The following is a 1,143,129-nucleotide window of genomic DNA, read 5'->3' as shown; positions in this document are numbered from 1 at the left end:
TCTCCTAGTATTGGGGAATACAGAGCAGGAAATGTTCATCTATAACCAGGCAACTCTCCTAACAGTGAAACAAATATCAGCCCATGACAAAACCTTTGAGCTTCAATATGTCCTGCCTATAAAATGTACTCAGGTGTCAGTGGCACAGAACTTAAGGGGATGGCAAAACCATGCTTGTGCAATGTTAAGGCCCATGGCACTAGAGAACGCTGATGCCAGGCACTGTCTGGATGACCAGGGACCAGAATCAGGAAAGTCTAAGGGACCCAAGATAGAACTAAACACAACTGGCAAAAAAATCATTGAAATGATTCCTGATGATATTTTTATATATGCCTAAATCATTGTATAGCCCAACTGTTATGTGATGGGGATCATCTAGCAACAGATGGGAGCATATGCAAAGACATACAACAAAATACTAGGCACAAACAGGGGAACTCTGAAGAACAGGGAGAAGGAGAATTATAGCAGCCAGAAGCACAATGATACAGGAGAACACAGCCCACTGACCATGACCCATAAGAACTCACAGAGACTGAATCAACAAACATGGGTGCTATATGGTCCAAGTTAGGTCCTGTTATGGCTTTATAGATTCATGTTCATATGAAGCTCCCAGATGTAGGAGTCAGGAAGTAAGAGATTCTTTTTCCTGCACTTGAGATACTTTTCATCCAACTGGATTACCTCAGCTGGAATTGATTTGAGGGTTTGTGTCCATTCTGCTTGTAGTTTTTAGGCCATGTTTAGTGGCTAGTCCTAGGATACCTGCCAGAATTTTTCCTTTGTAGGGAAACAGATAATAAGTGGATCTGTGTGGGAGATGGGAGGTAGAAGAATAGATGGCGAGCAGTGGAGAGAAGGAAAACTGTGGTCAAGATGTAACATATTGGAGAAAAAAAAGAATACAGAATCCTAGAAAAAACTGTAATTAAAATCTCAAACTATTTTCAGGTAGCATAACTTTTTAAGATGTCAAGAATGTGTAATTTATATATAAATATACAGTGTAAGATCAAGTAAAACTCACAAGGTCTGGTCCAAAATCTAAAGCTATAAGACATGAAAGGAAACGTAAAAGTTATTCTCATGGTTAAAAAAAATTCATGAATCAATTTAAGACCAGATCTCATAGTGGTGACAAAATTTACAGATTAGAGCTTTAGCAAGCTTATTAATGCTATTCTATATGATCAAGAATCTATGCTGTTATCACTAAATATAGATCTGGAAGATGCAAAAACCACATTTCAGACACTAGAAGTAAAATCTGCATTGTCTGAGATTTTGAAATGCTCTCCTTCCCTATTCTTTCCTTGACTCAATCTTCCTGATCCCTCATGTTCTCCCCCCCTTCCCAGTCCCCTGTCTCCCTCCCCCTCCCCCATTCTCCCAATTTGCTCAGGAGATGTTGTCCCTTTCCTCTTCTCTGGGGACAATGTATGTCTCTCTTAGAGTCCTCCTTGCTTCCTAGCTTCTCTGATATTGTGGATTGTAGGCTGGTTATCCTTTGTTCTATGTCTAGTATCCACTTATGAGTTAGTATATAACATGTTTGTCTTTCCTCACTAAGGATGGTTTCTTCTGTTGCCACCCACTTGCCTGTAAATTTCAAGATTTCATTGTCTATCTCCCCACACTCTTAGTATTCCACTGTATAAATGTGCCATATTTTCTTTACAAATTCCTTAGTTGAGGGGCATCTATGTTGCTCCCATGTCCTGGCTATTACAAATAATGCTGCTGTGAACAGAGTTGAACAGATGTCCTTGTGGTATGAATGTGCATCCTTTGGGTATATGCCTAGGAATAGAATTGCTGGATCTTGAGGTAGACTGATTCCCATTTTCCTGATGAACTGCCATAATAATTTCCAAAGTGGCTCTACAAGTTTGTATTTCCACCCGCAGTGGACAAATGTTCCCCTTTCTCCATATCCTCTCTGTATAAAGTGGTGGTTTTGATTTTAGCCATTATGACAGGTGTATGATGGTATCTCAGATATGTTTTGATTTGCATTTTCCTGATGGCTAAGGATGTTGAGCATTTACTTAAGTGTCTTTCAGCCATTTTAGACTCTTCTATTGAGAATTCCCTATTTAGACCTGTACCTTATTTTTTTTAACTGTGTTATTCAGTGTTTTGGTGTCTAGCTTCTTGAGTTCTTTCTATATTTCAGAAATCAGGCCTCTATCATGTATAGGGTTGGTGAGTATCTTTTCCCATTCTGTGGGATGCTGTTTTGTCTTATTGACTGTGTCCTTTGCCTTAAAGAAGCTTCTCAGTTTAAGGAGGTCCCATTTATTAATTGTCTATGACAATGTCTGCGCTACTGGTGCTATGTTCAGGAAGTGGTCTCCTGTACCAATTCATTCAAGGGTACTTCCCATTTTCTCTTCTAAGAGGTTCAGTGTGACTAGATTTATGTTGAGGTCTTTTACCCATTTGGACTTAATTTTTGTGCGTGGTGATTGATATGGATCTATCTGCAATCTTCTAATGTCAGAATCCAGTTATTCCAGCACCATTTTTGAAGATGCTTGCTTTTATCGACTGTGTAATTTTAGCTTCTTTGTCAAAAATCAGTTGTTTGCAGGTATGTGACTTAATATAGGGAAGCAACAGTAGATTACACTTTGATAGGAAAAATTATCAACTTAAAGAATGTTCAAAATAAAGGAATACGGTGTATATTCATAATGGAATACTATTTACTCAAAAAGAAACATCGACCTTGGTGGTAAGCATATGATTCTGGATATTACGCTAAGTAAAATAAGTCAGCACACAGAAGACTATATCAGTAATGCCTGTGGAGTCCAAAAACACTGATTTCATGAAAGCAAAGAGTTGGGAATGTTGAGAGGTTGATGTGCTGGAAAAATTTTTAAAAGAACATAAAACTGGGGTTGTGAGAAACAAATTCATGTTTTGCTGCCTGAGGGATCATTCTTTAAAAGTGCAGTGTTCAAAGGGAATCCATGGATTTGGGGAGTACTAGGTTTTCTATCTGAGAGGATCAGGAAAAAGGCATACATTCTCTTGATGGTTTGTTTCTTTATTCTTCTTGTGTAGTCTTCATTGTGTGTTCTATATTCTTTTTTCTTATCTCTATCCTGAAATATCCCTTATCCTTCTTTCTTGATATTTTCTTTCTCTTTATTTTTATTCTTTCTTATTTTCTCATTCTTGATGTTTTCCTTTTAATAGACTTTAACTGTCTTTATTCTTTCCTTTACAGTTTACATACCCCAGTAAAAATCTTTTAGGTAATATAAAAATGACAATGTTCTTACATTCTGTTTCTCAAGTGAATGAATACAATGAATATAAGAAAAAACCAGCATGTTCTCCATAAACCTTACATAATTAAGCATGTTGCATATTACAGATGAGAAACAAATTATCCCTAGCACCCATGTACATCTATACCTAAAAAACATTTTATAGATTAACACTGTGTAAGCAAGCATGATATTCTTTTACTGGCAAGCTGCATTTTACAATTACAAAGAAAAGACTAATCTCTTTATTACTTATCTCAAAAGTTAACCCTACAAGGAATCTTAAAGGAATTATAAACTTAAACATTTATACATGAAAAACAACCAGTAAATTCTACTTTAATGTTTTAGGGTGCATACCTACTCATTGATAGTTCTTTTTGAGATTAAGAGAAAAAATGGTTATAAGGAATTAATCATCACCTTCAGTCATCAACCTATCCTGGCAAGTAAAGCACTTCAGCCAGTAACAATTGGACTTATTTGCATTTTTGAACTCATGTATGTGTCCTTGGGAGCTTTGGATTGTTTTCTGTTTTCATCTCAAAGCTATCATCAAGCATGTCATTTAACTTGAATTCATTTTAAGGCTTTGTTTCAAGCTAAGAATGCAAACCAAAACCTGTGACTGCATCGTTCAGCATTAAGATTAAATGAATTCAAGCGAGCCTGTCTCCTGGGACACAATTGTTTCTCTTAATGATTAACTTGAGCTATAATCTATGCAGCTCCTTAGGTGAAACACATAGGCACTGGCTGTGGAATGTTTCCTTGTATTTATTTTTATTCACCAAAACTCTGCAAAGCTAGCATTATTATTATCACTTAGACATTACAGCTTTGGAAAGAATCCTCTTCATAATCATCCACAGGTAAAATTACTCAGTAGAATATGATGTTTTCATGTGCTAAACATACTATATTACAGGCAGTAGGGATCTCCCCACACCCATTCACACCCTGCAAGATACCAGAGAAAGATAGCAGCTGCAAGCATCTAAAGGCACAGAAGAAGCAAAAGACATTCCATGGTCTGTGATCTCAGGCCCTACACCATCAGAGATGCAATCATCAGGGATTGGCTGATACCTTGAAATTCTGTTGCCACCCACTGCTCCTCTGACATAGCTACCAGCATTCAAAAACTCTATTATTCACTGTGGTGATTATAGCTAAAAATTATATACTCTAGTACTGATAAAATCGGTGTCTGAAGATCATGATTTAATCACAAAAAATGGTGAGTTAACGCATATGTTAAATAAATTAAATCTTTCTATTATACGTGCATATTTCAAAGTATCATTTTTGTATCATAAGCAAACCTGGCTTTACTTGCTAGTGAATAAAAAAATGAAGGATGTGTGAATTTCATGATGTTAAGTAAATGTAAGAAATAAAAATGTATATTTTATGGTGATGGTAAATATATAAAAAGTCAGGTAGTGATAATAACAGAATTTCAAATAAATCATATTGCTTCAGATAACCCTGTTTATAATTATAAATAACAGATTGTAAAATACTGAGCATGAGACAATAATCATTCCTTAAATTTGAAAGACAAACAGTATTGTCCCAGGCTTCTGTATTGACAAACTTTCCAGGCTGAACTGAGGAAGAGGAAGACAAAAATGGAGTGTAACCAATCACAAAAGATTGAGTTTGTAGGGGAAACTGTTTTATTGTTTGGATCATAAGCACCCCTATTGAATATATGATAAATGATTGTGAGTATGGACCTTTCACAACTGAGGCCTTTGGTTCATTGAAAGGCTCACTCTGAACCATGGACCTAGAGTTCCTTATGGTTCTGTCTTTAACTCTTCCACATAATCCCACCTTGCTGTAGGCTTAAAAGAAGAAAAGTTAGATATGTTTAGAGTTTTCCCTTTTGTTGATTTTCAGAGATGTTTGTCACAGAAATAGAAAGTTGATCAACAAAGTCCCAGATACAAGTGTTTCATGCAGACAAAACCAGAAACATTTCAATACTGTCTTAGTCAAAGTTTCAATTGTTGTGTAGGGACGCCAAGACCATAGCAGCCTTTATAAAAATGTAATTAGGGTGACTTACTCTTTCAGAGATTTAGTCCACTATCATCATAGCATGAAATGGCAGGAGGCAGAGAGACATGATGCTAGAGAGGGAGTTGAGAGTTAATACATTACTCTATGGAGTTAACAGGAAGTGAAATGAACTAGGCATAGCTTGAGCATAGGAGACCTCAAAGTGTTCCCCCACAGGAATACACTTCCTCCAACATAGCCAAACCTTCTTCAACTATGTCCCATCTCCTAATAATGCCAATACCTATGAGTTTATGAGGTTCAATTGAATTCAAGCTACCACAGACCCCCTCTGCATGAGTTTGCAGCAGAATAGTGATTAATATAGACTCATCCACAAAGTAGCTCCAGTTGTGGGAATGACCACATACAGATTGTTACCAAGAGCAGGACCCAGAGATCACTACAGGACTAAGATTATACTTTGAAACTGGACTAGGAAGCTTCACTAATCAGAGAGAAGGTGCCTGGGCTCGGTAAGAACTTACACTCAGTACAGAAAGGTAATTAATTGAACATAAATAATATTCTTAACCCTTCCATAAAACATTAAAATGTAAGGCCTACAAGGAGCAAATTGTTGCCAAGCAGCTTAAATATATTCCAAAGGGCAAAAAGCACTTACATAAATACAAAGATATCCAGTGCCTGGCATGGTAAAATACACAATATATGGCACCAATAAAATATTATTAGATATAAGTTAAACATGGAAAATATAACACAAGGAAGGGTAAAAAGGGGAATATTCAGATTTTGACATTAATATGAAATGATATTAGATTTATGAAATAAATAGTTTATCTTCAAACATTTTTTGGTGAAAAGTTAAAGATACAGGAAAATAAACGTTTCGACCTCTATAAATGAAAAAAATCACAATATCTAGAATAAGATATTTCATGTAACTAATGCACTGGCAGATGAGTACATAGACTGGCAGTGAAAAACATAGACTGATGGAGTTAAAGAACACACAGAAGAAATTATTCAAAATGGTGCCAAGAAAACTGGGGTAAACAAAATGAAGAAGGAAATAAAAGTATATTGAAAAAATGAGGCTATGGAATAATTGATATACAATCACTAATTGTATTTCTAAACACTAGTAATGAATAGTCAAGACTGAAATTGGAAAGCAATATAGTATCAAGGAAAGTGAATCAGCATAATGAGAAGCACTTTGACCTACATGCAGAAAATTATATCACATTGTTGATTAAAACTAACTCCCTAAATTAATGCAGCAACATAATGTGTTCATGATTCAGACCATTCCAAAGTTTGAAGGTGTTACTAATCCATAGATTGACTATAAATTAAGTGAAATCAAAATTAAAATCCAAGAGGTATGTATCTATGTGAATTGACAAATTTTTTTCTAAAATTAAGATTGATATATGAAGGGCTTTGGATCAAAAAATGTCTGATAAAGAAAAGATAAGTTAAAAGTTAACCATTTGGAGTTAGTTTTTGTGCAAGATGATAGTGTGGGTCTAATTTTATTCTTCTGCAGGTGTACATATATTTCTCCCATTTGTTGAAGATGCTTTCTTCCCTCCAGGGTATGTTTCTGATGTCTATCAAATCTAAAGTGACTGAAGTTATGCATGTTAATATTTGTGTCTTTGATTTTGTTCCATTGAATACATATATGTATGTTTTATTAATCAACCAACAATGTTGGGGAAGTCCTGTTATTTGCCTGTTATTTGTCAATAAACACTGTTGAGCCAATAGGAATCTAGATAGGTGGGACTAGGAGTCCAGGAGGACTCTGGGAAGGAGAAACACAAGAGTTTGAGATTTGACGCCATGGGGTAGGAAGCCTGGAAACTTCTCCGGTAAGAGACATACTTAGAATAACAATTATGGGGTAATTACTTAAGTCAGAGCTAGCGAGTAAGAAACAAACAAGGACAACAGCTTCATAATTAATATAGCCTCCTGTGTGTTTATTTGGGACTGATGCGGATCAAGAACCAGGCTGACAGAATGGCTCCTCTCAAGGAAAAAGCTTCCCTTAACAGAACAAGAAAGGCATTGCCCATCACAAAGCAAGGGCAATTTCTTTCCCAGTGGCTGTCTTTGCCACATTGAAAGAAAACTCCATATGGGGTTTCTTTGATGCCCATCATCTTCTAAGAAGTAGAAAGGTGCTGCCAGGAGTATATGTGTCTCACTCTCATGAAAAGTCTTATATTTTTAAAACATTTTAAATGCCATATTTTGTAGACTTCTATCTAAAATACATATTTTGTAGACTATATATCTAAAATACATGAGGCTAATTAAGCAAATTTCAGGCTACATCTAATCCCTTACTGCAAGTTTGATTGTTGTCATAATTATTCTAAACAGTTTATAATAGTAGCACCAGATAAAAGGTGCATAAAATATATTCAACAAAAAATAAGGACATGCCGATTAAAGTGCAAGAAACTTACAGAACACTAAAGAGACTGGAACAAAAAAAGGCCCCTTGCCACGTAATAATCAAAACATCAAACATTCAGAATAAAGAAAGAATATTAAGAGCAGCGAAGGAAGAAGGACAAGTAACACAAGAAGGCAAACCTATCAGAATTACACCTAACTTCTACATGAAAACTGTGAAAGCCAGAAGGTCCTGGATAGATGTTCTACAAACACTAAGAGATCACATACTCCAGCCCAGACTACTACAGCCAGCAGAGCTCTCAATCATTATAGATGGAGAAAACAAGATATTCCATAATAAAACATGATTTATATGATACATATCCACAAATTTAGTCTTACAGAAAGATCTGGAAGGAAAACTTCCAACCAAGGAAAGTAACTACACTTACAAAAACATAGGCAATAGATAATCTCACTTCACCAAAAACCAGAAATAGGTGAAAAACTCACACACAGTACAATCATCAATAATGAATCCAAAACAGGTATCAACAATCAATGGTCATTAATATCGCTCAATATCAATGCTCTTAACTCACCTATAAAAAGACACAGGCTAATAGAATGGATACGAAGACAAAATCCATACTTCTGCTGCAGACAAGAAACACATCTCACCTTCAAAGTCAGATGTTACCTCAGAGTTAAGGGCTGGGAAAAGATTTTCCAGTCAAATAGACCTAAGACGAAGGTGTAGCTATCCTAATATCTATCAAATTAGACTTCAACCTAAAATTAATCAAAAGAGATAATAAGGGCATTTCCTATTTTTCATAGGATAAATCCATCAGAATAAAGTCTCAAATCTAATCATCTATGCCCCAAATACAGACACCCACATTCGTAAAAGAATCATTACTAAAACTCAAATCACACATTAAACCCCACACACTTATAGTGGGAGACTTCAACACCCCACACTCACCACGGCACAGGACCACCAGACAGAAACTTAGGAAGGAAACAAAGGAAGTAACAGAAGTTGTGACCCAATTGGGTTTAACAGAACATCCCATCCAAACACAAAAAGATATACCAGCATCACATGGAATCTTCTCTAAAATTAACCACCTACATGGCAATAAAACAAACCACAACTGATACAAAAAGAAATTGGAATAGCCCTCTGTATCATATTGGATCACCATGGCTTAAAATTAGGTTTCAACAACAACATGAATTGCAGAAACCCCACAAACTCTAATTGTTTACATAAATGATCAAAAACTCTACACAGGAACTCCTACAGCTGAAAAACACCTTCAGAAAAGAGGCAGGATACAAGATCAACTCAACAAAATCAGAGCCCATTTCTCAGTAGCTGAGAAAGAAATCAGAGAAACATCACCCTTTACAATAGCCACAAACAACATAAAACATCTTGGGGTAACTCTAACCAAACAGGTGAAAGATCTGTATGACAAATCTTTGAGGCTTTAAAGAAAAAAATTAAAGAAGATACCAGAAAAATGGAAAGACCTTCCATGCTCTTGGATAAGCAGGAACAACATAGTAAAAATGGTAATCTTTTATTTTTTAATTTTATTATTTCAATTTTAAATAGCTTGCTTCACATGTCAATCCCACTTCCCTCTCCCTCCCTTCCTCCTGCACCTCCTACCATCCCCCCCCCAGCCTACCACCCTATAGCCACTTCATTCCACATAGGGGATATCTAGATTCTGTCATTTCACTCAGAGCAGGGTCCAGGCACTCCCTAAGTGTCCAGGCTGAGGGAGCATCCCTCTTTGTGTTATGGACACACGAAGTCCGTTTGTATGCCAGGGATAAACACAGATCTACTGCCCAGGGCCCCATAGGTTGCCCAGGGTTTCTCACTGATTCTCACACTCAGGGGGTCTGGATCAGTCCCATGCTGGCCTCCCAGCTGTCGGTCTGGGGTCTAAGAGCTCTGCCCTGTTCAGATCAGCTGTCTCTGCTGGTTTTGCCAGCCAATTCGCTCATTGCTTCTCTCTCTCTGTCACTGGGTTCCATGGGTTCAGTTCAGGTGTTTTACTGTGGGTGTTTGCCTCTGCTTCCAACAGTCTCTGGTTGAAGGTTCTATGATGATTATATACATCAAGTTCGTTATCAGGAATGGACATTCGAGGTGGTCTCTCCACTATTTCTTAGCTTGCCAGTTAGTGTCAACCCTTTAGATCAGTAGAGTTCTAACTGGTGCCAGATCTGTCTTCTAATATATAATTCCTTCTACCCCTAATCTACCCTCGACTCAACCTTCCTGTTCCCCCATGACCTACACTCTCTTCCTCTTCTCCCCCCTCTCTTCTTCCCAGCTCCTACCCCCCACCCCTCGCCATGTTCCTAATCTGTTCAGAAGATCTTGCCTCATTATTCTTCTCTGGGGTACCACGCATATCTATCTTAGGTTCTTTCCTGATACCCAGAATCTCTGTCAGTGGAAGTGCAGACTGACACTATCCTGACCCATGTCTAAAATCCATATATGAGTGAGTATATACCAAGATTGTATTTTTGTGACTGGGTTACCTCACTCAGTATGGTTTATTCTAGTGCCATCCGTTTACCTGCGAATTTCAAGATTCCATTGTCTTTTTTTCTGCTGAGTAGTACTCCATTGTGTAGATGTACCACATTTTCTCTATCCACTCTTCAGCTGAGGGACATCTAGGTTGCTTCTAGGTTCTGGTTATTACAACTAATGCTGCTACGAACATAGTGGAGCAGATGTCCTTGTTGTAAGAATTTGTATCTTTTGGATATATGCCTAAGAGTGGAATTGCTGGGTCTTGTGGCAGATTGATTCCCATTTTCCTGAGGAATCTCCATACTGATTTCCAAAGTGAGTGTATAAGCTGGCACTCCCACCAGCACTGGAGGAGTGTTCCCCTCTCTTCACAGCCTCTCCAGCATAAATTGTCTTCAGTGTTTTTGATTTTAGCCATTCTGACAGGAGTACAATGGTATATCAAAGTTGTTTTGATTTGCATTTCCCTGATGGATAAGGATGTGGAGCACTTTCTTAAGTGTCTCTTGGCCATTTTAGGCTCCTCTATTGAGAATTCTCTGTTTAGTTCTATACCACACCTTTTAATTAGATCCTTTGGTGTTTTGGAGACTTGCTTCTTGAGTTTTTTGTAAATTATGGAGATCAGCCCTCTGTCAGATGTGGGGTTAATGAATAACATTTCCCATTCTGTGGACTGCCTTTTTGCCTTGTCGACTGTGTTCTTTGCCTTGCAGAAGATGCTTAGTTTCAGGAGGTCCCATTTGAAGAGTATCTCCCACTTTCTCTTCTAAGAGTTTCAGTGTGTTTGGATTTATGTTGAGATCTTTGATCCATTTGGACTTAAGTTTTGTGCAATGCGATAGACATGGACCTATCTTCAGTCTTCTGCATACCAATATTCAGTTATGCCAGGACCATTTGTTGAAGATGCTTTCTTTTTTCCATTATATAGTTTTAGCTTCTCTGTCAAAAATCAAGTGTTCATAGGTGTGTGGATTAAAATCAGGGATTTCAATTTGGTTCCATTGATCTACTTGTCTATTTTTGTGCCAATACCAAGCTGTTTTCAGGACTATAGCTCTATAATAGAACCTGAAGTTCCTTTATTGTATAGGGCTGTTTTGGCTATTCTGGGCCTTTTGTTTTTCCATGTAAAATTAATTGATTATTGTTCTTTCAATGTCTGTGAAGAATTGTGCCAGAATTTTGATAGGGATTGCATGGAATCTGTAGACAACTTTTGGCAAGATTGCCATTTTTATTATATTGATTCTACCAATCCAAAACATGGGAGATATTTCCATTTTCTGCTATGCTCTTTGATTTCTTTCTTTAAAGACTCAAAGTTCTTGATTTACTGGTCTTTCACTTCTTTGGTTAACATTATCCTCAGATATTTGATGTTGTTTATGGCTATTGTAAAGGGTGATGTTTCTCTGATTTCTTTCTCAGTCACTTCATCATCTGTATATAATAGGGCCACTGAATTTTTTGAGTTAACCTTGTATCCTGCCACTTTGCTGAAGTTTTTATCAGCCTAGGAGTTCCTTTGAGGAGTTTTTCGGGTCACTTATGTAAACTATCATATTATCTGCAAATATTGAAAGTTTGACTTCTTCTTTTTCTATTTGTATCCCCTTTATCTCCTTTTGTTGTCTTATTGCTCTACCTAGAACTTCAAGTACAATATTGAAGAGAGTGGACAGCCTTGTCTTGATCCTGATTTTAGAGGAATTGCGTTGAGTTTCTCTCCATTTAGTTTGATATTAGCTGTTGGTTTATTGTATATTGCTTTTATTATGTTCAGGTATGTTCCTGTTATCCCTGATATCTCTAGGACCTTTATCATGAATAGGTGCTGGATTTTGTCAAAGGCTTTTTCAGCATCTAGTGAGATGATCATGTGGTTTTTCTTTCACGGTTTGTTTATATGGTTGATTACATTGATAGATTTTCTAATGATGAACCATCCCTGCATTCCTGGGATGGCGCCTCATTGATCATGGTGGATGATTTTTCTGATGTTTTCTTGAATCCAGTTTGCTATTATTTTATTGAGTATTTTTGTATCAATGTTCATGAGGGAAATTGGTCTATAGTTCTCTTTCTTAGTTGTGTTTTTGTGTGGCTTTGGCATCAAGGTAATTGTAGCCTCATAAAAAGAGTTTGGCAGTGAGTCTCCTGCTTCTCTTGTGTGGAATACTTTGAGGAGTATTGGAATTATCTCTTCTTTGAATTTCTGGTAGAATTCTGCACTGAAGCCATCTGGGCCTGGACTTTTATGGTTGGGAGACTTTTGATGACTGCTTCTATTTCTTTATTTAGTTTTGGCAAGTTATATCTATCCAGGAAATTGTCCATTTCCTTTACAGATTTTCAAATTATGCCGTGATGATTCTCTGGATTTCCTCAGTGTCTGTTGTTATGTCCCTGTTTTCATTTCTGATTTTGTTAATTAGCATGCTCTCTCTCTTTTTTTGGTTATTTTGGACAGAGGTTTGTCTATTTTGTTGATTTTCTCAAAGAACCAGCTCTTTGTTTCATTGATTCTTCTCAATGTTTTCCTGGTTTCTACTTGACTGATTTCAGCCCTCATTTTGATTATCTCCTGGCATCTGCTCCTTCAGGGTTAGTTTGCTTCTTTTTGTTCTAGGGTATTCAGCTGTGCTATTAATTCTCTAGTGTGACCATTCTCCAGTTTCTTCATGGGGGCACTTAGTGCTATGAACTTTCCTCTCAGCAATGATTTCAGAGTGTCCCATAATTTTGTGTATGTTGGTTTTCATTCTCATTGAATTCCAGGAAGTCTTTAATTTCTTTTTTTATTTCTTCCTTTACCCAGGGATAGTGCAATTGTGCATTGTTCAATTTTCATGAATTTGTAGGTTTTCTGTGATTTTTGTTACTGTTGAATTCAAATTTTAATGCATGCTGGTTTGAAAAGATAAAAGGGGTTATTCGAATTTTTTTGTATCTGTGGAGGGTTGCTATATTTCCTATTATGTGGTCAATTTTAGAGAAGGTTCCATGTGACGTCGAGAAGAAGGTATATCCCTTGTGTTTGGGTGAAAAGTTCTATAGATGTCTGTTAAACCCATTTGGGTCATAACTTCTATTATTTCTTCTGTTTCCTTGTTAAGTTTCTCTCTGGAGGACCTGTCTAGTGGTGACAGTGGAGTGTTGAAGTCTCCTACTACTAGTGTGTGAGATTTTATATGTGATTTGCGCTTTAGTAATGTTTCTTTCACTTATGTGGGTGCCTTTGTATTTGGAGCATAGATGTTCAAAATTGAGACTTCATCTTGATGGATTTTTCCTTTGATGAATATGAAATATCCTTCTTCATCTCTTTTGATTGATTTTAATTTGAAGTCGAGTTTGTTAGATATTAGGTTTGCTATACCCACTTGTTTCTTGGGTCCATTTGATTGGAAAATCTTTTCCCAACCCTTTACTCTGAGGTAACATCTGTCTTTGATATTGAGATGTGTTTGGTGTATGCAGCAGAAGGTTGGGTTCTGTCTTCATATCCATTCTGCTAGTCTGTGTCTTTTTATAGGCAAGTAAAGACCATTGACATTGGGGGATATTAATGACCATTGATTGATGATTCTTGTTTGTGCTTGATTTATTCGTAGTATAGTTATTGTGTGTAGGTTCTCCTCCCTTTTAGTATTTGGTAAAGTTGGATTATCTAATACCTGTGTCTTTGTCAGTGTAGTTATCTTCGTTGGGTCTAGGTTTTCCTTCCAGCACTTTCTGTAGAGCTGGATTTATGGATACATATTGTTTAAATCTGGCTTTGTCATGGAATATTTTGTTTTCTCCATCTATGGTAATTGAAAGTTTAGCTGGATATAGTAGTCTGGGCTGGCATCCTTGTTCCATTAGTGTTTGTAGGACATCTGTCCAGGATCTTCTGGTTTTCATAGTTTCCATTGAGAAGCCAGGTGTAATTTGGATAGGTCTGCCTTTATATGTTACTTGGCCTTTTTCTTTAGCTGCTCTTAATATTTTCTCTTTATTCTGTAGGATTGATGTTTTGATTATTATATGGCGAGGTGACTTCTTTTTCTGGTCCAACCTATTTGGTGTTCTGTAAGTTTCTTGTATTTTCATAGGCATATCTTTCTTTAGGTTAGGGAAGTTTTCTTCTATGATTTTGTTGAATATGTTTTCTGTTCCTTTGAGTTGTATTTCTTTGCCTTCTTCTATACCTATTAATCTCAGGTTTGGCTACTTCACGTTGTCCCATATTTCCTGGATATTTTGTGTTAGGGATTTTTTGGTTTTGAGATTTTCTTTTGTTGATGGCTGTATATCCTCTAATGAGTCTTCAACACCTAAGATTCTCTCTTCTATCTCTTGTATTCTATTGGTTATACTTACTTATATTGGTAGTCCTGATCATTTACCCAGCTTTTCTATTAACAGCATCTTTGTTGTTTCAATCAGCTTTCAATAATTCAAGTGATTGAGTTTTTCCTTCATTTGTTTGGTTGTTTTTTCTTGGTACTCTTTAGATTCTTTGAGAGATTTGTTTATTTCTTGAATTTTTTGGTTCACCTTTTCCCCCATTTCATGTAATTTTTGTCTGTTTTTCCTTCTATTTCTTTAACGGATTTCCTCGTTTCCTCTTTGAGGGTCTCTATCATCTTCATAAAATAATTTTTAAAGTCTGTCTCCTCTGCTTCATCTATATTGCTTTTCAGTTCTAGCCGGCCTTGGTTCCCTAGATTCTGGTGGAGTCCCGTTGGTCTTTCTATTGCTGAATGAGCTCTTATTCTGTCTTCTTCCCATCTCTTCTTCCAGTGGTTGCAGGTTGGATCTTTCTGTCTCCACTCATCTCCTTCTTTCCTGAAGCTGAAGCTGGGGAAGCTGAAACTGAAGTTGAGGTTGCCAGAGGTTTGGGTCTGAAAGGACTGATGTCATTCCAATGTGTGCGCGTCCTCTAGATGCCAGGAGCTGCAGCTGGTGTCGCTGGAGTTTGGGGTCTGGGAGGGCTGATGACTTTCCTGAAGCTGGGGTCACCGGAGGTTGTGGCCTGCAAGGGGTGATGTCTTTCTTGTGTGTGCGGGTCTTCTGGATGACAGGAGTGGGCCCCGGGAAGATTGAGGGGATGGGTGTTTGGCGGGGGATGGGGAGTGGCCCCACGGAGACCCAAGCTCACCTGAAGCTGGGGTCACTGGAGGTTGTGGCTTGGAACTAAAAATGGTAATCTTATCAAAAACAATCTACAGATTCAATGCAATCCTTATCAAAATCCCAGCACAATTCTCCGCAGACCTTAGAAGCACAATTCTCAACATTATATGCAAAAGTAAAAGACCAGGATACTGGAAACAACCCTCTACAATAAAGGAACTTCAGGAGGCATCACAACCCGAGACTTCAAGCTCTATGATAGAGCTATAGTAGTGAAAACAGCTTATTATTTGCACAAAAACAGACAGGCAGACATATGGAAACAAATTGAAGACCATGATATTAACCCACACACCTGTGAACACCTGATTTTTGACAAAGAAGCTAAACCTATTCAATGGAAAAAAGAAAGCATCTTCAACAAGTGTTGCTGACATAACTGGATGCTGGCATGTAGAAGATTACAGATAGAACAATATCTATCACCATGCACAAAACTTAAGTCCAAAAAGATCAAAGACCTCAACATCAATCCAGCCACACTAAGCCTCTAGAAGTGAAAGTGAGAAGTACCCTTGAACGAATTGGTACAGGAGGTCACATCATGAACAACACCAGTGACAAAGACACTGAGATCCACAATTAATAGACACGATCTCCTGAAACTGAAAAGCTTCTGTAAGGCAAAGGGTAAAAGGCAGCCCACAAAGCAGGAAAAGATACTCACCAACCCCACATCTGAAAGAGGGGAGGCTGAGGGAACTAGGATTGACATGTTAAGCAAGCTTGTTTCTAATTTTAAAAAAAACCTAACATACATGGTTGACATGATTTATAGGTGTGAACTATCTATCTTTTTTAGTTCTTTTATAAGAATCATTGGGAATCTATTGTGTAGTTCACTCCAATGGACATGGGTTATATCACGCAACTGGGTGGCTTCCTGTAGGGTTAATGTCTCTGGGGCTGACACCAGACTGTCAGTCCATTCATTGCCCTTAGTCAGGAACCCTGAGAGGTCAGAGTGTCCCTGAAGATGCTGCAGGTAAATTGGTGCATCTCAACTATCTAAAAAGGCCTTAAGAGCCACCATGAGTGGAGATATGGGGTTATTATTTAACAGGATATGTGCTTGAGGGATGTGGGGATGTAAGTTAATCACATAGAGACTGTCTAAAAAATTTCAGGGTTCAGAGATTGACTGTAATGCCAGTGACAGAGTCAGCATTTCATTATATTGGGCAAAACCCTGGCAGGGCTGAAATATTTGATGGCTTGTTGCCAATTGGTATCCCCTAAAAGCAATGTAGGCAGAGCCTGCTCAGACCATATCAGTGAAGATGCAAATGACTTTAGGGATAACCTTGGATGGAAACAAGGACGATATCTTGAGGGGGATGTCTCTGTAACAGAGGAGCCCATTTGACAATCAACACTCCCCATAAATTCTTCTATGGTGAGAGCAAGGCGCACGTTAGCCCAAGCAAGCCTGTTAACATCTGCCACCTGGAAGGGGAAGAAAATTCTGTAGGCATCTAACCCATGGTGTTTCTAGGCTTGGGACCTGCCCTTTATGATGGTGTCAGTGAGCTAATTTGCCTGAAAATAGACCAAGATGTTTCTCCCAAAAATGTATGGATCCATTCTGATGCCTCCCCCTCATATGTTAGAAACACTATAATCTAGGAGACTCCAGAAAACAGCCAGAGGGACAAGGGCCTAGTCACTGAATACCTCCTTAGAAAGCATTTGTCAAAGGCCTTCTGAAAGACAAGGAGCATCTCACAGTGCTCCTTTTTCATGGTTATATTATTATTAGGCATCTTGTCCTTTAGCAGGGCTTACAGGGGTACCAGGTTGTCTGTGTCTCACCCAATTAATCTCCCCCAGTAAGCACTGGAGCTGTATCAGGATCATAGATTCAGGCACCTCCAGAACAGGCTTAAGCAGGTTAGCCTGTGTCAGCGTGGGGTGTGACCAAGTACTTTGAAGCAGGGCAACTTTTGGACCTTTTCTGGGGTCACAGTAATGCTCCCTTTCTCTTTTTTTGTAATGTTTTTATTTAAAATAGAAACATGAATGCTTCATATGTCAATCCCAGCTCCCTCTCCCACCCATCCTCCCTTGTCCCTCCACCAGTTCCCTAGCCCCTCACCCAATCCCCACATCATTCCCCAGGGAGGGTGAGGCCATCCTTGGAGAATGCCCCCTTTCTTAATCAATTGGAACATCTGTGCCACAAATTCCTCCAGATATGCTGTATCCTTATGTCCCAAAATTAATTCACCCATATAAGCATATATTATTGAATCCTTTGACTTTAGCATAGGCCTTAAGAAAATACCAAGATACTGTTGACAGAAGGCCAGGATCTTAGCCATTCCTTGTGGTAGCACTACCCATTCAAAACACTGATAAAGTTTGGAATAATTAAGTGAAGGAACAGAGAAGACAAATTTATCATAATCCTCTGGATGTAGCGGTATAGAAAAGAAAGAATCCTTAATATCAATTACTATAAATGTAAATTCTGTGGGAATAACAGGAGTCCAGAACATGTCCCTTAAGGGGGTGCCCACTAGTTCCATCCTCTCATTTATCTTGTGCAAAATGGATGACATTTGAATTACAAACATGGGCTCATAGAAGTGCAGATATGTCCAAACCTTGATTGTTTGTCCACTAGCTGGTGGAGTGCTAGCAACTTAGGTTAGTCAATGGCTACTGGATTTTCCCAGTGCCTATCTGATAGGTGACCCTCAGGGGGCAGTGGCCCTTATGATTGGGATTATGCCTTTGATAGGCCTCTCAGGTTCCCCCCTATAGTTGTGGAGGTTAAAAAATCCTTCTTTGTGACCTCTTTTAGGTCCTTTCCTACCCTCTGTGCCTCTTCCTTTTCCAGGATATCCTCATAAAATGCCCAATGATCTGTGGTCACAACAGTGTCCATTTGGCCCAGCTTGTCCTGTTCCAGCAAAATGACGGTAAGACCTTTGACCCCTAAGGTGCGTATCTTTCCTTGGTCCTTGTCTATGCTGGTATAGCACATTAAGGTCATTGTTTCTCTTGATTGGGAGTTACCTCCACCCCCAAAACCAGGGGCCCAGGTGCAAGCTCCCAGTTGCGAGGTATTTCTTCCTCCCAGAGTACTGTCCTGTCTGTCCCTGTGTCTATCAAGCAGTGAAACTTGTTACTGTATATAGAAATGGACATTTATTGGGGTACAGTCCTTCAATCAAGGGGATAGTCCAATGGGCTTGTGTTGTCAGTATATGAGACCTTCAAATCCTACCTTTAGAGGGGCTTTTTCTTTTTAATGGGGGTGGAGGCTGCCTTCTTCTAGTTTAAGTGCTTCTCCTTCCTTGTCAAATTTTGATCTGCAGTCCTTCTTCCAATGGTATCCCTGCACCGAGAGCATGATGGCTTAGCCCCTCCTGGCCTGTTAGCAGGGGGTGCAGGGGTGCTGAGGACAGTCTCTTTTCAAATGTTACTCCTGTTCACATCTAAATTATGTCCTTTTTCCCAGAGGCCTAGAGGACCCTTGACCCTGGGTTACCAGAGCCTGGGTGATGCCCTCTGTCATAGCAGTCATCTGTGCCTGTAAGGCCAGGTCCAGAGACTGGGACTGGTGTTTCTGGGTACCTACATCTTGGGAGGCTACAACCCTTCTGCTCATGGAATTGTCTTTTAATCCTGCACAGGATATTCTATGATCCTCATTCACCCTTTCCATGCCAGCTGTTTGATAAATCGTTCTCTGAGTTCCCTGGGTGGCACTTGCACTGAAGATACTTTTGGACCCAGTCTATAAACTCTGGCAAGGACTTGTGGGACTTCTGCCTCACTCCAGCTATGGGGGGGACTCAGTAGGTCCATCATCCAGTTTAGCCCAGACATTCAACTCAGCCTGACTTACCTGACCCAGATACAGCCCAGGGACTCCTGCTTGCTGAACCCCAGCGGAGTAACCATCTCCTGATTCTGACAGCATATCATTGGTAATAGGGAAGACAGGGTTATTTTGCCTATTTACCTCAGCAAATACCCTAGATTCCACCTTATAAAAAGGCACACCATTTGAAAAACTGAGAAGTAGGGAGAACTGCCTTAGCCACATCCAGCCAGTCCTTAGGGACACACAGATGGTAGGCAATGTCCTGTAACAGGGTCTGTGCCCAAAGGTAATAAGGGCCATCTTCTGCCATGGCTGTGTGGAGCTTGTTAAGATCCTTGGCCTCCCAATGGATACCAGTCTAGAGACCTTCTGGGTCTGGAGACAAGTTTAGTGGGTAGGCTTAGGGGGCCCTAGTTGTATCCTCCTGTCCCTCCTTGATTGGGTAGGCCTCCACATAAACTGGGCCCCCAGGTCTTGACCTGCTCTTGCCCAGTCGATGTAAACATCTAGGACTCATCCCCCTGACTTCCACTCAGCACCATCTTTAACTGGCTAGTGTGTCCGTAAGTCTTGGCTTACCAGAGAATTCCTACGTGTCCAATTTTCCCAGTAGGTGTCTCTCTGTTGACTCACTTTACATTCCTCTTCTAGTCTGGTAGCCCCACCTATCTTCCTGCCTAGCTACACCCTGCCTGTCCATTGTATGAAACAGCATTATTCATCAACCATATATACAGTTATCAAGCAAGAAATACAGTTAATAATATTTAGTTCATTAACATTTTGCAAAATGTAAAGAAAACATTTTGTTATCTTTTCTATGTTTGTGAGTCTAAAGTTTTATATGTAACTTATCTTTTATCATAACTAAAGAAAACAGTAATCATAAGTATCTATACTCAACTCCATCAAAGAACCCAGAAGAATAATATATAAACCCTAGAAGTGACAGAGACATCTTGCTGCCTGGACAGTCACCCAAAGTTTCTCTGTAATTTTGGGGCATCTGTCTTCAGGCAATAGGTATGGGGTCTGGCAGACTTTGTGATGAAGCAGGAACCTTTAAGTACCATGCTGTCCCTTGGCAAGTTTAGCAGTCACTTTTCTTGGTAATGTTTGTCCAGTTTGTACAGAGTGCTTACTGTCAGAATTTGAGGCTAGGTCATTTCTTTGCCCCAAAGCCAGTTTTGTCACATTGAAGGCAAACTCTATAATGAGATTCTACAATTCCCATCTTCTTTTGTGAGGTAACTGGTAATGTCAGGAACAGTTGTGTCTCACTGTCATGAAAAACAGAATAAAACATTTTAAATGCAATATTCTGTAGGGAGGTCTTTGAAAGGTTTTGAAGAATACCTATCCACTGCATATCTAGAAAATCTATCTAACATGACTATAAGCTTTGAATATTATAGGTAACTAGCTATAATCTGTATTTATTCATACATTACATTTTAAAAGAACTGTATTGACAAAATAGATAAACAAGTATAGAAATATACATATAACAAATTAGACCATAGTTTGTACCAATAAACCAAAACTAAACCAATGCAAACTGTTCATTTCTATATCATACTCCCTTTTTTCTTTAGAAAGACATTGACCATGATCATTAATCATTTATAGCCAATCCCATATAAATGAAAACAAACATTTATAAACAGGATTCGGTAATTTGGACATAGTTCTTTCCACACTGCTTCCTGCTCTTTAGGGTGGGTGCTGTCAATCCAAGGAAATCCAGAGAAAACCTCTGCCCAAATCCTGGCTCCAGTGTCTGTGAGTTTGCAAGGTCTCAGGTGTTGTGGGTATTGGCTTACTGGGGCGATTGCTTCACGGAGCCTTGCTTGATCAAAACATATTAGTCTGGAAGGAATCAACAGCTTTACATCTGTGGAAACAAAAGCAGAACCTCTTTTTCAAAGTAACATTGCTTAAACTTAAATTTTAACAACAAGGCATTTTCAAAATATATAGGTTGGATCAATCCAGCAGCATTTATAATCAAATGTCTTTTAGTAGCTGTTGCTCCTTCCTCAGAAATGAAACACTTCAAAGAAAACACAATAACATACAGTATCTAGACTGTGTATTTTTCATCTTTGCATGGCTTTTTTATTACTCTATCTTTCTACTGTGTGTGTGTGTGTGTGTGTGTGTGTGTGTGTGTGTGTGTGTGTGTTTTGAACCAGGGCTTCTCTGTACATCTTTGACTGTCCTTAAACTCTCTCAGTAGATCAGTGTGGCCTTAGAATCATAGATACCTGCCTGCTTCTTCCTCCTGAGTGCTGGAATTAAAGCCACAACTTATTACCACAACTCTGTCTAGTTTCTCTGTCCTTGTCACCACCAAGAGACATGCTACCAGCTGCTCTTAAAAACCATTTAATTTTTTGGTAGCAGGGACGATTAAAGGAACCCCGTGGTTTTTGCTGCTAATGCTGAGTAAGAAAACCTCTCTTAAAGGATTCTGGAGCCTCTGTTTGCCTCTAGAAAACAGAGCCCACTCCCCAAAAATGCTGCTACCAAGAAGCCATGTTTGTCTGTTCTTTTGTGTTTTCAATAACTTTTTAAGATTTTTCAAGATTTCATGTGGAAGTTAATGTACATATTGGGTGCCATCTCTAGAAGGAAATTTCTGTTCTGCCTGGTCCCACAGCTGTTTAATCCCAAATAAACACACCAAGGTTTATATTAATTATTAACTGTTTGGCCATTGACTCTGGCTCCTTACTGATTTACTCCCTCTTCACTATTAACTCATTCCTAGTAATCCACTTTCTCCACATTGTCTTAGCTTACCAAAAAAGTCCCATTCACCCTATGTGCCTGGTAACTATATGGCATCTCTCTGTTGACTTACTTCCCATTCCTCTTCCCTATAGTCTCCTAGTCTGGTAGTCCTGTCTATCTTCCTGCCTGGCTACATCCTGCTTGCTCATTGGTCAAAAGCAACTTTATTCATCAACCAATAAGAGAAAAATAAATTCACAGCATATAGAAGTACATTTCCACATCACATATACTCCTGTATTATCACAATTATGGAATGTGTGGTTGCACAGAGTAGCTAAAGTTGACTTTTGTTCATGTTTGAGTAGGTAAAAGGCACCTGCCAACTTTATAAATCCATTTGAACTGCATGACCAAGCCATAATATAAATCTCCAGCCATAATGAAAAGATGCATGTCATAATAATTCATGAGTCTCTGTTGCCAGCAACATTTATCATGTCTTTTCAGTCTCAGAGCTGTTCCCATAAAGAGGGACCAGCATATACATCACATGTCTTGTAGTTTTCTTGATTTCTTCCTATATGTCTATAGCCAAGATGTTCAGAGCTCTCCCACCCAAATCTGATCACAAAATATGGCATATCAAGTTTGCAGTAAGACTAAGCACCTCCCCTTGTAATAAGGCTGAGCAAGGTGACCCAGTATGATAAGTTGGTTATCAAAAGCAGTAAAAGTTTCAGAAATAGCCTCTGTTTCTGCTTTTAAGAGTCTCATAATAGGACTAGGCTACACAACTCTAAAGCTGCTATGAATATAGTTGAGCAAGTTTCATTGTGTTATAATCATGCATCCTTTGGGTTTATGCCCAAAAGTGGCATTGTTGGGTCTTCTGGTAGTTTGATTCCTAGTTTTCTGAGAAAGGGTCACACTGACTTTTAAAATTGGTGTACAAGATTTCACTGTCACCAGCAATGTAAGAATGTTCACTTGTGCTCCTTGTCCTCTCCAGCATGAGCTGTTGCTTCTGGTTTTGATTTTAGTCATTATGATAGGTGTAAGAAAAATTTTCAGAGTCATTTTGATTTGCATTTCTCAGATAGCTGAGAATGCTGTATATGTCCATAAGTGTTTCTTGGACATTTGAGATTCTTCTATTGAGAATTTTCTGTTTAGATCTGCACTCAGTTTTAATTTGGATTATTTGGTTTGTTGGTATCTAATTTCTTGATTTATTTGTATATTTTGGAAATCCGCCCTGTGTTAGATGTCAGGTTGGTAAAGATCTTTTCCCATTATGTGCTGTCATTTTTTCCTATTTATGCTGTTCTTTGTCTTACAGAAACTTCTCAATTTCCTGAGGTCCCATTTATTAATTGTCAATCTTAGTAGTTGTGATTTAGGTACTATGCTCAGGAAGTTATCTGGAAGTTATCTATTGGTTTCCATGTATCTGGATTTATGTTGAGCTCTTTGATCCACTAAGACTTGATTTTTGTGCAGGGCAATAAATATAGATAAGTTTTCTTTCTTCTGCTTGCTGACATCCATTTAGACAAGCACCATGTGTTGAATATGCTCTCTTTTCTCCATTTCATAATTTTTGCATATTTTTAAAAAAAACAGGTGTTCATGTGTGTTTGGGTTTACAGTTGAGTCATTGAATCTGTTCCATTGATTCTGTTCCATGCTGTATCTTTTATACCAGTACCATGTGCTTTTCATTACTATAGCTCTGTAGTAGAACTTAAAATTAGGGATGGCAACATCTCTGGAAGTTCTTTTATTGTACAGAATTGTTTTATTTATCCTGGATTTTTGTTTTTCCCTAAGAAGGTGTATGTTATTCTTTCAAGATTTGTAAAGAATTGAGATGCCTTTTTATTGCAGATTGCATTGTATCTGTAGATTGTTTTTGGTAAGATGGCTATTTTTATTAGGTTAATCCTATTAATCTATGATCATGGGAGGTATTTTTATCTTCTGGTGTCATCTCCAATTTCTTTCTCAAAGACTTGAAGTCCTTGCCATAAAGGTCTTTCATTTACTTGTTTAGAGTTACACCAAAATATTTTATATCATATGAGGCTATTGTGAAAGAGTGTTGATTCTGATTTCTTTCTTAGCCCCTTTATCTTCCACTGTTAGGAGGGCTACTAGTCTTTTTTTTAAGTTAAGCTTGTATCCAGCCTTTTTGTGAATGGTACTTAGCAAATTCAGGAGTTCCCTGACAGCATTTTATGGTCATTTATATGAAGTACTCTATCATCTGTGAATAATGATACTTTGACCTTTTCCTTTCCGCTTTCTATTCCCTTTATTTCCTTAGTTATCTTACTGCTCGAGCCAGAGATTCAAGTAATACATTAACTAGGCATGGAGAGAATGGACAACCTTGTCTTGTTTCAGATTTTAGTGGGTTTGATTTGAATTTATTTCCATTTAATTTGGTGTGGGCAATTGTCATCCTGTACATTGCTTATATTATGTTTAGGTATGTTCTTTGTATCCCTGATTTCTCCAAGACTTTTATTCTGAAGGCATATTGATTTTTTCAAAGTTTTTTCAGCATCTAAGGAGATGATGATCATGATTGTTTTTATTCAGTTTGTTCATATGGTGGATTGCATTCAATGAATTTCATATATTGAACCATCCCTGCATCTCTGGGATGAAGCCTACTTGATCAAGGTAGATGATCTTTTTGATGTGTTCTTTTATTATGTTTGCTACTTTTTAGAGTATTTTTGCATCAATTATCATGAGTGAAATTATTCTGTAATTAATTCTCTTTCTGTGTTGGGTTTTTGTGTGGCTTGGGTATCAGAGTAACTGTAGCCTCATATAAAGAATTTAGCATTATTATGTCTGTTTCTATTTTGTGGAGTAATTTGAAGAGTATTGGTAGAATTCTGCAATAAAAACCTTCTCACCATGGACATTTTTTGCTTAGGGGACTTTCGATGACTGCCTCTCTTTCCTTGGGGTTATCGGTCATCTTAAAATATTTTCTGGGGGTTGGAGAGATGGCTCAGAGGTTAAGAGCACTGACTGGTCTTCCAGAGGTCCTGAGTTCAATTCCCAGCAACCACATGGTGGCTCAAAACCCTCTACAATTCAATCTGGTGCCCTCCTCTGGAGTGTAAAGAGAACACTGTATATGTAATAAATAAAACTTCAAAAAATATTTTCTGATCTTGATTTGACTTAGATGAGCTGTATCTATCAATAAATTTGTCCATTTTCTTAGATTTTCCAATGTTTTGTGGGATACAGGTTTTTGAAGTATGTCCTAATTATTTCCTTGGAATCTATTTTCATGTCCCCCTTTGTATTTCTGATTTTGTTGTTTTACATATCATCTTTCTGTCTTTTAGTTAGTCTGGATAAGGGTTTATCTATGTGGTTGGTTTTCTCAAAGAACCAACTCGTTGTTCAAGTCATTCACTGTATTTTTCTCTTTGTCTCTCATTAATAGATTTCAGCCTTTATATTGATTATTTTCTGTCTGCTATGCATGTCTGTTTCTTTTTGTTCTAGAGCTTTTAGGTGGTTTGGGATCACTCCAATTTTTTTCAAGAAAGCAGTTATTAGCACTTCTTTCTTCTGCTTTCCTTGTGTTCCTTATGTTTGGGTATGGTGTACATACATATTTTCATTAAATTCTAGGAAGTCATTAACTCCTTTCTTTCTTTCTTCCTTGACTCATTGGAAACTCATAGAGTGTTTTTCAGTTTCCATTAGTTTTTAGGTTTCATTTTGTTTCCGTTTTTGAAATCAAGCTTTAATCCACGACACTGGGGATTACTTTAATTTTTTTGTATATGGTTGAGATTTGCTTTGTGGTTGAATATATGATCAATTTTGGTAAAGGTCCCATGTGGTGCTGAGCAGAAGGCCTATTCCTTTGATTTTGGGCAAAAAGTTCCATAAACAGCTGTTAGTTCCATTTTATTCATAAAATGCTAGTTAGTTTATTTATTTCTTACCATTCTGTATGGTTGATCTTACCTTTGTTGAGAGTGGGGTGTTAAAGTCTCACACTAGTATTGTGTGGCATAATATATGTGATTTAAGCTTTAGTAATGTTTCTTTTACAAATGTGGGTACCCTTATATTTGGGGCATAGATGTTTAGAAGTGAGAAATCATCTTGGTGCGCTTTTTCCTTTAACAAATATTAAATGTCATTTTCCAGCACTTTTGGTTAACTTTGGCTGGAAGTTTATTTTGTTAGATATTATGATCCATTTGATTACAAAATCTTTTTCCAACTCTTTACTTTGTGGTAATGCATATCTTTAATGTTGATATATATTTCTTGTTTGCAGTAGAAGGTTGGAAACTATTTCATATCCATTTTGTTAAGATGTGTATTTTTATTGGTGAATTGAGTCCATTGACTTTAATATAGAAGGGTTGGGAGGGAGGAGAAAGAAGGGAAAAATGTAGTAGCTATATTTTAATCACAAAAATCTAGTCCTATCTGATTTAAATATATATATGTATATATATAAAGCAGCAGTTGTAGAGATGACATGACCTTGTAACAAAGGTAGATACCAGATAACAAAGACTCAATCGAGAAAGATACATTTTCAAAACTCAGCTCTGTGTGATAAATTCCTAAATGAAAAGAAAATGATTCCACATATTATACTACATTCAACTCAAATTTTATCATATATTTATATTTCAGACATAATCTATGAATACAAAATAGTGAGTATGTTTTAGAGAGAAATTTTAAACTGAACACAAAGTCATATACAAATAACTGACTATATAATTAGATAATATAAAAATTAGAGAATTTTCTATTCAAAAGTAGTCATTAAATAGAAAACTAAACTATTCTAAAAACCTATCTGATAAACATCTGACAAAGGCCTTGTGAGATCCATATACATATAAATCACCCAATTTAATAAAATAATAAAACATTAAATTAAAATTTTGTGTAGAGGCTGGAGTGCTAACTCAGAGTGTAAGATCATTGGCTCCTGTGCTGGAGGACCAGAGTTACATTAAGAGTACCCTCATGGTGTCTAGTAACTATCTATGGCTCCAACTTTCTGAGTCCTGTGAATGTAGTCCAAACATCTCATCCAAATAAAATGGAATTTCAAAAAGTTGAGCAAGATCAAGGAATTGGACAGTCACATAACAAAGAAGATTTATACATGGTAAATGAATCCATCAAGAAACATTTATTGGAAAACAATGCAAATTAAAACCATAGCATACTACATACTTCTTGAACCAGTTACAGTGGAGAGAGTTGGGAAATACCAAGTGATAGAGAAGATACAAAACAAAACCAACAAAAAACAAACAAATAAAAAGCAGCAAAAAGTATGTCTTCATGTCATACTGATTTGAATGACAAGTGGGGCAGTTTCATAATGACTTTATGTCTATGAGGTTGCTGCTCAGTCATCCCTTAATTGCAGGGTTAGTCCACTTTGTTCCAAAAGCCCTAGTCATTGAGAAAGTGAAATGTCTGGATCATCATTCCATGGCAATGTTTTCATAAGACTTCACACAGTTGTTCTGACCCACTTTATTTTCAGTAGAACAAAACAGGACACAATACAAATGTTTATCTACAGGTCAACAAACTAACAACTGTAGTAGACACTACACAGAGAAATTAATTGTAATCAACAATGAAAAGAATTGAGCTACTGAAATATGCCACTACAATGATGAATCTCCAAAGTCTCTTCTATGAAAAATTTCTATCACTCTTGTCCAATGTATCTATTTTATTTAAGTAAAATTGTAGAAAATAACATGAATTAATAGTGACAAAAATCTGATCAGTAGTTAAACAGGAGATTAGAAGAGAACTGAGATGGGTTTGGAAGGAAGGATTATAAATTTTAAAGAAATCTTGATTGTGATAATCATCTCATGTCTTCATATATGCATCAACACTACTAAATTACGAAGTTTTTAAGTAACTTAAGTTTATTTTATATTAGTTTCTCATGATAATTCCATTTTAAATATCAGTCCTTCTGGAACTTATTACTTTTCTGAATCTCTTGTGTAGAGATACAGAAAAAGGAGCAAGAACAGCTTTGCCTGCTGTCAGAGAGATGAAAAGTCACAGTGCTCATATTCCTTAGATCTATACTTAATCTGAGCTCTATAGGTAGACTGCAGTGACCTTGACCTGGGAATCAGTGGGGCCTGGGGTTGGAAACTTTCACAGGTTTGGCTCTGTCATAATTTTGAATAAGACTCTTAATAATCCTTTATAGTTAAATTAAAAGCAGAAAATTCAAGTTCACTCACAGGTCCCTGATTTATGATTAACTGTGCATGTCATTTAACATTTTCAGTTGTACAGATTTAAAACTCTTCTGTTCTAATTTTCAAGTGAAAACAAACAAAAAAGCAAACAAAACTGCCATACATTTATTGTCATCTGGAATGAAAATCAGCTAGTTGTGTGAGTTTAGCTTTCTACTTGGTAATGAATTGACATACCTGTGGCATTAAGAAGCAGCTGCTCAACAGACTGCACATGCACAGAGAGGAGCAATCAGTGAGTGACCACCCTCCCCCCCAGCTGGAGAGCACATTCTCCAGGCCATATACCCTGAGGCAAAAACTTGGGCCCTCCCCCACCTGCTTCAACCACATTAGCAGGACCAGCAGGACAATGGGCAGACCACCTTCAGGTAGCAGACTCTGGCATCCCTCCATTGGAACTTGTAATCTACAAGTTCCCTTCTGCCCCCAAACCCAACTATCTATTTAGATTTATGTGGCTCCCTGGGACACAGATTGCAACTGCACAAGGAGGAGCATGGGGTGGTGACCAGTCTTCCAGATAGACAACCCAGGCTTTAGGCCCTAGACCCTGGGGCAAAGCCCTGGGTCTTCCCCAAACTGCCTCAGTCACACTAGCAAGACAGCGGGCAAACCAACTCCAGGCAGCATGCTCCAACACTTGTTATCTACAAGTCCCACTCTACTCCCTAACACAGTCATCACCAGAGACCTCTGTGGCTCCCTGAGGCACGGACCTCAAGTACAAGATTGTCCCAAGACAGGATGCCTGAGACACAGGCATTGGCTGCAAGTATTGGAACAAGATCCTGAATCAATTGGAGGGAGAGATTGGTAAGTGCCAATGCAAGAATTCATTTAACAACCTATAGAGCGAGTGCCTGCAGATCCCCTGGGAACTGCACAGAGCTCACAATCCCGGCGGGAGCCAAGCACCCAGACCCCAGGTCTTCTCTCCCACCAACGAGACCAGGAAAGGAGAGGAGGCTGGGAGTCCAGGGAAGCGGCAGTTCTTCCAGCAGCATCAGGTAAACAGGCCGGCTTTCCGGCCTGTGCTCCAGTGCCTGCAGATCGCCTGGGACCTGCACAGAGCTCCCAATCCCGGCAGGAGCCAAGCACCCCAGACTCTGGATCTTCGCTCACACCAACGAGACCAGGAAAGGAGAGGAGGCTGGGAGTCCAGGGAAGCAGCGGTTCTTCCAGCAGCATCAGGTAAACAGGCCGGCTTCCCGGCCTGTGCTCCAGTGCCGGCAGATCCCCTGGGACCTGCACAGAGCTCCCAATCCCAGCGGGAGCCAAGCACCCAGACCCCAGGTCTTCTCTCCCACCAACGAGACCAGGAAACCAGGGGACCCAGGGAGACCAGGGAAGTAGCTGTTCTGGATCAAGTACAACAGGACCCAGCATAGGGTCCAGGGGACCAGGTAAGAGGATAAGCGCCCCAGATTCCTGTTCTTCTTCTCCACCCACGGGACCAGCATTCGGACAAGGAATAGAAGAACCACCAGATTATTGGACTTGCTAGCACCCACCAAAAGGGAACGCTGGTCCCCAGACCAGTAAGGGGCTCTTTCCGTACCCACTAGAAGAAGAGATGGGAAAGAGACAATACAAAAACACAGTCAGCAACAGAAAAACAAATATGACACCGCCAGATTCTAGAGACTCCACACCAGCAAGACCCCAACATTCCAATGCGGACAAAGCAGAAGAAAACGACCTTAAAAGCACTTTCATGAAAATGATAGAGGCCCTAAAAGAGGATATTGGAAAATCCCTCAAAGAAATGGAAGAAAAAACAAACCAAAAAATGCAAGAATTGGAAGAAAAAACAAACCAAAAAAGGCAGAAAATGGAAGAAGAAATGAAGCAAAAAATGCAAGAAATGGAAGAAGAATCATACCAAAAAAGACAGGAAATGGAAGAAGAAACAAAGCAAAAAATGCAAGAAATGGTAGAAAAAAACAAAGCAAAAAATGAAAAAAATGGAAGAAGAAACAAACCAAAAAAGGCAGGAAATGGAAGAAGAAACAAAGCACAAAATGCGAGAAATGGAAGAAAAAACAAACCAAAAAATGCAAGAATTGGAAGAAAAAACAAACCAAAAAAGGCAGAAAATGGAAGAAGAAATGAAGCAAAAAATGCAAGAATTGGAAGAAGAATCATACCAAAAAAGACAGGAAATGGAAGAAGAAACAAAGCAAAAAATGCAAGAAATGGTAGAAAAAACAAAGCAAAAAATGAAAAAAATGGAAGAAGAAACAAACCAAAAAAGGCAGGAAATGGAAGAAGAAACAAAGCACAAAATGCGAGAAATGGAACAAAAAACAAACCAAAAAATGCAAGAAATGGAAGAAAGAACAAACCAAAAAATTCATAAAAGGCAACAAACGGACGAACAGATAAACAGAAAATTGCAAGAAGCAATGCAAACACTGCAAGGGTTGAAAACTGAAATAGAGTCATTAAAAAAAACACAATCTGAAGAAAGGCATAAAATAGAAAAGCTGGACAAACAGACAGGCACTACCAATACAAGCATTACCAACAGAATAGAAGAGATGGAAGAGAGAATCTCAAGTGTTGAAGATACGCTAGGAGAAATGGATTTATCAACCAAAGAAAACCTTAAATCCAACAAATCCTTAACACAAAACATCCAGGAAATATGGGACACCATGAAAAGACCAAACCTAAGAATAATAGGTATAGAAGAAGGAGAAGAAATCCAGCTCAAAGGGGCAGAAGGCATATTCAACAAAATCATAGAAGAAAACATTCCCAACCTTAAGAAAGACATGCCAATGAAGGTACAAGAAGCCTACAGAACACCAAATAGAGTGGACCACAAAAAAAATCCCCTCGCCACATAATAATCAAGACCCCAAACATACAGAATAAAGAAAGAATATTAAGAGCAGCTAAGGAAAAAGGTCAAGTAACATATAAAGGCAGACCTATCAGAATTACACCTGATTTCTCCATGGAAACGCTGAAAGCCAGAAGGTCCTGGATAGATATTCTACCTACACTAAGAGACCACGGATGCCAGCCCAGACTACTATACCCGTCAAAGCTCTCAATCACTATACACGGAGAAAACAAGATATTCCATGACAAAACTAGATTCAACGAATATGTGTCCACTAACCCAGCCCTACAGAAAATTTTGGAAGGAAAACTCCAACCCAAGGAAGCTAACTACAACCAGAAAAACATAAGCATTAGAGAATCTCTCTCTACCAACAGCCAAAAGAACAAAGGGGTGAAATTCCACACATAATTCCACCAACAACAACCATCGCAAATCGAAGAAGGATGAGCAATCATTGGTCATTAATATCCCTCAATATTAATGGCCTTAACTCACCCATAAAAAGACACAGACTAGCAGATTGGATTCGAAGACAGAACCCTTACTTCTGCTGCATACAGGAAACACACCTCACCCTTAAAGACAGACATTACCTGAGAATTAAAGGTTGGGAAAAATTTTTTCAATCGAATGGACCCAAGAAACAAGCCGGGGTAGCAATCCTAATATCTAACAAACTAGACTTTAAAATAAAATCAATCAAAAGAGATGAAGGAGGTCATTACATACTCATCACAGGTGAAACCCACCAAGAGGAAGTGTCTATTCTGAACATCTATGCCCCAAATACAAAGGCATCCACATTCGTTAAACAAAACATTATTAGAACTTAAATCTCATCTAAAGCCCCACACAGTTATAGTGGGAGATTTCAACACACCACTCTCACCACTAGACAGGAATACCAAACAGAAACTCAACAAAGAAGCAAAAGGGCTAATAGAAGTAATGACCCAACTGGGATTAACAGATATCTATAGAACATTTCATCCACATAAAAAAGAATATACCTTCTTCTCACCACCACATGGAACCTTCTCAAAAATCGACCACATACTTGGCAACATATTAAACCTCAGCAGCTACAAAAAAATTGGAATAACTCCATGCATCTTATCAGACCACCATGCTTTAAAATTAGAATTCAACAACAACACAAATTGCAGAAAACCTACAAACTCATGGAAATTGAATAATGCTCAACTGCACCATCCCTGGGTCAAAGAGGAAATAAAAAAGAAATTAAAGACTTCCTCGAATTCAATGAGAATGAAGACACAACATACCCAAACCTATGGGACACTTTGAAAGCAGTGCTACGGGGAAGTTCATAGCGCTAAATGCTCACATGAAGAAACAGGAGAACAGTTATACCAGAGAATTAACATCACAGCTGAAAGCTCTAGAACACAAAGAAGCACACTCCCCCAGGAGGAGTAGACGCCAGGAAATAATCAAATTGACGGCTGAAATCAATAAAGTAGAAACCAGGAAAACAATACAAAGAATCAACACAACGAAGAGTTGGTTCTTTGAGAAAATCAACAAGATAGACAAACCTTTGTCCAAACTTACCAAACAGCAGAGAGTGAACACGCAAATTAACAAAATTAGAAATGAAAAGGGGGACATAACAACAGACTCTGAGGAAATCCAGAGAATCATTAGGTCATACTTTGAAAACCTGTACTCCACAAAATTAGAAAATTTAAAGGAAATGGATGACTTCCTGGACAGCTATCATTTGCCAAAACTAAATCAAGAACAGATAAGCAATTTAAATAGACCTATAACCCCTATGGAAATAGAAGCTGTCATCAAAAGTCTCCCAACCAAAAAAAGCCCAGGTCCAGATGGCCTCAGTGCAGAATTCTACCAGAAATTCAAAGAACAGCTTATACCAATTCTTCTCAAAGTGTTCCACACAATAGAAGCAGAAGGGTCTTTGCCAAACTCTTTCTATGAGGCTTCAATAACCTTGATCCCCAAGCCACACAAAGATACAACTAAGAAAGAGAACTTCAGACCAATATCCCTCATGAACATTGATGCAAAATTACTCAATAAAATACTGGCAAATCGGATCCAAGAACACATCAAAACAATCATTCACCACGATCAAGTAGGTTTCATCCCAGGAATGCAGGGATGGTTCAACATACGAAAATCCATCAACGTAATCCACCATATAAACAAGCTGAAAAACAAAAATCACATGATCATCTCACTAGATGCTGAAAAAGCCTTTGACAAAATCCAACACCCCTTCATGATAAAGGTCTTGGAGAGATCTGGGATAACAGGGACATACTTAAACATAATAAAAGCTATATACAGTAAACCAACAGCCAACATCAAACTAAATGGACAGAAACTCAATCCAATTCCTCTAAAATCAGGAACAAAACAAGGCTGTCCACTGTCTCCATACCTTTTCAACATGGTACTTGAAGTCCTAGCTATTGCCATACGACAACAAAGGGGGATCAAGGGGATACAAATTGGGAAGGAAGAGGTCAAACTTTCACTGTTTGCAGACTATAAGATAGTTTACATCAATGACCCAAAGAACTCTGCCAGGGAACTCTTACAGCTGATTAACACCTTCAGCAAAGTGGCAGGCTACAAGATCAACTCAAGAAAATCAGTAGCCCTACTATATACAGATGATAAAAGGGCTGAAAGAGAAATCAGAGAAACATCACCCTTTACAATTGCCACAAACAACATAAAATACCTTGGGGTAACGCTAACCAAACAAGTGAAAGACCTGTATCGTAAGAACTTTGAATCTTTAAAGAAAGAAATTAAAGAAGCCCTCAGAAAATGGAAAGATCTCCCATGCTCTTGGATAGGTAGGATCAATGTAGTAAAAATGGCAATCCTGCCAAAAGCAATCTACAGATTCAATGCAATCCCCATTAAAATCCCAGCACAGTTCTTCACAGACCTTGAAAGAACAATAATCAATTTTGTATGGAAAAACAAAAGACCCAGGATAGCCAAAACAACCCTGTTCAACAAGGCAACGTCTGGAGGCATCACCATCCCTGACCTCAAGCTCTATTATAGAGCTATAGTCCTGAAAACAGCTTGGTATTGGCACAAAAATAGACAGGTAGACCAATGGAATCGAATTGAAAACCCGGGTATTAACCCACACACGTACGAACATCTGATCTTTGACAAAGAAGCTAAAAATATACAATGGAATAAAGAAAGCATCTTCAACAAATGGTGCTGGCATAATTGGAGACTGGCATGTAGAAGAATGCAGATCGATCCATGTCTATCGCCATGCACAAAACTTAAGTCCAAATGGATCAAAGACCTCAACATAAATCCAGCCACACTGAACCTCTTAGAAGAGAAAGTGGGTGGTACCCTTGAACGAATTGGTACAGGAGACAGCTTCCTGAACATAACACCAGTAGCACAGGCAGTAAGATCAACAATTAATAAATGGGACCTACTGAAACTGAGAAGCTTCTGTAAGGCAAAGGACACAGTCAGCAAGACAAAAAGGCAGCCCACAGAATGGGAAAAAATATTCACTAATCCCACATCTGACAGAGGGTTGATCTCCAAAATTTACAAAGAACTCAAGAAGCAAGTCTCCAAAACACCAAAGGACCCTATTAAAAAGTGGGCTGCACAACTAAATAGAGAGTTTTCAATAGAGGAGTCTAAAATGGCTGAGAGGCACTTGAGAAAGTGCTCAACATCCTTAGCCATCCGGGAAATGCAAATCAAAACAACTCTCAGATACCATCTCACCCCTGTCAGAATGGCTAAAATCAAAAACACCAATGACAATTTATGCTGGAGAGGATGTGGTGAAAGGGGGACACTCCTCCACTGCTGGTGGGAGTGCCAACTGGTTCAGCCACTTTGGAAATCAGTGTGGAGATTCCTCAGAAAAATGGGAATAAACCTACCACAAGACCCAGCAACTCCACTCTTAGGCATATATCCAAAAGATGCCCATTCATACAACAAAGAGGTCTGTTCCACTATGTTCATAGCAGCTTTATTTGTAATTGCCAGAACGTGGAAGCAACCTAGATGTCCCTCACCTGAAGAGTGGATAGAGAAAATGTGGTACATCTACACAATGGAGTACTATTCAGCAGAAAAAAATAATGGAATCATGAGATTCGCAGGCAAATGGATGACACTAGAAGAAACCATCCTGAGTGAGGTAACCCAGTCACAAAAAGAGAAACATGGCATGTACTCTCTCATATATGGATTTTAGACATAGATCTGGGGAGTGCCAGCCTACAATCCTATGGCCAGAGAGTCTGGGAAACAGAAACTTTATTTAGTGGCTGATCAAAGAAGAGGCAGACTCCCTTGGTTAAGTACTGAGCTGAACTCAAGAAAGCCAGTAAGAGAGAGGGAGGACTGATGATCAAAGGGATTAAGACTGGGCTGGTTTAACCCCCAGAAACAGCTGACTAGACAAAGGTTAACTCTTGAATCCCAGGCATTAGCCTGGGAAGTCAGCATGGGACTGATCAAGACCCCCTGAATCTGGGTGTCAGTGAAGAGGCCTAGGGAATCTATTGAGCCTTGGGCAGCAGATCAGTACCCATCCCAAGTATACACACGGACTTTGGACTCCAATAGAACAATGTGAGGTGCACTCTAACCCAGAACTCTTGGGAAAGGGTCTAGGCCCTGCCCTATATGAAATGACACACTATGGACACCCCCATGGAGGGCCTCACCCTCCCTGGAGAAATGAGAGGATAACGGGGGGGGAGGGGAGGGCACGGGAGGAAGGGAGGGAATGGGAGAGGGACCTGGAACTGACTTGTGAAGCAACCTTGATTCTTATCTAAATTTAAACTGGAAAATAAAATTAAAAAGAATAAAAAAAACAACCTATAGAGCAATATGGCAACACCAGAACATAGCATCTCTACAACAGGTATACCTGAACATCCTAAGCCTAAAGAAGCAGAAGAAAATGACCATGAATTGAAGTTTATGAAGATTATAGAGACCATTAAAGAGAAAGTGAAAATTTCCTTGAAGTAATGGAGGTAAAGGCAAATAAAAACTTGGGGAAAAATCAATAAATTTGTTAAAGAAATCTAAGAAAAAACAAGCAAACAGGTGAAGCAAACAGTTTAAACAGTTCAAAAGTAAAAGGAACTATGGATGTAAGCATAACCAGCAGAATACAAGAGATAGAAGAGGGAAACTCAATAGTTGAAGATACGATAGAGGAAATAGATTCATTGGTCAAAGAAAATGTTAAATCCAACAAACTCTTAAAAATATCATACAGGAAACCTGGGACAACATGAAAAGACCAAACCTAAGAATAATAGGGACAGAAGAAGGAGAAGAAGTCTAGCTCAACAGCACAGACAATATATTCAACAAAATAAGATAAGAAAACTTTCCCAACCTAAAGATGGATATGCCTCTGAAGGTATAAAAAACTTACAGAACACCAAATAGATTGCAGAAAAAACACCCCTTGCCATATAATAAATAAAACATTATTCTTATAGAATAAAGAAAGAATATGTAGGAGCTGCAAAGGAAAAAAAAGCCAAGTAATATATTAAGCTTAAACTATTTGAAATACGCACAGATCCTGAAAGTAAGAAGGACCCAGACAAGTGTGCTGCAGACACTAATAGACCACTGATGCCAACCCAGACAACTAAACCCAGAAAAACTTTCAATCACAATAGACAGAGAAAACAAGATAGTCCATGACAAAACCAGATTTGAAAATACCTATCCACAAATCCAGACTTAAAGAAAGTACTAGAAGGAAAACTTCTATCCAAGGAAGTGAGCTGTATCTGTGAAAACACAGGCAACAAATAACCTGACACCAGCAAACCCCAAAGAAAGAAAACACCCAAACACTACTGCCAAAAATAGCAGGAATTAACCACCACTAGTCATTAATATCTCCTAATATTAATGAACTCAACTCCCTATAAAAAGACACAGGCTAACAGAATAAATATGAAAACAGGATCCATCCTTCAGCTGCATACAAGTAACACACCTCAACTTCAAAGAAAGACAGTACCACAGAATAAAGAGTTGGAAAAGATTTTTCTAATTAAATTGACCTAAGATACAATCTAGTGTAGCTATCTTAGTAGCTAGCAAGATAGACTTCAAACTAAAATCATTCAAAAGAGATGGAGAAGGTAACTTTATACTCATCACAGAAAAAAATCCATCAAGATGAAGTCTCAGTTCTGATCATCTATGTCCCAAATACAAGAGCAGCTACATATGTAAAAGAAACATTATTAAGCTTAAGTCACACATCAAATCCCACACACTGATAGTAGGAAACTTCAGCACCCCACACTCACCAGTGTTTGCCAGACAGAACCATAGCAGAGAAATAGGAGAACTAATAGATGTCACAACTCAAATGAACTTAACAGGTATGTACAGAACATTAAACCCACAAATAAAAGAATATACCTTCTTCTTAATACCTCATAAGAACACATCAAAAAAACCATCTGCCATGGTCAAGTAGGTTTCATCCCAGAGATGCAGGGATGGTTGGACATATGAAAATCTGTCAGTGTAATCCACAGTATAGGTTAAGTGAAAGAAAAAAAACCCACATTATCATTTTGCTAGATGCTGAAAAAGCCTTAGTTGAAATTCAACACCTGTTAATGATAAATGGAGATACTATGGATATAAGGAACAAATCTAAACACAATAAAATCAATATGCAGCAAGCTGACAGTTAATATCAAATTAAATGGAGAAAAACACAAAGTGATGCCACTAAAATGAGGAACAAGGCAAGACTGTCCACTCTCTCCATATCTATTTAATATAGCACTTGAAGTTCTAGCTAGAGCAATAAGAGAACCAAAGAACATAAAGGGGATACAAATTAGAAAGGAAGAAGTAAAACTTTCTCTATTTTCAGGTGATATGCTAGTATATATAAAAGTGACCCTAAAAATTCTATCAAAAAATTCCTACAGCTGAGAAACACTTTCAGTCATGTTGCAGGATACAAGATCAACAAATCAATGACTAGCCCTCCTATATACAGATGATAAAAGGGCTGAGAAAGAAATCAGAGAAACATCACCCTGTATAGTAGCCACAAATAGCAAAGAATTTTGGTGTAATTCTAAACAAAGAAGTGAAAGACCTGCACTATCAGAACTTCAAGACTTTGAAGAAAGAAACTGAAGAAGATATCAGAAAATAGAAAGGTCTACCATGTTCTGGGATAAGTAGGATCAACATAATACAAATGGCAATCTTATCAAAAGCATCCTATTGGTTCATTGCAATTTCCATCAAAATCACAACACAATTCTTCTAAGTCCTCAAAGGAAAAATACTCAACTTCGGAGAGGACAAAACAAAATAACCCCAGGATACCCAAAGTTATCATGTACAATAAAGGAACATCCAGAGGATATAACCATCTGTGATACCAAGCACTATTATTGAGTTACAGTAATGAAAACAAGTTGGTATTTGTATAAAAACAGACAGGTGAACAAATGTAATAAAATTGAAGAAACTGATATTATCCCACACATCTATAAACAATTAATTTTTGACAAAGAAGCTAAAATTGCACAATAGAACAAAGCCTCTTCAACAAATGGTGCTGGCATAACTGCATGTCCTCAAGTAGAAGAATGCAAATAGTTACATATCTAGCTCCATGCACAAAATTTAAGTCTAAATGGATCAAAGGCCTCAATATATATCCAGCCACACTGAATCTCATAGCAGAGAAAGTGGAAAGTAGCCTTGAATGCATTGGCACAGTAGACTACTACCTAAAAATAACATTTGTATCACAGATTCTGTGAGCAGCAATCAATAAATGCTACCTTCTGAAACTGTGTAGCTTCTATAAGACTAAGGACACTGTCAATAAGATAAATGGCAGTGTACAAAATGAGAAAATATCTTCACCAACCCTACATTGGACATAGGCCTGATGTCCAAAACAACTCAAGTAACTAGACATCAAAATACTAAATAATCCAATTTAAAAATGGAGTACAGATCTAAACAGAGAATTCCCATCAGAAGAATTTCAAAGGGATGAAATACAATTAAGAAATTACTCAACATCCTTAGCTATCTAGAAAATGGACAAAAAATTACTCTGAGATACAATCTTATACCAATCAGAATGGATAAACTAAAAAACACCAATAGGCCTGACTGTGCTTGGGGTCTGCCACTGTAGTTTCCATCCTGGATTAGGAGCCAATGTACTCCACCATCCTAGTCTCCTGAACCACACACTTTACTAAATCTCTCAGAGCCTGTCTCAGGTGCCTGAGGTTTACCACTGGGGCTTCCAGCCATCCCAGCAGGATCCATAGCACCCCACCATCTTAGTCCATTTTTCCACACCGAAACCAGGAAGAGAAGAGCTACTAGAGCATTGGACTTGCCTACACCCACTGGAAGGTAACGCTGGTCCCTTACCCACCAGGAGAACAGGCACCTTCTGCACCCACTAGAAGAATGGATGAGAAGGAGAAAAATATAAAAATACATTGGACAACAGGAAAACCACATGACACCGCAAGAGTCCAGAGACCCTACAAAAGCAAGACCTGAACACCCCGACACAAAGGAAGAAGAAGAGAATGACATTAAAAACAATTTCATGAAAATAGTAGAGGCCCTCAAAGAGAATATGAGAAAATCCCTAAAAGAGATGGAATAAAAAATTCCAAAAAATGCAAGAAATGGAGGAAAAGACAAAGCAAAAATTGCAAGAAACAATTGAAACAATGCAAGGGATGAAATCTGAAATAGAAATGATAAAAAAAAGTCTGAAGGAATGCTTGAAATAGAAAAGCAGGGCAAACAGTCAGGTACTAAAGATGCAAACATAATCAACAGAATACAAGAGATGGAAGAGAGAATCTCAGGTGTTGGAGAAATAGATTCATTGATAAAAGAAAATTGTAAGTCCAACAAATTCCTAACACAAAATATCCAGGAAATATGGGGACACTGTGAAAAGACCAAACTTAAGAATAATAGGTATAGAAGAAGGTGAAGGAACCCAAGTCAAAGGAGCAGAAAACATACTCAACAAAATCATAGAAGAAAACTTCCCCAACCTAAATAAAGACATGCCAATGAAGGTTCAAGAAATGTACAGAAAACCAAATAGAGGGAACCAAATGAAAAGTCCCCTTACCACATAATAATCAAGACCTCAAACATACAGAATAAAGAAAATATTTCAAAAGCATGTAGGAAAAAAGGCCAAGTAACATATAAAGGCAAACCGATCAGAATTACACCTAAATTCTCCATGAAAATCTGAAAGTCAGAAGGTCCTGGATATAGATATTCTACCAACACTAAGAGACCACGGATGCCAGCCCAGACTGCTATACCCAGTGAAACTTTCAATCACTATAGATGAGAAAAACAATATATTTCATGGCAAAACCAGGTTTAAACAATATATATCCACTAACCCAGCCCTACAGAAAATTCTGGAAGGAAAACTCCAACCCAAGGAAGTTAACTACAACCAAGAAAACATAGACAATGCACAATCCCACTTTACCAACAGGCAAAAGAAAAAAGGCATGGAAACCCACATACAATTCCACCACCACCAACCAATGCAAAACAAAGAAAAATGAGCAATCAATGGTCATTAATATCCCTTAATATTAATGGTTTAGTTAGCCCATAAAAAGAAACAGGTTGATTTGCATTTCCCTAATGTTCTAAGATATTGAGCACTTTCTCTGGTGTCTCTTGACAATTTTGGACTCCTCTGTTGAGAATTCTCTATTTAGTTCTATACCCCACTTTTTAATTGGATCCTTTGGTACTCTGGAGACTTGCTTCTTGAGTTCTTTGTAAATTTTGGAGATCAGCCCTCTGTCAGATGTGGGGTTTGTGAATATCTTTTCCCATTCAGTGGGCTGTTGTTTTGTCTTGTTGACTGTGTCCTTTGCCCTGAAGAAGCTTCTCAATTTCAGGAGGTCCCATTTATTAACTGTCAATCTCAGTGTCTGTGCTACTGGTGTTATGTTCAAGAAGTGGTCTCTTGTACCAATTTGTTCAAGGGTACTTTCCATTTTCTCCTCTAATAGTTCCCGTGTGGCTGGATTGATGTTGAGGTCTTTGATCCATTGGGCTTAAGTTTTGTGGATGGTGATAGATATGCATCTATTTGTTGTCTTTTACATGCCAACTTTTAGTTACTCCAGCAACATTTGTTCAAGGTGCTTTCTGTTTTCTATTGTATAGTTTTAGCTTCTTTGTGAAAGATTAGGTGTTCAAAGGTGTGTGGGTTGATATCAGGGTCTTCAATTTGATTCCATTGGTCTACCTGTCTGTTTTTGTGCCAATACCACTGTTTTCAAGACTATAGTTCTACAATAGAGCTTGAAATCAGGTATGGTGATGCCTCCAGAAGTTCCTTTATTGTCCTTTCAAGGTCGGTGAATATTTGTGCTGGTATTTTCATAGGGATTGCAATGAATCTGTAGATTGCTTTTGGTAAGATTGCCATTTTTACTATATTGATCCTACCTATCCAAGAGTATGGGGGATCTTTCCATTTTTTTGCATCTTCTTTAATTTCTTTCTTTAAAGACTCAAAGTTCTTTCTATGCAGGACTTTCACCTGTTTGGTTAGAGTTACCCCAAGATATTTTATGGTGTTAGTGGCTATTGTAAAGTGTGATGTTTCTCTGATTTCTTTCTCATCCCCTTCATTATCTATATAGAGTACTGCTACTGATTTTTTTAGTTAATTTATTCCTGGCATACAGATGGATTCTGGGAACTCATACCATGTGGAGGGATACTCTCTCAGCTTGGACACATGGGGAAGAACCTTGACCCTTCCTGTGATGATGTGACAGATTCTGAGAATCCCTCATTGAAGCCCTTGCCCTCCCTGGGGAGCAGAGGGTAGGATGGAGTGGGTGCGAGAGGTTGGGGAATTTGGGAGTGGTAGAGTAGGGGAGGAAGAGGGAACTGAGAGTGACATGTGTAAAAAGTTAAATAAAAAATATGTAAAAAAGACACAGGTTAACGGAATGAATTCGAAGACAGAATGCATCCTTCTGCTGCATACAAGAAACACACCTCAACTTCAAAGACAAACATTACATTAGAGATAAGGGTTGTGAAAATTTTTTTCAGTCAAATGGACCCAAGAAACAAGTGGGGATAGCAATCCTAATATCTAACAAATTAGACTTTAAATTAAAATCAATCAAAAGAGATGAAGAAGGTCACTTCATACTCTTGACTGCAGAAATCCACTAAGATGAAGTCTCAGTTCTAAACATCTATGCTCCAAATACAAAGGTATTCACATTCGTAAAAGAAACATTACTAACATGCAATTCACATATGAAACCTCACACACTTTTAGTGGGAGACTTCAACAACCCACTCTCACCACTAGACAGGCCTACCAGACAGAAACTTAACAAGGAAACAAAGGAACCAACAGAAATTATGAGCCAATTGGGTTTAACAGACATCTATAGACCATTCCATCTAAACACAAAGGAGTACACCTTCTTCTCAGCACCACATTGAGCCTTCCCAAAAACTGGCCATGTACTTGGCAACATAGCAACCCTCAACAGGTACAAAAAGTTGGAATAACTCCATCTCTATTATCAGATCACCATGCTCCAAAGTTAGAAATTCAACAACAACACAGTGCAGAAACCCTGAAAACTCATAAAAATTGAATAATGTGTAATTGCACCACTCCTGAGTCAAAGAAGAAATAAAAAAAGAAATTAAAGTCTTCCAAAAATTCAATGAGAATGAATACACAACATACCCAAACTTATAGGATACTTTGAAAGCAGTGCTAACAGGAAAGTTCTTAGTACTAAGTGCCCACAGGAAGAAACTAGAGAATTAACAGCACAATTGAAAGCTCTAGAACAAAAGGAAGTAAACTCACCACAGAGGAGCAGACACCAGGAAATAATTAAATTTAGGGCTGAAATCAATAAAGTAGAAACTAGGAAAACAATACAAAGAATCAATATAACAAAGAGTTGTTTCTTTAAGAAATCAACAACAAGGGGCAGGTGTTGGTGGTGCATGCCTTTAATCCCAGCACTAGGGAGGCAGAGGCAGGCAGATCTCATGAGTTCAAGGCCAGCCTGGTCTACTGAGCTAGTTCAGGACAGCTTCCAAAACAATACAGAGAAACCATGTCTCAAAAAAAAAGAAAGAAACAAGGTAGACAAATCTTTATCCAAACTTACTGAATGGCAGACAGTGAACATGCAAATTAATAAAATCAGAAATGAAAAGGGAGACATAAAAATGGACAGTGAGGAAATCCAGACAATTATCACATCATATTTTGAAAAACTATACTCCACAATATTTGAAAATTTAAAAAGAATGTGGGAAGTTTGAGTTGAGGTAAGGATAGAGGGAGGAGGATGAGAAGTACCATAATAGAGGGAGTCATCATAGGTTTGAGGAGAAAACTGACACTAGTGAAATTTCCAGAGATCTACAAGGATAACACCAACTGGAAAACTATGCAATAGCAGAGAGACTACCTTAATAGCCCCTCCCTGATGATGAGACTGAGGACTACTTCTAGAACTTTCATCCAGTGAATGATCTAAGCAGAGACAGATGCCCACACCTAAACACTGAACTGAACTCCTGGAACCCAGTGACATAGATCAAGGTATGATGAGCAAAGGGGTCAAGACCATGCTGGTAAAACCCTCAAAGACAGCTTACTGGACAAGGGGGAGCTCTTGGACCCCAGACTGATGGCTGAGAGGCCATCATGGGACTGATTGAGACACCCTGAATGTACTGCCAGGGAGGAGGTCTTAGAAATCTCTGTGGCCCTGGGTAGTAGATCAGTGTTTACCATGGTGTATGAATGAACTTTGGGAGCCCATTCAACTTAGATGGATGCTTTCTCAGCCTGGACACATGGGGGATGTCCTAGGTCCTGCCCTGAATGAAATGACAGACTCTGGAGATCCCCCATGGAAACCTCACCCTCTCTGGGGAATGGTATGGGGAATGGAAGGAGGGCTGGGGGGACTTATGGAGGGGTAAGGGAGGAGGGGTGGGAGAGGGAACTGGGATTGACATGTGAAGCAAGCATGTTTCTAATTTAAATTAAAAATATATTGGAAAAAAGAATATTGCCAGAATTATAGGAAAAACAACAACAACAACAAAACACCAATAATAGCTTATGTTGGAAATGATGTGGAGTAAGGGGAACACTCCTCCATTGCTGGTGGGAAAGCAAACTTTACAACCACTTTGAAAATCAGTATGGCAGTATGGCATTTCTCAGAAAATTAGGTACCAATCCACTTGAAGATCTACCAATACAACTCTTGCCCTTTATACCCAAAGGATGCACACTCACATCACAAGGACATTTGGTCAACTCTGTTCATAGAAACATTATTCATAATAGCCAGAACCTGGAAATAACCTAGATGTCCATCAACCAAGCAATGGGTAAAGAAAATGTGGTACATTTATTCAATGGGGTATTACTCAGCTGTTAAAAAACGACATGAAATTTGCAGGCAAATTGATGGAACTAGAAAAAAACAACCTGAGTGAGGTAATTCAGATCCAGCAAAACAAACAAGGTATGCACTTGCTGATCAGTGGATATTATACGTAAAGCAAAGGATAACCATCCTATACCCCACAGGTAATCAGCAGAGTCCTAAGAGAGACATACATGGATTTCCCCCTGAGAAGGGGAAATAGACATGATCATCTAAGATAATTGGGAGAAGGTGTGGGGGGGGTGCTGGAATGGGATGAAGAGGGGAAAATTGGAGTGGGAGGAGAACATGAAGGAACAGGATGATGAGGGAAGGACAGAGGGGCAAGGACAAGGAAAGAGATATCTTCATTAAGGGAGTCATTATGGATCTAGTGAGAAACCAGGAACTAGGGAAATTCCCAGGAATCCACAATGATGACTCTGGTTAAGACCCTAAGCTTTAGTGGAGAGGGTGCCTAAACTGGTTTTTCCTGTAATCATATTGATGTCTACCTTATCATCATAGAACCTTCATCTAGCAACTGATGGAAGGAGATGCAGAGATTCACAGCTAAGTACTGGGCTGAGCTCCCCAAGTCCAGTCAAAGAGAGGGAGGAGCAAAGACATCAACACCATTTAGGGACTACAGTAACACTTGAGCTAATGAAAGCTCACTGACTCTGGCATGACAGTGGGGGAACCTGCGTAGGACCAAAGTAGGCCCTCTGAGTGTGATGTTGGCAGTCTGCGTGGCCACTGGCAGTGGGGACCAGGATTTATCCCTAGCGTTTGAACTGGCTTTTTAGAATCTGTTCTCTTTAAAGGGATACCTTGTTCAGTCTAGATATAGTGGTGGTGGGAGGCTTGGTACTGCCTCAAACAGATGTTCCAGAATTAGTTGACTCCCCATGGGAAGGCTTACACTCCAGGAGTGAATGAGAGGTGGGGTAGAGGGACTGTGGGGGAGAACAGGAGGAGGGTAGAGAGAGGGAAATGGGATTGGTATGATAGATGAGAATAGGCTTTTTAAATAAAAAGTTAGATTAAATGTTTTAAAAAGAAGCAGCTGCTAGCCGGGCGGTGGTGGCGCATGCCTTTAATCCCAGCACTCGGGAGGCAGAGGCAGGCGGATCTCTGTGAGTTCGAGGCTGGGCTGGACCGATAGCCTCCAAAACAATACAGAGAAACCCTGTCTCGAAAAACCAAAAAAAAAAAAAAAAAAAAAAAAAAAAAAGAAGCAGCTGCTCACAGGCATATCCTGTAGTGAACTAGCACTACGGGGAACTCAGTCATGACAACAGCACTTCTATATCTATGTAGTTTGGAAACCTGTAACACTAATGAAATTCTGTGTGCTGTATGCTCTAAAGCCTAGCTAGCAATTTCTGTTTACATAAAACATGTCTTTGCAACTCAAAATTAACATTTTTTCCTTTACAGTCATTTGTGTAAAAGTACAAAACTGCAAAAAAAAAGAGAGAGAGAGAGAAACCCAGTACAAACAAAAGCAAAAATCAAAACAAAACAAAAACACACAAAAAACAAGCAGCAATATGAACAACAACAAAAAATTGAGTCTCCTTTCCACTACACACATTCCTGGTAGGACAGAATAACACTGACTTCTCCTTTTCATAATGTACACAATTTCCCTTTCTAGTGAGTGCCAAGTTTTCCACATTTCTCAGTGGTTTCACTTTTAAAACTGGTTTCCTTTTTAATGCAATATGCCATCTAGTGTTTTAAAGCACAAGTTGGCTGGCACTTGCCTTAGAGGAAAAACAATGGGTGTGGTCTAAATTTCCTTTGGGCATAAGCTACAGAGGTGCTTGCCATTAATAAATCAACCACAGACAGACATAGACAGACATAGGCAAAAGAAAGAAACCAAACTTCTGATCTGCATCTGAAGCCACTCACCAAGCAACTTTTTAAAAAATATACTAGATGGTGAGTTTCTCTCCCAGTTTCTGTAGGGGGCATATGAGGTGGGAGTGGGGTAGTACTCTCATACCTTCAGGGCTGGCTCACCCATATTCCCTACAGCAGTGGCAGCTCTAATGTGCTGCCCAGATAGGAAGCAGAGGATGTTCTCTCATGCATTGCAATCAGTGCACATCAGGGCTGTCTCCTACTCTTGTGACACCAGGGCCAGGTCTCTCACTTGTTGCAGGTGGTAATGTGGGAGAATGGGAGGGTGTCTTTCCCTCAACCATACCACATCATGTCAGATTGGAGGCACAGGGACAACTCTCCTGCTGTCATGCCCTCTGGGGTGTTTACCTGGGTCCCTGACCTCAGGGCCAGCTCTGTTGTGCTTCCCAGGTGAGGTGCATGCTATACAGCCAGGTGCAGTACTAACCATCCAAGTGCCCAGTGAAGGGATGGTCTGGCTCGGCACAGCATGATTCCAATGATCCCTATGCTAATACTGGCCTTGGAAATCATGACGTATTCCAACTTCTGCAGGACAATGAACCCAGACAAGTCCCTCAGTGGTAGCTCAGGTACAGAAATCAACATAGTCCTGCTGGCAATAGGGGACCTTCAAGTTAGTATGGCTCTTGAAGCAGCATGGTCCCTAGGCATCAACATTGTCCCAGGTGCTTGACTAGACCCTGGGAATCCACAGAGTCCTCACTGTCCACTGGAGCCATGTACACTACCCAGACTCTAACATTCACAGGGCCACAGACCCAGACATGGCTCTAGACATCAGTCTGTGACCCGAAGTCTCCATGGTTCCAGGTAGCAGCATCAGTCATCCAGATCAGCATGGCCCCTAGTGTGGTATGTTTCTCTGGACACTGACATTTTCCAATGTGGCTGAGCAGACTCTGGTACTCCCCATGACCCTCAGTGGCGATAGGAGACTTAAACATCAGCTTGAACCCTGGCTGATGTAGGGCTATGAACCCAGACACGAACCTCTGCATCAGTCCTAGCCAGGATGACACTGAGAATGCACAGGTGACATCACAGACCACTCATGTCAGGATGTGCCTGGTGGCTGCATGGACATTGAAAACCCTCATAACCACAGGCTTCTACCCAGACCTCTGGCATCTATGTGGTCTTTGGTGGTAACATGGGCCATGGACATCAATAAAGACCATGTCTGTGGTAGAACCATGGACTCAGTCATGGTTTTAGGCATCAGATTGGGCCTGGATGTTACCATGGTTCCAGGTGGCAGTGCAGGCCATCCAGACTGGCATGCCCCTGCAGCAGCATGGCCTTTGGATACCAACATGGCCCCAAGTGGGTGTCAGCATTGTCTTTGATGGTCTCAATGGCCACAGACATTGACATAGACCTTGAATGAGGCAGGGTCAAGGACCCAGACATGGGTCTCATCTACAGTCTCAGTACAAATGATACTATGACCCTAGTTCATAGAACTGGCTACCCAAATCAGTCTGGCACTGACCTGGCCATAACCCTCAGACATCAATATGATAATAGGTTACAGCCCAAACCCTGGGCATCCATGTGGGGTCTGGCAGCAATATAGGCCAGGCACATCAATATAGACCCTGGCTGTGGCAGAAACACAAACCCAGACATGGCCCTTGGCAGCAGCCCAGGCTATCCCCATCTCATCTCCAGGGCTAAGCAGGCCACCCAGATTGGTGTGTCCCTCACCACCAGAAGCACTGCCTGTGGACACCAAAGTGGCACAGTGATGAAAGGAGCCATAGGCATCAGCACATGCCCACATGGCTGCCTGAGGGCTCCGGATCATGACCTAGGCTTTGGCCAGGCATCTCTTGAACTTGGGTGGCCCACTGTCCTTTCCTGTCACCTCATTTCTCACCACTCTCACCTCTCTGGATCCACCTCTCTCCCCAGTCCCGAGACCATTCTCCTTCCCTGCCTTCCACCTCCCCACCTTGTACTCTCACCACAATGGTGTCCAACTGCCCATCACCAGTGCTCTTGGTTGGGTCACAGTTGGCGCTTGGTTGAATACTGCCTGCCCCAGTCAGAAGGGGAGGCAAGGAGTTGTTGCCTTTCCTCTATTCCACGCCCAGACTTAGAGACCTCATCCAGTACTTGGTATGACAGTATCTGATTGGTGCCAGGCAGTCTCCTGATTGATCATAGCCACCAGAAACCCAAAAGTCTAGGCAGAGGGTGCCATGGTGTTCATCGCCAACTGAAGCCTGGGTTGGGCCAGTGGCTTCTGATTGATTGTAGTCGGCACAGATCCCAAAGTCTGGGGCAGGAAACATCTGGAGCCTGTACTTTTTCAATGAAAGGCAGAAAGGGAGTGGATCTGGATGGGAAGGGAGGTGGGGGAGAAACTGGGAGGAGCAGAGGGAGACAAAATTCTAATAAGGATATTTTGTGCAAAAGAAAATTTATTTTCAATAAAAAGGGGGGATATCTGTGAAGTGCTATGTCAGGGATGTTCACATGAAAAAACAGATTTTCAGCACTGATTTGAGTTACGAGTTTAGTAGGGGTGTGGTGCAGGAGGCTACAGAATGCATGGTACTTTAATGCGTGGAAATGCTGTGGCCAGATAATGACAGGAACTTAATCTTAAATTTCCTATAAGGGTTCAGGGTACTGTAGAATATAGTTGTTGGAAACAGTGAGAACAAACCAAACATATTTATCAGGTTATTTATCTCCACAAACTTTGCTGTGTCTTTCTGATAAGTAATCCTCTTAATATCTGCTAGACATTTATTTATATGAAGAATGTAATCAATTTTTTAAAATTACTGTTTGTGTTTCTAACAACGATAAAAGTAAATAGTTCTTTATGCAGAGATAACTAAAATATCTGGACTTAAAATAGATACATTTTAAAACCTTTGTTCTATCTGAACTACAATAATTTCCTGTTAAAAATTTGAGACGGTCTAGGGAGGGTATTTATCTTCTTGAATATGCCATTACTTTAGTGATTACTAAACTTTTAGTTTATAGAATAGAAGAATTAACATTATTTCTGGCCCTAGCAGCTTCTTGTGTTGTACATATTTGAAAGGGTCAGAATGTAACAGAACTTGTCACATGGTCACTTCATTGATGTATTAATTACAGCACTTTTGTTTGAGACATAGGAGCAAATTAGATAAGGGACTGTCAGGGTAAGTTGTTAGGGTCTTTTGCTTCCTGTTCTTCTAATTGAAGGTTCCTATGGTCTTGGCTCTTATGTCCAAGATTTAAGCAACATGTTTTATATAAAGAAACAGCCTTCACTGAGCAGGTATATGAGATCACATAGTATATTAAGATGCTAAGAAATTCCATTTCAGTTTTTTAAGCATAGTATTAACCATCTGCTAAGATATAGCTGTAGAAGTAGCCATATGTTAGGTTGTTTTACTCATTCAACACATACACTTTATTATAACCTTTAGGTTCTAATGTACAAATAACCTTTGGAGTACTTCTGAAGATCATTTTTACTAATGCAAAACATTTATTTTGTGTGACTGTATCATATTGAAGAAAAACAACATGTCCTCGTATCACATTAAACAACTTAAATCAACAGTTTTATGTATGTTTAGTTTTTAATTATCCAATAAATTCAGTAGCATTTAAAGAGTTTACATGTATAATGTATGTAAAATTGAAGCGCATTAGTTTTAATTTTCCAAAAGATCCTGCTAATTATATATTTGGCAAGTACATGGTATTTTATGCTGAACTTGGTAAAAACTGTTAAATTCACTCTTTTTACTTTATGTAGAAACTTTTGTTATTCTATTGCCAAGATCATAATGTTTAAATGATTGGTTTATAGTTTTTTCACTTCCAATAGTGTTGTCATTCATTATTCCTAAGAAAAAGGATCTTGAAATTTCTTGAGCATATCTGTATTCATAATAGGATGAATCACAATGCCAAAAAGTAGAAACAACTTGAATGTCCAGGGAGGTTTAAGTGTATAACTGGTACCATATGCATGAACAAAAGATTATCATTTATCTGTAAACATGTACTTTGGCATAGGTTACCACATGGATGATACTTAATGAAATACATCATATAAACAAACAAAGAAAAAAAACATATGATCAACTCATTAGATGCTAAGAAAGCCTTTGACAAAAATCCAACAAATTTTCATGATAAAATTCTTAGAGAGACAGTGATACAAGGGACATATTTAAATGTAATAAGGACAATTTACAGTAATCTTATATCCAACATAAGATTACTGTAAATTACATAAATGGAGAGAAACTCAAAGCACTTTCACTATAATCAGGAACAAGGCAACAGTTTACACTCTCTCCCTATATACTCAATACAGTACTTTAAGTAAGTTCTGGCTCGAACAATAAGACAACAAAAGAATATCAAGGGAAAATGGAAAGGATGAAGTCAAAGCATTACCATTTGCATATGATAAGATACCATGCATAATTGATGCCCAAAATTCTAACAGGGAACTCTTACAGCTGACAAATTCCTTCAGTGACGTGTCAGGAGAGAAGGTTAACTTAAAAACAAATCAATACCCCTCCTACATACAAACAGTAAATGGGCTAAGAAGGAAATCAGAGAAACAACACCCTTCACAATAGCCACAAATAATATAAAATATCTTGGTGTAAAGCTAATCAAGCAAGAGAAAGACATGTATGGAAAGAAATTGATGTCTTTAAAGAAAGAAATTGAAGAAGGTAACAGAAGATAGAAGGATCTCCCATATTCATCATGGATCAGTAGGATTAATATACAAAAAAGTGGCCATGTTACCAAAAACATTCTACAGATTCACTGCAATCCTCATCAAACATTCTAGCACAATTCTTCACAGATATCAAATAAACAATATTCAACTTAATATGAAAAAAACAAAGCAACAACAAGAAAAACAACAAAACCCAGGATAGCTAAAACAATCCTGTACAATATAATCACTGTAGGAGGTATTGCCATTCTTGATTTCAGGGTCTAATACAGAAATTCGGTAATAAAAATAGCATGGTATTATCACAAAAAGAGAAACATGTATCAGTAGAATTGAAGACCCATGAACAAATCTACACACCTGATTTTATGAATAAACAAGAAAAAAGAAAATATCTTCAAAAAATGGTGATGGTCAAACTGGATGGTTGCATGTAGAAGAATGTAAATAGAACCATGCATATTTAATGGGTCACAAAACTCAAATAATGGGTAAAATACCTCAATATAAAACTAGAAAAACTGAATCTGATAGAAGAGAATGTGGGGAATAGTGTTGAACTCATTCACACAAGAAAGACTTTCTGAATAGAAAGCCATTACTATAGGCACCAAGATCAATAATTATTAAATTCGTCCTCACAAAACTGAAAAGTGTCTGTAAGACAATGGATACTCATTTGAAGAAAGAGAACACCTCAAAAAGGACAAAGAACATTTTGCCAAGTACACACTGATAGAGGATTAAGATCCAAAATATATAAAGTACTCAAGAACCTAAATATCAAGAAAACAAATAATATATTTGCAAAATAGGGTACATATCTAAATAGTATTCTCAATAGAGGAAACCCTAATACCTGAGAAATACTTAAAGAAATGTTCAACATCCTTATCTCTCAGGGACACATACTTCAAAACTTCTTGAGATTTTATCTGCTACCCATCAGAACAACCAACATAAATAAAAGTGAAAGTTCATGCTGGCGAGGTTGTGGAGTAAGGAGAACTCATTTATTGCTAGTAGCATGAAAACATGTATAGCCACTGTGAAAATCAATGAGATACTTCTTCAGAAAGACATGAATCAGCTACCTCAAGATGCAGGTATACCTCTCTTGGGCATATATCAAAAGGACACTTCATTCTATCACATAGGCCTTTGATCAACTATGTTAAGTACTCTCCTATTCATAATAGTCAGAACATTTAAACAGTCTTTATTATGTTCAACAGAAGAATAGATAAAGAAAATGTGTACATGTATTCAATGGAACTACCCAAAAAATTGGGAAAAAATGAAATACTAATATTCGCAGGTAAATGGATAGAAATAGAAAATAATCATGCTGATTAAGGACTTCCAGACCCAGAAAGAAAAATATGATATGTATTTGCTTATATGTGGATATTAGTTACTTAATCAGTGATAAGAAAGCTACATTGTCTAGAAGCACAGAGGTTACATATAGAATAAGGGACTAAATGGAACAGATAAATCCAGTTAGGGAACATAAATGGAATATAGAGTAAAGACGGATCAGAGGAGCCTAGACCAGGAGTATAAGGTAGATAGGCAACTGGAGAAGGTGATAAGGGAGGGAATACAAGGAGAGATGGCTAAAATTAGGGATCATTTGCAAGGTAATATGGAAACCTACTTCAGTAGAAGCATCCTCAAATACATACATATATAAAGCCAATCTAAATCAAATCACCTTGTAACTGCCGAAGGAGTAACATGCAAGAGCATTCTCTGGTTTGATAAAACCATGTAGAAATACATAGATAAGTAGTTATGGGTTAATAATTAAGAACAAGTGAGCCAAATAAGAAGCCTGAGCTATCACCCAAACAGTCCATACTTAATACAAATCTCTGTGTGTTTATTTGGGGCTAAAGGGCAGTGAGACCAGGCAGGAAAGAAACTCCTACAGGATTTCATCTTATTGAGTTGTTGGCCAAAAGGGTCCCATAAGAAATACCAAATAATCTTGGCTGTTGCAAAAGCTATAGGTTACTCTCCATAAACTAAAATAAAGGCTCCATTGTGGAAAACAACAAATACACAATTCATTGAACACAGAGAAGTCAAGCTGTGTCTACCCAGAACATTCACCCCTAGGCTCTACCATCTTTGGTACAGCAAGGAACTCTATAGGCTACCAAAAAGAAACATAACCGCCATGCCACCCACAAAACCTTTGATTTACATTATGATACATTAGGTTGATGGTGGCACAAATTTTGTAGAAGTAATCAATCAATATCATATTTGACTCAAGGCCTACTGCCATAAGAAGGAATTTATACCTGACACTGCTTGGGTGAACAAGAACCTGTATAGCAAAGGGCCCTAGGGTAAAACTAAATATACTATCCCTGTAGCATTTTAAAAAAACAGTTATTAATAAGATGACTCCTAATGACATTGTGCTATATCTATAGAACAGTACATTGCACAGCCATCATGAGAGTAACTTCCTCCTACAGCATATGAGATCCTACAGCAATCCACAACCACACACTATACAGTGAGTGATATATTCTTGAACACTCAGCCCTAAATGGGATATTTTCATGAGATCCAGTCTGGGAACCCTGTGGAACAGGAGCTGGAAAGAGTGTAAGTGTCAGAGGAGATGGAGGGCACCAAGACAACAAGGCCCTCTAAATAAACATTAGCAAGGCTTATATTAACTCTCAATGACCAAGCAGCAGGCACCTAACTTGCATGACTCTCCAACAGGTCCTCTGCACACGTATTATGGCTTCTAATTAAGTGTTTTTATGGAATTCCTGAGTGTGTAACAAAGTGATCTGAGAATTTTGAGACTTCTCTTGGGCTCTTTTCCTTATTTTTGTTTGTGTTGTTCAATTACAATGTTACAATGTGCTAGTTCCTGTTTTATCTTATTACATTTTATTTTATTATCTCATAAAAGCCTGCTCTTTTCTAATAACAGACAGAAATATTCTAGCTCTAAATGGTGTGGGATTTGGGAGCAACTGGGAAGAGTGTAAGGAGAGGAATCCTCAATCTGAGTGTATTGTGTGCCAAAAAACTATTTCAAGTAAGAGAAAAAAAACAAACAAATAAAATTACCAAGCAAAACCACACTAAATGGATAAGGCATATTTAGATAAAGGGATATGAAAATTGATTTCTGCTAACAAAAAACAAAATTTGGAATTCAAGCAATACATTTATTTGTATTTAAATAATTATACTTAGCTGTAGTAAAGTATAGAATAGAGGGTGGAAAATTAATTCCGACAGGGGTGTTATATGATGAAAATTGTACCCACAAAAAAGAGCTTTATGGGATAGAAAGCAGTATGTACTAGACATCCATCATTTCTCTTTATTGAGATTTAATATACCATGTTGACTCTTTGCTCTTGTGAGGATCACTATTGGGCACTTGGCTTACACACTTGGATGAAGGTATATAAAGTATCATTGCTGTTGTTTGTGAAGACATTGCAATTGAATGGAAAATTTCTCAGAGTTGGATCACAAAGTGACACTTTCATGAGTTGATAACGGTAATGGTCTGTGAACCACTGAAGAAAGACCCCAGACTCAAAAAGTAAAGTATGCAAAAGCAAAGAACACTTATTCTGCAGAAACAACCACCATTCAGGGTCCACCATTTGTACAACATGGAGATAACAGAGGATTATGCAGACTCCTTTCAAGCACAACTAGGGAAATTTCAGGAACAATTAGTTCATTTTAAAAGTGAGCAGAGAGCAGTTACATTAGTGCATTTTTGATAGGCTGAAGTTCTGGTGTTTTCATCTTTGGACATGTTTGGGAAAGTCTGGGCATGTTTCAATGCAATTACAAGAACAGTCTTTTTTAGGTCATGTAGAGATACTGTAGGACAATGTACCTTTTAATCAATTTTCAATAAATATGCACCAATTGAAACAATACCATATTCAAGATTTAATATTCCAGAAATCTCCCATTTAATTTATTCTTTTCACTCCTTTTGCAGAGAAAATAACTTCTCTCATTTCACCCCTGGCTTATTCTGCCCTTAATATAAATTGGAACACATGGCGTGCACTTCTGTATCAACTTATTTAATCCAATGATGTGTTCAAAAGATTCAATTATTAATAATGCATTCTTTTGGTACAGTATTCTTTTCAGTAATTACACTCCACATAGCTTATCCCCTTTCCTGACAATAAATATTTAGGTTGACTACCATTTTGGGTTACTTTAAATAAATCCATTTTAACATTTTCAACAATATTTTCTATGAACATATGTTTTTGTTTCTCAAGATTAAATTACCTGAAGATACTGGGTCCTGGTATAGGTACATATTAACTTTATAATAAATTGTAGTATTTTATAATTCCAATTATATGTGAAAACTCCAGTTGCTTCAGATCCTCACCACTATATTATTCTGGCAATATTTTCTATTTTATTGATTTAAACAGATGTTAGATAGCATTTCATTGTTGTATTCCATTCATTTCATGGAACTTAACTTTTGCATAAATTAATGAATTCTTAAGCCAAAGCTTTACATCTGGAAAATTAGAAGTTCATTGTTTGTATTTTATACAAATGTGATAGGAAGGCATTAACTTTTTTGGGGGTGACAGAATATCCAGTTAAATCATCATAGTATCATTTGGAGTAAGTTGCTATTCAAAGATGAAAGAAGAAAGTAGTTCATGTGCACTGCTGTAAGTGCAGGGATTTCTTGTGAAAAGAAAATAAATATAATTTTATGTTTGGAATTTTTTACTGGTGATTAAGATTAAGAGTGCAGAAAGTATGAATTGTAAATGAGTAAATAATGAAATACTACTATGAGAAGGGGTTGGGAAGTTGTCAGAATAGACCCATGGGGTCTAACTTCAAAGGGTCTCTGAAATCCTTGAAATTTCTTGAGCATTCAGATGTGCATATATGTGTGTATGTTTGTGTGTGTGTCTGTGACTGTGCATGTGTGTGTATGTATCATACATATAAAGGGGTGTGATTTTCACTTGACACTAAATCATCTAAGTGTTTTTTATAAATGAATAATTAAGTAGATAGATTAACAATGTTTTGACATATGACTTTCAATTTTCCCTATATTTATTTTGAAAACTGAATGTGCAATGTATTGATTCATATTTGGAAGAATTCAATTAAATATAGTTTATCTTCATTACATATTTTCATGTCTTCCTCTTTTACTACTCCAACTTTCTGATGAGCTAAATAAAACATGAACTTTGTTTGATATAAAGTAATTTGCTCCAAAGCTTAAAGTTCACTCGGCTGCTATAAAGTGTCAGAACACAGAGCCTTGCTTTAAGGGAGGCTTCATTGAAGTCTAAAAACCTTACTGTCATGTTTCTCCAACCAATAGATTGAAAGGACTTAGAAATTTTATTATTTGTGAGGAAACAAAAGATGGAAAGAGACCTGTCTACTGGCTTTCTACTTTGTTTATAAGGATTACCTTTTCAGTGGTCTTATATGTAATTTTCAGTTTGACTTCATAAGTTTTAAATTACTCAACTTGGATCATGTGTCTTAGATGGTCATTTTCAGAGAAAGAAATAATTGAGCTTATACTCATCACATATTAAAATCATTATATAAATTAATCTAAGAATTACTGGGTAGATAGACATTGATAAATGTTGTATTTTTTGGTTGTGAGTCTAGCCTTTGATGGCTAAGCTATCCCTCGAGCAAAAACATTGATAAATCTAAGCACTGGCTTACATTATCTCTGTCAAGTATATGTTACCAATGCTCTGTTCATTCCCATCTCAAAAATAGTGAGAATTTTCTCTGGGTAAGAGAAATCCACATGCATTTACAGTGAAATAAAAGCTTCCTGGCTTTGTGAAATTGAACTTGAGAGTCTCCTTTCAGGACTATAATTGGTGTCAGAGTCTGTAACTTCAAGCAGCACTAAGGCAGGTGTGATGATGATCTTGGTTGTGCTAGAAGGAGGCTAGTCTTGGTGCCTGCACTGATGATACATCTTGTATGTCATTACTGAAGCTTTGATCTTTTTGTTTTCTTTTTGAGGATGATTTAATAGGGGAAACAGTAATTGCAGAGACGTTTTAATACTTACATGATTTTTTAAAATAATTCAAATATATTTTATTTTTTTAATTTATTTTTCAGTTTAAATTTAGATAAGAAACAAGGTTGCTTCACAAGTCAGTTCCCAGTCCCTCTCCCTTTCCCTCCCCTCCTCCCGTGCCCTCCCCCCAACCCCCCATTATCCCCTCATTTCCCCAGGGAGGGTAAGGCCCTACATGGGGGTGTCCATAGTCTGTCATTTCATATAGGGCAGGGCCTAGACCCTTCCCCAAGAGTTCAGGATGAGAGTGCACCTCACATTGTTGGATGGGAGTCCAAAGTCCGTGTGTATACTCAGGATGGGTACTGATCTGCTGCCCAAGGCTCAATAGAATACCTAGGCCTCCTCACTGACACTCACATTCAGGGGGTCTTGATCAGTCCCATGCTGAATTCCCAGGCTGATGCCTGGGATTCAAGAGTTAACCTTTGTCAGGGCAGCTGTTTCTGGGGGTTAAACCAGCCCAGTCTTAATCCCTTTGGTCATCAGTCCTCCCTCTCTGTTACTGGCTTTCTTGAGTTCAGCTCAGTACTTAACTGAGGGAGTCTGCCTCTTCTTCGATCAGCCACTAAATGAAGTTTCTGTTTCCCAGACTCTCTGGCCATAGGATTGTAGGCTGGCACTCCTTTTCTGAGTAATCTCCATACTGATTTCCAAAGTGGCTGAACCAGTTGGCACTCCCCAGATCTATGTATAAAATCCACATATGAGAGAGTACATGCCATGTTTCTCTTTTTGTGACTGGGTTACCTCACTCAGGATGGTTTCTTCTAGTGTTATCCATTTGCCTGCGAATCTCAGGATTCCATTTTTTTTTCTGCTGAATAGCACTCCATTGTGTAAATGTACCACATTTTCTCTATCCACTCTTCGGTTGAGGGACATCTAGGTTGCTTCCAAGTTCTGGCTGTTACAAATAATGCTGCTATGAACATAGTGGAACAGACATCCTTGTTGTATGAATGGGCATCTTTTGGATATATGCCTGAGAGTGGAGTTGATGGGTCTGGTGGTAGGTTTATTCCCATTTTTCTGAGGACTCTCCATACTGATTTCCAAAGTGGCTTAACCAGTTGGTACTCCCACCAGCAATGGAGGAGTGTCCCCCTTTCGCCACATCCTCTCCAGCATAAATTGTCATTGGTGTTTTTGATTTTAGCCATTCTGACAGGAGTGAGATGGTATCTCAGAGTTGTTTTGATTTCAATTTCACGGATGGCCAAGGATGTTGAGCACTTTCTCAAGTGCCTCTCAGCCATTTTAGACTCCTCTATCGAAAATTCTCTATTTAGTTCTGTAGCCCATTTTTTAATTGGGTCCTTTGATGTTTTGGAGACTTGCTTCTTGAGTTCATTGTAAATTTTGGAGATCAACCCTCTGTCAGATGTGGGATTAGTGAATATTTTTTCCCATTCTATGGGCTACCTTATTTTCTTGCTGACTGTGTCCTTTGTCTTACAGAAGCTTCTCAGTTTCAGGAGGTCCCATTTATTAATTGTTGATGTCACTGTCTGTGCTAGTGGTGTTATGTTCAGGAAGCTGTCTCCTGTACCAATTTGTTCAAGGGTACCACCCACTTTCTCTTCTAAGATGTTCATTGTGGCTGGATTTATGTTAAGGTCTTTGATCCATTTGGACTTAAGTTTTGTGCATGTCAATAAACATGGATCGATCCGCATTCTTCTACATGCCAGCCTCCAGTTATGCCAGCACCATTTGTTGAAGATGCTTTCTTTATTCCATTGTATATTTTTTGCTTCTTTGTCAAAGATCAGATGTTCCTACATGTGTGGGTTAATATCCGGGTTTGCAATTCAATTCCATTGGTCTACCTGTCTATTTTTGTGCCAATACCAAGCTGTTTTCAGGACTATAGCTCTATAATAGAGCTTGAGGTCAGGGATGGTGATGCCTCCGGACGTTGCCTTGTTGAACAGGGTTGTTTTGGCTATCCTGGGTCTTTTGTTTTTCCATACAAAATTGATTATTGTTCTTTCAAGATCTGTGAAGAATTGTGCTGGGATTTTAATGGGGATTGCATTGAATCTGTAGATTACTTTTGGCAGTATTGCCATTTTTACTACATTGATCCTACCTATCCAAGAGCGTGGAAGGTCTTTCCATTTTCTGAGGGCTTCTTTAATTTCTTTCTTTAAAGATTCAAAGTTCTTGTGATACAGGTCTTTCACTTGTTTGGTTAGCATTACCCCAAGGTATTTTATGTTGTTTGTGGCAATTGTAAAGGGTGATGTTTCCCTGATTTCTTTTTCAGCCCTTTTATCATCTGTATATTGTAGGGCTACTGATTTTCTTGAGGTGTCCTTGTAGCCTGCCACTTTGCTGAAGGTGTTAATCAGCTGTAAGAGTTCCCTGGTAGAGTTCTTTGGGTCATTGATGTAAACTATCATATCGTCTGCAAACAGTGAAAGTTTGACCTCTTCCTTCCCAATTTGTATCCACTTGATACCCCTTTGTTGTTGTATGGCAATGGCTCGAACTTCAAGTACCATGTTGAAAAGGTATGGAGAGAGTGGACAGCCTTGTTTTGTTCCTGATTTTAGAGGAATTGCGTTGAGTTTCTGTCCATTTAGTTTGATGTTGGCTGTTGGTTTACTGTATATAGCTTTTATTATGTTTATGTATGTCCCTGTTATCCCAGATCACTACAACACCTTTGTCATGAAGGGGTGTTAGAGTTTGTCAAAGGGTTTTTCAGCCTCTAATGAGATGATCATGTGATTTTTGTTTTTCAGCTTGTTTATATGGTGGATTACGTTGATGGATTTTCATATGTTGAGCCATCCCTCCATCCCTGGGATGAAATCTACTTGATCGTGGTGCATGATTGTTTTGATGTGATATTGGATCCGATTTGCCAGTATTTTATTGAGTATTTTTGCATCAATGTTCATGAGGGATATTGGTCTGAAGTTCTCTTTCTTAGTTGTGTCTTTGTGTGGCTTGGGGATCAAGGTTATTGAAGCCTCATAGAAAGAGTTTGGCAAAGACCCTTCTGCTTCTATTGTGTGGAACACTTTGAGAAGAATTGGTATAAGCTGTTCTTTGAATTTCTGGTAGAATTCTGCACTGAGGCCATCTGGACCTGGACTTTTTTTGGTTGGGAGACTTTTGATGATTGATTCTATTTCCATAGGGGTTATAGGTCTATTTAAATTGCTTATCTGTTCTTGATTTAGTTTTGGGAAGTGATAGCTATCCAGGAAGTCGTCCATTTCCTTTAAATTTTTGAATTTTGTGAAGTACAGGTTTTTAAAGTATGACCTGATGATTCTCTGGATTTCCTCAAAGTCCGTTGTTATGTCACCTTTTTCATTTCTGATTTTGTTAATTTGTATGTTCACTCTCTGCTGTTTGGTAAGTTTGGACAAAGGTTTGTCTATCTTGTTGATTTTCTCAAAGAACCAACTCTTCGTTGCATTGATTCTTTGTATTGTTTTCCTAGTTTCTACTTTACTGATTTTTGCCCTCAACTTGATTATTTCCTGGCATCTACTCCTCCTGGGGGGGGTTTGCTTCTTTGTGTTCTAGAGCGTTCAGCTGTGCTGTTAATTCTCTAGTATAAATGTTCTCCAGTTTCTTCATGTGGGCGCTTAGTGCTATGAATTTCCCCCCATAGCACTGCTTTCAATGTGTCACATAGGTTTGGGTATGTTGGGTCTTCATTCTCATTGAATTCGAGGAAATCTTTAATTTCTTTTTTTATGTCTTCTTTGACCCAGGGATGGTGCAGTTGAGCATTATTCAATTTCCATGAGTTTGTAGGTTTTCTGCAATTTGTGTTGTTGTTGAATTCTAATTTTAAAGCATGGTGGTCTGACAATATGCATGAAGTTATTCCAATTTTTTTGTAGCTGCTGAGGTTTGATATGTTGCCAAGTATGTGGTCGATTTTTGAGAAGGTTCCATGTGGTGGTGAGAAGAAGGTATATTCTTTTTTATGTGGATGAAATGTTCTATAGATATCTGTTAATCCCAGTTGGGTCATTACTTCTATTAGACCCTTTGCTTCTTTGTTGAGTTTCTGTCTGGTATTCCTGTCTAGTGGTGAGAGTGGTGTGTTGAAATCTCCCACTATAACTGTGTGGGGCTTTAGATGTGATTTAAGTTCTAATAATGTTTCTTTTATGAATGTGGATGCCTTTGTATTTGGGGCATAGATGTTCAGGATAGACACTTCATCTTGGTGGGTTTCACCTGTGATGAGTATGTAATGACCTCCTTCATCTCTTTTGATTGATTTCATTTTAAAATCTAGTTTGTTAGATATTAGGATTGCTACCCCTGCTTGTTTCTTGGGTCCATTTGATTGAAAAAATATTTCCCAACCTTTAACTCTCAGGTAATGACTGTCTTTGAGGGTGAGGTGTGTTTCTTGTATGCAGCAGAAGGAAGGGTTCTGTCTTCTAATCAATTCTGCTAGCCTGTGTCTTTTTATGGGTGAGTTAAGGCCATTCATGTTGAGGGATACTAATGACCATTGATTGCTCATCCTTCTTCGATTTGCAATGGTTGTTGTTGGTGGAATTATGTGTGTAATTTCACCCCTTTGTTCTTTTGGCTGTTGGTAGAGAGGGATTCTCTAATGCCTATGTTTTTCTGGTTGGAGTTAGCTTCCTTGGGTTGGAGTTTTCATTCCAAAATTTTCTGTAGGGCTGGATTAGTGAAGATGTATTGCTTGAATCTAGTTTTGTCATGGAATATCTTCTTTTCTCCGTCTATAGTGATTGAGAGCTTTACCAGGTATAGTAGTCTGGTCTGGCATCCATGGTCTCTTAGTGTTGGTAGAATATCTATCCAGGACCTTCTGGCTTTCAGAGTTTCCATGGAGAAGTCAGGTGTAATTCTGATAGGTCTGCCTTTATATGTTACTTGACCTTTTTCCTTAGCTGCTCTTAATATTCTTTCTTTATTCTGTATATTTGGGGCCTTGATTATTATGTGGCAAGGGGATTTTCTTTTGTGGTCCACTCTATTTGGTGTTCTGTAAGCTTCTTGTACCTTCATTGGCATGTCTTTCTTAAGGTTGGGAAAGTTTTCTTCTATGATTTTGTTGAATATGTCTTCTGCCCCTTTGAGGTGGTTTTCTTCTCCTTCTTCTATACCTATTATTCTTAGGTTTGGTCTTTTCATGGTGTCCCATATTTCCTGGATGTTTTGTGTTAAGGATTTGTTGGACTTAAGGTTTTCTTTGGTTGATGAATCCATTTCTCCTAGTGTATCTTCAACACTTGAGATTCTCTCTTCCATCTCTTCTATTCTGTTGGTAATGCTTGTATCGGTAGTACCTTACTGTTTGCCCAGCTTTTCTATTTTCTGCCTTTCTTCAGATTGTGTTTTTTTATTGTCTCTATTTCAGTTTTCAACCCTTGCAGTGTTTGCATTGCTTCTTGAAATTTTCGGTTTATCTTTTCATCCATTTGTTTCCTTTTATGAATTTTTTGGTTTGTTCTTCCATTTGTTGCATTTTTTTGTTTGTTTTTTGTTCCATCTCTTGCATTTTTTGCTTTGTTTCTTCTTCCATTTCCTTGCTTTTTTGGTATGTTTCTTCTTCCAATTCTTGCATTTTTGGTTTGTTTTTTCTTCCATTTCTTGCATTTTTTGGTTTGTTTTCTCTTCCATTCCTTTGAGGGATTTTCCTATATCTTCTTTTAGGGCCTCTATCATTTTCATGAAAATGGTTTTAAGGTCATTTTCTTCTGCTTCATTTGCATTGGAATGTTGGAGTCTTGCTGGTGTGAAGTCTCTAGAATCTGGTGGTGTCATATTTGTTTTTCTGTTGCTGAGTGTGTTTTTGTATTGTCTCTTTCCCATTTCTTCTTCTAGTGGGTGCAGAAAGAGCTCCTTACTGGTCTGGTGGTTAGGGGACCAGAGTTCCCTTTTGGTGGGTGCTAGCAAGTCCAATAATCTGGTAGTTCTTCTATTCCTTGTCCTCATTCTGGTCCCATGGAATGGAGAAGAAGAACAGGAATCTGGGGCGCTTAGCCTCCTACCTGGTGCCCTGGACCCCATGCTGGATACTGTTGTACCTGATGTCCAGGACAGCTGCTCCCCTGGTCTCCCTGGCTCCTCTAGTTTCCTGGTCTCATTGGTGGGAGAGAAGACCTGGAGTGTGGGGTGCTTGGCTCCCTTTGGAATTGGAAGCTCTGTGCAGTTCCCAGGTGATCTGCAGGCACTGGAACGCAGGCCAGGAAGCTGGCCTGTTTACCTGATGCTGCCACTGGAACAGCTGCTCCCCTGGTGTCCCTGGCTCCTCTGGTTTCCTGGTCTTGTTGGTAGGAGAGAAGACCTGCAGTCTGGGGTGCTTGGCTCCCACCGGGATTGGAAGCTCTGTGCAGTTCCCGGGTGATCCACAGGCACTGGAACACAGGCCAGGAAGCTGGCCTGTTTACCTGATGCTGCCACCGGAACAGCTGTTCCCCTGGTCTCCAATACTTACATGATTAAGATTGGTTTCTGAGTCTTCCTCCTCCTTCTGCCTTGTTATTTCCTAATTTTCTTCCTACTCCTCCTTCTTTCTTTCCTACTCCTTCCTTCTTCTTCTTGTCAGACATTTTGGCTACTGTTTTATAAAATCTGTTTACAGTGACTTCTGTGTTCCCATGCCAGAATGCTTTTAAATTTTTTAAAAATAATATGCATAAATGTTTTGTCTGATTGTGAATGTATGTATGCATGAACTATGTATGTATGTATGTATGTATGTATGTATGTATGTATGTGTGTATGTATATACATCATCTGATGGGGGATGTCTTTCTGTATATATGTTTCTCTTACTGGTTAATGAATAAAACACTGATTTGGCAGGAAGTATAGGCAGGGCTATCAGATGAGGAGAATGCTGGGCAGATGGAGGCAGAGAGAAGCCACCAGGAAGAGATGCCATGTAACTACTGGAAAGCTAGGATGCAGGAAGTTCTATGGTAGAAAAAAATCATGTAGAAATATATAGATTGGTAGTTATAGGTTAGTAATTAAGAGAGAGAGAGAGATAACCTGTAAGAAGGCTGAACCACCAGCTAACAGACTAATAATTAATATGTCTTAGTGTACTTATTTGGGACTGATGGGTGGCAGGGCCTGGCAGAACAGAAACCTCCATCTTCAATCATGTGCATGTCTGATGCCCAGAAGATCCAGAAGAGGGAGCCGGGGGGTGGTGGCCCATGCCTTTAATCCCAGCACTCGGGAGGCATAGGCATGCTGATCTCTGTGAGTTTGAGGCCAGGCTGGACCAACAGCCTCCAAAACAATACAGAGAAAACATGTCTCATAAAAAACAAAAAAAAATCCAGAAGAGGGCACAAGATCACCTGAACCTACAAGTACAAATGGTTGTGAGTCACTGTATGGGGGCATGTAACTGAACTCTGGTCCTGTGCAAAAGCAACCAGCACTTTTATACCCCCAGCTTTCTCTTAAGCACCCAGAATGGATTTTTTGCAGATCTGAAAGCAAAAATGTTTTCATATCTATATGTGTCAGCTTTCCTATATCATCCCTTCCTAGAACATTAAAATAATTACTTAATTACCAGTTTCTATTGATTTCACCTTGATCTCAGTATTCTATTTTCTCTTCCATTGAAAGTATGTCATGATTACCAATTCTAAGAATATGATACCATGACTCATCCTTTTGTACTTCATCAAGTTTTTGTATATTTTTCTTCCTAGAAGTCACACTTAAGGATCCAGCACAAAGTCCTCTCCTAACTCTTATTATTTATTTAGGATTTATAGTTTGATGTTGTCCAAATGTCTGTGCCTCTCTGAACATTTTAATTTAAATATTTTTGATGCTTCTTTCCCCATCTAGCCTCTGCTCTCTGCTTGAAGTCAGTGTGGGCTCTTCTCTTGCTCCAACTCATGCCCTGAACCCCTCCTTAGATCTTCCTGGGCCTGCTCCTCAAGTAGAGTGAAACTTCCACAGGAGGAAGGACCATCCTGGGTCTGACCACTCAGTCTTGGCCCACCCTCTGCCCTCTACCCTCTGTTGAATGAGGAGAATACTGGGAGTGGCCAGATCATCTAGAATTGCAGACACTGAATTCTTGGCCCACATAGGAATCCAGGAGACTAGAGGAGATGGAGAGACCCCCACCTACACCATCTCAAAGAAGGGATAGGAATACAACAGTATAATTACACACTCAACAACAGAAAGACCCATACATCAGAATCTAGGGACTCCATATAAGCAAAAACTGAGAAGCCCAATGCAGATGAAGCAGAACAGACAGACTTTAAAATCTATTTTATGAAGATGATAGAGAAGCTTAAAGAAGAAAGAAGAAAATCCCTTATAGAAATAGAAGAAAAAAACCAAAAAGTATATGATATGGAGGAAAAGACAACCCAAAAATTTCAAGAAATAAACAAATCTCTTAACGAATCTAAAGAAAGTTAAGAAAAAATAAACCAAACAAGTGAAGGAAACAACTGAAACAGTTTAAGGCACGAAAGCTGAAATAGAAACAATAAGAAAACAAAGAATGAGGGGATGCTAGAAATAGAAAAGCTGGGTAAATGATGTAAGTATAAGCCATAGAATACAAGAGATAGAAGAGAGAATCTCACGTGTTGAAGATTCACTAGAGGATATACAGTCATCAACCAAAGGAAATCTCAAGTCCACCAAAATCCTAACACAAATAATCCAGGAAATATGGGACACTATGAAAAGGCCAAACCTAAGAATAATAGGTATAGAAGAAGGTGAAGAAGTAAAGCTCAAAGGTACAAGAATAATATTCAACAAAATCATAGAAGAAAACTTCCCCAACCTAAAAAAGGATTTGCCTATGTAAGTACAAGAAGCTTACAGAACAGCAAAGAGACTGGACCACAAAATGAAGTCCCCTCATCACATAATAATCAAAACATCAAATGTACAGAATAAGAAAATATATTAAGAGCAGCAAAAGAAAAAGATCAAGTAACATATAATGGTAAACCTATGTGAATCACACTCTACTTCTCAATGGAAACTATGAAAGCCAGACGGTCCTGGGTATATGTTCTACAAATACAAAGGGAACATGGATGGCAACCCAGACAAGCTTTCCATCACTGTAGATGAAGAAAACAAGATATTCCATGCCAAACCATATTTTAAAAATACATATCCACAAATCCAGCCCTACAGAAAGCACTGGAAGGAAAACCCCAAACCAAGAAAGATAACTACACTCACAAAACCACAGGTAATACATAATCCCATTTTGCCAAACACCAAAAGAAAAAAGGGGTGGAAATCCACAAATAGCACCACCAACAACAAATCCAAAACAGACAAGAATCAACAATCAATGGTCATTAATGTCCTTCAAAGTCAATAGTTTAACTTGACTATACAATGATACAGACTAAATGAATGTATACAAAGACAAAAATCCATCATTCTGCTGCATAAAAGAAACACATCTAAATTTCAAAGACTGAGATATCCTCACAGTAAAAGATTTGGAAAATAATTTCCAATCAAAAGGACCCAAAAACAAGGTGGTGCAGCTATCCTAATATCTAACAAATTAGACTTCAAACTAAAATCAATCAAAAGAGATGAAGAAAGGCATTTCATATTCATCACAGGAAAAATCCATCAAGATGAAGTCTGAATTCTGAACATTTATGCCCCAAATATGAAGGCACCCAAATTTCTAAAAGTAACATTACTGAAGCTCAAATCACACATAAAACCTCACATATTCATACTAGGAGACTTCAACACTCCACTCTCTCCACTAGACAGGAACACAAGACAGAAACTTAACAAAGAAACAAAGGAAGTAACAGACATTATGACCCAATATGGATTAACAAACATCTCTACAACATTCCATCCAAAGAAATTATAACTGCTTCTCAGCACCACAAGGAAACACTACCCTAAAATCAACCACATACATGGCAACATAGTAAACCACCAGAGATACAAAAAAAATGGAATAACCTCCTGTATCTTATCAGACCACCATGTCTTAAAGTTCGAATTCAACAACAACACAAATTGAAGAAAGCCTACAAACTCATGGTTTGCACCATTCCTGGGTTAATGAAGAAATAAAAAAAGAAATTAAAGACTTCTTAGAATTTAATGAGAATGAAGACACAACATACACAAAATTGTGGGACACTTTGAAAGCAGTGCTAAGAGCAAAATTCATAGCACTGTTTACCCACATGGAGAAACTGGAGAATTGTCACACTAGAGAATTAACAGTAAAACTGAGTAAAAAAAAGCAAACTCACCATGGAGGAGTATACACCAGAAAATAATCAAATTGCCAGCTGAAATCACTAGAGTAGAAACTAGGAAAACATAACAAAGAATCAATGAGACAAACACTTGGTTCTTTGAGAAAATCAACAATATAGAAAAACCTTTATCCAAACTAACCCAAAGGCAGATAGAAAGCATGCTAATTAACAAAACCAGAAAGAATACAGGGAGAAAACAATGAACCCTGAGGAAATCCAGAGAATCATCAGGCTACACTTTGAAAACCTATACTCCACAAAATTTGAAAATCCAAAGGAAACGGACAATTTTCTGGGTAGATATCACTTACCAAAATTAAACCCAGAAGAGATAAGCAATTCAAATAGACCTATAATCCCTAATAAAAGGAGTCAGCAAAATATCCTAACCAAAAGAAGGTCAGGATCAGATAGTTTCCGTGCAGAATTCTACCAGAAATGCAAAGAAGAGCCAATTCCAATACTCTTAAAAGTTTTCCAGACAATAGAAGCAGAAGGTTTGTTGCAAACTATTTTTATGAGGCAAAAATTACCTTGGGAGATTGTACCTTGTACAACTACAATCATTGAAGTGACACAAAAACACAATTCTGAAAGAGAACTACAGACCAATATCCCTCATGAACATTGATGCAAAGATAATCAACAAAATTCTGGCAAATCATATCCAAGTACACATCAGAAAAATCATATAACATGATCAATTAGGCTTCATCCCAGGGGTACAGGCATGGTTCAGCATAGGAAAGTCCATCAATGTAATCCATCATATAAACAAACTGAAAAAGAAAAACCACATAACCATCTCAGCGGATGCTGAAAAACCCTTTAATGAAATCCAATGCCCCTTCATGGCAAAGTGCTTGGAAAGTTCTGGAATAAAAACAGGAACATACTTTAACATGATAAGAGTACTATACAACTATACAACAAGCCAACAGCAAACATCAAACTAAATGGAAAGAAACTGAGCACAATTCCTCTACAATCAGGAAAAAGACAAGGCTGTCCACTCTTTTCGTATCTCTTCAATATTATATTTGAAGTTTTAACTGGAGCAATAAGACAAAAGCAATCTGCAAATTCAATGCATTCCTCATCAAAATCCCATCATAATTCTTCACTGATCTTGAAAGAACAATACTGAATTTTATATGGTTAAACAAAAAACCTAGGAACCAAAAGAACCCTGTGCAATAAAGGAACTTCCAGAGGCATCACCATACCTGACTTCAAGCTGTATAATAGAGCCATAGTCCTGAAAACAGCTTGGGATTGGCAAAAAAGTAGACAGGTAGACAAATGTAATCAAATTGAAAACACTGATATTGCCCCACACACCTGATTTTTGACAAAGAATTTAAAGTAATCCAATGGAAAAATAAGCATATTCAACAAATAGTGCTACCACAACTGGATGCTGGCATGTAGAAGATTGTAAATAGAACCATGTCGATTATGATGCACAAAACTTAAGTCCAAATGGACAAAAGGTCTAAATATAAATTCATCCACACTGAACCTCTTAGAAGAGAAAGTGGGGGTATCCTTGAATGAAATGTTTCAGAAGACCACTTCCTGAATATAACACCTGAAGCACAGACAATAAGATTGACAATTAATAAAGGAGAACTCCTGAAACTGACAAGCTTCAGTAAGACAAAATGGCAGCCCACAAAATAGGAAAAGATCTTCACCAACTCCACATCTGTCAGAGGACTTATTTCCAAAATTAATTCAAGATGCTAGCCACCAAAACACCAAACAGTCCATTTAAAAAGTGGTGTGCAGAACTCAATAGACAAGTATCAATAGAGGAATCTCAAAAGGCTGAAAGATATTTAAGAAAGTGCTCAACATCCTTAGCCATCAGGGAAATACAACTCAAAACAACCATGAGATACTATCTTACACAGACCAGAAATGGCTAAAATCAAAAACACAATGATAGTCTATGCTGGACAGGATATCAGAAAGAACACTTATGCATTGCTGGTAGGAGTACAAACTTGTAAGACTGCCCTGGAAGTCAATATGGCAGTTTCTCAGGAAAATGTGAAGCAGTCTACCTCAAGATGTAGAAATTCCTCACCTGGGCATATACCCAAAGAAGGCACATTTATACAACAAGGACATATGTTCAACTATGTTCATAGCAGCATTGTTTGTAATAGCCAGAATCTGGAGGCAACCTAGATGCCCCTCAACTGAAGAATAGATAGAAAAATGTGGTACATTTACCTAATGGAGTACTACTCTGCAGAAAAAAATGGAATCTTGAAAATCACAGGCAAATGGATGGAATAGAAGAAACCATCCTGAGAGAGGTATCCCAGTCACAAAAAGACAAACATGGTATGTACATACTCATATATGGATTTTAAACATAGAGCAAGGATTATCAGCCTTTAATCCATACTGCCAGAGGAACTTAGAAATGAGGGGGACCCCAAGAACACATGGTCCCCTGAAGAAAAGAAGGGGAACAAGAACCTCTGGGCTAACTGGGAGCACATGGTTGGGGAAGAGGAAAGAGGAGGGAAGAGGAGAGGGCAGAGGGGGGAGGAGAACAGGAGGACTGAGACGGGAGGAATAGAGGAGGGCAAGAAAGGAGATGCCTTGATAGAGGGAGCCAGTACAGGTTTGGGAGAGGTCTGGCACAGGTAAATATTAGGGAAACCACAGGGATGACCACAACTAAGAATCTAGGCAGTTTTGGAGATGCTACCTTTGATGCCCTTCCAGTATAAAGAGATTGAAGACTACCTTGGCTACCATTCCTAGAACCTTCACCCAGTAGCTGATGGAAGCAGAACCAGGCACCGACAGCTAAACATTGATCCAAACTCCTGGAATCCAGTTGGGGAGATGTGGGAACAACAGACCTTGGCTGGAGGCTCTCTTCCCCATCAGCCTGGGAGCAGGCAGCTATAAGACAATGTTTACTAAAAACATGTTTACTAAAAACAATATGGTGCCCAGCACAGTAAATTCCTGATAAGGGCTTGCCCACAGGAATGCCCTGACCTTGACCTTTTCCAATCCAGAGCAATAAGTTCCTGATAAGGGCTCATCCACAGGAACACCCTAGAGAGCCACTTGGCAAAGCTGCTGCCAATCACTACGTGTCAAGTTAAGAGAAGCAAAAGATTCCATTAAGGAAAGTGTAAAGGGAGCCTGCATTCCATAATTTAGAGTCGTCTCTTTAAGTTGTTTTATGTCTTTGAAACTTAAAGGGTCATGATGCTGAATGACCTGCCTGGGATTGTTCGGGTCTGGAACTTCCATTACTGGGGCCACCACCAAGCAGCATTGGACCCCTCTTCTGGGTCTTCCCTCAAGGTCCAAGAAGGATAGGGTCATATCATAGGAGGAGTCCCTTTTTAGAGAGTGTGGAAGAGGGTTTCTCTCCCTGTCTTGTCTTTTCTTAATTCGAGTCTTTTTTAGTGCTTTTTTAAGGGCCATGATCTCAGCAAGTAACTGTTCCTTCTCAGACTCAGAGTCTGAGCTACTTTCATTTTCTAGGTCTGACAGAGAAGGACATAACCGATTCTGACCGGAGTCCTTCTTTTTGGGTTGCTCTACCCATTTTCTTGTTGTTGCTAAGAGACTTCTCCTCATTCTCACTAACAATGGAGCCTCTAGTTTCAGGCAGGGTCTCTTCAGATGATTCATCCTCACCCTCTGCCTCTGAACTCAGGGAGGCTTGAGTCTCAGTCTCTTGTAACTCTGAAAAAGCCTCTTTTGTGGCCTGTACTACCTGGTGGTGGTGAATCTTATCATCAAAAGTGCACTCTTCACTAATCTCCATAAGGAGAATGTGGATGGGGGCAAGGACTCAGGCCCCTCTTTTTGTAAAAGTTGATGAAGATCACAGTGAACCTCCTCCCAATCTTGGCTATTTAAGCTTCCCCCAGTAATGAACCATGGACTCGCTTGCTTGTTCAATTGATTTTAGAAAGCCTTCTAGGGTTTTAACCTTGACTGTAGTCCTGTCCTTCAAGTAACTTTTTTGCTTGATACTGTAATTCAAGCTTCCCAGAACTATTCCCCATCTTTTCTTTTCTTATTTTCCCCAATCCATCCCTGGCCAGCAAAAGGGATGACCCCGCCCACTTACCTCACTTTCACAATCTCGGTGGGACCTCCAATTTTCATGCCTGCTGTGCAGCCTGTGTCCAAGAATGTGTGGAGGGTGTCGGGATTGCTGACACAGGGACCCATCAGTGGTGCAAAGAAACCTTCAAGAAGGCTTCCAGAAGGCTCCTCAAGAAGGCTCTACTTTATTCCTACCCTTGTTGATTATATATACCCTAACAACAGAGGTGGTGGTAGGCGGGTCAGGAAGAGGCGGTTAGTCTTTGGAAAAGTCAAGATTAGGGCATTCCAATGGGCAAGCCCTTATCAGGAACTTATTACTCCAGGTACTATATTGTTTTTGGTAAACATTGTCTTGTAGCTGCCTGCTCCCAGGCTGATGGGGAAGTGGGCATCTGGCCAAGGTCTGTTGTTCCCACAGGGAGAAGGAGGAGGGACGAGAAAAGATGGTGCCAGAGAAACCTGCAGAAACAGTTGATCTGACCTAATTAATGAGAGTAACAATACCCTAGTCATAATTCTGGGAAACCAGCATCTGATCAAACCAAGCCCTCTGAACGTCGATGCCTGTTAGGAGGTCAATGCAGTCTATGGGACTTCTAACAATGGAGCCAGTGTTTACCCCTAAATTACAAATGGATATTGGGAGACCATTCCTTAATGAAGCATACTATTGCAGTCAGATATTGGAAGGAGGGCCTGGGACCTCCCCTAAATGTAACAGACTTTGATGATCTCCCATGGAGGGCCTGACTGGGGGAGTGATTGGGAGATGGTATAGGGGTTAGTTGGAAGCATGGGCAGATAGGAGGGCAAGGGAATGGGGATTCCCTAACATTTACCCTCTGCCAAACCTCTTTCCAAATCTTCACTGGCTCCCTCTATCAATGCATCTCCTATGCTCTATGTCTAAAATCCATATATGAGTGAGTACATACCCTTCTTGTCTTTCTGTGATTGGGTTACCTCACTCAAGATGTTTTCTTCCAGTTTTATCCATTTGCCTGTGAATTTCAAGATTCCACTGTTTTTTTCCCACTGAGTAATACTTCATGGTGCAAATGCATCACATTTCCTCCATCCATTCTTTGGTTGAGGTGCATTTAGGTTGCTTTCAGGTTCTGGCTTTTACAAAAAAAAACAAACAAACAAAACAAAAATCAAACCAAAACAAAACGCTGCTATGAGCATTGAACTTGCTGTATTAATGTGAATACAGGAAAACTGCTTGGCTCATCTGGGTTGCTTGTTTGGTATCTTGTGAGTAATTTCTACAATAAATACTTAGTTTTACTTTCAGTAATTGTGTGTTGCTTATCGTTACAGCGTCCTTTGGAGCCAAGCAGTCCCCCCCCCTCCGCTGCCAAACCGGAAGCCGAACTCCGGGAAAAGAGAGCAAGACTTCCTGTGTGCTGTCTTTTACACCTTCCCCCTGTAACGCCCCCTAGCCATGCCCAAAAGTGGGCCTGGCTAGTGACGTAGTTCCGCCTACGTACGTATACGTCTTTACGTCCAGCCGTATATGTCTTTAGTCCTGCCTAAAGTGGGTGTGGTTAGCGGTGTGGTAAACCGCCCTTTTATTACCTCATCTGTATGCCCCTCTAATAAGTCACATGTTTAATGGCGGCATACAGACTTCCTCCTACAGCTATCCTATGTTTTTTGATTTTCCATATAAAGTTGAGTATTATTCTTGCAAGGTGAAGAATTGTGATGGATTTTGATGAGCATTGCATTGAATCTGTAGATTGCTTTTGGCAAGATTGTAATTTTTACTATGTTAATCCTACCTATCCAAGAGCATGGGAGACCTTTCCCTTTTCTGGTATATTTTATAATATCTTTCATTAAATACTCAAAGTTCTTACTATGCAAATCTTTCAATTGTTTGGTTAGAAATATTCTAAGATATTTTATGTTGTTTGTGGGTATTGCAAAGGGTGAGATTTCCCTGATTTCTTTTTCATCCCATTCATTATCTCTATATAGTTGGGTTACTGATTTTTTTTAATTAATCTTGTATCCTGCCACTTTGCTGAAGGTGTTTATCAGCTTTAGGAGTTCTGTGGTAGAGATTATTGGGTTATTTATGTAAACTGTCCTATCATCTGCAGATAGTGAAAGTTTGACTTCTTCCCTTCCAATTTATATCACCTTTTGTTGTCTTATGGCTCTAGCAAAATCTTCAAGCACAATATTGAAGAGATATGGAGAGAGTGGACAACTTTGTCTTGGTCCTGATGTCTTGCATTGAGTTTCTCATCATTTAGTTTCGTGTTGGCTGTTGGCTTGCTTCATATTGCTTTTTTTATGTTTCATTATATTCTTATTAATTCTGATCTCGCCAAAAACTTTATGATGATGTGCTTTTGAATTTTGTCAAAGACTTTTTCAGTATATAGTATGATGATCATGTGGTTTTTCTTTTTCAGTTCATAAATATGATGAATTACTTTGATGGATTTTCATGTGCTGAACAATGCTTGCATCCCTGGGATGAAACCTACTTGATCATGGTGGATGAGTTTTCTGATGTGTTCTTGGAATGGATTTGCCAGTATTTTATTGAGTAATTTTCATCAATGTTCATGAGGTATATTGGTTTGTAGTTCTCTTTATTAGTTGTGTCATTCTGTGGCTTGGGTACCAAGTTAATTATAGCCTTGTAAAAAGAGTGTGGCAATGTCCCTTCTGCTTCTCTTGTGTGGAACAATTTGGGTAATGTAAAGAGAAGCCTTCCCCCCAGCCTGGTTCCAGAACCACATCAGTCCCAAATTATCACACAGAAGGTTATATTAATTATGAAACTGTTGGCCTTGCTTGTTTCTTACTGTCTAGCTCTGACTTAATTATTTATCCCATAATTGTTAATCTAAGTATTTCTCTTACCGGAGAACTTTCCGGGCTTCTTATCCCTATGGCAGTTACATCTTGACTTCCTGTGTTTCTCCTACCCAGAGTCCTCCTTGACTCCTAGTCCCACCTATCCTGCTTACGTATTGGCCAACAGTGCTTTATTGACATATACACAGGACTTCTCCCATCATCTCCTCTTTTCTGTCTAAACAAAAAGAAAGGTCTTAACTTTAACATAGTCAAATTATATATAACAGAACAGTTATCAAGTAAGAACACAGTTACAATATTTTGCTTATCAACATTTAGCAAGATTTAAAGAAAATATCATCTATCCCATCCTTGTGAGTCCAAAGTCCTATGTAGCTTATCTTTAATCATAACTAAGGAAAACTATAATTATAATTATCTGTCTTCAACTCCATCAAAGACCACAGAAGGATAATATATAAACACTAGGATTGACAGAGATATCTTGCTGCCTGGACAGTCACACAAAGTTTCTCTGTAATGTTGGGGCATCTATCCTCAGCCCATAGGCCACCATGTGTCCAGAATTTCTCAGCAAAGCAGGAAATTTCAAACTGTCCATCTGCATTGGCAGTCTGTCAGTCATTTTTCTGTGTCTTCAGGAAGTCTCGTAATCTCTTCCATGAATCAGGAACCCTGAAGGACTGTTTGATTTGAGTAGTCAGTTTCCTGTGGGTCCTCCATGTCCAGTTTATACAGCAACAGTCAAGCAGTCCAGGGCAGGGGAATACTACTATTATCTCTTCTTCGAATTTCTGGTAGAAATCTGCACTGAAGTCATCTATTCCCTGGCTTTTTTTTTGTTGGAAGACTTTTGATGAGTGTTTCTATTTCATTAGTAGATATAAGTCTACTTTGCTCATCTGTTCTTGATTTAATTTTGGTAAGTGATATCTATCCAGAAAATTGTTCATTTCCTTTATTTTTTCAAATTTTTGGAGTAAAAGTTTTCAAAATATGACCTGATCATTATCTGGATTTCCTCAGTGTCTGTTGTTATGTCCCCCTTTTTATTTCTGATTTCATTAATTAGCATCCTCTCTCTCTCTCTCTCTCTCTCTCTCTCTCTCTCTCTCTCTCTCTCTCTCTCTCTCTGTTCCTTTTAGTTAGTTTGGATAAAGGTTTTTCTATCTTGTTGATTTTATCAAAGAACCAACTCTTTCTTCCATTGATTTTGGTTTTGTTTTCTTTGTTTCTCCTTTATTGATTTCAACCATCAATTTTATTGTTTCCTGGTGCTTACTCCCTCAGGATAAGTTTGCTTCTTTCAGTTCTAGAGCTTTCAGTTGTGCAGTTAATTCTCTAGTGTGACTATTCTCCAGTTTCTTCATTTGGGCACTTAGTGCTATGATTTTCCCTCTCAGTACTGCTTTCAAAGTGTTCCATAAGTTTGGGTATGTTGTGTCTATATTCTGGTTGAATTCTAGGAAGTCTTTAATATCTTTTTTTTCACTTCTTCCTTGAGCCAGGAATAGTGCACATTTTTCAATTTCCATGAGTTTGTAGGATTTCTGCAATTTGTGTTGTTGTTGAATTCTGACTTTAAACCACAGTGACCTAATAGGATACGGGGGGTATTTCAATTTTTTTTGTATCTGTTGAGTTTTGCTATATTGCTGATTATGTGGTCAGTTTTAGAGAAGGTTATATGTGGAGCTGAGTAGAAGGTATATTCTTTTGTGTTTGGAAGGAATGTTCTCACAGAGGTCTGTTAATCCCAATTGGGTTAGTATTTCTATTAGTTCCTTAGTTTCATTTTTAAGTTTCTGTCTGGTGGTCCTGTCTACAGGTGAGAGTGTAGTGTTCATTTCTCCCACTATAAATGTGTGAGATTTTATGTGTGATTTGAGCTTCAGTAATATTTCTTGATGAATATGGCTGCTTTCGTATTTGGAGAATAGATGTTCAGAATTCAGACTACATATTGATGGACTTTTCCTGTAGTGAATATGAAATGCCTTTCTTCATCTCTTTTGATAGATTTTAGTTTGAAGTCAAATTTGTTAGATATTAGGATAGCGAAAACAGCTTGTTCTTGTGTCCATTTGATTGGAAAAAAATTTTCAAACTATTTACTCTGAGTTGATGTCAATCTTTGATGTTGAGTTGTGCTTCTTGTGTGCAGAAAAATGATGGATTCTGTCTTCATATCCATTCAGTTAGCCTTTCCCTTTCTAAAGGCAAGTTAAGACCATTTACATTGAGAGATAATAGTGATCATTGAATGTTTATTCCTGTTTGTTTTAGATTTGTTGTCATTGGTGTTATTGTTTGTGGAATTCCTCCCTGTTTGCTTTTGGTGTTTGGGAAAGTGGGATTAGCTATTGCCTATAGTTTTGTGAGTGCAGTTATCTTTGTTGGGTTGAAATTTTCCTTCGAGTATTTTCTATATGGCTGGATTTGTAGATATATATTGTATAAATATACCTTGTTTTCTCCATCTAGAATTGTTGGAAGCTTTGCTTAGTATAGTAGTCTGAGCTTGCATCCATATTCCCTTAGCCTTTGTAGAAAATCTATCCAGGATCTTCTGGCTTTCAAAGTTTCCTTTGGGAAGTTGGGGATAATTTGGATAGGTCTGCCTTTATATGTTACTTTAACATTTTCTTTTGCTGCTCTTAATATATTTTCTTTATTCTGTACATTTGATGTTTTAATTATTATATGATGAGGGGACTTCATTTTGTAGTCCAGTCTATTTGCTGTCCTGTAAGCTTCTTGTACTTACATAGGCATATCCTTCTTTAGGTTGGGGAAGTTTTCTTCTATGGTTTTATTGAATATTTTTCTTGTACCTTTGAACTGTACTTCTTCACCTTCTTCTATACCTATTATTCTTAAGTTTGACCTTTTCATGGTGCCCCATATTTCCTGGATTATTTGTGTCAGGATTTTGGTAGATTTGAGATTTTCTTTGGTTGATGACTATATATCCTCTAGTGAGTCTTCAACTCCTGAGTTTCACTCTTCCACCTCTTATATTCTATTGGTTATACTTGCATCTGTAGTTCCTGATCATTTACCCAGCTTTTCCCTCATTCTGTGTTTTATTTATTGTTTTTATTTCAGCTTTCATGTCTTGAACTGTTTGAATTGTTTCCTTCACTTGTTTAGTTTACTTTTTTCTTGACTTTCTTTAGAGTTCTTTAAGAGATTTGTTTATTACTTGAATTTTTTTAGTTTGTGTTTTCTTTCATTATTTTTTGTTTGTTTTTTTTTCTTCTATTTCTTTAAGGGATTTCCTCATTTTCTCTTTAAGGGTCTCTATCATCTTCATAAAATAGTATTAAGGTCCTTCTCTTCTGCTTCATCTGCATTGGGCTTTTCATGTCTTGCTGGTGTGAAATCCCTAGATTCTTCTGGTGTTATATTGTTCTTCCTGTTGTTGAGTATGTTCTTATACTTCTGTCTTCCCACCCTTCTTCAAGTGGGTAATGATGAAGTTTCTCACTCTCCTTTAGTCTCCCAGTGGCATAGGTGAGCCAAGAGTTCAGTGTCTGCAAATCTGCATGACTCGGCCTTCCCTTCTGTTCTCCTCACTCAAGCAAAGGGTGGAGGGCAGAGGGCAGAGGGCAGATAGCAAATGACAGAGGGCAGAGTGGGCCAAGACTCTTTTGTGAACAGACTCAGGGTGGTCTGTACTCCCAATGCTGGTCAACTCTATGTGTGTAGCACACCCAGGAAGATCCAAGGAGGGGGGGGATGGCAGGATTTGGACCCTGATCAGAGTCCACACTCACCTCAAGCTGCTTTTATGATTCTTCATTATTCCAAGATATTGTTTTTTAATGACTAATACCAGTTGTCTGTAATTCATATTTGTATTCAGGCAAATCTGTACTTGGAGAAAGTATGAGGCTCTAAAGCATATATGTGTGAGAGGTGAACACTAAATCTAGCATCATCCTTTTAAAGACAGGAACTCAATTCCAACAGTGCTCCAAATAGATGGGATACAGACATGTTGAATCATGTTAACAGATTACACAAAAAAAACAACATATGAATGAAGAAAGTAGTTAATAATTTGAAAAGAGGAATACAACCATTGGAAGAATTAGATATTTCTCATTACTTGGCCTGCTTGTTTATCTACTACATGTAATGTTTGTATTGGAAATTATGGTAATTAGAACGAAATTTCCCAGTTAAATAAAAATGATATGTGATAGCATCTATGTTGCAGAGCTTGTTAGATGTAATTCCAGAGTAGAAATACAATGTCCCAATTAGTACTATGTACATACCCAAGCAAAAAGTTCCTTTTTCTGCATCAGTGGTCTTTGTTCCCCACTGAAGATGCTGCTTTCTGTAGCAACCTTTTTCTTGTTGTTATGCTATATATTTCTTTTGGGTGACATGCTTTTTGCACAGTGATAACATTAATACGTATTGTTATCATCATGTCTATTTTTATTGTGTCATACAATGCATCCAGTTTCCTCTTCCTATACTATACCCAGGCACCACTTCCACCTTTCCCCTTTCCCCCAGATGCATTCCTCCTCCTTTTCCATTCAGAAAACTGTAGGCATCCCAGTTATATCAACTGAACATGGCACTGCAAGTTACAATACAACTAGGCAAGGCAAATCATCAGGAGGGAAGAGTCTCAAGAGTCAAAGACATTCCTCTCCCAGTGTTAGAAATCTCACAAAAGCTCCAAGCTAAGTACCATGACATATTTGCAGAGGGCCTATTGTAGACTCATGCAAGCTCCATGATGGCCTCTTCAGTCTCTGTGAGCCTCTAGAAGCCCTGCTTAGTTGATGTTTCTGGGCCATGTTATTATGGTATCCTTGAACATTCTGTGTCCCATAATTATTCCTTCGCTTCCTTGGTATTCCCAGAGCTTCTAGGGAAGGGAGCCAGTAGAGACCTCCAGTTTTGCCTCTCTCTCTCTCTCTCTCTCTCTGACTAATATTTTGCTGTGGGATTCTGCATTGGCCCCCTTCAACTACAGAAGAAATGTTTTCTGAGGATTATATGGTTAGGAACATATCTAGGAGTATAACAGAATATGTGATTGGTTCTTGCTAGACAGAGTGTATTTATATTTATCAGGTTTAAGTTTCAAATATTGGAAGAAAGACAAACTGTATTATTTTCTTAATGTGCTTTGAGCAAACATTAATAATCCTAAATTTTATCCCATTACTTTTAAATACACACCGTGTTATATTAAACATTTAAAGTTGCATATTTAACTCTAAAAATAAGGACAAACTAATAATGTATACTTGCAATTCCTTTCCTATATCTATCTACCTGAAAAAATATTCATACTTACCCTATTTTGCATTTTAATCTGGTTATAAAATGGAGAAAGCAGTCATTGTATATAAAACATAGTTTATGTTGAACTAAAAATCTGAGATTGCAGCATTTGTAGTAATTCGTGAAATGTGTTTTCAGAGATGAGAAACAGCAGAAAGTTAATTGTGTCATCATTTTTCCCCGATTCCTGGGAGACAAAGGGTTAAAGTAGACCTGTACTGTTTTAACAGAGAGACTACTTTAGAGATGTAAGAGTGAGACTCACAGCTACTTGTTGAGTCAGTCTAGGAGAACACAGAACTCTGCAGGAGGGCACATCACACTCCAAGGAAGAACAGCACTCTCCAGGAAGCACAACAATTTCTGGGGGATCATAGCAGTCTCTGTAGGAGCACAGTGCTCTCCAGGGAGGACAACAGTATCTAGAAGAGTACAACACTCTCCAAAAGAACACAGAACTGTTCAGGGGAGCACAACACTCTCGAGGGGAATGTAGCACTCTCTATATTTGAGAGCACTGGCCTTGTTGAAAGTAGGATGCCAACTTGCATTGATTAGCTATGTGTCATTCTGAAGGTTCTTATTCTGATTGCAAATCTTGGTTTCTTGTTGCCAGACAATGGAAGTGATGAAGTATTTTACATAAAAGAGTACTGTGACTTCCCATATGTTTGGTTTAGAGAACTGACATGTGGATACTGAAAAATGTGATTTGAAGTAGAATCATCCCAGCAGCAATGAGTTCAGCAATGCTGTTATTGGGGTGGGCTTAGATTAGCAAACAATGATGAAGTGAATTATAGTAGTACTGTGAAAAACACACCAGATTCAAGGCATATTTCTAAAGAAAATATTTATGAAACTTGATATAAATAAAATTTGGAAGAAGCAATGGTGAATGTATAGAGGTACTATGCTGAGTTGTCTCAAGAAGACTAAAAAACAGATAAGGCAGACAAGATGAGAGATATCTAGACAATGTTGACAATTCAGGAAAATACCATCTACTATGTCCATACATGCATACCAGGAGACAATTGCAAGTATAAGAAAGAGACAAAGGCTAGAGTCAGAAAGATTACAGATAACTGAATATTAATTACAACCAGACAAACCTGAATGCTGTGAAGAGTAATTAAGGATTCCAAAGCATATACAAATGCTTGTATTCATGCAATGCAAGGATTATTGTTACAAAATGAAATGAGAACTCTAAAATCATCTTAAGGGCCTGAAGCTGTACCTCAGTGGCAAACTATTGGTCTAGCATGCAAAATTCAGTGTGTTTGATTCACAAAACTTGAAAAAAAGAATCTCATCAGTATAAAGGAATATTTATGGAGGCATCAGTTCCAGAAACCATTGAAGATGCCTGACTACATATTTGAGAGTAATCAGGAAATGGACCACCAGCCTTTTTCTTCTACTCATTTGTAGACCACAGGCTAGTATGTGGATGCCAAAAAAGGTTTCTTACCCAACAACTTCATTTCTTCAAACTCCTCTGCTTTTCCCTTCTGAAATCAGGTTGAAAATATTCCTCAACCTTTCTAGTTCTCACATACCCATCTGTTGCTCTTTGCAACAGATTCTTTTTCTATCCACTGAGTACTCTTTCAATGTTCAATGTATCATTATATATCCATTGTCCTTTCCTCTCACTCCGTCCAGACAGCCATCCCTCTGTTTGCTTGCTTCACCTACTACATCCTTGATGAGTTCTTCTCTCAATATTCCCTTCTCTTAGAAAAATTTGCTATTCTTTGCCAGCCACTTATTTAAAAAAGAAAGACATTCATTAAATTTGTACAGGAATATATGCACTCTAATAATCCTCACTACCAAATTTTCTCTTTCACTACTCTTTCCCTGTTAATATTCCTCTACAAATTTCTTTTATACACTCATGTTTTTAATCTTGTTCATGACACATAGAATTTGGTCTTGGCTATCCGTGTGACCATTAGTTTGGAGTTAGTCATTAGAACCTTGTGGATTAATTGATGGGTACACGTCAGAAAACAATGACTTCCCTTTCCCAAGTTTCCATCAGTATCTAGTAGTTGAATAGGAAGGGGTTTTAGTTACTGTTCTATGCTATCAAGATAGGTTACAAAATAAAATATTTAACTGCAGGCTTGTTTGTTTACAATTTTAGAATGCTATTCTATGATCTTCATGGCTCACAGCTTTCTTCCAAATCTGAGACAAGAGGCAGAGAGAAAGAGTGATAGTGGGCCTAGCATGGACTTTTGAAAACTCAAAGCCCACCTTACGTGACACATATCCTCCTACAAAGCCACACTTTTTAATCCTTCCCAAAAGATCTATCTACCAGAGACAAATAATTCAAACTTATGATCCTACTTGGGTCATTCTCATTCAAACCAATGTAGGAGTGGGTCTGGTGGGCATCTCTCTCATCCATGTTTAAACAGCTTTTAAGTTAAAATCTACATTAAAAGAAGTTGTTCCTTACCTTAAATGGCAAGATTTTAATGCACAAATAATAAAATATTAACAGATATGCTTGAAACTAATATTTCTGGAATTCTATAAGTTATAATGCTCTACTATAAATGTATGCATGAGTGTTTAATGATCAAGACCTTATCTTCGAATTATGAGACAGAGAAACATAATTAGATTTCATGCACATTTGAAATGATTTGTGTAAACTGATATCATTGTGTTACTTCCTACTCTGCTAAGTATAAATATTACATTTTATAACTTAGTGACCACATTTGAAAAGAACCAATAGTTAAAGACTGCCTTTCTTTAACAATAGATGACTTGCAAATACTTCTGAAAGTAGCTCTACCAAAATTTGTTCTTCAGGGGAAAAATACTTCTTTTCAATAACAAAAAATTAGAAACAAGAAAGTGGAAATTTCTGGCAGTGCAGAAGCAAAGTGTGTAATTTTCTAGCCATTCATCTGCCACCTGCCTTGCCACCAGAGATTCAGTCTAATTATCCTCACTGATCATGTAGTCACAGAGAGACAAGACATGTGTTAGAGGGGAGGTTCTTTGAAAGAGTTAAATCAATCTTTCTTTATACATTGGTTCTGTTTTTGCCTTGATGTTTACTTTAACTGCTTCCTCCTGCTGATGGTGTAAACTCAGCTCCCATAGATGTAGGTGACAGAGAGGAAGATGACAATACTAACATTAATCATGAGGAAGTCTAATTTTTCTAGCCTTCACTTGCACTAAGCGACAGGGTGATTTTCACTTTTCTCTTCCAGAATTTTAATGTGCTAGATAATATTTAGGCTTACTTAACAACTCCTGGTGTCATACTGACAAATGACCATTTCTTCCACATGATACCACATGAGGGTAACTGTTTTCTTTTATTTTTTTCTAGGATAAGTGAATTCTGATCTAAGTAGTAAGGGTGTTTTCTGTTGGCACTATGCAATTGAGCACAGGTTCTCCATATTTTGAGCAAGTGTCAAAGTCTCTCACGTCATCAACTTATTGAATATCAATATTGAGAGCACAACTGATTTACACAGATTGCATCTGGTTACATAATATAACACTTTGAAGGTGATGCTGCTAACACTTAGATTGGATGGATACCTGCCAGGTAATTTTACTTTGGGGCTGTTGCTGAAGTTCAGTTGAAGTGCTCTTTTATTAACTATTAAGAAAAGTTGATTCATCAACATGCCTTTGAGATTTGGGCCTGTTGCAGGCTAATCCTTCCTTGTAGTGTAAATATGTATTCCTCTCATTGGTTAATATTATAGCTGATTTGGGCCATAGCAAAGCAGAATAAGGCTAGGCAGGAAAGCCAAACTGGAAATACAGAAAGGAAGAAGGAGAGAGTCAGGGAGGTTTGAGCCAGCTGTCAGGGAAGCGAGACATCATAGAGAACAGGTAAAGATGTGAAGTCACATGTAAAAATATAGATAAATAAAAATGGGTTCATTTAAGTTGTAAGAGCTAATTAGTAATAGGTCAAGCATTTTGTAATTAACATAAGCTTTTGTGTGATTATTTGAAACTGGTCATTCAAACAACACCCTAGACTGTTGCTACTTTCAATTGTATTTTAACAATAAAATTAAGAAATATGGTAAACTAAGTGTTAGATTATATCTTGAATCTGTGATCATTGTTATGTTGTTGTTTTTTGTTTATTTTTTGTTTTATTTCAATACAGAGTTTCTCTGTGTAGCTCTGGCTGTCCTGGAACTCACTCTGCAGAAGAGGCTTGCCTCTGTCGAGATCTGCCTGACTCTGTCTCCCAGTGCTCAGATTAAAGCATGTGATGCTACCACCTGTTGATCTTCAATACTGAAACAAATAATACAAACTCCATGGCTTTTGATAAGCACTAGTTTATTAGTTTTTTAAAAAATTTCATTGACCAGCTGACAAATCTGAAGTCAAGGCAACAATGGAAAGCAATTCCATTCTGGAAATTTCAAGTAAGTGTCCCTTTTAAACTCATTGTGATCAAAATTCAATTGATGTTGTAGGTCTGAGGTCCCTGTTTCTTGTGTTCACTATCAGGGGATGCTCACTCAAAACTCCTAAAATGGCACTCCTGCTAAGCAAACAAATAGAGTGACTGCAGAATTTTGCCTGGCTTTATGATCCTCTACATATAATCTCCAGTCTCATCTCCAAACAGTCTCTCTTATCTCTCAGACCCCTTTAGCTACTGATCACAAAGATCTGCTTTTCAACAGAACACCTGCTACAGCCTACCCCCACCACAGCACCTGCAGATACCGCAGACCTTTCTCTCCACACATTGCCCTCCCACCCATTGTTTTGTCTCAGTTCCCAACTCCACCAAGCACTGGCTGATAACTCACAAGCTACTCCTGCCAGGGAAGCAGGTAGGCTGACTGGATCGTCCACTCTTTCTGTCTCTCTAATCTAATATGCCAGTCTTATCCACAGCTTTCTAAAAGAGTTTCTGGGATTAATTCTCTTTACTCTCAGCCCATATTCAAAATAAGAAGATCCTGGATGAACACTCGGGTCTCTCCCCTCCTGTGAATTCCTTCAAATACATAGTCTATTCCTTTTCCAGAAACAAATTCTAGCTTCAACCCCAAGTGGGCACAATTATCATGCCCACAGAAATTTTCCTATTGGGCAACACACAGCCACCACACTTTCCTAACATCCAGATAGAAACAGAAAATGGGGAAGAAAACCCCCACCCCCCCAAAAAAGATGCCTAAAAGCCAACATAAAAACAAAATAAGTTAACTGCCAGGACAATATATATCCAGTAGAGCTCAGCAATCCTACCACAACAGAAACTGAATATTTCAACACAGTTAAGCAGAAGGAAAGACCTTAAAATAACCTTTATGAATATGATAAAGGTCTTTAAAGAAGAAATGAATAAATCCCTCAAAGAAATCCAGAAAAACACAAACAGTAAAAGTAATGAATATGGCTGCAATGTTTAAGACTTTAATATGAAAATAAAATCATTAAAGAAAACTCAAACTGAAGAAATTCTAGAAATGAAAAACTTAGGAATTGAACAAGAACTGCAGAGGCAAGCTTCACCACCAGGATGCAAGAGATAAATGTGAGAATCTCAGGCACTGCAGACACAAAAGAAGAAATTGATACATTTGTCAAAGAAAATGTTAAATTAAAAACTCCTGACAGATAACATCCAGGAATTCTGCGACAATATGTAAAGACCAAAACTTTCAGTCACCTTAGATGGAGAAAATAAGGCATTATACAATAAATCTCAATTTAGTAGTATTTACTCATCTGCAAACCCAGCCCTGTAGAATGTGCTAAAGGAAGTAGCTAAATTAAGGAGGTTAATCACAACCATAAAAGAATAAGGAATAAATCAATCACAGTGTGAAAAATCAAAACACACACACACACACACAACTATCAACAACAACAAAATAACAGGGATCAACATATCAAGGAACTCAATTCCCCAGTGAAAAGACACAGACTAACAGAAAGGATGAAAAAAAAAAGACTGATCTTCTGATGCATACATGAAACACACACCTCAAAAACAAGTATAGATGCTACTTCATGGTAAGTAGTTTAGAAAAAGGTATTCCAAACAAATTGTACTAAAAAGAAAGCTGATATAGCCATTTTGATATCTAACAAAATAAAAAACAATTAGAAAAGATAGATAAGAACATTACATAATCATCCAAGGAAAATCCACCACAAATACATCTCAATTCTTAACATGTATGCATCAAATACAAGGCCAGTTTTGTTTGGAAAAAATAAACACACTATACCTTAAATCACATATTTAGCTTAACACACTCATAGTGGGAAACTTCAAAACCTCACTCTCACCAAAAGGCAGGTCACCCTGACAAACCTAAATAGAGAAATACTGTGGCTAACAGACATAATAGATCAAATGGACCTAACAGATATTTACAGAACATTTCCCTCAAATGAACACTCAAGTCAAATACTTTAAAATCATATCTTCTCTGCACCACATGGAAGTTTCTCTAAAATTGACAACATACATGGACACAAAACCTCAACAGTTACAGAAAATTAAAGTCCCTCCCTGTGTTCTGTGAGACATGTCAGAATTAAAACTGGATATCAACAACATGAGAAACAACAGAAGGCTTAAAAGCTCATGGTGACTGAACAATTCTCTACTTAATGAGCACTGAATCAGTTCAGAAAAAAAAAGAAATTAAGTACCACAAAATTCAGTGAAAAATCAATACCCAAAATGTCCAAATGTATGGGATACAATGAAAAGACTCAGGAAAGTTCATGCTTCTAAATGCCTATATTAAAAAAGAAATACTGAGCCGGGTGGTGGTGGTGCACGCCTTTAATCCCATCACTCGGGAGGCAGAGGCAGGCGGATCTCTGTGAGTTCGAGGCCAGGCTGGACTGACAGCCTCCAAAACAATACAGAGAAACCCTGTCTCATAAATACCAAAAAAAAAAAGAAATACTGAAGTAGTCTCATACTAGAAACTTAACAGCAGACTTGAATGCTCTAGGACAAAAAAGAAGAAAATCACATCAAATATGAACAGAGGTAATAGTCAATTGTGGCTGGAATCAATGAGTAGGAACAAAGAAAACAATAAAAAGAACCAATGAAACAAAGAATTACTTCTTTGGAACAATCAGTAAAATTGAGAAACTTATCCAAATTAAGTAAAAAGCAGAGAGAGAATATTCTGATTAACAAAATCAGAAAGGAAAAATGGATTGCCATAACAGAAACTTAGGAAATCCAGAGAATCATTAGGAAATATTTCAAACTTCTGTACTAACCCAAATTGAAAGATCTAATAGATATGGAAAGCTTTTTATATAGGGACTACTTACTAAAGTTAAATCAAGTTCAGATAAGTAATTTAAAGAGGCATAAGACTTATTGAAACAGAAGCAGTCTATTATGAACCAATTTCCCTTATGAAAATAGATGCAAAAATACCCAATAAAATGCTTGCATACTGAATCCAAGAACACATCAAAAATATCATCCATCTTTATCAGGTCACCTTCATGTCAGAGATGCAGATATGGCTTGTGATAATTTGAAAGAAAACGACTCCCATTGGGATTGACACTCTTAGGTGGTGTGGCCTTGTTGGATTATGTGTGACATTGTTGGGAGAAATGTCACTGTGGGGGCTGGCTTTGAGGTATCATATATGCTCAAGCCAAATCTAGTGGGACAGCTTATTTCTTGTTGCCTGAGGATCAACATGTAGACCTCTCAGCTCCTTCTCTAGCATGATGTCTGCCTGCATTCTATCATGTCTTATGATGATAATTGACTAAACCTCTGAAACTCTAAGTCACCCCAATTAAATCTTTCAATTATGAGAATTTTCATGGTCATGGTGTCTCTTCACAAAAGTAGAAGCCCTAGTAAATACAGAGAGAATGCAAGGAGAGACATCTAGAATTGTGGGGCATTTGATGGGTGGCATGGAAACCTAGTATTGTAGAATATTCCAATAATATATGAAGTCTATTTTCATTTTTAAAGAAATGGGCCCACAGGCTCAGAGGAAGTAACACTATTAGAAAATGTGACCTTGTTCAATTAGGTGTGGCATTTTGAAGGAAATGTGTCACTGGGGGAGGGCATTAAGATCTTAGAAGCTAAAACCAGGCCTAGTGCCTCAGTCTCTTTTTGCTGCCTGTAGATCCAGATGTAGAACTCTTAGCTCTTTATCTGGCACCATATTTGCCTACATGCTGCAGTTCTTTCTGTCATGATGATCATGGACTAAACTTATGAACTGTAAGCCAGCTCCATTTAAATGTTTTCCTTTAAAAGAGTTGTCATGAACATGTTGTCTCTTCACAGCAATAGAAACCCTAACTAAGACGTGATAATTAGATCTCCAAATAATGAGGGAGACAACTTGTCACCAAATGAAGCTTCAAGTACTGAGACTGTATTACATCCAATTGAGTTGTAGGCCAAAGGGGTCTGTTGAGGTTATTGACAAGAAAATGGGTTTCTCTCCACAAACTGACAGCAAGAACCCATGGCTAAAGATAATATCCAAACAGCTTACTGACAAATGGGAGGGTGTTCTTGTATCTACACACAATATTTGCCTTCATGTTCTACTGTCTTTGGTATGGAATAGCACTCTTCAAGCTACCAGAAGAGAGACATATACATCAACCTAGCTATAAACGTTTGGTTTAAAATGCTATCCTGCCTCTAAAACTTGCTAGGGCAATGGTGGTACAATGCTTCTGGGAGTAACCAATAAATGTCTGATTTTGAACAAGGCCCACTCCATAAAATAGAACTGGAACTCACCCTGCTTGGTTACCAAGAACCAGACATGAGACAACCCAGAGAACTAGGGTGAAACCAAATATTACTGGTATATTTAAAAAATGAGGTGATAAAAGTGACTCCTAATGACCATCTGCTACAATTATCAGCTAGTGCCTTATTCAGCTATCACCACAGAGACTTTCTCTTGTGGCAGATGGGCACAAATATAGAGATCCATAGCCAGACATTATGCAGAAAAAGAGAGACCCTGGTAGAAACAGCTCCTAATAGGTTCCTCTATCAAATCTCTGCCCTCACAGCTCAAGGAACCACACAGAAGATGAGGTAGAATGAGTGTAAGAGCTAGACTGCATGGAGGACACAAGAAGAACATGACCCTCTAAATCAACGAAGCAAGGTTTACAGGAAGTCACAGAGACTGAAGGAGCCAAATGGGTTGATCTTTATTAGGTCCTCTGCATATATGAACTCAGCTTCCAGTTTAGTATTTTCAGGGAACTCCTTAGTGTGTAAAGGAACGCTCTGATTATTTTCCCATCTCTTGGGACTTCTTTCCTTCTGTTGATTTGGCCCATTCAACTCTATGTGATTTTCTTTTTTAATCTTATTCTATTTTTGCTTTGTTGTTATCTCTTTGATTTGAAACTTGTTCTTTTCTAATGAGAGACATAGAGTGGACTTAGGTGAGAGGGGAGGTGGAGAGGACCTTGGAAGAATAGATGGAGGAGAAATTGTAATATGGATATATTATATAAGGAAATAATCTATTTCAATAAGAAGAAAAATTTAAAAACTCTTAAAGACAACGAATTTCCTTACCATGTTGCTTCCATCTTCTGGTCAGCCAAAGTGATTTGAATTTTCTTTGCTTACTCTGTCAATAACCACTAGAGCTATAGTTAAAGGATATCGTGACTAGATTAGATGATGTAACATAAGTCTTCCCATTTTAAAATTAATGGGTTTGAGTTCTCAATTACATCTGTAAAAATCTGCTTCAGAGAAGTTCTTATCAGGGTTATGTTGTTTGTTTTTTTTAACTAATCCTCTATAGCTTAAAGAAATTTTATAAAACAACTTCTTACTTCAGTCTGTTATCTTACATTAGCCCATTAGATCTCTATTCACATTGGAGTATTTCGAGAATGGAATCTACTTCCGTAGGCTCCAGTTCCCTGCCTCTTGGGTTGCGCTACTAATTGTGTGCCTAAAGGTGAAAGACCCATCAGATAATGACATTACAAGTGGATCCCAGCCTACTGATACTGTGTCACCCATGAGATACAGCCCTAGAAAACACATACCTATTAACTCCAGCCAGTGCAGTCAGTTCTGATCTCTGCCAAATATAAGATAAACATCGAAGAATTTCATAGACATTTTTCGCCTCCATTATATCCTTGCCGTTCAACACTGAAGGCAGAAGAACCTAAACAAACTTCTTTCTTATTCTTAGAAATACACATGATTTTGATTCCATTTATACCAAAAGGAGGGAGCAAATTTGGAGTAAAAGATAAGCCAGGTTTCCATCAAATACAGTACAGATGCTCCTGTTTTCTATTATCATCTGGTTCCCATAAACCTCTTTAGAAAGTGCTATAATCTCCAGTTACTCAATGCAGTCTTATGTGGGGTGAATGAAGGGAAAACTCTACAGAGAAAAGACAAACCATCTCTCTTCCATGCATAATTTAAGTTGTTAAAAGCTGTATTTCCTCCTTCTGGGGATCTGCGTGCAGCTAGCCTAGGCCAGAGTACTGAGAACTGTAGCTCCCATCCCTGCAGGAGCCAGACTGCCCAGAGACTGCCAGCGTCTAAGCCGCATTCTCCACCGACGGGATAGGTAAGCCTAAATCCCGGTGCCCTGAGCTGAACCACTGGAAACCTGAGGACTGCACACTGTGGATCCCATCCCAACAGGGTCTAGCCTACTCAGAGATTAACAAGGCCCTGGTACCAGGATTGCCCCATCTGCGCAAGAGGAAAGCCACAGGAGTATTGGACATGATCACACCCACCAGAAAGGAACCATAGTCGCATACCCACCAGGAGAGGAAGAGACTCCTTGTGAATCCACTGGAAGAAATGATGGATAGGAGAAAATATAAAAACACACCCAGCAACAGAAAAAACAATATGACACTGCCAGAGTCGAGAGATTCTATACCCGCAAGACCTGAACAGCCCAATGCAGATGCAGCAGATAAAACAGACCTTAAAAAACTTCATGTAAAAGATAGAGACCTTCAAAAAGGATATAAGAAAATCCCTTAAAGAAATGGAAAAATAAGCAAACCAAAAAATCCAACAAATGCATGAAAGAGAAGAAAAGACAAAGCAAAAATTGCAGGAAACAATTCAAATAGTGCAAGGGTTGAAAGCTGAAATGGAGACAATAATAAAAAACACAGTCTGAATGAATGCTGGAAATAGAAAAGCAAGGCAAACAGTCAGGTACTACAGATGCAACTATAACCAAAAGAATACAAGAGATGAAAGAGAGAATCTCAGGTGTTGAAGATACAATATAGGAAATAGATTCATCGACCAAAGAAAATCTTAAGTCCAACAAATCCCTAACACAAAATATACAGGAAATATGGGAAACCACGAAGAGACCAAACCTAAGAATAATAGGTATAGTAGAAGGTGAAGAAAACCAACTTAAAAGGACAGAAAACATATTCAGCAAAATCATAGAAGAAAGCTTTCCCAACCTAAAGAAAGACATGGCAATGAAGTTAAAAGAAGCTTAGAGAACACCAAAAAGAGTTGACCACAAAAAAAATCCCTAGACACATAATAATCAAGACCCCAAACATACAGAATAAAGAAAGAATATTAAGAGAAGCTAAGGAAAAGGTCAAATAACGTGCAAAGGCAAACCTATCAGAATTACAACTGACTTCCCCATGGAAGTTCTGAAAGCCAGAAGGTCCTGGGTAGATATTCTGCCAACACTAAGCGACCATGGATGCCAGCCCAGACTGCTATACACAGCAAAGCTTTCAATCACTATAGATGGAGAAAACAAGATATTCCACGACAAAACAAGATTTAATCACTCTATATCCACTTACCCAGACCTACAGAAAGTTCTAAGAGGAAAACTGCAACCCAAGGAAGTTGAGCCAGGAAAACATAGGCAATCAATAATTCCACTTTACCAATAACCAAAGGAAAATTGGGGGAAACATCCATGAACAATTCCACCACTACCACCAACTCCAAAAAAAAGGCAATCAATGGTAACTAATATTCCTTAATATTAAAGGTCTTAACTTGCAAATAAAAAGACAGCCTAACAGAATGGATTCAAAGACAGAATCCATTCTGCTGCATACAGCAAACACACCTCACCTTCCCCGAAAGACATTACCTCAGAGTTAAGGGTTGGGAAAAGGTTTTTGAAACAAATGGATGCAAGAAACAAGCAAGGGTAGCAATCTGATGTCTAACAAGTTAAACTTTAAACTAAAATCAATCAAAAGAGATGAAGGAGGTCATTTCAAACTCATCACAGGAGAAATCAACCAAGATGAAGTCTCAATTCTAAACATCTATGCCCCAAATACAAGGGCATCCATATTTGTAAAAGAAACATTACTAAAACTCAAATCATACATAAAAGCTTACACACTTATAGAGGGAGACTTCAACACTCCAATCTCACCACTAGACAGGACCACCAGACAGAAACTTAACAAAGAAGCAAGGGAACTAATAGAAGTTAATACAGGAGTGCCTGGGGATTGCCTGGGCACTGCAACAGAGCTTCCCATCCTGGCAAGAGCCACGCACCCCATATTCCAGGTCTACTCTTCCACCAATGAGACCAGGGGACCATCAGGTAAACAAGGCCCTGCATCCAGGCCTGACTTCCCATGCCTGGGAACTGCCTACTGACTGCTACAGAGCCTCCCATACTGGTGGGAGCCAAGCACCCCATATTCCAGGTCTTCTCCTCCACCAACAGAACCAGGGGACCAGATGGGAGATGACACACATCAGATTCCTGGGCTTCTTCTCCACCCACAGGACCAGGAATAGGACCAAGAATAGAAGAACTATCAGAGCATTGGACTTGTTTGCAAGCACTGAAAGAAAACACTGGTCCCCTAACCACCAGACCAGTAAGGGGCCCTTTCTGCACCCACTAGAAGAAGAGATGGGAAAGAGACAAAACAAAAACACACTCAGCAACAGAAAAACAAGTATGACACAGCCAGATTCTAGATACTCCACACCAGCAAGACTCCAACATTCCAATGAAAATGAAGCAGAAGAAAATGACCTTAAAAAGAACTTCATGAAAATGATAGAGGCCCTAAAAGAAGACATAGGAAAATCCCTCAAAGAAATGAAAGAGAAAACAAACCAAAAAATGCAAGAAATGGAAGAGAAAACAAACCAAAAAATTCATCAAATGCAACAAATGGATGAAAAGACAAAACAAAAATTGCAAGAAGCAATTCAAACAGTGCAAGGGTTGAAAATTGAAATAGAGACAATAATAATAAACACAAACTGAAGGAAGGCTGGAAATAGAAAAGCTGGGCAAATGATCAGGTACTACAGATACAAGCATAACCAACAGAATACAAGAGATGGAAGAGAGACTCTCAGGTGTTGAAGAACTACTAGGAGAAATTGTATCATCAACCAAAGAAAATCTTACATCCAACAAATCCCTAACACAAAACATCCAGGAAATATGGGACACCATGAAAAGACCAAACCTAAGAATAATAGATATAGAAGAAGGTGAAGAAAACTACATCAAAGGGGCAGGAAACATATTCAGCAAAATCATAGAAGAAAACTTTCCCAACCTAAAGAAAGACATGTCAATGAAGGTACAAGAAGCTTACAGAACACAAAATAGAGTGGACCACAAAAAAGTCCTCTTGCCACTTAATAATCAAGACACCAAATATACAGAATAAAGAAAGAATATTAAGAGCAGCTAAGGAAAAACACCAAGTAACTTTAACGCAGTCCCCATTAAAATCCCAGCACAATTCTTCACAGACCTTGAAAGAACGATTCTAAACTTCATATGGAAAAACAAAAGACCCAGGATAGCCAAACAATCCTGTTCAACAATGCAACCTCTGGATGCATCACTATCCCTGACTTCGAGCTGTACTACAGAGCTATAGTCCTGAAAACAGTGTGGTATTGGCACAAAAATAGAGATATAGACCAATGGAATTGAACTGAACACCCTGACATTAAACCATACATGTATGAACACCTGAACTATGACAAAGAAGCTAAAATTATAAAAGGGAAAAAAGAAAGCATCTTCAACAAATAGTGATTACATAACTGGAGGCTGACATGTACAAAACTGCAGATAGATCCATGTCTACCACTATACACAAAACTTAATTCCAAATGGATCAAAGACCTCAACATAAGCCCAACCACACTGAACTCCTTAGAAGAGAAAGTGGGATGTTCCCTTGAATGGGTTGGTACATGAGATCGCTTCCTAAACATAACTCCAGTAGCACAGACACTAAGATTAAGAATTAATAAACAGGACCTCCTGAAACTGAGAAACTTCTGTAAGGCAAAGGACACAGTCAGCAAGACAAAAGGCAACTCACAAATTGGGAAAAGATCCTCACTAAACCTACATCTGACAGAGGGGTGATCTCCAAAATTTACAAAGAACCCAAGAAGCAAGTCTTCAAAACACCAAAGGATCCAATTAAAAAGTGGGGTACAGAACTAAATAGAGAATTCTCAGTAAAGGAGTCTAAAATGGTGGAGAGACACTTAAGAAAGTTCTCAACATCCTTAGCCTTCTGGGAAATGCATATCAAAACATCTCTGAGATACCATGTTACTCCTGTCAAAATTGCTATAATCAAAAACACCAATGACAGTTTATCCCAAAGAGGATGTGGAGAAGGGGGAACACTTCTTCACTGCTGGTGGGAGTGCTGACTCATACAGCCACTTGGGAAATCAGTATGGAGATTCCTCAGGAAAATGGAAATCAGTCCACCATAAGACACAGCCATTCCACTCTTAGACATATACCCCAAAATGCACATTCTTACAACAAGGATGTCTGTACCATTATGTTCATAGCAGCATTATTTGTAATATCCAGAACCTGGAAGCATCCTAGATGACCCTCAACTGAAGTGTGGATAGAGAAAATGTGTTACATTTACACAGTAGATTACTATTCAGTGGTAAAAACAATGGAATCTTAAAATTTGCAGGCAAGTGGATAGCACTAGAAAAAACCATCCTGAGTGAGGTAACCTATTCAAAAAAATAGAAACATGGTATGTACTCACTCATATATGAATTTTAGACATGAATCAGGGAGTACTAGCCTACAATCCCACTGCCAGAGAGTCTCAGAAACAGAACCTTCCTCCAGAGACTGATGTAATCAGAGGCAGACAGCCATAGCTAAACACTGAACTGAATTCCTAGAATCCAGTGACAGAAAGGGAGAACTGATGAGTAAAGGGGTTAAAACTGGCCTGGTTTAACCCCCAGAAACAGCTGACTTGAACAAGGGCGAGCTCTTGGACCCCATATTGATGGCTGGGTGAACAGCATTGGACTTATCCAGACTCCCTGAATGTGGGTGTCAGTGAAGTGGCCTAGGTAATCTATTGGGCCTTGGGTGGTATTTATCACTGGTATAAAAATGGACTTTGACTGCCCATCCCACAATGAGAGATGCTCTCTCAATCTAGACGCTTGGGGAAGGGCCTAGGTCCTGCCCCGGATGAAATGACAGACTATGGAGATCCTACATGGATGGCCTTACCCTACCTGGGAATAGGAGTGGAGATTTGGTAGGGGACTGGATGGCCTGGTGGGGAGGGAGTGTGACAATGTAAGGGAGAGTGTACTGGAATTGACATGTGAAGCAAGCTTGTTTCTAACTTAAATAAAAAGAAAGGAAGAAAAATATTTAAAATCAATTCAATGGAAAATTAATATGAATACATCTGAATTTAAAAATGAAGACACCTGTATTTTCTGAAATATTGCTTGTTACTCTCCTAAGACCTGTATTTTCAACAATAACACAAATCGCAGAAACCCTACAAACTCATGGAATTTGAAAAATGCACAATTGCACCATCCCTGGGTAAAGAACAAAATAGAAAAAGAAAATAAAACTTCCTGGAATTCAATGAGAATGAAGACAAAACTTACCCAAAATTATGGGACACTCTAAAAGCAATGCTGAGAGGAAAGTTCATAGCACTAAGTGCTCACATGAAGGAACAGGAGAACAGTCACTCTAGAGAATTCATAGCACAGCTGAATGCTCTAGAGCAAAAAGAAGTAAACTCACCTAGTGAGAGATCCCAATTCAACATTTTTAGACCCCTAGTGATTAGCCCATTACAGAATGACTTGCCATTCTGCCCTCTCCCGAGAAACCGGAGACCTCAAGATAAACTTAAAAGATAACCCTCCCTGATCCAGGAACTAGCTCACCACATTCCTGCTCAATGTTTAACTGTACAATGCCCGAAGAATGTTTGCTTGAGATAACCTTCCTGTTAAGACATAAGCTATCATTTAACTTCTCATCATTTATGATGTTTGCCTAACTCCCCGATTCAGTTTTTCCCTTTTAAAACCCCCCAACTGCTGCTACTAGGGTTCGATCTCCTCTGCCCCTGTGAGGATCATGAGCTCGGCCCCAGTGCACTGGTTCCCCGAATAAACCTCGTGTGCTTGCAGCAAGAATGGTCTCTCTTGAATTATTGTGGATTTGGCTTATCCCAAGACTTGAGTGAGGGTCTCCCCACTCTGGGGGTCTTTCAGTTGGGGGCTCCTTTGGGATTTGCAACCACCCAAATTCTTGGAGACCCCTCTTGGAGGTAAGATTCTGTCTTTGTCTGTGTCTTTGTCTGCCGGCTGTCTGAATCTGGTACTTTCAGTTTGCAGTCTTCAATGCTCAGAGAGCAATGATCTCCCTTATCTGGGATGGAGGGGAGAGTTATCAACAGATGTGTCAGGAGATAACCGACTGTTGCCCTGGGAGACATCCCAGGAGGTCTGAGGGAAGTCTGGGGATACACGGAGATTTCCCGTCTGGGTGCCAAGGAGAGACTTTGCGTCCCCTCGGCCATCTGATTCTGTTGAAAGTCCTGCAAGAGGCAGGCTCTGGTTTCGGCTTTCTCTGTCTTTTTGAGTGCTCTGTTTGTCTTCTTTTTTGTGACTTGGATGAGGGGACAGACTGTCAGTACTCCTCTTGGTCAAACTCTTGACCACTGGACAGAAATTAGAACTAGGGCATGCAACCTGTCTGCAGAAGTTAAGAAGAGACCTTGGCGAACTATTTGTTCTTCAGAATGGCCAACGTACAATGTTGGCTGGCCTCCGGAGGGTACACTTGACCTTACTGTGATTTCTGCCATTAAGAATATGGTTTTTCAGAAGAGACCAGTGCCTCACCCTTACCAAGGACCTTATATTTGTGTCTGGGAAGATCTGGCACAAGATCCTCCATCCTGGTTAAAACCTTGGACCCAGAAAAGTAAGCCAGGCTCCCGAGTCCTGGCACTCCACAACACGGAGAAAAAAAACGAAAGCAGAAATAGTGGAGTCTAAACCACCAAATAAGACTCAATCCTTGGTTCCTCATAAGATATATCCCAAAATTAAGGAGCCTCCAGAATGGCCTAGTATCCCATTCCCTTATCCCCTCCCGATAACCCCTCAGAATCCTCAATAGGGTGCCGTTGGAGGAGCAGAAAGGACCAACTGCTGGGGACCAGGAGCAGATGCGCCCAGAGTCCTGAGGGTCCAGATTCAACTACAGAATTGCCTTTGCATGTATACGGACCCCCAATGGTGAACCCTGACCAGCTGCAATTACTCCAGTATTGGCCCTTCTCTTCGGCTGACCTCTACAATTGGAAATCTAACCATGCCTCTTTTTCAGAAAATCTTTCAAGCCTTACAGGTCTGATGGAGTCCCTCATGTTCTCTCACCAGCCTACTTGGGATGATTGTTCAACAGCTTTTGCAGGTTCTTTTCACCACTGAGGAAAGAGAGAGAATACTTTTGGAGGTGTAGAAGAATGTGCCTGGAATCAATGGTCAACCAACTCAACTTCAGAATGAAATAGATGCAGGCTTCCCCTTAAATAGTCCTAAATGGGACTGCAATACAGGTGAAGGTAGGGAGCAGCTGACAGTCTATTGCCAGGCTCTGGTGGCAGGTCTCAAGGGAGCCGGCAGGCTTCCCACTAATTTGGCCAAGGTAAGGGAAGTTCTACAAGGGGAGAAGGAACCCCCATCTGTGTTTTCAGAATGTCTCTTAGAGGCTTACAGGCATTATACTCCGTTTGATCCTACTTCTGAGAGTCAGCAAGCAGCAGTTGCTATGGCTTTTATTGGACAGTCTGCTTCTGATATTAGGAGAAGGTTACAGTGCCTGGAAGGTCTGAAAACATTATCTTTGCAAGACCTAGTTAAGGAAGCAGAGAAAGTGTACCATAAGAGAAAGACTGAGGAAGAAAGAAGAGAAAGAGAGAAGAAGGAAGCTGAGGAGAGACAGAATAGATGAGATAGAAGGCAAGAAAGAAATTTAACTAGGATTTTGGCCACAGTAGTAGGCAACAGGAAAGCTCATAGGAAGGAAGAAGGAACTAGGCAGACAGGGTACCTTGGCAATGAAGGGCCAAGGAGACCTCGGAACTCTGAAGGATCCCCTCAGCAGCCTTTAGATAAGGATCAATGTGCTTATTGTAAGGAAAAGGGACATTGGGAAAGGGACTGCCCCAAAAAGAAACACAAGACACCCTAGGTCCTCACCTTAGAGGAAGATGATTAGGGGAGACAGGGCTCGGGCCCCCTCCCCGAGCCTAGGGTAACCCTAACTGTGGAGGGGACACTTACGGACTTACTTGTTGACACCAGAGCAGAATTATCAGTTTTAAAGAAACCATTGGGAAAATTAAAAGATAAAAAAACATAGTAATTGGGGCCACTGGCCAGAAACCATATTGTTGGCTTATCCCCAGACTTGAGTGAGGGTCTCCCCACTCTGGGGTTCTTTCACTAGGAGGAGCACATGCCAGGATATAAGCAAAATGAGGGCTGAAATCAATCAAGTAGAAACTAGGAAATCATTACAAATCTCTGTCCAAACTAACTAAAAGACAGAGAGAGCATGTTAATTAACAAAATCAGAAATGAAAAGGAGGACATAGCAATGGACACTGAGGAAATCCAGAGAATTATCAGGGCATACTTTGAATGTACTCCATAAAATTTGAAAAATTAAAGGAAATGGACAATTTCCTGGATAGATATCACTTGTCAAAACTAAATCAAGAACAGATAAACAATGTAAACAGACCTATAAACCCTATGGAAATAGAAACAGTCATCAAAAGTCTCCAAACCAAAAAAAGCCCAGGTCCAGATGGCTTCAGTGCAGAATTCTACCAGAAATTCAAAGAAGAGCTAATTCCAATACTCATGAAAGTATTCCACACAATAGAAGTGGGAGGCTCACTGTCAAACTCTTTTTATGAGGCTACAATTACCTTGGTACCCAAGCCACACAAAGACACAACTAAGAAAGAGAACTGTAGACCAATTTCCCTCATGAACATCGATGCAAAAATACTCAATAAAATAGTAGCAAATCGGATTCAAGAACACATCAGAAAAATCATCCACCATGATCAACTAGGCTTTATCCCAGGAATGCAGGGATGGTTTATCATTAGAAAATCTATCAATGTAATTCACCATTTAAACAAACTGTGAAAGGAAAACCACATGATCATCTCACTAGATGCTGAAAAAGCCTTTGACAAAATCCAGCACACCTCCTGATAAAGGTCCCAGAGAGATCAGAGATAACAGGAACACACCTGAACATAATAAAAGCAACAAACAGTAAACCAACAGCTAACATCATACTAAATGGAGAGAAACTCAAAGCAATTCCTCTAAAATCAGAAACAAGACAAGGCTTTCCACTTGAAGTTCTAGGTAGAGCAATAAGACAACAAAAGGAGATCAAGGGGATACAAATAGGAAAAGAAGAAGTCAAGCTTTCACTATTTGCAGATGATATGATAGTTTACATAAGTGACCCAAAAACACTCTGAAAGGGAACTCCTAGAGCTGATAAACAACTTCAGCAAAGTGGCAGGATACAAGGTTAACTCCAAAAAATCAGTGGCCCTATTATATACAAATGCTAATGTGGCTGAAAAAGAAATCAGAGAAACATCACCCTTTCCAATAGCCATAAACTGCGTCAAATATCTGGGGATAATGTTAACTATGGAAGTGAAAGAACTTTGAGTCTTTAAAGAAAGAAATCAAAGAGGCTACCAGAAAAGGGAAAGATCTTCCATGCTCTTGGATTGGTAGGATCAACATTATAAAAATGGCAATCTTGCCAAAAGCAGTCTACAGATTCAATGCAATCCCTATCAAAATTCTGGCACAATTCTTCACAGACCTTGAAGGAACAATAATCAACTTTATATGGAAAAACAAACTGCCCAGGATAGAGAAAACCACCTTATACATTAGAGGAACTTCAGGAGGCATCACCATACCTGACTTCAAGTTCTATTATAGAGCTATAGTCCTGAAACCAGCTTGGTATTGGCACAAAAATAGACAGGTAGACCAATGGAACCAAATTGAAAACCCTGATTTTAACCCACACACCTATGAACACTTGATTTTTGACAAAGAAGCTAAAACTATACAATGGAAAAAAGAAGCATCTTCAACAAATGGTGCTGGCATAACTGGGTATTGGCATGCAGAAGACTGCAGATAGATTCATGTCTATTGCATTGCACAAAACTTATATCCAAATGGATCAAATACCTTGACATAAATCCATCCACACTGAAATTCTTAGAAGAGAAAGTGGGAGATAGTCTTCAAAGAATTGGTACAGGAGACCGCTTCCTAAACATAACACCAGTAACACAGACACTGATTTCAACAATTAACAAATGGGGCCTCCAGAAACTAAGAAATTTATCTAAGGCAAAGGACACAGTCAACAAGACAAAAAGGCAGTCCATAAAATGGGAAAAGATATCCACTAACCCCACATCTGACAGAGGACTCATCTTCAAAATTTACAAAGAACTCAAGAAGCAAGTCTCCAAAACACCAAAGGATCCAATTAAAAAGTGGGCTACAGAACTAAATAGTGAATTCTCAATAGAGGAGGCTAAAATGGCCAAGAGACACTTAAGAAAGTGTTCAACATCCTTAGACATCAGGGAAATGCAAATCAAAACAACTTTGAGATACCATCTCCCTCCTGTCAAAATGACTAAAATCAAAAACACCAAAGGCAATTTGTGCTGGACAGGATGTGGAGAGAGGGGAACATTCCTCCACTGCTGGCGGGAGTGCCAACTTGTACACACACTTTGGAAATCAGTATGGAGATTCCTCAGGAAAATTGGAATCAACCTACCACAAGACCCAGCAATTCCACTCTTAGGCATATTTCCAAAAGATGCAAACTCATAAAACAAGGACATCTGCTCCACTATTTTTATAGCAGCATTATTTGTAATAGTCAGTATCTGGAAGCAACCTAGATGCCCCTCAACTGAAGAGTGAATAGAGAAAATGTATGTTTACACAATGGAGTACTACTCAGCAGAAAAAAAAACAATGGAATCTTGAAATTCGCAGCTAAATGAATGGCACTAGAAGAAACCATCTTGAGTGAGGTAACCCAGTCACAAAAAGAGAAACAAGGTATGTACTCACTCATATATGGATTTTAGACATGGATCAGGATAGTGCCAGTCTATACTTCCACTGACAGAGAGTCTGGGAAACAGGAAAGTACCTAAAAGATATACATGGTACCCAAGAGAAGAGGAATGAGGCAAGATCCTCTGAACAGATGGGGAACATGGCAAGGGGTGAGGGGGAGTGGGAGCTGGGAAGAAGAGAGGGGAGAAGAGGAAGAGAGAGTAGGTATTGGGGGAACTGGAAGGTTGAGTGGGGGTTAGAATAGAGGGAAGAGGAAATCATAGGTTAGAAGACAGATCTGGCACCAGTGAGACCTCTATTGATCTAAAAGGATGACACCAACTGGCAAGCTAAGCAATAGTGGAGAGACCACCTTGAATGCCCATTCCTGATAATGAACTTGATATCTATAGTCATCCTAGAACATTCATCCAGTGACCGATTGAAGCAGAGGCAAACACCCACAGTTAAACACTGAACTGAACCCATGGAACCTAGTGATCTAGAGAGAGGAGCAATGAGCAAATTGGCAAATAATGGGCTGGCAAAACCAGCAGAGACAGTTGATCTGAACAAGGGGGAGCTCTTGGGCCCCAGACCAACAGCTGGGAGGCCAGCATAGGACTGATCCAGACCCCCTGAGTGTGAGCGTCAGTGAGGAGGCCTGGGTAACCTATGGGGTCCTGGGCAGTGGATCAGTGTTTATCCCTTGCATACAAATGATCTTCGTGTATCCATAACACAAAGAGGGATACTCTCTCAGCATGAATCTTAGGGGAGTGCCTGGACCCTACCTGGAGTGAAATGAGAGACTCTAGATATCCCCTATGTGGAAGGAATTGGCAATAGGGTGGGAGGCTGGGGGGGAAGGGGAGTGCCGGAGGAGGGGAGGGAGAGGGAACTGGGATTGACATGTAAAACAAGCTATTTAAAATTAAAGTATTTTCTTTTACAACTTTGGAATTCTGTTGATTTTCTTGCTACATGTTCTATTCATGCACATTAGTAATTAATGGCGGAGGCTAATTTTGTTGTTGTATAAAAGTAAATTTATCCCTTGGTATTTCTCAGCTATGGAAAGTCCTTTATTTCTACTACATCATAAATTATCTACTCAGGGAACCTAAAATTCTCTTTCCAAGCTTTAGTTGAAGTTCATGGAGTTTGATATGCTGATTTAGTATAGGATTAATTCCAGAGCCATGACCTTAGATCTTTTAATGAATGGGCATTCCCTGCATGACATTTCCTATTAAGATCAAATCTGATTAGAATGTAGATATTTATTTCTCAAGAGATGTTGGTTTTAGCAGCTGTTTTTAAGAACATGTCTCACTTGCCACTACATTCACTCCCTGTAAAACCCTATTGGCAAGGGCTGTTTTTTGCTTTGATTCTGTGATTACTATTTACCTAACTTTGATTTTTGTGCCATTTTATATTTAACCAGTCATATGTAAAAATATAAATGAAATGAACCACATGAAATATGTAAAAATGCCTCACATTTATAGCTGTGAATGAAGAGAAGAAAAATATAGGTTGCAGTTAGTATTTATTTAAGCTTTTATCAGGATAACTGCCCAGTTTTCAAATAACTTCCAAGCATTGAACTGAATATTTTGATATTTACAGGGGAATAGCAATAGTTTCTTATTTTTAAATGTAAAATGCTTATAAAGATGGTTGCATTTGTAGTAAAATCTTAAAAAGTAATTCTTGTGGTCACAAGAGTGGGAGAGCTATTCCTGATCCCCACCATTGGGAAAGCAGGCTTAGCACCTGTCTAGGACAGCAGAACAGTTCTAACCCTGGTGACAGAGGTATGGGTGAGCAGCCCTGGAAATAATGAGGATGGGACAGCTGTCCCCAATTCCCAACTGGCACACCAAGCCTACAGCTGCCCAGGACCAGATTCAGGGTTGTGACTTGGCCTGCCCCAATATCCACCCCATCTATGATCTATCTGCTGGAACACATGAACAGACTTGACCCACAGACCCAAACCTGCAGGATTTCCACAATACAGGTTGCCAGTGGATATTCAGGAAGAGTCCTAGTGGGGGCCCAGGATCAAAAGTGTACTGAAGACCAGGGATCTCAAAAAAGACCAATGAATGCTTGCAATGAACTCTTGCAAGTAGAGATTTTTGGATTAAGAAGTATAAGGCATGACTTGTTGGGTCACACTGAAGTTTCCATGATGAGATGTTTTTACAGCCCGGAAACTTTTGTAAATGTTTTTCTCATTTTAATTTTTCACTTTTTTTCTCTTGAACTTTCTTTTATTTGGGGAGATAAAGGGGCAGAGGGTGGATGTGATGAGACAGGGAATAATGGGATAAAAATACATGATGTGAAAAAACACAAAGAATAAATAATTTTATTAATAATAACAAAAAAATCATATCTGATTGTCTCTTCTCTCAAGGCTAGATCTCACAGTTCTTAGGAATACAGTATTAAAAGTCACATAACAAAAAAATCCCAAAAAGCACAAAATCATATTTTTTCCAGTATTTTCTCAAACACTGCAACTATGGACTCTAAGGCTAATTTCCATTTCAGTTAGATCATGTGTTTTTGCTAATTCTTTGTTCATACCTATACTTTTCTGTAATGCAAGAATAAAGGAATCGGTCTAGGTTGAGATCTATAACTGCAAATACACTTGTGTCACATAGACTCTAAGGATATGAATGTCTGCATATATCCTAAACTTATGGAACAGAGTGGGAAATTAAAATTTTGGAGGTTACTTTAGAAATGTATTTTCCTGTTTGAAATCATCTTAATAAAAATAGATAGGAGGAAACAAAACATATTAGTCATGATATACTTATATGACTAACTCTGACAAGCATATTAATGTATTTAAAGTACAATATCAGTACACATTGGTTACCACATAAGCATGTCCAATCTGAGTGTGGATAACCTAATTTTAGGTACTGAAATTACTATAAATTTAGCTAGATATACATGAGGTCAGGTATTCAGGAATGACCATGGAAAGACAAAAGATGAGGAGTAGGTATCAAAAGTAAGATTACCAAAAAACAAAAACAAAATATAGATAGTAAAGGAAATTATGTTACAAGGGCTTAGGGACCATTGTGTTTCATTCAATGTCCTTTAGGTTATAATTAGCCAAGGTGAGAAGACTTGTTGACAAAAGTCTTATTTAAGATTTCAAGTCCTCTGTGGCTTAAGGGAACTGAGGACACAAAAAGGAAATCTGTGAGGGAATCACATGAACACATGTTGGTATAACTTTAAAAAGCTTTAATGACTTCAAGGTCTGTAGTACCTTGTGTCATATTAATTCTATTACTTATAACATGTCAGTAACAATGTTATCCTGTCTCACAGAGTTATTTGAAGATTAGAAGGATGATTCCTATAATAAGCATGATCACCTGGCCATTCAAATACTATATAATGTTCATATTTATCACCAATTTTTCATCAATTATATGTTACATTATGTTTATAATTATGTTCATTTGACACACGTGAAATTTGGGATCATTTCTATATCAGTATTTTGTATTTGTCTATAATTAGATATATAGAGCAGTCTCAAGTTTAACATCTATGTCACTAGTCATTCTGTTTGTTTTATGTTTATTTGTTTCATTATGAACATATTCATTCAAGAAGCATGGATTGCATGTTTTCCCTTAAGAAACTTCTATTCTAAGTAGTATCTTAGCGAAAAGATAACTTCAGATTGATAAGCACTTTAAAGGAAAAAGCAAATGGACAAACAGGGGTGGCTGAAGCAGATACTAACTGTTAATTATTTTACGGAGTAAAAAAATCTGTCTCAGCAGATGGATTTTTTAAAAAAATAATTTTAATTGAAATTAAAAACAATGCTATTTTATATACAAATCCCAGTTCCCTTTCCCTCATATCCTCCCATGCCCCCTACCAACTCCTGATCCAACCTCCCACAGCCATGCACTCCTCAAAGAGGGTGAGGCCTCCCATGAGGAATCATCAAAGTCTGACACATCATCTGAAGCAGGACCTAGGTTCTCTCCCATGTATCTAGGCAGAGAGAGTATCCCTCTCTAGGGAAGGGGCTCCCAAAGCCCAGTTGCACACTAAGGATAAATACTGGTTCCACTGTAGGAGGCCCCATTATAGCAAGCCTTTTGGTAATGGGACTACAACATTCTCAAAGACCTGAGTGAAGGGCTAAGGATATAAATGAAGACAAAGACAGTGGCTCATTCTTACAAGGAGAATGGTGTTTAACAAGAGTGGTGCCTTAAATACTGGTTAGGCACGGTGGAAAACCACAAAGGTCCGAAGCCTGAGTTCCCAGGGCCCTCTGGCAAAGGATGGGCCAATAACAGGAATTAACATTTAGACAATAAGGATGGACAGAACACAGGAACTTGCATGCAGGCCTTATTGGGAGGAGGGAACAAGAGGTATTTTGCTAGAAGCTCATAGTCACAAGCTGGTCAGTAGTACCCCATAGGGAAGGGTGCAACACCCCATAGATTAACCAGACCATCTGACACCCATGTTCAGGAGGTCTGGATCAGTCTGGTTTTCCAGCTATCAAACTGAGGTCCATGCACTCCCCCTTTTTCAGGTCGGCTGTTTTTGTGGGTTTCTCTAGACTGGTCTTGACCCCTTTGCTCATCACTCCTCCCTATCTGCAAGTGGATTCCAGGAGGTCAGCTCAGTGTTTTCCTGTGGATGTCTGCTTCTGCTTCCATCAGCTACTGGATAAAAGCTCTAGGATGGCATATACGGTAGTCATCAGTCTCATTATCAGGGGAGGGTATTTAAGGTAACCTCTCCACTATTGCTTAGATTGTTAGTTGGGATCATCCTTGTAAATCTCTGAATATTTCCCTAGTGCCAGATTTCTCTTTAAACCTATAATGGCTCCCTCTATTATGTACGCCATTTTTAATTGGCTTTTTTTTTTGGTGTTTTGGTGATTAGCTTCTTGAGTTCTTTTTATATTTTGGAGATTAGCACTCTGTCAGTTGTGGGGTTGTTGAAGATCTTTTCCCATTCTGTCAGCTGCCATTTGGTTTTGTACTCACTCATAAGTGAATAATAGACAGAGAAATGAATAACCACCCTACAGTTCACAACCACAGAGAAGCTAGGTAACAAGGAGGACCATAGGAGAGACATACATGAAGCCCTCTGAAAAGGGGAAAGGGACAAGTTCTCCTAAGCAAATTGGGAGCTTGCAGTGAGAGGTGGGGGAAGGAAAAAGAGGAGGAGAAAAGGGAAGGAAGGAAGAGAACATGAGGGATCAGGAAGGACAGCAAGGAAAGAGATATGTGCTTAACAGGAAACCTGGCACTAGGGAAATTTCCAGGAATCGACAAGAATGACCCCAATTAAGTATCTAAGCTAACTTAAATGTCCTCCCGTATAATAAGATTTATGACTACCTTAAATAACAATCATGGTAGCTGATGGAAGCAGAAGCATAGATTGACAACTAACCACTGAGATGAGCTCCTGGAATCCAGTTGTAGCTCAGAAAGAGTGATGTGCAAAGGGATTAAGACCATGTGGGGGAAACCCACAGAAACAGCTGACCTGAACAAATGGGAGCTCACAAACTCCAGACTGACAGCTGGGGAACCTGCATTTACACAACAGAGAACTACTCAGTGATAAAAAAATTACATTTTGAAACCCACAGGAAAATTGATGGAACTAGAAGAAACCATACTGAATGAGGTAACCCAGATACAGCAGATTGCTTTTGAGGAAGATTCTTAGTAAGAAGAAACTTCCGTGAGATCTTTGAAGAAAAGCAGAGGTAGGAGCTTGTTTTACATAAGTTTAACAGGTTCAGAGTCAGGATTGGTGTGCCTGAACCCACACTGACCCACATGTTTCTTACACGAGAAAGGCAACAAGGCTAGAGGAGTAGATCATGAAATTGGAAGACTTGGTAATGAGTGTGGGTGGGTTTATTCAGCTGACTAGTTAACATTGCTACTTGATCACCTATTAAGTAGTTCAAATGGAAAATTTTCCCAAAACAACCCTTGCAGGATATTTTGAGTGAGGAAAATACATCAATTCCATTGCCTTAGTATTTGACATAAAATATTTTGTGCTTTCAATAACATGTTTGAGTAGATTGCAGTAAATTTGGAGTCTAGTCTTAGATCATTTCCAGAATCCCTCATCAGAAACCTGATTTCTTTTCAGGGGCCTATGCCTTAACACACATTCTTGAAACTTTGAAATCTGACCTAGACATGGTATCTGCCCTTTTAAAACCCCTATCCATGTTCATAGAAATTGCCTGACAACAACTTTTGTTGTCCACTGGGACCAAGAAAGTCCATCTGGGGTTTTTGCTTGCTGAAAACATAGACTTGAAATAACTCTGAAAGACAGGAAAATTCTTGTTATAACCAATATTAACCAAGATGGATACATTCAGTTCAGACTTGACTGTGACCTCCACAACAAATTTAACACACACACACACACACACACACACACACACACACACACACACACACACACAGAAAGAGAGAGGGGGGAGGGAGAGAGAGACACAGAGAGAGAGAGAAAAAAAGAGAGAGATCTCATTGATCCACATCCAATAAATAACCCTAAAAGAGAACCTACCTGCTAATGTTCACAAGAGTAGGCTTTACTTTCAGGCCAAGATAACTTAAGGATGTATCTAAAACAGACTTAGTTTCTCTATTCATTTTGTAACTAGCGGCCTCATATTCCATGGTTTAAGGGCCTTATTAACTGAAATTTGGGATGTAAGTCACAGGCCCTTCATGATCCAGTAATATTCTGTCATCAAAATTTCTGAATCTGACATCACATTATTTTCATTGGTTCTCCATGATTAGGCTCCACACTTAGTCATGAGAAGCTTGTCACTAAGCCAAGGACACTATTTCTTTTCATTAAATGTTAATGCTCATTTACTTGGTGAGTACCATGCATCAAATTTTTCCATATAAAGCGATTAATAATATAGCTACAGACCTTGTCATCCTGTTAATGAAGTGAGCAGCAATTTTCAAGTAGCAGGTAACTTCAAAGTACTGGGAGCAGAGTACCATGCCTAGTGTAGACAGTATTGCCTATCCTGGGTTGTATAGGGGAGAAGATAAATAGGGGAATGCAACATTGTTCTGGGGAGGATGTGAAGTGGAGGAATGCTTGCTTATTAATGACTACACAACTTCCTTATGTATTATTTGGCAATATTGAATTATAGGTATTACTGTCCTTGGTCATCACTCCTCATATTTATTACTTTTTTAGTGTCATGTGATATTCCTTCACTTCCTTCGAAAGACACAATGACTCCCCATCTTCATTGTGCCCTTTATTGTGATCTGTTTTAACCATCAGAAAAGCTTTCCCATACAGACCTGAAGTTGACTTGAATCCCAGGCACAAGGAGACAGTATGCATGAGAATGAAAGAGACCTAAAGCAGAGTAGTTCCACAATCTCCAAATGAACTTAGGTGTCTGGGCTGCCTTTTATAATGATTTAAAGATTTAATTAATTCTGTGAGAATTTTGTAGTATGTATTATAATCATTACCATTGTCTCTCCCTCGGCTTCATTCAGATCTACTCACTTTCTTAAGTGCTGGATTTTCTAATAGTATTCATACTTTTTAAGCTACAGATTTCAATTTGTGCTGCCCGTTTTATCTGGGATATGTGGTCATCTATTTTAGGCTAGTGAATTAGGACCATTTGCAATATGTCATCATGTGATAAAAGTTAGGTAATATAGACAAAATTTTTTAAATGTTGGAATAACAACTGACCTATGGTTTATTATTATTTTATCTGTAGCTACATTTTCTTATTATGTGCTTTACCTTCTCAAGCATTATGGCAAAACTTGTTTTAACTCCAGAGACAATAGCTTCTTTAGTAACTGCTTTGATTCTGCTTTTTACCCTTGTCTGCATAACAATAGGACTGACTAGCTCAGCCATGGACCGTAAAGTTCTCTTGGACATTATACTATGAAAAAAGACCTATATCCAACTTTCATTTCTGCCTAGTTATTTCTAGGAAAGGTCTTGAAATATTTCTTTCATGTTTCATATTTGAGATTCTACTGCAAAGCATAAATACACAATGAGCAAAACAACCTTGAATAATGTATCCATGATATACTTATCTCTTCATTTGTGGCTAAAAGTCACACATTTGTATCCTAAAAACAACGTGACTGTCTTTGCAGATAGTCTTTTAAAGACATAACCAAATTATAAATGTAATTTCAGAACTTTTCCCCTAATTCACTATGACCAGCATACTTGTAAGAAGAGGAACTTGGAACACAGAAAACTACTCAGGGGAGAGTTGCTTTTTTTAAATTTTTAAATTTTAATTTTAAATAGCTTGTTTTATATATCAATCCCAGTTCTCTCTCCCTCTCCTTCTCCTGCACTCCTCCATCCCCCCCAGCCTCCCACCCTATTGCCAATTCCTTCCACATAGGAAATATCTAGAGTCCGTCATTTCACTCAGGGTAGGGTCCAGGAACTCCCCTAAGAGTCCAGGCTGAGAGAGCATCCCTCTTTGTGCTATGGGCACACGATGACTGTTTGTATTCCACGGATAGACACTGATCCACTGCTCAGGGCCCCATAGGTTGCCCAGGCCTTCTCACTGACACTCACATTCGGGGGGGCATCCACATTTTCTCTATCCACTCTTCAGTTGAGGGGCATCTAGGTTGCTTCCAGGTTCTGGCTATTACAAATAATGCTGCTATAAACATAGTGGAGCAGATGCCCTTGTATGAATTAGCCTCATTTGGATATACGCCTAAGCGTGGAATTGCTGGGTCTTGTGGTAGATTAATTCCCATTTTCCTGAGGAATCTCCATACTGATTTCCAAAGTGGCTGTACGAGTTGGCACTCCCACCAGCAGTGGAGGAGTGTTCCCCTCTCTCCACATCCTCTCCAGCATAAATTGTCTTCGGTGTTTTTGATTTTAGCCATTCTGACAGGAGTAAGATGGTATCTCAGAGTTGTTTTGATTTGCATTTCCCTGATGGCTAAGGATGTTGATCACTTCCTTAAGTGTCTCTTGGCCATTTTAGCCTCCTCTATTGATAATTCTCTATTTAGTTCTGAACCTCACCTTTTAATTGGATCCTTTGGTGTTTTGGAGACTTGCTTCTTGAGTTCTTTGTAAGTTTTGGAGGTTAGCCCTCTGTCAGATGTGGGGTTAGTGGACTGCCTTTATGTCTTGTTGACTGTGTCCTTTGCCTTACAGAAGCTTTTTAGTTTCAGGAGGTCCCATTTGTTAATTGTCGATCTCAGTGTTTGTGCCACTGGTGTTATGTTTAGGAAGTGGTCTCCTGTACCAACTCATTAAAGAGTATCTCCCACTTTCTCTTCTAAAAGTTTCAGTGTGGCTGGATTTATGTTGAGATCTTTGATCCATTTGGACTTAAGTTTTGCTTTTTAAACATTTGAGATTACAATATAATCAAATCATTTCCTCCCTCAAACCTCTCCAGGGTACTCAGAGCATCATGAAGAAAAGGAGCAGTAGGATAATTTTCAGGAACCTGCAAAAAGCAGAAAGAATAGATGAAGACTCTGTTAAATGAGCAGTGTATAGAATTTTAATGATGCCATTGTGTGGCAACACAGGAACACATACACTAGTGTATACTGGTTTGCTTGAGGTACAAGGGAGAAGAAGGGTAGATGATGAGTAGATACTATGAAGTTAGATGACTCTTAGATCAGGAAAAACTATTTATTTAAAGATGAACATAAGGAGTTCATTATATAGGTTAGTCATCTCAGAGAGTTAGTATTGGGGAAGACCTGTGTATATGTCAATAAAGCACTGTTGGCCAATAGGGAAGAAAGAGAGATGGGACTAGGAGTCAAGGAGGACTATGGGTAGGAGAAACACAGGAAGTCAAGATGTAACTGCCATAGGGATAAGAATCCCAGAAAGTTCTCTGGTAAGAGAAATACTTAGATGAACAATTATGGGATAAATACTAAAGTCAGAGCTAGCCAGTAAGAAACAAGCAAGGCCAACAGCTTCAAAATTAATATAGCCTCCTGTGTGTTTGTTTGGGACTGATGCAGCTCTGGAACCGGGCTGGGGGAAGGCTTCTCTTTGCAAGTTAGAAATACCAGAATTGTCAGTAGTTCCTTTAGAGACTGCACATGATAATCTTTGCTCATTATCCCGAAGCTTGAAAATCATTTTTGCAATGGGTAATAATGGAAAATTGCCAAATATTATGATGCATGTGAATAAAGGGAAAAAGGACAATTACTAAATAGAACATTGCTGCAAGGTTATATGTTAAAGTGTACCATGATGTGAAAAGCAGAACCAAGCAGATACAAGTTAACATTGTAATCAGAAGTGGCGAACAGATGAGAAACAGGTCTAAATGCAAGAAAAATTAATAGGCTATCGCAAGTTCTCAGTGAAATGCTGCACAGTATTGATCTCAAGCTGCAGAAATGGTAGTGAGAGGAGAGAGAAAACTAAGAAACAGGACTGAAAAAGACCAAGTGATGAAAGAAATATGAAGATAAGCATGGTCACAGACCTTTATTCTGACCTTAGTGTAGCAGTGATTCTGATATTGTTACTGGGAATTAATACAGCAGGTGAAAGAGAGAGATTTGTTTCATTTTCATCATACTAAAAGTGAGGCACAGAAGATGGCTTCATAAGGGCACAGCCACATATAAACAGCCTTATGTCAGTCAGCAACAGTGAGAAGTCACCACGTTAATCTCTAATTTTTATCACTATGAGAGAAATTAAGATGAGAATTTAAAAAATACTCTGCCCCTTAAAGTTCTCATATATATTTTTCTTGCATTAAAAAGAAATCGTGTGCCCACAGCACAAAGAGGGATGCTCTCTCAGCCTGGACTCTTAGGCGAGTGCCTGGACCCTACCCTGAGGGAAATGACAGACTCTAGATATCCCCTATGTGGAAGGAATTGGCAATAGGGTGGGAGGCTGGGGGGGATGGGGAGTGTGGGAGGAGGAGAGGGAGAGGGAACTGGGATTGACATGTAAAACAAGCTATTTAAAATTAAAATAAAAAGTGATAATAATAAAAAAAGAAATTCTAGCCTCCTAAGGTTCAGTTTTTTCAATAAAATGAAAGTAGATTAAATTATTTGTTCTAACATATTATCCTTTCTTCTAGTTTTTCTAATGTCACCTCTGAGGCCAAGGAGGAAGAAATTAAAGCCATTATGTAAGAAACTGAGGTCTGGACTTCTCATGCTCATTTCTTTTCTTTTTATACAATTTTCGTATTTGTTATTTTTAATATATTTTACAATTAAATTTAAATTAGAAACAAGTTTGCTTCACATGTCAATCCTAGCTCCCTCTCCCTCCCCTCTTCTCCCACCCCCCTTAAACCGTCTCTCATGCTCATTTCTTAATAGTAATATATGAGGCTGCTTCACTTGTCACTAGTTTGTATATAATCAATTTTCACTAAGTTTAAGATTAAGATTATTATGTTCATGAAATTTATATTTGATTTTGTATCAGTAAGGATGGTTTCATTGTAAAAACCTCCCAACTCTGAGAACTTAACAGGAAGTGTCTCATTCAGTCAACATGTGCAAAGTAAATTGGAAACAAAGCTCCAAGCATTGAGAATATCCTGAGACCCAGGTAAAAGTGGCACTTTCCAGGCCTGAGCCTCCAGCGTCACTTTTTTAGTGGGAAGGAAATATGGAAAAACCACATGTTGGCAAATTAAATTTGTACCACATGCTTTAAGTTAAAGCAAGCTCCACAGCTTAATTATCAGTCACACATATATTAAACTAGGGAGAATATTAATAATTATGGAATGGGAAAAATAGCTACCTAAGACATATGATGTCTGTATGTATTAGTTCATTCCTTAAAGCATGAAAGTCTAGTACATGAAACAGTTTTAAACAAAAGTGGTTTCTATTCTAATTAGACTGCTGGTGTCAAATTGGGTAAGATTTAAAATATCTTGACAGCTTGATTCTAATATCTAACTCCAAAAGCTTTTGGAGGGAAATCGATATTCCTTAATTCCTATTAGTTATTCTTACACTACATAATCAGTGCACCAAATGTTCTTTCATTTTATAGACTGTTTAAGTGATTTCCAAAGATAAAGCTTTAAGCCAGTTACATGGGTTTTAAAATCATATATATATATATATATATATTTCTTTTTTATAAGGACTAAGATTCCATAATTGTTTTTAAGTTGTACAGATAAGGTTGAGAAGAGTGGGCAAAACATTGAGCCTGTGGGAGAAAAGAGACAAGTGGATTTTGTTATTGGGATTCTCTCCAGAAAGAGACATCTGGTGAGTTGGCAAATGTAAAATTGAACAGCTATGTGCCAGATGTGCACTGCTGTTGTTGGGCCATCTGCAGTTTGCTTCTTGCCATATGCCACTTTTACATTTGCTTGGCTGGGCTATTAGAGGCAAAATTCATTGTACAATTGTTTTGTATTATTCTCAGAAATTTGATCAGAAAAAATGAACAAAACCATCTTTTCTAATGTGTAAGGAGAGCATAGTTTCTTCAAAGGATACATACTGCCAGCATTGTGTAGATCTTAACTGAAGAGCTAGAAATAATGTTTTAATTTACTTTGGAACTAGTTACAAAGCAGTGACTTTTAGTTATCCTTGTTATGTCTGTCAGCTGTCTCTGAAATAATCATTTATTTCACTTTGTGTTTCCTCCAATCAATGAGCTGCAATGTTACTACTGCAAATAAAAATGTAGCCAATCACTTTCTCTTTGTTAGAAGTGGGTATCAATTGTGGTTTAACATTTCTGAGTTCTCAAACATAATATTGCAAAATATAAGGGGGTATAGGACACACACATACACACACACAGTGACAGAGACAGAGAAAGTTTCTTTGCCATTGTATTCTTTAAGTAATATAATCATACCAATTCCTAGTTATGAACATAAAAAAGGATTATTATTGGAGAATAGTATATTTACATTTCATATCCATGATATAATTTCTTGGTTTCATACTAGGTGCTCCCAAATCCTTCAGTCACTAATAATCAGATATCAAAATACTTTCTTTTATCCAGGTTGGAATGTAGTTGAGACTGAACTTCAGTTGCTTTTCTGTATCACAGTTTTGAATTTTAATTAAGTTAGCAAATGGCTACAGCTCAGTTGTCTCCTCCTGTTCATGTTAATATTTTGGATGTGGTTCCAGCACATACACTCAGACACATGCAAGCACACATATATATGATGTGTATTTCATGCATTCACAAAGATGTGTATACATGCACACATGTATATACTTGCATCTAGAGACACACATATACACAGGTGCACACATACACAACATGCACACACTTGGATACAAAAGCAATCATATAGAAATATACACACAGACACATACATATACACACTCATGTACACGTGTGTACACATAAAAGTACATGTGCATGTACATTTTGTATGTACTCTATATTGCTTACACAGAATAAGTACGTATAAAGAGCTCTAAAGATATGTTAATAGTAGATTTAAAGGAAAAGAATCTGGATAGTGTAGCATAAATTAATATTTTCATTACTAATATAATGTTTTAGCTCTAAATTAGGGATTCTTTTTCTAAAATTTTAAATAAGTGTTCTCACCTTATAAAATTGATACAGTTTTTGGTGCTTGGTATATTCATGCCATTCTAAATTTCCATTTATGCAAAAATACAAATTTTAAAGTAATAGCAAAATTCCTCTTACATATTTCCCTTTAAAATTTGAGTTCAGAGCTATTTTGTAACATCTCAAAGAATTATTTCTATAAGAAATATATATGTCTGTAGACTACACATGACTTTAACCTGGGATGATGAAGACATTCTTTATCAGCAGCTCAATTAAATCCTCATCTGAACCCCTATTTGATTACACCTAACATTTGCAACACTCCAGTTTTATATTCTATGGCTGTCTTCAGTTGTCCTAAAATGTAGACAAAAGGCAGCATCTTTCAGGAAAGACTGAGGGCATACGACTATATAGGATGTGTGCTAGATGGTGTGTGCAGTCTCTCTTCTAATCAACAAAGTACACACCTGATTAGATGATGCATGTAAAATTGCAGCTCAAAACCATGTGGTCTTCTGAAACTTCACATGAATCTTTTCAAATATTTTCTCCCTATTTTATAGGCTGAAACACTGAGTTCTAGAGAAGTAAGTGAATTTTGTAGGTTCAAATATTAAGTATCCATTCTGGTATTTAATTATAGTTCACATCTCAAAATACTACTCAAAGCAAAAACTCCCTACAACTAGATAAAATGGTTTATTTGTAGCTGACTCTATTTACATACAGACAACACAAGACTAGAGGCCTTTCAAATTGATTTTAGTGGGCTAATTTTGTTCCTATCACATGGCTATTCTTGCTAGATGGACAAATTCTTTATGTGCTGATTCTTTTTTTTTTTCTTGGTTTTTCGAGACAGGGTTTCTTTGTGGCTTTGGAGGCTGTCCTGGAACTAGCTCTTGTAGATCAGGCTGGCCTCGAACTCACAGAGATCCACCTGCCTCTGCCTCCCAAGTACTGGGATTAAAGGTGTGCGCCACCAACGCCCGGCTTATGTGCTGATTCTTGACAAATCTATAAAAATACTCCTGTTTCATATGTGATTAATTATCTCTAGTCCTATTGTGTTTTCCAGAATAAAGTCAAGTAATCCATCAAGAACATTTACGACAAAATTCAGCTGAGATTTAAACTCAACTATTAGTGTATGTCCCTACACCTAACTTTTGAGACTTTCATACATGCAAATGGAATTTCATAACTATATTTATATCATTTCAATCTTTACCTCTCTCTGCTCTAATTTCTCCCACATTGTCACTCTTCCTCAAATTCATACTACTACTACTACTACTACTACTACTACTACTACTACTACTACTCACACACACACACACACACACACACACCAGCTGAATCCATTTCATGTAGCTCAAGTATATGGGTGTTTAGGACTGACTACTTGGGGTTATATAATCTAGTGTGGTCTTGCCCCTAGAGAAGGCTAATTTTCCTTCTCTTAGCACTCATACATTTCCTGTATTTCTTTGTCTTGTGAGGGGACCTTGTGAAATTTCCTTTAACAAAATTTCTCCCTACTTCTAGAACCTATACTTTCTGCACTAAGATTTATCCAGTGTACATTTTATTGTATATAGGGTGGAACTATTTGAATAAAATGATTTATTTTTAACCTAACCTTCCTTCCTTTTCCCAGACATGATTTGGAGTAGTTGTTCTTCAGAATTTCTTAGGAATACATGACCAAAGTTGGAAAAATATTGACATGAGAACAGATAGGTCCAGTCATATGTGAAGATGCAAAAGTTCTGTTTTTCACTTCATGTAACTAAACAGACAGAGAGAACTACTAATGGGTTTACATCTTTCCTTCTAAAGAAATTCTGCTCACTTCAAGAAGGTGTGACTAATGGGACTTTGAACTGATAACCATGCATCAGGCACCCATATCCTGTTAGAAAGTACTTGTGATATAATTCAGATTGGTATTTAGTTAGTTAGTTAGTTAAATGTTCGACTCTTTGTTTATTTCTCTGAATCCCATTTTCTTTTTGAAAAATAACCACCATCTGCAGTACTGGGAACTAGAAAAGTTATTATGACAGTTATGTTTCAGATTTGGTTAAGATTACTGGTAAATTGCATGCATTAGCTTTTATAACTTTGGGGCAGATTCTAAACACCTATATTCTAGCTTTAAAAATAAAATGTGTCTCTCATAAATGTTGGAAAATTCTCAAAAAAGAAAAGAACATAAAATCTGCTCAGTATGTTTCTTTGAGACTATTTTTCAGAACATATAATCTTAACTTTATTTAATTAACTTTGGTTGAGACAAAACTAGTCTCTTTTATCTCTCTTTTTTACCTTTTCTTGTTTATCATCCTGAGTTTTGAGTTCATTCTTGACCTTGGTGATCCTACTAAGACTGTGGTTTTACTCTATATTTCTTATTTCCTTCTTTTATTTGGTTTTTCAAGACAGGATTTTTCTGTGGCTTTGGAGACTGTGCTGGAACTAGGTCTTGTAGACCAGGCTGGTCTCAGACTCACAGAGATCTGCTTGCCTCTTGCTCCCAAGTGCTGGGATTAAAGGTGTGTGTCACCACTGCCCGGATTTTACTCTATATTTCTATATGTGAGGGTTTTTTCCCCTTTACCAAAAACTATAGGGTTGTGTCTACAGTCCTATTGTCTTCTTGCTTTACCCTTGTAAAGGACTCAGCACATATATTCCTGTAATTTAAACAAGTACCTCAAACAGATGATTTTTAAGTATCATTGTCAAATGACAACCATGCTTTCCAGCTGTGGCTCACATTACCTGCTCTTTGATTGACAATATCCAGCAGTTCCCTTGGCACTAGAATTACATTAGAATTACGTTTTTTTAAATATTTCCATTCTTTTGAAACTGAAATAAAGAAAGAAAATAAAATAATCTGCTCAGACTTTAACACCTCTGAAATCGGCACATCTTATAATCCTCAGTGCACTTAGATTGTGTCACATATTAACACCACTTCATGTTCTTTGGTGACAGTAAACAAATAAGGACACTTCTTGCAGTCGATAATGGCCAAGATATAAGGATTCAGAATAAGTGAATTAATCATCACACACTTGAAAATTGATTGGTTTGTCAAGCTCTAGTTGCTTCATTCATTGTTATCAGAATATTCCTCTTAAAACAATACTCTGATCAATTACTTTCTTAGTCAAGAAGTTTTCTACTCACTAGTGGCTGTATGAATTCCAAATTCTGCATATTGACATTAAAAGTCTTTTTAAACTGATACAAATATAACTTGATATTATATTTGTCAGCAATTACATACTTCCCACCTCACATTAAACCCAGAGTCACTGGAAAGTATATAGTAAACTTTCTTTCTCTTGTTTATTGACAGAGCTAGCCTTCAAATGCTGCAATTTTCATTCTTTCTCTTGAACATTAAGTTGTGAAACAAGCAGTAGTTTACTTTACTGTGAAGGCTGAGAGGTATGCCCAGCACCAATACTTCCTCTCCTTCATAAAAAGCAATATTATTTCCATCATTATTTTATTACCTACTTCAAAAGGGAAGACTGTAGAGTGTTAAAGAATTGTTTTCCAAGACAGAATTTGGCATGATCAGGTTAAATCTGAGTCTATCTTACTTGAGCTAAGGTACTCTCTCTAGTTACTGATGAAGTCTAAGTAAAGAGCTAAGGAGAACAAAGAAAACCGTCCCAAATTCTACTTTCTTTGGTGTAATTAAACCTTGTATACCTAGTTTTCAACTGTATGCTTTATCATTAATATAAAGAGAACATAAAACTCTTTAACTTCTTATTTATCTCTGTACACAGTACCGTAGTTATTAGTGTAGCCTAGAAAGATGAATACAATAATTATGTCAGCTACTGGTTTGTTTTCAAATTAAATTACATTGGCACACTTTTGGTATTGTCAGTATGCAATTCTAGTTTAGGCAATCTCATTTCTGAGATTTTATACATGCAGATTCTCTGTTATATCTAGAAGACACTATCTACTAGCAGATTCTCTGGTCCTCTGATTGCTAAAGTCTCTCGGCCCATTTTCCACATTGTTCCCTGAGCCTTTGGTATAGATGTTGTATTAAAGAAATAATAGTAGGATTTGGTACTTCATGTTCAATTGTTCCTTGCATTTTGAACACAATTATATATTTCTGTTATAGTCTTCATATGCTCCAAAAAATGCTTCTTTGATGACGGATGTTAGGTACACTTACCTGTGGGTATAAGGATACCTGTTTAGAATACAGTTAGAAATAACACTGGTTTAGAAAAATCATGGGGATGGGTTCTTCTATGTGATTTATGAGCTCTCTAACCACAGAATGTTTGTATAGGTTTACAAGTAATAGACATGAATTACCTCTTATTGAGAGGGCCTTAACTTCAGTTAGAAAGCTATTGATTATCCTCAAGATAAAAATGCCAGACTGGTTATTGTTGTAGTTCAGAGTCATTGTACCTAGATAGGATTATTAATTGCTCTTTTCCCTTGGCAGCTCGCACTGCACCTTCAGATACTGTGAAAGTTAATTTTCAGGAAAGGGGCTTCAAGTCAGTTCCAGCCCCAACCCTCCAAGTCTTGGGTTCAAAGTATGTAGTTCAGTCAACCATAGATCTTGTTTTCAAATTATTGGATGTATCCAAGTGCAGTGCCAATAACTTCTATTGTTTGGAAATTTCTTGGACTACCCACAAAAATAAGAGGAGATTTTCCATGGCTCTCACTGAATTTTTATTAGGTAGTCTACAGCTCTTGACGGGAACATAATCACCCCATATTAATATATACATATATATATATTATGGATTTTTAAAACATTCTTAGTGGTAGTTATCTCAACTTCTTCACTCTCCTTCTCCTGGGTTGAGGCTCAGCAGTACTTTTCCATTGCCCTTTTCACAATACCTGTGTCCTACTATCAATATTTACAAAGTTCCTTTGCTCCACAACCCCATGGTACTTTCCTCTTTTTTTGTAGTTACTACAGGTTATACATTTGTATCTAGAGATTCAGATCTAATATTCACAAATAAAAGATAACATGTGGTGCTTGTCTATCTGGGTCTGAGTAACCTTGCTCAGTATAATATTTACTTGTTCCATTCGTTGACCTGCAATTGATTTTCAATTTTTATGATTTCATTTTTCTTAGTTGTTAAATAGTATTCCATAGTGTACATGTACCACGTTTTCATTATCACTCATCTGTTGAAGGACATTTATGCTGTTTCCATTTCCTATTTATTGTGTATTTTTGCTGTTGTATAGGCATCTGAAATTTAAATAATCATAGGCCTAAGTGCTGGTATGTATTTTTTCTTTGTTGATTTTTTTTGTTCCTTGGTTTCTGTTTCTTCTCTGCATTTTAGGAAAGTGTAATGACTGCTTGTTTCCTGGTAGCAAATTTTTTATGGGCTTGTTTCCTTGTTTTTCACATCTGGTATGCTCACAGGCAATGCCTATCCATGTTAGAGGCTGGAGTAATGGGGTAAGTTGGGAGGAGGAGGTTTGGAAGACAAATTTATTTGTGATACATTGGGAATGGAGTTAGAGGAGTAAGGGAGAGTACAGCAGGTGTTATGGTACAGATCACAAGATGCGACTAAGGGTTGTATCTAATGGAGTAGTAGAAGAAAAAATCTTGTCAGCCTACCTGGTCCCTTGAGAGGAGTGATCTTTAGGTTAGCAAGGGGTGAGTGCTAGGTTGGGGGAATGGCAAAAAGCAGTAAGTGGATGAAGATTGGTTAGAGGAGAAGATATGTATTATGTGGAATCCACGGGAATTGGGAGTAAGGATAGGGAAGACTGGCATAGACGCTATTGTACAGAGCTAGGGATGAGATCAGGGGATCAAATGTAACAGATATCCACTATCAGCATAACTGGTTCAATGCTTAATGATTTTAATACAGATAATATGGTGAGATTCAGTGCTGGATTTTGGATTTACGATATTGAGTTGAAACCACATAGCTGTAGCTAAAGAATTTCTCCCCCTGCATCTAAGTACAACATAATTTAAAGAAATACAGAAAACATAACAGTGTAAGAAAACGAATAAAGTGGCACTAGGTCTGAAAACAGAAGTATAATCAATAACGAAAATTTAGGAATTTGAATAGGAACTACAAAGGCAATCTCCAACAGTATAAAAGAGATGGAAGAGAGACTTTCAGGTGTTGAAGATGCAGTAGAAGAAATGGATAATACATCAGTGAAATAAAATGTTAAGTCAACAAATCATAGAAGAAAAAATTACCAAAGTAAAGGAAGAAATGTTTATAATTGTATAAGAACCACATAGAACATCAAATAGATGTGTTAGAATAAAATAAAGCCCCTTTAGCAAAAAATGTACAGAACAAAGAAAGATTATTAAAAGATTATTAAAAACTGCAAGGGAACCTTTGATGTTTTGGAGACTTGCTTCTTTATTCTTTGTAATTTTGGAGATCAGCCCTCTGTCAGATGTGAGGTTAGTGAATATGTTTTCCCATTCTGTGGACTGCCTTTTTGTCTTGCTGACTGTGTCCTTTGCCTTACAGAAGCTTATCAGTTTCAGGAGGTCCCATTTATTAATTGTCGATCTCAGTGTTTGTGATACTGGTGTTATGTTCAGGAAGCAGTCTCCTGTACCAATTTGTTCAAGGGTACCTCACACTTTCTTTTCTAACAGGTTCAGTGTGGCTGGATTTATGTTGAGGTCTTTGATCCATTTAATCTTAAGTATTGTGTATGGCGATAGACATGGATCTATCTGCAGTCTTCTACATGCCAATATCCAACTTTGCCAGCACCATTTGTTGAAGATGCTTTATTTTTTCCATTGTATACTTTTAGCTTCTTTGTTGAAAATCAGGTGCTAATATGTTTGTGGATTATTCTCAGGGTTTTCAATTTGATTCCATTGGTCTACTTGTGCCAATACCAAGCTGTTTTCAGGACTGCAACTCTATAATAGAGCTTGAAGTCGGGATGGTGATGCCCCCTGACATTGTTTTGTTGAGCAGGGTTGTCTTGGCTTTCCTGGGTATTTTGTTTTCCATATAAAGTTGAGAATTGTTCTTTAAAGATCTGTGAAGAATTGTGCTGAGATTTTTATGGGGATTGAATTGAGTCTGTAGATTGCTTTTGGCAGGATTGCCATTTTTAATACATTGATCCTACCTATCCAAGAGCATGGGAGATCTTTCTATTTCCTGGTGTCTTGTTTAATTTCTTTACTTAAAGACTCAAAGTTCTTTCAATACAGGTCTTTCACTTGTTTGGTTAGCATTACCCCCAGGTATTTTATGTTGTTTGTGGCAATTGTAAAAGGTGATGTTTCACTGATTTCTTTCTCGGCCCTTTTATGATATTTATGTAGTAGGAAGACCATAAAACATATAGAGACAGACATAGTAGAATTACACCTGATTCTTAATGGAGTTTCTAAAAGCCATTAGATCTTGGACAGATGTGCTACAGTATCCAAGAGACCACAGACATTGTAATATGAAAAATAAAAGACCTAGAGACTAATATTGGGGTTCAAGCTTCAAACTAAAAATCAGAGAAGCAAAGCAGTCAAGCCTATAGATCTTACCTCTACCCAGCAGCTATTGCAATCCTGTCACCAATGAATTCTCAAAGGTAAAGGCTCTCATTCTGTTTCCTCCTTCTTTATTCTTTCTCTGCTTAGTCATATCACCCCTGACTACACCTTTTTAGTGCTGGGATTAAGGGCATGTAATCCAAGTGCTGAGATCACTTTTGTGTGAGCTGTTTCTTTTAGGACTGGATAAATTTTGTACAGTCCGTTTGGCCTGGAACTAAGAGATCCATCTTCCTCTTAATACTGAGTCCTGGGATTAAAGAGGTGTGCCACCACTGCCTGACTTCTATAGCTTATGGCTAACTTTGCTTTCTGAATCCTCAGACAAGTTTTAACAAATCATAAATAATATATCTCCATGGATGCCAGCACATTCTACTATACCCAGCAAGACATTCAATTACCCTAGACATAAAAATAAGATATTCCATGATAAAGCCAAATTTAAGCAATATTTTTCTATAAAGCCAGCTCTGCAGAACTGTCTCTTACTGTTTCTCTCTCTCTCCCTCTCCCTCTCTCTCTCTCTCTCTCTCTCTCTCTCTCTTTCTCTCTCTCTCTCTCTCTCACCTCTCACACACATACACACACACACACACACACACTCAGACATACTCACACACTTCACCTCCAACTCCAACAACAAAAACAGGGTAACAGGACTCAACTATCATTGGTTTGTCATTGATATCTCTTAATATCAGTTGTCTCAATTCTCCAATAAAAAGACAGAGGCTAACAAAATGAATGCAAAAACAGAATCCATACTTCTGCTGCATCCAAGAATCAAACATCAGTATCCAGGATAGACTTTACCTCAGGGTAAATGGTTGAAAAAATGATATTCCAGAAAGGATAGAGAAGATGCTACATACTCATTTAAAGGAGAATCTATCCAGAAGACATTTCAATTCTTAATATCTCTGTCCCAAACATAAGGTCACCCACATGTGTAAAATAAATATTACTAGATCTTAAATCACATATTCACCCTCACAAATAAAGACTGGGAAATTTCAATGCCCTATTCACAACAATAGACAAATCATCGAGACAAAAGCTAAACAGGGAAATCCTGGAGATAAATGATGTTATAAATCAAATGGAAGTAACAAATATTTGTAGAACATTTCACCTAAACAAAAAAGAGTATATGTTCTTCTTTGCAACTCATGAATCTTTCTAAAAAACTGACCACATATGCAGACACAACACAAATATTAATACATATAAGAAAATTGAAATAACTCTCTGAATATTATGAGACCACCATGAATTAAAGATAGATATCAAAAATGGAAATGTTAGAAAGCTTACAAACATATAGAAACTGAACAACCTTCTATTAAAAAAATGGGTCAAGGCAGAAATAAAGAATGAAATTAAAGACTTTCTAGAATTGAATAAATATCCATATACAACATACCAAAACTATGAGATATAATGAGAACAGTTCTTGGAGGCAAGTTCACAACACTAGTGTCTACATAAAACAAACAAACAAACAAAAATGCAACAAAATAAAACAAAAACTGGAGAGATCTCATAATAATAAGTAACTCAAAGAAACACATGACAAAAAACAGTCAAACATAGGGCTGGAATCAGTTTTTGTTCTTTGAAAACAATCAGTAAGATCAACCAACTCTTATACAATTTAACTTAAAGGAGGAGAAAGGATATGCAATTTATCACAATTAGGAATGAAAAAAGGCAACATAACATCAAACGCCAAGGAAATCCAGAAACTCATAAGGACATACTTTAAAATCTTGTTTTATATCAAATAGAAAAATCTAAGAGAAATGAATACTTTTCTCACTACAAACAACTTAATTACATGAAGCCAATATCAGATAAACAATTTAAGCATATCTATAAGCCATAGTGAAATAGAAACAGACATTAAAATTCTAACAACCCTGAAAAGCCTTGGACCAGATGATTTTAGCACAGAATTCTACCAGGTTTTCAAAAACACAGCTAATCAAAATACTTCTCAAATCATACCACAAAATAGAAACAGAACAAAAATTCACAAATTCATTTTATGTGTCCATGGCTATCCTGATATCCAAACTCAACAAAGACTCAACAAATGAAGAGAATTATAGATCAGCTTGCCTGATGAAAACAGATACAAAAATACTCAATAAAATACTTGCAAATTGAATCCAAGAACACATAAAAGATCATCCACTGTAATCAAGTATGTTTCATCTCAGAGATCCCAACACAAATGTCAATAAAGGTAATACACCATATAAACAAGCTAACAGGAAAAAAATGACATGATCACTCATTAGATTCCAAAAGGCCTTTGACAAAATTCAGCAGCCCTTTATGATAATAATTCTGGAGAGATTATGGACACAGTGGGATTAGATAAAAATAATAAAGGCAATTTACAACAAACCCATAGCCAACATCAACTAAAATGGAGAGAAACTCAAATCAATTCCACTAAAATCTAGAGCAAGGAAAAGCTGTCCACTATCCATACCTACTTAATAAAGTATTTGAAATTATAGCAAGAGTAAGAAGATAACTGAAGGAGATCAGGGGGATACAAATTAGAAAGAGGAAGTCAAAGTATCTTTATTTGAAGATATGATAATATACATAAATGACCCTAATAATACCATCAGGTAATTCCTGCAACTGATAAACATTTTCAGCAAAGTAGCTGATTAAAAATATTAATGCACTAAAATCAGTAGTCCTCTCATATACAAATGACAAATGGCCTAAAAAAAGAAATCAGCATCTTTCACAATGGCATGAGATTAAAAAAATATTGTGGGGTAAGTCTTTCCAAGCAGGTGAAAGCTTTGTATTATGAGAACAAAGCCTTTGAAGAAGAAAATTGAAGAAGATATTAGAAAATGGAAAGATCTCCCACACTCACAGATTAGTAGGAAAAATTAGTAAAAATGACCATCCTCTCAAAAGAAATCTGCAGATTTAGTGCAATCCTCATCAGTAGTTCAATACAGCTATTCACAGATCTTGAAAGGACAATTCTCAGCTCACATAAAAAAGCAAAAAAACAAAAAACAAAAAAACAGGACGGCTAAAGCAATCCTGAAATCCTGCATAATTAAAGAATTTCTGAAGGTCACAATTATAGTAATAAAAACCACATAGTTTTGGCACAAAATCATACACATTTACCAATGGAATGGAACTGAAGACATGGACATAAATTTTCACACATGTAATAACCTTATTTTTTATTTAAAACACAAAAATACATGCTTATAAAAAACAACATATTTAATGGATAAATTTGGCCATACTGGGTGGCTACATATAGAAGATGCAAATATATACATATTTACCATCTTGCATAAAATTCTGCAGCAACTGGATCAAGTTCCTCAACATAAAACAAAATGCACTGGGCCAGATTGAAATGCAAGTAGAAAATAGGATTGAACTCACTCACACAGGAGATTTTCTGAACACCAGTATCACAGGCATTGATTAGCAGCTAATAAAGAGGACCTTGTAAAGCAGACATGCTCCTGTAAGGCAAAGGACACTATCATTTGAAATAAAAAGCAGTGTACAGAATGGAAAACCGTTCTTTTACAACTCAATTTCTTATAGAGAACCAATATCCAAAATATAATAGTAATTCAAGAGACTAGATATTAAGAAAACAAATTACATAATTAAAAAACACTGAGTACAGATGTAAACAGAGATTTCTTCACAGAGGAAACTCAAATGTTGGCAAAACATTGAAAGAAATGTTTAAAAACCTTAGCTATCAGGAAAATGTGAATCAAAACTACTTTGAAATTCCATCTTACATTTGTCAGAATAGCTATGATTGATAACACAGGTGACAGCTCATGCTGTTGAAGCTTTGGGATAAGGGGAAACACACATCTATTGCTGATGGGAATAAAAACTTGTATAGCCACTATGGAAATCAATATGGTGGTTCCTCTGATTACTCCAACTCAAGATTACTCTTTGGCACAAACAAAAAGGACAGTTCACCATAGCAGAGACACTTGTTCAACCATGTTCCTTGCTCCTCTATTCACAGTAGTCAGAAGTTGAAATCAACCTATATGTTCCGCAACAGAAGAATGGAAAAAGGAAACAAGGTCCACTTTGCACAATGGAATATTATTTGACTGTTGATAAAATCATGAAATTTGAAGGTAAATGTATGGAACTAGAAAAAAAGCCATCATGAGTGAGGTGACTCAGAAAGATAAATATGGTGTGTTTTCATTTCATGTGAATGTTAATTGTGAAATAAATGATAACCATGCTACAATCCATAGACCAGAAAGGCTAGGTACAGAGGACTAGTACAGGCACATAGTTATCCTTTGGAGTCGGAGAAGAAATAGAATGGAATTCATGGGTAGATGAGGTTAGGGGAGACAAGAACTAGAAGATCAGGTGAGAAGGGAGAGACAGAGGTAATGTTGGGAGAGACAGAACTCAGGGCATTTGAAGGGTGGTATAGTTGAAACTTCCTTAAATATATGAAGGTGATCATAATGAATTCTCCAAAAAATGGGGGAGACAGCATCCTACCCAACTGGCTATGTGGGTTCATTAAATGACACTTTCAGTACTGAGACAGGATTGCATCTACCTAAGTTGTTGGCCAACACATGGGAATCCCCAAACAACCCCAACTGTTGCCAAGACAATCAGTTTCTCTTCACAAACTGACATGAAGATCCACTAATGAAGACAACACCCCCACAACTCATTGAATATGGTGAGGTCAAGCTTGTGCCTACATATAACCTTCACTCTCATGTTCTAGAGTCTTTGGTAATGGAAGATAATCAGCAGGCTACCAAAAGAGAAATTTATATCACAACCGGGCCACTAAACCTCTGACCAACAATGTTGTCAGCCTGAAAAATGTGCTACGGCAATGGTATCATAATGCTTGTGGAAGTAACCATCCAATGACTAATTTAACTAAAGGCCCACTCTATGAGATGGAATTCATACCCAACAGTTCTTGGTGACCAAGATATCCAGAGACCTAGGGTAAAATTGATTCTCCTATATGTGGAGATCAATTCCTTATTCAGCCATCATCAGAAAGGCTTCCTCCTATAGCAAATGGGAAGAAGTATACAATGCACAGCTAGATAATTATGCTGAGAGAGAGAGAGAGAGACAGACAGACAGACAGACAGAGATAGAGACAGAGACAGAGAGTCCTTGGAATACATACTCTAAATGTCATATCCACATCAAATCCTTACCTTCAGAGAACCCCACAGAAGAGGAAGTGGAAGGGAGTATAAGATCAAGAGCAGATTGTAGGTATCTGGTCTAAGGATGTGAAATGGGAGGCTTCGGGTAGATGGAACAACAAAAATGCCATAGTAATATCCTCTCTTATATTAGATAGACAAGATTTAGACTTTCCAGATCATGACTGCTATTGGAGTAATCTCTGTCATGCCTTAACCCTGATACTGGACATGTAGTATATATCTATTGCTCAGTGTTGTTCTTCCTGATAGTAGGTTTTAATTAGTGTATGTTTACATTTCCTTTTCCTGGAGTAATACTGACGTTTGTCATCATTGTATATAGTTTTTGTGTCAGGCTTAAAACATTCTTCTTTAGACTAAAAGGGAAATTGTAGGCATCTGTTCTATGGACCTGCAATGGCGGCCACACTCCTTTAGGTGTGGCTTCAGGCAGACACCTGAGGAAAGAGAGGAGCTTGAGGAATAGCTTTCCTTTGTATGCTTTTTCTGTTGGGTCAGTGGATCCAGTGGGAAGATCAGGGAAACACTCCAATGGTTCTTTGTATTTTTCTGTGTAATTGTTCCCTAATAAACACCAATTTATCATTAATTTCGATTCTAGTGATATAATTACATCCTCGCCTTCAGGGGATGATGGTACCAAGAAATCAAGGCTTTCAAGTTGATTTCAGATGAACTCTCAGAAACTGAATCGACAAGAACAGGGCCTACACAGGTCTGTACCAGGATTGCTGTCTATATATTATAGTTTTATTGCTTTCAGTTTAGTACATTTATGGGACTCCGAGTATATGAACGAGTGGGTCCCTAATTCTTCTGCCTGCTTTTGGGTGTCTTTTCTTTCTGTTCATGCCTTGTCCAGCTTTTATGTGACAGTTTTTGCTTTATTTTATTATATTCCATTCCCTCATGTTTTGTTGTTATCTCTTAAAAGCTGTTCTTTTCTAATGAGAAACAGAGGGTGGCACTTGCCTGCCACCACTTCCCTAGCAGGCTTGGCACCTTCTCAGTCTCAGCACCCACGGCATGCAGCAGAAGCCTGGGTGGAGGCTGCAGGCCCTTGAAACCAGGGTCATGCTCCTGGGTAAAGTTAAAATAAAAGAAATGGAGAAATAGGAAAGGCCTGGATCTAGAGGGGAGGGGAGTTGGGAAGGAAGTTAGAGGGAGTAGGAACTTTAATTAGGATAGATCTTTGAGAAAAGATTCTATTTGTCATAAAAGAGGGAAAACACTTCTTTCTCTTAACTGCCTATAAATGTAGCAATTTACTGGTTATTTCTAAGTTAAGGCATTATAACATTCATGTATTCATTTTAATAATCTTCTGATTTAACAAAAATATCACTAGCATACCTAAAATTGAGTTTGGTTTCTTTATTTGGTTGAATATATTTTCTTCATGTGTGTGTTATATTTATATATATGTCTGCACATCTGTGTATGGACTTGTACATGGAGGCCTTGCATGGTGTGTGTATGTGTGTCTGTTTACACATATGTATTTACATGTGTGTTTGTGTGGTATATGCTTATATATGTATATGTGTGTGCATGTGTGTGTGTGTATGTATCTGCACATGTGTATATACATGTCTATACATGGAGGCCCAATGTCAATAGTGGGTATCTTCCTCAATCACTTTCCACCTTATTTTTCAAGATAGGGCCTCTCAATTAAACCAGAGTTCACCAAATGTTCAGTCTGCCTGGCCAATGAACTTTAAGGATTTTTCTGTTTCTGCTCCCCTTTCCCACCCAATGAGCTATGACTTCACAAGCATACCTCTGTGCCTGGGTTTTACTTGGTTATAAGGATCAGAACTCAGATCCTTAGGTCCTAGTGTAAGCACTTCATTGACTGAATCATGTTTGGATATATTTTTTAATGTATCTTAAAACTATCATACATTTCTGCATAGAGAATGAGGCTTAAACAAACTGAGGATGGTTGTATTTTCTATTGTTTGTTTTCTATTTTTCAAGACAGGGCTTCTAGGCTGGCCTTAAACTCACAGAGGTATGCCTGCATCTACCTCCTCTCAAGTGCTGAGATTTAAAGTACATACCACCACCACTAGGCCCTTTATTGCCTTTTGTATCCAAGGAATAACTGTTGGTATAACCTGGACCAGAAGCACTTCAGGAAAATGCTGTGATTTAGTTCAATATTGGTTTTTATTGTATATGGAATAATAATGTACAATCAGGGGAAAATACTACTAATAATGTAATAAGTATTACTTATATCTCTGAAGGAATGGAGAAGATTATGTGGCTTTAAGTATAGAAATATATTTTAGGATATTTAAAAATATACTCATTTGTTTCACAAAGAAAAAAGTCACTGGGCATTAAAAATACTCTATCTACTATTTGTGACTGGTTTGTTTGTCTGCTTGCCATACTCCTTCACTGTTGATGATACCAATGCTTGGTTTCCTTCCCTCACTTTCATTTCCATTATATGTATTTATAACAATTTGCCTTTCCATTCACCTATTGAAATGCATTTGGTTTATTCCAACATTTTGGCCATCAAGAATAAATCAATATGAATATTTTCTATCAGTGCTGAATATTGAGTACAGGACTTGCACATGCCAGAAAAGTGTTCTAGCACTAAGTTGCAGACCATGAAAGAATAATCTTGAGCAAGCTTGCATGGACACATTTTCATTTCTCTTGGTGTTTCAGTTTCTTTATATTCTGCTGTAAAAAATTATTCTGAAAAGATATGGTAGAGAGAAAGTGTTGTTTTAGCTTACGTTTCAAAGTAGAGTCAGTTATGATAGGGAAGTCTCAGCATCAGGAACTTGAAACAATGAGTCACAGTCTATCCACAATCAAAGAAAAATGGTTGATAATTGTTTCTCGGTTCTCCTTCTCCATTTACAGTTCATATCTCACACAAATAATGATCTATGAACAACGGGTAAAACTCTCTTCAATTAACATAAGTTAAACACATTATTGAAACCAATTTGTATTTGCTATGGTTCCATGAATACTTAAAATAATGTGTGTTTACATCTATGATATAGAATATTCAGAAGACATCTTTTAATTCCAGTGTATTTGTTGTGTAATTTAATTCTACATACTTACTTTTTTTTAATTTTCTAGGCCTACCTAAAGGTGAGAGTAGTAGTATTATAATAGGCTTTTGTCAGCTTGACAAGAACTTATACATATTTGGGGTAAATGGAATCTCAGTTAAAGAATGCTTATATTCCTGTTACTGAAACATAATATTTTTGGTCATATTCATTGCATAGTAGTCAATTATTAAAACATACTCTTATTCATTTATTTTATAGATTCTCTCTTATAGATGGAATTCCATTTTGAAGTCAACTTCTCAGTTCTTGGCTCCAGTTAAAACACAGACAAAGCAAAATGAAACCAAATGCAAGCCTAGTTTATTGAAATCTTTCATAAGACTAACCATGATATAGTTCAATTTCACAATCTAATAACTCATGCTATGTGTCTAACCCTGTTTTGTGCAACTGATTTTATTAAAAGTTTCAGATATATTGTTGTAGTAGGAATGCTTGTACTTCTGTCTCCTGTTGTATGATACTGCTCGACGAACCTGTAGTAGGTGAACTGACAATTAATGTACAAGCGACTAACTAACAATCATGTCTGATGTCTCCATTAGGTGTCAACATATGTATAGTACCTGACAAGATACTGGAAGACCCAGGAAGTTCCTAATGTTACATAAACCCAATTGTTAGTAGATTCCACGCAATGAAAAAATCAGGTACATTTCTTTGGCTCTATGACATAGAATTACTATTAAAAAGCCTTTTGGTAATTATTAAAGAATATGAAGATTAAAAAAAATAATTATCCCTATAATATTGACCTATAGACACAAATGTAAGAAATATTTTTGACTGATGATCAATGTGGAATGGCCCAGACCACTGTATGTGGTACCATTCATGTGTAAGTGTGCCTGGCATGTATAATAAATGAAGCTGAGTAAACCAAGGCAAACTAGCCAGTAAGCAAAATTTCTCATGAACTCTGATTCAGCTACTGCAAACTAATATAAAACTTGTATGAGAGAGTGAGATTTTTGCTAAGATAACTTGCCTAAATATATAAATACAATTGGTTCAACATATTTAGTGTGACTAGTATGAATATGCAGGAAAAATAGTCTTCCTCAGGGATGACCCCACTTATTGATCATCCAAACCCAAATGTTCATACCTGTGTGTGTGTGTGTGTGTGTGTGTGTGTGTGTCTGAAGGGGTTCCATAGTACAACACAACATCTACATAAGATTGAATGGTGAATACCTAAATGAGAGTTTACTTATTATGACAAAACCTAGAAAGTATCTAACAGTCATGAATAACTATGTAACAATTACTATCAATTCAAAATCTAGAATTTTTACTATAGTACAGATAAAGTTGCCCACAGTAAGTAAAGGGTGCAGAAAGACACCATGTTTGTTACTTTTCTCATCAGTGTAACCAAATACACAACAAGAAGTAATTTCAGGAAAGAAGGGTGTATTTGGGCCTGTATTTAAGAAGAAATGTGATTCATCGTGTCGTAGAAGGCATGGTGGCAAGAGCAGAGGGCTTGCTTTCTACCTGCAGTCAGAAAGAATAAAGACAATGATTGCAATGGCAATGGCCATTACTATGTTCTGTGTACCTGTGGCAGGGTTTTTCTTGATACAATGACTGTGCAAAGCACATTTTATAGATTAAAGATAAAAATAAAGGAGGCTCAGAGAGGCTAATAAACCTATTTACTACCTGCAAATAGTATCTGTCTTAGCTTCCAAGTGAGTTTGCTTAAGATAATCCGAACATCGTTATTCTGAAATTCAGAGTGGAAAAATCAAACATTCTAACTGATGAAAGAAAATTTACAACCCAAGTTGTCTTATGATACACTGACAGAAAATTCCATATTTTTGAGCTTCCCAGGGGCCTAATAGCAACTGAAGATTCCTAGTGTTCAGTCTGCACTGATTGTTACCCATTTATCTACTTCATAGAGCCAGGTAGCATAACTTTCTGCTCCTTGGTGCCAGGTTAGACATAAATTACTAACCTTAGTACTATACTTTTTGATTTTATGTACACAAAACCTTGTTCTCCTGAAAGATTCAATTAAGATTGCATAAAGGTTTACAACAGTCCTCTTGTGTAAATGGTTCAACATTCCAACAACAAAGCAGATAAACATTTTGCCAATCACTAATTAAAAAGCTGGCTCTTGCTACAATAACCTGGAGTCAGTTTGCATTCACATTTCTATTAAAAGCTAATGAATACACAGCTAAACTAATTTAGTCAAATTGTTCCTTCATTGTTTTCAAAGTTAAAACTAACAATTCAGCATTAGCCCTCCATCTTTTAAATTATTTTCCTCCCCTATTGAGTAAAAGTCTAATTAAAAGCTTTTAGTCTTTCACATTGTGCAGGCTGCTAAATGATATTGTTTAGTCTGCAGGGATTCAATTATTACTTGGCTTTAAAATATACAGTTTTACAAAGATTTTTTTCATCTACTTTGCCTGAATGATTTTGTGTTCTATAATTTTTAATCTGATAGCACATTTATTAAATTGTGAGGCAAAAAAATGACTATTGGTTATGAGATTTTAATTCAGCCCTAAAATGTAGAGATGTCAAGCATAACCGTTGAGATGGTGTATGGCATCACACACAGTGTCCCTGGCAATGAGGAGGTATGGGCATTGGAATTTCAAATTTGCAGCCTCGTTGGGAAACAACAAAATTCTGCCTCAAAAATGAATGAATGAATGAATTAATTAATTAATTAATTAATAGAAGACCAATGTGGTGTGACAAAGAAACAGGCAGATTGTTGTGAGTTCTCAGGCCAGCCAGGGCTAAATACTAGGACTCTGCTGATTAAAAGGAAAAAAAGGAAGAAAGTAAATATTTTTAAATTCTCCCACAAAAGGTACATATACAAAGAAATTGAAACCAGCATGGCTAAAAAAACATGTGCACTCCTTTATTCATTACAAAACGACCCATGATAACCAGAAAGAGAAACAAGTGAGGAAGCCACCAATTGATGATAAAGAAAACATGATATACACATTCAATGGGGCACTGCTCAGGCAAAAAAAGAATGAAATTCCGCTATTTGAGACACCCTGGGAGATCATTATTTTCTGTAAATTGCCCCAACACAAGGAGACAAGTAGTACATTACCTCACTCCCTGTAATTAAACTCAGAACAGAGGAATGAACAGCCTTTAAAATACTATTGCAAAAAATACTTTTACAGGGCCCAAAGCCTTGGTAGCAACCTGAATCATACCTACATTTAGCAATATTTTCTCCCAGTTATTTCTTCATTCTTCAGATGTATTTTTATAACATACATTTTAATAAATATACAGTAAAAATGTTTGCTCTTTTCCTTTCCTTCCACAGTCCTTTTATTTTCCTTCCCTTAACACCTTCCCATTGCCCCTAATCTCAATTTGATGTCCTCTTTTTTTTATAAAAATTGCCACACATACATATGTATGCACATTTCCAGAACTTAGCTGTATTGATTAATTAATTAATTCTCTCCAGAGGCTTAAGCATGTTCTCAATAATCAATATGGTTAATAGAATGCTTTCAACAGAGTCACTGTGAAGATGAAATTATATATATGATACACAAGCATGTTTTCAGATACTTCAAAACTAGATTAGAATCACTGTTGATTTCTATACTAACATTCTAATGGGACTTTAAGTAGTATAAAGTCTGCATGTAAAATATTGCCAATTTATTTTCTACTATATGTACAATCTCTGAGGAGACACAGTTGGCTCCAGGGTAAAGTTCCATGATGTGAAGAATGATAGACTGTTTGTGCAGTTAGAAGAGTAACAGAATAATAGGGGAGCACTGATAGGTGGGAGGTGCTCATTTACACCTAAACAGGCTTTCTTTTGCCTTCAAAGGAAAAAATGTCTCAAAACCTAATTTAGAATACTTTCAAAAAAATTCAGTACAGACTTGGCCCATGTGTTCCTTAGAACTTTGCAATGAATTTCGAGATTTTTTTACCAGTTTGATCATGTTATTATAAGACTCAGTATTTGAAAGATTTTACATATGTGTCGTAGCTCTTTTAATCCTCATTTACATAATTAAAATATAAATGAAAGTTGTACCTTGGCCATAAAAATGAGAGAAATCAGAATTGTTCATATCCTATATAATAACTGCAGTTCCTTCTTTCTAGCCAATTCACCTATTTAGTTTCCTGTATCTAACCTCCATTTTTCTTAATCTCTCCTTCAATTTTTGTCAAAAATCACATGAAAAAAAACACTTAGGTAGTTATTTTTTAAATTGTTTTACTCTTTTGTCTTTACCTTTGAGGGGCATGGTCATTCAGCTCCCAAATTAATACATGGAGACTTTTCTTTCATATAAATGCCTGGCTTCCGCTTGGTTTGTTTCTAGCCATCTTTACTAAATTAGATTACATTGTCTTTCTTTTGACTCTGAGCTTTTATCTTTCTGTAAACCTTTATTTACTTCTTACTCTGTAGTTTTTGTACAGCTGGGTGGCTGATTCCTGATGTCCTCCTCTCCTTCCTTCTCACTCCTCAAACTCTCTCTCTCCCCACATTTCTCCTCTTATTTGTTTTCTCTGTTTGGCAGTCCTGTCTATCATTTCTTCTATCTAACTATTGGCCTTTCAGCTTTTTATTATACTAATCAAGTGTTTTAGACAGGCAAAGTAACACAGCTTCACAAAGTTAAATGCAACATAAATGAATACAACACACATTTGCATCATTAAGCAAATATTCCACAGGATAATGAAATGAAACATAACTTCAACAAATATTCCACAGCACACATACATTCTTACAATTATTCAGCATGGTTTACATTAGCATATAGATTTTGTGATGACTTTGGCACACACTAAACTGGATGATTTTGGAAACTCACTCCCTGCCTAAGCACCTCTCAGGGGTTCAAAGACTCAGATAACAGCTTATAAAATCTTGTTTTTAATATGAAGTCTTACTCATGTTTCTCACTTAAAGCTTGTAATGACAGCAATTAGGTAGAAATGACTTTCCCCATCATTGTCAATGCTACCTTAACCACATTACCTCAGAAATGTGGAAAAACAGAATCTTACAAGTTATTCTTAGGAGAATTCTTATACAATCATAGTTCCAGCTTCAATAAGAGGCAACATCAAATGGAAAACTTTTGGGAATAGTTAATGTCCAAAATGAATCTCACTTATTACCTCTACTGAATTTTAAACTTGGAAGTATAATAGAACTATCTCAATACCAATTAAATTAAGAGTGTAATTGAATGAGATGTCAGTAAAAGGTAAGAAAGAGGGTACATTTTCTGTTTAAATTCAATTTTCAATACTCAGTCAATTTCTTAGTCAGAGACCTCTGTGGGCAAAAGGGTCATATCCGTAATTGTCTAGTTGATGGTATTTGTTTCTCAGTACATTCCTTAAGGGATGTGTAAACTTAAGTGACTTTCTACTTTCATAGAAACTGAGTTCTGCATTTTCTACAATTGCCTTCCCATAATACACCCTTTTCTCACAAAAGTTAAGAAGTTTTTGAGTCCAAGGTAATGGCATCAAACAGTACAATACTGTAAATACAAACCCATTTTCCAAGATATTTCATTTAATAATGTGTTTTAATTCATATGTGAAATCTGCAAATTATCAATGGATACAAGATCATATTTCAGTTTGTATGCATGTATGTATTATAATATTTATATATTTATCCCATAAAACATTATAATTTCTGTTGAAGACTTTAAAAATGTTTTCTTTCTTTACAAAATGCCAGGTGTGTTACTGTTACCAGTAGTTATGTTATTAAGTAACACCAAAGAGGAATTTCTTGCTCTAATGCAGAAATATTAAGCTACAGAAAATAGGGATGTCCTATGACATTTTATTGAGGAAGAAATCACTTATGTGAGAAGCCAAGAAATCCAAGAACCTAAGGTTCTCATGCTGATCTACAGGATGCAACTCGAACCCAAAGACAGAACATCTCCTTCCACCCACATCCATTTGTCAAATTTCATTTCTGCAAATACCTTTGGGATTACTGCCTGCTGATAATTGAGTTTGATTATAGAATGAAGAGGTGGGGCAGTTTCTTGGTATTTCCTTGGCTTGCTGCCAAGGGATAGAAAAATCCTTCTTTAAGCCTTTGCTATTAACATGGTATTTTCTATGGAATTCTGAAGCTTCTAGCACATTTCCTATTAATAAACTATCAATCTCAGCATTACCATGTGAAACAGGACATAAATAAATGAATAAGTGTATAAATAAATAATAAATGCCTTCATTCATTCAATCAACAAGATTCAAAAGGCCAACTGGTCAAATCCATGTTATCAAAAAAACAAAACAAAAACAAAAACACACAGAGACAACTGGTTGACTTCCATATAAAAAAAAGAAAACTTGTCGACTTGCTTATATATTATTAGCATCCACAGAGACAACTGACCGACCTGCTTATAAACCGATAAGTAAGTAAATAAATAAATGGATTCGTGCATTCAATCAATAAAGTTCAACAGGACAACTGGTTGACCTCCACATAAATAAAAAAGGACAATTTTTTGACCTGCATATATATATATGTATGTATATTTAAACAATCACCTTATAATTCATTTTAACTGGTAATTTGGGTCTGTGATCCTGTGTAGAAATTTGGGGCCTTCCTGGTGTCTGAAAGTTGTAGGTACTTCTTATTGCTAGTACTTAGGATTCTGATGTATCAGTTTTGGAGATCATCTAAGATCTGCAGCCATTGATTCTCTGATGGCTGTATTTTCTGGGACAAAATTGTTTCTAAGGACTTCATAGAGTTTGCCAGTTTCTTGAATTCATCATGTATACCCAATTCCAAGTATTTACTATTCTCATCCTTAGATACTCTTTGATTGGTATGTAAGTTGCCCTCAAAGAACAATATTCTATCTGATAGCCAGTCATTATCCTCAGACATGAAATGAATGTTTCAGCAAGTTCACCAATCTTATATTTCAGGCTTTGAATTCTATTAATCCAGTCATCAGACATGGAATGAGTTGTTTTTGCCAGCATGATAAGGTCCTCCTAAATGGATTCTATTTTGGCCACAAGGGCAGTATATTTAAGTTCTAAGTTATCTACTTTGTTAGACATTACCCCGTTGACCTCAAGATTTTGAATTTTTGTCTCTTATTTCTCAACAGTTTGCATGGTTTCCCTGCTTTTAGCCCTAATATTAAGGCCTCTCTTCCAGGATGTTATATGGATTATGAAACTAATTGTTAGCATTAGACATAAATATATTTGGGGAATGGTATAATCCTCTCCCAAGATGTTGCTCATGTAGTAAGCAATGAGATCCCTAACATTCTACATTGTATAATGATCTGCCATGGTACAAAGTAGGTAATCTTATCACCAGCTTAAACTACTGGAATGCAAATTTTACCTTCAATTATCTCAGACTGAGGAAAGAAATTTTGCTTGCAATAACTATGCTTCGCCAGCAGGTGGTGGAGGTGTACCACCAAACACAACCCCACCATGGGTACTCTATATTCCCAGTGGAATCTGAAAAATTCTAAGTAGTTTTTACAAAAATTTATCCATCAAGATTTGGTAAAAGGAAGGGAAAAGAGCCGTGCACAGATAGTGGGAACCTGCAGGTATGAAGTGCTGTGGAACATTACAGGTGGGAAGAAAGCAAATACCATACAGCGGGGCTTCCAGGAATCTCCTTTTGGCAACCTCCAAGAGAGGTGTGGCTTGCAGTCAGGGGAAGCCAACAGTGTTTAGTGAATGTTCAGGGGTGCCCGTTCTGCAAGCTCTCTGGAACAGAGGCTTGTTGAGCTTGTTTAGCTTGCAGGAGGGATGGATGCAGAGATGCATGGTATCTGCGAATGCTGGTGGTCCAGGAATTGGTGTGGTTGGAGAACAAAGGAATTGGAACCCCATTTGGCAGAAGAGAACCTCACTGAGTGGGAGAAAAGGACTAAGTTGGGAAACCCTGGTTAATTAGGAGGGACTACTCTGGGGGCACCGAGACACCTAGGGCTGTATGCCAAGCATGTATGCTGGCAACTGTCACCCAGCATAGGACTGGAGGCATAGGGTGGGGAGGCTAGGTAAACTTTGCTAAAACCAGATAAAGTATAAATATTAAGCTGCACATACTAGGTGTGTCCTATGATGTATTAATGAGGGAGAAATCACTTATGTGAGAAGCCAACCAGAACCAAAGATCCATATGCTGCTCTCCAGGATGCAACTGGAATGCAACCAGAACCCAAAGAGAGGGTGTCTCCTTCCCCCCAGCTCTTTCATCCACCATATGTTCTACGTACCTCTGACTACACCCAAATGGGCGTGGTCAGTGCTACAAGTATGTAGGTCTCTCCCTACATATCTCACTCCAACTTAAAACCAACCAATCAGTATCACCTTACTCCCTGGCTCACTATATCCTAGTAATGATTTTCTTTAATGGCTGGAGGGGCCTAGAAAATTTTTATCAGATCAAAAACGGATGGTAAATTTAATTGACTGATACAGAGTTTCAAACAGAAGCAGAGTTGAAACATATTTTTAACTCTACTAATTTTTTATTATTTCTGATTCAATTAATTTTTGGATTCATTTTTTCTATAATATTTATATATACATGTGTTTATTACATACTCCATTGGAATAGATTATTTTTAAAATTTGCAAATTACCTGAACAAACATGCTCTTAAGGAAGATATGCAATGATCAACATCAACAACTATATGAAAAGAAATGCTGTGCCAAATCAAATTCACAGTGGTAAAAGCACCACATCCATTACTGTGCATATTGTCAGCAATAAACCCTGGAAGCTAGAAGAAGAGAGAACATAGATTGTTGGTAGAAATGTAAATTAGTATATTTATTATTTTTAAATAGTGAAGATGTTCTTCAACAAATAAAAACAAAAATATTAATATAATCCACACATTCCAAAATATGGAAGAAAGGAAATAGGCTTGAAGAAGAGATACCTGGATACCTAACATTTATATCACTAACCGTAGTGACAAATATCAGAAATCAACATAAGTAACCATGAACAGGTGACCTGGTGAAGAAAATGTCATGCAATTTTTCTATTTGACCCATTGAACTTATAGATTAAGTAATCTTGAAATATTACATCAGGTATACCTAAACTTAAAGTAAGTCTTTAATTGGCTGTGTTAAGTAACTTATATGTTTTTGGTTTGCCAGTCTATCATTGATAATTTATACAGTGGTTTAGAAAAGATTTTTTCCATATTCTTTTTACTTAACTTTTTACGCATGTCACTTTCAGTTCCCTTTCCCTCCCCTCCTCCCCCACCCACCAGCCCCTCAACCCTACTGCATACCCCCTCCACTCTCCAGGAAGGGGAAGGACTTCCATAAGGGATTTTCAGATCTGTCACATCATCACGGGAAGGGCCTAGGTTCTTCCCCATGTGTTCAGGCTGAGAGAGCATCCCTCCACGTGGTATGGGTTCCCAGAGTCCCTCTGTATGCCAGGAATAAATACTGCTCTACTCTCTAAGGTCCCACAGATTGCCAATGCCTCCTCTCTGTCACCCAGGTTCTGTGGGAGGGTGTCTGGATCAGTCCCATGCTGGCCCCTCAGTCACCAGTCTGGGGTCCATATGTTTCCCCTTGTTTAGGTCAGCTGCCTCTGTGGGTTTGCCAACCAGATCTTGATTCCTTTGGTCATCACTCTTCTTTGCAACTGGGTTCCAGGAGTTCAATTCAGTTCACAGCTGTGGGTGTCTGCCTCTGCCTCCATCAGCCATTTGATGAGAATTCTAGGATGGCATATAAGGTAGTCATCATTCTCATTAGCATGGGAGGGCATTTAAGGTAACCGTAATGCCAGTTGGTATAATTCTTGTAGATCTGTGAAGATCTCACTACTGTTAGATCTCTCCTCCAGCTGATACTGGCTCCCTCTTTTATGTTATCTCCCATCCTTTTCTCCTCTATTCTTACCCTGGCTCAACTTCCCTGCTCTCCCATGTCCTCCTCTCCCCTCCTCTTTTCTCCCTCTCTTTTTCCCATCTCCTTCTGCCCTCCTCTTCTCCTCCCCAATCCAATTAGGAAATTGCATCCCCTAACACTTCTCTGGGTTACCATGCATATATCTCTTAGGGTCCTCCCTGCACCCCAGATTTTCTGGCGGTGGTATTGTGGGCTGGCAATGCCCTGCTCCATGTCTAAAATCCATATATGAGTGAGTACATAGGTTTTTTTGGGGGGAGTGCTTATGTTTGTTGCCTTAATGATTTTTATCATGTGGCTTAGCTACCAAGGTCGCTGTAGCCTTGAAAAAAAAAAGAGTTTGGCAATGTCCGTTCTGCTTCTATTGTGTGGAACAGTTTGAGAAGAATCAGTATTGGTTCTTTTTTGAATTTCTTGTAGAATTCTGTATTGATGCCATCTGGACCTGGGCAGTTTTTTGTTGTTGTTATTGTTGTTTATTTTGTGTTGTTGGTTGGGAAACTTTCAATGAATTCTTCTATTTCATTAGGGGCTAAATGTCTATTTAAACTGCTTAACTGTTCGTGGTTTAAATTTGGTAAGTGATATCTATCCAGAAAATTGTCAATTTCCAAAGTTTGTTGAGTATAGGTTTTCAAAATATGGCCTGATGATTCTCCAGTTTTCTTCAGTGTCTGTTGTTATATTCCCCTTTTCATTTCTGATTTTGTTAAATACCATGCTCTCTCTCTGCCTTTTGGTTAGTTTGGATATAGGTTTATCTATCTTGCTGATTTTCTCAAAGAACCAACTCTTTGTTTCATTGATTCTTTGTATCATTTTCTTTGTTTCAGCCCTCAATTTGATTATTTCTGGGGTGAGTTTGCTTCTTTTTGCTCTAGAGCTTTCAGTTGTGCTGTGAATTTGCCAGTATAACTATTCTCCAGTTTCTTCATGTGGGCACTAAGTGCTATAAACTTTTCTCTTACCACTGCTTTCATAAGATTGGGTATGTTGTGTTTATAATTTCATTGAATTCTAGGAACTCTTTTATTTCTCTCTTTATTTTTTCCTTGACCCAGGAATCATGCAATTTCAAGTTGTTCAATTTCCATCAGTTTGTAGTCTTCTGCAATTTGTGTTAATCTTGAAAAGGTAAGCATTAGATTTGCTAAATTTGCATCATGAAACACTAAATAAATTCACATACATTATGGCCTTAACACTATTGATGACACCAAATTTGTATTCATCTCCATAAAATCTCTGTATCCATTAAGAGTATCACTCAACTCCATATCTTGTATTTTACTTTCTGTGTCTATTCATCTGCCTTATCTGGGTCTTGAGTATTTTCTTCACTCTTTTAGAGGTTTGTTCTTTGTGTTTGGATCATTTAACTAAAACACCTTTCAAGGACCTGTTGTAGTCTACCATATTTCATATTTTATGTTTTACATTCTGATATCTCCAATGAATGCTTATGCTACTATTTATCCATGCATCTGTCTGTTAATTGATAAATGTTTTTTTCTGTACTTCAAATTCTATAAATATTGCCACTATAAATACTGATATGAAAAATATTTGTTGAAGAATCTGCCTCTAATTCTCCAGTGTATGAAAGTCTCCAAAAAAGAATAGAAAATTATGTTATATAGTGTCTTTATTTTTAAAGAATCTTTCTAACATTTTTCCTACTTGTTTAACCAATATTTGCCATAGATATAAAAAGTTTCTGCATTTCCCCATCCTCTCCAACAATTTTGACTCTATCACAGCTACTCTAATAAGCATGAGGTGAGAAGTTTTATCTCATTTAGATTTACATTTTCCTGATGCTTGTTGCTATTAATATTGTATTTTGTATACTTGCTAGCCATTTGTATGTCTCCTTTTGAGAAAGCTCTATTAAAATTCTTTTCCATTTTTATTTTAAAAATTAATTTTCAGTTTACATGCCATTCCCCCTCTCCCCTTCCTTCAACCCCTACCTCCCCTCTTCCCATCCCCTGTCCATACCTCATAGTAGCTAAAGGCTTCCTTGGTGAGTCAACAAAGCCTGGCATAACAAGTTGAGTCAAGAACAACCCCTCCCAGTCTATATGAAAGCAACGCATGATATCCAACTATAGGGAGTGGACTGGTCTCCTGTGCCAATGAAAAAAAGGCTGATACCCACTTTCTATTCTATCAGGTTCCTTGCATCTGAATTCATCAAAATCATGGAAGAAAAGTTTTTGAACCTAAGGATATACAAAAAGCTTACAGAACACCAAATAAAGTGGACCAAAATTTTTCTTTTAACATATAATAATCAAAACACTAAGCATAAAAATAAATAACACTAAGAAATACAAAGGAAAAAGAACAAGTAATATATAAAGACAGACCTATCAAAATTATACATGATTTCTCAATGGAAACTCTGAAAGCCAGAAGTTTCTGGACAGACATTCTGCAGACACTAAGAGACCACAGATACCAGTCCAGACTACTATACCCAGCAAAGATTTTAATGACCACAGACAGAGAAAACAAGATAATCCTTTTCCATCTTTAAAGCTGTTGTTTTCTTGATTTTGAGTTATTTGAGTTCTTTATAGTTTTGAATATTAATTCTTTATGAGATACTTAGGTAGAAACTTATGAGTACCTTCTATATCCAAGCTGAAATTTTGACTGACTTGTTTTTGTGCTAATCTTATGCAGGTAACCACACCTCTTGTGAGATCATGAGTGTAACTGTTCTACTAGGTCCAGAATATTCCTACAGATCTCAGCATACATTCCTCAATGCTCTCTGAGTTCTGTGGCAGGAGGCAATAATTTGTCCCATTTAATGATGAGAAGTCACGGTAAGTTATTATTAGCCTTGTGAATAGTTATGAATTTCTGCATTAACAACTGCTTAATACGGACAGACATTTCTTGGACAGAACTTGAGTCAAACACTGAGTATAAAAACAATGCTTCAAGGGCATATTAAAAACACAACCATTTAGCAAAATATGGATATTAGACCCTACAACCTTGAAAGCCAAGGACTTTTGAATTCCTTTTGTGAAGCTGGTTTCAAATTCAAACAAAAGGCAGTTAACTAGCCCATTGCAATTAAGCAGTTATTGGACCATTGCATACAACTTGTCTGGCAGATCAGCTTTTAGGTGGCAAATTCTATGATAGCTAAAACCATTAGCACCTTTTTTTCTTCAGAGACCTGCATAGCAACCTCTAGTACTTTGAAAGCTGGTCAGAAGAGAGGCAGCTTTGTACCTATTTTCAGACTGATTTTAAGAAGGGAACCTCATCTGGGAAGACAGCCTAAAGTGATGGACTGTCTAGATCTGGTTGGTTCATCTATGGGCATGTATTTGGGAGATTGCGTTGACTATCAATTGATCTAGGAAGACCCAAACAATGAGAGCAGCATCATTTTCTAAGGAGTGCTTCCTGATCTTTATAGAGCAAAGGAATGATAGATAGCTAGAGAGATTGTAAACTTTTAGAGTATTTCTTATCCATTTGTATTATTTATTTTCAAAACTGTGTGTTTAGTTTAATTTTATAACTGGGTTGTTTGTTTGGTTGGTTATTGTGAAATATGTCACCTAAGCCTAGAAACCTTACTAACAGCAGCAAGGAAATGAAGAAAGAACAGACACATAGCCACAAGTACAGAAAAGTTAGGGTCAGGTGGAATGTGTGAAACCTGATGGAATGATGCTAATGACCTCAGCAGCCTATAACCTCAGACTTTATATTAGGTGCATTAGGTGCAATACAGGGGAAGAGACTTAGCTTGTCTAGGTATGCAATGTCTGCAGGTAATCAATCTCAGAATGTAAACATTTGTTAAGATGAAGTTACAGTTGTTCGTTTTTAATACACACTGGTGAATTGTTCATAAATATTTGTATTTGGAACTGAGAAAGGTTTTGCCCTTCCATGTCAGACTCATATTGGGAAAGCTTTTTCAATGTCCCATAGATCTGAGGTCTTTGTCCATGACATGGCTATGCTTATGCCAAGAGTACATGTTCACTTTGTACTTCATCTGCTCTTTACACAGCTCTTATGGCAGCCTACAGTTGTTTTTATACTTTCTTCGTTCATTGTATACTCTGTTTTCTAATCTGTCAATATATAGCAGTCAATAATTTTTATCCTATTCTATGTGCTACATCTTCAATCAACTGATAATTTTGTGTCCCACTGATATAGCTGTGAATGACCATGCCTTCCCACGATGTGCCATGAGCCAAAAGAAATTCTTTCTCCCTTCAGTCACTTCCTGTCATGTATCTGCTCAGAATAATAAGAATATTAACTAAAACAACATTAGTGCTCTCTCTCTCTCTCTCTCTCTCTCTCTCTCTCTCTCTGTCTGCAACTTTCTTCTCTCAAGTAACTTTCCTCTTTTGTTCTCATTTGGTTCTCATTTTTCCTTTAAGAACTGTGTTTAGGACCCACCCACACAGGAAAGACATCAGCCCTTCCAAGACCCCAACCTCAGCGAGTACAGCTTCAGGAGACCCGAACAAACAGCAAAGACATCAACCATTCCAAGACCCCAAGCCCAGCGAGTCCAGCTTCAGGAAAGACATCAGCCCTTCCAGGCCCCAAACTCCTTGTCAGCATCCCCAGCTTCAGCTTCAGGAAGGAAGGATACCAGTGGAGCCGGAAAGACCTCACCAGCACCCACTGGAAGAAGAGATGGGAAGAAGACAGAATGAGAGCTCACTCAGCAATAGAAACACCAACATGACCCCACCCGAATCTAGGGATCCAACAGCAGCAAGACCTGAAAAGCACTACAAAGATGAAGAAGAGGAGACAGACCTTAAAAATTATTTCATGAAGATGATGGAGAACCTCAAAGAAGAAACGAGGAAATCCCTTAAAGAAATAGAAGAAAAAACAAACAAAAAATCCATGAAATGGCTGAAAAAATTCAAGAAATAAACAAATCTCTCAAAGAATCTAAAGAGCACCAAGAAAAACAACAAAAAAAATTAAGGAAACAACTCAAACAGTTGAAGGATTGAGAGCTGAAATAGAAACGATAAAAGAAAACACAGAATGAAGGGATGCTGGAAATAGAAAAGCTGGGTAAACGATCAGGAACTACAGATGCAAGTATCACCAATAGAATACAAGAGATAGAAGAGAGAATCTCAGGTATTGAAGACTCATTAGAGTATATAGAGTCATCAAGCAAAGAAAATCTTAAAACCAACAAATTCTTAACACAAAATATCCAGGAAATATGGGATACCATGAAGAAGCCCAACCTGAGAATAATAGGTATAGAAGGAGGCAAAGAAATACAACTCAAAGGTACAGAAAACATATTCAAAAAAATCGTAGAAGAAAACTTCCCTAACCTAAAGAAAGATATGCCTATGAGAATACAAGAATCTTACAGAACACCAAATAGGCTTGACGAGAAAAAGAAGTCACCTCGCCATATAATAATCAAAACATCAAACCTACAGAGAAAAGAGAAAATATTAAGAGCAGCTAAAGAAAAAGGCCAAGTAACATACAAAGGCAGACCTATCCAAATTACACTTCTCAGTGGAAACGATGAAAGCCAGAAGATCCTGAACAGATGTCTTACAAACACTAAGGGAACAAGAATGCCAGCCCAGACTACTATATCCAGCAAAGCTCTCTATTACCATAGATGGAGAAAACAAAATATTCCATGACAAAGCCAGAATTAAACAATACGTATCCATGAATCCAGCTCTACAGAAAATGCTAGAAGGAAAATCTAGCTCCAAGGAAGATAACTACACTCACAAAGACACAGGCAATATATAATCCCACTTTACAAAACACCAAAAGAAAAAAGGAGGAGAAACTACACAAAATAACTTCACTAACAATAAATCAAGCACAAACATGAATCCATCAATCAATGGTCATTGATATCCCTCAATGTCAATGGCCTCAACTTGCCTATAAAAAGACACAGACTAGCAGAATGGATAGTAAGACAGAACCCTTCCTTCTGCTGCATACAAGAAACACATCTCAACATCAAAGACAGATGTTATCTCAGAGTAAAGGGTTGGGAAAAGATGTTCCAATCAAAGGGTCCCAAGAAACAAGCTGGTGTAGCAATCCTAATATCTAACAAATTAGACTTCAAATTAAAATCAATCAAAAGAGATAAAGAAGGACACTTCATACTAATCAAGGAAAAGTACATCAAGACAAAGTCTCAATTTTAAACATCTACACCCCAAATAAAAAGGCACCTACATTCGTGAAAGAAACATTACTAAAGCTCAAAATGCACATAAAATCTTACACACTAATAGTAGGAGACTTCAACACTCCGCTCTCACTGCTAGACAGGACCTCCAGACAGAAACTTAACAAAGAAACAAAAGAACTAATAGAAGTTATGACTCAACTGGGTTTAACAGACATCTATAGAACATTCCACCCAAATACAAAGGGATATACCTTCTTCTCGGCACCACATGGAACCTTCTCTAAAATTGACCATATAATAGGAAACATAGCAAATCTCCACAGATACAAAAAAATTGGAATAACACCCTGCATCTTATCAGACCACCATGCATTAAATTTAGAATTCAACAATAACACAAATCACAGAAACCCTACAAACTCATGGAGATTGAACAATGCACAATTGCACCATCCCTGGGTAAAGGAACAAATAAAAAAAGAAATTAAAGACTTCCTCGATTTCAATGAGAATGAAGATACAACATACACAAACTTATGGGACACTTTAAAAGCAGTGCTGAGAGGAAAGTTTATAGCACTAAGTGCCCACATGAAAAAAACTGGAGAACAGTCATAGAATTAATAGCACAGCTGAATGTTCTAGAACAAAAAGAAGTAAACTCCCCCATGAGGAGCACACGCCAGGAAATAATCAAATTGAGGAATGAAATCAATCAAGTAGAACCCAGGAAAACACTGAGAAGAATCAATGAAACAAAGAGTTGGTTCTTTGAGAAAATCAACAAAATAGACAAACCTCTGTCCAAATTAACCAAAAGACAAAGAGAGAGCGTGCTAATTAACAAAATCAGGGAGGAAAATGGAGACATAACAACGGACTCTGAGGAAATCCATAGAATCAACAGGACATACTTTGAAAATCTGTACTACACAAAATTTGAAGATTTAAAGGAAATGGACAATTTCCTGGATAGATATACCTTGCCAAAACTAAATCAAGAACAGATAAACAATCTAAACAGACCTATAACCCCTAAAGAAATAGAAGCAGTCATCAAAAGTCTCCCAAACAAAAAAAGCCCAGGCCCAGATGGCTTCAGTGCAGAATTCTACAAGAAATTCAAAGTAGACCTAATTCCAATACTCATGAAAGTATTCCACACAATAGAAGCAGGAGGCTCACTGCCAAACTCTTTCTATGAGCCTACAATTACAATGATACCCAAGCCACACAAAGACACAACTAATAAAGAGAACTATAGACCAATTTCCCTCATGAACATTGATGCAAAAATACTCAATAAAATACTCGCAAACCGGATTCGAGAACACATCAGAAAAATCATCCTCCATGATCAAGTAGGCTTCATGCCAGGAATGTAGGGATGGTTCAACATTAGAAAATCTATCAATGTAATCCACCATATTAACAATCTGCAAAAGAAAACCACATGATCATCTCACTAGATGCTGAAAAAGCCTTTGACAAAATCCAGCAACCCTTCATGATAAAGGTCCTAGAGAGATCAGGGATAACAGGAACGTACCTGAATATAATAAAAGCAATGTACAGTAAACCAACAGCTAACATCAAACTAAATGGAGAGAAACTCAAAGCAATTCCTCTAAAATCAGGAACAAGACAAGGTTGTCCACTCTCTCCATATCTCTTCAATATTGTACTTGAAGTTCTAGCTACAGCAATAAGACAACAAAAGCAGATAAAGGGGATAAAAACAAGAAAAGAAGAAGTCAAACTTTCACTATTTGCAGATGATATGATAGTTTACATAAGTGACCCTAAAAACTCTGCTAGGTTACTCCTAGAGCTGATAAACACTTTCAGCAATGTGGCAGGATACAAGGTAAACTCAAAAAAATCAGTGGCCCTACTATATACAGATGATGAAGAGACTGAGAAAGAAATCAGAGAAACATCACCCTTTACAATAGCCAAAAACAGCATCAAATATCTGGGGATAATGTTAACCAAGGAAGTGAAAGACCTGTATATCCAGAACTTTGTGTCTATAAAGAAAGAAATCAAAGAAGATACCAGAAAATGGAAAGGTCTCCCATGCTCTTGGATTGGTAGGATCAACATAATAAAAATGGCAATCTTGCCAAAAGCAGTCTACAGATTCAATGCAATCCCGATAAAAATTCCATCAAAATTCTTCAAGGACCTGGAAAGAACATTAATCAACTTTATATGGAAAAACAAAAGGCCCAGGATAGCTAAAACATCCCTATACAATAAAGGAACTTCAGGAGGCATCACCATACCTGACTTCAAGCTCTATTATACAGCTATAGTCCTGAAAACAGCTTGGTATTGGCACAAAAATAGGCAGGGAGACCAATGGAACCGAATCGAAAGCCCTAACTTTAACCCACACACCTATGAGCACTTGATTTTTGACAAAGAAGCTAAAACTGTACAGTGGAAAAAAGAAAGCATCTTCAACAAATGGTGCTGGCATAACTGGGTACTGGTATGCAGAAGACTGCAGATAGATCCATGTTTATCACCTTGTACAAAACTTAAGTCCAAATGGATCAAAGATCTCAACATAAATCCAGCCACACTGAAACTTTCAGAATAGAAAGTGGGAGATACTCTTCAACGAGTTGGTACAGGAGACCACTTCCTAAACATAACACCAGTGGCACAGGCACTGAGATCGACAATTAAAAAATGGGACCTTCTGAAACTGAAAAGCTTCTGTAAGGCAAAGGACACAGTCAAAAAGACAAAAAGGCAGGCCACAGAATGGGAAAAGATATTCACTAACCCTACATCTGACAGAGGGCTAATCTCCAAATTTTACAAAGAACTCAAGAAACAAGTCTCTAAAACACCAAAGTATCCACTTGAAAGGTGGGGTACAGAGCTAAATAGAGAATTCTCAGTAGAAGAGGCTAAAATGGCCAAGAGACACTTAAGAAAGTGCTCAACATCCTTAGCCATCAGGGAAATGCAAATCAAAACAACTCTGAGATACCATCTTACTCCTGTCAGAATGGCTAGAATCAAAAACACCAAAGACAATTTATGCTGGAGAGGATGTGGAGAGAGAGGAACATGCTCCACTGCTGGTGGGAGTGCAGAGTCATACAGCCACTTTGGAAAGCAGTATGGAGATTCCTCAGGAAAATGGGAATCAATCTACTACAAGACCCAGTAATTCCACTCTTAGACATATATCAAAAGGAGGCAAATTCATACTATAAGGGTATCTGCTCCACTATGTTCATAGCAGCATTATTTGTAATAGCCAGAACCTGGAAGCAACCTAGATGCCCCTCAACTGAAGAGTGGATAGAGAAAATGTGGCACATTTACACAATGGAGTATTACTCATCAGAAAAAAACAATGGAATCTTGAAATTCACAGGGAAATGGATAGCACTGGAAGAAATATCCTGAGTGAGGTAACCCAGTCGCAAAAAGACAAACATGGTATGTACTCACTCATATATGGTGCAAGACATGAATCAGGATAGTGGTAGTCTGCACTTTCACTGATAGAGAGTCTGGGAAACAAGAAAGAACCTAAAAGATATGCATATATGCATAGTACCCAAGAGATGAGGATTGAGACAAGATCCTCTGATTGGATGGGGAACACGGCGAGGGGTGGGGGGAGTGGGACCTGGGAAGAAGAGAGTGGGTGAAGAGGAAGAGAGTTGGGAATGGGGGAACAGGAAGTTGAGTTGGTGGGGGCAGAATAGGGGGAAGAGGGAATCATAGGATAGAAGACAGATCAGGCACCAGAGTGACCTCGAGTGATCTAATGGGATAACACCAATTGGCAAGCTAAGCAATAGTGGAGAGACCACGTCGAATGCCCATTCCTGATAATGAACTTGATGTCTATAACCATCCGGGAGCCTTCATCCTGTGACTGATGGAAGCAGAGGCAAACACACAATTAATCACTGAACTGAACCCAAGGAACCTAGTGACAGAGAGAGAGAGGAGTGATGAGCAAATTGGCAAAGAATGGGCTGGCAAAACCAGCAGAGACTGCTGATCTGAACAGGGGAGAGCTCTTGCACCCCAACCGACAGTGGGGAGGCCAGCATGGGACTGATCTGGACCCCCCAAATGTGAGTGTCAGTGAGAAGGCCTGGGCAACCTATGGGGCCCTGAGCTGTGGATCAGTGTCTATCCCTGGTATACAAACTGTCTTCGTGTGCCTATAGCACAAAAAGAGATGCTCTCTCAGCCTGGACTCTTAGGGGGGTGCCTTGACCCTACCAAGAGTAAAATGACAGACTCTAGATATCCCCTATGTGGAAGGATTTGGCAATAGGGTGGGAGGGAGGGGGGAAGGGGAGTGAGGGAGGAGGGGAGGGAGAGGGAACTGGGATTGACATGTAAAACAAGCTATTTAAAATTAAAATAAAAATGATAAAAACAACCGTTTCAAAACCCCCAAAAAAGAAAGAAAATATCCTTAGATTCCTAATTTTCAGAGAATATCATCATGATTTTGTCAAATGCATTTTCTTTAATTCTTTTTCCTTTATTTATTGTGATGAATTACACTTATTTCAACTTATTAAACTATCCTAGCATTTCAGAGTAAATATTAATTGGGTTCAGCAAATAACCATGTGATAAGCTATTGGATTCAAGTTATTAATATCTTATTGTATTTTCGCATCAATACTCAGTCATCTGATATTAATATGCAATCTTTTATTTTTAATGGTAACCAAAGTAGTCATCCATTTCATTATAGGGGAAGGATATAAAAGGGAGCCTCTCCACCACAGCCTAGATTCTTAATTGGGGTCATCCCTGTGGATCCCCTACATTTCCTCTGTGCCAGACCTCTCTCCAAACCTGTACTGGCTTCTTTATCAAGGCATCTCCTTCCTTGACCACTTCTATTCCTAGTCTGTCTCAATCCTCCCATTCTCTTCCCCCCTTCTCTCCATTGCCACTTATCATCTCCCTCCACTCTCCTCCAGTGGTTCTCGTGCCCCTCCCCTTCTTCGGAAGATCATGCGTTTTTCTCTTGGGTCCTCCTTGTATGCTTCTTCCTCTGGCAGTGTGGATTGTAGGCTGGTAATCCTTTGCTCTATGAATAAAAATCATTTATGAGTGAGTACTTATGAAGTTTGTCTTTTTGTGACTGGGTTACCTTGCTCAGGATTTTCTTCTAGTTCAAACTTTTGCCTGCGAGTGTCAAGATTCAAGTAGTACTCCACTGTGTAAATGTACCATATTTTCCCTATCCATTTTTTAGTTGAAGGGGATCTATATTGCTTCCAGGTTCTGGCTGTTACAACGAATGTTGCTATGAACATAGATGAACATATGTCCTTCTTGCATGAATGGGCATTCTTTGGGTATATGCCCAGGAGAGGAATAGCTGCATCTTGAGGTAGACTCATTCTCATTTTTCTGAGAAACCACAGATTTCCAGAGTGGTCGTACATGTTTGCAATTCCATCAGCAATTGGAGGAGTGTTCCTCTTTTTCCACATCCTCTCCAGCATAGACTGTCATTGGGGTTTTTGATTTAAGCCATTCAGGCTGGTATCTCAGAGTTGGTTTGGTTTGCATCTCCTTGATGGCTAAGGATGTTGAACACTTTCTTAAGTGTCTTTCAGCCATTTTAGATTCCTCTATTGAGAATTTTCTATTTAGTTCTGCACCCCAAGTTTTAATTGGATTGTTTGGTGTTTTGGTGGTTAGCTTCCTGAGTTTATTGTATGTTTTGGAAATCAGCCCTCTGTCAGATGTGGGATTGATGAAGATCTTTTCCCATTCTGTATACTGCCGTTTTGTCTGCTGATTGTATGCTTTGCCTTACAGACACTTCTCAGTTTTGGGAGATTCCATTTATTAATTGTCAATCTCAATGTCTGCGTTATAGGTGTTATGTCCAGGAAGTATTCTCCTGTACCAATTTGCTACAGGGTACCTCCCAGTTTCTCTTCTAAGAGGTTCAGTGTGGCTGGATTCATGTTGAAGTCTTTGATCCATTTGGATTTAAGTTTTGTGCATTGTGATAGATATGGAACTATCTGTAGTCTTCTACATGGCCAAATCCAATTCTGCCAGCAACATTTGATGAAGATGCTTTATTTTTTCCATTGTATAACTTTAGCTTCCTTGACAAAAATCAAGTGTTCATAGGTATGTGTGTGTGTGTGTGTGTGTGTGTGTTTGTGTGTTAATATCAGGGTTTTCATTTGATTCCTTTGATCTACCTGTCTATTTTTGTGCAATACCAAACTATTTTCAGGACTATGGCTCTATAGCAGAGCTTGAAGTTAGGGAGAGTGATGTCTGTAGAAGTTCCATTATTGTACAGGGTTGTTGTGGGTATTCTGGGTTTTTGTTTTTCCATGTAATGTTGAGTATTGTTCTTTCAAGTCTGTGAAGAATTGTGATGGGATTTTGATGGGGATAGCATTGAATGTGTAGATTTATTGATTTTTGCAATACTGCCATTTTTATATATTGATCTAACTTATCCAAGAGCAAGGGAGATGTTTCCATTTTCTAGTATCTTCTTTAATTTGTTTTTTTAAAGACCCACAGTTCTTACTGCACAGGTCTCTTACTTGTTTGGTTAGCATTACTCCAAGATGACTGCTGCTCTTTAATTAGGGGTTATAGGTCTATTTAAATTGCTTATCTGTTCTTGATTTAAGTTTGGTAAGTTGTATCTATCTAAAACTGTCCAATTTCTTTAGATTTTTTAATTTTGTGGAGTACAGGTTTTCAAAGTGTGACCTGATGATTTTCTGGATTTCCTCATTGTCCATTGTTATGCCCCCCTTTTCATTTCTGATTTTGTTAATCAGCATGCTTTCTCTCTGCCTTTTGGTTAGTTTGGATAAAGGTTTGTCTATCTTGTTGATTTTCTCAAAGAAAGACGTCTTGGTTCAAATGATTATTTGTAATATTTTCCTGGGTTCTACTTTATTGACTTCAGCCCTCAATTGGATATTTTCCTGGTGTCTCCTCTCCAGGATGAGTTTGCTTCTTTTTGTTCTAGAGGTTTCAGTTATTCTGCTAATTCTATAGTGTGACGATTCTCCAGTTTCTTCATGTGGTTACTTAGTGCTATGAACTTTCCTCTTAGCACTGTTTGCAAAGTGTCCTATAAGTTTGGGCATATAGTGTCTTCATTCTCATTAAATTCCAGAAAGCTTTTAATTTCTTTTGCTATTTCTTCCATGACCCAGGAATGGTGCAATTGCACATTCTTCAATTTTCATTAGTTTGTAGGATTTCCGTGATTTGTGTTGTTGTAGGATTCTAACTTTAATACATGGCCATCTGAAAAGATCCTGGGAGGTATTCCTTTTGTTGTATCTGTGGAAGTTTGCTATGTTGCTGAGTATATGGTTGATTTTAGAGAAGGTTCCATGTGGAGCTGTGAAGAAGTTTTATTATTTTGTGTTTGAATGGAATGTTCTATAGATGTTTGTTAATTCCAATTGGGTCAGAACTTCTGTTAATTCTTTTGTTTCTTTAAGTTTTTGTCTTGATCTTGTCTAGTGGTGAGAGAGAAGTGTTGAAGTTTCCTATTTTAAGTGTATGTGGATTTTTTTTTTTTTTTGTGGGAAGACTTTATTCAGCCTACGATGCATGACAACTTGGGCTCTCATGTGCTTCCCACTTTTGGTTAAAATATATTTTTTTATTAATATTTTTTATTTTCCATTTTAAATTTAGATAAGAAACAAGGTTGCTTCACAAGTCAGTATGAGGTTCCTCTCCCTTTCCCTCCCCTCCTCCCGTGCCCTCCCCGCATCCCCCCCCCCGTTATCCCCTCATTCCCCCAGGGAGGGTGAGGCCCTCCATGGGGGTGTCCATAGTCTGTCATTTCATATAGGGCAGGGCCTAGACCCTTTCCCAAGAGTTCAGGGTGAGAGTGCACCTCACATTGTTCTATGGGAGTCCAAAGTCCGTGTGTATACTTGGTATGGGTACTGATCTGCTGCCCAAGGCTCAATAGATTACCTAGGCCCCCTCACTGACACCCAGATTCAGGGGGTCTTGATCAGTCCCATGCTGGATTCCCAGGCTGATGCCTGGGATTCTAGAGTTAACCTTTGTCTGGTCAGCTGTTTCTGGGGGTTAAACCAGCCCAGTCTTAATCCCTTTGATCATCAGTCCTCCCTCTCTGATACTGGCTTTCTTGAGTTCAGCTCAGTACTTAACCAGCCACTAAATGTAGTTTCTGTTTCCCAGACTCTCTGGCCATAGGATTGTAGGCTGGCACTCCCCAGATCTATGTCTAAAATCCATATATGAGAGAGTACATGCCATGTTTCTCTTTTTGTGACTGGGTTACCTCACTCAGGATGGTTTCTTCTAGTGTCATCCATTTGCCTGCGAATCTCATGATTCCATTATTTTTTTCTGCTGAATAGTACTCCATTGTGTAGATGTACCACATTTTCTCTATCCACTCTTCGGGTGAGGGACATCTAGGTTGCTTCCAAGTTCTGGCTATTACAAATAAAGCTGCTATGAACATAGTGGAACAGACATCTTTGTTATATGAATGGGCATCTTTTGGATATATGCCTAAGAGTGCAGTTGCTGGGTCTTGTGGTAGGTTTATTCCCATTTTTCTGAGGAATCTCCATACTGCTTTCCAAAGTGGCTGAACCAGTTGGCACTCCCACCAGCAATGGAGGAGTGTCCCCCTTTCGCCACACCCTCTCCAGCATAAATTGTCATTGGTGTTTTTGATTTTAGCCATTCTGACAGGAGTGAGATGGTATCTCAGAGTTGCTTTGATTTGCATTTCCCGGATGGCTAAGGATGTTGAGCACTTTCTCAAGTGCCTCTCAGCCATTTTAGACTCCTCTATTGAAAACTCTCTATTTAGTTCTGCAGCCCACTTTTTAATAGGGTCCTTTGCTGTTTTGGAGACTTGCTTCTTGAGTTCTTTGTAAATTTTGGAGATCAACCCTCTGTCCGATGTGGGATTAGTGAATATTTTTTCCCATTCTGTGGGCTGCCTTTTTGTCTTGCTGACTGTGTCCTTTGCCTTACAGAAGCTTCTCAGTTTCAGTAGGTCCCATTTATTAATTGTTGATCTTACTGCCTGTGCTACTGGTGTTATGTTCAGGAAGCTGTCTCCTGTACCAATTCGTTCAAGGGTACCACCCACTTTCTCTTCTAAGAGGTTCAGTGTGGCTGGATTTATGTTGAGGTCTTTGATCCATTTGGACTTAAGTTTTGTGCATGGCGATAGACATGGATCGATCTGCATTCTTCTACATGCCAGTCTCCAGTTATGCCAGCACCATTTGTTGAAGATGCTTTCTTTATTCCATTGTATATTTTTAGCTTCTTTGTCAAAGATCAGATGTTCGTACGTGTGTGGGTTAATATCGGGGTTTTCAATTCGATTCCATTGGTCTACCTGTCTATTTTTGTGCCAATACCAAGCTGTTTTCAGGACTATAGCTCTATAATAGAGCTTGAGGTCAGGGATGGTGATGCCTCCGGACGTTGCCTTGTTGAACAGGGTTGTTTTGGCTATCCTGGGTCTTTTGTTTTTCCATACAAAATTGATTATTGTTCTTTCAAGGTCTGTGAAGAACTGTGCTGGGATTTTAATGGGGATTGCATTGAATCTGTAGATTGCTTTTGGCAGGATTGCCATTTTTACTACGTTGATCCTACCTATCCAAGAGCATGGGAGATCTTTCCATTTTCTGAGGGCTTCTTTAATTTCTTTCTTTAAAGATTCAAAGTTCTTACGATACAGGTCTTTCACTTGTTTGGTTAGCGTTACCCCAAGGTATTTTATGTTGTTTGTGGCAATTGTAAAGGGTGATGTTTCTCTGATTTCTCTTTCAGCCCTTTTATCATCTGTATATAGTAGGGCTACTGATTTTCTTGAGTTGATCTTGTAGCCTGCCACTTTGCTGAAGGTGTTAATCAGTTGTAAGAGTTCCCTGGTAGAGTTCTTTGGGTCACTGATGTAAACTATCATATCGTCTGCAAACAGTGAAAGTTTGACCTCTTCCTTCCCAATTTGTATCCCCTTGATCCCCCTTTGTTGTCGTATGGCAATAGCTAGAACTTCAAGTACCATGTTGAAAAGGTATGGAGAGAGTGGAGAGCCTTGTTTTGTTCCTGATTTTAGAGGAATTGCGTTGAGTTTCTGTCCATTTAGTTTGATGTTGGCTGTTGGTTTACTGTATATAGCTTTTATTATGTTTAAGTATGTCCCTGTTATCCCAGATCTCTCCAAGACCTTTATCATGAAGGGGTGTTGGATTTTGTCAAAGGCTTTTTCAGCATCTAGTGAGATGATCATGTGATTTTTGTTTTTCAGCTTGTTTATATGGTGGATTACGTTGATGGATTTTCGTATGTTGAACCATCCCTGCATTCCTGGGATGAAACCTACATGTGATTTGAGCTTTAGTAATGTTTCTTTTACAAATGCGGGTGCCTTCTTATTTGGGGCATAGATGTTCAAAATTGAAACTTCATCTTGATTGAATTTTCCTGTGATGAATATGAAATTCCCTTCATCATCTCTTTTGATTAATTTAGTTTGACATCTAATTTGTTCGATATTGTTTCTTGCTTTCATTTGATTGGAAAAAATTTTCCCATCCCTTTACTCTGAGGTAACATCTGTCTTTGACATTGAAATGTGTTTCTTGTATGCAACAGTAGGATGGATTCTGTCTTCCTATCCATTCTGTTAGCTTGTGTCTTTTTATAGGGGAATTGAGACCATTGACATTGAGGGATATTAATGAGCATTGATTGGTAATTCTTTATTTTGTATTTATTGGTTCTGGTTTTATTGTGTGTGGGTTCCCTCCCTTTTTTCTTTTTTCTTTTTTTTCTTTTTTTGTCGAAGAAGCCACACAGTTTTTAATATAGGAAAACAAATGCTAAAGGACAAATTAAATGGGAAAAGACTTATTAAAAATTTATCTTAGGAGCTCTTAGGTTTCACCAGTGACCAAATTCCTGGGGCAGCTGACTTCTGATGTTGTTTTCAGCTCTAGGAAGAGTCCCAGGACATGATTCCCCAAGGAAGTTGTGGTAGCAGTTCCCCAGCAACAGCACTTTGATTTGGTCAATCAACAAAATCTGAAATATCTTCTCCACTAAATGACATTCAAAAACCAACTTAGAGTAGAGGCCAGTGTCTCCATTCAGCAGTCCACACATATTTGCGGCTATGTACATAATTTCTGTACTTTGAAGCTCTCAGTATAAATTTCCACCAGTCAGGTCTACTCAATTGATACTATGAGAAGAAAGAATATTAGTTGATGAATTTGTAAATTAACACATAGGCTAATCTGAGTGGATGTCTGTTCATTTCAAGTAATACTCTATGGAAAGCACATATTATTAAGGAAGGAGATATTTATAATGAGCAAAAATTTGTATGCATCACTACACCCATTGCTCATAGTTGCATGTAGTTTTTCATGGCTGCGTATACCTAACTATGTATAGCTGAATATAAAATGGCTTGCCTTCTTCAGGTTTAATTTAAGATTGTTACTCAAAATAGATTAATTAGATAAGATTATGAAATGCAATTTAAGAGTACTAATAAAGCTTTTGTAGTTGTATACTAACATCGACAAGACACTCCCAATGATGTTCCAATGGGCTGTCCTGCATAGGTGAAGGAGGTCAGATGGTGCCTGCCTTAAGCATGAATGCACATTTAAACCCACTGTTTATTGTCCATATCAGTAATTTTTGATTGCCGACAAATTGCAAAGGCAGATTTAAAACTTGTTTCTCTTTCGGTTGCTTCCTGTTGTGTTTTAGACATTTTTTTTGTTTTTTTAATCATTTTTTATTTTAATTTTAAATAGCTTGTTTTACAAGTCAATTCCAGTTCCCTCTCCCTCCCCTCTTCCCGCACTCCCCTTTCCCCCCCTCCTTCCCACCCTATTGCCAAATCCTTCCACATAGGGGATATCTAGAGTCTGTCATTTTACTCTTGGTAGGGTCAAGGCACTCCCCTAAGAGTCCAGGCTGAGAGAGCATCTCTCTTTGTGCTATAGGCACATGAAGACAGTTTGTATACCAGGGATAGACACTGATCCACAGCTCAGGGCCCCATAGGTTGCCCAGGCCTTCTCACTGACACTCACATTTGGGGGGGACCAGATCAGTCCATGCTGGCCTCCCCACTGTCAGTCTGGGGTCCAAGAGCTCTCCCCTGTTCAGATCAGCTGTCTCTGCTGGTTTTGCCAGCCCATTCTTTGCCAATTTGCTCATCACTCCTCTCTCTCTCTGTCACTGGGTTCCTTGGGTTCAGTTCACTGATTAGTTGTGTGTTTGCCTCTGCTTCCATCAGTCACAGGATGAAGGCTCCCGGATGGTTATAGACATCAAGTTCATTATCAGGAATGGGCATTCGAGGTGGTCCCTCCACTATTGCTTAGCTTGCCAATTGATGTTATACCTTTAGATCACTCGAGGTCACTCTGGTGCCTGATCTGTCTTCGATCCTATGATTCCCTCTTCCCCCTATTCTATCCCCACCAACTCAACTTCCTGTTCCCCCATGACCAACTCCCTTACTCTTTACCCCCTCTATTCTTCCCAGGTCCCACTCCCCACCACCCTTCACCGTGTTCCCCATCCATTCAGAGGATCTTGTCTCCATCCTCTTCTCTTGGGTACTATGCATATATGCATATCTTTTAGGTTCTTTCCTGTTTCTCAGACTCTCTATCTGTGGAAGTGCAGACTGGCACTATCCTGATCCATATCTAAAATCCATATATGAGTGACTACATACCATGTTTGTCTTTTTGTAACTGGGTTACCTCACTCAGGATGGTTTCTTCCAGTGCTATCCATTTCACTGCGAAATTCAAGATTCCATTTTTTTTCTGCTGAGTAATACTCCATTGTGTAAATGTACCACATTTTCTCTATCTACTCTTCAGTTGAGGGGCATCTAGGTTGCTTCCAGGTTCTGGCTATTACAAACAATGCTGCTATGAACATAGTGGAGCAGATGCACTTATTGTATGAACCTGCCTCGTTTGGATAAATGCCTAAGAGTGGAATTGCTGGGTCTAATGGTAAATTAATTCCCATTTTCCTGAGGAATCTCCATACTGATTTCCAAAGAGGCTGTATGAGTCGGCACTCCCACCAGCAGTGGAGGAGTGTTCCTCTCTCTCGACATCCTCTCTAGCATAAATTGTCTTCGGTGTTTTTTATTCTAGCCATTCTGACAGGAGTAAGATGGTATCTCAGAGTTGTTTTGATTTGCATTTCCCTGATGGCTAAGGATGTTGAGCACTTTCTTAAGTGTCTCTTGGCCATTTTAGCCTCCTCTACTGAGAATTCTCTATTTAGCTCTGTACCCCACCTTTCAAGTGGATCCTTTGGTGTTTTGGAGACTTGTTTCTTGAGTTCTTTGTAAATTTTGGAGATTAGCCCTCTGTCAGATGTAGGGTTAGTGAATATCTTTTCCCATTCTGTGGCCTGCCTTTTTGTCTTTTTGACTGTGTCCTTTGCCTTACAGAAGCTTTTCAGTTTCAGAAGGTCCCATTTTTTAATTGTCGATCTCAGTGCCTGTGCCACTGGTGTTATGTTTAGGAAGTGGTCTCCTGTACCAACTCGTTGAAGAGTATCTCCCACTTTCTCTTCTAAAAGTTTCAGTGTGGCTGGATGTATGTTGAGATCTTTGATGCATTTGGACTTAAGTTTTGTACAAGGTGATAGACCTGGATCTATCTGTAGTCTTCTGCATACCAGTACCCAGTTATGCCAGCACCATTTGTTGAAGATGCTTTCTTTTTTCCACTGTACAGTTTTGGCTTCTTTGTCAAAAATCAGGTGTTCATAGGTGTGTGGGTTAAAATTAGGGCTTTCGATTCGGTTCCATTGGTCTACCTGCCTATTTTTGTGCCAATACCAAGCTGTTTTCAGGACTATAGCTCTATAATAAGAGCTTGAAGTCAGGGATGGTGATGCCTCCTGAAGTTCCTTTATTGTATAGGGATGTTTTGGCTATCCTGGGCCTTTTGTTTTTCCATATAAAGCTGATTAATGTTCTTTCCAGGTCCTTGAAGAATTGTGATGGAATTTTGATAGGGATTGCATTGAATCTATAGACTGCTTTTGGCAAGATTGCCATTTTTATTATGTTGATCCTACCAATCCAAGAGCATGGGAGATCTTTCCATTTTCTGGTATCTTCTTTGATTTCTTTCTTCAAAGACACAATGTTCTTGATATACAGATCTTTCACTTCCTTGGTTAACATTATCCCCAGATATTTGATGCTGTTTTTGGCTATTGAAAAAGGTGATGTTTCTCTGATTTCTTTCTCAGTCTCTTCATCATCTGTATATAATAGGGCCACTGATTTTTTTGAGTTTATCTTGTATCCTGCCACATTGCTGAAGGTGTTTATCAGCTCTAGGGGTAACCTAGCAGAGTTTTTTGGGCCACTTATGTAAACTATCATATCATCTGCAAATGGTGAAAGTTTGACTTCTTCTTTTCCTATTTGTATCCCCTTTATCTCCTTTTGTTGTCTTATTGCTGTAGCTAGAACTTCAAGTACAATATTGAAGAGATATGGAGAGAATGGACAGCCTTGTCTTGTTCCTGATTTTAGAGGAATTGCTTTGAGTTTCTCTCCATTTAGTTTGTTGTTAGCTGTTGGTTTACTGTATATTGCTTTTATTATATTCAGGTACGTTCCTGTTATCCCTGATCTCTCTAGGACCTTTTTCATGAAGGGGTGCTGGATATTGTCAAAGGATTTTTCAGCATCTAGTGAGATGATCATGTGGGTTTTCTTTCGCAGATTGTTAATATGGTGGATTACATTGATAGATTTTCTAATGTTGAACCATCCCTTCATTCCTGGCATGAAGCCTACTTGATCATGGTGGATGATTTTTCTGATGTGTTCTTGAATCCGGTTTGCAATTATTTTATTGAGTATTTTTGCATCAATGTTCATGAGGGAAATTGGTCTATAGTTCTCTTTCTTAGTTGTGTCTTTGTGTGGCTTGGGTATCAAAGTAATTGTAGCCTTGTAGAAAGAGTTTGGCAGTGAGCCTCCTGCTTCTATTGTGTGGAATACTTTGACGAGTATTGGAATGAGCTCTTCTTTGAATTTCTGGTAGAATTCTGCACTGAAGCCATCTGGGCCTGGGCTTTTTTTGTTTGGGAGACTTTTGATGACTGCTTCTATTTCATTAGGGGTTATAGTTCTGTTTAGATTGTTTATCTGTTCTTGATTTAGTTTTGGCAAGGTATATCTATCCAGGAAATTGTCCATTTCCTTTAAATTTTCAAATTTTGTGGAGTACATATTTTCAAAGTATGCCCTGATGATTCTCTTGATTTCCTCAGAGTCCTTTGTTATGTCCCCTTTTTCATCCCTGATTTTGTTAATTAGCATGTTCTCTCTCTGTCTTTTGGTTAGTTTGGACAGAGGTTTGTCTATTTTGTTGATTTTCTCAAAGAACCAACTCTTTGTTTCATTGATTCTTCTCAGTGTTTTCCTGGGCTCTACTTGATTGATTTCAGCCCTCAATTTGATTATTTCCTGGCATCTGCTCCTCCTGGGGGAGTTTGCTTCTTTTTGTTCTAGAACATCCAGCTGTGCTATTAATTCTCTAGTATGACTGTTCTCCAGTTTTTTCATGTGGGCACTTAGTGCTATAAACTTTCCTCTCAGCACTGCTTTCAAAGTGTCCCATAAGTTTGTGTATGTTGTGTCTTCATTCTCATTGAAATCGAGGAAGTCTTTAATTTCTTTTTTTATTTGTTCCTTTACCCAGGGATGGTGCAATTGTGCATTGTTCAATCTCCATGAGTTTGTAGGGTTTCTGTGATTTGTGTTATTGTTGAACTCTAATGTTAATGCATGGTGGTCTGATAAGATGTAGGGGGTTATTCCAATTTTTTTGTATCTGTGGAGATTTGCTATGTTTCCTATTATGTGGTCAATTTTAGAGAAGGTTCCATGTGGTGCCGAGAAGAAGGTATATCCCTTTGTATTTGGGTGGAGTGTTCTATAGATGTCTGTTAAACCCAGTTGGGTCATAAGTTCTATTAATTCTTTTGTTTCTTTGTTAAGTTTCTGTCTGGAGGTCCTGTCTAGCAGTGAGAGCGGAGTGTTGAAGTCTCCTACTATTAGTGTGTGAGATTTTATGTGCATTTTGAGCTTTAGTAATGTTTCTTTCAAGAATGTAGGTGCCTTTGTATTTGGGGCGTATATGTTTAAAATCGACACTTCATCTTGATGTATTTTTCCTTTGATGAATATGAAGTGCCCTTCTTCATCTCTTTTGATTGATTTTAATTTGAAGTCTAATTTGTTAGATATTAGGATTGCTAGGCCCGTTTGTTTCTTGGGGCCGTTTGATTGGAAGATCTTTTCCCAGCCCTTTACTCTGAGATAACGTCTGTCTTTGGTGTTGAGATGTGTTTCTTGTATGCAGCAGAAGGAAGGGTTCTGTCTTCGTATCCATTCTGTTAGTCTGTGTCTTTTTATAGGCAAGTTGAGGCCGTTGACATTGAGGGATATTAATGACCATTGATTGGTGATCCTTGTTTGTGCTTGATTTATTGTTAGTGAAGTTATTTTGTGTAGTTTCTCCTCCCTTTTTCTTTTGGTGTTTTGTAAAATATGATTATATATTGCCTGTGCCTTTGTGAATGTAGTTATCTTCCTTGGCTCTAGGTTTTCCTTCTAGCATTTTCTGTAGAGCTGGATTCATGGATACGTATTGTTTAAATCTGGCTTTGTCATGGAATATTTTGTTTTCTCCATCTATGGTAATTGAGAACTTTGCTGGATATAGTAGTCTGGGCTGGCATCCTTGTTCCCTTAGCGTTTGTAGGACATCTGACCAGGATCTTCTTGCTTTCATCGTTTCCATTGAGAAGTCAGGTGTAATTCAGATAGGTCTGACTTTGTATGTTACTTGGCCTTTTTCTTTAGCTGCTCTTAATATTTTCTCTTTACTCTGTAGGTTTGATGTTTTGATTATTATATGGCGAGGTGACTTCTTTTTCTCGTCAAGCCTATTTGGTGTTCTGTAAAATTCTTGTACTTTCATAGGCATATCTTTCTTTAGGTTAGGGAAGTTTTCTTCTATGATTTTGTTGAATATGTTTTCTGTACCTTTAAGTTGAAGTTCTTCACCTTCTTCTATACCTATTATTCTCAGGTTGGGCTTCTTCATGGTGTCCCATATTTCCTGGATATTTTGTGTTAAGGATTTGTTGGTTTTGAGATTTTCTTTGCTTGACGACTCTATATCCTCTAATGAGTCTTCAACACCTGAGATTCTTCTATCTCTTGTATTCTATTGGTGATACTTGCATCTGTAGTTCCAGACCGTTTACCGAGCTTTTCTATTTCCGGCATCCCTTCATTCTGTGTTTTCTTTATCGTTTCTATTTCAGCTTTCAATCCTTCAACTGTTTGAGCTGTTTCCTTAATTTTCTTGGTTGTTTCTTCTTGGTGCTCTTTAGATTCTTTGAGAGATTTGTTTATTTCTTGAAAATTTTCCCCCATTTCATGGATTTTTTGTTTGTTTTTTCTTCTATTTCTTTAAGGGATTTCCTCGTTTCTTCTTTGAGGGTCTACATCATCTTCATGAAATAATTTTTAAGGTCTGTCTCCTCTTCTTCATCTATGTAGTGTTTTACTGGTCTTGCTGCTGTTGGATCCCTGGATTCTGGTGGGGTCATGTTGGTGTTTCTATTGCTGAGTGATCTCTTATTCTGTCTTCTTCCCATCTCTTTTTCAGTGGGTGCTGGTGGGGTCTTTCCATCTCCACTGGTCTCCTTCCTTACTGCAGCTGAAGCTGGGGATGCTGAAGCTGGACTCGCTGGGGTTGGGGTCTTGGAGGGGCTGATCTCTTTCCTGAAGCTGGACTCCCTGGGGTTGGGTTCTTGGAGCGGCTGATCTCTTTCCTGTGTGGGAGGCTCTTCTGGAAGCCTGGAGTGGCCCCGAAGGTGGAGGGGGATGCGTGATGGGTGGGCGGTCCCTGCTGGAGACCCAATCTCACCTGAAGCTGGGCTCCCTGGGGTTGGGATCTTGGAGGGGCTGATCTCTTTCCTGTGTGGGCGGCTCTTCTGGAAGCCAGGAGAGGCCCTGAAGATGGAGGGGGATGGGTGATGGGCGGGCGGTCCCTGCTGGAGACCCAATCTCACCTGAAGCTGGGCTCCCTGGGGTTGGGGTCTTGGAGGGGCTGATCTCTTTCCTGTGTGTGCGGGTCTTCTGGATGCCTGGAGCAGCCCAGAAGATCGCGGGGGGGGGGGATGGGTGATGGGCGGGCGGTCCCTGCTGGAGACCCAATCTCACCTGAAGCTGGACTCGCTGGGGTTGGGGTCTTGGAGGGGCTGATCTCTTTCCTGTGTGGATGGCTCTTCTGGAAGCTGGGAGCGGCCCCGAAGATGGAGGGGGATGGGTGATGTGCGGACGGTCCTCGCTGGAGACCCAATCTCACCTACAGCTGGGCTCGCTGGGTTGGGGTCTTGGAGGGGCTCCCTTCCCTTTTTTCTTTGGTGCTTGATAAATTGGGATTATCTATTGCCTATGTTTTTGTGAGTGCATTTATCTTCATTGGTTTGGAGTTTTCCTTCTGTAGGGCTGTATTTGTCATGGAATATCTTGTTTTTTTCATCTATAGTAATTGAAAGCTTTGCTGGACATAGTAGTCTTGGCTGGCATCCATGTTCCCTTAGCATTTGTAGAACATCTATCCAGGATCTTCTGGCTTTCATCGTTTACATTGAGAAGTCAGGTGTAATTCGGATAGGTCTGCCTTTATATGTTACTTGGCATTATTCTTTTGCTGCTCTTAATATTTTCTCTTTATTCTGTAGGTTTGGTGCCTTGATTATTATATGGTGGGGGGACTTCTTTTTGTGGTCCAGTCTATTTGGTGTTCTGTAGGCTTCTTGTACATTTATAGGCATATATATCTTTAGATTGGTAAAGTTTTCTTTTATGCTTTTGTTGAATAGTTTTCTGTACCTTTGAGCTGTGTTTCTTTACCTTTTATATACCTATTATTCTTAGGTTTGTGCTCTACAAGGTGTCCCATATTCCTTGGATATGTTGTGTTAGGGATTTGTTGGACTTGATATTTTCTTTGGTTGATGACTATATATCCTCTAGTGAGTCTTCAATGTCTGAGATTCTCTCTTGTGTCTTGTATTCTATTGGTTATACTTACTTATATCTGTAGTCCTGATCATTTGCCAAGCTTTTCTATTTCCAGCATCCTCTTATTCTGTGTTTTCTTTGTTGTTTTATTTTAGCTTTTAAGCCTTGTACTGTTTGAATTATTTCCTTTGCTTGTTTGATTGTATTTTTCTTGGCTTTCTTTAGATTCTTTAAGAGATTTGTTTGTTTCTTGAATTTTTTGGTTTGTCTTTTCCTCCATTTCATGTTTTTTTCTTCTATTTCTTTAAGGGATTTTCTTGTTTCCTCTTTGAGAGTCTCTATCATCTTCATAAAATAATTTTTAAGGTCTGTGTCTTCTGCTTCATCTGCATTGGGCTTTTCAGTTCTTGCTGATGTAGAGTCGCTAGATTCTGGTGGTGTCATATTGGTCTTTCTATTGCTGAGTGTGTTCTTATACTGTTGTCTTCCCATCCCTTCTTTGAGTGTTTGCAGATGCGGTCTCTCCATCTCCACTGGTCTACTTGTACCATATGTGTGCCAAGACTTCAGTGTCTATAACTCTAGATGGTCTGGCTTCTGCTGGTATTCTGCACACTCAAGCAGAGCTCTGTGGGAAGAGGGGGAGCCAAGAGTGGGGTGTGGCAGGACTCTCCTCCTTCATGCCTGGACATGTCTCAAGCAAAGTTCAGTGGGTAAGGAGGGGCAAGTGTGAGGTGTGACAGGACTCATGTCCTACCTGTCTGGGCAGGTCTACTTGGTGGAGGAGCAGTCCCAGGAAGGTCGATTGTGGGTGTAATGGGCAGGAGTTGGGGCTGCAGCAGAGCCCACTCTCTCCTGAAGCAGAGCAGGGCAAGGCAGGGGTGGGGTTGAGCCAAGATTGGAGTATGGCAGGAATCACATCCTACTTGTCTGGAGGTCCACTGGAATCAAGAATCAGCTCCAGGAAGATCGAAGGAGGGGGTGATGGGTGGGAGTTGGGGCCAAAGAAAAGCCCACACTCCCTTTTTACATTTATTTAAACCTAAATTTTCTTCGTAGTAGAAATGAAAGTGTAGGTGTGTCATCTGTCAAAGACTCAGTTTTTAGTGCCTAAGAAAATTCTGAAGATACATTTGCTTTAACCTGTTACACAAAGTATATTAGATTTAAAATAGAATTAAAATTCAAGGCTTATCCTGATAACTTTTGGCCCTGGACAAGAAGTGTGTCTCAGACATGAGCAAAAGTCAGGGTTACAATTTTCTCTTTTCTATATATGGTACAGAACTAGCAAAATTATAGCTGTGGATTCCAATACAAGGAGGTACACAAAGAATATTGCACCAAAGCTTTGGGTTCAGGAGTTAGTTTTAACTGTGGGTGTTAGTATAATATAATGTTTTTGAAATTAAGACTTCCCGAATTGTTGTGGTTGTTTGAACCAAAATGGTCCCAAGGATAGTGGCTCTATTAGGATTTGTGTTGTGGTGGAATGGCCCTGTTGGTGGAAATATGTTACTGTGGAGGTAGGTTTTTGAGTTCTCATATAAGCTCAAGCTACACCCAGTGTCTCAGTTTACTTCCTGTTGCCTTTGGGTCAACATGTAAGGTCTCTCAGCATCACCATGTCTGCCTGCTTGCTACTTTGCTTCTCTCCATGAAGATAATGGACTAAACCTCTGAATTGTGAACCACCCCCATTAAATGTTTTACGTTGCTAGAGTTGATGTAGTCATGATATGTCTTCACAGCAATGTAATTTCTAGCTAAGAAAAGAGTTAGTCCAGAGACTAAGGTGTCACTGTGATATGCCTGACCATGCTTTTGTTTGAAGGAATGTGAACCTTAGGACCCTGGATTAGAAAAGCAGTTAAATGTTTTAAGTGCTGCTTAATGGGAAATTCAAGTAGGAACATGGAAGACAGTGGTACTGAGTATGATTTTAATTGTATGTACCTGCATCACGAGTTTTCAGAGAATAAGAATAGTAGTAAGTGGCATAGAGAGCATTTTTTTTACATTTTGGTAAAGAATGTGGCTGTTTTTTACCCCTTTGTTTAAAGAATCTACCTGAGCCCAAAGTGAAGAGTTTTGCATTAATTTCTTTGGAATAGGAAATTTCAAAGCAGCCTAGTATAGACTCACTCATGGATATTAGTGGCAATTCTAATGAAGATTTGTAGTAAAAAAAAAGAACATGTTGAGCAAGAACAAAAACAAGATGCAGAACAATTTGCGAAAAAAGGATCATCAAGAGGTTAAATGGTGTAAAGTATCTTGTTCGTGGAGACAAACAGATTAAGAAATGGAATTAAAGGGGAGTTTTGACTTTGGGGCAAGATCTCACCTAGCTAAATCTTCAACTTGTGCGAAGAGGAAGAGAGTTGGTCATGGGGGAACAGGAAGTTGAGGGGGTGGGGATAGAATAGGGGGAAGAGGGAATCATAGGATTGAAGACAGATCAGGCACCAGAGTGACCTCGAGTGATCTAAGGGGATAACACCAATTGGCAAGCTAAGCAATAGTGGAGGGACCACCTCGAATGCCCATCCCTGATAATGAACTTGATGTCTATAACCATCCGGGAGCCTTCATCCTGTGACTGATGGAAGCAGAGGCAAACACACAATTAATCACTGAACTGAACCCAAGGAACCCAGTGACAGAGAGAGAGGAGTGATGAGCAAATTGGCAAAGAATGGGCTGGCAAAACCAGCAGAGACAGCTGATCTGAACAGGGGAGAGCTCTTGGACCCCAGACTGACAGTGGGGAGGCCAGCATGGGACTGATCTGGACCCCCCCAAATGTGAGTGTCAGTGAGAAGGCCTGGGCAACCTATGGGGCCCTGAGCTGTGGATCAGTGTCTATCCCTGGTATACAAACTGTCTTCGTGTGCCTATAGCACAAAGAGAGATGCTCTCTCAGCCTGGACTCTTAGGGGAGTGCCTGGACCCTACCAAGAGTAAAATGACAGACTCTAGATATCCCCTATGTGGAAGGATTTGGCAATAGGGTGGGAGAGAGGGGGGGAAGGGGAGTGCGGGAGGAGGGGAGGGAGAGGGAACTGGGATTGACATGTAAAACAAGCTATTTAAAATTAAAATAAAAAATAATAAAAAAATCTTTAACTTGTGGAAAGGAATCAAAGAAAAACAAAGTCAGATGTGGTGATGTCTGCCTTTAATCCCAGCACTGAGAAGGCAAAGGCTGACCTGGTAGACAAATTCCATAACAACTAAGCTCAGGCAGTGTTGGAAACTATGAAAACCAGAAATCAGATGAAGATGCAAGTGATTAAACAGAGCATGATATGGCTCCAGCAAGCAGTAGAACTAGCAGCTTTGATTACATGGTTCTGGCTTCAGAATCAAGGATAGAAGAAAGGTGTTATGAAATCTCCCTCCACAACTTAGGAAAGCCTGCCTGTGTCAGTGATGGACACCTACCCAGGCCAATGCTTGAAGCTGCTTAATTGAATCTTTGATTACCTTGGAGAACCCAAGATGTTGGAGATGCCATAACTGTGGGATACCCACCAAGGAAAACTGCTAAGAGCATGTACAACCACCACAACAGAGAGTATTTTATAGTCAACAATGTTGAAAGGATTTGGATATTTTAACAGCATTTTGACAATAGGCATGAATATGCAGAGTTTACAGTTTGCTTTGATCCAATATTTCCTCACTATGATTGCTTCCCTACATTTTGGATACATATAATGTGTATCCTATGCTATTATATGTTGGAAGTATGTGACTTGCTTTTTTATTTTAATTTTACAGGGGATTACAGTTAAGAGAGTAGAAGAATCTCAAAAGAGACTTTGAACTTTGGGCTTTTAAATATTGTTTAGACTGTTATAGCCTATGAGGTGTTTTGAAGTTGCACTGAAGGCATTCTGAGTTATGGTATTATTACAAGATTTTGGGGATCAGGGAGTGGAATGTGGTGGTTTGAAAGAAAATGTACCCCAAAGTAAATGACACTTTAGGAGGTAAGGCTTTTTTGGAGTCCATGTGGCCTTGTTGGAGGAGGTGTGTCACTGTGCAGTCAGGCTTTGAGGTCTCATAAATGCTTAAGTCACACTTAGTGTCTCAGTTTACTTACTTTTGCTTTGGATCAAAATGTGAGGACTCTCAGCTCCAGTGCCATATCTGCATTCTTGCTGCCTTGTTTCACAACATGACAATGATAAACTAAACTTATGAAATGTAAGTGAGTCACACCAATTAATTTTTTATTTATAAGAGTTTCCATGGTCATGGAGCCTCTTCACAGGGATGGAAATCTTAACCAAGAGCTTAGTACATTTTGAGCATTTCAGTATAGTTTATTTTGAGTTACTTTTTGTATTTCATTATATTATTTTTGCATCTACAGTATTTATTTCCACTATTCAATGGTAACAATATCTTTGTCCAAAATCAATAGACTGTACTGGACAGTGTCATCTATGCCATTAATTCCTGTGTCATTTGTCTTTTATTCAACCAGTTCCAAACTCCTTGATTACTGTTGCCTTATTGGAGACATTTCTTGGGACATATGAATTTTTTCACCAATTCTTTACTAATATGGACATTTGTGGTCCCTTATATTTTCTGTGAGTTTTAGGATCAGCTTACCTGGTTTTATAAAAAAATGCAGTGAGAATCTTGGTAAAGTTTTCTTGAATGTGTAGACAATTTGATTAGTTATGTGGGATAAGTTAATTTTGGAAATGGTGCTGCATTATATTTCAAAGTCATGAACCTGTTAACTGTTTATTTAGATATTTTAAATTAACTTTTCATTGATGAAATTTTAATAATATATTCAGTTTTTGTATATATTGCTTTGTATTTCATCAATTAAATTCATTTCAACATATATTAATCTTTTTGGATGTTTTTGAAAATGGATTTCTTTAGTTCCATTTTCAAAATGTTTGTAACTTGTGTATGGAAATACAATTTGTTAGTCCAGAAAATCAGATAACCATTATGAGATGGTTATGAGATCATGTATTCTATAAACAAAAATAACTTCATTTACAACTTTATAATAATATTGAGAGCTTCAAATTCCTTTTTATGAAACAGCTCTGGCTAAAACATTTAGTACAAAGTTTTTTAAAATTAATTAATTAAATTTAGAAACAATTTCATTTTACATATCAATCCCAGTTCCTACTCCCTCCCATCCTCACAAGTCACCAAATGACCCCACCATCCCATTTTCAATCTGCTCCCCAGGGAGGGTGAGGCATTTCATGGGAGATCATCAAGGTCTGTCACATCATTTGGGGGAGGGTCTAGGCCCTCCTCCATGAATCTGTGCTGAAAGAGTATCCCTCCATGGGAAATAGGCTCCCAAAGTCCACTTGTGCACTAGGGATGAATACTGGTTCCACTATCAGACTGCCCAGTGGGCTTGGTTCAGTCCAATGCTGGTTCCCCAGCTTTACAACTGTGGTCACTGTGCTCTCATTTGGTCATGTCAGCTCTTCTTGTGAGTTTCTCAAGCATGGTCTTCACCCCTTTGCTCATCACTCCTCCATCTCTAAAACTTGATTCTAGGAGTTTGACACAGTGCTTAGCTGTGGATGTCTGCTTCTACTTCCATCAGCTACTGAATGAAAGCTCTAGGATGGCATTTGACATAGTCATCAATTTCATTTTAGGGGAAGGGTATTTAATGTAGCCTCTCTACTGTTGGTTAGATTCTTAGCTGGGATCCTCCTTGTGAATCTCTGGACATATCGCTAGTGTCAGATTTCTCTTTTAAACCACAGTGACTCCCTCCATTAAGGTATCTCTTTTCTTGCACTCCTCTATTCTTCACTAGACTCAGTCTTCCTGATCCCTCATGTTCTCCTCCCCCTTCCACTTCTCCACTTCTCTTTTTCCTACCTCCCTCCCTCTCCTGTGTGCTCTCAATTTGTTCAGGAATTCTTGTCCATTTCCCCTTCTGTACAGGAACTTGTATTTCGCCATGTTTCCTGTCTTCTCTGGAGGTATTAATTGTAGGCTGGTAGTCCTTTGTTCAAAGTCTACTATCCATATATGAGTGAATACATACCATGTTTGTCTTTCTGTGAATGGGTTATCTCACTCAGTATGGTTTCTTCCTGTTCCATCAATTTACCTGCAAATTTCAAATTTTCATCCCTTTTCCACTAAGTAATACTCCATTGTGTAAATGTATCATATTTTCTGCATCCATTCTTTAGTTGAATGGCATCTATATTGCTTCCAGGTTCTGAGTATTGCAAACAATGCTACTGTGAATATAGTAGAACAGATTTCCTTGTTGTATGAATATGCATTATTTCAGTGTATTCTGAAGAGTTGAATAGCTATATCCCATTTTTCTGGGAAACTGCCACACAGATTTCCAAAGTGGTTGTACAAGTTTGCACTTCCATCAGTAATGGAGGAGTGATCTTCTATCTCCAAATCCTCTCCAACATAGACTGTCATTGGTGGTTTTTATTTTAGCCATTATGGCTGGTGTAAGATGGTTTCTCAAAGTTGGTTTCATTTGCATTTCCCTGATGGCTAAGGATGCTGAGCACTTTCTTAGTATCTTTCAATCATTTTAGATTCCTATATTTAGAATTCTCTATATAGTTATGCACCCCACTTTTTTCTTTTTTTAATTTAGAAGTACTCTTATTTGCATATCAATCCCCCATCCCCTTGCCCTCACATCCTTTCATGCCTCCCAACAACTCCCCCAAACCATCCCCCACTCATTGCCCAAGTATAAGGAGGCTGTCCACGGGGATCATCAAAGTCCATCACATAATTTGGAGGAGGACCTAGGACCTCTTTCTTGTATCTGGTCTGCAATAGCATCCCTCCATAGGGAATGGGCTCCCAAAGTCCATTTGTGATCTAAGGGTAAACACTGGCCCCACTGTTAGAGGTGCCATAGACTGCTCTTGGCTCCAAGCTCTGACCCACAATCAGAGGGTTTGGTTCAGTCCAATGCTGTGCTCTCACTAGGTCAGAGCAGCTATTTCTACAGGTTTTTCTAGCATATTCTTGGCTCCTTTGCTCATCCCTCCTTCCTCTTTGGAATTGGATTCCAGGAGTATGGCTCATTGTTTAGCTGTGGGTACCTGCTTCTGCTTTGATTAACTACTGCATGAAACTCTAGGAATGGCAATCAAGGTAATCATCAATCTCATTACAGGGGAAGGGTATCAAAGGCAGTCTCTCGACCACTACCTAGCTTTTTAATTGGGGCTACCTGTGGATGCCTGTGGATTCCCTAACTGTCCCCCTCTCTCCAACTCTATACTCACTCTGTCTATCAATGAATTTCTTTTCTTGCCCTCCTCTAGTCCTCCTCTGCCTCAGTCCTCCTGTACTCTCCTGTTTCCCTCGCCACTCCCCTTCTCATCCTCTACCCTTCCCACCTCCCTGCTCTCTTCACACTTTGCTCCAAATTTGCTAAGACGTACTTGGCCCCCTCCCCTTCTTTGGATGACCATGTGTTCTTCTCTTTGGGTTCTCCTTGCATCCTAGTTTCTCTGGTGGTGTAGATTGTAGGCTGGTAGTATTTTGCTCCATCTATCATATTCATATATTAGCAAATACATACCCCACTGTCTTTCTGTGATTGGTTTATCTCACTCAGGATGTTTTATTCCAGTTCCAAACATTTGTTTGCGTATTTCATTGATTTTTTCCACTGAGTAGTACTTGATTGTATAAATATACTACATTTTCTTTATTCACACACATCTAGATTGCTTCCATATTCTGGATATTATAAATACTGCTCTTATGAACATAACTGAACATATGTCCTTGTTGTATGAATGTGCGCTCTTTGGGTATATCTCCAGGAGAGGAAGAGCTGCATCTTGAGGTAGACTGATTCCCATTTCCCTGAGTAAACACCATACTGATTTTCAAAGTGGCCATAAAAGTTTGCACTCCCACCAGCAATGGAGGAGTGTTCCTCTTTCTCCACATCCTCTCCAGCATAGGTGTTTTTGATTTTAGCCATTCTGACAGGAGTAAGATGGTATCTCAGGGTTGCTTTGATTTGCATTTCCCTGATGGCTAAGGATGTTGAGCACTTTGTTAAGTGTCTTTCAGCCATTTTAGATTCCCATATTGAGAATTCTCTATTTAGTTCTGCACCCCATTTTTTAAATTGGGTTGCTTGGTGTTTCAGTGACTATCTTTTTTAGTTCTTTGTATGTTTTGGAAATCAGTCCTCTATCAGATGTGGGTTTGATGAAGATCTCTTCCCATTCTGTGCGCTGCCATTTGGACAGAGCCCCTTGCCTTACAGAACCTTCTCAGTTTCAGAAGGTCCCATTTATTAATTGTCAATCTCAATGTCTGTGCTACTGGTGTTACATTCAGGAAGCAGTCTCCTGTATCAATTCATTCAAGGGTACCTCCCAGTTTCTCTTCTAAGAGTTTCCATATGGCTAGATTTATGATAAGATCTTTTGATTGATATGGACTTAAGTTTTGTGCATGGTTATAGATAAGAATCCATTGGTAACCTTCTATATGTCAGCATCCATGTACACCACAACTGTTTGTTGATGATGCTTTCTTTTTCCATTGTGTAATTTTTGTACTTTGTCAAAAATCAGTTGTTCATAAATGTGTGTGCCCTTCTCAGTGTTTTCAATTCAATTCCATTGGTCTACCCGTCTACTTTTGTGCCAATACCACAATTTTTCAGGACTATAGGTCTATAATAGAGCTTGAATTCAGGGATGGTGATGCCTCTAGACATTCCTTTATTGTACAGGGTAGTTTTGGCTATCCTGGGGCTTTTGTTTTTGCATATAAAGTTCAGAACTATTCTTTCAATGATTGTGAAGAATTGTGCTGGGATTTTGATGAGGATTGCATTGAATCTGTAGATTGCTTTTGGAAAAAAATTGGCAGTTGTACTATATTGATCATACCTATCCAAGAGCATGGGGGATCTTTCCATTTTCCAGTATCTTCTCTGATTCCTTTCTTTAAAGGCACAAAATTCTTGTCATACAGTTCTTTCAAATGTTTAGCTAGAGTTATCCTAATATATTTTATGTTGTTTGTGGCTATTGTAAAGGGTGATGTTTATCTGAATTCTTTCGCTATGTTTTCTATATACAGTAGGGCTACTGATTTTTTTTAGTTATTCTTGTATCCAGTCACTTTGTTGAAGGTGTTCATCAGCTGTAAGAGTTCCCTGGTAGAATTATTTGGATAACTTATGAAGACTATCATATCATCTGCAAATAGTGAATGTTTGACTTCTTCCTTTCTAATTTATATCCACTTTGTCTGCATTTTTTATCTTATTGTTCTAACTAGAAGTTCAAGTACAATATTGAAGAGATATAGAGATAGTGGAAGAGCTTGTCTTGTTCCTGATTTTAGAGGAATCACATTGAGGTTTTTCTCCATTTGGTTTGATGTTGGCTGTTGGCTGTTGGCTGTTGGATTAATGTATATTTCCTTTATCATATTAAGTATGTTTCTGTTATCCCTGATGTATCTGAGACCTTTATCATGAAGGTGTGTTGGATTTTCTAGAAGGCTTTTAAAGCATCTACTGAGATGGTTATGTTGTTTTTACTTTTCAGTGTTTATATGGTTGATTACATTGATGGATTTTTATATGTTGAACTACCCCTGCATCCCTAGAATCAATTCTAGTTGATCATGGTGGATGGTTTTTATGATGTGTTCTTTGATTAGATTTCCAATATTTTATTGAGTATATTTACATCTATGTCAATGAGGGAAATTTGTCTATAGTTCTATTTCTTAGTTGTGTCTTTGTGTATTTTGGCAATGACCTTTCTGTTCTATTGTGTGGAAGAGCTTGAGCTGTATTGGTATTATTTGTTCTTTGAATTCCTGTTAGAATTCTGCACTGGAACCATCTGGACCTGGGAGTCATTTTGTTGGGAGATTTTTTTATGACTGCTTCTATTGCATTGGGGTTATACAGCTACTCAAATTGCTTATCTGTTCTTCATTTAGTTTTGTTAAGTTATAGTTATTCAGAAAATTGTCCATTTCCTGTAATTTTTTTAAATTTGTGGAGTACAGGTTTTCAAAACTTCATGATTATCTGAATTCCCTCAGTGTCTATTGTTAGGTCACCCATTTCCTTTCTGATTTTGTTACTTAGCATGTTTTCTCTCCCTGCCTTTTGGTTAGTTTTGATAAAGGTTTGTCTATCTTGTTGATTTTCTTGAAGTACCTGGTTTGTTTCATTGATTATTTGAATTGTTTTCTTTGCTTATACTTTATTGATTTCAGTCCTTAATTTGATTATTTCCTGGTGTCTACTCCTCCTGAGTGAGTTTGCTTCTTTTTGTCCTAGAGCTTTCAGGTGTGCTGTAATTCTGTAGTGTGACTATTCTCCAATTTCTTCATGTGGGTACTAAATGCTATGAAGATTCCTCTTAGCACTGCTTTCAAATAGTCCCATAAGTTTTCATATGTTGTGCCTTCATTTTCATTGAATTCTAAGAAGTCTTTAATTTATTTATTTCTTCTTTGAAATTTCTTCAATTTTCATGAGTATGTAGATTTTCTGGATTTCTGTTTTTATTGAATTGTACCTTTAAGCCAAGGTCATATGAGAAAGTATGGGGGTTTATTCCATTTTTTTAATTTTATATTTGCTGAGGTTTGCTTTGTTTCTGAATATATAATTAATTTTATTATTATAAATGTTCCTTCTGGTACTGAGAAGATATATTCTTTTGTATTTGGATGGAATGTTCTATAGACACCTCCTAAAACAAGGGTCATAACTTCTTTGAGTTCCTTTGCTGCTTTGTGAAGTTTCTTTCTACCAGTACTATCCACTGGGGAGAGTGGAGTGTTGAAGTCTGCTCTTCTTTATCTTTTGATTAATTTTACTTTGAAGTCTTATTTGTTAGATATTAGTAAAGCTACTCAAGCTTGTTTAATATGTCCATTTAATTGGAAAATCTTTTCTAACCATTTGCTGTGGGGTAACATCTTTCTTTGAAGTTGCAGTGTGTTTCTTATATGCAGCAGAAGAATGGTTACTGTCTTTGTATCCATTCTGTTAGCCTGTGTCTTTTTATAGTAATATTAAAACCATTGATACTGAGGAATATTAATGACCATTGGTTGGTAATTCTTGTTTGTTTTGGATTTAGTGGTGGTGGTAGTATTGTGTGTGGATTTCTTCCCCTCTTTATCTTTTTATTCGTAAAGTGGGATTATCCAATTCCTATGCTTTTGTGAGTATAGTTAACTTTCTTGTATTGAAGTTTTCCTTCCAGAACTTTCTGTAGAGCTGGATTTGTGAATGTGTATTGTTTAAATCTGGTTTGTCATTGAATATCTTTTTTTCTCCATTTATAGTTATTGAAAACTTTGCTGAGTATAGCAGTCTGGCCTGGCATCTATGGTTCCTTAGCATTTGTTGAACGTCTATCCAGGACCTTCTGACTTTCAGAGTTTCCATTGGGAAATCAGGTGTAATTCTGATAGGTTTGCCTTTATATGTCACTTGGAGGTTTTCTTTCGATGCTCTTAATGTTGTTTCTTTATTCTGTAAGTTTGATGTTTTGATTATTATGTGGCAAGGGTACTTCTCTTTGTGGTCCAGTCTCTTTGGTGTTCTGTAAGCTTCTTGTACTTTCATAGGCCTATATTTCTTTTGGTTGGTAAAGTTTTCTTCTATGATTTTGTTGAATATGTTTTTTGTACCCTTGAACTGGGTTTCTTCACCTTCTTCTATTCCTATTATTCTTATGTGTAGCATTTCCATGGTATCCCATATTTCCTGGATAATAGGTTTTAGGGATTTGTTGGACTTAAGATTTTCTGTTTCCATCTCTTGTATTATGCTTTCATCTGTAGTTCCTAATCATTTACCAAGCTTTTCTAATTCCAGCAGTCCCTCATTCTGTGTTTTCTTTATTATTTCTATTTTAGGTTTCAAGCCTTGAACTGTTTGAATTGTTTCCTTCACTTGTTTGGTTGGTTATTCTTGGCTCTCTTTAGATTCTTTAAGAGATTATGCTATTTCTTGGTTTGTTGTCTCTTCCTTTGCTTATATTTTTGTTGTTTTTTCTTTCATTTATTTAATGGATTTCTTCATTTCCTCTTTGAGCACCTCTATCATCTTCATAAAATTGTTTTTAAGGTCATTCTCTTCTGCTTCATCTGCATTTGGATGTTCAGGTCTTGCTGGTATCAAGTCCCTAGACTTTGGTGTCATCCTATTTGTCTTTCTGTTGTTGGATATGTTCTTATACTGTTGTCTTCCTATCCCTTTTTCTAGTAGGTGCAGGAACGGTCTCTTCCTCTTCTCTCCTGAGCACTATGTTTGCAGGCTCTGGATGTTTTAGCCGATGGGGACGTCTATTACATCCTGACCAGGAAACTCCAAGGAGAGGATGGGGATTATGGGCCTGAGCAGCGTCTACACTCACATCCCATGGTAGATGAAGGTGGGTCAGGATTATGCTGTTGGCAGACTCTTGATGATTTCCTCTGATTGGGCTCTTTTATGCAATGTTATGAAGCAATGATGAGTTTGAAGAAGACATGATCTTATATGTATTGAAATCTAAACATGCTCAGTATGTGTGTAGAAAGTAATATCCAATCTTGATTGCATATCTTTGTTTTTCAATTATTTAAATTTCTTTTTAAATTTTAGAATATTTTTATTATGTTATTTTCCTCTCGCAAGCCCTTCCTGATCCTCTCCCTCATTAACTTTAAATTCTTTCTCAAAAAACAAACAAAACAAAAGCTCAATACAATAACAACAACAACCAAGAAAAAAACCCAAACCAACAAGACGTACTAGTACCACCCAAAAAAAAATCCCAAACTTTAAGCAATTAAAAGCTTACACAGACACCCACACACAAAAAAATTGCAGTTCATTTTATGACGTTCAACTATTCCTGAGCATGAAGCCTGTCCTGGATGGGTTAATATACCCAGTGTTACTCTATTGAATGAAACTGATTTCCTATTCAAGCAGGTATAAGAAAGTGTTCAGTTGTTAGTCTTTGCCCTGGTGTCTAGATTTCATTCATTCATCTGTTTTTTAATATAACAAATATAAGAGAAACCAAAAACTATAACAACATTGAGGTTTGACAAGACAAACCAATAGAAGGAGAAATGAGTACAAGGCACAAGAATCAGAGAAACATTTATTTGCATATCAAGTAATCCCAAAAAAACATGAGACTGGAAGTCATAATATGAATGCAGAGGACCTGTGGCAGACCTGTGTAGGCCTTGTTCCTGGTACTTCAGTCTCTGTCAGTTAATATAAGTTATGTTTATATTGATTTAGAGGGCCTTGTTATCTTGGTGTCCTCCATGACTTCGGGCTGTTACATTCTTTCTCTTTCCCCATCCATGGCATTACCTGAGCTCTTGGGGGAGGAATTTGATGCAGATATCTCATTTATGGCTGAACATTCTGAGGGCTGTCTCTCTCATATGTCTCTCTCTCTGTGTCTCCATATCTCTGTCTCTGTCTCTCTCTCTCTCCCTTTCTCCATCCCCCTCCCCCTCTCTCTCTCTTTGCATGATGTCTGCCTGTTGGCCTCTATATTTGTTCCACTCTGCTATAGTAGGAAACTTTTCTGAAGATGACTGAGCAAGGCTGAATAATGACACTTTATTTTTTTGTATGTTTTAGTATCAGTTAGGCAGGCTAAAGAGCATAAATTTTAGTATTTTTCTCAGCAGCTAGCTTGATATTTTACTGATTTTCTGTCTTCATCCAGCTTTCTATTTCATTTCTTCCTAGGCCCTTCCCTCAACTTTACATTAATTTTTTCTTTTAAATAGCTTGTTTTACATGTCAATCCCAGTTCCCTCTCCCTCCCCTCCTCCCGCACCACTCCCACAATCCCCCCCATCCTCCCACCCTATTGCCAATTCCTTCTGCATAGGGGATATCCAGAGTCTGTCATTTCATTCAGGGTAGGGTCCAGGCACTTCCCTAAGAGTCCAAGCAGAGAGAGCAACCCTCTTTGTGTTATAGACACATGATGTCTGTTAGTATTCGAGGGAGAAACACTGATCCACTGCTCAGGACTCCATAGGTATCCCAGGCCTCCTCATTGACGCTCACATTCAGGGGGTCTGGATGGGTCCCATGCTGGCCTCCCAGCTGTCTGTCTGGTGTCCAAGAGCTCTCCCCTGTTCGGATCAGCTGTCTCTGCTGATTTTGCCAGCCCATTCTTTGCCAATTTGCTCTTAGCTCCTCTCTCTCTGTCGCTGGGTTCCTTGGGTTCTGTTCAGTATTTAACTGTGGGTGTTTGCCTCTGCTTCCATCAGTCACTGGATGAAGGCTCCAGGATGGTTATAGACATCAAGTTCACTATCAGGAATAGGCATTCCAGGTGGTCTCTACACTATTGCTTAGCTTGCCAGTTGGTGTCATCCATTTAGATCACTAGAGGTCACAATGGTGCCTGATCTGTCTTCTAACCTATGATTCCCTCTTCCCCCTATCCTACCCCACCAGTCAACCTTCCTGTTCTTCCACGTCCTACTCTCTCTTCCACTTCTCCCCCTCTCTATTTCCCAGGTTCCCCTCCCCCCACCACTCGCCATGTTCTCCATCTGTTCAGAGGATCTTGCCTCATTTCTCATCTCTTGGGTACCATGTATATCTTTTAGGTTCTTTCCTGTTTCCCAGACTCTCTGTCAGTGGAAGTGCAGACTGGCACTATCCGGATCCATGTTTGAAATCCATATATAAGTGAGTACATACCATGTTTGTCTTTTTGTGACTGGGTTACCTCATTCAGGATGGTTTCTTCCAGTGCTATCCATTTACCTGCAAATTTCAAGATTCCATTGTTGTTTTCTGCTGAGTAATACTCCATTGTGTAAATGTACCACATTTTCTCTATCCACTCTTCAGTTGAGGGGCATCTAGGTTGCTTCCAGGTTCTGGCTATTACAAATAATGCTGCTATGAACATAGTGGAACAGACATCCTTGTTGTATGAATTTGCCTCCTTTTGATATATGTCTAAGAGTGGAATTGCTGGGTCTTGTGGTAGATTGATTCCCATTTTCCTGAGGAATCTCCATACTGCTTTCCAAAGTGGCTGTATGAGTTGGCATTCCCACCAGCAGTGGAGGATTGTTCCTCTCTCTCCACATCCTCTCCAGCATAAATTGTCTTCGGTGTTTTTGATTTTAGCCATTCTGACAGGAGTAAGATGGTATCTCAGAGTTCTTTTGATTTGCATTTTCCTGATGGTTAAGGATGTTGAGCACTTTCTTTAGTGTCTCTTGGCCATTTTATACTCCTCTATTGAGAATTCTCTGTTTAGTTCTATACCCCACCTTTTGATCGGATCCTTTGGTGTTTTGGAGACTTGCTTCTTGAGTTCTTTGTAAATTTTGGAGATTAGCTCTCTGTCAGATGTGGGGTCAGTGAGTGCCAATATCCAGTTATGACAGCACCATTTGTTGAAGATGCTTTCTTTTTTCCCATTGTATAATTTTAGCTTCTTTGTCAAAAATCTTCTGTTATAGATGTCTCAACTTCCACTGTGGTCAAAAGGGAAACATTGTAGAATTAGCTGATTTTAAAACTATCAAGATTTGTTTTCTTTTCCAGAATGTCCATCTTACTATATATTATGTGTACATCTGAACGTCACCAATTTAGCCAATGAGGGACATGTTCTATATATTTTAACTAGATGTTATTGATTGATATTGCTTTTCTAGACTTTTACATACCCATTGATTTTCATGCAATTTTGTAGAAGTACTATTGATTAATAAACAGAATTAGGGATGTTTCCTTGTTTGTATTATGTGAGTTCTTGTTTTCTGTAGGTCAAATCGCTGTCATTGGATTCATAAACATTTACAATAATAATTTCTGATTGAGGAGTTTAAAAAGGCCTTCTATCCTAGGTAATTTTGTTGGTATCAAAATCTGATATATTATTCAAATTGCTGTTGACTAATGAGTACACAGTATATTTCTTTATTCTTGTACTATTAAGTTTCTTGCATATATATATTTATATATTTCTTATAGAAAAGCATAAATCTGTGTCTTATAATTTTAAATTTGAGAACGTCTAAGTTTAAATTGGCTTGTTTAGACAAGTGAGAAGGATATTTGAGCTGATGAAGTAGATCAATGGGTTGAACTCCTGCTTTTTTCCCCAAGACTAGTGACCTGGATGTAATTCTGAGAACTCACATATCTAGAGAAAATTGATACCTGCAACAGAGGTGTGATCCTCTTTCTCTACATCCTCTCTAGCATAAACTGTCATTGCTGTTTTTTATTTTAACCATTCTGAGAGTTGCTGGTGGGAGTGCAAACTTGTACAGCCACTTTGGAAATCATTATGCTGGTTTCTCAGGAAAATGGGAATTAGTCTCCCTCAAGATTCAGCAATTCCACTCTTAGGCATATACCCAAATGATGCATATGCATACCATAAAGACATCTGTTCAGTTCCATTCACAGAAGCATTAATTGTATCAGCCAGAACCTAAAAGCAACCTAGATGCCCCTCAACTGAAGAGTCGATAGAGAAAATGTGATATATTTACACAATGGAGCATAACTTATTGGATAAAAATCCAATGGAATCTTGACATTTGCAGGCAAATTGATGGAATGAGAAGAAACCATTATGAGTGAGATAACCTAGTCACAGAAAGACAAACATGGTATCTATTCACTCATATATGGATATTAGATATAGAGCAAAGCGTTTCCAGTCTAAAATTCACACTGCCAGAGAAGTGAGGAAACAAGGAGAACCCTCAGAGAAATATACATGGTCCCCCAGGAGAAGAGGAAAGGAACAAGAGTTCCTGAAGACATTGGGAGCATGGGGGACAGAGGAGGGAGGTAGGAGAAAGAGGAGGGAGAAGAGGAGAGTAGAGAAGAGCAAGAGAGATCAAGAAAATTTAGTCTGGTGAAAAATAGGGCAGAGCAAAAAGAGAGATACATTAACAGTGGGAGCCATTATAGGTTTAAAGAGAAATCTGGCACTAGGGAAATGTCCAAAGCTCCACAAGGATGATCCCAACTAAGAATCTAAGCAATATGGGAGAGGTTACCTTAAATGTCCTTCTTCTCTAGTGAGATTAATGACTACCTTAAATGCCAGCCTAGAGTCTTACCCAGTAGCTGATGGAAGCAGAATCACGGATCCACAGCTGAGTACTTAGCCAAACTCCTGGAATCAAGTTGTAGAGATGGAGGAATGATAAGCAAAGGGGTCAATACCATGCTGGGGAAACACACAGAAACAGCTGACTTTAGCAAGTGGGAGCTCATGGAACCTAACCAGACAGCTGGGGAACCAGCATAGGATTGAACCTGGTCCCTGAACATAGGTAACAGTTATTAGGCCTGGGAGATCTATGGGTCCTCTCACAGTGGAACCAGAACTTAATCCTTTGAATGGACTTTGGGTGCCCATTTCTCAATATAGGGATACTCTCTCAGCCTAGATACAGGAAGGAGGTCCTAGGCCCTGCCCCAAATGATGTGAGAGACTTGAAGATCCCCCATGGAAGATCACACTCTCCCTCGAAAGTGGATAGGGAGTGGATGGAGGCGTTGGTGGTGGGCATAGAGGGATGAGAGGGAGAGGAAACTGGGATTGATACATAAAATAAGATTGTTTCTATTTTAAGTAAAAATATAATAAAGAAAATTGATGCCTACAAGGCCCTAGAGATTTCAAAGGCCTCCTTGCTGACACCCACGTTCAGTCTGATGCTGGCCTCTCAGGCATCAGTCTGGGGTCCATGAGCTCCCCCTTGTTAAGTTCACCTGTTTCTGTGGATTTCACCCACCTGTTCATGACCCCATTACTCATCACACCTACCTCTCTGCAACTGGGTTCCAGGAGTTCAGTTCAGTGCTTAGCTGTGGGTTTCTGCCTCTGCTTCCATTAGGCACTAGATGAAGTCCTCTGGTGTGGCATACAAGGTAGTCATCAATCTTGTTATCGGGGAAGGGCATGTAATGTTTCCTCTCCACTATTTCCAGTTGGTGTCATCCTTGTAGATCTCATGAAATCTCATTAGTGGCTTATCTCTCCTCATACCTATAATGGCTTCCTCTATTATGGTGTCTCTCATCCTGCTCTCCTCTACTCTTCCCTTGACTCAACCTTCTTCAACCTTCCTCTCCGCATGTCCTCATCTCCCCTTCTCTTTGCCCCCTCACCTTTCCCCAGTTCCTTCCCCCTCCCCCCCAGGTTCCCAGTCTACTCAGGAGATCCTATCTCATCCCCCTTCTCTGGGGTATCATGACTATTTCTCTTAGGGTCCTCCATATTTCCCACAAACTCTGGCAGTGTTATTGTAGTCTGGCATTCCCCTTCTTCATGCCTAAAATCCATATATGAGTGAGTACATACCATGCTTGTCTTTTTGTGACTTGGTTACCTCACTGGTGATGGTTTCTTCTAGTGCCATCCATGTGTCTATGAATTTCAATAATTCATTTTTTTCTGCAGAGTGGTACTTCATTGTTTAAATATACCATGATTTCTCTATTCACTCTTCAGTTGAAGGTCATCTAGGTTGTTTATAGACTCTTGCTATTACACATAAGGCTGCTATGAACATAGTTGAACAGATACCCATATTGTATGTATGTGCATCTTTTGGGTATATGCCTAAGAGTAGAATTACTGGATCTGGATGTAGACTGATTCTCATATTCCTGAGGAATCTCCATACTGATTTTCAAAGTGGCTGTACAAGTTGACACTCCCACTAATAGTGGTGGAGTGTTCCCATTTTTCCACATCTTCTCAAGCATAAACTCATTGGTGTTTTTTATTTTATACATTCTGACAGGAGTAAGATGGAATCTCAGACTTGTTTTGATTTGCATTTCCCAGATGACTAAGGATGTTGAACATGTTCTTAAGTGCCTATCAACTATTGCAGACTCCACTATTGAGAATTCTACATTTTTTAATTGTATTATTTGGTTTTGGAGACCAGTCTCTTGAGTTCTTTATAAGTTTTGGAGATCAGTGTACTATCTGATGTGGTGTTGATGAATATCTTTTCCCATTCAGTAGGATGCCTTTTATTCTTGTTGACAGTGTCCTTTGCCTTACATTAACTTCTCAGTTTCAGATGGTCCCATTAATTAATTGTCAGTCTCAGAGTCTGTGCTAATGGTGTTACCTTCAGACACTGGTGTCCTGTACCAATTCATTCAAGAGTACATCCCAGTTTCTCTTCTAAGAGCTTCAGTGTAGCTGGATTTATGTTGAGGTCTATGATAATTTGGACTGACATTTTGTGCATGATGATAGATATGGAAATATCTGTAGTCTTCTATGTAACAGCATCCAGTTATGCCAGCACCATTTGTTGAAGATGCTTTCTTTGTTCCTTTGTGTATTTTTAGCTTCCTTGCCAAATGTCAGGTGTTCATAGTTGTGTGGGTCAATATCAGGGTCTTCAATTCTATTCATTTTCCTACCTGTCTAGTTTTGTGCCAATACAAAGCTGTTTTCACCACTATAGCTCTACAGTAGAGCTTGAAGTCAGGGATGGTGATGCCACTGGAAGTTCCTTTATTAATCAGGGTTGTTTTGGCTATCCTGGGTTTTGTTTTTCCATATAAAGTTAAGAAATATCCTGTCAATATCTGTGATGAATTGTGCTGGGATTTTGATAGGGATTTAACTAAATCTGTAGTTTGCTTTTAAAAAAATGCGATTTTTTTCTAGGTTGATCCTACCCATCTAAGAGTATCAGATATCTTTCCACTTTCTTGTATCTTCTTTCATTTCTCTTGTCAGTTACTCAAAGATTTTGTAATACAGGTTTTTCACATGTTTGGTTAGAGTTACCCAAAGATATTTTATGTTGTTTGTGGCTACTGTAAAGGGTGATGTTTATCTGATTTCTTTCTCAGCCCATTTATTTTCTGTATATAGTAGGGCTACTAATTTTTTAATTAGTCTTGTATCCTGCCACTTTGATGAAGGTGTTTATCAGCTGTAGGAGTTCCCTGGTACTCCTACAAATAGTGAAAGTTTTACTTCTTTATTCCAATTTGTACCCCTTGATCTCTTTTTGTTGTCTTATTGCTCTACCAAGAGCTTGAAATACAATATTGAAAATATATGGCGAGAGTGAACAACATTGTCTTGTTCCTGATTTTAGAGGAATCGCCTTGAGTTTCTCTCCATTTGGATTTATGTTGGCTGTTTGTTTGCTGTATATTGCCTTTATTATGTTTAGGTATGCTCCTGTTAACCCTGATCTCTCCAAAATCTTTATCATGAAGGTGTGTTGAATTTTGTCAAAGACTTTTTCAGAATCTAGAGAGATGATCATGGGGTTTTACTTTTTCAGTTTGTTTATATGATGGATTACATTGACGGATTTTCATACTTGACCATGATTTTTGTGATGTGTCCTTGATCTCAATTTGCCAGTATTTTATTGAATATTTTTGCATCAATATTCATAAAGATAGAGGTCTGTAGATCTCTATCTTTGTGTCTTTGTGTGGTGTGGGTACCAAGGTAATTGTAGCCTTGTAAAAAGAGTTTGGCAATGATCCTTCTGCTTCTATTGTGTGGAATAAATAAAAAGTATTGATATTAGCTCTTCTTTGAATTTCTGGTAGGATTATGCACTGACACTATCTGGCCCTGGACCTTTTTTGGTTGGAAGACTTTTGAAGACTGCTTCTATTTTGTTAGGGCTGATTGGTCTATTTAAATTTATTTATATGTTCTTGATTTAAATTTCTTCAATGATGTCTATCAATAAGACTGTCCATTTCCTTTGAATTTTCTACTTTTGTGTAGTACAGGTTTTCAAAGTATGACTTGGTGATTCTCTGGATTTTCCCTGTATCTATTGTTATGACCCCCTTTTCATTTTTGTTTTTGTTAATTTGCATGTTCTCTCTCTGACTTTTTTTTTTAGGTTGGATAAAAGTTTGCCTATCTTTGGCCTCCTCCCTGGCACTACATTCATGGAGTCTGGAGCAGTCCCCTGTTGGCCTCTTATCCATCAATCTGGGATTCAAGAGCTCCCTCTTATCCAGTCAGCTGTCTTTGTGGGTTTCATCATCATGGTCTTGACCCCTTTGCTCATCACTCCCCTATCTTTGTCACTAGGCTCCAGAAGTTCAGTAAATCACTGGGGCCTGGTAGTAGATCAGTGTTTACCATGGCTTATGATTGAGTTTTCATAGCCTATTCCAAATAGAGGGATGCTCTCTCAGCCTGGACACATAGGGAAGGGCCTAGGTCCTGCCCTGGATAAAATGACAGACTTTAGAGATCCCCCAAGGAGGGCTTCACCCTCCCTGGGGAATAATGTGGGAATTGGGTGGGGGGTGGGGGACTGGTAAAGGGACAATGGAGGAGGTGTGGGAGAGGGAGCTGGGACTGACATGTGAAGCATTCACATTTCTAATTTAAATAAAAACATATATTGAGAAAAAATAGTTTGTCTATCTTGTTGATTTTCTCAAAGAACCAACTCTTTTTTTTTCATTGATTCTTTGTATTGCTTTCTTTGTTTCTACTTCATTGATTTTAGCTCTCAATTTGATTATTTCCTGGCATTTTCTCCTCCTGGGTGTGTTTGCTTCTTTTTATTCTAGAGCGCTCAAGAGTTCTGTTAATTCTCCAGTTTCATCTTGTGTGCACTTAGTGCTATGAACTTTCCTCTTAGAACTTTTTTAGAATGTTCCATAGGATTGGTTATGTTGTGCCTTCATTTTCATAGAATTCTAGGAAGTCTTTGATTTCTTTGTTTATTTTCCTTTACCCAGGAGTGCTGCAATTGTTCAATATTCAATTTCCATGAGTTTGTGGGGTTTCTGTAATTTGTGTTGCTGTTGAATTCTATGTTTAAGCCAGGGTGGTTTGATAAGATAAAGGGGTTATTCCAATTTTTTTGTATCTATTGAGGTTTGTTTTATTTCCAAGTATTCTGTTGATTTTAGAGAAGGTTCCATGTGGTGCTGAGAAGAAGTTATATTCTTTTGTGTTTGGATGGATTGTTGTATAGATGTCTGTTAAACCAAATTGGGTTGTAACTTCTGTTAGTTCCTTTGTTTCTTTGTTAAGTTTCTCTCTGGTAGTCTGTTCATTGGTGAGAGTGGGGTGTTGAAGTCTCCCACTATAAGTGTGTGGTGGATAATGTGTGATTTGAGTTTTAGTAATGTTTCTTTTATGAATGTTGATTCCAATGGATTTGGCACATACATTTTCAGAATTGAGACCCAGACTGAGGGACTTTTCCTATAGTGAACATGAAATTACCTTCTTTGTCTAATTATGATTAAATTTAGTTTGAAATCTAATTTGTTAGATATTAGGATACCTGCACCAGCTTGCTTCTTAAGTCCACTTGATTGGAAAATCTTTTCCCAAACCTTAACTCTGATGTAATGTCTGTCTTTGAAGGTGAGGTATGTTTCTTGTATGCAACAGAATGATGGATTCTGTCTTAATTTCCATTATGTTAGCATGTGAATTTTAATGGGTATGTTACAATCATTGATATTAAAGGATATTAATGACTATTGATTGTTGATTCTTGTTTGTTTTGTATTCGTTTTTGATGGTGGTATTGTGTGTGTGTGTTTTCCCTATTTCTGGCTTTTTGTAAAGTGAGATTATGTATTGCCTATGTTTTTGTGAATGCCGTTAATTTCCTTGAGCTATAGTTTTCCTTCCAGATGTTTCTGTAGGGCTTGATTAGTGGATATGAATTGTGTAAATCTGGTTTTATAATGAAATATTTCGTGTTCTCCATCTATGGTGAGTGGGAATTTTGCTAGGTCTTGTAGTCTGGGCTGGAATCTGTGGTCTGTTAGTGTTTGTAGAACATCTATCCAGGACCTTTTAGCTTTCAGAGGTTCAATGGAAAGGTCAGGAGTAATTCTGTTAGGTTTGCCTTATATAATATACTTTTTCCTTCATTGCTATTAATATTCTTTCTTTATTCTATATGCTTGGGGTTTTGATTATTATGTGGCAAAGGAACTGTTTTTGGTGTTCAGTAAGCTTCTTTTACTTTCATAGGCATGTCATTCTTCAGGTTGCAAAAGTTTTCTTCTATGATTTTCTTGAATATGTTTTCTGTACCTTTGAGCTGGGCTTCTTTGCCTTCTTCTATACCTATTATTCTTAGGTTTGATCATTTCACAGTGTCCCATATTTCTTGGGTATTTTGTGTTAAGGATTTGTTGGATTTAAGATTTTCTTTGGTCGATGAATCCATTTTCTCTAGTTTATCTTCAGAGCCTGAGATAAAGTCTTACATCTTTTGTATTCTGTTGGTTATGCTTGCATCTGTAGTTCCTGATAATTTATGCAGCTTTTCTATTTCCAGAATTTCCTCAGTTTGTGTTTTCCTTATTGTCTGTATTTCCATTTTCAGGTCTTGACCTGTTTGAATTGTTTCCTTCATCTGTTTTTTCTTTGCTTTCCTTGGTTTCTTTAATAAATTTGCTGACTTCTTGCACTTTTTGGGTTTTTTCTATTGTTTTTGTTTTGATTCATTTCTTTTTTATATATATTTTATTTTTTAACTTAACTTTTTATACATGTTACTCTCAGTTCCCTCTCCTTTCCTTCTTCCCTCAACCCCCCCAATCCTCCAAATCCCCTATGCCACTCCATTACCCCTCTGTTCCCCAGGGAGGGGAAGGACTTCTATGGGGAATTTACAGAGTCTGTCATATCATACCGGGCAGGGCCTAGGACCTCCACCATGTGTCCTGGATGAGAGTGCATCCCTTCATGTGGAATGGGCTCCCAGAATCTAATAAATCCTGATCTACTCTCCAAGATCCCATAGATTGCCAAGACCTCTTTTCTAACTCCCAGGTTCTGGGGGGGTGTCTGGATCAGTCCTGTGCTGGCCTCACAGGCATCAATCTGGTGTCCATTCATTCCCCATTATTTAGGTCAGCTCCTTCTGTGGATTTTGCCAGCCTGGTCTTGATTCCAATGCTCATCACTCCTCTTTGCAACTGGATTCCAGGAGTTCAGTTTGGTTTTCAGCTGTGATTGTCTTCCTCTTCTTCCTTCAGCCACTAGAGGAAACCAGCCTAACCAAAAGACAGAGAGAGAACATGTTAATTAACAAAATCAGGAATGAAAAAGGGGAACATAACAACAGACACTGGGGAAATCCAGAGAATCATCAGGTCATACTTTGAAAACCTATACTCCACTAAATTGGAAAATTTAAAGGAAATGAATGATTATCTGGCTAGATGTCACTTGCTAAAATTAAATCAAGAACAGATAAACTAATGCATAACCCCTAAAGTAATACAGGCAGTTTTTTTTCTATTTTTTTAAGAGATTTGTCATATCTTCTTTGAGGACCTCTATTGTTTTCATGAGGTTGATTTGAAGTCATTCTCTTTTGTTTTATCTGTGTTGGGATGCTAAGGTCTTGCTGTTGTAGAGTCCCTAGACTCTGTTATTCTGTTTTTGAATATGTTTTTTGTATTTTTGTCTTCTCATCACTTATTCCAATGGGAGCTCATGGGGTCTCTTCCTATTCTGATGGGTGTGGGTCTAAATTTATCTTCTGGTGGGTTCAAGCAGGTCTAATACTCCCATGGGTCTCTTGATCAGTGCTAAGGGGTGTGAGACATACTAGGCAACTGGGCAGAACCAGGAAAATCCATGGAGGGAGATGTAGGGAGTTGGGACCCCATGAAGAGCCCACACTCAGCTCAAACAGAGGGCAGTGGGCATAGGGAACCTTTATACATTTCTAAAAGAGAATTTTTATTTTGAATGTCATTTTCCATTCCCAACCCTACACAACTTAAAACAAACCATTAGCAGGTGACAATTACTCTATTTCTAGGGGAAAACCAAAACAACATCTAAGCCAACTGTAGGGTAAGATGGCATTGTTTTCTTAGAATTAGTTCCAGTTGTCATGGGGGAGAAGGTGATTCTCTGGGATCCTGTATAAAAATAAAACAAACAAACACACAAAAAACAAAAACTAAAGCAATGGTTAAATCTCAAGAAGACTAGCTGTAACATTTGTAGCTGATCTTTGAGTAGCAGGTGATGCTTGTCTGAAGTTCTTATGTGAATCTCTAGTCAAAGTGTTAAAAGAAGGTAAACCATCTCAGTTAGCTAATCTAGAATTGTCTAGAGCAATTTTTGTACAAACTAATCCTTGAAAGGTGTTTACTAGTTTAAAGACATCATGTGGAATCAATGTTGTGGGGCCACATCTTCTTTCTGGAGACTTCAGAGGTTGTTATTAGGAAATTTTATTGCTTACAGTGTAAGACTTAAACATTAACATCAACATGGAAATTTTAAATTTAAGTTAAAATTTTTAGGTTTGTATAATGATGAAAACAAGTATGGGGAAATTTAGGATTATTTGAGAGATAACAGAATTTTGGTTCCTAGATTTTTCTTTCTTCAGTCCCATAAGAGTTGGCTCTTCTGATGTGAGAAAAAAACTGACATTTTTTAATAACGTGTTTGGATTTAGAGAAGGAGAGCAACAGTTTAACTCCAAAATCATCTTTAATTTTTATGTGAATTGGGACTACTACAGTACTGGAAAGTAAGAAGATATAGGCCCTTAGGTAGTGAGATTTTATCCTGTATAGTATTGGTAGCATAGGTCAGAGTTTTCTTTGGCGATTCTTTTTGGATAGCTATCCTTTCTTTTCTAGGCATCTATATGTTCAATATCTTTTGGCTTCTCAAAGAAGTGCATTTTCTGTTTTCCCACAAAGACAAGAACATAACTCTTCCCTGACCTTTGTGAGGTTTCTTAGAACTCATGTGATTTACCTTGGTAGATAGCTTATCATTTCTCCTCACCAAGAGGTTTCTCCTGTTTAAATTTCATCTTGATTAGCTTTGATGGTATTCATAGATTTTCTTCTCATGTAGCTATGCAGAGCAAAACCTCTTCCCCAGTGTAGTACATATCCTGGTTTCCATTCTGAGGCCTACACATCCTTGAAGTACTGACTGATTTAGCTCAAAAGTTTTTTCTATTGTCCAATGTCTTTCTGTGGCTGTTGTTCTATTCTCATTAGTATTAAGAAAATTCTAGCTTATTAAAGCATTATATAATCTGTCTTGTCTCCACTTGCCTGTTTATACAGCATTTCCTATAAGGTGCAATTAGATATTTCAACAACTACCTTTCCTGTAGGATCGTGTGGCATAGCTGTAATATGCTTTATGTTATAATATTTTAAAAAATGGCTTCAATTTACTGGAGACATATACTAGAGCATTGTCAATATACCCATGATAGCCATTACTTCTAATAGATGTAGAATAACAGAAACATCCATTTCAGAGCTCAAAGCAGTTGCCCATTAAAATCCCCAAAATGTGTCTATTGTATGGTGTACATATTTTAATTTTCCAATTTCTGTAATGAAGCCACTACACAAGAAGACACCCCCCAACACATTCAAATCAAGAAATGCTATAATTTCAAGTGCTTGCTGCCAAGACTTGATATACTTTGTATAGAAGCTAATAGATGAAATAATTAGGTTACTAGCTCACGTAAGCTAAAAGGAGGCACAGAAGTTCTAGATTAGAGGGAAAGAGATTTGTTACTCATTAGGCAAAAAGAAAATTGAGCCTTTTCTTTTGTGTCAATTCTCTTGATCCTCCGAGGCTCATATAAGCAAGAAAGGGACCAGGAAAAGGCATGCATGGGAAAAGGCTTGTGCTCTAAGGGAAGAATATTGAATTTGAGATGGCATTCCTATGTTTCTTTTCTTAAGGCTTTTATGAGTTGGGGGTCTAATTATAAAGTCCTTGATGACTTGGAATTCACTATGTAGCTCATGCTGGTCTTAAGCCCACAAAAGTTTACCTGTATCCACTTTCCAGGTTCTTGGTTTCCAAATGTGAGTTACAATGCCTGGCTGGAACCTATGCTTGCTTCACAACAACAATATATGTGGTTGTCATTCTTGCAAAGGAAGACATCAATTCAGCTTTCAATATCGTTTGCTACAAATATGTTTAATAAACAATTTTATTTATTATTTTTAGTACCTTGTGTTCATGGTAAAACCCAAAGAATCTGTAGTAATATGATAGAATTAAGGAAGGGTATGCCATTTGATGATGTACAATATAATAACCCAGCAGCATTACATGTATAGTTTTCTTGAAGGCACTAGAAACAGGTACCTACTCATTGATATACTCAAGAATTCCACAAAAAAGCTAAACTGGAAGCCATAATATATATTCAAAGATTGTCAGTTAAACCAGAGCAGGCAAGCCCTGTGAATGGCTCCTCAGTCATATGAGCTTTGCTCATGTTGATTTAGAGGCACATGTTTCTTTGGTGTCCTCTATCTCCTCTTGCTCTTACTATCTTTCTGTGTCTTCTTATACATGGTTCTCTGAGTTATGAGGGGAGGAAAATGATGGAGACATCACATCTAGGGATGATTGTCCAAGGTCTCTTACACTGCATATTGTCTGTCTGTGTGTCTCTGCATTTGCTCCCATCTATAGAAGGAGGAAGCTTCTCTGACAATGATTGAGAAAGGCAGAATCTTTGTCATTGATGAATATCCCAAATCCTGCTTTGGGACTAGGATATGGGCTTTGACTTTTAGTAAGTTGGGTTACCCAAATGTTTTGATTATTATTCCTTCCTTGTTTCATGATATTTTACTTGATATATTCTTGAAACAATTGTCTGAGTGTAAGAAGTAGTGGATCATGGCAGCAGTAGCACGGAAAGACTCACATTGGACCCATCAGTTGGCTCTAAAATTTTCTTACAGTGCCTACATCCAGCTGTTCAGCTGTGGTGACACAAGAACTTCTGGGAGTTGTTTGGAGATCACTACTGTGCAGTGAGATGCTTCTGAGATTCCTTTATTTGGCTATTCTTCGCTATATATTAATAAAATGGAAACACATTCTCAAGCATTTTGTGGATCTGGGAACAGTTTTCGTAAGTCTCTTCTGATTTTCACTCTTACAGTTAGTGGAATATTGCCAGCAGCTGTCTGGCAACTCCAAGCACTAGCTGGCCCTTACATTATACTTAAACTCTCTGCCTGCACACTTGAGGAAATCAGAAAAACCCTGCCCAAACTGTTCAGTAACTTAAGTAGTCAAAGCCTTGCAAAAAGTATTTTAAATAATTAAATGGACACTGGCTGATTATTATCCTTAATTAACATTTTTGTTGTAATTCCTCAACAAAAATGCTAGGTTGGCCCTGAAATAACTTGGACTTTGTTTTTCAAAGTAATAGATTTCTATAGAGTATAGAAGAGATTTTCTTATGTTTCAGTGTAAAAAGTAATAACATAGAGAGACTATGAAATATTAAATGCATATTTACTTCTGATTTTCAAGACCTACATCTTAGGATACAAAACAGAGAATGAAGTGTTGGCAGAAATCTTTGCCAAAAGCAAGGGTGCATGGCAAAACTTTTAGACCACAAGAGAAAAAGATAGAGTGGGACTAGTAGAATATAAGTGACAATAAATAAGATGTGGCAGTATGTTAGGAATTGCAAGATTTAAGACATTGGTAGGGGTTTTGGGGACAGCAGACAGTAAGGTGTGGTAAGTCAAAATTAAGGAAACAATAAGGGTTCTTATGGAAATCCACATGTATTTAAGCTAATTTAAAACACATTCTATCAATCTTTGTATCTATCTGACTCTCTGCCTTTTGTCTGTCTGTCTATATATCTGTCAATCATTTATCTCACTATTTATCAAATATCTACCATCTTTCTGTCTGTCTATCTATCTATCTATCTATATTAAGAGGTAGTTTAAGCAAAAATACTCTGCATTGATAGACAACACTGCTCCCAAAAGACATGGGTTATTTGAAAATCTCAGTTCCAGGCACTGAAATTTTAGTCAGAGTGTCTCTTGAATTATATATACTCAACATTTGACCAGTCATGAATATCTGAACAAACCACTGCCAAATGCAAAAAAAATGCTTTTCTAACCAAGGTTGTGAGCAGCTCATATCTTTGATTATGTGCACAAATATGTAGAACATAGTTTAACTACATGATCATTTAACAAGACAGTAAAGTCAGTAGGTCTCCCACCCCAGGGCCTACAATATAATATGTCACAGGCTTTTATCCAGGTTATATTATCAGGCAAAAAATTACTTCTGTAGAGAAAGACTCACATCCAGTCAGCAAGTGGTTGGTTACCCCTACAACTCTCATGCTGTTATTGTATCAGTGGCACAATTTGCCTGCAGGTTGATATTGTAGCATGTTGATTCCGGTCCTGGGCAAGACCATTGATTGCTTTTCTTTCCCAGAAGTGAAAATAGCACATTCCTGCAGTGTGTAAGCTAGCCAGTTGGGAGAAGATTTGCAGGAAGGGATTGATTTCTGTGTATTCTGTATGCAAATTGAGTGGTGTTTTCTACAAGAAGGTCTTGCCAACTAGTGTGGGTCACCAAAAGCAATAGCAACAATCTATGTCATTTTGGGTGCCTCTAGAGCAGTGATTCCTAATGCTGTATACCCTTTTCCCCAACCATAAAATTATCTCACTGCTACTGTAATTTTGAAATATTATGCATCATAATATAAATATCTGATATGCAACCCTCAAAGGGATCTTGAACTACAGGTTGAGAACTGCAGCTAGAGTACCCAAAGCTCAAGGAATTCCATGGAAGATATGATAGAAAGATAGATAGATGGGGACAAATGCTTCCCTTGAGTTCTCTCAGTATTTGTCATACCTGTTATACACATAAACTCAAAGCACCTGTGTTTGCCTACAGAAGACCTCTACAAGACTGAGCAATTAATATCCCAGCACATAGAAGGAAGGAGCTGTCAAGACCTCACCCCTATTGAATGGATATTGGAATTTGATGGGTACTGATAGAGGGAAAGTCATTGAATCCTGTGAACATGGCTGCTAGTAGGTTGCTCATGACCCAGTGAAAGACATACATCCACGTTATATTGGCTACACTAATTGAACATAGGATTATCAGTAATAATATATTAAATAAATAGAGAACATGAAATTGGAAATAAGAGAGCATGGGGTCACTTGGAATACTTGGAGAGAAGTAAAAGGTGGATATGACCAATATATATTGCATGAGTATTTTAAAAAGGAAAAGAAAAGCAAAATATAATTTAAATTTTCTCAACCAAGACAGGGAATTACAGACCCATCTCCTTCATGAGCATTGATGCAAAAATACTCAATAAAATACTGGCAAATTGAATCCAAGAACACATCAGAAAAATCATATACCATGATCAAGTAGGCTTCATTCCAGGGATGCAGGAATGGTTCAACATACGAAAATCCATCAATGTAAACCACCATATAAACATTCTGAAATAAAAAAAAACACATGATCATCTCACTAGATTTTGAAAAACTCTTTGACAAATCCAACACCCCTTCATGATAAAGGTCTTGGAGAGAACAGGGATAACAGGAATATACCTAAATATAATAAAATCTATATACAGCAAACCAACAGCCAGCATCAAATTAAATGGAGATAAACTAAAGGTAATTCCTCTAAAATCAGGAACAAGACAAGGATGCCCACTCTCTCCAAATCTCTTCAGTATTGTACTTGAAGACCTAGCTAGAGCAATAAGATAACAAAAGAAGATCAAGGAGATACAAATTGGAAACGAAGAAATTAAACTTTCACTATTTGCAAATGATATGATAGGCTTCATAAGTTACCCAAAGAATTCTACCAGTAAACTACCTCAGCTGATAAACGCCTTCAGCAAAGTGGCTGGATACAAAATTAACTAAAAAAATCAGTAGTCCTACTATATATAGACAATAAAGGGGATGAGAAAGAAATCAGAGAAACATCACCATTTACAATAGCCACAAAGACCATAAGATATCCTGGGGTAACTCTAACCAAACAGGTGAACGACCTGTATTTTTATAAGAGGTCATTCCTCTTTTCTATTCTAGCATTTTTTCCATAGGATGTTTATTGATCATTTTCTGTATGACAGAATTCAAGGGAGTGAATATCTCATTTATTAAATACACATATAGACAACTACAATGGAACACCATCATCCAGTACTATAGTAGAATGAAGTGACTTTGAGCTTCATTTGTTAGGAGGAATTGTCTGGCTGAATGAAGTAAGAATGGGTCCCACTGGGACCCCAGGCGTGGATGCTTCTAAAGGGAAGAAGTTTTCTCTTTAGTACTTTATTCTCCAGAAATAATATTCTGGGCAGAAAGAGTCAGAGATATGAGACTCTACCCTATATGCAGAAAGCAATAAGGCATAGTGTCTGAAATCAGTGACAGAAGTTTCTAGGGAAAGGTGATAATTTCTAATGCTCACAACTTTAAGATAGACAAGGATTCAGCTTATGACCTATCAGGAAGACAGCTACAGTTCAGTGATAAGGGACAAGCCCAGGCTGCAAGGTTAAGTCCAAAATGAACTGAAATTTACTGTACATATATGGTAGGAAATAGCATGAGTAAATGTAGTAGATTTAGAAGAAAAAATGGATTCATAATTGTGTCTGAAGTTTGTTTTCAGATCTATTACATAATATATTATTTTCAGATATATAGTACACAGAAATCAGACTTCTAATTAGATAGGTTATTTGGGAACATTTTATAAAGGAAGCATGACAGCATCTGAGTTAAAGCATATACAAGAGAACTATGTTATGAATTATGCTGTTCATTTCACTTATCATTGACACCCAATATTGGATTGAAATACTTTCATTAAAAATTCTGTAAAAATGAAGTTCTGGTGTTTATACAACCAAAGGAAGCATTTTAAGGCAAAGTTCTCTCCCTGTCTCTGTCTCTCTCTCTTACCCTGTATGGGTGGGTCTATCTGTCTGTCTCTCCATGTTTTACTTAACCTTTTGCAAAGACAAAATGGGAGTTAAAGAGAAAAAGAAATCTTTGAGTTTCTAATAGAAGATTTAGGATATATAATAGGAATGTATAGAAGACAGGAGGTCCAGCAAAAGTGCTGCTGCTTAAATTGCATGTTGTGGAGGAGTGCTTGGGGAGCTTTGAGATGACCAGAAATAGAACTGTTCCTCAAACTTTCTAGGCAGAGCAGGTGCCACCCAATATAGGGACTAGGTTTTCTGTGTGCACAGCTGGCTGTGGGTGGAACAGCTATATCCACCCAAGCTGCAAATTGAAAACCAATTTCTTTGAAATTGTCTCAATGTATTCTCTTCTCTCTGCACCCGCTAGTTACCATCAATGATGATTTGGTTTTGTTTTTTGTTTTTTTAGTTTTAGTTTTGTTTTTGTTGTTGTTGTTGTTGATAATATGTTGTGTTGATTTAGAAATTTTGATTGAATATTCAGTTTCACACTTAGAAGGTTTTGTACTTCATGGAATACATTTATTTAACTCACATTGTGCATGTAAATTCTTAAAGAAAAGGACAGAAATGATAAGAAATAAAGATTCACTGCTGATGGAGTAGCTCATCCAATGGTGCAGATTTCATTCATATTTTGTCTGAATTTGTAAAAATGGAGATGATTAAGGCTGTCATAATTCTTTACCTCCACATCCATCTCAGGAGAACAGATCATGTTATTGTCATCAACTTTAGAAAACCACCTGGTCTGAGTAGATGGTAAGATTGTTTGACCCACAGGGACTTCCAAATTCCTATAAGGTATATTCTGCTTTTACTTTTCTCATTGACTTGGCCTGGTGGATGCGGGAGGTTATATACTCCTTACACTGAAAACCCTGGATGTGGAATGGTTTGGTTATGGGTTCAAATGGTCTCACTGGTCCCTGACAGTTTCTCTTTGAAATGATTGTGTATAATAATGTCCATTCAGAATGACCATGCTCCCTTTGTTGTATCAGGTCATTTATCAGTACATAATCAGAGCAAAGAAAATAAAAACAGAGCATGTCTTCACAATGTTTTCATATAGAAAGGTAAGCTTCACCAGTAACAAATGAATAACTCTGGCTCCAAACTCACAGGAATCTCAGATGGTAAAGATTGACCTTGAAGCAGCCTGGAGGGAGAAGGGAAATTTCTAGATGTGGAATAATTGGGAGTACTGCTTTTACTCAGATGATTTTGAAATCTCTTGGCAAAAGCAGTTTGCATGCCATTTATTGTCATGAGGTAATTGTTTCTATAAATACCATCTAAAATATTTTCATTTTAAAATATCTTATGTTGAATGATGCAATATCTTAGTAGATGTTTGTCATTTAACCTGTGGCAAGGTATTTTGGAGTTGTTGTTGAGTTTAAAAGGAACACATTTTTATGTTTTTATAATCAGGTATAGCACACAAAAAACCTAGAGACAAATATGGGAGTTAAAGCAGAAGATCAGAGAAGCAAAGTGGCCAGCCCCTACAGAGTTCTTACCTCTAGCAATGCTCAAACCAAAGGGGTGACCCCATCCTCAGATTTAATCTCTAGAATACACTGTTCCTCAAACAGCACTGCCCTTCACTAAATCTCAGACTCAATGAGTTCCTGTCTCTTCCATCCTTGTATTATTCTTTGTATTATTCTTTCTGCCCAGCCATATATTCCTATCTCCTTTTCCCTAGTCCTGGGATTAAAAGTGTGTTATTCCAAATACTGGGATCAAAGGTGTCAGCTCTGTTTCTGTTTTAGACTGATTCGATCTCATGTAGCTCAGAGTGTCCTTGAACTCACAGAGATCCATCTACTTTTGTCTGATTAAAGGTGTGTACCACCACTTCTTGGCCTCTATGACTGTGGCTAGTTTGGCACTTTCTGATCTTAATGCAGGCTTTATTTGTTATATCATAATCAAAATAGCACATTTCCCCTTTTTGTCTAAAAGAAAAATGTTATAACTAATATAAGAAAAATATACAATAAGTATAATAACTATATACAATATATACAAGGGATAAGTACCTCAACAATGTCTAATCCATTTGAATTTGATAAATTCAGAGGAAATACACCATATCTATCTTATTTTGGTGAGTTCAAATTCACTTTCTATTTTAACTTGCATTACCAACTCAACATTATCTTTTTCTGTCTCTCAACCTTATATACTTTACATTTTTTTTGGTTTTATGAGACAGGATTTCTCTGTATTGTTTTGGAGGCTGTGGGTCCAGCCTGGCCTTGAACTCACAGAGATCCGCCTGCCTTTGCCTCCCGAGTGCTGGGATTAAAGGCGTGCACCACCACCGACCGGCTTACTTTACATTTCTTTGGTGGACTTCTTTTCTGAGTCTGGTAAACAAGGAAAACTATGACCATCTACTCTTCAACTCCCTCATAGACCCAAGAAGGAAATTATTTTAACTAAGTAGACAGGAAGTGTGATTAATCAATTTCCAAAAAAAATGTGAGAAATGACAAAAACAGCTGACCTCCTGGGCAGTCACCCAAGTTTCTATGATGTTGGGGTATCTATCTTCAGCCTATATGCCTAGCATATATGACAAACTTTTCTGTGATGCAGAATATTCTGAAGGGATGTCCTACCTTTTCCGGCAAAATTTGACTGTCCTTTCCTTAAATGACATGCTGTCAGCAGTGGAGATAGGGCACTTTCTTGCCCAGTGGCTTACATTTACTACAAAGAAAGTAAACTCCATGTGAAGTTTCTTCAATACCCATTATCTTCTCTGAGTTAGATTGGTACAGCCAGTATCAGACTTGTTTCATTGTCATAAAAAACCTATATTATAAAAACATCTTAATTGCTATATTCTGTAGATCTCTGAAGTGTTTGAAGATGATCTATTTATCTAAAATATATCTCTGTCTGATCTTGAAAACATACCAAATGTGACTACAAGTTTAGTTAGTGGTGTTATGGTAGTTCTGGTGGAATCATTGTTTTGGTGTCCCATCATCTTTTTGGAGTCTTCAGAGATAAAGAATAGTGGAAAGGCTACCTTACATGCCTTTCCCCTATTATGAGATTGATAACTACCTTATATGCCATCCTAGAGCCTTCACCCAGTGACAGACGGAAGCAGAGGCAGATACCCACAGCTAAACACTAAACTGAACTCCTGGAACCCACTTGCAGAAAAGGAGGGGTGATGAGCAAAGGGGTCAAGACCAGGCTGGAGAAGTCCATAGAAACAGCTTAAATGAACAAGGGGGAGCCCATGGACCCAAGACTGATAGCTGGGAAAACAGCATAGGACTATTTCAGACCCTCCTGAATGAGGATGTCAGTTTGGAGGTCTGATAAATCTATGGAAACTCTGATAGTGTATCCATATCTATCCCTAGTACACTAAGGAACTTTGGAAACTCACTCCACATAAAGGGATACTCTCTCAGCTTAGACATATGGGAGAGGGCCTAGGCCCTCCTCCAAATGATATGACAGAATTTGAAGATGCTTCCTGGAAGGCCTCACCCTCCCTGTGGAACAAAGGGGGAATGGGATGGAGGATTTGTTGGGGGCAGGGGAGTAGGAGAGGAAGAGGGAACTTGGATTGATATGTGAGGCAGGCTCATTTCTAATTTTACTAAAAATAAATTTTAAAATATCTCAATCCTCTCAATACTGAACTCCATGTACCTACAAAATGAAAAAAAATGAAGTATCTTCAATTATATGAAATCTGCAAATTATATTCATTCAGTGAATCTTGAACCCATTTGTTAAGAAAAGTATTCTCTCATTTGTTGTAAGAACAATATATATGTATATATATATATTTATATATAACATTTATTATATGAATTTCAACAAAACTGTTTAATTAATAGATGGACCTAAAGATGAGCTTTGTTATGCTTTAGCACACATAAACACTAAGGTACCTTTTATTTGAAATTTATGCTTTGTGTGAGTTTCTCAAATATGGTATCAAATAAAGCTAAGAATTGAAATAAAATAGACGTGAAACCAGATTCAAATAGCACAATAACAAAGTTTAAACTAAACTAAGAAAAATGATATGAAGTCAGGACTGGAGATATTGCTCAAGGATTAAAAGTATTTCTTACTCTTGTAGAGGACCCATGTTTGTTTCCCAAAAGATCACTTTGTTAAAAATTATTCAAACTCACCTGGCACTCTTACTGTAAATAGGACTGCATAGGGGTGAAAGTTTAACTCCTTAATTTAAAAACAATGTGTTAATTATTTTTTATTGGCTCTTGTAACATCTTTCTAAATTTGTCCCATAACGTTTTAAATAAGCAATATATTAAGACATAATAGTCTACATACATCCAGGGTGCATATTGAAAACTTTTTGCTATTGGCCATCCTTATCAAGAAAACTTTGTTCTCTTATAAAGAACTGTGAGCAGGCAACTGAATCATTTCCGACTAGGATTGTCACAGTGTTTTGTCTTATTTATGCCAGTCATGGATCTCCTCTAAGTCTCCCTCATTGTGTTGCACCTAAACAGATATGCTTCAACTATTAGGCATACTTTGTTTGTTAGAACCTCCACACTTGTCATACTGTTTTAATCTTGATGATGCAACTTCCTCCAATTCCCAAGTTGTTATTGATCTTTACTACCTGTTCTTTAGTAATTCTCTTGAATATACCTCAAATTAGTTGAAACTTGCATCTTGTAGAATAAAGAGACAATGTTTCCTTGTATCTAAACAGAGTGTCATTAGTGTAACTTTTACACACTTTAAAGACAACATTTTTTGAAAAAAAAATAAAAGGAACAAACAAAAAGAAAGACATATGGATTGGAAGAATTTTTCAGTTTGGGGAGACCATTGAGAAATTACAGGCTGTGTCTATAGCTCAAAAATCTTAGAAAAAAGGCCATAAAAGTCCTTTTCATTTGAATAGATTCAACACCAGAAAATTCAATTAAACTGAATAAGCCTGCCATAGATTTGCTCTGTGTCTACAAAAACCCTATGTTATGAACAAATAGAACAGTGGACAAACCTTCCTAAATTTGGTAGAAATCTCAATTAAGTAACAAATGAATGCTTAGATGGTGATCTTAGCCTATTCTCTTAACAGTATGAGATTCATTCATAATTTGTATCTTGAGGCTAGGAGCTCAATAGAGCTTCATGACACACAGTAAACTGCATGTTATAGTCACCATTGGAAATGAAACAATAAATAGTGGGACACAACTGTTACGATGGGGTGTTTGAGAAAATGGTTTGTGTGTTCAGGGAGGGGATTATGACAACACAGAGGGAAAGAAGCAATAAAAGTAATACTAAGGGATGTTTGAAAAAGCCACAGAGAATCACATTGTTTTATGTTTACTCAAAATTACATACTGTTTATGTATTCAGCACACACATATAGGTATACATCTATTTGTGTAAACACACACACACACACACACACACACACACACACACTGCAGGGTTATCTAACAAAAGTCCTAAAGCCACACTTTGGAAACCTCCATTTGAGTTGTTGGTCAGAGGAGTCAAAGAGGCCCCCAAAACAATATAGGCTAATGTCATTGCTCTTGATTGCTATCTATAAGAAGAAAGTAAAACCCTATTGCTGAAGTTGTTATACATTTAAGACCCAGACATGGAGTAATCAGTCTGGATCTGACCTGGAAACCTCCTCCCTGAGGACTACCGCTTATAGTAGCTGCCGATAGATAAAAGCAATCTATAGTCTTATATAGCTGTAACACCTGTAAACCACAACAGTAACCAGCTTAACAAAAAATTCCTAAACTGTAATTGTACCAGTTATAGCCTGGAGGTGACTAACTGCCACCTAATTAGACTTATGGCTCACTCAATAGGAGGGATCATGCCTATTTAGCTAATATGGAAATTAGAAGAAAACCTACTACCAACACTTTCCTCACACAGTATAATATCAAGCACATACTAAATATATATTCTTTGATCCACAGATTGTCCTTCATCAAAGAAGCTTCTTTATCCATGACTGGTCAAAATACACAGGACAATTGGCCACGGGACATCCAACTCCAATGAATACACTTACAACACAATCTAGACACTAAGGTTTAGAGAATATTACAGAAGAGGGGTAAAGATACTGTAAGAGCTAGGTGATCAAAATATTTGGTGAGATGTATCTATATCTAGAAAGATAGATAGATAGATAGATAGATAGATAGATAGATGATAGATAGATTGATGATGGAGGATCTGGATCTTGGAGAAGTTTAGGATAAATATGACCAAAATACTTTTGTATTATGGTTCTTATAAATTAATAAAATATATTACTTTTAAAATTCATAATCCAATATCTCTAATATTGAATCCCAAATAATGGAAGTATCTGATACTTCTGTATCAAACATTCTTTGAAAGTAAATATTATTATGTGAAAACACAAATCCCAGAGAATTGGAAAAGAAAGTACATAATTTATTACTCCAGTGCTTTGAACATTTTTTACAATTAGATATTATTTATTTGTTTGTGTGTGTGAGTGTGTATGCATGCACACAGCATATTGTAGAAATCATAGACTCTGGTGAATTAGTTCTCATTCTACTCTATGGGATCCAGGGACTATTAGGTTGGCAGCACATATCCTTACCTATTAAACTATCTGTCTGTTTCTCTTGTGCTTTTGAAAGAGGCTAACATTCTTTTTCTCAGTGTTGAGGACAGATAGCTAAATCTAATATGCTTTAAGCAAATCTAACCAAATTCTTCTCAGTTTACCTATTTTTCCGGAATGAAAAGCACTTAGGTTGTCTGTCTTCAGAACCTCATTGCCTCTGTCCACATTTCATCAGAGTTAAGCTTCCCTGGGGGACTACTGAAAGATAGAGTACTTTTCCTACATTCTTCATTTTGATCAAATAAAACAAGTAAACATTCAGTCACAAAGTCTACTGCAGTTATTAAACACAGAGTTTAAAGCCTACTAGATGAAATTGCAACTGTAGAGCTTAAGAAGTCATATCTGAAATATAGACTAGTCCATGTATGTCTCCTTTCTTCCCTGAAGCTACTTTCTGTCTCTGTAGGAAGGCACGAGGGTAGGTAGGAATTTAAACAAGTCTTGAGTTCCCTACACTAGGATGACTCTCCCATAATACCTCTCAACACTCTTTCCTTCTTATTTTACCCACAAAAGGAAAGAAGAGCAATCTCCCCCTTATCAGTTATTACCTGTCTTCCAAGAGCACCAATCTAAAGAGAAGGATAAGTGTAGTGAATGCCTTCATGCTAATAATTGAGCCATTTTCCTACATTCCATCAATAGACAAATACTTAGGTTTCCTGTCAAAGATTATGGTTTCATATACTAGTGTACATCAATGATTTTCACTTTCTACAAGTGATTTGGATTTCATTAACAGGCAGGCAAGAATTGAAGTATTTTTTTGTTAACAATCTAAACATGTCAGTGTAAATGAGCTTTGGAGAACCAGGGCATTTATTATACGTTCCTGGGAAAAACAATGATGCTGATAGGATTTCAGGAGATCACAGGAAGGAGGCCTATTCAGACTTGCAAATGCAGGCTGAGCACTATGAGTAAATGACAACAAAATGCACTGGAAAGATAGCAGAACAGTTTTCATTAAAATCACCAGAAGGAAAGCATACTAACATAATCAGTAAATCTCATAAAACTTGGGAGATTAGAATAAGCTGGTGGTGCAAACTGCACACCTAGAAATCAATAATGGGACACATCCACGAGTTTCACAATACATCAAATCTAAAATGTTGTTTCCCAACATTGACTGTGTCTGTCCCATTATCCATTTCCTATGTGTGAAGCATCATGTTTTCAATAATTCCTTTGTAAAAACTGATATCATGGGCCTTTTCCAGAGATTATTAGTATATCTAAGATGAACATGAATTCAAAATTCATAACAATTACTTTACAAACTAGTAGTCAGAAGGGACCAGGGACAATTTCTGCAGAAAGCAACATCCTTGGAAATTTGAAGAAACTTTTTTTGGCTTAACCAAAAAGTCATTAGATAATTATGGTTTATCCACATACTGGAAATTATTACTTCAGCTTGTCTTCTTTGGATGTTTGTGAGCTCTCACATGTGCTCTCACTCTCCATTGCAAGGCAATGCTTTGCTATCTTCTTGTGTGTTTAGATGGTTTGTTTCTTGATAATCAAGGTAGGGCTTTGCCATATGAGTGGGCTCATTTGAGTCTTTTATTCTAATTAGTGATGGGAACTTCCAAATATGCTTTTTACCACTGTTGGGTGCTGGAGATCATATTTGTTTATCGATTTTGTTCAATGTGCACACAGTTATAGGAGCAACATTATGAAGCTTTTCTATTTTATAATTGCATATGTTGAATGAAGTAAGAATCATAAGACCTTCCTCAGAGGGATCTCAAAACTGTTATCCTTTTACCAGTTTCCCCTTTTCTTTTACTTGTAGACTCACAACTGGGTCTCCTCAGGAAAAGATAACACATAATAATTGCACTAAATGTGCATTAAATTACTTTGCAAAGTGATACTGGCATCCATTGTAAGTCCTGTGTTTAAGGAGTTTAATCAGCTATTTAAATTTTCATGAGGAGGCAAGTCAACATGTGAGTTCCAATCCAAAGGAATTCTATCTACCACATAGATATGTGATGATTAGGGTAATCACAGGCCCTCACACTTTCCTTGAGTTTCATAAGTACGTGGAAATTTCTCAGGAGCAATAAATACAAACACAAAATTAAAAAACATATCAATGGAATTTTGATATACAGTTTAGTTGGTAACTATGTTACTTATGAATAGTATGATGCCTCACAGTGATTTAATATTAATATTCCTCAGGAAATCAAGTTTAAGTCAGTGGCATTAGAAAATCCAAAATGCTAATAAATTGTATTACATAAAAGCAAAGACAATAAACGCAAAGAAAATCACTTGCTGAATGATTCTCAAGGTTCTATTTTAGTTTCTTCTGCATTAAGTCTTCTGTATACAAGATCACTTAAACCAAAATGATCCTAAAAGGATTATGTGAAGTTACAATCTTTTATTTATATATTTTTAGTGCATAATGAGCCTGCATTACATACAGGTATAGGTCTATAGTAATTAGCTTTAAGAAAGATATGGTATATTTATTGTCAGCTGGGCTCAAATGGGGACATTGTGAGGAATATGACTTCTAGTCTCTGTCATAACAGGTGCTCTGCTTGAAGAGCCCAGGGATCACAGCAAGTGCCCATGGGGAAAGTAGGAGGGAGGGAATGACACAACAGAGGCCACTTCAGGCATTGCTGGGGATGATTGTCTTTTTAGATAAGTGGATGAATATCCTAAAACCTTTCCCTGGAATATCATGTCACTCTAAAGTAAAGGACAGGAATGGTCAAATAGAGATCTGTGGAAACAATGAATTGGCCTGCACATAGAAGGGAGGGAAAACCTGTGTGTGGATAGTGCAGCTTCTGTCTTGGAAAGGGAGCTTGTAACAAAGAACTTTAGATTTTCATTCATTATTACTCTTTTGACACCCAGCAATTACTACAACTGATATAAACTTACAAAGACTTTTAAAAAAGAATTTAGTTAAGTTCAACACTCTCTTTGTGAAAGACAGCTTAAACCACAAATGTCTATTCCCAGGAAGTCATGTACTATGTGGTTCCTTGTATTTCACCTGAAAAGGACTTTCAGTTCTTTTTAACATGGAACCTGCTCTTATATATAGAATGACATTTAGAACACAGAGACGGGCATCAAATAATTATTGAATGAGAGGTTGAAGGAATGAAGTCACAAGACAGAGAAAGAGTAGAAGCACGAACTGATGAAAGAATGACAGCTCAATTGGAAGAGCATGAGCCCAGAATGTGGAAAAAAATTTAGTTCCAAAGTTTGAAAAGTTGCTGTTAAACATTGCTATTCAAGCATAAGTCTCCAGACAAGTAGCTTTACCTGTTTGCTTGCCACTACTACCCATTGAAATGTAAAGAAAATATAGGCTGCTTAGGGGGAGCACAAGGATTTCTTCCTGCTCACTAAAGTAAGTATCCGTGAGCTAAGATCTACGTTACTGCCTATAGGGTCGCATAGAATACACCAGGTAGTTTTAACTGCCCACCCACCCCTGCCCTCTCTCTCTCTCTCTCTCTCTCTCTCTCTCTCTCTCTCTCTCTCTCTCTCTCTCTCTCTCTCTCTCTCTCTTGCTTTTTCTTGTCACAATTCATCTGACAAAGTAAGTTACTATCCCTGCTGTTGGGTAGAGTAGTCTCACCAGTGCATAATACCCTGGGTGCAAATACTTCAATGGCCAGCTTGTGAAGGACTTTAGATGAGTCTTTTCCTGTTGCATGTTAACAGGACCCAGGAGTGTGTCATACTGGTAGCTGAGTTTGGAAGGTGAGGTATCTCTAAGTTCATATCTCAATATGGGGAACACAGATGACTCCTTTTACTGCTCTGTTGTGCATAGTGCTTTGTGCATGGGTGTACGTGTATCAGCCTTCACCACACAAAGGAAAAGAATATAGGAGATAGAATCCTCAGGCAGAAAATCACTGATCCTTTCATAAACATAAACTATCTTTTAAGCAGCTTTTCTAGTACCACAATAGTGCCAATTAGTTTACAAAGCATCTCTCTGGTTGTATGGGAAAAGATTAACTTAGAAATCTAGTTTGTTCAGTTGGGCAATGAGAAGTTTTGTGTATTCACAGAATCTTCAATCTTTCTGCCTCTCTGTACTTTAGGATAATGGATGTGCTGCCAAAATCTTTCATGATTTTGAGACTCATTTCCTTTTTCTTACTTCCATTCATTTGGGTTTAATCATACACTTTTAAAGCCCCTTAAAAATTTTCTCCTTTCAATGTATTTAATCACTTTTTCTATAAGTATCTGAAAGATGGTTTTTGAACATTCTGCTCATCTAAATACTTTTAAATTATTCATACTGCTTATGTACTCCCAGCCCTCTCCCCCACATTTCATAATATTGTGGAATGGGACATACCCTTGGCAAGAATTTAAACTGCATGTAGTTGATCTGAACAGATGTTTACTTGATATTTGAAAGCTCTCTGCAGCAATATCTGACTTCCAAGGTAAATAAGTTTGCCCCTTTCTTTCAGAATGGGTGACTATTTTGTATTTTCAAAGTCTATATCCTTCCATTCCCCTAGTCTGTCTTAGAAATGCTCCATTTTCTATATATCTGTACTAATAACTCTTGGAAATTAATGCCAAAGGGATTTAAAATTCTTCTCTCAAACTTCAGGGGGAAGGTTAATCATGAACATAAAGATATATTTTGAGTCATACTCTGAGAGAACATGCTCAATGACAAGTAAGTGAAGGAAATGTTATTCACGATAGGAGTTCAAAGAAGAAGCTGAAGCTGTTGAGGAGAGTCACAAATCAGAAGGTGGTGGTATCAACTCTGTATTTAGAGACCTATCTGCTCGTGAAAGCAGCCAGTGAACCAACAGATAACCTTCAGATGACTTCACAAACTTCACTAATTGGAAATTACATGGGGATTTTTATTTCTTTATCCTTATTTCTCTTGAACACTAAGATTTTCAGTCATGTTTATCATTGAGCCATCTAATTTCCAGGCTAGAAAGACTGCTTGCTGGAGGCCTTTAGCCAATCTAGTTTGCTTGCTTTATTCCTAAGTATCCCCCACTAGTCTGAACCCATGTTTATGAGGACAAGAGTTAATTCTTGACCTATGCCTCAAACCCTACTAAGTAAACTTCTGTTGGTATTGCATGGATAAGTTCTCAGCTATATTACCTTACTTATCCCTCAATTCTCAGACAATAAAATTTCTACCCCTGAACCAACTTCTCAAAGTTAACTTCTCTAAGACCTATTGCCATATTTCTGAAGATAGCAGTTTCTCTTTATGATATAGCTAAACAGCTACCTTGGCAGAATGGTTGAAGCTAATTTTTGATTAGATATAGAATTCTTGATGGTTGTCTATACCCCCTTTCTTTTATCTTGTTCACTCATCTCCAAATTGGTACCTACATCTGTCCTCTGGATTAATTTTGCAGTCTATTCCATTGGTTTCAACCTTCTAGGCAAAAACCCTTGTTTTGGAATTAGATTTGATTGTTTAGAGTCTTGTGTTATCTTTTGTCTCTTTAACTTAAGATATTATTTTTAATCGTGTGTGTATGAGTGTGTGCATCTCATTGTGACCATGTAGATGTCATTGAAAACTCACAATTTTTGCCCTTACCTTTGCTAAGATAGGGTATCTCTTGGTTCTGTCACTGTACAATGTAACCCAGGTGAGTTTCCAGGCAACCTGCAGGCCACTTCTCCTGTTTGTCCCTCCCATTTTGCTGTAGGAGTATAGGATTCACAGATACACACCACCATCTGCCTTTCTAAGTGGGTTCTGGCGATTGAACTCAAGTCATAAAGCTAAAATAACAAACACTTGAACACAATGAGTCATCTTCCTACCCCATTAAGTTTTTTAAAGTCACATGACATAATACAGACAAAGGCAGATGGTTGCTGGCTATTAGAAAATACTGGCACATATCAAAAAGGCACAGAAAGGGGCATGGAAGATTGCTCAGTAGATACAGTACTTGCTATGCAAGACGAAATACTAGAGTTGAGATTCTCAAGACTTACAATGCTGGGTGACCATGGAGACTTGACTGTAAGTCTAGTCCTGAAGAGAAGAGTCTAGAGAGACTAGTTGTATAGGTCCAACTCTGGGTTTCATGAAGAGACCTTGCCTCAAAGAACAAGATGGAAGAGAACCAGGAAAGATTTGTTTGTATCAAACTTGTACTCTCACACACACATGCATAACACACCCCTCCCCCCCCACACATGCACGCATGCACACACAAATGCACTTACATACACATGCACATACACTCAAATAAAAAAAAAAACAGAGGACATAATTTAAACAATTTAGATGGTAGGTATCAATCATGTAGCCTGTTTAGGAAATAAAAAATACCCAAAATGATAAACTCCTGATTTGCAGCTTGTTTTAGATTGGAATAAAACTATATTTAAAATTCTACCCTTTACATATCAAAATGTTGCAGTCTTTAACGACATCAACAATATTGATCTCCAAAATAATTTTTAAACTTTTGAAGTTATTCTCCTGTCGATGATTCAAGTTTGCGTGTAGGTATCATGCAAGTCCAGTATTTAAGGTGTTGACATTGATGGGCTAATGTGCTATTTCTGCCATCAGATGTATAATAATATTTGGGGCTATTACAATGTGCCACAATGCTAGGAATCCAAACTAAACCTTCTTTCACAAAATAGCATGAATTACTAATAACCTGTAATTGTTATCACAGTACATTTCTACAATGCTGTAAAGTAACATAAAGATTTACCTCATTTAGCAGTTTTAATATATCTTGATTTTTGTTATATAAAATATGAATTATTGAACCAGGTGTTTTCATTTTATAAGAATATGATTAACTGTACCAGTATGGCTTTTAATTTAAGGTGGCTTTAGCTTGTAATTTTAAAAGCACTTTCATGACTAGAAGCCATTTTCAGTTATAATTAAAATTATATTAAGTGCATCTTGCAAAATGTAACACCACAAACTGTTATAGTAGTGCTAATCTGATAAATCTCAAAAGCAATGAATGTCATTAACACTTTAGACAAATGGAAGATGAAAATAAGGGAAGGCAGAGAAATAAACATGATTGTAATTCTTAATGTCTGAAAGGTTCATCAGGAATGTATTGTGGTGGTTTGAATAAGAACGGCCCACTTACGCTCACATATGTGAATGTTTATTCATTGGGAAGTGGCGCGACTTAAAAGGATAATAAGGATTAGCAGGTCTGACCTTGTTGAAAAAGTGTGTCACTGGTCTTAAGGTTCCAAGAGCCTATGAGAAATTTCTCTCTCAGTCTTTGGATCAAGATACAGCCTCGGCAACTGTTCCCGTTCCAAGTGTACTACCAGGCTCCCATCTTAATAATGATGAACTAAACCTATGAAACTGTGAGCAAGACCCAAACTATTTTTTTTAATTACCTTGGTCATGGTGTCTCTTCATTGCACTAAAACACTGAGGTTTAAGCTTTAGTGGCTCTTGTCCAGAGGTTAGGTTTCCAAGTGCTCGCTACCCTATGTTTTCAGTGCAGACATACATAATGCCAAAGTTGTTTCCCAAAGTAATTACCTTTGGGCAAGGGGGAGAGAAACTACAAATGAACAGTTATCTGAAAATAGCAAAGGAAAGAAAACATGTGGGAGACATACAGTAGATCTTCAATAAATGTTAAGTCACAGCCTCTAAGTTATTACTCGTGTCTTCACAAAAGCTTCATAGGTATCATCAACATGGATACTACTTGGATATTACAGTCTAAGAGACGATTGACACATGATCACATCAGTGGTATCATTACCGGCTACTTGGATGAGAAGAAGACACCAGATAATGCTAATTTATGAACCAATGAACCAAGGAGACGAAAAGATATCTCAGTGTTTAAAAGCACTGTTACTCTTGTAGACGACATGGTCTGGCTTTCCAACATCCATGTGGAGGCCAGCATGCAAGTGGTAGACATATAGGCTGGAAAAATACCATCCAAAAAATAGAAGCAAGTAAATAATTATTTGAAAACTAAATTAGAGATCCTACAACATTAGAGGTCTCCTTACGGTCAGTAGTGAGGTCCAGGACAAGAGGAATTCACATCACTAAAGTGTTGACATTTACCAAATTGTGTCCACAAGTGCATCTGGCATGCAGACCTCAGAATATTCTATAGTAAATAATGTATTTTCTTTTCAAAAGGTGAATTGAGTCCATTGATATTAAGGGATATTAATGACCAATGATTGTTAAAATCAGGATTTTTTGTTTTGTCATTGGTGGTGGTAGTGTACGTGTTTCCCTTCTTTTGGACTTTCTGGTGTGGGGTTATCTATTGAATGTGTTTCCATGGATGCAAGTAACCTCCTTTGGTTAGTTTCCCTCCTAGTGCTTTCTGTAGGATATGTGTTTGTGGATATGTATTGTTTAAATTTTTTTCATGGAATATCTTGTTTTTTTTCCCCATATGGTGATTGGAAGTTTTGCTGGGTATAGTATTCTGGGCTGATGTCTGTGGTCTCAGTGTCTGTATAAAATCTGTCAAGGACCTTCTAGTTTTCCTTGTCTCCATTGAGAAGTCAGGTGCTATTCTTATGGGTCTGTATTTACATGTTACTTGGTCTTTTTCTTTTGCAGCTCTTAATATTTTTTATTTTATATATTTAGTGTTTTGATTGTTATGTGACAAGGGAAGATTTTTCTTTTTAGTCCAGATATAATAAGCTATAATATAAGCTTATTACGTCTTCATAGGCATGTCAATCTTTAGGTTGGGAAAATTTTTTTCTATGATTTTGTTGAATATATTTTCTGTGCTTTTTAGCTGGTATTCTTCCACTTGAATCCCAATTATTCTCAGGTTTGGTCTTTTCATGGTGTCCCAGATTTCCTGGATATTTTGTGTTATGGCTTTGTTGGCTTTAATGTTTTCTTTGATGAATCTGTCTCCTCTTTGGTATCTTCAACTCCAGAGATTCTCTCTTCCATCCATTTCATTCTGTTGCTTATGTTTGCATCTTTGTTTCCTGTTCATTTACCCAGATTTTCCATTTCCAGAGTTCCCTCGGGTTGTGTTTCCTTTATTGCCTCTGTTTCAGTTTTCAAGTCTTGTACTGTTTCTTTCACCTGTTTGATTTTTTCTTGGCTTTCTTCCTTCCTTTAAGGAGTTTATTCATTGCTTCCAAATTTTTTGCTTGTCTTTCCCTCTAATTCTTTAATTTTGCATTTCCCCTTTAAGTGCCTCTATCATATTATCTTGGTAACATTATTTTTAACATTGTTTTCTTTTGCTTCTTCAGCACTTGGATATTCAGGTCTTGCTGTTGTAGAACCACTATGTTCTGGTGGTTACTTGTTGCTATTTATGTTGTTGCATGGATTCTTGAGCTTGTGCCTGCCCTTCTCTTCCTCCAAGTGGCACAAGTGGTGCCTGTGGCTTCCAGCACCCAAGAACCTCTTCCTCCAAATGGTGTAGGTGGTTGCCTGTGCCTGGAGGCTGCTGATGTCCCTGTGGATGGTTTGGGTTGTGAAATGGAGTGGGACCTATAGATTACAGGGTCCAGTGCGGGAGCACAAAGTCACCTGCATGCAGAAGTATCATCTGCTGACCAGCTAGTGGGGCTACAATGTGCAGAGGAGCGGCAAAGGATGTACCTATGGCCTAGGGACAGTGCTGTCCAGCTGGAAGATCAGTCATTCACCACTTCATCCAATTGATGCAGATGGTGTCACTGATGCCACGATGGGTAAATTACATGGTCCAATGGCAATGGGATGAAGCACCTGTCTGACTTACCTGCTGACTGGATAGAGGGGCTGCTACAGGTGGAGACCAGAGTTCAAGTGTTTAAAAGTGTTTTTGATTTATTTTTGATATTTCATTTTAATTACAATTTTCTCTCTTCCATTTCCTCCTTCTAAATCCTATCTTATACCATTCCTCACTCTCCACCAATTTTTTTTTTTTGGTTTTTACGAGACAGGGTTTCTCTTTATTGTTTTGGAGGCTGTCGGTCCAGCCTCAAACTCACAGAGATCCGCCTGCCTCTGCCTCCCAAGGGCTGGGATTAAAGGCCTGCGCCACCACCACCCGGCTCCATCAAATTTATAGCATCTTTTTACATCAATGTTATTACATGCATATATGTATTTGTATATGTATGAATATTTCCAAGTATAGTCTGTTAAGTTCATATAATGTCACTTGTACCTATGTATTCAGGGATGACTGTTGGGCACTAAATGACCAACTGGTGTGCTCTTTGCCCTTCTCTACAATTGTCTGTCATTTTTTATTGTTGTTGTATGTGTGTAAGGTTTAGTCCTCCTGGGCTCTTTCCCATGCAGTTTGGCCTTTTGACACATAGATAAATGCGGACTTCATCCCTCTTTGCAACAGAGAGAGATCACTACAGAAAGGGATTTTTGAAACAGTCAATTCCAAAGCAGGTCAACCTCTGAGGAAGCTGATGTTGGTGCATTGTTTGCATTGTAGTTCACACACTGGAGATAGTTCACCCAAGACTGCAGGAATTAGCTCTGTGGGGTAGAGGGCTTGAAAGAACAAGGTCCATTTCACCTCTTCTTTTGATAATAAAGCCTTACAATCAATTTGTCTAATAACATTCAAGATGTTATTTTTTTAGAATAAATGCTTGTCAAAGTGAATGATCTTAGTTAAACTGTTGAGGAAAACTTGAAGGCCTGACCCATTCCTTCTGATTATTTTTCTCTTCTGTAGCCACTGACTACTGGTATGGGTTCCCTGTGGACACAGCTGCCTTTCTCACCTATTTGGGTACCATTGGAAGTAGCCCACCTAGCTTTCCAACAGTAGTTCTGGAGTGAGACCTGACTGTGGTACAGAGAATTGGAATTAGTATCATGAGCCTCGGTATCTGGGCTCCTATAGTGAGTTGCAGGTCTTACTAGTGTTTCCGTGAAATGAGGACACTGTCAAGTATGTTACCTTTTTCCCACATTACTTCTATTACAAACAAGAGAGGGAATGTCTATAGAAGGAGGAGGGAGTAGGAGAATCAAAGTAATTCTCAGGGTCAGAGGGTAGATGAACGAAAGAGTTATATGAAGTTTTGTGATTTTATCTGTTTTTTTTTTCAGATATTTTTCTGAGACTGGCCCTGTTGTATCTCAGGGCAGCCCAAGCCCTTAGCTCTTGGGGCAAAATTGACTATTAACAAGCCTACAATGGAACTGCAACCATGCTAAAACTTGATAGCTTTAGATGAATGTTCCTTGTGTATAATTTTGTTCTCTTTCCATTTAACCAAAATTATATCTTATAATTTCATATTAAAACATGCCACTAGGATTTTTTCCAGGGTTGTGGTGAAATTTTCTTCACAATGGCTTCAGTTAAGAGACCTGGGAGTCATGAAGGATGAAACACAGTGGAAGGGTACAGATGATTACATTAATGAAACACAGCATATTATTGGACTCTTAAGGGATTTTGTGCTGCCAAATCATGGTTTGCTATTCAGCATCTGAGCACCACAATCCCTAGAGTCCTATGGCATGTTTGAATACAAGATAAATGTCCTATTTTGTCTTACAAAACCATATTTTTCGTTTCTAAAGACCTTACTAGCAATCATTATGATTTCAGAGGCTCATGGTTACAAACATAAATTCCTTTAAAACACTTCTTTAAATTGTGTTTGTTTAGGCAGGTTGTGACATCTAATAAATAGGTCAGTAATTGTTGCTAGAAAAATAAGAACTGAAAGATATAGAATGAAATACTTGTGGTTACAATATAAACTGTGACATCCATAGCACAAACCTTTTGGTACTTTGAAGACGGACTCAACACATTCTGACAACCAATATCTTTACTTATCACACTGGTGGGCGGGTTATCTTGAACAGTCTGGTAGAGAAAGGCAGGCATACCCTATTACCTTTGTTGATCCTCCCTCACAATTAATTTCTCACTGCCTTTTCTCCCCAGACTTTGCTCATGATCTGGTGTCTTTTGGTAGTGATCATCTACACCTGTAGCTATCTTCATCCTGTCTGATGAGAGAAGGGTTTGTGTTCCATTGATGCTCAGCTCAGAAGTGATTACAATTGTGATATCCGTGAGTTAAAATGAAATAGTAACTTTAGATTAACTCTACAAGTAAATGAGTCTGCTATCAGTTAAGATAAATTGTTAGAGACTATTTGCAATAGATATCAAACAAGAAATTCAGACCTAAAACGGCAAGGCAATTTAATGAGTAAATTAAAGAGAAACATTTAAAAGATTTTTAATTGGTATGTATCTTTAGCTAATGACAAAGAAACTAGCAAGATGAAAGAAACCAGTAGCACTAGCAAGGTGACTCTGTGGCAGAAGGAACTTGCTTCATAAACCTTGTGACCTGAATTTGATACTCATGGGCCACATAAATGTAGGAAGGAAGCAAGTTCATAAAGCTGTTTGACTTCCTTATATGCTCTGGGATACTCCTGATATATAATAGAAGAATTGTTGAGAAGATGAGAAGGGACTGGCCACAGAATTGGTGTTCCAGGCATTGCCTGGGCCTCACTTCCTAGTCCTCTCCCACTAGCTTGCTTCTCTGCAGTGAGCACTTACTCCTGACTACTCATTACAACCTTCAAATTAGCTGCTTTGTCTTCCTAAAGTCTTTACCTCCGTAAATGACTATTTTATACAAGATCAATGTAGCATTTCAAATAATGGAGAAAAAATTATTTTTATCATAGATAATAAAACAATTGTTTAGTCTATTAAAGGAACCGTAACTTTTTCCATAGAAATTTAACTGCTAAAACGTTTGAAATTCTCCTATATCTGGAAGTTTTATTTCTAGAGAAATGCAGATATATCCCCCCACCACCACCACCAACACACACACACACACACACACACACACACACACACTCAAACACACAACTTTAAGAATGAACATTTGGAAAAGAGAAAAGAGAATAATATACATATTTTACAATCCAAATTGTCTCATGGTGTATCTTTTTTTAAATGTCTAGTTTTTCTAGACAGAATTTCTTTGTGTAAGAGTCCTGGCTGTTTTGGAACTCACTTTGTAGGCCAAAGTGGCCTCAGATGCACTGAGATCCACCTGCCTCTTCCTCCCAGGTGCTGAGATTAAAGGCATGCATGACCACTGCCAATCTCATGGTATAGTTTTAAAGGGCTGTGCTTCTAGTTTACAACAGAAATGTCTTATTAACACTAATTGATATTGTTTGTTTTCATGGCATTATTTGGTGCAAATAATAAGCATATGTATATCCTTTAGCATAAATGTATTATGATTCTGTAAATATATGTCCACATAGTCTAAATGCACAGCACATTTATTTTTTATATACACAGAGTAAAAAATAAGAAGTATATTTGTTGCCACTAATATGAATCAATATCAATTACTTTTTTGGAGCAATGTTTTTTTGGGGGGGATCATTTTATAGTATAGGTTCTTACTATTCAGCTGTGGTAGTTCTGGAATTCACCATGTAGACCACACTAGCCTAGAACTCACAGAGATCTGCTAGTCTCTGCCTCCTCAATACTAAGATTAAAGGTGTATGCATATATGTTTGTGGTTTTAGACTTTCAGAGGGAATGGAAGGTGTTAATAAATATGAAAACATCTAAGAAGCTTGTAAGTCTTTGTCTCACTTAAGATATTCGGGGTCACAACTCAACTAAAAGATGGATATGGTATCTTTAAAAATTGATTCAGTGAGATTAAAATGGTAATTACCTCTGGATAATAAATTGCAGGATACACAATCTGCCTTTCTATGAGATCTGAAATGCACTGCGTGAAGGAGACTATATTCCTATTATTTTTATGTAAATTTCTTACATTATTAGAAATTTTGTTATTTGAGATTTGCCTACCCGTATACAAGGAAATACGATCTTGTATATCTCTTTGTTCCTCTCTTTCATTGTCCCTATATTTACTCAACATAATGTTCCTCCCTCTTAAATTCACTTCTTTCTCTCATCCCTTCTTCTCCTTTTCCTCCTATTTGCTTCTTCTTTCTTCTTTTCCATTTTTGGTAATGCTAATTCCCATTCCTACTACTCATACATGAATGAGTTTGAGGCCATCCACTGGAGCATGTGTTCTTATTTAGTTTTGTTTTGGGGGAAGGATCTCACTTTGCAGTTCTGGCTGACCTCAAATACATGGTGATCCTTCTTCCTCAGCCTCATGAGAGCAGGTATGACATTTGTGATTCACCACACCCCACCTACTGCTTTGCTTATTAATACCTATTAATGGTCAAATAAAAGCTTCTTTTTCTTATCTTTCTGATTGAGTTCATTTGTTCTTTGGAGTGTTGGAAAAGGAATTAGCAATATGACATTTTTTGAAATGCTAATCCCTTACACCATTTTAAACATCAGAGTGCACATCAGTCACCTAGCTACACTGAATAAACTGGAACATTTGCACTCAAGTAGTTCAATTCCTTGAGAAAGAAGATTAGCAAGGAGTTTTTAACAGCCATATATAGGTGATTCAATACATTCTTGGAGATTCTGCAATTAATAGGAATAAAAGCAACATTGTATAATGAAACCTTGACAATAGCAGCACACTTAAGCAAGAAAACGTTAAACAAAGACAATATGAATTATATGGAAAAGTCAAACTGTACAGCCTGGGCTCATGCACACCTTGGTACATAGGGAGTGAGGAACATTGGAATGTCTTATGGAAAAGTAAGGGATCTAATCTGCTCCTTTAGCATTTAGCTGATTTGTAGAAATCATCAGATGCCCAAAGCCGGTATTGGAGGTACAGCTGTGAGCAAAGCAAATAGAAGTAATTTTACTACTTACAGTCTAAATAATAAAACTATATCAAGATTGATTTCCATATTATGAATTCATTTTGACTTAGACAAGTGAATGGTGAGTAGATTTGTCATGTTTGTTGGAAATATTTTCTATTAAATAATTTTTATAAACTTATAGCTGAGTAATATTTAAACCACTTTGTATTTAAAGTTTTGAGGATGTTTGTTTTAAAACTGGATATTCATGAAATGTCTAGTTTGGGTCAATATTCTCCAAATACACTGAGTTGATTAAATTTTCCTAGATTTCTATGCAGAGATGATAATGTTTTAATTATTTTGTTCAGTCCTACCAATAGGCATTAAAAGACTGGTAAACAGATAGTTTATGAATAAAGTCTAATACTTTGAACATAGGATCAAAATGACTTACCCAGAAGTCACAGGTCTCTTTCAAATTTCGAGTCTTTCTAACTGGTCACATCTTCAGGAATTTAAGGAACTCAGATTTTCTTTTCATTTCTCCCACTCCACTGCCAGGGGTGGGGGGCTAGTGGGAGCTTGGGTGGTTGTGTATAAGTTCAAAGTACTTAGCTTATATAGTCATTGAAGCATTAAATATTTTAGCTTCACTTCTGGGACTTGAAATCTTACACTAAGCATGTTATGAATTCCCTAATATGTAAAGAGAAGAAGCTTGCTAAAAAACCAAATGTGTTTTCAAAAATTATTTAACTCTTTGTCATTAACTTTCAGGATTTGGCTTTCACTTTTGGAGAAAACTGTAAAATTGAAAATCTAAAGATTATTTTATTATTTACAATTTAAAAAGGCAGAAAAACTGCAGTTCATGCCACCATTACAGAATATTTCTGGCTCTATCCTCCTTGGAACAGGGTTTATAAATGTTTTGTTGTTGTTGCAGTTGCTTGCTTTGTTTTCAGGATTTTTACTTAGTAACATCTACAGCCATCTTACAGGTTACAGCCATATTCATCAATCTGCCTTGACTCTTTTCTAGTGGTTTTTGAGTTTGTCGTCATTTAAAGAAGGAAGGAAGGGGACATGTTCAAAGCTTTGTCTTGTGCCTCCATCTTGGTTTATGTATGTGCAAACTGACTGCATCAGTACCCATCACAGGGCAGTAAACAGCAACAAACCACAGGAAGATACTTGCATATCTAGTAAAGAACAGGATGAGATTTTTCTCAATTCTCCTAATATTTATTTTGTTACTTAGTATAAGTTAATCATTTGTAAAATATACAATATAGTTCATGTATGTTAAGTAGTTTGTCTGCAATTAGGCTATGAGGGTTCAGAATCATCTGTGAGGAAACACAAGACAAATACTAAAACCTAAGAAGTATTTTAATCTTAAATATATTTCAAGTTATATGTATGCTAATTTTTAATCGTATATAACAATATACTTCTGTCATTAAGTCATAGTAATAAAACTTCTAACTAGAGAGCTCTTGTATAACTTTTGATTAATTTTGTTTACTTTATGATCCTTGTGCACACAGGTAAGCACCAGGAAAAGTAGGAAACACGCATACATACTTAGCTCCTTGAAGGAAGGAGATGCTTACCTATCTCCCACCCAGAATTCCGTGAATGGATGCAGTTTACAAACTGGGTGATCTCCTGTTCTGTGTAGGGCCAGAATTTATACAAATCCCCCAGACTATTATGTTTTTTTGTCACGGATGTTCTTCCATGTTTTTTTTAGCTTTGCTTCTCAGTCCAGAAGAACACATCTTATGAGAGATAATGTTTATAATTTATATCAACCTAAGTAACTTCTATGATATCTTAGGGCCAAATCAGTTCTTACTCCAACAGAGTATTAGATTTACCTCAGTCATTATCTTTATAGCAGTGGTTTTCAACTTGAGGGTCATGAATAATTTGACAAATCTCTACCTTAAAAAAATACATACATTATAATTCATAATAGTGGCAAATTACAGTTATGAAATAGCAATGAAAATAAATTTGGTTTTGGGGATCACCAAAGAATGAAAAACTGTATAAAAGGGTCACAGCGTGAGAAAAGTTGATAACAACTGTGCTAGATTCTTAACTTGAGACTGTTTCTAAGTCAAAAGAATCCATCTTTATGGAGAGGTCACATGTAGTATGTTGAGAGTTTCAATGTATACATGTCTTAAGCTTTGTTGCACAAACAGGAATGAGTTAATTGTCATCAGGAAACTATTTTTCCAAAACTATGCTGTACTTAAATATGACTGAAATAAACTTCCTGGGGTCAGACAGTAGAAGTTAGAACCAACACCAGCTAACAAAGTTGCACTGAACAGGATATTGTTCTTGCCTCTTGTAAATTGTTTCTATGCCAGCCTTAAGTGTTCTCAGAGACCCCTACAATGGGTGTTTCATGAATTAATATTTGCATGATAGGGTATATTCTTTATGAGTTACTATAAGCACTGATTCCACTTTGAGTGATTTTTAGGTCTTTTTGGTCTGCTAAGTAATTTCTTTTTTTCTAAATATTCTCACTGGGTGTTAATTTCAGAATTAATATATTTTCACAGTTTTACTATGCAATCAATATCTTAATATAAATGACATATTAATCTAATAAACACTACAGTTTGAATTTTATTGTGTTGATTTTCTCCAATTGTAAAAGTTAATTCTCTGAGATGTTCATGCTTTATATTTTGATTGTATTCACTCCTCCCTGAACCCTTCCCAGACCCTCATTTCCATTGCTGACCTACCCACCTTTTGTCATTTGGTTGGTAAATCTACTGAGTTCTTTTAGTGCTGTGTACATACTCTTAGGCATGTGGACATCCACTGTGGCATTGTGTGTGTCTCTGAGGATCCACATCTATAAAGACAACAAATTCCCCATGTTCTGGTAGCAATTAATTTCTGATATCTCCTCAGCTAGAGGTGTGAGTTCTTGACTCTTCCCTCTAGGCTGGGATTTTTATCTGGCTTGAATTTACACAGATTCTGTTACAGATGCTATGATTTAATATTGCAAATTGCCCTGTGTATCTGAACATAATTTTCACTGCCTCAAACTTGCTATATAGCCAAGAATGAACCTGAATTTCTAATCCTACTACCTCCACCTATCAAGTGTGGAATTAGAGGCATGTGACAATCTGCAAAGTTTTATATGGTGCTAGGGATGAAACCTAAGACTTCCTGCATTCTAAGCAAACATCACCAGCCTCTCTCTTGTATTTCGTGAAATAGAATGATGTATTCCTCAGTGAACTTAGAGAGGTTCACTTTCATCTTGACACTATAATATTTGTTTATGACCTTAGATACATTATTGGACCTCTCTTGAACTCAATTGCTAATCAAAGATTTGGACTCTCATTTCTAGAATTTTTGTATATGAGATCTATTTTTTCCTAACAGGCCAAATCTGGCAACGATTTGTACTTTATTTCCAGGTTCCTATCTATTGTAATGTCACACTCATTTTTATTGTTGCATGTCTAACATTCATGGGTGTTGAATTGTAGCTTTTATGCCAGGAATAAGCCATGGTAGAACTCATGCTTCTGAGCATTGTTTTATATATGGATTCTGAAGCGAGATGGAACTTCAGGGCTACAGAGACTTCTCTACTCCTCAACATTCCACTGTTCCACATTCCAGTTATTCTCATCAGTTATTTTCTATTTGCCACATCCAGAGTCAAAGTGATCCAGAACATTCTTTAAATGAAAGCTTAAAGAAGTGGGAATGCTACCCACACTGATATGATTGTTAGTTACTCTATATGTGTATTAAACATCACATGGAAGCAAAAAATCTGTACAATTATTATCATAAATAAATCCTCCTTGACATCATTTCAGAAGCCCCACTGAAAATTTCTTTCTTTCATTTTATTGTTCAGTAAGTGATATGTATTTAGAAAATGTTATATTAGAACATCAGTGTATTTACTAATTTTTAATCAGTCTTGATGAAGACTCAAAACTCAAAATGGATATGCACATTTACAAATATTCACTGTGAACACTGGAGAAACTGCTGAAAATAACCACTGATAGAAAAAAATGAAAACATTATGGAAAATGTCATGTAAGTATTTACTTCATCGAGGTAAATGAGGAAATTGTGGCCACTGAATGTTAAATGGGAGAAAATAAAGATGGTTCAGACAAGGAAGATTTGGACAGCAGAAAATGCTGTTGTTTGAAATGGCATTGGGAATTCCAAAGTGGTGATGGTACACCATGACAATCATGGGAAAATTTACAACGAATGATCTAAAAATTTAAAAAATCCTGTTATTATACAACAGTCTTCTGGGAATCTGAGTGAATGAACAGTCTGATTTTTTCACAACTCAGTAACCCTCAGGCATCCTTAACAGAGAGGCTTTGGGGAAAAGAAATGTGCTATAAAAATAGTAACCTATGGCTACAAACTTCATTTGTCAATAATTCAGAAGTCTTTTTAGATTTATCAAGAAAAATTTGGCAACAAAATGATACTTTTTACAGTCTGAGTCTTGGATTCTTATAGTTTTAACACACAACATCCAGTGATATCTCTACAGAAGTCACTAAAGTTTTCCATGCTTTGGAAGGTGAAAATATCATTTCCCCACAACTTGCAGAGTGATAGAGAAGATTAAAATATGTATATTACTTGAGTAACAAAAACGTATAAAATATACTTGTAATAGCATATTACTATGACTAAACTTCCTAAACTTGGAGTATAATAATTAAAATGCCCTGAAAATTTCCCTTTTTATGATACCACATTTCTAATGCTTGGCATCTAGAATGGTACTGCAGAGAATGTCCACAGATGTTGACTCCAAAAAGTAGAATGCTTGTAGAAAAGGACCCAAGCAAAGAAGTAAATGGTGGGATAGCTTTACTTACATTTGGATGATGGACTTTGACTTTCATTGTAATTAGAAGATTTGATGAGGCTCCTTTTTAAAAAAATATCACAATGTAGCTTCTAAATGAGTGCAGTTACTCGGCCTCTTAAGTGCATACAGAAATTTAATTGATGCACAGTGATATTAACTTTAAGCATGCTTTTATAAAAGGTTAAATTTGCATTTAATGGAAACTTAACACTGACAGTTGTCAGAGACATGAAGGAGTGAACACTTTCATGCAATCTCCAAGAAGAAGGAATGCTCTGCAAGGGGGAGCCTTGGTGCATCTCAGATGCATTCTGTCAGCATTTGGTTTCTTTAGGTTACTGTGACTGTTTTACAGTCCTGTGTTTCCTGTAGCAGTTATGCATAGAGTACTCAACAGTTCATCTTTATATACACCTTCTTTTTTACCTAGCCAGAATAGTTTAATAAATATAGTGCACTTATTATCAGTTTTGCAGTTACTAAGCAATGGCTTGTAGTACTGTAATAAATCTCTTTGAATAAAGTGGCTATTGTAGATGAACAGTATGATACATGAGGAAATACTGATTATTCACATTTTCTACTGGATGAGATTTGTATCAACGTAAAGAACTTACACAACCAAAGTCATATTCTGCTAAAAAGAAAAAAGAGCATTATGCTTTTGTGATTAAGGTAGAATAGGGTGAATTTGTGTCATATCTTGCAGGTTTTCAAATCTGGTGATTATTTATTGGAAGGGCATGGCAGAAGATCCACAAATTCATTTGGAAAAGGGTGGGAACAATGAAAAGTTATTTCCTTCCAGATTTTCATTATGGAATTTATTGCAAAGCAAAATAGAAAAATAAATGTAGGATGAGAAATGTCTGTATGTAGACACCTTCCCCTTTATGTTGAAAGATGTTTTCATTATTCCGTTGAGGGAAATGAAACTTGTTTTGATGGCAAATGACAGCAGGTGTAGAGCATTAGGCTGTATGATTGTGTGAATTCTATTGCCAGCTGCATTGGTTGGTAGAACGGAAATGGAGCAGGCCAGCACAATGAACACACACTTCTATACTTCCACTCTGTACATAGCCCTTCCACTCCTCCAACCATGGGGATTCATTTGAATCATTCAGTCCTAATATTTGAGGAGGAAGTTTCATCTCATCTTTTGTTCCGGGGGTTTGTAATCTACTCTAGAATCTGTTTCAACAGCTGAACACATTTGTGGGAGCATGGTAGAGAGGAGAGCAAGAAATAGTAGTAAAAGGAGATTGTACCCCATAGACTCCAAAATATTGTCTCCTTTATATAAACTATATCTAATTCATTTAATAAGATTATGCTTACCGTTGAGCTCTAGAAACCTAGTGTATAATTAAAACTATGATGATTAAATTTTCCTACTTTGAATAAAATATTCTTGGTAGGTAGTGATAACCCCAGCCTGACTAAGAGTCTCATCAGATGGGAATTGTTCTTAGATGAGGCAGAAAACAGTGTGGTTTGCATGCTCAGGAAACCAGTTTCTCAGGCTCATTTAGGCCAGAAAGAGAGGCCATCTACAACCCTAGCAGAGGTATAGTTGGCAGGAATGAAGATGGGAAGTCTTTCAATTCCAGGAGAGGATTACCACAACATGGAACAAACAAGAGGGATGAATTTGCAGGTATGTATTCCTGGCCATCACTTTGCAAATGTGTGGGTTTACACCAATAAGAACAGAAATGTTTCTAGATTTAATTTTTTATAGTCTATTCTATATCTTCTAAGAAATTTTATTTATAAACATAAGCATGAGTACTATAGAAGAGGTTGCAAGGAAGAAACATTCTACTTTCCAGTTCAAGGACATCTATAGAATAAGTGATCTTTAATTACTAAATGAAAGATGGTGTGCAGCACTTATGATGCTCTCATTAGTGATGTTACAAGAAGATGCTGAAACATATATTTTAGTGAGTGTTACTATTGGAGAGATGTACTCTCTTCATACAGAGGTCTTATGAGTCAGGAGAATACCTTATGAGACAGTGCAAACTAATGTCAAGTTGGGGAGATGTGACAGTCAAACTCGAGGTTAACTTTAGTGTCAGAGTAGGTTATCAAGGGGTTATTGTAATTCCTCACTTCTGGACCTGCACTGAAACACTCCTTCTTCATTTTCCATCCTTACTTGATGTCTTAGATTTCTTCTTTTTAATGCCTGTGACAATTGCAGTTTTCCTTTAATTAATATTAAGTTCATTTTAGTGCCTATTAGGTTTAACTATATTCTCCTATACATGTAGACATTTGACATTGCAGAGGCAGAATCTGAGCAAGCTGTATCACAGTCTTAGAGAAGCCACCCCCAAGATTATAACCCAATTCTATTCATTCCCTGAGGGGACCACAAGCAACAACAAAACAAAATAAACCCCACAAGAACAACTATTAAGGCATCCTAGAAATGAGAGCTAGATTAAGTAGAGAATTATTATAATCAGAAAATTACTCTGCAAAAGTAGAAAAAGAAATACTGGAGGGCAAGCCTTCCTTGACGTGGTTTTAATAATTACAAAATAAAGAATCATATATAGCCATATCTTCTACATTTCCCTTTGAACTTTCATCTACCACACTATGGCCCAGTGTGATTTGTAGCTATATTCACTCCCTCAATTATGTTTATATTTTTAAAGTTTTCTGTATCTTACATATTAGAGAATAAGTGTCTGAACAGTGAAGGCGAGGATGTAATTATATCACTAGACCCAAGAAAAATGATAAATGGGTGTTTATTGGGAAGAAATTTCACACAAAATACAAAGAACCAAGGAAGCATTTCCCTGCCCTTTCTACAGGATAGACTAACTCACCAGAAAGACCATGCAAAGGAAAGCCACTCCTCAAGCTCTTTTCTTTTTGCTTCCCTCTTCCTGAGGCCACACCCAAGGAGGTGTGGCCACCATTACAAGTTGACTGACAAGATGCCTACATTTCCCCTTTTAGTCTAAAGAAGTTTTTAAGCCTGATGCAAAAACTATCTACAATGATAACAACTGTCAAGTGTACTCCAGGAAGAGGAAAGGTAAAGACACACTAATTAAAACCTATTATCTAACAGTTTACATTATCGAAAGCTAATACTTGCTAAAATTAGTTCACAAGAAAATATGTTAGTCTACCTATATCCCATCCTAACCATACCCTTCCCATCCATACCCCTAAAAAATCTAAAAGAGACACTGAGTCTATCACCTTCCATATTCAGGTGCTCTCAGATAAGATAAGACCCTGTAGAAATATTTTGATTTATAGAAACGTGTTAATAATTTAGATAGAGCTAGCTAGCCAATAAGAAGCCCTAGTCATCTGTTAACAGTATTATAATTAATATAAGTGTCTGGGTGTTCATTTGGGGTTGATGCAGCTGTTGGACCAGGGTGGCAGGAAGAATCATCTGCAACAGTTCAGTGTAGTATAACACCCATTTTCAAAGCAATTTGTATTTTAGATATGTAAAACTTGTTCAAGCCACAGACATCTACTGCACACAGAGGACTGAGAGAGAGGACTAAGAGGACCAGATCTAGAGGCAAAGACACTGCCTGAACTGAGTGGAGTGAGGGATAGGCAGGTGCCAATGCAATAATACATCCAATAACCTAAAGAACAATAAGCAACACCAGAACCTAGTGTGCCTACAGCTGGAAGACCTGAACACACTAATGCAGAAGAAGCAGAAGAAAACCACCTTAAAATTTACTTTATGAAGATAACAGAGGCTCTTAAAGAAGAAATGAAAATTTCCCTTAAAGTAATGGAGCAAAAGACAAACAAAAAATTGGAAGAAATCAATAAATCCCTTACAAGAAGGCCAAAAAGCCTAGAAAAAATCAAACAAGTCGAAGACTTGAAAACTGAAATAGACACAATAAAGCAAACACAATTTGAAGGAATTCTGGAAATGGAAACTCTGGGTAAATAAACAGGAAATAGAGATACAAGCATAACCAACAGAATGCAAGAGATGGAATACAGAATCTCAGGTATTGAAGATACAATAGAGGAGATAAATAACTTTAAAACCAACAAACTCATACCACAAAAAACTTCCAGGAAATCTGGGTCACCATGAAAAGATCAAGCCTAAGAAAAGAGGGATAGAAAAAGAAAAAGAAATCCAGCTCAGTTGCACAAAAATATGCTTAAAATCATGGAAGAAAACTTTCCCAACCTTAACAAGGAAATCCCTATGAAGACACAAGAAACCTGAGAAACACAAAATAGACTAAACCAAAAAAATTTCTCTTGCCACATACTAATGAAAACACAAAATATACAGAATAAAGAAAGACTATTAAGAGGTGAAAAGGAAAAATGCCAAATAACATATACAGGCAGACCCATCAGAATGACACCCAACTTCTCAACAGAGACTCTCAAAGTCAGAAGGTCCTGGATAGATAGTATGCAGACTCTAAGAGACTACAGATGCCAGCCCAGACTATTATACACAGCAACATCTTTAATCACCATAGAGGGAGAAAACAGTATATTCCATGACAAAACCAGATATAAGCAATACCTATCCATAAATCCAGTCCTACAGATAGCACTAGAAGGAAAACTCCACCACAAGTAGGGTAGAGGTAGCAAGAATGTACACACAATAGATAACCTCACATCAGCAAATCCTTAAAGAGGGAAACATCCACAACACCACCACCAAAAATAAATAACAGGAACAAAGATTCACTGGTCATTGATACCCCTTAATATCCATGGACTCAACTCACCTATAAAAAGACACAGGTTAACAGAATGGATATGAAAACAGGATCCAATCTTCTGCTAAATATAAGAAACTCACCTCAACTTCAGAGACATATTTTATCTCAGAGTAAAGGGCTGGGAAAAGATTTTCCAATTAAATGGCCCTAAGAAGCCTAGTGGTGTAGCTATCCTAATACCTAATAAAATAGACTTAAAACTGAAGGTAATTAAAAGAGATGATGAAAGAAAAGTAAAAATCCATCAAGAGTAAGTCTCAATATATATGCCCCAAATGCAAGGGCAGCCACATTTGTAAAAGAAACATTATTAAACCTTAAATCACATATCAAATTACACACACTAATATTGGGAGACTTCAACACCCCAACTCCCCAATGGACTGGTTTGCCAGGCAGAAAATTAACAGAGGAATAAGACATTTCATAGATGTTATGACTAAAGTAGGCTTAACAGGCATCTATAGAACATTCTACTTAACAAAAAAGAATGTACTTTTCTCTCAGTACCACATGGAACTTTCTCTAAAGTTGACCAATCTCTCAGCCTGGACTCTTGTGGGAGGGCCTAGGCCCTGCCATGGATGAAATGACAGACTATGGATAACCCCTGGGGAAAGGAGCAGGGATTAGGGGAGGAGGGAATGGAAGGGTTAGTGGAAGGGCATGGGAGGAAGGGAGGGAGAGGTAGAGGGACCTGAGATTGACATGTGAAGTAACCTTTTTTCTAATTTATATTTAAAAATAATAAGGTATAAAAATGGAATAACTCCCTATATCTTTTATGATAACCATGACTTAAAGGTAGAATTGCACAAAACAAATTCTAGAAATCCTACAAACTCATGGAAACTGAATAGTGCCCAGCTGAATCATCCCTGGGTCAAGGAAGAAATAAAGAAATTAAAGATTTCCTAGAATTCAATGAAAATGACTATAAAATATACTCAAACTTATGGGACACTATGTATGCAATGCTTAGAGCAAACTTCATAGCACCTAATACCTAAATAAAGAAGTTAGAGAAATCTCACATCAGCAATTTAACAGAACACCTAGAACAAAAAGAAACAAACTCACACAGGAGGAGTAAATAACACAAAATAATCAAATTGATGGCTGGAATAAATAAAATAGAAACAAAGAGAACATTATAAAGAATCAATCAAACAAAGAGTTGGTTCTCTGTGAAAATCAATAAGATAGATAAACCCTTAATTAAAAGAACCAAAAAGCAAAGAGAAAAATATTCAAATTAGCATAATTAGAAACAAAATGAGGGACATAACAACAGATGCTGAGAAAATACAGAGAATCATCAGATCATACTGCAGAAAACCTGTATCCACAAAATTGCAAAATTTAAAAGAAATGGACATTTTTCTGGACAGAGTCCACATGCCAAAATTAAATCAAGACCAGACAAACAATTTAAATAGACCTATAACCCCTTATTTCCAGGTTATAAGGAGTTATAGGTCGATTTAAATTGTTTAAGTCATGAAAAGTCACCCAACCAAGTAAAAGCCCAGGAACACATGTCTTCAGTTTATAATTCTCCCAGAATTTGAAAGAAGAGCTAACTCCAATGCTCTTTAAATTGTTCCACACAATAGAAACAGAACTAGTATTGCCAAACCCCTTTTATGAGGTTACAGTAATCCTGATTTAAAAAAACTGCACAAACATAAAACAAAGAGAACTACAGACCAACCTCCCTCATGAACATTGGTGCAAAAATACTCAAGAAAATACTGTCAAACCAAATCCAACAACACATCAAAAACTGTCCAACATGACCGAGCAGGCTTCATACCAGAGATGCAAGTTTGGTTCTATATATAGAAACCTGTCAATATAATCCAACATACAACCAAACTGAAAGAAAAAAAAAAACACTTGATCATTTCATTAGATGCTGACAACACATTTGACAAAACCCAACACCTCTTTATGATAAAGCCCTTGGAGAGATTAGGGAGGCAAAGAACACATGTAAACATAATAAAAGCAATATACATCAAGCTGACAGTCAACAGCAAATAAAAAAAAGAGAAACTTCAATCAGTTCCACTAAAATCAGGAACAATACAAAGCTTTCCACTCTCTCCATATCTATCCAATAAAGTACTTGAAGTTCTAGCTAGAGCAATAAGAAAACAAGAAGAGATCAAAGGGATACAAACTAGAAGGGAAGAAATCAAACTATCACTCTTTGCAGATGATATAATAGTATATATGAGTGTCCCCAAAATGTTTACCCAGGAACTCCTACACCTGAAAATCACCTTCATTAATGTGGTGAGATACAAGATTAAAAGAAATCAGTATCCCTCCCATATACAAACAATAAATAGGGTGAGAAAGAAATCAGAGAACATCACCATTTACAAAATTCACAAATAAAAAAATACCTTGGGGAAACTCTAGTCAAATAAGTGAAAGAACTATATGATAAGAACTTTAAGTCCCTAAAGAAAGAAATTGAAGAAGGTATCAGAAAGGGGAAAACTATTCAATGTTCTTGGATAAGTAGGATCAGCATAATGAAAATGTCAATCCTACACAAAACAATTTGTCAAAGAACTTGAAAGAATAATACTCAACTTCATATGGAAAAACAAAAACCCAAAATAGCTAAAACTAACCTGTATAATAGAGGAACTTGCAAAGGCATCACCATCCTTGACTTCAAGCTCTACTATAGAGCTATAGTAATAAAAACAGCTTGAAAATGGCATGAAAACATATAGGTAGACCAATGGAAGACAATTGAGGAATGTGATATTAATTCTCACACTTATGAATACCAGATTTTTGACACATATGCCAAAATGGTACAATGGAAATATAAATACATCTTTAACAAATGGTGTTGGCATAACTAGATGCCAACATAGATGATTGCAAATAGACCCATAATTATCATGATGCACAAAACTCAAATCCAAGTGGATGAAGAACCTGAACATGAGTCCAGCTACATTGAACCTAATAGAAGAGAAAGTGGGAAGTGACCTTGAATACATTGGCACAGAAGACCACTTTCTAAATATAACACCAGTAAAACAGACATTGAAAGCAACAGTCAATAAATGGGACATCCTAAAATTGAAAAGCTTCTGTAAGACAAAGGACACCATCAATAAGAGAAAATGGCAGTGTACAGAATGGCAAAAGATCTTCACCAATCCTACATCTGACAGAGGGCTGAGCTCCAAAATATATAAAGAACTCAAGAAACTACACATCAAAATACAAAATAACCCAATTGAAATTGGGTACAGAACTAAACAGAGAATTTCAATCAGAAGAATCTCAAATAGGCAAAAGATATTTAAGGCAGTGATCAACATCCTTAATTATCACGAAATGCAAAACAAAGTGACTCTGAGATACCATCTTATACCTCTCAGAATGGCGAAGACAAAAAATTCTGAGGACAGCTTATGTTGCAGACGTGTGGATTCTGAGGAACTATCCTCCACTGCTAGTGGGAGTGCAAACTAGTACACCACTTTGGAAATCAGTATGGAAGTTTAAAAAAAAACTGGGTATCAGCACTGGAGAGATGGCTCAGAGGTTAAGAGCACTGGCTGCTCTTCCACAAGTCCTGAGTTCAATACCCAGCAACTGCATGCTAGCTCACAACCACCTGTAGTGAGATCTGGTTCCCTCTTCTGGACTTCAGGGATATATGCAAGCATAACCCTGTATTTATAGTAAAATAAATAAAAATAAAAAATTGGAATTAATCCACATCAAGACCCAGAAAAACCACTCTTGGACATATACCCAAAGGACATCCAATCATACCACAAGGACATATGCTCAGCAATGTTCATTACAATATTATTTGTTATAGCCAGAAACTGGAAACAACCTAGATGCCCCTTAACCAAAGAATGGTAAAGGAAAATGTGGCACATTTACACAATGAAGTATTACTCAGTGGTAAAATCGATGACATCATGAAATTTGAAGGCAAATGGATGGAACTTGAAAAAACAACCCTGAGTGACATAACCCAAACTCAGAAAGACAGATATGGTGCGTATAAGTGAATATTAGATGTAAAGCAAAGGATAACAAGAATACAACCCACAGCTCCAGAGAAGCTAGGTTGCAAGGAGGACCCTAAGAGAGACACACGTATCGCCCTGTGCAGGGAAATTAGATGAGATCTCCTGAATAAATATGGGATGAGGAGGTGGTAAGAGAGAGGGGTGGGGGGATGAGAATGTGAGGGAATGTGATGGTCGAGATGTGGAGGGATGCAGTGGAGGAGCAATGACAGATATATTAATAGAAATACCCGCTATGGGGCTAGGAAGAAACCTGAAGCTATGGCAATTCTCCAGCTAAGACTCCTAAAAACTGTGGAGAGGGTGACCAAACTGTACTACCCCTGTAATCAGATTGATGAATACCTTTAACTATTATTATACGGCCTTCATCCCGTAATCCGTAAACCATGGAATCACATTCAGAGGTGTACAATCAAACACCAAGGCTAAGCTCTGGGATCCAGTTTGTGAAAGGGACGAGGGATATTTTTGATAGTGGGATGCCATGCTCGGCCTTAATGAATGGGAGATGGGTTTGACCTTGCCCCCAACTTATTGTGTCAGATGTCATTGACTCCTCAAGGGATCCCTCACCTGTGAGGAGGAGTCGACTGGAGGTAACCTGGCAGGGAGGCAAAGGAGGGTTGTAAGAGGGGTGGATGGAGAACTGTGGTTGGACTGCAAAATGAAATTTTAAAATATAAACAAATAAAAAGTAAATTAGCATTTATCCCTGCCATCCAGATGGACTTTCCATGTGGCGGGATGCTGTCTCCACCTGGACACATGAGGGAGGGCCTAGGTACTGCCTCGGATGATATGACACCCTTTCGAGAACCCCCATGAAGGGCCTCACCCTTCTTGGAGAGTGGAGTAGGGATTGCTTGAGGGGTTGGAGGAGCATTGAAGCAGAGCGAGAGAGGAGGGGAGGGAGAGGAAGCTGGGATTGACATGTGAAGCAAGCTTGTTTCTAATTTAAATTTTAAAAAATACTGGTGAAATAAAAAAAACGTTCACATGTGAAACCTCACAAAATTTAATAAACATATGGGGAACAAAAAAAAACAATTTTAAAAAAGTTGTGTTCAAGCCTTCTACAATTTCTGCTACAGTGAGTGGAAGATTTAAATTTTCATTTCTGCTAATAAAAGATAGAAAGACCTAGAAAGTTCCAAAGACAGAATACTACAGTAAATGTCTATCAAACTGATAATTTCCATTGAGTATTTGGGGTCTTGCTTCATGGCAAGTGGAACCTGGTAGATATTTTATGTTTTATTTGTTCAAGTTGCCATAAAAAATATTCTAGACTAGGTATATTGACCAAAAGACATGCTTATTTCTTTCTTTTATTTTTGGGAGCTAGATGTCAGACAAGCTGGAAGTTGGGTATGAGTTTCATTCCTGGCCTGCATAAAACCCCACTCCCCCTTGGCCAAGACAAGAAACAAGTGTACTCTATGGTATATTACAGGGTGCTGTTCTCATCTTGAGGATCTGTCTCTATGACTTTACCTGATCCTGATTATCATCCAGAGGACACATTTCCAAACACCATAATAATGGACAGGGCTTCTTTGCACCTTCCTTGTTTGTTTTCAAGGTTGGTCTTGGCTTTGGAGAGCAAGCCAATCTTAGAATGATGATGCTAACATGTTGCTGGCTCTGTTCTGACCTGGATGACACTGTTGTATTTAAACAGTCCTCATTTGTCAAAAGCAATTTTAGGTTCCCAAAATTGAACATAGTGTACAAAAAGGTCCTTTGTAGCCCTTCACCCACACAGCAGTACTCAGACTGTTCCTGTATTAGTATCTTACATATAGTGGCACATTTACTAATTAATCTGTGCTAAAATATCATTATTTCTTAAAGAGAGTAGTTTATGTTAGGATTTAGTATTGATGTGCATTTTGTGAGTATTGACAAATATATAATATCATGTATCCATTACTCAGTACCCTAAAATTATCTTTGTTCTGTTTAATTACTCCTCTCCCATAAATCCTTGGCAAATACTAATCTTTTTACTATCCATATTGTTTTGCTTTTTCCATAATATCATGTAGTTAATTTCATAGTAGGTAAATTTTAAGATTGTATTTTGTCACTTAGTCTCCCCCCCTTTTTGTTTTTTGTTTGTTTGGTTTTATTTTTATTTTCTTCTTTGAGACAAGGTTTCTCTGTGTAGCTTTGAAACCTGTCCTGGAACTTGCTCTTGTAGACCAGGCTGGTCTCTAAGTCACAGAGATCCACCAGCCTATGACTCACAAGTACTGAGATTAAAGACATGTGCCAACACTGTCTAAGTATCACTTACTCTTAGACAAAAGTTTTGTCACAGCTTTAGTAGCTCATTGCTTCTGTGAGTTGAATACAATGCAATAGCTTGAGCTTTCTGGAGTCTTGTATTGACCAATGATTCTTGTTACTTTGTTTTGATTCCAAGTATGTCCTAACATATTTGAATCTCTGCCTCTGCAGTTCAGATCTTGCCTAATTCTTAGCATCTGGAATCCATATACTCTGTGCTTTCTTTTTGGACTTTTTTTTCAGAATTGGGAGGGCACCTGGTGAATACCAGGATCAGCCTTAAGTTTATTACTCAAAATTCTTTTGTTTTACACTTTTTATTGTATATTTAAATTAGAAACTAGCTTGCTTCCCATGTCACTCCCAGCTCCCTCTCCCTCCTCTCCATGCCTACTCCTTCATCCGAGCAACCCCAGCACCCCCAGCCCTCTACCCAATCCCCACTCCATAACCAAGGGAGGGTAAAGCCCTCCATGGGAGATCTCTAGAGTCTGTCATTTCGTTCCAGGGAGGGCCCAGGCCATCCCCCAAATTGTCCAGATTGAGAAAGCATCCCTCTCTGTGGGTTGGGTCCCCAAAGTCCATTTGTTCCAGTGATAAATACTGATCTACTACCCAAAACCCCCATAGATTGCCTTAGTCTCTTCACTGACACCCAGATTCAGGGGGTTTGGATCAGTTCCATGCTGGCCTCTCAGCCATCAATCTGTGGTTCAAGATCTCCCCCTTGTTTAAGAGCTGTTTCTCTGGGATTCACCATCCCAGTCTTGACCACTTTGCTCATCACTCCTCCCTCTCTGTCACTGGGTTCCAGGAGGTCAGTTCAGTGTTTATCTGCAGGTGTCTGCCTCTGATTCTGTCTGTCACTGGATGGAGGTTCTAGGATGCTATGTAAGATAGTCATCAAAATCATTATTAGGGAGATTCAAAGTAGAACCTGATGATTCTCTGGATTTCCTCAGTGTCTGTTGTTATGTGCCCCTTTTCAGTTCTGATTTTGTTAATTTCCATGTTCCTATTATGCCGTTTTGTGACTTTGGATAAACGTTTGTCTATCTTGTTGATTTTCTCAAAAAACCAGCTCTTCGTTACATTGATTCTTTGTATCATTTTCCTAGTTACTACTTTATTGAGTTCAACCCTCAATTTGATTATTTCCTGGCGTCTACTCCTCCAGGTGAGTTTGCTTCTTTTTGTTATAGAGCTTACAGTTGTGCTGTTAATTCTCTAGTGTGACTATTCGCCAGTTTCTTTATGTGGGTACTTAATGTTATGAACTTTCCTCTTAGCATTGCTTTCAAAGTGTCCCATAAATTTGGGCATGGTGTGTCTTCATTCTCATTGAATTCTAGCAAGTCATTCATTTCTTTTTTTTATTTCTTCTGTGACCATGGAGTGAGTGGTGCAATTGCACATCGTTCAATTTTCATGAGTTTGTAGCATTTCTGCAATTTGTGTTGTTGAATTCTAATTTTAACGCATGGTGGTCTGATAAGGAGCATGGAGTTACTCCAGTTTTTTTGTACCTGTTGATCTTTGATATGTTGCCAAGTATGTGGTCTTTTTTTGAGAAGGTTTCATGTGGCACTGAGAAGAAGGTATATTCTTTTGTGTTTGGATGGAATGTTCTATAGATGTCAGTCAACCCAATTGGGTCATAACTTCTATTAGTTCCTTTATCTCTTTCTTAAGTTTCTGTCTGGTAGTCCTATATAGTGGTGAGAGTGGGGTGTTGAAGTCTCCCACTATAAGTGTGTAAGGTTTTATGTGTTGTTTGAGTTTTAGTAATGTCTCTTTTACAAATGTGGATGCCTTTGTATTTGGTGCATAGATGTTCAAAGTTGAGACTTCATCTTTTGGATTTCTCCTGTGATGAATATAAAATGACCTTCTTCATTTCTTTTGATTGGTTTCAGTTTAAAATCTAGTTTGTTAGATATTAGGATTGCTAATCCTGCTTGTTTCTTAGTTCCATTTGATTGGAAAATCTTTCCCCAACCCTTAACTCTGATGTAACATCTGTCTTTGAAGATGAGGTGTATTTCTTGTATGCAGCAGAAGGATGGATTCTGTCTTCGAATCCATTCTGATAGCCTGTGCCTTTTTATGGGTGAGTTAAGACCATTAATATTGAGGGATATTAATGACCTGTAAAGAGAAGCTTTTTCCCTTGAGAGGAGCCTTCCCGCCAGCCTGGTTCCAGAGCCGCATCAGTCCCAAATAAACACACAGGAGGCTATATTAATTATGAAGCTGTTGGCCTTTGCTTGTTTCTTACTGGCTAGCTCTGACTTAAGTAATTACCCCATAATTGTTAATCTAAGTATTTCTGTTACCGGAGAATAGTTCCCGGCTTCCTACCCAATGGCGGTTACATCTCGAATCTCCTTGTGTTTCTCTTACCCAGAGTCCTTCTGGACTTCTAGTCCCTCCTGTCTAGATTCCCTATTGGCCAGACAGTGCTTTATTGACAAATGCACAGGACTTCCCCAACATCTCCTCATTTCTGTTTAAACAAAAAGAAAGGTCTTAACTTTAGCATAGTAAATTATATATAACAGAACAGTTATCAAGTAAGAACACAGTTACAACATTTTGTCTATTAACATTTAGCAAGATTTAAAGAAAATATCATCCATCCCATCCTTGTGAGTCCAAAGTCCTATATGTAACTTATCTTTTATCATAACTAAGGAAAACTATAATTATAACTATCTGTCTTCAACTCCATCAAAGACCACAGAAGGATAATATATAAACACTAGGATTGATAGAGACATCTTACTGCCTGGAGAGTCACCCGAAGTTCCATTGTAACGTTGGGGCATCCGTCTTCAGCCCATAGGCCACAATGTATCCAGAAGATTTCTCAGCCAAGCAGGAAATTTCAAAACTGTCCATCTGCATCAGCAGTCTGTCAGTCATTTTTCTGTGTCCTGCAGAAAGTCCCATAGACTCTTCCATGAAGCAGGAACCCTGTAAGACTGAGTTCAGCAGTCACTTTCCTGTGGGTCCTGCATGTCCAGATTATACAACAGTCAAACAGTCTAGGCAAGAGCAGTTTTTTGCCCAAATGGCTAATCTTGCCATGTTGAAAGCAAACTTCATAACGAGTTTCTTCGATGCCCATCTCAGACGTAAATGGTGCTGCCAGGAGCAGACATTATTCATTGTCAAGAAAAACCCTAAACCATTTTAAATGCCATTTTCTGAAGGTAAGGTTTGAAGACTATCTCAAATATATTTCTGTATATCTAGAAAACCTAACTCACCTAACTATAAATTCTGACTATTATAAGTAACTATCTATAATCTGTATTCAATTATGCATTACGTTGTAAAAGATCAGTATAAGCACAATACTTAATCAAGAGGAGAAATATACACATCACAAAATTGACCTTGAATTTGTATCAATAAATGAAAAACAATACCCATACCATAATTCCCCTTTTTACCATTAAAAGGAGATCGGTTGTGATCATTAACCAATTATAAACAACCCCATTTAAATGAAAACCAAGATTTATAAACAAGATGGGAATTAGGACTTCGCTCATTCCAAACTGCTTCATGCGGGAAGGGGGCGCTGTTTATACCATGGGGATCATGACAAAACTCATATACCTGTATAAGTCCATATTTTCGGGGTCTGTAAAGCTGCATCATCTTAGCTGTCTCAATTGTTGGAACACCTGGTCCACTGCTTCCGGGGATCTTTTTTCATTTTCTGTAGAAACATAAATAAAAACTCCTTTTCCAAGTAACATATCCTTATACTTAAATTTTGAAGTCAAGGTATTTTCAAAAGATATAAGTTGAATTAATTTAGCAGCATTTATAAGCACGTGTACTTTATCAGTTGTTCCTTCCTTAACAATGAAAAAACTGAAAAACACAATAGCATACTGTATCCAGACTCTCTGTGTATTTTCTATCTTTATATGGCTTATTTATTTATCTATTATTATTATTACTCTATTTCTTTGACTTTTATTTATTTTTCTCTGAGACAGGGTTTCTCTTTGGAAATCTGCCTGCCTCTGCCGCTGGAACAATTCCTATCGGCGTGTGCCACCACAGCCGGCTTCTTTATTTTCTCTCTCAATCTTACGTATATTTTTAAACACACTGTAAACCTTTAGAGGTTTTTCTTCATCCAAGTCTGACTTTACTTTAAATCTTTATGTTTTACTGGCCACGTGTCTTATCTGTAAAACCGTGGCTGTTTTAAACTGCCGTTTCCAAGATGGCGGGCATAAGTGTAATTCCAGCTTACTGCCTCAGTCCATGCTGACATCCAGCAAAGCTGCCACTTCCAGCTGTACGTACACACCTTTAAATCGTTAGCAGAGTCTCTTAAAACAACCTTGCTGTTTTTTTTTTCTTTTTATGCCGAGTCAGGAAGACTTCAGTAAGCGAGCCATGTGAATCTCGGCATGTTGCTAGCAAAACACCTGAGAAAAATGCTGCTATCAAAAATCTGTGCTTCTCTCCATTTTTCTGTTTCTAAAATTCCTTTAAAGCTTTTGTCATTCTATGTGGAAATTCAATCCCGCTCTGACACCATTCTGTAAAGAGAAGCTTTTTCCCTTGAGAGGAGCCTTCCCGCCAGCCTGATTCCAGAGCCGCATCAGTCCCAAATAAACACATAGGAGGCTATATTAATTATGAAGCTGTTGGCCTTTGCTTGTTTCTTACTGGCTAGCTCTGACTTAAGTAATTACCCCATAATTGTTAATCTAAGTATTTCTCTTACTGGAGAATAGTTCCGGGCTTCCTACCCCATGGCGGTTACATCTCGAACCTTGTGTTTCTCTTACCCAGAGTCCTTCTGGACTCCTAGTCCCTCCTATCTAGATTCCCTATTGGCCAGACAGTGCTTTATTGACAAATGCACAGGACTTCCCCAACAATGACCTTTGATTGCTTATTCTTGTTTTTTTTGGAATGGTTGGTGGTGGTGGATTTGTGTGTAGATTTCCACCCCTTTTCTCTTTTGGCTGTTGGTAAAGTGGGATTATCTATTACCTATGTTTGTCTGGTTTTAGCTAATTTCCTGGGATTGGAGTTTTCCTTCTAGAACTTTCTGTAGGACTGGGTTAGTGGATATGCATTGTTTAAATCTTGTTTTGTCATGGAATATCTTGTTTTCTCCATCTATATTTACTGAAAGCTTTTCTGGGGATAGTAGTCTGGCCTGGCATCCATGGTCTCTTAGTGTTTGTGGAATATCTATCCAAGACCTTCTTGCTTTCAGAGTTTCCATGGAGAAGTCAGATGTAATTCTGGCAGGTTTGCCTTTATATGTTATTTGACCTTTTTTCCTTAGCTGCTCTAAGTACTCTTTCCTTATTCTGTATGCTTGGGTTATTGATCATTGTGTGGTGAGGGGACTTTTTTTGTGGTCCACTCTATTTGGTGTTCTGAAAGCTTCTTGTACCTTCATTGGTATGTCTTTCTTTAGGTTGGGAAAGTTTTCTTCTATGGTTTTGTTGAATATGTTTTCTCCCCCTTTGTGTTGGGTTTCTTCACCTTCTTCTATACCTATTATTCTTAGGTTTGGTCTTTTCACAGTGTCCCATATTTCCTGGACGTTTTATGTTAGGGATTTGTTGGACTTAGGATTTTCTTTGGTTGATGAATCTATTCCCCTGCTGTGTCTTCAACACCTGAGATTCTCTCTTCCATCTCTTGTATTTTGTTGGTTATGCATGCATCTGTAGTACCTGACCGTTTCCCCAGATTTTCTATTTCCAGTATTCCTTCAGACTGTGTTTTTTTTCTTGTCTCCATGTCATCTCTCAACCCTTGCACTGTTTGAATTGTTTCTTGTAATTTTTGATTCATGTTTTCCTCCCTTTCTTGCATTTGTTGGATTTTTTGTTTGGTTTTTCTTCCATTTTTAAGGGATTTTCTCATATCCTTTTTGAGGGCCTCTATCATTTCCATGAGGGTGTTTTTAAGGTCATTCCCTTCTGCTACATCTGCAGTGGGGTGTTCAGGTCTTGCTGGTGTAGAATCTCTAGACTCTGATGGTGTCGTATTTGTTTTTCAGTTGCTGGGTGTATTATTATATTGCCTCTTTCCCATCAATTTTTCTATTTGGTATAGTAAGAGCCTTTTCCTCTCCTGGTGGGTAGGAAACCAGGGTTCCCTTTCGTTGGGTGCAAGCAAATCCAATACTCTCTGTCCCCTGCTCTCTGTCTCTGTCATGAGTGTGGGCAGGAATGGACCAGCTCTCTTGGCAGGCTCCTGGTCACTTTGTCATCAGTTTGGGGCAAGTCAACCTGGCTGCAGTCCAGAGGCCAGGGGATCCGAGAGAGGGCAATCGGGAAGAATTCGGGTCTAAGATGGGGCCCCAGAGCTTGCCTCTGTCTGCCCTGCATGTGGGTGGAAGTGGACCAGGTATCTCTGCAGGCTCCTGGTTGTTTGGTCCCCTTTTGGACTTTTCTTATGTCCATGATAATCTATTCTATATAAATGGACATCTCATTAACAACTATGCTTTTTTGTAAATTTCCAGTTTCTGTTCAAGCCCACACACTCATTTAGCCTTCCTTAGTGTGATATTTCATTCTTGCCTGGGCTGGTATAGGAGTTGTAAAGCAGATGACAGCTATAGTCATAGAGTAATCCTCTGATCTTTGTTAAACTGAAGTCCACTGCAAATCTTCAAACCAGAATCTTAGCCTTGACAAGATAATTCTGTAGTAGGCAGTATAAATGCCATTAAAATATTGGGAGCTGCTGGACGGTGGTGACATATGCCTTTAATCACAGCACTTATAATCCAAAGCCAGGGGAATCTTTATGAGTTTGAGGCCAGCCAGGTCTACAGAGCTAGTTCCAGGCCAGCCAGGGCTGTTACACAGAGAAACCATCTAAGAAAACTTGTGTGTGTGTGTGTGTGTGTGTGTGTGTGTGTGTGTGTGTGTCTGCGTGTACATATATCTGGAAAGACGGCTCAGCAGTTAAAAACACTTGCTGCCTAGTGCTTACAGGACCAGATTTCAGTTCCCAGCATTCAAACTGTGCAGCTCCCTACACCTTTAGGGGATCTGACATCCTCTTTTAACCCCCACACACATTCCATATACTCACACAGACAAACAGACATACACATAAAATGAAAAAAACAATCTTTTTAAAGTTACACATTCAGACACATGTCAAAACAAACATGTAAAAATGCAAAAATGGTAACATAGTCTAATTTTCTCATCTTAGTTTTTAGAGTAGTTAAATTTTAATTATTAATATCTGTTCTTTTTTGAACAAATAATTCACATTCAGAATGTATCACTCTCTCTTATGCCCTTTGTTGTTTTCTCCAAACTGAGGTTAAATAAGTGAAGAAACCTGCTAGTAGCTTCCTGGGTTAGCAAGTTAGAGAGGACCAGAAACCCAAGGCTCCCAACATTATGAATACCATACTTATATTGCTGTTTCAGCTCTTTTCTCTTCTCTATGACTGAGGTTTTTCCCCCAGGAAAAAAATTATTATGACAAAAAAAGAGTCTAATAAAAGCATTGGGGTCTTTCTTGTTTCTCTTTAGTGATGTAAATGACATACCTGCATTTTGTGCTTGGGTCCATGTGTGGTCTCTGTAGAGATATGGGAATTCATCTGTGAAGTGTCTAGGCCCTATGAAAACATGAGAAGATCTCTTTATTTGTAAAAAGTTACAACAGTGCCAATTCCTGTTGTTTTACTGCAGCAGGTGAGAATGAAAGGAAAGGGAGCAGGCTTGACTAAGAAAGATGTGTCAGGAAAATGAGACAGTTGTAACCTTTGGCAGTCACAGGACTCTCATTGAATGCTCTTTGATGAACAACAGCAGGATTATGAATGTATGTCAGAATTAAGTTCAACGGCATTAACAATGACCTGTTGTAAATCCATCTCTGAGAACAGTTTGGTGATTGTTTCCATTAGGATGGAGATGTTGAATCTCTTTTGTTTCACTGTAAGGAAATGGCTAAGTTCAGTGTTATAAAACCACTGATGATTTAAACTTAACTTGAAATAAATAAAAATGGATTTAATCCCACCTTGATTTTTGTCAACATTATAATAGTAATCTCTTTTTGCTTCTAATACTGGACAAGATCTAAGAGAGAAAGCCTTAACACACAGGGCTGGAGAAGCATCATGCTGTCTGTCCCTGGGGAGAAAAGAAATCTGTCCTGGTTTTGAAATAGCTCTTGGCTTGAGCTCAGAAACACTCAATGGGCAGCTTTAGAAATTGTAGCACTTTTGCTGACAAAAAGAAACAAATCATTGTATGTACTGTTAAAAGATACAGGGGAGCTTAAGGATTAGATACAGAAAGTATTATATTCTTGTAACAGGCAGAATGCTTTTCAATAGTCTTATTTTTTTTATTAGAAGAAACATATTTTTTCTTTGAAAATAATTTTAAAACTTGGAGAAGTATTCAATTTCAATTACTTTGTCCTATATGCAGATCATATATTTGAATTCAGCATTAAAGTATATGAAAAAAATCTGTTAATTAACAGATTAAAAAGCATCTGAATCACAGTTGCATTTTTTCATCAGTATCTTCAGTCCTCAAAAATATCTTTACTTCAAGTAGGTTAAGCAGATGTGAGTTCAAAAACACAACTTCTAAATCTATCGTTTGTATCTTTCTTTCACTTTAGGGTGTAATCTTAGATTTTCTTCACCTTTGTATTACTGGCAATAGAAACTGAAGCTGAAAAACTTAAATCAGAAGAGCTTACACAGGGTCAGTAGAGTTGGAAGATAAGATTCTTTTCTGTTTAAATCCACACCTCCAGAGAAGCTAGGAAACAAGGAGGACCATAAGAGGACCATAAAGAAGAGCCCCTGAACAAATAGGGAGTATGATGAGAGCAGGAAGGGAGGGAGGAGAAAAAGGAGGGGAGAAGAAGATGTGTGAGGAGAACATGAGGGATCAGGAAGATTGAGTAGGGAGAGTAATAGAGGAGAGCAAGAAAAGAGACACATCAATAGAGGGAGCCACTATAGGTTTAAAGAGAAATCTGGCACTAGGGAATTGCACAGAGATCCAAAAGTCTGACCCCAACTAGGACCCTAAGCAATAGTGGAGAGGCTACTTTATTTTTTTTTAGTTACCCTAAAACATTTTTTATTTATTTATTTTTCAGTTTAAATTTAGATAAGAAACAAGGTTGCTTCACAAGTCAGTTCCAGGTCCCTCTCCCTTTCCCTCCCCTCCTCCAGTGCCCTCCCCCCAACCCCCCATTATCCCCTCATTTCCCCAGGGAGGGTGAAGCCCTCCATGGGGGTGTCCATAGTCTGTCATTTCATATAGGGCAGGGCCTAGACCCTTCCCCAAGAGTTCAGGGTGAGAGTGCACCTCACATAGTTGGATGGGAGTCCAAAGTCCATGTGTATACTCGGGATGGGTACTGATCTGCTGCCCAAGGCTCAATAGAATACCTAGGCCTCCTCACTGACACTCACATTCAGGGGGTCTTGATCAGTCCCATGCTGGATTCCCAGGCTGATGCCTGGGATTCAAGAGTTAAGCTTTGTCAGGTCAGCTGTTTCTGGGGGTTAAACCAGCCCAGTCTTAATCCCTTTGGTCATCAGTCCTCCCTCTCTGTTACTGGCTTTCTTGAGTTCAGCTCAGTACTTAACCGCGGGAGTCTGCCTCTTCTTTGATCAGCCACTAAATGAAGTTTCTGTTTCCCCGACTCTCTGGCCATGGGATTGTAGGGTGGCACTCCCCAGATCTATGTCTAAAATCCATATATGAGACAGTACATGCCATGTTTCTCTTTTTGTGACTGGGTTACCTCACTCAGGATGGTTTCTTCTAGTGTCATCCATTTGCCTGCGAATAAACCTACCACAAGACCCAGCAACTCCACTCTTAGGCATATATCCAAAAGACGCCCATTCATACAACAAAGATGTCTGTTCCACTATGTTCATAGCAGCATTATTTGTAATAGCCAGAACTTGGAAGCAACCTAGATGTCCCTCAACCGAAGAGTGGATAGAGCAAATGTGGTACATTTACACAATGGAGTGCTATTCAGCAGAGAGGCTACTTTAAATGCCCATCTCCTATAATGAAAATGATGACTACCTTAAATGCCATCATAGAGCCTTTATCCAGTAGCTGATGGAAGCAGAACCAGAGATCAACAGACAAGCAGTGAGTCAAACTCCTGGAATTCTGTTTCAGAGAGGGAGAAGTGACAAACAAAGGGATCAAGACCATGCTGGGAAAACCCACAGAAAGAGCTGACCTGAGCAAGTGCAAACTCATGTACCCCAGTTCTACAGCTAGGGAACAATATAGCACCATACCAGGGCACTGGGCAGTCTATGTGACCTCTGGATGCATCCCTAGTGCATGAAAGGACTTGGGGAGCCAATTTCCAAAGGAGGTATACTCCCTTACCCTAGATACACAGGGGAGGACCAAGGACCTGCCCCAAATGACTTGACAGACTTTGATAATTTCCCCATGGAAGGCTTCACCTTACCTGGGAAGTGGAGGGGGAATGGGATGGGGGGGTCGTTTGGGGTATGCGAGGATGGGAGGAAAAAGGAACTGGAATTGATATGTAAAATAAGATTGTTTCTAATTTAAATAAAATTTATACAGAAAAATTATTTCAACCAGGGAGTAAAATAAGCCAAAATTTTTGTTTCCTTTCAGGAGCTAAGAAAATCGGCATAGAAACATATTTCAACAATATACCTAAATAAAATCCTGGAAATTAGTTTATTCTAACACTGTTTTGGAGTTCTGAAATAAAACTAGTTTTAAAGAAAATAGGGAAATACTAATTTGAAGATTCTGATAATATTCATTATCAAAATGAATATCCAGTCAGGAACTTCCTATCTATCTTACATTTCATTTTTAAAATGGCATTCCTTTAATATCAGAGCTGTTCTCAACAAACTCTGTGAAAGAATATAAGTTTGGAGCTGGGTGGTGGTGTGTAGACCTTTAAACCTAGCAATTGGGAGGCAGAGGCAAGAGAATCTCTGAGTTTGAGGCCAACCTTGTCTACAGAGTGAGTTTCAGGACAACCATGGCTACTTACAGAAACTCTGTTTCAATTAAAAAGTAAGTTTTGAAAGGACGATTATAAACATTGGAAATAAACAGATCCATACTCAACAATCAGTGGACACACTGAGTTCCGTAAGCCCTGGAGAGACACTGTTAATGTCTTGTTTGAGAGAGTGTAAAGAGGATTGTTTGAGACTAAATGTGCAAATAGAGCTAGCAGTTTTTTTTCATACAACAGTTACTCATTAAAATCGCATCCCTCTCCCACCTTCAAAAGTAAATGAGAATAAAGATGTAAGAATTCACTTAAAATATCTTATTTAACATAATTTATTTAAAATAAATTGCTTTTCTCCTTTATTAACATATCAGAATTAATAGGAGACAGTTAAATGCGGATCATTTTCAAGAGACTTGAACAGTTATAACTTAATAATTTCAAGGAAAAAATAAATAATAAATGTAGTAACGATATTGATTTGGTACCAGTAAAGGAATCAAAGAAATATTAGTGAGAAAAAAAGAAATATTAGTGAGTAATTAGTCAGCAATTCTGGCCCTTCGGGTCACAAACAAATGGGATCTTAATCCTTAAAATTGTTATCCAACAACCAGAAAAACAGGCCTGTGTGTAAAAGTTGGACATGTGCCTGGTCACTTCATTCTTTTTATCTAATTAAAGTGTATATGTGAAATAAAAGTAACAAAGCCGATTTGGATTTTGAGGTTAGAAAAATAATTTTATGCTAAACTGATCTTAAATACAATTATATCTTAACTGAAAACTGTAAATGTACACAAAACATGATACATGCAATGTATTACATTATAAAGAACATCTTTGTGATCAACTTGAATTTAGGTTATACAGCACTTGCAGACTTGTCTCCCCCAGTGGATATTTGTTTCCACGTATTCTTTTTAACCATGTTAGGGCTCATTACATGCCATGGTGTCCATGTGAAAGTCAGAGTACAACTTATAGGAATCTATTCTTTCCTTTTACAATACGACTTCCAAGGATCAAACCTTGGTCTTTTCTCAGGCTGGGTTGCAAACACCGTTATTCTTAAATGTCTTTCATCCAGTTGAGATTCTTGTTGAGAATTCTCTATTTAGCTCTGTACTCCTTATTTAATTGGATTGTTTGCTATTTTCATATATAGTTTCTTGGGTTCATTAAATATTTTGGAGATTAGAACTCTGTCAAATGTAGGGTTGGTGTAAAAGGCTCAGACCCTCAAAAAGTGCTCTGCTTTGGCAGCCATAACAGGTTTCAGAAAAGACTCAGAAAGACATAGGCCCCTGACTCAGTAACATGTTCTGAGCTCCCAACCTTACCTGACCTTGTCCTAATTACTAGGTAACCAGATACCCTCCATGTGGCAAGGAACAAATCAGAAGTTAACTGGCAAGCTCTGGATGCTTTACTGACAATAATGGAATGCAGAGCTTAGCAACTGCCCTGGGAGGGCCTCTAGGCATAGCAACCTTTCTGCAGTTGCAGCTGACCAATCAGCATAGGACAAGTTGCCCAAGTCTGGAAGTGCACCAATCCTGAGACTGTTGCTATGCAACTAGAGGGCCCCAGACACTCCCTTTACTGTATCCCAATATATTCCCTGCCCCACTGCTGCTTGAGGCCCCTCCTGCTTTACCCGCTGTGTTGGAAGTATGGGGGAACCCAAGATAACTCATAAAATTAAAGACTCTTTGCTTTGGGGGCTTCAGAGTTTGAGCCCAACATGTGAAGTTCTTTTCCCATTCATCTTATTGACCATGCCCTTTGTCTTATAGAAACTTTCTGTTTTAAGAGGTCCCATTTAATGATTATTTATCTCAATCTCTGTGCTACTGGTGTTGTGTTTAGAATTTGGTCTCCTATGCCAGTGATTTCAAGGGCACATCCCACTTTCTCTTCTATTAGGTTCAATGTGGCAGGATTTATGGTAAGGTCTTTCATCCACTTTGACATGAGTTTTGTGCATGGCAATAGATATGGATCTAGTTGCAGTTTTCTACATGTTGATATTCAGTTATGTCAGAACCACTTGCTGAAAATGCTTTCCTTTTTCCATTGTACCATTTTGGCTTCTTTGTAAATAATCAGGTATTCATAGGGGTTTGGATTAAGGTCAGTTCCATTGATCCACATGTCTGTTTTTTTGCCAGTATCAAGCTACCTTTATTACCAAAGTTCTATAGTAGATTTTGAAGTCAGGGATGGTAATTTTGCAAGATTGTTTTAGCTATTCTGGGTCTTTTTGTTTTTTCTATGTGAATTTGAGTATTGTCCTTTCAAGGTCAAAGAAATGTAAATCAAAATGACTCTGAGATACAATCTTACACCTCTCAGAATGACTAAGATAAAAATTTACTATGGACAGTTTATGTTGGAGAGGATGTGGAGTCAAGGGAACGTTCCTCCATTACTGGTGGAAGTGCAAACTTGTACAGCCACTTTGGAATTCAGTATGGTGGCTTCTCAGAAAATTGGGGCTCAACAATACCACTCTTGGGCACATACCCAAAGGATGCTCAATCTTACCACAAGGACACATGTTTAACAATATTCACAGCAGCATTTTTCACAATAGCAAGAACTTGGAAATAACTTAGATTCCCTCAAACAAAGAATGGATAAGGAAAACGTGGTAGATTTACACAATAGAGTATTTATCAGTGGGAAAAAAACAACAACATCTTGAAATTTGCAGGTAAATGGATTTAACTACAAAAAAATCCATCCTGAGTGTGGTAACCCAGACTCAGAAAGACAAACATAGTATGTACTCCCTCATAAATAGATACTAGATGTAAAGCAAAGGAAAAATCAGACTACAGTCGATAGCCCCAGAGAAGCTAGGTAACAAGGAAGACTTGAAGAGGGACACTGTAGTGATATATCATTTATTGTTTATTAAAGCTTGACTGAGTATTCAGAAAAGTAAAGTCAGGATCAAGCTATAGAGATCAGGCAGTGGTGATATACATCTTTTAATCCTAGTATCCAGAGCAAGGAGGTGGTGGTATTACCTTTAATCCTAGGACTCATAATTAAGAGGTAGATGGATCTCTGTGAGTTCAAGGTCACTCAAATCTACACAAGAGTGAATCAATCTAAAAGAGAATTATAGCTCACACCTTTAATCCTAACATTAGGGAAGTATATAAGACTTAAGCATGATCTCAGTAGAGGCATTTGTTCTCCAATCACCCTGAGGAGAGGCAGCAGTTTGAGACTTGATGAAGAGCTCATACATGAATCATTTCTTTCAGCCTAAGCTAGAGGAGAAAGCTAGTGGCTGGCTGCTTTTCTTCCCTGATGTTCAACTTGAACCCCAACATCAGTCTCTGGGTCCTTTTACCTTTCATGTTATATGACTCATTGATTGTTCTGTGAAGGTGTCTAGATGCAAACTCCTGGGTAAACTGGGAAAAGTGGGGGTGGAAAATAAAGGGGAGGAAATGGGGGGAGAAAATATGAGGGAACAGGATGGTCGAGTTAGGGGAAAGAAGGAGTGGGAGAGCAATGAAAAAGGTATCTGGAGAGAGAGAGAACCATTATCAGGTTAGAGAGAAACCTGGTGCTATGGAAATTCCCAGCAATCCACAAGGAAGATCTGAGCTAAGAATCTTAGCAATAGTGGAGTGGGTAACTTAACTTGCCTTCCCCTGTAATCAGATTGTTGAATATTCCAGCTACAATCATAGAGCCTTCATCCTGTAGTTGATGGAACCAGATGCAGAGATGCATAGCCAAGCACCAGGCTGAGCTCCCAGAATCCAATCAAAGGGAGGAAGGAATATATGGAAGTCAAGATCATGAAGGGGAAATACACAGGGACAACTGAACCAAGCTCATGAGAACTCATGAACTTTATACCAACAGTTGTGGAGTGCCATTGGAACCTAGCTAGGTCCTCTGCATGTGTGAGGAAGTTGTGTAGCTTGGTCTATCTTAGGGCCCCCAGAGTAGGATCTGTTCCTGGCGTATGAGTTAGCTTGTGGGAGGTCATTCCTTATGGTGGAATGCAATGTTCAGCCTTAATGCAGGGGAGGAGGGGTTAGCTCCTGCTTCAACTTAATAGACCAGACTTTGTTGACTCCCTACAAGAGTCCTTCCCCTTTAGAAGGAGTGGATGGGAGTGAGCTGGGAGAGATGGTGGGAAGAAGGAGGGGTAGGAGAGAGAACTGTAATAGGAATGTTAAATGAAATTAAAATAAATAATTAAACGACACCTTTATCAACTATACCATCTTGTTAGGTTAATATTTACCAGCTTCATGACAGTCTTTTAGGATTGAAAAATTTTAAATGAAGGGGTTTATATTCCAGTATTGTAAGTGCTCAAAAGAAAATAATATGATAGAGTTATATAACTGGAGTGCATGGCTGGGAAATCACTCTTCAACTAGATAACAACTAAAATATTTGAAGTGAAATTAGTTCAACTCCATGAAGATCTGGAGGAAGAAAACTCCAGGCAGAAGAAACGAAATTTGACACAGAGAAGAGTAAGCATAAAGTCCATGAGGCTAATAGGATCATAGTATATTCTGGAAAAGGAGTGAAATCCATTTTTTGCTGGACCATTGGTAGAAAATTAAGTTTAAAGATGACTAGGCTTTGCAGAGCTACTTAAAGAGGTCGAGAATTATATAAATCCATTAAATGGAAGCACGTACAGAGGTTTTTAATCAGGAAGATGTAATAATGTGAGCTCACTTTAATGCTATGTGGAGAATGGATCAAAGGGTTAAGAGAGGAGAAAGGATAAAATTTAATACATTGTGGTAGGATCATATGAGATAAGTGACTGCATACATTCTTGATAATTTTGTTAGTTGCTTTTGCATCATTGTGATGAGATACCTAACACTGAAAATTTAAGGAAGTAATCACTGATTTTATTCACGAATTCAGAAATTTAAGTTCAAATCAATGCATGAGTATGGAAGATCTTTCCATCTTTTGATATTGTTTTCATTACTTTTTAAGTGTCTTAAAGTTTTTGTTTTCCAATTCTTTCACTTATGAAGTTAGATTTATTTGTAGGGAAGTAGGTGGAACAAGAAAAAAATCATTGTGAGTCAATTAAATAGATTCAGAAAGAAAAGCATTGCATGTTTTCTCTCATATGTAGAAGTTAGCTTTTAATCTTTATATATCTGTACTTCACTTGGAATACTCAGAAAAATCAGCAAGTTAGCTAGGTGTCATGAGGAGGCTCTCAAGGAAGGGGAGATAGAACAACATGGTGGTATGGGTATTTAAATTAGAATGGTAGAAAAGAAAGAAATGGGGTGTGAGATGGGAGATTAAGATAGAGGAATGAATATAATGATAGATAACTAACACTAAAGACTTTTTGAAAAATTCCTATGGAAACTTACTACTGCAAAAACTACCTAAAATATATACATACATGTATATAAAAATAGCTTTAATGGTTTACTTTTAGCAATAGTACTAACTAGACAGTACAGAAAGATAAATAAAACTCACAGTTCTAGGAATAGGTGGCTTCTTTTGGAGTTGTTTCCCAGTGAGCTGCTACAGACCCTTGAACACTACAAGTTATTCCCAGTGCTCTTAGTTACCTTCTAAAATGTGACTGTCAGGTCCTATTGCTTAAGACACCGCATACCAAATCACAAAATGTGGAGAAATCAAGCTGATACTGAACTGGAACTTTTACCCTTACTGGCTAGTTTTTGTAGTACTTGAAGGGACCCATAAGCATTACTAGAGGATAAATGTATTCCTCAAACTCATCTAGTCACTTAACTCTGTGGGTTACAATGAGAACTAGTCTGCCAAGATATGCTCACTAGTGCAATGGTGGCACAAATGTGATGACAGTAACCAAATGCTTTCTGATTGGATTAAAGGCCTCTCCATAAGACTGAATTTATATCTGGCCAAAATCCTATTGTTAAATAGTTCATACACTCTAAGGGAAAACCTCCTATGATTGTCTGCTAAATGATGTATATTAAATGGACTCTTAGTAACTTTTTTCCACCTTAGACCTCATCAGAGAAGCTTCTTCTTACATAGTAATTAACACAGAGACCCACAACCAGTCAAAAATAAAAGGATAAGAGACCATAGAGTACTCCTGCAAAGATGGAAGATCTATATCATATATCCTCCTCCCAAGTCTCAGAGTTCATTGAAGAAGGCGGTGCACAGATTGTAAGAGCCAGAAACGAAGGATGCCTACAAGGAAACAGCATTTCTCCTGATACAACAGATCAGTGGTACACATGAACTCCCAGAGACTATGACAGTTTACACAATACCTGTACAATCTCAAACTAGAGCAAATCCTAGCATAAAGAAGGTGGTCAGCAAAACATCTCATGAATAGATGAAGTGCTATTGACAACTGATAAGCTTTGGAAGAGGAAGAAGAATGAGTTTTCTTTTAGAAGAAAACCCCTGGTAGGCAGATCAATCATACTCCGTTGGATGAACCTTCACTCAAGTGTATTTGGGCATCATATATTAATTACATTTGATGGTTTAAAAAAATAATAGAAGAGGACATGGGGATGGAAAGATGGTTCAGCTGTTCAGAGTATTGACTGCTCTTTCAGTGGACCAGAATTCATTTCCAAGTACCAACATGGTAGCTATCAATTGACTATAACTCCACTTGTAAGGAATCTGATGGCGTTCTTTGGCTTCCACAAGTACTATATGCATGTGTTATACAGACACACATGCAGGTCAAACACCCATATACATAAAAGTAATTAATGAATAAATATTAAAAAGAGGAAATGAGATTTGGTGGGTAGGAAGTGGGATTAGTTATGTGAATTGAGGGAGAAAATGACCAAAATGCACTTCATTAAATAATAAGAGAGCTAATAAAGCAACAGCCATGGAGATCTGGTCAGAATTTAAATACATTTTGGAGGTAGAGAATGCAGGATTTAGTGATGAATATTCTGGGGATGGAACTCTGAAATGGGAAAATTATGAGTAACTGAGAGTTTTCATTTGAATAATAGAATAATGCTACAAATTTACTGCTACTTATGTATATGAAGAAGAGTATTTGAAAGGCTTTCGGGGTAGATTTAGGGCTCTGTTAGTGACTTGCTCCTACTAGCTATTCTAAATATTTCTGTAGCTGAGTTAATCTCATTTTCCACTCACAGTTGAGTTACCTTCCCAAGATGGCCTCCCTGATTGCAAAGGAGAATGTATTAGCACTTTTGAGTTAAGTACCAATCTGTGGAATACAGACAAAAGCAATGACACTAGACTGGTTCCTTAGCAGTAAAATGGAAAATCTGAAATTAGGTAATTTCAACATGTATTTGCCAACAAGACAAGGAAGGACTCACAAAGAAAACTGAAAAAGTAGTAAAACATGGTTTTGCAAATATTATTAATAAAATCTTTACTAGACAGTCAAGTTGTTTGGCATATCAGGATCTTGAGGACTAATATGGCTGGTCACATAAATTGTTCCTGTCAAATCCGATGATTTAAGTTCAGCACCCTAGTGACTTTTTCCAAGAAGGTGAGGTAAGAAATTAGAAATAACACCATATTCCACTAAAGGAGTTTTCCTTGAAGAATATGAAATAAATGTGTTCTATAATGTTAACATAGAGTAGTGTGTCTAAACTAGCATTAGTGTCTTACCATCAGATTATGGAGGGTAACCAAGAGTCTTTGAAGTAACTTGTAATGTTTGGAGGGAACCCTTAGGTCAATAACATAAAAAGATGGAGCCCATTCTTGATACTTGGGCTATATTTGATAGCATGTCTAATTGGGATAATACAACCTAGTGTTATAATGACATAATGGAAAAATTAGAACAGGAAGATGAAATAAGATTAGAAGTGAGAGGGAAAGACAGAGGAGGGAATGTTGGAAAGGATACCTAATGCTAAACAACTTTTGGAAATCCACATGGAAGACTACTACTGTAGATGCTTTATAACACATAAAAGGATTTTAAATGGAGTTACCATGTAACAAGGGAGAATTTCTTCCTTCCTCCCTTCCTTCCTTTCTTCCTCACTTCCTTATTTCCTTTCTTTTTTCTTTCTTCTCCTTTCTTTTTTCCTCCCTTTATTTCATTTTTACCCCTCTCATTAAGGGTTGAGACTCAGGAGAATGTTGAATTCAGGGCACCAGTAATATGGTGACTCCATGTGAATGTTCGTGTGTGTGTGTGTGTGTGTGTGTGTGTGTGTGTGTGTGTGTGTGTGTGTGTGTGTCTGTGCTGGGCATACATATGTTTACAGGAAAGCTAGAGCAAAACACACTGTGCACTGTTCTATTATTCGACACCTTACATCCAGTTACTGATGGAAGCAGATCCACAGATCCACAACCTAGCATTGGACTGAGCTCCTAGATTTCAGTTGAAGAGGAAGGAGGCATCAAATGAGCAAGGAGGGTCAAGATCATGATTTGGAAAAGCACAGACAGCTGACTTTAGCTAGTAGGAGCTCAAAGACCCTGGACTAATAGCTGGAAAACCTGCATGCCACAAAACTAGGACCTCTAAATGTGGCTTGATCTGTTGTGGGAGGGACTTTTCCTGGATGTATGAATTGGCTATTTGGAAGACATTCCTTATGGTAGGATACTTTGCTCAGCCTTGATGGGAGTGTAGATGGTATGCCAGTCTTTGTTGACTCCCTAAGGGATGCCTTACCCCCTCTGAGGAGTAGATGGGGGCAGGAAGGGGGAAGGTGGGTGATGGAAGTAGGGGGAAGGGGGAACTGGGTTTGGTTTGCAAATTTTTAAAAAATTTAAATAGAAAAAGAATCTCTCACTAAACCTGGAGCTAGGGTGGCAGCCAGCAAACAATTGCAAGCTTCCTATCTCCATTCCTTGCAGCACTAGTGTTATAGGAGATCTGGCTTCCACCCAGCTTCACATGTGGATTATGGGAATTTAATCTCGGCATCACAAATTTAGAGGTTGGCAATCTAGTCTCTACTCCACAAGCTTGTGCAGCAATCACTACTCACCATTATATCTATCCCTGCAGGGTGACTTTAGTAGAGAAGTCATTTGGAAGGTTAAATATGCAGTATGAGATGCAAAGGTGGTACAAGGGATTATGCTTGCTCATGGAAGATGAAAGAATTCCTTTAGATAGCTACTTTAGTCTCAAGTAGAACTCATGCATATTATAAATGAGGGTTTGTGGGAAAAGAAAAGAGAGGTGAATTTCATGTCTAAATATCAAAATCAAAGAAAGTCAGAGTAGAGATTATAATTGGAATATACATTTATTAATGTTAACTTTCATTGTGTCTATGTATTTACTCGTAGGGTTGCCAAAATAGAGTACTACTATGCGAGTGGGTAGCTTTGTACAGAACAGAATACATTTATTTTTTTGCAGTTCTAGTTGTCAGAAGTCAGAATTTAAACTGTTACTTAACTAGTATCTTTAGAGGACAGTGCACAAACACAGAGAGCTACCTACACCTTTCCTGGCTTCTGGTATTTGTGGGCAAATTTATTTTAAATGGAAGAGGAGGGGGGCACAGTGTTGAGACAGATTTTCTCTGTGTAGCCGCGTGTTATTATAAGGCATTGAAAACTTTAAAAGCCATTTTCACAAATTCCTGTATGGCAGTTTGGGGGATCCCCTCCTCAATCTTTTTACAGTGCTTTCTAATATCTGGCACTGATTGGAAAATGAAATGGGTGGCCAGTACTGTGGCTCCCTCTGGGGAGTCTAGGTCAAGTATATGCCAATGTTTAGAGGTGGACAAGGAGGTAATATGGAAGTGTGGGGAGGGGTGGTAAAGAGAAGGGGAGAAGACAGAAAGGTGAATAAGGAGGAGCAATTGTTAATCAACCTTTGTCCAGGAGGGGAAGGAAGGGAGAAGAGGTAGGTACGGGGAGGAATGAGAGGAATGTGGGCCACTAAATGGAACATGTGGCCCCATAGGAGGGGGTTCTGCAAGCAGGATTGGGGGTGGGGAGGCAGTATCTAGGCTAGCAAGGTCACAGTGGAATTTTCAGTGTCTGAGTTCCCAGAAAGGCATGGATCTATAGGCTCCATGACCGTAGCCAACAAAACTGGTGCTGTGAGACACTGTCTACTGAGGGAAGGACAGGAGCACATTATCCAGAAACTGTGAACATATGGGGGTTATGTTCACTTGTCCCCATGCCAGCAAAGAAATTTCAAGATACTGCAGGGTGGAGATTTCAAAAATTCTCTCCAGTGGACATCATGTTCCACTGTTAGGGGCATATTGAGGCCAAGCCTTAGTACACTGAGAAATCTTGCATTCAGAACATATGGTGTCAGATATTACCAATTTAAAAAGATTTTGTAAAAGGCAGCTCAAAGGCATTTGGGGATCTGGCTTTAAATGGTAGGTGCCCATTTCACAAGTCTATGCTGGAAACCAAAACCTAACACAATGTGTCCACTGTGGTAGGCGTTGGGTCAAAAACAGAGGGGGTGTGTAATATTCCCTTGAACAGAACATCTTCTGAAGAAGGGTTCCCACTGGACAAGGCAGATCCTTTTCCCACTAACAGGTGGGGGGCCTGACACGGCCTTGTCTTTTGTAGGACACCCCGAAAATCTCATGAGGCCCTGGGCCTCCAAGGCAATGAATTGGAAAGGAACATTTACCCAGTCAAAATCCAATCTAGCCTGTCTCTCTGGTGTGGCAGAAAAGCGTGTTTTCCTATCAGATAGCCCTTGGGCCAGTGGGTGAAAAAAGCCCCCTCAGTGGGGCCACAGACTAAATGTTATACACTCCAATAAGCCTCTCTGCCCATGCAGCAATCCAAATCAGACCAAATCAAATTAAATTAGAAAAAGCCCATCTTTAATGGATACAATGCACAGGGGTGGCCTTCCAGCCCCCCAGAGTAGAGACAGGAAAGAGAGACTGGAAAAACCATGAGTCTGTTTTTCTTGGTGGGGAGGCAGCTTAAATACTCTGTGGGAGAGGTTTTGAGCATTTCTGTGGGAGAGGGTCATCATTTGGCTTTCTGAGACACGTCAGACTTGGGAGGAAGATCAGGGAGAGGGGCTTGGGTGGAGCTTCCACCATAACATTCCAGACTCTTGGGGCATATAGATACCAGGTGCTAGGTAGGTTGAAGCTTCCCCCATAACACACATGCTTTCCTAGAACTTTGTCTGTAGACCACACTGGCCAGGAACTCACGCTCCACCACAACCAGCATTGGCACTTTATTGTTATTAATGTTTAATGTTATTCCCTGTATATGACTGTGTCTAAATTTCCTATTACAGAGGCATGTTATTTTTTGTAAGCTGTAGGATTCCTCATAACATAGTATGAGCTGTTCTTATTTAATAATACCAAAATGATCATCTTTCCAAACAATGTCTCATTCATATTCACAGGCGTCAGATAGACATGAGATTTGATTCAAACCGCTAAACTCCAGTTGTTTCATTTTCTCTGAAATGCTCAGTTGTTTGGTTACAAATACTAGTAAGAGGATGGTTGAGCTTAATCAGTGTAATATGTGTAAACAGCATTATGATTTTGTTTCCTGTTTATATTAGTTTTAGTTATAGAATGAGCAAATTAACAATTTAGTGACTTCCTAAACAGACACAACATATTGCTTTTGTGAAAAAGTCTCCTTAAGTAAATAAATGTGAATATTTGCCTATTTCTGATTGTTTTGAATGAAACCTCAAAACAAAACCTGTATGTCTTATACATCTTGGCTCATTGTGCATGGCATGGGACCTAAGGCTTTCCTGAATAGGAGGCAAGTCCTCTATGGAGTTACAGCCTCAATCACTGTGACTTAGCTCTGGTTTTCATCTTTAAGACAATGGTGAAAGCAAAGGGTCTGAAGATTTACTCTGTCTACTAGAGAGCACAATATGACACTAGTTCTGAAAGTAAACCACCACCATTTTTTATCTCGAATCTCACAGATTTGGAAACAAATTCTATTCCTGACTATAGAATTGATAAAAATAGAAGCATAAAAGAGTCTGACTGATTTACAAAAGCAACACATTTGAATAAAGGTCCGATTGGCAGTACCCTCAGTGCTGTTCTTGCTCTACTATGAAATTAATGTTAGACTTTCCCTCTGATTTACAAAATGAGGATAATATGCCTCCTGAAATTCTTTAGGGATTGTTACATACAACCAGAAGTAAGTGTGATTTATAACTGCTAGAGTCTACTCACTTGCAGTTGAGACCAATGTTTATAAGCTGCCTTTTACATCTGTACCCTCATTCCTAATTTCGTTGTTGTGTCAACAACAAAATTAATGCATATAAGTATTAAACATAATACTTTGATTCAAATTAATAGATATATAAAGAAAGTAATCAACAAATTACGTATTTAACAACAAAAGTAGCAATGCCTATTAATTAGACATTATTAGTTTCAATATTGCAGATCATTTTCTTATGTTTTAATATATATGTACACATTTTTTGAGAAAAATGGCAAGGTGTAACTTTGTCAGCTTAGAAGAACACAGGGATAATGTGTTTAAACATTTCTACTTTGCCAACAAGCAGTGGTTGTGTATCTCTCTGCATGAAGCAAAAATGCAGTCAACAAAACCTTAGTCCCTACAGTCCACACAAAAGGGTAAATCTGCTTTTGAGTTTTACATGATCAACTACATAAAATATTGATGCAGTTAAGTGATGCGTTACCATTGCTCAGATTTAGTATGTGTTTACAGACGGATGCTGACCGCCAGTGGGTAGAAAATGACTAGATATTAAAAGTTTGTTGGGACAACAGATTGCAAAATAAAAGTTTATTTTCACACTCATATTTCCCATTATCATACAGAATATGAGCCTGAATTTTTATTCATCCTCTTCTCTGTTTGCTTCCCTTTCATTTTAAACCCATTCCATCATCCATTAATTTGCAGAATTAAGAACCGTAACTGAATTCTATTACCTCTGTTGTGTACTTTCCAAGAGTACATGGCTGTGCCAGGCCATGACTGCCCAGATTCAACATCCCATGTGATTCTACAGCAGGAAGATTTTTTAGAATGTAGATGGTCACTCTGGTGACCATCTTTTAATGGAAATCATCCCTTAAAGTGGAGCTTACGTAAGAAATTTGAAACTGTCCAATTGGAGTCACTTTTTTAAATCACAGGATGAAGGTCAACACTCTTGTCAGTTAACTACTAAATCATACCACAGAAGCTTCCTAAAGCATGGGTGACCTCTTTAGAAAAGGGCCTATTAATAGGACATTCTCAATTCTTTACTGAAACAACTTGCATTATGGTAAACTCAATAAATCTTTAAGAGAGTAGATGTTAAATGGCCCCATGATTACAAAGAAAAGCTAAGTGTACAAGGGTAATTGTGGTTGGCTTTCATTCCACCCTGGGCTTGTATTCAACCTTTGTACATCAGAGGGGTCTGATGGAGGAAAGTGGTATCTTTCCCAGATCTATCTCTCTTTTACTAAATCATGTCAGATGTTTCTTGGATGTGTGGGATAAATTTTTTCAAAATAACTACAATTATTAAGACCAGGAGAGTATGGGCGTGTATATCAAAGTAGCATGTATTGTGTTTTAAATTTGTTCAATGAAAATATATAAAAGTTGTGTTCAATATTCTAAACTAGTTTATTTTGCTTGAATCCTGTGACATAGGCAAGTTATATAACCTTTCTGGTTTTTTTACTTCCTTATCTTTGAGATATTTTTGCACGACAGCAGTTTAGAGGATTACATGAGGCATTTTGTGTGGAAATATGCATAGAATAAAGAAGATTTTAAATAAATAATACTTCTCCAAGAATTTCTCATCCAGAAAAATGGAAGAGAGCCAGGGCAAGTGAGGAAAAGATCTCAGGGATTTGTATCTAGAGGACTCTGAAAATAAAGCCCTTAGCTTTTGGGAAATATATACTTCTAACATATGCATGCAGCTACCTATCCCGCATCTAGTGAGATGTTCTTTCCTCTATCCCATATTCCTTACAGTTTTAATAGCACCTTTCCTTTATTGTTGGATATAGAATGGAGAATCCAGGGCAAAATGTTTTCCAGTATAGGACATTTCTCTAACAGATGCTAGTTCTCTATGCTCTGCCATGGCATTGTTTTTTCTTGGTGCCTTCTTAAGAATGAAGACCAGGAAGCGTCAACATTTAGCAACAAAATTTACTATGTGTATTTAGAAATATCTTCCAAAGTATATTGCTCACATTTTCTACATTTTCTTCATTTCTCTGGAATACTGTAAGTATTAAGTAAAAATATGATGAGAATAAACACATGCAGAAGGAATTGAAATAGGACATAGTAGTTTTTGAGTCAGTGAGAGTAGAAGCAATAATAATGAGATAGATGAGGAGAGACAGTACAAAGAATTAAAATTTCAGAATCTAGCTATTACACTTACAGAAAGGATGAGTGAGTTGTTGGAACATTCAAATGCTTGCAAGTCATAAAAATAGAGTGCCCCTGAGTGCTGGCCAAGAATCTAACTAGATTTCATTATCCTTTCAGACTTCCATGCTTCTAGATTAAAATGCCACACTTTGCTCTCCTAAAAAGATCAGCTACCTTATTTCCTTAAGACTTTTAGTTTCCTTCTTTTTTTTTCTTCAAGATGAAAACACAAAGATCATCAAAAAGACCTCATATCCCCCAGTTCTTATTTCTTCACCTTCCCTTCCTGCAAAGTTCAGTTCTGAAATGATTATGTGAGACCAAGGAAGCAGCATCTGTGTAAGAACGGAGATGATAGAATGTAGGTGAAGGTGGCCTTGGAGCAAGGTAGTCCATCAAGGAGTTTTAGCCCTAACACAGAGAGCATGACCTGTCACATCACATACATTCATGGTCATATGCACCTATCTTCTAATTTTTCAACTAAATTGACTTCTTCTTTACTTAGACAAGTGTTCCCTCTTAGCACTCAAAGACAACCACATGTTGCTATTCCTCTTAGGATACTAGCATGTTGTGCCATCTATCTTTTCCTCAGATGTAAAACTCCTTTGATCCTAAATTGTCACTTAGATGCATTCTCTTTTATCCTTTCTTCTTAAGAGCAAAATGCCTTGGAAGTTAGAGGTTTATCCTCCTTCAATTCTTCTCTTATCTTTCTTAAACTTATTTCAAACATGCTTTAATCCATTCTTGCCATACTTCAAGTTTGCTCTTAGGAAGGTCCCCAGTACACCATACCAGGATATTACAAGGTCAGTTCTTGGTATTAAGTCTCAGCAATATTTAGCTCATCTGAGTTAAATATTTAGCACATTGGCTATTCTACTATAGTGGCTGCTGTTTCATACATTCTTATTATTTCATCTTGTTTCTTATACCTATGCTTCAAAATAATTTATTGTCACTCCTGGAAATCCTTGAGTTTCATTTCTACAGATATCTCCTCTATTATTCCATCTCTTCAGTAGGATAGCTAGTGAAATATATACTTTATCTCTAAACACTAAACCCCTGGTATAGATCTCTCTTTTTAGTATATCTTTGTCCAAAGTCAGTCAAGAGTATATCCAAAGTTTCACTCATTTTTCAACAGTTTCCTGACAGACATATCATAGCATTTTCTTTATCTCAAAAAAGTAGTAGCAATGATTAGATTAAACATTGGAGTTATTCTTTATTTGGTCCATCTGCAAAATATGCTCCATCTTTACTTAAAATATTCTTGACATTAGTTAGTTGGTTCATTTCCATATAACTACCTTGGTTTCATCCACAGTGGAGTTTCAGCTGGTTATTAGAATAGTGCCTTCCTGGATTGGTTGCTTTGCTTTGACTCTGAACTTTATTATGACTATACGTCTTAGTAAAACAGGAAAGGTGCCTCATTTCACTTGTCATATTGTAACTCTCCTCTTGTTAGCAGCCATCCATGTTGCCACCAGGGAAAAACCACAGACTATCTAGGACATGACCCTCTGCTCCTCTCTGGAATTCCTACCAGTTTTCTGCCTCACCTTTGAGAACTGAATTTCTTGCTCATCATTAAAGGCTTTATACATGACTTGACTTTCAGCTCTTTATAATTTCTAATTTTTTCTACCTAGAATGCTTTATCTCCAGCTACACTACACTAATTTATCACTTTTCCGTCACTACTGTAATGTCAATTAACTAGGAAGACAGTGCCTATGTTTCACAAAATAACATATTCATCACTTGCCTTCCCATCACATCCCATTTTGATTACTATTTAGTATTTTCCTCTGAAATACTTCTTATAATCTGACATCTTATTTATTTTCTTGTCTATTTTTCTTTTTAGTTCAAACTCCTATTGAGGACTGTCATGAAGTAACTCTGATTCTAAATACATATTTTTGTCCTAATTTTCTCATTTGTCAAGTGATATTATTTGCTTAGACAAGCAATTCTTAGACTGGGGCTACTGATAACACACCAGTATACGGGCTCCAGAGGATACGTTCATGTCATTTATTGTATGCAAAAGTTCGAGGAAATTTTGAAATGTATTTATTTATTTTATGCTGAAATGCAGAAAAGGTTTGTGAAATGGAAAATGTTTTAGAAGGAGTTTTTGTCATGAGGTCTAGTGCAAGAGATCAAACCCATGGCCTTGTGCAAGCTGGGTATTCACTTGCCCACTGAGTTTTGCCCTGCTTTGAAATTTCTTCATGTTTGTCTAAATTTTAAACACCAATTCTACTGTACACTGCTAGAAAGCAGTCTCATTTCTGCCACATTCTGAACAAGCCAATCTTTTCCCTGTCACTTTGGATTTCATTATTTGTAAAAATGATATCACTGAATAAAATGATTCAAAATACTACCTTCTATTTCTGCACCAATGTCAACTGAGCCAGGTTGAAACAAAGCAAAGCAGAAAACAACAAAATAAATCCTGACATTCAGCTCTTTGAGTAATCAAAAAGGGATATATGGGTGGGGTTTCTGTAGCCAAGTAAGGGACTGACTGACCTCTTCAAATGTGGAAGATGCCCTTAGGGTGACTGACAGTGTAGATTTTATGGTTTCCATAATGGAAGTAGACTTTAAATGCTTAGATGTTTATCTCATTTATTGTGGCATATTAGTTAAATATGTGTTACTTTCTTTCATGCTGCGGAATATTTGTTTAATGATACAAAGTTCTGTTGCATGATTTATGTTGCCTGTATTTAACTCTGGGAAGCTGTGTTATTTTGCCTGCCTAAAACACCTAATTGGTATACAGCAGAAAGTTCAATAGCCAGGCAATAGAGAGAAATGGACAGGGCTGATAGACAGAGAGAATAAATAGAAGAGAAAAGAGAGGGGAGTGAGAAGAGGGGAAGGAGAGGAGGATGCTGGGGACTAACCACACAGTCACAGAGCTAGACATGGAGTAAGAAGGAAAGAAAATGAATATGGAAAAAGAAAAAGAAAAGTTCCAGATGTGAAATAATAAGCCAAACATGGCTGACCATTCATAAGAAAAAATTTTTGTGTTTTTATTGAGAGCTGGGTGGGCTACCAAAGAACAAATAATAACAATAATAACAATAATGATAATAATAATAAACCCAACCAGTTACAGTCATAGATTTTTAGATAAATTATAAGGAACATCTCTGTAGCATTAGAGGGTTTACAGTGCATGTGTACACTATAATGCTCTTTTGTCGGTCTCCACTTTTCTCTAGAATATAGACAATATTCTGCTTTTGAAGAAATAAATTTGCTACATGCATAATTTTTATTTATTCCTCTCATCACTCTTTCCCCCTTCTCCCTTGTCCATGGTGGAGCCTGTTGTACAGTTCTTTATAAGTGTGAGCTGTATGTTCTGGAAAAGAGTCCATAAACAGATTCTAAGCTCACACCCCCACATGGTCCAGAGGACATCAGTGGAGAAGGTTGATTCTAGCAACTTCATGCCAGCCTGTCTGTCAAACACTTAAAGGAAAATAAGACACAGTCCCTGCTCCAGGGTCTCAGAAACATCACCAAGCAACTGGAGGCTTTTCACCTAGGGATTTTCATTGCATCTACTAGCAGGTGATTAGCTTCCCTCTCCAAAATGGGGTGTATGGATATTAAGATGACATAGAGAGTATCTTTGGCTAGTAGACAACTTGTCTTCATTACTCTCATCAGGCAATAAGACTGAATGGAGCTTTTTCCCCCTTGAGCCTGGCCCGAACTGTGCTGTGCTTGGAAGGCCTATTAGCCTGCAGGTCACAGCAGCTGGAGCCCAGGCGCCTGGAGCTGGTCACGCGTCTGTGCTGTGCAGTCCAGGATGCATAATAGAGTCATTGACTATTTATTTTCTTCGTACAACAAGGCTGCTGTTGCTTTAATTACAGGAACCTTCTAGCCATCCCTGGGATCTTTAAACCACAAATAGACTCTCCATGCCACTAACTCATCTCTCCTTAACTTAAGCCCTAGTCTTCCAGAGGCAGCTAAAAACAGTAGGTATGTGATGCTCCTGTGGGTGTGGGTGTATGCAGGGGGGTTTGTAGAGAACCCGGGATGGTGAAAAAAGTAGGCAGTAAAGACTGAGGTTTGGGTAGGACTGAGTCAATTGCTGGCCCAGGGTGTGAGGATTGTCAACATGGAGACAGGTCAGGATTTTTAGGAATTGCAATGGCTGCAGAAAAAAAAAAGCGAAAGGATAAATGTTCCTCTGCTGTCAGTTAGACTGCTCTAGGGTGAACCTGAGCTGCTCTGCTTCCAGACCTTCAGACTTAGACTGGAGTGCCACAGGGACTACAGCTGCCTCTGGGCTCTTCAGAGCCTCAGAATTCCACCTGGTCTCCTTCCTAACACAATCCCTTTGAAATTTGTCTCCTGGGCCTGTGTGCAGAGTCTGTTCGAGCTTGGCCTCTCTTAAACCTCCTAGAGAATCCTAGCTCACCAATGTACTCTGGAGGCAACTGCCAAGTCTCCACTCTAGTTAATATTGTAGGGCTGAGGGTAAAGTAGCTATGGTATTGAATAGATGTTGACTTTTCTGACCCAGAGGAGAGCAAATCCGGGATTGTTTGCAGAAGCTAATCGCTTCCCCAGAGAAGTATAAGAGACAGGTGTGCTCCTTGCCTCCTGCCCCCACCCCTGACTCCTGGAAGAATGCTGCTAGTATTCAGGCATCCCCTCACCCTGCCCTTTACAAACCTCTCTCAATATCTTCTATGCAAATATTGTATATGCACATTTCACCAGTCTTGGAGACCTCAGGTTGTGTGTCTGCCAAGTGTCAAATTCCCTCAGCATTCAGGGACCTATTGGGTAGAGCAGCAGCAGGTATTCAGGGTTAGACCTGTGCAGAGATGGCCTGCCAGCTTCTTTATACTGAGAGTCCTTTCCCATGCTAACAGCGACCAGGAGCCAGTGAAACTCATTTACACTGCAAACCTGGACAGAAGTAGTAGCATAGATCAAGATGATCCCCACAAACCTCAAAGGGAATTGAAGTAGTTGAACCAAAAGGGTCACTTTGGAGACAATCAGCTGTTCTCCGGATGTTCGCAACAGAGACGACTCGTTGCCATGGTTTCGGAGCAGCATAAAAACCGCCACCTAGAAGCAGACAGGTTAAGATGCGGTAATAGCCAATGTAGCTTCTCAGAACCAGGCAATTTCCTTGGCCCTTTTGCCTTACCCACTATCTTTCAGAGCATCTGGGCCCCAGTTCCCCTATCCCTAGATGTGGATGTTCTGGAAGTGGACGAAATCAAGCCGGAGTGTTCGGGAAGCACTAGATGGTAGGCGCTCGGAATTCTCTCACAGGAGATCTTGAAATAAGGAGTGTGCATTGCTCCTTGGTGAGCCTGGGAGTCCTGGAGCTAGCACCAGCTGCGAGAAAGAAGAGCGGCTCCTTTAAAGCAGGAGGCGAGGAACCCCCGCCAGGAGGCGTGTCTGTCTCCAGCGCCACCGCTGCGGCTCCGCGGTCGCGGTCTCCTCCGCCACTGTCACTCGCGCTCGCGCTGGCGGCTGCGTGGCTGAGGCTCGGAGCCGGGGCTTCCCGCTGGACCTCCTCCCGCCGCGGCTGCTCCAAGGGGACTGCCCCAGTCCCTCCCCTCCTCTTCACCCCAGCTCCAGGTAAGCACTCCCTGGCTGTGGACCCTCCCCGGAGCATAACTCATTTACAAGGGGTTAGCTCTCAGTCCCGAGGAGAAGCGGAGGACCGATCTCGGAGAAGCGCTGGCAGCCTGGAGGAAAGCAAGAAGACGTAGGACATAGTTGGTGCGCTCCAGGCACCTGCTGGATGCAGTCGCTTGGAGGGCCTTTTGTCCCACTCACTGCAGCCAGTTTCCCGCAAGATGCGCGTGGCTCATTTGACTGCAGGCGCTCTGGTGTTCTCCATATAAAATATTTTAATAAGTGTATGTGTCAGGAAGTGGCCTCAACTACTGGGATTCATGCGCAAGGGGAAGAGAAGCACAAGCAAGAAGCTATGTATCTGTGTGTCATAGCAACTCCGCATGCTCCCTTGTCCACCAATCCTTGGATCGCCCTTATCCATAGCTCTGGGCTGAGAAAGTAGAGATTATTTTAACTGCGGACTGTATTAAAAGCTTCTGAAAAGAAAGAAAGAAATAAAACTCTCAGGGCATCCCGTAGGAGTTAAGACTGGCTGCATCACCGAGGTGGATCATAAATGTTCAGAACTTTTAACCAACCACATTCCCTCATATTTATATCTTCAGGAGGATAGAAAGGAATGTGTGCCTGAGGGGGGGGGAGAGAGAGAGAGAGAGAGAGAGAGAGAGAGAGAGAGAGAGAGAGAGAGAGAGAGAGAGAGAGAGAGAGAGAGAGAGAGAGAGAGAGAGAGAGAGAGAGGAGAGAGAGAATATCAAATGGGACTGGGGCTACTAAGGTAATGATCTGAATTTAGAGGTTGGAGAGTACTAGAAACTACCTTCTGGTACCGAAAGACACAGATTACCTTTCAATCATTTCTTCATCTTCATACTGTAAGTATTCTGTCATCAAAATTACTTATGGATTGATTCTTTTCATCTCAGAAGGCATGATTTATTTATTTGAATAAGTCTGCAGTTCTGTTGCTAGAAGAACAATTTTCTTTCAATTTATAGTTGTTTTAGTTCCTTACTATGTAACTTTGGAGAACACATTCCTTCAGCAATCAAGTCAGCTAATCAAATCCCAGTAACCTTAAAAACTTGCGTGTTAAAGAAATTGAAATATGCCAGGGAATGTAAGACAGAAAAAGAGCTAAAGGCTAGAACAGCTATGTCTTTTCTGTTAGATTTATATCCACTGAAGATTGTGTGTGCTGGATCTTATAAAGGACCTCCACAGACATAAATTGACTTAATTTATTTTCTCAATTATGATACATTTTCAGCATTAAAATAGTAGTTAAAAGTATAAATATGACTAGCCACTAACATAGCACAATGATAGTAAAACAATTGATAATGTGTTTAGAATCCTAAGGAATGGTAAAGTAATCATACTTAGGGTGGATACAAGTATTCAACAGTGTGGTTTCAACTGATCTCTGTCTCATACTTTCTTCCCCTTTACTGTCATGATTGAGCAAGCTGTTTAATTAAACCTCAATACAATTGGCCACTTGCAGAGAATAATACCTTAGTGTTACTATAAGATGAGGTTTTTCAAATGTCCCGTAACAACAGGACAGCAGTGTGAGGTGTGAAGTGGAAGCCTCTCACATGTGTGAAAACATTTCAAAGCTACACATACAATATGGAAGAAATTTGAGTCAGCTTTAGAATTCAGATTGTTCTAGAATATACATTTGTTTTTTTCTGGCCAAAGGTACAGGAACTGCCTTTTAAAGCTTCTGCTATAAGGATTATTACACATTTGCTCATGCCCCAGCAGGTGGCAGCTAACTAGAATATGATTCATTTTCACCAGGAGACTAGGAAACTAAAATTGCTTCTCAAGTAATAGTGCCCCAAAGTAAGAGGTCATTAGTGTCAGGTAATACAAAATGCAGTGAAAGATGAAGCTAATGCCTTTTGTTGTTCCCATTGTCGTTGCTGATGTTGTAGGAACAAGCTTTGCATAAACATGATATACATTTTCTTCCTTTATTATTCACCATAGGCTTGGTAGTTTTTATAACAGACTTCTTTGACATTTTAAGCCTTTCTTCTAGACATACATAGCTTATCTCTGTGTGAGCATATATGTGTGTGCTTGCAGTTTTTCGTCTCTGCTTTGACCTTGGAACCCTCGCAGCTTTAGCTCCTAGCAATAAAGATTGCCATGTGGTTGAAATAAGTGCAAAGTAGATGAATCTATAGGATAAAGCACACAGTTTTCACTTTTTAAATATAAATGATCGCTGGAAACCTAAAGTTTTTTAAATTTTCTATTAAAAAATAAGCAAATACAAAACCAGCACAATTTTAAGGAATTAAATGTGGTCAGTAAAAACTTATTAATAAGCATTAATCCTCAGAACTGTGATTATACTGTCAGTATTGAGGAGATTCTTACAATAACTTCAAAATATCCATCTAGCAAACAAGGCATCTCCTACATCACCACAATAATTTTGTTGTGCTTGAAAGGTAAATTACCAAGTTGTTGTTGTTGATGTGAAGAGTGAAGCTCAATAAGAAAGAATGGAATTAAACTGTTTTTCCCCTAACAGATGGAAATCTGGAGGTGGGCAATTAAACTTGATAACTGATTGTACATTTCAGAAATGTCTTAAGCCACTGAATAGTGACAGCATGTTGCAGCATCCAAAATTCTTCCATGCTAATTTTTTGTATGGGGAAGCAAATTCTTTAGTCCTCATGAAGGGCCTCACAATGACTGCTAGAGGCTTTTGTAGTAGTATGTACTGGAAAGAAATCACTGTGTATTTTAGGAATGTTAAACGACCCACTACTCACAGTGAAAAACACACTTAACACAGTTAACAAAATTGATTTCTGAACTATGTGTTCTTTAATGATTCAAACTACTTATATGCATACTGTCACTTCAAATGGCAAATTATCAATTCATTTTACCATTTTCAGTGTCAGACTAAATTCATGCCTAACGCGCTGTCCGAGGTCCTGAAGAAATATTTGTCCCTGCTATTGAAGAGTCCAGTTGGACAGGTGGAATGACTGTTATGTTAGAGATTTTCAAATGAGTTGTTGGATATAAATTAAATAAATGAAGGATATGTGCAAAATTGGTTCTTTGGAGGTGACAACTCAGTAGTAAAGAAAATGTGTGTGGCCTAACACAAATTTACAGTTTATTTTGTGTGAATTTCATGAACCCAAAGCTTTTCTTTTACTTTCTCACTAGACATTCAACAATGATGCCACATAAGTAGCTGAGAATGCTAGTCATAAATAAAAAATGACAAATGCTATGACAAATACTGTTATGTTAAAAGAATCCATGCACAATAAGTTGTGGTATAGCATGTTTACTCTGGTTCCACGAAATGCCAACAACATTGTAAAAATTGCAGAAATTTGATTAGTCACAATAGAAGATGCTATTTTCAGGTAGTCAATATTAATTATATTGGAAAATGAAAACAACCAAGTATATGGTTTTTCCCTGGCTGCCATGATAGTCTCTGCTACAGTGAAGAAAAAAAGTGAACAAATACAATGGAATAAATGAGACAACAAATAAAAGACAGGACATGTTGGTCTTTAACATATTTTATATGTGATGTTTCAAACATGGACTGAAGGAGTCGCTAGACTCCTTGGTTTTAGCACTAGGCATTCCTTTTAATGTGCTCAAATAGTGGAATTGTTTGATAGGATTGCCTGCTAGACTGCCGAACTAGCAGTACATGATACTCATTTTTGACACTGCAGTTATGCCTCCATCTTTTAAAAAATCAATGTCTCTTAGGGCATTTGAAAATGTATTTTAATCAGCATTTTATAATATCTTAAGACAATATAAATAGTAAAAAGTCACTATGATGAAATGAATATATTGTTATTCTTGTTATGTAGAAACAATATAGCCATAGTAATATAAGAACATAAATAGTACTCTGCCCCTTCTTTAAAATTAGTCTTCAATATGCTACATCGTATAACTTCTACAAGGTCTAACTCATGCCCTATTTGTTGATAATGAACAGAGATTAATAGTAAAACACAAGTTCAACAATTTGCCCTTTGTGGTTCTTAATAAGGTTAAAATGTCATCAATTGCTTTCCTCATTACCTCTTCTTATAAATACAAATAGTAGTTCTGGATCTGGGATAACAGTAATATTTATGAAGTATATTGCCTATTTCAACAAAATTTTCATATAAAAAGAGGTCTGCATTTCTATACTTTTAATTTGAAGTAATTGCTTGTCAATGTCCAGAGAAAAGATGAATTTTTAAAAATATTTCTATAAGAAACTAGCCGGTGACAAGATATTTTAGATAAAACTATGATGACATATTCCATTTTAGAGAGAAATAAAAATTTAAAAAGATAAAATGTGGGTGCAAAGTCTCTGGAATCTGATGCTGCAGCTCAAACATCATTGTCTTTCTATAAGATTATTTCAGATCTGATAAATAAGTGTGAAAATGATTTCCTCATTTCCCCCTAAAAGTCCACCTGAAGAAATATCTCTTTATTAATCAAACAATGTGTCACTGAAGTTTTTAGAGAACACATTCAGTTCTCCAATTGCGTCCCACTGTGTATTTATTATTTTCTACTTAAATTTAAAAAGTATGACTTCTTTACCTTAACAGCAAGTTAGAGGGACAGCACAGTTTCAGAGCATTTTCTTTTTACAAGACAACTCCTAGACAAAGTGATTTTTGACTTAGCTAGTCAATTATTAAAATTCATCAGCTGATTGTAAGAAGTGTGTTTGCATACATACACCAGGCACTTTCTGCAGGGTCTTACTGAAAATCAAAGCAATTTTCTTCGCATCACGTAAATGAATCTTCCATTTTTGCTACTCACGGCGAGCTATCAGAACGGTTGCATAATATATATTGGGAAGCTCAGTGGCAGGAAGCAGCTATCTCAATTTTTCTCACTTTATCTTGGCTTAACGTCAGACGCTGTGCAGCAGTGCAGTGGAATAAGGGCCTGGCGAAACCCTTGCCAGCAAAGCGCCCTTTGTGTTGGGACTGTGACTAGCTTTCGATAACTAGTGGTTGCAGGGCTGGACTTCCTATTGATTTTCCTTTTCTTGTGCTCACCCAGGCTCGCGTGGCCGGACATTGTGCTTGCTGGATTTCTCCCGGATGCTCCCAGACTAACATGGATGTCCCACCATCCCTTGCAGTAGAAGCTTGCTTCTTGGCGCAGTGAATGAAGAACATGCAACGACTGCTAATGGGCTTGGGAAGCGGAGACTCCTTCTTCTTTCTGTGACCATGCCGTGATTGTGTCTGCGGCCACTACTCCAGGCATCCTCCTTCTCGTACAAACCCGGAGCCTAACGCTAGATCGGGGAAGTGGGTGCTGCGCGCGCGCAGGCTCGGAAACATCATGAAGATTATCTCCCGATTTCTAAGTAATCTAGTCTTCAGTCGCTTCATTAAAGTCCTGCTCTGCTTACTGGGGATCGGATATTCTCAAGGAACCACACATGTTTTAAGATTCGGTAAGATTCCCTGCATCTCACCAGCGCCTGTGTGGGATCCGAGGCGCCGGATGTAAACAGGCAGTCGCTCTGCTTGGCGTGGGCTTTCGGCTTCCACACCGGCTCCTTCCCGGATTTTAAAAACCGCCCCCTGCTTTCATTTATCCTCGTTCTGTATTTATCTTCTTATTTTATTTTGTTTTTTAATTTTGTGCCCCGAGAAGTTGAAGGAGGTGCTAGTTCCTGTTACTACTGGCCAATACATTACCTTACCGCTGCCCGTCACGGGGACAGTGGTGATGAGGGCACAACCAGCCTAGGATGCTTTGGTCTCCCCGGGAACCTTCCACCTGCCTTCCTGGTGTGGTCTGAGCCAAAGTGAGCACTAGGGCTGGGAAACCTGCAGCTTGTGCTACTGATGAGTTAATGTCTGATAACTCTTTCATGAGTTGCATCTGTCCGCTCTGCCCAGACCTGCCTAGGTCCTCTCTTGTAACTCTAAGGCACCAGTCCTTCTGATTTCTTCTGTAAGAGAAGAAAATTGGTCAATTTAATGTTTTTCTTTCCTTTGCGGTCTTTCTCATATGCCGAGTTTTGAGAAATAATGCTATGCCATTTAAGGCTTTATTTAATAGTGGGAAGATGCCACTCAGTGCAGCAAAATAGGAATCATGACAGGCTTGTTGTTTGTCTTGTCGTTGTTTTTTGTAACTTGCTGAGTTCTTTCACAGCTCACACCCCACCCCACCCCCATAGCACAGAATCCCAACCTAACAAATGAGGAATGGTAGTAACTGGAGGTGAGGGCAGAGAGAGGAGGGGAATTGAGTGTGGGTTTCTGAGTGCATCTTTGTTTCACTTTGATGTGGATAAAAGATCCTAGATTTGAGAAGTTTATAGCTTTCCCAAGAATCTAGGCTTCTTTCTCTCTTGAAGAAAAAATTTTAATGTGGCCTTCCAGTCCATCCTCTGGTCCAAAGGTCTGCTTGAAGGAGTTGAAGTGTGGGGCATCACAGTGGCTATCCATGACCATCTGGGATGTTTTTAGGGAGCTCAGAACTCAGCAAGGAAAGTTTCCTGAAGATAGGCATTGCAAAGGAGGAGAAAGTCAAGGGGCTTGAGCTCCCAATCAAAGAGTCTTCTCTCTGTCAGCTCAAAGGGGATCGAAGCCAGAGAGGGTAGGGAACCTAAATACAGAGTGTGTGTCTTTGAATAAAAGTAGACACATAAAGCTATTCTCTCTGATATGTAGCAGAGGTTGCCTGTCTTGTCTGAAATACTAGCAGCATCTCCTATTTTTCCCAAGTGATCTTTCTCTAGTGCTAAAATTCACCGCCTTCCCCAAGCTTTGTAGAAATAAAATAGAAATGCTTTTATATAAATTTGAAAAGGTAGTCTCCTCCCCATATGTCCTCTACAGTCAAGAAGACTGGTAGTAACATGAGACAGCAGAGTACAGCTAGATTATGTCTTGAGTATTTTGCTTCTTTCTTCAGTCTTTAGATGGTACTTAAGCATGTTGCTCTTAGCAACAAGCATCCACAGGAATGTTTGCTTCTTTAGATAGAATTAAATAAGTCCCTATTTTCCTGGGGATTGTGTGAAGATATGTATGACATGTGTGCCACACCAACTTGGCCCCAAGCATGGGAATCCCCCCAAATATTTAATTCAAAGTACTAAAGAGATCTTGCATATCTTCTCATGTGTGTTTGTGAATGAGTGTGCACTGGTAAGAATGTACATGATTTGGGAAAGGATGAATTGGGCCTGAAGACTGCCACTAATACTCTCAAGATTTAATTATTGCTGCTCTGGTCTTGCAGCATAATATTTGCTGAATCATTAGATTGTTACATTTGCTGATCATTTCATATCTTCATATTAAAAATCTTGGTGTCTGTGGCAATGTAGCAGCTTTCCAAAAGAACAGACACACAAGAGCCTAGCTTCTCCAGAAATCTATAATCTGTCTAAAATGTAACACACACACACACACACACACACGCACACACACACACAGACACACACACACACACATGCGCACGGGAATGCATGGGAGCGTGCTTTTCTTGGCAAACTCCAAAAGTATCCTTAAGAAACAGGACACTAGGTGAAGATCGCCAGACCTGTCCATTCACACCCTAGACCAACATCCTACTTTGTAGATGGCCCATTCTTCTACATCATCATCAAATGTCTTCCCCCTGGAGATCCATTTTCTCTAAATCTGACCTGACTTACCAGAAAGGATTCTGTATAGTCGTAATCATTGGAACATTTCCCTGTTGAGACTCTTTTGATGAAGCAGTGGGAATTTTTTGTTCTTCCGGGGTAAAAAAAGTACTGAGTGGATTGAATGGTTAGTTAAGAGCCTATAAGTACTTTTTGAAAATATTTATTTTAAACTTTGGCTCTAAAACTCAATCATTGCTGGCCTCATACCCTGGGAAGAAAACGTTGGAATCATTGTTGGGCAGTTATCCTTGGGCAGTGGCAGACAGCTAGATGTGGCTGAAAGCCACCTCCCTGCCTCAGGTCTGTCACAGGAGGCAGTTTAGGGTGAGGCTACAGTCTGACCCAGAGAAAGGCTTGGGGCTGCCAGGCTTCTGGGGCTTCTGTTTAGCGCTATGGCAACCGTGAAGCTGGCTTGAAGTCATGCTGACTCCTCTTTCCCAGTTGAGGATGAAAATTCACCCTCATATGTTCTGAGCTGTTCTTCTCCCTGCCCACAACAGACTTGACCCTTCCTCTTCTTATCACCTCTTGGAAAGCCAGGCCTCCCCACAGCTCAGGGTCTCTTGACCTGAAGTACCTTCATTTTTCTTTCTATTCTGCCTTCTCTAGGTTATCCTCTCCTTCAGGCTTTTCTCTCCCAGCCCTAAACCATAGAGCTGCAGTAGAGTGGGAGGGGTTCAGGGTGTGTGTGGGTGCACTGTCACTATCTCTGCCGCAGCGACTTTCTAGTACTGAAGAAAACTTTGCAGCTGCACCCAGGAACACCCCTTTCCTGTCACCAGGCAGGAAACTGTGCATAGTGTTAGCTGTTAGGCAAATCGCTCTGCTCTGCTGACCCCAGGCACTTTCCCAAAACTGAAAGGCCACATGAGGTAGTGAGGAAGGGCACCCAAGTGTTGGCTAGGTTTTACCTATTGGTCACTGGGCTGAGGAACCTGGGCATAAGGATCTCATTACTTCGGAACCTGAGACACAAAGTGGCTTCTTCAGAGAGTGCCCCCACCCCGGGCAGGGGGTAGAGAGGGCATGTTTTCCAGGGGTAAGCTGTGCTGCAGAAACTTGGGCCCCAAGCCCAGGTCAGGTGAGATATCTGCAGCCTGCTGCATGGGGCACAAAGCCCACCACTGCCTGCCCCCCAGGACCTCACACCAGTGCCCAGCCATATGGAAATGAGGTACCTTTGTTCTTGTGCAGCTGTATCTGAGAGTGGGCCAACAGGATACTCTAGTCAGTGTGGTCCTGAGAGTTAGGCTCTGGAGTCACATTTCTGCCTAGGCTCTGGAGTCACATTTCTGCCTAAAAGGTAGCTTCTGTCACTTAGGAGGGTCCTTCTCTTCAGGCTGCTTCTTATTTGTTCTTCCCCCAGTCCCCGAAGAGGCAGCTGCATACAGGCTTTCTTTCTGTCCTGGTTTACCTCTCTGGGCTTTGGCTTGTTTGTGCTTCCTCTTTATTGTCACCACACCCCAAACTGCTACTCTGATCTAGAGGTCTGATTATTCAGACTCTTAACTAGAATTGCCATTTAGGACGCTGAGAGCACAGACATCAACCAAACCTTTCAAACTGAGCTCTTTCTCCAAAACAGCCCTTTCCAGTAAGCTGAACAAATGTTCGGTCATTTCTTACCACTTGATGTTTTTGCCTAACTTTATTTTTTTCTTAAGCCAGTCCGTGGAGTGTTTTTGTTCAAAACTTTCCGAGTTTAGGTCTTCCTTCCCAGATGTCCTGTGATTTTTCTTAGCACTATAGACCAGCCAGTTGCCACCCACTGCCATAGTTTTACATACCTGGTGTACAACCCCTAGATGAAGGCACAGTCAGGAGCAGTCCACTTGATGAAACCCACACCTTGGAGGGAATGAAATCGGTTCTTGTGGAAAATTTCCTGTACTCCCATAGACAAGGCTTCCTGGCAAATGTACTGCACCATCCAGGAACTGAGCACAGTGACTGAGAGCTGGGAAGTTGCCACTTGCCACAAGTTCTTTGAAAGAGATTTTTCTTCCTTTGGGTGGTAAAGTGGGAGGGAAGGAGGAGTGGCCTATGTCTAGGAGCTTGAAAACTGACTCTTGAGAAAAGGGGATGGGAGTGATAGCAGTCAGTATCTCTGAAAAGAATAAAAAGTTGCTCACCTGAGCTCTGGATAGCAGGACAGAAAAATCTGCTAGAATCTCCAACGACGGTGCATTTTATAAAGATCCTTTTATACATACATACATACATATACATATATATTCTAGCTTAGTTTTAAAGCATCAAAGAATAACTTAATGTGATCCATCAAGGGAAGCACAATGATTTCAGAAAATGACTTTGAAAATTTATCTTTCTGTCCTCGAAACAGCTTTCCACCCAGTCCCATTGAACTCAATGGTGTTTTCTGGGATTGTAGCACTATCTCTTATAAGTGAACAAGGGTTTATAGGTCAATGGACATTTCTTCAGAGAAGTTAGGCTTTTGTTTCAATTTAAGTGATCAGTAAATGTGTTCATTCAGAGATTTTATAATGTCACTGATTCAACATTTACTCTGCGAGGAAAGTTAATGTAAATTGGTTTCACACAGTGCTTCTGCCCTTTAATATAGTTCCTCATGTTGTGATGATCCCAAGTATAAAATTATTTTTATAACTGTAATTTTGCTACTGTTATGGAATAATATTTTTGGAGATAGAGGTTTGCCAAAGGGGTCATGACCCACAGGTTGGGAATCACGACTATAGATGAATGCCAATGCAGTGTTGACTATCAGAACTTTTCAAATCTATTCCCCAGATTATAAAGTGTTGTCTGTGATAAGATGACATAATCTTTTATGGTATTTAGTTATTATAATTTCCAAAAAAGAAAATGCTTTCCTCATTTGTCATACAAGTTTAACATTTATGCATACACATGACTGTGTTATGACTTTACTCTGTTATTGTAGCCTCAATTCTATATATTTCTTGAAATTTTTTCTTTTTTTAATTTAAAATAGAAAGATCCCATTTCCCTCTCCCCTTCCTCCTCCCCTGCCCTTCACTAGCCCCCTATCCTGTCCCATTTCAGCTCCCTAGGGAGGGTGAGGCCTTCCATGGGGAATCTTCAAAGTCTGTCGTATCATGTGAGTCTAGGCTGAGAGAGTATCCCTCTAAGTTGAGTGGGCTCCCAAAGTCTATTTGTATACTAGGCCCATTTTTACACATAGAGTCAAATAAAGTCTACTTTCTTTCAAACTTAATAGATGTAAATTATTATCTGCTGCATGCATAGTACTCAAGGTGTACAGATATTTTTACTGTCATGATACCATGTGTTGTGATGCACATGTTGCTTTTATTTTTTTTTTTTTGAGTAGTGAAGATTTATCTTCTAGGGCTTTCATTCTCTAGTCCACTTATCAAAAGCATTAAAAGTGCTCTGAATGAATCTTAAATTCTACACCTTAATATGAAAGGAAAGGTGAAAACCCCCTTGAAGGAAGGAAGTAGGTGCACATAATCATTATTGATGAGTCTAGATTAAACACCGGAGAGGTAGACTTCCATCTGATAACGTCATATGGTTTCTTGTTTTTCTTTGCTGCTTCTTCTGACAATTGTGTAAGGTAATTAAATTGGCTGATTGAAGTCACAGTGGTCATGGGGCGATAAAGACCATTTGGATTTAATGGAATTTAAAACAACAGAGCACTGAACACAACTCTTACCGAACAAGAATTTTAATGGCCCATTCATGGTGCTGACTAAATAGAAAGCCCTTAACAAGTTTAATTGAAAGGGCAAGGCAGATTAGCACTATATAGTCTTTATGGTTGAAGATTGGGGAATTAAAATTATCCCTTTAAAAGACTCATTAATGTATTATCAAGATTTAATGTAGGTTAAGTAAGTCTTCCTTAGAGCTTCATCATGTACTGTGAACCTAGGTTTAGGACCAAGTTTCAATAAAGAAATATTTTGAAGACTTGACTTAATAAATGGATTTACAGGTCTCGCTCATCTCAAAAGCTAAGAACATTTTAATTTTTTGAGTATAAAAAGCATGTAAAGGGTAAGTTGCCAGGATAAATCTGCCCTTTGTTGTAAGCATAAAACAATAATGCAAGAAAGCAAGCTTGACTTCTCTTTGCGTGTTTTGTTGTTGTCATTTTTCCCCTTAGAAACAAAGCTTGCTTGTCATAGGGAAGCGGATGACAGCAATTGAAGCTTTTTTCTTTTCTGCAATTTCATGACAGTAACAAATATTAGACCCTTTTGTTTTGTCTTTGAAATACTGATCTTTGTCTTAGGGAAGCATTTGCAATCTGTTTAACATTCTAGCCACTAAAGTTGAGTGCCTTTATGTTCTTTCCCTTGCCCCAGTTCCAAAGGAATAATTTCTTTTTTGCCTTGGGAAGTTTCAGGTATGGTCAGTGCCAAGATGAAAAAAATCACCATTCTGCCTTTTGGCCTATTGTGGACATATTCATTTCCCTTGTCTCATCTAGAATTGCCTACTCCAAGTTGCCAATTCCTTTCATATTTCCATAGAAATATAAAAATATCAATTTCCAAGTGTAAAGATTCAAACATTTAATTGTATACAGTTTTGGAAATTGTTTTGAAAATCTGAATTTTACAAACCCAAATCGTAGTAGACAGGATAGATCCCCAAAGTCACCTGCTTTCTTTCCCCAGCCTATTTTATATTGTTCGGGGTCTCGAAGGATCACCTGATTTTCATTGATATATATAAGTAGGGAAACGTATCTCCCTTTTGGTTCACATCTGTAATACCAAAGAATTAGCTACTCTGATAAAGATCAAAATTCAGTCATGTGAGTAAGTGGTTAGAGAAGATCCATAAAACCTTCTGTAGAGATTTTATTTTTCAAGTATATTTTAGTTTGTATCTGAGCATTGGAGATTTTGTTCAATGGTAGTGGTGCTCATTTGCTCTTAGTCTTATTTTTATTGATCAATTTAAACCATTTATTCTCCAATTAAAAATGAACAGCCTCTCCCATATTTTATAGCTAGCCAGGTTACTCCAGGCAGCAGGCCGTGTGTGAAAATCTGAAAAATTTGTCTTTCAGACATTTTCTCTCCTGGTGCATGTAATTTTATCAGTCATTCTTTTTGACTGCTTGCTGTCTTCCATGGCCTTGTTTTTACAGACATATATGCTGAGAGAGAAGGTAGATAGTCCCAAGAGCTTAGTAGATCAGCTGATCCAGTGTGTGACAGAGATTCTCAGAAAAAAGAATCCTGGGTGCCTAGTGGAGTACACACTGATGAGCCCTGATAGGAATTGGAGACTTAGAAAGGACAGCTGCAAAATGGCATGCTTTCTGGAATCACTACCACACACCTCAGAATTTTGCAAATTATCTTTTTAACAGTTTTTGTTCTAATCTTTGAGCATATGTGATTATTTTAAATAAGATATCAATGCCATTATATAGACATATTTTCTCCAAATCACAAAAAAAAACCCACCATAAATGTTATCCACCTTTTAAGAAGTAAGCCAGTTAAGTTTCCATCAGTAAATTAAGCAAGCATCTGGAAGGTATTGCCTCTAGTTTTCATTTCTACTTTTAGTTCACCATTCTTCTATGCTCTGGGGACATAGCTTATTTTAAGTGGTAAAATAAGCAAAGAAGATGTTAAAGAAAGCTTCCACTTTTAAAGTTCTAGCATATTCACAGATATTTTGTATCTGGGATATTGGCTTTCTTGATCTTTCTTTTTAGTTATTAAAATATCTGCATCTGTATGAATGATATAGCAGATCCTCATATGTTCAAGCCCTTCCTTCTCTATAATGGAGAAATCAAATGGGTACTCTTAAGATAAATGAAAGCTATAGGACCCTAACTTACCTGAAGTAAGTGGACTTCAGAGACCAAGTCTAGTCTTCTAAGTTTAGAGATGTATCCACAGGGACAGTTAAGAAACCTGCTCATGGGCTGTACAGCTTTTGATCAGGCTAATGACACTTTCCATGAATGATGCCATTTTCTCCGTGTAATCTTTGCCTCCCCTGCTTTGTATCAGTTTGAAGGGAAATTAGTAGATTGTATTAGCTTCCTAGACATTTTAAAACTTTTCTCCCCATCTTTCCTTCACAGAATGTTCTCATAGGTTATTAGCCTTTGTTGGTCTATTTCTACCTGGTTTTGCCCTTCTTTCCCAGTGCTTAAAACTTTTGTCACATCTATTCATTCAACAAATACTGTCAGGAAATTAAGAAATAGGATTTGAACATGGAGGTTCTAACTTTAAGCATCTGCTACTATACATTTAAAGAGAAAAGGTATATGCATATTATATACCATCAACACAATAAATATATTAGAATCTTCTTAAAAGTAAGTTGTTATACACTTGAATTTTATAGTAATTGAGATTTTTGTTATAAGAAAATGGGGAAAATGAGGCAGAATTCCCTGAGAGAAAGAATTTAGAATGAATTAAAAGGAAAGCTTTATGAGACATAATGAACAGGCTCTTTAGTGACATAAATATGATCCTGATTGTGTAGAGCTTTAGTATCTAGGTTATAGGGTTTGAACACCTGTGTAGGTTCTGGAATACATTCTAATAATTTCTTTTGTTTTTTAGATGTTCCTAGCCAAGATAAAGAACTAGTGGGTCTCCTTTGATTATATGACTGAAATAGACACAAGGACTGACTCCTCTCCTTTATCATTGGAATCTGTTGTTTGTTTGTTTCAAGATAGGGTTTCTCTGTAACTTTGGAGTCTGCCATGGAACTCACTCTGTAGACCACACTGGCTTGGAAGTCAGAGATCTACCTGCCTCTGCCTCTCAAATGCTGAGATTAAAGGCGTGGGTCAACAACACTGGCAATCATTGGTATCTATAAGACACTATGTGATTGGGATATGCCTCAGTGGTAGAGTGTAAGGAAATTAAACTCCAGTACTGAGGGGAAAAAGCTTTTGATCTGAAACTGCAGGATGCATTAGCCATGGTCTCCAGAGAAACAGGAGCCTTAGGGAGGGCAATCTGCTTTCCCTATTATTCAAATGTGAACTTCACCAAGAGGCATCTTTCCAGTCACACCCAGAATGCTTGATCAAATACCTGGTAAACAGTAGCGCAATCAAATTGGGGCATACAATAACCCATCACGAAAGGAAATAAGGGTTGTTTCATTAGCAGGTGGCCAGAGCAGGTGGTATACCCAGGAAGTTTGTCAGTTAATCTGAAGGAAAGTGCATTGGAGGACAATTTTAAAGTATTACTTCCTTCTTTGAAGGGTATAATAAATTGTCTGCAGGGAATCTCAGTATTCTATGCCATGTTCTAAGACAGCCTTAGGACCTGATATTTTCAACTTATATCTGTGTATGTAATTAAAATTATACACACCATTATGTGCATAATTTGTGTTAACTCATAAGTATTTTAGCATCGAATTTAAGATAAAAATTAAAATATTTTAGTGGAATAGCTCTATACTATATAGAAACTCAAGAACCTGGGTTATGAGTTTAGCAGTCTAAGTTTTACTCTTATGATAGTCATAAATTAGGAAGGATAATTAAATCTCCTTACTGGAGAATGCTTATTGCTTTCCATCTGTTTAGTTTCAAGGGTGTGGGAATTAATAGGAGAATGCATAGAGCTTCACATTTCTTGTTTGTAAAGGTTTTATTTTAATTGAAATTACATTGGTGATTTAATATGTACATGTGAAATAAAGTACTGTTTGTTATTACTCATGAACTCTTTGCTCAATTTCTTAAAACTGTGATTAAATCTTTAAGGTAATATATTTTTCTAAAGTAATCTTGATAATTCTTTTTGAAATGCACCGAAATCTATTACAAAAAAACAGAAAAGCTTCCTTGAGTAACAACAAATTTATTATTTGTTGATTAGAGATGGGAAGTTCCATAGATTCTCTTAGGTTTTTCCATATCATCACTTTAACTGCTCTTCTCAAATACCCAGAAAGTAAGTGTGAAGCAAAGTAAACTAATAATCAAAGAGGTTATGCTGAGTCAGGTAGCTAAAGGCTTTCTGTTTCTTTGCGGGTACATACACACAGGAACCATTTCTAAAAGGCCATGCTTGCTTGAAACTATGCTTTATTTTTCACTTTAGAATATAATAAAGCAATTTTACTCAGAGCTCAAAAGTGTGCTGGTGACAGTGCTTTGGCCATTTATGATGATTCAGTAAAGACTCAAACATTCTAATATGCTACAGTTGTTTGAGATGAACAAGAAGACTCATTCAGTGGTTATACTCACTACTTCACCAAGGACTTGTCCTAGGCAATAATTCAGAGCTCCCCTTTCTTGTGAGCAGAATGTGATGTTGCCCTGCACAACTTGCCTCATCGTTGTTTCCTAGGACTACTCAAAGGTACTGTTAGTTATCTTTTTAATGTTCTAACCCAGTGTTGAGGAATGAGCATAGAAGTGGGTAGGGAGAAATGAATGATGAACAACCCCAGTTCTCTCAACAAATGTTATCCCAACAAGAATGATTAGACCATTTGGATAATAAAATCAATTACATATGATATTATATATAGAAAAATTCATTTAAAGTGTTTATAACATGATTTTGATTAGAAAAATTTTCTGGCTGTTGAGGATATCCAGATTTTATTTATTAGTTTATTTTTGTTTTATGTCTGTTTATGGGTTTCTCTCTCTCTCTCTCTCTCTCTCTCTCTCTCTCTCTCTCTTTCTTCTCTTTCTTTCTGTCTTGGCATTGTCTCACTAAGTAACACTGCCTGACCTGGATCAGGCTGGCTGGCCTCTAGCTCTTGGAGATTCATCAGCATCTGACTCCCGAGTGATAGGATTAAAGGCATATGCCACCATAACATAGCAAACAAGCAAACACTAAGTTTTTTTTGTTTTGTTTTGTTTTGTTTTGTGTTTTTTTGGTTTTACGAGACAGGGTTTCTCTGTATTGTTTTGGAGGCTGTTGGTCCAGCCCAACCTCGAACTCACAGAGATCCGCCTGGCTAAACACTGAGTTTTTAAATGATTACTTTGCAAAAATATCAGAGGAAATCTTGAGTACTTAAAGTGGAAGTAGACTGAAGCTTAGTATTATAAAATATGTTTAGTTTTAAGCATAAGTTTTGGGTTTCTCTTTAAGTTGCTTCATTAATGTTTGAATTGTCTAGATTTATTTGTCTTCCTTTAATTCCACATATCAATTACATTTTAAGATTTGAGCTGAGTTTTATTTAGTTCAAAATGTATATTTTTAAATAGGTGTTCACCCTCATAAATTCAAGCATTAATTAGACAATTTCTTTGGCTGAATAGTTGTCAACTTTGTTTTTCACATTAGAAATTAAGAGGCTTTAAATAAATTCCCAACTCCCCAAGGTGAAGTTTCTGTGGTTGAAGATCACTCAGTTTTTCATGGATTTGGGATTTTTTTCTATTTTTCTTTAGTTTCTTTCATATAGTATTTTATAGTTTGCAGTATTAAAATTCTTTGTGTTTTTGGTTCAATTTATCTCTCAGTATTTTGAGAGAATTTCATAGTTTTATGGTGTCAGCCCTTCCTTGCTTCCTCTAAGTAACTGTGCTTAACAGAAAAACAACAACAAAAAATAAAACTCCTCCATGTAAGTTGAGAATAATTTTTTGAATTAGATGATCGTGGGTTTTATAATATTTAACTTACTTCCTCTGTATTTATAATGGAAAGGATTTGGATTTACAGTTGATACCTATGTCTAAATTATGCAAAATAATGAATAAAGTTGGTAGATAATGGCTGGAGTTTGGTTATTATATCACTCATAGAAGACATTGTTGTGCTGTCAGCAGGCCTCTGAAGGAATGACTCATTCTTTAAACCTGAGCACTTGTAATATTCATACAAACTAACACCATAGCCCAATGGGATCTTAAACAGGTGTTGTTTTATAAATACTGTCTAAGATGATGTATGGTTGTGGGACCTTATTTCTTTTCAAATTTCCACTAAAGAAGCCTGTAATGATTACTCGCTAACTTATACCTTAGAAAACTTACTTTTGGTTTAGTGTAACTTAACAATACATATTTATATTTGGAAACATTTATTCTTGAATATGTGGAAATTATACCATTAGATGCATAGACGTATGAGTTTGTTAAAGCATTGTATATTCCACCTTAATTTTTATTTTTTCATATTTTCAATTATTTATTCAAAAACACTTGACTCATTGTTCAGTGCTAGACACTACCTTGGGGCAGTTCCATACTTGTAGCTTTACCACTTGGCCTCTCTTTGAAGAAGTTTGTTATCTCTAGCATCTCTAACTTCTAGGGGTTTCCACTGAATATTTACCTTTATTCCAGTAGCTTAATCCATTATCCTCATCAAAGGTGTATATTTTGGACCCCCAGTACTTTTCCTTGCAGTTTGAATGGAAGCTTTCATGACCCCTTAAGTTTTACATTCTATATGTTTCCAAAGTCAGCATCACATAGATAGCTCATGAGATGACTGCTGCATTTGCACAAGTGACTACAATAACCAGCTGAGCATGGTGAAATAATCTTGTAGCAGCAACTCACAGGAGGCCCTTTGTGGGTAGGGGGTTACTACAGTGAACTCTTCTAAGAGTCTCTCAGATGTGACTACATTTTTACACCCTTGGTGTTGTGAAGGGTTGATCATTGATTCCTGGGGTGTTCTCAAACCATCTTTACTGTTTTTCTACAGCAAAGTATTCCAGTGCTTGGCCTCCTGCAATTGCTCTATTTCTGGATCCTTTGTCACAACTTTACACTGGACAGTTTAATCACACTGCAAGGTTTTGTCTTTCTTTATATATACATATATATATATATATATATATGCATATATATTTTTTTGTTTTCAAATTTAAATTTAAATTAGAAACAAGGTTGCTTCACATGTCAACTCCAGGTCCCGCCCTGTTTCCCTCCCCTCCTCCCATGCCCTCCCACCAAGCCCTCAATATCCCCTCATTTCCCCAGGGAGGGTGAGGCCCTCCATGGGGGTGTCCATAGTTTGTCATTTCATCCAGGGCAGGGCCTAGACCCTCCTCCAAGAGTTCAGAGTGAGAGTGCATCTCACATTGTTGGATGGGAGTCCAAAGTCCATTTGTATAACTGGGATAAATACTGATCTACTACCCAAGGCTCAATAGATTACCTAGGCCTCCTCACTGACACCCACATTCAGGGGGTCTTGATCAGTCCCATGCAGGATTCACAGGCATCAGTCTGGGATTCCAGAGCTAACCCTTGTCAGGTCAGCTCTTTCTGAGGGTTAAACCAGCCCAGTCTTAATCCCTTTGGTCATCCATCATCCCTCTCTGTCACTGGATTACTTGAGTTCAGCTCAGTGCTTAGCCATGGGAGTCTGCCTCCTCTTCCATCAGCCACTGAATGAAGTTTCTGTTTCCCAGACTCTCTGGCCATGGGATTGTAGGCTGGGACTCCCGAGACCTATGTCTAAAATCCATATATGAGAGAGTACATGCCATGTTTCTCTTTTTGTGACTGGGTTACCTTGCTCAGGATAGTTTCTTCTAGTGCAATCCATTTGCCTGCAAATTTCAGTATTCCATTATTTTTTTCTGCTGAATAGTACTCCATTGTGTAAATGTACCAAATTTTCTCTATCCACTCTACTGTTGAGGGGCATCTAGGTTGCTTCCAAGTTCTGGCTATTACAAATAATGCTGCTATGAACATAGTGGAACAGACATCCTTGTTGTATGAATGGGCATCTTTTGGATATATGCCTAAGAGTGGAGTTGCTGGATCTTGTGGTAGGTTTATTCCCATTTTTCTGAGGAATCTCCATACTGATTTCCAAAGTGGCTGTACAAGTTGGCACTCCCACCAGCAGTGGAGGAGTGTTCCCCTTTCACCACATCCTCTCCAGCATAAACTGTCTTCGGTGTTTTTGATTTTAGCCATTCTGACAGGAGTGAGATGGTGTCTTAGAGTTGTTTTGATTTGCATTTCCTGGATTGCTAAGGATGTTGAGCACTTTCTCATGTGCCTCTCAGCCATTTTAGACTCCACTATTGAAAATTCTTTATTTAGTTCTGTAGCCCACTTTTTAATTGGATCCTTTGGTGTTTTGGAGACTTGCTTCTTGAGTTCTTTGTAAATTTTGGAAACCAGCCCTCTGTCAGATGTGGGGTTAGTGAATCTTTTTTCCTATTCTGTGGGCTGCCTTTTTGTCTTGCTGACTGTGTCCTTTGTCTTACAGAAGCTTCCCAGTTTCAGGAAGTCCCATTTATTAATTGTTGTTCTCACTGCCCGTGCTACTGGTCTTATATTCAGGAAGCTGTCTCCTGTACCAATTCTTTCAAGGGTACCACCCACTTTCTCTTCTAAGAGGTTCAGTGTGGCTGGATTTATGTTGAGGTCTTTGATCCATTTGTACTTAAGTTTTGTGCATGGCAGTATACATGGTTCGATCTGCATTCTTCGACATGCCAGCATCCAGTGGCTTGGGGATCAAGGTTAATGAAGCCTCGTAGATAGAGTTTTGTCTTTCTGATATTATATTTTCTTGTTATTCTCACTGGTAACCTGACATAAGCATCATCTAATAACTGTGTAACCACCTGAATGATGGACTTCCATGAGATTTTCTTTGCCAAATTAATTAATCTATTATCTTCTAGTTTATTCACACATTAAGCCTTAGGAGATGGAAAAATGTAGATAGCTTATTTGATAGGTAACATACATAGTATCTAGTACATTGCCCTATACTGTCCTTACTCCTCTATGAAACTTCATGAGCAAAGTGCTCACCATCTGTAATAGGTAGCATAACTGTCAACTTGACAAGATTCAGAATCACTTAGGAGATGAACGTGTGAGTATGCCTGTGGGGTATTGTCTTGATTACATTGATTTAAGTGGAAGGGCCACCATGATCCAGCTGATGTCATAGACTATATAAGTGGCAAGGGAGAGCTGTACTGTGTTCACATATTCATTACTCTGTGTTCATCATGTTGAATTCGATGTTATTATGTCACTCAACCTCCTGTCACTCTGAGTTTCCCACTATGATGAAAGTTAACAGGGAACTGTTGTCAAGAAACCCTTGCTTTCTTAAGTAACTACTATCAGGTTATCTTTTTGTCAAAGCAACAGGAAACACAGCTGAGAAACTATCCATATTCCTATCAGGATTCTGGGTTCTCCTTCTCACTTCTCCAAACTTTCCCAAATCTACCTCAGGAACCCTTTCTAAATGTTTTGGAATCACATTGACAGGAACAGTAACTTCATGGCCACACTTGTGATATACTTACTCTGTGTTAGTCTATTCTGTATTTCTGTGAGAAATACCTGAGGGGAACAATGTAAAGGAATTTTAAGATATTATTTAGGCTTGTGGTTGCAGAAGTTTTAGTTCTAGTCATTTGGTCAGATTTCTTTGTGCCTATATGGAGGAAAGACATCATGACGTATTAGGCCTAGTAGAACAAATGCTAACCTCTGGTTTCATAGAAAGTTGTAGGAGGAGAGGGAGAGGAGAGAGAGAGAGAGAGAGAGAGAGAGACAGAGACAGAGACAGAGACAGAGACAGAGACAGAGAGACAGACAGAGAGACAGACAGAGAGAGAGACAGACAGAAAGAGACAGAGATAGAGATCACAGAGCCACATGTTCACCTAAACCTCACATCCTTATTTTCACAAATTCTCAGTGAGCCACAATGTCATAAAACTACCAAGACATTAATCTATTGATTACACTAGAGCTTTCAGGATACAGCCACTTTCCAAAAGTCCGTGTGGTGGCAATATAATCCTAAATTAATGAACCATGGAATCATCTCAGATATCAAGGTACAGAGCTTTATTTATATGAGGACATAAAGAGTGACATATAGAAACCTGAGTCTCTATACCACTCTGGGAGAGATAAGATCATCTTTGAAGCACAAAGGGCAATGTCTGTAATTACTAAGTATATACCAGGCTGGCCCTTTGGAGTGCAGTCTCTTTGCCCAAGCTTGCTCCGTGTTGGTCGTCACATGATGGGACAAGGAGTCATATAGTGTTGTGAACAGGATTCTTCCCCTTCTGATTTGCTAAGCAAATTCCACATCGCACTTGCTGATCACACTATTATCCTTGATGCTTAATTATTTTCTGTAGGGAAATAGAGTTGTTTGAGTCTTTCAGGAAATTAAATTGAACTTCAAAAGCCACCTCCACATAACAATTAACATTTTGAAATGGGTAATTCCTCAGGGTTTCTGGCTAGGTGAGTTTACTCAGTTCTTTCCCCCCTCACTCCTTTAGGAATTCTTTTAAATAGTGAATTTATTTGTTCAATTAACTTGAGATTATATTTTTGAAAGTTGGGAGTATTAAAGCTTCACAGGTCACTAGTACAATGCTATAAAATGTTCAACTAGAACTTCTGATGCAGACCACACTTGTTCACTGTGTATAGAAAAGTGAAGTTGATTGCCTCATGTCCCATATTTGGGAGGGCACTATAACCAAGCTCTCAAGTTTACTCAGGAAAGTGGGTTCAGTGTTAATCCAGTAGAGCTGGCCTAGGGTGGCCTGCTCATGTGTGAGAAGGTGACTTTCCATGTGGCTTCAGTAGAATCAACCTCAGCATTTCAATAAGCTGGGAGTTGTAGAGAGACTTTTGCTGCCACACACTCTGTGCCCTTGTAAATGGTCCTTCTTTTTAAAAATTTTCAGGAATTATTCTTAATCCTCTCAGTTTTCTCACAAGGTTAATATTTCCTGATCTTCTGGCACACAGATATAGCCACTTTAAACTGTGTCCTCCTTTAAATCATAGGACTACAAAATTCTCTTTTGAAGATTGCCATGCATTAGCTGTTGAGATATATTTTTAAATTATGAAAACCATAACTGTTAATAATCTACTTTTGCCTGCAGCTATTAGACTATTCCAGAAGAGCCATGGAAATGTGTATAGAAAAACAATTTGACTCCAGGACCACTTTTGAAACGTTACTCAAACCTTGACCTTCAGTTCTTTCTTGAGAAATAAGCTTAATCACTTCTGGCTTATGTGTTTGTTCTAGGATTATATGAAATAAATTCTGCTTTTTGGAAAAATCCAGTCCACCTCACTTTTTGCCTTCTCAGATATTTGGGATTGGAGAAGCTTTTGAACAGTATGTAGCTCTGTATTCTGCAAGAGTCTGCCTGTCAGGTTCTGTTCTTTGTGTTTATTGACTACTAGCTTCAGCTTCTGTGAAGCTGAGATACAAATTCAGCCTTGGGCTTTTATCCACAGATCTGAAAGGATGAAGGCATGCAGGCACCTGTAATTATAGTGGCAATGATGAACTGCAGCTGAATTGCATAGTGTGTTAGGAATTTTCTGTGCTACTTGGCTTGGGTATTGCTGTAGTGATTCTGGAAGTAATGGGCAATATTTTACAACGTGTTTGTATTTCTATTATCATCCTAACATAAGCCTAGAATCTCCACAGATATGCAGGGCTGCTTTTGTGGTAGATAAAATGATCCGTTTATATAAACTGATATACGCAGAGTGTAACAGCCCCTTCATGGATTCTGCTAGATTGTACATAGAGGGATGGAGTGATGATTGCATTTTCTATCGACATTTGGAAAATATTGGATTCAAGTTTTCATAATTAAAGACATTACTTTGTAGAATCCCAAGACTCTTTGCTTTGCAAATGATTGTCTCCTTTCTTTAGTCTCTGTCTTCATGTTTGATCATGATGATGTCTGCGCACATGATCTATCCAAGAGGTTCTTTGGGGGAATTTCTTTGAGGTTGAAAATAGTACAGCTGAAGGAAGCTAGGTTTCTTCCCAATGAGAGAATCTTTTCATCAATTAACCTATAAGTTCCTGCTTCCTTAAAGTTCCGTAAGAGAAGTCTGTTCTCAACATCAGTTCAGTGGGAAAACCCTTTTCTTCACAGCCTCTGCAAAATTGTATTCATGAAATTGTAAGAAACCGATCCATTCAGCTCATGCTCTTTTCCATTTTCCTTCCTTTGGTTGAGAACCCCAGTAACAGGACCAAAATGATGTGTTAAGGAGACTTAAAATTCTTTCTAGAACTTATTTATAATGCTGTTTGTTTGTTTGTTTTAACATCATGACTGACCATATGATTTCCCTAGAATTTAGGAACAGAGGTGAATATTAGTTAGCCATATCCAGGACAGGAAAGATGAGATCACTGTGCATTTTCAGCTTCTCTTTGACTTTATGATTCATTCTGGCAGACACATGTTGCTTTGTCTTTTTCTTCTTTCTCATATCTTCCTAGCATCCCTTCACCTTTGTATAACCTGCTTCTCACCTACTTATGCTCATCATTATCCTGTCGCAGTGTTGCTCTTCCCATCTTTGCATAGTCACTATCTTAAGTCACCAATGGCATACAAGCTAGTGCAGATTCCTGTGAGTATACTTGGGCACTCCCTATGTATGTGCAAGTATGACTGAAGTAGCTAAGTGATCACATTTTAGGCACTAAGTCAACACAAAGATATGACTAGTTAGGTGAAATAGTGAGACAATAATATAGTGTGATTGCCTCATATGCTGCCTTAGTTCATAATTAAATAATATTAAGTAATATTCATTTAATAAATATATTGTTTATTTTCTCTGTCATAAGTAACCATGCAAAACAGTTTCTTTTACCTTCTTTTTACATACAAGGAGGCAGTAGTTGAGAAAGGATAAGTAAGTTTCTCCAAATGTCCCTAATATTGATGACTTGGAAGTTTGTTTAGAATTTTAATTATGTCCTATGTTCTTGTCTATTCAACAGATTTTAGTTGAACTTTGTTGCCCTTCACTACTGTTTGGTTGTAAGAATATATAGATTCTGTGCTTCACTAGAGTAGATGTTGTCTACAGTAGCAAGGATATCTGCCTTAGTAGGAAGAGCTAAGTTACTTTTAAAATACCTTTCAAGCAGTCTCCTTTTCAATTATGGTTTATTTTTTATATGCAGAGAATACATAGAAGAACAAACATCATAGCTTGTCTCTAGAGAGCAGCTCAGTATCAACATGATAATTGTAATGATAAATTTAATGACAGTGACAGTTGTGCTCTCTCAAGTATTTCATACGAAAGGTGCTGTGAAGGAATTTTAAAACATGATTTCATCTAACAGTCTGAATGATTGCTTCGTTGCAATTGAAAGAGTGAGGAAACCAAGGCTCCAGGAAGATAAGTGAGAGACTTCAGTCTTCAACTCCTGCTAGTGTCAGACTCAGAAGTTCCATAGTTTTCTCTAGACTTCTCTGTACATTTACTCTGGTTTTGAAGTGCTATGGGTTAGTGTCATCAATACAGACTTTTTGGTTTTCCTTCCTTTCTGGTCCCTCATTCTATTGCCATTGGGTATTCTGCTCAGATTGAGGACATGCTGGAATAGTAAAGAGGAAATAAGTCCTTATGTAAGAACACAAGAATAGTTTTACTGAATTAAGGCTTGGTCAGCTCCTCTCACCTAACTGAACCAGCTACTCAGCTGCTGCTACTTTCTGCACAAATGAACTCCATTTGTTTGGCAAATCACAAGGATTCAGAAGAAATTTTATTCTAGGACTTTCTTCATTTGGCAATTTGTTCAGAATGAATTGGATGCTGATATTGCTTTTTTGCAGCCTAGAAGTTAAAACAGATTTAGTGCCCTTGATGGAAGAGGCAGCAACAGGGGTCTATGGGTATGAAGGGCAGTGTGCAGTCTTCTCATGGCTGAGGTATGGTGCCCTTTAACATATGTTTCATCATTACTTGTCACTCCCAAAGGGAGAAAATGAGAAATTCCTAGTCCTCTTCCATTCACCAAAATAACAATTCTTGAAGATTTTAAAGTCATAAATATTTGGGTTCATATTTTAAATTCTTACTGGACAGCCTTTCTCAAAACTTCATTAGACCACAAGTTATGTAGCGTGAACACAGCCTAGCTTTTCTGAAATTATCAGTGAATTATGACCACCAAAAGGAAAACTTATGTTGAATGGCATCTTGAAAATAAAATTTAAAAAATATGTAAATGAATACTGAATCTGGTTTCGATATCCTGCCTTCTACTCCTACCAAGTTAGAAATCTTTCAGAATATTTATGACACCATTAAACTTAGAACATGCAGAAAGAGGAAGGGAACTTTGTAACAGCTTATCTTTTAAGTACAGAAGACACTTTCTCATGACATTAAAAAGATTGCTCATATTATTAATACTTAATTTGAATTATATTCCCATGTGTAATTCTGGCCTTGCTGCAGAAGAAATGACTCTCGTATACAAAAAGAAGTAGTTGTAGACTTCATAAAAGGTAAATCAAACACCATCGGGAATTAGGAGTGGATGCCCCACTTCTGAGACTAGAGTAGAGTGTTCAGATAATCAGCATAGGCTCATATTCCAGTGATTGAATTAGATTCCTCCATTTTAATATGGAGGAGGGTTCCTAAAGGTTATGAAATCAATGCAGGCTGCTCTTGGATGTTATTATTCGCTTGAATTCAGGATTCAGATTCTTCTCATTGCCAGAAAGACAAATCATATTTTTTCTCCTAGAGCCCTTCAGAAATTCCCAGAGTATGCTCAAGCATTACATGAATAATTCATTTTACTCAGTACACATTACAGCACTTAACAAAGGCTGTGGCCAGGATCCCCTCCTTAGGGAAGCTAATTTGAGTATCATTACAGCTGTGATTCTACAATGTCGAGCAGTTTTATGACCCACCTGATGAAGTCCTCCCTTCTTGTTCAGACCTTTTACTGAAATAGTTGGAGTAAAAAATTTCAATGAGTACATTCTTGGAAAGAAAAGCTTGTGGACTTTCCTGTTTGCCCTAATCCCACACTTGAGCAAAAGAAGTCATTTTTAAATGCAAATTTAATCGCCTCCTCATTAATATTTTCTTACCATTAAAATCAAATGGTGTGATTTTGGTGCCTTACTAATATTTTCCAAAAGTTACTGAATATTTCAAATCATATTCAATCAAGAACAGCAATTATGAGAAAATATGTGTAGATACACTTAGAATTCTCTATGGAGTCTTTTGCCCATTTTTTAAGTGGAAATTTTATGTGAGTTTCTTACAGTAATTGATATGGACTTTTACATGGCCCTAACACTTCAGTGTTCTCTCATTTACAATTTGTTGCCATGTGAGATTGTGGAGTGTGTCTTACCACAGAGGATATTGGCCTCTGCACTCTAGCATGATAATGCATGAACATTTTCCAGTGATTCTGACTTCCACCAATGAATCCCAACCTGAGTATTATTCCTACTTTGTCAGTTCAGAGGATATCAAAGCAATCAATTCAGTAGATTGTGTTCTCTTGCATGTGTTTTTGGAATAGTTTTGCATTCCCTAGTTTTCATTTTTGTTTTTTCAATTACTAGTACACAGCTGAATTTTTTTAACTACTTGGATTTGAATGACCAAATGGAACCCCTTTATACTCAGATGGGTAAGGTGTGTATAAATGTTATTTTTATAGTTTTTTAAAGATTTTTATGGCCTATCCATACTGTTTCCCTTCATAGACATGCCATTTTACAAGGCAGCAATAATATAAAATCATCCCAATTTCTCAATATCATTACTATGATTTAAAAACATTTTAAAATAATAATCTGCCATGTGTAAGGTAGTATCTCATTGTAGTTTTAATTTGCATTCCCTTATTGATAGATAATGTTGATTATTTTTTCGTGTGTTTATTGGAAATTTGTATGTATTCTTTGGAGAACTGTCTGGTCACTCACTGTTCATGTTACAATGTTAATATATGATTATTATTATCCCTGTTGTTCTGTAGAAGTTCCTTGTATATGTTGAATCTTAACCTCTTTAAAAACCAATCTTTTCTCTGACTATTCATTCAAAACAATTGAAATCTTAAGGGATATTTACAATGTTCATTGCAGCATTTTTAAAATTATTATTACCTCTTCTTCCCCTTTGAGGAGAGAGTTGTATTTTATTTCTTTTTTATTATTATTTTAATTTTAAATAGCTTGTTTTACATGCCATTCCCAGTTCCCTCTCCATCTCCTCCTCCCGCACCTCCCCACCATCCCCACATCCTCCCACCCTATTGCCAATTCCTTCCACATAGGGTATATCTAGAATTTGTCATTTCACTCAGGGTAGGGTCTAGGCACTCCCCTAAGAGTCCAGGCTAAGAGAGCATCCCTCTTTGTGTTATGGACACATGATATCTGTTAGTGTTCCAGGGATAAACACTGATCCACTGCTCAGGACCCCATTGGTTGCCCAGACCGACAGCTGGGAGGCCAGCATGGGACTGATCCAGAACCCCTGAATGTGAGAGTCAGGGAGGAGAGAGTTGTTTTTACAACAGCAAAGAGATTATAACATTGAAGCCAAAGACTAAGGCAACAAATTCCACTCGAAGTTTGACATGAGTGTCTGGGTTTTTACATAGTGAGTTAAGAAAGGGAAGCCTCTGAGCTATTCCAGGTCTTGAAGATTAGAGAATTTTAAGCTTGGATAGGTACAGGGGAGTCCTTGGAGAAACTAGTTTCCCTGGAAAAACTATATATATGCTATGCATATTACATATATGCATGTATGAGAAATATATGTAATTATAAGCATGAGTGAATATGTGCAGAGAGAAAATATAAATGCAAATATGCTACCACACTTTAATGGCCAATATTTTCTTATTTATGCCAATTGGTTTTTTTCTATATTGGCCAGGGTCCGAATAGGAGGAAGAGGAATGCTTAGGCACAGGGAATTGGGAGAAAATGAGAGTGGGTCAGTGGATGTGGGGTAATGAGTTTGTGCAGTCCAAAGAGACTATGCTGTCTGATACCTTTTCTTTTGCTGACATTCAGCTGAGATTTGTCCTAGTAGGAGCAGAGGTGAGCTAGGGTCAACCTGAATTGAACAAATTCTGACTTATACAGCTCATTATCCACATTTCTGTAGAGTAGATCACAAGCCTATGGGTACAATGTGTCCTGGTGTACATGGAGAATTAGGATCTTTCTTACAAACTAGGGCAGCTTTTTCATTTTTAATGAAGTATTCATTAAAACATTGACAGTTTGGACAGTGTAGATCCCTTCCTATGCAAAGTTTTCCCAAATTTGGAGGGCAGGGACCTGAGGGAAGCAAAATGTGTAAAGTCAGATAAAGGAGCAAAAAGGGAGCTTGTTTTCTCCTGTGAAAACTATGTGTAGCATGTATGGCTATAATTTTTGAAAAGAAGGGGGAAGTTAATCTTCTTTGGCATTCATTTCTATAAAGAAAACACTGGAGATCTTACTCTGTCCAATCTTTTCTGACAAAAATAAAAATTAGTAGAAATGTTCAGTGCAATTAATACTGTAGAATAGTTATATTACTATTGTGCAGTTTTGTGGTGTGCCAACTCAAATATTTTTATTAGGTTTTTGAGAATTTCATGTGATATGTTTTGATAATATATACCTCACATTCATTAACTCTTTCCAAATCCATACCCACTTCACGCATGTCTATCTCTGTGTTTCTGTGTGTGCATGTGTTTCCCCATTACAATTCCAACACAATTTTTAGCATATTTTGAAAGAAAAAAATTAGCTTCACATGGGAACACATAAAAACAAATATAACTGAAACTAATATAACTGAATAATCAAAGAGCTGCTCAAGGTGTCATTATCCCTGATTTCAAGTAATTCTAAAAATACATAGTAATAAAAGCTGTATGGTATTGGAATAAAGCAGACACATTGATTATTGGAATGGAATTGAACACCCAGACATAAATCCACACACTTATGCACACACACACACACACACACACACACCCCTATCAATTCAGTTTGTGCTGCCCATATACTCATAGATGGATGTGTCCTTCTACTGGCATCTGGTTGACATACCAGGCTCTTTACTCCTAAATAAAACTTACTCTTCCTCTCACAAAAGGTATTAATTGGCGTTAGCTCCTTGAATAGATAGTGGGACTTCATATCCACCTCTCCTCTATGTTGGAGACTCCTCTGACTTGAGCTTGCACAGATCTGGTGCAAGATGTCGTAACTGTTGTTGAATTCATGCATGCAGTGCCCTGATGTTTCCAGAAGACACTGGTTTCTTGTAGTCACCCTGAGATTCTGCTTCTTTTACTCTTTCTGCTTGATGTCTTCACAGTTTTGTTGTTGAATTTACTCTTTGGCCATTCTGATAATCAATAAATACACAGAGGCTTATTTTTACTTATGAACACCTAGCCTTAGCTTGGCTTATTTTTAGCTAACTTTTCATAACTTATATTTACTTCATCATTCTTTTGCCTCTGGACTTTTACCTTTCTCTATTTCTGCATACTTTTCTTTACTTCTTACTCTATTTCTTGCTGTGTAGCTGGAGTCTGGCCCCTGATGTCCTCCACCTCCTCTCCTGTTCTTGCTTGTCAACGTCTCTCTCCCCAGATTTCTCCACATATTTTTTCTCTCTGCCGGATAGCCCCACATATCGTTTCTCCTGCCTAGCTATTGGCCGTTCTGATCTTTATTATACCAAAAGGGGCTTTTAGCATAGGAAAATAACACAGCTTCAGAGTTAAACAAAGGATCATAAAAGAATGCAACACATCTTTGTATCATTAAACAAACATCCCATAGTATAAACAAGTATAACACATCTTAAATTAATACTCTACAACAAACTTTCACTTGCTTTCTTCTGTTCTCTTGTAAAACTTTAGGTAAATGATTCCAGTGTTGTTAACCATACTTTCTTCATGGCTAACACTCCGCTACTACACAGTAACATCCTTCTGATTATTATTGAAGATGTCATGTATGTCTTCTGATTACTTGTACCTTCTCCAGGATCTGAGGAACAAATTAATGGCCAGTTTCTTTGACTCTGAGGTCATCAGCATTCCTTTTCCTGTGAACTTCAGTGTTTGTTTTTACTCTTGCTTTCCCCCTTCTTCCAGATTTGAAAGCTGGGAAGATTTGATTTTTCAATGTTCTTCTGTCTCTGTGTCCATTTATGGAAGCACACTGTGAACTCTAAACCTTTTTCTCCAGTGTTACAATCCATAAGTCTAGTTTTCCATATTTTCTTCTTTATTCACTAAGTTAATGGTGCTCACTCCATGTAGAAGACAATAGCTCATGATATCAAATACATAGTAGGCAATCAAAAATGTGACTCTCATATTTGATTCCTGGCTTTCTTTCTGTAATCCATCCTGTGTCTGACAAACTGGTTTTGTTAATGGAATTTTTCTGGTAGCATAGCTTCCATGTATTTTCTTTCTTCTCAGCCTCCAACTGCTAAATGAAATACAGACTCCTCAGGTTGGCATGTCAGGTACCATATAATCAGGTATAATCAGGTTTCTGGACCTGTTTCCAGAGTTGCCTGTTGTGAAGACAACGGCATGCTGCTTTTCTTAAAACACCCAGTTTAAAGGTAAAATATGATTCACATATTATCTTGACACATGCAAGACCTGGATAAGAGACTTAGGAAAGTAGGCACCAAAATTTTAGTTGGTTGATTGTGGCAGGTACCATCAAAGAGACTTATGAGGCTGAGACAGAGAATCATCCTGTGGAACATTTGGGCAGAAGCTAGTTACCTACCACCTCATAGAGCTGGAAGTATCTCAGTGTGCTTTAACATCTTACATCGATGAACTGAGGCACACTGGAAAAACCAGCCCAGAGAAGATACCCATCTCATGACACTCCTGTTTATAGAACATTGTACATATGCCATCTGTGTACTTGCATCCTGAAATCCTTCCAGTGGTCAGTGAGGCAATATTTGCTGAGCGAATCACTGAAGCAACACAGTTCTACACTTCATATGTGTTTGTTGTTGTTGAATGTTCTTGGAGTTTCTGGTATTTTTGAACATGGAGTAACAATTACCAGATTTGAACTGTGATGAGATTTTGTGTCTGAACATTCTCAATGGATATTGAAATCTGAATAAATGACTCATTTAGGTGAATAGATCATTCACCCCACCCCATCACTGTGTCATTCTATCCTTGGTTCGGCTGTTGTTCACTTTGTATCTCATTCATCCATTCACTCCTTCCTCCAATGAGTACGAATGATTCACAGGTTATTGTTTCTATGCGGTTATGAAGTCCCTGGATTGATGTGGTTGGCTCAGAGACAACTTTACTAAGACAAAGTTGTAATTGCTTTTCTTAATTTTAGCTTACAAGGCAGTTTTTGAGACATGTCTTGCTCACCATACTCTATAATTAGTAATTACTATCTGTGGTGAGGCAACAAAAATGTCAGTGATTTCTTTCATATGAGCCAGACTAACAATGTTGTCAGAATTCTTCAACATAAGTTAATTTGTGAAACATAGCTTTTATTTTCACTACTATCCACATCAGAACTAGAGAAATGCATTTCTGCTAATGGTAGCTATTTTTGTAGCATTAAGTAAAAAGAACAAAAATGAGCATGCATTTAGGTGCACATAGAAGAAACAGCTGAAAGTTGTTAGCATTGAAAAAATATAACCTTTGTGATATAAGTTTAAAAATTCTCTGTAGAGTATTTCTCATTTGAGGGATAGAAAGATGGCTCAGCCATTAAAGTCTAGGCTCACAACTAAAATATAAGAATATTTCTCATTTGATATTGAAAAGACTCATGGACATTGATAAACCACGAGGAAAACTATACTGAGACCATGAAAGGAATTATGAAATGGGGTTACTTAATAAACAACTAATCATGAATGAAAATATGTGCTAGTTATAAACAACCCCCTCCCATCAATACAAATACCTAGTTGGGAAATCTGAAGACTGGCATCAGGGATTAAGAATTTGAAAGGAATTTAAAAGACTAACAGTGCACTACAGTTTCAGTGAAGAAGCACAGGCCAAGGAGATAGAAGATCACAGAGCTGGGAACTGAAGAAACATTGGACCATGCATTGAGAGACAATTTACAGTTCATTAATCCCTTCCCTTATTGTCCAGCTGCCCTGTGTCCCTTTTCTCTCCTTCTAGTCTTCCTTTTCTTTCTTTCCCCCTTTCCTGTATTGGCTCCTATTTCGTCCACTTCTCTGTGCTAAGAATTGAATTTGCCAAATTCCATATACTAGGCACTAGATTTCTTCAAAAACTTGAAAAAATAATTTGTTTTCCTTTTAAATTTGGGTATGTGTCTGTCTGTCTGGTCTCTGTGTAGATCTCTGAACATGAGTGCGGGTGCCTGTGGAGGACAGGGGTTTCTGATCCCACAGAACTGGACTTCCTGTGGATTGTGATATGTGTGCTAGTAGTGAAACTTGGGTCCTTTGAAAGAGAAGTAAGTTGTTTTAACTATGGAGTGCCCCTTCTTTTAGGTTTATTTCTTAAAAACTGCTAAATTGCATTCTAAGATAATGCCTTACTGAAAAAAAGTTAATGGCTTCTCATTTCATTTCTATTAATATGGCTTTGCTCATTAATCAATATTTTTCCTTAAACACCCTTTTTAAACACTGCTGATTAAATTTCAACCCTAGTGTTAAGTACAGGACTGGTGGCATGTGATTTTAATCCCAGAACTCAGGGAGCTAAGGCAGGAAGATGCCTATACACAGTTCCAAGCCATCTTAGTACATGTAGCATGACCTCATCTCAAAACATCAAAACAAAAACAAAAATATAAAACCCAGCAAATGAATACAGGCCATTAAATTGTTTCCATGTTACCATTTTGTTACAAGTTCCCTTGAGAATGTCAAAGGTCCATGGCTTAGTAGCCTCCAGCATCTGCTGGGAATGGCACATATGAATGGGACTAGATCATCAGGCAAAATACTCCATGAGTAGCAATTTTTCTTACATTTCTAATTGAAGCACCACAAGAACTGTGACTTTTCAGTGCTTTCAGAGGATAATCTCAGTCCTTAATATAGGCGACAATGGTGAGACTGGGACAATATATGAGACCAATGGCAGTGGGTCCAATATAACACAGTGATGCACCAACTGACTTAGTGGATCCCGTTCTATATAGAGAGATACTTTGTCAAACCTAGACACAGGGGTTTGGGGGTGAAGAGGTGCCTTGGTCCTGCCTCAACTAGATGAAGGGACAGACTTAGTAGACTTCCTAGGGGAGGCCTTACCCTCTCCGTGGAGCAGATGGGAGGAGGTGGGGGCAGTGGAGGGAGCAGGAGGAGAGGAGGGAGGGGAAACTGGGATTGAAATGTAAAAAATAAATAAACAAAAGAAATGAATTAAAAAAGAGGAGAATCACTAGCAGATGATCGAAAACTTACAAAGGAGCAGAGAAACTCTTGTCATTTCTGTTTCATTAGCTCTTAGTAGGGAGATGGTGTATACTTACTATTTTTGCAGTGTCCTTTTGTATTTTGAGCAGAATAATTTACAGCTGTGAGTCAGAATGATAGCATAAGGGCTTCAGGGCTTTGGATAACAGACCAAGAAATAAGCTGGCAAAGAAAGGAAGAGCAGTTAGTACTGAGAGTCTGAAAACAAATCTCTAACTAGATAATTAACATGTCACTCAGTGACAACCTGGAAAAGGTTCTTGGTCTGGAGCCATGCAGAAGTCTCAAGCGTATCAACGGAGAGAAACAACAACATAAACAAAAACTCTACAAGAGAGAGGTTTTAGGTTTTAACGTAACTATGAGTGTGTTCTGTGAGTGTGTATAAATGGAAGCAAGAATGAGATCAAAGCAGAGCTAGCTGTACTCACGTCAAATGACAACTTATGTCTGCCATCAGTTTGACCATTTGAAAACAGGGAATTACTAGAATGGGTGTGGTGACACAGGCCTGTTATTGCAGCTGCATGAATACCTTATAACTGTTGAATGAGATTCTTTGTAGATAGAAGCATTTTAAACACTGGATAATTAGCTTAAAGGAAAAAACATCCTGAACAGTACACCAGTGTTTAGTGTAGTCGTGAGTATATTCTTCTGGTATGGATGAATGATGAGGAGAATCACGCAATATTCAGTGAGTTATGTTCCACAAGAAAATCCCCCATTGGAAAGTTGTAAGTTCATTTTATTCTGCCTTCCACAGAGCAGGTTTGAGGAAATTACAACCCATACATATAATTAGGAATCCTGGGGCTGTCTAATTGCTGTTCTCTTCTCATTAGACCTGTCTCCCTCTTCCACTCATAGCAAGTTTCTGTCAACTTGTCATAAATTTAGATGAATTTGTTGTCTTCATTAGGTTACTATTACTGTGATGAGTACATTACTATCAAAAGTAATTTGAAGACAAAAGAGTGCATTTGACATCAAGACCAGGCTGGCAAAATCCACAGATACAGCTGACCTAAACAAGGGGGAATGCATGGACCACGGACTGATTACTGAGAGACCAGCATGGGACTGATCCAGACACACACTCCCCCAACCTGGTACCTTGGAGAGTAGTAGATCAGTATTTATTCCTGGCATACAAATGGACTCTGGGAGCCCATTCCATATGGAGAGATGCCCTCTCAGCCTGGACACATGGGGGAGGACCTAGGCCCTGCCTGGCATTATATGACAGACTCTGAAAATCCCTCATGAATGGCCTTACCTTCCCTGGGGAGCAGAAGAGAAATGGAGTGGGATGGGGGCTTGGGAGGATGGGGTGACTGGGGAGGACAGGAGGAAGAGGGAACGGAGAGTAACATGTGTAAAAAGTTAAATTAAAAAATTATTGTATACAAAAAAATAAAAAAGCATGTATTTGACTTACACATCCTGTTCATTGAGGAAAGCAAAAGCAAAACTTAAACCTGGAAGGAAACTGGAGGCAGGAGCTGGTGCAGAGGCCTTGGAGTAGTGTTGATTACTGGCTTTTTTCTCCCTGGTTTCCTAACTGGCTTGTTTCAGTTCAAGCACAGGACTTGGGAACATCAAACCCTAAAGGATCTTCTGCATTCCAGGCATGATCTTTCTTTAGAACACAGGACTACCAGCCTAAGCTGGTACTACTAACAAGGGGCTAGACCCTCTCATACCAGTCCCTAATTAAGAAAATGTTCTTCAATCTTGCTGAGAGCCTGATTTTATGGAGACTTTTTCTCAATTGAAGTTTCCTTCTCTCTGATGACTTTAGCTTTGTCAAGTGGATAGAAAACTGGATAGCACACATGGGAAGAGGGAATCTTAATTGAGAAATTGCACTTATTAGAAATTCTGTGGTTATGTCAAAGGGGAATTTTCTTGATTGCTAACTGATGCAGGAGGCCCTGGCCACTGTGGGCAGCACCATCCTTAGGCTGGTAGACCTTGACTGTATAAGAAACTTGGAGCAAGCACGTAATCACTGTTCCTCCATGGTCTCTGTTTCATGCCCTGTCTTCTGGTTCCTGCTTGAGTTCCTACCCTGATTCTCATCAGTGATGGACTGTGGCTTGAAGCATAAGTAATATAAAAACTTCCCTTCCTAAATTGCCTTTGGTCAGTGTTTTACTACAAAAATAGAAAGTAATTTGGGAAGATTTATGTTCTTATACCATCCTTACTTCCTTGGATCTTTACCTGGGCCTGTTTACCCATAATGGAATTAGGTCTCTTTCCATATTTTATTGCACATTAGATTTTTTCTTTCTGCATCTTCTGTGAAGAGTCCTTTATCAAGTTATTCATTTAACTCATGTTTAATAGAGTCTGTGATGCGCCTGACCCTGCCTTGTGCACTTACTAGTAAGACATATTTTTACTCATCTAAATTTTATATTCTGGTGGCCTAATCTTTTGAACTGAATAGTTGTTGTAATAGTTGAATTTGTCTGTGGTTTGTCTATGGTTTCAATCTCTGAAATTGCTTTTAGTGTGACATGCATTTTAGTGTGAGCAGGTAGGAAAAGTCTACACAGTAAACATTTCTTGAGCATCTGATATCAGATATTTGTGAAGCATCCTGTTTCCAGCAGGTTGAGGTGACCTGTGGCAGGCAGAAGCTTCAGGTCTGTCAATTTTTCCATGTAAGTTTTCCTGTAGATTGGAGGAAGCAAAACCACACTTGTGGCTTTCATGACAACCCTACACTATACAGGGTATAACGTGTCTAATAAAGTGAATATAGGAAGGCTTGTGAAGTTCAGGTGAACTCCATGTTTTCTGGTTGATGTTTGGGGTGACTGAGTGAATTCTTCAAGCTTGAAAAAGACTGTCTGACTTGCTGTTTTATAGCTATGTGACCTTGAGCAAATTGTTTAACCCCTTTAATTCTTAATGCCTTCATCTATAAAGTGAAGACAGTATTTGTACATACTTTGTATGATGCTTGGGAGTGGTGAGTGCTGAGGGCATAACACAAGTAGTGGGCTTAGTCTAGTGCCTTATTCATGGAAGAAATTCTACAAATTACTATTATTTTATTTGAGAAAAAGTTTTGTATTTTCCTTGTTTCTCTGTTATTTTGTTTGTTCGAAAATTGCCTATGATTTTTTCATTAAAAGACACCCACATTAGATAACAAACTTTCTCCTATTTCTCTAATATTATCTTCTGTATTTTGAAAAGCAAGATATATTTTAAAATTTCACAGTAGAGTAAATAACTAAGGAAGGCAAGAATGCCTTACTGTGTCTAGAGGCCAGCAGTTTGAATAAAAATGTCTACATTTATTTATTCACCATTTACTTGTATTTGCAGTCACACAAGTTAATAGTCACCAGTTGCCTATGCAAATTACTCCCAGGAGTGTTTTAACAAACACTTTATGAGTCGTACAGACCTGGAATTGATCTTAAAATAGGCACTAATGCTCTGAAGTCTTTCCTTACAATCTTAGAATAAACAGTGCATGACCAGCCACCGCAACTCAGTAGCCCTGAATTTCTCTGTAGCCCACTGACATAGAATAGTATAGAGGAGTAGAAGGTCACTATTGAATATATAAAACCATCTGGCCATGACTTAGTTTACATGCTGGAAATAAACAGTGTGGAGAGTGGCTTCCATGCTTATTTTTACTCCTTTAGGTGCAATGGAATCCTTTGTGTAGCAGAATACTGAACCAGAATACTGACTTTGAGAAAGGAAGAGATGAGCAATGGAATACAAGTCATAGCACCATCTATGAATAAAGACTGCTTCAATAAAATATCAGGGGGAACCTAGTTCACACCTCCAGGGACAGTTGTCATAAATGCCTCTTTATTTTGGGGTAAACTTCGCAGAATCTTGGCAGGATTTTGAATAATTTACTTATACGTTGTTTTGAAGGTTTCTAACTCAGTGAAAAGAACCTGTGGAATGAGGACATTTCTTATTAATTTAAAATTTACCTTTTCATTAGAGAACATAAGAAAAAGATCAGTCATTTGTATCTTTTTCATATGAGAAGTATATGACAACTATTTACATTTATTGCATTTAATGGTTTCTCATTCTACCACTTTCTGGAAGAAGAAAAAAACCTTTAAAAAGAGAGGGTATTGTATTCAACTTTTTTGTATTGTCTGCCCTGGCACACCTCATTCCATGTGGTTATCTGCCTTTCATCTCAAGGTCAGAAATGTCAGCAGAGGCACACTATAAATAGGACATTTCTTTCCCCAGTGGGCGACTGGTATTCCTGGATAAGAAACAAGCTCCATAAGAAACATATAGTTTTTTGCTTATTTCTCTCCCTGGGGGAGTATTTTGGGTACTTGGAACATCTGGTTTTGTTCTTGAAGAGAAATCTGAGGAGAAAATAAAATTTTGTCCTGTGTATTTTAGGCTGTTCAAAATGAGCCAATAATAAAGAAAGTAATAGACCACATAGTCGCAGTTCTTAGAGTTAAAAATGTTTTTCTTTTTTATCTATTGATTCCACTTCTGATGTCCAGCTATATATGTTTCTAGACAATTTTTTGAGTGCTTTCCTTCAGAACTAGAAGACATGCTTCTGATTTCTGCTTTGTTGGCATCAGGTGGTACAACTATAATAACTGTGTCCTCTGTATTAGGAACCAATGGATAGCTTTTACTGCCCATGTTGTTGTCTTCTGCCATTCAGAGCAGAGCTCAACCTTCTATGAATTTAAGGTTGAAGGTTCCTGCTTTATCCAAGCCCCAAATTAGCCCTTTCTTCAAGTTAACTACATTATCAAGACGAAGAGTTTATTTGCAGCAACAAACATATCACCAATCTATCCAGTCTTTCTTTGTGGTCCCCAAGCCTTTCACTCCAATCCCACATGTTTCAGGTGAAATCTCTAGACCTCTGTCTTCACCATTGCTTCCATATCAATAGATCATGTAATTTCTTTGTATATATGGTTTCTAAGGCTCTAAGTTTTTATATCACTATGCAAAGTTCCTTTGGTTTCTCAGGTTCATTCAATATGCTCAAAGAGTACCCATTTTATCTTCCCAGACTCCACTATTCTAAGCATTGCCAATGACATTTATTTAAACTAGAATCTTGGATTTTTTTTCACTTCCTTCTCTTTTTCTTGTACATTGTTTTTTCGCATGCAAGTATTTTACACTCCCAAGGTTCCTGGACATAGGATGCCTTCAGACAGAAAGGAGACATGCATAACTTTAGAGGTTGATGATTATAGTTGCCTTCAATTTGTCTCTTTATCTTCATTTTTACTTTAAATTATCTTTTATTAAAATGTTAAAAATGTACACATATATACTTTCTGGTGATCTGCTTATTAATTAGAAAATTAATTCTATGCCTCTCTACATATAGTCATCCCCACTGAATTAAAAAATGTAAATAAACTTCTTACCTAGCCAAAGTAAAATTTCAGAAGTAACGCTTTATGAAGTATTAATATAGTGTCATTTTATGAATATTTGTCATAAGTGCCAATGATTTTAAGCTGTTGTCAAGTCTGAGTACATTGTATTCCTAGAGAATCTCATCTGAATATCCCAAAACAGTACAAAACCGAAAGCTTGACTTAATATATGGATGATTTGTTTTTCTAACTGAACTGTTCAGTTACAATGCTACATACTAAGTCACTTAGTTAGCATTTGCCTCATAAGAAAAAAATGTTTTGTGGTCAAGATTGAATATAGTGGGGGTGTGATAGATGATTTTTCCATATTCAGATCCTTTAATTTATATTACCCGTGTTTTTACTGTAGAGAGATTTTTTTTGTGGGAGCAAGTACTATTTTGGATGAAAATGAAGTAATTTGGGGGAATTAGTATCTTCTACAGAATTTTAGATTCCTTTCAGCTGATTTCTTCTATTATTTCCTAGAATAAAATAACCAGATTTTAGATCTTAGAGCTGTACTTTATATTTAGAGGTGGTTCATGTCTTTAAAAATTTATAATTACTTGAAGAAATGCTTGGGTATTTAAAATTTACAGGAAATACCTCATAAATTTAGATTAGAGATGACTTTCATCAGTGTTTTAAATGGATTTTGAGAAGGTCATAATTCTTTAGTATATTATGTACATTGTTAGACAAATTTAGATTTAAACGAACATATGAGCATACATATTGTATTTTGTGAGTTAACATAAAAAGCAAGGATACCTGTGTCCTTATTGTGATAAATAATGAAAAACACCCCAAATTTACCAAGACCTAAGGGAGAGAAAATACTTTCTGTTACTAGGTGATGACAAGCAACCAAACAGGTCACATTTCTGGCTTATTTTTGTATTTAAAAAATATCTTTAGCTTTCTGTTTTCACAAATGAAAAGATATGAGCAAAGGTGTCCTTTGCATTCCCTTTATGCCAACTATTTATTTAATGGAAATGTTAGTGTGTTCTTTTTTATTTTAGTCATAATGGTCTGGCTACATCCTAGACGCTAATGTTGTGTCTGTTGTAACTTACACCTGTCATTCCTAGTCATTTCAAAGAACTCTCTAATATTTTCAGTTGCCACAGAGTAAATATTATTTTTAACCCCTCTTTCCATATTTCTCTATTACTGTTTTGGAAAATTATGTAACTTCATAGGATTTATTAAACAGTTTTACAAATAAATGTAGGCATGTAAACATTAGGAAGTGGGAAAGAGAATAGCATATTGATTTTCCTATAGTCCATACCCTATAATACTATTTCTTCTTACAAAGTGGTCAAACTCTCTGATTTGTCACCTAAGTGGCCTTGAGCACTGAACATGATCTCCTAGTCTCTGCTTCTCACTGTAAAATAGGGATATAGAGGGTTAATATTTTAAGTGTAAGAAATGGAGCATATAAAATATCACTAGCAGAGTACATTATACGTTCCCTGGTAGACATTTACCAGATCACCTCTAATATTCCATCTTTCTCTTAATCAACCAGTGTAATCATTGTGAGAAACAAACATATTCACAAAAGAAGGGAATAGAAATAAAGTAATAAATAAGTGTGTAATAGAAAAACTGGAAAGAAGCCCACACCTTCACAAAAGTTTCTAATAGGTCGGATTTTATTGTGAACAGCTAAAAGATCTTTGTTTGATCACAAGGTCATTCTGTGTCACCATTGTATTCATCAGTTGAAGGATTAACTGGGTATTCATTGATTAAGTACCAAATGTGTTATATAGAGAGGAATGTTTCTTACTATTCTCAGGAATCTGTGATCCTTGTGGATTGAAATAAGTGATTATGGAAGACATGGAAGATGTGGGTGCATGAAAGAGATTTGACAAGATGATTAGGATTTTTCTTGCGCAAATGGGGTAACTTTAAAAAAAAAGATTGATCTGAGTCAAGCAAATGCTTTATTTTTTTACAAAATGGCATGATTGACCAGAACAATTTGTTACGAAGTGATACTGACCATTTATTTAATTATTTTAATTCTTTAGATGAATTTTAAATTTAAATTACAGTGGACAATGCATCTTGTGAATAGCTTCAATATGCCTTTTATCAGCAAGTGCTCATGTGGAATTCCTGAGTGGAGCATAGATCATTCAAATACTAGGTCCTCTGGAAACAGGTGCCACATGATATCCTAATAAACACATGTCATCTTTATCTTCTCCTTCCCCTTCTTCTTCACTTCCTCCTCCTTCTTTCTTCTTATTCCTTGATCTTTTTAACCTTTTATTTAAAAAAGATTATTTTCTAACATAATATATCCTGGCTATGGTTTTCCCCTCCTGCTAGTTCTCCCACATCCTCCCTTCCTCCCCTCTCCTTCAGATCCACTTCCTTCTGTCTCTCATTAGGAAATAACATTTTTCTAAGAGATAATTTTAAAATATCAAATAAAATATAACAAAATGAAACAAAACCACTACATCAAAGTTGGACAAGACAAACAAGGAAGAGACACAAGGGAATGGATCCCATAAACACATTAAAATGGAATCCGTAGTCTCTACTCAAAAGACCTGTTGTTGGTGCTTCAGTCATTGAGTTCACTGGAAATTTGCTCATGGTGATTAAGAAGACCTTATTTTCCTGTTGTCTTCCAGCCCCTGTGGCTCTTACACTGTTTCTGCCCCCTCTTCCCTGGGGTTTCGTAAGTTCTGAGGAGAGGGATATGATTGACATCTCGTATTTAGGGCTGAATGTTCCAAGGGTCTCACATTTGGAATAGTGTCTGGCTCTTGGTCTCTATTTGTTCATATTAGCTGCACGAGGAAGCTTCTCTGATGAGATGATAGCAAACAAGGCACTGATCTGAGTGTAGTGGAATATCATTAATAGTAGCATCATTGCTGCCTTTTTTATTTTATTCTAGAATAGTAATATTCACTTTTTCCTTCAGTATGTTTTAATTTAATTTAGAAACATGAATGCTTCCCATGTCATTCCCAGCTCCCTCTCCCACCCCTCCTCCCTTGTCCCACCTTCCCACCCCCCACCCAATCCCCACATCATTCCCCAGGGAGGGTGAGGCCCTCCTTGGGGGGATCTCCAAAGCCTGTCATTTCATCCAGGGCAGGACCTAGGCCCTTCCCCATGTGTCCAGGGGAAGCATTCCTCTATTTGGAATGGGCTCCCAAAGATCATTCATACACCATGGTAAACACTGATCTACTACCCAAGGCCCCAGTGATTTCTGTGGTCTCCTCACTGACATTATATTCATGGAATCTGGATCAGTCCACTGTTGGCCTCTCAGCCATCAGTCTGGGATTCAAGAGCTCCCCCTTATCCGGTCATCTGTCTTTGTGGGTTTCACCATCATAGTCTTGACCCCTTTGCTCATCACTCCTTCATCTCTGTCACTGGGTTCCAGGAGTTCAGTTCAGTGTTTAGCTGTGGGTATCTGTCTTGCTTCCATCACTTTTACCCTAGGTCCCTGAGCTATCTAGCCTCAAGAACATGTAAAAGTGACATGTCCAATGTGGTTAGTATTATCTGACTAAACTAATAAGGAATAATTTGCATTAAAGGAAAGTTACAAACAAGGGAATTTGATAATCATCAGCATACAAATAGCAATTTTATTGCTGGAGCAGATCAACTTGACTAGGGAGAACAGATGTATATTGACAAGGCAACATATGCTTCCTTAAGTTGTGGTGATTAAAACAAAAATTGTAACCTTTTTTTAATTTTATGCCTACATGTATGTCTGTGCATCACTGGTGTTTGGTTAAACAAGAAGAGGATATTGTATTCTCTGGGAATGGAGTTTCAGATGGTTGTGAGCTACACATTGGGTTCTAGGAATCTAATATGTCTCTGCTGAAAGAACAACCTTCCATGCATTGTAATAACTTTTATAAAAATAAAATAAAGGTATAGAAAAAATGAGTTCTATATGTTTATTTCATCTTGGTTTCAGAGACCTGAATCCCCAATTCTTTTGTAGGTTTTCTAAGCCTGAGGAGTTAAACAGGTACACAGATAATTAGTTAATGGCTCATTTGATTTCAGCTGAGAACTGTTACTTGCTGACTACCTGTCCGTTGCACTCAGAATTCTTAATCCTAAAATATGTTTCATTGTACATATGCATTTCTATCATATGGATTGTTGTTCATTCTCCATGGAATCCATTTCAGAGGTAAGTTTATATACCTGTGTCTGTTAGTTGGGCATCAATCCCTTGTCTATTTAACATTGTCCTAGAAAGTAAGAATTTGTAGGAGGGTGCCTCAAACTTTTGGCAGAAAGCATGTTGGCACCTTAGCTATTGACATAGTTTTGGTAACTCTGTAGTGCCTCATGGGCTCCAATATTTCAATGTCATATGTAAGCAATTTACAAAAATTCATAAAATTAGGCATTGGAACTAGCATTTTCAGACACTATATGAAATGTTATACACAGTTCAGTAAGCAATCTTTTCAACCTCCTTTATTACAATAGCTTTTATACTGGAATATTATAATGAGCATTAATTTTTAAATATGTATGCAATATGTTATTGAAATATAACCAAGAGAACACCTTTGAATTATGCATCTAATACAGGTAGTTAGTTTACCTATTAGTTGATAATGTTTAGAAGAATTATGATTTTGTCTCTGGCTCACAGAGATGGACTTAGCAAAAGAAGACATTGGAATATTCATCTTAGTGAAGGTCTAGGCCCTGCCCTATATGAAATGACAGACTATGGACACCCCTATGGAGGGCCTCACCCTCCCTGGGGGAATGAGGGGATAACAGGGGGGGGGATTGGGGGGAGGGCATGGGAGGAGGGGAGGGAAAGGGAGAGGGACCTGGAACTGACTTGTGAAGCAACCTTGTTTATTATCTAAATTTAAACTGGAAAATAAAAAAAAGTCTGAGTTTAAATATTGTCACTATGGCAACTATGTTTTTATTGGCACTTGATCACCTTAATCTTATGAAAATACTTACAAGTAATTGTTAAAAGTGCTAATAGTAGATACAATTTAATTTCCAAGAAGCATACTTAAGATCATGCATATGCAGTTGTAGATAATGACAATTAAAAATCATTTTCATGCAAAGTACTTGAAAGGGAATCTATAAAATAACGTAATACCAAGGAATCTAATCTCCAGTTAAGTAGACAAACTTTCAGGAAGATTAGTTTTGAGACACAGTAGGAGTCAACCTTATGTGACAAGAGTCAATTGTTGTCAATAAAAACTGGAGGGAAACACGGGATTGATAAAGAAATGAACAAAGTTGTAATTTAGCTCAGTTTCTTAACTTAATCAGTAATTACTATAATCCTGCTGAGCCACTTGAATCTCTATTTCTTTACCCAATGGATTGGAACCACAAAAACCTTAGGACAAATGCATGCACAGTCAATCTGGTTAATCAGTCAATTCTAAGACCAGTCAACTTTGAAAGAAAATCATTTGAGAAACAGTATTAAGCACAGCTGGAAGTAACTAGACTAAGGAACCAGAAGTTACAAACTACTGGAACCTTTACCCATGAGGACAGGCCAAGAACATACTAAGTTTCCCTAGTTTTTCCTGTTAAATAATTGAAGCTGATGCTCAGATTCTAACTGAGGCCCACATCTCAGAGTAAGTTTACTTAGATATGTCTGTTAGTTTCTTTTACTTAGAGTTTAGGACCTACAATGGATCAAAGCCTTTTGTACAATATACAACATGGTCCTTCGCCATGCTTGTCACATTGACCTCCACAAATTTATTATCCTTTTTGCCATATTCTATGAAAAAGAAATTGTTTATAAAGACAAAATGCAACGATGGAGAATATTTCAGGATGATGATCCTCTGGTAGTATGACTTCCATGTCCTCCTTGTGCTCAGCCTTCTAAATAGCCTCAATGACTACATATTCTGTTCCATTCTTAATAGTGTGCTGTTGGTCTCATAGTATCCTCGCTTTTGAAGGGCTGAACCTTGGCAGACTAGATATTTGGGGATGCTATTGAATAAGATTCTTTTTTGATACCACAGTGATAAAAAGAAAGTCATAGTTTCCTCTTTTCCTAGAATATCTGTAAATAGTTTTTCATGACTCTAGTGAGGAAACAGGCTTTTTTGTGTTTGTTTTGTTCAGTTTTACCACTGAGTATGTTTGTATGACCCAGAACATGGTGAAGGCTGTTTTAGGAGATGATTATCTATTTGAGAGAATGAAAATAAACAATTGTGCCATGATTGGAAATGAGTAATCCTAGGTAGTGGTATTATTTTGGCTTTACTGTGTTATTGGAACAAAGAAACTACCCGTAATAAAGTTTAACTACCTGTCTTTTGACAGGCGTGAGAAGAGAGAATTTTAAAACTATTGGGGTAGAGAATTTAGATATAAGGCTGATTGGAAGATAGTTTTAAGAAGGAAGAAAGGTCAGCTGAAATTCTAAGGTCTCCTAACAAATGGTCAGTGCACAATTTGATCTTGTCTTCAGAGGAGTCCTGAGATCTGTTTTTTCTGTTTCTGCCAAATCTCAGGAATGGCATGTCAGAAATGTGTTTTGTGTATGCTGACAATATATCTTCATTTATAAAATTAGATTACAGGCAAATTTGATCTCACAGTAGTGCTTTTTCCTTCTCATTATACTATCCAGATATATGAATCAACATGTTTCTGTGGCTCCTTTTACCAATACAGGTTTTTAGCAATACATGGACAAGATAATTACTGTGCTTCATGACCACCGAAAATGGAGAAGACATTCCGTATTTACTTAAAATATTACCAATATAATCAAACATGAATAGTTTTGATTTTATTCCTCTTTTTTGGCTTTCTAAGATTCTATTATCATCATAACTCTCAAGGTAATAGAAGACATTCCAAAATGATCACTTTGGGAGTGACTCATTCCTGTTTGTAAATACCCAAAGTTTAAAATGGGTCTGCAAAAAAAAGCACTGAAACTAAGATTAACATACATTTTATGGACAAGGGACACTAAAAGCATTCTATGTGCTGGTAAAAAAAAGTGAACAGCAGCATACTGCTTTGCTTTCCAAGAACAAAATAAGCCCCCTGTGAGGGAATACAGGAGAAAATGTCTCCCAAGTATGTATCATAAAGTAAATCATTTAATTAAAATATAATTCTGAGATATTATTATGTATAAAAGCACTGTAATATAACTGACAGTAAAACCAGAATACATTAAACATCAAAAATGTATATCATGATACTATGATTATTCATCAGGGCAAAGAAATGGATATGTGCTTTTGAATTTTGATAATGGAATTCAGTTTTGTTCAGCCATGTGTTCTGAGGGAACAGGAAAGCTGATATAGGGAAGTTTTAGATTCAATGAAACATTGTTAAAAAGTGTTTTAAATGTGCTTGTAATTATTACACATAAATAGTAACTATTACTTTGAATTCATATTGTATTATTACTTATAATAATATAAATATATTATATCTAAAGTATTATATATAGGTATAGTAGGTTAAATATGTTGGATATGAACATATATGTAAACAATTTCAAACTAAATTCAAGTAATAGTTTTCTCTTCTTGATTACTCATTCCTGAAATATGATTCCATATAAAACATTTGTACTACTATACACATAATTAGCTATATTTCATCTTAAATTTTATTCACTCTTAAATTTCTTTCTGTCATCTTAAGGAAGAGTATATCCATTTGCTGAGGTAAAGTCTTGAAGCTATATTTGAATTTATTCATGTAATTGTTACTTTAACAATTTTAGAAATATTTTATATTAATATAACGAGCTTGTTTAAATGTTTTACCTCTAAGACTTTGCTGTATAAGGTTGTGATTTTTCAATGATATGATTTGGAAATAAAAAAACGATTTTTGATCAACACAGGAAATATCCTTTTTTATTCTAACATCCTTTGGTGACGGTTGGAGTATAATTTTCTTTTAAATGTCATAATGAATCAGATTCACAAAATCCCTTTAATTTAAATGAAAAGGTCATCTTGATTACATTTTTTCATTGGACCATAAGATTTATCTATTAGGTAATAATTTCCAATATGGTGTAGTGGGATTTTTTGCACGTATTCAGTATTTGTAATTTGTTAGGATAAATGACCAGGTGCTTACCAGCCCTGCAGGGTGGATGTACTAAAAGCTTCTCCATTAAGCTCTTTCGATCCACTCAGTTCTCTGGTTCTCTATTGAACCATGGGCATTACTCTGTACATTAATGGAAACCTTTTCTTTTTTCCTACCATATCATCTTATTTTCTCATATATTGTCATCTCTTGGCTGCAGGCCCACAGAGTCACTCTGCCCCATGTGCCCCACTTTACTTCATGAATGTCTCATTCTTTTGGGAGCAAGATCACCATATAGTTGAATTTTTTTTCTTGTATGTGTTTCTCTTTTCTTTTAAAATTTCATTTATCTGTTTATAGGTGGGTGGGTACATAGGTATGGCCTACATATCTCATCAGACGACAAGTTGCATGAGCTGTACCTCTCCTTCTACCAAGTGGGTCTTGGGATGAATGTGAATGTCAAACTATTAGGCTTGATGGTAAGTATTTTTATCGACTGCACTAATCAATGGCGTGTTTTCAGCCTTCTTATGTTACCCAAAATGTGACTGCATCCCTGAAATTTCTGACCATGCCAGGGTGTTTGTTTATCAGTTTTATGATAGTCTTGCTACTGTGAATGTCACGACTAACTTACTCCTCTTTAGTAACTCTGTTGTTCAGTGTCGTCGTCTGCCATTGCATTTGGAGATCTAGCATCATAATTTTTCTTCTCACTGGTTTCCCCCCAAAACAAATTTGACTCATTCATTCTCAGTCCAATTGAGCTCCCCATCATTATGTTGCATTCTTATGAGCTACAAATATTCTGTGGCTCGGATTTCTGACTCTTCTCAGTTTCTATGAATACTACATCTTACTCTTATGAAGAACTTCTAATCTATATCCTCCCCTGAGTCCTCTGTCCTTCTCATATGGCCCATAAATTTTAATGCCTTCTGGTTCATCTGCTTAAATGCTCAGCTTGTACCCTTGAGACAGTCATTTCAAAAGTATGTATGCATCCACTTTAGAATCTATTTATCTCTTTCATCTTCTACCAATTTCTTTCATCTTGCCATGGTCCATTGTATTCTCCTCTGATATTTTCTTCTTTGCAATGGACCAACAAATTTTATTGTCATGGATTATAGCCCCACATTGGTGCTGCATGAAGAATTCTAGTGTAAATTCTTGTAACTTAAACAGGAATTGGATTATAGTCAGATTTCCCGTATTCCATGAATTTAGTCACTGTTGTTCCCCAAACAGTCCATCCAATTTTCGAATCTGGTAAGATATTTCATCTTACCAACATACTTAGAAAATATTTTTGTATAACTTTGTTGACTTAGGTCAACATATTGGCTTTATTTATATTATTTGGTATTTTGAGGACCTAGTAGGATGACCTGTGAAAATATAGTATTAGTGTAACATTGTGTATACAGTGTAATTGTCATTCTATAGGCTCATCTTACTACTGGTCACTTTTGTGATTCATTCATTCAGTGTGTGCCCATGATAGCTTTGCCCAAACATCAAGAGAGAGCATAAGTACTATTTTCTTCTTTCTTCCTTCTTAAAACTCACCTCCAAAGCATTGCTATTGGCTTTGAAGGTTAACTACCTTTGATAATGCTGCTGTAAAAGTCTTCACTCATAGGATATTATTGGTACATAGTTCAGTGTTCTGTTGAAACTGGATGAATGGACTTTTGCTGAACTAGACTAAATTGGTTCATGTCTTTTGTGAATTTAACAACATGCTAGCAAAGGTGTATCTGAGTGTGGATTATAGGATGTTGTGAATTCTTCATCCTCTTTATTTTTGCAGTGCGTGGTTATACTCATTTACAAAGAACAAATTTAACAAGTAAGATGGAATCATACAGTGTTTAGCTATAACAAATTTTCTAAATTCTATTTGCCAGCGGTAATATCTCCTTCTTTTATATAATATTAATCTTACGGTCTTAATAGCATAACATAGTCACCTTGTGAGAGAGCTTGGTCATGTCAGGTCCTCAGGCTCATATACATAAGTCATACTTCTGAAGAAGCTCAAAGGAAGAAAAGGAGATTGATAGATTACTTTTATCTTTTTCTTCTTAGGAAGGGTATCTTCATTCAATTGAACCATATATTTTCAAAATTGCCCTTAAAAATTCTGAACCTTGAAGGAGAACTGGATTAAATGTCAAAACAATTTTACAAACAGTCTATACATATGGTTTTATTAATATAGTTGTGAGAGAATTTATGGAAACACCCATATTGCTTCACTCGAGTCATTTCTGTCATCATTTATCTTTGCTTTTGACTATGACACACTGGCTGTGGAAAGGAATTTATGATTGTATTGTGATACACAAAGTGGCTCTTCGCTGTTTGCTTTGTCAATGCACCCTGCAAGAAAAGCAGCTCCAAGAGGCATTGCTTTGCCATTACAGCATATTGATCTTGGGGGGTTCAGAAGCTAGGTGACCTAGAGGGAACTCTTTGTGAAAGACATCTAAAGTTTTTAAACATGTTGTCATAAAGGTGTCCCGTTTATACAAGTTTTCAGTGGGGATTTTGCATTATAAGTTTGTGTTTTCCCAGATACTTGAACTAAAATGACCTCATTTCCTACAGAATATATGTTTTATCTTTTAATAATATATTTAAAAAACAAGTTTATTAAATAACTCAACATTTTCTTTCTTGATATTTTTGAAATAACTTGTCTCTCAGGCTTGTGGTTATAAATAATTAAAGTGAATAATTGGGAAGATGTAGTCACATGTCTGCTCATTTAGTCCAGTGATTAGTTATACAACATACAAGATCTTGAAGCACATATGGAAAACAGGAGTTGCATAGATTTCTGTGCTTCTTCAGGAAAATGTCATGTGGTTCAGCTTTGCTATCTTTATAAAGCTTCTTCACAATAGACTTTATTTCTAACAGTATCTTGGACATCTCTGTTGATAACATTGCTTATTTTGCAGCCTGCTCCTTTGGGAGGATATTATAGTGTTGAAAAATCCCTGAATTGATATTTTGCCTAAGTAGTACCCAAACCAATTATATTTGAACAGTTTTACCTGGGATTTTTAAATTAAAATCATTAATAGCATCATTTCCATAGTGTTTTGGCTATACTATTTTGTTTTCAAATATTTTATTATTGTTCTAAGTAAAGAAATATGCTTTAGATGTGAATTCAATAAGGGCACAGCCATGATGTGCTACGTTGTGTTGTAGTTTAGGGTTGAATTACTCTAAAGTAGCCAGGGCAAGAGTTTAAAGGTTAAAGGCTTATTTAATTTTGGTCAAATCAAAGCATGGATCCTCCCAATACATGCTGTTTAAGAGTCTGTTTAGTCCTAAGGATGTCACTCAAAATAGAATGCTTGCCTTAGTACATGAGAGACCTTGGGTTCTATCGTAAGAAAAAGTATATTGAATATAGTGTATGCACGTATTGTTAGTCTGTGTTGCTACTGAATATTTTTTCATAGGTTTAATAATAATTAACATGAATTTATATACCACTATTTTATTTTCAAATAATATAATGTATATTTCATATTGAAATAAATTTAATTGAGCTATCAATTTACACATATATGAGCATAAATAGAAAACCACATTTTGTATCCATTGTATAACCTGAGATCTGAAGTCCTTAGTGAGAAGGGAGTTGAGTGTCATATTCTTGCAGTTAATCAATATGTAAGAACTAATCGGTTTCCCAAACATGTGCTAAAAATTAATAATCATAAAGTGTGGAAAATCAGTTCATTTCTCTGGGTCTCAGATTCTTTATTTATTTATCAGATTGAACACAAAACATATACATTAAATAAGCACTTCCAATAAGTCTTCACTTTTACATCTGAATGATAGTCTAATAAACTTGATCTTCCATGTATGTTCCATTTTAAATTTTGAGTTCTACACAAGATTGATAAAGCCACCAGAACATCCTGAAAAAGGGGAGCAGATGCAATGTTGCTCATGTCTCAAACACATTATAAAAGAGAAACAGAGCCTGGACTGTGACTAGGAACGTAAACTGTAGCTTAATAGGCTTCTTAGACATTTTGCAGATCCTGAAGATATCCATGGATTGAAGTACTGGCTTGAGTTCTGCAGAAAAACATATGCTGTAAATGGAGGCCACTAGGTTAAAATGCAGAGGAGAACTACACTTGTGAAAACTTCCTGTTAATGATTAAATTGTATCTATTACTGGGAAGTTTTATTAAGTCTTAATTTTATGTAGCTTTTAATCCTGATTACTTTCTCTTCTCTTCTCTTTTCTTCTCTTCTCTTCTCCTCTCTCTCTCTCTCTCTCTCTCTCTCTCTCTCTCTCTCTCACTCTCTCTGTCTCTCTGTCTGTCTCCCCTCTTTCCCTCCCTCTTTCCTTACATACACTATTGCACCATGCACAAATAAATCCACAAAGCAAACAATCAGCTTGAATATGGTTTTGTTTGATTTTATCTGTAATTAATTTCCCAAATAACAGGGGAAAAGTACCATTTACTTTTAATGATGTCAATTATATATTTAATTATATTTTTACATATATGAAGACAAACCATTATATAAAGTTTAAGTACTGACAATATATCGAATAAATACTGAGCACCCATTATGTGCTTTCTCTGTTGTAATTGTTGAGACAATAACAGAAAACATGTCAAATATGTAACCAAATCTCCTCTCAATAATTTATTTTTATTGGTAAAGTATACATGTAAAATAATTGAAATATTATGTCAATTGTGATAACTGCCTCTCAAGCAAACTTAAGCAGCAAACGTTAAGAAGAGAACTGATGTGGTGACTGTATTGATAGGCAATAAGTCTTTTTCACAAAGTTATGGTTGTCAAAACTGGACTCTCTTAAATGGCAACATTGGAGAAGAAACTTGAGAGAGAGTTGCAACAAGAGCGTTACACACATAGCAAACAGGAATGCAGAGTAAACCCTAAGGAATTAGAGATGTTTCATGAAATTTTAGGAAAACAGCATGACTACAAGTTTTTTTTTTAATTTTATTTTCCAGTTTAAATTTAGATAAGAATCAAGGTTGCTTCACAAGTCTGTTCCAGGTCCCTCTCCCATTCCCTCCCTTCCTCCCGTGCCCTCCCTTCCCCCCCCCCGTTATCCTCTCATTTCTCCAGGGAGGGTGAGGCCCTCCATGGGGGTGTCCATAGTGTGTCATTTCATATAGGGCAGGGCCTAGACCCTTTCCCAAGAGTTCTGGGTGAGAGTGCACCTCACATTGTTCTATTGGAGTCCAAAGTCCGTGTGTATACTTGGGATGGGTACTGATCTGCTGCCCAAGGCTCAATAGACTCCCTAGGCCTCTTCACTGACACCCAGATTCAGGGCGTCTTGATCAGTCCCATGCTGGCTTCCCAGGCTAATGCCTGGGATTCAAGAGTTAACCTTTGTCTGGTCAGCTGTTTCTGGGGGTTAAACCAGCCCAGTCTTAATCCCTTTGATCATCAGTCCTCCCTCTCTGTTACTGGCTTTCTTGAGTGCAGCTCAGTTATATAAGGATATTAACAGAAAATAATGAAAGAATGACGCTATAAAATTACTTAAGAGATTTTGGTGCTGTTTAAAGTTATGTTACATTTGACAAAGGATTGTGATCTCTGTTGTGCTACTTTGCCAAAGTAGGGAAAAATATTGTAGTCACTCCAGACAATGCACTAATAGACCAATGCAACAGCACACACAGACAAAGACAGACACAGACACAGTCATACACACACACACAAACACACATACACACACACACACACACAGAGAGAGAGCAGAGAGAGAGAGAGAGAGAGAGAGAGAGAGAGAGAGAGAGAGAGAGAGAGAGAGATCCACCTGAATGAACCTAAAGTTAATATGTGCATTATGCTTTCAATGTATTTTTTTGCTGACAGAGACAAAATTTCTTAATATACACAATCCTGGTTTTGCTAACAATAATTTCAAATCATTGTTTCAACAGAATATTACATAAAGAATAATAAGTAAAATTATCAAATTAAGATGTAACATTAAATGAAATTTTGCTCTTTGTGGACCCCAAAGGTGCTCATGGAAGCACAATATGTCTGATGGAAGATAGGTTCTTAGCTCACTTTTGGAGCTGCTATCCCACCTCAGTGTCGGGAAATCCTACAAATAGGAGAAGATTATTAGACATCATTTTCTTTTGCTTTTTGAGACAGGGTTTTGTAATGTAGTGTCCTGGCTAACCTGGAAGAAGTTATTTAACCAAACAAGATGTGACCATGTGGGGATCACCCACCTTTCTTTCTCTGCCACCACTCCTGCCCTGTTGGATTCTAAAGCATACATTTTGTGCAAGAGAATGGTGTAAGAGGGAAAAGAATAAAAGCATAGTTTGGTTCATGAATAGGAGGATGTGAATACCAAGCCTGGTTTTATTATTAACTTTTTGTATTATCAATTGTGTTTCTGAAGTTGTGAAAAGCTAATTTTAGCAGTGACTAATTAAAAAATTAATGGTCTTGGAAAACAAATACCCATGGCAATAAATGAAAGCAATAAATATATTGATATCCTTATATATTAAAAGGATGTTGTATGCAATGTAGTCATTTGAATAAGATAAAAGTCTCTTTATAATTATATTTAAATGAAAGTAAACATTGAAAAGTTGTACCTACCAATGTCAAAAAGGAAAATAAACATTTGGCTTAATGCTAAGTCAATATAACTGAATGAAATGTCAAGAGTCATTGTTTTTTACTAAACTATGTAAGACATATTGCATAATTCATTTAATAAGGAGGAGAAGAGTACTTTATTAAATAATTTTAATACTGTTAAAAGATTAAAAATCAAGGAGCAAAAATGTTTAAAAGAAGCATATCATGTAGTATTAAACCATGCAGTATTCTTTTTAGTTCACAAGAGAAGTGTTTAACTGTTATTAGATAAACTGAAAAGCAACATGAGAATAAATATTTAACATACAAAGAAATACAATTATCATGTTAGGAAGTAAAATGTCACTGGCACATCTTCAATTTTTTAATTGTCAAATGTAATCATATAAATTTCAAGAATAAAGTAATATTCTAACGAAATATAAATGATTTCATTTCTTGTTTGGAATGCTTTAAGGTGAGTTCTATGTTTATTTTATACTACTCTATATTTACATTACTTTAAACAAATGCATTACTTTGTAATTGAAATCAGCATAGAAGAAAACTTAGGTTTCCAAATGCCTGATACCTATGAAACCCTTAGTAATATATAAATAAGCAGAAAGGATAAATTTTCCTATGAAGCAATAGCTTCCTAGAGGTACCTGTAACAAAAAAATATGTTTCATGTTTTGAACATGAAAAATATCCTAAAGGTCCATGTATTGTCTTGTTTTTGGAGGTAGTACAAACTTTCAGTGGTAGAGACTCTTGGCAGTGTGCTTTTCATAGAGGAACCCCAGTCTTTTCCTCCTTGTTGTTCTTGGATATTGTGAGATGTGTAGCTTCTTCTATGTGTTCCTGTCACAATATTAGGAAGCCCATAATCAGTGTACCCAGAGACTGCAACCTCTGGTAACAGGAGCCCAAGTAAATAACATGAACCAAAGTTTACTTCAGGTTTTGTCAGAATAATCAAAATCTGACTAACTAAATAAATTGGTGTTAGAAAATTGGACTGCTGCTGTCCATGAACATGATAATATAGTCCTTAAGCCATTGGAACTGTTTAATGGGAGGAATTGGAAACATTTTGAAAAAAAGGCCTGGGAAAATCTTAAATGTCATAAGCACAGGTCAGTGGGAGTTTCTGGTAGGATCTCAAGGTGAAGATGAAATTGGATGGAATATTAGATTGCTTGTGGAATTTTAGGTGGTAATGATAAATCTGTTGGTAATCTTACAACAAGATGTTACTGATATGCCAACAAGGAATTTATTACATATTGTCCATTTCCTGATGATTTGAAGGAAGCTGAGTTAAATGGCAATTAATCTGGTGGAGAAAAATTCAAAGAAAGCTAGGCTCTATCCTGTGGCTTGGTTGTAGTTAGTTGGTTTTAGGAAGATTTGTAGTGAAAACTGGATACAAAAAATAGAATAGACTTGAAAAAAATCTCATAGTCAAGTCAGAGAAGCCTGTGTAAAGTTGGATAAAGGAAAGACTCAGATGCTGAAGTGGTTAGGACATTTAAAATTATGCCAAGTATTTTTCATTGCAGCAGTTAGGAGGCATAATTTCAGAGAATGCCAGAAATTGATCAAAACACCAGGAGTACGAAAGACTAGGATCGCTTAAAAGGCTTTCCTTTAAGAATAGAGTGTGCATCTGTGGAACCGTGATAACATAGGTCTGCCTGGAAATTGTTTCTGTGGATCCCTTTTGCCATTCTCAGCTACCTATCTACGTAGAGGCCAAAAAGCTTGTGGTCTCAAGGGTGTCAGCTAGGAATTGAGGTGCTAGCAAAGCCTGGCATAATTCAGGTGATGCTGGCTTTAAAGACATGTATAAAACAGAGTCATAGGTCACTGGTGCTTCAATGATATGTAAAAACAAAAGCTTGAAAGGCCAGGAAATATTCGAGAATGTGAGAGTTCTTGTAGGCGGCTACAAGAAAGTGATGCATGAAACTATTAGGGTGAATACCCAGCCACAGGGGAAATCTGAGGGAGTTAAGGGTGTAAGGAATAAGGACCATCTGGTATAGGAAGCCATAATAATTCAATGCTTCACGGGTGTGTAGTGTCCAGTCAGTAAGGCTTGATGAATGGAACTGCTGACCTTTGGCGCTCATGTCTTAACAGCATTTCTCCCAAATGCTGGGGATGGAGGTACATGATTTAGTGCCTGCCCTGTTAGATTTTGATCTTGCTTGGCTCATACCCATTTTCTAATCTTTTGTTTCCCTTTTGCATGTGACATGATAGCCTAAAAGAAAGGCATTTTCATTTTGATTTTACAGACCCTCATTCTAACTACTTTGTTTGCCTAGTATTTCAGAGGAGATTTTTTCTTGAAACTTTGAACAATATTGGAATATTTAAGAATTTGTGGATTCTTAGAAATTAACTAAGTGAGTTTTGCATTGTGAGATGGATATAAGCCTTTGGATCCTGGGGTGAAATATTATGATTTGAATCCAAAATGTCCCCTGCAGGCTCTTATTTTGAAGGTTCGATTCCTATTTGGTGGTATTCTTTAGGAAACGGGTGCAACTTTAAGAGGGTATGGTCTTGCTGGAAAGTTGCCCCTTGCCCTGGTTCTTCCACTGTCTCCCAGCAGTGTGACTGTTGTAAAGTCATCTGTTCTGCCCCCACATGCCCATTACACTAGGGAAACCTCTTATACCAAGAACAATATGACTTCCATCCTTTAAGTCATGTAAACAGGTATTTGTTGACTAACAAGAAAACAAGAGAAAACCATAAAGATTTATTTAATGGCAGTTTTATCTGATATAGGAGCTTTTAAAAAAGAAGAATCATAAGTGAAAATTTCTGTTTTTATGCTGAGCTTTAATAAACAAAAACGTAGGTAGTCATAGAAAAAGCATATGAGCTAAGGATAACGGGAAAGGGGAATTTAGCAAGACTTATTTACTTGCATTCTTAACGGTGTCACATCTTCAGAAATGCTGCGGACATTCCTTTTCTCCAGGCTCAGAGTGGTGTCTTCTCTTTGGACATGCTCGTGGGAAAGGGCAGGCAATTCCTCTTCAGTTTTATGGTCTGCTTGGAGGAAGAAAGTGCTCAGAGGCATCTTCCTGCTTCAGTAGTTTTCTAAAAGTAAATGCCATGTTTTGTGCCTGCATAATATTAACAACATAAATGAGGATTCATTCTCATATGAGTATAATGACCTTGTATAAGAACAGCACCAACAGTTAAAAACATGGTCTTAGAAGTGTCTTTATTGGGACAACTTTGATTATTTTTAGATATTTCACTTTAATAATTTAAGGAGTTTTTTATGTTGTTTTTTCTTGTTTTGTTTTATGAGACAGGGTTTCTCTGTATGTTTTGGAGGCTGTTGGTCCAGCCCGGCCTTGAACTCACAGAGATCTGCCTGCCTCTGCCTCCCAAGTGCTGGGATTAAAGGAGTTAATAGGAGCATGTAATTAAGTTAGGCTTTTGTACCTGACACAATTATGCTAATTATCAATGAAAATGTGGCTGGCCTGTCTCTTTGATATACAGATGGTAGGATCTTCATCTATGACAAAGCCTGACTAACAATTAGCTTAAGAGAAAATCTGGTGAGTGCCTTGCATACAGATGTTCTGATACTGTGAGACTAATTTGTTTGAGTAGGAAGCAGAGATTTTAATTGTTATGATTATGAAAATGTTGAAATATTTAGTCTATTCTACAAGATGGATTTGTATTCAGTCATGCAGTGTATTTTCTAACAAAGTAAAAAGCTTGTGTATATAGTAGATTTTATTTATACATATACAGTACTCATACTTTGTTAATATTTATTACTAGGTTAATTCCATAAAAGGTTTACTACACTTCTAAATATTTTATCATGATTTTTCATAGTTAAATATTTTGGTCTTCTTGTTTATCTGAATGATGTTTACTTGGCCAACTTTCAATTCCAAAATTATGACATTTAATAATTGTTATTGCTTAGTATTGATTGTAATATTTTTATTTAGATTACATGATTTAATTAATATTTCATAACTCAACTGTTTATTCTCTGCAGAATACAACTAACCTATGAAATAACAGCTTTTAATTTAAACATGTTTTAAATTTTATTCTTTGAGAATTTCATATCAATAAACAATGTAGTTTGATCATATTCATGACTTCTCCCACTGGCCCTAGCAACTCATCTAAGACTTTCATCACTATATGCCCTGGCCATCAGGGCAAAACAAAGGTGTAGCCCACAGGAACCTGGAATGATCGGACAAGAGACACGAGAAAAGGGACCAAGACCTTAATCCTCAAATATCCTTATACTCTTCTAATGAAAATAAATGAATTGGTAAATAATGAAAATGTTAATCAAGAAGATAACCTTAATATTTAAGTTGATTTTCTTTCCCAAAGAGTCTTATGTTCTACTTTAATAAATGTTTTGTCAATTTTATTACAGCAAATGACATATGACCAAATGATTTACTTATGTAGTCATTTTATATTATGTATTTCATTGATTTCTTTTTAGTTATTCATGCAGCATAGTATACATGAAATAAATGCTATTTGGCTTTACTATACAGTTTTCCCATATGTTGAATTAAATTTACTCGTTATGATTAAGAAAAATCAGATACTCCTAATGGTTTTGAGTATGTTTTTATGGTTCTTTGGTTTTGTTTCCTTGATAAGACCTAAGCCTTTTTCTCACATCATCTTTCCGCATGTCCCATGCTTTATCCTGGTTAGACGACTTGTACCAGTTTCAACCATTCTCCCTCCTTTCTGACTAATTAATACACAGTGTTATACAGCTTACAGCCTGTCAAAATTCTGCTTACTTTCATAGCTGAATTAAGTTTCCTTCATCACCAGAGCCTACCTGATTCCTAAAATTAAGAATCACATCTTTTCTGTGTTTTTAGTAATCATCATTGAATTCTTTTTATATTTTTCGCATTTAATGCTATTTTTAATTATTCAACAAATTGTACAACACTGTCTTTGAAGGAAGTTACTGTTTGGTTATCATTTTTTTATTTAATGAAAAAGTCTTATGATTCAGTAAACCAGAAAGGTGTGATTAAGTACACATATTTAATAGGATATATCTGCATGGTTTTCATTTGTAATACTTATTTTAAAAGTTGTCTTCTTTCATATCTAAGACATTGACTCTAATAGGCAGTCATTCAATGGACTGAACAGAGCAGGGTTGACTGTGGAATCTCATTAAGATATTTGTCTCTACTGTTATATAATTCTGAACTATGCAAAGGCTCTCAAAGGAGACATTGTGATAAGGTGGAAAAAGTAAAGCAAAATCTGGATTCTCACTCCTTTAAAATATTATTATATTATTGTTAGAAACTGAAAATTACAGTCTTTATTTTTCAGCTATAATAAGGGTACTAGGTTCTCAATTTTTTAAATATTTATGATTCTTTTTTATATATAAGTTAGAAACAAGCTTGTTTCACATGTCAATCCCAGATCCCTCTCCCTCCCATCCTCCCCTGCTCTCCCCACCAGGTCCCCAAGTCCCCACCCAATCTCCACTCTGATCCCCAGGGAGTGTGTGACCCTCCATGTTGGATCTTCAGTGACCGTCATGTTATTCTTCCAGGGCAGGACATAGGCCCTCTACCAAGAGTCCCGGATGAGAGAGCATCCCATATTGTGGCATGGTCACTCAAAATCTATTCATACGCCAGGGATAATACTACCCAAGGCCCCATAGATTATCTAGTCCTCCTCATTGACACCCACCTTCAGGGGTTCTGGGTCAGTGCCATTCTTTCCACACAGCCATCAACCTGGGGTCTAAGAGCTCCCCCTGGTTCTCAGTTTTTATTTAAGAAAGCAAAATGATACATTTAGTGCAATGGACTATAAGGAATGAACTTCAAAAGTCAATTTTCTTTCTATTACTCTTCTAGTGAGAGTTAGACTCTTTCATCTATGACGTTATTTATGTCTATTTCCTCCTTACTCTGGGGAGTCTCTTGATGTTTGATGTTGAGGTCATCACACCTATTAGTGTATAAATACAGCATTTACTAGTATCAATACTAATATTCTTTATTTTGTTCCATGAAATTTGGACTTATAATATATTAGCTTAGTTTTAAATTATTGCATCAGTGTATTAATCAACAGCCAAAAAGAAGGATGGTATGCTTCTTATGAATATAATAGAATACCAAAGTGATACTTTGAATCACATACATAGACACAGAACTAACAGATATTAAAAAGAAGCTTATTTACCTTCTGGTATTATGTACTTTTTGTATGAAACATCACTATAGAGTCATTCATTTAACAACAGTGAAAGCCCTAATAGTATTTATGAAACCAATACTTTGAAAACCATGTTTCTTAAGGTGGGCTACTCACCAGAATTACTGGGGAACTTTAAACTTTAGTAAAGCCAGAAGTTTCACTTAAAACACATTGATCTCGGCCTCAGCTCAGGAAGGACTTCCCTTCTCAGTGTGCCATAATGTAGCCAGGATAAAGAACTACTATCTATTTATGTTCCTCTAAAAAGACTTGAGACTGTATTTTCCCCTAAAATGGTTGTAATGATAGTATGAAAGATATTTGCTTAACACTTAAGGCATTTTTAGGTATCAAAAATTGAGGTGCCTTCAAGCTAAACCTAAATAATCCAAACTCTGTCTTTATTGGAGAGCAAGTTAAGATTCGATTTCAGTTTGCTGTTTCATTCCTTTTCCATCTTAAGGAATAAAAAGCACTGGTTAAATGTGAACCTAATTGCATTGAGAATGGTTGGTGAAATGCTGGCAGGGCTATGTAAATGCTATTCACAGGTATATCAGTGTCTTTTAGTCCCCACACCACAGTGATCAATATTCTAGGCTTGTAATTAACAATGATCAAAATAGCAGTTTTGTTTTGGTTATAAGTTTGTCTTTCCAAGTTTCTATAAAAATGTAGTACCTGTAATGTGATTGTGCTTAGGATGTTGCTTGGGACTGGTGTCCATTCTACACACTCACATTTCAAAATGGATATCACTTCCTACACTGCAGTGACCTCCAAAAGGTAATGTTAATACTTTTCAGTAATCTGCTATTAAGAGTAGAATAAGAAAAAGCAGCTTTAGATTTCTCACTCACCCTCCATATTATTTTATTCTAGACCAAGTAATTTCCTTAAAAAAATCATCTTCATGTTTATCCATCCTTGACAATTCCTAGCTAGAAGAAACAAATTAAGAAAAAAATTAATTGACTTTATTTGCTTTAATGCTGCCAGCCCATATTATCTGCTTTCTTAAATGAGTTTGGAATTGCATGCTTTGAGGGTATTACACTACATTCTGGGTTGCTGCCAGCATATCCTGAGCAAATATATTTAAATCAAAGCAAAGCTGCTTAAATATTCATGTTAAACTCTTATTATGGCTTAGAGAAATGTGGAAACATTTAAGATTGCAGGGCCAAAAATGTATTTGAACTGTCAGAGGTACATTTTAAATTGATAGTTAACTTAGATTTTATGGAAAAATTCCTGTCTGATTAGTTGTGATGGATTCCAATATATCATTTGTTTATCCTTTGCCAGTCACTAGGGCAATACAACTATATTCTTTATGTTAAAAATTATTCCAAGTATGGTTTGAGTGTTGTAGACAGTTTGATTCCAAATGTCATTGGTCTCCTCTTTGACTGAGTAAAGTCCCTTTGTCTCATACACATTATATTTTATTATGATATTAATTTTATCTCCTTGTTGAATGACTTGCTTCTTCAAAAACATATGTATTTGGCCCAAGAACATGAATGTGGGTGATCTGGCCTGGCCCTTCATTTGCCATATGGCAGGATGGGCAAGGGATGTAAATCCTACCTCCCACCCTTCTATACCTGATGCATTTCAGAGAACTGGCCCTGAGGTCATAGAACAGAGATCTGCCCCTGACCCTCACCACCTGCAGCACTCAGAAGAGTGGCCCCTATACTTCACCAGTAGTGATGGCTCTGATGTCCTTGTGGGAGAGCAGGCCCTGAGGACATGAAAACAGGAGAACTGGCCCTGCCTCGTGCCTATCGCTACAAATGGTAAACTAGCCAGGGCAATGCTAGAGAGCTTACCCGGATGGTGAGAACTGGGGAGAGCTGGCAGGTTGACTAACCCAGTAACTACCCAGACCCAGGACCAGGTTATGAGTTGGCCTACCCAAACATCCACCCCACTCATGATCTGCTGGAGTCTGTGCAGGAACAGATCATGATGATCCAAAGCTACAGGCTCTGCAAAAACAGGGCAACAAGATGATATCCAAGAATAGTCCTAGTGAGAGCCTAGTGTATCAAAAACCAGAGGCCTCAAACCAGACCCATGAATGACTCTTTGCAATGACTGCTTACATATAAAGATACATAGATAATGGGTTTTACCATGTAACTCACTATGTCACACTACAGTTTTCCTGATGAGATTTTTCTTTTCATTTTCTCTCCCTTTTTTTCTCTTAAATTTTGTTATATTTTATTTTGACCAGGGAAGGGAAGAGATTGGTGGGTGTTTGAAATGGCAGAGGGTGCTTTCAAAGGTACTGGAAATGATTGGAATCAAGATGCATGGAGTGAAAGACACAAAGAATAATAAAAAAGAAAGTTTAAAAATATATAGGTATTGTTTGAAGCCATGGCTTAGGAGGTATAAGCATGCTACTCAAGCATGACTTCCTGAATTCAAATTGTCAAAATCCATGTAAAAAGCTTGGTATGATAATGCATGGGCTGACAACTCCACTGCTGTTAGAGGGAGAGTCTTCCTGGTTGCCAGCCTTGCTCCAGGTTCACTGAGAGATCCTATGAAAGTCTCATCTCCTTTGTTTTTTTCTGCCTATGCATGGATATACAAACCTGCATATAAACATGCGTGTATAGTGTATAACTAACCCCCTGACACATAGTTTAGCTTTTAAATTTCATATAAAACATTTACTTGCATTTCAACAGAATGCTTTGAGGATTTTCATTCATTTAGACAAAACATGAAATATAAGAAGAGCCAGTCAACAAATGCTAAAATATGAAAAAAATTATGTAGAGTAAGCAAAGGCGAGGGCAGATTCTTGTCTCTTGTATGTGGGAGAAGATTTCATTCAATTGTTGCATACATAAAGCATCTGATTTGGTATAAAACAGGCTCATTCCTTTCACTTTTTTCCAGACAAAGAAAGCATTTACAATTTATAATTTCCAGAATGCCATATTATGGGTTTACAATTATAGCTTCTAATAATAGAAGAATGAACAATGATTTATGAGTTGGAGCATTTTTAAAGCATTCTAAGAAATTCAATATAAATTCATGAGACATCAGTGAAAACCCCCGTTGTCCCTCCTCTAGTTGTCACACAAATGGAGTTAAATATGCTAGACCTTCACAACAGGGACAGTACCAGGACTGTTTTATGCCTTCTAGTTAAATGTTCTGATTTCAACCTAAGAGATTAACTAGTTACAGCAGTATGATGTGACACTGGCTGACCTCTTTTTAAAATTCTTAAAACAAAACATTTTAATGATCTAATTCAACCAGTAGTATACACTGATTTCTGCTTTCTTTGCCATCCTGATAAAGACAAATTTGAATAAGTTTCTTTGTATAGAAAGTACAATTTATGGTGTGTGTGTGTGTGTGTGTGTGTGTGTGTGTGTGTGTGTGTGTGTGTAGGAAATTTATGGTACTTTATATGAACTTGATATTTCCTGAGAAATCAAGAAATAATATTAATAATATCAATTCTAACTGACAGTGTTGCTAGAGTTACTTGTCCCACCATTTCCTGCCACGTAAGCTCCAAATGAACACACAGAGATGCTTTATTACTTATTAAACTGTTGGCCAATTGGTGGGGCTTCTAATTAGCTAGCTCTGTATTAATTATTAACCCATTTCTATACATCTATGTATTTTCACATTGCTTACTGGAGAATGCCTGAATCTGTTACTCCTTTGCATGTTACATGGCATCCTCTTCTGGGACCTCTCTCCCAGCCTTCTTCTCATATCTTAGTCTCCCCTATCTTCCTGCTTCTACTGGCTATTGACCAACCAGTGTTTTATTCATCAATCAATAAGAGAAACATATACATAGAAGGATATCTGCTATCATTTCCTCTTGTGATTCTAAATAAAAAGAAAACTTTTAACTTTAACATAGTAAAATTATAAACAACAAAACAGTTACCAAGTAAGAACTATAGATAACAATATTTAGTCTGTTAACATTTGGCAAATTAAAAAAAATATTACATCATCTATCATATCCTTGTGAGCCTAAAGTCTTATATGTGCCTTATAGTTTAGCATAACTAATGAAAACCAAAACCATACTATCTGTCTTCAACTCCATCAAAGACCACAGAAGGATAACACATAAGCTCTAGTATTGATAGACATGTTCACTGCCTGGAAAGTCACCGAAGTTCTTCTGTAATGTTGGAACATCCATATTCAGCCTACAGGCCAAGTGTGTCTGGCAGACATCACACTGAGGTAGAAAATTTTAAACTGTTCACTGTATAGGCAGGTTTTTAGTCATTTTACTCTGTGTCTTGCAGAATATCTGGCAGACTCTTCTATGAAGCACAACCCTGTAGGACTGTCCCATCTTGTCTTTTCAGGTTCAACAGTCAATTTCCTGTGGGTCCTGCATGTCCAGTTCCCACAGCATACCATCAAACAGTCCAGGCAAGAGCAGTTTCTTGCCCAAATTGCTATTTCTGTCATGTGGAAGGCAAACTCTATATCAAACTTCTTCAGTGACCATCCTCCTTTCTGATGTAGTTGGTGCCACAAGGAGAAGTTGTGTCTCTTTGCTGTGAAAAACTCTAAACCATTTTAAATGCCATATTCTGTAGGTCTTTGAAATGTTTGAAGAGATCTATCCATCTCAAATATATCTCTGTATGTCTAGAAACCCTAATTAACATAAAATTTGAATATTATAAGAGAGTAAAATCTGCATTTAATTATACATTACATTTTAAAAGAGCTGTGTAAACAAAATACCTAAACAAGAGAAATACACATATAACAAAATTCATCTTAAATTTGTATCAATAAATCAAAATCTGTACCAATGAAAATTATTACTTTCCATATCATATTCCCCTTTTTTCTTGAAAAAGTGATTGGCTGTGATCATTAACCATTTATAAGCAACCCCATTTAAATAAAAAATGTATAAACAATAATTGGGAAATTGGACATCTTTGTCTCCAAACTGCTTCCTGATGTTTGGGGGAGCTGTCAGTACCATGGGGATCCTCAGAAAACTGGTGAAATCCTATCTGTCGTAGTCTGTGAGGCTGTATTGAGTTAGCTGTTTTGGATGTTGGATCACCTGGGCCACTGCTTCAGGATGTCTTGCTTGGTCAAACCATATTAGTCTGTAAGTAGCCCACGGCTTTTCAGTTTCTGTGGAAACAAAAAGAAAATCTCTTTTCCAAAGTAAAATGTCCTTAGACTTAAATTTAGAACTCAAAGCATTTTTAAAGTATATAGGTTGGATTAATCCAGTAGCATTTGTAATCAAATGTCTGTTAGCAGCTGTTGTTCTTTCCTCAGCAATCTTCAAAGACAACATAATAACATAGTGGCTTTTTTATTACTCGATTTCTGTTACATTTTTATTTTAAGTTTTCAAGACAGGATTTCTTTGCCTGTCCTGGAATTAATTCTGTAGACTAGGCTGGCCTTGAAATCACAGGGATCTGCTTGCCTCTGCCTCCCAGTTGCTGGAATTAAAGGCTTACACCACCACCACCCAGCTACTCTATTTCTTTTTTCTTTTAACCATGCTATATATTTTTCTCTCCCAAGTCTATGCATATTTTAAGCACATTATAAAACATTTAGAGGTTTTTCCTCATCTGAATCTGTCTTTACTGTTTATGTGTATCTTTTTCTGGCCTTGACTCTTTTGTCTACTACATAGCATGGCTAAAATTAAAGCGGATGTTTTAGCTTCTGGCTTTTCAACACAGGAAGGCATTTACTATTAGCAATAGGAGCTGTGTTCACTGCCTCATCTCTTAAACCTTTTTTGTCTGTATGAGTAAAAGCTAAATTTGTTATGCAGCATGCTGTTCGGTTTGGAAATCTAGTCATTGCTGCTGCTAGCTGCTTGTATACACCATTTTGTAGCTTGAGTTTTCTTGTGCAGATGACTAGTCTTGCCATATGGAGAACAACTCCATATTGAAACAAAATGGTGGCATCAACATGGGTTACACGAATTTCCATATAAAGCCTGATAAGAAGCCTAAAAACAGATTTTAGAAAAGAAAAGAACAAAGTAAAGCACAGCTTCTTGGTAGCAGCTTTTTCTCTGGTGAGTTCTGCTTGTAGAGGCTCCAGGATTCTTTAAGGGAGGCTTCCTGACTCAGCATAAGTGCAAAAACTGCAAGGCTCTTTTAGCAATGCTGTTTAGATAAAAGAGTTGTGGCTAGAAGAAAAAAGATTGAGATAAACAGTAAGGCAGGAAAGAAACTCCTGCAATGTGAGAATTCATCCTTTTCATATGTAACAAGTATGCTTCTTTAATAATACTATTTTTTACTGCAATTTTTCATGAATTTCAAAATTTTACCTGGTGTTTGAAATATGTCTTAAGATATTGTAATTCAGAATAGTTTTCATAGTTTGCCTAATGGGTTCTGTGATAACAGAACAAAAATGATTATTTTGTATAGTCTGTGCATGTTGGCCAACTAAACACTTTGGATGCAGTCTGACAGAGTAGGCTTCAGAAGAGAGCAGAGGTTGTTGATGACAAAGTGAGATTACTGGTTTGTTTTTTCCATCTTGTTTTATGTACGTTAATCCTTCTTTCCAAGAAAAATAACACAATTCAATAAAATATGTTACATATCCAGAACACGAGAAAGAAAATATCTTCTTTTTTTTTTTCTTTCTTGGTTTCTTTTTTTTTATCATTTTTTATTTTAATTTTAAATAGCTTGTTTTACATGTCAATCCCAGTTCCCTCTCCCTCCCCTCCTCCCGCACTCCCCTTCCCCCCCTCCCTCCCATCCTACTGCCAAATCCTTCCACATAGGGGATATCTAGAGTCTGTCATTTTACTCTTGGTAGGGTCAAGGCACTCCCCTAAGAGTCCAGGCTGAGAGAGCATCTCTCTTTGTGCTATAGGCACATGAAGACAGTTTGTATACCAGGGATAGACACTGATCCACAGCTCAGGGCCCCATAGGTTGCCCAGGCCTTCTCACTGACACTCACATTTGGGGGGTCCATATCAGTCCCATGCTGGCCTCCCCACTGTCGGTCTGGGGTCCAAGAGCACTCCCCTGTTCAGATCAGCTGTCTCTGCTGGTTTTGCCAGCCCATTCTTTGCCAATTTGCTCATCACTCCTCTCTCTCTGTCACTGGGTTCCTTGGGTTCAGTTCAGTGCTTAGTTGTGTGTTTGCCTCTGCTTCCATCAGTCACAGGATGAAGGCTCCCGGATGGTTATAGACATCAAGTTCATTATCAGGAATGGGCATTCCAGGTGGTCCCTCCACTATTGCTTAGCTTGCCAATTGATGTTATACCTTTAGATCACTCGAGGTCACTCTGGTGCCTGATCTGTCTTCGATCCTATGATTCCCTCTTCCCCCTATCCTACCCCCACCCCCTCAACTTCCTGTTCCCCCATGACCAACTCCCTTCCTCTTTACCCCCTCTATTCTTCCCAGGTCCTACTCCCCCCCCACCCCTCGCCGTGTTCCCCATCCATTCAGAGGATCTTGTCTCCATCCTCTTCTCTTGGGTACTATGCATATATGCATATCTTTTAGGTTCTTTCCTGTTTCCCAGACTCTCTATCTGTGGAAGTGCAGACTGGCACTATCCTGATCCATATCTAGAATCCATATATGAGTGAGTACATACCATGTTTGTCTTTTTGCGACTGGGTTACCTCACTCAGGATGGTTTCTTCCAGTGCTATCCATTTCCCTGCGAATTTCAAGATTCCATTGTTTTTTTCTGCTGAGTAATACTCCATTGTGTAAATGTACCACATTTTCTCTATCCACTCTTCAGTTGAGGGGCATCTAGGTTGCTTCCCGGTTCTGGCTATCACAAACAATGCTGCTATGAACATAGTGGAGCAGATGCCCTTGTTGTATGAATTTGCCTCATTTGGATAAATGCCTAAGAGTGGAATTGCTGGGTCTAGTGGTAGACTAATTCCCATTTTCCTGAGGAATCTCCATACTGATTTCCAAAGAGGCTGTATGAGTCGGCATTCCCACCAGCAGTGGAGGAGTGTTCCTCTCTCTCCACATCCTCTCCAGCATAAATTGTCTTCGGTGTTTTTGATTCTAGCCATTCTGACAGGAGGAAGATGGTATCTCAGAGTTGTTTTGATTTGCATTTCCCTGATGGCTAAGGATGTTGTGCACTTTCTTAAGTGTCTCTTGGCCATTTTAGCCTCCTCTACTGAGAATTCTCTATTTAGCTCTGTACCCCACCTTTCAAGTGGATCCTTTGGTGTTTTGGAGACTTGTTTCTTGAGTTCTTTGTAAATTTTGGAGATGAGCCCTCTGTCAGATGTAGGGTTAGTGAATATCTTTTCCCATTCTGTGGCCTGCCTTTTTGTCTTTTTGACTGTGTCCTTTGCCTTACAGAAGCTTTTTAGTTTCAGAAGGTCCCATTTGTTAATTGTCGATCTCAGTGCCTGTGCCACTGGTGTTATGTTTAGGAAGTGGTCTCCTGTACCAACTCGTTGAAGAGTATCTCACACTTTCTCTTCTAAAAGTTTCAGTGTGGCTGGATGTATGTTGAGATCTTTGATCCATTTGGACTTAAGTTTTGTACAAGGTGATAAACATGGATCTATCTGCAGTCTTCTGCATACCAGTACCCAGTTATGCCAGCACCATTTGTTGAAGATGCTTTCTTTTTTCCACTGTACAGTTTTAGCTTCTTTGTCAAAAATCAGGTGTTCATAGGTGTGTGGGTTAAAATTAGGGCTTTCGATTCGGTTCCATTGGTCTACCTGCATATTTTTGTGCCAATACCAAGCTGTTTTCAGGACTATAGCTCTATAATAGAGCTTGAAGTCAGGTATGGTGATGCCTCCTGAAGTTCCTTTATTGTATAGGGATGTTTTGGCTATCCTGGGCCTTTTGTTTTTCCATATAAAGTTGATTAATGTTCTTTCCAGGTCCTTGAAGAATTGTGATGGAATTTTGATAGAGATTGCATTGAATCTATAGACTGCTTTTGGCAAGATTGCCATTTTTATTATGTTGATCCTACCAATCCAAGAGCATGGGAGATCTTTCCATTTTCTGGTATCTTCTTTGATTTCTTTCTTCAAAGACACAAAGTTCTTGATATACAGGTCTTTCACTTCATTGGTTAACATTATCCCCAGATATTTGATGCTGTTTTTGGCTATTGTAAAAGGTGATGTTTCTCTGATTTCTTTCTCAGTCACTTCATCATCTGTATATACTAGGGCCACTGATTTTTTTTGAGTTTACCTTGTATCCTGCCACATTGCTGAAGGTGTTTATCAGCTCTAGGAGTGACCTTGCGGAGTTTTTTGGATCACTTATGTAAATGATCATATCATCTGCAAATAATGAATGTTTGACTTCTTCTTTACCTATTTGTATCCCCTTTATCTCCTTTTGTTGTCTTATTGCTGTAGCTAGAACTTCAAGTACAATATTGAAGAGATATGGAGAGAGTGGACAGCCTTGTCTTGTTCCTGAGTTTAGAGGAATTGCTTTGAGTTTCTCTCCATTTAGTTTGATGTTAGCTGTTGGTTTACTGTATATTGCTTTTATTATATTCAGGTACGTTCCTGTTATCCCTGATCTCTCTTAATTTGGCACTGGTATTTTGAAGCCATATTTTGTCAAAACTTGTTTTTGAATTGCTTCCATGTTCTCTCAAATTGTTCCCATATTACTCTTTTCAGATTACCAGGGGCCAAGGAAAATGAATGTAACACTGTTTTTGTAGTGTGCTTTATAATAATTATACATCTGGTGTATTTATGCTTAAATTAATCTTAATTTAATGTGGATTTTTCATAAGTATATAAAGTATAAAATTTATTTAAATTAAAATTACAGAATTTTTCAGACTTTTGTTCACTGCTTCATTACTTTGATCAAAGAGATAATTTAATTATGAAATTATCAAAGAATATAATCACATTGATCATAGACTCCTACTTAAATATTCTGAGTATTACTCATAGGGGAAAGGAGAAAAAAGAATGCTGTTTGTTCCTTTATGGGGCACCTTGTTTTCTGCACCTGTGTCATCTGATGTACTCTTGAACTTCTGATGGTAGCTGCCATTAGAAACTATATCTTTACCACCAAGTCTGTTCAACATGTAACCAAGTGGACAGCTCATGCCTTTTTCTGAATTAAGAGATAAAATGTCTGAAGGTGAGTATGAAATTAAACCAGAGCCTAAGTTTCTTTTTGAGAAATAAGGTATAAAGTTTGAAGGAGATTAAGAAACAGTATGGTCTAAATTGCAAATATGTAAATGAAGGAATTTGGCTTAAAAGTTTTGAAAGAAACTGAAGATATGAAATAGCCTTTAAATACAAGCTTTTCCTAGGGCCTGAAATTTCAGATTTTGCAATAATCCTGCAGTATAGGGCACTGCCTCTGTATAGTTTCCATTAACATGTAATATATCACTGTGAAAAGTAATGCATTATCCCAGCAGGACATGGTAACATATTACCTCAGCTTATCAGATAAACCTCCCATGTTCATTAGAGACTATATCCCATAGGGAAAGCTCATGCTAGGACTGATCCAGACCAGGCTCTGTAAACACTCAAGTTGTTTCCAACGGACAATAAATTACACATTTGATTAAGAAACTTGATTTGGAATGTGAGGTGGTTTTAATGGAGAGCCAATATTAGAAGCCTTGGACACTCTAAGTTGTTGGAAATTTGCAAGAATTAGTATACTTTTATATAGAAAAGGATAGGTGAACATGAGCATATAGAAAACTAAACTTTGCAAAATTAAAACATTTTATTATACAAAAATTTTGTAAATAGAATATAGAAATAGCTACTGATACATTTTAAATTCAAGTCTGAATGTTTACTTCATGAGAATTTATATTTTAAATTATAGTTGCATTTTCATTTAAATGTATGGATACACATGTAGCAAGCACATACTTAAAAACAATTAAAATATTGTTTCCATTAAATAAAACTAATGAGCCATTTACTCTGTTCTATAAATCATTCTAGAGCTGCAATAAACATGAGGAATATTTATTTGATAAATTACTTGATATTTAACAAAACTTGGTACTTTATTTTTCAGAATTTTATTTGGAGGACTATAGCTACTATGACTTTCTGCTTCTGCACTATCTGCTACATACCTCTAAGTAGCTTCCTTGACAAACAATATTTAGATAGTTACAGAATATGAACTATTTTCTGTAGTTGTTGATTAAATGAAAACAGGGCTCTTGAATTACTATGTGGAATTTTTTCACTTATAATCATCTGTGGCTTTATATATGTTTATTTATATACGTTGCATTTTTTCATTTTATGTGTATGAGTGTTTTGCCTGTGTGTACGTATGTGTATCATATGTGTACCTGGTGCCTGAGGTCAAAAGAGGTATCCGAATCCCTGGAACTGGAGTTACAGATAGTTGTAAGCCTTCTCTCTAGCCTTTTTTTTTAATCAAGAAAGAAAATAAACAAACTACTTTCTTAGTTTAAAATATATGTAGATAAATAATGATAGAGAATAAATTCAGAGGATAGTTGATTTCCAAATTCCTTAAACGTTCCCCAAACAGAAAAACTAGTTTCCTGATAGAAGTAAACTCTGACAAAATGTGGGATTCAGTATATTTGAATTGTTGACCTGATTATAAAACAATCTAAAGATCCTAAAGGAAGAAATGTAGCACTTTGCAGATTTTTTTTTGTTTTTTGTTTTGGTCTTTTTTTGTTGTTGTTTTTTTTTTTGTTTTTCGAGACAGGATTTGTCTGTGGCTTTTGAGACTTTCCTGGGACTAGCTCTCATAGACCAAGCTGGTCTCGAACTCACAGAGATCCTCCTGCCTCTGTCTCCCAAGTGCTGGGATTAAAGGCACCTCCTGACGCAGATTTTCTTATACTTAGGCAATACTTATAGTATCAATAGTAGTGGTATTCTAATTAATCTGTAGATATGTAACAGTCAGTAATCAGGATATTACATAGGATCTTTTGAACTAATTCCGTGCCTACTTTCCTTGCATACATCTTAAATATAAGGCATAATTGTCATGACTAGGTAATTGTAGAGTATTTTATGCTTGATGATATATAAGCACATGGTAATTGATTACTACTGCTTGAGGTCACTTACTGATTACAAACAAAGCTTGTTACTTTTGATGTGTATTTTTAATAGAGTAAATGCTCCTGAGGATCCTTGTTACAGGTATGTGTGAATGTTCAGCCTCATCTTGTTTTATTTTATTAGGAATTATAACTCCATTAACATTTGTGGCTCTGATACATCCAAATATTACTTATTTAAATATTTTTATGCATTTCATATTTGACCATATTTGATCTGTAATTATAGTTTACAAATAGCACCATGTTCCATTAAACAGCTCTTTAGATGGCATGGAATCCTGTGGCTTCCATACTGAAAACAAAGGTGAGGAACCATAAATAGGTTAGAAAAAAAGCATTTCACAGTAATTCAAAACTGCTAATATTCCTATAATACTTTTATTTAAAATGATGAAATACATTTTTAGACTTGACAGCAAATTACCTTGAAAAGCAAAATTACTCAGTCATTACTTTCTAAAGATTCTTCTGTGGAAAATTAAATGCACTCATGAAAAGTATTTTACTTTCTTAGAATATGTTTAGATACAGAATTCTGCCATTTATATTGTCATTTTTCTATGCTTACACATTGCATAATTTCATTTTTACATCACACACATAAATAATACATAAGGTATATGCTGAAATACAAAATACACAGTTAATGTGTAATATATATGTGTGTGTATATATGTATATATGTATGTAGTGTGTTTGTGTTTATATATATATATGCATGTTGGTGTATGTGTGTGTTTAATCTCTTCACAGAGGGTACCTAATATTCTCATAGAAAATTTCCGGAAGTCTTGACATTAAGGAAAGAACTTTTACCACTGATGATCATGTCGTTAGCATGTCTGTAGGAAACTGTGACATGTCTTTCTCGCTAGTTTGTTAGACACTTTGCTGAAAATCACACTCAGTTTCTTGATTTAGTACTTTAAGTATCCTTGATACCTCAGCATATAGATTCTTATGGGCTCGATGGAAGAATGCTATCAGAAAAAAACTACTGGCCTAGGTCTTTGGCTGCTAGATTTATGTAGTGGATCCCCAGCCTTGTACCTGTTGAGAGTCACCAATGTAGCTGAAGTGATTGCTATTGTCTCAGCCTCTTTAAATAACTAGTGGTACAAAACTCCATCAGAGACAGTCACCATCCTCTGTATCAGTGGTGATACATGAAATCCCATCTACATCCTAATGATGGAATATCCACTAGGGCATGGATCAGTGCCTCCCCTAAATGTTATAGTCCCTTTCCCAGCAACCATAAATGGCACTCTACTCCAATGTGGGAATTTTAACTGTTTTCCTGTTGTTCAGGTGTCATATAGGTGACTACAGCTGCTGTGAGTCCATGTGTACAACACCTGTGTTGTGTTCACAAGACAACATTCCACACCACTAGTCCACATCTTCTGGTTCTTTCATTCTTGCCAACTCCTCCATCAGCAATGTTTCCTGAAATTTGGAATATTTGGGTTAGTATATGTGGTTCTTCTGTGGCTGCTCACTCATTCATTGTTGCTTATTCTCTGCACTATTGATAATAATAAGACCCTGTAATAACCACTATCTAATGCTATGAAAAACTTCTCTGACAAATATTAAGGATAGTACAAATGTATGTCTATGAACATACATACTTGAAATGTAGATAAAAACATGAGTATTAAGTAACACAACATCAATAGGTTCTCTGCCTGTCTATGAAATTTTGACCACATTTATATTATCATTCTTTCCAATGGAGCAGGTTTAAAATCCAGTCGAGAGTTATTTGTCAATTCATGAAAAAACCTGCCACCATTGCAGCAGTGAGTACATCTTGCCTGGAAAGTTGTTATTGTAGCATTCAGATTCTAGCTTTGGGTAAGATCATAGATTCCATTTATTCTCAAGTGGCTTTCATAGCACGTTCTAGTCTACAAAAGCTAACCAGAAGGTAGTCTCTTGGTTAGTTAGAGACCACCTTTTCAATGTGCTGTTACCAGCATAGAGTCTTCGACAACCGGGACTTACCATCTTATTATGGTGGGCAACCAAGAGTAATAACAATAGCCTGTATTGCTTTGTAGGCCTCTGAGACCCTGATGGCTAGTGGGAAGGTAGCATGTGCATAGCACTGCCTAGGCATCTGAAAGTAGCATTGTTCACCCATGTGGGTATCTCTGTTCAAAATTTCTTTAAAATTATTTTAATATAATTTAGCTTACAAATCAATTGTGTTTTATATGTATCCATCCTTAGTTTTAGATACTTCCTACTTCCTTTCTCCTATCCTTTCTGCCATCTTCTTACTCCTTTACCTCCCAGTATTGACCCCCATTAGTTTTTTGACACAGTGTTTCTCTGTGCAGTCTTGAATGTCCTGGAACTCTGTAGATCAGGCTGAACAGGAACTCACAGAGATACACCTGCCTCTGCCTCCCAAGTGCTAGGATTAAAGGCATGGTCCACCACTCTTCAGCATCTCTATTCTTTCTTGTCATGTGTGTTCTACTATTCCCACTAAGTATATTTTTGCAGGGGTTTGTGAGAATACAGGTTTTCATGTAGCTTTTTTATGCTTCCTTCCTTTTGATTAGCTTTCCATTCTCTTATTTCATTTTTTTTTGGTTTTTATGAGGCAGGGTTTCTCTGTATTGTTTTGGAGGCTATCAGTCCAGCCCAGCCTCGAACTCACAGAGATCTGCCTGCATCTGCCTCCTGAGTGCTGGGATTAAAGGCGCGCGCCACCACTGCCTGGCTCTTATTTCATTTGTAAAAGAAAGAATATACATCTTCCTTGGACACAGTAGTGATGATTCTAGGTATTCCGTTGAAAGTGGCCAATGATCTGTATCCAAGTGTGATAAATCTTGATGAAAGCCTTGTACAACCTTCTAATCTAATATGTGCACTTTGATGTGGGTTATAGGGACTCTATCATTGTTCTTAACCATACTCCTTCTTCAAAATTCTTTCTCTACTTGTTTTTGCACTCTCTCATCTTATGTCTTCAATTTTCCAGATGTATCACAATAACCACAGAGTCACAGTTGACAGCGATGTCTTCTGTAAAGTATATTTTGGCATCTGTCCAGCTTTGTGTCCTTCAAGTCCCTCAAACTTTATTACACTGTATTTTCTCTGAGGTCATTTAGGCACATACACGCTTATACAAATATTGAAAACAATAAAATCATCTCCCTAGGGCAGTGGTTCTCAACCTTCCTATTGGTTTGAACCTTTAATAGAGTTCCTCATTTTGTGGTGACCACCATCATAAAATTATTTTCATTGCTACATCATAACTGCAATTTTGCTACTGTAATGAATCATAATGCAAATATGCAATACACAGTATAGTTAGTCTTAGGTTATCTCAGTGAAGGTGTCATTTGACTCACAGTTTGGGAACTGCTGATCTAGAATATCAACTTTATTTCAGCAGGCAGAAAAGCCTGTGAAATGATAGGGGTGTGATTTCTGGACTGGCAGTTTGTTTCTTCTCAAGTAGAAGGGTAGTTCTCAAAATAAACTTATTGCATTAATATATAGATTTATAATCTAATTTGTAGCAATATGCAGTATTAGCAATGATAGAAGCTGTTGTAAATAAACTAGAGTAGTCTTTGGACTTTGGATTACTTTCCATTATATAATAGGAATGATGCAATAAATTATCATATTGTGGAGATAGAGGGCATATTTACAACTTCATCCTGGAAATATTTGCATTAATTTTTTGAACAGCATGGGTTATCTTCATGTAGAGAATCTTCAATTTTCGCTATGCAGTTTCTTAATTTTCTCTAGAAGGATACCTGAGCAACTAGACACAGACTTGCTAACATAAAATTTTGTCCTTAGATGCTTGAGGGATAGCAGAAGGGCACTCAAGACAAGCCATTTTTTTACTTTGATGAGAAGTCATCTGTCTTTTTTATTTTGGCTTAACAACAAATTGACTCCTTGTAGTGAAATTTATGTAGGTACTCATTCTTTCATAAGTGTTAGGGGTGACATATAAAACTATTTTAAACAACAGAACTGCTTATAGCAATGTGTGTGCCCAATATACATGACATAATTCTATACATCATGAGAGAGAAAAAGATAATAAGATGATGTTCTGTGGAGATAACATGATAGCTATTTTCTATTCTTTGATAAACAGAAGAATGAGCTAGCTTCCCAGTTCCTAGATACTAAGATAGAGCCACATAGACATTTATATATGAATCCTAGTTGCTTAGATTTTTTATTGCTGATGTGACAAATTACTACCAACATAGTGGCTTTAAACAACACAGATTTGTAATCTCACTGTTCTATATGTGCAAGTCAGCTATGGTTCTTATGGGGATAAGATCTAGGAGAGACAATGTTTCCTGTTTATACTATTTTCTACCATAATACTGTTCCCTGTGATTGTAGTACTGAAATTCTGTTTTAGTTACTACCTACACTCTATCACTTGTCCTGGACATTTCCTATCTCAAGGATCTTCAAATATCATAGATGAAATTGGAGAGCACCATGTTAAGTGAAATAAGCTAGACATAGACACATACCACATGATCTAACTCATATATGAAATCTAAAATTGTTATTTATTTAAATAGACCATAGAGTGGTAAAAACCAGAGACATGAGTGGTTGGAGGGAAGGAGGGCAATTAATGTGATGTTGAGCAAAATCTTCAAGAAAGTGTACAACGTAAGCAAATAAATACAGTAAGAAAACAGATAAGGGTCTGCTGTGACATAGAGTGCTGTGTGTGAGAATAGGGTATGGCAGAGTGAAATTGGGAGTGACTACTGATGGATTTTTTGGAAGATGGTAAACATATTCTGAAATTGATTGATGATTGCCTTTCTGAACAAATTAAGAAACAGAGTTATATAACTTTAAGTGGAGGAATTTTATGAGAATTTCATGTTAGTAAAACTTTAAAACATGTCCAAAACAGTCAGAGCAAATCAAATTCTCATATAGTAATTCTGGCCCACTCACAGACAGTTTTCCATTTTTAATGATTCATAAGATAAGACTTCTGAATATTGACTGCTTCGAGGATGTCTGATGCTGATCTCAGTATTGAGTTACATGGTTTTAAACTTCAGAATAACCTTTGCAGTTCACTTAGTTCATCTGTGCTTAATTTTGCTCAGGAAAAGCAGAGGTACAACTGAGATCTTTTTTAGGATGATAACTATTAATATGTTAATTTATGTTCAGTTAGAGTAGCCAGGTCGGTCACACCACTGTATAACAGTTATACATGGTTATTATAGAGCCAAACACAGGTATTGCTTAACACCAATGCCCCCCCAGTTGACGTTTTTCTGATGTAGTAGTGTGTGCCATATGATATTGGAGTCAAATATTTATAAAAGTGTTGACAGACTGGAGAAGGGATGGCATAAGAAGCTACTGTCTCAAAGCTGGACAAATAGCTGATGTTTCCTGGAAAAGGTTGAATTTACCTTCAAGTTCTCTTTGGTTTGCAAAAAAATGTCACTACACATTTTTTCTTTTTGAAAAAAATAAAATCAGGATATAGTTATAAATTAGGGATTTTTCAAGACTTTGATGATTTTTTCCTCTACTTTAAAATCTGTTTAAAAATATACTCATCTTGAAAAATGGCTATTAAGTGGAACAGCTGCAAACCTTGTCTGTAGTCATGGGTCATTGCATTGTACTTCATTGAAATTTTTACCACATCTTATAAAAAATGCTGCAGTGAAGTCTTCAAGGTAGAATAACACAGGCTTTTGAAAGGATTTACACCAAGCAGAGATGGAATCTATCAGGGAATTAGATCAATAGATTTTATAAGCCAGTAGACAACAGAACTCCTAAATTCTTTCTCCACTCTTTCAATGTACTCCTTTTGGTAGTCTAGAAATGCAGTGTGACCAAGTAGGTCATTGATTTTAGAACAAGTCAATTTTGACTTTCCTTGGAGAACTCATTATAAAAGTATATTGTAGACCCCAGATTTAGAGAAGCTGACTTTGTAGATCTACAATGGGATTCAGGGATCTCTGTTTTTGATGAGTTTCCCAGTTGGGGTCTATCGTAAGAGACCTAGGGACCCCTGTGTTGAAACTGCCCTGAAAACTTATGGCTGCAAAAAGTATCTCTCTTTGTAGGGAACATCCAGTAGGATACTCATGTTATTTAATTAAGAAAATTCACATATGTTAAAATTCCAGTCATGTGAAGTATTTAACAACCTTTTCAGAAAGAAAATTACCTCTAATTTGGAGAATAAGATTAACCTAGTACAAGTCATGTAGGGCTTGAGTGCTGTTTTAACTAGAATGTGGCTGTGTAAAAAGTATGAGGTAATATGATCTTCCAAAATGAGCTAAATAAACAAGAACATCAGTAAATCAAAAACACATTTATTTAAATTCTGGCCTCCAGTCAATGCTGTCATAGATCATTCACCCTCTATGCTGTTATGATCCTCATGTACTCAGGTTTTTCTAAAATATTTCATGTTTTCATTACCAGTGTTATTAATTTGTCAAAGTGCATCTTTCTAGGCAATGGTGCCATCACCTTGAAACTTAAAATTTATTCACCACTGAAGCTAAGCTGTTGTGTTTTTAATTCTGTTTACCTCAAAGAAGTAGTTGTACTTTATGAATGTGTTGTTTTTTAATATAATTTTCATTAACTGATTCTATTTTTTACTTGACTTCTAAATTACAGATGCTAATGTGAGATTTGTGGTGTTATCACTTAGTTTGTATAAAATACTTGTATCAGAAGTGTTTCAAAGCATTGACCTGCCTGAAAGCAGAGCATCAATGAGTAGGTTACCTGAATGCTACAGTTTGTGGTGTTCATCTACTTAGGGCCAGAAATTCAGGCTCTTCATGACTTTGAGATGCTAGCTGTGAAGTCTGGCACTCTTTGAAAAGCTGATTCTGTCCCCTAGCTTGTGACATGGCTTTTGTTTTCATTCACTCATGCTTTTTTCTAGTGCATAAGTAACATTCTCGCAATGTCAGACTTTGCTCAGTGGAGAGAACACAGGCACCAGTAATTTCTGCTTTAAAGCTCTATTGTAATTACAAAAACTAATGCCTGATTTTAGGAATTTTATCAGGAAATTCTTGTAGGGGATGAAGGTAGAAATGCAGCAGTGTTTGTTGCTGTCTGTAAAATAGTGAATTAGAAAAAAATTAGTGGATTTTCAAACAATGGGTGTAGACAGAGTTTCTGTTCTGCCTGGTCCATCATACTTCAGCCCCAAATAAACACGCAGAGACCTTCATTATTTATTAATTGTTTAGTAGATGGCTTAGGCTTTTACTGGCTAGCTCTCTCTTAATTATTAACCCATAACTATTAATCTATGTATTTCTACACTGTTTTATCTCACCAGAGAAGGCTCCAATATGTTACGCCTTCAGCAACTACATAGCATCTCTGGGCCACCTTCTCTGACTTCTCTCCTCAACACTCTCCTTGTCTGGTAATCAATGCTATATTCCCTGCCTGACTGCTGGCCATTAAGTGTTTTATTCATCAATGAATAAGAGAAACATACATATGGAAGGACATTCTCCCATCATTGTGCTTACCGTTTTATATATATATATATGTATATATATATGTATATATATGCATATATATATATATACAGATAGATATAGATATAGTACTTATTATACATAGTTTTTCTTATATTAGTTATAATACTTTTTTAAATTTTAGAGAAAAAGGGAGATAGGTGATGATACCTTGCTTGTACCAATAAAGCATATATGGGAGTCAGATAATGGAGCTTGTCACTAGCTAGCCATAGAAGTCTGGGGGTCTATACATACAGACAGGAAATAAGGTAGCTGGGCAGAAACAGGATTTAAACAGGGAGAAGCAAGAAATCACTTTCTTGTCTGCTGAGATGCTAAGGGGTAAGGTATGCGTTGACTTGCTCCTTCTCTCTGATCTCTTAGCATTTCCCTTTATATCTAAACCTGTTTTTTGATTATCTTGACCAACTAAGAACTGCATTTATAAATGGATGAGTTTTGAATGTGTTTATTTATTGCCTTCAAATAACATGAGAAATTGTTTCTTTCTTTTGATATTTGACCTACATACCTGCAGTTAAAGAGTAGCACAAGGTACAGGAAAATGAAACATCTATTTTTTCATTGCTGGTTTAGAAAATTGTATATCACATAACACACTTTAAAGTTTATTTTTCACAATTTCAAATATGAGTGCTTCTGTTATATAGTTTTCTCCATTTTCCCTACAATTCCTCCCAAGCCACCCCCTCAAGTCTTTATTAAACCCATGACCTCTTATTCTTTAATGATTATTAGAAGAATCAGGCTGGAACTGACTAGTAAGACTTTTGTCTGAATATTAGCACACACACACACACACACTTGTAAGAACAACCAACAACTTAAGTTAATTTAGTGTGTGTGTGTGTGTGTGTGTGTGTGTGTGTGTATGTGTGTGTGTTTAGGGCTGACCTCTTGGTTGTAAATGATCTCTCAGGGGAGCTTGTTCCTGCAGAAGACTGATTCACCCTCTTTAATTAGTTGCCTATAGATTTTCATTTAGTAATGGGGCATTGTGAAATTTCTCCATTTCACAATGGCAGGTAAATTTGTGTTACCATTTTTCAGATATTGTCTATGCCATCATGTTTTTTAGATATTATGGCTCCGGCTTTTCTGTGTTATATACAGGGCAGGGAACACAACAAATGTCCTGATATCTGGATCTTATAATCTGCCTGCCCCTCTCCATGATGTTCTCTGAGCCTTAGGTGTGGGGGTTGTGTTGCATCAATGGGCCCTGGGCACCCCATACTCAATTGTTGTTTGTATTTTGATGAAGTAGGACTTTCTGTAATTTTCTCTAAAAAAGAAATGTCATTAATGAGATGCGAGCGGTACATTTATCTATGGTTGTGAGGGTATATATAATGCAGTTAGAAATTATTTTGGTTTAGTAAAGCGAGGTCTCTTCTAGGGTTTGCGTATTCACCAGCATTAGGTATTTAGCCTAGTCCTTGATATGAATTCCCTCTTATTGAGCATGGCTCACATAAAATGAGACAGCTATTGATTAGTACCAGGATATTGCCACTTCTGCACTTTTGGCCACATTCCCATTCTGGTCATTCTTGAGATCTGAACATTACAGCTGGGTAGACTACTGTTTGCTCTGCTCCCTTGTCTACTTGCACAGCCTATTCCAGTTCTAGGAGAACTAGTCTTCACAAAGGAGCCTTCCTGCTCAATTCTAGTTTGAATCCTCAAAGTTCATTGTCTGAAGTGTTTCGTAACAAGACACATTTTTATAGCCTTTTCTAGCTCTAGAAATATAATTTTATACTATAGTTTAAAACCATTTTCTTTGTAAAAATCTTTAAAAATTGGATATATTAAAACTGCATTGTTTCTTACAGAAAAACCATATGAATGGGAAATACATATAAATAATTGAAATGTGACTAACAGAAGAAGCCAAGAATTCATTTACAGTTTTAAATAAAGCCAAATTTCATTTAATTATGCAGTAGTGGGCTTTAAACATGTATTTTTAGCCAAGTGTATAAAACTGCAAGGTGCTAAAGTAACACTGATAGGTCAATTATGAACTATGTTTCACAGTCAGATTTTATAAAAGATAAAAAGCTTTTAAGACTTGGCTCTTAGACAAGGATTTCTATTTAGTTTGGGGAAAATATACAAAGATTTAAATGTAAAATAGGGTAAGTTAAGAATTTTTCAGATAATAAATGTAGGGCCCTAATTGCCATTATTCAGTGCTGTTCTTACTTGCTAGAGTGAGGAGCAAAAGGAGGTAAGACTCTAGGAAGATTGACATACCTTATGATATGTTAAAACCCTGACCTTTGTCAGCCAAAAATTCCTAAATATTTTATTGTCACCTTCTTAATCCAGTTACCTTGCACATCTCTTTATTGTGGGCTTTCACTTTTGTGTGTATTCAAAGTTTTAGCTACTAGCCAATGTAATTACATTGGAAATTCGAAGAAAATGTTGGGAAATTTTTCATTTTGATTTAGAAAAAAAATGCTGTTTCAGGAAAGACTTGAAAAGTACAGATGGTAAATACTTGTAGTTTTGGTTTGAAGTAAGTTAAAAAAGCCTCCCATGGGAACTGAGTAAGAAACATATATGTGCTTTTCTTGCTATAGCTTGCCTTTCTGGAACTTTGTATAACTGAGCTGTATGTTGGCAAGGTAGTCATATTTTTAAGGTAGACTCATAAAACCATTATTGACACCATGGTGAACATAAAACCACTGAATTAGTTACTATACTTTTCTAAATTTGACTGAGATGTAGGAGAAAGCTCTACCACACTCCTTCTTACAAGACCCTTCCTCCTGCCTTTCTGTTCCAACACAAATCACTTGCACTTAATTCATTTGGGGCAGTGAATACAGATTCATGGGCTGGTGAGAAAATAATCTGAAGCTGGGAGGTGGGGGCTCCCATTTCAACAGGACAGTGGTCACCAGTGCTTGAGTATCCTTCCTTCAGAAACCTTAAGGAAAGACTCTTACTGTGTATTCTGTGACGATCCCCCAACTAGATGATACGCCAACAACAACTCCATAATTGAGAATATAAGGTTGTTTGTTTAAGGTTCATGGAATTTTACATTGTCAGATTAACTAATCTGAAAAAATGATCTGAACTATTGTACCCTATAGATTATGATTTATTGTTTTATTCCTGTTGAAAAATCTTGCAAATAAAAAGAAGGGAGAAAAATTACTGACATGCAAGATATGAAGCTATGTTTCTCATTGTATTTAGTTCAAGACTCAGACTACTACATAGAGAAACCCTGTTTAGAAAAAAATAAAAAATAAACAAAAGAAATCAAACAAACAACAAAATTATCAAGATCCAGAGTAATCAAAACAGAAATTTAAAGTATTTTCTGCTTTTCTTTCTTCTAGGGAATGCTACTCCACAGGGCCTACTAGAGTAACAGAATCTCCAAATATGACTTTAATTATTGCTTGTGAAAAACTATATTGTGCTCAGTGAGTAAAGACACTGTTACCAGGCCTAACCACTTGAAATCAAGGAAACCCACAATGTTTATGGGTCCTGTGACGTCCATATACATGTCATGAAAAAAAACACACTCACATACACTTGCACATGCACACACACAAATATAAAATTTAAATATGAATGTTATTTTAGATATTTATAGGCTGTTAAATGTTTAACATTAACAACGACCTACACATTTGAAAAGGAAATGTTTTTTTTTTTGTTGTTGTTGTTTGTTTGTTTTTTGTTTTATGTTTTTAACTCTGATTTCAGTCAGTAGTGGTATCCAAAATGCGTAGTGGGCTTTTTGTTGAACAACGAATATGTTAGTCTGGTGTTGGTGGCCCAGGCCTCTAATCCCAACATTCAGGAAGCAGAATCAGGCAGATATCTATGATTTCAAGGTCAACCTGTTCTACAGGACAGCTAAAGCAGTTACACAGAGAAACCATGTCTGGAAAGAACAATGAATATATTAACCATACTGTCTTGAGTATTTCTTTGCCATTCATTAACACTAATTTGAAAATAATTCATTATTTTTAGTTTTGAACTTTAAAGAGGTGGATCGGTTTTGTAATTCACTTTCATATAATTCTGTGCAGATCAAAGTGAGGAATGTCTTCTTGGATTGACCCTTGTACTCTGCATGGAATCTACACCTGGAGAGTCCTCTTCCCCAATGACCCTACCCTCAACCCCCATTACCCTCACTGCCCCGAAAAGGCTGTCCTAGGACACAGACCACTGCCAGAGGGAGAAGCATTCTTCTGTCCCCTGACTATTGCTATCATTCCTTTCACCAAGAAACAGAGGTATCATATATATCATAAGCCTCTGTATGGCCAGCATGGGGGTACATTCACGTTCATCAGGGCCTCTGAGGCTTTTATCCCATCATATCTCTGTCTCAAACAATTTTTCAGTTCCTGTGATTGACAAGTCTTTACTGGTCTCTCCTGGGTGGAGGCCCAGCAGGAAGACTTAAAGAAGATCCCTTCTCTTGGCCAATGGGATGACTTTTGTACCTGCTCTGACACTGGGTGGGGATGAAAGCTGTTTTATTGTATCATTCTTCTTAATCATTTACTAGGGACAACAATTTAAAGGGATAATCAAGGAACTTGTCATTGAAGTAAATCTTTAAAACAAGAGAAAAATGACTATTTCCCCTTGTTGGTGAAACCTCCAATATATAGCAGTTATTCTTTTTCAAAGCATCTGACACACATAGGATGCACTGCAGGGTTGGGCATTTATAGCCTGAACATGGAGGAAGGGTAGGTGATGTTGTCTTTGAACACAGACTTGAATGCTTACTGGGGGATAATTTTCTTCAGATTTTGTGAGCATTTGCCCCCAGTCTGTAAGCTTACTCACCAGCTTCTGAGAAGCAGGAAATAGTCTGTCACTGTCCTCCCACACATGAATAGTTAGTTGTATAAGGGAACTATGAAAAAAAAACTGACAAAAGATTCTTAGTTAATATTTTACAGTGGAGTAGCAAGTGTTCCTTGTCTTTGTCATTATGTTTTATTCGTATGAAAGCATGTAGTGGATGGAAATACAGAATTACAAATAGCAGTACGTATTTTGGAACAAGTTTTAAAGTGAATTCAGTGATTCAAAATGAAGTTTACCTTACTGTCCTATTCATGTCATTAAAGACAATAATAGTTGTGGTTTCATCAGTTCTATATTTTCACGCTGTCATCTTAGTTTGTAACCACTATTTTCAATGTTCATATGCATTGGGGCAACTCCTGAATTTAATGTCTTTCAAGTAAGTTCAGTTCTAGATTCTTTTGATCATGTTGCTAGGTGATTTTGAAAAGTTCTCATGCCTTCCATGTTTTTCCTCTACAGCTTCATGTTAGCACTTCAGAAATTTGTTTTGTTCAATCTCTTGGCTCATTCTGAAAATTAATGCCCATTTTAAGAAAATGATATTGAATTAATAAATTAATGTGTTTGGTCAATATGTGTTATCAGATGTTTCTCAGTTCCCCACAGCCTGATTGTTATTTATAAATTTAGAACAACCCTTTCAAAGTAGACCATCATATGTCTTTGAGTTAAGTTAATGATTTTTATTACTGTCATCTTCCAATTTAGAAATAAAGTTATGGGCATATCTTATAGGTAAATAGTAGAAGTAAAAATGACTTTGGAAATATTAACAGAAGGTAACATGAAACTGAGTTGATACAACTAGAATATTTGAATAGTTTTGCAAGTTTTAGTCTTGCAGTAGTTATTACTTAGAAAGTCTATATATGGGATATATTTCATTAAAAGATTTAAATTCCAGGTTCTTTAAGTGGATGGCATAAACTTCTGAAACCGTTGTGTTGCATCTATGCAAAGGATCAGTATCCTATTAATTATCAAAGATCTAAAGAATCCTTTCTGAGGCAAGGATATAATTATATCACTAGATCCAAGATAAATGATAAATGGGTGCTTATTGGGGACAATTACACAGAAAAATACAAAGAACTGCTGGAGCATTTTCCTGCTCTTCCTACTGGATCTACTGACCCTACAGAAAAAGTGCACAAAGGAAAGCCACACCTCAAGCTCCTCTCTTCTGTCTACCTGAAGCCACACACAAAGGGGCGTCACCACCATTTCAGGTCCACAGACCAGATGCCTACATAATTCCCTTTATCATGCTCCTGCCATTAATAGCTATGGCTCTGTTCACCTTTGAATGAAAGGCAGAGAGGTCAGCTTGTGCTCAATATGGATGCCATTATGTCAAGGGTGTTTTCTTTAATAAGAAATGCTCTCTACCTACTAAGCCACATTTATTACACTGTTTTACTAACAAAGATGACATTGTTGGATTTGTTCTGCTAGACATTTTGTTCCTATTTAGCCTAGGTTATTTAGTCACAGAATTTGTTTGTCATAAACTAATCATCTTTTCTAAAGAAAATTAATCCTTCTGGATGATTGTCATTGTTTTTCCTTCTGATGCTGTTTTGTTTATAGGTATTTGGATTTCTTCAAAGCTTCTCTTTTGGGAAACCTTCTTTATGGAAATTTCAATACCAAAAGATTACTTTGGAAATATATTCTTTATTTTACACCTTAGGTTTGTATGAATTTATTTTCCCTTAGAGATATAATACTATTTAGAATTGATGTTGGCTCTGGAATTTTCCAAAATACAGAGGGTTATTTATTTTGACTATAGCATTCTATGGGAAATGCAAGGAGATACATTATGAATTCCTCACACTGTATATATTCATTTAAAACAAATAATCTAAAACATATTTATAGAAACAGGAGTGTACCACCATTTTCTTTTAAAAATCAGTAGTTTTTATGTCTTGAGAGTGGTAATAAGCAGCCCAAGGACTACTCAAAATTCATGAAGTTTGTACAAACTGAAATTTATTTTTAAGTGTTTGAATAAGAAACGATTTCCATTTCAGGTTCTTTTTGAGCCTGCACAATGCATAATTACAATTAGCTGATTGGCAATGCTTCCTTCTAGTGATTTAAAATCATTATGCAGTTTGTTTCACTGTCCTCTTTCAAAGTTCTTTGATTGCTAATTTTAAAGGCTTATACTCATTTCAAAATGAGAAATGTTATATATTCAGAATTTGGAGAGAAAAAGTTGTATTCATTTTCAATTTTTGTCTTTAATAGAAACTTTAGTATAGATGAGAGGAGAGAAGGAAAAGAAGTTCGATAAGTAAAACTGAGACTGTGTCTAATAGAGCCTATCTATTTTAGTTGAGTCAGCTCATTTCAAAGAAATTTATTTCCTAGTTTTTGTTTTTTTAAGTCGGTATAAGGAAATACGCACAACCTTAAGAATATGGATGCCAGCTTTCCTGAAGTTCTGTGTGCTTCATTCAGACTCTGGCCTTCTCCTTCAGAAATGTAAATGATTCAATTTATTTAAGTTGTCAGGCTCCATTCACTCATTTTCCTTTTAAGAACTTTAGGGTTATACCATCTCATTATTTAATTGTATTTGCTTACATATATATATATATATATATTTGTAATACAGTGAAGTGCTATTGTATGTTTGAACCACATAAATAATAATGATACAAAATTGTCTTGCACTTTGTACTTTATTGTTCTGACACCTTCTACTTAGAAAGTAATGTAATGGAGAACCAAAGATTTCTAGTGACTAATTTTGATGGACTATAACTACTTGCATTGTTTTTGTTCTGGAACTAAATAACAATAAATTAGTTCCATTACTAGTTATTTATGTGCCCACTTTTGCTGACATTTTCAACATACTAAATGCCCTGGGGTTTATAACACATTTTATGTACCTGCTATGTCACAAAGAAAGCATGGCATTGAGGAAGAGATCTGGAGACAGATTACATAAGGGAAAGAACACACACACACACAGACACACACACACACACACACACACACACAGAGAGAGAGAGAGAGAGAGAGAGAGAGAGAGAGAGAGAGAGAGAGAGAGGAGCAAATGCTACCTTTCCTTATCTTGCTTTGTTTTATACAACACATATTGGAAATAATTTATATTTATACAGAATATATATGTAAACATATATAAATACAATTATATAGAATAAAAAACAAAATTATATTTAAATGTTGGTCAGAACATGTTCTTCCTGTTCTATGGCTAAAGAGTTCTAGTAACTAATTATCTTATTAACCATCTGGCTAATTATCAAGTCCATGGCTTCCCTCTCTGACATGGAATGCCTCTCTGACACACACTCTGTGTCTATTTTGGTAAAGTAATGCTTAAAGTACACATATTACAGACCATTAAATGTGTTGAAGTCTTATGTGGTAGAACTTCATTTCTTAAGCCACAGACAAGATTAAAGAATGTGCTTGTTTGAAGTTGGCAGAAATGGTCAGAATCTGAGGGAAAGTTCTAATGCCTACTTCTTTCTTAAAGTGGTATTACTTAGTTTTAATGTCATAAATTTCTTAAAACCATTGAATGGAGTTAAAATATTTTATCTATTATAAAACCTTGTCTTGATTTTTATATTTTATACGTTTATTTTAGAGCATTCTAGTAATCTATAATAATTGAATTACACCCACAAAAAGCTATTTTTTATTATCATCATATTCTTAGCCTCTTACATTTTACATAATAGTCACACAGAGCTATTACATGGGTCACTTTCACATTTAAGTCAGTGAAATAAATGCAGATTCTCCAAGTGAAGAGCAGAATGATAATCTTTCTTTATTCTGTCTTTTCACTGACCAGACCATACTGTGTAAATTTAATGTCACATGATTTCTGCAAATAAAGTAAAAACTTGACTATATCTTTGTTATTAAAAAACAAGGCAAAAAAGAACATCCCCCAACCACAAGTCTCTCACCTGTATAGTCTAACTTGGTGAAAATCTGGTGTGTATATGTTTACATCAGCAGTTCCCTTCTCACTTACACAGATGAAAGGTTTTTCTTCTTTCAGCTGTCCCATGAAAGCAAACACTTGACTGCTTCATTACATGGATCATTTGTGCTTCCTAGATAACCAGAAGGTGTGATGCTCATGTTGATCAATTATTGGAGGCTGCCCCTGGGGCCTTAGAAAATGAATTCTTGAGCTAGTTTCCTATCTATATCCCCTAACCCTAACCTTGTCTCTCTATGATGACTGATAATATATCTAGAGGCTAATATGTGTTAGGAGCAGACACAGGTTTGGAAGAGCTTAGTGTACCCTGCAGAGCTGATGCTTTCCTTCACTGACTAGAATTCTAACACCCTTTAGTATCTAGTGAATTTAGAAAAGTCAGCCTGGAAAGCAAACACATCATAAAGTTTATATTTTTCATATATCAAATTACATACTTGTCAAAGTTCATCAGAATGATGGCAAAAAACATACATTATCATAGTGTATGAATGTTTTACAAAGAATGTAGTTAAGTAACATTAGCCTAAGAAAAATCATATGGTAAACTCAAAAATCAATTTTAAAGTTGTATTTAATTTTAAAAAGTATATAATTTTTATAACTTTAGAATTTTTCTAATTGAAATGTTTTTTGCAGGTTTTGGTTTTGTTAGGTTTTGTGCTGTACTTTTGGAAGGGTGCAGTATTTATTGAACTCCTTTTGACCTATCATAAGCAAGACTTCCTCCACTTCACTGGGGTCAATAGCACTTTTTGATAACTTATTAAATATATTGATGATGTACAGTTGTGAAATTTAAATACAAAAAGACAGTGGATATGAAATTCAGTATAGTATGAGATATTGAACAAAAATTGGCATCTGTTCAGTGAAGGTTTGAAATGTGGGTGAGTGGTTCAGGTCTTGCCTAGCTTATGCAAGGCCTTGGCTCTGATCCCCAACACTACACCCAAACCACCTAGTCAAATGAACTAGACTCCTACAATGTGCACACATTAAATACAGATGAATAGTCGTACATTAAAATTGCATATGAATATGAAAGTATACAAACTTTTAGATGTATAATGAATATACATAGCACAGTAGTTGATTAGCTTAAAGGAGGCATATATATATATGTATATATATATGTGTGTGTGTGTGTATGTGTGTGTGTGTGTGTGTGTGTGATTTACTTTACTTTGTTTCAATTTTTGTTTTTAGTGAAATATTACAAATGCAAAAAACGAATTGACATTGTTATGCTATCTTTTCTGTTTTCCAGTTGTAAAACCAAACCAAAGAACATCACTTGATTAACTTAGACTGTAACTGCTAATGGGTTTAATCAACTGCATGTTCACTCATGAAGAAAATTGAACTATTGGAGAAATTGTAGCTTGTGTTATGGTTTTGTCTTAGTCCATACTCCGTAAAAATATTGATTTCAAAAGTTTCTGATCCTTTCCTCACAAATCTGTTATTTTTAGTTTTATTATTGTTCATTTTGGGTAAATATGAAGTAGAAAATAAAAGAGAAGGGTCCAGTTGTTAGAGAGTTAACTGCAAGGATTCTTTTTTTGACAAATGCATGAGAACAAGTTGGTAGACAGTATATTCTGTAAATTAAAGGGAAAGATTCCATGACCCAGAAGACTGACTGCATGCTATGTCCCCTTAACTTTTAGTTTATGAAGTAGAGATTTTTTGATTGTTGGGAAAGCACACACATAAAGAGCTTGAAAAATGGGAGAATATTTTACTGAATGATGTTGTCTTTCCGGTAATTATATAGAATTTGGGGTAAAAAGGATGGAGATTATAGAATGTTTGCTTTTAAACTTCCCTCATGGCAATGTTTGCTAATTAAAGAATCTCATTTTGATAACCTAGAAAATGTTGTGCATCCTCATCTGTCGAAAGATCTGGTATTTTTTTTGTTCACATTGTAGTCATACCATGTTCAAACTAAGCACAATTAGCAAACTTTATGAATGATTTTCAGTATTCTAGGAAGCTACCTACAGTCCTAACTTCTTTTTTTTTAGTTTTTTTTTTCATTTTTTATTTTAATTTTAAATAGCTTGTTTTACATGTCAATCCCAGTTCCCTCTCCTCCCCTCCTCCCGCACTCCCCTTAACCCCCACCCTCCCACCCTATTGCCAAATCCTTCCACATAGGGGATATCTAGAGTCTGTCACTTCACTCTGGGTAGGGTCCAGGCACTCCCCTAAGAGTCCAGGCTGAGAGAGCATCCCTCTTTGTGCTATAGGCACACGATGACTGTTTGTATTCCAGGGATAGACACTGATCCACAGCTCAGGGCCTCATAGATTGCCCAGGCATTTTCGCTGACACTCACATTTGGGGGGGTCCAGATCAGTCCCATGCTGGCCTCCCCACTGTCGGTCTGGGGTCCAAGAGCTCTCCCCTATTCAGATCAGCTGTCTCTGCTGGTTTTGCCAGCCCAATCTTTGCCAATTTGCTCATCACTCCTCTCTCTCTCTGTCACTGGGTTCCTTGGGTTCAGTTCAGTGATTAATTGTGTGTTTGCCTCTGCTTCCATCAGTCACAGGATGAAGGCTCCCGGATGGTTATAGACATCAAGTTCATTATCAGGAATGGGCATTCGACGTGGTCTCTCCACTGTTGCTTAGCTTGCCAATTGGTTTTATCCCTTTAGATCACTCGAGGTCTCTCTGGTGCCTGAACTGTCTTCTATCCTATGATTCCCTCTTCCCCCTAGTCTACCCCCATCCACTCAACTTCCTGATCCCCCATGACCAACTCTCTTCCTCTTCACCCCCTCTCTTCTTCCCAGCTCCCACTCCCCCCCCCACCCCTGGCTGTGTTCCCCATCCATTCAGAGGATCTTGTCTCAATCCTCTTCTCTTGGGTAGTATGCATATATGCATATCTTTTAGGTTCTTTCCTGTTTCCCAGACTCTCTATCAGTGGAAGTGCAGACTGGCACTATCCTGATCCATGTCTAAAATCCATATATTAGTGAGTACATACCATGTTTGTCTTTTTGCGACTGGGTTACCTCACTCAGGATGGTTTCTTCCAGTACTATCCATTTACCTGCGAATTTCAAGATTCCATTGTTTTTTTTTCTGCTGAGTCATATCCATTGTGTAAATGTACCACATTTTCTCTATCCACTCTTCAGTTGAGGGGCATCTAGGTTGCTTCCAGGTTCTGGCTATTACAAATAATGCTGCTATGAACGTAGTGGAGCAGATGCCCTTGTTGTATGAATTTGCCTCATTTGGATATATGCCTAAGAGTGGAATTGCTGGGTCTAGTGATAGATTAATTCCCATTTTCCTGAGGAATCTCCATACTGATTTCCAAAGAGGCTGTATGAGTCGGCACTCCCACCAGCAGTGGAGGAGTGTTCCTCTCTCTCCACATCCTCTCCAGCATAAATTGTCTTTGGTGTTTTTGATTTTAGTCATTCTGACAGGAGTAAGATGGTATCTCAGAGTTGTTTTGATTTGCATTTCCCTGATGGCTAAGGATGTTGAGCACTTTCTTAAGTTTCTCTTGGCCATTTTAGCCTCCTCTATTGAGAATTCTCTATTTAGTTCTGTACCCCACCTTTTAATTGGATCCTTTGGTGTTTTGGAGACTTGTTTCTTGAGTTCTTTGTAAATTTTGGAGATTAGCCCTCTGTCAGATGTAGGGTTAGTGAATATCTTTTCCCATTCTGTGGCCTGCCTTTTTGTCTTTTTGACTGTGTCCTTTGCCTTACAGAAGCTTACTTCTTAGAATATGACACCAGTAATGTGGTCAATGTAAAAGAACATACCATATTAAAGTATCAAGCAATAATTTGCCACAAGAATCTGGACTCATTTAAAGGTCACTGTAGAATTAAAGATATCCATAGCCTAAAACACTGATAAAAATCTATACAATTATTGTTGGATATATTTTTAAAGAAATTACAAATTAATTTAAAACTACAGTTGCACAAATACATATTCTTTAAAGGCAATGCATGTAATATTTAAACTTATACCACATTTCAAGAGTAAGGAACACAAACGGAGGAGCAGTTAAATGGTTTGTCCAGAGGAAAAGAAAGCATGATCCAACTTTGTGTTGTGTTGAGGCAAAACTGGATGATAGGTCGATACTGGGTAGAAAAGTGTTGATTTATCACAAGAATATTGGGAAACTTTGAAAAGTAAATGTTTCGTTATTTTAGAGAATATCCATATTTGTAAATCTTAGCTCACCAGATACTTCATTAAATAATGCTTTTCTTTCATTACAATCACGCTTCCTCTGAAAATGTTATTAGACTTGCTAGCCATGATGAGGCATAGGATTTGAGGCAGCATTTAAGCCCGATAGCTATGTTTCAGGGCATTCTATTGACAATATGTGAACTTTGACTATATGGTAAGTCAGAGTACTCATACTCAATCTAGAGGATTATGCTTATCTGCCTGCTGCAAGAAATTTGCATTGTTCATACTTGTTTAGCCTTAATCAAAATTTTCCTGGATGAGACCGGCCAGTAAGTTCACCATCTGCCATACAGGAATGCCAATATCACATGAGCACCAGAACTGAGATATGTTTTACTCTCCTAGACTTTCAATAAGATCATTAAATGGATTAAGTATAAATCAGTTCCATGCTCATCTGTTTAGACAATGATTTGCATTTTTTATTGACAGCTTCATGATAACAGCTGTGAACTCAAGTGTATAGTCCTTTGCCATTTTTAGAGATAGCACTATGCTAGCTTTTAGACATTCAAATACCTTTAGGATTCAACATGCTGTTTGGGCTAGATACCACTCCAAGCTTCAGCTGAGGACTGAGTAGGCAACTTTAAATTTTGTAGGAAAGTCTTCTTAGACTGTGAATTCTCTTGTCTAAGAAGTTAATTGCTACTCCAGCTTTAATGTAAATGGAATTTTATATTTAATAAATTCACCGACAATTAGTAAAGGCTACTAAATGCATGTATAAATGCCACATTTTTATAAAAACAAGTCCTTTGTAATTAATAACTACTTATAAAATTGGGCTTCACAATTTTACTTGTGAGGTGAAATCTAAAATACTAATAATGTTTTGGATATGTCTCTGAGTTTTGTATACTATGGTGATTTTGATTTGTTTGGTATGTCTGCAAAAATTCCCAATTATCATTCAATGGATACATATGTATATAAAATGATTATGCCTTTATTTATTTATTTATACATGTATGTGTGTATAACTGTGGGAGCCCAAATGACACCGTGTGCAGGAGTCATGGGGATCAAACTTTTGTCCTCCAATTTGTATGTCAAGGACTCTACCACAATGGAGTACCCTGTGAAACTATGTAATGGAGTTTTTGAAAATAGAACAACGCAAAATAATGAGCTTGTTATTAGAGTAAACCTTCTACAACACATATTCCTTTATGCTAAAATTAAAACCTTTACCTAAGATTAATGAATATTTTTGTTTTGGTCTACAACATCCAATATGTTGGGTCATATTTCAAAACTGGCATAGCACTTATATCAGTGCATCCTTAAATTCACAAACTGATGTGTGTCTTCACTGAAATATATTTTTCAGATAAGAAAATGAAGTGAGAAACAAATAGAAGAAATGAAACAGATAGTAGTTAGCATATATTCATTTTATTTTTATTTTAAATCCTAGTCTTATAAAATGATACAAATTAAACATGAAATGTCTAGACAGGTTCAACTCTTTCTTCAATGTGTTGGTTATGATTCTCATTTTTTTGACCTCATTCTTCCCTGTGACCTGTCATCTTCACAGTCTGTATTCTTTATCAAACTTTATTAGCAATGATCATGGGGATGCCTATTTAAAAGATGCTAAGAGGTGCTTCTTTTCTTTTCTACTTTTTTTTGCTTCCTTTTGTTTTTGATGGTTGCATTCATACGTAATCCTTTCTCAATAAGGGAGAATTTTCTTCTTTTTTATGATTTAGGACTAGTATATGTTAATTTGCATATCCTTTTTTCTGGTCTTGCGTAGGCAGCCATATATTGTGGTATTATGGGTGTAACTCACCTGACATTTCTAGGAGACTGTCTCCCAGTAGACTTTCTGCTCCTCTGGCTCATATAGCCTTTCTGCCTCCTCTTCTGTGATGTTCCTTGAGCCTGCCAGAATAGTGTTGTAGATGAATAAATTGGGGCTGATCACCCGTATGATTAATTCTTTGAATTCATGATAGAGTTTGCTATTGAAAGTATCTGGCTCTGGGCTTGTTGAGGTGTGAAGTTTTTGGTTACTGATTTAACCATCTTACTAGTTCCACGTGGACTAACATTCTCTTTATAATACATCCTTGATTTGCATATCTTTTACTTTATTTTTCCTCTCTTTTCTTTTTCCTTTTCTAAAATTTAAATTAGAAACAAGTTTGTTTTACATGTCAATCCCAGTTCCCTCTCCATCCCCTCCTCCCCTGCTCCCCACGGATTCCCTATCCTATCCTCTTTCTGCTCCCCCTGGAGGGTGAGGCCTTCCATGAGGTATCTTCAAAGTCTGTCATATCATTTGGAGCAGGGCTTAGACCCTCCCCCATGTGTCTAGGCTGAGAGAGTTTACCCCTATCTGGAATTAACTCCCAAAGTTCATTTGTATACTAGGGATAAATATTAATCTACTACTAGTGGCCCCATAAATTGCCCAGGCATCCTAACTGATAACCACATTCAGGGGATCTGGGTCAGTCCTATGCTGGTTTCTCAACTCTCAGTGTAGGGCCCATGAGCTCCTCCTTTTTCGGGTCAGCTGTTTCTATGGTTTTCTGTAGCCTGGTCTTGACTCCTTTGCTCATCACTCCTTCCTCATTACAACTGGATTCCCAGGAGTTGAGTTCAGTTTTTAGCTGTGGGTGTCTGCTTCTGCTTCTGTCAGCTACTGGATGAAGGCTCTAGGGTGTCATATAAGGTAGTCATCAATCTCATTAACAGGGAAGGGCATTTATAGTAAGCCCCCCACTATTGCTTAGATTGCTAGTTGGTGTCATCCATGTAGATCCCTGGGTCCACTACCTTTTTGTCTCTCATTAGAAAAGAACAGTATTCTAAAAAATACCAACCAAACATGACAAAATGAAATACAATAAAATGAAACCAAAATTGTCATATCTAATTTGGGCATATCAAGTCAATACAGTAAGAGTCCCAAGAGTAGGCAGAAGAATTAGAGACCCACACATTCTCAGTCACAAATTGCATAAAATACTAAGCTAATAACTATAATATATATGCAAGGAACATGGTGTAGAGCCCTGTAGGCCCTGTGCATGCTGCATCAATCACTTTAAACTCATATGTATCTTCTGAATGAAAATTTATAAAAGTGCTTTAGAGACATTCTGCCAAATAACTTTTCCTGATTCTAGAGAAGTCCCTATAAACTCAGGAATGAAACCAAACCTCTTCATCAATGCCCACAAAACTGATTTATACCAATTGTTGCCAAGAGCAATAAACTGCCAATAATTTTTGAAGAAGAAAACTAAAAGGCTTTATCACATCAACCCTGCTATTTTGTGATCTGTGGAGTTTACTTGACTCAATGCTTCCCAGGTTTTCCTTCTCATGCTTTCTCATGTTTAATGCTTCTTTTTCTCTTTAGGATAAAAACAAATCCAATTTTATTTTGTTCAAAGCTTCATTTTCCTAGTTCCTATAAACCTCACTGATACTGTGACTGGTACTATGGGTTTATAACCTACATGAAAAAGTTCCTTGACACAGAGTCTTAAAGAAGCATTAATATAGAAGTGCATTTATGTTATTACCAACACTTCCTTTGTAAATTGCCTAAGTATTAGGTAATTTAAAACTGTCATAAATATTAAGCTTACTTCCTTTACTTTTTACATTCTCTTTTAGTTTTGAAAATATTATTAATTTATTTAGAAAGGGATAAAATCTACAATCTTACATATTGACAGAAAAACAGAAAGTATTTACATTATAAAACAATGAAGTTTTGTGCAAGAAGTATCCATAAAATGTAATAAAGTTGGCATAGACATAATAGTGTGCTCTCTAATCTCCTAGGTAAATCCAGTAAGAGTTACAGTGAAGAAAAACTATTTAAAGTCATATTTTTCTGTTCTATAGAAGTTCTCCTGTTAACACAGACAATTTTGATTATCATGTACACATGGTTTATTTTATTCTGAATTTCATGTAATTACATAGCATCATTAGTATCATATTGGAATTAATAATCTTTTGTATAACTGAAGAAATATGTGGTTCTGATAACTTTCAAGGGCATTTGAAATACAAGTTTAGAAAACTACACTATTTTGACAGTTTTTTGGATAGATGACATTTATAAACATGCTTTGTTTAATTTAGAATTAATGCAGATTATTTTTCTAATATATGCAATGTAAATACAAAAGGAATAATCATATTTTATTACATGTGAAGTGACAGTTATTAATTAACAATAAATTAATTCTTTGTCCACATATAGGTACCTGAGACACTATTAGGACACAGCAACAGTTACTAACAGGACAGTATTTGTAAAACATGCAAGTTTATATTTTTCAAATAATCTGCTTCTCTCCCCCTCCCCATGTGCTCCCAATTTGCTCATGATCTCTTGTACTTTTTCTCTTCCAAGTAGGACCATGTATGTCTCTCCTAGGTCCTCCTATATCTTAGGTTTTCTGGAAGGGTTGGTTGAAGGCTGGTAATCCTTTGCTCTATATCTAATATCCATATGAGAGTGAGTAATTACCATGATTGTCTTTCTGTGACTAGGTTACCTCACTCAGGATGGGTTTTATTCCAGTTCCATCCATTGGCCTGCGAATTTCAAGATTTCATTATTGTTTTAACCCCCCCCCACACACACACTAGTACTCCATTGTGGAAATGTACCACATTTTCTTCATTCATTCTTCAGTTGAGGTGCATCTAGGTTGCTTCCAGATTCTGGCAATTACAAACAACATTGCTTTTAACATAGTTGAACAGATGTTCTTGTTGTACGAATGTGCATCCTCACATATAAACACTAAGCCAAACTCCTTGAATCCAGTTGTAGTGAGGTAGGAGTGATGAGCAAAGGTGTCAAGACCATGCTGGGGAAACCCACAGAAACAGCTGACCTGAGTAAGTAGAAGCTCATGGACCCCAATCTGACAGCTGGGGAACCAGCATAGGACCAAACCAGGCCCCCTGAACATGGGTCTCATTTAGGAGACCTGGGCAGTCTATGGAGTCTGAGAGTGGAACCAGTACACAAATGGACTTTAGAAGCCCATTCCGTATGGAGAGCTATTCTCACAGCCCAGATACATGGAGGAGGGCCAAGGCTTTGCCCCAAATAATGTGACAGACTTTGATGGCCCCCCATGGAAGGCCTCACCCTCCCTGGGGAATAAATGGTAGTGGGAAAAAGGTGTCTGTGAGGGTCATGGGAGAATGGGAGAGAAAGGGAACTGGGATTGATATGTAAAATAAGATTATTTCTAAACTAAATTTTTTAAAAAAGAAATATGCTGTTTAGTTAATGTTTGTACTACATTTTTATCAATCTATAAGGGAAATCCAGATTAATTTTCAGTATTGTGTTAAATTGAAGTATTTTCAATAAATACACTTTTCTTTCTTTTAATTACAAATATTGAAGTTTTACATAAGAAATACTTATAATACAGTTTGTAATGTGGAAGTTCAGTCATTTTGGGTTCCTCTATGAGAATTCTCTATTTAGCTCTGTATCCTACTTTTTTCCCATCAATATATGTTTTTATTTAAATTAGAAACATGAATGCTTTACATGTCAATCCCAGCTTCCTCTTCCACCCCTCCTCTCTTGTCCCTCCACCAACCTGGGAGTGGGGGGGCTGGTACCCTACTTTTTAATTGTATTGTTTGGTGTTTTAGTGACTAGCTTCTTGAGTTTTTGTATATTTTGGAAATCAGCCCTATGTCAGATGTGGGGTTAGTTCTTTGAGGTTTTTATAAAATATGGCTTGTTCAGGTTTATCCTCTACCCAAACTATTCCAAAATTCACTCACCTTTCCTACCTAGACAAATTTGGGTCCTCTTAAAAACCTTCAAGACTAATTTTGCTGCTCAAATATTCTTGGATGTGTGGTCTTCCTCTGATGAGTGGTCCATTTTTCAGGGCTATGCCCTTAGAGAAAACTGTATCTTCCTCTGGCAGCAGCTAACAATTGCCAGGAGTCACAGAACTAGGCTTGGAATTGAGAACCCAACTCCCTCTTCAGTATGGATTTAGTCTTTCCTGGGCTTGTATAGGTTTTGTTCATGCTCTTCCAACTACTGTGAGTTCATATATGCAGCTGGCCAGCTGTGTTTAGATGTTTCCTTATAGTCATTTACTTCTTCTGGCTCACACATTCTTTTCACCCCGTTTCATTATGGCATACTGTGATTGGTAATAGACAATGATGCTTCTCACTGGGATATTTTCTATTAAAGAGCACTTATTGAGGAAGTACCTATTATTCCATTTGTATGATTTTCTGCATTATTATTGTGCCAAAGAATGCTATTTCTTTTTTTCTTTTTTAAAATTTAAATAAGAAACAAACTTGTTTTATATGTCAATCCCAGTTCCCTCTCCCTCCCCTCCTCCCCTACCACCCTCCATCAACTCTCTATCCCATCCCTTTTCTGCGCCCCCTGGAGGGTGAGACCTTCCATGGGGGAACTTCAAAGTCTGTCATATCATTTGGAGCAGGGTCTAGGCCCTCCTCCATGTATCTAGGCTGAAAGAGTATCCCTCTATGGGAAAGGGCTCCCAAAGTCCATTCATCTACTAGGGATAAACACTGATCCACAACCAGAAGCCTCATAGATTGCCCAGGCTTCCTAACTGACACCCACATTCAGGGGATACGGAACAGTAGTATGCTGGTTTCCAAATTATCAGTCTGGGGCCCATGAGCACCCCTTGTTCAGGCCATCTGTTTCTGTGGGTTTCCTCAGCATGGTTTTGACCCCTTTGCTCATTAATCTTCCCTCTCTACAACTGGATTCCATGAGTACTGCTCAGTGTTAGCTGTGGGTGTCTGCTTCTGCTTCCATCAGTCACTGGATGAAGTCTCTAGAATGGCATATAAGGTAGTCATCAATCTCATAATTGGGGAACGGCATTTGAGGTAGCCTCTCTACTATTGCTTAGATTGCTAGTTGGTGTCATCCTTGTCGATTTCTGGACATTTCCCTTTAAACCTATATTGGCTCCCTCTATTAAGGTATCTCTTTTCTTGTTCTCTGACATTCTTCCCCTGACTAAATCTTCCTGCTCCCTCATGCCCTCCTCTCCCCTCCTCTTCTTTCCTCCTCTTTCTCTTAACTCCCTCTCCCATTCCCCATGCTCCCAATCCACTCAGGAAATCGTGTACCTTTCCGCTTCTCTGGGGGACCATGTATGTCTTTCTTAAGGTGCTCCCTGTTTCCTAGCTTTTCTTGAGGTGTGGATTATAGGCTGATAATCCTTTGCTCTAAGTCTACAATAAATATATATGGGTACATATCATGCTTTTCTTTTTGTGACTGGGTTACCTCACTCAGGATGGCTTCTTCTAGTTCCATCCATTTGCCTGTGAGTTTCAAGATTCCATTGTTTTATTCCGCTGAGTAATACTCCATTGTGTAAATGAACCACATTTTCTCCATTCATTCTTCAATTGAGGGGCATCTGGGTTGCTTCCAGGTTCTGGCTATTACAAATACTATTAAAATGCTACCTCTAAAATTCTTGAATTTATGATTGTGTAGATGCTTTTCCAAACACAACCTTGTTTATCCATATTTGTCTTTTTAAGGTAGAATGTGTCATATCCAGCTATTTTATATGGTTTAAATTGTAAATGCATTGGAACTATTCCTATATTCTTCTGGTTGTTTGTAGCACTTTTGTTGATCTACTTTCCTTTTCTCTTCAAAGGTTAAACTAAAATTAATATGGATAAATTAATTACCAATACATAACTTAGATCGTAAAAAGAGACTGGACACCTGTTGCCATGGTTACAAACATTTATTATGTGTAGAGAACTGTGTCAGCATTGGCTTGTAACCTTAATTTATGTTTTATTTTTATAACTTTTTAGTCATTCCTATTTTTACTTATCCCAAATATTAATTCCACTGATTTCAATAGACACAAAGAACAAAAAGAGAAAATTCTCAGTTGCTCAGCTCCTTTGATAGCACACATGAATTATTCACCATTTATATCTAACAGCAAGTGTTTTATTCCTTAATGCATCTATAACAGTGTCATTCCAGAGGGAAAACTACCATGATGCTTATGAGTTATTTAGTTTCTCAATGAAAGCTGAGAGCTTTGGTTATTTCCTCCAAGAACTGCTACAGCCTGTATGCTAAAATTCACTACATTTCTGCCTTTCTGAAAAGATTTATTTGTAATTTCTGCTGATTTAAAAATATATTAGAGTGTGAAATACTTTTAATTGATTCATATACTGTATTTCTATATTACTTAACATAGTACATATTTATACATATGTATATATGTGGTGGTGCATTCTCAATTGGTATTGATGTTTGTCATAAGGAAAAATATTTTAAAGTGTTAAGGTGAGATTTAAACAACTGTCCCAAAGAATAGGGAAAATTTTATGCTTATTATTATTGTGCTTTATTAAACTCTACCAGACCTTAGAGAAACTCGAAGTAAATATATATGCATTTCTTTAATCTGTAAAATATACTATTGGTTTTCTTCAACAATCCCATTTTGTTTCAATGTGTATGTAGATTATATATATTTAGACAAGTGTAAAATTATAGGTCCAGAACTTATGAGTGCAAAGTGCTCCTTCTACCGCTGACAAATAAGCCAATCACTGGAACCTTTTATTACTTTTATTGGCGTAGTTGACAGACAAGAGACTGCTGCTGTCTTGAAGGAATAAGGCTGCAGAGACCTGTCATAATTCAATCAAAAGACATTTGTCCTATCAGGGAAATGAAATAACTTCAAATACCCTTGACTTTACCTAGTATGACAACAACTACTTTGACTAAACACAGAAGATTTGCTTCAGCAAAGGGATAGGCTTAAATATCAATACAATAAACATTCCATCCCAAAGCAAATTATATAAACTGCTTTCACTGGTGACTTTCCTGCTTTATGTGATGAAACACTCTAAATAGAAACAACATGCTGGTGATAGGCTCACTTTGGCTCCTGGTTTCAAATGGTTCTCATCATAATCTCTTTGCCCCATGTATTAGATTAGAAACATGGTGTAAGGTGGGTTTCTTCATTAATGATTATAAGAGAGGGGAGGTGACTGCAGTCCTGGTATGACCCTCAAGACACCTTATCAGCCATCTACTTCCTCCCATTGGGCCATAACTTTTGAAGTTTTTACAACCTCTCCCAATAGTGCAGTGAGCTGGGGACAAAGCATTTGAAACATACATCTATGGAATGCCTTTAATATTTAAGTCATGATACTAATTTTAGATTTGGAATCACATATTGTAAAAGGACTTGTGCAAAAATTTGATTCAATTTCTTAATTTTATAGATGAGAGCATCTAAGCTCCACAGAGGTTAAATTGGTTTGTAAGATTAAGTGGATGGATAAGGGCTGATATAATACATGACTCATGACTCTAGTCCAATTCAATATTCTCTGTTCATGAGTTAAACTTAATTTTTTTCAGGACTAAGAGCCTAATTTGAATGATTAACACTTGTATCTTTATGGGAAGTTTTTGTTTAAGTGACACAAAAATTTAAAAAGTAGATAGAAATTCACTTGTAACATTTTCAGGGAAACTTGTTCTGTGATATTTATATAAAAGATAGTAAACAACTTGTATGTTCATAATTTGTTTTAGTCATTAACCTAGAAAGTTTTCTTATAGAATTTAGAGAAGGATTTACCCTATAAATATTTGTGGTTTGATTAAAACAGTCAGGGAGGCTTTATAGGTAAAAGGGAAATTATATTGAAATATACTTAGATGATAAAACATGAATATACAATGAAAGTCTTTAATATCAATATTTGTTTAAGAAAGATAACATAATTACAGCTACATTTCTGCATAATAGTCGAAGAGAAGCAATAGTTCTTTTGAGCTATGGTGTGTGATTCAAGAGAGTTTCATATTTTCCATTTATGCAGGCATTTTTCTGGTTGGTAGAAAATGTAATTAGCTGGTACTGTTGTTTAATTCTATTTTTAGCAAAATAGATTTACTTGTCTCTAAGGGGTAGCTGGGAGTATATATATAATATATATAATATATGTATATATTTCATTGTGATATCACACCTATAGATTTCTATGTATTCTGTTTTACAACCATGTATACTTTATTCTGTAATCTTTATAGGAATGAGATTGGTGAAAATTTATGATTTCATCCTCAAATTAGATGTTGTGCTGGGAAATGTATAGCACTTGAGGAAAACTGCCCTATTTTAGTCTCTTTGGGTATACATTTGTTCTTTAATCTTTTTTATTCTGTAGTGGTGATTGAACCTACAGCTTTGCAAATGCAAAACAGATGCAATAACCACTTTCAAAGAGTTGTATCTCCAAATCAATCATATGTGTATATAGATATATGCACACATACATACATACATACATACACACATGCATACATATTGCTTACTATGTACTCTGGCTTCACATTTGTAATCCTTTTTCCTTAGCTTGAATGCTCAGAACATCCTAAATTTTTATCATGTTAAATGTATGGACATTTGTCAGATACATTAGCTGGTAAAACACTTGCTATGCAGTCATAAGGACCTGAGTCCAGATCCCTAGAATGTTAAAACCAGATATATAGTCAAGTGTTTGATCCAAGGGCATGCTATGAAGTGAGGAGATGAAGACAAGGGATTCCTTTTATTTGTTGACAGCTAGTCTAGCCAAATAGTGAGCTGAATTTTTAATGAGAGACATTGCACAAAATAAAAAAATCTATAGAAAAATAACATCTTTTGCTTTTGCCTGTGACCTTAAGTGGGAACACATGAAACATGTCCCCAATGTTTTAGTAAATTAATATAATACTAATAACACTAATGAAAAGTTTAATATTTACACCATTTTGATACAATGGGGCTAAAATCCTCTAAGTCAGTTTCATAAAAAGCAGAGGGGAAACCATAATGTATTATGGGAATATTAAAATGTCATGGCATTGACCATTTTAGGACCAACCTTCTAGCTGTACACAAATACTCCTACCTCATGAAATTCTGTTCTTTATGTAGAACCTGGAGGTCTTAGTTTCAATACTATGATTTACTCATAGGATGGAACACAACGTGACTTTATTTACCTGATGGAAAAAATGACATGGCTTGTAATCAGGAATCATTTCATATGTTTCACATATAGTACCCCACTATTGTTTTACATCAATCACACAACCACTTGATATTTGTTAATACATTATATTAACAAAGTCATATGCTGCTGCTGTAGGTTTTAAAGTTATAGAATTTAAGTAAAAAGGAAGAGTTTGTTATCAGAGGTCCTTTTTTGATAGGATAATATCAGAATAAGAAGTATATTTCTTCCAGAATCTCAAAGATAATGGCAAATTAATCCTAAATGAATCTAAGAATTTTATTTATTTATATTTAGGAAAATGACTACCCATTAAACAAGTCTGCATAATTTATTTTATTTTCCAGTCTCACTAAAATTAAAAACTGTATTCTTTCTGATCTAATGATAAAGCTGCTTTCAAATGAATGTCATCATAACTCTGTGAGTTGTCATTTTTATCTTATATTTAGACTATACTTGGGCATTAAATATTTGGTATCTCTAAATTCAAATAAGATAGTGTGGAAATATTTTATGCATCATCAACACTTTTGAAATTTTATAGGTTCTTCTCTCTTCCTTTAAAAAATCATCCTACTCTGTATTTATCTAAATTATTCTGGATTACTTAATTGTAGTTATAGAATATAGTGTTTCTCAGAAGATTTAAGCATCCTTTCCAATAGCAGAATTATAGATTCAATAGGACATGGCATTCAACATAGGACACAAAAGAAAATTACATGAGGGAACTCAGGGGTTGTGACTCTGTCACTTTCAAACTGTGGTTTATATCATAAGAAAATGTTTCTTCAAACATTACTAAAGCATGAACATTTTTATGAAGTTTTAGAAATTATTTGGGACAATTAACATTTTCACTTTTAAAGCTGTTCCCAGATAATATATCAATGGATAATGAATGAATGGATAGATGCCTGAATGGATGAAGTGATAGATGTATGTGTGTAATGTTATGACATTAATCTGTAGGGAACCTTTGTCTTAGCATATCTGAGGAGCTATTGTTCTTCTTTGTGTTTATCTTTAAAAGTAGGATAACTAGGATAAACAATGTCCAATTATTTCATTATGATTTTAAATTTACAGATACAAACATAAAATTATTTACATACATATACACATACAAATGTATAAATATAATCTGCTGATTTATTTAATGTTAACCATAGTATATATAATTTCAGGAATGACAACTTGGTATTGGATAACTATACTAGTTAAGGTTACTGTTGCTATGATGAAACACCATGAACCAAAGCAAGTTGGGGATGAAAAGGTATATTTGACTTCTATTTCTACATTGTAATCCTTCACTGATAGGAGTCAGGACAGGATCTCAAGAAGGGCTGGAACCTATAGGCAGGAGCTGAAGAAAAGGCCATGGATAGGTGCTGCTTACTGACTTGTCATAATGGCTTGTTCTGCCTGCTTTCTAATAGAACCCAAAAGAATCTAAGACCACCAGCCCAGGGATGGCACCAACCACAATAGGCTTGGTCCTCTGCTATCAATCTCTGATTAGGAAAATGACCTACAGACAGATCTCAGGGAGGTATTTTATCAATTGAGATTCACTCCTTTCAGAAGATTCTAGCTTGTATCAGGTTGACACAAAATTAGCCAACAATATAGATAATTAGTGGTATCACCCATGTGGAAGACTGATTCTATCTATCTCAGCAGTCACTAATTGCCTGTAGCTTTTCATCTAGACAAGGGACTTTGTGGGCTTTCCCACATTCTCAGTGGCAGGTATGGTGACTTGAATACAGATAGCCCCCATATACTCATATGTTTAAATAGTTAGTCATGAGGGATTAGAATGAGTGTGTCACTGCATGGTGGGGATGGGGGTATTGATGTTTCAAAAGAACACACTATGCCCAATCTCTCTCACCCCGGTGCATGTGGATCCAGATGTAGAAGTCTCAGATACTTCTCTTGTGCTATGTCTAACCATGTGCCAACATGCTTTCCGCCAAAGACTAATGGACTAAACCTCTGAAACTGTAAACAAGCACCATTAAATGCTTCATTTAATAAGAGTTGCATTGATCGTGGTATTTCTTCACAGCAATAGCTCAGTGACTATGAGAGCACACAAACTGTTGTCATTATTTGAAACTTGTTTAGGTTATAATACTGTAAATTTCATGGGTGCAGCCTCTCTGTGCTATATGGAAGACAATGCCACAGAAAATATTCTGACCTTCTAACTCCTTGAGGTTTTCAGCCCTTTCTTCCCTGAGCCTTAGTTGTAGGGATTGTGTTATAGATGTATCATTTAGGGCTCGGCACCATGTAGTTATCAGCATTTTGCTCGGTTGTGGCTTTCTGTAACAGTTTCCATCTACTGCAGTGGTTCTCAACCTTTCTAATGCCACAACCCTTTAATACAGTTCCTCAGGTTGTGGTGACCATCAACCACAAAATTATTTTCATTGCTACTTCATAACTGTGACTTTGCTATGTGTTAATGTATGATATGCTGAATGGTTTTATGTAATCCCTGTGAAACGGACATTCAATGCTCAATGAACAAAAGGTGACCCACAACTTAGGAACCACTGATCTGTGAAAATGAAGCTTATATGATGAGAGCTAAGAGCTATCATTTTCTGTGGATATAAATATAAGTATTTAAAATGCAGCTAGGAACTATACTGGCTAAGAATGACATATATTCCTCTCTATGCTCCATACCTTTACCAGCTATGAGTAATTGACAAGGTTTCCAAAACAAGGTATGAATTACCTCCTACAGAGGGGACCTAAGTCCAGTTAGACAGTTGTTGGTTACTGCCAATAGATAAATACCACTAGAATCTTTGGGGATGCCTTGTGCCACTACTGAGTAGGACTATTAATTACCTTTCTCTCTTGAAAGTTTGTATAGTACCCTCATATTCTACTAGACCTTATCCTGAGTGGCAAGGCTTCCAGGTTGATTCCAACTTGCCTCCTCCAAGTCCTGTGTCTAAACTGTGTGGTCTCTTCAGCAATAGGGACTTACCTTCAAATTCTAGCAGGCAGTCATGGACAGTGGCAATATCCTATATTTCTTGGGAGGTCTCTTAGGATTCACATGACCAACAACATGAAAGGAAGTTTCTCATGCCTTGCTCTATTTTTATTTTTTTAATTAAATATAAATTCAGTATAAGTCTTTGGTGAAACATTATTACTTGAAATACCATAAATGTTTAATTTTATGTACACATACAGACAAACATATTCATTTTGTGTATTACATGAAATTTTAGGTGAATATAAATTAAAACAAAGTGATTATGTTTTCAACTACCCTTTCCACTATTTATCCTTCACCTCAACCTCTCTGTATTGTCTCCCTTCCTTCTCCCTAGTTTTTTTTTTTTTTGGTTTTACGAGACAGGGTTTCTCTGTTTTGGAGGCTGTCGGTCCAGCTTGGCCTCGAACTCACAGAGATCCACCTGCCTCTGCCTCCCGAGTGCTGGGATTAAAGGCATGCACCACCAATGCCCGGCTTCCTTCTCCCTAGTTAAAGACACCCCCACCTTGTTTTTAACATTTTCCCTTCACAGCTCTTATATCTAAAGCTCCCTCTTCTCTGTCATCACCTTTTGTCTTCTGTGTTCCTATGCTCACTCCTATTTATACAGTCACATCTAAAGATTCAGAACTACTGTCCACAATAAGATCACACATAGAGCATTTGTCTTTCTAGGTCTATATTACCTCACTTAATGTATTTTCTAATTTCATTAATTTATCTGCAAATTTCACAATATATTTTTCTTTACAGCTGAATCTATTTCAATTATTATATCTATCATATTTTCATTTCAAATTCGTAGTTGAATGTCATTTAGGTTATTTCTATCTCCTAGCTATTGTAATAGATTGACAATGAACACAGAGAAAAAATGATCTTTGGGGTAGGTAGGGTATTGACTTCTTTAAGGATACACCAATGAGGAATATAACGGGAGTACATCGTAGATATAATTTATTTTTTAATAATTCTATGCAGATATTGGTCTCTCCTCCTCAGGTATTGTTTGCCACTGGTATACAAGAGACAGAAGCAGGGAACCAGGTTCAGAAGGCTTGTTGGTACAATGGGAATAGCTTCCTGGGAGACTGTTTCAGTGTTACAGCTCAATTCTGGTTCAGGGTGAGGGGAAATATATAAGATGGAAAAAGCAGCTGGGGCATCACCTAATTTGCATTTGTAAGCACAGTACTACCATACAGCTGGGAGCACAAAACCTAATTATCATAGCAGCAACAGGGGGAGAGCATTTGCTGGGATCTGTATTTAAGGTCATACTTGAGATAGGTCAGACATCCAGGCTTAGGGACAGTTTCCAGGTAAGGTCAGGCCTTCAAACCTAGAGGTAACTATCCAGGTAGTGAGTGAGAGATCCCCTCTAGAAAGGGAGTCCTCCATTTTGTGCTGAGCTCAGAGAGCTGTGTTGACCTGGTGGACAGCAATCTTAAGTACAGGATACTCTAACACACAGATTCCCTACAAACAATGAATGATGATTTCCTTTTCCCACATCCTGAACAGCATTTGCTATCACTTTTCTCTTTATTTTAGCCCTTCTGATTGAAGTAAGATGAAATATCAAGGAAGTTTTAATTTTCATATCCCTAATTGCTAAATATGTTGAACACTATATAAGTTTTGGTAATACTTCTGCTTATTTTTGAAATGCTTTAGGGCTCATTTCTGATAATAAATGATTTTGTCTTATTCATGGAATGAATTTGTGTTTATAGAAAGTTTGCCCACATGGTCATTGATGTTTGCTTTATGATGTGGAGAGGTTGAGAATATTTGACAAAATCAAAGAGAACATGAATAATATTTCCCAGAGATAATTCATTTTTGAAAACAATTTCAGTTTTAATTAAGCAACATTTCTCTTAAATAATTACACAGCAAATCATCTGAATTTTAGTGTAAAACTTGAGGATATTCTTTTGAACATTTTATCAATAGATTTAAAATTTCAAAAACGTAAACCTATTTGTATAATGCCCTTGTATATTTGTTGTTCACATGACAGATCTTAAAATGTCATAGAAACTCAGGGAAAACTTTCCCTATTTGCATAAGGATGTGAAATGTGGTTAGCTTACTTTCAGAATACAAATAAAAGTTATGGATAACAAGGTATTTAAAAACTATGGCATGCTATACAAAAGACTCTTTGGGGCCTGTCTCATTTGAGGATCAATAGAGTCATATGCAGTGGGATTGCTAGCATCAATTTTTATATGATATAGACAACTTAGAAAACCTTACCAAAGCCAAAAGACATGCACACATTAATGAGACTATCCCGCTTTGAACATCTTGGCTACAGTTGAGGCTCTTAACTAACTTCCTTGCAAGTCTGTACTTACAAAGATGCATATTTCAGATAATATTTATTCTGTTTTCATAAGAAGCATAGGTAATAAAAGATAGAGTTATCTTTGATGACATTGGAAATACCTGTTTTAAAGAAAATGAAGGCATATAAAACAAACGATTTGGCAAGAATTGATTGGAGAGAGCATTCCTATATGAATTAATTTTATAAAGGAGATTCTCATTATATTGAATATGACATTCTGATTATTGGATGTTTGGATGTGTTTCTCCTTTTTGATTTGGCTTCTCATATATAACTCTCTCAACAAGGAAAAAAATGACTATAGTACAATATCCTTACAGAAGTAATAATAATGGGAACAGCCAAAAGACAACACAATTTGTATGTTAAGGTCCTTGTAATATACATTGCACAAGTTTTTCTTGAATCTTAATTTTTACTTACAAGATTAATAATGGAAGAAACACACACACACACACACACACAGAAATATGCAAGTATGAATTTGTCCTAAATGTATGTCATCTTAAAAACAAAACTGATATTCTGAGAACTGAGATGTGTCTTCAGAGTTCAGAAACAGAGTGAGAGATGATACTGAAGATGTTTTTACAATGACTCTAAGATTCCAGAAGACATATGTATGAAGATCATGGACAGAACATATTTTTGTTTGTTTGTTGTGGGGGGGCAAGGGACAGTTGGATAGAAAATGTCTTTTATACAGCTGGAACCTCCAACAGGCTGAATTCTTAGTAAAAATGCAAGAAAAAATAGAACAACAGCAGAAAACCCTGTTGGCTTGAATACATATATATACCTGTTTGTCATTCTAAACCTCATTTCCAGATAAAGAGGGAAATAAAATAACTATAGTATTTAAAAAACCATCACACCCATTTAATGCTGACATTTCCCTGAGAGAGGAATGTGCTTAGTTTCTAATACTTCAAGTAAAAAATATGGTCATATGATCTTGAATTGCAATTTAGGTACTTGGAACAAGTGAATACATTTCTGTTTTATATGGAGAATTTTAACTAGTATATCTGAAAAATACAATAAATAACAAAACAATAATACTATGAACCATCATAACACTCTCATTTAGATTCTTAAGACTGTCAGTATTCTGTCCAATTTGTATTGTTTCTCCCTCATCTTCATCCCTATATTTTTATCTCATTATTTACACATGTAAAATTGCAAACCTGTAACATCTTACATAAAAGCATTTCAGAATACATCTCCAGAAAATCGTTAATATATAACACACTTATAAACTATTCACTTTAAACCTTATTGTAAAAACATTGTAAATTAAGAAATCACACACTGAAATTAATCAGACCAAAATCCCATACAATTCAATGAAATTGTATACAGAATAGCACAGCCATTTGAGATGGAATTTTTGGCACTTCACAGTATATTATATGTTTTCACTATTTAATATTTTTCATGCATTTATCCACCACCAAAACTTAAAAATCCGTGACAGAGTTGAAATTAGAAAAACAATTAGTTGCATATACTCTTTCACAACTCATACTCATTGTCTACATTCAGTGCTGTCTCATACCCTAATGTTTACCCTCTCTTGTTCTTGTCCTATAGGCAATACTGCACCCGCATGTATGTTTATTTGCTTATAAACATATAGCATGTACCCAATATAAGTAATATATCTTACATTAGTCATATGTAGGATAGTTCACAACAATATTGTCTATATTTGGATTTCTACAATTTGTGTTACCATCTTTCATAGTAATTGCTTCCCTAACTGGGTTTAATCTAGTTAACCTTATATTCACATTTGTAACAAACATATATGTGTATATTAAATACAGCTATGAAAATTAGCTCTAAATACCAGCATTAATTGTTTCTTTATGAATTTCACTTTGCATCTTTCTATGACACCACTCTCATAGTAATCCTATGGTCAGGCAAGCAGTTAAAGTAGTTACTCACTCCAGATTTCTTTATAAACATCTCATTTTGCTTTTATTACTAAAAACATTTTGTTTCCGGTTGAATAGTTATTATAGAGATTCACTTATCTCTTATATCATTGTAGATGTATCAAATATCTTGAGAGTTGATATATACTGATGTTTAGCAACTATTAACTGATATTTATTCACAGTGATGACTTTTTGTTCATCTCCTGGTAATGAACTGCTCGCTTTCCACTAAGGAAAACTGATGTTTTCCCACGTTTTCAGTATTCAGAGAAAGTTATTAATAAACACAGTCCATTCCCAGGAAATGCAAACACGTGACTCTTTCGTCCTCATCATTGTTGAGCATGATTGTGGAGTCTCTTTTCAGAAACTTATTCTCTGAGTTTTAGTAAGTTACTACTATTAACATCACAATATTAACAATCAGATTTGATATGTCTTTATTTGTTATTAAGAGATTACTTTTGTGTAGCATGAAAAACTTTTCATTCCCTGTTCCAGACTTGAAATGTTTTCCATATCCAGGTAGTCACACTTATGTGTTCCTTGAAGATGCACAGTACTTGTGGATAGTTTTATGAGTAAAATGTGGTCATATTAAAAATTCAAAAAAATACAGTTTTATAATTATCATCAGAGACAACAAAAACAAATTCTCAAATAAGATCTTTAAATTTTTAATATACTACTGCATTCAGAAAGTAAATATCTGTTATGTTCATAGATTTAAAATATTTATGTGTTATTAAAGTAACAAGAGAAAATAATACAAATAACCTTGAAGATTATAACTTCTTAGAAGATAAACAAAGCAAAATAAAATAAAACACAAAATAAAAAAGGCCACAGGAGAAAACCTCCTTGATTTGGCCTTGACAATGATTTCTTCTATAGCATATCAAAAGATCAGGCTACAAAAGCAAAGCTAGTAAATAGTATTGCACTTAAATCAAATACTTGTATACACAGACAAAAACAATCAGCAAACTGAAAGGGCAATTTACAATTTGGAAAAAGCATTTAAAATAAATATGCTCAGATAAGGAGTTAAGGTCTGTGATTCATAAGGAACTCATACAATACAGCAGAAAACAAATTTATAGCCCAATTAAAAATGGTACAGGAGTACAGGAGTTTTATAAACATTTCCTCAAAAATGACATGAAATATGCCATGTGACTAAAAGGAGACTCAATGTCACTAATCATCAAATTATCAAGGCAAAACAAAACTCTCTCTCTCTCTCTCTCTCTCTCTCTCTCTTTCCTATGAAATTCCACATTCCACTTCACAAATATTAACATAACTAATGCAAAAGACAAGATACAGCTGTTGCAAAGTGATAGAGGAAAGACAATAATACTACTATACCCTGTTTGGGGAAATGTAGACTGGAGCATCCATTATTCAAAATAGAATTAAATCAACAAATTAAAAAAACAGAATAAATTATGATATGTAATGTAAAACATATCTCAGTACTTAATTTTGTATAATCTGTAGCAATAAAGAAAAAAGAGGAGTTTTTGACAAAGCTCCTAGAAATACAGCAAGCATGGATTCTAGTGTTCATGAAATGTAACAGAAAAATACACATCAAAAACATTACAATGAAACTGCACAAAAACAAGGAAACAATGACAAGCATCTTGTGGTAGCATGGTCCAAAGTACAGCTTTACCTATACAGAAACAAATTATGACTGATAGCTATCTTCTGGATAAAAACAGAGAGAGTCAGAGGTAAGAGAAATATTATCTTCACATTTCTGAGATACAGTACTTGTCATTGAAGAAGTATATATTCATGATAAAGGAAATGCGCTGCATTTACAGAACAGAATACTACTCTACCATTTAAAAAAATAAAATAAGAAAAATTACAGGTAAATCAATAGAACTTGAAAAAAAATCACTCTGAGTAGCCAGACTCAAACAAACAAATATGGTATATATTTGCTTATATGCAGATATTAGTATTAATTCAATGATAACCAAGCTATAATTTGTAGACCATGGAGGTTAGGTACAGGTATAGGCATAGATATAGGGACTGGATGGATCACCCTAGGAAGGGAATAGAATAGACGGTTATAACTGGACAGGATATTGGTGATGGAATGATAGGATCAATGGGAAAAGGGAAGAAAGGGAGGGAGTACAGGAAGAGACAGGTAACATTAAGGATAATTTCCAGGGTTGCATGGAAACATAAAACAGTAGAGACTTGCAAAATTGTACGCATGTAACATTGCCAAAGAACAGGAAATACAGAGTCCCAACTGGATATCTGTCATCACCAAATGAAGTTTCAATAATCAGAATGGGTTACATGTAACACAGTTGTTGGCCAAAGGAGTCCCAAACAACACAGTTTATTGCCAAGAATATAGCTTGTTCTCTGAAAACTGTTGGCAAGACTCTGTTACTGAAAATAACAACTGTACAACTCATTGAATATGAAGAAGTTAAGCTGGTACCTACCCTAGTGGCTAGTGGTCATGGTGCTGCACACTACCAAAGGAGAAAGGTAAGCACCAACACATCTTCAGACCTTAAATCTAAAATACTGTCCTGTAAGCAAGTTATGCTAGTGCATTGGTGATAAAGAGCTTGTGGGAGTAACCACCTAATATCTGATTTGATTTAAGGTCCATTCCATGACAGGGAACCCACATTTTACTACATGGCTGATCATGAACCTGAGAATAGATTGTCCGATGAAGGAGGAAAACATCAAATACTCCTTGTCTATAAAAGTAACATAGCAATTAAATAGCTCCTATTGATGTTCTGCTATACTAGATCATTACATTGCTCAGCTATCAACAGAGAAGCTTTTTTCTTTATCAGATGGGAACAAATGCAGAGATTCACAGCCAGATAATATTCGGAGTTAGCAACATCAGAACACTCAAAACTAAACGGTGTCTTCCATCAAATCCTTCCCCTCAGACTCAGAGAATTCTACAAAGAGGAGGCAGAAAGAGTGTAAGAGCCAGAAGTGGGTATAGGACACCAAGGAAACAAAGCATTTAAACACAGAAGGGCTGAGCTAAGCTCCTACAAACTCACAAACTGAGGCAGCACTTGCAGATCTTGCGCAGGCGCACTACCTTCCCTCCTAGATCTGAAAGGACAAGTGAACACATGCTTCATCCCTGACCCAGAAGCAAGCTTCAGTTGAGTTGGTAACCACTTGCAAATGAAAGCTTAGTTTTTTCAGTGGAAGGCTCAATGGGGAAGCAAACTGCTCTAATTAAGGGTAGGCTGGATATGCAGCAGTAGACTGCCAAAAGAAAATAAACTCAGTGGCATGTTTCTTTGCTCTTGTTTTATTTTATTTTACCTAATTTTTATTTTTACATTTATTGATTGTCTTTTATCCAATTTTTTGTCATTATTTTTATTACTTATTTTTTTAGAAAAGAGCTTGCTTCACGTGTCAATCCCAGCTCACTCTTCCTCCCCTCTTCACACTCCCACCACCATTCACCCCCCCCAGCCTCCCACCCTATCCCCACTCCCTTCCACATAGGGGATATGCAGAGTCTGTCATTTCGTTCAGGGCAGGGTCCAGGCCCTCCCCCCAAGAGTCAAGACTGAGAGAGCATCTCTCTTTGTGTTATGGACACAAGAAATCCATGAGTATGCTAGGGATAAATACTGATCTACTGCTCAGGGCCCCATAGGTTACCCAGGCCTCTTCACTGACTATCACATTCAGGGGGTCTGGATCAGTCCTATGTTGGCCTCCCATCCATCGGCCCCGGGTCAAAGAGCTCTGCCTTTTTCAGATTAGCTGTTTCTGCTGGCTTTACCAGCCCATTCTTTGCCCATTTGCTCACCACTCCTCTCTCTCTCTGTCACTGGGTTTCAGGGGTTCAGTTCACTTTTTCGCTGTGGGTGTCTGCCTCTGCTTCTGTTAGTCACTGGATGAAGTACTTAGGATGGCATATAAGTTAGTCCACAAGTTCATTATTAGGAATGGGCATTTAAGGTAGTCTCTCCACCATTGCTTAGTTTGCCAGTTGATGTCATCCTTGTAGATCACTAGAGGTCTCACTAGTGCTAGATCTCTCTTCAAACCTATAATCACTCCCTCTATTTTGGTATCTCTCATCCTGTGTTCCCGCTATTCATCCCCAACCCAACCTTCTTGCTCCCCCATGACCTACTCTCTCCTCCTCTTCTCTGCCTCTCTTCTTCCCAGCTTCCACTCCCCCCACACACAACCCTCACCGTGTTCCCAAACTGTTCAGGAGATCTTGCCTCATTCCTCATCTCTGGGCTACCATGCATGTCTATTTTAGGTTCTTTCCTGTTTCCCAGACTCTCTGTCAGTGGAACTGCGGAATGGCACTCCCCTGATCCATGTCTACAATGCATATATGAGTGAGTACATACCATGTTTGTGTTTTTGTGATTAGGTTACCTCACTCAGGATGGTTTCTTCCAGTGCCATCCATTTGCCTGCAAATTTCAACATTTCATTGTTTTTTTTTTTCTCCCACTGAATAGTACTCCATTGTATAAATGTACCACATTTTCTCTCCCCACTCTTCATTTGAGGGGCATCTAGTTTGATTCCAGGTTCTGGCTATTACAAATAATGCTGCTATGAACATAGTGGAACAGACATTCTTGTTGGATGAATTTGCATCTTTTGGGTATATGCCTAGGAGTAGAATTGCTGGGTCTTGTTTATCTAATACTTTTACTGTACATAATATGACTGGTTTGGGATTTTTATGGGACTCTTGAATATGTGAACTAATATGTCTCTGTGTTGCTGTTTCTTTTCCTTTTCTTGGCTCTTTTCTTCTGTTTGGTTTTTTCATATTGTGATGCATATGTTTTTGTTTTATGTTACTTTATTTTATTATTATCCCTTTGAAATATGTGTGTTTACTAACCAGAGACAGGAAGGGCATGAATACCGCTAAGAGGGCACAGAGCGGTGACTGTGAGGAATAAAGAGATGGTAAAGTGTAAGCAGAATATAGTGCATGAAACAAAACCTATTTTCAATAAATATAATATTCCATAACCTACCCTGTGAGCTGCCATGTCTCTTCTCTTCTTATTGGCTGAAACTATAGGTAATGAGTGACTGAATGTCACTTTCCAAGAAAATTATTATGTGTGAAGAAATAAAATCCTTTTATATGAAAAAGTATGTAATACAGCTGTGTAAATTTCTTTTTTAAAATTAAATTTTATTTAAATTAAAAAGCAATCTTATTTTGAATACAAATCCCAGTTCCCTCTCCCTTCTGTCCTACCATTTCCTCCACCATCCCCCATCTCACCACCCCATCCAGTTCACTCCTCAGGGAGGGTGAGGCCTCCCATGGGGGAGTGAATTACTTAAATCTGAATAACAGAAAAAAACATTCTCAGCCTACAAACTTAGGAAATACATGATAGTCTATGAATCATCACTGAGTCAAATTTTAGTGAATCTTTTAAGAAAAAGAAAGAATAGCCTTGAAACCAGGTCAGTAAAACCAAAAGAATTCTGCAAAAATATAAGCTAATATAAATATAAAACTTCTTGAATGTACAAACCAATAATGACATCTTGTCTATAAAGCTGCAATCACTCAGGCCAAATTGTAAAGTTTTACCAAGCCTCTTCCCTTATCGCTCTGGGATCTACTTGGAAGAGGTGGCAGAAAAGAGAGCCAGAGGTGGTGAATGACTCTAAGGAAACAGTGACTGATACACATTGTAGCGAAAACACACACACACACACACACACACACACACACACACACACACACACACACAAGAGCAGCACAAATACAAACCCAACAAAGTCTCAAGGAGAAGGGGAGGTGGACACAAAGTACATACCTTACTGAGAAGCTATTTGCAATTGGTAACTGCTCTGAGAGGGAAAATCAGGTTTTGGCAATGAGTGACACTGGGTATATTAAACTAAACATAAGCAAGCCAAATGGCTAGAAGTAGTTGACCAACATAAAATGAACTACATGTTTTTTTCTTTTTTTGGATTTTCTGTCTTAGTCCTGGTTTTGTTTTTTATTTTCATTTTATGTAATTTGCGAGAAAGAGAGAACACGATGTCATGGGAGGAGGGGGTGCCAAGGACCTGGGAAGAACTGGGGTGGGAAAAGAACATGATAAAATGTATTGTATGAACAGATTAATGAATAAATAAATAAATAAATGCATCATATGGACGCAATAAGAATAAATACTAGCTGAATGTAGCACATGTATTTAGAGGACAGTTACAGGAATTAGAATGGTTATTATCTCTGCATTCTTCATTGCATGAATTGAATTTTGCTAATCTGTATGATGTAACTTCTAAGGCAACAATGACAAAATAATAGAAATAATTATATAGATTCCACAAATAGAAAGGGCGTACTACATACAGAGGAACATGAAGTGGTTCCCCCAAGGAGTGTGGGCAGATTTTAAGTCCTGTATGTAGACATGCAATTTTAAAAGCAATACAGAAAAGAAAGAACCTTTGAAGTTTAAAAGAGAAAATTAATGATTATCCTGGTTATATATCTGTAAAGTCAATAAATATTTATTATAACTTGACCTATATAACAATATAGTTCATAATAAATGCCACACAGGTTCATACATTTAAAAATACACAAAGTAAAGAGAATTATGATGTGTTCACATACAGGTTATTTTTATTTTGATGTATCATATTAACTATTTTTGATATTGTTTATGGTATTTAAATTTTAAATTTATATATATTATTCATAAATTGATTGAGTATATTTTTCACTACATATTGACTTGAGCCCTCATCTCAAAGATTGATTTCCAGTTTTTGGGAGTCCATGGAGTTCCCAGAAATATTTGGCCCACGTACACATCATGTTATTTTCCTATGAGAAGTATAGTGTGAAATGATTGCATAAATGGTACAATGTTTTAAGACTGAAAGCAGTTCAGCTGCTCAAGTATATTGTTATGTACATATGCTATTTTTCTCATGAGATTCTTCTACATGATCATTTACCTAATTTTCCTTTACTCATCATGCTTAAAAGTAGACAGAATGAAGAAAGCAGAAAGTGTGCTGGCATTTTCCTGATGTTGTCTATATCTGGCATTTTTCTAAAAAGAATAAAAACGTAGCACTAGGTTTCCACGCTTAAAAATATCCAATCTGAAAATAAAGCCTTTTAGGGAGCAGTGGCGTGACACAATGCCTGTGATTTACTTTGGAGTTATGCCCATAAATCCCATTAGTAATAATGAAAGCTAATGATATGTCTTATGGGACCTGACAATGTCTTCAATATTTGGAACTGCTTTCTGGAGTAGAAGCTGTTTGATGTTGTCAGTGGGTGTCAGTTTGTAATTACAAATTGTACAAACACTATGCATGGTATGTATTTTGCCAACAAGGATTAACTTGGCATCTAAAAACTGCTTCATTCTCAGCATCTCCAGAAAGCAGACTCGGTCTTTTAAGTAACAAAGTTTATAGAACAGTTAGGCAATCAAGAAATAGGAATGTGTCCATGGATATTTTAAAGTTTAAATTGACATTTACTAAGATCAGCCTCAAATAAGGAGATAGTGTGGATTCAATTAAATTACCTGTAGTTACCTTGGGCTTGAAATGTCACTAACTTTAGATCTTTGTTCAACTCCCTTAATTTAGCAATTAATTCCATAGCTAAAAAATTTAGGAATTAATTAAAGCTGTGAAATGTGATCAATATGGATTGAGAAACAACTTTTTTCTTAGCGGATGCCCTCTTCCTACTTGGTAAAAAGAAGTATATCATCTTCAGAGTAATATTAATGAAAAATACATTTTCAAGAACCTCAACAGAAATTCACCTGGTCTCCCCTCCTCGTCCCAGTTATTCTCCTGCAGCTACTCCCACCAGCACCCACTGGATCTCTTCCCACTTCAGAACCTTCTTAAAGATTTTCTTTTCCATTTTCTAATAATCAACAATCTCTAACAAGCCAGTTTTAGAATGCATATTCTTCTTCTTCATACATAGTCTTAACACCACATAGAATTCTGTATTTGCTTTTTCCCCCATTTTATTGTCCATCCAACGCCCTGTGTATTTCTGTGACATAGCTCATGATTCTGTAGACCTGCTCAAAGTTCAGTATAGTAATCTTCTTCCCACTAGTTAATAAATACTTTGTTGGCTTAATCTTACAAAAAACAATCAAATGGCTAAATTTTAAAAATAGAGTAAAATATTTTTATTCTACCACATTATTTAGGAAAAGGGTACCTCAAATAAGAATATTCCTCCCACCAGATTTGCCAGGGAAGAAGCCTGTTGGGCATATTTTTAATTGATGAGAGATTGATAATACCAGCTCACTGGGGGCAGTGCTACACCTTGATTTGGTGGTCCTGTGTTCTGTAAAAAAGCCATTTGATCCAGCCAGGAGGAATAAGTCAGCAAGAAGCACAACTCCAGGAACTCTACATCAGCTTCTGCTTCCAAGTTTCTGTTTTGAGTTCTTACCCTAACATTCCTGTCTGATGGAGTATTAGCTGTGAAATGAAATAAACTCCTTCTCCCCCAAGTTGCTTTTAGTCATGGTGTATTACCATGGCAGCAGAAACCCTAACTAAGACAGCAAGATTTTGTATACAACTTACTTCTATCTACTTAGAGATGGTGCCACCCACAATGGGCTGGGCACTACTACAACTAACAATCAAGAAACCTTCCTCCAATATGTTATCTATGGGCCAATTTTATCTAGGCAATTTCTCAATCAACTTTTTTCCCTTAGGTGACTCCAAGCTGTATCAAATTAACAATGATAGATATCAGTGTACCATCTATCTCAGGTCTAGATCTAAATACAGATACAGAATACAAATTCACCTTCTTTTCACTATCTATTTTTGATCTAATTTTCTTTTATTGAAAATTTATTTTTTCGTATATTTTGGTTATGGTTTCCTCCCTCAAGTTCTCCAAAGTTTCCTCCCCACATCCCCTGCCATCTGAATTCACACTTTTTGTCCCTCTAGAAAACAAAAAAGAATCTGAAGAATAATAATAAAATAAGATAAAAATACATTGGAATAGAGCAAAAAAAGAAGGAAAAGAGCCAACGGAGGAGCACAAGAAACACATGGACACACTTGAATATACAGTAATTCCATAAACACAAACCCAGAAGACATAATATACATGCAAAGGATCTGTAAGGGAAAAAAAGCCACGATAAAATTTTATGAGATAAAGAAACTTCAAAGTTGCCATCGTGTTTGTTTTGGGTTGACCACCTATTGCTGGGAATGAGACATGACCTTGAGTGTGGTATGTATCTCAAGTGAGACTCCTTTGTGAAAAGTAAATTTTCATTTGAAAGTAAATGGTTGCTTCTGGGTTAGAGATAGGGGCGTGTGTTCACTTGTCCTTTTAGCTTTAGGACACCATCTGATGCCCCTGTGCAGGTCCTGGGAATGCTGTATCAGTCTCTGTGAATTCATATGTACTTCAGTCCATCTATATTTATAGGGCTTTGTTCCTTGGTGTCCTCCATCCCCTCTGGCTCTTATATTCTTTCCACCTCCTCTTTTGCAGGGATCTCTAAACCCTGAGCAGACAAATTTGATGGAGTGACATCATTTAGGACTGAGTGTTCTGAGGTCACTCACTCTCTGCCTATTGTCTGATTGTAGGTCTCTGTATTTGTTACCACGGACAGCAAGAGGAAGATTCTGTGATGACGACTAAGTAAAGCACTGATATCTTAGTTTAGCTTAATGCTATTAGGAGTCACTATTGCTACTTTCTCTTTGTAGAACAGTAGTGTTTGAGAGGATTTTATTTTCCACAGGTCTTTGGAGTAGCTTGTCTGAGGCTCTTGGCCACATAAACAGCATTGGGATGGGTTGCATGGAGTGGGCAGATATTGGGTGGTGACTCATACAAGTTTGTGCCACTCTTTTAAAAGAGAATCTTGTAGGTTGGTCATCATTGTATAAAAAATACATTTTAGTTGGGTTGTTTTTTACCTTTCTCTTTTGCTAGTGTGCAGAATATCTTACATTACCATGAACACACCATACTAAAGGCTTATTACATATGTTGTGTAGGTGGTGTCACCAGAAATAGGACCTCATAATTAGAAAATTACCCTTCTAAATGTGTGGGTATTTTTTAACAATAATTTCCAAACTAAAAGGAGAGCCTGAGGATTTAAGCTTGCTTCACATTTCTAAGATTTATTATTACTTAAAAATACAGAGATCAGTCAATATTTTGCATAAAGTCTTAATTCTGATATCTTTATAATAGGTAATAATTTTTAATTATTTCAAATATTTGTATGCATGTACAGAAACTATAGGTATTTAAAGGTAATTAGCATCTAATTGTTATTTGTGTACTGTATATTGTTTATTCACTAATACAACATAGAGATAATATAATAGAATATAATTCAGTTTTGAGTTAATGGGCAGGGAAAGAATACTTTGTAGGGCACTCCTTTTAAAAGCATTTAGTTATAGGTGGGATTGAGAAGGAGAAAAGAAATGAGTTCTTACCCTTATTTTTGTTGTATCTTACTGATTTTTAAAGATAATTTTAAATCTTTGACATCTATCAAGAGTCATCATTTTGGGGGGGAGATGTTTAAGCTTCAAGTGATTAAACAAAAGAACAAATGAATACTAAGACATTCAGTTTATAATTATATTTCCTTAGATGGTTCTCGAAGAAGTTACATTGCATTGCTCTAATTTCAACTTTCTTTAAAACAATCTATAAAGAGTTTTGGTGGATAAAAGGGTGGTTAGGAACCTCAAATATTTTCTCCATTTTTGTGTCTTAATCAAAATTTCTTATGTTCCTTGACACTCTTCCTTGCTTTGTAGTTAGTGAAAGTTTGGCTTTCCTAATATCTGTTCTTTCAACTAAGCTCTATCCTTCCTTCAGATATACTCAGCAGGTTAAGAAAAGAGCAAGAAAATGTGTAAAGAAAAATAGGCTTATCTAGAAAGAGTTAGTGGAGGAGAATTTGTTCAAAGTATGAAGTACCACAGAGTAAGGAGGTTTAGCCTAGAGACTTACATGTACATTTCACAAAACTAGGTACTTCTAAATAATATTCTCTTAATAATATACATAGTAATGTTATATGCAATGCAATATATGCATATAAATTAAAATTGATAATTTTGTAAATCTCATATTCTTTGTTATACTTAAGTTACTGTACAGAAACAAGCAAAAGGTATTTTGTATCATTTATCTAGACCTATATAAAGCATATTTTAAAGTGTTCATAGGTCTTCTAATAATATTGTACTGTTTATAAATATACGTCATATTGTTAGATCAGTGAACTACATTTCTACATTATTACTTTCTGATTTAACACATGACTATAGAAAATTTTGATATGAGAAATGAAGAAAAATATATCACTTATAATTCAGACATGATTGTCATAATTGTTTTAGTAATTTTCCCTTTAATATTTTTTCCATTTGAAGTACTTAAAATATAACAGCTTACTTGGTAAAATACTTCCAATGCAACCATGAATAATTGAATTTAGAACTCAATTTGTATAAAAATATTGAGCATGATTTCATTCCACTGTGGATTAGGTAGAGACAGAAGGATATCTGTGGCTTTCTGGTCAAATAGTGATGCCAAATCAGTGAATTTCAAGTTGATTGAGAGAATTTTTTCTCAAAAAGAAACATGGAGAAACAATTGAGGAAGACACTTAATGTGGACTTATGACCTCTGCACACATTCATACATGCTTGAGTACATATACATGCACATTAACATTTACACATGCATATAAATGTGTGTTCATATATATAATCCTGCATAAAAATTTAAAAATTACCTAACCTATGTAAGATTATGTAATGACAAGAAATAAACACAAATTATGCTAGCTTACTAATATGTACATTGTATATATCATAAGCTATAACTTAAATGTATCACATGCTATTTGAAATAGATTGCATGCAATATATGTGTATAAAATGTACTGGATTGCCGCGCGGTGGTGGCGCACGCCTTTAATCCCAGCACTCGGGAGGCAGAGGCAGGCGGATCTCTGTGAGTTTGAGGCCGGGCTGGACCGATAGCCTCCAAAACAATACAGAGTAATTATGCCTCGTAAAAACCAAAAAAAAAATGTACTGGGTCAGCACAGTAAAATGAAGATGACAGCTTTTAATAATGGAATATCCGAATATGTTAAAGGAAAGTTATGTTTTATTGTCTATTCCCTACTATGTACTTATTAATCCATAGTGGAGATTGTGAGTTCACACATGAAGAAATAAAGGTAAAATTTTATTTAAGAAAAATTTCCCACAAACTTTATGCTTGAGAGTAGCTCCACATGTGTTGTGTTGTGTTGTGTGCACACACCTTCAGAAGTGTGCCCTGGAACTCACTTCTGGTGGCTTGCAGAGATGAATGAAAAACAATTAGTTTCAGAAATCCAAATGTCGTAGTAACTGTTCATTCGGTATTGTTTAAAATGGCTATACTAAAAATATCATTTTTGTGTTTTTGCTTATGGAACAGTTTTGTTTGATAAAGTAGGTCTAAGGTACTTGGCATTATGCTTTAAAATGTTATTTATTTAGTATTTGGTGAATTTGATGTCTTAGATAATTGAAGTTTGATATTTTGCACTCAGACATCTCAATTAACATGAACTGGAATGTTTTAATATCTCCTCTGTGAGTATTCTATGATTCTAATTTTGTGGCCTCTATGAGTTGGGAGTTCTCTTGTTGACTTTGAAGCATTGTTCATACTGATGCACTTTGCTCTGAATCTTATGATGTGGCCCCACATTGAGGTTAGGTTTGTACTTCCTACAGAAGTATCCTAGCCCTTTTCACCCACTACTCTTTCAGGCTTCAACTTACCAGGGTTTCTCTAATATTCTGCAGTTAAGTGAACATGTGATTAGCTTTTGTAGCATACATTGGAGAATAACATAAGGACGATATCTCAGAAATATATAGTTCACTACAATGTTAGATTAGCTTCACAGAGCACAAAAAGTATTTGTAGTTAATATCTCATAGATTGTGAGAAAAAATAAGGGTGAGAGGTTATTAATCTACTTCTCTATGCAGATAAGATCCCAAGGATAACACAGTGTCCTGCAGACCTAATAACTTCTTGGAAAAGAATCAGAAGACACTCACTTTATCATTTGAAATAAACCTTTAAAAGATGGCAGTCTGAAATTATTTCTTTGAAAAGCAAACTTGTTTCTCTCACAATGAGGGATGCCCTCTCAGCTTTGACTCTTGGGGAAGGGCCTAGGCCCTGCCCTGAATGAAATGACAGACCCTGGATATCCCCATGGAGAGGCTCACCCTCCCTGGGTAATGGAAGGGGATTGGGAGGAGTCTGAGGGGATGGGGTGCAAGGGAAGAGAGGAGGAAAAATTAACTGGGATTGACAGGTGTAGCAAGCCTGTTTCTAACTTAAATGAAAATATATAAAATAAAAATTCAAATAAAAAGAGAAGTACACTTGATAAAACAAAAATATATTCAAATTCAAATTCTAGAACAGATGGAATATATTATCAGACATATGGGAAGACATGGTAAAGTAGTGATCAAAATATAAATCTTAACTTAATGTTTACTCATCTGTACACTCAATTATAGATTGTAGTTATTTCTAGTTACTTTCATTTTATGGAGAAAGAGTTCATGCATCCCATGATTCACTTCTTGTCCACAGTCACACAATTAGGGAGTGGCAGAGATGCAGACCCCAGGAAAATTGTTTCAACACCGGTAGCCTGCACCCTTCACCTAAGTACTATTACTTAGGACAACTACTTGTGGTCATTAGCATTAGATTCAGAGGTAGGCTCTTGTGCTTCCAAAGGCATTATATGTTTTATTTTTTTTCCAAAGGCATCATTGAAAATAAATGATTTTCCTTTGTAATTATAAAAAACTATTTCCCTTTCTTTTTTCAGTGTAATAGTCAACAGTAAATAACAACTGTCCTGTGAATTTAAAATGACATTTATATTTCAAATGATTTTCAATTAAATATATGCATATTTCTAAGTATTTTGTTTTACAAAGTTGAAGTTTTCCATTTACTCATGCTTTGCACTCTGCATGTGACTGTTAAATATGCACACTCTGAATGAGTGTCATGAAATTGTTATTAAAATTGTCACTTGCAAGTGCTTGCTTTCTCTTTTCGCCATGCAGATGGATCAGATCAATAGAGCTTTCCTTCCTAATTTTGGGAAAAGCTGCTGGTAGTGGAAGTCCACTATCCATCTCAAATGACTAGTAGCTTTATACTTCTAAATACTTCAAACCATACCCTTAAATATGCAGGTTTTCTGAAGAATGTGAATGAGATGAAGAATTGAAGTATAATTTGCAGAAATACTGTCTGATATCAAGTATTATTTAAAATTTCATATAATGTAAACCATTAAATAATTGAGATTTATCTAAATCTTTAGAATTTTTCATCAATGGGTAAGTGAGGGTCATTTAAACATGAGTGTAAGACATTTTAACTTTCATGGACTTGTAAACTCTGTAACCGACTGGACTGCTTTAGATATCTTGTGATATACTTACAGAGTCTGGTTCAGGTTACTTTATGTAAAAGCATTATTATTGGCTTAGAAAATCTGTCTTTTCAAGATATAGATGTGAGCTAGCTCCAGTAAAAAGAAACCCAGAAAATTTAACTTGCTCCAAAGAGATAATTTGTGTTTGATAATGTCTATAGGTGAATCTATTTGTTGTTTCTATGCTCAAACACATAACATTATTGTTTTCTTATGTTATATATTTTCAACAACTGGGTTCTATTTTTAAAATATTTGCTTTAGGTTGTATACCAGGGATAGACACTGATCCACAGCTCAGAGCCCCCTAGGTTGTCCAGGCCTTCTCACTGACACTCACATTTGGGGGGTCCAGATCAGTTCCATGCTGGCCTCCCCACTGTCGGTCTGGGGTCCAAGAGCACTCCCCTGTTCAGATGTCTTCATGTGCCTATAGCACAAAGAGAGATGCTCTCTCAGCCTGGACTCATAGGGGAGTGCCTTGACCCTACCAAGAGTAAAATGATAGACTCTAGACATCCCCTATGTGGAAGGATTTGGCAATAGGGTGGGAGGGAGGGTGGAAGGGGAGTGCGGGAGGAGGGGAGGGAGAGGGAACTGGGATTGACATGTAAAACAAGCTATTTAAAATTAAAATAAAATAAAAAAAAATATTTGCTTTAGGATTAAGACCAAATTTCTTCTGAAATGTCCAAGATTGAAAATTTACACAAAAATCTTCTAAACTCTAAAATGCAAAATTATATGATAAACTTATATAATATAATATAGTATTATTTATTGGATAATGGTATGATATCATTGCAGCTTAAAGAAAGACGTATTGAAAAACCAGAAATGGAAAGGAAATGACAAATCATAGAAAAACCACAGGATACCATCTCAATATAACAAAGCTCACATAGATTTAAACACTATACTTGGTTTTGTTCATGAATATTCCAATATGTGATAAACTTATTTCTACAAAGGAGGCAATAAGGCAACACAAACCTCAGGATTATGCCCCTGAGAAGGTAAGCTGTGAAGGATGAGCCGGTGATGGGAATTCTAGGATTTAAGTCAATAGTGAGTTGGTAAGAGTTTTATTATGATACTTCATGGCTTATATCAACATTTATTATTTTTTATCCATTAATTACTGTATAGCACAGGGAGGTAGAAGACAGTAGTAATTTTCTTCTTGTTTGTCATTATATGTGCTTTAGAAGAAGTGAAACATTTAGGTTATTAGGTGTTGTACATTAGCACTTCTGGCCCTTCTAATAATTTTGAAGTACGGAATAACTATGTTTCAAAGCTATTATGTTTTAATTTTCACTTCAGAGGTGAGACCACTTTAGAACCAATTGTATAAGAGAAAATTAAATGTAACAAATACTTATTGATTACACTGGTTGCCTGTCATGTCAGATGTTGGTTGTTGCTGACTCAGTGAGTGAAATAAATTACTGCTCTTTTGGACCTTGCAATTTAGTGAGGAAAAGAGGAAAAAATGTTTCTACTACTCTAAATCCTGCAAACACAAAGTGGTAGGCAAATTTAAATGATGGAAGTTTTTGAGACTATGTTATTTTTAATATACTTTAATAAAACATAAATACACCAAAGCTTCAAATTGGATATTATGTAAACACACAATGTAATGATTAATAATTTGATCAACTGTTTTCTTTGCTTCATTCATAAAATTATATATCACCATACACTTAGGAGTTTTCTTTTCTGAATTAATAAATTAAATATGTGAATACATAAGATAATAACAATATTTGTTCTTTCTAAAAAATATTCAAGATGATGCTAGAATCCTTTTCCATGGTTGGCATTATGAATTATTTGTGTAAATAAATCCTTCTCCTTAGCTGGAGATGAGATTAGTCTATTAAAAAGAGTTCATTCTGTCTTTATGGTTTTAAATACATTGTTCACCACTCCAAACCTCAACTTCTCCTATCCACAAAGTAGAGTTAGCTCATGTTATTTCCTATGCAGATTTGTGACTATCAGATTCTACTAAACATTTAATTATCCTGTCCATAGGATTCTGCTGGAGAGAATTTAAGCCACTAATAAATAATTCTTCCATATATACAAATTGTATGTGTTTTAATTCATTGAACTTGTAAATAAATCATTTATGGGGAGCTGAAGGTCAATGATTTCAGGAGACATTTTTCTAGTTCAATTATTAGAATATGTATAGTATATGTTGGAGAAAATGTCCAGTTATCTCTCTGACCTGGATGAAATGTTCATGAAAAATTGCTGAGATGATACAAGAAATTTTGCTTCTCTGGTCTTCGAGAGGTACATACAGATGGGAAATAATCCAAGGAGATGATGAAGAATCCAGGGACGTTCACATCTATTTCCCAGTATGTATTAATATCAGCTTTGCTAGTCAGCTCAATGTCCTGCCTGTAAGTTCTCAAATATCAATGGAATTTATATTTAAATAGGAGGCAGCACACCAATTCCAAATGTATCTGGATTATTTGCCATTTGTTATTAGCTACTCTGTGCTGTAGTTGTTTTAGTATGAACCGTGGAATTGACTCTTGAAGTGTCACCATTGTGTGCAGAATATAGTGCAAAGTGTATAGTTTACATTTCAATCTCCCCCTTCTCTCTCATCTGTTCAATACTTTCCAAAAAGAAAACCAGAGAACCACTTTCAGTTTATATAGTTTTGTGTGTTGTTATTTGTTTAAGAAATACATGTGGAGTTTTGAAGCACATTGTTTAAATTATCATTTGTTTGCTACATTTTTCTGTCACTACTCAATATTTAGAAACATAGATATAATTCATCTAAAGTAGTGGTTCTCAACTTGTGGGTCTCAGAGTCTTTGCTGAACATCTACTTCAAAAATATTTACATTATAATTCATAACAGTACCAGAATTAAAGTTATAAAGTAGGAATGAAAATAATTTTATTGTTGGAGGTCACCATGAAATGAGAAACTTTTGAAGGATTAGTAAGGTATAGAAGTAGTGATCACAATTTTAAAAGAATTTTAGGAAACTACTTCAATGACATTAAAGTGAATTCCAGTTTATAATATTTTCAATAAAGCCTACATCTCATACTCTAGAAATTAAAACCATGTAAGTGTACTTTGAGTCTATTATTGTAAAGATATAGTACATTTTGCTTTAAAAATCCGTACTGTGCAACTAACCTCATTCCTACTGATTAGCATCTTTGGTAAAATGAAGGCACTCTGCCAATTACAGAAAAGGAAATGTAAATACCAATCCACCCATAAACCTTTGATCTACAAATGTATCCTATTTGCAAGATATGGAGTCAATGGTGGTACAATGTTTGTGGAAATAACCAAACAATATCTGATATGACTTAAGGCCTACTCCATGAGACAAAACCCATACCACAAATTGTTGGGGTGGGCAAGATCCTGAGATTAGATTGCTCAGGGACCGAGGGGAAAATTCAATGTTCTACAAAAGAAGCAGCAACAATATGACTTCTGATAACATTCTGCTATAATCATACATCAGTGCCTTGATCAGCCATCGTCAGAGAAGTTTCCTCCTGCAGCAGATAGAAACAAATATAGATACAGTTAGAGCATATGCAGAGAGTGAGAGGGCTCAGAACACTCAGTCCTAAATGGGAGCACTGCAAGGAAACACGGCCTTCTGTAAATAACATAACAGACTTAGGAAGTAACAGAGTCTGAGGCAGCATGCCCTGTACCTGCACAGGTCTGCATCTGATAGGTCCTAGAAGTAAGAGAAATGAGCATAAGCATTTATCCTCAACCCAGAAGTCACCTCCAATTGATAGCCACTTGCAAATGAAAAATTAGTTCTACTTAAGGAGGTTTCACTGATGAAACAAACTACCCTTAAGGGTAAGCTGTATGCCCAACAATAAGCAGATGGCCAACAGAAAATGTCCTCAAGAGCATCTTGGAGGTTTTTTGTCTTATAATTTCTTGTCAGAGCCTTTTTGTTTGTCTTGTTTTTTTTTCTTTTTCCTTACAGGTTCTTTGCTTCCATATTATGGCTTCCAGTTTAGTATTTTATGGGATTCCTCAGTGTGCCAATGAGTAGTTCTCTGTGTTTATGTCTGTTTCTTACACCTGTCTTAGACTCTTTGCCTTCTGTTTGTTTGAGTTTTCATATTCTAGTTTGTTTGTTTTTCCTATTCTGGTTTTTCCTATTCCTATTTCCTATTCTAAATGTGGTGGGACCTGGAAAAATGTAATGAATCAATGAAGTGGAATAAAGTCTTATGCAATAATCAACTCTCAGAGCTTCAGATAATGTATACTTTAAGAAAAATTACATGAGAAAAGTGTACAATCACAGGAATAAATCACACATGGAAAATGGTGATATTTCCATAGAGGCATATAAGCAAATAACAATAGCAGGTTTCAATGAATAATCCAAGTAAACTCAATCCTACCTGCTATACCTGGCAGGGGCGCAAAAACATTCCAAGCATAATTCCTTGTTTAGAAGAAACTGATGTCACAAGACACTTGTGGTTTTGTTTTTCTGGAATTTTCTAACAAGTATTCAGAATTATTCTCATAGGACTCCATTCTTGGGCCATGTTCTGACATGTCAGTTTTTGTGTTATCTCATTTCATTTTTTATTATCCCTTGGAAATTTCTTTGTTTTCTAATGAGACACAGAAGGCAGTAGATACTGATGGGAAAGGAGGTTGGGAGGAAGTAGGAGGAGTAGAGGGAAAAGAAGCTATAATCACGATATATGATGTGGAAAAAAATAACCATTTTCAATAAATGAAAAAATCACATAAAAATAAAATACATAAGGTAAAATTATAAGGAATAATTAGGTTATATTAAGGAATATACATGTACATATATGCAAGAAGTAACAATGACAAAATGGAAAGACCATGAATTTGAAGAACAGGAAGGAGATGTATGCATGGATTTGGAAGGAGAAAAGGGAAGAAAGATATGTAATTAAATTTTAATTTCAAAAAGAATATAACACAATTTGAATTTACTTTGCTATTGTACCCTTTGTAGATTTTTTAATTGTCTCTAGAAGATTACCTTTATATAGGAAAAAAGATATAGTCTACAGATTTATGCTAGTGTGGAGAGAAATACATCATGAAGATTAGTTTTCAAAATATATATGAGGTAAATGTATGTAATAACAAAATGATGTTTATTAAAAAGCATTTTTTATCAAAGAAGATCTAGGCTTTTTTAATTTAGCTCCCAAATACCATTGTAATAATGAAGTTCCTTGAAGCATAATTAATATAAATATTAAGCAATTATATACATGCAAATTGCATTACTTACATAAAAACTGCTATTCACCTATAAACCATTATATATTGTGCTCTTTTATTCTAATTAAAATTAAAGTCTATTTAGATTAATGTTGAAATAGTATATGCAGAGAATGGATGGTTGGATAAAGATGGTGTGAGCATAAGAACTATTCCATATTTTACCTAATTTTGTGATTTAGGAGAAAGGGTATACTATACTGAAGAAAGAAAAATCTTGCTTTTAAGTGGAGATGTGGAAATGATTGATATAAATGGCATGGATAACTCTTCTGTGATTTCATGTGACTCTTAAGAAAGAAACCTCTTATCAAGAGAAAAGGCAGCATCCATGATTCTCCCTTCGTGGAGATTGGGGAGTAGACACTAGAATACAGTAGGGTGGTGTCAAAATTAGAAACATAAGCTCATTAGATTTTATCATTTGAAAATGATGCTTCCAGTCTTAACCATCTTCTTAAGATATTTTTCAGCCATGTTTTCATATCATCATACTAAGTACCAAGACATCTTCCTGTCCTTCATTACGACCTGAGAGTTGGGGATGAGTTTAACAAAAAATGATTGCTTTCACAAAAAGAAAGTAAAGTGAATGTCAGGCAGGCAACAGATGATATGCATCCAATAAAGTAAGGGTAACGAACATTCTTTCTGACAGCCTGGTCCCAGATCTTTGTCAGTCCCAAATGAACATGCAGGACGTTATATTAACTATGAAGCTGTTGGCCTTTGGCTATGGTTTCTTAATGGCTACCTCTGACTTGTTAACCTGTAACTAATGATATGTGTATTTTTACAAGGACTTATCTTTCCAAGGACACAAGTCTCATGCATCCTTTCTTCCTAGAGATCACATGGCGACTCTCTACCCTTGACTACATTTCTCAGTCTCTTCCTTGACACCTAGTCCCAACTATCTTGCTTCCCTATTGGCCAACAGTGCTTTATTTATCAACCAATAAGACAAGCATATACACAAAATGATTTCCCTCATCATCTCCTCTTTTCTGTCTAAATAAAAAGGAAGATTTTAATTTTAACATAGTCAGACTATATACAACAGAACAGTTATCAAGTAATTAAGATTGTTACAATGTTTAGTCCATTAATATTTAGTAAGATTTAAAGAAAATATTTTACCATATATCCTATCTGTGTGAGTATAACGTCTTATATGTAGCTTATCTTTTATCATAACTAAGGAAAACTATAATTATAACTATCTGTCTTCAACTCCATCAAAGAACACAGAAGGATAATATATAAACACTAGAATTGATAGAGACATCTCACCATTTGGACAGTCACCCAAAGTTTCTCTGTAGAGTTGGGGTATCCATCTTCAGCACATAGACCACAGTATGTTTGCCAGACTTCTCAGCATGGCTAATCTTGCCATGTTAAATGCAAATTCCATATAGAGTTTCTTCAATGCTCATCTCCCTTTCAGATATAATTGGTGTACCAGGAGTAGTTGGGCCTCACTATAATGAAAGCCCATAAACCATTTAAATGCCATATAATCTGTAGGTCTTTCAAAGTTATGAAGAATATCTATTCATCTCGAATAAATCTCTGTATATCCAGAAAACCTAACATAACCATAAATTCTGACTATAGAGGTGACTATATACAATCTGAATTTAATTGTGCATTATATTTTTAAAAGTCAGTATAAACACATACATAAACAAGAGGAGAAATATACATATCCCAAAATAGATCTTAAATTTGTATCACAATGAAAATCCATACCAATACAAAATATTCTATTCCCCTTTTTTCCCTTTAACAAGAGATTGACTGTGATCATTACCATTTATACCCAACCCTGTATCAATGCAAACAAATATTTATAATCATTATTTAAGACTGTAGGTGTCATTCTCTCCAGACTACTTCCTGCTTTTAGGGGGTGCTCTCTTGGGGATCCTAAGGAGACCCAGAAATCCTGGATGGAGTGGTCTGTAAATGCATAGACTCAGCTGTTCTCGGATATTGGATCACCTGGGCCACTGTTTCAGGGGTCTTGCTTCATCAAACCATGTAAGTCTGTGGAAACACAAGAAAAAAACAGTCTTTTCCCAAGTAACCTGTCCTTATATTTAAATTTAGCAGTTAAAAGGTATAAGTTGGATTAATTTAGGCAACATTTATAATCAAGTGTATTTTAGCAGTTGTTGTTCTTTTCTTAGCAATTGAACAACTGAAAGACAACACAATAGCATACAGTATCCAAACTCTCTGTGTGTTTTCTGTCTTTACGTGACTTTTTTATTACTCTATTATCTTTTCATTTTACCTTTTACATTTTTGAATCAGGATTTCTCTGTGTACTTTGATTGCCCTTGAACTCCCTATATTCACCAGGCTCTCATTGAAATCACAGAGATCTGTTTGCCTCTGACTCCTGATTTCTGGGATTAAAGGCATGTGCCACCACACCCATCTACTCTCTTTTTTTCTTTTTACTGCCATCCTGTTTCTTTTTTTTTCTCTACCAAGCCTATGCATGTTTTTATACACATTATAAACCTTTTTAAGGATTTACTTCTTCTGAATCTGACTTTCCTGTAAATCTTTATGTTTTTCTGGCCCCGTGTCTTTTATCTGCTAAATAACATTGCTAAAATTTAAGTGGAGGCTGTTTTAACTGCTGTTTTCCAAGATGGTGGGCATATGTTTACCACCAGTACTGGGAGCTGTGGTCACTTCCATGGTCTATGCTAACAACAAGCAACATGCTGCTGGCTTGGAGATGTGGTCACTGCCACTACCAGCTGCTCATACACACCATTCTTGTTTGGTAGTAGGGCCTCTTAAAAGAGGCCTGCAGTTTTCTGCCACTTACACCATGTCAGGAAGACTCCTTAAGGAAGTCACGTGAGTCTCTGCTTTTCTCTATCAAAACAGAGCCCACCCGAGAAAAAAGCTGCTACTAAGAAGTCATGCTTCTCTTTGTTCTTTTTTTTTCTAAAATCCCTTTTAAGTTTTTGTCAGATTTATGTGGAAATTCTTGCCACACATTGAGGGCACCATATGTAACAAGCACTCTTCCCGCCACGCTGGTTCCAGGGCCACATCAACTCCAAATAAAACAGAGAGACTTTATTCATTGCAGTGCTGTCAATGTCCAGGGGCTCAGGGCTTCTCATTGGCTAGTTCTATCTTAAGTATTAACCAATAACTACTAAATATATATATATATATATATATATATATATTTCTATTAGGTTTTATCTTAGGGAGGACGGCAGCCTCATCTGTTCTCTCTTCCTGGGATCACATGCAACTCCCTACTGTTGACTACATTTCCCAGAAGCCTCTTTGACTCCTAGTCCCATCTATCTTCCTTCCCTATTGGCCACCAGTGCTTTATTTATCAAACAATAAGAGAAACTTATACACAGAAGGATTTATCCCATCAAGTGAGCTTTATTTAGAAAAGAGACACAAAGGAACTTCCTGTAAAGTCACAAGGAGTGTTAATTAAAGCAAGCATTACACTACATAGAAACATTATAGAAAACATTCATAATTCCACAAAAATCCAGTTACCTGTGTGAAGTACTAGATGTTGATTGCATCACTTTTTAAAAACATATTTATTGTTCTAAAATGTCTAATGAAAATTTGTCTTAGAGTTAAATAAAAATCAAAATGAAAACATATATTTTTTTATTTGAGACATGTTAGCAATACAGGTGTGTGAAAACAGTTTTTTGACTACTTCATAAAAGAATGAAAGTTGTAACAGAAATAGGAGTTTGCAGTGGATTGAGAGTGTAATGTTAAATTATTGCCTCCACCAAAGATATGTCCCATTGAATTGTGCAAAACATATTCTTTTTATATATTTCCCCTTAAGAATAGAATGAATCATCTTTTTATATAGATTATAAAAATATTTTGATTCTGAAATTACATGTGTGATTTTTGAAGACATCTTGACATCTTCATTTCTCAAGAATTGTAGACTAGGGAATATTGTGTTAACAGCACAGCAACCATCACAGGTTAAATAACCTGAAAGAAAAGAGCCTATATTTTATACAGTGTTCATTTTCATGTACATAGCATATTAAAATATCGTCTTAGATTCAGTTGGAATTTTGGCTGCCTTCCCAGTAAATGGCAAGTATATAAAAACAGAATTTCTTCCAATGTGAAACAAGTTGGCCTATTTGTCTTTGTGTGTGTGTGTGTGTGTGTGTGTGTGTGTGTGTGTGTAAGAGAGATATAGAGAGAACATCTGCTTTGATTATCATTTCTTGCATTATGTAAGTTTTTGTAAGTTTATATCTGAAACAAATTAGATAAATTCGCAGATCAATATGCAATTAATAGTCCATTGTCTCTTTTCTAGACTACATATCCAGTCTCCTACATCTTTTTATTGGATACACTAAATTAATATTCTAATTTGTATTATTTTTATTTTGTTGAAATATGTATATTTAATAGAATGTGTTTCAGTATTAAATGGGAGAGCTTTGAGAACTTATGAATGTATGGAAGAGAGCCAGGATGCTGTAGAAGGCAGGCAAGCTTGAAATTACACTTTGAGCTTGGAATCAAGCCTGACATTTACTGTTAACTTCGGTTATGTTGCTTGTCTTGTATTGGTCTCAGCATTTACATCTCCGATGGGAAGTTAAATGCAGAGATAATGATATTTAAGTCTATGTAAAGGATCCTCATTAGCAAATGATAAGGAGATTCTATATACCTATTTCTATTACAGAAAGTAGAATTTGAGCCATTTTAGTTATTTTTCTACTTTTAACATTGCTAAAATGTTTTTCACCTCTAAATGAATTTTAAAACCAGAAGTATCATTGGTTTCTGTGAAGCATAAGATTAATTAGTAAAACACAGTTTTGACATTAAGTCTGTGGTTTAGTTGTTGGATATATATTAATTACTAAACAGATATTGGATAATGTTCAATGCTCTCTCAAAAATGTTACATATCACACTTGTGACTTTATTCAATATCTTTTTGTTACTCAAACAATAGTTCAAATTATTTCTACCTGTTACATATTTTATTAACAGGCTAAAGGCACTTTAAAAGTTTTGAATGTGGAGAGAGTAAATATTCTTGTTAGTCTTAGTACACGTGAACTGTCTTTTCTCTTTAAAATAATTTATTTTTAAAATAAAGATACAAATGCATTATTACATTTTCTCTTATTCTTTAAAATTTCAAGTTAAAAAATCTTATTTTACATACAAATCCAAGTTCCTTCACCCTCCCATCTTCCCATTACCCCAACTCTATCCTCATCACATCTCCAATTTACTTCTCAGGGTGAGTGATGCCTCTGATGAGGGATCATCAAAATCTGTCACACTATTTGAAGCAGGACTAGAACCCCTGTGTCTAGGTTGAGAGAGTATCCCTCCATAGGGATTGTGCTCCAAACGGTCAGTTCAAGCACTAGGGATAAATATTGGTCCAACTACCAGAAGCCCCATAGACTGCCCAAGATCCCCAACTGACACTCACATTCATGGAGCCTAGTTTGGTCTTATGCAATGTCCTCTGCTGTCAATCTGGAGTTCGTGAGCTCCTATTTACTCAGACTAGCTGCTTCTGTAGGTTTCCCCAACATGGCCTTGACCCCTTTTCTCAATATTCTTCCCTCTGTACTACAGGACTCTAGGAGTTCAGTTCTATACTTAGCTGTTAATATCACTTCAAGATCCAGAAATTCCACTCTTAGGCATATACTCAATGGATACACACTCAGAACTCAAGGACATCTGTTAAATTATTTTCATGGCAGCATTATTTGTAACATCCTGAACCTGGGAGTAACCTAGATGTCCCTTAACTGAAGAATGGATGAAAAGATTGTGGTAAATTTACACAAAGGAGTACTACTCAGCAAAAAAAGAGCAAAAAACAAACAAACAATGACATCCTGAAACCCGCAGGTAAATGGATGGAACTGGAAGAAACCATCCTCAGTGAGTTAACCTAAACACAGAAAAACAAACATGGTATGTAGCAACTAATAAGTGGATATTAGATATAGAACAAAGGATACCCAGCCTACAATCCACAACCCAGAGAAGCTAGGAAATAAGAATGACCCTAAGAGAGACAGTAGTGGAGAGGTTACCTTAAATGCCATCACAGAACCTTCATCCAGTAGCTAAAGGAAGCAGAAGCAGACATTTACATTATTTTTTCATTCCCTTTTCTGTCTTGAACTCTTCCCATGTTCCCTCTTCTCAACACTAATCCCTCTCAAATTCATAACTGTTTTGTTATTCTTACCTATATAAATGCATAAAAATAAATACCACTTTTGAGTCCACTTAGTGTCTCTTTGGACATGATTTCAGGGCTACCCATTTGGTATTGTACAATCAGTTAAGGGGTTTGTCCCTGGTTGCCTTATCTTAGTTGCTTTCAGTTCTTTATCTAACGGTGGGATTCTCTGAGATTTTTTTCCTTACATGTTAGCATATCTGTTAGTGTTATCCTTGCTCAGGATTGGTAGCTATGTTGCTGAAATGAAAAGTATTTTTAAAATTTATATTTCCTATCCTTAGGAACTAACTCTTCAGATTCTGTTATCCACTACAAAGTTATATGACTATTTTAGGTTACAGCCTTTCCATCTCTCAGTTAATCATTTTTAAATGTGGATAAAATAGTTTAAATTTTTATAAATAGGGCGATTAGGAATTTATCAAGCCCCTTCATGTTTTGTGTTATTAAAGTTGTAAGATAAAGAAGTTATTGGAATGTGCCTTGTTGTTAAGATAAATATGTTGGCCATACAGTTAAAATTTGCTATTGTGTTTGCTTAATTGTAGTGGCAAGAAAACTGTCACAGTTAATGTACAACAGCTTTTAATGGCACTTTTATGTGTGATAAAAGCAAAAAGTACTTTCATTAGCTAGAAAGATGGTTCTAGCTTTGGATCCTGCTTGTATAATAGCATCAGATGTTCACACACTGTTTGAATTTCTTTTTTCTTTCTTTTTTTTTTTTTGGTTTTTATGAGACAGGGTTTCTCTGTATTGTTTTGGAGGCTGTCGGTCCAGCCTGGCCTCGAACTCACAGAGATCCGCCTGCCTCTGCCTCCTGAGTGCTGGGATTAAAGGCATGTGCCACCACCGCCCGGCGCACTGTTTGAATTTCTAACATATATTCTTTCTTTTGTTAAACATGTGATCTGTCGTCTAGCCAGAAAGGACTGTGTAACTTTTCTGCATTATATTGTGCTAGTTGTTCAGAACACAAAGATTTTAAGACAAGCTACATTCCACTCCACCCCACTAAATAGGGAATCTAACGAATGTGTGAATAAGGGATGAATATAGTAGCACAGAGCAACTTTTCCTGAAATATTACATGAAGCACTACTTCCATGAAATGTGCCAGGGGAAGATTGTGTAGCAAAATGACCTTGGAAGATGTGTCTCATTATGTGTTTCTTTGTGAGATTTGCAGCAAATTCTTACAAATTAGAGAGGCTAAAAAGGCCTGCCATAAAGAAGACTATAAAAATTACTTGACTACCAGTGTATTAAGTTGGTTTTCACCATGACCTGAATTTTTTTTTTGGGTTTTAAGAGACAGGGTTTCTCTGTATTTTATAGGTTTGTAGTAGGCCAAGAATCATAATTGCTTCAGTTTGCAAACTGTGGTTTCATGTAATTTCTCTGGGGTCATGCTGCTTACTACTATTGGAGATTGGTTTTGCCCTTTGGAAACCTAGATAACTTTGCTCATTGATGTAAGCATGTCAGTTAGGTTCCAGAATACAAAATTTACTTTATTATTATTATTATTATTATTATTATTATTATTATTATTATCATCCTCAAGGGAAAATCAGCTTTCTTTCCAGCTGTACTAAAATTCACACTCTTTGATTGGGTTACTAATGGGATTTAAAATAAGAGGGACCATGAATCACCATGAACACTTGAATTACAATCCTAACCTGAATAAAAAAAATCAGTCTGTAAATTCTGAACTTCTTGGTATAAATTGGAACCAGATTGATTGCATATCTGGATTTTCATCATTTACCCTTTCAAAGGGATAATTTCCAACATTTATGTGATACATGCAGTTTGGATGATTTTCACAAAATCTTAGATAATCAGTCAAGAATAGAGATAAACTATGTATTTGTTCTTGATAGCAGAATATATGTAATATAAGAGATCAATAGGGGAATAGGTAGTTTCAAAGGAACAAGGAACAAATGAAAATTCCAAAATAGCCTCCCTCTTTCCCCATTTTAGTCTACTGTCATGATTAAACTATAATAGTGGTCACTAGGGATTCTCGTGTGGAAATATCTGTGTCACACAGACATGACTGTGTAGATGTACAGTGTACTGTGTAGAGCGTTACAGAGGGTTCACTCTGTTATTTTCTTGTTGTAAAGTCTCTCCCTCAACTTGAGGCTCATCGTGTGCAGAGATAGCTGGATAGCAAGCTCTGGGGAACCCTTCTTTGCCCATCAGTGCTAGCATTATAATCACATGAAGTATGCTCGGCTAAGTGGATCTTGTGGATTTCAAGTCAGGGCATCAGACCTTCAGAGCAAGCAATCTTGCCTGTTGAGCCATCTTCCCTGTGCATACTCATCCCAATTATATGGGAATTCTTAGTGTTATTAGATTTTTACATTATTGTAAATATAAGGGAAATATTATTTACCCGCCATAAATTTTAAAGTAGTATTAATAATTCTTTGATATTTGCTTGAAATTTCTTAGCGAATTGTTACTGCTTGAAATATATTTCCCCTAATATTTGGAGGTATCTTTACTGTTTGCTTATTCCTGAAAGAAACTACTCTTCAGTGTTCAGTAGGCAACAGACATTTATGTACAGGGAAAAACATGATTATTAGCAAACTGCTGTTATAATGTGACATGAAAGCAGTAGTTAATGAGTAAGTGACTTATATAGCACAAGCAAAACATCAGTAATTTTTGGTTCAAAAATCCTCAGAACTTTTAAAAGTGGCAAATAGACCACCAGGGATATCTTGTTTAACAGGTAGCAAAATGTATTTGCCACTTTTTATAAGTCCTTCTTGAGAAGGAGGCAGAGCAGTATCTGGAGATCTCAAAGAAAAACTCAATTTTATAGATGAATATTTTCACAAAAAACCCCAGAAATTATTATTCACAGATTTCCAGATACTATTGCATATGTGCCTTGGGATCACAAGAACTTTAATTTCTAGTAAAAACACTTTCTAAATTCAAATGGAAATTAATCAAGTAACAGAAGCCAATAAGTCATGTTTGAACTTTCTTTCTTTTCTTACATACTTATTCCTTAACATACATACACAAATTATGAGGAAAACGTGGCTTTCAGCTTAAAAAATATATATCATAACATTTATTATTTAATGTAAATGAATAAATTACAAAAATACAATTCTAAAGGTTAATATTAATTCTAATTGCTAGTAACTAGAGTTTCCATGTCTATTCTTTCTGTAAAACTAAATTACTTTGCAAGTTAATCTCATCCAGCTTTAAAAGAATTTATACTGTTTTACTACTCTATTAAAATATATTAAAATAAGACCAATGAGACAAATCATCAACATATATAATGTATTTTCTATATATTTTATGAGCATTATTTAATAGAATAATATTTCCAGAAATTATCCAAGTAAATGTTCTTTGGTGATTATTCATGATTTATCTGTTATATGGAAAGATAAAGATGATGGAATATACATCATGGTTGAAGTTTCTAAATTTCTGTTAGTTCAGATTTTAAATATTTTGAAAAGAAGGAAAAAAACTTTGTTCTTCCAAATCCGGTGGCACATGCCTATAATACCCCTGGGAAGGCCAGAAGGAAATTTGTGGGAGTCATTTTTCTCCTTCCACCGTGCAGGTTCTGGTAGTGGAATTGAGATGATCAGGGTTGGTGGTAATCTCCCTTACCATCTCGCTGAATCTGATTTTATTTTGAACAAGTCACCCCACCTAAGCATGCCATCACTAATTCAGCATCATATGGACCAGAGATATTCAGACACATGAGTTGATTATTTTATTCTGCACTTCTCTTAAGACATAGACTCATTTGAGAAATAATAAACTTAACAGCAGATCACCTGTAACTGGACTTACAGAGAGTTTTAATCTGTGATGTGGATGCAGTGAACTGAACCTGGGTCCTCCACAAGAGCAGCAATTGCTTTGTGCCATGATCTAGGCATTCTCCCAATTCCCAGAAGGAAATAAATTCATAATCATTTCTTCTGTGTTCCATATCACAGAAGTGCAAGTCTCTGTTAATCGTGGATTTAGAGATAGGGCGAACAGTAACACTGGAAGCTAATGTTTATGATTAGCTCTCAAGACTGAGGTAGCCAAATGAGTTATAGATTGTGATCCTTCAATATTCTGCTCTTATGGTAATGTGAAACTTCTTGGATACAGCAAGTTTCCAAGCATCATGCCACATAATGCTTATTTGACAATGTGTTTTAGAGCAACATTAAGAATATTATGAGAAGTACACTGTCAGTTTCAAATAAAACCATTGTGAACAACTTCATGAAAATACTCTTTGTTGGATAATCACTCTCATGTGAAGGAGGACTATCAAGTTTGCATATTAATCTAGTAGACAGTCTCCAATTTCCTCTTCTAATACTACAACAATTTAAAGGATTATATAGCATGGTGAGGGAATAGAAAGAAAAAAAACCATCAAACAACAACAAAAAAACTGCCTGAATTATAGGAAATGTGATGTGATGAAGAAAGAGAAAAAATGTGCAGCAAGGTACATTAGGACTACAGAGGTTAGTGGGGAGAAACAGAAAGGGTGGAGTGATGCTTGTTATCCATATACTAAATGTGTGTGCTGGGATACTATATGTCTAAGAGCTCCAACAGCTGAGAACATACATTATTTTCTTCATAAGCATGCTTGACAATTGGTCAGTAAAAGGAAAACTTTTACTTCTTCATAATTAGAAAAAGATTTCAAAGCTAATGATTGGATTCAGTTTTTACTCACAGCAAAAACTTATTGATAGGATCATTTAAGAGAGAAAAACATATCTTGGAGAGATTGGCTAGTATTTCTCATGATGAATATAGATCTGAAAAAGATGCAAATTTGCTAATTGTAACAAGAAAAGGAAAAATAATATATTTTATTTCATTTTCTTTTATATTGGATGGATCATTTACAACATGAAAGAAGCTCCTTTGTTACATCTGATTTTAAATATGGAAACTTTGGTAATTAATAGTTAATACATTGACTAATGCCAATTTTCTACTTCCATTTTCCCGTCATTGGGTAACAATATTATGGAAATCTCAAAGCTGTCTTCCTTTTCTTCAAGTACCCAGTCAAAAACAAAGGAAAAGAAAGTGTGTTTCCCAAGTCAAATATAAAAGCAGGGGACTAAGGGAATCTTGTTTTTTGTTTTTTTTTGGGGGGGGTTGCATTTGGTGACTTTCTTGGGGGTAGTCTCTTGTTATTTCTATTTTCTTATTCATATACATCTAAGATGACTGCCATTACACTAAAGTTTATATAATATTAGATAGGTAGTTATTAAATATATTGCACTAGAATTTCCCCTTTGCCAGTGTACTTGAAGGATATAAGCCTTTCATAGTCAGGTAATTTATTACAAATCTTATCCTGCACCCTGTATTTTCACACGAGTTATTGACATGGAAGGTAAATAGAATTGTTCTTTCAAACCATGCTCTTGGGGAAGTCCCAGTTCTTTTATTGGTTTGAAGGAGACAGCATATTTCTTACAAGAATTGGATTATATTTTCTGGTGTTCCTATATCAAACCTGACTCTACCACACAATGATACATGTGTTTCTGAGAACAGAGTTACTGGGGAAAGTTTGGTAGCATAAGAATATTAAGCATGCAACTAGGACTGAATAGATAACACATACGCAAGAAAAAGTTTCTTATGGACATTTTTCTGATTCTTAGAATACATTCTCATAAACTCGTCTTACTTTACTAAAGCAAAGATATTATTTGTAGAAGTTATTCATATATATCATCATAGAAGTGACTTCTTTTCAGCGATGTCCTCATGGCCCGACGCAGAGGGTCACCTACAAATTTCCTCTGCATCATTTTCATGTCCCATGTCTGCGCACTGATTGCCTGTGTGCACACTGGGGCTTTTTAAATATTTATTTCAAGGTTCTAAATAAAATAAATACTAAATAATCTCTTAATTATCTGTGTTGAGAAACCCCAGCTTGTTGTTTTCTAGTCCCTTGATGCTCTGTATTTATTGGTACTTCATACTCATAGTATTCTTCTGGATATAGAATTATTTTATTTTATTATTAGTTTTTAGATTCTGCTTGTATTTTAAGTAGAATCTGTGCTGAGGAAAGGCCATTTGATAAAGTATGAACTTAGTCTGTGAATATAGACTCTTACTGGCAAGATCCATGGCTTACCTTCCATCTGGTTATTGGTCCAGAAGGAGTATTTGGCTCCTTCCAAATACTGAGTGTTTTTCATCAATGTAAACCAGGAGTGCCTAAGAGCCCCAACCTGGATAATATTGTTACAATGTATCTTTCTAATTTCAAAACTCTTGTGGAGTCAACTGATGATGTCAAAACTCTATTCATGACTCTCCTGTTTTTATCTAGCCACTAAACAGCTGAACATAATTGGTAAGCTAACTTCATAGGACTTTGCTTGACGTTTATAGAAGTGATGGCTAAACGAATGTATTCATACTAATAATTCCATTTAGTCTCCAAGGCTCACCACTCATTAATTGCTTTTCTAATTGCTTTATGAGAAATTACTGTTTGACAGCTTTTACTCCTTTTTTCTTGTACTGTCATTGACAGTTACTAATTTACTGACTAGATAATTTAAGATAAGTTGAATAATTTATTTCAGCATTTGCAAATAATTCAAAATGCTGAATTATGAATTGCCCTTGTGATATAATGTTCTCTTTTGATCTATTTTTGAGATTCATTAATTCAACAATTTATTCCACAAACAAGTTTTGAATGTTTATAATGTGCAAAACATTGATCCAACTACTGGAAAATATTTAAAGTGACTTTTCTAAAAGGAGTTTATATTTTATTTTGGAAAAAAAGAATAAAACTATTCAAATAAAGGGTTAAAGTTTTCAAAGTGGTAAATATAGTAACTTGAATAAGGACCTTTTGGGGATACAAATGAAAGCTGGAGATAACCTCTGGCTGAGACTTTTGAAAATGCTTGTGTTGGGAACATTTCTCTAGCAGAACAATGAAAGAAAAGTCCATAGTTAAGTATGCTTCCTGAGCTTCCAGAGGACCTGAGTTCAGTTTCTAGCACCCTCATTAGGTGGCTTCTAAGTGCCTACAGCACTTCTAGGGAGCCACTGCCCTCTTCTGGTGGTGATAAGCATTGCATGTATTGCATGTGGCTACATGTGCACACACACAGAGGCATGCATCACACACATAAATAAGTAATTATATCAAAAATAATTTTGAGAAATATTTTGGTTGGTAGTGATTGATTAGGAAATACAATAAGCCAGAATTTAGCTCTGTTTGTGTATTTATTAAAATATTGTCGTTTACAGAACCAGAAATGGAATGAAAATAAAATGGATGAGTATAATAAAATAGATTTCCTAAATCAGTTGTTGAAACATCCAGGAAAACAATTAGGGGCATAAATTGGACTTTATATGTGCAGATGTGGAGAAGCTATTTGTAATTTTGCAGCAGGGAGAGCACTAGTAATGCCTGGTGTGCAAAACACTATAAGGGTTTAGGGTACTGAGATTGCAATGATAAAGGCTGTTAAAATATGCAGCAATATTCTACAAAGGAGCATCACAGTCATGGTGTTTACTTAGTGGCAAAAGGAATGTAAGCAACGCACATATGTCAAAAGTGTAATGGACAGAATTTATATTCTAGCAAGTAATGAAGAAAATTGCATGGAGAGCCACTGACACAAAAGTTGCAAAAGAGCAACAGATTCGTGGAAGAGGTGGAGAAATTAGATAATTTTAGATCTATGTGAGATCAGTCACACACAAATATAATAAATGTAGATATTGTACTGACTTGTCAAGCTATGTGTAAAGATTCGCTTGGCTCCATAAACACTACGTTTTACATGTCATAGATTATCTTGGGATACTTCATAAATCCACTAGGAACACATGTCAAAAATCTCTAAAGCCCCATTTTCCCTTAGCCAAAGTACATAATAACTCTATGATTCCACATAATTATATCTACTCCCAATACAGCATTTACTGAATTGTATTACATCAAATTTTGGTTTCATATATGTAGTATATACTTACATATAAGAAAGGATACAAGGAAAGTTATACATATATATTTCAATTTTGCATGTATAAATATTATAAATATATTTTATTTTTAAATTTAAATTTAAATTAAAAACAAGGTTGCTTCATATGTCAATCCCAGATCCCTCTCCCTGTCACTCCCCTCCTCCCATGCCCTCCCACCAACCTCCCCCCAATACCTCCTCATTTCCCCCGGGAGGGTGAGGCCTTCCATGGGGGTGTCCTTGTCTGTTTATATGTAATATATATTTGAGCGAATAAAAGAGACTAAGTAGGCAGATGCAAATAGTCTTCTTTTCCATGAAAATTTTAACATAGTCTGTCCTCACCCTTATCTTTTACCAGTGTTCATTTGTAACTATATTGGAAAACTACCTTGATGCCACCTTAAAGAGGACTTTGTGACCCTGAGAATTTTACTGAGGTGAATCATTTTTAAAGAAAGTTCCTCCTCAGAAAAATAAATGTCCTTTTGAAAGGGATGCTTACTTGGATTATGTGTTCCTGGCTATAAAACATGAGAACCTCTCCAAGAAAAATAATAGTGTTCATAATAAAAATATCTACGCAAAAGTAGCAACCGTGTAGGAATTAACCCTTCATTGGGTTCAGAAAGAAGTGTTCAGAAGGCAGCAAATGGAAGTCAGTTACACAGAGGCTGTAATATAAGTGTGGTTCACATTGGAAACAAAGACTACTTCTATTTCTTAGAATGCTATCTGAGCTACCACTCAAGGTATGAAATGATTTTTTATTCCCATAACTGTTCAGAAGGCAAGTCTTCTTGGATTTTATAGATAATTCTCTTAGATAGCCGAGGAGTCATGTGAGGCTATTCCATATTGTATCCCCGTTGTGCTGATAGGCATTCATGTTGACAGGTCACTGTAGAGATGAAGTTGAAGGTGCTCTGGATTTAAGTGTGATTACCTTACTGGAAGAGTTTGGTGATTTTAGTACATGCCAACCACAAGACTTTATTTTCCTTATGAAAAAGTTAAAATGTGCCTGCATAGTAAATTCAGACTCTGAATATCCAATTGTTTGTTCCATTTGGATTTATCATTGCTTTATGATATTTCTGGATTTACATTGAATTTGACCTCTCCAATATTGAAAGACCTCATTTTTATTATAAGTCCTCTTTCCTGCCATAATTTCTTTTGTCATGGACATGAAGAGAAAAGAAAATTCCAGATAAAAGATTCAGTTCTTACAAAAATGCTACATCTTGGCCAAAGTTATTGAAGTGGCTCCCTCATTTTCCAAGAGCATGATGGTGAGCTAATTAAGAAGTAGAAGTTGTTGAAGAAAACTTATTTTTCCCTTTCCACCAGATGCGAATTACAAATAGTTTCATGTTAGGCATAGTGCTGGCTTTGTGACTCCTTCCCCTTCTCAGTGTTGGGATTTTGTCTGGTTTAAACCTTCACAGGTCTTATGCATCCTGACACTCTGTCTGTGAAGTCTGTCACGGTCTTTGACTTCACATGTGCATCAGCCCCATTGGGTCCAGAAGATGCTGTTGTTTGGAGTCATCCACAACCTCTGGTTCTTTCAGTCTTTCCAGATAGATCTTTAAACCTTGTGTTTGGGCTGGGGTTGATAAAGCATCCAATCTAGGGATGAATGCTCCAGGTTCTCACTCTGTTGGTCAATTTTGTTTTGTTTTCAACCATTATATCAACCACACTCTGGGGTAAAACAGGAGTGGTTGGCCAAAAATCAGACATATTTTTTAGGGAGATTTTTGTTTTTATATTCAGTGTTCTAACATATTTGTTTATTTGCTTGACTGTTTTCATTTTTATTGTTTATCTGTTTATTTTTAAAGAGATTTATAGCATGAAGTTGGGGTTGGTTAATGAGATAGGAATGATCTGGGATGGGCTGGGAAAGCAGAAGGAATATGAATGTTTGAAAAATCTTAACCTAAACAATTTGATGCTGTAATGGCCATAAATTTCGAAGATTTTACTACTGCATTTTCACTTCTCATATTGGAAGACATTCTGAATCATAATGTTTTAGGTTTTGCATTTCCTACTATTTATTACTGATAATAGATTTTTCTTATATTGTTTATGTTCAGGATCTTTATTGAATATAATCTGTAGATGCTTCTAAAAGAGAAATTTTCTGACAATTTGCAGGCCCAAATGTCTGACAATGCAAAACACACCATAAAGCAGTCAGTTTCTCTTGTACAGTAGTTTGTTTACATTCCTTAAGATATTAAATTTACATTTTATATGGAGTTAAGATTTTTTGAAGTCAACCTAGGTGATTTTATTAATGTATATAAGAAATGTTATTATTTTATTTAAATTTTTGTTTTCTTACCATCTTCCTTGTAAGTAATAGTACACTCCCTCTGGAATCTTAAATTCCCTTGATGTTGACACAGACAGCAACTTTTGATCAGAAACTTCCATTCATTGGCTTTAGTTGTAAGGGTTTTGTTTTTGAAATAATCCCAAGAAAGCCTGTCTCTATTTATATATAAATCTTTTGAAAAAATTATTGTATGAAACCTATAATATGGTCGTGATCTTTGAGCTACTAAACAATGACTCTAAATGCATTAAGAACAAAACAAATCAGTTCACCCATAATTAACCATCATCAGAAGAATCTCAGTGATTTCCTCTGAGTAAGAACAAAAGATCAGCACCATATTGAGTCTTTCCAAGGCTTTTGATTTTTATTTTCTTTTCATTCTGACTTGAAACCAGCAGATAGATTTATAAGCCATGTACTCGAACAGCAAAATCATTTGCCATTTGGTGAAATTGGCTGACATTTCATTTTTTCTGGGCAGATTGCAGATTACTTTGACATTATTTTGCTGGGCTCTGAGCTGTGTCATTAACATATTGCTTATTACTAAAAGCAAAGTAGTTTCATTTTGTGGCATAACACCCCACATTTTCTACAAGTAGTAAAGACTATGATTTCTCTGAAAATAACTAGGTATTGCTTCAGCCTTGCAGAAAAAGAAGCTCGTAGAAGTCTATTAATGTAACAAAATGCATCACTAAAATGGTGTGTCAGAGGGGAAGGAAAACCTCCATAAAAGCATGATGTGTTTACTGTTGATATCTCTAAATCTTGGCTAGAAATGAGAAACATTCATGAAATATTGGACTTAAGCTAGATTACATCAGTATGGAAGTAATATCATACTTGTCAATAAGCATAATATAACTGTGTGGTTGTACTACATGAAAATAAAAATTCACTTTTTGACCTAATACATAATTCTTATTCTGTCTAGGTTGTGCAATTTTAGTTTTTAATATAAAGAAAATAAGAATCCTGCAATTGTACTGCAAGATTCTCTTGTTTGGTAAGCAAGGAGATAAACAAATGGCTGATAAATTTTTAATTAAAATGCTGATCAACTGGTTAGCAGTACTCATCTTGTAGTCCTTGTTCCATTTTCTCATGTTCTGTCCACCCCACACTAAATTAAGTCCAGTGTATGCATGCCATATTGTACAATCATTGGATTCTCTTCTTGTAACAGGGCAGTTGTCATAGAGCTATAATGAAAAATTCACATAGTGTGTTTCCTTTCCTCTCACTATGTTGACACAGTTTATGAAGAGAGGCTATCTTACTGTGGAGAGCTGCTTTTACTGACAGCAAGCCCATAAATGAAGTATTATGACAATGTTTTGGCCACATGAACATTAGTGTTTAAGAAAAACATACTAATTAGCAAGCCATTCTTGAGAAATAAGCTATATAATCAGTTAGTATATCTTAATGCACCTTTCCCCAATTTTTTTTGCCTTCTCCCTAGCATTTGGCAGCAGATATAACATTACAATCTAATGGTCATATAACATTACAATCTAATGGTCATTTTAAATAACTATTATACTACTGACTTTTGTTAATTCAATTTGCCACTTGTTTCACTAACATTTGAAAGGCAAAAGAGGTTGCTTTTTTTGTGAAGTTGTTTTTTTTTACAGTTTACTTATGTATTATTTTTTATTTATTTATTTTTCAGTTTAAATTTAGATAAGAAACAAGGTGAAGTTGTTTTTAAACCCTCCATTGTTTCTGTCACAATAAAAAGTTCCCAGAATGATAAGCATTTCTTCAGATTACTGTATTCATATCGTGCATCAGAAGTGACATGGTTTCTATAATTCCTTAAAATGAATGCTATTAAACCAGGGGGAAAAAGATATTCCATTTCTAAGTGTGATCTCCAGCATATCAGGCATATTTACTTGTTGTTCTGGCATGCCCATCTCCTCCTAATTCAGGCTACGTCTTAGGTTAAGTCAGAAGTTAACCTGTACATTCAGTTTTCTGTAGATATAAAAATCCAGCACAAACTGGATGAAGAGAGGAATAGCACACAAAGAAATAATGGAAAAGATTTACAAGTCATGTGCTTAAGAACTATAGCCCCTTGATTCTGTCTTCTCACCACTAGGCTTTCTTGATTTGTTTTTGTTTTCACTTAGTGGAAGGACATGACTTAAGTTGTGATAAGATTTCCATGAATCATCACAAGCTTGCTTTTCTTCTAGTGTCTGATTTATGTCTAATAGATTTAAATAGATATTTACCATTTGTTTAAGGTTATAACCAGATTATTAGTATCACAAAAATTTTCCTTGGCTGAATTTGTTCACATGCAATTTAGATTATTCCAATGAGTGTTTATTCATAATTAAAGATAAATTTTTCTAGTTTAGTAAATAACATAAATTTTAATTTTTTACTTTTAAATATGGTTTTAGAAGTACATCATTTTTAAACTGTTTCTTCTTCCACTACCCCCAATTACCCTCCCTGTATATTATTGTGATTTTAATGAACTTCCCAGTATCATAAATTAGCTTTGTCATTTTTATTTTCATATCAGGACAACAAAAAATCTGAATTTCATATGCTATTGGTCTGTTTTGAGAATTGGTTTGAAATACTGTGAGACATGCTAACTCTTTGGGGTCTCTGTGGCTATGCTTTAGTGTATTCTCCTGAACATCCAGTACAACATTCAAGAAGGTCGATGAGTCAAAATGCTTCTGAAGCGATTCATACATTGCTATGTAGCACTTCTGGCTCTCCATAATTGCTCCTGGCTATTTGTAATTCATATTAAATACTAACCTTTGTTTTCAATGAATAAAAACAGAAATGAATCTTAATTGTATATTATTGAAGTATCAACTGGGATGGCTTCATTTTGCTTACTGAAAAATAGATACCAACCATAGTGGATCCATTACTATTTCATAAGGAGCTAATTGATGTGTAAGTAATATTTCAATAAACTGTTTTACATACACAAATATGAAAACAGAGAGAAGAAGACAGAGTGGGAAAAGGGAAGGTAGGAGGGAGGGATAGAGGAAGTATTATCAATGGTTATAGTTCAGGGGCTCAATGAGTTGATGGAAGTGGAAACCAAGAGCTTTGCACTGAAGTCCTTATCTGTGTTCTGGTGTTTGACCAGATGCTCCATGTTCTACAAAGAAAAATTTGCAGTATTGGCAAAGTGTAATGGAATGAGAGAGGCTTGAAGACTTCCTGTGCACAGCCAGGCAGTAGTGGTGCACAACTTTAATCCCAGTACTCAGGAGACAAGGGAGGCAGATCTTTGAGTTCCATGATAGCCTAGTCTACAGAGTGTGTTCCAGGACAGCTATAGCTGCACAGAGAAACCCTATCTGGAATAAAGACCAATAAATAAGTAAATGAATAAATAAATATAAATGACTTCCTATGCCTTCGTAATAATAGTTAATAATATTTTAGCTTGCTACTTGATTAAATAAAGCATAACTGGCACTATTATGTGACCCTCATGGACAGGGATACAGCTGGAAAATACCTAAAATGCTTATTTTCAAGCATAATTCTTTACAAAGTCTATCAAATAAAAATACTCAACAATGCTTGAGGGAATACCTTACTGTAAACAAACATTTCTTAACATGTGCCTGTCACAACAATATTTGCATCGTGTGGTTTGCATAAAGCACTCTGAAATATATAAGAGATGAAATATTCAGGTTTAGATTGCCTGCAATAAAGCTTCAATAAAGGAACTATGCATTGCCATAGAAATAAGGTGAATACACAGTGAAATTTGAAACAAAAGAGCCTTGGTAACAATGCATCATAAGGTAATATCTTTTTACCTGCTGGCTAATTTTAATTCTGGTCTTATGTCATACACTTGTGATTTGTGTTTATAGGACAAACAGTTTTAACATGGACTTAATACTCATGATACAATGTAACAAGAACAAACTGGTTCTGACAAATTCATACAGAATATTTAGTATAAATATTTATGAGTGCCATAAAGACCATTTTATATAATTTTTGGTAGAATGCCTTTATGAATTCTTTATTACACTTACACTTCATGTGGTTGAAAATTTTAGATGACTAAAGCATTGGCAACAGTATTATTATTATTCTCTAGAAACATATTGTCCAAAGAAAAAAGCAGGCAAGCAGGAAAATAACGAGACTTTAGGGTTCACCTAGAAAGTCAATTAAACAATATTGAATCAATCAACAAATAATCATTACTTAAGGGCAAAGAAATAGAACTGTCATTTTATGACATAGGTTCATAGGTTGTATAATGATTAACAGGCTCTTGAAATTAAAAATATTAGAGGAACTGAAGGGCAATTCATTTTTGTTCTACACAGTAAATCAAAATTTCTGGTTCTATTGGCCTGAAAAAAATCACAGCTACCAAATTGTAATAGTCACATAGCAAGAAGACAAATATTTTGTATATGAAAAGGAAAAAAGCCTACATAGGAGGTATAGTAAATTATTATGTAAACCTCAAGTCATAGATCATTATATTCTTGGAAGTAAAAGAAAGGAGATAGACTGAGTATTAAAGTCTTTTAAAAATCTTAAAATTAAAAAAATCTCAAAAGATAAAAATCATAAAACTGAATTCTTAAAATGACCGTGTTGTATCATCTCAGATTAACTGCCTTCAACTTCAAGTTAATTTGGGGGACTTTTAAGTAGTAATGGGCTTAAAGAGGGTCATAATGAGCAACACATGAACTTCACCCACACACCCATGAACACCTGATTTTTGACAAAGAAGCTAAAATTATGCAATGGAAAAAAGAAAGCATCTTCAGCAAATTGTGCTGGCATAACTGGATGCTGACATGAAATATTAACTTTTGTGGCAGGTTGTCGTGACGGTCAGCATTTTTGGTACTATTTTCACTTGTGCTTTTGATATCCACTCAAGCATGGCTATTTTCCTTTGGTCCAAGTTGTTGTCTGTGAAGATGCATATTCTTTTGCCAAACCACTTTGTGGGAGATTGAGATCACTGTGATCACATAGGAAGACTGCTTGTTAATGTAGCTGTGAAATTATATTTAGACATTTGTAGAAAATGCAAAGAATGTGTTTTGTTCATTGAGCAGGTATAAGATAAAGTTGTATGAGGTAGCAAATCTTCAGTAAGTGCCAGATGGTTCTGACAACTAGAAGCATTAAAAACAGGCTTTCTTCCTCTTGAGGAGCAACTCCTAATAAGCCTATTAAAGAGATTTTTAAAAACATTGATATGATTCAAAATAAAGGAGAGCATCCACTATTGCAGGCTATCCTATGACTTGAACTTCTGATGGATGTACTCAGCCATCACACTGACACAGAGAGTGTTGGATTAATCCAACAAGAAATATCCCTCATGGACTCATATTGATTTTTTGCCTGCATTAGTATCTTCCAGGTACTTACAATATTGATCTCCATGTAAGCAGGAAATCTATACTTTTCTGAATTTGTCCCTTTTCTTTTGTTTGCTTTTTTTTAATGGTGTTGAAATGACCAGTTTTAAACATGCATTTAAAAAGTAAAGAAAGAATCAAGTTTTTGTTTTAATTATTCCCTGAGTGGCTTAACGCAGAGAAAATTCTCCATTAATAAAATAATAATTTCAATGATCCTGTGCATTTGCCCCTCTCACTGCAAATTCTTGGGCCAAAAGTGTAACAACCTAAAAATGTCCCCAAGTCCAGTATTCACCAATGGCATCCTACATATGCGACAGGATCATAGTTATTATATAGCATTCTTGACATAAAAGGATTTTTACTTTTTTAACAGACAACAGTTTTTTATAGTTTAGTTAATTTTTTATTTCAGCTGTGAATCATTTACACTGTCAGAGTAACTATGTAATAGCAGAGCTACAAAAATGCCATAAATGCTTAATGGTATTGCCACACAGCTATTTGTAAGTAGAGTTTAAAAGGTGCTGACTTCTGTATATTTTAACTTACATATAGTACTTGAAATAGTGAAACACATTATCTTTTATGTATGTTTGATGAGATAAAAAACATTTTTAAAGGAAAATGCTACCCACTTCTGGATTTGTGTGTCAGCCATATTCTTGCTCTAGTGACCATTTTTTAGATGCATATGTTATTGATATGAAAACATTTACATAGATTATTTGCTGGAAAAATACCAAGAGCCCTGAGGTGCTGATGATCTCTATTTAAATATAGGTCCAATGAATATGACAGGGATGCTGTTTGTTTCTAAGTCTGTCACTAAGAATTCAGCTCAGTGTTCGTGTTGTATGCCTTTATTCCCAGGACTTGGGAGGCAAACACAGGCAGATTTCGATGAGTTTGAGGCCAGTCTGGACTACAGGACTAGCTCCAAGACATTCAGGGCTATTACACATAGAAAGCTTGTCTGGAAAAAAGCAAAATAAATAAGTAAATAAATAAACAAATAAATAGAAAGTATTCAACAATGATTACAGCCTCATTAAAAACAAAAAACCCTTGCAGTGTTATAAACCTGCATTTTTCATTGAAAATATTTATAAGAAAATTCTTTCAAAGTAGAATATAAACTATGATTTCATGTACTTTTGAACTGGATTTCATCAGAGCTTAAAAAGAATCAGCTGAGTGACTTCATTATTACTTTCCTTAAAAATATGGAAAACAGTGCACTCCTAGACAATTTGGCAACAAATCTTAAGGGCTATCTGCAGTGTTATTGTTGGGTTTTTATAGGAATACAAATAGAGTGACTCTCAATAACTACACTTTGCTAATCAAGGAAATAAACTTAATTGTCTTATAGCTCATAAGTAAATAGCAAATATTAGAAGGAAACAATAAGCAGGTCAAGGGAATGATGGAAAAGAGAAGTGTACGAGGAAAAAAGGAAGACCAAAACATGAAGTTTGTTTCCCTTCAGTATACAGTCTATGGTGTATGTTTTAAAAAGCTCTGGAGGCCAAGGGCCAGTAGCTTGATTAAAATAATTCTTCATTTGTATTGAAGCATTTTGGCCAGTTAACTTCCAACCTGTGTTACTTAAAATCGCTTAATGCTTATTCAGTTGAGATTTTCTTCAAATATTTGCTGTACAGACATAATAAGTGCCCAAGACTGCCAGAAATAGTGAAGACTCCACAGTGAGCAAGATGTAATCCTCAACATCAAGAATACTTAGGATACAGAAATAGATTATAAATGTACAAAGAGCTGGGTCAGAGTGTCACACGTCTTTAATCTGAGAAGTTGAAAGGCAGAGGTAGGGGAATCTCTGTGAGTTAGAAACCATTCTGTTCTAGAGAGTGAGTTTCAGGATAGCCAGGGTTACATGGAGAAATTCTATCTAAAAAAATACCAAAACAAAACAAAACCACAAAGAAAACATTAAAAGTACAAATAATGTTATATGACTTGCAACCTTTTCCACATCCATCATATGATTTGGTAAGATCTTCATATTTTCTTTTGTGACATTCCCAATCAATCTCACTTTCAATCCTTGCCTCCTCTGCCAATACTCTTGGTAGTCCTTGATTCTGATAGGGCCAGTACCCAGTTTTTCTTATTTAACTAATTTTTTACTGGCCACACCATTAAGAAGACTTACTTTGACTCATTTGTTTTCCTTGAAATAAGGAAACTGAGTATACACATAAATTTTAAAAGCTTTTAAACTAATCGTTAACTGAGTCTACACATTCTATACTGTGATTCAAAGCTGTCAGTGACTGTATTCTTGTACAAAGTCCAATGTCGTTTTTTTTTTCAATTGTGAAATTATAGATGGCCTCCCAAGTGATCTGTTTTTTTGTTCTTTGGTTGTTTTTGCTTATGCTATTGAAATTAATGTTGAAAGCCTTGCTGATTTATGGTTGTAATCTATCACTGTGAAGCAGCAGACAGTCCATTCATTCGTCCCGAGATACAGATGTTCTGAGGCCAGTTCATCAAGTAAATCTTACTGAATGAATGAGCATCCCAAGCAATACCTATTTATGCTTTATATTAGGTACTCATAGAAATTCGAAATTACCAGGAATTTTATGGCAAGATTACCAACAGGTCTCTTACCCACTGTTACCTATGTCTGTAAATAAAAACCTTCCAATTTTAAAACAACAAAGAAGCAGTAAGCTTGTCCAGTGACACAAGACAAATAAGACATAAGAGAATGAACATTCATTCTATTTCTGTATACTATTTAATCACAGACCCTGTCTGAATGATTACTTAAAGGCACAAAATACTGTTACTATGTTCCAACTCCAGCTGCTCATTAGCTGTGTGGCCTTAGAAAGTTGTCAGTCTAGATTTTCCCAGGGTAACATGGAGATAAGCATCCTCTGCTCTTAGAATAATGAGGGTTAATAGTTGTTTCCAAAGTGTTTGAGCAATGACTGATATGTATAAAAATATAATTCAAACAATAAATTAGCCAGTTACAAAATAATACATAGCCAAAATACTGGTTTTCATTTGCAACAAAAAAATGATGTTCAGTAATCAAGAATAATTGAGCAAGCAGAGTATAATAAGACAAAAAAGTGCTGTGATCTCAGTTGGACACTGGTTGAACATATGTCAAAGATACAGAGTTGTAATTATACAAAGTAAACAGAAACTGGGTTTTCTTGACTGAAAAATATAAAAACAGCACATTCTTTTGTTTTAATTTTTACTCCTTTTACCATGTTTCCTTTTATATCATTCTGCTACACTGTCTTTACTACTTTTACTTAAAAACAGTCTGAGAAAGTGTTTATCCAGGGTAACAGAGCCATGACATTTGTCAATATTTGAATATTCTGAAAGTTTTATTCAAGAAAAATAAGCTTGAGGACATTAACAGAATTTGTATTAGTAAATTCACTATATAAGCCATTTCATGCTCTAGATAGAAATTTCCAGCAATCCTATTCCATGCCATCATTTAACACATAGCAAAGTATGTTTTCTGGGCTCTTCAAATCCACAAGAGAGTTATTTTTATTGCAGTATTTGTATTCCAGAGAATTAAAATCACACTTTGGTGTGTGACAAACTGATTTTCCATGTAAGTTTCTGTCCCCTATAAGCAATGTCATGTTGAGAAAGTCACCAGTAGGATGTTTATCTCTACTCTTTTTCCCCTCCTTTTAATTTATCTGGGCTCCTGTTAGTATAATATACCTCCTTTTATGCTATATGTGAGTTTTGTTTTCAAGATTAATTTCTCTTCTTTGTATGTCTCTTTGGTACCCTTCTGTATTTAAGATTTGACCCTCACCAAAACTCTTAGATAGTAAGCACTCAATTTATCCTATATTTGGGAAAATCGATTTAGAGAAATAATTTAATTTTCCAAAGTCCATTAAATCGCATACTTACATAGCTGAAATTCAAATCCTGTATCATTTGCTATTAGTATCAGAAATTTCTTCTAAGCCTGAGTTGAGTTTGCTCAAGGGATAAATATGGAGACGCTGTCTTCAGCATAGAGTTTTCTGTGAGGACACAGCCTCGCAAGTTGTCTGGTTTCCCATGTGTATTTAAACAGAGAAAATATGGCTCTCTTTCTGGTTTTCTCACTTTTGTTTCAGTTTCCCATCTCTAGATCCATTTAAGACACTGCTCAAATTGCTTCTAATTTTGGATTATGCTTGTATTTTCTTAGTATTTCTGTAGAGGTATTTATGTGAGTCACTGGGGTGAAGTTCACAGTGGGTTAGATGTTTTCCTGCCTGACTTAGAGGATGAGTGCCTTTCTGACCTTCAACTTGACATGGTAAAGGAAACTTTGTGCACTGTCTCCCCAATATTTACTTGAAATGACAAAACCAAGAAGTTTCTGGGTTTTCTCTTCTAAAATCTACTAAAAGTCTAGGACTGGGTATTATTTCTTTATTTTATGTCCATTAGTGTTTTGTCATGGTGTCAGGTCAGACAGGTGTGAGCTGCCGTGTGGGTGCTGGTAATTGAACCTAGGTCCTCTGGAAGAGCAGTCAGTGTTCTTAATCACTGAACCAAATACTCACTCGTAAGTGGATATTAGCTGTAAATTAAAGGATAACCAAGCTACAATCCACAGACACAGAGAAGTTAGTTAGTTAAAAAGGAGGACCCCCAAAAGGGTGCAGGAATTTCCTTGGGAAGGGGAAATGGAAGGGATCTGGGTAAACTGGGGGTATCATGGCGGTAGGAGAGGAGGGAACATGAGGTGTCTGATTGGGCAGGTTGGGGGCTGGACTGATTGGGAGGGTAATGAAAGATATTTTGATTGGGGGCATTTGGGGGTTAGGGAAAAATCTGGTGTGTGGAAGGGGGGAAACTCCCAGGACTTTACAGCTAATACTCATAACAATAGTGGAGAGAGTGCCTGTAACTAGCCTCTTCCTGTAATCAGATTGGTGACTACCTTTATTGTCATCAGAGAGCATTCATCCAGTAACTGATAGAAAAATGCAGCCAAGCACTGGGCCAAGCTCAGAGAGTCCTGTTTAAGAGGTGGAGGAGGAATTGTACCAGTCAGAGGGGGTCAAGGTCATGACAGGGGAACCTACAGAAAGGGCTGAACTAAGCTTGTGGGAGCTCATGGACTCTGGACCAAAAGCTAGGGAACCTGCATGGAGTCTACTTAGGCTCTCTGAAAGTGTGTGACAGTTGTAGTTGTGTAACTTGGTCTGTCTGTAATGCGTTTAGTACTGGGATCAGGACGTGTCTCTGTTGCTTGATCTGACTTTTGGGAGCATATTCTCCATGTTGCATTTTCCAGCCCAGCCTTGTTGGAGGGGGAGGGGCTTGGTTCCACTTGAACTTGGTGTGCCATGCTTTGTTGACTCCCATGGAATGTCAGCCCATTTCTGAGCAGAGAGGGAGGTGGAATGAATACTGGGTGGTGGAAAGGAAGTAGGGTGAGGGAAAGGGAGGAGAGGAGGGGAGCGGAAATTGTGGTTGGTATGTAAAATAACAGAACAAACTTAATAAAAGAAAAAGTTTAGAGTCAACACCACTTGCAACTTTTCTACCTGAACAGTCCCAAAATGGCTTAATCTCAGTGGACTTTTTTTTTCCGTTTCCTCCTCTAACTTACACATTTTCCTCATTGACAGATTTGCTGAAAAATATTCTCTTCATGGTTGTAGAGGTTTTATTCCTGGAAGCTGGATCTACTTCCCTCAGTCTTGGGATGGAAGAATACCATGAAGGAAGCTGCCCACCAGCAGAGATGTAATCAGAGACAGGAAGGAGCTAGAGACTTAGCAATCCCAAGTGCAAATGATCCACATTCTCAAGTTAGGTCACACATCCAATTACCACTTGATAATGCTTTTATAATATGGGTTCATCAATGGATTAATTCTTTTTTAAAATGTTTTTATTTTATTATTTTAATTTTAAATAGCTTGCTTCACATGTCAATCCCAGTTACCTCTCCCTCCCCTCCTCCCGCACCCCCACACCATCCCCCCCCAGCCTCCCACCCTATTGTCACTTCCTTCCACATAGGGGATATCTCGAGTCTGTCATTTCACTCAGGGCAGGGTCCAGCCACTCCCCTAAGAATCCAGGCTGAGAGTGCATCCCTCTTTGTGTTATGGACACACGAAGTCCGTTTGTATGCCAGGGATAAACACTGATCCACTGCCCATGGCCTCATAGGTTACCCAGGCCTCCTCACTGACTCTCACACTCAGGGGGGTTTGGATCAGTCCCATGCTGGCCTCCCAGCTGTTGGTCTGGGATCCAAGAGCTCTCCCTGTTCAGAACAACTGTCTCTGCTGGTTTTGCCAGCCCATTCTTTGCCATATATATATTCTTTCACAGATACAACTTGATTTTAGAGAAAATGAAAAACATACAGTGACCAGAGTAGTAAACAAAAACAATGCAGTTATAGTTGCTAACTTTTCTCATGAACAGGTGTCAATTTAGTGAAGCTTTTCATTTTGAGTTAATGTGACATAATAGATCTGTGAATACATCGTTCAGTCTTTAAACTGTCAACCTGAAAGTCTTTCTCATAGCAATTTCCTAAAACTCTTTGGGTAAACATTCAAATTATTGGATTAATAAGGCTTCCCTTTCATAATTGGTATTGTTCCCTGTCATAAGGTTTCTTCTTTCATTTAATTTTGATTTTCAATCTCCATGAAATCTGCATTTTTTCTTCTTTGCTCTACCGTATAGCTCTCAGTACTTTTCTTGGGAAACTCCTTTTTTCCCTTCTCTCTGTCCCAGTTCTCCTCCCATATCTCCCATTGCAGAGTTTAATAAAATCTTTACTCCACTTCTTTTAACTATGCTATATAACTTTTAATGATTGTGATTACTATCACAAAAGAAAGAGTAATACCGAACTGTGGAAACAAATAAGGAACTTGAGGGAACACTTTTCTAGAGGTAACATTTTTAGTGTTTTAAAAGAGAATATGATTATTTACAATTCTTCTAAAAGTGATTTCAGCTAATGTGATAAAAAGTTTTGGTCCTGGGTCAGAATATTTTCACTTAAGCATTGCACACTGGAATACAAAATGACTAGTCTGATGCTCTGATGATAATTCTGTGAACATACTCCACAATTCTTCCTCTACCTTGTCCAAAGTGTTAAAGTTATTCTGGTGCACATTCTGTCTCACATTTTGCAGGCACTGTAGTGGAGCAAATAAATGGGAAGACTAGATACAAATTCTAAATGAGAAATTCCTCTGTCATTTTTTTCAATTGCTTCCCTTTCCTTTTTAAAAAGCCACATTACAACATTGAGATTTTGAGTAAAAGATGTCTTAGTCTTTTTGTATTCTAGATTCAGAGCAAGATAAGAGATCAACTCATGGAAAATTGTTTGAGTGATGTGTGAATTAAATTAGTAATACATTGGGTTTTAGTATCATGTTATGTAATAACATGATAAATAATGTGTTTTGTCATCACATTTTCACACATTTTAATAGATAGAAATCACCTACACACTGTGATTTTTGCATAAGCATTCATTAACATTTACATTATTATTTCTTGACTTGAACTACTTAATAATTACAAAGTTTGGGGGACCCTTACTTTCTGCTTTTCTATTGTCCTATAATTCTCATCAATTTTAGCTTCTTTATCTCATTTACCATGCTGAAGCGTTTAATCCTGTGTACATTGCTGCATTTGACTCTTTTTCCCACACCATGAAAACCTGTCATGAAAACAGAGACATTTTCTAGTGATCCTTCTCTAAATTACAAACATGGTAGTTGCAGCATGGTGTCATATGTGTTGTTTATTGCTTTTGCCATGGCTGTTGCCAAATTCATCTAATTCATATTCAGGGTTGTCCTTTGATCATGTAGAATACTTATGGAGTACTTAGGACTTGTCAGGAACTCATCTAAGCACTTTACATTTACTAAATCAATTAGTCTTCCTAAAAGTCATGTAAAGTATGTTACATCATTATCCTGTCATAGACATAGAAATACAGGATTGTCAATGTCATCATTCCTCTCAATTCATTGTGACCTTTCCATTATTTCAAAAAAGCCTTGTTCCCATAAACAACTCACCATTTATTACCTAATTTGATCCACATTTGAAAATGGCCAATGACTGGATGATAAACCTAATATTCATCATTTCCTTCAGGACAGCTCTGAGGATGGATTTTGGGGGATATTAAAATGTGCTCAATGCTTGAATCCATGGTTCAGTTTGTAGTTCTGGCAGGCACTGAATGAGAGGCACAAGCACATACAGCATCTATTGTACCATTAAATGGGAGTGACTTTCTGTGTGTGAGTTCACTGAATACCTTCTGGGACAATCAAATATCGGAGACCCAGCTACAATGAATCACAAAGATGATGGCCTGTAGAACAGCTCTATGTGGAACTGGCCAGCTGGATGGTGTGGAGGAGGAGACTTGGCAATTTTCAGAGACAGATGCTAGAATGGATTTTGCAGGTGCTTTTATGTTCCTTCATGGTGGGCTCATTGGCAGATCTTTCCCTTGGCTCTTTCAGTTCAATCCTAGTTAGGGGTGACACTACCTCTCTGCTGGTAATGACCTTGATCACCTTGCCAATACTTTCCCAGAACACTTTAGAGCATACTTTTATTTGATTTTCACTTTATTTCAGTGAAGCAATGTCTTTCCTTTCAAATTTTAGTAAGCCATTTTATGGATGGGACTTCTATCTCTGCTATTGTGATTTCAACCACACAAATGAAAAGGTAACAATATCCATGTAGATCATTGTTCTTGTTTGCATCTATGTGCAACACTCACAAATGTATACTATTTTAAACAAAATAATAAAACTGTCACTTTCTGGATGGTCCCCATGTGTCAGTGTTTCAGACACTTTTTATAGATCCTTACCTTTAATTCTATTAATGGTCCAATGAAGGAGGAAACTAATTATCCCCAGTTTATAAAAAAATTTGAAAAAATAAAAAAGAGAATGCTTAACTTACCCAAAAACAGAAAATATAACCAAGTAGGACGTTCACCAAGGTCTCCAGAACCCATACTCTTAACCATGACACCACCTCTTTTTGTGTAGTTATTTGTCACTCAGTTGCTTTATTGCACAAACTGTTTTCTAGTGTTGCTAGCCAAAAAATACATAAAAGCTCTTTTGACAAGACACAAAATTTTAGCATGCTTTTGTATATATCTAATCTCTCTCTCTCTCTCTCTATATATATATATATGTGTGTGTGTGTGTGTGTGTGTGTGTGTGTGTGGTGTGTTTTCTGCTTTTTTACTGTCTTGATAATAGGAGACCTGAGGTTTTATTTTAATTAGGAACATTGAAATACGTGACATAGAATCCTTGGCAGCAGCTGTGCATTCTCAATTTGACTTGAAAACTACATTCATTGATATCTTTTTAGTCTTTGGAAAGAAATCTATTGTCCATTATAGCTGCTGCTGCTGCTGCTGCTGCTCTGAACCCTTTTGATAATTGTCCATGCAAGAGCCTGTTCTGTTTTCTTTGGGAAATAACAGCATACTGTACTTCACAGGTGCAAAAATGAAATGATTGGCTCTATCATTTTGCTTGCTTAATTTACATCTTTCTGTATTTAATTACGCCTATTGTTCATAGATTGGATATTGAGGATCCAACAAAGATGGTATTTTGAATCAGCTTTGTAATGTCATTGAGTAGGTCTTACACTGCAGGATACTTAAATCTTTTCTTCAATTGTGACAGTTTGGATATCCTCAGGGGTTCCAAGCTGTCTTCAATTATGCCAGCTGTCTGAATGTGGAATCTAAAAGTACTATTATAATGTGAAATTAAATATTATTTGGTTCAATTGTACCATTTTAGTGAACAGTGACTAGCATCTATGTAGTCATATCTACATATCTATATCTATCTATGTATCATCTATCTCTCATATATATAAATGAGAGAGATATTTATATATACATGAGAGAGAGAGAACAAATTACAGACCTGCTGTGGATATAGGGTTCTTTTAAACCATATGCTGTCACTGGTAGGTTAAGTACCATGTATGTGTACCTCTATAATTCTGGTTTTCATTTTCTTAATTATAAAAGTAAAAGTTTGCTATTTATGTTTTGGAAGGTGAACTAAAATACACCTTAAGATATTGAAAATTTTGCTATTATTTCTCCTTACCCCTTGTTCTGATGGGTATTGAAATTTAAAAGGTGAAAGATTTTTAGAATTGGTTTCAACTGTTTTAAGTAGGATACTTATTTGGAATTGCTTTCCATATTTGAAATTTTATAACTTGGGTGACGTCTTTGCTCTAGATGACTGGGGGTGATCACTTTTGGAGCCCATAGGACCTAGTTCATTTTTGAATGCCACTATTTTGAACCTACAGTTCATAGCTGCATGCCAGGTGGGCTATATGTCATTTAATATACAATATGCTTAACCACTATCCACAGATATGTAGTTATGTTTCTTGATTCATTTAACAAATAAGGGCTTGTGCTTTCAGTAAGTGCCAGACATCGTTTTAGGTCATGGAACATAGAGATGAAGAAAACCAACTTGGCCTCTGACTCCATCAGACTTATATTAGGAAAGTTTGATGTTGAGTTGCAAACTTGACTTTCCTATACAAGACCTTTCTGTCTCTTTATACTATATTCCTATTAGTTTGCTCTTTTTTTGCTGGAATATTCTCTTCCCACGAAAGCCAAAGGATACTACTAGGAAATAGAAATATGTTACAATAGCAGACAAAATGTGATTATAATGACTTTCTGATAATATGGCAAGGATTATAAGTTTGGAGGGTTAGTATAAAGCTCTGACTTCAAACACAATTCTGACCTGAGGTAACAAGTTAAGAAATGCAAAGTACTGCATTTTAATTTGTTCTGTGAGAAGATTTAACTTACAGGGAATGCCTGGGACTGAGGCAGGTTTCTGTCTCTGTTCCTATACTCTAGGTAGGATATAGAAGAAAAAGACCATCATTAGCACTGTGGAAAAGAGAACACTATGTAATTATGAGAAAATGCACACATGCATTGCAAAAATAAGCTCATATACTCGTGTCATTTAACAGTTAAAGATGTTTTAGTTGAAAGATCTCAAATGACATGCCAGAATTATACATAAAATTCCTGAGCACTTTATTGGTGCTGGAAGAATGAAATTGTGGGTTTTTCACCTTATAACTTTTAACATATCTATCCTAAGCTTTAATGCAGAGAATCTGCATTCCTTGTTTTCTTTCCTTCTGGCAATATTTTATGGGGCTCATATTATTATTTTATTGCTTATGTTTTTTGGAGGTGTGTGTGTGTAAGAGAGAGAGACACACACACACACACAGAGAGAGAGAGAGACAGACAGAGAGAGACAGAGAGAGAGAGAGAGAGAGAGAGAGAGAGAGAGAGAGAGAGAGAGAGAGAGAGAGAGTTTATTCAACTGTTTCTATACAAACACACAGAGGTCAGTGTCACATGTCCAACTTTAGCTTGTTTTTGGTGGCAGAGTATATCACTTCAACCTGAAGCTCATTGATTCAGTTGATGGGTTGGCCAGCAAGGTCTTAGAATTCCTTTATCTCTGACCCATCAGCACAAGAATTGCAGACATTCTTTTATGGTTATTATTTGTACAAAATCCAATTGTCATGGGGTCAAATTATTCATACTAAACAGAAAAAACAAATCGGATTCTTTTGTCAAATTTTAGGGAATAATAATTTTTTACATGTGCCAATTCAGCCGTTGGAAGTTTTATTTGGTGTTGATTATATCTGCCAACTCTAAGTTTCCCTTATTATTCAGCATTTGAATGTAAAATTATGGACATCAAGATATAGAAATTCAGTCACATTTTCATCTCTGTGAGTTCCCCTGTGTGCAACTTCAATTATTGTCATTTCATTTTATGCTGGTAATTAGTATCAATAATATTTATTATGAAATGGTTATGGAATGAAAAGTGTACTGTTTTAAGTTTTAGTTAGTTCATAACAAAGCTATAAGAAGAGCCCTTCTTCTTGATCGAAGTGGTTCTTATATACAATATTCTGGTATTTCTTTGGGTTAGTGACCATATTCCTCAACATTCCAACCTTACCCCACTTCACAGATGAGGAAATGAAGGCACAGGGATATTTCTGTCCTAACCAGCTACACTGTCAGCCGAGCAAGTAGCAAACAATGGGATCAGGGTATCACTGTGGTTGAGATACTTTAGGTATTAAAATAAGTCAGTGTCAAAAAAAAAAGAATTGCAGACAAACACTAACACACTTGTCATTTTATGAATTCACTAAGGATCAGCCACATATTCTAATCGCTTTCCTAGCAAGCACTTTCCTGACTCATTGCTCTTGGTCTTCTTTTGGTAGTTCTTTAGGATGAATGTTATACATCAACTTCTTACTGCTGCACTGTCTTGTAAAGGCAACATCCATGGTTAGAGAAAATGATCATTAAAGCTTCATGAAGGATGATTTTTACTCAATCAAGTTTACCCTGCCTCTCCATGGTATTATATATGGGAAGTAACTTTTTGTGTGAAGTGAGCATTTCAGATTTGGAGATGTTTTGCTTTAAAGAATGCTCTGCTTAGCACAGATGTCTCTAAACTGATGCTCCGAAATCTGTGGTTTGAAGAGTTGTAGACTGTGATTATATTATTTCTCTAGATACTTCAAATACAGCCAATGAAGATGTGTCTGTTACCTGAGGTTTCCTTTTACCATTTCACTCTTGCTCATGCTTGACCAACAGTGAGTAAACTCAAATACTGTAGCTGAAGTTAAATCATTAGAATCTCATGAATTTGACTAGTTCTGCATGTCAAAGTAAGTTTAAACTTTAAATTATAATACTTTTGAAAGTGAGCACAGGTAAATTACTTTTGTTTCAAAGTTCTCTGACTGACTAATTCACTCTCACCCAAGAGTCAAGACTAATATGGGCTATGCAACATCCCTCAAGACATTTGATCTGGGAAAGAAGTGCAGAAAAGAATCAATTGAAGTACAACATCTTAAACACTCTAAGAAATTTATGAAGTGAGTGTTATAGGTATGACACATAAACGATATTCATATAATTATAGTTTTATCAGGAAGTAGCTAAATGGTTCCAAAATTCTTGCTAGGGTTTAAATATGAAATGACTCCTTTAGTTGATGCATTGATGCTGGTTCCCTGCTGATAGTGCTTCTGTAGGATGTGGGGAGAAACGTTAAGTGATGAATCTAAGTAGAGAGAGTAGATGAGAAGGTGTGTGACCATGAAGACTCTGAGACTCCTCTTTCCTCTCTACTTCCTGTCTCCCATGAGGTGAGCAGCTTCCCCTTCGCTTTACTCCCACTGTGCTGGTGTTCTACTCTATAACAGGTAAAAAGAAAACGACTCACTGCCAAGTACCTGGTGTATTTTTAATATGAAATGTTCAATAAAAGCTGTTTGGAGTTAGTTGTGAGGTGATATCATTTGGAAAGTAATTGGCTTCTGAGAGTTATGACCAAAATCAATAGATACAATTTTTGGTGGATTAGAAATGTGATGGTGTTATTGGGAGGTGTTGAATTGTAGATGATGGGATCTATTGAAGCAAGTGTATCATTGGAGTTTTATCATGCCCTGACCATTTGCTCTACAGCCTTTCTCCGCTTTCTGTGTGCTAAAGACAATCTTCTCTTTAATACACTCCTACTTTTACCCAATTCTGCCTCTGCTAATGACATCAAACAGTCATGGACTGTTTGACCTTGAGTCAAATTAACACTTTCGCCTTAAGATTTCTATTTTCAAATGTCAGAAATTCTGTCCCAAGTGACAAGAAAGCTGATTATGGATTGAACTCTCTAAAGCCATGGGCCAGACTAAACCTTAAATAGTTTATTTTAGATACTTTGGTCAAAATAATGAGAAAAGTAAACAACAAAATTTTCAAAGGTTTGGCTATATCAAATTCACCATAGAAATATTTACTTAAATTCTTTAATGTGAAGGACGTATTTAAGTTTTTGGAATCTCTTCTTTCAAGTACCTCATTTTGCTGCAATTTCTGGTTAATAGAGAATTACTTTATTCTTTGTTATAGTGTCACAATCCACAACAGTTTCCAGAGGACAGTATTTGATGTATTAATATGTAATAACTAATAAATTGTCCTTTATATTAAACAGTACAGTCAGGATTAGGCATGGTAATACATGCTTTTAGTCCTAGCACTCAGGAGGAAGAGGTGAATCTCTGTGAGTTTTTAAGTCAACCTCATTTACATAGTGAGTTCCATCACAGCCAAGTCTTCCAAAACTCTACCATATAAAACATTTTCTTAAGCAAAGCAGACCAAACAAAATGTATACTCATGTGAATTTGAGTGTAGTGATGGGTACACATCTGAAATACCAGAACTCAGGAGGCTGAGGCAGGAGGCTTACAGCAAGTTTAATGTAACTTCTAGGCTACAAAATGGGTTCCAGAACATCTTGGGCCACAATGTGAGACAAAAATCAAAACTAATGAACAAAAACACAGAATTTAATATAGAATTTGATTTTAAAGTTACACAGAAGTAACAAATACAGAATTTAACCATAGCTGTGTTTTTTTAACTGGACACAGGAACTAATATATGTAGTATGTTCACTGTACTAAAAGGACATGGTTAAAGTTTCATTCCTTCAGTGAGCGATTTGAAAATTTTTTATGAATGGAATCAGGGAAATGGTATGTATATGCCCATTGTATTCTCACAAATTACTTGTACATACCTGATGCTTACAGGTAAGACAACTATGCCTATGCATAGTAATAGAGCTCTTATTAGCTACACTGAAATAAAAATTGTGTCAATCAGACTCTGTTGCACATAGATCAAATTTTGTGACTTAAAAGGGGCTTTTTTACTCTAGAAGTTGGCTATAAACAAAGACCAACTCATGGAAGACAAGGGATAACAAGTCTTGTTTGGGAAGCCTGGCATGTCCTGTTAGTTCATGCTTGTCTGCTCAAAGGAGACTGTCCAAAACAATTGTCTTCACTAACAGGCACAGCTTCTTCCAGGACTGTACTGTTGGGGCCACTTCCTTGCCTTCATGTGGACAGATCCTGATGGGTTCATAACCCAAACACAACCAGGCCATTCTTCTATGATTTATCTGTCATTTGAATTTGAGCTATGTCTGGAGGAAAACAGCAAAGTGATAAAATGGGTAGGTTCAATAAGAACGTTTGGAAGGAAGGCTTGAAAGTACAACAATCACAAGAAAAAGAGTAGAATGCTGGGATCAATGGAGATCCATAACAAAGGAGAAGGGTGCCAGAGAAATGGACACAGGTTTGCTGACACTGCTGAAATCTGTCACAGTGCGTAGGTCCTTCAAATTTTCCTTACTTTCCCCCACATTTTTTCACAAAAAGGACTTTTGTTAATACCTTTAGGGGTATTTCGGATAATTTTTTTCTTTCTAACATAAAGGGTCATTTACAATATTTACCAGAAGTAACTTGATGCTCTTGGTATATATTTGGAATCAATTAAGAGTAAGTAGACAGGGGCTCCTACCCCTAACCAAGAAGGTATCTGTAGCCCACTGGTAAAGGAAAATTTACTTTTCTCCAGTGGAATTTCACTAGGTATGTTAACCACACATCAGTGTAGGTTCCACACCCAGGAGCAGTTGGCCAATGTGACATGAACTCAATATAAATATATATGTATATTTTTTAATAGACCTTTGTCTACTTTTGTTTTGTTTGGACATTTTGTTCTCTTTGGTCTTTAGCTTTTTTGGTTCCATTTTTGTGCTTTGTCGAATTTTTGTGTGTGTGTGTGTGTGTGTGTGTGTATGTCTGTTTCTTGTTTTATATCATATGTCTGTTTGTTTCTAAAGAGAAAAGGAGAAAAACGAACCTAAAGGTGAGAGGGTAGGGAGGTAGAGAGGAATTGGGAGGAAGTGTAGGAGGATAAAACATGATCAAAAAATATTGTATTAAAATACATTTTCAATATAAATCTTTAAAGGAACTTTAAAAAGCTTAAATGTCCAAATTCTAGTCATCATTAATAAAAATATAATTATGCAATGAAGAAAAGTTTAATTTTAATAACCAAAAACTTTTTTTTACAAAAGACTCTTGGGTCACAGTAATTTCACAATAATATTAGGAACAAATAAGTTTAAATTGCTTTTCTCATCTCTCTGTTGCACCCATATCATTTTGAGCTTGTGTTCATTGCCCCTGCAGTGCTCTCTCTCAAACTCTCTCACTGTCTTGGGAACCTGCAGGTCTTTGAAATTCTCTTTGTGAGATACTATACTGAATCTCTTCTAGAGGAAGTCTTCTAACGTGCTGCTGTAATTTTTCTTATTCTTCCTATTCTAATATCCAGAATAATGTCCACCCCAAGGCTGGTACTGAGATCATTCCTCATGCATATTTATTGAGGAAGTAATTATACCTGTACATGGAAAGGATAGTCTTTGTCATTAAATGTTCTGTTTTAAATGCTGTTCCCTGCACATCAACTATATTCATACTTAACCATTCAGAAGCAAGCAGATGATATTTAAAGGCTATGGAATAGCTAAATGATAGATTGTAGTTTGGTAGAAAAGATAAGTAAAAGTTTAACAATGTGTTGTGACTAAATTCAGTTTCCATGTGATTTCCTGACCACCTTTTAGTATTTCTAGTTGAAATTGTCAATGGGAGAGATTTCAACCAAACTGCAAGAAAGTTCATTGTTCAGACTCCTTTCTCTAATCCCTCATTACTTTTTCAGTTTCCCTCCACAACAGGTCTTAAGATTCAGGTTTTACTGCTGCCGTGGTCAATAAAATAACCATTTTCTTTTATGCTAACAACTGGAACAACAGTCCTATTAGGCCTCCAAGTAAGGGAGTATTTCTCACAGTGGTTTGGCTTACAACAATCCACTCCTCAACCCAGAATCTGTTATCATTACAGGTGCCTGTAGAAGAGGTGAGGAGAGAGCACTCCCTCTCAGTTAGACAACACACCTGTGATCACTCTTGACTTTCAGAAAATATCTGGCTCAGTGCTCTTGGCTCTATTCAATGTCAAGTTTGACATATTTGCATATGAGACAGTAGATATTTTAGAATAACTCCTACATCCGAAGGGATAGGCATCAAGGTTAGTCAGGACAAAGGACGATCCAGAATAATAACTTTTTCTTTAATATATTACATAATAGTCCTTCTACTGTGTGCATACTTCCTCTTAAAAGGAACAGGGAATGCTTTTGTTTATTTGTTTTGTTGGTGAAGGTAGAAGCCACAACCTTGCAAATTCTAGCTACTGACTTTCTTCCTAAACTACAAACTTCATTCTCAGAAACATCATTGTAAACTCATGGATTAATCTGGAGGCCTTCTTAAAAAAATCATAGCATATGAATTGTTTCAGTAAATATTACTGTTTAAATTGTAATTTCACAATTCAATAATCTGTAAGATAGAAAACAAGTATTATATGCTTGGTCATTTTGTCTTTAGTATTTAGGATATTTTTTTCAGTTTTATTGAGGCAAATCTGAATAAAGACATTATTAATGAAAGGAGAATTTGGCCAAAAATATAAAATCTAACCTTTGAAACACTGAATATGCTATGAGAAAGAAAAGCATAATAATGAGTAATGAAATTGAAGGACAACAAAGTTTATAAATGGAGCCTCACACTGACGTTCGAGAACTGATTGCACTTTTACACATTAGCATTTCCTTAATAAGTGTTTGAATGAAGACATTGTTACATTTAATGAGATGTATACAGCATATATATCTCCAAGTTGCAAATATTAACATATCTTTGTTAACATTGAACATAAATACATGACACATTTGGAAACAATCCAAAGATTCTTTTCTATAAAATAATTTAGTAATAAATATATAATTTCTAAAGACTTAGCAACATATCATAAGTATTCCCAATTGTTTTGTCAAAAATACCATATACATATCTAAAATGTTGATAATATTTTTAAAATATTTCAAAAATTACCAAGTACATCTGCATTGTAATTGATCTTTAAAACTTTTATCAAATTTTTAAAAAAGTATAAACATAAAATTGGGGATGGGGGTGTTGGTGGAAGGGTATGGGAGGAGGGGAGGGACAGGGACCTGGGATTGACATGTGAAGCAACCTTGTTTCTAATTTAAATTTAATAATAAAAAACAATCAATTCCTTAAAAAAGAAATAATCGTGAGGCAAAGATCATCATTGAAATAAATAACAAAATTTCCTAAAATCTTACACTATCCTACATGTGTTGTTGATTTTTTTTTAATTCAGATGGTTGTTTTACACTCACTAAAACTCTTGAGATATTGATGTGCATTTTTTCTCCACTTCATAAAAGAGGTAGCAGGTGTGGACACTGAAATTATATTGCCAAAATCACTTAGATAGTAAGTGGCAGACTGAGTATTCAAACAGACCTGCTTAATGCCAACACTCGGGCTCTAAACCACTTCACTGTATTTTACTAAACTGCTTGATTATGATATTTTGAGAAAAATAAATATGATTAACTTGAGGTATTTTACAGTGAGTTAATTTATGTCACTAGAAATTATAAACTTTATTTGTAGGTTACATGAATTATTTTTGGTTTTATAAAGTGTTTATATTTTGAAACATTTCTGTTATCTGTACTTTAGTACTTTAATCCAGAAAGATAGTTTTAAGTGCTAAAAATTTTTCTTTGCTAATGTACTCTAATGTTTTTAAACAAATTGAGATTCTGATTGTAATGACACCATGTTATGCTTCATACAGTTGTATTTTCAAGATTCTAAAATACTAATTTATGTTCATAGTATAATACAACATCAAATATTGTTTTCTGGTTTCTCACTTGAATCTCTACATTTGTTTCAGACCGTTTAGTGATGTGAAAACTTGATAATCTGAGTCTAAGGCAGATTAAGTTCCTAAAGGTTTACCCATTACAAATTGAAAATTTCTTTAACTTTGCTGGCAACAGCTTAAATTAGTTCTTTGGTAATCACATTAGTTCCTGGATTACGTAATTCCTCATTAATTTTGGAACTTTAATGTTAGTTTTTCTTATGTAAAGTGGGCTTGTTAATGCTTATTAGTTTGCTACTTAGCTTTCAGACTTTTTATATGTTTATATTTTTAGCTTAATTACACGAGGAGTTGGTTTGTTTTCCTAATTTGTAGTCATGCAGTCGTCTTTTATTCTCCATGCCAGTTTCTTATTTTTTTATTACTAACATTGCATGATAATCCAACAAAACAATCAGCACTAAGTTAAGGAAGTCCCTCCATCATTATAGAGGTATCTTAGATTTTCCATCTGTGATTTGTAAGAAAATGGCACCCACAAGGAATGACACTATTAGGAGGTGTGGCCTTGTTGGAGGAAGTGTGTCACCATGTGAGCTGGCTGTGAGGTCTCTTCTGCTCAGGTTTCTTCAGTGGGACAGCTAGCTGACTTGCAGGTGGCTGCAAGATGTAGCACTCTTAGTTCCAGCACCACACCTGCCTGCATGCTGTTGTGTCCCTGCCATTATGATAATGGACTGAAACTCTGAAACTATAAGCAAGCCACTCAATTAAATAATTTCTTTACAAGAGTTGCCATGGTCATGATGTCTTTTCACAGCAATAAAAACCTAAACTAAGACACCATTGAATAAATCTTTCTGTCCTAAAGTCTCTGTCTCTTTGCCTTTCCATCTCTGAAATAATAGTCCTCTGTCTTTTTAGTTTGCAATAATCACTTTCCTTTAATTTTCTGTGTCACACAATTGCATCTAATATTTCATTTCTTAAATATTTTCTCTCACATGACAAGTTTTTTGCAACATTCATTTCACCTCTAATTTGGGCTTTGTTTATGTTTTCTTACAGTCACCGTCTCATCTCTCAGCTTTTCTTCAGTAGCTAACTATGCACACAGTGAACTGGAGCTTTTCTGTCTAGTCACCACCCATGCCTCTCTTAATCCTTTATTTTTTTGGCTTCTGTCTGCAGCACCACAATAAAATTGTTCTTGCAAAGGTCATCACTTCATTCTAAATAGCCAAAGCCAGCTTCATATTCTCTATGTTCATAATACAGCACAAGGAACACGTTATAGAGTAGAGATTAGAGGAGATTGCACAGAAGAAATGGTATTGAGAGAATGTGTGATATTTGCAATAAGTAGAACAGGTTAAGCTGTACCAGAAAACAGAGAATTGGGAAGGGATACATCATGGTTTCAATGGTGAGCTTGGTTTAGTCTTACAGCACTTAGTAAGCTGTGTGCCTGATAGCAGGAAGTTTGAAACAGACTGGATTGCACTATTAAAAATTTTTTATTTTGTAAGTTTATTACCTGTTGTCCTTGCTTGTTTTTCTTGCCATTTCCAGTGCCAATTCCCAGTATTCCTAAATCTGTCTGCAGAATGAAATATTTTTTTATTTTATTATTTTAATTTTAAAAAGCTTGCTTCACCTGTCAATCCCAGTTCCCTCTCCCTCCCCTCCTCCCACATGCCCCCAACATCCTCCCCAGCCTCCCACCCTATCGCCACTTCCTTCCACATAGGGGATACCTAGAGTCTGTCATTTCACTCAGGGCAGGGTCCAGGCACTCCCCGAAGAGTCCAGGCTGAGAGAGCATCCCTCTTTGTATTATGGACACAAGAAGTCCATTTGTATGCCAGGGATAAACACTGATCTACTGCTCAGGGACCCATAGGTTGCTCAGGCCTCCTCACTGACTCTCACACTCAGGGGTTCTGGATCAGTCCCATGCTGGCCTCCCCGCTGTCGGTCTGGAGTTCAAGAGCTGTCCCCTGTTCAGATTAGATGTCTCTGCTCATTTTGCCAGCCCATTCTTTGCCAATTTGCTCACCTCTCTTCTCTCTGTTACTGGGTTCCATGGGTTCAGTTCAGTGTTTAACTGTGGATGTTTGCCTCTGCTTCCATCAGTCACTGGATGAAGGCTCCATGATTGTTATAAACATCAAGTTCATTATCAGGAATGGGCATTCAAGGTGGTCTCCCCATTATTGCTTAGCTTGCCAGTTGGTGTCATCCCTTTAGATCACTAGAGGTCTCACTGGTGCCAGATCTGTCTTCTAACCCATGATTCCCTCTTCCCCCAATTCTACCACTCACTCAACCTTCCTGCTCACAGAATGAAATCTTTTTTCAAATGACATCATTCTCTGGTTTGTCCTGTGTCACATTATTTATGTCATGACTTCAGCACTTGCTCTGTTTATGGTAGCTTGCAGAAATTTGTAACATTTTCTTACTGAGTCTGAATGTCATCTCTTGGTCTATTTAAGTTTATCTGAATTCACAATATATTAAATTTAAAACATTTTTCTGAATTCTTTACCTTATTTAGTCATTGCCATCATCTTCAATTTTTCAAGAACAGGTGAGACACTTAGTCTTAATTGTCAACCTGAGAGATTCTAAAATCACATGGGTGATGGGACTCTGACGTTGTCTGTGACAGATTATGTTTATCTCATTAATTGAAGAGGGAAGATGAGCTCCAGTGTGTCGCACCATTCTTTAGGCAAGGTACTCTGCACTATGTGAGAATGGAAACAGTGACTGAAGAGTAGCATGCATTCATTCACTACTGTCTTCTTCTAACTACATGTATGTTGTGACAAAAGCATCATTTCACAGATGACTTGACTGTTCTGTAAGCAATAATAACATGTTTTCCCCTTTAGCTGTTTTGAAAGGATATTTTATCACAACTACAAATCACCTAAAATAGGGAGTATTGTTTGATTTTCGTTTCCTCTATATTATCTCCTACCTCCAGTCAGATACTCTTGTAATTGGTTGTTTTACTCTTTTTGACTCTTTGTTCTTTGAGGGGCTGTCCACTCAGTTCCCAAATAAATACACAGAGACTTATTCTTACTTATAAATGCCCAGACTTAGCTTGGCTTGTTTTCAGCCAGCTTTTCTTAACTTATTCTATCTACCTATTGACTCTGGGTTTTTTATCTTTCTCTATTTGATATACTTTTCTTTACTTCTTACTCTGTAGCTTGCTGTATAGCTGGGTGGCTGGACCCTGATATACTCCTCTCCTTCTACTTTTCCTCCCTGATCTTCTCCTCCTTTCTTTCTCCTCCTACTTATTCTCTCTATCTGAGAGCCCTCCCTATTCCTTTTACTGCCTTGTTATTGAATGTTCAACTCTTTATTAGACAAATCAGATATTTTAGACAGGCAAAGTAACATGGCTTCACAGATTTAAACAGATGCAACATAAAATAATATAATACCTCTTTACAACATTAAACAAATATCACACAGCATAAACCAATGTAACACATGTTAAAATAATATTCTACAACATAATCTATTAAAATATTCACCATCTGCTAATTGCTCATGCCTAGTTCTATGTCCAATTCAGAGATTACATGAAGAAACAAGATGGAGAACAATTGAGAAAACTCCCATTATTAACCTGTGTGCTCCAAACTACCATACAGATATGCCTGGGTACATCCACACATATTCCTGTGCTCACATTCATGTAAATTTACATACAATCCCACAAATCATATACAAACACTTAAAGTGAAATTCAAAGATAACATATATTGTTTTCAATATTGATGTCGTATTTTCTTGGTGTTGGAAACATCTATGCAAATCCTGCATCTTGAGTATCATTTGGATACACATTATAGATAATTATAAACCAATTATTTTGGAAGGTACATGATGAGAAATAATCCAATAAACTTTTATAAGTAAAACAGATTGCTGGCAAATAACTTAGATAATATTTAACTGTAATATAAGTAATTTAGATATTTCTAAATTCTGTGAGGTAACTTGTTATCTTTTGAAAATATTGCTTTCCTCAAAACAATAGAAAAAATTCATGGGTTATGAATGGAAAATTAATCATGAAATAGCTCTATTAATGGAAATTTATTTTAATCAATATTTTACCAAAGATTTTTAATTTATTCACTTATATTTATCACTTGTCATCATTATAAATTTATTTGGAACCAGAATTATTTTGAGAAGTAAACAGCAAGACAAAAGTCTGTACTCAGTAGATGTTTTAAAAGAAAGCCATGCCTTAAGAAAGTACTATATTTTTTCTTTTCTAAAAATATTAAGCGATGTCTATAAAAATATCCATTATAGTAAATGTCATGATTATAGTCTTTGGGGAGAAAATATTAATGCCCCTGTAGACTTCTATTACATATGTCTTTATTTTCATTCCTGGATGTCTACACTATGTACCAGGCACAGAGCTAACTAATTAAGGAAATTATGTTGAACACAGATTATGAAATCATGTTATTTTTATTCGATTTTAGTAAAGTTTGGGATATTATTTTGCTGACTAATACAAAATCTTTTGGAATGTATTGGGGAGGATATTTGTAGTATCTTTTCCCTGGAAGAAAGTAGTTTGCAAGAAGTATTCATCCTGTTGGTCTTGATATATGAATGGTATTTGTGATGGGATTGAAAATATTTTAATTCAAGAGAAATTAAGAGGAAAGTCTAGGAATTGTGAGTGATTGTCCTTTTAGAGGACCTCAAAGTCGTTAGTATGTCAGGAACAAAGTATGTACAAAAAGGGAAAGGAGAAGAGAATGGAGACATTGGCAAAGAAAAGATGCAGTCTCCATACTTTTTGTTGAATAATTAAACTCTCACTTATAATGCTGTCGAGAGACATTAAACATTGTAAAACCCGATGTCAAGTTAAATTTAAGAAATTTCACTTGAACAAGAGTTGGCAACATAAAAAATGACAGTAATATAATTCAGACAAATTGCTTGTGTAGCCTGTATTTTTGTGTAGACAACTAATGTTTGTGAAAATTATCAGAGTAAAGGTGATGATAATACAAGAGGAGGGCAGGTGCGCTGGTATCACCTCATAGCCCATGTTTCACAGGAGGACCAAGCAAGAGGAATACAAGTTTATGTTCTGCCTGGGTCACAAAGAAAGTTCAAGAAAAGTCAGAGTAACAGTGTGAGCTTGTGTCAAAATAATGAGAGGGCTATGAATACAGAGCACTTCCCTGATATGCGTTTGGACCTGGGGTTAATCTCCAGTTCAGGAAAAATACAAGTAGGAAATAATGTGTATCAAATATATCAGAAGAAAAATATTCTGAACATTGGGATTGTTTGGGTTCCAGCAATGTTTCACAAACTAAGAAATTCTTAGGAATATGTTTTTAGATAAGAGTAAGAGATGAATCTTTGGGGTTCTCTTTACAATTTGTCAGTAGAGCAGCAGATGGAAATTTATATTAGCCTGATTGATAGTAAAATATATTAGGGACTAGAAATCCACTGGGGAAAAGAGATATTTGTGAGTCATAATTGTTTGTGAATAGTGAGGTAGTTTGAGAAAAAATGCCTTCCAATGTGGCAATATTAGGAGTTGCGGCCTGGTTGGAGGAAGTGTGTTACTGTGGGGGTAGACTTTGAGTTCTCCTTTGCTGAAACGTCTTCCAGTGACACAGTCTACTTTCTGATGTCTACATATCAACATGTAGTGGCTACCTTTTCAACACCATGTCTGCCTGCATGCTACCATGCCACACCGTGATGATAATGTACTGCAATTCTGAACTGTAAGCGAGCCGTCACAATCAAATGTTTACTGTTGTAAGTGTTGCTTTGGCCACAGTCATCAATAGAAACCCTAATTAAGACACAATTTGGTACCAGGGACTGGAATAATATTGTGATAGTCTGAACCTTGTTTTTGTTTGGAGGTATATGGACTTTGGTATTTTGGGTTAGGAAAGTGTTAGAATGCTTTAAGCACTGCATTAAGCCATATTAGTAAGAGCATGGAAGACAATGATGTTGAATATGGTTTGAGGAACTCTGAAGAGCTTGTTCATGATATTACAAAGGAGTATATTAATATGTTGCTTAAAGATCATTTTTGTGATAATTTTTTGAAGAAAGTGGCTGCTTCTTCCCCTTGTCTGGAAAGTCTGTCTGAGGCTAATGTGAAGAGTTCTTGGATTTATTCTGCTGGAAGAAGAAATCTCAAAACAGCTTAGGACAGACTCTGGTGTGTGGTTATTAGTGTTAACTCTAATGAAGATTTATAATGAAAAGGAGCAGGCTGAGCAAAAAAAAAGTCCAAAATGTACTGATTGAGTAAAGGGGAGCCAGGAAGTGAAATAGAGCTAAATCCTGTGTTCAAGGAAATAAAAGGATTAAGAAATGGAATAAATGGAGTGGTGATGCTAGGGTAAGATCCCATCCAGCTAAATTTTCAACTTATGTGTGTGGCGATATGTTATTTATGATTTATTAAAGTTTGCCTGAGGGTGCAAAAAGCAAAGCTAATCACAAGCCATAGAACCAGGCAATGGTGATACACACCTTTAATTCCAGCAGCCATAGTAGCTACTCATAGAGCCAGTTGGTGGTGGCACACCTTTAATTCCAGGACTCAAGAGACAGGCAGATGGATCTCTGTTAGTTCAAGGCCACAGTGAGCTACATGAAATTGATCTAGTTCTAAAGAGAAACAGCTTGTACAAAGGTGATCTCAGTACTTGGGATCACATGCCTTTAATCTTAATATTTGAGATGTATAAACGGAAAAAGCAGCCATGTGGGATTGTAGACTGAAGCTTAGTGAAGACAGGATTGCAGTCTGAGGCTTGGTGGAAAGATTTATTCTCCAGACATACTGTGAACAGCACAGCCCTTTCAGCCTGAGGTAGAGGTAAGAGCTGGATGCTTTGCTTTTTTGAGCATCAGCTTGAAACCCAATATCAGTCTCTGGATTTTTATAATCCATGCTACACTTATGAAAAGGAATTTTAAAAAATCTTAGAGCCAGGAACAACACCTTTAATTCCAGCACTGGGAAGGCAGAGGCTGGCAGATCTCTGAATTGAGGCCAGCCTGATCCACAGAGCAATTTCTTGCACAGCCAAGCTCAGGGAGTAAAGGTAACCATCAAAAACAGAAATCTGATGAAGATGTAATTGAATGAGGGGGCCATGTTCCAGCTCCAGCAAGCTGCAAATTTTGGCAGCTTCAGCCACATGGTGCTGATTTTAAAATAAATGGGTTATGGAATTTGTCTCTGCACCTAAGGAAAACTGCTAAGGCCTGACATGTGTCAGTGATGTCCTGAGTGGAGACATAGGCAATTATGTGAATCGATGACATTGAAGCCAGGATTGCCTGGGAACTCCAAGATGTTAGAGATGCCAGATTTGTGGGATATATGCCAAGGAAAGCCGCTAACAGGCAGTGGGAGCAGTACAAGAGAAAGAGGTATGTTGCAATCAACAAAGCTAAAAGGAGTTAGAGATCTGAAGACCACTTTGGCGTCAGACATGGAGATGCAGTTTTGTTTTCAGTCTTGCTATGGTCCAGTACTTCCTTACAGAGCTCCCTTCCCTAGATTTTGAAATGGTAATTTATGTTCTGTACCATTAAATGTTGGAAGTATGTGATCTGCCTTTTAATTTTACAGGGAATTACAGTTAGGAGATCCCATGAATTTCAGAAAAGACTTTGAACTAATAAATGTTTTAAACAAATTTGAGACTAATACAGTATATGGGAATTTTTGAAGTTGGACTCAATGCATTTTTGCATTCTGATACAGTTATAAACCTATGGGATCCAGCTAGTGGAATGTGGTAGTTTGAAAGAAAATGGACTCCAAAAGGAGTGGCAATATTAGGATATGTGGTGTTGGTTGGTGTCGGTGTGGCCCTGTTGGAGGAAGTGTGGGTTTGATTTGAGTTCTCTTATGCTCAAGTTACCCTCAGTGTTGTAGTCAACTTCCTGTTGCCTGCATATTAACATGTGACAGCTACCTATCCAGCACCATGTCTGCCTGCATGACACCATGTCCCACTCACCATGATAATGAACTGATCCTCTTCACTGTAAGAAAACCACCCCAATTAAACATTTTCCTTTATATGTGTTGCTGCCGTTATGGTGTCTCTTCACTGGAATAGAAACCCTAGGAAATTTACCGGTGTAAGTGATATTAAATATGTTAAGAAAATAGTTTTTCCTTAAAATTAGTGAAAACATCAGTAGACAGGAAAATTCAGTCACATTGTTTGATAATCATTGTTATTTTTATTTCAATTCAGTGTGTTTCTATGAAGAGGCAAGGTATTGTATTCCTCGCTATTTGGTTTTCTTGTTGTCATTGTTGTTTCTGTTTTTAGTTAGGAATCAGAAACAATAGAAAAGTAATTTGCATGTGCTATTACTCTAAACATGACTTGGAAATTATTTTGACTTTAATTTGCTTCATAGTAGCTAATGTGTGACAGAAGGTGACTGCCCTGCCATGACAGGGCGAATGTCACTCTGTTCATGTGTCTAGCAGCTGCCCTATTCATTATAAATTTCTTCTCTCTGTGCATTTTTCATCTGTCACATGAATTTTATCATGATACTTAGGACTATTTAGGTAGTGGGTGAAATACTGCATGCAAAGACAGGAAACCAGGGCTGAGGTCTTTACTCAGCAAATAAAGGCACTTGCCATCAAATCTAATAACCTAAGTTGGATCCCTAGGACAAATAAGGTGGAAAACATAAAGTTGCTTCTGTAGGGTTTTCATTTTAAATAAATATATATAATAGGTTTTAGGTATTTATATGAGATGTTTGTTTTTAAAATTAACTCTAAATCTAAAATAGCAAAGATGTTTTATTTCAAACTACAGCATGCAAAGGCAGCCACATATGTATGTTTTTTTCTGTAAAGCTTGAATTAAGTTATTGTATTTCTTAAGAAGGCAAAACAACCAGGCTGGACCGACAGCCTCCAAAACAATACAGAGAAACCCTTTACAATTGCCACAAACAACATAAAATACCTTGGGGTATCGCTAATCAAACAAGTGAAAGACCTGTATCGCAAAACTTTGAATCTTTAAAGAAAGAAATTAAAGAATCCCTCAGAAAATGGAAAGATCTCCCATGCTCTTGGATAGTTAGGATCAATGTAGTAAAAATGGCAATCCTGCCAAAAGCAATCTACAGGTTCAATGCAATCCCCATTAAAATCCCAGCACAATTCTTCACAGACCTTGAAAGAACAATAATCAATTTTGTATGGAACAACAAAAGACCCACGATAGCCAAAACAACCCTGTTCAACAAGGCAACGTCCGGAAGCATCACCATCCCTGACCTCAAGCTCTATTATAGAGCTATAGTCCTGAAAACAGCTTGGTATTGGCACAAAAATAGACAGGTAAACCAATGGAATCAAATTGAAAACCCGGATATTAACCCACACACCTATGAACATCTGATCTTTGACAAAGAAACTAAAAATATACAATGGAATAAAGAAAGCATCTTCAACAAATGGTGCTGGCGTAACTGGAGGTTGGCATGTAGAAAATGTAAAGGAATGGACAATTTCCTGGATAGATATCACTTGCCAAAACTAAATCAAGAGCAGATAAACAATCTAAACAGACCTATAAACCCTAATGAAATAGAAGCAGTCATCTCATCAAAAGTCTCCCAAACAAAAAAAAGCCCAGGCCTAGATGGCTTCAGTGCAGCATTCTACCACAAATTCAAAGAAGAGCTAATTCCAATACTCCTCAAAGTATTCCACACAATAGAAGCAGGAGTCTCACTGCCAAACTCTTTTTACGAGGCTACAATTACCTTGATACCCACGCCACACAAAGACACAACTAAGAAAGAGATCTATAGACCAATTTCCCTCATGAACATCGATGCAAAAATACTCAATAAAACACTAGTAAACCGGGTTCAAGAACACATCAGAAAAATCATCCAACATGATCACATAGGCTTCCTCCCAGGAATGCAGGGATGCTTCAACATTAGGAAATCTATCAAAGTAATCCACCATATAAACAAACTGAAAAAGAAAAACCGTATGATCATCTCACTAGATGCTGAAAAAGCCTTTGGCAAAATCAAACACCCCTTCATGATAAAGGTCCTAGAGAGAACAGGGATATCAGGAACATACATGAACATAATAAAAGCAATATACAGTAAACCAACAGCTAACATCAAACTAGATGGAGAAAAACTCAAAGCAATTCCTCTAAAATCAGGAACAAGACAAGGCTGATTACTCTCTCCATATCTCTTCAATATTTTACTTGAAGTTCTAGCTACAGCAATAAGACAACAAAAGGAGATCAAGAGGATACAAATAGGAAAGGAATAAATCAAGCTTTCACTATTTGCAGATGATATGATAGTTTACAAAAGTGACGCGAAAAACCCCGCAAGGGAACTCCTAGAGCTGATAAACACCTTCAGCAAAGTTGTAGGATACAAGGTTAACTAAAAAAAATCAGTAGCCCTATTATATATAGATGATGAAGTGGCTGAGAAAGAAATCAGAGAAACATCACCCTTTACAATAGCCATAAACAACATCAAATGTCTGGGGATAATGTTAACCAAGGAAGTGAAAGACCTATATATCAAGAACTTTGAGTCTTTAAAGAAAGAAATCCAAGAGGATACCAGAAAATGGAAAGATCTCCCATTCTCTTGGATTGGTAGGGTCAACATAATAAAAGTGGCAATCTTGCCAAAAACAGTCTACAAATTCAATGCAATTCCCATTAAAATCCCAGCACAATTCTTCACAGACCTTGAATGAACAATAATCAATTTTGTATGGAAAACAAAAGACCCAGGATAGCCAAGGCAACCGTGTTCAACAAGGCAACATCTGGAGGCATCACCATCCCTGACCTCAAGCTCTATTATAGAGCTATAGTCCTGAAAACAGCTTGGTATTGGCACAAAAATAGACAAGCAGACCAACGGAATCAAATTGAAAACCCTAATATTTACCCACACATGTATGAACATCTGATCTTTGACAAAGAAGCTAAAAATATACAATGAAATAAAGAAAGCACCTTCAACAAATGGTGCTGGCATAACTGGAGGCTGGCATGTAGAAAATGTAAAGGAATGGACAATTTCCTGGATAGATATCACTTGCCAAAACTAAATCAAGAGCAGATAAAATTTCTACCAAGTTAGTACAACTAGTTCTAGAAGGATCTTTTGTTTCCATTCCCTTTTGGTGCTCACATTTTTGTTATTGCTAATTTGTACTTGGTTTGTCTTGTTTACTTCCAGTGTTTGGTTTGGGTTTTTTTTTTTTTTTGGTTTAGGGAAGATGCTCCCTGGTCATTGTAAAAATTTCAACAGTTCTTCTATGTAGAAACCATCTCCTGAAAAGTGGATTTTACTTAGAATTTAAGAACACCAGGCAAAAGTTGTGACATGTGAAATATTCAATGTCTTTAAAAAAGCATCTAATTTTAACAAAAACAATAAAAAGAAATGAAATGAAAAAAAAACAAAAATAAATAAATAAATTAAAAAAGGCAAAACAAACATGAACTGAAGAGTTCTTTTTAATGATTTGGTTAATAAAATGTAAATGGCAAAAGAGTGCAAATCTGCAAAGTATCCAATTTACAGTTTTGTGTTTGTCTAGGTGTTGCTAATCTTCAGTTCTGTGATTTAGGGTTGCATAGCAACAGAAATTAAAGGTTTTTTTGCCTCAACATTTTCTTCAGCTTCTGTTAATGTGATGAATTTTAGGAGTTTAATTAGGTATATTGATAAGGAAGAAAAAACATCTCAGCTCTGCAGAGTGAGCATACCTTTGTGGAGACCACAGAAAAGACACTGATTCTCAGAGCCACTTGTGATCTTAATTCTTGCTTCTATGTTTATTCAGTTTGAAAAAAATTTGGCAAACTATAAAACAGTTCAGCTACTTCAGAGTAATATTTTAGGATATTTATGTAGCACTAAATGCAGCAATTATGATACCTAAACTTGATATTCCTCTAGGATAATTATATGTTATAATGTAAATAAAATACCAGCTTTATTTCCTTTGTTGTCCAGAGGACATTATTGTTCATTTTGGATAATAATGTACAACCTTTGTGTTTGTGTTTAGGAAACTGGCATGCTCACTGAGATTTTCTTATGAATATTCAAGATAATGCACAGTAAACACATATTTGTCACATTGTGAATAGAAGTGAATTTCCATATTGGTATCCAATTCTATTAATATTTCTAGATTTTGTCTCATGGAATAAAAACATTTAGGAATCTCTTTTAAGAAAAATGACACTGTCATCTATAAATATGTAATAATCTCTTGTACAAATTGAGAGAAATTTGTGAGAATGTAAGGTTCCTGAACACAAACATTTTGTAGTAACGGCTTCTCTGTTGTTAATTGTGTTTTATTTTACTTTGTTTTAGTTTAGTTTAGTTTAATGTTTATAGACAGGGTTTCTTGTGTAGCACAGGCTCTCTTAGCACTCACTCTGTAGATCAAGCTAGCCTGGAACTCACAATGATCTGCCTGTCTCTGCCTCCTGAGTGCTTAGATTAAAAGCATGTGCCATCACCGCTCAGCTGTAACCTTGTTTTTGTATCAGTGTTTTGTTATAGAAACTACTATGGAGCCACAAACACAAGTATTTCATTACAGAAAAATGTCTTTGTGACATATACAACCATATCCTATAAATATATAATAACAATGTTTGCTTTGCTAATCTGGCATGCTAATCACTTTGTCTTCAGAAGTGAATGATGGGAATTTTAACCTTGCTTAAGAAAAACAACTGGGAGGTAGTACACATGCTAATTAGCTACATTTAGTCATTCCATATTATACACACACACACACACAAACACACACACTAAAATACCATGTGTATCATGAACATAAATTTTTAACTGATAATTCAAAAGTGAATATAAATATGCTTCAACATAGGTGCAAAAATGTTGTATATGGTAAATGCATACGATCTTTAAATTAAAAAAATAAGTTAAGAAATTGATGCTTTAACAGCATAACTTGGATATTTTAATGGTGTTGTTAGATATCACATACTACGTTATTGGGCCTGGTTTTCTTTCTTTGAGGATTGGGTTGTTACACATAGGCATTATTTAGTACTATTATTAATAAAAATAATTCAACAAACAATAGTAATTCATGAGTTATAAAATTTATTGTCCTTGGTGTGATAAAGTAGTTAATAAAATAATGAATATCATAACACTGGCTGAGTCTTAGTGAGTCAATAAAATATATAATCTTTTCTTCCTATACTTAGCCTTGAGATGAAGGGATATCAAGAAAGATACCATTAATCTGATGGCTGGACAATGAGGTTCTTTGTTCCTGGGAAAGGAGGGAGTGGCAATGGGAAGAAGTAGGAGAGAGAGGATGCCTGTGCAAAGGTTGATTTCTTGGCTCCAAACCTGGCTTGCTGTATGCATCTGGTGTCCCACCCATACAGTGGGGGTGGATAACATTTTCAATTTATTCTTTACCTTAGGGTCTTGGTACCTTTGGGTCTTAATCTAGGTACAATACTCCAGTAGCCTGGATTGTTTATATTTCCAACAGTGTCTTTTACAGGTGAAGGTGCACAGTTTTACATAGTGGGAACATAATCTCCTTTTCCTATTTCCTTGGCCAATATAAAATTATGCCTAATTTGTAAGAAACATGCTGAAGTATTAAGTAGATGATAAAAATCTCACTAGTTTATTACTGAAGGTCTACCAGGAGCCACTCTACAGCTGTAGGAGAAAGCTGAACTCTACCTACATATATTTCCTGTATTGCTTAATGAAATTGGAAGATCAGAGTCATGTTGGCAATGAACTGACATTTCATTTTGTTTGAGTCTCTTGCTCCACTTTATTACAGAATACCACAGCCAAGAGAACTAATCAGAGTTTAACATATGGGGCATTTGAACAAGGAAATGGATGTTAACTATGTGGTTGCACATTTGAATTGCTTCAGATGCATTCGGGTTTTCCTTGGTAACTGGAGAGGTAGTTTTTGGGCTATGAGTAGCTGTGGGGTATGAGCAGCTGTGGCCACTTTACCTGTAAGTGTCCCAGATTGCACCCTTTGGCATTCTTGTCTTCTCCACCTGAAAATTCCTCATTCCCTCCATGGATGTTTTTCTGAACTGTCCAGGAAATCTGTGATGAAATATTATTTCATGATCTGAGAATGAAAGTCATACTGATGTCTTACAGTCACATCCAGTGAACATCTTGGAATTTCTTGCATGCCTCAGGCAAGATAAGAATTATATTCCTTGAGATGCAAAATAAAACGGTAGTTAAGAGCAGTTGTGAAGCCAGATCTCACATGTCTGCATCTTAGTCCCTGTGATTTTTTAGTGTATAAATGTTGGCATTTAACTTTCTTTTCCTTCCTTTTCCTCATCAGTGAAATGGGGACTGTAATTGAAGTCAGTATATTAATGCTAAGTGAATAAACACACAAGTGTGTAGAACTAGACCAATACAAGAAACATTAAAAACGTGTTATCACACATATGCCAATCCATTAAAAAACATTCCAGTTACATAGGTAGTATTGCCTTTCTTTTATTGGAAAGATATGAGAGATAAAGGGAGAGTGAGAGAGGGAAAGAAAGAGAGAGGAGAGAGAGAGAGAGACAGAAATTACATCAATTGGATGTTTTTGTGATCATGAAGTATGGAAGAAGTCATTAAGATGAAAAACAACTTCTAACATAGAAGAGATTTTTCCTTCTTCTGTTTTTCAGTAATGCATGTCTCAAGATGTCTAGAATATATAAGGTATTCACAAAAAATATTATGGAATTTGATCAGTACATATTTATTGAACACAAAATTAATTGTATTAGCTTATGTCGTGTTTGAGACAGAGGAGAAAGTACTCCATGATTGAAAAAAATTATTAAACTGGAGTGTAGGAAATAAAACACAAATACTTACTAGACAACATAGAGCATAAGTGGCATAAAGCACTAAAATATCTGGTAGAAGATGTAGGCTTATTTGACAGCCTGATGTTTAAAAATGGAACTTGACTGAGATAAATGGTCAGAATTATAGCCAGCTGAAAAAAATGGAACAAATCGCTATAGTTATGAGAATACAGGGTGTATGGAGAAAATATAATATGATATAATATAAAATATTGAAATTTAAGAAGAGTATGTGGGCTGTGGGAGGCTCCATGTACAGAGCAGGGATTTTGGTTCACATGTAATCTTGTACAAAGGGAGACGTCGTATTTGTTAACATGCTTAATCATAGCAACAAAATAAAATTAGGAAGCCTGTCTTTTGACTATAGCCAATATAATTAACTATTTGACTATAGCCAATATATTTAATAGTGGACAAAGACCTATGAAGTACTTTTCAATATGAAGTACTTTTTCAATAAGAAGTAATTACTCAAATCAAGGTCACTTCCTGGAAAGTTAAACTATAAATTAAAGACTAGAGTATGGAGCCTTTACCCAGGCAATGGCAAAGAACATCGGGCAGAAGCCTCAGGAGGCAAAGAAGAACCAGAGGGAGCATTAGGAAGTAGAAGTCATGGGAACACATAGGGACAAAGAACCTGGTGCCTGGTGTTTGTGAATGCCTGAAATGAGGCTAACATGAAATATGATATACACCATGTAGAGCACTCTGACGGTAGAAGGAAAATCATAAGGAAATACACTCTAAGAGGAGCTGGTTATCTTTGAACTCCTAAAACATGGTAATGAAGTATATTGAAGTTTAGGCAATACACCAACTGCAGCTCATTCAACTATTGGTGAAATAGCATGAGTGCAAAAACTGAACTACATAGGTCAGTTTCCAGGAATCTTTCTGTCTTGTTGCCTCTGTCAATATGGCAAATGTCTCATGATTTAAGATTGTCTCAAGTATCAATATTCACAATTTGATGGTATTTTCAAAAGCTTATTCTTGTAACTTAAGATGATCCAGATGAAGTCAACTTAGATGACTTTCAAGATTTCATAGAACGTTTTGTCCTATTGAATGATCACCTGCATATTTTACATCTGGGATGCCATGATCACAAAGTAGCCTATTGTTGTAGTTTTGACAGCTAGGACAATAGAAAAAGAGTTTAATGAAAGCTTACATGAACAGCCTTTTCTGTCCTTTCACTATGTTTTATTCGTTTTGTTTGATGCTGTGTGTCTTACCCTTGGAAGATGCCACCATCCTAGACAAATGGGAGTTTAATTGCTTTCATCAAACAAGCTGCCTAATAATTTGCTTATTCTGACAGACAAAATTGAGAAGTAGCATTAAAATGGGCAATAGCCTTTTAACATGGCATATTTCATGCAATCTGGATGTATATAATGAGGTTTTTTCATATCATGTACCATCTGTCATTGAATGGTGGCATGATGACTGCTGCATTTGTTATCATGTGCTTAACTAAAATGATAAATAGATGTTTTCTGCCATGCGCTTACTGTTTTCTAATTATTCTATTACAGAAAACAATAAAATATAACTGCAACATCATACTATACTTATTTTAATGTAGAAAAATGATTAATTCAGTTAATTTTAAAATAAGTATCAAAATTAATTCAAACATCCCTCCTCATTTAAAATTTCCATCTACTCAAGCATAATTTATTCTATGTTCTACATTAGTAAAATTTGGATTATTTTCTTCTGAAAGAGCATATTTTTCTATAGAGTACCTCATGCTTCTTAATTTTCAAAGAAAAATGGTTATTTAATATAATTTAGAACCTGTTAGTTTGTTTGCACAAATCTAATAAAGCCCAATTTTTCATTCCCCATCAGGAAATAGTTCCTTAACACCCAGAGACAGTGGTAAGTAAAGACTTCTAAAATATGACAAGAAATCCAAATACAGGAAAAAGCACTTCAAAAAATCTGGAGAAGCAGAATCAAGAATAAGTATTTATTTCTATCTGTTAATTTAGTCATTCTCAAAGCTATTTTTGTCTAGAGTCCACAATTTAGCAACTAGTTTTAAGATTTATAGAATTTGCAGTTCTAATTTTAGTTTTTAAATGAAACATTATAGCTTTCAATTTTGTCATATTTAAATTTAAATTAAGATGGGTTGTCTTTTCTTTGTATCCTTACCAGCACATGTTACCTTCATTCTTCTAATTACTTACCACTGTATGTGTTACTAAATGTGTCTAACCTTGGTTGAAGCTTGAGTCTACCTGTCCTTATGATGAAAAAATAATTCACATTTGTGTTTAATCACTCAGTCATCCAACAAACAGAATCTATATTTTACTAGGTACCATTTACCATTCATCTTATCATAAATAACCTACCATACGAATTATATAACCCAATCTCAGTTCATTTAGAAACTAAAAAAAAAAAAAAAAAGGAAAAAAACCGTGTGATCGTTTGGTTCTAAAATTCATCCAGTGGCTCACATGGTGATGGTAGTCTGCATGGCCCCAGTATGTCAAGGTTTGGTCACTAAAAAGATTACAAAATAATAATAAATCAATGTATACACTATGAAGAGATAAATTGTAGTCAATTGGACATCGTAGTTTTAAAGAAAGATTGATGGTAGCAAATAGTGGGACTGGTAGCTTCAAAGTGCTGAGTAGATCAGAAACAATTGTTATAGTAGAGTTGCTAAATTCATGAAGAAAATTGAGGCTTGAACCAGGATGAAGGTTCATCCATGAAAGTGTTTGTTGTATAATTAGATGCCTTAGTTGGATTACTATGTCCTATATTCAGCTAGCTAGCACAATAGTGTTCTGGAGAATTTGAGTAGTTCCCTGGGCCTTTCTGAATTGAGCCTGCATGGACACCCAATCCAGTGGATGAGTCTCAACAAATAAGGTAAATAGCTCCTGAGGAATGATATCTGAGGTTCATCTTTGGTCTCCAAATGTATGAGCACGAACACAGAAGGAAGAAAAAGAAAACATACTGACATGAAGATTTTTTGGGGCAAAGACTGAGAAACTCTATGTACAGATGCAATCTGAACTAGTAAATCATGTTTTTAAGAGGAAGAATTTGAAACTAGGTGCTGAGATATGGCATTATCAGCAATAGACAAAGAATTGGTAAGCAGATAGGAAAATATAAACACTTACCATCTTAAATACAATTTAGGAGCAGATAAAGAGAAGAAAGAAATAAAATATGGGACAGAAAGAAAAGATTAGATTCTAATATTGTCATATCTGTGTTACTAAGAAAATTGGAAATATTAACTTATCTTTGTTTTATTCAGTTGAAATTATTCAATTTTAACAATTTCCCCTATTTTTTGAGATTACTGTATAATTGAATCATTTTCCTTCTCTATTTCCTCCCTCCAAGTCCTCTCATATATACTTCTTTGCTCTCTTCCAAATTCATGGCTTTTTATTTCATTAATTGTTGTTACATACATGTGTACATATGTGTATGGATATACATTCCTAAATATATAAACACAATTTCCTAAGTCTGTATAATCTTAATTATATGCATGTTTTCAGGGCTTGGCATTTGGCAAAGGATAACCAATTCCTGTAATCTTCATTGGGGAAGACTATCTGTCACTATGTGTACTCCTTAATAGTCTGCTGTTCTTTTTGGGGGGGTTATAGCCTCTTAGAATTTCTCCTGTCTGTTCATAATTTAAATAAAATTTAGAATAGTTATCAGTGTGTGAATATATGTAATTCCTGGGCTAACAGAAAACTTGAGGCAAGTAAAAATTGATCAAGCCACTTACAAGAAAAATATGAGTAAAATGAAAACAATCTAATATAAATACAGAAAGACATACATGTAAAAGCTGGAATCTAGGAAGAGTGGTCATAATAAGAATTTTAAGAAGTTCAAAATGGCTGTACAAGGATGAGACTGGATTCTGCAGAGGGAGCAAGATTAAGGTCAACACAAGGAGGCTAGTGATATGATCAAGAGTTGTTAAGTCATTTTTTTAGTATTTATAAGAAATTTTTTCCAGCCTGATCACAGTTTCCTCTCCCTCCCTCCTCTCCTCCCACTACCTTCCGCAAACATCTCTCCACATTGACTCCTTCTTTTCAGAAAATGTTAGGCCTGATGTATATATCAGCCAGCCATGGCATATCAAATTTCAGTAAGACTAGTTGCAGCCAAGCTTAGCAGATTCTTTGGGTTTTCTTGTGGTGTCCTTGTCCCCTCTGACTATCACAATCCTTCATCCCTCTCTTCCACAGGATTCCCTGATCTCTTCCTGCTGCTTGGGTGTGGGTCTCTGCATCTGTTTCCATCAGTTAGTTGCTGCATGAAGCCTCTGTGATGACAATTGGGCTAGGCACCAATCTATGAATAATGCAGAATATCATTAGGAATCATTTCATTGACTTTTTCTTTCAAGTCCTGTTTGGTTCTATTCTACACCTCTGGGCTATGATTCTTTTCAGGTCTATATCCTCCTTGAGGTCTGTATTCTCCTCTCCTCATTCAGGCTTCCTTCCACTTTTTTACCTCTGCCTAACAAACTATATTGTCTCAAGATTCATCTCAAGTTTGGCTTAAAGAAATTTATGATGACTGTAATTACCTATTTAGCCTCTGTAAGTGGGCAATATTTTCTTCTTTTAAGAACATGTGCTTTTACTAGTGAGACTTCCAGAAATCTATGAAGATGACACCAACTGGCAAACAAAACAATAATGGAGAGGCTACCTTAAACACCCTTCCCCAATAATGAGATGGACGTCTACCTTATATGCTATCCTAGAGCCTTTATCCAGTGGCTGACGGAAGCAGAGACAGCCACCCACCACTAAACATTAAACTGAACTCAGTTGCAGAGAGGGAGGAATGATGAGCAAACGGGCCAAGACAGACTAGTGAAACTCACAGAAATAGCTGACCTGAACAAGGGGGAACTCATGAACCCCCTAAATGTAGGTGTCAGTAAGGAGGCCTCGGCAATCTATGGGGCCTCAGGTTTATCCCTGGCATATGAATGGACTTTAGGAGCCCATTCCACATGGAGGGATGCTTTTTCAGCTTGAACACATGGGTGAAGGTTTAGGCCCTGCACTGAACGATATGACAGACTTTGGATATCCCCCATGGAGGGCCGCACCCTCCCTGGGGAGCACAGAAGGTATTGGGTTGGGCATTGGGAGGTTGGTGGGGAGCAGGGTAGGGAGGGAGGGAGAGGGAGCTGGGATTGACACATGAAATATGCTTGTGTCTAATTTAAATAAAAATGATAAAAAGAATATCTGCTTTTTTCATATACTTTAAAAGTGTACTGAAACTGATTTAATAATATCGAAAAAATGCACAGTGAATTAACAGAGGTGTCCATTGTTTAAATTTATTTTTAACTTTGAGATAGACTGTTTTCATGGACTAGTCAGATGACTATAGATAAAGTGAACCTGTGTAGGTCAATGAACAATTTGAAGGAGTTGGATTTTTCCTTTCATAACTTGCTTTCTAGGGACCGAATTTGGGTTGTCATACTTAGAGGAAAACACATTTGCCTTCTAACTCATCATACTGACCTTAACGTAATTAATTTTAACTGACAGGTATAATTAATAGATTCTGGAAGATGATACACTCTGTGCTTATTTCATATTTTTGGTGAAATGGACATTAGTGGCAGTAATTTTGTAGAAGAAGAGGAAATAATAAGTTTTGGCAAATGGACAAAGAAATAACAGAAGAGTCACCTATGAGTTATGTACTAGGGTCATTCTAAGTTGAGGTGGCTTTTAAAGCTGTCACTGTTAGAGTGGTGGAGCTGATACTTCTGATCTGGTATAGATCAGCCATTGGATAAAAACTGTCCTAGAAAGGAGATAACCTTTGTGTGAAGGATGCATCATTGTCAGTCCCTGAGAGCATTTGACAGCCTCCTGAGAAAAATACCTTTCAGTCTTAAATTAGTGGTGTGTGTGAGGTGCAGAATTTTTGCTAAATATTTTTGTTCTTCTTTTTGTTTTTTCATAGATAACTGTGTGTTCTCACAATTAGGGAGGAATGTGCTTGTCAGAATTTTTTGTGTATCCTTTTTTGGGAATAAAATTGAAGTAATGTTACATTGATGAGTCATGGATATGGGTATGCCTAGAATGTTAAAAGTGTGCCCTATTTATAATGACCCTTATTGTCTCATGGGGAGAGTGAAAAATGAAAAGTATGCAAAATATACAAAAGAAAGGAAACTATGAATAACAGTTTGACAAAAGAGCAGAACAGATGCCATGAGGAATTACATACTACTACTCTACATGATTAATTGCCAAATGAGCCACATTAAGTCTTTGCTGGAACAAATAAAAACAAATTACTAAAATAATGATAGAAGTGTTGTTCTAAAGGAGTTTAACTGAAGGTAAAGTTAGAGAAACTGAATAATCGTTGACAAGGCTGAAATACTCCAATGTGAGAAATATAGATTGCATCTCCTAGGACACTTAGCATGGTGGTTATTGTTTCGCAAGATTGTGGCTAATATAGGAAGAACTTGGCATTGTAGGTAGTTGCACAGTAAGTTAGCTAAGGAAATGATTGGATATTCTAGGCAACTGGTAGGTAATTTTTCAATATTTGATATGTGCTGACAGAGGTGATGATAGGTACAGAAATAGCTTCTGTCCTAATGATTTCACTAACTCAGCTCCAACTCTGTTACTCCCACTCTCTTCTCCTCCACGCCTCAGTATTTTTATATACTTAGATCATCTAAAATTTTCTGTTATGAAATGACCATAATAGAAATTAGAATTTTAATATAGATAATTTGTATTTTGCAGGATATTTTCCCTGCTTGCCTGATGTCTCTAGACATTCAGTTAACTAGACACAACTGGACATTTTATCTCCAAGTTTAGATGTGGATACTTAGCCTAGTAGTTTGTTTTTCATTCCCTTGTTGACAATACAAATTAGCAAACTAAGGAGTTTATTTCAACCTAAGAGAGCCTGGAATGGGAAGTTCGTGAGCAAATTTTAGGGGGATGACTTGAAGTTCATAGAATTAGGTGTTATAGGTATTACTCCCCAAAAGATGACTGCTATTTATGTAAAAGGCAACTCTTTTACTTTTGTTTCAAAATAAGCTAGGTGTAGTTTCTTAGCCAAAGATAGCTTTGTGTGTTATTTTGGATAGAATATCATGCAGAGGTTAAGGCGATGATCTTTTCTCATTAGTATCATTTGTAAATTTCCAGAACTTTAGGATATAGTGTACTATATTTATATCCTCAAATAAATATCCCTAATGAAATGTATGGATATATATATATATGTATATATATATATATATATTGTAGTGACCAAAAATCTTGGAAAACATGAATGGGAAACTATGAATTGTTTCCCATGAGGTGTTACATTTGAGCAAACAGAATTCCCATAATCATTCTATAACTAATTGACTAATACATTTTCTTAATTTAGTAAGACATTCGTTTTTCTTCTTGAAAAAATGAAAAATTTTGGAAAATTTTAGTAATACAAGTGAGATAGTTGTCAAAGATAAATCCAAACATTTGAATAGGCTGTGGTGTTCTGGTTTCATTATTTATTAGGTCAAAATGAGAAATATCCCAAATACATTGAAAAACATGACCTCTGGATTTTCTTTAGGATACAATAACATTCACTCAACTATATTTAACATTGGACATGGAGTGCAGGCTGGAGAGAAAACAATTTAAAAAACATTTGTCTATCTTCTTAGGTCTTATTCAGTGATAACATGGTATTTTGATAAGTTTGTTGTTCCAGAATGTGAAGTAGATAGAACTTATGTCATACAAAAACAGCAAAACTTTTCTTAAAAAGTACTGCACACATTTTAAAGAAAATCTAACTTTGTCAGGCAAATGCTCCAAACACTTGAGAATTTAATGATACTGGTAGTCGTCTGAGTTGTTTGCTTTTGTCTTTTATTATTTGCTTGTAAGAAATATTAGTCAAGTTGTTAACAGTTTCTATTTGATATAAACAACATACAGATACAGACATATATTAGTACAATGCTAAACAACATAAAATCTTTTTTAATAATAATAATTTGTTTAACTTTTACACATTTTACACCCAGTTCCCTCTCCCTTACTTCCTCCCACTGGGCCTCCAATCCTCCTCACTCCCCACCCTACTCCATCCCCCCTTCCCTCCTCAGAGAAGGTAAGGCCTTCCATGAAGGATATTCAGAGTCTGTCATATCATCCCAGGCAGGGCTTAGGTCCTCATCCAAGTGTCCAGGCTGAGAGAGCATCCCTCCTCCATGTGGAATGGGCTCGAAGAATCCTTTTGTTTTCCAGGAATAAATACTGATCTACTACTCTCTAAGGTCCATAGGTGGCCGAGGCTTCCTCTCTGACACCCAGGTTCAGGGTGGGGGTTTCAGAATCAGTCCTATGCTGGCCGCTCAGTCATCAGCCTGGGGTCCTTGTTTAGTTCAGTTGCTTCTGTGGGTTTCACCAGCTAGATCTTGAATCATTTACTCATCACTCCTCTTTGCAACTGGGTTCCAGGAGTTCAGTTCGGTTTCTAGGTGTGGGTGTCTGCCTCTGCTTCCATTAGTAACTGAATGAGGGTTCTAGGATGGAATACTAGTGAGTCATCAATCTCATCATCAGAAGAGGGCATTTAAGGTAGTCTTAATGCCAGTTGTTGTCATTCTTACAGATCTCTGAAAATCTCTTTAGTGTCAGATCTCTCCTCCAACCTATAATGGCCCCCTCTATTATGGTATCTCTTATCCTTCTCTCCTCTATTCTTACCCTGACTCAACCTTCCTGATCCCCCAGTCCTCCTCTCCCCTCCTCTTCTCCCCTTCTTTTTCTCCCATCTTCCTCTTCCCTGCTCCCAATCCAATTAGGAGACCTCATCCCATTCCCCTTCTCTGAGTTACCAGAGGGCCTCTTAGGGTCCTCCCTGCTTCCCAGACTCTCTGGCAGTAGGAATGTAGGCTGTAAATCCAAAACTCTATGTTTAAAATCCATATATGAGTGAGTACATATCATATTCGTCTTTTTGTGACTGGGTTACCTCACTCAGGATGATTTCTATAGTGCCATCCATTTGCCTGCAAATTTCTTTTTTTTTTTTTAGATTTCCAAAAATTTTATAAAGAACCACTTCATAATCCCACCACTGGGCATAGATCCAAAGGTGTGGTGGAAAAAAAGACACTTGTATAGTTGGAGAGCTGGAAGAAAAAGGCAAGGTATCACTTGGTTCCACTTCACCTGGGGACATGAACACCAGCAAGCCAGCTGGTGAAGACTGAGCTCCACTGGGCTCTCCCAAACACACACCAGCATGCACTCTTGTGTCTCACATGCACCTTGTCCTTTTATCAGTCTCTGGATTCTCCAGGTTGAGTACCATTGGGCTCCCGAAGAACAAGCACCTTTAGGAACCTGAGGCAACACAATGGGAATGAAATAACCGTGAGAAAATGCACTCCTGCCCCTCCAGGATAAAGGCCCCCAGAAGACGTGGTTTTGTCTGCGGAAAACGTTCAGCTTGATTCAAACCAGTAAAATTGCTTGCAAATTTCAAGATTCCATTTTTTTCCAACTGAGTAGTGCTCCATTATGTAGATGTACCACATTTTCTCTATCCACTCTTCAGTTGAGGGGCACCTAGGTTGCTTCCAGGTTCTGGCTATTACAAATAATGCTGATATGAACATAGTTGACCAGATGTCCTTATTGTATGAGTGTATATATTTTGAGTATATGCATAAGTGAGGAATTGCTGGATCTTGTAGCAGACTGATTTCCATTTTCCTGAGGAATCTCCATACTGATCTCCAATGTGGCTGTACAAGTTGTCATTCCCACCAGCAGTTGAGGAGTGCTCCCCTATCTACACATCCTCTCCAGAATAAACTGTCATTAGTGTTTTTGATTTTAGCCATTCTGAAGGGAGTGAGATGGTGTCTCCGACTTGTTTTGATTTGCATTTCCCTGATGGCTAAGGATGTTGAGCACTTTCTCAAGTGTCTCTCAGCCATTTTAGACTCCTCTATTGAAAATTCTCTGTTTAGTTCTGTATCCCACTTTTTAATTGGATTCTTTGGTGTTTGGGGGATTTGCTTCTTGAGATATTTGTAAATTTTAGAGATCAGCCCTCTGTCAGATGTGGTGTTGGCGAATATCTTTTCCCATTTCGTGGGCTTTGCCTTGCAGAAGCTTCTCAGTTTCTGGAGGTCCCATTTATTAATTGTCAACCTCACTGTCTGTGCTACTGGTGTTATGCTCAGGAAGCTATCTCCTGAACCAATTCATACAAAGGTACCTCCCACTTTCTGTTCTAAGATGTTCATTGTGGGTTATTGATGTTGAGGTCTTTGATCCATTTGGATTTAAGTATTGTTAATGTTGATAGATATGGATCTGTCTGCTGTCTTTTACATGCCAGCATCCAGTTACCCCAGCACCATTTGTTGAAGATGCTTTCTTTTTTCCATTGTATAGTTTTAGACTCTTTGTCAACGATCAGGTGTTCAAAGGTGTGTGGATTAATATAGAGGTCCTCGATTCGATTCCATTGGACTACCTGTCTGTTTTTGTGCCAATACCAAGCTGCTTTCAGGATTATAGCTCTATAGTAGAGCTTGCAGTAAGGGATGGTGATGCCTCCTGAAGTTCCTTTATTGTACAGGGTTGGTTTGGCTATCCTGGGTCTTTTTTTTCCACATAAAGCTGAGGATTATTCTTTCAATGTCTGTTAAAAATTGTTCTGGTGTTTTGATAGGGATTGCGTTGAATCTGTAGATTGCTTTTGGTAAGATTGCCATTTTTACTACGTTGATCCTACCTATCCAAAATCATGGGAGATTTTTTCCATTTTCTTGTATCTTCTTTAATTTCTTTCTTTAAAGACTCAAAGTTCTTGTTATATAAGTCTTTCACTTGTTTGGTTAGAGTTACCCCAAGATATTTTGTGTTGTTTGTGGCTATTCTAAAGGGTGCTATTGTAAAGGGTGGTTTTGCTCTGATTTCTTTCTCATCCCTTTATTGTCTATATATAGTAGAGCTACTTCTTTCTTAGTTAATTTTGTATCCTGTCACTATGCTGAAGGTGTTTATCAGCTGTAGGAGTTCCCTGGTAGAATTCTTTGGGTTGATTACATAGACTATCATATCATCTGCAAATAGTGAAAATTTGACTTCTTCCTTTCCAATTTGTATCCCCTTGATCTCCTTTATTGTCTTATTGCTCTAGCAAGAACTTCAAGTACAATACTGAAGAGATATGGAGAGTGGACATCCTTCTATTGTTCCTGATTTTAGAGGAATCACCTTGAGTTTCTCTACATTTAGTTTGATGTTGGCTGTCTGTTTGCTGTATATTGCTTTTATTTCCTGGCACCTAATCCTCATGATTCCTGACTCTGTCTGCCTAGAAAAAACAGTATAGTTTTATTATTTTCCTGGATTCAAGAATAAAGACAATGTGTTTGTTTACATAAACACATATGTATATTTTAATACTTATTTACATGCATGTCTATAAATTTTCATATTTACTTCAGAAGTCATTTCAACTCTGTAACTTCTGGAATCAGATCAATGTGACACCCTCTGGAATCTGAGGACATTTAATTATTGTTTTGATCATCTCTGTTCTTGTTTTCTTTCTTTGGTGTCCCTGCAACACCATGGGTTGGACCTTATTCCTTCCTTTGTCTAGAGTTAGATTTTTTATCCTTGCTCATCTGCACCTCAACTGCAATTCCCTGAGGGGAGGATTTAGTGTGGAACATTATTTCTGTTTCATTAAGACTCATGTCGGTGTGGCTAATGGTCCTTGAATTATGAATCACATAGCACATAACTTGAATTTTTCAATTGATTTTAGATATTTATTTTCACAAATCTTTCCCATTATTATGCAACCAAATGATTCCAACTGACTCATTACCTATACACAACTGCTCATTAGAAAGTTCTGTTTCTTGTTATTTCCCCTTTCTTGTCATCCTCAGAAAAAAAAGTAAGTGAATTAATGGTGCTACTGAGAAAACACCTGAGTTTTTTCACTGTTCTACCAACAGTTACATTCCAGAAGTCCATCTTTTTACATGAAAAGTTTAATACATCTTTAAAAAATTACTTATGCTAGCATTTCTAGGCGAGGTAACATTTGTCATCTCTGTGATCATATCAACGCTATATTTTATTGTTAAAAAAGGGACAAAGGTTACAGCATTATTATTCAAAATCAGTAGTAGTTCTGTTCAATCAGAATGAAAGTTTATGAGAATGTAAACATCCTGAGTCCAGGGATTTTTGTTTAATTTTCTGAATGCTGAGCTCTCTAGCACAAATTAATTCATGGATAGTAATTTACTGAATTAAATGACGTAAACATCCTTACTTTTAATGAAGTAAGGGACTTAGTTTACACCTCTAGGGGTTACCTGAAGCAATAGCAAAAAGCTGTGTTTTGGGAGTTTCTTGGAAAGACTTGGCCAGTGTCTCAAAGGAGGGCTTTTCATACCTGGAAGCCTAGCTAACTACTCAGTACTAGCACATCATGGTTACTGAAGGAGAACCTACAACAACAACTTAATTAAAACAGCATCATCCCGAACAGCAGTCTAAACATTTGTCCTCATACCCACAGGTAAGTTTACTCTTCACCCCTCACTACAGAAACTTCTCTTTTTTTTTAAATTTTAATTTCCAGTTTAAATTTAGATAAGAAACAAGGTTGCTTCACAAGTCAGTTCCAGGTCCCTCTCCCTTTCCCTCCCCTCTTCCCGTGCCCTCCCCCCAACCCCCCCCTGTTATCCCCCTCATTCCCCCAGGGAGGGTGAGGCCCTCCATGGGGGTGTCCATAGTCTGTCATTTCATATAGGGCAGGGCCTAGACCCTTCCCCAAGAGTTCAGGGTGAGAGTTTAACAGAGCCCATTACAAACAAAAACAACCAATCAAAATGAACAGTTGTGGAGCCCAGTCCTGATGTAAACATCTATATAATACTTCTAACACTTAGGCTCAGAGATCATTGTGGATGAAGGGGCAGGAAGATTGTAATAGGTGGAATGTAAGTAATTTACTGAGACTGTGTTTCCTAGTAACATTAGAATCTAAACTCATAAAGTTTCGCTGAGTACTCAAGAGTCAGAGGCAGGTGGACCTCTGTGAGTTCTAGGTCAGCTTGATCTGTATGGGACATTCCAGGATGGCCAGAGCTACATCATAAGACCCTAACTAAAAAAATCTGAAAATACAAGGAATTTTCTTACTTAAAAATGTTGTTTGAAACATGAGCTAGTAGAACATTATAATGTAAGAATTATTTTATCACCTTCAAAGCTTATATTAAAATATGGATTATATTAATAGGTGCTTTTTTATCATTTTTTATTTTAATTTTACATAGCTTGATTTACATGTCAATCCCAGTTCCCTCTCCCTCCCCTCCTCCCGCCCTCCCCTTCCTCCCCACCCTGCCACCCTATTGCCAAATCCTTCCACATAGGGGATATCTAGAGTCTGTCATTTTACTCTGGGTAGGGTCCAGGCACTCCCCTAAGAGTCCAGGCTGAGAGCGCATCCCTCTTTGTGCTATAGGCACACGAAGACGGTTTGTATATCAGGGATAGACACTGATCCACAGCTCAGGGCCCCGTAGGTTTCCCAGGCCTTCTCGCTGACACTCACATTTTGGGGGTCCAGATAAGTCCCATGCTGGCCTCCCCACTGTCGGTCTGGGGTCCAAGAGCTCTCCCCTGTTCAAATCAGCTGTCTCTGCTGGTTTTGCCAAAGCAGCATATAAAATTACATAAAAGTAAATAGTTTTCTGATATGCCACAAAAATATGGTAACAAAGATTCCAGAACTGGTGTTATTTATAATATATATCAAGAATACCATAGGTAGGAATAAATGTAACCACACATATAATATCTTCTGGGACTTCGAGTCTTTTCACTCTTTCTTCTACAAGGATCACTGAGCCTATGGGAAGAAGTGCAATATCTGTATTCCCTTTAGAGAAGCACTCCACAATATTTTATTCTGTGCATATTGACCAGTTGTGGGGTCTTTGTGACAATTGCCATCCAATGTGAGAGGCTCTTGTAATAAAGACTAAGAGACACTTGTATCAATTTGTATAGAATAAGTCATTAAGAAACATTTTAGTACTGTCTATTTAGAGGAGTAATATCATCTTGTTCTCCCCTAAAGGTCTGCTACATATGTAGCCACAGGTTCTTATCTCACTTAATAATGCCAGGTATGGGTTCTATCTTGTGTAATGGCCCTTATATGAGGCTAGAAGATGATTGGTTAGGTTGCTTCCTTAACATTTTTGCCACTATTGCACCAATGAGCTTATCTTGTCAGGACACTTTTGAAGTTCTCAAAGTTCACAGTTGGGTGAAATAAAGGATTACTTTTCTCCTCTGGTGACATGTATAGCACCTTTTGGCACCACAAAAGCTTACCAGTAGGGGTTAAGCTTCCAGGTTAGTACTTGCTTGATTCCTTCCTGTTCTTTGACTCGAAAGTATTATCTCTTCAGTGATATGGTATTATTATCAAGGATGGTAGCCAATATTATTGGCTATTGCCTCTAATTCTTGGGGCCCTAAAGTACATACATACACACAGTGATATATATTCAGTATGATATATATATGAGAGTATTATATTCACGTTAATAAGTTTAAAGTCTTGGGGAAATGAATTATTCACACATACAAAGCTGTAACTTGGTCTATATCTCATATCCTTTATAAAAAAAAAACCCAAATCCACAAAAGATGAATGTATGTACCATAACCTTGAAAATTCTAGAAGAAAGCATGGTAGAAACACTACTATATATATGCATAATTGGTAATTTTCACAATAAGACATTAAAAATTCAGCAAGTTATAACTGGCTAATTACATGAAATAAATATATAGCAAAGAACTAATTAGATTAAACAGACATCTTACAGAATGGAAGAAAAATATCTGGTAGCTATTCAGCAACAGAGAATCCATATTTAAAATATGTAAAGAACTAAAAAGTTAAACATCAAAGAATAAGTAATCTAAACAATCTATGGGCAAATGAAATGGAAAAAATTTTTCAAGTAAAAAAATGGAAAGAGATGATGAATACATGTAGCAAATGTTACAAATCTTTTGCCATTGGAAAATTTCCCAAGGGAAAGTATTATTTCCCATTAGATTTATCTTCCATCTGAGTGTCTGAGTGACTGACATCACATTTGTTTAAGTCTTAATAATACTCATGTTTCAAATTAATATTGCATATATTTTCCCTATATCTCTATTTCTTCATAGTCAAACAAATGTTCAAACTACTTACTGAGTACATTCTGATGCTGCCACCATTTGCTTAGTGTCCAAATTATTACTTCAACTTACTCTTGGCAAGCATAATTCCAAAAGATGCAATGTATTTAGTGATTGATGTTGTAACATAAGCAAATAAAGTAGGTGTAGAATTAAAAAGCAAGTGATTAAATATATACAGCAGCAATTTCTAATGCATAGAGTAGAATTCACAATGAAGCCAAAACAGGCAAGTTTTACTGGGTCAATCATAGACATCACAGACAGAAGTGACAATTGTGTTAGAAGGAAGAGGTTAGAGGTCTGGCCCATAGGATGCAGGATGCAATGGACTCATGTAGATCATTGCAGGAGAGAAGAGCATCACCAGAGTCTTTTGTAAGCAGTATTTCTGGATGTTATACTGAAATCAGTATTTAATTTCTGAGAAAGTGATCTTTTCTTCTTTTTTATTATTATTTAATTTATTTGACATACCAACCACAGTTTCCCCTTCCTTCTCTTTTCCTGATACCTCTCCCTCCCTCCTGTCTATCCCTGGTCCATTACTCCTCTGTTCATCTGCTCAGAAAACAGCATCATGGGAGTCAACCAAGCATATACTATCATATCATATGTTGAGGCAGGACCAAGACCTCTTCCCACCTTCACCAAGGTTGGGCAAGGCATTCCAGCATTGGGAATAGGTTCCTAAATGCCCCCTCATGCACCAGGGACAGGTCCTGATCTCACTGCTAGAGGTCCCACAAACAAACCAAGGTATACAACTATCATTCATGTGCAGTGGGTCTATGTCAGTCACATGCAGGCTCCCTAGCTGTCTGTTCAGATTCAGTGAACTCCTACTAGCTCAGGTCAGCTGTCTGTGGGTTTCTCATCATGATCTTGACCCCACTTGCTGGTAGAATCCCTCCATCCTGTGGTCAACTGAATTCCTGGTGTTCAGCCCAGTGCTTGGATGCAGATCTCTGCATCTGGTTCCATCGGTTTCTGGATGAAGGCTTTATGTTGATAATTAGGGTAGTCACCAATCAGAGTACAGGAGAATGTCTTAGCTGGGGTCACAGAGTGATACTGGAACTGAAACTGTGAAGAATCCGAAAATCCACACTTGAAAAATCTGAGAATAATTCAATGGCTTAGTGTGTGCTGATTTTACTCTCTTTTAGTAAAGACCCACTTTTGTAAACTGAAAATAACCCCACAGTGAGTTACAAGTAGTACCTTTTCATGTTTGAGAAGCTTCATGAATTTGTAATGAGTTCTAAGCTTTGTATTCTCTGTTTTACTGATGAAGCCCAATTTACAGGTTAAATAATATCAGAGAGCTATTCGTTATATGACATTTTATTAAAGCCAAAGCTATGACCTGAGTTTTAACAACCAGGAATTTCATACATTTGGCCAATAAATTTGTTCATAATCACTTTTATAATCGCAAAGAATAAGGGAAAATTAATTGAATGTACATTTTTGGAAGTTTTACAATTGGAATTTCTATTCATAGTGAATTTTAAGTTTGAGTGGATACTTTTCTGTAAAAAATCTAAATATAAAGTATAACAAATATTTTGAAGTATTTATATATGATAAATATAGAGATATAAAATACAAGATTATTTATACTGTTGGGAAAATATGTAGTAACTAAAATTGAAATTGAAATTTTATTGAATTGAGAATTTCTTTCTCTAAGGAAAGTTACTCATTATTTTAAGAAAACTTTAAAAAGCAGATTTAATTTCTGTTTCTCTTTAAAAAATTAATACCATTTGAAAACACTACTTCATGTATTTCAAAATAAAACTTGCTATAAAAGGCTATTCACTGTTCTAATGGCTGGTAGAAGATTAGAAGATTGGTTAGTTATCCACATAATGATAGTCTAAGATGCCCATAATTTAGTTAAATATGTAATGACCTATTTTATAATGAAAACATTTTCTTTTTTTTTTGCTAAGCAAGATATGATAGTTTCTACAAGGCAATGTGTAATATTTAAAACAATATTAAATAGATTCTTCTTTTAGATACAGTTAAATGTTCCAAATCTGCAAACCAGTGTGAGTGGCCTGAACCTTGAAGTTTAAAATAGATCTAGAAATTTGGAAAATGGCATGAACAATATGAACACAATTTCAAGTGAATTTTGTAGCATTAGGATTAGATAAAATAATTTTATTGATTTCTGCCTCTAAAATTTGACAGATTTATAGAAGAGGCACATTCTTTGAGGGTTTGTGAATAATAATGTTTACATTTTTAATTGAATTGCTAAATTTCACTACACCTCTGTCTATATAGCTAGATGTTTATATTTGAAACATACATACATATGCAAGTATACTCTATCTTGTGTGTTTGTACATATGATGAAATACAGTGGAGTTGTTGAACACTTGCTATTAGAAGATTTGGAATTAAGTTTTCCATTACTTCTGTATTGTGTGCTTTTGAACTATGCCATTTTGCTTGCCATGAAAAACTACAGAATGTCACAGACAGCCTACACACGGAAGCATCTTACTGCTCTTCTTCATGATCCACTTCTTCATTTCCATTTAAGCGTCTTCTATGCCTGTGAATTTTGCTGAATCCTGAAATCAGGCAGAAGAAAAGAAACCAAAGGTGATCCCTTCCCTGTGGTCATCCTGGCTTCTTTGCTCATTGCTAGGAAAACTCAGGCAAAAGACACCTAATTTTCAAGCATAAAATTCAGTTAGTTATTGTCACAAATGGGATTAGAATCTTGGGCTCATGTTGAAGAGATGGCTCAGCTGTCTAAAATTGTGCCAATGGCTCGTGCAGAGTATCCAGACTTAGTTGGCAGCACCAAGGGGGCAGTTCACAAATGCCAATAACAGCAACCCTGGTTCACTGATACACACAAGACACATAGTTTAAAAAAATTAAATACATTTTAAAATAAATCTTAATGCTTTTTAACTTTATCCTTTAAATTCCCATATGATTGAAATGATATTTATATCATCTATTGGTATTAGCACTATATCCATTTTTATAAAGAGATGCTACATAAAACTCAGGATTGAGATGTAGGTAGTATATGTAACAGCACAAACATTGTTACTGCTGTAGATGGAAAATAGTTTTGTTTACATTTTTACCATTTTGCATGTGTCTTCATTCTGTAAATGTGCCTATAAATAACCTTCTCTCAGCTTTCCTCTAATGTGTGCTTTGCGCCACTTTTCTATGGCACAAATAGGTATGTGAGAAGAAAAACAAATGACATTTCTACTCAGATTGGGAGTATGGCTTATTTGTTGTCCTCTGGAAAAAAAGTGACATGCATATTCATGACGTCCTATAAATGTAGTACAAATTTCTAGCATGCTTCTAGGCTGCATTCAACTAGGTCACACTGGGCAGATATGGATGTATGTTGTTTCTTGTGTGTCTATTGGGAGGAATACATATATGAAGGTTGGGTTAGAAATGAGCTTTAGTTCCTGCTTATGTATATTTATAAGTATTGAATTTACTCTTTCTCTCTTAGTTCCCCAGTGTGAAGCCTTGTATCAGTTCATTCTGACAGTATTGGATGAGGCACATGTTTTATCCTCTTTTCTTTTGTAATTATATAAACATATACACTGTGGATGGTGACCAGGGAATGATAATCAGAACATCTGTTATGAAAAATGAAACAGAGAATGGGAGTAGAGTTTTGAATTGTAAAACACTAAATTTCTCTTCTGATCTGTGGTGTTATGCAAATGGGAACACTTGAAAGTGTTGCTTAAACCTGTCACTTTTTAATTCAGCAGCAGAAGAACCCTTGGTTGCTCTTCAGTCTTTTCGCTGGGTGCTGCTTAGTAAGGGAGTCATTTGTCTTTGTTGAAATCAATTAAGTTATCCTTTACAGTAATTTGTGTAGTAGTGTAAGCAACTAGAAAGGATAGGAGAGAATGTCTTAAGGAACCAATAAAGTCCTGTAGACCTTTATTTGGTGAAGTTCTTTAACTTCAGTCTGCATATCCTAATGAATTTTGGTCTAAGCAGCATCAGCTGTCAGGTAAAACTTAAGAAAATAATTAATTGAATAAATCTGAATAAATAATACTGTTATTGTTTCTCTTTAAATAAGTAGTGCTTGAAAACTCTAATTACAAGGACAGTCACCAGTCTCATATTGAAAGAAAATTTCTGCCAGTTTTTTTCTGATTCTTTGCAAGCTTCCCTTCACCACATCTAGATATCCTATCTCAGGAGAATTGTCAGGCAGGAACCTCTTCCTTTAGCAGCTTGCCTGCATAGGAAACAACTTTTGAAATTACCTTAAAATTAATTTTCACACATTTTGCACTGATTTCTTAACATAATTGTTTTCCAATTGAAACTGACTATTTGTTTTTAATTTAAACTCTTTGATCCTGAATCAGTAAGCACATATGAAACCTAGGAGAAATTTTCAATAGACAAGTTATTCCCATTCTTCTTTAGAAGAAAAGTGCTTTGCTGGGTGTTGCAAAAATTATCTTATATTTTCCTGGCTGTAAGTGCCTCTCCAAAAGATTAGCATTCTCTTTAAACTTCAAGAATATTGTCTTATAAAGTCTTATAAAACTAATGTAATTAATTCCTATAATATTTGCATCAATATTTGATATTTATTCTTATTAAAAATTCTTACTTCTTGTCCTGAATAAGTACTTTCCCCCAGAAAGTACTGTGTAGCGCAAACTGGCCTTGAACTCCTCCAGAGCTACCTACTTCCATTTCCTGAGTGCTGGGGTTATAACCACGAGCCATGTCCAGATTTTCTCTCTCCAATTTTAAGAACACATAATTCTCTAATATGATGTCACTGGTTTTTCTACCAGGAAAAATACCTATAATATGATATCAGGCAGATGAAAATTTATTTTATTCCTCAAAGTCAAAAGAATAGTATGAACTGTCAGGTGAACATAATGACTATTATTCAGATTATTTAAGGAACACTTTTATTCACATTTATTCATTCCATTTTTATGTAACATTAAATGTATTAGCATTACTGAAAAAGTATGACTAGAATTCAATGAAATCATGATTTGTTTTTTGAAGATTTTAAATGTTTTATCTTAGTCAATCTTCACAACCTCATGAAGATAGTTCTCAGTGATTTCAATAACAGCATTTTCCCTACAACTAAAACAAAATAGATAAAATTAGGTAATTTTCCAGGACTGGGAATAAATGACTTTGAGCAGAGCAGAATAACTCTAAGGCCTTATTATTCCATACTTTGTCATTCATAATGTTTTATTAATGATATATCCTGAACATTTTCCATAGCAACAAATATTTATCTAAGCATTTTAATTAAGACCTAATGTTCTTTAGTAATGTATAATGTTATGCAGAGCCATAGATTTATGTACATTTAGATTGACATTTATTTCTGTTTTAAAAATAATTCTATTATGATCATATTTGTACACAGGTAATATTTGATATTTGTCGTATTAAAGTTCACATTTGTGCCAGTAGAATTTTGATCAATGTAATTTCTTCCTCAAAGCCTACTTGTTGATTGTATGTCAATGAAATTATGTTAGTGTAAGAAATGTTATTTAAGTATCTACTGTGTGATACTCAGCAAAGAGCTGTGATTTTACGTGAAACAAATGCCTAAGAGTTTAAATTCTGGTAAACATGTCAAATGAGCTTATTAAATGAAATGTTTAGAAAAATTCACTTGAGGGACTAGAGAGAGGCTCAGTGGTTGAGGGCGTTGGTGGTCATTTAGAGTACTGGGTTCCATCCCCAGCATCTACATGGTGGCTCATAAACATCTATATCTCCAATTCCAAAGGATGCCCCCCCTCTTCTGGCCACCAAACATACTAGGTGGTGCATAGGCATACATATTTGCAGACAAAACACCCATATACATGAAATAAGGATTTTTGTTTTTGTTTTTGTTTTTTTGGTTTCTCTATGGCTTTGGAGGTTGTACTGGAACTGGCTCTGGTAGACCAGGCTGGTCTTGAACTCACAGAGATCTGCTTGCCTCTACCTCCTGAATGCTGGGATTAAAGCATGTGCCATCAACGCCAGGAGAAATAAGCATTTTTCAAGTTCATTTTATTACAACTTATAGTTTTATTCACATGGGAAGTTTGGAGGATTGCAGTTTTGATTAAAAATCTGGTTCTTTTGGAGTGTGTGTGTGTTTGTGTGTGTGTGTGTGTGTGTGCATGTACTAATATGCATGGTCTAATTATCCGTGATGAACCCACAAGGCCCCATAGTAATTTCATTTGCTCACAAGATACTCCATTTATGCTGTATCTATGAAAAGGCAAGAGAAATACTACTTTCTTTAACAAATGTGGACTTTTTTTCTTTCTTTGGGTCTAACTTGACTAGATATTTATGTCTGTGGTTTGCTTGGAAATTGTGCTTATTCATTAGTTTTGTGTGCAGATTCACATGTATGTACCTGATTTCTGTGTTCATTCTTAACTCCTTGGCCTCATTATTGGCAGTTAGTGTTCCTATAAAGCAATTTAGATGCAGATGTTTAGAAAAGGTTACCTTTAATAGTCATTTACACTTTTATGTTTCTGTTAAGTTATCTTGTATATTTCTGCTGAAAACTACTTGGAAGTCTTTTGGATTTTATCCATTTACAATGAAATTAAATACCTATTATTGCATGTTGCGAGTAGTTGTGAAAAAATAAGCTTTTCAAAAATGCACTTCTACTAAATTAGTATTAGAAATGTAGCGTTCCAATTTAAAGACTGTCTTCTTTATAAGCATCGAATACTAACTTGGCAATTTGCGAATTGCTTCAGTGAATTGTGTCCTGCATTTTGAATGCCATTATAGGATCCCTTTGAGTCTCCTATTTGCCACTTAATAAATGTATAGACTATTTCTTTTCAGTTACATTATTGATGACTATTAAATATTCTCTATTTTGTTGATAATTTGAACACTGTCACTCCTACCACAGACTTAGGTGTTTAATATTCAAATATTTATTAAATAAACACTGTATGCAGGGCTTCACGTGAAGTCCTACGAGTCTGCAAAGAGTGCTGAAAGGCGCAATAGCTACAGAGGAGATTTTTGATGGCCCTGGAACTATGAGAAAATAGAAAAAGTTAGCTTCATGGTGGTTGGAAGGTATTTTTATTAGTGGTATCATACATACTAATAACTCTTCAAAATTCTCAATATTCTTTAATCTGGTTAATACTGGTTTAAAAAAGAAACATATATTTAAAGAATTGTCTGCTCTGTGTCACAGAAATCTTTATTCTGTATACCACTTCTCAGCTTGCTTCTAAGTAGCTCTGGCCAATAGGAGTCATTATTAAAATTTTACCTATAACTGCATATTCAATAAGTAGGCATTCTACACACTTAGCTTCGGACTGCTTTTTATTCTTGTCTAACATCTGCCAGAGGCCAAAATAAAGAGTTTTATGGAAATTTTATTGACAAAGAAGAATTCAAAACAGCCTGATATTGCCCTTGTAACTTCTTAGTGATCACTCTTACGCAGGTCTGCAGTGGAGAAAAAAAAAGCAATCAAACAAAAACATGCAAGGAAGTCAAAGAGAAATGCAAAATGTACAACAATTTGAGGAGAAAGGGAGTATCAGGAGATGCAAAGTTGGAGCTGAGGTTTGTGTTGAAGGAGATAAGAAGTGGTCTACCAGTAGTGTGATTCTAAGGGTGAGATACTGCCCAGCTAATACTGTACCTTGTAAAAGGAAAAACTTTGGCTAATCTTCTGGTTCTAAAAATCAACAAATCAAAGCTTATGTAAATATGAATCCAACTGTGTGTGTGTGTGTGCGTGCGTGCGTGCCTGCGTGTGTGTGTGTGTGTGTGTGTGTGTGTGTGTGTGTGTGTGTGTGCATGTGTGTGTTATTGAGTTCTATCCCAAATCGTAGCCAAACTTGGCCTGTTGTTTTTGGCTCTAGAGTCATACTTCATGCAGATACAAAAATGGCTTGTTGGGATCTTCCTCTAGTTAAGTAAAGTCACTGAGGTGAGGCACCTGGCAAAGGAGTCCCTGTCTGGAGCCCCTGAGAAAGCCTTCTATGCATACAGGAAAGCAAAATCTGGATTGCTTTGAAGACCCAAGGATGTTGGAAGTGCCAGAGCCATGGGATGTCTGCCAGGGAGAGCTGTATGCATGGAGTGGAATCAGGCAAACAGAGAGGATTGTGTTTCAGAGAAGCTAGAAGGATATAGTCCTGTAAGCCCTTGAACATCTGACATAGAGCTACAGGATTTGGAGTTTGTCTTGCCGGATTTAATTCTTGCTTTGGTTCAGTATTGCTTTACTCTGACCACTTCCCTTCCTTTTGGAATGGTAATATACATGCTGTGTGATAGTATATTGGAAACATATAATTTGATTTTTGATTTTACAGGAGTAACAAGAGATTGCTTTGCATTTCAGAAGTGAGTTTTGATGTTGGATATTTATGTTGGGACCACGGAGAATTTTAAAGGAGGGCTAATTATATTTTGTATTCTAATATGGACAAAAGCCAAAGGGATCTAAGAAGTCGAAAGTGATGGTATGAATTTAAAAAAAAATCCAATATAAGCTCGTTTTTGTGAATCCTTGGTCCACTATAGGTAGAACAATTTGAGGAGTATTAGAAAGTATGGCCTTCTGGGAGGAGGTATGTCACTGGGGGTGGGCCTTGCGATTCCAAAATCCCATGCCATTCTCAGTGACCTCTCTCTGCTTCATGCTTATGGATCAGATGTAATCTTCCAGCTACTGATGTAGCTCATTGCTGTCTTCCTGCAGTCATGTCCCTGCTACGATGAACTCTGAAACTGTTATAATAAATTTCAATAAATTGCCTTGGTTGTGATGTCTTATCACAGAAATTTAAAAGTAGATGAGATATAATTTAAGTATTATAACAATGTCTGATACATAGTCTGATCCAAATAAATGTTGATGGTTAGAAATTTTCATTCACAAATTTATTTTAGAGTGACTTAGCATTCTTAAGCATAAAATAGAAAGAGTATGAATTACAATGTTTAAATTGATCTGAAATTATCACATCTGTGATTCTATGGGGGACATTGTTATTGAAACGTAGGCTAGCAACAATAGATATGCTAAGGTGGATGGAAAAAGCCCAGGAGGCTTCAACCACACATAAAATACTATAGGCAGTTAAGGAACTATGAAAGCAAGAGAAAGAGTTATACCCAGGGAAGAACATGCCAATTGGTTATGCAATACCAAATGATCAGACCTGAAAAAATAATTATGAATAACATTTTACAGACCGAGCCTGCTATTACATTTATAAATATCTATGTATACATATAGATATATGTTACAACTAATGAAAAACAAGCTATGACTTTAAAAAAGCACATAGGTCATATAAGAGAATTTGGGAGAAAAGGAAAGTGGAAATGAAAATATTTAAATGAATATATTGTATAAAATATATTGTACATTTTGTAAAAAATAAATCATATATATGGTTTAACATCATACTATATAAAAATTAAAGGAAGTTAAAAATTTTTATGTTTTGACTATTTTTATAAAATTACAAATGAGTGGGACACCTGTTCAACTGTGCTGAGGTACATGAAAAATAATTTTAATAAAAAAATTCACTCAGAAAAAATATATATTCTAAGAGAACAATGGGTAATTTTCCATGCAGAACATTGACTTTCATATTAAATTAAAGACTACAGTGCAGTGATTTTATCCACCTTAAGATGGGGCCTTATGAAAGTCTCAGGGTTAGTGGATTTTAGGTTGTCACATTCATCTTAGGTTTATGAGTCATACAATCCTTCGTAGCAGTTAACTTTGAACTACAGAAGAAAAGTGTGGTAAGGTTTCAGCAATGGATTAATAAATATTTCATTTCCTTATTGGGAAATGCTGTTTGTGAGTCAGAGACATACAGGAAAAGTTTTGGCATTGTTTGTTGTGTGTAAGCTTTTTACCATTTAGTCTGTGTCTACAAAACAGAGGTGAAACTATGTCATTCCACCCTAAGTCTCTACTCCTTCTGCTAGCAAGCCTGTGATAGAATGCTGAGCCCCATTAACTTTTAACATGAGCCTGGAAAGAACAACTGGAGGAATTTTATTATTTAGAGTAGAGACTATAAAAAATTTGATACCATTTTTTGAATTCACAGAAACAAATCAAAGCAAAATAAAGCTTTGAGAATGATTCTATTTTTGTGCTCAGACTCTGAACCCCCAAACCACCAAGAGACTAGATTCCATGTAAAAGAAAATAGTATTTTTAATTTATGAGTAACTCGGGTCTTGAGTCTGTCCAACACAGCAGGTAGAGTAGGAAGTACCCTGAACAGCAGTGGGTTAGGGCATACATTGGGGGTTGAGCAAGGGCATACATTGGAGGTCTGCTAGATGCATAGTAATCATCTCAGGATTGGGGAATCTCTCTAGGCTGGAGGAACCTGTCCTGAGTTGACTGGTAAGTTGAAACTGCAGAAATGTGGCTAAATTTCTATAAATGTACGTCAGTTATTAAGAAATCTGAACAGGTAAACAATGGGTAAAGATATTAACACAGTAATAGAAAATCAGTCAATTCATGAAATTATAGGACTTGATGTGCAGCCACCATTTAAAGAAAAAATGATGCCAATCATTCTAAAACTTGATAGTAAATATGTAAAATACAGTATGAAATAGAAACCAATATGTCTCAAGCATTCCTAAATCATAACAATTATTTCTTCAATATCATTTTCAAGAACATATATTTTTTAAGTTTGGTGGTACTGTTCATTGAAAAGCATAAAACATGTATGTAAAAGTTTGAGGAAAAACATACATAAATAGAAAGAAAATCTTTACTCATGGGCAAACAATTTACTGGCAAGAAAGGAAATAACCTGTTCTATATTGAAGAAAGTACTTGAATAGACACCTCAAACCCAAGATATCACATTTAATTAAGAAACTTGCATTTTCATGTTTATCTGTCATTTTTTGTAATTATATGTTTTTAATTGGTCTTTTTTATCAATCTTTTAAAAAATTTAGATATTTCATTAATTTTTCCAAACCACCATATTTGTTGTACTCCCTTAATTTGTGGAATATTCCTTCTCCCTTTCTTTATGTTATAGATTTCATTGTTTATTTGTTCTTATTTTCTTGGTTGGTTGTTTTGATTTTCCAGATTTCTTTGGTTGGCTAATCATTTTCCAGCTTTCTAGATAGCAGCTTCAGTTTTAGTTCTCCATCTTTCTTAGTTCAATAACCACCATACTTTCTCCCATTTTAAACATCTGTGCCTGTGACTATCATATGAGTTATTTTTGTTTTTCTTTTAGAAAAAGAAGTTTGTTTTTTCATCATTTTTCATCTTATTCTATGATTATTAACTTAGTCTTAACTCTAAATCATGTACATATATATGCTACATATGTAAAAAATAATATAAGGAAGAAGAAAGATCTATATTTAAACATCGAAGAGAACCAAAGCTTAAAGTCCAAAAGAACAATAAAAAGGATAGAAAATTTAAAAAGGTGTCTCCTATATGGTAAGAAGAACCCAAAAACTGAGTGGTCAAGTGATAATCTTTATTTTTATATTATTTGTTCTTACTATTGAAAAGATCTCATTATGTAGCCATGACAGTAATTAACATGGTCTCCCTGTATAGCCCTGCCTGTCCTGGAGCTCTGTGGAAATATTAGCTTCAAATTCACAGAAAAAAAACAAAATAAAAAATTATCTGTTTCTGCCTCGTGAGTACTGAGATTAGAGTGTGCTCCTAGACAAGGCTTACAACATTATTCTTAAAGGTGCTCTCTAGAAAATACCTCACAAAATACAGGGTATGTTTGCTGTTTGTTTCTATCCTCTCCTTTAGTTGGGTAACAACAGGGAAACAGGTGTTTCTGTTTTCATGGTTACAAATCAGTAATGTGCTTTTATAGTTCAATTGGTATAGTCATGCAGAATCTGAGAAGTGGAAAGCATTGGTGAGCAAGTCTTGTTTCCAGAGGTTGAGAAAGTCATTCAGCACCATTTCTGAGAATTGCTCTAGTTCTTAGATGGTTGTTGGTCTTCATTCTTACCATGACCTGTATCGAATGTATGTCTGTGAGTACATGATCTCTCCTGTGCTATACCTAGCCCTGTTTATATGTGTTAGTAGATCACCCAGAGTAATCACTAAGCTCATCTTCCAGATATCCAACTAAACACAACAAAGTTCCATTAATACTTCAATAGAGAACTCAAGAAGAGCAGATTCTGACAATCTCATTGCAACATCTCTGCCCCTCTGACATAGCTGTAGAGTCCACCTGTTCGTACATCTTCTGAAATGAAAAAATGTATTCATGAACTGATTTAAAAATTGCTTCCTGTCTGAAGAAAAATAAGTAGTTAACATTGAAAAAGCAGATGTAAATGTGGAACCAAGCCTGTTGCTTTATCTGGTGGCTCTTTGCTGAATTTTTCCTTGCCTGTATTCCACCTAACATTGGCTTTGTGATGGTTAAATTAGCTTGCAGGCACATTTATCATTGTACAAACAGCTCATCAAAAGAAAACAAAACAGATGCTAATATTTTAGATTGATATATATATGTATATGCATATATATGTGTATTTTAGACAGTTATCCTTTTGCCTTACATGGAAAAATTAGGAAAAGTGTAACAATCAAATGTGAAAAAGAATTCATCAATTACACAACCAAAATATCATCCCTTTAATATTTATTTGGTAGAAATATTTTAGTGATACATTTCTACACTTTTTCTATTTTCATACAACATTATTGATAAAAAGATATTTGAGTCTTATATGTTGAAATAAGATGAACATTAAAGTGACAATTGCATCTCTTCTTATCATTTTGTGACTATAATGGAATTTCTTTCCATTCTACCATTAAATATAACACAGACCATTTGTGGCTCTACCTTAAGAAAATACCATTATTTCTCTTTATTTTCTGATTTTTCTAAGATTAACAAGCAAATTCCTCAAGTACCTTTATAATTTCTAATATAGTGATTGTTTTTTCAACCATGATGTTAATGTGTCATAAGTTAAATTTCTCATGTTTAAATAAATATAATTTAAGCACTACATGTACATAAGGTCTTAGATTTGTGCTATCAACCAAAGTTCTCTTTGAAGGTGGTTTTGAATAAAACTGGGGAGAGACCTTCCTATAAAAACCTGTCCTGAACATTTCAGAGTGCTCAGTTATTCATATTTTATGTCCAGTTATTAATGTTGGATGCATTGTGAAGAAGGTATTTACGGCTTTTTTGTTAGGTAAAATATTAAAATCTGAGATTAAATAAATAAAAATTAATTATTTGTTTTATTTAAGAATTAGTTATCCCAAGCAAATTAAAAGATTTCTTCACATACTCAAAACAGTGACAAAATATTGTATGTAATGTTTCATCTGAATTACTTATGACAAGGATAATAGGATTTGAAGTCACTGTCATCAAATATTGACCATTATAGTATATCACACAGAAATTCCATTTTTTATCTTATTTAGGAATTTATAACCTACTCCATGTTTCCATTTCCTTAATGAGTTTTTAATTCATAAAACTTCGTAAGTACTGTAAAGATTCAAGCCTTTTTTTTTTATTTCTATGTACAAAATCCTAAATGCCTAATTACATTTTATTGGAGCCATCATATCACACAGTATAGAAAATTCTATGTGTTTTGCCTAAGTGAAGTTTTGAAGAACACTGCTAATTCTTTGTGGAATAGGCAATGGTTTGAAGTGAGATGTAGACAGATTGTAACCTTGGCTCTGGGACATTGTAGCTTGTCGTTTTGGCAATAGGAGCTCAGTCTCATTAAATTTTCTTACATCACATTACTTTGAAGACAGTGGATTTCATGCTCCTTGAATTCCTCTCTTTTTGGTACTTTGTATAAACTAACATTTCATCTTAAAACAACTCTACTTAATGGAATTACATATCATCCTCCCACCTCAAAAAAATAGACAAAAACAAAACAAAACAAATTTAGGCTGAGTTATTAAACAACTGCCTATATTGACAACATGGCAGGTACACAATAAAAACCTAGATCTATTCTGAATTTACAGATCCGATTCATACCACTCTTGCCTTCAAAATATGCAAGACAAGTGGTTTGGTTATGAATAATCATTGGAATTGTAAATTACTTATTTCCCTTCTGCTTAACATAAGCCATGAACAATTTTATATATATTAAAATTCTATTTCTCACATTGATTGCTTTAGAAACTACAGTATCAATTTGGTTATTTTAAGTCAATATGACATCAAATTATAATTTTTCTTATTCTTCTTAAATGTAGATTTTTCTTATCCCTTTGCTATCTGAATTATAATTCCTCATAGATAGAGGTTTTACAATATCATACTTCCTGTTATTTTGAGTAAGTAGTTTGCTATCCATGGTGCAAGGAGACATTAAGGCATCAAAGTAACTTTTGTAGTATGTAAGCTGCCATCTTAGAAACTAATTCATTTAGAGAAGTTTAATTTGGGTATGATTGAAGTACATGGTTTTGATTTTAAAGAAGTGACAGAGAAGTATTCTTCATCTTTGGAGCACTCATTTCTCAGTGATGGAGGAGGTAGTAGAGAGTTCATGTGTAGTTATGTTCCCTTTTGTTGTATTCACCACGCTGACAATAGGGTAAAGATTCTATGAATGTCTGACTTCTCAATTCCATATGAAGCAAGGGTAATGATACCAAAGAGGAAGAAGGCAGGGCCAAGGGTGAAGAAGTGGGTGTGTGACACTCACACTGACTTACTTACAGTTCATTAAGTCAGATAAGAAAAGAGCTTTGTTTTGAAGAAACATGAATGTCATGTCTTCTGAAAAAGACAGTACAGAAAAATTAGCACAGCAATGCTATGTTGTCCAAATTTTATGTTAAGAAAAATTCCAAATTTTGTATATTTTCATGCTTTTATGTGTTTTATTTTATTTAAACATTTAATTTATTATTTTTTACAATTTCATATTGAGTCCAGTTGAAACTGGATAACCTGACTGGGGATCTTAGTCTTGGAGAAATCTGTCTTTCCCTCCCACAGCAGCCTTTGACATCCTATAATTCTTCATCCAGTGGTGGCGTCTTATGAGATCCCCTCCAAATTTGTATGTCAACTGGCATTTTCATTATGTACTTCTTATTCAAGCAACCATGTTGTTGGGATGACATTATGGGTGTAGGATCCCTGTCTAGTTTTGTAGACATTATCTAGTAGTAAGCATCCTGATCCTCTGACTCTTCCAATCTTTCTACACTTTCTTCTGCAATGTTCCCTGAGTTGGGTATGGGGCTGTGTTGTAGATAAACCAACTGGGGTAAGTGAACTATGCAATCATACACTCTCTGCATTTTGACCACTTATGGAGCTCTGTAATAGCCTCTATCTGCTACAAAAAGAATTTTGGTTTTTGAGAAGTTATAGTTATAGTTATTTTTATATAAACATTAAGTATTTATAATACCGTTAAATAATATATTGATTTAGGAAAATAAGGAATAGGAGGTTCTCTTCTAGGGTCTGTGACCACTCCTGTCACAGGAAGTTGGCTAGATTTGTAGCATCTATCATGAATTTTCAAATACTGAGTAGGCCTTAAGTCCAATTTGATATTTGTTGTCTACCCCAAGATGTATATGCTACTATTATACGACTATAGATATTTTGATAAGAGAGTAATTGTAAATATAGAGAGTGTGCTAAAAATTGTGAGGTCTTACTTAATGAAGACAAATTCACTTCAGTATTACCAACAATAAACATTATAGTTTGGCATTATTCAATATTGACAATACTGGGTTAGTATATAATTACTGAGCATATAGCTTTCGTCTTATTTTTTTTTACCTTAAGTAGTTATAACATATGAAGGAAAAGTACCTTTAAACAATGTTAAATTAGGCAAAATTTTAAAACATTTTTATAGTATATAATACCTAAAAGTTCATAGAAAAAGTAACTATGAATTCCATTGTGAAACAGATCATGATACACACACACAAATATATATATATATATGTATATATATATATATATCAAAACATTCAGATAATTTAATACCTCTATAATTGTTGTCTTGCTTTGCTAGGTGGTATTTTTGAATATGTGGAGTCTGGCCCAATGGGAGCTGAAGAACTAGCATTTAGATTTGCTGTGAACACAATCAACAGGAACAGGACTCTGTTGCCCAATACTACTTTAACTTATGATACCCAGAAGATCAACCTCTATGACAGTTTTGAAGCATCTAAGAAAGGTAATTAATAACTATGTACTATGGTTGTTAGAGTGCACATTTCTAGGTGTGATTCAGAGAGCTCTTAATTTCCTTATGTAGTTAATACATTATTAAGAACATTTACGTGGAAGGATTTGCCTTTCATATCTGCGTGTATTTTATTAGAGAAAATGTTGATGTAGTCAGCTTTTTTAAAATAGGCAAAGAGTTGGGCAGTGGTGGTGCATGCCTTTAATACCAGCACTCAGGAGAAAGAGGCATGCATATCTCTGTGAGTTCAAGACCAGCCTGGTCTTTAAGAGCTATCTCCAGGAAAGCCTCCAAAGCCACAGAGAAACTCTGTCTCAAAACAAAACAAAAACAAACAAAGAACATAAAAAACACTTATAAATGAAGTTAACTTTGTGGTAGATGAATTATTCTTCCCTACTGATCTCCTCTCATTGTTATTAAAGTTTATAAAAACTAACTAAAATAAATGATAAAATAATCCTCCCAGGGGACCCAGGTTAAATTCTCAGTACCCAAATTGCAATGAACAATTTATCTGTAACTCTAGTTCTGAGGACATGACTCCTTGTTCTGGCTTCTCATGGTATTGTAAGCAAATGGTATACAGACTTACATGTGGTCAAAAGAAAATACAAATTAAATAAAATCACTAAAGCAATTTTTAAAAAGGAACCACAAGCAAAGATTATATTATGCAAGCAGTAGTATCAGTAGTGAATTTGTTTGATGAGTTCATATTTACATAATGTCACATAGATGATCTTTTCCTATATACATAGATGATATTATAGGAGGGCGGGTCCCATGTTTGGCACAATTATCATTTATGTAACAGATATTGTCATAGTGGACTAACACAGAGTTTGATGTCACCATATACTTTAAAACAATATTTACCTTTCTGTAATGCTAATATTGTTTTACTAGTTACCTTACATTGATGGAAACAAAATTATTTGTAATTCTAATGTGATGAGATGTTCTTCCAAGATTATTAATATTAATGACAGTTGATAAGATACAATGTTCTCAAGATGAAAGTCCCTTTCTTTTCCCTAGATGCTAACTTGTGTTTTTCAAAGTCATATTCGGTTTGCCCTTTGAATTGATATCTTTGTGAATACATATTAGTTTCCACATTTCACATCTATGTCATGGTGATAAAAGGTTTAAGAGACTGGAGGGAAAAGGCTAAAGTTGACTCTAAAATGTTCTGTTTGTCACAACAAATGCAAACTAAGTCATTAATTGCAAGACAAGTGCATTTTATTAGTAGTATAGCCCATGATTATTTACATTATGGAAGAAGAAAATGATGATAATGAAAGCATTCAGATTGAATATTCTGGAGTGAGGAAAATACCATAAAATATCAATAGATTTCTCAATGGTAAATTCAAAGGATCTGTAAAAATGTAGATTCAAATTTTTATGTCAACAATCAGAATACTACTGGGGAATGCTGTAGCAAAATTCTTAGCTAATAAAGTCACCTTGTTTATAAAATGTTATATTTAACAGATTAAACATCCACTCAAAACCCATTTGGAATCTGGCCTATAGTTAGGGAAGCTCAAATAAGTAACTTGCTGTGCTACAGATGAAAGGGGTGAATGCTCTTTTGCATCTCATTTATTGAACTATTATTGTTTAGATTATGAAGATATATGTAAAAATGAGCAATCTAAGTGGATTTTGAATCTTATAAAGTCTCTACAAACGTATACAATTATGACAGTGCCGATTAACTTTAAAAGCCTAATCAATTTAGTCATTTTATTTTTAGTCATTTTTGTCTGAAAGAAATTAGATGACAATTTTGGAACTTTTTTTCTGATGCTTCATTTCTTATATATATTTTAGATTATAACTTTGCTCCATCAATGGATACTTTCATGTTTTATAATTGAATTATTTATTGATGTGTACAATATTTCTAGTCTCTTTTTAGCTATGTTAGTGGAATACTTTTGCTGTCCTTCCTAAATCCTCTGGAGGCCAGTCAGCAGGATGAGGTCGGACTAGGCAGCAGAAGAAAATCTGTTCTCAACACATAAATAGGGCCCAGTGGTGGTGGCACACATCTTTAATCCTACCACTGAAGATCTCCATGAGCTCGAGATTAGCCTGGCCTTCAAGAACCAGTTCCAGGACAGGCTCTAAATCTATAGAGAGAAATCCTGTCTTGAAAAACAAGGGGAAGCTCTTGAATCCCATACTTATGGCTGAGAGACCAACAGGAGACTGATCCAGACTCCATGAATGTAGTGCCAGGGAGGAGGCCACAGAAATCACTGGAGCCTTGGGTAGTTGATCAGTGTTCACCATAGTTTATGAATGAGCTTAGGGAGCCCATTCCAAATAGAGGGATGCTCTCTCAGCCTGGACACATGGGGATGAGCCTAGGTTCTGCCCAGGATGAAATAACAGACTTTAGAGATTCACCCCTAGGAGGGTCTCATCCTCCATGGGGAATGATGTGGGGATTGGGTGGGGGGCTGGGGTGATGGCGGAGGGGCAAGGGAGGAGAGGTGGGAGAGGGAGCTGGGACTGACATGTGAAACATTCACGTTTCTAATTTAAATAAAAACATATATTGAGAAAAAACGAAAAACAAGCAAACAAACAAAACTAAATAGATTAAAATTAATAATGAAAACCTTTGTGTTATTTAAAATCGCGGGATGTTTCCAAGTGTTCTCAGCTTTTCTTGGATTTTAATCTCAAACAAAAAGATTTAAAACACCATTTTGAGTATTCTTTCAGAATTTGTCTCATTGATTTAGAGCCCTGAACATTATTTGGAATATCGTAATCAGTACGTTCAAAATCAGTTCATTTATATTATATCAAATTCTTAAAGGAAACATAATTAAGTGGATTTTACAACTGTATTTTACCTAATTTTAAAAGTGTCTGTGCTTAGGTATTCATATATCGCATATTTTTTGCTGAAATTATTACTTTTATTTTTTTCTTTTGCCAGCATCCCTTGACATTATTTATAAAATTATTTGAAGATTAGTTCAGTAAAATTCAGTAAATAAACTTTCTTTCAATATTCTGAAAATATTCAGTCATAAGTTCATGAGGCCTCAGCCCTTGACAATGACTTAACTATAGCCAACCAAGGAAAGCTGAGAGCAGGAGAAATAGTCCTCCCTGGGGACAGCATGCCAGTTATCTATCCAAGATCACATGACTCGCTTAGAAAACATAAATAAAAGTAACATTATACAGACTGAGCAAGTTTTATTTATGTATTCAGAGATATATAAACACACACACTGATTAAAAAAAGGAGCTCATAAATTTGAAAGACAGGGAGGTTTAGAGAGAGGAAAGGAAAGGGAGGAATGATGTAATTATCATATGTAATATGTATAACATATGGTATATATAGTATATATAATTACAATATAATGATGTATATATACATACATACATATATGTGTAAAATTAATAAAATGCAGATTTATATCAAAGAAGAAAGATCTTTACCAGGAAGAAATTTTGTGGATTTGATAGCAATTTAAACTTTCCTTCCATCTCTTTAATAATGGACTCCTTTCTCCCCTTCAGCTTGTGATCAGCTGTCACTTGGTGTGGCTGCTATCTTTGGGCCTTCACACAGCTCGTCAGCGAATGCAGTTCAGTCAATCTGCAATGCCCTGGGGGTTCCTCACATACAGACCCGTTGGAAGCACCAAGTGTCAGACAACAAGGATTCCTTCTATGTCAGTCTCTACCCAGACTTCTCCTCCCTTAGCCGTGCCATCTTGGATTTGGTTCAGTTTTTCAAGTGGAAAACCGTCACAGTTGTGTACGATGACAGCACTGGTAAGAGCAGTGGCCTCCATGGCTATTTTGAACACTTGGTTTTCCAGGGGACATCACAGGTTCTTTCTGTTCTTCTGTGTTTTCTTTTAATAGATTAATTTTGTTGTTGCCTGTTAATTTATTATTTTGATTGTTGTATTTATATGGAAGGACTAAAAGATATTTGAAGCCAAATATCAACACTTGTTTCAATAAAAGAGCAGCTAAATCACATACATTTTCTTTGTGTATATAAAATAAGCCTGAGGAGTTTGAACAATACATTGAAAACATAATTAATTTGATTATCATGGTAATATATGATTTAAATGATTTCAGTTATGCTGAGTGGATATTTACAAGAAACTTGCATGATACTCAGTCACCATAAAAAATTTACAATATTGATATAGAATTTATGTTTTGTGCAAATGATGTATAAAGTGACTAACAAAATCCACATCTTTAATTACTAGGCCAAAATTTAAACTTTTGTTTTTCTAAATTTTGAACAAATGGTAGTATTGAAAAAATGAATATTTTTAGACTGCTCTTGTGTAGACACAATTAGCAACTTAGAAAATAGAACATAAATATTACAATAAAATACTAGTAATGCCACTACCTGAGAATACATTAATAAACATTCTCTATAGTGCTTTTCTGTACTATATTGTTTTAATGACTATTAATGATGGTTTATTGTTAGCTTGAATTATTAATTTAAAATTTTTCAGAAAATACAAGAAAGTAAACAGTAAAATGAAACGTAGGTTTCTGCTGACAGTTATTTTGCAAAGTAACTTTTCGTTTATCATGATAATTGATTTCATTTCAGGATATTGTTCAGTATTCTAAATATTGCCTCAAATCAGAATGCAAAACATTTTATTTTAGGCATTTTCACTATGCCTTCAAATTTACATTGAGATTAAAATTCATTTAAATTTAAATTCTCCTCAAATATGGCAGGAACATTCGTTGTTCCCACTCATTTAGTATGCTTGCCATGAACAAAACTTTGGGTAGAAATTTATCCATTTTATAATGAAATTATCAATGCAAATGGACAGATTGGATCTCTGCTAGGGGAACAAAGAGTTTCAAGGTTGGAAAAACAATAAAAATAGTTTTAAGCATATTTTCACTGGCCTTATTATGTTAGTAATCTTATTTATATTTCTGAAAAATATAAATATATTTTTCATAAATTTTAGCTTATATATTTATCAATAAACTCTTTAAAATGAAAACTAGTTTTAAAGGATCTTTTATCTTAAATTAGGCTTATTAAGCTTCTTATGTTGTTTTCCCCCAAATAATTTCCTTCATGTGATTGGTTGACCTCTCTTAGAAGTCTATGTATTAAAAGCCTCTCCTCGGTTTGCATGGTGTGGAATGCTTGGGAATCTTCAGATACAAATTAGTCTGCTCATGTTTCTGTCCATAAAAAGTCATATGCACGAGTATAGAAAGTGAATGAGGTTATTTCCTCATGCATTTCTTGATAAATTTTAGTATATGTTGCCTAAAATGAATACATACTTAATTTTATATATGCAAACATATATATGTGACTATGTGTATTTAAATGCTCTAGTTTGTATCAATTATTTTCATTTTTTTTCTAATTAGAAAGGAACTGGCAAAAAAATTTGCAGTGTCAGTATACCTGTTTCTTCACTTATGTGTAAATGTTCATCTTTCGGGCTGAACAAAGAAACAATAGAATTTGTAGTCACTTAATATCCATAATTGGTAAAGATTCACATGAAGTTAGTGTTTTAACCTATAAATAATATTTTAAACATTTCCATCTCCAGTATAAATTTAAGTAAACAAATATATAGTCAATTACATACTTGTAGAGAACATGACCTCAAATTATGTTTATTAAAAAGCAATTTAAATTCCTGTCTAAAGATTTACATCTAGTCATGGTATTATCTATTGACTTTAATGCAATCATATATATCAGTAATAGTGCCATGAGTCTGCCTTTGCAACATAGCAAATTCAAGGCTAGCCTATGAATCCTTGTCTCAAAATCTACCACTCTCCACTAAAAGAAGGTGATTCATCACCTATTTATTATGAAAGTTACATAGATATTTCAGGAGTATTCTGTTTCAATAATAATATGTAGTAATATTAAAGAAATTATAAATTTTTGAAGTTTGCCTTAAAAACTCATAGTAACATATTATGTATTTTTTATTACATGCATCATTTAATTGAACACACATTGGTTAGGCAGCTGTTGCTTAGCAATGGCAGTTACATGCTAGTTATATCCTATGCTAGTTGAGGGGACAAAAATTCCACCCTCATTCTCCTATGCTGCATTTATGGACGTTTGTTTATTCAAATTTAGCTTTACTTTTAGATAATTACATTGTTTACAGAATTTTTCATCTTTTTGAAGTTTAAAATTTTCCTTTGGAGAACTTGGATTTCATTGTTTTATATAATAGAAATGATTTATGGGTAAGCAGTATAATCTTTTTCAAATGCCTCCTTAAGTATATAAAATTTTGTTTTATATAATTTGATGCTGCAAATTACTACTTATAGAAATTTAAAAAATGTGAACTGCCCAAATAGAGTAGATTGAAATTTGAAGTTGTTGAAGAAACGCAATTATGTTCAGACTATGAAATGAAAGTGACCTCTATAGTCGCACTTCTCAGCATAAATAATGTTGACTTTATTGTGGATTGATGTTTCAATAACTTACCGAAGGATATAGATGTGCTGCTTTTATTTACATGTTCCCTTTTCCAGACCTATTTATTGCATATGCTGTCTGGTAAGTTTTGAAACCCTGGTTATTGGATGTCTACCACCAATGAAATAAGCAAAAAAAAATCAAATTAATAAATCCAGTTTTATTGAACAGAGCAAAGTGCTTCTGGGTGACCTTCACAAGGGTAGAAGAGGAATTACACATGTTAGCCAGTTCTTAATTAGCCTATAGGTATGGTCTTGAGCAGCCCTGGGGAGAAGCTAACTCTTGGCAGGTTTCTGAAGGGGCAGAGGCATGGGGAAGGAGAGAGAGAGGTGAGGCTTCCACCTAATCACCCAAGATTCTTTGGGTATATGGGTACCAGGGGTTCAGACTGAGATTCCATCAGAATATCCTAATATAAATGGAGTTTCTTATTCCACAAGATCCTGCAGCCATTAAACCCCAAATAGGCACACAGAGGCTTCTATTAATTATAAACTGTTTGGTGGCTCAGGCTTCTTATTGGCTAGCTCTCTCTTAATTATTAACCCATTTCTATTCATCTAAGCATTTCCACATAGTATTATCTTATTGGAGAATGTTGCTCCTTGAACTCATACATGGAATCTCTCTTGTGACCTCTCTCTGAAGTACCCACCCCCAGAATTCTAATCTCCTAGGCTGGCCTATACTTCCTGACTGGCTACTGGCCAATTGGAGTATTATTCATCAACCAATAAGAGAAACATATAAACATAAGGACATCCCCCATTGTTGCAGGGTCTTTGGGTATAAAGATGCCAGGTGCTGGGGTGGGGCTTTACCAGAACACTATCTCCTATTTATATTCATTTCTACTTTGTTGTATCATCCAGCAGATACCTGATAATATAATCCAGTTCTTGCTTCCACATGCCAAACAGATGGATGATACATGAAATGTATTTCTGGACTAGGAGAGCTTCCTAAAATGATGTTAGCAGGGGCTATTTATTTTTATGATAATTAGCACTTGTTGTTGTCCTGGATGAATGCTTTTAAACACCACGAAAATCTGTTATAGCTCTGAATTGTGTCCAAAAATGATGAAAATGAATTGGCTTCAGAAACAAAGCTGTGTTTCTGTCAGTCATTTTGGAACATATGATTCATTTTAAATATAAACTAAAAATAAATTGGATAGCTGTCAGCTTGTAAGCAATTCCAGGATAAGTTGTGAATATTTGCTTTAAAATTCCTGTGTTTCATCTTTGTTTATAGATCAGCAGTCCATTAACAAAAAACTATGGGCTGGTAGGCAGAAGCCTAGGATTCTATTCAAGGCTTGCTGCTAAGTTACTGGAAAACACTGGGAAAAAATAAGGGGATAGAAATGACTACAGAAGAGCTATCATGATTTAGATATTATGTAAATTCTGTCATAAATTATTTTTCCCAGTCTTCAAAAAACAATTCTCTGAGTGTCAAAGAAAACAGGTTATCATTGCATCTGGCTATCTTCCAAGGTGGGCCTCCTGCCTAGCAACAGCTATACAAAAACATATATCTCCCTCAATTCTTTCCTTTACTTGAGGGCCAATATGAAGTCTCAGTTGCCATTTCTTCATTGCTCTTATCTCTCAAATCTACTGTCTTCCATGTTGTGCTACTTTTAGGTCAAAAGAGACATCATTTTTATGGTGTTTCTTACTAATCTTATGTGATCTAATTGAATTCTCTGTTTCAATCTAATCAAATTTTTGTTGATAATCTAGTCTCAACACAAAGTATTTTTAACAATGAAATTCTGATTGACTCCACTCTTACTAACATCTTGATGATAAGATGCCGCCAAAACTTTTAAAGAAGTTCTGTAGGTAATCTGGGTTCTGAATATCTCTCCTTATTAGAATTTAAATACTCAACTTTTGTAAGTTAAGTTTACAATGGAATCATTAAACTCCTTTCACCTGCTGAACACATTATTCTGTTCAGATGGGAAGCACTAATTCCAGCCAACTCCTGACCATAGAATGTATATTCAGGGGTCCACTTTCTGATGTCTGAAAGATTCTGCAAATATGTCCTAAAAGTGCCATTGTAACTCTCACTGTGTTTTGGTTTTCCCGGATCTATTTTTTTCTGGAAAGAATCTTCATCTAAGTAGAACAGACTCCAAACTGTTTATTTTCTCATGAGCTTCAAAAATAGCTCAAATCACAAAAGTATCTTCTGATAAATTACATATGAAGACACGAAGATGTTCTTGTGTAATTTGCTTAGAAGCTTAGGAAAAAAGTGAACTTGAGCATGTTCACTGACTCCAGACTGAGCACTGGGGAACCTGCATAAGACCAAACTAGGTCCCTGAATTTGGGTGACAGTTTGGGGACTTAGGCAGTTTATGGGGCCACTGACAGTGGAACTAATCTTTAGCTCTAGTGCATGAATGGGCTTTTTGGAGCCCATTCCTTATGGAGGGGTACTCTCAGCCTAGAACAGGTGTTGGGGGCTTAGTCCTGCCCCAAATGATGTGACAAACTGATGATTCCCCATGGGAGGCTTTATCCGTTCTGAGAAGTGGACATGGGGTGAACTTTGGAGATGGTGGGGGATTGTGAAGGTGAGGGGAAGACGGAACTGAGACTTCTAGGTAAAAAAAAGATTTTTTAAAGTGAATTTTAAGGAGTCATGTAATCAGCCCCAAATTAAATATAGTTAGTAACTTTTAAACACATATTGAATATTAATAGATTTGGCAAAAGTTTTGAGGTACACATAATTTCTTCAATGATTTCAAAAGAAAAATAACGTGAATTGCATTTATATACATTACAATTATAATTAAATGTGTTTTTATTTATTCCAACAACCATAGATAGACCCTTTTCTAAAAATCACCTGGTTCAGTGGGCATAGAATTCTGAATACAACATTGCCTGAGAGAGCTAAGGCAAAGGACAAGGAGAAGACTCAATGACCACAGTACATTTTAGTGTAGAATGCTCAGAAAATCTAGAATGTGTGAGGGACTCAGTAGAGGAGCTCATAGCTACTTGGGAAAGAATGAGGAAATTCTCCAGTTCTGATTTGTTCTTCAATAATGGAGTAGGAGAAAGTAGAAGCATCAAAACTGGAGAAAAATATCTCCAAGGTGTCATAGAAATGTACAGATGTTTTAGGAAGCTGGGTTGTTAGGAATGGCAGGCACTTAATTGTGAGAGATTTAGGGGAAAGAAAAATGAGGGGAAATTATTACAAAGGGGTAATGAAGATAGATAAGCAAGAGCTTCTGATGTACTGTTCTGCTTATTCTTACCCCAGTTTCCTCTACTAAACCCTCAGCATCAGTATAGTAGTGTTTGCAATGTTTGTATGATATGAGCCTACATTCCAAACCACGACTGGCTATTTCATGTGCAACCATTTAATTTCTGATAATGCACCAAGAAGCTGAGAAAGGGAGCTAAAACACATAGATCTAGGAACAGAGACTGATGTGGTTGCTATGATCTTTGGATTCATAAAATTCTACATTTAGACAATGGCAAGTTACTTGCCTTCTAAATTTTGAGAAATCTGTAGATTTCTACGTTGAAAATCATGTATACTCCATAGGGTTGTTGACACAATTCATGAAATATGTGCCTCGGTGAACAGACACATATATGCTTATAAATGAGTAGTCTGGATAGAACAGTAGAACATTAGATTAATATTAAATAAACAAACAATAAGAGTCATAAGTGAAGAGGTAGTCAGGACTCTTGAAACTTGTTTGGTTTTGTATGAAATGACTTCCCATATCATAAACAGCCTGCATTGCATTTCTGTGAGCATATAGAACTCCCATTGGCATGTACGCTACTTTTCATATGGATGTCTTTGTAGTCATGAGAAAATAAGAACAATAACTATTCAAAGTGGAGTTGATTCACAGTTTAAGAGAAACAAGACTTCTGCTGTGAGTGTGTAGTCATGGAAATGAATTATATGAGACTGATTAAAGAGAGGAATATATACTTGTGTGGTTAGGGTTTGAAAATCAATACCAATTTTAGGATTTCAAGAACTTAAGCTTTAATTAATTTCTATGATACAATCATCAGGGAGAAAGAAGTCTATGATGTTTGTCTTAAGCAAAAGTCAATGTTTTAGTACTAACTTTTCTGGAATATATTTATCCACTGTGTCTAGATATATCTGAAGGTATTTTAAGGTTAATTTGATAAAATAAAGTCAATAGAGGAGAATGATTTTTGTTTTCTCGAAAACCTACATTTAAATGGGATGCAATACAATAAAGTAAGTTAATTTTAAAATATATATTTCTAGAAGATACTAATTGAATAATATGGCAATTTTTGTATTGTGTAACACAGAACCAAATAATTTTAGGGAGTGAGGTAATTTAGGTCTAAGATGATTATATGTTCAACATTTTAAACACAGGCTATAATTTCTGTATTCTATAATTCCAAATTCAAATGCAATTAGCAGTTACAAGTTAAACCTAATTATTTTGATATAGCTGATTATGTAGTCTGACATAGTAGTGTTTCCAGAGTTGGTTATGTTTAAACTTGGGTTTCTTCTATTACCAATTATAAAGCATGGAATTACTTATAATATTATTCCTAGGTTCTAATTACTTGATATTTTAGATATATTTATAGGACAAATTCTTTAAAATTTCAGTATTTCTAAAAGAAGTCACACTACACGACAAAAATAAGATCTCTTATCTATAATAAATATACTTTGATATAAAGAAATGTAAAAGGGTTCATAGAAGCCTCGGTGATGAGTAACTTTTATTGTAGTAGTAGGAGATATTCTGTTCAGGACAATAATTCCAGCAATAAAAGCAAGACAATGACTATTTCCCTAAGCCTAATATTTCCCCGATTTAAACACACCCAAAAGGATAAACTGTGTTTCCTCCCTCTTGTCTTGGTTTGTTTTCCTATTTGTGCAGTCCAGTGGGAAGAAAAGGGATTTAATGATCTCAATGATGCACCTGAAAGGTTCTTTAGATTCCTGATATAAAAATGAAGCTTTCCAGGTTGGCCAGGGATCTCTCAGTCTGTCCTCCTTTTTGTCGCATTCTCATCCATTCATACTCATTCAGGTTTTTGTCTGTATCTTCTTAAAATCAATTTTAATATTAAAATTTCAATATAAGTCCCACTGGGTACCAATAATCACCCGCTGCATACATACCTTATTTTTTGTGCAACAAATATTTTAGCCATAAGTAGAGGAGGCCAGAGAAGAGTGGCTTGGCTTTACCTTGCTATTTGTATGTAGTGAACATTCATTCCAAATCCCATACTTTGAGACTGGAGTATACAGCACAAGAGAGTCAATAGAATTTAGGATTGCATTATAGGACCTGGATCACACACTTGCATTCTGCTAGTGGTCAGAGGTAAAGGCCATGCTCAACTTTTCCTTAACACAGCCCACAAAACTTGGATCCAAGCAGATTCCAATCCAGAAATTTTAATGGAAAATACTCATCTTGGGGCATGACATCACTAACAAAGTGGGAAGGATCTGTATAGATAATGCTGTGCCATGGCATAGGATGTTTCATATTGGTAGACTTCTACATGATGATGAACTTGTATTAAGAAGTACCCTGTCATACCCAGGATTATGACATCATAATTATTAAAACTACCCAGGAACTATGGCATCACAGTGATTCAAGGTAACCAAATACTGTAGTTTTCACTAAGATCATCTACTCAATAATGACGGTAACCCTTGTGGGTATTGTCTTAGTCTTGAGGACAACATCAGATAGCACAGAATGAGGGCCCTCCTACTTTAATGTGGTGCCTTGATTAGGAAAAACAGCCCATGCTGTTTGAAGGTTTATTTCTAGTCTTCTTTGTTTCTCATTTGCTTCCTTCCTCTTCATAAAATATAGGTACTCCTTCAACATACACATGATACACACTTACAAATGTTTCCTTCATGCCAAAGGTTCAGGCAGCCAGTTCTTTTCAATTTTCAGTAACCCACATATATGTGTAAGCTAACATATATACCCAGTCATTCAATAATGTATAACTGGTATTTTTTTTGAGTTTCCCTTTTTATCAAGTTGTCTTACCCTGATCCTTAGTGATGATAGTTCTTTATCCAGACTTGGGAGTTCTGATTATGCTGTAATTTGCTCACCAATCATATGTTTCTTACTTTGTTTCTTACTCGTGTTTTAGGTCACAGCAATGATGGTGAAAATTCAAAGCCTTTTAAAGTATTTAGACAAAATAATGAAGTTTACTCTTCTGAAGAATTGTGTGGCCCTGGTTCAGTCCTCGATCTTTGAAACACTACATATCCTATTAAATTACTATGATTTGCAGAAAGGTTGAATTTTGCCAATGTTTTTTCTTACTTAAGCCTGTAATAAAATAATTAGAAAGGCTTAATTAAAACACTACTTTTGGGCTTTATTTACGTTTTGTAATTTGGCAAGCAATGGGTATGGTATGTTAACTTTTCCCAAGGTCTTAAGTAATTGAATAACCATAAATTAATAACATTTGCTCTATAAAATCTTGTAAATATAAAAATTTTCACAGTTTTAGGAAATAACTAATATTAATATAACCCTGTCAATACATCACACAATCATATAATTTGTTAAGCTATCTATGAATTTTTGCCAAACTTAAAGTGGGAGATTTGATAATGATTGGTCATTGGAAAATTATCAATCTCTTCTGTAAAATACTTATTTTTTTCTTTCTTTTTTTTTTATTTTTCCCAGTTCCCTCTCCCTCCCCTCCTCCCGCACTCCCCTTCCCCCCCTCCCTCCCACCCTATTGCCAAATCCTTCCACATAGGGGATATCTAGAGTCTGTCATTTTACTCTTGGTAGGGTCAAGGCACTCCCCTAAGAGTCCAGGCTGAGAGAGCATCTCTCTTTGTGCTATAGGCACATGAAGACAGTTTGTATACCAGGGATAGACACTGATCCACAGCTCAGGGCCCCATAGGTTGCCCAGGCCTTCTCACTGACACTCACATTTGGGGGGTCCAGATCAGTCCCATGCTGGCCTCCCCACTGTCGGTCTGGGGTCCAAGAGCACTCCCCTGTTCAGATCAGCTGTCTCTGCTGGTTTTGCCAGCCCATTCTTTGCCAATTTGCTCATCACTCCTCTCTCTCTGTCACTGGGTTCCTTGGGTTCAGTTCAGTGCTTAGTTGTGTGTTTGCCTCTGCTTTCATCAGTCACAGGATGAAGGCTCCCGGATGGTTATAGACATCAAGTTCATTTTAATTGTCCAAACTTCCATACAAAATAGCTTCAATTCTGTTCAATACTCTTCTCTTTGAATTATTTAAAACAGTGTGTATGGGGTTTGAGGTGGCTCAGTAGATAAAGGCACTTTCTGACAAACCTGACACCATGAGCTCAAGACCAAGAAATCATGGAGTAAAAGGAGAGACCTGACTGCCTAAAGTGGTTGTGTGACCTGACCTGTGCCAGTACATCCCCAAATAAATAAATATAAGATAATTTTTAATTAATTTTAAGTGTGAAGATTATTCATCTTGTGTAAAACAGAAACTGTGAAATGTAAATTCAAAATACTTAGAACTCATATATATTGAATTAATTCTTTATAATTATTTTGTCAAACATTATAAGTAAATTTTATTTAATTTCTTGATAATTTTTCCAAAGCGCAAATTGTGAAAGTAGTGTTTCTTAATGATTAATCAAACATTTAAAAATGTCTTCCTTTCCATCTTCACAGTGAACTTTTTATCCAGTTGAGCTAATTGGGTTGGCATTAAAATGAAAATTAAGTCATCACTTGAAATCTTAACAGAGCATATTAATTACTCTATTAATTAAACAGTAATAAATGACAAACTCTAATTCTCTTTCTCATAATATGAACAAAGGTCAGAAAGCTAGCTGACTGGCATACCAAAGAACCAAAAATGACAAATGATGCCAATTTTAAAAAATGCCATGAGATAATAAAATTGACAAAACAAGTAAGGATTACTGATGCATGTAATCTTTAAGCATACTTAGTGAAGTACTTTATTCAACATGCAAAGAACAAGAAACTGTAGAGTGCTCAGCTCTCAATGGAACAACTATGTTATTCTTCCTCTCCCCCAAAACTCAGATGTCATAATGAAAGTGGGTGAGGACAGAATGTAGGAGCCACATGAAGTAGTTGTATAAATCTGTATAACTTTCTGTGCATGATAACACAGTTAATTACACACATGAACTCACTGGTGCACAAAAGTTTTCGAGACAAAGCCAGCTAAAATGTCAGCATGGAATGAGGAAGGGTCTCATGAAGACTCACCCTATTAAAGGAGCTATTAGCAACTGATGGTTGCTGGGGAAATTAGTTTTCTTCAAGGACACAGACAGTGACTCACATACAGATACTAGTGAGTGTTACAGCTATAATAAAGCACATGAAGTCAGTAGAGAATGTGTTGAAAGGAATGGAATGAATTAGAGGGGTGGAGATGCTGGAGTATTTTGATCAATGCATGGTATATGCTCATATGAAAGATAAGTAAAATGTTAAAACAAGTCTAAACTCAAAGAGAACCGATGACACATGATAGATTAATAAATAAGGAGGCAAAGGTATTCTCTTTTTTTCACACAAATACACGCACAAACACACACACACACACACACAAGACAAACAATGGAAGGGGTCTATAACACTGCTCATGTGTTGACAAAGCCCTGAGACTACACACAGCAAAGATCAACCATATACACACATATTGAAGGCTAAACAGAGATCACTGGTCACACTGGATTTCTTTGCTATTAAACAATAATTCCTAATTTTTCTCTGGTCTTTACATTCTCTCCTTATATCTTCCCCATCTTGGCTTTTTCTGATCTATTTACAGATTTAGATAGCATAAATTTTACATTTTAATTATTGTTTTTAATATATCCATGACACATTTTCTTTAGTGATATTCATATTCTAAATGTTTTTTTTTCTTCTGTGGGTAAATATAGTCCTGGTTGTTATTTAAGAGAGGGAAAAACTAGGCAATAGGTAATCCCACCTTACCAACAGCCAAAAGAAAAAAGAGGTGGAAATCCACAAATAATCCCACCACAAACAACCATTCCAAAACAAACAAGAATGAGCAATGAATGGTCATTAACATACCTCAATATTAATGGTCTTAACTCACCCATAAAAAGACACAGGCTAACAGAATGGATTTGAAGACAGAACCCATCCTTCTGCTGCATAAAAGAAACAGACCTCAGCTTCAAAGACAGACATTACCTCAGAGTTAAGGGTTGGGAAAAGATTTTTCAATCAAAGGGACCCAAAAAACAAGCAGGGGTAGCAATCCTAATATCTAACAAATTAGACTTTAAAATAAAATCAATCAAAAGAGAGAAGGAAGTCATTCTATACACTTCACAGGAGAAATCCACCAAAATGATGTTTCAATTCTGAACATCTGTGCCCCAAATACAAAGGTATCCATGTTTGTAAAAGAAACATTACTAAAACTTAAATCACATATAAAGTCCCACACACATATAGTAAGAGACTTCAAAGCCCCACTCTCACCACAGAAATTTAACAAAGAAGCAAAGGTGCTAATAGAAGTTACAACCCAATTGGGATTAACAGACATCTATCTAACATTCAATCTAAATAAAAATTAATATACCTTCTTCTCAGAGACACATTGAACCTTCTCAAAAAATCAACCACATACTTGGCAACATAGCAACCTCAACAGGTGCAAAAAAAGTTGGAATAACTCCGTGCATCTTATCAGACAATCATGCATTAAAATTAGAATTCAACAACAATACACATTGCAAAAGCCCTACAAACTCATGGAACTTAAATAATGCACAACTCCACCATTCTTGGGTCAAAGAAGATATAAAAAAGAAATTATAGACTTCCTAGAATTCAATGACAATGAAGACACAACATATGCAAATTTATTGGACACTTTGAAAGCAGTGCTATGGGGGAAGTACATAGCACTAAGTACAAACATGAAGAAAATGGAGAATACTTAAACAAAAGAATCGACAGCACAACTGAAAACTCTAGAACACAAAGAAGAACCCCCCCCAAGAGGAGTAGACACCAGGAAGTAATCAAACTCAGGGCTGAAATCAATAAAGTAGAAAGTAGGAAAACAATACAAAGAATCAATGAAACAAAGAGTTGGTTCTTTGGGATAATCAACAAGATAGACAAACCTTTATCCAAACTTACCAAAGAGCAGGGTGTGAACATGCAAATTAACAAAATCAGAACTGAAAAGGGGCACATAACAACAGTGAGGAAATCTAGAGAATCATCAGGTGATACTTTGAAAACCGGTACTCCACAAAATTCAGAAATTTAAAGGAAAAGGACAATTTTCCGGATAGCTATCACTTGCTAAAATTAAATAAAGAACAGATAAACAATTTAAACAGACCTATAATCCCTAAGGATATAGAAATAGTCATCAAAAGTCTCCCAATCAAGAAAAAAAACCCAGGTCCAGATGGCCTCAGTGCAGAATTCTACCAGAAATTCAAAGAAGAGCTTATACCAATTCTTCTCAAAGCATTGAATGCAATAGAAGCAGGGTCTTTACCAAACGCTTTTTACGAGTCTTCAATAACCTTGATACCCAAGCCACACAAAGACACAACTAAGAAAGAGAATTTCAGACCAATATCCTTCATGAACATTGATGCAAAAATACTCAATAAAATACTGGCAAATCAGATCCAAGAACATATCAAAACAATCATCCACCAAGATCTAGTAGGTTTCATCCGAGGGATACAGAGATGGTTCAACATACAAAAATTCATCAAGGTAATTCATCTTATGAACAATCTGAGAAACAAAATTCACAATATCATCTCACTAGATGCTGAAAAAGCCTTTGACAAAATCCAACTCCCCTTAATGTTAAAGGTCTTGGAGAGATCAGGGATAACCGAAACATAACTAAACATAATAAAAGCTATGTACAGCAGACCAACATCCAATATCAAATTGAATGGACAGAAACTCAACACAATTTCTCTAAAATCAGGAACAAGAAAATGGTGTGCACTCTCTCCATACCTCTTCATTATTGTATGTGAAGTTCCAGCTAGAACAATATGAAAACAAAAGGAGATCAAGGGTATGCAAATTGGAAAGGAAGAGATCAAATGTGCACTATTTGCAGATGATATGATAGTTTACATAAGTGACCCAAAAAATTCTACAAGGGTACTCCTACAACTGATAAATACCTTCAGCAACATGGCAGGAAAAAATATCATCTCATGAAAACCAGTAGCCCTACTATATACAGAAATCAGAGAAACATTTGCTACAAACACCATAAAATATCTTGGGGTAATGCTAATCAACAAGTGAAAGACCTGTATCTAAAGAACTTTGAGTGTTTAAAGAACGAAATTAAAGAAGACACCAGAAAATGAAAAGATCTCCCATGCTCTTGGATAGGTAAGATCAATGTAGTAAAAATGGAAATCTTGTTTCAAAGCAATCCCCATTAAAATCTCAGCACAATTCTTCACAGACCTTGAAAGAACAATAATCAACTTTATATGGAAAAACAGAAGACCCAGGATAGCCAAAACAACCCTATTCAACTAAACAACATCTAGAGATATCACTATCCCTAATTTCAAGCTCTATTGTAGAGCTATAGTCCTGAAAACAGGTTGGTATTGGCACAAAAATAGACAAGTAGACTAAAGGAATCAAATTGAACACCTGATATTAACCCATACACGTATGAATACCTGATCTTCGACAAAGAAGCTAAAAATATACAATGGAAAAAAAGAAAGCCTCTTCAACAAATGGTGCTGGCATAACTGGATGCTGGCATGTAGAAGAATACAGATAGAAATATGTCTATCATCATGCACAAATCTTAAGTCCTCAACATAAATCCAGCCACACTGAACCTATTAGAAGAAAAAGTGGGAGGTACTCCTGAATGAATTGTTACAGGAAACCACTTCCTGAACATAACATCAGTAGTACAATTGATAAATGGGACCTGCTGAAACTGAGAAGCTTCTGTAAGCAAATGACACAGTCAACAAGAGAAAAAGTCAGCCCACAGAATGGGAAAAGATACTCACTAACCCCACATTTGACAGAGGGCTCATTTCTAAAGTTTACAAAAAACTCAAGAAGCAAGTCTCCAAAACACCAAATTAACCTATTAAAGAGTGGGCTACAGAACTAAATAGATAATTCTCAATAAAAGAATTCAAAACATCTGAAAGAGCCTTAAGAAAGTGCTCAGTATCCCTAGCCATCACGGTAATGAAAATCAAAACAACTCTGACATATCATATTACTCCCGTCAGAATGGCAAAACTCAAAAGCACCAATGAAATTTTATGCTAGAAGGGATGTGGAGAAAAGGGAACACTCATCCACTGCTGGTGAGCATGTCAACTCGTACAACCACTTTGGTAACCAGTATGGAGATTCCTCAGGAAAATGAGAATCAGCCTACCACAAGACCTAGCAATTCCACTCTTAGGCATATACCCATATTCATACAGCAAGGATTTCTGTTCCACTGTGTTCAGCAGCATTATTTGTAATAGCCAGAACTTGGAAGCAACCTAGATGCCCCTCAATTGAAGAGTGGATAGAGAAAATGTGGTACATTTACACAATGGAGTACTATTCAGCAGAAGAAACAATAGAATCTTGAATTTGCAGGCAAATGGACTGCACTAGAAGAAGCTATCATGAGTGAGGTAACCCAGTCACAAAAAGACAAACGTGGTATGCACTCACTCACATATGGATTCAGACATGGATCAGAGATTGCCAGCCTATAATCCCACTGCCAGAAAGTCTGGGAAACAGAACCTTCAACCAATGACTGATGGAAGCAGAGGTAGTCACCCACAGCTAAACACTGATCTGAACTCAAGGAACCCAGTGACAGAGAGGGAGGACTAATGAGCATAGCAGTCAATACTGGGATTGTTTAACCCACAGAAACAGCTTACCTGAACAAGGAGGAGCTCTTGAACCCCAGACTGATGGCTGGCAATCCAGAATGGGACTAATCCAGATCCACTGAATGTGGGTGTCAGTGAGGAGGCCTAGGTAATGTATGGGGACTTGGGTAGTATTCAATATTTATCCCAGCCTGGACTCTTGGGAAATGACAGATTATGAACACCCCCATGGAGGGCCTTACCCTACTTGGGAAAGGAGTGGGGATTGGAGAAGAGGGTGATGGGGGGTTGGTGGGAGGGCATGGGAAGAGGGGAGGGAGAGGGAGCTGGGATTGACATGTTAAGCAACCTTGTTTCCAGTTTAAATGTAAAAGTAAAAAGAGATAAAAATTCTTTGGTATATTGATGAATAGTTTCTATTCTACTTCTTTACCTTTTAACAACAGCAGTTTGAAGGTATATATAAAATATTAAGTAACCATTTCCATCAATTTAATAACTAATATTTATTACATCAGAGTTGTTTATTTGTTGATAATAGCCCAATTTCTATAGGACCCTAGTACATATTCAAGTATAAGTAACACTGGAGGTTTTTCTTAACCTTTATTACCAATATGATATAAACTCAGTTTGATCTCCATCTACTTAGATGCCAATGCTATTTTATTTTGGCCAGTTACTAAAGCAAACAGGGAAATGACTGACAAAATTTTCAAGCCACTAGCAAAGTTGCTGAGCTTCCATGCAGGACCAGGGAAATCAGACTAACTATCATCAAAGAATAAAGAAAGACACGTTAGTGGGCAAGGCTTATAACTAGCCCAGTGATTTATGCCATTGTGTAGTGAAACAAAGGCATGGAAATCAGGTATTTCAAGATATTAGAGTACAGAAAACAAATGGCCAGACAGGTGACCTGAGCATGTGACCATGCATTTGCACTACAGATGAGGCCAGAAGTTCCATTTGGCAGCTCCTGAATCTGCTAAGAGTGTTTCATGAAGTAAAAGTTGATTCACCATTCTTCTGCCTGGTTTTCTGGGAGAGCTAAATGAATTGAAGCTTACTGTGATAAAGGAAACCTGAAAGCAAGTTTGGGTATGTGGTGGTTTGAATGAGAATTGCCTCAATAGGCTCATGTCTTCTAGTAGGAAGGATTAGGAGATGTGACCTTGTTGGAGTAGTTTTAGGGGTGGGTTTGAGGAGTCTAAAGTCCAAGCCAGGGCTAGTATATCTCTGACTACTACCTGAGGAGCAACTGTGAGATCTTAACTACTGCTCTAGTACCATTCCTGCATGGCATGCCTCCCACCATGATGGTCATGACCTAAACATTTGTAACTGCAAGCAAACCACCAGTAAAATTCTTTGTTTTATAAGTAGCCTAGGTCATTGTGTCTTTTCACTCTAATAGAACAGTAACTAGGGCAGGGCCCATATACCCATATACAATCAACTGTGAAAACTACAAGTACTTTCTAGAATCCAAATTTTCTGTCTATAAATGAGACTGGGAAACACGAGGGACCCTAAAAGAGATATGCATAGTAACCCAGAAAAGGTGAAATGAGGCAAGATCTCCTGATTGAGAGCATGGGAGGAGGGTAGAGGTAACCAGGAAAAAGAGAGGGGGAGAAGAGGAGGGGAGAGGAGGATATGGAGGAGCAGGAAGGTTGAGTCGGGGGAAGAATAGAGGACAGCAAGAAGAGAGATAACAAAATAGAGGGAGTAATTTTAGTTTTGGGGAGAGATCTGGCACTAGTGAGATTTCCAGAGATCTACAATGATGACACCAACTGGCAAACTAAGCATTAGTGAAGAAACTACCTTAAATGCCCCTCCCTGATAATGAGTTTGACACTACCTTATATGCTTTCCTAGAACTTCCATCCAGTGACAGATGGAAGCAGGGGCATACACCCACAGCTAAACATTTAATTGAACTCAGTGACAGAGAGGGAAGAGTGATGAGCAAAGGGGTCAGGCCTGGACTGGTGAAACCCAGAGGAACAGCTGACCTGAACAAGGGGGAGCTCTTGGACCCCAGGCTGATGGCTGAGAGGCCAGAATGGGACTGATCCAGACCCCCTAAAAGTGGGTGTCAATGAGGAGGCCTAGGCAACCTAGGGTCTTTGGGTAATAGATCAGTATTTATACCTGGCACACAAATGGACTTCGCATGCCCATCCCAAAATGAAGGATACTCTCTCAGCCTGGACACTTGGGGGAGGGCCTAGGCCCTGCCTTGAACAAAATGACAGATTCTGGAGATCACCCATGGAAAGCCTCACCCTCCCTAGGAAATAGAGTGGGGATTGGGTTGGGGGAGGGAGGGGAGAAAGAGGGTGCTGGGATTAACATGTAAAGCAAGCTTGTTTCTAATTTAGATAAAAAACATAAAAATCAATAGCCATGATAGGAAATAGAAAATACTAATATCCCAGGAGAGGAACTATACTAGGAACTGATCAGTACATTTGTCTGTCTAAATAACCAGACTCTTCTGTTTGGATGGATGATTAAAATCATGTTTCCTGAAGTATTGAAAGGACTAGGGAAGGATTTGGGGACAACTGTGTGATGTATTCATTTCTGATTCACTTTAGCCCAAGTGCCCCATCATAACATTCTTGCTAAAGAAAAAAAAAGTGATCTCATAATCAGCTGTGCCCAGCATCAACTGACAGAAAAGACAAGAAGACAAGATATATTAGCAGAAATTCCAGTCCAAGCAACAGTGACAGTTGGCAAGCCCAGGGCATCTTTGAGAAGACTACTGCCTGTGCTTCTAAGCGCCCGCTTCTCCTCTTTGCTCCATTAGAAATAATCACTACTAAGTGGCCCATCATCGGTGCCAGTGTGGCTTTTTTTCACATTTGCTAAAAGCTTTTCCCTTGTACCACTTCTATTTTTTCTTTTGTTTCTAAGTAACTATTTCATTTTCCTCCCCCTTCTTATTTTGTTTTTTTATGAATAGAAAAAATACACATGTGAAATAGGGCTTACAGATGGTTTTCTTTTATCTTCCTGGATAGTAGCCCCAGACCTGGTATCATACGTTACATATACATTAAACAATAGACCAATTAGATGAACATTGCTTTGTGCTAGATAAACAAGGAAGACAGAACGCTCCTGTTGGAATAAACTCTCTATATGTGTGTTCACCAAATACCTTCCCCTTAAATCACAATACGAAATGTCATTGAAGCCTTAAATTGCTGTCATCTAAAATGTTTTACTCCCATCTTTACTTCCCTAGATTATGATCAATTTTCTCCTGGAATGAATTATTCAAATTGAGCCCAGCATTCTGAATCCTTAGAAAAAAACAATGTCTGAGCACTTTCGGTCTGTTCTACTCAGTTATCATTTGGCAGTCTCTTATGTTGGCAGAAATTCGTTTTTTTCAACATATAATTCATTTTGCAAAGTGGATTGCAGGCTTCTCAAGATTAAAGATCATGCCTTGCCATTCATTCATTTAACAAATGTATTTGAACATCTTTCAAATTTGATTGAACAAATGTCCTGCTCTATATGGAGTTTGCATTCTTGTGGGGGGACATAAAGATTAAAAATTACTGTTACAAATACAGAAATATGAAATGCATTAAAAAGTGGTTAGTAGAGCAGAATAAAGAACAATATATGAGGAATCTGAAGTATAAAATGGGAGATCTTCAATGTTCAGTGCAATGGCTGTGGTGCACGAGAGAGCAAGGTCATAAAAGAAGATCAGTCTCAATAAAACACACAGTTACTTCAAGGTAGGATTCTACAGAGTTGCCATTAACTAATTCATAAGACAGATAGGAACAGGAAGACATCTGGTTTGTAAATATTTTAAGTCTGAAGATCCAAGCAGCATCCCAGTGTGATGGATTAAACCGATGGATATAGGTGTCTAAGATGCAGAAGAGTCTGGACTGGAATACCTGTGTAGAGCAGTACAGAGCCATGTACTGAGCTAGATAACCACTGAAGTAAGTGTAAATGAAGAAACCTGGGATATAAGAAGATAATACAGTCACCAGAATATGTGCCCTCCTGAAGGCAAATGAGTATATCCTATCAAACTAGTGAGTGATAATATTTTTACGACAAGGAAATGAAAGCTGGAACTTATCTACAGAACTTACCAACCTACAATACTGTTGGTAACTTCAATAAGTGCAGTTTCAGTGATATAATGGAGGCATAATGCTCAATTCAATAAGATTAAATGAGAATATGAGGTGTTGTGTGTTGAATGTGTGTCCTCAATGTCATACAGTGAAATGACCATCCAAACGTGAGTAGTTTTAGAAGTGTGGACACTGAAATCCAAAGAACACAATTGATGATACTCAACTATTTATATCACACCTTTCTTCAATAACAGCCTATATTAAGATAGACTGTATTATTTGGGTGTAGGATGCTATTGAAGTAGAGGGTCTATGCTGCTACTTTCAGACTTTTTCTACGTCCATTGTACTGATACTTATATAGCCTATTCAAAGTATCACCATGTCTTATTCCTGAGTCTTAGTTATATGGATGCAGTAGAGTCTCTGTACCAGTTTTCTGACACTAATTTTGCCATTATTTCTGCTTTATGAACCATTTTATACACCCAACCTGTCTTCTATCCACTTCTATTCTAAGATATTTCCCTGTTCTCATTCTTCATCTTCAACTTAGATGTGCCCAAAAAACAATGTTCATGCCTTATCATGAGTCTATGCTTCTGGGCTACATAGGTAGACCAACGGTGAACATTCTGAGAGTAACTAGATGTTCTCTTAGAGGAATCTGAAATTGGGACAAAAAACAGATTTTCTGAGATCTATGACAATGCATTCTTTCGTTGATGAGAAGCGTGAGTTCTCTATGAACAATGAGGCAGAGAAAGCTAAGTCTCCTAAGTATTAGCAGAAGTAAAAGCAATCTTTACCTACCTCTTTCTGTTTCCAAAGAATGACTGAGTTTCCATTTTGGGTTTTATGAAGCATCTTGAATTTTTCTAAGTTCTCCTTTTCCACATATCTGAACCACATTTGTTTGTAAAATAACCAAACTAGTTCCTTCATAAAGTACAATACAAACTAGAGCTCTTAAGGGGTTTTACTTGATACTGACCCACTATTATCAATCTATTCCTAGAGAACAGTATACACTTAGATCAACAACATTATCAACCATATAATTCACAAATTTTTGTGAGCATATTTATCTTCTATCTCTATCTGTCATTTATCTATCTGTCATATCTATTATCTATATATCTGTCATCTATCTAATAATGCTGCTTTTCAAAATTGTTTTTTCTTTCCCCAGTTCACTCTTCCTGATTTACTAACACAATGGTCAACCATTGACACACTGTTTTTTACCACATCATTATATTTTAGTAGTCCCCATTATTGTACATTATTGTACATAATTATTGTAGACAGCATATTGCTACATCTGTTTCATCACTATCCTATAGTCTCATAAGTAATATATCTACTATCCATACTTTTGGGGTTTTTTATATTATACTTTAAATCTTGAAGCTCATGCTACAATGTATGCCTGATACACTCATAATTTCAAACAACCATAATGTAAGCTGCATCTTCATTGAGCATAGTTACTGAAATCTTTGGATTTAAAAGTGTTTCTTTCTGGAACAATAATAAGATAAGATAAAATATGAGTTTCTGAAGAGTCACCTTTTACTTCTCATTTTCACCAGCAAATAGTAGTTCTGATAACTATTGTCAGTCATGTGTGTAACCCCATACAGCTTCTTAAGCTGTTTTGTCAATGTCAACTTTAAATCATATTTGATATAGTAAGTGGAAGGATAAAACCAATAACAGCGGCATCCTGGGACACAGCCAACATTAGAGCCGTGAAGGATCATTTGCTGCTTCATAACTGTGATGACCTGGACACAAGTGGGGATTAGAGGACAGCAGGCTACCTAATCAGCCACTGTCTAGAGAGCTTGCACTGGGTTATCACAAGCTGAGAGGGCAGTGAGAGTGACAAAGGGACAGGTGAATGTCTGAGCCAGTTGGCAGGAGACAAAGGAGTCTGCAATGTAACTATCAAAATTGAGCAATGAGGTATGCCATTCCCATGGGGGGAGTGGGGAGAGACATTTACATAGCAGGTGATAGATTATGTGTAAGGAAATATAAATTGTGCTAAGAAATAAGAGGAGCAGTATACAGAGCCCTTAGTTTATCCAAGATAAATGCAATTATTTGCGTTACACTTAGAAGGTTTCCAGTCAGCTGAAAAACACCAATGTCTTAATAAACAACCATAAAATAAAACTACCAAATGCTAGTCAAAAACTTATACAGTGATCATGTTCAGAGAGCTCATAAAAATTGTTGTTTTGTGGTTTTGGTTTGTATTTGTTTATATTGATTTGACCAGAGTCACTCTGAGGGAGTTATTGGTATAAATCATTCAGGAGAGGGTCATTTTCTTCCTACCACTTTTGGTTCTACAGACATAAGCATTTGACTTCAGTGCTGCCTTGCATGAAAACAACCCAGCCTATGAAATATTTTATCCTGACAGAAACTTCCTAAGATTTCTATTGTTGTGAGATTCTGTTGATTATTCTTTGGGTTCGCCTTCCAGCTCCCAAGTCATGACATGGAGACTTTTTACTAGTTATGAATGCTTGGTCTAGCTTAGGTTTGTTTCTGCCTTGCTCTTTTAAGTTATATTAGCCTGCTTCTCTACCTTGGGAATTTTTAACCTTTTATTTCTGTGCATCCTACTTTTCCTGCTTCTTCCATGTCTTGCTGGTTGGTGGATGGATGGTTGCTGACTCTGGGCATCTCTCTTTCTCCCTCATTTTCTCCTTCTTCTGCTTGTTCTCCTATTTATTCTCTCAGCCTACCATCCTCAACAATCTTCTTCTTCCTAGCTATTGGCCATTCAGCTTTTATTTTAGCCCAAGGAGGTGCCCTGGGCAGACAATGGTAAATAGCAACACATCTTTTCATAACAAATGCAGAATGGGCAAATGTAGCACACACTTACACCATTGAACAAATGTAGCAAAAGCAAATGTAACACACATTTACACAGTTAAAGTAATATTTCACAGCATAAACAAATGTAACATATTTCACATAGTTAAATATCTTATAACAATTGGGAGAACAATTGGAAACATCTTGAATAGAATTATTGATTCTAGCCTGGCATCCATTTTTAGTGTGGGAGACAGTTTGTGTCTTTCAGGGTCTGTGTAGTTTGAATTATATCTGTAGGCATTATTAGCAGAAGGGTCCTGACAAAAAAAATTCTATCTAATTAAACTAATCAATTTTTATCTCCCCTATTTTTATCTTCTTTATTTTATTGCAATAAAAATCTCCTCTATTTTATTGCTCATGTGCAGCAGCTATGTGAATATAACATAGGACCATTAAAATACTGACATACCTACCAAATATAATTAATACAGGGACCCATGTGAACTGTACATTTGAATCAGGCACTTAATTGATAATTAAGCAAATTCTAATAAAATGAAGAATTTAAGATACAACATCAATTTTGTTGGCTTTTCAGAAACTGAAGCATTCTGAATAAAAATTGGCCCTTGTATATCCTGAGGTCAGACCTTGACTCAAGCAACCTGTAGGCATGGTAAAAAAAATAAAAGCACAATACATTTTTAAAATCTTGGTATAATTGCTTGAAAGAAAATGAAAATACCAGGGAAGTATATTCTGGTATTGACTATAGGTTTAGCAGTCAGACATGCACACTGCTTTCCTTGTAATTTTTCTGCTAGAAATCCAAGTATAGTTCTCATGTTACCTTACTTCCATTTTTCTGAACAATCATGTGCTGCTTTCAGGTAATATGCAGATCATCTTTTATCCTGAACAAAGTTTCAGCCAGAAGAGATGAAAGCCCTCTCCACTTGATACCTGGTGATCATGTAGATTTTCCATGAAACCAAGATGGATGTGATAGCTTCAGGGCCTAGTCAGTAGGAATACATCCTATTCTCAGCGGTGTTTTTGAAAAAAATAAACTTACTTTAGATGGACAGTTTTCCTGGAACTTTGCTGACTCCCTTCATTAGGCCTTCAGAGTAAGCACAGTCATGTCATACTGTACTTTGCACCAGGATTCTTTTCATATTAAATCAAATCTACAACATCATATGCTCTTAGAAACTCAGTATGGCTTCATGAATCTCCTGTCATGGTATCTAGTTTTGCACCAGAAACCTGTGTATATGCCTTCCTCATTTGCAACTTCTTGCACCAAAAAACCCTCTGATTCCAATAGGCTGTTGCTATGTGGGCACATATATAAGACTTATTTTAAAAGGTTTTATCATAAATAATCCATGTGAGATGTCAGAATCCCAGTGTCAGTCATTTTCTGGGACTATTTTAAATGACTCTGACAGGATTTGTTAGAAAGCTAGATAAGGCATGTGTCAGAAATAGAGCAATCAGAACAGGCTACATTGTGTTTTACTGGTAGACATAAAGGTTATATTCCTCATTATTCTAGATAGTAGCAAATGAGAGGAAAAAAAACTGCCTTAGGGAGCAGACACTGGAAGTGCCAGTTTAGTTTTATATTTAGCCTATCTATCAATCAGCTATCAGAGTTCAAAGTCCTCTTTCAAATCTCTCATTGACAAGAGATACGAAGTTCAGGGCCCTCTATGATTACTCTAATTTCTCTCACAACTTTTAACTTCAAGTGTGGTGAAGATCATTCTCAAGTTTGGTAGGAATCACAGAATCCAATGAAGGTTGTTTAACTCACTGTTAAAGCTAATGACAACTAAACCACACAGATTGTTAGCCCAATGCACATGCACCTATGGCTAAATCAAACTCCAAACTCCCAGTTTCCTCTCAAAAAATGTTTATGGATAGTGCTCATGTTCCTATGTAAAAGGATTCATGTAGTATTTCCAATCAGGGAAACTCACCTATACCTTTACATAAACATCAAGTAGTTTTCATTGGGCCTTATCTTTGCAGATATGAATGACAACCCTCTGCTTTGACATGGTCTTAACACTCTAGGGATGAGTTTATTAATATAAAATGACACGAAGCATCCCACCTTCAATGCATTATTATACCCTTCCATACTTAAGTAAAATAGACTTTCAAGGCAGGACATTCTGGAATCTTAGACAATACCTCACAGGATCCACTAGCAAAAGTCACAAATTCTGACAATAAAAGTGAAATTAGAGGTCTGTGTTTTTGGAAACAATTTGTCAGGACCTCTGTATTTGGAAATTAAAAACTTATAGAAAGTATATTAATTAGCTATTTTCTATGTTGCTGCTTTGAATATAATACTTATCCCAAGAAGAGAATTTCATATATATATATATATATATATATATATATATATATGTGTGTGTGTGTGTGTGTGTGTGTGTATTTGTACATTTCATGTATATATACATATATATATGATGTGTGTATGTATAACTCTTTTGTAAGTGGATACCTTTCTTATTTGCCTATTTTTATAGCATTAAGATATACTAAATTCTACTTTATGTGTGTATGGTAGCATGAGTCTAATTGGTCTTAATAATAAAAACCAGGGGTCTGACATGAGGGTAAATGATGAAAGATCAGAGAAGCAGAGCAGCCAGCAACAACTAGTTGTTACGTCTACCTATGGAATCTTCAAATGAAATGGGCAATCCTGTCTATAGGAATCCTCAGACTGAATGCTCCTGTGTCCTCCTGCCTTAATATTCCTCTTTCACATAGCCTATACATTCCTGTTTCCACCTCCCTAATTCTGGAATTAAAGGCTTATGACTACCAAGTACTGGGATTAGAGTGTGAGCCATGACCCCTTGGTTCTGTTTCTCTTTTATACTCGATCAATTTTCTGTAGCTCAGGGTGGCCTTGAACTAACATAACTCCATCTGCCTCTGTATCCCAAGTAATGGGATAAAGATATGTGTCACTACTGCCTGGCCTATATGGCTAACTAGTGTGGCTTCTAGAATTAAAGGTGTGTATCACCTTTGCCTGACTTCTATGGCTAACTAGTGTGGCTACCTCCACACTCTGATCTTCAGACAAGCAATATTTGTTATGTCACAATCCAAATATCACCACAGGTGTACATATATTATTTAGTTTGTTTTGAAACACTGATGTATTCTAAAATATTTTAATAAATAGAACACATCAAAATGATATGTTTGGCTCTTTGTGTATTGTTTTATCTCAGTTTAAACAAAGGGGTGATGATGAAACATGAAATCCAGAGTAATTGTAAAATGCATTTGTTGGGAGTCTATCTTACCTTGCATAAAGACCATATTAACCAATCTGATAAGTGGGCCTCGGTATTTATCCAGGTGGCAAATCTCTAGCTCATTTGGCTGCTGAAATGGATACCTGGGTGTAGTTTGAAGCTAGGGACAGCCTTTCTGGGACTAGGGAAGCATGAGCCTACATGAGTTGTGGTGTGATTGATCTCTGTAGAGGAGGGTGCCAACTGGAGTGTGTATAAACGACCTCTCCTTAAGAGCTAAATTGATGGCAATGTCTGAAAAGAGCAGTTCAGACCATTGTCTGTAAATGATAAAGCAAACCTTGATTTCAGCCACTGCTGAAATAAAAGAGTCTCTAATAGGACAAAAAACCAACAACCTGACACATATAGTGATAGATTCAGAGGTAACAGAATGTAGCTCATCTACCAAATAAGGAGGAAATTTCATGGAGTGCTTTTTGTTGTATTATAGAAACTCATCTGCACAGTGTTTTGTTTTTTTATTATCATTGTATAAACTAATTATTTAGGGGAAAGGAGGTATTTAATGAAAAGCCTGTTTTAAAGAGTTACAATTCTATTCTGCCATTAAATAATTGTTTGCCAAATATGCTAAGCAATATTTCTAATATTTTGTTTGCAAAGTGTTTCTAATAAGTATATGTTTAGTAAAATGTAGTGATCCCTTTAAATCTAATAGATATGTCATTCTATTTATCCATTAATATAAAACAAGGTTATATGTAATCTATGTCAACTGCTTTGTGAAATTTTTCTCCTACACAAAGAAAAAATGATGTTATAAATCTTATAGATTTTTTATAAGAAGGCATATTTTTGCACATATTTGGTTTGTGTAAAACATCTTTTCAGAAAAAAATAGAGCATGTTACCATGTTGTAAGGTGTAAAGGGGAAGTACATTTGGATTAGGTAGAGTGTTAGTCCTCTCCCATTTATCCAAGATATTCCAAATATTAGAATTTAGAAAATAATTTCTGGCCAGGCATTGGTGGAGGATGCCTTTAATCCCAACACTCCAGAGGCAGAGGCAGGCGGATCTCTGTGAGTTCGAGTCCAGCTTGGTCTACAGAGCGACTTCCAGGACAGCCTCCAAAGCAATACAGAGAAATCCTGTCTCAAAAAAAAAATGAAAAGAATTTCTGTTAAAAATTAGGAAAAGGGCAAGACAAGGAAAAATAGAAGATAAGGGAAGATGAGAAATTATATCATGTGATAGAGGAATTGAAGACTTACAATCCAGCCACCTGATATAGAAGGTTTCTGAAAGTGAGAATATAAAACAATGATTCCACTTGACTTTCAAACTGCTCTCCAGATTCTTTCTTTCTTATGGAAATACTGGGACATTTTTATTCAAGTCCTTAAGGGTGAAAACTCAATAGAAATTACATTTATATAGTAATGCTTTTGTCACCTCTATCAGTTGCAGTGAAAGACTAGATAAAAATGATTATTCAATGATTATATTTATTTACAAAACAGTGTCTTCCATACAGAAATCATGCACAAAACACATGTCAAAGGAATAATTGAAGACAACATTTCACTCAAATTCTTATGTAAGAGCTGGCAGCTCCTACTAGCAGCAGTGATTTATTTTTTTCACTCTTCAGTATCATTCCCCAGGGAAACTGGCAAGCTGAAATCTGTTCCACTAATGCCAGCAGGGATGTATATGTGTGAAGAGAATAAGTAAACATTTGTCATACCTGATGGCTCAATGAACTATCCACATGAGCTTTTAAAAGACTTAAAAATGCTTGGCAGGCTTTATATTTAGGATCACCTTGGCAAGCACCATTCTTCTGAAAATGTCTAAATCTAGCTGAACTTTTTCAATCCCAATTGTTGAATTAATCTGTAACTTGATAGCTCCTTTTTCCCCTTTGTTAACATGCCAGTCTCCCAAAATGTTCTTTAAAGTTTTGAGATTAGCTTTTTACTCTCCAAATCAGTGAAAAATATATTCCAAGAATGAATTTAAAAATATCTGATATTGTCCGTGTTGACAAATATAACAACAATAGCAAATTGTTGTTTGTTGTAGGCCAAATTGGGCAAGCTTCTTTTTGTGTTTTATATATTAATCCATATACAGTGCTATCCTACTAGAGCTCACAGCCTTATGCAATGCTACACAAATGGCTGATTGTTGAATCCAGAACCAAACCTACCACCCAAGCTAGAGTAGACTTTGGATTCAATTACAACATAATCTTTTAAAATGAATAGACTGAGTAAATTATTTGTATCCAGTCAAGGCTAGTATCTGATTTCTTTGCATTTACGTATTATGGGTTGCATAGATATTTAGATTTGTAAAAATGAGAGATTTTTAGAAGTTTTGTTTTATTATTATCTTTTATATTTTGGTAGTTCTTTGGATTTCCAGCAACATGCATAATAATATTGTTTATGATGGCATTGCCTTTATGATGTAAATAAAAATAGTTTTAAAAATATGATTAGTTAAATTAAAAAATTGTTTTTATTCTCATGATCTGGCAGGTTACTGGAACACAGAGTCGGTTTTAGTTGCAGAGTTTGTTTCCATCCTTGTTACCAAATATAATTATGTAACTTGCACATATACTTAAAGAACAGAGAAACAGGGCACATTAAATACTTACAAATTTTTCTTTTTTCTACAAGGGTAATAATTTTCATCAAACTAATTCTTTATAGAAAGTTGAAAGACAGTGAAAGAAATATATAGGTATTTTTTACAGATGTAAGAATGAAGAGTAGGAGGGGATAGGACATACTTGATACAAATAACAAAGACTAAATGACAAAATAAAACACTGTATAAAAGAAAAAAAGAACAGATAAGAAGAAAGGAATTCCAATTCTAGTACAATGATCTGCATCAAAGCACCTACACGTGACCAAGATAATTCACACTTCAGCTTACATTTCGTTATTCTATGAGCTACTCTTATTTGCTTCTACTGTTTTTTTTCTTTTTAATTAAAGGTCTCATTCGTTTGCAAGAGCTCATCAAAGCTCCATCCAGATACAATCTTCGACTTAAAATCCGTCAGTTGCCAGCTGATACAAGGGATGCAAAGCCTTTGCTGAAAGAAATGAAAAGAGGCAAAGAGTTCCACGTGATCTTTGACTGCAGTCATGAGATGGCAGCTGGCATATTAAAGCAGGTAATCTTTAAGTTACTTAAATTCTCATTTTCCTTGTAAAATGTTCTCTAAACAAAGTTTAAAGGTAATTTTAGTGTTAAATCATTAAAAAAATAATCAGAGAACTCAGTGTGATTTTATGAAAGAAAATCTGACAATTACATTCAGATGTTTTATATTAGAAAAAATGTATTATGAATATTGAAGGTCTTCAAAACATTGAAATTTTGAATCTAGTTTCAATTGTTGATAATTGTGACAGAAGTTAATTTTTCTTTTTTTCTTGGAATGAGGGAAAAATATTCATGAATAAAATACCCAACCAGTAGGATAAAACAGACAAACATGAAACAAAATTAGCCTCTATGTTTTATCTAATCTTCTACATATGTGTTCTTTCTAATCCCCACAACCAAAGAAACTGGGCTATCTCAGTCTAATCTTTGAGAGACTGAGTAACTTGAAAAGCAGGTACTAGCAAGGAAAGTGCAGAAAAATCAGCACCCAGCCAAGTGATGTTCTCTGCATTCATTCCTATAAAGCCTTAGAAAGAAAAAGGAAACTTCAAAACCCCTCAGTTTGTCAGTAAAATAACACTATGTCAACACTATATAATCCTACTTTAATTTATAGTGTGGAATTACTTAGTAGTCTCCCTTATAATTGAGGGGCTGGTACTTGAGACTAAATGCAGAACAACATGCATTCATTGAGGCAAGTGTGAATTTGAACTCAAATTTTTGTTTTTGTCTTTCAATCTTATAAAATATTGAGCCAATGCTTGCAGGATTAAAAAAACCTGTAGTATAGAATTGTGAAGATTCAGATGTCAAATTATGTTCCATTAAATTTAACCACCATTAACAAATGCTTGCTATAACACTGCTAATTTATTAAGCACATGTTTGTTCAATATTCCAGTATGAGTGTTGGTTTTACTGCAGTGAAATATTTCATTGATTTAGATATTGCTCTAGCTTTATATGTGGGTGACAAAGTATATGAGGGATTATGCTTGTCTTTGGTTTTTGATTTGTTTCATTATGAATGTAATGATGGAACAAACACTAAAAGAAAAGTGGGGGTTTTTCACATGCTTTCCAAACAATACCTGATCACATTTAGAAAAGAGGTCTTCTCTTATTTTCAATACAGAAAATGAGCTTGTATCTTTTCTCTGAACTTTCAACAAGCAAGGTGTTTTCATTTAAGATCTAACCGATTTGTGCTTGCTGTCTCAAAGATGAGAAAACCTCCAATAACAGAGTGCATTCTGCCTTCTTTTAGGTATATCCATTATTTTATGTATTTTCTTAATAAACACTGCTCTGTTTGTAAATGAAGACAAACCCCAAATATTATTTAAATATACTCAGTAAAGATGACCTCCAAACCTCGGGGGTTAGCTAGTGGCAAGCTACATTCTCTGACCTACAGACAGGCTTTATTTGTACAAGAAAGATTATAGATAAGGAAATTGTCTCCATTAATTGGCTTCTGTGCCATTTTCTTGATTTCTGATAGATGGGAAAAGGGCCCAAACAACTGTAGGCGGTGCTATTCCTGGGCAAGGGGTTCTGGGTTGTTTAAAAAAGCTAGCTGGGAGTACACCAGAGATCACAGGAAGCATTGATTCTCTATGATCTCTGCTGCAATTCCTGCCTCCAATTCCTGCCCTGACTTCCCTCAGTGATGGAATATAACTCTAGGACTATGATTCTCAACCTTCCTAATGCTGAGACACTTTAATATAGTTCATCATGTTGTGGCAACCTCCAAGCACAGAATTCTTTTCGTTGCTGTTTCATAACTGTAATTTTCCTACTCTTATGGATCATAATATAAAAATCTGCTTTTTCCCCATTGTTCTTCAGTGCTACAACCCATGGGCTGAAAACTGCTGCTACAAATAAAACCCTTTCCTCCACCATATTGTATTTGGTCATGGTGTTTATCAGAACATGGAAATCAAACTAAGAAGAGGATGTAGTGTGTTGGGATGTATGTGTGTTTCTGAGATTATTCAACATCAGCTGATGTAGGACTATCAAAGATACATATTGAGAGCTAAACAGCAAAAGTAGATGAGCTTTCAGAAAGAATGCTCCATATAAGCACCAGAAAACCAGAAAATGATGGCCTAAGTTAATTTAACCTTGTTATTTTTGAAAAAAATAAGCATTTATTCAATTTAATTGCAATTTTTGCCTAAAATCTTTAAAAGGGAGTGAAGCTTAGGCCTGACTAGGTTTCCTGCAAGGCAATTTTCCTGCATTAATTGATGGCCATGCCTTAGTAACAGAAAATTCTACCTCTGTTCAGATTTCTGACAGAGAATTCCCTAGGGCAAAGTCAAGATGCTCTGAAGTAAAGCCTCAGGAGGACATTTTATCCAACAGGAAAACCATAGCAAGGAATTCAAAGTTAAGATCAGAGAATGTGAAATAAATACCTTTATCTTGGACAAAAATGCAAAAGTGAATGCAAATACACCCACAACTGCAACTTATAAGTATACATATTGTATTATGTAAATCTCTATACATTTATCCTAGACAGTTCTCATGAGTGTTTCCCTAGTGTTTGTAGACTCTAGTTACTTTATTCTCACATTTAGTGTCTCCAACTGTCTTTTAATCATTGTTAGACTCCACATGCTAGAGATAGATTCATGTTTACTCTATTGGGAGATTTATTTATCTTTGTTATGCCCTGTTTTCCTTAGTGCATTTAACAGGTGAACCTACATTATGAAGTTTTTATAGTTTAAATATTCAATACTCTTGATTTAACATTTGATATACTTTATTATTATTAATGATATCCTTGTATAATTTATTTTTATCCATTTCTGCATTTTTAGCTAATGTTTTTAGAAACAAACCATTGATTAATTATGAAGATGAAAAGGCTTCTGCCCATTTTGTTGGAAACAAACATTATTTACTGTAACAGATAATGTAAATGCTTAGTGAGAAAAATATCACATTATTTTCCTTAAGTTAACTACCCTGAGGAAAATGACAGACTCTAGATATCCCTTATGTGGAAGGAATTGACAATAGGGTGGGAGGCTGGGGAGGATGGGGAGTGCGGGAGAAAGGAAGGGAGAGGGAACTGGGATTGATATGTAAAACAAGCTATTTAAAATTAAAATAAAAAGTGATAATAAAAAAAACTTGACTAGAAGTTATAAGATTATAGAACTGTTATTAATTCAAGAAATAGAAATCAGTGATTTTTCCCTAAATTATTTTTTCTATTCAATACTTTGATTGCCAAGCATTAATTATTGTATGTGAACTATTTTTTTGAATTGACTATCACTTTTTTAATTGAATGACTTATTAAAATTATAAATTTTATTCTTCTTAGTTGTTGAATGGTTACCTATGTCTATGAAGCTTTCTTGATCACTGCACACAGGTTCTAGGTGTAAAGGCTACTTAGCAAATTACTTTTTCGTAGTTAGTACTGTGGGGGAGACTATTAGATAAGAATGCTTTATTTCAAATAAGAGCTTCTCCTTCAGCTAAAAAAAGTGCATGGGTTTTCAGTTCTCACAGTCAGTTATTATTCATTTCTCTTACATTTTTATGGTGCAAAAGACAGACATAGTACTTATCACTGGAAATTTAAATACAAAAAGAACTTGATCTAAGATCATTGACAGTCAAAAGTTGACAAGAGCTGTAGAAAATGGAAAAAAAGTAATTTTCATGTGATCTTTGGATGAAGATAAATATATTCTGTTAATTATCCATAGTTTACAAATTATGATTTATGTTTTGTTCATCAGTATTATGTCTCTACCTAAGGTGCTGAGAAGCGGTGCCACGTTACATTGTCTGTGCAGTTCTTTCTACTAATTTCTCAAAAAGTCAATCAAATAAAAAGACACCAATCACTAGGAAATTTGTAGTGAATACATTACAAATATAAGGAACAAATGTGCTAATATCAAGTTTTACATCAATTTTAATGCTGTCAAAATGAAAAGCTATCAGCCTGACCATTGCCAACATTCAAGAAATAGCTTTGCTGTCAAAAGAATTAGTTCAAAAATTCCTTTAATAACAACTAAATTTTTTTACTAGTGGGAAAATTCAGTATGATGCAACTTTATGTACCATGAGAAATTGAGGTTATTTATCAAATCGCATGTTCTATCTTTACCTTTCATACTGAAATAATGTGTTTCAAATTATGTACACATTCAATGTTAATTGTTTTGTTTCTTTTATTTCTTTACCTCTTAGGCATTAGCTATGGGAATGATGACAGAATATTATCATTATATATTTACCACACTGGTAAGTACTTTATTACAACATAAAAATAATGCTACTTATTTTATGTCTCTTAAAAGGGTGGAAAATGTGTTTTTGAGTGAGAAGTAATATAATAAATAACATATTTTTACATTGTATTATTTTGATTCAACCTGAAAGGAATCACATGACAGAACTAATAACACTTAAGGGGAAGCTGATGGTTTAGAAATATTATTTCAGTTATCGCTGGAAAATGATTTGTGTCTGTTTATGTGGCTCCAGAGACTTTAAGGGCATTGTTGATTTTAAAATTAGCCTCCCCACAAAAAAATGATTTAGGCCACCATAATGTGTCATGCTCTTACTTCTGTTCTTTGTTTGTTGTCTGACTTTGGGTGCGTTTTTGATATAAGGCTTCCTAATTGCCCTATCAGTTGACTAAATTGCCAATTTTTAGTAATTTTAGGACAATATTATTTAATATGCAATAAGAAAATTGTATGCTACCTTTATAGTTTGTCTTCAAATACCCAAGAAACTTTCTTTATTATGCATGAAAGGATGTATTTACTGTTTTATGAATGGTTCTTATTTGAAATCCCTTTTGTGCCCCTTCCCTACTTCATTATTTTTCTTTTTCCTTTTTGCTGTATTGCTATATAGCCCAGGATGTATTTGAGCTTGCAATCCTACCAGTGTCTTGTGATTGCTAGGATTATATGTGTGCATCTCAAGGCCCTTATTCACTTGTATTTCCTTTTCTCTATAGTTTATAGTTCTGATTTCTCTTGTGATGTAGTTTTCTATCTCTTTCACTAATCCTTTCCTTTGCATTTTCAGTGTCTATACTGATAACTTTTGGCCTTTAATTTGTCATATCTTTCATGATCAATTATCACCTTTGCTTAAATAATGACTAAAATGCACGTGCTCTATTTTCATGGCTGTTACAGTTATATTCTAAATATTGTGATGTTGCTATAAATTCATAACATTAAATATTAATTATTTCACAAACCAATTGCTCTTTGCTTTCACCCAGATCTTTAGTTAATATTTATTCTATATCATCCATAAATTCTTATGTTTTCTTCTTTTCAGTATAGCTTCTATAGTAGAATTTCTTTCTATTCCATTGATAATAACACAGTCTGTGTTCTTCCTATTTATTCTAAAATGTTGAAGTTACTTTTTTTGGCTTTAGCCATTATTAAAATTCTGGAGACAATGTGGCTCTGTGGCGCAATGGATAGCGCATTGGACTTCTAGTGACGAAAATTCTGGAGACAATGATTACTCTGGGCAGAGTTCTTTGCACAGTTTCCTATATGTCACATACAAGCACCAAGACTGGATCTGCTATATTGCTGCATCACCTATTCCTTGATGATTTTCACAGTTTATAAGAAACTTGGAGAAGATGGAATTGTTATCTTTCCTTATCACACAGTTCTGCAAAGTGCTATTACAACTTGATTCAACATAATTATAAAATGTTGAAAAATTATATATCATATTTAAGGAAAGAATAAAACAATCATTTTATGATATTTATAACTAATTAGGCTATAACTAATGGTCTGTACTTCTTTAATTATAACCCAAATTTCCCATTTTCTTTGCTCTGTGTATCTTTTATAAATGCTCTTTTTTTTTTTTTTTTTTTTTTTTTGGTTTTTACGAGACAGGGTTTCTCTGTATTGTTTTCGAGGTTCTCGGTCCAGCCCAGCCTGGAACTCACAGAGATCCGCCTGTCTCTGCCTCCCAAGTGCTGGGATTAAAGGCATGTGCCACCACCGCCCGGCTGAAATGCTCTTTTTCAATCAAAGTTATTTCAGTCAATATTGTCATAGGAATGAATCATGCTTTATATTTTCTTACTCATATTTCTACTAATTTTTGAATCCCCAAGGCTTTATCAATATGCTTGCCATTCTTTAAAGACAAATGTATGTGGAGGAATATGGGACAGATTTCCTTATGTTACAAAGTACATGGTTGAGATCCATCCGAGCAGAAGTGACTGGACAAGAGTATATGTATTCATTGAGTGTATGTTGTAACTGACATGGTGGTAACAAGGAGAATGGGATCTCTGTTAATTATGTTATGGTTTGCTGAAGTGTACATAAGAGTAATATAATAGGATAAAAATATGGTATCATCTAGCAATAGCTAATTAGGTAAATTATATAAAAACCTGTTTATTCAGATTCTCCTATAAATGAAGAACTTTCAAATATTGGGTGGAAATCTGCTGGAAAGAAAGACTTCCTTCCACCTTTTTAAAAATTAATTAAATTTATTCTTTGAAAAATTCACAAATGTTTATAGTGTTTTGTTTATTCTTGCTACTAGCCTCTCTGATTTCCTTCCTACCTCTGTCATGCCCTGCCCTTTTCAATGTAGGTCACTTTTCCATTTTTGTATCTCTTTACCTTGTCTTGTGACCTATGGAATTTAATTAGGAACATTTGAGTGTCAGTGAGGGAAACTCTCCACTGGGGCCTGGTAAGCTCACTGTTTCATACTCAATTAAAAGCAATGATTATTTGTCCCTTAGAATCCATCGTAACCAATAGTTCTACAGGAAGAGTAGGGCCCAGTGTTTCATGTTTATGATTGCCTGCTGACAGTTTGAATGTTATGTAGGCCCAGTGTAGGCAACCACAGTTTCTGAGATCATGATTGCAATGAGTGTGTCATAACTTGAAGCTAACATTTTCACAAACCCTTACTCTATCTTCACATTCTGATATTTCTGATTTCTCTTCCTTTATGTTCTGTGAGACTTAGAGATGTTTAGCACTAAACAGTCAGAAATCACTTATTTTAAGCACCTTGAGTAGCCATGAGTTTCTGCATTCTGAACGGTTCCCTGTCTGGGAGTGTCACTCCAACAGTGAGACAATGTGTGTGGTAGAAATGAAAGAGGCTCTCATATCCTATTTTCATAGGATGTAGACTAAAGGAATTTTTTTCCTTTTATGGCCTCACTCTGGAAAAGTTGAGAGAGGGTTAGAGAATAACTGTATGCTTCTATACATTTCTGTTTCCTTCATCTTAAAATACTCAGTATGCTAAGCCTCCATATTTTGTGTAAAGTGGTTTGAGCCACATTACAACTCAGATCATTATTGCTATGTGAAATGTCATTCACAAAAAAACTCACCAAGTAGCTCATTTATTTGTAACTTCAAATTCCAAATTCGCTCATCATTTTAAGTATTTTCTATCTTGGCATATATTGCCATACATTAATAATTTCCATCTTCAGTAAGGCATATCACATCTCTTTGGATAGATCACATAAATTGAATACTAAAATTGCAAAGATTCCTCTGCAGTAAAGTGTACAACTCAGGACAACCCCAACTGCTTTCCAATGGATTTTATACCTTCCCTCTAGAATGTATAACAGTGTGAATAGGAAGCAAAATGTGCACAGAATCAGTAACATTCATGTGGCTTGGATTTCAGGATGTATAGGATGAGCTAAAAGTTTCCTTATGGAAATTAGAACGTGGATGCAACTATCGTATGATGTGTGTCCATATGATAACATATAGCTTCACTGATAGATTTGCCCTCACATCTGCCAGAAAAACTGATAGGCAGAACATGAATTTTCATGATGTAAGGATTTGAGATTTCAAGAGAAACAATATTTATTATGGTAAGGCCCCAGATGGGTCATATAATAAAGATACTACAAATTGCCTAAAGTAACAAGATTAGTGATATTAACAATTTTTTCTCATCTTTCATGTAATTTCTAATATTTAGAGCACTATTTCATAATTGGCTCCTCCATAGTAAAAGCAAAAAGTAAAGCAAAAGAAACAAACCCAAACAAAACAAATCTAAAATGTGACTTACTTGTTAAGAATTAGGACAAAGAAAAAATACTTCTGTTAAAGAAAATTGCTGTTACATGAAATATAACGCCCAAGTCTACTTAACAAAAGAAAGATTAGAAATATTGAATGTATGTTACAGAAAAAAATTGTGTTATTCTGTTGCTTAAATTATAATGTAATCAGTAGATCTTTGTTCATGTGCAAAGTATACACATTTGCCTTGTCTGAACATGAGGGTTGTTGATTTGTATCTAATTGATTTGTGATGCTTGACATGACTTGAGGTATACTTTGTAAGTTTTCTAAGGAAAATAGAAAGTGATTATTTCAGCACTGTATTCTTGTGAATAATCTACTTTGATAACAGAAGGACATTTTCTGTTTTAGGACCTCTTTGCTCTTGATGTGGAGCCCTACAGATACAGCGGTGTAAATATGACAGGGTTCAGAATACTAAATACAGAGAATACCCAAGTCTCCTCCATCATTGAAAAGTGGTCAATGGAACGGTTGCAGGCACCCCCAAAACCTGACTCAGGTCTGCTGGATGGATTTATGACGGTATGAATACCTATTTAAAAATCAGCTTGTGTGTTCTTAAGTAGTATTAAATAAATCATTAAATCTCCTGGGTACAAACAGGAGTTTGATGTTTTGACAAAAATATAATACCTGAGGTACAATTACAAATAATTCTATTAGCTTTACATTGTTACTGCTCTGGAGGAGGTGGGACCTGGGAGAATGGAGTTTATAACTGAGGTTGACTGAAGTTTCGTGCAATATCCAAATTCATTCAGTTCCTCAGACCATTTATACTCTTGAGTGTTAAGAGCTGTTACATGAGCAATGTTCTCATGAGTTCAAGTCATGTACAATCACAAGAACAAGCCACACATGGCAAAAACTTTTTTCCATAGGGGCATATAAATGATAGTTTGAATATTTAATTGAATAACAACAGCAAGCAATAATGAGTAATCTGAAGTAAAACAAAAGCACATTCCAAGAACAATTCTGTATTTTGAAGAAACTGAGGCCACAAGACTCTTGTTTTCTTCCTTGGAATTATAATGCAAACACTCAAAATTCCCCTAGCTCCATCCTTAAACTGAGTTCTGACATGCTGCCCCCTTTAATTTTTCAATAGTAGAATATCTAGAGTGATTTTGATTTGAGATATTATAGAGAAATCTAATTGTCACTTGATGCATGAGTATCCTATAAGCAAACAAATTGAAAACACAATGAATAATATTAGACTAGCTAAAATAAAACATTATGTGTTATACTCTGAGTATAACAGAGATCCATACGACATCCAGTACTATTAGTTACATTATTATATTGATCAGAAAAATCTAGAGAATAGCTTAAAAGTGACCCATATGATTATTGGTTATGTTTTCTTGAAGAAAGTAAGTACACATTCATCTTTAATGGAAATACACATGTTATAAGGGTCTATGCAAATGTGCAGTGATTCAAATCCCATGAAAAACTAATCCTTTCTCTTCTTCAGATGGATGAGTCAGTCTCTTATGGTCCCAAGGTTCAGTTATAAACAAAGAGTCATTAGTAAAGTAATGTCACCACTTGGTGCATAGCGCCTAAACTTGGTCTCAGACTTGCAGATGTGACTTTTGACATGATTTATATGCCCTTTTTAACTTTAGTGGTAGGTTTGCTATCTTTCTGGTAACCACTATTGTCTCCTTGCCCTCTGCCAATGTCCTTGATGGCCTAGGACTTGTGGAGCTAAAGAGAATTTCATAATGTTTCAGTGGATCCATCTGTAATTACAGATGCTTAAACTACACAGGGATACCTAAGGTAGTTCAATGGTCTGTGGAGCAATGTTCTTGAGTTCTCAAACATATATCACCTTGAGACAAATCTTTTAGTTTTGTAATTTAAATTAGAAACAATCTTGTTTTACATGTCAATCCCAATTGCCTCACCCTCCACTCCTACCCTGCCCCCCACTAAGCCCCCTGTTTCGCCCCCTTTCTCCTCCCCAGGGAGAGTGAGTTCTTTCATGGGTTGAATCTTCAAAGTCTGTCATATCATTTGGAGCAGGGCCTAGACCCACCCCTCTGAATCTAGGCTGAGGGAGCATCTCTCTATGTGGAGAGGGCTCCCAAAGTCCATTCATGTACTAGGGATACACTACCAGAGGCCCCATAGGATAACCAGACCTCCAAACTGGCGTCTACGTTCAGAGGTCTGGAAGATTCCTAAGCTGGTTTCATAAGGATGATCCCAGCTGACACCCTAAGCATTAGTCAAGACAACTTTTTTTTGGTATTTACCAGACAGGGTTTCTTCTCTGTATTGTTTTGGAGGCTGTTGGTCCAGCCTGGCCTCGAACTCACAGAGATCCGCCTGCCTCTGTCTCCCGAGTGATGGGATTAAAGGTGTGTGCCACCACCGCCCGGCTAGTCAAGGCAACTTTTAAAAATGAAGAGTATATAAAATGCAAGAAAATTCCTTGATGCTGACCTTCTAAAATACTTTAAATAATTGTTATTTTAATGTACCTATGTGCTCTTTCAATTATATCCTGTCCTTGAGGATAAGGTATGCTGGTAATATGAGTAATACTATATTCTTTACAAAAGTTATTATTTTTATTGTTATTGTCTGTCCATTGTCTGTTTTATAGAAGTAGGCGCTCTTGTAACAGCAAAAGTTTGTGTAAAAGAAAAGTATGCCGCAGAAGCATTCTCTGGTGATTTAGGTTCACTTCAAGAAAATTCAGAATATCTGGACCATGGATCTCTCCTCTACACTTTAGATGAGCCATCAATAAAATAAATATCTTTGTGTAAAATGAGAGAAGGTTAGGATAATTTTGTAATCCCAAAATGAATTCATATAAAGAATCCCATTGTTTACCTACTGGATAATGATTTCCTAAACTTCCATGGCAATCTGAAAATGAAATTTAAATCCATAGAATCCTGAATTGCTCTGAAAAACTGTTGTTAGTTAAAAGAAGTGTAATACAGACTGGATTTAATCCATATAATTCTGACACACTGTCTTCACCTGCTTCATTAACTGAGCAAGAAGAGTACGCTAAGAAGTTAGTATTTTATGACCCTTGTGGTGTAAATGAATAACACATGCGGCAGACAATTTACTGGGGAAAATAAGTAAGTTTAAAGGAAGTGGAGTATTCACAGTATACACAAATGTCCTGTTAAGTCTGGATTCAAAGAGCTGTAGTTCTTCTTTTACCTCTCATGGTAATATGCAAGGGCTATAGAACACCATCTCTTCTTCTAAAGTTTTAGGTAGATTGGTTAATATATAATTAGGTATTTCTAAAGTGATACATAGCCAATTAAGGATCTCTACTAATTCCTGAAAGTCATTAAGTGTTTTTAAAATTGTCTAATGGACTCTTTTTGGTGTGTCTTAAAGTTGTTCTAGTAACCAGTTGTACCAAATATTGCAGTTTCTGATCTTTGTACTCTTTCGTGTGCAATGATAAGTCCATTTTTATGGTGCATATCCTGAGTCTCTTCATCTATGGAGTATTGCTCTTCCTCTTTGAAGTTAGCTAATAGAGGATATCATTCATATAATGTATAATATAAGCCTGAGGGAAGGCCTGCCACACAGGCTCTAAAACTTTTCCTACATTGTATTGACACATAATAGAGGAGTTTTAATGCCTTGATATGGTGTGGCCCAGTGATATCAAAACTGAGATTATTTATGATTTAGTAAGGGATCAGAAAAGGTAAAATGCACCTTACCATCAAGATGATTATGTATATTACAAAAGCAATCTTTTAGAAAAAAAATTATTGAAGGCTAATCTGTCTGAATAGCTGTGGGCATAGGTAAAGCAGTCTGTAAAGTTCTCATTGGCCACATGGTGGCATTAACATTCTGTAAGTCAGTCATCAATCTCCATTGCAAAAGCAAGAGAGGTTCTTTGTGCCCATTCTCCAATTGTTCTCTGACTAACTGGTAAAGAGCCTACAACTTTTCTTTAGAAAGGGGGCATTGAGATGTCCAGACAGGCTCACTAGATTTCTGTGTAATTTTGTAGGTGCTATTTTTTAATGGCCCCTATGAGAAACCCAATCCAGTTTTATGATTTTGTCATGTGGGAATATAGGTTCAAAAGTCCCTTGAAACACTTCCTGGTCCATTTGGTTTTTCATATGCCATTGTTTCCATAGTCAATACATTCATGAAGACTAGACAGCATTAGAAGTGGGAATACAGTCTCTCTTCCTCTTATCCCCTTCTCTTCTTCCCAGCTCCCACTTTCCCCTGCCCCTCATCGTGTTCCAAATCTGTTCAGAGGATCTTGCCTCATTTCTCTTCTCTTGGGTACTATGCATATCTTTTAGGTTCTTTCCTGTTTCCCAGACTCTCTATCAGTGGAAGTGCAGACTGGTACTCTCCTGATCCATGTCTAAAATCCATATATGCGTGAGTATACACCATGTTTCTCTTTTTGTGACTGGGTTACCTCACTCAGGATGGTTTCTTCCAGTGCTATCCATTAACCTGAGAATTTCAAGATTCCATTGTTTTTTCTGCTGAGTAATACTCCATTGTGTAAATGTACCACATTTTCACTATCCACTCTTCAGTTGATGGGCATCTAGGTTACTTCCAGGTTCTGCTATTACAAATAATGCTGCTATGAACATAGTGGAGCAGATGCCCTTGTTTTATGAATTTGCCTCATTTGGATATTTGCCTAAGAGTGGAATTGCTGGGTCTTGTTGTAGATTGATTCCCATTTTCCTGAGGAATCTCCATACTGCTTTCCAAAGTGGTTGTACAAGTTGGCAACAGGAAGTTTGAGTGGGGGCATGAGGATAAGGGGAAGAGGGAATGATAGGTTAGAAGACAGATCAGGCACCAGTGTGACCTCTAGTGATCTAAAGGGATGACACCAATTGGCAAGCTAAGCAATAGTGTAGAGACCGCCTCGATTGCCCATTCCTGATAATGAACTTGATGTCTATAACCATCCTGGAGCCTTCATCCAGTGACTGATGGAAGCAGAGGCACAGTTAAACACTGAACTGAACAAAAGGAACCCAGTGACAGAGAGAGAGGAGCAATGAGCAAATTGGCAAATAATGGGCTGGCAAAACCAGAAGAGACAGCTGATCTGAACAGGGGAGAACTCTTGGACCTCAGACGGACAGAGGCGAGTCCAGCATGGGACTGATCCGGACCCCCTGTGAGTGTCAGGGAAGAGGCCTGGGCAACCTATGGGGCCCTGAGCAGTGGATCAGTGTTTATCCCTGGAATACAAACAGACATTGTGTGTCCATAGCACAAAGAGGGATGCTCTCTCAGCCTGGACTCTTAGGGGAGTGCCTGGACCCTACCCTGAGTGAAATAACAGACTCTAGAAATCCCCTATGTGGAAGGAATTGGCAATAGGGTGGGAGGCTGGGGGATTTGGGGGATGGGGGAGGAGGGGAGGGAGAGGGAACTGGGATTAACATGTAAAACAAGCTACTTAAAATTAAAATTAAAAAAATTAAAAAAAGAAGTGGGAATACAGATCTCTGCCTTAGTTTGTTGTAGAAAGTTTCTCCCTACCAAGATTTGTTGCAACATTAGTAACTGGCTGTGGGACTGCCATTATGTCTCCTGGACCTTTTTATTGTATTTTCCTTTCATTTACTGCTCATAGGTCCATAGTTAGAGTTGAATTTACCTCATAATAGGCCACTTGGATGACCATTCTTCTATGGGTATAGTAGACACATTAGCTCAAGAATCAATTAATCCTGTAAAAGTTTTTCCTTTCATTTTTAAATCCAATAGGTTTTTCATTTTTTCTTCAGTAAAGTGCTTAAAGCTGTAGTTTTATCTGTACTACAAAATCATCCTTCACAAAGTATAGTTTTTCATGAAGGGACTACATAAGGCAATCATAATAATTGTTCAATATTTTCTTCTGCTTTAAATTGCCAATCAGTGGGCACTATGATCATGACTGCAATTTCTCCTATATAATCTTCTTTAATGACTCCTGTGTTAACTATGATTCCTTTCATGGATAAACCACTGGAACTCAATAAAATTCCAACTGTTTCAGGAAGTATACGTCCTCGTTTCTTTGTGGGAAACTTAAAAAGACATTGAAGGGGAAATGGCAATATCTTTAGGGTAAGGAATATCAATAGCAGCCTTTCCTTAAGTAGCAGCTTGTAACAAAATAATAGATTTACAATCTGAAACTTACATGAATGTCATTGTTCTTGGGTTTAAACACTCTAATTTTACAGGAACTGATGGGGGCCTCTCAATTAATAATCCTATTGTTGACATGTATTGTTATTGTTGCTAAGCAATGTATTGTCCCATCTTATCCTATTTAGACTGGCATTCCTCAGCCCAATGTTTCCTTTCCTTCATTTAGGGCATAAGCCAGGCACTCATTGATCTGAGCATTCCTTTATTGTAAGAACAATTTACACTGTTCTTTAAGTGGCCAGGTGGACTGCAATTGAAGCATTTTGCTGACTTTTTTCTTTGAACAGCATAGGATTGTAAAGCAGATAATTTTACTCTATGTACTTAGGTTTCCATATTTCTATCTATCTTCAGAAAGTCCACAACATTTCCTGTGTCTCTCTTTCTGAGGTCTGATTATGCCTTGGCAAACTTCATTTGTATTATCAAAACCAGCTGTTTTGATATTTACAGGGTCATCTCTTAGTCCCTGTTGTTGTAGCTTTCTGTAGGATTCATCTGCAAACTGTATTAGCACTGAAGAAATTAAGAAGGGTTAATAGGTCCATAGAAAGCAGAAGCCTTTAGTAAAATCTAATTCTTGGTAAAGACCTTGATTTTGTTGAAATTGCACTGGAAATATCAAGTACAGCTCATGATGCCAGAGAGGAACTGGCAAGTGATTTCTTATCACTGCATTGTCTTAACTTGTCTAGGATGTAAACTTAAGCATTTTCATAGGCTCTCCTAAGTCCTCATTGGGAAGTGGAGGGAATTCAAGATTAGATTGGTTGTTATATCCCTCATCCCATTTTTTAGTGTCATCTTCAGGCAATGGAGAATACATATCTAATGGTGGCTGCAGAAAGGGCATTAAAGTAGTCGTCATGGCATGGTTGTTGCTGGCACTGTTTTTACTTTCAATTTTGCCTGACTTAGGAAAGACTTTTTTGCCTCTTTTACCAATTTACAAATTTGGTCATCCAGTTTATATTCATTCAATGAATTAGACATCTCTTCTTAATGATTACTATCCTTCTTATAAGTATCTTGATCTTTCTCCAAATCAATGCCCAAGTGACCCAAAATTGAATGGGGATCTTTTCCTGGTTTATGTTCATTTTCAATATTCTTTGAAATTCTGTCCATAATCCTTCATCTCAAGTTCCTCATCTGAAAATCAGGGATTATAATCATGAATAATTTACAAGCAAGAAAATAATTGTGATTTTAATACCTGTACTCCTTTCTTTAAAAACGATGCACAAGCTCAGCATGAGGCAAAGTCCTATCTGCTTTCTGCACTATCGTTTTTATCTTCTTTCTTCTATGAGGATCTCCACACTCTTATCTTCTAGTTGACTTCAGGTTCCTATTTAGGTGTCACTTGTCACCACTCTAAAGACTATGGGACCTGGGAGAATGTAGCCTGTAAATTAGGTGGACTCATGTAATAGCTTACTTTGTTCAGTGCCTTAGATAATTTATATTGTGATGGTTAATAAGGTCACATGAGTAAAGTTCTCATGTGTTCAGGCTGTATACAGTCACAAGGCCAAGCCTCATGTGACAAAACCATGTTTTTCCATCAATGCATATAAAGGATAGTTTAAAATTTTAATTGAATAATAACAGCAGGTAATAATGTATAATCTGAAATAAAATCACTCCTATCTACTGCACCTGGGGGAGTGCAAAAACACATTCTATGACAATTCTGTGTTTTGAATATCTTGAGGTAACCAGGCTCTTGTTTTCCTTGAGTGTTCTCACAAGCACTTAGAATTCTCATACAACTGCATTTCTGAACCATGTTCCAAAATTAAGTGACACAATTCCAGTCTCATCTAAGCAAAACCAAAGCCATGAATGAGAAGGATCACTATGGGGCTAGTTATGGGAACATCATTACATGCAGTGAGTACCATAAGTAGAACAAATGAGAGACTTATAAAAATATAGTCAGATGGTATGCACTTATTAATACTCCAAATATCATTTTTATCTTGATAGTTTTTAAATCATATGTTATACGAATATCTATATAACAAAACCCTATGTCAAACACACTCATTCTATACTTATGACTAATCAATACTCAAATTCTAATTTTCAAGTTCTGGAAAATGTAATATGCATAAATTTTGAGAGACTAAGTTGCTGTAAAGTTCTTGTTGACGCTGCCGATATAATGTCAATCTAATACAAGGTATATAATAATTTTAAAAATTGTATTTATAGTGTTAAACAATCCACACCACACAAAGACAAGCTATAAAAGGTCAGTATTGGTTGATGTTATTTATTGTATCAGAGATGCTATTCTTTCACTGTGTCAACTGTATAAAATAGACACAAATATTTGTCCTTTTTCTCTGTTTTGTCTTTTGTAAATTGGTGTGTACTTGACACCACACACATTAATTCAGATTAATTAAAATCTTAACCATTTTTTTTGCTCAGCAATGAAATATGGCTCTGGTTTTCTGTAGTCTGTGTAGGGTTTTTGTCTAACATTTACAGGAGTATGAATGCCTGATGTATTCTCATTATATTCATTTCTATAGATCAAAGTATTACTACAATATATAAATAGCTCCATAAATTATAATAACTATATTTCATAGTATTAAACTAAGTGCAAAATTTATAACTTTTCTATCCCTACATCTGTAAAATCACTTTATATTATTATGGTATATTTCAAATTAAAACATGTTTGCAGAGCTGAAACAAAACAAAGAGAAATCAGACTTCACTGACTTAAAATATTTAGTAAACTGAATGCTTGCAGAGTGAATTAAATATAATTATCACTTAAATTACCATCAGTATATTCTATCATTCTAATCATAAAATAACTCGTGAACTTAAAAAAAACCTTTTATTTTTAATTTTAAGGAAATAGTATGTGAGGATTTTTACTCCTTTAAACATAAATAACAGTTGAGTGAGTCTAGTTATTTGATTTTGATATAAATATATTTGAGATTCTTTATCATTAAAAATAATTAAATATTTTAAGATAAAAATATTTCTTTCCAAATGTTGCTGGATGTCAAATGAGTATTAACATTGGAAAAATCATAAATATTCTATTTTACTACCATTTTGAAGATGGTCAATAAAATTTGGAAATTAATATTATATTTTAGTAATTAAAGTGTCATTCACTTTAAGTAGTTATTTTAATCACTTGCGTGTTTTTCTATATATTATGGATATTTATAATTTTTAATTTCAAAATGGATATCAACATTTATGTTAGAAAACTACTATTGAACTTTTCTAGAAAAGGTGCTCAGCAGACTTCACTACAGTGGTAATACTGTTTAACTTCAAAAATTCGGTTCCTACTTCCACATTAGCAAATCCATTTCTACATGAGAATTACAAGCAATATCCAGGTTTATCAGGTAATCTCTGAGCTACAGTGTTTCAACATGTGGTACCTAAACTGAGGAGTTTAGTGTCTTTTAGCAATGTATATGATTGATTGCAAAACAGATAAATAAAAGGGAAAGTATATTCTCACTACAGAGGCATAGTTGCTTGGAAAGATAATCTCCACAATGTGGAAAAGGAGTTTCAGGAACAGCATATAACTGCATTCTCTCTTTATCCTGAGACTTTCCTCCTTCTGTCTGATCTTTTGCATTTGCCAATGATTCTGTGGTAATAAGTACACGGTATAATTGAAATAGACTGCTGAGAAAATACTTTGGTTACCAAAAATTCTAGACATTGTATGTGGAACTTGCATTTTAGAAACAAAATTATTAACCAATATTCCTTTTGTAGAGGCCTGAGATGCCTTTCCAGTGGCACATTAAATTAATATAATAGTAATGTTCTTCCATGTGATACATAACTACTTCTTTATCCATGTGGTCTACTTAAGTTCCTGATAACTGTAAAGATTGGTGAGGCTTGTCATACAATATTTTTGTGGTAAAAACTATAATCTCATAGAATATTTTGGAAATAGACATGAAGTTTAGGATATAATGTTTTTAGCAAGGTGGATACTGTCTATGATTTTGTAATCTTCCTGTTGATAAACTGATATTTTAAAGTGTTTTCATTATAATTATATAAATAAAATAGAAAATTGGGGGATGCTGAGGAACAAGCCTGGTCCCTGGAGTCTAGTAGGCAAGTACTCCTTTAAATTCTCAGCCCCAGATATTTTTATTGTACATTAGTAATTATTCATATAAAATATATTTAATTTTTAACAAAAAACTTTTATTAGACATAGATTACAATAACAGTATATTGATGCATTGTACAAAAACTTTTTGTCTCAAACATGTTTGCAGTCAGTCATTATTCATGTAGGAAAGAGCAGTAGCCAAATTCCTTCAGCATGAGCAGAGCCAGGAAATGATGATACAAGCCAGAAGAGAAAAAGAATTATAGCCTGATAGTATGGCATTGGCAACTCTCCCTCACAAGACCACAGTATTTATATATTTTTTGTTCTTTCCTCACAAGCCCATGGAAATAGAATTATCAGCAAAGTCCTTAGTCCTTGGAGCAAGGCCTGTCATTATCAGTATCATAGTCATTTGCCATCTCATATGATCATAATGTTTAGAGTTCTACATTCTTTATGTCAGAACTATAAAAGGAAACAACAGATTGGATTCATACATTTTTTTCTGGATGAGTTAGCATCTTAATTTTCATCCTAGGATAACTACTAATTATTCAAATGAGTATTAAAAGTAAGTCAACTTCTGCAGTTGTAGTTTCTTCTTGTATGAGTACTGCTCTTTTGAGTGATAGGTATGGCGACATATTACACTCCAGCTGATGTTTTCAGCTTCCTAGACAAGAGCTCTTATTGCAATACTGTGTTTCTATTTCTCATTATCTGTTGAAGGATCACAACCATTCATGCTTGTACAAATGTGGAAATTTCTTTCACTACAAAATTAACATTGCCCTTCACTATAGAATCTGCTGTCATTTTCCTCAGTGCTCTGTACAGATATTTTCTGCAATCAATGAAGACTTACCCTTGACTGAAAACTCAGTTTGGGTAGTTACTATAGGTGTCTTTATCAACAAGGCAACATATTTTAAAAATTCTATCCTTATTTAGTTGTCTTAAATTAAACATATGTATTTCCTCTACCTGACTCATAGCATGAAATTAATTTCAGGAGCTGAGGGACACTATCTCAGACTACTGACCAATTGTTAGGAAAATAAGTAGAAGAGAAAAAGCAAAAACATAAATGAACAAGCAGAACTACCAAAGCAACAACAAAAACAAAATGAAACATTTCTTTTTTAGTAGAACTGCCACCATCCCTTGCTGATGTCTACTCTTTTTAATTAGATGTAGTTGTCTTTTTTCAATGCAATGAGAATTGAGATCATAATTCCCAATTAAACTTAGACTATGTGCAAGATTTTGCTACACAATAGACCAAACTAAGTGACTATTTTGTAATCATTAATGGCATTTTGAAATAGTTGATTAATCTCACATGGGATTGTGTGTGTGTGATGAATTATTTATACTTTTCTTGAAAATTTTTACATTGTGTCAGATGTAACACTCGGGATTGAACAACCAGGCACTTGGCATTAGGTTAGGAAGGTAATATTACCACAAATGTGCACAACTAATGACTTGAAATAATAGAAGATGACATCTCACTTCTGTTGGTACATTTTAACTTTGATTGTTGACCATCTCCCTATTTTGTATTTCTTTAACTGTATTTTCCTTTCTTCCAACAATTTATTTTATAGAAATGTATTGTTTTTCATAATATCAAAAGCAAGGAGCAATAAAGTTTAACAAAAATCACAACAAATTATAGCATGAAATGACTTTTTTATTTGGAATTCATTAGCAAGAGCATCTTCTATTCTGCAAAATAAGATAAAACATCCCGTATGGCAACAGCAAAGCAGATATGTAAAGTGGGAATAGAAAAGGAAAACAAGTCTGATTAGTTACCTTCAGGTGTCTTACTTAAGGTTTCTATTGCTGCAATGAAATACCATGACTAAAAGATAATTTTGGAAAAAGGGCTTATTTGGTGTATACTTACAGGTCACCACCCATCATCAATGGAAGTCAGGTCAGGAACTCCAACAGAGCAGGAACATGGAGGCAGGAGCTGATGCAGAGGCCTTGGAGGGGTACTCCTTACTGGCATGCTCCCTATAGCTTGCTCAGTCTGCTTTCTTGTAGAACCCAGGACAAACAGGACATAAATAGCAATACAAATGTGGATTGAGCCCTCCTATATCATTTACTAAGGAAGAAAATTACGTAAAGCAATATTTCTTGGAGCTATTCGCTCAACTGGGGTTCCTTCTTTTCTTATTCTCAAATCTCATTATATTGGTACTTTAGAAATTTAACTTTCTTGAGACTCTCTTATTAAACAGAAGATATACATTTTGTGTTTGTTCTATAAATAAAAATAATTATTTAACATGTGAAACATTGGAAAATCACTTGGATGTTGAAATTATTTTGTTATTGCTTTTTTAATCCAGCATTTACTTACCACACAAATTCTTACATTTGTGCACCATTGTTCACCAATTTGTTCTTTATTTTCTTCTTATATGCAATAACACTACTGCTTCTCTGTGTGTTCTAATGTATTCTTAATTGACAGAGAATCCCTATCAAAATTTCAAATATGATGTGCATCAAATTTGGATTTAGGACCCTCAAAACTACAATAATTTAAAATTACTATTAGGATAATATAACTTTGTAACAGATGATTAAGTCTAGTTGTGAGAAGGTATGTGACATTTCCTTTTCTCAATTTTAGATCACTTATTATTGGACAGAAGGCTAAAGCTTAGAGTTTTGCTCAGTTTTTCTAAACCTGTTGTATGACTGTTAAATATACTCTACTTTTCTCTCCGAGAAAGAACCCTGTAATCAGAATTTGGTCATATAAATCAACGACTGACATTGCATTCTCTCTAAACTGTTAACTTCGTAACATTGCAAGGCCTTAATCACTTCATCTATTCAATGAAAATTTGATGCCTGGATTATACTGTAAATCTCAAGATTAAGAATGTCCAATCTAGACAGCTCAAAGATGGTGTCTGTCTTGCAGTGATTTCTATATAAATGGTGTCCACTTATGATAAGCTCATAAATGGGCTATTCCTGCTAGAGTGAACGTCATTTTTCTTAGAATCTTGATTCCCTTTTTTGTACTATGTTGCAAATGACTCTGAATGTAAATGCATATATTCTACTTTAAAAAACATTCAGGCATACATAGTTTCATGCTCTAATGCTCCATTAATAAATGTGTAAATAAACATGGATGATAGATGGAGTTAGGACCAAATTGCTTCGCTCCTTTCATGATAATGCTGTCTAAAAAGGATATTTAGATTAGAAGCATACTTTTTAAAGAGTTCAGTCTTTGTGATATAAAGGTGTAAGAAAAGGAGAAGGACCTATTTTGATGCTTTAATTTCCAAACATGCTCAGACCAATAGTCTTTAAATCCACATTAATAAATCAAAAGAATATTTCCAACAAAATGAAATGAGGAGTTTTAGGGTGAATTTGCCTAAGGGATATTAGGAATTCTTTTGCTTTATTATGCAGAGAGGAAATATTATGTTGATCTTTCATTTGCCTTTCTAAAAGAACTCATAAATATTTTATTCATTAATCTTCAGAATATCCTGTGACCAAATTGAACCAGAAGAGAAAAGTAAAGTTTTTAAACAGGGCCAGATATGGAAATGGTACCAAGTCAGATCTTTATAAAAATTTTCTGTGAACTGTTATTCATTCACTCATTCTGTACTTATTGAATACTACATGAAGTGTGTGATAGTAGTTTACATGAAGAATTAAAATGAGAGAACATATAAATGCATATATACATACATATAAACACACATACATACACATATATATTAATACACAAAGAATTAACAGATTAGCAAGAAAAGTGATATATTAGTGACATTCAATTAAAAAATCATATAAAACAGTGTATTTATATGAGTCTACCTATTTTAAGTTCAGATTCTACTTTAGCTTCATATAAAGTCACAGCTTGACTCAATGAAATGCCAAAATAGGAGGAAAATATTTGTTTTCCTTATATTTCTCTTCTGAATCTGTTAAAAGCCCATCTCCCCATGGTGAGATCAAGAAATTCAGAAGCAGATTCCCATTGATCAGGCTCCACTAAGGGGCCAGGGTGCTGAACTCTGAAGCAGTGGTGAAGAATTTCACAGATACTACTGGATTTGCACAAATTCAGAAGACACATATATTGTCCTATATCTCAATTTTTCTAGTGAAAATACGTGAAGATAATACATACATTGTACTGGAATTTTTGTTTAATAAACATGGCTTTTCGAAGGGCATTATCTAACTGTACAGAGTGACAAAAAGTTTAAGATGAGGAAATAGTCTTAAGAAGAAGAAAAATATGTTCCTGAAAAGTGGCGAAGTGTTTTGTAGAAGCACTGGACATTTTCTGGATAAATGGCTCATTTGACATTTAAACAGCAAGTGTAAAGTGAGTTTTGTGGTCACCATCCTGCTACATATAAAAGGGCAGTTGTTGCAGTAATTTCTTGTACTGTCAGGTCCTGCTGTTCTTCCCAGCCCCAAATAAGCACATGGATGCTATATTGGCTATTAAACTTTTGGCCGCTGGCTAGAGCTTCTTATTGGCTACCTCTATCTTAATTATTAACCCATTTCTATAAATCTAAGCATTCCCACATGGTCTTGGCTTACTAGAGAATGCCCAGACATTTTCTGCTTGGCTGCTACATGTCATCTCTTCTGATGATCTCTCTCTCTGTCTATCTTTCCCAGAATTCTCCTCATCTCCTTGTCCTGCCTATCTAACTGTCTTATTGGTAAACAATGATTCATTCATCAACCAGTAAAAGAAATGTATATACAGAATAACATCCTCCATCATTTCCTCTTTTCTGTCTAATTAAAGAGAAGGAGTTTAACTTCAGCATATTAAAATTGTATATAACAAAACAGTTATCAAGTAAGAATTACAGTTAACAATATTTAGTCCATTAACATTTGGAAAAATTTAAGGAAAATATTCTGTCATATATCCTATATTTGTGAGTCTAAAGTCTTATATGTAACATATATTTTCATAATTAAGGAAAACCATAACCATAACTATCTGTCTTCAAGTCCATCAAAGAATGCAGAAGGATAATACATAAACTCTAGAATTTCAGAGACATCTGTCTTCCTAGACAGTCACCCAGAGTTTCTCTATAATGTTGTAGCATCCATCTTCAGCCCATAGGACTAGTGTGTCTGATTGAATTCTCAGTAGAGCCGGAAACTTTATAATGTCCTCCTCTATAGACAGTTTCTCTGCCCTGCAGAATGTCTGATAGACTCTTCCATGAACAGGAACCCTTCAGGACTGTCCTATCTTGTTTTGGCAAATTCAGCAGTCACTTTCTTGTGGTCCTGAATGTTCACTTTATATAGAATACAGTCAAAAAGTCCAGACAAGAGCAATTGCTTGCCCAAATGGCTATTTCTGCCATATGAAAGAAACTCCATATTGATTTTCTTTGATGCCCATTCTCGTCTCTGGCATAATTGGTGTTGCCAGGAGTAGTTGTGTCCCTTTGCCATGAAAAACTGCCATTTTAAATGATATATTCTGTAGGTCTTTAAAAGATTTGAAGAGTATCTATTCATTTAAAATATTTATCTATATATCTAGAAAACCCAACTAATAGGATTATAAGTTTTGTTTATCATAGGTGATTATCTGTAATATGTATTTAATTATACATTACATTGTAAATGAGCTATATATCCCTAATACCTAAACAAGAGGAGAAATATACATAACAAAATTGACCTAAAATTGTATCAATAAACCAAAATCCATATTACTATAAAAGTGTTTATTTCTGTAGGTAGTGAGTCAACATACAGTGACATTTATTTTCTTTAAATGAAGAGATAGATAATGTTAACAAAAGCAGGCTGACTTAGAAACCTACATTGTTGTTACTTAGTAAGCTACTGAAGTAAAGGTATAAATTCAGGAAAGTAACAGTATGGTATCTGATAAAAGAATTAGATGTTCTGCTGATTTTCTTGTCTTGAATCTTTGGTGATCCATTGACAAATTCAATTACTTGACAAAACTGGAATGTTGGGTCTCAATCTAGGCCAGAGGTATTGTTCTTTTAAGCAGGATTTTTCTCTCTATTCTAACACTATTTAATCCAAAATAAAAATAAAGACAATGGCAAATTATATTTAAAGTATGTGAGCCTCCTTATACAGAATGTAGGGAATAATTAAATCATTTGTATATGTATGCTTTTATATGTAATGTCTTAAAATTATATTACCTTACTCTTTTATTTCATTTTCTACAGACACTATATGAAGAAACATGCTTTGAAATTGAAGGGATGCAAATTTCTTCTGAATAACTAGATGTCTAAGCTTGTGTCATCCTCCCAGCTGAATAACTGGGCCTTGCAAAATCTAAGTACTTAAGCTGATGGCTGTAGTAGTAACTGGAATGCAAAGTTCAAACTTAAGCTTCTGACTCTTGCCAAGCCTCTTATCACTTAGCTTCAGGTTTTGGCATGCATTTGGAATGCCACACAGTCATCTGCTCTTTGTCATGGAAGGCAGAGAGTTCTTGCAATTAAATGTTCAATACTTTTCTCATAGGAATTTGACTAAAATGGTGAACTGTGCAATAGCTGTTGTTGAGAAAGAGTGTTCTAGTGGTGTCAGTCTGGGTAATCTTATCTTAGACCCTAGGGAATATATATTGATAGCCAAAAGTCATACAAAACACTTATGTATGTATACTGCCCCTGTGAGATACATTTGCTATTGGGTTGATTTCAATACAATGGTGTTTACTATGCTACAAATAAGAAAAGAGCCCAAGAGGGACCGTAATTAAGAAATATGTCCAGGAAGAATGCATTGAAAATTCCTGCTTCTAGGGCAACAATAGAGCAGCTGTTATTCTTGTGATTTTGCAAATGTAGAATGGGAGAGCCTGGCTTCATGGAGAGCATTTACTATTTGTGGTTCTTTGGACATTGATGTGACCTTCAAGTGGGTCCAAACACTATAACTCAAACTGTGATGGTAAAGATAAAACATGACTCTATATGTGTTAATATTTGGGACACTAGAATTGCTTAATGAAAAGTCTTTCTTCTCCAGCATATCTAACTTATGTGAAGAGCCACAAGACTCTGGGACCTTTACCATATCATACTATTCCATATCATTGAGGAGTGTTTAAAAGTAGACATCGAAATAAAATATCCATATAATAACTAAAGCTGTAAAATATAAAAGGAGATCACTTGCTCATGATGTAGCTTAGACCCATCCAGTTTTCCAGTATGGAGGATAACACATTTTACATCACTCTTGAGGTTCCAGACATCCTTGCCATTCACAGTCTTCTGGCTGTTAGGAAGGGTATGCAATCCCTGGTATATGTTCTCCTAAGGTTGGATACCTCTACCTACCCTTCCCCAGGCCCTATCTCCCTTCTAACCCCCAACCCACTCCTCAGAGAAGGTTAGGCCTTCCGTGAGGAGTGAACAATGTCTGGCATACCAAGTTGAAGCAAGACCAAGCCTTTTGCTGTATCAAGGCTGAGCAAGGTAATTGGCTCCAAATACCTAATTCATGCACCTGAGATAGGTTCTGATGCCTCTACCAGTGCCCCCACCAACCTATCAAGCCACACAACAAGCATTCACATTCAGAAGGTTTAGTTTGTTCCTATGAAGGTTCCCCAGGTGTCAGTGCATACTACATGAGCTCTTAATAGCTGAAGTTGGCTGTCTCTGTGGATTTTTTACCTCAATGTCTTGACCCACTTTATTCATATGATCCTTCCTCCCTCTCTTCAACTGAACTCCAGGAACTCAGCCAATTGCTTGGCTGTGGGTCACTGCATCTGCTTCCATCATATATTAGATGTAGGCTATATGATAACAATTAGGTTAGTCACTAATTAAATTAAAGGGGAAAACCCATACAGACACCTTCTCCACTATTGCAAGAGTATTAGCTGGGGTCATACTTGTGGATTCCTGAGAATGTCTCTAGTATCAGATTTCTCCCTAACCCCATAATAGCTCCCTCTACCAAGATACCTCTTTCATTGCCCTCCCTATCTGTTTCTCCCCCAAAATGTTGTTCTTGATCCCTCATGTTCCCATCCACCAACCCATCCCTTCTACCTTCCCCCGAGTTTAACCAGTAGATCTTAACTATTTTCCCTTCTTGGAGACCTCCTTGTGTGTTTCTTCTATGGTCCCCTTTCTACACAGCTTCTCTGAAGTTGTGGACTGCAGCCTAATATTTTGTGCTTTACACTGAATATCCACTTATGAGTGGATACATACCATTTTTGTCTTTCTGGGTCTTAGTTACCTCACTCGGGTTGGTTTTTTTTTCCTAGTTGCATCCATTTGTCTGCAAATATCAGGATGTCATTGTTTTTTACTTCTGAGTAGCACTCCATTGTGTAAATGTACTACATTTTCTATACCCATTCTTCAGTTGATGGACATCCAAGTTTTATGCAGGTTCTGTGTATCTGGAGTTTCTGTTCTGTCTGATCCCACAGCCACTTCGCCCCAAATAAACACACAAAAACTTATATTATTTATTAACTGTTTAGTCAATGGTTTGGGCTTCTTACTGGCTAACACTCTCTTAACTATTAACCAATTTCTATTAAACTATGTATTGCCAGGAGATTGTGCCTTAACCTATAATCTGGCTTGTTACTCCTTCGGCAGCTCCACGGCTTCTCTTTGGCCACACCTCTTTGAGATTTCTCCCCATAATTCTCCTATCTGTTTGTTCCAACTATACTTTCTGCCTAGCTACTAGTCAATCATTTTTTTCATCAAACAATAAGAGAAACTATATACAGAAGGACATACTCCGTCATTTCTGGCTGTCACAAACAATGCTGCTAAGAACATAAATTTGCAAATGCCCTTATGGTATGAATGTGTATCCTTTGGTTTTATGTCCAAGAGTGGTATTGCTGGATCTTGAGGTAAATTGATTCCCAGTTTTATGAGAAACTGCCATACTGATTTCCAAAGTCGTTGTAGAAATTTGCACTCCCACCAGCAATGGAGGAGTGTTCCCCTTCTGTCATATCCTCTCCAGAATATAGCTGTCATCAGTGTTTTTGAGCTTAGCCATTTTGATAGGTGTAAGATGGTATATGAGAATCATTTGGATTTGCATTTCCCTGATGGTTATAAAGGTTGAACAATTTCTTAAATATATTTCAGTCATTTCAATTTCTGCTGTTGAAAATTCTGGTTTTAGTTTTTTGACTCATTTTTTTATTTTAATTTTAAATAGCTTGCTCCACATGTCAATCCAAGTTCTCTCTCCCTCCTCTCCTCCCACACTCCCCACCATCCTCCCCAGCCTCCTACCCTATCGCCACTTCCTTGACACATTTTTTAAATTGATTATTTGGTATTTGATGTCTAGTTTCTTGAGTGCTTCATATTTTTTTTTGAGAACAGCTCTTTACCAGATGTGAGGTTGGTGAGGATCTTTTCTCATTCGCTAAGCCACCATTTTTATATTATTGACATTATCCTTTGACTTACACAAGCTTCTCAGTTTCAGGAGGTCCCATTTATGATTGTTGCTCTCAGTGTGTGTGCTACTGATGTTATATTTAGACAGTAGTCTTCTGTGCCAATTCATTCAAGGTACTTCTGAATTTCTCTAATATCAGAGTCGGAATAACTGTATTAATGTTGAAGTGTTTGATTCACTTGTACTTGAGTTTTGTGCCTTGGGTTAGATAAGGATCTATTTACATTCTACATGGAAATATGCTGTTGTGCCAGCACCATTTGTTAATGGTGCTTTCTTTTTTCATTGTAAAATTTTGGCTTCTTTGTAAAAAATCAGGTGTTCATAGGTGTGGGATTAGTATCGGGGTCTTCAGTTTGATTCAATTGTTCTATGTGTCTGTTTTTAGGCCAATATCAAACATTTTTATTGCTATAGTTCTATAATAGAGCTGTAAGTCAGGGATGGTGATATCTCCAAAAGTTCCTTTATTGTACAGAATTCTTTTGGCTATCTTGTATTTTTGTATATCCATATGAAGTTGAAAATTTTTCTTTCAATTTCTATGAAGAATTTTGTTGGGAGTTTTATGGGGATTGCATTGAATCTGTAGATTGCTTTTGGCAAGATTGTCAGTTTTACTAAATTGATCATACCTACCAAAATCATATGAGATCTTGCCACTTTCTGATATCTCCCTCAATTTCTTTATTCAATGACTTAAAGTTGTGGTCATACATGTCTTTTACTTGTTTGTTTAGTTATCCCAAGATAATTTATGTTATTTGTGGCTATTGTAAAGTGTGTTATTTCTCTGACTTCTTTCTCAGCCTTTTTATTTATCATTTGTTTATAGCTGGGCTACTGATTTTTTTTTAGTTAATTTCGTATCCTGCCACATTAGGGAAGGTGTTTATCAGCTGTACGTATTCCCTTATAGAGTTTTTGGGTCTTTTATGTATACTATGGTATCATCAGCAAATAGTGAAAGTTTGGTTTCTTCACATTCAATTTGTTTGCCCTTGATCTCCTTTTGTTACTTTGTTGCTCTAATTAGAACTTTGAGTACAATATTGAATAGATATGGAGAGAGTGGACAGCCTTGTCTTGTTCCTGATTTTAGTGGGATAACTTTGAATTTCTCTCCATTTATTCTGATGTTGGCTCTTGGCTTGGTATATATTGCCTTCATTATATGTATCTGTGACCTCTCCAACAACTTAACACCTTTATCATGAATAAGTGTTAGATTTTGTCAATGGCTTTTTCAATAAGATGATCATGTGGGATTTTTTTTCTTTCAGTTTATTTATATGGTAGTTTACATTTACAGATTTTTGTATGTTGAACGACCGCTAGATCTCTCAGATGAAACTTAGTTCATCATGGTGAATGAGTTTTTTAATGTGTTCTTGGATTCAGTTTGTCAGTATTTTTGGTGTCTATATTCATGAGGAAGGTTGCTATGTAATTTTCTTTCTTAGTTTCTTCTTTGTATGGTTTTGGGTATTAGGGCAATTGTAGCCTGATAAAAAGTATTTCACAAAGTTCCTTCTGTTTCTTTTTTGTGGAGCAACTTGAGGATAATATTAGCTCCTCTTTGAAATTCTAGTAGAATTCTTCACTCAAAACCTGTGATCCTAGAATATTTTGGGGGGAGGAGCAGTAGATTTTGATGATTGCTTTTTTTTTTTTGGTTATTCGAGACAGGGTTTCTCTGTATTGTTTTGGAGGCTGTCCTGGAACTCACTCTGTAGACCAGGTTGGCCTCGAACTCACAGAGATCTGCCTGCCTCTGCCTCCTGAGTGCTGGGATTAAAGGCGTGCGCCCACCAACGCCGGCTGATTGCTTCTATTTTCTTAAAGGGTTATAGGTCTATATATATTGTTTGTCTAGTCTCGATTTGATTTAGGTATGTGGTGCCTATCCAGAAAATTGCCCATTTATTTAAATTTTTTCAATTTTGTGGAGTAGAGGTTTTCAAAGTATGACCTTGACGCTCCAAATGACATTATAACGATAAACGGCACACTTACTGAAAGTAAAACTAAGTATTTATTGCAGAAATTACTTACAAGATACCAAACAAGTAACTCAGATGAGCCCAGTAGTTTTCCGCTGCCGAACTGGAAGCCGAAATCCGGGAAAAGAGACCAAGACTGCCGCCGTTCAATCTTTTATGCCTTCCCCCGTAACACCCCCTAGCCATGCCCAAAAGTGGGCCTGGCTAGTGAAGCAGTTCACTGCCTACGTATGTATACGTCTTTATGTCCATCCGTATACGTCTTTAGACATGCCTAAAGTGGGTGTGGTTAGCGGTGTGGTAAACCGCTCTTTTATTACCTCATCTGTATGTGCCTCTAGTAAGTCACATGATTAATGGCGGCATACAGGCTTCCTTCTACAATTCCCCTTTTAGTCTAAAAAGGATATTTAACTTGTGTCAACGAACAAAATGTATCAAACATCTATTCTATCTAAACCTAAACTTATCTGAAAGAAACACTCAAATCTGAACACCTCCTTCCAATCCCAACTCTAAAATAATTGAAAACTAACACTAACAGGTGTAAACTATCCTATAATATCAATAGTAGGGAGGGGAGCCATGGAATTCTCAAAAGTACTTCCTGCTGAGATGGGACAATGATAATCTCATGGGGACCTGTGAGAAGAAAAATGTTATAATGTAACAAAAGCTTCAGTAGATCAGACAGTCTCTGTATGGCAGGAGATGCTTGATTGAAGTTCCTGACTGGGGTTCTAGTGTTGATTGAAGCTCTCATCTGAAGCTCTGGCCAGATTGTAGAAAATGTGCTGTTTCAGTTCCTTGGTCCGGAGTTGTGGAGCGTGATGTAGTTTCAAGCCACTTTCAGGATAGTGCTTGTCAAGTGGAGTCAATGATGTGGGGCAGTTCAGATGCCTCCAGTCGAATCAGGTGAAGTCAAGGAAGTGGATCCTCATTCTCTTTCTGAAGCAGTTGAAGACTGCTGTCAGGAAATCCCTTGTTCTCTGGAAAACTCAAACATTAATGTTAACAAAGAAATATTTTAACTTTTATATGTATGCATACTGGAAGAGGTGACAATAGGGAAGTTGGTAAACATGAAAGAAATTAGACTTTTCAGTAAAAGAAGTCCACAGATAACAGTCCCTAATTTTATTTTCTTCTGTCTCATGTCAATAGCTCTTTGCTATAATACAGAAATTCTGAATTTTATTTAAATGATATTCTTGAATTTAGAGTAGGAGAGCCAATAAAACTCCAAAGCCAACTTCAGTTAAATGAATGGGGACTGAAGTATGTGAAGAAACAAAGATAAAAGGGTACTATGAAAACAATATAGAGAGATTTAGACTTTGATACCACACAATGAGTTATTGTTTGTTTGATGGTCCTCAGGGTAGCTATTCATTCTTCTTCAGGAATCCATATGTCCAGCATTCTTTGCTTAGTTTACTTGTGAAGACAAAAAACAAAACACTTCTCTTTCCTTTTAGGAGGTCACTTTACCCATGGTAGATCTTTCAATTACTGCTTGTCCTGTGGGATTGTAAGGTATACCAGTTACATGTTTTATATTATAATATTTGAAAAATTGTTCCAATTTACTGGAGACATATGTTGGAGCATTGTCAGTTTTTATTGTTTTAGGTATACCCATAACAGCCATCACCTCTAAGAGGTGTGTAATACCAGAATCAGCTTTTTCAGAGCTGAGGGCTGTAGCCCATTGGAAGCCTGAAAACATGTCTATGGTATGGTGTACATATTTCAAACTGCCAAATTCTGGGAAGTGAAATACATCCATTTGCAAAAGTTCATTTCTGTGAATATCTTAGGATTACAACCTGCTGGTAATGGTGTTTGATTGTAGAATGAGCAACTGGGGCAATTTCTTACTATTTCTTTGGCTTGTTGCCAGGTGATAGAAAAATCCTTCTTTAAGCCTTTGCTGTTAACATGATGTTTCTTATGAAATTCTGAAGCTTCCAACACATTATCTACTAATAAACGATCAATTTCATTATTGCCTTGTGCCAGAGGACCTGGCAGACCAGTATGGGATCTGATGTGTGTTATATATGTAGGAGGAATCCTGTTTCTGACGGTTACTGTAATTGTAAAAATAATGAGGTTAATTCTGTACTATCAGGAACAAATTCTGCAGTCTCAATGTGCAAGACAACTCTTTCTGCATACTGAGAATCCGTGACTATATTGAGAGGCTCTGAAAAGTCTTTAAGTCCCATGAGACTGGCATATAACTCTGCCTTTTGTACGGAGTTGTAATGGCTTTGAACTACTTTACTTATATTTCCTGATTTATACCCTGCCTTAACTGATTTGTTTGCATCCATGTAGAAGGTAAGAACTCCAGAAATAGGTGTTTGTTTCACAATACACGGAAGAAACCAAATTGTTTTCTTTATGAATTTCATTCTCTCTGTTTTGGGATAGTTATTACTAATACTTCCCAAAAAGTCACTGCAAGCTATTTGCCAATACTCATTATCCTTCCAATGGAGGAAATTTCCTCGTTTGTTAAAGGTACAATAATTTCAGCTGTGTCTTTCCCAGTTAGTTGACGAAGCCTTAACTTACCTTTTAATATTAAATCGGACATCTTTTCTATATATGTTTTCATTTTTTATTCTGTTTATGTGGCAGAAATACCCATTCTAGTATGATGTCTTCCCTCTGCATTAATATTCCTGAGGGGTATTCTCTAGATGGTAAAATAACCAGGATACAGTCCAGCTTTGGATCCACATGGTCCACATGTGCTGCTAATATTCTCTTTTCTATCCATTCTAATTCTTTTTCAGCCTCGGCTGATAGTACTCGTGGGCTGTTTAGGTCTTTATCTCCTTTTAAAGCCATTTTCAGGTGTTTTAAATCATGCCCTTCTACACCGATAATCGTCTGTAATTGAGAGATTTCTCCTAATAATTTTTGAAGACCATTAAGAGTCCGGTAACGATCTTTTCTGATCTGTACTTTCTGGGGTCTAATTTTCTGAGCATCTATTTTATAACCTTAATAGTTAATAGAATCTCCTCTTTGTATTTTTGGGGCAATTTGTAATCCCCAGTGAGGCAAAGTTTCCTTTACTGCTTCAAACATCTTTTCCAAAGTATCCTTATTTGAATCAGACAGTAATATGTCATCCATATAATGATATATTAACAAATATGGAAATATTTTATGAATTATTTCTAGAGGTTTATTCACAAAATAGTGACACAAAGTTGGGCTGTTTAACATACCTTGAGGTAGTACTTCCACTGGAATCTCTGTACTGGATGAGAATTATTATAGGTGGGTACCGTGAAGGCGAAATTTTCTCTGTCATTTTCTTGTAACAGTATGGTAAATAAGCAATATTTTAAGTTTATTATTTTTTTCTGTGCCTTTGAGCTGGAATTCTTCTCATTCTGCCCCTATTATTCTTAGGTTTGGTCTTTTCATGGTGTCTCAGATTTCCTGGCTGTTTTGTGGGATTCAACATTTTCTTTGACAAATGAATCTATTTCCTCTATTGTATCTTTAGCACCTGAGATTCTCTCTTTCATTTCTTGAATTCTGTTGGTTATGGTTGCATCTGTAGTACCTATCTGTTTATCCAGATTTCCATTGCCAGAATTCCCTAGGTTTGTGTTTTCTTTATTGCTTCTGCTTGAATTTTAAAATCTTGGACTGTTTCTTTCACTCTTTTGGTTTTTTCTTTTTTTAAAGTTTCTTTAAGAGACTTATTTAATTCCAAATTTTGGTTTTCTTTTCCTCCACTTCTTTCAGGGAAGTTTTCATTTCCTCTTTAGGGCCTCTATTATCTCCATAATATGATTTTTAAGGTCACTTTCTTTTGCTTTGTCTGCATTGAGAAGTTCAGGTCTTGCTGTTGTAGAACTACTAGTTTCCGGTGCTGCTATATTGCTCTTTGTGTTGTTAAATGAATTCTTACATGGTTGTCTAACCATCTCCTCCTGCAATACCTGCAGGTGTGGCCTATGGCTCCAGGAATCACTATTCCTCTACATGTAGGTGGGGGCTCTGTTTCCCACATTCACTGACTCAGTGGGGGCATGGTTAGGTACGGATTAGGAGACTGCTGCTGCATGGTCACTGGGGATGTGGTAGATAGGTTGGAGCATGGGATGTGCCCCTTTGTGCTGAGGCTTAGAGAGCTGGAGAGCAGGGAGTTCAGACACTTACTTACTCCAGGTGTAGGTATCACATGTGGCTCCAACTAGTAATCTTGATGTGAACATTGCGGATTTGAATATTGGAAACATTAAGAGGGCAAAGTGGCCTTAATAAACTCCTTAACTAAGCTTCTGTCTATATATGTCCTGATATTTACAGGCAGCTTGATGTGAAACTTCAAGCAATAAAATATATCTTTTTAATTCTGTAGCCCGTTTTATAAGGAAGACAATTTTTGTGAGTTGTGAATAAATGCAATGAATAGAGAATTTATGAAAGATTCTTAAAAATTCCTGTTGAGTTTACTACCCTAACAATTATAGAATCACTGAGTCAAGTTATTTCTGAGAAAAAGATCATAGATACTTTCTATTTTCTTGACCTAGAAAGTGTAAATAAATGTCAGAGAAACTATTGGATGTATTTCAGAAGACTCACAGTTTCCTTAAATGAGCTGTATACATATTCAATATAAATAAAATGTTTCTATAATTTTACATCTCTTTTTTCCATATAAGAAAGTTCCACCTCTGACACTTGACTCAGATATTTAAAACATTTCTTCCCTTCCATTTAGTGTATTTGAGCATTGTTCCTCTTCCTGTTTCTCCACACTTGTCCCACTAATAATTGGAGCCCCTGAACTTCTAAAAATAACAATCATATATTAGCCTCACTTATAGCAATTACAGCCTTAATTAACTTATTCTTCTACACTCACTTAATCTATTCGATCTCACTAACCACATTTCCTACTAACAACAACTCCAAGATATTCACCCACCAAACAAGCACAAAAAATTACTTTACCCTACCACTAACCACAACTGTGGGCACACTCATACTTCCCCTTTCATCCCTAATAATATAGGAGTTTAGGATAAATAGTCCAATGGCCTTCAAAACCCTTAGTAAACCTATAAATTTAACTTCCGCATAAGGATTGCAAGACTATATCTTACATCTAATGAATGAAAATCAGTTGCTTTAATTAAGCTAAATCCTCCCCCAGATTGATAGGATGTAAACCTACGAAATTTTAGTTAACAGCTAAACACCCAGCTACTGGCTTCAATAGACTTCTCCTGCCTATCAGAAGGGGGCAGGAGAAGCCTTAGTAGAATATGTTATCTACATCTTCGAAATTGCAATTCGATGTGATTATCACCTTAAGACCTGGTAAAAAGAGCATTGTAACCTCTGTGTTTAGATTTATAGTCTAATGCCCTACTCAGCCATTTTACCCATGTTCATTAATCGCTGATTATTCTCAACTAACCACTTGATGCTCTGTCTCCTTACTCACACCTGTTCTAATCTTGAGAAGCACGGATCCCCCATGCTCTCTCTTTGAATCATCTTGTAATCTGTTTTATTATCTCACAGCCTGTTTGTGTGTTTATTGACTACAGTTTCTCTTTTCTACTGAAGAACTGGGAAGGCAGGGATCTCAAAAGACTGGCTCACCACAGCAGCCCAGAACTAAATCATTTAATTAGTTAGATAATGGTTTTAGTTCTATTGCATGAAAACTCTAGAGATTTTGTCTATGTCTTTTGTTCTTTTTAATATGTGTGTGAAATACTAGATGTGAGTAAAATATTTGTTATACTCTTCTATATTTCTTAGTAATTATTAGTGGTATAAATGGGAACTTGAATTATGTTCTCAAAATAAAAATCCAGAAGAAAATAGAGCACTCTAATGAAAATGTTGCTCTATTTTCTGGGAGATGTGAAACTATTTGCAAAAGCACATTTTACATATTTGTTTTCTTCAGTTGATTCTTAATATTTTTTTTGGTACAAAATCTCAAATAGTTGGGAATGGCTTTGAATGGGATCTATCTATCAAGTACTGTTTTCTCAGGTGTTATGTCAGCGCATACTAGTTTTACGCTGGTTTACATAAATGTATTTGGTTTGGTAGCCTTGGGTTAGTCATTAAATAGAACTCTTATTTCAGTGTTTCTCTTACTTGACTTTGGTAGCCACTCGAGGGTATTTATTGATTGCCTTGATGTTCCTGGTTAGTGGATAGAACCTTACCAATGTTACCTTTGTGCTTTATTAGATTATAAACAATATACCACCACAATTCCTCTTTTGCCTAATAAAAGAAAGGCTACAACTAACACAAGAAAACATACAACATATACAAGCAATAGCGATATAATAAATGTCTAATCTATTTGCATTTGATGAAATCAAAGAAATTACTCAATTATCTCTTCTATATTGGTGAGTACCTAATTTACTTTCTATTCTTATTTGCATTTTAATGTCTCTCCACCTTTTGCACTTTATACCTCTTTAGTAAATTACTTTTCTGAGTCCGGTAAACAAAGAAAAGCATAACTACAATTATCTGGTCTTCAATTCCCTCAGAGACCCAAGAAGGAAATAATATTAACTGAATAATCAAGAAGTGCAAGCAAGTAACTTCCAAAAATTGTGAGAAATGACAAAAAAGCTGGCTTTCTAGACAGTCACTCAAGGGTCTTCTGCAACATTGGTACATCCAACTTCAGCTTGTCATCCTTGAATAACTGACAGTTTTCTGTGAATCAGGATTTTTGAAGGACTGCCCCACCTTGTCTTGGAAAGTTTTGCAGTCACAGTCTTTTGTGTCCTTCTTGTCCAATTTGGACAGCATATGGTCTTCTTGCCTAGTGACTGCTTTTGCCATAAAGAAAGTAAACTTCAAAGACTGTTATTTCCCTTAATGAGTTTCAATTTCTTGAGAATTCTATCAAGTGGCAGAATCCACATGGTAAAGTCATGGCATGTTATGTTAATTTTTAAAAGCACACCTACAAACACAATTAATATTTACTACTTTGACCATTGACAAAAAATTTTCAAAACATAAATGCTGAGTATTTAGAATAATTTAACAAAACAACCTTCTTCAAAACATATTCAATATAATGATGGAATCCACTCACTATATAGTAAATCCTTGCCAAAGATATAAAAAAACAATTAAAATATTTAAAAAACATCCAAAATTTATGGTATGTCCATCTGTGTCTTTAATTTGTTTCCCTGACTTAAGACAAAAAATTTATAATTTTAATATGAAACCTGAGGAGTAACAATCATGGCCATATGCTTATGTGTGTCCTTCCTTATTTTGGATTCATAGTATATAATAAAGTGCATAGTGCAATAATTCACATTAAAGGAAATGATTGTTTTTAAATAACTTTGTCCTTACCTATATCCTATTTTTCTGGGGAAAAATGATCAATGTTTCTGCAGCAGGGAATAAAACAATGTTTTGTTTATGCTTTAATGATAATTCAATTGTCAGTATGCTATTAACGTAATTGTAAATTCATAAAAAAGGCAAAATATATAAGTATTCCAAATGAGGAAACTTGTTTTGGGATTCAAATCTAATGATTAATAGGGTGGTTTTTTTCATGAAAAAGATACACAATGTTATGTGAGTAATGAAGGGGAGCTGGATCTGGGAAGACTTGGCAGACAGGGTGAATGTGATAGAAATGCATTGTAGGACATCCTTAAAATAATAATTTTTAAACGGTCATTTGTAATGGAAGATAAAGCAGCAGAGAAGTCTCACAGTCTCATCATGAAGAATCATGAGTAAAAACATAATTCAATTTCATCTACTCTGAACTTACTAATTAGCAACTATCAGCCAACCCATTAAAATTAAGACTTTCTTCTTAAAAATGTTAGAATGTAGCCTATAGGAAGATGGTTTAATCACAGTTATTTCTTTAATAATTTCTTTGCAATTAATACTAAAATTATATTTATATTATGTTTCAAATGCACTTCAATTGCTGAATGATAAGCACAAATGACCTTATTTTGGCCAAATGATCTCTGGATGACTAAGCCAACTTGCAGCTTGGTGAAAACTAGAATCTAGAAATTTTATCAAATTGGAATGAAGGCATCCTAGAAAAATTCTAATTATGTTTTCAGCACATGAAAGGCCTTCTGTTTGTCTAGGTGATTACAGTTCATTGATATGCAAAGCCTCCATAGTACGTGTCAGGTTATTTAAGCATATGCATTATCATTGATGCAGAAATACAGAAACTTATGCCCATATCTAGTCTATCTTATAACATGATCAGTGATTGATGGACACATTAAAGTAGAAAAGCCGCTAATTTAAAATATCACTATATGCTTGTTGATATTTTCTGATCTTTAATTACTTACTAAGTATTTTGGTAATTAAAGTAATAACATATAGTAATTATATACCAATGGAGGCTAAAGCAAAACTGATAATTTTCTCATTACATATCAAATATCTACTTGCTTGTCTATGCAATCACATTGAAAAACCCCATATTTTTTTTCAATTGGCTGAGCTTTGTAGTTGCTAGTGAAAGTTGAAACTACATGGTTCATGGAGGTGATATAGTGTCTCATCCCCAGGAAGGTACACAGTATTCTCACATTAACGCAATGTTACTAACAGTCTGATTACTTAAAGTAGGCTTCAGCAGTGTACTGGAGATTTTTTTAAGTTCTCAATGTGATTTTAAGCAAAGGAATGTATATGTTTTTAAATGCACAGTACTTTAATTGTATGCACAAACATATAATTATAATGATCTAAAAATATTGAAATACTTCTGTATAATGTAATTCTTCAAATAAGTACCCCTCTATATTCCAATATTTGTTGGGTTCCTAAGCAAAAAGCACAGCATTAGTATATTTGATAAAATTCATAGGAAAAATTAAAAACAGCCTTCCCATTTTCCTTTTTTATGCTGTAAAATCAGGAAAAGGTTAAAGAATAAGTGAGGTTCTGAAGACAGTCCCTCTTCTAAGGGCAGGAAAGCAGAGCTGTGGACAAAGGCCAAAGCTACTACGTTTCAGGTTGTGAGAGCAGTGCATGTTAAAAAGAAAAATTATACCATTAATCTACTAAGAGACATGATGTCTGTCCTCATTACTGATTTGTATGCATGGGAAACCCTCCTGACCTTTTCTTCTCTAAGTTTTATAACTCCTGTGAATGTAGCTTCCTTAAAGCCTGATTAAATAATGCTTTTGCTTCTTGACAACACTATGTTCTATGTTCTAATTTGCATCTGATTGTGGGTTCATTGAGAACCAAGTCCAAGGGATTTGCTGTTTGCAAATATATATGTATGTAACTGAAAAGCCTATTATTAAACAATATAAGTTCTTTAAAATATTTTGAAGTTTGTCAAAGGACTTAAGAGAAAGGGCTTTCTTGTCTTCCCCCAGTTTTTTGTGAGGTGGTGCAAATCAAACTCTTTTCCATGAGGTTGCTGTGAAAACCCAGTACCTTTCCTCCTCAGCCTAACTCTGTTCAACTTGGATAACTTCTTCACTAGCATAAAAGACAACAGTGCCCTTTTGAAAAGCAGTATTTACATTTTTCCTGTTATGGTCATAGTTAAAAATAAACTTATGACTAAACCAATGATCAATTTAACTTTCTAAACCTTATCTTTCAAAAGTATATCTCTGGTATCAAAATTACAGAAAGAACTACAGCAACTAAGGAATTCTGAGGGCTGGTGAAATACTCTTCAGGCAAGAGGACACCATGCAGTAGCAATTCAATTTTTAAAGGGACCATTAATTGAAAGTGGTAATAGAAGTTAGAAAGAAGGAAATAGGAGGGAGTAATGATGCAATTATAATTTATTTTAAAAAGTAAAAGAAAAAAACCGTTCTCTGTCCTGAAACAAAGCAAAGGATTCATCTGCTTATTGTCTCGTCATCATCTTCACAAGAAAATTCCAGACAAGTGTCCAGTACATAATAACAAAAAACCTGCCTTGACTTAAGCTTGTTTTCTTTCCTTATTTTAAAACAATTTAAATGTAAAAAATAAGAATTGTATCTTTAAATATAAAATTTCTTCTGAGACATCAATCTTTCCTTCTTTATATTATTAAGATACAAAAAATCATCAAGCATATTAGAGTCATTTCTTATTGATGTTTCTAGAACTCTTGGATTGGAAGTTAATTGCAAGAGCCATTCTTAAGGATGGACAAAACACTGTAGCCTTGTCTACACACAGATACTTTTCAATGAGTTACTAAACTCAATGAGTTATGATTTATTAAACTGTCTTAATAGTAGAGAATTTTAAAAATTGTACCTACAAAATTAAAATTTGAATCATATTTCCAAAATTAAAATTAAAATGAATTAACTAGAAGTTTTATAGTGATTGAAAATAATTTCCATGAGGATTTTGTGAATTGTATGTGATTGGTCATTTAAAAAAGGGAATGTATGTGCTGGTTTGTGCTTTGATTCCTGTGGTTCATAAGTCTTTCTCCAACTCCTACATCTCTCTAAATAAGATTGTTCATGTAATATTAGAGAGCTTAAAGTACTTTAAATTGTTTATTCTACACAAATGCCAATTTTGATTATTTTTTATATTTTATCTTTTGAACTGAAAATCACATCATTTCCTCCTTCCTTTTTCTCCCTCAAATTCTTCTCATGCTCTCTCTCTAATAGCCACTTTATATCTCTCCAGTCTGTTTGCTGTTTCTGCACTCATATTTCCTCATTTGTAGCTGTTGGCATATAATTTCCTGACTGACAACTTTGCACTGGATACTCTTTGGAAAAGACTATTCCTCCCACTCCTAGCATGCCTTGGTTGAATGGAGTTCTTGTCTTTTGTTGAGATCCCATGAGATGATCACTTTATGCTTGTTTTCTTCTGAACCATCCTTTGGACTTCCTTCCAGAGTCCCTTTAGAGATTGTCGTATATGGTTGTCCCCTTTTTCCTGAGATAGCATTTGCTCTCAGGCTTATGTTTTATTCAAAAGTCAAATTTCATTTCTAAAATTTATCATTGTAATTCGTTTTATGTTGTGACTTCTTTTAACTTCAATGAGGCTTACTTTTGCATGTAAAACTCTTAGAGATGTTTGTTTCTAATTTCCAATAAGAAAAACTGATTTGAAAATAAACTCACAGAGTGAAAAGTTGTTGGATATATGAGCATTTTCCTGTGATTATAATACTTAGTAGGTAGAGGCAGGAGGATTGTGACAAATTCACGGCTTATTTGATTTAATTTAATGCAATCAAGACCTACTTGAGAATTTATCTAAAGTAAAACCTCTAACAAATTGCTATGATATTAAATATGGTAAAGTCATTTGAAGTGTTTCCCAGGATTAAATAGCAATTAATGTCTAAACAATTACACTAAAATAATATAGGAAGCATATAACTAAAAGTTTATACAAAGATAAAGTTTGAGTGGCTATAAAATTTACTATAATTTTAGTTTTGAAATCTTATTAAATTACTTTATGGGATCAGAAAGTATTCTACATAAAAGAATTTAGACAACAACAGCTAAGAAAACCTGCTTTTATTTGAGTGAAATTCTTAGCTGTTTCATAAACATTGGAAAATTGTTCCTGGATATCTAATTATCTTGGAAAACATGATTCTTTGTTTTATTTTTGCATTTTTGGTAAGCATATAATTTATAAAGATAAAATAATGAAGTTTGTTTCCAGGTGGACTGCCAAATGTTTGTCTAGAAGGAATTATGTAATTGGAAGAAACTTGTAGAAACTGGCTTGATATGGAGAAAGCCAATATAAAAGGCTTGAGTCTCAACTGAGAGCTGGGAGAAGAAGCCCTCATTCTAGGAATGGGTGTTACAGACTTGTGCAAGTCCTAGTGTTGCATGACACATGAAGCTTAGAAAACTACGAGTGGATTAGTTTGCTTTATAAGTATGATGAATTTACCTATCAATTTGGTGCCTTTAGTTAATTCAAGAATATAATGCAATCTGCAATCTGAACAACTGACAGTAAATTATATGGTGCATGGATGTTTTCATGTTAGTGTCTTCATTCCACATTATGAAGGGAAATTCTATCTAATGTGACAAACAGACCGGCAAGCAGAGGGAATAATGGGTAAGAAGACTTACTAAATAATTTACTAAACAATTATGTTACCCTTGATACTCTGTTTCTAATTCCACTTTATAAACCATTAAGAGACATTATCCTTGTCATTAAACTTCTTAAACATTAGCAAGAGCTTTACGTTTGTATGCATGATAACAAAACATTAGTTAAATCAGGGATAAAAATAGATTGTCTTATGGGAATGCTTGAAAGAATTCTTGAAGTTCGATCACTGTTATTCTGCATTTTGTCCCACACCTTCCTGCCTTCCCAGGAGCCTATCCAGAACCACCTCCTCTTCTCTATTGCCTTTACAGCCCTGTGCTTTATCTTTCCTGCCAGCTCCAGTATATAGACAATAAAAGGCAAAATACAACAGTTTGATAGTTAGGTTCCCTTTTATTTCCTGGTATTTTTAAAACTGTACTTTTCCTTCTCAGTTGGTAAAGGACAGAAGAGGAAACAGAGTAGAGGTATTTTTTGCAGGGGGGTGGGAGGGAGCTGTACTAAAGAATACACTTGGAGTAAATTAAATGCTTTTTCTTCAGTACAAGTAACACTGAAGAGGAAAGGTATGTTATAAGACAAGAAAAGAGGAAATAACTAGGGGAGGATCTAGATGTGTGGAATAAACTGACTGATGAGGAAAGATACAAGTACACAATGAAATCTAGTACTAAAGTAGTAATCTAAGTCCTAGAGAAGTGGTTATATTTGCTTCCACAATATGATGACCAAATTGAGATTTCCAATTGCTGATATACCCAAAAACAGCTTTTAACTTCACTTAATAAGGGGAAAAGGGAAAGATGATCTTTTTCTGTGCCTTTATGGCTTCTGGTGTGGCCAAGAAAACACAAATACAAGCTTAAAGGAGCTACTGTGTATCCTGGAATAGGCAGCATATGATAGAAGAGGACCCTTATACCAGCATCTATAGTCTCTGTCTCTGTCTCTGCCTCTGTCTCTCTCTCTCTCTCTCTCTCTCTCTCTCTCTCTCTCTCTCTCTCTCTCTCTCTCTCTCTCTCTCTCACTCACTCACAAACACACACACACACTTGTGCATGCACAGATATATGCACATGTGCACATGAACACACACATATTTTAGAAGTAGTAATTGTAGTCTCTGTTTCTTGGTATTTACTTATTTGATATTTTTAATAGTTTGATCATGTTGAAATTTCTCTTGTATCTTGGGAGTAGATATATTATTTCTCTTTGTAGTGAAATTGTAAGCAGAGGAGGTTAACATGGTTCCTTCTTTCCTTCCTTCCTTCCTTCCTTCCTTCCTTCCTTCCTTCCTTCCTTCCTTCTTTTCTTTCTTTCATTTTAGCATGCTAGCCTCAGTTTCCTCCCTCTCCTTTCCTCCCAGTTTCTAACCCCTCAAATGCTCTCTTCCCCCATCCACTCTTCCTCTTATTGACTTTACTGATCTAAGGCATGTCTTTGTATTGGATCATTAAGAATTTAAGGTCCTGCGAATTGAATTCCATGAAAAGTACCCTCTGCCTATCAAAGATTTGCAGTAAGCACAATTCTTCCCATTTCTCTGGCTACTAAATTGAGATTTCCAAAGGTGAAAGGTACATCCTGAAAAACTCTGGCTTCTTTGCTGTGTCCTTTCGTTTACCTTCCTTGAGCCTCCTCCTGCTCCACAGGAATCACTTTCAGATCCATCAGCTTTGAAAGGCTTGCTGATTGCTCCCTAATTATAAATACTTGGAGGAGAGTGTGTAAATTGATATGCAAATGATCTTTTCCCTTAGCATATTAGCACTTTCCTTCCATCTAATTAAGTACCTTTGTGAAGGAAATGGATTATTTGAAAGAACAAGGAAAGTGTTTGGATTTTTTTCTATGTTCCTTTTTTTTCTGGTTTAAAAAGTCTTGTGAATATGGTATAGAAAAAAAGAGGCAGGAGTAGGACAAGTGAAAGCCAAGCGGGGCTGGTGAGGACAAGAGAGCACAGGTGTAGAAGATCTGGGACCTCCTTGGAAATGAATGTTCTACATTTCAGCTTTTAGCCTTACACATACACACACACACACACTGAATGAAAGAGAAAAATAGAAAAAAAGCTGTATTGCATCTCATAGTAAAGAATTCAGATATTAAATTAATTATAAATGAATATAGTCAAGCTTAAATACAAAATATTGATAAATTTATAGGTTTAAATTTTAATTGGGATAAAATTAATTACACCAATATATGACAGTATTTCTTCTTAACCTCTGATGCAAATTAATAGGCTAAAGTTCCCCTTCCATTAAATGTTAAGTTATAATATATATATATACACATGTATATTGTATAATTATACATATTGAAATATTAGGAGTAAAAGGTACAATAACTTCTTTTCATGATAGAAGTACAGAATTTACCTAATGTCATATCTAATACTTAATATTAAAGAAGTTAGTATTTGTGTATTGAACATGAAAGTGTGGACACACACAATGCCAATTTAAAATTTTTGAAACTGAAATAAATCAATTTCACAATAATATCTTGTATCTACCTTAATTATCTAAAATTATGTTGATGACTTTAATAAGCAAGTGTTTATAATATATAAATAAATACTTTTGTTGTATATTTTTGTGGAAGCTATTCAACCTCATTAAACACAATTTAGTATAAGTCACACAATGCCATATTAAGTTGTATTAGTCATGCACCTCAATTATACAAATACATTTGTTAGTAGGATCTCATTTACTCTTTAGCTCATGCTATTTTACCAGGCATCATTATCGTCTCCTTGCCACAAAATTACATTTTAATTCACATTGTTTATCACTAGGGTTTATTTATCAGACTACAATAAAAATACTATGTACTAACCCAGTTGAGAATTCCAGTAAGGTTTAATGCTGCTACTGGCAAACCCACCTTTCTTCTTCTAGAAAAAATAAAAACACAATTATTTTCACTACATTCTAGGATATTACAGCATACTGCATACATTTCTATCATAAATCTGGCAGAAAACAATGAAATATGAGGTATAAAATTGTGGTAAAATGTAAGAACCATTATTTTACAATCATTTCTATGAAAATATTGACAAGTAACCGATACAAAAGCAAAGGTCAGTCATTAAAAATTTTCTGTTACTGAATACTGATATTCCACAAGCAAGTAAATACAAACAAGTGTGTAAATTGCAGTACTTTTAGCAGAAAGATAAATGATTATCAGGTTTAGATCCCACATTTATCCAGCACTTCCTCTTCTAGACTATAGCCTTTCCAACATGTTATTTGAAGCTTTTGTGAGACAAATTTGTTATTATGTTGATGAGTCTACTCTTTTGCTCAGGGAGGGAATTTAGGAAGATTGCCTGTCTTTGCTATTAGATAAACAGACTAACAGAAAGATTTTTAGAGTACTGTTCCTCTTTTTTCTAGAAATGAAAATTTAATGTGGCATTTGTTTTGTGATCTTCAGTAAAGATGGAGTTTAAACTCTACTGTATTGTTAGTCCATTTCTGTTTTGATAACAAAATACCAAGGGTTTTTATGTAATAAAGTAATGACATTTATATAACTTATCATTGTAGTTGATATAGGGACCGAACTGTTTGGTGCCAGCATATTGGAAATGTCTTCCTAGCTTCACCACACCACATAGGAGTGAAACAATCTGTGAATAGAAGGTACAGTCATCCCATAATAGAGGAAGGCAGCCAGACAGATCCTTTTGTGACAATGTCCTCTTATGAGCACTTACAGGTTGTTGGAAAGCAGAATCTTTTTCAAGGGTAAAATTTGAGGCCTTGACCATTGTCCTCTTAGCCTTTTACTTAAAGGTTAAGCCTAGGGAATACCTTCACTCTGGAGATCAAATTGCTATCACATGAACACCTGGGGAATAACACATGCCATATACAAATATGCCCCATTGTTTTTTTTATTCTTTGAATAAAGTGATTACTCAATTATATTATTATCCAATAAGAAACTTTTAACACCAACTTCGTGAAGTTTCTACAATAATGTAGCATGTGCAGTGTAAGCTTAATCTTATGTTCAGTGTATTCTTCCTCCAATTTTATCCCGTGTTACTCAGTCAACATTTTCTCACTATGTTTTCTAAGCACAATCCTTATGAATTTTTTCACTTTAAATGTCATCTAAAATAGCCATACACATGCATTTTTCTGAACTGTTCAACAAACTACAAGGCCTTTCTTTTCATGACTACACAATTGTCCTAAGAATTTTTAATTTGTTGCATGGCAGATTTCCTGAATCCAGTAGCAGCTGTTCTGGGAAACCATTAATGTCATTCTCTCTTGGTCCACTGCTTACACAGCATCTAAAGTACAGGGCTTTTTTAAAAAAGGGATTTTCACCTCTAGTTAAACAGCATACATAAGCTATTGCTAAAAAAAAATGTGATTTTACAATACCCACTCCTGTCTATATGTTTTATACTAAAGCAATACCACCTGATTAGAAGGAAAGAAAAAGGTACCTGTTGAGGGAAGCTAAGTGACTGTAAGTCATCAAAGGCCTAAATTAAAAAAAAAAAAGAAAGCCTTCAGTAAGCTACAGTAGAAAGCCATTACATAGTTGAAGTTCAGAGAGCATTTAGATGCACTAATGACAGTGCTGGCCTGGAAGAACATGGATTTTAGTGGGAAATTTTATGATGATTTGATAGAAAATTATTATATGAATGGCTGTTATAAATGTGTGGTGGTTTTCTGCCAGCACAGGGAGTAATTAAGGCCCCTTCTACTAGATGAAGACCCTCTGGCTAAGTGCAATGTGGGTAAAGAGAAATCTGAGAACAGATGATTTCCCATTTAATAGTCCATTGACTCTGCTCCTAGAGCTGCCATGGTAAAGCAATCCACTATGTTTTCATTTCACACAGGACGTTTTCAGAAGGGAAGAAAGGGTATGGAAACAACATGAAGTTCAGCAGTAAAAATAAATGGAATTGATTCAATTATCCATTTCAAGAGATACTTTCCTTTTATTCTTGTTGAGGAATGACTTTGTCTTTTCTTTCAATTCTACATTTAATTCCTGCTCTAGGGAGCTACATCAGTTACAGTAATGGACTTTGTATCATTAATAAGTACCTCATATGATTGATTAGACACCAGGTTTGAAATTCAAACTTCAATTAGTATACCATTTGAATTGTTAACAATTATTTTTATGTCCTTTGTGATTTTTTATACTCTAACACTATACATGCCAAATGTACTTAAATATATAAAGTCATCATTTGTTTAGGCAGAACAGTTGCTTTTCTCTTCCTTATATTTTTTGAGATAAAATGTCACATTTCTTAGGATACCCTTAACTTCTCTAGCTAAGGATGATCTTGAACTTCTGTCCTTAACTATCCTTAGTGCTTGGTTTGTAGGCGTGTGCCACATTCCTGGTTTTATGATGTTCTGGGGACCAAGCCCAAGGTGTTGTAGATGCCACACACTAGTCTACCAACTGAATTGCATCCTAAGATCATGTTTTCTCTTAAATAGATATTCTATTGATCAATACAGCTAAACTCACTTAAATAAAAACACAGCTTGATATCATCAATTAAAAATCCCCAGTACGTCTGTCATGATCTTGAAAGCTCTGTCACCATTTTTCCTCTATTTCTTTCATAAAGCTTTGTAATCTAGTTTGCATTTGTTTACTCACAACATTTGGTCCCTTAGCACATCTCATATGTGTATTCTTAAAATAATGCCACACATAATTCAGTCATTTGAGATCTGCTTAGATAGGATGTGTTCATTTTCATGTAGCCTCAATTAAAATACTGAAACAAACAACTAATACACCAGAAAGTAAAGGGGTTTGAGATAATTATATTGTGCACTATTAAAATAAGAGTAAAATCAACCTTCACATCCTCCTTTATTTTCTGGATAGAGAAATTGATATTAAGAATTTGAAAATATAAAACAACATCTTCAATTCTGGAAAATTTACATTTGTATATGTTTTTTATTTTCTTATTATTTAAATTAGAAACAAGCTTGTTTTACATGTCAATCCACATTTCCTCACACTCCCATCCTCCCCTTCCCCCCACCAGTCCACTATCCTATCCCCATTCTGCTCCCCAGGGAGGGTGAGACCTTCAATGGTGGATTTTCAAAGCCTATAATATCTTTGGATCAGGTCATAGACCTCCCCTGTGTGTCTAAGCTGAAAGAGTATCCCTCTATGTGGAATGGGCTACCAAAATCCACTTCTGTGCTAGGAATGAATACCCGAGACCCCATAGATTGCTCCGACCTCCAAACTGACATCCACATTCAGGGGATCTGGAACAGTCCTATGCTGGTTTCCCAACCATCAGTCTGGGGCCCATAAGATTCCCCTTCTTCATTTCAGCTGTTTCTGTGTGTTTCTCCAGCCTGGTCTTGACACTTTTGCTCATCACTACTCCTTCATTGCAACTGGATTCCAGGAGTTCAGCTCAGTGTTTACCTGTGGGTGTCTGCCTCTGCATTTGTCAGCTACTGGATGAAGGCTCTAGAATGGCATATAAGATAGTCATCAAAGTCATCCATCTCATTGTCAGAGAAAGGCATTTATGGTAGCCTTTGGACTATTGCTTAGATTGTTAGTAGGGGTCATCCTTATAGATATCTGGACATCCTTATAGATCTCTGGACATTTCAATAGTGCCAAATTTCTCTTTAAATCCATAATGGCTTCCTCTATAAGGTATCTCTTTTCGTGGTCTCCTCTCTTCTTCCTCTGACTCAATCTTTTTGTTCCCTTGTGTCCTCTGACTTCCTCTTCTCACTTCTCTTTATTCTAACAACTTCTCCCCTCCTCCCATGCTTCCAGTTGGCACAGGAGATCTTGTCTCTTTTTCCTTCTTGGGGGGCCATGCATGCTACACTTAGGGTCATCCTTGTTTTCTAATTTCTCTGGCAGTGTGAATTGTAGGCTGGTAATCCTTTGCTCTCTGTCTAAATCCATATATGAGTGAACACATATATGTTTGCATTTTTGTGACTGAGTTACAACAGTTAGGATGGTTTCTTCTAGTGCCATCCATTTGCTTGCAAATTCCAAGATTCCATTGGTTTTTTTTGCTGTTGTTGTTTTGTTTTCATTTATTTGTCTGCTGAATAGTACTCCATTGTGTAAATGTAACACATTTTCTCCATCCATTGTTCAATTGAGTGGAATCTAAGTTGCTTTTCAGGTTCTGGATGTTATAAATATTGCTGCTATGAACATAGTTGAACAGATGTCCTTGTTGTATGAATGTGCATCTTTTAGATATATGCCTAAGAGTGGAATTGCAGGATCTTGTGGTAGACCGATTCTCATTTTCATGAGGAATCTCCATACTGATTTCCAAAGAGCCTGTATGAATTTGCACTCCCACCAGTAGTGGAGGAGTGTTCCCCTTACTCTACATTCTCTCCAGCATAAACTGTCACTGCTGTTTTTTATTTTGCCATTCTGACAGGAGCAAAATAGTATCTCGGTATTGTTTTGATGTTGAACACTTTATTATGTGTCTTTCTGCCATTTTAGAGTCCTCTGTTGAGAATTCTATGTTTAGGTCTGTAATCTGCATTTATTTGATTATTTGGTGTTTTGGTACGTAACTTCTTGAATCCTTGTATATATTGGAAATCAGCCCTCTGTGATGTTGAGGTGATGAATATGTTTTCCCATTCTGTGGGCTGCTGTTTTGTCTTGTTGACCATGTCCTTTGCCTCACAGAAGCTCTCAGTTTCAGGAGGTCCCATTTATTAATTGTAGATCTCAGTGTCTGTGCTACTCAAGTTATATTCAGGAAGCAGTCTCCTGTACCGATTTGATTAAAGGTACCACCTCTTTCCTCTCCTCAGAAGTTCAGTGTGGCTAGATTTATGTTGAGGACTTTGATCGATTTAGACTTAAGCTTCATGCATGGTGATAGATATGGATCTATCTGCAGTCTTCTACATGCCGGCATCTAGTTATATCAGCACCATTTGTTAAAGATGCTTTCTTTTTCCATTGTATAATTTTAGCTTCTTTGTCTGGGTTTCCAATTCGATTCCATTGGTCTACCTGTCAACTTTTGTGCCAGTACCAGTTGCTTTCAGGATTATAGCTCTATAATAAAGCTTGAAGTAAGGGACTTTGATGCCTCCAGAAGTTTCTTTATTGTACAAAGTTATTTTGGCTATCCGGGATCTTTTTTGTTTTCATATAAATTTGAGTATTGTTCTTTCAAGGTCTGTGAAGAATTGTGCAGGAATTTTGATAGGGTTTGCATTGAATCTGGATATTGCTTTTGTCAAGATTGCCATTTTTACTATGTTCATCCAACCTATGGAAGAAAATGGGAGATCTTTCCATTTTCTGGCATCTTCTTTAATTTCTTTCTTTAAAGACTCAATCAAGACTGGACTAGTTTAACCCACAGAAACAGCTTACCTGAACAAGGGGGAGCTCTTGGACCCCATACTGATGGCTAAGAGGATAACATGGGACTGATCCAGACCCCATGAATGTGGGTGTCATTGAGGAGGCCTAGGCAAACTATGGAGCATTGGGTATTATTTAATCCTGGATAAAAATGGACTTTGTGTCCATCCCACAATGAGAGCTGCTGTCTTAGTCTAAACTCTAGGTGTAGGGCCTAGGCCATGCCCTGGATGAAATGACAGACTCTGGAGATCCCCCATGGAGGGCCTCACCCTCCCCAGGGATAGGAGTGTGGATTGGGTGCAAGGCTAGGAGATCTGGTTGGGGAGTGTGGGGAAGGAGAGGGAGCTGGGACTGACATTTGAAGCAAGCTTGTTTCTAATTTAAATTAAAAAATGGAAAAAAGAGGACTCAAAGTTCTGTTATACAGTTCTTTTACTTGTTTGGTTAACATTACCCCTGAGGTATTTTATGTTGTTTGTGTCACTTGTAAATAGTGATGTTACTCTGTTTTCTTTCTCAGACTATTTATCTTATGTATACAGTAGGACTACAGATATTTTTTAAATTAATCTTGTATCCTTCCAATTTTCTTAAGTTATTTATCAGCTGTAGGTGTTCCCTGGTAGAATTTTTGAGTCACTTATGTAAACTGTCATATCATCTGCAAATAGTGAAAGCTTGACATCTTTTCAATTCGTATCCCCTTGATCTGCTTTTGTTGTTTTATTGCTTTAGCTAGAACTTCAAGTATAGTATTGAAGAGGTATGGAGAGAGTGGAGAGCCTTGTCTTGTACCTGATTTTAGAGGAATTGTGTTGAGTTTCTCTCCAATTAGTTTGGTGTTGGCTGTATATTGCTTTTATTATGTTTAGGTATGTTGCTATTATCCCTGACCTCTCCAAGACCTTTATCATGAAAGGGTATTGGATTTTGTCAAAGGTTTTTTTTAGCATGTAGTGAGATGATAAGTTTGATTATTTTTCTTTTTCAGTTTGTTTATATGGTGGATTACATTGATAGATTTTCGTATGTTGGAACATCCCTATTCCTGGAATGAAGCCTACTTGATCCTGGTGGATGATTTTCCTGATGTGTTCTTGGTTTGGATTTGGCAGTATTTTATTGAGCATTGCTTCATTAATGTTCATGAGGGATATTGACTTGTAGTTCTCTTTCTTAGTTGTGTCTTTGTGTGGCTTGGGTACCAAGGTTATTGAAGTTCATAAAAAGAGTTTGGCAATAACCCTTCTACTTCTATTACGTGGAATACTTTGAGGAGAACTGGTATTATCTGGTCTTTGAATTTCTGATATAATTCTTTACTGAAACCATCTGACACTGGGCTTTATTTTGGTCGGCAGACTTTTAATGACTGCTTCTATTTCTTTAGGTGTTATAGGTTTAAATTGCTTATCTGTTCATGATTTAATTTTGGTAAGTGATATCTATCCAGAAATTGTCGTTTCCTTTAGATTTTTGAATTTTGTGGAGTACAGATTTTCCAAATATGACCTGATGATTCTCTGGATTTTCTCTGTGTCCATTGTTATATCTCCCTTTTCATTTCTGATTTTGTTAACTTGCATGGTCACTATCTTTTGGTAAATTTGGATAAATGTTTGTCTATCTTGTTGAATTTCTCAAAGAACCAACTCTTCCTTACATTGATTCTTTGTATTGTTTTCCTAGTTTCTACTTTATTGATTTCAGTCCTCAATTTCATTATTTACTAGTGTCTTATCTGGAGTGAGTTTGCTTCTTTTTGTTCCAGAGTTTTCTGTTGTGCTTTTAATTCTCTAATGTGACTATTCTCCAGTTTCTTCACGTGGGCACTTAGTGCTATGAACTTTCCTCTTAGCACTACTTTCAAAGTGTCCCATAAGTTTGGTTATGTTGTGTCTTCATTAACTTTTAATTCTATGAAGTATTTCATTTCTTTTTCTTTTATTTTTTCATTGACCCAGGATTGGTGCAATTGCACATTGTTCAATTTCCATATTTTTGTAATGTTTCTACAATTTTTGCTGTTGAATTCTAACTTGAAGTCGTGGTTGTCTGATAAGTTACAGGTGATTATTCCAATTTTTTGTACCTGTTGGGGTTTACTTTGTAGTCAAGTATATGTTAGAATTTAAAGAAGGTCCCATATGGCACTGAGAAGAAGTATATTCTTTTGTGTTTGAATGGAAAGTTATACTGATATCTGTTAAATTGGATTTGGGAATAATTTCGGCTAGTTCCTTTGTTTCTTTTTTAAGTTTCTGTCTGGTGGTCCTATCTAGTGGTGAAAGTAGCGTGTTGAGGTCTTCCACTATCATTTTTTTAAGGTTTTATATGTGATTTGCTTTCACATTTATGAATTTAGTTTATTAGCTAATAAATTCTGAGCTTTTTATATTGTTGTGTATGTTTCCTAAAACACAAATCATATATGCATGTATGATGCTTGATTTAAAGAAATGGCATCTAGGGGTTAGAAAGTGGCTTAACAGTTAAAGCACTGGCTGCTGTTGTCTAAGATCTGACTTACATTTCCTGCACCCACCTGGCAGCACCCAATTGCCTAAACTTCTAGTTTCTGAGGGCCTTCTACCCTTTTATGTATACTGTGAGCTATGCAGGCACATGGTACACATACTTAATGTGCAGACAAAACACTCATATACTTAATTAAAAATAAATGTTTATTGAGCCTTGGACAGCAGATCAGTACCCATCCCAAGTATACACACGGTCTCTGGACTCCCATAGAACAATGTGATGTGCACTCTCACCCTGAACTCTTGGGGAAGGGTCTAGGCCCTGCCCTATATGAAATGACAGACTATGGACACCCCCATGGAGGGCCTCACCCTCCCTGGGGGAATGAGGGGATAACGGGGGGGGATGGGGGGGAGGGCACGGGAGGAGGGGAGGGAAAGGGAGAGGGACCTCGTACTGACTTGTGAAGCAACCTTGTTTCTTATCTAAATTTAAAATGGAAAATAAAAAAAATATTAATAAAAAAAATACAAAAAAAAAATTAGTAACTTCGTAGCCTGGCACAATAGTTTGTGGCAGGGCCTGGCCCCTCTCCCATGCTTTAACACTGAGGATGGCATCCAACCATAGGGAATGGGCTCCAACAAGGTAGTTCATATACATGGATTATATCCTGGTACTACTTATGGGTGCCCTTACACGAGAGGAGGAATGGACTGGAGTGGGCTAGAAGGGAGTTGACAGAAGATGGGAGGAGGAAAGCAGGGTTGGGTAGGAGGGGTGGGAGGGAAAATTGTGGTTAAAATGCAAAATGAAACAAAAAAGTTAAAAAATGGAAAAAAGAAAAAATAGTAACTTCCGTATTCCTATGAAGTCTGTTATCTTAAAGGAACTAATATTTCTATCATATGCTTTCTTAGTGTTATTTTTTCCTAGAAAGACATTAAATCTACATAAAATGTAAAAATATGTTTGTAAATCACCGGCGATTCAGTATCTTCATTAGCAATGGTGGGGTAATGGAACAATGATAGTAAATTATTGAATATTCTTTTATTAAATATTATGTGAATATAGGTTAACTGATGTTATAATAATTATTATTGTTATATGTAATAATTATTATGTAAATAATTCTTATTTACATCTACATCTTAGTTTCTTCTCTTTTGACAGATTTATTTTAGATTCATAGAGTCATGAAGTAGCTGAGTCTGTCCATAATATCAAAGACATCCTTCTGCTTTATCCTCCTCAGTACTGAGATTGTGGGTGTGAGCCACCATACTTGAGTATATAGAGATGTTATGATTTATTCACAGTGGAAATAGATAAGAATCTCTGTCTATTTCTATATAATCTATATCTATAGTCCATCTTCAAATCTACCTGTGATTTGGTCTTGTTTTGATAAATGTTCTTTCTGTTAAATTATTCAGCTTCTTATTTTCTGTATTTGTAAAATTTGGCTATATATGTGACCTAATTTAACTTCTGTTCTTCTGTTAATACATTATAACTTTTTCTCTGCTAAATTTGTGTACATAGATGAACAAATTTAATGATAAATAATACCTATAGAATGTGTAATATGAATGATTACAACAACAATGGTTCAGATTGCATTTCTTGCTCCATTCTGTAGGACTTCACCTCTCAGCCAGGCACTCTACCTGTGATATGTATTATGAGGATAGATTCTAGCCTTGGTGCTAGATTAGAATTGATTGTTATTAGAAAAATTGATGGCTGAAGTAATGAAATTGTATGCAAGGTAAAGGAGAGGAAAAACTCCTATATTCCAATGTGTGGAAATAAATAAGATAGTACCAGAGTCAAAATATTAAGCACCTGATGTCAGAGTTGACTGATGAAAACAAACATGCAAGATGCAAGAGTCAGCAAATTAATATGCTGTTTGTGGAGAACGATTTACAGTGAAGATATCACCTTGGCTGCCAGCACTTTTAAATTGCTTTCATTTAGAGGTATTCATCTTCTTTTGAAGGCATTGTGTTCTGAAACTGCATCTTGACACCAGGAAAGTTGTGTTTCACTACATTTAGAAATAGATAAGGCAGGCAGGGTCTGAAGTCCAGGGTCCCCTTCGAAAAATGAACCCAACATATGCACTATTCCAAGTAGACCACCTAGATCTTCAAATATAAAGGATTGCCACTGCTTGCAGCACCTACTGATGGAGAAGGATATATTAGAAAAATTCTTGTTTCCTCCAAGTTTATAGTTCCAAGGAAACTGATTGCAAAATGATAGTTTTCACACAGAGAAAAGTACAAGAATGTTTATCATTCTATTAAAAATATCATAGAACTCAGTTATGAGTCATGTGGACAAAATGACAAATTTATTCATTGCAACATATAGGACAAAAATACTTCAGAAATATCAAAACATTGATAAATTATGAAATCATCAGCATCATGTTTTCTAATAAACCAGTTGTTAGAAACCTGAAAATGTGTTGATCTCAGAAATACCTTAAAATTGCAATTACAAAGTGCACCATTCCCTTTGGTGCATTTGAAGCAAGCTGCACCTACAGAATTGGAAGTCACCTAGGAGTCACATGGTTTAGTTCTTTCTGATCAAATCTGAGAACACTAGCACCAGCTAGTGAAGTCAGCAAATATTGAATAGAATACAAAAACATTCAGAAAACATAAGAGCTCTTATGTAATAAAGAAGCCTTGCACTATTTGCATTGTTTCTTGCAATTTTTGGTTTATCTTTTCGTCCATTTGTTGCCTTTTATGTGTTTGTTCTTTCTTCCATTTCTTGCATTTTTTGGTTTGCACAAAAAGGGCACACGAATCCAACTTCTAATCTTTATCATACAGTTCCATTCTCTGGTGATTAATAATTCAAATATGTATTAGTTTATGGGGGTGTTCTCATTCCAAACATCATACCAACATTTTGTTTTCACTAGATGTTTTAGACTTTACATATCTGTGAGAAACTGTAAAAGAGAACATTAGTTATGCCAATGAAATGCAATTTGATCCTTTTGGGAGAAAATAAATCTGACCAAGGACAAACTTTGAAAAAGGAATCTCTCAACTGCAGATTGGGATTTTTTTTACTGTCTAATGTATTTTAGGGGTTAGAAAATTCATGCTGTGTCTAAAATTGTAAAAGATGCATTAAGTAAGGCAAAATTCCTATCATGAGATGACTATATTACTACTAAAATTGAATTTAAGTGATAAGGACTGTTTCCTTATAAAGGAGAAGAAAATTATAGCATATGCATTCTGCAGGTACATGTGCAACTTTTATCCTTTTGTCCCTTTACAGTTTTTTCCTCCACTTTTTTTATTTAGTTAGAAACAAGCTTGCTTCACATGTCAATCCCAGCTCCCTCTACCTCCCCTCCTCCCTATCATTCCCCACACGGTCTCCCATTCCCCCAGCCAATCTCCACTCTGATACCCAGGGAGGGTGACACCCTCCATGGTGGATCTTGAGAGTCTGTCATTCCATCCATGCTAGGGTCTAGGGCCTCCTTTACATTTTTTAACACTGCATAAACTTGTATTATGGCTACAGTTTTCCTCAGGAGGAAGGTTGTGTGTTCTGTTTTAGTCTGCATGTTCTTGATTTTTTAATAGTGCAATAGTTAATAAGAACCTCGCCTATTCTGAAAAGTTTATGTCTTGATAATATAGTCAATCTTCCTATTGACATTGTATTTTTCACACTTCAAAATGGTATAATGTAGCTGTGAGAATGTGGTTAAGCATGGGAACATTGATGAGGTCTCATCAAAGTCCATATCCTGTATTTGGGAAAATAGATCCTGACTATGGGGAGGAGACATATTTAAATAGTTAATATGATACCTTGTTTTGCATCATACAGGTAATGAATAAAAGAGCTCAGAAAAGTGAGAGGTTCGTGAACTGAGATGATGAGCTTTGCTCTGTTCCCTTGACTACATCTATAATTTCCTTAACTCATCCCTGTGCCCTAAAAGGCATCAATAAACCTAGACATGCCTTCTCTATCTCACTCTCTTTCTTTCCTTCCTTCCTTTCTCTCTTCCTTATTTCCTTCCTTCATTCATTCATTTTTTCCTTCCTTCATCCCTTCCTCCTTCTTCCTTCTTCCATCCCAAACTTTTTCCTTCCTCGTCTCTTTTTTATTCTATTGTGAGTGTATAGGCATCTTTGTTATATATCACAGTCTCCAACACTATCCTCTAAGGGTATTTTCCTTTTCCACATGAATTTAATTTCAGAAATGCTTTAAAATGATGATCAGGTTTGTGGCTTCCCAGAAGTATCAGTCATTCATAGATCAAAGAACTGTTCCTTTATGTAACACATGGGATTCTTTTTTTTTTTTTTCTTTTCTGGGTGTAGATTATTTTTATTTTAATTTTAAATAGCTTGTTTTACATGTCAACCCCAGTTCCCTCTCTCTCCCCTCCTTCCGCACCCCCCATCCTCCCACCCTATTGCCAATTCCTTCTGCATAGGGGATATCTAGAGTCTATCATTTCACTCAGGGTAGGGTCCAGTCACTTCCCTAAGAGTTCAGGTAGAGAGAGCTACCCTCTTTGTGTTATGGACACACGATGTCTGTTAGTATTCGAGGGATAAACACTGATCCACTGCTCAGGACCCCATAGGTAGCCCAGGCCTCCTCACTGACTCTCACATTCAGGGGGTCTGGATAGGTCACATGCTGGCCTCCCAGCTGTCGGTCTGGGGTCCAAGAGCTCTCCTCATTGGCAAAGAATGGGCTGGCAAAACCAGCAGAGACAGCTGATCCGAACACATGTGATTCTTTCAAGTAAATCCTGACAATGCTCAATTTTTTTTCTTAGCAGTTAGAACTTTTATCAACAGTAGAGTTTCAGAAGTAAACTCAACATAAATAGTAAATCCATTTGAATAGTTGATTTCAACATATTTTGGAGGATATGTGACTTTAGTTTTGTGGTATTATACAATGTTAAACCTGTAGTCATCACAATTGTAATATGTGAAATATTTTATCTAATTATCTCTACTGAACATGTATGACATTGCCTTATAATTTGGGAAACTATTTCTTGGGCAGTAAAAATTTAAGTATTTCTATTTGTCTTGACATTCTGAGAAAACAGGTCTGTGTGTATATTAACTTTTTAATAAGAATACATTTTCTTTTATGTTTATGGATAAATTACTCAGAAATCAAGGAATACTTATTTTGCTTTATAGACAGATATAGCATAAAGTTGACAGTGACCACTTGCGGTTTAAGTACATTGTTACCTTAGCTATAGCTTCATACCTTAAATTGTATAATTTTGTTGTTTTATGTTTATAAACATACAGATGCCTATGCATAATCCAAAGAAATATCATTTCACTGGTCACAGACAGTTCAAAGACTGATTTGATTTTGATCTTTTTACCTTTGAATACAGTGTTCATACTGGAAAAGAAAACTGTGGATTTTTTCAATATATGCATAAAATAAATATTTTATTTGCTTTTCAGAGTGGAAGGGTATGATGATTTTTTTACAATCCATTTTCTGAGAAGTTAACTAAAAATGAAACTTTAAAGTCAAACAGTTAATTTAATAAAACTAATATCACATTTTTTGTGTGGTGTGTGTGTGAGAGGATCTAATAAATTTAACATTAGACTACCCCTTGGATAAGTTTTGTAATTTTATCCCCATAAGAAGATTTGAAAAATAATCATTACATACTGGGTAACCCCTTATGAAAACAGTGTCCAGAGAAAATATGTAATTGGTATTAAAAATTGCTGTACTTGATTAGTCTATATGATTAGTAGAAAAATCAAGCCTTCCTAGTGCAGATAGAATCTGTTGATTCAAAAGATTATAACAGAGATTTTCCACAAGCTAAGGAAATGTCCTATAATGAATCACAGTCAACTTGGGTGGTTTTTCATGGTCACAGAAAACTTGAATGTATAATGTCCTTCTGAATTGGTTAGAGTCCTGTTTGGATAAGAATCTTGAACACAGAGAAATACAAACAAGAATGAATTGTGACAGAAAAATACCCCAACACTTGTGACTTTGAGGGGAGCTAAATTTGAAGTGCCTACAAATTAAGAAAGGAATTTATATAGGTAGAAATCAGGTTATACACAAATTGTAACATACTGTCAAATTAAACAATGATGGCTGTATATCTGTAGAATGCAGAGGAAATGTCAATGAAAGTATGCTATCATTTGTAGGATTTTATGTGCATGATTGTTTTGTCCTTGATCGAATTTCATGTTTTATATACATTAAAAACCAAAATAAATATAAATAATGATGGGGTATGTGTGTGATTTGAAATGAAAATTTGTCCTTTTTAATAATTTCTCCTTTTATTTATCCACAACCTAGGAAACAGATCACAATGGCAGAGAAGTAGCGTTATACTTGGCATTATTATACATGTGACTAGAATTAACATGAACATATATTTAACACTGTCACAGATTTTAATTTTAAATACTACTTTTTATTTGAACTGTATCTCTCTTTTACTACTAGCCCTTTTGTACTTCTTAGATTGTTATCTTGTGGTAAAATTTACACATCATTTTTATCATCTCATTTTCCTACATTCACAGTTACTTTATTGTTAGCTGATTAGGAGAATTAAGCCTAGTTTCTGATTTCAATGCATGCCAGTAAATGTGACACGTACAGCTCAGATTTATATGCTTTTGATTTTGATAATATTCTGATAGGATAACTCTGAGGAAGATGGATAATAAATGGACCTTTGTAATATCAGCCTAGAAGAAGACATTTGATAGGCATATCCTCTCAAAGAACAAAGCCCCAATGCAGTTGTGTCCGATGACACTCATTCATTTCAAACTCTTTATATTTAAATTTTTTTCAGTCTCACTTTTGCTGTTCTTGGTAGTAAAGAAGGGTTTTTAAAGTTGTGGTTTAAGGGGTTTTCCTCTGCTTTGATGAGTACCTGATACTTTCCACAGGTCTATGCCCAGAACACAAAATATACCACTGAAGATAAAGTGAGAATGTGAAATAAGAATCGGGATGGTGATTTGGCTTTGATATGTGAACACATAAACATATAAAGAAAAGTTGGGGATATTAATGATGTGCAATAATTCATTTGGACTTGAAACATGTATGCAAAAAGGAAAGTGTGAAGCAAATCTAATATATCAAGACCTAATAAAGAATGAACCATTTGCATGTAGTTGTGAATAAACTGCCTGTTCACATGAAGAAACATATTTAAAAGCAGATCTTATCCATCTGCATATAGTTACAGTGCTTGGTAGATAGGGATGCATGGTTCCAAGCCAGTCTACAGTACATAGTGAGATTCTGTCTTTGAAAAAAAAAGTGAGTCAATTGTTTCAATGAATTGGTAAGAGATTTCTGAGTTAAAAGCCAACAATGATATTTGAAAATAGCTTTATTAGCTCACCACATATACTACAGACATAAAAAATATGTGATTTATAAACTGTCAACAACTAATTAAAAATAATAGCTCAGACAACGAAATACGTAATGTCACTAGATATACTTGACATCTTCACTTAATTATATAAACAATATAACATTGCACAATTTTGAAAAGGGTGTTTGCAGACGCAAGTTCACTTGCCGAATCACAAAGTAAAACAGCATATTTGTGCTCATACTTCTAATAAAAGTTCTTGTTTTCAAAAAGTATGAAAGAAATTAAATAAATATTAATAAAGAAAGCATGGGATTTAAAGTAAAGTAGACATGACTCAACATTCTGATAACCAATTGGATAGAGCAGCTGTGAGGATTTGCACAAACTATTTCATCTTAAGCTGCATTTCCTCTTTTCTAACATGGGAGTAACAATGTATACAGTAAAGTGTGGGAATTGTGGTCCTGCTGATGATTAAGTCATCCATGAGTGTCACTCTGTTGATTCTCATCTAAATATTCAAAGGGAGGTTTGCATCAAACCAGAAGAGAATAATGGCAATGTATCTGAACCTTTTATTTTGATTCCAAATAGTAGAGGCCTAAATAAAACGAGTCACTTATCACTTCCTTTTATGCTCATATCATGTTGGCATAGGTGCCTTGTGAATATTGACTGGTAATATTGCTAATACAATGTGGATGCATTAACAGCAACTTTTTTGACAACTACTCATTAGCACTGTGCAATTAAATATATCAGCAAGTCTTGTTTAGCACATTCTTCCAACTGAAGATGTATATGTTATAATTACGATTATCCTTTCTCCTCATTGTCCTGCTGAGGAACACACTATAATTCTGGCAGCCAGAATACAAAGTCGGCTTGCTTTCCTTGGATTGCAGATGTCTAATTGCAGGCAACCATTTCATTTAAAATGGCTCATTAAAGTAGAAACTATTTAGCATCAGTAACATGGATCAGTATCCATGATTATGCATTTAATTAGGGAAGTATGTGGTTCCCACCTTTCTATTTTTTCTACCCACCTATATGTCTGTATATATGTATTATCTAATTTATGTAAGAATCTTCACATACATATATAGGTACATTTATTCAGATTTACTAAGAACCTTTCTTAGGTATTCATTTTACTACCTTGGAGTAGTTGAAATTCATTGGCTGCGTGTTCAATGGGATATGTAAAGAAATACTAATTATGAAATTGTAGGATATTTTTGAATTATTATTAGTAGGTTGGATATTTCATATAAGAATAAATTTTTGTTATATAGAACATCTAGATATATATATATAAATGTGTGTTTTTATTAGCAGAATGAAACATTGGTAGTGAATTATCATTCCACTGAACTGTCAAGTCCTGAACTAATGAGTTATAGTACAGGTAAAAAGAGTATAAAAACTTTTCTTTTATAGCATGAGGGTTTAACCAACATTCCTAAACAAAAGGCAGGTTGGCAAAGAGAGAAACATATTTTGTTTAATGAATATTTATGTGACCTGGGAACCATCAGAAAGGAAAACATGAAGACAAAGGGAGACAGCTTTTATGGAAATCTGCGGTCCCACAAAAATGTGCCATCACAAAGGGTGTGTTCTTAAGGATCATGGCAAAATCCAGGAAGGACTGTCTATATGGAATCCTTAGTCCTTGAAATATTTATTCCTCCTGAGAATGCAGAGAGTCTCTTCTCAAACAGTTTTCAAGGGTATGGAGAGAAAGTGACTTGTAATGTTTGGATTTAGGGACTTTTTGAAAAAAGAGTGAACCTAGTTGCTATGAAAAAGTGCATTGTGATTTCTTTAGAACACCTAGGGTGGGAAAAGAGGGTTGTTGTAGATAGCAGGGCAAGAGAAGTCATAGGAGGGTAGCTGATCCTAAAATAGACCATCTCTTGGCCTCAAGTTGAAAGTCTTTGACTTAACTAGGGCCAAGTTGAATGTGGGAATTTTCTGTCTTCAGTAGAGTTTGGCAGTCACTGAAATAGAATGGCAGAGAACAGGAGAGAGGATAGAGGGAGCAAAAGAAGGGGGCATGAAGGAAGAGAAGAAAACGGAGTGGAAAAACAAAGGGAGAAGAAATATTACTATTTCTCATTCTCAGACATAAAATTTAAATCACAGAATAGTATTTTCTGTTTCTCACACTTCTTATCTGAAAATATTTGTTCAGAAATAGAATATTTATACTTTTTTGTAATTTCACTTTTAAATATGATGTTTTAAAAAAAACACAATTGGAGAAGTGGGTGTTTTCTGAGCAATGGTTTGACAGGGTTGCATTTTGTTTCCCAAAGTTTTTTTTTAAATAACAGTAAGATTCAGGTTCAGGGTTAGTTTTTGTAGCCTTGGCTGGCACTTCTGCCTCTGGTGTGATCGAACTTCCGGCCCTTGGAGCAGACATAGGGTTTGGTATGGCTATGTGTAGTTCCTGAGACTTTGCTAAAATGCTGGTATACCTCTCAGCCCTTTCGAGGACCAAACAAGTGCACAGTGCTGTGGCCCTTGAGAGACTGCAGGGCTAGCTTGTAAAAGGCGAGGATCTTGCCCCCAATTTTCTGGATGTGAATTTCGACCTGACTGCTCACCCGCAGTGCCCAAGAGCCAGGACATCTACCTATGACTGCTAGTCAACCTCTGCAGGTTTCTGGCCAGAAGAACCAACTCCACCTTCAATCAGGTTGTGCTAAATAGGTTGTTTATGAGTCGCACTAACCGGCCACCTCTGTCTCTGTCCTGGATAATCCAAAAGATGAAGCTTCCTGGCTGAGAGAACTGGACAGCTGTAGCTGTGAGGACGGTCACAGATGATGTGCAGACTCTCGAAATGCTCAAGCAGTGTGTGCACTGCGGGTGAGCAGCAGGCTTGTATTTTCATGAACTAAAATTACTTGATATATTCACATAAGTATTTGTAAATGGCTTTACATCTTTTACATCTATGAATTCCAATAAATGAAATGTCATTTAAAGACTTTTACAATAATAACTGAGGATAAACTAGGTTATCTTATATTTGCTTGTCTTTTTATGAGACAAACCCACTACTTGATTCTGCAAAATTCAGATATGCTGATGCTCTGTGTCTAAGAAGTGAAGTAGTGGTGAGGAAATCTTTTGAGAACTTTGGGCTCCTAAAGTAAAGAATAGGACTGGGGTTATGGATCACTGTTTGAGCATTTGTTGCACATGTTTGTGGCCTTGTGCTCAATCCACTGTAAGACACAGATAAGCTGAATAACAAATCAACATTTTGCAACATATTAAACAAATGAAAACCCTGTGTTAGAATGGATGTATGCAATTGTGCTTCTATGAGAATGTTTCCCACATTGATGTATGAATTTAGAACATGTGTTTAATCTAGACCAGGTAGCACAAGTCTATAATCTTAGCTACTCAGAACAGAGGTTTCAGAAAAGAAAGCACATTTTGAAAGGCACTTTAGGACACAGACTGAGTTCGAAGCTTGCCGGTTCAGTGTAGTAAGACTGTCTCAAAAAGTGAAAAGGTGTTACTTGACATGTTTGGGAGGGTTTGAAGGGAGTTAAAAGAAGAGAAAAAATTGAAATAACTAAATTATAATCTCATAAATGGTAAAAAGAAGGTTAGGTGAATTATAATGTAGTAGTAGAGGATTTGTCTAGCACCTTTGAGATGACAGCACGAGAGACCACTCTTGAAACAAGAAAAGAAAAAAATAGAAAGTGTAATGGGGTAAAAAAAAACAAAAGAAACAGAAGAAGAAAGAGAACAGATATCTAGTCATATTGGGAAATTAATGAAGATTTGAGAGAATTAAATAGTACATTAGAAATAAAAAGATGGAAAGAAGGGGGTTAGGGAAGAGCCCTCAGTTGGAAGTGACAAAAAATCCAGATATTCGTACATTGCAATTTACTTGAATGTTTTTCAAAGTCTTATCACATCAGTGGTTTGAAATGCAAAATATATGATTGGTTTCCATTCATAGTTCTCCAGCTTCTAAGGACTTCTTTTTCCCTTTTGCAAACAAGTATTAGAAAGTATGTATTCATGGGACAGTGCTACTCACTTTAAGAAGGATAAAAGCTAAACTGTGAATAAATGGTCAGTGGACAATTTTCATCTTAATTTAGTTGATCTAGAAATTATTTTAAGTCATTTATTTCTCATATGTTCCCTCAACTATTGTACTGCTTTTCTACCAAGGGAGCAAAGTCAAAATCTCGTTGTACCAAGAAACTTAGGAAGAAGTAAAAAGCAGGTTTACTGTCAATCCACGCTCTTCTTAATTGAGGAAACAGAACATGCAGGATTGAATAATAAAGGACAAATATTAAAGAGTATGTGATGAAAAACAATATAATTTTTAGAGTAAAAACTGAAGAGAAAAATGACACATATTCCTATTGGATTAATTATTTTGTAGATTTTGGTAGCAAAAAACCTAAATCTGCTTTTCATGTCAGTCACAAAATAGTAAATCTATAATCTCTCAGTTATAAAAAATGAATGCATGTTAAATGTTACCCTCAGGGGAACTGTTCATAAGTTATAGCTAGTATGGTAGAGAATAGAGTTTGGTTGTTTGTTTTTGTTTTTTAATTAAGTCTTTGACAAGAACAGCCTTCATTGTGATATATTGCCAAGTTTTTCATAGTGAGTCCCCAGGATCCTATAAGTAGGAAAATAAACAAATAAAGAATGTACACAATTTGATATAATGGAACCTAGTAATTTGAAGATAGCAGGACAAGCACTGGAAGCAGTGTCATTCTTTGACATACCTGAAAGTATCAATGCTTAAACAATATCTCCAAAATATCCTTATGCAGAAAAAAAAGCATGAGCTAGGTAAAAAAATATATACTAAAATCATGACTTCATTGGATCTCTGGGTTTGGTTTACAGTGAATTAGAATTCGATGTTTTCTTTTATTTATGCTAATTTTTGTATCTGTCAGAAAAATTCATTCTCACAGATTCTACCTCACTTTTGGCTATGCATGTGGATATGGACTGATGCTGGGTTGTGGAAGAATAGGTTGCTCAAAACCCAAGCCATCCTAAAATGTACTAAAAATCAACATATATTCACATCAGTATATTTAGTATGCTAATAGGAAAATAAGCTCTGGGAAAAAGGGAAACATTTACTTAGTGATATGTGTTCTAAGCAGATAGAGTTGTGTATCTTTTCTTCCTTTTCCTGAGAATAGACAGCTATTCTTTTCAAATTACAAATAAATTTTGGTGCTGGAGATATGGCTTATCTTTTAAAGAATAGTGTCATAATCAAAAATATAAGACATTCATAGTTATGACACAGATCTGGAAAATTGTAAAAGCATTATAGTTTAAGCATTGTAAATGATATTTCTCACATTTTAATTATTCTTGCAATTAGTTTTAAGTCATTTAGATATCAAGAGATTAATAATACATTGACAAATTTTACTATCTTTGGGATATGTGCATAGAGACTATGGCAGAATTTTCAACAGTGTACCTTTCCTTGAGAATTGCATTAGTGGTCTTGCTTGAACTATTTTCACAGATAATGAGCATCTTCTTTTTACTTTCTGAAACATGCTCCATCTATCCATTCCTATGTGGTAGAAATCTATCCTGTGGAATAGAGAGTCTCTGTTTTCAGACCTTTCCTTACAGGGTAAGATTACCCAGTCTTGGCAATATTTATATTTGGGGCTGGATAAACCATGTGCTTGATGATGTACATTTCTAGGCATTTTACAATACAAAAAGAAGCTCTGGCTTCTACCTACAATGTACTTATAGTACTCAAGAAATTGTTCCCAGATAATATGAATTGACAAAAAAGTGCCAAATTCTACCCTGTATAAAATTACAGTTCTAGAGTAAGGAAGTAAATGGTAAATAAATATAGCACAACATGATATTGGTGATGACAAATGCTGTTGAGCAGTAGAAGTGGGTTTATGGTAGAAAAGAAAGCAATGCAGAAATTCTAAAACTTTGTCAAGGAAAGTCTTCTGCATGGTGCAAGATGTAATAAGCCCCATTTCCCTTTGCGCAGATGATTATCCTTCACTGCAAGATTCTGTGAATATACCATTTAAAGCAACAGCCTGATGTATTCTTTACATGATTAAATTATTTATGGATCTTGACTATTTACAAAATGCCACAGTCATAGTAAGATGTTTTTGAATATGCTAAGCATCTCAATTGCATAGAGTATTTATAATTTCAAATGGACTATCATGTGCTATTGATTTCACTATCCTGTTTCTGGTACTGGGAATCACAAGAATCAATAAGTCACATAAGCCCTCTGTCAGTGATTGAAGGGTATATTCACTTAAAAGTATCTGTTAATTTCTGTTTATTACATTATTCAATCTATCTTGAAGCTTGTTGGTTGTTCGTATCGATTTTTGAAGTATCTGAACTTTGAATGTGAGATACTACGATATGACAAATATAAAGGCACTAGATATGATATGATAAATGAAAAGGCTGGATGTGGGATCAGGCTGAGTATTGACTGACTTGCAGGACATTTAGCAAATCTTTTCACACATCAGACTACTGTACTTTTTATATAATTTATTTATTCTTTTAAATTTCATTTTACATTCCAATCACAGTTCTTCCTCCCACCACTCTTCTGTCCCCCATATTCCTCCCCCATAAACTCACCCCCAGTCCACCTACAACAGAGAATGGGCTCCAATATCTTATGTAGCTCATGTACTAGGATTGTGTCATGGTCCTACTACCAGGGGCCCCTCAGATAGTTCAGCTTCACATATGGAGGGCCTAGTTTTGTTCACTGGAGTCTGTACCACTGTTAGTCTAGAGTTCATGAGTTTCCACGAGCTTGGTTCAGCTATCTCTGTAAATTTCTCCCTGTGGTAAGTAACTGGCCAAATAGAGATATAAATGCCATTTTAAGAAAAAGCAATTTCTATTTCGGCCTCCATGCGAAAGCCTTTTAAGGTGGATCAAGTATTTTGACACTAATGAGAACAGGCAGTCTGTCTTCACGCAGCAAGTTCACAGGAAAATCCTATGAAGAGGGTTAATGGCAGCCGTTTTTGAGGACATTCTGTTATAGTCAGATAAGCAAAGTTCACATGTGATTTATTTTTCATCTGCAGTGCAAATATTTTCATTTAAAAATAGTCTTCATGTCAAACTGTAATGCCTTTGCATCTCATGACTCTGAAAACCAGAGATAAATGAAATGAACCAAAATGCCTCAAAAAATTATTAGTGTGGCAGTATTTAGTGTTTACTATGTTCTATTTTATTTCTTTAGTCAGTTCAGATAATTTGTACATGGTCAACAATTAAGCAGAACAACAGTTAAACAGAAATGAAAACCAAGATCACACAACTCATATCACTGCTATTACACTATTCTGTTAAAAATATACTGTATGAGTGTATGTGCATAGGCACAAATGAGTGATTGTTCCCATGGACTAGAGGTGTCAGTTTTTCCTGGAACTAGAATTATACCTGTCGTGGACGTAGAGAGAGAACTCATCAAGCAAGATCTGTAGACACTTCTTAACCTCTGTGACATTTGCCTAGGTCCTCAATAATGATCTTAACATGTACTAGTGAGCACTTTTTCCTTTTAGAGACACAGTGATGTATAAGCTAAGCTTTATAAGCTAACACTTAATCTTGTTTGAGTTTTTTTGTTTGTTTTTCTTTGTGTGTGTGTGTGTGTGTGTGTGTGTGTGTGTGTGTGTGTGTGTGTGATGACTATCTGAACATATATAGAACTTCAGGTAAAAATCACATGTGTGACTCTCATTCTTATGGTCTCAACTGGGCCTTAACATTTTATTGTTTTATATGAAAATTTCTCAGTACAATGGAAAGTATTTCTTTGAAAAGGAAGCTTATTAGGAAACTTATTTCAAGGAGCTAATAGAGTCTCTACCTTTTCTATCTAAATGTTTTCTATTTCACATGGGTAAAGCTATCAAGAAGAAAACTGAATCCTATGTATTCCACTTCTGAGTGTGGTATCTCATTCAAATCTGAATTTAATTTATGTTCTTGTGTGGTAGGGCCTATCACTTCTACATTTTTTTTCTTATTGAACATTAAAAGATTTTAACAGGAGGGCTCATTGAGACAAAGGTTAGGAATTCCCTGTATTTGATTAATCTGAATGTTATTTAATTCTGAGCCCCGTTTTAAATCTAAACAGTATTGAATTTTGTGCAATCTTTACACAATTCAGAAAAATATTTTTATGCCCTATGAGACAGATATTAATGTTTAATTATAAAGAAAACATAAAACTATGATTCATTTTTTCTTGGATAAAGTCTTGTTATCTTTCCAGGCTGCTTTTAATTTCTGATTCCCTGCTTCATCTTCCTAAACAGATGGGGCTAAAGGACCATGACAATTTTCGTGGTCTGGTTCTAACTTTACCTTAGGGATTATTTTCATAGATACTAAGGATAAAAGTTGTTGACATCGTGTCAACTTGTTTTGTAAGGAAAGATACCTATGACAGTGAGAGAATATTCTAAATTAAGTTACATTTGTGTAATTTAGGAAGAATCATCAGGGTGAATTGAAATCACCCTGAGAAACTTTCAAGCGTCAGTCATAGAAAGTACACTTTGGATGATACTGTACAAACCAGCAGCTGGTTTTCAAGCTTATCATTCAGCTAGAAACCCATAGACTATGTGGGAAAGCACCTGGAAAAGTTGACAATATCGAAAGGTTTGGTGGTGTTTATTTGAGGAAATCTATAAATATAAAAGAGTTTGTAAAAAATGTTCAATATGGAATCATAAGATACAAATTTAGCTTTGCTTGTATGAATCTTTAAATTTCAGGTCTATTATAAAACCTAAAGTAAAAGAAAGGAAATAATTATAATTTCATAGCCCTATCTTTTTAAATTTTCCCAAAATGTTTTTTAAAAATATGGAAATTCAGTCGGCCGTTATTCAGAAATATTATTCATGTTTCTTTTCTTGTTTGTTTTTGGTATTTTTCATGTTTCTTAATTTACTTCTTTATTGAGAACGTTTATGATTGTAACATTTCAATTTCCAGTTATTAGAAAAAAACTATTCATCACTGGAGTTTAGTATGTGACATTTGACATTATTCCTTGGAAATATCAACAAACGCCCTGGGAAATGTTCTATAATGCTTCTGTCTCATAACTCTATTATTTGTTATTACCACCCTGAAAGTTTGTTTTAAAAGCATCTCAACTAGATCAGTTGTGCCTTATAAGAACAGCACTCTTTCCTGTCACATATGATTCTAGGCTAATGATTTCCATTTGAGAATATAATACCACAATTATTCCATCAATTATATAGCCAGTGCTAAGTAATTTCTTCTTCCTTAATCACATACTGGAGAAGCAGAAGAATTTTTAAATAACATCCCAATTCCATAAAAAACTTTAGCTTTCTATATATGGCATTATGGCTTATAAAAAATGGTTTGCATTTGGTAGTATGGCATCCCTAACATGCTTATGTACCAGCAGCCATATGTATTTATCAGCAAGTGTGGTAAGATTTTGTGTTAGCCTTCAATATTATGGTAACTTTCTCCAGAAATAATACTGTTTGCCATGTCAATTTTATGTACAATTTATTCTTAGACAAGTGATGGGCAATATTCAATTAGATGACCAAAGAGTTTTTAGATATGGAACATTTCCATTGACTCATTAAGTTTTGTTCTGTTCTGATCTTCTGGAATTTCTGTGTTCTACATATAAAGTATTTAATTTAAATATATACACATAAATTTAGTAGGTCAATATGAATATCTTTCTCAGCAACAATATTCTGTAATAACAACAGGGACACTAATATTTGGAGACTAATCATTTATTATTAGTGGGGTGATAGGAAGGCTACCTGGGTAGTAATTAAATTTAAACAGAAATAAAGACAAATTCTGTCCTTGTGCTATGCAATTTTAAAAGATAACTCACAACGGAGAGTAAACTGCAATTCAGAATATATGATTGTGTTGCCATATATTATTAAACAACAATCATATATTTCTTTGTTCTGTGGCTGGCAGACATATGCTATGGAGGACAAGTGCCAGAGTCTCTGTAGGTGGTTTCTAGAAACTGCCAAGTCAAAAAGTACAGTCTAGCCAAGAAACTTGGCATTGTAATTGTTAGAATTTCTCCTAAAATAAAACTAATCAAATGAAGATACTTGTTGGGTTAATAAGCGACTGGATGGTATGAACTTGTGAGGTGACTGAAAAGTACTTATGCAGACAAAATAAGGGGAAACTCTGAAGTTATCAACTTCTAATTTTAAAGGTTGTTAAAATAAGCAAAAGATGAATTCTTTGAGCATGGCTATAAAATACAGTCATAACTTTACTTGCTTATCCTTTGATCATTGGAGTACAAAATGGTAATTAAAGGCAAATTTGACTAACATTGTTCAAGTAAAGTGTAGATTAATGTTAATCTCTGTGGCATCTTAATAATATTAAGATATATATTATAATTAAAATTTAATTATATAAAGTTTCCATTTCATAAGATGAGATGATATCTAAAATTTCATATGGAAAAGCCTTGTTAGTATTTAATGTATTATTCATATCATAAATATTTATGTGAATTTATTCCTACCAGGGTATAAGTTTCAATATAGCAGAGTTGCTGAAACTTTTATCCACAGGCCTTAGAGCAATGCCAGCAGGTATTAAAAATTTTTAATTATAGGAAATATTTGTATGGAAGCCTGAGTCTCTGCCCTTAATTGGTTGCATCTAATGTGTCGATTGACTCTGACTTCTGACTATATATATATATATATATATATATATATATATATATATATATATATAATTTTAGTTTTATTCCTGGAGAACAGAACAAATGTTGCATCTTCTCAATAAGGTCTCCTCTGACTATAAAAAAATAGTATTGAGTATATCAAGTATATTCTTGTATATGATTTCATTTTTTTCTTTGTTCATTTTCAGAGTTTAGGATTAATTGTAAAACTTTCTTATTCTTTTACCACTATCATTCACATTGGATAATCTTGTTCAAAATAGACATTAAACAGAATCATAACGTTTTCCTTGTTTTAAAATTATTTATGTTTTGAGATTATAATACAGCTATATTTTCCTAAGTTCCTTTCCTGTGTCTAAATCGTCCCATAGCCTCTGTGCTCTTTTTCAAATTCCTGCCTGTTTGTTTACTATATGTTGTTATATAGTATATGTTGTTACACATATATAAATATATTTTCCTAAATATTCTTTACCAAATGTTTTTATATATATATATCTTTATATATATATATATATATATATATATTCCTAAAAAATAAAATACAGTTTGTTCAGTCTCTGTGATGTTGCTTGTATGATGCTTTCAGAGACTGATTATTTAATACTAGATAACCAATTGGTGAAGCCTAGTCAAACTTTCAAGTATTTTTTTCAAAGTGAAATATTAAATTGTAATATTATAGCAAATGGTTCTTATTCATATCAAATGCCATCTGCTTTAAAAGTTAAAGAGCTACTTAATATACTGTTATCCTTAATCAAACAAAGTTACTATGCAGAGAAGTGGCAAATGAGTTAAGAAGAAAACCATGTTCTGATATAGATTTTCTTCCATTTAGCTCTGTGTTTGAGTTTTTCCAATAGAAAAACTAGAGACAGAGATACCAAGATGCCATGATCCTTCTGCTCACAGCACTTAAGTCTCAGGAAGGCTTCTGGCATAGTTTTATTCATGAGCAGCTGTGTATAGACGGATTTGAATCCCGGGTAACACATGCAAAGAAATCCTGGAGTGAGGAGGTGAATTCTGAGGCAGGGACTACACTGTGAGGAACAAGAGGATGTTGCAGAGACAAGTGAAAAAAGATTCAGAAGTAAGATGGCATGGCTTCTTTGTGCATGATATAATTATTACTATCAATTGTAGTCACCAGTCTCTATATGAATACTTCTAAAGTTGTCATACCTATCATTGTGTGTTCATTGCCACCCACTCCTTGCAGCTATAATTTCTATTAGATAAGTATTTTTGTACTCCACACACCAGTGAGATCTTCTTTGTCTTGCAGTGTATGACTTTTTGCATACTAAATCACTCAAACTGATCCATAATGACACAGTGAATGTTTCTCTATTTAGAATGCTCCAAGGGAGTAGTCAAAAGTTTTCTCCTTTTGCAGACATGACAGAGGATATAATGCCTATCTGCCCCCAATAAACCACTGCACTGTCTGCCCCAAGTCAGGTAAAATCAGGGGAAAATGATTTCTCATTCTTTGGACTATTGCAATATGAGGTACAGTACCATAAGGACAAGGTGAAGCATGGCAAAACAGTTAACTACTGTGAGGAACATTATTATCTGAGAGTTATGCCTAGCCTATTAGCCAAACTGATTTATGTGATTCATTTCATCCTAGGAAAGCAATTTATGAAGCATTTCTATAATAGTACTTACATTTCTTCAATTAGTTGTTAAACACCAAGTCTTAAATCCTATGAGGAATCTATATAAAGAAAAGTATCTGCTGAGAATTAAGCTGTAGGCATTTAATTTTAAAGGTTTGATACTGAAGGACTTTTCTAGAAAATATAGAACTCCCTCCTCCTGATTTTGTGCTCCATAATAACATCTGAGACCCGTAAGAGGCCATCCCTTGTTAGCACCGCTGTTTCACATTAGAGGAGTGGCCAGGAAAAGAGGTAATTTTCCCTAAGGGAGGAGTCAGAAAATTAATTAAACTGAGGGAGGCACTGGGATAGTTAGAAAACAAATTAGAATCAAGACCAAACATAGACAAGAACAAAAAGGAACAATGTGGGCCCAGGGCAAACTTAGTTAATTACATGATGTTTTCTTCACAATTCTAAAACAATTTTGAGAATTTTTTCTGTTATAACTGTTTACAACAGACTGTATTTGTAAAAAGCATATTTATACAATTTAAAATTTTACTTCAACATTTTAAAGGATGCTGTTACCTTATATGCTTTATGTTTAAACATGTGTCTCATCCTGATAGTTTCCCAGGATTCCAGCAAAAGACTGTGTCAGAAATCCTAGATCTGGAAATAGAGAGGGCCCAATCTGGAAACATTGTCTGTAAAATATAGAAATCACTCTTTAAAATCCTTAATTTCAAGTATGATAGCTTACTAGACAAGCAGTTTAAGTTTTTATTTAAAACTTAGAGTTATCTGCCTAGAAGTAAGTAGTCATGAGTAAGTCTAAGTTTTGAATTACTGAAATACAGATTAATCAATCTTTATTTTTCAAAACAATTATATGGGAAATAGAATAAATTAGTCAGGCTAAGTTTTTTGAGGAACATTTGAAAATATGGAAAGAAAGTAAGTATAAATACATTATTTCAATGTTGAAAATTACATTTAATTTCAATACTGAGGTAAACTTTCTTGTATATACAATATTAGCATCACCAAACTTTATGTGCATTATGTAATTTTAGTTTTCAATGTGGGACTAAATTTTACTTATTTTCATGAAATTATGTTGAAGTAAACACAATAACTATTCTGGGTCATTAGTATGCAGAATTCAGAGAGGATGAGAAACCTTTCCAAGAACACATCATCCTTAATCATCAATGAATCCTGCCTTCCTCATGACTTGACTATGCACTGCCTGTTAAAAACTGGAAAAGCTATTCTATAGAGCATTAGTAGAAATCATATTCTCCTAGGTGTGGTATTAAAAATCTACTATGGCCTCACCCTCCCTGGGGGAATGAGGGGATAACGGGGGGGGGGGGAATGGGGGGGAGGGCACGGGAGGAGGGGAGGGAAAGGGAGAGGGACCTCGTACTGACTTGTGAAGCAACCTTGTTTCTTATCTAAATTTAAAATGGAAAATAAAAAAAATATTAAAAAAAATCTACTATGGATTTCTGAAAACGGAAAACAATAGGACCCTATTATGTAGCCAGCATTATCTCAAATACATTCTTAGCTACCAAAAGAACAAGTGTATAGCCATTTTCCCCTATATCCTTGAAAAGTATCTGTTTATAATTTCCATATGAACTAAAAGTGCAGTTTTATTTCTAATATTAAGAAGTAAATGCACTATCAGACTATGATGTTTCTATGTAACCTGTGTCTGAATATTATGGAGATCCTGTGATGATCTTCATGTATATCTGTGGTGTGGTTCTATATCATTTTTATTCTCAGGGTCATAAATTGTGACATGAAGATTATTATTTATCCATTGCCTTCTCCATAGTGTATGTGGTTGAAGGCTGGCAAAGATTATTAAGAGTCCACTGTGGTAAATAAAGGACATGCTCATACAAATATATTATTCCTTGTTGGAAGATACATTGCTTTTGAAAACCAACCTTTGTTGTCTGTTAAATTAGGTGCTCCAGGATAGGAAGAAAATATGTCTAGGAGATGGAACACTAGGTCTGATAAGAATGCAACACAATTTAACAGTTCATAAAACAGTGAAATTTAATCCTGGGCTAAGAAGTTTATTAAATTTCACTCAACAAAAGTAGAGTATGAGATATAGGAACAAGTGAAAATTAAGTGAAATTATTTCAGGGGTAATAGATTTTTATTACCTAGTAAAGTGGGGGAATTACTTGTTTTTTTAAAAGCTATTTATTCTTCACTCATTCTTTGAAAATAATTATCTCACATACAAAAGGCTCTTGGAAACAAATAATATCTAGAAGTAGAACAAGGCTTTTATTTCTTTAATTTCAAAAGGGTAAACTTATCTGACTAAAATCTTAAGGAAATCATCACTGAAATGTTGAACTAATTTTCTTTTATATTCTGAGAGAATTGAACTCTTTCCCTTCCCAACTGAATAATATATGGTAAGAAGGTATGTTTATATGGTTTCAGCTTTCATTTCATGTCAGGTATTAAATTAAACACAATGTAGACATTTTTACCTTTTATTTTGTTCCCTATTTTTAAGTTTTAAATTTTATAAATAAAAAGTCACATTTGTTTGCATATAGACATATATTATGGGCTACATTATTCAGATAAGAGAGAAAATGTGGTTTTTTTTCTTTCTTGAATTCACATGGCTTCACTTAATGTTATACATTCTAAGTCCATCCTTTTTCCATTTTCTTACAATTTTTTAACCTCAAATTTGGAGCTCTGTCATATGTATCTATGTATGTGCATATCAAAATTTCTTTATCTGTTCACTGCCACACCCTGTATTTTCCTAATATAAATTGATGCAGGAAGTAGGAGAGGAAAATTGCTTCTATTTTGTAGCTGCAGAAAATGTGTATGTGAGGGGTGCTAATTCACCATCAGTATGGAATGTTTTCATCTTTCATTTCTTTCTTTCTTTAAGCAGCAACTATTTGTGTTTCAACTTGTACTCTAGAAGAAAATACAAAAAAAATCCTACTATAAAATGGGTTGAGAAGAAAAAATTTCATGACAGGACACTTGTCTGCTGCTGCTGTTAATGATTCTGTGCCTTCACACCATTCTCCAAAATTACTTTCTAATTATAAAATCTGACAAACTCCATAGCAGTCAATTTATGTATTTTTCAATTATACTTTTAGTATATGTTATATTCACGTATTTTCAAACTCATAGTAAAACACCACTGACCAGGGTATTGCAAAGTTATATTTATAGTAAAACCAAAGTAAAAATAGTCCTATTGTGTGTTATAATATCCTTATTTAGAAAACAGGTATTCCTAATCCACTGAGAAAGCTTGGTAATGGTATTGAGCTCTTAATAGCTACTGACCTGGAACACATTATAATGAGAAGGATTTCCTTGGCTTGGTTTTTTAAAAGATTTTAGTGTAAAATATTTTCATCATATTTATATATATGTATATATATATGTATATCTCAACCAACAGGGCTTGAAATTTTATCAAATTCAAGATATTAAATTATATCTTTCTTTTTTAGTTAACAGTTAATCCAAAAGTATGTTTGCGAGATTGGACATATTTAGATAACTATGAAATTATTCTAGACATGATATAAAGCAACTATCAAACTGTAACTTTATCAACACATTCTATATCATTTTGATCATGTAAATATTTATCTGGACAAATTCTTTTTGCCTGACTCATTAGCTCTAAAGAGCTAGCTGATACTTCATATTTTTTTAGTGTGATGCCTTAGCCTGAACAGCAAGTGGAGATCCCAGGGCTGTCTACTCTAGCTGCAGTGCCAGGACAAATCATGTTGGGCATTCCTTTGGGACATTCATGGACAAATTAGATGATGATTCAAAGAACATGAAAGCCAATCTCCAGAGTTGTAAAAGATGACAAAAGAATAATGTACTGATCTAAAGCCTTGGCGAGAAATCACATGGGCTATCCCTATTGCTTTGATTCAGTGACAATGTGATAAGAACGTTGTCATAAAAGGATTTGTTTTTAACAACTCAGTGATTCCCTTGACACCAAGCTCTGAACTTGTGTAATTGTCCTAATTCACTCAGCCCTGGAAATGTCTTGGTATCTGAAATTTCTAGAAACAGAGTATCAATTTTATTATTTTTCTACTGTTGGTTAGTCTCTGGTAAAATAATTCCAACTAACTGGCATATTGAGTGTGATATAAAAGTGTATACAGCTTAGAAAATAGACATTTCTTCTCCAAACTTTGATGTAAGCCCATTAGCATCCATTTATCATATGAAATTTACTCAACCAATTGAAATTTTTGAAGGAATTAACAGCATCTATTTCTATGAATGTTATGTGACACAAGTTTCATGGGGAGCTGCTACACATCTACTCATGACAGACCAAGAACAGATGCCAACAAAGTCCAATTTGGTGAGCCATGAGATTTATTGAAGTTACTTATAAGTATACAGGCGAGGGTCTACTTACAGGAACAGAAATGAATCAAAGACAGCTGCATCACTAAAGCCCCACTAGCACAGGACAGTGAACCAAAGTTGGCACCTGGAACAAACTACCCAGCCTGTAGGCAGCTCAACAGGTTGTAGAGTATCAGTTCCAAGTGGCTTTCTGAAGCTATTCTGAGTTGTTTATCACCATGCTTACAGAGATTTCCTGTAACATGGAATATTTTAATTTCCATGGAAAGTGTTACACTGAAGCTACATAGAACTTGTGGATTTTATCTTCTTTTACTTTTTGAAATCAAAAAAGTTTTTCGAAATATGGACAAATAGGGAAAGTTTCTATGCAAACTAGAACATTCTTGTCTTAGTGATTCAAGCTTACCTGAAATTTAAAATATTATTCCAAGGCCTAAGTACATGGGCATGTGCTGAACAGTTGTTCAGGAATCTTTTAAACTAGTAATGTTTGACTAGGGATCCATGGCATGGCTTTTTGTTTTTCACCAAGAAACTGTAAATTAAAAAGACACATATACTGTCAGATTTTAAATGGAGTCAGAATTTGCATAGTTGACAAATTTAAACCTAACATAAACTAACAATTTGTTGTCTGATTTGTCAGAGAGAAAAGTATTTGTCTTGGAGTATGTGAAGCGATATTAATAAAAGCACACAAGTTAGAGTTTCTATACTTAGCTTTCCCAAAATCACTTCTTCTGGTTTCCTATCTTCACCACTATGTCTCATGCCCTCCCTCCTTTATCAGCGTTTGTATCAGTGATTTTTATGTGAGAGTTCTTTCCATAAGGCCACATGATTTCCTGAGTACTATTTGCCTCTATGACTCAGTTCTGTATCAGCTTATGATTTCCAAGTTTCTATGTCATTTGTCCTCTGTTTATTAATCCATGACTTCAGGCACCCAGCTACTTGCTGAGCACCCCTACTTAAAAGTTTGAAAAAAACTTAAACGTAACAATGTTCTCCCTGTAACCCACCTGTCTACAAATGTGGATATATAACAGTCACATTTGTACATTCCTAAAGTAGAGAAAACATAGCCACACTGTGTGTATTTGTGATCAGAGAAGAAAAATGTAGAACTGCAGAAATAGAACAGGTGAGGATATACCTCTTATAGCCTAATGACCCTGGGCATCAATCAAACTCATGACTGTTCACCATTACTCCCTGCAATAGCACCCCAGTTAACAACCAATAGTCAGATCTACTTCCAAACTTGTCTAGAATCTACCTGGATTTATTTCTAAGTTATTAAAGTTTCCTCTTCGTTTGGGTTTGCATTTTGGTAATTTTTTATACACATGTACATGTGAAAACATTTGAGCATATCTCATCTGACAATACTTTAGTTGTTTCCTATTCTACAGATAAAATTGGATGAAGCATTTTTTTCTAGTTTTGCTTCAGTTTTCCAGTAATATCCATAATTATAACTATGAACACCCACCCTAAGTGGTGCTATTTCCTCAACTTCTGAGTGCTTATATAGTATTCTCCCTTTCCACCTCTTTTCTCTTTCTGGTTGTCAACATTACTGTTTTGTCTTCAGTGTATCTTTCAACTTTCATTCAGGTTTCTGTATATGCTTGCCATAATACTTTTACCTCTTCACTATTAAGGATTCAGAGTAATTGCTTTTCACTGAATAATGAATTGTTTAACATTTTTTTAAAGCAAGGAGATTCACAAGGGCATTGCTATGTCTGCTCTGCTTTTATCTGTGTCTCATGCATTAGTCCAGTATCTACTATAGAGCAGCTGGTTGCTGAATGCATAAGCACTATTTGTCTTTTGTACATATTTCCTTTTGAAACTAAATGCTATTGTAAATATGGTAATGGAATACTATCTAGATACAAATGCTTATAGGGCACATTGTATAGGGCTTTTATAGCTGACACATTTCTATGAAGAATGTGTAATGATTTAACTATTTCAAGTTGCAGTTTGATTTACATATTACATTTATGTTTCTGTTTGCAAAAGTTAACTGGTTTAATGTATTGTTTTTCATTTAATATTTGTCTGTCCAAGAGACATAAACCAGACATGCTCATGTGACACAGAGTCATTTTTGTCTGATATTAACCCCATATTCTCCCTTATAATTTCTCTTGAAATTGGGATAATCAAGATGCATACTAGAATGTCAACCTTATTTAGAAATTAGAAAAACAAATGGTAATTTTATATTTCCTTATATATTTATTGAAACTTCATTTCTCAAAAAGTGCTGTGGTTAATTTTTATGAAATACTAGTTTTGTGTATTTGAAAAGACTAACTCAATTTAAAAATGTTAGATGAGTTTAATCTCATTAACGTATAAGCATTCCTTTCCAAATGATTCAGCAATTTTACTACCAGGTATGCAGTCAAAAGACATGAAATCAGCATGTAAAAGGGACACCTGTGCTCCCATGTGCTTCTTATAATTGTCAAAATTATACTAGGGTAACATGAATAGTCACCAATATATGAAAAAATAAAGAAATATATGAACACAATGAACAATGTTCATGCCTTTAAAGATCAGGCAGTCTTCCAATATTTAGCAATATGAATAAAACAGTAAGTTATTAAATAATGAAAACCAGGTATGGAAAGAAGGAAACTTAATGAACTGCACATATGTGCAATCTTAAAAAAATAAAATGAAAATTGGTCTTATAGGCAGCATAGTGATTGCTAAGAGCTATGCTTTATGGAACAGAAAAAAGATGGGGAGCTGTTGGGAGAGGAATTGTAATTATTAGGAGGGATAGGCTCATGAGATGTCTCTAATCCGCATAGTGAGTGTATTTAATCATGACATACTATATTTTTGAAAACTGAGGAAAGTAAAGGTTATGTGGCCTAATCATTTATTCAAAGCTATCAGCTAACTAGATTTAACTATTGATAAATTTTCATACACTTAAAATTAATTTTTTATAATATGTAAAACATGCTAATTAAAATATAAAACCCTAAAATTGAAACAATTCTTGATTAAAATATTTTAAAATACCTTTATTTGGAGAATGTATTGATAACATTAAAGATCTAACAAAAATTTTTAAAGAAATTAGATTTTTATTAAAAAGTCATGGGACTTTAAATCTTAACTGTATTTGATTTATTTTCTCTTTATTATTTTAAATTTCTTTATTTTATATACTAACCACAGTTTATCCTCCCTCCTCTTTTCCCAATCCTCCCTCTCAACTCCCATCCCCAGCCCCAATCCACTCCTCTTTTGTTTCTTCCCATAATAGGGCAGGCTTCCCATGAGTATCAACAAAGCATGGCTACTTCCCTTTTAATAAGATTGGGCAAAACAATCCAGGACGAGGAATAGGTTACCAAAGCATTAGGGAAAGCCCCTGCTCCCACAAAGCATTAGGATTCCTACAAATAGATCAAACTACACAACTGTCACATATTTGTAGAGGGCCTAGGTAGTTCCCAGTGTAGGCTCCATGTTTTTCAGTTCATACTCTGTGAGCCCAGGATAGTTGTTTCTGTTAATTTTCTTGTAATTTCCTTGATCCCTCCAGCTCATATACTCCTTCCTCCTTCTCTTCAGCAGGATTCTATGAGCTCAGCCAAATGATTGGCTGCGGGTCTCTGCATATGCTCCCTTTAGATACTGGATGAATGTTCTCTGATGATGCCTGGGGTAGTCATCAAACTATGAGTATAGCAGAATATCATTAGGCAGTATTACATTGGCATCTTTTTCTCCAATCATGTTTGGTTCTATCCTAGGTCTCTGAGTCATCCAGACTCTGGGTCCTTGTGTTGGCAGTATCTCAGGCTATGTATTCACTAATGCTAAGAGTCTTACCTGTGTTCATTGTTGTAGATTCTGGGAGTTTCCCTTGCAACAGATTCCAATAGATATATTTTAGTAGTCTCCCCTTTTATCATTCCCCACCTGACCACTCATATTCCCTTCTCCACCCACCCTGTGCCTACTTGATCATGGCTGAGGATCTTTGTCATGTATTCTTAGATTCAGTCTGTAAGCATTTAATTGCATACTTTTGCATCGATGTTCATGATGGAAATTGGCCTATAATTTCCTTTATTTGTCAGATCTTTGTGTGGTTTGGGTATCAGGGTGACTGTGGCCTCAGGAAAAGAATTGGATAATGGTCCTTCTGTTTCTATTATGTGGTATAATTTGAGGAGTATAGTATTTGCTATTCTTTGAATGTCTGGTAGAATTTTCTGTTGAAAACAGGAAACCATCTGGTCCTGGAACCTTTTTGGTTGTTCAGAGACTTTTTTTATGTTATACACTTGAATTTTATTCTTGATAGTCTTTAATTTATTATTATTTCTTTATGAATCATTTTATTTTATTTTCTATTAAACTTTTAAAATTTAAATTAGAAACAATCTTGCTTCACATGTTAATCCCAACTCCCTCTCCCTACCATCTTCCCCCCCTTTAACCCTCCCCATATTCCCCACCCAATCCCTGCTCTACTTTACAGGGAGGGTGAGGTTCTTCATGGGGTATCTCCAAAGTCTGTCATATCATCTAGGGCAGGACCTAGGCCTAGACCCTCCCCCATGTGACCAGACTGAGACAGCATCCCTTCATGTGGAATGGATGATTGCTTCTATTTCCTTAGGAGTTATCAGTCTATTTAAATTGTTTATCTGGTCATGATTTTATTGTAAATGGTATATATCAAGATATTTGTTCATTTCTTTAAATGTTTTAGGTTTTTTTTTAGTATGTTGGTGTCTTTGTATTTAGTACATAGCTATTCAGAATTAATACATATTCATGGTGAATTTTTCCTTTAATGATTATGAAATTTCCTCCTCCATTTCTTTTTATGAATTTTAGCTTGGAGTCTATTTTGTTAAGTATTAGGCTAGCAATACCACCTTGCTTCTTATGTCTGTTTTATTGGAAAATCTTTTTCCAACCCTTTAGTCTGAGGTAATTTCTGTCTTTGGTGTTGAGGTGTGTTTCTCATATGCAGCAGAAAGACAGATCCTGTTTTTGTACCCTTCAGGTTATCTATGAATTTTTTTAATTTAATTTAATTTTTTTGTTTTTAAATTTAAATTTAAATTAGAAACAAGGATGCTTCACATGTCAATTCCAGGTCCCTTTCTCTTTCCCTCCCCTCTTCCTATGCCCTCCCACCAACCCCTCCAATATCCCCTCATTTCCCCAGGGAGGGCGAGGCCCTCCATCCTGAGTGAGGTAACCCAGTCACAAAAAGAGAAACATGGCATGTACTCTCTCATATTTATGGATTTTAGACAGAGATCTGGGGAGTGCCAGCCTACAATCCCATGGCCAGAGAGTCTGGGAAACAGAACCTTCATTCAGCGGCTGACAGAAGAAGAGGCAGACTCCCACTGCTAACCACTGAGCTGAACTGGAGAAATCCAGTGACAGAAATGGAGGAGTGATGAGCAAAGGGGTTAAGACTGGGCTGGTTTAAGCCCCAGAAACAGCTGACCTGACAAGGGTTAGCTCTGGAATTGCAAACTGATGCCTGGGAATACAGCATGGGACTGATCAAGATGTGAACGTGGGTGTCTGTGAGGAGGCCTAGGTAATCTATCTATGCATTTTTTAATTCGAGAATTGACTCCATTTATATTGATAGATATTAATGACCAGTGATTTTCAATTCCTGTTTTTTATTGTTATTCGTGTGTGTGTGTGTGTGTGTGTGTGTGTGTGTGTGTGTGTGTGTGTGTGTGCATTCCTTTCTTTGGGTTTTGTTGATTTGAGGATATCTATTGCCTCTGGTTTGTGGTGTAGCTAACTTACTTGGTTGGAGTTTTCTTAGGGTCCCCATTCTCCTGCTGGCCTCCTGTAAAGCTGCTGGAGCTATGGGAATATGAAAGGGCAATGAGGTATGCCCTGTGGAGCAGCTCAGCAGTGAGACAGGTAATCTACCTGTTCATGTGACACATGTGGACTATACATGAGCCTATGGAGTCTTTAAGATTTTGGGGAAAGGTCTAGCTGGGAGAAGGATAAGGTAGGAGGCGTTGAGTATTGGAGTGGGCCTTGGTGGAACAAAAAACCAGGGGTCTTGCCAGTCTAGCTTGCAGGTGGATCAATCACCTACTCTCTAGTGGATGAGTAAGGACTCTACCAGAACAGTGGAATTGCACCAGAGTGGGGGTTAGTACTCAGCAGTGGTCATAATGCTGATATTGGAAGGAGAAGGCCAAGGTATATGCCCTGGGAATCTTGGTCTGGGGATTGGGGCAGCTCAGCTCAGAGGCAGGTCATTCACTTGTTCTTCTGGCTCGTATGCTTTATACTCGGACCTATCAATATGATACAATTTAAGAGATTTTATTTATGGATGTCATATTTATTTTGAGAAGATAATGAACATACCAATCTATGGTTATCATAAAAGCCATGTGTGTTAGGCCTTTTATTTTAGAACAATCATAACAAACCAGCCTTAACAAATAGCTTTTAAAAGCATATAGCCATATCACTATTTTATTTTACCAATAATTACTGATTTGGGTAATTTTTTAAGGTAGGCTCTTACTATGCAACACTGACTGATCTGAAATTCACTTATGGAGAAGAGGCTTACCTTTAACTCATAATGATTTGCCTTCTACTGCCTCTTGAGTGCTGGGAAATTTTGTGCCTCCCCTCCATTTTAATGCTTTAGAATCAGCTTATGGTTTAAAATCTAAAACTAACATATCAAAGTTGCATGACCATTTCAGGCCTAAAATTCATGTACTATATTAGTGAACATTTTGAAATTCTGTATTATCCAACTGGGAGTGCATTATCAGTCATGCCAACAACAAATTTTTCTAATGCAAAAGTTGAGTGTAAATAAATTCACAAACAACCACTATTGTTTAGAAAATAGAAAGGTCACATATAGTTGTCAAACCATCTTAGGTAACTAGAGCATATGTTCAAGGTCAAATGTCTAATGAGAGTATCGCTTTCTAAATCTAAGCTGGCTAGAGACAAGTCATCTCCGGAGAGGAGGAAAATATATTTACACTCTTCCAAAGGAGCCCCATTCTCATCAAATGATGCTGTAATTCTATTTAACATCCCATGGATTCATTTGCAGGAAATAGGACATCTTTTTAATTAACTGAACAATGCTTTGGGATAGCTTTAAGATACTGATTAATTACTCATTTTGCAGTTCATATTTAGAAAATAATTAATGTCTCCTGACATGGTAGATGCCACAGATAGCTGTTTGTGTCTGTTCATGGATCTGTCTTAAGACTGATGAGCTTAAGACTGATGAGTTTGTTTCCTAAGTTGTTTTTTCTTTTTGTTTAACAGAACTTCACAATCTTGGCATTAACTCATTTTTAGTTCACGTTACATATGTAATTTAACCAAGTAATTGAAAGTAATTTCGGCAAACCATGAATATTTTCTAGAATTCAGAAGAAACAGCTTACTTTGAAAAGTATTTTTATTTCCATCTGATTCATTAATTCTGTTTTTATAGGGACAGTGCTTTTAAATAAAGAAGAAATGTAAACTTTAAATTTTTATATACCATTTATATTGTGATTATTTTGGGTTTATCATTATCTTTCTCTTCTTGTGTATTTGTAAAGATAGAAGGACAAAGATATATTAATTAGCATGGTGTCTTAAAATACATTTCATTTCAAACATGTGCCTTTTCAGAATATTTTAAAAATCAATTTAGTTATTAAGTATAGTGAGTGCTCTATTAAGAATAGATATATATTTTGATTTAATTTCAAGTTTATAATTTATCTTGATTTTAAGTAGGGAATAAATATGATTACAATAAACTAGTTCCTTTAATCCCAGATCTCAGGAGGCAGAGGCAGGAGGTCTGTGAGTTTGAGGCCAGCCTGGTCTATAGAGCAATTATCAGGATAGGTTCCAAAGCTACATAGAGACAACCTGTCTTGAAAATGACAGTGATTATAGTACATATTATGTATCTTCAAAAATCAATGCTGTTGGGAGTAATTTTAAGAAAAATTAGAAGCTATGAAGACGACTTGTTCTGAAATATTTACTGGTATAATTCATTATAATACAATGTAATAGAAATCTGTTTTATATATGAAAAAAATAGTGAAACATATCCTCAGTCTGTAAGTGTAGCTCTAGATAACAGTTGTAATAATGTTACAGTATTCATTATTAAAGGTAATTTGTTTAATCTTACTCAGGAACAGTTATGATGTTATACTTAGGAAAACTCATAAACCACAATGTAATGCACTCATATACTCACTCTTTTGTTTCCATGAACTGTGTTCCAAGTTACATCACGACACTTCAATTGCTACATGACATATATTTCCAGAATATTTTCTAGCATAGCATTCTCAGCTCTTTTACTAGCTCCTGATCATGGGCACAAGTATGTCATCATTCAGTTATGTCTGGTGAGAACATTATGAGAAAGGTTAATCTCTAAACTAGATGCCTATTTTGTATTTTAGGCACACTGTTTTAGCATGCTTTGTGACCATGCTTTAGCAGTAAAACAAACAGACGAATGAGGTCTTGGAATTCAGTAGGCCTAGGGTTAATGCTGGTTTTCTTGTATTTTCATGGTCCACATTTTATAAATTTACTTATTCATAATATTAAACTGAAAATGCTTAAGTGTACAGGTCATAATAGTTCAAAGAAACTAATAGGAAACAATGTTATAATAAATGAACTTCTCTTTTTGACCTATTTAGGTTTATTTTTCCTGATTTAAAAGTATACTATTTTCTAGGATACATAGTTAAAACCTTCCCTGATGTTAAGCTAATTTCACATTCCCGATGCTTATTATTCTCATGGTAAATTTTATTAAATTTTTGGTCATGGGTAGTCTCTGTGGTTCAACTAATTTCAAAAGTAGAATGAAGAAAATGTAAGCTTTATGCTGTTTTGCATGAAAGATAAGCACAACCTTTTGCTTAAGTAAAAATGGCTTTAATTTTACTCAACATTTAACATAGGATGGCTGTTATATTCTCAGAAGTTTATTTTTCAAAACACAGGAGAATGAATGTGTAGTCAGTGAGTAGGGATAAAAGGTTGGATAAGGAAAGGACATTGGAGAATAGCTGTGGAAAAGTGAAATCAAGATATTTGTGAGTAGGAAACAAGGATGAAGCACTGTTGTCTGAGTCATGGCACTCTGCAAATGGTCCAAAGGCCATTGCATCCATTAAGACACCACCACATCATATTGGAATTGATACCCATATTTATAGGACTATTCTCTAAGATTCTGAAGCTCATTGGCTGGATAAAGTTGTGTACATTCTGAATAACTTGGTTGAAATACTTTAAAATAAATTTGTCACATTTTTTATTTCAATTAACAAGCAAATTTTGTGCAGGAGTTTTTTTTTATTCTGACTCCTTTCAAAAATATATTTCTTTGTTTGTTTTTTGGGGGGTTGATGATGATTCTCATGTCACCGATAGCATTTTGCTACTGCCCTGGTTCAATTCACTGTATACTGCTCTTCTGGTTCTCCTTAGATTTAGCTTGTATATCACTTCTTCTTTTCTTGTTGCTGTACAGTTAAAAACCAAGCAATTGACATGTTTGGCATTATTTATTTTTTCTACCAAGTAAAGTGCTTTGACGCTCTTGCTCCTTGTTTACTTCAAGTTAAATTTTCACAGTGGCATAAAATATTGGATAAAATAGCTGTCGTGAAAGCATTTTCTTATTTGATTTGTAATTATGATTTCCTCAGCAAGTATAAACTTCTAGTGAGTAAATATCAAGAGTTTTTCAGTACACCTGAATAGATCATTGCCTTTTTGATGTATTTTTAAAAATATACTATATAAAAGGACATTGTGGTATATTAATTTTTATTTGGTTTGTAAATATTCTATGAATTCTTTTTTAATGTTCACAGGGATATTTCATGAAAATTTTGCTCATTTACATTAAGATCAGTAAATAATAGACTGCAATATGTTAATGAATGTAATCATTATTAATATTAGAATTATGGTTTGAGCTTTATCTAACTATGTCATTCTTTATTCAGTATTATTAGTTCTTATTGCTTTTATTTTTTGAAGTTACTGATGTTAATAGAAGCCTTTCATATAACTTATATCTGACAGATATAAGTTTATATAAAATTAGATATTTTGTTTTACTTTGCATGTGGAGTCATTAAAAAATTTGTTACATTTATATATTTAAATCAAATTTGGTATTTCTGTTTTATTACATAGTTCCTTGTTGTATTTGTCATCAACAACACATTAATAACATGGCTATTGTTAGACTGACTCAAGCAGTCAAAACAGCTCTTATATATAATGGAGAAATGTCAAAAATTTTAAATTAAATTTAGTAAAGGATTAAAGAAACCTTAAAATAACCAAGCCCAGGACATTTTTCTGTGACATTAAAACAATAGTTAATTAATATATTTTCAAACTATGTACTAATTGAAACTCTCACACATACTAGGCAAGTCCTCAACCATTGAGATACGTCACAGTCAGAATTTTTCCCTGAATAGTACGATATCATTTAAATTGATATTTTTTATTGTTAGTATACTTGATGCTTTCAATCTTTGTAGAAATTTGGAATTCGTATTTTCATTTAGTATTTAATTAGTATTTTAATTAGTATTTCATTAGCACTTTAAAATTATATGCTTATACAACAGGTTTGTTTTGGTTGTTGCATATTAGCAGATCTAAACTTATGAAGAATCACAATCTGTTAACACTAGAAAAATCAATTTTCATTCCTAATATTGAAAACATTAAATATAAACAATATTGATGGATATAGAAAGCTAATTTGAACTGCAAACAAAAGATAACTGAATGTATTGGAGACCAGCAGGTAGTACAGAGAATATTTCCCCTTGATATCGACTCTTCTCTAGATCAATAACAGTTCCAAATGTAGTAAAAATCAGAGAAGATTTAACAGGACCTAAATTATTAAGACTAGTGAATAATTGCTGGGGAGTTCATTAACTACCCCATTGATATAGTATGGTTCGTGAACATTGATAAGAGTTTTATGGAACATTTCAAAAGAGAAAAAGATATCTCAATAGCCTGATTGTAGAGGGAAATTTTTAATTAGATAGAAATAATTACATTAGTTTAATGGAATTTTTAATTGAAAATCTGGTGGTATTTTCTAACCTACTTCACAGCTGTCTCTTAATCATACCTATCTTATAAGGGAAGAGTTTTTCCACATGGTATTTATTTGAAAGTCATCTGAATTGCTTGGAACTGGTATACAAATGTTTAAAGGTTTTTTTGAAATTATGGCAAACCTAAACAACAGGTTTTTCTGATTCAAAATTTTTCATTTAAAAATATGTCCAGAAAAATTACATTGACAATATTCACAGTAATTCTTAGAAAAAATTCAAAAGTGTCACCTGCAAAATGTTAATAATTATAGGTTTAAACGAAATGCACTCCAGAGTCCAGCTGAGAGAGCATCCCTCATTTTGGGATGGGCACCAAAATTCCATTTGTATGCTAGGGATAAATACTTCTCTACTGCCCAAGGCCCCATAGGTTGTTTAGCCACCCACATTGAGGGGTTCTGGATCAGACCCATGCTGGCCTCTCAGCCATAAGTCTACATCAGTCATTGGGAAAAGGTTCTACGATAGCATATAAGGAAGTAGTCAAACTCATTATCAGAGACGGGCTTTTAAGGTAGCCTCTGCACTATTGCTTAGTTTGCCAGTTGCTGTCATCATTGAGGATCTCTGGAAATCTCCCTAGTGACAGATCTCTCCTCAAACCTATAATGACGCCCTCTATTACGGTATCGCTTATCATGTCCTCCTCCATTCTCCCCCCACTCAAACTTCCTGGTCCCCCATGTCCTCCCCTTCTCCTCTCCCTTCCCCCCATGATTCCGATCTGCTCAGGAGATCTTGCCTCATTCTCTGTCTCTGGGGCACCATGCATATCTCTCTTAGGGTCCTACCCGTTTCCCAGACTCTCTGGCAATGGGATTGTAGGCTGGCACTCCCCTGATCCATGCCTAAAATCCATATATGAGTGAGTACATATCATGTTTGTCTTTTTGTGACTGTGTTACCTCATGCCGGATGGTTTCTTCTTGTTTTCTCAATTTGCCTGCAAATTTCAAGATTCCATTGTTTTTTTTTTCCCACTGAATAGTACTCCATTGTGTAAATGTAACACATTTTCTCTATCCACTCTTCAGTTGAGGGACATCTAGGTTGCTTCCAGGTTCTGGCTATTACAAATATTGCTGCTATGTCTACAGGTGGAACAGATGTCCTTGTTGTATGAATATGTATCTTTTGGGTATATGCCTAAGAGTGGAATCGCTGGGTCTTGTGGTAGACTGATCTCCATTTTCCTGAGGAATCTCCATACTGATTTCCAAACTGGCTGTACAATTTGGCACTCCCACCAGCAGTGGAGGAGTGTTCCCCTTTCTCCACATCTTCTCCAGCATAAACTGTCATTGGTGTTTTGATTTTACCATTCTGACAGGAGTAACATGATATCTCAGAATTGTTTTGATTTGCATTTCCCTGAAGGCTATGGATATTGAGCACTTTCTTAAGTGTCTCTCAACCATTTTAGACTCCTCTATTGAGAAATATCTATTTAGTACTGTACCCCACTTTTTAATTGGCCTCTTCGGTATTTTGGAGACTTGCTTCTTGAGTTCTTTGTAAATTTTAGAGATCATCCCTCTGTCAGATGTGGGGTTTTTTAATGTCTTTTCCCAATCTTAGGGCTGCCTTTTTGTCTTGTTGACTGTGCCCTTTGCTTTACAGAAGCTTCTCAGCTTCAGGCGGTCCCATGTATTTATTGTGTACCTCACTGTCTCTGCTACTGATGTTATGTTCAGGAAGTGGTCTCCTGTGCCAATATATTCAAGAGTACCTCCCACTTTCTCTACTAAGAGGTTCAATGTTGCTGGATATTTGTTGAGGTCTTTGATCCATTTGGACTTAAGTTTTGTGCATGGCGATAGACACGGATCTATCCGCAGTCTTCTACGTGCCAGCATCCAGTTCTGCCAGCACCATTTTTAATCTCTCCGAGTATCAATGGTTAGAAGAGTTTTAATGTGGGCAACATGTCTAATTGGGCTGGAAAATAAGAAATTGCAACACACATAGATCATGTTTTGTTGGTGGAGGACAGATTGTCAATAATATGTGTATTGACATGAAAAAAGAAAAATGTACCTTACCTAACCTAATTTCCAAATGTTTATAAAATGTTGATATGAAGGATTATTAAATAGGCACATGATAACAAGTGTGATGTGACCAAAAGTCTCTACACATGTAACTTCCCTGAAAACAAGGATGCAATTGAAGTTTAAAGATAAATAAACCATTTCATACCTTAATTGCTTTTTCTCACACAGTGTTTTATGACAGCAAATGGAAATGAAACTAAGACAGACACCTATAGTCAATGTAACCTATCAGACAACACTATAATAAGTCACACTTGACTAGGGTCACATCACTGGTCTGAAGTTATAAGTAATATATATGCATACCAGGCAGTATAATAGTTTAATTGGTGTCTTTATTCTTAATTTCTAAATTTGTCAGTAAGCCATGAACTTTGAAATATTTTTACCTGTGATTTCAATTGAATTATACAACTAGGGACAAACTTCATTTTATAGGAATACAATTTCAATGATAATACCCTCCTCCTATTCTTTTCTAGACCCTGATGTATTTAGCCTGTGGAATAACACACACCTATACCCAATTTATGCTAATGGCATGTGAAGGAGTGATGAAACATTGTACTTTCTAAACAGGCTTCTGATTTGGGCTAGCATCCACCTTGAAGTAATTACCAGCCTTCTGGTGATCAACAACAGTATCTGATGACACCTGCTGTAAACCATTTGCCAGAAACTATGGAAACTACTTTAATATATTACCTCATGCAGCCTGTGTGGTCCACGCAGCTGCTAGTAAAGAACTCTTTTTAGAGTGTGACAAAGAGCTGGCAGCACAGCACACACAATGGCAGCTGCAGATTTACTGGGAGAATTGTCTCACAATTGGTTCCTGATTGGTTCTGAGTGCAGTTCTTCATCATTCACTCATTTCAGTTAGCAGGCATTGCATACGTGCATTGTGAAGGACAGAACTGGGCACAGTGTGCCAACTGATAACACCGGATTGCCCTTCCTGTGTGCACCCTTCTGTTTTCAGAGAGGTGCATATGTCTCAGTCCTGATTCAAATCCGGCTGGCTATGCACATGAGCACTGAAGACCAATATCCTATTTACCCATCACACTTAATACACTTTCTTCTAATTGAACAATCGACACTTACACATAATTTTCAACTGCAACTGTCTAGTTTTTAAAGGGGTTATTTTGCTTCCAAGAAGCAGTTTTGGAAAATCTTTTTTTTAATTTCTAAGTAAATAACATGGGAAAGGAGGAAAAAGAATTGCTTTAAATTTTGATTATTTGTTTAAACTAAGATGCCAAGTCAATGAAAGAGTCAGAATCTATAGATGTATCTTCTGTTTAGTGCAGGAGGCAGTTTTTTGGGCTGTACATTGTACCTCAGATGGGATTTCAGAAATGAGCAAATCTGAAACGTAGGAGTTCCAGAATGGATCTGCCACCTGCCAGCAACTTCAGATCTCAGAGGGGACCTGCCTGCACTTATTTAATGGAAAGATAAATGTGTTCACAGAACTGTTACTATAAATTCATTTGGAATCAGGACAGAGGCTGCATGCACATTCCTCTCAGGCTGGAGCTGCTGGCAGATTTGGTTCACGGTACCTTTGGGAGGAGATATATTGTAGAGATGGCAGGATGTGGTTGTTATTCAGAGGGCCCCAAGACCTATTTCTTTTACTGTGAAAGCAAACTTTTGGGCAAAACTTTTATATTTATTCTTAAAAATGCTATTATACACTTACTACATGCAAGGCCACATATGGATTATCATGTGTGGCCATACATATTTGGTGTTGTGAGTATCCAGAAGTGCCTGTTTAGAAAGTAAGCTAAGAATACAACATGTAACGTAAATATATCATATAGAACGTTGGGTGAGATTTAGTGTTTCTTTCCAGACCAAGAGTATTAATGCAGACACACACACACACACACACACACACACACACACACACACACACACACACAGAGAGAGAGAGAGGGAGAGAGAGAGAGAGAGACAATCAAGTCGTGTTAAATTATAACTTTGAAATATTATGTAAAAAATACACAACCTAGAAAAAGACTGTCTCAGTTTCATTGCTGTTGTTTTCATGTGTTTTTTTTTTTGAGACAGGTTTTCACAAAGCCTTGGTTACCTTAGGTTACAATGTACAGGCTAGGCTAGAACATAGAGCTCTGCTTTCCTCAGCCTCTTGAATGCAGGCATTAAACTTAAATATCACCAGACCATGCCCCCATTTTACCCTAATAAAATTTAATAGGGGTACTCCAAGGCCATTATTTCTAGGGCACAGATTTTTAAAAATGGTTAACCATCAACAGTGAAATTATAATTGATGAACTTATGCTAAAAGAGACCTTGGAATGTTTTAGAATTTCTTGCAGTGTTCTCTTCTTGAATGTAGGTCTGGATTGTTTGACTCCTTCTCCTTTTAATTAAAAAGAAACATGTTGTTTGTTTTATTGTGGGGGCATAACTGTCTCTGAGTATGTATCTCAGAATTTATAAGAAAAATGTATTGTGATTGATTGCAACCAGAATAAAATAACTTGTCCATCAAACATAGACAAGCTTAGTATTTATAGCTTAATAAAAGGTCTTTCTATATGTAAAATCCAGTTCTACAAATACTTTAAAAGTTCAATAATTCTTTATTATGAGTTCATGTCAGGGTATCTTTTAAATAAAAATTATAGTAAGAATATTTTACTGTAATATAATAAGAACATTTTATACACATTTGGATACTTATTAAAATCAACAGAAATTTACTTAGATGATGTATACTGCTTACAGGAGGTAAATTTGTGCTTTTCTTCAAAAAGCCAACATCCATTGTTTTAGTGGTGTCTATATACAGGATAGTGGAAGCTTTGGAATTTAATTGTTCAATGGAAGTCTAAGGGATACTCCTCACCCCTCTTTTTATCACTTACAGATCAAGAAAATATTAAAACATATTCATTGAAGTGTTCTGATGGGGGGTTTATGGTTGTCCCAAGACGCTCATGTAAAGGTTCTCTTAGGTGTGCTGAAATGAATTGGATCATATTGTACAATTCTTAAAGCGTGGAAAGACACATTTTGGGGTGAGAGATATAGTTTGTATTTTAGAGAGTTTAATTTGGAAAGAATTAAAATGTGCCAAAGCTGAATATATTCTAAGGTTGGCACTTAGGCATTTTCCATTCTAATTGATAGATGCTTGAACTAGCAATGATGCATGGTCCTCTGCTTTGACATTTTGGGATTGAAATTGAACTTTCTATTCTTCACTTTCTTCTTCTTTTGATACCAACCTCTGAGGTAAAAAGTGTTCTCACTGTACTTCCTTTTTCTGTTATGAATTCAAAAGTGAAGAGGTGCTTCAACTTTCAAATAAGTGTGACACATACATACTTCTACAAAAATGTGTGATTGTACCCAAATGTTCAGGGCACACATAACTGAATTATTTCACTTAAATGGTCTGGATTTAATGAGTAAACAGTTTTATAAGAAAGTAACTCATGTGCTCAGTTTTAGTGTAATTTTAAAGATAGTCTTTTATATTTAACTCCAAAAATACTCTTTAGAGTTGATATGACATATAATAAAAAATTAAATTTGGAGCAAAATTGTATTTAATTTAAATTCCATCTCAGAGATTTACTTTATAAAGAACAGTGTCATAATTGTTTAGTCCTCACCAGATTCCTGAAAATATGAATAATGGCTGCATCAAATCATGGCTTGATTTTAACTGCTGTGCAACCTTCTTTCTGCTTTTCAAGGTATTATACAAATTTAAATGTCACCAAAACCTTTGCTTTCTTGTCATCTTTTCCAGCTCCTATTATCTTTTGTCTTTGGACAATAGCAACTCTTACTGCAATGGTTGGCCTATAATTGTCACTCTGGTATCTGTTTCTCAGGTTATTAAAGAAATAGACTTTCATGTACCTGTTGAGGATTCAGCTCACTTTTGACATATGTCTACTTGGCTTTATCACCAATCTTTAAACCATGATGCTAACTTTTCTGCCCAATATTACGTGTTGAAATCCTCATATGTATCCTTATAGATGCATGATTGTGTTTATCTTCTTCCTACCTAAATTATATTGTTGTTGCCTTTGCTGTAAAGAAGTGTTAATTTGTTAGAAGTTTCCTTCGCTGAGCACTTTATTTTCATGCAATTCCAATTCCATATTTTCCTGCTTGTTTCCTGTTCTTTTTATAATGTTATTCTTTCTAATGAAATTTCCAGTGTTGTTTCTTTTAGTAGTATTGATGTATTACTAACTTGTAACCAGTGAAGGGGCTTCCTTTCTTACTTTATGAATGGCTATCCATTTTGGTAGTCCATTTGTTAACATGTTTATCCTTTCTTCATTTTGCCTATAATATCAATTTGTCAAAACTCAGTTGACTGCAAATGCCTGGCTTTCTTCCTCTATTTCTTTTTCATTCGTTGATGTGGCCATTTTCATATAAGCGCCATGCTATATTTATACTGTGTTTTAATTCAGGTAGTTGGCCCAAGATTATTTGTCCATTCTGGATATTAATGTTTCCATACACAATTTATTTTTCAGCATCCCAGTTCTGTGAAGAATGTTATTGCTATTTTAACAGAGATGAACTTGAATTTGTCAATCACTTTAGGTCTTATGGAATTATGGGTTGTTATCATGTACTCACGTCTTTTTTAGATTACTCTAGCGTGTTTATAGCTATATTGTAGAAAAATTACCCTGTTTACTTAAATCTAATTGTATATTATTTCCTTTTTTTGTTGTGACTGATTAAGTAGGATTTCTGTGCTGATTTCGAACTCAGAAAATCTGTCTTGCTATAAAGCATTGCCACTTATCTTAATATTGATTTTATAACCTGTGTTTTGCTCAATTAGTTTATTAAATCTGATAGTGTTTTGATGCTGTTTGATACATATGTATATATTTACATATCTGTGTGTGTGTGTGTGTATGTGTGTGAGACAATTTGACTTTTTTCCTTTCAAACTTGGATGACATTTATCTTATTATATTGCCTAACTGTCTGGGTCGAACTTCTAGTATGATCTTGAATACAAGTGACAAAATATGACATCCTTGTCTTGCTGTATCATAGTGCATCACTGTCAGTGTTCTAGCATTCACTCTTTTGTGATGTGTTTGTTACACTGAACTCTATTACTCCTAAGTTAAATCATTTAGCCTTTTTATATTGAAGGATGTTGAATTTTATCAGATATTCGTTCTGAATCTGTTGAGATGATCTTATGTTTTTTGTCATTCCTTCTGTTGGTATGTTGTACCAAGGCACCATGTTTATTGACCAATGTGCATTCAACCATCCTTTCAAATTCTTGAAATCCTGAGGCAAATTAATCTTGATTATGTTGAATAAATGGATGTGTGTGTGTGTGTGTGTGTGTGTGTGTGTGTTGTGTGTGTGTTTGTATGCATGTTCCTGTGGATATATGTTTGTGCATGCAGAGGCCAAAGGTCATTTTTTCCTTTGAAATATTTATTGTTAATTTTTTACTTTTGTATTTAAATCAGAAGCAAGCTTGTTTTACATGCCAATCCCTGTTCCCTCTCCCTCCTCTGATACTCTGCCCCCACCAACATCTTACACCATCTCATAACTGCTCTCCAGGGCATGTGAGGCATTCCATGCGAGGGTTTCAAAGTCTGTCATATCATTTGAAGCAGTGCCTAGGTCCTCCCTCATGTGTCTAGGCTGAAAGAGTATCCCTCTATGTGGAATACTATCCCATTTCATTCATACACTAAGGATAAATACTGACCCATTGTCAGAACCCCTTAGATTCCCTAGGTCTCCTAACTGACACCCAGGATTAGGTGGTCTGGGTCGATCCTATGCTGGTTTCTCAGCTATCATTCTGATGTCCTTGAGCTCCCTCTTGTTCAGGTAAGCTGTAGAATTTTTGTGGGATTCTCTAGCCAGTTCTTGACCCCTTTGCTCGTCATTACTCCTCCTCTGCAGCTGGATTCCAGTAGTTTAGCTCATTGTTTAGCTGTGTGTCTGCTTCTACCACAGGTCAATTTTGTATAACCTCCTCCATTCTGATTGAACCCCTTCTTGAGTTAATATAATTCTCTGAACTTGAGACTGTCTTTGATAATCCTTATAGGATAGTGTTTACACTAAGAAATCTGTTTACTAGTATTTTGTTGAGGATATCTTTGTCCATGTTCATTAATAATATAGGCTTTCAAGTGTCTTTATGCAATGTTCTTGTCCTGTTTTGGTACCAGGATAAATATGATTCAGAATATGAATCTGGAAGATTTTTCTTCCCTTTTTGAACTTATGGTAAAATTTAACATGGGAACCACTTAGCTCTGAGATTTTCTTTGATGGGATCTTTGTTTTATACAAGCTCATATGATGACAACACAGGCATCTTTTCAGTTCTTTATGATTCAGTATTGTCAAGATACCCAAGCCTAAGTCAACATCACAATCAGGCATGTCGCATGTCGTTATTATGGTTTCAGTAAATCTTTGATTTTACTTAAGCCTTCTTGTTGTCTTATAATTATTCTATGTAAAGATGCATTAGATATATTCCTTTAAACATTTTTATTTTTATTAATTTTTTTGTTTTTTCGAGACAAGGTTTCTCTGTATTGTTTTGGAGGCTGCCCTGGAACTCACTCTGTAGACCAGGCTGGCCTTGAACTCACAGAGATCCACCGTCCTCTGCCTCCTGAGTGCTGGGATTAAAGGCTTGCGCCACTAACGCCCAGCATCATTTTTATTTTTTAAATGTGTTTTATATCAGATTTTTCTCTTATTAGAAAAAGACTGAATAATCAACAAAATGTCAACTTCAGTAGGGTCTGCTCAGCTATCTACTTTAATATTTCCAAAAGATGATTAATACTAAAAAGCAGAGGAAGGGAATTTGATAAAGCACAACCGGAAAAAAGGAATAAAGAGATACAGTGATTCCATGTCTATTTTATGTACTGACAGTAGCCTTAGGTTTAAATAGAGGAAAAATTGGGAAAGGGAGTCATGGGGTATTTTTATATATCCATTGCTGGTAAGGGTGTTGTCAGTATCTGTGAATGATTGATCTTTACTCCAGTTTTGATGCAGTGAGATGGTCTAAAGAAGTTGTAATTGATGCCATTTTTGGTCACTTCTATTCCAGATTACAGCTTTGATATCATAGACAGGTGCCCTATTTAGGGGGCTGTTGGTCCTGTAAGACTTTGTTTTCAGTTCTTGTGACCCAGGGGCAGTGGAACTGAAGAAAATGTCTCTTGTTTTTGTACTTTCTGACCCAAAGGGGCAAAAGGTATGTTTGATAGTCAGATATTCTTCAAGTAATTATCATGTAACATGAAAAGTGATTGAAACAGAAACAAATGAAGGCAGAGGTGCAGGAGGCAGTCTATCATAGCATAAAATACCTTTGGGCCCACGTGATGACACAGTATTTTCTATAAACATCATTTCCAAGTGGTGGTTTTCTTTTCCAGTTCTATATTTTGCTTATTTCCCCTCTGATACGTATTATGTCTTTCTTTTTGTCAGTTTCATATTTGGTTGGTTACTTAGTTTTCCTTTCCATCAGGTATAGCACTAGGTTGCTAATGCAAATATTTATGTTTTTAAAATATAGATATTGATTGCTACAAATGCTCCCATTAGTACTCAATAAGGTTTTTTTGTTTTTATTTGTATTTGTTTCAAGAACTTTTCTTACTCTTTACATCTTTCCTGATGCACTGTTTGTTCAGAAATAAGTTACTTCCCTTGTATTTGTATGGTTTGCAAAGATTCTGTTGTCGTTTACTTCTAATTTTATTGTATTACAGCCTGAAAAGACACTCGATAGAATTCTAACTTTAAAATACCACTAAAATTAATGTTATTTATTGTTCTTAATTGTTATTTTATCCCTTATACCACACTGATATATTATTTTATTTTCCTATTGTTCCAGCAAAGTTCTTGACAAAAAGTACTTAAGGAAGGAAGAGTTTTGCTTCATAGTTACAGGGTACAGTCTTGTGGCTAGAGTGGTAGTGAGGGTGTCAGACAGCTGATTGTGTCTGCAGTCAGAATGAAAGACCTCTCTTGTCTTTTATTTTCATTCAGCCCAGGATGATAGCATGTGGGATGAACCCCCATATTCAGGTTAGTTCTTGGATGCTCTTTTTAGCTTCTCCTGAAATGGTATCCAACCAGAGGTCTGCCTCTGAGGTGACTCTAATGCATTCAAGTTGACCAGACTGACCATCACATCAGGACATGGAATATGAATTTAGGAAGAGAATGGATGCTTTGGGATATTTTTCTGTCATGATGTTGTGAAACTGGCCTGTCAGTAATACTTGAGAAATTTCATATCTTTCTACCTTTCTCAGACAGGTGTACAGTATCAAGTTTCATTATGTTTTGGAAAGAATACATTTTTCAAATATGGCAATTGGATTTAGTGGTGTACATACCACATACATTCTTCAGTTGTTAACTCAGGTCCAAATCAAGTAGTTTAGTTGTAAGGCTCATAATGGATTCCTGTATCAAATTCACTCTTCTAGGTACCACCATGCAGATATTAGGATATATGCAGTTAGTCATTTGTTATTTATAAAATAAAGTTATAAATGACAAAACAACTACTCCTATGTTCTGTTATTGCTGTGTGCTGCTTAGACTTCTTCCACTTCTTGTGGTAAAACTCCTGGTATAGGTTTGAATGGAAAAATAGACTCCTCGTTTTGTATTATAGCACACAGTGTGAACTACAGGGTTCCTATTCATTTTGAAATTCATTTCACAGCCCACTAATTGTGTGAATGAGAAAGGGAAATACATTCTTTTATTGTGAGGCACGCTAAGCAGATGGCTCAAAGTTCACTGGTACCCCCTCTGCCAGTGTGACCCTCTTCTGTAGGTATGAAATCTGGCAAAGATCCCCAAAACATGGTGACAGGGACTTCTTAACACATCATTTGACAGTCATTGAGTCTCTTGTTTGTTATGAGTTATAAACATTATTTTTTATTATTGACTCATAAAGTGGCTGGGTCCTTGAGCAGGTGCAGAACAGAAGAATTCATATTCATTTTACTTGAGAAGCCAAATGAACTTCTATTGATATGGAAATTTGAGTAAAGAAAGCAGCACAAGAGATTAGGCTTAGGTTCATGAAAAGGGATTAGCATGTAGCCTGACATTGATGCATCATGACTCAGAATGGATATTTGAAAATAAAGCTGAAGACAAGGTCTGGACTTATGTCTTTAAGCTTTTTTGAGTAACCCTGTGTAAAGTCTTTGTCTTCCTTCTGCATAGGGGAAATTTTCGCTTACTGTATGGATAATATGTGAACTATATAATCATTCTAAATGTCACAATTTCATCCAATTGTATGTGTGGTGTGACAGAGTAAGATAGATCCAGGGAGGGTGAGAGAAGAAATAGTGTCTTCATATATTCCTAGCTACAAAGGCTATATTATTTCCTTTCTAAAAGAAAGCCCAGGTGTGTGGGTCATCTGTTCTTAATGAGTTGTAGTAATGTGATCACAATAAATTGCATTTTCCTCTAATATAAACACTGGAAATTTGTATTTTCCTTACTCCTTTATTTTCTACATGCTGTCTGCCTTGTTGAACATTTTTGTGAACATGCATGTCTTTTCTCTGGACTTTCAGACAGATGCTGCTCTGATGTACGATGCAGTGCATGTCGTGTCCGTGGCTGTCCAACAGTTCCCACAGATGACAGTCAGTTCCTTGCAGTGTAATCGACATAAACCCTGGCGCTTCGGGACCCGTTTCATGAGCCTAATTAAAGAGGTAAGTAATGAAAGGGCTGTGAATGAGCTCAGTTCAGTGCTCCTCACAGGCAATTAAAACAAAACAAACAAAAAACCTGACACACTTTCCTTTCTCTCTCATAGTTCCTGAAAATATATTCTTTTCTTCTACAGTACATCCCAACCACAGTTCCCTCCCTCCACTCCTACCTGCCCAGTTCTACATCCCTCCTCCCCTTGATCCACACAGCCTCTGTTTCCTCTTCAGAAAACAGCAGGCCTCTACAAAACAACAGCCAAACAGTACAAAACCAGATACAACACTACAAGGCAAAGCCCTTATATCGAGTCTGGACAATTAAAAAGTATTATTTTACAAATAAATCAAAGCAATATCATTCAGAATGTCTATGATCACCTAAATATGACACATTGAAAAGTTTATTGATGCTTTTAGACTTATTTTTGAAAATTTATCTCTCTGACTTTTTATTTATATATATGTAGATGAGTAAAGAATTATATTTTAGGCAATAAAATATGAAGAATATCTTTGACATTAATGTCATTTAGTATACATAAAAATTAAAAATATGTGAGGCATAGATATTTTCATCTATGGAACTACCTGAAACAAAATGTACACTTATTTTATTTATATAAACCATTCATACTAAAAATGAATATTTAGAAACACAATATCAAAAACAATACATGGAATCACAGAGTGTAAAATTTACTTCACAGTGTCTAATGAAGTTATGTTTATGACCATGTATTATTCCCTATGAGATTTTGACCAAACCTTAAATAGGAAAAAATAAAACCCAAGTGAATATTCCTCATTTACGCATATGTACACACTCACCTTCTTATTTTGCATTTTTCTCTTCTTTCTATGAAGGAAAGTCCTGTGTTTGGTTAGTACATTCCTCTTGGATGAGAGTTTAAATGTGCCTTTCTCTTAGCTATAAAAACAATTGCAGGCATTGTTACACTTAAGATTTTTCATCACTTCTTTAAAATTAGCAATAAGTTTGTTTTATAATAAATTTTTCATTGTGGAATAAAAATACAAATGAGATCATGAATAGGAGTCTTTATTGGTAAACACTTTCCATGCATTTTCCTTATCCACTTTTTACAGATCTCAGCTAGGAGTACTGATTTTTCCAGAAGAACATGATCTTTATCAGCTGCTTCATGCTCTTCATTCACTCCTGGTTTAAAAAACTCTGCACTCTCAGAGTTCTATTCATAGATCATAGGTCTAGTGGTGAAAGAATTGATTTTTTTGAACTCAGCATTTGAGCATTATGACTGTGAAACATGTTGGCTGCCACTGAAAGAAGCAGATATATAACACTCCCCACTGTATTTATTGTAGGATGTAATTGAGAGCCTTGTTCCCTAAATCACAGTATAACCTTTAAGAGGACCAACAGAAGAAATTTCTCTCATGTCTCAATACCAGGAAAGCTGTTAATCCCAAGCATCTGGTATGCCTCCAAATATGATTGCTGCATATAACAATTTCATCATCTTTTCTTCTGCTTTGGTTGTAAGAAAGTTTAAAATTAATCATGTTACAGAATTTTATTTATTAGAAACAAGCTTGCTTCACATGTCAATCCCAGCTCCCTCACCTTCCCCTCCTCCCCTGCTCCCCACCAACCCAGCACCAAATTCTGACTCTGTCCCCCAGGGAGGGTGAGGCCCTCCATGGGGGAATTCTAAAGTCTGTAATATCATCCAGGGTAGTGCCTAGGCCCTTACCCATGTGTCCAGTTGAGACAGAATCTCTCCATGTAGAACAGAATCCCAAAGTCAATTTTTATGCCAGGGATAAATACTCTTGTAATACCCCAAGCCCCATACATTGCCGAGGCCTCCTCACTGACACCCAAATTTAGGAGGTCTGAATCAGCCCTATGCTGACCTCTTAGCCATCAGTCTGGGGTCCGTGAGCTCCCCCTTGTTCACATCATCAGTTTCTGTGGGCTACACCAGCCGGGTCTTGATCCCTTTGCTCATCACTCCTCCCTCTCTGCATCCAGGAGTTCAGTTCAGTGTTTAGCTGTGGGTGTCTGCCTTTGCTTTCATCAGCCTCTGGATGAAGGCTCTAGGATGGCATATAAGGTAGTTGTCAATCTCATTATCAGGGAAGGACATTTAAAATAGCCTCTCCACTATTGCTTAGTTTGCCAGTTTGCCAGTTGGTGTCATCATTGTAGATCTCCAGAGATCTCACTAGTGGCAGATATTTCCTCAATCCTATAATAACTCCCTCTATTATAATATCACTCATCATTCTCTCCTCTATTCTTCCCCTGACTCACCCTTCCTGCTCCCCCATGTCCTTCTCTCTCTTCCTCTTCTCATGCCTGGTTTTGCCTGTTGTATTTTTACTGTTCTCTACATAGTTCCATTTTGCTGTTTTATATATGTATGTATATGTATAAATATATCTGGCAGTTTTGTCTATTGTTACATTATTACAAAAATTATAGTCTGAAGTCTGAATAATGTTTCTTTTGAAGAAGTTGGGGAAAATAATTTCTTTCTACTGGAGACTTATTTTATTATAATTGCTAGGTTTTCTGCTTAATTTATAATTTATTATTTGAAACCAATTTTAAATATGTGTACAATAATATCTTAGAAACAAAGAAATGATGTAGTGATGATATTCATTTACATTCACTACTCATAAAATATTAACCTTAATCTTTCAAGAACCTATGTAGTTGTATGCTTACAATGCATCATTCAATATTTTCAGGTAATCTTTTCCAAACTACTTCCAGATCTTATATAATGGAAACATATAATTTTGACCTAATAGCAGAAGAATAAAACTTTTTGTATTTAATATAAAACCCATCCATTTACTCACCTTGGAGCAATCATATTCTGACCTTGTTTTTCATTGGGAACACTTTCTACAAGCGTTTTAACCTGATATAAATTAATTAAGTAGATTTTCCTTTCTCTTCTTGAGGGAAATGTAGAATTGATTATTATAAAGGAATATTGTTAACTGAAGAAGTACAACAGACTATTGTGGACTCAATTTTGTTCAAAGTAACATAATTATTGATGCTTTCATTGATAATAGAAGACAAACATTTATATTTCCTTCAGAAGTGAGGAAGTTATTGAATGCAAAAGAATCTAAGTTTTCTACTGATCACAGGACACCAGCAGTTTGGCTTACTAATGACTACAGGATGGCATCTTCTCTTGTTAATTGTGATTATTTCTTTTTTAGGCTCACTGGGAAGGCCTCACAGGCAGAATAACTTTCAACAAAACTAACGGGTTACGGACAGATTTTGATCTGGATGTGATCAGTCTCAAGGAGGAAGGATTGGAGAAGGTACTTGTGTCCTTCATTTTGAATAGTTAATCATCAAATGAAAAAATGATGATAAAAAAATAGAAACATCTTTGTTGAAATCACAATTCATGTTTCTTTAGATTTACTAAATAATTTCCACATAACTCTCCAATATATCATATTAAGTACAATAATTAACAACTCAGATTTAAGACTACAGGATTTCTCTAATTTTGAAAAAAAGTTTATTTTATATTCATGAGGTTGAATTTTCTCCCCTGCATCATTGTATGTGGACCACAATCAAACCTGGCGCCTCTGAAGGTCAGAATCTGGGTTTACAGATTATTATGATTGCCATTTGCTGCTAGGAATCACTTCTAGTTGTTTCCTACTTCCAATATGGCCTGAAATTGAGTTTCTAAGATAAACATTTTAAAGTGAAACATCTAAATTAATATACAGAAACTAAATGATGTGGGTGCATACATGGAAAGGATAACACTGGCTCAAATTGCTTGATTTCATGTCTAGGGTTCAGAGGCTTATTCTTGTAATACTAAAGTATGTTAGTATTACTGATTTATCAATTTGGAATTTTCTTATAGTTCATTGAAGAGCTGAGATAATCAGATATTCTGCAGAGATTAAGTTCTATTTAATTGAGATAGTTTTGTCTTGAAGACAGTAAAGAAGATTCCATCCAGCAATTACATGTGGAGTTTGTTAGGAGAATGGTTTCCACAGCCTCACATAAACCAAAATATTTGAAAGACAATACTACCCAGGAGAGAAGAAAAATGCACATTTCTTTTAAAATGTCAAGGAAAGAAATGTGCATACATCCTGACCAGTTGATGACCAGGAACACTGAGATTTGTAGATTGTACCATTTGATCACTGAGATTTTCAGATTTTATAAAATCATGTAATGTGAAGAATGCAGTGTAAGAAATTGGAATACAATCCTGAATTATTGATTTCTGAACTTTCTTGCTTCTGGGATGTGAGGATCTATTGAATATAAGTCTGAATTTTGTAATGGACTTTGATTTATCGTCTTCCTAGGATGTGATTACATAATGTTTTGAAACTTGCAAAGTCACTAGATGATCTCTGATGATAATGATGTAGTTAATATTACCAATGATCAAGTCTTGTATTTGAGCAAAATTTTAAATAGTACAGAATGCTCCCCTGTATTCCAATGAACTCATAAATACTCACACATACTCACACACACACACACACACACACATCTTCAAAATCTTCAAAAAAAGGACATATACAATAGATGAATATTTCTGACAATACTGAAGACTCATAGTAGATGATATTCTTAAAATTAGTCTTTAAATAATGACAAAACACTGAGCCAATTTTTTTATTTTTTAAATTTAAATTAGAAACAAGCTTGCTTTACATGTCAATCCTGGCTCCCTCTCCCTCCCCTCATCTCCATCCCCTTCAGCCCTCCCCCAAACCTCCACCCAATCCCTACTCCAGTCTCCAAGGAGGGTGAGGCCCTTCATTGGGGATCTCCAAACTCTTAGTTCAATTTTTACTTATTATGTCCCCTTTTATCTATTTTAGAATGAAAATAATTTTGTATAATTTTATATTACAACTATGCAGCTCATTTGTTATTTTATAGCAGCTCATATTTAAAGTTTGCCTTGAGTTTCAGAAGAAACATTAGAATCTTGAACCATATTGGAACACTTAAAGACTATGGAGACTTCAAGAGATGAGATGAATTAATTTTGCTTTCTTTTTTTTTTTGAGACAGATGTCATTGTGGTAGACTTGCCTCAGTGCCCACTAGGTAGCAGAGAATGATGATGAACTTCTGACCTTCCTTCCTTCCTCTCCTGAGTGATTAAAAGCATGCCCAGTTTATGTGATCTTTGGATCAAACACGACACTTTATACATATTAGTCAAGCATCCTCCCAAATGAGCCATATATCCAAGTGAGAAAGCCTTTATGATATGAGTTAAACAGAAGACCTCCCCAATATGACACATTTTCCCTAACAAAGCCTCACCTCTTTTGGCGACCATTTTCTTCCAAACCATGACAGAGATTCACTCCAGTTTACAAATGTTAATGAAGAACTTTAGTGGGTTTTACTTCTCCTATGGAAAATAGATATTCTCTATAGTAATCTTCACTCCTGATTGCCCACTGGACTGTAGAATCCTGATCTTACTAATGATATAAATAAAAGACATCTGAATAGGATTACACTCTTCAAGGTTTATCTGCACCCAAATCTCCATGTTAGATAAATGAGAGTCATTTTCTTAAGAGAAATCTATATATATGGTACACAGAATATTTTATTTCTCATGCTTGATAGTATTTGGTACATGAATTCATGTCCCTGTTGTAGAATTAACCTTACTTTCTAAGGAACTGATTTCTATTGACTGCCAATAGGAAATCATTGTCAATTGTAACATTGTCCAGTGATTGTAAAGCTACTCAGACTGTGTTTGCGTTCTGGAATACATTTAGCTGAATATGTTAGTTTGTACATAATTACCATTTAATTTTTCTCTTATTTATAATTATTCATATGGCTTAACTCCAAACTATGTAGATATTGCTATGTTGCTTTATTTATAGTTATTACTTTATTTGATAATTTAAATGTTTAGTTTGATAAAGTAATTTTAAAACCTAATCTTGGATGATATTCTTTCTTAAAAGCTGCTAGGATTTCATTTGTGGGCAGACAACTTCTTTCAACCCACAAAGTTTCTTATTTGTCACATCAGATAACAAGTACAATTTGAAGTTTTCTTTCTTGATGAATTTTTAACTAACTTAACTGCATTTTAAATACTAGCTAGGAGATTTCAAATCCAACCAAATCTGAAGTGCATGTAACCTTGGAAAATGACACTCTTTAAGAACACTTAATTCATTAATTCTAATTTCATTAAAAAAGGAAGCCCACCACCAAGCTTTTAAATTTGTAATTAAATATATGGTTACATTTGTCCTACACAAAAATGAAACTCCTAAATGTAAAAACTCAAAGTTTATATTACCAATCTTTTTTGGACAAGCAAATTATACTTTTACTGAACAATTGTTCTCAAAGTGCACTACAGTTCTCAAATGGTGAATTCATAGGATTTTCTTTGTACTGTGATTATATGCCAACTAACATATATGAATGTAGTCTGTTCTCTTTCATGTTTAATACTCATTGGTAGACAGCACAGGACTTATAAGAAATAGTTTCTGTCTGTCCTTGTGAAATCAGGTGCTTGCGACTATTTTCATCTTAACTCATACTAAAGTGAAAATACACAACTAACAAATATTGATATCAATGATCATTTGAAAATTTCCAAGTAACTATTACAATTTTTTTCTTTTTTCTTTTTCTTTTTTATTTTAATTTTAAATAGCTTGTTTTACATGTCAACTGGGATTGACATGTAAAACTATTTCAATTTTTTAATACTTAAGGATTGAGAGAGTTAACAGGAAGCTGAAGAAATTCTCCATATTCTTGACACCAATTATAAGAAAACTACTGTATTAAAAATATTTTCATGTAACATATTAACATGTGAAATCTTGGTTTGCAAAGTTATTCAGAAATAATTTAATTTAAAAGAGTAGTGGCATTTCATCAATTTGTATTCAAGCAAACCATAATAGTCATATTTTAACTGTATGTAAATGCATTACAAAAACTAATCCTTCAGCTTTTTACTTCTCAATTCTCTAAGAGGTTGGATAAAGAAACATTCACTTTCCTAAAAATTAATATACAGAAAATGAACTATACTATGGGTCACATGGATAGACATAGTTTATTAATGGGAATATGTTTTTGTATGCAATTTATTCCACTATAGAGATTTCATATTATGATGAGATGCAGAACCTTTAGAATAATTTCTCATTACATCACCGGCCTTCCTTGGAGAACTTTTGTTATACTTCTTTTCAATACTGACACATTTGTCTCCTTCTAGGTCAATCTGTTCATATAATAAAGATGACAGTTTTATTTGGATATGTATTTGTGTGTGTGCTCATGCATACATGTACATGAATAATGAGGTTTGTGACCAAGGCCAAGGACATGCTTCATGCTGGACAAGTGTCCTTTTATATCCTTCTACTCTAAATCAATAGTTTTACAACAAAAATAACGATGATATTTTAAAATCTGTAAATATCCTGTTGATTTTCTATTAGAAAAGTTCAATATCATGGTATAAAGAAAAATTTGACTGAATTCTATTGTGTCATTGAAAATGGGTAGTTTAATTGAAAATGTTTCTCATGTTTAAATAAGCTGTAAGAATTAATAGTTCCAAGCCTAGCCAGGAATAGTAATTTTATTCCTTTTCAAGAATGTGTCTGGTATCCTTTCCAGACATCTGGTTACTAAAATTCATCAGAAAAGAAAAGACTGGCCAGTAATTTTGCTTAGAACAAAGCAGACATATATCTTTAAATGAACTGATATAGTCCTATTGCTAGTAAGAAGAACAATTAGGGAAATTTGAAGAGCTGGAAATATTCTCTGAAAATAAAGCATTAATGTGAGTTACTAAACAAAGGAACATCACTCTAAGAAATGTGTCAACACATAAAGCTAAATACTCTACTTATTAATAGAAAACACTTTAAAATAATTATGAACATCAAATTATGGACAAAAACAAACCAAGACAGAAACTAAAAACAATACAATTACTGAAAATGATATTAAGAATTTAAATATTTTTGAGATTGTAAAAGTAAACCTAAAATATTTACCCAGAATACTTATACACTCTAAGCCGTCTATCATGTATAACATGTGTGTGTATGTGTGTGTGCATGTGGCAATAACAAAAAATAGAGGTCATGATTTTGAAAGAAAGATTGAGCTGGAATGTATCGGGGACAGTGGCAGAGATAGAAATGATGTGGATGCATCACAAGTGGAGACAATTCTCAAAAATACAAAGTTAAAGAAATAAAACAGAAACTAAAATAGCTTAAGAAAGTATCAAGTATATGATAAAGAAAATGATCAGGTAAATCTTGAACAAAGTAATTAATGGACATAATAAAAACACAAGGAAGCCCTTTGCTTCTGGACTTTCTTATCCTCTGTGTAGCTGATATTGTCTATTATACCACCATGACCAGTTATGAATATATTTAAGTGAAGTACTAAGTGACCAAATTTTAAGCTTCTTCATAATAAATTTATCTTATTCATTTACTTGCATATAAATTATTAATTATCATTACACATGCTGGGGACTATGTCTCCCTCATTATTTGGAGACATCATTAGGATTGCCTTCATATATTTCAAGAAGTTTCCACTGCACTAGTTCTCAAATGTTCCTTTATTTCTAGCTTACTCTCCACTAATTCTCTTCTTCAGTCCCATCTCCATTCCTTCTTCCTACCTGATTCTCCTGTTCCTGTCCCCAATCCTGTGCACAGATCCCCAATAAAATCTGTAGTTTGTTGTTTTTAACTCTTTGTCATTTTTCTATTTAGGTGACCTCCACTCAGCTCCCAAATAAATCACATGGAGGCTTATTCTTTGTTATGAATGCCTGGCCTTAGCATGTTTTGCTTCTAGCCAGCTTTTCTAACTTAAAATATCTGATCTGTCTTTTGCCTTTGGGATTTTATCTTTCTCTATTTCTGCATACCTTTCTTTACGCTTTACTCCTTGGCTGGCTGTGGAGTTGGGTGAATATCCCAGTAGTCTTACTCTTCCCTTTCTCTTGCTCCTCAATCCTATCCTCCAATATTTGTTCTATTTATTCTCTTCCTTCCAGCCCCTATCTATCTTTTATCCTTCTTTGTTATCAGCTCTTTATTAGACCAATCAGGTATTTTAGAAAGACAAAGTAACACAGCTTCACAGAGTTAAACAAATGCTACATAAAAGAATGCGACACATCTTTGCATCACTAAAAAAATATTCCACAGCATAAACAAATGTAACTCTTCTTCAACCAATATTCTACAACAAAAAAATCTATTCTATTTCCCCATTACAGGAAGATTGGTGAGTCCCTCCAATGCCTTCCTATATAACTAAACTCTCTTTGTTTACCAGTTGAAACTTGGTTACCATTTATTTAATGTATAGTCTCCACAGATAAAGTAACAACATATTTTTCTTTCTGGGTCTGGGTTACCCCACTCAGGATAAGTTTTCTCTAATTACATTGGGCTGCAGATTTCCTGATGTCATTTTTTTAAACATCTGAATAATACTCAATTTTATAAATATACCACAGTGAGGCAGATCTAGGTTATTTCAAATTTCTGTCTGATATGAATAGAGCAACTGTGAATATGGTTGAACATAGCTGTGGAAGAGTGAAGTGAGTTTTGGGTATATGACCAAGAGTTGGTATATCTAGTTATTGAGGTAGACTGATTCCCATCCTTCAGAGTAACTACCATACTTACTTCCATAATGTCTGTTCAAGTTTGAACTCCTTCCAGCAATTAGTGTTTTCCTTGTGCCACATCCTTGCCAGAATGAGCTGTCATTTGTGGTATGGATCTTGGTCATTCTCACAGGTTTGAGATGGAAAGTCAAAGTAGTTTTAATGTGTATTTATCTAATGGCTAAGGATGTTGAACATGTCTTTAAGTGTTTTTCAGATATTTGGTTTTCTCTAGTTATTTGTTTAGATCTGGACAACATTCATTCAAGTAGTATTGTTTGGTTTTTTGATATCTACTTTTTTGAGTTCTTTATATATTTTGGATATTGCTTTTCCATGGGATCTATAGATGATAAATAATTTCCCATTCCATAGGCTGCTGTTTTGTCCAAATGACAGTTTCCTTTACCTTTCAGAAGATTTTCAGTTGTATGAGGTCCCATTTCTTAGCTGTTAAACTTAGTGCCTGAACTATCAATGCTCTTTTCAGAAAGCCTTCTCCTGTGCTAATGCATTCAAGACGATTACTCCCTTAGTCTTCTATCAGGTTCAGTGTATCTGGATTTATGTTGAAGTCTTTGATCCATTTAGAGTTGAGTTTGTTCAGTGCGATAATTGCAGATATATTTTCATTTTTCCACATACTGGCATCCAGTTAGACCAGCACCAAGTTTTGAAGATGTTTTCACTTTTCCAGTATGTATTTCTGAATTTCTTTATCAAAAACCAGATGTTCATAGGTATATGGATGAATTTATGTGTCTTCAGCGCAACTCCATTGTTCAATGTGTTTGTTTTTATGCTAATACTATGCAATATTTTTATTACTATAGCTTTGTAGTTCAAACTTAAAACAGAAATGATTACAACCTTGCATTGTCTCTGTTTTTTATTGGAATTTCTCTGAGTTTTCCTCCATATAAGCTGATTTTTGGTATTCTTTTGCTGTAGTGTCTTGATTATATTCACACATGTCATTTAAATATCCTAATCCCTTAAGGAATTTTATCAATTTCATCAGTTTTTTAAAATATTTTTTCTGACTCTAATGAGATTATGTGTCTTTTTTCTTTCAATTAATTTATATTGATTTTTTATATTAACCATCCCTGCATCTCTAGGATGAAGTTTGTTTGATCTTGGTGGATGATAACTTTCATGCACTCTTGGATTCAGTTTGCATGTATTTAATTTAGTGTATTAAATCTTTGTTCTCTCTGTGGTGGATCTGTATATATCTGGACATATAAAGTTAACTGAACAATGTTCATTCCATTTTTATTTTGTGGACTAATTTGAGGATTCATGCTGCTAACTCTTATTTGAATTCTGTACGTATTACCTTATTCACCTGATCTTTTATTTGTTGTGAGACTTATAATTACTACCTATATTTTACTGGGAGTTACAAGTCTCTTTAAATTGCTCATCTGATTATGATTTAATTTTAATAAGTGGTACCTAATAACCACACAATCTATTTCTTTTAGATTTTCCAATTTGGTGAAACAGAAATTTTTAAAGTATAACCTTATTATTCCCTGGATTATCTGTGTGTTGTTATGAATCACTTTTAATTTATGTTTCTATTAATGTGTGTATTATTTCTCTGCCATTTAGTTAATTTGGATGAGAGTTTGTCAATCATATTGATTTTATCAAAGAATCAAGTCTATTTCATTGATTTTTTGTATTCTCTTTGTCTCTAATTTCTTGATTTCATCTCTTGGTTTTGCAATTTCCTGGTATCTACACCTTAGCTAAAGGTGTGATTCCTACGTTTTGCCCTAAAACTTTCACATGTTCTCCTCCCCCTCCTCTTATCCCCTATTCTTTCTCCTCCCTCACTCCCCTCTCCACCCATGTGCCCAAATTTTTCATGGGCTCTTGTACCTTTCCCCTTCACTGGGGGACCATGTATGTCATTCTTTCTGTCCTCTTTGTTTCCTTGCTTCTCTGTAGGTGTGGATTTTAGGCTGGTAATCCTTTGCTCTATGTGTAAAATCCATATATGGGCCAGTACATATCATGTTTGTCTTTCTGTGACTGGGTAACCTCACATAGGGTTGTTATTTCTAGTTCTATCCATTTACCAGCAAATTTCAAGTTGCCATTGGTTTTGTTGTTGTTGTTGGCTTTTTTTCTGCTGAGAGGTACTCCATTGTGTGAATGTACCACAATTTCTGTATCCATTCTTTTGATGAATGGCATGTAGATTTCTTTCAGGTTCTGACTATTACAAATAATTCTGCTATGAACATAGTTGGAGATATGTCCTCCTTGTATGATTATGTATCATTTGGGTATATACTTAAGAGTGGAATTGCTGGATCCTGATGAAGACTGGTTCCCCTTTTCCTGATATAGCTCCATATGGATTTCCAAGTTGATTGAAGAAGTCTTCACTCTGACCAGCAATGGAGAAGCATTCCCCTTTCTCTATATCCTCTCCAGCATAAACTGTCACTGATGTTTTTGATTTTAGCCATACTGACTGGTTTAAGACGGTATCTCAGAGTTGTTTTGATTTACATTTCCCTGATGGCTAAAGATATTGAACAATTTCTTACAAGTCTTTCTCCCATTTTAGATTTTTGTATTGAGAATTCTGTTTAGTTCTGTACCCCACTTTTTAATTGAATTATTTGGTGTTTTTGTAACTATCTTCTTGAGTTATTTGTGTATTTTGGAAATCATCCCTATGTCAGATGTTTGTTTGGTGAAGATCTCTTCCCATCGTGTGGACTGCAATTTTGTTTTACTGACTTTCATTTGCCTTACAGAAACTTCTCAGTTTCAGGAGGTTCCATTTGTTGTCAATTTCAGTGTCTGTGCTACTGGTGTTATGTTTAGGAAGTGGTCTCCTATGCCAATTAATTCAAGGGTACTTCCCACTTTCTCCTCTAAGAGGTTCACTGTGGCTGAATTTATGCTGAGGACTTTGATCCATTTGGACTTAAGTTTTGTGAATGGGGATAGATATGGACTGCAGTCTTCTGCAAGTCAGCATCCAGTTAAGTCAGCACAAATTTTTGAAGATACTTTCTTTTTTCTATTATATAATTTAAGCTTCTTTTTCAAAAATCAGCTGATAATAGTTGTGCAGATTAATATCAGTGTTTTCATTTTGATTCAGTTAATCAACTTGTATGCTTTCATTACTATGGCTCTATAGCAGAGCTTGAAGTCAGGGATGGTGATGCCTCTGGAAGTTCCTTTATTGCACAGAGTTGTTTGGGCTATTCTTAATCTTTTGTTTTTCCATATAAAGTTGAGCATTGTCCTTTCAAGTTCTATGAAGAATTGTGTTAGAATTTTGATGAGAATTGCATTGAACCTATAGATTGCTTTTGGCATGACTGCCATTTTTGCTAGGTTAAAAATTCTGTAAATACCACTGAGGTCCATTTTTATGTATATTTATATAAGTTATCTATCTATTTATGAGAGTGGGATACTGAAGTCTCTCACTAATCATGTGTGAGGGCCAATATGTGATTTAAGATATAATACTGTTTCTTTTACAAACTGGGCTGCCCCTCTCTTTGGGGCACAAATGTTAAAAATTGAAACAGAATCTTGAATGATAGTTCCTTTGATGTGTATGTGCAGTTTTTTCTATATCTTCTTATTAAATTGGTTTGAAGCCGATTTTAGACATTAAAATGTATTCTCCAGCTTGTTTCTCTAGTTCATTTGTTTGTAATATCTTTTCCCAACCCTTTACATTATGTAATGTCTATCCTTGAGGTTTATTTTTAAAGAGAATTTATCACTGTCCTTTGATGAAAATAAGTTAGGTAATTGGTTAGGGGAATGTGGAAGACAATTTCACTACTGATGACCCTTAGGTTTAGGAATGAAGGGATGGAGAATTACTATATCTGTAGTATCCATAGTTCTTGTTATATTCTAACTCACTGATGGTGAGTACTTGTGTGGCAATGCTGTAGTGCAGATACCGTTAAATACCTAGCATGTGCTTTCTGTGAGATCTTGTGTTTGTATGTCCCTTCCATCTAGACTGCTTTTGATATCCCATCCACTGTATTCAGTGGCATAAAATGGCTGTATACAAAGAGTATACAATACAACCTCACTTATAAGAAAACATGGAATGTACTCACTCATATATGGATATAAGACATAGAGCAAAGGATTACCATTATACTTTCCACAGAGAAGCATGGAAGCAAGGAGGAACATAACAGAGACCTGTATGGTCCCCCAGAAAAGGTGAAAGGGACAAAATTGGGAGCATGGTGGAGGGGAGAAGGAATTAATTGAAAGAGAAAGGGAGAAGAGGAGGGGAGAGGATGACATGAGGTAGAAGGAAAGTTGAGTATGGTGGGGGGATACAGGAAAGCAAGAAAAGAGGTACCATAATAGAGAGAGTCATTTTAGGTGTAAAGAGAAATCTGGCACTAGGGAAATGTCCAGAGAGCTATAAAGATAACCTCAGCTAAGAATCTAAGCAACAGTGGAGAGGCTATCTTAAATGCCCTTCCCATATAATGAGATTGATGACTAACTTATATGTATCCTAGAGCCTTCATCCAGTAGTTGATGGAAGCAGAAGCAGACACCCATAGCTAAACACTGAGCTGGACACCTGGAATCAAGTTTCAGAGAGGGAGGACTCTCGAACAAAGGAGAAACCCACAGAAAAAAGCTGTCCTGAACAAGGGGGAGTTCATGGACCCCAGACTGATTGCTGGGAAACCAGCATACAACTGACTCAGATCCCCTGAATGTGGGTGTGAGTTAGGAGGACTGGACAGTCTATGGGGCCTCTGGTAGTGAATCAATATTTATCCCTAGTGTATGAATGAACTTTGGGATACCATTCAACATAGAGGGATACTCTCTCAACCTAGACACAAGCATGAGGTGCCTAGGCTCTGCTCTAAATGATATGACAGAATTTGAAGATCCCACATGGAAAGCCTTCCTTCCCTTCCTAGGGAGCAGAAAGGGGATAACATGGTGGGTCAGTGGGGGCAGGGGATCACTGGTTCAATAAAAGTCTGTTTAAATAGAGGACTTGAGTAAACACTGGAGTCAGTTAACCAGATGAGATTGTGCTAAAATCTCATTTTCAGCACTACAAAAGATTATTTTTTATTATATTTTATTTTCCAGTTTAAATTTAGATAAGAAACGAGGTTGCTTCACAAGTCAGTTCCAGGTCCCTCTCCCTTTCCCTCCCCTCCTCCCATGCCCTCCCCCCGTTATCCCCTCATTCCCCCAGGGAGGGTGAGGCCCTCCATGGGGGTGTCCATAGTCTGTCATTTCATATAGGGCAGGGCCTAGACTCTTCCCCAAGAGTTCAGGGTGAGAGTGCATATCACATTTTTCTATGGGAGTCCGAAGTCCGTGTGTATACTTGGGATGGGTACTGATCTGCTGCCCAAGGCTCAATAGATTCCCTAGGCCTCCTCACTGACACCTAGATTCAGGGGGTCTTGATCAGTCCCATGCTGGATTCCCAGGCTGATGCCTGGTATTCAAGAGTTAACCTTTGTCTGGTCAGCTGTTTCTGGGGGTTAAACCAGCCCAGTCTTAATCCCTTTGATCATCAGTTCTCCCTCTCTGTTACTGGCTTTCTTGAGTTCAGCTCAGTACTAAACCAAGGGAGTCTGCCTCTTCTTTGATCAGCCACTAAATGAAGTTTCTGTTTCCCAGACTCTCTGGCCATAGGATTGTAGGCTGGCACTCCCCAGATCTATGTCTAAAATCCATATATGAGAGTACATGCCATGTTTCTCTTTTTGTGACTGGGTTACCTCACTCAGGATGGTTTCTTCTATTTTAAAAGTTGCAGTGATATATTGGTGTAGATTTACTCTACCTGAGGTTAGGCAGAATAGTAGTCATTCCCTTGCATAAACCTGTCTGTACTTATTAATTTATCCTGGATCTCCAGGTTTTCCTCTATTTTTTAAGCTTTGTCTGTGATACAGACTATTCTCTTTATAATGATATAATGAAATAGAGCCATTGCACTACACAATATACCCTATTCATCAGTTTCTAGTTGCTACCAACTTATCGTCAAATGTGCTTTAGCTTTTAGAATGAAAATTTTAATGGACAATGAAACTCCCACACTGACAGTGGCAGTATGGTGAATGATTTTCTTCTTTAATATCACACTTCACTAGACACACTTCACACAGCAGTGAATCATGCTTAAAACAGTGGCCATACTTTAATGACATCACATGATACTGCAGAGGTGAATAGTTAGTGCTGGGAGTCTTAACTTCCTTTTTAGCATACACTCCCAGGTGCCTGATGGACAATTCACAAAGTATACTTGCTGTTTTATAGATTGGAACGTGGGACCCAGCCAGTGGCCTGAATATGACAGAAAGTCAGAAAGGAAAGCCAGCAAACATCACAGACTCCTTGTCTAATCGATCATTGATTGTTACCACCATTTTGGTAAGTGACTGTTTTTCAATTAATTTAGAAAAATATAGATGTCATGAATGTAGATAGAAAAAGACATTTTAGTGGGAATACTAATGAACAGAATGAAATGTGTCTTATAGTCATTTAGCAATTGCTATAAAGTAGGAAATTCCATTCAGTCCATATTTTTTGTTAATCTTCAGTGATACAAGGTACAAAACATATTAATGTTTGAGGTGTCTGCATTGGTAAACAGCTTTGAGAATTATCGAAAATCTTTACATTTCCACAGAGTTTGATACTATTAATGAATTTTCAATGTCCAGATAATAAAAATGCACAGACATGTAGATGGATATAGTTAAATGAATATCCAAAAATAAACTCTTCTTTTACTGAAGAGTTTCACATTATAGCAATTCCTTTTCAATATTTTTCTTTAATCATGCTTTAACCTTGTTTTTAATTTCATTGTTTCCAGATGTACTAATAGCTCTCATTTTACTAATTTCCTTCATGAAATATTATGGAAAATGCTTTCAAAAACCAGAAACATTTTCACTGCCACCATAATTAAATCATTGCTAATATGTTGGATATTTTATCAATGTTGTAATTACATGTTTTAATTAGCTTGCCAGTAATGGTCACTTATGCCATTTGCAAAGGATAATTTTACTTTTAGTATGAGTATTACTATATTGTTAAGTCATTATTTCCTACTGTCAAGAAAGTTTACTAATGCCCTTTCTATGTCACCCTTGACCAAAAGGAAACAAATTTAGTCTCAGAAAACCCCTGTAAATACTTAGTAGTCAGTACTGTGTACTGTGTGTTGTGTACTTGTTTACAGTGATAAATCAGGCTATGAGGAAATATTATTTTTTGGATCTTGGTAGCAAAAATGGTTGTAAAAACTGGAGGCATGTCAAAAAAATAATAATCTTTTGATAATGAAGCAATTCTGGCAATAATGACATAACAGTTTTGGGGTACTGAGGTTTTTCATTCTTTAAGTGAGTACTTCGGACTCTTCTATGTCATATCTAAAACCTATAATGGCCTCTTCAACTTAAGATTACATCACCCCTGTTTTTCAAAAATGCATATACATACAACAAACCAGAACAAATTTTATTCAAAACATCACTACAGGCAATGACATACCTGACTTCTTGTCCATCAAACCATTTGTCCTTGATGTCACAATTTCCTATTAAGACAGTTTCACTTGTCCCTTCTGATGAAAGCCAGCCTGTTCTCGTATGCTTTTTATTGTAACAATATAATACTGCAATTTTTCTGATTTCCTGCTACACATAATTTTAAATAATCCACAATGATCTATAAAACATAAAAATATCTCACCCTCAACATTAGAATCTTTGTACAGTGTTAAGTCTTCCCACTTTTTATCTTCATTCCCTCATCAGGAAGTCTGTGTCCTGAATGAGCCAGGATTGGATATAACTTTCTATGGTAATTACTTAAGCCTTGCTCTCCTTTCTTGCCAAATTATCCTCTCCAATTGTGACATTCTTGCAGTTTTCACAATTAATATTATAATTTTGTTTTACATTCACATCATCTTCCACAACATTACTGATGAACTGAACTTTACTCTGTCTCTTCTCTACAACAAGTATCCCACAAATCTCACAGAGTAAAGAGCAAGCCTAAAATATCAGTAACCTGTAACCTGGGCCTTTATGTGTCCTCTCAACCATAATTCCAAATGTATCCTCTATTTTATGACAACAAACCTTTACTTAGTTCTTTATTTCCTCTTTATATTTCACATATCAATTCATCATTTTAGCTTCACCTCTGAAGTGTGCATCCCATGTAATCATTCTGCTTTGTAGGTGTGTGCTGGGGTGGAAAACTGTGTGCTTTATAATCACAATATTCTGTCATCACATTTACCATGCATTAAAAAGGATTTTTAATGTGTGCATAGCTATATCTCCCTTTATTGAGAAATTCACAATGCCAACAATCAAACTTTATTTGCTTTTGGTTTCTTACTGTCAGAGTTACATTGCATTTTATATAAATATCAATAAATATTTATCAATGTTCATAAAAAATAAATAATATGTAATTAACATAGATTATAGAAATACTTTCTTTTAAATGATTAGAGTTAAATATGCTTAAATGTTCAGATTACTACATTTGTCTAATAAAACAAAGTATTATCACATAATTTTAATTAATTACTTAAGACTAATTACTTGTTACTTAATATTTTAAAAAAGGAATTTATATATTTTCTCAGTTGTAAACAATTTTACATTCACTAATACACAAGTACCATTTGATTACAGTTCATATTTGTTTGTTTTGTGGTACTAGGGTTTCATTTTTGGTTAGTAGGTTAGTATATATCATAGACATATATGCTAGTTTATTTTAACACAGGGCCTTGCTAAGTGCCAAAGCTAGCCTTGATCTACTGTTTTACCCCAAGCTGTTTTTGAGTTAGTGTTCAGCTCAGCCTCCCCTATAGCTGCGATTATAGGCTTGAATTACCAAGGCAAAGGAATTAAGACTTATATCAGAGCTAGTAATAAGGCATAAGGATATTACCATTACAATGCTCAAGGCAAACCTGAAACATTTGAAGCAATGTTTCTGTGTTTCAGGGTGGGTTATTTTTATGTGTAAGAGTTCATAGATAGTAGTCCTTTGCAGTGATATTGACAACTTCCAGTATGTTCAACATTCATTATAACTAATGTTATTATCGATCAAACATACATGATGTTTAGATTTCAAGTTTGCTATTTATATTATAGAGCATTTCAATATTCCAGCTTTTAAAAATTCTGTTGTGTTCTAAAAGGAAAAAAAGTATATGCCATCTTATCTCCATATGCACAAATTGTTTGTTTTTATTGTTTGATTGATTTTGTTGTTATTGAGGTTCTTTTTCACGTAATACTCTACTCATCAAGAAGATCAGAGGATGGAACTTGCCAGTAGCTAACCATAGAGGTTAGGAGGTCTGTAAGGTAACATGATGTTTCTTGGCTTGGCAGGTCCCGCCACCCTTCTCTGCCACAAAGAAGCACACAGACGCTATTTAGTTTTGAAGCTGTTGGTTGTTAGCTAAGGTTTCTTATTTGACTAGCTGTGTCTTAATTGCTTACCCATAACCACTAATCCATGTATTTTGTCGTTGTCTTACCTTATGAGGAATACAGTTCAGACCTCTTATTTCTCTCATCCTACATGATGACTGACTCAGCATCTCTGCAGAGAAGACAAGCGCAAAATTTCCTGTTTGTTCCTGCTTATATACTGATTCTGCCCAGATCTCTATGGTTAGCTAGTGAAATTTTCTACCCAGCTACATCACTTCCAGGGATCAGCTGACCACTACTCTTTGCAGAATCCTTTTCATATCCTACACCTACTTATCATCTTGCTTGGCCCATCAGTGTTTTATTCATCAACCAATAAGACAACCATTTATATAGATTAACATTCCCTATCATATCCTCTTTACTTTCTAAATATAAGAAGAATTTTAACTTTTTAATGGTATTTCTATTTAATTAGAAACAAGCTAGCTTCACATGTCAATCGCAGCTCCCTCTCCCTCCCCTGTTCCACATCAAGCCCTCGAACTCCCCACCCAATACCCACCAAGCTCCCCAGAGAGTGTGAGTCCCTCCATGAGGTATCTCCAGAGTCTGTGTTTTCATTCAGGGCAGGGCATAGAACCTCCCCCATGTGTCCAGGCTGAGAGAGCATCCCTCAATGTAAGAAGGGCTCTCAAAGTCCATTTAGATGCCAGGGATAAATACTGATCTACTATCCAAGGACCCATAGATTGCCTAGACCTCCTCACTGACACCCATATTCAATGGCATGGATCAATCCAACTTTGCCTCTCAGCCATTAATCTGGTGTCCATGAGTTCCCCTTGTTCAGGTCAGCTGCTTCTGTAGGTTTTACCAGCCCAGCCTTGACCCCTTTGCTTATCACTACTCCCTTTTTGCAACTGGGTTCCAGGAGTTCAGTTTAGTGTTTAGCTGTGGGTGTCTGCCTCTGTTTCCATCAGTCACAGGATGAAGGCTATAGGATGGCATATAAATTAGTCATCAAACTCATTATCAAGGAAGGGCATTTAAGGTAGCCTCTCCACTACTGCCAGTGGGTGTCATCCTTGTAGATCTCTGGAAATCTCACTAGTGACAGATATCCCCTCAAACTTATAAACTCCCTCTATTATGGTATTGCCTATCCTGATCTTCTCCATTCTTCCCCCCAACTCAAACTTACTGTTCCCCCATGTCCTCCCCTCCCCTCCTCTCCTTCCCATTTCTTTTATCCAACTCCTTCTCCCCTCTCCTCATGTTCCCAATCTGCCCAGGTGATCTTATCATATTCCCCTTTTCTGGGGTACCATGTATATATCTCTTGTTTGTCCTTCTTGTTTCCCAGACTCTCTGGCAGTGGGATTGTAGGCTGGCACTCCCTTGATCTATGTCTAAAATCCATATATGAGTGAATACATACCATGTTTGCCTTTTTGTTACTGAGTTGCCTCACTCAGGATTGTTTCTTCTAGGGACATCCATTTGCCTGCAAATTTCAAGATCCCATTGATTTTTTTCCTTTGAGGGGTACTCTGTTTTGTAAATATACCACATTTTCTCTACCCACTCTTCAGTTGTCTGGTATCTAGGTTGATTCTGGCGATTACAAATAATGCTGATATGAACATACTGGAACAGATGTCCTTGTTGTATTAATAGGCATCTTTTGGGTATAGTAGAATTGCTAGATCTTGCGGTAGACTGATTCCCATTTTCCTGAGGAGTCTCCATACTGGTTTCCAAAGTGGTTGTATGAGTTGGCACTCATACCAGCAGTGGAGGAGTGTTCCTATTTTCCACATCTTCTCCAGCATAAACTATCATTGGTGTTTTTTATTTTAGCTATCCTGAATAGTTTAAGATGGTTTCTCAGAGTCGCTTTCATTTGCATTTCCCTAATGGCTAAGGATGTTGAACATTTTCTTAAGTGCGTATCAGGCATTTTGGACTCCTGTATTAAGAATTCTCTATTTAGTTCTGTACCCCACTTTTTAATTGGCTCCTTTGGTGTTTTGGAGAGTTGCTTCTTGAGTTCTTTGTAAATTTAGGAGATCAGACCTCTGTCAGATGAGGGGTTAGTGAATATCTTTTCCCATTTTGTGGGCTGCCTTTTTGTCTTGTTGACTGAGTCCTTTGCTTTACAGAAGCTTCCCAGTTTCAGAAGGTCCCATTTATTAATTGTGGGTCTCAGTGTCTATGCTACTGGTGTTATGTTCAGGAAGCATTCTCCTGTAGCAATTGGTTCAAGGGTACCTCCAACTTTCTCTTCTAAGACGTTCTGTGTGGCTGGATTTTTGTTGAGGTCTTTAATACTTTTGTGCTTAAGTTTTGTGCAAGGAGATAGACATGGTACTATATGCAGTCTTCTACCTGTCAGCATCCAGTTATGCCAGCACCATTTGTTAAAGATGCTTTCTTTTTCCCATTGCATAATTTAAGCTTCTTTGTAAAAATCAGGTGTTCATATGTGTGTGGGTTAATATCAGGGTTAATATTCAATTCCATTGGGTCTACCTGTTTATTTTTGTGACAATACCGAGCTGTTTTCAGCACTATACTTCTATAATGGAGCTTGAAATCAGGAATGGTGATGCCTCTTGACATTGCTTTCTTGAACAGGGTTGTTTTGGCTATCCTGGGTCCTTTGTTTTTCCATATAAAGTTGAGAATCATTCTTTCAAGGTTTGTGAATAATTGTGCTGGGATTTTGTTGGTGATTGCATTGAAGGGTTTTAACTTTAACAAACTAAAGTACATAACATAGCAGTTATCAAGCAAGAATTATAGTTATGATATTAATCCATTTTCACCAAGAAAGAGTCACAGAATATACTCTATCATCTATCCTACCTTATATGTAACTTATATTTTGTCATAACTAATGCAACCATAACCAAAACTATTTGTCTTCAACTCCATCAAAGACCACAGAAGGATATTATATAAACGCTAGAATTGACAGAGACATCTCACTGCCTGAACAGTCACCCAAATTTCCTCCCTAATGTTGGATCACCCATTTTCAGCCCTTAGACCACAGTGTGTCTGACAGACTTTTCAGTGAAGCAGGAAATTTTAAACTGTCCTATTTTATTGGCAGTTTGTCAGTCAATTTTCTCTCTGTCCTACAGAATGTCTGGCAGACTCTTTCATGAAGCAGGGACACAACATCACTGTCATGTTTTGCAAACTCAGTAGTAAATTTCCTGTAGTTCCTGCATGTCTACTTCATGCAGCATACAAACAGTTCAAGCAAGAACAGTTTCTTGCCTGAAACATCTATTTCTGCCATGTCAATGGCAAACTCCATAACGAGTTTCTTCAATTCCCATCTTCCTTTCTGAAGTAATTGGTGTTGTCAGAAGCAGTTGTATGTCATTCAGTGTCCTGTAAAACCCTAAACCATTTTAAATGCCATTTTCTGTAGGTCTTTGATAGGTTTGAAGAATGCCTATCCAACTGAAATATATCCTTATATATCTAGAATACCTAAATAACATAATTGTAGGTTTTGAATATTATAGGCGACTATATACAACCTGCATCTAATTATGCATTACATTTTAAAAGATCTGTATAAACACAATACTTAAACAAGAGGAGAAATATGCATATAACAAAATTGACCTTAAATTTTTATCAATAAATGAAAATCCATTCCAATACAAAGTATTAATTTTTATATCCTATACCCCCCATTTTAAAGAAAGAGATTGGTTTTAATCATTAATCATTTATAACCAATCCCATTTAAATGAAAACAAACATTTATAAACAAAATTTCAGGATTTTGTGTCATTCTCTCCAGACTACCTCCTGCTGTTTTGAGGTGCTGTCATGGGGATCCTAAGAAGATATAGAAAGACTGGCTGTAGTGTTAGACAACCTACCTTGTCCCAGCTGCTTCAGGGGGTCTTGCTTCATAAAAACATATTAATCTGGAAGTAATTCACAGCTTTTCATTTTCTGTGTAAACAAAAGAAGAAATTCTTTTCTAAAATAACCTGTCCTTAGATTTAAATTTTGAAGTCAAAGCATTTTTAAAATACATAAGTTGGCATTTCTTTTAGCAGTTGTTGCTATTTCCTCAGCAGTCACACAATTCAAAGAAAATACAGTGGCATATATTAGCCATACTCTCTATGTATTTTCCATCTTTATGTGGTTTGTTTACTTATTTATTGTTAATGATCAATTTCTTTTACTTTTGTTGTTTAATTTTTGAAACAGGGTTTCTCTGTGTAACTTTGGCTGCCCTTGAACACAGTCTGTACATCAGGCTGGTTTGAAATCAGAGATCTGCTAGCTTCTGCCTCTCGAATGCTAGGATTAAAGGTGTGTTCCACCACTTAGCTATTTCTTTTCTTTCTATTTTTTTTCAAATTGCTTTATCCTTTTGCTTTTCTTTCACAGGCCTACATGTATTTTTTGACTCACTGTATATCTTTAGAGTTTTTTTTAATCTGAATCTGTCTTTACTATAAATCACTTTAAAGCTAAACAACATTGCTAAAATTAAAGTAGTGACTATTTTAGCTGATGGATTTCCAACATAGTGGGGGAACATTTAACACCAGCACTAAGAGCTATGCTCACTGCTTTGGTTATAATGCCATCACTGCTACTGTCAGCTGCTCCTACACACCATTCAATTGCTACCAGGGCCTCTTAAAAAAGACATGCAGTTTTGCTGTGTAATCTGAGTCAGGAACCCTCCCACAAAGAATTCACATGAGTTTCTGTTTGTCTTTAGCAAAACAGACAGATTTTTAAGATCCCCCATGAAAGGTCTCACCCTCCCTGCGGAGCAGAAAGGGGATGGGACAGGGGATGGATCAGAAGCTGGGGAGGAGAGGAAGAAGAGGGACCTGGGATTGACATGTAAAACCAGCTTGTTTCTAATTTAAATTTTCAAAAAAGGGAAAAGAGAGACTACCAGAGAAATTGTTGCTACCAAAAATCTATTGTTGTCCCTGTTCTTTTGTTTCTAAAATCCCTTTTAAGCTTTTGTTAGATTTACATGGAAATTCTTGCAGCACATTGATGGCACCATTTTGTAACATGAGCTTTCTTGGCCCTGCTAACTCAATAGAGTATGAAACCCTTAATCTCAGGGTCTGTAGCGTGAAGCCTTTTCTTTGCAAGCTGCCTTGGTTTTTCCCCACCAGTCACCTGGGCTCTGCCGCATTGTAGTCCCCAAATACCACACAAGACGCTGTTGGCCTTGTTTGTTTCTTACTGGCTAGCTCTGACCTAAGTATTTACCCCATAATTGTTAATCTAAGTATTTCTCTTACCAGAGAAAAGTTCCGATCTTCTTTCCCCTATGGCAACTACATCTTGACTCCCTGTGTTACTCCTACCCAGAGTCCTCCTAGACTCCAAGTCCCACCTATCTTGCTTCCCTATTGGCCAACAGTGCTTTATTGACATATACACAGGACTTCCCCATCATCTCCTCTTTTTTGTCTAAACAAAAAGAAAGGTCTTTAACATTGTCAAAATATATATAACAGAACAGTTATCAAGTAAGAACACAGTTACAATATTTTGTCTATCAACATTTAGCAAGATTTAAAGAAAATATCATCCATCCCATCCTTGTGTCAATGAACAAAATGTATCTTGTAGCACACTTATGGCACCATTTTGTGACATGAGCTTTCTTGGCCCTGCTAACTCAGTATAGTATGAGACTCTTAATCTCAGGGTCATGGGTTCATGCCCCACATTGGGCATCATTTTGTAACATGATGTTTCTTAGCCCGGCTGATCCCACTGCTCTTCTCTGCCCCAAAGAATCACACAGATATCTGATCTCTCAGTATTTTCCTTGATATCAGTCTCTGGGCTTTTGCTATGTAGACCAATAAAGAATTCAACTTACACTGTCCTTTGTCTTTCCTCCTTCTGTACTGACCTTCTTCTCTATTTCAATGTTGGATTTACATTTTTCTGTTTTCATAACACTTGTATTCTGCTAGACTAAACAAGCATTTATTGAATAATGAAGATACAGTAACAATTTCTGGCTTAAATCTATATTTGATGAACAGAATATTTACATATTTGAGTTTATACACCTTTGAAATTACAATGATGCACATAGGAAACTGAATACTTGTACATATATACACAGACATATACTCTCTATATTAAAAAAAGAAAAAATGAATGCTTCATGCTTTAGTTACAGGTTTATTCTGAGGCTATGAGTAGAAAAATGTCGCATTAAGAATCATTTAAAAATTGGCAGTTATGGATTGTTGTTATGCATTATACTGTTTTTAGTAATTTAGAGGTTGTCAATTCTCCTCCAATAACTATTTTGTCATTAGCATAGAGCATTTAGCCAGCATTCCAGTAGAAGGCACTGGTTCCCTCTTGTTCATTTCATATGAACTCCAATTAGAGACCTGTTGGTTACTGCCAAGACACATGTGCCACTCATGTACCTCAGTGTTAAACTTGTCAGATACACCTAAAACATTCCTGCACCTAAGTTTCAAGGAACACTATAGAAAAGGGGGCAGAAAGATTGTAAGAGCCAGATGATCAGAGAGTTTGAAATGAGATTGTGTTTCCTAGTAAAATTAGAAGCTGCACCATTATGTCACAACAACACGTAGTGTTTCCCAGGGAAGAACCATTGATTGGTTTTCCACTGTCAATTGTTTAATACTGAAAACATACATACAAGTAATATTGTACAGACAAAAAAAAGACAGATATATTTCAAATAAGGCAGTTGCCTTAATTGAAAGTTTCATTTCTGTTGATGAACCCCATGACCAAATGTAACTTAGGGAGGAAAGGCTTTAAGTCTTTTTACAATTCCATGTAGCAGTCCATTCCCTGAGGGTAGTTAGGGCAAAAACTCAAGCAGAGCAAACACCGGTTGGAAGTAACTGAAGCAGAAACCATGGAGGATTGCTGTTTATTGTCTTACTCTTTATGGCTTGTTCAGCTTGCTTGTTTTCCCGCATCAAGTCTGGCAACTCCCATAGTAAAGAAGCCTTTTCATACCAATATTTAATCAAGAAAATACCCTATAGACTTACCTGCAGGCCAATCTTAAGGAAACATTTTCTTAATTAAGATTTCCACTTCTCAGATATGTCTAGTTTTGTGCCAAGTTGAAAAATGACACCCAACACAGCAGTTGAAACCCAAAGTTCAAGAAGGACTCAATAAGAGGTGAGAACAGAATGTGCAAAATCACTAATACAACAAAGATTTCAGATATTTTTAAGATGACCATGAGGACTAGGTTATTTCTCAACTTTATATGAATGGATTATGTAGATATGGTCAATTATAATCTACAAAGCAGACATTTATGACATGCTTCCTTGGTTTTAGTCATGAATCAAAGCACTTGTCACACACTGTAGTTTTCACAATAACCTTTTTAAAAATAAGGGCATGTACCACTACAACAGTTATTTTTCAAATATGATCTATTATTTATGTACTCTATGAATAGGAACATTTTGCCTGCATATATGTTCATTATGTGTATACCCCATGCTCCTGAAGAGCAGGAAAGGGAAATCTCATCTCCTGAAATTGGAGTTCCACATGATTTTCAGCTACCATATGGATGATGGTAGCTTATTTTAGGTCTTTGGGAATACCAGTAAATATTCTTAACCACTGAACCCTCTCCCAAGCCCCAAAATTTCATAGTAACCTTTTGAAATAAATATTATAATTCAGTTTTATAAGTGAAAACAATGTATAAAATGCCTACAAATGTACATTTTATACATTTCTCATGGCTACCCATCTGGAAATTGAAGTAGTATAATTTCCTCTAAATTATCAGGCCACCATAAACCACTAATACTACAAAAGGAAATTTGTAGATTTTAGTGGTCTACTGTGGAAACCATAAAATGAAAACTACAACTTTGAGCCAAGTTGTACTTTGACTGAGAACACTTTACCTAAAGCAATACTTGTCATTATAAGCTCCCATATTGTCTAGAGCAATGTTGACTTTATTGTATGATCTTAAAATACCAACTTTTTCTCCTTTATAGAAAACAGTACTTGGGCACTCTTGCTCGAATATTTGGGCTATATTTCCTGTACTTCCCTAATGTAGTGGAATTTTCTTTCAGCCTTTTTGGATAATAATGTCTTATTGCCATAGGCCAGTAAAATAGCACCAGTACTCAATGACAATTTCCTCTTTTAAACTGAGCTTCAAAATCCAGACTGGTTATTCCCCCAACAAAAGGAGCTAGACTCAATAAGCCATAGGTGTAAAATACACGTTTACATTGTGAAGGAAATTCATTTTAGAAAGCATTAGTCACTTTTAAGTGCTTATCTCTTTTAACATTTGAAACAGAAGGGATGCTATTAAAGGGTTAGAGATGTATGGCTCTAAACTTGTCCACTTCAACCTTTGTAGGTCCTCTTACTTTGTACGGTGCTTCCCCAAACTACTTTGGACTTCAAATTGCAAGAGTAATTATGTTCAATTTTATGCTCCTCCTTAAACTTATGATGCTTTAAGTAAGTTCATATGGGGAATGTCTATTTTCCCTCCAGGTTCTTTACTTTCATTAATTTACTTCCTATCTAAATATGTTGAGTGCTTCCCACTGTGTGATTGTGTATAAGTATTGATTTTTGTCAATAAAAGAATTACTTGCTCTTACATGTCACTCACTGCACATTTACTTCCCTCTCCTCCACTCTGTATATTATAGGCACTAGAATGCAAATGGAAGTCTTGGAGCTCTGCAGGCTTCTCAGGAAAACACTTGCTCTTTGGAAAGCTCCTTCCGGTTGTTCAAGGAATTTAACAAGTGTGTGTGCCCATAAAGTTTAGCCTTTTTCCTTTAGTCTTCTGGAAAGTTGTATACTGCAATGCCCAGTTTACTTGCTTAGGCTTCTTAACTTTTTTCATGACTTTAAGCACAGATGTAGCAGGGAATAATACAAATGATAATATAAAGGTTTAATATATAAAAGAGAAAGATGACCAAGATATCACCTAAATGAATATTGCATCTTTTCTTGTAATATCAACTAACTGGGTTTCTAGAACTGCTGTCAATGACTTTCTCCTCTGAGCCTTCCCTTTCTATTATTAGAGCAAGAGAGCCAAGTATGTGATTCACAAACAGTTACATAGAATTCAGGACTGTAAATCCAGACACTGCAGCTTCACCAAGAAAAAGATTTTATCCTAACAGTCTGCACACAATTTCTAAGTAGATTTACACATGTACTGAAGAAATAATATCATAACAATTTAAGGAATGTAGACCATGTATATAAAATGTGTCTGCCTTAATTGTTTAACAGGGACTCATTCAAATTTAATTTCCTTATATGTTTTCATTCACTCAACCTACTTGCTCAAAGGCAGCATAACTTTCCACACTATGTTTTTGGTATATTTCAGAGACTGATAGTTTTACAGTTTCCTCTTCCCATTCTTGCTTTCTTAAGCCTTCATATTAGATTCTAATTATTTCATTTGTCATTTTCACAGTTAATTATGAAGGTATTCTATAGTATAATTAATATACGAGAGAATCAGGGATAAAATCAAGAGAGGTATTGAAAATATTACAAACACAAGAGTACCAGATGCCAGCTGATGGGTAGTGTTCTCTAGACATGACTCAAAAGGGTACATTTAAAGATTCAGCAGTATGGTTGCCTAAATTATTCCTGAGTGATGACACCAGATGACATGCTAATACTGACAGCATGAATTCCACAGTGTTATAACATCAGATGAAGAATAGTTAATCCATGGTTTCTGTGAGAGGGAGAATCTTTTCTTCAGAGATACTATCCCACATATATTTTCCAGTCCAATGTTGTTACCTCTGGACACACATACATATAACAAAGCTAAGTGGTCTTAATAAGCTTATGTTGTTATTTATTTGTGTGTATGTGTGTGTGTGTATGAGAGAGATAGAGAAAGAGAGAGTGATAATTAAAGAGAAAGTTATGAATTGGAAGCAAGTAAGGAATAATTGAGATATTAGGGGTAGAAATGATATAGATGCTGTGCTCATTTATGAAGTGCTCAAAACAGAAATTAAATTAAAATAATGGTAAACCATAACACAATGTTGAAATTTTAGTGAAATTAGGAATGACATTTTTTAATTTCTATTACTTTAATTTTTAAAGCCTTATAAATGACTGATACATAAAAACACATACTCATGTATATTCATGGAATTTTTACTTAAATTTTCTACTAGGCTGAAGATTATTAAATCTTTTAGTTTTGTACTATATTATTATAAAATAATAAGTACTATACTTTGGCATATATTAGAACAGCTACAACTGCACATTTCCTATTTTTATTTGCTTGAAATAGCTTTCTATACCCAAAGTTGTCATCATTCTTTGAAAATGAGGTGTGTTTTATGGAGGCAGAAATGAACAGATCCTGTCTTCTGACTGATTTAACATTTTTCGTTGAAGAATTGAGACAATTGATATTCTGAATTATTGGTGAATGATGTACATTAATATATATCACATCTTGTATCTATTATATTTTCATTTTGTATCTACACTATTTTATTTTAATTTTATACACAATCCAGAGGTCCCCATTCCTCCCTCCTTGCTTCCCCCATTTCTGCTACCTCATCTGTTTTCAGAAAAGCATAAGTCCTCCCATGGGGAGTCAACAAAGCCTGGAACATCAAATCAAATTGAGGCAGGACTAAGCATCCATTACCACCCCCATTACCCCTGCCCTTACTATAAGGCTGAGCAAGATATCTGTCCACAGTGAATGGACTCCAAAAAACTATCTTATGTGCTGGGGATAGATCCTGCTCCCACTGGTAGGGGCCCTGCAGACAGACCAAGTCACACTACTATCACCCAAATGCAGAGGGCCTAGTTTAGGTCCATACAGGCTCCCTATCTGTTGGTCCAGTGTCCATGACATCCCAGAAGTCAGGTCAGTTGTCTCTGCAAATTTCCTCCTCATGATGCTGACCTGCTTTTCTCCTATAATCCCTCCTCCCTCTCTTTAACTCAACACCCAGAGCTCAGGCCACTGCTTGGTTGTAAATCTCTGCATCTGCTTCCATCAGTTACTGGATAGAGCTTCTGTGATTACAATTATGGTAGTCACCAATCTGATTAGAGGAGAAAGCCAGTTCATGAACTCTTTCCACTGTTGCTAGGAGTTTTAGTTGGGGTCATCATGATTAATTCCTGGAAATTTTCCTATCCTCAAGTCTCTCCCTAAATCCATAATAGTTCCCTCTATCAAGATATCTCTTTCATAGCTCTCCTTCTATGTCCCTCCCATGACTCACCCATCATGTCCCCCTCATGTTATCATTCCCCATCTCCTATTCTCTATCCTCTCCCATCCCCAGTTTACCCAGGAGATCTCATCTATTTCCCCTTCCTAGGGTGATCCATGCACTGTCTTAGTATCCTCCTTGGTGCCTAGTTTCTCTGGAACTGAGGATTGTAGCCTGGTTATCCTTTGCTTTACATATGATATGCACTTATGGGTGAGTATATAGTGTGTTTTTCTTTCTGGGATTGGGTTACCTCACTCAAGATTATTTTTTTCTACTTCCATCCATTTGCCTGCAATTTGCATGATTTCTTTGTTTTTTTTTTCCAGTTGAGTAACATTCTATTGCGTAAATGTACCAAATTTTCTTTATTCATTCTTCAGTTAAGAGTAATCTAAGTTGTTTCCAGGTTCTAGATATTATGAGTAATGCTGCTCTGAACATAGTTGGGCAACTTGTACAATCGCTTGAAGTTGTGATATTCTTTCTTTCATGGTTTTGGTGTTTTAACCATAATGATTCTTTGGGACTTTCTTTTTGACTACTGTCTTTTTGTTGTTATATAGTATTTTTGTGGGTGGGAATCTTTCTCCATAATCTTCTATGGTTTTATTAAACATATTTTTAAAACTTTGGTGTATATATTTCTTTGTATACATCCATCGCTCAAAAACTTTGGTCTTCTTATGGTGTCTCAAAACTTTCCCATTTTCCTTCCCATATATATACACTTATCTTTGACATTTTTTGAATGATTGAATTCCTCTAGCTTACCTCTAATCCCTGATACATTCTCTTCATGCTATATGCTTTTGGTTACCTTCTCTGATGAACTTTTTATTTAGCTTATTGAGTTTTATATTTCTAGAATCATTTCAATTTGGCTTTTTTCAGTAATTATATCTAGTTATTGAATGTTATTTATATATCTTTAATTGCACTCCTTATTTCATTCAGCTCCTTTTTTATCTTGTTTTGTTTTCCTTAAATACATTACTATCTGATTTGAGTTTGTTGAACATACCTGTAATCATTCCTTTATAGTTTTTGTTTTGAAGGTTTTGTTCCAAATGGAGGCCACTAACTTTGAAGTTGTAATTTTTTGAGTACACATACCTGTGTTAATTGTACTAGAACTTATACATCCAGAGTTATATATTGGGTTGAGGCAGATTTTTTTTCCTTCCTTCTTACCTCCCTTCCTTTTTTCCATGTTTTTTCTTTTAAATTCACTTCACCATTCTTTCAATAGAAGCATTTACTATGCTCAAGGGTGGTTGTATCAGAGTTGAAGAGTCATTTTCCTCAGGACCTGGAGCCTCTATTCCTTGTCTTTCTGAGAGTCAGCTTCTGTTTTCAGGCCAAGTCACTTTCTTACTGTCAACGACTACCCCTGCCTCCCAGTCCTGTTACCCTCCTCCTCTGACTCTAGTGTGGCTTTCTGCTGAGAAGCCCTAGTTTGTCAGTTTAGCCTGTTCCTTCTTCAATAACCTTTTAGGCCTGTGTGGGATTCTACCTAAGGCACCTTACTTTGGGCCTGCTCCAACCTCCTCTCTGTTTGTGCAGCCACTGCCCAACTGTTATAGGACCTGTGTTTCACCTTATCCTAGTTCATCTCTTTCATTATATCTGAGTCTGAAGCTTCTGCTCCACATTGTGGGACTCCCAATGCTTCTATATCCTGCTCTGTGTTAGCATTTTGTTACTTCTCTGACTCCACAGCTCTGGTAGCTTTGTGGAATTTCCTATATATGATTCTACTCCTACTTCTTCCCTGGTTCTCTAGCTTCTGCTGTAAGTTCTGGATCTCCTGATGTCTACAACTCATCTGTTGGTCCCTACACCTGGATTCCTTACCTCTGTAGCTTCAGCCCCTTTCCTATATTAGTTATCTATTTGAGATTCTAGTGGCCTTCTATTCAACTATGTCAAAGACTTTTGTTGTTTTGTTAATACTTAAGTTATTCTAAAACCTGTATTTACATTTCAGGCAAGTATAATAAAAATGTTTACCTAAAGAAGGCCCTTCAAAACGTGTGTCAATTATTCATTGATGAATAAATTATGCATGTGATTTGTTCATGGGTTTTATTAAATAGAACATTAGTCAGTGAGTCTACTTTGAGAGATAATGTATTACAAATGAGATGAAACCTTTCAAGAATCAGGTAGGGAGTTTCTTGGGGATAGATGAGATAGAGCAAAAATCTATTGCGAAAAATACGTGATGATTTAGGAGTAAAAACATGAGGATAGGATTCTGTCATTCCTGAAGAGCATAGTAATATTTTTGGGTAAGAGATATGAGTTTGTTGATGCATATAAGAATGGAGATGTTGGCAATAATTTTTGCCATAAAATCCTGATAATAAGTTAGGGTCAGTGATGAAATGCAGCTGAGATATTAGCTAATAAGTGTAGTCTCGATTCCCATCAAACCTTTTTACTGGAAACTGTGAAATGGTGTGTGTGATTGATTTGAATTTCAGTCTCCATTCTCCTTCATTCTCTTTCTCTTGTCAATTAAGTTAATGAAGAATTTAATGGTTAAAGAAGAAATATCAGCAGAATGACATTGTCAACTAAGATACCACATTAATATGGATAATCGAGTAAAAGCTAGTGACCTAACAAGTTTATTAAAAACATAATAGTATTTTGTTTTTGCAAGCATGCATTATGATCACCATGTCAATTCCTCCTTTAAACTTTTGTTCTTCTGGCATGGCACTTTAATAGCAAGACCTTTGTCCTTCCTACACAAATTATGTCAAGTGTATCACTTCTCGAGGATGGAGTTTTCAGTTGAATAAATATTCTTTTCTGTAACACAGACATGTCTATCCCTCCTAAGGGTCTGATTGATTTTCTGCAGTTATAAGAGCAAAAACAAAAATATTTCCAGGATGGTAATAATGGCTAAAAGACTTAGGTATATTTACTTTGTGTATCTTACAAACTCTCCAAAATTATTTTTCTGAAAAGGGATAAACACTGACTCTAAAAACTAAAAAAGTGATTATGCCTCCATAGTTTACTGATGTATTTAACTAATGTGCTTGGGAATCTAGACTGTAAAGGAATATGTTTGAGTGTCATAGTGAGTACAAAAATCAAACAAAACCTAAAGTTTTCTAGACTGCCTAGGAATATGTGTATTGACAAATCTAATAAAAATTTCCAATGGTGAATGTATTGAGTTTGTTAATGCTAAATAATTCTAAATCAAGATGCTGTTATTAAAACTTAAACAGAAGATCATAAGAGTTGTTCACTTCTTGAGATACTATATGCAAAGATATACAAAATATCTTGAGATATGGGGTTTTTCAGACAAGAGAAAAGTTTATGAGCCCATGTGGTGACTCTTCACCAGTTTTTTATTCTCACAATTTTATGGTCTTTAGGTCTTTAGTTCTTGATAAGTTTCCTTATGGCAGCTGCAAGGGTTTTCACCTTTCTCCTTTCACCTCCCATTGTGATAACCTGCTGTGCTCCCTGGGTTTCTGATGTAAGTGCTAATTAGCTATGGCAAAATTCAGACTTTCAGAGTCACTGGAAATAAAAGGTAATGGAAAGCCCAAATTCAACAATGGCATGCCATGAATCCTAACTCTAAACAAGTAAAAGCACATTAATTCAGAATGGCAAATATTGAGTAAGTGTACATAAGTAGTAATATGTGGTCAATGAAGCAGTAGCAAATTGTAGCTTTGTCTTATAGATTACTTGTGCTTATTGCTTCTTTCTTGTGACCGGATTTTGGAAATTTACTTTACCCTTGTATCATTTGTTTTCTCATTTCTTTTTATACTGCATTATTAGGGGATTATGAAACATTCAGATGCAATGAAATTACTACCCAGTTAAACTTATTGTTAATTGATTCCCTCAGATCACTCTCTCTTTTTGAGATCAAAGTTTTTCTGTTTCTTTATGAAACTTCCTTAATTTTGTTTAGGGAACAGTTGTGGAAATTCAGTATAGACTGGTAAAACATAATTTAGACCAGTGATGGTAATTATTATGAGAACTAAATTGAAATTACAAGTACAAAACTATCTATATTCACTGAAAATAATACCAGGTAATGAAACAAGTAATTTTCTTTGCTAATATTAGCAATATTGTACTCATTAAAGTTTTTCAGTTTTTAAATTTGATTACTAAGTGACATGAATACAGGACTCAGAAGTAAATTATATATGTATAATGTAACTGGTTTTCTGCTGCAATTCTTTTGAAAGAAGTACAAAAGGTTACTTGACTAACAAACACTTAAATATTATGTTTCCTAATACTGATAAATTTAAATACTTTTAAAAATCATCCACCAATTATGAGACACCATCTAGTCAGGAATAGTAATCAAATATTGCATAAGAATGAAAATTCTGATTTTTCACCATCATGTATCTTAATGAAATATTCTTAAAGAAAAACAATAACAAGTATTTTAAAGCTTCTCGTGAAAAACATTTTTTGAAGAAGCAAGTGTTCATTGTTATTAGATAGGACTTGAGATCCTTGCCTCTACATTCTTTTCAAAGGAGTTTGATCATGACTTAGTGCCTGGCTGACAGATGGCCACTCTCCCATACCAGCTGTCCTGTTTCCTAGGAGGGCTGGGTAGTGAGTGACTTTAGAAAAGCTACTTAGCTACCCAAGTTGAGCCTGAAGGAAAGATGGAACTAAACATATAGAACATTTCCCTTTCTGAAATCCTAGTTCTTTATTAAATGTGTCTATCTTATGCTTTATTTGTGATCACCTTTTCAGGTTTGATATACCTATTTAGAAAGTCTGTTGCTGATTTATAAGTAAAGACACTCAACTGAACTAAGTATTTCCTATGATGGGGATGGTGACTGGTGCCATCACTAATCTTTTAAATATCAGCCTCATCCTTTCCTTCCACAATTATGACCCTGAACCAATAATGCAAATCAATTTTCAGGAACTGTGGTTTTATAAAATTATTTTGTTAGTAATCCAAAATTAACAGTGTCAGTAGAATGTTTATCATATCGTTTCTTGGCACAGATTGTTCTTAGTTTATAATTTTATTCCACAAATATAGTACATTTTAATATTGATTAACTTTTGTAGTTGTTCCTGTGATAAATCTAGAAGAGTTTTGAAAATATGTTTTGTGCAAAGCATAATGGCACATGCCTTTATTCTGAGCACTTGGGAGGTAGAGGCATGCGGATCTTTAGGTCTAAAGTAGCGCCTTTTGCAGGATATTTGATCATACTGTGAAACCCAACATTGTGTTATATATTGGAAATAAAAAGTTTCTAGTTTCTGTGTGGCTCCACCCTAGGACACAACTTTAATCCAAGAACTTTCTCTTCTTTATTTATCAGTTATTTTATTAGTTGTCTTTCTTTCAAAGTTTGTGAGGCCATCGATGGAGCATAGAGAGCCTACACTGTCCACACACTTCAAATATAGTAATTATCCTCTCCAGTATCTACCAACTTCCAGTATATCCTAAGTAAGGCGGTGAAACCTGGAGAGCACCTGGAGTTCTAGCTGTCTTGATCTTGTGCAAGTTTTATCCTGGTTAAAAAGCTTCTGTGAATTCATGAGTGTAGTAGCCATAGCATGTCTGGAAGTACTTCTGAATGTCCCTTGGCTCTTACAGTCTTCCACCCTCATAATCTGAGATGATCTCTGAGCCTGGTCTTGTAGGAAATCTGATAAAGATGTCCCATTTACAAGTGATTATTCATTCTCTGGCTCTTAGCAATTTTTATTTTTTTAGCAATTATGCATCTATCTGTTGGATGCCTTCTCCTTCAGAAAGAATTTATCTGACCAAGTTTGAGATCTTCCAATATCAGTGAATACAAATGCAAATATTTAGAAGGAACTTGACAGCATAACCATTGAGCAAGTTAACAATAAGAGATTCTACCCTAAAACCTATATCCACTACATCTTTGAGCTTTTAATATGTTGCTTATTTATTCAATTATTAAAATAATTTTGTACAATGTCTTTTAATCAACTTTTCCCTCCCCTATCTCCTCTTTGAAACTATTCATTTTCTTCCCATTCAACATATGTTTTCTTTCTTTGTCTCTCTCTTTTAGAAATAAGCCACAAAACACTGAAAAAAGAACAAAAATGAACAAAAAGATAAATTAAAAATTAAACTCAATGAAATAAATACACCCCTCTACTTATTCTAATAAAATTCATGACTTCTTTTGTATTGGGCAGGTACTACTGGGCATGGGCCCTGCACTAGAATGTAGTTCATATAACCAATGACACCCCATGTAAGAAAACTGATTTTTCTCTTTTTCAACAGGTATAAGGGGCAAGTATCTTCTTAAGTAGAAAGAACAAAATTGACATAAGATGAATTAATATTAAATATATATTACTTAGTTTTATTATGGCATATTTATCCATGTGAAATTTATACATGTAGTTCTTGAATTCAGTAGAATGAACCTACTAGAGATAAATATCAGATTCTGTGGCAGTCGGTATTGTTCATCTTAGTGTGATTATTCATGCTAAAAGTTGAGAATTCTCTTGTTGATTCTTCTTAGCTTTAATGTTTGGTTTAGCTTGATATACAAATATAATTCCAATACTGATGAGGGCGAATAAAAAATTTTGAAACAAAAAGTAATAAGTAGGCTGTCCAACATCAAACTAAATGGACAAAAACTCAATGCAATTCCGCTAAAATCAGGAACATGACAAGGCTGTCCACTCTCTCCATACCTCTTCAATATTATACTTCAAGTTCTAGCCAGAGCCATACAACAACAAAAGGAGATCAAGGGGATACAGATTGGAAAGGAAGAGGTCAAACTTTCACTATTTGCAGATGATATGATAGTTTACATAAATGACCCAAAGATCTCTACCAGGGAACTCTTACAGCTGACTAACACCTTCAGCAAAGTGGCAGGCTACAAGATCAACTCAAGAAAATCAGTAGTCAACTATATACAGATGATTAAAAAGGCTGAGAAAGAAATCAGAGAAACATCATCCTTTACAATTGCCACAAACGACATAAAATGCCTTGGGGTAATGCTAACCAAAAATGAGTGAAATACCTCTATTGCAAGAAATTTGAGTCTTTAAAAAAAGAAATTAAAGAATCGCTCAGAAAATGGAAAGATCTCCCATGCTCTTGGATAGGTAGGATCAATGTAGTAAAAATGGCAATCCTGGCAAAAGCAATCTACAGATTCAATGCAATCCCCATTAAAATACCAGCACAATTCTTCACAGACCTTAAAAGAACAATAATCAATTTTGTAAGGAAAAACAAAAGACCCAGGATGGCCAAAACAACCCTGTGCAACAAGGCAACGTCCGGAAGCATCACCATCCCTGACTACAAGCTCTATTACAGAACTATAGTCCTGAAAACAGCTTGTCATTGCCACAAAAATAGACAGGTAGACCAATGGAATCGAATTGAAAACCCTGATCTTTGACAAAGAAGCTAAAAATATACAATGGAAAAAAGAAAGCATCTTCAAGAAATGGTGCTGGCATGTAGAAGAATGCGGATCAATCCATGTTTATCGCCATGCACAAAACTAAAGTTCAAATAGGTCAAAGACCTCAACATAAATACAGCCACTCTGAACCTCTTCGAAGAGAAAGTGGGTGGTACCCTTGAACAAAATGGTACAGGAGATAGCTTCCTGAACATAACACTGGTAGCACAGACAGTAAGATCAACAATTAATAAATGGGACCTACTGAAACTGAGAAGCTTCTGTAAGGCAAAGGACACAGCAAGACAAAACGGCAGCCCATAGAATGGGAAAAAATATTCACTAACCCTACATCTGACAGAGGTCTGATCTCCAAAACTTACAAAGAACTCAAGAAGCAAGTCTCCAAAACACCAAAGGATCCAATTAAAAAGTGGGCTACAGAAGTAAGTAAAGAATTTTCAATAGAGGAGTCTAAAATGGCTGAGAGGCACTTGAGAAAGTGCTCATCATCCTTAGCCATCCAGGAAATGCAAATCAAAATAACTCTAAGATACAATCTCACTCCTCTCAAAATGGCTAAAATCAAAAACACCAAGGACAATTGATGCTGCAGAGGATATGGTGAAAGTGGAACACTCCTCCACTGCTTGAGGGAGTGCCAACTACTACAGCCACTTTGGAAATCAGTATGGAGATTCCTCAGAACAATGGGAATAAACCTACCACAAGACCCTGCAACTCCACTCTTAGGCATATATCCAAAAGATGCCCATTCATACAACAAGGATGTCTGTTCCACTATGTTCATAGCAGCATTATTTGTAATAGCCAGAACTTGGAAGCAACTTAGATGCCCCTCAACAGAAGAGTGGATAGAGAAAATGTGGTACATCCACACAATGGAGTACTATTCAGCAGAAAAAACAATGAAATCCTGAAATTGGCAGGCAAATGGATGGCAATAGAAAAAAAACATCCTGAGTGAGGTAACACAGTTACAAAAAGAGAACCATGGCATGCACTCTCTCATATATGGATTTTAGACATAGACCTGGGGAGTGCCAGCCTACAATCCCATGGCCAGAGTGTATGGGAAACAGAAACTTCATTCAGTGGCTGATGGAAGCAGAGGCAGACTCCCATGGCTAAACAATGACCTGACCTCAAGAAATCCAGTGACAGAGAGAGAGGACTGATGACCAAAGGGATTAAGACTGAGCTGGTTTAATCCCCAGAAACAGCTGACCTGACAAGGGTTAGCTCTTGAAACCCAGACTGATGCCTGGGAATCCAGCATGGGACTAATCAAGACCCCCTGAATGTGAGTGTCAGTGAGGAGGCCTAGGTAATCTCTTGAGCCTTGGGTAGTAGATCAGTATTTATCCCGGGTATACAAATGGACTTTGGACTCCCATCCAACAATGAATGATGCACTCTCTTCCTGAACTCTTTGGGGAGGGTCTGGGCCCTGCCCTGGATGAAATAACAGACTATGGACACCCCCATGGAGGGCCTCACCCCCCTGGGGAAATGAGAGGATATTGGGGGGGTTGGTAGGAGGGCACAGGAGGAGAGGATGACGTGATGTCTCAATAAGTCCATTGTTAGGGTGGCTGGAAAATGTGGCTTGTTAATATTACCCCATGACAATAAAGATTATCATTGCTGTGTCAGGGAGAAAAAAATTAAAAGAACTAAGTTTGAAAGAAATGCTTGCTACATGAGCTTTGCTTTCTCACTGCTTCCTCCCCAAAATGGTAAATTGAATCCTTGTTAAGAGAGCTACTAGCACTGCCAGTAAAGTTTAGAAGTCCCTATATGGAAGACGAAATTTTCTTTTTAACATTACAATCACAAAGCATTTAAAACTATGTCAGGTCCTTGCATCCTAACTTTTCTGTGTGATATTTTTTTGATTCCTTAGCCCTGATCTCTTGCTTTTTAAGTGGAATCCGATTCCTAATTGATTCTTTTTGCACAAATCTTCTGTGGCTGTCTCAATGACAGGCTACTTTATTACTCCAATTTAAAATTTCACAAGGAGCCAAGGTAAGAGGTGCAGACTGCTTCCCCCAACAGATAGCTCCTATGTATTCTCATTGAGATCATGAAATTGAGTGCTTTTTGCTCATAAATCCTGAATAATTATGTTTGTATGTCTTTATCAGTTATTTTACTAGTTGTATTTCTATAGAAGTTTGTGCACAATGTCATTAATTAATGCCTCAAAGGAACAAATATTCTTAATAATTTGAATCTCATAAATCATATTTTCTAATAACTTGGTGTCAACTCCATATGTTGTTAATAAAACAAATGTAACTTCATGATTTCTTTTTACCCCTTTTTAGAATGAACGTGTATTGACCATTTTTAAATTTGTTTGTGTTTTATTGTTTTTGTTTTTCCTGTTCTATCAAATAATGAATAAATTATAGTGACATTTTAAAAATGTTTAGAAAACATTTCACATTACATGAAAATAATTTCTTCATTATAAGACAATAAAATATTTAATTTCCTATATGTCTCAGTTTTGTTATGCGTAATTTTTATTTGCTGTTTTCAACATTTAAGATGTATAATTTTTTAGTCAGTTCCTCTCTGATCATGAACAGAAGATTCTGTGTCTATTGTTTACTTCAGAACTTTTGCCTGTTCTCATAGTTGTGTAGTTAAGCCATATGAGAACCTTTTAGTATGATTTTTACGGATAAATAAGTTTAGACATATAAAGTTAAACAAGTTCACGACTATCTTTCTCACTCTTCTACTGCTGTGAAGACACACCATGACCAAGACACCTCTTAAAAAGGAAGCATTTAACTGAGGACTTGTTTATAGTTTCAAAATTTTTGTCCATTATCGTCAATGCAGGTAGGTGCTAGAAGAATAGCTGAGAGTTATAACCTGAACTGCTGAACTGCAGGTAGAGAGAGAAATACACACACATCACTCTTGAAATTTCAAAGTGCATCACCAGATATACACGTTTTCCAACGAAGCCACACCTACTCCTAATAAGACCACACCTCCTAATCATTTTATTTTACTCAATAGTTCCACTACCTGGCAACTAAGTATTCAGTGTGTAAGTCTGTGGGGGCCATTCTTATTGAAACCGTTACAACTAGATTCCTTTGTCAATGAATCTTGAATAAGTTGGTGCTTATTATGTACACTTCAAAGGATTTCCAAGTATTTTAAAAATTTGCTTTCTTGAAAGCATAGTTTGTAGCATGGTTTACCTGAAGAATTCAGTGAATAAAACTATGATAGCTTACTAATAATTATGTTAAATTAATTTAAATATTCATATTTATGAATAAAAATTTATGTCTTCTATAATTACATCATACATAGTATCTAAGTTGAATATTGATCTCAACAAAGGTCTTTCAGGTAGGTCTTCAAGTTTAAAGGACAATGAGAAAGCTTACATGTGAATCATGAGCTTATCACTGGTAGTATATTTCCTTTAATAAAGTTGCTTCAATTGAAAAATGGGGGATAAAATAATGTGTAAATTGAAAATTTTTGCATAACTTAAAAATGTGGAAAATATAGCACAACATTTTGTATAAAATTATAAGCAATAATACAAATAATACAAATTTTATACAAAATTAATAAGCAATGCTATCATTCACTGCTTTCTCTATGGGGTTTTTGATGTATGTATTAGTATTTTTCTTCTGTGAGACACCATCTGTCAATTTCAACGTGTGCTAATGCAGTTTTTCCTATATTGTTTGTTAGTGGGTGCATGGTTTGAACCCATTTATCTGACAGGCAATCATTGCTCAATCCTCTTTTATAATGTCATTTCCTGTGAGATAATTTATGTAATTACCCTTTTCTGTGAAAGTTGATTTTTCACAACCAGTTATAGAGAGGCTGGAGAAGAGCATCTCTGGCACATAGCAGAATATTCTCTTTGGAGCTCTATAGAAAAGTAATTGAGTCCTGAGTGGACAGTCCAAAAACACAGACACATTCGGGCAACATTAAATGAACTCATCCAGGTTGTATTTGTATATAAGTGTGTGTATGTGTGTGTGTGTGTGTGTAAACAATAACAATTATAGAAGAAGAATCAATGAAGCTTTGAGGGAGTTTGGAGGCATGGGGAAATTAGGAAGGAAAAGACTGGGGTTAGAAATGATATAAACACAGTACTCACATATGAAGTTTTAAAAAATTAGTAAAATATGACACTAATTTGAATGATCACCAAGGACAATGGCTGAGAGTTACTTTATGTAGTGTATAGAAAAGACCTCTCAGTGACTGAATGCCTGGTAATCCTGAAGCTACTGTCTTTCCCTGTAAGATCAGGAAACAGCAGACTTTTCATGACTGACATAAGTTCCTAGAAGAGTGAGGGCAATTAGCATTTGGTTTTTGTCTAGTATTTTTCCTATTACTATATATCATGTTTTACCCATGTAAAGCCAGAAGAAAGGCGATGTTACATCCGTCCTTTCTAAAAGCAGAAAGCCTTCAAACTCAAATTGTTGCACTGGGCAAAAGAACTTAAAAATATTAAATACTTGTTAAAAAGTAAGCTAGTAATTCCATTTTATCCCTGTCTTTTGGAGGCTAAGCAGAGAACAACACATTTGAGGCCAGCTGGTATCTAAAAACAAAACCAAAAAAAAAAATAAGCTCTAGGAACTTGATGATCACATTCTCTTCCAAATGTTTGGCAATGTTTCCTAAACCTTCATTTGCTCTATCTTTAAATCCAAATTAAGATCTAAATTCTAAATAGTAAGAACAATAAGGTTAAGAGGAACATCAAAGAAAGCAGTTTTAATCTTCATTACATTTTTTGCTTCATATTTCCTCACTGGTCAGCTACAGGTATATAGCTCAGAATTTTTATGTTTTGACAACATTGTACTCACTACTGTTGTTCCTTCCTCACTATGAAATAAAGATTAAAATATCCTAAACATAAAAAAACAACTGTTAAAACCACAATTACTTAGAACAGAGTCTCTGAGGGTACATCAAAGTTCTACACTTATAATTTCTGTTATAATTGGGATCAAATCTTTTATATATGATGACAAGTAGAGCCAGATTCATAGGGCATTTCCTTGTGATATCATTGTAATGACACACCAAACCACACACACACACACACACACACACACACACACACACACACACACAAACAGAGACAGAGAGAGAGAGAGAGAGAGAGAGAGAGAGAGAGAGAGAGAGAGAGAGATCCTCTTTGCAGACTCTCCTGCTCCTTTGGCAAAGATGCTGAGAGGGGATTGTGTGTGTGTGTGTGTGTGTGTGTGTGCGTGTGTGTGTGTGTGTGTTTGTAAGGATCAGTGCAAATCATGAAAATTGGAAAAAGGAACATGAGCAGGAAGATGTATCTTAACAAGATTGGACAAAAGAAACAGAGTAAAACGTGTGGAATGAAAATGGAAAGGGAGTACTGTAAAGAGGGAGGTGAGGGCCAGGTCCAAACTTCATGAACATGCGATAATGAAAAGTAATATGAAGCAGGGCTTAAAATAATGATAGGAGAAACAGGCCAGCTTCCCGGCCTGTGTTCCAGTGCCTGCAGATCGCCTGGGAACTGCACAGAGCTCCCAATCCCGGTGGGAGCCAAGCACCCCAGACTTCAGATCTTCTCTCCCACCAACGAGACCAGGAAACCAGAGGAGGCTGGGAGACCAGGGGAGTGGCTGTTCCGGATCAGGTACAACAGGACCCAGCATAGGGTCCAGGGGACCAGGTAGGAGGCTAAGTGCCCCAGATTCCTGTTCTTCTCCACCCACGGGACCAGCTTTTGGACAAGGAATAGAAGAACCACCAGATTATTGGACTTGCTAGCACCCACCAAAAGGGAACTCTGGTCCCCAGACCAGTAAGGGGCCCTTTCTGCACCCACTAGAAGAAGAGATGGGAAAGAGACAATACAAAAACACACTCAGCAACAGAAAAACAAATATGACACCGCCAGATTCTAGAGACTCCACACCAGCAAGACCCCAACATTCTAATGCGAATGAAGCAGAAGAGAACGACCTTAAAAGCAGTTTCATGAAAATGATAGAGGCCCTAAAAGAGGATATAGGAAAATCCCTCAAAGAAATGGAAGAAAAAACAAACCAAAAAAGGCAGGAAATGGAAGAAGAAACAAAGCAAAAAATGAAAAAAATGGAAGAAACAAATCAAAAAAGGCAGGAAATGGAAGAATAAACAAAGCACAAAATGCGAGAAATGGAACAAAAAGCAAACCAAAAAATGCAAGAAATGGAAGAAAGAGCAAACAAAAAAATTCATAAAAGGCAACAAATGGACGAAAAGATAAACAGAAAATTGCAAGAAGCAATGCAAACACTGCAAGGGTTGAAAACTGAAATAGAGACATTAAAAAATACAATCTGAAGAAAGGCAGAAAATAGAAAAGCTAGACAAACAGTCAGGCACTACCGATACAAGCATTACCAACAGAATAGAAGAGATGGAAGAGAGAATCTCAAGTGTTGAAGATACACTAGGAGAAATGGATTTATCAACCAAAGAAAACCTTAAATCCAACAAATCCTTAACACAAAACATCCAGGAACTATGGGACACCATGAAAAGGCCAAACCTAAGAATAATAGGTATAGAAGAAGGAGAAGAAATCCACCTCAAAGGGGCAGAAGGCATATTCAACAAAATCATAGAAGAAAACTTTCCCAACCTTAAGAAAGACATGCCAATGAAGGTACAAGAAGCCTACAGAACACCAAATAGAGTGGACCATAAAAAAAAATCCCCTCGCCACATAATAAACAAGACCCCAAACATACAGAATAAAGAAAGAATATTAAGAGCAGCTAAGGAAAAAGGTCAAGTAACATACAAAGGCAGACCTATCAGCATTACACCTGACTTCTCCATGGAAACTCTGAAAACCAGAAGGTCCTGGATAGATATTCTACCAACACTAAGAGACCATGGATGCCAGCCCAGACTACTATACCCGACAAAGCTCTCAATCACTATAGGCGGAGAAAACAAGATATTCCATGACAAAACTAGATTCAAGCAATATGTGACCACTAACCCAGCACTACAGAAAATTTTGGAAGGAAAACTCCAACCCAAGGAAGCTAACCAGAATAACATAGGCATTAGAGAATCCCTCTCTACCAACAGCCAAAAGAACAAAGGGGTGAAATTCCACACATAATTCCACCACCAACAACCATTGCAAATCGAAGAAGGATGAGCAATAAATGGTCATTAATATCCCTCAATATTAATGGCCTTAACTCACCCATAAAAAGACACAGACTAGCAGAATGGATTCAAAGACAGAACCCTTCCTTCTGCTGCATAAAAGAAACACACCTCACCCTCAAAGACAGACATTACCTGAGAGTTAAAGGTTGGGAAAAAATTTTTCAATCAAATGGACCCAAGAAACAAGCAGGTGTAGCAATCCTAATATCTAACAAACTGGACTTTAAAATAAAATCAATCAAAAGAGATGAAGGAGGTCATTACATACTCATCACAGGTGAAACCCACCAAGATGAAGTGTCTATCCTGAACATCTATGCCCCAAATACAAAGGCATCCACATTCGTTAAAGAAACATTATTAGAACTTAAATCTCATCTAAAGCCCCACACAGTTATAGTGGTAGATTTCAACACACCACTCTCACCACTAGACAGGAATACCAGACAGAAACTCAACAAAGAAGCAAAGGGTCTAATAGAAGTAATTACCCAACTGGGATTAACAGATATCTATAGAACATTTCATCCACATAAAAAAGAATATACCTTCTTCTCACCACCACATGGAACCTTCTCAAAAATCGACCACATACTGGGCAACATATCAAACCTCAGCAGCTACAAAAAATTTGGAATAACTCCATGCATCTTATCAGACCACCATGCTTTAAAATTAGAATTCAACAACAACACAAATTGCAGAAAGCCTACAAACTCATGGAAATTGAATAATGCTCAACTGCACCATCCCTGGGTCAAAGAGGAAATAAAAAAGAAATTAAAGACTTCCTCGAATTCAATGAGAACGAAGGCACAAAATACCCAAACCTATGGGACACTTTGAAAGCAGTGCTACGGGGGGAAGTTCATAGCACTAAGTGCTCACATGAAAAACAGGAGGATAGTTATACCAGAGAATTAACATCACAGCTGAAAGCTCTATAACACAAAGAAGCAAACTCCCCCCAGGAGGAGTAGACGCCAGGAAATAATCAAATTGAGGGCTGAAATCAATAAAGTAGAAACCAGGAAAACAATACAAAGAATCAATGCAACGAAGAATTGGTTCTTTGAGAAAATCAACAAGATAGACAAACCTTTGTCCAAACTTACCAAACAGCAGAGAGTGAACATGCAAATTAACAAAATCAGAAATGAAAAGGGGGACATAACAACAGACTCTGAGGAAATCCAGAGAATCATTAGGTCATACTTTGAAAATCTGTACTCCACAAAATTTGAAAATTTAAAGGAAATGGATGACTTCCTGGATAGCTATCACTTGCCAAAACTAAATCAAGAACAGATAAGCAATTTAAATAGACCTATAACCCCTATGGAAATAGAAGCAGTCACAAAAAGTCTCCCAACAAAAAACAGTCCAGGTCCAGATGGCCTCAGTGCAGAATTCTACCAGAAATTCAAAGAACAGCTTATACCAATTCTTCTCAAAGTGTTCCACATAATAGAAGCAGAAGGGTCTTTGCCAAACTCTTACTATGAGGCTTCAATAACCTTGATCCCCAAGCCAAACAAAGACACAACTAAGAAAGAGAACTTCAGACCAATATCCCTCATGAACATTGATGCAAAAATACTCAATAAAATACTGGCAAATCGGATCCAAGAACACATCAAAACAATCATTCACCACGATCAAGTCGGTTTCATCCCAGGGATGCAGGGATGGTTCAACATATGAAAATCCATCAACGTAATCCACCATATAAACAAGCTGAAAAACAAAAATCACATGATCATCTCACTATATGCTGAAAAAGCCTTTGACAAAATCCAACACCCCTTCATGATAAAGGTCTTGGAGAGATCTGGGATAACAGGGACATACTTAAACATAATAAAAGCTATATACAGTAAACCAACAGCCAACATCAAACTAATGAACAGAAACTCAACGCAATTCCTCTAAAATCAGGAACAAAACAAGGCTGTCCACTCTCTCCATACCTTTTCAACATGGTACTTGAAGTTCTAGCTATTGCCATACGACAACAAAGGGGGATCAAGGGGATACAAATTGGGAAGGAAGAGGTCAAACTTTCACTGTTTGCAGACGATATGATAGTTTACATCAATGACCCAAAGAACTCTACAAGGGACCTCTTACACCTGACTAACACCTTCAGCAAAGTGGCAGGCTACAAGATCAACTCAAGAAAATCAGTAGCCCTACTATATACAGATGATAAAAGGGCTGAAAAAGTAATCAGAGAAACATCACCCTTTAAAATTGCCACAAACAACATAAAATACCTTGGGGTAACGCTAACCAAACAAGTGAAAGACCTGTATCGTAAGACCTTTGAATCTTTAAAGAGAGAAATTAAAGAAGCCCTCAGAAAATGGAAAGACCTCCCATGCTCTTGGATAGGTAGGATCAATGTAGTAAAAATGGCAATCCTGCCAAAAGCAATCTACAGATTCAATGCAATCCCCATTAAAATCACAGCACAATTCTTCACAGACCTTGAAAGAACAATAATCAGTTTTGTATGGAAAAACAAAAGACCCAGGATAGCCAAAACAACCTTATTCAACAAGGGAACTTCCGGAGGCATCACCATCCCTGACCTCAAGCTCTATTACAGAGCTCTAGTCCTGAAAACAGCTTGGTATTGGCACAAAAATAGACAGGTAGACCAATGGAATCGAATTGAAAACCCGGGTATTAACCCACACACATAAGAACAACTGATCTTTGACAAAGAAGCTAAAAATATACAATGGAATAAAGAACGCATCTTCAACAAATGGTGCTGGCATAACTGGAGACTGGCATGTAGAAGAATGTGGATTGCTCCATGTTTATCGCCATGCACAAAACTTAAGTCCTAATGTATCAAAACCTCAATATAAATCCAGCCACACTGAACCTCTTAGAAGAGAAAGTGGGTGGTACCCTTGAACAAATTGGTACAGGAGACAGCTTCCTGAACATAACACCAGTAGCACAGACAGTGAGATCAACAATTAATAAATGGGACCTACTGAAACTGAGAAGTTTCTGTAAGGCAAAGGACACAGTCAGCAAGACAAAAAGGCAGCCCACACAATGGGAAAAATATTCAATAATCCCACATCTGACAGAGGGTTGATCTCCAAAATTTACAAAGAACTCAAGAAGCAAGTCTCCAAAACACCAAAGGACCCAATTAAAAAGTGGGCTGCAGAACTAAATAGAGAGTTTTCAATAGAGGAGTCTAAAATGGCTGAGAGGCACTTGAGAAAGTGCTCAACATCCTTAGCCATCCGGGAAATGCAAATCAAAACAACTCTGAGATACCATCTCACTCCTGTCAGAATGGCTAAAATCAAAAACACCAATGACAATTTATGCTGGAGAGTATATGGTGAAAGGGGGACACTCCTCCATTGCTGGTGGGAGTGCCAACTGGTTCAGCCACTTTGGAAATCAGTATGGAGATTCCTCAGAAAAATGGGAATAAACCTACCACAAGATCCAGCAACTCCACTCTTAGGCATATATCCAAAAGATGCCCATTCATACAACAAAGATGTCTGTTCCACTATGTTCATAGTAGCTTTATTTGTAATAGCCAGAACTTGGAAGCAACCTAGATGTCCCTCAACCGAAGAGTGGATAGAGAAAATGTGGTACATCCACACAATGGAGTACTATTCAGCAGAAAAAAAGTAATGGAATCATGAGATTCGCAGGCAAATGGATGACACTAGAAGAAACCATCCTGAGTGAGGTAACCCAGTCACAAAAAGAGAAACATGGCATGTACTCTCATATATGGATTTTAGATATAGATCTAGGGACTGCCAGCCTACAATCCTATGGCCAGAGAGTCTGGGAAACAGAAACTTCATTTAGTGGCTGATTGAAGAAGAGGCAGACTCCCTTGGTTAAGTACTGAGCTGAACGCAAGAAAGCCAGTAACAGAGAGGGAGGACTGATGATCAAAGGGATTAAGACTGGGCTGGTTTAACCTCCAGAAACAGCTGACCAGACAAAGGTTAGCTCTTGATTCCCAGGCATCAGCCTGGGAATCCAGCATGGGACTGATCAAGACCCCCTGAAACTGGGTGTCAGTGAGGAGGCCTAGGTAATCTATTGAGCGTTGGGCAGCAGATCAGTACCCATCCCAAGTATACACACGGACTTTGGACTCCCATCCATCAATGTGAGGTGCACTTTCACCCTGAACTCTTGGGGAAGGGTCTAGGCCCTGCCCTAAATGAAATGACAGACTATGGACACCCCCATGGAGGGCCTCACCCTCCCTGAGGGAATGAGGGGATAAGGGGGGGCGTTGTGGGGAGGGCACGGGAGGAGGGGAGGGAAAGGGAGAGGGACCTGGAACTGACTTGTGAAGCAACCTTGTTTCTTATCTAAATTTAAACTGGAAAATAAAAAAATACATGATAGGAAAGCTACATAAGACTTGCTTACATATATTGCAAAATAGAAGACAGTTTTAAATACTTAATCACAATGCTTGTGTGTGTGTGGACAGAAACTGGGAAAGGGAACATGAGTAGATGTCTTCTCAGCACCCTATCCTTCTTCATAGAAATGTGATCCTACACTTGGCCTTGTTTTGAGGACCCATGGGGGAAATGCCTGGAATTTGTTCAGTTTAGTTGTTCTGTGTGAAGTTTAACTTCTTCAGTTTTCTCAGCTTACCCATCATCTACTTGACAGTGCCATTGCCCCCTCTCAGGTCTCTGTGCTTTCCATTAATCTGGTGCTTTCTGTTCTTTACACTTTATAAATTCTTGGGTTTTTAGACACTTGAAAATTTAGCTTTCTCTCCTATTATATCTGACAGTATTTTCTGTGTGACAAAAGTTTTATTGAAATGTCACACACCATCAATGAATCATGTAGAATGCTTTGAGGCTTATGCAAATAACTTTTCAGCCACTAACTCACACATATTCTTTGGGTTATAAAATTAATTCAGCACTATACTAGGTTACATTAATATTATTATTTTCCAAAGTACCTGATACGTGGTTGGGTTTACCAGTCCTTTAAATATGCACACAATGCTGTCTCTCAAGAAATGTACTTCATATAAACACTCCAATTCTGATGATTAATGAAACACTGTGAACTTGTAAATAATTCTGATATTACAAAAATGAATTTGGAACAACTCACATAGTTTTCTTTACTAAAGATAAATACATAAAAAGCATATTCATTCAATGCATCTTGAAGTAAATACTTTATTTAGTTTTGTGTTGCAATCTATTATACAAATATCATACCAAAATTAATTTTCATTTTTATTTCCCCTTGTGTTTAACAGCATGGTTTGACAACAATTTCAAAGGGCCAACATTTGGTAAAGAATCTGAATCCCAGATAAGAGCTAAGGAACATACAAGTCATAGATTTTAAATTATTAGAAGTTTTATTATATTTAAATAAAACATTTTATTGCATTTGGCCTTAAAACATATTTCACTCCTTCAAAAAGTCATTTTAGTGTCATTCTGTGCCAACTCCCAGTTTAATGTAGACAGAAAATATGAGCTATTGGTTGTGTCCTTAAAATTGGGCATGACAGTGAAAATGCTGAAAAATTCTTATTACCCACGCTAGCAGAATGAAGTGCTTGTACTTCCAGCAAATGCTGATGTGCAGATTTGAGAGCATATGAGAAATCGGTAAACTTGCCCAGGAGAATTTATCATATTATTCACTGGACTTGGTGTGTGATACAGTAATTGCTTCTGGTACCATTTTTCTTCCTTTAACATGAAGTTATAATTTATACATACATCATGTGAAACAGAGAAAGACATTGTAAAGGAGCATCAGAACTTAATGTAAACTATTGTCTACACAGAGTAGCTGAAGATAGAAACCACAGCTGGAAAATTGTGTCTTACTTATATATGAGTTAAATATGAGAACAGTAACACTTAACATTGGGGAGAATCATAAATACTAACAAGATACATGTAGCGTAATTTTTTCTCTAGTGATACACAGAGGTATTTGAATTTTTTAATCACCTAGGGATAAATAAATTTATTTCACTGTAACATGAGTTTCCTTATTGTCTTGTAGATAGATAAAATTAAATTAGTAGGAAGAGTGGCCAGTTGTACAATTAAATGAACGAGATCAAGTGACTAAAATCTTCTAAAGTTATTTTGCTATTTTAATTTCTTACACATATTTTATATACTCTAAAAACATGTTCATCCTTAACATCATCATATTTTCTAGTATAATTAAAATATTCATTTTCTTTAAAAACATACCATTATCATTTTAGACCAAAATTTTAAAATGTCCCAATTTTAACAAACTTAGCAGTAGAAAATATAGAAATATCATGTATTGCTACCTCAGTCTGATATACCTTATGCTATTTCACAAATTCTTAAAATACTTCAAAGCATTTTAAAGAATTTTTAATACTTTTATATATTTTAAGTATTTAAAATAACATGCTATTGTTCAGGAAAGGGTGTTCATTTATCATGTAGAAAATTAATTTTCTGTAACATGTGTTCATTCCTTACTCTCTTTTGTAATGATGTCTTAATTATACTGTTCAATAAATAGTACCCTTTTGCATGTAGTATAGCTCAATATCTAATCCCAGTTGATTAAATAGTCATAAAGCAATACAACATGTATTGAGTTATATAATGATTTATGCATAATTATGTATTCACATGAAGTTTGGAAATGATTACTAAAGCTAAGTTAATAGGGAGGCTTATGGTGAAATTTCAGGAAAAAGAATAACTGCATATATGCTGGCTGCTATACTGTAGCAGAGATTTAAACAAATTCTTAACATCTTCCTTTCAGTTTTCTTTTTGTAAAATGTAAATGATACCATCACTGATGTCATATAGTCATTATAAGAAGTAATTAAATGAAGGACTTAGAGCAGAGTCAAGCACCATAGTAAGTGCTTAGAAAAATGTCAACTAGAATTATTGCATAGTTAATGGAACTTAACAAGGTGTCTATGCTGTCTCTTTAGAATAAAAAAATGAATATCTATTTACCTGCAAATTATATAATAATTAAAATCAGAGTATGAAGTCTGTAGAATTAATCTACTGTAATTACTTGCTTCTTTTCACTATAATTCTAACTACCCAAAATTCTCAGACTATTCTCTCCTCTGCAAGGGAATGTGATTTTCTCTCCTATATATTTAGCCCCTTAATATTTTATATGGATTCAAGAACTATGGATTTATTAGTACCACACTGTAACCCAGAAGTTATACATCTCAGAAATTTTTAATACTTGTTTTCTTCTGCTTAAGGGGTCATGGCTTCTGTTATTGAATAGAACCTTGATTGCTGCAATCCACTACACTAATTATTTTACCTGCAAACCTCTCTTCTGTCTGGCAGTTCTGATTCTTTTGTTACAAAGTTGACTCTTTTGACATATACATTTGCAATATATAGTGTTTATTAATATTTGTAGGTATAGATTTAACATATGTGCCCTACTTTCCAATATAAAAAATGTTTAAAATAATTAAAGGTAGTTGAGTGGCCAGGAAAAGAAAATTAAATATGTATAGAACAGGAATCTACAGTAGAAAAGATGATATTAACCTATGGCTGTAAACATGAAGTTCACATAAATAGAATAGACTCTTCAGTATTGTGTTTTCTTATATGTGAGACTGGAAGGTCAGGGAAGGAAGGGAGTGTTGATAGAATGATATATATATATCATTATATATATATATATATATATATATATATATATATCTGCCATACATGTAGTGATCTATTTGTCCATCAGGAATAAATTATGAATATGATCATACCATGCATGTAGACATACCCATATTACTGCTGCTGAGAGTAAACACAAATATGTCTAGCTATGGGCATACAAACAGGACAATATTTCATTCCTATCTGTTTTAAATAATGTCACATAAATAGACCATTTATGGTTTCTTTCAAATAATCTTGTGTTGTTCAAAGCAACATAGAAAACTTGGGAAAATATATTTCACAAAATTAAAAAGAAAAGGTTTACATTCTTTGACTATTTTCAGCTGTTGAGACTTAAGAAATTTTAGCTTTGAGACTTAAGATATGTATTTAACCTTACCAGAAAATTAACTGATAACTGATAGAACACTATTGAAGTTTGTAAAAATATGTTCAACATTAAAAGTCATCAGGGAATTTCAAATTGAAATAATAGTGAGATATCACTAGAAGTCATTAATAATTTACAAAAGTACACAATATTGACCATCATCATGTATTGGTGAGGAACAGAACAACACTACTTGGCATGTTTCCACGACTTTGAAATACTGTTGTGAAACATGGCATTCACTTACCAAAGACACAGCATCCATTTTCTTTGGTATTTACCAAAATAAATTGCAAAGTCACATGTTGACACCAGACTTGGTGCATATGGCAGTTTTGTAGGTCTTTCCCAGCACTTTAGTTTCTTTACCAATTAAATGGATAAATAGCATAGGCACATATGCACAATATAATATTATTGAGTCATAAAGAGAAATGGGCTATCAAACCCAAAATGGACATGAAAGAATCTCAATGGCACACTACAAAATGATATAAAAGTAATCTGAAGAGATTATATACTGTATTTTTCCATTTAAATAAAATTCATGTAAAGGTAACACCTTGGACATATTAAAGTCATTAGTTGTTGGTATGACTTAGGAGAGAATAGTAGTGTGGCCTGTGCTAATAGCATAATATAGTAGGGTCTGAATTCTATTTGTACTTACCAAGATTGAGCACATCCAATGTGTCCTACACACACACACACACACACACACACACACACACACACACACACTTTGATTAACATGTTGTTAAAGAGTCACAGATATTGTGCTTGACTCTTTAAGTTTCTCATGCTCAATCTGTTCAACACTCTTCCTCCCTGCATTTGATGTCACTATAAACAAAAGGATAGTCGTTGTTCTTTTCATTAATGTTCCTATGTCGTATTGATCTTCCTGCCTTAACCTAAAATATACTTTCAAATATTTATATATATATTGCCTTCCTTTCCTAATTTAGGATTTATCTTATATTGTACCTCCTTATTCAAAGGTTCAAGAGACCTGAGTCAATTTTGTTTTGTGTTCTCTTGTCTTACCAAGTATTTTACAGGTTTTTTTCTATGCTATTGACCCATTTTGTGTCTTTATAACTAACTTTACTCTGATGTTCTGTGTTATCTATTTATGCTTTTAATGTCTATTACAAGAGCAATGCCTTGGCTAAATGATATCTCTTTCATGTAGAAGAAGTGATGGCTCACAACAGGAACATGAAATGATGTAGAGTGTTACATTGTTGAACATCAGACTGTCTCAGAGTTTTAAGGGAGCCACTGCTTTTTCTTCTAAAATTCATTGTGGCACTTGTAACTTCATGATTATATGACAAATGTAGTAATATGAGTTGTTAGTATTCTCCCAAGTTGTACAAAGTAATATAGAATTCAGATTATTTTTCATTCATAGATCTGATTGAAACAGGATACCAGGTTTTGTATAAGTAGTACAATTTGCATTTGGTTATCTTATTCATAATATATATATAGATAGACAGATAGATATAAGTGCATATGCACAGTATATGCCATATATCACAAACTATATTATTAGTAGTTATGTATTTATGATTATACATGTTCAGGTTTTAGAGTTACATAGTTTTTGTAAGACTTATTCCTTATGTGATATCAATATCTCCTTTCTTAATATTTCAAACAATGTTAAAAAGAATAAGAAGAATTTACTGTTGTCCTAAATAATGAAATTTTTCTATTTTCTAAGAAATACAATTGCTCTGATGCTGTTTCCTGGTTGACTGGTTGACTGATGTGTCACTGTTTCATGTTTCATGTTCCAGGAAGAACCCTATGTTCTGTTTAAGAAGTCTGACAAGCCTCTCTATGGAAATGATCGATTTGAGGGCTATTGTATTGATCTCCTACGAGAGTTATCCACAATCCTTGGCTTCACATATGAAATCAGACTTGTGGAGGATGGAAAATATGGAGCTCAGGACGATGTGAATGGACAGTGGAATGGAATGGTTCGTGAACTAATTGATCATGTGAGTATCTTTTCCTACTTCCTATCACCTTCAGATGTTAGCTATATATTTTGAATCATCTTATTCAAAGCGTATGGTTTTGTCAGTAAAATTAAACAAATTCAAGAATATATTATATCCCTCTAAGAAAGATATCTGCACTAAATTATCTTGAATTAAGAAGGTTGATATTTGCATATGATAACTGCTCTTAGTTTTCCCATCTTAATTCGTTTTTATAGCAGTGAATTCATTTCCACAGTGCTAGCTTCTTAATCATCAGAGAATACATATGCAAACTCCAGGTTTCTTATTCTAGGATAGGATACTTTGAAATAAAATCATTGTATCTATATTAAAAACATAAAATTAAATAATATATAAAAGCAAGAACAAAAGCAACTTGATCATATGAATAGAAATTTTCTTATGACTTAAATCTTAAGTATTTAGCAATTGACTTATTTTCATTGACAAGCCAGAAAAATACTGTTTCAGAATTCCTAGGTGGCAGTTTCTGATGAATGAATTTATTTGAAATAAATTCTTATATGTTAGCACATTATATAGCATTGTATTTAATTTTGTGTATTGTGACTTTGTTTCACTTGAGAAATTCCACGTTAATAAATATAAATACAACTATTATTAAGGTAAGAATTATAGAAAATACTGAAAACCATTCTGTTTAAAAAAAATATTGTGTTGCTAAGTCTGGTAGTACAGGGTTATATTCCCAGCTACATGAGAGGATGGGAGAGCAGGACTACAAATTCAAGACCAGCTTAGGAAGCTTAGTGAAATACTGTTTTAAAATGAAAATGTGTGGAAAGAAGTGCAGTGGAGTAGTATTCCTTGCCTTGCATTTGAAAGCTGTATGTTTAATTACCAATACTGAAAAAATTAATAAAATAAGAAAAAATATTATGAACTGTTATCTCCCTAAAGCTCTTAGCAATGCAAATAAAACTGTGGACATTTTGACTCATAATTATTTCGTATCTAATTTTACTTTATTTTGATTTTATTCTTTGACAATTTTATACATGTATTTAATACATTTTAGCCACAGTCTTTCCCTATTCTCTTCTGACATTCTTCTCCATCTCCTGCTAAAATTCTTCCCTCTCAGCCTCCTCCACTCTTTCCATGTTTTCTTTTTTTAAGTTGCTTGATCCACTGAGTGTAATCAGAGTTGTTTTCACAAGCATGAATTGTAGGGTTTTTATTGGAGCATGGGCAGTTTATTTGAGGCTATGCAATTAAAGAAGATGAAACCTCTTCCCAAAGTATTCAATAACTGATTGTAGACATTCAAGTAGAAGCAAAGCCTCATTAACCCCCCTACTAGCCATGGTAACAAGATGCCACATCACTTACTATTAAAAATTTTCCTTTTCCTGCACTAACCACTGCCCACTAACTTGCATCTTATTTATTAACAGTTCTTTGCTTATGTATCTTAACTATCACAAAAGTGTTCTTTCCTGGAGGCAGGTGGGAGAATGAATTTGGCTTTGAATAGACATTGAATTGCAATACACATAAATTATTAATTAATTACTGATTGTAATTGGTTGCTTTATCAGTGACTTAACTGATACTGTTTGAGCAAGAATGATCATTTATTGTTTTCATCTTTGTAAACTTAGAAATAGCAAATGGACCTGGGGTGATTTTTTCCATGTATCATGAAGTGGTGTCTCATTTGTGTTTGCTTGTTTGTTTCGCTGAATATGCCACCAGCAGGCCTAGATTATTCAGGGGGAAATATAGTAACTTTACTCTGATAGGTGTGTAAAAGACTTCAAATTTTGTTTATTGTTCTGGCCTAGTTCTTAAACTAAATTCAGAGACAGGGATACAGTGAAAGAAATGGTGCCATTATGAGTAGCTGGGGTGTGTATGAAATAGTGCAATCAAGGAAGAACCTATGACACTATCACAGTCCCAGTAAAATCGTACAAAATTTGCATGTAGGAAGTGGCTTTTCAAAGAGAAATCAAGATTGTTATTATTGAATATATGTGCTACAACTCTCCAATTCTTATGATATGCATACTTCATAGAAATGTGTGAGAATTCATTTGGTCAGAACATAGGAATTTTAGCTCACAGACATTCTAGTATATAATTTGTTTCCACATACATATGATCAACAATTTTGTGATTAGGCTTTGTGGAATTGAGTTGTAAGTACATTATTATAATTTCTTACTTTATATATTATCTGTGTATATTTCTTAAATGAAGTTAAAGAGCCAAAAATGGTGACTGAGAAATAGGATGTTAGAAATGTAGCAAATGGCATACTAAAACATAGACCTGAGACCCACAGCTTTAGCTCAGTGGTGTGGTTTCTGACTAGTATGCACAAGGGTCTTCGGGGGGTCACACAACACACAAATACAAAGAGAGAGAGAGAGAGAGAAAGAGAGAGAGAGAGACAGAGACAGAGAGGGAGAAAGAGAGAGAGAGAAAGAGAGAGAGAAGGAGGAGGAAGAAGAATAAAAGAGGACAGCATGATTTTTATTTATTTCTCAAAAAGTTTTTTATATATTGAGACCACTGATACATATTCAAACATTTCATTCATTTTATTCTTGCTGTCATGATTTAATTAGCTCTCTTTTTGTTCATAACAAGACACCAGTCAACTCTCTCTTACATACTCTTTACCACGACTCCTCATGTCTGATTTCTTTAAAGCCTTAGTTCTCAAAATTTAGTGCTCATATTAAACGAAGATGATAGTCAACATAACCTTTCTAAAACCTCATCATCATTTTCATGTTTGTGTATATGTTCATTTCTACATAATTTGTTAATTTACAAAGGCAATCAGACTAGCAAGATGAACTACCTATTGCTTATTTTTCTTGCATGAGCTTTAAACCCTGTTGGTTTCATTATCACTTTACATTGAATTTTCACCGCTATATGTTTTCAGCTGTGAGTTTTACATGTGTCTTACCTCACCTGGTATGTTTCCATCATAAGCACCTCACAAATACTTCAAAGGCAGCATGTCCCAAATATATTAAATCATATTTCTTACCTGAGTCTAGTCTTTCTGAAAGCTTCTCCCTACCTGTGCATGTCATAACAACTAATTTTCTAACCCAAAATTTACTAGTCATTTTAATTATTTCTCAAACTCTCATAGCTTATTCAAAACATTTCTTAAGAATACATACATATCTCAGAAAGCTGCCCAACTTTGTCAATGTTAAAATTTCAGCACAGTGATATTTTCCTTCTTATTCATCGTCTATATAGTGTTCTATGAGTCTTGTTACAGAAAGAAGAATTTATTATGTCTACCCTTGCTTAAAGTTTTCCAGGAATTTGCAATGTTCTAAAGATATATGGTAACAATAATATATTTCAAGTCATGAAAAAAACAATTATATGTTATTTCTAAAACATTTTCTTAAGTCATTTTTAACCTGTACTGAAACTTTCCTATGCCTCTGTGTTAGGGACTATTTTATAGGGACTGAGCCAATAAGGCTCAGATAGGTGCATAGAGTAAGCACAATGAGGACATCGTTTTTATGTTGCTCTTTCCTTCTTGAGATGCTGCCTCAGGATATTGTGCTGATCCATCAATGTTCACAGTTCTAATCCTGATGCCTGATTTATGTAAGGTTCTCTCTTGTTCTCTTTTCTGGACGATTATCTACAGACTTTTGATAGATTCCTACTGGTACTAGCTTTAACTATATCTTCTTATCTTTGTCAGTGGTTCCCAAGCTATCACCTTTCTGATTGGATACCACTTACTAAACAGAAATTCATTTCACTCTCTGCCCTGGAAGTCTCTGAATTTGAAATTCCAGAACCAGACTGGAAAGCTCTTTTGTCTAGTTCATTCATTTACTGACTGAGGTGTTCACTGATGTGCCATAGCCAGCGTTTTGCTCTCTGCTCTCATTGTTCACTGTGTTACTAGTCCCAGAGTAGATAAATCTTCCCAGTTACTTCTATGTGAGTGCCTTTACTATGCCTCTTTAGATCCAACTGACCTGTCATATTTCTATCTCTTCTCATTTTTCCAGCTGAACCCATGTACATTGATGCTTCTTTACTGTCGCAATGTAAGCTAGTTCTTTTTGGACACCACTGTCTTCATTCTTCATTCAATTCATGTCCTCTGAATTACATTCCTCAGCTTTAGACATACACTTTGGAAACATTGTAACTCTCCAGAAAAGTGCATGTGTGACATTTCCACAATTTTTTTTGTTCAAAAACCTGGTATACATTATTATAGTTACTTATTAATATATATTTTAGTTCAAAATATTTTACTTGAAATATATATATGTATATATACATACATATACATATATACATACATAATATGCACATAACATTATGGTGAGCATGAGGCAGGTAATGCTAGGTAATTATGGGGCAGAGCCTGTAGATTTTCAAGCTAGATGACAGTCTAAACACCAAAATGAGAAAAAAAATCTATCTTAAAAGAAACAACAAAGATAAAGGTACTTCCTTAAATGCAAGTGTCTTTTTGTCTTTACTTAATTATCTACAGATATGGTTATTAGTCATTGACTGTGTACATGAGGCAAATTGATCCACAGTTGCCCTAGAAAATGCTTATTAACTGCAGGTGAATATATGACATTTGGGGGTGTCATTTGAAAAAGTTCAGGGAGTTTTGCTGTCCTTGTATTCAGCATGCTCTTAAATATCTAACAAGACAGCCCTTTACAATACAGACCTATATTGAGGAAATGTTCATGCTGAAGTAGACACAGTGCTCTTGATTGATTTTGTCTCAATTTAGATAGACAAAGATCTCCACATCACCCTTTACAATAGCCAACAACAGCATCAAATATCTGGGGATAATGTTAACCAAGGAAGTTAAAGACCTGTATATCAAGAACTTTGTGTCTTTAAAGAAAGAAATCAAAGAAGATACCAGAAAATGGAAAGATCTCCCATGCTCTTGGATTGGTAGGATCAACATAATAAAAATGGCAATCTTGCCAAAAGCAGTCTACAGATTCAATGCAATCACTATCAAAATTCCATCACAATTCTTCAAGGACCTGGAAAGAACATTAATCAACTTTATATGGAAAAACAAAAGGCCCAGGATAGCCAAAACATCCCTATACAATAAAGGAACTTCAGGAGGCATCACCATGCCTGACTTCAAGCTCTATTATAGAGCTATCGTCCTGAAAACAGCTTGGTATTGGCACAAAAATAGGCAGGTAGACCAATGGAACCAAATCGAAAGCCCTAATTTTAACCCACACACCTATGAACACTTGATTTTTGACAAAGAAGCTAAAACTGTACAATGGAAAAAAGAAAGCATCTTCCACAAATGGTGCTGGCATAACTGGGTACTGGTATGCAGAAGACTGCAGATAGATCCATGTTTATCGCCTTGTACAAAACTTAAGTCCAAATGGATCAAAGATCTCAACATAAATCCAGCCACACTGAATCTTTTAGAAGAGAAAGTGGGAGATACTCTTCAACGAGTTGGTAGAGGAGACCACTTCCTAAACATAACACCAGTGGCACAGGCACTGAGATTGACAATTAACAAATGGGACCTTCTGAAACTAAAAAGCTTCTGAAAGGCAAAGGACACAGTGAAAAAGACAAAAAGGCAGGCCACAGAATGGGAAAAGATATTCACTAACCCTACATCTGACAGAGGGCTAATCTCCAAATTTTACAAAGAACTCAAGAAACAAGTCTCCAAAACACCAAAGGATCCAATTAAAAGGTGGGGTACAGAGCTAAATAGAGAATTCTCAGTAGCGGAGGCTAAAATGGCCAAGAGACACTTAAGAAAGTGCTCAACATCCTTAGCCATCAGGGAAATGCAAATCAAAACAACTCTGAGATACCATCTTACTCCTGTCAGAATGGCTAGAATCAAAAACACCGAAGACAATTTATGCTGGAGAGGATGTAGAGAGAGAGGAACACTCCTCCACTGCTGGTGAGAGTGCCGACTCATACAGCCTCTTTGGAAATCAGTATGGAGATTCCTCAGGAAAATGGGAATAAATCTACCACTAGACCCAGCAATCCCACTCTTAGGCATATATCCAAATGAGGAAAGTTCATACAACAAGGGCATCTGCTCCACTATGTTCATAGCAGCATTATTTGTAATAGCCAGAACCTGGAAGCAACCTAGATGCCCCTCAACTGAAGAGTAGATAGAGAAAATGTGGTACATTTACATAATGGAGTATTACTCAGCAGAAAAAAACAATGGAATCTTGAAATTCGCAGTGAAGTGGATAGCACTGGAAGAAACCATCCTGAGTGAGGTAACCCAGTCGCAAAAAAACAAACATGGTATGTACTCACTCATATATGGATTTTAGACATGGATCAGGATAGTGCCAGTCTGCACTTCCACTGATAGAGAGTCTGGGAAACAGGAAAGAACCTAAAAGATATGCATATATGCATAGTACCCAAGAGATGAGGATGGAGACAAGATCCTCTGAATGGATGGGGAACACGGCGAGGGGTGGGGGGGTAGTGGGACCTGGGAAGAAGAGAGGGGGTGAAGAGGAAGAGAGTTGGTCATGGGGTAACAGGAAGTTGAGGGGGTGGGGGTAGAATAGGGGGAAGAGGGAATCATAGGATCAAAGACAGATCAGGCACCAGAGTGACCTCGAGTGATCTAAAGGGATAACACCAATTGGCAAGTTAAGCGATAGTGGAGAGACCAACTCGAATGCCCATTCCTGATAATGAACTTGATGTCTATAACCATCCGGGAGCCTTCATCCTGTGACTGATGGAAGCAGAGGCAAACACACAATTAATCACTGAACTGAACCCAAGGAACCCAGTGACAGAGAGAGAGGAGTGATGAGCAAATTGGCAAAGAATGGGCTGGCAAAACCAGCAGAGACAGCTGATCTGAACAGGGGAGAGCTCTTGGACCCCAGACTGACAGTGGGGAGGCCAGCATGGGACTGATCTGGACCCCCCCAAATGTGAGTGTCAGCGAGAAGGCCTGGGCAACCTATGGGGCCCTGAGCTGTGGATCAGTGTCTATCCCTGGTATACAAACAGTCTTCGTGGGCCTATAGCACAAAGAGGGATGCTCTCTCAGCCTGGACTCTTAGGGGAGTGGCTTGACACTACCCAGAGTAAAATGACAGACTCTAGATATCCCCTATGTGGAAGGATTTGGCAATAGGGTGGGAGAGTGGGGGGGAAGGGGAGTACGGGAGGAGGAGAGGGAGAGGGAACTGGGATTGACATGTAAAACAAGCTATTTAAAATTAAAATAAAAAATGATAAAAAATTACTTAAGAGTCTCTCTCTTGGCAGAGATAATCAAGAAATAATTATAAAATAAATAAATTGTTATAAATTTTCCTTTAATCTCTTTTTCCACACTGAAGGATAGCAGTGAGTGTATTTCTATATCTGTGTTATATTTAAAATAATGTTATATACTATCATAGATTCATTAGTCAAAAATAATATTGTCAAACATTGTTGAACTATTTCACCCCTGCTGACCTCTACCACTATTATATTTCTAACCTTATTTTTCTTTAGCATTAAAAGTCGCATGACAATATTGTTATTTTGTGTAGCCATTATTGATTTAGGTAGAATACTCATTTGCTTTATTTCTCATTTATTATGATTTCATCATTTTATCATAGACTTCCTTGTGTTGAATATGATTTGTTTTCTAGAAACACACAGACACACAAAAACACAGATAGCACAATGTAATATAAATAATAATATCATTTGAGGTACAAATAAGATTTGAGGGCAATATTTAATAAGCAAATTTTTAAAAGGGAAAAATTTTACCTGGAATTTTGTTATGTACATGGATAGAAGGAGGTAACACATTGTCACTTTTGTTGGTAAAATGATTTGCAATATCAAGAATATGATAGGATCCAGTGTCTACATTTTTCTCCCCTCTTTATTAAAATGTTCCTAAATGTCTTTTTACCCACAAATGGAAATGTTAAATTAATTTATTTTGATGAAAATGTGGCAAATACTCATTTCTTATATTTTATATTCTTCTAAAAGATCACAGTTCTTATTAATACAAAAATTCTGAATTATTAATATATGCTTTCCCACAGAACCAAACAAAAAATTTTTAAAAATAGACATAACAAATCTCAGCAGCCTTATTCAGGACCCACATTATTCTGAAAGTGTCAGAGACATGTCACTTTTGTTTAAGCCCTGGCAAAATTCAAAGGGATCTCATCAATGCATAGTGAGAATTAATGTGCAATCCTCATTACCCTGCAGAGTCCCTTTGTTAACGCAGTCAATTCCTTGCTGTTTATAAGTTTGTGCAGTTGTAATCCTTGGATGATTGCCAAGAACAGTCCTAGTAACAAAGTGCCTTATGTCCTCTTGTTTTCAAATTAATCTGTCATTGTGGTGTAAAGTATTCTTGAAGTATGCTAAATCTTCCCATCAGCCATTAACCTTGAATTAGCATATTACCCCGAATGGCCAATATTAACTTCTATATGCATTATTGTCAAAATACTCATTTCCATATATTTCTCAATCCAAATTATTTAGCATTTATTTTACCAAGTGTTCATGTTGAAGAGTTAATTAAATCAAATATATAATATAAATATCCCACATAATTTGAAAATATTGTCCATAATGATACATTTAAAAGCCATCAAACTTGACCTCAATTTTTAAAAGTAAAATTTTATAGCATATTACAAATGACAACTGTGTTCATATTTGTTTACATTTGTACAGAGAAATTCTGTGCAGATATGCACTATATATATATATGAATAAAGGTTTATGCCATATATATCAGTCTATATGTAGGTAAATATTTATAAAAGTATCTGAGAAGGAAATAAGAATTTATAAAGATAAAAATTTTCTATGATTTCAAGTATAATGCCACATTATTTGTAAATGTTAAGATTGAACTTGGATAATTTGGAGAAATCTTAACCTATCTGTATTTGATTTCTCCAATGAAATTCATTTTTACTTCAATATTTGCTAATACATATTTGTTTTCATTTGAATGATAACCAATCTTTTTAAAATATTTTGACTTAGAATAGGTTGACAAATTATAACCTGTATGATACTATTGGATCATCCATACTCCACAATTTTCTTAACTTTTTATTAGAAATATAATCTTGACTCATTTTGTGTAAGTCCTTGAGATTCACTTGTTTTTGCTAAGACAGTATAGATATGAAAACTTGCATGTCACATTAAATGTCATATACAACAAAAACTATCAAGTTTATTGGATAGAGCTAAGTAAATTACAAATATTTAGTGAGGTACACTATCCTTGTAGAAGCATGAACATACAAAGCACTGAAGTCTATGAGAACACAAATATCACACACACACACACACACACACACTCATATAAATGAGAATAACAATTTAAAAATAAGATATTTTGATTTTGTTTCTGAGTATAGTTTTTAATGCTTGAGCCATCTCAAGTCAGAAATACAAGCTGCAAAGAAAACAGCATCTTCAAAAAGTGGAGCACATCAAAATGAATGTGTGCTTGTAGAAGAATGCAAATGGATGCATGTGTATTCCTCTGTACAAACTCAAGTCCAAGTGGTTCAAACAGTTCAACATAAAACTAATTGCAATGAATGTGATAGAAGAGAAAGTTGGGAATAGCATTGGATGCATTGGCACAGACAATGACTTTCTGGATATAACACTGATATCTCAGGCACTAAAATCAACAATTAATAAATGGTATATAATAGAACTGAAAAATTTCTGAAAGGCAAAGGATACTATCAATCAAAAGGGTAGCCTAAAGACCGGGCAAAGATTTTTACCAACTCTTCATCACATAGAGGACTAATAGTCAAGATGTATAAAGAACTGAAGAAACCTGTTATAAAAATACAAATAATTCAACTTAAAAATGGGGTATAAATCCAAGCACAGAAGTCTCAATAGAGAAATATCAATTTACTGAGGTAAGGTTTATTTTTCCCTTTTTTATTACTTTAATTTTAAATAGCTTGCTTCACATGTCAATCCCAGTTCCCTCTCCCTCCCCTCCACCTGTCCCACCCCACCATTCCCCCCAGCCTCCCAACTTATCGCTACTTCCTTCCACATAGGGCATAAAAGTTTATTTTTAAATTAATTTAAATTAGAAACAAGTTTCCCTACATATCAATCTTAGCTTGCTCTTTCTTCACTCCTTTCCCATCCCCCTTCAGCCCTCCCCCAACCCTTTCCTCAATCCCCACTCCACAAACCAAGGAGGGTGAGGCCCTTGTTGGGGAATCTTGAAAGTGTGTCTTATGATCTGGGGCAGTACCTATGCCCTCCCGCATGTGTCCAGGCAGAGGCAGCATCCATGTGGAATGGGCTCCCAGAGTCCATCTAGATGGCAGGGCTAAATGCTGATTTATTGCCTGAGAACCCAAAGGATGGTGAGGCCTCTTCACTGACACCCACGTTCAGGGGTTCTGGATCAGTCCCATGCTGTCCTCTCAGCTATCAGTCTGGGGTCTATGAGCTTCTCCTTGGTCAGGCCAGCTGATTCGGTGGGTTTCATCCACCAAGTCATAACCCCTTTGCTCATCACTTCTCCTTCTCTGCAACTGGGTTCCAGGGTTTCAGTTCAGTGTTTAGCTGTGGGTGTCTGCCTCTGCTTCCTTCAGCCACTGGATGAAGGCTCTAGGATGGCACATAAGGAAGTCATCAATCACATTATAGGGAAGGACATTTAAGGCAGCCTCTCCACTATTGATTAGATTGCCAGTTGGTATCCTCCTTGTAGGCCTCTGGACACCTCACTTTTACCAGATCTCTCTTCAAACCTAACCTTCTATTAGAGTATCTCTGATACTTCTCTCCTCTATTCTTCCCCCTACTCAACTTTCCTGCTCCCCCATGTCTTCTGCTCTCATCCTCTTCATGCCCTCTCTTTCTCCCAGCTTCCTCACTCACCGCCGACCATGCTCCCAATCTCCTCAGAAGATTCTGTCCTTTTAACCACATGACCATCCCACTTGATGCAGAAAAAGCCTTTGATGAAAGTCCTGGAGAGATCAGGGTAACAAGACCATACCTGAACATAATAAATTCAATATACAGTAGACCAGCAGCTAACATCAAACTAATCAGAGAGATCTCAATGCAATTCCTCTAAAATAAGGAACAAGATTTTATCCATATCTCTTCATATCTCTTCAATATTGTACTTATGTTCTAGCAAGAGCAATAAGACAAGAAAAGGAGATCAAAGGGATACAAATTGGAAACGTAGAAGTCAAACTTTCACTATTTTCAGATGATGTCATATTTTATATAAGTGACCAAAAAACTCTACAAGTGATAAATACCTTCAGCAAAGTGGTAGGATACAAGGTTAACTGAAAAAAAATCAGTAGCCCTGTTATATACAGATGATAAATGGGCAGAGAAAGAAATCAGAGAAACATCACCCTTTACAATAGCCCCAAACAACATAAAATATTTGGGGATAAAGCTAACCAAACAAAAGCAAAATTTGAATGAATGTTCAACCTATCCCCAGCCATCAGAGAATTGCAAATCTAAACTACTTGGATAATCCCTCTTACATCTGTCTGAATGACTATAATCAATAACACAAGTGACAGCTTATGTAGCAAGGATGTAAAGTGAACACTCCTCCACTACTGGTGGGAATGCCAAATTGTATAGCCACTATAGACATCAATATGGTGCTTCCTTCCAAAATTGAGAGTCAATCTATCTCAAGATCCAATCATACCACTTTTGGGTATAGATCTAAAGTATGTTCCATCCTACTTTAATGGCACTTGCTTTACCAAGTTCACTGTGGCTTTATTCATAATAGTCAGAAACTGGAACAACCTAGATGTCACACAACAAAAGAATGAACACATGAAATATAGTACACTTAAACAATAAAGTATTACTTGACTAAATAAATGACAATGGGATACTTGTAGGCATATGGATGGAACTAGAAAAAAATCATCCTGAGTAAGGTAATACAGACCCAGTAAGATGAATATGACATTAATAAGTGGATATTAACCATTAAATAAATAACCAAGTTGCAATCTATAGACCTAGAGAACTGTGGTGAAGAGGAGGTGTGTAGGGGGAATTCACAGACGTCTCTGGAAAGAGGAGGTAAAATAGTTTTTATGGGTGTACTGGTAGTTGGTGGAGGCAGGATTGGGAAGGATCAGATGCAGGTGAGGTGGAATAGAATGAGAGAGTTCAGTGAAACACAACCTGAATTATGGGGCATTTGGAGGGTGGTATGGAAACCTAGTGCAGTGAATGCTTCCTGCTATTTATTAAGTTGATCATAATGAGAACTCATAATAGTAGGATATATGGAGCCACAAATGGCCATTTCTTCTAGTAAGGTGAGATCTCTAGTAATGGAATTGGGTTGTATTCAATTGAGATTTTTGCCAGGGGTTCCCTGGAAATTTCCCAACAGTTCAGGTTGATGCTAAGACAAAGTATGCTTTCTGACAGTGGGACCACACTGGTGAGTACAACATTCACACAACTTATTGAGCATTGAGGAGTTGAGCCATTGTCTAAATGGGTCCTTCACCTCTACATTCTAGTCTTCTGATTTTGGAAGATACTCTACAGGTTACCAAAAGAGAAATGTAAACACAAACCCATAAAATCTTTGATCTATAGTTTGTACTGCCTACACAAAAAGTTTGGGCAATGATGGGACAGAGCTTGTAGGTATAGCCAACAAAATGTCCTATTTGACATCAGGCCCACTCCACTAGAAAGAACCCATGCCCAAAACAGCTTTAGTAACCAAGAAACGAAAACTAGATAGTCCAGAGATCTTGGTAAACTCATATATGAGTGGTCAAAAAGAAATCACTAAAATGATTCCTAATGACACTCTGCTATATTCAGATATTGTTGCCTTATTCAGTCATCATCAGAGGGGCTTCCTCCAGAAACAGATGTGACAAAATTTGGGGATGTACAGCCAAACATTATGTGGAATCTCTACAAATTGGAGGTCTCCATTCCCTGAGCTCAGGAAATACCACATAAAAGGATGCAGAAAGTGTAGGAGCCAGAGAGTATAGAAGATGTTTTGTCTTTACATTTCTTGACTCATAATAATCTACAAGAGGCCTTCATGTTTATGTATGTATGCCTATATGTATGCATATGTCATGTTCTACCTCAATCTATCAGGTTATTGTCTGTCTGTCTGTCTAATCTCCCTCCTACCTCTATCTCATGTCTCCCTCAATTTCTCTTTTTACTTTATTTACAGTATATTTTCTATTGAAATTGGAAGGACAGGGTCTAAAGTTATTTCAAGGTTACATACTCAATACAGTTTAAAGACACAGAGTAGCCATTTAACTAGAAATTTCCGTGGAATTCCTAATTGTTTTGAGACTAGATAAGAAATTCTAACATTGGTATACCTATCCATTTTTGTGCCAAGACCAAGCTGTTTTCAGGACTATAGCTCTATAATAGAGCTTGAAGTCAGGCATGGCAATGCCTCCAGACATTGTTTTGTTGAATAGGGTTATTTTGACTATACTGGGTCTATTGTTTTCCCATATAAAGTTTACTATTTTTCTTTCAAGATCTGTGAAGAATTGTGCTGGGATTTTAATGGGGATTGCATTGAAACTGCAGATTGCCTTTGGCAAGACTGCCATTTTTACTACAGTGATCCTACGTATCCAAGAGCATGGGAGATCTCTCCATTTTCTGGTGTCTTCTTAATTTCTTTCTTTAAAGACTCAAAGTTATTGAGATACAGGTCGTTCACTAATTTGGTTATCATTACTCCAAGGTATTTTATGTTGTTTGTGGCAATTGTAAAGGGTGATTTCTCTCTGATTTCTTTCTCAGCCCTTTTATCATCTGTATACAGTAGGGCTACTGATTTTCTTGAGTTGCTCGTGCATCGTGCCACTATACTGAAATAATTGATCAGCTGTAGAAGTACACTGGTAGAGTTTTTCGGGTCACTTATGTAAACTATCATATCATCTGCAAATAGTGAAAGCTTGACCGCTTCCTGTCCAATTTGTATCCACTTTATCTCCTTTTGTTGTTGTATTGCTCTAGCTAGAAATTCAAGGATAATTTTGAAGAGGTATGGAGAGAGTGGTTAACATTGTGTTGTTCCTGATTTTAGAGGAATCCCGTTAACTTTCTGTCCATTTAGTTTTATGTTTGCTGTTGGGTTGCTGTATATGGCTTTTATTATGTTTAGGTATGTTCCTGTTATCCCGGATCTTTCCAAGACCTTTATCATGAAGGGATGTTGGATTTTGTTAAAGGCCTTTTCAGCATCATGTGATTTTCATTTCTTAGCTTGTTTTTATGGTGGATTACATTGATGGATTTTCATATGTTGAACCATCCCTGCATCACTGGGAAGAAACCTACTTGATCATGTTGGATGACTGTTTTGATGTGTTCTCGAATATGATTTTGCCAGAATTTTATTGAGTATTTCTGCATTAATGTTCATGAGGGATATTGGTCTGAAGTTTTCTTTCTTAGTTGTGTCTTTGTGTGGCTTGGGTGTCAAGGTTATTGAAGCCTTGTAGAAAGAGTTTGCCAAAGAGCCTTATTCATCTATTGCATGCAATATTTTGAGAATAATTGATATAAGCTGTTTTTTGAATTTCTGGTAGAATTCTACACTGTTTCTATTTCCATAGTGGTTTAAGGTCTATTTTAAATTGCTTATCTGTTCTTCATTTAATTTTGGCATGTGATAGCTATCCAGAAAATTGTCCATTTCCTTTAAATTTTCAAATTTTTGGAGGTCAGGTTTTCAAAATATGACCTGATGATTCTATGGATTTCCTCAGTGTCTGTTGTTATGTGCCCCTTTTCATTTATGATTTTGTTAATTTGCAAGTTCATACTCTGCTGTTTCATACGTTTGGATAAATGTTTGCTATTTTGTTGATTTTCTCAAAGAACCATCTCTTTGTTACATTGATTCTTTGTATTGTTTTCCTAGTTTCTACTTTATTGATTTCAGACCTCAGTTTGATTATTTCCTGCTGTCTACTCCTCCTGGGAGAGATTGCTTCTTTGTGTGCTAGAGATTTCAGCTGTGCTATTAATTCCCTAGTGTAACTATTCTCCAGTTTATTCATGTGTGCCCTTACTGCTATGAACTTCCCTCTTAGCACTGCTTTCAAAGTGTCCCATAAGTTTGGGTATGTTGTATGTTCATTCTCATTGAATTCCAGGAAGTCTTTAATTTCTGTTTTATTTCTTCTTTGACCAAAGAATGGTACAATTGCACATTATTAAATTTCCATGTGCTTGTAAGGTTTCTGCAATTTGTGTTGTTGTTGAATTCTAATTTTAATGCATGGTGGTCTGAAAAGATGCATGGAGTTATTCCAATTTTTTGTATCTGTTGAGGTTTGATATGTTGCCAAGTATGTGGTCAATTTTTGAGACGGTTTCATGTCATGCTGAGAAGAAGGTATATTCTTTTTTTATTTGGATGGAATGTTCTATAGATATCTGTTAATCCCAATTGGGTCATAACTTCTATTAGTTTCTTTGCTTCTTTGTTAAGTTTCTTTTCTCATAGTTCTGTCTAGTGGTGAGAGTTTGAAATGAGAGGTACACAACATTTTATCTTCTAAATTCTGCCACCTAAATATTGTCCTGTTTCTTTTTTTCTTTTCATCTTTTTTCCTGTTTTATTTAAATTATAAACAAGCTTGTTTTACATGTCAATCCCAGTTCCTTCTCCCTCTCCTCCTCCCTTGTTCTCCACAAACTCCCTATCCCATCCCCTTTCTGATCCCCAGGGAGGGTGAGGCCTCCCATGTGGCATCTTTAAAGTTTGTTCTATCATTTGGAGTAGGGTCTAATCCCTCCCCCATGTGTCTAGGCTAAGAGTGCATCACTCTATGTAGAGTAGGCTCGCAACATCCATTTGCGTGCTAGGTATAAATACTGATCCACCACCAGAGACCCCATAGATTAACCAGACCTGACATCCATGTTCAGGGGATCTGGATCAGTCCTATACTGGTTTCCCAGTTATCAGTCTGCTGTCCATGAGTTCTGCCTTTTTCAGTTGAACTGTTTCTGTAGGTTTCTCCAGCCTGTTGTTGATCCCTTTGCTCATCACTCCTCTGTATCTGCAAGTGAATTCTAGTTCAGGTCAATGTTTAGCTGAGGGTGCCTGATTCTGCATCCTTCAGCTACTGGATGAAGGCTCTAGGATGGCATCTAAGGTAGTCATCAATCTCATTAGAGAAGAGCATTTAAGGTAGCCTCTCTACTATTGATAGGATTGTTAGTTGTGGTCAACCTGTAGATCCCTGGACATTTCCCTGGTGCCATATTTCTCTTTAAACCTATAGTGGTTCCCTCCATTGTGCTTTTTTTTATGGAAGATTATTTCTTTCACACATACTGACAATTAATGTTATATATACTGATCTGTTGCATTTATATATTTAGGAATATATATGAATTTATATATGCTTATGTAACAACAATCAATGAAAAAGAGGACAAATACTTGAAAGAGAGCAAGGTAGGGTTTTTGGAAGACTTTAGGATAGGAAACGGAAGGGACAAATATTGCAACTATATTATTATTTCAATCTCAAAAATCAGCTGATTTGTCTTCTTTCTTGGATGTTTGCTGTGTGGAATTCACATGACTGTGTGATTTCTGGAACAGTTATCAAAATATTTAAGCATATGTAAATATAATCAATATTTCTTTTCTCTTGTAAAAGATGCAATTTGCTAATATTTCACAGTCTTTGTAACCCAGTGTGTTCTCCTTTAGGAAAGATCTGCCTAGATACTTATAAAGCTTTGTTTCACACAGCTCCATTTGGAAGTCAGTTTCAACACGAGAGAGAGGCTTTCTCTCTCCATATTTAACAAAATAAGTTAAATTCCTGTCTTAGTTATGCTGATATAATTTAGTTCAGTTTCTTTTTATTTTTACAATTTTATGTACCTAAAATTACCTTACTTTGCATCTGTTGCTTTACTTTGATGATTCTTTGTCCATATTAGGAAGATATACACATTTTTTTGCAGTTTCATTTGTTGTGGTGGTTTCAATGATAATAGTTCCCACAATCTCATATGTTTGAATGGTTGGCCTCCAGTAGTCTTATACAGGAAGAACTAGGAGGCATGAGGGTTGGCTTTGAGGTTTGAAATCCATTGCCAGGCCCAGTGTCTCTCACTCTTCCTGTCTGAATGTAGAATAACCCAATTCCCAACTGCCTATCCATGCTGGAAATGGAATAACACTCTGAAATTTTTAGCATGCCCAAAATTAAATGCTTCGTTTTATGAGTTTCCTTGACTGTGCTGTCTCTTCAAACATTAGAATAGTAACTAAGACATGAGTTCTTTGAGAATTTTACATAATTTATTTTTATTATATTTACCCATACCCCCAATTCTTTCCAGATTTACTCAACTTGGTGTCTTGCTTTCTTTAAAATAAAAGTAAACAAGTTTAAATATTTATGATCTTACATTCTTGGATATGGTCTTCCTCTGAATCATGGTCAATCTAGCATGGCCCACAGTTTTTAAACTGACTCTTCCTTTCTCAGTAGCTATAATTTGTCAATATCTCCTCACATGGGTGTGGGACTCTTCGACCACCTTCACTTTCCATGCTGACATTTTCATGAGGCCTAAGGTTGCACAGGTCTTATGTGCATTGTTACAACCTCTATGAGTTAATATACTGCCCTGCTGTGTCTGGAAAACATGGTTTCCATGTTGTTATCCATGGGCTATTGCAGTCTTTCTGCACTTGAAATGTTCTGTGAGCTTAAGGAGTATTTTAGAGTCAGGGTCTCATGAACCTGAATATAGCCAGATTGATATCAATCTGACATCAAATTGATTATTACATCTGATTTCTGGTAATCCTGTCTCCACTTTTAAGTGTGCTGCCATGGATGGTTCGTATAGTGCTAGGAATAAAACTCAGGGCTTCCTGCATGCTAGAAAGTATGAATTGTACTACACATTTAAGCCCCATATTATGAACATTTAGAAATACTGCCAGGCGGTAGTGGCGCATGCCTTTAATCCCAGCACGCGGGAGGCAGAGGCAGGCGGATGTCTGTGAGTTCGAGGCCGGGCTGGACTGATAAGCCTCCAAAGCAATACAGAGAATCCCTGTCTCGTAAAAACCAAAAAAAAAAAAAAAAAGAAATACCACTATAATTTGTATTACAAAGCAGCAATTCAAATATACATATTTATCTCGTAATTCACTGAGTTGTTTAGCACTAAAATGTTGACTAAACTAGTCAATTAATGGCTTGAAATAGATGGGGAAATTTCATATTAACTCAGATTTCAAGAATTCTAAATGTTGAACAATAACATATTTAAGCCTTTTCGGTACTTAAGTAAATTATTAATTTTCATGAAATCTCACTGGTCACTATAAAAAGATAAAATACCTGTTGTTAGAATACTAATTGTAAAATAATTGCATGTATGTTTAGTAATTGCCAGTAATTTAAGTATATAGGTGATAATTTGATTACACATTCCTTGTTCTGATAAATGCTATTTTAATATAGCATTTGTCATTAAACAATAATTAGAATAAATTATAATATGTAGTTTTTGTTTATTCTAAGTATAGCTATATAGTACAGATTTGGATACTAGAGTTTACATTTTGTATATAATAGAATCCATGATAGACTTTATTTCAAAATTAATCGTTGATATGCTGCAATAGTGTCCCTCCATAGGGAATGGGCTCCCAAAATTCATTTGGGATCTAGGGATAAACACAGACTCCACAATTAGAGGTCTTAACAGACTGCCTTGGCTGCCTAGCTGGCACCCACATTCTGAGGGCTTGGTTCACTCCAATGCTGGTTCCACAGCCTTATGACTAGGGTCTTCATGGGTCTCAGTAGGTCAGTTCAGTGGTTTCTGAGAGTTTCTCTAGCACCATCTTTGCTTCTTTGTTCATCTCTCTTTCCTCTCCACAACTGGATTCCTAGAATATGGCTCAGTGTTTAGCTGTGGGTGCCTGTTTCTGTTTAAATCAGCTAGTGGCTGATGTGACAGACATTGATATTCCTCCGTGGAGGTTGGGGTTGTGAGTTGGGGGTTGGTACGAACTGGGAGGATGGGAGGGCAAAGGAATGGGGGGATGGATATGTAAACAAGAATGCTTCTAAAAGAAATTAATAGAAAAGAATAGAAAAAAGTGTTTGGTAAGCATCATTTCTAGCAGAGATATGTTTTGTGATGCAAAAGTTACCTGTGTTCAGATATGGAAAGCATGTTAAAACCGCTTTCAAAAGTCTTTAACCAATCCTAACACACCATTTTAGATAAGCAATAAAGGGAACAAGAGTCATAGACTGGTACAGGCTGTATGGTGAGTTCCAGGACAGGCTGGGATATTCTTTTAAAATTTATAAACCAAGTACCACACAAAATATTTTCTAGACATTCACAAAGCTAAATTGTAGTCTTTTTTTAAATAGAGTTAAGAAAAAAGTTACTACTTAGGGAAATTGACGTCTATTTGTGGTGTTACAAATAATGCAGGGGTCATCTGAAAACACCTCCTAGCTTACTAACATAGATTACAAATGTTATTATTAAAGTTTTTAAGAGTTCAGATATTGAAAACATATAATAAAGGACTATGGAAAATACCTGGCACTTTCCCTTTATGTGTACAGTGTACCTTACTTAATGCTACTAAAATGGCTATGCAACTTTAGAAGTTCAAATAATAACATCAGATCTAGTGATATTTTTAGTTATTTCCAATTATGTTTTGTAAATTTGCATATTATTTGTTTAAAACTGAATCTGTTTTTACTCAGTATTTATTTGATAAGTGTATAATTTCCCTTCTTAAGAATACCACATTTTCCTCTATCTCTATTTTACATGTATTCAAACATTACCAATCATCAACAGAGTAACACAGTGCCATTCATTGGCTATTTCTTGAAGCATATATATATTAAAAATATGAGTTAAGACTGAAGAGAGGACTCAGTGAGTAAGAGCATTTGCTGCTCTGGCAGAGGATACTGTTCCTTTTCCAGCACCTACCTAGTTTGTCACAACTCTCTGCAACGCCATATCCCGAGAATCCAGAACTCTCTACTGGCTTCCATAGGCAATGCACAAATGTGCACATGATAAATTAAAAATATTATTATCATTTAGACATGTTGTCATTATGTTGAGGTCACACTATCATCAGTACCCCAAATAAAAAAATATAAAATTTTAGAGACATCAATTTTAGTTCAATATTATACTCACCAAACATTGTATGATCATCTTAGTTTGGTTATTTATATACATTATTTAACATATTTTCAATTCATCTTTAATATTTTGTGTTACCAATGTAAAGTACATCACTTTCTTATGGGATCTAAACAAATTAGCTTTAAGACAGTAGCAGGACCTTAGAGCTAACTGATGAGTTATAAAACTTAGAATGACACAAATATATGAAAATTTCATAATAAAGAACATTTTGTATCCTAACTTAAAAATTATAAAACACCTAATTACATGGACATGTAATAAAAAAAGGTAATACATTTTTTTTCATACAATGCGAGAATGAATGTATAGCAAAGTATATGTTGCTAGAGGAACAAACAGAATAATACAGAATAATGAAAATTTTCCTTACAATATAAAATAATCAAAAACAGCTCTTGTGAAGACTGCCAATTGAGAAATTTTCCATGCATTATTGATGTGAGTTTGGTAGATGGTCCATGGTGTTTGAAATCACCAGCAGGCTTACATAAGCATTAAGGATGCAGTTGCTGAAGTAGCTGCTAAATTTACTCTTGCATTTGTTTCTTTTTAGTTGCTTTCATTCACAAGTGTGAGAGAAATTTCTCTATCCTATAGCTCGCTTGTGCACTTTGAACTCTATATTATGTTCTAATTGCTTGGTTTTGTGAAAATAAAATGAAAGATGCATTTCCCCAAGCTTATTTTATCTTTCCAAAAACTAGTAATTAAATACATTATAGTAGGCATTTATGATTTATAGGAGTTTGATTTTCTCACATTTGAAGCATATTCAACTTTTTAACCCCATAAAAATACTTATATAGTAAATATTAACATAATAATGATATATTTTTTGAATATTGTAATCACTGAACTTATTTCCTCTGGTATTATAACATATTATGACATTTTATCCATTATTAAGGATTTCCCCATATAACAGAAAGACAAAAAAGAGACTATGCCCCTGTGGTCTGTCACTGTTATATGATGCCAGTGTTAGCTATGTGATATGTTTGTTTCATGTGGCCAGAGACCGAGGGTAGTATAAAAACAGTGATTGTTGGTTTAGATGTAGTAAAAGTACAGTGATTTCTTTCCTTATGTGATGATGTCTTTGTAACTACGTTACTGTGAGACAGCAATTAATTAAAATGAAATCTTTGCAAAAAATCAATTAAAAGATAAACTTCAAGAATACAATTTCAAAAATAAGTATAAAATTTACAATCATGGTTTAAATCAGTCACTTGAAAATATTTGATGATTACAATATGCCAGTTACTATAGAAGGCAAAGGTGATATAGTCACAACTGGGGAACACTTTACTCAAAAGAGACATAAATTCCAATGGAAATAACTTGGCAAAAGGTGATGCATATCATAATTAAAATAAAAACATAACATGGAGACATACAATATCAAAACAATACCTGAAAATAGCCTTTGAATAAGTGCCATCACTCAAGTAAGGGATTTACATATTAGGAATCATTTTACATGTTCAATTATTAATATTAATGATAAAGCTGTAACTAATTGATACAATTCATTAAATTGTAACTACTGAAGGTGTCATAAAAATATTAACCTGATATAAAGCTAATACAGGTTGTGGAGAAACTTAGGTTTATCAAGAAGTCGTTAAAAAGCATTGTTTTACAGAGTGGGTATTGGGTGGGGGGCTAAGGGTGTGATGAGGGCAGGTAAAGAGTGGAGGGAGAGGGAGTTGAGATTACCATGTGAAGCTTGTTTCTAATTTAAATAAAAATCCTGCAAAACACATTATTTTAAATACCCATTTTACAGATAAATTTTTCTCTTATAAACGTCATCCACTCAGACATTTTTGCTTTAACTCGTGAACATTATTGCTACATTTATTACTAGCTAAACTAACACTTCTATCAGGGTCCACTATTCTGTGAATGCTTTCTGAGATGATGTGATCATCACCTGAGGAAAAATATTCTCTCTGTCCTAGCAACTGGTAACAGTCTATGAATCCTTGAAAAAGGGTGGCCTTGTAAGCCTCTTCCATAGAAACTCTTTATAAAGCCTTGAGAATGAGCCTGATAGATTCTCTAGTATTGATTAACTGTGCAAATCTAAGGGATTGCATCCCTCTACACCCATTCCTTTCTTCTGGTTCATACATTGTTTCTAGCTACTCATCTATGTTCTCTAAGAGTTGAGTGATATAGGTTCCTACTTAAATCTGAGCATTCACCCATCACTTATTTGTAGAATTTTGACTATTGTGCTTCTGAACTTCACATTGCATAAAGAAGTGTGTTACTATAGAATTGGTAATAGCAAAAATTCATGACTCTAAAACAAAATATTTAAAAGGCAACTTAGCAAACACATCATGTTCACTTAGCCAAATGACATTAGCAGTAACTTCCTCATTAGGGTCTATGACCTCCCCAACCATAGGAATTTGACCAGGTTTATAGTACCGGAAATGTGTTACTACTATGAAATATACCTTAACTCAAGTCACATAATATTTGTGCTACTCCTGAACCAACAAACATATCTTACCTGTTGAGTTGCTTGAATAGCACACAGGTTACACAGCCAAATAGAATATTTGGTGACAGTTCATTGGCAGGGGCATCATTGTGCTTTTCAGTCTTGTGAAAGGTAGAAAGCATGGAATAAGTTTCAAACTCAGTCCCATCTTTATTTCTCAACATCCCACAACTAGTCAGTGCTGTCTTCAGCCACAAAATCATTATCTAATTTTGGTGAGCAACAAGGAGAGTATATTATTAATTTAGGGACATGAAGGACCTCTTTGAATAATAACCCATACAGAGGTAGCTGGCGCTATGTAATGGATAGTTTGATTTATTAATTTAATGCCTCCTGGGTATGTACTTTTGCACCCCCACAGGGATCATTATTTCAAAAAATTTTGCTACTGTTTTAGCAACCTAATTTTCACTTCAACTAACCCAGCCCAAGCTAGGTTAAAATATAGTTGGAAATGTAGTTATCCTCAGCCCCAATCTATACATAGGTATTTGTAACATGTGTCTTTCTAACTATCTTTTCTCATGTGCGTTCCTTATTTCTCTGCTGCTATAATGTCATAAAACAACTTATAGAACAAAGAATTTATTTGTGTTTATGATTCTAGAGGATTAGAGTCTATAATGTTGGAACACATGGCAATAAGCATCAAACATGGCAACTAAAGCAGGAGGGAAATTTGCAAACATGAAGCAGGGAAAGAGCACTAGGAATGGTGTGAGACTCTGAAAACCCCAGTAATATACTTCCTCCAGCAAGGCAGGAATCTCTAGCTCTTTACAAATAGTATAAAATCAGGGACAAAGGGTTAAAATGCCAAATGCCAGAGTTTATGGGGATCATTTTTCAATTTAACTACTGCAGCAGTGGTATACATACATAATAATGAGCAAAGTGAGGCCCTTGATGATAGCACTTCTTGTTGACTACTTGAATGCAAATGCTTACAAGAGTACTGAAACAATGTCCACAAGATCATGTGTATTTGTACTCCTCACTTTTAAGCACAGACCCTGAATAGCCTACTTGCCAATCTTCTGAAAGACATATTGTTTTGTGTATTTACCCCATCATTATCCTTTCATCATGGCCAGAATCAATAATGGGCCTTACCTATTCAGTCACTTTGAAAAATATTAGAGTATTTCATTGGAGTACATTTAACCTGAGCTTTTTTCCAGCCCATTTTTGTTCTCCCCTTTCCAGGAATTTATATGAATCTCTTGAAAAGTTCCCAAGAATAGCTCAAAGGACATGGTCTGTTTTGTTTAAGAGCATTCGATTCTGAATGATAAAGTTTGCTTTGAGGAACATCTCCCACACTTTCTACCGTATTTTGTCCCTCTTTATCATTCAATACTACCATGGAGCCCTGTCTCCAGCACTGACCTACTTTGTCTTCTCTTTTCCTTATATCCCTCAACCTGTAAGAAATGAGAAACTAGCACTTCCTATTACACCATCCATATATACCACTTTTACTGCTAATTTAGTCTGATGTTAAAGAGAGTGTCCAAATGTCTTTTATTTTCATTGTGATTCCTCCTATAACAAGTTAGCTGTTTTTTTCTAGACAGAAAGCTGAAACTAGATAGTATGTCTTACTGCTAAGAGTAGGGTCACAGGACCATTGCCATAATCTCTCTATATACCTGACATGTAGGAGATAGTTTTGGGAATTGTAATATATTCTCTTGTCACAAGCCTTTTGGGGGTATATCCTTATATTCATTTGACAGAACATATTAGTCAAGGAGTATTGTCAGTCTATACCACATAGAGGGTGAATGCCAACCTGTGATTCTTTCTTTGGATGCTCTATCTTCAATAAAAGTGTTTTAGTCACTTTAATAAGAGCAAAGACAATGCAATTGACACTACAGCAGGGATGTATGCACTTCTGTACCACATGAAGATGTGAGAAGTTATTTTGATTATCTCTGTAGATACCATACCCTCAGGTAGTGTTCTTAAAATGCAATTTTGTATGTGTTTTGCTTTTCTATATTTGGAATCAAATAATAAGAAGGTTTTTGTTTGCTTGTTTGTTTGTTTTTTGAGACAGAGTTTCTCTGTGTAGCTTTAGAACCTGTCATAGATCTTGCATCAGACCAGACTGGCCTGAAATAAACAGAAAGCCCCCTGTCTCTGCCTCGCAAGTGCTGGGATTAAAGGCATGTGCTACCACCTCCTTCCTACTAAGTAAATTTAAACATATATAAAGTTGAGTGTTACAATATATGTCTACAGAATAGGTATTATGAATAATATAATAGTTCTTTTTCATGTTAAGATATTCTCAGCATGGATGAAAGATTTCTGGAGGTAATATATAAAATAAGTTAATTGGCTATATATAGTTGCTCAGCCCATATATGTAAGCATTATCTCATACTATCAAAATATATGTAGTTTTATTTACAAATATACTAATATTAAGTACTTTAAAGCATCTTGACTTATAAATTTTATACACTACAAAAGTTTGCTTTTCATTGGCCTAGGATGTGGATTATCAAAATGAATTGATCATAAATAAAGTATACAGTGTTTTCACCTTCCACAATAGAAATAAGTCAGGAGATCCCACGGTCCACTCTTTTTACCCATAACTTCCTATACATAAGTTATCATTTTCTTTCTTTAACAGTATTGCTATGCTGTACCTTCAGATATTATTTCCTTCCTTTCTTTGTGTATCACATAAAAGAACTTCCTTTACCAAATCTCTTATTTTCCATAGACTGTGATCTTCAATGTCTAGAAATTCTTGTGAATGATTCCATGAATGAATGAGTTAGTTAGTGAGTGACAACTAATTCTTCTGCTATTTCCTTTCTGATTTCCTAGATACATGGCCAAGGTTCCTATTTAATCTGTGTGTAGTCTATTCTATGACAGGATTCAACACATATGAATACATATACTTTCTAAGATGTTAACATTCATTTTCCCCTCTCATAAAAAGAAACAATAGTGCATTTGTGTGATGATTAAATGAGAAAATTAATATGAAGCTCCTAATAAAAGAATATAGCAATAATTATTCTAAAGCTGGTATTTCCCTGTTATATGAACATGAAATATGATTGTCACCTTATGAGGGATTCTGAAGCACATTTTCTGTTCTCAGTTTTCGGAGAAGCTATTCTCAAAACAAGTAAATGTTTCCTAGTCCCCATATCTATCAGCATACAAAAACAAAAACTCACAAAATAATAATGTCAACAACAGTATTTTGTAGAAGCTAATTACATTCTTTATATAATTTTTTCTTGTGCTCTCTAAAATGAATATTTTTGTGCCTTAAAGCTCTTCGTATTTATTAAATTAAAATGTGTGCAAGAATATAGACTCAGAATGAATAGATACCGTTGTCACATTAGAATATTATAATGATTCCTGTCAGTCTAAAATGACCTAGAGACACTTATGTAAGTGCTCAACATCCTTAGTCATTAGGAAAATACAAATCAAAACAGCTTTGAGATACCATCTTACTCCTGTCAGAGTGACCAAATTCAAAAACACCAATGACAGTTTATGCTGAGGATGTAGAGAAATAGCTGCTGGTGAGAATGCCAACTTGAACAGCCACTTTGGAAATCAGTATGGAGATTCCTCAGGAAAATGGCAATCAGTCAACCACAAGATCTAGAAATTCCACTCTTAGGCACATACCCAAAATATGCACAATCATACAATGAGGACATCTGTTCCACTATGTTCCTAGCAGCATTATTTGTAACAGCCATAACCTAAAAGCAACCTAGATGCCCCTCAACTGAAGAGTGAATAGAGAAAATGTGGTACATTTACACAATGGAGTACAATTTAGTGAGGGAAAAACAATGGAATCTTCAAATTTGCAGGCAAATGGAAGTAATTAGAAGAAGCTATCCTGAATGAGTTAACCCAGTTACAAAAAACAAACATGGTATGTACTCACTCATATATGAATTTTAGACATTGATTAGGGAAATTCCAGCCTGTAATCCCACTGCCAGAGATTCTGGGAAACAGGGAGAACACTAAAAGAGATATGCATGGTACCCCAGAGAAAGGGAATGGGACAAGATCTCCTGATTGATTGGGAACATGGGGTGAGGTAAGAGGAACATGGGATAAAGAGCGTTTGGGGGTGGGGAGAGAAGGAAAGAGGAGGACATGGGACAGCGGGAAGTTTGAGTCAGGGGAAAAGCAGAGGATAACAGGATGACAGATACCATAATAGAGGAAGTCATTATAGATTTAAAGAGTGATCTGGCACTAGTGTGATTTCCAGAGATCTACAAGGAAGATACCAACTGACAAACTAAGCCATAGTGCAGAGGCTACCTTAGAAGCCCTTCCCCAATAATGAGACTGAGGACTATCTTATATGCCATCCTAGATCTGTCATCCAGTGAGTGATGGAAGCAGCTAAACAGTGAACTGAACTCCTGGCACCCAGTTGCAGAGATGGAGGAGTGATGAGCAAAGGGGTCAAGGCCTGGCTGGTGAAACCCACTAAAACAGCTGACATGAACAAGGGGTTGCTCATGGCCCCCAGACTGATGGCTGAGAGACCAGCATGGGACTGATCCAGACTCCCTGAATGTGGGTGTCAGTGATGAGACCTTAGCAATCTATGGGGCCTTGGGTAGTAGACCAGTATTCATTCCTGGCATAGGAATGAACTTGGGGAGCCCATTCCACATGGAGGCATGATCTCTCATCCTGGACACATGGAGGAGGACCTAGGCCCTGCCATGGATGAAAGGATGAAATAACAGACTCTAGAGATCCCCCATGGGGGGCGTCACCCTCCCTCAGGAATGAAGTGGGGATTAGGTAGGGAGTTGGAGGGGGACAGTAGAGGAGAGGAAGGAGAGATCCTGGGATTGACATGTGAAACAAGCTTGTTTAGCATTTAAATTAAAAAATTAAAAAAGAATATTATAATGACACCTTGCAATGCATTAGAATATAATAATGGCATCCTACAATGTATTAGACTTCCTGCAATTGATTAGCAAATTATAATGATACTTTATAATGTATTTGAATACTATCCTGCAATGCATTAGAATAATATAATGGCCTCCCAAAGTATGTTAGAATATCATAACTTCCTGCAATTTTTAGAGCATCAAACCACCCTGGACAAATGACTATAACATGAATTTAAAACATTAGTGATTTAAGATACCATGGAAATTAGCAACTTTATAAAAGTTTAAAGTCTTATTTTGTCATGTTTGCTAGTATTCTCTTCAAAGCTTAGTAGTTTCTAATGAGAAATGGAAAGGGAATAGATGGGGGGAGGAAACAGGAGAAGTAGAGTGAGGGGTGCTATACTCAGGGTAAAATGTATGAAAAGCAATATTTTCAATAAGGGAAAAAACAAAAATAAAATCTCATTTTCTAATTGAGTTAGGCAAGGCTGTGAAGATTTTCATTAAATTATATAAAACAAATTAGAGGAATAGAAACAATACTTTGGGGTAGTACACAACACACATATTTATATGAGTTAAAGGAAATTATAGAATGTTATAGCTGAACTCTTCAACATTTTTGAAAAAAATATTTATTACATTCTTGTGTGCATGTGTGTGCAAATGTATGATCATGTCTGTGTATAAGCTTTGGTACTATGAATACTGAAGTCAGAAGATGATTTTTGTGTGTCTGTTCTTGGAACTCAACTTGTCAGGGGTGGTATCAAGTGTCCATTCCTGCAGAGATATCCCATTGGATCAGAAAATGAAAGTAGTTTGATTCAGTTATCACTAAATTTGCAATTATATCAATATATTTAAGCAAATATAATAGATAGCACTGATTTTTAGGACTTAAAAGAAATTATGAAAAGTTTCATTATGAATTATTTAAATTACTTTGTAATAATCTTTTGTTTTATCTTTAACCAAAAATTTTATTCCCTTTTTGTAACCAGTTATGGTCAAGGCTGTAGAAAAAATCTGGGAGCACATAGCAATGGGTAATTTACTAAATAGTAAATCCTCCTTTAAAGAATGCTACCGATGTTAACATAATCATTACAAAAATTCTCATGTGTAAAATCTTTAGTTGCAGATATTTTACTTGTGACTTAGAACCAATTTTTTCATTCTTTTCCTGTGTTTTCTGTTTCTCTATACAGAAAGCTGACCTCGCAGTTGCTCCATTGGCTATTACCTATGTTCGAGAGAAGGTCATCGACTTTTCCAAGCCGTTTATGACCCTTGGAATAAGTATTTTGTACCGCAAACCCAATGGTACAAACCCGGGCGTCTTCTCCTTCCTGAATCCTCTCTCCCCTGATATCTGGATGTATATTCTGCTGGCTTACTTGGGTGTCAGTTGTGTGCTCTTTGTCATAGCCAGGTAACATGCTCACTTTTGTGATTTTTTTGGCAATTGTTACCTGTTTTTCTAACTAATAATTGTCAAAAGTCACAATATACTTTCTTTGGTTCCTTGGGGTGCTTTAGATTTACAAACTTCTAAGAGTCACATACTCAATGGACTATGCTGCCGTTAAGAGTCTCATACATTTATCCAGGGATTGTGCTGCCGTTTTGGGGCAGAAAGAATGCTGGTTGTGTCAGTAGGCTGCAAGTGTGGTAGGTTAGCATTTGTCTTTTTAATTAAAATCTGAAGGCAATCCAAATATTGAAAGTTTTCTCCTGTTGTAATTAAGTTTATAATTGTGCCTGAAGGTTCAGAATTCTACTGCTACCATAACAACACTGAAGTCATTATGTTTTTGAGTTTTTATATTTTATGGTAAACAGTATTAAAATTTAGATGTAGATATCTATGTTAATAGAAATCCTCATAATCTATGACTATATGCATTTATGTGCCCCATTGGCAAAATTAAATATGAAGTTTTAGAAATTTTGTCACAAAGAAATTTTTGCAAACCTATTTGTCCTTTCTTGAAATTCTCTGATAAAGTCATGTGCAGTAGGATAATAAGATTTACATTTGGAAAAAAGAAAACAGAGATTATATATATGGCATTAATTTCTTTTATTTATAGTTTTGATAAGTTTATACATAATCATATTTTTAATTTACCATGATACATAACTGGTTAATGTTAAGATTTGGCTACTTAAGACCACTATAATTTGCATTTGCTTCTACCAACAATCATACAGCAATTGAAACTACGTTATAGGGTTTTAAGTTTTTTTCCAAAGTTTTTAATTCTTCCTCAAAACTAGAACTTAGACTGTGAAGTTCATGACCCGTTAGCTTCTGCTTTTCCATGAATGTGTATGAAAAAAAGGCAGACATTTGAAATGTCTTTGTATCAATAGCATATTTGTTAGTTACCAACACAAGCCACCTATTTCATAATTCTTTATTAAAATGAGTCCAAGTATTTTGGCAGAATTAGTTTAAGCCTAGAACACTTGAGCAAAACCTTCCTTTGTGTTTACACATGGACCTGCTCTACAGAGATAAAGACTAGAAGGGAGGTTCCTAACTCTATACTGTCCTGGGGAAGTATGTAGGCGTCAGCCATGCAAAAGACTAATAGAACTTATCTGGAACTACTGAACTAGACTCTTGATGTTCTTTCCCAGATTCAGAGATATTAACTAATATAGGCATGTGGGTTGCTAAAAATTATCTAACAGTTGAAAATACATTTTTAACTTTCATTTCCTGTCAAAATTAAGATTATATTCAGGAGTTGTCTGTATTGATTAAACAAGTAATAAAGTAACCCCCATTCAAAGAATTTTTTGTCCAATTTGAAAATATAAAGTCAGGAAATATGTCATATTCTATTGATTTTATGTTTAAGAGAATTACTGATTATATTTATTATTATTTATTTAATGAATGGATTTGAAATTATCCTGCTCTATTCTATTACTCAGACTTGAAACAAATCTAATATCTAAAAAGTAAAACAAAAGAAAACAAAAACTTCATCAGAAAGCTCATATGTGTATTATTAATTCATATGTAATAACTTATTAAATAATAAAGGATATTTAATAGTCTTGATAAATAGTGCAATGTTGTGTAAGCTCTCAAAATATGTTTGCTTGTCGTTAGTAACTAAGACTTGTTTAAAGAAACTACAGTTGTTAAAATAAATACTTAAGATGAGCAGAATAACTAGGTTCAGGTTAATTTCTAAAATGAGACCACAACTCAAATGAGTTTATATTAAATCAATTCTTCCTAGTATGAAAATAACTTATGAAATATAATCCCAGAAGAAATGCATCAGTCTACTGGTAGGAGTTAATTGCCCTTCTAGATGGAAGTGTAATTTTTATTTTTAATCTAAAATAAATATAATACTTTTGTTTTACTTATGTTTTAAAATTATATCATACAGATATCTACAGTGAATCACCAACACTACTGAAGTGAAGTATGCATGGTATTTTTAATACATTGTATATATTACATACTTTATTTCCATTAAAATTATAAATGATAGAAAGGAAACCTACTTAGGGATGATATGGCTCAGTGGCACAGCATATACCTAGCCTTTGCATAAACCAGAATTTGGACCCTAGTGTGAAACAACAAACAAGTAAACAAAACTGTTAGACGTATATCTTAGTTTCTGTTAATGTTGCAGTGATAATATACTGTGAACAAAACATTAAAAGAGAAATGGTCTATTTTAGCTCATATTAGAGGATGAAGCCAACATGGCAGGAAGTTGAATCAGTAGAACATAAAGCAATGGGTCACACTGTGTCTACACATAAAGAGAGCAATTGATATCTATGTGTAGTTTATTCTCTCTATTTTATCCCATCCAGGATAACAGTTCAGGAAAATTGTCTGATGTTTGCTATTAGGTTTGGCATTCCTACTTCCATTAATGCAGGCAGTACAGTTCCCTACAAGCATTCCCATAGTCAGTGTAGTCTAAAAAACACTTTTGGAAATTTCTTTCCCATTTGACTGGAGAGTCTGTTAAACTGACTGTTAATATTCACAATAACAACATGTGTGTCATTTTCACTGTAAGTCATGGACACTGATCTCTAAACCAACCACTGAGTTTATAACAGAATTCCTACTCATACATAATTGAGATATACCATACTGAAATTTTAAAAATAATATAGCACATAATAAGGAAAGAAACAGTTCCATAATTAAATATAACACATTTATTTTAATATGGTCAGAATTTATAATTTATTATTTTGACCTATTAAAAATTTAATATAGTTTCTATTCTTACTGAAACAATTTGTCTTCTATAACTTTATACCTCCACAAACACACTTTCACATTTTTCTGTTTTCACTCCAGTTGTTTCATTAATGATTCTAATAATTAGTAAACTATTCACTGTCTTTAGAATCACACTTATTAAAATCTCATAAAATTCTATAAATTTCCTTCTATATTTCCTAGTTTGTTTAAAACACACATACTCACACATGTACACACATATATAAAATTGGATACATATTAAAACATACATAAAGTCAAATAACAAAATGAGGCATTAAGCATAATGTCAGTAATCCTTCCAATATCTATGAGATGCATGCCCTGTTATTATATTAGCACCATTAGTTTTATTAAAAATTTAAGCTCAGGGTCAATCGATAACATCCATGCTTTTAAATATGGTTTATAAAGTGTATAATATTTTGTCATTAAAATAATCTGCCCCCATCATTAGTTTACAAAAAAAATACCTAACACACCTAAAGATACTTTACAAATTTAAAAAGTACCTTAAATGATTACATTAAGAAAATGTTTCAAATACGTTTTTCTGTTATTTTAATTGTCAAATGGCCTTCATAAGCCTCTGATGTATTATTTGTAGCATGATGACACAATCAGCATTCTTTGAGTTAGTAGAGAAGTCACTTATCAGGCTGGGCTATTGCATTCTAGACAACAGATGTCCCTGACCCGCATACCTTAGCAGTCATACCTGACTGACAGACAGGCAGAAGTCTTAGATGTAACAGGATTCGCTTCCTTATTTTTCTCAAACTTAATCCCTCTGTTTCCTTCCCATTTGCTTTAATCTAGATATATTATTATTGAGATGATAGTTAGTCATATGAAAAAAATGATGTGAGCACCCATCCTATCTATGCCTAAGATCTGTTTTTCACCTTGCTTCAAATATTTCCCATGTTAAACAACATAGACTACAAACAACAAGGTATTTATAAAATGGATTAATTTAAATTCGCATAAATTAAATTCCCATAGATAGCAGAGATTTTTTCATTCAACCATAGATATATCAAGAGCAATAAGAGCTTATGAAATTCAATATACAAGTTTTCTTTTGGAGTTTTTATAATTTGTAATACAGAGATATATAATGTATTTCAGCACACAGATGAAGGGACTAGAGGTGCTCACATTTCCCTTCAACAGGATTGATGTCATTGGAACAATTACACATGAATCTGTTGGGCAGAACATCAAAAAAATGAAAAGTACACAAACTGGGATGAAATGCTATTCATGCAACAAATTTTATAAGAATATTGACAAACAACTATACTTTAAGTTTCTTACATGAACAAGACAGTATAATCACACACAGTTCTACTGAAGGATAGCATACTAAAGAATATTTTGATGTTTTGAATGTATAACATTTTATTTTCTAAGTAAAAACCAGTATAGATTTTATGTTGTTTACTTCTTATGACTTTTAGAATATTAGAGTCATAACTGCTACATTATTGAGTAAAGCAATGAAGAATGGCCTCAACATCTACTTAAATCTTTATAATTGAAGTTACCTCTGGCAGGGTTTTGCATTATGTTTTAGCTAACATGGCTTGTGATCACAAAATAACAAGCCTGTCTCACTTGGGACCTTATTCTTTAAAAGCAAACCTTTATTTTTCTTGCAACTCAGTGATTTTAAACATTGTGTTTTTGATGATTTAGTGACTTTAGAAACCCATGTCCAAAATGTTCATATTAACAGCTTTGATCATGGTTCCTGAGCAGTTTGCAATAGCTCTTATATGCTTGTCATGATGAATGATAGCTCTTGTACAGTGAAGGGCAAATATGGATTATTATGCACTCAGAAATGGATAACTGTTTTGGTAGATGGTCAATGGTAAAGAAATTGGCTGTTAGAAAGAGTGTTGTCACATTAAAATGAAATACCAATTTTGCTGTATGCTTACATTACCAACTCTCCAACCCCTTAGTCACAAAACAATTTACATTTATCTTTCTTTAGGTAATTTTTTTTGCTTCATTTTTAATGAAGGTTTTAAGAGAAGTAAATTTGAAGGAAACCTATCTCCTATTTCTCTTTCCATGTAACAAACTTCCTAGAATATGTGCCTATTACACAAATAAGCAAGATTTTTAAAAGTAATTGTGTATTAACATTTGTTTTGATCATATACCTAATGGTCAGCACAGATTCAATCTAAAGACACTTTCAAACTACAGACTGAAATGCTTTAATAAGTTGTGAGGTTTTATAAGACCAGAGGGAACATATCTTGGTATCTCCATTCTTACTTAATGATCCCCATTATAAATTAACACATCCCTTCAACTGTCATCATTACAAAATGGCCATTGTAGTAAAGTAGATAGTTATGGCTTCACTTTTTATTTTATAGAAGACCAAACGAGTGGTGACTGAGCAGAATTATCTGTGAGGAGGTAATGCAGCCAGCTGAGATCTAGACAAAGATCGTAAGCCTATGAGGAGGAGGTGAATTCTAATCTCTAGATGTAGAAATAAACATAATTTCCAATTTAAATTTTGTAATTTCAGGACAGTAAAAAATAGACATAAGGCCGGGCGTTGGTGGCGCACGACTTTAATCCCAGCACTCGGGAGGCACAGGCAGGCAGATCTCTGTGAGTTCGAGGCCAGCCTGGTCTACAGAGTGAGTTTCAGGACAGCCTCCAAAGCCACAGAGAAACCTGGTCTCAAAAAACAAAAAAATAGACATAAGAATAAAATTAATTATTACAAAGACAATATAAAATTAAAGTGACTTTTTAGCAACCTTCTGTAATCAAATACCTGTTGCTATTTTATTTTATTTTCCCAATAAAGTAAAATTGTTTCTCTTTATTTTCTTCTTCTTGCTTTGTCCTTGGTTTAACACCCAAGGCCTCACACATACTGGGCAAATGCTAATGCTCATATATACAGCCTCACTTTCAAATTATAGTTTTCTTTATGTTAAGACAAAATATAAAAAAGTATAAATCAATGAGAATATAGTTACTAGCCCAGTTTTCTTATAGCATAGATACATAATTTGCCTTTGTTGTCTATTGTTGACCCATTGGCACAATTGAGTCAGAGGCTCCCAGAAGAGCATGGCTGCCATCTTTGGGTCACCGTTGAGTGTAAAATTTTACAAATGTTATCACAGAGAGCTTCTGAGAACTATGCACAGCCTGTAATGACTTATTTCCATTAAGGAGATACATAATACCCAACTCAGAAAATCAAAAAAAATTATATAATAAGTACACCATTTTCAATGTATTGAAGATTAATGCTTGTGAAGTTCCTATATTAAAAATTCAGTATATAGGATCCAGTACTGTCCTTGGTATTTGTCACTATACACTCTTACCTTTCATCAGTTACTGCAAGTTGAGCTGTTAGCAAACCAAAAACAATTCAGTCAAAGCTTTTTCTCTCCATTTTCATCTCTCTTCTAGTCAAACATCTGTTCTGTTCCCTTCCATTGCATTCCATTCCATTACGTTTTGTGCTGTTCTGTCCACCTCTTGCCCAATTCTATTTCTACTCTATTCTGTGTAATCCTATGCTATTCCCCTTTTTGACTTTGGGAAAGAATCCCTATGGTGAGTCTTTTAAGATGCAATAAGGTAAGGAACATAAAGCACACTTTCTAAAAGTCACATACTTAGTCCTCCATGCTTCTTAGTTTCAAAGCAGCTCCATTTCCTCAGCTGGAGGTTCTGTGAAGGGCTGGTCAGAAGCTTGCTCCAAACAAGGATTGTCCTGTAAGCTTTGAAAACAATGCTTCTGTTTTCCCAGACGCTGGTAAAACTTTTTGTTGGTGGTGGTGGTGAGGGCATGGAGGATGTTTTCTCAGTCACACTAATAAAGATTGTTAATTTACTGGCCTAGGGAAGACAGTGTTTTTTTTTTTATGTATTCAGTATGAAACACTTTAATCTTCAGTGTCTATCCAAGGGAGGCCAGAATTACTATATGTATCTCTACTTTGAAACAACAGAGTCTGTGTAGGAGGACTATTGAAACACCAAAGGAAAATACAGTTTTTTTCTTTATTTTCCTACATCAAAAATAATGTGCTCCTAAAACGCATTTTTTATAAAACAAAATGTAGTGTAGATATTTTTAATGGTAACTGTGACTTTTAATTAAACTTTTGTTTTACTGTCATTACTAGCATTACAAGTAAGAAAGGTTAAAATTTATTTCCAGAATGTTCAGCATCTAGACAGAGACATCAGTAAAACACAGTGCCTTATTTGCCTGTGCTCTGAATGTCCTCACATTCTCCTCTTGAAAATTGTTGGTTTCATTTGGTAAGAGAATAACAAGTCCTTGTCAAACTCTAGAGAGTATCAAATTCATTTCATGTTGTTTTGATCCCCCCATAATTTATGTATATAAGAGAAGTTTCATCAATATTAAACAAAAACAAAAAGAAAAATAGCAGTGATTTATTACTGTCTTCTTCATGTTAAATGAAATAATGTACTTTCTCCAAATTATTAATGAGTAAGAGATGCAGCATCATCAGCCAGTATTTCATTCATTAGAGCATGCCACAGCACCTTAATTGCTATAATTTTTTACATTCCATTACATAATTACATCATTCAAATTAAGTTGGTTTATATCAATCCTGTTGAATATGTGTATATGAAAGTACAGAAATTAAATTTTTATTCTTTATGATAAAAAACCTTGCTGATAAAGTAATTTTATATATCCACATTATATTTAAGGTACATTGAATCCAACTTTTATTTGTAATGCTTTATAATTTGCATAAATTATAGTCATATATATATTTCCAGTCTTAAATCACAGGTTAGTTTTAGGAAATATAAAAAACCCTATGTTCGTTATCAAAAAAAATTATTCCTTTCTGTTCTGATTTCTTTCTGCTCCAAAATGATAAAATGAGATTAATACTTACAGCAGATTTTCCTATTAATTACTACACTTAATATTTGAAGCAAAGGTGAAATGGTAGGTTTTCAATGTTACTGGCATGATAAACATTATAAGCAGTTGGGCTACAACTGTCATCTAAGTTGGTTCAGAATATGCACCTGAATATTATTTTAATCTAATAAAATAGGTAAGTGTTTCCTGGCTTCCCTTACTATCATTGGTGTTCAATTTGCGGGTGGTGGGTAGTTTGCATCAATATAAGTTTATTTAATTGCTACACTGAGATATGATTTGGAAATAATAAATAAAACCTGAATTTTGTTTTTGATGGATATATGTATATGATTATATATAATTATATATATGTATATATATAAAATTAAGACTTGAAATAATTTGATTAGGAAGATTTGAAATCTATGTTTAAAAATATTTAAATGTTTAAAAATATTTAAAAATATTATTGTTAGTAGTTCTTAATTTGGATAATGTAGATAAAATCAAAATAGTTGATTTCCAAACATACTTCAGTTGTCTTAAGAATTATGTGGTATGCACATTGTAAGTAGATATATTAAAACATTTTTTTGTTGATACAGTATACTATATTTCAAGACATTTCTGACTTTTAAGGTCAAAAGGCAGAAATGCCACAAATGAAAAAAATTATGAAAGTTCTTATGAAAATAAACTTTATTGTTAAAATATTAGTAAGAATATAAATTATGTACCATGCATGTTTATGTCTGTTGATTAATAATATTTCCTGTAACCCTGAACATCAGTTGAATCATTTTAAATACTTACATGAAGCATTTATATCAGACATTTTCTCTCTTTTGAGTGCAGTTTAACTTTTTATAGAAAGGTGTGGTGTGTTTGATGTTTCTGTATTATACAGCTCATGAACTGTCTGTACCCAGACAGTTCTGAGACTGTTAGCACTGGACTTACTAAGTCACAATTTAGCTTTTCTGTTGCAGGCAAACCACTTGCCTCTGATCTGTAAATCTAAAAGTAACATTTAAAATGAAATATTCTTGCCATTTTTAAAAATGTAACAACTTTAATTTTTAGTATGTTATTTTAAAAATGGGTAACTGGGCAATAAATATTTTGTATTATAAACTTAATTTTTATAATACAACATTGAAATCTGAGCAAGTTTCCTGCTAATTCTCAATTTAAAGCCACTCTTAATTGAATTTAATTGTACAGTTGAGTTGTTGGTAGCCATATAATGGGGTGCCATGAAAACCATTGTATTATTTCAAAAGTAGATTGTAGTTTTAAGAATAAAATTAATTTTTCATTTATGTTGAAATCTGTAAATAAGGCTTCATGGCAACCAATTTATTACTGCCTTAAATTTTTGCATAATGCACATATGCTTATAATAAATATTTTTAAATTCACAAAATAAAACAATTTTAGGCAAATTAAATAAATAATATGCTTATAATAAATATTTTTAAATTCACAAAATAAAACAATTATGCAAATTAAAAAATAATACATTTCTACTTAGCATTATCAACTTTAAATATATTAATATGCTATCCAGTTTATTCCAATCAGTTTATTGTTAAGGATAATTTTCTTCAAATGTTATTTTTAACTAGGAGTCAGAAAAGCCTACATTTCAAAGATGCTCATTATTTTTTATTTCTTCCTTATCCATAATTTAAATCTGTTTTCATCAGTACATTACAAATGAGTGGATATTATCATTCCTGTCATTTCATTAAGCTCTTTTAATCCATTTGTATATTCCAAATAATATGTTATTAGCATATTATTACAATGTTTGTGTAAAGTAATCCTGGCACTTCATACCCATAAATAATGACTTACTGGCATTAAAAGTACCAATTGATGTCAATATTAAATAACAAAAAATGTACTCAATTGTTTTAGTTTTTAAATTTCATATTTTCTCAGGAATATTGTATATTTTTTAGATGTATAGAGATTATAATTATCCTGTTTCAATGAAGGAGTGTTTGTTTTGTATCACTAGTTAATTTCATGGTTTAATATACCAGCTGCAGTCAGCATCAATGTAGCCCAACATGTCTCTGAATACAGCATTTGGGAAGCTAAATGGAGCTGTCTTCATAATTCAGGGTGAGGAGACTTTAGCTTTCCACTCAACTACATTTCCAGAGGAAGGGAAACAGCAGGTCACAGAGGGAATTTCAGATGTCCAGGCAGAAAATGCTAATGCATAGCTGTGCTGGACAGGTAAGAAATAGATTTCGAAACAATGGGGAGGGCTACAGCCTAGACAGCAAGGCAGAGAAATTGAGTTTTATAAAATTTTAAGAACCATTTCTAAACTCACACACCAATTAATCCTATGTCATGAGAATAATTTGATATCTAAAGAAGTAGCAAAGTGTTTTCTAGAGATAAATGTATGCAAAATCTTCTGTGAAGAAAATGTGTCATAAATAATTCAGTTACTTGATTTCATTGTTGTCATTCACTGCGGATCTTGATAGTTTACTAATTGTTGCGCTCTTTTCACTGATGTAGAAGTGTTTCCTTACTGGTCAATTTTAAATTATGACATATTATCCCTAGTTAACATTAATAAATTATTCTAATAGTAATATATTTTTATAGATAGTAACTTTATCAAAAAATTGATAGTTACTCACTGGAAGACTAGTGGTAAGTTCAGAACCTGTTTCAAGAAAAATAGTTTCATTTGTGTTTAATAGGAAACCTGACCATATATTCATTTAAATATATGTGTGTGAACAAATACATGTGCATGTGTTTATGTGTGTGTGTGTGTGTGCATGTATGTGTGTGTTTTTGATTGCTATGAATAAGGAAGGGTTAAAATAACTCACTTTAAGGCTTCCAGGATGTGTTACCAGCAGCACTGTGCTTAAAGTAAGGGATTTATCTTTCTAGAATATCAGATATCATCTACATCCCACCCCTGAAAGGGAATAGAAAGCAAAAGCCACAGAAGACAGAATAGAGTATTAACATAGAATTAGAGTGTTGTACCTCACCATGTGGGTGATGGATTCAAACTAGTGTCCTCTAGAATAGTATCCAGTGCTTTTAACCATGGAGCCATCTCTCCAGCCCAAGCTATTGATTTTTAAACTAGGAGAAATACTTCCTTTATTTATGCCATTATATCTATAATTATGTAACATCTAGTATTATATAGGGCATATTGTGACCCCAAGATTTTTTATGTCAGAAAGCTGATAATCCCATAGGGTGTATTTTGGCAATGACTGCCACAGGAATTTACTGAACAGCAAATTTGTCTTCATACAGTTGCCCAGTCTGGCCTGGAGTTCACTTGTAGAAAAGTCACTCCTCAAACCTATGGTAATCTTCCTGCCTTAGTCTCACAAGTGCTAGGATTATAGCATAAATTAAAGGATATATTCTTAGATGAGAATACTATAATATCTTAATTTGTGCTGTAAAATTACTCAGTGTTGCCGGGCGGTGGTGGTGCACGCCTTTAATCCCAGCACTTGGGAGGCAGAGGCAGGCAGATCTCTGTGAGTTCGAGGCCAGGCTGGACCGACAGCCTCCATAACAATACAGAGAAACCCTGTCCCATAAAAAAAAATTACTCAGTGTTAGAGAATATAATTACTTAATATGAAATATTCTCAGAGAGCAATATTTTCCCAACTTTTCTTAAGCCATAAAGAAAAAATATTAAACATAATACTCTCCCTACTTATTAAAGCATTATGACATATAATAAAATACCTTAAATAAAATTAATAATTAAATTAATTTTAAAAATATAATAGGTTACCTTATACTAAACAGGATACTAAATAATTTCCCCTGTGGGAAGAAGGGAATAACTCTGTGGCCAATTATGGTCAGACGGTATATCTGTTCACTCTCCTGAGATTCACTATTGACAACTTAATGTAGTACAATAGAGAAATCAGTAAATGTAATCAAACTTTTCCTGACCCATCCAACTTGGAATGTTTTATATCAATCTAAGCTTTCCCTAAGTAGTCAAGATGATTGCCAATAACTGGATTTACAGAGTATTAAGGTGATGAGAGTGCTAAGTTCAATTCTAAAAAAAATGTGAAAATGATGTCAGCAAATAAATTAAATATTAAGGGGCATAAATCATTAACATAATGTTCAACAAAATCTTTAAAATATACCTGTGTTTAAATGTGTTGTTTAATAGTACAAAGAACTAACCTTTTGTTAAACCTTCAAGCAGAAAATTTAACTCAATATAATGACAGGCCTTGTCTGTAAATAAAATCTAAATGCAGTGTAACATTTAGGAAAATGTCACAAACAAGTCAATTATTATTTCAAAGCACAATATCTTATGAGGTTCTAGACTCTTGAAAATTTCATAATGTTAAATATATTTATATAAATATATAAAAACAAATTCTAATAAATCTAAAACCCAGCTCAAGTCATGTGATCACAGAATTGAAGCCAGACTAAAGAAAACATGCCACACAAAATAAGAGTTAGGCATCAGGAAACTTACTTTTTTGCAGTGAGAAGTAAGGTTAAGTCCTGGAGTCTCAAACTACAGGAGGACTCTAACATACCTGGCTGATATGTGGGCCCTCATTTTCAGACTATGAAATAGTTACAATGTGATAGGCCAGGCCATTTGAGTTTGTTTTAATGACTATGAAGCATGGTTTCTGAGTATCTCTGTCATTATCCTGCTACCCACATTTTGGTTGTTTCTTTTGGCACTTTTTTTTGGTAAATGCTGGTATTTGTTATGGATCTGTTTAAAATCTGACAGCTTCAAATTTTATATTGTCTCACATTGTGAAACCTGTTTATAAAATATGCTATTTGTTATCCTTCCCAGAGCCTTGTATTGACATTGCCTTTTTCTAAATTATTATGACTAAAATAAAACTCTTCCTTTAATTTACCCATTGCTAGATACAAAATTATGATTAATATCAATATTATTGTTACCTAAAATATTAAGTTAATTAAAAAGTTTCAGGAATTGTAAGTCCAAGTTATCAACAGAAGGCAAAGAAAACATTTATAAGATTAAGGAAAACTAATAAATTATTTTATAAAATAATATATATCAATTTATTGAATTCATTGTAGATAATTGACAGAGTGTAGGTAATCACTGGGTAAGTATGTACATTGACATTAAAGTAATTCTATAAAAGACAATAAAAGAGTAATTGTGGACTGCAGGTGTAAAAGAGGAAACAGAGATACCATAATTATGAAGAATGTCCCTCTTCATATATGTGACAGTTGGGTGGCCTGGTGTATTAGTGAGATTCCAGGAAATACGTAGGGTCTGTGTCTCGTGCTTTGATTGGCTCTTAGGAACATATTCCTCATGCTGGATTGCTTTGCTGAGCCTGAATACAGAGGGAGGTGCTAGATCTTTTGGCAGCTTGATATGTCATGCTTTGCTTATCCCCATAAGACGCCTATTCGTTTACTATCAAACATACAGGAGGGGTGCATTAAGAAGGGGCTGGGGGATAAATAGGGAGGGAATGGAAGGACAGACTGTGTTTCGTATGTAAAAATAAATTAATTAATTACATTAAAAATGTCAAATGTAAATATAAAATTCTTTGTAAATTTTTAAATACAGTTTTATTTTATGTAACTGACTGTATACACATGAAAGTGAGGAAAAGTTTCACTTGGCTTATATTGTCAGGGAAGAAAAGCTCTAGCATAAAATTCTGGCTTAACACAGAAGTAGGAGTTAGTTAAAGTTGTGGAAAAACTTCACAAGTTAAAACAGCCTAGTAAACGTCTTGTTAAGTAATTACTACAAATTATACAATTGTAAGAAAAGTCATTTATTAATCCAGGTGCACGGCTGCTACTACCATTGTAAAAGTAATTTCTATGGTAAATGTTTTTGCAAACTCTAATGATGTTTCGAAATTTCTATACAGATGTGCAGGAAGAAATAATTTGAACTATTTTAAGTATACTAAGAGGTTTGTTTGGGAGATTTTTGTATGTTAAAAGCAGAAGATAGAGGTGATATTATTTGCAAGATATTTGTAATCCAGGAAGCAAATCATCTGGAACATATTGAAGCAGTCTAGTTGTTTTATGAAACAGGAAGCTAAGCTATAACAAAAAGTATTTTGAGATATTAAAGGATTGATAATTTAGAGATGAATAGCCACAGAAGGCCTTTTTGCCTCATTTCATAAATACAGTTTCACTGACTAGGAAGAAGTAAAGCCTTTTTAACATGAATGGAAAACTAAGAAAAATGATCTTGTAAAGTTATACAAGGCATCTACATTGACTTTTTGAAAGACAAATAATAGTAATGTGTTTACATGTGTGTACATTCACTCATGTATAGAAAATAATTGTATGTATATGTGGACATAGACTTTATACACATGAAACAGTATTGATGCCAAGGCACATGTATTTTCATTAACAAGAGAAAACATATTATTAGTTGCAAGAAAAATTAATAAAATATTCACAACCATATAACCCTAATATAAAGAGATACTGATAAACATCATACTGACTACAATTGGAAGTTTCTACAATTTGAAAGCTCAAATGTTTAAAATACTGTATTTAATAATTTTCAAAGATCATGATTTAAAATTTTTTAATTCATTGTTGTAGAATCTGAAAAAATCATTTAAATATTAACTTCATTATTTTCACAGTTTAACAATATTTATTGGATAACAGTGCTTTTCTATATTAGAGAATAAAAGACATGTGATTATAGCTTTACGTGTAAATATGCTGCATATACTAGTTTTACCCCTGATTTCTACCTCAAATGCTTTCTTTCCAGTGTGTATGAAAATAAATTTTCAGAGAAAATCTTTAAAATATTTACATCAAAATAATTATTTATAATGTATTTGTTTTTGTATTAATGAAAATAATTAAGAATTACATCTCCTTAATAAACACATGCAAGTATAACAAAATACCAGATTTAATAATTTTAGAGAAGGGGATGAAGAAAGACAGACAGACAGAAACAGAGATACACATAGAGACAGAGACAAAGAGCTGCAGCAACATAGACAAAACATTGTTTTCCATTCTCTCTGGACTATTTGTGGCATTTTGGTTTAGGCATTCACTTTAATTGTGTGGGCACTTACAAGCTCACTGAACTAGAAAATTCCAGGCAGAGGTAACCTTCTGCTGTGTTAACTGAGTAAGAGCAGAATTCTTTTATTATTGTTTTCAGAACAGGAAAAATACAATACAGCATTTTCAGCTCCCAGTACTTAACATTCCTGAGTGTGAAAAGGATTCCCAGTCAGTCCTACATTCCTGTGAGCCTGCAGTGTTTACATGCACTGCTTCTCTTCATGCTCAAGAGATTGTGTTATCAACAATGATTACCAGCGGTGGGAGAGCTGTGGCTGAAAGAGCAGAATAATGGCTTAGACTCTCTTCTCTCTATGCACAGTTTAAAGCTGTGCTTTCATTCATAGCCAAGATTCTGCTAATGGGTGGGTATTACTGTTCATGCTCTGTAGTCTCCTGAAGAGATTTGTTGTTTCTTAGTGCTTTGGCATCACAGCAACTAATTTCAGAAATTTTTCTTTTCTTATGCTGTTAGAAAATATTTTGTGGTCCCCTACTTATTTTATGCTGCTTACACTGTGTCCTGTATCAAGCATTTGCCTAAGGTTAATATTTTCTCCATTTGTACAGAAAAAGTGCATCTTGTGTGGGAAATTCCAACTGATTTCATCAGTCACTTCAGCATATTGGTAGCCCAGGCATTTGATTAAATATGATAGAAAATATTTAATTCTCAATATATTTTGTTATTTGTGAACTTAAGATAATAAGATATATGATATCCACATTTGGGGAAAATACCCGGCCTTGGAAAAAGAACATAAATAGACAGGTAGGCAGATAATCAGTGTTCAAGATAAATATTGTTGATCAAAGTTTCAATGATACCAGTTTTTGCACTTGCTTAGAAAAGTCAAACAGAGAATAGAAAATAAATGTATCATTTGATACGTTCTATATTTCCATATTATACCTAAGTAACTACATGTATCATATAGTGGCAAACATTATTGTAATTATTGACTAAGAATGCAAGTCCACTCTGAGTCTTCAAGTACAAAAAGTGCTTTTAAAGTGTCTTGCAACATCCTTCAAGTAACACTGATCAAAGAGTTATAGGATTTTAGTTTTCAGTAAGTAGAGACTAAATGAAGTAACATTGTTTATCAACCACTTATTCAATTTTAGTATTTCTCCAGTGTTGCAAGAGATACAACATTATAGTTTCATGCATACTTCCTTTAAAGGGTCTATTATTCAAATATGTAAATTAGTCATGAACAGATAAAGAAAATGCTATTTATACAATAATGAAAACAGCATTTCAAATGATGAAATATGAAATACACATATTATATTTTTTCCAGGTGAAGGACTAATAATCCAATAGGTAGATCATACTTAAAGAATAAATGAACTATTAATTAAATGGCTGTCATAGAAAAACACTTCAGTTGGAAGGAAGAAAAATCAATGAGAGTGTAGAGCTGTTAATATGATTGTCATGTGACAGATTAATAGGAATATAAATTGCAAGTTATTTGTGAGGTTTTTTGAGAATACATAGAATTCATAATCACAACCATGACAGCTTTTACAGCCTTGAAATTTTGGGGTAAATATTAGAATAGATTAGAAAAAAAAGAAAGAAGAATAGAGTATGGGAATATTTTCCTAACACCCATATGCAAGGTATAACAAAAGAAATGTACATGAGAACTCAAAAGGAATTCATTTAGAAGCTTTTAAAGCCTCAAAATAAAATTATAGGAATACTTGGATTATGATATGGAAACCAAGAAAAACTAAAAGGTCCCAAGTCACTCTGAAGAACCAATATAGGAAAGTTTGGTGACTGAATACAAGATAATGAGAAAGTCAGCAAGTGGCTGAGAATTCTCACTTGAGTTGTTGGAAGATGTTTGAATTAACTGTAGAAATGATTTCTTACATAGAGTCCCATTGCTTATTATGGGAAGCTTGGGTGTTAGGTCTGGAAGTTCATTAAAGTTGAGATATCTCAGAGTAAGTTAGAAATTAAAAAAAATACTAAAGTACAGGTTATTTTAACATTATATTTTATTTAACCTCAAATAAATAAACATCTAAATTGGAAAAGACCAAAAGGGCCAGCTATACAATGTCACGAATTATAATGAATGCATGAAACCTTGACAGTACCTAAAATATGGAAATTGAGTTCTAAGTGGGAATTAAGTTACATTACTTGTATCAGGAATATTTTAATATAGAACTAATATGTTATAATAGTCTTATTTGCTCTTTCAAATGTCATCATGAGCATATAAATGACAGTTAATTTTATGCATTGATGTTTATTTTATTGAACAAAATATAGATACATTAAATTGTGTTTGTTTCATGGAAGTTATCTACTTTATAAACTGGTGTGTTATTATTTCTTAGATTATATATAGTGTTTCTTATTTTTTCTATCATAATTTCTTAATCATAATCTAACATCATCAACTTCAATCTCCTAATACCTTTTTTTTAAATACTGAAACCTTCTGCATCTTAGTATAGAAGACATAAAATGGCCTTAACTAATAGCCTGCTCATTAATGATTTGGAAAGCACTTGGAGTAAATTGTATCTAGGGTATTATTTTATTGGAAACTCTTCTGATTGTCATGTACATGCTGCTCAAGTATCCTACTACTGAGCTGTAGCCTAACAAATAAAATAATTCTTAAGTTTCCTTAGACATGGACAAGTTAAAAATTCTACATAGTGTTCTGTGTCTCCTATTCAGCTATACACACAATTAATTCATGTAAATCTGATTCATGGTACAACTGAATGTATTTGACGTATGTTTCACATAATGAGAAGGTTGGATACATAATTGTAGCTGATCTTAAATACTGACCATAGTTAGTTCTGAAAATTAAATTGTTTAAGCACATATAAAATTTAAACTACGAGTTGAATACAACATGAATTTTATGACTAATAAGTTTCAGAAATAAGGAAGTCAATAAAAAGAAGAAAATATAAAAGTAAAATAAACATACATATAAAAGAACATTTGTCACATATAAGTAGATTATATCAATGAAGCAATTTCTCAGAATCAGTTCCATGTGTCAGTGTAGCACTTTGCTGAAGAAAAACTATTATTTTGTTTAAAGTGAAGCAAACACTATTTTAGGGCATTGTGTCTATTTCTTTAATGTAATAGCAAAGTAATAAAAGTTAACTGTACAGACTTAACCTGAGGAAGGCATGGGTATTTTCACAGAGATGCATGAAACTGTGTTTGTGGTGTGTATACAAACAGCTCATGTGCTGTACGGTGGCTTGTACATCACGAATTGTGGTAGACATGTATTTTATATGGTGCTTTCCCCAAAACTGTCTGACATTATGATTGAAAATTTTCTATAGTAGAAACAAAATGTTTACTATTAATTTTTTTTCTTTTTTGTGGAAAGTTATTTTTAAAAGCATTTGCCAATCAACAGCCTACTTTAAAAGTTATTTTTTAGTCTAATGATTTGGTAATTCCTTTACTATACCCTATTTTTTCCCTGATGCTGTGCTGATTCCCTAACATTTAAGACTTTAGAAACACTTAATGGATTCAAAGAGATGACTTTTACTGAACATATAAAGAATACTGTATCTCATGTACAACATTGTTATAATTCAGAAAAATGTGATAAAATTGAATACAAAATACTACTAAAATAATTTTTTGAGTTCTGATGAAAACTAATATTTGTTAAAGAGTTCATGGGAGCTAGCAAAGTGGTCAAAGGCAGTTTCTGCCAAACCTGAATTTGATCTCTGGATGTAGCATTGTAGTGGGAGGGAAATTACTCCCATATATTTTCCTCTGACTTCCATGTGGCACACTTGTGTCCATGCAAACACACACAGACACAGACACAGACATGGACACAGACACACACACACATACACACACACAATAAATAAATATGAAAATTAAATGTTTCAAATTTATGCATAATTATTTAATTTAAATTTTGAGCACTTAGTAGTAAGTAAAAATAAACATTTGTTTTAGAGTATTTTAAAAAGAAATTGAATGTCACCTAATGCACCTACTAATTAAACACAGTCTTTTTACAAATGTTTGCGAATTTTTGTTTCTCTAACATCTTAAATGTCATGAATATTTTCGACTTGTAGATGATTTGGCTCCACAAAATGCAGGATGCAAATTCACTAAAAGGTGACTTTGAGTATGGTTTGAAAAATTAGAAAAAATATTCTTCCTTTATTGTAAATTTAATTTGAGCATAAGAATTTGCTTTGATTTCCTCTGAGGAAATGATAAAGATTGTCATGCCAGCTGAGATGGATTACTGTTGAGGTACCTTGCTCTAGCTTCTGTGGATTTTGGGAACTATAATCCTTTATACTAAAGATAATAGCAGTCTTAGATTTGTGTAACTTTTAAAGATGAGCTAACACAGCTCAGTAGTGTATACTTGGCATGGATGACACAACATAAAGTGGTAAACTTTTCCCACTGTTTGGAGCTCATTATTTAAATTTAGTTAGTCTGGAGTCATCCTAATTTAATATGCTTCATGTTAAAACTATGATTTTAGTGGAAGGCATGCTTTCTCGTTTTACATTTGTTGCTTCCAGGGAGATCATTAAAACATCATAGTTTGAACGGGACAAACCAATGAAATGATCAGATTTTTCTATGCCTTGGGAAGCTGTTTTACTTCTTGTATGGATTTCAGTCTGCTCTTCTGTTCACTGGGTCACTTCAGATGTCGCTGAGTTCAACGATAGCTTGCTTCTATAAAAGCAAAGTTGCTCTTGTGCTTTTCAGTCCAACAGGGTTTCTTGTAGAGAAATGGTACTTTATCTGTGGCTGCTTGCCCAGGTAGAACTTCTATGGAATTCTCCCTCTGCTTTGCCTCTTAAGCAAATGCTAAGCTATAAATCCATTGGGGCACATGATTGTCTTGTTGGCACAAACATGGTTGAACCATCTGTGTTGGAAAAGGACATGGCTTAACTGAGTAGCAGTGACCTTTAAAAATAAATAAACAATAAACAAAAATGCAGCTGAAGACATGGCATCTAGTCACCATAAGCATCTGCCATAGTGTATAATGACTTCAAAAGACAAAGGTATTTTAAAAAATTGTGCATCAACAGTCATAATTATTTAAAAATATTCTAGCATGAAAATTATTTTTATGATTCATCACTCTGCCAAGTCCACTAAAAACATAGTTAAATGCATTAGACATTACTACATTGTTCTTCCCTAAAACATAACTTTATTACGTCAATTATAAAAATAATGGATGTTATAATGTTTATTAATCTTATTTTCCTTCAGGAAATTCGTGAGATTTTGTTCAAAAATTAAATAAATCCTTAGCCAATAATTACATCATCAAAAATAATACTGTATTCACAAGCCATTGAAATATGAATAGAAATTTTAAATCCTAGACTTGTAGATTTTTTAACTTATTTAGAATCTCAGTTGAAACACAGTGCAAGATCAGTTGTTCTCAAATCCTCAATTTAATTATATGATAATAAAAGTAAAAACATATTCACAGTAATTAAGCAGAGTAACGCTGAATAAAGAACTCTGAATGACACAGTGATCAAAATTAAAATTTCAAGATTTACATTAGATTAACTTCTATCATAATTCAATTTAAGGTTTTTATTTGTTATTTGATAGTAACCAGTAAGTAACAACTAATATGACTTAAAATTTAAAAATAGGATACTCATTTCAGCTTAAAAATGGAAGTAAGAAACCAATATGTAATATTATAAAACAATTTACTCTCCATTAATTGTAACATACGTTCTTTTTCGTATGATAAAACTTATATGTTTATGCTTAATTCAAAGTTTAAGAAAATGACAAAAGTATTCTATTAACTCAGTGGATAGTAGAAATTAGTTGATTTTTAAAAGGAAAATGTGGAATGATTCATAACTTAATATAAGGATTGTTTTCAAAATAAAATATTCAACATCTACAACATAAGAAACAAATTGTCCCTATGAAAAAAGTCCCTGATTTGAGAATAAGATCAAAGTGCAAGGAAATCTGATGGAATCCACCACAGAAGCAGTTCACAAAACATGAACATGCCTCTAGTGTAACTTGTATTTTAGAAAATATGGGAATAAACTTTGTCATCAGACTGCAGATAATGCAGTCTCTGTTTAAATTGGAAGAAATTAGGAAAGAGAAATAATGTGTTAGAAGTCACTGTGTTCCTGGTATACATTTTCAGTATGAAGTTGCTAGCCATCCAGGCAGTGATTCATAGAATTAAACGGAGTACACACAGGGAACCAATGGCTTTGAATTGAGAGTTTTGAAATCACTAGCATAGTGTTGATCAATGAGAGTATTGGGTGATTAAAGAGAAAATGGAGTTCTGAGAGCTGTGATCAAGCCATAAGCAATAGGAAGAGGGGTAAGAAAAAGGAAGCATCTAGTAACTAAAACAGGTAGCAGTGTTAATAATAATGTTGTTGAAATAGTCAAAAGTGAGCTTGAGGAAAAACATGATCATTAAGATTTCACAGAGAAAGATGCTTAGAGTTGAGGAGAAATTAGGCATAAAGAGTTTGATCCACTGATTAGAAATTTAGCCAAACATGAATAAAAAATAAAGTAGGTGGAACACTAGCGTTTCTGAAAATATTTTAAATATCTATGTTAAGAAATAGTATTAGCGGGCTGGAGGGATAGCTTAGCCGTTAAAGGCTAGGCTCACAACCAAAAATATAATAAATAGTTTTAGTATTTTAAATACACAAAGAAAATCAGACACTGCATGGCATACAGTAATTTGTAATGTAATAGCAAAGGATATATATGCATTGGTATATATTGAAAGAATTAAATAATGTTAAATATGGCCTAACGTTCTTAGTTCCACAGATATGGAAAAGAGAAAAAAAGTTCGCTGTTTGTAACCGTCTCTAATGCATATATCTGAAACAGAGAATTTAAAGGGACCAAAATGCTTTTTCATTCAGTGAAAGCTTGACACAAAGGCTCTGTTATCCTCATCATGGAACCGGTAATACTTTTCTGCTCATCACGTTTTCAAATGCAAGGAGGGAAACATAGTTCATGACAAAATTTCTTAAGTGAAATATTAAGATATATTCTGCTCATATTCAAAACTCCAGCAAGTTGCATAGGAAGGAAGATATGAAATGAAGTTTTAATTAGTTGCATTATTCAAAATTTTTTAGGGATAGAAATGGAAAACTAGGGTGAGTCACCAGTCTCTGTCTCCATAATCTGCCACGGAAGAGAGAATCAGAAAAGCTATACCTAGACAGTGGATCCTGAAGATGAATATAAGATGTAAGCAGCTGTGAAGTACTATGGGAAATTATACGATAAATGGCGTGAAAGAAAAACAATTGATAAGAATAAGTACATACATTTTGGTTTTCAAATAAGGTTTTTATTTATTTTTCATATTTTTATTTAACTTTTTAAACATGTCACTCTCAGTTCCCTCTCCCTCCCCTCCTGCCCCATCCCTCAATCCTTCCAACCATTCGCCCCCACTTCATCCCCCACTCTGCTCCCCAGGGATAGCAAAGGCTTCCATGAGGGATTTTCAGAGTCTGTCACATAATCCCGGGAAGGGCCTGGGTTCTTCCCCATGTGTCCAGGATGATAGATGGGTTCCCAGATTCCATCTGTATGCCAGGAATAAATACTGCTCTACTCTCCAAGGTCCCACAGATGGCCTAGGCCTCCTCTTTGCCACCCAGGTTCGGTGGGAGGGATGTCTAGATCAGTCCCATGCTGACCCCTCAAACATCTGTCTGGGGTCCATGTGTTCCCCCTTGTTTAGGTCAGCTGCTTCTGTGGGTTTCGCCAACCTGATCTTGATTCCTTTGGTCATCACTACTCTGTCAACTGGGTTCCAGGAGTTCAATTTGGTTCATAGATGTGGGTGTCTGCCTCTGCCTCCATTAGCCACTGGGTGAGAGTTCTAAGACGGCATATAAGGTAGTCATCATTCTCATTATCGTGGGAGGGAATCTAAGGTATCCTTAATGCCAGTTGGTGTCATTCTTGTAGATCTGTGAAGATGTCACTAGTGCTAGATCTCTCCTCTGATTTATAATGACTCCGTCTTTTATGGTATCTCCCATCCTTTTCTCTTCTATTCTTACCCTGGCTCAATATTCCTGCTCTCCCATGTCCTCCTCTCCCCTCCTCTTTTCTCCCTCTCTTTCTCCCACCTCCTTCTGCCCTTCCCCACTCCACCTCCAATTTAATCAGGAGATCTCATCCCATAACCATTCTCTGGGTTACCATGCATATCTCTCTTAGGGTCCTCCCTGAACCCAAGACTCTCTGGCAGTGGGATTGTAGGCTGGCAGTGCCCTGTTCTGTGTCTAAAATCCGTGTATGAGTAAGTACATACAATACTTGTCTTTTTGTGACTGGTTTACCTCACCCAGAATGGTTTCTTCTAGTGCCATCCATTTGCCTGCAAATTTCAAGATTCCATTTTTTTTCTGCTGAGTAGTACTTCATTGTGTAAATGTACCACATTTTCTTTATCCACTCTTCAGTTGAGGGACATCTAGGTTCTTTCCAGGTTTTGGCTATTACAAATAATGCTGCTATGAACATAGTTGAGCATATGTCCTTATTGTATGAGCATACATTTTTTGGGTATATGCCGTACATTTTTGGGGGGGTATGCCTAAGAGTGGAATTGCTGGATCTTTTGGTAGACTGATTTCCATTTTCCTGAGGAATCTCCATATCTATCTCCAAAGTGGCTGCACAAGTTGGCATTCCCACCAGCAATGGAGGAGTGTACCCCTTTCTCCAAATCCTCTCCAGCATAAACTATCATTACTGTTTTTGATTTTAGCTATTCTGACCGGAGTAAGATGGTATCTCAGAGTTGTTTTGATTTGCATTTACCTAATGGCTTTCTCAGGTGTCTCTTGTCCATTTTGGACTCCTCTATTGAGCGTTCTTTATTTAGTTCTGTGCCCCACTTTTTAATTGGATCCTTTGGTGTTCTGGAGACTTGCTTCTTGAGTTATTTGTAATTTTTGGAGATCAGCCCTCTGTCAGATGTGGGGTTTGTGAATATCGTTTCACATTATGCGGGCTGTTGTTTTGTTTTGTTGACTGTGTCCTTTGTCCTACAGAAGCTCCTCAGTTTCAGGAGGTCCCATTTATTAATTGTCGATCTCAGTATCTGTGCTACTGGTATTATGTTCAGGAAGTGGTCTCCTGTATCAATACATTCAAGGGTACTTCCCATTTTCTCCTCTAAGATATTCAGTGTGGCTGGACTGATGTTGAGGTCTTTGATCCATTTGGACTTAAGTTTTGTGCATGGTGATAGATATGGTTTTATCTGTTGTCTTTTACATGCCAGCATCCAGTTACTCCAGGACCATTTGTTGAAGATACTTACTTTTTTCCATTGTATAGTTTTAGCTTCTTTGTCAAAGATCAGGTGTTCGTACATGTGTGGGTTGATATCAGGGGCTTTGATTTGCTTTCATTGGTCTACCTGTCTGTTTTTGTGCCAATACCAAGTGTTTTCAGGACTATAGCTTTATAATAGAACATGAAGTCAGGGATGGTGATGCCTCCAGAAGTTCCTTTATTGTACAGGGTTGCCTTGGGTATCCTGGGGGTCTTTGGTTTTTCCATATAAAGTTGAGGATTGTCCTTTTGAGGTCGGTGAAAAGTTATGCTGGTATTTTGATAGGGATGGATTGCATTGAACATATAGATTGCTTTTGGTAAGATTGCCATTGTTACTATGTTGATCCTACCTATCCAAGAGCATGGTAGATCTTTCCATTTTCTGGTATCTTCTTTAAAGACTCAAAGTTCTTGTTACAGAGGATTTTATTTTTAAGAATTCAGTAGCCCAACATACAGGAGATCACAGTTTGCAAGACATAATAGAGTTAATTCTGAAATTCTATTTTGGAAAATGATATAAGCAGTCTTGAATTCTATGCTTAGAGATGAGTTTTTTTCTTCTTAATGAAGACTTCGGGCATACTGAAGACTTTTCTTACACATAGCAATGATAGTACAGGAATTATTCTACACTTAAACTGATCAGGAACAGTATTTACAGAGGTAGAAAACAATTCAGATAAACATATATAGTCTCCTTATAACCTTATTGCTGCACACTATGGTACCCTTAACTAGCAGAATATCCTATAACAATGGTCAAAAAGAACATCTGGAGGTCATGATGTATGATAATGTAAATGGACAAATGTTTGTAGGTTATGTTGTAGTGGTCATGGAATGTAAAGAAAGATGACTCAAAGCCTGTTGAGATTTAGTGAACAAAGTGTTAATAGGCTGATATTCACTTAAAGATGGCGTAAAGTGATGGAGATGGAATAGATAATCAAGGGGAGGATTTGATGACCACTGTGAATTAATACTGGATATATGAGTATTGTCAAGAACAATACTGAATTGTTGAAAACCCACTTTATATCAATATGAAGTATGAACAATTAAGGAAATAAATCTATGTGTAAAAAATATAAATTTGTAGTCAAGTCATGTTTTAAATATGAGTGTGAAGTTATTGGCAGAGAAATACAGATATTAAAGCAAAATCTGTTGAAAATGCAGAGAGTACATATAAGAGGAAGATAGAAGATGGTTACCTTAGGGACAATTAGCTAGAAACAGAATTAGAGCTACTGACAACTGTGAAAGGAAGAAAGTAGACATGGAAATCAATGGAGTCTGTGAGGAGCAAATGTTACCTGGAAGCAAGATGTGAAAAGAAACAATGGGACTTATGCAGTCACTGCTAGATTGTCATGTATCTGCAGACACAGAAAAGATACTGGTTTGCATCTTTTGGACACATAATCCCTCCGTATTTTTTGAGCAGAAAATAATCTTATGAAATAAGTGCAATTTTTACTTAAAGTGTCTGTTTACCCTACATGCATTACTCCCTTCAATTTAAATTATGAGAATCCTCCACCATGGAAGAGGCATGATCAGTGGTAGGGTTGTGGTCTTCTTCCATTCTGTTTTTCTCTTCCTTCCTTCTCTCCTTCCTTCCACATAACTTCTATAATTTGGAAAAGGAAGAAGTACCTTTTTTTGTACTTCCTCCTCTCTGACCTTATCACACCATCTCTTTCCACTCAACTTATAACATGCCTAGATTGTTTTTGTAACGTTCATGGCTCCTAAATCTTCAGAACTTAGATATTCAATACAGATAATTTTATGGTGATCTATGCTTTTTTCTAAGATCTTCATTTGTAAAGAATAAATCTATCTCTGCAAATCAGCTTTATTTTTATAGTTAACAGACTTTCAAAAATAGGAAAGGAATATTTTAATTTCCAACATTTAAATGTGTCAATTAAAAACACAGCTTAGGTAAAGTCATATTATTCAAAAATATTCATACAATGCTTTCACTGTGCCAAATTAATGACAACTCCCCAAATACTACAATAATTCTAGTATTCCTTTTTTCATTCTGGAGAGTTAAATCTTACTATTCATTTTAAGTATAGAAATTGGATATTTGGTTATAAGTTGTAGAGATGTGTCTTCTTGTTCTGGAACCCCTTTTTATCCAAAAGATCACATTGCCTTCTATATGAAAGGAGGCTTTTATTACTTTACAATGGTAATATTTTTAAAGAAATAAAATGTATATAAATAAGATTAGCAGTATTTTGACACTCAGAAATATGTTTATTTTTCACTGATATATACTAAAAGATTATGAAAAGTACATGGCATGCCCTCAGAGGGGATGGAAATCACAATAGAACATATAAAATGCACATCAGAAATATGTTTTAAATAGCTCAGACTCTTCTTACTAGTTCAAAAGAAATAAAAAGATTTAAATCAAATCAGTATCTACCAACAAACCCAGTTCTGTTTTAGTGAAAAACCCAGTAAATCATATCAGAATGTTTAATTACTATTCAATCAAACTTTCTGCTCAGTGTGTCAGGTCAACTTAGAGAACCAAACAAAACACTTCTTTGTCAAGAAGAGACTATTAAGACACGGATGTTCTAAAACCTCATTTGAAAGTTGAAAATGGTTCTTTTGAATTTTAATGTCAGTAGATTATTTGTGAAGAAAATTAGGCTCTCAGAAATAACAAACATATTATTTAAAAAAACTTTGATTAAAAAATAAAACATGCAAAATACTTTTCTAAAAGACTCACATACAAATTTATTTTGTTAAAGAGTGGCTTTAATATTTGAGATTTTGGGGGAAAATACTTTGTTAGCAAAATGCATTTAATTATGGAGATGTTATTTTGGAGAGTCTCTTAATTGATAACTGAATTTTGATTATAATTACCATAAATCACTATATATATGACAATTTTAAAAAGTTTAATGTGAACTTGGGAGAATTATTAATAATACTTCAAAAATCATTAGTATTTGGCCTTAAGATACAAATGTTCCTTACTTTTAACACAATAATTCAAATGAATTACAAATTTGCAAACATACAATTAGAAAATAGGCAACCTCAATTGCCTTTCTGTTTCTAACATTCACTGACATCGTGTGTATTGGGATGTGATATGATGGTGAGAGATGAGATCATTTCACAAATCTGTAATCACAGCATAGTGTTTCTTACATACTTAAATATGCATTGTTATTTCAATATCGGGCAGCTTGGTGGTGTCTATTATATAACAACACTTTTCTATAATTTTCTCCTTTCATAATTATTTCATCTTTAAAATGCTCATGTAATAACCATCTTTGATACTTTTATGTTTTTTTAGGTTTTAAAAATGATTTTAAGATTGTCCTGTATATGTAGAAGCCTACATTAAAACATGTTTAGTTGACCGATATACAGAAACTATTTCTTCCAAGTACAATACAGTGAAGAATGCCACTTCTTATATTAGTGTAGAAATGATCTATAGGGAATGGATATTTGAAATTCATACTGTTGTCTTACATATGAAATCTTGTGATAAAAATGCCTTACTTCTGGTTTTGTTTAATCTTACCTATTTTTTGTTTCTTTTGCAGCAATAATATTGGATAGAATCTTCTCACTGCTATTTAAATATATTCTTTTTTTCTGTCAATTACCACAGGTTTAGTCCCTATGAGTGGTATAATCCACACCCTTGCAATCCTGACTCAGACGTGGTGGAAAACAATTTTACCTTGCTAAATAGTTTCTGGTTTGGAGTTGGAGCTCTCATGCAGCAAGGTATACGATTCAGCCTGCTATTTTCCTTGGGCACCATGTCCCACTCTTTGCTGGGGGTGACAGCTCTCGCTGGCACAAGTCGCTTGCATGGGTAGCCTCTGTGCATGTAACCATAATCCAGCTTCTCCATCTATTTAATGCATTTAGACCTTCTCAAATCCCGTTTCAGAGAGATTCTGAGAAAACAGCTATGCAAACCCACATAGAATACAATCATCTAATATATTTATTAACCCACTGCAGGTACATTATACCATAGACAAGCAAGCTAACCTGATTCATTAGCTAGAAGCTGCACTGAAAGCAATACTAAAATTACATCTCCTTGAGGCAAGAATCCATTCTATAATTCCTGTTTCCTGTCTCAACTTGATGTAAAATATTCTCCTCTTTCATATTAATTCTTGATTAGATGCATCTGTATTGCATGATTAATAAATTGCATATAAACTTGTAAATTTAAATATTAATCCATTTAAATATATGATTTTAGATAAAATATGAGTTATACTTGATAACTTATAAGAATGTAAAATACTGCATGCCTAGAAGTGAATGAAAAATATATTTATTAAATTATTCAAAATTAATAATATAAAGGTTAAAAGTAAAATCTATAGTTTAGAAAAATGTTAGAGTACATGTAATAATATGTCTATATGGTTTCATTATTTATTCATTATTGACTTTCCCAGGTAGAGTTTTTATTTTTGATGGTGGGATTTATTTTTTAATATTATTATATTAAATAAAATTCCAAAAATTATCATAAATACATATTACTCACATATTGCAAATGTAATTTTTAAGTCTTAAGTAACTAAGTAGAGCCAAATGTCAAAAATTTCAGCAATTGATGATAAGAGGAATAAGAAGAAAAAAATGTATATTATGTATTTAGTATTCACTTTGAAGAAACTCATTTAATGATGGCATTAAGATATGGAGAGTGATTGTTTATACTTAATTATAAAATGACTATTTAAAAATCACTACACCATTGCATGGTTACTATTCTCACAACTACTTCATTTATAATCTATTTCTATAAATTCTCACTATAATCTATAAAGTGAGAATAGTTGTTAAAAGAAAAAAATATCTTAACTTGACATTAAACAATATTTAATAACATTGTAAGAAAATCCTACTAAGCTGAAATAACCCTTTCCCTGCAAAGTTATGAGTATATATTATGAACTGATCTACTTTTGTGGCATCTCTAAGTAATGCTGATGCATTTTCCTTTCCCTCACATTGGGTCTAAGGTAAGGAGGGTGTCTTTCTTCATTATTAGGCTGACATACTGAAGTTATCTCATGGCTCTAGCTGTGGGGTGGAGTAGCATAATCTACCTAGATAATCTGCTAACAGTTAACCTCAATTATCTGCAGTAACTGATCCTCATAACCAAGATTGGATCATAATAACATTGTTCTTTTTAAATTTTGATAGCAATATGAAAACTAAAATATTCCTTATTGAAATTTATAGTTCCTAAAATTTTTGAAAATCTTTGATAGTTCATTCATTTACAAAATGAACTCATTAGTGACAGCAATTAAAAATAAATCTACCTGCACATCTATAAAGATAAGCAATCAAAACAATAGGAAATTCAGAAATGCATTAGCTTGGCCATGTCCTCACCTCACGGCTGGTGGATACATGAAAGAGGAACCCATCATATCTGGCTGATGCCCGGATCCCCAGGAATTAGTGGGATGTAGTGCTGGACATGACGTTGCCTTGAGTACATGACAGTCAGCCCCTAACCAGGCTCTGATTCACAAGCCTAGGAGGTGTCTGGAGCATTTCAGTGTGTGGGTAAGATACAAACTTGTGGTAATTGGGACAGTGTTGTCAAATGTCTCCATCCACTATGCTTTTATTTGCTCGTCTCCTTTGACTTTGTTTTGTTTTTTAAATAAACTGACAGTAAAACTAGCAGCCAAAGCTGCTGTTCGTCTTGGGTGTTAGTGTTTCAGTGTCCCGAGTGTGTGTCTGGCAGGGCCTAGGAGCAACTACACCAGAAAGGTACCATTCTGTTTGTTTTGTTTTGCTTTTCTTCCCTTACAGAGTGGTAGACAAGAGTCTGGAGCTGGAGTTGGCTGTCATGTCCAAGTCTGTCTGCTTTTAAGATTTTGTATATTCAAAATTGCTAGGGTAAGATGAACTAAGTGTAAGATGGCCATTTTATATAGGATTCTAATGATAGCATAAATTTTTGATAGCATGAATGATTTGTTTTATTTTCATTACCTCTAGTATAGTGTTTCCTTGTTGCACAGGTGATTACATTAAAGATATGACTGTAAAACACGTCAGAAAAATGAGTCCATCTTTGCTTCGTTACATTTTACTCAAGTCCAATAAATATTAACTACTTCATAGTCACGCTTTTCTGATTATAGATTCAAAAGTGGATGGTAGTATTTTTATATATACATCGATGAATTTAGTATATACTTTAAAAAAGAGCATTACATTCTGATATAAAGATATAATTAAAATTTAATAAGAGACAACATTTTATATTTTAACATTTTCTTTTTTAAACTTAGTAGCCTAAAATTAATAATAATGAAAACTAAAATATATTTCTCAGATCCCATTCTCAGTAATATTTCGGGGAGGCAACTCCAGCCATTTAATTATGATGTATTTATGCAATATTACATGTTTATAAAGATAAATTTGTGTTTATTTACTTACTTAATTGCCTGAATGAAGGCTAAACTTTATAATGGGAGATATTTGCTTGATCGCAAGTAAGAAAATTGTTATTTTATTTTAAAATGAGCACAGTCCTAATACCTTATACCTTTGTAAGGCATAAGAATAAATTAAATATTATATAACCATACAACATTGCTATCTAAATGGTAAAGTATTGCTTCTTTGCCATTTGTCTAAGATCAGGTATAAATAATGAATCAGAGATTGTTGAACTCTCATTAAAAAGAAACTTTCACAAATATATTAAGAAAACGAATCTGAATCTGTTTTCAGTAATTAGTTCTGAAAACCATTTAAATAATAAAAATATGAAAAATGCATGGAGTTTATAAATGTAGATGTTTATCCCCCTCCCTTCTAATGTTACTTTTCTAAGACTTTTTACATGCTAATGTTTTAATTGTCATGTGGAGCCATCTCAGGTAAGGCCAGTTTCCTGTCACTATACATGATACGTTGTTTCTAGAAGTGGCATAGTACTAAAATTGACCTCTGCTCTTCCAAAAGCTGTTGCTTGTTTACGGAAGCAGTATGTCAGTGTTTGACTTATACTTTTATTACACAGTGATCCCATTCTTCCACTGTGACCAAACATGTATGACAGTTGATCCAATTGTCTGTATTCGTTTCACCTTTCCCCCACTTTCTGTTAGGTTCTGAGCTCATGCCCAAAGCGCTGTCCACCAGGATAGTGGGAGGCATTTGGTGGTTTTTCACACTTATCATCATTTCTTCGTACACTGCTAACCTAGCCGCCTTTCTGACTGTGGAACGAATGGAATCTCCTATTGACTCAGCTGATGATTTAGCAAAGCAAACCAAGATAGAATATGGAGCAGTAGAGGATGGTGCAACCATGACGTTTTTCAAGGTAAGTTTTACTTGCTATTGAAACAAAACCATGAAACTACAATCTTTTCTATTTATAAATGTAATGAATAGTTATACCATTATGTGTGCCATATAAATAATAGCATGTAACTTAAGGCGTGATAGTTGTACAACTAAAAATAAATGCCCATAATGTCTAATTTTATTACTACTTGAAACAGTGAGAAGCACAAATACCGATGTTGATTATTGAATATTTAGAAACATTGGAATGGAAAAATTAAAATTTAGTGTATTTCACAATTGATAATAAATAAAAATTTTCCCAAAGGCAACATTTAAATGAGATTTTAACTTTGAGTGAAAATGTGGTTTTATTAAAAAGTAACAGCAGATTCCAATCTTATGCATCTTCTAATATGGAATACTTGCATGCAAGAGTGTTTCTAATCTATGCATTTATTTCAGTTAAAGCAGACTGCAATAACTGAAGGAAGAGTCAGATTTTATGATCTATATATTTATCCAGTCTAAAATTTGTCCATGTCATTAAATCCATAGTGGTCGCCAGAGAAACAACTTGTACAACAATTCTGTGAATGGTACAGTTGTGTGATCTTCCTAATACAGAGTGCCTTCTAGTCCTCATTTCTCAACTGATGCTCCTTCTCTGGAAAATAATATAGCAAAGAGCAAATTTCCAACTGGTTTTCTAATGGCCAGTCTGTTTGCTTTTGTAATTTATCAAGTACTTGCTTATGGATTACTATTCTTTTTAAGTACTGGCAAATGCATTTACTGTTCATTTAAATATGACTGAAAGCTAATATAAAACAGAGAATTTTATTCTGAAATTATCTCACATTATTCAATTATTTCATTAAACATGCTTTACCAGCCTACCTAGTACCAGAAATAGCCCACCTCATTGTCTGCACCACTGGAGGAACTACAATCTAGTAATTACTTCCACGGATATAGAAGTTTGGTTACAGATAGAAGAAAACATTCACAATGATATCATTATTATTTAAACCACAAGCACACAAAGTATGTATTTATTGTGAAAATTCTTATAAACCTGTACTAGTTTTGAACAATACAATTCTAAAGGAAATCAAATTTCTCAAAACTAGTTAGATTCTATTTATTTAGCTATATATTATTTTAAATTTTAACTGAACTTATATTATCTTATGGTTAATAAAGATTAGAATTTTTATGTTGGATTAAAATCATTACTAGTTAGTGAGATTTATTAATTAAATATCATTTAAACATTTAACTCAATATGCACTCTTTGGCTACATGAAGAACAATTGATCAACTTTCCCTAATTATGTGGAATCATTAGTTTTATTTTAAAATAACTTTTGAATTTTAGATATTTTCTTACAAATACCACTTGTAGAAATGACTAAATGTACTGGTTTAATCCCCAGAAACAGCTGAGCTGACAAAGGTTAACTCTTGAATACCAGGCATCAGCCTGGGAATCCAGCATGGGACTGATCAAGACCCCCTGAATGTGGGTGTCAGTGAGGAGGCCTAGGTAATCAATTGAGCCTTGGGCAGCAGATCAGTACCCATCCCGACTATACACACGGACTTTGGACTCCCATAGAACAATGTGAGGTGCACTCTCACCCTGAACCCTTGGGGAAGGGTATAGGCCCTGCCCTATATGAAATGACAGACTATGGACACCCCCATGGAGGGCCTCACCCTCCCTGGGGAAATAAGGGGATAGTGGGGGGGTTGGGGGAGGGCACGGGAGTATGGGAGGGAAAGGGAGAGGGACCTGGAACTGACATGTGAAGCAACCTTGTTTCTTATCTAAATTTAAACTGAAAAATAAATTAATGAATAGAAACAAAAAAGAAATGACTAAATGTATGTTGTCCTTAATGAAGTTTTTAGTGAGTAGTACATCTAAATTATTTCTGTGTGCAAGGGCATTCTGGAGCTGAGCTTGTTTAATTTTACTGATCAAATGCCCAACACAATGATTTGATACTAGACATGATTGATTTATGTGCTGATGGATTTCAGATTTTAATTTCGCTTTTATCTTTTAGAAAACTCACATATTTTGCTACAAATCCTGTCATTATCCACATGGCTCATGTAAAGAACATGAAACTATTCAAAAATGTAATTATCTTTTATTCTCTGGATTGTTTTCCCTGTTTAAACTTCCTCACTTTCTTAGCATTCTCTTAAATCCCCTCAACTTCTTACCTCTTGTCTTCTATTGTGGCAAGCCTATCTACTTTCACTCTTCTTTGCCACTGACTTTGCTTCCTACTCTTATATGTTTTATTTTTCTGACTTTCACACAAGTTTGCCTCTAGCACATAGAGAAATTGATAGAAAGCAACTTCTATTTCCAACAGCACAGGTTTCCTTCAGTACTGGAAACTTCAGGAATGTACACTAGTTGCAATAATAGCCATACAGAGATAATTACTGAGCTAACAATTACCTTCTGTTGCTGATTGTATCCTATGCTAAATTCTTACTGTTGAAATCAGGAGGGAAAAAAGCAGAAAAGCTTACAGGAGACATGAATTGTAGATTATTCTTTAGATACACTTTTTAAAATGCAGTACCCATCCCGAGTATACACACGGACTTTGGACTCCCATCCAACAATGTGAGGTACACTCTCACCCTGAACTCTTGGGGAAGGGTCTAGGCCTTGCCCTATATGAAATGACAGACTATGGACACCCCCATGGAGGGCCTCACCCTCCCTGGGGAAATGAGGGGATAATGGGGGGGGTTGGAGGAGGAGGGGAGGGAAAGGGAGAGGGCCCTGGAACTGACTTGTGATGCAACCTTGTTTCTTATCTAAATGTAAACTGAAGAATAAATAATTTTATTTATTTAATGATATCTTATTTAGAATCATTGATTTCTGAAGGAATGCCAATCAAGTTTTCTTAATTTGACAAGCTCCTGCTATTGTCTGTGCTGAATTGCTCAGTACCAGAAACGTTTTTAAAAATTGTAGTATTAGTATTAGCAAGAAGAGACACCTAGACATCTAGCTTTAAGGGGAAGATTCTGGTGCTGTGGCGACACAAGCAGTTAAGATGCTCCACAGCATTGCTTAACTCCATTTCCAGAGACAATGATGCCTTTGTTTATTGAGCTTCAATGAGTATTGGCTGCAGAACTGATCACTGGTCTTTTTTCCCCATCCATTGAACAACACATTTTCTATAGATATAGCTGAGGTAAATCCAAGTCGTAGCAACAACAGAAAATCCATATGCATAATCAGTAACTGCAGAGCATCACCACCATAGCATTAGTGGTACTAAGATGATACAGAAATGGGAGTTTGAGGAAATTATAAGAACACATCAAAAAGGAAATAAATTCTTTCTTAAAAGATGATAATTATTACACTAGAATTAAAACCTCACCCCAGTTCTAAATATTATATGCAAAATGCTGCCAAGGGGCAGTTAGTTCTTATCTCTATTGATGATAAAGACTAAGATAATGAATAAATGATAGAGGATCAAAAATACCTTAGCTACCATCTGCAGGATCTCTAGCCTCTTTGGAAAGCTCCTTTATTTTACTTCATTTATTATTTTTTATTCCATGGTTTTCACAAAGCTGGTTGGAATAACTTGTTTCTGTGCAACCCATGATTATGGGTTCACAGACTATTTACGGTCCACCTTTCCCAATTACTGACTTAGCTACATTTACTAATACACCTGAAAGTAATGATGCCAAAATAATTCATGCTGAGTATTTAAAAAACAAATTCTGCCACTTAGGTTTTTTGTTTCTTAGTGTAAGTGGTAGCAATTACATTTCAGTGGTTGTTATTAATAAAAGAAAGGAAAGATAATAATATAGAAGTACAGAATCAGAGACTCTGAGTTCCTGATTCTACCACCTACTTACTAGGTATGTTTCTATTGTCTGACTCTCTATGCCTTGGTTGTAATGACAAACAGGTCAGTTCTCACTAAGTGAATTCTAACTACGGAATAAAAACCTTTAAAAATGACATAGTAAATGCTTCATAGCAATGAAGAAAGTTCACGATTTAAAATCATCCTACAAGTGTCTCGGGATTCCAGTCTTCACAGAATCTCTAAGTTTGGCCTTTCAGCATTTTCTGATTTTGGCACATTTTCTAATGAACTGGTTTCATGACCACAAGTTAAGCATTGTTTGACTATTTTTAAAAGGATTATGTCATATTTGTCTGATATAGTTCTTCATTTTTAAATTGCTAATGTATGACAAAAGACACATTGTATGTAGATAATTTTCTTAGAATTTTCTAGATATCTAGGTCAGTGTACTTTGAAATCATGCTTCATCAAGCTGTAACTGGGAGATTTGAGGGAGCATTTTCCTAAATTTCTGAAAAGAGAAAATTTAAATGATTTAATATGAAGTTTTCATATAATTTTATTTTTTTAGTTTTACGAGACAGGGTTTCTCTGTTTTATTTTGGAAGCTTTCGGTCCAGCCTAGCCTCGAACTCACAGAGATCTGCCTGCCTCTAACTCCCGAGTGCTGGGATTAAAGGTGTGTGCCACCAACACCCGGCTATTTTCAATAAAATATTTTTTTACTCTTTTTTTCCTCAATATATATTTTCTTTAAATTAGAAATGTGGATGTTTCACATGTCAGTCCCAGCTCCCACTCCCAGCCCTCCTCCCTTGTTCCTCTGCCAGCCTCCCAGTCCCCACCCAATCTCCACATCATTCCCCAGGGAGGGTGAGGCCTTCCTTGTGGAGCATCTCTAAAGTCTGTCATTTCATCCAGGACAGGACCTAGGCCCTTCCCCATGTGTCCAGGCTGAGAGAGCATCCCTCTATTTGGAATGGGCTCCCAAAGATCATTCATAAACCATGGTAAACACTGATCTACTACCCAAAGCCCCAGTGATTTCCTTGCCTTCTCCCTGGCATTACATTCATGGAGTCTGGATCATTCCCCTGTTGGCCTCTCATCCATCCATCAGTCTGGGATTCAAGAGCTCCCCCTTACCCGGTCAGCTGTCTTTGTGGATTTCATCATCATGGTCTTGACCCCTTTGCTCATCACTCCTCCATCTCTGTCACTAGGTTGCAGGAGTTCAGTTCAGTGTTTAGCTGTGGGTATCTGTCTCTGCTTCCATTAGTCCCTGGATGAAGGTTCTAGGGTGGAGTATAGGGTAGTCATCAACGCTATCATCAAGGAGGGGCTATTAGTGTAGTCTCTCCACTATTGTTTAGTTTGCCAGTTGGTGTTATCCTTATAAATCTCTTGAGTTCTCACTAGTGTCAGGTCTCTCCTCAAGCCTATAATGACTAGATCTATTATGGTATATCTTATCCTGCTCTCCTCTATTCTTACCTCGAGTCAACCTTCCTGCTCCCGCATGCCTTCTTCTCCCCTCCTCTTAACCCCTCTCTTTTTCTGGGGTATCATGCATATCTTTCTTAGGGTTCTCCCTATTTCCCAGACTCACTAGCAGTGAGATTGTAGGCTTACATTCCCCTGATCCATATCTAAAATCCATATATGAGTGAGTAAATACCACGTTTGTCTTTTTCTGTCTGGATTACCTCACTCAGGATAGTTTCCTCTAGTGCCATCCATTTGCCTGCAAATTTCAAGATTCATTGTTTCTCTCTGCTGAGTAGTACTCCATTGTATAAATGTACCACATTTTCTCTATCAACTCTTCAGTTGTGGGGCATCTAGGCTGCTTCCAGCATCTAGATATTATATATAATGCTGATATGAACATAGTGGAACAGACATCCTTGTTGTGTGAATAGTCATCTTTTGGGAATATGCCTAAGAGTGGAATTCCTAAATACTGTTGTGATTCAATTTGTCTGCCAGTATCACTATGTACCTATGTTTTTCAATGGGATATTGCTAGTCCATTTCAGAAATTACTCTTTCATTCAATAAATATTAACTCAACATTTCTTCTGTGTTCAGATTGCATCTATGCAATCAAAATAGACATTACATACCTCTCAGACCTTTCCTGCTCCTTCTACCTGCTATACATCAAGTTTCTTAATCACTTTGCAAGTGGAAACCATCCTCATCACTGAACAACTTTTACAATTACTATCTAAATGCTCACTTCCCCAGTTTTGTATCTAGTATTCTCTACACTGTTACTGAAGCGACTTCAAGTTCTCTAACATGACAACTGTCCATGTGCATTAGCACAAGTCTTTAGCATCCTGCAAAGCATAAAAAGTCCTGTGAAATCTGGCTTCTGATTTTCTGGTCATTATTCTCAGAATCACTTTTATTCATTCTCCAGTGTCTAGTGAACTGTCCTCCATATCCCCCTTCCATAGCAACCCAGTTTAACTAGTCTTTTTAAAACTTAAACCAATATTTATTCTTCCTTTATTTCTGAGCAAATTTTCTCATCTGCTTTAGACTCAAATTCCTCTAGATTGAGAAAGCTGCTGTTTCTCTTTCTAATTTCACTTCTTCTTACTTTTACCCATCCTCTTCCTCTTCTTCTTTTCTCCTTCTAATTTTCTTTTTCCTCCCCATTATTTTTGTTTTAAATCAACATGAATAGATAATTTCTTTATTTTAAAAGTCATAGTCCATGTTGAGAAATACTTTAAAAGTTCCTGTGACCAAAGATACCAAAAATTAGAAACTCTTTTACTAACCAAACCTCCATGTTTATTACCTTTGTATGATCTGTAAAGTGTGCTTACAAACTTTTCAGTTCCTCTTTATATTCCCATCTCTCTTCTACTAGTCTGTCTTAGATATTATTATACTTTATTATCTTATCTTATCATCTGTATCTGTAACTATCAATAGTTTGAACATTTTGATGTTTTATTGGTCTATATGTTTGACGAGATCCAAAGTACTTTTCTTATATTTTCTATTTGCCAATTTACTTTGAGGCATTCCTTTAAAATTTTATCTCCAGGTTTGAAAAAACAGTTTAGTGGGTAAGAGCACTCCTTCTGCAAGTGAGACAACATGAGCTCAAATCCCCAGCATCCTCATAAACTGCCAAGTATATCTCCAGTTTTTAGAGCCCCAGCACTGATGGCAGAGACAGGCAGATAAAAGATCTAGCTTCCCAGTCCTCATTGAGAAACTTGTGAGCTCCAGTTTGGAGAGAGAGACCCTGTTTCAGGGAAATAAAGCAGAAAATAAAGAGAAAGACACTTGGTATTCTGCTCTGCACTCTACATTCCCATGGATGTCTATTATCCTGGTATGTAGCTTGATCTCCCCTTTTTCCTCTTTAGGGAAACACAATTGCATTCTAGGTTCCTGTTTATAGATCTTCACAAATAAGTATAAATTATCATCAGGGTTATTTAAAAAGGAAAAAAGAAACCTATACTACAGAAAGGGTGCCATATTTTTTGAAATAGCAATAAAAGCTTACAGAATCACAGTAACAGTAGTAATAAAGGTGTCCTGTCATAACCATCATCACTTATGATGCTTTACCTAATTTCAACTCCTGTTCTCATCTCTAGTTCAGTACTTCGCCCGTGCCCCCCAGTGCCACAAGCCCAGTCATTTTTCTCTTAATTTTAAAGCATTTTATTACTATAGTTATATTTTTCCTGAAAATGTCTATGGATGTTCATGATATGTCAAATAACCTGTTATGCCCGTTGAGGAAGTCTGATAAGTCACTTGGTGGTAATTGATGCTTTCCTTTAGTTTGTGGGTCCCAGAGATCCAACTCTGCTGTACGATCAAACAGTTTTTGAATTATTCACTTTATGTCAGTGGGGCATATAAAGCCATTACATATCCCTTATCATTTGCACCCATCCTATCTTATCAGTCCAGTAGTCTCTACAAATTAAATCACACTGTGGTTATTAAACCTGAGTGAGTTGAATAGTTTTTTGGTGATAATTTGAGTTGCATGTTTTCATTAAGTCTATAGTAGTGTAAGTAAGCATGTTTTTAATCAAAAGTTAGATTTATAAAACAAAACCACTATATCTCTAGTCATAATTCTTTAGTATTCTCAAACAATAATGCTTCCTTTGATTATCCGTTGCAAGATTTGAGCTGTTATTACAAAACAGCATATTTACTGTAACAGGTTCAACAATTGTGTGTCAGCACTTAAATAGAAATTGGGTCATGATTTCTGGTATGCACATAGTTGCTACTATTACTCAGGTTTTAATCATTTCCTGCCACTGTGTACTACTAGAAATTCTTTATGGTACTTCAGTAAGTGCAGAGACGATTTCTCCCAACAAACGATGCTCATTTCATGACAGCAGTCTTATTGATTTAGGTGCTTTAACCTGTAGCATTCTTAGATCATTTCCTTGTTATTCATTAGTAGGCATTTTAAGCTGAGTAGTTAAGGTCTCTTTTCTTATCAGTACACAAAGAGAAGAAAATTATCACATAAGCAATTCTACATGTTTGACTAGAAATCTAAATAAAGTTGGAGGTGGAGGGAGGAATTGGAAGATGAATATGAGCTAGATAGAGTATGCACATGTCTGAAGTTATCAAAGAACACATTTTTGAAAAAAGATGATGTCTTTTGCACAAATATGTAAGAAAAGATAATTATTCAAATTAAAGAGGTGACATTAATTCACATGTGGGTTTATAGGATGATAGATCTGGAATGAGAGATTTCAGAATCAGACTTTTGCAGTGTTCTCCTTGTCCTTATTACTCTGCAGTTATTTAAGGAACTACTTTGACTTCTTCCTCTGTTGTAGGAAGATTAAGACTGAGTTTTACTGAGAATAGTTCATTGCTATACAGCTTCAACTCTTGTTTTTTTTTGTGGTTCAGAATTTCTCAATATCTCTTTTTATATTAAACAATGTGGTAGTTTGAAGGAAAATATTACCATGAGTTTGTGGGGAGTGCCACTATTAGGTGGTATGGCCTTGTTGAAGTGGGTGTGGCATTGTTTGGGAAGTCTGACAGTAGGGCAGACTTTGAGATCTTTTAGCTCAAGGCATGCCTAGTGGCTCAATTCTCTTCCTCTTGTCTTTGGATCAAGCTGTAGAACTCACAGCTACCTCACCAGCAACATGGTAACCTGTGCACCACCATGCTTCCCGCCATGATGATAATGAACTAAGCCTCTGAAAATATAAGCCAGCCATAATTAAACATTTTCCTTTAAAGAAGTTGCTATGGTCATGGCGTCTTTTCAAAGCAACAGAAACTCTAGCTAAGGGAAGCAAATTATGTGTCAAATAAATTCTATTCCTATTTAGACAATGGAAAACCTAATGTACTTAGGTTCCTGAACCCAAAACTACTCTTGACAATTTCTTGCAAGTGATAAATTCTTAAATAAGTAAATAGAATTTGTATAGATGTTATTTTTACTTTTACATGCATAAACGAAACAATTTAAAGGATTTATGTGCTTGAAAACTAAACTAAACTGAGTACTCATTTTAGCTTACTTATCAGTACTGATAATGAAAGATTGAAATATTGATACCTCTTTGTTTCTCATTTTCTTTTTCTAAATTCTTTTAATTTTCATTAATTCTTTGTGGATTTCACATCATGGATCCTAATCCCACTTATTTCCCTGTCTCCCCTCAAACCCACTCTCTGTCCTTGCAAACACAACCCAAAATGAAACAAAATAAAAAGTAAAAACAAAAGCTGAGCATAAAACAAGTCAAAAAAAAAATAAAAAAGCAGAGAGAGAGAAAGAAGGAGAAAGAAAGGAGAAAGAGAGAAAAAAATCTCATCGGGGAAGCTGTTACTATTTAGTTCATTCATCTTTATTGCAACTTTTTGTTGCTATGAGTCACTGGTCTGGTTCCAGGCCTCAAGTTTCTGCTACATTACCAATAATGAGCTCTCACTGGGGCTCCTTTTAAATATCCTGTTGATGTCCTGTGTCATGCAGATCCTGCAGGTTCCGGTCTGTAGTTTCATTACCCTTAATCCAACAGTTCATAGATGGGATGGATGTCGGATTAGATTTACTTTTAGCCCTGCTCCTGGGCCTGGGTGGTAGCTGGGTTGACCAGCTCCTTAGCTTTCCCTTGCTATCACTATGAAGTGCTCTCCAGTACTGAGTGGAGCCTGTTCTCCTGCTATCAGCACCTCAGATCCTATTCTCCCTGCACTAACACCATGGAGTCCAGCTCTACAGGTCTGTGTTATTTATTTTCAATAGCAAATACGGAATTGAAGATTTTCATAATCATATGATTTATTGAATCCTCTCAAGTCACATTCGCTTTGTTAATTGTACAGAAATATTTGTTATAGGCAATGCATTAAAAGTAACATTAAGTTAATATAAAAAGGTCAATATTTTTAAATAATGTTGCAGTCTTATTTAGTAATATCTACTGTGGTTTTGGTTTAAATTACTTCTTGTTGAAATAACATGAAAACTAATTCTGTACTATGCATTTTTTCTATTTCCTTAAATGGAGTTATTTTTACCCAAGGAGAATGTCTCTCTCCCTCTTTCTCCTCTAACACACAACTTATTGTGTGTGGGCCTGATCCTATGTTTATTACAGGGATTTACTATGTTCCCACTGCAAGAAATAAAATGGTGCCTTTGAGTAAAGCAGCTTCATCAGACACCAGTTTAGCATGCCAAGTTAAAGCCATCAATGAAGAAGCAGCAGATGTGAAGGCTACTTGGCATCAAAGCATATGACTCAAAGACTTTCCTATGGGAAAGAAAGTGCTTCATTACACTTTATCTGTAGTGAGAACACTGGTTCTATCAAGCTGTCTGGAAATTACAATATGATGGGTTTTATTTCTTTATTTCCCTAGTTCTTCCAGAGAGAATTCAATAGTTAAAAAGAAAGTGATAACACCATTTGGGGAATTATAAGAAGTGATTAGAGTGTTAGTGTATTTAAACTTGGAAGACCAGCAACTTTTGTCTTAGAAAGTAGCTTCTCTAAAATATCTGGGGGAAAGAAGTTTAATCCGTTTCTAATTGTTGCATTTGCAATATGTACTAATGTAGCTGTGGGATACTTTAATTGAAGAAAAAAATTATGTCTTCGACTGAATTGTAAAATCTGTTAAACTGTATTAATTGGCTTGGAAAGCAAGGAGCTAAAGTGGTTGTAATTCCAAAAAGCAGTTTGATTCTCACCCCACTGGGTATCTAGTCCACTGAGTGCAAAGATCACATCCACTCCTTGTGAAGTTGGGAGGGCAGCTCAAACAGGGTGTCACGCCTCATCAATCTTTGGAACAAAGACTCTACAGGGATGGAAAAAAACTAAATTTGATTAATATTGTTATGTAGAGCTGTAGTGTCAAGAGCTAGATAATGTTTAATAGTTGTCAGTATAAAAGTTTACAACAAATTGTCAGAGAGCATTGTGAAAGAAAAAAATGACATTCAATTTTTGGAAAAAAGATAAATATTATCCCAAAATACCTTGGAATTTAAAACTGAAATGTTTATTTTTAGACAAAAATAGTTAAATATCAAATCCTCATATCATAAAAGTTTAAGAATAAAGACCTAATTTAATAAAATTCAAATGAAGAACCTAAACAGAAATTTGTTAAGAATTTGAAGAAATAGTATATATTGCCATTGTGGTTTGTCATTTTGATTTTTCTTTTTCTTCCTTCCTTCCTACCTTTCTTCCTTCCTTCCTTCCCTTCCTTCATAATTTTCTACCTTTCTTCCCCCCTCCCTTCTTTTCTCCCTCCTTTACTTCCCTTCTACTTCTATCTTTTTCATTTGTGTTTAGATTTTAGTAGTGAGTTTCAACATTTGAGTACCTGTGAAACACAATGGTGATTCTGCCCTTCTTATAGTTCATTAATTATAAGATGAATTTCCTGAAATTATCCTTAATTCATGATCTCCTTGACAGTCAGTGCTCTCGGTTTTGGAGGTATTTTTGCTTTATGAGAAGGAAAGCTATTCTTTTGTATTTAAACACATATTGGGAGTCCCAAACTCAGTTTTTCATGCCTTCACTTAATGCAATTAACAAACTAATACAAGCCCTCAGCCCCCAAATATTCTTTAATAGGATCTACTATCCTTTCCCCAAAGTATATTAACTTTAACATTACTTTGTGCTCTCCTGGAAAGAACTGATTGAAGACTCTAAACACCAATTAAGCTTTGCTTCTTTATTAATAAAGTAAAGGTAGATATGGATTTTTATACATACCCTCCTGTTCAAAGCTTTGATTTTTATTTCAACACAATGCAATACTATTTCTTTCTAGAGAAGAGAAGGATTTCATGTCCTGTCCCTGTCTGATGCTCATTGATAACTACTTTTATGCATATTTATAAGGACAAAGCACAGTCAGTTCATTAACTGTCCCTATGATTCCATATGCTTCATTTGAATCCCGGATTAGTATAATCTCTGTTTAGACATAAACAATAGTGCTTTAAAAATAAAACAGTTACATATTAAAATGGAAAATGCTTTGTTCTTGAAATTGTCAGATTGTGAAACAAACAGAAACCTCATCAGGCATCAATATTAGTAGCTAAGCTTGTAGATGGTTGTCTAAAGTATAGTTGTGAACCTGATATATTCAGGGAAATTCTTGGTTAACATAATAAATAGCAAGATTTCTAATCACTGAATGTGTCAGAATGTGTCTGTGTTCATGTTTGTGGGAGAGTGTGCCCTATAAGATGAACACATGACATCTTAAAGGAACATATATATAGATGGCATATTATTCAGTTCTTACAACAAGATCCATACTAATTTTTTAAGTTTGTTTATTTTATTTCACTTTGCATTCCAACCATAGTTCTCCCTGCCACTTCTCCCACATGGTAAGGACTCCCAAGTGCACCAACAAAGCCTGGCCCATTAAATTGAGGCAGGACCAAGCCCATCCCCTCTGCATTAAGGCTGAACAGTAATTGATGGTTCCACAATCAAGCATCAGGCCAAGATCTGGAAATCCACTTGAAGATAGGGAGGAGGGAATAAATGAGCAGGAGTGATGAAGATCATGAAAGGAAACTCCACAGAGACCACTGAACCAAACTCGTAGGAACTTATGAACTCTAGACCCACAGCCAAGGAGCCTCCATGTGACCAAATCTGGCTGTCTGCATGTGGAAGACAATTGTGTAGTTGGTCTGTCTGAGGGACCCCTCACTGCAGAAGTAGTATCTTTTACCTGGTGAGTAAGTTAGCTTGTCGGAGACCATATCCTAGGGTGGGATGTCACACCAAATCAATTTAAGGGTAGAGGAGATAAAGGTTGGCACTAAATTATTTTTTCACTTCCTGACAGCATTTGAATACAGCTTCAGAATGTTATTAGCCTGGGATACAGCATGCTATTGGAGTTCAGTGAAAAGATCTGATATCTCTAAATGTAGGTGTTTCGTTTATTAAATACTGTAATTATCACTGATTAAAAGGTACACAATATATTAGCTTGCTTTGTAGGCCCCTTGACTGTTTTCGGTATTCCCTGAGATTTTGCTTCATTTTAATTTATTACAGAACAATCAAATAAAACTGAAGAACAGAAAGCAGCTTTGGTGGCTATAAATAATTTCTGATTCAATATAATTGTCTAGTATTTTAATTACATACACAGACTAGGTGCTGTACAAAACCTTACATTTTCACTTTTCAGGATATATTCGACTCCTGTTTTATTACAAATAAATGAGGGGAATATAAGGATATGCCCTGTCAATTGCTCATATAAGCACTAAATATATAACAACATCACAGTACTTACTTGCTGAATATCTTATTATACAGATAATTTTCATTGAGTTTTAAAATTTCCATATAAGGTTAAAACTTTTTACTCCTTATACACAGTTGTGTTTCTAGAAATAAACCAATTTACCTTAGCATGAAAATCTAATGCCCTTTATATTATAATTTCATTAATAGTTTGTGTTCAAATGTACATGCCTAATAGGCATTCTGTTTATTCTCTCATACAGTAGAAATAAAATACATCAAGAATCCCTTTCATTTATAATGTATTATATACTATACATATCATATATAGTCTCTATTTTATAGATTATTGTTTTGGAGTAGTTCAATTATAATTTCAAACTTGACAGAAATAGAGAAATTTTCTGTATAGTCTCTGTCTGAATACATACAGCCATTATAGTGGGAGGTGTTGTAAACATATAATGGATCATTTATTATAATTCATAAATCAAGATCTATGTACCATTACCCAGAGTACATTATTTATATTATGGCTCATTCTTAGTACCTTATTTTCTAATGGGCTGTCTAATTTTACAATTTCCCTGTTTATCAGTGTACCATGCTATGATGTCCTATATGGAGATTTATGTTCTCAATCTACTATATATAATACAATGGCTAGATGTGATATATGTTATTATGTATATGTATTAAAGTAATAATACATATATGTGTTCATAGGATTTGTTTTCAGAAGATTTAAAGGGTTGTTGGTTAAAAAATCTAGAATTTGCAAGATACCTTGAATCCAAGCACTTCAAAATGTAGTTAAAATGATAAATAATTAGTGATCTGAATCCATGCTCAAATAGTAAAAAATAAATTCCATTTTAATGTTATTCCATTTTGAAAATAGTAACTATTATTTTGTGAGCAAGATTCTTTTTCATAAGTAAAAAGTGATTTCTCATCAAAAATATGATTTAGGAAAAACAAGACAAATTACTGAGGTCTAATTAGTGAAGATGATATCTAGTATCCTGAGTTTAAACCACAGGATTTTCTTTATAATTATATATTACTCATTGTTTTTCACTTGTTTTCAGTGTGAAAACTTCAAGCTTCAACATATGTGTGCCATTTCTTTTATTTTTTTAGTGAAAACTGATTATAGTAACCTTTTTAGGAATATACTTCAAACATTCATTATTATTCAACTAGATTAAAAGCACTGTTATAAGTTGCTTATAAGGTACCATGAGATAAAAATCTAAGACAGATAGCACTTGTAATCAGTTCTAGACATTTACCAAAGTTGTCACGCTAAAATACAAAGTATGTGCTCATATGTAAATATATATATGGAAACATGCATCTACAGAAAATAGTTACATGTAACTAGGTAAACAGCGGTTCTTAGTGCATAAAAAAAGAAACAGAAACTGCTTAGAATGCTCAATTTAACAAATGTTTTCAGGCAAATCTTAAAGTAAAAAAGCATAAATTTGACACTAACATAATTAGTATGTTATTTCTAATATCTCTAAATAAAAGAGGAAATATTGTATAAATGAAGTATTTTGAACTAATGTATTTTCAGTTATTAAATTATATTAATAAATATTTAGAAAAATGATTATAAAATATTTTTATCCACTCCAATTTACTGAGTCTTTAAACTTTTCTACACAGGTTTATTAAGACATAATTTGACAATAGTCATTATGTATATTGAAAAGTTGTTATTTTGATAGATAATTTATTACATATTTATCAGTCAGGCTAACTGAACAATATGCATTATCTGACATACATTTACCAAATTTAAAGTAAACAATAATTAGCTATGAGCTATAGCTACTGTGCTGAATAACCATGTGATTACCTCATCTGATTCCTAAATTTTTGGATACTTTCACAGACATCTTCTAATTTGCCTCACCCCTTGACACCTATTAACTATTATTCTGTTTATAGTAGCTCAGATATTTAGGCATAATAAAAATGAGTGCTTTTATGTATTAACATGGCCACTTTGACTGGATTATTTTCTCTAACATGGAGGTCTTTGTGTTCATCCATGTTGCCTGAAATTACCAGGCTTATTTTATTACTAATAGAAAGAAATATATATGCATACATAATACACAAACCAAACACACACAGTAGCACCCATCTATTTTATTCCAAAAGACAGGACATGATTCATTTTTAGTAGAAACTCACACACATTTTCTGATCTAGTCATCACTAGCTAGACAATCAGGTTGTTTATATAGCTTACATATTGTTAGTAAATAAAATTAACTTATTTGCAACGTGTATTCTTTCCCTCCAGCTGCCTGTGTCCCACCATTGTCTCTGCCCCCAAATAACACACTATATTTATTATGAAGATGTTGACTATTTGCTATGGTTTCTTAATTGCTAGCTCTGACTTAGTTATTTACCCATAATTATTAATATATAAATTCTTATCTTACAGAGAATGCCAGAGTTGTATCCTCTCATCCTGAGATCATAACATGCAACTCTCCACCCTTGACTATATTTCCCAGAATCCTCCTTGACTCCTAATCTCACCTATCTTGTGTTCCTATAGGCCAACAGTGCTTTATTCATCAATATACATAGAGGGACTTCCTCCATCACTAATCTGCCTTTCAAAATGAAAAAATGAGAAATACTGTCTGTGCAGCTTCATTTCCATCTCAGAGATTCAGCATGAATGGCTTTGGATTAAAATTTAGTTTCTCTCCTTAAAAAATTGTTCACAATATTCTTGCATACATCTTTTTTTTCTTTTTTTTTAATTTTAAATAGCTTGTTTTACATGTCAATCCCAGTTCCCTCTTCCTTCCCTCCTCCCTCACCCCTCTACCACCCCCCCATCCTCCCATCCTATTGCCAATTCCTTCTGCATAGGGGATATCTAGAGTCTATCATTTCACTTAGGGTAGGGTCCAGGCACTTCCCTAAGAGTCCAGGCAGAGAGAGCAACACTCTATGTGTTATGGACACATGATATCTGTTAGTATTCGAGGGAGAAACACTGATCCACTGCTCAGGACCCCATAGGTAGCCCAGGCCTCCTCATTGACTCTCACATTCAGGAGTTCTGGATCAGTCCCATGCTGGCCTCCCAGCTGTCAGTCTGGGGTCCAAGAACTCTCCCCTGTTCGGATCAGCTGTCTCTGCTGGTTTTGCCAGCCCATTCTTTGCCAATTTGCTCTTCGCTCCTCTCTGTCGCTAGGTTCCTTGGGTTCTGTTCAGTATTTAACTGTGGGTGTTTGCCTCTGCTTCCATCAGTCACTGGATGAAGGCTCCAGGATGGTTATAGACATCAAGTTCATTATCAGGAATGGGCATTCGAGGTGGTCTCTACACTATTGATTAGCTTGCCAATTGGTGTCATCCGTTTAGAGCACTAGAGGTCACAATGGTGCCTGATCTGTCTTCTAACCTATGATTCCCTCTTCCCTCTATCCTACCCCCCCAGTCGACCTTCCTGTTCCTCCACATCCTACTCTGTCTTCCACTTCTCCCCCTCTGTATTTCCCAGGTCCCCTTCACCCCCCCGGCCCCTCGCCGTGTTCCCCATACATCTTATTCACAACAAAATATTTGTTAGTTCGCATCACCTCCCCCCAATGACAATATATCTCTGTATAGCTCTGGCTGTTCTGGAACTCACTCTGTAAACCAGGCTATTTTGAATCTCAGACTTTCTGCCTTTGCCTCCTGAATAGTGGGAATAAAGGTGTGTGCTACCATTGACTGATTTATTTCACATCCTATAAGTTTGGTTTTTAATAAAATATTTGTTTGTTTATTTTTATTTTTCAATCCCAGTTCCTATTCCCTCCACTTTTCCCACTCCCCCCACCTTCTCTTCACCCCCACCTCAGATCTGCTCCTCAAAGAGCACTAGCTCAGATCAGCTGATTCTGTGTTTCCCCATCAAGATGCTGACTCCTTAGTTCATGTTATAGCTCCTCTCTTACTTTTATTGTACTCTCGTAGCTCGGACCAATGGTTAGTTGTGGGTTTTTGCATCTGCTATAATCTGTTTTTAGAAGAGAGTTCTAGCTCTCTGGGGTTGTGGACTGGTTGTAGGATGCCTATCCTTTTATTTATGTCTGGTATACACTTATGAGTGAGTACATACTATTTTTGTCTTTCTGGGTCTGGGTTACCTCACTCAGGGTGTTTTTTCTAGTTCCATCCATTTGCCTGCAAGTTTAAAGATGTCAGTGTTTGGTACCACTGAGTAGTAAGTACTCCATTGTGTAAATGTACCACATTTTCTTTATCCATTCTTCAGTTTAAGGACATCCGGTTGTTTCCAAGGTCTGCCTATTATTAATAATATTGCTACAAACATAGTGGAGCAAATGTCCTTGTGGTGTGTGTGTGACTCCTTTGGGTATATGAACAAAAGTGCTATTATTGGATCTTGAAGTAGATTTGTTAATTTTCTGAGAAATCACAATACTGATTTCCATACCAGCTGTACAAGTTTGCATTCCCAACAGCAATGGAGTAGTATTCTCCTTACTCCACATCCACATCAGGATAACTTGTCATCAGTGTTTTTGATCTTAGCCATTCTTATCTGTGTGGCATGAATATTGCATTATGTGTCTTTGGTAATTTTTGAGATTGTTTTGTTGAGAGTTCTCTGTATAGATCTGTACCTCATTTTTAATTGGATTATTTGTTACTTTGATTTCTAGTTTATTGAGTTCCTTTTGTGTTTTGGATATCAGTCCTATGTTGGATGTAGGTTTGGTGAAGAACTTTTCCCATTCTGTAGGCAATCATTCTGTCTTGTTGACAGTCTCCTTTGCTTTACTGAAACCTCTCAGTTTCAGGAAGTCCCATTTTTATTGTTGTTCAAAGGGGTTGTGCTACTGGTGTTATATTTAGGAAGTGTTTTCCTGTACCAATGTGCCCAAGGGTTTTACCAACCTTATCTTCCATGAGGTTCACTGTGGGTGGAGTTATTTTGAGGTCTTTAGATATGAGTTGTATGCATGGTCATAGATATGGATCTATTTGCATTCATCTACATGTCTTTGAATATTACTCACTGTTAGCTCAACGTTGCCTCTAACTGCTCTTCATACTGCAGTTTCACTTGTATTGAGATGACAGATTTATTTAAACTCCACCAAGAAATTTTTGTATGTGCTTTTGTCACCTAAAAATAGATCTGCATTATAATATTTAATGCTATGATTAAAATAGATCGAGTTTTAAAAATTACTTCTGTTAATAACTTTAAGTAAAAAGCTAAAATAAAGCCAGGTGGTGGTGTGTATACCTTTAATGCTCACACTTAGGAGGCAGAGGCAGGTGGATCTCAGTGAGTTTGAGGCCAGCCTAGTTTACCAAGTGAGTTCTAGGATAGTAAGTACTGTTACACACAGAAGCCCTGTATTGAAAAACAATCTGTCAAAAAAACAAACAAAAACCAGTCAAACAAACAAAGAGAAAAAAGAATCATGTTACTAAATTCAAATTATGTATAAATTATTACTTACTGCATCATGAAGAGTAAAAATTAAAAGCAAATGCAAATAAAATAAAAATGTTTGACTAACAGCAAGTACAAAGTTTGGAAAAGATCAAAGTTGAAGATTTGGGATTGTATAGCCTAAGCTGACTTATAAAAATATTTTAAGTGGTCATTGTGAAGAAAGTATCTCAAGTAAAACATAGAAAGTGTTACCAGCTTCTTTTTACTTATGTCAAATAATCAAGATATTAGTTAATTAAAGTTAATCACACAAATGGACCTAACACCAAAGAAAAAGCACAACCACAAAACAACAACAACCATTCCTCAGGAAAATTGTCTTAAAAAACAGTAAAGTCAATTTTCAGGAGTTTTAAATAATCATAGCAAATAGAGAAATGCTGTTTTTTTAAAGTACCATGAAATCACTTGTATTGTTAAACAAATATACCCATTTTTAGGTAGAATGTAAAGAAGATGATTTCAATTATGGAAGGCTTACTATGAATTAACAATAAAATCATAAGGAGTGATTTATAATAGCCATTCTTTAACTCGCCAATAATTTCCCATAATAGACATATAATCTCTCCTTACTCACAGAAAACTCTGTTGATACAAAGATGTTTAATATCTGAGTATATGTTTAAGATTTAGATAAATTATACTATACGATATAGTGTCTAATGTTAATTTGGTAGTTTTTTCTCATAAAAGCCTAAATTTTGCAGGAAATGTCAACTTTTAAATTTAAGAATAAGAAGTAGTGGCAAATATGGATTTTTTGTTTTGTATGGCTATAAAAGAAGAATCTCATGTATATTAAAATTTTATTTTAGCCGGGCGGTGGTGGCACACGCCTTTAATCCCAGCACTTTAATCCCAGCAGGGGCAGGCAGATCTCTGTGAGTTCGAGGCCGGGCTGGACCGATAGCCACCAAAGCAATACAGAGAAACCCTGTCTCATAAAAACAAACAAAAAAAATTTATTTTAGTTTGCTATAGTAGTGATGGATGAATTTCCAGATCATGCTAGCAAAATCAGCTTACATGTATTACAACTTTTAAACAAGATTGCTATTTTTATTTTCTCCCCGAAAACACAAACAAAAAGCTAGTCTGGTTAGTTTCCCCAATCTAGTCTGATAGGGATAATGAACATAACTGATCTCTCTCATTTGTAGACTGACTAAGAAAAGGGTAGCAGATGCTTGGTTTTGTGGGACATTTTATCTTTAGCTTTGGTTTGACAAATAATAGTGACAAAAAAACTAAAAAAACACTTTGACAAATAATAGTGACAAAAAAACCCTACAAAGTGTTTTTTTCTTGAATCAAGGACATTATACAAAGACTGAATATTTTATTAATTCTATTAATTCCAACTCAAAATTTCCATGAAATCATGGAAAGAATTTGATATACTAAATAGTCAAAGATAAAATAACACTATTTTATCAGTAATGTCACACAATTATAATGGAAACTAAGCTTAAATATCCAGTAAAATAAAATTATTTTCAAAATATATAGTTGTAATTACTTACATTGTAATGAAAGTATTATATACATACATAAAAATAATTGTACAAATTTTCCTAGAGGCATCTCAGAAATGTTTAGGATCCTCACCCAGCTTTCTGTTATCTGTGTAATAGATAGATGAATCTAAACTTCTGTCCCAGAGAATATGGGGTACTAGTTTCTCAGGGTATACAAGTACAAAAACATGTCTCTAAAGTTCATGAGAAAATACTGCTAAAGAAATTTGCGTGTCTAAAAATGGAGAAGAGTTTTATAATTACAAGATGCCTATGGTAAGTCCTTAAAGAGAAAGGGATAGTGATTTTGACTCAGAAAGAGTGTTTTTAAATTACATGACCTATATAACCTATGGGAAATAATGAAGCAATTTGTCATACTAATGATGCATTTCAATTGCTGGTCTAGTATAAATTAAAAACAAGAGTGTTGACAATTTTTAATAAATAAATAACATGCCTTTGATGCCATTGTCTTGAATGTTTTAAAGTAACCAAGAATATTTTCTTAGCCATTATTCAAATTGATAACCTAAAAAACCAAAAAGTATTTATAATTTTCTAATCATCAAAAGAAGCAACAGAATGAAAAGTACATTCCTGAAATAGAAAAAAACATTTGTATATGTGATATCTGGTAGTTAATATTCAAGTGCATAAAGAACTTGAACAACTACACAATGAAAAATGTACTTGAATTGGCATCTCTAAAAAATGCACCTATAATATATGAGGACTAGTGAGATAGCTCATCTGGTAAAGGCACTTGCCTTCAAGGTAGATGGCCTGAGTTTAATCCCTGAAAAGCAATGGTCCTAGTGAATGTCTGATGGCATCTTTGGTCTTGGATACTTAAAAATGCATTTCACTGTTGCTCATACTCTTTGGTACTTCTAATAGCACTTATGGTATTTTCTTCATTGGGTTTCATATTTTATAAAAATAACATGATTTTCTTGTTTAACTGTCAATAATATAGTTTTAAATCTTTACATAAGTGACAAGTTTATATTAGTTTGTACATGTGACTTAATATGAGCACAAAGGGTTCAAGATCATTTTCTAGTATCTAAAAGGTTTTAAAGAAAACAAGCAACCCATATTTCATACACAAATGAGTAAATGAACAGACAATGGCCACTCTGTGGGAAACCCAGGAGAAATTTAATTTACACCTGGGTCCATTTTTAGACCCTTGCCTTTGTAATTGTAGGTGCTGTATGAAATGTACAGTGTTCTCCAGTTATCACTCCCCTGCTGTTTAAAGCTATGCTCTCAATAAATAAGCCCAGTATTTGAAATAATTATTTAGTCAAAACTAAATGTTCACTCTCAGTGATTAAGGAAAACCCTGGCAATTCAATGTCATGCTGATGACAGCATGTGAGGCTTGTTATGAGCTTGTGTCTCTCAGTGTTGAACGACTGAAGACATTGGTACAGGTCAGGTAGTTAGAGGCAAGGGTGATTCTAACATTGGATTACAACTGTGGCATTGTATTGTTTGTGCACTGCTTGGTAGATATGTCCTATAGTTGTTCAATTGTTCCAGGAAACTAACAGGATTAAGTAGAACTAACGATATAAAAATTATTAACTACCAAATATAAAATATCTCTTTTAGTCTTGTCATGTTTTAATAGTGTCAAAGTCTAACAGTACCCATAGTAATATGGTCTGTGGAAATGTTTACTGCTTGTTGCATTTAGCAGAAATATTTTAGCATTCTCTTGTTTTCAGATCATATATTTCCTTGAATCTAAATTCATTTTCACTTGGTTTTATTTTTATCCTGTCTTTAGACTGTATTTTGTAACATTTCAATATCCAATAGTATTATTAATGGAGTTAGATGTTTCAATAAAATTATAAAATAAATAAATGAAAAAATGAAGAGGCTATTTTGAGATATCTTTCAAAATAAATACAAAAAGGAAAAAGTATAAAGGATCTACCATGAACTATTAGATGATTAGGAAGTTAGGACTAGGGCAGGAGAGATTACCTGGAAGTATAGTCCTTGTGCTACAAGCATGAGAAACCAAATTCAATCCAAGACACATGTTTTAAAAATTATTAATAATAAAAAATGAATCTGTGAAATGCTAATTCGCTATGTTTGTGCTCTCTCTTTTTTCTTATCTGTGTGTCTGTTTATCTGCGTGTCTCTTTGTATTGCTCCTTCTGTGTGGGTATATGTGATGGGGAAAGTCCTTCTATGTATGTCTTATTGGTTGATAAATAAAACATTGTTGGACAATAGGGAAGCACGATAGGTGGGACTATGAGTCGAGGAGGATTCTGGGAAATATAATAAAGGGTAGAGAATCATCATGTGATCATGGGAAGAGAGGACACATGAGTCTGGCATTCTTTATAAGATTAGACCTTATAGAAATATGCATATTAGTAGTTATGAGTTAATACTTAAGACAGTAGTCAATGAAATGCTCTGGACATTGGCAAACAGCATTGTAACTAATAGAGTCTCTGTGTGTTATTTGGGGTTGAGGCATCTCTGAGAAGAGGCTGGCATGAGGAACACTTGTTACGTATATGTATATGTGTTTCCTCTTATTCTCTCTCTGTCACATTTTTTCTTTCCAATGTCCTGGTAAACCAACCCAGAATATTTACTTTTACCAGAAATAAAGAAGCAAGTGAGAAGATACCTATGTGACAGTATTACATTGTTTATATTGGAGTATGTATTATCTTTTAAAATAATTATTTTTATATTATGTGTATGAGCCTTTACTTGCATGTGGTGGGCAGTACTTCCATGTAGTACCTGCAGAGGTCAGAAGAGAGTGTTGCATCCTTGGAACTGGGCTTAGAGATGATGTTAGTCACCATATGAATGATGTGCCTTATACCCAGGTCTCTAGAAGAACAGCCAGTTTTGTTAGTTGCTGAACCATTTATCCAGACCTCATGCATATCTTAATAAAATGTATAAAGGGAAAAATCAAGAAAGTTGGAAATGTTTCTATTAGAGTTATACAAATGAATGAAATCTTCATGTGAAGTTTATGTTGCACAATCAGTTGGGAGGATGTTTCCAGTGTTAGAGAACAATATCACTTACACGGATGTCATTGCAGTTAATACATGTTGAGGTTTAAAACAGTAGTACCCTCAAATGCTGGTTCCCTCGTTTTATGACTGGAGACCTTGTGTTCTCACTAGTAAAGGTCAATTGGTTCTGTAGCTTTCTCTAGAACAGATGTAGCACATAATGAAAACTTTACACTTCCGCATACTGGAGAACTGGTTGAGGACAGGAAAATTTCAGAGCAGGTTTAAACATGTAGTGGGCACTTGGGAATATCAGATATTCATCATTTTCAGTTCTGTGTAATATTACTCTATAGAATTAAACTTTTTAAACATGCTCATGTAATCAAATTATGAATGTACATGGGCTCAACAGTGCGTATTTTGGCATATATATATGTATATACAAATATACATATGTATGCAGTGACAATTAATGTAAAAAGAGACCATAAATTAGAAGGAGGAGTAGTACATGGGAAATTTTGGGTGGAGGAATGAAATTAGAAAATAAGGAAGTGCACACTGAAAATAATGCACAGATCACAGAAGCTTCAGATGCCAATATATGAATTATTATAAAAGATTAGCTCAACAGGTAAGAGGATGGCTCTGAAGTAGAATGGATTTTTGAAGTGTTGGAATTATTGTAGAACTGTTCAGTTTGATGAATTATGCATAAATATTTCCTTAGATTTTCAAATGTACATAAAATTTACACAGAATCACAAAAAATAGAATGGTAAATATTATAGAGCATATGCAAGTAATATTACTGTAGGATAGATCATGAAGTATCCATTGACAGTCATGAACACTAAATATCCTGTAATTGTGCAATACAAACTGCATAAGAGAGGCGCTCTTCAGTAATGTACACCACAGACACCAGAGAATATTTGGTACCTAATAGAGAACACAAATTGTGAATGAGTTTCTGATCTTGGTGAATTGGATGAGTACATGGACTTGGGAATGCTAAGATTTAGTGGGAAATATCTGTAACTAGTTAAAGCAAAATGACACAGAGATATTTAGACAAGGATTATCTTTTTCACACCCTAATTCAAGCTATGTACATATGAACAAAGACAGATGAAGGCAGAATAGTGGGCAAGAATAAAGAACAAGCAACTGTTACTGTAAAATATATTTTATATTTAGTCATTCATCATGAGCAATATAAGAATGAATGTTACAAGTAAATCAAGGTGTCCTCAGAGATACATTGTGAGGTACACTTCTAGAGACTGCCAGGTCACTGTAGCCTTCCCTGAAGAGAGGTCTTACATGATGATCATATTTTTCATACTTTGTCCTCCAGGTATCTCACCCCTCTGGAAACATTATAATGCCCTTTCTCAAAGCAGTATGCCATTTCATTTATTTTGATTTCTCTTAGCAAACTTCTATTAAGAAAATTAGGACCTAGTATACATAAACATTTGAGAAACTCAAGAGGTAGAATGTGTCTTATGTGGTATGGATCAGATAAGTTTATTCTTTGTATTTAGATGGAGTGATCTTTTTCATTAGCTGTAGTAAACCAAAGAGATTTGAGTTCCGTTATGTATGTAAAATAATAATGTACAACAGCATAAGTTAAATTCTTGCCTACCTATTGTCTTTCTATACCACAGGTATTTTTGTTGGAGAGAGACAAAGCCCCCAACTTTAGATAGCAACTGAATGCTTATGTTCATGTAGAACAGACCTTGGCTATCAGATATTTATGATCAAATCTGATGATGTGTGCACCACAGATTCTTCAAGACTAAAATCATGGGAGCATTTCTTTGTCAGGGAACTGACACTTTTGTGCATTTGATTATATAACTTAATCTTTAATTTTGAGTCTAAGAATAATGTACCCACAATCTTTCACACATGATTTGAATATTAAAATGACATTCATTATGAAGTCATAAATAATAGAAATACACATTTCTATAAATTGTCTATGTCTTGGCTGTCATATAGACTTGTTTTTAATTTAAATAAAACAATTTATAAAAAGTATGAGTCACTTAATGCACATTATATCATCACAATCTTATGCTACAGATTTTAAATAATCTTAAAGTTCTTAACGACATTATTTTTCTTCCTTCTGGTAGAATTGCTTCTATGTCTACAGCTATATAAACATGAATTGTGAATTGTATTATATGATTTCCATGATGAATATGTACTAATGTTTAAACTATTCCTTCTAACTTATGGAAATATCTACCAAAAGGTTAAAATTATTTGCCTATGATAGTTTTTTCCTAAATATTACAGTAGGTTTTTTCTTTTTCTTACTGAAATTATCATAGTTGTTTTTTAGAATTTGCAGAGGCCTTTGAATCTCTGGTTTCTTAATATTTAGTTGTAAAATCAGGTGTATTTATGAAAGGCTATTTTGTTACTCCTTTTTTATCCTGAATTATCAGTCATATGTCCTAATACTTCATTTTCCCTACCTAGTCATTTTTGATGATATATCATATTGCTGTTATTTTATCTGAAAACTGAACAGGAACAATCCAAAAACACAGCATTAAACTCGAGCTGACATGAAACGAAGAAATAACATTTTGGTGGAATGATTGTTGCAAAAGTAAAAGATAATGTGGGATGGAATAACTAAATACTTGCATGTTTTAATAATGATCATGTTATAAACTGATTACTTTGATTTGGATGTTTTAATAATTGCCATGTTTAGTGAGTGACTGACAACCTGAGATTTATCTATTTTAATATCAGCCATGTTTATGGGATGACTGAATATCTTAAATTTTGAAGTGATAAAAAAATAAACTATAATAGAAAGCATAATAGGAAAAGATCATTCCCATCAGTAGGAGGTAAAAGGCTGATGGACAGAGACAAAAACCAAACAAACAAAATACAACCTCTAGAGGTGGTTACTGTTGGTAAGGAGATGGAAGCACAAATTTTTAAAGCAACTATTAAATAAAGGTGATTGGGTGGTGTTTCAGGAATCAGTGCAATGGAAAATGAAGGAGTCTAAGATACTTTATTGAAGAGAGGGCTTACTTACAATGGAAGCACTCTACTGTCTCTGAGCTGCAGCTAGGATCCAAGACAGAGAACCAGGTGGCCCTCTCTATTTATTCTCCTCTCCCTCACCTAAATTTAGCCATGCCCAATGGGGCATGGATAAAGCTTCAGATAGTCACTCCCTACAAGAGCTGTCATCTTTTAGTCTAAATAAAAGATTTAGATTTGATACAAAAATTCAAACATAAAATACATATGTACATACAAGATGACAAATTATAATATACTTGTGTCCTATTCTAAGTGTATCTATCCCATCTAAATACTAAACTATTCTGAAAGAGATGCCCAAGTCTGAACACCTCCTTCCAACCCCAACCCAAAAATAATTGAAACTGACAATAACTGGTGTAAACTATCCTGCAATATCAATAGTAGGGAAAGGGGGTGAAGTATTCTCAAGATTACTTCCTGTTGAAGTGGGACAATGATAATCTCATGGGAACCTATAGGAAGAAAATTTTAGTGTAACAAGAGGCTTAACTGTATTAAACAGTTTCTGTTTGTCAGGAGATGCTTTATTGAAATTCTCGACTAAAGTTCTATTATTGATAGAAATTCTTGTCTGAAGCTCTGGCCAGATTGTAGAAGATGCACATTACTAGTTCATTGATTTGGAATTGTGTCAAGAATTGTAGTCCCAAACTGGTTTCAGGATAGTAATTGTCAGGTAGAGTCGATGATGTAGGGCCCCTTTTTCTTTCCAAAGTTTTTGAAGATTGCTGTTTGAAAATTCTTTGTACTGTGTGGAAAACTCATACATTAATTTTAACAGAGAAATTTTTACCATTCCTTGTAAGCATACCAGGAAAGGCAAAAATAAGGAAGATGGTAAATGTGAAGGAAATTAGACGTTAAGGGCAAGAACTTATTTTAATCAGATGATGATCCCTGGATTTTATTTTCTTCTGTCTTACATCAAGGGCTCCTTGATACAATACAGAAATTCTGAATTTTATTTTGACAACATGCTTGGATTTAGAGGAGGAGAGCCAATCCAACTCCAAAGCCAGCTTCAGTTAAATGAATTGGGACTAAAAGTATAGGGAAATAAGGGGAAATAGATATAAGAGCAAGATGGAGAAAGTAAGGCATTGATACCAAACAGATGGTCCTTTGGGTAGCTATCCTCTCTTCTTCAGGTATTTATACATTCAGTATTTTTTTTGCTGTTTGGAGGTGGGTGTCCCTGTGAAGACATTAACATAACTCTTCCCTTCCTTTGTGAGGTCACCTTACATTTTGTAGAATATGACTTTGTGGATGAGCTGTCATCTTTCCTCATCCAGAGGTTTCTCCTATTCATATTGATCAATTTTGATGGAATCTGAAATTTTTCTTCTCCTGTGGAAACAAAGGAAAACCCCTTCCCAATGTAACACATATCCTGATTTCCAAACTGAGGTCATAACATCCTTGAAATACACCAGGAGGTTTAGTTCAGAATTTTTTTTCTGGAGTCCAATGTCTTTCTGCAGCTGTTTGTCATTTCTCAATAACATTAAGAAAGTTCAATGATAGTAAAGCATTATGTAATCTGTGTTTGGAGGTCTTTATTCCCCCGGCTGTTTATGAAGCATTTCTTTTAAGATGTAGTTAGATCTCTCAATGACTGCTTGTCCTGTAGGATTGTGAGGTATACCAGTTACATGTTTTATGTTATAATATTTGAAAAACCATTCCATTTTGCTGGAGACATATTCTGGAACATTGTGAGATTTTAATTTGTGCAGGTATACCTCTAAGAGGTGTATGATAACAGAGTCAGCCTTTTCAGAGCTGAGGGTAGTAGTCCATTGGAAGCATGAAAACTTGTCTATGGTATTGTGTACTTACATATATATATGATGAGTTCAATTTCTGATGGTGTCCTGTAATTGTATAAACAATGAAGTTAATTCCATATCATCAGAAACAAATTCTGCTGATGAATGACTTGAAGATCATTCAAAGTCTGGTAATGATCTCTCCTGATCTGTACTTTTTGCAGTCTAATTTTTTGTAGATCTCTTTTATAGCCTAAATAATTAATTGAATCTCCTCTTTGTATTTTTTCTGGGGCAATCTGTCATACCCAGTGAGGTAAAATTTCCTTTACTGCCTCAACTGTTTTTTCCAATGTTCCTTCCTTCGAATCAACCAGCAGTATGTCATCCATAAAATGGCAAATTGCAGATTGTGGAAATAGTTTGTGAACTATTCCTAATTGTTTTTGCAGAAAACACTGGCATAGAGTATGACTATTTAACATTCCTGTGGCAATACCTTTCATTGAAATATCCATATTCGTTGAGAATTATTATAGGTAGGCAATGTGAAGGCAAATATTTCTATATCTTCCTTGTAAAGCTATAGTGAAAAAGCAGTCTTTTACATCAATTACTATTATTGGTAATCATTTATGTATCAAAGAAGGTAATGGAATCCTAGGCTGTAGAGAGCCCATTGGCTGAATAACTTTATTGATATCTCACAGATCAGTAAGCATCCTCCATTTGCCACACTTCTTTTTTATTACAAAAATAGGAGAATTCCACACACTGGTGCATTCTTCAATGTGTTCAACATTTAGATGTTCCTAAACTAGCTTTTCTAAAGCCTCTAACTTTTCAGAGGTCATAGGCCATTGCACTACCCAGACATGTCCATATGTAAGCCATTTAAGGGTAATGCTTTTGGTACCTCTATAGGTGTGGCACTGTTTATTGCAGTGCCTTACAATACTTTTTCTACCACTAAGAGCTTGTTTATGATTCATACCTGACACAGAAGGAATGTTAATCTGGGTATTCCATTGTTGAAATAAATCAAAACCCAGAGATGTATTGCAATATCTGTGACATATGGCCTGAGTCTTCCTTTATGTCCTTCTGGCCCTAAACACTTCACCCATTTGTACTTTGTTTTACTTGAGATAGGGTTCTAATCCCTAACAATTAATCATTTACTACTTACAGGGGTCATCTGGAGGGACAATTTTCTGTATTAATTACAGTAATGTCTAACCCTACATCCACTAAGCCTTCGAGAATAATATTATTTATCTGTACTTTTAATTTTGGCCTCTTATCATTTTTAGAAGTCTACCAGAATACACATTTTTTGTTTCCTCCTGTATCGATTGGTTCATCATCAGTAACTAATCTGTCATCCACAGTGCTGTCAGGCTTTACACTAGGCTGTTGACCTTCTAATTGTCCTGAGAGAAATCATCCTCCACAATGACTGGGCATGACCAGACCACTTTCAACATGGGGACCTTCGAGAGACCCTTTGAGGATTTTCCCAATTGTAAAGGGTTACATTGTTTGTCTGTGGTCGACCTATATTCATTGGTCTAGTGTCAGCCTTTGCCACATCTCCTACATAATTCAGAAGCCTGTGGACTTCTGTTTGAACCATTCCTATCGAGGAGCGTTATTACTAGGAATGCTTTGCCTACAGTTCCTACTCAGATGCCCTATTCTACCACAGTTAAAACATCTAGTATTATGATGTCTTTTTAAACTTTTGGAGATTGCTTCTCCAACCCAAGATTGTGTCTCCTCATGGTTAGAGCATTTGGCATCTTGGTGCCTCTTTAGACCCTTAGAAATTGCCTCTCCTACACCCATTCATCCAATGGCACTAATCTAATTTTTAATGGCCAAAGTATTTGTTTTCATTTTGGGTTTGCATTCTCATTAGCTGGAGACTCTATGAGGATTTTTCTATACTCTGTGTCAGATATTTGTAATTCTACTGTTTTGGTCAGTCTTTCCAAGAATTGAATGAACCTTTCTCTTTGACCCTATATAACCTTAGTATATGATTCAATTTTCTCTCCTGTTCTTGAACCTTATTCAAAGCATTCAGAGGTGCTCTATGACATAAAGATAGAATATGATTGTCAAATTCAGCCTGGGCCTGTGTATCAGCATACTCATCCTCACCAAGAATCTTATCATGGGAATCCTCAAAACCTTTATTTAGGCTTTGACGTTTGAGTGCCTTTGCTTCCTCCCTCCACAAAGTGCTCCATTGTATTAGAGAAGAATTGTGCAGCACTGCTGAAATCAGGTTACTCCAATCTTTGGGTATTATCTTATTTATGCTTACCCAAGACTTCAGCAGTTCTCTGATATAGGGGCTATGTACTTCATATGAAACTATGGCCTGCTTTATTCCTTTCAAGTCCTTCATCTGTATTGGTTCCCACTGGTAAGTGATAGACCCTTTACTGTGCCTCCATGTCGCTGGCGTTTCCATCATAGATACTGGAAAAGCCATATGGAGTGGCTTAACAATTCTAGGAAGTTTCTCATGCAGTCTAAATGGTGTAGAGGAACCCCTTTCATGACCTGTGGCCAGTGCTTCTGTAACAGATATGTCAGACTGTGAATAGTTTAAGTTCTGCAGTCTTGTAATCATTGTGTCTGTAAGTGCCTGGACATTGTGGGTCAGGAATTTTATAAGGACTGCATACAACATGCTCATTTATTTGATTCCTCATTAATGCATGATTCCAAGCATTGAGTACTATTTTCTCTATATGCCTGAATGGCATGTAAGTTGCCTTCTAGGAATAGTGTTCTATCTGATAAACAGCCATTATCTTCAGACACAGAATGATTGTTCTTGATAATTTGGTAGCTTCCTCCTGACTGGACTTCTATTTTTGGCCATTAATGCAGTGGAAATGGAATCAATTGTGTCTTAAAGGTTGTTCTGTTTAAGTTGCAAGTCATCTACTCTGGTAGCTAATTCCTTTTTTCCTGAAGATTCAGAATTTTTTACTCTCATTTTTTAATCATCTGTACAATTTTCCAATTATCTGATTTCTTATTTACTCTCTTGCCTGTAATTACATGTGTGAGGAAGCTAATCGTTAGTATTAGACACAAAAACATTTGACACATATCATAATTGTCTCCAAATACGTAACCAATGACATTGGCAATGATATCTCTAACATTCTGCCTTGATAAATTATCTGCCATGGTATAATTAAGTATTATTACCACCAATTTTAAAGCACTTACTTGTAAAAATTTACCTGTAATTATTGTGCTTATCCAGCAGGTGGTGGAGGTGTACCTCCAAACACAGCTCTCCAGCCAAACCTCGGTATTTTTCCGAATGACAGCTAAAAGATTCTAAGCAGCTTGTACAGAAAATTAGCAAACAGATTCGTTGTGGGAAAAGCCTGCGTAGTTTAGGAGACCCTTGGCTAGATAATAGTCACAATTTTTTTTGGTGTAAAAGCGAATGTAAGCTGTGAGGCCCAGCCTCCTGGTAAGTGCACTCAGTTCTGAGCCATCAGAGGAAGCCACAGGAGGTGGGGTGACCTGAGCAAGCAAAGGGGGCAGCAACAGCATCTGTGGTGCTGACAGTGTCAATTTTGCGCTCATGGTTGGGCAAGGAGGGAGGATGCACGCTGTCCTGCTCCTGCAGATGGGGTGTCTGGGCACAGCACTGGAGAGGGCAGGTGAAGGGAGAGGCTGTGCAGCTCAGCATTCTGGAAGCTGCTGCCTTTTGGGATGCTGAGACAAGGGGAAGGGGCTCCGTCAGCACTCACCTCTGGGACTGGGCAAACTTAAGTCCCACTTTTTGTACCAGCTGATTCAGAAATCATTGCAACGGGAAAAGAAGGAGTCTAAGATACTTTATTGAAGTGAGAAGTCACTTACAAGGGAAGAGCTCTATCATTTCCCAGCTGTGCCCAGGATCTAAGAGAGAGAGAGCCAGGCGACCCGCTCTCTTTCTTTTTATTCCCCTCTCCCTCATGTACCTGTAGCCATGCCATTTTAGCATAGCTAAAGCTCCAGGTAGTCTCTCGCTACAGGGTTGTTCATGGAATAGCTTCATATGGAGAGTGTTGCCAGAGAGCATCTCGAAAATGAGTGATTATTGGGTGTGATAAGAGATTGGCATCAAGTGCTTCCCTCTTCTTCACCTTTTAATAGAGGTAAGATCACCCAGTACTGCCTCTAGTTGATATAACAAGTGCTGGAATATCTTTCACTCATTCATAAATCCATAAATTGTCCTGGCAAAATAAGTCTCTTCTTATGTCTCAGGCATACCTTCATTTCACCTTTGTTATACAGAGGTACCTTTACAAATTTAATAGAGTTCAACCTCTTCTAATGGTCTTCAGCTCAAGACAATTAAACACCTCTTTTTTGGCCTATAAATATTAAATCAATATCTACTGTGCCTAAAGTGTACCAAGAAGAAATTGTGTCTTTTGACTTGTAGGTGAAATTGTGCCACACAGTACATATAGTCAGATACAACTAGTGGACTGTAGAGAAGGATTGCTTCTGGCATCAATAATCAAACTGTGATGGTGTGGGTTGTCTTTCTGTATGTTGGAATATGTGCTGCTCTCATTGGTTGTAAAAAAAAACTGCATTGGCCTATTCCAAAGCAGGATAGAGCAAGGTGGGAAATCCAAGCAGAGATAGAGGAGAAGGGCAGAGTCTGGGAGTTGCCAGCAGCCATGGAGCAACATGCCAGAGTATCTCTGGTAGGCCACAGGCCATGTGGCAATACATAGATTAACAGAAATGGGTTAATTTAAATGTAAAAGCTAGATAGTAATAATTCTGAGTCATCAGCCAAACAATTATATAAATAATATTTGGCCCCTGAAGATTATAAGTGGTTGGAGGACTGGTAGGCAGGATAGAAAAATTCCAGCTACACTTGGGGCCTAAGCATGTTTGAATGTTCAATGACTTTGAACAGTTGGGTTCAATATTTTCAGTGGGATGCTGGTGCAAGTTGGGGAAGCATATGTAATTTAACCTGCCTATTGAGATTCATGGAAGAGGAACTGACAGTCAGCTTTAATGTATTCTACACCATGTCCATCATTTCTTTGTGTGATCTATACCTTCTTAGCACTCATGGATTCTGTATTTTCAAAACATACTATTTTTGAAAATAAAATTGATTTTTTTTCCAACTGGATAAAGGAAAAAGCATGTTTCAACATTGCTCACATTCACCCTGTTGCTTCTCTTAAATGTTCCTTCTTTGGAAAATCATCTCAGAAGGCCTTAAATAGACCTAGATTGCAACATTTCTAAAGTGATTTTTTAGGATAATGTCAAAAGAACTTGAAGCACAAAGGAGGAGCAGAAGAGATTAATTGAAGTCTTTGAATAAAATATTATTCTTATTTTAGTAACAATGTTAAATATGTTTATGGATTTTTACCCTGTGCCAATTGCTTTGAATAATACTTGTTAAATGTATGATTCACATGCACATGTTTATATAACCTCAGGCTTGAGAATCTAACTCATGTGCATTCGTACCTTTATAAATATGATTATTATAGACTCTAACCCAGTGTACTAATGTTTCTTATGAAGAAAATTATGTCACAAATAGATATTTAAAAGGTTTGAATTCATCAAGAAAGTAAACAGAATATGTTAGTCAATGAAAATAATTTTGTATGCAAAATAAATGAGTTGAAATATCAAATTCATAATTGCTCAGTAATTTTGTCAGAACATTCAGTTTGCCTTACATTCTGTTTCATCAATGGCCTGTATGACTTTTTGGTTCCTTATTCAGCTAGATTTTTTATAAGTCATATCTTAACACAGCAGAGCTCTGCCTACAGTGTTCCAGGTTCTACTCTGTCACCTTATTTGGAACACATGAGTAAATGCCACTATTACATGAGCTAAATTTACCTCAGCATCAGAATATTCCAAATGCAAAGCAAAAGACACTGTTGTCTCTGTGAATATGGAGAATTACATAATTATTATATACTGATAAACAAATATTCAGCAGTTGTCTAGAAAGAATCATTCTAAAACAAAATACATGTGTCATGAATGTTTGTGTGCATTGTACTCTCTTTCTATGTCTCTCTCTCAATTCAAATGAAAATTTATTTTATGGAAAAATAAGTGGCTCTCCAATTTAAGTGCTTAATTAAAATTAGTGTTTTTTATTTTTATTTTTAAGTAACATTTTTATGACATTAATCTTAAGGAAAGTGTCCTATAGATAAGATTTAAAAATGAAAGTAAGTTAGTTTTGAATTAATGTGTGCACTCTTTTTTGTTGCTGTTTTTTTATGAGGTCAGTCATGTAACTCAGTTTAAGCCTGAACTCAAAATCTTCTTGGCCCATCTTTCTCCCTATTAATATTGTAAACATGATCCAACATATTATGCTGATTTTGCACACTTCTTTAAATTTAAGGAATCAATGAATGCTTTTCAAATAAGGTGCTATTTTGCTAATATGTATAGGATATCCATGGTGAATTCTTCATTGTTCAATGAAGATAACATTATTGTGCAAAAGAAAGGAAGAAAGAAGAGATGGAGGAAGGAAAGGCTAAAGGAGGGATTGAGGGAGAGTTTATTTTGATTCACAGTTTGACAGTCCATCTTGTTTTAGAAAAATGGTATGTTCAGATAGTAGAAAACACGAGGACAATGGTGTTTAACTCTCTTATGGCTTTTGTTTGGTTAGTAATTCCATTCCATGGGGATCGGATCTACTCATCTCTTAAACTTCTCTAGACATGTCTTCATGACACACACATACATAGAAGCTTATCTTCTTATTCCAAATCCCATAAAGTTAATATTTAAATAACCTGTTTTCATACTCTATCTTCCACTGTGGAAACTACAGGAATTTCTCTATTAACCAATATTAACCAAATGCCTTCACTGTACCCAGTGGAAAAATTATGGTTATGAATTTAATAACAATTGATATAGAACATTGTCATATGCCATAGAAGAGAAGTATATTTTGTCAGCATTTATTGTTGGTAGGTAGGTGTACATGGATATGCATTTGAGGCTCCTTTCATGTTCATAAAGCTCTCAAAGTCAGTGAAGAAAACAATCTCCTATAAGTTGTCATTTATACATTAGGGGAACCTCTATGAAATGTTCCAGATTATAGATTGTTACGATATGGGTAGTGCTAAAAGGAGTATTTTGATTCATTGATTGTCAAAAAGGCCATCTTTCTCTTTAATTTTCAATTGTATTATTATAATGAAATCCTAGCTTCTTCCTTCAGTCCAAAGAATTAGATTCCCAAGAACCAAGTGAAATTGGCTTTGTGTACAATTTGTGAATGCAAGGTATGAGAGACTACACTGATTTTCATATTTTGAGCTTTTCTTATATATCTGCATGTTATCAAGTATATTATATCCATTCTTTCATTAAGGAAGCAGAGGTTGTCAGTAAAAAATAGATATCTTTGACAGTAAACTAAAATACTATGACTCTGGGTGGTTTTTATACTTTAATAATAAAAAAAACATTTAATTGTCAGTTGGAAGAAACAGCCTAATTTGTATAAGAAGGTTCTAAGAACAGGTACGGAGGCCATGAATACTAATGGAAAGATAAGGAAGAGAAAAATATTGTGAAACACAGAGAACAAACAAATGAATGTCAGCTAAAGATGTGTATAAGTTGGGAAGAAAACTTATAGTGGTATTTACATTTGTAATGTTTTTGTTTTGCTATAAATTACACCATATATTTTCTCTAAAAGGAAAAAGTATATGAATTTTAGTATAAGCTTTCTTTGCATGCCATTAAATATTTCTCATAAACTTCATGCCTTTTATACTACAAAGAATGGCATTTGATTATGAATTTATACAGTACTGTATCATTGTTTGAATTTCGTATTTTTGTAAACTACCAGTGAAACTGAACCAAATATGTTTATATGCTTTAAGTACCATTTAATATTTTCTAAACTCTCATAAATATGTTATTTTAGTAGTTTAGTAAATTCCCAAATTGAAAACATTTTCTCTTTAGATTACAAAGAACATATTAAGAGTAGGAAAAAGAGAAATTTACTGTTAAATTATTCTTTATTTTAAATTCACCTTGTTCAATGAATGTGTAAATATTTTGTCTTGTACTGAAAATGGGAGAATCATTCAGCAGGTAATTAATGTGGTGCCAATATTGCCTAAGTTTCTTCTCTGAGCTGACCATGCATTTCTGTTATACCCTTCCTTTTCCATAGTTAGCCAATGGTAGTTGACTTGTCTTTGAATGAACACTGACACTTACTGGCAGTGCCAGCATTGGCAATGATGCCTTGAGGGACTTAAAAGTTTAATTGCTTTTTCTCTTTGGCATGCGTCAGGAAAAAAGAACATATTTTGTTAACTTTGTTTTGTTTCAGTGGTGCTTTACTTCTTGCATAGATAGAGGATTCAGTGGAAATGTTGTTTAATCCTCTGTGCCAAGCAGCTAGTAAAGAATTATTCTGTCACTATTAATACTTGAAAATATGCATCACAATAATCGATTGAAAGAGTGAATCTTCCAGAATGACAGACTATTTTATAGAAATATCTCTTAGCTTAGGAACTATGTTGTGATGTCACTTCATAAGAGGTGGATTTTATTCAAGGTATATTAATTCCTTGGAGCACTTTTACATTTGTCATTCATTATTGAAGGCACAGACATATCTACATTTTAGATTGATATTTAAAATCATTTCAAATGAATCATAATTTCATGCAAAAGTGGCAATCTCATATTCATTCAATAATTAGGCATATAATTTTACTTTAATAAGTATATCATACTTCCATTTTAAACATAATGCAAATAGACGTGCAACAATGTTTTATGTTTTTGATTAACTGAAATTTTTTTATTTTACATTCCAATCCCAGTTTCCCATCCTCCCCTTTTCCTGCCTCCCCACCTCCCCTTTTGCATTCCTATCTATTCCTCAGAGAGGATAAAGCCTCCCTTGGGAAGTCACAAAAGTCTGGGATACCGAGTTGAGGCAGACCCAAGCCCCTCCCCACTGAATCAGCCTAATTCTCACCATAGAATTCACATCCAATAACTGATGGAAGAAGATAATGTTTAATACAATGCTAAACATGTTTAGTATGCAAATAATGAACACTTAACTTGCTGTCAAATAGTCAATAGTATGATAGTGTAAGTTTGAGTGTGGTAAGCTTGTTATTGAATTATTCATTAAATATCAATTGTTTCTGAATTAAAATTAGGTGTTTATTATTAAGGTAAATAAAATATAGAAGTAATATATGTTTTCTGAAAATTTTTTCAAGTTTTCCTTGTTTTGACCTGCACTCATGATTTTAAAATGATATATTAATTTCCCTTTCTTTGGGAGCTTAGCTTCTTCTGTACTCCCATTTTTAGATACATAAAAGTGTAACTTAGAAACCATAAAACATGTGATTTTAATACATGACAGTGATTTATCCATAAATGACACATAGATGGGATTATAGAACCATATAGTCATCATAAAAAAGGTCACATAGCTCTTCTTAAAGAATCTAGAGTGAAAATGTGTGAACAAGTAAGTATAAGTGTGTGTCTTTGTGTGTGAAAGTGCTTGGGCATATGGAAGAGTGCACACATGTGTGTATGTTCATGCATGTGTGCATGTTTTTATGTCAGATGATAGTAGATTATTTAGGAACAGGGAAAAGTAGTGAGTGGAGCAGACATAGGGGCCAAGGGGGAAATTTCCTAGGGAATTAATATGAACAAAATACATAATTCATATGTATGAAATGCCATACAGAAATCATTCTTTTTTACAATTATTTATGTGTTAATAAAATAAATTTCAAGAAATCAATGAATAATATAGTCAAGTTTATAGAATTTAAGCTGTTGTTTGAAACATACAAAGAATCATAGCCGGGCAAAGTTCAACTGGTCTGTTGTCAATCTCTGTTAATTTTTTGACTTTTAATTTCCAATCCATATTTGTTTTCCTCTATAAACAATCCTATTAGGGCTGGGGAGATCACTCAGTGGTTAGAACACTGAATAACCTTATAGAAAATTTGATTCCCAGCAGTCAAATTTTGGCTCATATTCTTCTGTAACTCCTGTCCCAAGGGATTTGAGACTGCCTTCTGGCTTCTGTGGGTACTGCAATGCATACAGTGCAGAGACATGCATGTAGGTAAATGCTGATATCCATAAAATATAGATAAAGGATTAAAATATTTAAAATATGATGCTCAACTATATATACATAGAGAAATAAGTCAAATGCTATTATGTCTGTGCAAGGAAATAATAATTTAGTTCCTAGAAAGGCACACCATATGCAAGCATATTACAAACATTTATGAACATGCAAACACATCATACTAGACAGGTTCATGAGCAGAAATGCCCCTAGAATTCATTCTAATTGAAGAGTGTTAAAAAAGGAATTTTAAGACTGGTCACATATTTTCAGGTGGTAGTTTTGTGTCTTGTTTTATAAAACATTACTCTGTCTTCTTCAAGACAAATGACTATATGAGTGCTAAAAATAACAAATGAACGTAAGTAAATAATAAATGTGTGAAATATCCTCGAAGATACCCATCTTATCAGTATGTGTCTTATTTTTTCTAAATCTCATCAGCTGATATTCTATAAAATGAAGTATTCTAATTATGCAACACTATTTTGTTTATAGAAACTATGCACAATAAATAAATAACTTATTATCTATAAGTAATATATAACAGTAATTATTTACCATAACATGTTTCAAGGAAGATTCTGTAGGTATAGCATGAACATGTTAAGGTGTACATCACTATTATGTGACCACTTATAATGATTACTGACTGACATCTTTCCTCCGTGAAGACCTATGAGTGTAGCAATTATGCCAGTGGGCCTTAGCCAATCTGTGTTGTGATTTGCCTCTCTGCCCACTCTTTATCTATGTGTCTCACAACAGAATCTTGGTTCAGTTCTTTACTCTCATTTAATAGAGGAGGAATATTCAGACTGAAGAAGTTCAGTAACTTGCCTCACAATTTTAAACTTGAGAACATAAGGCATAAGCTCCACATTTTGCTGCCCATTCTCCTCTTTTATGAATAGTATAATTTTGTAAAATTTAAAATAATATAGTAATATGTTTCAAGATAATGTGGCATGGAACATTTTCTTACAACAATTATAGTATATTTCCACTAAATTATCCATGATAAATCCCAACCTGAATCTCCATGAAAAAATTACATACATATGCAGATTTAAAAATTTTGACAACAGAAACAATGAGGAAATGTGGATCTGAGGATTTCAATGTTTTCAGCATGAGTGCATACAGTCTGACACACCTGGACTATAGTCACTTGAAAGCTTTTCATCCTTCTTTTGTTTCTTTACTAAACAAATCTTGTGAGTTTTGGAAAGCAGACATGCCAAATTTGATCATATAGGAGGACTTAACTAATATCATCGTGACATTCCATTGGGAAATAATTGTGAATATGGTACTTACAATATATGTCACAAGAATAAATTTTATATATGCGCACATGTTTATGAACAGAACTCATGCTGTCATTAGAGCTTGTAGAATAATGAAATTACTTTCTTTGAATGTCATTTGTATTTTTGATAACTAGATTTTTCAGTTTTTCTGGCGATGTCCTTTAATTCACTACTGCTAATATTTCTGAAAATTAACAGAGAACTATAAATGAAAGGTTCAGTCACCTACAGAGTGAACTAGGCAAACAGCTTTTCTACAGAGTTTCAGGACTTTATTCCCAAGTAAAGACATGGTAGCATGACCTCCGCTTAATCTTTCTGTATTATTTGATTTTTTGAATAAATAAATTGCAATGTGTTCTCAAGGTAAAAAGGTTGATGCATTCTCACATTGCTGCAGCATCTTAAATGACTCAGATAAAAGCCTATTTAGCAGGGCATAAGATCACTGTGAACCTCTTGTCAGTTTCTAAGGAATGTAGACATATCAAAAAGGACTCAAAGACAAATAACAAAGAGGAATGATAATGAGCCATCAAAGCAAATGCTTACTGCTGCCTCACTTTGATATTAATCAGGCCTCTTGTGAGTGGGAGCTAAATGAATGAGGTCAATAAACAGGATTTGCGTTAAGGAAAAAAAGAAAAACCAAGCGGGTAACTTCAGACAGATTGAAATTTCAAAAGTAAAACACAAGGTCAGAATGTTGGTTTCCATTTTCAGAGCAACTTAGGTGAGCTGTAGATTCATAACCAAGTTTCCGTAGAACAGCCCAGCATATACTTTCTAGAAAAAATAAACTTTGTTGGTTTTGATGTTTGTTTTAATCAATGATAAAAGATGATATTCTAAAGACTAGATAAAAATTTGAAGTTGCCCTTATTAAGAAAGTCACTACCTTGGTAATTATACAGTAGACTTTTCTAAAGAGGAGTTAAGACTGTGTAGTTTTATTTTCAGTACTTATATATTATACACGAATATTAATATATTCAATTGCATATATTAGGAAAATAGATTATTCTGTCATAAAGTACATCCCAATCAGTTTCACTTCCATCCATGCCTCCCAGTTACTTCCTCCAACTACCCTCTTCCTAGGATCTACACCCCGCTATTGCCCATCAGAAAAGAGCAGGCTTTTTAGAGCCAATAATCAAATGAGAAAAGAGAAAATACAATCAGACAAATAAAGAACATCACACAGGAGCTGGACAAAGCAACCAACAGAAGGAAAGGCAGCTCAAGAGCAGGCAAAAGAATCAGGGATACACCTGCTCCACCAGTGCAGAATCCCATTAAAACAATAAGTCACAACTTATACACAGAGGACCTGGTGAAGACCCATGCAGGCCCCATGCTTGCCACCTGAGGAGGAGGAGCAATGAATGTAAATGTGAATATATAATTTCAAGAAAGTTTTCATTATTCAATGTTGCTTCCTTTAAAATTTTAAGGCTTTGCAATTATTTTTACATCTTATGTTCTGAGAACTTATAAATTCCCTTTTTGTAAATATTTAGTGAGGACAACTTGTATTCCACCACCAATGTGTAGCATACTGAGTTTACAAAGAATGTGGGGAGGAAGAAGATGAAATGGAAATGTGAGCAAACAGGAACAGGAACATAATGTCTTTTTACATGTGACACAAATATATACTTGCTTATTTGTTTGAATAATGGGTGTTAAAGACATTATATTGTTCTTAAATATTTTTCAAATAATTACTTTTGTTTAATTTTGTTTGTGGAAAGTTTATATAGTTAGACATCTTCCAAGGAAGATAAAGGACTCATAGATTATAACATATTGATAATGTCAATATGATCTTTGATTTACAGCCAATCATACATAATGAAACTCTTCTAAACAATGACAAATTGGAACTTCTTGGTGATTTAGAATGAATTCATATTTCATATGAAAGTTAGTTAAAAATTAATAACAAAATTTTGCGTTGAAAATTTTACAGTTTTTCTGTTTTTAGAAATATGTACATATTTTTCTATGTGTGAATAGTATAACATTCTTTGAAATATTTTCCTATTTATTACAGTAGCACACATACATACAAATGGAGGGAAAGACAGAGACACACACACACAGAGAAAGAGATCAAGAGAGAGAGATAGAGAGAGAGAGAGAGAGAGAGAGAGAGAAAGGGAGAGAGAGAGAACAAAGAGACAAAAGAGAAAAGTCTAATTGTAAGTTAATATTGTAATCTGTCTATTATAAGTCCATGGTTCACTACTATAATTTTCTATTTCCTGACTATAATAATTCCAATCCTTGGGACTTTAAACTTAACAACTCATATACTTAGCTGTATTTTTATCTTCAATTAACTTCTTTGTATATCCTAGTAGAAATTGCTATGTAACAATTGGATGAATTAATTTGCAAGGAATGAGAGGATAAATATTTCATGCATATATACAGTTTTGAAATAATGTTAAAAATGACTCATTTTTCTCATATTCTAAAGTTACATAAAATTATGCTGAAATAGATTTCTTAAATATATCATCTATTAGAGTACTAAAATTACCTAAATGTTATTAAACCCCATATTTTTAAATACTGTAGATTAAATTTTAATTATTAATTTATAGTTTTATTTGCAAATTATACATCGTAGAGCTTGCTCTTTAGTTTACTGTGGGAGATTTTACTGTGTACACAGACTTGCCAAGTGTTCCAACCATAAATAAATGGTAAACTGGCACAACAACACAATCTGTAATTTCTGGATCTGAGCATGTGGCTTCTTTCCTGAACCCTGAGAAGTACACACCCCAGTAGTTCAGAAAAATACTGCTTAAGTACCTGTAAGCTCAACTAAAAATCAGTTTTCCTTTTCACTCTTCATAGCATCCTTATTTAAATAATAAACCATAAGTTTACTTTAGCTCCAGCTTACAGTAAGAAATAAGAAAAAGAAAAATATAAACTTTTCCAAAGGTATTTTATTTTGAGGCTAAATTGTGATAATTCTAATAATGACAGAACAATGTTTAATAAACTTATAGGATATAAAATTTCATATGTAAGGACTGTCTCTGTGTTAGAATGTAACATTATTTTCTGTAAGTTAATTAAACTCCCGAATAATCAGAATGCACTTGAAACCAAGTTCAAATAGACACAGGTCCTTACTCATTTCATAAAGTAATAACTTACAACTTGTAGTATAAAAACTGTTCTTTATAAGAAGCATTTACTTCTTAAATTTACATTTGCATATGTGTACATGAGTGTTTGTTTTTGGTATGCATTTATGTAGTTTTGTGTAGGAAATCTGTGTATGTGCATGTGTTCTGTGTGTATTTTTTAATGTCTGTCTCTGTATGTGTTATTTCTCTGTGTATGTTCTTTATGTGTATATGTGTTCAGGATATTTAACTTGTCAAATAAGTAGCCTGGATACCTAGAAGAATTTTTTTCACGTTTGTTATTTGAAAGCAGAACATAGAAGAATTCCAAATTCAGGGTTGCAAGGTTGTCTGTCTTGGCTAAAAGGTACAGTCTCATTGTAGACTTCCCAGAACTTTTGTCTCATATAACCTTTCCTCTCTCTCTAAGCGAAGTTCCCTGTACCTTGCGTACAAAATTTATGTGATGGGGGATGTCCTGTCCAGGCAGCGATATGTCTCTTTCAATTCTAGAGTTTATATATTATCCTTCTGTGGTCTTTGATGTAGTTGAAAACAGATAATTGTGGGTATGGTTTTCCTTAATTATGATAGTAGATAAGTTACACATAAAACTGTAGGTTCACAAAGGTAGATGATAGAATATTTTCTTTAAATTTTGTCAAATATTAATGAACTAATATTGTTAACTATAGTTCTTGATAACTATTTTGTTATGTATAATTTTACCCTGTTAAAGTTAAAAACTATCTTTTTATTTAGGCAGAAACGAGGAGATGATGGGAAATGTCCATATGTATATATGTTTCTTTTATTGGTTGATGAATTAAAACACTGTTTACTTCCAGTAGAGTGAGGAAGATAGGTGGGATTAGGAGATGAGAAGAATTCTTGGAAATGTAGGCAGAGAGGTGCCATTCAAAGAGATACCATGTAGAGACCAGAAGGATAGGATGTACCAGGCATTCTCTGGTAAGATATGGTCATATAGAAATACATAGATTTATATGAATTGGTTAACAATTAAGACAGAGGTAGCAATAAGAAGCCCTAGGCATCAGTCAACAGTTTTAAAATTAACATAGCATACGTATTTTTATTTGGGACTAAAGCATTGGCAGGACCTGGCGGGACAAGAACCACCAGTAGCAGTTGTACTTATGTATACATCATATGGAGTTGGGGACCTCATGGTTAATTTGTTCTCTATATTTTGACTAGTATTAACTTTCCTTAGTGATCTACATTGGCTGCACTAGTTACACTTTTTTGTGGCTATAAGAATAGTTATTTAGAATCCAGTTAAGAATGATACATTTTGTAAAGGAGTACTAATGGGCCATTCTGTAAGATCAGTGACTTCACTAACAACATTAAGTTTGGTAGTTTTCCAGTGCCTGAAATGTGTTCTTTCCTGCTAAGTAGGTCTTGAATCCAATTAGAAAGTTGTTGGTTTCTACCAGGATATTTTTTGGGTGAGATTATTGAATTACTTTCTCCATTAACATCTTTTAGTCCTGTCCTGAAGCTTTAGCTGAACTTATGCTGTGAATGGACTTCAGCATTTCTCCACAGCCTGAAGTAACTTCAAAGATACACTAGTAAAAACAGAGAGAGGGCTTGTATTATGTATGCCCTTTCTCTCAGATAGATTAGATTTATCTGTAACCTTGTAAAGCAGGGTTCTGTAAAAAATTGCTTCTTTCGAGAATCCCTTAGGAATAGCTTGATACTCAGGAGCATTAAAAATTATTCTTCCTGTTTTGACTAGTACCACATCAAATTGTATTGATGTCAATGGTATTGTTACTCAGAGTTCTATGAGGTTTGTATTCTAGATATAGGTTCTAGAATAACCTGTCTGGATAAGAACTAGCTTCCAGGCTTGATCCTGACCCTTTTAATTTGTTTTCTTTTGTGATGATGCCTGATTGTTTCTATCAATCAGGGATGCTACTATAAAGTACCACCAATTCATTTAGAAGACTTCACCTTTTCCAGTTGAAATATTGGTTCCCACTTAGATTTATGCCACGAGTTTCAACTTCAGTAAGTTGAGATTCCCTGTATGTGCTTGCTTTTCTTTACAAACTTGAGGGTTCTAGTGTTCCCTATGAAGTGTTGATTTATCTGATTTACAGATTACATGTCACTTCACTTATTAGGAGAAGATGAAGACTTCTAAGATTCTTACATACTGATTTCTTCAGAGTGTCTTTAGACAGTCTTACCAAAAGGACAATAATTTTATTAATTACATAAGTTAACATATCTGAAGTTCAAGAAACATCTAAATGGTTTTTATAAATATTTTAATTGCATGTTGTTTGAAATAATTTTCAGAACTCTTTGCTTTACAATGATGTGAATAAATAATTTTGTACTGTTCCCTTTCTTGCCTGTATCAAACCATTTATATAGTGGCAAAATATTCTTTGACTCCATATAAGCAGCCATTTCATTATTCGTCTTTGTTCTAGAAAATGAATGGGTTGCCCTAACATTTATGCTTACTTTAATTAAATGAAAAAGACAGATCAGATGAAATTTAGGCCTGGATCAGTCAAACTGCCATATTTACCATCTGGCTTTAAGGCTTCTTAACATAGTCCTTTCTGATATTTCATGTCAGCAGAGGCAGAACACTTAGACACCTGTGTCTTTGTTAAAAATCAACAAAAGTATCTGATGAAGTTGCTTTGACATGTACTATGCTAACTAGAAAATACACTTAATATTCCCATTTTAACTTCTCCATTGGGAAACTTGTTATCACAAGACTGACATTCCTACCCCCATACATGTACCTTATTCCAGGTACGCAATTGCATCTTGACATTCTTGAAAATGAATGCAGTTAGTTATAATATGCAGACATTGACTATTTAATTTCACCCCCTCTCAAATATATCATTTCTTTGTGCTGACGGGTATTTTTGACGATTTCTTCCAAACAGGAAGTATCAGGTATATATCATACACTGTAACATATAGTTTTGTTTGTTTTGTTTTTATCAACTTAGCAAACATCAATGTTATTTTGGAGCAGGGGATGTCAGTTAAGAGAATGTCATCATCAAACTTGTCTATAGATGGATTTTTGGACATTTTCTTAATTAATGGCTATCCCACTGTACACAGTGCTAAACTTGAGCACGTAGTCTTGGGTCAGTTATATAAGACTGTAAGAAAGCAGGGTGAGCATGCCATAAGGGCAAACCTACTTGGAAGCAGTGATCTTCCATGGCCTCTGCTTCAATTTCTGCCACCATGCTCCTGTCCTACTTGAATCTCCAGGTGACTTCCCTTAACGATTGACATGTGAACCAAATAATTATTTTCTTTACCAGTCTATATTTGGTAACAGTGATTACCACAGCAATAAGAAAATCAAACTACACACATACCCATGTTAGTACTCATTAAAACAATGTATAGTTTTCCTACTCTTCAAAATATACTATGTTAATTTACTTCATCACAGTTTTAAGTGTTCTTGTAGACAAAATGTCTAATAGGTTCTAGGTCTCTAATTATGTGATGTCCTCTTGGTTGACTTTCACATTTTACTAAATGTTTTATATCCTAAATTTCTTGGTTCCTCAATTAAAATATTCAATATAGCTCTATATTAGTCATGTAAATATCACAGGCTTAAAGAGATATGTACTTCATTTTTAGGAAAAATAAGTTGTCTGATACCTAAATATATTTGTCATAAAGAAAATTCACATAGATTAAAAAGATACTAGAATAAAAATCTGTAGAAGTGTCACTGGGAATAGGCACATCTCACAGAGGAAACCAAAAGAGGCTGCCTCTGATGCTGTCACCACTAAAAAATTATTACATCTTCAACTTCCCTATATTTTTTAGAATGTATTAAACTATGACGCCAATAACTAGCTGATATTTTTGTTTTCAAAGAAAAAGTATTCCTACATGTAAGTTATAATTATATGAACATGTGCAGAAAAGAGCCTATCTGGATGTTTTTACTAGATTCAATTTTATTATAGAGAGTATTTATATATTTATATATATTATATATTTCAATACTCTCTAATGTTTCTCATTGGCTTTCAATAAGAAGTTGCTAATTATGTATTTTATGTCTTTAAATGTCCATTAACCGTTGTGGACAAAATAATCTAGCATTTAAATGCTGTTTTCTTTAGATAATGATTGCCATTTTTATTGAAGCTAACATGTGTGATTAATTTTTATTTTTGCAGCATACTTTCAGTTGATATATCTTTTATTGAAGTAAATTCATCCATATCTAATTCTCATACAGTTTTAGTCACAGCTCAGTGTTTCTGCTTATGTAGTATGAAGGATGTATTATGGTTATAATTTCTTTAAAGTATCCTTGAATCTTCAATCCTCTCTGAAATGAGTTTTGAATTTTAACAAGTAAAGGTAGTGTTTAGGATTTGCCTTTTCAATAATAGCATATACTTCCCTCATTTGTGTTTAGTACAGTATGGCTAAGCTGATGTCAATACATCAAGGTAAATTTTCTCTATGTAAACATGTCAAAATATTATTCATAATTATAAGTATAGTGATACATATTTATTTTATTTTTAATGATAATTTTCAGTGTCAACCACAGTTCTTATTAATTATTAGAATTTATTTTCTCTTTTAAGGTAGTTTTTTCTTTTTTCTCTTATTTTATTATTTTAATTTTAAATAGCTTGCTTCACATGTCAATCCCAGTTTCCTCTCCCTCCCCTCCTCACATACCCCACCATCTCCCCCCAGCCTCCCACCCTATCTCCACTTCCTTACACATAGAGGATATCTAGAATCTGTCATTTCACTCAGGGCAGGGTCCAAGCACGCCCCTAAAAGTCCAGGCTGAGAGAACATCCCTCTTTGTGTTATGGACACATGAAATCCATTTGTATGCCAGGGATAAACACTGATCCACTGTCCAGGGACCCTTAGGTTGCCCAGGCCTCCTCACTGACTCTCACACTCAGGGGGTCTGTATCAGTCCCATTGTAGCCTCCCAGCTGTCGGTCTGGGATCCAAGAGCTCCCCCCTTTTTCAGATGAGCTGTCTCTGCTGGTTTTAGCAGCCCATTCTTTGCCAATTTGCTCATCGCTCCTCTCTCTCTCTCTTTCACTGGGTTCCGTTCAGTATTTAACTGTGGGCATTTCCTCTGCTTCCATCAGTCACTGGATGAAGGCTCCAGGATGGTTATAGACATCAAGTTCATTATCAGGAATGGACATTCAAGGTGGTCTCTCCACTATTGCTTAGCTTGCCAGTTGGTGTCATCCCTTTAGATCACTAGAGGTCTTACTGGTGCCAGATCTGTCTTCTAACCTATGATTCCCTCTTGCCCCTATTCTACACCCCACTCAACCTTCCTGTTCCCCCACGACCTACTCTCTCTTCCTCTTCTCCACTTCTCTTCTTCCTAGTTCCCACTCCCCGAACCCCTCACTATGTTCCCAATCTGTTCAGAATATCTTGCTTCATTCCTCTTCTCTGGGGTACCATGCATATCTTTCTTAGGTTCTTTCCTGTTTCCCAGACTCTCTGTCAGTGGAAGTGCAGACTGACACTATCCTGATCCATGTCTAAAATAGATATATGAGTGAGTACATACCATGTTTGTCTTTTTGTGACTGGGTTACCTCACTCAGGTTGGTTTCTACTAGTGCCATCCATTTACCTGTGAATTTCAAGATACCATTGTTTTTTTTTTCTGCTGAGTAATAATCCATTGTGTAAATGTACCATATTTTCTCTATCCACTCTTCAGCTGAGGGACATATAGGTTGCTTCCAGGTCTGGCTATTACAAATAATGCTGCTATGAACATAGTGGGACAGATGCCCTTGTTGTATGAGTTAGCATCTTTTGGATATATGCCTAAGAATGGAATTGCAGGGTCTTGTGATAGATTGATTCCCATTTTCATGAGGAATCTCCATACTGATTTCCAAAGTGGCTGTATGATTTGGCACTCCCACCAGCAGTGGGGGAGTACTCCCCTCTCTCCACACCTCTCCAGCATAAATTGTCTTCAGTGTTTTTGATTTTAGCCATTCTGACAGGAGTAAGGTGGTATCTCAAAGTTGTTTTGATTTGCATTTTCCTGATGTCTAAGGATGTTGAGCACTTTCTTAAGTGTCTCTTGGCCATTTTAGCCTCTTCTTTTGAGAATTCTCAGTTTAGTTCTGTATCCCACTTTTTAATTGGATCCTTTGGTATTTTGGAGACTTGCTTCTTAAGTTCTTTGTAAATTTTCAAGAATAGCCGTCTGTCAGATATGGGGTTAGTGAATACCTTTTCTCATTTTGTGGACTGGCTTTTTGTCTTGTTGACTGTGTCCTTTGCCTTACAGAAGCTTTTTAGTTTCAGGTGGTCCCATTTGTTAATTTTGGATCTCAGTTTATGTGCTACTGGTGTTATGTTCAGGAAGTGGTCTCCAGTACCAACTCCTTGAAGAGTATCTCCCACTTTCTCTTCTATGATTTTCAGTGTGGTTGGATTTATGTTGAGATCTTTGATCTATTTGGACTTAATTTTTGTACAAAGTGATAGATATAGTTCTATCTGCAGTCTTCTGCATGCCAATACCAAGTTATGCTAGCACCATTTGTTGAAGATGCTTTCTATTTTCCATTCTATAGTTTTAGCTTCTTTGTCAAAAATCAAGTGTTCATAGGTATGTGGGTTAAAATCAGGGTTTTCAATTTGGTTGCTTGGTCTACCTGTCTATTTTTGTGCCAACACCAAGCTGTTTTCAGGACTATAGCTCTATAATAGAGCTTGAAGTCAGGTATGTTGTTGCCTCTTGAAGTTCCTTTAATATAGAGGGTTGTTTTGGCTATCCTGGGCCTTTTGTTTTTCCATATAAAGTTGATTATTGTTCTTTCAAGGTCTGTGAAGAATTGTGCCAGAATTTTGATAGGGATTGCATTGAATCTGTAGACTGCTTTTTGCAAGATTTCCATTTTTATTATGTTGATCCTACCAATCCAAGACCTTGGGAGGTCTTGCCATTTTCTGGTATCCTCATTGGTTTCTTTCTTTGAAGACTCAAAGTTCTTGATATACAGGTCTTTCACTTCCTTGGTTAACATTATCCCCAGATATTTCAAGCTGTTTATGGCTATTGTAAAGGGTGATGTTTCTCTGATGTCTTCTCAGCCACTTCATCATCTGTATATAATAGGGCCCCTGAATTTTTTGAGTTAACCTTGTATACTGCCACTTTGCTGAAGGTGTTTATCAGCTCTGGGAGTTCCCTTGTGGAGTTTTTCAGGTCACTTATGTAAACAATCATATCATCTGCAAATAGTGAAAACTTGGCTTCTTATTTTCCTATTTGTATCCCCTTGACCTCCCTTTGTTGTCTTACTGCTCTAGCTAGGACTTCAAGTACCAAAATGAAGAGATATGGAGAGAGTTGACAGCTTTGTCTTGTTCCTGATTTTAGAGGAATTGTGTTTTCTCTCCATTTAGTTTGATGTTAGCTCTTTGTTTACTGTATATTGCTTTCATTATGTTCAGGTATGTTCCTGTTATCCCTGATCTCTCTAGGACCTTCATCATGAAGTGGTGCTAGATTTTTCAAAGGCTTTTTCAGTATCTAGTGAGATCATGTGGTTTTTCTTTTGCAGTTTGTCGATATGTTGGATTACATTGATAGATTTTCTAATGTTGAACCATCCCTGCAATCCTGGGATGAAGCCTACTTGATCATGGTGGATGATTTTTCTGATGTGTTCTTGAATCCAGTTTGCTAGTATTTCATTGAGTATTTTTACATCCATGTTAATGAGGGAAATTGGTCTATAGTTCTCTTTGTTAGTTGTGTCTTTGCGTGGCTTGGGTATCAAGATCATTGTAGCCTCGTAAAAGGAGTTTGGCAGTGAGCCTCCTACTGCTGTTGTGTAGACTACTTTGAGGAGTATTGGAATTAGCTCTTCTTTGAATTTCTGGTAGAAATATACACTGAAGCCATCTGGGCCTGGGCTTGTTTTGGTTGAGAGGCTTTTGATGCCTGCTTCTATTTCATTAAGGGATATAGGTGTGTTTACATTGTTTTGGCAAGTGGTATCTATCCAGAAAAGTGTCCATTTCCTTTAAATTTTTGAATTTTCTGGAATACAGATTTTCAAAGTATGCCCTGATGATTCTCTGGATTTCCGAAGTGTCTGTTGTTATGTCCCTTTTTCATTTCTGATTTTGTTAATTAGCATGCTCTTTCTCTTTCTTTTGGGTAGTTTGGACAGAGGTTTGTCTATTTTGTTGATTTTCTCAAAGAACCAACTCTTTTTTTCATTGATTCTTCTCAATGTTTTCCTGGTTTCTATTTGATTGATTTCAGCCCTCAATTTGATTATTTCCTGGTGTGTGCTCCTACTGGGTGAGTTTGCTTCTTTTTGTTCCAGAGCATTCAGCTGTGCTATTAATTCTCTAGTGTGACTATTTCCAGTTTCTTCATGTGGGCACTTAGTGCTATGAACTTTCCTCTCAGCACAGCTTTCAGAGTGTCCCATAAGTTTGGGTATGTTGTGTCTTCATTCTCATTGAATTCCAGGAAGTTTTGAATTTATTTTTTTTATTTCTTCCTTTACCCAGGGATGGTGCAATCTTCCATTGTTCAATTTCCATGAGTTTGTAGGGTTTCTGCGATTTGTGTTATTGTTCAATTCTAATTTTAATGCATGGTGGTCTGATAAGATACAGGGGGTAATTCCAATTTATTTTGTATCTATGGAGATTTGCTATGTTTCCTATTATGTGGTCAATTTTAGAGAAGGTTCCATGTGGCGCCGAGAAGAAGGTATATCCCTTTGTGTTTGGGTGGAATGTTCTATAGATATCTGCTAAACCCAGTTTGGTCATAACTTCTATTAGTTCTTTTATTTCTTTGTTAAGTTTCTGTCTGGAGATCCTGTCTAGTAGTGAGACTAGAGTGTTGACATCTCTTACTACTAGTGTATGAGATTTTATGTGCGATTTGAGCTTTAGTAATGTTTATTTCACAAATGTGGGTGCCTTTGTATTTGAGGCATAGATGTTCAAAATTGAGACTTCATCTTGATGGACTTTTCCTTTGATGAATATGAAATTTCCTTCTTCATCTCTTTTGATTGATTTTAATTTGAAGTCTTTTTTTGTTAGATATTATGATTGCTACACACGCTTGTTTCTTGTGTCGGTTTGATTGGACAATCTATTCCCAACCCTTTACTCTTAGGTAACATCTGTCTTTGATGTTAAGATGTGTTTCTTGTATGCAGCAGAATGATGGGTTCTGTCTTCATATCCATTCTGCTAGTCTGTGTCTTTTTATAGGCAAATTGAGACGTTGACATTGAGGGATATTAATGACTGTTGATTGATGATTCTTGGTTGTGCTTGATTTATTGGTAGTGGAGTTATTGTGTGTAGGTTCTCCTCCCTTTTTCTTTTGGTCTTTGTAAAGTGGGATTATCTATTGCCTGTGTCTCTAGATTCTGGTAGAGTTATGTTGGTCTTTCTATTGCTGAGTGAGCTCATACTCTGTCTTCTTCCCTTCTCTCCTTCTAGTGGGTGCAGTTGGGGTCTTTCTGTCTCCACTGGTCTCCTTTGAAGCTGAAGCTGAAGCAAGAGTCGCCATAGGTTGGGTCCTGGATGGGCTGATACTTTTCCTGTGTGGGCGGGTCTTCTGGATGCCAGGAGCATGCCCTGGGATGCCTGGGATGTGCACTTGGTGGGGAATGGGGAGTGGCCCCAAGGAGACCCAAGCTCACCTGAAGCTGGGGTCGCTGGAGGTTGGGGCCTGGAAGTGCTGATGCCTTTCCTGAAGCTGGGGTCTGGTAGTTTTTTTCTATAGGTTGAAAAACTAGCTAGTTAACTAGCTAAGAATTCTAAATAAATTATATAAACAATGCTAGAAAGTATTATTTGAAATTGTTAAATTTATTAATGGAAACATTTCTTAGTTAAATATTTTTTCTTGTACTTAAATAGAAGCACAGTTTGTGAAACTACACAATTAAATGTCTGAGTTATTTGCTAACGTGGTGTTTTATTGTATTTTTTATTTTAGTAAGCCATCCTAGATGTGTGGAAGATTCTAGTACATGTTTGGTTTAAACAACAGCTACAATCATGAGCATTTTTTCTAAACTGCTCAGGTGATTTAAATTTGGTCAGATGCATAAGTGATAAACTGACATATCACACTCATGAGCACACACACACACACACACACCTTAGCCCTTTTACCATCTTTTAAAAGAGGAAGTCATTGTCGAATGAGTGTTTGTGTGTGTATGTGTTTGATCCAGTGTGTGTGTATATGAAGCCAAAATCAAAAGACAACCTTTGTTCTCATCCCCACTATCGTTATCCTCCTCCACTGATAAAGAGCTTCTCCTTTTTTTTGAGCTAACCAGTTCCCTGTAGAGGCTGGGCAGCAAGATCGATGATTCCACATATCTCTGATTACTGGTGCTGGAATGAAAGATACATGCCACATTGCAAAAATTTTTACCTTGGTTCTAGGGATCTAAACTTTGTAATAAGAAGAAGAATAAATAATATGTAATTTAAAACTCTAAACATGACTTAAATGCACTGTAAGGGTTTTTATAACTGTCTTATCATGAAATTTAAATACTGCTTACAAATATATCATTTATACTCAACTCAGTACACAAGGTACCTGTTATGAAAGGAAGAATAGAAATGTACATTCTCTTAGAATGAATAAAAAGGCAAGAATTTGCTTACCACTATACCTGCTACAGCTTTGTATTCAATAATTATTTCTTTTTTCTTAATATTAAGAGGTACCCATGTATTTTTATTATATTAGTAATGTGGAGTGCAAAATAAAGCAAAATAATAAAAATATAGGTTGATAAGATCATAACTGATTTATTTTCATAATAACTGTTCCAGCTCAGTACCAATAGTATCTTGGAAATTACAGTGGTTGAATTGAGAACTCTCAGGTCAGTCTTGAAAAAATGTTGGAGTTTGTAAGGCATGTCATGCTGAATATTGAATAAGTCAATTTCAATTTAAATAATATTTTAAGAAAAATATGGACATCATTGGTAAGTTTACCCAGTTTCATTTCAATGAACTGGGTGATTAGAAGATTGTACATAAATAGCATAGAACTAAGAGAATGTGAATGAAATAATGAAAACAATCTGATTATATTTTCATAGGGGAAGAAGGAAATATGGAAAGGTCATGGTAATATACACTAAGCAACAAAAGAAACTGAAGAGAAGAGACTAAAAATGTGTATGAGATGTTGTGTTAGGGGAAGTGATAATAGAAAGCTGGCAGGAGGGAGTCCTATAAGATTCTGGGGCTGTGAAAGGAGACAAATGCAATCATGAAGGACTCACTGTAGTAGAATTACTCAAAAGGTGAAGGTGTTTCTTTGTGAAAAGAATTTTGATATGAAAAACATGGATTTGAGTTTTTGAAAATTCAAACTTTGCTTGTATGGAGGAGGACAAGAGTGGATGAGTTCACAAAAGACTTAGGATTCCCGAAAAAGACAATTTGAAATAGGACATAATAAGGTGAGAGAAGCACTGATATTTCTAAGAGAAATAGAATGTGGAATTCATCTGTTTACTCTCTCCAGCAGCTGTAATGACATTGCAGTTGCATTCATTTGGTAATAGTATTAACTTACTTGGTTAAAAGAGAGAGCTTTGAAGAAAGATTTGGCAGCACACTGAGAAGCAGGATTGTGGACGTTCTCATGAATGGATTGAAAATTAAAATCAATATCTAATAATTGTTAAAGAGCACTTGCCAAATATGAGCAGGTAAAATACTTAATAAGTAAGTCCAGAATAGATGTGTTCATGTGAAGTGATTTTCAAAGCAATGTCTGATGGTGAAAGTCTATTATATGACCATGGGTGTGGGTGGCAGAATCACTAACAAGATTATTGGAGATGTTTGTGGAGCTCCTGAGAAGAAGCTCAGGGCTTAGGAAAAGAATCAACAGCATGTACTAGAATTGGTTTGATTGTTTTTCAAAGGCTTTATAACTTTGGTGACATCAATATTATAGCAATTAGAATAACGTTCACAGAACTGTAAAATAAAAAAAGTTTACAAACCTAATACTACTACAATATTGTTTCCTTACCCAAAGACCCAGTTGTTAAACAGTTGCTAAAACATTACCAAGAAGAAGGAAAAAATCTAGGTGCAATTAATTATGAGATATTATGTTACTTAATGCAGAACTTTACATGATATGATGAAATTTGCCTGAATTCCTATGAAAGTTCTAAAACCTTAGGCAAGATGAAGACTGACAGTCAACTCATTGCTCTGTAGAGACTTTCAAATATACAGGTGTTTTTCTTCCTTGTATTTTCCATCTGTATGTAGTTCAGCACCTTATTTGAAGAAATGTAAGAGCTCTGCTCATTCTATGACTGATAGAGGGTAGGAATTCTTTCTTCTGACATTGTCACTACACCCTTCATTTGTTTGGATTACATCCCAGTTGTCATTTGTCCTAGCATCACAAGATCCTGTTAAGATTATTAATTTAGATCGATCAGCCACACTACCAATCTCTGTAACCTAGTGAGACCACGGAGACACTACTCGTAAAGCTTAGGAACCATCATTTGACAAAACCAAGCCCTCTGAATATGGATGACTTGGCAGTCCATGGGACCTCTAACATTAGAGCCAGTGTTTATCCCTAGAGCACAAAAGGACTTTGGGAGCCCATTCCCTATGGAGGGACACTATTGCAGCACAGATACTGGGAAGGAGGACCTAGGCCCTCCCCCAAATGATGTGAAAGACTTTGATGTTCCCCCATGGAGAGGCTCAATATCCATGGAGAGTGGGTGAGGGGTGGGTTGGGGGGTTGGTGGGGAGCATGGGAGGATGGTGGGTGAGAGAATTGGGGGATTTATATGTAAACAAGAATGCTTCTAAAAATACTTAAAATTTAAAAAAAGATTCTTAATTGACTTGCCATGCAATGTGAGAATTTTTAAGCCACATCAGGACAGGTTCAATGCTTTGTTTTGTAATTAACCACTTACATGCAGTGCCTGCCATGATCCTTCATCCTGTGTGGGTGCCAAGCACCTTTTAGGATGAAGATCTAGTGAAGAATGAGCAAGTAAGAGAAGTGCTGAATAAAATTTACTGAAATTTCAGATGAAAGTAATGTGACTCTGAGGCTCCTTATTTGCAACAGCAGGCATTACAAGCCAGGGTACCTATAAAGGTACTCTCCACAGCTAGAATACCACTCCAGCTGCTTTCACTAATCTTGCATAGTGATGTATTCAACTCTCAAAATAATTGGGAGTAGTAGAATGTTTTTATGTTCCTGCAATAATATTTTTAAGAAAATGGTATAAACATATGAATGCATTGAGCATATAAGATAGTTCTTTATTTTTAATTCCATAAATCATGCTCAAAGACATTTTGATATCTCTAGAAATCTTTATGACTTGTAAAAAAAGTGATAAGACAGCTTTTAGTTAGACATGGTCAAGTAATTGTCATATGAAAGGTCTTGAAGAGACACAGTCTAATAAGATTTTCTAGCTTTATTCCTACCTCTCTACCTGACAGTAAGATATTGCTGACAAAAAATTGCATAGGAAAGTTAGACACTGAATTTAAGAACAAAATTCAATGACCAAAAACTCTGTGAAGGATAAAATGAGCTATCTAATACTATCTCAAAACCTAAACATAATATCCTACCTTCAGATGTTTTGAACTTGTTGCCTAATTTATATATCCAGAGACACAGCTTTCTTCTCTCTACTAACTCAGTGTAACACAGAGCAGTTCTCTGCTGCAATATCCTTCCTTTAAAAGTTGTTTTAAAAGAGGTTGCAAATGCTTTGAGATAAAAGTGACCCAGTCATTCCCAAGACTGACAGTTTTACTCATAGCAAACACTATTCACATTGCTGCATTGGAGTCAGATCCAACTCTGGTATGAACCACATATGGCATCAGTCCTGATCCCCTAAATGAATTCTAATTTCCTACTGACCGAGGTCAGATGAGTACAGACAGGGCTCAGCTGTTTCTCCCTAGCACATATGTTTCAGCGTGATGGGTAATTTGTTTACTATAGTAAAAAATTAAAATGCAAATCTCAGGCAAACACTCCTTCCCCATGCTATGATCTTTTCTCACATAATACATTTGGAACTGTTACATGTGACTTGCTCAGCATTAAATAAAAGGTGCTACTCAGAGAAATATTTCACACTATAAAGAAAATGTATCATAGGAAATTTTTAATTGGAATAATTTAAGAGCTGGATATTTTAAAATTTACTTAATTATGGAAAATGACCAGAAATTCTTTCATCTTATTAATTTTCAAAATTGATATCTATACCAATATTTATCTAATTATATGAGGCTTATGATATAGAAGATTAATTCTTATTTGGAAATTCCTGTTTTCTAAACTAAAATAAATTCTTTTTAATAGAAAATGTTTTTTCAAACTTTGCTTCAACATGCTGTGAGTATTTTAACACCTGATTAACCTTTTAAAGGACTAGTATGAAGGTCACCATTTCTTTTTGTTTTTTCTTCTTTCATTGAATTTTTCTTATATAATATGTCCCATTTAAGGTTTCCCATCCATCTGTCCTCCTAGTCACTTCCCCCAAAATCTAGATCCACTCCCTTTCTGTCTCTTTTTACTACTATTTTCTTAGCATATCTTGCAGGCAAGACACCTTTGTAAGGGATCCATAAATGGGTTGATGTTTGTGTTTCTCTTTTGGTAGCTTTGAGAGTACCTTTCTATACCAAAAATGCTAATACAGAGGAGTGATGACTCTATGTAGGCACCAGAGGGATTTCCTCTTGTTCAATGAGTTTTGTTGGTGCTGTTGTCAGCAATGGGGTCTTACTTCAGAGCACCTTATAGCAACAGCCTGGGTTATTTGGAGATTTCCATAGGACCTCTTTTGACAGCTACTCAATTAGATGAAACTCAATCCCAAGACTGGAAGCTTCATTTGAGTACAATAGGTATACAGTTCTGTCCTGTCTCCCCCAATATTTTGCGAGTTATTTTAGATTCCCTTGATATATATTTATATACCTAGGAAGCAACTACTGCATTAAGATTAATTTTAGCAGTTGCCCCCATAATATTATCTACCTAATCTCCCTCTCTTCCCACTCCTCATATAATTCTCTCATTCCAGTCACAACATCCATCATAATTCTCCTATTTCTCTTTCTTAACGAGATCTATCAGTAACCCCCAATTCCTTACTCTATATGTAACTTCTGTGGTGATACAAATTATAGCTTCATTTAAGCAACTAAAATCCAACATAAGAAAATAATTACCATAATTGATTATCAGTCTGGGTTACATTGGTCAGGATGAGCTTTTCTAGTTCCATCCATTTACCTGTGAAATTAAGAATTTCATTGTTTTAACAGTTGTGTAATACACCATTTCAAAATGCATCACATTTTCTTTTCTTTTTTTCCTATTCTATTCTTCTCTCACACATTACAACCTGATCTCAATTTCCTATCACTCATCTGCTCCCAGTTCTCTCACATATACTTTCTGTCTCCTTCAGATCTACTCCTCCTCTTTTTCCCTTCAAAAAAGTAGCAAGTCTCACAGTGATATCAACTGAACATGGCATAACAAGTTAAATTAGACAAGTAGCAAGTCTCCAAAACACCAAAAGATCCAATTAAAAAGCGGGCTACAGAACTAAATAGAGAATTCTCAATAGAGGAGTCTAAAATGGCTGAGAGGTACTTGAGAAAGTGGTCAAAATCCTTAGACATCCAGGAAATGCAAATCAAAACAACTCTGAGATACCATCTCATTCCTGTCAGAATGGCTAAAATCAAAAACGCCAACCACAATTTATGCTGGAGAGGTTGTGGTGAAAGGGGAACACTCCTCCACTGCTGGTGGGATTGCCAACTTGTACAGCCACTTTGGAAATCAGTATGGAGATTCCTCAGAAAAATGGGAATAAGCCTACCACAAGACCCAGCAACTCCACTCTCAGGCATAATTCCAAAAGATTCACATTCATACAACAAGGACATCTGTTCCACTATGTTCATAGCAACATACTTTTTAATAGCCAGAACTTGAAAGCAACCTGGACGCTCCTCAACCGAAGAATAGATAGAGAAAAATGTGGCACATTTACACAAAGGAGTACTATTCAGCAGAAAAAAAAAAACAATGGAATCCTGAAATTTGCAGGCAAATGGATGGCACTAGAAGAAACCATCCTGAGTGAGGTCACCCAGTCACAAAAAGACAAACATGGCATGTACTCTCTCATATATGGATTTTAGACCTATACCTGGGGAGTGCCAGCCTACAATCCCATGGCCAGAGAGTCTGGATAACAGAAACTTCATTCAATGGCTGATTGAAACAGAGGCAGTCTCCTACAGCTAAACTCTGAGGTGAACTCAAGGAATCCAGTGACAGAGAGGGAGGACTGATGAGCAAAGAGGTTAAGACTGGGCTGGTTTAACCCCAGAAACTGCTGACCTGACAAGGGTTAGCTCTTGAATATCAGACTGATGGCTGGGATTCCACCATGACACTGACCAAGACCCCCTGAATGTGCATGCCAGTGAGGAGGCCTAGGAAATCTATTGGGCCTTGGGTAGTAGATCAGTATTTATCCCGGGTATACAAATAGACTTTGGGCGCCCATCCAACAATGAGAGATGCACTCTCACCCTGGACTCTCGGGGGACAGTCCAGGCCCTGCCCTGAATGAAATGACAGACTATGGACAACCCCATGGAGGGCCTCACTCTCCATGGGGAAATGAGGGGATATTGGAGGGCTTTGTGGGAGGGTGTGGGAGGAGGGGAGGGAAAAGGAGAGGGAACTGGAATTGATATGTGAAGCAACCTTGTTTCTAATTTAAATTTAAAAATAAAAATTAAAAAAGGGCAGTGGATCCTAAAAAAATAAAAGTTCTGTACTAGGTTGGTGTCCAAGTCCCACTACTGAAAGCCTTGTCTGGTACAGACTCAATATTCTAATTACTAGGAGTCTTCACTAAGGTCTCTCATAGATTTCAGGACATTTTCACTGCACTAGGTTTTCAAATCATCCCTAAAAGGCTTCCAATTCCAGTCACTTTTCCCACTTCTCTCTAATAGAATAAACTTTGTTATAAACTGGGAGAGGTTGCGGATAGGAACAGCAGAGACAAGGCACCACATTTTCCTTTTCCTTCATTCTGTTGAGCAGCATCTAGATTGTTCAAATTTCTGGTTATTATGAATAGAACAGCAATGAACATGATTGATCAAATGTCCTTCTGGTAGAAAGAAATATGCTTTGGAAATACAGAACCTTGAGATAAATCTATTCCCATCTTCCTGAGGAGCTACCACACAGATTTCTATATTGGCTGTACAATTTTCAGTCTGACCAACAATTTCTGAATGTTCCCCTTATTCCACATTGTTGACAGCATGCACTGTCCTTTTTTTTCTTTTGAAAAAAAAAGTCATCTTGGTCATTCATAGGGAGGTAAACATTCCCTTTATTTAATTTATTCATTCTTTTCAATTTTATTTTACATTCCAAACAGAGTTCTCCATCCCTCCTTCTGTCCACCACTGCCTCCCATCACAGCCCACCCCAAGTCCACTCCTCCTCAAGGGTAAAGGATACCATGAGGAGTCAACAAAGCCTGATACAATAGGTTGGGGCAGGACCAAGCCCTTATCCCATGCATTAAGTTTAAGCATGTCATCTCACCATTGGGAATGGGCTCCAACAAGGTAGCAAATGTTCCAGGTTTGTATAGTGGTCCTACTGCCAAAGGCCCCCATGATGGAACAAGGCTCACAGCTGTCTCTTATATAAGTTGGACCTATTTTGGTCTCTGAGATCTTCTACCCACTGTTGGTCTAGAGTTCATGAGTTTCCATGAACTTGGTTCAGCTATCTCTGTAGATTTCTCCTGTTGGGGGAAGTCCTGTGAATTTGTCAATAAAGTACTGTTGAGCCTATAGGGAACCAAGATAGGATGGACTAGGAGTCCAGGGGAACTCTGGGAAGGAGAAACACAGAGAGTTCGAGATGTAACGCCATGGGGTAGGATCCCGGAACTATTCTCCGGTAAGAGACATACGTAGATTAACAATTATGGGGTAATTACTTAAGTCAGAGCTAGCCAGTAAGAAACAAGCAAGGCCAACAGCTTCATAATTCATATAGCCTCCTGTGTGTTTATTTGGGACTGATGCGGCTCTAGAACCAGGCTGGCGGAAAGGCTCCTTCTCAAGGAAAAAGCTTCTCGTAACATTCTCCACCAGGATTTTGACCTGCTTTGCTCATATACCCCCCTCCCTCTCTTCAACTGTATTCTTGGAACTCAGTCTGGTTCTTGGCTGTGTACTTCTGTGTCTGATTCCACCAATTACTGTATTAAAACTCTATCATGATAGTTGGGGTATACACCAATCTGATAACAGGGGTAGGCCAGTTCAGAAACCCTCTCCATTGCTGTTAGGAGTCTAAGCTGGAGTCCTCCTTATCAATTATTGGGAATTATCTAGTACCAGGTTTCTCCTTAAACCCATAGTGACTCTCTATCAAGAAATCTCTTTAATTGTTGTTCCATTGCATCACCCTATCCATGACCCTTCTATTTTCTCAAGTTCTCATTCCCCCTACCCTCTTCCTTAAAACTCAATGTTCCTAGCTTACCCAGTAGATATCATGTCATTTCCCTTTCCAGAGTTATCCATGTATCCTTATTAGAGTCCTCCTTATTACCTAGCTTCTCTGAAACTGTGGATTGTACTCTGGTTATTTTTTGCTTTATATCTAATAACCATTTATGAGTGAATACATACTGTGCTTGTCTTTCTGACTCTGAGTTAGGAGGTCAACATTTCTAATATGTAACTGAAAAAAACATAAAATAGTTTTGGGTTCTTTCCCCCTTATTTCCACAATTTCAATGTGCATAGCATTGGAAACAAACTTTGTGTAACAGTATTTCAATTTATTTCATGCAGACAAGCTTTTATTCTATTGCATATCATAAAGCTAAATCTTAATTACTAAAATTGACATAGGCATTGTCATGTCATTTCTAACCAGTGTGATGGATTTGTAGGATTGGAACTGTGAGCAAAAGATGGTTTGTAACTTTTTTGTTGTTGCTGAGGAGATTTACATGCATTTATTTTCAATAGGATTTTTGGCATGTGACTTTTTTATTTCTTTTTTTTATTTTTTTATTTTTTTATATATTTTATATATTTTTTATTTAACTTTTTACTCATGTCATATTCAGTATCCTCCCCCTCCCCTCCACTCCCAACCCCAATCCTCCTAACCCATCACTCCCACTCCACTAGGCCTCTACTCCCCAGTGGGGGGCAAGGGCCTCCCTGAGGAATTTTCAGAGTCTGTCACATCATCCCGGGTAGGGCCCAGGTTCTTCCTCATGTGTCCTGGATGAGAGAGCATCCCTCCATGTGGTAAGAGTTTCCAGAGTCCTTCTGTATGCCAGGAATAAATACTGCTCCCATCTCCCAGGTCCCCCAGTTGGCCAAGGCCTCCTCTCTGTCACCCAGGTTCAGTGAGAGGTTGTTTGTAACTTTAATTTGTAAGTATTTGATAGTAAACAAGATAAATAACCAGACAATGTCAAATGTGTATTTAAAGCAAGGATATCTGTAAAGCCCAAAACATCAATTATAGGAAATATAAAATTATGGGACTGGAATTCAAGTGGTGCCTCACAGCATCTGAAAGCCCATTTTCAGGGTATTTCCAACACCCTTTTATGACTTCCATGGTCATTGCAAACATGTGCTAAACCTACATAAATATAAGCAAATAATAAATAAATAAATAAACTTAAAAATATTCACAACATACATTAAGTAAAATAAATAAAAATCAATCTTAACTAAAAGTTATTTTTAAATACACTGCTTCCAATATAACACAACAAATTTCTACTCAGTCACAAGAGTAATCCTTTCTCAATAACTTTACAGAGTATTATTGAAAAGATAGAAATAAATTTCAAAGCATTACCTTTATGTGAATATTTTATAAATTTTTATATTCTGTATAAAATATTTAAGAAAATTGGCCCATATCTGTTAGCTTTTTGAGATTTGAAAGGAACCAAATAGTTTTCATATAGCAAAAATATTTTACAGAAATTAGTATACCATTACATTGTAAATCACTGGCTATGTGTCTAAAATTTTTCAGTATTTATCCCGCATGTTTTATGTAAGCAAAATATATTTTGACCACTCAAGTTAATAAGTGATGCATTTCTTAGTCTTTCAATATATATTCTTGAAAATAATGTTTCTTTTCTGTTTTTCTTTTGTTTCATAATTCACAAAACTGTGATTGTAAGCAGACAGTGCCTTTTGAGCATTTTTGTTGGTTTGTGCTGTTCTTGCAAAAGTTGAATCAGCTTATATACCAAAGCATTTTTAAACAAACACTACTTAACATGATATCCCATACCATTTAAAGTGTTACAAAACTTCCATTAGTGTGCATATTTCTGAAAAAGGAATAGATAAATTTGTAATCTGTTCTAAAAACCATAGAGGGAGATATGGTCAGCAGGATGATAAAATAAGATTTTTTTTTTACTTCTGAAGCTTAAAATTATTCCCTACATTTTGAGAGGGGGCTCCCAAGTTAAAAGCCCTGGCTGCTCTTCTCTGGGACCCCATTTCTCTCCACCATCCACATGTTGGCTGTAACTACAGTTCCATGGATTCAGATCACCTCTTCTGATCTATAGGGGAACAAAAAAAAGCATATAGTACATTTTGATAATTAAAATATTGTCCCTGTATTGCTTTGTTTTGTGTGTATTTTTCAATATTTCTGAAATAGAATTTATCTTACATTCTGCTTTTTCCTAATGAATCATTCACTGTAAGAAGAATTCTTAGGAATATTTTCCATTTAGTTCAAAGAAGTTACCATCTACTTAGGCAATTAACATTCTTCTATAAAAATCACTCCATGGATTTCTATCTGTTTTCAGTGGTCACTGTTTCCTTATCCTGTAGCCTCGTTTCCTCATTCTTGAAGGAAAAAAAGGTGCAACACATCATGCCCTGTTTCTCCTTTACTAAATCAGTTTTTTACATGGCCACACTTGCCTTGCCTACGCAGTTTCTCTATGCAGTGTTTACTTTATGCTCAACTGTCTCATTACTAAAAAAAACTTAGCTTTCTCTTGCTCTCTCTCTCTCTCTCTCTCTCTCTCTCTCTCTCTCTCTCTCTCTCTCTCTCTCTCTCTCTTCTCTAACTACTGATGTTTCTCCATGTGTATTCATAGTTGTCCGTGAGTGTATGATGAATAACACACTGATGTGTCTCTGCTTCCAAGTGCTGGGATAAAAGGTGTGAGCCTTTGTGAGCACTTTAATCTTTCTCTTTAAATATCATAGTGTTATCAATGAACAGGCCAGTCTGAGACTTGACTATAAAATCTCTCTTGGCATGTTGTACTCCTCCTTGTCCTTCCACTTCACTGAAGCCAGAAGTGCTTTATAACAGTAAATCATTGGCTCAGCCACAAAGTCTATACTTCTCTTGCTTCCTGCTCCACTCTTCATCTTTCTCTCATATAGTTTAATCATGTGTCTGGGATATGATGCTCCATTGAGTTAACCTAACCACAGTCACAAGGAATTGATCAAACTTATCATATGTGGTTCTTTATGTATGCCTACACATTTCCACATAACTTCAAATCAATATTATTCAATAAGCTCTGAAACTGTATCATTTATTCTACCTTTCTTGAAGTATAACTGACAAAATTACATACATTTTTATAATTTGACATGATGGTTTCATATGTCTTTACATTAGAAATTATTACTATAATCAAGCTAACAAGAATATATTTCATTTTGCATTTTTCATTGCAAGAACATTTCAGACCTAATTAGAATGATTCAAATATGAAATATAACTAATTGTAGTTGCCATGCTGAGACACAAATGTCAGGAACAGAGGACAAGTGATCCAAGATCTCCTTTATATGTGTAATCAAAAGAGTAAACTCTCAAACACAAAAAGTCAGAAAATGATTTCCAGAGTAGTGGTGTGAAGAAAATGCAAAATTAAGTTGTGGCTCTGTTGTTATTGATTATTTTTCCATTGAATTATTAAACTTTTTCTTTTTTTTAAATCATCCATTGGCGTTTAAACATGCTCACATCTCTTCAGTCTTTGATAACCTTACTTAACTCGAGTTATTTTTCTCTCTACTGGCCTTGATCTCTTCTCTTCTTCACTACCTATTTTTCACTCATTTCCCCCAGTATACTCTTCCTAAATTCTTCCTAATCTGCTTCAAGGTAACTTCTAAGAGTTTCATTGTCTTCAGTTAATCAAGAAACCCCCGAGAGTCAATTCTAAGGAAGTTATTCAGTGTTTTAAGTTTCTAGTGAAATCAGCACAGACATCCACTCCCTCACATAATATGCCCTTGCTTCAAACTCTGAAACATGGATGTTCTGAAATATTCTTACTCATTTTTGTTCATTATTCATGTGTAATTGAAAAACTTTACTCTGTGTTCAAGCCACTGAAATTAAAAACACTAGTACTCTCAAACATATGTTTTTTTTATCCTAAAAAAATCTCTCATGTTTCTACTATTTTGCCATCTTTATCAGAGATAACTAAAATAACATACTCTTGCACTGATATTCAGATTCATATATCCAAATTGATACCACAAATCCTGTGTATGCCAAAAGGCATTTCCAATTTTCCACTTCTGAAATTTTGTTCCCAAAATTTAGTAGCTTCCCTTTTAGTAAGGTTCATGTTTAAATCACAAAACATTCTTTTTTTTCTTTTATCATGTTTTATTTTAATTTTAAATAGCTTGTTTTACATATCAATCCCAGTTCCCTCTCCCTCCCCTCCTCCCGCACTCCCCTACCCCCCCAGCCTCCCACCCTATTGCCAATTCCTTCCAAATAGGGGATATCTAGAGTCTGTTATTTCACTCTGGGTAGGGTCCAGGCACTCCCCTAAGAGTCAAGGCTGAGAGAGCATCCCTCTTTGTGGTATGGGCACACGATGACTGTTTGTATTCCAGGGATAGACACTGATCCACAGCTCAGGGCCCCATAGGTTACCCAGGCCTTCTTGCTGACACTCACATTTGGGGGGGTCCAGATCAGTCCCATGCTGGCCTCCCTGCTGTCGGTCTGGGGTCCAAAAGCTCTCCCCTGTTCAGACCAGGTGTCTCTGTTGGTTTTGCCAGCACATTCTTTGCCAATTTGCTCATCACTCCTCTCTCTGTCACTGGGTTCCTTGGGTTCAGTTCAGTGCTTAATTGTGTGTTTGCCTCTGCTTCCATTAATCACTGGATGAAGGCTGCCGCATGGTTATAGATATCAAGTTCATTATCGGGAATGGGCATTCGAGGTGGTCTCTCCACTATTGCTTAGCTTGCCAATTGGTGTTATCCCTTTAGATCACTAGAGGTCACTCTGATGCCTGATGTGTCTTCTAACCTAGGATTCCCTCTTCCCCCTATTCTACCCCCACCCATTCAACTTCCTGTTCCCCCATGACATACTCTGTAGCAAAGCAAATCTCAACATATACAAAAGAATTGTAATAAACCTCTTTACCCTAGCTCACCACAACTTAAAGATAGAATTCCACAGTAATGTTGATTTCAGAAAACCCACAAACACATGGAAATTGAACAATGACCAACTAAGCCACCACTGGGTCAAGGAATAAAGAAAGAAGTAAAAGACTTCCTAAAATTTAATGAAAATGGCCTCACACCATACACAAACTTATGGACCAGGATGAAAATAGGGCTGAGTAGAAAGTTAATAGGACTAAATGGCTATATAAAGAAGCTGAAAAATCACACGCTAGTGAATTAACAGAATAACTGAAAGTGCTATAACAAAAGAAGCAAACTCACCCAGAAGTAGTAAATACCAAGAAGGAGTCAAATAGGCCGCTGAAGTCAATAAAATAGAAACAAAGAAAACAATTCAAAAAATCAATGAGACAAAGAGTTGGCTCTTTGATAAATTCAGTAAAATAAACAAAGTTGTATACAAACTAACAAAATGGCAGAGAGAGAGAATATCCAAATTAACAAAATCAGAAATGAAAAGGGGAACATAACAACAGACATTGAGGAATCCAGAGAATCATCAGGTCATATTTCAAAAACCTGTACACCAAAAAACTGGAAAACATTAAGGAGATGGACAACTTACTAGATAAGTACCACATATCAAAACTAAATCAAGAACAGATAAACAACTTAACTACACTTTCAAATCCTAAGGAAATACAGTTATCAATAGTCTCCCAACCAAAAACAAAAGCCCGGGCCCAGAAGGATTCAGTGCAGAATTATACCAGAAATGCAAAGAAGAGCTAATACCAATACTTCTCAATTTTTTTACACAATAGAAACAGAAGGAATATTGCCAAATTCTTTTTACAAGGGTAAAATTATACTCATTCCCAAGACACGCAAAGACACAACAAAGAAACAGAATTACAGACCAAGTTACCTCTTGAACATAGATGTAAAAATACTGAATAACATGCTGGCAAGGTGAATTCAAGAACACGCCCGAAAAATAATCCACCATGATCAAGTAGGTTTTATCCAAGCAATGCAGGGATGGTTTAATATATGAAAGTCTGTCAATGTAATTTACCATATAAACAAACTGAAAGAAAAATTCACATGATAATCTCATTAGATGCTGAAAAAGCCTTTGACAAAATTCAATACCTGATCATGATAAAGGTATTGTAGAAAATAGGGACACAGGGAACTCACCTAAACATAATAAAGGCAATATATGGTAACCTAACCCCCAACAACAAACTAAATGGAGAGAAACTCAAAGGAATCCCACTGAAATTAGGAACAAGACAAAGATGTCCACTGTCTCCATATCTTTTCAACATAGTACTTTAATTTCTAGCTATAGCAATATGATAGCAAATTAGACCAAACAGATACTAATGGAAAAAGAAGAATACAAACTGTCACTATTTGGAGATGATATGATATTAAATATAAATGACTTAAAAATTCTACCAGAGAACTTATAAAATGATGAACACCTTCAGTAATGTAGCAGGAAACAAGATTAACAAAAAAATTCTGTAGCCCTCCTATATACAGATGACAAATTGGCATCAGAGAAATCAGGAAATCAGAGAAACATCACCCTTCACAATAGCCACAAATAATACAAAATATCTTGGAGTAATTGCAGCCAAACAAGCAAAACACCTGTATGACAAGAACATCAAGTCTTTAAAGAAAGAAATTAAAGAAGATACCAGAAAATGGAAAATTCTCCCATGCTCTTGGATACGTAGGATCAACATAGAAAAGTACCAAAAGTAATCTGTAGATTCACTGCAGTTCTCAGCAAAATACCAGCACAATTCGTCACAGAACTTGAAAGAGCAAAACTTAAATTCATATGGAAAAACAAAAAACTCAGGATAACCATAACTATCCTGTAAAATATAGGATCATATGGGGAGGCATCACCATTCCAGACTTCAAGCACTATTATAGATCTATAGTAATGAAAACAGATTGGTATTGACAAAACTGTTAGACCAATGGAATCAAACCAAAGACCCTGATATCAACCCACACACTTATGATCACCTAATATTTTACAAAGAAGCTAAAAATATACAATGGAAAAAAGGAAAATATATTCAACAAATGGTGCTGGTATAAAACATTCTAAGTGAGGTAATCCAAAATCAGAAAGACAAATATAGTATTTACACATAAGTAGATACCTGACACAAAGCAAAAGATACCCACCCTACATGCCACAACCCCAGGGAAGCTAGAACCCTTTTCCAGAAACAGATGGATGCAGATACAGAAATCCACAACTAACCAATGGACCAAGTTCATGGAGTACAATTGAAGTGAGAGAGGAGTGACAATATGAACAAAGAAGTCAAGACCATGATGGGGAAACCCACAGAAACAGCTGATTTGAGCTAGTGAGAGATCACTGACTCAGATCTGCCAAATGGGAAGCTTGCATGAGACCCAACTAGACTCCCGTAATTTGTGTGACTGGGACAATATGTGAGGACACTGGCAGTAGGTCCAAGATCTAACACTAATGCACAAACTGACTTAGTGGAAGCTATTCTATATGGAGAAATACCTTGCTTAACTTAGACACGGGGCTGTGGGGAATGGAGAGGTACCTTGTTCCTGCCTGAATAATCTGATGGGGAAGACTTAGTAGACTTCCTAGGGAAGGCCTTACTCTCTCATAGGAGCAATTGAGAGACTGGGAGGAATGGGGGGAGCAGAAAGAAAGGAAGCAGGGGTAACTGGGATTGGAATGTAAAAAGTAAATTAATAAATATTTTAAAGATGAAATGAAATGGAGGAATAGTAACAGTATGCTATTAGATATTGCTCTTATTGAAAAGGAATAGACATTCTTCTATCTTCTGGATTGAGGGAGATCAACAGCTAAAAGAAGTCTCTTTCCAAACCACAGAGAATGGAAGATAGTGGAGCGACACTTTCTTCCTGGTGATTTACACTACAGTGAGATTACATGCCTTTGCTCTGGAAAGGCACTCCTTGTTTTTAAAACTACCTAGAAACTTTGGAGATTTGCATTTCAAAGAGACAAAGGGCTATTGTTACATATCTCATATATTCGTATTTGTACATATTCTAAAATAAATAATCTAAGAAAAGGAAAGGGTGCACCATGTTGAACACCCTTTCAATTGTGTATTAGCTAGGATAAGGTTGGAATTTGGGACCTGTAGAAGAAAAGAGTAGTGAAAAATTTGAAAACTATGGTCTTTGAGCACCTTATCCATTTTACCATCATTCTATAGCGCCATGTTTGACTTTTGGTGCTCTTCCATGAGCTGACAACTTAATTCATTCCAGCACCATGACTACATTTGGTTCTAAGTGATAGCCCAACGTATTAATGAGTGCTAGAAGCATGCCTGACATGGGGTGTTCTTTGGTCACTACATACATCTATTTTAGGCCACAGGAGCACACTTTCTGAAAGTTACTCAATACAGAATGATCTTTTTCTCACTGTGTATTACAGAATCATCCTTTAGATGTTAATTAATTTATTTTGCTTCAGAACTGACTTTTCTTTTTATAAGCCTTTAATTTTAATATATTTAAAAGGCAAATTTCTTGCCTACCTTCAACATTTGACCCGAGACATTAAATTTGGAAAACTATTTTTAAACGTTTTTCTTAACGACTTTTTTGATATAGCCCCACCCTTCCTTAGAAAGTTTATGGCATTTCTTTGGCCTTCAGCTTTATGCATAAATCTGTCCTCAAATATTTACTCATTCATGACTAATAATATTTAATAGTACTCAATAGAATTTAGAAAACATTATTTCTAGTTGTGGGAACCATCTCATTGTCACTATGCTGCAAGTTGCACTGTAATGTATATAATGGATGTACCTAGAAAATACATTATACATGGAATTAGTATAGTATAATGATTGAAAACATAAATCTGGAGATAAAACAAGCTCAAGTTTTTTTCTGTCTTTGTAAATGATCAGTCATATGAATTTAAAAAATTATTACCATCCATGTGCTCTTTATTATTTTTTCATTTTAAAACTGGGGATTCAAACACCTATCTACTACAATTCTTATAAAAATGAATTAGCAGTTATATATTAAATTAGCTGACCTGAACTTGTGTGAGCTCACAGATTCTTGATGGACAACTAAGGAGCAGGCATCGGACTGACCTGAGCCCTCTGTATCTGGGTGACAGTTGGGTAGCTTGGTTTTTTGTGGGGCCTCTAGCAGTGTTATGTTCAGAAAGTGGTCTCCTGTACCAACTCGTTGAAGAGTATCTCCCACTTTCTCTTCTAAGGGTTTCAGTGTGGTTGGATTTATGTTGAGATCTTTGATCCATTCAGACTTAGGTTTGGTACAAGGCAATAAACATGGATCTATCTGCAGTCTTCTGCATACCAATACCCAGTTATGCCAGCACCATTTGTTGAAGATGCTTTCTTTTTTCCATTGTACAGTTTTAGCTTCTTTGTCAAAAATCAAGTGTTCATAAGTGTGTGGTTAAAATCAGGGTTTTCAAATCGGTTCCATTGGTCTACCTGTCTATTTTTGTGCCAATACCATGCTGTTTTCAGGACTATATTTCTATAATAGAGCTGAAGTCAGGTATGGTGATGCCTCCTGAAGTTCCTTTATTGTATAGGATTGTTTTGGCTATCCTGGGCCTTTGTTTTTCCATATAAAGTTGACTATTGTTCTTTCAAGGTCTGTGAAGAATTGTGCCAGAATTTTGATTGGGATTGCATTGACTCAGTAGACTGCTTTTGGCAAGATTGCCATTTTTATTTTGTTGATCCTACCAATCCAAGAGCATGGGAGATCTTTCCATTTTCTGGTATCCTCTTTGGTTTCTTTCTTTGAAGACTCAAACTTCTTGATATACTGGTTTTTCACTTTCTTGGTTAACATAATCACCAGATATTTGAAGCTGTTTATAGCTATTGTAAAGGGTGATGTTTCTCTGATGTCTTTCTCAGCCACTTCATCATCTGTATATAATAGGGACACTGATTTTTTTAGTTAACCTTGTATACTGCCACTTTGCTGAAGGTGTTTATCAGCTCTAGGAGTTCCCTTGTGGAGTTTTTCAGGTCACTTATGTAAACAATCATATCATCTGCAAATAGTGAAAACTTGACTTCTTCTTTTCCTATTTGTATCCCCTTGATCTCCTTTTGTTGTCTTACTGCTCTAGCTAGGACTTCAAGTACAATAATGAAGAGATATGGAGAGAGTAGACAGCCTTGTCTTCTTCCTGATTTTAGAGGAATTGCATTGAGTTTCTCTCCATTTAGTTTGATGTTAGCTGTTGGTTTACTGTATATTGCTTTTATTATGTTCAGGTATGTTCCTGTTATCCCTGATCTCTCTAGGACCTTTATCATGAAGTGGTGCTGGATATTGTCAAAGGCTTTTTCAGCATCTAGTGATATCATGTGGTTTTTCTCTTGCAGTTTATTTATATGGTGGATTACATTGATATATTTTCTAATGTTGAACCATCCCTGCAATCCTGGGGTGAAGCCTACTTGATCATAGTGGATGATTTTTCTGATGAGTTCTTGAATCCAGTTTGCTAGTATTTCATTGAGTATTTTTTATCGATGTTCATGAGGGAAATTGGTCTATACTACTCTTTGTTAGTTGTGTCTTTGTGTTGCTTGGGTTTGAAGATAATTGTAGCCTTGTAAAAAGAGTTTGGCAGTGAGCCTCCTACTGCTATTGTGTGGAATACTTTGAGGAGTATTGGAATTAGCTCTTCTTTGAATTTGACGCAGGAAAAACATCCACTTGCATAAAAGTAAATTAATTATTTGAAGTTATTTTTAAGGAATACTAAAAGTCTCCATTTTTATTTCACAGGAAGAGTAAGGACTATCTACACAAAAACTGTACATAGCAGATGGTAGAAATAGTAAATAATGGGAAATATTAGATGAGAATATGAAAGTATTACCTTTAATAGAAACTTTAGAAAGTTTTCAGATATTGGACAATCAGCATCATATATAATTCTAGTTTATATATTTTAAATGAGGAAGTACTTCATAAAGTAGTTGTTCCTCCAATTAAAGGTTAGAAACCTTCTGACAGAAGTCAGAAGATGGAGCTGAAGTCCTTGGAACATGAATTAAATGTGGTTAAGAACCACAAATTGTGTGCCAAACTCAGTCCTCTGAAATAACAAAACTTTCTAAATGAAGCCATCTCTCTATTTCCTCTTTGTTCTTTAAAGAAATTACTTAGTATGTTTACAGACACCAAAACTATACTTATTATAAAATGTCAGTACAGTACAATTACAGATTTTTTGTGTGTTTTCAATTGGAAAATTAAAGCAAATTTTATTTCTTTATGCAAAATTACTTCCATCTACAGATGGGCTCTAATTTTTATTTTGTTCAGGTTTTGGTGGCAAACAAAAGTATTAGAATCAAAAATTTTCAAGGTGGAAAAAAAAAGCTGTGTTCTATCTCTCCTCATTCTGATAGCTATTAGGGGAACAAATGTACATAGTCTCACTGTTGATTTCATGACTTCATATAAAATTTCAACATTATCTAAAATAAACTTTATTTCTTTTTTATCCCCAGAAATTTATAATTTTTCTTGAAAAGTGTAAAGTTTCTACTTTTTAAAAATTTTTTTATTTTTAAATTTAAATTTAAATTAGAAACAAGGTTGCTTCACATATCAATTCCAGGTTCCTCTCCCTTTCACTCCCCTCCTCCCATGCCCTCCCCCAAATCCCTCCAATATCTCCTCATTTCCCCATGGAGGGTGAGGCCCTCCATGAGGGGTGTCCATAGTCTGTCCTTTCATCCAGGACACGGCCTAGACCCTCCCCTGATAGTCCAGGGTGAGAGTGCAGCTCTCATTGTTGGATGGGCTCTCAAAGTTCATTTGTTTACCCTGGATAAATACTTATCTACTACCCAAGGCACATTAGATTACCTAGGACTCCTCACTGGCACCCACTTTCAGGGGTTCTTGATCAGTCCCATGCTGGAATCCTGGCCATCAGTCTGGGATTCAAGAGCTAACCCTTGTCAGGTCAACAGTTTCTGGGGGTTAAACCAGCTCAGCCTTAACCCCTTGCTCATCAGTCCTCCCTGTCTGTCACTGGATTCCTTGAGTTCAGCTCAGTGTTTAGCTGTGGGAGTCTGCCTCTGCTTCCATCAGCCAATTCTTCCATTTGTTGGTTTACTTTTTCTTCCATTTCTTGCATTTTTTGGTTTGTTTTTTCTTCCATTTCTTGCATTGTTTTTTTCTTCTATTTCTTTGAGGGATTTTACCATATCCTCTTTTAGGGGCTCTATCATTTTCATGAAGTTGTTTTTAAGGTCATCCTCTTTTGCTTCATTTGCATTGAAATGTTGGAGTTTTGCTGGTGTGGAGTCTCTAGAATCTGGCAGTGTCATATTTGTTTTTCTGTTGCTAAGTGTGTTTTTGTTTTGTCTCTTTCCTATCTCTTCTTCTAGTAGTGTAGAAAGAGCCCCTTACTGGTCTGGTGTTTAGGGGACCAGAGTTTTCTTTCAGTGAGTGCTAGTAATACAAATACTCTGGTAGTTCTTCTATTCCTCATCCTAATTCTGGTCCCATGGGTGGAGAAGAAGCCCAGGAATCTTGGGTTCCTAGTCTCCCACCTGGTCCTCTGTTCCTGTTGGTGGAGGGGAAGACCTGGGATCTGGGGTGCTTGTCTCTTACTGGGATGGGAGGCTCTGTGGCAATCAGTAGGCAGTCCCCATACACTGGAAGGCAGGTCTGGATGTGGTGCCTTGTTTACCTGGACCTGCTGGTCCCCTGGTCTTGTTGGTGGAAGAGAACACCTGGGATCTGGGGTGCCTGACTCCCGCCATGATATGAAGCACTGTGATAGTCCCCAGGCAATCCTCAGGCACTGGAGCTCAGGCCTGGATGCAAGGCCTGGCTTATGTGGTCCAGCTGGTCCTGCTGGTCCTGCTGGTCATGCTAGTTCCACTGATTCCCTGGACATGCTTTTCCCCTGGTGTCCTTGGTGGAAGAGAAGGCCTGGGATCTGGGGTGCTTGTCTCTTACTGGGATGGGAGGCTCTGTGGCATTCAGTAGGCAGTCTCCAGGCACTGGAAGGCAAGCCTGGATACAGGGCCTTGTTTACCTGGACCTGCTGCTCCCCAGGTCTCCTTGGTGGAAGAGAAGACCTATGATCTGAGGTGCTTGACTCCTACTGGAATGTGAGGCTCTGAGTTTCTACTTTTTATGTCCATGTGGTCATTGTTTTCTTTGCAGGCTTGTGTAGTTGCTACATAGATGTGGGTTGCAGGAGCATTGAGTAGCAGGTGAGGGGCATGGTAGTCTTTATGCTCTTCTAGGGCCTCTAAACAAAACTCATTTCTTTCCTTTAAAATGAAATTCTAGTAAAGCTCTAATGAGACTTTGTGGTTTCTCATAAATCTATTCAATTGAGTGATCCACAGGTTTCTAGTTAGTCAGAAATCTGGAATGACAGATTTCTATTCGCCTTTGTGTAGATTCAAGGGGGCATCTGTGGTGACTGTATCTTGTCTCAGAGGAGACACTGCTATTTTTATTTGTAATTTCCTTATCTACAATAAACTGTCTCTATCTCTTCTACTATAGATTTATATACTAAGGAGTTGATTTGATGTCTGTGATAGATTCATCAAATTGGTGAGATATAGCCAAGATTGTTCTTACCTGAGAGTGTCAATCCGTGTCCAATATCTTTCATTTCTTACTTTGATGTTAAGTAATATCAAAAGGAAATTATACCCACAGGAAAATTATGTATGCTGCCATCAGAAGAGTCTTAGTTAAGCTCATTTGTTTTTCTAATTTCTATTGTTTTCTGTAATTCACTAGGCTGAATTTTTAAACTTAGACACTTTCAATGTATTTGTTAAATTGAATTTTACCCAGAAATGTGAAGAATTACTAGAAACATGTTATATAATTCACAATTTTCTTGTACAAAAGACAACTATAGAATGTCATGAGAAAAACTGAGTATATTCTATTATGTCTAAATGTTATAAGATTGTGTAGAATTTCACACATTATTTTACTACACCTTAAACATATCTTACTTTCCTCCAGAAATCAAAAATCTCTACATATGATAAAATGTGGGCATTTATGAGCAGCAGGAGACAATCTGTCCTTGTCAAAAGCAATGAAGAAGGGATCCAGCGAGTCCTCACTTCAGATTATGCTTTCTTAATGGAGTCAACAACCATCGAATTTGTTACCCAACGGAACTGTAATCTCACACAGATTGGTGGCCTTATAGATTCCAAAGGTTATGGCGTTGGCACTCCCATGGGTAGGTTACCTGGTATTCACTCTATGATTACTCATTAATCTTAGTAGGTGTGAAAAGAGGGGAAAGCAATGTCTTTATATACTTTACAAAATATTCTTTACCCATTATATCATGATATTGATTTTTAATCTTTAAAAGACATAAGACAAGGAGCTTGGGAAGATAAAATCATATGATCAAAATATATTGTATGAATGTTTTAACAAATTGAACATATACTTCCAAAAATAACATGTCAAAAGAAAAGTTAACTTCTATCAGATATCTACCAGACATTTCTACTGTACGTAGTTTGAAAGGTCTACAACATGTTCATCTTAGAAATATTGAATTTTCCAAGTTAAAATACTTATAATGTTATTTTGTTTTCTAGAGAAATGAACCTAGGCTTAGCTTAAGATAACTGTAATATAAGCAGATTTTAAGTTTACACTTTATCCTCCTGCCTCTGCCTCCCAAATGAACAAATGAGGGTTGTTGCCAAAACAGATGTAAGTCAACATTCATTGTGCCTGGCTTCAGACATTTTTCTTTTTTTAATTTTATGAATGGCTTAAATTGTGAAATTTTGTTTTGAATTTGAAACTTATGAATATTAGTAACAGTTATTCAAAAAGAAGGGCACAATTTGTTCCTACGTATATTGTTTCACTAAAAAGAAGGTAGCACAATAATTAAGAATGATTATATTTAGGATATGTGACACCAGGGATTAGCTGCTTTAGAATTTTTTCTTACTTTATTTTATTGTTTTTACATTCCAATCCCATTCCCCCTCCCTCTTCTCCTCCCACTCCCACATTTCCTCTCCACCACACCTTTTAATCACAATAATAAATTTAAATAAAGATAATTTAAGAAGACAGGATATTGCATACTTGCAGTTCTTATCACTCCTGAGGCTGAATGAAGGATTGCTTGACCAAAACCTGAAAAAGTATGCAAGATGCCCTCTCAAAATGAGAATTATAATGATAATTATATCACTAACCATTTTCAGGAAAAATCAATGAGGATTTTATGCTCCATGTACCCTTACTTTTTCTCTTTTTTAATGTTTTTATTTAAATTCGAAACAAGATTGTTTTACTTGTCAATCCCAGTTCATCCCCTTCCCTCCTCCCCTGGCCCCAACCCACTGCCTATCCCAACCCCTTTCTGCTCTCCAGGGAATTTGAGGCCTTTAATGGGGGAATCTTCAAAATTGGTCATATTCTTTGGAGCATGGCCTAGGCCCTCCCCTGTGTGTCTAGCCTGAGAGTGTATCCCTCTATATGGAATGATTTTCCAAAGTCAATTTGCATGCTAGGGATGAATACTTATCTACTACCAGAGACCCCATGGATGGCCGAGGCCTCCTCACTGACACCCACATTCAGGGGATCTGGATCAGTCCTATGCTGGTTTCCAAGCTATCAGTCTGGGGTCCATTAGCTCCCACTTGTTCAGGTCAGCTGTTGTGGGTTGTGCCCATACTTATTTATTTATTCTTCAAACAAATAATTGCATTAATAGACGTTCATAGCATAGCTGTACATGTAGTGATCAGAAAATGGTTCCCAAAAGAGGCTCATGTCTTGATCTTAAGACTATAAGAATGAGTATCTTAGACAAAATTACTCTGCATATGTAACTTAATTTATGTTACTGAAACAGAAATATTCGTCTAGTTATCCACACCGGTGGTCTAAATATAATGCCAATGCTATTAGGAGAAGCAGATGGGGGCTGGAATCATAGCAGGAGCGTAAATATCTGCAGGAAATTGTACCAAAAAGAGATAAGGGAACAGACAGGACGCAGAGATAAAGTATCAATTGCTGGTATAAAAATGGACAAAAGGTTCTCCGGTTCCAAAATGAAAATGACCTTTAGAAGTTCTAAAATCAAGAACTTGTAGGCAAGTCTGTTGTAGAACTCTGATCTTAATTATTATGAGATAAGTAATTGAGTGTGTGATCAACCAACTTGTTTTTCTATAATTTTTCATATCTGAGACTGGAAGCTCATTATAATATGGACATGTAATTATCATATATTAATTAAATGACTATATTTTAGGAACAAAACAGACAACATATACCCATTGACTTGTCACAATAATAAATAAATAATAAGTTACTTAAAAACATTTACAGAAGAATAACTTCTAAGCAAGGAATATAATTTTTTTACTCATAAAATAAATAATTTGTAATCTTTTTGTCTCTACACAGTAAAAAGCTGTTAATTTATTTTTACTAAAGAAAACATAAAGCAATAGTAATTTGATATACAGACAATATTTTGTAATGTCACATTTCACTTTAGAGCAAATGCTGTGTATGGTAATTCTATTTCCTCAATTTTGTGCTGATCTTGTGTCTTAGTTACTTTTCTATTGAGGTGATAAAGGCCATGACAAAAAGCAACCCAAGGATTAAAGGACATATTTCTGCTTACAGCTCCACATCATAGTTGGTCTTTGAGGGAATCAGGGTACAAACCAGGAGGCAGAAATAATGTAATAATGTAGGCATACCACCTATTAAATTGCTCTTTCATGCTTTTTTGTAGCATACAGAACCATACTGAGTTTGACCTGCATCCTCCTGTTATAGAACAATATGTTAGGAATATTTTCTCAATTGAGGTACTCATCCAAATTGATGATTGCATCTAGTTGTCATAAAACTATATGCTATAATCAAATAGGAGAACAAAACAAATTTTTATTACAAATCTTAGATAGTAATCCTTTTATTTATGGACTGTTGAATTCTTGGTTCATTAGGTCATTTCCTGCCATTCTGGAAAGGACTTAGTTATAATAAATCATCTTCATTATTACATACAAGGCCATGTGTCTGAGTAAATTAGATTTAGATTATATATCTCAGAAAAATACATTTGATTATGTACAAATTAATATGGTTTATATTTAAACAAATTTAAAGTTAGTAAGAATTTACAAGATACTTCCAAGTTTAGTATTTATCCTTCTGTAATTTTAGTACAAGGAAAATATGAATCACAAACAGTACAAAAATTCTAGCATATTATTATTTTTCTTGTCAAATATTGTATAGACTTACTGAAGTAACCTATTCTGAATTATGTTAAATTCATTTAATATATATTTGTCTTATTCTGAATAAAATGAAGTTAAGATGAGTAATAAAAGCACATGTGAAAATAGACTGAATTCACTTTCCATTAAAATATATTTCTTGTTCATTTAATACAAGTGAATTCTTACTTTTAGTGAGTTCTATCTTATTCAAAACCAAGAACAATATCAATATGGTTTTCAAGCTCAGTGAATTTGGAATGATTTTCAATTTTCTTGTATACGTCATCAGAGAAGTTTGTTGTAGGAACAGGCAGCTCACACTTGCCTGGTAAACACTTTTCTCTGTGGGAAATATTCTAGGCAGGAATTTATGACTTTCTATTTCACATCTTGTTTAGAAGTATGGTTTCATGAATTATTTATACTTGTTTAGTTATTTATAAAAACAATGACACAAAATAATATTTGAAAGACATAAGCTCCCAAGCAGAACTATACCCACCATTCTCACATACTAATTATTTGCTTCCTTATCATGGTCAGTTACACTGATGACTATTACCATTGTTATTTGCTGAGTTTAAAATCTTATTTATCCATAAGCTAACAGAAGAAAAATGTAAAGGGATATATTAAGATGTCATATAAAATGATACTTTAGCAGTTTTCTTTTATTCCCTTAGAGGAGAAGATAAATCCACAGAATGGAATATAATACAGGCTTAGGTTTTGGAAAATTTGGAGCAACTACAGAGATTCTTTTTGAGTCTGATTTTACATCTTCAGTAGCAACAATGTTCAATGATAGCATTGTATTCTAGTATGACCAGAAGAAGGAGTTTTTATTTTTACATTCATTCAGTTATATTTTGCCTTTTTCATTACTTAAATTATTTGACACTGTCTGGAAAGTATATGTGTCTGGGAAGTAAATTCACAAATAAAGTAGTATAATTTTTTTGATACAGAAAATCAGAAAAAAATAATCTGAGAAATAAGACTTCGCCTGTCCCTGAATTTCTTTTTGTGTTTTACAAAGATGCTAACCTGTGTTGCTCCTCCTGCATGCTTCAGTTGGGGACTCTTGCTCCATCCATCACTGTTAGTGTGATGATTACTGCCCAAAGTGTGCTGTGAACATGCTGAGTGGCTTGAAGAGAAACTGTTTAATTAGGGCTGCTCTGTTTACACAACTACCTTCACAGAGACATGAAGGCAAATGCTAAATAAGTGCAAGCTGGTTCAATTAAGTGTGTGGTGATGTTAAATCCCTTCCACAGTTTTCCTGATAGCAGCAATATTATTTTAATGTGACATTTACTGTGTAGTAAATGTTGGAAGCTGTAGATTTTTTACACTTAATATGTTGATTGAATTTCCCAGTTCACTTGAAATAATATTTTATAAAAGGTCTGCAATGGTAAAATTCAAAAGTCAAGTCATAGCAGTTTTCCTGAGGAATGTTTACACGTTAGCAGCTGTAATCTTTCTTAATACATCACAGGTGATAATGTGCTTAAAACACAGGGAGCATTTCTCTTTAGTGGAACTTTTTTGTTCTTTACTAGAAGCTTTTTGGTTTCTCATTTTTGAAGATTGAGTGCATATTACACTTCGAGGACCAGGCTTGCAAGTTGGTAGGAATGCAGTAGTTAGAAAAATTTCCACTAGGGTCAATTAGCATTATTATATTTTGCTTAGTTTGGTAGATATATTGTAAACAGACTTTAGAGTTTCATTACTATCACTTTTTTATAGTGATGGACTAGTGGCATGTTCCTTCCATTTACAAATTTCCTCACATCTTCCAATGAATGTGAAACGTGAAGCCCTGGGAAGAATGTGTGAAGAATTTTGCTTATGGATGTGAATGGCATGATGTTATGAGTCTCTGTGATCTGGGTGGTTCCCATATTACATGCATATTTAAACCAACAGTAAATTGTAAATAATTTTGATAATTACTTCATAATTAATAGAAAGTATTTCTTTTTAATTTAAGCTAGAAGCAATCATACTTTACACATCAATCCCAGTTCTCTCTTCCTCCCATCATCAACGCCCCCCCCCATCCCTTCCCAGTCCCACTCCCCATCCACTCCCCAGGGAGAGTGAGGCCTTTCATGGGGAATCATAAAAATATGATACATCATTTAGGGCAGGTCCTAGGCCTTCCTCTGGTATTTAGGCTCCCAAAGTTCACTACTGCACTAGGAATAAGCGCTGTTTCCATCGCAAGAGGTCCCATAGCCTGTCTAGGCCTCCAAACTGTCACCCGTGCTTAGGGGGCCTGGTTCAGTCCTATGCTGGTTCCCAGCTGTCTGACTCTGGTCCATGAGCTCCTATTTGCTCAGGTCAGCTGTTTCTGTGGGTTTCCCCAGCATAGTCTTGACCCCTTTACTCATTGCTCCTCCCTCTCTGCAACTGGATTCCAGGAGTTTGGCTCAGTGCTTAGCTGTGGATCTCTGCTTCTACTTTAATCCACTACTCAATGGAAGCTATAGGATGGTATTTAAGATGGTCATCAATCTCATTATAGGGGCAGGACATTTAAGGTAACCTCTCCACCATTGCTTATATTCTTAGTTGGGGTCGTCCTTGTGGATTTCTGGGCATTTCCCTACTGCCAGATTTCTCTTTAAACCTTTAATGACTACCTTTATTGAGGTATCTCTTTTCTTGCTCTCCTCTATTCATCTCCCAACTCAATCTTTCTGATCCCTCATGTTCTCATCCCTCCTCCTTTATAGAATTTTTTTTCTGTGAATAGTAAATTAGTTGTGATATCAAGGGAAACAGAGAAGACATAGGACTACTATCACCGAAGTAGTTGAAGTAGTTCACTCAGGATAAACAAGGATTTATGAAATCAATGCAGAAAAGAATTTCAAGATTAGTGTGGGTGTAGTACAAGTGAGTATTAATGAAGATATTTTAATATATGCTTTAAATTTGCATAAAATATATTTTGTTCTTATTCTTCCCAATTGCCCAATCTTTCTCAGACCCTCTCCACCTTGCAAATTAATGCTCTTTCTCTCTCTATTTATTTATTTATCTATTTATTTATTTATTTATTTTGGTTTTTACGAGACAGGGTTTCTCTGTATTGATTTGGAGGCTATCGGTCCAGTGCGGCCTCGAACTCACAGAGATCTGCCTGCCTCTGCCTCCCGAGTGCTGGGATTAAAGGTGTGTGCCACCACCGCCCGGATCTTTCTCTCTTTAAAAACAAAGAAAAAGGCACACATACCACACTAAAGAAAATCACAAAGTCCTTTTTGTATTAGCCACCTGTTGTTGATCATATAGCCTGCCTGTCATTCCACTGAAGAAAACTGATTTTCCCACTTTCAAGATGTATCAATCACAAATAAGCTAATTGGTGACAGGTATGGATAGGGATTTGTACCCACTTTCCTTTCTCTTTGATATGATTTTGTCTGGCTTTTACTTGTGCAGGTGTTATCACATATAGAATTGAGCAAGAGGGTTAAAAGAAGTTCAGAGGCACTTGGAAGGAAAATAAGACATTTCAGAGACCAAGGGAGTGGATGACTCTGAGACAACAATTCAGTACTATGTGTCATATACATCTGGTTGTTGCCTATGCCTTCAATTTTAACATTTAGATGACAGAGACAGAGTTATATATGGGAGTTCCAGACATTATTAATAGTTTTGTATGCCGGGGATATACAGTGAGATTCTGTCTTAGAAAACAAATAAAAAATAACAAACAAAAATAAACAACCATAAATAAGAAACAAGTAATTATTTTTAGGTGTTGAATCTATTATCTTTGAAGAGCTTGGGAAATCTAAATAAAATATGGTGATTAAAGTTGATAATATCACATGGATGTGCAGAATAGCAAAAGAAAGTGTCAATGAAAAGAAATGATCCCCTACCTGTTTTCATTAAAGTACTCTTCCTGAGATGAAACCCAGTGAACAAAACCAATTATGTAAGAAATGGTATTTGATTTACAATTTCACATCATAGACCATTATTGAAGGAAGTCAGGGCTGGAACTCATCTAAGACATGAACCTAGAGAGAAGAACTAAAGGGTTTTGGTAACTGGCTTGTCTTGCTCATCCTGCTTTCTTACCGAATGTCAGGCCTCCAACCCAGAGATGGTACCACCCACAATGCCATTGGTCCTCCCATGTCAATCACTATCAAGAAAATGTCTTACAGGCTTGCCTACAGCTCTATTTTATGGAAGCATTTCCTAAGCTGAAGCTCACTCATCTTTCATGATTCTACCTTGTATGAAATTGATGTAAACCTAGCCAGCACAGCACCCATGGTCACATTCACATAAGCTTGCTTTGTAGCCACTTAATACACCTACATATGAAAGAAATATTGACTCTATGTTGGCAACTTTCACAGCAAGTGTTGTTATGGTGCTATAGTTCTTGCTTCTGAGCTGGCTCAGACCAAACTCCAGGATAGGAATTCTTGCCAAATTCCAAGGCCCTGTAATTGTTTCTGTCTTTATATTCTGCCTTAACATTACAGGTAAAAATCTGCTGAATTTCCATGTAGTGAATTCAAGATGAAGTAACCATGTTTACATCACCACAAAAATTTAAATTTGTAGAGAGTATTTTTTACACATGCAACTGTTAACTGTTATCATATTTAGTAATTTAGCAACAAATATTATTTCTATAAAATATTTTGTAATATAATTATAAAATATTTTTGTTAGTAGTTCTTGAACAACATTTTACTTACAATATCTGTACCCATCTCAGCTTACATACAACTAAGAATTATGTCATTAAGTTTTATTACGTCCATACTATATTCTGACATGTGAAAAATTTGAATTCTTTTTTTTTATTTTGATTTTCTCTGTTAAGTGAGATCTACTGCTTCTTTGTATCTCATTATTTAATGAGTACAAGATATGTTATTGGTACCAAAGGAGGCATTTTGTTTGTGTGAGACCGACACCAATGTTTATAAAATATAAATCAGTATGAGAAGCATGTTTTCTCATGGTTCTAGTCATCATCCATTTCTAGAATTTCCCAATTTATCATATAATAAGTACTGTAATATTTATCATTACAGATGCATGAAATTGCTGGCCCTCAGGTCTTCAGCTTTAGTGAAATGAATGAATACATTTGTCTTCATTAGTTTAACATAATGCACAAAAATGGATGCAAATTATTCATCTTTCTGCAGGTCAACTCTTCCATTAAAATGCATTCCATTTTTCTTTGCATAAAGCAGCATGATTTTTATATTGCTAAAGTAATTGTGCAAGAGAAAATTGAAATATAGTAAGTTTTAGAAACTGTACTAGGAAAAAAGAAGTGAAATTATACCTGTAAATGATTTTTATTTCTGTCATAATTGTTTATGCCTAGATTATATGTTCCTAAAAACAGATGAGAACTCAGTAAGTTTACATTATTCCATGAATACTGATAGGCTTTGCATGCTAGAATCTAGTAAGCTTCCAGAGTAGATCTATGGAATTGGGAATAACAGTGTAAGCAGCCTGCACTAACATTGTAAATGATGACCAAAAGTACCCAACTATGCAGAAATGCATAATTCTTACATCAACAGAGCAACTATCTATAGATTTTATACACAAAGACAAGATCATGCAGTTCTAATGTTCTGTGCAGATTACTGAAAGAATATGAATTCAAATTATATTTGAAATTATTTAGACCCAGTAAATATGCAAAGCAATCATCTTAGGGTTTTTATGGTTGACTATAATCATCCTTCCTATTAGAAACAAATTAGTTTAAGGGTTAAACACATTAATAGGAAAAGTTAGAGACAAATGCTTTGTATTTATTAGACTAATGTGATGGTAACATACTAAATGGTACACAGTGCCACCATAGTCAAATTTACTCATATTCTAGTCTCACTTATGTGTCACAGGTGCACTAGGAAGTTGCTGAGTTTATGAATATCTAAATATTATTCAAATGATATATTATTCAAATGAAGTTGTATAGGCAATATTGTTAAAGATCTCATAGAGATAAATATAATTTCTACCCAAACATTCTACTTGTTGATATGGAGTACTGGCATTTATCATTGAATTTTATTATACATTTGCTATTGTCAAATAATACAGTGTTTACCTCATCTTGACAATGTATTTTTAGAGTACTGTTGTATATTTGATGGGATGACATACAATTCTTATATACCCTCTAAACCCAAATATGCATAGTTTCTTTTATAATCATACAATATACAATTCAATTATTCAAGATAAAATAATAAGCAAATGACATATAATGTCGGAATGCATTTAACATATACTGTAGGTTTATTTTGTGCCAGGAGCTATGCAAGCAAAACAGATAAAGTATTTATAGTTACATAATTTGTACTATATTGTAACACATAATAAAAAATAAAAACATAGCCAGGCAGTGGTGGCACATGCCTTTAATCCCAGCACTCCAGAGGCAGAGGCAAGCAGACCTCTGTGAGTTCGAGACCAGTCTGGTCTACAAGAGCTAGTTCCAGGACAGCCTCCCAAGTCACAGAGAAACCCTGGCTCGAAAAAATTGTTTTTGAATACTATAGAAACAGTGGCATAGAATGTAATTGAATTTAAATTATTTAATAAAACATTCTCATTAACATTTCAAGGGAATTATCATGACCTCTGGGGTCACAAGATTCTGCACCACTGAGGAACCATGCTGTGGTTCAGAACTTAGAACATTTCACCAAGAAAAGACTAGCTTGAAAATAAATTTATAAGATGCCCAAAAATTCCTCTGCTTTTACTAATCAAGTACACATGTCACTAAAGTTTTCAGAGAGATCATTCATAAAAATAAATATGACCAGCAAAGATGTCAAGTATAAAAGTTGATGATTCACCCCTCCTCTTTTTTTTGCTAGCAGAACTTGTAATTATCAAGGAACAGACCAAGTAAAACTTGGTGTATTAAAAGATTTACAGTAATTTATGAATACATCCATCACTATTGTTTTGAGATAACTAATGACAGCAACAGAAGATTTAACATGGAATCTTTTGCTAGATCTTAAGGACTTACATGGATCCTAAAAGTCTTATGATCTCTATACACATATTGTAGCACACTCTTACCTAAACATATATACACAGAAAATAAATATGCTTAGAAGAAATAAAGCAAATACTATATAGTTGCTTACCTACCCAGCACTCAGAGTCCAGTCACGGGCTGGCTCATAGAAATTCATATTTGGGGTTTTATTTTTTTAAACATTTAGTACACTAATATGTTTCAGAAAGGAAGAATAATTCCAACATAATTAAGACTCTTTGAGATGATTATGTAGAATTATTTATGATAAATTACAGCATAATAACTTACCAGTATGTTCAAACTAGTAAAGTATATAAATGTATAGAATTTGAGCAATCAAATTAACATTAGTATTATAAGTCATGAAAATATCCTTCTTAAACTAAAAAGAACAACTAATACCTAGATGATATCTAAATTGGAATCATGGCCAACAAAGAATATAACCATGATATGTAGATAAATACCAATAAATCAAAGGAAATCAGACTCTTTTGGGAAGTGATTAGAAATTGCTTGTCATGAAAATGAGCAAGAACCAACATTCACCTTAGATATATAACAAAATGTCATAAAGATTTAAGTGTTATTGGAGGACAAAGGGATAAATTTTGATTTTCTTTCATTCATTGGTTTAGTTAATCTCAGTATGGCTATGTACTTATATTTCATATTGCCCCAAATAGCTTTGCACACATTTAATTCTAGATGTAGAGACCTTAGCCATACTGAAGATCAAACGGGATGATGACTCATAAACATGTGGAACATGGATGGTAATTTCGGCATGGTGACTGGAGGGAGTACCATGAGGTTCACATACATAGGCAAGAGGAAAATGCTGGTAGAAACAGGCCCAGAGATTTCACAAGGAATAACATATTTTTGACAGAGCAGAAATGTGTAATAAATGTGTTACTGAAGTTTGTAATTATGAATAAGTTTATTTCCTTCATGTAATAAAATTTGAGTTTAATAGAAAACACTTTTTATCAATACTAATAGGAAATTTTCTTCATTGAGTGATGAGTTTAGGTTTATCTTATGACATTTATTTTGTTAAAAGAAAGAAAAAAATACATGGTAATAAAATTCTACTACTCCATCACAGTAAGTTAGGTCACACTCCTACTGTTAGGCCTTGAACAATACAAGCTGAGAGCTTGCATAAACATATAGGAATATAATGTATATGTCATGCACCAAAGAACTTTGACTCTGAGGAAGAGAATATTAAACCCATAGAATTTAGGTCAAATGGTAACCTTCATTAAGAGATAGAGAACAACATAAAAACCCTTACATAATATAAATATTTTTCTGTTTGCTTTGTAATCCATAGATATAAATTTTTATTTTTGCTAACCCTTAATGTGAATTAACATTTGGCACAGTAATCAAGACTCTGTCATTTACATATCACTTAAAAATGAAATATCAGTGATATTTCAAAAAAATATGAGTCAAGATTACGTTTGAGAAACATCACTTTGAATTGTAAAAGAAAATATTCATGGAAAATATTACCTCGTTTCTGATCTTTTTAATTAGTCAATATCAATTCCTACTTTAAAAGGAAAGAGAAATACGTGCCTGTGATCTTAGCAACTTTGGAAGAAACAGAGAACTCAAGAGTTATAAGTTAGAGGCCAACCCAGGCTACATGATGAATATAAGAAACACTTAGAATGTCCGTTGTGAGATGTACTCAATGTGGCTTATTTTTCTTAAAACATAACAGCTATTAGAAGGTGCCATGAAGAAAGCCTACCTTCCTATTGGTATGACTCTGACAGCATCAAGTCATATGAGGTCTCATTTATCTCAATGTTACTCTATTATTATTGAGATGCAAGGAAAGAATGAGGAAAAAATCTGCTTGCACAGAGAATTAGAGAGCACTATTATAGTAAGTAATAAAATGGATTACGTCCTGAAGTCTTATACTTTGGAATAGACTATGCATGCTGTTAGTTATATACAAGGAAAGCACAGAGAATAGTATAAAGAAGAGACAGTACTGGAACAAAAGGAAAAGATTATTGGAAAATATAAATGTGAAGACCAGGGATGGGAAAAAAAGGAATGGTGAGGAAAAGAAACAAAGGACAAGAAAAAGAGTGTTAAAACTCAAAGAAATGGGCAGGCAGGAATAGAGGAAGAAAGAGAAACAATGAGGGGAGTAAGGAAGGATGGAAATAAGGACACAAGGAAGGAAGGGAGGAAGAGAGAAAGCAAGGAGTCACAATAAACTCATAAGTTAAAGACATAATTTATAATTTGTTTACACTTACCAAGACTTTATTACAATATTTGAATATATTTTTAAAAATAAAGTAATTATTTCACATAAATTTACTTCATAAAAATTTAATATTTGAGGTGTTATGAATAACTTTGTAGCTGATTAAATGCTAAATCAAAGACCTATGTAATTTTTCTACGTGCATGCATTCACTGTCATTACACTTACAGTAGTCTGCCATCCATATCCTCACCAGGCTCAGCTGAGATAAGTTCAGGTGTGCTTAGACGGTCTGGTCACAGACTGAAATGTTCTCAATACCTTCTTGAGGACTCCTTTTTACACTTCAAATATTAAGTATCTCAGAGATCAAATCACTTCCATGGGGTAAATACACATCTATACCTTCCTTCTTATGTCTCCATCTTTCTTTGCTTGTCCATCTTTCCCTCCTTTCTTATGTAAACTAGGGGAAAAGCATATACTTTGTTAATTTGCAAAGAAATAATTTCAAAACAACAAAGTTCCATTCAGACTGGAGACCATGCATAACTAAGAAAAGTCCCAAGAGAGGAAGAATATAAAATGAACTAGTGATTAGAATTTTCACTATGAAGCTACGGATACTAATTTTGTTTTCAGGAAGTGTTTCTTTTCTTCTAAAAGAAAACGTTTAATGAAACTACCATACAGTTCAAATGAAAGTGAAACTAAAGACATCTGTAACTGTAGACAATGAGGTGTCCCAGGTACTTGTCTCTGTCTTGTTTCATTCATTTGTGGTCATCTGCTTTTTATACATTTGAGGTGTCATTTTTCAGATGTGAGATAATTTGTTATGTAGACACATTTATGAGTTACTATGTTGTTTTCAAATTAAAGGTGAGAAAATTTCAAAAATTACATTGTTTGCTGGGCATGGTGTACTTGGGAGACAAGGACAGGTTCATTTATATGTTTTCAGTACTTGAGAGGCAAAGGCAACTGGATCTCTATGGCTTGAGGCCAATCAGGTTCATGTAAATTATTTGAGGTCCAATCAGGGTTGCATAGTGAGAAGTTGAGAACTTGCTACTTTTGTGCAAAAAGCCTTGTACTAAAGTGACTTCTCAGATCCTCTAAGGTTACCCTCATGCCCTCAGCTCCATTCTTTCAAGTTATATGTTGATCTAGTACATTTTTGCAGTTTTTTGGTTGATTTGATAGAATACCTTGACAAAATAAAACTAGTAAGAAAAGGTTTATTTTAGCTGACAATTCCATCACCATGGGGGAAATCAGGGCAGCAGGAGTACCAGGTCACACCACACCAACAGTGAGAAAATACTCTTTGTATATCTTATACAGTCCATGATCCCTACCCATAGAAGATGGGTCTTCCTTCATTAATGCAACCAAGATAATAGACCACAGGTAGACTCAAAAGCCCAGCTCCCAAATGATTCTATATTTCTCAAGCTAATAATTGACATTAACCATCACACTCTGCAACTAGTACTTGACCAAAGTTTATGACTATTTATCTGTGTACTTTGTTGTTTCTAAGTGTGAGGTTATGCACATGAATTAAATCACTCTTGTTCTTTGATCTAAGTATGCCTTTGAGATATCTTTACTCAATGTTATTTCAATCTACATTTGACTTTAGCTTGTGCCCCTGATAGAAATCCTCTATAAAGAACAACATGTTGTGTGTCAAAGAAAAAAATATTTTATTTTATTTTATTTTTTTGTTTTACAAGACAGGTTTTCTTGGTATCTTTGGAGCCTGTCCTGGTTCTCGCTCTGTAGACCAGGTTGACCTTGAATTCATAATGATCCACTTGCCTCTGCCTCCCTAGTGCTGGGATTAAATGCTTGTGCCACCACCATCTGGCATAATTGATTTTTAAACCCTTGTTTTAATTTCTTTTCTATTGTTATCTAAAACATCATTACTAAGACAACTTATAGAAGAAAATGTTTAGTTTGAAGCTCATGGTTGAAGATGGATAAAGTCCAAGGTCATCGTAGCAGGCAAAAAGACAGCAGACAGGCTGGCATGGCACTCATACAGGGGTTACAGGTCATAACTCTTTTTGAAAAATTAATGTGTAAAGTCTGTTTAATTTTTATTTTTCCATTTTTCCCATTTATTTATTTTTATGTGTCGTTCTGAGGCATGCATTTTCTGTGTAGCCATGTTTGTCCTGGAACTCACTTTGTATACCATATCTGCCCACTCAGAGATCTGACTGACTTTGCCTCCAGGTGCTGGGATTAAGAGCATACAACACCTCACTCAGCTTTTTAGTTTGAGTTTACAATGTTGTTATATTTCTCTTTTCCTTTTCCCCCCTTCAACCAGCCTGTAAACTCTTTGTTCCCTTTCAAATTCATGACTTCTTTATCCAAAAACTTACTAATATCATACAGACTGAGACAGCTGTATTTAGTAAAATACACATATACTCATATAAATGTATTAACAATTAATGAAAGGACAGGTCTTACATCTTTATCAATAAGCATGAGTCAGAGAAAGCTAACTAAGAATGTCATTAACTTTTGAAATCTCAAATGTGGGGACACCAGACCTTGAGCAGAGACCCACTTCCCCATCGGCCTGGGAGTAGGCAGCTGTAAGACAATGTTTACTAAAAACATGTTTACTAAAAACAATACAATGCCCGGGGCAATAAGTTCCTGGAAAGGGCTTGCCCACAGGAACCACCCTGACCTCGACCTTGTCCAAAGACTAACCGCCTCTTCTGACACACACAGATCAGTTTTTGGTGTCAGAGTAGAACCAGCCAGGGTAGAGGAGAGTGCAGAAGCTTTTCTGGAGGGAGGACTTTCTTGGGAAGTTTTCTTGAGCCTTTTTTGGGGCTCTTTACATCGTTGAATAAGTCTCTGTGTTGTCAATCCCGACACCCTCCACATGTTCTCAGACACAGGCTGCGGCAGAGGATGCAGCACTCAAAGCTAACTCTCAGTGACACACTTAAATCAGTGGTAGTTAATAATTCAATATCAGTTATTCACTGTCATTGATTACATTCCTTTCTCACTGCTATTGATATTTGTAAATATTCAAAGGAAATGTTCTATGAAACAAATATGTGGTACTTTTTAACAGTAATGCCTCACTGTTGAGGGTAACCCACTGCATAGGAAAAGCCTGTGATGTTTGTGATGGTATATGGGAACCTTTTGACTCAGACTGAGTCTGAATTTATTTTGTAGCTAGAAATGATGATGAATTCCTGATGTACCTGTCTCTACATCCCCAAGGGCTGGGAGCACAGTATACCTCTGTGCCCAACTTTATCCTTCATTTTCAACAGCATATTATATGGTCATGCCTAAGATTTCCTTTATTTTGCTAAGAGATATATAAGTAGAAACATATTTAGACAAATCATCATTTACAGCACTGACTTGAAATGTAAATATTTAACTTTTATTTTGTAAGCAGAAAAATGTTATAGGGGAATCTGTGCCCATATCCAAAGAACATAAAATATTGTGTTTTTGGAAGAAATTTTAGAAGCAAGCCTTTTGGTAGGAATAAACAAAACAAATTTTTTGTGACAGACGATGAAGGATGTAGATTTTTTGATATTTCCTCCTGTGTTCTGGGCATACTATTACCAAAATTGTACTTACTATGTAGTTGCTAATATATGTGTATACTCATAAGAACAAATACTAAATTTTGTTTATATTGTTGTTTCTACTGGAAGGAATACTACCCAAAACTTAAGAATATTAATAACAATTAATATATATTAACACAATTTGGTCACAGACTCCTGAAATTATAAATAGCAATGCTATAATAATGGTTTTAGAGTCAAACCTAAGGAGCCAATGAAATTTTTTGATATCAAAACAGCAAAAACAAATGCTCTATATCCACACAGTAGGGAATGCCATGGAAACTTGTCTGCTAATCACAGCAAGCTTAACTTACTACTGTAAATGTAGAGACGTCATCTTCCACAACATTCCTAGATGTGAATATTGCTGTCTCATCCATCCTTCATTCTCAGTGTAGAATTGGTTCCTAACATGAAACTATGATTTTTGTACTCTAGCAATTTCCCTTAGTGACTTCCTGTTTACTATTTTACTGGTTATGCAAGACTCTAGGTCTGTCTTTTAGATGCAGTGAGTTATTGTCTCACAAATAAAATATCATGCTAGACTTTATAATCTAAATTCCCATCATTCTGTACAAAGATTATACAGTAAAAAATGTCTAGAAAGCCTGCTTGCTGCAGTTATCCTATAAGACTTTTGATTATTGTGAATTTCTGTGTTGCTTTCTCTACTGAAAATGAAAGTTGATGCTAGGAAGTATTTGTAAAACGTGTATTCTCCACTCATGATCTTTAATTGTGAATCTCTGTTTTCCTTGAATTGTTAACATACACTCATTTTTTTCTCAGGTTCACCATATCGAGACAAAATCACCATAGCAATTCTTCAGCTACAGGAGGAAGGCAAGCTGCACATGATGAAGGAGAAGTGGTGGCGGGGCAATGGCTGCCCAGAGGAGGAAAGCAAGGAGGCCAGTGCCCTAGGGGTTCAGAATATTGGTGGTATCTTCATTGTCCTGGCAGCCGGCTTGGTGCTCTCAGTTTTTGTGGCAGTGGGAGAGTTTTTATACAAATCCAAAAAAAACGCTCAATTGGAAAAGGTAAATGTCACATTTTTGCGATTTAAAACACTTATTTTTCTTATGATAAAACACAAGTAATAATTTCTCTATTTCAAACCACGAGAAATGCCTTGAGCTGTGGCTGTGAATTGTCTCATACCATTCATTGTATAACTAAAATATATACTTTGTGATATATATTAATATATTTCACAAAGGCACATGATCATCATCATAGTCTTTAAATTTATTAGTAAATGTTTACTTAGTAGTTTGAAGATATGTCTATCTTATTAAGGACTAAACAAGGAGAAGTTTTTTGCTTGGAGTTTATTGCTGTTGGACTCACAGAAGAGGTACAATTACTGAGCGAATAAAAATCATAAATTGTATTAGAAAAATATAAATACTTTGTCAAAACAATCACGGGTTTTGAAACACATAGTAATTTAAAGGTTCATAGTAAATAAATTTAACTTCAGTAGATTTATTATAATTATTATTAGGATATCTTAGCTTGCATTATAAAAACTATTGCTAATCTTCTAAATTACTAAATATGTGCATATATTATGATTTGTCACTGTATATTTTTAATGATCCTTTTACTCTATTCAAAGTCTTTATGAAATATGTATAACCACAAAAGTTTTAATATAATTTTTCTTAATATATTTAGTAGATTAAGAGACACATTTTTTATTCTTGGTGAAAAGTTTGTGATCACTTACCTTTTATATTTCTATATTTAGCGTTCCCTGTAATTCTATAAATATTGAGAAAACCATGAAAATAACACAGATAGCACACATCATCTCTGTATGCATATTTATAAGTCTGGAAATGAAATGAGCAACATTTTTTTCTATCTTCCAGTGCTTTATTTATTTTTCTGTATATAATCATCCTGGCTTTTTGCTTAATAGTAATATATTTTTTTAGCTATTTAGTAATTGTATAAGAGTAAGGGATTATTCTTTACTATTGGCAAAATTTATTAAATTTTATTGGTAAAAGTACAAAAATAAGAAAAAATGTTATTTAAAAATATAATATCAAACTGTAAAATATGTAAAATTTATACTGCTAATAGTCTTTGAATACATATATCAGAAACTATTTTTGTAAAATTATAGTTGACAATTAACTTCTTTTGACTTGAATGGTTTGTATTATAATTGTTGACCCACTCTTGACCCAAAAATTTGAATACATGTGTTTAAATTTTTAATTGATTATAGTACTTAGATACCTTTATCCATCTTTTACAAATGGATATTTGATAACCCTATTCTATCTGACATAGAAATATGTAAATATTGAAATTTCCAGACATCCCTACAGCTTATTTCCTTACAACATTAAGATTGACTGTTTCTGGTAACCCGGGTAAGCCAAATTCTGTTATGTTAATTTGAGTTGGTTACATTTAAGTTCGCTCTCGATACTGTGCTTCTTTTTATGGTGTTAAAATAGCTTTGAAAGCATGTGTAAAGGAATGCCCAATGAATAATCTCAACAAGGCATCAATTAACTTTTTTCAATAATTTGCCAATAACTGATATTTGATTACGTCAAAAATAAATCCTATATTTATGAAAGAATATTGGATTTTCTAGTGAGAATGTCTAACTATCCATGTGTAAAGATACTCTTAAGCCTATCTTAATATTAAAATAAAACAAATTGAATCTAGACACTATTGGTATTGCATTTTCATTATCCGTAGATGTTTCTTCATTTGATCTGAGTTATGTCTTTAACTATTAAAATGTCATTTATTTTTATTAAATTTTAAGGGGTGTGGTTATTTAATCTTGAAAATAAATCTTGTTAGGTGTTATCACCTCTAACTAAGTCACTAAAACTCTTCCGATACTTTATTTCAGCAATCTGTGGCCTTAACATGACGTTTAAAAAATTATGAAACAAATTAACATATAGTGCCAGTAGCTGGGAGAGCAACTGTCTTGATTGTAAATGAACGTTGGCTATATATACTGACTATCATACAGTCTCTAAATTGCTTCTTTATTGGGCCCAAGGTTCTCTAGTTCTGCATGAGAACCTGTAGCACCTGTCCATGGCCATGTCAGCGGGATTTCAGCTTATCTCCAGTTAGCATATTCCCCTGGCCACATTAAGTTAATCTTGGTTTCCCAGAGTTAAACTTTTCATTTTGACTGTAGTGAACATCGTCTCTTTTATTCCTCTGAATATTTCCTTCAGTCCATTCATTTTAGAACAGGTAATTGGACTACACATTTAATTGTCCAGAAAGGTTCCCTCTCCATAGGAGATAATGTGTCTGGTCACTTGACATAAGCTTGTTTCTGCAAGACATAGGTGTGTTTCAATACTGTAATGAAAATAAATGTGACTTGCACATTATTTATATTTAGCTGTACATTACATTATTTACAGTATTCCTCCCCACATCATGACAGGTAGAAGCTGAATTTTCTCATATTAAAAAATGCTCAAATATTAAATCTGACTATATTTTATTTATGACTTATCCTATCACAGCTCTCTTACTTCTTAACACATTATTTCACTTATGTTTCTTGTTTCAATATGGATGTCTTTCTTCAAATTATACTTTTGCATACTTTAAGAGAACTACCTCACACCACCTTTTAAAATCTTCAGATTCTTAAGCAATTCATCTATCATCTATTATCTATCTATCTATCTATCTATCTATCTATCATGTTTGTATCTATGTATCTGTATATGTATATATGTGTCTATAATCTACCTAATTATTTTAAATATATCTATTTTCTATCTATAATTCTCTTAACCTGATCTGTCTAACACAGCTACTATCTCATTATCACTAACTTACTAATAAAACTAATTACAGAAACCTATTTGTAAATATATACAATGGGGGATATTACTGTTTCTATGTAATTCAATATGTTAGATTAAGTGATTAATTGATTTATTAGCATTGATGCCTACTAATTATTGTGATATCTTAAGTTCAGTTTTAATTTGTTCATTTTTCATAGTAAAGTTTCCCAATAGTTTCTGCAGCACTTTAATATTATTAAGCCTATTTCTGGATTTAACTGTGAACTGTATCAATATGTATGCAAATATACAAACAAATCATACTTTATTGTTCATTTATCATCACTTTAGCTAAGATTTTACTAATGATTTTAAAATAAAAGTAAATAATTGTGAAGCTTCCCTATTAATATTAAGAAAACATATCTGCAATGAATTGTTTTACATGTTGAAGAAAAGAAAGGTTATCATTCAATAATCCATCCCCAACGTGCTACATTGTCACATTCCTCTTCCACATCACCTTCATTCAATATACAATATTTTACAAAGGAAAAACGTACTTGTCTGAATGAACTGTAATAAAAATTTACACGAACCCTAGTTAAATACCAACTGCATAGTTAAAATTTATGAACATGTAATAGCCTATGTAAATTCTCATCTTTAATGATAATAATTAAGTTATAATAGTACCTATCATTTAAAGACAGAAAATTGTTTTTGAAATATCCTCTTCTAAAATATAATTTAAAACCAAAGTTATTGAACGTGCATATGTTTTTTTTATATTTTTCATGTTTTATGTTAAACAAAAGGAAGGCTAGATAAAAACGAAAGAAGAAACTCAAACTTGTGGACTTTAATGATTTTAAATTATGAATTTCATTTTCATATAACTATTCAATGGCATACCAGTTTTCAAAGTAACAATTTAATATTGATATAAATACTAATGCATCCAAAATTTATTTTCATTTTTGTTAATTTCTGAGATAAATAAATTTTATTTTTCTTTATTTTCCAATATTTTACTTGAATACTTGGAAGTATAAAAAAGGTTTTATTTGTCTGAATAAATAATTTATAAGTAGGTATAATTAATTTTTGGATTATATTTTCTTTGATGTTATAGATGTTGTAAATGTTGTCTAAGATTCCAGGAACTATTGCATTTTAATAAACACTCAAAAGAAATGCTTGCCTTTCTCAGACAATACCCATGTTTTAGAGCATATTTACAAAGCTCGTTATAACTGAATAGAGCAGCTTAACAAACATAATTTTGATTCTCAGAGCTGAACAGATATTGCAGTAGTTAAAAACATTTATTGCTCTTGCAGAGGACTTGGGGTTCTATTCCCAACACACAAATGGTGTCTGAGGACCATCAGTAAATCCAGATCTAGATAACTCCAAGATCTTATTCTGTAATTCATGGGCAGCAAGCATAAAATACACAGACAGATATACAAAAAAATATATCCAGACAATTAAAAATAAATGCATTTACAAACATTTGAAAGAATTTTGATTCTCTTTTAACTATGATAATTGGTTTCATTTTTAAGGAGTTTAATTTTTATAAAATCATTTGTAGCTTGAATAACTCATGCATAAAATAATGTTTTAACTATTTTGAGTTTTCCATTCTTTAAAGGGTGGGCATAATTCTGCATTATTTTGTTTTCCAGCAATAATAATAGCAAGCACTTTGATATTTGTTATTTGGCTTATTTATAGAAATATTTTCTTCATTGTGCAATTTAAATGTATTTTCATCTGCACGTTGTTTTTATTGTATATAAATTACTGAGTTGGTGGCACTAGCCGGGCGTTGCTGGCGTTAGCCTTTAATCCCAGCACTCGGGAGACAGAGGCAGATGGATCTCTGTTATTTCGAGGACAGCCTGGTCTACAGAGGGAATTCCAGTACAGTCTCCAAAAACAATACAGAGAAACCCTGTCTCCAAAAACAAAATCAAAAAAAAAATTACTGAGTTCTTTGACATAGAAACACAAAATGATGCCCCAAGTAATTACTTTATCATTTTAACCATAGACTAAAGTTAGTTAATGTGTCTGAAAAGTATAATCTAAAAGTGGATACCAAGGTATTAAAATCATATTTTGTGTATTCTACCTTGGAAACATGAATGTGCCAAATTTTCACCTACCTTTTGGGAATATATGGTATCATGAAAGTATGAGAAACAATTGTTCCAGTCATAGTCTATTTCTGTCAATGTACTTGTTGCTAACAGAGAACACAGTCAATTCTCTACAAGAATTACTAAGTTATATTTTTCCAAGAAATTAAAATAAAATGTTTGTGTATACACAGAAAGTTTTTGTTTATAGTTATAATAAATATAGAAGAAAGCTGTAAATATAAGGACTAGAGGCACAAGAAATTTCAACTGCTTGGTTTGATTTCTGGTAAGAGGAAATCTGAGTTATTTAAATTTTCAGGTCAAAAGATGTTTTGTTTTTAAAAGACAATTAATTTTCTTATAATAATCATGTATTACTTCAGAGTTTCGAAGAATTGTTATAACAGAAGTAAGGATTATTATAATAATTTGTATATTGATAAAAGTCTTGCAAAACAGTCTAAGAAATATTCTAACATTTACTGTCTATAAGTGATGCCTAAATAAAATACAAGCATCTACACTTTTAAGTAGCTACAATTAGTGGAAACAGTTCAACTGAATTTTATTTTCAAAAGTTAGAACATCTAGGATAATGTTCAATGGAAGACATTTCAGTTGGAAAATTTACACTTACATAGAACACAAGCTACAATTGAGAACAACCTGAATAAGCAGTGTATTTCCTATGATTTTTATGTCACTGTCTAAAAGTTGGGTGTTCTTCTATTTCCCAAATAATATGCTTTTAAAAATGTCATTTATGTAAAAGTGAATTCTGTAAAACAGCATGTTTATATTCATGTTCTTCACTAATATTCCAAATTAGTTAATCCATTCCTATTATTTGATAATAATAGACTACCTTCTTTATCATTATGAACTACACTTTAAAATTAAGGATGGACCTTGACGAATAATTATTCTACCTTTAAAAAAGTAGCTTTACAGGTTTTTTTTTTAGCTTTTTTTTTCTTTTTTTTTTATATTTTATTTTCCAGTTTAAATTTAGATAAGAAACGAGGTTGCTTCACAAGCCAGTTCCAGGTACCTCTCCCTATCCCTCCCCTCCTCCCTAGACCCTTCCCCAAGAGTTCAGGGTGAGAGTGCACCTCACATTGTTCTATGGGAGTCCAAAGTCCGTGTGTATACTTGGGATGGGTACTGATCTGCTGCCCAAGGCTCAATAGATTCCCTAGGCCTCCTCACTGACACCCAGATTCAGGGGGTCTTGATCAGTCCCATGCTGGATTCCCAGGCTGATGCCTGGGATTCAAGAGTTAACCTTTATCTGGTCAGCTGTTTCTGGGGGTTAAACCAGCCCAGTCTTAATCCCTTTGATCATCAGTCCTCCCTCTCTGTTACTGGCTTTCTTGAGTTCAGCTCAGTACTTAACCAAGGGAGTCTGCCTCTTCTTCGATCAGCCACTAAATGAAGTTTCTGTTTCCCAGACTCTCTGGCCATAGGATTGTAGGCTGGCACTCCACAGATCTATGTCTAAAATCCATATATGAGAGAGTACATGCCATGTTTCTCTTTTTGTGACTGGGTTACCTCACTCAGGATGGTTTCTTCTAGTGTCATCCATTATCCTGCAAATCTCATGATTCCATTATTTTTTTCTGCTGAATAGTACTCCATTGTGTAGATGTACCACTCTTCGGGTGAGGGATATCTAGGTTTCTTCCAAGTTCTGGCTATTACAAATAAAGCTGCTATGAACATAGTGGAACAGACATCTTTGTTGTATGAATGGGCATCTTTTGGATATATGCCTAAGAGTGGAGTTGCTGGGTCATGTGGTAGGTTTATTCCCATTTTTCTGAGGAATCTCCATACTGATTTCCAAAGTGGCTGAACCAGTTGGCACTCCCACCAGCAATGGAGGAGTGTCCCCCTTTCACTACATCCTCTCCAGCATAAATTGTCATTGGTGTTTTTGATTTTAGCCATTCTGACAGGAGTGAGATGGTATCTCAGAGTTGTTTTGATTTGCATTTCCAGGATGGCTAAGGATGTTGAGCACTTTCTCAAGTGCCTCTCAGCCATTTTAGACTCCTCTATTGAAAACTCTCTATTTAGTTCTGCAGCCCACTTTTTAATAGGGTCCTTTGGTGTTTTGGAGACTTGCTTCTTGAACTCTTTGTAAATTTTGGAGATCAACCCTCTGTCAGATGTGGGATTAGTGAATATTTTTTCCCATTCTGTGGGCTGCCTTTTTGTCTTGCTGACTGTGTCCTTTGCCTTACAGAAGCTTCTCAGTTTCAGTAGGTCCCATTTATTAATTGTTGATCTCACTGTCTGTGCTACTGGTGTTATGTTCAGGAAGCTGTCTCCTGTACCAATTCGTTCAAGGGTACCACCCACTTTCTCTTCTAAGAGGTTCAGTGTGGCTGGATTTATGTTGAGGTCTTTGATCCATTTGGACTTAAGTTTTGTGCATGGTGATAAACATGGATCGATCCGCATTCTTCTACATGCCAGTCTCCAGTTATGCCAGCACCATTTGTTGAAGATGCTTTCTTTATTCCATTGTATATTTTTAGCTTCTTTGTCAAAGATCAGATGTTTGTATGTGTGTGGGTTAATACCCGGGTTTTCAATTCGATTCCATTGGCCTACCTGTCTATTTTTGTGCCAATACCAAGCTGTTTTCAGGACTATAGCTCTATAATAGAGCTTGAGGTCAGGGATGGTGATGCCTCCGGACGTTCCCTTGTTGAACAGTGTTGTTTTGGCTCTCCTGGGTCTTTTGTTTTTCCATACAAAATTGATTATTGTTCTTTCAAGGTCTGTGAAGAATTGTGCTGGTATTTTAATAGGGATTGCATTGACTCTGTAGATTGATTTTGGCAGGATTGCCATTTTTACTACATTGGTCCTACCTATCCAAGAGCATGGGAGATCTTTCCATTTTCTGAGGGCTTCTTTAATTTCTTTCTTTAAAGATTCAAAGTTCTTACGATACAGGTCTTTCACTTGTTTGGTTAGTGTTACCCCAAGGTATTTTATATTTTTTGTGGCAATTGTAAGGGGTGATGTTTCTCTGATTTCTCTTTCAGCCCTTTTATTATCTGTATATAGTAGGGCTACTGATTTTCTTGAGTTGATCTTGTAGCCTGCCACTTTGCTGAAGGTGTTAATCAGCTGTAAGAGTTCCCTGTTAGAGTTCTTTGGGTCATTGATGTAAACTATCATATCGTCTGCAAACAGTGAAAGTTTGACCTCTTCCTTCCCAATTTGTATCCCCTTGATCCCCCTTTGTTGTCGTATGGCAATAGCTAGAACTTCAAGTACCATGTTGAAAAGATATGGAGAGAGTGGACAGCCTTCTTTATTCCTGATTTTAGAGGAATTGCGTTGAGTTTCTGTACATTTAGTTTGATGTTGGCTGTTGGACTACTGTATATAGCTTTTATTATGTTTAAGTATGTCCCTGTTATCCCAGATCTCTCCAAGACCTTTATCATGAAGGGGTGTTGGATTTTGTCAAAGGCTTTTTCAGCATCTAGTGAGATGATCATGTGATTTTTGTTTTTCAGCTTGTTTATATGGTGGATTATGTTGATGGATTTTCGTATGTTGTACCATCCCTGCATCCCTGGGATGAAACCTACTTGATCGTGCTGAATGATTGTTTTGATGTGTTCTTGGATCCGATTTGACAGTATTTTATTGAGTATTTTTGCATCAATGTTCATGAGGGATATTGGTCTGAAGTTCTCTTTCTTAGTTGTATCTTTGTGTGGCTTGGGGATCAAGGTTATTGAAGCCTCATAGAAAGAGTTTGGCAAAGACCCTTCTGTTTCTATTGTGTGGAACACTTTGAGAAGAATGAGTATAAGCTGTTCTTTGAATTTCTGGTAGAATTCTGCACTGAGGCCATCTGGACCTGGACTTTTTTTGGTTGGGAGACTTTTGATGACAGCTTCTATTTCCATAGGGGTTATAGGTCTATTTAATTGCTTATCTGTTCTTGATTTAGTTTTGGCAAATGATAGCTGTCCAGGAAGTCATCCATTTCCTTTAAATTTTCAAATTTTGTGGAGTATAGGTTTTTAAAGTATGACCTAATGATTCTCTGGATTTCCTCAGAGTCTGTTGTTATGTCCCCCTTTTCATTTCTGATTTTGTTAATTTGCGTGTTCACTCTCTGCTGTTTGGTAAGTTTGGACGAAGGTTTGTCTATCTTGTTGATTTTCTCAAAGAACCAACTCTTCGTTGCATTGATTTTTTGTATTGTTTTCCTGGTTTCTACTTTATTGATTTCAATCCTCAATTTGATTATTTCCTGGCATCTACTCCTCCTGGGGGATTTTGCTTCTTTGTGTTCTAGAGCTTTCAGCTGTGAGGTTAATTCTCTGGTATAACTGTTCTCCTTTTTCTTCATGTGAGCACTCAGTGCTATGAACTTCCCCCGTAGCACTGCTTTCAAAGTGTCCCATAGGTTTGGGTATGTTGTGTCTTCATTCTCATTGAATTTGAGGAAGTCTTTAATTTCTTTTTATTTCCTCTTTGACCCAGGGATGGTGCAGTTGAGCATTATTCAATTTCCATGAGTTTGTAGGTTTTCTGCAATTTGTGTTGTTGTTGAATTCTAATTTTAAAGCATGGTGGTCTGATAAGATGCATGGAGTTATTCCAATTTTTTTGTAGCTGCTGAGGTTTGATATGTTGCCAAGTATGTGGTCGATTTTTGAGAAGGTTCCATGTGGTGGTTAGAAGAAGGTATATTCTTTTTTATGTGGATGAAATGTTCTATAGATATCTGTTAATCCCAGTTGGGTCATTACTTCTATTAGACCCTTTGCTTCTTTGTTGAGTTTCTGTCTGGTATTCCTGTCTAGTGGTGAGAGTGGTGTTTTGAAATCTCCCACTATAACTGTGTGGGCTTTAGATGAGATTTAAGTTTTAATAATGTTTCTTTAACGAATGTGGATGCCTTTGTATTTGGGGCATAGATGTTCAGGATAGACACTTCATCTTGGTGGGTTTCACCTGTGATGAGTATGTAATGACCTCCTTCATCTCTTTTGATTGATTTTATTTTAAAGTCTATTTTGTTAGATATTAGGATTACTACCCCTGCTTGTTTCTTGGGTCCATTTGATTAGCTTTACAGGTTTTAAAACATAGTTCATCCTGTAAGAAAAAAAGAAAAGGAAGGAAGGAAGGCAGGAAGGAAGTTAGAGAGAGAGAGATTCTAAGCCCCTTGAACTTACTGTTGGTAAAGAAGAATATATGTTTCTCCAGAGTTAGTTATGCTTTCCACAACCAGAGACACTGATCCAATACTGTTTAAACAATGCCACGCAATATAGAAAATGAGCATGGAAATTATGTTTATTCTATTTATTTGTTTCTTTTGACTTTTACAATTTAGAGACAATAAATTACATTTCTCCCTTTCCTCTCCCACATTACCCTATTCACTCTATTTCAAATCCAAGTCCTATTGTTCATTAATTGTTACTATGTAAATATTTTGTATTAACTGTTTCTTTCAAAATTATTTTATTTATTTTTATTTATTTGTGTGTGTGTGTGGTGGGGGTGGTGTCTATCAATGTGCATGCAGGTACCCAGGGAGGTCAGAGGTTAGATGCCCTGGGGCCACCTGATGTGGTTTCTGGGTACTGAATTCTGGTCTTTTCAAGAGAAGAGAGGATCCTCAGTTGTAGAGCCCCTCTCCAGATTCTGTTTGTATTGAGAATACTTTTAGGTTACCAATTTTTTATCCTACTCACTTTAAAAAATTTATTTATCAATTATGTGTACATGTGGAGGTCAGAGGACAACCTATGCAGTTCTAATATGTGGTTCCCAGGTATAGAACCAGACTTGAAAGGTGCATTTATATGCTGAACCATATTCCCTAAGATTTCCAAGCTTTCTATAATGTTTAATTATTTTTAGTCACCAATTTTTGAAGGACTGGTTTCATAATTTAGAAGACATAAGAGCACAGCTCACTTTTGTCTCACTTGGTTTAAGTCTTCTCAGGTTTGACTCAATATACAAACTTATGAATTTATAATTTAAAAATTAAATGTTGTAATAACAGAACCTGTCATTTCCTACATGTATGCAAATAGAAAGCCTTTTATTAAGAATAATCTTATTTACAAATGGAAGCTATAACTACTGATTACATTGAGGCCAAGAGAAGAACTGCAGTTTCCAAACCTGGCCAGTAGGGGTTAGGGAAGAGGTGGGAACAATTGAACAATGGCAACTATAGGCAGTTCATGTTTGACCCAACTTTTATATGCAATTGTTAACGTTATTTAAAGGTTAAATCTCTTAAAAGAAAAACAGATCTTAATTAATAAGATCAAGATTTTACATGTAACTGTAATATGAAAGTAATTTGTTGTTATAATATCACTGATAACATGATACATTTGGCACATTAGGTACTTAAGCTTCCTGAACCTGCCTTAGTTGTGAAACTATTAGCAGGAATTTGATGATCGACACCTTTCTCCTTAAGAAGCATACATTTCTGTACTGTCTAAACAGCTTCTGAAGCTTGCAGCCCTTATTTATTCTTTTTTTTTTCTAGTTTAAGTAAGCTTAAGAAATGTAAAAAGGTGGAGTAGTTCTGTGCTTGTACTCTCATTATACTTAAAAACTGTAATATAAAATAGTGGGTAAATTTGTTTGAAATAAAGTTTCTGAGACTACTTTATTATTTTAATTATTAATATGTTTATTAATATAAAACACCCCAGGCTGAGTGTAGCATGCTTTGTTGCTTAATTCTCTTACCCATGTTTTTTTCATTTTTGCATACTTTTTTTCTTTGATTTATAATTTCAGTATGCTAGATTTAAATTGTAAGTAAAGAAGTAGTCAAGTGCTTAGTTGGCAGTGAACTCAAGACAAGGGAGACAAGCACTATATCAAAATATTCAACGATAGAAAGTTAAATAATAAAGTTTGTGCCTCCAGTCTGATACTATTGACATGTAAACCTGAGAAAAAGAGTTTGAATTTTCAAGGCTTAGTTTTATTTTCTAAAATTACTGCAAAATCGGGCTCTCAAAATTGTATGTGTAAACTCTCCTCTGACAAGGATTTGTAAATATTCTAACTTTTTCATAAAAGCAGAAATAACACAGAATATTAAGACCAAAGCAGCTATAAATTTTAAGCATTTGTGTTTTACCTAGTCATTTACATTCTTCTTTCATTGCTTTCCTGCTGTGTTCATCCAATCTTCGGTCAATTCAAAATTGTGATACATAAGTTACAAGGTGCTGATATTTTTTAAAAGATTCCAATTGCAATCAAATATGTCAGGAGGAAGTTATATTTGGTCATATTAATTGACATTTATTTTGTTAATATACCAATACTTATTTAAGTATTACATGACATTTACATGTTTCCTTATGCTTTAGATATTTCTTTAGTAATTACTTAATGTGATATAATTTCCTGTAACTGATCTCAATGACTGTTTTGAATTTATCCTCGTGTATGTGACTTACAATTCATGAGTAAATGACTAATAAATATTTCCATACATTTTCAATTCCTTTAGACAAAAAACAATTGTAAACACTTTTCAATGAAAAGCAGAATAATGTTTAATTATTTCTTTATTTTTTTAGACCAGGACAATGGGTCACATAAGTGTATATTTTGACAGTAAAACATATCATATGATTATTTCTTCAGATGACAAATAGATTTATTTAACATGAGGTTAATAAATTTAAATTTGAAAAAAAAGAGACTAGATCATTTTCATTAGCTACTTGTTTTAACATAAAGTAAACTTCAAATATGTCAGTGTTGTATATGGAGTATATTTACAGGCAGATTTCTTATATTAAAACAATTGTGTGCATCAGAGTTCTTCCACATTGTGAGTCATACTACTATAGGTTAGAAAGTTAAGTTGTGGAGAAAATTTAATTCTGGTAAAAGAACAATGGTAATTTTAAATCATTTATGTATTGATTTTGATTTCACTTATAATAAAAATATAACATAGGGCTTTCCAAATAAGCCATGCAAAAGATTTCAAGCCCTTCATTTATAGACATATGTACATAATAGGTTGATTCATTCAATGTAGTAAATTTTATGAAGAATTTTACTTATTTCAATGCAATTATACATGCTAACAGCTCAAAGATTTAAATTTTCATTTTCAGGAATCTTCTATTTGGTTAGTGCCACCATACCATCCAGACACTGTTTAGTAAACTTTTGAAACTTTCTAAAAGAGGTTTTTAATGATGGTTAGTATCTTTGTGCCTTTCTTTTCCTTTTTGTAGTCTATTACCTTAATGTGAAGAAACATTTTACTGTTGTTTTCACTCTAAGGAACTTCTCATACTGAAGGCCACAACACTTGTGTTTCACCCCCAACAAAAGGTTTTGAAAGGCAAGGTACTTTGCTGTCTCTCATCTCTTGCTCCTTTCACTCTATTCCTTCCTCTCTGAGCTTTGTCCTCTTTGATCCTTTTACTTCCTATTATTCCTTCCTTTTTTTTCTTATATGACAATCTATGGAAGTCATATTAAGTGTACATGAATATTTTAAAGCCATTTCAAATGTAAATAAAAGAAAATCCCAATTTTAGCAACAAGAAAAGCAACTTATCTCTCTTGAATGATATGAAATTAAATCAATAGGTAAACATCATCGTAAATATTTGAACAGCATGAAGTAAAAGAATGAAGGCTGACAAAAAATGCCGTGTGGTTTTAACAAGAGACACATACACATATCTATTTGGTGAATTTTCAGTTCAGGTTTGAGGTAGATGAAGGGGACAACACATTAAGAAATCAGTAAAATTAATCAGAAATCTAGTTCAAATTTTATGGTTATCAAATTCTTTTGAGATTGGAGTGAGGAAAAAAAAGAAGAAAAACTATTGTTTTATAGTGACTTTATTCATAAATAAAAATATTTCTGGTAATGGGACACTGATAGGTGAAAAAACTACTGGCAAATTTCAGCTCATTCAGAGAGAAATTAGTAAAATTGGTAATTTAAAATTATATAATAAAGATCACAGATTGATTTAAAATTCTGTGATAAAAGTTTTCTTTATTTCATAATTGTTTGGGAAATGAGGTTACAATTTACAACTTTTATATGGTTCTAAAGTGTATAAATATCACTTAAAATTATTTAATATTATAAGAGATAAAATGATTGGTTATTTAAATGAAGCAATATTTTATCTATGTTTTATATTAACATTGTAAATTTGGTACTAGATGACATTAATTTAAAAATTTTTATACGTACCAATGTATAGTCTGAAGCAAGAACTATACACCAAGAACTAAATGTCTTATTACAAATGAGATAGAATCCTTCCCAATAAAATGTATATGTACATTGATATTTTTCCCATGAAAAAAGCAACTTAGCCAATTTCTTGAGCAGAAATTTAACGTTTACATTTTGTTATGTTATGAAGCTTACACTATCAAACTGAAAAATAAGTTAAACACTAGCTAATATTTGGAAATTCTATATTAAGTAAAGCCATTTTCAAATTATTTAAATTCATTCACATCTTAAGCCAATTTTAAATGTCAATGGCAACAAGGTCTAATTCTGTCATATTAACTATTATATTAATCAATTCTTCTATTAAATGTTTCAACAGAGTGTCAAGACTATCTTACCTCAAGACAATGTTTTCTTCCCCCTTTTGGAGTCAGATTTTTCCATTTCAACCGTGTTGTCATCATCACCATCTTCATCATCATTATCATCATGTTGTTAATAAATACTTCTCATAGAAGGTATTAAGCAATATGCAACACCATTCCAATGTACCAGTTGTCAGTGGTATACAGAGACTTAAATTAAAATGTCATGAATTTCAAAAGCTATAATTTAACATATAATGAACTCCAGGTAATAATTTTGCAATTCATGGGGAATTCATGACTACCGTTTAATCTTTACCCATTACAAGTTCTAATACATCAATTTTTTTACTATTTCAAAGTTATTAAATCTTAAAGTTTTTTATTGTATTTTATGAAACTTCTAAGATGCAAACAAATCTTTGTTCAGTGTATTCAGAGGCACTGTTAAAAGAAAAAAAAACACTGGAGTGATGTGAAGCTGTGGTTAACTGGGTTGCTATTGGAAGATCATATATGTGTGTAAACAACAAGAATTCACTCTCTTTACACTTCAGTGAGAGTAGAATACTAAAAACCCAGAGACTAAAGATAAAAGAGTGATAATGAGGGCAACACACTGAGGGAATAAAACTAAACTGAATGAAGATAAATTAACCTGTGGAAGAAACTTTCAGGAATGAAACTTGCATTGTATTCTGAAGCAGTAGGTTAGAGTCACACTAAGCTTTAAAGGACACAGCACATAGATCAGACAGGCTAGGGATGGATGCCCAAGCAGAAAGGGATGTGTGAAGAAAAGAGAAAGGATGCAGAGGGGGACAGGCACATAGGCAATGGAAAGGGGACTCATTCAGAGAAATCTTGGTGGGAAAAAACAGGAGACACAGAATTTGTCCTGTTTCTTATATGATGATAAGCACATCTTCTACTGACTTAACCTTTAAAGATTCAACAAAAGAAACAAAGATTTAAAAACTCTTTCAGAAAAAGTGAGGATATGGTCATGAAATAAAATGCAGGCAGTAGAGCTATGTCAAAATCACAAAACTATAGTCAGGCTGTTTTACAGGGTGTACACAGTTGAAAGTCACTTTTTCTCTGAGTTACTTTGTAGCAACCCAGAGAGGCCTAAATACCTTATAATTTTGAGTGTCATAAAAGATTACACATGCAAAGTGTTTTAAAACCATTAGACACATGAACTATAATTTTTAAAACCTGTATCCTAAGATGATAAACTGCAAAGCAACAAAGGCTAACTCAGCAATATGTCTCAAAATACCTATTTTTATCTCATCCTGTTTCATATCTTCTTTTAGAATTCTGTGAATTTTCATAAATGTCTACCTATGTATGTTGTTTACATTTTGTTTCTTCACATAGAAGATGTTAATTTCAGTCTCAGATCTTCTGAATTTCAACTATAATGTGAAATTTGTTCAGGGATCTGATCTGTGTGTTTAAATCAAGTGAGGAAAGAGATTAACAACATTTTCTTTCACATTAGTGACTCGAATATGAATAGCCAGAGGCTGTACTAATGAGTTCTAGATATTGATGCATAATTTGTGGAAAATATATTGCCAGTAAAATGGAAATTTCAGGGTTATTCTTTTCTCATGGGGTAAACTATTTTTCACCTTTCTTTTATGAAGTCATTATTGATCAATTTCAGCTGATGTTTGTTTTGGCGTTTAAAATTTGACAGCTTCCCATTTCATGATTGTATCATATATGTTTCTAGTCACTGTCAATTTTGTAGAGATATAATAATAGAGAAACTTGTAATTTAATTACAGAAATTTTGTTTATATTTTATGTTTGTCTAAGTACCATTTTGTTGTTTTTGAGTTAAAAACAGTAGAGAAATAATGTTTAGAGAAAATTTGTGTATCTCATCGTCTAACCCATAAAGATACATTTTCTATTATAATTAATTAGGTAACACTATTGAGTATCTGGTAGAGATTTGTTTATATTTACACTTTAAGGTAGACATCAATATAATAATCAATTTTCCATAGTATCATAAGAAAATCTAATTCAATCTATTTAAATAACAGAAATTATTAATGGAGAGATTATTTCACTATGTGATGGCAAAATTCTTTACACCAGCCCAGAAATGTAATACTCTCATTCTATGTGTCTTCTACTAAAATGTAATAATTTGATATAATCATCATGAATTAATCTAAATGTTTTAAGGCTGGCATGCTGGTCAGTCTGTGAGAATGATTGCAAAATCATGTCTGTCTATCAGTTTTGTAATGTCCAATCTCTCTGTGTTCTCCTGTAGAGGTCCTTCTGTAGTGCTATGGTGGAAGAACTGAGGATGTCCCTGAAGTGCCAGCGTCGGCTAAAACATAAGCCACAGGCCCCAGTCATTGTGAAAACAGAAGAAGTTATCAACATGCACACATTTAACGACAGAAGGTTGCCAGGTAAAGAAACCATGGCATGAAGCTGGGAGGCCAGCCACCCAAGCACAAACTGTCGTCTTTTTTTCCCAAACAATTTAGCGAGAATGTTTCCTGTGGAAATATGCAACCTGTGCAAAATAAAATGAGTTACCTCATGCCGCTGTGTCTATGAACTAGAGACTCTGTGATCTAAGCAGTTGCAGTGATCAGACTTGACTTACAAGCACCATGGATCGAGCAAGTCACACGGGGTTACACTGTTTATCATGGGTTCCTCCCTTCTTTTGAGTGAATGTTACATGCAAATGTTGTGGCTGGTTTCAAATGCAGTCCAGGGTTAAACTACAGGCTCCTTCTGAAATTCAACTATTGTCAGGAGATTGCCAGTTCCCAAAAGGGTAACCAATAAACGTCTTAAGAATAAAAGTGTGTTGAATCAGCAAACACTGTAGTGTTACAGGAAACAGTACAGTCTCCTCACTAAGATAATGGAGGTGATAGTGATCCTAGCCCCCAATACTCAGTCTAATGATCATATGAACAGACAATATTTGCTCACAAATGTGAAAAAATGTAATACTAAACACTTCAGAATTCCCTAGAATTTGAACAGAAAGCAGATTACCATCCTTTACTTCTCTTCATTTTGTTTTTCTTTTTTAATATTTTTTGTCATGGATTGAGCTATAAAGGCAATTTTTTTTCTCAAATTACTCACAGGCATCACAATCTTCTGTCCCTCCAAAGCCTTTATCCTAACCTATGCCAGAAATAAAAAAGCAACAGTTGCTTCAGATAGTCTTAATTAAAAGATGATGTTTTGCAATCATTATGGTTCTTTGTAAACAGGACTCAGTGTTTCTGGTTATACGGAAGACGAAGATTTATTTCTGATATTCTGTTTTGCCAACTGAAAGTCTCATTCCTGCTATAAAGACCGTTATGGAGCCTGGGCAAATTTCATTAATAAAGAACAGGACTTGTCATCTATAGAAAAGTACATAATAGAACTTTGCAGTGGACTGCATTTACAAATAGTCACAATATTAAAAGAACAAAACTTCTTGAGCAGTTTTTTTTTCAAAAAATGTTCAGGTTTATTTGTGGAAATGCAAGATTTCTATGAAAATAGTTTTTGTATGGAAATTTTTGTAATACTTTTTATCAACAAATAAGAACATGTGTTCCTGTCAGGGGTGTGATGTCAAGCATGAATGGTAGTGCGTGTGCACCACCAACGTTTGGTGAAAACTATTTTTATCATGAAAAAGGAATCATAGAAGAGAAATATTTTCAAGTTAGATAATATAAAAGCTAGGTGCACTACCAACACTGCTTACCATGCCACACCCCTGATTCCCACAGGTGGATACCATATTGTAATGAACAATTGTGTGTAAAATGGCAAAAAGACACAGATCTCTTGACAACATTGTGAAAACAGTTGAGTGCACACAGTTTGCTGTTTGAATCTAATGCACAAAAATTTTCAAAAAATCCATTAAAATTATGTCCATTTTACTTTCAGCTGTGGCTTTGATTTTCTGTTGTATGTGTAAAGGGATGTAACATGTACTTTTGTACAAGAACTGTAGAAGAGTAATTAATTCTTAGGGTCTCAAAGTTAGTATTTCCTAAACTTCCAGCAAATAGGAAATGGCCTGCCTGGAGATGCTGCTATTCTCCTCCTCCTCCTCCTCCTCCTCCACCTCCTCCTCCTTCTCTCTCTCTCTCTCTCTCTCTCTCTCTCTCTCTCTCTCTCTCTCTCTCTCTCTCTCTCTCTCTCTCTGTCTCTCTCTCTCTCTCTCTCTCTCTCTCACACACAACACACACACACACACACACACACACACTGTTTCTCTCTCGCCCCCCCACACACTTAGATTTAAGGTAGCTAGAATGAGAAAAACCATGGTTGTGGAGAAAACAAACCTTGTCCTCTTTCAAGTTTAATTGGAAATTGACCACATTTATTGTTCTGCTTTGAGCTTTGCAATGATCACGTCTCTATTTGATGTTCCACTCATAGCTATTTAAAATATTTTTTGCATTGATTATTTAATAAAGTTCACCAGAGAACAAAGAAAGGAAGTTTTATATCATAACACATTAATAGAAACTGTAAAACAAATTATAACAGATTTATGCATTGAAAAACAAGTCTGTATGATTCAATTGATTTCCATGATTAATTAATTAATTCTAAGAAAGAAATTATCCCAGAGCCTCTGACTGAAAACCATTAGTAAAATTTCTAAAAGTACTTCTTAAAATACTCAGAATTACAGAAGCAAGTTGCCAGAGCTTAATTAAAATGTATACATATGAGTGCTTTAAATACTTTTGTACAAAGATTATTATCATATTTCACTATTTTATTAATGTTAAAGTTTTAGAACCATATAAATCACTGCTAAAATATCAGTTTTGGTATGTTTACTAGTAAACAAGTACAAATTACATGAAAAGTATTACATGTTCAGATTACAAAAGCATTTTTTGAAAACCAAATATTAATTCTTTTGAAAATGTCATTTTTTCAATAAAAAATCTTCAGTATTAATATTGTAGATAAATCCCATGAATATATAAAATTTGACATGTAGACTTGCACATTCAGTGAGAAACTGGATCAGAAATCATCACTTGAAGCAACTCATTAAATAAAATGAACTCTCAATAGACATTTTTGAATATGCTTTAAAGCAATAATTTTATACCTTTTTATAATATATGTGTTGATAATGCTAATTGTCTGACCAATCATGTCTTAATTTGACTTTAAAGTACTCTATAAACTTCAACTTTTATCACTATGTTTATTAATCTATGGGCATAAAATTAAAACTTTATGGTGAATAGTCAGAAGATAATGACTTTGATTTCCAGTAAAATTTGATAATGATTTTAAGAAGTATTGGATTAAAGGCTTTTTAAATATGTAACAAACTTACTACATTCAACTTTAAAATTAATTTTGAATATTTATAGTATATGTTCTTTACAATTCTAATTCCTAAATAATGTCTCAATAATGACCAAATACTTTCCTATTTTAGGTGCTTATACATTTATGAGATATTCATTTAGTTGTAATTAATAAAATTCCTAATTACTTGCAAACCTAATACCAAATTATGAAGAGAAATTCTCTGATAAAGAAGCCTATGATAACCACTATCATTTTTTAGAGGAAAATTTTAGACATCAAAGGAAACACCTGTTCTAATCATCATCGTAACTTCTGACTTCAGAGGGTGAATGGAGACACATGGACTGCAGCTATAGAAACCCAGCAGGATGAAGATTCTATAGATTAAAATTCGCATATATCACAACTAAATAACCTGAATCTCTGGGAACACCAAAGAAACAATTACTAGTGAACAACTCTAACCTTTATGGAAACACAAGGGAAATATAATCTAGTTTATAAAAGTATAAAATCAAGAAAGATAAATTTACTAATGACAATGTTTGTGATATTTTGTTACTCACTTATATGCATATAAGTGCATATATAATCAAAATACAAATTCCATGGCACCATTATTGAGTATTGTGTATATTAAACACTACTGATTTGAAAGTATTTTAGAACATGGCACCTTTTGATGTCTATTTATTATAAAACATACTGTATTTGAACAGAAGTACATATATACACAGAATTGTGACTAGTCATTTTAGTGGTAGTCATAGTTCTTGTGCCTTTGACTCCAGGCTCACTGAAGGTACTCTACTTTGCTGATATAATTTGCAGAGAAGTTAAAACAATATTAGATCATGAGAAGTATAATAAACTCATCTGTGTTTGATTGTTCCAAAATAGTGTTTAATACATTCTAGATAGAATGTCTTGGGATTCAGTTTCAGTTTCTAAAGGAAGAACAAAAGCAATGAGAATTTTGGTTATGTCTGTTCTAATTGTCTATAAAATTTGAATCAGTCTACTCCATTGTGAGCTAAAAATTAACCAGACCTAGAGCATGTGCAATTGTGAAATTCTATTTGCCTCATAGATGTAATGATTTTCTTCTTTCCCACAACCTGTATGAGTTATTTACTGGATCTATTCTCAAGTTTTGGTAGCTATTATAGAAATGTAGAATAGGCCCATTAGTTTTAGATGTTTTATATTTAAAAGTACTTTTGACTTATGATTTGTAATAATTTGGCTATTCATTGATTCTTATGAAGACATTTGTTCTCTTTCCCTCCCCTTATCTTCCACCCACTATCTCTAAACCTCATTTTTGTGCTTGCTTTTACTTATCTGCTCCTTTAATATTTAAACTCTTGTGAAAAACCTGAAGTCTTGGAAAATCTGTAAAGTGGGAGTTCTTAACTTGTCTAATTAGGAAAAAATCATGGAGTCAGATATAGAGAGAAGGAGAAAATTACAGTCACACCTTACCTCTTTAGCTTCTTACCAGACAAGAGAGCACGTTCCTGTTTCTCCCTACTTATATCCACTCTCAACCCAGCTGTTTCACTCCCTGTCTATCTGTACAGACCTCTAGGTTAGCTAGGTCAAGCTCCATTCTCTGGCCTTAAGAAGACTTTGTTTGTACAAGCAAGATATCACCAAAACATTCAGTCATAGTCCTTCAGGATTCTCCTCCTCCTTCGGCTCCTCTGCTCCATCTTTTCCTTCTCCTACTTCTCTTTCTTCTTATCTTCCTATTCTTTCTTCTTCTTATCCCCCCTCCTCTCTCTGTCTTCTCTGTATCTCTGTGTGTCTATGTATTTTTCTTTCTGTCTCTCTCACTAATCCTAGATGTGTATCTGTTGTAGTCGCCCTTGCTAAACTTTTCAGTGTAGCTCCTATTTCCCAATTTCATGAAGAAAATCCTTAAAATAATTTTTTCTTGTCTTACACTCTTAATTTTTGCCTTGTTTTCTCTACAGCTGTTCTAGTGACTTGTAATTTATCAACTTCTAAGGCTCAGCGCATTTGCGTTGCTAGTTTTTCCTACTTGTTTTTAAAGTCTGTTGTCTAAAATATTTCTTCAGTTTTTAATTTTATGAGTTCCTGTATGGTGCCTCTTGAAAAGACTTTTCTAAATTTTGTTTCTACTTTATTATTTCGGTTAGAGGTACTATTGAGATATTAGTTAATACTTTTCGCTTCCCTGTACTCCTTCCTAACTCCTTTCCCATATACTGTTTCTCTGTCTCTGATTCAAGAAGAACAGACTATTAAGAGATAACAATAAAACATAACAAAATAAAATATGAGATAAAACAAAGACCGTCACATACAAGTTGGACAAAGGAAACTCACAGGAGGAAAAGAGCACAAGAGAAGGCACAAGAATCACAAACTTATTCACTTTGCTCAGTGTTTCTCAATCCATGGGTCATGACCCCTTTGGCTGATCACAGGGTTGCCTGAGACAATTAGAAAACACAGATATTTACATTACAATGGATAATAGTAGCAAAATTACAGTTATAAAGTAAAAATGAAAATAATTTTATAATTTACTTATAAAAAGTCCCAGCATTAAGCAGGTTGAGAATCACTAAATTGTGCAGACTGTTGTACTCCTGGTGTCCTTCAAACCTTCTGGCTACTTTTCCCATATAATTCCTCCACAGGCTTCTCTGAGCTCTGAGGGAAGGGATTTCATTGAGATATTCCATTGAGAGCTATGTGTTCTGAAATATCTTGCTTTGTGAACGTCACCAGTTATCTCTTACTATCATTTTTATGATGAATTAAAGTAGAATGACCATAACATTGGAAACTTGGTTTATGGTATTCTATGAGAGAATTCTCATCTAACTTGAGTGATATTATAGATGAATTAATGTATGATATTTATTGAGAAATCCTTCAAAATCCCTCTGTTTGACACACACACTTTGAGCATATTAGATTTCATCTCGGTGTGTTTTACTTTCATTGCAAAAGTCTTAAAATCCTTACCTCTGTTATTTCAGCATCCTGAGAGTAAAGGGATCGTGACACCAAATTCATCACTATCACTGAATAAAACCACTTTTTGCCCCATTTGTGGTGAAATTTCATTTTTTAACTATAGTTGGTATGTGTCACACTGGAGTCTATGTTTTTTCTCTTTTAAAATATTTAAAAATAAACACATACAATTTTTCTGCTGCAGATTAAAAAATAAGGAAAGTTACAATTGTCTAACTCCTTCTTATTTTATGTTTTCTTTTCAATACTATTAAATTTATTCTTTGTGGCTCTATTCTGTTCTTTTGTCATTTTTCTGACAAAACTTGAATGACCCCAGACTTTAGCATGGCCCGTTTTGCATTTTGCAATTCTGAATCTGTGTGTGTGTGTGTGTGTGTGTGTGTATCACAGGTGACATGGTCCTTTGCATCCAACTTTTATTGCTTTTGTCCTCATTGTTATTAGTATTTTATACTTAGGACTCCCTCATTATAGGAATTTTATTGTTACATACAGAGAATATTTGATGCATATAATGTACCATTTACTCTTGTATGGAAACAGAACTATTTCTTTAACAATCATTACTCAGGAATCTAGTTTTGAAGCAAATAAAATGTGTACCTGCTGTGTTCAATTTAAGCATGTACAGAATAGGGCTAGTTCTTAAAATGACAAAGAATATATCTCTGTTACTATTTTCTTCTTAGCAAATGTGTTATAACTCTATGTGTAAGAAATTTCTTTTATAATTCAAATGAGTTTTACTTTCTTGGAAATACTGCACCAAAATGAAATGTAAGAATATTTCTAATTAAGAAATATTTCTACTTATTATCTGACAAATAATACTAAATTTGGAATGTGCTGTCATAAATATCTTGAGGGCATATCTTTAACTCAAATAATTACAATTTTCATTAAATAAAATTTACAGAACATACATTATAATATAGACTAGGAAGCTTTGCTTGTGAACCACACAAGACTGCCATGTTTTAAGAATCCTTGTTTTGTATTTCCTCACACTATCTTCCATTCACATTTATTATGAGCCCAATTTAGAAGTGTTTTTAGGCAATATATCTCTGGCTCTTTCGATAAATAGTCATTACTTCCCAAATTTCAATGATTGTTTCCGTATTATACTGAAACCATAGTACTGTCAATTGCCAATATTTAGATGCATATAATTTATTATATATCTAAACATTTATTTTGAACTTTTCAAGACAGGTTTTCTCTGTGTAATAGCTTTCACTGTCCTGTAATTTGCTTTATAGACTAGCTGAACTCAAACTCACAGAGATACACATTGCTTTCCCCCTTTCGTGTTCTAGGATTAAAGGAACGTGCCACTACTGCCTAGCAGTAATTACCCATTATTAGCTAACTGAAAAAAAATCTTTTTACCTTAGACAAAATTTAGCAGTTAAACTATTAAATAAAAGATACATTTTCTCATATTTATCTATTGTAGTTGGAGATACTGTCCATGCTGTTACTGCTGTTCTTCAATCCCATATAAACACACAGATCCTCATATTAATTATAAACTGTTTGACTGATAGGTCAGGTTTCCTATTGGGTAGCTCTCTCTTAATTATTACCCCATTTCTATTATTTCTATGTATTGTGACCATGTTGTGGCTTACCCATAATGCGTGGCATTTTATTCCTTCAGTGGCCAGATGGTGACTTTCTCTCTGGTGACTACTTCTCTGCCTTTCCTCTTCCCATAATTCTCCTAGTCTGGTAGCCCCATCTATATTTTGTGCCTGGCTACTCGCCAATCAGCATTTAGACATCAACTAATAAGAGAAACATATTCACAGCATAAAGTAGGACAACCATATCAGTCTATATATTTTAAACTATTTTTATTATTTATCATGTGTTTCAGTATCTCTTAAAATTTTTATACACTTTAAGAAAAGTTTTGTGACTCCAGAAAAGCCTTTATATGTGTATGTGCATATTTACATGTCTGTATCATATACATGATATATGTGTGTGTGTGTGCATGTCATAGGTGTATATGGTAAAATAAATATATGTATGTGTGTATGAATATATGTGTGTGTATCACATGTATATACATATGTATGTGTGTGTATGTGTGTATGTACTTATGTATATATATCTGCAAGAAAGAAATACTGACAAAAATATATTTTCCCATGAAGCTACTTCTCATACATTATATATCATACCAATCAGAAGTTAATTATGTAGCACTGTCTTAAAGGGAACCTGGGAAATTTAGACATTAATACAAACAGAAATATGGTGGCTAAAATCTAAGGCTCTGCCATTTACAAAAATTTTGAAATAGAGAAAAGTATTTGTGATATTGATTGCCCTGATATTTCTGGAATCTCATTCCAGTTTGCATACTTTGATATGTTTCAATGACCACTTTCTTTGCTTCCTTATTGTAGCTTTATGATGGCCCATCTTCAGTTGTTCAGTTATTCCTAACTGTAATGGTTATGTCACTATAGCTCTTTCTCTAACACAGTGATTCTCAGCCTTCATAATGCTTATAACATATAACACAGTTCCTCGTGTTATGGCAATATGTCAACCACAGAATTATTTTTATGCTACTTCATAATTATAATTTTGATTCTGATACGAACAGTACTTGAGATAGAGTTTTTCAAAGGAGTCATGACCCACAGGTTGTGAACAAGTGCAGAATATTGAATTTTCTCATATGACTCTGTTGACCTTTAACAAAAGAAGAAAAATAACTTAGTAGGTTGTCTGCCCCTCTTAGTATCTTTTGTTTAGTTATGTATAATGTCTACTTCATATGGGCAATATTTCTACTTCCAAAACTTCTTTTCTATTCTTTGAAAACCTAGTCACAATGATGAAAATTGACATTAGCCCATACTATAGATACCTACATACTTATTGGTTTATATTTAAAATCAAAGCATGTAGTAAATCTCAAGGTTCCACACTCATCTGAAGAGCTATTGTCAGTAAATGATTACTGAGGGAGAAAGAGTTACAATTTTTTAGTGATGCAGTTGATAATATACCAATGGATGGTTCCATACACAATAGCAGAGCCCAGAAGTTGGAAATTGGGAATGAAGGGATGTGCTCAAATTATATTGTATTCATCTGTCAATTTCTTGAAGAATTAAAAGTAATAAATCAGTTAACATACATTAAAAATCAGACCTTATGGTACTAATGATGATTAAAATGAGTCTTGGTTCTTCCTGTCATGGTTTCAGAGGAGACAGTAGCATAAAATATTCTACTAATTGTATAAACACAAGCTGGAAAGTGCTTTTACAAGAGGAGTTCCCTTGACTCAGACTCTGTTTACAGATTATATGTTCTTCACTATGTCATCAAACTGTTCAATTTGATAATTATGAACACACACACATATAAATGGATACACAAGATATTGAAACAGGAATATCTAATTTCTTTTATCTTTATTGCTTACTGTCTGCTCTTTGATATAATGATACATATTATATTATTAATTACAGATATTGTGTTAACCATTTTGGAAATTTCTTATTATGTACAAAGTAGCAATCAAAAATTTACCTGTTTTTCTGTGACCTCAACTATTTCCATTTGTGATTCATGTTCCTTTTGACCTCACATAGTTAAAATGAAGCATCCAACACACTTGTTTCATATCAACAATCCCACTTATTTTGAGGAGTAAAAGTAAGCCATATCATAAAATTTAATATTAGATACTGAAAACATTCTTACTGAAATAGAGTAAAACATGATCAGGTCAAGCTAGATATTGTTCATCCAGTTACAAGAAAGTACACTTGAGTCTATTTTATACCATATTGGAGAGTAGACCTAAGTCTGCATAAGCATCCCTGAAAAGCTCAGCCTGCATAAATGTGAATGAATCCTTGTAAATCTGGTTGTACTGAGAAAGAAACAATGACCAGCAGGTATGATACAAAAACAGAAATCTTTCAAGACCCTGAAAGTAACATCAAAATCATGGAATCTCTGAGACTCCAGTATGTGTTTGAGAATATGAAAGCAGGGGAGATAGTGTTGGAGGTACTTTTAAGGAAGCTAAAAGTTAGACCATATTACAGTATTAAAATTATCTCTGTGACACAGAGCAGTAGGAAACTTCAAATTTATTAAAGGAAAAATTTTAGCTTAATTTTTACCCTTAATAAGGAAAATCAGGTGTGCTATTTGAAGAAAGGCTTAAATAGATATCAAAGTGGATATGAGATTAGTTATGATGCTGTATTAGTAATATAGGAGTCTGTATTACACTAGGATATCTCTGAATGTTATGATAAAGAGGTAAATTTAAATATCTAACACAGTTATTTATGGCAATTTACTAAACAAATATAGAGATTGTTAAAACTTTTTATGTCATAATATTTCATAGGTGTTTCATAGAAATCTCAGTCAACATAAATAATCATGACATATATTTGAAGAATTGAAACCCAGTCTGACTTAACTATTATACTGTAACTTTTACTGAATGACTTCCTCCAATTCTCTGATCAGCCCTAAGAGGAAAGGAATTAAATGATCACCATTTAATAATTAAGGAACTTGCTGGCATGACAATATTCTGACCACTTTCTATTTTCAGTGTATGTGAACCTCTGTATTTATTCACTGTAATGAACAATGGTTTTTGAAAGTGAAGTTTTGGCTAGAGACATTTTAATCTATGAGTAGTCCAGATAGGCCACTCTCCCATAAAACTTCCATATTCTCTCACTATCTTGGCTTCCCCCATACAACTCTATTCCCAATCAAGCATCCTCTTCCTCATTATATCTTCATCCTCAACTGGGCTGGAGACTCCCTTCCTCTACTAGAAACCAGCCCACCCATCAAAACCATAGCCCCCAAGTTGGGTGGCAATTCTCTGCTGTACCAGAGAACACATAGAATGGGAGAAGTCCAAGTAGACTACCTTCCTCCACAAATCCCCCACTATCTCACTATTTATTTATTCTCCCACCATAACTCTCAGATTCACAATGTCCTAGTTGCATTGCCCTTAGCTTCCAACTGCAGCAAAGTCTGCAACTCCACCAGACACTTACCAGATCAGGAAAAGTCCAGATAGGTTGTCTGCTTACAATAGTCTCCTACTAACTCACTCTATCATCAGTCCTTTGCCCTCTATATTACCTTTCCCCAGCCTCCAACTGAGGTAGAGTTTCCCCATTCAACTGACAACCAGCAGACTGTAAGAAGCCCAGGTCACATAGAACAGAACAGAGAGAAAACTTAAACCTAGGAAGAACAAAGACAAATTCAGATGTCAGTACCTAGACCTTTAATTATCCCAAACCCAGATGTCTAGAGGCCAGTATAAAAACATGAGAAATAATAGCCAAGGCAATATCTCAACACCAGGAATCAACGATTATCTACAAGTTTTGATTATTCCAACACAGCAGAAACACAAGGAAATGACCTTAAAAACAACTTTATGACAATGATTGAGGTCCAAAAAATATGGATATGAATAAATAACATAAGGAAGTTCAGGAAAATACAAACATTTGTGAAAATGAATAAATCCCTTAAGGAAAATCTAGGGCAAAAGAAACAATAAAAGGAAGTGATAAAACTGTTCAAAGCATGAAAATGGTAATACATACAATCAAGGAAAGACAATCTGAGGGAATTCTGGAATCAAAAATTCCAGGTAAGAAAACAGGAAGAACAGATGCAAGCATTATCAACATGATACAACAAATGGAATAGAGAATCTGATAAGTAAGCAGGTGATATGATGGAAGAATCTATACAGTCACCAAAGAAAATGTTAATTCAAAAAAAATTCTGGCAGGAAACATCCAGGAAAGTAAAGGTACTCTGAATAGAAAATCCTAGAATAACAGGAATAGAAGAGGGAGATGATTCCTAGGTCAAAGGTCCTAAAGGATTGAAGCAACATGGATTACAAAATGCCAAAAAGAAAGCAATAACTGTAGAAACAGTATTCAAAAAGAAGAAGTAGTATTTTTATAAACCTTCATTTCAAATTTGAGTTCTCCTTCTAACACATTCTGTAGGGCTGGATTTATAGATACTGGTTATATTTTAATTTGTCATGGGATAGCTTGTTTTCTCCATCTATGGTGACTGAAAGTTTTACTGGGTGTAGTAGTCTGGGCTGACAATTGTTTTCAGACCCTTCTGAATTTTTGAATCTCGATTAAGAAGATGGGTATAAAATCTGCATTTATATGTTACTTGGACTTTTATCCTTTTCAATTAATGTTTTTGTTCTAGATATTTAGTGTTTTAAATATCATGTGGCTGGCTTCAATCCTTTCCTGTTTGATCTTCTCATCTATTAAAAGAGGAAGGTTAATAGAACAGAGGAAAATTTGATTTGTGAAGAACTATTTGTATTTTGATACTTCTGGGGACACCTTTGAAATATATGAGAAAATTTTTTTAATTTTTTATTTAATTTAGAAACAATCTTATTTTACATATCAATTCCAATACTCTCCTCCTCACATCCTCCAATACCCCTCCATTGATCCTCCCATCCTACCACCCATCCTCTCCTCAGGAAGGATGGAAGGATCCATGGGGAATCATCAAAGTCTATCACATCAGTTGAGAGCTTAGGCCCTCCTCCATGCATCTGGGCTGAGAGAGTATTCCTCCATGGGGAAGAAAGACATACAGAACATTTCTTATAGACAATTGATTACACATATCATATACAAGTCAGAGTTCATATCTTAAGTAAAATAAGAAAGATCCTCAAGTCAGATACTTATAGATATTGTTAGTGACTGGTTCCATGGTGTGTGTGTGTGTGTGTGTGTGTGTTGTGTATGTGTAGCAAACACTAGCAGAATGAAGTGACAAGGGTTTGGGTTCTGAAAAACATATTTGATTATTTTATACTTTGATTTGAGTAGGGAAGATGATCTTGCAAATCAGATAAGGGGCATGTCCACAGTCAGTTGAATAATGATAATTCCAAATATCTTATTCAGTGGTCAAAGACAAATCAATGCACTGATCTTACTGTTCAACATACCAAAAGTTGAGAACCCTAAATTCATTAATGTGGGAATTTAAAATTCCACTACACTTGACCACCAGAGGAAAATCTATGTATTTTGTGTCATAAATATGAGTAACATAAAAAAAGAAACTGATGGAAGTTTGGACTGTGGTTAGCATAAGAATACAATGACATCAGTGTTGTGCCTTCCTGGGAGACCCACTATCTCCTACATTAAAGATGGTTGGCTGTTTAACACTTCAAACTTTACCCTAATGTAAGAAAACAGTTCTGGGCCCATCCCTTCCACCATTGCAGTAAGCAGTACAAATCCAAAATATACGTGGTCATTGTTATAATTCATAAATGCAAAATCTGCTCATGGGTCTTACACACTTGGTGATGACCTAGAAAAATTAGGCAGTATAAGTCATCATTTGTACATACATTTTGAATGTCATATTTGATCATTACTTATATGTTGATGGAGATTTATGTCCCCCCCTTGTCCCACAGAACTTATGTTCCAAATAAACACACAGAGGAGAATAGTAATTATAAACTTTTTGACTGATGAAATGAGCTTTTTATTTCTAGCTCTCTCTTAATTATTAACCCCTAACTATTAATCTATATACCGTCATATGCTTGTGGCTTACTTGTAATTCTCTGGCCTGTTACTCCTTCATCAGCAACACGGATCCTGCTTTGTTTCTCTTCACAGGCTTCTCCTAGTCTGGTAGGCCCACCTATCCTTCGTTCCTGGCTATATCTTACCTGTCCATTTGTCAAAACAGTTTTATTCATCAACCAATAAGAGAAACATATATTCACAGCATACAGAAGGACATCCCCCATCATCTCCTCTTTTCTGTCTAAATGCAAAGGAAGGTTTTATCTTTAACATAGTATATAGTATATAACAAAATAGTTATCGAGAAAGAATAATAACAATAGTTAACAATATTTAGTCTATTAATATTTGACAAAATTTAAAGGAAATTTTATTATCTCTCCTATCTTTTGAATCGAAAGCTATATATATAACTTATCTTTTACTATATACTAAGAAAAAGGATAACTATAGGTCTCTCTCTTAAACTCCATCATATACCTGAGAAGGATAATATATAAACTCTAGAATTGACAGAGGCATCTTGCTACCTTGACAGTAACCCAGAGTTCCTCTGTAAGACTGGGGTTCCCTTTTCAGCCTGTAGCCCCAGAATCTCTAGCAGACTTTTTGAAGGACCATGCAATCCCTTGGCAAGTTCAGCAGTCACTCTTATTTGTAACCTGCTTGTCCAGTTTGGACAGTTTACATGCTTTTAAGCAGTCCAGGCAAGAACAGTTTTTTTGTCTAAATGGTTCTTCCTGCCATGTTGAAGGCAAGCTCCATAACATGTTTATTCTATGTCCATCTTCTTCTCTGTTCTTGTACTCATTGTTATGAAAAATCTCTAATAAACCATTTTAAACGCCATATTCTGCAGGTTTTTGAAAGGTTTTAAAGAATATATATCCATTTAAAATATATTTCTCTATATCTAGAAAAGCTAAATAACATGGCTATAAGTTTTGACTCTTTCAGCTGATTACCCATAATCTGCATTTAATTATCCATTGCCTTTTTAAATAATGTATATAAACACAATACTTAACAAGAGTAGAAATATGCATAAATAAAATTGATCTTAATTTTTTTATCAACAAACCAAAATCCATACCAATGCAAAGTATTAATTTTTATACCATGTTCTCCCTTTTCTTCTTTAGATATTGACAGTGATCATTAACCATTGCAAACAACCCCATTTAAATGAAAATAAACATTTATAAACCATATTTGGTAATGTGAACATAGTTCTCTCTGAATGGTTTAATGCTGTTTGGGGATACAATCAATCCAAATGGGATCCTGAGAAAACCCAGAACCATGAACAAATCCTGACTGTAGCAGTCTATGAGGCTGCATTGTCATAGCTGGTTTGGATGTTGGATAACCTGGGCCTCTGATTCAGTGAGTCTTCTTTTCTCATACCATATTATTCTGGAAGGAATCCACAACTTTTCATCTTCTGTGGAAATAAAAGCAGAACCTCTTTTTCAAAGTAACATGTCCTTAGACTTAAATTTGAAGGCAAGGCATTATCCAAATATATAGGTTGGATTAATCCAGCATCATTTATAATCAAATGTCTCCCAACAGCTGATGTTCCTTTCTCAGAAATCAATTTAAAGACAAAAAAATAACATATAGTATCCATCATTTATTTTAAGTCTATTTTTTAATTTTGATTTTTGAGACAAGGTTTCTCTGTGTATCTTTGACTACACTGAAATTCATTTTGCAGAGCAGGGTGGCCTTGAAGTCAAAGATATCTGCCTGCCTTTGCCTCCTGACTTTGCCATCAGCCTTTGCTGAGATTAAAGTTATGTGCCACCACACCCATCTACTTTATTTCCTTTATTTTTTATTTAGAAACTATTATTTTAAATCAATTCCCTAGTTTTCTTTCCCTCCCATCCATCTATGTCCCTTATCAACCCTACCTGCCAACACCCCACCCATTCCCCAAGGACAGTGAGGCCTTCCATGGGGAATCATCAAAGTGTGTCATTTGGAGAAAGAGCTAGGTACTGTTCCATGTATCTGGGCTGAAATAGTATCCCTCCTTAGGGAATGTGTTCCCAAAGTTCATTTGTGCACTACAGATAAATATTATGTGTTAGAGGTCCCATTGACTGCCAAGACCTCCTAACTGACCCCCACATTCAGAGGGTTTGGTTCAGTTCAATGCTGGTTCCCCAGCTTTATAACTGGGGTCCATGTGCTATCACTGGTCAGGTCAGTTGGTTCTGTGGGTTTCTCCGGCAGCATTTTGACTCCTTACCTCATCCCTCTTCCCTCTTTACAACTGTATTCCAGGAATATGCCTCAGTGCTTACCTGTGGTGCCTTATGTTTCAGTTAGCTACAGGATGAAGGCTCCAGGATGGAAATTCTGTTTAAAGAACTTTTTCTATCCTTTTTCTTTTCTCTCCCCAACCTACATATATTTTTAAGCACACCGTAAACTGTCTAGGTTTTTTTTTCCTGAATTGGTCCTTACTGTATATCACTTTATTTTTCTAAATATAGGAGTCTTAAAACTCATAAACTTCATGACTGAGATTAAATTGTTTTGGCTAATGGACTCCACTGAATGAGACTCCAACATGGGTGAGGCGTGTTTATAACCAGCTCTGGGAGCTGTGCTCACCCTGCTGACTCTGGTCCATCAAGCAGTTTAGGGCACACTGTTCATAAACTTTTTGTCTGCATGAGTAAAAGCTAAATCTGCTATCCTGCATGCTTTGTGGCTTGGAGACTATGCACCGTGGTTGGAATCCTCCATGCTGTGTTCAAGACAGGAAGCCACAGTATCTCTCTGCACCATGGACTGCATGAGACTGTGAGACTGAGATGTCCATTGCAGCTCCATTTCTTTGTGTTCAGAATGTTTTTATAAGACTTTGTCAGATTTTTCATGGAAATGCTTGCCAAGAACACTTATATGTTAAATATTTTGATTTTTTTACATTTTTAAAGCAACACCAGTCCTCTGCTAAACAGGATATATGCAAGATTTGATTTCAAGAAGAAAAGATTCCTCCAATCCATGAACATTGAGATGAGAAAGCAAGTCTTTTTACGTCTCTTGGTGACTTCCTATTACAGATCAGTTTTTAGACATGCAAGATACTATTCTAAGTAATTTCCAATGCTTGGGGCCTTAAATGGTTTTATATAGCTACAGAATACATTTATATAGCTACAGAATACATTTTAAGTGTAGATGCTAGGTGTAAATTACAATTCCAAGGATCAGGAAGGACTAGTTCAGGGAAGAACAGAGAAGGAGATCAAGGAAAGATTTACGTTAATATAGGCCAAATTAAGCTGTTATGGGCTTAATACGAAATTCGGCACCAGGGAAATCTCCAGGAATCCACAAGGATGACCTCAACTAAGAATATAAATAGTAGTGGAGAAGCTACCTTAAGTGTTTTTCCCTTATAATGAGATTGATGACTAACTTAAATGTCATCATAGAACCTTCATCTAGTAGCTGATGGAAACAGAAACAGAGATTCATAACTAATCACTGAGACAAACTCCTGGATTCCAGTTTTAGAGAGGGAGGAGTGATGAACAAAAGGGTCAACATCATGCTGGGGAAACCCAGAGAAACAACTGTCTTGAACAAGTGGGAGCTCACTGGTCCTAGTCTGACAGATGCAGAATGAGCATGAGACTGAACCAGGCCCCTGAACAGTTGGGGGCCCTGGGAAGTCTATTTGGCTGCTGGTAGTTAGAAACAGTATTTATCCCTAGTACAGGAATGGAGTATCCCTATTGATGGATACCCTCTCCGCCTAGATACACAGTGGAGGGCCTAGGTCCTGCCTCAAATGATGTGATAACCTTTGATGATCCCCCATGGGAGGCCTCACCTTCCCTGAGGAGTGGATTGGGCTGCCATGGGGGTTTGGTGGGGGTAATGGGAGGAGGGGAGGTAGAGGGAACTAGGATTGATATGTAAAATATCATCATTTTAAATTTAAATAAAAATAAGTTTAAAAATTTAGATCCCTAGAAAATAAGACAAACAGATTAAGTAAACTATTCCATCATTTAAAACATGATCTAGTCTGAATGTATAATGTGGATCTAGTAAATATGGGAAGCCTTTTTATACACCATGTCATTTTAAGCAGCGTAAGGCTTATCTTCATCTTTTATTTTGATACTAAGAGAACAAATGAGAATTCTACTTCTCAATATCTAAAATTAGTATGGGAAATAAAATCTCCTTATGCCTACTGTTCAGCATTCTAGTTTCATCAGAAACTTTCTACCTCTTACTTTTACTGCATATCATCACTTTCTGGGTAGGTCATTACGGACAACATCCATCACTTCCTTCCATGTATTATAGACTGGAACTATTTTGACAAAAAGGAAATATTATAGCTATAGAGAAAAAGAGAAATGAAAAATTAGCTAGAGTGAAAGGGGAAAGAGAGACTATGAAACTGTTTGCTATGTCTGAAACATCTTATTTTCAACTTAAGTTTAGGTTCTTCAGAATTATTGTTTTTCTTTTCTTTTCTAATAGGGTTTATCCAAATCCCCCCCCACACATACTGCTTGTTAACTTACAAGAATATAATTCCTACTCAGTTTTTGAATCAGTGGCTATTAGTAGTTTTGTATTTCCAAATTGTATTCAAATATGCTTTTGCATGTTTCCCTTGATATTCTTTGATTACCATTTTCTTGGGTAAATATACCCTAGGCATTGTACTGTTATTTTTTTTGCACTTGCAAAGCAAACCACTGCATGCATTAATATCCCCACCATGAGATGGCCCAGATATGGGATGAAGTTAGAATGCACTGTCTTAGGTAGCAAGACTGCCAGTTACCCAAAATGTGAAAATTCCTTATTGTTCACTATTTTTTCTGTTACTTCTTCCCTTCATGAAAATGTGACTCAATTAAAATGTATATGGTGTGCTAATTCTAAGTAATCAAAAACAAACACATACCCTGTGTGAAAAAGGAGTGACTCCATTTCCGTAAAGTTTTTAAGAGATATTATTAAGAAGAAAGAGCAATATACTATTATACTCCTTCAACTCATGTTTTCCTACATTGGATTTCTAATTTTAATTATATAAAATATATGCAAATATATGCTCTTGATTTTCTTTTTGTGGTACATCAAATCCTCTGATGGGATGTCTTGCATGTGTTTCAAGTTCTGGGAGATGTTGACTCAAACATTTCATCCTCTAAGTATTTCATTTAATGTTTTAAGGATACAAAGAGTCCAAATATTGATTTTTCTGACACTTGCATGATTATATCTTCTATAAGTACCTTTTACCTCAGTGTAATTTACACTTTACTTTCTTAGAAATGTATTCCAATGAACAAAGATTTGTAAGTTTTGATATTCAAATTACCATCCTGTTGATTTGTTGTCAGCATCTTTATGCTATTTAAAAATGCCGTTTTCATTTATTTGCTGTTTTTTTAATTAAATTAAGTATCAGCTTTGCCAGTTTCATGCACATAGACAATGCATTCTAGCTACTGCCATTCTCCTCTCTTGTCTTATCTCCCTCTAACCTCTTTATAAATCTGTTCCACACATGCATATTTTTGTGTTTACCTTATAACCTGAATTTAGCCAGTGCTGTGTGTGTGACTGTGTGATCTGGACTATCTTTTGGAGAAGAATGTGGTCACCAGTAGCTTTGCAACTTTAGACAAACTTTCCTCCTCTTCCAGTAAGCCTCTTCATAAGCCACTATTTTATTCAGTAATGATTGGTATCCATGAGTTCTTCCTTCCTGATCCATGACTGACAGTTGACAAGGCTATCTTTGTGCAAGGCTAGTGTTGGAACTTGCATTTATATGCATTCATGATAGGGTCAGCTTTGCCATTACTTGAAGATCTCATAGTAGCCCTTCTCCCTATGTATGGCTATTATAGTCTTTTCCATTTTCCACAAAGTTTTGTGAGTCATGGACATTTCTTTTATAAAATCAAAGATAAGTCCTGTGTCACTCCTATACATTGCTCTCAATCTCCAACTACTCCCACAGTTCCCTTCAAATTCAGAATCTTTTATTTCATTTATATAAGCATTTATAGTCACCTATTAAGATTCTAGACCCAGCTTACAGGAGACTTTCTTATATTCTTCTAGTAACTTCCATAGTTAGCTGAAGTCACCACTACATTGTATTTTATTATGTATTCATGTACTTGGTAAATGCTTACTGGACTCATACTTAAATGACTGTGATAACGATCAAGTTACAAAGATATACATGAAACATTGACTTTTCCAAAAGACTACCAGTATAAAGGATCATGGAGGAAAAACAGAGAAGACTTGAAATATTGCATGTTCCATGATCCTCAAAATATACATACTACTTTAAGCATAAACCTTTTTCTTAGCTTTTTTCTCCTTATTTCTTGTTTTTAAATTACCTCTTTACACTGCCAACAAACCTGCTTAAAAATATAATGATATTTTAAAACTGTAAAAAGTAAATGTCCGTGTTTTAGTACTATGGATGAATGAAATTTGGGGATTAATTCACTCTAAGAAAATCGGAATTGAACTAGGACAGACCGCCAGTGGGAGCCTACCCACCCCTGATTCCTGGTCTTCTCCTGGACCAGGACTAGGGACCAGGAAGAGGAGAGCTACCTAAGTATTGGACTTGCTTGCATCAACCAAACAGGACCTCTGTTCCCCTAACCACCAGAAAAGTTAGGTGCTCTTTCTGCACCAACTAGAAGAAGAGATAGGAAAGAGACATTACAAAAACACACCCAGCAACAGAAAAACAAATATGACACACCACCAGATTATAGAGACTCCACATCAGCAAGACTCCAACATTCCAATGCAAATGAAGCAGAAGAGAATGACCTTAAAAACAATCTCATGAAAATGATAGAGGCCCTAAACAAGGATATAGGAAAACACGTCAAAGAAATGGAAGAAAAAACAAACCGAAAAATGCAACAAACGGAAGAAAAAAATTCAAAAAATGAATCAAATGGACAAAAAGACAAAGCAAAAATTGCAAGAAATAATTCAAACAGTGCAAAGATTGAAAACTGAAATAGAGACAATAGAAAAAACAATCTGAAGGAAGGCAGGAAATAGAAAAGCTGGGCAAATGGTCAGGTAATACAGATGCAAGCATAATCAACAGAATACCAGAGATGGAAGAGAGAATCTCAGGTGTTGAAGATTCATTGACCAAAGAAAATATTAAGTCCAAAAAAACCTAACAAAAATTGCCCAGAAAATATGGGTCACTATGAACAGACCAAACCTAAGAATAAGAGGTATAGAAGAAGGTGAAGAGAACTACCTCAAAGGGGCAGAAAATATATTCAAAAAATCATAGAAGAAAACTTTCCCAACCTAAAGAATGACGTATAAATGAAGGTACAAGAAGATTACAGAACACCAAATAGAGTGGACCACAAAAAAGTGCCCTTGCCACATAATAATCAAGACCCCAAATATACAGAATAAAGAAAAAATATTAAGAGCAGCTAAGGATAAACGCCAAGTAACATATAAAGGCAAACCTATCAGAATTACACCTGACTTCTCCATAGAAATTCTGAGAGCCAGAAGGTCCTGAATAAATATTCTACAAACAATAAGAGACCATGGATGCCGACCCAGACTACTATACCCAACAAAGATTTCAAGTACTATAGATGGAGAAAACAAGATATTCCATGAAAAAACTAGATTCAAGCAATACATAACCACTAACCCAGCCCAGTTCTGGAAGGAAAACTCCAACCCAAGGAAGTTAACTACAACCAGAAAAACATACTCATTAGATAACCCGACCTTACCAACAGCCAAAAGAAAAGAGGGGCAGAATTCTGCACATAATTGCATCAACAACAAACATTCCAAATCAAAGAAGAATGAGCAATCAGTGGTCATTAATATCCCTCAGTATTAATGGTTTTACTCACCCATAAAAAGACACAGGCTAACAAAAAGGATTTAAAGACAGAACCCATCCTTCTGCTGCATACAAGAAACACACCTCAGCTTCAAAGACAGAAATTACCTCAGAGTTAAAGATTGGAAAAAGATTTTCAATCAACTGCACCCAAAAACAAGTGGGATAGCCATCCTAATATCTAACAAATTAGACTCTAAAATAAAATAAATCAAAAGTGATCAAAGTGGACATTATGTACTCATCACAGGAGAAATCCACCAGGATGAAGTTTCAATTCCAAACATCTATGTTACAAATACAAAGGCATCCCCATTCGTAAAAGAAACATTACTAAAACTCAAATCACATATAAAGTCCTACACATTTATAGTGGGAGAATTCAACACCACACTCTTATCACTAGACAGGAATACCAGACAAAAATTTAACAAAGAAGCAAAGGGGCTAATAGAAGTTATGACCCAATTGGGATTAACAGATATCTATAGAACATTCCATCTACATAAAAAAGAATATGACTTCTTCTCAGCACTCCACGGAATCTCCTCAAAAATCGACCACATACTTGGCAACATATCAAACCTCAACAGATACAAAAAATTGGAATAACTCAATGCATCTTATCAGACCACCATGCATTAAAATTAGAATTCAACAACACCACAAATTACAGAAACCCTAAAAACTCATGGAAATTGAATAATGCACAATTGTACCATTCCTGGGTCAAAGAAAAAATAAAAAGAAATTTAAGACTTTCTAGAATTCAATGAGAATGAAGACACAACATACCAAAACCTATGGGACAATTTGAAAGCAATGCTATGAGGCAAGTTCATAGCACTAAGTGGCCACATCAAGAAACTGGAGAATACCCTAGAGAATTAACAGCACAGCTGAAAGTTCTAGAACAAAAAGAATCAAACTCACCCAGGAGGAGTAGACCCCAGGAAATAATCAAATTGAGGGCTGAACAAAGGGGTTAAGAGTGGGCTGGTTTAACCCCTAGAACCAGCTGACCTTTGGATTACTTCCAGTCTAATATGGTTTAATCAAGCAAGACCCCCTGAAGCAGTGGCCCAGATGATTTAACTCCAAAACACCTGAGACCTTGCAGCTTCAGACTACTTCAACCAGGATTTGGACAGGCTTCTGGACTTTCTCAGGGTCCCCAAAGTATTCACAATGACTACAAGCAGCAGGAAGCCCTTTTGAAGGAACTACCTCCGAATTCCAAAATATTAATTATGAATGTTTTTTTAATTTAAATGAGGTGGATTTTAAAAGGTTAATTATCGCAGCTAATTTTCTTCTAAAGTCAAAAATAATATGATATAGAAATGAATACTGTACATTGGTATGATTTTTGGTTTACTGATACAAATTTAAGGTTAATTTTGTTATATGTATATTTCTATTCATGTTTAGGTATTTTATATAACTCTTAAAATGTAATGCATTATTAAATACAGATTTTAAATAATCACCTATAATAGTCAAAACACAGTTATGTTAAGTTTTATATGTATACATAGATATATTTCAGATGGATAGATATTCTTCAAAACTTTCAAATAAGGCATTTAAAGTAGTTTAATAGGTGATTTAATAGGGTTTCTTCATGCAAAGAGACACAACTGCTCCTGGTAGCAACAATTACGTTTGAGAGGAAGATGGGCACTGAAGAAATTCATTATGGGGTTTGCCTTTGACATGGCAAGACTAGCCATTTGGGCAAGAAACAGCTCTTGCCTAGACTGTTTGTGTATAAACTAGACAGGCAGTCCCCACAGAACTTAACTGCTGCACTTGGAAAAACAAGATGCGAAAGTCATTCAGGGTTCCTGTTTCATGGAAGAATCTGTCAGACATTCTGCAGCACACAGAGAAAAATGACTGATGCACTGCCGATACAGGTGGGACACTTTCAATTTCCCTGCTTTGCAGAGAATTCTGCTAGACACTGAGGCCTATAGGCTGAAGATGTATACTCCAATGTTGCAGAGAAACTTTGGGTGACTGTCCAGGCAAGATGATGTATCTGTCAATTCTAGAGGTTATATACTATCCTTCTGGGGAATTTGATGGAGTTGAAGTCAGATAATTATATCTGTGGTTTTCTGTAGTTATGATAAAATAAAACTTATATAGAAAACTTAAGAGTCACAAAGATAGAGAGATGATATTTTTCCTAGAAATATTCTCAAATGTTAATGAAATAATATTATTAACTATATTTCTTGCTAGATAATTGTTTTTATGTAATTTTACTATTTTAAAGTTAAAACCTTCTTTTTTAGACAGAAAAGAGGAGATGGTGGTGGATATCTATCTGTATATATGTTTATCTTATTGGTTAATGAATAAAACACTCTCTGTCCAGTAGCCAGGCAGGAAGTATTTGTGGGGCTATGAGACAAAGAGAAATCTAGGTAGAGGAGGCAGAGAGAAGTCACCAGAGGGGGTAGCCTGCGGCTGTTGAAGGAGTAAATTACCAGATTACAGGTAAGCCACAGACTCATGGCAATATATAAATTAATTGAAATTGGTTAATAATTAATTGAGAGCTAGCCAATAAGAAGCCTGAGCCATCGGCGAAACAGTTTATAACGGATATAAACATCAGTGTGTTCATTTGGGCCTGAAGGGTGGAAGGACCAGGCTGGATAGAAACTTTATCTAAACCTACAAGAAGCTACATGACCTAAAGTGTAAGAAAGAATAGACTAAAAATTATAAGGAAAAAAGCCTTTCAAATAACTGTAAGTTTAGCTAACAGACATGGACAGTTTTGCCTGTACACCCAGAACATGGTAAGGAAATCTGTGATAGAAGATGACAGTTGTTAGCTTTCAGTTGGTTGGTTAACAATCTCAACTTTAATCCAATCAATTCAATTTCTTTTCTAATGAATTAAGAACACCCAGAAATTCAATTCTTACACACATACCCAAAAGATGTATATTCACACAAGGACATCTGTTCAACTATGTTCTTAACAGCATTATTCGTAATAACCAGAACCTGAGAGCAACCTAGATGACCCTCAACTGAGGAGTGGAAGAAAAAAATGCATTACATTTACACAATGGAGTACTAGTAAACAGAAAAAAACAAAAACAAAACCAAAAACTATGAAATCTTGAAATTCACAGGCATGAAATAGAAGAAAACATCCTGAGTGATATAACCCAGTCACAAAAAGACATACATGAGCCTTCATCCAGTTGCTGAACACTCACAGCTGAACACTGAACTGAACTCCTTGAACTGAGTTGCAGAGAGGGAGGAGTGTTGGGCTAGGGTTTCAAGACCAGGCTGGTGAAGCCCACAGAAACAGTTTCCCTGAACAAGGGGGATCTCATGAACCCTAGACTGAGGCCAGCATGGGACTGATCCAGACCCCCTGAATGTGGGTGTCAGTGAGGAAGCCTCCACAGTCCATGGGCCTTGGGATCAGTATTTAGCCCTGACTTATGAATGGACTTTGGGAGCCCATTCCATGTGGAGAGATGTGCTCTCAGCCTAGACACAAGGAGGAGGGTCTGGGACCTGCCCTGGATGATATGGCAGACTTTGGGGATCACCCATGGTGGGCCTCACCCTCCTTGGGGAGTAGAGGTAAGATGGGATAGGGGGCTATTGGGGGGTGTGGGAGGAGAGGAAGGAGAAGGAGCTAGGATTGATACATTAAGCAGGCTCCTTTCTAATTTAAATAAAAATAAAATTCCTTTCAGTAGTAACACAATTTGCTTTAGGAAAGCTATTTGTGCTATTTTTTCCGAAAAATTCCATTTTGAAATTGTTTTGACAGAAAGACATACTTTCAGTGATGGATTCTACATCAATGTACATGTATTGATGGTTTTCCTGCCTAATGCAAGAACTTGTGTTTTTGCTTGTGAAGAGAAATCATTGTCACCTGTGAAACAGTAATCCTGTTCTTGATGTAATTTCTCTGGTATCTGTGGTACAAGTTTATGGCTTGCTATTCTCACTCTCTACCCTCTCTTACATCTTTCCCACTGTTTTCAAACCTTCCTCCTCTATATTTACTATGGTAGTGTATTAGCTTTGTTGTAGAACCTACAGGTTTTCAGCAGCACTGTATGGATGATGATAAGTGTATAACTAATCTATGGAACCTCAGTGTCTCACAAGAGATGACATATGAAGACAATGACCTTACTATCTCCAGAACACATCAGTGGTCAATAGTTTTGGAGGTAGTGTTAGGCCTCCTTAACCTTAACCCCATTCATGTCTACTTGAATTACAGCTTGGTGCAAGCAAATTTATCTGCTGTGTGTTGTTGATTGTAATAGTTGTGTCATACACAGCAGATGTGTATTTCATAGCTCTTCTCACTCCTTCCTTGTCATATATTCTTTCTTCCCCTCTTCTGTGATGTATCTTGGATACTATACATTTTACTTAGGAAACACTGCTCAATAGTCTCAAAAATTTTACAGTTGTGATAGCCAAGGGTGTCTGAACTTATAATACTCATGGTGAAGAGAAGATACTCACAAAAATGATGATGAAGGCATTATTTGCCTGTGGGTATAATCCTAGATGTTTAAACAGTATGCATTTTTAAATACAAAAACAATGGCATCTCTGATAAATAAAAAAGACTAATTGCTTTAGTAAACAAAAATTACTTGTATTGTTTTGTAAAAGACTATACACATGCCCAAGTTTTAGGAGACCCATGTATATATTTTAGAAAGGAAGTAATTTAAAATACTAAATGTAATATTAAAATATCATTAACATCACTAGATCAGTACAATGACCACATGCCATCTTTCCTTCCTCCTTGCATTTATAGTAAAGAAAGCTTTCTCTGACTAGGCATGATCTAGTTCCTCATATCCTACTTGAAGAGATGTTTATGTGGACATGTTGCTATTACAGTCATCACTTGCATGGCTTCCACACTGCTGTATTCAGGCTTTTCTTCTGATTTACACACTGTTTCTAGAAAATCCAAACTCCTGTTATAGCCTGCCATCATGTGAAAAAGGCAACAGCGAGGCAGGTCTTGGCACACTTTCTGGACTGTTGCTATTGTACTAATTAATTTTATTCCCCTGATCAGCAGAAATTTCCTAGAGTATTCTCTCACAAAGCTCAGAACTAGTCTAAAGTAGCTGAAAGTTATAAATCTAATTCTATTTTTCTGCAGGTATTCCATTCATTTTCCTGTGAATTTACGAACTATGTTAAGCTCTGCATTTACTTGTACTTTGAGAGAATTGAGTTTTTTTCATTAAATGATGCATGGCTATAAGGAAAAGATTTCAACTATGTACACCAAGTCATAAATGAAATACATCTTGATATTTTTATTAATTAAATTTATTTGTTTTACATCCTGATAACAGTTTCCCCTCCCTCCTTTTCTCCTATACCCTCTCTCCTATGTCCCATTAGCTCACCCTCCCAACATAGTACTCAGTTTCTCTTCAGAAATTTGTAGTCTTCCAATGTGTGTCAGCAAAGCATGGCATATCAACCTGAGGTAGGATTAAACTCCTTTCCTTGAATTAAAGTTGGGCAAGGTGACATGGTATGAAGAATAGGATCCCAAAAGCCCACTAAGGTGTTAGAGATAGCTCCTGCTCCACTGCCAGGAGTTACACAAGTAGACTAAACTACGTTGTAGCTGGAGTTCTCACCAAAATGCAAGGAGGAAGGAAAGATCGTGGTGCAGGAGTTTTATTTACCAATGGAGAAAGGGGAAGTCACTTGACTATATTTATAATTTGGAAACAAATATCAAGTATGTGGGCTATGAAGGGTTTGTGATAGCATTTATAACAAGAAAAATTTGTAAAAGAGAAATAAGACTGCTGCAAGTAAATGTCAAAGCACATACCATGAAAACTCAAAGGAAATTATGATGAAAAATTGGGCAAACTGAAAAATTAACACCTCTAAATAAAGGACTTAGAGGGGAGAAAAGATGATTGCTTCATACATGAATGTACAGGAAGCATCAAAGACAGCTTATTTGACAGTGTGGGCGTTTCTGTTTTAAAATGGAGAAAAAACATGATACAAGAGCAATGTTATATTGTGTATAATTTACAGCTTTCCCATATTGGCCATAGTTTTCTTAAATTATGTTTATTTTCCTTGAATGTATTTTTGAATATATATTCATATGTGCTGACATGCATAACCCCCCCACACCCTGTACAATCTTCTTTCTTCCACTTTATCATGCTGTAATTTAGAAATGATAAACTAGTTATTTACTCATGACGCTGATCCAAGAGGATTAAATGGACTAGGAAAACCTCTGATAGATAGATGAGACCTCTCTCAAAAATTCATGCAAATAAACAAAAATAATTATCCATATGCAGTACAATACTAATGACAATACATACTGGAATTTTCTTTACACAAATAACCCATTATGTGTCTTTGGGCTATGTGGCTCTTGCAGCAGTGATAAGGTATATTTATATTTCAGCCACCTACCATATTCCTCAATGAAAACTTACAGCATTCAGTGATCTTTGTATTAATGAATACATGAAAAATTCATGGTTAACTATCAGAAATATTTGCATGCTTTTCAGTTTCAGAGAATAGCAAACACCTGGTTTCCTGTTTCTAAAATACCTGAATGTTGTAATCAAATTAAGAGTTTGAGCCACAAGTTCAGAATGTGTAGAAATGCTACTTCACCTGTGTTATGAATCATTGTCATTGTTATGCTTAGAACTAGGGCTTTGGAAGCTGTGCCTTTTAACTTGGTTCTAGGTTCAAACAAACACCTATTGCTTTACTTGCTGAGTTTTTATCCCATCATGCTGTGGGAGTACTGGATGGGAAGTGCTCTCTGTGGCGATGGAAAACCTCAGTCTGTGCTACTCAGTAAAGTAGCCACAAGAAACACATGAATTTAAGAACTGGGTCATGACTGTTATAAATGATAAAGAGAACTTGTTGTTTAATTTTAACGGCTTTAAATTTAAGAGTAAAAGTAACATATCTAGAGATGCAGCCCTTAACAAAGGAATAATTATTTTATTCCAAATTGTTAATATATTTAATCTTGATAAAAAGGTCGACTGGGGGGGTTGGATAGGGGGAAGAGGGAATCATAGGTTAGAAGACAGATCAGGCACCATTGTGACCTCTAGTGATCTAAACGGATGACACCAATTGGCAAGCTAAGCAATAGTGTAGAGACCACCTCGAATACCTATTCCTGATAGTGAATTTGATGTCTATAACCATCCTGGAGCCTTCATCCAGTGACTGATGGAAGCAGAGGCAAACACCCACAGTTAAATACTGAACAGAACCCAAGGAACCCAGCGATAGAGAGGAGCAAAGAGCAAATTGGCAAAGAATGGGCTGGCAAAACCAGCAGAGACAGCTGATCTGAACAGGGGAGAGCTCTTGGACCCCAGACCGACAGCTGGGAGGCCAGCATGGGACCGATCCAGACCCCCTGAATGTGAGAGTCAATGAGGAGGCCTGGGCTACCTATGGGGTCCTGAGCAGTGGATCAGTGTTTATCCCTCGAATACTAACAGACATCGTGTGTCCATAACACAAAGAGGGTTGCTCTCTCTACCTGGACTCTTAGGGAAGTGCCTGGACCCTACCCTGAATGAAATGATAGACTCTCGATATCCCCTATGCGGAAGGAATTGACAATAGGGTGGGAGGATGCGGGGGAATGGTGGGGGGGTGTCAGGTTATGACCTGTTGAGTAATCTTGAATGATTTAACCAATATATAGGAAGAAATATAATAAACTGAATCTCACCTGTCAGCTTTCAAAGTATGTTAACTTTCCAATTCCACTGTTATATGTTGGATCAAATAAATAAGCTGACTGATGCTTTCTAGTTTACTAGTGTTGCCAAACTGTGTTTAAGTAATGCATCTTTACTTAAGTATAATTCATACTGAAGTGGCCATTTATTGGTAAGCAGTGTTATGAATTTTAAAATAATAGGACTAAGAAGAAATTATTAAACAAGAAGCATTTTATATGTATAAAATAGTAATAATCATGATCTACTAGGAATATATTATGAGAAATTTCTAAATTTCAAATTTTCTGAACGAAGAAGAAATAAAGATAATACACACAAACACACAATTATGTGAATGTAAGTTGATTAGACTAACATTAAATAGAAACTGATTTCTCTGTGATCATGGTTTAATAAATCACGAACCACATTTGAATCATTGCATGTGTATCCTGAAACTTTCCTGATAAAAATATTTTGAATTAGAACATTCTTCTTGAAATTAAAAAAGTGCATGATATGTATAAGCAAAAGATACATGTATATCTATCTATATGTATGCGAGCAAGTACGTGTATGTGAGTGTTGTCCATAAACACCATAGCATCTTTGTGGATATCAGGAGACAGTGTTGGATGCTGACTTTTGCCCTCTATCTTGTTTGAGAAAGAATTACTTTATGGTGCACAGTTACAAATGTCAAGTTATTTGGCCTATGAACTTAAAATTAAAATCTCTTGTTTCCACCTCTTATCTTGTCATAGAAGAACAGTAATTAGAGATTTTGGACAATATATCCTGCTTTAGAGGATTTTTGGAGACAGAAAGTCAGTTCTTCACTCTTGCACAGTACATGCTGCACTCACTGAAACATCACAACAGTCTGTGAATTATACTAAAGAACTAAATTATAAATGTATTCTACAAACAGGCCAATAACTCTCTAAGAAAAATGAGAAAACCCCCGGTAGTTAGTTAAAAACAAATAGGATATAGGGTTATATTTGTTTTCCAATATATTAGAAGGGAAATATGGTAGAAAGTGAACATGGACTTATGGACTACTTGGGCTCAGTAACAAATGTAAATCAATAATTTAAAGTATTTTTGTTTATAAACTTGTATTACAAATAATTCTCATGCAAATGGTTCCAGAAAATCATGACACAGAGAATGCCTTGCAGCAATTATATGAAAAATTATTTATTCCCCACTCTTTGTGAGGAAAGATTATATTGTGTAAGGGACACAGAAGTCAAATACTCATGAGTTTAAATCCAACATATAAATTGTATGATTTTTTTGACAGCTTAATAACCCTAGGACTCTCTTCTGTAATTCATAAATTTAAATGGATTTTAAGAGGCTATGCTACACCAGCACAGCAAATTTACTTCTTATCTGGGAAAAATGTTATATTTTTGTCTTGTAGTTTAATTTAGTTGTGGGGACACTTCAAAACAATATCTCTAAAGAATTATTTATTAAGTATTTTATTCAAACAATTATGCAATCCAGAGGTCTGTAATAAAACTATGATGGAGGGAAGAAGAAATAGTGTTGCATAGACAGGTCTCAACATGAAGCATTCTTTATGGAGCTGATATTGTATGTTCAAAATTTGACACAGAATACACAGGTGCTGGTCAAAAAAATATATGATATCCATAATTCTAAAATTCTGTACTGATATTTACTAAAATTCAGTTCTTGCTATAACCTAGTAGTTCATTGTATTTAACAACACATTTCTGCAAAGGTTTGTTTGTTTAATAGAGTAACTTATTTAGAAAACTTGTCTACAGTTCCTCTGAATTCATCTTGTTTAATGTAGCTCCAAACAGTTTTATATACACATCATTTATGGTTTTAATTTTATTATATTTTTCTTTTATGTGCAATGGGAAGTGTCCCAAAATTATCTGATATAGTATCAGCAAGTCATTAAATACAACTATTGCAGCAAAATGTTGTAAATATGTCAATGAAGATAATACAGAGTAAAAATCTGTAATTGCCAGCTAGAAACAATGTACAAATAAGAACATGAAAGCATATTTGAGATTTGATTCTCAATTTGGTTTAGAGTTGGCATGTTTAATTTTCTATTATTATTGTTTGGATAGGCAGGATCAACATAGTAAAAATAGCTATATTGCCAAAAGACATCTACAAATTCAATACAATCCCCATCAAAATCCCAACACAGTTCTTCACAGAATTTTAAAGAATATTTTCAATTGTTATATAAGGCAAAAATATTTTTAGCCTTCAGTAGAAAAAATGTATAACAAATGAGAATAGATACTTCATTAAATTTATTGTGATTGTTTTTATTTTAGGACCACTCTTATTTAAATATCAATCCCCACATTCCCTCACCCTCCTAAACTCCCATGCTCCCCACCAAACCCCCAACCCATGTCCACTCACTCCCTAGGGATAGTGAGGCACTCCAGAGGGGACCATCAAATTCCATCACATCCTTTGGGGTAGGGCCTGGGATGTTATAGTATGCCTCCATAAGGAATGGTTTTCCAAAGTCAATTCGTGCTCTAGGGATAAACACTGGCTCCACTCTTAGAAGTCCCAGAGTCTTCTCTGACCTTCTAGCTGGAACCCACATTGGTTCAATCCAGTGCTGTTTCCCAGATTTGTGACTACATTCTCTGTCATCTCACTTTGTCAGGTCAACCCTTTCTGTAGGTGTATCCAGAACCATCTTGGCTCCTTTGTTCATTACTCCTTCCTCTCTGCAACTGGATTTCAGGAGTATGGCTCAATGTTTAGCTGTGGGTGTCTGTTTCTGCTATGATCAGCTACTGGATGAAGGCTCTAGAAATGGCAACCAAGGTAGTCATCAATCTCATTATAGGGGAAGGGCATCAAAAGCAGCCACTCCACTACCACCTAGATTATTATTTGGGGTCAGTCCTGCAGATACTGTAACATTTCCCCTATGCCAGAACTCTCTCTAAACCAGTACTGGCTCCCTCTATCAAGGCATTTACTTTCTTGCTCTCCTCTATTACTCCCTACTCTCAGTCCTCCTGTCCTTCTCCCACTCTCCTTCTCCCCTTCTTCCCTTTCCATCTGTATCCACTGCCCCCCATGCTTGTCTATCTCCTCCTCTTTGGGGGATCATTAGTTCTTCTCTTGGAATCCTCCTTGTTTCCTAGTTTCTCTGGTGGTGTGGATTATAGGCTGGTAGTCATTTGTTCTATGTCATATATATGCTTGTCTTTTGGTGACTTGACTGGGTTACCTCACATAGGATGTTATCTTCCAGTTCCATCCATTTGCCTGCAAATTAGAAGATTTCATTGTTTTTTCCTCTGAGTACTACTCTGTTGTGTATATGTGTCACATTTTCTCCCTCCATTCTTCATTTGAGGGACATCCAGATTCCTTCCAGGTTCTGGCTATCATCAACAACTTCTATGAATGTAGCTGAACGTATGTCCTTTATATATGATTGTACTTTCTTTGGGTATATGCCCAAGATCAAAATTGTTGAATCTTGAGGTAGAATGATTCCCCTTTTCTGGAGAAAACAACATGATGATTTCCAAAGTGGTCATACAAGTTTGTATTCTCACTAGCAATGGAGGAGTGTTCCTCTTTCTCCACATCCACTCCAACATAAACTACCATTGTTGTTTTTTATTTTAGCACTTTTGCCGGTGTAAGATGATACCTCAGAGTTGTTTTGAGATGCATTTGCCTGATGGCAAAGGATTTTGACTATGTTAAGTGTCTTTCAGTCATTTTAGATTCCTCTATTGAGAATTCTCTATTTAGTTCTGTACCCTACTTTTTAATTGGATTGTTTGGTGTTTTGGTGACTAGCTTCTTGTGTTCATAATATATTTTGGAAACTATCCCTTTGTAAGATGTGGGGTTGGTGAAAATCTTTTCCCATTCTGTGGGCTACATTTTTGTCTTGCTGTGTCCTTTGCATTACTGAAGATTCTCAGTTTCAGGAGGTTCCATTTATTAATTGTCTATCCTAGTGTTGTTTTGTTCAGGAAGAGGTCTACTAAACCAATTTGTTCAAGGGTACCTCCTATTTTGTCTTCTAAGACTTTCCATGTGGCTGGATTTATGTTGAGGTCTTTGATCCATTTGGACTTAAGTTTTGTGCCTGGTGAAAGTTATGGATCTATCTGCAATCTTCTACCTGTCTGCATCAGGTTATATCAGAACCATTTGTTGAAGATGCTTTCTTTCTTTTTTTTTCATTCTATATATTTAGCTTCTTTGTCAGAAAATCAGGTGTTTGAAGGTGTGTGGATTAGTATCAGGTTTTCAATTCAATTCCAATGGTCTACTTGTCTACTTTTGTGCCAATACCAACCTGTTTTCAGGACTATGGCTCTATAATAGAGCTTGAAGTCAGGGCGGTGATGCCTTCAGAAGTTCTGTTATTGTACAGATTGTTTTGTCAATCCAGAGTTTTTGTTTTTCCATATAAAGTTGGGTATTATTCTTTCAAGGTCTGTGAAGAATTGTGTGGGGATTTTGATTGGGATTGCATTGAATCTGAAGATTGTTTGGCAAAATGCCATTTTTACTATGTTCATCCTACCTATCCAACAGCATGGGAGATCTTTTCATTTGCTGGTATCTTCTTTAAATTGTTCCTTTAAAGACTCAAAGTTCTTAATATACAGATTTCCTCTTGTTTAGCTAGCATTTCCGAAAGATATTTTGTGCAGTTTGTGGCTATTATAAAGGGTGATGTTACTCTGATTTCTTTCTCAGCCTATTGATTATCTGAATATAGTAACACTACTGATTTTTTTCCACTGGCCAAGGAAGATGTTCTTAACAGCATATATGTTTTCTGGAAAAACATACCACCATATTAACACCTTTATTTATTTATTTATTTACTTATTTTTTATTTTCCAGTTTAAATTTAGATAAGAAATAAGGTTGCTTCACAAGTCAGTTCCAGGTCCCTCTCCCTTTCACTCACCTCCTCCCGTGCCCTCCCCACAACCCCCCCCCCGTTATCCCCTCATTTCCCCAGGGAGGGTGAGGCCCTCCATGGGGGTGTCCATAGTCTGTCATTTCATATAGGGCAGGGCCTTGACCCTTCCCCAAGAGTTCAGGGTGAGAGTGCACCTCACATTGTTCTATGGGAGTCCAAAGTCCGTGTGTATACTTGGGATGGGTACTGATCTGCTGCCCAAGGCTCAATAGATTACCTATGCCTCCTCACTGACACCCAGATTCAGGGGTTCTTGATCAGTCCCATGCTGGATTCCCAGGCTGATGCCTGGGATTCAAGAGTTAACCTTTGTCTGGTCAGCTGTTTCTGGGGGTTAAACCAGCCCAGTCTTAATCCCTTTGATCATCAGTCCTCCCTCTCTGTTACTGGCTTTCTTGAGTTCAGCTCAGTACTTAACCGAGGGAGTCTGCCTCTTCTTCGATCAGCCACTAAATGAAGTTTCTGTTTCCCAGATCCTCTGGCCATAGGATTGTAGGCTGGCACTCCCCAGATCTATGTCTAAAATCCATATATGAGAGAGTACATGCCATGTTTCTCTTTTTGTGACTGGGTTACCTCACTCAGGATGGTTTCTTCTAGTATCATCCATTTGCCTGCGAATCTCAGGATTCCATTGTTTTATTCTGCTGAATAGCACTCTATTGTGTAAATGTACCACATTTTCTCTATCCACTCTTCGGGTTAGGGACATCTAGGTTACTTCCAAGTGCTGGCTATTACAAATAAAGCTGCTATGAACATAGTGGAACAGACATCTTTGTTGTATGAATGGGCATCTTTTGGATATATGCCTAAGAGTGGAGTTGCTGGGTCTTGTGGTAGGTTTATTCCCATTTTTCTGAGGAATCTCCATACTGATTTCCAAAGTGGCTGAACCAGTTGGCACTCCCACCAGCAATGGAGGAGTGTTCCCCTTTCACCACATCCTCTCCAGCATAAATTGTCATTGGTGTTTTTGATTTTAGCCATTCTGAAGGGAGTGAGATGGTATCTCAGAGTTGTTTTGATTTGCATTTCCCGGATGGCTAAGGATGTTGAGCATTTTCTCAAGTGCCTCTTAGCCATTTTAGACTCCTCTATTGAAAACTCTCTATGTAGTTCTGCAGCCCACTTTTTAATTGGGTCCTTTGATGTTTTGGAGACTTGCTTCTTGAGCTCTTTGTAAATTTTGGAGATCAATCCTCTGTCAGATTGTGGGATTAGTGAATATTTTTCCCATTCTGTGGGCTGCCTTTTTGTCTTGCTGACTGTGTCCTTTGCCTTACAGAAGCTTCTCAGTTTCAGTAGGTCCCATTTATTCATTATTGATTTCACTGTCTGTGCTACTGGTGTTATGTTCAGGAAGCTGTCTCCTGTACCAATTCGTTCAAGGGTATAACACCCACTTTCTCTTCTAAGAGGTTCAGTGTGGCTGGATTTATGTTGAGGTCTTTGATTCATTTGGACTTAAGTTTTGTGCATGGCGATAAACATGGATCGACCCGCATTCTTCTACATGCCAGTCTCCAGTTATGCCAGCACCATTTGTTGAAGATGCTTTCTTTATTCCATTGTATATTTTTAGCTTCTTTGTCAAAGATCAGATGTTCGTACGTGTGTGGGTTAATACCCGGGTTTTCAATTAGATTCTATTGGTCTACCTGTCTATTTTTGTGCCAATACCAAGCTGTTTTCAGGACTATAGCTCTATAATAGAGCTTGAGGTCAGGGATGGTGATGCCTCCGGACGTTCCCTTGTTGAACAGGGTTGTTTTGGCTATCCTGGGTCTTTTGTTTTTCCATACGAAATTGATTATTGTTCTTTCAAGGTCTGTGAAGAATTGTACTGGGATTTTAATGGGTATTGCATTGAATCTGTAGATTGCTTTTGGCAGGATTGCCATTTTTACTACATTGATCCTACCTATCCAAGAGCATGGGAGGTCTTTCCATTTTCTGAGGGCTTCTTTAATTTCTCTCTTTAAAGATTCAAAGTTCTTACGATACAGGTCTTTCACTTGTTTGGTTAGCGTTACCCCAAGGTATTTTATGTTTTTTGTGGCAATTGTAATGGGTGATGTTTCTCTGATTTCTTTTTCAGCCCTTTTATCATCTGTATATAGTAGGGCTACTGATTTTCTTGAGTTGATCTCGTAGCCTGCCACTTTGCTGAAGGTGTTAATCAGCTGTAAGAGTTCCCTGTTAGAGTTCTTTGGGTCATTGATGTAAACTATTATATCGTCTGCAAACAGTGAAAGTTTGACCTCTTCCTTCCCAATTTGTATCCCCTTGATCCCCCTTTGTTGTCGTATGGCAATAGCTAGAACTTCAAGTACCATGTTGAAAAGGTATGGAGAGAGTGGACAGCCTTGTTTTGTTCCTGATTTTAGAGGAATTGCATTGAGTTTCTGTCCATTTAGTTTGATGTTGGCTGTTGCTTTACTGTATATAGCTTTTATTATGTTTAAGTATGTCCCTGTTATCCCAGATCTCTCCAAGACCTTTATCATGAAGGGGTGTTGGATTTTGTCAAAGGCTTTTTCAGCATCTAGTGAGATGATCATGTGATTTTTGTTTTTCAGCTTGTTTATATGGTGGATTATGTTGATGGATTTTCGTATGTTGTACCATCCCTGCATCCCTGGGATGAAACCTACTTGATCGTGCTGAATGATTGTTTTGATGTGTTCTTGGATCCGATTTGACAGTATTTTATTGAGTATTTTTGCATCAATGTTCATGAGGGATATTGGTCTGAAGTTCTCTTTCTTAGTTGTATCTTTGTGTGGCTTGGCGATCAAGGTTATCGAAGCCTCATAGAAAGAGTTTGGCACAGACCCTTCTGCTTCTATTGTGTGGAACACTTTGAGAAGAATTGGTATAAGCTGTTCTTTGAATTTCTGGTAGAATTCTGCACTGAGGCCATCTGGATCTGGACTTTTTTTGGTTGGGAGACTTGATGACAGCTTCTATTTCCATAGGGGTTATAAGTCTATTTAAATTGCTTATCTGTTCTTGATTTAGTTTTGGCAAGTGATAGCTATCCAGGAAGTCATCCATTTCCTTTAAATTTTCAAATTTTGTGGAGTACAGGTTTTCAAAGTATGACCTAATGATTCTCTGGATTTCCTCAGAGTCTGTTGTTATGTCCCCATTTTCATTTCTGATTTTGTTAATTTACGTGTTCACTCTCTGCTGTTTTGTAAGTTTGGACAAAGGTTTGTCTATCTTGTTGATTTTCTCAAAGAACCAACTCTTCGTTGCATTAATTCTTTATATTGTTTTCCTGGTATCTACTTTAATGATTTCAGCCATCAATTTGATTATTTCCTGGCATCTACTCCTCCTGGGGGAGTTTGCTTCTTTGTGTTCTAGTGCTTTCAGCTGTGAGGTTAATTCTCTGGTATAACTGTTTTCCTGTTTCTTCATGTGAGCACTTAGTGCTATGAACTTCCCCCATAGCACTGCTTTCAAAGTATCCCATAGGTTTGTGTATATTGTGTCTTCATTCTCATTGAATTCGAGGAAGTCTTTAATTTCTTTTTTTATTTCCTATTTGACCTAGCGATGGTGCAGTTGAGCATTATTCAATTTCCACGAGTTTATAGGTTTTCTGCAATTTTTGTTGTTGTTGAATTCTAATTTTAAAGCATGGTGGTCTGATAAGATGCATGGAGTTATTCCAATTTTTTTGTAGCTGCTAAGGTTTGATATGTTGCCAAATATGTGGTCGATTTTTGAGAAGGTTCCATGTAGTGGTGAGAAGAAGGTATATTCTTTTTTATGTGGATGAAATGTTCTATAGATATCTGTTAATCCCAGTTGGGTCATTACTTCTAATAGACTCTTTGCTTCTTTGTTGAGTTTCTGTCTGGTATTCCTGTCTAGTGGTAAGAGTGGTGTGTTGAAATCTCCCAATATAACTGTGTGGGGCTTTAGATGAGATTAAATTCTAATAATGTTTCTTTAACGAATGTGGATGCCATTGTATTTGGGTCATAGATGTTCAGGATAGACACTTCATCTTGGTGGGTTTCACCTGTGATGAGTATGTAATGCCCTCCTTCATCTCTTTTGATTGATTTTATTTTAAAGTCTAGTTTGTTAGATATTAGGATTGCTACCCCTGCTTGTTTCTTGGGTCCATTTGATTGAAAATTTTTTTTCCCAACCTTTAACCCTCAGGTAATGTCTGTCTTTGAGGGTAAGGTGTGTTTCTTGTATGCAGCAGAAGGAAGGGTTCTGTCTTTGAATCCATTCTGCTAGTCTGTGTCTTTTTATGGGTGAGTTAAGGCCATTAATATTGAGGGATATTAATGACCATTGATTGCTCTTCCTTCTTCGATTTGCAATGGTTGTTGTTGGTGGAATTATGTGTGTAATTTCACCCCTTTGTTCTTTTGGCTGTTGGTAGAGAGGGATTCTCTAATGTCTATGTTTTCTGGTTGTAGTTAGCTTCTTTGGGTTGGAGTTTTCCTTCTAAAATTTTCTGTAGGGCTGGGTTAGTGGACACATATTGCTTGAATCTAGTTTTGTCATGGAATATCTTGTTTTCTCCGTCTATAGTGATTGAGAGCTTTGATGGCTATAGTAGTCTGGGCTGGCATCCATGGTCCCTTAGTGTAGGCAGAATATCTATCCAGGACCTTCTGGCTTTCAGAGTTTCCATGGAGAAATCAGGTGTAATTCTGATAGGTCTGCCTTTATATGTTACTTGACCTTTTTCCTTAGCTGCTCTTAATATTCTTTCTTTATTCTGTATGTTTGGGGTCTTGATTATTATGTGGTGAGGGGATTTTTTTGTGGTCCACTCTGTTTGGTGTTCTGTAGGCTTCTTGTACCTTCATTGGCATGTCTTTCTTAAGGTTGGGAAAGTTTTCTTCTATGATTTTGTTGAATATGCCTTCTGCCCCTTTGAGGTGGATTTCTTCTCCTTCTTCTATACCTATTTTTCTTAGGTTTGGCCTTTTCATGGTGTCCCATATTTCCTGGATGTTTCATGTTAAGGATTTGTTGGATTTAAGGTTTTCTTTGGTTGATAAATCCATTTCTCCTAGTGTATCTTCAGCACTTGAGATTCTCTCTTCCATCTCTTCTATTCTGTTGGTAATGCTTGTATCGGTAGTGCCTGACTGTTTGTCCAGGTTTTCTATTATCTGCCTTTCTTCAGATTGTGTTTTTTTTTTAATGTCTCTATTTCAGTTTTCAACCCTTGCAGTGTTTGCATTGCTTCTTGCAATTTTCTGTTTATCTTTTCATCATTTGTTGCCTTTTATGAATTTTTTGGTTTGTTCTTTCTTCCATTTCTTGCATTTTTCGGTTTGCTTTTTTTCCATTTCTTGCATTTTGTGGTTTGTTTCTTCTTCCATTTCCTGCCTTTTTTGGTATGTTTCTTCTTCCAATTCTTGTATTTTTTGCTTTGTTTTTTCTTCCATTTCTTGCATTTTTTGGTTTGTTTTTTCTTCCATTTCTTTGAGGGATTTTCCTATATCCTCTTTTAGGGCCTCTGTCATTTTCATGAAAGTGCTTTTAAGGTCATTCTCTTCTGCTTCGTTCGCATTGGAATGTTGGGGTCTTGCTGGTGTGGAGTCTCTAGAATCTGGCGGTGTCATATTTTTTTTTCTGTTGCTGAGTGTGTTTTTGTATTGTCTCTTTCCCATCTCTTCTTCTAGTGGGTGCAGAAAGAGCCCCTTACTGGTCTGAGGACCAGAGTTCCCTTTTTTGTGGGTGCTAGCAAGTCCAATAATCTGGTGGTTCTTCTATTCCTTGTCCAAGTTCTGGTCCCATGGGTGGAGAAGAACAGGAATCTAGGGCCCTTAGCCTCCTACCTGGTTCCCTGGACCCTATGCTGGGTCCTGTTGTACCTGATCTGGAACCACTACTTCCCTTGTCTCCCAGGCTCCTCTGGTTTCCTGGTCTCGTTGGCAGGAGAGAAGACCTGGAGTCTGGGGTGCTTGGCTCCCGCCGTGATTGGGAGCTCTGTGCAGTTCCCAGGTGATCTGCAGGTACTGGAACACAGGCCAGGAAGCCGGCCTGTTTACCTGATGCTGCCAGAGGAACAGCTGCTTCCCTGGACTCTCAGCCTCCTCTGGTTTCCTGGTCTCGTTGGTGGGAGAGAAGACCTGGAGTCTGGGGTGCTTGGCTCCCATCGGGATTGGGAGCTCTGTGCAGTTCCCAGGCGATCTGCAGGCACTGGAACACAGGCCGGGAAGCCGGCCTGTTTACCCAACACTACTGATTTTTTGACTTAATGTTGTTTCTTGACACTTTGCTGAAGGTGTTTATCCCTGGTGGAGTGTTTCTCGTCAATTATGCAAACATTGTACCATCTGAGTATAGTAAAAGTTTCACTTCTTCCATTCCAATTTGTATCCCATTGATCTCCTTTTGTTGTCTTATTGCTCTAGCTAGAATTTCAAGTACAATATTGAAGAGATATGGAACGAGTGGACAGCCTTGTCTTGTTCTTGATTTTAGAGAAGTAACATTGAGTTTCTCTCCATTTAGTTTGATATGGGCTGTTGGTTGCTGTGTATTGATCTTATTATGTTTAGTTGTGTTCCTGTTATCCCTGATCTCTCCAAGGACTTTATCATGAAGGGTGTTGGATTTTGTCAAAGGCCTTTTCAGCAACTAGTGAGAAGATCATGTGGTTTTTCTTTTTCAGTTTGTTTATATGGTGGATTACATTGATGTATTATCATATGTTGAACCATCCCTGCATCCTTGGGATGAAACATACTTGATCATGGCAGATAATTTTTCAGATATGTTCTCTGATTTGATTTGCCAGTATTTTATTGAGTATTTTTGCATCAGTATTCATGAGCAATATTGTAGTTCTCTTTCTTAGTTTTGTCTTTATGTGGCTTTTGCATCATGGTAATTTTAGCCTCATAAAAATAGTTTGGCAGTGAACCTTCTGTTTGTATTGTGTGGAACACTTTGAGGAGTATTGGTATTAGCTCTTCTTTGAATTTATGCTAGAATTCTGCACTGAAAGCATCTGGGACTGGGTTTTTTTGGTTGGGAGATTTTGATGACTGCTTCTATTTCATTAGGATTTACATGCCTATTTATATTGTTTTCCTGTTCTTGATCCAATTTTGGTAAGTGATATCTATCCAGAAAGTTGTCCATTTCCTTTAGATTTTTGAATTTTGTGGAGTTCATGTTTTCAACATATGACCTAATGAATCTCTCGATTTCCTCAATGTTCATTGTTATGTCCCTGTTTTCATTTCTGATTTTGTTAATTACCATGTTCTTTCTCTTTTGTTTAGTTTGCATAAAGGTTTCTCTGTCTTGTCGATTTTCTCAAACAGCCAACTCTTTGTTTAATTGATTCTTTATATTGCTTTCCTAGTTTCTACATTATTGATTTCTGCCATCAATTTGATTATTTCATGACATCTACTTCTCCAGGGTGAGTTTACTTTTTTTGTTCTAGAGTTTTCAGTTGAGCTGTTAATACTCTATTGTGAGTCTTCTCTGGTTTCTTCATGTGGGCATTTAGTGCTATGAACTTTCCTCATAGTACTACATTTAATGTGTCCCATAAGTTTTGGTATGTTGTGTCTACATTCTCATTGATTTCTAGGAGGTCATTAATTTCTTTTTTTTTATTTCTTCCTTGATCAAAGAATGGTGCAATTGTGCATTGTTCAATTTCCATGTTTTTTAAGTTTCTCCAGTTTGTATTGTTGTTGAATTCTAACTTTAAACCATGGTGATCCAAAAGAATACAGGGTTTATTCTAGTTATTTTTTGTCTGTTGTGATTTGCTATGTGGTCAATTTTAGAGAGGGTTCCATATTCTTTTGTGTTTGGAATGAACATTTTATAGATTTCTGTTAATCCCATTTGTGTCATAACTTCTGTTATTTTCTTTGTTTCTTTGTTAAGTTTCTGTCTGATGGTCCTGTCTAGTGGTGAGAGGTGGGTGTTGAAGTCTACCATTATAAGTGTGTGGGGTTTTATGTGTGGTTTGAGCTTTTATAATGTTTCTTCTATGAATGTAGGTGCCTTCATAACAAATGGGAATAGATACTTGTATTCATTAAAGTTTTGGAAATCACTTTATACATATGAAAATTAAATTGATTCATGAAGAGATGCTAATGAAAATACATATTCCCATATAGAAGAAGTAATTTATAAGTATCAACACAAAGAAATTAGTTGATGTTCTCAAATGTCCCTAATGTTCTGATGCCATATAACATCCTATTTGTATTCTTGGAAATGTGTTAAACTCATAGTAAAACTGTGATTTCAAACTATGTAAGGCTCATAGAGGTCATGAATTTTCAAAAGATAAGTGTAAAATACAAATTTGTTAAGTTGAAATAGTCAAAACAACATTAAGCTAGATCTCATGGAAATAGCACATGATAAATTTCAAGTCTATTTGAAAGTAAAAGATGAAAATACAATGCAAGATATGTTTGAATATATATACACATGTGTATTTATACATATATGCACACACAGATATATAGTTATCGAGTTTATATCCAAACTTGCATCATTAAGGCTTCAAAAACTAATGTTTGCAAGACATTATGCAAGGTAGTATAATTTAAAAATTGTGACTACCTTTAGTGGCTTGAAAATATTGAACAATAAATCATGAAGAAGTAATGAAATTAAATTCATATGACATAAAATGTATAACAAAATTTCTGGAATAATGAAAAATAGAGAAATTGAAATCCATATTTATAGATATTATCATAGCTAAATGATTTATTCATCATTATTAGGTTATTTATATTAATGTTATATTATAATTAAGGAAAACATAGACTATTCATTGAGAACAGAGATATACTTGCATGTTTGTGCATATGTGTGCTTGTACATGTGTATATGTGCATGCAGTGTGATATATAGTTTATATATCTATGTTTTTTTCTCATGTGTATATCTCAGTGGGCATGTTAGTACTCATAAATACATGTGTATGGATGCCAGTATCTGATGTTAGAGCTCAGGGTTTATCCAGTTCATAATATCCTCCTATTATCCCCTCCTCTCCGAGTTCTGCAAATTGTGTCTCACTGCCAAGCTGTTATGTGAGTACCTGGGGTCTGTTCTGTGATGATTATGCTTATGCAGCTAGACTAGGCCAACTGAGTCATTTACACAATGACTTAAAGAGAAAACCTGAATAAGACTTGTTCTGTTTGTTCTTTCTGAGACTGAGGTCCCGCCATATGTGAGAGTTGTAGAATTCATATTGTTTTCAATGTGTACAAGTAATGCTTACTAAATAAGAATTCTTACTTAGTTTTAAAAAAGAATAGTAAAACTTAAAATAATATGTAATGTGATCATAAATGTGTAAATTAATTTATACAGCCAAAGACAATGTGGAAAACTTCAAAAGAAACATACACTGTAGCAGTGTCAAATACACACAAATTTTGGTGCTTCATGAGTCAACTCTGTAAAGAGAAGCTTTTTCTTTGAGAGAAGCCTTCCTGCCAGCCTGGTTCCAGAGCCGCATCAGTCCCAAATAAACACACAGAAGGCTATATTAATTATGAAGCTGTTGGCCTTGCTTGTTTCTTAATGGCTAGCTGTGACTTAAGTAATTATACCATAATTGCTAATCTAAGTATGTCTCTTACCGGAGAATAGTTCCGGGCTTCCTACCCCATGGCGTTACATCTTAATTCCTTGTGTTTCTCCTTCCCAGAGTTCTTCCTGAACACCTAGTCCCACCTATCTTGATTCCCTATTGGCCCAACAGTGCTTTATTGACATATACATAGGACTTCCCCCATCATCTCCTCTTCTCTGTCTAAACAAATAGAAAGGTCTTAACTTTAACATAGTCAAATTATATATAACAGAACAGTTATCAAGTAAGAACACACTAACAATATTTTAGCAAGAATTAAAGAAAATATCATCTATCCCATTCTTGTGAGTCCAAAGTCCTATATGTAGCTTATCTCTAATCATAACTAGGAAAACTTTAATTATAACTATCTGCCTTCAACTCCATCAAAGACCACAGAAGGATAATATATAAACACTAGAGACATCTTGCTACCTGGACAGTCACCCAAAGTTTCTCTGTAATGTTGGGCCATCCATATTCAGACCATAGGCCACAATGTATCCAGAAGATTTCTCAGCAACATGTCCAGTTTATACAGCAACAGTCAAACAGTCTAGGCAAGAGCAGTTCCTTGCCCAAATGGCTAACCTTGCCGTGTTGAAAGCAAACTCCATAACAAGTGTCTTTGATGCCCATCTTCCTCTCAGATATAATTGGTGCTGCCAGGAGCAGACATTTCTCATTATCAAGAAAAACCCTAAACCATTTTTAAATGATATTTTGTGAAGGTCTTTGAGAGTTTTGAAGACTGTTTATCTATCTCAAATATATTTCTGTATATCTAGAAAACCTAACTTACCTAACTATAAATTCTATTATAAGTAACTATCTATAGTCTGTATTCAATTATGCATTATGTTTTAAAAGATCAGTATAAGCACAATACATAATCAAGAGGAGAAATATACACATTACAAAATTGACCTTGAATTTGTCTCAATAAATGAAAAAACATACCCATAACATAATTCCCCTTTTGGCCATTAAAAAGAGATTGGCTGTAATCATTAGCCAGTCATAAACAACCCATTTTAATGAAAACAAAGGTTTATAAACAAGATGGGAATTAGGATGTTGCTCATTCCAAACTACTTCATGCTGGAAGGGGGCACTGTTCATACCATGGGGATCATGACAAAACTCAGAAACCTGTATAAGTCCTTAGTTTCAGGGTCTGTAAGACTGCATCATCTTAGCTGTTTCAGTTGTTAGAACACTTGGCCCACTGCCTCCAGGGGTCTTGGTTCATCAAACCACAGAAGCCTGGAAGGAATCCTCAGCTTTTCATTTTCTGTAGAAACATAAATTAAAAACTCCTTTCCCAAGTAACATATTCTTATACTTAAATTTTGAAGTCAAGGCATTTTCAAAAGATATAAGTTGAATTAATTTAGCAGCATTTATAATCAAGTGTATTTTAGCAGTTGTTCCTTCCTGAGCTCCTGAGCAATCAAAAAACTGAAAAACACAGTAGCATACAGTATCCAGACTCTTTGTGTACTTTTCATCTTTGCATGGCTTATTTATTTATCTATTATTACTCTATTTTTTACTTTTATTTATTTTTCTTTGAGACAGGGTTTCTCTTTGGAAATCTGCCTGCCTCTGCCTCTGCAGCAAATCCTACCAGCATGTGCCACCACAGCCAGCTTCTCTATTTACACTTTGCCATTTTTTTCTCTCTCAATTCTATGAATATTTTTAAACACACTAAACCTTTAGAGGTTTTTCTTCATTCAAGTCTGACTTTACTGTAAATATTTATGTTTTTCTGGCCAGATGTCTTATCTGTTAAAACCGTGGCTGTTTTAAACTGCCGTTTTTCCAAGATGGCGGGCATAAGCATGACTCCAGCTGCTGGATTGGAGATATGGTCACTGCCACTTCTAGCTGTGCTTACACACCTTTCAATTGTTAGCAGAGCCTCTCAAAAGAACCTTGCTGGTTTTTTGTTTTTTTATTTTTTTTTGTTTTTGCTTGCTTATTATGAGTTGTCAGGAAGACTCCCTTAAGCAAATCGCATGAGTCTCTGCTTGTCGCTAGCAAAACAGAGCCCACCTGAGAAAATGCTGCTACCAAAAATCTGTGCTTCTGTCCATTTTTCTGTTTCTAAAATTCCTTTAAAGCTTTTGTCATTCTACATGGAAATTCATCATCCCACTACTGATCACCATTATGTAAAGGGAAGCCTTGAAAGAAGCCTTCCTGCCAGCCTGGTTCCAGAGCTGCATCAGTCGCAAATAAACACACAGAAGGCTATATTAATTATGAAGCTGTTGGTCTTGCTTGTTTCTTAATGGCTAGCAGTGACTTAAGTAATTACACCATAATTGTTAATCTAAGTATGTCTCTTACCGGAGAATAGTTCTGGGCTTCCTACCCTATGGCATTACATCTTGACTCCTTGTGTTTCTCCTTCCCAGAGTTCTCCCTGAACTCCTAGTCCCACCTATTTTGGATTCCTATTGACCCAACTGTGCTTTTTTGCCATATACATAGGACTTCCCCCATTACAACTCCATACAAAAAAGAAGTCTAGATATTTCAAACAATTCCTACCTGAGTAGTCAAATGAGGACTAATTATCGTACAATTTGAGTAGACTCAGAAAGGATAAAGAAGAATTGAAAGAAAGAGTTTGATCATGCTGAGCAAGGAAAAATCCCTCTTTCTAATAGATGATATGGAAATGTTGTACTTCAGGGAGTGTGTGACCTGACTTTGGTGAATTAGACTGTTAGTAAAGTGTGACTTATGGCATATTTCAGTGTAAACTTTAAGGCTAAAAATGTGCATATTAAAATGTTATAAAAATAAATGCATAGAAACAAATGATAGTCTGTGTTAGTAGTCATATGCAACCTCATAAACATAAATATGAGAATAAATATAATTATATAAATATATGGTTTTAAATCGATTCCATATAATTAGTAAACGTCTATTGGCTATATACATATGAGGGGTTTGCTTTTCACTAAAAATTAATAAAAATTAGACCTAGTTAATGGTTATCTTCTGTCCTAAAATAAAATAAACAAATAAAGATTGAAAGTAAGTGTCAAAGGATAACAAGCCTGGCATGGTGGCTCACACTTGTAATTTAGAAATTATGGTACAAACATTCTGAGTCTGAAGCCATTCCGGACTAACAGGTGAGTTAAATAACACCCTGGACTATTCAGTGAGACTATCTGAAAATATCAGAAGCAAACAACAACAACAGAAAATAAATGCTAAAAAATAACACAATATCTTTTCAAATATCTTAAGTGTATCTTATGCAAAGAAGTGCCATTAAAAATATTAATCAACTAAAATAAAATAAAATAAAATTCACATCTGTCTTCATTTGGTTTCTGTAGCTGTGATAAAACACCAGATAATACAGCAACCCAAGTAGGAAAGAGTTAATATCACTTTATAATTTACAGTAAATCATGAAGGGAAGCCATAATAGGCATTTAAATATGGCAACTGGAGGCAATAACTGAAGCACAGGCTACAAAGGAAAGTTGCTCAAAGGCTTGATCTTCCAGTGTTCCTCAGCTGTTTTTTCTTAGACAACTTAGGTCTACCTGCCCAGAGATAGGACTTTCACAGCAGTATGGACCTTCTTACATAAATACACAAATAACTAAATGTTTCATGGACATGACAAAGACACAATTTCTAAATTGAGATCCACTATTCAAAGTTTTATACCAATCATCAAAATATGTAGCTGAGTGAAATTTATAGATTATAATGTAGATACCCTTAAAACAATGAACTGAACCATTTCTTACATAACACAAAAATCAATGTGTTAAACAATTTAACTGTTCATTAATAGAATTTAAAAATACTGTACTAAAAGCACAGAAAGCATTTGCTTCAAATTTTCACACACCAAGTTTTAAATACTTTATTAATGTTCATTTTTAATCTGAGAGTATGCAATTTTATTCAAAGAAAAGAAATGGTTTTATCCATAAGACTGGAAATGGAAACAATGTAGACATCATTCAACAGCATTATTCTATAGTTTCTGCTTCATTACCTGCCTTGGGTTCCTGCCTTGGATTTCCTTGATGATGGACTGTGATCAGGATGTGTAAGCCAAATACAGCCCACTCCTGACACTACATGAAGTGCCAGGATCCAGAGGATGGATGACCCAGAAACCAAGGAAAGAAATAAACAAGAGAGTCACGATGCCTGCCATCTTGGAATAACTGTAGTTTAAACAGCCATGGTTTAACAGATAAGACATGTGGCCAGAAAAACATAAAGATTTACAGTAAAGTCAGAGTTGGATGAAGAAAAACCTCTAAAGTTTTACAGTGTGTTTAAAAATATACTTAGGATTGAGAGAGAAAAAGAAATGACATAGTGGTAAATAAATAGAAAAGCTGGCTGTGGTGGCACATGTCAGTAGGATTTGCTCCAGAGGCAGAGGCAGGCAGATTTCCAGAGAAATCCTGTCTCAGAGAAATAAATAAATAAAAGTAAAAGAAATAGAGTAATAATAGATAAATAAGTCATGTAAAGACAGAAAATACACAAAGAGTCTGGATACTGTAAGCTATTGTGTTTTTCAGTTTTTTGATTGTGAAGGAACAACTGCTAATGCTGTAAAATTAATTTAACGTATATGTTTTAAAATGCCTTGACTTCAAAATTTAAGTGTAAGGATATGTTACTTTAGAACAGATATTTTATTTGTGTTTCCACAGAAAATGGAAAGCTGTGGATTCCTTCCAGGCTTCTGTGGTTTGATGAACCAAGAGCCCCGGAAGAAGTGGGCCAGGTGTTTCAACAATTAAGACAGCTAAGATGATGCAGCCTTACAGACCACGAAAATAAGGACTTACACATGTTTCTGAGTTTTGTCATGATCCCCATGGTATGAACAGCACCCCCATCCAGCAGGAAGCAGTTTTGAATGAGTGATATCCAAATTACCATATTGTTTATAAGTCTTTGTTTTTATTTAAATGGAGTTGCCTATAATTGGGTTAATGATCACAACCAATCTCTTTTTAATGGTAAAAGGGGGATTATGATATGGAAATGAATGTTTTGTGTGGGTATAGTTTTTCATTTATTGATACAAATTCAAGATCAATTTTGAGATGTGTATATTTCTCCTCTTGATTAAGTATTGTGCTTATACTGACCTTTTAAAACATAATGCATAATTAAATACAGACTATAGGTAGTTACTTATATAGTCAGAACTTATAGTTAGGTTAGATAGATTTTCTAGATGTACAGAGATGTATTTGAGATAGATAGACAGTCTTCAAGCCTTTCAAAGACCTTCAGAAAATGGAATTTAAAATGGTTTAGTGTTTTTCTTTACAATGAGAAATGTCTGCTCCTGGCACACTAATCATCTGAGAAGAAGATGGGCATCGAAGAAACTTGTTATGGAGTTCACTTTCAACATGGCAAGATGAGTCATTTGAGAAAGAAACTTCTCTTGCCTGGACTGCTTGACAGTTGCTGTATAAACTGGATATGCAGGACCCACAGGAAAGTGACTGCTGAACTCAAACAGTCCTTCAGGGTTCCTGATTCATGGAAGAGTCTACGTGACTTTCTGCAGGACACAGAAAAATGAATGACAGACTGCCGATGCAGATGGACAGTTTGAAATTCCCTGCTTTGCTGAGAAGTCTTCTGGACACATTGTGGCCTTATGGGCAAAAGACAGATGCTCCAACATTACAGAGAAATTTCGGGGGACTGTCCAGGTAGCAAGATGTCTCTGTATCCTCGTGTTTATATATTATCATTCTGTTGTCTTTGATGGAGTTGAAGGCAGATAGTTATCATCATAGTTTTCCTTAGTTATGATAAAAGATAAGCTACATAGAAGACTTTGGACTCACAAAGATAGGATAGATGATGTTTTCTTCAAATCTTACTAAATGGTAATGGGCAAAATATTGTAACTGTGTTCTTACTTGTTCTGACTTTAACTGTTTTGTTTTATAAATTTTGAGTATGTTAAAGTTAAAACCTTTCTTTTATTTAGACAGAAAAGAGGAGATGATGGGGAAGTCCTGTGTATATGTCAATAAAGCACTGATGGTCAACAGGGAAGCAAGATAGGTGGGGCTAGGAGTAGAGGAAGATTCTGGGAAAGAGAAACATGAGAGTCACAATGTAGCCTCCAGAGGAGTAAAGTTTCCAGACCCATTCTCTGGTAAGGGAAATACTTATATTAGCAATTATGGCTTAAGTTCTTAAGTCAGAGCTAGCTAGTCAGAAGCAAGCAAATGGCCAACAGCTTAATAATTTAAAAAAAAGGAAAGGGGAATGTTTTGTGGACCATTTTTTGTGTGTGGCAATTTTAAGTTATTAGCTTTCAAAATCAAAACATTTTAATTGAAACAACTTGAGCAATAATGAGTCACAGAATCTTGAGAACTATTAAAATGAGTTTAATGAGGAAAAAAGAAACAAACAAGCGTGGAGGAAAAAAATTCAAAGTAGAGGCTAATGATACTCTGCTGCATTCACAGATTAGTGCCTAGCTCAGTAGTCACCAGAGTCTACATCCAGAAGCTGGTGGAAGCAGATGTGCAGATCCATAGTAAAACATAAGTGGGCAGTGAAGAAATACAGAGAACCATCAGGTCATACCTTAAAACTGTACCACACAAAATTAAAAAATTTAAAGGAAATTGACAATTTCTTGGATAGATATCACTTAGCAAAATTAAATCAAGTACAGATAAGCAAGTAAAATAGACCTATTACCCCTAATTAAATAGAAGCAGTCATCAAAAGTCTACCAACAAAAAATATACAGAGCCAGATGTTTTCATTGCAATAGAAGCAGAAGGGTCATTGTAGTCTTTTTACATGGCTTAAGTAACCTTGATACCCAAGCCACACAAAGACACAACTAAGAAAGAAAATTTCAGACTAATATTCCTCATAAACATTGATAGAAAAATAATCATTAAAATACTGGCAAAACAAAACCAAAAACACATCATAAAAATCATTCACCATGATCAGGTATGCTTCATCCCAGGGATGCAGGATGGATTAACATATGAAAATCCATCAAAGTAACCTACTATATAAACAAGCTTATAAGCAAAATCACATAATCATCTCACTAGCTGCTGAAAAAGCCTTTGACAAAATCCAACACCCCTTCATGATAAAAGTCTTGGAGAGATCAGGGATAACAGGAACATATCTAAACATAATAAAAGCTACATAGAGCAACCAACAGCCAATATCAAACAAAATGGAGAGCAACACAATGTGATTCCTCTAAAATCAGGTATAAGACAAGGTTGTTTCCTCTCTCCATACATTTTCAATACTTTACTTGAAGTTCTAGCTAGAGCAATAAGAGGTCAATGTGATAAAAATTGGAAAAGAAGTCAAAATTTCATATTTGCAGATGATATGATTGTTCATATAAGTGACCCGAAAGACTCTACCAGGCAGCTCCTGCCCTTGATAAACACCTTCAGCGAACTGACAGGATACAAGACCAAAAAAAATCAGTATTCCCACTGTATATGGAAGAAAAAATGGGCTGAGAAAGACACCAGTGAAATATCACCCCTTACAACGCTAACCAAACAAGTGAAAAACCTGTATCACAAGAAATTTGAGTCTATAAAGAAAGAAATTTAATAAGATCAAAAAATGAAAAGATCTCCCATGCTTTTGGATAGGTAGGATCAATGAAGTAAAAATGGCAATCTTGTCAAAAGCAATCTAAAGAGTCAATGAAACCCCCATCAAAATCCCAGCACAATTCTTCACAAACCTTGAAAGGAAAATTCTCAAATATATATGGAAAAAGAAAAGACCCAGGATAGACAAAACAACCCTGTTCAGCAAAAGAACATCTAGAGGAATAACCATCCCTGATCTCAAGCTCTAATCTAGAGCAATACTCATGAAAACAGGTTAGTATTGACACAAAAATAGACATGTATACCAAGGGATTGTAATTGAACACACTGACATTAACACACATATGTACAAACACCTGATTTTTGACAAAGAAGCTAAAATTCTGCAATGGAAAAAAGAAAGCATCTTCAACAAATGGTGCTGGCATAACTGGATTCTGGCATGTAGACGACTGCAGATAGATCCATTTCTATGGCCATATACAAAGCTTAAGTCCAAAAGGACCAAAGACATCAACATACTTCCAGCTACACTGAACCTCTTAGAAGAGAAAGTGGAAGGTACACTTGAAAGAAATGGTACAGGAGACTGCTTCCTGAACGTAATACTAGTAGAGGTCGACAATCAATAAACGGGACCTCCTGAAATGGAGAAGCTTTTGTAAGGCAAAGGACTCTGTCAACTAGATAAATAGGGAGACAACAGAATGGAAAAAGTTATTCAACAACCCCACATGTGACAGAGGGATGATTTCCAAAGTTTGCAAAGAACTCAAGAAGCAAGTCTCCCAAGCTCCAAGGGAACCAATTACAAAGTGGTGTGCAGAGCTAAATAGGGAATTTTCAATAGAGGTGTCTAATGTGGCTGATTGACATTTATGAAAGTGCTCAACATCTTTAGTGATTATGCAAATGCAAACCAAATCAACTCTGAGATACCATCTTACTCCTGTCAGAATGGCTAAAATTAAAAAACCAATGACAGTTTATTCTGGAGAGGATGTGGAGAAAGGGGAACATTCCTCCACTGTCGGTGGGAGCATCAACTCGTACAGCCACTTTTGTAATCAGTATGGAAATTCCTCAGGAAAATAGAAATCAGTCTACCACAAGATCCGACGATTCCACTCTTAGGTGTATACCCAAATGATTCACATTCATACAACAAGGACACCTGTTCCACTATGTTCTTAGCAGCATTATTGGTAATAGCCAGAATCTGGAAGCAATTTAGATGATGCTCAGCTGAAGAGTGGATAGAGAAAATGCTGCACATTTATACAATGGTGTACTACTGAGTGGGAAAAAAAACAGTGGAATCATGAAATTTGCAGGCAAATCGATGGCACTAGATGAAAACATTCTGATTGAGGTAACCCAGTAGCAAGAAGACAAACATGGTATGTACTCACTCATTTATGGATTTTAGACATGAATCAGGAGAGTGTCAGCTTACAATCCCACTGCCAGACAACCTGGGAATCAAGCAGAATCCTAAGATAGATATGCATGGTACCCCAGAGAAGAGGAATGGGACAAGTAATGGTACATTTTTTAAATAAAAAATTATTTTTTCTTCCTCTGTAGTCATTAGTTGCTTTCCAGAAATACAACTTCACGAGTTTCTCTCTTAAAATTTCTACAATATTGATTAGATTTATCTTATAAATACTTATGCAGCTGCTGTTAACCATGAGTGCAATGATGTCACATCAAGAAGATGGAATTTCAAAGCATGCCTCTCCATGCTCCAGCTCTTATGCTCTTCTTGCCCAATCTATTGATTTTTCTGAGCCTTGGGGGTGGGCTGCTTCATATAAAGATCCTGTTTATGTCTGGGAACTCAATAATCTCTTATTTTTCACACTTTGACCAGTCTCTGCATTGACTTTTGCTCATTGCAGAAAACCTTCTCACCCAATGCTCACAGAATAATAAACCCATAGTTTGACTACAACTGTAATAGCAGTTAGTCTCTCTGTCCATTTAGCAAAGTAACATCATGTGAATTCATTATCAGTATGTTTTGTTTGTTTGCTTGCAAGTTAATTTTTTTAGTTTAAACTATTTCTTTTGAATTCCCTTGTCTCAGGTAGGTTTAAAATACAACCAAACAGTACTTTGTTACTACCATAAATGTCACTCCACTGTTGTAGTTGCAGTCACAGCTTTCCTGACATGTCAACATTGTATTACCTAGTCTAACATTAATATGTCTAATTGTGCCTTTTCTTCTATATGTTCCTAAAAGGATCCATGAATATTTGGTCAAGCCATTTATGCAGTAAAATATTAAATAAACATCAGGAAATTCCTTAATGCCTTTATCTTGCTAAAAACCTGCTATTAACTTGGCAGGACTGGATAGATTTTACAATGTAATATATGTACTGAATAAAGGCATCACTGTAAATGTTGCTAAATCCGGAACTTGAGGTCATGTCAAATAATATGCCCATGATAAACTTTGAGTTTCAAAACCTTACTTACCTTTGCAATTTATTCCATACAGAGAAATAATTACATAGTCTAAATCTAACCAACAGATACAACATTTAGGAACACAGCTGACATTCACTGCCACTATAAAAAAAGGGGCAAGTACCCCTTGAACTCATTATAATGTAGCTGAACGAGTAGTTCTAAAAGAAACCTAGCAGAAGAAAAACATAGATAATAAACCTGGTAAATTATAAAATATTAAATAACACTTTTATGTTATAATGCTTCTTTGTAAATGTGACAATAGTGTGAATTCTAAGTACATTTTTAGTCTTCCGTATAATTTTCTTTTGGCTTCTGTTTCTCAGTCAGGCATGAGATGCTAGAAGACATACTATTGTAGTGGCAGGATATTCTTTATATCTCTTTACTTCCTGCTTCACGTGATCCCTGACCAAGGTGGCTTCATCAGTTTCCTTAGTCAGTAGGTAGTGTGGGCTACAAATTTTAAACCAAATCACAGTCTGTAATAAGAAGCTACATGTTCCCACTGTATGATGTTCAAATTCGATGGAGATGTCTAATATTTTCATCAGTCATGTATAAAGACACAGTTCATTCATAACAGAGTTATTATTTGTTCTAGAATCTATGTTCCACTAATACTATAAATATTAATTCAAATTAATGACATGTATAAAACTTTAAACCATGAGCTTATGAGACTGATTTATAAACTAAAAAAACAGTATTTTATTTTCATGAGAAATAGTGCTACCTCTTTCTCTGTACTATAATGTAAGTCATTTGAGTAAAAAATCAAAATATCTCTCTGTGTTTATTGTGAGTTTTTGTTTTAAAATTTTTTTGGTTTTTCATTTGTCAGTTTGTTTTCTAAAGAGAAAAAGAAAGCATGGATGTTGTGGGCAGGGTGAGAAGAATCTAGACACTGTTGAAATATGGGAACCCATGATCAGAATATATTTTATATTTTAATTGAAAAATACACAAAACCTTAAACATAATTTTGTCTCTAAAAGTACTTTAAGCATCTTAACTGTTACTTTTATATCATGCATATTCTTTTATTTCACATGACTAACCCTGTTCAGTAATTTAATTCTTGATTGTAATTAAATACTGCATTATTCAATAATTTGTAACATTTTTTAATCCCAGGTCTCAGCTCCCAGTATTAGATGTTCTTACACTATCCTGTGCATTTGAAATGTTCATGAACACTACTAAGTTGTAATCAGTAATTCCCTTTCTCATTTTCATTCCCAAACTGCCTTTGAGTTCATAAATGTAGCATTTACCTTGCTACTTTCAATATTCATCAACATTCCTGATGCGATATGAGATGAACATTAGATGTATGAGACTACAACTCCTTTTGATTCTCTGTTGTAATTAAAAGATGCTTGAAGGACTAGAGATGACTCAATGATTAAAAGCTCTTGTTTTCCTTGTGGTAGTCTGGGGTTTGTTTCTGAGAACACACACTGTGGCACAGAACCACGAGAAATTTTAGTTTTGGGATCACATGCCTTCTCTTGATCATTGAAAGCACCAGTAATGCACATAAATACATGAAGGCCAAACTTGAATTCACAAAAATAAAACAAATAAATCTTAAAATAAGACTTCTTGATAACCACAATGTTGTCCAAAGGGAAAAAAGCTATAGAGATTATTAACTCCAATGTGCTGTGATCATGTTTTATACACATTTTCATTCTGCATTGCTAGAGAAAAAATTCAAGATCCAGAAAATGAGCCCAGTTAGGTCATGGTTCTATCAGCAAAATCTGTGACTCAGTTTTTCTATGCTTCTATTTTTTACTAAGAAATCAGTATTTCTATAGATCCTCTACAACTCAATTTATTGTTCTTTTCTTAGCTGTCCCTGGCATTCATCATTCCAACTTAAGAATCACTGTTTGATTATTTTAAATATTTAAGATATGTAGATTAACTGACCTGAGAAGGGGTAGCTCTTGGACCTTAGACTGATGCCTGAGAGGCCAGCATGGGACTGATCCAGACCCCCTGAATGTGGTGTCAGTGAGGAGGCCTTGGCAATCTCTTGGGACTTGAGTAGTATTTCAGTATTTTCCATGGCATACAAATGAACTTTGGGAGCTCATTCCACATGGAGGGATGCTCTTTCAGCCTGGACACATGGGGGTGGGCCTAGGGCCTGCCCTGGATGAAATGGCAGAACCCCAAGATCTCCCATGGAAGGCTTCATCATCTCTCGGGAATGGTGTGGGGTTTGGGTGGAGTTCTGGAGGTCTGGTGGAGGGGTAAGGGAGCAGGGGAGGGAGAGGGTGCTGGGGTTGACATGTGAACCAAGCTTGTTTCTAATTTAAATAAAAATATGTTATAAAAATATGTGGATTAACTAACATCTGCCTTTTTATGGTGAGGATATTTTTTATACCATGATGTTCTCAAATGTCAGCCATATTTGTCCATATTGTAGGATTTCTTTGTTTTAAAGGTTGAAAATTGTTCTGCTATATTCTCGTATCACATTTTTATCCATTCTCCAATTATTAAACAGTTATATTGTTTCTATATCTTTACCAATATAAGTAGTTTTCTTCAAACATAGCGCTATTAGTCTATTTTGAGACTGATTTTAATTCTTTGAACAAATGAACAAAATGGAAATTCCTGGAACATATAGTGAAGCTATGTTTAATTTTTTAGGAATTTCATTCATTTTCAATGTTTTAACTATTTTGCAGATTCTTCAACAACACATAGGGTTTTTCATCTCTGCACTTTCTCACAATTATTATCTTTTATGTTTCATTTGTGTGGAAATTTTTTCCAATATGTATCCTTTTAGTAAAGAATTTGGCTGTATTTTCCACTTACCCAGGGAACACACCTGAGGCTAAATTTAAAAGAAAGTCATTCAGTGGAAGAAATATCAAAAAATACCATTGGATGTGTGGCTTTATTATTACTGAGTATGTTTATATAGCTCTATAATGTAAAAAAATCAAGTGTGAAATAAATAAATGAAATATGTGCAGATTTTAGATGAAAATCTTAAGATTTTAGTGAGTCCCATGCTGAGAAAGAGGCAGTAATTATTGAGGTTCTCAACATTGGAAAGAAGCCTTTTGCTCTGCTGTAAAATAGAATGACAAGCTATAGACCAGAAGTTCACTGGGATGAATACACAATTTGAGGAAAGAAAGAATATAAAAAGTTTTATACCCTGGTATTGCATGCAACAGCTGATGCTACTTTGGTACAAGGGAGCAAGGGTACATCCCAAACTGACAGCTAAGATTGGCTGTGTTGCTCCTAAGGAACTGGTTTAAGAGAAAGAGAAAAAATCATGACTGAACAGTTTGAGGATATTTCCTCCACCAATTTAGACAGCTACTGATGCATTGCGTGGTTGATTGGGGTTCTATCATGGGGACTCAATGATGCCTTCAAATAATCAATGAAGCCTAGGTTTAGGTATAAACACACCAAGACACTGAAGATGCCAGAACCATAAGAAATTCTCCAAAAAGAGCTACGTACTTGGTGTGAAACTAGCCTAGGAAAGAAAAAAGGATCTACTGTAAAAATCAAATCTGGAAGCTCATTATCATCTAATCAATTTGAAACTAAAGCTGAACATGCTAGACAAGGTATTACCTGACTTCATGTTTGCTATGTTTGTTTTAGTCCAATCTTTCCTCACTATGCCCCTATTTGTTTTTCATTTTTGGAAAGATAATGTATATTCTGTTTCATCATATTTTGGAAGTGTGAAAGCATTTAAATTTAATAGTGGGTCATAGTTAAGAAATGGCCCCTAAGTCCCAGAGAGACTTCTGACATTTGACTTTTGAACAGTTTTGAAACTCTTGAAGACAATAGGGGTTTGTCAAATTACACTAAATATGCTATGCATTTTTAAATGTCCACCACTCTACATAAACCTTTTTATTGGAGCACTAAGATGGTGCCATGCTTTTGGCTATTATAGAACTTTCAGAAGGCAGGGCATTCATGAAGTAAGTTCATTTCTGGGCAGAGGTTTTGGAGTTTATAGCATTGTGTCATTCCCCTCCCCTCTCCTCTTCTCTTTCTCCTTACTGATTCCTGTGTGGAGATGAATCTTGATCATTTCTTACCACCATGCCTTGACTGTCATCCCTTGATAGAGTTTATGTCTTTGGAACAATAAACCAAAGACAACCCATTGTTGCATAAATTGCTCTTGGTTGGATTATATTGCCATATTAACAGAAAACTAATTAGTGTAATGGAAGAAATGATACAATTTCATTTATTGTATGTGAATACATGGGTTTCCAAATATTGTTTGTGATTCTCCTCTCCCAGTACTGGCATCACTGTAAAATATGTCATTATACCTGCTGTTCAAGGATTTACTTTTGGGACAGTTCTGTCCAGTTAGTCTATATACTACTATTATGTCAGTACCATGGTATTTTTATTACTCCCTTTGTTGTATATTTTTAAATCATGAAGTATATAATCTCAGTCTCTCTTCATTCTCAATACTGGTTTTGTCATGGATCTAGTTTTGTCATGGACTGATTTGACCACTCTGGATTTCTTCTGGGCCATATGAAATATATAGAGTCAGCTATTGTAATTCTTATTAAAATATAATTGGAACTTTTTATAGGAATTAATTAGAGAATCACACACAGACACACACACACACACACACACACACACACACAATATTAAGTAACCAAATTCCTGAACATAGATGAATAGACTTTTCCCCTCAATGTCTCATAGATTTCAGCATAAGTTAGCATCTACTTCCTAGTTTATTACTTGCTATTGTGCTGGGATTATTTAGCTAATTTCTGAAAGTTAATTGTTAATGCATGGCAATATTGTATGTCAATTTTGTGTCTTGTAATTTTGCTAATTAAGTTTAATAATGTTACTACATAATGTAGTGATTTCTATATTAAGTCACATCTAATGCAAACAGATGTCCATGTACGTGTGTGAGAGTGTGTGGTGTTTGTGTTTCTGATTTGACATGTTCTATGCCTTTAAGCTTCCTCACAGTGGTCTTAAGGGAACTATTTTTGAGCTTCTTTATTTATCATCTATACCAGGACATGCTTGAGAGTGAGTTCTCCACTATTAATAATTATGACAGAACAATAGACATAAGCCTATTTGCAGCTTATGCAGTGCTTGACAAACTGATATGTCACCTTATTTGTAGCTCTGGAGGATATTGACAGAGACAGATACATGTTGGTCTTCTTCCCATCTCACTGCAGAAAGGCAGTTTAATGTTTATTTCCTTGCTGACTAAAGGGTCTTAATTTTCAAATCATAAAGGTTACATAATTACAGAATAAGGCTATATAAAAATTATTTTTTCTGTTGCTGCATTTCACATTAATTAATTAATTAATTAATTAGTTAATTGTGTATCTGAGGTGCATTTACATAACATACCAAATGTATAGTTGTCAGAGTCAGATTTCTCATCCTACCATGTAAGCCTGTAGGTTTGAACTCTGGTTCTGAGGCTTGGCAGCAATTGCCGTATCAATTCACTGAACGATTTCACCAGCTTCTAAACCATTTTAAAATTCAGAAAAAAATGGTATAATATATAATAAATGTTAAACAAAGCTAAATGCTTAACAAAACTATTAATATTGAAGTCCTATATATGCTTATGCAGAAAATATGGTCTCCCTTTTGAAGTGATCTTGATGAAATTATAAACTATCTTTATAGTAGTGAGAATGCCAAACTCTTTTTAATTGTCGTAATTCAAGTTATGTTGACCTCGAGTCATCCATGTCTTTCTCAGACTCACAAGTATACACTATTTGTGATTGTGAGGGCCATTTTTCCTTTTCATGCTTCATGAAGATCAGTTCATTAGTTTCTTAATACCATCCAGTTTATACCTGCTACTACCCTTTCCGTTATCACTTCTATATCATTAAAGAGAAAAATGAACCACATGTCTTCACACTCAGAAATAAATATTACTCCACAAACACACACACACACACACACACACACACACACACAAGTGTTGTCCTTCATTATGCTACAATGTTACAAGTTTATTACCACAATCTATCCTTAATGGAGATGCCACTTCTTTCCAGGTATTCTTATCTCATTCATTGCTTTCTCTAAATGCCCATGTATCTGTATCTGACCTGCCTTTACCTAAATTGTGATTATACAGATCTGTACTTTCAAGAAAATAAAATACTTATTTGTTGAATTATAAGTGAATTTATTTAATCCAATTTGAAATCTGTACAAGAGTGATGTGATAACTAAGGGAAGATGTAACCAAAATTATTGAAAAGTTAAGTATGGTCTTTGAGTATACACTGCGAAAGTGACTGCTCAATGATGGTATGAAGATCAGAACCTTTCTAACCTGAGGAAAAGTTTTTGAATAAACGTTTGTTTCATACTCAAAACCACTATTCACTATTTTTGTGACATATTCCAGTTACCAAGAGACAGTGTTTTATCCTGAATATATATCAACCTATTTTTTAATGGAGCTTCAAGTACATAGAGAAATTTTACTGAAACCTTTATTTATACTGTGATAGACATGTAAATATCTAACCTAGTTTCAGTTTCACTTAGCACATCATGAGACTAATAAACCTAAGTAAGTATTTTTCTTTTTTGGGTTTTATGAGTCAAGGTTTCGCTGTATCGTTTTGGAGGCTCTCGGTCCAACCTGGCCTCTGCCTCCTGAGTGCTGGGATTAAAGGTGTGCGCCACCACCGCCCAGCCCTAAGTAAGTATTTTATGTGACTACCACATAGAACTGTATTTCTTTGGAAGTGAAGAAAACTAAACAGCAGTGATTCTGTGACTGACATAAATATTTACATTAGGACTGAGATTTAACTGGGTTTGGTTGCTCTCAAACCAGATGCAATGCTCATGAGTCCCTCGAATGACGGAAGTCACAGCCTCTCCTTGAGGAGTTTTAAGAATTACTGAATTACACTGACACTGATGTTTATTTTGTCTTTCATCAGCAAAGGCTTAATGCTTTAAATTGTTGATTCAACACATTTTAATATTTTAAAGTTGATTTTTCATAGTCTCCTAAAATTTTATTCACAGTATAAAACAGTTCAGTGCTTCAGTATCCAAAACATTTTTTCCCAAATGGTTTCCTTGAGGTTGGGGAAACAATCTTTTACTTCAGTCAAACTTTAATAAATACATTAAGCCAAAATGTACTGACATTATTTGAGGTAAAAAACAATGCAGAATAGAAGACAGTTGAGTGGCATATGTCTGAGACCACAACCCTAAGGGAACTGAAGCAAAGGGTTAAGAATTTAGGGCAAAATCCAGCCTGCACCACATAGAAAATGTTTGGCACTTTTCTCTATATATTTTTTGTTTTTGAGCTAGTCCCATATTAATTGCATAATCACAGAAACGAAAAAATAAAATGTTAAAAATAAATATGCTTTTCTCTAGATCTTTCACCAATAAGCTAAAAATCTTTTGACATGGTATGTTACATTAATATAGGGCATCTATTAAAAGTAAAAATACATTAAAAAATAAGGCACATTAGTTCAAGCACTCAGTGACCAATAAAGAGTACATGGTTCTGTCTCCTTACTTTCATTTTTCTTTGGATGAACCAACAACTTAAACCTCCATTGGATGGTAACCAGAAACAGTTTGAAAGCTCAAATGAAAAAATACTTGCAAAAACCAAAAATCAAGGAAAGCAGAAGTCCAACAAGCTCCCAAATATTCAGACCATTTTCTCTGCTGGACACAGACACCTGTACTACTAGATAAGGCATGTGAAGAGCTCCCTGAGTATTGGGACTGAGAAATGTCTCCCACACTATTATCAATATCAGAGACACTGACATATGTATTGTAAGGATGACAAGCCCATTATACTCCTACCTGGAAAAGTAAGTAAAATGTCCACTCTTTTTGTCTTTGGCATGATTAGAGAGGCTTACTGGAGAGGAAGGACATTCACTGAACAGGAGGGCATCAGTGCAGAATAGGAACTCACATGTTCTGAGCAGTTTGGAACAGTAGTGAGTGTTTGCTATGACTTACCAAGTATTGATGTCCTAAGAGGCTGGTTGACAACCTTGGTCTTCTTTGTCAAGTTGGCATTATCCTTTATTCATTTAATCTTTTGACATCACTGTTGGACAGTTTTCTCTCTATTCATTCACATTATACACTGATTGAGAAGTGTCCATGTGTCTTTCCGTGATGGCATGAGTGACAACAAGTAAGGCTGAATGATTTTTCTTTCTGTTTGTATCTTACTGTTTCTTTCTGTTTGTATCTGTGGGAAAATTAATTAAAATAAGAATGAGATAAAATCATAAATTCTTTATGTTATCGAAGTCACCATGCTTCCATTAAAATCACTTGTCTTATCAAGTCTGAAACTAAACAAAAATGCCAATATCTGCTCTATTAAGTTTACTACTAATAAAATTTTGTTACCTAAACCACAAAAAACAATTTAATGCAAATTATGAGTATGCTTGAAAGAAATAAAAATGAAAACCTCAAAAAGGCAATGGGCAAGACATTGGGGATGGCAGTAGGGAGAGCAGTGGAGAGAGCAGCAGACAGGGCTGTGAAGAGGGCAGTGGAAGAGGCCAGTGGGGTGAGCAGTGGGAGAGCAATGAGGAGAGCAGTGGGGAGAACAGTGAGGAGAGCAGTGGTGAGAGCAGTGAGGAGAGCAGTGGGGAGAGCAGTGAGGACAGCAGTGAGGAGAACAGTGGTTAGTGTAGTGGTGAGTGCAGTGAGGAGAGCAGTGGGGAGAGCAGTGAGGAGAAAGGTGGTGAGAGCAGTGGGGAGAGCAGTGAGGAGAGAGGTGTTGAGAGCAGCAGTGGCAGCAGTGGTGAGAGCAGTGGGGAGAGTAGTGAGGAGAGCAGTGGTGAGAGCAGTAGGGAGAGCAGTGAGGAGAGCAGTGAGGAGAGTGGTTTGAGAGCAGTGGGGAGAGCAGTGAGGAGAGCAGCGGTGGAAGAGTCACAGATTGAATCCTCAGCAAGGAAATAGCAGAATTAAAGCACCACATTTTATGAACCAAAAAGAAATGAAACAATAAAACATCAATTGAATATAATATGTTGATATAATATAGCGGATGTGTTTAGAGTTACAATGAAAAATACCGAAGATCAATGTGATGGACTACAAGGTGGAATAACAGAAATCACATAGGATGATCAGAAAGTCTCAAGTCCAGTCCTTTGAGGAGGAAACAAAACAAACCCATTTTTCTCAAAATTATTTCCATCACTGTGTATAAAACACCTAAATAATTATTCTGAATTTTAAATATCCAAGTAATTAAATTCATTATTGTTTTAGGTTATTTCTCAATATTTCTCTTATAAAGAAATCATCAAGAATGCACAATAGTTATAAGTAAAGGGATCCAGTAGAATCTTCTATAGTTTTTTGATATGTTCTTAGCCTATTATATGTTAGTGATTGTATAAGTGAGCCAAAAATGCAAGCTCATCAAATTTTAAACCTTAAGTATGTACACATTGTTCATTACAATTTTATCATAATAGAGAGGTTTAAATAAAAAGATCACTCTATTTGGGAAGAGTTCTACTGTGCATGATTAACCCTGCAGCAATTATTCTTTCCTTTAATATAAACCAGGAACATTTCAATTATGACTCTCTGCTAAATTCTAGAAAGTTAAAGTCAATTTGGTATTCAATTAAGTTCCGTCATCAAGAGCAAAACCAATAAGGTATGTACATCTAAAGCAATATGTTGACATTTCTACAAAATTGTGAATAAACTCTGGTGCCATAAATGTTAAATTTATAGATATAAAACTAAATGCTAAATTTCTTTGGACAATGACATATCATTTTGTACTTTCTCTTTCATCATTCTCAACATACCATCACCAGAATATGTCCATTCTTCTGCTCTTATTAGCACACCTAAAACAATTTCCTATGGCAAGTTTCAGATAGTCTCATAGCCTGGAGGATAAAATTGGAAGAATTGTCAACTAGATGTACTGGCTAGTTTTATGCCAACTCGACAAAAAAGTAGGGTCATTTGAAGAGAGGGAATCTCAACTGAGGAAATTTCTCTGTAAGACTGACCTTTAGAAGAACCTGCAGTATATTTTCTTTAGTGATGATTGATGTGAGAGGGCCCATATCAGTGTGCTACTTCTGGGATGACGATCCTGGATGCTTTAATACTGCAGGATAACCAAGCCCACAGGAGCTCCACAGTAAGTGATATTCCTATATGGCCTCTGTATTAGTTCCTGCCTGTAGCTTCTTGCTGATAATGAGCTTAACGTCTACCCTATATGCCATCCTAGAACCTTCATCCAGTGACTAATGGAAGCAGAGACAAACACCCACAGTTAAACACTGAATTGAACCCATGGAACCCAGTGACAGAGAGAGAGAGAGGAGCGATGAGCAAATTGGCAAAGAATGGGCTGGCAAAACCAGCAGAGACAGCTGATCTGAACAAGGGGGACCTCTTTGACCCCAGACCTACAGCTGGGAGGCAAGCATGGGACTAATCCAGACCTCCTGAGTGTGAGAGTCAGTGAGGAGGCCTGGGCAACCTATGGGACCCTGGGCAGTAGATCAGTGTTTATCCCTGGCATACAAACAGACTTCGTGTGTCCATAACACAAAGAGAGATGCTCTCTCAGCCTGGACTCTTAAGGGAATGCCTGGACCTTGCCCTGAGTGAAATGACAGACTCTGGATATCCCTTTATCCCTTTGTGGAAGGAAGTGAGGATAGGGTGGGAGGCTGTGGGGGATGGTGTGGGGGTGCGGGAGGAGGGGAGGGAGAGGGAATTGGGATTGACATGTGAAGCAAGCTATTTAAAATTAAAGTAAAAAAGATAATAAAAAATAAATAAATGTACCAATGGTAAGGCATGTTTCAAAGAGAAAAATTTAGATGTCCTTTAGGTGTATAATAATAAAATGAGAAAATTAAAAAACAAAAAAATATCATGGATCTGGTCAGGTGAAATTTAAGATTAGAGGAGACAAGAAGCACTAAAATGAAACCATTGCTGGTGTAGCACATTCAAACTACTATGAGAGATTGTTTCCTGAGGGTCAGAACACACACAATAAGAGTCATTCAGGTATTATTGAATTTGAAGGTATGAAAATTTGTGGAGAACAGCTGAGACTTGGCACTGTGAAAGGCCAAACAGGTCATTAGTGAAGACGCATTGTTAGTTGCAATAAAAGGCCTGGATTTAATGGACGATGGGGAGAAGTTGAGGCTTGGTACCATGTGAAAATGTAGGAGAAGTTGAGGCTTGGTATCATGTTGCAAGGTAAGAGTCCCTGAAAAGAGCAAGAAGAGGCTGCTGGTACAAATGAAGTCCAGTTGCAGCAGAAACCTTACACAAAGAATGTAGTACCATTGTGCAAACAACAATAGTAGCAACAGGTGTGGACTGAATTCTACATACGTCTACAAGACACACTGCATGTGCTAGCTCTAATCGCTTGGTATATAGAGGATAGTTAGCCCCAGAAATTGAACCTGAAAATTACACTGTTGGGCTACAGTTTTGCTTTGATTATATTGTGACTGTGCTGTTAGATTTTACAGGAGCCCAAATTTGAAAGACTGAACTTTTAAAAGGACTTTTGGTATTTTACAGAATATTTGCAAATTTAGAAAAACTTTTGATTTTTAGAGACACCTACATTCTTGGTTAGTCCCATGCTGTCCAGCAAGCCTTCAATCTGGGATCCAAGAGTTCCCCTTTGTTCAGGTTAACTGTTTCTGTGGGTTAAATCAGCTCACTCTCAGCTCCTTTGTACATCAGTTCTCCCTTTCTGTCACTGGATTCCAGGAGTTCATTTCAGTGTTTAGCTGTTGGTGTCTGCCTCTGCTTCCATCAGTTGCTGGATGAAGGTTCTGTTTCCCAGACTTTCTAGCAGTGGCAATGTATGATGTCATGCCCCTGATTCATGTCTAAAATCCATATATGAGTGAGTATATGCCATGGTTCTCTTTTTGTGACTGGGTTACCTCACTCAGGATGGTTTCTTCTAGTGCCATCAATTTGCCTGCAAACTTCAAGATCCCATTATTTTTCACTGAATAGTACACCATTGTGTAAATGTACCACATTTTCTCTATCCACTTTTCAGTTGAGGGGCATCTAGGTTGCTTCCACGTTCTAGCTATTACACATAATACTGATATGAACATAGTGGAACAGACGTCCTTTTTGTATGAACGTGTATCTTTTGGTTATATGCCTAAGAGTGGAATTGTTGGGTTTTGTGGTAGACTGATTCCCATTTTCTTGAGGAATCTCCATACTGATTTCCAAATTGGCTGTTTGGGTCGGGACTCCCACCATCAGTCAAGGAGTGTTCCTTTTCTCCACATCCCCTCCAGCATGAATTGTCATTGGAGTTTTTGATTTTAGCCATTCTGACAAGAGTAAGATGGTATCTCAGAGTTGTTTGATTTGCATTTCCTGGATGGCTAGGGAAGTTGAGCACTTTCTTAAGTGCCTCTCAGCCATTTTAGACTCCTATACTGAGAATTCTTTATTTAATTCTGTACCCCACTTTTTGATTGGATCCTTTAGTGTTTTGGAGACTTGCTTCTTGAGTTCTTTGTAAATTTTGGAGATCAGCCCTCTGTCAGATGTGGGGTTAGTGAATATCTTTTCCCAGTTTGTGGGGTGCCTTTTTGTCTTGCTGATAGTGTCCTTTGTCTTATAGAAGCTCCTCAGTTTCAGAAGGTCCCATCTATTAATTGTGGATCATAGTGTCTGTGTTACTGGAGTTATGTTCAGGAAGCAGTCTCCTGTAACAATTTTTCAAAGGTGCTTTACACTTTCTCTTCTAACAGGTTTAGTGTGGCTGGATTTATGTTGAGTATTTGATCCAATTGTGCATGGTGATAGACATGGATCTATATACAATCTTCTACATGCCAGCATCCAGTAATGCCTGCACCATTTGTTGAAGATGATTTCTTATTTCCATTGTATAATTTTAGATACTTGTCAAAGATAAGATGTTCATACGTGCATGGGCTAATGTCGGGTTTCAATTTTATTGCATTGGTCTATCTGCCTATTTTTGTGCCAATACCAAGCTGTTTTCAGGACTACAGCTCTGTAATACAGTTTGAAGTCAGGGACAGTGATGCCTCAGGGTGTTGCCTTGTTGAACAGCATTGTTTTGGCTATCCTGGGTCTTTTGTTTTTTCTATAAAGTTGGGAATTGTTATCTCAAGATCTGTGAAGAATTGTGCTGTGATTTTCATGGGGATTGCATTAAATCTGTATATTGCTTTTAGTGATGAGTCTACCTATACAAGAGCATGGGAGATCTTTCCACCTTCTGGTGTCTTCTATAATCGTCTTCCACTTGTCTGGTTAGCACTAAGCCAAGGTATTTAATGTTTTTTGTGGCTATTGTAAAGTGCAATGTTTCTCTGATTTCTTTGTCAGGCCTTTTATCACCTGTAAATAGTAGGGCTATTGATTTTCTTGAGTTGACCTTGTATCCTGGCACTTTGCTGGAGGTATTTATCAGCTGTAGGACTTCCCTGGTAGAGATTTTTACTTATGTGAACTATAATATTACCTGAAAATAGTGAAAGTTTGATCTCTTTCTTTCCAATTTGTATCCCCCTTGATCTCCTTTTATTGTCATATTGCTCTAGCTAGAAATTCAAGGACAATATTCAGAAGGTATGGAGAGAATGGACAGCCTTGTCTTGTTCCTGATTTTAGAGGAACCAAGTTGAGTTTCTGTCCATTTAGTTTGATGTTGGCTGTTGGTTTGCTTTTATATATAGCTTTTATTATGTTACGGTAAGTTCCTGTTATCTTGGATCTCTCCAAGAACTTTATCATGAAGGGGTGTTGGATTTTGTCAAAGGCTTTTTCAGCATCTACTGAGATGACAATGTGATTTTTGTTTCTCAACTTGTTTATATGGTGGATTATATTGATGGATTTTCGTATGTTGAACCATCCCTGCATCCCTGGAATGGTTTTATTGTTCCTAAGATTTTTAGGACCATTCGTACTGATTTCTCATTGCTTAGTCAGGTCCTATTCTTGAACTATTTTATTGTTCCTGTGTCTTTCTTCTAATACATTTCTCTTCAGCTTTATCAACCATTACCATAGTAATTAGGATACTGTATGTTATCACACTTAGACTATAATAATACTTCTGCATATATACCTTTTGGATACTGCCTTTGTACCACAGCTTTGAGTTTCACTGGTTTTGGCTTTTCTTTATCTGAATGCAAGCACAGCTGACAAAAACAAAACAAAAACTAAAACTTAATGTTGGCTCAGAGTTATATAGTATCAAGCTATACACTGTCCCCTAACTTTTTATAGCAGAGCCTGATAGTCAAAGATATTTTTGATTTCAGTCTACCTAAGCCATGCAGAATGTGTTTACCAATGGTGGGTAAGGATGGAAAATGGAAGAAGACAATCTAAATTCGATGCAGTTATCTGTCCTATAGCAGAAGCACAGGAATTATTTAATTAAATTGAAAAGGAGAAATTTGGGAACCTATAAAATTATTATTTAGAACCTCAACAACAATTTTCAGTTAACTTTGAAATACAGTATACACATTCATGGATTCAACTATAATATTTTCCATATTTCCTTTACTTCTGCAGATTCTCAATGTCCACTCTCCTCCCATATCCTCTTGCCTACTTCTGCTGTCCCCTTTTACCTCAATATTTCATTCTCTCTACTTAAATTTCACATGGGCTACACTACGTTTTTCTCTTTACTCTGCTATATGACATCTTTCACTTTTTAGAGTTCTCTTTCAAGTTTCAAGACATATACCCACACCATAACACATGTATATAAAATTAAAATTTAGGATACATATTTGAGGAGAAACATACTATTTCGATTTATACGCATTACATTACTTTTCTTTATACTTAAGTAAAAGTATAATGTGAATATGAGTTACCTTTACCAAAGTATTGTTTTTCTCTGTCTCTTTCTCACTCTGTGTGTGTGTGTGTGTATGTGTACATGTGCATTTGTGTTATTCATCTGTTGAACATCTAGGACTTAGCTCATTTGGGTAGCCACCGAAATGGGAGCGTTGGATACATCATAATTCTGTTTTTAATTTTGTGAGAACACTTCTGATGGGGATCGTCCTTCTATATATATGTTTCTCTTATTGACTGATAAATAAAACACTGGCTGGCCAATGAAGTAGCAAGGAACTAGGTCAAGGAGAATTCTGGCAAAGGTAGGCAGAGTGATCATACCACACAGAGTCATCATGTAGGCTGCTAAAAGTGTAACTCATCCAGTTATTCTCCGGTAAGCCAAGACCAAATGGAAATGCATAGATTAATACAAATGGGTTAATGATTAAGACAGATCTAGACAATTAAAAGGCCTAGCTACTGGCCAACAGATGTATAACTAATACAGCATCCAAACTTTGCACTTCAATGAGTAGTATAGAATCATTCCCTTCCAAACATTTCTTATCACTTGTTTTCTAAATGTTATCCAATCTAAATATGATAAAATGGACTATCAAGGCAGATTTTATTTGAGTAACTGCTAAAGCTAAATATACTAAAGATTTTTCAAAAAGTATTGATCATTTATGCTTCAATTGAGAGCAATCTGCTCAGGTCACTATTCCATATGCTAAATGGAAAACATTGTTGTTGTTATTGTTTAACTTTTGCAAAATTAAGACTTCTTTACTTTTACTCACAGAACTCTTGGTAACTTCAATCCATGACTCATGTAGAAAGTTGCATAAATTTTATCAACAGTGTTGCTCATGCTTTCAATCTGTTTAGACCTGTTAAGCCTCCCCATGAATCACTGGAGTGAAATAGGAATAATATAAGCAGAATTTATTTTTTTATTCTCCCCTTAAATTTACTTGATGTGTCTGTCTGTGGGTTTTTTTTCTCCCATGTGCTGTTTATGCTTTTAATACAATCTCACTTTTAGAAGTTATGTCACTATTATAGTAACTTTGTTTTCTCATTTTTATAACTCTCCCAAGTTATAATAACTAACTTTCAACAATTCAACCTTTTATGCATTGCTTTCAGGCTAAAAATTGAATTTCTGACAGTTACTAGACTTTGTAATCTATATATTTATGTATGATCCCTTTGCATTTCATTACTTTTTGATTCTCCTTTTTTTAAATAGTGACAACTAACAGCACACAGTTTCTCAATATTGTTTGTCAATAATGCTTTCTTTCCATTTTCTTATATTATAAGACTGTCATTTTAAATTTTCTCAAATGATTTCCTTCCATTTCTCTTATTCATGTGTGACCTCTGAAAAAAGCAAAATCAAACAAAACCAATCTCAATAATGGTTCATGATTAATCCTTACTTAAATATTAACACTAAATATTCAAATCATCACAACTTACTCTGTGTTTCCAATATTATCATTATAGATGATTACTGTTTAAATGTTATGACATTGTCAGCAAATGTGAGAAAAGCAGAGCTCACTGGTCATGCTTGCTACCCTCAACTGAAACTGTGTGGTACACATTGTATTGGATATTTTAGTATTTTATCCATCAATCTTAAAATAATAGCCATCAAATATTAGAGATTTTGCACTAACAATTTCAAATATTACCAACATAACAAATGCACAGGTCTTTGGGTATGAAATTTGATTTAAACATGTCTGGTCACCTACTGCTTGAACATGTATTTTTAAAAATTCTCTATGATTTTTGGTATGAAAAGATAAGTAATTTTTTCAAGCCTTTATTTGTATTATCAACTTTGACCTATAGAAGAGGAAAATACTATATTTCTCCTTTAATAAATTAGCATTCATACCTGTAGAGTATAACTTTAATACAGAACAATACCAATAATTGAGTATACTTAGAATTTTATCAGTATCAGTTGTTTTAATCACATTTATTTTCTAGATCTTGAGAAGTTTCTTGACAGAATCAAGTAATTAAAATTTGTATACCTAAAATATAAAACTCAAAAGATGTTCTGGGGATATTTTACATAAACTATGTTGCTTATTGAAAACATAGTCAGCTCCATGAGTATCTTATTTGGAAGGTCTTAGCCCAACCATGGAAGGTGGAGCTAGGTCTGAGGAAGGGTAAGTGCACTATGAGCCCATTCCCCAGCCTCCCAGGATCCTGGAGACTATCAGAACCATTAGGGAGTCTAGGCAAGCAGGAACTCACTTATTGGCCCACAGAAATCATATTTTAAAGCAAAAAGCTGCAGAGCAAGAAAACATGCAGCCAATGGTTTTAAAGGTCAGCATATCATGCACCTAGGTGCCCTAAGCTTTACCTAGTGAACATAGGCCATTCATACAGTAACCTCATCTAGTTTGATCTTGGAATCCATTCACCCTTTTTTTGTTAACATCTCAGGACTCACCCTCCTGACTTCTGCTCTGTGCCTTCTTTAACTGGCTCATGTGCCATTCAGATTCCTTGCCCCTATTGTGTTAGAACATGGCCCACCTCATTTCAATGTACAGGCTGCTTGGCACCTCCACAGAGGTTCACCTCTTAAAGTACCTTTTGTCAAGGCTCACTCAAAAGGAGAAGTCCTCAGGGTTGAGCCTATCACAGTGTACATGAGGGGTCATCAGTTGGATCTCTTCATTCTTTGTTCTGATTAGTCTGACCAACCTATTGAAAAGACAAGGCCCAAAGACATAAATTAAGATTATTATTTATCACAACAGAGTGGATATCTGGGTCACACAGAGGATTCCAGCTGAGCATGGAATGGTACATCCTTTCGACCTTAATGGGTCTGCTCTGCCTTATCGAGGAGCCTGTCCCCATTTTCTTGTACCACCAGTAAATACAGTAGAAGCCTTCTGTGCCACCACATTTGGATATGTCTGCATGTGTTCGATTGCTTCCCTGGCATATATAAGAGTCAGTGTCCCATAAGACTGCCCTATTGGGAACATGTGAGCAGACTAGGGATCAGGGATCCAATATGTGGGACAGGTGGCACCCTTGCTACTCTCCACATTCAGACCATCCTTGAAGAGAGGTCCAATCTCCCATGTCCCAAGATGCTTTGGCCATGTCACAAATGTCAAATAATGTGGGTCACCAGGTCTGTGTGACTGCCTCATTCGTGGTGCTATTGGGGACATCTCCATTGATGTCATTGATTATCATGCATTTCTCCTTTTGGGGATGATGAGGGTTCTGCTGTGTGGTCACTGGAGCAGTCAGCATCAGCAGCAGGAATCAGTGGTCAGGAATCAGGACATCACTGTAAGTTTTAAATAACATAAGAGCTTCTCAAGGGTCCAGTGCCCTTGGACATGGTTAGGCATCGTTGTATTGGCCCTGTTATTTCAGAAGATGAGCCTTGACCACAATTGTTGCTTCCTCTCTTTGTTGATCAACCTGTTCATGGTCATCTTCCTGCATTGAGGGAATAGGCAGAAATTTTAGATTTCTGGCCAAAACCCAGATGGGTGCTTCCTCCCCTATAGGGAAGATACTCCAAATTCTCTTCCCATGGTAATTAATGGCTCTGGGCCCCTCCATGGGATATTAGAGGGTCTTTCCATTTGACCTTAACTAGGGGTTTGGGGCTTAGGTGGCCTCAATGTTTTTGGAACTTAGATTCAGTTGCTCCATTAGAAAATTTCAAAATATTAATAGTAAATAAAACCATTACTAGTTGTAAATGGGGGCTGATACACCTTTTTTTGTTTTAAAAGATGTTCTTTAAAACATTGATTTTTTTTTCTACAATTGCTTGTCCCTGAGCATTGTAAGGAATTCCTATATTATGTTTGATTTGCCATCTATCAAAAAATTGTGACATGGAACTACTGGCAAAGCAAGAGCCATTATCAGTCTTAACCTGTGTGGGTACTTCTAGGGTTGCAAAACATTGGAAGAAGTGGACTTGAACATGCTTATTCTTTTTCTCCCATATGGGCATTGGCCCATATGGCCCATCAATAAGTGTTTGTGGAGATAAAAACATACTTCTGTTTGCCAAAACCTGGAAAATATGTAGCATTGTTTTGCCAAAGTATATTGGGCTATAGGCCTCTGAAATTAACTCCTGGAATCTGTAGAGGTGGAACTCTTAGATATGGTTGGCATGATTTGCATGTGTGAACTATCTCCTTTAGTTCTTATAAAGGAATGTTTGGGAATCTATTATGTAATCCCCTCCAATTGACATGGGTTGTATCATTCAACTACATGACTTCCTGTAGGGTTAGTGCCTCTGGACATATTGCATTCATTGCAACTTAGTCAGAAACCTTGGGAGGTCACAGTGGCACCAAGGTTGTTGAATATAAATCAGTGCCTCTAGACCCTCTAAAAGGGTCTTAAGAACCACCATGATGGAGGATATAGGTTTTTGATCTAACTGGATGTATGCTTGAGGAATATGGTGGAGTAAGTTAACCACATAGGGACTGTCTGATAAAAGCTTGCAGGGCTTGGGGATGTCCTGTAATGCAGTGTCATAGCCAGCATTTCCTTATATTAGCTAGAACCCTGGTAGGGTCATTTCCCACACTTTGTGCTTCTTCCTTTTCCAGGATGAAATCATAAAATGCCTGATGATCTATGGTCACAAAGGCTTATTTGGCCCAGCATGTCCTGTCCCAGCAAAGTGGCAGTAAGGCCTTTGACCACTAATGAGAATATCTTCCCTTGGTCCCTGTCTGGGCTGGTCCATCACATTAAGGTCACTGTTTCTCTTGATTGAGAGTTACCTCCTAACCCAAAACCAGGAGCCCACATGCAAGCTCCCAGTTGGAAGGTACTTCCTCTTCCCAGAGTACTGTCCTGTCTTCCCCTGTGTCTATCAAGCAGTGAAACTTCTTGTCTCCTAAAGAAACAGTCATTTTTGGGTGAAGTCCTTCAATCAAGGGGACAGTCCAAAGGTCTTGTGTTGCAGGGATATGGAGACCTTCCAATCCTACCTTTAGAGGGGTTTCCTACCTTTGTTAATGGGCCTGGAAACTGACTCTCCTATAGTTTAAAGGCTTCCCCTCCAGGCCAAACTTTGATCTACATTCTTTCTTCCAATGGTATCCATTCCTATACCAAAGGCATGGGATAGAGGTGACTTTAGCCCTTCCTGTCCTGTTAGTGTGGAAGTGTTTAGGATAGTCTCTTTTAAAATGTCTCTCCTGCCCTCATCTAAATAATGTCCCTTTTCCCAGTGCCTTTGAGTACCCTTGTGCCTGGGTTTCCAGGGCCTAGATGATGGCCTCCTTCATCATGGCCATCTGTGACTGTAAGGCCAGAGCCAGAGACTGGGATTGGTGTTGCTGGGTACCTACATCTTAGGAGGCTACCACCCATCTGCTCATAGAACTTTCTTTTAATCATGCACAGACCATTCTATGGTACCAATTCATCCCTTCCCATATCAACAGTTTGATAAATTGTTTTTTGAGGTCCCCAGGTGGCAGCTAGCACTGAACACTCTGTTGTATCTGGTCTATAAACTCTGGCAAGGGCTTGCAGGGCTTCTGCCTTACCCTAGCTATGGGGGACTCAGTAGGCCCCTCATCCAATTTCATGAAGGTGTTCAACCCAGCCTGCCTTAACCTATACTGATATGGCCCAGGGATCTCTTCTTGCCTGATGTCAGTGGAGTAACCATCTCTAGTCCCTGACAGCATAGCATAGGTAATAGAGAAGGCCAGGTTAGCTTGCCAGTTTGTCTCAGGTCATATCCTACATTTTTCATTATAAAATGCATACCATTTGATGAAATGAGAACTATGGAGGAGTGCCTTAGCCACATCCAGCCAGTCCTTGGGGATGCATGCATGGTAGGTGATGTCCTGCAACAGGGACTGTGTCTAAGGGGAATTAGGGCTGTCTTCAACTACGGCCTTGGGGAACTATTAAAGATGCATGGCCTTCCAAGAATACCAGTCTGGAGGCCTGCTGGGCCTGGGGACCAAGTTTACTGGGTAGGCTTGGGGGTCCCTAGTTGTATCCTCTTGTCCCTCCTCGATTGGTTAGGCCTCCACATATACCAGGCTGCCATGTCTCTACCTGTCATTGTCTGGTTGGTCAAAATGTTTCAGGTACCATGGATTTTTCCTTAGGGTAGTATAGAGGGCCCAACCCCCTCACTCCTTGAACCATAAGGTGGAGGTCTGGAGTTCTCCAATCCCTCCACCTTCTCCCTTCTTACTGAAAATAGAATTACCCATGCTAAGGTTCTCACTTACCCTGAGAGACCACTCAGCCAAGGCTGACATGTAGGTCCTTCAGACCTGACATTGAGGGTGCCAGATACAGGGTCTTAGCCCAAACAGAGAAAGCTGAGCTTGTTACAAGGATGGATAATTGTAATACTCCCCCAGTTCTCCAGCCTCCCAGGATCCTGGAGGTAATCAAACACAGCAGGTCTAGTCAAGCAGGAATGCATCTATTGCAACACAGCAAGCATCTTTTAAAGCAAAAAACTACAGAGTAGGATAATAGCCAGCTAATGGTTTCAAAGGTCAGCCTATCACACACCTGGGCATGCTATGCTTTACCTAATTAACATGACCTGTTCATGCAGTGATCTCATTTGGTTCTATCTTGGCAACCAGTCACCCTTTTTTGTAAACATCTCAGGACTTGCCCTCCTGACTTCCCCTTGGTGCCATCTTTTATTGGCTTGTGTGCCCTTCACTTACTGATAGTTTTCTTTACAATTCAGGTAGTGTGATAAGAACATTAGGAAATCCATAAAGGTAGAAAATTCCTTGGCTATAGATTATGGAAATTTCCTCACATTTGATGAATTCTGTAAAATTCTAAGTTTACCTTTGCCAAGTATATGTATAGTAAAATTCAGAGTATATTATAAGATATAAGTGAATTTTCATTTGCTTAATGAACCTTTTATACCCATCTTTTTTTTTGAAAAATTGGCTTCTTAGAAGAGAATTACATATTTAGTAAAAAAATCATGGACAAGATTAGATTACATATATGTAGCAAAGCATTTTCAGGATATTAACAGTAATTTGAAAGTTGCACTTGTGGGTAAAAAAGGATTATATCACTTATAGCTTGCTGTTACATTCTAAACCACAAGTCTTCAATGTGTCAGTTTGAGATACAAAGATGAAAAGTTAGGAAAATCTAGGTGGATGTGATGTGTAGGATGAGGGGACCTAATAGGAAAAAATAGGATTCCAAAAGCAAGCAAAAGAGAAACCTCCCTGTTCCCACTCTTAAGGGTCACACAAAACCCCAAACTTAGAAAAAATGTAGCATATAGCCAAAGGACATAATGAAAATCCATACAGGCTCTGTGATAGCTCTTTAGTCTCTGTAAGTCGTACAAACCCCATTTAGTTGGTTCTGTAGACTATGGTATCCTTGTGACCTGAAAGCTTTTAGCTCCTAAAATATTTCCTCCTCCTCTTTGGCAGAGTGCTTTGAGCTCATCCTAATGGATGGATGTAGATCTCTGCTTATGTTCTGAGCAAGTGGTGGAAAAAGCCTCTCTGGTGATGATTGGGCTAGTGGTTGATCTATGAGTGTAGAAGAATACTATCAGGAATCATTTCATTGACTTTTTGTGAGTCACATTTGTTTCTACTCTATGTCTTTGGGACATACCATTTCCAAACTCAGACAGTGTAGTGCATGGGTTCCCACTCACAGATTGGATTCAATTTAGACCAATTATTGTTAGCTACTCCTACAAGCTTTTAGCCACCATTGACCCAGTATGTCTTGAAGGCAAGATATGTTGTAGGTCAAAGGTTTTGTGGCTGGGTTGGGGTCTCAGAACTCTTAATATATGCCTAACAATTTACACATGATAGCTTATCTAAGCATCCACGTCCTACATTTCTAAAAGTCCATACTAGCATCCCATTCATATGTCCTGGGATGTTCCTGCTACAAAAGCTTTCCATATGGCTTCCCAGCATCCCCTTCCCCACTTCCTATAATCTTCCTATAATCACTAACTCTACCACTCCCTTTTCCACCAGTTATTTACTTATGCCCTCCCCATCTATCACCAGTAAACTATCAAGTAAAAGTTGTCATCATACAAAAAGCAGTCTACAGATTCAACCATATCTCCATAAAGGACAATGCTCAATTTCTTATGGAAAAACAAAAAAATAAGTACAGCTAAAACAATCATGAACAACAAAAGAGATATCACCATCCCTGATTGCAAGTTGTACTACAAAGTTATATAAAAAACATACAAATAAAAAAAACAACAACAAAAATCCAGTGAAGCAAAACAAAACAAAAACATATTTGTATAAAAATAGTCATGAGGATCAATGGATTTTTATTCAGTATCTGCATATAATTCTACACAACTATGGACATATGTTTTTTGATGAAGCCAAAATATAAAAAGCAAAAAAGAAAGCATCTTTAACAAATGGTGCTGAGTAAACTGGAGGTCTTCATGTAAAAGAATTCAAAGAGATTTATGTTTGTCAGCCTGCACAAAACTAAACAGAACAAAAGCATCAAGATTAAGCCAGGAATGTTGAACCTGATAGAAGAGAAAATGAGAAATAATCTTGAACACCCTGGCACAGAAATCAACTTCCTAAACAGAACACTGGCATTCTAGACACTAAAATCAACAATTAAAGACGGGGGCCTCATGAAACTGAAAACCTTCTGTAAGACAAAGGACAACACAGATAAGACAAAAAGGCAGCTTACAGAATGGGAAGAAATTTCAACCAACTTCATATCTAACAAAGGTTTAATGTTTAAAATATATAAACAATTTAAAAAAAGACATCAAAATCCAAATAATCCATTAAAAAAGAGGATAAGATCCTTAACTTCTTTGGGATTCCCTCTTATACTCTTCAAAATGATTAAGATAAAAAATACACATGAGAGCTCATGCTAGTGAAAATATGGAACAAGTGGAATGTAAACTTTTATAGCCAGTTTGGAAATCAATGTGGTTCTTTCCAGAAAATTTGCAATTGATCTACCCCAATAGTCAGCTGTACAATCCTTGGGTATATATCCAAAAGATGCTCCATGTTTCCACAAAGACACTTGCTCAACTGTGTTCATAGCAATTTATTTGTAATAGACAGAAGCTAGAAACAATCTAGATGTCCCTCAACCAAAGGATCAATAAAGAAAATGTGTTACATTGTGGAGTGTTACTAAGCACTTAAAAAGAAATACCATCATAAAAACTGCAGGGAAATGTAACAAACTAGAAAAAAATCATTCTGAGTAAAGCAACCCAGATCCAAAGACAAAGATGGTATGTACTCATTCAAAATGGATATTAGATGATCAGTAAATGATAATCACAGTACAATCCACAGACACAGAAAGGCTACATAGCAAGGTAGACTATAGGGGGATTCATGGATCTCTTTTGTAAGAGGAAGTAGAATAGATTTTGTTGATGGTGTTTTTGAGTATTTTAAAGGGGGAACCAACAGGTAAACAAAGAAGGTGCTGCAAAAAAAGATATGGTATGGGAGTGGTACATTTAGTTAATCTAAAAAAAGCTGTAAAGTTCCAGAAGGGAAAAGTCACATGAGATTCTTATCTCATGGCAGCCCAATAAGATTCACTATAGATTCTGAACTTCAGAATTATAAGAACATAGTAATATGAATTTTAATTTACTAAATGTGATAACCTATTATAAGAACTGCCCTGTTTGTTTTTGTTTGGTGTTTATTTGACCAGTTTAAAACAAGAAAGAATTATCTGGGAAAAGAGAATTAAAGTAGAGAAAATTTCTCCATCAGAATGGCCCAAAGTCTAGCCTGAGGAGAGCTTTCTTAAGTAGCTAATTTATGTAACAGGGCTCATTTCAATGTGGTCTGTGCCACTTATATGTGGGTGGACCTGGATGGCATAAGACAGCAGGTTGATTAACCTTTGGAGAGCAAGTCAGAAATCTGCAATCCTCAATGGCTACTTCTTCTTCTTTACCTGCCTTGAGATGTACCTTAGTTAAGATTTTATTACTGTGAAGAGACACCATGACCATGGCAAGTCTGACAAAGGAAAGCATTTAACTGAGGCTTGCTTCGAGTTCAGAGGTTTACTTCATTATTATCATGGCAGGAAGCATCGTGGTGAGCAGACATACACAGTGCTGGAGAAAGAACTGAGAGTTATACATCTTAATCTGCAGGCATTAGGAAGAAACTGCCACAGTGAGCATTGCTTGAGAATCCAAAACCTCAAAGCCCACACCCAGTGGCTCATTTCTTCCAACAAAGCCACACATGCCCCAACAAGTTTGCATCAGATAATAGTTCCACTCCCTATGAAGCATGCATTTATGCACATGAATGCATGGGGCCCATTCTTATTTAAACCACCATAAGCCAAATAAACCCTTTCCTCCCCAAGTTGCTTTTGCCATGACATTTCTACTACAACAATAGAAACCCAATTAAGGCAGAAGTTTGTAAGATGTCATGGGGGTTTTATTGTGAGAGACAGACTTAAAAATATGGTTTAAGCAAGATTAGGGTGGTATTTGAACATTCTATTGGCTAGAAAAATCCTTTAATGTTAATAGCTCAGTGGAAAACAGGGGCACTGAGGTGCCCACTGAGTTATTAAAACTAAAGTATATGCCCACCACACCTGATCCTTCCCCAAGTTCACATAACTTACCCAACATTACCAATCCCTTCATCTGTATATCCTAATGCACAAGACTGGGAGAAACCCACTGATTTTTTTCTGAGCATATACAGTACCTGGAACCCAAGATAAGACTCTGCCTGCAAAGATCCCACCAGCATTCCTTACAGGCTGTTCAGTTTCCCCAATAGAAACCCCTTTCCTTGTCTCTGCACTATGGCATGCTATAGCAGAAGTCCACTGCTATACCAGTGGCCACACCATTACCTTAAACTTCATAATCCACACTTCTACCTGGAAACCCAGAGGCCATGCCAGTATCCAGAATCCCAGAGTTCATGACCACCCCCAAGAAATGCAGAACCACAGAGGTAATGCTGGCACACAAAAATTAAAGACACAGACTGACATCATAGGTAGAACAAGATGCATCTGTTTGCTTCATCAAAGAAATACACCTCAACATGAAGTATATATATTACTGCAGTTGAAAGAGTTGGAATATGTATTCCAAGCAAATGGACCTAAGAAGCAAGTTGATATGGCCATCCTTACCTGTGCCAGATCTCTCCAGTTCCTATTCTCAGCTGCCTTCAGTCAACTCACAAGGTTTATTCTACTTTCATTTCTAAGGGAGATGTATGCATCCAACCTCCAGATCTGTCCTCTTTATTTAACTTCTCAAAGTCTGTGGATTTTCCATTACTTAACAGCTAATATTCACTTAAAAGTGAATACATATCATGTTTGACTTTCTGGGTCTGGATTTACTTGATTAGGGTGATTAAAATTTTTAACATTTTTGCCCTAAATACAAGAGTACCCAAGTTTGTAAAAGAAACACTACTGCAGTATAAATCACATATAGACTTTCATACATGATGGTGGGACACCTCAATACACCACTTTTGTCATGGAACATGTCATCCACATAAAAGCTAAATAAAATAATTACTGGAGGTAAAAGTTGTTATAAATCAAAATGAATTAACAGATATTTACCAAACATTTCACCCAAACACAAAACAATGTACCCTATTCTCTTCACCCCATGAAAGTTTTACTTGGACATAAAGCAAGTCTCAACAGAAAATAATATGAAGTAACCCCTGGAATTCTTTGATATGACCATAGAGAAAAGCTAGATATCAACGATAGCAAAAGCAGAAGTAATAGAGAGCGTGCAAACTCCTGGAAACTACGCAACTTTCCATTAAATGAAAAACAGATCAAGACAAAAACAAAGAAGGAAACTGAAGATTTCATAGGTTTCAATGAAAATGAATATATAGCACATCCAAACTTATGTAATACAATGAAAGTTGTTCTAAAAGACAAGTTAATAGCACACCATGCTTTAATACAAGCAAACAAACAAGAGTAGCAATACCAAGAAAACAGATTCAGAGACCTCAAGCTAACAACAGCATGTCTATAAAGAGAAGTAAGCATACACAGGATGAATAAATGGTAAGATATAATCAAACTGAAGATTGAAATCAAGAGAATAAAATCAAAGAGAATAATACAGAGAATCAACGAAACAAAAAATTTGTTCTATAAGAAAAATCAACAAGATAGACAAAAACCTTATTCCAAATAACTAAAAGGAATAGAAGATATCTAAATTAAAAAAAAACAAATAGGAAAAAGGAGACATACAACAGACAGTGAGAAAAACCAAAGAATTTTTAGGTCATACTTCTAAAACCTGTACTTCACAAAATTGGAAAATTTAAAGAAATAAACAATCTCCTTGATAGGTGCAACATACACAAATTAAATCAAGATCAGATAAACAACTTAAATGGACTTATAACTACTAATAAAATAGAAACAGTCAGTAATGGTTTCCCCAAACAAACAAAAAAAAAAACATCAGAAAGCCCAAAGCCAGGTTTTTGTGCAGAATCCTACCAGAATTTCATCGAAGAGCTGTGAATAATACCCCTCAAATGATTTCAAAAGATAGCAATAAAAGCAATTTTACACAATTCAGAAATTGATTTTATGTGACAACATAAATGATACCCAAACCACAACAAGATCGCACAAAGAAAGGGAATTAAAGACAAATTTCCCTCATGAACATTGATGTAAAAATTCTCCATAAAATACTCACAAACAAATCTACTAACACGTAAAAGAGATCATCCATTATGATCAAGTATGCCTCATTCCAAATATGCTGGAGTTCTTCAACATACAAAAAAAATCTGTCATTGTAATACACCATATAAATAAACTGAAAAACAAAACAAAACACATGATGATCTCATTAGATGCTTTAAAATGTTTGACAAAATATAACATTACTTCATGATAAAAACCTTAAAGAGAAGAGATATAAGGAACATAATTAAACATAATAAAAGCAATTAAAAACTGTTAGCCAACATCAAATTTAAAGAAGAGAAACTCCAAGCAATTGCACTAAAATGAGAAACAAGTCAAGCCTGTATACTCTCTCCATATCTACTAAAATCAATACTTGAAGTCATGCCTAGAATAATAAGGCAACCAATGAAGACAAAGGGACAACAATTTGGAAGGGGATACCCAAAGTATAGCTATTTGAACATCATATGATATTATAAATGAGAAACCCCAAAAATTCAATGAGAAAATGACTTGTCTGAATTCAAGATTAACTAAAACAAAAAGGTAGCCCTCTTATGTAAAAAAGATATATATTCTAAAAACAAAATTGTGGAAAACACAATTTACATTAGCTATAAACAATATAAAATGCCTTGGGGGGTAACGCTAACCAAGCAAGTGTAAGACCTGTATAAGAACTTCAAACAAAACGCTCAATAAACCCCAGAGAAAAGGGGGCAGCCCCAAACTATGCAGCACTGCATCTGATGCCTTCAGAGCCTTGGTCCTGCCCTAACTGAGAGAGGAGAATGCCTGACCTCAACCACCATATCCCCCAGCTGCAGATCTTTAACTGGGACTGTTCACACCCCCATGCCACCCTCAATAATTCCTAAGATCTATGGGCAGCCTAAAGACATCCACTAATGCATCTGTTACCATTAAATCTTTGGCTTTATACCCAACAGGAGAAAGACTGCCTGGCCTTTCTCACCCTCCCATAGAATTCTTTAACTGCAATAAATCACACAACCCCCTCAAAAGCCCCATTGTCCTGGAAGAAACTCAAAACATCCAGCTTAACATCTGCTATCATCAGTGTCTTAACCCTGCTCCTGCTGGGAGAGAAGGCCCAGAGACATTGGGGCAAACTCTCCCAGCCCAAACCATCCAACACCATATCTGACACCACTGGAGTCTTGGCACCACCACTACTGAGAGAGAGAAAGAACAACTACCTAAGCCAATGTGCTCACCTATACAAATTGGAGGAAAAGAGAACCCATGAGTTACAGGTCCCTCCTGCATCCTGAGGAGGAAGAGATTAGTAGACAACAGTAAAAATACAATTCAACAATATAAAAATTAATATGATGCAACCAGAGGCTACAGGTCCTACAAAGACAAGACCTAAACATTGCAACCCAAATTAACCAGAAGAAAACAAACTTAAAAATAATTTTATGAAGATGATAGAGTTCCTTAAAAAGGAAATGAGACATCCCTTAAAGAAATAGAGAAAAAGCAAAAAAAAAAAAAAAGTAAGAAGTGGAGGAAAAGACATACAAAAGAAATGCAAGAAATTAACAAATCTCTTTAACAAATCAAGATAAGCCAAGAAAAAGCAAACAGGTGAAAGAAAAAATTCAAACAGTTCAAGACTTGAAAACTGAAATACAAGCAATAAATAAAACACTAATTTAGATAAACAACAATAACAACAAAATAAAATAAAACACAAACTGGGTTAATGTTGGAAATTGAAAATCTGAGTAATGTTCAGGAACTACAGATATAAACAAATCCAACAGAATACAAGAGATGGAAGAGAGAATCTCAATTGATGAAAATATACAAATAGAAACAGATTATTCAACCAACAAAAATGTTAAATCCAACATTCTTAACACAAAATATCCATAAATCTGGGATACCATGAAAAGATGAAACCTAAGAATAATCAATAGAACATAAGGCAAAGAAGACCAGCTCAAAGATGTGGAAAACATATTCAACAAAATTATAGAAGAAAACTTTTCCAATCTAAAGAATGGTATGCTTATGAAAGTACAAGAAACTTACGGAACACCAAATAGACTGACCCACCACAAAAATCCACTCAACATATAATATTCATTATAACAAACATAAATAATAAAGAAAGAATAGCAAGAGATGCAAAGAAATATGGCCAAGTAACATATAAATGTCAGTCTATCAGAATTACACATGACTTCTCAATGGAAACTCTGAAAATGACAAGGTCCTATATAGCTGTTCTACAGATACTAACAGACCAAGGATGCCATCCCAGACTACTATACCCAGCAAAGCTTTCAAAATTGATTGAGGGATTGAACAGGATATTCCATGACAAAACAAGTTTTAAACAATATATATTGACACATCTGGCCCTACCAAATGTACTGGAAGGAAAACTCCAACCCAAGGAAGTTAGCTATACTTAGAAAAACATAGGCAATAGATAATCTCACATTATCAAAACCCTTCCAAAGGAAAACATGATGGGGGGGAAGTCCTTCTATGTATATAGTGTCCTATTGGTTGAAAAAGCCAATAGGGAAGCAAGAAACTAGGGAAAACTAGGAGTCAAGGAGGATTCTGGAAAATGTAGTCAAGAGTAGAGAGTTACCATGTGATCCCAGAGGAAAGAATCTAATTTTGACATTCTCTGTAAGTTAAGAACTTATAAAAATATATATTAGTAATCATGAGTTAACAATTAAGTCAGTGCTAGCCATTAAGAAAGGTTAGGAAAAATTTTTCCAATCAAATGGACCCAAGAAACAAGCAGGGGTAGCAATCCTAATATCTAACAAATTATACTTTAAAATAAAATCAATCAAAAGAGATGAAGGAGGTCATTTCATACTCATCACAGGGGTAATCCACCAAGATGAAGTGTCTATCCTGAACATCTATGCTCCAAATACAAAGGCATCCACATTCGTAAAAGAAGCATTAGTAAAACTTAAATCACATGTAAAGCCCCACACACTTATAGTGGGAGATTTCAACACGCCACTCTCATCACTAGACAGGAATACCAGACAGAAACACAACAAAGAAGCAAAGGGTCTAATAGAAGTAATAGCCCAACTGGGATTAAAAGACATCTATAGAACATTTCATCCACATAACAAAGAACATACCTTCTTCTCACTACCACATTGAACATTCTCAAAAATCGACGACATACTTGGCAACATATCCAACATCAGCAGCATCAAAAAATGGAATAACTCCATGCATCTTATCAGACCACCATGTTTTAAAAATAGAAATCAACAACAACACAAATTGCAGAAAACCTACAAACTCGTAGAAATTGAAGAATGCACAACTGCAACATTCCTGGGTCAAAGAAGAACTAAAAAAAGAAATTAAAGATTTCCTAGAATTCAATGAGAATGAAGACACAACATACCCAAACCTATGGGACACTTTGAAAGCAGTGCTATGGGGGAAGTTCATAGCACTAAGTGCCCACATGAAGAAACTGGAGAATAGTTAAACTAAAGAATTAACAGCACAGCTGAAAGCTATAGAACACAAAGAAGCAAACTCCCCCAGGAGGAGTAGATGCCAGGAAATAATCACATTGAGGGCTGAAATCAATAAAGTAGAAACTAGGAAAACAATACAAAGAATCAATGCAACAAAGGGTTGGTTCTTTGGGAAAATCAACAAGATAGACAAACCTTTGTCCAAACATACCAAACAACAGAGGGTGAACATGCAAATTAACAAAATCAGAAATGAAAAGGGGGACATAACAACAGACTCTGAGGAAATTCAGAGAATCATCATGTCATAATTTAAAACCTGTACTCCACAAAATTCAAAAATTTAAAGGAAATGGATGACTTCCTGGATAGCAATCACTTGACAAAATTAAATCAATAACAGATAAGCAATTTAAATAGACCTATACCCCTATGGAAATAGAAGCAGTCATCAAAAGTCTCCCAACCAAAAAAAGCCCAGGTCCAGATGGCCTCAGTGCAGAATTCTACCAGAAATTCAAAGAACAGCTTATACCAATTCTTCTCAAAGTGTTCCACACAATAGAAGCAGAAGGGTTTTTGCCAAACTCTTTCTATGAGGCTTCAGTAACCTTGATCCCCAAGCCAAACAAAGACACAACTAAGAAAGAGAACTTCAGACCAATATCCCTTATGAACATTGATGCAAAATACTGAATAAAATACTGGCAAATCGGATCCAAGAACACATCAAAACAATCATTCACCATGATCAAGTACGTTTCATCCCAGGGATGCAGGGATGGTCCAACATATGAAAATCCATCAACGTAATCCACCATATAAACAATCTGAAAAACAAAAATCACATGATCATCTCACTAGGTGCTGAAAAAGCCTTTGACAAAATCCAATACCCCTTCATGATAAAGATCTTGGAGAGATCTGGGATAACAGGAACATACTTAATCATAATAAAAGCTATATACAGTAAACCAACAGCCAACATCAAACTAAATGGACAGAAACTCAACGCAATTCCTCTAAAATCAGGAACAAAACAAGGTTGTCCACTCTCTCCATACATTTTCACATTGTACTTGAAGTTCTAGCCATTGCCATACGGCAACAAATGGGGTCCAAGGTGATACAAATTGGGAAGCAAGAGGTCAAACTTTCACTGTTGCAGATGATATGATTGTTTACATAAATGACCCAAAGAACTCCACCAGGGAGCTCTTACAGCTGACTAACACCTTCAGCAAAGTGGCAGGCTACAAGATCAACTCAAGAAAATCAGTAGCCCTACTATACACAGATGATAATAGGGCTGAGAAAGAAATCAGAGAAACATCACCCTTTACAATTGCCACAAACAACATAAAATACCTTGGGGTAATGCTAACCAAACAAGTGAAAGGCCTGTATCGCAAGAACTTTGAATGTTTAAAGAAAGAAATTAAAGAAGCCCTCAGAAAATGGAAAGATCTCCCATGCTTTTGGATAGGTAGGATCAATGTAGTAAAAATAGCAATCCTGCCAAAAGCAATCTACAGATTCAATGCAATCCCCATTAAAATCCCAGCACAATTCTTCACAGACCTTGAAAGAACAATAATCAATTTTGTATGGAAAAACAAAAGACCCAGGATAGCATAAACAATCCTGTTCAACAAGGCAACATCTGGAGGCATCACCATCCCTTACTTCAAGCTCTATTATAGAGATATATTCCTGAAAACAGCTTGGTATTGGCACAAAAATAGACAGGTAGACCAATGGAATCGAGTTGAAAACCCAGTTATTAACCCACACACGTATGAACATCTGATCTTTGACAAAGAAGCTAAAAATACGCAATGGAATAAAGAAAGCATCTTCAACAAATGGTGCTGGCATAACTGGAGGCTGGCATGTAGAAGACTGTGGATCGATCCATGTTTATCACCATGCACAAAACTTAAGTCCAAATGGATCAAAGACCTCAACATAAATCTAGCCACACTAAACCTCTTAGAAGAGAAAGTGGGTAGTACCCTTGAACGAATTGGTACAGGAGACAGCTTCCTGAATATAACACCAGTAGCACAGACAGTGAGATCAACAATTAATAAATGGGACCTCCTGGAACTGAGAAACTTCTGTAAGACAAAGGACACAGTCAGCAAGACAAAAAGGCAACCGACAGAATGGGAAAAACATTCACTAATCCCACATGTGACAGATGGTTGATCTCCAAAATTTACAAAGAACTCAAGAAGCAAGTCTCCAAAACACCAAAGAATCCAATTAAAAAGTGGGCTACAGGGCTAAATAGAGAAATTTCAATAGAAGAGTCTAAAATGGCTGAGAGGCACTTGAGGAAGTGCTCAACATCCTTAGCCATCCGGGAAATGGAAATCAAAACAACTCTGAGATGCCATCTCACTCCTGTCAGAATGGCTAAAATTAAAAACACCAAGGACAATTTATGCTGGAGAGGATGTGGTGAAAGGGGAACACTCCTCCATTGCTGGTGGGAGTGCCAACTTGTTCAGCCGCTTTGGAAATCAGTATGGAGATTCCTCAGAAAAATGGGAATAAACCTACCACAAGACCCAGCAACTCTACTCTTAGGCATATATCCAAAAGATGCCCATTCATACAACAAGGATGTCTGTTCCACTATGTTCATAGCAGCATTATTTGTAATAGCCAGAACTTGGAAGCAACCTAGATTCCCCTTCAACCGAAGAGTGGATAGAGAAAATGTGGTACATTTACACAATGGAGTATTATTCAGCAGAAAAAAAAAACAATGGAATCCTGAGATTTTCAGGCAAATGGATAACACTAGAAAAAATCATCCTGAGTGAGGTAACCCAGTCACAAAAAGAGAAACATGGCATGCACTGTCTCATATATGGATTTTAGACATAGATCTGGGGAGTGCCAGTCAATAATCCCATGGCCAGAAAGTATGGGAAACAGAAACTTCATTCAGTGGCTGATGGAAGAAGAGGCAGACTCCCACAGATAAGTACTGAGCTGAACTCAAGAAAGCGAGTAACAGAGAGGGGGGACTGATGACCAAACGAGTTAAGACTGGGCTGGTTTAAAACCAGAAACACCTGACCTGACAAGGGTTAACTCTTGAATCCCATGCATCATGGGACTACAACATGGGACTGATCACGACCCCCTGAATGGCAGTGTCAGTGAGGAGGCCTAGGTAATCTATTGAGCCTTGGGCAGTAGATCAGTATTCATCCTGAGTATACACATGGAGTTTGGACTCCCATCCAACAGTGTGAGATGAACTCTCACTCTGAACTCTTGAGCGGAGGGTCTAGGCCCTGTCCTGGATGAAATTACAGTCTATGGACACCCTACCCTCTCTGAGGAAATGAGTGGATAATGGGGGGGTTGGGGGGAGGGCATGGGAGGAGGGGAGGGAAAGGGAGAGGGACCTGGAACTGACTTGTGAACCAACCATGTTTCTAATCTAAATTTAAACTTAAAAATAAAAAAATTAATAATAAAAAAGAATTAACAAAAAATTTAATGTATGCTTGAGTACAGATTATATATAGTTACATGTAATAGTCAAAACTTATAGTTAGGTTAGTTAAGTTTTCTACATACACAAAGATATATTTAAGATGGATAGATATTCTTCAAACCTTTCAAAGGCCTACAGAAAAATGTGGCAGTTATATGGTGTAGGGTTTTTCCTGATAGTGAGATATAACTATTCCTGGCACATCAATTATGTCTGAGAGGAAAATGGGCATTGAAGAAACTCATTATGCAGTTTGCTTTCAGCATGGCAAGAGTAGCCATTTCGGGAAGAAACTCCTCTTGCCTTTACTGTTTGATAAACGAGACTTGCAGAACCCAAAGGAAAGTGGCTGCTGAACTTGATCGGACAGTCCTGAAGGCTTCCTGCTTCATGGAGGAGTATTCCAGACATTCTGCAAGACACAAAAAAAGGACTGACAAACTACCAATGCAGGCAAACAGTTAAAAATTTCCTGCTTTGCTGAGAAGTTGGCCAGACACTCTGTGGCCTATAGGCTGAAGATAGATGTCCCAACATAACAGAGGAACTTCAGGTGACTGTTTAGGTAGCAAGGCGTTTCTGTCTGTTCTAGAATGTATACATTATCCTTCTGTAGTCTTTGATGGAGTTGAAGACAGATAGTTATAGTTATGGTTTTCATTTGTTATGAAAAAAGATAAGTTTCATATAAGATTTTCAACTTGTAAACATAGGATAAATGATTGAATACTTTCTTTAAATCTTGTTAAATGTTAATGAACTAATTTTTATAACTATAGGTCTTACCTTACTGTTTTGTTATATATTTTACTATATTGAAGTTAAAACCTTTATTTTTGTTCAGATAGAAAAGAGGAGATGATAGGGGAGGTCCTTCTATGTATATGTTGTCCTATTGTTTGAGAAATGAAGCACTGTTGGCCAATAGGGAAGCAAGATATGTGGAACTAAGAGTTGAGGAGGATTCTGGGAAAGTTAATCAGGAGTAGGGTTTATCCATGTGATCCTCAGAAGTGAGGTTCCATGAAGCCATGTCCTTGGTAGGATCAGACCTTATAATATTTGTATTAGTAATTATGGGTTATTAATCAAGTCAGAACTCATCATTAAGAAACAATAGTAAACAGCCAACAGCTTCATTATTAATATAGCATCCTGTGTGTTCATTTGAGACTTTTGTGGCTCAGGGACAAGGCTGGTAGGAAGAATGCACAGTACAACAGACACACAATATGAACCAAAGAAACCCAAAGAAACAAATTCAAAAATAATAAGAATCAACTATCACTGGTCATTAATATCTTTTAATGTCAGTAGTTCAATTTGCTTATAAAAAGTCACATTCTAAAACAATGGATATGAAGAAACACTCTTCAACTTCAAAAACAGATATTACCTCAAAGTAAAGATTTGAGACAAGGATTTCCAAACAAATGGACCCAAGGAACAAGCTAGTGTAGCTATCATAATATCTAAAAAATTGTAACTTAAAATAAAATTAATAAAAAGGGATGTAGAAGGGCATTTCATACTCCTCACAAGAAAAATCCATCAAGATTAAATCTCAATTACGAACGTCTATTTCCCAAATACAAAAGTACTCACATCTGTAAAGGAAATATTACTAAAACACAAATCACAAATAAAATTCCACCCATCTTATAGTGGGATACTTCAACATCGCCAGTGTCACCATTGGACAGGACTACTAGACAGAATCTTAATAAGGAAATAAAATAACTAACAGAAGATATGACTTAATTGGGTTTAACAGACATCTATAGAAATTCCATCCAAACACAAAAGCATATACCTTCTTATCAGCATCCCATGGAACTTCTCTAACATACTTGACAACAAAGCAAAACTCAGCAAATAAAAAAAAATGGACTGGTTGTTATGATAACACTTGCCACCAGTCCGGGGTGCACTGTCACATCAACCCCAAATGAACTTTTATTAATTACATAACACAATACTTGTATTAATTATAAAACTGTGGGTTAGTGACTTGAGCTTCTTATTGACTATCTCTATCTTAATGATTAACCCTATTAACCCTTCTATTAATCTAAGTATTTCCACATGGTCTTTGCTTTCTGGGGAATTCTCGACCTGCAAATCCATTGCTTGCTACATAATGATTGCTCAGGGTCTTTGCAGAGAAAACAGCAATTTTGTGTTTGTCCCTGCTTGTAACCTGATCCTGCCCAGCTATGTCGCTTCCTGTCTGGCCAATCAGCCAATCAGTGTTTTATTCATTAACCAATAAGAGAAACGTATAAACAGAAGAAAATTCCCCATAAAATAATCCCCTGTAATATTAGCTTAACAAGTTTCAGTCCTATAAGTCAACCACAATACAAGCTGCAGAAAGCCTACAAAGTCATGGAAATTAAACAGTGATGAATGTGCATCACCCCTGCATCAAGAAAACAATAAAAAAATAAAAAACTCCCAAGAATTCAATGAAAATGAATGTATAACACACCCAAATTTATAGGACACTTTGAAAACCTAGCTGAAAGGAATGCTTCATAGTACTAACTGCATAAATAAATGAATTGGAGTATACCAATTTAACAGCACACATGAAAGGTCTAGAACAAAAAGAATAAAACTCTTGCAGGAGGAGCAGAACCAGTATATAATCAAATTGAGGGCTTAAGTCAATAAAATAGAAACAAATTTAAAAGTATCTGTGAAACAGAGTGAGTTCTTCAAGAAAATCAAAAAGGTAGGCAAACCTTTATTCATACTTATCATAAGGCAGAGAGAGAATATCTAAATTGACAAAATCAAAAATGAAAGGGAGGCATAACAATGTACACTGAAGAAATCCAGAGAATCATCAGGTCCTATTTTGAAAACCTGTACTGTACAAAATTAGAAAAGTTAAAGGAAATGGACAATTTTATAGATAGCTAATAAATACCAAAATTAAATCAAGAAAAGATGAGCAATTTAAATAGCCCTATAGCCACTAAGGAAATAGAGAAGCAGTCATCAAACATCTCCCAACCAAAAAATGAAAGCCCAAGACCAGAAGAATTCAGTGCCGAATTCTACCAAGAATTCAAAGAAGAGCTAATACCAATATTTGCCAAATTTTCTCACACAATATAAACAGACAGATCATTGGCAAACACTTTTTACAAGACTACAATTACCTTGGTACCCAAACCAGTCAAAGATATAACTTAAAAGGATTATTACATACAAAACTCCCTCATTAACATTGATACAAAAATACTCAATAAAACACTGACAAACCAAATGCAAGAACACATCAGAAGAAATATTCCAACATTAGCAAGTAGGCTTCATTCATGAGATGCAGAGTTGGTTCAACATAAGGAAATCAGTCAATGTAATCCATTGTATAAACAAAGAGAAAATCAGGGGCACATGATCATCACATTAGATGCTGAAAAAACCTTTGACAATATCCAATACCACTTCCTGATAAAGGTCTTGTAGAGATCAGGGCTGGAAAGAATATAAAAGACATAATAAAGGCAATATAGAGCAAGTAGAGAGCCAACATCAAAATAAATGGAGAGAAACTGAATGCAATTCCTCTGAAATCAGGAACAAGATAAGGCTGTCCACTCTCTTCGTATCTATTTAATATTGTACTTGAAGCTCTAGCTAGAGCAATGAGACAGCCAACAAAGATTAAGGGAATACAATTTGGAAAGGAATAAGTCAAACCTTTACTACTTGGAGATAATATGATAGTTTACACAAGTCACCCAAACATTCAACCACAGAACACCTACAGCTGATAAACATGTTCAGTAAAGTGGCAGAATATAAGATTATCTCAAAAACATCAGTAGCATCTAATGTATAGATGATAAATTGGTAGAGAAAGAAATCAGAGAAGCATCATCTTTCAAAATAGACACAAACAACATAAAATACCTTATGGTAACGCTAACCAATATAGTGAAAGTCCTGTATGACAAAACTTTAAGACTTCAAAGAAAGAAAACAAAGAAGTTATCAGAAAATGGAAAGATCACACATGCTTTTGGATAGGTAAGATCAACATAGTAAAACTGACAATCTTATCAAAAGCAACAGATTCGATGCAAACCCAGCATATTCTTCACAGACCTTGAAAGAACAATACACCAATATATATGGAGAAGCAAAAAACCCAGGATACACTAAACATTCTTTTACAATAAAGGAAGTTTGAGAGAGGGATCACCCTGACTGACTTCAAGCTCTAATATAGAGCTATAGCAATAAAAACAGCTTGGTATTGGCACAAAATTAGACAGGTGGACAATTGGCATTGAATTAAAGTCTCTGATTTTAATCTATAAACCTATTAAGGCCTGATTTTTGACAAAGAAGCTAAAATTATACAATGGAAAAAATAAAGCATCTTCAACAAATGGTGCTGGAATAACTGGAGGCTGAAATGTAGAATATTGCAGATAGACCCATATATACTGCCATGCACCAAACTTAAGTCCACATGGATCTAAGACTTCATCATCATTCCAGCCACACTGAACCTCTTTGAAGAGAAAGCACAAAGTACCAGTGGATGCATTGGTTTAGGAGACCATTTCCTAAACATAACACTAGCAGCACAGACACTGAGGTTACAGTTAAAAATTAGACCCCTTGAAACTGAGATGCTTCAGTAAGGCAAAGGACACAATCTACAAGACAAAGCTGCCATCTACAGAATGGGAAAAGATCTTCACCAACCTCACATCTGACAGAGGACTGATCTCCAAATGATACTTAGAAGTCAAGAAACTAGATACCAAAACGCCAAATAATCCAATTACAAATGAAATAGAGATCAAAATAGAGAATTCTCAACTGAGAAATACAAATGTCCAAAAGAAACTGAAGGAATTGCTTAACATCCTTAGCGATCAAGGAAATGCAAATCAAAACAACTCTGTGATAACATCTTTCAAATGTCAGAATGGCTAAAATCTAAAACACCAGTGATACCTTAAGGAGGAGAGGATGTGGAGAAAGGGGTACACTCATCCTTTGCTGGTGGGAATGCAAACATGTACAGCCACCTTGTAAATCATTATGGTAGTTTCTCAGGAAAATGCATACTGTTCTACTTCAATACCCATCAATTACACTCTTAGACATACATCCAAATGATACACAATCATACCACAAGGATATGTGCTCAACAGTGTTAACGGCAGCATATTATTTTTAATAGCAAGAACCTGGAAGTAGCCTAAATTCCCACAACCAAAGAATGGATAAAGATAATGTGGTACATAATATACAATGAGTACTACCATGCAGGAATAAAAATGACATATTGATACTTGCCAGAAAATGGATGGAAATTGTAGAAACCTTCATGAGTGACTTAACCCATACCCAGAAAGACAAAGTATCTACTCATTCATATGTGGATATTAGACATAAAGCAAAGGAAAACCAGCATAGGAATTCACAATCCCAGAAAAGCTGAAAATAAGGAGTCCTCTGAGAGAGACATACTAGAACACCCCCACCAAAGAAGAGTATATTGACAATATCTCCTTAATAAATTGAGAACATGTAAGAATGGACAGCAGTAGCTGAGAGAGCAGGGTATAAGGTAAGTGAAAAGGAGAACATGAGGTTGAGTTGGGGGAAAGACAGAGAATGAAAACAAGAAAAGAGACCTTGATAGAAGGAGCCACTATGGGTTAGTAAGAAACCTGGCACTAGCAAAATTCTCATGAATAAATAAGGGTGAACACATCTAAGAATCTAAGCAATAGTGGAGAGGATACCTTAAATATCCTTCCCCTATATTGAGATTGCTGACTACCTTAATTGACATCATAGTGTGTGGCGCCCATGCCACAAGCAACTCCGAGGTATCAGGAAAAGAATGACCAGATGTCCAGCTGTTTGTACTAAGAAGTGTCTTTATTTTGCAAGTGTTAAGAGGTCTCTCTCTTGTAGGAGGAAGCAGTTTTATATATAGTCTTACAACACAGTAGAAAAACCCCAGGTGGAAGAGAGTGTGTTTTCCTCCTGCTAGATGTCAATGTCAGTGGCAATGTGGGGGCAGTAAGCCAGGTAGAAAACAGGATGCACCTGTGGCTATCAGGTGACAAACAACTCAGAGACCCTAGGGGGCTAGGCCCCAACAATAGAGCCTTTATACAGTAGCTGATGGAGGCAGAAACTGAGCTCCACAGGTAAGCATTGAGCCAAACTACTAGTCGCCAGCTGTAGAGAGTAAGGACTGAAGTGTAAAGAGATCAAACCATTTTGGGAAAAGCCACAAAAACAGCCAACTAGAGAACTCTAGGCTAACAGCTGTAGAACCAGCATAAGACTGAACTAGGTACCCTGAACATTGCTGACAGTTGGGGGAGTGCTTTGGATAGTCTATGGGGTTGGGTTTGTTGTAGTGGAACCAGTATTTATCCCTAGGGCATGAAATGGCCTTTTGGAATCTGTTACCTATGGAGTCATGCCTTGCTTAGGCTAGATACAGGAGGGAGGGCATAGGTTCTTCCCTAAACCATGTTACAGACTTTGGTAATCCCCCATGAGAAACTTCACTCTCTTGTGATGACTGGATGGGAGATGGGAGGGGGAGATGTAGGGAGAGTGGTAGAATAGGAGGAAGAGGGAACTGGGATGTAAAATATGATTGTTTTTAATTTAAGTATTAAGCAGTTTTGAAAAAGGAAATATCCAACATCATTAGTTACCACAGAAATGTAAATCAAAACTTCAAAATTCCAACTTAAGCTCTTCAAAATGGTTAAGACAAAAAATTGTTTGATGGTGAAGGTATGGAACAAGGGAATACTCCTCCACTGTTGGTTGGAGTTCCAACTTGAACAGTAACTTTTGAAATCAATATGACTCTTTTTCAGAAAATTGATAATTTATCTACTCTAAAACCCAGCTATTCTACCCTGGGCATATCCTGAAATTGATGCTACTTTGTTTGCTCAAGTATGATCATAGCAATTTAACTGTAATAGAAATTGGAAATAACCTAGATTTCCCTCAACCAATGAATGGATAAAGAAAATGTTTTACATTTACACAATTAAGTATTCCTAAGCAGTTAAAAATGAATAACATCATAAACTTTGCAGATAAATATCAGGAACTAGAAAAAAAAACATCCTGGGTAAGGTAACCCAGACACAGAAGGGCAAACATGGGATGTGCCTACTTTTATGGAGATATTAGCTGTAAAGTATAATCACACCAGAATCCATAGACTTACAGAGGCTAAATAACAAGGAGATCAAAGGGGATGCATAAAGTTTCTTGAGAAGGGGAAGTAGAATATATACTGCAATAGACTGGGGGTAATTGGGACATGAATAGAAGAGATCAGGTCAATGGAAGATAGAAGGAGAGAGTACTGGAAGAGACAACTGGATTTGGAGTACATTTCAAGGACAAGCTAGAAACCCAGTGCAATGGAAACTTCCAGGAATAGAGAAGAGTGATGTAAGCTAATTGTCTAATCAATGCAGGATAAGAAGCCTGAATGGGCCACCTCCTGTAACCAGGAAAGACTTACATTGGAGATATTAAGACACCATCCCAGCCAAAAAAAGCTACAATTTGTCCTTTCTATAAGATGTAATGAAATAAAGATGGTGCAGAAATTGTGGGAGTGGCCAACCAATGACTGGTTAAATTTGATACCCATGACAGGAAAAGAAATCCATGTCTACACTGACTGAAGGTTCAGCAACCACAGGCAGGATATGCAAGAGACCTATAATAGAAACAAATACAACTGGTAAAATTAAAAACAAACAAGCAAAAAGTCAATGTCATGATTCCTTATGATGATACTCTGTTATGTTTGTAAATGGTCGCCAACCTAAGTATCATGAGATAGGCTTCCTCCAGAAACAGGTAGAAACAGAAGCAGGTTTCCACAGCATAACATTAGGAGGGGTTCAGGAATCTCATGGGAATAACAGAGAAAAGATACAGAAGGTTTGAGGACAACATAAGAAAACTCATAGAATCAAGTAACAAATAGGGACTCACAGAGGTAGAGGCTTGCTGATTTGCTTATCTGACCTTCAGCTTGTATCCCAATATCTGTCCCAGGGTCTTTATTTTTCATGTTGCATTGCATGTTCATATTAAGCATATTTAGAGGCAGAGATGAAAATTTTCCCTGAAGAAAGCCAGTAGTTTTACCGAGACATGAAATATTCAACTTCAAATGTAAAGTATTTGGTATCTCTAATATCCTTCTGACAAAAAATTATATATGTAAATATAGTCATGTTTATGTGTATATATGAAGACAGATTTGGCATAAAAATGGCTCAAAATATTCATGTATGGTGTTTCTCATTAGAACATACATATCTCACCTGTTGCAAGTTTTCTGTAGATAGAGATTTTGTTACAACATTATCCAAATGCTATTCTGGTATTGATATATAGTATGAGTAATTTAATCTGGGATAAACTATCCCTAGGTAATAAGTGCTTTAAGAAAAATTTTCTGACACTCGAAGTCATAACATATCAATGAAGAAAACTGCACCTGCCTTGTACTTCATCATTCTGTGATACCATATTATCATGCAGCAGGCTGAACTCATTGATGACTATAATCAACTGATTTAGAACAATGCTTTTGTAGGGAAGTAGGCTTGCAGAAGATACTGGTATCATTTAGACACTTATTAGTGGTGTGACTTTGCCTTTCTCTTGCTATATGTGTAATACAGACCCTTTGCTAGCAAGGAATGATACAAGGTTAAAGTGACAGAAATCTTGGCATCTTTGACAGAACTTATCATAGAGTGAGGATATACTCAATGTGCTACTTATATAACAGGATACAAAGTTTTTTCCCCAAAATTCACACTAGTAGATCCCATGGATAATTTTATTTCACATTGAAAAGAATGTTAAAAATAAAGCTTAAATAACTTAAAATAAAAATTTAGCCAAATTATTTTTAAAAATTTAAGGAACAAGTTTCATAGATCCATTTAAAGCATTTACTGGCAATTTTCATGCTTCTATAAAGTAGGAAAAAAGGACTATGATTTACTTTTAAGGGGAAAGTATATATAAAATTATGCCATGTAGATTCAAACAAGAAACATGTGTGTGTGTGTGTTCCCTATTGAGCAGATCCTATTTTATTGCCATTACCTATAAATATAATGGACTTATTATCCATCTGACAGTTCTAATTGGATTCGTTTCAGGTTAACCCTTGTTTCATTCATTATGTTTAATGGAATCATGTGACATGTTATCAAAAATGTACTCTTACATACCAGAAAAATCTTTTATGTCTATTCCAAGGTAATATATATTTTACCAGAAAACCACCCACATTAGGAAACTATTATAGGAATTAAGAGTCTGAATACAGCTGACGGATAATTCCCAGGCAATAACAGGGGCATCATTTTATCCTATGGCTACAAGAAATTAATTCTTTCAATCACTACATGAGATTCAAAGATAATCCATATTCCAAAAAGGAGTCAAGTCCCTTTTTAAACCCTGATTCACAAGATGCATATGCCCAGATTTGTGACCAAAGGAGAATAGGTGATAACAAATTTGCATTTTAATCCATTTGACTTGTAATGATTTGTTAAGACAGTGCTAGAAATCTAAAAGAGAATGATACTGGATGTGAGGTAATATTCATATATAAATAGAGTTCATGTTTACAGTGTTAACTGGCAGAATTGGTAGCATTTAACTCTTTTGAGTGGAGTTAAATTTCTACAAAACTAAAACAATCTCTACCTCTGTCTCAGACTGAAAGTGTGATCTGGCTAGATTCAAAAATCCTGTAATACTGTCTCCACCAAACATTAGGATGCAATCCCAGACTGCTGCTTCTTCTTTGCATACCTCTCAAATTCTAGGATTACAGGGCGGTGATCCCAAGTGCTGAGTGTGAGTTATTTATCTTTAGTTCCTGATCAGTTTCATATAGCTCAATATGGCCTTGTACTAATAGAGATCAATGTGCTTTTTTTCTTGATTCCTGGCATTAAAGGTGTGTGCCATCACCTCCTGGCTTTACGGCTAGCTAGTATGGCTGCTGAGATTAAAGTGTGAATCATCATTGCCTGACATCCTTGGCTTGTGGCTAGCTTAGATTTCTGAACCCTCAGGCAAGCTTTAATACATCACAAATAATGTATCATCACAATTCCCTCTTTAATCTAACACAAGAAGAAGGCTACAACTATTGTAAGAAAAGCTATATAAAATATTAAAATACATGTACACAACAAGTTCATCAACAATGTCTACTCTATTTGCATTTGAAAATTTAAGAGAAAATCCTCCATTATATATTCTATCTTGTTGAATCCAAAGTCTTGAACCTAATTTATTTTCTAATTTAATTTGCATTATCAAATTATCCTTTTATGTCTCTCAACCTTATGTAATTTACAATTTTTTTGAGACAGGGTTTCTCTGTATTGTTTTGGAACTCGCTTTGTAGACTAGTCTGGCCTCAAACTCACAGAGATTTGCCTGCCTCAGCCTCTTGAGTGCTGGGATTAAAGGTGTGTGACACCAACACCCGGCATAATTTATATTTTTTGTGAGTTTTTTTCTGAGTTTGGTAAACAAACAAACAAAACACATACTATCTAGTCTTCAACTGTTTCAGAGAGCCGAGAAAGAATTAATATTAACTGAGTAAGCAGTAAGGGCAAGCAAGTGCATACTTCCAAAAAGTATGAGAAATGACTAAAACAGCTGGCTTCCTGGACAGTTACCCAAGGTTCCTCTCTTAAGTTGGGGTATTCATCTCTTCCCTACAAGCATAGCATATCTAACAGACATTTTCTGTGAAGAAGGACACTCTGAAGGCCAGTTCTGCCTTTCTTGGCAAGGTTTGCAGTCACTCTTTATTTTTTTTTTGTCCTGATTGTCCAATTTGAACAGCATACTGTCAGCTATTGAGGCAAGTGAAGTTTATTGCCCAGAGGCTTATCTTTGCCACAAAAATGCAAACTCCATCTGGAGATTCTTAGATGCTCAGCATCTTCTTTGTAGTTCCTTTGATCCTCATCATCTTCACTGAAATATATTAGTGCTTCCAGATACAGACATGTCTCATTGTCATAAAAAATTACCTATGCTATTAAATTGTCTTAAATGCCATATTCTCTAGATCTCTGAAGTGTTTGAAGGTGACTTACCTGTTTAAAATATATATCTCTGTTTGACCTTGGAAATATACCTAATATGACTACAAGTTCATTTGTAATAGGTGACTAAAAACTAAACTATATTTCATTATTATCTTATGTACTTGATAATAATTTTCAAGGACTAGAAATTTGCGTTACATCACTACATGTGCTGTATAGGTACAATAGCTTGAAAAAGATGAGAAATATGCACACAGCATATCTTTGAAAAATTAACCTCAAATTTTGCATCATTATGCAGAATTTGTATTTAATATACAAAAGTCCAATCAAATATAAAACATTTAAAGCTAGCAGTTGTCTTTAAAAGTATATTCAACAATCTACATTTTTGTCTTACCATATCTGTATCCTCCCTTTTTTCTTTTCAGTGCAGATTCAGTAATCTACTCATTATAGCCTATCATTTCTGTATTCCTTTTCTTTTGTTGTCAAAACTAAAACCTTGAATTTAATCCCCTTTGTTCAACTTTTTTCCTGACCACAACAATCAGAATTTTGTAGGCAGTCCACCTAAACAACAAGAAATAGCCACAACCCAATTAGTGAACAAAAACCACCCACCTTCCTCATGGGAGGGTGTTGTGTTTCTAAAATTACTTTCTTCTGTCTGGGGGTGACAGCATCTTTAAAGGATTCTAAAATGAAACAATTTTATTTCCTGTCAAGCTATTTCATTTTTTTCCAGTATCTTAATAATGGGAAAGTCCTGGGTAGAGGAATCTGTGAGGCTGGATCATCTCAGCTAGCTACCTAAAAATTGTTCTGAGCAGTGTTTGTGAGTTTGGATCTCCTCATCTGGCCATCTCAAAATTTCTCAGAGCAGTTTGAGGTCCAAAGCTTATTTTTGTTGCAGTTGTTCAGCTTAATGTTATTTTCATAATCTTGGAAATATTGTCATCATGGGCCACAAACTTTTTTGGAGATTTCAAAAGGTCATGGTTAACTGTATTAATCTGGTAGAGACTCAAACCTGAAATTATGTACAAGAATATATATGAATCCTTTTCCTAGAATTAGTTAGTACTTTATATGACTATCAATGTCATGACAAAACACTTTAAAATGCATACATATTAATATTATAAATTGTTAAATAATGTTATGAAACCAAAGGAATATGCAATTAGTGGCAATAACATAGTCCTTCAATATTTGTTTTTCTTCTGTTCCATATCAGGTGGCTCTTCTGACATGAGACAGAGATTTTTTTTTATTTTTTTCTTAGAAAGCATGCTTAAGTTTAGAAACAGAGAGAGTCATATCCGACTCGAAAACCAGCTTTAATCTTTAATTGGACTGGGAGTACATAAAAGACCATTTGCAAGATATGTGCATAGAGAAAAACAGAAACAAACACTTGGGAAGATTTATGAAATTATATCCTGTTAGAAATGTGGTATACCAATAAGCTAATTTACGATTTTTTCTCAGAACAAGTTTTCTGGAGGATTTGTCCTTTTCTTTCACAAGTATCCTTTTCCTAGTAGTATCTGGATTCCTTAGCTGGATGTCTTTATTCTCCTGAATAAACAAAAGTAAAACCCTTCCCAAACTCTAATTTTATGCAGGTTATCCATTGCCAATTTATATCTGATCAAATGAGAAATATTATCAGGTTTATATATTAGTTTAGATTGAGTGACCATGTTGTTTTATGAACTACCTTTTCTTCTAATCAAGCGGTATCTTGGCCAGGCATTGGTGATGCACACCTTTAACCCCAGCACTCAGGAGGCAGAGGCAGTCAGATCTCTGTGAGTTCGAAGCCAGCCTGGTCTACAAAGTGAGTTCCAGGACAACCACCAAAACAATACAGAGAAACTCTGTCTCAAAAAAAAAGAGGTGTTCGGTTCAAATAGAATCTTTATCAGTTTTTATGGTATCAATAGCTTTTCTTCACTGGTGGGAACAAAATCAAAACCTCTTCCTCAGCATGACGTAAGACCTATTTTTCATTAAGAGGTCAACATGTTTTTGAAGCATACCAAATGATTTAATTCTGTAGTTTTTTTCTAATGTATAATGTCTCTATTCAGCTATTGTTCCTTTCTCATTAGCATTCAGAAAATTCAAAGTTAATAAAGTACTATCTAAACTATTTCTGGGGGTCTTTATCATCCCTTTTTGTTTATTTATCATATCCTATAGAGTTTTATTTGATCTTTATAAAATTGCCTACCCTGTAGGATTGACCATTTTAAACCTAAATAGGTAACAATAGTGTAGTATATGTATTTTGATTTTCCAAATTCTACAAAATGGAGAAAATCCATCTGCAATATTTCATTTCATTGAGTACCTTCTGTGTTACTTCTGGCTGGTGGTAGAGTTTCATTGTGTAAAGAACAAGGAGAACATTTCTTTATAATATATTTGACTTGTTACCAAGTGATAGAAAAGTCTTTTTTCAAACCTTTGCTATTGACATGGTACTTTTATGAAATGTTGAGGCCTTTTGCACATTTCCTATTAATAGTTGATCAATTTAATCATTACCTTGTGCTAGAGGGCCTGGCAGGGTTGATAGCCTCAGATTGTGTTATGTATGGGATGATTCTTGTTCCTGCTTATGTTATGTAACTGAATAAATAACAAAGTCAATTTTGTATCACTTCACATATATTCAATAGTTTCAATATGTCAAGCACCTCTGGCATATTTTAAATCAGTAACTATCTTGAGAGGCTCCTTATTGCCCATTAACACTGTGAGAATAGCATATAATTGTGATATTTGAACAGAATTATAAGGATTTGTATTCCCTTTATTACATTTTTTGATTTGTAACATTCCTTTCCTGAGTTAATTACAAATGTATGGAATGTATAAGCTGCAATTTTTGGTGTTTCCTGTACAATGTGAGTAAAGATAAGTAAAATTCTATTGTGTTTTGGAGGATTCTTGGCCCAGCAGCTCTTGCCACCCTTGAGCCCTCCAAAAATACATTGAGACATATATTAATTTTGAAACTGTTGGCTAATTACTATGACTTCTTATTACCTAGCTCTATCTTAATTATCAACCTATTTATATAATTCTAAGTGTTTCCATGTGATCTTGGGCTACCTGAAAATGATTAAACCTGTTTTTCTTTTCAGCTGCTACATAACAACTGTTCTCTGACTAAGCCTCCCAGAATTCTTCTTGTCTCCTGGCCCTGCCTATCTTCCTGCTTCATTTATGGAACAGTGCTTTATTCATTAACCAATAAAACAAACATATATACAGAAGGACAATCCCCGTCACTGTTGTTTTGTGATAATTATTGATAATATCTCCCAAAGAATTACTACAAGCACTTTCTACCCATTACTTGTCATTTCCATCATTAATAAAAGGTGCTATAATTTATTCTGGTCCTATTCCTGCTAATTGATAAAGTTTCAACTTCCCTTCAGAATCAACTCAGAGATAGTTTCCACATAAACTTTTAAGTTTTACTCAGTTTGTGTGGTAAAAACATCCATTCTATGATAATATCTTCCCTTTTCATTAAAATTCCTATTGGTGAATGGTTAGATGTTTATGATGTAAATGATGTTAAGCTTTGAATCCACATGATCCATATGTATAATCTGTAATTCCTCTTCCACCAAAGTCAAGTCTTTCTCGGTTTCAGATGTTATATACCTCGTAGCATTTAAGTCCTTGTCACCATCGAAGATTTTGTTTAATCAGTTGATTAGATTTTATTCCAATAGTATGTCAGAGATGAGAAATTTCTCCTAGCAATTTTTAAAAGGCTTTAAGAGACTCCTAATGCGACCCCTGGGAAGGGACCCCCGACCTGCGGGGGTGAGGTGATGAGGGTCACTACTAATTTGGTGGGCCTTCACGAGCAGATCCGATCTGGAAAGTGAACTTCAAGAGGTTAATGGAATCAGGCTCAAGACAACGTTCGCTGATCAAGAGCCTTTATTTTTTTGGGGCGCGCTGGAACTTATAGAGGAAGGACCTCAGGGGGTGGTACAAGCATGTCAATCAAGTCTCAATTCAAATATACACCAAATACAGTAAAGGCAAAGCTGTAATTTTCCATCAGTCATTAGTTGCATTCCACAAATGCTTGTCAGCATAAGTCAGGTGCAGGAATTAGGGAGGGGTAGGGAGTGTACAACAGAACGCTATAATCTTGTTAACAAAGACAATTGCTCTGTAAGGGTACTTCCCCCCTGGTTAGGCGGGTGGGCTGCCCTGTGTAAATTTTACTTTTATGGTTAGCCTTTTCCTTTGTCTCAAGGGCATGTGTGCTCGTAGTCACGTAGTCAGAAGGCCAAGAAACGGTTGACAGACTCCATTTTGTTCAAGGTTCTAGCAGTCCCCAACATCTCCCCCTTTTCTATATAGTAAAAGAAGAGAGCAGTTGGGTGAAGTGCCTGGCTTAGGTTACCTGGTGGGCTTCCAGTTCTGGACATGGCGAGAGAGGATACGAATTAAGTTTTTGCCGGCAATGTTTAGAGAGCCATGTTTGCTCCCAGATTCTGGCACCAAGCTATCCCCGTCTTAAGCATCTCCACAGCCTGGAGCAGAGTGAACGCGGGTGGTTGGCCAGGTACTCAAACTCCTGAAAGCTCAAAGGCTGGAATGTAGGTTTGTCTACAGCCTCAGGTTCTTCGGGGTCTTGTTGAGAGAGCTGCTGATAGTGAACCTGAACTGAATTTTTGGTAGCCTCATCAACCTGATTTTTAACAAATCCAGTAAGGCGACGAAATGCCCAAGGACCAAAGGAAATAAGTAACATGAAGCAATAAAAGGTCCTAACAAACTAGGCAGCAAAGTTGATAGCCAGGGGGAGGTAGAGAACCAATTTTTGTACCAAGATTCACTTTGATCCAAATTTCTTTTTGTTTCTTCCAGACTCTGTTCAACTCTTCTGATACTATCTCTAACTAATCCTGATTTGTCTTTGAAAAAGCAACATTCCTCTTTAAGGGCGGCACAAACTCCCCCCTCCCGCAAAAAGGCGAGGTCGAGACCGCGGCGGTTTTGTTGTACCACTTCAGCTAAGGAACCAACAGTTTGTTCTAAGTAATCTAAACCTCTTTTTAGCTCATCTACGTCTCTAATAACAGTGCGGGTTAGAGCATTAACAGAGTCCTTTGTGTGGATTAGGGAGTAAATTCCTGTGCCAGCTCCTGCTGCACCCAGACCAACCAATATAGCTAATGTGAGGGCGGTGACCGGCTCTCTTTTTTGGCCAGAGAGAGTTACAGTTAGATCACTTTGGGGCAATAAATCAGATTCAGGGTGAACAGTCAATTTGGGCACGAGTACAACAAGGACGCAGTAGTCCTTGTGCGCAAGAAAAACATCTACAATAATAAGCGGGGATAACCCTGTGGAGCAATCAAAAAAGGTGAGGTTGGGGGCAATAAGCAAGGAAGCATGAGCAGCAACTTGCATGGTTTGAGTACATGCTTCTAACAGCGGGGTGGGGGGAAGCATATGTGGTCCCAAAAGGCAGAGTCCAGATCCCACGACCTGTCCTATGGTCATGCCGTGTGGTTGTGGCTGCGTGCCCCAGCGAAGCAGATTAGTGTCGTTGGTGTAGATGGGTGAGCCAAAGGCTGCAATACCTTCGTAGAATGGAGGGATGGGCGAATAGCAAATCCAGCAGTGCTCATAGGTGGTGTTGGAGAGTGCCTGGGCTGAGGCGTTGACCATCTGAAGGATGAGGTCCGCGGTGGAGACTGGACCGGTGGGCATGGTGGGTTGATAAACAGTGGTGGCGGCAGCGGGAGCTGGAGAATGGGGATTAGGAAGAGGGCGAGGGGCGGCAGCCTTGGGTAGGAATGAGCCACCACCAGAGGGGTATAAAAAAAGGATTGGGGCCAACAGCAATAGGGCGAAAGGAAGGGATTTCTTTCAAAAGTCTAATGGAAAAGGTGAGGCCTGGGTCCGTGCCAGAAACATATAGGCGTAGACCCCAGTAAGCGCCTCGGGAACCTTCCCAGAGGAACCTTTTTCCTGCAGCCGTAAACTGGATATGCAGGAGGTTGCACCAACTGCGTGAACAAAGGGGATTAAATGGTGGTGGGCCAGAATTAAGCCATCTGGCCGGGGGATGTAAGGAGGGAAACTAAAATTCAAAAGGAGAAATGGAAGAAGTAGCAGGCAATGCGGTGTTATCTTCACTGGGAGTTTTGTTATCAACAGCATCTGAAAGAGAAAACAGGAGATTCCTCAGGGGCTCTTTCCCTGGAAGGGTTATAAAGCTTGACCAGCACGTTTCTCCATTGCTGGTGTTATGAACGCAAGCATGTCCTTTTCCCCAGATTAGGATTGGGTGAGGACCGAGCCATTGGCCCGTGTGCACATCCTTCCAAAGTACCTGTCGAAAGTTTTCACAGGTGGAAGGGTGCCAGATCCGATCAGCTGCTGATCCAGAGAAAGTTGAGCACAAAAAGTGCATGATTTATAAGTAGGCGATGCTTGCCTTTGCGAGCATACAGGGTTTCGCTTTCGGAAGAAAGCTTAAAGAGCATATTTTTTAAGGTCTGATTAGCTCGCTCTACAACTCCCTGTCCTTGGGGGTTAAGGGGAATTCCTGTTTTGCGGATAATGCCAAATTTTTTACAAAAATCCTTAAATTTAGAACTAATGTACCCTGGGCTATTGTCAGTTTTAATGGTGATAGGGACAGGAATAATAGTAAAACAATGTAAAATATGGGCAATAACGTCCTTGGTGGCCTCTCCTGTTTGGAGAGAGGCACAAACAAAGTCACTAAAGGTATCCACCATAACATGAATATATTTAAGATTACCAAAGGCAGAATAATGAGTAACATCCATTTGCCAAAGCTCACCAGGCACAAGACCACGGGGGTTGACTCCTGTATGAGGCTCAGGCAAAAGGGAAAGGCAAGCTTTGCATGATTTAACTATCTCTCGAGCCTGTTCTCAAGTGATGGAATATTGTAGCCTAAGTGTTTGTGCATTAAGGTGATGTAATCTATGAGCTTGTTGTGCTAACTGTAAAGAGTTAGACTGATCAAACACAAACCAAAGAGAAGTCAGAGGTAGCTTTTATGCATCTGTCTGAAAGGTTTTTAGAAACCACCTTCTGTAGTGATTTGGCTAAGCTGAGACAATAAAGCTTCTTGAGACAATAAAATGGCAGAACAAATCCGAAGACACAAAGTGAAGGCTCTGTAATGGCACTGACCACACACACATACACACATACATATACACATACACAGCGGTTTGAGTGTAAAAGCTCCTTTAGTTTCAGACACTGGGTACCCTGACCACAGACAGTTTGTGTGGGGCTGAATAGAGCATGGACTTAGAACCCAGCAGGGTCACAAGGCTTCAGGTTCCCCTGCCACCCATGGATGTATCATAAACGACAGTGTGACACAGAAGTGACCTCACAGCTTTAAGTTTAGGACTGGCTAAAGAAATGCAGCAATGGCCTGGTAACACTAGCTGGGCCATTTAGATGCTGTCCAAGCTGACAAAGGCCACATGGAACTAGAATGACATACTTTTGGGGGCCTGGCCGATCACAAGAAAACTAAACAGACCAAAAGTGCCACAAAGACTCCTAACTAATACGTTTACATTAAAGCCTTCTCTTTAGGTCTTAAAGAGCATGCTGTTCAGAGGTGGAAAACTTTTTGTTGGAAAGTCAGACGAGGCCAGTCCACAGTGCTCGAGAGAGCAGAGTCTGGTCCGCACACTCTAGCATATAATATTGAAATGTGTTGGGATCGTAGAAGCAAGGCAATGTCCCAGCACAAGATCAGTGCAATTTACAGGATCAGCATGCCTGTCACAGGATGCCCATGACAGAGCTACACGTGTACTGTCTATGGAGAGCCAGCCAGCATGGTTACTTTGGGGAAGGGTTTAAAACATAAACAAAATGTTTGCATTTGCAAATGAGGCATATGAACACCAAGGGAGTGTAACATCTACTCAGGGCACATTCCTTTTTTCATAGGTGTGAAAAATGAGTTAGGGAGAGGTCACAGAAAGGTTGCTTATGGCATGCCTGGGACTACTGGGATTGTCCACTGCCTGTATAGCAAAATGCCCGTGAAAAATCCTTGTAACAATCCAAGAGTTCAGGGCCATGCTGAGGGCCCTGAAGATTCGTTCCTGTGACCAGCCAGTGCTACCACCACAGGGACTACCAAGAGAGGTCACCTAGCCTCTAAGGACTCCTAGACACTCAAGGGTCCCAGCTGTTAGCTGCATGACTCTAGGCTGATCTACCTTTAACACATTGTATCAAATATAGAATTTGATTGAAAAACTGCTTGTAAAAATAAAATTTAAATCACCCTGTAGATCAATGCAAAAGCATACCACACCGATACATCTATAAGAAAAACAATTCATCCAGAAAAACTACATCTGTGGCTTCCAAAAATAAAGGATCCACAAACCTGATTTCTTTTTGATAACGAAAATAGGGGTATTCCAAGGAGATGTGGAAAGTTCTATATGGCCAGCATTGAATTGCTCCTGCACAAGCTGCTGGGCTGCTTCTAATTTTTCTTTGACTAGAGGCTATTGCCCTACCCAGACAGGATCATCATTTATTCCTGTGATTTTATCTGCGGGGGGCGGGGGTGGGGTGGGGTGGGGTACAGGGGAGGTAGTAACCACTACTGAAAATTTTGAGCAGGTGGGCTATAGCCAAGACCCGCTCTATCATCGGGACAGGCGAGCCGCTTCTTTGGCTCAAGCCGCCTGTCTAGTGCGTGGTTGCCCCTGTGCCGCAGGAAGAGGTCTAGCAGGGAGAGGCGGTTCAGCTCCCTACCCTTCAGGGTCAAAAAGAGGGAACTGGAGTTTACGTGATGCCGAGGAGAGGAGCTGTGAAAACTTGTCGTTGAGAGCTTGAACGACAGAGAGGAAGCAAGAGAATCAACAGTGGAGGAGTATTTGGGAGCAAAAGGTGGAGGAAGATCAGGGAGCTAGGAAGGATCATAGGCAGGAGGTCTCGTGGCCAGAGAGACCTCACACCCGAACCCGAAGGTATGCGGCAGCCTCTTCCTCTAGCTCCTGGGCGTCCCCAGGATCGAGAGGTTCCTCAGGAGGAGCAGAGGCGACAGCCTGTAGGGAGGGGTAGATACAGGTGGCTAGAGATCGAACTTTAGGGGCAAATGAAGTAGGTTGATCAGAAGGAGAAGGAGGAAGCTTATCAAAGTCAGAGTTAGCAGAGGAAGAGGAACAATCTTTAGAAAGATCATCGACAGAACTTGCCCTGGAGCTGCACTAGAACACCCTCGGGAAGCGACCTCTAGATGTTGTTGGGCATCTTTAAGAATTTGTTCATTTCGGGGGCTTTCCTTTGCGTTAACAATGATACTTTTTAAGAGATCCCAATACTGCTGCATAATCTTTTTATCGCATTCAGAGCCTTTGGTTTCGAAATAATTAGTTAATTCGGCCCCGACCCATTCCCAAGTACTGCAAACTATTTTTGGGCAGGTAATGACAAACCAGGGACAAACTTCATGTACAAAAAGCAAAAACTTAAGTAAATCTTTTTTCTTAACCTCAATGTTTCTATCTCTTAATTCTTCCTGAATTCCTTTAATAAATATGGCTTCCTTATTTTTTTTAACCTCAGTGTATCTATCTCTTAATTCTTTCTGAATTCCTTTAATAAATCTAGCTTCTGTGCTGATACTAGTCCCCATTTTCGCGGGACGGATGGGACGGTGGTGTTAACCTAGGTCATTAGACTAACCCTACTCTGCGCCACCCGGATGGGGCTTACCTGACGCCTTATGAGTGGGCTCCGGACTCGTCGTGCCTCTGCCATCCGATCGGTGGTCTGTAACTCGTGTCCCACGTGGGCGCCAGTTGCGACCCCCGGGAAGGGACCCCCGACCTGCGGGGGTGAGGTGATGAGGGTCGCTACTAATTTGGTGGGCCTTCACGAGCAGATCCGATCTGGAAAGTGAACTTCAAGAGGTTAATGGAATAAGGCTCAAGACAACGTTCGCTGATCAAGAGCCTTTATTTTTTGGGGCGCGCTGGAACTTATAGAGGAAGGACCTCAGGGGGTGGTACAAGCATGTCAATCAAGTCTCAATTCAAATATACACCAAATACAGTAAAGGCAAAGCTGTAATTTTCCATCAGTCATTAGTTGCATTCCACAAATGCTTGTCAGCATAAGTCAGGTGCAGGAATTAGGGAGGGGTAGGGAGTGTACAACAGAACGCTATAATCTTGTTAACAAAGACAATTGCTCTGTAAGGGTACTTCCCCCTGGTTAGGCGGGTGGGCTGCCCTGTGTAAATTTTACTTTTATGGTTAGCCTTTTCCTTTGTCTCAAGGGCATGTGTGCTCGTAGTCACGTAGTCAGAAGGCCAAGAAACGGTTGACAGACTCCATTTTGTTCAAGGTTCTAGCAGTCCCCAACATCCTAATTTGCAACTTTTTGGGTTTAAGTTTTTGTAAACTTATTTTATAGCCTAAATAATTAATAGAATCTCTTGTTTGTATTTTTTCAGGAGAAATTTGTAATCCCCAGCAAGACAAAACTTACTTCTTCAAAAATTCTTTCTAAATTATCTGCATTTGACTCAGATTTTAAAAAATGTCATAGAATGTATTGGTAAACTACAGATTGAGAAAATATCTTATGTATTATTTCCAATGGATTCCATAAAAATATTTAATTGTGTGAGGCTATTTAACAGTCCCCATGAGAGAACTTTTCATGGACATCCTTTTGCAGGCTGAGAATGAGTAGTCACTATTAATACAAATATCTCTTTGTCCTTTTCTTGTAAGAATACACTAAAGAAAAAAAACGTTTAAATCAATAACTATCAGAGGCCATTCTTTTGCCATTACAGAAAGGAAAGGAATTACAGAATGTATTGAGCTCATTGGTTGTGTTAAATCTGGTACCATTCTCCATTTTTATGATTTATTTGTAATTGAAAAAACAGGAGAATTCCAAAAGCTGGTTGTTGCCTACATACGCAGAGCATTTAGTTGTTCCTGAGCCAGCTCTTTTAAAGTCTGAAGTTTCTTTGTTGGGAAGCACCATTGTGTGACTTATAAGACGTTTTCTTTCAGCTGTTATAAAGGAAGAGCTAATAGTATCTTTGAAAAAATAACAGTTGTTTTATCCTGTTCTTGCCCAAATGGAAAGGTTTGTGATTATTTTTTATAATACCTTCCTTTTGTTTTTCCAGAACCATATGTTAATTTATGGTTTGTTTCTAAAATTAGGTTAATATTTATCTGAGTGTTGCATTACTGTATTAATTCTTGTCCCACAAATTCATTGCAACATTGGCAACATATGAATTTACTATCCACTCTGTCCTTCTGGCTCTATACAATCAATCTATCTCACACCCATTTTATCTGAGATAAAGTTCCAATGTCTAGAAGTTGAAACTTTACATTTTAAAGGGGACAATTTGGATGCCAAGTTTCTTGTGATATAATTGCAATGTCCATTCCTGTTTCTACTAGACTTTCATTTATTTGTAGTTTAATTTTGGTTTCTGCTCATTTATAGAAGTTTGCCAATATACTTGCTCTGCCATTTTTCCTGATATTTTTGTTTTCTCTTTAATAGCTCTTCTATCATCCATAGTAGTATGGTTTCTTACCTTAGGTATTAGGCTCTTAATCTTCCATGGTGACAGAAAAGGACTGAGTTGGACTTGTTATAGGGACCTGACAATGACCCCTCAAGGAGTTTCCCAATGGCAAAGAATTGCCTTGATAATATATTATTAACCTACGTTCTTTAGTCCTATGTCTGCCTTTGCCACACCCCTTTACATAATTCAGATGAAGGGGAGTTAGTCCTCTTTGGATTATATTTAGAAAAAGCATTGTTTTTAGAAATGCCCCATTTGCAATCTCTTTTAAAGTGACCTTGTTTAATACAATTAAAAAATTTGATATTTTGATTTTTTATTTAAACCTCTAGAAATCAAATATCCTATCCCTGTGCCTTCATCATGGTTAGGAGCTTCAGTATTAATTATATCTCAGATTCAATCCTCCAAAAATGTTAACCTTGCTTTTAAAGGTCTAATTAATCTTTTGCATTAAGACTTAGCATTTTGAAAAGCCATAGATTAAATTATAATTTTTCTTCCTTCTAAATCTGATATTGTTCTACTAATTGCTGAGGTCTGTCTCTGTAAGAAATCCATAAATACTTCCTTTGGGCATGTGTAACTTTTGTAAATTATTGAATTTTCTTTCCTACTTCTCCAATTCTGTCTCAAGCATTCAAAGTTTCTGCATGGCTGGGCAGTAGTGGTGCAAGCATTTAGTCCCAGCACTTGGGAGGCAGAGGCAGTCAGTTCTCTGTGAGTTTGAAACCAGCCTGGTCTACAAGACAGGATCACATCCAAAGCCACAGAGAAACTCTGTCTTGAAAAAAAAAAACATAAAGGTGGAGAGAATCAAAGCTTTTACATGACATATACCCAAGTGGTGATCATAATGTAACATTGCCTTTCTAAAGTATCATAATCTCTTTCTCTAAGGACTTGATCTCGGGAGATACCTGGCCCTTTGTCTTTAGTCCAATATTCAATCATTTTAGCCTCTTCTCTGAATGAGGAAGCCCATTGCAATTATGATCGAGCTTCTAAGACAGCTTTAATCAAGCCTGTCCCATCTATATGGATAACTCTATTATAAAGTGACCATGGGTTTATCATCTGTTTCACAATTAGTGAATATATGTCATCCATATGAGAGAACTGCTTCCTTTAGTTTCCCTAAATCTAACATTGTCCCAGGCTTCCAAATAGTCATTGAAGAACCTCTATCATTTAACACTTCCTGCATTGCTACTGGAAATTTCTTAAGACTTTGGAATGTTCCTCTTTAACTTCATAACACAATGTTGAACTTGGTTCTTCATTTAATTCACCAGGTATGTTGAATTTGAATATCTTTATGATCTGCTTTAATAAGTATTTCTAAGGCTTCTATTTTAGCACTAATATCAAGCAAACTTTTTGAGATAAAGAAAGAATCATCAACTGACAACAAACATCCCTTCAATTTATCCAATTATAAATCATTCATCAAAAAAATCTTGCAGAGACCTAATTCTCTTCATTGTAATAGTGTTTCCCAGTTTTCAGTGTGGAAAATAACTCTTTTATTTAACTAATTCCTTCCTTCCTTCAAGAATTTCCAATTGACTTACCAAATCTTCTGACAGTATCAGTCAACTGTGAGATATAGCATGTCTTATCTGAGAACTACTGTGTGGCTGTGAGGTAAGAGTATCAGACTGAGGAGAGGATTCTAAGGAAAGGCCAAACTCATTGGGGGAGAAAGAGAGGGATGTGGGTCTGTGCTGGCAGCCTCAAAGCAGCTTTTTCCTCAATTCGTACCTTATTTTTCAGCACAATATTTAAATGAGAAGGAAAACACCCAGAGACAGGTAACTGGGTTGAAGCTGAAAAATCAGAAAAATAAGACATCTATACTATACTCTGAGCAAAGGAGTAATCCTCAGATTGCTCCTGACTTTAATGCTCCTCAGATTCACTCAGACTGCTATGCTGTCCTCAATCTGGCTAGAAATAAATACTCTTGAGACCATTGGTTTTCCAAAGTTTTTATATCTCCCTAGTTCTGGGATTAAAGTTGTGTGTCACCAAAGCATTTGGTTAGCTTTGCTTTATAGTATCTCAGGCAAGCTTCCATAAATCATAAATATCACCACAATCCCCTTTTTTACAATACAAAAATGGAAATTGTAATTTGTAACATGAATAATAAAAACCCAAAGACAGATATTGGGGTTCAAGCTGAAAAATCAGAGAAGTAAAGCAGCTCTTATCTCTACCTCAAACTGAATGGGCTGTCCTGCCCTCAGTGTGACTGGAGACTAAATCTTTAATATTGACCTTGTTTCTTGTTTTTATATCACTCAAATCCTTCCATTAAATGTGTATGAGTCCAATTGCTAAGATCACCACTGTGTGAAGTGTTTCTCTTTAGAACTGGATCAATTTCATGTAGATCAGTGTAACCTTGAACTAATAATGATAAATCTGTCTCTTTCTTTAAAGTCCTTGGATTAAAGGTGTGTACCACCACCACATAGCTTCTAAATATAAGTAATGTGGCTTGTTTCCATTCTGAAACATCAGGGATTAAAGCTATGTACCACTACTGCCTAGCTTCTATACTATATACTGTGAGTGGTTTCAATCCTGAACCCTCACACAAGATTCAATAAATTATAAATGACATATCACCACAACACAAAGTAAATAAAATTATTTCATAGGTAACCTGTTTAATTCATAAAGTGTTCAAAGTTTTAAATATACCCTTTGTCTTACTACTTAGTGTCTAAGAGTGAGGCTATCACTCCTTTATACCAAGGAAGGGGGTTGATATTAATGCTTTTATTCTAACAGTTGTTTTTAGCATACAAGTGGTAATTTACAAACTTAAGTGATAATTGCATTATATCTTCCTGTTATAAACACTTAATAATATGTTTTCTATTTTGTGAAGTTCTTAAGCTGTAAAAGGCTATTTCACTTTAGCTCAAACACACATTTCTTGAGATTGATGTTTTTATACTTATTATTGATTTCTTTTTCAATACAAATAATTTTTCACATAAAATTTTCACGTTTGTATGAGATTAAAGTTATCCACCTTTTATTTACTCACAAAACTTTGCACATGTCCTTTACATCAATACATATGTGACATGTTAGGAAAACTTTTTTGAAACACTTATTCATTATATACTTAAATTAGAAACAAGCTTGCTTCTTAAGTCAATCCCAGCTCCCTCCCCTCCATGCCCACCCAGGCCCCCTCCAAATCCCCACTCCATTCCCAACATAGGGTAAGGCCCTTCATGGGGGCTCTCTAGAGTCCGTCATTTTGTTCAGGGGAAAGCCAAGGCCCTCTCCCAAGATTTCAGGTTGAGAGAGCATCACTCATTGTGGGAAAGGCTCCCAAAGAGCATTTGTGTTCCACGGATAAATACTGACCTACTACAAAGCCCCATAGATTGCCTAGGTCTTCGCACTGAATCCCACATTCAGCCATCTGTCTGGGGTCCAAGATTTTCCCCTTGTTAGGTCAGCTGTTTCTCTGGGTTTCACCAGCCCATTCTTGATCCCTTTGCTCATCACTCCTTTTTCTCTGTCACTGGGTTCCAGGAGTTCAGTTCCAAACTTAGCTGTGGGTGTCTGCCTCTGTTATCACCTGTCACTGGATGGAGGTTCTAGGATGGTATATAAGATACTCATCAAAATCATGATCAGGGAGGGGCATTTATGGTAGTCTCTCCACTATTGCTTGGTTGCCAGTTGGTGTCATTCTTGTAGATCTCTAGAAATCTCACTAGTGCCAGATCTCCCTTAAAATGAAGAATGACTCCCTCTATTATGGTATTTCTCATTGTTCTCTAATCTACTCTTCCCCCAACTCAAAATTCCTGCTCCCACATGTCCTCCTCTCCCCTCTTATTCTACCTCTCTCTTTTCCTGGCTCCCTCTCCCTTTCCTCCATGCTCCCAATATGTTCATTCCACCTTCTCTGGGATACAGTGCATATCTTTCTTAGGGTCCTTCCTGTTTTGCAGACTCTCTGTCAGTGGGATTGTAACTTGGCACTACCCTGATTCATGTCTAAAATCCATATATGATTAATTACATATTATGTTCTTTTTTTTTGTGACTTCGTTACCTCACTCAGGATGATTTCATCCTGTGCCATCCATTTGCCTGAAAATGTCAAGATTCCATTGTTTTTTTCCACTGAGGGTAAATGTAACACATTTTCTCTAGCCACTCTTCAGTTGAGGGACATCTAGGTTCTTTCCAGGTTCTGGCTATTACAAATAGTGCTGCTGTAAACATAGTGAAACTGAATGTGCCTTTTTTGGGTATATGCCTAAGAGTGGAATTCCTGGGTCTTGTGGTAGACTGATTCCCATTTTCCTGAGGAATCTCCATACTGATTTCCATAGTCGCTGTACAAGTTGGCATTCCCACCAGCAGTGGAGGAGTGTTGCCCTTTCTCCACATCCTCTCTAGCATAAATTTTCATTGGTGTTTTTGATTTTAGCCATTCTGACAAGAGTGAGATAGTATCTCAGAGTTGTTTTGATTTGCATTTCCCTGATGGCTAGGGAGGTTGAGCACATTCCTATGTGTCTCTCAGCCATTTTAGTCTCCTCTATTGAGAATTCTCTAAAAGATCACTTTTTAATTGGATCCTTTGGAGCTTTGGAGAGTTGTTTCTTGAGTTCTTTGTAGATTTTGTAGAACATAACTCTGTCAGATGTTAGAATTGTTAACACCTTTTCCAATTCTGTGGGCTGCATTTTAGTCTTGTTGACTGTGTCCTTTGCCTTGCAGAAGCTTCTCAGTTTCAGGAGGTCTGATGTGATAATTGTCAATCTCAGTGTCTGTGCAGTTGGTATTACATTCAGGAAGCAGTCTCCTGAACTGGTAGAATTCTGCACTGAGGCTACCTATACCTGGGCTTTTTGTTTGGGACACTTTTGATGACTGTTTCTATTTCCTTGGGATTTATAGGTATATTTAAATTGCTTATCTCTAATTGATTTAATTTTGACAGGTGGTATCTATCCAGAAATTTGTCCATTTCCTTTAAATTTTCTAATTTTATGGAGTACATGTTTTCAAAATATGACCTGATACTTCTCTGTATTTCCTAAGTTTCTATTGTTATGTCCCCCTTTTCATTTCTGATATGGTTAATTTGCATGTTCACATTGTGCTGTTTGGTGAGTTTGGATAAAGTTTGTCTATCTTGTTGATTTTTCTCAAAGAACTAAGTCTTTTTTACATATATTCTTTGTATTGTTTTCTTAGTTTCTACTTTATTGAGTTCAACCCTCAATTTAATTATTTCCTGGCATGTACTCCTCTGGGCTGAGTTTTCTTCTTTTTGTTCTAGAGCTTTCAGGTGTGTAGTTAATTTTCTAGTGTGAGTATTCCCCAGTTTCTTAATGTGTGCACTCAGTGCTTTGAACTTTCCTCTTAGCACTGATCTCAAAGTATCCCACAAGTTTGGGTATGTTGTGTCTTCATTCTCATTGAATTATAGGAAGTCTTTAGTTTCATTTTTTATTTCTTCTTTGACCCAGGAGTTGGGCAATTGTGCATTATTCAATTTCCACGAGTTTGTAGGGTTTCTGCAATTTGTGTTGTTGTTGAATTCTAATTTTAAATCATGGTGATCAGATAAGATACATGGAGTTATTCCATTTTTTTTACCTGTTGAGGTTTGATATGTTTGCCAAGCATGTGGCTGATTTTTGAGAAGGTTCCATGTGGTGCTGTGAGGATGGTATATTCTTTTGTGTTTGGATGGAATGTTCTATAGATGTCTGTCAAACTCAATTGGGTCATAACTTCTAATAGTTACTTTTTTCCTTTATAAATTTTCTGTCTGGTGGTGAGAGTGGGGTGTTGAAGTCTCCCACTAAAAGTGCGTGAGGTTTTATGTGTGGTTTGAGTTTTATTAATGTTTCTTTTATGAATGTAGATGCCTTTGTGATTGGAGCATAGATTATCGGAATTGAGATTTCATCTTGGTGGATTTCTCCTGTGATGAATATGTAATGACCTCCTTCATCTCTTTTGATTGATTTTAGTTTACAGTCTAGTTTGCTAGATATTTAGAATTGCTACCCCGTCTTGTTTCTTGGTCCATTTGATTGGAAATCTTTTCCCAACTCTTAACTCTGAGGTAACATCTATCTTTGAAGCTGAGTTTTGTTTCTTGTATGCAGCAGAAGGATGGATTCTGTCTTCAAATCCACTCTGTTAGCCTGTGTCATTTTATAGATGAGGCATGACCATTAATATTGAGGGATATTAATGACCTTTGATTGCTCATTTTTGTTTGTTTTGAAATGGCTGTTGTTGGTGGAACTGTATATGGATTTCCACTCCTTTTCTCTTTGGCTGTTGGTAAACTGGGACTATATATTGCCTATGATTTTTTTTAGTCATTAGTGTGTCTTTAATTACAATGACTTGCATGTAACAATATTTTTAACAATTTGGGGTGTACAATTCTGCAGTACACATGGCATCCATGTGGTTGTACAGCCATCCATAATATTTTCATCTTCCCCAACTGGACTGTATTTCAGTGTAAGCTGTGTATATTGCCCTTTTGCCTATGATTTTCTGGTGGTAGTTAACATCCTTGGATTGGAGTTTTCCTTCCAGAGCTTTCTGTAGGGCTGGATTAGTGGATATATATTGTTTGAATCTGGTTTTGTCATGGAATATCTTGTTTTCTGCATCTATATTGATTGAAAGCTTTGCTGGGTATAGTAGTCTAGGCTGGCATCCGTGGTCTCTTAGTATTAATAGAATATCTATCCAGGACCTCTGGCTTTCACAGTTTGCATGGAGAAGTCAGGTGTAATTCTGATAGGTTTGTCTTTATATGTTATTTGACCTTTTTCCTTAGCTACTCTAAATATTCTTTCTTGATTATTATGAGGCAAGGGGACTTTTTTGGTCGTCTACTGTATTTGGTGTTCTATAAGCTTCTTGTGCTTTAATTGTCATATCTTTCTTTAGGTTGGGAAAGTTTTCTTCTATGATTATTTCAACATGTTTTCTGCCTATGTGAGAGGGTTTTCTTCACCTTCTTCTATACCTATTACTGTTAGGTTGGGTCTTTTCATGGAGTCCCATATTTCCTGTATATTTTGTGTTGGGGATTTGTTGGATTTAAGATTTTCTTTGGTCCATGAATCTATTCTCATAGTGTGTCTTCAACACCTGAGATTCTCTCTTCCATTTCTTGTATTCTCTTGGTTATGCTTGCATCTATAGTACCTAACTGTGAGGAGCCGCCCTCACTATCACTATCGCCATTAGAAGATGGCGCTGACATCTGCTGTCAGTTGGAGTTTACCGTTTAAGCTGTGCCTCACCCGTCATCTGGGGTGATGAGCAAACCACCAATCCCGGCTCTACACGTCTCACTCGGAGCTCCTAGGCTTATATAAGGGGCTGGGTTTCTTAGCTTGGGGTCTCCCTCTCAGAAGCTGATCATCTATCTCTCAAGATGTATTAAAGCTTTACTGCAGAAGGATCCGAGTGTCCTGCATCGTTCTTGCTGGCGAGACGGTAGCGCGGGACATCTGGTGCCGAAACCCGGGAACTCTTCAACATCGCCGGCGCCGCGGGAGACCCCTCGGAAGACGGGGCGGATTCAGAACTGCAGGGACGTAAGTTCAGAGAGGTATGCTTTATCCTGAACACCCCTTTTCTCGACTTTGGCCTTAGTTTGTCATCACCGTGGGACGGGTCAGTGGAGGCTTTGGTGCTAGTCCTGTTTGTCCTTCTTCATCGTGGCTGGTACTGACAGAACGGTGCTGTCAGTCTGGTAAGTCGAGCATGGTTTTTTAGATAAGCCGCTAGCGCGATGGGATTGTCACAGTCAGTGGTTACTGCCCTACAGACTGTGCTAAAACAAAGAGATCTCAAAATTGCACCACGAACACTTCAAAATTTTGTGAAGGAGGTAGATAGAGTGGCACCATGGTATGCTTGTTCCGGGTCCCTCACTGTGGCCTCATGGAACAAGCTAGGTAAAGAACTAGACAGGAAGCATGCAGAAGGAGATCTCCACTTAGGTACCAAAGCCATTTGGAAGCTAGTTAAAAACTGCTTGGAGGATGAGGCCTGTCACCCTGCTATAGTAGAAAGTCAGGGAACCTTAGAGGAAGTTCAGGATAGCATGTCAGAAACTGAACGGAGTGAGAGAATGGGAGCTCGCAAAAGGAAAGACATGTCTAAGAAAAAAGGCCCTCCCCAAGAAGTTAAGAAAGGGGAGAGAAAGAAGGGAGTGATCATTCACCCCCTAACAAATCTAAGAAAAAGAAAAAGCCAGAATCTAGGCTATACCCTACGGTAGAGCTAGAAGCCTTGGAGCTAGATAATTCTGATTCTGACACTCTGGATTCTAGCGAAGAAGGTGGTCTAGAGGAGGAGGTGGCACGGTATGAGGAAGAAAGATATCACCCTGATAGACACCGGCCGCTGAAAACAAAAATGAATGTGAGGCCACCGCCTATAAATCCGGCGGGCTCACGCCCTCGGCGCCTCCGCAGTATGAGCTTCGGCTGAATACTGGTACTGACTCCTTTTACCTTTAGAGGAACGGAGAAAAATACAAATGGCTTTTCCAGTATTCGAGAATGTGGAAGGCGGAAGAGTACATACTCCCGTAGATTACAATCAAATCAAAGAATTGGCCGAATCTGTTCGTAATTATGGGGTCAATGCTAACTTTACCACAATACAGGTAGAAAGGCTTGCTAATTTTGCCATGACTCCCACTGACTGGCAGACGACAGTGAAAGCAGTGCTTCCCAACATGGGACAATACATGGAATGGAAGGCTCTCTGGTATGATGCAGCCCAGGCGCAAGCTAGAGTTAATGCCACAGCTGAAGATGAGAATCAGAGGCAGTGGACATTTGAAATGCTGACAGGTCAGGGTCAACATGCCCTTAATCAAACCAACTACATCTGGGGCGTCTATGGTCAGGTGTCGGCCGCCGCTATTAAAGCATGGAAGGCCCTCACAAAAAGGGGAGAATCCAGTGGACACCTTACAAAGATTGTCCAAGGACCCCAAGAGCCATTTTCAGACTTTGTGGCCAGAATGACCGAGGCCGCCGGTCGCATCTTTGGTGATTCAGAACAAGCTATGCCCCTGATTGAGCAACTTGTCTATGAACAAGCAACCCAGGAATGTCGAGCGGCTATCGCCCTCGCAAAAGCAAAGGTTTACAAGATTGGCTCAGAGTGTGCAGGGAGCTGGGGGACCCCTAACCAATGCAGGACTAGCTGCCGCCATTTTACAAACGCACAGGCGTAGAGATTTATCTAGTCGAAAAGCTTGTTTTAATTGTGGGAAAATGGGGCACCTTAAGAAAGATTGTCAATCCCCTGAAAGAACAAGAGAACTGAAGCTTTGCCGTCGTTGTGGTAAAGGTTATCATAGGGCTAGTGAATGCAGGTCAGTCCGGGACATGAAAGGGAGGCTTCTGCCCCCTATTGAAGAACCCAAGGTACCCCAATCAAAAAACGGGTCATGGGGCCCATGGTCCCAGGGCCCTCAGAAATATGGGAACCGATTTCAGAAAAGCAATCAAGAGGAAGTAGAGGCTTCCGAGGAACCCCCGGAATGGACTTGCGTGCCGCTTCCGACTTCTTACTCATGCCCCAAATGAATGTTCAACCGGTCCCAGTCCATTCCCCTGGACCTTTGCCCCCTGCCACCATTGGGCTTATTCTGGGCCGTGGCTCCTTAACTTTACAGGGACTCATTATATATCCTGGGATTGTTGACCCGTATCATAAAGAGGAGATTCAAGTTCTCTGTTCTAGCCCTCGGGGTGTATTTTCTATAAAGCAGGGAGATAGAATTGCACAACTGGTGTTGCTGCCCTCCCTCGGGGATGGAGAAACCTACACTTTACAAAAAAGGGCTATGGGATCTTCTGGAAGTGATTCAGCCTATCTGGCTATACCCCTAAATGAGAGACCTACAATAAAATTGTTAATTAATGGAAAAGAATTTGAAGGGATAATGGATACGGGAGCAGACAAAAGCATTATTTCACTCCATTGGTGGCCGAAGTCTTGGCCCACTGTTGTTTCATCTCATTCTCTACAAGGTCTTGGATACCAGTCCTCTCCTGCCATCAGTGCCTCAGCCTTAACCTGGCGGAACGCTGAGGGCAAACAGGGATGTTTTACCCCCTATGTGTTGCCACTCCCTGTAAATTTATGGGGACGGGATGTGTTACAAGCCATGGGCATGACCCTAACTAATGAATACTCCCCCAGGCATCAGCCATTATGGCAAAGATGGGGTATACAAAGGGTAGAGGCTTGGGTAGGCAAGAACAAGGCAGAATAAAACCCATTACACAACATGGAAATCGGGGTAGAAAAGGACTGGGTTTTATTTAGGGGCCGTTGAGGCTTCACGACCCATACCGTGGAAAACAGAGGAGCCGTTATGGGTCTCTCAATGGCCTCTATCCTCTGAAAAATTAGAGGCTGTCACAAGATTAGTGCAAGAACAGGAACGGCTGGGGCATCTAGAGCCTTCTACCTCCCCATGGAATACACCAATTTTTGTTATTAAGAAGAAATCTGGGAAGTGGAGATTACTCCATGACCTGCGGGCCATTAACAATCAGATGCATCTTTTTGGCCCTGTTCAAAGAGGACTTCCTTTGCTTTCTGCACTCCCTCAAGATTGGAAGCTTATTATTATAGATATTAAGGATTGTTTCTTCTCTATTCCACTTTACCCACGGGATAGACCAAGGTTTGCCTTCACTATCCCTTCTCTTAATCATATGGGACCAGACAAGAGATTTCAGTGGAAGGTACTGCCGCAAGGCATGGCCAATAGCCCAACAATATGTCAGCTGTATGTGCAGGAGGCTTTGGAGCCAATTAGGAAGCAATTTACATCTTTAATCATGATCCATTATATGGACGATATTCTTATTTGTCACAAAGAGTTAGATGTTTTACAAAAGGCTTTTCCCATGCTGGTGGCTGAATTAAAACAGTGGGGATTAGAGATTGCCTCAGAAAAGGTTCAAATTGCAGATACAGGGCTCTTTTTGGGCTCAATGATTACTCCCAAAAATATAGTTCCTCAGAAAATAGAAATTCGCAAAGACCACTTACAAACATTAAATGATTTTCAGAAACTTCTGGGAGATATAAATTGGTTGAGGCCCTTTTTAAAAATTCCATCTGCTGATCTAAAACCCCTCTTCGATCTCCTGGAGGGTGAGCCTCATATCTCCTCACCCAGAAAATTTACCCCTGCTGCCCACCGAGCCTTACAGATGGTGGAAGAGGCCTTACAGGAAGCACAATTACAACGTATTGAGGAGTCACTACCTTTTAATCTGTGTGTTTTTAAGACAGCTCAATTGCCAACTGCAGTCCTGTGGCAACATGGACCATTACTTTGGATTCATCCAAATGCTTCCCCTGCTAAGATTATTGACTGGTACCCTGATGCTGTTGCACAGCTCGCGCTTCGCGGAATAAAAGCAGCTGTTACGCATTTTGGCAGGGATCCTGATTCCTTGATTGTGCCTTATACTGCTGCACAAGTTCAGACCTTGGCAGCCACATCTAGTGATTGGGCAGTTTTAGTTACTTCCTTTTCAGGACAAATTGATAATCATTTTCCAAAGCATCCAATTTTACAGTTTGCCCTAAACCAGGCTATAGTGTTTCCACAAGTGACAGCTAAAGACCCACTCCCAGATGGGACTGTGGTGTACACTGATGGATCGAAAACTGGTATGGGAGCTTATGTGGTCAAGGATAGGGTTATATCTAAACAATATAATGAAACTTCACCTCAAGTTGTAGAATGTCTGATAGTACTGGAGGTTCTTGAGGCTTTTCCAGGACCCCTCAATATTGTATCAGATTCCTCTTATGTGGTTAATGCAGTTAATCTCCTTGAGATAGCTGGAATAATAAGATCCTCCAGCAGAGTTGCTAACATCTTTCAGAAGATACAAGCTGCCTTGTTAAATAGGAGATTTCCTGTTTTCATTACCCATGTCCGAGCACATTCTGGACTCCCAGGTCCCATGTCCTTAGGGAATGACTTAGCGGACAAGGCTACAAAGCTGGTGGCCTCTGCCTTGTCTACCCACACACAAGCAGCAAAAGAATTCCATCAGCGCTTTCATGTGACGGCTGAGACCTTGCACCATCGTTTTGCTCTATCCAGGAAAGAGGCTAGGGAAATTGTTACTCAATGCCAGAATTGCTGCGAATTCTTACCTGCTCCCCACGTGGGAATAAACCCACGTGGCATTAGACCATTGCAGATGTGGCAGATGGATGTTACTCATATTCCCTCTTTTGGAAGGCTTCAATATGTTCATGTTTCTGTTGACACCTGTTCTGGCGTAATGTTTGCCACACCCCTAACAGGGGAAAAGGCCTCATATGTGATTCAACATTGCCTTGAGGCCTGGAGTGCTTGGGGAAAACCCAGAATTTTAAAAACAGACAATGGACCAGCATATACCTCTCAAAAATTCCGACAGTTTTGTCGGCAAATGGATGTTACCCATCTAACTGGCCTACCTTATAACCCTCAAGGACAGGGCATTGTGGAACGTGCCCATCGTACACTCAAATCATATCTGATTAAACAAAAGGGGAGTATTGAGGATGTTCTACCCTCGGTACCAAGAGTTGCTGTGTCCATGGCACTTTTTACCCTTAATTTCTTGAACTCTGATGCCCAAGGCCACACTGCGGCCGATCGCCACAGTTTAGAGCCTGATAGGCCAAAAGAATTTGTAAAATGGAAAGATGTGCTAACTAATGAATGGAAAGGCCCGGATCCTATTCTAATAAGATCCAGGGGAGCTGTGTGTGTTTTTCCACAGGAGGAAGAAAACCCCCTGTGGATCCCTGAAAGACTCACTCGAAGAGCTCCTTCACAACTCCAGAATAAGAAGGATGGAGGCCAAGTGGGTGATGAAGACTCTCCTACTCGGGATGATGGTTCCTAGTATGATGGGAGAGTTACGGTGGGCCATCATGTCTACCTTCCCCCTACCGATGCCAGTGATGCATAATGCCCAGGAGTTCCCTAGATTTTTCACAACTAATAGAGAGTTGGGGCTTGCCTTTTTGCCTTTAGATCCTCAGATACAGAGTTTTCAGGATGAGAGAACCTTGTCATTGGTAGGACTGTGATTTCTTCATTAAAGGATAATTTTATTCATATGGGTCTAGAAAGATCTAATGCTAATCCTTTTGAATTAATGGAAGCTGTACTGATCTTTCTCCTATGGCAATGATTGCTGGAGGATATAGTGAGAAGGGACAGATTACTTTTGATTGGAAAGGGGCATTAGGCAACAGTCTGAGTGAGGGACAGAGCTCTGGATCATCTGATTGGTCCTCCTCCAATGTTAAGTATACCCCTTTTAAGAGAACTAATTATTCAGCTGCTCCAATTTGTGTTTGGCGGCCCTTTATTTGGGTTGTGAGTAATGATACCTTAGGTAAGAATCAGAAAGAAATAAATTGCTCTGCTTAGAATTGTTTTTATGCATTATGCTGGGATGCTATTAAGCACCCTTTTGCTTTGGTAATGCGCATGCCTCGATTTGTTCCAGTTCCTGTTGAGGTGCCAAGTAGTTTGAATTTGTTTAGGGAAAAGCGAGATTTTTGGGATCTCTGCTATTATTGTGGGCCTGATAGCTGCCGCCGCGGTTACTACTTTGGTTACCGCCTCGGCCCTTGCACTTTCCGCCACTGTGCAGACAACTCAAAGCATTAATGAACTATCGGCCACTGTGACCATGGCCCTAGATAAACAGGCCACTGCCAATTCTCAGATACAAGGAGGCCTGATGTTGGTAAACCAACAGATTAATTTGGTTCAGGAACAATTGGATATATTGTGGCAGATGGCCCAATTGGGATGTGAACAAAAGTTGCCTGGCCTTTGTGTCACTTCAGTACAATATGAGAATTTTACAAGAGCAGCTAACCTGTCAAAAGCTCTGTCTCAACATTTATTACAGAATTGGACTTTTGAGTTTGAGCAGACACTCCGTGAGTTGAGAGTGGCGATCCTGCAAGTGAATTCCACGCGTCTGGATCTTTCTCTGATGGAAGGCCTCTCCTCCTGGATTTCATCTGCATTTTCTTATTTTAAGGAATGGGTGGGGGTGGGATCATTTAGCCAAGTTCTCTGCTGTGGAATAGTGTTGATGCTTTGGATGGTGTGTAAGCTCAGAGCCCAAACAAAAAGAGACAAAGTGGTGGTGGCACAAGCACATGCTGCCTTAGAACACGGAGCCTCCTCTGACATTTGGTTAACCATGTTAAAGCAATAGGTCGCTGGCCTCCCGGCTCTTGCACCCCATGAGGCTAGTCTCATTGCACGGGATAGAGTGGGTAGGCTTCAGCAGCCCAAGGAGTTGTAAGGCTAAGCACTGCACAGGAGAGGTCTGCGGTATAACGACTTTCTCCTGGGAGATAAGTCATCTTGCATGAAGGTTCTATGTCATGATCTCCTTCCCCCAGAAAAACGACATCGGGACTGGTCAGGGCTCCCTCTGGGGATAAGACCCTGGAGAGGAGCTTTGTACATGTTCCAAATTTGCACATGGGGATTTGACCTCTATCTCCACTCCAAAGTTGTGGGTGTCCTATGGCTTCAAAAATAAATGAATAGGGGGAGATGTGAGGAGCCGCCCTCACTATCGCTATCGCCATTAGAAGATGGCACTGACATCTGCTGTCAGTTGGAGTTTACCGTTTAAGCTGTGCCTCACCCGTCATCTGGGGTGATGAGCAAACCACCAATCCTGGCTCTACACGTCTCACTCGGAGCTCCTAGGCTTATATAAGGGGCTGGGTTTCTTAGCTTGGGGTCTCCCTCTCAGAAGCTGATCATCTATCTCTCAAGATGTATTAAAGCTTTACTGCAGAAGGATCCGAGTGTCCTGCGTCGTTCTTGCTGGCGAGACGGTAGCGCGGGACACCTAACTATTTCCCCACTTTTCTATTTCCAGCATTTCTTCAGACTGTGTTTTTTTTTCTTTATTATCTCCATGACAGCTTTCAACCCTTGCACTGTATAAATTGTTTCTTGTAATTTTTGCTTTGTGTTTTCCTCCCTTTCTTGCATTTGTTAGATGTTTTGGTTTGTTTTTTCTTCCATTTCTTTAAGGGATTTTCTTATATCCTATTTGAGGGCCTCCACCACTTTTATGAAGGTGTTTTTGAGGTCATTCCCTTTTCCCTTATGCCTCATCTGCACTGGGGTGTTTAGGTCTTGCTGGTATAGAATCTCTGCTGGTGTCATAATTGTTTCTCTGATGCTTAGTGTGTTCTTATATTGTCTCTTTCCCATCACTTCTTCCAGTGAATGTAGAAAGAGTCTCTTCCTCTCCTGCTGGGTAGGTGACCAGGGTACCCTTTCGGTGGGTGCATGCAAATCCATTACACTATGACCTCTGCTCTCTGTCCTCTGCCCTCTTCCCTTATTGGGGGCAAGGGTAGAGCTGCTCTCTCTGCAGGCTTATGGTCTCTTGGTCATCCAGAAGCAAGTCAATCTGTTAAGGAGATCTGAGTGATGGTGAGCAGGAGGAATTCACCCAAATTGCCTGGTCCCATGTGTAGGGAAGAGGCATGGCTGGAAATGATGACCAGGAAACTTGGGTGTGTAGGTTCCCACCAGTAGGGGAGGCTCATTGGTGGTCCCTAGGCATTTTAACTTGGGCCTAGAAACAGACCCCAAATTGCCTGATTCCGTGGGTAGAGGAGAAGACCAGGATTCTGGGTTGCATAGGCTACCAGCTGGAGGGGAGGTTCAGTGGCAGTCTCCAGGCAGTCCCCAGGCACTGAACTATGAAAACTTTTGTCCTGACTGATATGTTCGAAATATTCCTGACAGCTTTGCTGATTGAATTAAGAACAACGAGTTGTATGTTAAATATGATTTATATATCATTTATTATTGCATATTCTGGTTGCATTCTTTATAAATTAAAAGAAAATATGTCTTCTGAGTTAAGAATGTATTTTCTTCATTATTTTGAAGTATGTTAAGAACTGTGTTTCATTCCCAGCCTTTTTATCGTCTGTATATTTTAAGGCTACTGAATTTTTTCAGTTGATCTTATATCCTGACACTCTGCTGAAGGTATTTATCAGTTGTAAGAGTTCCCTGATAGAGTTTTTGGGTCACTTATATAAACTATCATATCATTTACAAATAATGAAACTTTGACTTCTTTTCTAATTTGTATCATCTAGATATCCTTTTGTTGTCTTATTGCTCTATCTTAAATTTCAAGTACAATTTTGAGGAGGTATGTAGATAGGGGAAAGGCTTGTCTTGTTCCTTATTTTAGAGGAATCACATTGAGTTTCTCTCCATTTAGTTTGGTGGTGGCTGTTGGTTTGCTGTATATATCTTTTATTTTGTTTAGGCATGTTCCTGCTATCACTGAACTTTATAAGATCTTTATCATGAAGGGATTTTGGTTTTTGTCAAAGGCTTTTTCAGCATCCATTGAAATGATGATGTGATATTTGCTTTTCAGCTTTTTTATGTCTAGATTACATTGATGAATTTTCATATGTTGAACCACCGCTGCATCCCTGGGAATAAACCTACATGATCTTGGTGGATGAGTTTTTTATGTGTTTTTGGATTTGATTTGCCAGTATTTTATTTAGTATTTTTGCATCAATGTCCATGAGGGATATTGTTCTTAAATTCTCTTTCTTAGTCGTGTCTTTGTGTGGCTTTGATATCAAGAAGGAAACAAGGAGCACCCTAAGAGAGACAGACATACATTGTACTCCAGAGAAGCTGAAAGGGGCAAGATCTTCTGAGCTAATTTGGAGCACTAGAGGAGGAAAGAAGGAGTTAGAACAAAGAGAAGTGGAGAAAAGGAGGGGAGAGGAATACAGGAGAAAGCAGGAAGATTGAGTCAGGGGAAGAATAGACGAGAGCAAGAAATAGATACTATAATAGAAGGAGCTTTTATAGATTTGAAGAGAAATCTGGCATTCAGGATATGTTCAGAGATCTGCAAGACTGACCCCAACAAATAATCTAAGCAATAAGAGAAACTAACCTTGAATGCTCTTCTCCAATAATGAGATTGATGACTACCTTAATTGCCATCCTAGAGCCTTCATCCAGTAGCTGATGGAAGCAGAAGCAAACACCCACAGCTAAACACTGAGTTGAACACTGGAATACAGTTGCAGAGAGGGAGAAGTGATGAGAAAAGGGATCAAGCCCAGGCTGGAGAAACCCACAGAAATAGCTGTCCTGGAGCGAGTCCAGCTTCAGGTGAGATTGGGTCTCTGGCGGGGACTGCCCGCCCATCCCCCATCCCTGTTGATCTTCCGGGCCACTCCTGGCATCCAGAAGACCCACCCACACAGGAAAGACATCAACCCTTCCAAGACCCCAACCCCAGCGAGTCCAGCTTCAGGAAAGACATCAGCCCTTCCAAGAACCCAACTCCAGCGAGTCCAGCTGCAGGAGACCTGCCCACACAGCAAAGAAGTCAACAATTCCAAGACACCAACCCCAGTAAGACCAGCTTCAGGAAAGACATCAGCCCTACCAGGACCCAAACTCCGTGTCAGCATCCCCAGCTTCAGCTGCAGGAAGGAAGGAGACCAGTGGAGACAGAAAGACCCCACCAGCACCCACTGGAAGAAGAGATGGGAAGAAGACAGATTAAGAGATCACTCAGCAATAGAAACACCAACATGACCCCACCAGAATCCAGGGATCCAACACCAGCAAGACCCGAAAAGCACTACATAGACAAAGAAGAGGAGACAGACCTTAAAAATTATTTCATGAAGATGATGGAGACCCTCAAAGAAGAAATGAGGAAATCCCTTAAAGAAATAGAAGAAAAAACAAACAAAAAATCCATGAAATGGGGGGGGAAATTCAAGAAATAAACAAATCTCTCAAAGAATCTAAAGAGCACCAAGAAAGAACAACCAAAAAAATGACGGAAACAACTCAAACAGTTGAAGGATTGAAAGCTGAAATAGAAACAATAAAGAAAACACGGAATGAAGGGATGCTGGAAATAGAAAAGCTGGGTAAACGATCAGGAACTACAGATGCAAGTATCACCAATAGAATACAAGAGATAGAAGAGAGAATCTCAGGTGTTGAAGACTCATTAGAGGATATAGAGTCGTCAACCAAAGAAAATCTCAAAACCAACAAATCCTTAACACAAAATATCCAGGAAATATGGGACACCGTGAAGAAGCCAAACCTGAGAATAATAGGTATAGAAGAAGGTGAAGAAATTCAACTTAAAGGTACAGAAAACATATTCAACAAAATCATAGAAGAAAACTTCCCTAACCTAAAGAAAGATATGCCTATGAAAGTACAAGAATCTTACAGAACACCAAATAGGCTCGACCAGAAAAAGAAGTCACCTCGCCATATAATAATCAAAACATCAAACCTACAGAGTAAAGAGAAAATATTAAGAGCAGCTAAAGAAAAAGGCCAAGTAACATACAAAGGCAGACCTATCCGAATCACCTGACGTCTCAATGGAAACGATGAAAGCCAGAAGATCCTGGACAGATGTCCTACAAATGCGAAGGGAACAAGGATGCCAACCCAGACTACTATACCAGCAAAGCTCTCAATTACCATAGATGGAGAAAACAAAATATTCCATGACAAAGCCAGATTTAAACAATACGTATCCATGAATCCAGCTCTACAGAAAATGCTAGAAGGAAAACCTAGAGCCAAGGAAGATAACTACATTCACAAAGACACAGGCAATATATAATCACACTTTACAAAACACCAAAAGAAAAAGGGAGGAGAAACTACACAAAATAACTTCAATAACAATAAATCAAGCACAAACAAGGATCACCAATCAATGGTCATTAATATCCTTCAATGTCAACGGCCTCAACTTGCCTATAAAAAGACACAGACTAGCAGAATGGATACGAAGACAGAACCCTTCGTTCTGCTGCATACAAGAAACACATCTCAACATCAAAGATAGATGTTATCTCAGAGTAAAGGGTTGGGAAAAGATCTTCCAATCAAATGGTCACAAGAAAGAAGCGGGTGTAGCAATCCTAATATCTAACAAATTAGACTTCAAATTAAAATCAATCAAAAGAGATGAAGAAGGACACTTCATATTCATCAAAGGAAAAATACATCAAGACGAAGTCTCAATTTTAAACATCTACGCCCCAAATACAAAGGCACCTACATTGGTGAAAGAAACATTACTAAATCTCAAAATGCACATAAAATCTCACACACTAATAGTAGGAGACTTCAACACTCCGCTCTCACCGCTAGACAGGACCTCCAGACAAAAACTTAACAAAGAAACAAAAGAACTGATAGAAGTTATGACACAACTGGGTTTAACAGACATGTATAGAACATTCCATCCAAATACAAAGGGATATACCTTCTTCTTGGCACCACATGGAACCTTCTCTAAAATTGACCACATAATAGGAAACATAGCAAATCTCCACACATACAAAAAAATTGGAATAACCCATCTTATCAGACCACCATGCATTAATATTAGAATTCAACAATAACACAAATTGCAGAAACCCTACAAACTCATGGAGATTGAACAATGCACAATTGCACCATCCCTGGGTAAAGGAACAAATAAAAAAAGAAATTAAAGACTTCCTCAATTTCAATGAGAATGAAGACACAACATATACAAACTTATGGGACACTTTGAAAGCAGTGCTGAGAGGAAAGTTTATAACACTAAGTGCCCACATGAAAAAACTGGAGAACAGTCATACTAGAGATTTAATAGCACAGCTGAAAGTTCTAGAACAAAAAGAAGCAAACTCCCCCAGGAGGAGCAGACGCCAGGAAATAATCAAATTGAGGGCTGAAATCAATCAAGTAGAAACCAGAAAAACACTGAGAAGAATCAATGAAACAAAGAGTTGGTTCTTTGAGAAAATCAACAAAATAGATAAACCTCTGTCCAAACTAACCAAAAGACAGAGGGAGAGCATGCTAATTAACAAAATCAGGGATGAAAAAGGGGACATAACAGCAGACTCTGAGGAAATCCAGAGAATCATCAGGGCATACTTTGAAAATCTGTACTCCACAAATTTGAAAATTTAAAGGAAATGGACAATTTCCTGGATAGATATCACTTGCGAAAACTAAATCAAGAACAGATAAACAATCTAAACAGACCTATAACCCCTAATGAAATAGAAGCAGTCATCAAAAGTCTCCCAAATAAAAAAAGCCCAGGCCCAGATGGCTTCAGTGCAGAATTCTACCAGAAATTCAAAGAAGAGCTAATTCCAATACTCCTCAAAGTATTCCACACAATAGAAGCAGGAGGCTCCTTGCCAAACTCTTTCTACAAGGCTACAATTACGTTGATAATCAAGCCACACAAAGACACAACTAAGAAAGAGAACTATAGACCAATTTCCCTCATGAACATTGATGCAAAAATACTCAATAAAATATTCGCAAACGGGATTCAAGAACACATCAGAAAAATCATACACCGTGATCAAGTAGGCTTCATCCCAGGAATGCAGGGATGGTTCAACATTAGAAAATCTATCAATGTAATCCACCATATTAACAATCTGAGATAGAAAAACCACATGATCATCTCACTAGATGCTGAAAAAGCCTTTGACAAAATCCAGCACCCTTCATGATAACGGTCCTAGAGAGATCAGGGATAACAGGAACGTACCTGAATATAATAAAAGCAATATACAGTAAACCAACAGCTAACATCAAACTAAATGGAGAGAAACTCAAAGCGATTCCTCTAAAATCAGGAACAAGCCAAGGCTGTCCACTCTCTCCGTATCTCTTCAATATTGTACTTGAAGTTCTAGCTACAGCAATAAGACAACAAAAGGAGATAAAGGTGATACAAATAGGAAAAGAAGACGTCAAACTTTCACTATTTGCAGATGATATGATAGTTTACATAAGTGATCCAAAAAACTCCCCAAGGTTACTCCTAGAGCTGATAAACACCTTCAGCAATGTGGCAGGATATCAGGTAAACTCAAAAAAATCAGTGGCCCTATTATATACAGATGATGAAGTGACTGAGAAAGAAATCAGAGAAACATCACCCTTTACAATCACCAAAAACAGCATCAAATATCTGGGGATAACGTTAACCAAGGAAGTTAAAGACCTGTATATCAAGAACTTTGTGTTTTTAAAGAAAGAAATCAAAGAAGATACCAGAAAATGGAAAGATCTCCCATGCTCTTGGATTGGTAGGATCAACATAATAAAAATGGCAATCTTGCCAAAAGCAGTCTACAGATTCAATGCAATCCCTATCAAAATTCCATCACAATTCTTCAAGGACCTGGAAAGAACTTTAATCAACTTTATATGGAAAAACAAAAGGCCCAGGATAGCCAAAACCTCCCTATACAACAAAGGAACTTCAGGAGGCATCACCATACCTGACGTCAAGCTCTATTATAGAGCTATAGTCCTGAAAACAACTTGGAATTGGCACAAAAATAGGCAGGTAGACCAATGGAACTGAATCGAAAGCCCTAATTTTAACCCACACACCTATGAACACTTGATTTTTGACAAAGAAGCTAAAACTGTACAATGGAAAAAAGAAAGCATCTTCAACAAATGGTGCTGGCATAACTGGGTACTGGTATGCAGAAGACTGCAGATAGATCCATATTTATCGCCTTGTACAAAACATAAGTACAAATGGATCAAAGATCTCAACATAAATCCAGCCACACTGAAACTTTTAGAAGAGAAAGTGGGAGTTACTCTTCAACGAGTTGGTACAGGAGACCACTTCCTAAACACAACACCAGTGGCACAGGCACTGAGATCGACAATTAACAAATGGGACCTTCTGAAACTAAAGAGCTTCTGTAAGGCAAAGGACACAGTCAAAAAGACAAAAAGGCAGGCCACAGAATGGGAAAAGATATTCACTAACCCTACATCTGACAGAGGGCTAATCTCCAAAATTTACAAAGAACTCAAGAAACTAGTCTCCAAAACACCAAAGGATCCAATTAAAAGGTGGGGTACAGAGTTAAATAGAGAATTCTCAGTAGAGGAGGCTAAAATGGCCAAGAGACACTTAAGAAAGTGCTCAACATCCTTAGCCATCAGGGAAATGCAAATCAAAACAACTCTGAGATACCATCTTACTCCTGTCAGAATGGCTAAAATCAGAAACACCGAAGGAGTTTATTCTGGAGAGGATGTGGAGAGGATGTGGAGAGAGAGAAACACTCCTCTACTCCTGGTGGGAGTGCCGAGTCATACAGCCTCTTTGGAAATCAGTATGGAGATTCCTCAGGAAAATGGGAATTAATATACCACTAGACCCAGCAATTCCACTCTTAGGCATATATCCAAATGAGGCAAGTTCATACAACAAGGGCATCTGCTCCACTATGTTCATAGCAGCATTATTTGTAATAGCCAGAACCTGGAAACAACCTAGATGCCCCTCAACTGAAGAGTGGATAGAGAAAATGTGGTACATTTACACAATGGAGTATTACTCAGCAGAAAAAAACAATGGAATCTTGAAATTCGCAGGGAAATGGATAGCACTGGAAGAAAGCATCCTGAGTGAGGTAACGCAGTTGCAAAAAGACAAACATGGTATGTACTCACTCATATATGGATTTTAGACATGGATCAGGATAGTGCCAGTCTGCACTTCCATTGATAGAGAGTCTTGGAAACAGGAAAGAACCTAATAGATATGCATAGTACCCAAGAGAAGAGGATGGAGACAAGATCCCCTGATTGGATGGGGAACTCGGCGAGGGGTAGGGGGGGAGTGGGACCTGGGAAGAAGAGAGGGGGGTGAGGAGGAAGAGAGTTGGTCATGGGGGAACAGGAAGTTGAGGGGGTAGAATAGGTGGAAGAGGGAATCATAGGAAGCAGAGGCAAACACACAATTAATCACTGAACTGAACCCAAGGAACCCAGTGACAGAGAGAGAGGAGTGATGAGCAAATTGGCAAAGAATGGGTTGGCAAAACCAGCAGAGACAGCTGATCTGAACAGGGGAGAGCTCTTGGACCCCAGACTGACAGTGGGGAGGCCAGCATGGGACTGATCTGGACCCCCAAAATGTGAGTGTCAGCGAGAAGGCCTGGGCAACGTATGGGGCCCTGAGCTGTGGATCAGTGTCTATCCCTGGTATACAAACAGTCTTCGTGTGCCTATAGCACAAAGAGGGATGCTCTCTCAGCCTGGACTCTTAGGGGAGTGCCTGGACACTACCCAGAGTAAAATGACAGACTCTAGATATCCCCTATATGGAAGGATTTGGCAATAGGGTGGGAGGGTGGGGGGAAAGGGGAGTGAGGGAGGAGGGGAGGGAGAGGGAACTGGGATTGACATGTAAAACAAGCTATTTAAAATTAAAATAAAAAATGATAAAAAAAGAAATAGCTGTCCTGAACAAATGGGTGCTCACTGTCCCCAAACTGATAGCTGTTAAACCAGTATTGGACTGTTCCACACCTCCTGAAAGAGGATGCCAGTTTGCATGTCTGGTTAATCTATGGGGACACTGGTTTTGGATCAATATTTATCCCTAGTATATGAATGAACTTTGAGAACCTACTCCACATAGAGGCATGCTCTCTCAGCCTAGACACATGGGGAAGGGTATAGGCCCTGCCCCAAATGATCAGGCAGACTTTGAAGATCCCCCATGGAAGGCCTCACCCTCCCTAGGTAGCAGAAAGGGAATGGAAATGGAGTCAGTGGGGGGCCAGGGGAGGAGGGGAGGGAGAGGTTACTGGGATTGACATGTAAAAGATACTTGTTTATCATTTAAATAAAAAAGGGGAAAAAACTGTGTTTCACATCAGTCAAATTCCAAATGACATAAAACAATTTTTAAGTAATAAATACTTTTCATGTTTTGCTTAGGTTATTATGTGAAAAGTCACTTATATTCAAAATTAATCTAGAATATCTAACGCTATTCTTTAATTGTAATAAGAATGATTTGTTTATATCTGCTAATAGACAGTAAAAAACAGAAAACATAATTAAAATATTTTATATGCTGGCATGGAAGTATCACAATTAAAATTTCAGTCTTTACAATTAGCATTTATTAATGAAAATAAAATGATGCCTCTTTCATATCACATTTCATATATGCATGTGTAATATATGTGTAAATCGACCTTTTAAACTTTAGATGTTTTATTTTCTGTATATACAATAGATAAAAACTAGTACCTCCTTAAACTGTCAAATTGTAAACAGCTCTGAACCAGAGTACACCATAATAATTACAGATGGAACCCTGATGCTGTGATATTGAATAAATGTCATCAGACTGAGCTCCACGTTGGAATTTGAAAAGGAACACTTGAGAAGATAAAATTATTCCAAGTATGTTAATCATGAGAATGAACTCAATCCTGTTAAAAGCATGTAAGAATATCCAATACCCCTAAGCTAAAACTCATGTCTAGCTCAAATCAAAATTTAAAAATTATATGAAAATGAGAAAAATGTGACACAAGACATAAAGAAATTGCAGTTATTCAAATCTGTTAATTCCAATATTTTCTGTCAACTATTTTCACCTGATAAATAATACAATTTCTTCAAGGGAGCAAGGGAGATATATATATAAATATATATATATATATTATACTATATACACATACTATAAATATGTGCATGCTATATGAGATTCATACTCTTTGTATGCGTGTATAAGTAGTAAATCTCTGAAAGTCAGTGTAGGACAGGTACCAAATCAATAAAAATGAACTTCAGGTTTGATTTATCAATTTTATGAACAATTATTACACTACCTCTATGTGCAGATGAGTAATATGCAAATGAAAAGATGATCAACACCATTAGTGATTAGAAAACTGATCATTAAAACTAAAATGAAATGCCAGTATGCAGGAATGAAAATGTCTGATATAAATGTATTGGCATGATTGTAGAGAGATAAGTTCAGTCCCCTGCCACTGGGAATGCAAAATGTTGCCACCATGCTAGAACGAAGCCAGAATCTCTCTGATGTATCATACACAACTGGCAGATGACACAGCTATTCTGTATCTAAGCACATACTTAAAAAATAGCAAAACATGCTTTCAAACAAAAATTCATACATAAATATTCATTGGAGGATTGTTTGTAACCACAAGCTAGTAATAACCTAATGTCAATTATCTGATCACCTGATGAATAAACTAAAAATTTTATTATAATCTTATCAAAGGATGATAATTACTAGTAGAAGAGTGTGCTACTGAAATGCAATTTGACATTTTGGAATCACAGTAATCAGTCTTCCTGAAAATATCACATACAAGAATACAGACTGTGTATTTCACATACATAAAACTTTACTAAATTCAAGCTGTAATGGAAGAATAAGGCTGTGTTTGCCTACAGAAAAGAATGTGGAAAGGAAAACAAGGTGAAATTTCCAAAGAAAATATTTAAGAAGATTAATATATTCATTCATTTTATTGAGGGTGGTGAGATTTTTAATCACATGTATTTTTCAAAATTTCTCAAATTATATATCCCATATATATATTATCACTTACCCAGGGACAAACAATGGTTTCATTTTCCAAAAGACTGAACATTTGGGAAAAAATATATTTACCATTTTTATTTTATTGAAATGTGTTAGTGAAGTTTTAAAATACTTGTTTATTGTTTTTTATTGAAACTCATTAGTTAATCTTTCTATCCATTTGGAAACTTCTTCTGTGCTAAGTATTTTATCTATGAAACTAGGAAGTCATTAAATAAGAGATAAGTCTAGAAAGCTTAAACTTTTTCTCAAACTATTACACTAAGTCAATCATTAGAATGTCTCAAATACTAGTTTCATTACCTTTCTAAAAATTTTTCTTAGTAGAGGCTTTTATTTGATGCTTCATTGCATTACTGCAGGTAAGCATAGGGAACCTAATGCATAAATGCCTTTATTGTATCCTATATACTTAAGACCTCTTGAAGTTTGGAAGTAATGATCCCCAATCATGTTTCACATTTTGTGAATATTTTCTTCCTCAGGTTCTCTGCGTTTGTTTTCTTTATAAAATATTTATCTTATCTTCTTCATGCTAATTACAAAGTATAAATTTAACACAAACACACAGAAAAACACATACACACACAAAGACACACACACACACACACACACACACACACACACATACGTTCAATATATTCAACTTAATACCTCAGGATTCATTATCATGATTGACCATAGCCTTAATACAAATTGACAATCATTTTTCTTTTATAGAGGAATGTTTTTGTGTAAATACAAAACAGTTTTAACTATGTTTTGGATCATATTTAAAATGAGCAATTGCTAATTTCAAGATGAGCTAAGTGAATATTTTGTTGATTATATATTTAATAAAATAAAACAGCTCAGAATTTAGCCATTTTCTTTTCTCCCAAACAACATTTTGTTATGAAAATCTCTTCAATATTCCATTGGATATTATTTAGATAAGAAGTTTCACTTTTCATGACTTAGGGATATTACTGAAAATATGACCCTTATGGAAAAATTGTACACACTTAATCATTTAGAGTAATTTATTTTATCATATGATTAATTCAAATGTCCTGAGATTGTTTTGATTTAAATTAGATTTTTTCCAGAGTTAATTATATTTCCATTTTTTTCTAGTATGAAGATACTGACCTATGTTCATACAAAGACTTACATTTTATGACTATAATTTATTAAACTTGTCATTGTGTTTTTGTATTCCCTGTCTAAGGAATTTCATTAAATATAATAAACCATCCAGAAAGTAACATACAGCAACTTTGGATATTTTGTGGAAAGAGTTTTAATACCCAGAAATGTAATAGAAACAGAGATCATATCTGCATTTAAATTTAATAACAGCATCTTCAAAGACACGGAAAAATTTCATTTGCATATGTTAAAATGAGAGGAATTTATATGTTTATTTCAAAGATATTAAAATTATTTGTAAAATACCTCTAAGGGAATTTATCGTTTGATATTTTCTGTAGGGATAATTTTGTTTTGAGATTAAGCACACACAAAAGGGAGAAAACTGAAAAGAATGTATGTTTCAATCTTATTCTTGGGTAGAGCACAAATATATCTAAACATAGTAAATGAGTGTTTTCTTTATTTTTCATCTTTAATACCTTTATTTCTGCATCTCATCATAAGCTATATTCATATATTTAAAATTAAAGGATATAGTCACCTTTATTTCACATAACAATGTGTGGCATTTCATGTTCCATAAGCTTTCCTGTTGAGCATTTCAGTAAATATTTAAAACAACGTTTACCTTATAACCTTCTATTATTGAAAATACATTATTTTATGTTCTGATTATAGATTCCCCTCCCTCTGTTTCTCTGAGTTTCCTCTCATCTCCCCTCATATGCAGATCCACAACTTCTCTGCTACTTATTAGAAAAGATCCAACTTTTTTTTTGTTTTGTTTTTTACGAGACAGGTTTTCTCTGTATTGTTTTGGAGGCTATCGGTCCAGCCCGGCCTCAAACTCACAGAGATCCTCTTGCCTCTGCCTCCAGAGTGCTGGGATTAAAGGCGTGTGCCACCACCGCCCGGCTGAAAAGATCCAACTTCTAAGAGATGACAAAAAAGTATTACAAAATAAAATATAAGATAAAACCAAAACCATAGCATCAAAGTAGTGCAAAGCAAACTAAAAGGAGGACAAGAGTGCAAGAGAAGGCTGAAGAATCATCAACACATTAGTTGGCACACTCAATAGTGTATTAAAAATATGAAATCATGCCTGGTGCTGGTAGTGCATTCCTTTAATGTCAGTACTTGGCAGGCTGAGATTAATGAAGGTAGGTGGATCTTTGTGAGTTCAGGGCCAGAGTGAATTTCAGGGAAGTCAGAGATATACTGAAAGATCCTTTCTCAAAAACAAAACAAAACAAAACGAAACAAAAATACCACTAAACTAATAACTAAAACATACATGCTGAGGATTTTTTGCAGACTCAAACAGGCTCTATGAATGCTGCTTCAGACTCTGTAAGTTCATATGTGCTCTTTCCACCTCCTCTTCCAAAAGGATCCTTGAGGCCTTGGTGGAAAAATTTGATAGAGACACCCCATTTAAAGCATGTGTTCCAATATACTCTGTCTCTCTTTTTTTCTCTCTGCTCCTCTCCCCTGACTCTCACTGTATCTACTTCTCTGTGTGTCTGTGTATAATGCATGACTGTGGATATTTGTATTTGTTCCCATCTACAACAGAAACGCTTCTAATATCACCATTTAGAATATATACATTCCTAGTACCTTGATGTTCAGAGAGCTACAAGGATGACATCAACTGGCAATCTAACCAATAGTGGATAGGCTACCTTAAATGCCCTTCCCTGAAATTGTGATTGACAACTTCCTTGTATGCCATCCTAGAGCCTTCATCCAGTGGCTGAAGGAAGCAGAGGCTGACACACACATCTAAACACTGAAATGAACTCCTGGAACCCAGTTGTAGAGAGGGAGGAGTTATGAGCAAAGGAGTTAAAACTTGGTGGGTGAAACTCACAGAGACCGCTGACCTGAAAAAGGGGGAGCTCCTGGACCCCAGACTGATAGTTCAGAGTCCAGCATGGGACTGATACAGACTCACTGAATGTGGGTGTCAATGTGGAGGCCTCTACATTCTTTATGACCTCAGGCAATAGATTAGCATTTATCTCTGGCTTCCAGATGGACGTTGGAATCCCATTCTTCATGGAGGGATACTGTCTCAGCCTGGACACATAGGAGAGGGCCTAGGCCCTGCCCTGGATGATATTGCACACTTTGGAGATCCCCCATGTAAGGCCTCACCATCTTTGGAGAGTGAAGTGGTGATTAGGTGGAGCATTGGGAGAGGGTTGAAGGTGATGGGGGAGGAGGGGATGGAGAAGGAGCTGGGATTGACATGTGAAACATGATTGTTTCTAATTAAAATGAATAAATAAATAAAAATATAAAAAAGAAGGGTTCAATTTCTCTATAAATCAACATTACTGTGCTGGCCAGCCATTGATCTAAAACAAATTATGGCAAAATGTAAATATTATTAAAGTGTTTATTGGAACTTTATTACATAAATGTTAAAAGGATTTAATTAATAATTATTAATCATGGTACTTAATATAAATGCCTAGTTAAATGCATTTTGCATAAAAAGATCATCCTTATATCATAAACATAGAAAGCAGATATAATATTGGCCTCTTTGACTAGAATTATCCAATTATTTTTCATAATTTAAATTTTCAATAATTCTTAGACTTTAATATTACTTTGTGCTATAATACTTTGTATTAATTTATTCTTACATTTATCATCCTCATTTCTGAGGGATTTTTTAATTCCTATGGACAATGCTTGACAAATCCCATCAATGTGTGTCTAGTCACTGGTCTTTGGAATAATCTCAACTTTACTGACACTAAAGTAGGCTCACTGAAGTATGCTGAGATCACAGTCAACCATTTTATTATAGAGGAGCAGTCTTAACAAAAATAAGGGATATTTGAGATTGTTTTTCACAAAGTGCAAAATTGTATAGCTGAGAAAAGGAAAAATATAGGCTGCATGAGGACCAATTTGCAGCAAACAAGCTTTATACTTAATAATTAAGAGGAATATTGGGATACTTTTCTTGGCTTAAGCAGCTGATAGCTGGGAAAACTTGATTGACATCAAAGCCACCTTAAGTCAGTAGCTTTTGAATTCTTACCTTGGAAAGTCCAGTAATAAAATTCATGAACTGCAGATGGTGAGTATTTAAAATTAGCTCAAATCCAAAGGATGGAGATTACGGTAATGAGACAATTGAGTTAGGCATCTATATGAATGACTTGAGGTGGACAAACAAGCACATGAACAAAAGCTTCTGGGGGGTAATTCAGAGAAAGTATAAGGTATCTCAGAAAAAGAGAAAAGATATACTTGAATTCTGGCCAGCACCCAAAAGGAAGAGAATGAAGGTGAAATTGGGAAAATTTTCTCCTTTATGAATTAGGACTTAGGTAGGTATGTAAAGCCAACATAACTCAAGAGAGCTTTTGGCAACTATACAAGATGTTTGCCTGTGTGCTCTAGTAGTTGTAGGCAGGTATGCAAATGAAATGTATGTTATCACATTAATGAAATAATTATTCTCTCACCTTGATAACATGTAAGTTGTGGTGGCATCTGTGAGGAATGATCACTTAGCCAGGTTATAGACCAGGCCATCTGGGACCACCGAAACTAATTCTTTTTTTGTTTTTGGTAATGTGGACAATTATGTCTTCATTCAGGCCAGAGAAACAGCTTTCCCTAATGAGCCTTCTCAAAATTCTGATCAAGGTTACTGTAATACTACATTGTAGGCATTCTATAATATGTAAAGCATATCCTAATAAAAATATTGCTCTATTATAATGTAGGTAACAACATGTGATAGCACATCCTCAGATAGGTATTTCCCTCTCTCTTTCTGATCATCTCACATGGTTTTGAGGAAAACAGCATGGAATTTTTGAAATAGGAGGAAAATATTTTTCTACTTTCCACAAATAAAACCAGGAGGTAGCCACTAGACTATGGTTGCTAATTAATGTATGGCAACTTGGAATGAAGATAATAGGTGAGATAAATTTCATACAATTTCCTCTACAGAGTGCCTTAAGGAAAATCCCATGCGGGATTCAGAGCTGCTTCTTGACCAAAGTCTCATAAAGAGATTAATGTTGGCCTAGCATCAATATGGGCTATGGAAAAATGACTAATAACATTGTACAATTGTTGAGTAATTCATTTAACAAATAATAAAATGACACATTTAGTGGTGAAAGGTGTTAAATGAAAAAGATTTTGTACATCAGTAAAGACTGAAATTAATTGGTGTTACGGACACATCATTAGCAAAAAAATGTGAATAATCAATTGATGATAAGAATATAGTTAGAACATACAATAATAGGCATTTTTTTCAATTCCATGGTGCCCATTTTAGTGTACACATGGTAAATCGAAGAAAGACTTCCAGGAAGTGCCTATCTTCACAATTTGAACTTGTTTCTTATGCTGTTCCTGTTTGGCACAATAATATTCCCAGCATTTTCTCAGGTTTTATTCTGACCCTCAAATGTCAGTTCCTTTAGAGTTAACAATAACTCCTCAATTCTGATTGTATGCAGTCACTTTGTACTGACAAATTATCACCATAGATTTATTGTTTTAGGAGTAATCTGTGAAGCTTTTTGGTTTGCTATAAAGTCCATACAATGTATAGCTATTTCTTGATAATTTTGAATGTTTTTCATAGCAATATTCAACTGATATTTAATTAATTACTCTTTCCTTTAATCTATCTTGTAGAGGTTAAAACTGATATAAAGAAGGTGAGACAGAAAAGCTTCAAGAAAATAATCCCTCATATTTTAAAAATTATCCACTGCAAATACCTTTTAGGAGAAAATGTAAAGCATGAACCTAATAGTATAGCAAATCCAGGATATTTGGAACACTAAACAGTATCAAATGAGAAAGTGATCATGGGTGCCTACTGAAGTTCATCCTCAGTCTTCTTGCAAGAGTATGGAGCTTTGCACTTGAATGTTTGCCAGTGAAATAAAGGAGACATTTTCTTACACACACTTTTCAGAAAGACATACAAGAGGTCATTCTGCCCATTTTATTAGTTTTATTAGTTTTACAATAAGCTAAAAATACAGCAAAATTAATTTTTATTAAAAAGAACTTGTTAGTTGTATCATGAGAATCTGTGTGGTTTGTCTAAGCCTATGCAGCTAAGGAACTTTGTGGTACAAGAAGAATGTACTTGTCTTAAGCATACAGACACAGATACAATCAATATCTGACTTACAGTCTGTACATCAGCTGTGCATTAAGCAATAACTATGCAAATCCTGTGTTAGTATGCTTTGAGTCCTGATTGTCACCTATTTTCTTATGATCATATGATGTGCTAATCTCATAAATTCCATATTTCCAAAATAAGTTCATATGAGATCTCAATATCCTATTCTGATTTTTCATCTAATGGGTGTAGCACAGGCTTCCACATTGCTCAAATGTGGTGTACCAGAGTCTTATTTTCCCCGTGTTAGCCATTTTCTTAATTTAGCCACTAATTTCATAAACTCAAGTTATTATCTGTCATTAACCCATCTTACCAGCTATTTTTGTATCACATATTGGTTATTGCAGATTTTTCCCATTGTACTATGTAGTATGAACCAATTATATTAATGATTTCTTGGCAGAACTGTTAATAAGCATCAGAGTGAAAACCTTCTTTGAGAAACTTAAAGGTTTTATACTGATAGTCATAAGCACTTCTTTTTGTTATCTTTTCTTTTGAAGAGAATAAAAAATAAACTATTATTTACAAAAAATATTTAAAATATTTAATTCTCTAGCCATGCCTGCTTCTGTCTTTTAATTTTTAAAGTATTTTTGAGATTATTTTGTAATTATATCATATCCACTTCCTTTCCCTCCCTACAAATCCTCATACAAACTTCCTCCATTTTCAGGTTCAAATTTGTTTTCTTTAATTGTTGTTTTATTGTTTATTGTTGTGTTGGTAGTGGTGGTGATGGTGTGTATATGTGTGTGTTTGTGTCTCTATTTGTAAGTACAAATATTGAAACTTCTCAATCAAAATCATGTTAAATTTTCAATAAGAATCTACAGAGGCATCATAAAAATGTAAATTTTTCAAACTCTCAATGTACATAGATTTAATAACATTTATGACATATTTTCACTAATGTCAAGTGTGATTGGCCTGTAATTTAATAAAAATCAGACAAGCATACAACAAAAATGTGACAGTTCTATTTTCTGAAATCCAATCAATGTGAATCTTCTACTTGTTCATGTTTACAAAATAATAAATAAAATAACACAAAAATAAATAAGAATATATATGACTATAAATGTTTTTAACATTCCTATTACATATATATGTATAAATATTGATTTATTTTTAAATGACAGAGTACATTTTCTCCATTGGCATTTTTCTATAACCTTTAGAAATAGCAAATTACAAAATAAAAGAAGACATAATGTGTTGTGGAATAGAATATTTATCTAATCATTTAAAGATGTGATGTGTTTGTTTGTATCGCAGAATAAATATTTTACTGTGTAAAGATTTGTTGCTGCTTTATATTGCCTGCCCAAGATACCTGACCGGTGTGAAATAGAATATTTTTCTAACTTTGTAAAGATGTGTTGTAATTTTCTGTTGCAAAATAGTTATTTTACTATTTAAAGATGTTTTGCTGTCTAAGATACCTGAGTGCTTTAATACAGAGCTGAATGACCAATAGCTATAGAGAGGATTAATAGGCAGAGCTTTTGGTCAGAGAAAACAGGGAATCCATACAAGGAAGCAGGAAAGCAGGATGAACTGTATGTAGATGTGGTAAACACGGCTTGTATCAGCACTTAGATTAGTAGAAATGGATTGATTTAAGTTTACAAAAAGGTAGTTAGAAATAAGCCTAAGATAAGCCCATGCACTCCTAATTAATAATAAGAGTCTTTGTCATGATTTGGGAGCTGGTGTTCCAAGAAAAGCCTGCTACATTTGTTACCCAATGTGAGACACATATTTCTATATAAGGCTTGAGAAAGCTGAAAAAAATCGCATGACATAGCTTCCTAGTAGCCCCATACTCATAGCATACAGAGGCACTACTATGCTGTACAGTGTGCACATGAGCATCTGGTACATGAAGTAGAAAAAACAAGCAAAGAAAAATGTTCTGCCATGGTGCAGACACCAACTTCCTAGAGTGGGATGATTAAATGCAGCTTCTAGTTAATTGCAATTCACTGTTAAATGCAGCTTTTGTCTATACCAGTGGGGTATGAGGCTCAGCTCTCATGGACTCTAACAGGGTGGAGAGGTGTATTGAGTTTAATATTTAGTTCATACAACATAGAACACTGCAAGTGCACAGGTGAAGGTATTCAGTATGGCAGATCCAAACCAATAAATGAATAAATAAATAAATATATAAATAAATACATAAATAAATAATCCTTTAAATAGGTTACAGTGTGTTAAAAATGTGAGTAGGTACTTAAGAAACAAGAGAAAATGGGTATAGAGAGTCATAGGAAAAATAATATTTTAAAAATAATAAAGTCTTTAAAAAGAGAGTAAAGTAATATAAAAGAAAAAAGTAACACAAAGATGTGTTTCTTTTGAATTTTTTTAATGCTGTTGAGTGAATAATAGTAGCTGAGAGACACTGTATTGTCAAAATGACTGCTGAATTAAACTAGTCTAGATAATTTAGGCATTTCTTAAACTTGAAATGGAATTCAAAAGTCTTTTGGAGTGCAGAAGAGGTTATACTTCTGATTTCATATGATACAAAACCCTGTGGATTCTTTCAATGTTAATATAGTAGTGGTTTGATCAGGGAAGACATTCTCTATCTCTATCAGACATAAATAAGTAAACCATGAGAAAAACTATGAAACAGGGGGTGTATATACTGATGTCTCTGCATGGGGACATGTTGGAGACTAGAGAATAAATGTTACAAATATTTTTACCAGAATTTGACTATTATCTCAATTATCTCAGGGCTCCCTCAGGATAATATCACCCCCAGATAACAGGAAGCAATATGGAGGACATAAGACCCACATTCCCAAAACTTAAGGTTGGTTGCTTCTGATCATTTGTTGGATTATAGATGTTTGTCATCATTTAGTGGGGATATAGGAATATAGGTTTAAAAGACAAGTGCTCATCTCAAATGGTTTACATTGGTATGGATTTTTATATATTGATACAAATTTAAAATTATTTTTGTTACACCATGTACATGTTTCTATTCTGGTTTAAGGTGTTATACCTATTCAACTCACTTTAAAATGTAAGATAAAATTGTAGTCATTAAGAGTTTTACTAAAAACTGTTTAAGATAATTAAGAAATGCAGTTTAGTAGTTAATCATCTATATAATCAAACTTGTAGTTAGGTTGTTTATATTTCCAGGTTAAATAGATATATTTTAGATAGGTAGGTTCTATGTTCAAATGTTTCAGAAACCTACAAAATACGGTATTAACGATGTTTACCTAAGGCTTTTCATGACCGAGTAACATGTCTGCTCTTGGCAGGATCAATTTACTTCATAACCAGGTATTTGCTGTCAAAGTTCACTTTTATTACTGCAAAGCTAGTCAATTGGTCAAGAAACTGCCATTGACTTTACTGCTAAGATTATACTGTAAAAATTGGAGAAGCAGGACATAGACAAAAAAGATAGCTGAATTTACCAAGGATGAACTCCTGTCAAGCGTTCTGCTTCAGAAAAAAAGTCTGTCAGTTATTCCAGAACTGTAGGATGAAGATGGATGCCCCAATATAGAGAGGAAACTTGGGCGAGTGTTCAGGCATCCAGATGTCTCTGTCATTTCTCTTTTAATACTTTTGGAAGTGGCTTGCACTATACTTCTGTTGACTCAGATAATATTATATTCTTCTGGATCTTTCTTTGATGGAGCTGACAAATACATAGTTATAGTTACAGTTTTGCTTTTTTGTGATAGAGTGTAAATTAGGTACAAAATTTTGGACACACAAAGGTAGGATAAAAAATGGAATATTTTCCCTGAATTTACCAACTACAAATAAACTGAGTATTGTAACTTTATCTCTTACTTGATAATTGCTTTTATTGTATATAGTTTTACTATGTTAAAGTTAAAATCTTTAATGATTATGTAGACAAAAGGGTGAATCATGCATAGACGAAGAGGTACTGAGTGGCAAAGTCTGAGAGCACATCACTTCTTTTTTTTTTACATTTTAGGTTTAATGAGATATAATATTTCTACATCAGCTGGGAAAAATCCTACAACTTTGACAATATACTTCATTGGTTTGCAGCAAAGGATCAGGGATTCTCACGTATGACCATTGATAATGTACCTTGATACAATTATATATAGAGGGAAAGTATTAAAATTAAAAATGCACATACTGCTTTTGGTATTTTATACTTTAGATAGCCTTACATGATAGATATATGGTTATTCACAGTGACATAGCCAAGAGTTGGAAGCAATTCAATTCCCACCAATTAATGACTATGAAAATGAAATGATATTGTACATTCAAAGTATATAATCATATCACTGGAATAGAAGAAGAGAAGCCCTTTTTATGTCAGCATAGAACAATTTCAAGACATATTGTTAAGATAAAATCAGGATGCAGAATAATATGCATAATAAGATTCATTTTTTGCATTGTAAGATGGAGACTATATTTGTGCTGACTCATATAAATGTGTCTCCTCCAAACAAATGAAAGACAGAATTCATCTTGAAGAATATTCATCATTATATATGCTGGTTAGGTTTCTGTCAACTTGACAGAAACTAGGAACGTCTGAAATGAACTAATGCCTCCATTTGATTGGCTTTCGGGGAAAGTGAAGGGGGTATTTTATTACTTAATACTCTACATTCTTCACTGGAGTTCCTGCCTCCAGATGCCTGTCTGGCTTCCTGCCCTCACTTCCTTGCCTGTAATGTGGATATGTAAGCAAAATAAACCATTTACTTCCAAATTTCCTTTTTTATTTAAATTAGAAACAAGTTTGTTTTAGATGTCAGTCCAAGTTCCCTCTCTCTCCCCTCCTCCTCTGACACCAACTAACCCCCTATCCCATCTCCTTTATGATACTCTGGGACGGTGAGGCTGTCCATGAGGGATCTTCAAAATCTGTCACATCATATGTAGCAGGGCCTAGTCCCTCCCCTTTCTGTCTAGGCTGAGAGAGTATTCCTGTATGTGGAATGAGCTCCAAAAATACATTAATATGCTAGGGATAAATACTGATCTACTACCAGAGACCCCATAGATTGCTGAGGCCTCCTCACTGACATCCACATTCATCATGTTTGGATCAGTCCTATCAGTCTGGGATCCATGAGCTCCTCCTTGTTCAGGTCAGCTGTTTCTGTGAGTTTCTCCAGGCAGGTCTTGACCCCTTTGACACATCCTAATGCCACTACCCAACATCTATTGGCAGAACTAATTTCCACTACAGTACATTGGACAGTTTTTGACTCAAGAATTCATGCTTTTTACTAATCCATAATAATAAAATAATTTTGATATAAGAATGTTCACTGCTCAGGGGATAAACCTGAGACTTGTGCTTCTCAACTTGTTTATAGCTATGGCTGTGAAGTACATTTGATCCTATTTCAAGTGAATCATATTTTCCAACAAGTTTGTTAAATGGAATATTCATTTACAAAGTAGCCAGCCAAGCACCCTGGGTAAAATGTGTACAAATACAAACTTGAAGACATAATCTAGATTCTGTTAGTCTTCTGAAAGTCTAAGAAATCCATTAACAACATCCAAATATTCATAAAACTCATATCAAAATAGTATCATAAATAAAAATGTTTAGATTGGAATACATAAGTAAAAATATCAAAGCAACATATGAATATCAAGTAAATATAGTAATGAGCAAACAATACTCCACCCAGCTATGCTTCCAAGTTGTGAAAATAAAAGGTTTAAGATATGTTCTATTTCTAAAAAGCAACAATGAATGAAAGCTGTTGCAAATGTTGTTCCAGGGAAACAATGCTTTATCTCAAGGAGGGAGGTGAACATGACAGTGTCGTGTACAGAGTGTTGATTCTAATGTCAACAAGGAAACACTTGTAAGGTCTTCATGAAATCTTCCATATTAATGGGGAATCACTGGTTCTATATATGTGGCAGCAAAGTCCCTTCACAGGGGGACTATAATCTTGCAACCTAGGCTGAATTACAGAAACAAAGTTGTTGGAAATGTTAGAGCAATGAGGCTTCTCCAAGGAGAGCAGGAGACAGAGAGTAACTGGAGCAAGAGAGAAACATTTATTGCATTCAACAAGGATGGAAGGAAAGAGATTAAGTTTCAAACATTGGAAAAATGTATAGCTGAGGAGTCTGTTTAATATATCAAACCACATTTGGCTGCCGGTTTCTCCCAGAATTCCTGTGTTTTTATCTATTGTAGGGTTCTCATGGCTACTATAATGTGCCCCCTACCCTAAACTTCTCTAGAATAGGGGCAGTGGTGCTTTTCCCCAAACTGCTCTCCCATTTATAATCCTACAATTGTTCTTATATAGCTTTGTTTTGGGTCTACTATTACCATCTTAGCCTCTCGGGACTGACTCTTCCTCTTCCTTTCCTCCCCTCTCATCATCTGTCTCAGGGTCCCATTTACTATGGACTCTCCCAGGTGTCTCTAACTCAGTCTATGCTTTCTTTTATCTACAATAAACCTTCTCCCAATATACCTAGGAACAGTAAAAATCCTTCCTTATTTATTTATTATTTATTTAGCTATATTTCTATTCAGCAGAGCAGAGTCATCAGAGATGGAGCTTTGGAACTACTGAATGTTGAGTTTTCACTAGTGAATTTTGCTCTTATTTTGGTCCAGTGTTTTCTTAATTCACTCTCAATGTTTCCTTTTAAAATGGTAAAAAGTTTATTCTGTGGTATTGTATGCTGAAATTATATCATTTGGTTTCATGTGGTGTTGCAAATAAGAGATTGTCTTGAGTCTCAGAAAATGTATTGGATTTTTAAAATGTAATGAGTCTGTGAATGAATATGGAGACTTTTGACATTGGGTAAATAACCTTTTACATTATACTATGGGCACAAGTCTATGGAGGCCCAGGAATGCAGTGCATGTTATATATGGCCCCCTCAATGTGAGGCAAGAATTTCCACATAAATCTAACAAAAGCTAAAAAAGGATTTTAAAAACAAACAAACAAAAAACAGAGAGAAGCTTGGTTTCTTGGTAACAGTATTCTTCTTGGGTGGGCTCTGTTTTGCTAGAGGCAAGCAGAGACTTGCACGGCCAGTGCTGGTGGTAAACTTATGCCCCCATCTTGGAAAGACAGTAGTTAAAACAGCAACAGCTTTTCACTTATAATAGACACATGATCAGAAAAAGATAAAGATTTACCATAAAGTCAGATTCAGATAAAGTAAAAATTCTAAAAAGTTTAAAATATATATATATAGGCTTAGAAGAGGAAAAGAAACAGGATAATGACTGGGTGTAGTGGCACAAGTCTTTAATCCCGGTACTCCAGAGTCAGAGACAGGCAGATTTCCATGAAGAAAACCTGTGTAAGAGGAAAAAATTAATAAAAATGATAGAAATAGAGTAATAAAAAAGCCATTTAAAGATGAAAAGTGCAAAGAAAGTCTGGATAGTGTATGCTATTTATTGTGTTGTCTTTGAATTGCTTGACTGCTAAGGAAATTGCGAATAATTGCTAAAAGAAATGCTACTGAATTAATCCAACTTATATATTTTGAAAATGTTTGCCTTCTAAATTTATTTATTTATTTATTTATTTTTGGTTTTACGAGTCAGGGTTTCTTTGTATTGTTTTGGAGGCTGTCGGTCCAGCCTGGCCTTGAACTCACAGAGATCTGCCTGCTTCTGCCTCCTGAGTGTGGGATTAAAGGTGTGTGCCACCACTGCCCAGCACCTTCTAAATTTAAATACAAGGACAGGTTACTTGGGAAAAGAATTTCTACTTGTGTTTCCACAGAAAATGTAATGCTATGAATTCCTTAAGTACTAGTGTCGTTAGATGAAACAAGACCCCCTGAAACTGTGTTCCAAGTGATCCAACATCTAAAATAGCTGAGATTTTGCAGCCTTGCAGACTACAAAAAAATAAGGACTTAGCCGGGCTTCTGTGTTTTGTCATGATCCCCATGGTATGGGCAGCACCCCTAGACAACAGGATGCATTTTGGAATGAACAATGCCCAAATTCCCAAATATTGTTTATAAATTTTTGTTTTTGTTTAAATGGGGCTGCTTATAAATGATAATGATCACAGTCAATCTCTTTATAAATGGGAAAAGATAATATGATATAGAAATGAATACTTTGTGTTGGTATGGATTTTTATTTATTGATAAAAATTTAAGGTCAGTTGTGTTATATGTTTATTTCTCTTCTTGTTTATGTATTATGTTTGCATTACTCATTTAAAATGTAATGCATAATTAAATACAAATTATATCTAGTTACCTATAATTGGCAGGACTTATAGTTAGGATAGTAAGGTTTGCTAGATATACAGAGATGTATTTGAGATGGATAGATATTCTTCAAACCCTTCAAAGACCCAAAGAATATGTGATAATTAAATGGTTTATGGTTTTTCATTATAGTGAGACATAACTACTCCTGACACACCAATTACATCTGAGAAGAAGATGGGCATCTCAGTTGTGGCTTCCATCATTCCTTTATTCCTCCATCATGAACTCTAACCCTCTCAAAGTACAAGTCCAAATTAAACACCATCTTTTTTAGATATCCATCATGATGGTGCCTTACAATAACAATGAAAAAGTAACAAAGAGTGAATATTTCAATTTTATTTTCTAAAGAATGATAATATAAGCAACTTTAGTAACATTACTTATATTCAAAGGTCTTAGAGTAAATTAAGTTTAGGATTTCCAGTATTTTAGTATTTAGGAATGTTTTTTTACATTAGTCTTAAGTATATAGAAACATTTTTATAAGGTAGTTGTTTTAACATCTAGTTTTCATGAAGAAAGATATATTTCAGACTTTTGCATTGTTAAACCTACGGAATACATGTAAAAAGGTTTAATTTTTCAAGAATGCCAGTTCCTTTACAATGACCATTGAAAAGGTTACTGTAAAGAGAAGCTTTTTCTTTGCTAGCCGCTTTGGTTTATCCCCCGCCAGCCACCTGGGCTCTGCCACATTGTAGTCTCCAAATAAACACACAAGACGCTGCATTAATTATGAAGCTGTTGGCCTTGCTTGTTTCTTCCTGGCTAGCTCTGACTTAAGTAATTACCCCATAATTTTCAATCTATGTATTTCTTTTACCGGAGACATTCCGGGCTTCCTACCCCATGGAGGTTACATCTTGAATCTCCTGTGTTTCTCCTTCCCAGAGTCCTCCTGGACTCCTAGCCCCTCCTATCTAGATTTCCTATAGGCCAGACAGTGCTTTATTGACAAATAACAGGCAAATAACAGGACTTCCCCAACATCTCCTCTTTTCTATTTAAACAAAAAGAAAGGTCTTAACTTTAACATAGTCAAATCATATATAACAGAACAGTTATCAAGTAAGAATACAGTTACAATATTTTGTCTATCAACATTCAGAAAGATTTAAAGAAAATATCATCCATCCATCCCATCCTTGTGAGTCCAAAGTTCTATATGTAGCCTATCTTTTATCATAACTAAGGAAAACTATAACTATCTGTCTTCAACTCCATCAAAGACCACAGAAGGATAATATATAAACACTAGGATTGACTGAGATATCTTACTAACTGGACAGTCACCTGAAGTTTCTCTGTAACATTGGGGCATCCATCTTCAGCCCATAGGCCACAATGTGTCTGGAACACTTCTCAGCAAAGTAGGAAATTTCAAACTGTCCATCTGCATTGGCAGTCTGTCAGTCATTTTTCTGTGTCCTGCAGAAAGTCTGGTAGACTCTTCCATGAAGCAGGAACCCTGTAAGACTGAGTTCAGCAGTCACTTTTCTGTGGGTCCTGCATGTCCAGATTATACAACAACAGTCAAGCAGTACAGGCAAGAGCAGTTTCTTGCCCAAATGGCTAATCTTGCCATGTTGAAAGCAAACTCCATAACAAGTTTCTTCGATGTCCATCTTCCTCTCAGACATAATTGGTGCTGCCAGGAGCAGACATTTCTCATTGTCAAGAAAAAACCTAAACCATTTTAAATGCCTTTTTCTGAAGGTCTTTGAAAGGTTTGAAGACTATCTATCTCAAATATATTTCTGTATATCTAGAAAACCTAACTTACCTAACTATAAATTCTGATTATTATAAGTAACTATCTATAATCTGTATTTAATTATGCATTACATTTTAAAAGATCAGTATCAACACAATACTTAATCAAGAGGAAAAATATACATATCACAAAATTGACCTTGAATTTGTATCAATAAATGAAAAACCATACCCATACCATAATTCCCCTTTTTACCATTAAAAAAAGATTGGTTGTGATCGTTAACAAATTATAAACAATCCCATTGAAATGAAAACAAAGGTTTATAAACAAGATGGGAATTAGGATGTCGCTCATTCCAAACTGCTTCATGCTTGAAGGGGGCGCTGCTTATACCATGGGGATCATGACAAAACTCAGAAACCTGTATAAGTCCTTATTTTCAGGGTCTATAAGACTGCATCATCTTAGCTGTTTCAGTTGTTGGAACACCTGGTCCACTGCTTCCGGGGGTCTCCTTTTCCAAGTAACATATCCTTATACTTAAATTTTGAAGTCAAGGCATTTTCCAAAGATATAAGTTGAATTAATTTAGCAGCATTTATAATCAAGTGTACTTTAGTTGTTCCTTCCTTAGCAATGAAAAAACTGAAAAACATAATAGCGTAGAGTATCCAGACTCTCTGTGTATTTTCCATCTTTACGTGGCTTATTTATTTATCTATTATTTATTATTACTCTATTTCTTTCACTTTTATTTATTTTCCTCTGAGACAGGGTTTCTCTTTGGAAATCTGCCTGCCTCTGACTCAGCCTCTGGAGCAATTCCTACTGGCGTGCACCACCACAATGCCAGCTTTTCCATTTATTTACCACTTTGCCATTTCATTTTCTCTCTCAATCTCACGTATATTTTTAAACACACCCTAACCCTTTAGAGGTTTTGTTCATTCAAGTCTGACTTTACTGTAAATCTTTACATTTTTCTGGCCACGTGTCTTATCTGTTAAAACCTCAGCAATTTAAACTTACGTTTTTTTTTTAAGATGGCAGGCAGAAGTGTGACTCCAGCTTACTGTCTCAGTCTGACATCCAGCAAAAGCTGCCGGCTCAGAGATGTGGTCACTGCCACTTCTAGCTGTACAAATAACTTTTCAATTGTTAGCAGAGTCTCTTAAAAGAACCTTGCTGGGTTTTTTGTTATTGTTGTTGTTGTTTTAATGCTGAGTCAGGAAGCCTAACTTAAGCAAGCTGCTTGCCTCTAACAAAGCAGAGCCCGCCTGAGAAAATGCTGCTACCAAAAATCTGTGCTTCTCTCCGTTCTTCCGTTTCTAAAATTCCTTTAAAGCTTTTGTTGTTTTGCGTGGAAATTCAATTCTGCTTCTGACAAGCATTCTGTTATGTGAAGCTTTTTCTTTGAGAGGATGCCTTCCCGCAAGCCTGGTTCTAGAGCCGCATCAGTCCCAAATAAACACACAGGAGGCTATATTAGTTATGAAGCTGTTGGCCTTGCTTGTTTCTTACTGGCTAGCTCTGACTTAAGTAATTTCCCCATAATTGTTAATCTAAGTATGTTTCTTACCGGAGAATAGTTTCGGGCTTCCTACCCCATGGCGTTACATGTTGATTCTCTTGTGTTTCTCCTTCCCAGAGTCCTCCTGGACTCCTAGTCCCAGCTATCTAGATTCCTATTGGCTCAACAGTGCTTTATTGGCATAAGACTTCTCCAACACATCTGTGAATTTAAACTCTACTCTAGAGCTATAGTAATGAAAACAGATCAGTATTGGCACACAAATGGACAGGTAGACCAAAGTAATCAAATTGAAAGCCATGATATTAACTCACACACCTATGAACATCTGATCTTTGAAAAAGAATCTAAAACTATACGATGGAAAAAGAAAGCATCTTCAACAAATGGTGGTGGCATAACTGGATGTAGACCTGTAGAAGATTGCAGGTAGACCCATACCTATTGCCATGCACAAAACTTAAGTCAAAATGGATCAAAGACCTTAGCCTAAATCCAGACAAACTGAATCTCTTGAAGGATAAAGTGCGTTGTAACCTTGAGTTTATTGGTACAGGAGATCGCGTCCTGAACATAACACCAGTAGCTCAGACAGTGAGGTCAACAATTAATAAATGGGACCACCTGAAAATGACAAGCTTCTTTAACACAAAACACAGTAACAATACAAAAATGACAGCCTACAGAATGGAAAAAGTTATTAACCAACCCCATATCAGACAGATGGCTGCTTTCCAAAATATAAAAAGAACTCAAGAAGCTAGTCAACAAAACACAATATAATTCAACTAAACAGCATGGTATAGAACTAATCAGAGAGTGGTTGAAAGACACTTAAGAAAGTGTGCAAATTAATGAACAATCAGGGGAATGCAAATCAAAACAATTCTGAGATGTCATCTTACATGTGTCAGAATGGCTAAAATCAAAACCAACAATGATAGTTTCTGCTGGAGAGAATGTAGAGAAAGGGGAAGGCTAATAGGAATGTAAACTTTAGAAATCAAAATGGTGGTTCCTCCAGAAATTGGGAACCATTCTACCTCAAGATCCAGTAAGTCCACTCTTACTCACGTACCCAAAGGATGTACATTCATACAACAAGGACATCTGTTCAGCTATGCTCATAGCAGCATTGATTGTAATGGCCAGAATGTAGAAGCAACCTAGATGACCCTGAAATGAAGAATGGCTAAACAAAATATGTTTCATTTACACAATGGAATACTACTAACAAGGCAAATGGATAAAAGTAGAAGAAACCATCTTAAATGAGGTAACTCAATCACATAAAGAAAAACATGTTATGTACTCACTCATATATGGATTATAGACATAGTAAAAATGATTACCATCCTACAATCCACACCTCCAGAGAAGCTAGGAAACAAGGAGGAACATAAGAAAGACATACACATTCCCCCAGTTAATCAGAAAAAGAAAGGAGCCTCTGAACAAATGGGGAGTATGGGGGGAGGATGGAAAGATGTAGGAGAAAGAGGAGGGAAGATTAGGTGGGGGCAGGAGAACATGAGAGATCAGGAAGTTTGAAGCGGGAGTGGAATAGAGGAGAACAGGAAAAGAGACACATCAATAGAGGGAGCCACTGTATGTTTAAAGGGAAATCTGGCACTAGGGAATAATACAGAGATTCAAAAGGATGATCCCAACTAGGAACCTAAGCAATAATGGAGAGACTATGTTAAATGCCTGTTCCATATAATGAGAATGATGACTACATTAAATGCCATCCTAGTGTCTTCATCCAGTACCCAATGAAAGCAGAAGCTGAAATCCACAGCTGAACACTGATCAAATTCCTGGAGTACAGTTTCTGAGAGGTAGCAGTGATAAACTAAGGGGTCAAGACCACACTGGGAAAACTCACAGAAACACCTCTCCTGAGCAAGTGGGAACTCATGGACTCCAGTCCCCATGAATGTTGGTGTCAGTTAAGAGCACTGGGCAGTCTATTGGGCCTCTGGAAGTGGAACCAGGATATATCCCTAGTACAAAAACAGACTTCGGTAGCCCATTTTGCATGTGGGATACACTCTTGGTCTAGGTACACAGGGGAGGGTCTAGGCCCTGCCCCAAATGACTTAACAGATTTTAGTGATCCCTCATGGAGAGCCTCACCACCCTCCCTTGCGAGTAGATGAAGGATGGTTTGGGGGCATTGTTGGGGGTATAGGAGGATGGGAGTGAGAGGGAACTGGGATTGATATGTAAAATAAGATTGTTTCTAATTTAAATTACATATATAATCAAGTCTTGAATTTATATAGCAACAAATCTGACAAGTGAAACGAATCTGGAGGAAGATTCTTGTATCTTTATTTATTTTTACTCTTTAACTTCTTACAGGAATATAAGGAAGGCATAGTTCATTGCATCCAATTACTTTGACTTCTGATAAGAAGTGTCTGTCAATAAGTGACATAGGCTAACTATAAGGCATTTGGGTAACATATGTGGAAGAAGACGACCACATTGGGTCAAGCATTAATGGAATTTAGTACAAGTTTTCAAGTTCATTTCAGTTTAGATCCACATTCTGTTATAATTCAAGATAACCCTTAAGTAACAAAATAGTAATAGAAGAGAGGTGTAACAATTTTCATTTAAAAATAATCTCAGTTATTGTTGTGCTCTTCCAGTACTCACACTGTATTGGGCATCTGGAGTTACTCAAGCCTGCTCAGTACAAGCCAAGACCAACTGCAACTCACACTTTATTGCTTACACTTCATTGGTGACTCACAAAACAAGCAGGCCCCTGCACTGTAGACTCAAATTCAAAGGTTTCTGCCTGTTTATGCCCCATTCTAGGAAATAAACAAAACACTTTTGTTTTGATCACCTTCCAGCCTGTTTCTTCATCATTTTCTCTAAACATAACCTTCAGGTTGTGAAAGGAATGACAATATATCTCACACTATTGTTTGAAAGCTCAATTCTCACACATGCTGGTTTGAATTTTATGTACCAATTATTTGTTTCTTTGTGCTAGTGACTACTACCTAAATTGTTGCTGCCAGTTTCTATAGCCTTGTTATTAAAAATTATGAGTGTTTCCTACTCTCAATTTAAATAGTTGAGGTAAGGACACATTTCAGGTAAACTTGTGACAAACATGAAAATGCTTAATGTGTTTCAGTGAAGTAAATAATATCTGTGTTGTTTCTGTCTGATATTTGAAGTGAACATTCAAATCTTTCACCTGCTTCAGTTTCTAATTCTGTTTCCCTAAAACATTTTCCTTCTTTGTGCTTACCAACCTGATTCCATTAATAATGTCAAATGTCCCTGAACTTATTTACAACATATATGGGCAACTTATAGCAACCTTTAAAAATTCACATTATAGAAATAAGCAGATACTAAAGAATCCAAGTGCTACAGAAGGGTTTATATAGTTTGTCATCTTAATTACACAAAGGGTAACAAAACTCATTAAGTTTCATGCTAAATATGCTAAATGCCCACAACTTAAGAACTAAGCTAAAAATTCTGCTTTTCAAGACTATCAATATGTAAGTATTTTTAATCTTAAATTTTAATAAAATTGCCCAACAATGGCAAGGGCAGTGCTTACATGGAACTAAAATAGAAATCTGCATTATGAGATTGAAATTTCAGTCTTAAAATCTTCAAAGTTCTGCTTTTACCAATGTGGAAGTTCATACTGTGGCTGTGGTTTGTGCTCACAAGTAAAGATTCTCCTGTATTGTCATCACAATGTATTCACTATGCTTTAAGGATGCCAATTTCTAAACTTCTGATGAAATTACAGTATTTTTTGTCTCTGTGGAGGTTACAGACAGCTGTAGAAAACAGATCCAAGTGTATTTTGGCAGGAGACACAGACATATAAGGTTATTTGAGATACAATTGCATTTTAAAATACACCCAAGCTGACTTGTAAGGAATTTGGCCACATCTTTGATGACTACTTAACTGCTTTTAAATTTTCACAGCTCTTAAGAAATACTATTATTTATTTAATATTATATATATTGAAGAACTTGGAGTTTCCTTCAAGTTTGCATAAACTTTGGATTTAATTTGAAATTTTACACAATAAAATCATATCCCATAAGATTGAGACTAAAAATCACATTGTTAATCAAAAAATGAAAGTCAAAATTCATGCCGTTTCTGATTAGTAACCTGTTGGGGAAGTCAGGAGCCGGATTGAATTTCCACACAAAATAACAAAAGATTTAAAGTAATTTTAGAAACAGAAGAACGGAGAGAAGCACAGATTTTTGGTAGCAGCATTTTTTCAGGTGGGCTCTGTTTTGCCATCGACAAGCTGAGATTCACGTGGCTCACTTACCGGAGTCTTCCTGACTCGGCAAAAACAAAAAACAAAAAACAAAAAAACAGCAAGGTTGTTTGAAGAGACTCTGCTAACGATTAAAAGGTATGTACGTACAGCTGAAAATGGCAGCATTTGCTGGATGTCAGTATGGACTGAGGCGGTAAGCTGGAGTCACATTTATGCCCGCCATCTTGGAGAAAAACTGCAGTTTAAAACAGCCGCGGTTTTACAGATTAGACACGTGACCTGAAAAACGTAAAGCTTTACAGTAAAGTCAGACTTGGATGAACAAAACTTCTAAAGGTTTACAGTGTGTTTAAAAATATACGTGAGATTGAGAGAGAAAATAGAACGGCAAAGTGGTATATAAATACAAAAGCCGGTTGTGGTGGAGCACGCCGGTAGGATTTACTTCAGAGGCAGAGGCAGGCGGATTTCCAAAGAGAAATCCTGTCTCAAAGAAATATAAATAAAAGTAAAATAAATAAAGTAATAATAGATAAGTAAATAAGCCACATAAAGATGGAAAATGAACAGAGAGTCTGGATACTGTGCGCTATTGTGTTTTTCAGTTTTTTGCTTGCTCAGGAAGGAACTGCTACTAAAGTACACTTGATTATAAATGCTGCTAAATTAATTCAACTTATATCTTTGGAAAATGCCTTGACTTCAAAATTTAAGTATAAGGATATGTTACTTGGAAAAGGAGTTTTTACTTATGTTTCTACAGAAAATGAAAAGCTGAGGATTCCTTCCAGGCTTCTGTGGTTTGACAAACCGAGACCCCCGGAAGCAGTGGATCAGATGTTTCAAAAAATGAAACAGTTAAGATGATGCAGCTTTACAGACCCCGAAAATAAGAACTTATACAGGTTTCTGAGTTTTGTCATGATCGCAATGGTATGAACAGCGCCCCCTTCCAGCACGAAGCAGTTTGGAATGAGCGACGTCCTAATTCCCATCTTGTTTATAAATCTTTGTTTTCATTTAAATGGGGTTGTTTATAATTGGCTAGTCATCACAGCCAATCTTTTTTAATGGTAAAAAAGGGAATTATGGTATGGGTATTGTTTTTCATTTATTCAATTTTGTGAAGTGTATATTTCTCCTCTTGATTAAGTATTGTGCTTATACTGATCTTTTAAAACATAATGCATAATTGAATAAAGACTATAGATAGTTAATGATAATAGAATTTATAGTTAGGTAAGTTAGGTTTTCTAGATATACAGAAATATATTTGAGATAGATAAACAGTCTTCAAACCTCTCAAAGGCCTTCAGAAAATGGCATTTAAAATGGTTTAGGGTTTTTCTTGACAATGAGAAATGTCTGCTCCTGGCAGCACCAATTATGTCTGAGAGGAAAATGGGCATTGAAGAAACTTGTTATGGAGTTTGCCTTCAACATGGCAAGGTTAGCCATTTGGGCAAGAAACTGCTCTTGCCTGTACTGCTTGAATGTTGTTGTATAATCTGGACATGCAGGACCCACAGGAATGTGACTGCTGAACTCAGTCTTACAGGGTTCCTGCTTCATGGAAGAGTCTACCAGACTTTCTGCAGGAAACAGAAAAATGACTGACAGACTGCTGATGCAGATGGACAGTTTTGAAATTTCCTGCTTAGCTGAGAAATCTTCTGGATACATTGTGGCCTATTGGCTGAAGATGGATGCCCCAACATTACAGAGGAACTTTGGGTGACTGTCCAGGCAGTAAGATGTCTCTCTCAATCTTAATGCTTATATATTATCCTTCTGTGGTCTTTGATGGAGTTGAAGACAGATAGTTATAGTTACAGTTTTCCTTAGTAATGATAAAAGATAAGTTACATATAGAATTTTGAACTCACAAGGATGGCATGGATGATATTTTCATTAAATCTTGCTAAAATATTGTAACTATGTTCTTATTTGATAACTGTTCTGTTATATACAATTTGACTGTGTTAAAGTTAAGACCTTTCTTTTTGTTTAAACAGAAAAGAGGAGATGTTGGGGAAGTCTTATGCCAATAAAGCACTGTTGAGCCAATAGGAATCTAGACAGGTGGGACTAGGAGTCCAGGAGGACTCTGGGAAAGAGAAACACAAGAGAATCAACATGTAACGCCATGGGGTAGGAAGCCCGGTAAGAAACATACTTAGATTAACAATTATAGGGTAATTACTTAAGTCAGAGCTAGCCAGTAAGAAACAAGCAAGGCCCACAGCTTCATAACTAATATAGCCTCCTGTGTGTTTATTTGGGACTGATGCGGCTCTAGAACCAGGCTTGGGGGAAGGTTTCTCTCAAAGGAAAAAGCTTCTCTTTACACAGATGGTGATAAGTCCAGAAGTTCCTTTATTGTACTGGGTTTTTTTTGGCTATCCTGGATTTTTTGAATTTCCATATAAACTTGAGAATTCTCCTTTTAAGGTCTGTGAAGCTTTGTGCTGGTATTTTGATAGGAATTGCATTCAATCTGTAGATTGCTTTTGGCATGATTGCCATTTTTACTATGTTGATTTTACCTGTCCAACAGCATGGGGGAGCTTTTCATTTCCTGGTAACTTCTTTAATTTCTTTCTTTAATAACTCAAAGTTCTTGTAGTAAAGGTCTTTCATTTGTTTTGTTAGAGCTACCTCTAAGATATTTTATATTGTTTGTGGCTATTGTAAAGGGTGATGTTTCTCTCATTTCTTTCTTAGTCCCTTTATAGTCTATATGTAGTAGGGTTACTGATCTTTTCAAGTTAATCTTGTATCCTACCCCTTTGCTGAAGGTACTTATGAGCTGTAGGTCATCCCAGGTACAATTCTTCAGGTCAATTATGTAGAGTATGATGACTTCCATGGATAGTGAAATAAACTTCTTCCTTTACAAAATGTGTCCCCATGATTTCCTTTGATGTCTTACTGCTCTAGAAAGAACTTCAAATAAAGTGCCGAATAGATATAGAAAGAGTGGACAATCTTGTCTTATTCCTGATTCTAGAGGAATCAACTTCAGTTTCTCTTCATTTAGTTTGATGTTGGCTGTCAGTTTTCTCTATACTGCCTTTATTGTGTTCATGTATGTTCCTCTTATAACTGATCTCTCCAAGATCATGAAGCATTGAATTTTTTCAGAAGCTTTTTCAGCATCCAGTGAGATGATCTTGTGGTTTTTCTGTTTCAGATTTTTTATATGGTGGATTATACTAATGAATTTCTGTATGTTGAACAATCTCTGCATCCCTAGGATGAAACCTATGTGATCATGGTGTATGATTTTTCTGATGTTTTCTTGGAATCAATTTGCCAATATTTTATTGAATATTTTTGCATCAATGTTCATGAGGGATATTGGTCTCTAATTCTTAATCTTCGTTGCATCTTTGTGTAGTTTGGGCACAAGGTATTTGTAGCTATGTAAAAAGAGTTTGGCAATGATTCTTCTGTTAGAATTCTGTGCTGAAACCATCTGGCCCTGGACTTTTTTGGTTGGAAGACTTTTGATGACTTCTTCTATTTTGTTAGGATTTATAGGTCTATTTAATTGCTTTTCTGTTCTTGATTTAATTTGGTAAGGGACATCTATCCACAAAATCATCAGTTTCCTTTAAATTTTCCAATATTTTGGAGTACAGGTTTTCAAAGTATGACCCGATGATTTTTTGCATTTTCCCAGTGTTTGTTGTTCTATCCTCCTTTTCATTTCTTGTTGGGGAAGTCCTGTTATTTGCCTGTTATTTGTCAATAAAGTACTGTTGAGCCTATAGGAATCTAGATAGGTGGGGCTAGGAGTCCAGGAGGATTCTGGGAAGGAGAAACACAAGAGAGTCAACATGTAACGCCATGGGGGTAGGAAGCCCGGGACTATTCTCCGGTAAGAGAAATACTTAGATTAACAATTATGGGGTAATTACTTAAGTCAGAGGTAGCCAGTAAGAAACAAGCAAGGCCAACAGCTTCATAATTAATATAGCCTCCTGTGTGTTTACTTGGGACTGATGCGGATCTAGAACCAGGCGGGCAGAAAGGCTCCACTCATAGAAAAAGCTTCTTTTTACAATTTCTAATTTTGTTATTTTGCATGTTCTCTCTCTGCCTTTTGGTTAGGTTGGATAATTGTTTGTCTATCTTGGTGATTTTTCTTAAAGAACAAGCTCTTTTTTTCCTCGATGCTTTGTATTGCTTTTTTTTGTTTCTACTTTATTGTTTTCATCTTTCAATTTGATTATTTCATGGCATCTAATCATGCTGAGTGAATTTGACTCTCTTTGCTCTAGAGCTTTAAGGTGTTCTGTTAATTCTCTAGTGTGGCTATTCTCCAATTTTTTCATGGTGGCACTTAATGTTATGAACTTTCTTCATATTATGGCTTTCAGAGTTTCCCATAGGTTTTGATGTGTTGTGCTTTCATTTTCATTGAATTCTAGGAAGGTTTTGGTTTCTTTCTTTGTTTCTTCCTTTACCCATGAGTGATGCAATTGAACATTGATCAATTTCCATGACATTGTGTGGTTTCTGAAATTTGTGTTGTTGTTGAATTCTAATTTTACGCCATGGTGTTCCAATAAGATACAGGGGGTAATTCCAATTTTTTTCTAACTGTTGAGGTTTGCTTTTTTGCTGATTGTGTGGATGAGTATAGGTAAGGTTCCAAGTGGTTCTGAGAAGGTATATTCCTTTGTGTTTGGATGTAATGTTCTATACATGTCTGTTAAACCCAATTGGGTCATAACATCTGTTAGTTCCTTTGTTTCTTTGTTAAGTTTCTGTAGGTGGTCCTCTCTAGTGGTAAGAGTGGGGTGTGAAGCTTCACACTATAACTGTATGGAGTTTAACATGTGATTTGAGTTTTAGTGATATTTCTTTGGTAAATGAGGTTGCCATTGTATTTGTTCTATAGATGTTCAGAATTGAGAGTTCATGTTGATGGATTTTTCCTATGGTGCATATAAAATGACCTTCTTCATCTCTTTTGATTAATTTTAGTTTGAAGCCTAATTTATTAGATATTAGGATAGCTACACCCACTTGCTTCTTAGGGCCATTTGATTAGAAAATATTTTCCCAACCTTAACTCTGAGGTAATGTCTCTCTTTGAAGGTGAGGTGTGTTTCTTGCATGCAACATAAATATGAATTGTATCTTCATATTTGTGCCTTTTTATAGGTAAGTTAAGACCATTTTTTATTGAGGGATATTAATGACCATTGATTGTTGATTCTTATTTGTTTTTGGTGGTGGTATTGTGTATGAGTTTTTCTCCTATTTCTGGCTTTTGGTAAAGTGACATTGTATATTGCCTATGTTTATGTTTTTGTTAGTGTAGTTGACTTCCTTGGGTTGGAGTTTTCTTTCCAGAACTTTCTCTATGGCTGGATTTGTGGATACATATTGTGTAAATTTGGTTTTGCCACAGAATATCTTGCTTTCTCCATCTATAGTGATGGAGAGTTTTGCTAGATATAGCAGTCTGGACTGGCATGTTTGGTCTATTAGTGTTTATAGACCATCTATCTAGGACATTCTGGCTCTCAGAATTTCCATGGAGAAGTCAGGTATAATTATGATAGATATGCCTTTATATGTTACTTGTAATTTTTCTTCTCTGTTCTTAATAGTCTTTCTTTATTCTGTATGTTTGGTGCTTTGATTATTATATGGGAAGGGGATTTTTTTTTGTTTAATCTATTTGGTGTTCAGTAAGCTTCTTGTACTTTCATAGGCATGTTCTTTTTTGACTGGGGAAGTTTCCTTCAATGATTTTGCTGATCTTGTTTTTTGTACCTTTGAGCTGGGCTTCCTCACTTTCTTCTATACCTATTATTCTTATAGTTGGTCTTTTCATGGTGTCCCATATTTCCTTGATATTTTGTGTTAAGGATTTGTTGGATTTAAGATTTTTTTGGTCTATGAATCTATTTCCTCTAGGTTATCTTCAGTATCTGAAACTCTGTATTCTTTCTCTTGTATCTGTTGGTTATGCTTGCATGTGTAGTTCCTGGTCATTTATCCAGCTTTTCTATGTCCAGCAGTCCCTCAGTTTGTGTTTTATTTATTGTCTCTATTTCAGTTTTCACGTCTTGAACTGTTTGATTTGTTTCCTTCATCTGTTTGATTGTTTTTTTTTCTTGGATTTCCTTGTTTTTGTTAAGAGATTTGTTGATTTCTTGCATTTTTTGGGTTGTTTTTTTCCAGCATTTTTAAAGGATTTTCCCATATCCTCTGGGGGAGCCTCTATCATTTTCATGAAGTTGTTTTTAAGGTCATTCTCTTCTGTTTCATCTGCATTAGGATATTTTTAGGTTTTGCTGGTGTAGAGTCCCTAGACTCTGGTGTTGTGATGTAGGTTTTTCTGTTGCTATATGTGTTCTGATAAGTCTTTCTGTCTTTAGATGTGTTAGATGTGTTCTTCCCATCTCTTCTTCCAGTGGGTATAGGTGGGATCTCTCCTCTCCTCGTGGGTATGAGTTCAACACTGTATCCTCTCCCTTCTCCTGGATGATGCAGCAATAAGAGAAATGGTGGCCATTTATTCTTCCTTCATGTCTCCCCTTCTTTCTTTCAAAATGTGTAGGGGCAAGACAGGAATGGTGGCCAATGATGCTGTCTGCTTTTTTATGCCTCAAGGTCACTCTGTGGAATTTGGTGGCAAGAAGTTTCTGGAGGAGGAAGGCCATGGGACTCAACGAGGGAAAGGTTAGCTAGATGAACCTCTGGGGCTCACCTCACAGGAATGGCGACTGATGATGCTGGTTGCTTTGTTCTGTCTTCAGGTCCCTCTAAGACTTGATTTTAATGCCTTGTACACTATGAAGTCAAAATCAACTTTTCTTCTACCCCTCAAGTTTCAAATAAAGTTCATTTACAAGGGCATGCAATGCTTATGCTATGACTGTTTTATTTATGTCTAGATATTCTTCATAACAAGGAATTTCTTTCAGTGACTAACTGAGTAAATAAACACAGATACAGCTGGACTTACTGATGGATAATATTAAAATGAATAATCCTATTTGGTGGAACCAAAGATTAAAGAAATATATCTCTGGATTAAATATATTCAAACAATATATTTACAAAAGAGAATTTTTGAAAGCAAGGCAAATATATATATATGTATGTATATCTGTATATATCAATATGTTCTGAAAATACATTCTAATTGTTTTGATACATTAATTTTCCCTCAGTTTGAGTGGTCCCACAATTATCCCAGATTTAGTTGATTTTGACCTTTATCATCAGGGTGTGATGGACCATACTTGGATTTCTAGGTTCTCATATACTTGAAAAAAATTGAAAAGATTAATGAATGGTAGCAGAAGCAGAGACACATTACTTACAAAAAATTTAAAAGATGTGAAATGACCTGAGTTGGATTGAAGATAAGAAGCTCATTGTCCTTATGGAAAAGAGTTGGAATTTTTAAAGGAGTCATTTACAAAGTGTGTGCATTCTTGGGCATGTTCTAACTGTTACATGGTTTGTCCTGTGCTTCTCTTTGGAAACTGATTTTTGAGTTTTTGTAACCCTGGTGCCTTTGTGTAAGGTCCTTTGAACCTCTCTCTACCCTATTGCCCTGATTTGATAATCCCCTTTGTGGTTCCAAAAATCTAAATCTTAATAACCCCTTCCTGATGTTGAGCAATCTCATAACAAAAATATTTTTAATTATATCCATTAATTGGAGAAGAGTGTCTGATGTTCCTAAGCAGAATTTGTTTGCAGTCCTTTACTCATATGTTCAATTAAAATCTGCTTTATCCTAGAAGTCATATTTAGTAAATTGATAATAACGAATGTGGGGACACCAGACCTTGAGCAGAGACCCACTTCCCCATCAGCCTGAGAGTAGGCAGCTGTAAGACTATGTTTACTAAAAACATGTTTACTGAAAACAATACAATGCCTGGGCCAATAAGTTCCTGAAAAGGGCTTGCCCATGGGAACCGCCCTGTCCTCGACCTTTTCCAAAGACTAATGGCATCTTCAGAACCACCTGCCACCACCTCTGGTGTCAGGGTATATAATAAACAGCCAGAATAGGAATAAAAGAGAGCCTTCTTGAGGAGCCTTCTGGTCTGTGTTGTCAATCCCCGACACCCTCGCCACATTCTCGGATAGAAGCTGCACAGCAGACGTGGCAATTGGAGGTTCCACTGAGATGTGAAAGCGAGGTAAGTGGACGGGGTTGTCCCTTTTGCCCGCCAGGGACAGATGGGGGAAAGTAGGAAAAAAAAAACGATGGAAAATAGTCCCCCGAAGTTTAAATTACAGTATCACATAAAAAAGTTACTTGAAGAACAGTGGTATACAACCATGGAAGGCTTTCTAAAGTGAATTGAGTGTGCAAGTCCATGGTTTATTACTGGGGGAGGCTTAAATGTCCCAGATTGGGAGGATGTTCGCCATGATTTTCACAGATCTCAGTGTTGGTGGCACAAGCTTTTAATCCCAACACTCGGGAGGCAGAGGTAGGAAGGAATGAGGCCATCCTGGTCTATAGAGCCAGTTCCAGGACAGCCTCCAAAAGGATAGAGAGAAACCCAGTTTCAAAAAAATTTTAGAAAATAAAAAAGGGGGAGTAATGTCCCCAGTCCCCACATGACTCATCAAATAATACACTCCTCATTTAAAAATTTTAAAATGTGAATGCTAGTGAGCAATCTGCTTCAGACAGATTCTGTCATGATGGAACTTGAGCAACTATTGCTCAGGTCAAATGGAGACATCTATACACTAGACAGTGAGGAAGACCCTAATTTGGGGTCAAGGGCATGTTTGTGTTTTCTTGCAGGAAAAGAATAAACTTCGGCAGCTGTCAGACCATTTGGTGAGATGCATGGAGCAGAGAAAAACTGGACCTAAAACCATGGGAGTCTACCTAAGCCAGTTTGAGTGAGATCTCCTAAATCAGTGTTCCTGACCCTTGATGTCATCGAATCTACAGCCCGAGAAAGAAGGAAAACAGTCGGTTCAAGATTTCCAGTTTCTCAACAGGTCTGCTGCATCAACCTCCCGGACCTGTGAGTTTTCATCCCGAAGCCAACAGAGAACTGAAAAGACTAACTGTCTGCCCTTGACACACCTTAAAACAACAGAATTCATTTTGCCAGTTTTTCCCTTTGGGGAACAAAGGACCCATTTAAAACATTTGGATTTGTATGGACTTTGATGAATGGCAAAAGCCTGTTTTCAGATTTGAACAGGACATGGTCACTTGAAATATCAGAGTTGGTGGTTCCTCTTTCTGGAATCGTGCTTATGCCAGTGTATTTATCTGGAGAAATGCCACTTGGCTCAAGTCACATATTCAGCTGAGGCTACTGACGTTAAATCAACAAACTGCATCACCACAGGAACAAATTGGTGTTCTGTGGATAGTGCAACAAGCCTCTTGTTCATATTTTTTATAATGCTACATGTGTAACATCAATGATTGTACCTAATGTATCTGTGCAAGTGCACTTTCTAAATGCTTTCCTTAGTAGATCTTGGAACAATTGTAAACTTTATCACTGTTTTGACCATCAAATTGTAACATGCGGGTTACCCTTGTAACAGAGGAAGGCTGGTAGAATGTTATGGCTCAGATCTGGTGATGGGTACAGTGATGGAGAGGCGCTATGTCAATGGGGATCCTGGAAATGGTGGCAGTGGCGGTAGGCATTCTGGCTTTATGCCGAGCTCAAACGTGCCTTGTTCCAGAGGCAAGAGATCCGTAACCAAGTATTGCTTAGCTTAGCCCATGATAGCCATGAAGTTTGGTTACAGATGATTTAAGGATGAGGTTCTTCCATTGACGGGCAACCTGTGGGAAAGACACCTCCCACCTAAGATAGGGGTTGTGGCAATGGAAGGTTCTATTGATGGTACTACAATTATAACAACCATTCAACCCCCAAGTGCCAAGCCTCAGGAGATAAAATACATGAATGCTAACAGAGAGTCATCCTTATGTAGTTTGCACATAGGAATGAGAGGCATTGCTGGTCTCTCAATTCTCTTTCAAATTTAGGAGGGAGATTCCTCAGGGTATATAAAAACAACAGCAAAAACATAAAACAAAAACCCAAAGGAACAAAAAATACAAAATAAAACACATCGAAGCAATGTCTTCAGAATGTGCTAAAACATAAATGAAAAAAAAAGGAAAATGTCTAAGTTTGTAATCCTTTTTTATACACACACAAATATTCCTAAAGGGTAGAATAATGGAGAAAATCAAAACAAAATAATATTAGAACTCTTAATATAGTTATACCAGGGTTTACAATTATTTTAAATAAAGGCATTTTTTCTTTGAAGAAAAATTTATGTCCTTTTACTTTTTAGCAGATTGCAAGTATAAGCGCTGTTTTATTCAAAATTTGCTTGATGTGGTGAAGATGCAGAAAGGAAAAGTTTTATTGTATAGAATAACAACTTCATGAGTTGTTACTGTCAGGCAGGATGGGATGCCAAGAGACATCAGAACATGTTTACATTGTCAATTATCTTCTATCAGGGATGTGTTGTCTACTATAGTATATAAGCTTCACTGGTATACATATGGAATAGGTGGTAGTTGGAAAAGTAAGCTTTCGATTTAAATTTTCTCTTCAATTTTATGTGAGGACCACCCATGTGAAGAATTGTTATGGAAAAGTTGTTACCAATATTATAACTGAGAAAAAGTGGTTTTGCTGGCTGTAGACATTATCATTATCAGTTGTCAGAGCAAAATTAAGTAGTCCTGGTGTTATTGATTAAGGCATACCAAAATCTTCTATGTAGTAAACAAAAATTAATTATCTTTACCTTTCTATCAACATTGGAACTTTACTAAAGAAACTCAATAGCTACAGTGTTTTATGACAGCTATTGTTGAAAAATAGGGCCCCTTCCCTCTTTAGAGAGTAAGATATCATCCCTTATATTCAGTTCCTTTTTTTACAGAGCTGGAAATCTCTGCTTCTTAGAACTTGCTAAGAGCAACACTTCTCTAGTGTTCACTTCCATATAGCTGTGGAAAGCATTATTCCTTTTTAATATATCATTTTCTGCTTGGGATATTTCTGAGATAGCAAATTACTATTCTCATGTGAAAACATTTCCATGGTTAAAGTTATCTGTCAAGATGCTTCTTTAATCCATAAACATTTTTCCTGGGTCTTCAGGACAAGTTCAGTTTTGTTGTTGAAAACACCTAAAGACAGATTTAAACTTAGTTCAAAAGTATCTAGTATACTCCAGTTGCCCAATGTCGGGAGTAGATCAAGTAATGAAGCAAATTCATACAATCAACTTACATTAAATTTCAATAATATTTAAGTCTTATAATTTAATCATATATATTATCTTTAATAAGTTTTAACCTTTAGAAATATTTTGTGACTTAATTGAATATTCTGCAATATGTTTAGATCTATGGTTTTTGCTCATGTTTCTTTCTGTTTTAACAATAATTTAAGACAAAATTATAATTTAAAATTCTACAAAATATTGGGGGGCTCCAACCTAACCCAAGCTTCAGTTTTGTAGCTTTATGTAATGTTTCTCAATGCTTTCTTGCAGGGATTATCTTGTCACTTGCTACCTGGTATCAGTAATAGATGTAGATGAATTGGGCCTCCTTCAGTCTTCCACCTTTCATACAACTAAAGTCATCACCATGTGAATGACAATGCCAAGTTCAGCTGTCAGTTCATGATGACCCCATGAGCCACATTAACATCAGTGTTTGTTTGCAGCTGCCTTCTAGGAGCAGAAGTTTCCTTACCTGTTTTCCTTTAGCAAACTTGAAGCTTAGTGGATGATCTCTTTCCTGGGATGACCTTCTTTTCCTTCAGTGAAGAACAGGATCCTGCTCCTGAATTGCACTAATTTCCTTAACTTTTCAGCACAAGCTTTAGCTGCAACATTTCTTTTTCAGTAGTATGCTTTTTTATCCTTTCAGTCCCTTTTTCACTTTTCATTGTAGAGCTTCACATCAGACAGTAATAATAACCACACAATAGATCAAATATTTTGCCACCCTCAACTGCCAAAGAAATCAGGTCATTATTTTTTCTTGTCTTATATTATTTATGTTTTTATTTATGTTTCTAAAAATAATGTGTTCACAGGTATAAAAAATGAATATTTTGTGTGTTTTCCTTTTCCCCCTATTTTTAATTTAAATTAGCAACAAGATTGCTTTACATGTCAATCCCAGTTCCCTCTACCCTCCTTTCCTGACCCCCACTAACTCCATATCCCATCCCCCTTCTGCTTCACAGGGAGGGTTAGGTCTTCTATGGGGGATCTTCAAAATCTGTCATAACACTTAGGGCAGGGCTTAGGCTCTCCTCCATATGTCTAGGCTGAGCGAGTATCCCTCTATGTGGAATGGGCTCCCCAAAATCCATTCTTATTGTAAGGATGAATTCTGTTCTACTGCCAGAGGTCCCATTAGATTGCTGAGGCATCTTCAGTGAAATCCATATTCAGGGATTCTGAATCTGTCCTATGGTGGTTTCCTGCTATCCGTCTAGGCTTCATGAGTTCCCACTAGTTCAGATCAGCTGTTACTGTGGATTTCAACAGCCTAGTGTTGACACTTTTGCTTATCACTCATCCCTGTCTGCTGTGTGCAACTGGATTCCAAGAGTTTAATTCAGTGTTTAGATGTAGGTATCTGCTTCTACTTCCATCAGCTGCTGGATGAAGGCTCTATGACTGCATATAAGGTAGTCATCAACCTTATTATCAAGAAGGGCATTTAAGGTAGCCTCTCCACTATTGCTAAGATTGCTAGATGGTATCATCCTTGTAGATATCTGGACATTTCCCTAGAGTCAGATTTCTCTTTAAAGATATAATGACTCCCTCTATTATGGTATCTCTTATCTTGCTCTCCTCTAGTATTCCCCCAACTCAACTTTCCTGTCCCCTCATGTCCTTCTCTCCACTTCCATTCTCCCCTTCTCTTTCTCCCATCTCCCTCTCCCCTCCCCCCATGCTCCCAATTTGCTCAGGAGATCTTGTCCCTTCCTTCTTCTCTGGGGAAATATGTATGTCTCTCTTAGGGTCCTCCTTGTTTCCTAGTTTCTCCAGCAGCATAGATTATAGGCTGGAAATGCTTTGCTCTATGTCTAAAATCTATACATGAGTGAGTACATACCATGTTTGTTTTTTTATGAATGGGTTCCATCCCTCAGGTTGGTTTCTTTTAGTTCCATTCATTTGCCTGTGAATTTCAAGTTTCCATTGTTTTTACACACTGAGTAGTGCTCCATTGTATAAATTTACCACATTTTCACTATGCATTCTTCAGGTGACGGGCATCTAGGCTGCTTCCAGGTTCTGACTATTACAAGTAATTTTGCTATGAACATAGTTGAACAGATGTCTTTGTTGTATGAATGTTCATCATTTAGTTATATGCCTAACAATGTAATTGCAGGATCTTGTAGTAGACTGATTCCCATTTTCCTGAGGAATCTCCATACTGATTTCCAAAGTGGCTGTATGAGTTTTCACTCCCACCAGCTGTGGAGGAGTATTCCCCCTAGCTCTATATCCATTCAAGCATAAAATTTGTGTTTTTGAATTTAACCATTATGACAGTAGAAAGATGGAATCACAGAGTTGTTTGATTTGCATTTTCTTGATGGTTAAGGATGTAGAGCACTTTCTTAAATGTCTATCCGTCATTTTAGGCTCCTCTATTGAAAATTCTCTATTTAGTTCTGTCTTCCAATTTTTAATTAGATTATTTGGTATTTTGTAGACTAACTTCTTGTATTCTTTGTAAACTGAACATTGGAGATCAACCCTATGTCATATTTGGGGTTGGTGAATTTCTTTCCACATTCTGTGGGCTGATGATTTGTCTTGCTGACTGTGTCCATTGCCTTATAGAACCTTGTCAATTTCAGGAGGTCCCATTTTAATTGTTGACCTCAGTGTCTGTGCTACTGAGGTTATGTTCAGGAAGCAGTCTCCTGTACCAATTCATTTAAGAGTAATTCCCACTTTCTGTTCTAAAATGTTCAGTGTGACTGGATACATGCTGAGGTCTTTGGTCCATTTGCACTTAAGTTTCATGCTTGGCAATAGACATTGATCTATCTGCAGTCTTTTACATGTCAGCATCCAGTTATAACAGCACCATTTGTGGAAGATACTGTTCTTTTTCCATGTATAAGTTTAGGTCTTTGTCAAAATCAGGTGTTTCTAGTTGTGTGAGTTAATATCAGGGTTTTCAATTAGATTTCATAGGTCTACCAGTCAATTTTTGTGACAAAGCCAAGCTGTTTTCTGGACTATAGATTTATAATAGAGCTTGAAACCAGGGATGGTTATGCTTCCCAAAGTTCCTTTATTGTGCAGGGTTGCTTTGGCCATCCTGGGTCTTTTGCTTTTCCTTATAATGTTGATTATTGTTCTTTCATGGTCTGTGGAGAAATTTGCTGGGATCATGATGGGGATTGCATTGCATCTGTAAATTGCTTTTGGCAATATTGCTGTTTTTACTACATTGATCCTACCTATCCAATAGCATGGGAGATCTTTCCATTTTCCCTTGTCTTATTTAGTTTCTTTCTTTAAGTACTTAAAGTTCTTGATATATGGGTCTTTCACTTGTTTGGATAGCATTACCCCAAGATAAATTTTGCTATTTCTGGCTACTGTAAAAGGTGATGTTTCTCTCATTTCTTTCTCAGACCATTTATCCGCCGTATATAATAGGGCTACTGATTTTTTTTAGTTAATCTTTTATTCTGCCACTTTACTGAACGTTTTCTCAGCTGTAGGTGTTCCCTGGTATTGTTTTTTGTGTCAATTATGTAAACTATCATATCATCTGCAAATATTGAAAATTTGAATTCTTCCTGTCCAATTTATATCCCCTTTTGTCTTATTTCTCTAGATAGAACTTCAAGTACAATATTGAACAGATATGGAGAGAGCAAACAGCCTTGTCTTGTTCCTGATTTTAGAGTAATCATGTTGAGTTTTTAGGAGTACAGTTTTTCACAGTAAGTCCTGAGCATTTTCTGTATTTCTTCATTGCCCATTGTTCTGTCATCCTTTTAATTTCTGATTTTGCTAATTTGAATGATTTCTCTGCATTTTCGTTAGTTTTGGTAAAGCTTTGTCTATCATGTTGATTTTCTAAAAGAATCAACTCTTTGTTTCATTGATTCTTTGTATTGTTTTCTTTGTTCATACATTATTGATACCAGCCCCAGTTTGATTATTTGCTGGCATCTACCCCTTCATATTGAGTTTTCTTCTTTTTGTTCTAGAGCTTTCTGTTGTGCTGTTAACTTTCCGGTGTGACTTTTCTCCTGTTTCTTCATAAAATCAGTTAGTGCTATTTACTTTCCTCTTAGTACTACTTTCAAAATGTCCTATAAATTTGGGTATGTTGTGTCTTCATTTTCATTGAATTCTAGGAAGTCTTTAAATTCTTTCTGATTTCTTCCTTGGCCCATGAATGGTGCAATTGTGCATTGTTTAATTTCCATTAGTGCATACGGTTTCTGAAATTTGTGTTGTTGTTGAATTCTAAATTTAAAGCATGGTGGACTGGTAAGACACATGGAGTTATTTCAATTTTTTTGTACTTGTTGAAGTTTGCTATGTTGCTACATATGTGATTGATTTTAGAGAAAGTCCCATGTGGAACTGAGAAGAAGGTATATTCTTTTGTGTTTGGATGGAGTGGTTTATAGATGTCTGTTAAATCCAATTTTCCCATGACTTCTGTTTTTTTCCTTTATTCCTTTGTTAAATTTCTGTCTGGTGGTTCTGTCTAGTGGTGAGAGTGGGGTTTTGAAGTCTTCCATTATAAATGTGTGTGGTCTTACATGTGATTTGAAGTTTAGTTATATTTCTTTTGTGAAGGTATGTGCCTTTGGATTTGGGGCATACATGTTCAGAATTGAGGCTTCTTCTTGATGGGTTTTTTTCCTGTGAATATGAAATGACCTTCTTCATCTCTTTTGTTTGTTTGCTTGTTTTTTGGGGTTTTTTTGTTGTTTTGCCAGGGTTTCTCTATGGCTTTGGAGGCTGTCCTGGAACTGTTTAGACCAGGCTGTTCTCAAACTCACAGAGATCTCCCTGTCTCTGCTTCCAGAGTTCTGTGATTAAAGGTTTGTGCCACCATCCCGTGGTGGGACCTTCTTCGTCTCTTTCGATGGATTTTATTTGGACATCTCATTTGTTAGATACTAGGAAAATTACACCAGCTTGTTTCTTGGGTCCATTTGATTGGAAAATCTTCCAAGTTGTTTCTGTGTCATAATGACTGTCTTTGAAGTTGAGGTATATTTCTTGTAGACAGCATAAGAATGGATTCTGTCTTTGTGTCAATTTCATTAGCCTGGGTCTTTCTATAGGCAAGATAAGACCATTAATATTTAGGGACATTAAGAACCATTGAGTGTTAATTCTTGTTTGTTTTGGACTTGTTGGTGATGGTGCTATTGTGTATGGATTTACCCTGCTTCTTCTTTTGACTTTTGGTAAAGTGGGATTATTTATTGCTTGTGTTTTTTGTGAGTTTAGTTAACTTTCTTAGATTGGAGTTTTCCTTCTATTACTTTCCGTAGGGCTGTATTAATGAAGATCTATTGTTTAAATCGGGTTTTGTCATGGAATATCTTGTTTTCTCAATCTATGGTGATTCAAAGCTTATCTGGGTATTGTAGCCTGCCTGGCATCTGTGATCTCTTTGTATTGTAGAATATCTATCCAGAACATTCTGGCTTTTAGAATTTACATGGATATATCAGGTGTAATTCTGATACATTTTTCTTTATATGGTACTCAGCATTTTCATTTGCTGAGCTTAGTATGCTTTCTGTATTGTGCATGTTTGATGTTTTGATTATTATATGACAAGGGGACTTTTTTTGCTCTACTCTATTTGGTGTTCTGTATACTTCTTGTACTTTCATTCACGTGCCTTTCTTTAGGTTGGGAAAGTTTTCTATTATGATTTTGTTGAATATGTGCTCTGCATCTTTGATTTGGGTTTCTTCACCTTCTTCTCTCCATATTATTCTTAGGTTTTGTCTTTTATGGTGTTCTATATTTCTTGGACATTTGGGGTCATGGGTTTGTTGGCTTATGGTTTTCTTTATTTGATGAATCTATTTCTCCTAGTGTGTCTTCAACACCTGAGATTCTCTCTTCCATCTCGTATTTTGTGGATTATGATTGCATCTGTATTTCCTTATTGTTTACCCTTTTTTCTAATTCCAGCATTTCCTCAGACTGTATTTTTTATTTCTCTATTTCTGCTTTCAAACTTTGCACTGTTTGAATTTTTGTTGCAATTTTTGGTTTATCTTTTCTTCCATTTCTATAAAGATTTTTCTTTGCCTCTTTTAGGGTCTCTATTATCTTCATGGAGTTGTTTTAAAGGTATTTCTCTTCTGGTTCATCTGTGTTGGTTTGTTCAGGTCTTGATAGTATAGACTCCTTAGACTCTGTTGGTGTCATATTGGTTTTTCTATTGTTGAATGTGAACTTATAATGTCATGTTCCATCCCCTTTTCCAGTGAGTTCACTTGTGCTATCTTCATCTCATGGTTGATGTAGGTTCAAGGTTCTCTTCCAGTAAGTCTAGCAAGTTCAATACCCTGATGGATCTCATGGGAGGTATAAGTGAGTCGGAAGCACACAGTCTCCTGGTGGGTGGGAGCTTTACTACCACAGTGCTGTCAGGTGACTAACAGTTGCTTGGTCCACTGTGGGTGAGTTGACCTGCCTGTCTTCCCCAGGTCAGGAAATGCCAGAGTATGTAAGCAGAAGTCATGACTGAGACAGTGACCTAAGCTCACCTCTCTCCTGATTGTGGCTGGCCATAGCCCAAGGATATCAGCAGAGTCAGCGTTTCTTGGTGTACCAGTGGTGGAGGGTTGGGGGAGTTGATCTGCCTGCACTCCTCAGGCCAGGAGATCCTAGTGTGGGCAAGCAGAAGTCAGGCCTGGGCCAGGTCATTACTTTTTATATTTAACCCCAGGAAAGCTCTTAGATCAATAGCAGAAGGACCCAGATTTCCAAAAAGATTTAAAAAATCAAAAGAAGTACCTCTAGCCTAGATGCTGTTAAAGGTTAAAGTGTTGCTTCCCTGTGACAGCTCCTAATCCTCTCTCTCTCTCTCTCTCTCTCTCTCTCTCTCTCTCTCTCTCTCTCTCTCTCTCCAGTCTGCAGTACCTTCAAGCTTCTGCTAGGGCAACCAATTACACTTTGCTTATTTTGGTCTGCAACTTTTCTACTCCAAAATTCCAAAGTCTTTTATATTTCTCAAAAAGAATGTGGTCTGATTCTTCATTACAACATCCCATTTTTGTTGTAATTTTAATATTAGTTAATTCTCTGTTGCTGTGATCAAATGTAAAGACCATAGGAATTTAGACAAAAATGGGGTTATTTGGACTTAATGATCCAGAGGGATAAGAATTTATCATTGCTTTAAATACATGATATTCATGTACAAAATTACCAGAGAATATACAATTATAATTTCAATACAAAAAGTACAAAGGGGTGTTTTTATTTATTATTAAATTTTTAAAATCCCAATTTAAAGAAAATGTCTTCCTACCTTGGAGTATAAATCCAAAAATTCAGAATGAGACTGTCTAGGGGAATTGAGCAAAGAGGACATGGAAACCGGAAGAATATGACAGACTGGAAAGAAACAAAATATGGAAAAATAAAGGGGCAATATGGAAATACAAAGCAAACTTCTAAAAATTAGGCAAGAAGGAGGTTAAGATGGAGGAAGAATATAGGACTGGTCCAGAAAAGTCTTGCAGTGTAGTCTGTGGCAGTGGAAATGGGAGATGTAAGAGAAATTGCCAAACACTGGCTTACAACACCTTAACCAATGTTGGCACTGTAGACATGTGGAGCCATTCATTTGTCTGCATACCCAGTTCTTTTGCAGATTGTCTGAAATTTGGAATAGCTCCTATCATGTGCTAACAAAATTAGAAGAAACATTGGTTGGTTACAAACATAAATTTTACTCCCTAAGTGACTGCTGCATCAACTGAAGCTGCCAAAGGCAGGGGTTCTTTGAAAACAGCAAACATTTCTATATTCTTATGTTCTGGAACAAATAATTGGATTGAAAACATAATAATGGTAGAAGCCTTAACAGTTTATTAAGGAACAGAGAGGTTGGCCAGAAATCCAATAGCCCCAGGCAGGAAGCCTTAGGGAATTCTAAAGTGTTTTTGCATATACAAGATTTTTATAGGGGATTTCCAGCATCCCACAGAAAATAAATTTATCTATGATAAGTTTGCCCCTATTATGTAAGAAATTTCAGACCTTAACCTCTGCTATGTACTGCTGTCTCATATCCACATAGGTATCACTTGCTACCCTGTTAGAAATGGAGATACTTGAGGTTGAATTAGTAGATCTGGAATTCCAAGATTGAGTATTCAGAAACCTTTTACATGAACCCCTGTGGGTAAATATGATGCACAGTCAGAAAGCATTACAAGAATCTGTCATAGCAGTTGGGATTATAATTGTACATGGGATTGTTCTCTATGGTTTGTAGGTACTTGTAATTGTGAAGCAGGATGATGATGTCTTACTAGAATTGGATAGAAATGAAAATGCATGCATAGCTAAGTGTGTGTGTGCTGGTGAAAATTAACTAGAAGAGAATTATGAAAAATTAAAGGAAATTGAAGGTAGAGCATGCACATGTACAATGTTGATTGATTTAAGATTTTGTTTTGACTATATTGGGAAGAGAAATATACTAAAATGGAATTTTAGAGCCTTTGTTTATCGGTAACTGGGTTAATATATAATATCTGGTGTTAGTTATTACTATTAATTCAGAAAACAGTCAAACAGTATGTTCCACAATATTTTATTTGTACACACATAAATATCAGACCCGATATTATTAATCGTAAACAGTTATTAGAGATACAAACATTATTGTTTCTTACTTTACAAATATGTAAATTTAAACTAGAGAATTTAATAGCCTGACCAATAATTCAACAAGGAGGGACACCTGGGTTGGTAGCTCATCTGAGTTCACTTTCAGTGTTCCGTCATTTCTCATAAGGTAGATATTTAAAATATTAGTAATATCCACTATGTGCCAGGAGGTAGTGTTTCATGACTTTAATACCAGCACATGGCAGGGAGAGGAAGGTGAAGCTTGTGAGTTTGAGACTAGCCTGGTCTACAAGAGCTAGTTCCAGGACAGCTTCCAAAACCACAGAGAAACCTTGTCTCAAAACAACCCTTCCCAAAAAAATAATAATATCAACTATGCATCCTAGACAATATTCTAAAGGGTCAAAAGGTTGTCAACTTTATTCCATTTGTTCCCCTATTGGTTTGTGTCAATACCAAGCTGTTTTCATTACTATAGCTCTAGAGTTGAGTTTGAAGTCAGTGATGGTGATGCTTCCATTTGTTTGTTTATTGTGCAGGATTAAATTGGGCTATCCTGTTTTTTGTTTGTTTGTTTGTTTTTCCATATGATTTTGATTATTATTCTTCAAGGTCTGTGAATGCTTGTGCTGAGATTTTGATGGAGATTTCATTGAATCTGTAGACTGCTTTTGGTGTGATTGCCATTTTTACCAAGTTATTCCTACCTATTCAAGAGCATGGGAGTTATTTCCATTTTCTGACAGCATCTTTAATTTCTATCTTTAATGACATAAACTTCTTGTCATACAGGTCTTTAACTTCTTTGGTTAGAGTAACCCCAAGATATTTTATGTTGCTTGTATCTATTGTGAGAGGATATATTTCTACAATTTCTTGTTCAACACATATATCATCTTTATATACGAGGGCAACTGAGTTCTTTTTTTGAGTTAATCTTATATCCTTCCACATTACAGAATGAGTTTATCAGCTCTAGGAGTTCCCTGATAGAATTTTTCAGGTCACTTATGTAAACTATCATATCAACTGCAAACAGTGAAACTTTGAATTCTTCCTTTAAAATTTGTATCCCCTTTATCTCCATTGGTTGTATTATTGTTCTATATAGAACTTCAAGTTCAATGTTGAATAGATATATAAAGAGTGAACAGCTTGTCTTTTTCCTGCTTTTAGAGGAATCACTTTGAGTTTCTCTCTATTAAGTTTGATATTGGTTGTCACTTTGCTCTACATGGCCTTTATTATCCTTAAGTATGTTCCTTTTATTCCTTATATCTCCAAGACCTTTATCATGAAGAGGTGTTGGATTTTGTTGGAGGCTTTTTCAGTATCAAATGAGATGATCATTTTTTTCCAATTTGTTTGTTTCGTTGATTACATTGATAAGATTTCATATGTTGAACCACACTTGAATTTCTGTGATGAAGCCAACTTTATCATAGTGAATGATTTTTCTGATGTGATATTGGATGTTATTTGTCAGTTGAGTATTTTTGTATCTGTGTTCATGAGGGAAATTGGTCTGTAATTCTCTTTTTAATTTTGTATTTTTGTCATTAGGATACCAGGGTTATTGTAGCCTCTTAAAAAATTTGTCAAGGAATCTTCTGTTTCTATTTGTGGAATATTTTGAGCTGTTTTGGTATTATTTATTCTTTGAATTGCTGATAACACTCTGCAGGGATACCACCTGGACCTGGATTTCCTGGATTTCTTTGGTTGGGATATTTTGATGACTGCGTCTATTTCATTGGGGGTTACATATCTATTTAAGTTATTTCTCTTGACTTGATTTAATTAGTTAAGTGATATTTATACAGAAAATTGTCCATTTCCTTTACTGTTTTTCAATTTTGTGGAGAACAATTTTTTGAAATATGACCTGATGACTCTCTGGATTTCCTTAGTATCTCTTAGTATCTACCCCATTTTGTTATTTGGTTTGTTCATTTGACTATTCTCTCTGAATTTTGGTTTATATGTATAAAGTTTGTGTATATTGTTTGTTTTCTTGAAGAACCAACCCTTTTTTTATTGCTTCTTTTTAGTTAGTTTGTTTCTATTTTATTGATTTTGGTACTCAATTTGATTACTTGCTGGTGTCTGATCCTTCTGTATGAATTTGCTTCTTTTTTTCTAGAGTTTCAGTTGTGATAATTCCTTAGTGTGATTATTCATCCATTGTCTCTTAGTTTCTGTAAATCATCTATCCAGGACCTTCTGGGTTTCAGAGTTTCAATTGATAAGTCATATGTGATTGTGATACATCAGCCTTTATATGCTACTTGGCCTTTTTCTTCTGTAGCTCTTAATAATAGTTTTTATTCTGTGGAAAGATGACCATGTTTTTGTCCAGTGATGCTGCAACGATAAACGGCACACTTACTGAAAGTAAAAATAAGTATTTATTGTAGAAATTACCCACAAGAAACAAACAAGTAACCCAGATGAGCCGAGTAGTTTTCCACCACTGAACTTGAAGCCAGAAAGCTGGAAAAAGAGAGCTAGACTTCTACTGTTCAGTCTTTTATACCTTCCTCCAAAATGCCTCTAGCCATGCCCAAAAGTGGGCCTGGCTACTGACATAGTTCACCGCCTACATCCGTATATGTCTTTAGTCATGCTTAAAGTGGGTGTGGTTAGTGGTCTGGTATACTGCCCTGTTATTACCTCATCTGTGTGTGCCTCTAATACGTCACATGGTTAATGCCTGAACACTGTTTCCTCCTACAACTCCCATTTTAGTCTAAAAAGGATATTTAAACTTAAAACAAGTAACTTGTGTCAATGAACAAAATGTATCAAACATCTATCCCATCTAAACCTAAACTTATCTGAAAGAAACACACAAATCTGAACACCTCTTTCCAATCCCAACTCTAAAATAATTGAAAACTAACACTAACAGGTGTAAGCTATCCTATAATATCAATAGTAGGGAGAGAGGGTATGGAATTCTCAAAACTACTTCCTGCTGACATGGGATGATGACAATCTCATGGGGACTTGTGAGAAGAAAATTGTTAGTGTAACAAAATTTTCAATAGATCAGACAGTCTCTGTATGGCAGGAGATGCTTGATTGAAGTTCCTGACTGGAGTTCTAGTGTTGATTGAAGCTCTCATCTGAAGCTCTGGCCAGATTGTAGAAGGTGTGCTGTTTCAGTTCCTTGGTCCAGAGTTGTGTCGAGTGATGTAGTTTAAAGCCAGTTTCAGGATAGTGCTTGTCAGGTGGTGTTGAAGATATTGTGCAGTTCAGATGCCTCCAGTCGAATCAGGTGGAGTCAAGGAAGTGCATCCTCATTCTCTTTATGAGGCAGTTGAAGACTGCTGTCAGGAAATCCCTTATTCTCTGGAAAACTCAAATATTAATGATAACGGAAAAATATTTTAACTTTCATATGTATGTACATTGGAAGAGGTGACAATAGGGAAGATGGTAAACATGAAGGAACTTAGATTTTTCAGAAAAAGAAATCCACAGATTACAGTCCCTAATTTTATTTTCTTCTGTCTTATATCAAAGGCTCTTTGATATATTACAGAAATTCTGAATTTTATTTAAATAATATGCTTGAATTTAGAGTAGGAGAGCCAATCCAACAACAAATCCAGCCTCAGGTAAATGAATGGGCATGGAAGTATATGAAGAAACAAAGATAAAAAGGTACTATAAAAAACAATATATACAGATTTAGACTTTGATACCACACATTGAGTTGCTGTTTGTTTGATGGTCCTCAGGGTAGCTATTCATTCTTCTTCAGGAATCTATATGTCCAGTATTCTTTTCTGAGTTTACCTGTGAAGACAAAAAAACAAAACAAAACACTTCTCTTTCCTTTTAGGAGGTCACTTTACCCATGGTAGAATATGATTTTCTAGATGAGCTGTTATCTTTTGTCCTCCTGAGATGTCTTCTGTTCTGATCGAATCTTAATTAATTTGATGGAACCCAAAGTTTTTCTTCTTCTGTGGAAACAAAAGCAAAACCCCTTTCCCAATGTAACACATATCCTGGTTTCCAGACTGAGAACATAAAATCCTTAAAATAAACCAGTTGGTTCAGTTCAAAAGTCTCTGTAGTCCAGTTTCTTTCTACTGCACTTTGCCCTTTTTCATCAGCATTAAGAAAATTCAAATGTTAGTAAAGCATTATGTAACCTGTGTTTGGGTGTCTTTATTCTGCCTGGTTATTTATGAAGCATCTCTTTTAAGGTTCGGTTAGATCTTTCAATCACTGCTTGACCTGTGGGATTGTAAGGTATACCAGTTACATGTTTTATATTATAATGTTTAAAAAATTGTTCCAATTTACTGGAGACATATGCTGGAGCATTGTCAATTTTATTGTTTTAGGTATACCCATAACAGCCATCACCTCTAAGAGGTATGAAATAACAGAATCAGCTTTTTCAGAGCTGAGGGCAGTATCCCATTAGAAGCCTAAGAACGTGTCTATGGAATAGTGTACATATTTTTAACTGCCAAATTCTGGGAAGTGAAATACATCCACTTCTCAAAGTTCATTTCTGTGAATACCTTTAGGATTACAACCTGCTGGTAACCAAGTTTGATTGTAGAATGAACAAGTGTAGCAATTTCTTACTATTTCTTTGGCTTGTTGCCAGGTGATAGAAAAATCCTTCTTTAAACCTTTGCTGTTAATATAGTGTTTCTTATGAAATTCTGAATCTTCCAATACATTACATATTAAGAAACAATCAATTTCATCATTGCCTTGTGCCAGAGGACCTGGCAGATCTGTATGAGATCTGATGTGTGATATATATACATGAAGAGTCCTATTTCTGATGGTTTCCTGTAGTTGAAAAAACAATGAGGTTAATTCTGTTCCATCAGGAACAAATTCTGCAGTCTCAATGTGCAAGACAACTCTGTCTGCATACTGAGAATCCGTGACTATATTGAGAGGCTCTGTAAAGTCTTTAAGTACCATGAGAATGACATATAACACTGCCTTTTGTTATGGAGTTGTAAGGGCTTTGAACTACTTTACTTATATTTCCTGATTTATACCCTGCCTTACCTTATTTGTTTGCATCCATGTAGAAGGTAAGAACTCCAGAAATAGGTGTTTGCCTCATGATACACGGAAGAATCCTAAATTTTCTTTATGAATTTGATTCTCTATGTTTTGTGATAGCTATTACTAATAGTTCCCAAAAAGTCACTGCAAGCCATTTGCCAATACTCATTATCCTTCCATAAGATGGAAATTTCCTCATTAGTCAAAGGTACAATAATTTTAGCTAGGTCTTTCACAGTCAGTTGACGAAGCCTGAACTTAACTTTTAATATCAAATCAGAGATATTTTCTATATATGTTTTCAATATTTTATTCTGTTTATGTGGCAGAAATACTCATTCTAGTATGATGTCTTCCTTCTGCATTAATATTCCTGAGGGGTATTCTCTACATCGTAAAATAACCAGAATACAGTCCAGTTTTGGATCCACACTGTACACATGTGCTTCTAATACTCTCTTTTCTAGTGATTCTACTTCTTTTTCAGACTCAGCTGATAGAACTCGTGGGCTGTTTAGGTCTTTATCTCCTTTTAAATCTTTTTTCATGTATTTTACATCATGCCCTTCTTTACCGACAATATTCTGTAATTGGGAGATTTCTCCTAATAGTTTTTGATGATCATTAAGAGAGCGGTAATGATCTCTTCTGATATATACTTTCTGAGGTCTAATTTTCTGAGACTCTATTTTATAACCTAATTAGTTAATAGAATCTCTTAGTATTTTTTCTGGGGCAATTTGTAATCCCCAGTGAGGCAAAATTTCCTTTTCTGCTTCAAACATCTTTTCCAAAGTATCCTTATTTGAATCAGACAGTAATATGTCATCCATATAATATGTTAACGAATGTCAAAATTTTTTACGAATTATTTGTAGAGGTTTATGCACAACATATTGACACAAAGTTGGGTTATTTAACATACGTTGAGGCTGCACTTTCCACTGGAATTTTTGTACCAATTGGGAATAATTATAGATAGGTACTGTGAAGTCAAACTTTTCTCTGTTGTTTTCTTTTAATGGTATGGTGAAAAAGCAATCTTTTAAGTCTATTACTATAATTGGCCAATCCTTAGGTATTAGAGAAGGTAATGGCATCCCAGGTCATACAGACCCCATAGGCTGAATGACCTTGTTGATGACTCTAAGATCAGCAATCATTTTCCACTTACCAGAATTTTTGACAACAAATACAGGTGAATTCCATGCACTGGTTGATTCCTCAATATGTCCAGCATCAAGCTTTTCCTGAAATAACTTCTCCAAAGCCTCTAACTTCTCAGATGTCCTAGGCTATTTACCCACCTAGACAGGTTCATCTGCCAGCCATTTTAAGGGTAGAGCTTTTGGTTGCTCTGTAGGTTTGGCACTAGCATACTGTTTCTGTACAGCCTGTATGTTTGGCATCTGTTTTCTGTACTGCCTTACTATGTTCTTTCTACCCCCAAGAGCTTGTCTATAATTCCTAGGTGATACAAGAGAAATGTTAATCTGCATATACCATTGCTGTAATAGATCACAACCCCAGAGATTTATAGCAATATCTGCAACATATGGCTTTAACCCTCCTCTCTGTCCTCCTGGCCCATGAAAGTAAATAAAGTAAAATTATCTAATGCTATGTTTAACTTGAGATAGGGTTCCCATCCCTAAGAACTGAATGTTAACCTCTTTTAAAGGCCAAATTTGGGGCCAAGACATCTGACTTATGATGGTGACATCATCTTCAGTGTCTAATATGCCATTAATCGCCATATTATTTACATTAATTGGTAACTTGGGTCTATGATATTGTATAGAAGTTTGCCAAAATATACGTTTTGTATTTCATCCTGATATAATTGATTCATCCTCTGGAACTAATGTATTATCCAGTGCCATATTATTTACAATTGGCAGTGGATATTCTAATTGTCCTGGGAGAGGCTGTCCTCCACTGTCACTGGGAATGACCAGATAATCTTGCTTTTCGGGGTCATCCTGAGGCCCCTGTTTAAGTTTCCCATCTATAAAGGTCTACCTTGTCTATCTGTAGTCAACCAGCATTCCTTGGTCCAATGTCTGCACTTTCCACACCTCCTACAGAGACCAGGAGGCTGATGCCTTCTGTCTGATGCATTCCTGGTAAAAGCAGTATTTCTAGGAATAGTTGTCTACAGTTCCTACTCAGATGTCCTATTTTACCACAGTTAAAGCATGTGGTATCTTTATGTCTATTAAAATTTTTGGAGATTGCCTCCCTACCCAGGCCTCTATATCATCATGGATAGGGTATTTGACATCTTATTGCTTTTTCAAGCCTGTAGAAATAGCTTTACCTACCCAAGTTCACGTATACTGACTTTTACATTCAAGGTTTACTGTATATAGGACCCATTCCTCCAATGGCACTGATTTTATTTTTAATGGCCAAAGTACATGCTTGCATTGTGGATTTAAATTCTCATACGCCAAAGATTCTATAAGGAGTCGCCTAGATTCTGGATTTGCTACTTGTACTTCTATTCTGGACAATCTCTCTAAAAATTCAGTGAATCTTTCCCTTAGACCCAGTACTGCCTTTGTATAGGATTTCATTATCTCTCCTGTTTCACAAACCTTATCCAAAGCATTCAAAGCAGCTGAATGGCATAAAGACAACATATGCTCGTCATATGCAGACTGAACCTGCGGTTCAGAGTAAGCACCCTCCCCAAGAATCTTGCCGAGGCTAATTGGGCCCAGTCTTTTGGGGTTACACTATTTGCAATGGCCCATGAGATTAGGGGCTCTCTGACATAGGGAGAATGAAGACCATACGAAACAATGGCCTCCTTGATTCCCTTTAGGTACTTCATCTGTATAGGTTCCCATTGATAAGCAATGGGACCATTTGGGTGCTTTTTCATTGCTGGTTTTTCAGTTACAGATACTGGGAAAACCATAGTTGAACGCATAAAAACCTTAGGGAGATATTTCTGGCATTTCAAGATGTTGGGAAACCCCTATACTGACCTGTTGCCTGTATGTCTGATTCTGAAGTATCAGATTGGATGTCTTCTATCTATGTATTCATCTTTGTTTCTCTGAGCTCTTGAAGTTCGTGGGACAAATTATTTTCTAAGAACATCATGGAATCATTCATTTTTTTTGCATTCATGATTTATACATGATTCCAAATCTTTAATATTCTCATCCTTAGAAAGTATCTCAATGGCATGTATACTGCCTTCCAGAAATAACCTTCTATCAGTTAGTTTGTCATTGCTCTCAGACATGGAACAAATCTTTTCTGTTAGTATTTCAATCTTATGTTCCAGTCTTTGTAGTTTGCTAGTGTAATCATCAAACATGGAACGGTTTTGTTGGTTAAACTTTTCAATATTATGTTCCACTTTTTTATTCTGTCTGTTGAACACATTTTTCCTGAAAGTAATTCAATTTTGTGTTCTGTCTCTTTAAACCTGTTTGTCAGACCTACATTATCATTTTTAATATCCAGAATATTTTCTACCAAAACTTCCTCATTATCCTGTGAGGAATTTTCCATTTCCTGAATTCTTTTTACTAATATTTAATAACCATCCTGCGATGACTGTATGACCTGCATAAGTTTGTCATATTTTACCCTATTTTTGAACCATTTCTTTAGCAAAATTATATAGATTATGAAACTAATAATCACCATCGTGGATAGGAAGTACCTTCCAGATAGGTCCTCAACACTTTCTAAAATCCCATCCATACAAAAAACATGAAATTCTTAACATCCTGCATCGTAATGTTAGTTGACATTGTATAAAGCAGTTAAGTTTGTTACCAGTGGAGTTTCATTCAGGCCGAAGTCAGCAGACCGCCAGTGAAAGAGCACATGGCCGTGAGAGAAATCTCGGAATACCACTTAACCTTAACAGCAGGTAGAAGGTGCAGTTTCCCGGCGGCAAGAATCATGCCTTGCCGAGCGAAGTGGTGGGGAACTTAGCAAAAGGAAAGCCCACGTGTGCCTGGGGCCAGTGGTGGTTGGGTCGAGAAGCAGCTGCTTTCTGGGTGCCTGGATCTAGGTTCCAGAACTTCTGACACCAAAATGATGCTGCAACGATAAACAGCACACTTACTAAAGTAAAAATAAGTATTTATTGTAGAAATTACCCACAAGAGACAAACAAGTAATCCAGATGATGCGAGTAGTTATCCGCTGCTGAACTGGAAGCCGGAAAGCTGGATAAAGAGAGCTAGACTTCCACTGTTCAGTCTTTTATACCTTCCTCCATAATGCCCCAGCCATTCCCAAAAGTGGGATTGGCTAGGGACATAGTTCACTGCGTATGTCCGTATATGACTTTAGCCTAAAGTCATGCCTAAAGTGGGTGTGGTTAGTGGTGCGGTAAACTGCCCTGTTATTTCCTCATCTGTATGCACCTCTAATAAGTCACATGGTTGTTGGGGGAACAGTGTTTCCTCCTACATTCCAGTGTATTTGGTGATGTGTAGACTTCTTACACTTTCATAAACATGTGCTTCTTTAGGTTTAGAACGTTTTCTTCTATGATTTTGTTGCATATATATTCTGTGCCTTTGAGGTGGACTTCTCTACCTTTATCTATATCTATTGTCAGGTTTTGTCTTTTCACATAGTCCTAGATTTCCTACATATTTCATGTTAAGAATTTGGTGGCCTTAATATTTTCTTTGATTGTTAAATTTATTTCCTCTACTGAATTTTTAACACCAGGGATTCTCTCTTCTATTCCTTGTATTCTGCTGGTTGTATTTGCATCTGTAGTTCCTGTACATTTATCCATATTTTCCATTTCCAGCATTCAATATGCTTCTATAATCTTTATTTCCTCTATTTCACTTTTCAAGTCTTAAATTGTTTGAACTGTTTCCTTCACCTGTTTCATTGTTTTTTTTCCAGCTTTCCTTGCTGTCTTTAAGGGATTTGTTGATTTCTTCCAAATTTTATGCATGCTTACCACCATTTGTTCCATTTTTTGCTTGTATTTTACTGCATTTCTTTAAGAGAGTTTATCATTTCCTCTTTAAGGGCTTCTATCACATTCATAAAATTATTTTAAGGCCATTTTCTTCTGCTCATCTTCTTGGTATATGCAGATCTTCATGGAGTAGAACACCTAGTCTCTGGTGGTATCATATTGCTCTTTATGTTATTGACTGTATTCTTATAGAGTGGAGTACCCATCTTTTTCTCTAGTAGGTGAAAGTGGGTTCTGAGATTCAAGAGTTTTCTCTTTTTCCAATTGGTGTAATTGGGACATGGGTGTAGAAAGGTGAAGGCAGGTCCCAGCTGGGTGCTGATTTAGCTCTGGAGCTCTTCCAAGTATAAGCATCCTAGGCAGGACCAAGGATCTGATGGTGGCAGATGCTGTGCAGAATGGTTTTGGGTGAGGGAAGTCCATGGGGCTTCAGTTGGCAGGCATGTGGAATATGGTGTGTTTGGATGATTAAGGTTTAAGTGTTAGGTTTCTCAGACTGGGGAAATAGGCAGTCAACTTTTCAAATGTGGGGTGTAGCCAAGGTTCCAATGGCTGCATATGGGGTGTGGGTTGGTTTGGGCTATGAAGAGGCTGTACCCAAGTGTCTGTGGCTTTGATAGGTGGAGATGGGGCACACAATCAGCCCCAGACAATTAGTGCCTAAAGGCTAACAGCATCCAGGTGTGAACCCATGTACTCACTTTTTTCATAAGTGGTAATTTAGTCATGCAGAGTTGGACATTCTTAAAATGGCAGACTTTCCTAAAGTCAATGTGAATTACAATGTCACTGTAAATGGAAAAAAACAATGAAAAAAACTGTTAATTGACTTTAAATAACTACAGAGAAATAAATACATAGAAATTAATGGGAGACATGAATTCCTTCTGCTTGCCCTCTCTCAGATCCCCTGACCTGGGGACTGCAGCCAGGTAACTGCCAACCAAGTAACCAGGGGCCTGCAGAGAGAGCTGGTTCACTTACTTCCACACTCAGGAAAGAGGCCAGTGGTGAGTTCTGGGTACGCATCTTAGACCCAAATTCCTCCTGTTCACTCTCTCAGATCCCTTGACCTGGGGATTGCAGCCAGGTCGACTTGCCACTGAACTGAAAAGCAAGTTACAAGGAGCCTAAAGAGAGACCTGGTTCACTTCTGCCCACACTCATGACAGAGGACAGAGGACAGAAAGCAGAGAGCAGAGGCCAGAGAGTATTGGATTTGCTTGCACCCACTGAAAGGGAAAGTAGCTTGCTTACCCACCATGAAAGGAAAATGATCTTTCTACAACTAATGGAAGAAGTGATGGGAAAGCAGCATACTCAGAACATACTCAGCAACTGAAAAACAAATATGACACCACCAGAGTCTAGAGATTCTACACGAGCAAGAGGTGAACACCCCAGTGCAGATGAAACAGAAGGGAATGACCTTAAAAACAACTTCATGAAAATGATAGAGGCCCTCAAAAGGATATAAGAAAATCCCTTAAAGGAATGGAAGAAAAAACAAAACAAAAGTCTAAAAATTCAAGAAAGAAAACACAAAGGAAAAATAGCAGGAAGCAATTCAAATAGTGCAAGGATTGAAAGTTGACATGAAGACATTAAGAGAAAACACAGTCTGAAGCAATGCTGTAAACTGAAAAACTGGGGAAATGGTCAGGTACTACAGATACAAGCATAATCAAGAGAATACAAGAGACGGAATAGAGAATCTCAGGTGTTGAAGACACACTAGGAGAAATAGATTCATTGAAGAAAGAAAATCTTAAGTCCAGCAAATCCATAATTAAAAACATTCAGGAAATATAGGACACTGTGAAAAGACCAAATTTAAGAATAATAGGTATAGAAGAAGATGAAGAAACCCAAATCAAAGGAGCAGAAAATATATTCAACAAAATCATGGAAGAAAAATTTCCCAACCTCAAGAAAGACATGCTAATGAAGGTACAAGAAGCTTACAGAACACCAAATATAGTGGACCACAAAAAAGTCCCCTCACCACATCATAAACAAGACCTCAAGCATAAATAATAAAGAAAGAATACTTAGAGCAGCTAAGTAAAAATGTCAAATAACATATAAAGGCAAGCCTATAAGAATTAAACCTGACTTCTCCATGGAAACTCTGAAAGCCAGAAGGTCCTGGATATCAACACTAAGAGACCATGGATGTCAGCCCAGACTACTATAACCAGCAAAGATTTTAATCGATATAGATAGAGAAAACAAGATATTCCATGACAAAACCAGAGGTAAAAAATATGTGTCTACTAACCCAGCCTTACAGAAAATTCTAGAAGGAAAACTCCAATCCAAGCAAGTTAGCTATAACCGGAGAAACAAAGGAAATCGATAACCCCACTTTACCAAAAGGTAATCCACACACAACTCCACCACCATCAACCACGCAAAGCAAACAAGAATGAGCAATCAACTATGATTAATATCCCTCAATACTAATGGACTTAACTTGCCCATAAAAAGGCACGTGCTAACAGAATGGAATTGAAGACAAAATCGGACCATCTGCTACATACAGGAAACACACCTCAGCTTCAAAAACAGATGTTACCTCATAGTTAAGGGTTGGGAAAGAGTTTCCAATCAAATGGACCAAAGAAACAAGCATGGGTAGCAATCCTAATATCTAACAAACAAGATTTTAAACTGAAATCAATAAAAACATATGAATATGGTCATTTCATATTCATCAGAGAAATCCACCAAGATAAAGTTTCAATTCAGAACATCTATGCCCCAAATACAAAGGCATCCACATTCATAAAAAAGACATTACTAAAAGTCAAACCACACATAAAACCTCACACACTTACAGTGGGAGACTTCAACACCCCAATCTCACCACTAGACAGGAATACCAGACAGAAACTTAACCAGAAACAAAGGAATTTTATGACCCAATTGGGTTTGACTGACATCTATAAAACATTCCATCCGAACACAAAAGAATATACCTTCTTCTCAGTGCCACATGGGACCTAAATGTATCTTATCTGACTACCATGCTTTAAAGTTAGAATTCAGCAACAACACAAATTGCAGAAACCCTACGAACTCATGGAAATTGAATAATGCACAATTGCACTACTCCTGGGTAAATGAAGTAACAAAAAAAGAAAATGAAGACGTCCTAGAATTAAATGACAATGAAGACACAGCATACCCAAATTTATGGGATACTTTGAAAGCAGTACTAAGAGGAAAGTTCAAAGCACTAAGTGTCCACAGGAAGTAACTGCAGAATACTCACACTAGAGAATTAACAGCACATCTGAAAGCTCTAGAAAAAAATGAAGCAAGCTCACCCAGGAGGAGTAGAAGCCAGGAAATAATCAAACTGAGGGCTGAACTCAATAATCTAGAAACTAGGAAAATAATACAAAGAATCAATTTAACTAAGAGTTGGTTCTTTGAGAAAATCAACAAGATAGAAAAACCTTTATCCAAACTCATGAAATGGCAGAATGTGAACAAGCAAATTAACAAAATCTGAAATGAAAAGGGGGTCATAACAATGAACACTGAGGATATCCAGAGAATCATCAAGTCATACTTTGAAAACCTGTACTCCACAGAATTAGAAATTTAAAGGAAATGGACAATATTCTGGATAGATATCACCTGCCAAAATTAAATCAAGAACAGAGAAGCAATTTGAATAGACTTATAGCCACTATGAAAATAGAAACAATCATCAAAATTCTACCAAGCAAAAAGAGTCCTGGGCTAGATGGCCTCAATACAGAATTCTACTAGAAATTCAAAGAACAGCTTATACAAATTCACCTCAATGTATTATTTGCAATAGAAACAGAACGGTCTTTGCCAAACTCTTTTCATGAGGCTTCAATAACCTTGACACCCAAGCCACACAAAGACATATCTAAGAAAGAGAACTTCAGATCAATATCCCTCAGGAACTTTGATTGAAAAATATTCAATAAAACTCTGGCAAATGGGATCCAAGAACACATCAGAAAACTTGTCCAACAAGATAAAGTGGGCTTCATCCCTGGGATGTAGGGATGATTCAACATATGAAAATCCAACAACGTAATCCACCATATAAACAATTTGAGAAACAAAAATCACATGATAATTTAACTAAATGCTGAAAAATACTTTGCCAAAATCCAACACCCCTTCATGATAAAAGTCTTGGAGAGATCAGGGATAACAGGAACATACCTCAACATAACAAAAGCTATATACAGCAAACCAACAGCCAACATCAACATAAATGTAGAGAAACTCAAAGAAATTACTCTAAAATCAGGAACAAGACAAGACGTCCCACCCTCTCTATACCTCTTCAATATTGTACTTGAAGTTCTAGCCAGAGCAATAAGACAACAAATGGAGATCAAGAGAATACAAATTGGAAAGAAAGAGTTCAAACTTTCAATATTTTCAGATGATCTGATAGTTTACATAAGTAACCAAAAAACTCTACCAGGGATCTCCTACAGCTGATAAATACCTTCAGCAAGTTGTCAAGATGCAAAATAAACTCAAGAAAATTAGTAACCCTATTATATACAGATGATAAAAGATCCGAGGAAGAAATCAGAGAAACATCACCCTTTACAATTACCACAAACAACATAAAATACCTTGGGGTAACCCTAACCAAACAAAAGAAAGTCCTGTATTGCAAGAACTTTGAGTATTTAAAGAAAGAAATTAAAGAAGATACCAGAAAATGGAGAGATCTCCCATGCTCTTGGATAGGTAAGATAAACATAGAAAAATGGCAATCTTGCCAAAAGCAATCTACAGATTCAATGCTATCCCCATTGAAATCCTAGCACAATACTTCACAGACTGTGAAAGAAAAATTCTCAACTTTATATGGAAAAACAAATGATCCAGGATAACCAAAACCACCCTGTTCAACAAGGCAACATCTGGAGGCATCACAATCCCTGACTTCAAGCTCTATTATAGAGATATAGTCCTGAAAACAGCTTGGTATTGGCACAAAAACAGACAAGTAGTCCAATGGAATCGAATAGAAAACTCTGATGTTAATCCACACACATATGAACATTTGTTTTTTTAAAAAAGAAGCTAAAATTGTACAATGGAAAAAAGAAGGCATCTTCAACAAATGGTGCTGGCATAACTGGATGCTGGCATGTAGAAGACTGCAGATAGATCAATGCCTATTGCCATGCACAAAACTTAAGTCCAAATGGATTAAAGACCTCAACATAAATCTGGCCACACTGAATATATTAGAAGAGTAAGTGGGAGGTACCCTTGAACTTATTGGTCAAGGAGACTGCTTTATGAGCATAACACCTGTAGCAATGACACTGAGATCGACAATTAATAAATGGGTCTGCTGAAGCTGAGAAGCTTCTGCAAGGCAAAGGACACAGTCAACAAGACAAAAAGGCAGCCCACAGAATGGGAAAAGATATTCAGTAACCCCCACATCTGACAGGGGACTGATCTCCAAAATTTAAAAAGAAATCAAGAAGCAAGTCTCCAAAGAACCAAAGGATCCAATTAAAAATTTGGTTACAGAACTAAATAGAGAATTATAAAAAGAGAAGACTAAAATGGCAGAGAGACACTTAAGAAAGTGCTCAACATCCCTAGAAATATGAAAATGCAAAACAACTCTGAGATACCATCTTACTCCTGTAAGAATGGCTAAAATCAAAAACACTCATGACATTTTATGCTGGAGAGGATGTAGAGAAAGGGGAACACTCCTCTACTTCTGGTTTGGAGTTCCAACTCCTACAGCCACTATGGAAATCAGTATGGAGATTGCTGAAGAAAATAGAAATATGTCTTCCACAATACCAAGCAATTCCACTGTTAGGCATATACCAAAAAGACGCACATTCATACAACAAGGACATCTGTTCCACTATGTTTATAGCCAGAAATTGGAAGCAACCTAGATGCCCCTTAACTGAAGAGTGGATAGATAATATATGGGACATTTACACAAAGGAATACCATTCAGCAGAAAACAACAGTGGAATCTTGAAATTTGGAGGCAAATGGATGGCACTAGAAGAAACCATTCTGAGTGCAGTAACCCAGTCACAAAAAGACAAATATTGTATGTACTCATTCATGTATAGATTTTATACATGAATCAGGGGAGTGTCAGTTTACAATGCAACTGCCAGTGAGTCAGGGATACAGGAAGAACCCTAAGAGAGACATACATGGTACCCCAGAGTAGGTGTACTGAGGCAAGAACTCCTGAGCAGATTGGGTGCACCATGTGGGGTAAGGGAAAGGGTGCTAGGAAAAATAGAAGGATACAAGAGGAAGGGAGAGGAAGACATGGGTGAAAATTTGAGTTGGGGGAAAATAGAGGAAAGCAGGATGAGAGGTAAATAATAGAGGGAGCCATTCTAGGTTTGAGGGGAGATTTGGCATTAGTGAGAACTCCAGAAATGTACAAGAATGCCACCAACTGGCAAAATAAGCAGTAATGGAGTAATACTTTAAATGCCCCTCCCTATAATGATTTTGATGATTATATTACATACCATTTTAGTGCCTCTCTCCAGTGACAGACAGGCAGAATGGCAGACTAAACACTGAACTGAACTCCTGGAACCCATTGACAGGGAGGGTGGAGTGATGAGCAGAGGGGTCAAGACTGGGATGGTGATTCCCAGAGAAACAGCTGACCTAAAAATGGCAGAGATCTTGGACCCTAGACTAATGGCTGAGAGGTCAGCATGGGAGTGATCCAAACCCCCTGAATGTGGGTATCAGTGAGGAGACTCAGGCAATCTATGGGGTCTTGGGGGTAGTAGATGAGTATTTATCCCTGGCACACAAATGTACTTTGGAGACCCATCCCACAATGAGGAATGCTTTCTCAATCTGGACACTTTGGAGAGGGCCTTGACCCTCTCTGGGTTGAAATGACAGACTCTAGAGATCCCCCATGGAGGTCCTTACCCTCCCTGGAGAATGGAGTAGGGATTGGGTGGGGGGCTGGGGTGACTGAGGGGAGGGATTGGGCATGGAGTATAGGGAGAGGGTTTTGGGACTAACATTTGAAGCAATCTTGTTTCTAATTTAAATATAGAATAAAAAAGTGTAAAAAAGAAAATAATGGAAAAAATTATTAGAAACTGGTCATTAATTCAGTGGGTTCTATGCAGAGGAATAATGATTACATGGCTGATGTAAAAGTTATTAGAAAGAAGTAGAAAGTTGTAGTGGGTTACATTTTGGATGAAGTTGACACAAAGTTACCATTCATCAATAAACTTTACTAGTAGAGGGGATACTTATCATGAGGCCAATGTCAGGGCTTGAGGTAAGAGAGCATTAAAGTGGTACATTATGTTACATACAGTATGATGGTACTTTAAAGGGAAAAGAGAGACTTCCTTTTAAAATGTGGACAGAAGACTCATTAAGTTGGATGGATTAATGTAAAAGTGAGATTGCTATCAGGTAGCAGATACCAGGAGAAAAGGACAAGTTAACCATTCAGAGAAATCCCTTAAGGGAAGGAAAATGACTTTTATATATTTAAAAGCAGTTATAGAAAGCTGCACACTGTGAGATTTAGTCAAGTATGACCTAAGAAATAAGAAGTATGGAGGAGCTAGGTACTGGTTAGGGCCATAAGTTAAGAAGTTTTGAATCCCTCAGCATAGATGATACCTTAACAGGTGTCAGAGAAGCACAGAGTGATTTCTTTGGACTCTGAGATATGATTATGTACAATGACCAGCTCTAATGAGGAAGTCTATGATCTAACACAGCAAAGAAAAAACAAAAATACAAGTAAGACAATGAGCAATTACTGTATAGATGTTAATGTAGTGGGGGTTGGGAATTGTACAAAGGAATGTCAAAACATTATATAAACAAATAAAAAATTGAAAAAACCAGAAAATGAATATATGTCTAATAGTCCCAGTTTGCAGTGTTATCTAGAGTTCAGGAATATGATGGGACCTCTTCAAATGTTTTTATACAATAAAGTGAAATGAAGGTTGGGGTCTTCAGGGAGTAGTAAAGTAGTACCCAGATCTAAGAGCTATTAAGTACTAGACAGGAATTTAACCCATGTTCTTTTAACAATAAAGTATTATACCCCTTTTAAATTAAAAGTTACAATTCTGTGTTATAACTTAGATAATCAGTTATTAGCAAAATTATTTCCTTTAATTACAGAGAGTATGAAATTTAAATTCAGTGTGCTTGAAGATTTGTTGTGCAGCAGGGATATCATTTTCTAACTTACAGATGACACCTTATATTATATGCTTGAATTGAAAAACCCATTTTTTGGGTGTAGGGTAAAATTTTTAAATAGCCTTATGGTGGTACTTTCAGTAAAAGACCCATGCTTAATTTTTCAGAGTGTTCAAGTCAAGTGTCAGTTCAATTATTTCTTCTTCTCCTCCTCCTCCTTCTTCTCCTCCTCCTCCTTATTTTACTTCTTCTTCTTCTTCTTCTTCTTCTTCTTCTTCTTCTTCTTCTTCTTCTTCTTCTTCTTCTTCCTCAAATAACATAAAATTTTCATTTAAGAATCCAGTGAACATAGCCAAAACTCAATGTAGACATCAACATCAACAGAAATTGAAAATACTAAACTCACAAGGAAAGTATTGTTAGACTAATTCAGGAAAGAGAATAATGGGAGAAATACTACTTTATTTCTATGGTGTCTTGTATCTTGTAACATTTATGTATCCTGGAGTAATTAATATTGAATACTGCTCTTCCAAAGATTCTGTGTTTTATGTCTACTGCCTATATTAAATGACTCACAACTACCTGTAAGTCCCTCCTACCTCCATGGGTACTCATATCTACCCCCTCTGACATAGGAGGGGGTGAGGGAAAGAAAGAGGGACCTGGAATTGACATGTGAAGCAACCTTGTTTCTAATTTAAATTTAAATTAAATTTAAAAAAAGAAAAAAACAATGGAGCGTTTGGACTGATTTTAAATTTTTGAGTTAAGTAGCTTTAAATAAAAATACTTTTTGGCCCAAGGCTCAATAGATTACCTAGGCCTCCTCACTGAAACCCAGATTCAGGGGGTCTTGATCAGTCCCATGCTGGATTCCCAGGCTGATGCCTGGGATTCAAGAGTTAACCTTTGTCTGGTCAGTTGTTTCTGGGGGTTAAACCAGCCCAGTCTTAATCTCTTTGATCATCAGTCTTCCCTCTCTGTTACTGGCTTTCGTGAGTTCAGCTCAGAGCCTTGGGCAGCAGATCAGTACCCATCCCAAGTATACACACGGACTTTGGCTCCCATAGAACAATGTGAGGTGCACTCTCACCCTGAACTCTTGGGGAAGGGTCTAGGCCCTGCCCTATATGAAATGACACACTATGGACACCCTCATGGAGGGCCTCACCCTCCCTGGGGGAATGAGAAGATAACGGGGGGGGTTGCGGGGAGGGCACGGGAGGGGGGGAGGGAAAGGGAGAGGGACCTGTAACTGACTTGTGAAGCAACCTTGTTTCTTAACTAAATTTAAACTGGAAAATAAAAGAAAAAAATACTTTTTGGTGAACCATTAACTAACAAACAGTAGACTGAATTCATGTGATTATTTTAATATAAGTGCTTTTTTATGCCATTTAAACCAAATCTTGAGTTACATTTTCCAAGATAACACAACATAAAATAACCCTTGGAAATTTTTATTTTAGTTGATATTGCTATGCCTGTCCTGTACTTGGCAGTTAATGAGCTACAATGAAATGCTCATTTCTCTGTCTTTCTTAATCCTTCACAGTTTTTTCAAGGACACTTTAAAAGTATGAAGAACCAGTATTGGAACACTGGTATTAGATCATTAAAATATGTTCCTCCATGAATCTCAACAGGCCATGAATATTGTAAAGTGTCCTTGAATTAGTCATCTCACACAATTGAATTTTATTGTTATATACTCCTCCAAATAGTATAGATAATCAAGAATCAATTGTATATCTATGAGAACAGAAATCTAATTTTTCTGTGGGTCACTGTGAGAAGTTTGTATTTTAATATTCTGCTCCCTGGAGAATAGGCTCATGACATTTTATCTCTTTTTTCTATAATATGAAGTTCATACCCTCCACAGCAAGTTAACCTTTGTTATCTGCACCTGTCATTGTTGTTTGTCCCCAAACAAAGCAAGAAATTGAAGTAAAAACACATTATTGAAAAGGCATTGAACTGTAAATTTTGCCTATCATTTGAAAGAAACAGCTTTGGTCATGACACTGATCTTCTCCACCCAGTGAAATTTCTGTAATAAAATCAATAAAAAATCTTTCAAAACATTCAGTGTATAACAGGTATGAAATTGCTATAATGTATTACAGAAAAGCTAATTTATTATTTCTTTTTATAGTCTTAAAATACTAAACATTTGATTTTAAGAATTTACAGTTGAATCCCCACCAACCTGGAAGCAAGTGAGAGACCTGACTCTAGGCTGTTTTCCCAACCCTGCCATTCATTGGACTATGTTCATCCAAAAACCATTATGCCACCCAATCCCATACACCTGAAGATACACTCAGTGGCCAGTGCTTCCAGGAAACTCCAGAAGGTTACATAGACACAGGTGAAAAACTTAGTAGTTAGAAAAACAGGTAAGGTCAGGTGGTGATGGTGCATGCCTATAATCCCAGTGCATGTGAGGTAGAGGTAGGTGGTTCTCTGTGAGTTTGAGGCCAGTCTGGTCTACAGAGCAAGTTCCAGAACAGCTAGGGCTGTTACACAGAAAAACCCTGTCTTGAAAAACACCCAAAAATGTGCACAAAGAAAAAAGAAAAACAGGCGAATAGCTGGCCTCTCAGCAGGACTGCCCCAAAGTCCAGAAAGTAACCCAAACCCAGGGAACATGCCATGCTACTCTCTGTCTCATCCCAGGAGCAGCAAGCCAGCTGGTTTCCGCCCCCATCCCTGGTGCAAAGACACTATTCTGGTGCAGTACAGTACCACCAGCCTGCAGACAGTTGAAAAAACCTGCTTGTACAGGTACGAGAAGATTGCAGGCAGCCCCTTATTACATAATAATCAAAACACAAAACATACAGAATAAAGAATAAATTTTAAGAGCTGCAAAGAAAATGGCCAAGTAATGTACAAAGACAGACATATCAGAATTAAAACCATCTTCTCACTGAAGACTCTAAACCCCAGAAGGTCTTGAACAGACATTTTACTGAAACTAAGGGACCATGGATGCCAGCCCAGACTACTATAACCAGCAAAATTTTCAATAAACATAGATGTTGAAAACAAGATATTTCATGACAAAATCAATTTTAAAAAACACATATCTATAAATCAAGTCATACAGAAAACACTATAAGAAAAACTCCAACCCAAGAATCTCCGTTACATCCATGAAAACACAGGCAATACATAATCTCACAACAGAAAAACCTAAGAAGGAAAATACACATACTACCGCAGCCACCACGAAGACCAAAAAACAAACAAACAAACAAAAAAACTTCAAAACAAACAACGACAAAAACAGAAGTTAGCAATCACTGGTCAATAACATCTCTTAATAACAGTGGATTAAATTCTACAATAAAAAAGACACAAGCTAACAGAATGGACATGAAAACAGGATCCATCTTTCTGTTGCACACAAGCAACACAACTCAATTTCAATGGCAGACATTACTTCGAAATAAAATCTCGCAAGAAGATTTTCAATCAAATGGACCTAAGAAGCAAATGTGTGTAGCTATCCTAATATCTAACAAAATAGACTTCAACTTAAAAATTGATCAAAAGTTATAGAAAAGGTCATTTCATATTCATCAAAGAAGAAAGCTGTCAAGATGAAGTCTCAATTCTGAACATTTATGAACAAATACAAGGGCACCCACAATTGTAAAGAAAATAATTTACTAGCCGGGCATTGGTGGCGCACGCCTTTAATCCCAGCACTCCGGAGGCAGAGGCAGGCGGATCTCTGTGAGTTCGAGTCCAGCCTGGTCTACAAAGTGAGTTCCAGAACAGCCTCCAAAGCTACAGAGAAACCCTGTCTCAAAAAACCAAAAAAAAAAAAAAGGAAAATAATTTACTAAAGCTTAAACCACACATGAAATCCCACACAATAATAGTGAGAGACTTCAACACCACACTTTCACCACTGTATAGGAATACTAGTCAGAAATTTAGAAGAGAAACAAAGGACTTAACAGGAGTTATGACTCAATGGATTTAATAGATATCTGCAGAACTTTTTACTCAAATATGAAATAATAAAACTTCTCAGAAGTTCATAGAACCTTTTTAAAAATTTATCACATAACTGATCATATAGCAAATATGAACAGATTCTGAAAATTTCAATAAACCCTTGCATCTTTTTAAAAAATTTTTAAAATTAAACTTAAAATAGAAACAAGATTGCTTCACATGTCCCAGGTCCCTATCCCTTTCGCTCCCTTCCTCCCATTCCCTCCCACCAATACCCCCACACCTCCTCATTTCCCAGTTCATAGTCTGTCATTTCATCCAGAGCAAGGCCTAGACCCTCCCCCAAGAGTCCAGGATAAGAGTGCATCTCTCATTGCGGAATGAGCACCCAAAGACCATTTGTATGCAAGGGACAAATACTGATCTACTACCCAAGGCCCAAAAGATTGCCTAGGCCTCCCCACTGATGCCCACATTCAGGGGTTCAAGATCAGTACCATGCTAGATTCCCAGCCATCAGTCTGGGATTCGAGAGGTAACCGTTATCAGGTCAGCTGATTCTGGGGATTAAACCAGCCAAATCTTAACCACTTTACTCATCAGTTCTTCCTCTCTGTCACTGGGTTCCTTGAGTTCAACTCAGAGATTAGCTGGAGGAGTCGGCCTCTGCGTCCATCAGCCATTGAATGGAGGTTTTTGTTTCCCAGACTCTCTGGCAGTAGGATTGTAGGCTGGCACTACACAGATCCATGTTTAAAATCCTTATATAAGAGAATACATACCATGATTCTCTTTTTGTGACTGGGTTGCCTCATTCAGAATGGCCTCCTCTAATGCCATAAATTTGCCTGCAAATTTCAGGATTCCATTTTTTTTTTATTCAGCTGAACATTACTCTGTAGGAGGAAACAGGACACTGCTATTAGCCATATTGTGCTCTAAAGACACATACAGATGTGGTAACCAAAGGGAGGAACCACGTGTATATTTCTCCTCTTGATTTAGTATTGTGCTTATACTGATCTTTTAAAACATAATGCATACTTAAATACAGACTATATAGTTACTTGCAATAGACAGAACTTATAGTTAGGAAAGTTAGGTTTTCTAGATATAGAAATATATTTGAGATAGATAGATAGTCTTCAAACCTTTCAAAGACCTTCAGAAAATGGCATTTAAATTTGTTTAGGGTTTTTCTTGACAATGAGAAATGTCTGCTCCTGGCACATCAATTATGTCTGAGAGGAAGATGGGCATTGAAGAAACTCGATATGCAGTATGCTTTCTTTTTTTTTAGCTTCATCATTCTCTCCTGTACTTTATTAATATCTGAAACCTATACTTTTTATTTATTTTTCAGTTTAAATTTAGACAAGAAAAAGGTTGCTTCACAAGTCAGTTCCAGGTCCCTCTACCTTTCCGTCCCCTCCCACCGTGCCTTCCCCCCAACCACCCCATTATCCCCTCATTACCCCAGGGAGGGTGAGGCCCTCCATGTAGGTGTTCATAGTCTGTCATTTCATACAGGGCAGGGCCTAGAAAATCCCCCAAGAGTTCAGGGTGAGAGTGCACCTCACATTGTTGGATGGGAGTCCAAAATCTGTGTGTATACTCGGGATGAGTACTAATCTACTGCCCAAGGCTCAATAGATTACCTAGGCCTCCTCACTGACACCTATATTCAGGGGGTCTTGATCAGTCCCATGTTCGATTCCCAGGCTGATGCCTGGGATTCAAAAGTTAACCTTTGTCTGGTCAGTTGTTTCTGGGGGTTAAACCAGCCCAGTCTTAATCCCTTTGGTAATCAGTCCTCCCTCTCTGTTACTGGCTTTCTTGAGTTCAGCTCAGTATTTAACCAAGGGAGTCTGCCTCTTCTTCGATCAGCCACTAAATGAAGTTTCTGTTTCCCAGACTCTCTGGCCATAGGATTGTAGGCTGGCACGCCTTTTCTGAGTAATCTCCATACTGATTTCCAAAGTGGCTGAAACAGTTGGCACTCCCACCAGCAATGGAGGAGTGTCCCCCTTTCACCACATCCACTCCAGCATAAATTATCATTGGTGTTTTTGATTTTAGCCATTCTGACAGGAGTGAGATGGTATCTCAGAGTTGTTTTGATTTGCATTTCCCGGATGGCTAAGGATGTTGAGCACTTTCTCAAGTGCCTCTCAGCCATTATCGAGTCCTCTATTGAAAACTCTCTATTTAGTTCTGCAGCCCACTGCAGTCCTTTGATGTTTTGGAGACTTGAATCTTGAGTTCTTTGTAAATTTTGGAGATCAATGCTCTGTCAGATGTGGGATTAGTGAATATTTTTTCCCATTCTGTGGGCTGCCTTTTTGTCTTGCTGACTGTGTCCTTTGCCTTACAGAAGCTTCTCAGTTTCAGTAGGTCCCATTTATTAATTGTTGATCTCACTGTCTGTGCTACTGGTGTTATGTTCAGGAAGCTGTCTCCTGTACCAATTCGTTCAAGGGTACCACCCACGTTCTCTTCTAAGAGGTTCAGAGGCTGGATTTATGTTGAGGTCTTTGATCCATTTGGACTTAAGTTTTGTGCATCTCGATAAACATGGATTGATCTGCAGTCTTCTACATGCCAGCCTCCAGTTATGCCAGCACCATTTGTTGAAGATGCTTTCTTTATTCCATTGTATATTTTTAGCTTATTTGTCAAAGATCAGATGTTCATACGTGTATGGGTTAATATCCGGGTTTTCAATTCGATTCCATTGGTCTACCTGTCTATTTTTGTGCCAATACCAAGCTGTTTTCAGGACTATACCTCTATAATAGAGCTTGAGGTCAGGGATGTTGATGCCTCCAGATGTTGCCTTGTTGAACAGGGTTGTTTTGGCTATCCTGGGTCTTTTGTTTTTCCATACAAAATTGATTATTGTTCTTTCAAGGTCTGTGAAGTATTGTGCTGGGATTTTAATGGGGATTGCATTGAATCTGTAGATTGCTTTTGGCAGGATTGCCATTTTTACTACATTGATCCTACCTATCCAAGAGCATGGGAGATCTTTCCATTTTCTGAGGGCTTCTTTAATTTCTTTCTTTAAAGATTCAAAGTTCTTGCTATACAGGTCTTTCACTTGTTTCGTTAGTGTTACCCCAAGGTATTTTATGTTGTTTGTGGCAATTGTAAAGGGTGATGTTTCTCTGATTTCTTTTTCAGCCCTTTTATCATCTGTATATAGTAGGGCTACTGATTTTCTTGAGTTGATCTTGTAGCTTGCCACTTTGCTGAAGGTGTTAATCAGCTGTAAGAGTTCCCTGGTAGAGTTCTTTGGGTCATTGATGTAAACTATCATATCATCTGCAAACAGTGAAAGTTTGACCTCTTCCTTCCCAATTTGTATCCCCTTGATCCTCCTTTGTTGTCACATGGCAATGGCTAGAACTTCAAGTACCATGTTGAAAAGGTATGCAGAGAGAGGGCAGCCTTGTTTTGTTCCTGATTTTAGAGGAATTGCATTGAGTTACTGTCCATTTAGTTTGATGTTTGCTGTTCGTTTACTGTATATAGCTTTTGTTATGTTTAAGTATGTCCCTGTTACCCCAGATCTCTCCAAGCAGAGTTTGCTTTCAACATGGCAAGATTAGCCATTTAGGCATGAAAATGCTCTAGCCTAGTCTGCTTGATTGTTGCTGTATAAACTGGACATGTGGGATCCACAGGAAAGTGACTGCTGAACTCAAACTATCCTTAAAGTTTCCTGTTTCATGGAAGAGTATATAAGACTTTCTGCAGGCCACAGAAAAATGAATGACAGACTGCCAATGCAGATGCACAGTTTGAAGTTAACTGATTTGCTTAGAAATCTTCTGGACCTATTGTGGCCCTATGGGCTGAAGATGGATGCCCCAACATTACAGAGTAACTTGCTAATTTCCAGGTAGCAAGACGACTCTGTCAATTCTAGTGTTTATATATTATCCTTCTATGGTCTTTGATGGAGTTGAAGGCAGATAGTTATAAACATAGATTTCCTTTGTTATGAAAAAAGATAAGCCACATATAGGTATTTTGACTCAAAAGGATGGGATAGATGATATTTTTCTTAAATCTTGGTGAATGTTCATGGACAAAATATTGTAAATGTGTTATTGCTTGATAGCTGTTCTGTTAATATCATTTGACTATGTGAAAGTTAAGACCATTCTTTTTGTTTAGACAGAAAAGAGGAGATGATGGGAGATGTCATTCTGTAATCTGTTTCTTATTGGTTGTTGAATAAAGCACTATTGGCCAATAGGGAAACAAGATAGATGGGACTGGTAGTGGAGGAGGATTCTGTGAAAGAGAAACACAGGGAGTCACGATATAGCCTCCAGAGGGGGTAAAATCTGGAGGCTTTCTCCAGTAAGAGAAATATTTAGATTAACATTTACAAGGTAAATACTTAAATCCGAGATAGACAATAAGAAATAAACAAATGGCCAACAGCTTCAAAATTGATATAGCCTCCTGTGTTTAGTTGTGGACTGCAACTGTGGCAGAGCCCAAGTGGCTAGCGAGGAAAAAAAACCAAAGCAGCTTGCAAGGAAAAGGCTGTACAATTTGCAAAAAGACAAACATGGTATGTACTCACTCATATATGGATTTTAGACATAGATCATGATAGTGCCAGTCTGCACTTCCACTGATAGAGAGTCTGGGAAACAGAAAAGTACCTAAAAGATATGCATATTACCCAAGAGACAAGGAATGAGGCAAGATCCTCTGAACAGATGGGGAACACAGTGAGGGGCGAGGGGGAGTGGGAGCTGGGAAGAAGAGATGGGGAGAAGAGGAAGAGAGAGAATATCATGCGGCAACAAGAAGGTTCAGTGGGGGGGGTAGAATAGGGGGAAGAGGTAATCATAGGTTAGAAGACAAATCAGGCACCAGTGTGACCTCTAGTGATCTAAAGGGTTGACACCAATTGGCAACCTAAGCAATAGTGGAGAGACCACCTCGAATGCCCATTCCTGTTAATGAACTTGATGTCTATAACCATCCTGGAGCCTTCATCCAGTGACTGATAGTAGCAGAGGCAAACACCCACAGTTAAACACTGAACTGAACCCAAGGAACCCAGTGACAGAGGGAGAGGAGCGATGAGCAAATTGGCAAAGAATGAGCTTGCAAAACCAGCGGAGACAGCTGATTTGAACAGGGGAGAGCTCTTGGACCCCAGACCGACAGCGGGGAGACCAGCATGGGACTTATCTGGACCCCCCTGAATGTGAGTGTCAATAAGGAGGCCTGGGCAACCTATGGAGCCCTGATCAGTGGATCAGTGTTTATCCCTGGAATACAAACAGACATCGTGTGTCCATAGCAAAAAGAGTGAGGCTCTGTCAACCTGGACTCTTAGAAGAGTGTCTGGATACTACCCAGAGTGAAATGACAGACTCTAGATATCCCCTATGTGGAAGGAATTGGATATAGGGTGGGAGGCTGTGGGTAATGGGGGGGGGGTGTGGGAGGAGAGGAGGGAACTGGGGTTGACATGTAAAACAAGCTATTTAAAATTAAAATAAAAAATAAAAAAAGAAGTTTGCCAAAATATATGTTTTCTATTTCCTCCTGTTATAATTTATTCATCCTCTGGAGCTTATGTATTATACAATGCCGTATTATTTACAATGGGCAGTGCTTCTTCTAAATGTCCTAGGAGAGGCTGTCCTCCACTGTCACTGTGAATGACCGGATAATCTTTCTTTTTTGGGGCCTGCTTGAGGCACTGATTTATGTTTCCTGGCAGTAAAGGTCTACCTTGTGTATCTGTAATTGACCAGCATTCCTTGGTCCAATTCCTTCCCTTTCCACACCTCCTGCAGAGACCAGGAGGCTGAGGCCTTCTGTTTGATGCTTTCATGGTAAAAGCAGTATTTCTAGGAATGCGTTGTCTACAGTTCCTACTCAGATGTCCTATTTTACCACAGTTAAAGCACGTGGTATCTTTATGTCTGCTAAAATTTTTGGTGATTGCCTCCCTTACGCAGGCCTCTATATTGTCAAGGGTAGGGTATTTGGCATCCTGGTGCCTCCTCAAGCCTGTACAAATAGCTTCACCTACCCAAGCTCCTGTATGCTGACTTTTACATTCCAGACTCGCTGTATATAGGACCCATTCCTCCAATGGTGCTGATCTTATTTTTAATGGCCAAAGTACCTGCCTGCATTGTGGATTTGCATTCTCATAAGCCAAAGATTCTATAAGGAGTTGCCTAGATTCTGGATTTGCTACCTGTACTTCTATTGCTCTGCATAATCTCTCTAAAAATTCAGTGAACCTTTCCCTTGGATCCTGTTCTACCTTGGTATAGGGTTGCATTATCTCTTCTGTTTCACAAACCTTATCCAAAGCATTTAAAGCAGCTGTATGGCATAAAGACAACATGTGTTTGTCATATGCTGACTGAACCTGTGAGTCAGCATAAGCACCCTCCCCAAGAATCTTGTCTTGGGGAACTTCATGACCGTTCTTTAATTCCTGAATCTCTAAGGATTTCGCCTCTTGCCTCCATAAATCTCTCCATTGAATTTGAAAAGAATTTTCGAGCACTGCCAAGGCTAATTGCCCCCAGTCTTTTGGGGTTACTCTATATCAAGTGGCCCATGAGGTTAGGGGCTCTCAGACATATGGAGAATGAAGACCATACGAAACAATGTTCTCCTTGATTTCCTTTAGGTCCTTCATCTGTATAGGTTCCCTTTGATAAGCAATGGGACCATTTGAGTGCTTTTTCGTTGCTGGTTTTTCTGTTACAGATACTGGGAAAACCAATAGGTGAACGCATAGGAAACTTAGGGAGATCTTTCTGGCATTTGAGAGATGTTGGCAAACCCCTGTCCTGACCTGTTGCCTGTATGTCTGATTCTGAAGTATCAGATTGGACGTCTTCTAAAACCTGCAGTCTATTTATCATTATTTACACGTGATTCCAAATGTTTAATATTTTCATCCTTAGAAAGTATCTCAATGGCATGTAAAGTGCCTTCCACAAATGACATTCTATCAGCTAGTTTGTTATTGCTCTCAGACATGGAACAATTCTTTTCTATTAGCATTTCAATATTAATTTCCAGTCTTTGTAGTTTGGTAGTGAAATCATCAACATGGAACAGTTTTGTTGGTTAAACATTTCAATATTATGTTCCACTTTTTCTATTCTGTCTGTTGAACACATTTTTTTCCTGAAAGTAATTCAATTTTGTGTTCCGTCTCTTTAAACCTGATTGTCAGACCTACATTATCATTTTTAATATCCTGAATATTTTCTACCAAACCTTCCTTACTATCCTGCAAGGAATTTTCCATTTCCTGAATTCTTTGTACTAAGATTTCATAACCATCCTGCGATGACTGTAAAACCTGTATAAGTTTGTTATATTTCGCCTTATATTTGAACCATTCCTTTGGCAAAATTATATTGATTATGAAACTAATAATCACCATCGTGGGTAGGAAGTACATTTCAGGTAGGTCATCCCATCCATACAAAAAACAAGAAAATTCTTAACATCTTGCATCATAATGTTAGTTGTTGATATTGTATAAAGCAGTTAAGCTTGTTACCAGTGGAGTTTTATTCAGTCCGAAATCAGCAGGCTGCCAGCAAAAGAATATGGGGCCGAAGTCAGCAGGCCACCAGTAAAAGAGCACCTGACCGCCCGCGAGAGAAATCTCGGAATACCACTTAACCTTACCTGCAGGTAGAAGGCGCTGGTTCCTGGCGGCAGGAATCGTGCCTTGCTGAGTGAAGTGGTGGGGAACTTAGAAAAAGAGAGTCCACGTGTGCCTGGTCGGGCCAAGGAGCAGCCACTATTCTGGGCGCCTGGATCCGAATTCCAAAACTTCTGACACCAAAATGATGCTGCAATTATAAACGGCACACTTACTGAAAGTAAGAATAAGTATTTATTGTAGAAATTACTCACAAGAGACCAAACAAGTAACACAGATGAGCCAAGTAGTTTTCTGCCACCGAACTGGAAGCCGAAAACCAGAAAAAGACACCGAGACTTCCATTGTTCAGTCTTTTATACCTTCCCCCGTAACGCCCCTAGCCATGCCCAAAAGTGGGCCTGGCTAGTGACGTAGTTCACCGCCTACGTCCGTATAGGTCTTTAGTCATGCCTAAAGTGTGTGTGATTAGTGGTGTGGTAAACTGCTCTTTTATTACCTTATCTGTGTGAGCATCTACTAAGGCACATGGTTAATGGCGGCACACAGTTTCCTCCTACAATGTTGTGTCTTCTTTCTCTTTTAATTCTAGTAAGTCTTTAATTTCTTTTTTTATTACTTCATTGACCCAGGAATGGTGCCATTGTGCATTCTTCAACGTCCATGAGTTTCTAGGGTTTCTGCAATTTGTGTTGTTGTTGAATTCTAATTATAATGCATGGTGGTCTGATAAGGTGCATGGAGTTATTACAATTTTTTTGTACCTGTTGTGTTTTAATATGTTGTGTTGTTTGTGGTCGATTTTTGAGAAGGTTCCATGTGGTGCTGAGAAGGTATATTCTTTTTATTTGGATGGAACGTTCTATAGCTGTCTGTTAATCCCAATTGGTTCATAACTTCTATTACTTCCTTTGCTTCTTTGTTAAGTTTCTGTCTGGTAGTCCTTTCTAGAGGTGAGAGTGGGGTTTTGAAGTCTTCCACTATTAGTGGGTGGGGCTTTATATGTGATTTCAGTTTTAGTAATGTTTCTGTTATGAATATGGGTGCCATTGTATTTGGGACATAGATGTTCAAAATTGAAACTTCATTTTGGTAGATTTCTCCTGTGATGAGTATGAAGTGCCCTCCTTCATCTCTTTTGATTGATTTTATTTTAAAGTCTAATTTGTTGGATTTTAGAATTGCTACCACTGCTTGTTTCTTGGTTCCATTTGACTGGAATATCTTTTCCTAACCCTTAACTCTGAGGTAATGTCTGTCTTTCCGGCTGAGGTGTGTTTCTTGTATGCAGCAGAAGGATAGGATCTGTCTTCAGATCCATTCAGTTAGCTTGTGTCTCTTTATGGGTGAGTTAAGAACATTAATTTTGAGGAATATTAATGAGCATTGATTGCTCATTCTTGTTTGGTTTTGATTAGTTGATCATGCTGGAATTATATGTGGATTTCTACCTCTATTCTTGTGGCTATTGGTAAAGTGGGATTATCTATTGCATACCTTTTTCTGGTTGTAGTTAACTCCCTTGGGTTGGGGTTTTCCTTCCAGATCTTTCTGTCGCGCTGGGTTAGTTGATAAATATGTATAAATCTTGCTTTGTAATGGAATATCTTGTTTTCTCCATCTATAGTGATTGAAAGCTTTGCTGGGTGTAACTGTCTGGGCTGGCATCCGTGTTCTCTTAGTGTTGGTGGAATATTTTTCCAGGACCTTCTGGCTTTCAGAGTTTCCATGAAGAGATCAGGTGTGTTTCTGGTTATTTGCCTTTGTATGTTACTTGGCCTTTTTCCTTTGCTGCTCTTAATATTCTTTCTTTATTATATATGTTTGGGGTTTTTACTTTTATGTGTCAAGGGGATTTCCATTTGTGGTCCAGTCTATTTGTTGTTCTGGGGCTTCTTGTACTTTCATTGGCATGTGTTTCTTTATGTTAGGAAAGATTTCTTCAATGATTTTGTCGAATATTTTTTCTGCCCTTTGAGGTGGATTTCTTCAACTTCTTCTATACCTATTATTCTTAGGCTTGGTCTTTTTACAGTGTCCCATAGTTCCCGGATATATTTTGGTAGGTATTTGTTGGACTTAAGGTTTTCTTTGGTCAATAAATCAATTTCTCCTAGTGTATCCTCAACAGCTAGGATTCTGTCTTCCATATCTTGTATTCTGTTGGTTATGCTTGTATCTGTAGTGCCTGACCATTTTCCCAGGTTTTCTATTTCTAGCATTCCATCAGACTGTCATTTTTTTATTGTTTCTATTTCCTCTTTCAACCCTTTTACTTTTTGAGTTGTTTCTTGTAATTTTTGTGCAATCTTTTTCTATCTCCCTTGCATTTGTTGAAGTTTTTCGTTTGTGTTTTCATTCATTTCTTGCATTTTTGGATTGTTTTTTCCTCCATTTCTTGCAACTCTTGCATTTTTTGGATAGCTTTTTCCTCTATTTCTTATATTTTTTGGTTTGTTTTTCTTCCATGTCTTTAATGGATTTACTCATATTATCTTTGAGGGCCTCTATCATTTTCATGAAGTTGTATTTAAGTCTTTCTCATCCACTTCTGCAATGAAATGCCTTGGTCATTGTTTTTATGGCAACGATATAAATAGAACTAATATAATGATCATTAAAGCTTATAGAAGGAAGAGTTTCTTTCTACTAATAGTTTCAGAGGGATAAGAATCGATCATTACTTGAAGGCCTGGTAGTAAGCAGGTTATGTCAGTGAGAGCAAGAATGTGAAAGAACACATATTTAACCATAAACACAAGGCAGAAAGAAGGAACTACAAGTAGCTTGAGTCATTAAGTTATTGAAGACTGTCTCCAGGGAGATATTTCCTAGAGCAAAGCAGTACCTTATAAACCTACAGAAACAATACTACTAATTGCAAACAACTGTTCCAATTCCTAAGCTGACAGCAGTCTTTTCTCAATGAAACCACCATAGGATGGTTATCTAGTACTCACAGAATGTTCTTTTATTCACCTTTCTCAGTGTTTCATATTATGAAGTGTTAATCCATAATCTTCCTTTTAATCACATTGTCTGTTCTCATTGCAGCATGTTTGAGTAATTTTCCACATCACTGTGCTTATTATATAGGGTCTTCTAGAATAAAATTACTTATAGATAGGGATTCATTAGGATGACTTCCAGGCTACGGTTCATTCAATTCAAAAATGGATAGCTGTGAATAGAAAATCCAAGATTCCAGTGTTACTCAGTCCCTGAAGCTGGACATCTTAGCTTTTCTTCAGAGTATTCTGGGATCCCAATGGAATAGGCTCTAATTTCAGTAAAGCCTTGAAGTGGCTAGCAACCAGACAAACAGAAAATATTTTCTTATTATGTGTACTTACATAACCTTCCAGCAGAATGTGTGACCAAAATTAAAAGCTTGTCTTCCCATTTAAAGATTTGTATTAAGCACAATCTCCCCAGCTCAAAAGATATGGCTTAAAGGTGTGTCTTCCTAGATCAATGATTCAAAATAGAAGTGGTACTTATTACTGCAAATTAAGTAAAAAACACCCCTGGTGCATCCTTCACTTTCTTTTTGTATTTTGATATATTTCTGAAGCAGTCAAGTTGACAACCTAGAGTAGCCATTGCAGTCTACTCCTTAAAGAGTACAGAGTTCAGAAAATGACCAACAAATAGTTCATCAGAGTCCAACGTATAATGCTATTCAGGTAATGTGGATAATTCACTGTCATAATTTTCAAGAAATGGAGAAAACATTTTCAAGAGAGTGAACACTATAATTTGTTATCAATAAATCATAATAGATGGAATGTTGAGTTTAGACTTCAATGGGAAAGAGCATTGGTGTAATGGATATCACTCTAGATTGGAGGGAAACTCAGTGTAATTCCTCTAAAATCAGGAAGACTACAAGGATGTTCCCTTTCTGCATACCTCTTCAATATTGTACTTGAATTTATAGCTAGAGAAATAACACAACAAAGGGAGATCAAGTGGATAATAATTGCAATAGAAGAAGTCAAACTTTCACTACTTGCCGATGATGTGATAGTTTAGATAACTGACCAAAAAGACTATACCATGTAACTCTTACAGCTGATAAACACCTTCAGCAAAGTGGCAAGATACAAGATTAAATAAAAAAATATCACTGGCCCTAATACAAAGAATTTAAAGTGGCTGAAAATAGATTAAATAAACATTACCCTTTATAATTGCCACAAACTACATAAAATACCTTGGGGTAATGCTAACCAAACAAGTGAAACACCTGTATCTTAAGAATTTGAGTCTTTAAAGAAAGAAATTAATGAAGATACTGGAGTATGCAAAGATCTTCCAAGTTCTTGGATAGGTAGGATCAACGTAGTAAAAATGTGATTCTTGCCAAAATGAAACTAAATTCAATACAATCCCCATTAAAATCCCAACACAATTGTTCACAGACCCTGAAAGAACAATAATAAACTTTATATAGAAAAACAAATGACTCATGATAGTCAAAACTACCCTGTACAATAAAGGAACTTCCAGAGGCAAAACCATCCCTGACTTCAAACTCTGTTTTAGAGCTGTAGTCCTTAAAACAGCTTGGTATTGGCACAAAAATAGACACGTAGTCCAATGGAATCTAATTGAACACCCTGATATTAACTCACCTACATACAAACATCTGATTTTTGACAAAGAAGCTAAAATTATACAATGGAAATAAGAAAACATATTCAACATATTGGGATCGAATAACTGGATGCTGGCATGTAGAAGACTGCAAGCAGATCCATATCTATTTCCATGCACAAAACTTAAGTCCAAATGGATCAAAGACCCCAACTTACATCCAGCCACACTGACCCTCTTAAATAGAAGGTGGGTTGTACCCTTGAATGAATTTGTAAAGGAGACTGCTTCCTGAACATAAGTCCAGTAGCGCAGACACTAAGATAGACAATTACTAAGTGGAACCTCTTGAAACTGAGAAGCTTTTGTAAGGCAAAGGACTGTGTCAACAAACCAAAACAGCAGCCCACAGTATGGGAAATGACATTCACCCACATCAGACAGAGGGCTGATTTCCCAAATACCCAACAAACTCAAGAAGCTAGTCACAAAAACATTAAATAATCCAATTAAAAATGAGATACACAACTCAATACAGAATTATCAATAGAGGAATCTAAAGTAACTGAGACACACAAAAAAGAGCTCAAAAACCTCAGCCATCAGGGAAATACAAATCAAAGCAATTTTGACATAATGGGGAATCATCCTCTTTGTGTATGTTAGTCTTATGTGTTGATGAATAATGCACTGTTGATAAATAGGGAAGCAAGATAGGTGGAAGTAAGAGAGGTGGAAGATACTTGGACAGGAAGTGTCAGCCAATCAACATGTAGGAAGAGAGAGGAGTAAGAGGTCTGGACCCTTTCTAAGGTAAGAGAAGACCATGTGGCAATACTCAGATTAGCAGTTATGGATTAACAATTAAGTCAGAGCTAGCCAATAATAAACCACAGCAAACAGCCAACAGCTTCACAATTAATATAGCATCCTTAATGTTCATTGGGATCATGTGGCTCTGGGATATGATCTTACACTGAGATATGATCTTACTCATGTCAGAATGGCTAAAATCAAAAACACCAATGACACTTTATGCTGGAAAGGATGTAGAGAAAGTGGAAGAATTCTCCACTGCTGGTGAGAGTGCAAACTTATAGAGCCATTTTGGAAACCAGTATGGTGGTTCCTCAGGAAAATGGGAATCAGTCTGCCACAAGATCCAGCAATTTCACTCTTAGGTATATTCCCAAAATATGCACATTCATACAATAAGGACATCTGTTCATTTATGTCTATTGCAGCATTGTTTGTAATAACCAGAACTTGGAAGCACCTAGATGCTCCTCAACTGAAGAATGGATGGAGGAAATGTGGTATATTTACACAATGGAGTACTACTCAGCCTGGAAAACAATGGACTCGTGAAATTTGAAGGAAAATGGATGGAAATAGTAGAAACCATCCTGAGTGAGGAAACCTAGTCACAGAAAGACAAAAATTACATGTACTCACTCAAATATGAATTTTAGACATACAGCAAAGAAATACCAGCCTACAATCCACACCACCACTAAGAAACAAGGAGGATCCTAAGAGAAACAGATATACATGGTTCCCTGGAGTAGGGGAAAGGGAGAATTTCTCAGCTAATTGTAAGCATGAGGGGAGGGAAGAAGGAGCTATGATTAAGGGAAGGTGAGAAGAGGAGGGGAGAGAAGAAGAGGAGGACAGTAGAGAGGAGAAAAATTGAATCAGAGGAAGAACAGAGGAGAGCAAGATAAGAGATACCACAATAGAGGGAACCATTATAATTTTAAAGATAAATTAGGCACATGTAAAATGTACAGATATCTACAAGGTTGACCTCAACTAATAATCTAAGCACTAGTCTAATGGTTACCATAGATGTCCTTCTCTGTTAATGAGATTGATGAGTACCTATATGCCATCCTATAGCCTTCATACAGTAGCCGATGGAAGCAGAAGCAAGCACCCACAGCTAAACACTTAGCTGACCTATGGATTCCAGTTGCAGAGAGGGAGGAGTGATGAGCAAAGGGGTCAAGACCAGGCTGGCCCCCAGACTAATAGCTGGGAAACCAGCATAGGACTGCCCAAGACCCCTGAATGAGGATGTCAGTTTGTAGACCTGGTTAATATGTGGAGACTCTGGTAGTGGATCAGTATTTATCCCATATACCTCTCTAGTGCTGGTATTAAAGGTGTGCACCCCAAGTGACTGGCCTCTATGGCTATGGCTATCTTTGCATTCTGATCTCCAGGCGGCAACCTTTATTAGATTATGAATAGTCCAGGACAAAAGCACAGCTCCAAAACCATACTGATATGTAGCATTATGTGGACATATTAATACATATATGCCTCCAAAATCAAGTAACAATTAAAAGAGGCCTTGAGTTTGAAGGAGAATGGGGAACACTAACAGGGAATCATCCTGCAGTGTGGGCAGGAGAGAGATGTCCTTTTGTCCACCATCTCTTACCACTTGTGACAGAAAGGTAGCTGGGACTCTGATTGTCAGCAGCACCACAAGGGAAAGCATGTTCTACTCCTCACCTCGGCAGCACAGTTGAGCTCATGTTATTGTAAAGGTTCAAGTGAATAGCCCCAAACATGTGCATGGGTGTCTGGCCTAACCCCTCATCTGCCATATGGGTATATGAACAGGGCAGAGATGCCCACTTGTGGCAAAGCTAGCCCTTAATTCACAAAAGTGCAAGAGCTATTTTGAGTCTGTACCAGATTCCGCACCTGGGAGGATGGCCCCCTAGATTGTGTAACAGTGTAGAGCTGCCTCTGTAGGTGTAAGTGTGGGAGAGTCAACCCTGAGGGTTCAAGGAGAAGTGGACACCCCCTTTGCTCATTGCTGCAACAGGTAAAGTAGCTAGTGATATACTGAGTGCTCACCCTGATGGTGAGGACAGGGAGGACTTGGCCAAGAACCAGGATTGAGTTGACCCACCTCATATATAATCTGCAGGAATGGTAAAGATGCAGGTTATAAAGGTTCAAATCTTCAAAGTACCCATGACAGAGGGTAACAATGGGATATTCAACAGAAGTGACAGTGAGGGCCCCGCATCAATAGTGTTGCAAAAACCAGAGACCTTGAATAATACCAATGAAACTTTGCAATGAAAGATATATGGATAAATAAAGATAAATGGTTAAAAGGGTTTACTCTGTGACTTACTATGCCACACTCCAGTTTCCATTATAATATTTTTCCATTTTTTTCTCTTAAGTTTTCATTGGTGGGTAAGTTGCAATGCCAAATTTGTGGGTATGAAGGGACAGGAAATGAAGGGGATCCAAATGCATGATATGAAAAAACAAAGAATCAATAAATTTATAATCTATAATTCCACAACTAGTCAAAAATGAAAAGAAAGTCAAGACAGTACCAGTAGAAATACACTTTAGTTTGACTCTCACATTGAGTGCAAAACAATCAGATTCAAAGATGAAAAATACATTGATAATTATGAGAAATGTCAGAGGCACAATGTCAGGAAAGGGTACAAATTTTCAAAATAGTAGGTTTCATTCTTCTGCACAGTTTTGTCATGGTGTTGTGTTGAATTTTGTCTTTAAAATTTTAAAGATTATATTTACTCATTCATTTATTTGTGTTTATGAGGGATGCCAGGGGAAAAATGTGACACATGTGAAGATCAGAGGAGTCTGTCTATCATAAGTGTCCTAGAGATATCAAGCTGGATGCAAGTATCATACTCCCTGAGATATCTATCTTAATGATCCATTTTTGTATAGTTAATGATAATTAATGTTCTAGATTTCAGTATTGCTAACGTACTAGAATTATATGATTCTTTTATTTGTTTATTTATTTATTTATTTATTATTCATTTCTCCTACTATACACACTGATCACAGTTTTTCCTCCATTGGTTCTTCCCAGCTTATCCCTGTCCTCCCCTCTCCCCAGACTCACTACCCCTCCATTTCCCTTCAGAAAAGACCATGACTCCAAGATACAACAATCCATCAAAACAAACAATAAAATAAGGCAAAAGTGCAAAAATCAAGTGAGGACAGGGCAGCCCAAATGGAAGAGTTCCCAGAGCAGCTAAGAGTCAGAGAAACAGCTGCTCTCACTGTTAGGCATTCCACAAGGAAAACATAATGCTAACCATCACAACATTACTTACAGGTGACCTAGTGCAATATCATGCATGCCATGTGTTTATTTCTTCAGCTTATATGAGCTCATATGTCCTACTTCATTGAGTCAGTGGGTGATGAACTCATAATATCCTCTACATATGCTGACTCTTAGAAATCTTCTGCCCCCTCTTCTGATGGATTCCTGAGCTCCAAGGAGAGAGACCCAATGAGACACCTTATTTAACTTCTGTCTGCATAATATCTGAATAGGGGTTTCTGAATCTGCTACCATCTGTAGCCAAAGGAAAAATCTCTGATTAACAAATGGACAAAGCACCAATCTTAGGTCTCTGGGCTATTGAGTCTCTAGTTCCTGGCTATACAAGCACTGTTTGACATAAGCTGCTCTCCTGAAGGAGGTCTCAAGTAATATAAGACAGTGGTTGTCCACACGAAAAAATTCTGGGCCACAATTTCTGTAGCATATCTGGTGACTGGGTTAGTGTCTATATTTCTCCTTCAGTAACCTCCAGAGAACCTTCTTGCACCACATAGACAACACCATAGTGATAAAGAATCCCTATAGTCAGTGGCTCGACTCTGCACATTCAATGAGCTGTGTAGATACCATCATCAGCAATGGGAGCCCCAATGTCAGTTAACTGAGAGCAAGCCCCTATCCCAACAACAGCCTGGGTTGCTTGGGGATCATCATGGGATGTCCTAGGCTGAAAACTCAATCAATACAACCCAGTTACACTACTAGAAAACTTGCCCAGCTACAAAAGATGACCAGATAAGACACAATATTTCTCCATTCCTAGAAACCCTCATCCACATAATTTCAGGAATTTTCTGTTGTACTAGGTTTCCACACAGCAACCCAAAATGGAAAAGGTAATAATTCCGTCAGTTCATTTATTTTATAGGATTAATTTAGCTATCCTGAGAGGTTTGTGTTTTCATATGAAGCTGAGAATTGTTCTGACAAGGTCTGTAAGAAAAAATTGTGTCAGAATTTTGATGGAGTTTACATTGAATGTGTGGATTGCTTTTGGTAGTATGGACAGTTTTATTATGTTAATCCTACTAATCCATAAGCATCGGAGTTCCTTATATTTAATTTGTTTCTTCAAAGACTTGATAATTTTATTATTGAAGTCTTATACTTCCTTGGTTAAAGTTACCCAAAGTTATTTCATATTATTTGAGGTTATTATGAAGGGTATTGTTTTCCCGATTTCTTTCTCAGTTCATTTGCCACTTGTATACATGAAGGCTATAGACTTTTTTGAGTAAAAATGGTATTTAGACACTTTTTTCATTGTTTATAAACTGTGAAATTTCTCCAGCTACAAATGATGATACTTTGATTTATTCCTTTGCAATTTGTAACTGCTTGCTATTCTTCAGTTTTCTTATTGCTCTAGCTAAACCTTTGAGTATTAGGTTGAATAGATATGGAGAGAATGGACAACTTTCTTTTGTTCCTGATCTTACTGGAATTGCTTTGGGTTTATCTCATTTTAATTTGTGTTGGCTATAGGCTTTCTATAAGTTGCATTTATTATGCTTAGATCTGTCTGTGTTATCCATAATCTCCACAGAACTTTTATTATAAACAGTTTTGGATTTTGTAAGGCATTTTGGGGGCATTTAATGAGATGCTATGAATTGTTTTCTTTCAGTTTACATATACTGTGTATTATAGTCACTGATTTTTTGTATGTTGAGTGATCCCTACATCTGTGTCATAAGTCTAATTGAAGGTGGTCGATGATATGGCTCTTGTTTTTTTGAATTTGGCTTGCTAGTATTCTTTTTTTTTTTTGGTTTTTTGAGACAGGGTTGCTTGCTAGTATTTTATTGAGCATTTTTGCACCAATGTTCATTAAAGAAATTCATGGGTTAGTTGCTCTATTAAGTAACTTTTTGTGATTTAAGTATCAATGTGATTGTTGCCACATAAAATGAATTGGGCAATGTTCCTTGTGTTTCTACATTGTGGAATAATTTGAGGAGTGTTTGTCTTAACCTTTCTTTGAAAATCTTGTAGAATTCTGAACTGAAATTGTCTGATGTGGAGTTCTTTTAATGATAGCTTCTGTTTTGGATGGGCTTAGAAGTATATTTAAAATGTTTATGTGACCCTGGTTTAACTTTGGTTAGAGGCACTTACCACGAAAATTGTCCATGTCTTTAGACTTTCCAATTTTTTTTTAGTGCACAGGTTTTAAAGTATGTCCTTCTTATCTCTGGATTTCCTCATTGTATATTTTTATATCACCCTTTTGTATTTGATTCTCTCATTATCGTTCTCTCTCTCTCACCATGGCTTTCATTGTATCGCAAATGTTTGGATATACTGTATTCATTTTCACTGAATTCCAGAAAGTCTTTTTCTTTTATTTGTGACTTGGCCCACTTTTCTTTTAGTAGAGGGTTGTTAAATTTTCACCAGTTTGTAAACTTTCTGTTATTTCTGTTTTGGTTTAATCCTTATTGGTCTGAAAGAATTTAGGGGGTTCTTTAAGTTTCCTTTTATCTGTTCAGACTTACTCTGTGTCAGAGTACGTGGTCAGTTTTGGAGAAATTTTTATGAGGTACAGAGGAGAAATTATATTCTTCTGTCTTTGGGCTAAATGTTCTGTAATATATTACGTCCTTTAGCGTTCTTTTATTCTGGATGATGTATACAATTTTAAGAGTAGGGTGTTGGAGTCTCCCACTATCAGTATGTGAGGGTCAATATGTGATTTATTTGTAGTGTTTCTGTTACAACAATCAGTGCCATGGTTTTTGAGCACAGATGTTAACAAATGAAATGTCAATTATTGTCAATTTTTATTTGGTTAATAGTGTTTTTCCCTGTGTCTTTCGATTTGTTTTGGTGTAAAGACTAATTTGTTAGATATTAAAAGTTCTTCTTATTCCCATTCAGTTGGAAGTCTTTTTGCAATCTTTATTCTGAGTTAATGTCTAACTTTTATGCTGATGTTTCTTTCTTGTATGCAGCAGAAGGATTGATCATATTTTCCCATTTGTTCTGTTAGTTTGTATCTTTCTATTGGGAAATTGATAGCACTGATTTTGAGAGACATCAATCCCAATGATTGTTGGTTTCTGTTACTTATTTTGTGGTTGCTGCTTTTTGTGGTGTTAGTAATGGCAGTGGTGTTGTTTATGTGCTTCCATTCTATTGATTTCACTGGTTTGAGATTATTTCCTGTATTTCTATTGGTACGGTTAACTCCTTGGGATGGAGTTTTCTTTCTAGATCCTTCTCAAGGGCAGGATTTCTAGATAGGAATTGTTTAAGTTCTACTTTCACATGAAATATCTTTGTTTCTTCATATATGATGATTGCCAGTTTTTCAGTACGGAGTAATCTGTTGTGGTATGTGGTCTCAGTGAATTTGAGACAAATGTGTCCTGATGCTTCTGGATTTTAGAGTCTTCATTGAGAAGTCGGGTATAATTTTCATATGTCTGCTTTTATATATTACTTGGCTTTTTCTCCTTGAAGCATTAAATATTCTTTCTTCTTTTTTCTGTATGTCTAGTGTCTTGATTATTATGCGGTAAGAGGCCTTTCTTTTTTTGTTCAATCATTTCATTTTCTGTATGCTTATTAGACATTTAGAGTCCTCTTCTTTGGGTTAAGAAAATTTTCTTCTGTGGTTTTCTTGAAAATATTTTCTGAGTCTTTGAGCTCTGATTCTTCTTCTTCCTGTAATTCTATTATTTGTAGCCTTTGTTTTTTTCATAGTATTCCAGATTTCCTGGCTGTTTTGTGTCAGAAATTGCTCAGATTTAACATGTTCATTGACTGGTTTGTCTATTTCTATATTGAATCTTCAGTGCTTGAAATACTCTATTCTATCACTTGTGTTCTGTTGGAGAAGCATACCTCTATAGTTTCTGTTCACATTTGTAAATTATTGGTCCAAGTATTCTCGCAGTCTTTCTTTCCTCTCTCTCAATTTTCAGGTCTTGTAGAGTGTTCTTCATTTCTTTCAACTAATTTGATATTTTATCTTAGCTTTCTTTATGGAACATATCTATTTCATCTACTCATTTATGTATTCCTAGCTTTTTTCAGGGATTTATTCAATTCTTCCAACTCTTTGTTTGTATTTCCCTGGATTTCTTTAAGGGACTTATTCATTTTCTTTTAAATCAACTTTACCACTCTCATATAGTTGCTTATAAGGTAATTTTCTGGTGGTTCAGCAATATTGAAATATTCAAGGCTTGCTGTGGTAAGATTGCTGGACTCTGATGGAGGCAAAATGCCCTAACAGATATTGATTATTTTCTTATGCTGGTACTAACATTTGAGTTTTAGCTGGATATATCTACAGGTCTTGGTGCTGTTTTATGGGTTTGTCATAGTTGGAAAAGTGTTTTGTTCCTTGACTTCTGTTTCCTTTCTGGATTTTCAGAGAGCATTATCTGTATGTTCTCTGTTCTCTAAATTGACTGGCTTGGTTGCTCATAAGGAATTATTGTTGTTGTTGGAGTATGGGTAAATGGACAGCCAAAGGGAGATAATCTGTTGGAGCACTGGAGGTAGCTGTGAGAAGTGGATCTGGGGGACAGAGAGAGTATAGTCTTTACGGTCTTTTGGAAGGAATAGTCTGTGTTTGAGTAGGGAATATGTGACCCAATTGGGGTCTGTAACATAGTGATGGACAAGGGGATGCCATTGGAGATATTCTTTGTACTCTATAAGAGGTAGTCAGAAGGAAATGGAGACTACAGTTGGTGTTCTCTTAAAGTGCTGGGGGTAACCCAGAGAATTTAGTCTGTTCAAATAGAGTGTAGAGAAATGCTACATGTAGCTAGATGGATTCACAATACTCTTTACAGAGAACAAAAAAGCCATGTAATGAGTATGCTTGATTTTATCATTTTACAATATATTCATTAGGCTAAGTACCATTATCATGCTATATCCAAATATATCAAATATATTCTCAAATAACTCTAAATTAAAATATATTGGATTTAGAAATTCCCCACAGGATATTCTCTGTTATTATGATATACTTATATTTGCAAGCTGTCTGTTATTACTTTTATATTCTAGTGAACGTATAAGTAAAACATTTTAATAAATCTTTTGTTTCAATAGCATAATGACATAACTACATTAGTTCTAAAATAGATATGTTAGTTCTAAAAGACAAAGGTTTTCTTGTTGAACAAGTATATTTTAATATCTGTTGTCTTTGAAATCTTTATTAGACACACATCTAATATTGTGTTTAATACTGAACATATGATCTCAATTTGTGTCTGTATGTCTACCAATGGTAGTGTGTGTGTGTGTGTGTGTGTGTGTGTGTGTGTGTGTGTGTGTGAATCTCAGTAACTTCAAGTACTTTATGTGTCCATATGTGTGAACATATACTCTTGGTGTATCCATCGCTGTATGTGTTTATCTCTGCATTTGTCTATCTCTGTACAGGTATATCACAGATATATTTAGAATTTGGTATCCCTTTGTGTCATTGCTTGTATACTATGCATATTCAACTTGAAGTGTACATCTCCATTTACCTACTTGTATATTTGAGCCTCTACATACAGATTTTTCTGAATTTCTTCATGCATTCACTTTATGTGTATCTCATTGTAGATATTTCCTTGTGTTCCCATCTGTGTGTATATCCCCATGAGTTGAAATGAATGTGTTTATTTTTATGCATACTCATCTTTGTAAGAATATATATTAATATATGTGTGCATATATCTCTTTCAGTGGTAAGTCTGGGAACTCTTGCTTTTTTATTTTATTTTCATTCTTCTTAGAATCTCTGTATTACTAGCTCAAAATATGAGTTCTAAAGCCATCTGAGATATGCATTATTTATTTTTCCAACAGGATTGAGACTACAAATTCCCTTTCACTTTTGAACTTAGAGATTTTATTGTGCATTTCTACATATTGCATTCCATTCCTCTCTCATTCTTGTTTGTTGTATGTGCTCATTTTAAGAGACTGGCAGAGAAACTATCTAATAAATATGAATGCATAGTAGAAAGTACATGAACTGATTTTTATTTAAAAAATAAAAAAATTTCTAATGAATGAAGGAAATAATTGATGAACAAAGACATCGTTATCATCAGCTTTTTCTCCATTGTTTTTAGGTAGCTGGCTGGTAATCTCAATATGTTAGTAATCTAATCTGATATCAAACTTTGAGAGAAGAGCTCAGAAGTGGATTTCATTAAAATAGGATTTGAGTTACTCAAAATGTCAAGTAAGTAGATTCAGGCTTTCTGTAAATCTAGGATATTAGGCATTTGTAATATCTATGTATTTTCTTCATCGCTCTGGACTGTTTTATTTTCTAACTTTGCTGTATTTATTTCTTTGCGGCTTTCCCTATTGTTCAACATCCTTAACAAATAAATAATACTCATTCTTCTATTAAAGCTTTCAAAAATGTAAGAGTGGTTTCACAATATAAGCATCCATTCAAAAATTCATAGCATATCTCTTAGTATTACAAGTTTCAATAGTTAAAATTTTATTAATTAATTAGTTGCTTTTTGGTTTATGAATTTTAAATTCTGGTAAACATAATTATCCAATGATGCAAAAAATATTGTTTATGTGGTAGCAAATTTTATTGTTTATTCATGATAGGACTGGAACTTAGGCTTTTTTACCTTAAGAAAGCTGTTATTTGATTCCTAGTAATGGTCCTATATCAAGACTTAGATTGTATCTATGATCTTCTGAAGTAAAAATGGTTTTACAGGTGTTTTAAAATAATATGATCATTTATTTTTGACTATCATGATGGTTAATCAAGGTTATCAATTTTACCACATCTGGAAAATCTAAAAGCGATACATTTGGACACACTTGTAAGGGATTACTTTTGAGTGAATTATCTGTGTGGGAAGACACACCTTAAAATATGTGCTACGCCTTCTGGTGGCAACCTAAAGAAGAGGACAAGGAAAAAAGAAGCTTTTGCTTTTTTTCCTGTTTGTTCTCACTTTCTTTGGTAAGTACACCTACCCTGCTAAATGGCTTCACTGGTATTAGAACTTACTTGTTTTGAATTCCAATGTACATAGAAGAAAGGTTCAGTAATTCAGCCTTATGGACTGAAAAACTACTGAATTCTTGTCTTCTGTGTCAGAATGGTTGGATCATAGCCTTCATAGCACTTTTTCATATATATATATGTGTGTGTGTGTGTGTGTGTGTGTGTGTGTGTAGGCTCGTGCACACACATGCATGTGTGTGCAGTGTTCCTGTAGTGGCTGTCAAGTAATATAACTATGTGTACAAGAGTGGAATTTCTATAGTATGTAACCTAATTTCATTTTTAAGCTTTTGAGAGGATGATAGCATGATTTTTGATAATTTACCTACTCTTTCTATGAGGCTTCAATAACCTTGATCCACAAGCCACACAAAGACACAACTAAGAAAGAGAACTTCAGACCAATATCCCTCATGAACATTGATGCAAAAATACTCAATAAAATACTGGCAAATCAGATCCAAGAACACATCAAAACAATCATTCATCATGATCAAGTAGGTTTCATCCCAGGGATGCAGGGATTGTTCAACATACGAAAATTCATCAATGTAATCCACCATATAAACAAGCTGAAAAACAAAAATCACATGATCATATCACTAGATGCTGAAAAAGCCTTTGACAAAATCCAACACCCCTTCATGATAAAGGTCTTGGAGAGATCCGGGATAACAGGGACATACTTAAACATAATAAAACCTATAAACAGTAAACCAACAGCCAACATCAAACTAAATGGACTGAAACTCAATGCAATTCCTCTAAAATCAGGAACAAAACAAGGCTGTCCACTCTCTGCATAGCTTTTCAACATGGTACTTGAAGTTCTAGCCATTGCCATACCACAACAAAGGGGGATCAAGGGGATACAAATTGGGAAGGAAGAGGTCAAACTGTCACTGTTTGCAGATGATATGATAGTTTACATCAATGACCCAAAAAACCCTTCCAGGGAACTCTTACAACTGATTAACACTTTTAGGAAAGTGGCAGGCTATAAGATCAACTCAAGAAATCAGTAGCCCTACTATATACAGATGATAAAAGGGCTGAAAAAGAAATCAGAGAAACATCACCCTTTAAAATTGCCACAAACAACATAAAATACCTTGGGGTAACGCTAACCAAACAAGTGAAAGACCTGTATAGCAAGAACTTTGAATCTTTAAAGAAAAAATTAAAGAAGCCCTCAGAAAATGGAAAGATCTCCCATGCTCTTGGATAGGTAGGATCAATGTAGTAAAAATGGTAATCCTGCCAAAAGCAATCTACAGATTCAATGCAATCCCCATTAAAATTCCAGCACAATTCTTCACAGACCTTGAAAGAAAAATAATCAATTTTGTATGGAAAAACAAAAGACCCAGGATAGCCAAAGCAACCCTGTTCAACAAGGCAACATCCAGAGGCATCACCGTCCCTGACCTCAAGCTCTACTATAGAGCTATAGTCCTGAAAACTGGTATTGGCACAATAATAGACAGGTAGACCAATGGAATCAAATTGAAAACCCGGATATTAACCCACGCATGTATGAACATCTGATCTTTGAAAAAGAAGCTAAAAATATACAATGGAATAAAGAAAGCATCTTCAACAAATGGTGCTGGCATAACTGGTGGCTGATATGTAGAAGAATGCGGATCGATCCATGTTTATCGCCATGCACAATACTTAAGTCCAAATGGATCAAAGACCTCAACATAAATCCAGCCACAATGATACTCCTAGAAGAGAAAGTGGGCGGTACCCTTGAACGAATCGGTACAGGAGACAGCTTCCTGAACATAACAACACTAGCACAGACAGTAAGATCAACAATTAATAAATGGGACCTCCTGAAACTGAGAAGCTTCTGTAAGGCAAGGGACACAGTCAGCAAGACAAAAAGGCAGCCCACAGAATGGAAAAAATATTCACTAATCCCACATCTGACAGAGGGTTGATCTCCAAAATTTACAAAGAAATCAAGAAGCAAGTCTCCAATACACTATAGGATCCAATTAAAAAGTGGGCTGCAGCACTAAGTAGAGAATTTTCAATAGAGGAGTCTAAATGGCTGAGAGGCACTTGAGAAAGTGCTTAACATCCTTAGCCATCTGAGAAATGCAAATCAAAACAACTCTGAGATACCATCTCACTCCTGTCAGATTGGCTAAAATCAAAAACACCAACGACAATTTATGCTGGAGAGGATGTGGTGAAAGGGGAACACTCCTCCATTGCTGGTGGGAGTGCCGACTTGTTCAGCCACTTTGGAAATTAGTATGGAGATTCCTCAGAAAAATGGGAATAAACCTACCACAAGATCCAGCAACTCCACTCTTAGGCATAATTCCAAAAGATGCCCATTTATACAACAAGGATGTCTGTTACACTATGTTCATAGCAGCATTATTCGTAATAGCCAGAATATGGAAGTAACCTAGATGCCCCTCAACCGAAGAGTGGATAGTGAAAATGTGGTACATTTACACAATGGAGTACTATTCAGCAGAAAAAAATGGAATCCTGAGATCTGCAGGCAAATGGATGACACTAGAAGAAACCATCTTGAGTGAGGTAACCCAGTCACAAAAAGAGAAACATGGCATGTACTCTCTCTTATATGGATTTTAGACATAGATCTGGTGAGTGCCAGCCTACAATCCCATGGCCAGAGAGTCTGGGAAACAGAAACTTCATTCAATGGCCGATGGAAGAAGAGACAGACTCCCATGCTTAAGTACTGATGTGAACTCAAGAAAGCCAGTAACAGAGAGGGAGGACTGATGACCAAAGAGATCAAGACTGGGCTGGTTTAACCCCAGAAACAGCTGACCTGACAAAGGTTAACTCTTGAATCCCAGGCATCAGCCTGGGAATCGAACATGGGACTGATCAAGACCCTTGAATGTGGTTGTCAGTGAGGAGGCCTAGGTAATCTATTGAGCCTTGGGCAGTAGATCAGTACTCATCCCGAGTATACACACGGATTTTAGAGTCAAATCCAACAATGTGAGATGCACTCTCACCCTGAACTTTTAGGGGAGGGTCTAGGCCCTGCCCTGGATGAAATGACAGACTACTGACACCCCCATGGAGGGCGTCACCTTCCCTGGGGAAATGAGGGGATATTGGGGGTCTTGGGGGGGCACGGGAGGAGGGCAGGGAAAGGGAGAGGGACCTGGAACTGACTTGTGAAACAACCTTGTTTCTAATCTAAATTTAAATCGAAAAAAAAAACCAAGAGTGGAATTTCTATAGTATGTAACCTAATTTCATTTTTAAGTTTTTGAGAAGATGATAGCATGGTTTTTGATAATATACCTACTAATTTATAAACCCAGAAACAATATGTGAGTTTTGCTTTCCTCTATATCATCACTAGCATTTTCATCAGTCTTTTTGATATTGACCAGTTCTATAATAATTTTGCCCTTTCAAGGTTTTATTTTGATGTGAAACACATCATTATTTCTTTATACTAAATAGAATTCCATTGAATATATACCTTTTTTCCTTAACATTCATCTGGTAAAGTACTTCTTGTCTGTTTGATTTATTTTTTAGTAGAAGTGATTAGTGAAACATTTAATATGAGCATGCAATTGTCTCTGCGGTATGTTAGGTATTGATTATAAATGGGAATATGTCAGCTGTATCTTGTGGAAATTTTGTTTTAACTTTTGGATCAATCCCGTAATAACTTACATAATGGCTGCATCAGTATACAGCCATTATATAGTAGTGTGTCAGGGTGATTTTTGCATCCTTGTCAGCATCTCTTCTCAATTGCTTTTCTTCCTTTGTATCCGTTTAAATTATTTTGACTTCTTCATAATGACATTTTCCTCTTAATCTAAAAAGCATTTCAGTCTTTCTACTAGAAAGTTCCCTCTGTGTTTGTGCATTACCATTGCTCTATAGAATACTATGAAAACAGGTATCATGATGTCTTCTGCATTACTCTTTGGTTCTGGATTACTTTAATGGTTGCAGGGCTTTGAAACACCCTTATAAATTTTTTGAGTTCATCAATAGTTGTATTTTCAGTTATTGTTTATATACATATTGCTTTATTACTGCAGCAATTTTCTCAAAATTAATTATTCAAATCTATGAACATGAAATACTGCTCCATCCTCAGTGTCTTTTCAATTTCTTTGTTCTGTTAAGTTTCATTTGTGCTGCTCTTTCATCTGCTTATATTAATTTGTAAACATTTATACGAGGGTTTTATTTACTTAAATTTTTTCATGCAATGTACTTTTATCCATAATATGTGGTCTATTGTGTAGATGGTTCATGGAAAGTATATATGTTTCACATTTACTTGATGAAATATTCTATATTATACACCATTTTATAAATGGTTTAGTTTAACTTTGAATGTCCTTTGTTTAATGTCAATTATGGACAGCCTCTCTAATGTTTTGAGTAGGTTAGTGAATTTATCCATAATATTTTAATAAGAATATATTTTGCCTTTCAAATCCATTAATGATCAGTTTTTATTTTTTTATTTATGTGTGCGTAGGTATTGAGTATAGTGGATGTGCATGTCTGTATGTATGAGCACATTGGAGACTGTACCAAGTATCACTTTATGACTTAATTCTTTTAATCAAATGCATTTCCTAAACTAGAAACTTGTGGCTTTCTGGGAAGGAGCAAACCACTCGTTGTCTGTTTGTTACTTTTAACCACACTAGCTGGAATAAAGGCAAATATGAAATGAGGCCTGGTTTGTTAAGTGAGTGTCTGGATCCAGATTTCATGTCCTAAAACTGGCAAAGTAAATTCCTCTCCTTCAATGACCCCTTTATACAGCCCTTGTGCTTCTTTTATGAAATTAGGGTCCAAACACTTGTGATACATATTTTTACAACTGTAACATCCTCTTTATGAATTACTTACTTTATTCAAATATAGTTGCAAATTTTTGTATCTTCTGACTGATTTGTGAAGATTAGTGCATTAGGTATCAGAGTAACTGGACCAAATGTATTTACAATTTGCATCAATTCAGAATATATGGAGTTCACAAGAAAATTGATTGAACTGCAGGTCATGGAGTGAAGGAAATAATTTGTTCTTGCAAAATGCTTTAGCTTCTTTCTGTCTGCTCTGATAAAATACTGTGAGTGAATTTCCTCAAGAGATAAAAGGTTTATTTTAGCTCACAGTTCAAGGTATATGTCAGGGAATTCTATGAATCCTGAGCTTGAAACTGCTACTCATATCACATCTACAATCAGAAAAGGAATGATTCATATATGTGTGGCTTTGAACAACCTCTCCTGGTAGTAATTTTTGTTTTGCTTCTTTTCTATTGCTGTTATACAATATTGTAATAAAATCAAATTAATGGTGAAAGGTTAAATTCTGGTTCACAGCTCAGCTTTCTAATCTCTGCAATGTTGAAGTTAAAGTAGCAGGACTTTGAAGCAGCTAGTAGCATTATATCCACAGTTAAAAAGAAAAATAAATAGTATCTTCTTTGTCAAAAATCACGTGTTCTATACCAACTTGTTCAACAGTGCCTCCGACAATATTTCCTAAAAGATTTAATGTGGATGGATTTATGTTGTGGTCTTTGATCCATTTGGATTTAACTTATGTGAATGGTGATGGACATGGATCTATCTGCAATCTTTTACATGCCAGCATCCAGTTATGGCAGCACCATTTATTGAAGATGCTTTCTTTTTTTCCATTGTATAACTTTAGCTTCTTTGTCAAAAATCAGGTGTTCCTAAGTTTGTGGGTTACTATCATGGGTTTTAATTCAATTCCTTTGATCTACCTGTGTATTTTTGTGCCAATACCAGGCTGTTTTCAGGACTATGGCTCTATAATAGAGCTTGAAGTAAGGGATTGTGATGCTTCTGGAAGTTTCTTTAATTGTACAGGGTGGTTGTAGCTATCCTGGTTTTTTTCTTTTTCCATATAAAGTTGAGTATTTTTCTTTCAAGGTCTGGGAAGAATTGTGCCAGTATTTTGATGTGGATTGCATTGAATCTGTAGATTGGTTTTTGCAAGATTGCCATTTTTACTACATTGATCCTACCTATCCAAGATCATGGAAGACCTTTCCATTTTCTGGTATCTTCTTTAATTTCTTTCTTTAAGGACTCAAAGTTATTACTGTACAGGTCTTCACTTGTTTGGTCAGCATTACTCCAAGATTTTTTATGTTCTTTTTGGCTATTGTAAAGGATGATGTTTCTCTGATTTCTTTCTTAGGCAATTCAGGAGAATGCTTCCTGAACATAGCACAGAAATTGAGATCGACAATTAATAAATGGGACCTCCTGAAACTGATAAGTTTCTATAGGTAAAAGGACACAGTCAGCATGACAAAATGCCACACCACAGAATGAAAAATGGACTTTGTCAACTCCATATCTGACAAAGGGATGATTTCCAAAATATGTAATGAACTCAAGAAGCTAGCCTCAAAAACACCAAACAATCCAATTAAAAAGTGTGGTGCAAAACTAAATAGAAAATTCTCATTAGAGGAATCTACAATGGCTGAAATATAGTTTAAAAAGTGCTCAATATCCTTAGTCATCAGGGTAATGTAACTCAAAACAACTCTGAGATACCATCAACGGCTAAAAGCAAAAACACCAATGATGGTCCATGCTGAATAGGATGTGAAGAAAGAGAAACACTCCTCCATTCCTGGTGGGAGTAGAAACTTGTACAGCTGCTTTGAAAATAAGTATGGTGGTTTCTCAGGAAAATCAGAATTAGTCTATCTCAAGGTCAAGGAATTCCTCCCCTGGGCATATACCCAAAGAATGCACATTCATATAGCAGTGACATATGTCCAACTATGTTCGTAGCAACATGGTTTGTAATAGTCATGTACGGAGAGATTTATATACGCATAGAACTGACCATGCCAGTTTGGGTGTATTACACAATGTAGTACAACTCAGCATGGTGGGGGGGCAATGGAATCTTGAAATTTGCAGGCAAATTGATGGAACTAGAAGAAGCCATACTAACTGAGGTAACCCATTTATAAAAAGGCAATCCTGCTATACACTAACTCATATGTGGATATTAGACATAAAGCAAGGGATTAGCAACCTGCAATCCATACCTCCAGGGAAGCTAGGAAAGAAGGAGGACCATAAGTGAGACATATACAGTCCCCAAGTGTAGGGGAAAGGGACCAGAGCCCTTGAACAAATTGGGAGCATCGTTTGGGGGATATGTAGGATAAAGACAAGGGGAGAAGAGAAAGACATGAGGCATCAGGAAGATTGGTTAGTGGGTAGAATAGTAGAGAGCAAGTAAAGAGATACTTTAAAAGAAGGAACCAGGTTTAAAGAGAAATCTGGCACCAGGGAATGTGCAGAGATATACTAGTATGACCCAAACTGAGAATCTAAGTAGTAGGGGAGAGTCTGTTTTAAATGCACTTCCCCTATATTGAGATTCATGGCTACCTTATCTACAGTCACAGAGCCTTCATCCAGTAGCTGATGGAAATGCAAGCAGAGACCTATAGCTAAGCACTGAGCCAAATTCCTGGAATCCATTGCAGAGTGAGAGAGAGGAGTGATGAGCAACACCATGCTGGGGAAACCGACAGAAATAGCTGACCTCAGCAAAAGAAGTTTATGGTCCCCAGACTGACAGCTTGGAAACCAGCATAGGACAGAACCAGGCCCCACACATGTGGGTATCAGTTAGGAGGGCTTGGCAGTCTATGGGGCCCCTGGTAATGGAACAGCATTTATTTCTAGTGCACACATGGACAATGGGAGCCCATTCCACATAGAGGGATACTCTCTCAGCCTGGACATTGGGGGAGGGCCTAAGCCCTGCTCCAAATGATGTAACAGACTTGATGGTTCCCTTAGAAGGTCTCACAGTTACTATGGAGAAGAATAGTGATGGGGTTGGGTCATTGTTGTGCTTGGGAGAATGGGAGGGAGAGGGAACTGGGTCTGATATATAAAATAAAATTGTTTCTAATTTAAATAAAAGGGGAAAAAAAGAGAAAAGTCACTATTTTTTTCTTCTAGTTTTTGGAAACTTGATTTAAAAATTATTTTTGTTTTAACATGTCAATCACAGTTTCTTCTCCCTCCCTTCTCCCACCCCCACCTACCCCTTTCCACTCCCACCCACATCTCAGAGTGGATAAAGCTTTCTTTGGGGATTAAACAATATCTAGGCTATGGAAATCTTATAGTCAAATTTTGGGAATTAAAATCCACTATTGTTCTCATTTTCCCAGGAGCTATTGGAGCTTCTAATTCATGACTCTTTCCTACAATGCATACCTAGCTTCATCTTTTCAAGTAGAGCTGGGGGGTGAAATAGTGTTCTAGATTCAATGCAGTCACCAAGAAGCTCAGATTCTGGAAAAGCAGACACTCTTTCACAGGTTCAGATTCCTTTTCTTTAGAATGATTATGAATTACAAACGTCTTAGCTATGTTATTTTATTATTTTGACAGTGAGTTAAATGAATATCACTCTTTCTATTTAATATATTCTAGTTCTAATATCCATGCCCAGGGGAGTAAACAAGTTTGGTATTTTCAGATGAACTAACTTAAACAAGATACTATTTTACATATGTACACAGAGTCACGTCTTCTACATAATTCTAGAGTCTTTGAAGTTGACAATTATTATTAACCATCATACAAAACAACTACCATATGTTTTCTCTGATATATGGAATATGGTAGGAGGCATGACAAAAAGGCATATATAAATACAAGGTATACTGCATATGGATGATAAAAACAGGAAGTTGGCTAAAAATATTAATAGTTATAATATTAATGTGTGGAAAGTTCCTAAAAAACACAATATTTCATGTATTTATTTTCTTTAATATTGATAAGTTTACAAAAAAATAGTATTTACTATCCACAAACAAAATTGTTCATCACAACTGAAATGATAATTTTTATTTGAATTTAATTCTTCCTAATGAATCTGTGGTTTCATTTTTCAGATCACCTCAATTCTCAAATTGTAGAAAAAAAGTGAAAGAAAAAAAAAGAAAAGAAAATGCAAAGGACATGGCTGGCCCTAGTTTGTGTTTCAGATGAATGTAAAACAGAAGTAAAGAGGGGAAAAATGGACATCACTTGTCCTGGGATTTTGGCACCAAGAGAATAAAAAAGTCATAAAAAGAAAAAGGAACATGGCAGGTATGAGGTATGGTGGAGAAGAATGTTCTTTGTAGATAAGTTGGAGACCATGGCCAGACAAAGACATATCATCGAGAGTTCACCAGTGATTTGACCTTGAGACTTGTGTGGAGAAAGGGAGGAGAAGTTTGAAGGAAGAGAGACCAGATTCAACAGCCAAAAGCCTCCAAATTAGAAAAAAAAACAAATAAGTAAACAGCTGGGAAACTGAGTCTAGCACCTGGGCTGTAGAAGTTTAGGGTATGTGTGGGGTCTGCCAACAAGCAGGGGCCCGCAGCAGGTAGGGACTGAAGGATGTAGGAAGAACTTTCAGACCAGTGTCCACTTTGATATATATATATTTGGTTTTTGAGACAGGGTTTCTCTGTGGCTTTGTTGGCTGTCTTGGAACTAGCTCTTGTAGACCAGGCTGGCCTCGAACTCACAGAGATCTGACTGCCTCTGCCTCCTGAGTGCTAGAATTAAAGGTACACACCTCCAACACAAGGCACTTGATATGTTAAATAAGCAAAAAACAGCCATTTGTCCCAGAGTTTGAAACCTAACAGAAACAGTGACACAAAGGATTAAATAAAAATGAATGCAACTGTTACTAGAAGTAGAAAATAATGCTTTAAGTAAATATTTGACACTATTCAAGCTTCTTGCTGTAGATAATGTGGGAATACAGATATATTGCTCAATTTAGGTTACTTGTTATAATTTTGTAGGCTGATTGAGATGGAAAATTGTGATTTATGCCATTCCAGAAAAGGGAATTTTGAGCTCATAATACATAGGATGAAACAAAAGTTTTATTTGATAATTTGATCCCTGAGGCTTATTGATTAAGAATTGTGAAGAATGTTGTTTGTTTTTATGGTTTTAGTTTTGGGTAGAGTGTATAACAAAAATTCATAAGAAAAAATATACTGAATTAAAAGAGAAAGAGGAGGGGTACATGGCAGACTTTGGACTGAAGAAAGGTATTGGGGAAGTGATTTAATCATATTATTACTTCAAAACATAACAAAATAGTTAAAAATTCTGAAGTTATTCTTTTGTTATATACCCAGTCTGACCAAACAACTACCTATATTATAGTTAAAGAGTGAAGTGTATTCTTTTAACTTCTTACAAACAGATGCAATGGAGAATGGAGGAAAGATAAAATGTATACTTTGCCAAGCAGCAATGGAATGTATGAAGTTGTGGAGGGTCTTTGAAAATATCACACTTGGTGAATGTTGATACACATGAGTCAAGAGGAAAATCCTGTTCAGTATGACTCAATACTCAGTGTTGATTGAAACTTCAAGACTCTGAAACCAGACAATTTATTTTAGGTATATTTAAGCACAGGAAAATATATAAAATGTTTTCTGGTCCTAATTCTACGTGCTTTAAAGACATGACTTTACTCCAAATGTTTCAATCTAGAAAAATACATGCTTCAAAACCAGGTCTTGAGGCAGGAAGACTTACCTTCTGTTGAAGGTCTATATAAAAATATGTAAGAAGGAAGCTTTCTCTCTTTGAACTGCTTGCTCTCATCTTGCTAACACATCCATTGTTTCACTGTCTTTAGAGTGTACTACTTTGGGATTCCAACATCTATTGAAGACCAGCTTAGACTTCCAGCTTTGTGTACTAAGCAACTCCTGGATTTGTGGACATTCATTCACAGCTACTTATTATTGGATTAGCTGAAATATACACTGTCAACAGAAAGAGAAAGAAAGAGAGATTCCTTCAAAAATTCTGTTCCTCCATGAAATCCTGACTAATACAGATTTGTTTTATATATTAACTGAGAAAACAGGCTCAGGGTAAACAATGCTCCTGAGAAGACCCTCAGGGAAGATAGCTCTATAGATTGTCAGAAATAGGCACAAGGGGGTGGGGGTAGAGGGGTATGTGTAACTTTAGAGTAAGGGGAAACAGTAGCCTGCCCTTACATATAGTCCCCAAGGTAATAACCACCTCAATTCCTAGACTTTTGGGCAGAAAAGAGCTTATATATCTCTCTCTTAGAAGAGATGGTCCTGCATATTTAAGATTCCTGGCTTACCTAGTTTATATCTGTTAGCACCAGTATCTGCATTCTTCCAACAATGTATAAACTCTGTTTTGAAAGATCAGTATAATAGAGGGGTAGATGGTGGAGTGATAGAACTTGAACATGCAAGAGGTCCTATGTCTTTGTATGTCCATGCACCTACGTCCTGAGATCACAGCAGTTCTAGCAATTCAGTATCCATTAGCATATCTAAGAATTCAAGTTTGGTTTCTAAACACTGTTTTACATGAAAAGAAAAAGGACATTGTGCATGGACAATTAAGAAAAACAGGTGAAAGCATATAACAGAATCTTGGAGAACTTCATGATGTGTGAGTTTAAAAAATAAGCTTTCTTGTTTGGTTGTTAAAAATCAGCCATGTTCCTTTGTTTTGTCTTGTTTACTTGGTTGGTGATGCTAAAACATTACAGGATCCTTTGTAAAGCAATATACAAACCAAAGTTGAAAACTTTAAAAAATAATGATTTTATTTAATTATACCAAGTAAAGTATAAATTAATTGGCCTACCTGACAATTAAAAATATATTAGTAAAACTATGCAGAGGATATATATTTTCAGTAGAATCATTCCAAATTTTGATGTGGAATGAAAAGGAGGAAGTAAGAAAGGCAAAGCGAGGAAAAGAGGAAGAGGGAGAGAGAAAGAGAGAAAGACAGAGAGAGAGAGAGAGAGAGAGAGAGAGAGAGAGAGAGAGACAGACAGACAGACAGACAGACAGACAGACAGACAGAAAATAAGGGATCAACAGCAGGAGAGGAAGAAGAAGGAGGAAGAAGAGGAAGAAGAGAAGGAGGAAAGTAACAATTCATAATTCATGGCTTGCTGTGAATCTAATGAACAAAAATTTAAAAGAAAATAAGGTAATTACATAAAGACTCAAGTTATCTGCAGTAGAATATTTAAAACAACAAAGGTGAAAAGAGCAACCTTATTTATGGTCTATGATAGGATCTAGTAAATGCCCATTTACAAAATGTTGGGCATTAACTAGGGATATCACAAGGAAATTAAAAATAATGGTAGCACAAAGTCACTCTGTTAATGATACAGTGACAAAGACTCAGTAGGTATTTTCCATAATCATGAGAAAGAATCAGACAGGTGCAAGTTTAGATGCAATAAAATGAAATTATCCACAACTTTTAAAAGTGTTAAGGTCATAAAAATAATTTGCAACAAACTCTGCTAAGTTGTAGAAAATTAAGAATAAATGAAATAAGTGCAATGTAGAACCCTGGAGAGATCTTGGGACACGAAGCCACTAGTAGACACTGATTAAACTCAATTAAAATCAACAGTTAGGGCCAATGATTCAGTGTAAAAGCATTTGCCACCAATGCTGATGAACTGAGTTTAGTCCTCAGGAACCACAAGATGTGAACAGAGAACAAATTACTTCAGACACATATGTGGTGGTCTTCGAATCCCTGAGGCCCCTACACATACATGCACACACACCACACAGAGACAATTTTAGAAATCTGACTTTGTTCATTGTGGTTCCATATTAGTTTACTTTTCTTAATATTTTATTGTTTCATAGATTGTTAATGTGAAGAGAAAACTGATATGGATATGAAGGCTATGTATGACCTTTGTAACACTTTTATTAGTCTAATATTACCACCATAATACATAAACTTTTAAAATATACTACTTATATTTGCTTTTGCTTGGAAGGGCCTCAAGTGTACTAAAGAGATGCATTTTTCCATTTTGTCTATTGCATAAGGAGAGAAAGGAAGTAACAATACAGATAATGCAAAAGATGATTTCAAAGCTTCCTGACACTTTCTATTCCCTTCAATGTATCCTGAATACAAGAATAGGCAGAAGGAAACAGTCACCAAGGTTTATCTTCTCTCCATGCACAGAAGGGAGAGGAAAGTGTTTTAACTCTCAGAAACCAGAACAAGGAAACTAGATATATCTATTATTCTCACACACTTCATTATTTTGAATAATCATTATTCTGTTCCCCAAAGAATACTATTCAAATAACAAAATCTATGGACTGTATTAAATAGCAATTCAAACCATAAGTTCAGCATACTTATTATTTTATGGTTGGTTCTCATAGATGTTTAAACAGAATAAAAGCAAATGTCAGTCGTATACCCATATGTACAAGAAGATGATTGGAATAATTCCATATATTAATTAATGAAAGCTAAAATTCCAAAGAACAAATATACTTTGACTTTTAAATCATTATATTGGGAGAAGTTTTAATTTAAACATATATTTCAGTGTAATATTTATTAATAATTTCTATACTTCATTATTTTTAAAGAAAAATCAGGAGGAATTTTAGTAGGTGTGTAGGCACAGAAATGTACCTGTATTACAACACATCGCGGTTATCAATAGGTACTTTAAGCACAAGTAAATTTGACTAAGTTACATAGCAATGAATAACAAATAAGTGAATGCCTTGCTACCTAAGAGATCTGCCTCTTTTCTAAGTAATAAACCAGGATGAAAAGTTCAGAAAGACATGGACAAACAGACGAAACAGTTACTGACCAGGAACAGATAATCCCTTTCCTCTGCAAAATGCTCCAAAATGAATCAATTACTATTGGCTGTTCAGGAAAGTAGACACCATTACCTATTTCATTTGCTCTTTCAAGAGAAAGCACAACCTAATATCTCATCAACCTCTGACTTGTGTACAGGACTCAATGTTTGTTTAGTATGTCCTGCTAGGTATCCAATGTGAACTAGAAGAGCCCTCCACTAATCTGGACCCTGCTAATAAATCCCCATAGCCAACTAATGAGCTCAGGCAGTATCTGCCATCATTCTCCAGGAAATTGTTCCCTGCTTTCAAATTTTCACCTCTCTTTAGTCAGAAAAATATTCTGAATTTCCCTCCCAGACCTTCCATACTCATCTCACTCCATGAATTCCTTGGCATTTTCATTTTCCATATCATCCTCAGTCCTCAGGAAAGATAGAACAAATGGACCACTTCTAAAAATCATTTTCATTTAAATGTCACAGGAATTTCAGATTGTTGCATCTGGTAATTTTCAGGCTCTGGACTCTCCCACTTCTCCATCCCACTTCCTCTTCTAAAAATTTCAGTGTGGCTGGATTTATTTTGAGGTCTTTGATCCATTTGGACTTACATTTTGTGAAAGGTGATAAACATGGATCTATCTGCAGTCTTCTATATGCCAATATCCAGTTATTCCAGCACCATCTGTTAAAGATGTTGTCTTTTCTTCAATGTATAATTTTAACTTTGTCAAAAATCCAGTGTTTGTAGGTGAGCGGGTTAGTATCAGGGTTTTCAATTTTATTCCACTGGTCTACATGTCTATTTTTGTAACAATACCAAGCTGTTTTCAGGACTATAGCTATATAATAGGGCTTGATGTCGGGAATGGTAATGCCTCCAGAAGTTCCTTCATTGTACAGGGTTGTTTTGGCTATCCCGGGTCTTTTATTTTTCCATATGAAGTTGAGTATTGTTCTTTCAAGGTCTGTGAAGAATTGTGCCCGTATTTTGATGGGGATTGTGTGGAATCTGTAGCTTGGTTTTGGCAACATTGCAATTTTTACTATGTATATCCTACCAATCCAAGACCATTGGAGATCTTTCCATTTTCTATTATCTTCTATAATTTCTTTCTTTAAAGAGTCAAAACTCTTGCTGCACAGCTCTTTCACATGTTTGGTTAGCATTATCCATTATCCCCAAATATTTTATATTGCTTGAGGCTATTGTAAAAGGTGATGCTTATCTGATTTCTTTCTCAGCCCATTTATTGCTACTGAGTTTTTGCATTGACTTGTATCTTGCCACTTTGATGAAACCCTAAAGGATTCAATTGAAAAGGGGGATACATAACTAAATAGAGAATTATCAGTTTAAAAATGGCTGAGAGACATTTGAGAAAGTGCTCAACATCCTTAGCCATGAGGGAAATGCAAATCAAAACAACACTGAGATGCTATCTTACTCCTGTCAGAATGGTTAAAATATAAACACCAATGACAATTTATGCTGGAGAGTATGTAGAGATTGGGGAACACTTCTCCACTGCTGGTTGGAGTGCCAACTCATACAGCCACTTTGGAAATCAGTATGGAGATTCATCAGTAAAATGGGAATTAGTCTCCCACAAGACCCAGCAATTCCACTGTTAGGAATATCCCCAAAAGAAGAACATTTTACAACAAGGACATATGTTCCACTATGTTCATAGAAGAATTATTTGTAATGGCCAGAACCTGGAAGCAACCTCGATGCCCATCAACTGAAGAGTGGATAGAGAAAATGTGGCACATATGCACAATAGAGTATTTCTCATTGCAAAAAAAAGCAAACAAACAATGGAATCTTGAATTTTGCAGGCAAATGGATGCCATTAGAAGAAACCAGCCTGAGTGCGGTAACCCAGTCACAAAAAGACAAGCATTGTATGTATTCAATAATATAAGGATTTAACACATGAAACTGGGGAGTGTCAGCTGTAATCCCACAGCCAAAGTGTATGGGAATCAGGGAGGACCCTAAGAGAGATATGCATGGTAAACAAGAGAAGGGAAAATGGACAGAATCTTCTGAGGGGATTGGGAGCATTGGGGAGGGGTGAGGAAGCTCGGAGAAAGAGGGGGTGAAGAGGCAGGAAGAGGAGGAAATGGGGGGAGGAGGGAAGTTGAGTCAGGGGAAGAATAGAAGATAGCAGGTTGAGAGCTACTGTGAATGCCATCCTAGAGCCTTCATCCAGTGGCTGAAGGAAGCAGAGATAGACACCCACAGCTAAACACTGCACTGAACTCCTGGAAACCAGTTACAGAGAGGGAGCAGTGATGAGCAAAGCAGGTAAAACTTGGCAGGTGAAACACACAGAAACAGCTGGAGAGCTCAAGGTCCCCAGACTGATAGCTGAGAGGCCAGCATGGGACTGATCCAGAACCCCTGAATGTGTGTGTCAGTGAGGAGGCCTTGGCATTCTTTGAGGCCTCGGGCAATAGATCGGCATTTATCTCTGTCATCCAGTTGAACTTTGGGAACCCACTCCACATGGAGGGATGGTGTCTCTGCCTAGACACATGAGTGATGGCCTAGCCACTGCCCCAGATAATATGACAGACAAAGATCCCCCCTTGAAAGGCCTCATCCTCCTTGGAGAGTGGAGTGGGTATTGGGTGAGGGTTTGGGGGAGCTTTGAAAGGGTGCGACAGATGAGGAGAGGGAAAGGGAGCTGGTATTGACAGGTGAAGCAAGTTTGTTTCTAATTTAAATTAAAAAATGCTGGTGAAATAAGAAACTTAGAAACAATCTAATATATGGATATATTTTTATACTATTGTGTTAAGTGGACTAATATTTTCTTGTTTATTTTTTAAATAAAATACACTACTGTAGATCAATTTTAAAAAAGAATTGAGACCCATGGGCTTAGAAGCTACTCTAAGTCTTTTTTTCATACTTAGGACATTGTCTTACTGTATCACAAGAAACAAACATCCCAAATTTTGCTTATCATACAGTGCTTATGGCTATGACCTTAAATTTTACGTTTTTAAGTACAAATACGAACAATAAAATTTTTTGAACACAAATATCCCATAGACCTATAAATTAAATTTAAAATCTCTCAATATCTTTTTGCAATATCAAAAATAAAATACACTTTATATATTAAAAACCATTATCACTTGGGTGACTGCTTAATTACAAAGTTTAGTATTCTTATGTATTCACCAGAAACACATATAAATCCCTTTATCTGAAAAAGCATATACAATTTTTCCGAGAAATAGACAAACTTTTTGACCTGAAATGACTTTATATAACTTTTTTTTTAAATTTAGTGTTTTTGAATATGAGAAACCACAGCAAACACAGTTCATATTTACCTTTGACCTTTGGCAACTTTTTTTTATTATCAATTTTTATTTTAATTTTAAATAGCTTGTTTTACATGTCAATCTCAGTTCCCTCTCCCTTCCCTCCTCCCGCACTCCCCTTCCCCCCACCCTCCCACCCTATTGCCAAATCCTTCCACATATGGGATATCTAGAGTCTGTCATTTCACTCTGGGGAGGGTCCAGGCACTTCCCTAAGAGTCCAGGCTGAGAGAGCATCCCTCTTTGTGCTATAGGCACACGATGACTGTTTGTCTTCCAGGTATAGACACTGAACCACAGCTCAGGGCCCCATTGGTTGCCCAGGCCTTCTCACTGACACTCACATTTGGGGGGTCCAGATCAGTCCCATGCTGGCCTCCCTACTGTCGCTCTGGGGTCCAAGAGCTCTCCCCTGTTCAGATCAGTTGTCTCTGCTGGTTTTGCCAATTTGCTCATCACTCCTCTCTGTCTGTCACTGGGTTCCTTTGGTTCAGTTCAGTGATTAATTGTGTGTTTGCCTCTGCTTCCATCAGTCACTGGATGAAGCCTCCAGGATGGTTATGGACATCAAGTTCATTATCAGGAATGAGCATTCGAGGTGGTCTCTCCACTATTGCTTAGCTTGCCAATTGGTGTTATCCCTTTAGATCACTCGAGGTCACTCTGGTGCCTGATCTGTCTTCTATCCTATGTTTCCCCCTATTCTACCCCCACCCACTCAACTTCCTGTTCCCCCACGACCAACTCTCTTTCTCTTCACCCCCTCTCTTCTTCCCAGCTCCCACTCCCCCCACCCATCACTGTGTTCCCTATCAATTCAGAGGATCTTGTCTCAATCCTCTTCTCTTGGGTACTATGCATATATGCATATCTTTTAGGTTCATTCCTGTTTCCCAGACTCTCTATCAGTGGAAGTGCAGACTAGCACTATCCTGATCCATGTCTAACATCCATATATGAGTGAGTACATACCATGTTTGCCTTTTTGCGACTGGGTTACCTCACTCAGGATGGTTTCTTCCAGTGCTATCCATTTACCTGCGAATTTCAAGATTCCATTGCTTTTTTCTGCTGAGTAATACTCCATTGTGTAAATGTACCACATTTTCTCTATCCACTCTTCAGTTGAGGGGCATCTAGGTTGCTTCCAGGTTCTGGCTATTACAAATAATGTTGCTATGAACATAGTGGAGCAGATGTCCTTGTTGTATGAATTTGCCTCATTTGGATATATCCCTAAGAGTGGAATTGCTGGGTCTAGTGGTAGATTAATTCCCATTTTCCTGAGGAATCTCCATACTGATTTCCAAAGAGGCTGTATGAGTCGGCACTCCCACCAGCAGTGGAGGAGTGTTCCCCACTCTCCACATCCTCTCCAGCATAAATTGTCTTCGGTGTTTTTGATTTTAGCCATTCTGACAGGAGTAAGATGGTATCTCAGAGTTGTTTTGATTTGCATTTCCCTGATGGCCAAAGATGTTGAGCACTTTCTTAATTGTCTCTTGGTCATTTTAGCCTCGTCTATTGAGAATTCTCTATTTAGTTCTGTACCCCACCTTTATATTGGATCCTTTGGTGTTTTGGAGACTTGTTTCTTGAGTTCTTTGTAAATTTTGGAGATTAGCCCTCTGTCAGATGTAGGGTTAGTTAGTATCTTTTCCCATTCTGTGGCCTGCCTTTTTGTCTTTTTGACTGTGTACTTTGCCTTACAGAAGCTTTTTAGTTTCAGAAGGTCCCATTTGTAAATTGTCGATCTCAGTGCCTGTGCCACTGGTGTTATGTTTAGGAAGTGGTCTCCTGTACCAACTCGTTGAAGAGTATCTCCCACTTTCTCTTCTAAAAGTTTCAGTGTGGCTGGATATATGTTGAGATCTTTGATCCATTTGAACTTAAGTTTTGTACAAGGCAATAAACATGGATCTATCTGCAGTCTTCTGCATACCAGTACCCAGTTATGCCAGCACCATTTGTTGAAGATGCTTTCTTTTTTCCATTGTACAGTTTTAGCTTCTTTGTCAAAAATCAAGTGTTCATAGGTGTGTGGGTTAAAATTAGGGCTTTTGATTTGGTTCCATTGGTCTACCTGCCTATTTTTGTGCCAATACCAAGCTTCAATAGAGCTTGAAGTCAGGTATGGTGATGCATCCTGAAGTTCCTTTATTGTATAGGGTTGTTTTGGCTATCCTGGGCCTTTTGTTTTCCATATAAAGTTGGTTAATGTTTTTTCTAGGTCCTTGAAGAATTGTGATGGAATTTTGATAGGGATTGCATTGAATCTATAGACTGCTTTTGGCAAGATTGCCATTTTTATTATGTTGATCCTCCCAATCCAAGAGCATGGGACATCTTTCCATTTTCTGATATCTTCTTTGATTTCTTTCTTTAAAGACACAAAATTCTTGATATACAGGTCTTTCACTTTCTTGGTTAACATAATCCCCAGATATTTGATGCTGTTTTTGGCTATTGTAAAGTGTGATGTTTCTCTGATTTCTTTCTCAGTCACTTCATCATCTGTATATAATAGGGCCACTGATTTTTTTGAGTTTACCTTGTATCCTGCCACATTGCTGAAGGTGTTTATCAGCTCTAGGAGTAACCTTGCGGAGTTTTTGGGTCACTTATGTAAACTATCATATCATCTGCAAATAGTGAAAGTTTACTTCTTCTTTTCCTATTTGTATCCCCTTTATCTCCTTTTGTTGTCTTATTGCTGTAGCTAGAACTTCAAGTACAATATTGAAGAGATATGGAGAGAGTGGACAGCCTTGTCTTGTTCCGGATTTTAGAGGAATTGCCTTGAGTTTCTCTCCATTTAGTTTGGTGTTAGCTATTGGTTTACTGTATATTGCTTTTATTATATTCAGGTACATTCCTGTTATCCCTGTTATCTAGCACCTTTATCATGAAGGGGTGCTGGATTTTGTCAAAGGCTTTTTCAGCATCTAGTGAGATGATCATGTGCGTTTTTTTCGCAGTTTTTTAATATGGTGGATTACATTGATAGATTTTCTAATGTTGAACCATCCCTGCATTCCTGGGATGAAGCCTACTTGATCTTGGTGGATGACTTTTCTGATGTGTTCTTGAATCCGTTTTGCGAGTATTTTATTGAGTATTTTTGCATCGATGTTCATGAGGGAAATTGGTCTATAATTCTCTTTCTTAGTTGTGTCTTTGTGTGGCTTGGGTATCAAGGTAATTGTGGTCTCGTAGAAAGAGTTTGGCAGTGAGCCTCCTGCTTCTATTGTGTGGAATACTTTGAGGAGTATTGGAATTAGTTCTTCTTTGAATTTCTGGTACAATTCTGCACTGAAGCCATCTGGGCCTGGGTTTTTTTTGTTTGGGAGACTTTTGATGACTGCTTCTATTTCATTAGGGGTTATAGGTCTGTTGAGATAGTTTATCTGTTACTATGACCTTTGATGAATTTCCTCTGACCTTCAACAGCATTTTTTGGCCCTCTATGTCTTTCTATATTACCTTTAATTTTTTTCTGATTCCCTTAGACATTCTTATTGTCGACAAATTTCTTTTTCCCTTTCCCCCTTTACTACTTTAGTGTTTTACATTTTTTTCTCATTTCTAGTTAACATAAAAACTTTTACCAAAGTCCTTCTTGTGGTGTTAATAACGCTAAACTTGTATCAACATATTAAACACTGTATCAGTATAAAACATCTTAAATGATGAAAAGTAAATGCAACCCATTAGATTTAAATGACTAAAATCCATATATTTCTTTTCCTTTGGAAACAATGCATAATTTTCCCCAAATGTATTGTATCTTTGACTTTTATTGTAAAGTAAGAGCTTCCCACAGTATATAGGCTTGCAGAATTTAACACTTTTTCCCAAGCAGAATTAGAACAGAGAAGAGTTATTTCCAAGCAGAATCAGGACAAAGAAGGGTTAAGGTGGGAATCTGCTGACCAGCAGGAAAAACCTGGACTCTTACTGCAGTGAAGAATAATTTGCCTTGCAGTGGTGGGGGGTGAGGGGTGGGGAGAGCTACAATTCCAGATTCTCTGTTTTACATCCTTTTAATGAGTCAGGCAGACACCCATTCGAAGGCAGAGGTAAGGAAGTTGTCTGTCCCATGTTAGTTTGTATCCTATCAATGTTCATACAATCAATACTGTCAAGACAAGACAAACAAACACCACACTTAGACAAAAGGAAGGGCCTATCTCAAATCTTTCAAGTTTCAGATTCTCAAATGGAGGCAAATTCCTAAGTAGCTGTTCCAGGAGTTATGTATGAACCTATGAAGATCATTCCCATGAAAACCACTTGTGAATAATAAGATATTCAGTGTTAATTTAGACTGGTCCACAAAGGCTCATATATTTGAATGCTTGGCAACTAGGGAGTTGCACAACTTGACTGGGATTAAGAGGTGGGGACATGTTGGTGTAGATGTGTCCTTGTTGTGGAAATTGGAGAAGACTTCATGGTTCAAATGCCCAAGCCAGCTCCAGTGTTTCTCTCTCTTCTTGCTTCCTTGCCAATCTTGATGCAGAAATCTCAGCCACATCTCTAATACCATATTTCCCCAAGTTTCACCATACTTGCTGCCATGATAATAAAGAGCCAAATATCTGAACTGCTAATGTTTCAACTGAATGTTTTCCTTTATAGGAGTTGTCATGGCATTTCTTCACAGCAATAGAATGCTGACTAAGATACCACCAGAGTTACATGTCTACTGATGATCATATGCTCTTCTTATTTACTGCTTTTAATCACCGTTGTTCTTGTTAAAGGTCAAATCTGTGTATTATAACACATTAAACATTTAATCTACTGAGACATATACACAACCCTTCATCTATCTTTTTTTAGTGGTACTGTGGGAAGAATAAATATACATGTTTTCACTCAATTCGTCAATTTAATTGAGATTTTTTATTTGTAGAACATACTAATATAATTTTAGATATTATTAAATATTACTTAAACAAGATTATACTTTATGACAAACTGAGATGAAATATTTTAAAAAATAATCACTTTAATTCAAATGTTATATAACATAATTTCAAAATAATTTGAGAATTTATTAATTTAGTAAAAACAAAAAGGGCATAAACTAGTATAATACTTTTATAACCTTGAGCATTAACATTATGTAGACTATTTAAAGTAGACCACACTTGTAATCGTTTAAGTTGTATGCTGATGATATTTAATGATATATTTTGGAAGATATATAAATAAGTATATCTAATCTTATTTTATAATTAATTAAGACAGATCTATTTATCCCATATACCATATTTTAATATTAACATGATCAATAGCTCATAAGTTTAAAGACCCTAAACTAAATATTTCATTTTGTTATTCTCAAAAAATACACTTTTTGAAAATTTACTGTATAAATACATTATTCCATGTGAGTAGGTGATAGGAACTGATATAGTTACCATTGAAATAGATAACAATACTTTCATTGAAATTCACAGTGTAGTGAACATGATACAGTATGCTACACAAGATAATGACTGAGAATAATTCATTTCTAGGGAAATCTTCAAATAGATTATCCAGGAAAAACAAAACTACTTAGATATTAGCAAAGACATGAATAAAGATAATAGCTAGATTCACGTGTTTTGAAGCACATTGTTACCAGGTGAGAGTACCATGGTACATTTGGAAAATAAAAAAAAACCCTGCTATAGCAAGAAACATGGTGTGGTCTGTACAGAATTAGAAGAGGATATTGTGATGATATATTATTTATGATTTTTATAGCTTGACTGAAGACTCAGGAAGCAATGTCAGCCACAAGAGACAGAGGTCAGTAGGTAGTGGCACACAGCTTTAATCCCAGAACTCATGAGAGGCATAGATGACAGGATCAAGGTCTCAGTATCTGGCATAAATTCCACAGGCACATTGTGGACAGGGAGGATTCATTCTTCAGCCACATTCAGGATAGGAAGACCTTTAGTCTCAGGATTCTCAAGCCACATTGAGATAAAACAAGTTAGTCCATTCAACCTGGGATACTGGTAAGAGCTAGTAGTTGGCTGTAGCATGATAAAAGACCCAGAGAGTGATATGGGATTCAAACTTCAAGCTGAATAACAGAAAAGCAAAGCAGTGGGCAACTTCCTCTTATCACTACCACAGGCTGAAAGGATTGTTCCACGAGTTCTTCACCAAACCTCAATTGCTGCTTCTCCTCAGTGTGGCTGGAGCCATGAGTGCCTCTTACTGAATACTGAAGATCCTGTTTCTACATTTTATATTACTCTAGTACTGAGATTACAGGTGTGTGATCTGTTATTCTTTTAGATTGATTCAATCACATTTATCCCTGGGTGGCCTTGAACTCAGTGAGATCTGTCTGCATTTTAATTCTGAGTCCTAATATTAATAGTGTATGCCCCCACGTCCTAGGTTATGACTGCTGGAATTAAAGGTGTGTACCTGGCTTCTATGCCTTGTAGCTTACTTTGTTTCTGGATCATAAAACAAGTTTTAATAAATCATAAAGAATATATCACCACAGTTAGCTACTTTGATTTTTCTGATCATCAGCTTGATGTTTGAACCTCAATATCAGTCTCTGGGACATTTATTTATAGTGTTACAATTGGTGCACAACATTAAAGTATTAATTCACTACAAAGCTACTTTGAGGCTGCGTTGAGCACAAGCCTGAACTATAGGTCATACTCATAAATGAGTCCCTCTTGCCTGAATCCCTGCCTTAGCAAGTAGGTTTACTTTTGTTTTCTCCTGAAATCGTTGAGCAAGTGTGGGGATTTTCAGCTGTAGCTTTTCTAAACAGTATTCAGATGCAACCAAACTGAGAAGGTTTCTAAGGCTTTTACTAGAGTCCTTCTCTTCAGGCTGACACTCTCAGCTCAAGGCCACAAACTAGGTCTCAGATCAGACAAGCAGTTCATTGACATTGTAGAAGATTTGATAAGTATATTTGGAATTTGCAAAGGAAGAGATTTATTTTAAAAAGATGTTTTTCCACATTAAAAAAAGGAAAACACTATTAAAATGGAGAAAATCAGGTCTGCATATGACTGTATAATGGATGGTTTAAAGCAACTTAAGCAGAAGTGACTACTAATAATTATCATTTTGATGATCGGTTTTGTCCTTTTGATAATCCTTGATTTATCTCTAAAAAAAGTTTCTTGATATGCAGGTATTATATGCAGACCTTATAAAACCTTATTAAAACAAATTATAACGATATTCAAACTCAGACTGTGGAATTGCATGAAGAACCAAAATCAGCATTGCATTTTAAAGTTAAATTGGACAAACAGGACACAAAATCTTGCCCACAATAGGCAGGGCAGTCCTTCAGAAAATCCTGCTTCACAGAAAAGTTGTCAGAGATGCTATTCCTATAGACTGAAGATGGATGCCACAATGTTGCAAAGAAACCTAGATGACTGCCAGGAAACCAGCTCTTTTTATCATTTCTCACATTTTTAGAAGTAGCTTGTTTACACTCTCAGTTTACTCAAAGCAAAATTTTCGAAGGTTTCTTGAAGAATATTTATTGCTTTATAAGTATGAGACTTTGAATAAAGATAAAAATAAAAGAGAAGTATTATCAATTTTCTGATCAGAAAATAAATTGCAGAACTTGTCAGGCTATTGGCAAATAAAATGATCAGTCTTATATCAAACACACACACACATATATGTATATATTTGAAGTTTCAATGAAATATGTATGATAAACCTCTATATACTGAGAAATGTATAGACATATGTATATACACAAAGTATGCTGTATGTCATGTATGTCTTGCATACATTGTTTTTTCCATGTTTGTATATGCAACTGAAAGCATGCTGATCATCAGAATGAGGGGTGGAGCCATAGTCTGGGATATACTATTATTTATTATTATTTATTTTTAGTTATTTATTCACTATATTTTTATGTCATTTTGAAATAATGTTAGACATCAATTTAAAATTGGTTACTAACTCTTAATATAAATATTATTTTTAAGAATGTACTGTGTACACTGTGGTGAATGAAAGTCTATGCCTGAATTTCTTGTTTGATCCTCGTAATAACTCCCATGTCAAATTCAACAAACAGGTCATTCAAATTATTTATAGGTGAGAGTTCTCAAGGGCATAACTTAGCATTTATCTCTTTGGATTTTCTTTTAGAGATGATGATTGTCTAGGGAACTGCTTTCCTCTTTTGTTAAGTGTGCTCCAGAGTCTGCATTGAAAGCAGCTGGACTTAGCCATACTTCTTTCTTAAATACACATTTGTTTAAAGATACATCATTAGATGCTTTAGTTACCAAATGTCAGCATTTGTTCCTTTACTATACATTGTACTGTTTTTATTTAAAGAGTGACATAGATCAAAAGATAACAAGCCTAAAATCCACAGCCCCAGCAAACTGAGAAATAAGGAGAACCCTAGGAGAGACATACATGGTACCCAAAGAAGGGAAAAGGGACAAGATCTCCTGTGCAAATTGGGAACATGTTGGCTGGGGAGAGGGAAGTAAGAGAAAGAGGAGAGAATGGGTAGCAGGAACAGAACATGAGGGATAAGAAAGACTGAGTCAGAGGAAGAATAGAGAAAGACAGCAAGAGCAGAGATGCCTTAATAAGTTTGAAGAGAAATTTGGCAGTAGGTAAATGTCCAGGGATCCACAAGGAGCACACCAATTGAGACTATAAGAAATATGCCCTTCCCCCATAATGAGATTGACAACTACCTTAAATGCCATCATAGAGCCTTCATCAAGTAGTTCATAGATGCATAAGCAGAGACTCACAGCCAAGCACTGAGCCAAACTCCTGAAATCTAGTTGTAGAGGGGAAGGAGTAACAAGTAAAACTGTCAAGAACTTGCTAGGGAAACCCAAAGAAAAAGCTGACCTGAGCAAATAGAAGTTCACAGACCAAGTCAGACCAAGTCTGACATCTGGGAAACCAGCACAGGACTGAACCAGGCCCCCTAAACATGGGTGTATGTTGGGAAGCCTTGGCAGCCTCTGGGGCCCCGGCAGTGGAATCAGTATTTATCCCCTGTGCACAAATTGACTTTGGGAGCTCACTCCCCATAGAGGGATACTATTCCCGGACTAGATACACCGGGGAGGATCCAATTCCTGCCCTAAATGATGTGTCCTTATTGGAGGCCACACTTTCTTTGGGGAGTGGGTGGGGCTGAGATGGGGATGGAGGTAAGAGGCATGGGAGGATAAGAGGGAGAGGGAACAGGTATTCGTATGTAAAATAAGATTGTTTCTAATTTAAACAAAATTTTATTTCAAAATAGTGATGCAGCAAATGTCACTCTTTGTTGGTAGCCTTTGATAAGAATAATTGCCACGCCTGCTGCACAGTCTGTGTCCGAGAATGTGCAGAGGGTGTTGGGATTGATGGCACAGAGACCAGTCGGTGGTGCAAAGAAAGCTTCCAGAAGGCTTCCAAAAGGCTCCCTCAAGAAGGCTCCACTTTATTCTTACCCTGGCTGGTTACTAAATGCTCTGACACCAGAGGCGGTGGTGGGGAGTCAGGAAGAGGTGGTTAGTCATGGGAAAATGTCAAGGTCAGCGTGTTCCCATGGGCAAGCCCTTATCAGGAACTTATTGTTCCAGTAAACATTTCTTAAGGGCACCATATTGTTTTTAGTAAACATGTTTTTAGTAAAAATTGTCTTACAGCTGCCTGCTCCCAGGCTGATGGGGAAGTGGGCCTTAGGCCAATGTCCCTTGTTCCCACAAAGAAGTACTTTATCACTCTCTGTTGGATACCCTGACCTGGGTATGACTGACATCTATAGAACATTCCATCCAAACACAAAAGCGTATACATTCTTCTCAGTGCCACATGGAACCTTCCCAAAAATTGACTACATACTTTAAAGTTACAATTCAACAACAACACAAATTGCAGAAACCCTATAAACTAATGTAAATGCACCACTCCTGGGTCACAAAAGATAGAAAAAAAGAAATTAACTTTTTAGAAGTCAATTAGAATGAAGGCACAACATATGCAAATTTATGGGACACTTTGAAAGCAGAGCTAAGAGGAAAGTTTATAGCACTAAATGCCCACATGAAGAAATTGGAGAATAGTCACACTAGAGAATTAACAGCACAAATGAAAGCTCTAGAACAAAAAGAAGCAAAGTCACCCAGGAGGAGTAGATGCCAGGAAATAATCAAATTGAATGCTGAATTCAATACAGCAAAAAAAATAGGAAAACGATAAAAAGAATCAATGTAATGAAGAGTTGGTTCTTTGAGAAAATCAACAAGACAGACAAAACTAATGAAATGGCAGAGAGTGAACACGCAAATTATCAAAATCAGAAATGAACAGGGGGACATAACAATGGACAATGAGTAAATCCAGAGAATCATCAGGTCATACTTTGAAAACCTTTACTCCACAAAATTAAAACACTTAAAGGAAATGGACAACATTATGAATAGATATCACCTGTCAAAATTAAATCAAGAACAGATAAACCTTTTGGATTTAGAAACAGTTATCAAAAGTCTCACAACCAAGAAAAGCCTAGGGCCAGATGAACTCAGTGCAAAATTCTACCAGAAATTCAAAGATTAGTTTATATCAATTCTCCATAAAGAATTCCATGCAAGAGAAGCAGAACGGTCTTTGCCAAACTCTTTTTGAGAGGCTTCAATAACCTTGATACTCAAACCATAGAAAGACACAACTTAGAAAGAGAACTTCAGACCAATATCCCTCATGAACATTGTTGCAAAAATACGCAATAAAATACTGGCAAATTGGATCCAAGAACACATCAGAAAAGTCATCCACCATGATCAACTACATTTCATCCCAGGGATGCAGTGATGATTCAACATATGAAAATCCATCAATGTAATCCACCATATAAACAAGTGGAGAAACCAAACTCACTGGATCATCTCTCTAGATGCCGAGAAAACCTTTGACAAAATACATCACTACTTCATGATAAAGGTCTTGGAGAGATCAGGCATAACATGAACATATCTAAACATAATAAAAGCTATATATAACAAACCAACAACCAACATCAAACTAAATGGAGAGAAACTCAAAGCAATCCCTATGAAATCAGGAAGAAGACAAGGCTGCCCACCCTCTCCCTACGTCTTCAATATTGGACTTTAAGTTCTAGCCAGAGCAATAAGACAACAAAAGAAGATCAAGGGAATACAAATTGGAAAGGAAAAGGTCAAACTTTCACTATTTGCAGATGACATGATAGTTTACATAAGTGACCTGAAAACCTTTATCAGGGAACTCCTATAGCTGATTTATACCTTCAGCAAAATGGCAGGATACAAGAACAACTCCAGGAAACCAGTACCTCTACTACATAAAACTACAAAATGCCTGAGCAAGAAATCAGAGAAACATCACCCTATACAATTGCCAAAAACAACAAATAATACCTTGGGGTAACCCTAACTAAACAAGTGAAATAACTGTATCACAAGAACTTGGAGTCTTTAAAGAAAGAAATTAAAGAAGATACCAGAAAAAGGAGAGATCTTCCATGCTCTTGGATAGGTAGGATCAACATAGTAAAAATGGGAATCTTGCTAAAAGTAATCTATATATTCAATACTATCCCCATTGAAATACGAGCACATTTTGTTGACCTCTAAAGAACAATTCTCAACTTTATATGGAAAAAAAGACCCAGGTTAGCCAAAACCACCCTGTTCAACAAGGCAACATCCAGAGGCATCACCATCCCTGACTTCAAGCACTATTATAGATCTGTAGTCTTGAAAACAGCTTTGTCCTGGCACAAAAATAGACAGGCTGACCAATGGAATAGAATATAAAATGCTGATATTACCCCACACACATATGAACACTTGGTTTTTGACTAAGAATCTAATGGAAAAAAGAAGGCATCTTCAACAAATGCTGGCATGTAGAAGACTGCAGATAGATCCATGTTTATCACCCTGCACAAAACTTAAGTCTAAATGGATTAAAGACCTTAACATAAATTCAGTCACACTGTACCTGCTATAAGGGAAAAGGGGAGGTACCCTTGAATGAATTGTTACAGGGGATGGCTTCCTGAGCATAACACCAGTAGCACAGACACTGAAATTGACAATTAATAAATGAGACCTGCTGAAGCTGGAAAGCTTCTGCAAGGCAAAGGTTACAGTGAACAAGACAAAAAGGCAGCCCACAGAATGGGAAAAGATATTCACTAATCCCACATCTGACAAAGGGCTGATCTCCAAAATCTTTAAAGACCTCAAGAAGCAAGTCTTCAATGCACCAACTGATTCAATTAAGTATAGAACTAAATAGAGAATTTTTGGTAGAGGAGACGAAAATGGCTGAGAAACACTTAAAGTGCTCAACATCCCAAAGAATCAGGCAAATGCAAACCAGAACAACTCTGAAATACCATCTTACTCCTGTCAGAATGGCTAAAGTCATAAACACTAATGATAGTTTATGCAGGAGAGGATGTGGAGAAAAGGGAACACTCCTCCACTGCTGGTGGGAGTGTCAACTCATACAGATGCTGTGGAAGTCAGTATGGCAATTCCTCAGGAAAACCAGAATCAGTCTACCACAAGACCCAGCAATTCCACTCTTAGGCATATATCCAAAAGACACACATTCGTACAACAAGGACATCTGTTCCATTATGTTTATAGCAGCATTATTTGTAATAGCAAGATCCTGGAAGCAACCTAGATGCCCGTCAAGTGAATAGTGGATAGAGAAAATGTGGTGCATTTACACAATGGTATTCTATTCAGTAGAATAAAATGCAATGGTGTAATTTGCAGGCAAATTGATGGGCTTAGAAGAAGCCATCCTGAGTGAGCTTACCCAAACACAAAAACATGCACAAGGGAGCGATTCTAGGTTTGAGGGGGAGATCTGGCACTAGTGAGAAGTCCAGAGATGTACTAGGATGACACCACCTGGCAAACTAAATAGTAGTGGAGAGACTTGTTAAGAGAAGCTTTTTCCTTGAGAGAATGCCTTCCCACCAGCCTGATTCCAGAGCCGCATCAGTCCCAAATAAACACACAGGAGGCTATATTAATTATGAAGCTGCTGGCCTTAGCTTGTTTCTTACTGGCTAGCTCTGACTTAAGTAATTACCCCATAATTGTTAATCTAAGTATTTCTCTTACCGGAGAATAGTTCCGGGCTTCCTACCCCAAGGCAGTTACATGTTGACTCTCCTGTGTTTCTCCTTCCCAGAATCCTCCTGGACTCCTAGTCCCACCTATCTAGATTCCTATTGGTTCAACAGTGCTTTATTGACAAAAGACTTCCCCAACATCTCCTCTTTTCTATTTAAACAAAAAGAAAGGTCTTAACTTTAGCATAGTCAAGTTGTATATGACAGAACAGTTATCAAGTAAGAACATAGTTACAATATTTTAGCAAGATTTAAAGAAAATATCATCCATCCCATCCTTGTGAGTCCAAAGTTCTATATGTAGCTTATCTTTTATCATAACTAAGGAAAACTATAATTATAACTATCTGTTTTCAATTCTATCAAAGACCTCAGAAGGATAATATGTAAACACTAGAACTGACAGAGACATCTCGCTTCCTGGACAGTCACCCAAAGTTCCTCTGTAACGTTGGGGCATCCATCTTCAGCCCATAGGCCACAATGTGTCCAGAAGATTTCTCAGGAAAGCAGGAAATTTCAAACTGTCTATCTGCATTGGCAGTCTGTCAGTCATTTCTCTGTGTCCTGGAGAAAGTCTTGTAGACTCTTCCATGAAGCAGGAACCCTATAAGACTGAGTTCAGCAGTCACTTTCCTGTGGGTCCTGTATGCCCAGATTATACAACAACAGTCAAGCAGTACAGGCAAGAGCAGTTTCTTGCCCAAATGGCTAATTTTGCCATATTGAAAGCAAACTCCATGGCAAGTTTCTTCGATGCCCATCTTCCTCTCAGGCGTAATTGATGCTGCCAGGAGCAGACATTTCTCATTGTCAAGAAAAACCCTAAACCATTTTAAATGCCATTTTCTGAACGTCTTTGAGAGGTTTGAAGACCGTCTATCTATCTATCTATCTATCTATCTATCTATCTATCTATCTATCTATCATCTATCTATCTATCTATCTCAAATATATTTTTGTATATCTAGAAAACGTAAATTACCTAACTATAAATTCTATTATAAGTAACTATCTATAGCCTGTATTCAATTATGCATTATGTTTTAAAAGATCAGTATAAGCACAATACTTAATCAAGAGGAGAAATATACACATTACAAAATTGACCTTGAATTTGTATCAACAAATGAAAAACAGGCAAACCCAATTACGACTACCAGTACTTTTTAAAGCAGTATTTTAACTGAAATAGAATTACATCATTTCTCCCCATCTTTTCTTCCTCCCAATGGTTCCATTTACCCTGTCTTGAACTCCTCCATCACACAAACCAGTCTCACATTCATTTCTTTCTCTTAAGCCATATGTAAATGACTTGGCTTATAAACATTTTTATGTCTCTATAATTTAAAATTATAGTATTTTTATTATAAAATATCTTTTTACTCTTGTTCATAATTATATTCACTTGCTCTTTTATTCATTCATGTTGCTTTCCCATGAGGTTGTGAATTGAATTTGTGACTGTCCATGTGGAGAGATTAATTCAACTCTTGTAAAATGCAGAATGTTGCACAAATAAATTAGTTAAATTATATAATATTCATTGAGACTTAGAAAGACACCCAATGATTTAGAAACAAGAATATATAAACCTACCAGTGCTTTTAAATAGAATGGATATTGCAGAAAATGTAAGTATTTTGGATTAACTTTTGTACACAGTAAAGATTTGTCACTGCCTAAGACACCTTCTAATTGGTTTAATAAACAGCTGAATTGCCAAAGACTAGGAGGTAGGGAATAGGTGGGGATTTCAGGGAGAGTGAGAAATTCAGCATTAGAATCTAGGTGCTCAAGAGACACAAGTGAAACATTGAGGAATTTGGACATACATTATGGAGGACAAGTAACTGATTACAAGATAAAACACAGATTAAAGTAAACAGGTTAATTTAAGGTATAAGTGTTAGTTGGAAAAAAGCTGAGGCTGAAGGCCAAGCTTTCTTGATTAATGGTAAGTTTCTATGTCATTATTTGGTGTTTGGGAGTCCAAAGAAAGTCCTAATACACATAAGTTTACTATGTTAAAGCTAAAACCCTATGTTTTATTAAGAAAGAAATGAGGAGATGATGGGTGAGGTCCTTCTGTATGCTGTGAGTACATCTTTCTCTTATTAGTTGATGAATAAACCTGTTTTGGCCAATGGACAGATAGGATATAGCCAGGGAGGAATTATAGGTGGGGTTACAAGACCAGAGGAATTCTGAAAAGAGGAATGCAGAGAGTGAGTTAAGAGAGGAAGCCATGGAGCCACTGAGGGATCAAGAGGTCTGGACATCAGCTGCCATGTAGAGATATACAGATAAATTTAAATGAATTAATAATTAAGACAGAGCTAGCCACTAAGAATCCTGAGGCATGATCTAAACAGCTTATAATAAATATTCCCTGCCTATGTATTTATTTGGAAATAATATGCTGTGGGATCTAGCAGGATAGAAATTTCTGTCTACAAATCTACCTGGAAAATTAAGGTCCAAATACCTGAAATTAAAGGAAAGAAAGTAAAGAAGACATGTCAAACACGTTTTTGTTCTATAACAATGTATATGATAAAATGAAGCACCATATTCTATCAAATTTCATGTAATTACAAAATGCCACAACTATTTCTATCTCAGTGTGCAAAGCATCTTTCAAAAAGTTTGCAATGTCTTATTAATGACTGTGTCTTGCCTGAAAGTTAAATTCAAGTTGGCCATCAGTAACGGAGATTTAAGTATTTTAAAATGATTTTGCTTTGGTAAGCCTAATGTCTCTATCGTTATATATTTTTATAAGTTCTAGAAAACAAAAAATTTTAATGTCTTCTGGACTTCGACAGGGGTGCTGGGAATCTGAACTCTGCTCTTCCTGCTTGTCAGGAAGTTCTTTGTGCACGGGGCATTGCAGACAACCCAGTGGATATGTGGATATATCTTTGTAGTTTTATTTTGGTTAACAAATTTTTAAAAAAATCTTTTGAGAATATGATAAATATTAATAACAATATTAGAAAGTAAAACTGAAACGTTTATATGTCAAAGGAATGACTTTTATTTAAAAATGTTTGAATATTATTGGTAGTACAAGACTATCTGTGAATAACACAGAACAGCTTGTTTGATATTGTCTTTTTACCAGATTGTGTTCACCATATTATAACTGCATCAGTCCAAAGCAGATTTCAATTTGATTGACTTTTATTTTTGGTGTTTGTTGTTTTCTTTATTTAGAATATGATCACATGCCATGTGACAGGTTTACAAATCACTATCCATTGGTAGGTCTTTGCTCAATAGACCAGTTTTACCACTATGAAGGCAAACTCCGTAATGAGTTACTTTGATGCACAACTTCCTCTCTGAAATAATTGTTGGGAGGAACAGTTGTTTCTCATTGTCATGAAAAACCATTATAAACCATTTTAAATGCCATATTCTGTAGGTTTTTCAACTTTTTTCGAAGAATACTTTTCCATTTGATATATATATCTGTATATCTAGAAAATCTTACAAACAAACATAAACTTTGATTATGATAGGTGACTATCTATTATATATATATATTTAATTACACATTATATTTTAAAAGGGCTGCATTAACACAATACCTAAACAAGAGTAGAAATATACATATAACAAAATTGAACTTAAATTTGTATCAATGACCTCAAATCCATGTCAATGTGAAGTATTCATTTCTATATCATATTCAGTTTTTTCCTGTACAGAGATTAACTGTGGTCATTAACAATTTATAATAAACACTGTTATAAGAAAACAATCATTTATAAACAATATTTGGGTATGTGGGTGTAGTCGTTTCCAAATTGCTTCCTATTTCTTGGCCAACCATGCCAATCCCAAGGGGATCCTGAGAAAACCAAGAACCATGGCCAAATCATGGCTATAGTAGTCTGTGAGGCTGCATAATCTCAGTTTTTTAATGTTGGATCAACTGGGCCATTGCTTTAGGGGGGACTTACTTGATCAACTCATATTAGCCTGACACAACTTTTCATCTTCTGTGGAAACAAAAGCAGATCCTCTTTTCCAAAGTAACATGTACTTAGATTTAAATTTTGAGGTCAAGGCATTTTCAAAATATTTGGTTGGATTAATTCAGCAGCATTTGTAATCAAATGTTTTTTAGCACTTGTTGTTCCTTTCCTACTAATCAAAAAATTTAAAGACAACATAATAATATTCGGCATCCAGACTCACTGTACATTTCCTATCATTGGATAGCTTTTCATTACATAATTTCTTTTATTGTCTTGTATTTTGAGACAGTTTTTCTGTGTTTATCTTTGGCTGTCCTGTAACTCATTCTGTGTGTAAGGCTGGCCTTGAAATCACAGAGATTGACCTGCCTCTGTGTCCTGAGTACAGGGATCATAAGCCTGTAGCAACAGGCCCCGCTATTCTATTTCTCTTTTATGGACTTTCTCTATGCTTTTGCCTTTCTCTTCCAAGCCTATGTATATTTTTAAACACTCCATAAACTAAATAGAGGTTTTCTACATCTGATTCATTCTTTGCTGTATATCTCTAAAATTTGCTCACCACATACATCCTTAATCTGCAAAACAGCATGGCTAAGATTAAAGCAGTGACTGGCATCACTATATTGGTTTGATTTCAGAGAGTTTAGCTTCATAGCATGGTTTATACCATTTAAATGTTTGGTAGCCAGGCCTTCTAAAACTCTGTGCAGTTTTTGCCATTAACACTGAGTCAGGAAGCTTCTCTTAAAAAGCCTTAACTCTGCTTTCTGATAGCAATCAGAGACCAATGAAGAAAATGCTGCTACTAAGAAGCCATGTTTGACTTTGTTCTTCTGTATTTAAAACCCATTTTTTAAAGCTTTTGTAAAATTTTAGGTAGAAAGTTTTGCCTCACATGTGCTGAAGTTTCTTTGCCTCCAGGTCCCACAGTCCTTTAGTCCAAAATAAATACACAGATGCTTATACTAATTATAAACTGCTTAGCTGATGGCTCAGGATTCTTATTGGCTAGCTCTCTTAATTATTAATCCATTTCTATTAAGTTCTGTATATTTATATGGCACTGGATTACCTGTGATCCCTGTCTATCTTGCTCCCTCAGCATCTAAATGACTTTCTCAATTCTATGTGTTCCTCTTCCCTGAATTCTCTGGTATCCCTATACTTCCTGTCTTTCTACATCCTGCCTGTCCATTTGCCAAGACAGTTTTATTATAAGAGAAACACATATTCACAACTTACAGAAGGGTATCCCTCATAATGTATTTGCATATCAAGTACATTTTGAATTAGTAATGGTATGCTTGTAATTGCTTCATCATTTAGATAACTTGTTTTTTGATCTCATTAGATAATTACTTTCATGTAAACTAACATTTTTGGTGTAGCCATTTATCCAAGTTTTTATAATAATAAAGACAGCATTGCATAGGTTTGTTTGTTACTTCATTGTTTGTTGTCACTGCCAATGAGATACTTTTCCTCAAAGAAAGGTTTTGACTTAAAGTTAGCTCTCTTAATTATTAATTTTTCACCTTTGAATCTTATATGTCTTTGTAGTATCCTACTTTCTTAGATTATATAGAAAACTTTAAGCACTTTTTCATCACTTCATAATCCTAGGATTCGCTCTTCAACTGATTGCCAATGCTTTCTTATTCAATTAGTTAGAAAGCTTTTGTGGTTATGTTTAGAGAATAATTCTAATTAGAATGAGTTTGTTTTCTGACAAGTCATTAATTCATTATTGTAAACATATGTAATCTAAATAGGAAATAACAGTGAAATTCCATTACTACACACTCCACTTCAATGAAGAACAACCTCATGTCAAAGACAGAAGAAAAGCTGATATTATCAATTACAGTACTTCTTGTATAATCAACATAAACCCTTAAATATATATTTACCTTGATCACTTGTCATATCTGTCTGCCTAGTGTCATATGTATACTTATGAGTGATTTTCTTATAAGAAGGTAAATCTTAAAGTATTATCTTTATTTAATATATGCATGTGAAGATTTAGCAATCTGTCATTTTCTTCAACATATTTAACTTTGTAAAGTATGACATATTGAAAGTATATTTGTAATCCCCTTCCCATTTGTATGTTTTCCTCCTATTTATACAATAGATGGCAGATGTAATACTTTTTGGATTTTTACTTGTCATTTAATGCTGCAAGCAAAGAAAAAAATTCTTAAGCTTATCCTTGATACACGTGTGTGCTTAACAACTCACAAATGATGCATTTTGAAATTTGTTTCACATTGTAAATGACACAACATTTAAAGTACATTTACATCTTTCATGGTAGGATCATCATGAAGACAAGTCTTTTGAAATCTGTCTCATACTTACAGAGAAAAATGAAAAATGTATAGAAGAAAGACCATGTGGGTTATAGAATACAATTTAGATAATGTTTATTTGTATTTTTGGTGTCACATTAAGGAAGAAGGGACAAGGCATTCAAAATTTGTTTAATAAAATAATAGTTATAAAATTTCAAAATATAGGGAAATAAGTATATTCAGGTCTAGAAAAATTGAATGACCCCCCAATAAATTTACAAAATATTTTATTTCAGGTCATGGTATAATTAAGAAAGTCAAAGTCTCAGATAGAGAAAATAATCTAAAACCAGTAAGAGGAAGTGTCAGAGCGGAGAGAAAGTAATCCCTCTTATATGAACAACACATTGTTTTGCAAAACCCCCATCAAATAAATAATGGTATGTCAAAGCCAAATGTATTAAAATCTAAAGCTGCCACCAGGAACTCATATACCTTCCAATTTATCTGCCATCAGTAAAGAGTCTTAACAGTAAAATTAATTTTAAACAAAAATGATATGCATCAAGTAACCAAAGCTCATAGTATAATATAAGGCCATATCAATGAACACAGCATATTATTAGCATAAAAGCTTGTATTTAGATGCATAGAATATAATCCAAAATTTAAAAATAAATGAAAAATATGTGAATAAATAAATACACACCGATGGCAATTAGATAGGTTAATGCGGAAGAAATAAAGTAGGCCTCTTTCTATCAATACCTATAAAATTCAAATAAAATGTAAATTGAACATCTAAATCCATGATTAATGTGAGAAAGGCACAGAAGAGAAGATATTTAACAATGAAACACAATCTATTGCCAATGACTTTTAAAAAGAAAACCTGAAACCATGGGGGAAAAGACCCAAAAATATAAGTGAGTAAAATCATCAGATCTAATTAAACTTCTCCACATCAAAGCACAAGCAATAATGAAAAAATAATGTTCAAGAAAAGAACAATGTAGCAGCAGAAAATAGGAATAATAGTAGTTATACAATTATGATTACATGTGAAAAGTTCAACAACTTAGTGGTGCATAACTCAATTACTAGTAGTTTGAGAGACTGCATCATGAAGAAGACACACTACTCACTGGGTTTGAGGTAACTCTGTCCTACAAAAGGAGGATCTGTCCAAACCAAAGAAAAAAATGAAATGAAAATGATACATTAGTTTTCTGAGTATATATTTTCTAAAGGAAGATAAAAATATCCAATAGATGTCAAAACTCTACTAAAATATTATCTAAGTTAACATAACTATTTCCAGAAAATAAGAAAAAAGAGAAGAGAAGAAAATTGCTTCCAAGAACTTAGACAGAAGCAAGCCCTTATATGCTATAGGTGGTACTATACATGAATATGACTGTTCCAGACATATTTTTATATATATATGTATATATATATGGGTGTGTGTGTGTGTGTGCACTCGTGTGTGTGCAGTCATGTGTATATAGAAATGTTTATGTGTATTACACACACACACACACACACACACACACACAAACACACACTGGAATGGAAGTAAAATGTCAAAGAGTTACTGGTATTCTCTACTGATTGCAAGAGTATTCATCAGGATCAAGATATAATGTTAAAAGACAAAAGACAATGACTAAAAACAATGTATATGATAGATAATCAGAAACCTTTAAAAAATTAAACTGTACCTTTTGTAACATCCAGTATTTTACTGAAATATTTAAGCTGAATAAAGCATAGAAAAACAAAAGCTGCCTTTTTTTCACTTACATGGGGAAGGTCAAGTGCCTGGTTCACAGAGACCAGGAGTTCAGGGAGGGTTCTGGAAGAGGCAGGGAAAACTCATACAGCCACTTTGGAAATCAGTATGGAGATTCCTCAGGAAAATGGGAATCAATCTACCACAAAACCCAGCAATTCCACTCTTAGGTATATATCCAAAAGAGGCAAATTCATACAACAGGGGCATCTGCTCCACTATGTTCATAGCAACATTATTTGTAATAGCCAGAACCTGGAAGCAACCTAGATGCCCCTCAACTGAAGAGTGGATAGAGAAAATGTGGTACATTTACACAATGGAGTATTACTCAGCAGAAAAAAACAATGGAATCTTGAAATTCACAGGTAAATGGATAGCACTGGAAGAAACCATCCTGAGTGAGGTAACCCAGTCACAAAAACACAAACATGGTATGTACTCACTCATGTATGGATTTTAGACATGGATCAGGATAGTGCCAGTCTGCACTTCCAATGACAGAGAGTCTGGGAAACAGGAAAGAACATAAAAGATATGCATGGTACCCAAGAGAAGAGAAATGAGGCAAGATCCTCTGAACAGATGGGGAACACGGCGAGGGGTGGGGGGAGGGGGAACTGGGAAATAGAGAGGGGGAGAAGAGGAAGAGAGAGTAGGTCATGGGGGAACAGGAAGGTTGACTGGGGGAGATAGGAAAGGGGGTAGAGGGAATCATAGGTTAGAAGACAGATCAGGAACCATTGTGACCTCTAGTGATCTAAAGGGATGACACCAATTAGCAAGCTAAGCAATAGTGTAGAGACCACCCCGAATGCCCATTCCTGATAATGAACTTGATGTCCATAACCATCCTGGAGGATTCATCCAGTGACTGATGGAAGCAGAGGCAAACATCCACAGTTAAACACTGAACTGGACCCAAGGAACCCAGCGACAAAGAGGAGCGATGAGCAAATTGGCAAAGAATGGGCTGGCAAAACCAGCAGAGACAGCTGATCTGAACAGGGGAGAGCTCTTGGACCCCAGACCGACAGCTGGGAGGCGAGCATGGGACTGATCCAGACCCCCAGAATGTGTGAGTCAGTGAGGAGGCCTGGGCAACCTATGGGTTCCTGAGCAGTGGATCAGTGTTTATCCATTAAATACTAACAGACATCGTGTTTCTATAACACAAAGAGGGATGCTCTCTCAGCCTGGACTCTTAGGGGAGTGCCTGGACCTTACCCTGAGTGAAATGACAGACTGTAGATATCCCCTATGTGGAAGGAATTGGCAATAAGGTTGGAGAATGGGGGTGGTGCTGGGGTGGTGTGGGAGGAGGGGAGGAAGAGGGAACTGTGATTGACATGTAAAACAAGCTATTTAAAATTAAAATAATATATATATATATAATATGGGAAGAAGGAATTTTCCATTTTATATTAAAATAAGTCATTTACACTTGGTCATATTTCATGCATTTCAGAATATTTAAAAAATTTCAGTATTTTCAATGTGAAAACTCTTACAGTGAATTTATGAGCTCTCTATCTCTTTAATGACATATTGTAAACATACCTTGGAATCTTTTTTACATATATAATGTAAAACGTATTCATGTGTCAATTGAAAAACATTAAAACAAGAGAAAATATTAATACCCAAAAGTTTTTACAGAAATATTCTTCATTTTACTGTGGAAATATTTCACAGCAGGAATATCTTTTGTTTTACTGAAGCTTCTGGTCAGTGAAATGTTACCCAAACCTGAATTATATCTCTAACCTTTTCTAATTTCCTGAATGACAGCCTTCGATGACTCCAAATCTCACATAAATATTGTGTCTTGTACAGAGAACATTATCCTTTTTGTTTAGCAGGAAATCCTGGAATTTTAATCCATTGCATTGCAGAAAGACATTAAACCAGAATACATTTCCTTTGAAAACATCCCTAAAAATTTTGCTATAAAAATACAGGAAAAGGCTACAATTATCTATATCCTAATAGGGAGGTTAAGAAAGGAAAGCTTAAACTATATGTTCTGGTTTGAAACAAAGCTATTCATATAGTATTAATTCTACATTCAAGAATGTATCTTTTCCAACACCAGAAAAGACTACTTTCATATATATATATATATATATATATATATATGTAAGTATCAAATATAAAATTATTTTCATTAAATAAATAAAAAATGCCTTTCTCCTTCCTTGTATAACTGCCACAATTCAACAAGCTCAAAGAAACATACCAACTTTAAGAGATCAGTAATCTCTAGCTAATGTTTCTTTGTTGTCAGTCTTACCCAAGATACTATCGTTTGTTATATACACTGTCATGATTAATAGAAAGTTAAGTAATGTAAAATATGATGAACTAAAATAAGAATTCAAATGACAATTTTACTTAAAAAAACATATTTTTATTTTATCTTTAAAAATACTACCTCCATAATTGTTTGCTACTTTCTCTGATTAGTTTGGGCAAAACAACACAAAGAAATGGCTTTCTTTTTATCCCTATTTTGTATTAGAAGGAAACATTTGACAGTATCCTAATATTTGCTTTAATATTTTCCTAAAAGATTTTTACATCAATATTTCCAGTATCTTTTCACTTATCCTCTCTCCTCTGTAATGAGCACTGCTTTTCCTCCATTCATTTCCCTAAAAATGTCACACGGAAAAGAAAACTTGGAAAACATCTTACCTCCTTTCATGTGTAGATTTTCTCATTGGTACTTTACTGGTAGAAACTCTAATGTTCAGTTGAGATCTTGTGAACCATCCTCAAATGGTTATAAATCAGTATGAAGAACACATAAGATAGAAAATGGCAATATTTGCATATACAGAAAAATCACATAAGTTGACCACAGGAATGTATTCATAACTGCATAACTGGACTTTATTTTCTATTGCTGAAGCAAAGGTGAGTATAAAATATATGCTAGGACACTGCCAAAATGAGGCTCCCAATTTGAATTACTGACTAGAAGATGGTTTTTACTGGGTAAAGAGATAAATATATGTATATTGTATATAAATGAATTGGCTTAAACCTGGCACAGTACATTGAAGAATGTATAGGAACTTGGATGTCCATTCAAGACAACCTCAGTACCAAACATAAAGATTTATTTGCCTCAGTGGGACAGACTACAGGCATAAGGGATAATAGGATGAAAGTTAAAGTTTTTCCAGTTAATGTTACTATTTAATGTTGGAAAGAAGAGAAATTAAAAAAAATAATTCCAAGTCATTTCTAAAATTACCAAGATCTTGGAACCAGGTGTTTCTTCCTGATCATCATTAGCAATTGGTAAATCAATGACTGATTCATTGATGCCTAGACCCTCCCCCGTGTATCCAGGCTAAGAGACTAACCCTTCATAGGAAATGGATTATGAAGTATATTAAATCACTAATAATACACCCTGGTTCCACTTCCAGAGGCCCCACAGACTGCACATAGACTGCCCACTGCTCCTAGCTAACACCCATATTCAGAGGGCCTGGTTTGGTCCTATGTTGGTCCCCTAACTGTCAGACTGGTTTCCTTGTTATTTCACTTGCTCATGTCATCTGTTTCTGTGGGTTTTCCCATCATAGTCTTGACCAAATTGTTTATCACTCCTACATCCCTGAAACTGGATTCCGGCAGTTTGACTCAGTGCTTAGTTGTGAGTCTCTTCTTCTGCTTCCATTAGCTACTAAATGGAGGCTCTATGATGGCATTTAAGTTAGTTATTATTCTTATTAATGGGAAAGGCATTTAAGGTAGCCTCTTCACTATTGCTTAGATTCCTGGCCAGTGTGAACCTTGTGGATCTTCCTACAACTCCCTAGTACCAAATTTCTCTTTAAGCCTATAGTGGCTCCCTCTATTGGTGATTCTCTTTTCTTGCTCTCCTTTACTCATCTCCCCATGCAATATTTCTGATTACTCATGTTCTGCTCTCACCTCCTCTTCTCCCATCTGCTTTCTCCACCCCCTTCCCATGTCCCCATGCTCCCAATTTGTTCAGGCTCTCTTGTCTTTTTTACCTACTCTGGGGGACTATTTATATCTCTCCTATGCTCCTCCTTGTTTCCAAGCTTCTATGGAGGTGTGGATTAGAGGTTGGTAATCCCTATATCTAATATCCACATATGAGGGATATATACTATATATATTTTTCTGTGACTAGGTTACATCACTTAGGATGGTTTCTCCTATTTTGATTCATTTTCCTGCAAATTTCAACATTCTGTTTTTTTTTGCAAGCCAAAAGCAGCTCACAGAATGGGAAAAGATATTCACTAACCCCACATCTGACAGAAGGCTGATCTCCAAAATTTACAAAGAACACAAGAAGCAAGTCTCCAAAACACCAAAGGATCTAATTAAAAAATGGGCTACAGGACTAAATAGAGAATTCCAATAGAGGAGTCTAAAAATGGCTGAGAGGCACTTGAGAAAGTACTCAACATCCTTAACCATCTGGGAAATGCAAATCAAAACAACTCTGAGATACCATCTTACTCCTGTCAGAATGGCTAAAATCAAAAACACGGATGGCAATTTATGCTGGAGAGGTTGTGGTGAAAGGGGAACACTCCTCCACTGCTGGTTTGAGTGCCAAATTGTATAGCCACTTTTGGAAAACAATATGAGGATTCCTCAGAAAAATGGAAATAAACCTACCACAAGACCTAGCAACTCCACTCTTAGGCATATATCCAAAAGATGCCCATTCATACAACAAGGATGTCTGTTCCTCTATGTTCATAGCAGCATTATTTGTAATAGCCAGAACTTGGAAGCAACCTAGATGCCTCTCAACCAAAGAATGGATAGAGAAAATGTGGTACATTCAGCAGAAAAAAAATCAATGGAATCCTGAAATTTGCAGGCAAATGGATGTCACTAGAAGAAATCATCCTGAGTGAGGTAACTGAGGCACAAAAAGAGAAACATGGCATATACTCTATCATATATGGATTTTAGACATAGCTCTGGTGAGTGCCAGCCTACAATCCCATGGCCAGAGAGTGTGGGAAACAGAAACTTCATTCAATGGCTGATGGAAGCAGAGGCAGACTCCCACAGCTTAACACTGAGCTGAATTCAAGAAATCCAGTGACACAGAGGGAGGACTGATGAGCAAAGGGGTTAAGACTGGGCTGGTTTAACCCCCACAAACAGGTGACCTGACAAGGGTTAGCTCCTGAATCCCAGACTGATGGCTGGGAATCCAGCATGGGACTGATCAAGACGCCGTGGTTGTGGGTTTCACTGAGGAGGCCTAGGTAGTCTATTGAGCCTTAGATAGTAGATCAGTATTTATCCCGGGGATACAAATGGACTTATGTTGCCCATCCAACAATGAGAGATGCACTCTCACCCTGGACACTTGGGGGAGAGTCTAGGCCCTGCCCTGGATGAAATGACAGTCTATGGACACCCCCATGGAGCGCCTAACCCTCCCTTAGGAGATGAGGGGATATTGGAGTGTTTGGTGGGCGGGTGTGGGAGGAGGTGAGAAGAAGAGAGAGGGACCTGGAATTGACATGTGAAGCAACTTTTTTCTAATTAAAATTTAAATTAAAAAAAGAAAAAAAGAAACTTGAGAATAGTCACACTAGAGATTTAAACTGAAACTTCTAGAACAAAAAGAAGGAAACTATCTGGAGTACATGCCAGGAAATAATCCAATTGAGAGTTGAAATCAATAAAGTTGATACAAATAAAACAATACAAAGAATCAATGAAACAAACAGGTGGTTGTTTGAGAAAATCAACAAGACAGACAAACCTTTATTCAACCAAATCAAAAGGCATAAAGAGTACATGCAAATTAACAAAATCAGAAATGAAAAGTGAGTCATAAAACAGACACTGAGGAGATCCATAGCATCATTACGTTATATTTAGAAAAGCTGTACTACACAAAATTTAAAGCAAATGAACTATTTTTCAATAGATATCACTTACCAAAATTAAATCAAGAAGAGATAAGTAATGTAAATAGACATATAACCCCAAACAAAATAGAATCAGTCTTACAGATCTGTTTCATCATGATGGTTTATTTAAAGTACATGTGCAAATTGAAATATACAAAAATGAAAATGGTCCACAGGATCTTTCCAAATATAAATAATCACATGATTGTATACATGGATAACAAGCCACTATAAACTTTGTACATTTAACATACAATATACACAGCAAAACATTTTGATTCAACTGGAAAGCAAATAGCTCAGAAATTGTCTTAATCTGTGTGTGTGTGTGTGTGTGTGTGCGTGTGTTCCTTCTTTGAGTTATAGTTGTGTGAGATTATTTATTAGTTGTGATTTTATGAGTGTAATTTACCTCCCTAGGTTGAAAATTTCCTTCTAGTACTTTCTGTAAGGCTGGATTTGTGAATAGATTTGTTAAAATATGACTTTACCATTTACTGTCTTGGTGTCTAAATCTATGTTGATTAAAAGGTTTGCTGCTAACAGTGTGGGCTCAAATCTGTGATCTCTTAGAATCTGCAGCACATTAATTCAAATCCTGCTGTCTTTTATATTCACTATTGAGTATTTGGGTGTAATTGTATTAGATCTGCTTTATATATTATGTGGACTTTTTCTCTTCTGACTTTTAATATTGTTTCTTTGTATTGTGTTTTTAGTTTTTCTATTATCATGTGGCATGGGGATTTTATTTTCTGGTGCAATTTATTTGTTGTTTTGGAAGCTTCTTGTTCCTTTATAGTTATATATCCATTTGGATCAGGTCTATTTTTTTACTATGATGTTATTAAAATATATTTTGTTTTTTTGAGTCTGATTCTTCTTATATTACTAGTATTCTTAGGTTGGTCTTTTCATAGTTTTCCAGATTTTCTGAATTCTTTCAGGAATTTTTTAGATTCAGCATTTTCTTTGATGAATGTATCCATTTCTTCCATAATATCTTCAATGTCTAAGATTCTCTCTTCCATCTCTTGTATTCCTTTAGTGATCCTTGCCTGTGTATTTCCTACTTATGTAACTAGATTTTCTTTTGCGATAACTCACATTGTATTTGCATCTTACTTCTATTTCCATTTTCAGGTATTGAACATTTTTATTCATTTCAGTCAACTGCAATTTTTATTGTTTCCTTGAAATTCTTTAAGTGATTTATTGATTTCCTCCTATTTTTTTGGTCTTATGAGTCATGGTTTCTCTGTATTGTTTTGGAGGGTGTTGGTCCAGCCTGGCCTCGACTCACAGAGATCCACATGCCTCTGCCTCCCAAGTGCTGGGATTAAAGGCGTGCACCACCAGTGCCTGGCTTTCCTCCAATATTTATTGACTCTTCCTTTATTTCTTTATGGGATTTACTTATTTCCTCATTAAAAAACTATATCATCATCATAAAGTTGGTTTTAAGGTAATATTTTTTGCTTCCACTGTGTTGTAATATTCATGGCTTGCTGTAGTGAGATGACTGGATTTTATGAGTTATTGTTGTTTGCATGTTGGCCTCTAGATTCAGAATGATTAAAATTCTGTGTATGTATTTCTGGGTTTGTCTTTCTTGATATATGTGTATTTTTTGTTTTGCTTTCTGATTACTCACTGGTCTTCTATTTGTAGTATCCTGCAGTTGGTTAGAGGGTATCAACCATAGCTAGGCTTGAAGATGAGACAGTAATGTTACTGAAGTAGCATCTCACCTTGCAAGTGAATTTGAGTTAGTAGCCACATTCCTTTGAGCATGGTTTCAGTTTCAGACTTGACCAAACTTAGAGAAGCACACGGTCTTATCAAAATGGTAGAGGCTTCATATTCTGGAGCATGAATATTATGATGGTTTTTTACTATTATTTGTTAAGTTGTTCCCCAATAAAATACCAATTTATCATTCATATTTGGTCTAGTGAATTTATCAATACCCTACCTTCAAATGGTGCCCACATACGGAATGAGGTTTTTCATATAAAACCTGACAAAACTTAAAAAGGAATTCTAATACAAAAGGACAGAGGCAAGCATAGCTTCTTGGAAGCAGAACTTTTCTTGGGTGTACTTTGTTTGCTAGAGACAAGCAGAGACTTTAAGAGAGTCTTTCTGTCTCAGAGTCAGTGGCAAAAAATCACATGATTTTTTTAAGAGGCTCTGCTACCAAACATGATTATCTGCGAGCAGCTAAAAGTAGCTGAGACCACCTTTCTAAGCTGTACAGCATGCTACATGGCAGATTTAGCTTTTACTCATATAGACCAAAATGTTTAAGATTTGAGGTTGTGAGCACATCTCCCAGTGCTGAGGTAAACATACCTCCACCATGTTGGAAAGTCAGTGACTAAAACAGCAGCCACATTCATTTTAGCAATGCTGTTTAGCAGATAAAAGACTCATGGCCCAAAAAAGATGGAGATATGCAGTAAACACGGGTTTAGATGAAGAAAACCTCATCAAGGTTTAGAATATATTTTACAAAATGTTGGCATGGAAGAGAAAAGAAAAAGGATAAAGTTTTTAAAAAGGAAAAGTGGAGCTAGGTATTGGTAGAAAATGCCTTTAATCTCAGCATTTGGGAAGCAGAGGCAAATGATCTCTGTGATTTTCTGGCCTGCCTAGTCTACAGATTGAATTCCAGAACAGGCAATAGTTACACAGAAAAACTTTCTCTCAATAAATGAAAGATAAAATTAAAAGAAATATAGTAATTTTAAAAAGCCACATAAGGATGGAATATACACGGGGAGTCTGGATACTATGTGTTATTGTGTTGTCTTTGAATTGTTTGTTTGCAGAGGAAGAACCAACAACTTATAAAAGGGATTTCATTATAAATACTGCTGGATTAATCCAACTTACATAATTTGACAATGAGAAGGTGAAAATCTGTGGACTCATTCTAGACTAATAAGATATGATCAACCAAGACACCCTGAAGTAGTGGCTCAAGTGATCCAACATCCATAACAGCAGTGAGGATGCAGGGTGGTCAGTCCATGGACAATGTAAAGGTATTCTGGGCAATTCATAGTTTATTATCATTATAAGACAATAATTTTCACTGAATTATAGGAAGGAACATTTATATTAGTGACTTAATATCCTTATTTTTTATTTTTCCAGATATTTGATAACCTTCAATGAGAATAGAAGGCATGCTATCTTTGTCAGAAATTTTTTTGAACAAAGAAATACCAGATGTTCTGACAAGAAAACTAATGAAACGTGTCAGCAAGGGAGCATAATATGAGAAGGGACACATCCTTTTGTCAGTATATGAACAGAAGCTGTCTCTGAAGGATGGGTACATATGATAAACAAGCTATAATTTGTGTAATGATGGGGGATGAGTCTGGAAAATATTACACAGCTATGCATCAACTGGAATACAAAGCAAAGAAAGTTGATAGCTGATTTGTCTCATTATTATTGAAGTGAGAATAACACATGCTTTCCTAACTTGAGGTCTAAACTAATTGTACAACAGTTGGCTCTCAGGACAGAAGAAAGGCACAGTGGAAATGCTTTATACCTTATTCTCCACCTACTATTCATCAACACTTGGCCCTTGAAATTCTTAATACAAAATAAACTCCATAATAACTTGGAAAAGTTTGCTTTATTTGACTCATATTCTTCCTTATTTATATTTACTGTTTGGTAGTACTCTGATAACATTTGTTTTCTTATTTTTATAACTTCTTTAATCCATATGATAAAGCTTTTATTGTTGTTGACATATGTCATTTACTTTGCTAATTAATTTCCTAATGTTTTCTAAATTCTATTTAATGCTATTGCATTAATATTTCTCCTTTACAGAATTCACAGGATAATGTTATATGTTGATATATTATCCTGCTACATTATAAGTTCTAATATTTTCTTTTTAGCATTTTAATTGTAAAATAGTATGTGTTTCATTGTGACATTTTACAGATGGGCACAATATAATTTTTCTGGAAGTGTCTAAGTCTATATACATAATTATGTCTTCTACCTACATAATTTGCTTTCTCTACAAATTTGCAAGCCATTTTTATATTTGTGGTATTTATTCTGTCCTAATAAACTAATTTCTATTACTTTATTAAATATGAATGTTAAAGTTAGATACTTTTGTTTTGCCTTGTGAAAACCCACTCCTGGATGAAACACACTCATATTACCACATTAAATTTTATGTCCAAGTATTCCTCTTAAATAAGAAACAATTCCAGTTTTGCAGAAATTTTATTATGAATGCCTGCTGGTTGTCTATGGAATCAAAGTTTTGCAATAATTGAAATTATTATTTTATTTGTTGTGAAAATACACTGTACTGTATTTATTTATTGGTTTAAGGTATAATCATGAGATTAATCTCAACTTATCACAGTATATTATATTACTGTATGCTTTTTAGTTTAATTCCATAATATTTTATTGATGACATTCTATCCAGGTTTATAGAAATCTGTTCACTACAAATATATGGTAACCACTTCAAGACATTGTTGTTTTCAATGTTTGTAGACAGGATTCATGGGAGATGCCATTCTGTAAATATGTCTCTTATTGTTTGTTGAATAAAGTACTGTTGGCCAATAGGGAAGCAAGATAGGTGAGACTAGCAGTTGAGGAGGATTCTGGGAAAGAGAAACACAGGGAGTCATGTTGTAACCACCATAGGAATAAAAGGTCTGGACCCCTTTGTCTGGTAAGAGAAATGCTTAGATTATCAATTATGGGGTAAATACTTAAGTCAGAGATAGCCAGTAAGAAACAAGCAAACAGCAAACATCATAATTAATATAGCCTCCTGTGTGTTTATTTGGGACTGATGAGGCTCTGGAAACAGGCTGGAGGGAAGACTGCACTCTACACGGGATAACAACAGCACAGGGATCAAAAAAGCAAAATAGAAAATAAAATTATTTCAAATTAAAGAATTTTTGCACAGAAAATCTAATGGTCATTGGTATTTGGAGACAACCTGTAGAATAGAAGAAAATGTTGCAGGAGGCTTATCCAATGAGGATTTGACATCTGGCAAATAAAGGAAATAAAAAGATAAATGTCAACATTCCATTTAAAATTATGATAAAGTACTCAAAAGCCAATTGTATAAGGAAGATCTATATATAGCCCATGAATATAAAAAATATACTGACTCAATGACCATAGAAGTAACAATCAGCTTCCACTTCTGCCCACACTCAGGGCAGAAGGCAGAGGTGATCTCTGGGTCCCCGTCTTAGACCCAAATTTCTCCTGCTTGCCCTCTCTCAGATCTCCTGGCCTGGGGACCACAACTAGGTAGACATGACCCCAACAGATGACCAAACAAGCAGGAGACTGCAGAAAGAGCAAGCCCACTTCTGCCAGCACTCAAGACAGAGGACAGAGGACAGAGGACAGAGAGCAGAGGCAGAGGACAGAGACTGTTAGATTTGTCTACACCCATGAAAAGGGAACACAGGTTGCCTACCCACCAGGAGAGGAAGAGGCTCTTTCTACACCCACTGAAAGAAGTGATGGGAAAGAGGCAATACAAGAATACACTCAGCAACCTAAAAACAAATATGACACAACCAGAGTCTAGAAATTCTACACCAGCAACAATGGAACACCCTAGTACAGATGAAGCAGAAGGCCTGAAAAACACCTTCATGGAAATGATAGAGTCCCTCAAAGAAGATATGAGAAAAATTTATTAAAGAAATGGAAGAAAAAGCAAACCAAAAAATCCAACAAATGTTGAAAGGAAGGAAAACACTAAGTAAAAATTACAAGAAATTATTCAAACAGTGCAAAATTTGAGAACTGACAGAGAAAATAAAAAACGCAATCTGAAGGAATGCTGGAAATAGAAAAATTGGGGAAATGGTCAAGTACTACAGATGAAAGCATAACCAACAGAATACAAGAGATGGAAGAGAGATTCTCAGGTGTTGAAGACACATTAGGGGAAATAAATTCATCAACCAAATAAATCTTAAGTCCAAAAAATCCCTAACACAAAACTTCCAGGAAATATGGGACACTGTGAAAAGACCAAACATAAGAAAAATAGGTATAGAAGAAGGTGAAGAAACCCAACTGAAAGGGCAGAAAACATATTCAACAAAATAATAGAAGAAAACTTACCCAACTAAATAAAGACATGCAGATGAAGGTACTAAAAGGTTACAGAACACCAAATAGAGTGGAGCACAAATAAAATGTCCCCTAGCCACATAATAATAAGGACCCAAAGCATACAGAGTAAAGAAAGAATACTTAGGGTAGCTAATGAAACAGGTCAAATAACATATCAAGACAAACCGATCAGAATTACACCTGACTTCTCCATGGAAACTCTGAAAGCCATAAAGTCCTGGATAGATATTCTATCAATATTGAGACCATGGATGCCAGCCCAAACTACTAGCAAGCAAAGTTTTCAATTAAAATAGATCGAGAAAACAAGATATTCCGTGTCAAAACAAGATTTAAACAATACATATCCACTAACCCTGCCCTACAGAAAGTTCTAGAAGGAAAACTCCAATCCAAGGAAGTAAGCCACAACCAGAAAAACATATGTAAGAGATAATCTCACTTTACCATCAGTCAAAAGAAAATTGAGGTGGCAATCCACATAACTCCACCATCATCAACCCTTCCAAAACAAACAAGAATGAGCAATCAAAGGTCAGTAATATCCCTCAATATTAATGGCCTTAACTTGCCCATAAAAAGGCTAACAGAATGAATTTGAGGACACAATCCATCCTTCTACTGCACACAAGAAACACACCTCAGCTTCAAAGACATATGCTACCTCAGAGTTCAGGGTTGTGAAAAGATTTTCCAATCAAATGGACCAAAAAACAAGCAGGCATAGCAATCCTAATATCTAACAAACTAGATTTTATCATGAAATCAATCAAAAGAGTTGAAGGAGGTCATTTCCTATTCATCACAGGAGAAATCCACAAACATGAAGTCTTGATTCTGAACATCTATGCCCACGAAACAAATGCATCCACTTTGTAAAAAAGATATTATTACACATAAAACTCATACACTTATACTGGGAGACTTCAACACCCCAGTCTCACCACTAGACGGGACAACCATACAGAAACTTAACAAAGAAACAAATAAACTAATAGAAGTTATGACCCACTTGGCTTTTACTGACATCTATAGAACATTCCATCCAAACACGAAAGAATATACCTTATTTTCAGTGCTACATGGAACCTTCTCAAAAATCAAACACCTACTGTGAAACATATAAAACCTCAATAGGTACAAAAAATTGGAATAACTCCATGTATCTTATCAGACCACTATGCTTTAAAGTTAGAATTAAACAGCAACACAAATTGCAGAAACCCTACAAACTCATGGAAATCGAATAACGCCTAATTGCACCACTCCTGGGTCACAGAAGAAATATTAGAAGAAATTGAAGACTTCTTAGAATTCAATGAGAATGAAGACACAACATACCCAAATTTATGGGACACTTTGAAAGTAGTGCTAATAGGTTAGTTCATACCATGAAGTGTCCCGCGCTACCGTCTCGCCAGCAAGAACGACGCAGAACACTCGGATCCTTCTGCAGTAAAGCTTTAATGCATCTTGAGAGATAGATGATCAGCTTCTTAGAGGGAGACCCCAAGCTAAGAAACCCAGCCCCTTATATAAGCCTAGGAGCTCCGAGTGAGATGTGTAGAGCCGGGATTGGTGGTTTGCACATCACCCCAGATGACGTCACGGGAGAGGCACAGTTTAAACGGTTAACTCCAACTGACAGCGACAGTTAACTCTAACTGACAGCGACAGTTAACTCCAACTGACAGCGACAGTTAACTCCAACTGACAGCGACAGTTAACTCCAACTGACAGCGACAGTTAACTCCAACTGACAGCGACAGTTAACTCCAACTGACAGCGACAGTTAACTCCAACTGACAGCGACAGTTAACTCCAACTGACAGTGGATGTCAGCGCCATCTTCTAACGGCAATAGCGATAGCGAGGGCGGCTCCTCACAATGAAGTGCCCGCATGAAGAAACTGGAGAATACTCACACTAGAGAATTAAAAATACAACTGAAGTTCTAGAACACAAAGAAGCAAACTCACTCAGGGAGAGTAGAGGCCAGGAAATAATCAAATTTGGGGGCTTCACTCAATAAAGTAGAAACTAGGAAAACAATACAAAGAATCAATGTAAAAAAGAGTTGGTTCTTTGAGATAATCTAGAAGATAGACAAAGCTTTACGCAAACTCGCCAAGCAGCAGAATGTGAACATACAAATTAACAAAATCAGAAACGAAAAGGGGGACATAACAAGGGAAACTGAGAAAGTCTAGAGAATCTTCAGGTCATATTTTCAAAACCTGTACTCCACAAAATTTGAAAATTTAAAGGAAATGGACAATATTCTGGATTGCTATCCAAATTAAAGAAGACACCAGAAAATGTGGTGATGCCCCATGCTTTTGCATAGGTAGGAACAACTCAGTAAAAATGTCAGTCTTGCCAAAAGCCATCCATAGATTCAATGCAATCCCTATCAGAATACCAGCACAATTCTTCTAATACCTTGAAAGAACAATTCTTAACTTTGTAAGGAAAAACAGAAGACACAGGAGAGCCTAAACCAACCTGTTCAACAAGCCAACGTCTGGAGGCATCACCATCCCTGACTTCAAGCTCTATTATAGAGCTGTAGTCCTGAAAACAGCTTTATTGGCACAAAAATAGACAGGTAGACCAATGGAACTGAATAGAAAATGCTGATATTAACCCACACACATAGGAATACTTGGCTTTTGACAAAGAAGCCAGCTAAATTTATACAATGGAAAAAAGAAGCCATCTTCAACAAATGGTGCTGGCATAATTTGTTGCTGGCATGCAGAAAAATTCAGATGGAACTTAGTCTATTGCCATGCACAAAACTCAAGTCCAAATAGATTAAAGACCTCAACATAATTCCAGTCACACTGAACCTGTTAGAAGAGAAAGTGGGCGGTACCCTCGAACAAATTAATACAGGAAAATGCTTCCTGAGCATAACATCAGTTGTAGAGACACTGAGATTGACAATTAATAAATGGTACTACTGAAGCTGAGAAGCTTCTCAAAGCAAAGGACATAGTCAACAAGACAAAAAGACAGCCCACAGACTGGGAAAAGATATTCAGTAATCCTACATCTGACAGAGGGCTGATATCCAAAATCTACAAAGATCTCAAGAAGCAAGTCTTCAAAGCATCAAAGGATCCAATTAAAAAGTGGGCTATAGAACTAAATAGAGAATTCTCAATACAGAAGATTAAAATGGCTGAGAGACACATAAGAATGTTCTCAACATCCTTAGCAATCAGATAAATGCAAATCAAAACAACTCTGAGATACCATCTTACTCCTGTCAGAATGGCTAAAATCAAAAATACCAATTATAGTTTATGCTGGAGAGGAAGCCGAGAAAAGGGAACACTCTGCCACTGCTGGTGGGAGTGCCAACTTGTACAGCCACTATTGAAATCAGTATGGAGTTTCCTCAGGAAAATGGGAATCAGTCTATCATAAGACCCAGAAATTTCCATTCTTACGCATATACCCAAAAGATGAACATTCATACAACAAGAAATCTATTCCACTATATTTATTGGAGCATTATTTTTAATAGCCAGAACCTGGAAGCACCCTACATGCCCTTCAACTGAAGAGTGGATAGAGAAAATATCATACATTTACACAATGGAATATTACTCAGTGGAAAAAAAAACAACGGAATATTGAAATTTTTAGGCAAAAGAATGGCACTAGGAGAAACCATCCTGAGTGAAGTAACCCAGTCAAAAAGAGAGAAACATGATATCTTCTCACTCATACTTGGATTTTAGACATGAATCAGCGGAGTACCAGTCTGCAATCCCACTGACAAAGAGGCCCGGAAAGAGGAAGGACGCTTAGAGACACATACATGGTACCCCATAGAATGTGGAATGAGGCAAGATCTCCTGAGCAGATTGGGACTACAGGGAGGGGGAGAGGAAAGGGAGTCAATAAAAAGAGAGGGAAAGAAGAGGAAGGGAGAGAGGAGAACATGGGGGAGCAGGAAGGTTTTGTTGGGGGAAGAAGAGAGGAGACCAGGATGAAAGAAGACATCATTGAGGGAGCAATTATAGGTTTGAGGGGAGATCTGGCACAGTAATGGAGAGACTACATTAGATGTATTACATACCATCCTAGAACCTACATCCATTGATAGAAGGAAGCAGAGGCAGACACCCACAGCTAAACACTGAACTGAACTCTTGGAACCCAGTGACAGAGAAGGAGGAGTGATTGGAAAAGTGGTCAAGACTGGGCTAGTGAAACCCATAGAAACAGTTGACCTGAATAAGGGGGGAGATCTTGGACCCCAGACTGCTGACTGAGTGATTAGCATGGGACTGATCCAGACCTCCTGAATGTGGGTGTCAGTGAGGAGATTCAGGCAATCTAATCTATGTGGTTTGGGGATAATAGATCAGTTTATTTATTTATTTTTTGGCTTTCGAGACAGGGTTTCTCTGTATTGTTTTAGAGGCTGCCATGGAACTTTCTCTGTAGACCAGGCTGGCCTCGAACTTACAGAAATCTGCCTGCCTCTGCCTCCCCAGTGCTGAGATTAGAGGCGTGCACCACCAACGCCCGTCTGAGTAGGTCAGTATTTATCCCTGGCATACAAATGGTCTTTGGGGACCCATCCCACAATGAGGAAAGATTTCTCTATCTCGACACTTTGTGGAGGACCTGAGCCCTCCCCAGAACAAAATGACAGACTCTAGAGATGCCCCATGGACAGCCTGGTGAATGGAGTAGGGATTGGATGGAGGGCTGGTGGGGCTGTTTGGAGGGGACTTGGCACGGAGGGGAGGGAGAGGGAGCTGGGACTGACATCGGAAGCAAGCTTGTTCCTAATTTAAGTATATAATAAAAAGTGCAATAAAAAGAAATAACATTCATACCCACAGTGGAATATCATTAAATTGTAACTATAATGATATCATAAGAGAAAGAGAAAAGACAATGGTGAAGATGGAAAGAAAAGAGGACTTTTAAATCATAATGTGGAAATTCAAATTAGCCAACACATTATGTAAAATAAGGATCCAAACCATTAGACATGGAATGATCATATGATCTAGCAAATCTATAATTGGAGATTTACAGAAAGGAGAAGAAATATTTATATCTAAAGACAAAGACTTCTTCGTGTTTATTATAATACTATTTAAAGCAGTTCAAATATGGACTGAACCTACTACCCATTTGGATAAAAATAATGACATTTTGTTTAAATGTATAAAACTTTTGAATAAAACAATCCAGAACCTGAAACACAAATAGAATATGTGCTCATATTCTTAAACAAACCAAAATACATGTTTGTTCAAGTCAGAGCAAAGTGCCCAGGAAAACACAAAGACAGGGAGAAAGAAAAAAAAATGGAGAAAAGCTGTAGGACCAGAAACATGAGCAGGATGAAAAATGCAGAGAAGAAAATGAGTGGATACATATGAGTTTTAATAATAGCTTTATAAACATGTTATGTGTATTTTCTGTACCTGTCTTGGGGCTTGTGCATGAGAGTACAGTACGCAAAAGTGTGTGGATTCCAGCGATTTGCACCACTTTACTGGCATCTGGGAAACAAACTTAGGTCTTTAACAAGCATAGTATTTGTTCTTAAACACGGAGCAATGTCTTCAGCCACTATGTTTAAAATAAGTTTTGAATATTAAAGTAAAAGATAATAGATTTTAGGTATTTTTTCACTATTTGTCTTTCTCTCCCAGTTTGTTTTCAGTGTACTTTCTCCCCATTATAATTCTCATCTTCTCTTCCTACTCTCTCACTTTCTGTATAAGTGTGCTTCATGTAGGCATTTTAATTGTATGTATGTGTGTTTGTGTGTGTGTCTTTAGAGCATGCATGTGTGCATGAGCATGTATGAGAATGTGAAAATAATGGACACAAGCTAAAGTTACACTACCTTCAATCCACTCCACCTTAATTTTGGAAATAGTGTGTATCACTTAAGCCAAGGCCCATTGATTCAATTAGACTTGATTGACAAGAAAACCTCATTAACTCCTTCCAATCCTATTTCTCCCTTCATGGTCTGGCTGATTAAAAAGATGATGACTCTGATTCAAATTTTCTTCCTCTTAATCTAGGAAATGAAGATGTGTTCTAATGGCTAGAATTCTGGACATAATTCTGTGGAAAAGGCTCTGAGTTATCCAAGAGAACAGCTTATGGAGTACATATTTCTGCCTACCATCCATTTTAGTGGTTATTTCTACAAATTGTCTAATGGATATTCTACTGAGATGATAAAATTCTATGATTTTTTTTCATTTTGTCCCTACTTATGCCAGTAGAGTTACCTAAGATCATTAACTTTTGGATTCATTTTTTTCATATGAATTCTTTTTCTTCCTTCTTTATTTGTTTTATATTTCTTAATTTTGGGGTGGTGGTGGGGGTTTGAGACCAGATTTCTCTGTGTACCTTTGGCAGTCTCAGAATGTTCTTGTAAACCAGGCTGGCCTCAGACTCATAGAGATCCAACTGCCTGTCTCTGTCTCCTGAGAAGTGGGATTAAGAGCATGCACCACCACCACCTGACCAATAAATATTTTCTAAAATATTCTGCCTACTGTGTATTGTTAACACTTCCTCTTATGGGGAGCAAAGGCAGATTTTCTTCTTTGGGTATTTTAAAATTCTTGTGTTTGTCATTAAAGCTATATACATCTGGAAAGCAGCCATTCCTTTTGGTAATTGTTATTGAACTTTCCTCAGTTTACTTTCTAAAGATTATGCCTAAACCATCTCTTTGTAACGTTTTCAATCTTCCAAGTCTAATTTTTTTTTGGTTTTTCAAGACATGGTTTCTCTGTATTCTTTAGGAGCCTGTCCTGGAATATGCTCTGGAGACCAGGCTGGCTTCAAACTCAAAGAGATCCACCTGCCTCTGCCTCACAACAGCTGGGATTAAAGGCGTGCACCACCAATGCATGGCCCAACTCTGATTTTTTGATGTAAGCAACTATAGCCATGGACTTATACCCAGGACAGGCTCAACTGTGATATAGATGTTCTGAAAGGCTATGCTATGGTTTTCATTCAACATTTGGAATTGCTAAATATTACCATTGAATTTTTCAATGTTCATTCAAATCACTTCTGTCTGTATGATTTTCCCATTCAATAAGTTCCTATTGCTCATTTTTTTATTTATTTTTTAAATTTTATTTTCCAGTTTCAATTTAGATAAGAAACGAGGTTGCTTCACAAGTCAGTTCCAGGTCCCTCTCCCATTCCCTCCCCTCCTCCCGTGCCCTCCCCCCAACCCTCCCCCGTTATCCCCTCATTTCCCCAGGGAGGATGAAGCCCTCCATGGGGGTGTGCATAGTTTGTCATTTCATATAGGGCAGGGCCTAGACCCTTTCCCAAGAGTTCAGGGTGAGAGTGCACCTCACATTGTTCTATGGCAGTCCAAAGTCCGTGTGTATACTTGGGATGGGTACTGATCTGCTGCCCAAGACTCAATAGATTCCCTAGGCCTCCTCACTGACAACCACATTCAGGGGGTCTTGATCAGTCCCATGCTGGATTCCCAGGCTGATGCCTGGGATTCAAGACTTAACCTTTGTCTGGTCAGCTGTTTCTGGGGGTTAAACCAGCCCAGTCGTAATCCCTTTGATAATCAGTCCTCCCTCTCTGTTACTGGCTTTCTTGAGTTCAGCTCAGTACTTAACCAAGGGAGTCTGCCTCTTCTTCGATCAGACATAAATAAAGTTTCTGTTTCCCAGATTCTCTGGCCATAGGATTGTAGGCTGGCACTCCCCAGATCTATGCCTAAAATCCATATATGAGAGAGTACATGCCATGTTTCTCTTTTTGTGACTGGGTTACCTCACTCAGGATGGTTTCTTCTAGTGTCATCCATTTGCCTGCGAATCTCATGATTCCATTATTTTTTTCTGCTGAATAGTACTCCATTGTGTAGATGTACCACATTTTCTCTATCCACTCTTTGGTTGAGGGACATCTAGGTTGCTTCCAAGTTCTGGCTATTACAAATAACGCTGCTATGAACATAGTGGAACATACATCTTTGTTGTTTGAATGGGCATCTTTTGGATATATGCCTAAGAGTAGAGTTGCTGGGTCTTGTGGTAGGTTTATTCCCATTTTTCTGAGGAATCTCCATACTAATTTCCAAAGTGGCTGAACCAGTTGGCACTCCCACCAGCAAAGGAAGAGTGCCCCCCTTTCACCACATCCTCTCCAGCATAAATTGTAGTTGGTGTTTTTGATTTTAGCTATTCTGACAGGAGTGAGATGGTATCTCAGAGTTGTTTTGATTTGCATTTCCCGTGCATGTTGAGCACTTTCTTAAGGGCCTCTCAGCCATTTTAGACTCCTCTATTGAAAACTCTCTATTTAGTTCTGCAGCCCACTTTTTAATTGGGTCCTTTGATGTGTTGGAGACTTGCTTCTTGAGTTCTTTGTAAATTTTGGAGATCAACCCTTTGTCAGATGTGGGATTAGTGAATATTTTTTCCCATTCTGTGGGCTGCCTTTTTGTCTTGCTGAATGTGTCCTTTGCCTTACAGAAGCTTCTCAGTTTCAGTAGGTCCCATTTATTAATTGTTGATCTCACTGTCTGTGCTACTGGTGTTATGTTCAGGAAGCTGTCTCCTGTACCATTTCGTTCAAGGGTACCATCCACTTTCTCTTCTAAGAGGTTCAGTGTGGCTGGATTTATGTTGAGGTCTTTGATCCATTTGGACTTAAGTTTTGTGCATGGCGATAAACATGGATCGATCCGCAGTCTTCTACATGTCAGTCTCCAATTATGCCAGTACCATTTGTTGAAGATGCTTTCTTTATTCCATTGTATATTTTTAGCTTCTTTGTCAAAGATCAGATGTTCGTATGTGTGTGGGTTAATACCCGGGTTTTCAATTCGATTCCATTGGTCTACCTGTCTATTTTTGTGCCAATACCAAGCTGTTTTCAGGACTATAGCTCTATAATCGAGCGAGGTCAGGGATGGTGATGCCTCCGGACGTTGCCTTGTTGAACAGGGTTGTTTTGGCTATCCAGGGTCTTTTGTTTTTCCATACAAAATTGATTATTGTTCTTTCAAGGTCTGTGAAGAATTGTGCTGGGATTTTAATGGGGATTGCTTTGAATCTGTAGATTGCTTTTGGCAGGATTGCCATTTTTACTACATTGATCCTACCTATCCAAGAGCATGGGAGATCTTTCCATTTTCTGAGGGCTACTTTGCATCCTTTGAATACAGAATTTATATAACTATTATTTGGCTTTTTTATTGATGGGTTTTGTTATTACTTATTTTTTTGGATTATTACTAATTATATTTTCTTCTTGTCTTTGTATTATAGCATATCTGATATATGAGTTATACCTGGTAGATTCCATTCAACTTCTCATCTTTTAATATATAGTCTTCCTGTGCCCTCATGAGAGTACAGTATTGCTTTTCTTACTTGCAATATTTCTATGAATATTTAATTTAATGCTGCTGTGAATTTCGCATGTTACCTTAATTTTTAAAACTTTAATATTTCGCCGTGGTGGTGCATGCCTTTAATCCCAGCACTCGGGAGGCAGAGGCAGGTGGATCTCTGTGAGTTCGAGGCCAGGCTGGACCGACAGCCTCCAAAACAATACAGAGAAACACTGTCTTGTAAAAACAAAAAAAAAACTTTAATATTTCAATGGGGATTGCATTGAATCAGTAGATTGCTTTTGGCAAGATTGCCATTTTTGCTACATTGATCCTACCTATCTAAGATCATGGGGGATCTTTCCATTTTCTGATGGCCTCTTTAATTTCTTTCTTTAAAGACTCAAAGTTCTTGCAATATAGGTCTTTTACTTGTTTGGTTAGCATTGCCCCAAGCTGTTTTATATTGTTTGTGCCAATTGTAAATGGTGATGTTTCTCTGATTTCTTGCTCATACATTTTACCATCTGTATATAGAAGGGCTACTGATTTTCTTAAGTTGATCGTGTATCCTGACATGTTGCTGAAGGTGTTTATCAGCTTTAGGAGTTCTCTGAAAGAGTTTTTTGGATCACTTGTGTAAACTATCATATTATCTGCAAATAGTGAAAGTTTGACCTCTTATTTTCCAATTTATATTCATTTGATCTCCTTTGGTTGTCTTATTGATCTGGCTGGAACTTAAAGTGCAATATTGAAAGGGAGAGGGTGGGCAGTCTTGTCTTCTTCCTGATTTTAGAGGAATTGCTTTGAGTGTCTCTCCATTAAGTTTGATGTTGGCTGTTGGTTTGCTGTTTATTATGTTTAGGAATGCTCCTGTTATCCTGAATCTCTCCAAGACTTTATTTTGTTGGATTTTGTCAAAGGTTTTTTTCAGCATCTAGTGAGATGATCATGTGACTTTTGCTTCTCAGCTTGTTTACATTGATGGATTTTTGTAAGTTGAACCATCCCTTCATCTCTGGGATGAAACCTACTTAATCATGGTGGCTGATTGTTTTTATGTATAATTGGATCCAATTTGCCAGTATTTTCTTGACTATTTTTGCATCAATGTTCATGAGAGATATTGGTTTGAAGTTCTCTTTCTTAGTTGTGCCTTCATGTGGATTGATGTGAAGGTTATTGAAGCCTCATAAAAGGAGTTTGGCAAAGACCCTTCTGTTTCTACTGTGTGGAAAACTTTGACAAGAATTGCAGTAAGCTGTTCTTTGAATTTCTGGTAGAATTTTGCACTGAGACCATCTGGACCTGGGCTTTATTTTATTGGGTGAATTTTGGTGACTGCTTCTGTTTCCTTAGGTGCGCTAGGTCTATTTAAATTGCTTATCTGCTCTTAGTTTAATTTTGGTGAATGATAGCGATCCAAATAAATGTCAATTTCTTTACATTTTAGAATTTTGTGGAGTACAAGATTTCAAAATATGACCTGATGATTCTCTGGATTACCTCAGTGTCTGATGTTATGTCCCCTGATTCATTTCTTATTTTGTTAATTTGCATGTTCACAGTCTATCATTTGATAAGGTTTGTCTATATTTTTGGTTTTGTCAAAGAACTAACTATTCATTACATTTATTCTTTATATTGTTTTCCTAGTTTCTACTTTGTTGATTTCAGCCTTCAATTGGATTATTTCCTGGCATCTACTCCCCCGGCGTGAATTTGCTTCTTTGTGTTCTAGAACTTCAGTTGTGTTGTTAATTCTCTAGTGTGACTATTTTCTAGTTTCTTCATGTGGGCTCTTCTTGGTATGAACTTCCCTATTAGCACTGTTTTCAAGGTGTCCCATAATTTGGGTATGTTTTTCTTCATTTTTATTGAGTTATAGGATGTCTTTAATTTCTTTTATTATTTCTTCATTGACCCAGGAATGGTGCAATTGAACATTATTCAATTTCCATGAGTATGTAGGGTTTCTGCAATTTGTGTTGTTGTTGAATTCTAACTTTAATGCATGGTGGTCTGAGAAGATACATGGAGTTTCGCTATTTTTTTGTACCTGTTGAAGTAGGTGTTTGATTTTTGAGAAGGTTACATGTGGTGCTGAGATAGTTTATATTATTTTGTGCTTGAATGGAATGTTCTATAGATGTTTGTTAAACCCAATTGGGTAATAACTTCAATCAATCCCTTTGCTTCTTTTTTAAGTTTGTGTCTGATGGTTCTGTCTAGTGGTCAGAGTAGTGTGTTGAAGTCTCCCACTATAAGTGTGTGATTTTATGTGTGATTTCATTTTTAGTAAAGTTTATTTTATGAACATGGATGCCTTTGTATTTGGGCCATAGATGTTCAGGATTGAAACTCATCTTGTTGGATTTCTCCTGTGATGGGTATGAAGTGACATCCTTCATTACATTTGATTGATTTTAATTTAAAATCTAATTTGTCAGATATTATGTTTGTTACCACTGCTTGTTTCTTGGGTCCATTTGATTGGAAAATTCATTTACTATCACTTAACTCTGAGGTAATGTGTGTCTATGAAGCTGAGTTATGTTTCTTGTATGCAGCATAAGGATGCATTCTGTCTTTGAATCTATTCTCTCAGCCTGTGTCTCTTTATGGGAGAATTAAGACTATTAATATCGAAGGATATTAATGACCATTGATTGCTCATTTTTGTCTTAGAATTGTTGTTGATTTTGGAATTGTGTGGGAATTTTAATATTTTTTTTCTTTTGGCTATTGGTAAAGTGGGATTATCTATTGCCTATGTTTTTCTGGTTGTAGTGAATTTCCTTGTTTTGGAGCTTTGCTTCCAAAACTTTCTGTAGGATTGTATTAGTGGATATGTATTGTTTAAATCTGGTTTTGTCATGGAATATCTTTTTCCTCCCTCTAAAATGTTTGATAGCTTTGCTGTTAGAGCAGTCTGAGCTGGCATCAGTAGTCTCTCAGTGTTGGTAGAATATGTATCCAGGACCTTCTGCCTTTCAGATTTTCCATGTAGAAGTCAGGAGTAATTCTGATCGGTTTGCCTTTGTATATTACTTATCATTTTTTCCTTAGCTGCTCTTAATATTCTTTCTTTGTACTGTATGTTTGGTATCTTGGTTATTATGTGATGAGTGGATATTTTTTGGTTCAATCTATTTGGTGTTCTGTAATCTTCTTGTACTTTCATTGGCATGTCTTTCGTTAGGTTGGGAAAGTTTTCTTCTATGATTTTGTTGAATAGGTTTTCTGCCTTTTTGAGGTGGTTTTCTTTACCTTCTTCTATACCTATTATTCTTAGGTTTGGTCTTTTCATGATGTCCTATATTTCCTGGATATTTTGTGTTAGGGATTTGTTGAACTTCAGATTTTCTTTGGTCGATAAAACTGTTTCTCCTAGTGTATCTTCAACACCTGAGATTCTCTCTTCCATCTCTTGTGTTCTGTTGGTTATTCTTGCATCTGTAGTAACTGATTGTTTACCCTACTTTTCTGTTTCCAGCATTTCTTCAATCTGTGTTTTTTATTGCCTCTATTTCAGCTTTCAACACTTGCACTGTTTGAATTGTTTCTTCCAGTTTTTGTTTGACTTCTCCTCCCTTTGCCACATTTGTTGGACTTTTTCATATTTTGGTTTGTTTTTTTTTCTTCTGTTTCTTTAAAGGATTTTTTCATAACCTCTTTGAGGGCCTCTATCATTTTCATGTAGTTGTTTTTTTTTTTTTTGGTTTTCTGAGACAGGATTTCTCTGTGTTGTTTTGGAGGCTGTTGGTCCACCCCGTCCTCGAACTCACAGAGATCTGCCTGCCTCTGCCTCCCAAGTGCTGGGATTAAAGGCATGCGCCACTATTTCCCGCCCCTCATGTAGTTGTATTTAAGGCCATTCTCTTATGCTAAATCTGCATTCAGTTTTTCCTTTCTTGCTGGTGTAGAATCTCTAGACTCTGGTGGTGTCATACTGGTTTTTCTGTTGCTGAGTGTGTTTTTCTAATGTCTCATTCCTTTCACTTCTTCTAGTGGGTGCAGAAGAAGTCTCTTCCTCTCCTGGTGGGTGCAAGCAGGTACAATACTCTGGTGGCTCTCCTCTTGCATGGAGGTAGGCAGTCCTAATACCAGGTCCTTGACAGACTTTGGGTAGTCTGGACCCTGTTGGGAATGGGTTCCACAGTGCACAGTCCTTTGGTCTATGGTGGTTCTGCCCGGGGCACCAGACAGCAGAAAAAAAACATGTCTGTTCTTATATTGCATGTCACATGGGTGGAGATTGGGACTTGGACACTGGCAATTCCTGTGCTAGCTGACTCCCATTAGTATAGGGTGTGAAGTTTGTAGTCCCAAGGTCACAGCTGGTTGCCCTCAGGGTACTGGAAGGTGGGCCTGAAACAGGCCCAGGCCTACCTGTTACATTGGGCAGAGAAAGACACCAGGATGCTGGCAGTCTCTGGGTGGGTTGCCTCCCGGTGGGATGGGAGCCACAGTGCAAAGTCCTCTGGCCTTGACTAGTTGTGCTACATTATAATTCTTAACATCTATTACCCAACTATAAGTGCACTTACTTTGGCAAAAAAATAAAAAATAAAAGTACTGCATTGTAAATCGCATATTGATCCTCACATATTGATAGTGGGAGACTTCACTACCCAACTCTATCAAATAGAATTGTCATCTAGACAAACTTAAACATAAAAATGAAGGATCTAACTGATGTCATAAAACAAGAGAATCAAAATGGTATTTATAGAGCATCCCACCCTAACACAAAAGAATATACATACTTCTCAGTGCCTTATGGAGCTTTTTCCAAAACTGATCATATACTTGGACACAAAGTAAGTCTTAACCGGTAAACAAAATTGTAATAACACATTGCATCCTCTCAGACAACCATGCTTTAAAGCTGGAAAGTAAAAACAGAAAGTTTACAAACTTATGAAAACTGAACAAATCTACTGAATTAAATAAAAAAAAAGTATACTTCCTAGAATTCACTGAAAATCAATACACAGAACATTTATACTTCTTGAATACCAGGAAAGAAAAAATGCCACAACACTAAGTGCCTACATGAAATTATAAGAAAGAATATGTACAAACAACTTAAAAACACACTTGAAAGATCTAGAATAAAAAGTGGTAAGCACAAGCCAGGCATTGGTGTTGCATGCCTTTAATCCCAGCACTGGGGAGGCAGATCACTGTGAGTTTGAGACCAGCCTTGTTTAGTGAGTGAGTTCCAGGAAAGGCTCTAAAACAATACAGAGAAACCCTGTTTCAAAAAACTGAAAAAAAGTGGTAAGCACATCCAATATGAGTAAATAACAGAGTAACAGGAAATATTTAAACTGAGGGCTGAAGTCAATAAAACATAAACAAAGAGAACAATGCAAACAACCAAAACAATAAAATATTGGTTCTTTGAGACCATCAAGAAAATAAAACTTTATTCAAACTAAATACAAGGCAGAGAGATAATATACAAATTAACAAATCCAGAAACTCAAAGGTTCCTATTGTATTCGTCAATGTGCAAATCCAGAGAAATGTAAGTTCAAACTACAGACTATTTTACTCAACAAGTGGGAAAGCCAAAAAGAAATGAGTAATTTTCTCAATAGTTACCACTTAACAGAGTTAAGTTCACATAAACAAATCAAAGATTTATAAACATGAGTAAAATAGAAGCAGTAATTAAAATCTCTCCAATGAAAGAAGCACAGGAATAAAGAGTTAAACTGCATAATTATATCAGGGCTTCAAAAAAGAATTGATGCCAGTACTCCTCAAATCATCCCACAAAATAGAAAGAGAAGGAATATTGAGCAACTCACCTATTGAGTCTTTTAACCAGCAACCAAACCATGTGAGGATCTAATAACAAACTAAATTAAAATATAGATCACATTTACTTGTGAATATTGACTCAAATTTAAAAAATACTTGTAAAATACACCCAAGAACATGCACATGCATGTACAGAAACACACATAAACACACACTTCAATATCATGCACCATTATAAAGTAGGTTTCAGCACAAACATGCAGGGATGATTGATTCAATATAAGAAAATTAATAAATGCAATCCACCATATAAAAAACTGAAAAGGATATTAGAAAAATAACAACTTTCACAATAGCTTCAAAGAGTAAAAATATCTTGGCTTAACCAAACCAAAGAATTGATATTTTATTACAAATGCTTCAATCCTTTGAAGAAGAAAATTGAAGAAGATATCAGCAGATGAGAAGATGTTTCATGCTCATGGATTGGTAGGAGCAATATAGTAAAAATAGCCATCCTAACAACAGCAATTTACAGAGTCAATGAAATCCACTTCAAAATTCTAAGATAATTCTATATAGACCTAAAATAATAATATTCAATTTCATATTCACAACAACAACAACAACAAGCTAAGACCTACAAAAGGCAATGAAAATCCTAAAAGAAATAAAAATAATCTCCAAACTGGCTAAATAAATTATCATGAACAATAAGAGAACAATAAGAGAACTGCTAGAGGTTTCACTATCCCTGATTCAAATATTACTACAGAGCTATGTTAAATAAACCCACATAATATTGGCATAAAAACAGACATGTTGATAAATGGAGTATCATAGAAGACATAGAAATGAATCTGCACTGATATGGACCACTGGTATTGATTAACAACTCAGAAATACACACTGGAAAAACAGACATCTTCCATAAATTGTGCTAGTCAAACTAGATATCTTCATATATAAAAATGCAAATAAATTATTTACCTCCCAGTACAGAATTCAAGTTGGAGTGGATCAAAGTCCTCAGCATATACTAAATACACTAAATCTGAAAAAGGAAAAAGTGGACAATAGCTTTTATCTGATTGGCACAGAAGATTTCCTGAACAGAATACCAATAGCAAGGCACTAATACCAACCATGAATAGATTGACCCCAGGAAACTGAAAAACCTCTGTATGTTAAAGGACACTGTCAATAGGGTAGAGAGGTAGCTTATTTACCAACTTTACATCTGTAAAAGGATTCAGGAAAATTCATATCAAAACCTCAAATAATCCAGTTTAAAAATGGATACATTTCTATAAGGAGAATTCTCAATAGAGGAATTTCAAGTAGGTGGAAAACACTTAAAGAAATATTTAAACAAAATGATTGCTGAAAGTGGAGAGGCTACCTAAAATGCCCTTCCCCAAAAATGTGACTGATGACTACTTGCATGACATCCTAGAGGCTCCATCCAGTAGCTGATGGAAGCACAGGTAGCACCCACAGCTTAACACTGAACTTAGCTCCTTGAAACCAATTGCAGAGAGGGAGGAGCAATGAGCAAAGAGGTCAAGACTGGGTTGGTAAAACCCACATACACAGCTGACATGAACAAGGGGGAGCTCATGGACCCCAGGCTGATAGATGAGAGGCCAGCATGGGACTGATCCAGACCCTCTGAATGGGGGTGTCAGTGAGGAGGTTTCAGAATTCTTTGGGGCCTCGGGGAATAGAACAGTATTTATCCCTGGCATCCAAATGGACTTTGGCAGCCCATACCACATGGAGACATGATCACTCAGACTGGATACATGGGGGAGGATGTAGCCCCTGCCTGGGATGATATGAGAGACTTTGGAGATCCCCCATGAAGGACTCACCCACCTTGGAAAGTGGAGTTGGAATTGAGTGAGAGAGGGTCCAGGGGGTTGGGGAGGCAGGGAAGGAAGAAAGTGAGAAAGAGCTGGGATTGACATGTGAAGCAAGTTTGTTTCAAATTTAAATAAATAAAAACATTTAAAAAATAATTGAGAGAGGAGGGAGGGGAGGTAGAGGGAGCAGGTATTGACATGTGTAGCAAGTTTTTTTCTAATTTAAATAAAAAATGAAGGAAAGTATAAAAAAGAGTTGAAGTGTTAAAAAAGAATAATTAAACATCTGTGTCATCAGAGAAATGCAAGTTAAAAGTATGTGATAATTGTATACCTGTCAGAAGGGCTGAAATCAGTAACACAGGTGAGAGTTAATGATGATGATGATGAGGAAAAATGGGGAAAATACCTCATTGTTGGTGGTATTTCAAACAAATGCATCTACTTTGGAAACCAACATTGCTACTCTTCAAAAAATGGGAATGAGTATCTCCCACTTTCTCTTCTAAGAGTTTCAGTGTGGTTGGATTTATTTGAGATCTTTGATCCATTTCGACTTAAGTTTTGTAAAACGTGATGAACATGGATCTATCTGCAGTCGTCTGCATACCAATACCCAGTTATGCCAGCACCATTTGTTGAAGATGCTTTCTTTTTTTCATTGCATAGTTTTAGCTTCTTTGTCAAAACTCAAGTGTTCATAGGTGTGTGGGTTAAAATCAGGGTTTTCAATTCGGTTCCATTGGTTTACCTGTTTATTTTTGTGCAAATACCAAGCTGTTTTCAGGACTATAGCTCTATAATAGAGCATGAAGTCAGGTATGGTGATGCATCCTGAAGTTCCTTTATTGTATAGGGTTGTTTTGGCTATCCTGGGCCTTTTGTTTTTCCATATAAAGTTGATTATTGCTCTTTCAAGGCCTGTGAAGAATTGTCCCAGAATTTTTATAGGGATTGCTTTGAATCTGTAGACTGCTTTTGACAAGATTGCCATTTTTATTATGTTGATTCTACCAATCCAAGAGCATGGGAGATCTTTCCATTTTCTGGTATCTTCTTTCATTTCTTTCTTTAAAGACTTAAAGTTCTTGATATACAGGTCTTACACTTCCTTGGTTAACATTATCCCCAGATATTTGATGCTGTTTTTGACTATTGTAAAGTGTGATGTTTCTCTGATTTCTTTCTCAGCCACTTCATCATCTGTATATAATAGGGCCACTGATTTTTTTTTAGTTAACCTTGTATCCTGACATGTTGCTGAAGGTATTTATCAGCTCTAGGAGTTCCCTTGCGGAGTTTTTCAGGTCACTTATGTATACTATCATATCATCTGCAAATAGTCAAAGTTTGAATTTTTCTTTTCTTATTTACATCCCTTTATCTCCTTTTGTTTTCTTATTGCTGTAGCTAGAACTTGAAGTACAATATTGAAGAGATATGTTGAGAGTGGTCAGCCTGGTCTTGTTCCTGATTTTAGAGGAATTGCGTTTAGGTTCTCTCCATTTAGTTTGATGTTAGGAGTTGGTTTACTGTATATTGCCTTTATTATGTTCATGTATGTTTCTGTTATCCCTGATCTGTCTAGGGCCTTTATCATGAAGGGGTGCTGGATTTTGTCAAAGGATTTTTTAGCATCTAGTGAGATAATCATGTGTGTTTTCTTTTGCAGTTTGTTTATATGGTGGATTATATTGATAGATATTCTAATGTTGAACCATTCCTGCATTCCTGGGATGGAGCCTACTTGATCATGGTGGATGATTTTTCTGATGTGTTCTTGAATCCAGTTTGCTAGTAGTTTATTGAGTATTTTTGCTTCGATGTTCATGAGGGAAATTGGTGTATAGTTCTCTTTCTTAGTTGTGTCTTGGGTATCAAGGTAAGTGTATCCTCATAAAAAGAGTTTGGCAGTGAGCCTCCTGCTTCTATTGAGTGGAATACTTTGAAGAGTATTGGAGCTAGCTCTTTGAATTTCTGGTAGAATTCTGTACTGAAGCCATCTGGGCCTGGGCTTTTTTGGTTGGGAGACTTTTGATGACTCCTTCTATTTCATTAAGCGTTATAGGTCTGTTTAGATTGTTTATCTGTTCTTGATTTAGTTTTGGCAAGTGATATCTATCCAGGAAATTGTCAATTTCATTTAAATTTTCTAATTTTGCTGAGTACAGATTTTCAAAGTATGTTCTGATGATTTTCTGGATTTCCTTAGTGTCTGTTGGTATGTCCCCTGTTTCATTTCTGATTTTGTTAATTAGCATGCTCTCTCTCTGTCTTTTTGTTAGTTTGGCCAGAGGTTTGTCTATTTTGTTGATTTTTCTCAAAGAAGTAAATCTTTTTTTCATTGAATCTTCTCAATGTTTTCCTGATTTCTTCTTGATTGATTTCAACCCTCAATTTGATCATTTCCTGGTGTCTGCTCCTACAGGATGAGTTTGCTTCTTTTTGCTCTAGAACATTCAGCTGTGCTATTAATTCTCTAGTGTAACTCTTCTCCAGTTTCTTCATGTGGGCACTTAGTGCTATGAACTTTCCTCTCAGCACTGCTTTCAGCCTGTCCCATAAGATTGGGTATGTTGTGCCTTCATTCCCAATGGATTCCAGGAAGTCTTTCATTTCTTTTCTTATTTCTTTTTTTACCCAGGGATGGTGCAGAAGACCACTTTCTGACATAACACCAGTGGCACAGACACTGAGATTGATAACTAACAAATGGGGCCTTCTGAAACTAAAGAGCTGTAAGGCAAAGGACAGAGTCAACAAGACCAAAAGGCAGTCCACAGAATGGGAAAACATATTCACTAACCCCACATCTGCCAGAGGGCTAATCTGCAAAATTTACAAAGAACTCAAGAAGCAAGTCTCCAAATCACCAAAAGATCCAACTAAAAGGTGGGGTACAGAACTAAATAAAGAATTCTCAATATAGGAGTCTTAAATGGCTGAGAGACACTTAAGAAAGTGCACAACATCCTTAGCCATCAGTGAAATGCAAATCAAAACAACTTTGAGATACCATCTTACTACTCTCAGAAAGGCTAAAATCAAAAACAATAAAGACAATTTATGCTGGAGAGGATGTGGAGAGAGGGGAACACTCCTCCAGTGCTGTTGGGATTGCCAACTTGTACAGCCACTTTGGAAATCAGTAAGGAGATTCCGCAGAAAAATGGGAATCAATCTACCACAAGACCCAGCAATTCCACCCAAAAGAGGCAAATTCATACAACAATGTTATCTACTCCGCTATGTTCATAGCAGCATTATTTGTAATAGCCAGAACCTGGAAGCAACCTAGATGTCCCTAAACAGAAGAGTGGATAGAGAAAATGTGGTACATTTACACAATGGAGTATTACTCCGCAGACAAAAACAATGGAATCTTGAAATTCACTGGTAAATGGATGGCATTACAAGAAACCATCCTGAGTGAGGTAACCCATTCACAAAA

The 1,143,129-nt window shown here is 36.2% G+C and overlaps 1 protein-coding gene across 8 annotated transcripts; it reads left to right on the top strand.

The window, feature by feature from the left end:
• The first annotated feature begins 266,702 nt into the window (after positions 1-266,702).
• On the top strand, positions 266,703-848,578 carry Grik2 (glutamate ionotropic receptor kainate type subunit 2). 8 transcript variants are annotated; one of them, XM_040733253.1, is made up of 18 exons: positions 266,720-267,273; positions 272,371-272,773; positions 486,599-486,766; positions 490,343-490,600; positions 519,602-519,783; positions 524,022-524,075; positions 528,284-528,457; positions 620,112-620,255; positions 623,487-623,594; positions 636,335-636,448; positions 675,505-675,711; positions 704,754-704,977; positions 732,989-733,107; positions 736,500-736,717; positions 812,792-813,017; positions 829,835-830,085; positions 844,646-844,784; positions 846,934-847,063. In XM_040733253.1, the coding sequence occupies exons 2-17, from the start codon at positions 272,659-272,661 to the stop codon at positions 844,763-844,765; spliced, it is 2,682 nt and encodes an 893-aa protein (XP_040589187.1). In that variant the 5' UTR covers positions 266,720-267,273; positions 272,371-272,658; the 3' UTR covers positions 844,766-844,784; positions 846,934-847,063. The 8 variants fall into 8 exon arrangements, with proteins under 8 accessions (XP_040589189.1, XP_040589190.1, XP_040589191.1 ...); XM_005070410.4 differs by lacking the exon at positions 844,646-844,784 and adding an exon at positions 843,170-843,256 and having other exon boundaries at positions 266,722-267,273; positions 846,934-847,070; XM_040733254.1 differs by lacking the exon at positions 846,934-847,063 and adding an exon at positions 843,170-843,256 and having other exon boundaries at positions 266,722-267,273; positions 844,646-844,731.
• Positions 848,579-1,143,129: the final 294,551 nt, after the last annotated feature.

The sequence above is a fragment of the Mesocricetus auratus genome, unplaced genomic scaffold, assembly GCF_017639785.1.
Source record: "Mesocricetus auratus isolate SY011 unplaced genomic scaffold, BCM_Maur_2.0 Super-Scaffold_100029, whole genome shotgun sequence".
Taxonomy (NCBI): Eukaryota; Metazoa; Chordata; class Mammalia; order Rodentia; family Cricetidae; genus Mesocricetus; species Mesocricetus auratus.
This window is presented reverse-complemented; position numbering and strand designations above follow the sequence as displayed.

Coding starts and splice junctions, on each gene's coding strand:
- Grik2 (XM_005070409.4), top strand. CDS start 272,659: ATGAAGATTATCTCCCGATTTCTAAGTAATCTAGTCTTCAGTCGCTTC. Junction 623,595..636,334: donor AGGAGGAAGGATTGGAGAAG/GTACTTGTGTCC, acceptor GCTGTTTTATAG/ATTGGAACGTGGGACCCAGC. Junction 830,086..846,933: donor AAAACGCTCAATTGGAAAAG/GTAAATGTCACA, acceptor GTTCTCCTGTAG/AGGTCCTTCTGTAGTGCTAT.